The sequence below is a fragment of the Equus caballus genome, chromosome 3 (assembly GCF_041296265.1).
Source record: "Equus caballus isolate H_3958 breed thoroughbred chromosome 3, TB-T2T, whole genome shotgun sequence".
In the NCBI taxonomy this organism is placed as follows: domain Eukaryota; kingdom Metazoa; phylum Chordata; class Mammalia; order Perissodactyla; family Equidae; genus Equus; species Equus caballus.
The window spans coordinates 79410076-80563508 of record NC_091686.1 but is presented as its reverse complement, the minus strand read 5'-3'; the positions used below and the strand labels follow the sequence as shown (position 1 = coordinate 80563508).

Genomic DNA, 1153433 nt, shown 5'->3' with positions numbered 1-1153433 from the left:
AATAAATTGCTTGCACAGAACTTCTTTCTCACTATTCACTTCTAGGGAATCTGGCCTCAGACAATCTTCTCTATCTTTCCTCTAGTTGACTATCATTTCTACTATTTAACATGTCTATTACTTGAGTTGTTTAAAACTAATATTCCAAGTTATTTGATTTCTTTCATAGTATAGGAAATACTCATCTGCACAATATTATTCTTAGGTGATTTTTATTAGATTGTTTATTCTTTATCTTGATATAGGCCATTCTATCTTTCTTTTTATGATATTTTTGCATAGGTCCTGGCTTAGTCCTTTTCTATTTAATATTCATTTTTAAAAAGGGGCAATGGTGAATCAACTTTGCAAAAATAGGGTGAGAAAAAATTAAAGAAAATGAATTGGGGCAGTACAAAACTTCAGGTCACAATTTTGATTTGGAAAATTGTCTTCCTGAATCAGCTGGACATCTTCAAAATGTTTTGATGTGGCTTAATAATGGGATGAAAATTGTCATCATCTAACTTGTATGAATGCTCTTTAGGAAGGAGACTCTCTTTGTTCTTATTTGTTTGGTGTCTGTTATCAACACCCACCGAACTGATTTCCAGTTTCCCTCCTTCTTCTTATGTTTCTTGCCGTTCAGAGTTTATAAGATTTTTTTCTGAACTGAGATAAATATTTTTAAAATGATTAAATAAAAGAGAGTGCAATTACCTGTATTGACAGAAGAACAATTTAAATTCTGTATTTGTTCATATACTAAGTGATAAGTTTAGAACCATGTTAAGCAACCTCTAGTGTTCTCTGCTTTGCATATTTCCTGATTATAATTTTATAACAGATCCTTATTTTTGGTCATCAGTTCATGATGATCATTAGTTCAAACCAGATCATTACTCTTTGTTTACTCCTCATTATGACTATTTTATTCAACTTCACGAAAAGATACTAGTGAGACAAGAGCCAAGTTAGAGCTAAGAAGCTTCTCTAATTATGAAGTTATCATTTAAAAGTTGGTAAGATGCTAAAGTTTTAAGAAGTCTTATGAAAGCTTCAAGATTTAGGTAATTATAAAAATTTTAGACGCTTGAAAATAAACCTAATTTCCACTAACCCACTTAAGTGTACTCCATAGAAGTTTACTCAAATAGGAAATTCAGATAAACGGTCATACAGGGATATAGCTTGAAGTCACCTTATAATAATGACAATGGGATTATCATCTTTAAACTCTATTACACCTGAACTAATAAGAAAGCAGTGATAGTGCCAGGGTCGTGTATTTAATTCTGAATGCCATTTTTTAAACTGCCTGCTTCTATGTTCTTTATTTGAATATAGAAGTAAAGTGTTTAGTGGAAGAGAGAGAATATCTAGCCCAACTCTTGAATATTACAGAGGAAGAGTTGGGGCAGAAGAGCCAAGGGCCTTGGTCATTATCACAAAATATGTCAATTTCAGGGCTGACTTTGGAATCTAAATCCAGGGTTATATGTACAGGCCTCATTTTGTTATAGCAGAAATACGTTGATTTGGAGGCCTCGCTATGTTGTTCTTGACTATTCACTCAGAAATTGAAAGGACTGTAGTATTGAATTTATTATTAAGATAAATATATTGGTGTAATAAATAAAGGCTTTTGAACATTTTATACGTATGACAGAGATTTCCTGGCTTACTTCCCAATCAGTGGCAAATGCTTATAGAAACGTGATCATTTGTTTTGGAAAAAAGAGACTGCCCGTAAATGTAAATCAGCTTTCTCTTTGGAATACCTGTATGACTTACACCTGAAAATCTGGTGGAAATAATAAATAAGCCACCTTAGCTTCAGCTTGTAATTTATCAGATTCTAATCACTCTCTTCTCATTATTTTAAGAGTAGATGTATAATCAGATTAAAAAAAAAATCTATGGCCTCAACATGTTAAACAGCCAGCACTCATTTTTAGATTATGTGTTCAGATTCTGATGTTAAGCGTGGTAAATGGTATGTTTCTATTCCAGCATCTACTGTAAACATGTTTGCCAAATTCCAATTTTTTTTGCAATAGGCAATAAGGAAATCCCAAATTATGTAAACAATTATGTATATGTTGATCCTGGAGTTAAAATAGTAAGAATAAAAAAGATTAAAAAAACTACAGGTGTTAACGTAGCGAAATATTTGAAAGGAACTCTAATATACATGGCCCATTAGAATGACTTTGGTCCTTGAAAGATTTCGGGCATATGATATAGACGTGCTCATGACATATTGCAACAAAGCAGTGATATAACCTGGATTTTTTTTCTGAGAAGCAGGTTACATTAAACACTAACAAGAACAACCACATTGGGAATACCTTTTCAAGTCTTCAGTCTTTTTAACATAAACATTTGGAGGGGAAAAACAGGGAAAATGGTATGTGATTTTTCTTTTGTATGCCCACTGAGGGCCTGTCAAGCAAGTGCAGTTCTCCTGTGGTCTTGGCATCAGCAATGACTTAGCATTTCATTCAGTTACCCTTGCCAAGGTCTGGATTCACTGACAAAGGGTGAACTGAGTTGAAGCATAAATTCATTCAAAGTTTGCCCTCAATTTGAGCCCTAGGAAATGGTACCTTATTTGGTATTGGAAAAGATGGATAACATTTTAAGGAAAACAGATCTTATATCAGTCATATACTGAACAATGGTAAGAATCTGATCATGATCTTCCTATCAAATAATTACAAGAATAAAAACATTATTAGTTTTTTAAGTGTATTACCTCTACTTGAGATATTCAAGAAAAAAATAAAAATAGTTGTTTTAATCAATGGAGGGGACTGGGTAGCTGGAGAGGCTAATTGGAAAAGTCGAGAGAAAACGAAGATGCTCTGAATAATATAGGAATGGCAGTGGCCGGAGAGGAAATAATGGGGGTGGGGGAGACAGATGATGAGGTTCAGATGACAAGCGGCCAGAGTGAGGCTGAAAGGGATTATTAGGAATACTTGTTATCTTGTTACAGAGTATGCAATGTAATCTCTAATCCATACCCCCAGGAAAGCTTCAGTAAAATCGATATTTTCTATCAATGCTTTCAGAAGGTTTTTTAATGCAAAGATATGTGAGATTATTCTTAATCTCCTTAAATTACTTCAAGAATTTTCTCTCATCATGATACCCAGGTTGTTCAACTCAGCAGCAGAAAGAAACTCTAGAATCCATTCAAGATCAGATTTGTCAATTTTGGGCGGTTATGTTATTGCAGACTTGGGTTTTCGGAAAGGTCACGGGAAACATGCAAGTTTATTTCTGATTGTGAAAATCTAAGAAACTTTCTCAGAACATTGCAGACTAGAAATTGTGCTTAATTCAGTCTCTGTAAACACAATGTCTTAAGAACTTTGAGTCTTTCTTGGAAAAGGAGAAAAGGTGTTTAGCAGATCTGCTTGGAAATAGGATCCACCAAAGACGGGGCTGCTGCTAAGGAGCAAAAAACAGATGTGAAAGCGCTTGCATAGGATGCATACTACCAGACACCAGAGCAATTCCCAGGAAGCCCAGTGCCAGGGATAATCGCAGAAGATAGGACAAGAAAACCCCACTGAATTGTCGCAGGGTTGGCAAGTGTGTGTAAGAGATTGAGAGTTAGCAGAGTCTGCATTAGTATTACAGGTGGATCCCAAACCCCGAAATCACTGCTGTCTCTAGGAGAATATCAAACCATCCTTGAAAGGATTTCGGGCAATGTGGTCATTTGCCAAGATTTTGTGTGTAAACTCTCCAAATATGTTCCAACAGGAAAGGGAAACAAAAGGACTCCTGAATATATATATATATAGAGAGAGAGAGAGAGCTTCACGGCAAATGCTAACCACAACAAGAATGTAAAGAGAAAGAATTGTTGCCTCAGGTCAATGTTAAATTACTATTGTGAAAAGTTCTATTTCAGGACCAGCCTGGTGGCGCAGTGGTTAATTTCGCACATTCTGCTCCGGCGGCCCGGGGTTCACACTGGTGGTTTGGATCCCGGGTGTGGACCTACACACTACTTGGCAAGCCATGCTGTGGCAGGCATCCTATATATAAAATAGAGGAGGATGGGCACGGATGTTAGCTCAGGGCTAATCTTCCGAAAAAGAAAAAGTTATATTTCAACAGACGTCAAGATTCTTGCTGTCATTATAAGAATAAAGCACATTTTAAGGTCCAATTATAAATGCTGTTGGAGAATTTAGAGTGCTGTCTGCTCCTGAGCCTCAGAATCCTTCTTTTCTCCAAAAACATACTAAATCCTATGTACAGATCCAGCTTTGCTTCCTTCTTAAGATGGATTTTAACCTTTGACTGAGGGATTTTAAAAGCTGCTACCTAACATGCTAACACTCTGACTCACGTTACACTTGACTGCAAGTCAACCTTTGTCATGTGGCCCATTTCTTCAAATATGGTTTCCGTCTTTTTCCCGGAAACCCCATCTCTAATTTGTTATGGTAAGGTGCTTACTAACTGGTTCCTTATACTCAAGTCCCTGTGTCAGTAACCAGTCTAAGATCCTATTTCTTTAGGACTCAATTCCTGCCTTGCCTAGTCTTTCAATTCTTTTTTCCCAGAACACATTTGTGTGTATGGTTCTCCCACCAGCTGCAAATGCCATAAAACTGCTTCCTGTATAGAGGAATAAGCCATGCTCCAGAATTCACCAGAAGCCCTGATTTACCTGCCTGCTAAAATCAAGACACCTCGAATACTCGTATTGGGACATGGTACCAAAACTTCTTCTTGTCCAGTCAGCTGCCTCCCATTACCTGCAACTGTAATGAGGCTCTGTAATAATTGGATTCCACAGTCTGGCACTTTTACTAGTCCTGCTACAAATGCTCCTAATACAAACGATCCAAACTTAAGGATTATCAGGTGCAACTAATCTAATAGTATCCCAGAGCATGAGATCTCAGACGGTGCCTCAGGAAACCCCAGGTGGAGAGTATGAGGAAGTCATGTGCTTGGAGCTTCAGAAGGCCCCGTCCTCCCTTGGTTCATTAAAAATATATTTAATGACTTCTGTATGGCACTTTATTAGGAAGTTCATTCAAAGAAGCTAAGCTTTTAAATCTTGTAGTTAACTGTTTAAAGTTATTTTCAAAACAATTATGATGGTAAAAAATACTAATATTTCAAATTAGTAAGAAAAGGAACATGAGTTTTTGTGTCTTATGCAACCTTACAAAGCTACTAATGATTTAATTTGTAGAGTGATTCCTACATTCCAAACATTGCACTAGGTATTTACGTGATATTTCTTTTTATCTTCCCAACAAACTTGTCGAGTAGATACAATTGTCATTCTCATTGTAAGATATGAGGGGAGTCAACATATGTAGTAAGTTCTGAAGCCAAACTCTGCACCCAGGCAGTCTCTCTCCAGAATCTTTGGTCCTTACCACCATATTGGAAACATTGGCCTCCAAACCAGAGACCTCTGGAATAGAACCATGGTCACAAGTTTTCTCCACTTTCTCTAGTTATTTCTGTGCATGTGCAATCTTCCAAAAGCTTATTTGTCAAAAAATATTTAAATAATTCATTGAATTATTTACATATTCTTGCTTAAGATCAAATCTATATCTCTTTAATGTCACTATCAACAGAAGCTCATTGTTTCTCCTTAAATCATTCTGCAAGTGATTGTACAACTCTTCTGCAAGTTAAGAGACTTCAATCTTCATGCATAATTTTGTTAGAGCTGAACTATAGCTGGATTTAATAAAACATTTTTGACATGCCAGATTATTAAATCTTACTTGGAAATGACCAAATTGATTTCCACATGATCTTTATTTCATTGACTAGAGGTAGACTGAATAGCACTGAAAATATGTATATATATATGTTGCATATACACATAGTACTGGTTTCTCTTACTTTATTGGATTTCATCAAAATATATTTAACAGGAATTTCTGTAAAGCGAATTCAGTTTTTCAATGAATTCCATCATAAAATTAGAGACATGGTCTTCTAGAAGAAAATTTTTCAAAGAGCAATTTAAAAATGCTTATTAATCAATAATTTTTAGTAGGGATGGTTCATGATGTAACCACACTCCATGGGTTTGCATTAGCATCTTTTGAGACTTATGTGACATAAGACTCTGGGCTCCTGGAATATGCCTTTCTTTTCCTCTGGCTGGGTTCTGTTTAGAAGAGTCTCGAAGCAATAGATGCCAATGAATGCTCCTCAAAGGATATGCTTTACTGATAATATCAAAAAGTTATATCTAAGATAAAGGGTAAATATTTTTAGATAAAGGTAGAGGAGATAAAAAAGGTTTAATGTCTAAGTATTTTGTGGAAAATGATAATGGAAAACTTTTAGTTTATATCTTCAAATATGCACACATATTTCAACAGTTCACTTATCTGTAGTGTTGAAGGAAAAGAAGCTATTAACATATATGTGGATTTTCAGATACTTGAAATGTAATTTATAGAGCTATGTAATAAATCCAGATAAGAATTACAGTAACAAGATCAAGGGAGTTAATATAGCTCCAGCGTATTAAACTAAGATTACATCAGTTTTATTTTGTTCGTTCACAAGATTACATTTCGTAGGAATATTTAGATAGAGGAACCCATCAAAAAGATAGTGTTCAGAGTGGAAAAATATCTAAAAACCATTCACATTTGAAGATAGCTAAAGAAGGAAAGAATTCTTATTAGGTAGGTATACTGGTATCTGTTTTCAAATAACTGAATATCCATTATGGAAAACAAACGAAAAAGAGGATTAGACATCAAAAAGTTGCAGACAATGACTTGAAAGTATATTAGATTCCTGTTCAATATAAGAAGCAATTTTCTAATGATTATAGTTGCTCCAAAATGAATCCTTGGGTCACGGATCTGTTCAACCAGAGGACAGGAAAATACTTTTTTCTTACAGAAACTCTGCCTTTATTTAAAGAGACTCTATACCACTTTTTAAAAATGTGTTTTGTTTTTAAGGCATAGGTTAATACCGAAGAAAATTTAGAAAAATTAGAAATAGCTACAAAATTGAAAAGAACTAAACTTGAAATAATATTTAAATTTAGTATTAGTTCCAAGAGAAAAATAATCACAAGACATTTTTGATGTGCACCCTGGGTTAAGAACCATGATGACTGACAAAGCTCAAAATGTTAGAGGAAATATAACAAGCACGTTGGGGAAGATTCCTAGAGAGGTAAGAATCTAAATTATTTGAAGTATAAGTGATACTGGCTCAACACAAGGTTGACATAAGAGAAGCCATATTGTAGAAAAGAAATCATCTTGTAACTCTGAACAACCTCTAGTTAATTAACCCAGCTGGATATGCACCCGTCAGGAGATCTACCTGCTCTGTAGATTTTATGACCTCTGCTCACGTATGTACCTCCCAGCTGTGATAAGACAATAATTTTGATCTTTTAAGTTCCTTAGGAACGTGATGACCCAGGAACAGAGAGCTTATGCTGATAGCCATCACCAATGACAACTGAAAGATTTAGTGTGGTGACTCCCAGTTTGTAGCACCAGAGGGTCAACGTTCCTAACACTCTCCCCTATAAAACACTGGCCTATTTAACTGTTTCAAGATTCTGTGCCCTCCTTAAGATGGTTCTTATGGATGTTAACCCTCCCTTCTTTCAATTTGTTAGCTTATTGCTTAATAAATGCCCTTTCTCTGTCACCATCTTGCCTCTTGACGATTGGCTTTTGTCTCGCAGTGCGCAGATCGTGCCCCTTATGCAGTAACATAAGGAGAGGATAAATATACCAAAAATGGTTGTGAGCGTGGGCAAGGCAGAAGCAGCAGAGTAAGTAGACATGAGAGAATAAAAGCATAGAGAATTGTAGGTATCCGTAGTACAAGGAAGATTGCAGTGACAGGTGAATTCAAAAGGGGAAGAGTCTGGCTCTGGCTAAAATCCATACATCTATGTATGACTTTTAAGGCCCAATCACAGACATTTAAAAAGATCTTACAGGGGCCAACCCCATGGCTGAGTGGTTAAGTTCACACGCTCCACTTTGGTGGCTTGGGGGTCGCTGGTTTGGATCCTGGGCTTGGACCTACACACCGCTTATCAAGCCATGCTGTGGCAGCATCCCACATAGAAGAACTAGAAGGACCTACAACTAGGATACACAACTATGTACTGGGGCTTTAGGAAGAGGAAAAGACAAAAAGAGGAAGATTGGCAATGGATGTTAGCTCCAAGGGCCAATTTTCCTCACCAACAAAAAAGCATATTTTCAAAAAGCTGCCCAGCTCCAGGCCCAGCTTTAAAAACAAAGATCTTACCTGGCAGGTCTCACAGGGAAAAGCTGCCCTCCCCACACCAGATCTGTGCACAGCCAGTTCACTGCAGTCTCTGAAAGGAGTTGCAGTGAGGGACTCGGGTCTCCCTGGTGGGGCATGCTCTTGTGCATATCTATGTTCTGAGCCTGGGCAGAGGCCTTCCCAGGTCTTTTATTAGGTAGGGGAGAAATCCTGAAGATGCTTTTTCCCACTCCGACTGGGTACTTTTCTACTCCTACCCTTCCCTCCTTCCCCTCTGTCAGCCCCCAGGTTCATAAAACGACAGGAGCCTTTTGTTCCAGACTCCCTCAGTAATGAGGTGATTCTCCACATTCGTGCTGATCCACCTGACCTTCTACTGGTGCCATCCCGTGGGGAAAAATTGAACAGTCGTGGAATCAATGCTTCCTCTGCTTTAGCCTCTTACATTAGCGCAGTAAGCGACTAAAGGGTTCATTGTTACTTTTATTTTGGTTTGTTGTTTTAATTGGCTACTTAGACACCTGGCGTGTCAGCTCTCTCCAGCTCAGCTCAGGCTCCAACAAAAGGAAGCAGTTGATCATTCAGAATCTAAGTAGTGTGGAGTTTTTCCTGAAAATAATACATGTGAGTAACGATGAGCGTCGAAACTTTAGTCTTTGGCAGTGGTTATGAGAATGCTGGGTCAATTTGGTAGCTGTCCAGGCCTATAGAATTTGATGATTGAGGATGTAAGAGCATGGTAAGTCATTGAAAATACCCTGGAGTCAGTTGGAACAATCAGATTTATGTTGGAGAGAGAGACAGAGAGAGAGCAAAGAAGGAAGAGGAGGAGGAGGAGAATGAGAAAGAAAGAAAGAAAGTTATATGGTAGTTAAATCATGACAGTGTTTAAAGTCCTCAAGGGAAAATGAGTATAAAGAAGAGAGAAATGAGAAAAGAATTCCGGCACAAGCCACTACTTAAGGCATTGGCTCTGAGTGTGGAGCCAATGATGTACACTAAGATGCAATGGTCAAAGGAAAATTTACCCCATCAATTTCAGCCACTTACAGTTATAAGCCTCACCATGTGGGTCTTCCTTCAAATTCCCCAAAACCCAAGTTCCTCCTACTTCAGGGTCTCTGAAACAGCATATTTTTGTCTACTTAGGAAACACTTACTGCCTGCCTTCCCCTACATCTGCCCAGCCATCTACCACCTCCTTGCTGGCCTCAATTTAAAAATCCTTTCCTCCCTAAGGTGTGTAGAAAAAATCAGGAGGGTGGAACTAGACGGTCTGTGCTCACATCCCAGCTCCTCTCACCTAAAATCTCTGTGACACCGGCAAGTCTCTTCACCTCTCTGCACTTCAGCCTCCTCAACTGTAGAACAGATAATGAGGATTAAATACCTAAGCACACAGAGCACTGCTGGCCCAGAGTAAGTGCTCAGTCAACATCAGCCATTATTGTGTTGCTCTCATAGCACCTTATCCCTTCCCTATAGCAACCTTGAAAGCCCATAAGAGGAGGGGTCATGATGTCTTCTGACTGCTTTCCTTCCAGCTCCTGGGACATAGTAGGTGTTCAGTAAATGGTGGTAGAACACGTGACTTGGCATTTCTTTTTCCCAGTTTAGCTGCACATGGAAGTTTTCATCATTTTTGAATATGTTGAAAGCTTAAAGGATATAGCTATCAAACAGCTTATAACTGATTTCATCTGATTAACTTTGGTTCAAAAAGGATGAGAACCCATCGTTTCCAAACCCACAGTCTTTTTCAGCTCAGAAAATTTTACTTATTTCTATACAGCCACATTTCCTCTAATTCACTTGCCTTATTTTCTTCTTTTGGAATGACTATAATTTATAGATAAATCTCCAAGATGTAACCTACTGATCTATCTGTTTGACATACTTTACATCCTCTAGTTTGGGGACTATTTTTCAATGGTGGCTTCTAACTCATAATTTACTTTATGAAGAGCAAATCTTATTTTTATTTCTTCCAGAGTGCATTTAATTTCTGTCTTATTTATTTATATGTTTGTTTGTTTATTTATGTATGTAGTTAGTTAGCTTTTTATCCTATTCCTTTCTAATAGTTGTCAGGCCTATTATTATGATGATCTATATTATCCCTGTCTTTTCCTCTTGTTTAACAGAGTCAGTGTTCTCTTGAATCTCATTTAGGACTATTAGGTAGGTATTGTATAATGTTTTTGTCTTTTCTCTTTTATGGAATAAGTCACTTATAAGGTAGAAATTTTCCTCATTCCCGTGAGGCTATCACTCTTGTTTCTTTGTTCCTTCCTCAGGGGAGGAAAATATAATTCTCCTTCTACCCTTCTAGGCTCTTGGCTGAGATCTCCCTTTAATAAAAGACAGATTAACAAGAGAAAAACAGGCAGAAGTTTAATAGCATATATGCCTTCTGTATACATGGGAGAGACCCAGAAAAACAGAGTAACTTCCTTAAAGACTCAAGCCACTGCCTTAAACACCATCTTCAGCTAAAGACAAAAGAAAGATGTTGAGGGGTGAAGTGGGGGAAAGTTATGGGAGATTACCAGGAAAAGCATAGGAAACAAGGGAAGGTGGTTATGCAGATTTAAGGCAGTGCCTTCTCAATTGGTAAGAGTTTCTAGTGATTTACTCATCATCCTCTTTCTGGTACAGAGAGGGAGACACCCTTACAAATGGAGATTTCCCTTATAAATGTAAATGTCTCTAATAAAAGGATAACTTTTACTCCACTTTCAGACTTTTTCCTGTGTCTGCTATTTCTCAGAAATAATTAGCTTAAATAATCCTTATGCCAAAGAGGCATATTTTGGGGTGGCAAACTTTTCTCCCTTTCCCTCTCTTCCTTCCATTCTTCCTTCCTTCCTTTCTTTTTGATTTGGCTATTTTCTCTGGATTGAAGATTGATTTAACTAGGCCAATAAGACAAATTATCAGATTTATCTTTTTATCTATTTATAGTAGTCATGTGTTCTGCCACCATTTTCTGCCATTAGGTCCTAAACTCAGAAAACATGAAAGACTTAGATGGTTCCTAGGTAAAACTGGTGCTCAATGAATGCTGCTTATTTTCATTCAAAATATATTATAATTTTCCCAGTAGATTAAATGGGTAATCCCAGTTTCAGCCCAGGAGCACTTTCTGTGGATACATGACTGAGAACAAGAATCAGGTTCAGAGGTGGGCAAAGCTGAATTAAGGAACACTATTCCTGGGGTTCCAAAACTACCTGGATATATGGATACAAACACAAACTTTGATACAGGTAACTTTCTTCCCTTGGCTCCATGCTCTTGAGACTTGTAGTTCTCTCACACGCCATTTATCTTCTCAATAACTGTTTCCTTTATGGCACTATCTCTCCAGCCATATATCTTGATGGCAGATAGGACCAAGTAAACTGACAAATTACAGGTAGCAGTGTAGTCAATGTATGGTCCAGACCCCCAAATTTATTTTACCATGCCCAACATGAAAAGACTGATGAATCCAAATACAGAGTCCTGAAACTTTTTTATGACACAAAGGAGGAAGTAACGATTGAGGGACATCATTTGCTTGATTAGAACCAACACTATATGGTTCACAGGAAAGATGAAAACAAACTAAGAAAAAAGACAAATAAAATCATATATTTCTTAAACAAAATCATCATATTTATATTTGTTTATACAGTATGAGGATGTAACTTGATGACAAGACACACTGATTGAGCTGAAACATAGGGGTTTGTGACTAATAATGCACTTGTAGGGGATCAGAATTTGCTACTCCAAAATGTATCTCTTTGGCTTGATTATTTTTAAGAACAAAAGACTCAGGAAGAAACTTCCACTTTTCTCTTAACTGCATACAAGAACTTAAGGTAGAAGGCCTGTTCCAGGAAGGAGCTATAGCACTTTAAATAATGATAGCATAATATGAACTAGGTGTGGTAGACAGAGAGGAACCTAGCAAGGCCCATTTGAGCAAAGTCTTCTCCATGACTCATTGTCTTTGCAAGGTATGAGAACATTTGTTTACCAAACATTTGTTTTTCCTTCTCAGTGTGAATTGCCTTCCTCCCCTTTGAAGTCCCAAACAACTATCCCCAACATCTGCCTTTGTCTTTAGCTAAAGATATTATTTAAGGTGATGGCTTTGGCCATTTTAGCAAGTTACTCAGTTTTCCTGGGTTTCTCCCATGTGTATATGTTACTAAACTTGTTTGATTTTCTCCTGTTATTCTGTCTCATGTCAATTTAACTCTTAGGCAAGCCAGAAGAACCTAAAAGAGTAGAAGAATATTTCTTCCTCCTGGTGCACACTAAAAAAGATGAAAATTAAAAATAAAACCTTTAAACAGATGTATGAATTAACTCCATAAAACAATAAAACAAAAAAGCAGAATTAGTAGCTAAAGAACAGGGCAATTCTGAATGTCAGCTATATGAGGATGTCAGAAATAAAGAAAGGCTACAACATCAAGAAGTTTATTTTTATTTTATTTTTTTTCTATGTGGCTCCCATAACTCTGTTAATTTTAATTCTTATGATGCTTAAGGCTAGAGTTAGTATTTCATTTCACCTGGATAGTCTCAATTTATTGCATATTTGGAAACAAGAAAGCAACGTAGAGTTAGAAACTAAATAAACCCAACAAGGAAAAATCATTCATTTACTTCTTTATTCAGTAAATATCTATTGAACATCTAATATGTGTTTCGTCATCTTAGAAGTACTGACTAGTGGTTACAAAAACAAAAGTCCCTGCTCTAATAGATACTGTTTGATATTATATAAATTACATCAATTTAGACCTTGCAAATGTAGCTTTGACTGGTAGCTTTGAACTCTTCTCTTTAGCAAAGACTGCATTGTTATTTTATTATGCTCATACTGTTGCCATGCCAGATGGTCACCTGTCTACCTTCTTACCTTGGAATATGCCCTTGGAAAATTTCAGGATGGCAAAGAGAAGGGAATCCTCACCTGTCTTTGCCAACAATACACTACACTCTCTCCTTATTTTTTAGACGAGCATTGACCATAAAAATAAAATGTGAGCCACATCTATAAATATTACATTTTCTACCTTAGAAAAGGTCAAAAGAAATTTAAAGCTTATTCTAATTATCTATTTTATTTAATCCATCTAAATATTACCATTTCATCATATCACTAATGTAAAATTATCAATAAGATATTTTGCATTCTTTTGTTTTATACTGTCTTCAAATTCTGTGTGTATTTTACACTTAGAGTACATCTCCATACAAACTAGCCCCTCAGTAGACACATGTGGCTAGTGGCTACAATATTGGGCATCACAGCTCTAGGACACTGATGTGGGATTGTCCTCAAAAACAAAAGATTTGATAGTCCATTATAGACACTTGGACTTCCAGTTTCCAGTCCCACATATAAAGAACTTGGAAGTTATCACCCTCATCCTCATAATAAGAAAAAAGCTGAACAAACTGAAAGCCAACAAATTTTCTTAGATTAACCAGAGAATTGAGGTCACGGGCAAACCACCTTGAAACTGGAAAGACAGAGAAACAAAGAACCACAGTTTATTGGCAGCAGAAACTGCTGCTGGAGCCTGCATCGGGCAGGAATACTTATAGGGTAAGTGACTAATTGCTGGATTTCAAGAAATAAAAATTCTTGGAGGTTTATCCTTTGGGGAGGACCCCACACTTTATGAATTTTAGCTCTAGAAGCCCTACCAAGTTCTTAGCGTGAAGATCAGAGAAAATTCCCTCATGGTTCTTTCAGGGGGAAGAGAAGAGGAACCAGTGTGAAATCTGCCCAGAGCACTCTGTTCTCCTTAACAAAGGCCTGCTGTTTTACCAGAGCGTAATCTATGCGAGGGAGGGGAAATACTGAATGGAAGCCCCTTCTAGCCTCTGGCATGGGGGCAAGGAAACACCCAACTGCAATCTCCTCTAGGCTAAGAATTAAAAAAAAAAAAAGGCTGAGAAGTGCTAGGAAAGATCACGACCCTGGCACACAAGCTTGCTGAAAGACTGAGATTTAGTCGTAGGGTTATAGAATACCATTCTTCCTCCTACATTTTACCAGGACATCAATAGGGCCCCTGTGTAATATGAGGACTACATCTGAAAAGATGTGAGGCTCAGCTCCTGTTTGGAAGGAGTCTCTAGAGAAATCCAAAGGCAACAGGAGAGACAAAACATGGACACCAGAAGAAATTTTAGCCTTTGACACATACAACTTGATGGACAATTAGCGGTGTCAAATCGTTGTCCGTCTTGTATTTGCCACGTGGGCCTGTATCGTTAAAATGATTCGAGGACTCAGGGTCTTCTGCGTATTCACATCGCACTGGTATATTTTTGGATTAGGGATATTTAATGATTAATATTTTTTAAATATTCCTATTCTGGCAGGGAGCAAGAGTGAAAGTATTACTTGTTTATATTTCTCTGTGCGCAGGTGTGTGGGTACGTGCATGTATTTCTCCATTTTTCCTGTTAATGAGTTTTCATATACCTTCTAGGGGAAATTTTGAAGTCTCCATTTTCAAAAAGGCTTCTTTTCTAAACACATGATGATATGTAAATACAATGCCTACTCAATCACTTCTCTGGATTTCTGCATTATAAGAAAGACATATATGTAAGAAATGTACTCCATGCTACTATTCAGATATGGCTCCCAGTATTTGGTTGATACCCAAACCAAGATTCTGTACCGTATTGTCAATAGCCGGCTTTACTAAATATTTGATTTATAAACAATCTATTTTTCACCCTCCTTCTCTCTTTCTCTTTTTCTTTAAAATGTGTCAGACAGCTAAAGTCAAAACTCTTACTAATATCTATGATGAAAAAGCAAGTTCATTAGTTGTATTTATTTATACTTATTAAAATAACGTCTCTGCCTAACTCACAATAATGAAGATTGTTTACACTTGTAAATTGATTTTCTGGAATAATCAAGGTAAATTTTTTATTTAAAGATATATAAAGAAGGGAAAAAACCTTATTGAAAAAATATAGTAAACTAAAGCTAGGGGATTACCAGTCTTGGCAGAAATTTCCCTTAATTGTGAAATTGATAAGGAAAATTAAAAGTTCCATTCTTGAACTACCCATGCACATACACATTCTCACTGGCCCCAGATTATTGCCACTACCCCAGCTTTTGACTAAAAGAACACAGAAGGCAGCCTTTATCTTGTAGAAAAGAGTAGGTTTCTCCACCGTAATGTCTAACCATGACTCTGGGACATAAATTATCAAAAATAATAAACAGATCTCTAGCCTTGAAATTCCAAGGAACTACCTATTGAACTGATTCTTACTTGCTTGCCACTGACTTCTTTAGTTTCTTTGTTTCTAGATCAATTCAACAGTTATGACTATTAGGACAAAAATCTGCTGGGGATGATCAGGGAGACAAATCATCCTTGGATACCTGGTTTACTGAGGAAAATAAATGGAAAGAAAAGGCTGAGTATTAGGGATATAGAGGTATTTTATATGAGAATGATCTGAAGAGAAATTGCAAAATTCAACAGACTCATGTCAGAAATCCTTAGAATTAGAGCAATAAAAAATGTTGTAAATCAGTCCAGAAGACCACATATGAATATCTGATATAAACTGGAAATTGGGTTCAGATTTGTTCATAACAATTGCATGAGTTTCCCAAGGGAAATGTAGATACAGAGGAAAAGGCCAGAAAAATGAACATTAATATTTACTGAATTGGATCAAAAAGCCAATGGAAACTCTGTTAGTGAAGATGTAGGCAAACACGATGCAACGAGGAAAATATTCCCTTAGCAGTAGGCATCAGCAGCAGCTGCATTATCAAACCCAGCGCTTTTCTAGCATTTACTACATGTAGGCATAATACCTCATGCTTTGTGATGATTATTTAATCTTTGGAGAAATCATGTCATGCAGACGTTTTTTACTTATTGCATTTATCTGATAAATCAGTTCCATCTCTTAGATAAATCAACTGAAGTTCAGAGTGGTTAGATAACTGCCTCAGTGTCACATGGGTAGCAAAGGTGGAAAATTTAATTCTTGAGCCCTTCCTTGAAGCAGTCACACTATATTTCATTAAATGGTCTTTGAATAATCCATTTTATTTCATAAGATATCTCACATTTAAAAAAAGAATGTCTCTAAGCAAAGGCTTGAACATCATACTGACTTTATTTCAAAAGCTTCTCTAAATATTCCTTCTTTGCAAGCTAGATCTCATGATTTTCAAAGCCACATACCTACTCATATCATAATAATTTCTGTCCCTGCTTACTGCTCTGGAATTCTTTGGCCTGAGGATTTATTTTTTAGATCCTTTTTTATCTAGCTTCCCTGGTAACAAATCCATACTTGGGTAATTTTGATCTTTTGCTTTTTACTTTTCCATATTTTTACTAGGAACAGGAGCCCTAATCTGTTTTATTCTTATTTACACTTAACATATTTCATTTTAAAATCCTCTTTCCTTTTTCCAGCTAGCTTTTATCCTGATGAGTTTTAAAATTTCAAACTCTTAAATTGACTTATTTCACAATATGAATGTCTGGATAAAAAATGGAGGCGTATATATCAGAATGTTAATGGTGGCTATCTACTTTTGCAGGTGAAAGATAGCTTGTTTGAGACTAAAGTTTCTCCAGATAATAAAAATATACTTTGGACTCTTTTAAAATGCAACTATTTGATGGCACTGGAAAGCTATTAAGAGGAAGCAGAAGCAAGTCAAGGAGATAGTCCTTCACTATTAAAACAAGGATAATGCACCAGGAAAGATTTGCATTTGTGTGGGTTCTCATGGAAAGGCAGCTAGGACTTAAGCAAAAACATATGGTTTTGATTGACAAGTCAGTAGCCTGAATGTAGGCTAGCCAAAGAATCTGAAGAGGTAAGGGGAAATCTTTGAAGAAAGGATAACCAAAAACTTCTGGTAAAGAAACCCAGGGCCTTGGCTGACCCCAGACCTATGCATATAAATAGGAGACTCCAAAGATTCTGGTGGAAGGTGGCAGCAGCTGGCAGGCTGAGGAAACAAGTGGAAAGTTTGATTGTGACCTATCACAGGGAAGTGTATTCATTTTCTATTAGCATAACAAGTTACCAAATATTAAGTTGCTTAAAACAACACGTGTGTTATCTCACAGTTTCCATAACTCAGGAGTCTGGGCACAGCTTAGCTGGATCTACTGCTAAGGTTCTCATGAGGCTGCAATCAAGGAGTCAGCTAGGCTGGAGTCTCATCTGAGGACTGGAGTCCTCTTCTAAGCTCATTGGCTGTTGGCAGAATTTATTTTCTTGCGCTTCCTCTCAGATCCTAGAGATCTGCCATTTCCTGACACATGACCCTCCCCACAATGTGGTAGTCTGCTCTCTCACACTAGCAGGACAGGGTCTCCCTAGGCTGTTAAGGCAGAGTCTTATATCAGATAATATTATAACGGCTGTGGCAGGCGCCGTATCACCTGTGCCGTATAACATAACAGAATCAAGGGAGTGATATCCCATCTCCTTTGCCATATTCTTTGGTTAGAAGTCACAGATTCCACAAAAATGGAAAGATTATACAAGGCATGAACATGGGATCACTCTAGGCTGTGTCTGCCACAGGAAGATGAATTGAGTTGAGTCAAGATAATGCTACAAGACCAAAGTCAAAACTCTTGCTTGGATTATAATAGAATACAATGTCTCTACAACGTACCATCCAAGATGTCCAGTTTACAATAAATATTTCCTCAAGATATGCTTAAAAGGAAAAAAATGAGAGTCATGTTCAAAAGTAAAACAGTCAATTGAAATAAATCTAAGATGAAACTTGAGTTGAAATTAACTGACTAAAGAGAAATAAGGACCAAACGCAGTGAGTAACCATGGATTTGGTTCTGAACAGGGAAGCAAAATAGTTATAAAGGACATTAGTGGGGCAACTCATACAGTTTGAATACAGATTAGGTAATAACATCTTATCTACAATAAATTTTCTAATTTTAATCTTTGTACTACAGTTATGTAATAGAATACAGTTCTCAGGAATTAAACACTGAAGGTTTAAGGTAAAGGAATCTGATAATGCAACTTACTCTCAAATGGTTCAACCAGAAAATTATGTATATCTACGTACCTAGATTTGTATCTATTGATCTATCCATCTATTGAGAGAGGAAGCAAGAGATTGAGAAAGTGAGAGAGAGAGAGGAAGAAAAAGAGAGGAGAGGCAGTGAGAAAATGAATAGGCAAAATTATTACAATTGGTCACTTTATGAAAGGATGTACAAAATGTCTTTGTAATATTCTTGTAACTCCTCTATAAATTTGAGGTTACAGCATCATAAAATTGTGCAAAAAATGTTAATATTAATTATACTTAATTGACACAATCTATATTTAAATTTCTTAAAATATGGATATATATATTGATTTGAAAATTTAAAACATATATTATTGAAAGAAACAGAAGATTGGAAATAAATATTACAAAAGTAAACTGACTCTAGGTTCTGAGTTTATAGGTGATTTTTAGCAGATTTTCTTGACTTTTATTTTACACAGTTTATAACGTATGTAAATAAAAACATAATAAATTGTAACTTAAAGGACCTGTGATATAGAAATGTTAATGGAACGAACAATGTATTTGATATCCCACTCCCCAAACCCCGTGCTACAGTTGGGTTTCTATTCATAACATATCTATGTGTTAATAATACTGCTCTTTAAAAATTAAAGCATAATTCACTGAAGACGATTATCATTATTTTATCAGCAATATGTAAAGTTCCTTTAGGTACCTTGAATAAGAGTTTTATCTGTGGGAACCAAAACTATATTTAATGTTGGAATAAAAAACATTAATATACTGGAATTTGACAAAGTATCAAATTCTAACTTAAGTTACATTTATATATCATTTTTTTCTTCTGAGTGTCTTCCATTCCAATCAGGAATCAGTGATTTCATGTGAATGAAAAACAGCAATGAGTTAAAAGGATCACATCATGGAGGGGGGTACATGTGTATGTATTGTCAAGGAGAGGAAGGGTAGAGGAAATATTCTTGGATGAAAATATTTGCATTAATTTTCAGGAACATATATGGAAAATTCATAAGTAGTGTCATTCTTGTATCAAATATTAAGATTACTTTGTGAAGTTATTTGTTAGTAACATGTGGAAAGTTTGGCATCAGACTAATTCAAGGTGTCCTGGAACATGGACTAGAATCTGTGCAGTATTGATAGTCCTGAACGAGCTCCAACAAGTAGGCTGGATTTTAGTAGTTAGAGCCACCGAAGTTTGTATTCAATTAAACTCATTTCAATTTAATATGCCCTATTATTTGGAGGAAGGGTAGAGACAGTACTTGAAGTTGCACCTATGTCTAAAATGAACGGTATTTTCAAACAAAAAATTTTAGTATCATCCTTGAAATAAATGTTATGATATTATGTTGTTTGCCAAGTAAACACCTACTGACAAATTCAACCATTACAACTTGGTTGCCAAAAGCCAGAAATCTCTTGAATATTTTGGCCCAATATAATCCAGTGAAAATCATCTTAAATGATTAATTTACACTGAAATCTTTCCCTAACACACTGTCTATATAGTATTACATAATTGCAGCTGAAATAATTGACTCTGGAAAAATTAAACTAAGTTATTCAAATCACAGACATACCTGAAGAGGAAACCAGAGAAAATACTCAAAAACCTCAGCTTTAACTCATTTATTCATTCATTGACAAATGCTTGTTGATTTCTACTAGGTGCCCAGGCATTCTAATAGGGAAATAAAAGTACTTGCTGAGTAAATCTGTCCTAGAACAAGTGTTAATCCACTACAATTTTAAATGTCCCAAATTTGCACATGGATAGTTAGATGTGCATGGATAGATATGTCCTGGTATGCTAAAATAATTTGTAAATTATAAAGCTAGACTTTTGTTTTAGTTCTGTCTCATGTATAGGATGTATTATTAATTGGTACAGAATGAAACTGACTTTTTACTTCTTTATACACACTCTGGGTACAAGATCAGAAGCGGAATACTCAATATTTGAACAGAGTTTAGGATTTAGCAAAAATATACTAGATTACCAATTTGAATAAACCTTTCATGATAACAGTACTTTTCAGAAATGCGTCTACCACCCCACACATTTAAAGTTCACTGGCTGACAAATATGAATAAAATAATACTCTACCTAAAATAATGCATTTCTCACGTTAAATGTTCTCTGATGATTCATTTCTTTTTATATTAGCTTTTTTTCCTACTGTTTTCATGATTTCAGTGATACTTATATTTCAGTGAACCATATCATTGGTATCTAATGACGAAATCTCTATATCTAAATGTATTTCACCAAGAAATCCTTCACGCTTACCAGGATATGTTTATAGGTTCTATCATGTATACTTGAGTGCTTTTCTTTCTGAACCCAAAAAACACTAAACAAAAATTTTATCTTGTGTCACCAAAGTCATCTATAAAGTCTAGAAGTGAAATAATCAATAAAAGAATAAAACATATTCCCAAAGGGACAAAAAATGTATGTTTTTTGCTAGTCTGATTAAATTAGTTTATTCTTCTTAAATTAGAATGTTAGTCTTTTCCAAATAATAAAACTCATGTTTTAATTTTAAACTTTTAGCAGAGTGGAAATACAGTTCTCCAGATTGAGACACAGAAATATGGCAAAGGACCTAAAATCTGTTGTCAAATCACATAAAATCGTTAATGTAAATTTGCAGTTATTTCTTAGCATGGAAAATGTTGAGTATATATAGTTACTTTTCCTTCTGTCTGTCCTATCTCTGCCTCTGTCAAAGAAGCATTCTTTTCTCATGTACTCAGTCCACATTTATCATGGACATTAGCTGTATTTCATATCTTTTATTCTATTGATGGGGAAAAAAACAAAAAGAAAACCTCTATTTATCTGAGGGCTAGCATTCCTGATCATACTTCATATGTAATAATGATCAGTTGGCTGCCTCATAAGTGTGAAAATAATTAACTTCTAAGAATGTAGAATGGACAGATGACCCCTGGCAAAATTAAAATGATTTGTGTATACGGCATATTAAATTACTTCATAAAATATATGCACCGTAACTTGTTAAAAAAGAAAAGAAAGAAACATCAAGGCCAACATCCTAGCAGTGTTCCAGCTAGAAAGCAAAGCCTTAGACCATGGCTAGTATTCAGGATCAGGGTACCTGGAACATGCTACACCAGCTGGAGAAAGTATAAGTGAGGTCTGAGAGACAGCCAGAGCCCAGGTTATTGGGACTTTCTAAATCGTGGTAGGGCAGCTGGTGTGTATTTTAAATAGATAGGAAGCCATTGGTGGACGGATACGATAAAGTATTCTGGTAGATATTAGTTGAATAATACATTTTAGAAGAAGAATGGTGACAAGGAGACCAGTTAAGAAAATTTTGCCATTGTTCAGGTGATAGACGATGTCTTCGTCTAGTCTATAAACAAAGTGGACAAGTTTAGGAGTGGGTTTGGAGAACAATAATCAAGAGTTGTTAATATATTTGCTATCAGTGAAGGAAACGGAGGAAACACAGTAAATGCCTAAATATTTCACCTGAGTCATTCCGTGGCTGATGATGCTATATACTAAGATGCAGAAAAAGGCTTTTGGAGGAACATCTTGAGGGAGAAATCAAGAGTTCTGTCTCTGTCACATTTGAAATGCTGATCAAGGAGCATACAGGTATTTGTTTACTGGCATACAAAAAGCTTTACAAAATTAATATTTACCACTTAATGAGTTTGAAGATAAATATACACTCACGAAACTGTCACCAGAATCTATGCCATAAACCTATCCATCACCTCCCAAAGTTTCCTCCTGGATTCTTATTTCTTCTTCTTCTTCTTCTTGTAGTAAGAAAACCTAACATAGGATCTAACTTCTTAGCAAATTTTTAAGTATACAATACAGTATTGTTAAGTCTAAGCACAGTACTGTGCAGTAGATCCCTAGGACTTATTTGTGCTGTATAACAGAAACTTTGTATGCTTTGACTAATACGTCCCCATTTCCTCCTCCCTCCAGTGCCTGGCACCTAACATTACACTCTGTTTCTATGAGTTTGACTACTTCAGATTCATCATGTAAGTGAGATCATGTAGTATTTTTCCTTCTATGTCTGATTTATTTCACTTAGTAAAATTGACCTCCAGATTCATCCACATCATCCTACGTGGTAGGATTTCCATCTTTTTAAAGGCTGAATAATATTGCATTGTATGTACATACCACATTTTATTTATTCATTCATCCGTCAATGACATTTAGTTTGCTTCCACCTGTGGTATGACAGCATGATGATCTAAAATGAAAATAAATGAATTAAAATTAAATGTCTAAATATTATCAATTCCATAAATATAACATTGAGTATAACAGGAAAGGTGCAAGAGAATAGAAGGCCTAATAGCATTTATGTTTATTTTTACTATCCAAAATATGCTTATAAAATAATACATATGTGTATCAAACTGTATTAAAAATACAAATTTACATCAACCTTAAGATGCTGTTTACCTTTAGGTTGGGAGGAAGAGGACTAGGAAAAGGGAATGAGGGAGCTAATGCTATTTTTAAGCGTTTCATCAAAATAAAGAAATGAATCAAATATGGCAAAATGTTAACATTTTAGAACTAATATCTAAGTTCAGGACCAAGGCTAGAGAACCGCTTGAACAGGACGTACAGACCGGGCTTGAAGCGATCCCATTGGTGAGAAGAAGAGGGGTTATGAGACTGAGGAATCTGTCAGGAAATGATAGACATTAATCATGGGACGCCTTTGGCAATTTTCAAAATCCTTGCAATCTTTGGCATGTATAATTACTGTCTTTGATATTCTTTGGAACACTTACTTCAATTATACGTTCTGACCAACAAAATAACCATCGCTTTCAATGATTCCCAAATGTAGAATTTAACAATAGCAAATTAGCATGTTGTTGTGATGATAGAACTTTAAAGTAAGAATAATTTTTACTTGATTGCTTTAAAAGGATTTTAATTATAAAGAAGTATTGTAGATTATAAAACTAATCAGCATTTTGAATGTTTCTGCATTTAAGAAAATGTTATCATGAAGTCAGCGAGATACATTTTGGACATTACTTTTTAAATCCTTCTCACCAAATACTTTCTCTGCGATACCTGGAAGGTAGTATGTATAACGTCTAAGCAAATACTCTGAAGAGACTCTCTGGTTTCTACACTGGCTCTGACGTTTTCTAGCTGTGTGACATTGGACAAGAACCATCTCTAAGCCTCTATATCTTATCTGTAGTGACAAAAATAATGGTAGTGATTTCAAAGAGGAATTTTTGTACATTAAAACAGATAATGCACATACACCACTTGGCAAATTACTCAATAAAGTTAGCTACGGTTACTATTATTTGTAGTTCTTTTAATTTTAGGAATTTTTATAATTCTGAAATTAAAATATTAGTTCTATTATGTTATTAATGTTATATATTACATGTAAATATAATTTACATAGGAACACAAAATTGGTAAAGAGTTCTACAATTCTTTTTATAATGTTACTTTCTTTCACAAGTGAGAGCAAAATGATAGAATCATGCAAATACTCATTCTTTAGCTTTTTCTGTTAACAAGAAGATTTCTATAAATAGGTAGATGGGTAAATGGGAAAGAGAAAGATGAAGGGAGAAAAAGAGTGAGGAGAGGAGAAAAGAAGAGAGAGACTAACTTTCCAGGAATTTGTATCCTGAATACCCATAACTCCACGTCCCCCATGAACTAGGCCATCATTTCCAGCGGGTGTTAGGGGAAAATTTAGTTCATTATCATTTTGCAGTTTGTTCTTGGGAGGTAAATGGTCCTTATGGCTTCCCTTGGGCAAAATAATCACAAGGGCATTTTGTTTTATTTTAATTTTTTTAGTTTCTTTGTGTCTCTCCTTTTGAGTAATTTTGTTGGATAACTTTAACAAAGGCTGATTGTTGATCACTAAGTAACATTTGTGCTCTTCAGCATCCTTTGCTAATAGGAAAAAAGGAACATAAATCATACAGAAAAATGCACAGATATGTATATAGCTATTTAAAAAAATGTTTAAGCTTTTTTTGGATTGGGTAGAAAAATTCCAGGAATTTCACTATTTTATAAAAATGAACATGGATTTATGTCTTCGAACCAGAAAAATTACGTCATCAAATGAACATTCCAAATTTTGTAAATCAGGAGAAGGATTTAATCTTTATTTTGATATGGAGAATTCCAAAGTTGTTCAAATATTTAGTATATCCTGATTATATGCCTCAGTACAAAATTATGCAAGTTTTCAATTTTCCAAGTGTAAATACAAAACCTCTGCTGAGAAAAAGCTGCCTCAGCAGCTTCAGAACAGTTATTATTTCATAACCTTCATTCACGTCAACATAAATACGTCTTGAATTTCTTTTTCAGTCAATAGCCTCTTTAGGAAAATTCCCAGACCCCTCTCCATGTCTTGCTTGTGTCAAGTCGTCACATCCATCAAGTAAAGAAGCTCGGGGAAAAGAAATTTTGCAATAAGTTATAAGGGTAAAAATATAATCACACTTTGTCTCATGTCCCCTCAGTTACTCTGATGCTACTGAGATACTTGGAGCTAGGCCACAGAATTGAGGAGGAGATGAGGGAATGGCACCCAGCCTACTGGCCTTCTTTACACTTTATTGAGGAATACAGGAAAAGCCAGTTAAATAAGGTGTAGGATGTGTCAGTAAGGATAAAAGGAATAGAAAACATTAATAAAGAGTGATAGCATAGAAGAGAAAGAATTCTTTTTGCTAGTCTTGTGCTATAGAAACAAAACACAATTTGCTAATGCTGTAATTTTGAGGTAAATTCTAAGTAACATAGTCTCAAATCTTGTCTTAAATCCTAACTAAGATTTAGATTCAATACATCAAAGGCCACAAGCTTCTCTCTTCATCTAACCATGATTTGGTAAGTTTTCTGCCACTTTAACTCAAATATTTCTTTGCTTTAATCAACCTGGAAAATTTGTCTTCTTGGAATTATTTCTGTCTGTTTTTACACTTTGTATTATTTATTATATTTCTGATGAGAGGCTAGGGAGCTTGAATTTGACCATGCTCCTTAGCAACGGTTTATGTGTGCTTACAGCACTGGTGGGCCATCTGTAAAATTAACAGAGGGAAGAAGAAATTTTTTCTTGCACGCTGAGTGGAGAAAGAAAACTGGGTAGGAAGTATATGCTTTCCCTTTAAAAATGCAACATTTTTTACAGTGTCAAAAGAAGTAAGCCTTAAGACAAGAGCAGATGCTATAAATTGCACTGAGGTTGTCTGCTGGCTACTTGGCCCAACCATGTCATTTTAGTCCACAATGCAGTTAGGCCACAAAAAAACGAAACAAAACAAAAAAAATAGTTGTTTTCTTTTCTCTTTCATCAGTTTAACTAGAAGAGGGATTATTGGAATAATTGACAATAATATCACAATCATAGCTCATGCCTTACCAAAAGGTTTGCAAATCGCTAGACCTATATGACTTATCATCTGTCTGACACATAGTAGTTACTGGTATTTTTTGAACGAATGGCTAAATGAATGAATAACACCATAGATGTCATCAGAAATTTAAAATATACCTCTCTCCACTGGCATTTACAGAGGTTATTTAGATCAATTTTTTTTATATAAGGATATCTTCCTTATTAAGTTAAAATGATACATTGATATATGTTAAAATAAACTCACAGATCTCTATGTTACAGGTATTTTTAAAGTGTCTTTTAAAGGATAAATATAAAATTATACCATGTTTTGTCCTGATGACTGATTTGGTTCCAGCTCTTCTTAACATATATTAACATTTTGTAGACTCTCCTTATTTGGGTCATAAATCTTCATGTTTGCATATATATCATTTAAAATGTATAATTTGCCCTGTGGAGATCAGGAAAACGAGGTGTTTCCTACTACCATCACCATCTCAGTTAATAGCAGCCCAGACTGTAAACGTTTTCACATCTTTTTTTTCCTCTGTGTGTGGTTAGGGTCTGTTTTAAATTTCTTTATGATGAATATCTATATAACCAAATGTCAAATTCCCAAACTTTAATGTCAAGACCCAACCTCAAATATATTACATAAATTTTAATTTTATTTACTGTGGGTGTCAATATAGTCTTATTACTTTATTTCATTTTTGATCTTTAATGAAGTACCTGTGAGTTATGATGTGGAAAAATGTCAGGATGAGAAAATGATGATCCTCATTTTTTTCCCCAGCTGTGACATTTCAGTATTATGAGCTATATCTCATAAGGTCAGGACTGTGTGACCTATTTTGCTATACTCATTATCCACTAATCCCAAAACAGAGGCCAAGAGAAAGGAAGAAGTCTATTTTAAAAGGACTGCTGGCCGTGGATTTGTGCGATGTGTTGCCTGTAAGGACAGAGGGAATATTATACACTGGCCTTTCAGGGTGAAAAAACTCAAGTTGGGTCACAAAAAATTAACTCATGACCCACCATAAAGAATAGGTAATCAGATAATCTTCTCACTACCTTGTACCACCTTTCTCCATGACAGAGAGAAAAGGTGAAATCACCTTTTTATGAAATCACCTTTATGAGCAAACATTTGTGAGGATACGAATTGACGAAATATAATTCCAAAAGTATTGCAAAAGTTCTGTCATTTTTTTTTTTTTTTTTGCAACTAGCCTGTAGTGGCAACCTGAAACAACCACAACATAATACTCAAAGTTGATAGCAAGTTAACTATATCCACAGAAGACTGCTAGGTCAAGAATCAGAATTTTTGAAAATTCCAACCTGGGAACATATATTTTTTTCCCTGTTGTCTTAGAAACAATTGAGAAAACAATTATTTTCATTCCTGATATTTATCTTCTAAAAAATGGGCATTATTTCCACTTCTAAAGAACATCCATAATATCTGACTCCCAAAAGAAAACCCAGGCTCTAGAACAAACACAAGTAGAACAAAATTGAACCAAACCAGTAGCCCAGACATAAGCCCATCATGAGGCTCATTTGCCTAGCCAAGCTGTCCTAGACTAGCTAATTTGTAGCTAACCTAGATACTCAGGAATATTAAAATAACCACTTTTTATAATAAGTCACTGAGTTTTGGGGTGATTTGTTATGCTGCCCTATTGTGGCTGCAGATGGATTTTACAAATATTAAGGCATTGAACTTGAGTTAAATTCTATTTTCCATGAAAAACTTATTTAACCTTTCCATGACTCACTTTTATAATCCTAAAATAGAGGCACTTGGTTAGATTTTCTTGGTAAAATGGGAAGTAAGGTCATCAGATAAGAATGTGAATGGGAGAAGAAGTGTTAAAGTGAAGACAGTAGGAGTGTGAATGTAATAGAAAATAAAGAGGAAATTCTGGGCAATATTGTATGTCAGTGGTTTCAAAGGATTATTTAATTTGGGCATCAAAAGAAGTGAACTAGAAAGATACAAGACTGTAGTCATAGATTGGGGTGTGTGAATCTGAGATTACGGAGGGGTTAAAGTTACTGGTAATGACAAAGTTTAGGAGACGACCATGCTCATGAATGTCTAGGGTGAGGGACACCAGTAACAGTATTAATGGAGGACAGCCGTTCAATGAATTGAGACATCAGAACGCTGCAAAGATCAACAATTCTTGAAATAATCAAGAATGAAGTGTTGGAGAGAGTGACAGTCAACCACAAGCTAAAAATCTCTAGGAAATGATGGAGAGTAACCTAAGGATCTATGGATCATGGCAAAAGTAAGAGATACTCATACGTACATTCTGATAACCAAGATGTGATAGTTTTGAAAGAAGTGGTACTGAAAATGGTATTGAATGGGCAATAAGCAACACATAGGATAACTATCCCACCTGTAGGATTGCAGAAAACTGTCACCATTTGCCATGCAATTCTGATGCTAACTAGTAGAGTCAGCATAGATTTCATAGCTTAAGGGCACACACTTCCAAGAGGCTCCCCTTCACTTCAGACACCAGCCACACTTTGGGGCTCCCCAAGTCACCCACACTACTGAAAAGTGCTACAACTTCAGAAGTTCCTCTTACCCCTTCAGGTTCAATAACTTGCTAGAGCAACTCACAGAACTCAGGAAAACACTGTACTTGAATTACAGTTTTATTATAAGGGTACAAATCAGGAACGAGCCAAAAGAAGAGACTTGGAGGTCCCAAATGCAGAGGTCTTGGAAGTCTCAGCTGCAGAGCTTCCATGTCTTCTCCCGAGAAATCAGAAGGTACAGCAATCTATTCACCAACCAGGAAGCTCAAGTGAGCTCTGATATCCAGTTTTATTACATAGGTACGATTGGTTGAATCATTGGCTACATAATTGAACTCAATCTCCAGCTCCCTTCCTCTGCCTGTCGATTAGGTTGATATCATCTGGCTCAAAGCCTCAACCCTTTAATCACATGGTTGGTCTTTCCTGCCTGGTTAGCCCCCATCCTGAAGCAATCTAGGGACCCACTATGAACCCCTTCTCTAGGATAAACTCAGATGCGGTTCCAGGGGCGTATCGTGAATTTTAAAAAGGCACTCCTAACACTATAGAAAATTCCAAGGATTTAAAAGCCCAGTCTCAGGGACTTTGGATAAAAAACAGACAAATTCTTTATTATATAGCGCCACTTAAGAGGCTACAGGGCAATCAGCATCCTTAGCGGAGAGCCTGGTTCCTTTAGAATAAGAATGTGAAGAGGCTTAGGAAAGGCAGGATTTTGCTGATGAATCACCATCAGAGGTACAATGAAAAGATTTTAGGAGGTGGGAAAGAGTGGGAGTTGTGAGGAAGTGGACTATCAGGATTTGCATGCAGGAGATAAAGAATGACCTGGGAGAACTGAACTTGTGGTTACAAATTCACATTTCTCTACAGAGAATAAGGAGATTAATGCTCATGGTATTAAAGTGAAAAGTGATGTCAAGGCTGTGAGTATCGGCAAGTAGGTGCTAAAGTCTTTCCAGAAGCATGCACAGTTCTGAGTTTCCCTTTAAACTCATGGCAACGAAGCTGTGGAGGCTGGGAGGGGGTTAAAGATCACCAACAGTGGATGCTGGTAAAGCAGTCACCTTAAGCTGTTGAGTGGCCAAGCAAAAACAAAATGCCCCTGTCCCCCAAGAACCACTCTTCTGACCTTACACAATATCAATTTGTGAATTTCATATAAAGAAATTCTAAATTATGTACTCTTTTGTCTCTGCCTTCTTTGACACAATAGTAAATCTTTAAAAGTTTTAAACAACTTATAGTTGCTTCCTATAGTTGCTTACAGTTTACAAAATATTTTATTATACATTATTTCACTTAAGTCTCACATAAAATTAGGACGGGATGCTATGCCCATCTATGCTAAAGAATAATAAATGTCTGGCCCCATAGAACATAGTTATCAGGTGGAAAGCTCTGATTTAAACACAGATTTTCCAGTTTGAAATTCCATCCTCTTCCCATTAGCTTTTGGTGTCTCTCTATTTGGGAGAGCTTATTTTATATAAGCTTATATTCATAACCTGTATCTAATATGGTCAACAACCTAAACCAGCTCGGGTATGTCAGAATAGGAAGTGAAGTCTTCTTTAGATGAAATGTCTCTTTGAGACTTCCTGATTTTCACTTTTCCTTTGATTCACAAATATCCTTGATGAGTTTCTGCATCAGCATGCCACAGGGAACTCTAGAGAGAGCTGAGACATCTCACTATATGTATCTATTCTGAAGTTAACAAGACTTGTCAGGAACTATAATTCTTATTTTCCATTTAGGATTCAGGTCTTAAAATCCAGAGGATGTTTCCTTTACAAATTCACTTTATGAACACTTGTAGTGTCCCTCCCCACCAGCTTAGCTGCTAGGGATGAACTGAAATAATTTAATAAAATATCAGCAAAGTGCACAGTGTTGCACATTTATTCGAAAGGTGGATTTTTATTACTTCATTAGCATATTATAAGTAATGAGGGGATTTTAGGCAAATAATACATCAGCATGGGTATTTATGCTTATTTTAGCTCAGAGTTTCCCTTACTTTTGAGCACCAGATTTATTTCATATGTATTTATTATATTTTCTGTAGCCAATATTTAGTTATCACATTATGTGACAAACACAACTGAATCATTACTGTAACAATGGCTCCATAGAGTACTGTATTTCAGGTCTATAATGATCTGTTATGTACTAGTCCTGCCAAAGTATCCTTTTTCCTTATAGGGAGAAGCTTCTCTGCTTCTTGCTCTAATGTTTTCATTCTTGACTTTGTTTTGCTGATGCTCCTCATCTCAAAGGGGAAAGAAGAAAGGAAGAAACCACAGCAATAATTACCAACTGAACAGGTCATTATCATTATAATAGAAATGAAATTGAAATGGTAAGAGCTTGGCATTATTCAAATTTTTACTCTTCTCGGTTAATGATCATATTATATTTGAAATCCTCATAGGCTTCTTTTGAACTGTAGATATGTCATAATACCTAAAGTAGCTTAGGATATGAAATCACACCATAACCCACTGATCAAGATTTTTAGGCCACGTCTCTGGGTGTATCACAGCTCTGATCCTTATGACCTCTCAAAAATGTCTTTCTGAGGAGTTAATAGAGAACAGATGTTGCCTAAAGCAGCAGCTGTTACAATTAGACAAATGGGAAAAACTGGCAAATGAAGATGGCAGAAGCTCTTTAAATAGGTGATCCAATTCCTTAAAAATCAATGAGAAGTTTTGAAAGGTCAAAAAAAGTGCACAAGCATTTGTGTTTGCACATGTATATTCACTATAAGTACTTTGGGAAAACAACTTTCACTGAAATAAAAATTCTTGCATTCATCTGAAATGGTCTAGTTATTAAAATTATGGAAAGCAAATCCTTCTATACTGTGAAGTATGAAGTTCAGTTTACTGAGTTTTTAAATATACATCTCGTCATTTTTATTAGAGTCAACAATATTTTTCTCATAACTTAATGTGTGCCTTACCTAATGATGCAAAACTCTGAAAAAAATGAAATACTCTCTTTCCCAGGCTAGACCCTCACCTTTCGTGAGTGGAAAGAAGCATGGGAACATACAATGCAGTGACTGCTACTAAGATTGATGAGAAATTAGTCTCCTCGACGGAGAAGAGAAGTATTACAAAGAAGGGATGTTTGACCCCAGACATGGAGAATAAAAAAAAATTGCCAAGCAGAAGAAGACAAGAACAATTTTACCACAGGGAACGCTGAACACCACACCGAGCCTTGAAAACACATTGTGTATTAGAACCCAAGCAAAATGTCAGAAATGGACAGGACAGAGGTTCTCAAATTGTAGTGAGCGCTGTAACTATCTGGAATTCTTATTAAAAATGCAGACATCTGGGTCCCCTCCTGGATATTCTAATCTAGTATAACATCTAGGAAATCTCGGGTGGTTTCTGGGAATTTTCATCTTACTAAGCACCCTTTACTACTCTGATGAAGTCAGGCTCGGGCATAGACTGCACCTTGAGATGTGTTTCTTTAAATGGCTAGTTCCTGAAGTACGGTCTCCAGATGAGCATTACCATCATCATTACCTAGAAACTTGTTAGACCTATGAATTCTTGGCCCTAGCCCAAACTGGCAGAAATTCTAGAGGTTGTCTAGCTATCTGTGTTTTAACAGTGATTTTGTAGCCTATTTTGTTGTTGTTGTTTTTGCTAAGGAAGATTAGCCTTGAGCTAACATCTGTGACAATCTTCTTCCTCTTTATATATGGGTCACCACCACAGCATGGCTGATGAGTGGTGTAGGTCCATGCCTGGGATCCGAACCCACAAACCCAGGCTGCTGAAGTGGAGTGTGCAGAACTTAACCACTACGTCACAGGGCTGAGACCTTACAGACTGTTATTCAACAGGCAGATTCTGATACATGATCAAATTTGAGAATCATTGCTTTAAATTGTACAAATACATTAGGTCTCCATTGGCTGGGAAATCTCACCTATTGACCAGTTTTCAGAAGTGGGCCAGACTTAGCACTCCACAATTAAAGGTAACTTTATCTGTGGAAATCTTTAGATGATATATAAGCAGAAATAAACCCCATGCAGTTCAGACTAGTCACTATTGCTGGCTTCATTCTAGTAGTCTAATTACAGATTTATTCCTGACTTTATGGGATGTAAATATGGACTACAATCCAGTTTGAAGTAATATAAAATTGTCCCAAAATATTTGCTAACCTATAATTCTCTGTCTCAGATGTTTACATGGTCCTGCCTCATTTTTAGCAAACAAATTCTATTAGTCACACTTTCAGATTGTAGTGTAGTTTGTTGCAATTGAACTTAACATGAACTTATTTGGCACAGATTATTTGATAGGTGCTTAACTGAAGTTATACAGTATCATTTAGAGCAGGAATAAGAAATCCCTTCAGTGTGAATTCAAGTAATTGAGGTGACATTGAGATTCACTTTTGAGATTATTCATAGCCTTCCAATGAGTGCATAGGCCCATCTATTTCTAAAGAATCATTATATTTGCTGTAGTGTGAGTAGGGTAAAATTTGTTTTTTGACCTTGCCTAATTATGCAGAATAGATGCTAGCCCTGTATGAAATGACATTTTTGATCACATCAGAGACTAGATTCCTTCTATTTTTTATTGTTAGTAAATATAACTGTTCATCTTGAAATTCAGAGGCCAAAGTCAATGTGTATGTGAGAGGCACTATTTCGTCTACCTATGGAAAGGATGTGGAAGAACAAATCTTTCTGATTTTGATCTCTTCTACAATAAGGAAATATACAGATTCTCTTGTTTCTCAGTGGAAGTCGCGACTAAAATTCTCAAATATGAGTGGAAATCATATTTTTAGAAGGATGAGGTTTGGATTTTGTTCTTCTCTTTCCATGTATTTCTTCTTTATGTCACCAATCCCTCATGGTCATGGACTAGTCCTTTGTGAGGAAGGAAGGGGCCATGGTTAGCCTGTACTTCTCAAAGAACACCTCAGAGTTGTTTTTCAAAATAGCAAGGTCCGATGGTTCTAGAGCAGAAATAGAATTTGTTGTAGAACTATAGATAACTCTAGGTTCCCCATTTTTTTCATTGTTCATTGATTGATTAGTACCCATGCTCAAGACATTGGGTTCAGAAATAGGTGAAGATAAAATAATAAATAAAACAAGTTTCCTGTAATCTGCAGCTCACAATCTTCTGGAAGACACAGCAAAAGTGGCTAAAAAATTCCTGGGCTGGAGAAGAGTGTAATTATTTAAATTCTAGCTCTGACGTATTAAATTTCAAACTACTTATTTCACAACCACTGGTGCCAGCATTTATTTTATCAACTCTTTTATGTTTTTCAATATAATTGCATGGTATTTGTGACTTTAATCAAAGGAATAAGTGGTTTGCTTTGCCTTTGTATAGAGTGGATATTACATTATTTCTCCCAAAATAAACATAGAACCGGGTTAGAATATGACTTGGAAATTATTATCGAAACTGCAGGAATGAACTTTTGGAGTCAGGAGGATTTTCTTGGAGACAGAAGAGACTTCGGACCCAAGCAAATTTAGGTTAAAATCTGATTTGTGTGACTTCAGGCAGTTATTTTAACCTTGCTGAAACTCTGATGCTTCGTCTGTGCATCTGTGAAGTGGTGACAATAAATACTATAATATATTGCTATAAAATAATTAAATGAGATGACGTTTGTAAAGAGCCTGGCATTTGGTTGGTGCTCAATAAATTTTAGTTTTATTTGACACACATTCTCTTTAATGCCTTCCCCTTTCGTATGGAGCCTTGTGTCAGCCATTAACTGCTTGTTGCTCCATTTCACATCCTACCTCTTTGAGATTTAAGGAGTCTACCTTAAAAAACAAAAATTATTACACTAGATACTGTTTCCCTATTATTCAAACAATATATGCATATTGGTGTGCGTCTCCTCTATGCCATGCATTTTCATGGATGCCAAGGAGCAGTTGGAGTGGATTGTGAGATGCAGAATTACAGACTGGATAATTAAAGCAATAGATGGTTTAGACTGACTGACATTTAAAACAAGAATGACTAGGACCAGTAATTGGCAGAACACTAGAGGAGTTAAAAGGTACGAGTCGAGCACATTTTGTCTTTTGGCGTTGGTATTGACTAGTTCTCTGAAGGTTTCTAGTTATATACAAAACTTCCTGTTTGCTCTTTATATCTATCTTCATTCTATTCTGACTACTGCCATCATTACTGTTAAAAAATAAAATTTTGTATGTTTTTTAGCTATGGGGGCAGTAGGGAGAGAAATCAAGAATCTGCTTCATATTTTATCGAGAGTCTGGGAAACAACTTACCAGACGTAAGTGCTTGCCATTAGTGGCTGCTTATGAAAGCTGAGAACCAGAGTGAAAAGATATCTTCCCAGTGGTTTTGATGACAATAGTATTTCTTATATATTTATCAAGTAAGGAAATAGTTAATCGCATTGTGCTAAACACTGCTATAGTAATGCAGAGATGAGTAGGATACAACCTTATTGTGTGGAGCGCAGAGTTTCTTGATGGAGGACACCTGGTTTCCATTCCCAAAGGGCTGTTCACAGTGGAGCAAAGTTACCACTGAAATGACAATACCTCTATCACTTAAAGGAAAGTGAGTAGAGATACAATGGGAGGGTAGGTTAAGGATGGATATAGTTTTTTCTTTTGGGGGGGGATCTATTATTCACGTTATCCTTGTATATGGTTCCAACATCTTACTTCCTTCATTTGTAAGATCCATAGACTCTAAAAGCCACACAATAATATTCGCTTTTTAGGGACCCGTGGTTGCATATTTATTCTTCCTTATTCAATCCAGTTAGCTGCCTTCCTAGATGACTTACCCCTTTTTATATTAGTTTTTGCTTCATTTCTTCCATTACCTTTCCTTAAAATACCTATTATATTGGCAATGAATATTCCTACCTTCTTTACTGTGTCAAAAGAGTGTTTACCCCACTTCTTTGTCTTTACTAGAAACTACCTTTCCCTGGGTAAGGTAAGGTTGACTTGTATTCTCTACACCTGCTGTGGACTTAATGTTTGTGTTCCCCTGAAAATTCTTGTTGAAGCCCAAATCTCCAACATGATGGTATTTAGAGGTGAGGCCTTTGGGAAGTAATTAAGTTTAGATGAGGTCTTGAGGGTAGAGCCCCCATGATGGGATTAGTGTCCTTTTAAGAAGAGGAAGAGACCAGAGCCCCTTCTCTCATGTGAGAATACAGCAAGAAGGTAGGCATCTGCGAATCAGGAAGAGGGCTCTCACCAGGAAGCGAATCTATGGCACTCTAATTTTCTCAGCCTTCAGACATATAAGAAATAAATGTCTATTGCTTTAGCCGCCTAATCTATGGTAATTTACTAAAGCAGTCTGAGCTGGCTAAGACAATTCTACTAGGATTTTATTATTCTTCCAAAATCCAGGAGACAGAGTAAGATTTTTCAAGTTGTCCTCTACCCCATTTTCTCAAATTACCTACTAATTCTTTTTAAAAGTCTATCTTCTTCTATTGAAAGCCTCTCTCTCTACTCATCACTGCCAAGCACAACTTTCTTGACTTTTGCCTCACAACACAGGAAAATAAGGCATATTTAACTCTATTCCATTTCATGCAAATGATCTACCTATATGCCCTCGCCTTTTAGGAGCTGGGCTTTTTTTCATTTCAGATCTTTCACCTCCACGCCACCAAAGCCCAGTGGCCATTCTCTTGGCAATACATTGAGTAACACTCAGAATTGCTTCACCTTATATCAGATTTCCTGTGAAGCAGAATTTGAGACAGAGATTAATGCTCAGGAATTTATTAGAGACTGCGCTTTAGATCAACACCTGTGGGAGAAAAAGAAAGCAAAAGGAATGGGTCGAGAGAAAAGTTGGTCTGAGTTGCTGTCTTATCAAATGCTTCATTCAACCCACAGAGGGTGCTAGAGCTGGAAGGCCATCTAAAGTTGTCTGTTTAGAGGCAAGGGTACCAAGTCTTTCAACTCTTCTGTCTATCACTCATTGGACATGGTTGCCTCAAGAAGGGACCTGGCCTTGGGCAAGTCTCCTCTCTTCAGCCCAGGCAGCCATATGAGAAGGTGAATAGCTGGGAGGGTTTTACCAGCAGCATTCCCAACGGGTAAGAAAATAATCCTTCAGTCCCAGAGGGATATCCGGGAAATGCGTGACAGCATCAATTACATTCTGTTGTTATACTATTGAGATACTTACACTTCATATAAATTCCAGGAGTAGCAACTTCTGGGAATAAAAGGATAAATAAATGCTGCACTGGGGTAAACATGAAAATTTAATTTATTGAGAAACTGCCTAGTACTAAAAGGTTGAATGTGAGTTTTCTACATCACAATACTTCTTGGAGATTACTTTGCCCTGAGCTTAATGATAGAATACTTTTGTAAGTTTTCTCCTGAAGTTTTTCTTTCAGGAGATGATTTTGCAAAATTTAATGAATAATTTTTTAATGAAAATAAAATACAAAATAAAAATTACTCACACTTTGGAAGAGCTTTGCAATGTGCCAAGAATTATTCTAACTTTCTTACACGCATTAGCTCACTTAATTCTACTATCCTCCCCATCTCACAAAAGAGAAAAATAAAACTCAGAAAAAGGGTTGTTGTTTCCCAAAAGTCACACAACTATGGATATGGCCTCAATAGTCTGGCACCAGTGCCTACACTTTTAAACACCAAGTTATAGCAGCTTTCTCATTCGTTCCTTGAATGGCAAAGCAATTTCTCTAACTATCCTGATTGGTGTGACTAGTTCTAGAAAATGAACGTGGAGTCATATAATTTCCCCCTTAGATTTCTGTCTTTTACAGAGTGTTCCATGGAGAGATTGAAGAGAATATTGCTCTCACACTGTTTATTTTGTTTTATATCCTGGCTTTAAGATAAATTACTTTCAATTCACATAGAAAAATGAAAGTGAGTAAAAAACGATGTCCAGCATATTCACCATTGAAAGACTATAATATTTGAATAGGAAAAGAAAAGATCAGAACAAAAAGATTTCTGTCTTCTTCTTCCTTTTTTTCTTTTTTGAAGTAATTACTTGCTGAATCATCTCATCCCTCTCGGGGGAAAGTACAGTTATTGTCAAATGGCAATGAAAATGAAATCTGTCAGCTGTGGCAAGCCAACTTTGCTTTCTGCACACTCAAACCTCAATGCTACACAATTCTCCAAATAATTGTGGACATTTTTTTCTTGCAAATTTTCTTCTAGTTTCTAAAATTAAGTTTTAAAAAAAGGCATGAATTGGGATGTATGAAATAAAGACAAATACAGAAAAACAGAAGATGTTTAGGGAAAACAGGATAAAATGAAGTTAGATATAGTGATTCAGTGCCATTATGAGAATTCAAAATTTTTAGGAATGTTTTTCTGGACCCAACAGCTTATAGATGCTGCTTAGTTAATTAGATATTGTGTTTCATTTACTGTGAAGTTATACTATTGAATGTAAAATTATCTGTACCCTTATGCATAAGAATATCTTGTCTCTTGCACATCAAGATCGTTTAGCTCAAAAGGACTATCTCGTAAATTCTATTTGTTGAATCTCAAGAGATTTCTAGGACTCTTTTATCCTTTTTTATCTCTAAACATCAGGAAATTTAGAAAATGAAGAAAGATGAAAATAAAATTAATATCATTGTTAATACTACCATCTAAGGATAACAACACAACATTTGTGTGCATCCTTTCATTATTCTTCTATACCTACTTTATACAATCTACAAATACTAGACAGGCTACCTAATTTAGGGGGCTCAGTGCAAAGCAAAAATGCAGGGCTCCTTCTTCAAAAATTATTAAGAATTTCAAAACAGCAGCAGCAGCGTTAAACCAAGTTCAAAACCCTTCTAAATAAAGGAACTGGTGCAACTGCACATGTTGCACACCCATGAAGCTGGACCTGTTTGTTTAAAGAGTGAGTGAGTGAATGTTGAGTAACAGGAGTTTTTGGTGAAGCCAAAGACATCATAACTGTATCGAGGAAAACTCAGGTTGACATGAATTTGGAAATACTGCAGGTACTTTCCATGTCTGCATATCCAGAATGTGATGGAGAATGACATTCATATGGAATTAAGAATTGGTACTTACATTATGGTTAAAAGAGAGAAAATGAGGCTGAAACTAACCAGAAACTTATAGCTACCCCAGAAATACGTGAAGGGTAGAACAGATTAGAGAAATAAATAAAATGCTACTTAAATGAAAAGTCCAAATAATAAATCAGAGGCAATCACTACCGGGTATGTCAGCAAATGTCTACTCCACTTTACTAAAATTAATTTGTAAAGAAAAATTGAAGCTTAGGAGTATGTAGGCAAATTGGCCACTGAATGTTTGCTAACACTTTCCTAAAATATAACCTTTACTGTTTATCATTTCATACTTGCAATTGTCTCATTAATGCAGGAGGACTGATAAATTTTGGCCTCCTTTTGCAAATTGGAAAAAGAATAGGCTGATTGGAGATTACTGGTAAGGCAGCTCTGATCCTGTCCTTGAGAGACTAGGGATTTATATCTCCTAAGATTGCTGTCACCTACCTTGGAAGTAATCAGCAGACCTTGAACTATAAATATAGAAATATATTTACAAGTCATAGAAACAAAATTATAGGCATATTTATTCCTTGCATATTTCTGACAACAGTATAAATCACCACTAGTGATTACTTTGTGAATTTCAGTGGCTAATTGATAAATAGTCAGCTTCTGATTATTTGCAATAATGGAAGGAAGCAATAATGTGAAGATTTCAGAGTAGATGATATAAACAGTGATGTTTCGCAGGTTTTGCATCTAGATTTATTTGTTTAAATTTATTATTAACTAACATGGTATAACATTACTATCATTAATATTATTGACATAATATTGGTATATATTAGTGTAAGTAGCACAGTATAACATTATTATCAATAGTCAATATTGACGATTACATAATTTATGCAAATTATTAACCTATTATTAGAGAGCAGTGTAATAGTAACAATATACTTTAGCACACATACCGCCCTTTGATAAATTCAATCTTTATATCTACCAAATTTGTCTGAGTTTCTTTCTAGACTCTGAGCTCATTAAGCCATAGAGATTGTTACTTATCTTTTTCCCAAGATTACCTGTGCACTGACTTGAACACACTTAGGTCTCAATAAGTCTTTGTTGAATGAATGAATGGAGGAATCAATGAATAAGTACACTTTTAAGGAGCATATGGTACTATTGAGGGAATACTTATGCAAATAAAAGCTAGACAAACACAGGCAAGGATGGAGAAGCATATTTCAGCAGAGGGAGCTGCCTAAATAAAGAACGGAGGTAAAAAAGGGTGAAGTTTACATCATAGATAGGAAGAAGTCTGAAGCAAAGGGTTCCGGTGTTCTGTTTTTTATTTACTTTAAAACTTACCTTTTTATATTATTATTTCATTAAGATAAAAGTAGAGAGTTGAGTTGCACATGCTTTATTTGTCCTCCCCCTAATCCTACCCTGAACTCTGTTCCTTCACTCTAAAAGGTACCCACACTAAGATGTTTGATATATCCTTAGGCAGGTATATGTATATTTTTTTTAAACTGTGTTGTTTTTATATGTTTTAAATTTAACTAGTTTGTTTCTTTTCAGTGAATCTCATTTATCTTGTGGGCTTCTCACGCTAGACCATTATACAGGTTACATTTATGTTGCAGCATAGACCTCTAGTTCATTGCTCCTAATGGATGGATGCCTTGTATGTCATTTACATGTCTCTAACTCTGGTCAGTCACACCCTGAGACTCAAGCAAGTGGGATCTTGTGCTTTATAATGTCTCACTCTTGTTCTTCTCTGGCTGTGCCCTCACTGCAGCATAGGGAGTCTAGGGGGCCAAAAGGACTTCCTCATTAAGAGCATTTATAAGTGCCCTCTATGCCCTACCGTCATTCCCTGCCACTTACTTTACACCATATTTCAGGTACCTAGGACCCCAAGGTGTTCTGTCCAAATGTCCTGAGGCCCTTTGTCTTCTAGGGCTGTACTGATTTTGTCCTCCTAAATCAAACTGTGCTTCTGGTGTACACAGCTCTAGACTGGATGGGGGGCCAATGGACAGCATGTTGGGACTATAGATGGAGTCTGTACGTGTATGCTGGAGTGGCCACATACCTACAGGTGAAATCCCTTTGCATGTTAGAGAGAGCAGGAGGGGAGTGCAGGAGGAGGAGGTGAGGGTGACATATGACCGAGGGTGGATGGTAGGAGCATGCTGAGGAACTTGTCTCATTGGAGAAAGAGATTTGAATGGAAAAATATATAGGAGCATGAATTTAGTGTTTGCAAAATTACCAAAAGATTCACCTTCTGGGTATAGATCCAAAAAAAAAAATCATCAAAATTATAAGCTGACATGTATGAAAACATTCATCTTGGTATTATTTATGATATCACCGAGTTGAAAACAACATACTATCTATAAGTAGAGTCAAATTAGGTCAGGATTAGATTATTTACTCTTGTTAACTGATCATCTATCTGTCATCTATCTATCATACATCGTCTATCTTACATATAATACACAAATTATATAACTTTTGTTTGCTTTAAAAGCTTTCTTTTCTATTGCCTGTTGCTTTGACATATGTGTTCATAATGATGTAGATCTAAATATTTTATTTTTATGTTCTCTTCTTTAATTTCAGGGTTTTAAAAAATTAATATACTTTATTTTTAAGAGCAGTTTTAGGATTATAGATAAGATAAGCAGGAAGTATAGGGAGTTCCAACATGATTTCTCTCTCTTTCTCTGCCCTCGGTTTCCTCTATTATGAATATGATACAATAGGGTGGTACATTTGTTACAGTTGATGAACTGAATGGAGACATTATTATTGACTGAAGTCCACAGTTTACATCAGGGTTCACCCTGCATCGTACGGTTCTATGGATTTAGCTAAGTGTATGATGTCGTGTATCAGGTGTTACGGAATCATACAGAATAGGTCCACTGGCCTAAAAATCTTCTTTGCTAGGCCTGTTCCTTTCTATGCTTTTCCTGCCCCTAACACTTGGTAACCATTGATCTTTTTACTGTCTTCATTGCTTTATCTTTTCCACAACGTCATGTAGTTAAAACTACACCAAATGTAACCCTTTCAGACTGGCTTCTTTCACCTAGAAATATGCATTTAAGGTTCCTCCAAGTCTTGTTGTGGCTTAATGCTCACTTTTCATCACTGAATAACACTCTATTATATGGATGCAATACTATTTTTAATTCATTCATCTATTGAAAGACATCTTGACTGCTTCCACATTTTGGCAATTATGCATAAGATGCTATAAACATTCATGTGCAGGTTTTTGTGTGGACATAAGTTTCCAACTCATTTGACTAAATATCTAGGAGTGAAATTGCTGGATCGTATAATAAGACTATGTTTAGCTTTGTAAGAAACTAATTCTAAATTGTAAGACAATTCTAAATGTAAAGTCAGACCTGATCCTTACAAACATAGGACTGGGGCAAGATTATAAATTGAGATCTGCATACTATAGTTCCCAATATTTAAAGAATATAAATCAAGATAATGAACAATTAAATCAATGTATTCTATGCATCTACTTTGCCCAAATACTTCATAAAGACCTTGAAGGCCATATTTAATTGTCTGATAAAAGATTTTGTTAAGTGATAATCCAGCATATTTTTAATAAAATACTTTTTTTTATAGCTTTACATATTTGTAGATTTATCTGGTCGTTGGTGGATATTACCTTATTATAATCTGCATTATAGTAATTCTATTGTATATTTTCTTGTGAAAAGATAAAGATTTCCAAGGCCGCTGTTTTAGAATATGGGCCATTGCTATTTGTACACTCACTGAAAAGCTACAAATGCTTTCATTTGTCCTCCTGGGCCTTCACTTTGAATGTATTGCTCTCGGGGGAGCTGTGGTGAATACACATTTAATGTTGGTATAGAATGACAATAATGATTCTGGCTGTGGCAATTTAGCTTAATCAAACATATCAATCTATGAGACAGCTGGATATTTGAGGGGAGATTTTTTTATTCAAATGCAAACTTTTCTTTGCTGTTAACAGTTATATTAACAATGTAAATTCCCAGGAATGTCTGACATTTTTCTTCTAGGTCACAAAATCACCATAATCAGACCACATAGTGATAATGACAGTACTTGGCCTTTACATTAGCCTTTTAGCTAAAAACCTTTAGGAGATATCGATTAATCAATCTTTTTCCGTCTTTCTTGTTTGACAGCATTATCCATACCAGAAAGGGACCTTGGCAGAAGGCAAAGATATAAAGTATCTGAATATAAAACAAATTGGCAAACACTTTCTTCTCTGTTCAGAATTTACCTTTCCACTTTTTTTTTTTCTGACTGTTGTAGCGCCGAGTGTATAGTTACGAAAAAAAGAAGAGAACTCATTACCACCAGAAACCCATCAGATGTGAGAACATTCAGGAGGAGATTTGTTTATGATGGTTGAGATACTTGTGGCTAGGGTCAGTCTGAGAACATTTTAAATCATGTCCATCAGTTTTCTACCCCTATGGCTCCTAAAAGACATCACCAACATAGTGTCTTATGAATAATGAATTGTGTACATTATGTACATATGCTTTTTAGATGTCTTGTAGCTAAATCAGAAATTTAAAAATCTTAGCCTCGGAGATATTATGTGAATGTGTAATTCTCAAAGAGACACTCTTCCATATGTCTACTTTCTTCATCTGTGAAAATATGTCATATGGGCAGTTTTCTTGATTTCAGAATCAAGAATTTTATATTTCAATTTGTCAGTTTTTAGAAGAAACACACAAAATAGTAAAAGAAAACTCTCTTAAGCAAATATATCAGGATTCCATGGTGGTTAGCTTCTAGGTGAATTTAAAAGCCTCTTGTACTTATATTTTTATTTTTCAGCTAGATAAACCATGACAACTTGGCAGGTAACAATTGGAAAACAATTCCCCAGATAATTTCCATACCTTTATATGAAAATCATCTTACATGATTTAAATATGATACAAAGTTGCAGCTCTAGAAAAGCTACTGGTGAATTATATTGTACTGATGCTAGCTGAGAATTTGATGATGTTTTTAGCAATGCTAGCTTCCCATTGATGGTGTTAGCTTTGCACCTATGGAGTAAAGTTCCTCTTCAGAACTTAAAGCAGTTTACAATGGTTCCCACAGGGCAGGTTTCTTGTCTATTAAAAATTTTAGTCTAATCCCAATGTTGCATCATGTTTATCATCGTGTTTAATAAATATGAAATAAGTAGGATTAATATTAATCATTTTATAATATTTTATATTAAATTTACCATACAGTGAACATCAAATGAGAAAAATTTATTCAAACATCTGTAAAATGCAAATATTTAAAATTAAACAGATTCCTGAGACCTTTCTTTCAACGAAATATCTACTGGGCTCTGGATATCATAAAGAAAAATGGTTTTTCATTGTTTTTATATCTAACTTACATATCAAATATTAAAGGAAGGGAGATAATTCACTGTAAGAAAGATATCTTCTATGAGTGTAATGAATATAATTATGTGTTTAATCAAATAGAAGGGTTATTCATAATTTTATCATTATATTAAGATTATGAAAATGCACAATCATTATTATATATATGCATATATATTTTAAATTCACATATAAAGATTCCTGGAAAACAGGCCTAGGTGGAGATCAAAGATGTAGACTGAAGTGTTTTTTAACTTCATATTCATATTTAATAAATATATTAAATATAATATATAACATTATATATGTCTACACTCACACTATAGCCAAATATAATCATAACCATTACCCTGAATTGGAGCTTGGGGATTAGGGTATGTCGAGGACATAGCCAGCAGGGTTCCAAACCTCTCGATTTCAGCTGGGGAAATATTATATTATCAAGTATAGTTTGAATAGTGTGTGCTTTCAACTATGACGTTTAGTAGCATTGGCTGGTGTGAACCTCTTTAGTTATAAATATATAGTTTCAAAACTCTGCTTGTAGAAATTTATTTTAGGAACCCAAATCATGAATATTGTGGTTTCTACACAGGAAATGGGCACAGAAACAGCAAGAAAACATATTGTGTTCTAATGGAGCTCAGAGGGAAAAAAAAGATTAAAGAGGACTGGAATTTTGAGTAAAATTTGAGAAAGGGAAATGCTTTTTATAACTGGGCCCTTAAACCAAGATGCATCTTTTTAGTTCAAACTTTGTCTTTTAAATTTTTTCTCTAAAGAAGGAAAGAGCAAAAAGAATTCTGATTTTCTTTTTTAATGCCGTGACCAAAACCTAACCAGGAGCTTTCAAGCTGTTTGCTTTTCTCCTATTTCATTTATTTAAATCCCTAGGATTTATTTTTCTGCTTTGCGAGTACATTTGCCTCGACTCCTTGCTTTCCATCACTGTCAAGCTGATACATTTCTTTCTTTGTAGTCGAAAGAAAAAAATCTTATAAATAGTTGTCGATTCTAATGATTAATTTTTAACTCAACCAGCTTCAAAAAATACACAATTTTTTTAGAGATTAGTATAAACCCTTTGCATTAGTAATATGGAACTTCGAACATAAACAGAATATTTCATTTGGTCTCCCAAATCTCCATTACAGTCGTGCTGTGTACCAGGCACTGTATGACTTGCAAAGTGGTTTTAGTTCTAAAGAGCAGCCTTGAAGTCATATATCCTGAAGAATATGTTTATGAACATCAGACAAAAACATCTTAGGTTGGTGACTATGGATTAACTCTTTATTGTGCTGCCCAGACTTTGACTTTCCATCACTGATTGAAAGCCTGTGGATACAATTAATGGCAATTTCAAGGCTGGAACTGAGACAGTGAAAGTCTGAAATACACAGAAATGTCTTCAGAGAGATTAGAAAGAATGACATTGAACATTTATTTTCCAGAGAGCTTTCAAAATGGAGGAAAGACATTTTTAAAATGACATAACTGGATGTCTAAATTTGTAGACGAACAGACATTTGAAAAGTGAACCTGATAATATGGATAGGTCCACAGGGTCAAAGTAGCTGGCAGACCGAGTTGCTCACTCAGATATCTTATGAAGTGCAAGAATTTTCATGTGAGCAGGTCCTAGCTCGTGCAAAAGTACAGCTGTGTGGACAGTAGCTCAATACTTAAAGGACATCATGGTAACTTTTATTCAACCATTATCCTGGTTGATTTAAGTTAATGCAGCACCCAGAGACAGAATAATTACGCAAAAGTAGTTTGGTTTTGGTTGTTAAATCAGGCTGTTAGCAATTATTGTAGCTTTATTGTGCCCAGTGCCTTTCGAGTGAGAGTTGGTGGGTAGGATTGCCTGACAGAGCATTCACTTTGAGGAGCTTAACATCTAATTGGATGCACAACATGTGAATACCCAAAATGGCTTGTGGAAATCACCAAGAAAAATGTCTAAAAAGAATATTTAAGAGGTCAGACCCATGGTGTCATGGTTGGGTTTGGCATGCTCTGCTTCAGTGGCTCAGATTCGTGGGTTTGGATCCCAGGCGCAGACCTGCACCACTTGTCAGCCATGCTGTGGCAGCGACTCACATATAGAGTGGAGAAAGGTTGACACAGATGTTAGCTCAGGGCTAATCTTCCTCAGCAAAAATAAATAAATAAATATGGAAGTATATTTTGATATAAACATACCAAACTTGTTAGAAAAGAAAGAAGAGTGAGAGAGTGACCAGAAACTTCATATGACTGCATTATTGTGATAAATATTTACATTTGGTCGGGAAGATTAATAAAATAAACTGTTGTATTTTGTTTTACTATCTGATTAACTGATTAAGTAGCAGGTGTTAAGAAAGTCTCAAAGAACTACGTAAATCTAAATGAGTCAATGCAGACCATCATGAAGAACAACACTTTCCAGATGAAGTTCTGCAGCGTGATTTCGTCTGAAATAAAACCTCAAAGCAAAAAGTCACTTGATTGTGAAAGCATGAGGGCTAAGACCTTATTATCGAAAAATTCTTTAAAGAATATACAGCGGACCCTTAAACCTACTTTCTTTTTTCCCCCAGCAAATAACCAACTTCTGCTCTAGCGTTGGACCAATTTCCTCACTGGCCCCTGAATGCAGTACTTTCAGTCCTACGGGTGCCATTAATTCCTACGTCAGTCATATATAAACATCAGTTGGCATCCAATAGAGCTGGAGTTAGGTTTAGAGTGAGTTAGGTACCTTTCCTCTATCATCAGGCACCCCTTTCTCCTTTTGTCTCTGTAAATCAAATTTCTATACTAGGTCCTTAGCTACCTGGAACTTTCACAATCAGTTCAGGCTTCCTTGACCCCTAGCTCTAAACTTCTATAGAGCATATTATTTAGCTTTAAATTATATTACCTGTCATTGTTCACTACTGTTTCATGATGAAGTTAATTCAGCAGTGATTTGCTGTCTGTCTTATGGATATAAAACAGTGTACTTGGTATTAAATACATCTGTTATTTTTCAAACTAGATTATCCTTTCCTCTCTTCCTTGAGGATAAGACTCATGCCTTTTCAGTTTTTTGCTATTCTTAGAACAGATTAAACAGATAGACACTAAATGAATGTTTTTTGATCAGTGCCATTTGCAATTGACCCTCAATTGCATTAGCTATGCTGAGCCAGAGAAGAAGTAATAACCTAGGGGAACCATTCACTGTAAATTTTACTAGTAGATGCACTGGTTGTTTATGAATTTCAGAGCAAACAGATAATTTATCGTATTAATTTAGCCTCATAAAGGGTTGGCAAGCTTTCTGGAGCCCCTTTCTGGTTCATGGTGCCACCCAGCGGGAAGCATCTCTTTCACTCTTACTGCCTGAACTTTCAGTGTCTTACACTTCTGGTCTGTCTCACACAACCTCTTGAAGTAGGAAAGATAATTAAGGGTTTCAGTGTCAAATATCTTTCATGAACATACAAAACAAATCTCTGAATTCTTTCTCTTTTTCAGATCTAATTGACTATCTACTATCTGCAGAAGATCATTTGGCTATGTGATAAAATGTCATTTTCTAAGATCCATCTAAAAAGGCAGGAGGATGATGAATCAGAGCAAATTGGTCTTCAGGAAAGGTTAGAGTGCAGACTAAAATATTCAAGGCAACGCTATCCATATTAGGCACAACTCAAAACTACTCAAATGTCCATCAACAATAAAACGGATAAATTGTAGATATTTACTCAATGCAATATAATACAGTACAGCACACACAATGTGCGTGAATTGAGCAGTGTTGAGCCAGCTGGCATTATATATAGTACGATACACTTGCTTCAAATACCAGTTACCCCTGGGACTGTTCTGACTGGAAGGGAGCACGGAGAATATTCTGGAGTACTAGTTATGTCCTGTTTCTTGCTCTGGGCTTCAGTGACATTAATATGTAAAATCTTAGCTTGTGAAGGTCTATTGAGTTGTATCCTTAGGATATGTGTTCTTTTCTGTATGCATATTGTTCCTCAATTAAAAAAAAGTTTAAAATATAAAGGGAGAAAATAAGTATATCAACATAGAAGGTGAAAGTACTGCAAGGTGCCCTTTCTCCCATTGCAAATGGATGAGTTTCTGTGGAAAAAATGTATATGAAATGTACTATATGTTCCCTTCTACAGATTTAGCTTACTGATCGATTGATATCAGTTTAGAATTTCTTACTCTACATCATAGAAAAGAATAGCATAGGGTTCCTGCCTTTATGGGAACAGTGTTAGCACATACAAACAGATTTTACATTATGTGCTATTCCTAACCTTGATAATTATCCAGAGAAGATGTTGAATAATGAACAAAATGTGTGCAGATGTAGGTATGCAGCTGGACCTTGAAAGATGAGTGGGAATTTTTTTAATCGAAAATTTTAATTTAATTGAGATTTTTAATTCCAATTTTTTAATTGGAATTTAAAAATTATCTTAATTTTATTGAGATAATTGTACATTCACATGCAGTTGTAAGAAGTAATATAGAGAGGCCCTCTACGCTTTGCCCAATTTCCACTATGGTAACATTTTTCAAAACTATAGAATATTATTACAAGATATTGACATTGATACAATCCATTGATTTTATTCAAATTTTGCAGTTTTACTTAGTCGTGTGTGTGTGTATGTGTGTGTGTGAAGTTCTATGCAATTTTATCACCCTATATAGGTTTGTGTATCCCGCCACCACAGCCAAGATATCGAACAGCTCAAACAGCACTTGAGTTCCCTGTTTTATCTTTTCATAACCACACCAAACACCCCCCCCCCCCGCCCCCACCAACACCACCTTGTTTCTAACCCCTGGCAACCACTCCATAGGCAATCTACTCCAAATAGTGATCTATGCTGCATTTCTAAAACTTTCTTGCATAAAAAATGTTACATAGGTGCTGGCCTGGTGGTGCAGCAGTTAAGTTCGCACGTTCTGTTTCTCAGCAGCCTAGGATTCAGCAGTTCAGATCCCAGGTGCAGACATGGTACTGCATGGCAAGCCATGCTGTGGTAGGCGTCCCACATATAAAGTAGAGGAAGATGGGCATGGATGTTGGCTCAGGGCCAGTCTTCCTCAGCAAAAAGAGGAGAATTAGCAGTAGTTAGCTCAGGGCTAATCTTCCTCAAAAAAAAAAAAAAGTTACATAAATGGAATCGTACACTATGTAACCTTTTGACTTTTTTTCACTCATTGTCACTCCCTGGTGATTTATCCAAGTTGTTGCATGTATTGTAAGGTAGTTGTTCCTTTTTATTACTGAGTACTATTTGATGGTGTGTATGTGCCACAGCTTATTCAATCATTCACCTACTGAAGGACGTCTAAGTTGCTTTCAGGTTTTGGCTACTACAAGTCAAGCTACTATGAACATTTGTGTACATAGATCTGGCTCAAGGAGAGCAAACGTGGGAGGAATTGATGGAAAGAATGTAAAGTCATTAGGAATGGGGTTAAAAAAAGAAAGTCTTTAAAACACAAGTGGAGGTATTTAAGCCTGATACTATAGCTAATAAAGGGCCTCTGTTTTTTTCCTTAGCTGGTGAGAGTCCTGCTGTGATAAAATGATGGCACTAATGAAGAGAGACTAGATGCAGTGGTTCCCAGCCATGGCTGGACATTAGACTCACATGGGGAGATTTTAAAAACCCCAATGCCTGTACTACACCATAGACCAATTAAATCAGAATCTCTCTGAGTGGGACTCAGGTACCATATTTTTCAAATTTTCCCAGGCTAAACCAAAGTGGGGCACCACGGCACAAAAGGCAGGCAATCCAATCACAAGATGGCTCCTGTAACCCAGGAAATGAAAAGGAATGGGGTTATGGGAGAGAAAACAAATTGGACAGTTTGAAGGGAGAAATGTCAGCGTTCAATGATAAAGGAAATCTGGAAAAGAAGACAAAGAATGGATCAAGACGGTCCCAAGTTTCTAGACTAAGTCATGGATTTATGGAATATTTATAGCGAGATGTTAGGGGATGTCTTTGGTGGTGAGGATTTAGCTGATTTGCTGGTGATGCACTCAGGTAGAGATTTCTTAGAGGCAGCTGGAAATTTTCATACTCAAAATTAATCACCCATTTTCTCCATAGAAGTCAAAGTTCCATTTTTATGTTAAAAACAAACTTTTATCTGTCTTAGCAGACACTGATGACTTGTTAACTGCCTTCGTTAGCAGTATACTGAGGTGATAATATTGCTTGTCTTCTGCGATGAACAAGTTTCAAATCTGAATACTTGCTGCCGTAAACTGAAAAGAAAACACATCTTCGTAATATATGAAATTAGTTATAGCTCTGCTGTGGGTCTGGCAATCAGGTATTCAAAACTTGGCAACAGCAAAGAAGAGCCAAGTGGTTTTCATAATGTATTTCTAAATGAAAGTCATAAAGAAAGCCCCATTTCATTAAGTGCTTGAAGAGAGTTTCTTGAAAATGTATTCAGTTAGAGAAGCCTGGTTCCCATGTGACTCCTGTCACTCCACGGCAGGTGAGTTTATTTTCCACGGTGGCTGAGTTTGGTGCTATTAAGTTGTTTTCCTTGTCACCTTAGGCAAGCTTGATGGTTAATGGGATCGCTAATAGGATATACAGTCAGTTATGGAGTTCTAAACTAGCTTGGATTAGCTATGACTAAAATCAATTACCGCAGTCCGCTGGTCCGCAGAAATCAGGAGGTACTCTTATTTCTGTTCCTAGTGAACAGCTGTACGCAGTCCCCAAGAGGAGAAAAATACTACCAGCAAAATTGATGCTAATTAGCACCCACATTGGCAGTTGGAATAGAGACACTGGGAAGAAAATTTGCAAAGTGAGACTGGTTAAGGGCAGTAAAAATTTGTGTCACTAAAATTAGCCAAGTATAATAAATAACTTTCTAGTGATTTTTTGAAAACTCACATTGTTCACTTAATCAACACATTAAAGGACAATTCTGTGATTGACGTTATATAGGTTGTACATTCTATTATTTATCCAATTATTTTTACTTCAGAATATCCACTATCAGCAAACTCTTGTGCAACCACCAAATGTTACTGGCTTGCTGCGTATATTTGCTTTGACAAATGCTCTTTCTAGTAGATTAGCACTGGCAAACGTCAGTCAGACAACAAAGATTGGTCTTTTGCTTAGCGCAGTAGATGATAATTCTATTGGTTGTCCCTTACAAATTCTACCTTTAGATATTAATTTCTTTAGCTTAATACTTTGAGCTTAAAACAATTCAATAGGAACAATGTAGCTTTTCAATTATTTGCAACTTAATGTGAGTGAATTTTAGATCATTACCTGATTGCACGTTGAGGGCAGACAGATTGAAGAATATAGGAATCAAACAAAAGCGTCAAAAAATAGGAAAAGTTTGCAACAAGAAATTTCCATGCTTACTGCATACTTCAGGCATCAGTTGAATTTAATTAATACTTTTATCTTATGTTTTATGGGGTCATTTTCCAAGATGAAATGTTACTTGTAGTAAAAAGATAGTGTTTTATTCCAACTAAATCAATACAGAGGTGGACAGTTTCATTGAAAACTGACTTTATTTTGGAAAAGTCATAGAATTCAGCTTCTGCAATTTATAACTGACATGCTAGGAAAGACTGATGCCTAAATTCAATCAAATATTTATGTTATCATTTTTCTTTGAAGATGGAATTGTCAATGGAGTGATACTGGATTAGGCTGCTGGTGTGACAGCAAGCATTTCATGGGGATCATTGACTGTGGCAATGTCCTTTATTGACATGCCTGTGCTTTCCTATTAAACAGAGATGTAAAGGGTAAGATGCTGGAGGGATTAAGAAATGGTTTAAACTGGCTGATTAAACTTTCCTGGTAACTCTACTAGCAAGCATTCAAACGCAATTAATTTTTATACATGATACAACATTTTTCCTCCTACTCTGACAAGATCCTAACCAATTCTCTTCCCTCTCCACAAATGAGCTCTGTGCCCTTCATAAACATTCCTCACACCTAAGCAGAAAGGCAAAATCAACAGCAAAAAATCTGCTTCCTGATAATATTGCATCCGTCAGAGAAGAACAGGATAATACTTTTACAATTGTAGAGAACTTCAGATTTTATGAGATGTTTTCATAAACATCTTGTGAAGTAATCAAAACAGATACCTTCATCTTGAAACTAAGCAAAGTTAAGCAACTTTGGACACCTAGCAAAGTAGGGGACTGGAATCCTTACACTGGCTTTTCTGACTTTAATGGCGATCAATGTCTAGTGCCTATTTTACATTTGAGTTTCATGAGTGCCTACAGATAGACAATTACAGTATAGAAACCTCCTGTGTGCATTTAGCACAGGGAAATTTAATTTGGCTTTTGGTGAAAACAAACAAATAAATGACTAATTAAATAAGGAAGAAAGAGCTGTAACAATTATACAATGCATGGTGTCTTCTGTCTGTCTAATGCGCTCATGTCCATTAAACCTAAGAGCATAGACATGAATCTACTCCTCCCTCAGTCAGTCTCAATCACCATGTGCTTCTCACAGTATGAGAATCTCGTTATACTGCGTAATAAAGGTAAGTCTTTTTTATATTGTTTGGCCCTCAGATTTAAGCCATTCTGATGTTCAACTGAAGAGACAGTTAATGATGAAGAAAAAAACTCTCTGAATAGACTTAGGAGAGAATTCATATGCTTCTCTAAAATGATATCAACTAAAAATTTTGGAGTCGCTTTGTTTATTTGGTTTTGACCCCAGTTGCTGAAGTTAAACCATAAACTCTATTGTGAGCCTAATTCTTTCATCTCTTGGCTTTCATCAGTTAAAATATTTTTGGTTTGGTAATCTTCAAGCGTGTGGTTTTATCCATGCATGTTCACCACCTGTCATAGGCTAGATGCTAAATAAATTACTGCTTGGGATAAATGTTAAATGTATACATATCAGGGAGCTAATGTGTTAGCTAACACTGGAATTCAGGCTATTAGCCAGGCCATGGTGATGACAACAAAGGAAGAAAAAGAAGCAGTATCAGCAAATAAAGGAATTGTGAGCTATCGTTTCTGAAAGTTGTAGCAGGAAATCTGCAATGTGAGGTTTGTGGAGGTTGATCTTCCAGGAAGGGCCTCTGAGGAATGGAGTTTGGAAGGGATAAACTGAAGGTTAGAAGGTCAGCAAGAAGTAGATTAGAAAATGTCAGGTTATAACTGGATCCTGGAAAGAACAGATAGGAAGGAGAGAGAGAGAGAGAGGATTTTCAGCCTGGGAAAATATTTATCAAGAGGGATATGGATACAGTTCTTAAGATATTTTTGTAAACATGGATGTATTCTCCAAATTATTCAGTAGTAATACTTGAAATTATAAATGATTAATTATAGTGGAATTAAAGGAAATACATCTCTACACAAAACAGACAGGGTATGTTCAGGACTCAAAACACCAAGTGATTACTTTAGAGTAAGTAGGTATTCAATGGCTTCAGACTAATTAAAGGAAAGGAATCAGATCCTTAATGGGTTTCTGAAAGAAGCTATTTGTAAGAATATATTCTTCAAGAAGTCTCTGAAAGTGAGGGACTATGTAACTGAGTGGATTTGAATCTTACGAGCTTGAGCTTTAGGCAATTTAGTGAACTCCTCTAAATGTCAGTTTGCTCACCTAAAAATAGACATATTTATTTTTGTTTTGTAATTTGGTTGTGAAGGATAGATGAAGCGGTAACTCTAAAGCCCAGCTTAGCACCTGGCACATATCGAGTGCTGTAAATAGGATGGTAGGGGCAACAGTGATGCCATCACCACGGCCCCAAAACAGTTCCTGAGCATGAACCAAATTCTAATCGACTTCCATTCCTGCACTAAGGTCTCTCCTTAATTAGGGGATTTCTGTCATATGAGACCAATGTTCCCCCCCAAAGTCTTTTTTTGAGAACTTCTGCATATATAAGGGACCATATGTGTGATAGCTTTCCCTTTAAATTTATTATGACTAATCTTGACTATGTTATTAATTCTGCCTAGCAATAATAATAAATTTCTCTCATCCACCCACTTTGTGTAATAGAGGCTTATTACACACCTTGTCCTCTCTCAAACTTCAGCATCTCTCCATCATCCTCATTCTCAGCTGTTGTACTTGCTTCTTACTTGGCTAAAGAAGTTAAAGGAAATCAAAAAAATGCCCACAGATTCCCACACTCACATTTATTTGCCTATTATTATCTGTATCTGTTGACTGAGCTTTTTCTCCCGGTAGTAGGGAATGAACTCTCCTTGCTCCAATCTCAAGCTAATCCTTCAATTTGAGCACTAGTTTCTGTCCACTCTAGTTAACTCAAGGTCGAGTTTTCAGCAAATCTCTCCTCTTTGGATCATCATTTCTTTTCTCTCCTCTACATCAATTCTATTAGCAGACAAACATTGGTTTTCCCATCTTAAAAAAATATATCATGATTCTCATTCTTCTTCCAGTTATTTCTCCATGTTTATGCTCATGTTTGCAGCAAAATTCTTTGAAAGAGTTGCCTATACGTACTGTCCTAAATTTTTCTTCTCCTAATCTCTTTTAAATGTACTCAAGTTAGTTATCTGTCTCCTTTTTAAACCATTCTTGTCAAGTTTACCATGACCTCCATGTTGATAGATATAAAGTCATTTCTTGGTCCTCATCTTAACAGAAGACAGCCTATGGCATATTGATTGATTCCTTTCCCTTCTTTTCTTCTCCTGGATTTCAGGTCATCTAACTTCCTCACAGGTTGCTCCCAGTCTCCTTTTCTGGTTTTCCCTCCCTGATCCTTTAATGTCAGGGTAGTACAGGACTCTGTCTTTTGTCTGCTGATATCCTGATTTATACTCACTTCTTTGTTAATTTCATCCACGCTGATGGCTATGCATACTGCATATTTGTTCTCAACTGTTTATCTCCAGGGCACACCCTCTCCTGAACTCCAGACGTATATCCATCTGGCTACTTTGATATCTCCACTTGGACGTCTAATAGTTATCTCAAACACAACACGTCCAATACTGAACTGAATCCTCCCTCCACCACTCAGAACTCTGCTTCTCCCACAAAATTTTTAATCATTATTGATGAGAATTCCATCTTTCCAGGAGTTCAAAAGTAATTCTTCCAGGGTCTCTTCTTTCATACTTGTGAAAGCCAAAGTTCGTGTGATGTTTTAGAAGGCGTTCTGTGATCTGGCGTCTCCTATCCTGTCTCCCCTTCTACTACGCTTCCTTCCTGACACCCTCCTAGAAAACCCACCTCATTACTATTTCTCAAACATCTCCCATAGAGTCTTCTTTATTTCCATCTTCCTGGAATTGCTTTCTGCCATTCCACCTTTCTCATCTCCTTCAGAGTCTTGGCTCACATGTCACTTTCTCAATAAGGCCTGCTTTGACCATCCTATTTGTAATTGTGCCACCCCGTCTCCAACATTTCCCATCCCTCTATTCTGCACCATTTTTTTGTACTGTAGAACTTATCTCTTTCTAACACACCACAGAATTTACTTATTCATTGCACTTATTGTTTTTTATTTCTGTCTTCTTCAACTAGAACACAAGCTCTAGAGGACATAGATTTTCCTCTCTTTCCTTCTCAGACACTTAGAGGAATGCTTGAAACATAGTAAGTGTTCAATAAAAAATTGTTGAACAAATGAATGAACTCAGAAAAACGACTCTTTTTTTGAGAGGGGGGAATCACGTAAATATTCTATATCTGATTTTTTTTAATTGAAGTATAGTTGACATACAATATTGTATTAATTTCAAGTGTACAACATGGTTTCACAATTATTTATGATATAAAATGATCACTCTGATAAGACTGGTTACCATCTCTTATCATAAAAAAATTATTATAATATTGTTGACTATATTCCCTGTGCTATACATTACATCCCCATGACATTTATTTTATGACTGGAAGTTTCATATCTTTCATTCCCTTCACCTATTTTGTCCACCCTCTACCCCCACCCCTCCAGGAAACCACCAACTTATTCTCTGTATCTATAAGTCCGTTTCTGTTTTGTTTTGTTTGTTCATTTGTTTGGGGTTTTGTTTATATTACACATGTAAATGAAATCATATGGTTTCTTCTTTCTCTGTTTGGGTTATTTCACTTGGCATAGTACCCTCTAGATTCTCTATGTAGTTGCAAATGGGAGGATTTCATTCTTTTCCATGGCTGAGAAATATTCCATTGTGTATATATACCACATCTTCATCCATTCATCTACCAATGGACATTCAGGTTGCTTCCATATCTTGGCTATTGTAAATAATGCTGCAATGAACATAAGGATGTACATATCTTTTACAATTAGTGTTTTTGTTTTCTTTAGATAAATACCAAGTCTTTAATCCACTTTGAGTTTATTTTTATATATGGTAAAAGAAAGTGATCCACTTTCATTCTTAAGAAGTGAATAAGGGTGGAGCAGAAAGCAATGGTATACTGACTATGAGTCTGCATTGAAGAGCTAAAGGTGTTTTGAGATCGTGTAGAGAGGAATCAGTACGAACTTCTATTTCATCATAGCATCTAATATTTGTAAAATGTAACTTCTGGAGACATTACATATTTGTTAACATATATTGTGCCTTAAAATGTTTTTTATCTCATGTTTTAAAAAATACCAACAAATATTTATTTCTGAAGCCCCTTCCCATTTTTTTGCTGAGGAAGATTCACCCTGAGCTGACATCTGTTGCCTGTGTTCCTCTGTTTGCTTGAGGAAGACTTTCCCTGAGCTAACATCTATGCCAATCTTCCTCTATTTTGTATGTGGGTTGCCACCACAGCATGTCTGCTGACAAGTGGTGTCAGTCTGTGCCCAGGAACCAAAACTGTGCCACTGAAGTGGAGCGCACTGAACTTAACCACTAGGCCTGGGACCTGTCCCTCTGAAACCCCTTTTTATCATGAAATTTAAAGAATTTCATTTGGATTAAGTTTTTAATTCCAAGATTACTATGATCTCAAAAGAACAGATTCTAATTCTAATTCTACATACATACATACAATCTAAAACTGAAAGTCAACACACTGAAAACTAGTCCCATAACAATGTTAAATACCACCACCCATAAAATTCAGATTCTATAACACACTTATTTTTTAAGTTTTTAAAATATTGCCCTATATTTAATAAATTATTAAAGTATATGCCAGACAGATACCTGTTAGTTTGTTTCTAAGATGGCAGGTCAATTAGGCAGATAAACTAAGATTCAAAATCCCACAATACTCTTTTGAGATAAAAAAACAAAGAGTAGTGTAACTAAAAGTAAAAGAAGTGTGTTCTCACACATCACTAATAAAGCATAGAGATTGTCAAGGGCAGAGGCAAATGCTGAGATTCACCCAGAAGTTTTAATTCCTATTATTGAATATAGAAGAAAAAAATGATTTATAGATCTGAGATTCTATTTATATATCAATCTTCTTCCTGCCACAGGAGTCATTGAATTATTTTTACTAATGATTTTATATATACCAACACATATTTTGATCCTTCACTTTGCCATTGACGATTTCATCACGTATTCCAGATTCCAAAATTTTTTATTTTTTGGCAAAATTAACAAATAAATCAAACATTATTCATGTATTTGTGAAGAGTTCCTTTTCAAGCTGCGTATTTTATTTCCACCTTTCCTTATTATATGTGTGGTTCCTCTTTAAGGATCCTTTTTTGCCACTTCTGATGTTTCTTCCATGATTAGGAATCCTGATTACTGTAATGCTCCTGTGCTCTCTCTCCTTTTATATTTTTACCCACAAGAGGTAGAGCAATGTACATGGTTGGTAAATTGGGAAAGAAAGACCAGGGCAGGCCCAGCTCAGTGTCTTCCTTCTTTCTCTTGGGAAGCGGGAGTTCCCTTCTATTCCACTAGAGGTAGGCTCTTTCCTCATCCATGGTTTACTTTGACTAAGTCAATAGATTTGTCTACTAATGATGGTGTACCGAGGTGGAGGGAGGTGGGGGTGGAAGGAAGGAATTCTGTATTACCAATATTGTTTAGGATTGCTGAGGAATGGTTATGACAAAAAGCAGATCAGTGTTTAGACAGTTGTATTATTGTTTTTAAGATCACAGATGTTTCACCCCCTTATGTCCTCCACCTGGGATGGGCTGCTCCCTCTGCCTTTATATGCTTCAATTTGCAGTCTCATAAGCTGGTCACTGAACTATATCCCTTAGCTGGCCTTTATCAGTAACAGCAATAAAAACAATGGGGCTTTCACCTTAAATGCCTGACCCATTTTTTCTATTTTTCATTTTGTTCAGAATCAGGCAAGAAAGACAGATGCTCTTCATTAAGCTCCCTCAAAGACTAGCCCTGCTCTCATCCCACAGCAACTTTCCTTCATATGTGAAGGCCATTCATAATTAGCAAAACCATTGCTCAACCATGCACTCTCCCTTCCTCCTCCAGGGGGTCATCACACAGGAAACTTTTATCTGAACTAAAGAAGCAACACTGTAGTGTAGAACTGAGTTTCCTTTGGAGAATATTAATTGTCTCATGTTGATATCATGTTATTAACAAAGTTATTCCCCATATTCTATTTACAAAGGATACAAGTCAAATGGCAAAAGGACATTTCAATAAATAACAGAAAATGTTAAATAATTAAGAGTGCATCAGGATGATAATGCTTGACCATATTAAAACTCTGAATATTTTGTTGTAGGAGAAAAATCTTGGCTAGCATTTTGTAGGCTGCATATATGCTTTCACGAATTTATGGGGGTAATCATTAATATTCAGGGCTTTCTAAAATAAAAAGTCCTTTAAAGAATAAATGTTCCATCTATGGTTTTGTCCCTTTTATATTTTGCAGGAAAAACTAAAGAATCATTGGTACCGTGAAAAACTACACAGTATGTAGATTTACAAATGAGCGTAATGGTATAAGGATGAAAATAAGTAATTTGCTACCTTTTTTCTCAGTACAAACATCTTTATTTAGTACATATGACAACTGCAAGAGACTACTTTATCTAATAAATCATTTCTGAAATCTTTAACAGGTAAAAATAATGCTTTTAATAGCAAGTGATTGATCTCTGCTATCCAGGTATCATATAACCATAAACTATTCATGTAATGTCATACATAATATTATTATTTAAACTTCACTGAATATATACTGTCCACTAGGCACTTTGCTGAGAGCTTATATTAGAACTTTTCTGTTTGAAAAGTAGCTATATTTACTCTTGTCTCCCATTTTGTTCAAGACTCTCATACTGCATTTTTGTGTTGCCTATGCTTATGTGCTTGTATGTCTTTTTCTCACCATACTGTAATTTCCTCAGGTACTGGTACAGTATTTAAATCACTGTTGTATCCATGTAACTTGACACATAATAAACAGTCTACCAGTATATTATATACTTTAATCAAGCTTTTGACTCCTAACATTCTTAATTGGAAATGAGATCTGTAAGGAGTTGGATGATCTATCTCATTTTCTGAAAATAAGATTTAGAAACCTACTTGGTGAAAAGTCTAGGTATGAGAGCAATGTAGAGACAGCTAGATATGAATTAATGACCCTATAATTATTGCACTTACCTCTTCCACCACATTTTTATTCTCTCTCACACCACAAAGTAGATTTATTGTGAAATCTGGTTGCTTGGAAGCTACTGCAACTTGACAGCTAACTACATTATGTGGACCAGGCTATCACCTACTATAAGGTGAATCAATAAAGTTCAAATAAAGTCATTGACAATGCTGATCCATCTAACAATTATATGGTATTGCACTACACCTCCTTGACAGGCTTATGCTTTTATACACCATTAAAGCATGGGAAATAACTCTAAAAGTACTTTCAAATAAGCTACAAAATACAGTACACCAGATATATTGAGCATGTTCTTACAGAGCATCAGTTTAATAGTCCATTTTCCACTTTTGACTGTGAGAATATGATCACGTTATCTGGATGACCCCTCAAATCTGTAGCTGTTGTTGTAGGTTTCCATGTGTCATATATTTCCCGTGGTATAACTCTTATCTTATTTCAGTTGTTAATTTCCCTACCTTAAAAATCTGGAAAGAACCCCTTTACACTTTGTATACAAAAATAATGTAAAAGAAAAATGCAACTTCCAATCGTGTGCTTTGGTTTTCTTTGGAAACAAGGATGAAAAGATGTCTTTACTCAGCTAACACTATATCTTGAGATATTCAGAAAAGAGGTGGAAGTGAGTAAATAAAAAATGAGTTCACATGCATAAAAAGTATACATTTAATACTCAAATATAATCTTTTGTTGGTTAACGTCCAGATTTTCTTTTTTCTTTTTGATGATTCTAATATTTTACGAATGTCTCTGAGTTGCACTAAAATAAAGAGGAAGCCAAACACTTTGTTTATACCTTGCCTACAAGGGACTTGGAGAAACCTCCAACCTTTCCTTGGAAGTCTTTAATCCAGCCCCTGGTGGGTTGTCAGATGTCTCAAAGCAATGGGTGGTACCACCCTCTAGCTTGAATGTGTCGTGACACAAAGTCCTGAGCCTGTCTAATTCTCTGTTGGTTTTACTATTTTTAGATGCACTCCATATCTCTTCTAGTAACACAAATCACACTCCTACAGGTGCAAGGCTTTGAGAATTTGCAAACTGACAAACTAGACCCGTCATAACATTTCCTTAAATAAAGAAGATAACTCACACTCCATTCTCCCAAATATGCCAGAATATCACAGCCCTAGGGTCACAGCTGGCTGCCACTGCATTTCTGACTCAGTTGGCTTAGAAGTTTTGAGGAAGTGCTGGTGTGCTGCCTCACTCCAGGTTTGAAAGGAGAAAAAAACCACCTTGTTTCCATTAAAGAGCCTTTGAATATTCTTCTTCCTGAGGAAGCTGCTAGCTACTGTCCTTTTGGGCTTACCCTCCATACTGAACCACACTGAAAAGCCTTTAAAACACAACTGATTTGATGTGCTGCTCAGTCACAGTACTTTCTATAGCAGGCATCCCAGCTTGAGAGTCAGTTACATTCACCCCAAGATTTATGTGAGGGAGCAAGGTGCCTCATGAGAAAGAACTCGTGCTAGGGATATTATGATACAGAGTTTTATTTCAAGGGTAGTGGGTCAGTATCAGAGAAAAAGTGTCATAGCTCTCCCTTAGTTAATCTCCCAATCCAGCTGCCAAGACATATACCTCAAATCATAGGCAAGTCCATGGGAAATGAAAGATGAGTTTCAAAAAATTTTCCTTTGTTCTTTCCAGTATTATCTACTCAAGAAATTGAGCACATACACTTCAGGTAGGTTATTGCCAGCAGCTTTTACAACATCAGGAAGAAAAACTATTGATTTCTTCAATAGCATAAGCCAAACATCAGTGCCCTCCATATTGGGCATTGCCTGCTCCACTATGATAATCAGTGGAAACAACCCTTTGGCAGAAGTCTCGGAAATTGGTGCTTTGACAACCATCACAGGCAGCAGGAGTGTATCCTCTGATGGAGTCCAATAACAGAGCCCTGGTCCCCTTTGGCAGACTCCATCAGGGTTAGCGGCACCATTGATGAATATCAAGACATGTCTTCTACTTTTGTCATTGAGAGTAACAAGTGACACCAGTATCACAGAGATCTAGAGTTAAAGAGAGAGAGGCTAAAAGGATTAGCCCATGAAATACATTTGCAACACACCCCTGGAGGTTTAGAAAATTACCTGGCAGGAAGCTGAAGATATCTTATTTTTTGTTGTATGTACGGGAGAAATACAATGAGTGCTTTTAATTATTGTGATGCTCTTCTCATTCTTCTGCTGGGAAGGCTGAAGCACGTGAACAATATTCATGTGGTTATTTAAAATAATTTAATGCAAGAGCTAAGCTGTGTGTAGAGTTATTGACTCAGTAGGTGTACAAATTGAGCTTAGAATACAGGATTGGGATGTGTCCTCAAATGCAGAAAAATATTCGACATCTTCAGAGCTCCTTGATGCTCATTCCTTAGATAAGAAGAGATGTATTGACCAGCTGCTGTGGGTCAAGTATGGGAACAAGGAACAAATCAAAGTTCTTACTCTTAGGAAGTTTAGACTCCACTGGAGGAGACAGACAATAAACAGATAATATATAAACTAAAAATCATATATTGACAAATACTATGAAAAATAATAAGAATAAGGTATCAGAAAGTGACAGGCAATGTTATTTTATATATGGTGGTCAGAGAAGGCTTCTCTGAGCAGATGATCATGTCAAGAATTAGTGTATGTATTTTAATAGTTCTTGCTCTTCATAAAGACTATGATTTTGCTGTAACTATTTTATATGTCTCTTTCTAATTCCCAGGTCATATGCATGTTTTGAAAAGTATTTGACTGCTGTTTCACAACAGAACACACAAAACTATTGATTCATTTTCCTCTTGAATGCATGTAGTTGTTCTTTTCAGGTTTTTGAATGGGTGGGGTTTTAGTCTACTTACAAACCCAGGTCTGCCTTCTCCACAAGTATGTTTATGCATTCTGTCTCCTGTTTCATTTTATAATCTTCTTGCTTATTTATAACTACCTAGTCACGTCTATATAGATATATATTTTTATTGATACACTTATACTCTGTGTAAGTAGATATAGAAGCAAAGGAATACTGTTTTAGATACAGATAAAGAGACACACACAGACATAGACGGAGATCAACTGCTGTAGTTTTCTATTAAGGTCATTGGCTTCAGATATGGTCTGCCATCATGAAAATATGTCTTATGCTTGAAGAAGTCCCAAAATGTAGTTTTACCGCTGTAGACTTGAACAAAGACTAACTCTGAGGAGGTGTGTAGATCATGCTGTCATTTCAAAAAGTCCAGAGCAAATGCAGCTGGTGTTTGTTCCAGGTCAAAGGAAAGCACACGTGCTGTACTGAGAGTATTGCCTTTCTATTAGGTGTCTATAGACACAGATAGTGAAGTTTCTCAAAGACAGCATAATCTTTTATTTTAACATTGATCTTCACAGTAATAGAACTAGAATATGTTATTTACTTAAGTATCAGTACTTTAAATAAAAATGTTTCAAGTGGACAGGGCTCAGAGCTATTTGTATACAAGTTAAAAGAAGCCAAAAAAATGGGTGACATTGTCTCAGTTCTCTAGAGGCTTAATATCTACTTCTGGATACAAGACATACAGAAAGAAAAAGCATGAAAACAGATGAAATAAATGGAAATGCAAGAACTATGGTTACAAGATAAAACAAGATGCGAGCGCTAAGGGAGTATTAATGGTATGGACTGTGCCTTCAATGACCACAAGATGTAGTTAGGAAAACTTTGGTGAAGAAGTGAGAATTTGAGCAAACATGTTAAAGGAATTTATTTTGGGAGATATGAAAGCCATGGATGGGTGTGGGTTGAAGGAAGTGGGACAACAGGAATGTTTTAGAAGGTAGTATCATGCAGTAGAATAGAGAGTAGATTAGAAGGGGGAAAGAAGATCAGATAATCATTATATTTTAAACATTATATTGACATGGAAATTAGTTAATTTGATGAGAAGTTATATATTTAGGTTTTACCAGGCAGAAATTGGTGTTTATATTAATGCACTCATTTTCCAGCAACACTATAATATTACTACAATTCTTTTCTATTTTATTTCCCAAGAGGATTCTTAGTTGCATAAATTAAAAGCATAAATTAATTCCTTTTAAAAATGAGGATAGTGTTTTGGAAATTAGATATATAATGCCAATGGGGAATAAAAGAAAATGTACAGACGAAGTCCAGAGGGAAGGAAAATAGTTAGATAATGGAGTGAGCACAACGTTGGCAGTCTTAGCAAGAATGAAACAACAGATGGGGTATAATTTTTTTAAGTCCTCACACAGATGGTTCACCAGATGGATTCTGCCGGGTTCATACAGCTTATGTGTATTTTTCAGCTGCTTATCATGATAGGCAAGGCCACTTCTGTGCAGGCAAAATCTTTGCTTCATTCAGGTTACTGAAATATAACACTGAAATAAATTGGTAGTTGGTGGCATAATATAAATTGTTTTTATTAACTGCCATTTCTACTTAGAGACATGCAGATAATGTTATTTTGAAGATATTGGAATTCAGAAAGAACTCATAGGTCATGGCTTACAAAATGTTATTCAGGGACTTTATGTAAATTAGAAGATTTAGGGTCTTTAATTCAAATTTCAACTATTCATTGACTATCATCTTTTAGAGTTTTTTTAAAAGAAATAACTTCCATTTAAATAACACAGCAAAATATAGGACATGATAAGGTTATAACTGAAGAATGGTTTAAATAAATCAAGAAACTAAATCGATATAAATTAAATCCAATCTGTAATTGGCACTCAATATAGTATATTGCATTTTGGTTTATATTTATACTAGAAATACCTAGTAGGTATTATCTTAGTAAATGATGAAAGTCATTATCTTTAGCAAAGTGCTATCGTGTGCATATGTGTGCTAAGTTTGAAACACAGATTCAATACCGTTCAGGATCATTTTCATCAATTAAAGGGACTTCTTAAAAGGAACATCCCTTAGATAAAAGGGAGAATCAAGAACAAAACATTCAAACATTATGTTTTCAATTAATTGCCCTTCATTAAGATATAGTTATATAGATTTATGGCACAAACAAGGGCTCAATTTTATTTGGAGACTGCCCTTTCCTCTGTTACAAGATGAGATCTTAATTCATATAATTGTAAATTCTAGCAGAAGGGATTTTTTTTTTTTTTGGTAGCAATTGTAAGGCGTTGATTTATAACATCAAAGGAATCTGATCTGTCCGGAGACACTACTTCAGGCAGGAAACCAACTGCTCCATGATGTTTCTGATCTAGTTCCCTTTCAGACACGTACATCAAGGGCAGAGTGTTTTAAGTAAAACATAGACAGAGTTGTATTCTTTTCTAAATATTTCTATATTCATTATTTCATTTCAATTGTATAACAGTCATGAGGAAACGGAAGCCTGAGAAAAATGAATGACTGACTAAAACTTGTGCAGTAAGTCAATGTAAGAGCCTAGACTTCGGCTTACTGCTCTCTAACAAATTCTGACTGAGAGCAGACTGTGTGCCAAGTGGACGGACACTTGTGCTACGCTGCTGAGAAGTGACATGAAGTATACAAAGACAAGAACCCTAGAGATTGTACCTATACAGAAATAAACCAAACCACACTGAAGATTTTAATTATTCTTTCAACAACTAGTTTTGTGCTTTATAAAATGTACCACTTCTTTTTAGTTGGGATTTGAGGGTTCGTAGGACAGAAAGAAGGCACTTACTATCATCGCACTTACAGTATATATTAGAGCATAATGTGATCACAGTTATGTGCTAGGAAATAGAAAAGAGAGCACCTAAGTCCACCTGAGTGAGTTAAAGAAAGCATAAGGGCTAACGTGATGTTTCTCGTGGTTCTTGAAAGAGAAGCTGAAACACTTTAGTCAGAAGAGGGACAAAGTCCTTCCAGAGAGAAAGAATAGCACATACAAAGCCAATGCATATAATGGTACACAAAGATTTCAACATTGCTCAAGTATAAGCACTAAGCCATGGAGCGGCAGAAGATGAGAACGGCAGGGAAGTAGCAGACAAATCAGGACCAGACGACTACCTGTGAGAAGATAAAGGTTTCTAATCTATAAGCAACTTAAATGTACTGGGAGTTTTGCATAGAGGTCATGCTGGTGAAGTGTGGTTTTAAAATTGATCGTTCTGGACTGCTTAAGGAAGGTTTCTGCAAAAATATAAGAGGAAATGATAGAGTCTGAATTAGGCTAAAAGAAGGGGGAATGGAAAATAACAATGGAAATACTAAGGTGTTTGCATTGTAAGGGCTTAAGTAATTGATTGTTTTTGGAAGAGAAAAAATGAAGGGTTGAGGGAAGATGAAAGGATACAAAATGACTCTCAGATTTCTAACTTGAACCATTTGGTGGATAATGATGATATTCATCATGATAAGAATTAAAGAAGACCCAGATTTGGTCATTGGTAATGGGTTGAGGGCAAGTGGAGGGATAGAAGTGGAGCAGAGTGAAGATTTAATTTTACTTTTAACAGGCTAAATCTGAATTTCCTAAGGGACAGCCAGCTAGGCTATTCAGTAGGCAGTTTCATTGGTATGATTATTTGGATACAGATTTAGCAGAAAGCATCAGACATTTAGGTGTTGATGCCCTTCCTGAATGACATTCCCCAGGAATAAGTGTACAAAGTAAGAAATAAAGACAATCAAGGATAGAGAACACCAAACATGTAAGCGCAGGAAAACGATAAACAGCCTTTAAAATAATGACATCATCAACAATTTTTGTGCTTCTTTGTAGTAATTCTTTTCTCTTTATCTTTCATAACAGAAGAGGACTGTGAATTACATACTTAACTTACTATTTTATATTTTATTTATCATTGTATGCTTAGTGGCTGTAATAATGCCTGGAACATAGTTGGAACAAAATGACATTTTATTGTGTGAATAGATGAATGATATTCAAGCAACACTCAGGAAAGCCTTTAGAAGAAGAAAAAAAGAGAAAGATCAAGAGATTGGGAAATCTGGGGGAGAATAAAATAACATATATTCTCAATAACTGTATCGAAAGTATAACTTTAGGAAGAATTTGAACTCTTGATACATTCGGGATAATATCTCTCATTTTTCCTCCTAGAACTAAAATGCCATGGCTTTTGTAAGCATAGAATAGAAAAATATTATACAAATATGAATCTACCTAGGAAAATATGTTATTTTAAATTCATTCATCATTTAGGTAATCTTAATTTTCCATAGGGACATAGATAAATAATATCAAATTTAACCACAACTCAAGCCCAGATCTTGTGGCTTGTTCAATATTACAGCTCTGTAACAAATCATTTATGTCACAAAAATTGATTCATTAGATAAACGGAAATATATGAAAACCAGTAGTTCTATGATTTTTGCCTTTATCTACATGTAGATTCTGTTTCTTTCTTTTCTTATGCCGTAAATGAACAATCACTATATAATCAATCTGTTTGACTTTAAAGTATTTATGTTTATGAGAAATACCTTATTGGTCATCTTAACCAGTGTTTTCATTACATTGATACAACCTAAATCATAAATCCATCTGTCATTTCAACAAATTGTTGGGCGGTTTAAGTTTTCATTCTCAAATAAATGTACAAATACTTTTATTAACTAAAAACGTATCATTGAGGGCATTATTACAAGGTTTTTTATTTTATTTCTTGGAAATACCATGCCTTAGTGGAAAAATGTGTGTGTATGTATGTGTGTGTGTGTTTGTGTGTGTTTATGTGTATATATATATGTAAAATTTTATTTATATATTCTTTGTGAAATACTGATTGTCTGGAATACCTGCCAGTACTTACGATGCTCTCTTATGAGTATTTGTTTACGTATACAGTTCTCACTGTAGGCTATAATCTCTTTCAAAAAAAAAGTATATATTTTTGTACGCCTCTCTATAACTCTTACCCAAACCTATCTGTACACTGCTTACTGCCAAAGAGATTTTTCGTAGATATTATTTTTGTTTTTTTTGAATTCCCTTCTTGAAACTTCACTGGTTCTGTAAATAACTAAAGAATAAATCTAAAGTCCTTAGTGTATCCTACGAGTTTCCCCATCATTTGGCTCTTGCCTGAGCTCTGGATTTCTCTCTTGCTTCCTCCCAGGCTGTTTCTTGCCTCAGTGCCTTTGATCATGTTGATCCCACGGCTGGCAATAGTCTCTCATCAGCCCATACTCCTCTTTCTCCCTGTTCTATTGTTATCTGCTGCCTGGTTGTTTTACAAATTCAGCTCATATCTTTTTCTATGTAAAGTATATCCTGTCTCCACTCATCCAAGTGGAAATGACAACTAGAGTGTCTGGGTTTTTGCCCTCGCCATGTCAGAGTCAAACCTCTATCACCCTACCCTTCACACAGGGTTTTGCATTGTTATTACCTCTATCTCTATCTCTATCTTTATTTCTACCTCTACTATCTTTATCCTTTCATATGTATGCCTATATTTATATATAGTTATCTATGTCTATATATAGATAACTATGTCTATATTATCTATATGTAATCTATAATGAGTATATTAGGATGTCATTTAAAACCAAGGACTGGGTTTTACTGTCTCAGAAACTGAGAATTTGTTAGGCCCATAACAAGTATTCAATAGACATTTCTAGTTGAATGAGTGAATTAATGAATACAAACACTATCATTTCAACATAACAAATAACAGAAGAGATGAGACAGATAGGCAGGGAGATATCAATTCACTAGGATGTAGTGAATAAGAACATGAGTACTAGGTTCAGGGCATCTTATCAGTTCTAACTTCAGAATATATCCAGAATCCAACCTCTTTTCACGGTTCATCTCCACAGCTATGGCCTTAGTCTGAGCTACCATCCTCTCTTGCCTCTATTCTTGCAAAAATCTCTGGACTGATTTTCCCTATTTCTACCCTTGAACCCTACATTGAATTTTAAACACAATAGCCAGAAAAAAATAATTTAAAATGCAAATCAGATTATTTTACTCATTTATCCTTAACCTCCTGGTCCCTTCATCTAGAGTAAAAGTTAAAATCTTTACCATGGTCCACAAGGCACTTTGTGAGCTGCCATCATATCCTCCAACTCTCTTTCTCTCTCACTAACTTTGCTTCAGCCACACTGACATCCTTATTGTTTGGATTTTGCTGGGCACATTTTGTACTCAGGGCTTTTAATCTAAGTATTTCTTTGTCTTGGAACACACTACCTGATGATATCTAGCTGGCAAACCCCATTCCTCCTTCATATCTTTGCTCAGACATTAGCTTTTTCAATGAAGCCTATTCTGATCAACCTCTTTTTAATACGGTAATCAGCCACTCCTCCTCACCCCACCTCCCAAGCCACTTCAGTGCAGTCATCCCCCCATTTAGTGGTGGCCATCAAAATGCGCTGCTCAGATCCTCTGCAGACCAGCATATAACTGACGTGTTTTGGTTCATACACTTCTGGATCAACCCCTGACAATACCCCTGTCCCCTTATTCTCTCCATATTTCCCATTGTCTGCTCCCAGCCAAAGAATGAGCATCATTGAAGGTTTAATGGAGGCCCGTTCCTGCCAGGCATGACTCCTTTAATGGAAGATTTTTGCCTCAAAGTCTTCCCATAAGATTAGCCAAACCTTTCCTAGAACTGTTGAAATCAAGACTCTTTCTACCTATTGCTCCCTCCTTCCCCCACCCCTTTACAAGAGTCTACACCTGCTTTAAAATTCGGAGATTCTTCTTGCTTTCTCTGGCTTCCTTTTCTTTCTCCCGCTCAGAAGTTTCCCCAATAAATTGCTTGCACTTCTATTCCTGACATGGCATCTGCCTCTTGGAGGATTAAAACAAACATGTTTGCTATACTTTTTCTCGTCTCCATGGCATGGATTTGTGCCTGGGTTTTTGATTTATAAAGGTGACTGAGGGATGACATGGAGAGGTCAGTGTCATTGAAAGAAGGTTTTTATTATTTACTGTTCCTGAGAGAAGGGGTCATGCTAACTATGCAGGGCCATAAGGGAAGCACCAGGTTCAGTTAGGAAAAGGAAAGAGGAGTGAAAGAAAAGCACAGCTCAGAGACTTCATTGTATTTTATGCAGGGGAGTCAAGGCAGGGCAGGGGAAATGGCTTGGGGTTGGCTAGTTTGAACAATGTCAGAGGGCTACGGACTATAGAGATGATCTCTAGCTGTCTGGTAGCTGGCCTTAGGTGATTCAGGACAGGGGATTTATTGGCCTGGTATATGAGAGTAAGGTAAAGGAGGCGGTTGGGAGTATGGACTCGAGATTGGTTGGAGGATTTGTAATAATATTTTCACATGACCATGAAAACTGGATTGCAAGGGAGATATAAACAACTTTGGTTGTTAATTGGCCTTGTGTTTAATAGATGTGATGAATAGATTAACAGACATATATGGAACCTAAAAGAAAGCACAGAACAAGCACCTATTGTCTTGTGGGGCATCAGAATTTGGCACCCCAAATTGTCTCTGTGGCATAAGGATTATTTTGGGCTGGTTACTTTTAAAAACTGCAGACAGGGGAAAAGCTCTGAAAACGAAGTAGAAGTGGAAGTTACCCTTTGTAAGAGACATTTACATGTGTAAGGGAAATCTCCATTTGTAAAAACGTCTCCCTCTCTGCACCAAGAAGAAGAGAAGATGAATTTATCTCTAGAAACTCTTATCAATGTGTAAGGCAAAGACTTAAATCTGCATAATAAACTTACTCGTCTTTACTGTGCTTTTCTGGTAATCTTCCATAACTTGCTCCCCTAACCCCCAACATCCTCTCTTGTCTTTAGCTGAAGACAGTATCTTTGCCATTTTGATGAGTTGCTCAGTTTTCCTGGGTTTCTCCCATGTACACATGTTATAAAGCGGTGTTTGGTTTTCTCCTGTTATTCTGTCTCATGTCAATTTACTTTGTAGCCCAGCCAGAAGCTCCTGGAGGGTAGAGGAACTCTCTTCCTCCCCTGCAGTCGTCTAGTACCAGGGTTGGCAATCTACAGCACGTGGGCCAAATCCAACTCATCGACTATTTTGCAAATTAAGTTTTATTGGAACACAGCCATGCTCACCTGCTTACGTATTGTCTGTGCTTTCACACCACAATGGCTGAGTTCAGTACTTACAACAAAGCCTGAAATGTTTACTCTCTGGCTTTTTAGCAAAAGTTTGCCAACACCTGTTCTAACCTACAGCCTGATTAACTTACTTAATGTTTATTGTTTGTTGTCTGATTTTCCCCAATAGAAAGTAAGCTACACAGTGGCAGAGATATTTCTTTGTTTTATTCAAATACATCTCAGGAATCCATACCGGTGCTTAGCGTATAATAAGGCTGTAACTGATATTTATTGAATGAGCAAATGAGTTCAGACAAATTTGAGTTCCTAACCCAGATCCTTTATTTAGCAAACATGTGATATGAACAAGTTCCTAAATCTTTCTAAGTCTCAATTTCATCACGTAATAATAAGCCCACCATACAGAGTAAGCTTGAGAATTAAATGATACAATGCTTAAGCAATGCTTAATACATGCCTACATATAATACGCATTCAACAAACATTAGATATTCCATAGAGAGAGAATGTAATGCTTTTCAATTGACTGTCTAGTGTTAGAAAAATTCAGCTTACTAAGCATTAATCCATGTATGTACATTAAAGATTTGTTTGGGAAAAAAATTTATAGCTTCGCTCTAAAGCAGAGTTAATAATATTTCCTATGTGTCCCATAGGGTATTGGAAGGACAGATGAAATTATATTTATAACAGTATACAAAACTGAACAATGAAAGATGCAACATGAATTTAGATGCTTTTTATTCTACTAACTTCACATAAAAGCAATCAATAAATAAAATAATAGAACAATATCTTTGTATTTTGCTTTTCATATAGAAGGTGTTGTAGATATAAGAGTAATTGAATTTGACATATTTGTTGAAGCAGTTGAGCCATTTATCAACTTTACCATGATATTTGAATAATCCAAAAATCCCTTCAGTTGTAAATGTTAGGCTTTTATTTATATTTCAAGGGAGTTTGGATCTCCATTAGCAGACCTATCATAGATCTTCTGTAGATGACTAATTTTTCCTTAAGCAGCATTGGGAAAGGCTCATTTGCCATACCATGCCAGCATAAGTGTTGGTAAACTACAATTGTTTATATGGTGTCTGTGTCGGATTAGTACAGCCGCATTCTCTTCTTCACTTCCAACTGTCTTTGTCACTACATTCTCAATCACTTGCACTCCAGCCATTCCTCTGATATTATATTTCTCAAGATCAGTGTGGTCATGCACCACATAATGACGTTTGGGTCAATGATGAAGTGCATATACTAATGATGGTCCCATAAGATTAGTACTGTGGGGATTGGAATTGGCCACCCCAAGATATGTCTCTTTAGCATGATGATTATTTGAGGCTAGTTACTTTGCAGACAGGAAAGCAACTGAAAAGTAGAATTTACTTACCCTTTGTAAGAGACATTTACATCGTAAAGGAACTCTCCATCTGTAAAGATATCTCCCTCTCTACCAGGAAGAAAGGAGATGACCTTGTCTCTAGAACTCTTAATCAATGGGGAAGGCAAGGACTTAAGTCTGCATTTGTTTATTGTGCTTGTCTGGTAACCTCCTGTAACTGACTTCCCTCCCTCTCCCAACATTGGCATTTCTTTAAGGATTAAGCATCTTTCCTTAGGCTGGGAACTGATTGCTGTGCTCACTTGTAACCACCCAGCTCGAGACAATAGACTTGCCTCCTGCTACACCCACCGAGATAGCAGGCCCACTATCTGCTGTGTCCATCAAGCGCTGTGCCGACAGGGCTATCTTGTGACTATTGTCAGAGGGATATTTCAATCATATGTGAAATATCCTGTTTGGGGGTATATAACCACTCTGTGCACCCCACTTCTTTGGTGCCCTTTCTTTCTTCGGGAAGAAAGGCCCTAGGCCATGGTCCTCATAAAGCTTTGTTTAATTTTCTCTTGCTATTCTGTCACATGTGAATTTAATTCGTTCTCCAGCCAGGTGAACCCAGTTTGGATAGAGGAAATGTCTTCCTCCCCTACAGTACCATATAGCCTGGGTGTGTAGTTAGCTATACCATCTAGGTTTGTGTAAGTATACTCTGTGATGTTTGCACAATGATGAAATTACCTAATGGCACATTTTTCAGAATATATCCTGTCGTTAAGCGATACATGACTGTAATTATATTCTGGACTCCATTTTGGACAGTACCTTACTTCATCTCTCAGAAGCATGTAAAATGAATAGCCATCCCTGTCTTTCCCTTTTTCTTTGCAGTCCCGCCCTCTTTGTTTTAGTCCTGTTTATTTTGCCACTGGTTCTCAGTCTCCTTAAGTGCTTTCTTCCCTCTGCCCACCTCACAGAGTTCTGATTCACACCTTTTTTCTTCTTGTCCTAAATTCTCTATTTTTTATTTATTCCCATAGCTTTAGTCACCAACAATGATATAATGACTTCTAGAATCTATTGCTCCTTTTGAGACTTGTTTCCCGGGCCCCAAGCGTTTACTAAAATATTTATGTAGAAATTGATAAGCATTTCCACTAGAAACTCAGCATTTCTAAACTGAGATTATTTTCCCACTCAAAGCTGTCCTTCCTCCTATATTTTTATCTCCGTAAATGACACCATTTACTTCTAGTCTTCCAAGCAAGTAACTTGGAAGGCATCTTAGACAAGTCTCTCTCACTCTATAACTACTTAGAATGAATCATAAAGTACCATTGAGTCATTTTACATGGATGCTATATTTTTTTGAGGAATATTAACGTTGAGCTAACATCCGTGCCAATCTTCCTCTACTTTATATGTGGGACACCTGCCACAGCATGGCTTGACAAGTGGTGTGTCGGTGCGCACCTGGGATCCGAAGCCGTGAACCCCAGGCTGCCAAAGTGGAACGTGTGAACTTAACTGCTGCACCAGTGGGCTGGCCCCATGGATACTTCTTAAAGCTATTTACTTCTCTCTCTCTCCATTGTTACTATTCTAGTCCATACTATCATCATCTCTCCCAGGAATTATTAAAGTTCCTGTTATCACATCATACAGGCTTGGGCTCTTTCATGTATAGAGATGTAGGATGATTTTAGACAGACATTAAAGTAAATTTCTAATCATTTGCTCTTGTAATCTTTGTTCTGTTTGTCCAACAAATCCCCTTATCTTATTACTTTGATATAGATTCAACTTAGGTTTCCATTTATATGTAGTTTAAATTTTATTTGCGTTTAGATTTAGATTATATTTCAAATTAGATGTAGACTTTGATTTTGATTTAGATTATATTTAAATTTAATACAGATTTCCCTAACCACTACTACTAGGAAGGTTGAAAATATTTTCAAATATTTATTTGCTACTGAGGTGTCCACTTCTATTCATATTCTTTCTCCAAGTACCTAGTGCAGAGGTTTTCAAACTTAACAAATCCTCACAGGTTCTCAATAACTCTTTGTACTTTTTAAAAAGTTGAGAACTCTGAAGTGCTTTTGTTATGTGAGTTCTATATACCAATTAGATATTAAAAATGAGAAAATATTTAAAATTTTTTTAACTCACGTAACACTACAAAAAGAAATGTTTTCATGAAAATTAACTATTTGTCCAAAACAAAAATGCATGAGAAGAGTGATACTGATTTATATTTTTGCAAATCTCCTTAAAGTCTGGTTTAATAGAATATAGCTTGTGATATTGTGATTTATAACAAGAAATATATATTTGTCTTCATCCCTATTTCTTGCAGGAAGCTCCTAAAACTCTTGTAATTTCCTAGTGTTGAGAGCGATAAAGATGTCTTTTCTTATGTTAATGGTGACTTTTGGAAAGCACCATTAGGTTTCCTAAGGATGGAGGCTGGTTCCCAGTGGAGCCAACCATGTGATTAGAGGGTTGGAACTTTCAGTGCATTCCCCTTCCAGAGGGGAGAGGGACTGGAGACTGAGTTCAATCACGAATAGTCAATGAAGTGATCAACCATGCCTATGTAATGAAGCCTCCAGAAAAAACCAGAAAGATGGGGTTCAGAGACCTGCCAGGTTGGTGAACACTTAGAGGTGCTGGGAGAGTGGCGACTGGAGAAAGCATGGAAGCCCCACGCTCTTTCTCCATACTTTCCCCTGTGCATCTCTTCCATCTGGCTGTACCTGAGTTACATCCTATTATAATAAACTGGCGATCTAGTAAGTAAAATGTTTGTCTGATCTTAATCATACCCAAGAATGAGTTGATGGTGGGCCCCTCTGGTTTACAGACAGTAGGTCAGAAGCACCTGGGCTTGTGATTGACACCTGAAGTTGGGGAGGGGTTCAGTCCTGTAGGTCTGAGCCCTTAATGTGTGGGATCTGATGCTATCTCTGGATAGATAGTATCAGAATTGAGTTGCACACTAGTGGGGGGTCTGAGAATTGTTTGGTTGTATGTGTGGAGACACCCTCACACACACAGTGGAATTGGTCTCAGAATACCAAATTACAGTGAGATTCTCATTTTTTTTTGGAGGAAGATTAACCCTGAGCTAAATCCACTGCCAATCCTCCTCCTTTTGGCTGAGGAAGATTGGCCCTGAACTAACATCTGTCTCATCTTCCCCTATTTTATATGTGGGACTCCTGCCACAGCATGGCTTGATAAGCAGTGGGTAGGTCTGCACCCAGCATCTGAACCAGCAAACCTCTGGCCACCGAAGTAGAGCATGTGAACTTAATCACTGAGCCACCAGGCCAGCCCCGAGATTCGCATATTTACCCTGCATTCAATCTGTTGCCATATGCTGTTTCAGTTGACTGTATGAACAAAACCTGGCCTCATCCAGATTTATAGTTGTAAAATAAATGCAAGTGCATTTTACTAGCCTTTCAGATAATTCTGGATGGATATTTTTCTTTTCTATTACACCAAAACAAGACTATTGGCAGTTTCTTAAAGGTCACTTGCAATTTGGAATCTAAAAACAAATCAGTGAATTTTTGGTGCTTCAATAGAATCCATTGGTCCATTTTGTGGTTGGAATAGATCTTTAACCCATATGTGATTTTATTTTTTTTTATCATCATATCAGGCATTTACCATTTGGAAAATATTGGACTACTGAATTGTTCATATCTTTTAAAATGGACACATTTTATTATACAATATCAAGTAACTATGTCTGTTAATATGACAACCAATCTCATCAAGAATCTCCTGTAAATATTGGACAGGTATTAGTCATATAATGGCAGATACAGTTTTACAGTATTCAAATTTGCTTAAAGACCCAGATTTTTAATTGGCAATAATATTGTCGGCCATTTTCCTTGTAGGTGCTGGCTTCCTTTGTTCTTTTTCAAGAAAATGTCTGCCAACTACCCAACTGTGAAAAACCATTGTTTATCTGTTAGTCCTTGTTTCCATTAAAAATGCTGTTTCAGCAGAAAAGCCAGTTTTACTCACAACTCAAAAATTTACACAAGTGTTTGCTGGAAGATAATCACACTTGGCAGGCAGCAGAAAAATTTGTTTTCTTCTTATAATCTTGTCACAGAAGCTATTTTAAAATCACATATTCAGGAGTTGAGATTAAATAAAATATTTTTTCCTTCAAAAACATTCTCAAGTGGAAAAGTTATTTTATTTACTATGACTGTGTGGCAGTGATGACTACAATAAACACCCGTGCAATGGGGTGCCCGTGCACTAAGGCACGAGCGGCTTTACCCCCCATTGCTTTCTCACCATCAGTGCGAATTTCACACACTGAAAAATAAAATGAGGTTTAGTATTATTATGAGAATGGTTTAGACCTTGTGGACAACACTTTGAGAACTATCGGACTATCTTTTTCTTGTAAGTAACTCTATTGATGTATTAAATTTTTAGGAATTTTAAAAACCATTTATTACCTCAGAAAATTTAAACAAGAAGAGGAAAAAATGAAAATGAATGAAAAGATAAATAAAAGGACATCAGGAAAATTTCCCTAAACTACCTACACTACCTCTAATATATTTACACACACTTCTATTTTTCTTTTTTTAAGAAATCTTAATAGACAATGTGTTTTTCTCCTTTTTTTCTTCTATAGAACCTCAATCTTTTGATTTGTGGTAATAGAGCATTAAAAATAGAAAGTACTGGGGCCAGCCTGGTGGTGTAGTGGTTAAGTTCGCACACTCTGCTTCGGTGGCCCAGGGTTCGTAGGCCTGGATCCCCAGCACAGACATAACACTGCTCGTCAAGCCACACTGTGTCAGCATCCCACACAGAATAGACGAAGATTGGCACAGATGTTAGCTCAGCGACAATCTTACTCAAGCAAAAAGAGGAGGGTTGGCAACAGATGTTAGCTCAGGGCCAATCTTCCTCACACACACACACACACTATGTGTATATACATATATATGAAAGAACAGAAAGTACTTAAAAAAGAACACTATCAAAACTACACTAAGATATCACCTTACACCTGTTAGATTGGCAAAAACATCCAAAACCAAGAGCGACAAATGTTGGAGAGGTTGTGGAGAAAAAGGAACCCTCATACACTGTTGCTGGGAATGCAAACTGGTACAGCCACTATGGAAAACAGTATGGAGATTTCTCAAAAAGTTAAAAATAGAAATACCCTATGACCCAGCCATCCCATTACTGGGTATCTATCCTAAGAACCTGAAATCAGAAATCCCAAGAGTCCCTTGCACCCCTATGTTCATCACAGCATTATTTACAATAGCCAAGATGTGGAACCAACCTACATGCCCAGAAACTGATGATTGGATAAAGAAGACATGGTATATATACACAATGGAATACTACTCAGCCATAAAAAAAGACAAAATTGGCCCATTCGCAGCAACGTGGATGGACCTCAAGGGTATTATGTTAAGCGAAATAAGCCAGTCAGAGAAAGACGAACTCTATATGACTCCACTCATAGGTGGAAGTTAACATATTGACAAGGAGATCTGATCGGTGGTTACCAGGGAAAAGAGGGGGTGGGGGAAGGCCACAAAGGGGGAAGAGGTGTACCCACAACATGACTAACAATAATGTACAACTGAAATCTCACAAGGTTGTAATCTATCATAACATTAATAAAAAAAAATTCAAAATGAAAAAAATTAAAAAAAAAAAAGAACACTAAATATTTTAAACGTTACAGACTGAGGAATCTGTAGTCAGTTCTAGTCAAGGACTGACAAAACAGATTTAATTTATCCATTACAGATTTCATTTCTTTCCTGGGGAGGCAAGGGCAGAAGGGGAGGTAGGGGTTGACATGAATAAAAGTTTACGACATTGTTGAGAAAGTTAAAGAAAAGAACGTTAAGTAGAATGGGAAAAATTATCTGTTAAGAACAATAATTAATCAGCTCTTTTATGCAGGTAAATCTAAATCAAAATAATATGAACAAAATGGATTTTAAAAAGTAATTAAAAATGAAATCAAATGGTAATTATTGCAACTTTCACTTCAAGACAATTGCTATACACAATAGTGATTTTAGTATTTATTCTATTATCTTGATAATTTATTTCTTTAAAATCATTCTTGATGTTGAAACTGGTAAGATGGTAATGACCTTTTATAAACAAAGGAAAAGATCTAAAGTGAATTTTTTTCTGGAGCCCAAAGAGGCTTGATAATGAGAGACATTCTCCTACTTCTTAGGTTATTAATAAAAATTGAAGCCTATGGTGCTTGCATTATGGATTTTATTTGTAATATAGCGTTAGTTTTAAAAGGTCAGAAAACACTTGTTTCTTAGTCGTTTAGTGTTTTCCTATCCCTCTGTCTCCCATAATAGAAAATCCAAAAATGTATGACAAAATTAACAGAATGAAAACAATATTTTGTTAATCTAATTTTAAAAGAAAAATAATTGGATAAAACTCAATAAATGACAACCTTGTGGAGACAATCACATTTGCAAAAACATCAAAATACTTCATGTCAGAATTATTTCACCCTTTTACAATTGATCGTACAGAACCGAACTTACAGATTTACTTAACTCGCAAAATTTTAATATTGATTCTTACATAAAACATTGCTATTTCTAGACAGAATATGCCTTCTCCAGTGAAAATGATTTGTTGGCCCACAATTATAAACCTGCCTTAACTGATTCCACCTTTACAGTGCAGTATTTCAGAACCATATCTTGTTCTTCTGATTGGTTCCAGAAAAGGGAGAAGCTTCAAATGACTTAGAATTCTAATCTTCAAATTGTGCTTTTCTCAAGATGTGTCACCTTCATTTGCTTTATTTCAACTTAGTGGACATCTCTTCATTTGTGATGACCAACCATCCTGTTTTGTCTGGGACTGTGGGGGTTCTGGATCTGGTACTTCTCAGAGCTCAAACTGCAAAAGGCCCTGTAAACCAGGATGGTCCATCACTCTCTCCTGACCCCTTATCTACGTGAGCATGGATGCCCTTCACTTTTGATCTCCAATCTTAGGTACTTTACTTAGCTCCCTTGAGACTTAGTTCTTATGTGTAAAACAGAAATTAATAATCTTACCTGCACAGAGTTGTAGCAAAAAACTAAAATAATATCTTTAAAGACTTTTGCACAGCTCCTGGACCATAATAGACAGGCAATAAGTGATAATTCTTCGAATTGTCTGTCTTATTCTTGGGAAATGGAGATAATTTCTTGAAATACATAATATATAAATATCTTCCTAAATAAAAAAAAAAAACTTCAATAGAAAAACATATATGACAAAAAAGAAGAATCAGTTTTCAGAAGAAGGAGTATAGGTCATGCATAATCATATAAATTAGTAGGAGGACTTCAGCAATAATAATACATACATTAGAGAAAACAAATATCATTTTGTTTTAAGTGAGGAAGATTGGCCCTGAAATAACATCTGCTGCCAATCTTTCCTCTTTTTGCTTGAGGAAGATTGTCTCTGTGCTAACATCTGTGCCAACTTTCCTCTACTTTGCATGCTGGATGCCACTACAGCATGGCTTGATGAGCAATGTGTAGGTCTGCATCCAGGATCCAAACCCCTGAACCCTGGGCCACCGAAGTAGACTGTGTGAACTTAACCACTATGCCACTGTGCCAGACCCCAGATTTCATTTTTAACTGACCAAGAAAAAATATGTCAACAAAAATGTTAATATCTAGTATCAGTAAGAATATCAGAACTCAATATTCTCATATCCGTTGACAGAAATATAAATTGTATAGCATTTATAAAGGCTAATAGACACTTTAAAGGTAAACAAACATATAATTTGACAGATAACTTCACTACTAGTACTCTATCCTACAGAAGCCTTAGCACATGTAGCCAGAGATGTATGACAGCAATGGCCATTGCAGCGTACCTTTCATAAGGAAAAGTTGTGAACAATCTGAGAGTTAAATAAATTATGTGTAGCCACCATACAATGAAGCATTGTAAAACCATTAAAAACAGTGATACAAGGGGCGAGCCCGTGGCGTAGTGGTTAAGTTCGGTGTGCTCCACTTCTGTGGCCCAGGTTCACAGGCCTGGATACAGGGCATGGACCTACACCACTCGTCAGCCATGCTGTGGAAGAGATCCACATATAAAGTGGAAAAAGATTGGCACAGAGGATAGCTCAGGGCTAATCTTCCTCAGCAAAAAACCCCAAAAAACAAAAAAACCCACACAACATATCAGTGATATAAATCAGCAAGCACTGACATAGAGAAAACTCTATAAGGTAGTGTTAAATAAACATGGGAATAAAAACACTATGCATAAATAAGTATATAATAAGGTATTATATACAGATAAAAAAAATTCCTTCTGAAAAATTATGTGTGTGTGTCAGACAGAGAGAGAAAAACATCTAGAAATATACCCTAAACCATTTAAAGCTGGTTTCCACTGGAGAGTGAATAAAAGAGATTTATCATTTTACTCAAATCATTGTATATTTGAATTTTTCCCTTATGCATATATTACTATTGCATTTAAAAGCAAAAAACAATAAATTATGTCTTTTTTCAAGAAGAGCTTTAAATGTGATTTGTCAGAAATTTGTCTTGCTAGAACATAAAGTATATGGGTTCAGGCCCTATGTCTAGCTTACTCCTCTCTGAATTCCCAGCATCTGTCACAGTGTCAGGCACAAGTTGGTCTTAAAAAAATGGTGAGAAAATACCCATTTAGTGATAGTTGTTCTACATGGAACTGAGTTTTATAACTGCCTGCATAGATTGTCAAAGTATTTCTTAAAAATTTTACTCACTAATCTGCCATGAAACTTTGCCAGGGTTTTGGAAGACATGAGATTTTACTATTAAAAGAAAAATAAGTCAGAGGGAGAAAGTCAAATTCCATATGATCTCACTCATAAGTAGAAGATAAAAACAATGGCAAACAAACACACAGCATTGGAGATTGGACTGGTGGTTACCATGGGGGAAGGGGGGAGGGGGGAGGGCAAAAGGGGTGATTAGGCTCACATGTGAGGGGATGGACTATAATTAGTTTTGGGGTAGTGAACATGATGTAATCTACACAGAATTCGAAATATATTATGATGTACATCTGAAAATAAATAAATAAATAAAAAGAAAAATAGTAAAAACTAGCACAGAGCTCCAAAGAACAGTTAAGTTTGAAAAGAGTAGAGTGTCCTTGGGAAGGTGAGTATAAAGATAGGGCTGGTTGGAAAGTAAAGAGTGTTTGGGGGGAAAAGTCAGCAGAGAGTCATCAAAAGTGGGCAAGACCTTCAGCCACGTGACAGGAGAGGGGGCAAAATTCAACGCAACTTCCATACTACTTTTCTTAGAGAGAAGCCAGGTTGTATCCATCCTATTTCATCAATTCATCTTTAAATTTTCGTTTTGACTTCTCCAAAAACAGGATGTACCATTCAGTTAGTGGTGTTTTCAATTGCTGTCAGTCAACCAGGCAGCAGTTATGTGAAATCTATCCCCGATCTCTTCTGCTAAGATCAGGAAAACTCCGGCATCAAAGAATCTTAGAATTAATCTATGAGTTAAATGCTGCTAAACGTTATCAAAATGGTTATTCTAAGAATAATCCGTGAAAAGTTCTTTCATTTTAAAGATGTAAATGGGAAATAGTGCCTTTTATGTTAAGGCTGTATGAAATATTAATAATGAAATAAACGTGTCAGTAATAGCAGAAAGTAAACAGTTATTCAGCCAACATTAACTCAAATATCTGCTTTGAGGTGGGCTTGGTGCTAGGCCGTGGACCTCCTTCATAAGAAAGGTGAAGACAAAACACTTCACCTAAGGGTTCTAATTGGGTCATTTCCACTCATCCAAAATAGGCTTGCTGATGGCCTCTGAAAAAATGAACTAGCACTTATCCTATTCAATCATGTTTCTATGATTAAGTTAATCTGTAAGAGTGTTTCGTAAGGATTACTATACAAAACTGTAACACACATTTTCTGATATATGCTTCTTACATGTTGAAGTGGAGTTACAGACAGAAATGAATACGTTATCTACTAAATTGCGGCTAGCTACTATCTCAGAAAAAAAAAATTATCAAGTTCAAATTGGTTCAGGAATTAATAAACTGCTCTGCACTTGCCTCAAGTACCTTCAAGTGAGTTAACTTGGTGACTTCTTCCCAACCCCCATGTCTTTGTTCTCAAGACAGTGTTTCCATATAAGAGGGAATCTTACAAGGAGCCCCTGGTGATGATCTTTCATTAAAAAGGCACTTTCATGTTGTGCAGGTTGTCTGAAATTTTTGTATACTTTTTCTTTATTGTGAGTCTAAATTAGATAACATTGGCAACTCTGAGCTATAAAACCTAGACTGTACTTACAGAGTGGTTTTAGCAAATGCCTCATTCAACATGGAAAGGGGAATATGTGTCAAAACACCTTTACTTTGGAAATAAAATACTCCAGTGGATTCTGCAGTTATTTGTAAATATCTGAGCAATGGTGAAGTGTTCCTTTTGATTTATATGCATGTTAAACAACTAAAGCTGTTGACTCTGTTGCAAAGATGTCATAGCTATTTTTTGGGTTTAAAACTAGTAGTAGAAAATGACATCCAAATTGGCCTTAAATTTATAATATTCTCTATTTTATATATGTACCAAAGCCTCTTATACATTATCAATATATCAGAGGCATCCCCTCATATCTATTTTGTTCTTTCCAGAATCACTTAGCCAAACATGCTCTAGTGTTTCCCCCAAATAGGAAGATTTTGAGAATCCTGGCAATGTACAGAGCCCAGGAGTTTTTGAAAATCCTGAATTCTCAAACGTTCAAATCCAGACAAATATACCTATATACTAAAGAAAGTGTCCACATATACAAATGCCTGCCTCTGAATGGAGTATATTATTAAATTATTAATGTGACAACTAATAAGATTCTCATGAGGAGAAAATTAGGTCACTGCTGAAGAAAAACAACGTGGAAAACGTCAGAGGATTTTCCCTCCCCACCTTTGCAATTCCGTATTGTTCATTGAGACGGTCATGATACTGAACACGAGAAGACTGGCTTTCATCATTATTGTCTTTAATATTTTGATTTAACCATTATATATTATTTAAGTAAATTTATACAATCAATTACTTGTATGCCTGCCTAGCTTACTTAAGTGACGTGCAACAGTTTGCAATTCTTAATTAGATATATTTTTCTTAAACACTAAGTAAATTAGGTGGCAACATATAATTATTCTTTTAAAACTTTTCTTTGAAGTACAATGTATATACAGGAAAGCGTACATATCATAAATGACCAGCTCAATGAATTTTCATGAACTATCACAACTGTAAAACCAACACCCAGATTAAGAAACAGAATATTATCAGTCCCACAGAAGTCCAGGTTTCAGACCCTATGCCTTATAAGAGAATTATTCCTACCTTCAAATAGCTAGACTGGTTGTGCCTACCTTTTTATACTCTATATAGATTGAATTATTCTGTATGTACTCTTTTATCTAGAACTTCTTTCACTCATAATTATGTTTGCAATATCACCTATATTATTGCATAAAATTACAGATTTTCATTTTCATTCCTATATAATGTTCTATTGTTTACATATATAAAATTTATTCACTCATTTTATTATCGTACATTTTTTGTTGTTTTTAGCATACACATATGCACAAACACAGGAAACATCTATGTGGGGGGACAATATTTTTAAATGTCTGCTTTCTTTCAGTCTTCTAAAAAAAATTACTATACAACTAAGCATAGCTTGAAGAAATGTTTCTTTAAAGCATATTATATGCAAGGAACAAACACTAAGATCTAACGTTACTCATTTTCTCCTTATACTAAATTTTGCCTTATTACATACATACACATAATATATAATATACGTTATGATGTTAACTAATACAAAGTAATAAATTGAAAAATATTGCTCAGTTTCTGAAAAGTAATCTGTGTTCATTAGGATTTTCAAATTACAATTTTATTGAGATAAATTCACAAAGCATAAAGTTCTTCCTTTAAAGCGTATAATTCAGTGTGTTTCAGTATATTCACAGACACATACAGCCATCATACTATCTAATCCCAGAGCACACAGACTATTACAAAAAGAAACGCCATATTCATTTGCAGTCAATTCTCATTCCCTCGTCCCTCTAACTCCTACCAACCACTAATCTACTTTCTAAATACATTTGCCTATTCTGGAGATTTCATATAAATGAAATTACAGAATTATGTGTTCTTTTGTGACTGGTTTCTTTAATTTAGCTTAATGTTTTCAAAGTTCATCTATGTCATAGAATGTATTAGTAGTGTATTTTTATTGTCAAATAATATTCCATTGTGTGGATATACCACTTTGTTTATCCATTCATCAATTGGTGGACATTCGGGTTGTATTTTCTTTTGGACTATTATGAACGATGCTGGTAAGAACATCCATGTAAAAGTTGCTGTGTGGGCATATGCTCTAATTTCTCCTGAGTTAATGTCTAGGAGTAGAATTGTTGGGTCCTATAGTAACGCTATGCTTATCATTTTGACGAACTGCCAAACCTTTCCAACGTAGCTGTATCATTTTACAATCCAATCAACAATTTTAAAGCTTCTGATTTCTCTACTTCCTCAACAATATTTCTTCATCCTTTTCTCTTTCCTCAGTCAGTTTCTCAGACTGGATATCTCAATTGACTTATTTCCAAGCTTGCCAATTCTCTCTTCTGGAAGCTGAAATCATTTCAGTTATTGTAGTTTTCAACACCAGAGCTTTATTTGTTTCTGTTTAAATTATTTTAGTCACTTCATGGATATTCTTTATTTGTGAGACATTGTTGTCATACTTCCCATTTGTGTTTTAGATATAGTTATCTTAGTTCTTTGAACATATTTATAATAACTGCTTTAAAGTCTTTATCTGGTTAGTCTCAAATCTGGGCTTCTTCTGCAATGGTTTCTAATACATAGAATGTATTCTAGATAGAATGGTTTCTAATACATAGACATAATTTTTTTTCCTTGTGAATGGGCGACACCTTCTTGTTTCTTTGCATGCTTCATATTTTTTTAAAGCTGGATATTTTAAAAAGGATAACGTAGAAATGCTGGAAAACATCTCCTCTCCTTCCCTTCAAGGCTTTTCTGCTGTTGTCATTATTTGTCTGTTTAGTGGCTTTCTTACACTAATTCTGCATAGTGTCTATTATTTGTCTTTTGAGACCACTGAAGTCACTTTTCTGTGTTTAGTGATTGGCTAATGATTAGACAGAGATTTCCTTAACGCCTTTTGCTAATTAGTCTCCTACCCATTGCTAAGGGTCTCATTGTATTGGTCAAACCTTCAAAACTCCTACAGTTCACAATTCTACCTTAGTCTTCATTTCCTGCTTACATGAAGACTCAAGGTCAGAGGCAGATGAGAGATTAAAGCCTTCTCAGGCCTTTCCTGGGCATACACACAGCCCTGTACACGCACATGGTCTCTAGATTTCCAGGAATATGTTGGACCTTTTATAGCCATTATATTCCCATGATTTCCCTTTTAAGTCTTTGGTCAGCTTCTTGTTTATCCTAACCAGTGTCACCACTTAGACAAAATTCCTAAGAATAGAGCTTTCCCCACTGAGTAAAATCTTAATCACGTCAATTAAAGACATGTGTGAAGGGGACTTGTCCACAGAGTTACCAAATAGGGAATATAGTTACACTTCCACAGGGATGAGACTTTTCAGGGAGCTCCACATGTCTTTCCCCCTCCAGTGTCTACCAGGCTACTGGTTTCAAAGCTGCTGTGGAACTGGCAGAGGGAAATAGGGAAAGTGAAAACTCAACAAAATCACTGTTTCTTATTACAATTCAGTCACTTTTCCAGAATAAATGCCTTTCAGATGGTTCCAAACCTTTGGCTGACTTCCAGAGTTTGGAAAATATTGATTTTGATCATTTTTTGCCAATTTTCTCATTGCTTCTGTGGAGGAACACATTTTTCATGTTTTTACCATGTCATTCCAGATGCTTCCCCTTTCATTGGGATTTTTATGTCTTTGCTGTTCTCACTTGTTACCATAGATTCCTGGATACTTTAAAACTTGGCCCCAACCTGTCTTTTCAGCCTTGCCTCCATCTTCTCTCCGATAAATACTTCATAATGCAATAACATTGGGCCATCTATTTCTCAACTCTACATTTCACGTTCATTATGTTCTAGCTTTGCTTTTGCCATTTCCTCTGCCTAGTTCAGGTTTGCTTACTTTGGTTTTGAATAACTCCATTCAGTGCATTTAAAAAAATAATAATTATGCTAAAAATTATAATGGTAACAGCTAACATTTCTTGACATTATATCATCAGCCAGATTCTATTTTAAGCACTTTACATTAGTTATCTCAATTAATCCTCACAAAAATCTATGATGCAGAAAGATATAAAGAAGTAATTTAAATAGTCTGTTATTCAGATGAAACAAGACTTATCTAGAGTCTTAATGCAGAGTTAGAGATGAGGAGGAGCATAGATCATCAGCATTATCATAAACTTAAGTTACTAGGTTGAAGATGCCTGATATGAATGAGTTTTAAGGGCAACTACAGAGAGCTACATTTTAAACATGCTGAGTTTGTGGGACACCCAAGTGAACAAATTCAGCAAGCAATAGGATATATGATGCTGCAAGGCATGAGAGAGGTTAGTCTTGAAGATGCAGGTTGGGGATTATGAACATGTAGGTAGCATTTCAAATTTAAGAGTGAGCAAGGTTGCCAAAATAACTAATACAATATAGCAGAAATCTGATGATGGAAATTTGAAGATGCTCAAAGTTCTAGGAAAAGCAAATTGGGGAAAGAAAGGAATCAGAGAAAACATATCATATGTGAAGAATAGACATAACCTAGATTAACATTAGAGTTTGGAGGTATAATCTTAATAGTATCTTTCAAATACTGAACAGGAGAGGGAAATGCTGGGTAGAGAGGTGCAAAGGCTTATGGGTAGACAAGAAGGAAACTAGAGTGAGTAGAGAGGAAGTTGGGTAGAAGAGTTAAAGAAAAATAATGAAAATTTGGAAACATTACCTAGGGTAAAAAGAGAAAGTCTGTCGAAAAAGGGTCACCATGTTGTATGTGATCCATCTGAAGTGACTGCTCATAGTCGTATGGTGGCACCAGACTGTATGGCTATATGATTGACTGGACCAGAGTTCAGAGCTCTGGAGATAAAGGAAAAAACAGATTGCAGCTCTGATCTCAAGATCAAAATATGTTCATTTCTCCACATCTTTTTCTCAGTTTCATGTTATTCTGCAATAAACTCTAAAAAAGGAAATATGCATGTAAAAATCAAAACTGTTTAGTACAAAAATATCTCTTAGAGCATTGTATGTTTATAGTAGTCTAAATATTTATTATAGAAGACAGGACTCAAAGCTAGCCAGAAAGACATTTTTACAAATTACCATCCTTTTTCATGTAATCTGAACTCAATTTTTTTATGTGGCCTAGAGTGTTTCTATGATGTTTTAACTTGGATAAAAATGAAGATAGTCACACATTTGTTAATTTACCTTTATTATCTAAATAAAAAAATGTTAAGGCAATTTTGAATTTATATTATTTGTCACTTCACAAAGAAAATTCTAAAATAACAATGCTTGCTTATTTTATTTTAAGGTTATTTTTAGAATTTTTAGTTAGAATTTTATTTCTTGAATAAATAGATTTATACAAAGGTACAAACAGCATACAATTCTAAGGGTTAAATAAAATAAATATTCTCTAAGTCTTACTTTTTATGGACGTCATCAACATTATGATAATCTGAAACTTGAACATGGACTTAACCAACAAAGTAGCAGTTACGTATAGTATAGAAAGATAACTATATTTTACAGATATCAATATTCTGTTTCTGGGTAAATATTACCTCAGTTATCTTGCCAATACAGATAGAAGCCTGCAGACTGGACTAATTAATGTTTCACAATGTTTGTTATTATTGTTTTTCTTAATGCTGTGAATTTCACACAGCCATACTAAAACTTGCATATGCATGTACCAATGACTTTTCAAATTGTGAGTTTAACCATATTTTAACAAAAGGCAGAAGCCTTTATCTTGAGAAGTCAAATTTGTGTTAATACTTATAATTCAATTTAATACTAAATCTCTTTGATAAAGTATAAATAACTAATTTAATACTTTGACTATACACCACCTAATAAATATTTTTAAACATTTAAAATAAATCTAAAAGCAGAAACGTTAAGATCTAGACTGAATATTTCTGAGAGGAAACATTCATTTCCTAGAACTGCTGTCACAAATCGCTATAACTTTAGTGGCTTAAAACCACAGAAATTTATCTTCTCACAGTCTTGGAGGCGAGAATTCTGAAATGAAGGTGGTGGCAGGGCTCTGCTTGCTCTGGAGGCTCTGGGGAGAATCTTTCCTGATGGGTCCTGGTCCTGGCGGCTGTCAGCATTTCTTTTCCTTAGCTTGTGGCCATATTACTCCAGTCTCTGCCCTGCCTTCACATTGCCTTCCCTTCTTGGGTCTTATCCTCTTCTGTCTCTCATAAGGACACTTGTCATTGGATTCAAGGCCCACCTGAAAAATCTCCTCCTCTCAAAATCCTTGACTTAATCACACTTTTGCCACATAAGGTAAAAGTCACTCTTTTGCCCTGGAACACAATATTCACTTGTTTGGGGGTTAGGAAATTAGCATACTTTGGAGAAGGCAATGTTTCTGCCTACCACAGGAAAGGACACAAAATTGATTCCCATTTTTCCCTGAATATTCATCTCAAATCAACTATCATCTTTTGCCATACAAAATGTTATTGGGAACAGTAACAGCTATATTTACATTCCACTAATTGAATAATTCCGTTAACTGAATAATTAAAAACTTGCAAATCACTAATTTCCATCTTTACGTTGCTTAAAGCTAAGTATCGACTGCGCTATACTTAGCCTCCTATCTTTAACTCTCCCAGAATAGAATTCATTTGAATTTGCTCTTAATCTAATTCATTCTTCAGTCACATTAGTCACATAGCTTACTGAGATATGTAAAAATGTGCAATAATAGCTTATTGAGAGTGTATTTTCTGTGCATTTGTGTGTTTGTATGTTTGCAAGTCCACAATATAAATCTTATATTAAAACTCAATATTTAGATCTCTCAAAATACTATCCAGATTAAAACTAAAAGAATAATTAGAAATAAATTTTGCAAAATAAGTGCAAACCTTGTAGTCTGAAAACTACAAAATATTTATGAAAAAAATCCCTGTTCATGGATCAGAAGACTTAATAGTATTAAGATGGCGTACTCCCAAGTTGATCTATAGATTCAAACAATTCCTGTTAAATTTTCAACTTTCTTTTTTGCAGAAATAGACACAGTTATTCTAAAATTTATATGGAAATGCAGGGGACACAGAATAGCCAAAATAATTATGAAAGAGGAAGACACTGTTGGAGCACTCACTTCCTGAAATCAAAATGTATTGCAAAGCTACAGTATTCAGGTAAGTGTGCTATTAGCATGGAAATCAATGGAAGAAAATTGAGAATCCAAAAATTAACCCTTATATTTATTGTCAATTGATTTTCGAAGTGGTGTCAAGATAATTCACTAGGCCTAGAATACTTTTTTCAACAAATGGTGCAAATGCAACTTGTTATCTATATCCAAAAGAAACAATTTTGACCCCTTCTTTTCCATACCAAAAAACAACTGCAAATAGATGATTGACCTAAATATAAGAGCTAAAACAGTAATACTTTTAGAAGAAAACCTAGAAGTAAATCTTCATGACTGTTTGTTAGTCAATGATTTCTTTGATCTGACTCTAAAAGCACAAGTAACAAAATAAAAAATTGATAAATTTGATTTCATCAAAATTAAAAACCTTTGCCCTTCAAGATACACACTCAAAAAAGTCAAAAGAAAACCCACAAAAAGTAGGAAATAATTACAAACCATATACTTGATAAGAGAATCAGAATATATAAAGAACACTTATAACTCAACAATAAAAAGATAAATAGTCCAACTAAAAATAGGAAAATGATTTGAATACCTATTTATTCAAACAAGATTTATAAATATTCAATAAACCATGAAAAGATGCTTAAAACCATTAGCCCATTAGGGAAATGTAAATCAAATCTACAATGAAATATCACTTCACACACACTAGGATGGCTATGGTAGAAAAGAGAAAATGATAAGCGTTGATGAGAATGTGGAGAAATTGGAATCATCATACATTTTTGCACGTGTGTGTAGAAATATGGCACAGCTGCTTTGGAACACAGCCTGGCAATTCTTCAAACTGTTAAATATAGAACTATTATGATCCAGCAATTCCATTCCCAGGTATAAATTCAACAGAAATGAAAACATGCCCACAAAAATATTTGTACACAAATGGTCATAGCAGCATCTTTCCTAGTAGTCAAAAAGTGGAAACAATCCAAATGGGCACCCACTGTTGAATGGATTTCCAAAATTTGGTCTATTCATACAGTGGAATATTATTCAGCAATAAAAAGGAATGGAGTACCAACACCTCCTATAGTCTGGATGAACCTTGAAAACTGTATGCTAAGTGAGAGATGTTAGTTACAAAAGAACACATATTGTATGATTCTATTTATATGAGATGTCCATAACAGGGAACTCTATAGAGACAGTAAATAGATTAGTGGTTCCCTAGGCCTGGGGGTGGGAAGTGGGCAAGGACTACTAATGTCTTTAGGGTTTTTGTGGGGAGGGTGATAAAAATGTTTTAAAATTTCATGGTGGTGATGGTTGCACAACTCCATGAATGTACTAGAAGCCATTGAATTGTAGACTTCAAATAGAATAATAGTGTGTTACATGAACTATATCTTAAAGCTATTAAAACAAGCCATTCTAAAAATTTAAAAAGTAATAGAACATTTCTTAGGAGAAAATTTTGAAGATAAAATCATTTACAAAGGATGATCTAAAATATATACTGAAGATGGACCTTTCTTTGTTTCTTCCTCTGTGTCTTGATTTTTTTTTTTTTCATTCTGTAGCATCGACCAGAATGAGGAAGAAGGAACAGGAGAGAACTGCTCGTGTGGAAGACCTGGTGAGGGAGGCAGTGTGAGATGCCCTCTAGGGACATAGTGTCCAAAGCTGGGTTATAAAACATTGTCAGAGTGTGAAAACAGACGGTTAGTGTGAGAAAGAATATCACAAATTCTTTCGACAATTTGTTTAAATCCGAAAACAACAAACTTCTGTCTCAGTCTGTATGAGGGATGGTCACTTGTCACAGAGAAGTCACCTTACGTCCTGTGGGAGGCCTGGAGTACTGCACAGTGACAATTGCATTCTTCACTCACTTGTAGCCTACTGCAGTGTATCCCAGATTATGTGGACTTTATCACATCACCCAACTTTAATAAACCCGACCCTCACAGAATGCAGGACCGCCTTAAAATGATTCTCGTAGAGAACTCTTCATGTAAGCACAAGTGAATAAATAGAAAGTGATAGTACTGACAATAAACTTTACTAAAAGTGCTCCACTGGAACTATTATAAGGTTAAAACAAGAACAATGTAATTAGGTTTGATAAAAATTTTACCAAGAAAATTTGAAGTTAAAAGGAATCTTATAATATGATATATTGATTTATCTGTTTTTGCTATGAAATAAAATTTATGAATATATGACATGTATTCAATTCATAATTTATAGGTAAACAAATGGAACACATATTTGAAAATCAGAAGCCTTTAGGATATTATTGATAAAATTAATTAAAAATGAAAAATAATTATTACTATGCTTTGTAATGAGATAAGAATTTATCAGGAAAATTTTTATCCTACATAGGGATGCTGGCTAATTGTTCATATAGTACTATATATAACATATAGTATATATATTTAGATGAGTTTACAAAATACAACTGTTCCACATTTGCTTACATTGTATCTGGTGACAAGTAACAAGTGAAGAGTATGTGATAGAAATTTTGAAAGAGAAAATGGATATTTGATCATTCTCTTCCACCAAGTAAGACACTTTTTGCAAGTAATAAGAGAAAGTAATGCTTTTCTATAGCAATTAATGTTATGTAGAAAGCATTTTTATAAATGTATGTTTGAAAATGTTTCCATTATTAGGTAATTTAATACTTAAAATTATGTCAAAGTTCAAAAATAAAAATAAAAAAAAAATAAAAAATAGAAACAGGTGTGTTCCAGGAAAGAAAAGAGGCAGAAAACTTGGAAACAGATATTCTATTCTATGTAAAAATCTACTAAATGAAGAGTTTTAGTAGGCTTTGAAATTGTGGCAAATACAAAAATCAACATCTTTGAGAGAAACTTTTGCATAATAGGATATAGGGCTGACAAAGCAGGCCCTGATTTAGAGAGAACAGCTATTGATACCCTTCTTCCATCTGGGCACACACCACTTGTTATATGTCTTTTCCATTTATGATCACCAATAAAACCAGATACGGAAATAAACAAAACTTGCATATTGGAACTTTAAATGCAATATCACAAAATTGTTACATCAAAGTGTTAATAAACTGTTATAAGTAATGTAGCATAGTCGATCACAGTGAGAACTACAGGCATATCCAGAGATACTGCACATTTGGTTCCAACCACTACAATAAAGCCAACATAGCAATGAAGTGAGTCACATAAATTTCTTGGTTCCTTGGTCCATATAAAAGTTATATTTACACTACACTGTACTCTATTAAGTGTGCAATAGCATTTTGTCTAAAAAAACAAGGTACATACCTTAATTGCAAAACATCTTATTGCTAAAAAACGCTAACCATCATCTGAGATTACAGCGAGTCATAATCTTTTTTGCTGAGAGACAGTCTTGCCTGAATGTTCATGGGCTGCTGACCGATCACAGTGGTGGTTGCTGATGTTTGGGGTGGCTGTGGCAATTTCTTAAGATAAAATAACAACAAAGTTTGCTGCATTGATTGACTTTTTCTTTCGCGAATGGTTGCTCTGTATCACGCGATGCTGTTTGATAGCATTCTACCCCCAGCAGACCTTCTTTCAAAACTGGAGTCAACCCTCTCAAACCCTGCTGCTGCTCTATTGACTAAGTTTATGTGATATACTAAGCCCTTTGTTGTCACTTCAACAATCTTCACAGCATGTTCACTAGGAGTACCTTCCATTTCAAGAAACCGCTTTCTTTGTTCATCTGTAAGAAGCAACTCCTCCTTAGTTACAATTTTATTCTGAGATTGTAGCAGTTCAGTCACATCTTCAGGCACTGCTTCTAATTCTAATTCTCTTGCTTTCCACCACATCCACAGGTACTTCCTCCACTAATTACCAAAATGTGACACAGAAACACAAAGTGAGCAAATGCTGTTGTAAAAACCGTGCCAATAGACTTGCTTGATGCAGGGTTGCCACAAACCTTCAATTTGTAAACAATAGCTATTATCTGCAAAGTGCCATAAAGCAAAGCACGATAAAATGAGGTATGACTCTATACAGATTTTAAAACATTCATAAATATCATTAAATTAATATATACAGTCATGCAACGCTTAACAAAAGGGATATGTTCTGAGAAAAGTTTCATTAGGTGATTTCTTTGTTGTACAAACACCAAAGAGTGTACTTGCACAAACCTAGATGGTATAGCCTACTATTCACCTGGGCTAAATGCTACTAATATTATGGGACCACTGTCGTACATTTGGTCCGTCTTTGACCCAAAACGTTGTTATGCAGCACATGACTGTAATCCAGCCTGATCTTGTCCATTGTTTCTCTATGTCTGAGATACCCATAATATATTAGTACTGTAGGGGAGAAAGACATCTCCTCTACCAACTGTGGGTTCTTCTGACTGGAGAACAAATTAAATTCACATGAGACAGAATAGCAGGAGAAAATTAAACAAAGCTTTATAACATGTATACATGGGAGAGGTCAGGCAAGCTGAGCAACTCGCCAAAATGGCTGAAGTCCCAACTTAAATATCATATCCAGCTAAAGACAAAGGAGGATGTTGGGGGTGGGGGGAGTCAGTTACAGGAGGTTACCAGACAAGCACAATAAACAAATGCAGATTTAAGTCCTTGCCTTCCCCATTGATTAAGAGTTTCTAGAGATAAGGTCATCCCCCCTTCTTCCTGGTAGAGAGGGAGATATCTTTACAGGTGGAGATTTCCTTTACAATGTAAATGTCTCCTAACAAAGGGCAAGTAAATTCTACTTTTAGTTGCTTTCCTGTCTGCAAAGTAACCAGCCTCAAATAATCATCATGCCAAAGAGACATATCTTGGTGTGGCCAATTCCAGGCCCCCACAGTACAGAAATAACAATGTTTATAATAAATTATCTATAATTTATGCATATAAAAATACAAAACCGAGTGTGGTAGACTACATTTATTATCTCCAAATATTCACTGTCCCTCCCAGTTGACCAACCTTTGCTATGTGATATGCCTGTTGATATCAACCTTTGCTATGTGATTTTGGACAATGAAATATGAGTGGAGTTACACGTAAAAAAATTTTAAAATTCAATAAGACAAGTGTATTTGTTTCCTAAGGCTGCTATAAGAAATTACCACAAACCGGTAGCTTAAAACAAGAGTCATTTATTCTCTCCTAATTCTAGAAGGCGGAAATTTGAAATCAAGGCGTCATCAGGGTTAGTTCCTTCTTGAGGCTCTGAAGAAGGAACCGTCCCAAGCCTCTAGCTTAGATTCTGGTGGTTGATGATGGCCCTTTCTATCACTCCAATTCCCACACCATTTTCACATAACCTTCTACTCTGTGTGTGTCTCTATCCTCTCCTCTTACTGTGAAGACACCAGTCCTCGGATTTAGGGCATCTAAATCCAAGATGATTTCATCTTGAGATTCTTAACTAATTTATATCTGCAAAGACACTTTTTCTAAATAAAGTCACATTCTGAGGATCTGGGTAGACAATAATTTTGGAAAGGACCCTACTGTATTCAATCTAATAACAGTAAGTAACCTTTATTAGCTTGCTTGGGTGTCCATAACAAAATACTAAAGACTGGCTGGCTTAAACAACAGAAATTAACTTCTTCATAGTTTTGGAGGCTAGAAGTTCATGACCAAGGTGTCTGCAGATTTGATATCTTCTAAGGTCTCTCTCCTTGCCTTGCAGGTGGCTGCCTTCTCACTGTGTCCTCACATGGTAGTCCCTATTCCTGTGTTTGTGTCCTAATCTCTTCTTATAAGGATATCAGTCATCCCGGGTTAGGACTGACCATCACGACCTCATTTAACCTTAAATAAAGGTTTGTAAAGACCTGATCACCAATACAGTCACATTCTGAGGTACTGGGGGTTAGGATTTCAATATATAAATTTTTGTGGGATACACAATTCAGCCCATAACATAACCTAAGAAAAATGAGCAAAGAAATTGAACAGACACTTGAAGAAATAAAGATATACTAGTATCCAATAAACATAAAAAATAATCAGTGTCAGTAGTCGTTAGGAAAATGTATATTAAATCCTAATAAAGGGGACTTATTGATTTAGTTCTAACATATAAAGAACTTAGAAAAATGTCATTCCTATCCTAAAACAAGAGAAAACTGAACAAACAAGAAATCAACTTTTTTTCTTTTTTTTTTTTGGATGAGGGAAGATTGGCCCTGAGCTAACATCTGTGCCAATCTTCCTCTGTTTTGTAGGTGGGATGCCATCATAGCATGGCTTGATGAGCAGTGTGTAGGTCTGCACCTGGGATCTGAACCCACAAACCCCATGACACCAAAGCAGAATGTGCAAACTTAACAACTATGCCACTGGACTGGCCCCTCAATGACTTTTCTCAAATACATCAGAGAACTGAGGTTATAGGGTAAACTGCTGTTAGGAAATGTTGAGAAAAAGGTAAATCCAAATGCTCACAGCTGAGAGTTGCTTACGGGAAGCAGAAGCAGAAGTTGCTGGAATCACAAACTGGTAGAAACATCCAAATGGTCATTTTGATGGATTGATGAGATTGAGTGTGGGCTAGCATAAGAGTGAGAAACTCCTAGAGGCCTCAGTCTTAGGGGGGCCCAACATTTGGGACTTTTGCCTCCAGGAGCTCAATGTGGTTTTCACATTAAAGATCTGAACAAAGATCCTCTCATTTATTGTTCCAGCAGGGGCAGGGGAAGAGTAATTGTTATGAATAGCCTGCTACCTTCTCCATAAACGGGGGATACTCTCCAGAGGGAAAGACTTAGGTTACTTAGGGGAAAGGATCTTCTCCCATTCAAGTCCCTTTTAGCCTTCTTGTCTCACCTAAGGATGGGGGAAAAAGGACAAAGAGCACTGGAAAAATACATGAGAATGTCAGATCACAGAGAAATACTCACTCAAAGACTGAGATTTCATTATGAAATTACAGAAAGCTTACTCTTTCCCTCAACTTATCCCCACACCAATAGGGCCTTAGTACAATAGTTGATTCCAGTAAACAGGGCTGCAAGATGTAGATTCTATCTGAGAAGGAGTTCTTAGGGAAGCTCAATAACAATGGGGGAGACGTAAGCAAGGCCACCACAGGAATACGAAGTTTCTGGCACTGTCCACATTATAGCAAACATTAAGCACAATCCAACTCTTACTCAGATTGACATAGGTCTTCACACTAAGCTCTTATCTACCTCAATTCCTATTACCTGATGCAACGGAATATCTTTTCCAATTATATATTTAAGGACTAGGGCAATTCCACCAAAAGACTCCAGGCCTCAATGCTATAAACATTGTCCTTTGAGCATCTAAAGAATCACAGACTTGGAACCATGGAAAAAACCATGCATAGTATCTGAACCATTTTGAATTAAAATCCTGATTCCACTACAATTTTATGAACTTATGCATTGAGATGATAAATGGTCACTGGCCTCCCTATAAAGGGAAGCAGGATTTGCCACTCCAAAATATGCCTCTTTGGCATAAGCATTATCTTGAGCTGGTTATTTTTAAGAAACTGCAGTTGCAAGAAAACCTCTGCAAACCAAGTAGAAGTTACCCTTTCGCAAGAGATATTTATGTTTATAAGGGAAATCGTTGTCATTTGTGAGGGTGTCTCTCTCTCTGTACCAGGAAGAGAAAGATGACTAAATCTCTAGAAACTTCTATCAATGGAGAAGGCACTGACAAATCTGCGTAACAACCTTACCTTTATTACTTGTTATTGTGCTTTGCCTGGTAACCTCACATTAACAGGCCTCCCTCGACCCCCAACACCTTTCTTTTGTCCTTAGCTGAAGATGGTATTTAAGGTGGTGGCTTGGGCCTTTCTGGGGAGTCACTGAGTTTTCTTGGGTATCTCCCATGTATACAGGAGGCACACATGTTATTAAATTTTTGCTTGTTTTTCTCTTGTTAATCTGACTTCTTCTTATAAGGGGGTCTCAGCCAAGAACCTAGAAGGGTAGAGAGAAAATTATTTCCCCTCAACACACACTTATATATACTATGTTTCAACAAACTGTGTTAGCATTTTAACATTCCTGTTTTTAGCTTAATGATGAAAGCATGTCTTCTTAATTGTTGGATATCTTCATTATTTGTTGCTTTTTTGTTTGGCAATAGAAATTATAATAAAAGATAAATATTTCCTAACCTGCTATTGTTGGCTCTCTCTCCTCGTAGTTATTCTCTCCTTAAAGTATTAGTATGTTATTCTACCCTCGTAGTTACAAAATCTACCAGTTCAAACATGTACTAAGCTGTGTTCATTTTCTTAACCAATGAATTTCTCTTCAAAGGATGCAAATCTATGCACATCTCAGAAAATGATATGCCCGTTATGAGTAAATCACTTGCAAAACTGAGGCCTCCAATTAGATGTGAAACAATAAATAGTCTACCATTGTGAACATTCCTAAGCCCTTAGCCTCAGCAAGAGAAAACAATGGAAGGTTCTCCCAAAAAGCTACAGAGCATTTCCATGAATGGATGCCTTCTCATTACACATGCTTACGACTGGCCCAAACTTCATCATCAAATCTTTTCAGACTCCGTGTTCTTTAAATTGGACTATCATTCAAATCTAGAAATTCTATCCCCACAAGTGCAGAACAGCTTATTCCCATCAACGGGCAGCAGAGAAGTGGAGACAGACTGTAGACTGTCAACTTGGGTGTATTTTATACTTGGCAGAGTTTTAAATGTTGCAGCTTTTGTAAAAGTTTCTTAGTATTTCCAATCTTTTATTTTAAAACCACAGATTCCTGGATCTTAACGTTAGGAATCCAGACCTGGAAATAGAATCAGCATCTCAAAGGGAAAGGTCTTCTATTTTTAAGCCACACAGGGGAAACTAAGGAAGCCTGTTAATGGTCTGGTGCTAAGAATCTCTGTTCTGCACCCACTGCAGCAGCGCGTCCTTGTCAGAAGGCAATTTCCCCACCCGTGGATGGAAATCTATGACACATTGACTTCCCTCTCAGGAAACAGTCAATTCCCCTACTCTCCTCTTTGATCTTTTTGTAAATTATGTATCAGTGAAATATTCCATCATATAAATTTCTGATTGTTACTTATGCAGTTATGAAAACTTTGTCCTGAATAAATGTGTATGGCACTCATAACTCTTTTTACTAAATAATTGGGCCAAATACAAATGTAACTAAATTTCATAAAATTCCTATGGGGAAAAGTAGTTATATGCGATCTTTCTTTTTATTTCTAGAACAGTAACAAAATATCAATGTGCAAAATAAAAGGGAATTTAGAAGAAATAAAAGCATTTAAATTTAACTAGATGCTTTATCTATGGCCTAGGGAAAAAAATGTATTTGAAATTAAATAGATTTTTTAATCCCGTATTTTTTTCACTTTTACCTACCAGAGAGAATTTATTACAGATAATAATTCCTTACACTTATATAGCATATTTCACTTTTCAAAGTGCTTCCCACGAATTATTTAATTTCTCAGAGGTCAATGTACATCTCATCTATGTTGAATTTTGTTATCTGAATGCCCTTCAGATGCTTCAGGACTTGGGTCTTCACCCCTGCTATTCTGGAAGTTTCGAACGCTTTTGGTTTCTCCTTCCCCTTCTATGTTCAGCTAGGTCTTGCTCTTTCTCCAGTTCCTTTCCTAGAAATGGTCTCTTCAAGGAAGTCTTGCTTACTCCTGCATCTGATTAAGAACCTTTTGTATTTTGTTTACAAAATGGTGAATCAGACTTTATAGCACCTGGTTTTTGTAAAACATTTAATTTTCCAGTCCCTGGTCAGTCTTCACCAATGGACTATAAGTTCTTTATAAACTGAGACAGAGACGTGTTCACCATCTGTCCCAGCATTAAGTCAGGCATCTAGAAGTATTCTATAAAAGTCTGTTGAATAAATATTAATGAGTGAACATACATTAACATCCCCTTTGAAGCTAAGTATAAACCAAGTCTCAGTGAAGTAAAGATGTTAGTGTAAGGCAATATAGCAACCGTACAGCAGTTTCTGTTTATCCACAGTTTTGCTTTCCATAATTTCAGTTACCCATGGTCAACTGCAGTCCAAAAATATTAAATGAAAGATTCCAGAAATAAGCAATTCATAAGCTTTAAATTGTGTGCCATTCTGAGTATCGTGATGAAATCTCTCGCTGTCCTGCTCCATCCTGCCCAGGATGTGAATCATCCCTTTGTCCAGGGTATCCACGCTGTATACACTATCTGCCCGCCACCGGCCTGTTAGTCACTTAGTAGCCGTTTTGGTTAACAGATCACCTGTAGCGATATTGTAGTGCTTGTGTTGAAGTAACCCTCATTTTACCTAATAAAGGCCACAAAGCACAAGCAAAGTGACGCTGCCAATTCAGATATGCCAAAGAGAAACCGTAAAGTGCTTCCTTTAGGTGAAAATTCTTGACTCAGTACAGAAAAAAAAATCATACGCTGAGGTTGCCAAGATCTACAGTAACTTTTATTATAGTATCGTGTTATAATCGTTCTATTTTATTATTAGTTATTATTATTAATCACTTACTGTGCCTAATTTATAAATTAGACTTTATCATAGGTATGTATGTGTAGGAAAAAACATGGTATATATAGGGTTCAGTACTATCCCTGATTTTGGAATGTATCCCCCACAGATAAGGGGGGAATACTGCACAGCTCAACTAGAAATTCCCTGAGGGGCCTGCCTGGTGGTGTAGTGGTTAAGTTCATGTGCTCTGCTTTATTGGCCTGGGGTTTGCTGGTTCGGATCCTGGGCAAGGACCTACATACATGCTGACAAGAAGAACTAGAATGACTTACAACTAGGATATACAACTATGTACTGGGACTTTGAAGAGAAAAAAAAAGGGAGTAGGAAGATTGGCAACAGATAATAGCTCAGGGCCAATCTTCCTCACCAAAAAAAAAAAAAAAAAAAAAAAAAATCCCTGAAAGAGTTTTCCAAAGGAGAGAGATGCTTCTTTATTTAAGATTTATTCTGAGTGCACTGGAGAGAGTAAGAACACATATTATCATCTCAATTTTGCAAAAGAGGAAACTCTGACAGGGATATGAAGTGACTGGTTGAAGTGTTTTAGTATGGGTTTCCCAAAAGCAAAACCTGAGATAAAGATTGGGTATAGGTATGTAGAAATTCTAGGGATTACCTCTATCATTTTGGTGTAGTCCCTGAGAATCTGATGTAGTAAGTCTGCAATTACATTGCTTATCATTTTAGTAACAAAAATGAAAATCATGGTATATGACATTGATCAAGCACTTTTTATGTGCCAGGCACTGTATGAGGCCATTTTAATGGATTATCTCATTTAATTTCACAATAACCTTATGGAGTAGTTAATATTATCATCCTCACTTTCTAGAAGAGGAAACTGAAGCTTAAAAGACTTGGTTTATGATGGATAGTACATGGTCTAAAATCTGACAGTTTTGGATACAATCCCTATTTTCACAGTTGCTGAATATATGATTTAATAAGCCTTAATTTTCATATCTATGAAAAGGGAGTATAATAGTAAGCACCTCCTAGGTTTGTCTGGATGTTTAAATGCAGTAAAGTATGTAACATGTGGCTGGCTTATGTAACGTTCTGTTAAAAAGAGCTCTTATTGATGGCTTACTTTTTCTCCAGATTACAAGGTCCATGAAGGCAGGAGCTGTGTCTGCTTTGTCTCTTCTTCTCAGTGCATGGCAAACTCTTTAACCTTGTTAAATGGCTGAATGATAGAAATTTCTTATCCAAAGTCATTTAATATACGTTGAAATAAAAACTGAAACAAGTCTCAGGCCATAATTCATGCTCTGAAACCATTTGGCTCCACGATTCTTAAAAAAGCATTGTGCCTGTTAAACATATAATTTATAATCATAAATGAGTTATAATAACACTGGTTCATAGAAAATTCTCTTTACAGTCCCAACCTGGGATGCTAAGTACATAGTTCCCTTAAGAACAGTTTAAATCCCAAGACAGTTTTGAGATGTTCTATTTTCTCTTTTCCTTCTTCCCTCCTTACTTCTACTCTTTCCTCAAAAAAAGATACTAAAAAAATTTTTTTTCACTGCCACTGTTTATTGATGTCTCCTTTCTCTGGCTCTTCAGAGAAGAAAACACAAGTATACAGAATTTTTCTCAATATGATACATTAATGCAGCATCATTTCTATTTCTCAGATTTGGTTGGAGGACGCGGGAGAGGTGGGACAAGTGATTAATTTACTACCTGAGAAACTCTATGGCAATGAAAAACCTCCTCCCACATCCACTGACACCAGGATTGAAAATAACAAAGCTGCATATAGATGTGAATGTTAGGACTTTGCCCATAAAAGACAAAAAAAAACCACCAAAAACCCAAAAAATAAAAATGGTGCAGCTGCATTTCAGAGTAAAATTAGTTCTAGACTCTACTGGGCCATTTATGACAACAAAAGTCCTCCACAGAAGCTCTGGAATGAAGAGGAGGATGGAGTTTGGGAGAGGATGAGGAGAATGAAGATGAGGCAGAGGCTGGAACTGTGATAGTGATTTAGGCTGGTAAATCTCTCAGTTCTGAGAGGTCAGATCAACACTGAGCAAGGTACAAAGACCAGGTGTGGGGTTCAGGCAGTCCTTGCTAATCATGTGGCTTAGGGCAGAAGGAAGGAAAACCTTACATGATAAGAGCAGAAGAGAAGCGGTAGCCCTATACCTATTGCACCTTTCCAATGAAGTTGTTATCTGGTGGCGATAATGTATTTTGTGCAGTTGTATATGAGACAGGAACCCATAGATGTTGATGGATAGCACATTTGCTCAAACTTACACATTTTAAAGTGCTCTGATTATGAAAGTTCATCTTCTTATCATTGTCAACAGGTCGTTTCTGATCTACAAAGTTGCTTCATGATCAAACCAGGTTTTGATTTGTGATCTTGAAGTAACAGAGTAAATTTCCTATAATGAATAATTGATATGATCTTGCTCCAAAGCTTGCAATTGGGTACAATCTTAGTGCGAACTACGTTATATTTCAGCTATCTTTGAAACTCTTTTCCTTTCCTTATCTGTGTGTAATTAACTAAATGATAATGAAGCTAAACATGTGTAGAGAAAAGAGATTTCCTCTTCTGTTGAGAAAATTCCCAGCAGGTTTGCCAATAGAAACTTTGTAATTCAAGGCCTTAAGCTGGAGGAGTAAGGGAGAAATAAGATGTGTGTTGTGTGCTTTTACCAACAATCTTACAAATGGTTTTAAATGTAATTACTATAATCTAGCAATGGCTGGTTTAAAAAGAGTTTTCATAGTAAAACTGTCGTGTTTTTTTTATCATATCAAAGTAAAGAAAAATTGAAAAGCCAACTACCAATAAATTGCTAACATATGAAAAGGAATTTAGAAATATGCATGCTGCAATGAAAGGTTGATCTAAATGGCCTTTTGATTAGCTGGCACTCTTGCAATAACCTTTATAAAGTCCTCAGAACTCTTCAGTCAATGAATTTATCCATAGAGGTAGATATGACTTTGAAGTGTTAAATCTGCCCATTAGATAAAAGGAAGAAGCAATTATTGGAATCTGGTTGTTTGAATATGTGATTCAGAGCCTAATAAAAGCTGTTCATTACCCACAGGATGTGTGATGCAGAGCATTCAAAAAGCTCTTCATTACTCAGAGAATACCTTCCATGGCCTTGCGGTTTGACTTTTCTACTTTTTAACCCAAATTGCACCGGGGGCCTGCGTTCATCCAGAATAGTCAATTCCTAATGTCATCCTACAGTGATCGAAGGCCAACCGTGATACAATTTCATGGGTCCCCATGGTACTTCAGTGATGCATGTGCAAATAACCTTTTGTATTTCTGTGGCACCATTCCCCCAAGGAGCTCAACGGACTTAATAGAGCTCCTAAATCCTCCCAACATCACCTTTGAGGTGAGAGTAGAGATCCCTGATCACATAATTCACATGCAGTTAAATATGCTCCAGGCTAAGTCCTGTCTCTCATAAAGCAACTAGATACAATAAAGCCTCTTAGAAGCTTTATAGTACTGACCATTAATACAGGTATTGATGGATTTGCTCAGTAACTATCTATTGAAACCTATGTGTGAAATACTGTGTTTGACATACTTATTGAATCACTATGCTCTGACACTATAACAGTAGCTGCCACTTATTGAGTATCTATCTTGAGTGATTCATCCGACTAAATGCTTTTTATGCGTTTCTTGTAATTCCTCACAATAAACATCCAAGATAAAGTTATGTATGAGAAACCTCAAGTTTTCTCACAGTTGGCTACCCAAATTCACATAGTTGGAAAGCCTTGTTGGTGCTGGCACTCCAACTCCACTACATTTGACTCTAGAATTGTTCTCTTATCATTATGTTAACTAGTTCTCTATTGATGGAAAAAGTCACCTATCCCCAATTAAGATTGTCATTCCAGCCGACGAAACTCATTTTCTCAAAGTCCTTTGGAAAATAATAATAAGCACATCATAGAACATTAACGCTGAAAAAAAAATTAGATTGATTTAATTCTTTTAGGAATGAGGTAAAAAAGACTAACAAGATAAATCAAAGGTACTACCTCCTGCATATATGATATCTTACTTATAGATAATTGATTGATTGGTAGATCGATAGATTTTACTAATGCTATCTTGCTTCTTATGTTACTTGGCAATCGCAATAAAATTCAGATTTACCTGTGTCTTTCACATATCTATATGAATATTATCTATCTATCTGTCTATCTATGTATCTATCCATCTATCTAGATTTGTTAGAGGTGGTTATTATCTGTGCAGGGACTTTGAACATGAGTTTAACTATTTTAAAGTGTATAGTAACAACCATAGCAGATTGGGACCTGTTCATGACACCGGTATCGGGGAATAGGAGTTTATGATTGTGTGACTTTAGTATTTCCAGTGAGCTACATAAAGACAATAGAAGTTATTAGTCCTCATTTAAGTCACTGACTATGAATAAAAATCATGAAAATCTTTGACTATTTTCTCTAAAATTAGTTCACTTTCATATTATCTCAGTGCAGGTAGAATGGAGTTTAGATTTAATTCACATCAAATAAATTTAAATATCTCAGCCAAGTAAGTATTTTTGAATCAATACTAGATACTCAGGTTTTGTAGACAATTTTTTATAATTATCATGTACATGCTGCATGTATAGATTATCATGTGCACAATAAATATTAGTACAAAAATTGTTTTAAATCACCTGATTATACTTAATGGCTTAAGAAACTTCCAGATTCAAGTGCTATCCAAACAGAGTTTATGATGACAATTTAATGCAAGACCCATCTCTGAAATACAGTAGGGATTTCACTAGGCTTATTAACTCTAAGTATTGCCACCCTAACCAAAATGACAGAATAAAATATAAAAGTGGTGTTCTGGCCAACATTGTGAAATACTAGTAACTACACAATATGGTAATTATACAGATTTCAGTAAGTATAAACTATCTTGCTTCTTAAATTACTTGACAATTGAAATAAAACTCAGGTTTACCTGAATATGTATCTATCTATCTTCTACCTGTTTTAAGATGTTGCTAAATGCAATTTTGGTTTTTTACTGTGAATTTAGCATTTATTCTCTAGGACTACAATTTTTTCCTAGCGTTGTTTGTGTCTTTGTTATAATTAGCATGGAGATTATAATATCCATATTGAGATGTGAAATGTATAAAGAAAGCTTATTGTTTTATAAATTAACTTAATCTCTATTTAAAATGCCTAGTCAATTTGATGACAGAAAATATAATCTTTGTTAATTTCATGTAATCTCTCTGAATTCAGGATTTTTCTTCCTGTTTTATTTTTGTGGGGTGGCATCTAGGTTTAAGGTGTTAGGTCATTAAGATGCAGAGTCATCTGCCATTGGTTGATGTCAGTCTATGCTGACATTTGTTAAAATTACATTATCCATCTGGTTCATGGCTATCCTCAGACTTTCCCATTGGTATCCATAGGGATATACATGTTGCCAGTTGTATGGTCTCATCACAGTCAATGGATATTTTTGGCTCTCCTTTCCTTCTTAATAAACTTATAAATATTTCTCAGAGAAACAGAAGAATTTAGCTATCTTCTAGGATGAGGGGGTCCAGAAAATATTTGATGCGATGCCTCAGACGCAATTTACAGGATGCCTAATTTTCTTCTAATACACCACGTTGGGTAGCAGTGGGTGTTATGTTTAATTTTATGTGTCAACTTGACTGGCCTAAGGGATTCCCAGATAACTAATAAAGCATTATTTCTAGGGGTGTCTATGAGGGTGTTTCTGGAAAGGACTAGCATTTGATTCAGTAGACTGAGTAAAGAGACTCACTCTCACCAATGTGGGCAGGTATCACCCAATCCTTTGGGGGCCTGAAGAAATGAAAACGCTAAGGAAAGGCAAATCCTTTCTCTCTTTTTGAGCTGGGACATCCATCTTCTGCTCTCCTTGGACATCAGAACTTCTGGTTCTCAAGCCTTTGAACTCTGGGACTTACATGAGTAGCCCTCTGGTTCTCAGGTCTTTGACCTCAGTCTGAGAGTTTCACCATTGGCTCCCCATCGTTCTCAGGCCTTTGGACTTGGATTAAATTTTACCACCAGTCTTCCTGGTTCTCCAGCTTGCAGGTGGCAGATTGTGGAACTTCTCTGCCTGAAAATGACAAAACATTGATGAAAGAAGTGAAAGATGATCTAAATAAATTGAAGGATATACCTTGTTGATGGATTGCAAAACTCAATATTGTTAAGATGTCAATACTCTCCAATTTTGTTTATAGACTCACTGTAATCCCAATGAAAATCCCACCATTGTTTTCTGGATCTACAGATAAGTTGACTCTAAAAGTTACACGGAAAAGCCAAGGTATTATAAAGCCAAAACAATTCTAAAAAAAGAAGAACAAAGTCAGAGAACTCACATTGCCTGGTTTTAAAAATTGCCATATAGCTGCAGTAATCAAGACAGTGTGGTATTGGTGATAGGACAGACATAGATCAATGGAATAGAAGAGACAGCCCAGGAATAGACTCACACAAATACAGTCAATTGGCCTATTGATTTTTGACAAAGATGCAAAATCATTTCAATGTATAATGATTGTCTTTTCAACAAATGATGCTGGAACAATTGTATATATCTACATGCAAAAACAAAGAACTTCAAAAAATGAATCTAAAATTCAGGCTCAAAGGGCTACATGTTATAGGAATTATTTCACATGACATTCATGAAAAAGCAAAATTATATGGATGAGAAACAAATCAGTGGTTACCAGGGGTTGGGGTATTGGGAAGTAGTTGACTAAAAGAGAAAGCACAGGCTAATTTTTAGGGTGATGAAACGATTCTCTGTGATTCTGAGGTGGTGGACCCATGATTCTATAAATTTTCGAAACCCTGCAGAACTGTACGTTGCAAAGAATTAACGTTAATGTATACAAATTTAAAATAAATCAACCAGGAGTTCAGAGATCTCAGGATAGAATGCGGCTGTAACAAAAGAATCTAGTTGTACTACAAATATAGAGCATAACCACACTTAAGGGGGTGAGTAAAAATGGGAACTGACTTAAGTGACTTTAAAAAATGGTGTTGCAATGAAAACTGTAAAATTAGAGACAAAAGGAAGGGTTCGCAAACACTATATTCTAGTTGCTAAAGCTGTTTCTCACAGGGGTGTGGGTTAACAATTTTGAAATTCCTTTACATGTACAGTGGAGTTGAACAAACAAGTACATGGCTGGTGGGTGGTGGATGGTGAGTGGCTGGAGCCAGCTTTCTCCCTGTTGGACAGAAAAGTTACAGATAAGCACGGGGGAAGACTGTAATGAACTGTGTTCTACTGAATTAGAGTCGGAGACATCAGTATGGACTCTTTTTAGCTTAACATAAATACATGAAATATATATAACACAGATAAATTGATAATGAAATAATTATAAATATGTGTTTATACATGGGATAGAATATATACATGTACTTCCTAGCTGTGTCCACCGAGAAGGCATAGAGTATCGACACTCCAGCAGCTAGCAGCACAGCCAGCACTTGGTTTCTAATACGCCAATAAATACTCTAAATAAACACTAATTCTCCAATAAAAGGAACAAAGACTTCTTGGAAGAATGGCTGATTTAGAACTGGGACAGAGAAACAAAAAGATGAGGTTGGAGCATCTTTTAATGCATTTCATAAGAATTATAGATTAAACTTATCTGAGGTTTTGAGGTCAGACGTGAAAAACATTTTCTAAGTAGTTAATTGAACATCTGAAGTACATTAATTTTTTTCTAGACACTGGTACAGTTGACAACCTTGGACTGATTCACGGGTTGGTTTGTTTTCATTCTGATAATGAAGAGTTTTAGCATCATCACTGTAACGTTGTTCACAGGAACGTTAACTACACAGATAATAGTTCATTTAGCTATTTTTTTATTTATTAGATATCACCTTAGATTATATCTTAGAGAATAAGACCCTGTACAATTAGCAAAAATGTCTTTATTTGCTTTATAACACCTTGTACTTCAGCTATGTAGGTGACCTCTCCGTACTGTAGTTGACATATCTTCATCAACAGAGTGCAAAGTTTGCTACACAGAAAGGGTCCATGTCTGTCAATTAATTCCTAGTGACTGGCTCAGTTCTGAGCACATAGGTTACAATTCAAAAAATATTTTTTAATGAATTAATCTCTAATAGTTCAAAATGTACATGTGTTGATATACAGAAGAATGTGGCATTATTTACTTTGATCACACTTAGATATCAATTAATTCCTCACATGAGGTGAACAAAATTAAAACTATATTAATAAAAAACATTTCAATGTCACAATATTGCTACTTTTAGATGTCCTTCAGAACATTTCTATAAATAGGGTCTCATATGGTGTTCAATTAGAAGATCTCCTCTGAGAACACAAGTCATGTTCCAGCAACCAGGTTCCCTTCTGCGCTACTAAGTGAGGGACGTGAACACTCTTCTTGTGAAATATTGGCTGCCTTAGTCCTCCCTATGTTAGTAATCCAGAATTAAACATTCCTTTCTTTTTCTTTGAAAAAATATTTTCCAGGTACATTGGGAAAATGCAATGTATTCTTCCCATTGAATACTTGTGGGTTTATTATGGTGAGTATTCTAATAATCAAAGGAAAATGGTAATAGTGGAAACCATGTAAGAAGGAGTGGAAGTCTCAAAACTGATGAGGACGTAACTGATAACATTTTATACGTAATTGCTTTGATTAAGTTTGACTCACAAATGAGTCTTTCCAGTGTCAGCAAAAACAGAAAGTGCATATTTGAAGCTTCATGAGAATAATGGATCTTTAAAAGTAATCATAATAATGATTACTATTAATAATACCCACAGCAATAATAGCCATTAATATCTATTATGAATGCCCTATGTATGTCAGCAACTATGCAAGAAACATTACCTGCAGTTTCTTTAAATCGATGTAGCTTTTCAGAGTCACAGATAATTGCGTTTGTTTTATGGTTGACATTGCCAAGGAAGAGATCTTGTGAAAGAAAACACAGAGACTAGGGACAGAACTTGGAGAATCTCAAAAACTATAGCACAGAAACAAAAGATGCATCGGAGAATGACAATGAGAAAAGAAAATCTAAAATGCTATAGATAGTTCAGCCTCTCAGAAGTTATGAGAACAGATTCACGAAGGTTTGCCTAACTGTTAAATGGTACCAAGAAGTAAAGGCGGGTGTGAAGGGGCGGAGATTGAGGACCATGACTCAAACAGAAGAATGGCGCAGCCTGTGGCAAATTCAGATGGCTACACGTGATGATAATAGGGAGGGGAAGCTCTTTGAAGAAGTTTCCCGACAGAAAGAGGGAGGGAAATTTTATCTTATTTGGAAAGTGGAAGTAAGGAGGGAAAGTATTTTACACTGTGAGAGGAATTTATGAGTGTGATTTTTAAAAAGGTCATGGGCAAGAAAAGTTAAGTTAGTGGAAGGCGAAGGCTCCCTGTCTTTGGATCCAACCCACAGTAGACTCTCAGTAATTATTTGTCAAATAAAAACCTACATAAAAATTGATTTAGCAAGATTCCCCAGAAGGAGATAAAAAAATAAAATCAAGAAAATAGGTGAGGAGGCTAACCTTGGAAAAACATAGAAGCACTTTTTTCTATAACTCATGTTCAAATATCTGCTAAGAGCTAGTGAAAATAGCCACTTAGAGAGGAAAAGGAATAAAGGAATTTGAAGTTCTTATTGAGAGGACTTACCTCTCAGGAAAACAGAAAGCTAGGTGTCTGAAGAAAGTGGGGTCATGGCGGTGGGCTAACTAAGGGCTTGGGAAGAGTGAAAAATTGGCCACAGGTACAGTGGCCCTCTGGAAAATTGAATAGGCAAGGAAGAAGAGCTGAAATATTCATGAAAATTACACGACATATGGGAATATCTAAGCAAATTCAACACCAGAAATTAGCATACACACTAGAGGAGATCAGAAAAATACTAGATGAAGAACCAGGGGACAAGCCTGTGTCAGCGCACTCATCTAGGACACAATTTTCCTAAAATATCTTCGGGCCTAACTGAATTAAAATCACCTGAGGGGCTTGTTAAAAATGCAAATTGTTTGGCCTCAAAGCAGTCCTTCTAAATCAGAAACTCTGCAGGTGGGCCCCGTAATCTGTAATTTAACAACTCCTAGGGTAAAATTTATGCACATTAAAATGATACACTACTTAAGGGGAGAAGAGAGGGAGAGAGAGAGTGCAAGAGAATAAGGGAGTGCAAGAGCGCGGGAGACCCTATGAAGGCACTTGTGGCTGCAATTAGCTGGAAGCCCACCATAAAAAGGCATGTAGAAGATATCCTTTCTTTCTTAATCACTGTGGTGTGGGAGATACAGTTCTGATATATCTGAAGAACTGAAACTTTCCATTACTTTAGGCTTAGTTAGGGACCCAAGTCTAATTTTGTTACATCTACGGGAGTCTACAATTATCACAATGGCTGTGAAACAGGGAATTTTTAGGAAACCCTCCCTCCATAGGACTGGAAACTTCCTGTCCCTCTATGTAAATATTTTCTTTCTTATGGAAATAAAATTATTAATACATTTGTAATTATTATTCCTAAACAAGGCATCACAGTATCACTTTTCCCTTGATCTGTAAGCTGCCCCCATGTTTTCATTTTGCAATGAGGAAGTTTGCATGTACATATTTCTATATTCCTTCCTTTTGTTCAGAATCCTGTAGCCTCATTCTGTTAAATACGGTAATCTTTAATCTACTTAGAAAAAGGTTGGTATTTTTGTCTCGCCTGAGACTTTGCCTATTGCCAGTGCTAATGGGATTAATCCATCGGGCTGAGAAGATTTCATCATCAAGAAATCATCACCTTTCCCCTCAGCCTCAGGAAAGTTTATTTATAGGGATGAGAAGATTACCTATAATTCTTGGGGAATACAACCTATATTCCTACAGGGGATTATCTGTAGGCTGCAGCTATTTTGTACTCCTTTATCCTCATCATCTGTCTACCCCAATCTTAGCACAAAGGATGCTCTCCATTTGAAATCAGACAGCTACAAGCTACACAGATGACTGTTAATGTTGTTGGATACTGGTTTGAATATGGAAAAAATGGCACGGAGAACCCCTCAACTGATTTCTCTTTCTTGATTTTCTAAAATTCCCCACTCATTGGGATTAAAAGAATTGAATTGTGGGCTGGCTCAAATATGAGAATCAATCAGAATTTAGATAGACCACAAAACAGACTGACATTAAATATTAAGTTGTAAAACAGCAATTAATTGTAGTTTAAATCAATATATATTATATATAAAAATTACAGGACTAATAGAAATAATCATAAATCAAACAATAAAACAGTGCGACAAGTGCTTTTTAAAATGTGGTGTCTTTAATTCTCAAATTCAACCTAAGAGGAGTTTTCTGATTCTTCACACTTAGAATGAACCAGAAAAGACTGATGGGATGAGACTGATGATAAAGATTTCCTTTTCCCAGTAGCTCTATACTGAACTACGAGGGGTTAGGAAAGAGAAGGGATGTAATTAGACCTACAGTGTCTAATTTAAAGATGAAGACTTTATTTTATAATTTAAAAATTTAAATCCCTAATAATTTTAGAGAAGTTATATTTATGTCTATATGTGCTATCATATATGTACTAACAATCATAATTAGTATATAATTTTTACTTTGTTTTATTCAAATCAAAAGGAAAAATTTATAATTAGATCATTTAAGTTCAGTTATTTAAAAGATTTTTTGTAATATTTTGTCCTTCTTTTTCAGTAATATTAGGAAATATTAGGAAACAGTAAAAACAGTGGAGCCAATTCCTGAAGCTATGTGTAACACTTGGTGGCTTTCAGGTCTATCACCCAATTATCTACTAAACAAGAGTCAGAGAAGTGATTTGATGGAAAAAAAACAAGACTAAAAAAAGCCTAAAAACAAACAAAACAGCATGAACTCTTTTCTAAAAACATTTTTCTGTTATTCTCATGAAATCAACTGTTTATAGGTAGAAACTGTATGTCTGTCTGTCATTTTCCAAACATCTGTTTCATAATCCAATACCTGTAATTCACATTGATGGTTTTGTCCAGCGAATCAAATGATTAGAAACTTTAGTTCCCAAACGTCTTCACTGTATTTTCATATGGCAAATTAATAATTTGATTGCCTTTTTGTGAGTGCATCCAGTACCTCGGTGTGAGCTAACTGAATGTCAATCTAAGCTGTCCGGTATTATTACTCTCTGTAAGGAAATAATGTTAGAATGTTAATTGTGAGCCAGGTCACAAGCTAGCAACTGCATACCTTTGACCCTCACAGCAGTCCCATAAAATAAGCCATAACTCTTCCTCCGTTTCACATAAGGGGCATCAGAGGCACAGAAATATTAATAATAATTGAGAATTAGTAGAGCTGGTATGGAACTGCAGATCCATCTGGCTTTAGAGCACAAGTTCTTAATCTACAGACTATAGGCCACCATAACTCAGAATATGTGATAGAGATAGTAAACTGTAGCGTTGAGAGGAAAGGAATTGTAAACAGCTCACTCAGCAAGCTACCTGGGTTTGAAATTCACCATGGATACATTCTTGATAATCACTTGCACTGCAACTCCAAGAGGAAGAAAAATAATGAGATATTCATAATCATAATGAGGAAACACTGTTAGTTTTATGTTTTGAATTAAGTAAATCAACCACTGGAACATTAATAGAACTTAAGTAATTATGTTATTTTTAAAATGCAGATTAATAATTCACTATTCGGTAATTATAACTCACTGATAATTATTATGCTCTATGCACAAAAGAAGTAAGGTAAAAACTAATACATTCTAAAAAAATATTATAAATAAACATATGCAAATGTTAGAACATAGGATGGATTTCAATCATCTTTTAAAAATAAAAATATGCAAATGTTAGAACATAGGATGGATTTCAATCATCTTTTAAAAATTTTGTATCAAATTTATATTTAAATAGCTGTTAGTTGAACTTTTAAATTCTTCTGGTATTTTTAACTACGTAAGTGTATTATATAAAAGTAGCTGAATATTTGTTTTCAATTGCAAAACAGTGTAAATTCTCCTAAAGACAAAAATACTCTCTCTCTTTATATCTAGACTTAAATATTAATGCTACCACCATTACTTCATTCTTCAAATAAAGACTAATATTAGCTGATTGGTTTATGGAGAAGGATGCAAGTGAAATAAAATTCTTCAATTGACTTCAGTGTTTAGAATTCTGAAGCTAGTCAATAGATCATGGTAAAGTGGAAAAGACCAGTTATACATTTAAAGAGCATTCATTGGTCTAGGAAAAAATCACATCATCTGTACTGCATTAGGTTGGATGGTGGTAAGATTTCCTGGCCATTGAAATTCAAGCAAAATACGCATTAGTACATTCAATTTGCATCTGTTGCTCGGCTACAATGAGGTACAAACTGTGGTAGGTATTAGATATACATTTTGAACATGGTATTTATTGTTCACACCAATATGACTTTTGCAGGAGTAATTTCTTTATAAACATATAGTTCCCTTTTTTTCATTTTGCATCCACTTGAAAAAAAAATATTCTGACTATTTTGCTAAGTCACAAAAAAACACTGAATGTATAAAGAACAATGCTATTACACAATAAAGCTTACTATATAATATAAAATTAGAAGTGCTAACAAATTTTTCTAAGAAATAATCAAATAATATAATTCCAAAATATTGATGAAAAGACCATTCAACATACTGTTCTTAAAGATAAAGCATTTACACATTAAGAAATGAAAACCAGAGTAAAGAAAGGCTACAATATGAATTGTTGCTGCTCTAGACTCAAGATTATAAATATAAGATTAATTTGTGCTGCCTAGATGCCAAAATAAGACAGTGAACTGATATCTCAGGAAATATTTGCAAAATGGTGACTTTCCCATCTGGCAACTCATTTTCTGTCAAAACTTGCACATTTATGGTGCTGATCTGGTGGTGTAGTGATTAAGTTCACGCTCTGCTTTGGCAGCCTGGCCTTCACGGGTTCAGATCACAGGCATGGACCTATACACCACTCATCAGGCCATGCTGTGATGGCATCCCACGTACAAAATAGAGGAAGACTGGCACAGATCTTAGCTCAGTGACAGTCTTCCTCAAGCAAAAAGAGGAAGATTGGCAACAGATGTTAGCTCAGGGCCTATCTTCCTCACCAAAATTAAAAAAAAAACAACCTGGCACATTTATAACAATAAAATAATAATAACACAATATCATTTAGTATTCAGTGTTATTTAGTCATTGCACTATTGTATTTACCCACACCACCCATCCCTGACAACAGAAAGAAATGAAATATTTGACAGTGTTTCCTTTAGAGATGGGGTGGAGAAAAACAGGTGTTACATTCACTGGTCAATCATTCTATTATGCATAGAAGCTGTCTGACATCTACTAAGTCCAGTTCTGAAGTTTTTTTAATGATTACTTCATCGTACCACTGAGCTGAGATTTTTGTGTTTCCTCTCTCTAGGAAACTGCCAATGTGCTTAAGCTCCTTGAAAGGAAATGTTTTATAAGTGTACTACACTTTCTACACAATTACTCTCATAACTCAAGATACAACGTGAAGTTTAACAAGACTCTAAACATTTCTACAACCATAAATCACATAAATATTTCAAAAATACACATTTTCCTAAAAATATGTTTAGATTGTTGAATATGTATATTTGTAGGTCCTCACGGATATGGGATTGAATTCTTGCATTAGATATTGCAGTTTTCATGTGTACTTACTATGTATGCTTGATATATTCTAATTTTTACAGTAGGTTGAGACTTGAAATTCATTTTAATATACTTTTCTGTTCCTAGGAAAGTTCAGGTTTTAGTGGAATCCTATCCATTTGTTTTTCACGCATGTCTTTTTGTATCACTCCATTAAATAAACTATAATAATTTGAGGACAAAGATCATAGTTAAGTTATTCACTGTTGTTTCCCTAGCAGCTAGCAATTTTCTTAGAATGGAACATACACTTAATAAATGTTTATGGATGTAATTGACTAACTAATCCTGTAAAAGAAAATGTGTCTAAACTTTCAAAGTGTCATGTTATACCAAGGATACATATTGATTAATTAATTTTGAAATTGAATTATTAAGATAAACGCAGGAAGCTTCAAGGTTGTCGCACGAGAATAGCGATGTGCCATTTGGAATAGCAAAGTCAAATTTGGTGTTGAAATAATTCCTGCAGGGAGTCAGGGGTGTATGTTGGGGTCAGAACGAAATCTTTCTGAATTATTATGTGGCACGTAAGTTAACTTTTAGCCTTGAGGGGATAAAAGCTCCTTTTAAGCATCAGTCCCATATCATACCTCTAGAAGGATAAATCAGAAGCAAGAAGGTGTTTTGCTTTTAAGAAAGACAGATAAAATGAATTGATCTAGGACTCTAATTATACCATAGGACAAGATTGTCTGTATCTAACTGAAGTAATTAGCTTCTGCCCAGAAGCCTGACGAGGTAGGAAGCGGCCCTCAGCTACTACTAAGCAAGGGCTTGACCATCTCCCACTTTGATACCCCTCTTTCCCTTTCCCATCTCTAGTATTCACACCATTTAAACAAAATCTCTTCTCTCACATTAATGACAGGCAAGAGAGAACACTCCTAGGAGCTGCTCCTTTTACTAGATCCTAAAGTGTCTTCTTTCACACTGATATGATACTAGCTCTTTGGGTCTCAGTGGGTGGATTCAGATGGATACACCTTGAAACAGGTTGACTGGATAAAAGGAGACTTAAAAAATTTTCATAGAATGATATGATTTATGTATATTTATAAACTATACATAAGTGAAATATATTCTTTTAATGTACACATATTTAGAGGAAATATCCATGTACAGGAGGGATACACACCAACTTCGAGGGGGAAAAGAAACGCAGTCACATGTGCTGGATGGCTGCATGTGTTCATAGTCATACTTTGAAAAACAGTATCTGGTTAAATATGGGAATATATTTATGCTTGCTGGGTTTACATGTTCTAGCTATCATGTCTCCACATATTTACGTATAAGGTAATATTACATAATTACAAATAATTGCCCTTAACACCAAAACGAAATGACTTTTTTATTGGTAATTTGTTTTATTTTTCTCTCTGCCTTTTAGTGCTGAGTTGAAAATGGAGAAGGACTGAAATCTTCAGAACAGGCAGATGAATAGCTTATATATTATTTGATTTTTGTTTTATATCATTTTAGGAATGAGGTATTTAACATTCTCATTTATATTACTTGACCTACTATAATATAAGCACACTTCAATAAATTTTGCTATAAATGAAGGCTGTGCATGTGTGTGTGTGCTGGTATCAGGCTGTAATACACTTGAGGAGAGGGCTTGAGTTTTGCATTTATGTGTATGCAGTGCAGAAGGGGGCCTGGGTGCCCAGGACGAGGAGAGAATCCGTGAAATGAACAAATTCAGTAGGACAGCGGCTCAGAGATAGAGATAAACATGAAAACATAAGCCTCTCAGGAATTATTTTTACTGATAACTTGATGCAAGACATTAATTTTATGTTTTAGCCAAATATTTCTATCTTCAGGTATACACTTACCGTAGATGCCACTTTGATTTCATGTACAAATCACCTTTCTAATAACATTTCATCGTGGGAAACTAATTTGTTCAAAGAACTCTGCCACACACGCTCATAAGTCGACTGTTTATTTCCTGCCAAAATGTAATGCATTTTGTTTTATATTGTGTAAACACATGCTCAAGGCACAAAAACCTAATTTAAAAATACCGAATCCGAATGACAAGGCTCAACATTTTTTTTTCTGTTTTTTTTTTTTATTAATGTTATGATAGATTACAATCTTGTGAGATTTCAGTTGTACAGTTTTGTTAGTCATGTTGTGGGTACACCACTTCTCCCTTTGTGCCCTCCCCCCACCCCCCCTTTTCCCTGGTAACCACCAATCTGATCTCCTTATCAATATACTAACTTCCACCTATGAGTGGAGTCATACAGAGTTCGTCTTTCTCTGACTGGCTTATTTCGCTTAACATAATACCCTCGAGGTCCATCCACGTTGTTGTGAATGGGCCAATTTTGTCTTTTTTTATGGCTGAGTAGTATTCCATTGTGTATATATACCACATCTTCTTTATCCAATCATCAGTTTCTGGGCATGTAGGCTGGTTCCACGTCTTGGCTATTGTAAATAATGCTGCGATGAACATAGGGGTGCAACGGACTCTTGAGATTACCGATATCAGGTTCTTAGGATAGATACCCAGTAATGGGATGGCTGGGTCATAGGGTATTTCTATTTTTAACTTTTTGAGAAATCTCCGTACTGTTTTCCATAGTGGCTGTACCAGTTTGCATTCCCACCAACAGTGTATGAGGGTTCCTTTTTCTCCACAACCTCTCCAACATTTGTCGCTCTTGGTTTTGGATGTTTTTGCCAATCTAACGGGTGTAAGGTGATATCTTAGTGTAGTTTTGATTTGCATTTCCCTGATGATTAGCGATGATGAACATCTTTTCATGTATCTATTCGCCATATTCATATCTTCTTTTGAGAAATGTCTGTTCATGTCCTCTGCCCATTTTTTGATCGGGTTGTTTGTTTTTTTGTTGTTAAGCAGTGTGAGTTCTTTGTATATTATGGAGATTAACCCTATGTCGGATAAGTGGCTTGTAAATATTTTTTCCCAATTTGTTTCAATCCTGTTTTCCCTTGTCTTGAAGAAGCTCTTTAGTCTGATGAAGTCCCATTTGTTTATTCTTTCTATTGTTTCCCTCAACTGAGGAGTTATAGTGTCCAAAAAGATTCTTTTGAAACTGATGTCAAAGACTGTACTGCCTATATTCTCTTCCAAAAGACTTATTGTCTCAGGTCTAATCTTTAGGTCTTTGATCCATTTTGAGTTTATTTTGGTGTGTGGTGAAAAAGAATGGTCAATTTTCAATCTTTTGCATGTGGCTGTCCAGTTTTCCCAGCACCATTTGTTGAAGAGACTTTCTTTTCTCCATTGTAGGCCCTCTGCTCCTTTGTCGAAGATTAGCTGTCCATAGATGTGTGGTTTTATCTCTGGGCTTTCAATTCTGTTCCATTGATCTGTGGACCTGTTTTTGTACCAGTACCATGCTGTTTTGATCACTGTAGCTTTGTAGTATGTTTTGAAATCGGGGATTGTGATTCCGCCAGTTTTGTTTTTCTTGCTCAGGATTGCTTTAGCAATTCGCGGTCTTTTGTTGCCCCATATGAATTTTAGGATTGTTTGTTCAATTTCTGTGAAGAATGTTCTTGGGATTCTGATAGGGATAGCATTGAATCAGAATCTGTAGATTGCTTTAGGTAGTATGGACATTTTAACTATGTTTATTCTTCCAATCCATGTGCATGGAATGTCTTTCCATCTCTTTATGTCATCATCAATTTCTTTCAAGAAAGTCTTGTAGTTTTCATTGTATAGATCCTTCACTTCCATGGTTAAGTTTATCCCAAGGTATTTTATTCTTTTCGTTGCGATTGTGAATGGGATTGAGTTCTTGAGTTCTTTTTCTGTTAGTTCATTGTTAGTGTATAGAAATGCTACTGATTTATGCACGTTAATTTTATACCCTGCTACTTTGCTGTAGTTGTTGATTATTTGTAATAGTTTTTCTATGGATTCTTTGGGGTTTTCTATATATAAGATCATGTCATCTGCAAACAGCGAGAGTTTTACTTCTTCGTTACCTATTTGGATTCCTTTTATTTCTTTTTCCTGCCGAATTGCTCTGGCCAGCACCTCCAGTACTATGTTGAATAGGAGTGGTGAAAGTGGGCACCCTTGTCTTGTTCCTGTCCTCAGAGGGATGGCTTTCAGTTTTTGTCCATTGAGTATGATGTTGGCTGTGGGTCTGTCATATATGGCCTTTATTATGTTGAGGTACTTTCCTTCTATACCCATTTTATTGAGGGTTTTTATCATAAATGGGTGTTGGATCTTGTCGAATGCTTTCTCTGCATCTATTGAGATGATCATGTGGTTTTTGTTTTTCATTTTGTTGATGTAGTGTATCACGTTGATTGACTTGCAGATGTTGAACCATCCCTGTGTCCCTGGTATAAATCCCACTTGATCATGGTGTATAATCTTTTTGATGTATTGCTGTATTCGGTTTGCCAAAATTTTGTTGAGGATTTTTGCATCTATGATCATCAGTGATATCGGCCTGTAGTTCTCCTTCTTTGTGTTGTTCTTGTCAGGTTTGGGGATCAGAGTGATGTTGGCTTCATAGAATGTGTTAGGGAGTACTCCATCTTTCTCAATTTTATGGAACAGTTTGAGGAGAATAGGTATTAAGTCTTCTTTGAATGTTTGGTAGAATTCTCCAGAGAAGCCGTCTGGTCCTGGACTCTTATTTTTGGGGAGGTTTTTGATTACCGTTTCTATTTCCTTACTTGTGATTGGCCTATTCACATTATCCATTTCTTCCTGATTCAGTTTGGGGAGACTGTAGGAGTCTAGGAATTTGTCCATTTCTTCCAGGTTGTTCAATTTGTTGGCATATAGTTTTTCGTAGTATTCTCTTATGATCTCTTGTATTTCATTGGTATCTGTTGTGATTTCTCCTCTCTCATTCCTAATTTTATTTATTTGCGATTTCTCTCTTCTTTTCTTGGTGAGTCTGGCTAAGGGTTTGTCAATTTTGTTAATTCTTTCGAAGAACCAACTCTTTGTTTCATTGATCCTTTCTATTGTCTTTTTTGTTTCAATATCGTTTATTTCTGCTCTTATTTTTATTATTTCCCTCCTTCTACGGACTCTGGGCTTTGTTTGTTCTTCTTTTTCTAGTTCTGTTAGGTGTCGTTTGAGGTTGCTTATGTGAGCTTTTTCTTGTTTAGTGAGGTGAGCCTGTATTGCGATGAATTTCCCTCTTAGGACTGCTTTTGCTGCATCCCAAATGGTTTGGTATGTCGTGTTCTCATTTTCATTTGTCTCCAGATAATATTTGATTTCTTCTTTAATTTCTTCAATGATCCATTGTTTGTTCAGAAGCGTGTTGTTTAGTCTCCACATTTTTGCACCTTTCTCTGCTTTTTTCTTGTAGTTGATTTCTAGTTTAATAGCATTATGATCAGAAAAGATGCTTGATATTATTTCAACTCTCTTGTATTTATTGATGTTTGCTTTGGTTCCCAAAATATGGTCAATCCTTGAGAATGTTCCATGTGCACTTGAGAAGAATGTGTAAACTGCTGTTTTTGGATGAAGTGTTCTATATATATCTATTAAGTCCATCTGGTCTAATTTTTCATTTAATTCTATTATTTCCTTGTTGATTTTCTGTCTGGATGTTCTGTCCATTGGTGTTAATGGTGTGTTGAGGTCCCCTACTATTATTGTATTGTTGTTGATGTCTTCTTTTAGTTCTATTAAGAGTTGCTTTACAAATTTTGGTGCTCCTGTGTTAGGTGTGTATATATTTATAAGTGTTATGTCTTCTTGGGGGAGAGTCCCTTTTATCATTATATACTGTCCCTCTTTGTCTTTCTTTATCTGTTTTGCTTTGAAATCTACCTTGTCTGATATTAGTATAGCGACACTTGCTTTCTTTTGTTCATTATTAGCTTGGAGTATTGTTCTCCATCCCTTCACTCTGAGTCTGTGTTTGTCTTTGGGGCTGAGGTGTGTTTCCTGGAGGCAGCATATTGTTGGATCTTGTTCTTTGATCCATCCTGCCACTCTGTGTCTTTTGATTGGGGAGTTCAATCCATTTACATTTAGAGTGATTATTGAGACGTGGGGGCCTACCACTACCCTTTTGTGTCTTGTTTTCCGGTTTTCTTCAATTTCCTTTGTTTCTCGTCCCATGGTTTAATCTGTTCTGATGAAGAGCTGCTGCTCTCTGTTGTTGTCCTTCTACTTATCTCCTCTGCTCTTGGTTTTGTAGCCCCTTTCCTTTTTTGGATTTTTCAGGAATGAGGGTTTTCCTGAGGATTTCCTGAAGAGGAGGTTTTGTGGCAATGAACTCCCTTAATTTTTGTTTATCTGGGAAAGTTTTTATTTCTCCATCGTATTTGAAGGATATTTTCGCTGGGTAGAGAATTCTCGGCTGTAGATTTTTGTCCTTCAGATTTTTGAATATATCATTCCACTCTCTTCTGGCCTGTAAAGTTTCTGCTGAGAAATCTGCTGATAGCCTGATGGGGGTTCCTTTGTAGGTTAGTTTCTTTTGCCTGGCTGTCCTTAGTATTTTCTCCTTGCCGTTGACTTTTGCTAGCTTCACTACTATATGCTGTGGAGTTGGTCTTCTTGCATTGATAAAGTTTGGAGATCTATTGGCTTCTGTCACCTGAAGATCCATCTCCCTCACCAGATTTGGTAAGTTCTCAGCCATTATTTCTTTGAATAGGCTTTCTGCCCCTTTCTCCTTCTCTTCTCCCTCTGGTATGCCTATAATCCTTACGTTGCATCTCCTAATTGTGTCTGATAATTCTCGGAGAGTTTCTTCATTTCTTTTTAGTCTTGCTTCTCTCTCCTCCTCTGCCTGCAGCAATTCTATATTGCCATCTTCCAAATTGCTAATTCTTTCCTCCATATTATCGGCCCTACTGTTCAGAGCATCTAGATTTTTCTTAATCTCCTCTATTGTGTTCTTCATTTCCAATATTTCTGTTTGGTTCTTCTTTATCGTATCGAACTCTTTTGTGACATAGCTCCTGAACTCGTTGAGTTTTCGGTCAGAATTCTCTCTTAACTCATTGAGTATTTTAATGATGGCTGTTTTGAAGTCATCATCATTTAGGTTATATATCTCATTTTCTTTGGGATTGTTTTCTGTGTATTTGTTATTTTCTTTCTGTTCTGGAGATTTAATGTATTTTTTCATATTGCTTGATGTTGTTGATTTGTGCCTCCGCATAGAGATAGAGTTTAGTTGCTCCTTTCACTTGTTTCAGCTGCTGCAGTGGGGGAGCCGCTGTTTGTACTGCACCGACCAGAAACCTTGTCCGCAGTTGCTAGCTGGGCCTGGACCCCTCCTCGTAGTCACAGTGGTCCTTTGGATTCCCTCCTCTGCCATGGGGGCCATCACAGGGGGGCTTCAGGCTGCTGGTGCCTACTGTTGCAGCCCATCTAGACGTGCTCCCTCCTTGGGGTCTGCAACGGTGTTATGGGCTTTTCCAGTGGCCAGGGGTGGGATCACTTATATTTGTCGCTCCGTCGCTGTCGGCACCCACAAAATCTCACTTGTCCACTGTGGGTCGCAGGAGAGCTATTGGCATCTTCTACAGTCTGTGGTTAGGTCCCCTAGCTATGCTACTTTTGTCCCGGGGTCTTCCAGCCTTGTGGCTGCTGGGTGGGTGCTTTCTACTAGTGCTGTGCAGAGGCTTTCCCTGAGGCTGCTGTGAGCCTGTAGGGTTTCCCCCTAGGCTACGGAGCTGGGTCTCTGGAACTCCCACCAGCCCCAGTCCTGTTCCCCAGGAACTCGGGGAGCCCTTTGCCCTGTCTTGGGGGATAGCTGGAGATCCTGATTTCAGTGGTAGCTGGTCAGCTGCTGCCCTGCCTGATATTCTCCTCTCCGGGACCCTCCTGGTATTGTGGATGCTGGGTGTGGCCCCTCTGCTAATAGCAGACAGAGAGTTTTGTCTGCTGCCCATGCAGAACTCTGGAGCTTCCCCTCTGGGGCGCAGAGTCGGCCTCTGGAGCTTCCCCCAGCCCCAGTCCTCTCCGAGATCTCCGGCAATCCCTAGCCCCACGGGGTGGGCAACGGCAGCTGGGGGTCGCCCCGCCCTCTGGGATTCTCTCTGGGACTTTCCCGGAGTTGAATGCTGGGCGTGGCCCCTCCGCTAATGGCAGACAGAGAGCCCTGTCTGCTGCCCGGGTGGAACTCCGGAGCTTCCCCTCCGGGGCGCAGCACCAGCCCCTGGAGCTCCACCCAGCCCCAGTCCGCTCGGAGATCTCCAGCAATCCTTAGTCCCACAGGGCGGGCAACGGCAGGTGGAGGTTGCCTCGCCCTCTGGGATTCTCTCTGGGACTTTCCCAGAGCCGTGAATGCTGGGCGTGGCCCCTCCGCTAATGGCAGACCGAGAGTTTTGTCTGCTGCCCGGGCTGAACTCTGGAGCTTCCCCTCCGGGGCGCAGAGCCGGCCTCTGGAGCTTCCCCCAGCCCCAGTCCGCTCAGAGATCTCCAGCAATCCCTAGCCCTGCCGTGCAGGCAGTGGCAGCCGGGGGACCTCCGTACCCTCAGCGACTCTCTCTGGGACCCTCCGGGCGCCACGAACACCAGGCGGGATCTCCCCGCCAATGGCGGGGAGAGACTCTCCCCGCGGGCTCAGGTGTGCAACTCTAGAGTTTCCCGCTGCGTTTAGGAGTAATTGTGGGGGGGTTAGGTAGGGTTCTGGTCACCTGTTTCCACCGTCACTCCTCTGTTGTGTGCTCGCTCCTGCCCTAGATGTGTGTTGATCTTCTGGGGGCGTCCGTTGGAAGAAAGCCTCTTGCGGGTACTAGGCTGTTCGGTCGGGGTCGGAGAGTTTTCACCTATTTCCACATCATCCCAGAGGAAAGTCTGTCCCCCTTCCGATGTATAGTCGTGTGGGTCTCAGACGTCCTGAGATGCTGTCTGGATATCCTTTGTTAAGCGATAAGTGTCCAAATAATTGTAGACTGGAAGGGGGAGAGACAAAGAGGACTACTCACGGCGCCATCTTGGATCCTCCTCCTCACAAGGCTCAACATTTTATTCATAAGTATAATACAGGGATCTGCATATAAGAAAGCCACACATTAAGCAAGATCTTCTACTTCTACAGGTCAACTTCTCACCTCTGAGAAACGGTTGGATAGTAAACTCTCCTGATGTGGAATCAAAAATTATTCCCTTGGTAGGAAATCTTCCCAGTGGGGGAAGGGAGATTCAGAATGTGTTTCTGTTGAGGATTTCACAGCATTAACTATAAATTGCTTTTTATTGCTCAGTTGGCAGGACAGCAAGGAAATGTTTTAGGCAAGGACAAGTGTCATGTTACATGTTGCCAAGTGTTAATCAAGGACCTGTGTCTACCCTAGAACATCTTTTTAATGGATGTGTCTCACTTATTGGAGAGAAACCCAAACCAACAGAGTTGCTTTTCAATGATAAGTGAGGTTAAGACTGGTGACAAAAATACTGGAGTAGTGTGTGCAAGAAAACCATCTAAGCTGGAGTTTTAACGATGTCAAGAGAAGAAGTTAAAATGTTCTGAAACCAATACAAAGCCATTGAATGAATACATTTATGAATTGACAGACAGGAATAGAGATCATTTTTCTTCATCTGATTAAGGGAGATGACACGTTTCCTTTAGTACCAAACCCATTACTTTTTCAGTAGCAATATTGTATTCAAATTGTTTAAGTGACAACATGATGCAGCGTGCAGATTACAGTTTGGGTCAAAAGGCAAATAATCAGCTTGTAAATATTCTCTTTGTGAGTAGTAAGCGTTTGTGCTTCATTTTTCTTAGTTTATTTGAGAAGTATTTGGTACAGATTCAACATAAATTGTATAGTTTTTGATCATCACAGCAAGTATTACATTTTTTCAGTATGATTATTTGTAAACTGACAGCTTTCTGTGATGGAACAGAAATAGTTTTGTTTTTTTTAAGTGACAAGTGATGAGTAGTCAATGGCTTCGCTTTCCACATGATGCACACATTCTCAGAGAGAAATACTTCCGAAGTGGCCTCATTCAGGTGTTAATACTGCTGTTGTTTATGTTGCTGGAGGGGAAAGCTGAATTTTTGCTTTTTGATCTACTCGTGATCAGTGAAAGGTGAGTGAATACTATAAATATAAAAAATTGTGTAGAAACTAATAATGACACTCTCTGGCAACAATAAGAATGTTTGGTTTATTTAAAATGTGCACTTTTCCTATATTAAAGTTTAGATTGCTTTTTGCTAGAAACTACAATAGGATGTGCATTACATGATAATATTTGTCTTAAATTAGTGAAATGACAGGATTTTCATTCATTAGAAGTGTATGCTGTCCTAAAGTTTTTGTACTATGTAAATTTTAATGTTGAGACAAATTTTAGTGTAATGATATATCGGAGCCTGTAGATTTGCTTAAGTAAATAGGAAAAACTCATTGGGGTGTACTCACATAAAATGTAAAAATGATATTAATTCAGACAGTCTTTTCCCTATATAAAATGATACAATCGCTCCACCCAGCTCTCCCCATGAAAGATAATGCAGTAGTTCCAATTGAATTAGAAATGGAGTAAACTCGGAGTTAAATGAATCATAAATCAATACGTACCTCAGCCTGCCACCTCATGGTTTATTGATTCACAAGCTGTTTATCCCACATTCATTGTGCTTCAGTGCAATTATCGTTTAATTACATTTTCTGGATGTACCAAATTGTATTTTAGGTGTCTTCCTAGACCTAGCAATTTCAAGCTCTGTATCTACTCACTAACCATGGGGTTTGTTTATCTTTTCTTTTTCAGTATGCTAGTGTTGATTTCTGTTGTACACCAGACACATCTCACAATAGGGCCTATTAAAGCACATTTAAGAAACTCTCTCTAATTATAATCATGTTTATTGTTCTCATTTTTTACCTCAAGATTCATTTGAAATATAACAGACGATGTGTGTTAAGGAAAATATAGCATAGCATAAGCCACAAAAAGCTGTCGGATTTTATGAATCTAAATCATAAAACCCGTTCTATTTTTCAACCTAATTATGAAATACCCTAGAATGAGAATATAATTATAAGTTGACCTGATATTGATAATTTAGGATATTCTCTTTAAAAAATAATTCTTCTTAATTTCATATTGTCTCCTCTTAGAAATATAATCTTCAATGAGCAACCCAGAGATACCAGGTGAATTTCTACTTACATAAACTGAGGTATAAAGTAAATTAAACATGTTTTTTCTAACTTAAAAAAAGTTTCTAAACCAAGAACTCATGAAATAATGTCCTAGATGAAACTCTCTAAAATATCTTTTAGAAATAACAACAAATAGCACATGATGGCTTAGAAAGAGATTCCCCTTAAAGAACATCCAGACCATACTTGATCTTGCCAAAAGGAAGCAGATTTAAAATTATCTTGGAGATGTAGCATCATTTATATCATTCTTCAAAATTATATCTTCCACCTGTTATTTTTATCTCTATTAAGAGACTGAGGTCAACACTGACATTGCCCTCAGAGGTTAGATCTGATTTACATGATATGAGAGAAATAACACCAAGTTTAACATAAACTCAATATAACAGCTTCATTGACAGAGAAAGCTGTTTGGAAGAATTGGTTTTTCCATGGTTTTAAACCCTAAAATTAGAGTGTACAGTATGATTTCAAAACTTCACCCATTTCCAAAACTCTTAGGAAATGTTTAGTTGACAATCTTACCTGGTTCAGGTGCTACCATTCAGATCATGAACTAAGCAAGAAATGTCCTGTTCACACCTCATGGTACACAAATTAAGAATTTGGGTATGGATATTTCTGCCACGTTCAATCCATGCTTATTTTATAAAGTAATTAACAAATCAATGAATGTACCAGGATTTAACAATCAGTAAATGCAAACAAAAAATAGTTTTATCTGGAATTTCATTGATTCTAACTTAATTATAATGTAAGCAACTGCAAGAATTGAATAAAAAACTGATTGCCTTTTTTCTAATGATTTTGCTTTGCTTAAAATATTGGATTTTTGTGTGTATGTGTTTGTATAGGTGTGTATGTGTGTGTTAAGCTGATGTAGAGAAGTATGTTGGTCTCATTATTTGGGCAGCATTATTGGAACACTTTCTGCTTTTTATAACTTTGCATACCATACCACCTCAATACAGGCTATTAAATGAAAAAGCATTATACTATAAAATTCCACTATTTTATAATTAATTTTTTCAAATAAACCTCTTTTTAAATTGGAAGTCAAACTGATTCACATTTTGGGAACCAAGTATCTAGGAGTGCCATCACTTTCTGCTCAGCATAAACCATATCACACGTATTTCTACATATATAAAACTACAAAGCTATTGTGCATCCTAAATGCCCAAGCTATAGATAATGTTGCAGCAGTTAACTTATACACAAACATTGTAAATGAATCTAAGATATAAACTCATCTGCAAAATAAATTTTCCCCTTTAACTGAAATACCAACATAGAAAGCTTCTCTCTCCATTTCAGATATACCCAAAATTAGAGACCACAATATTAGGTATCAACTTCTCCACCATGTCAAAGAGATGTGCTACACTTCTAAGCAGGGTTGCAAAGGAATTTGTCGTATGTTGTTGTTTTTGCTGGTGGTAGTGTCCTGCAGTTCTAATAGATTCTTTTCACCACCGTGTGGGTGGTGGTCTATGTTCCAAAAATATTGTCCTGGTCATGTCACCCTATTCATAAATAATTTTATTTCTATAGCATTTCACTGAGCACTATTAGAGAATTAGAGACGAGGAGAAAAGTTTTCTGTCAAATAAATTTGGAGATTTTGCCCATTATGATGCTTTCTTGGAAATTTCTCAAATATATAAACATATAGATGACTTTTACAAATTCTTAAATCAGGAAACTGATTTCAGTATTAATCATTATAATTCTTTCCCAAATGTATTTGATGAAAAAAATTTTAATGAAATTTATTGATATATAATCCCTGTAAAGTAAATAAATATGTTTCTGTCATATTTTAATATTCAATAGAGAATTTTTTGAGGGATTTTATTCTAGGATACAACATTCTCGGACTTTAAAAAAGCAAACTTTAGGTTTTAAATTCCTAATTAATTACATAGAGGTAACTAGATATTAAAATCAATACAATAATTGACCAATCAAATTATTTTCTCTGCTTTTCTTTTTCATAAAACACATTACTGTTAAGCTTACTGAGTCAGAAAAATTGAAATATATTGAGGAAAATTAATGACAAAATCATATTTTAAAATTTAAAGTTTCTGAGCTATTGATGTCTTCTCTATTTTAACTCAAAATCTACTAAATATAGTCTAGAATTATGTTTTAAAATCTATGTCATGGTAATACAGAATATTTTAAATCTGCCCCGTAAACTTTTAATAATCCTTTCATGACTGCACTATTTTATAAGATAGAAGTTTTTTCTTTTCAACAATAAATTTCGTTTTACATGAACATGCTGAATTTACTGTCATTTGACTTTTTGTCTTATTCTAGAAATACTAGAGCAGTCGGTGCTGAAATAAAATAGTTTATAGAAGATAACCTCATTTGGTCAATGTTAGGATTTCTCCTTCTCCTCTAAAGCCTTGGGAATCATTAGTCTTTGAATGTTTTCCCAAATTAAGAGCACTGTTCCTAAAACTATATGCTTTAATTTATTTTTCATTAAACTAAATTGATGCAATGTTTGCTAATTATCTCTTACTTGTTGTTGTTCAATTGATGAGTGTAGGATTAATCAGTTTTCTATGTAGAAAGTTTCAGTGTAGTACTTCAAAAGAAGTAGAAGGAAAAAAAAAACCCCTTACCTAGCTCAAATTTTGTGTACTCTCGTATCTGTGCTTTCCTTCTGAAATTAATAATTTTTTTAAAAAAAGAACCTTATTTGGATATATATTTTTAGTTTATTTTATTAGTTTATTTTTTATCAGTACAAGCACCTGGGACTGTGATGAACCCAAGTCAAATAATTAACAATGAAATCTTTAAGTGAACAGGATTTGACAATGGAAAGTACCTCCCTTTAAGAATTAATATAGCTAGGAATTAGTCAATCTATTATGTTGGAATTCAAAGACTATCAAATAAATTTGTGAGGCCTCATGGTAAAACGAAAATAAAAAAGAAAATATGGTTATATTTTAAGACTGTTGGCTTTATGTAGAAATGTTGAATTGACGTTAAATGACTTCAGAGACATTTAAAGAATTAATTACCTATTTTGTTTAATACATAAGAATTAATGTGTATATTTAACCCATGCAGCTTATTGGCCTATGTTCATGCCACTTGACGATATAATGAAACTGAATTTCACATAGGAGGTAGTAAGTGCCAGCTCAAGGGGAGAAAGACTTCGAGGACTTGCCTGCTGCATTTCTTTTAGTTAGGCTGCTAATTTCTTTAGCACTCATTTCCTCTCTGCCACTACTAAACTGGTGTTTGCACAGGATTTTTATGGTATGCATGCATTTGTGTATAAATGATCCCTTCATTTAGTAAGATATAGTTATGAACACTAAAACAGAGTAACTAAGGATCATCGATGAAAATTCTAGCTGATAATCTCAACACTTTATTGGACTTGATCTATTATGTTCATAAAATATTTGGATTTCGCCAAAAGACTCAGCACATCTGACTTCATGCACACTCAGTAGCAAACACTAATATAAAAGTATCAGAGAGTCAATGGACTACTTGTGAATTGATTCCAAGATGCCCAAATGGCAGCAAGAAAGTAAGACAGGGAAAGGAAGGCAGCCAACATGTTGAGTTATCAGACAGGTGACCACTGTGTGAGATTAGAGTTCAGTCCCTCTGGAGATCTCTGATAGTCAATGTAAAGAATGTATCCCAGAGTTATCCCGCCTAAGGGACCAAACACCTGGGGCATTTATACGCCAACTTCCAATAGTCATTAGTTGAGGGTAACTTGTATGTTGTATTAATTCTTCAACACTTGCATGTGGGCAGAGCAAGTTCCAGCAATCAGAAAAAGTCCTCAAGCAAACAGATTCCCATGTAGCAACTGGAAGTCTTCCGATATACACTAAAATGGTAAAAAATGAGGAGATATCGGTAGGACACAAAAACATAAACAAACACACTGTGATTAGACATCACTTTGGCCAGAAATTTCTATTGCTGCTGCTTCTCTTTCATTCTCAGAACTATCACTTTTTAGAACGTCTCAGAAGTTATGACATGAGGTTGTATTACTCATCGTGCTTGGTCTTTCTCAGTGTCAAGAGAGTAATTCTTGTTTTTGTCTTTGTTTTTTTTTTTAAAGGAAGAAATTGTTAAATCAAAATTCTCTAGTGGGGATATCTCTGTCCTGTTCTATCAGATGGGACAAGCATAATTTTGTAAGGCAATTTCTTACCATTCTCCAGCACATCACCTATTCCAGGTAGATAATTACACTAATTCAATCAGCACATGACTGGCATATTGCTGCCTTTGCTGACTGTCATCTTCATATGTGCAATATCCTCACCTGAGGTCCAAATCTGGTACCATTTGATCTGTATTGACATCCTGTAATCTCCAGTGTCCTCTCATCTGAACACCTAATAATTTGGCATTTAATACTCAATCACGTAACAGTTATATATTAAGCTCCTACCTTGAGACAGACATAGTTTTAGGCTCTAGGAATGCAGCAGTTAAAAACAAAAAGATAAATATCTCTGCCTTGAAGGATTTTATGTTGATGGAATGTAAATAATAAATAACAAGAAAAAGTAAAATGTGTAGAGTGTTAATGGTGTAAGTGCTATGGAGAAAATGAAACTAGAGAAGAGAAACAGAAGGTGTTGGGAAGTGAGGAGCTTGCAAATTTGAATTGGATAGCTAGTAAAACAAATCCTCTCTGGGACAGTAACATTTAAACAAAGCTCTGAAAGTAGTGTTGATGACTGGGCAAAGTTGTGTTGATGACTGGGGGAATAGCCTTCTAGGCAGTGGAAGCAGCAAGTGGAAAGACTCTGAGATGGCACGTGTATGTGGTAAGTTCAAGGAGAGGCAGAGAAAATGGTGTGGTTAGAGTGAAGTGAGTGAAAGAGAATGATGCTGAAGTGCCTGTAAAGGATTGCGTTGGGCCTTATAGATAATTGTGAAGACTGTAGTTTTTGCTCTGAGTGGGATAAGAAGGCATTGGGGGATTCTGCAAAGTCATGTGACATGATGTGATGACTCGTCAACAGGCGCACTTTGCTGCCTTGACAACAGAGTGCACAAACAGATTAGGAGACTATTACAATGACCTGGATGGACAATTGTGGTTTAAACAGGTCAGTATCCATAGAGTTGTTGAAAATGTTTAGACTCTGGAAATATTTTGAATATTGAAATGATGGGAAATGTTGACAAATTGAATGAAGGTCATGAGCAAACAAGAAAAGTCCCAGGTGATACCAAGTTATTTGGCCTGAATAACTGGAAGGATAGAATTATTATTATCTGAGATGGAGACACATATAAGGGTAGCAAGCTTGAAGGAGAAGAATGGGAGGTCTTTTCTGGACTTGTTAGTTTTGAGTTTCCTATCAAACATTCAAGTTGAAATATTAAATATCGAGGTATATGTTTATTTCTGAATTTCAAAAGAGTAGTTTGGGTTAGCAATATAAGAATTTGGGAAACATAGACTTACTCAAGAGAGTAAGTAGACTGGAAAACTAAAGAGATCCAAGGGATGAATCTCAGAGCATTTCAACATTAATAAAATGAGGTCAAACAAGAAGAACCAGCAAGAGGACTGATAAGGAATGCCAGTGAAGATAATGAAAAGCCAGAAAGGTGTAATATCATGGAAGTAAATTAAGGAAATTATTTGATGGATGGAAGAATGATCAATTTTGTTAAATGCTGCTGAAAAATTAGATAACATAACTGAAATTTAACTGTAGGATTGAGCAAAGTAGAGGTCATTGCTAACTTTTACCAAAAAACTCTGAGGTAGAATGGTGAGAGTGAAGGCCTGAGAGGAATAGTTTTAAGAGACAATGAGAGGAGAGAAATTGGAGACAATGAGTTAGAGTAATTCTTCTATGGAGGAGAGAAAGAGAGCAGGAGCAGTGAGTGCAGAGGAAATTAGGGGACATACACATATATACACACACACATACAAAGAGCTAATCAACAGCTATTACTGGAGGACCACCATGTCCCAGCATCACTCTTGATAGTGACAAAACAACAGTGAACAAAATATAAACAGGGGATTGACTTAACTCTGTCTAAGTGATGAACCTACATCTCTTTATCAGCATTTTGTCCTAGAATATGGGAGTCTGTTTTCACTATCATAAATCCACAACCTTAATCTTAGATAACTACTCTTTTTCTATTACCTTTCTACAGTTTCCTAAGGAAAGGCCTCACCTCTTCTCCTGCCTTTCTTATTTAAACACAACTTCTCTCTATTACTACCTCAGAATTCCTAGCTATAAGGAATGATCTCTGGAACCTTTGAATATATATTTTATAGATTGCTTTGTTCCAAGTAATGCAGACTTGGTAGGCAACATTTTATAACAAATTATACTCCTGCGTTTCTGGACAAGATTGAAGAACTGGAAGAAATAAGGAGTAAATTAGTCAAGGAAATGGAGAAATCCTCAAGTGAAGATCCACAAGATCTCCTGCTGAGTTTCCAGCAGTTTCCTCTAGTCTAGATCTAGTCATCCACTCAGTTTTATCGTCAGTTTTATCGTCAGTTTTCTTGAATTTCTGTGGAATTCTCACTGTTTCTTCTTACAAAACAACAAAGAATAACCTATCTAAGAACAAATTTAACCAAGGAGGTGAATACCTATACACTGCAAACTATAAGACATTATTGATATAAATGGGAGTATACTCCATGCTCATGGATTGGGAGAATAAATATCCTTAAAATGTCCATATTACCTAAAGTGATCTATAGATTCAATGTAATCCCAATCAAAAACCCTACAACTTTCTTTATGGAAATAGAACAAAGAATCCTAAAATTTGTATGAAACAACAAAAGACCCCAAATAGCCAAAGCAATCCTAAGAAAAAAGAACAAAGTTGGAGGTATCACACTTTCTGAATTCAAAATATACTACAAAGCTAGAGTAATCAAAACAGCATGGTAGCGGCAGAAAAACAAACACAAATATCAGTGGAACAGAACTGAGACCCCAGAAATAAAGCCACACATCTACAGACAGCTAATCTTTAACAAAGGAGCCACGAACATATAATGAAGAAAGGAAAGTCTCTTCAATAAATGATGTTGAGAAAACTGGACAGCCACGTGCAAAAGAATGAAAGTAGACCATTAGCCTACACCATACCCAAAAATTAACTCAAAATGGATTAAAGACCTGAATGTATGACCTGAAACCATAAAACTCCTAGAAGAAAACATAGGCAATATACTCTTTGACATTGGTCTTAGCAGTATCTTTTTGAATGCCATGTCTCCTCAGGCAAGGGAAGCAAAGAAAAAATAAATAAATGAGACTACATCAAACTACAAAGCTTCTGCATGTCAAAGGAAACCATCAATGAAATGAAAGGACAATCCATCAATTGGGAGAAAATATTTGCAAAAGATATATCTGACAATGGGTTAATTTCCAAAATATATAAAGAACACATACAACTCAACAACAAAAAATTGAACAACCCAATCAAAAAATGGGCACCTCACACCCTTCAGAATGGCTATTATTAAGAAGATAAGAAATAACAAGCGTTGGAGGTGACGTGGAGAAAAGGGAATCCTCATACAACGCTGATAGGGATGCAAATTGGTGAAGCTACTATGAAAAACAGTATGGAGATTTCTCAAAAAATTAAAAATAGAAATACCATATGACCCAGCTATTTCACTTCTGGGTATTTGTCCAGAGAACATGAAAATACTAATTCAAAAATATATATGTACCCCTATGTTCATTGAAGCGTTATTCACAATAGCCAAGACTTGGAAGCAACCCAGGTGCCTATCAACAGATGGATGGATAAAGAATATGTGGTATATATATATATATATATATAAATACACACACACACACACACACACACATACACAATGGAATACTACTTGGCCATAAAAAGGCAAAATCATGCCATTGGCAACAACATGGTTGGAACTTGAGGGTATTATACTAAGCAAAATATGCCAGATAGAGAAAGACAAATACCATATGCTTTCACTTATATGTGGAAGATAAACAAAGAAACAAGCACATAGACACAGAGATTAGATTGGCGGTTACCAGAAGGGAAGAGGGTGAGGGGAAGGCAAGGGTTTAAGGGGCCAAATGTGTGATGATGGATAAAACTAGACTATTGGTAGTGAACATGATGCAGTCTATACAGAAGCTGAAATATAATAATGCGCACCCGAAATATACACAATATTATAAACTAATGTGACCTCAATAAAATAATATTTTTTAAAAAACTAATCAAACACAGGAAAAAGAAATCCCTTCTAATTAGCCTAAACTCTGTCTTGAAACAAACCAACCAAAGCTGACAATCCTGTTGTATTTCATTTCTTCTCCTCACCCCATTTTCTGTAAGCACATCTATTATTACATTCTTTCTACTACATATCACTGTGTTTCTGACAAAGGAATTATGTTGATATACACCTTTTGCTTTTAATCAATCGTCGACATATAGAATTATAAATTGATACTTCTCCATTTTTCAAAAACCTAGACACATTTACATATGGAGAAAGCATAAAAGAGATATGTGACTGCAGGTTCAAGTCAGTAAAAAATTATTTATGGCACATTGCACTATTGTAGCCTGACCTGTTGACCCTCAATGTTCATTAGAAATTCATCAGTACCAGACTACCCTCTCTTCTTTGCTTCTTCTTTCTTTTCTGATCTATTGGCTTTAGGCCAAGGAGAGATTTCTACAGAAAATCTTTTTAATTGGCTCTTCACCCTCCTGATAGTTTCAGAATAATTCATATAAAATGAAAACTTCAGATCATAATTTATTTTCTGAAAAATTCCTGGAAAACTGGGGCTATCCAACAGCGCTATTCTCCTAAGAAATATTTTCGGCCCTTTTTGTGTGTGTATGTAGAGGCCATAGGCAAAGATAATTTTTATTTTATTATATGTGACATATTTTTAAAAAATCCTGACAAGTTCAAAACTTAATTTCTTCATGGAATAAAAATAATAGCAATTCTTTGCTTTCTAACCATGAGCAAAACATTAAACTAGTCCCACAAATTTGGTTGTTTAATTTGATCCTCTGAACAACAACATTTGGTTGATAATATTCTTATGCTCATTTTACAAATAAGAACACTGAAGATATACATGGCTAAGTGACTTATCCAAAGCCACACAGCCAGTAAATATTAGTGTCTGAATGTCCAAATAGTTCTTCCAGAGCATAAATTTTGTGTTGATGATACTGTATAATATCCTGTTATGAAGATTCTATATGTATATGTATAAATATTCTATATGTATTCTATATGTATTCATATAAATAGAGGTCATAAACATATCCTTAAATCCATCAGTTTATAATTGACGAAAAGGAGTTTAAGGTTAATGAACATGTGTTAGCATTTCATAAGTGAAGGAACAAAACAAATATCACCCTTATTTTCATTATCTTGTGTGTTTGGAAAATGTACAGTCAGGGGAAGGAAGGAAGTGGTGTCAGTTCAAGGGGCAGGAGGTATATAGTTCGCCTAAATTATTTTTTATCTTCATTTTTTTCCTAAGCTACAAGGAATTAAATGTTTGAGACTCTTACAATAAGATTCACAGAATAAGATTCACCTCTGGTTAGTTCTTGGAACCACTGCATCTCTTTCCTAGTATATTGAAAAGCAGGTTGAGGAGGACCGGCCAGTCGATAAGCTGGTTTACCAAGAAAAGCTAGTTTACTTTCTCTATTTCTTCCATGTAAAGTATTGTGAGGGTGTCCTCTTTTCTAAGATGCTGCTCCTCACCAACCCTTCTTTGCCAAACCCATAGAGATCCATTCATCAATCAACAGGCTATTTGTCATTTTGTATTGTTGTCTCATTACATTTTCAGTTTTTGTATGGTTCTTTCTGTGATTTATTTTTTTAGGATCACAAAAAGGGATAACATTGTTGGCTACTGCTATAAGATAAACTGAGGCATATTAAAACTTTTAAGAGTTTAGTTGAGCAAAAATCCATTCCAATCAGGCCAGTAGCAAATCGAAGTTGTTAGGAGTTCCACGGACAGGAGCTCAGGAAGAGACCCCAATAGAGAAAGGTGAAGCAAAGCAAGGAGATTATTGATTGGCTATAGCTTAAAGCCTGGATGGCTGTTTGTGATTGGTTGTCCTTAGGTTTTGATTTCGTAACCTTGAGGCATTTGCAGGCTGAGATTTTGGTTTGCTTAAATAAACCACCACGACGTTAGGGCCACCTCAGTCTAATGACCTCCTTGTTTAATTGACTTAACACTACAAAGGAAGTAGATATTGAAGGGCATGCTTTCCTGGTTGTGTGTGAGAGTCTGTGAGTGAGGAGAGGGTAAGAAGGTAAGAGCTTTCTCAGCTGACAGCCTGCTTGTAGAAGGCTGCAAACCAAAGATTGTTCTTTTTATTGTTCAGCTTTTGTTTTGTCTTTTTTTAGTTAAAACTTTTTTTAGAGCAGTATTATGGTCACAGCAAAATTGAGGGGAAGGTACAGAGATTTCCCATATGCCACCAGCCCCCAAATGTGCATAGCCTCCCTCACTATTTACGACCCCCACCAGAAGGGTACATCGTTACAACTGATGAACCTACATAGATACATCATAATCACCCAAGTGCATAGCTTACATGAGGGTTTACTCTTGGTGTTGTACATTCTGAGTTTGGAATCAAGGATTATTTGGGGCCTCAGATAGACCCATTTTTATTCCAGGCTCTATGTTTCTTTGGCACTGTTACTCTGCTAAAACCTTAGTGGACTCATCATCTAGTTGATTCCAAATTGATGACATACACTAATGGTCACATCCAAGCTCTTTTCTGAGTACCTCTCAGTTTTGCTTTTTTTAAAAAATGATTTTTAGCTCCATAGAATACAATTCTCTCTCTCTCTCGTGTGCTGTCCCTCACTTTTTCTCACCCTCATCTTTGACTTAATTATAGATACCTTCAACCTCTCAGACTTCATTTGGAAGTCCATATATGTAGTATGTTTTCTCTGTGATAATTACATATATGTATATATGGATGCATTTTTTTTTTACAATTGTGAGGATACTCTGGACAAAACTCTATCCTTTCAGAGATTTTAAACAATGAGTGGATGACTACTTTCTTGATTTGATCCTTGTAACAAAAGTGAGTATTAATCATCCTTTGTTTCTCAAAGCAATTATTTATACGTTCATTGAGATATAATTGACAATCAATAAATTACACATAAAGTGCACAGTCTGCTGGGTTTTTACATGTGTGTATACCTGCAGAAGCATCTCCACAGTCAGGATAATGGACGTATTCATCACCTGTGAAAGTTTCCTTGTTCCTTTTTTGTATATATCCTCCCTTCTGTTCCTTACCTCCAAGCAAGAACTGATCTACTTTTTTATGAACATAGATTAGTATAAATTACCTATAATTTTATATGAGTGGAATTTTGTTTGTTACTCTTAACATGATTATTTTGACATTCATCCTTCTTTTATTGCTGAGTTGTATTCCATTTTATGGATGTATAAAATGTCTTTATCCCATTATTTATTGATGGACATTTGAGTTGTTTCTAGATTTTACCTTTTGCTAATAAATCTGGTTTGAATATTTCATGTACAAATATCTTCCTTTTCAATTTTAAAAGACTTTTTTTTGCTATTTATAGTTAAATTGAAGTTTCTTCTTCTAAATCTATAGGGCCCTGAATTTAGGGGTTTCTGACTCTTTCCATTCATTACTGACAGTTTTTTCTGGGCTCATCTCTCTTTATTAATACCTTGCCAAATTCTGCCAATAACAATGAACATACATTATTAACATTCTGTGTTTCAACCTGTAACCCCAGGGTTATATGTTTATTAGACATTTTCTGAGTCCCAAATTATCAAAAACAAGTTTTGCTAAAAGTTTTACTACCATAGAATGTGGATCATTGTGATGATATGGGTCCAAATTTTCAGACAAAAAACTAAGTAGCCCTCTTTAGAAAAATCATACCGAATTATAGGCATAAAATTAGGTGCAAAATTGAATATTTATAATGAGAAGATAAATGGCAAAATAATGAATGATATGTACCAGAAGCATCACAAATTTTAACAAACATATTTATTGGATATACCTATAAAATTTTTGCTGGCTTTTTAACTTTATTATTTTTATTGCATCTTAATATTACCTTAAATTGTATAATAGCATTTTCTCTCAGAGAATAGAAAAGCAAATCTGTCTTTAATTTAGCATAGAAGATCCTTTTTAAAATTGAAAATTTCAGCACATATAACTTCATGCATAGAAATCTCCACTGTTGGTACTAATGGTACATCTTTTTGCCCACAAATAAAAGAATTTTGATAAATTCTGTAACTTCCATAAAAAAGAAAAAATGGATTATATATTTATAGTTATATACATCACATTATTATGTTACAGACAGGAGAGAACTTCAGTTTTGCCTAGACTTCTATAAAAAACAATTCCTTTGCTTACAATTTGGAAAAAAATATTCCATATACTAATTTCTAACTCTAGACATACCAATTTTGCTATTCCTCCACAACTCATATTCTTCTGGTGTCAGGTGCTATAGGACACTTTTGTATTGTATAACACCAGGTGATTTGGCATAGAGGGCTGCAGGAATATTCTGGAAGACATTTCTGTGCTGGCATGGCTAACAATAACTTAGCTATAAATTGTGAGTTACATTCTTATGTTTCATTGAACTCAAACTAAACTCCAACTCAGTTTTCCCTTAGAGAAGAGCCAGAAATGATTACGGCAACTCTAAATCCACTCAACATGAAGAAGAACATAAGAGAGATGAAATTGGAGTAAAAAGAGGCAGTAGTCTTTATAACATGAGATTACAATACCTGATGTTTGCACATTTTGCGAATATGTCTAGTTGTAAAATTCATGTGAACATATTACTAGGTTCCCTTTTAGGGCTTTAGAATGAACCAATGGAAGTGGAGGGAGCTGAAGCCTAAGTTTTATTTAACTTCTTAATATACCTGTCCTTGATCCCCATCTTTCTAGCCTTTGATAGCATTTGCCTGATCACCTGCTTCTGAACACCTAATCCAATGCCACTTATTTTAGACTTTATGTCAGAATCTCACATGTATGAACCAAATTCTCTAAGAATCAGAGTAGACAAGGTGAGGCTTTGGGATTAAACACCTCCAAAATTTCAGTGGCTTGAAAGAAAACAAAAAAGGTTTTTTTTGTGGGTTGCCAAAGTTTTTTGGGGGGGTTGGGAAGGCACTTGTTCATTTATTCTCTCATCCTGCTTACTTAAGGATGCAGATGATGATGCTCAGTCTCAGCTTGTGCTCCCACAATCATCCTAGCCTGGGAAAGAGAACTCTGGAGTTTATCACACTGGGAACTGAGAGTTACAACTTGGAAATAACATGACATTTACCTCCCTTACCTCACCACCTAGTACTAGAGACGCCCAAACTCAAAGGCTTCAGCAGATTTAGTCTTCCGTATGTCTAGAAAGAGTGGAAACTGGATATCAGTGAGCAGCACACAACACTCCCAAATGGTATAATAGGGATGTCAGCCTTAGCCTGTCAAAAACTGATCTCCTAGGCTGCTCCCAACACATCCTGCTACCCATGCTGTTGTTTCAACATAATGTGTTGTCTGCCATATTTTATTATTGAAGTATAGTATATGAAAATAATCAAAACTGAAATGTTTCAAAACTTTTTATTTATGAACTACATTAGTGTTTATGACACTTGTTGCTACATATGATACAGCAAAAATCAACAGCAATCTTAAGTGAAATATGATATGAACTGAAAGATAATGAAGAAAGGCACACAGGAGACATATTTTCATGATGGTCAGATGATACATTATTTCCCTCTGTAGAGAATTAGTTAACAGCAGATATGGGACTTTCCCAGTAACTTGATTCCCAGTTCAATGCTTTCTGTTTTTTTGATAAGCATTTACCCTAATTTTTCTCCTAGAAATTTAACCAAATAAGCAATAGCAGTTCAACAAAAATTCCCTTTTTTAACTTGCAATGCATTATTTCTTAAATTGAAATAATGCTGTGTTTTGTATCTGCAAGAATAATTATCATCTCTCTGATACCTTTGACCTTTCTCATTCAATTATTTTAATAAGACACTTGTATTTTTGTGAATTTATTTAAATCTTACAATGTGGCCTGATCTGGGGACAGAAAATGGAATAAAGCAAACCTCCTGTCATCAAGAAATTCACATGTGGAATTGAGACAAGGAAATAAATTGAGACGAAATAAAAGGACATTTTCAGGCAGAAAAAAATATATATAATAGCATAATAGTCTGAAACTACATATTGGAGGACTATTGCCACTCTACTGCATTTCAGTAGAATTGGAAGTAAGGATGTGTATGCCTTGTCCTGGAGATGGGTCACACAGCAGGATGAGGGGACTGGAGAGAGACAAAAGAAAAAATGAGCAGTGATCAGACCACGAACCACGCCTTTGGCCACAAGGAAGTAATCAACTTTATCCTGTCTGTGCTGGGAGCCGTTGAAAAGAATACCACTATTGGATTATCTGCTTCTTGTTCTATTAGAGTGCCTTTATTCTATTTTCTATTTTTTTATACTCAATAAATATCTAGACCATTTTGATGACTTTTGTACAAATACTGTCTTCCTATAATGATCATCCTTTACTTTCCTTTGTTCAACCCTGGGGTTCATAATCTCTTTTTCTTGATCATTTCTTCTTGAACTCCTTTCCTGTGGTATAGCATTTCAATAAGCATTATTTTCCCTTTATGATCATTTTACATTAAGCTGCTTTACTTCACTGTTTACAGGCTAAAATTCACAGAATAATAATTTTGCTCTTTGTTTTTAGATGAATTATTATAGTAATAATGTAGCAACTACCATATTAATAATTAGTAGACGTTATGTAAAAATAGAGCCTTAATAAGTACATTTAATGCAGAAGTTAGGCTATACTTCTCAGAAAAGAAAATTACAGTGGTAAACATATTAACATTCATTCCCTTGAAAGGGAGTGACTACTATGTGCAACATATGCAGCTAGGCCGTGCATTTCAGGAAAAAATGTACGTAAGACATTCTCTAACTTCAAGGCATATTCAGAAACACATCTTTATTATGTCCTATCAGTTACATAATTTTAAAGTGTTATATTTTCATTTATAATAACTTATTTTTCATTCTAACCACTCTGTTTTTATGGTTTATTCTCTTATTATAAAAACACAGAAGCTATCATAAAATCTATGAGAAACACAATTTCAGTTAACTATGGTAGTGTTCAGGCTCACTATAGATGCTGTAATAATTAAACACTTGCCAAAGGTGATAATGATCCTGTTCATCTTTGCTATGTGCGTGGGAAAAAATCAACTTTTATATGACCATCTATTATTTCCTTTCTTAACACAAGTGGTCCCAGGATGTTTTTGATTTCTAGAAGGCACCGAGTTTGGACCAACCACCTTACATACCAGCAAGGATGTTCTTTTAAGGACTCGTTAAAGTGTATCCTTGAGAGATATGCGATTCCCTTCTTATCTTATGATTTCTCCACATTAATATGATATTTTTTTCAGATATATATGTTTCATAGTATTTGGTGATTTGATTCCAAACTGATCACTGTCACTCTTCCTACGCTACTTGGTAAGCTGAACATCCTATTAAACTCTGAAGCCTTGCAGGATATTATCTCCACATCAACCATAATTTTAGCCTATGCAGATGTCATAATCTGAATGAAATTCCTTAAAGACATCTGTTCTGTAGCAATTGTAACACCAAAGCTTCATTTTGGTAACACCAAAACTTTGGCTATTCCTGCCCTGAGCAATGCTCCCTCTTAAATCTCTTAATTATTATTTCATGATAACTGCTTCCCCAATCAGTGATAGATCCATAGATGAGCATCCCATGCTCATAACTGAGTTAATCAATACTTGTGTTTTGACTGATGTAATATTTACAAGTAAACAGCCAAGCAATCATTATTTATACTGAGATGTGTGAGAGAAGAAAGAAGCCTCAGGAATCATTGGAGCAATGTTCAAATATTTTACAAAATATATAAAACTATTTCTTTTTCCATTAAGGCTAAGGAGATAGAAATAAAGAATAAAATTGTTTACTAAAGCTTCTGTCTTGAAGTCTATATTCTTATGCTTTCTCATTAGTATTTTGTATAATATGTAAGCAGAAAATCATACAATTTAAGCAGAAAACAAAGACATAGCATTTGAAGAACATAACTTTTCACATAACTATTTTAGTTACTTAATAAACACGTATGATACTGTCTGTGTGTCTGGGAGCATTCTAAGTGCTTTTCACATCTACACTCATTAATCCTCAGTAAACTAAGGCTGAGTTAATATGTACTTTATGGCTTTCATGTTAAGTAACTACATATGTTTGGAAAGTACTTGTTAGTATTGACAGAGGGATTGTAAAGATAGTGGGGATCCCCATGGTCTGTGGGTGATTCTTAGGGGTCCAATGGCAGGAGGCAAGAACAGAAAATATTTTAATGATAATTCTGTCTTCCAGGGCTGGGAACTCATTGTTCCTGCAGAAGTCTTATGGGACAAAATGTCATCCTCATAGGGCAGTAAATGAAGCAATACATGCTTTAAAAAATCATTATTTTATGAGAGAGTTTCCTGGATTACAATGCATTTTCATATATATTATTTTGATGTGGGGACACTGTGAGATAACAATTTCTAGCATTTACTGATGTATGAGCCAGAAAGTGTGTTGATTCACTTCACTGAATCCTTACAACTTCCAATCATACCCAAGTAATAGAAGAGGAAACTGAGTCTCATATATTAAGTAGTAGCAAGTGACTGTCCCATGATAAGCCTAGAAAAGTGTGTTTTAAATGAATAAATATACTCAGGAAAGCGAAGTGAGAAAAGTGACAGACAAGGGCTAAAATTGCCAAAATCGATGTTCTTAACCATATTCTTATTGTTATTACTTTCCTAGACCATTCTTTGGTGATGAAGAAACACATGAGGGTTATGCCTTTGCCACAACCCTATGGACAGCAACTGTAATCCAAGCTAATAGTAGAAGCAGCGTGATATAGCAAAGTAATGTCATAAAGAAATACTTTCCCCCAAAAAATTATTTTAGAAGTAATAAGCAAATTAAGCAAATGTGCAGGATACCAAATCAACACAGAAAAATCAGTTGAATTTCTGCACTCTAGTGATAGATGATCTGAGAAGGAAATTAAGAAATTAATTCAATTTAAAATAATATCAAAAAGAATAGCATACTTAGGAATAAACTTGATGAAGGAGGCAAATACTTTTACAGTAAAAACTTCCAAATGTTGCTGAAATAAGGTAAAGAAGACAAAATAGATGGAAAGCCCATCTGTATTCATTGACTGGAAGACTTAATATCATTAAGATGTCAGTGCTACACAAAGCAATCTGCACATTCAATGCAATCCATATAAAAATCCCAATCATGTTTTTTGAAGAAATAGAAAAGAATCCTAAAGCTCATATGGAATCTCAAGGTATTTCAAATAGCCAAAACAGCCCTGAAAAAGAGCAAAGTTGGCTGTCTCACACTTTCTCATGCCAAACTTACTACAAAGTGATCAAAATTGGGTGGTACTGGCATAAAAACATGTAGACAGATGGAAAAGAGATCTCAGAAATAACCCATCCCATACATGGTCAAACGATTTCTACAAGGGGACCAAGACCATCGAATGGAGAAAAGACAGTCATTTCAACAACTGATTTTGCAAAAACTGGATATCCACATGCAAATTAATGAAGTCGGATCTGTACCTCATACCATATAGAAAAATTAATTCAAAATACATCAGATGCCTAAGAGCTATAACTGTAAATTTCTTGGAAGAAAGCAAAGGGGAATAACTTTATGACATTGGATTTGGTAATGATTTCTTGGATATGACACCAAAAGCCAGGCAACAAAAGAAAAAAGAGATAAATTGGATGACAACAAAATCAAAAACTTTTGTGTATTAAAGGTCACTTTCAAGAGAATGAAAAAGCAACCAATGAACTGGGAGAAAATATTTGCAAGTCATATATCTGATAAGGGGTTAATATCTAGAACACATAAAGAACTACAACTCAACATTAAGAAAACAAACAGCGCAATTCAGGAATGTGCAAATGACTTGAATATACATTTTTCCAAAGAAGATATACAAATGGATAACAAACACATTAAAAGATGCTCAACATCACCGACCATTAGGGAAATGCAATCAAAACCAAAATGAGATACCACTTCATACCTATTAGGACAGTTATTATCAAAAGAAAAAGAAAGAAACAAGTGTAGATGAGGATGTGAAAAAATTAGAACGGTTGTGCACCACTAGTGGGAATGTGAAATAGTGCAGCTTCTGTGGAAAACAGCATTGGCATTTCTTCAAAAAATTAACAGTGAAATTACCATGTGATCCAGCAATTCTACTTCTGGGTGTATACAAAAGAATTGAAAGCAGGGACTCGCACAAATATTTGTACACCCATGTTCATAGCAGTATTATTCACAACAGTTAAAAGGTGGAAGCAACACAAGTGCCCATCAGTAGATGAATGGATAAACATAATGTGATATATTATATACGTGTATAATGGAATATTATTCAGCCTTAAAACGAAGGAAATTCTGACACATGCTACAACATGGATGAACCTTGAAGACATTATGCTTAATGAAATGTCAGTCACAAAAGGACAAACACTACATGGTTGTATTTATAGGGGATCCCTAGAGTAGTCAAATTCATAGAAACAGACATTAGAATGGTAGTTGTCGGGGGTGGGGGAAGGGGGAATGGGGGTTATTGTTTAGTGGGTACAGAGTTTCAGTTTGGGAAGATGAAAAAAAGTTCTGGAGATGGATGGTGATGATGGTTGCACAACGACATGGATGTACTTAATGTCACTGAACTGTACACTTAAAAATGGTTAAAATGGTAAATTTTTTGTTATGTATACTTCCATCACAATTAAAAAGTTTTTTTAATAAAGAAATACGAACATTAGAAAAGGAGACACAAATTCCCAACTGCCTTCTTAATTTAAAAGCTATAACTTTGAGTAGTTGATCAAAATTGCCTCATTTTCAGTTCTTTGAAAAAGAAAATGTAGATAATCTGTATTCTCCAAGGTTGTTGGGAGGCTCTATCACAGAATGTATGTAAAATGCTTCATATGGTCTATGACTTAAGGCAGATGTGCACCAATAGCATCAGTGTGCATCATACACGTGTGTGCTAAACATCAGTCCCGGGGTGGCAAAGCTCCGTTTAAGGATTTCAATAATAAGTAGATACTAATCACACTAGCACCTTGTAATGGTTAAACCATTAAGCATTTGTACTGCAGTAATGACTTGAGATACAAAACAAGCCCTCATTTTAATGACATATTTATCTAGTTCTTTTTTTAAATGACATGACTGCTTCTAACACGTGTTATTCATCATAAATCATATAATGCAAATGTTTGAAAGTCAGAGCTTAAGTGGCAATTATATCTCTTGCTCAGTTATGGCTTTTGATATGTGAAAGACAGGAAGTAAAGGCAAGAAAATGTCAAATTTATAGGTTACTAGTCTTGAGAATTTTGGTACATCCCAAACAAAAGGAGTTTCTTAGGGTCCTGAGGTCATGACTACAAGGCACCTAATCATTAACACTGGACTAAGATCTTTTCTCAAAGGACAACAATTCTCTAGCTTGGAAGAATTTAGAGAGATAGAATAGGGTGATGCTTAAAAGGCTGGATTCTGCAGTAGGATGTCCTGGGCATAAATCACTACTCTACCTCTTCCTAGCTGTATGCCTTTGGGTGTATTGCTTCATTATTATAAGTCTCAGTGTGATGATAAACAGAGCTAGTTCATAGAGAAGAGACACAGTAATAAAGCATTTAGCATAGTTTATGGCACTTAGTAAGTCTTCCATAATTTTTTTATTTTTGTGATGATAATTATCATAATTCCTAAGATCTTATTATCTCAGAAAATGGCTGGACACAGCCCACTTAATTACAGTGGAATAGAGCAGATTGATCATTGTTGGGCCTTGAGTCTAGGCTGTCGAAACTAAGAGATGTTCTGACATAGAGGAACATTTAGATCCAACGGAGATGCTTCGTGGGTGTCTAATCCAGCTGGTATATCATAATTTTTAGCAGTTTACGGAACTAGACAGCAGGCTCAAACAATCCAGCAGCCTGAAGGTTTAACTTGATATTCCAAAGGTATTAATTGATTGATAAAAAACCATCATAAGGCATGTAAAAAAAAATTGTTAGAAAGCCAGGCAGGCCATCAGGCAGCATGGGAGAATTATAAGTAGCAGAAACTCTGGCACTTAATGTGGGATTCAGGCAAAGGACTCCTGCTCTTGGTTAAGACTAGAAAAATTAGAAGCCTTCTTTTTAGTTTGGGTTCTCCCATGATTAGACCCAGAGAGAATGCAAGTGCAAATAGTTTATTTGGAAGGAACAGTAAACACTAGTAGAGAAGTGCAGAAGTGAAAAAGGGAAGTGAAGGCAGCCAATAGAGTGCGCTATGTGGGCATTTGGCTGTCCACTTGGGCAACTGAGTTTTAACCCCATGAGAAAATGTTAAAACCCATCTCCTTCAAAAGGTAAAGCAATCAGAGGATTTGTACTTCAAATACCGTCTTTCTCTTGTGGAACACTGCTGGTGAAAGGAGGGGAACAACCTGCCTCAGCTTCAGAGGAAACCCTAAGGCAAAAAGATGTAGACACTACCAGCTGGAAGGAGCTCAGGCCTGCGGGATACACCGTAAAGGATCATAGCATCAGCAAAATCATCTCTCAGGCTCATCCACACACACTTAGGTATTACACATAGCCTACTTTTACCCACAATCCCACTGTTCACAAAAATAGTTTCCTACTTTTCCTATTCTGCATCTCATTCCTTACTACATTATCTCAAGCCCCTTGGCAAAACTTTGCATTTTCTGCATGTTTGTAATCCTTTATCTGAAACCCTTGAGGCTAGATCATTTTTGAAATTCAGAATTTTTTGAATTTTAGAAAAATAATACAGGTAATATTCTGTATATTTAATAACACTCCAGTGAGGTTGGGGGCAGCATTCTGTAAGCAACACATTAATATTTCTGGTGTCATGTGAATGAATATTTACATTAAGCGGTATTCATAAAGACAATAAATAGCCTCGCATCAATTCAAGTCAAGTTTGTGCTTAGTCTGGATGTAACGGGGCTGGACACACTGTGGAACTAACTCTGGAAGAAGAGCCCAGTCCCCAAAATATTCACTCACTAATAGGATGGAAAATGTAGGTGGAGAGGGAACATCCGGATGACCTTGGACCAGTGGAAGTTTTGGATGTCAAGGAAGTGGCCTCATTAGAAAGAGGAGGCTCCGGAACTAGCATCAAATGCTGTTAGTCTATTCTATTGCATTAACTCAGATCTGTTAAAACAGCTCTTTGCAAAGCTACTAAAAAGAAGGTAAGAAAAGAAATGAGAATTCAGGGATATCGAGATTTGTTTTTCTTCAGATGCCAATTTATGAAATATTTTTGTATTTCAAAGCAGAATTTTGGAATTGTAGATAAGTGGTAACTATACAGTGGACCTCTATTTTAAACCTGCCTTTTGCACTTTGTAAAAATTCAACAACTTAAGTCTCCTCTCTATCTCTCTTTTAGAATACAGAATGCTGGGAAGCACTGAGATATAATCTTTAGAACGTATATCTCAATCTTTTTCTCATAATTTTTTCCTGCTAGCATTTTCATACATTTTTTTTTTTCTAATTGCCCACCACCATAGCATTTAATATCAAAGATACATTTTATTTCTGTTGGTGTACCATGGCTGTTTGGAAGACCATGCACTATTATAATATCTAACATTTTTCATCTCCCCAAGAACCAATATTTGTCCCATTGGGGGCTATATCATTCACATTGAAAATATAGGCTCAAGTTCAAGACTACAAATTTTTACCAGTATGACAAGCTGAAAACAAACATACTTGGTGTCATATAATACATTTTTAATAACTTTAATCAGTTTAACTGTGTTTTGTTTTACACGTCTCTTTAAAGAATCTTTAAAAAATCAAAATTCTTTTAATACTTTATAAATTGGCGGATGTGGGTATGATGGATGGTCATGAATATACATTTTTAAGCTAACAAGTACACAGTTCTATTGAAAGAAAACTTTACATGAAATTAATACAAATGCCTTTGCAGGGGCATTAAGTACTTTAGAACTTTTATTTATTTTTGGCTTTATATATTGAAATTTTCTAATACAACTAATATTTTTAAAAGTTGGATGTTAAAATGAGGAAGACTGGATAGATTTTTCTGCAAATAGCTTATAGATTGCAAGATAAAAACAAGTCAAAAATTGAAGTGAAGTCACAAAATTTGGAACCATGCTTTTGCCAGGAGCTGAAATGTTACGGAAATATTGCTGAAATTGAAATTAGATGTGATTCAAGGTGTTGCTTGGCTAGCTTGCTATTTCTTATCTTTTCTACTCTCTTTCCTCTTGTTTATAAAATTGGAATCATGATTACTCAAAAGTGTATTTATGGGACCGAAGTGAGGTAACCTACGTTAAATTGTTTTATAAATTATAAAGTGTAAAGATATAAATGTTCATTGAATTATGTCAAGAATTAATTCTTAGAGATATGTCCAGAGTAATTGGAAATTAAGAACAAATTCTGAGAGGCTGAAGTGACATGCATAAGTCTTTTCCACTTTAGCTATGCCAAACCCTCTTGCTTTAATTGTTCATGCTTTGAAAATTTTGTATTTGATTTTAGTTAACATGGTGGCTTATTCTTTTTCAAGAGTTATCTGGCAAATGTGTAAACTTTTGTTTTGATTAATAGCATTTTGCTGACTGAAGAAATTTCAGAAAAAAATTGAGGTTATCTTAAAAGATTAAAGTCTTTGAGAATATTTCTGCCTGAGTTTGCACTTTTCAGTAGCACCAAGTTTTAGAGAAAGAATTTGTCAACAAGTGTACCATTTTATGAATTCAGCCAAATGTCTAATTCAACTTTTCTCATTGAGAATCTTTAGATGTTTTTTGTATTATTCTAAAATCTTAAATACATTTTATAAAAAGAAACGCTGCATTACAGAAGAGAAGTATGGGGGACGTGCACTTTCTTTCTTTTGAACTGTTATAGCATTCCTCTATCATAGCACTTTTTCCAGTATATCATAATGGTTTGTTTACAGTCCTGTCTCTCTCATTAGACAGAGAGCTGCTAAGAAAACATTGTCTTCCATCCAGTCTGCAGCACAGTGCTTATTAATACACTCAGTAATTCCTTGAATTAAATTGAATTACACTTTATACCTTGTTGGCCCACATCTTACACAACATTTTGTTATAGTAATATGTACGTACTTTTATTAACTAATGTATAGCAAATTCCTTGAAATATGGAGCCATAGCTTTATTCCTTTATTGGCATGGAGTGAATAAAATATTTGGGGAGGTTGAGTGCTAAATAGAACTGAAGTAATTGTCATTGTTTCAGCATGGTACCATTGTAAGATTCTTAGTTTTCTTAAGATCAGGTTCCTGATAACCCAGATGTAACAGTTACCAGAAATTCTAAGCCAAATGAGGGAAAAAGGAAAATCAATAAGACAATAAAAGGAAAAAGTGGGCTAAAGCTGTTGGAGAACAATAGATTCTAAGATATATAAGCCTGGTAGGGCAAGGAGACAATTGTTTTGACCACATTTTTCAAATAATTACAGTTAACAAGACAGAAGTCATCAGCTGCAACATCTAAACTACAAAACATCAGAAAGAGAGTGTGTAACAAGGCACAGAAATCCATCCAAGTGTCAACATGAACAAGAACGGTCTGAGGGTGGACACGTAGAAGTCGAATCAGTTTATAGAGACCTAGATGGAGTGTCATTAGTTGTGTTTTAAAAAATAGATTAGTTCTGGGTTCTGGTTCAGCATATAAGAGCTTAGAAGTCAACACTCCATCCTAACAACAAGCAAAAATCTGGACAGACTGAGAAATCAACAATTCTTCTTGGATCCATAAGAAAGGGGAGGACTCACATCAAACCACTCCACCCAAGATTGGAGGGTCAGACAAGTCAGTAAAGAGAGGCATCGCTTAACAGAACAGACACTCAAGAGCAGAAACCACTGTGGAAAGCAGCACCAGGGCAGGAAAATCTGAACTGTAATTGACAAACTGCTAGAGGCTCCATGTGGACAAGTCTGAGAGTTAATAACTCCTGGGAGACTCAGTCATAAGGGAGCTCCCACAATTTTGAGAGATTTACCTCCAGGAGCTCACCCAGTTTCCCACAGTAAATATTGGAGGAAAATCCCCTCCTGCCTCTTGCAGGGAGAGGAGAAAGGAAACATTTTGAAATATACCAGAGCACTCTGTTCTTCTTGACAAGGGCTACTCTCAGGAAAAGCTAGTTAACCAGAGCGTAACCTGCTGGGGTATTATCAGAGCCTAACTAAGCTGGAGGAATGGAAATACCTAACTCCAGTCAGCTCTAGACTCCCAAGTGGGAGAAGGGAAATACCCAACTCCAACCCACTCTAGCCATTCTGTTCCTCCTAAGTGGGTAGAAAAACCTAACAAAGAGTTCTGAAGTTCATAGTCACTCATCATACAACTATAGAACATTTCCCCTCCCCCTACACCTTGCTACCACATTACTAAAGGCCTATTTAAAGCAGTTCCTTTTACCCAGTACATCACTTCTGGCTATCACAGAAAAAAATACGAGGCTCACTAAAATGCAGAAAACATAATTTGAAAAGACAAAGCAAACATCAGAACCAGACATGACAGAGATGTTGGAATTATCAGACCAGGAATTTAAAACAACTATGATTAATATACTAAGAGTTCTAATGGAAGTAGATAGCATGCACGAACAGATGGGCAATGTAAGTAGAGGGATGGAAATTCTAAGAAAGAACTGAACAGAAATGCTAAAGGTCAAAAACACTGTAACAGAAATAAAGAATGCCTTTGACAGGTGCATTAGTCAGGATTCTCCAGAGAAGCAGAACCAATAGGATATATAGAGATCTGTATGAGAGGAGGTTTACTATAGAAATTGGCTCATGTGGTTGTGGAGGCTGAGAAATCACACAATCTGCCTTTTGCAGGCTGGAGAACCAGGAAAGCCAATGGTATAATTCAGTCAGAGTCCAAAGGCCTAAGAACCAGGGGAGCTGGTGATGTAACTCCCAGTCTGAGGGCAGGAAAAGATGGACTTCTTAGCTCTAGAAGAAAGAGGAAGAGTTCTCTCTTCCTTCATCTTTTTTTTGGTCTATTTGGGCTGTTTGAGCCCTTAACAGGTTACATAATGCCAGCCCACATTAATGAAAGCAAATCTGCCTTACTCAGTCTACTGATTAAAATGCTAATCTCTTCCAGAAACACTCTCACAGACATACCTAGAAAGAAATGTTTCACCAGTTATTTGGGCATCCTTTAGCCTAGTTAAGTTAACATATAAAATTAATGATCTCAATTGGATTGATAATAGACTAGATACTGCTGAGGAAAGAATCTCTAAGCTTGAGGATATATTATTAGAAACTTTGAAAACTGAAAGGAAAAGAGAATAAAGGCTGGAAAAAAAAAAAACAAACAAACCCAGAACAGAATGTCCAAGAACTGAGGGACAACTGCAAAAGCCATAACATACGTGTAATGGGACTACCAGATGGAAAAGAAAGAGAGAAATGAGCAGAAAAAAATGTTTGAAAAAATAATGACTGAGAATTTCTCCAAATTAATATCAAACACCAAACCACAGATTCAGGAAGCTCAGAGAACATTCAGCAGGATAAATACCAAAAGCACTACACCTAGGCTTATCATTTTCAAACTACAGAAAACTAAAGATAAAGAAAAAGTCCTGAAAGAAGTCACAGGAAAAAAAACGTCTTACCTGTAGAGGAGCAAAGATAAGAATTACATCCAATCTCTCTTCAGAAACCATACGAGCAAGAAGAGAGTGGAATAAAATATTTACAGTGTTGAAGGAACAAAACAACCAACCTAGAATTCTGTACCCTGTGAAATTATTTCTCCTGTGAAGGAGAAATAAAGACATTCTGACAAACAAACATTGAGGGAATTTGATGTCAGTAGATCTTTCTATATACTATATTGTATATATTCTACATATAACGCTGAGGCCACCATTATCCTAATAGCAAAACTAGAAAAAACATTACAAAAAATGAAAACTACTGAACAATATGTGTCATGAACATAGATACAAATATCCTCAACAGAGTATAAACAAGTCAAAACCAACTACATATAAAAAGAATTATACACTATGACCATGTGGTATTTATCCCAGGTATGTAAAGGTGGTTCAACATTTGAAAATTGATTAATGTAATCCATCACATCAACAGACTAGAAAAGAATATTATTCAGTGCCAAAAATAAATGAACTATCAATCATGGAAAGACATGGAAGAAACTTAGATGCATATTACTAATGAAATAATGAAAGAAGTCAATCTGAAAAGGTTACATATTGTATGTTTCCAACTATATGACAGTCTGGAAAAGGCAAAACTATAGAGACAGTAAAAAGATCAGTGGTTGTCAGGGATCGGGCAGAGAAGAGAAGGGATTAATAGGTGGAGCACAGAGAATTTGGAGAGTTGTGAAAATAACTCTATATGATAGTGTAATGATGAATACATGTCATTTTACAGTTGCTCATTGCCCAAAGCCATAGACTGTACACCACCAGATATGGACCCCAATGTAAACCATGGACTTCAGGTGATTATGATGTCAGTGTAGGTTCATCAATTGTAGCAAATGTACCACTCTGATGGGAGATGTTGACAATGAGGGAGGTTATGTATGTGTCAGGTCAAAGGAATATGGAAAACGTCTGTATCTTCTTCTTAATTTTGCTAAGAACCTAAAACTGTTCTAAAAAAAATAAAATCTTTAAAATTAAAAAAAAAGATGATAGTTTTTATTTACTTTTTTCATCTTAATATAAAATACATATTCTGTTGTCATAGGTCACATATAGCCATGATTCTTTTGAAATAGACTCATATCTTATTATGTATTCTACTGGTGTATTTACAATATTTTAGATTATCAATTTTTGAAATTTATTTAGAAATTTTTTACTCTCTTGTAAATTGTGAGAACAGTGCCCTCTGCTCTCACACTGGCTTAACCCAACATTCAAGGAGAGGCCTGTGCATTCATTTCTGAGATATACAATTAGCCTTGCTTTTTTATTTATTTATTCTTTCAGTGGGGAAGATTGGCCCTGAACTAGCATCTGTTGCCCATCTTCCTCCTTTTGCTTGGGGAAGACTGTCACTCAGCTAAGAACTGTGCCAATCTTCCCCTATTCTGTATGTGGGACGATGATGCCACAGCACGGCTTGGTGAGGGTGTGTAGGTCTGCCTCCAGGATCAAACCTGCGAACCCAGGGCCAGCGAAGTGGAGTCTGCAAACTCAACCACTATGCCACTGGGCAGACCCATAATTATCCCTGCATTTTTTAATGATATATTTTTCTCCTCCTTTTAGCATGATTTTAAACCAGTCACCCTGCCATTACTTGATGTACGCTGAAGAAGGGTTAGATATTTGTCTAAGAAAAAAATTAGACCTGAATTGTTAAATTAGCTATTTAGCTTTCAGTGCTATTCTGCATATAAGAGTGGCATAATAGTGACTGCAATGTGAGCTCTGTTTGTTTTGAACTATTAGGGTTAGTGTTAGGGTGAGGATTAATCTTTTAGCTCCTTCGTCTTAATTGAAAGGTAAAATGAGTAGACTTAAGTGTTTTTGGGGGTCCTCCTAGCTAAAAAGTTACAGAAACCTATGATAGAAACAGGGGGAGTGAGAGAGCTTCCAACAAGAGCTAAAGATACAGATGATTAAGAGTCATCAGGACATAGGTTTTGAATTTATATTAGTAACATCACCGTGAAAAGAAGTGAAAAATTAAATTATTTCAGTTTTAAAACAAAATAGTTGAGAGAATAGGATCTCAACAGCTCAAAATGTAGATAAGTAGTTGTTCAGTGAAAAATCAATACAAACTTCTTTTTTCAACAGGGCCACAAAGAAGAGAGAGTTATTGGCTAAGAGCGAGTAGTAGACTTGAAGGAAATAAGGGCTGGTGATTTAAGTCAAATTTATATTATTTTTATTTTATTGTAGACTTTTCTTTCACAAACCATAGAATCCAGGGCTTACATAATCACACATTTGGACAGAACCGTAAAGGGCATCTACTGTCAGGTTTACCATCTGTAACATCTTTGCATTTATTTTTCTCCCTTAGTCCTTTCCTTAACCAGGACTACTACTATTTTATATATATTGAGTTACTTTGCCATTTTGTACTGGGGACAACTTTTAAACTCAAATTACCAGTCATCACTTTGGGTTTCCTTGTTCTTTCTTCTTGTCTTGCTTGAGAAAGTGTCCTTTTTACTAATTTCTGAACTTAAACATGATTCTGAACATGAATTTCATTGTTTGTAATTGTGGCTAAAAACATTGCCCTTCCTCATTGTTTTGTTGTGTTATTGCAATAAATTCTGTATGTTAATGTGCTTTGTAAAGCAGAGAAGTTATGTATTATTATCACTGAATTTGCATGCAGCGGTTTTTCAAGTTTCATGTTCATTTCTTTACACATGGCCAATTTAGAATTTAGGACTAGACTGGCTGCCCTCCAGGACTTATTAGTGGTGACCCTGTCACTTAACGTTAACGATACACCTCCTTCGTGCTGTGGTTGAGAATGGCTGAAAGCCAGCCCAAGTGAAGCATTGAAAACCAGGGCTGAGAGAGGCAGATGCAGCTCTTACACCCATTGTCTCTCAAAATAATTCTCAGCTCTCCAGCTTTCCGGATCTACTTCATTATTTTTGGCCAGATCTGGAAGTGTCTTCCAGATTTTTTCTTTTGCAGAAATTCTGTAGCCCAGAAACACCAAATTTTTAATTTTAGATATGTAACATTTTAGGGATCAATTAATGTTTACATAATTAGAAAATTCTGTTTCAGTAACAAAGTTAAAATTTTTCACCATGTAAAGAAGAAAAGAAGAGGAATAAAGAAATGAATGAATGTCACTGAGTAAGCTAGAATGTCTAACTCTTACTTAATAAACATTCACCAAATTGGCACATTTGATCCTGTAATCTGCCAGTGCAAATAATCCATAACCAATCTATAAATCAGAATTGGAGTGAGTTTATTGTGAGCCAGATCAGAGGACCATATAGCCTGAGAGAGTCCTTTCGCAAAGGAATGGAGCACTCCAAAGAAGTGGGGTTGATAGAGTGGTTATATACCACCAAAGAGCATGCATCACGTGTGTTTGGAGTACTCCTTTTACAACAGTCACGAGATTGCCTAGCAGCACAGCAATTCACATAGCAGTAGATGAACACAGCTGGTGACAGGTCTGTGGTCTTGAGCTGGATGGTCAGAGCAGGTCAGCAATCAATCCCTAGCCCAGGGAGAGATGCTTATCCTTAAGGAAGTGCTGACGTGGGGGAAGTTACAACTTTATCTTTAAGGGCATTGTTCTTGTCTTTGGGACATAGTAAATGCTTAAAGCAAATATACAATGCATGCTCAACGGCCACATAAGGCCCTTTTGGAAAAACAAGGTCAAGCCAAACTGGTTTTACATCAACTGGCTTCTTCATATACTCCAATATATTCTGTTGCTTGTCATTTATTTATCAAATCGAAGTATTATTGAATAAAATCTCTTTAGGATTATTATTTTATTTTATTCATTCACTATAATTATAGGGACACCATTGTGTTTTCTCTTGTGCTTATACATATTTTCATTATGTACTTAAGATTGTCAAAATGTAAAAGTTTTTCTTATATCTCATTTGATATCATATTTAAAAGAGGAATGTCATATCAAAAAATCTCTAATATTCTATTTCTCCTAGTAGTTAATATTAACGTCAAAGCTAAAAGGAAATGTTGTTTTTTACCCAGGCACTATAATCATAAATCAAATCTTTCTCAGGCAACTACAAAAAAATAATTGATAAGAGCTTTTTAAGAAAAAATACAAGGAAGTCCAGCCTTCTACCAAATTAGTTTCCAATTTTAATTAGCAGAAGGCCTAAGGTTAATAGCAAATTTTTCAGATGCCTGAGAAAGAGAAAATCTCTTTGAAACATGCCAGCTGAGTTCCGATTTAAACTGTACTTAACTGAGAAGTTGTATAAACTAAAGTACACAAGTGTTTTAGTCTCCAGAGAGTACCACATTTCTTTATGTACTTTCAAACTGATATCTCTTAAATTGTTTCTGAATAACTTCCATAAAGAACATCATTAAAACACCAATATAATATACAGATGTAAAAAATGACCGACATCAAATAAGGTACTTCGAAAGAAAAACATTGGGAAAAAGACATCCTAGGAAGAAATGGAGAAAAATAGCAAATAATGTTCATTCTTTACAAATGCTTTCTTCACTCCTTTTGGTTGGGAAGCAAGATAATAAACAAATAAATGTATTTCATAAAATAAAATTTTTTTGTTTGGTACAAACTAGACTTACATCCAAATTTTTTACTACACATAAAGTTTTTGGACTGTTATTGTCACTTTCAAAATTCTAGCATGCATAGACTAGTAGGACACAAAATATCATCTATGTCTGACTTGAATTGATAGTAAAAATGTGATATATATATGTGTATATACATACAAAAATATATTTGCGCGTTGTGTGGGTATGTGTATGTGTGGGCAGGCATGCATGTGTGTATTTAAAGCAAAGAGGAATTTATTCTATGAAACTTACATAGAATAATGATTTTCACTAAACATATAGAATTCTCACTTTCTAAAGGTTGAGAACTATTGAAATGATTCTGTATTCAGATGGTAAACAGGCTTTATTTGACCAAAGTTAATTATACAAAATGAATTTGCCTTTAGTAGAACTTGCATCATTTGGTTGGCCACCATTGGCACCACATCTTATTATGTTACCTTTTTTTTAGACATTAAAACTATCTGTCCATCCCCTGAAGACATTTGAGAGATGACTTCCATTTTAAGCTTTAGAAGAACAGAAACAAAATCACTTCTAAAATCTTGTGGAGAATAATATTTTTAGGAATACAATGCTGTTGCCTTTAATCTGTGAGGTATCACAGTTTACGTAGCCTCTTGAAAATTCCACTATATGAAATTCTCACAAGTAGTGAGAGAATGAAAATTAACAGGCATATAAGTCTTACTATTGTAATAAAAATAGGTTTTACCTTGTGGACCTCTTGAAATTGTCTTGATGACTCCAGGGGTATAAAGACCATGATTTTTTTTTTTTTTTTTTTTTTTTAAATCTTTCCTCTTTGCCTCCACAAGTTATAATGGCTCTCACTCTCACCAGCTAGACACTGTCCACAGGGGCTCAGCACAACTTTCCACCCTCAGCTTGGAGGACTAGAATGTGGCTTCCAACAGTAGACTGGGCAGTGCCCTCCTATCATGTCAAGTCCCTGGCTTTGTCATGGTTGACAATGCAAAGACCATGATTTAATAATTTGTAATCTTGAAGTTGAGTTTAATGTGTTTGAGGGATGGACAGAAGGTGATTTAACTGTAGTAACATAAGAGAGGCTGAGGTGGAGTGTGGAGGACATGAGGTCAGTGATGTAGGCAGGAGCAGATCATTTAAGACTATGTAGATAATGATAAGGAATTCAGATTTATTCTTGTTTCAAAGGAAAACCATTGGAAGATTTTAAGAGAAGTGATTTAATCTGATTTATACTTTTTGGTTTTTTTTGAGGAAGATCTGCCCTGTGTTAACATCTGCCGCCAATCCTCTTTTTGCTGAGTAAGACTGGCCCTGAGCTAGCATCCGTGCCCATCTTCCTCTGCTTAATATGTGGGACGCCTGCCACAGCATGGCTTGACAAGCAATGCATAGGTCTGCACTTGGGATCTGAACTGGTGAACTCTGGGATGCTGAAGTGGAACGTCCAAACTTAACCACTGTGACACCAGGCTGACCCCTCATTTGTATTTTAGAAAGTCAACTCTGGTTGCTTTTGGGGAACGCAGGCTGGTAGGGAGAGAATACAAAAGGGTTATTAACTAGGAGACTTTTTATTTTTTTTATTTTTTTATTTTTTTTTTTTTTATTAAAGATTTTTATTTTTTCCTTTTTCTCCCCAAAGCCCCCCCGGTACATAGTTGTGTATTCTTCGTTGTGGGTTCTTCTAGTTGTGGCATGTGGGACGCTGCCTCAGCGTGGTCTGATGAGCAGTGCCATGTCCGCGCCCAGGATTCGAACTAACGAAACACTGGGCCGCCTGCAGCGGAGCGCGCGAACTTAACCACTCGGCCACGGGGCCAGCCCCACTAGGAGACTTTTTAAATTGTAGGCAAAGGTGATGGTGGCTAAAGATACAGGTAATAATTGTTAGTCTGGTCATACCACCATCGGCAAGCAGCACAATCTTCTTGTGGGAGACTTCCCTCTTCTGCTTAAATCATGCTTCCCTGAGGGAAGATGCCAGTCATAGTAGGACTGTGAAATTGCTGTGGGAATGGTAACCTCTTCATACAGAAAGTCCAGTGAAAACTAAATATAAGATGCAGACTACCGTAGAGAAGACTTGGATAGAAAACCCTGGAAAGCAGTCACACACCAAGTTGCAGTTTTTCCTGAGAAACAGCTGCCCACACTGACTTTTTAAAGTATTTGGTTGAATTAATAAGTTCCTCTTCTTTCTCTTAACATCTTTCAGGTGAGTGGTGGTTTCATTCAAACAAGAGAATCTTGATGAATACATGGAATTGTTCTATAATTATTAACATAGAGTTATGCAATATTATGTCAAATTAATCATGCGGATTGCAGAGTTGAATATATTATTATTTCATACGTATTGTTAAAGAAAGAAGAACAAAGTCTTTCAGTGTTTTTATAAACAATGATACCACTAATTACCTTTGAATAGTAAATTATTGTTGTTTATTTTGCTCTTATAATTTTCTGAAACTTTAAAACAATTAGAACTTTTATAATCAAAAAAGCACAGTGAAAAGTTTCAAACATTACTGATATTAATTATAGCATAATTTAGTCTCAAAATAAGCCAAAAACTTCTTGTAAAATGAAATATCTTTGCCCTAAAGTTCAGGTCTTCTACATGAATAACATCTAATCTAAAATAAATGTCCAAATAAATGTCTACATTTCTGAAACACCAGACATATCCTACTATGAAATAATTTTATCTGTGAATAAAGAAAATTAAAAATATATTTTTATAGTCTATATTGCTTTTTCTTATTTTCAAAATCTTCTGTAAGGAGTCTAAATACATTTAGCAACTACAAAAAGTGGTCTTTGTTTTTTTTTTAACATGATCCAAAATCTACGGAGTATTATGATGAAAGGTTAAAAAATTCACATTGAGTTACGAATAAACTGAAATATACCTACCTGTTCATAACTGTTAGATTCACAATCAGCACACAGCCCAGTAAGCTTTTTGAGCCCTTGTGCATACATTTTAATCAGCTGGGTGTGCTAATGGCTTCAGCCAAATTATGAATGCTCCATTACAGAATATAACAAAGAGTGGTCTATAGATAAGCAAGCTTTATTAAACAGAAATTACTTGTTACATAAAGTGTCCTTGAAGTTCTAGTTTCTGTCTAACTTCTTGTATTTGCAATGTTTCTGAACATTTTCATTTAGGTTTAAACAAAGTGAAACACATACTTTTCCATTTTGCAGTCAGAATATTACACTTTCTTCAAATGTCTTATTTGCTTTCATTTGGAAATGTGTATTTTAACTTTAATAAGCTGTAATTCTCACAATGTGATGTGTAATACAATCAAGTGCCACTTGACTCAAATATCTATCATTGTGCTTATATTATAGTTAGTAGTACATTTCTGGTTGATGTTTCATAATAAAAAAAGACCATGTTATGTATATTCCGAACATAAAGACAGATTTTCTGAAGCTTCCTAGGACAACTTGAAAACACACATGCACGCAAATACATCATTCATAAGCTTGCTGTGGAAAGCCAATAGGTGGAGACATGTCAATTTCTTCTGTCTGTAGTCACCAGATTGAATTACTTTTCTTGCTTAGCTGCTTTTGAATGGGCATAGGCATTTTGGTTGTATTTTTCAATCAGACAAATTTGCCACCTGGCTTTGAATCAAGAATCTCTAGGTGTGACTCATACCTCATTGTTACCATTGTGATTTTATTTAACTCTAGTAAGGAAGTATTTTGGCCTGAAACAAGCTAGGTGTTTTCACAAAGGATCATCTGTCAAAGACCTTTGCCAGAAGCCTGTTAAATATTCTCTTCTTTAATTGGATGTCAAGCTTCTTTTTATAGAAACAATGTTGCATCATGAGGTCAAGTTTATTTTCAAATAATATTTTGTTTTGATTTAGCATATTAACTGAATGCTTGCATGCAAATTTGTATAATCTCCCGAAATTGTAAAGCACAATAAGCAATGGTTTTATGTTATACCTGCCCCTTCAATGTCAAGGCTCCAGAGAGAAGGCAGAGAGGCAAGTGATGGGAATCACTTTGTATGTTAGGGGATATTGATAAATTATTTACGTAGTGTCAAAACAATATCAACAAGAAAAACCTGTCAATAGGATTATTATAAAATGTGCCTACCCTTTGACCTAGTAAATCCACTTCTAAAACACATTTATATATTTACCTTAATATTTGTTACACCATTGTTTGTGATAAAACTGTTGAAATAATCCAATTGTATACCAGTAAAGGTGCTGTATACAACACAACCATACATTAATAAATACTATACATATAGTAACAGAAAATGAAGTCTTAAAAAGAATAATGTGGGGCCAGCCTGATGGTGCAGAGGGTAAATTCACGCACTCAGCTTTGGCAGCCTGGAGTTCATGGGTTCAGATCCTGGGTGCAGACCTATGTACCGCTTATCAAGCCACGCTGTGATGGTGCCCCACCTGGAGGAAGATGGGCACAGATGTTAGCTCAGGGTCAATCTTGCTCAAAAAGGGGAGGATTGGCTGCAGATGTTACTTCAGGGCTAATCTTCCTCAAAAAAAAAAAAAGAAGTTGTCTAGTACATGGCAAGCACTATACTACGCAGTCATTAATACTGTGTGCACAATTCATACAGTCTAATGAGGGAGACAGACATTAAGGCAAATAACTAGCCACACACCTATGTAATTAGATACCATGAAATGTTTATCAAGGGGAAGTACAGGGAGGTATAGACATAAAAACTAAGTTGCAAAGTAGTGTATGTGGCGTTATCTTTATTAAATATAGTCATTATAAGTGATAATTATCAATATTTACATATATCCAAAACAATAATTATATTGAGGGAAGATGTATGGGAAGATGGTTAGTTTCGAATAGTGGACTATTTTCAATACAATTCAATTGCAGAAAAATATTAAATTACATTAGTGCAAATGAATTGATAAAAATTTTTAAAAATTTCAACATGCAATTAAAAAATAGTTTACTTAAAAAACAATATTTATAAACTTATTGTTTTCCTTATTTTAAGCTAATTATTTGCAAGTTAAATGACACTTGAGCAGAAATCTTACCCATTGATTTACAGCTGCACTGGCTCAGTGAAAATTAGACTGATCTGCTTGTTTTCCTCAACATGATAAACTTCCAGAAATAGAGAAAACAGAGGAGTTAGTGAGTTGCCTGAGGACAAGAGTTTATTTCAAGGAAAGTAGAAATGTTTTGTCTCTGGACTCGAGTTAGCAAAAATAGCCTGCAGGCTAGATCCAGCCCACAGCCTATTTTTATAGGGGTTTCAAACTAAGAACGGATGCTGCAATTTAAATATTTGAAAAAAAAATCAAAAGAAAAATATTTTACATATAAAAATTTTATGAATTTTAAATTTCAGTGGCCATAAATTAGTGTTTTACTGAAGTGGCATTTAGTACATTCACAATGATGTGCAACTACCATCCCTCTAGTTTCAAAACTTCTTTTATCACTCCAGAGAGCACTGCATCCCCATCCTCCTCTCCCCTCATCTTCTGGCAACCACTACTCTACTTTATCTCTCTAACAATAACCATAAAGAGTAATTTATTAATATAAATTAAACTTAGGAATATTAAAAAACATGAACATGAATTTTTTTTAAAGTATGGCATTATTTAAGCTTAAAATCTACCGTAGAAGACCCTTTACCACTGTTTGTCAAACTTCTCATTAACATGAGTCTTACAGAACCACGTAGGTCCATGCTGGGAAACCCAACCCAGGCCACCTAAGTGGAGCTCGCTGAACGTAACCACTAGGCCACCAGGGATGGCTCAACATAAGTCCTTCTTCAGGGACTAAGTCATTTAGTTATACTCTTTAGTATGTATTTAATAAGCAAGTCATATCTTTGTGGTTTTCCAATTGGAGTGAAAATAAAATTGTACTCATCATAGCTACTTATTGAGTTTCAATTCTAACGGAATTGGAATTAAGTAGAGGCTGTAATTTTACATCTATTTTGCATAAAAAATGTGAATCAATGACCTAACCCATTCAATTTGCCTCTAGGAGAGCATAGAAGAATTATGTGGAATAATAAACTACTACTTAGTCAACGAGGACTGCTCAAGATGAATATATCATAGATGAGAACTTTGTACCAGAAAAGGTATTTGGGACCCAGGAAGAAATGTGTGTACAGGGGGCTGGCCCCGTGGCCAAGTGGTTAAGTTCGCGCGCTCCGCTGCAGGCGGCCCAGTGTTTCGTTGGTTCGAATCCTGGGCGCGGACATGGCACTGTTCATCAAACCACGCTGAGGCAGCGTCCCACATGCCACAACTAAAAGGACCCACAACAAAGAATATACAACTATGTACCAGGGGGCCTTGGGGAGAAAAAGCAAAAAAATAAAATCTTTAAAAAAAAAAAATAAATGTGTATACAGAATTCAAAACATATTGTCAAAAAAAAAAAACAAAAACAAGGATGTAAGTCTATGGACCCAAAATAATAGTTCTGCCAAAGATGAATTATATTCCAGAATATTCCCATTTGAGTACAAGGCTGCTAGAAATTCATAGCTGTCAAGACTAGGATTTAATATCCATTCTCTGTGATGTCAATTAGATTATATACTCATGATACCAGTGCTTTTAAAGTAAATATACATTTATTTGATTATGGATTTCACAAAAGACCATGAAATACAGTCCATCCATACCTCTTGTTACACACAGAGCTTAGCAAGCCTGTACTATGTAGGTAGCAGGTAATATAGAATACACTTTTAGAGTCTAGTCTTATTTTATTTATGTGACATATCACCTAGCCCCCAGAGTTTTTTGTTGTTCTTGTTGTGGTTATCAGGGAAGATCTTGGAATTTAGATCAAGTCTTTCAACATGTTCTTGGAATCAGTAACAAAAAGGCCTACCTTGACAGTGGGGATGCTGCTCTGATCTTTTGCTTCCTGATATTGGAGAGGGTAACATTTCAATCTGGTCAGTTTCTTAATCTGTTATTGAGTAAAACAGAGCTGGGCCAGCCCAAATATATATCTATTTCTACTTTTCTCTGACATTTTTGTTTTGGTACTTTCTTTGACTTCACACAGGTTTGCCGCAAAATTTAAAAAATTTTTTCAGCTTTATTGATATCTAATTGACATATAACATTATATAAGTTTAAGATGTACAATGTGATGATTTGATACACACGTATATTGTGAAAGATTACTGCAATAAGGTTACTTTCATCTCCATCACTTGGTTCTTATTTTTTTTCCTCTTTAGGTGAGATAGGGAAACTCAAGGGGTCTGGAATGGGAGGGATCCCTTCTCTCAGCTGATAGAAGGCTCTGTTAAAGTCTTTTCTCCTGGAGAGTAGGTTAGAAGTAGGTTTACAGAGGAGGTTTGGCATGAAGTACAAATAGGATACTCCTACTTGTTAATTCTCATGCTACTTGGTTCTTTGTATACTGCAATTATCTTTTCAGCAAAATTCAACAGAGTGATTGTGAAGCAGTGGATGTAAAGAATGTTTGGAGAAGTGCACTTTTTACTTATCATCTGTATCATTTCTGCAAATATGCCATATATATCTACTGATTCACGTACATCCTGCTGAATTTTGTTGAAACAGAAATTATTGTTCTCAATAGGATATAGCAGCAAGAAGAGAGTAGATCATAATTTGAGAGATGTAGTAATGATAGAATCTATAGTACACAAACAATTATTTAAGAATATTTAACATAATGACAAAACTGCGTAGTTAAAGAGAATGCACTAAAATTGAATATTCTGTTAATATTTGCAATTTCCTTACTATTAGATTTGATAAAAATCAGAATTGGTATAATGTTTTATATACTACATATATTAACATGGAATTGTGTGCCCATTAATTACTCTAGGCAAGAGAATTTTAGTTAACAGATTTTATGACTATCTTTCTATTGAATATTTTCATTATCTGAACATATTGTAAAATTTTTTGAGGTTGTGTTTACGCGTAATAAAAGTGCTTGATTGCATTTGACTAATCAGGAAGCACCATAGTGACATAATCAAAATATTTATTTAATATAAATAAGAAGTAGTATCTATAATATAATCAAAATATTTATTTCCAACGATAACCATTTACAATTTTGTCTTTTGTTTATTTGAGAATCCATCTATCAAACTTCTAGCTCCATAGACTACAACTCTCCTTTTAGATTTTAATGCTTTCTAATAATGACAATATCTTTTGATTCACATTTTCTTAAATGTTACCATGAATATTAACTTGAAAGAGACAATAAAGAAACATTTTCGATCCAAAGAGAGTTATATTTTATAAATATCAGCCACTAGAACAGAAAAATATAAAAATAGAGTAAGGGTTATAGGATATAGAAAACTTTCAGTATTACTTTTTTTGTATCTCTATTTTACACATGTTTATATATTTTTGTGTCCAAGTTTACTTTTAATGCTCCTCTTCTTTAACTTCTTATTTTGTAACAATTGTAGATTTACAAAAAAGTTGCCAAGGTACTACAGAAAGATCGCTTATAATCTTTGCCAAGCTCCCATGATGTTATCATTTTACATAGCCATGGTGTATATATTAAAATAAAGAAGTTAACACTGGTACAACGCTATTGGCTAAGCTACAGATTTTATTCCAATGTCACCAGCTTTTTTCCAATAATGTCCTTTTACTGTTTTAAGAGTCAATCATGGATATCACATTGCATTTAGTTATCGTGTCTCCTTTAACGCCTCAGTATGTGTCAGTTTCTCAGTCTTTCCTTATTTTTCATAACCTCACCACTTTTGAAGAGTTATTAGTTGCGCATTTTGTAGGATGTCCCTTGATTTGGCTTTGTCTGATGATTTCTCATCACGAGAGTGGGGATATAGATTTTGGGGGAGAATACAGGGAGGTGAAGTATCCTTCTCATCTTATTATATTAGGCAATATTTGATATTAGTAAGACTTATTATTGGAGTCAGACACTAATTTTGGAAATTTCTTGGCTATCATTTCTTCCAATATTTCTTCCTCCTCATTCTTTCTGTCTTCTCATTCCAAGATTCTGATTACACATATATTAATCATTTTTATATTAAGTCTCAGCTCTTGGATAGTGTGGGAATTTCCTTTTTGCTTTTGTTTATTTTTTATCTTTTTTCTATTTGCATTGCATTTGAGGTAATTTCTATTGACCTATCTTCAAATTCAGCCACCATGAGTGGATGATGAGTGGAGTAGGTCCCCACCTGGGGTCCGAACCTGTGAACCTAGGGCACTGAAGTGGAGCACCTGGAACTTTAACTACTTGGCTATGGGGCCGGCCCCTGGGCTCTCATTTTAAACACACTTCTGTCAAAGTAATTATCATGTTGTAATGGAAAGCACTAGAACTAGGTCTACTCAAGGACAAGAAATTTGTCTTTTATTTTTGTCACCAGAAATTATCACGACTAGCGTAAATGTTTGCTGAATGGTGAATTAATGAAGGCTTGCTCAACACTTATATGTAGCCCTGAAAATATTATTATTATTATCATTGACTCCCAACATTAATACACTATATTAAGTGTATTAAGTATATAGTAAGTGCCTAGTACACTGACTGGAACTTAATAGGGACACTCTAGATAAATGAGTCAATGAATGATCATTTATGTTTATTACTAAATATATTTTCCTATTTCATTTCTCAAACTGTGAAATTGCTAATAAGTTGCTTTAGAAGATATCACACAATTCTAACTTCCTTAGATTCATTTATCATCTCTGAGTCACATTTTTCATTTTAACATTTCAATGTTTACTTTCCTTTTCTAAATTGGAGGTTTATTGGGAGTACAAAATTTTACAATAATCCTGAGTCTTTTCTTCTTTAACATAAAAATCTTACCACTTCCTCACCAAGATATTACAATAATAATGAACTCCAATCAAATATCTGATTGCTTTCGCAAATATCACCCCCTGCGCACAGTGCAGTTTCTGAAAGCACACACAAAAAAAAACAAGTAAAAAATCGTATGAGCTAGATTTGATATAATTATGACTAAATATATTCAATCTGTGAAGTATATTTTGCAAATCTTAGCATACTTGTTGTGTAAGATGTATGAAATACACCTTTATCCCTGTGTCTTTAATAATGTAAAATTTAAGTTTGTTTAGGTATGAAAATGCGCGTATGCTCTTGAGAGTCCTTTGAGACACTTATTTCACCACGGCGTGGTAATTGCTCTCAGGACTTTCCTTGACGATGATTAATAATTAGGGTCTCATCTACTACTTCTCTTTCTAAAAGATCTTTATCAACATTAACACTTTTGACCTTTTTAATTGCATGGAGTAAATGTAGAAATAGGTGGTTATTAATGTTCTGTACTTTCATGCCTGGAGCTTGAAATAATGTTTGCTTTCTCGATAGCATCAGCAAGTTTACATTGCCCTCAGTAAATGTGACTTTAAAGGTGGCTCCATGGTGAGGGTTAATTTGGCATTCATAAACCTTTCAGCTACACTTAGTGGCTTCTTGGTGTTTGCTGAATCTTCGTTGATGCATCCATGTCATTCTAATTATAGATTTCAACTGGGCTGCACAAAGACATGCACCCCATTCATTATAGAAAGCGAGAAAAACTATTTATAAAATTGTCTGCTTTTTGCTCTCTTTATACAAAATTTTAAATGGCAGCTTTTGGACTTGTCATTCAAACCTGCCAGGGAATGACAATGACGTGAAGCAGTATTGAGAATGCAGAACTGCACTGTGGGATTAAAGGTACCTTTGATATGCAACCCCCCAATTAGGCAGGTCGCCCACTGTTCATCTGCAGAAAGAGTGAAAAGTAACATAACTTGAGAAAAATTTTTATTGACATATATGCAGGAAGGAAAAATATACTACTTAGGAAAAAATGGGTTTTGCACAATGACATAACTGTGAATAAAGAATATAACAACTTGTAGTTACCATTTATGCATATATGCGTGCTTGTATCATGCACAAATAATAGACATGTTTATACATGCATATATATATGCATAAATGTGCATTCATCATATATAAAAATATATACACATATATAGTTATTAAAATTTATCAGCTTGGGGACGGCCCAGTGGTGCAGCAATTAAGTGCACACGTTCTGCTTTGGGGGCCTGGGGTTAGCCAGTTCAGATATCAGGTGCGGACACGGCACTGCTTAGCAAGCCATGCTGTGGTGGGTGTCCCACATACAAAGTAGAGGAAGACGGGCACGGATGTTAGCTCAAGGCCAGTCTTCCTTGGCAAAAGAGGAGGATTGCCAGCAGATGCTAGCTCAGGGCTAATCTTCCTCAAAAAAAAAAAAAAATTATCAGCTCTACATTAAAATATTTAACATATTATCATATACCTATATACACTACAAATCCAAGAAAAAAATTGAAACTTCTTTCACATTTTTTTCTAATCATTATGTGTGGACTAACAGCTGGAAGTTAAACCCATAGTTTAACCTTTTATGGTTTTATCTGGACATACTTCAAATAAATTGAAGGTAGATTAGTGAGAAACTTGGCAGAGAGGAGAGAAAAATCTCTTTTTTTCAGACATGCAAACCCATTTGAACATAATCATTTTAATGCTGACATGAACAGCTGGGCTAGTGCTCATGCTTCGATAATGAGAGTTGCGTGTCTATAAGACAGTCTCCAGAAAACTAACGCTTTGCAGGCTAAAGGTAAGTGTGTGTGGATGTGCACATGCATACACTGGACTAGAAAGCATTCTCATAATACAATTTCCACTTTCTCTGTTATATGTTTTGTAAAAAATGGTACTTTATAAAGAATAAAGGAATATGTTGTAATTTTTACAAGTTACTATAAAAAAATGTTCAGAGTAAAAATTCTTTAATCTGATAACTTGCACTTGTTTTGTAGTCATCTTATGGTAGAATGTACCATAAATATATTCACTTGCTTTTGCTTTACAACCCTGGGAAAGAAACAGATATTATCATTTTCTAGAAGTTTGAGAAAACTGATGAAGATAGAGTTTAGGAGACTTGCCTGAGATGACGTATACGTTAGTGGAAGAATTAATGACAGGTGCCTATTAATGTTTACATAGATTTGTGTTAATCTCTGAACATTATAATATAATCACTGAATTACATATTATTTTTCATATTGCTCAGGAGTTATTTTTGGCAAATCCAGGAACAAGCATAACCTACGAGAGATAGAAGGTTCTCAGTAACTAGTTGCCAAAAAAAGACTGAATAAAATTTAAACCTCTTGGCTTCATAACATTATAAAATTAGACATAAAAATAATCTTAAAAATGACAAAATAAGAAATAGACATTACTAAAATAAAACAATAAATTTATTTTCCAAAGAAATGTCTGGACTATTCTAGCTTCAAGTTGATTAATATTTCTGAGAAAATTATCTCTTTGTATATTAATATATAATGCATTTTAATGGGGAATAAGTGTTTATTCTAACACTTTCATGACAATCTGGAGTATAGAACAATGTTAATATAGGAAGCTGAAAGTATGTTAAGTTCCTAGGTATTTTAGTTGAGACAGTGTAAATTACAAGGATAAATAATATAATACAAATGAGTACAAGCACACTGAGAAATTTTCTAATTTTGATATGAAATCAAAGCAGATGTGTTCAAAAAGACCTTAAAGGAATCAGAATATCAAAGCCAGATTCTTCCAGTTGGGACAGTTTGAGGATTAGCCAAAATTTTCATTAATCATTAGAAGAATCAAAATTTGTGAAATGAAACAAATATTTATAAAGTGAAAAGGAAATATTGGAAGAAATAATGGTCAAGAGATTTGCAAAATTAGTGTTAGACACCAAAAATAAGTCACTTGGAATTGTAAGTAATATGAAAACATTAGTAAACTTTCTCTAGTTCTGCTGCAGTAATAATCAGCTCCCCAAATAACAATACCAAAAGTCTATTTCTTGCTCATGCTCTATGTTGCTATGGGTCACATTTGGCTCTGCTTATGGAGTCTTCATACAGAGTCCAGACTGAACGAAAAACCCTAAACTTGCCTCATGGAACTTTTGCTCAGATATGGCTTATGTCACTTCTGTGCATATTTCCTTTTCTAAAGCAAGTCATATATGTATGTCTAATCCTAGAGTCATCCATGGTCATCATGGTGAGAAGTGTGCTCCTTCAATACAGACAGACTCTGTAAGTACAGAACTGAAGAGATGCATGGATATTTTGAACAAATATGGCAACATATTGCAGAAAATTTTGTGGAAATATTTTCAACAGTTCTGAAATCTAGAAATAGATGCTTGGTTCTATAAGTGACATTGCCAAATATTACATTTTATTGTGGACTCTTTAAGGATCTCATGTTATCTATAAGACCAAGGAAGCCAATCTGGAAAAGCAAAATCATTATGCTCCCACTGAAGATCATGTATATAAATGAAAGCAATATCAGTGATACTTGGAGTTCAGACAGTTTAGGAACCTTAGTCTTAGGAAATACATTGGGGCTGGGGGAGATTAGATGTCACTGTCAAGGATACTGTGTGGTAAAGTAGTTGGGCCCCTTCTGAAAACATATAGGGTATGACTAGCTATGGAATTAAGCAGCTGAAACCCATAAGTTGAGAACACATGTTGAAAGACTCTACATAGAAAAGCCAGAGAGTAAGAAATGAGGGTTTATATTTTCCTAATAGATGTGAGTAAAGGGCTGTGTGACAGCTACATGTGGGGAACTGGGCTTTGAGGAAAGACATCCAATTACGACCTCAAGATTATTTGAATTGGATATTAAGTGAATCTCTGAATGTTCTGCCTCTTTACACCATAATTCAGTGATTTTCATTGATACTGCACAATATGAGAGAGACTGGTTGTCATTGTTAAGAATTGGGCTGAAGTAGCAAATTGTGGGAGGAGAACCAGAATGACTCCTCTCAGAAAACTTCCAACAAAATTCCACCCACCACAGTATATCTTGAGACATTAATGTTTTTAGATGGTCTTAGTAACTAAACACTTTTAGAGGAAAGAGGAAAGGATTTGCACTAAATGATCAATTAATTGTCTTTCCCATAATTTTAGCTTATTTGTTTATCTGTTTATTTTATTTATGTTTTTGTTTTAATGAAAGAATCTTAGATTATGAAATATAGATGCCTCACATGCTGCCTGTTATATAATATTTGTTTGGCAATTTTGGGAGAAATAGGAATATTTCAAACAAATAAATAGATCGATAAATGCACATGTGGGTGTACGTACACTGAGAGAGTTACTTAAGTTCTTAATTTTAGTCTCTTCTGATGTAAAATTGAATACAAAATCTCTATATTGGCTAAGAATCTTTTAGGTGCAAGTGAAAGAAATTCAGCTGAATTAATTAGGAAACCCATATCTGTAATACCGTAAGATACAACTGGATACCGGGAGTTCAAACAATGCTGTCAAATTTTTGTTACTCTTTTCATCCATATCCTACCTTTACTCTGTATGTAGATTTCATTCTCTAGTCATGCTCTTTAGATGCAGTAAGGAAGCTGATTTCAGATGGTCCAAGATTCAAATCCAACCTACATTGTAGTATATAGGTGGAAGATGGCCTATCCTTTCAACCCTAGAAGAAACAACACATGTAAGTGACTTGGCTTCAGTCAAATATTCTTCCCAGAATCAATTACGTGACCATGGTGATAATGTGCTCCTTTGAGAAGGACAGAGATGATCATTGACACATCCTCTTACGGCATATGGAGTTCAGGAAGGCTGATTTCCTAAAGAAATGAATATTGATCAGGAAACATATGTCCACTAAAATTCTGTATAGTGGTGACGTGAAAATGCATCTTAGATGATTAAAAGTTAGTCAGAGCTTTGGGGCTGGCCCCGTGGCCGAGTGGTTAAGTTCGCGCGCTCCGCTGCAGGCGGCCCAGTGTTTTGTTAGTTCGAATCCTGGGCGCGGACATGGCACTGCTCGTCAGACCACGCTGAGGCAGCGTCCCACATGCCACAACTAGAAGAACCCACAACGAAGAATACACAACTATGTACCGGGGGGGCTTTGGGGAGAAAAAGGAAAAAATAAAATCTTTAAAAAAAAAAAAAGTCAGTCAGAGCTTTTCCAACTGAAAGAAAAATGTGATAGCTTCTGATAGGTATAGTAGTACCAATATTTCTTCATAGTTAGAAATCTATTTGCAGGTTTGAACTATTTCAAGTTTATTCTCCTGTCTGAAAGATGATCTGAAAAAACACTACCTATTACTTCAAAGGACAGAACATAATCACAAATTAGCAAGAAACACACAGACCAAAGAAAAATTACAAGAGCACAGTGCAGATAGGGGAAACCACTGTCTGACAGGCAGTAAAGTAAACTGGGTGGGTATTTGCTCCAGGGGAAGGAGACAAAACATCTGAGAAATCAATTAATGGTGTTGTTTTTTTTTTAATTTAGAATTTCATCTTTACCTAATTATAGAGTCTAATTTTCTTTAATTAATAATAAATGTTATGATTTAAGGAAGTAAAACAAACCTGTCCTAGAGCTGTGTGGATGAAAAAGTGATTTGAGAGACATGGAAGTAGATGAAATGTGTTATCAGAAGTGGAACAAAGTAAGATACATAATTTAGATCATAACAATATAAAGAAAATTATTTTAATCGAACCTGAAAAATATTTTTATCAGTCCCTAAGAAAGGAAGAATTGATAAATAAATCCAGATGCCACATGCTACACATCCATCACATATATCTTTCTCCATTGGGTCCATTTCTGTCACCCACAACTAGCGTTTGCCAAGATGTGATAATACTGGTTCTTGTTCCTCTATAGTATTTTTCCTCTTTGGGAATATTTAGTTTTTAATCTTGAATCTTAGCGTTATTAAATTTCACCACAATGAACTTATGAATCCTTTTTTCATTCATGTAAAGAGGTACTAGTTGGGTCCTTTCTATCTGAAAACTCCTTTAATAGTTTTGCTAAAGGCATTTTTCTTCTATTACTTCTTTTATTATCTTCCCTACCCTTTCACTTTTTTAGTGTTTTTCTTTCAGAACTTTTATTAAGTGAATATTGAAATGCCTGAATTTATAGAGCTGAGAAAATAAAAATCCTATCAAGACCGAATTTTCTTCACAAAACACAGAAAAGGAAGAAAGCAATTTTACTACTGAATGAGTATCTCTAAGTGTAATGCACACTGTGGGCAGTCCGCAAAAGAGACTCCAAAGTCTAGACAGAATTTCAAATAAATCAGTTCAGTAAAGCAGAAGAAAGAACAATGAAAACTTCACTTATCTCCTTGAGAGACAGTGGTCGCACTCTGTGATAGTCTCCTATATCACCTGAGAGACAATTGAGTTCATTTCAGAAGCCTGTGTTTACAGTTTTGAGAGTCAGAAAGCCCTCAAAAACAATAGATCAGGCCTATTTTTGAGTCTATTGTGCTTCCAAGGAGACAAAAAGGGAGAGGGGATAAAATGCCATAATTTTATCCTTACCTTATTGATACTAGCTAACATTTACTGAGAGATCAATATTGCCAAACACATTTGTAAGGACTTTATATGTATTAACCGTTTATCCCCAGCATATCTCTAAGAAATTGCAATTATTATTATTCTTATTGGTATTGGTATTTTAAAAGTCAGAAAAGAGCAACGAGGCTAAATTGCTTATAAAAGTTGATACAACTGCTATTAAGAGACCACCAGGATTTATGTCCTGACAGCCTCGTTCCAAACCCACTCTCTTAATCATCCTACTCACTACTTCTTCATATATCTTTTCTGTCTCATTTTTTTCTCTAATAATTACACACTTTTTGTCTTCCTAGATCCTTCTCAGGCCATTCTTCCAGCTCAACAAATTCACTCTTCAGTTGAATCCATTCTGCATTTTGGTCCTTTAATAAGGCTTTTATTCCTGTAATTTAGATTTTTGATTAAAACTACTCTAGATATTTACTTTACATTTGTATAAAATATTCCAAAATTTCTCTGAAGATATTAAACATATTTATTCTAAAACTTCTGTTTTCTCTATTGATTATTTCCTTGGCTAAGAGATTTTTTAAAATTTTATTCTTGCTGCTTCTGTTTCTTGATTAGCTTCTCACAAGTTTCAGTGAGTCTTGTTGACGATATGCATATGCTTGAATTTTCTGACTACTCAAATGATTGTGGAGTATGGTATTCAAAGGGATATACTGGTAGCTTAGCTTTGGTGGACGGTGGCACTCTGTCACCCATTGACTTTTTTTTTTTAACATCTTTTGTCCAAATATGTATATTTTCTACCTTACAATATGGGGGAATCCCAATTCTACCAGCTGTATAACAAAGGATAAGTTGGGAGGAGCACTGACTGATCAGTTGCTCAACATTGTATCTGCCTGGTGTTTGCCTCAAGACTCCTTGTCTCTCTTAATCCTAGTGTGAACCTCATCTCCCATACCTGCTCTGTATCCATTTCATCTCTTCCACCTCTACATTCACAACACTCTTCTTCTGATCATCTCTGAGATTCTACTGATGGCATCTCCAACCATCTTCTTTCTTACTTAAATCTTCCAGTTATTCCTCAACATCTATGATATTTTCTCCTTTTCCTCCTGGATTGCTATGGAGATACATATTGTATTAGTAAGGATTCTCCAGAGAAACGGAATCAATAGGATATGTAGATGTAGATATAGATATAGATACAGATACAGATAGAGAGAGATAAATAGAAAGAGATTTATTATGAGGGATTGACTCATGTGATTATGGAGGTTGAGAAGTCACACAATCTGCTATCTGCAAGCTGGTGGTCCAGGAAAGCCAGTGTAGTTCTCACTCAAACTCAAAGGCCAGAGAACAATGGGAGCCAATGATGTAAGTCCCAGTTCAAGTCTGAAGAACTAAGAGTGTGGATGTCTGAGGGTAGAAGATGGATATCCTAGCTCAAGTAGAAAGAGAGAGAGAATTCACCCTTCCTCCACCTTTTTGTTTTATACATCTGCAAAATAGATCACAGAATGCCTACCCACATTGGCGAGGGAGACTTGCTCCACTCAGTGGGCTACTTGAATAGTAATCTCTTCTGGAAACACCCTCACAGGCACACCCAGAAATAATGTTTTACCAACTATCTGGGAATCTCTTAGCCTAGTCAGTTTTGACATATAAAATTTATCTTCACACCTATGTATGTACATGCATGTGTATTTATAATATAAATATGTGCATATATTTTTATGTTATGTTTTGATTTTAGGCCAGAGAGAGTGGAACAAACTGACCTCCTGTCACCATCTTGATTGAATATTCTAGTGAAAAGATTTGTTTTTGTCTTGGAAAACATTCCAAGGTTGCAAATTTATGCTGATAAAATTTGTCCTGGATGTACTTTACATTATTAATGAGACGAAATTCTGCAGTCCATATTTGGCAATTAATTAAATCATACTCATTAAAAAGTGCTGCCTTTTCAGGGCATATCCTAGTTCCAATATAAAGAACATTTTTGTTTCAATATAAGCTACACTTTTGTACATGATGCTCATTTTAAAAGAAATTATGACAAACAAATTATTTAACAGGTGTTTAATATAGAAATAAGAAAAAGGATTTGGCAGAAATTACATATTTTGATTTTTTTTTAAAGATTTTATTTTTTGCTTTTTCTCCCCAAAGCCCCCGGTACATAGTTGTATATTCTTTGTTGTGGGTCCTTCTAGTTGTGGCATGTGGGACGCTGCCTCAGCGTGGCTTGACGAGCAGTGTCATGTCCGCGCCCAGGATTCGAACCAACGAAACACTGGGCCGCCTGCAGCGGAGCGCGCGAACTTAACCGCTCGGCCATGGGGCCAGCCCCACATATTTTGATTTTTTAAGAATGCATTTTTTTAGATAGAGAAGATGGAGTATATTTCCCACTTATTTCTTTTGACTTCAATTTATTTTTTAAAATGAAGAATGAAGAAAGATGAATCTTTGATATACGAGAATAATTTTCTAAGCCTTCTAAACTAGATGGAGTGATTGCTCTAGGTTGAAAGTGTGTTTAGGACCCTACGATTGGAAAAGAAAAGAAAAGTCTTAAATTCCAAGATAATGCATTTAATTTTTATTTAGAGTGAAATGAGCAGTCACTGAAGGATTCTGCATGAATTCTGTTATCACAGCACTGTTTAAGAAATGAATATGACAATAGAGAGTAAGGTATTGCAAAAAAGGGAGGGCAGAAAAGAGAGCTTACAATTAGAGAAGAATTGCAATAGGAGTGAGATAATTAAAGCTCAAATAAGAGTATGAGAATTTACTGCAAGAAAGAATTACAAATATCATTAAATTCAAATGCCTTGGTCTGCAGATGATGAAAATTAAATTTAGAGATGCAAAGTGACTTCCACGAGGAAATATAATTCACTTGGGACAAATCTAGGAGTAGAATACAATCCTTTTTACTTACAATTCAGAGTTCTTTCTATCTCTTCTTTTTTCTGAGATATTTTAATATCAAAATTGTTATCAATCTTAAAGTATGTCACAGATATATTCAATTAGGAGCTCAATACAATTCTGACACATGTATTTACAAATACTAGTAGCCTCCATTTCAAATTAATTTTTGTGAAAGCAAATCTGTAACTTATAAACACATTAATTTTGCAGGGAACTTTCATTTGGAAGAATGGAAATAGACTTCATGAGGCATTTCAGCCCAATTATAATCTCTAGTTTTTGACTAAATACCTAGAGCAGTCTTCCAAACAAATTGTTTTCTGAGAGGTGGGAGAATGCAGAATCCATGACCCTGAGTTGGAAAATCATATCTAAGCTTGACCACTAACAAGCTCCTCGACTTGAGCAAGCATTTATGCTCTCTGGGTTTCAGGTTCTTCATCTGTAAATTTAGAAAACAATACAGACTCTGTGGGTCGCTTCCATCTTTAATAGTCATTAATTCTATCTTCTTTAAACTCTAAGGAACCCAAAGCTTCTTATGATGAGCTCATAGACTTTGCATGGCAACCATGGTACATTGTTTTTCAAACAACCCTTGAAAGCATTAGGAGATCTGGAATAGGTTCAAGCTTTTTCACTCTGAGTGGATTGAAAGCTTCTTTATTTCAAAATACCCATATTTTGAGTTTATTACAGATATTCTGGTAATCAGGCATTTATTTTGGTTTTAATATTCCAGACATTTTTTCCGTATATATCTGTTTTTATTTCTATAAAGTTAGGATAATAATAGCACCGAGTTCAAAAAGTTGTAGTGAAGATGAAATGTCATAAAACACACCGGGTGATTAAAACATTACCTTGCACATCAGACTCAAAAATGTAAGCTGTCATCATTAATCTTCCCAATGTGGTCACCTTGTTCTCTCTTCGTATATAAATACCTGTGATGTATTAATAGTGTATTTGACAATTGGTAAATTGTTCCTGCTGTGTAGCATGCCAAGTACATAAATAAAAATGTCTACTAAAGTTCTAAAGCTAGAATGGGGATGAACGTCTATCTTTATTCAGAAAATGATATATTGATGACATTTCTGCCCAATGTGAAAGGTTCAAGCCAGACCCCAATAAAAAAGTCTTTCTGTCTCTGTCCCTCTCTCTCTCTCACTCTCCCTTCCCAATCCCCACCATCTTTTGACATTTCCCCAGCACTGTGAGTGAAAACCAGGAAGCCTGTCTTCATTGGATTAAAAATGTAAAACAAATAAACAAGCTACAAAAATAAATAGACTACAAAACATGTTTTCGACAATTTTTTTGCTTTCTCCTTTTCATCTTTCAGCTTCTTAATTCTTATTTTCATATGCCTGTTTCTCAAATCCTTTCATTTTGGCAACATCTCGATTTTCTCATTTGACTGCTGAATCGGCAGGACTCATCTTTTTCAGGAGGGAAAAAATGCTTTTGAATCAAATGTATGACATAACTGTCAACTGCTCCCTCATATCTGTGTGTTATAGAGGCAAACTATAAAAAAGTCAAAACTAAAAAAAAGGTCAAACTTTAAAAAGGAAAACTAACTGAATTAGCTGCAAACTTGATGTTGGAGGCAGTAAGCCTCCATACATATCAACAGATAAAAACCTTGTTCAGAAATAACTTGATTAATCAAACTGCAGAAAATTGAAGATAAGGCCTTAAAAAAGAAAACAATGCCCAAGCAGAGACTGGGATGGAAGATCAGGATGGTAGGCAAGAAAGAGTCCGCCAAAATTGAATGATGGAAAGAAAACAGGCATCATGTTTTCCTTTAAGGGTTTTTAATAGTTTTGTGAAAAGGATCTAGAAATTTTATCAGAAATCCATTGAATAGTCTTCACTTTCTGATATGTAGAGTAAAATATATATTGTGTGTGACTTCAGTACTTCTCAATTTTTGCTTTTACTTTTAAGTAACACATTAAAGATCACATATGAGTAAATAGAATCTTTCTTGAAGCTTTAACATGTGCAGTTTTTACTATTTATAGGTGACCCCATAGGTACACATATCTAATGATAAGAAATTAGATGGTGTTATAGGTCACGCAGCTCTGTCCTATGATAATACTGCTTTATGTGTCCACTATAATAGAGTAATTATATTTGGGAATTTTCTTTGCCAATTTGGGAAGAAGTTTCTTGTGCATGACAAGGTTCTACTTTCATACTTTTTATAGTAGATTGCAATTATAATATTATAATCACTCCTCTATCTTCCATTGTGGTTAATGCAAAGTATGAAATACATTTTAGAAAATGTTTCTCAAGATATGTTTTTCTTCCTGTCTTTTATTTTAAAGTTAAAAATCCTTGTTATTAACATTTTTCTCCTCTTGATATTTTCATAAAAGTTTCTTGAAAGTTGTAGCCATAAATTAGCAGATTGTGGGTTAATTAAGAAACTAAATTAAAGTCAAGAGACCAGATTTCCTTTCTCAACCTTGTCACTAATACACTGTAAACCTTCAGGAAAACCATTTAACCTACAGGCGAGTTTACCTATAATCTCTAAGATCTATTCCAACTTAAAATTCTGGTCATGTAAAAAACTTTCCTCTAAAGTGACATTGTGAAACATGTCTAAAAGATGTTTCTTATCACTAACATGACAAACATGTAATCATATTATAAAGCATACAATTTTCTCCACATTGTTTAGGAAAAGACATGGCAGGCAGAGAATTGGTAGATAGTCTTAAAAATTGTTATTGAAGTTTACAGTGGAGGCAATCAGATAATAATCCTGTGCTTTCTAAACTAAAAGCTCACTCTTCTCACCCAGTGAACTCTAAACTAGAGACGTGTACTACTTTTGCCAAAGAAACAGGAAAGCTGTAACAGTGGAATCACCATCACCCTGGTACCATTCCTACTGTCATGCTTATGTCAGATGTGACAGATTTTGAAAAGGTCTGTGCAACTAATATCTGCCACGCACCTCTCCTCTCCAGACAATTCTAAGACAAAGAGAAATAGAAGTTGTGATTTTTGTTTGATGGTGGGTAAAAATGTGATGCTACTGAAGACATCACTATAAAGGAGAAATGCTAATAGGTACTGTAAAGCATCTGAAGATTATGTGCAAAACTAGTTAATTGATACATGAGGTAAACACAATATTCGAGTGATGTATGGTCTTTATATACTTGGCACAATTACAGTGCACAGATTATTCTCATATTAAGATATTGCTACTTTATGGTGTCCAAAAGCCAAATCATATATTATAGTAACATGGTTTCAAGAATCACTAAGGTGATCAGAATCCTGAACTAGAACTCTAAAGTCAAGGGTCTATTTTCAATTCCTTTACTTACTCTACTGTGTGTGATGATGGGCAAGTCACCAATCTCTGAGAACATGTTTATCTCCTGAACAATGCCTACCTTACAACCTACGGATATGAAATATGCTTACGAATATTAAGTAACATGGAAATTATTGTGTGGCTTTTAATTTCGAATCTAAATATGCTTCTTTTACTTCATCAGTAGCAGTGAGTTTTTATGTAATGCCTTTTTTTGAGATGAAATTAGAAAAAATCTCATATTTTCTGATTCTCTAAAAGATTATTGATGTTTCCTTCATTTATCTAAATTTATTTACTAAAAAGATAAATAGAGTTGGAATGAATCATAAAAGAACATGGAATCTCCTCCAAACTCCAAACAAGCTGAATGGTCAGGAAGGAAGGAACCAGCCATGCTGACAAGACCAAAGTGTATTCAGTTCTAGGCTTGTAAACGGATGAATGGATAATTAAGGATGAGGAAAAAGTGGTCTTTGGAGCTTTAAATTTAGACTAGCTAGATTCTTTTTCTCCTCTTAATTCGATCTAGGCATCTACAATAAGATGGAGTTCAATATTATTCATCTGTTCGTATGCCTCCCACCATATCTTCTCTAAGCTCCACCTCCAGCATTGACAGATGGTTTTTACATAGTATTCCAAGTAATTTTTCCAGAAATTCTCTTAGTCCTAACTTACATTTAGATGGTGACAACTTTCGTCTCACTGTCTTAGGTGTTTTACAGAATTTAATTTATGCTATTGCCAACTCAAGCAGCTTTCTACTTTATATTTTGGACATATCAGAGCAATATTAATTTATAAATAACATAACCCTCTGAATGAGTGGTGAAATTTTTTAAACCATTGTAAAAAATAAGTATCTAAAGTTGAGAGTTATCCACAGCAATAATTCTTACTGCTAAAATTATACATCACAAAGTAAGCATGAGGTGCTATGATTATTTTCCTCCATGGTTATATATATATATGTATTTATGCATAATATTTAATTACAGTGTTACCAATAATTTTTATTTGCCTACCTGTGAAGATACTATAGATTTTAATGCAATTTTTTCCAAAAAATGACCTGAAGAATTTTCCAAGCTATTAATTGTGATAACATTGACTTAAACTAGGCAAAAGTAATTATGGTTATACAATTTCTTTGTATTTCCATCAATACCTGTCATTTAACTTTTTAATAAATAACTTCAAAGACAGCAGATTTGAATATTTGGCAATATGTTATATAAGGCAATGATATTGAAATCTGTAAATAATTATTGGAGTTGGTAATGGAACCTACATTAAATAGAATAGTACTATGAGAGAGACAGATGAGCGGGAGAGAATTGTTGTGGTTGACAGAAGCGACGTTAATTGGAATAGTATGAGAATGAAAGAAAGAGACAGAGAGAGAAAGTAAGTGAGTTGCTTTAAGTTTGAAAGGCATCCCCAACAAAACAAATTCTTGTGTAATACCAAAAGAATTTGAGATTATGTTAATAGAATTAAAATATTTATTTTGAGTCAGATTTTACAAAATAATCACCATTCTCCCTAAATCTAAATATTTAATGCATAACTGGATTTCTCTCTCTACTCCAGTGAGTACATGCCATTTTTGTATTCCAATAGTACGAATTCTAATTGAATATTTTATTTTTAGTGTTAGTAATATCATAGTAACATTATAAATATGAGCCAGATAAAATCTTCTCTTTTCAATAAAATTAAAACTTTTCTTACATACGTAGCCACATGCATGGTAATAGACTGTTCAGAATAATTAGGACCTATCTATATCTGGTCTTTGGTTTCATTTATTTGAAACTATTGCAATGCAAAAGATATATCAAATTTTTTTCTGAATAAGACATGTAAATAAGGTGAAATTACCTGAAAGTACATGCCAAAAATTAAATGCAAGTTAAAAGAAATTTTTAAGGAAAAATGTTCATTTTTGGTAAGGACAGGCAGAAATTTAGTTTTAACTTTTTCGCTTCTCATTCAGAAAACCAACCACAGCATTAAGGATAATAAAAGATAAAAACTACATTCTCAGCAAAATTAGGACACAGAAAAGCCTCCAAATTCCGTATCTGGTGAATGTGGCCAAAAGACCAAACCAGCCAGCAAGCCCACATCGGAAGTCAAGAAAGTGTCGAGGAGGAAAAGCTTCTTGCGGTTGCATATTTCAGAAATCCCTAGCACATATCCACTTCTAGAGGAAAAAAGTTTCATCCTGGCAGAAATCTGCAGTGTGTGTAGCGTTATCACTGTGGATTGAGAAGAAAGAAGGCATAGCAGTGTGTGGGAGGGCCCAGAGGTGGCTGATCTTATAAAGACCCTGCCAAATACATCCTCCAAAAGTGACTGCTTCCCATTTGAGGAGAAGGATTGTGTTTCTTGGTGACAGTGGACTGCAAAAAAAAAAATCAAAGAAAAACCAGGTTAATGGTAGAAGCCCCCATGAAATAAATTAGGATCTAAGGGTCATAGGAGGGGTGGCTTCACAAAGCTGGCACGAATTTAGGGAATAGTTCACAACTGTAATAGCAGAGGGGAGAAACCTTAAACCGTATTGCCTGAAAACTCCCCTCTTTCTACACTCCACTGAAACCTCCTTTCTGGTGCAGGAAAACTAATTCTGTCCAAACACAAGTGCTGGAAAAAGGTAATCAAAGCTCCACAGAAGTAAGCTTGGGTGAAATATTAAAAAGATCAATAGAATAATCCTAAAGATGATGAAATCACATTAGAAAAATGTTTCAACAACAAAAACATAACATAATTCCAACATAAATTTTTTTGAAAAACTAAACAATCCGATTTGCGACGTATCTCCAAGACATAGAGAAGCCTAAATGAGTTAAATAGAAAGTAGAATCTGATGATGAGACAAGAGTAGAATGTGAAAAGTTTCTGACAAAACACAAAAGAAAAAAATTCTAAATAAAGAATAAAAGAAACTCAAAAGAAAATAAACATAACAGAAAGCATACTGAGAACACAGAAGATAGAAAATGTTAATACAATGATACAGATAAAGAAAGAATGTAGTGAATTAGAGTGAAAATTATAGATATGGATCATTGGAAAAGATAATCTAAAGTATGCATAATTAGATCTGGCAATGGAAAAAAGAAAAGCAATTCAAACTATAATTCAAGATAAGTTTCCTGAAATAACCTAAATTTGGGGGTTCTTCCTCTAGAGTACAAACCTAAGCATGTGTAGGATGATATTCAGCTTTCATCACATTGGCCCGGGGGAAAGAATTGAGGCAAGAGAATAAGAATGCAGTTATTGCCAGGAATAAGTACTAATAATCTATCCCTGCGCAGAAATCTCATGTTTATTTTCAGGATAATATAAATAAATAAATATGTATTTAAATCTTATGAATAAGATTGAATATTATGAGTAATATTCACATTTAAATCTTATCAACTAATGTTGCAATCACCTCCTATTCACCTTGTTGTTCTGGAGAAATTTCTACCCGAGGGTCATGAGGATGGCCAAATATATGGCACAGACGCTGGACAGCAGTTTATTAGTCATGTGTACTCAGAACTAAAGAATTTATAGCAATGTGGCAACTTAGGAAAATAATATTAAAAAAATCAAGCTTTCTGGCTTCTGGTCCATCATGTAAAGAGCTTGGAAGTCCTTTTTCTGTTCCTAATAACAAGAAAATTTAAAGAAGCTGAAAATCAACAGTTTTATCTTGCATCTGTCAGAGAAGTGAGGGTACAGTGCAAATTGCTGTCCCCATAATTGCAGAAACAGGTGAATACAGAAAATTGTAAATTACTGGAGGAGAAACCCACCAGCAGAAATCTCTATAAGAATGGTGTTGATATAGGAAAACAAAATTTTAATTGACAAGTTGTTGGAGGCTCAGTGTGGAAGGCTCTGAGAATTAAAAACTGCAGTGGAACTCAGTTATGGAAGGTACCCAAACTTTTGTGAGTCTTAATTCCAGGCACTTGACCAGGTTCCCCCAATGAATATCAGAGAAAAAATCTCCTCTGGCTTCTGGCAGAGGGAGGTGAAAAGTAATTTTGAAATATGCCAGAAAATTTCTGTAACAAGGCTAACCCTCAAGAGAAACTGTTTTACTAGAGCCTACACAATTGGGGCTTTTTCAGAGCCTAACTGATGTGGAAGAAGGGACATACCCAACTACAGCTGCTCTAGCCTTCCACATGGTGGGAAGAAAATATCCAACTCCAGCCTATTCTAGCCATCTTGTCCTAAGGGAGAAAAAAATCTGATAAGTATTTGTGAAGTTCAAAGTTCAGAAGAGGTACTCTCTGAGTACTTAGACTGAGACAATCAGAGTATTATTAGAAAAATCTTATTTTGTCACATCTTACCACCACATCCTTAAAGTCCTGTTAGCCACCGTTCTTTTAAAAGAGTACATCATGTCCAGCTATCAAGAAAAGATTACTAGGTATAGCAAAAGGCTTAAATAAATAAATGCAATTTGAAAAACAGAGCAAGCCTCAGAATAAGACGTGACGGAGATCTTGGAATTATCAGACTGAGAATTTAAAACAATTGTGATTAATATGCTAAGAGCTCTAATGGATAAAGTAGACAACATGCTAGAAAGATGGGTAATATAGGCATAGAAATGAGAATTCTAAGAAAGAATCAAAATGAAATACTAGTGATCAAAAACACTGAAGAAGAATGAATGAAAAGAAGAATGCCTTTAATGGGCTCACTAAGACTGTAAATAATCAAGGAAAGACTCTGAGCCTGAGGATATGTCAATGGAAACTTCCAAAACTAAAAGTTAAACAGGGGAAAGACTGAAAAAAAGAACAGAATGTCCAAGAACTGTGAGACACCTACAAAAAGTGTAACTTACATATAGTGGAAATACCAGAAGTAAAAAAAGAAAGAAAAGAATAGAAGAAAGATTTGAAGTAATAGTGACTGAGAGTTTTCCCTAAATTAATGTCAAACACAAAATCACAAATCAAAGAAGCTTAGAAAACAGTACACAGAAAATGCAAATAATAATAATAGGCCGCAAAGCACACAGAATCTATCCCTAGACATGTCATATTTGAAATGTAGAAAATCAAAGATAAAAACCCTATCTTGAAAGAAGCCGGGGAGGGGGGAAATATGTTACTTATAGAGGAGCAAAAATAAGAATTGTATCTTTCTTCTCCTTAGAATCTATGCAAGCAAGAAGAGACTGAAGTGAAATATTCAAAGATTGAAAGAAAAAAAATGAGAAACTTAGAATTCTGTACCCTGCAAACCTGTCCTTCAAAGGTAAAGGAGAAATAAAACTTTATCAGACAAACAAATTTGAGGAAATTTGTTGCCAGTACACCTGCCTTGCAAGAAATGTTTAAAGAAGTTCTTCAGAGAGAAGGAAAATGATATACAGCAGGAACGCATATCTATATAAAGAGAAAAGGAGCATCAAAAGTGCTATAAGTGAGGGGCCAGCCCAGTGGCACAGCAGTTAAGTTCACATGTTCCTCTTCAGTGGCCCAGAATTAGCTGGTTGTGATCCTAGGTGTGGACCTATGCACCACTTGTCAAGCCACACTGCGGCAGGCATCTTACATATAAAGTAGAGGAAGATGGACATGGATGTTAGCTCAGGGGATGTCTTCCTCAGAAAAAGAGGATTGGTGGCAGATGTTAACTCAGGGCTAATCGTCCTCAAAAAAAAAAAAAGGAAAAAATAGTGGTATAAGTGAAAGTACAATAAAAATGTTATTACTCTTATTCTTAACTGATATATAATAGAGAATAGCAACAAAGTGTTTGAATAAGTATATATATGTATGTGTATATATATATATGTATATATATATATATAAAATAAATGACAGGAGTGATTCAAGCAATGTGAAGGAGAAATTAGAATTATTTTAAGGTACTCGTAATACCACCAAAAGCAGACAAACAGTGCAAGACAAATTAGGAACAAAGAGAAAGGCAACAAATAGAAAAAAGTAACAAATATAGTATTTATCCAACTGTATCAATAATTGATTTGAACACTAATAGTCTAAATGCACAATTTAAAAAGGTTGTCAGAGTGGATGAAAAAGCAAGACCCAACTACATGTTGTCTAGAAGAGACTCACTTTAAATATAAATACACATATAGATTAAAAGCAAATGGATGGAGATGGATATATCATGCTAACACTAGTCAAAACAAAGTGGTAGAAGCTATTTTAATTTCAGACATAACAAGGAAAGTTATAAGGACAAAGAAGGACATTATATAATGATGAAGGGGTCAAGAAGAATCCTTAACATGTATGCATCTAACAACAAAGTGTCAAAATATGTGACACAAAAACTGATAGAACTGCAAGAAGAAATAGATAAATCCAGGATTATAGTTGGAGACTACAACACTTCTTTATATGGAAAGGTCCAGTGGAAGAAAATCAGTTAGTACATAGTTGATCTCAAAAGCACCATCAATCAACTGGATATAATTGACATCTATCAACTGTTTCCTCCAGCAGAATGCAAGGAATATTTGCAAATATAGACCACATTCTGGGCCATAAAACACAACTTAATAAATTTGTTTTTGGTAAGGAAGATTTGCTATGAGCTAATATCTATTACCAATCTTCCTTTTTTTTTTTTCGCTTGAGGAAGATTAGCCCTGAGATAACATCTGAACCAATCTTCCTCTATTTTGTATGTAAGTCACTGCCACAGCATGGCTTGATGAGTGGTGTAGATCTGCATGCAGGATCCTAACCTGAGAACCAAGGGTGTTGAAGCAGAGCACACTGGACTTAACCACTACACCACCTGCCCATTAAAATATTTAACAGAATTAGAAATCAGACAATATTGGCTTTCAGACAATAATGGAATTAAGCTAGAAATCAATAACAGAAAGACAGGTAGGAAATGCCAAAATACACAGAGTTGTATTGGTTGGAGTTCTCCAGAGAAATGGACCAGTAGAAAAAAAATTATTTATTTATTATGAGGTCTTGGGTCACGTGATTATGGAGGCTGAGATGTTCCACAATTTACCATCTGCAAGCTGAAAAACCAGGAAAGTTGGTGGTATAATTCAGTCTGAATCTGAAGTCCTGAGAACCAGGGGAATGAATGGTGTAATTCCCAGTTTAAGAGCCGGAGAAGATTAGATGAAATGTCCCAGCTTAATCAGTTAGGCAGGAAAAAGTGGGCAAATTCCACCTTCCCCCACTTTGTGTTGTATTTGGGCCCCCAATGGATTGGATGATGCCCATCCACATTGGGGAGGGCAATCTACTTTACTGAATCCACCATTTCAAATGCTAACTTTGTCTGGAAATAATCTCACAAACAAATCCAGAAATAATGTATAATATGGGCACCCTTGGCCAGTCAAGTTGGCACATAATATTAACCACCACAGAGATTAAGCAACACATTTCTAAGTAATACCTGGGTCAAAGGAGTGATCTCAAGAGAAATTTAAAAATATTTTGAGCAGTATGAGGATGAAAATAAATGTATGGGTTGCAGCAAAAGTGTGCTTCAAGGGAAATTTATAGCATTGAATGCATATATTAAAAAGGAAGAGACCTAAAATAATTAATTTAAGCTTCCACCTTAGAAAGCAAGAAAAAGTAAGACCAATTTAAATCAAGAGTAAATAGAGGAAAAGAAATAAAAAGAATTGGAGGAAAAATTAACAGAATTAAAACAGAAAATCAATAGAGAAAATCAAAAGCAAAAGCGGTTTTTTTGAAAAAAATCAATGAAATAAATAAATCTCTAGTCAGGCCAGCTAAGAAAAAATGAGAGATGACACAAATTATCAATGCCAAATGAAAGAAGGAACATCACTTGGAGCTGATGGACATTAAAAGGATAATAAATGAATATTTTGAACTACTCTACAACCACATATTTGATAACCCAGGTGAAAGGGACCTGTTCCTTGAAAAATACAATCTGCCAAAACTCACAGAGAAAGAAATAGACTATCTCAGTAGGTCATATTTATTAAAGAAATCGAATCAATAATTATGACCTTCCAGAACAGAAAGCACAAGGCCCAGACGGGTTCACTGATGAATTCTACCAAACATTTAAGGAAGAAATTACACCAGTTCCTATAATGTCTTCCACAAGACAGAGGCAGTGAGATTACTTCCTCTTTCTAGAAGGCTAGCATTATTTTAATGCCAAAACCAGACAAAGACATCACAAGAAAAGAAAACTATAGACGAAGATCTCTTATGAACAGAGACAAAAATTCTTAACAAAATATTAGCAAATTGAATCCAACAACATATAAAAAAAATTATACACCACGACCAAGTTGGATTTATTCCAGGTGTACAAGGTTGGTTCAACATTCAAAAATAAATTAATGTAATACATTACATCAACAGGAACAATCACATTATCATACCAATTGATACAGAAAAAGCTTTTGACAAAATCTAACACCCATTTATGATTTAAAAAAAGACACTCAGTAAACTAGAAATTGAGAGGATTTCCTCAACTTGATAAAGACAATTTACAAAGACCTACAGCCATTGTCATGCTTAAAGCTGTGAGACTCAAAGCTTTCCCAGAAACAAGGAAGGATGTCCTCTCTCACTATTCCGTTTCAACATTGTACTGGAAGTCCTAAATAATGCACTAATACAAGTAAAGAAAATAGTTTACTGATTGGGAAGGAAGAAATAAAACTGTCTTTGTTCACAGATGGCTTGATTATCTATGTATAAAATTGGAAAGAATTGAGAAAAACTCTCTGCTAACTAATAAGCAATATAGCAAGGTTAGGATAGAAGGTTAATATACAAAAGTCAATTGCTTTCCTATGTACCAGAAATGAACCAGTGGAATTTGAATTTAAAAATACAACACCGGTTACATTACCAGCCAAAAACCATGAAATACTTTGGTATAAACCTAACAAAATAAGTACAGATCTATATGAGGAAAACTGAAGAACTCTGAGGAAAGATATCAAAGAAGAACTGGATAAATGGTGAGATAGTCCATGTTCATGGATAGGAAGACTCAATTTCAAGATGTCAGTTCTTCCCAACTTAATCTATAGATTCAGCATAGTCCCAACCAAAATCCCAGCAAAGTATGTTGTGGATATTGGCAAAATGATTTTAAACTTTATGTGGAGAGGCAAAAGACCCAGAATAGCCAACACAATATTGAAGGAAAAGAACAGAGTTAGAAGATTGAAACCACTCAACTTCAAGACTTACTATAAAGCTACGATAATCAAGATAGTATGGTATCTATGAAAGAACAAACAAACAGATCAATGGAACAGAATAGAGAACCCTGTAATAGATTCATACATATACAGTCAATTGACATTTGGCAAAGGAGATAAAGGCAATACAATGGAGCAAAGATAGTCTTTTCCACAAATGATTCTGGAACATCTGGATATCCATACGCAAGAAAAGAAAAAAAAATCTAGCAACAGGCTGTACACTCTTCACAAATATTAATTTAAAATGGAACAGAGACTTAAATGTAAAATGCAAAACTATAAAATTCCTGGAAGGAAGGAAAAAATATAGACGATTTTGGCTACGGCAATTATAAGTCATGATCTGTGAAAAAATATGATAACCTGTACTTCATTCAAATTAAAATTTCTGCTCTGCACAAGAAACTGTCAAGAGAATAAGAAGACAACTCACAGACTGAGTGAAAATATTTGTAAAAGCTATATCTGCAAAATGTTTTTAGAAGTTTATTTTATATGTCTTTCACATAATTCTTGCTTTTATTTGGCCTGCATGCCTTGACTTGAAATATTTAAACAAAATCAGCTATTTAAAAACATCTTACAATTCACAAAAATAGACTTTAACAAATAGAAAGAAATACCATATTATAGGCTAGAGAGATTAAACATGAGAAATATGTTTACACTCACTAGATATTGTATTTAATATGTTCCCTTGAGTCACTTATATTCATTGATTTAAAATTTTAATTTTAATATTAAAAAGATTGGATGCTCTTTGGAAAGAATTTCATAAATTTAAGACATAGAAAATAAAAAAGGGAAAGTCATAATCCATCACGTCCACCCAAGTTTGTTCTATATCTAACAAATTTAATAATTTGGTTTGTATCATTACATATATTTGTTTTCAGTATTTTCTCTATTCCATGGATGCTAAAATATACTTATATTTTTCATGTTTATTTTATGTCATTACATCACCCTATAAAATTATCTGTCAAAGCAGTTTTAAGTTATTTTCTGTATCTCTAACCTTCAATCTTAACGAAGTTCATGTCATAAATTCACTTTAAAGCCAGAGATTGCTTCTAGACAGATTAAACGCAGAAATGTGTTTCTTCTTTTTATTGAGTGATGCAGTGTTTCACTAACACAATGTAACTCTTTATTCAAAGATAGCACTAGATTTGTTTATTTCCATTTTAAAAGTTTGATGGATTCTAAAGAATAATGGTACACGTTTTTCAGTAACAGAGTGGTTACGAGCATAGGCTAGGCCGTCAGTGCACGTTGATTTCAAATTGGTTCTTCCATTTAATAAACATATGATCTTTTGCATATCAAAAGACCTTGCAATGCTTCAGTTCGTTCACCTGTGAAATAGAAATAACTATAGTTCCTGCATCTAGGGGTGGTTGTAAGTAATGACAGTATATGGTAAGCATTTAAAACACTGCTAAGTACTTTTAGAGGAATGGCCCCTTTTTTAAAGAAAAGTTTACATTTTCAGGTGCGAATATGAATTGTCAGTTTAGATAGTGAATATTTTGGTGAAAATCAAATTGACAGTAATCAGGCTATGGATAATATTATACTGAATTAATCCAAGTAAAAATGTGAATGTTATGTAAAAGAACTTATCAAATAAATTACTGTACTTCGAATATAGCTGACTTCATTCTTGAGATTTAACAAAGGCATAATTTTTGTTAATTTTTAAAGGAACATATTTAAGAGGGCTAAGGACAAAAGATGATCTGAAAAATATTGGCTGTGAAAAGAGTGGGTGGAAGCCCACATGCTGGGTATGTTTGCCAACACTGATGTGCTCTGTATATACTTTTGTTCATTTTTCCTTTTTGTGGACTAGTCTTTTTACAAACCTATAATTATATTGAAGATCTAATAAAGAATGGTTAAGTATGCATTTCTTTGCTATAATTCAGTGTTTGGATGAGCTTTCCTGTTCTGCTAAACTATTCAATGCATAGACTGAGAAACACACAGATGGAAAGATTTATGTCACTAATGATTTATTTGACAATACAAAAGCCTTTCTTGACATTATATGCAAAGCACTATTATAGATATTTCTAGAAATAAGCAAACGGACTTAGATTCATTTTGCATCTATACCATGAAAAGAATTAAGTGTCTTCCCAAACAGTTAATGTTATAATAGACTGCATTAACAGCAGAATAAATTCCAAAAAAAGGGAATCGAATCTTCTGCTTCACTTTGCTGAGAAAAACACCTCCTGGACATTTCTCTTGCTATTACCAATAAATAAATCATTTAAAGCATAATAGCAAATATTTTAAAATGAAAAAGGAAGGGATACAAAACATTTGTTTGCTCTCTCAAAATCTTTGTCTACTTTGTGAAATTGAGGTTAATTAAAGGTATGTCTGGTCACAGCAGGTCAAGCAAAGGTCTATAGGTGGAATTCAAAGGTGCTAATATTTTGTCTGGGTATAGGAATGGACTTTTCATATTAACAGTCACACTGATTGCTCTAAGAGGTGACTACCTGGAGTATTTAGTCACAATCCAAATACCTAATCTTTGAAGATTCTCTAAGCCTTTATTTTAAAAAAGAGGATAACATCAATGTTATCCAAAAAATAAAAGAATAGATGTCTTTCTAAACTATATATGTACTCACTAGTAAACGTTTATTAAATTATGGCTTTTATGCATAAAGCCACCCAAATAAAATGTATGATTAGTAACTTAAAATAGAAAGATTATACCATTATAAGACAAAATTCCAAATTTTTAGAGACATTGGAAAAATTGGGCATTAATTCTTCCAATTTTAGCGGAAAGTAACAATTTCTCACATAAACCCTCTTGTGATTATGCTTGCTGTGAATAAACCTACGCATATATCTAATTTTTAGCTTACTTTAAGCACCCATTAAATTATTACAATAAATATGAGTGATGGTAGACACATATAAAGTGGCAGGTCAAAGAATCAGTGAACTTTAAATTTTCATCAATTGTAAAAATTATGATACAATTGCGATAAATTATAAAGAGTGAACAACAGAGAGAAAAGCACATTTGAAGACAAATAAGTAGAGCTTCAGACTGGGAGAACATAAAAAGCATACTAATATACGTATAATGGGAGTTCCAGAGAAAAAGAGAGGCAGGGCAGAAAAATATATTAGCATAACTACTGAAGTAAAATTGATTTAAAAAAAATATAAAGATCTAAGAAGCTCATTGAATCCCAAGTAAAATGGACACAAAAAGATTCACTCTAAACACATGATTGTTGAAGTGCCAAAAGAAAAAGACAAAGAGAAAAACGTTTATAGCAACAGAAGAAAATGGTATCACATTCAAGGGAGCAGATAAGCAGTTTACAGCTGAAATCTCATCTTAAACAAATTAATCTAGAAGGCAATAGAATGACACATTTTATTCTGTGAGAGAAAATATTTGTCATCCAGAGTTCTATATCGATAAAAAAATCATTTAGAATGAAAGTAAAATAAATACATTCCCAGAACTAAAAAACACTGAGAGAATTTATTGCCAGGAGATCTGGTGTACAACAATCAACCAAGGAGTTCCTTCATGCTACAGGAAATGTCACAGATTAGTAATTAAATCCATAGGAAAAAGGAAAGAGAAAAGGACATGGTAATATATTGTAAAACACAAAACACTTCTTGAAATATTTTCAACTTTCTTTACTTAATTTTTAAAAATAAGAAGAGTAAATAAAGGAATGATTATAGCACTGTTTTGTTATGTTTATAACAGAAATAGATAATGTATATGATTATAATAAAACAAAAGAGGGGGGAAGAAAGTGGTAGTATATTTGAGCAAGCTTGCTATATTCCCCTCTCCACAAAAAAAGTATTAACCCGAAGTAAACACTGATAAATTAAGATGTACATTATAATTCCTTGATAAACCACTAAGAAAATGACTCAAAAATATAGGTAAAATAGCAACAGAAAAATTAGAATTGTTACCAGTAATATTTGTTTAACACAGTGAATATAGTAAAGTCAACAAAATAGATATAAACCACATAGAAAATAAATAGCAAACTATCAAGCATACATACATTTCATTTGATAAAATCATGTGAATGATTTTATCAAATGAAAATAGACTAAATATTCCCATAGAACCTCAGATATTGTCAGACAGGACAAAAAGTGGGGTCCGACTATATTTCCAAATATGTTTAAAAAAACTTTTTTAAATGGAAAAATATTTATTGTAAGAAAAAGTGACAGGAGTGGCCATATTAATTGATCATACAAAATGGACTTTAAGACAAGAAATATTTCTGGAGATATAAAAGTGTGTTTTACAATAATAAAAGGGTCAATATATCTGAAAGATATAACAAGTGTAAAGATATATGAACCTGACAATAAAGTTTCACATTACATGAAGCAAAAAGCAATATGTTTGTAAGAAAAAATAGACAATGAAGTGATTATGGTTGGAAATTTCTATATCTTCATCTTGATTCTTGATAGAACAACTAGAGAAATTATCCATAAGTATATTTAAGGTTGAAGTAACACTATTAACTAACTTGACTCAACTGATATTTTTAGAACACTTATTCCAGCAACACAGAATAAAACTTCTTTCAAACACACATGGAACATTCTCCATGAAAGATTGCAAGACAGGCCATAAAATAAGTCTCAAAAAATGTAAAAATATTGAAATAATTTAAAATATGTGTTCTGAACACAATACAGTTAATTTAGAAATCATGAACACAAATGAATTGGAGGAAATTCCAAAACATTTGGAAACTAAACCACATAATAATTAATAATCTGTGAGTCAAAGAAGAACTCACAAAGAAAGTTAGAAAATATTTTAAACTGAATAGAAACTGGCATACAATTATCAAAATTTATGCAATGCAACTAAAGCAACATAAAGTAAAATCATCAGTTTTAAATGCCCATATTAGAAAAAAGTTATAATAATCAAAGCTTCATCCTAAAAACTAGAAAAATAAGAGTAAATTAAACATAATTAAGTATAAGTAACAAATAATGAAAGTCAGAGAGAAAGTAAATATAATAGAAAAGAAAGAAGCAACTTAGAAAACCAGTGAAACCAAAATTCATTCTTAGAAGACATAAAAAAAAATTAACAAGCCTTTACCTTGATTGAGAGAGAATAAAATGAAAGGAGAAACAAATAAAATCAAGAATCAAAGAGGAGATATAAGAAGGGAATATTATGAACAAGTGTATGCCAAATAACTAGACAACTTACAATGAGTTCACATATTCCCAGAAAAACACTTCTTGCCAAAACTGATTCAAGAAGAAATAGAAAACTCAAGACTTATAAAAATAAACTTATGATAAGTTACAATAACTTTACTTATAACAAGTAGCAAAAGTGATTTAGTAATGAAAAATCTCTCCACAAAAGGAAACTCAGGCCCAGATGACTTTACTGATGAATTCTATCAAATGCTTAAAGAAGAAATATTACAAATTCTACACAAATTTTTTTACAGAAAATATGGAGGGAGAAAAATTTGCCAACTCACCTTTGAGGTTAGTATTAACATTTTACCAAAGTCAGGCAAAGACATAACAAGAGAAGAAAACCATAAACAAATATCTCTCATAAGCATATACTCAAAAGTTCTCAAAAACTTTAGACAACAAAAAGCCAGCAACATAAAACACATCCTTTACTATATTTTTGGACGTTTTATTCTACTCTGCTGAGCCATGTGTCTCTTCATACAACAGTACTACAGTGTCTTGATTGCTGTACCTTCGTATTAAATTTTGAAAGCAGATAACATAAGTCCTTCATCTTTTTTCTCATTTTTCAAGCTTGCTATGGGTATACTAATTCCTTCACATTTCCATGTAAATTTTAGTATCGATTTTTAAATTTCTAAAAGTTTTAAATGTCTTAAATATTGATAGGAATTGTGCTTAATCTGTATATGTATTTGGAGTAAATTGCCATTTTAACAATGGTAAGTCATCCAACTCAGAAAATTGCAGTAAGTATCCATTTATTTAGATTTCCTTCAATTTCTCTCTGTAATGTTTTATATGTTTCAGAATACAAGTCCTACATTTCCTTTGATAAATTTATTCCAAAATGCTTTTTTCTTTTTGATGCTATTTTGAAAGTGTTTTATTAATTTATTTCTGGGTGGTTCATTACTAGTACATAGACAAAAATTTATTTTTATATATTGATCTTATATCCTGCCAATTTGCTAAACTCATTAATTTTCTTCTAGTACTTTTCTAGATTCCTTTGGTTTTCTACATATGGGGTCATGGTGTCTCAAATAAAAGAGAATTACCTCATCTTTTTAAAGTTTGCCCGTTCTGTCTTCTTTTTTTTTTTTGAGGAAGATTAGCCCTGAGCTAACATCTACTGCCAATCCTCCTCGTTTTTGCTGAGGAAGACTTGCCCTGAGCTCCCATCTATGCCCATCTTCCTCTACTTTATATGTGGGACGCCTACCACAGCATGTCTTGACAAGCAGTGTGTAGGTCCACACCCCAGATCCGAACCTGCGAACCCAGGGCCACCGAAGCAGAATGTGCAAACTTAACCGCTGCACCACCAGGTCAGTCTCTCTCTCTCTTTATTGCATTGGTTAGATTCTCCAGTTCTGTTTTGAGTAGAATTTCTCAAAACAGTCAGCTTTGCCTTATTCCCAATATTAGAGGGATAATTTTCAGTCTTTTATCACAAAACATAACTTTAGTTGTTTTTCATAGACACCCCTTATTAGGTTAAGAACATTCATAGCACAAGATAGTTTCTTTGACAAAGAGCGTCCCCAAATAAATATGTTTATATTAAATTTTCTGAAGAAAAATTAGACTCTCAGACACTTTGTAAATTGTGCTTGCATGCAGAGAGAGCATCTATACAAAATATCAGAGAGAAAACAGTGCTTCCCATTTCCTAAAATCTTTTCTATGTTCCAGATCTAGTTAGATATGAGTTGAACTGTTCTTGGCTTAAATTGTTTCCCTCACAGTGGCCATGGCCTAAACACATTGCAAACTGCAGGGTGGTGGGGAGGTCTTTTTCTAAAGAAATAGAATTCATTTTGTTAGATATCTAGTGATCACTACTCATCTCACCTACAGCAAGAAAACGTCTATTTTACTAGTCTACAAACTATCTTGTTTCACAGAGATTAGCTATGAACAGTGACAAGGTCATCAAACGGGGATAAAATCCTCTTGAATTTATAATCATTTATATTTTATGGGAGAAACAAGAGGGAAAAAATAACAAAGCGTTTTGGACTTAAGTGCCAGTAGATGGGTCAACTCAATAAATGAGTGCTTTCAGCAAAGATTTTGGCTAAAAAGATTTTTGAAAGCTAAATGGTAATCTAACTGCCACTTATAACATATTTCCTATACAAACTTTTCACCTTTCATAAGAATTTTACCTGATGTGAATCATTTTTATGAACATATTTTAAGTTGAGAACGATGCATAAATACACTTGGTGCACTGTTTTATCTTTCAATATATTTGATAAACACAGAAAGTCAGTGAAGTCAATGATAGATTTATTCCCAGATTTGAACAGGTCACAACATGAAGGCAAGGTTTCTTTTGATTTGAACAGTTCACAACATGAAGGCAAGGTTTCTTTTGAGATTCCAGGCATACAACATATGGATGCATCCAGCATTAATTTAAGTAGAACGAGGAAATGTGTTGCTTCCATTTACTTTAACAAACTAAATTTTTAAATATATTTTCATTTTTATATTTTTGTCCGTAGTCTATTACCCATATCTGCTTAAGAAAAATAATGGCATATGGCATCCAGAGCTAATTTAGAGGAAATGCCATGAGGAAAAAACAGTAAGATCCTGAAAATTGCCTAGTTAGTTGTTCCCTATTCTGTGGACTTACATAATTAATGTTCTATCCATAAATAACAACTTCCTGAACATTTACATAAATGTGAGAAAAGCTATTCATGTGTTTATTCAAGACACGCTTTTCCAGTTGTCTGGTTTACTTTAGGAATGCTTCAAAATAGGACGTAAATTGTATACTTAGTTTGCATTCTTTTGTGTTACAAAGAGTGATTTCTCAGCCTAGTTAGGAGCAGAGACTGCTATATATTGAATGCATCTCATCTCGCCATCTAAAAGATTTTGTTCCTGCTATAAATATATATATATCATACCTAAAATTTAAATTAAAAAACCCCTGCCATACATCAAACTACTATATACATTACTTATCTTGTCCAATTTGAAAGAAAATTTCTCAAGAAAGTTTTGTGTATCTACTGACCTCCTTTATATAGTATTGTTCTCCCTTTTACCCCTTCAATAAGGATATAACACACACTACAGTATTGAAAAGGTTCTTATCAATTTTTTTCAAGGATTCCTTTCCAAATCCAATGGTCAATTGTATGTCATTGTGTCATGACTTGACTTCTAACAGATTTTAGCACTCTTGAACTCACTGTCCATGACACAACTTCTTCATTTGATTTCTAGGAAAAACCACTATCCTGATTTTTCTCTGGTCTCCCTGACACTTTTAAGTTTCTCTTGAGATTCTTCACCTCTCGCAGGTCTCTTAATGTTTGTGTAAGCCAGGGGTTAATCCTAGGCTCTCTTCCTGGGTTGTGGTCTCTCACTAGTGATAACGTTTTTCTCAGGCTTCAAATATTACATATACTGATAATTTCCAAATTCATGTATTAGCTCTCATTTTGCCCCTTAGTCCCATACCTAATATATTATATCTCTTTACTTGAATTTGCCACCTAGAAAATACCTAAAAAGGAACTCTTATTTCCTTCTCCCCCTCCACACCTGTTCTTCCAGCCTTGTCTCTGCTTCATACATATTTGATGAAGCCAAGATCTTAGAATCAACATTTCTTCCTCACTTTTCTTCTTCTTAAACACACAATCCAACAACAGGTCCCCTTTTGATCTACCTTAAAAATATCTCTCTAAAAACCTACATTTAGTTACTTCTCCACACTTTCACTCTTACCTTCCGGTCCTAGGTTCCCTCACCCCTAGCCCAGATTGACGTAATGTCTTCATAAACTCTCTCTCTGTTTCCACTCTTATTCCTCTGTGGTCTGTTCTCCACTCAGCAATTTGCTGTTGGTTGCTGACTGATAATCCATTCTCTTTCCCATCTTTCAGAAACCTGCAGTACACAGATTACTTAGGAATCATGTTCCAGCTATATCTCCCCCTTTTGAAATAATAATAATAATTTAAAAAACATGCAAATACTTCTTCCACTTTAAAAATGGGATGTGGTTCTTATTTATTCATATCATTTAATTTCCATGTTCTTAATCTACTCTCGAAGATATTGCTTGTCAGTCTTACCTTATCCCTATCTATGGCTTATTGCTATATTGCTTTCACCTATACACTTATTGCAAGTAAAAAAGAAAATTGTAATACCTAATTTTGGGGATATTAAGTTTCACATATATAACCATATAGAAACTGTTTTTAAGCTATTTTGTAAAAGACTTTGCACAGGATATTATGGTCATTTAAGTTTCTCTGCTTTGTAATTATATTCACTACTTGAAATTATTTCCATGAAGAAGTACATGAGGCAAAGAAATGATCCATTGATGTCAAGACTGATGGAGATGGGAGCTGAAAGAATCCCCACTCCTTCCTTAAGAGGTTCAGACGAAGATAAGTAACAGGTTCTAGGTCACTTTCTCAGTGGTAGATGGATCTGTGGATCCTTGTTTGCTTGTCTTTGCCATTGGCAGTACTCTGAGATTGAAAACACCCATTGAATATAAAACATGTCACTATCCTATATCCATTTTTATAGATGAGTAAAACTGAGGCTCAGAAAGGGATCAGCAGCCCAAGATGACAAGAAAGCAAGCAGCAGAGTTAAAATCATTTATGAGTTCTAGAAATGTCAACAGGTTGTCTTATATGATAGTGTTAAACAAAACAGACATGACCTTGCCCTTCATAAAGATTAGTTTAGTGAAAACTGATATTATATTCGACTATATTATTTCTGTGAAGCTTAATTTCGTAAATTGTTTTAAGTGAATTAAGGAAGATGAATAAAGGCAGGAAATAATTTTCCTTAATCATATGTTTTCATCACTTTCATTTTTACAGACAGCTATTTCAGGTAGTTGTTATGATTGAATCACTAAATATAGCATAGCCTGAAAGACCAATGACAAATTTAATCATGGAAGGGCTGTTTTTGACTAGTAACCTTTTAATATGTATTGAATATTGAAGTAATCCTAGCTGTGTTTCTGGTAACAAACATAGTATCTTAGAATCTAAGAATGTCAGCTTTGGAAGTTAACTACATTATTTAGGAATCTTTCAGTTGCAAGAGATAGAAATCCAGTTCAACATGGCCTAAAAAAGAATGATTTAAACAGACACACATTAACAATTTATTGAAGAGCACTAGGTAACTCGGAGAATTAGGTGCAGTACTTCAAGAAACGAGGCAGCCCTGGGTCTTTCAGGAACTGGACACTCAGGGTATCGTCTGCATCTCTTTTCTGCTTTAATTTTTGGTGTCCATGCTTTTTAATGTGTTTTTCAGCATAGTTTCAAGTAGTTCTTGAGTTATCATCCTAAATGCTTTATAGCAAAGAGAAAGGAGAATACTTTCTCTGTGATCTCAAGGGGAAAATCCCACGGATGAATTTAAGTTGTCATGGCTTAAGCTACAGGCACTTCTTTGATCAATTATTTTGTCCAGGGCCTTGCGTACCATGATTTTCCCAGAATTGGTCATATTACCAATCCTAAGTGGTCAGGAGAGTAAGTTCTATTTATAGAAACTGGTGGATAGACATGCTGACAGAAAGAGATAATAGTCACAGGTTACACTTTGGTTTCCCAACACGCATGACCACACACAAAAATATATTTTTCCTTACTATAATTTTTTAAAGAATGCCTTCCCCACCAACTTTAATGCAACAAGCCAGTATACAATCATGAATGAACCCCAAAATAGGCCCTTCACAATATCTAACAACTGCATTGAAAACCAGATCCACCATATATCTGCTCAAGGTGAATTCCCACCAGTTATATCTAGAAGTGGCCTATCATGATAATGCAACCTGTGGCAGAAATATACATGTACATATATACCACAGAAACTGTCAGCATACTAAAATCTCCTATTTAGATAAAACAAGAAGGAATCCTAGCTTACAGATCAAAGCAAATATCATAGCTTGTTGAACAGGAATTTGTGAGTTTCATTTATTTGTTGTGTGAGTTTCTTGGTCTGGCTTTATGTCTGAGGAGATCCCCTTTCCACAGAGTTTTCAGCGGACACATGAGAAAGGGGCACTGGGGAGCATCTCCCTAATGGGTACTATACAGCTTTAGTGCTCAAAATTAGTCCTGTTGTGTTGACAACAGCCTGAAATTTGCTCTAGTAAGAGAGCAGTCATAAATTTCTTTTTAGTTTTAGGGTTTCTATGGCAATATAACACCATGAGAAGAGTTGTCTGTTTATTTATTTGAACCTAAGTTCTGCTTTGAGATTTCTATTTCAGAAGGCAATGGGGGGGGGGGGAGGTGCCTCTCTAACTCCTAGACTTCAGTTACAGGGTTCTGCTTTGACTTCTGCCAGGAAGCAAAGTGGAACAGCGAGCTAACTTGGTTAATTGGGGGATCCTCCTTGCCTTTCCTCAGGCTACATTTCCATAGATAGGCTTTTCAGGGAAGAATATTCATGAGTTTTGTTTTTGAGGGGGAGGGGGTCCTTGACTGGCTAGAATACCGATTTGAAGGGCTAGGAGAATTCATGCTTGCCCTGTTCTCTGGATCCTCCTGAGTGCCCATCTTTTCTCCCACTGAGTTTTCTACCTCTCTGCCACCTCTCACACTAATTTTACTGTGGGACACTGGACTTAGCTCTCATAATCTTAAACACGTAAGATTCCCTCACTCCTGCATTTATAAATAGCTGGGCTCAGCAGAAAAGGCACTTTTTAGCAAAACCAATTACACAGCTAGTTCTCTTTGCCCTTCCTTTCTACTTTCGGGTATGCCAGCTAACAAGGTAGACATTTGTTGAAAAATCTTATGGAAGGTACAAGAAGCAGCCTAGCATTCCACTATCCCAACTTGTTCTATCAGATCCCCATAGCAAAGCTCTCCAACAGTGTTCTCAGAATAGGACATGCATGCTGAGGTGTTTATCCCCTCAGTCCTCAGATGGCATGGCAGAAACAAGAACTGTGGAAACTCTGGGCCAGTCTCTGGCCTTCTTTAGGATGTTTATGTAGTGATATAAGCAAATAGAATTTTCTAGACATGTGATGAAATAAAATATGTACATATTTTAAGTACTATCCTAAAACTACAAGTTAGTTGGAGACATATTTGAAACTCAAAATTCATGTAACAATCATTTAACCAGTTGCATTGCCATACCAGAATAAGCATGGTTGTCCTCCTAACCCAGGATAGAGAAATCCTCCTTATCTACTCCCTCCCCTCAATTTGGTCAGTTTTGCACTTGAGTCTTTCATAACAATATTCCATATCAGATGCCAAGTTTTATATTAGCTCAAGTAGCAATGATTATAGGCAACAGAAACTGATATTAGCTAACAGTAAAAATGGAACTTACTGCAAATATATGGGATAATTCTCTTAATGGAGAGAAAAGATGGCAAAATTGGAGAAGTTTTGGTGAGTATAGGGTCTGAAATCTGGGACCTGGTACTAGATCATCAAGTATTCAGGAGTCTGGCTCATTTGAGGAATGAAAATAAGAATAGAATATGGAAAAAGAGGAATTAGTAAAAAAAGAAAATTAAAGAATAGGTAAAGGCTGGATTGTGGTAAACCCTTCAGGTGCTATACTAAGGACAATTTGAAGACTTTCCTACATGAGAGAGAAAGCTGTTGTTACAACTGGCTGGCAATCAATTTTTTGTAATTTGTCCCAGGTGCTCACAAGTGTCCCCTATATCCCAAGTGTCCCACACATTGAATGGCAGCTTATCAGGGATGAGACAAACAATGACAACAACAAAATTAAGGGATTTGGAAACTCTTCCATTTCTTTTCTTTTTTAGTTGTGGGTCCTTCTAGTTGTGGCATGTGGGACACCACCTCAACATGGCCTAATGAGCGGTTCCATGTCCGCACCCAGGATCCCAACCCTGGGCCGGGGAAGCGGAGTGCACGAACTTAACCACTTGGCCACGGGGCTGGTCCCGAAACTCTTCTATTTCAACACTGAGATAAAATTGAAAATGGAGCTGCTGAGTAAAGTTACAACCAGGTAGTGGCAAAGGAGAGTAATAAATGATCTTAAATTTTCTGTTCCCCAGACCTCTATTCTTTATACTATTTCATAAAGAGGGATTCGTTATCAAGTTCTTTAGCTGTAGTTTGAAAACAACACACAAACTCAAAATTCTGAGGAATTGTTACCTCCAATCTGTTTTTCCGTTTAATTATTCTGTAGGAATTTTATGAAAATTTGTATTTATCTTCTCCAAAATTCTTTGTGGAGTGGAACTCACAAACAGATAGATAGAACACTAACTATGAGCTAACGTAGAGGCCCTGTGTAATGCCGTCAAATCTTTCGGTGCATGTTGTCAAAGCAATCGAAGTTCCCAAAGATTACATGCATGAAACCTAAAGACGTTTGTCTCTCTAAACTCTGTCCATACCAGAAACAGTGAGAAAACTCTGTCTTCACAGCTACGTGAAAGCAAGAAGTTTCTTCAATATTCTAGACTAAAGCTACAAAGTGATTTCAGCTTGAGAGGTCATTCCGGAGTGAGCACTTTGTTGCACTAGCAAGTGACAAAGAGGGCAAAGGCTTCTGAACAGACAGAAAATGCGTAAAAGAAAACCATCCTCTTTCACAAAAAGAATCCTTGCCAACTGGAGTTCAAACAAACTCTTATCAGGCAAACCAGCTGAGGGGGCTGTAATAACTTTATCTTAATATGACAAGAGGATTGATAAACACGTCAACGTCTGATAGAGATTAACAAACAAATAAATAAAACACTACTTGACCAAACTGTATCTCTTCAATAAGAAAGTAGATACAACTCCACCAAAAAAAAAATCCTTTCTAAAAATATGTTAATGGAGATCATTCAACTTTAGAAATAGAAAAATTGACATTTTTTAAAATATTTGCATTATTTTGCAAACAACATAAATATTTATAGTACAGTTGAATAAAATCTAAACATTTAAGATTCATGAGAATCAAAGAACAGTATTCAAGGCATTTTTGAAACTGAGGAAAATAATTTAATACAAAGAGGCTTCCCAAAATAGGTCGGAAAAAAATCAAGATATGGTTTATAAGATCTAGATTGTGAATGTTTAGGTATCCCAATTATATTATGAAAACTTGGTGGTATATTGAAGAGCTGTGTACAATAAAATGTCAGTTTTGTCTTCAATTTATGGAATTAGTATGTATTAATCTATGGAGAACACTGATATGTATTCTTATGTAAAACGTTCGAAAGCATTATGAATTTCAAAATTTTCACCGAATTGCTAAAATTTTAATTACACACATCAGAATAATAAAATCAAGCTGAAAATACACAATCAGTGGGTTTTGGATTAAGGTACATTTTTGGCAAGATTCTTTTCAATAATTAAAATCTTTAGTTATGTCAATCTGTGCTGAGTCAAAGCTGAGCAAAAAACATGAGCTGTTAGCAATCATTAATTTTTTCCTTGTCTCCTATTTTCCCTGTGACTTTTAAATATGGATCTACAACATTTGGATAATGGGTGTTTCTTAAATAAAGTTACTGAATAGTGCATAATTGTCACCCGCTTAATAGTTTTCTTTTCCTTTTATGTTTGTTTTTTCAGAAACATTAACTTTGCTCAATTAAGAGAGAGCAGTATCCACCTATAAACGACTATCATAAGAATTCAAATCCTTAGCACAGCAAATATATATGTCCATATCTGCAGAGCAGAAATGAACAAGAGCCACCTGCACTGCAAATTGATGTCAGGCAAAAGCAGAAGAGATGAACACAGCACAGGGGACTTGCAGAAGCCTCTTGTTTCTTGATGCTCCTTGTTTTACAAAAAGCCTTATTTACTTCCCAGATTAAAAAAAAAGTATTTATTTCCAAGATATCAATCTATATTTGCATCTAAGGCAGAATAAGAACCCTAGACCCAAACCAGTGAGACCGTATTTCTTGGTTTACCAAAAACAATTCAGTTCACTTGTTATACTATGTAACTTTTAGGAGGAGCTCTTCACTCCAAAAGTGCTCTGGTTTGTACAATAATAAACACAATCATTTTTCCCTCCAGTGTGGTTGATCTTTTCAAAACATTCCCTCATCATGATTAGGGTTGTTAGCCTGGCGTTGCAGTATATATATCTCATATGAGACATTTTCCTTCTGTCAGTAGATCCAAGATTGTTTGTGCAAGCTCTATAACTTATTCCAGACCAAAGTTGAATATATCATATAGTGTTATTGTTCAGTTTGGGTTGCTGTGATATATCCTGTATATTTTAGAAACTCTTTAAGTGTATATAACAAGATAACAGTAGGATCAACAATAAAATATATATTTAATTAGTTCATTTTGCAGGACATTTTGAGGTAGACAGTTTCTGATTTGACAGCAGCTTTGCGATGCTATTAATAATCCAAGTTCTTTCTGTCTTTCTATTTCACTATACGTTGCTTTTCCTTTTTCTGGTTCCATGCTTGTGACCTCATGTTTGAAAGATAGGTGTGTCATAGCTTAGGCTTCATACACATGTTTAAGGCAGTAAGAACAGCAAAGAATGGTGTCAGTAACTCCTCTCTCCTTTCCTTTCACCAATGAAGGAAATTCATTGACAAGTTTATAGGCACTCTTCTCTGTATGGCTCATTGCACTGAATTAGAACATAGGACCACTTGTACAGTTGGCTGTAAATGTAAATGTCTGGTATTTAACTTATATAATAAGAGGTAGTAAATCTAAATTGGGGAGTTGTTTTACATATATTTATATAAATATTTATGTATAAATATATACATTATATTTGTTTATATATATAAATTTTTTAAAAAATAAGCTGTATTCAATTGTAAGTTCTAAAGATTCAACCTATAACGGGAGTTTGGGGAAATATTTCACTGTATCACTTATAAGAATTACATTTTTTATCTAATCCATCAACAAACATTATCACAGTGATAGGTACAACAGATAAATATAATTGTAGTCAGACACATCGTACATCACATTCTATTGCTAAATTGTAGTTATTAATTGTTTGAAAAATCACATTAATATGCATACTTTTATTTCTATATTTGACAGGCTGATGTAGTTATTAATATAGCCATTTTCCCAGGTGAGAAAGACAGGAGTTACCTGGTTTTCTAAAACTCACAGAATTAATTTTGGTTTTAATTACTTAGAATTTTTCTTTTTCCATTTAAAATAACAATAACAAGTCTCACAAGTATAGCAAGTATAAAAGGATTGTAGAAGCTTAGAAGAGAGCGCTCACGTGTGCCCCAGGGAAATTAAGGACATCTTCACAGAGGGTAGGATTGAAAGGTACGTTGAGTGAAAGACAGGGATTTCAGCTAAGAGGAGACATTGTGGGGGGAAATTTCATTATCAGAAAATATATGCAGGGGCTGGCCTGGTGGCATAGTGGTTAAGTTCAGAATATATGTGAAAAGGGGAAAAGGTTGAAAATTTACAGGGAAAAAGAACTGATCCACCAGACTGGAAGGTATTACGATGACAGGGAGAAATGGCATACCAGTATGGAAGAAGGCTTTCAGTGTTAAATAGAAAGCATCTTGTGATACAGTTTTGTGTTTTGTAAGTTTAAAACATTTAATTTTAGTGTAATGATATCATTTTATTGTTATAAGGTGGAAAATCTTCATTATAATTCAAAATGTTAGGAGTAAAGAAAAATGGCTTTACTCATGTGGGCCATGTGATACAAGCTCAATGCTTTCTGCAGACATTGTGACAGAGAAGTATTACACAAGTGTTCAAAGGGTTGACTGACTCTCCTAAAAGAAAAATAAACTTTATTGCAAAAAAAAGGGTGTATCGATTTTTGAAACATTTCTGAGAAAAGATAAAATAGACAATACATAAAATAGATTATAGAAGAGAGAAGTGACTCAACGTACAAAGTGCAATTCTATACAATACTATAAACCAAGTAGACCTAACAGAAATTTATTGAACACTCCCTTCAACAATAGCAGAATACACATTCTTTTCAAGTGCACATGGGATATTCTCCAAGGTAGGCCTTATTTTAGACCATAAAACACATCTCAGCAATTTTGAAAGGATTGAGATTTTACAAAATATTTTATTCTATTTCAATGGAATGAAATTAGAAACTAATAACGTAGGAAGTTAGGAAATGAACAACAATATGCCAATTAAACAACAACAACCTAAATAACCAAATAGTTCAATGTCTATGAAAATAATCCAAAACCAATCTATAAACGAAAATTTGGGTGAGTTTATTCTGAGCTAAAATGTAAGGACCATGGCCTGGGGCCTTTCTTCCTGAAGGAAGAAAGGGCCTCAAAGAAGTGGGGTGCACAGAGTGCTTATATACCCCCAAAGAGGATGTTTCACATATGATTGAAATGTCCCTTTTACAATAGTTGAGAGACTGCTCTGTCGGCACAGTGATTGATGGACACAGCAGGTAGGTCTGCTGTCTTGGTCGATGCAGCAGGGTGGCAAGTCTGTTGTCTCGAGCTGAGTGGTCACAGGTGAGCGCAGCAATCAGTTCCTAGCCTAAGGAAAGATGCTTGTCTTTAAGGAAATGCCAGTGTGGGGGGAAGTTGCACCTTTATCTTAAGGGCATTTGTTCTTGCCATAGGAAATGCTTAAATCAGATATACAATGCATGCTCAATGGCCATGTCAGGCCCTTTTGGCAAAACAAGATCAGGCCGATTTAGGTTTACACCAAATGGCTTCCTCATATACTCCAATATATCCTATTGCTTGCCATTTCTATTAGTCACCAAGAAGAAATCAAAAAGGAAATTAGAAAATACTTTAAGATTAGTTCAAATGAAAACTTAGCATTCTAACTTTTGAGATACAGCTACTGCAAGACTGAGAGGGATGTTTATAGCTCTCAAACACCTATATTAAAAAGGAAGAAAGATTTCACATTAATAATCTGAAATCTCCATGAGAATAGAATCATGTTTGATTGTTCTTCTCCCATGGTAAATGCACCTAGAATCAGGTCTTTTCTCCTCTGTCTTCAGACAGTATGCCAACTCAATTGCATCTCTCGTATTGTAGTTGGATGACTTGATGGCCTAAAATTAATAAAGAATGGGTGAAATTTGCCGATTTTATCAAGCTAATCTCAGTGACCATTAGGAAGTCTCTCAACTGATTTGACAATTTCGGTTCACTTGTCAGTATTACGTGATATGTTTTTGTAATGAGTACCTGAGTTTAACATAAAATGTGTTTTAAAGGTGGGAACGCATGATAAATATCAAAGTATCCTATTGTGACTCTTACATAAAATGTCTTTTTATTATTTTTTTCTTTTAATAGACTTTATCTTTTAGACCTATGTCTTGCTCTTTAGTAGAATTTCATTCCTCACTGTTATAGTGATTACCTTGACTTTCACTGAGAATAGCCAATATTGAGCAAAAACTTTCCACTATTTTATGGGGTTGTTTCATGATTTTTCCCTTCAAAACTTTGTCAAGAATGCAAGTTAAATAGTATTTAAAAATATGCCCTTCCACTGTATGGATATAATTTAAATATAGCTGCATCTCACAAATGATGGAAAAGGTGAGCAACTATAAATCCATATTTTGCACTATAAATAAGCTGTTTTGTTTTTTTCAAGAAAATGACCAATGTGTTGTAGATACTCAAGCACGTGTCTTGAATTTAATGTTGTTTCCATGGGGAGAGGGTTTTAGAAAGTGTATTGGCTTTAGATATCTTTTTGAAGGCTGTGTTCTCTCTTGGCACAGTTTTTTTAAAGGATTACTCTAAACAATTTTTAAATCAATAAGTAATTATCATGGTTCTTTCCAATCAAATAAATATTGACTTAGGAGAAGACATATGCTTTTTCTCTATTTCTGGGAAAGAATGCTGTGATTGCTGTTTGCCATCATTTCACATTAAATAAACTCAGATATTTGTTAAATGAAGTGATACAAAACATTTAAAAGAGATACACACTGGATTTTATATTGTTTGGCTGGGAGGTATAACAGCCTATTCTGGCTTTTTTCTACCTGGCCTTTGCATATCAGTTTGTAAGAGATATATTCAGACAATATATTAGTGTGTTTATTTGAGGCATTAATACCAAAGCCTGGCAGCATTATCTCTACTGTTTATATCACTATAAAATAAGTTTATGGTGATACAATTAGTAACGTTAAGCCTAGAAATTATAAGGAGTAGTACTGATTGTTCCACAGTAAAGTTCACTTTATAGTGACATTAATGAACAATATTTGTGCCATCGTGCTTTATGGTATCAAGTAATTTCTCTGTAAGAGAATAATAGTCATTCTGAATACTTTAATCTCACAGCTAAACTTTGCATTCATGGTATTTTTTTTTTCTTTTTGCCAAGGAAGATTCACCCTGAACATCTGTTCCCTATCTTCCCTTTTTTGCTGAGGAAGTGTTGCCCTGAGCTAACATCTGTTGCCAATCTTCTTTTTAAATTATGTAAGCTGCTGCCTCAGCATGGCCACTGATGAGTGGTGTAGGTCCACATCCAGGAACTGAACCTGGGCCACTGAAGGGGAGTGTGCCGGACTTAACCACTAGGCCATGGGAGCTGGCCCTAGTCATGGTATATTTTTTTTGCTGAGGAAGATTTGCCCTAAGCTGATATCTGTTGCCAATTTTACTCTTTTTGCTTAAGGAAGGTTCACCCTGAGCTAGCATCTGTGCCAGTCTTCCTCTATTTTGCATGTGGGTCACCACCACAGCATGACCATCAACAAGTGGTGTAGGTCCGTGCCTGGGAACCAAACCTGGACCGCTGAAGCAGAGCATGCAGAACATAACCACTAGATCACAGGGCTAGCCCTATTCCTGGTATGTAATTCAATGTCACAACAATTCACAGGTTTTTCTTATCTCCTAAAGTTGTGAAGAATTTCTTTTTAAGCAAGGATATTACAAAGTTATAAACTTTGAAATATTATGCATAATTTGAATTAATTCTTTAAAAATAATTATTCTTCTGAATGTTTTTTGTATATTTTAGTTAGGATACGAAAGCACAGCTTTTGATTTTATTTATGGATTTTTGTGTGCATAAGTCATTTTGTGATGAAATTATAACCTGTATTTTAAATGATTATAATTCGAATACAAGTTCACTTTTAACACATTATATTCATACCATAACATTTGAAGTCATGGGTTTTTAATTACAGTGTCATAAAGTGGTTTTCGGTTACCATATTGTAATGTTGACTAAGTAACAAATGAGTTGGATTAGTGTTTGTCTACTGTATTTGCAAGGATATGTTAGGATATACCTTGTTATTTGACAATCCAAAAGTCTCAGATATAGCACATCAAAGATTATTTCTTGCTCACATTTTAGGCAAACCCTTGGACACCTGTCTTTCATATAGTAATGATGGAGCCTAGGAAAGCCTTCATTATCTTTTTATTGCATCACGTGGAATGTGTCCTTCCCATTCAATGTGCCAAGTTAGAGAATTCTGGAGGGTCTCGTACTGGTAGTTCAGTACTTTGGCTAGGATGCAGTAAATGTTACCTGTGATCACAATCAAAGGGCCAACTCTAGGCACATTGCTACTTCCAACTGCATGAGACTGGAAAATACAGTTTCCATGTACTCCAAAGATGTGGAGAAATAATATTATGTTAGAAAGCGCTCCTGCCCAGCAAAGCATTGGTCTATGCCTAGTTAAATTGAATATATATTCCTCTATCATTACTTGTTATAAAATAAGAACCTGTAAGCTATCAAGTAAATAGACTTTCCCTTGTAAAAAGGACAATTTCAAGTATTTTTCAGCTCTTTCTAGACATAAAGATATCATAATTAGTGCATTATTTGTTAGTAAGTGGAACAAATATTCTTAGAAAGAATCAATTCACTACAAAAGATTTCAGCATATTCACGAGCATTTCACATACCTGCTGCATGTGGTTTACTACATTAAATTATGTTAAAGTAATTTTTAATATATGAAATCATACATCTAAAATTTTGTGATTGGTTAATTTCCTTTGGTATTATACTTAGGAAAAATAATTATAATTTGAATCATATATTAGTTACACTAATTTCTTTTTATTGCTGATTCAACTCTTTTATCATTTTTTTCTTTATGTTAAATAGCATTGTTCATAAGCTCATTTGCTCCAAAGCCATAATTTATTTAGTGCATGTTGGTATAATTATGGCATCAATAAATTGAAAGGTTAAAGTGACTTTGCTCTGATTCTAGCTGGCTAAATGGCCAGAGAGATATCGCCTGACATAGAACTAGATTGCATGAACATCAGTAGAACTTATCACCAAAGGATTGAAGAAAATTTAAGGTCAAAATGCGTATTATTTTGTCAAGTGATAGACTTGGGTAAAAAATATCAAGTAGAAATATAAATATGTCTTTCCTGTAAATGATCTGACAAAAAATAACTATGGGCAGGTGACAGAAAGCAGAACTGCTTAGATGCTCATACAAGCTCCAGAAACATTTGCTTCATTTTGTAACCTATACTGGTAGGTTTATATAGGTGGGGGAACAAATACCTGTGTTCTACATTTTCATTTTACACCTGCTCATTGGAGGAGGATGTATCTCAAATCTACAGGAAAGTTATGATGGATGAAAAAAGTTCAAATTTAGAATTTTTTCTTTCTCAATAATGACAGCAATGTCTGGTATGACTTTTATCCCATCTGATTGATGTTTGAAGCAATTTACTCAAGTTGTACAAAATCTTCCACTTGTTCACTAAGATTCCTATGTGACCTTAAATAGTTTTCCTACTAAATTTTCCTCATGGTACTCTTCATTTTTCAAAAGTTAATTTTTATACTACTCTTTCTGGTTTTGTTAGCTTAAATTTCTGCAGTGAATAGAGCTGTCTTGAGGAGCAAACTGTATTCAAGAGTATGAAATGTTTTCCAGACCTTGATGCTAAACCATCTAATCAGCTTGGTTGGTAAAAAGGTGCTTATGAATTATGTAGTACTTGAAAAATATTTATTCTTGTTGAAAATGTTTTAAAGCTAAAAGACAATTTCCCACAATATTTTCAGTATAGTTCAATAGACAAGCACTCATTTATTCTATCCCATATTTGTCTTGCTATTTAAATGCCAAGTATCAATTACTCTGAATATTATTTTAATGATTAATTTTTTTACTTTTTCCTTTGAAATTTCATTTCCTTTTTCTTTTTTAAATAAAACTTGTATATATTTACAGTGTACAACATGAAGATTTGACATATGTGTACATAGTAAAATGATTACTACAATCAAGCTAATTAACATACCATCTCCTCACACAGTTACCATTTTTTGTGTATGATGAGAGCACCTGAAATTTACTCTCTTAACAAATTTCTGGTATTTAATACAGTATTGATGACTATAGTCATGCTGTACGTTATATTTCTAGACTTATTCATCTATGTAAGTACAACTTTGTACCCATTGACCAAACGTCTCCCTATATTCCCCATCTCCCTACCCCAGGTAACCACCAGTCTACTCTCTACTTCTGCGTATTTGACTCTTTTCAATTCCACATACGAATGAGATCATGCAGCTCTTTGCTTTCTGTGTTTGGCTTATTTCACTTAGTATAATGTTGTCCAGATTCATACATGTTGTTCTGAATAGAAGGATCTATTTATTTTTTAAAGCTAAATAATATTCCATTGTATATATATAAACTACAATTTCTTTATTCATTCATCTGTTGGTGGATGCCTTGGTTGTTTCTATATCTTGGCTGTTGTGAATAATGCTGCAATGGACATGGAAGCACAGATACCTCTTCAAGGTACTGATTTCATTGCCTTTGGATACATATCAGAAAAGGGATGGCTGGATCACATGTTAGTTATATTTTTAATTTTTTGAGGAACCTCTATACTGTTTCCCATAATGGCTGTGTGAATTTAAATTGCCACCAAGAGTGCACAGGGTTCCCTTTAACCACATCCTAGCCAATTCTTATCTCTTTTCCTTTAATATTTATTTTTTTAATTGCAGTAACATTGGATTATAACATTATATAGCTTCCAGATGTACATCGTAATATATTTCAAATTCTGTGTAGATTATATCATGTTCACCAACCAAAACCAATTATAGTCCATCACTTCATATGTGAGTCTAATCACTCCTTTTGTCCTCCCCCCTCCTCCTTCCCCTATGGTAACCACCAGTCCAATCTCTGTTGCTATGTGTTTGTTTGTTGTTGTTTTGATCTTCTACTTATGAGGGAGATCATACAGTATTTGACTTTCATCCCTGTGACTTATTTCACTCAGCGTAATACCCTAAAGGACCATCCATGTTGTCACAAATGGCCGGGTTTCATCATTTCTTATGGCTGAGTAGTATTCCATCGTGTGTATACACCACATCTTCCTTATCCATTCATCCCTTGAAGGGCACCGAGGCTGCTTCCAAGTCTTGGCTGTTGTGTATAATGTTGCAGTGAACATGGGGTGCATGTATCTTTATGCTTTTGTGTTTTCAAGTTCTTTGGATAAATACCCAGCAGTGGAACAGCTGGATCATATGGTAGATGTATTCTTAATTTTCTGAGGATACTCCCTCCTGCTTTCCATAGTGGCTGCACCAGTTTGCACACCCACCAGCAGTGTACGAAGGTTCCCTTCTCTCCACATCCTCTCCAACACTTGTTCTTGTTCTTTCCTGTCATGTTAATTATAGCCATTCTGACCAGAGTGAGGTGATATCTCATTGTAGTTTTCATTTGCATTTCCCTGATAGCTAATGATGTTGAGCATCTTTTCATATGCCTGTTGGCCATGCGTATTTCTTCTTTGGAGAAATCTCTGTTCAGATCTTTTGCCCATTTTTTAATTGGGTTGTTGGTTTTTTTGTTGTTGAGATGTATGAGTTCTTTGTATATTTGGATATTCACCCTTTATCTGATATATGGTTTGCAAATATCTTTTCCCAATTGTTAGGTTGTCTTTTCGTTTTGTTAATGGTTTCCTTTGCTGTGCGGAAGATTTTAGTTCGCTGTAGTCTCATTTATTCATTTTTTCTTTTGTTTTCCTTGCTGGGTCAGACATGGTACTTGAAAATATGCTGCTATGACCGATGGCAAAGAGCGTACTGCCTATGTTTTCTTCTAGAAGTTTCATGGTTTCAGGTCTTACATTCAAGTCTTTAATCCATTTTGAGTTGATTTTTGTGCATGGTGTAAGGGAATGGTCTGCTTTCATTCTTTTGCTTGTGGCTGTCCAGTTTTCCCAACACCATTTATTGAAGAGACTCTCCTTTCTCCACCATACGCTCTTAGCTCCCTTGTCGAATATTAGCTGTCCATATATGTATGGGTTTATTTCTGGGCTCTCTATTCTGTTCCATTGATCTGTTTCTCTGTTTCAGCCAGTACCATGCTGTTTTGGTTACTATGGCTTTGTAGTGTATTTTGAAATCAGGGAATGTGATACCTCCAGCTTTGTTCTCTTGCCTCACGATTCCTTTGGCTATTCAGGGTCTTTTGTTTTTCCATATAAATTTTAGGATTCTTTGTTCTATTTCTGTGAAAAATGTTGTTGGAACTTGATAGAGATTGCATTGACTCTGTAGATTACTTTAGAAAGTATGGACATTTTAACAATGATAATTCTTCCAATCCAAGAACATGGAGTATCTTTCCATTTCTTTGTGTCTTCTTCAATTTCTTTCAACAGTGTTTTATAGTTTTTGGTGTACAGATCTTTCACCTCTTTGGTTAAGTTTATCCCTAGGTATTTTATTTTTTTTGTTGTTGCAGTTGTAAATGGGATTGTATTCTCAATTTCTATTTCTGCTACTTCGTTGTTAGTGTACAGAAATGCAAGGGATTTTTGTATATTGATTTTGTATCCTATGACTTGACTGTATTCATTTATTAGTTCTAAAAGTCTTTTAGTGGATTCTTTAGGGTTTTTTGTATATAAAATCATGTCATCTGCAAAGAGTGACAGTTTCACTTCTTCTTTTCCAATATGGATCCCTTTTATTTCTTTTTCTTGCCTGACTGCTCTGGCTAGGACTTCCAATACTATTTTAAATAAGAGTGGTGACAGTGGGCATCTTTGTTTGGTTCCTGTTCTTAGAGGGATAGCTTTCAGTTTTTCTCCATTGAGAATGATATTAGCTGTGGGTTTGTCATATATGGCTTTTATTAGGTTGAGGTATTTTCCTTCTACACCCATTTTATTTAGAGTTTTTAACATAAATGGATGCTATATCTCGTCAAATGCTTTCTCTGCATCAATTGAGATGATCACATGATTTTTTTTCTTCATTTTGTTAATGTGGTGTATCACGTTGATAGATTTGCAGATGTTGAACCATCCCTGCATCCCTGGAATGAAATCCACTTGATCGTGATGTATGATCTTTTTAATGTACTGTTGCATTTGATTTGCTAGTATTTTGTTGAGGATTTTTGCATCTATATTCATCAGTGATATTGGCCTATAATTTTCTTTTTTTGTGTTGTCTTTGTCTGTTTTTGGTATCAGGATAATATTGGCTTTGTAGAATAAGTTAGGAAGCTTCCCCTTCTCTTCAATTTTTTGGAAGAGTTTGAGAAGGATAGGTATTAAGTCTTCTTTGGATGTTTGGCAGAAATCACCACGGAAGCCATCTGGTCCTGGACTTTTATTTTTTGGGAGATTTTGATAGCTGTTCTGATCTCCTTTCTGGTGATTGATCTATTCATATTCTCTACTTCTTTTTGGTGCAGTTTTGGAAGGTTGCATGTTTCTAAGAATTTATCCATTTCTTCTAGATTATCCAATCTGTTGGCATATAGTTTTTCATAGTATTCTCTTATTATCTTTTGTATTTCTGAGGTGCCTGTTGTAATTTCTCCTGTTTCATTTCTGATTTCACTTATTTGAGCTTTCTCTCTTTTTTGTCTGGGTGAGTCCAGCTAAAGGTTTGTCAATTTTATTTATCTTTTCAAAGAATCAGCTCTTGGTTTCATTAATTTTTCTATTGTGTTTTTAGTTGCAATTTTGTTTATTTCTGCTCTGATTTTTATTTTCCTTCCATTTGCTGATTTTGGGGTTTGATTGTTCTTTTTCCAGTACCTCTAAATGTACTGTTACATTGTTTATTTGGGATTTTCCTTCTTTGTTGATGTAGGCCTGAATTGCTATAACCTTCCCTCTTAGAACCACTTTTGCTGTATCCTACAGATTTTGGCATGTCGTATTTTCATTTTCATTTGTCTCCGGGAATTTTTTGATTTCTCCTTTGATTTCTTCAATCACCCAATCCTTGTTCAGCGGCATTTTCCTTAATCTCCACATTTTTGTGGCTTTTCTGGTTTTCTTCCTGTCGTTTATTTCTAGTTTCATGCCTTTGTGATCAGAGAACATGCATGGTATTATTTCGATCTTCTTAAATTTATTGAGACTTGTTTTGTGGCCTAATATGTGATCAATACTGGAGAATCCATGTGCATTTGAAAAGAATGTGTATTCTGTGTTTTTATATGGAATGTTCTATATATATCTGCTAAGTCCATCTGGTCAAATGTGTTATTTAAGGCCAGTATTTCCTTATTGATCTTCTGTTTGGATGATGTATCCATTGGTGTAAGTGGAGTGTTAAAGTACCCTACTATTATTGTGTTACAGTCTATTTCTCCTTTTATGTCTGTTAATAATTGCTTTATATATTTAGGTGCTCCTATGTTGGGAGCATAGATATTTACAAGTGTTATATCTTCTTGTTGGATTGTTCCCTTTATCATTATGTAGTGCTCTTCTTTGTTTCTTGTTACAGTTTTTGTTTTAAAGTCTATTTTGTCTGATATGAGTATTGCTACCCCCACTTTCTTTTGTTTGCCATTTGCATGGAATATCATTTTCCATTCTTTCACTTTCAGTTTGTGAGTGTCTTTAGGTGTGAATTGTGTCTCTTGTATGCAGCATATACATGGGTTTTGTTTTGTATTCAATTGACCACCCTATGCCTTATGATTGCAGTATTTAGTCCATTACAATTAAAGTAGCTATTAATAGAGGCCAGCTCCATGGCCAAGTGGTTAAGTTTGTTCACTCCACTGTGGCGGCCCAGGGTTCGGACCCTGGGCGTGAACATGGCACCCCTCTTCAGGCCATGTTGAGGCAGCGTCCCACATCCCACAACTAGAAGGACCTGCAACTAGGATATACAACTATGCACAGGGGGGCGTTTGGAGAACTAAAGCAGAAAAAAAAAAAAAGATTGGCAACAGTTGTTAGCTCAGGTACCAATCTAAAGAAAAAAAATAAAGGAGCTATTAAAAAATATGTATTTACTGCCATTTTGTTACTTTTTTCTGGGTGTGTTAGTAGTTCTTTTCTTTTTCTTTTTCCTTTCTTTTTCTTTTTCTTTTTCCTTTCTTTTTCTCTTGCTCTCTTCCCTTGTGGTTTGATGGTTTTCTTTAGTAATATGTTTGATTTCTTTTGTCTTACTTATTTACTTACTTATTATGGGTTTCTGATTTGTGATTACCATGTGGATCCTATATAATATTCTATGTATAAAGCAGTCTATATTAAGTTGATAGGCTCTTTAGCTTGACATCTTTCTAAAAGCTCTACTTTTCACTCTCCTCCTCACTCATTTTATGTTTTTGAAATCATATCTAATCTCTTGCTTTATGTATCTATCCATTACCCTCTTATCATTGAAATAGGTAATTTTAGTACGTTTGTCTTTTAACCTTCATATTATCTTCACAGGTGGTTGATCTGCTACCTTTACTACATTTTTACCTTTACCAGTGATTTCATTGCCTGTTTTTTGGTGGGGGGAGGTTGGTAAATTTTTAATCCCTATATATGCTCATTTCTTTCCCACTTAAATAAGTCCCTTCAGCATTTCTTGTAGAGCTGGTTTCTTGGTGATAAACTCCTTTAATTTTTGCTTGTCTGGGAAGCTCTTTATCTCTCCTTCCATTCTGAATGACAGCCTTGATGGATAGAGTATTGTTGGTTGTAGGTTTTTTCCTTTTAGCACTTAAAATATGTTATGCTTTTCTCTTCTCGCCTGTAGGGTTTTGGCTGAGAAGTCCACTGATAGCCTTATAGGCTTTCCTTTGTATGTCACTTGTTGCCTTTCTCTTGCTGCTTTTAGGATTCTCTCTTTATCTTTAATTTTGGACATTTTAATTACAATGAGTCTTGGTGTGGTCCTCTTTGAGCTTATCTTGTTTGGACCTCTCTGTGCTTCCTGTACTTGGATGTCTGTTTCTTTCCGTAGGTTAGGAAAATTTTCAGATATTATTTCTTCAAATAAATTTTCTGCCCCTTTGTCTCTCTCTTCTCCTTCTCAGACACCTATAACACGAACGTTAGCATGCTTGATGTTGTCCAGAGCTCTCTTAGACTGTTCTCATTCTGTCTAATTCTTTTTTTCTTTTTTCTGTTCTCCTTGGGTGATTTCCTCTGGTCTTTCACCCAGCTCACTGATCTGTTCTTCTGCATCTTCTACTCTGCTATTGAGTCCCTCTAGTGAATTTTTCATTTCCAATATTGTATTCTTCATTTCGGATTGGTTCTTTTCTATATTTTCCAGTTCTTGTTGATGAGCTCACTGTGTTTGTCAAGTCTTCTCCCAATATCTGTGAGCATCCTTATGAGTTTTTGAACTCTTTGTCAAGTAGGTCACTTATTTCCTTTTCATTTAGTCCTTTTTTCTGGGATTTTGTCTGTTCCCTTGTTTGGAATGTATTCCTTTGTCTCTTCATTGTGCCTCTTTCTCTGTGCTTATATCTATGTATTATGTGAGTCGGCTATGTCTCCTGATCTTGGAGAAGTGGCCTTATGTAAGAGATGCCTTCTGAGGCCCAGCAGTGTACTTCCCTCTCATCATCAGTCCAAATGATCTATGAGTCACCCCTTTGAGGGCTACTTGTGTCCTGCTACTGTGGCAGGGTTGCTCTTAATGCAGGTACCCAGGGAGTATAGTCTTTCCTTCCCTGGCCAGCTGTTTGTAAATCTGGTTTAGGGAACGTCAGCACCGTTGGCTACAACATCTAACAGCACACTCCTGTTGCAGTTTTCCTGTTAATTGGGTAGGTACCAAGTGTAGCTTGTTGCTAGGTTCAGGGGCTTACAGTTACTTTAGGCCTCAGGCCTGCAAGGCTGTTGTCAGTTCTCTTAGGAATGCAGCTGAGTGGGGCTTGCCCTAGCATGGGAGAACTCAATTGTTTCAGGTTTTGGAAGGTGAGGCTGATCCTTTTTATGGCTATTTGTGAAGCACAGGTCTTCTGCCGCTGATAAGTCTCACCCCCCAAAGGACCAAACACACTATCAACCCAGTCCCGGTCTGTGCACACTTCCAAACCCCCTGGAGCATACCCCGACACCCCATTACAGAGGTCCCCACTTCTCCACCAACGCCCTTCACAGTTCACCTGGTCCTCACACAGGCCCTGCCTCACAAAGGCAAACACATTCACCTGCCTGTAAAGGATCAAGGCACACAGTCAATGCAGGCTGACAAGTACCCTGAGGGCTTGCTGTTGGGTGGGGCTGGTCCCTAGGGTGGGCTGCCTGTCCTGGCTGAACTGGATTAAATCTGTGCTCTAGTGGGTGTGGTAGACCCCTGGGCCAATAGGCCAGGGGAAGAATTTCAATGGCATCTGCTGGGATCTGTGTCACCATGCCTGGACTAGGTCACAACAATGGCCACCACCAATGTCTCAGTCTCTGGACATGTCTCTTCTCTCACCAAGATGCGCCCAGAACCCACCAGATGAGTCTCTTTTCACCAAAGGACTGTCAGCCTTCTCTCTGGTGATTTTAGGTTGCTGAGATGGGTAAGTTTGTGTGTGGGCCCTATAAAACCCAGTTCTTTTTGGTTTTCATCCACTAACTTTTCTAGGGGTATCCTTGCTGCAGTTAATAGCCACTGAAGCCAGATAGCAAGACCCTTGTCCCAGTTGTACTGAGTCTGAAGGATGCTTATAGCAGTATTGGCCCCCACTCTGGACCTCACTCCTCCAGGGAGGGCTGTGTATCTTAGGGTGGCTTCTGCCTGGCTGGCTGAGAAACTCCACTGCTCCTAAAGGTGGCTTTTTTTCTCTCCAGAAGGAATTTCTGCCTCTTCCACCTCACTCAGGACTGTCCCTTGTTGTGGGGGTTCTTTTTATCCAGTTTTCAGTTTTCTATCCAAGGTAATGGTTCCAAAAATAGTTGTAACCTGGTTGTATTCATGGGAGGAGATGAGTTCAGAGTCTGCTTAAGCTGCCATCTTGACGAAATCTCTTGTTATTTCTTGTCATTCTGATAATAGCCATTCTAACAAGTGTGAGGTGATATCTCATTGTGGTTTTGATTTGCATTTCCTTAGTGATGTTGAGCACCTTTTCATGTGCCTGTTGGCCATTTGTGTGTCTTTGACATTTTTTCAATTGGGCTGTTTGATTTTTTGCTATTGAGTTGTATGCGTTCTTTATATATTTTGGATATTAACCTCTTATCAGATAGATTGTTTGAAATGTCTCCTGCCATTCTGTATGTTGCCTTTTAATTTTGTTGATTGGTTTCCTTTGCTGCGCAGAAGCTTGTTAGTTTGATGTAGTCCCATTTGTTTACTTTTGCTTTTATTGCCTGAGCTTTTAGTGTTATATCCAAAAAATCATTGCCAAGGCCCATGTCAAGGAGATTTTTCCCTATTTTTTCTTCTAGGAGTTTTATGGTTTCAAGTCTTGTGTTTAAGTCTTTAATCCATTTTGATTTAATTTTTGTGTGTGTTGTAAGATAACGGTCATATTTCATTCTTAATTCCTTTTTTCTTTCCCTTTTATTCCCTAGAGGATGGTAAGGGGAAATTCTGCTCTCTGTGGCTTACCCACAGTTATTCTCTGATATCTTTGAAATCATCTACAGGAAAGATGTAATACAAATTCTCCTTTTCATTAGTTTTCATGAATTCTCTTCTATTAGTTGACTTATGTATGAAACTGAGATGTTTATAAATATGCATGATATTTATTAGCTTATGTATAGGCTACAAATAAAACTGATGTTCTAATGAGTAAATATAACTAGAATCCTGGGTTCCATACAATTGTGCCTTTGTAAATTTTGTGTCGGCCTCAGGAATAGCCATATTGAATAACTGTCAGCTCAAATGGTTCTGATATTGTTGGTTCTGAGACCACACTACTCAGTGACTGGTGCAGTGTTTAATAGTGTTCAGTACGTCACCAGCAATATTGGAGGTTTACCATTTTTCCAAACAGTATTACTATGTGTGACCTTAAGCAGGTTACTTGATCTCTCAAAATCTGTTTTTTTTTTAAATGAAGGTGATAATAGAACTTTATAGGGATAATATGGCTATTATAACATTTAGCACAGTGCCTGATATATAGTAACTATTGAATAAATGCTAGATCTTATTATTAAGTATGTGACAGTAAACTTTTTACTCATTTTTTATTGCCTTCAGACTTTGTTCAGTAAATGTTATTATTGTTTTCAAATTAAATCCCATCCTTTATAAAACATCAATCACAATAATTCTAAAATGTGCCCTCTCTCCCAATATAACAATAAGCCTAAAAGTTGTAATAATATACCAAAACTTTTGGAAAAATGTTTTCTTTACACATCCAAAAACATTCAGTCTTTCTACAGAGGAATGCAATTTTAAGAATTAAACAACAAGGCTATGAATTGAGAGATTAACTTTCTAAATAACATTTTCTCAAATTATTATACATCCCTTAAAGTGAGAGAGTACATTATTTTGCTTTTCTCTGAGCATCACATAGCTGCTGTCATTTAATAGTTAAGATTTTTACATTCATTAACACACATAATCTCAACACAAACAGGATTTTCACCATGTAACTAATGAGAACACTGGAACACAGAGGGGCTCAGGGAATTTTCTTAGACTATTTAGCAAATTCAAATCCCATAGCTACATATTGGATGTGGGGCAGAAAGAAAGAGAATTAAAAAGTCTTCTTTTGAGCCTGATAGAAAATGGAGATGCTATTTTTTTAAAAAAAAGAATAGTATCATAAGGGATTCTGTTTTGGAGTAAGGGACAATAAGCTTGTTTTAATGATTTTATGTTTGGACATTTTGAGTTCAAAGTAAAGTTAGCATATTCACATTAAGACTTAGTGGCTTTTTTGTTTTTTTTAGTCCTTTGACTTTATCACAAAGAATTGAAAACTAGAAAGTAATAGGTTGTAGGATCATAACATGTAAGAGTTTTTTAACTATTGAACTTGGTTTATAATTTAAGTGTATTTGTGGATTTTTGGAGAAAGATTAGCCCTGAGCTAACATCTGCTGCCAAACCTCCTCTTTTTGCTGAGGAACACTGGCCCTAAGCTAACATCTGTGCCCATCTTCTTCTACTTTATATGTGGGACACGTAACAGCATGGCTTGCTAAGCAGTGCTATGTCTGCACCCAGGATCTGAACTGGCAAACACTAGGCCACCAAAGTGGAACATGTGCACTTAACCCCTGTGCCACCAGGCAGAACCCCATAAGCATATTTTTTAAAATGCTAATCTATCATTGAAATCTACGCACATTCTATCGCATTTTGAAATTATCATTATGCTTATTTTCATTTAATTTGTGGTGTATAAAATTTACTCTCAAACTTTGCCATAATCTCTACTGAAAAATATTCTTAGAATTAACATTCTTGTTATTTAATTTACTGATATTTTGAACAATCTATTCTGTAAATTGCAATTTTTTTAACTTCTGAGATTTTTATTTACTTTTATAAATACTGAAAATTCACATATTACTCTTCAGCAATAAAGCTCTTCATATTTCTTCATCAAGATTCAAAAATGTTTACTATTCTTGCCTTTATCTTTTCTGTAGCCTTTAATGTCTTCAGATCAAATGGCCAGTTACTTTCAGATCCCTGCTTGAATATACCCTTCAAGAATAGACCACCAATGATATCTTGAATAAATTATCTGATTCATTTTCTGGTCCAATATCAATTTTTCTCAAATTACTAGTTTTATTTTCTACCTAGTATTCAACCCCACGTAAAATTATTTCATTTATTTGTTTGTTTAGGTTTTTAATGTTCTCTCTCCTTTCATTAAAATGTAAACTATAAAAGGTAGTAGCCTTTCATATCTTGTTCATTCTTTTATGCATTATTTTCTAGAATAATAGTTGGCATATTAGTGACGCACTTGATAATTTTTTAGTGAATTAATAAATAGTTATTTAGAGATTTTTATTTTTTAACTTTTGCTGTTCAAATGTACTTTTTTGTAGCTTGACTAAATTTTACTGCTTGGGGAACCATGTTAAGATTTATATTCCAAACGTGGAATTTTTTTACTTTTCTTAATTCAGGCAACGTTTTTATTTTTCTGTTTAATATCCTGCATTAACATGTGAAGATTTAGATCCATGTTTCCTTGAAAAATTTTAGAGTAATTTAAATGATACCAAGAACTTACTTTTATTTCCTGCAGGTAATCTTTTATGTTCTGATGATTTGCGTACCTGACGGCCTATTTTTTCTAACAATTTTCCAGTTTTCAAGTAATATTGTGATGAATATCTTTATGTTCACTGCTAACTCTCTGTCGGTAACGTTTTATTATACATATTTTATCATGTATCTATCCACGCCAATAGCTGTGCATTAATCTATCTTATTTTCAAGTTTATTTCAAAGTAAATTGCAGACATTAATACACTTCCATAAATATACCAGCATGCATATCATTAACTAGAACTTAGTGTTTCTGTAGAATAATTTTCCACTGTTGGATGTAATATTTATATGTAACGAAACGCAGAGATTGCAAGTGTACTTTTACTTCATTTTAACAAATGTATACATCTGTGTACAACAGACACCCATCAAGGTATAGAATGTTATCCTAACCCTAGAATATTCTCTCCTTTCCTACCCGAATCAATCCCCACTTCATCACCCAGAGGTAACCACTATTCTCATTTCTTTCGACCATAGAAGAGCTTTGTTTGTTCTAGTACTTCAAACAAATAGAATCAGAGTTTGTATACTTTGAGTAAGGTTTTTAAGATCCATTTACATTGTTACATACGTCAGTCGTTCATTCCTTTTTATTGTTGAGTAACAATCTACAGTAGGAATGTGATTCAATCTGTTAATACATTCTTCTATTGATGGACACTCGATCTGTTTCCAGTTTGAGGCGATTTTAAATAAAGTTGTTATAAGCATTCTTGTACGCGTCTTTTTGTGAGCATACATATTCATTTTTTAGAGAAATATCTCATCGTGGAATCACTGGATCATGGTGATTTTATACTTAGTATTATATATACTATATTTAGTATTGTAAAACACCACCAAACTACTTCCCAAGGTGGTTGTACAATTTTACATTCTCAACCAAAATCTATAAGGTTTCAATTGTCTTGCATCCTCAATAGTATTTACAATTGTTAGTCTTTTTGGTTTTAATCAGTCTTGATGGTATGAGGTGACATCTAATTATTGTTTCAATTTGCATTTCTCTGATAATGTCAAGTATTTTTTCATATGTTTTTTGGCCATTCATAAAATTTCTTTTGTAAAGTGTCTGTTCAAAGCTTTAGCCTGGTTTTTTTAACAGATTGCCTGACTTTTGATAATTGACTTGCAAGAATTCTTTATAAATCCTGTATACTAGTCCTTTTCAAATATATATTCTGTGACTATTTTCCTGAATCTGTGATTTGCCTCTTAATTTTCTGTCTTTTGATGAGTAGAAATACTTAATTTTCTTCATGTCCTCTTTACGAAGTTTCTTCCTTCTAGTTATTGCTTTCTCTGACCTGTCTACAAAAGGTTTGTCCAATCCCAACTCATGGAAATATTTTACTATATTTTCTATTATATCTGTTTACAGTTTTAACTTTAGGTTTTTTTTGACACCTTTGACATACATCAGGTGGATGTCTGAGTCCATTTCTGGGTCTCTATTCTGTGCTCTCATTGATCTGATGATCTATTTTTATTCCCCTCCACATTGTCTTGATTAATGTATGTTTTTAATAAGTTTTATAGTAACAGAGTGGAAGTCTTATAAACTTCTTCTTCCTTCTCAAGGTGGATTTGGATATTTTTTCTTTCCAATAGAAATTTTATAATCAGCTTGGAAATTTCAGCAACAATAGCAAAACGAATACTGGGATGATATTTGGGACTGTATTGGATTTACAGAGCAACTGAGAATTGACATCTTAGTAATGTTGACTCATTCAACCCAATATATATTTCTCTGTTCTTGTAAGCCTTTTGAAAGGTCTAGTGTAAGGTCCCTACCCTAGAAGTAAGTCTTCACTTGAGGAATAAAGCTACCTCCAAGAGTAAGGGAAAAGTGAAATAGACCAGGCATATAAAACCAAAAACTAACATTAGACAGGACAATTTGTTTCAAACTCAAATTAGATTGACCAAGTGTTGGCAAGTAGATAAAGCTACTGAAACTCTCATATGTTGTTTTGGAGATATAAATTGCTACAGCTACTCTAGAAAACTATTTAGTTGAATGTCATAAAATGCATACGTACACTATGACCTGCAATTCTAATCCTAGATACATACCCCAACGATTTGAAAATATATGTCCACTAGTTAAACAACAAACAAAGTGCAAAGAATGTTTATAACAGTTTTATTCATAAAAGTCCCAACATGGAAACAATCCAAATGTCCATCAACAATAACAACAAAAAGTGGATAAATTTGTCTTGGTACATTCACACAATGTAACACTACACATCCACTAAAAAGAATGAACTAGTGATAACATAACAGCACAAGTGAATTTCACAGAAATAATGTTGAGTGAGAGAAGCCAGGCATAAAAGGCTATATACTGTATGACTGTATTTATATTACATTCAAATACAGAAGGAACTGATCTAGTGTAGTAGAGGTCAGCAAAGTAGTTAATTTGAGTAATATGTTGTCTGGAAGGTGATGTGAGGGAGGCTTCTTGGGTATTGAAAACGTTTTCTATCCTAATCTAGTTAGTGACTATATAGGTTTATAGATATATAACATTAATTGAGCCTAAGGTTAAGATTCTGGCACTTTACTGTATGCAAATTACACATCAGTTTAAAAGAAAAATAATATAGAATGATTTAGATTACAAGTCTTACTCTTTACCACATTCAGAACATAAGTGGTAGGGTACATCTTTTCTAAGCAAGTAATCAGATGACTCTTTTGATGTGAAAGCCAAAAGCCCTGGGGAAAAGACTTCCAACTACTAATCTGGAAGATAAACCTCACTGAAATAGTTGATGTCACAGCAATCACTGTGAAATAAATCCAACTATTGGCTGGCTCTATTCACAGCCAAAGATTCCTGATCACCATTTTAGTACTTTCCACTTTTTCATATAAAGAGATAATCAAGGATCAGAAGTTATGATAAAAAAAATCCAAAGACAAATGTCTCCAAAATATGAAATAAAGGAATTCAGAGGAAATAATGCAATTTGAAAGAACAGGAGAACATTTTTTAAAAATCAAATAATATCTTCTGGACAAAGAAAAATCTTGCATCAACGTAAGAACAAATACAGGTTTCTGTGAAAAAAGGAACAAAAAAAATATTCTTAGGAAAGAAGTAATAACCAAAATAAACAAAACTGTCCAATAAAAGAATTGAAAGACAATCCAAAATTAAGTCCCCAAAAGACAGTGAAAAGATAAATAGAAAATATAAGAAAATAATTAGAAGAGTTCCAACATCAGAATAATATGTCTTCTAAGAACAGTAAGTTAAGAGAGAGAAGAGTAATATGCCAAAGTAGTTGTAAAATAAAACTCCTAAGGACTGAAGATCATATGTATCATGGAAAAAAGACCCATACTGGGAAAGAGAATACGAAAGAGGCATGCTAGGAAGGTGATTTTTAGTCTAGAATTTATATACAATTATATTCTCCAAATGTAAAGGCAAAATAAAGAGATGAAATGATTCAGAAAATTTGCCTCTCATGCATGCTTTCCTGGGAAACTACAAGGGGATATATCCTAGCAAATCAAGGAAATAAGTTAAAACAGAAAAAATGGAGTGCAGAAAAGAGTGGCCCTAACAAATGATAGCAGGTTAGAGAAGTTCCAAGGTTGCAGCTGTGTTTCATTCTTAGAGAGCAAAGCACCCAGATTAAAGCAGGAGGTCCTAGGTCGTTTCCAGGATGCCAATTGTGTACCATTGATTGACCGAGTGGCACACTAGACAAGTTCAGCAGTAAATTTGTATCAGCAGCATACACACGACACACCAAAAGCCCAGACCTGTCTACTGCCACTAAAAAGAATTTATGTTTCATGGCAGCCTGGAAAATGAAAACTGCAGGGAAAGAAAGCCCTGATATGTTGTTTATTAACTATGATGTCTTCTAAATTGATCCTTCCATATGATACATCTTAGCAGCCATGGTCAACATTTAAATCACTAACTTAGTAATTTGGTAAAAATGAACAAACAAAACAAAATCTACTTTACGACTTTCCTTTTGATTTTATTGAATAGAATATCTATGACTGCAATAGAAACATGGTGGCAATTGAGAAAAATCATTTATGTTCATCAGAATAAATGTATTTATATATAAATATAAGCATATTAATAAATAAATAATAGAAGTTTTAAAATATCATTTAAAGTTTTAAAGTTAACAATAGAAAAAATGAAACAGTGATATATTTGTTGAGAGGTTGGATATAGAGCACAGAGAAGTTAATAAATGAAGAAATAGCAGTTTAATCATATAATTTTGAGATACTCAGGTGGTTATCTGAAGCACTGAAAATGAGAATGCTTTAACTGGTTACTCAGAAAAGAAGATCTCTGGTGATGAGATTGCTATTTTCTTTGTTACTTTTGATTATGATCCATTTATACTATGGTTTTTAAAATAACGTGTACGCTTTACATTTTAAAAATAAACAAAAAGACATGATGTTATAGATCTCAGGGAAGATGAAAAGGATGACTTTATCTTTAATTTTGTATTATCTTGTTACATCTGAATTTTGTATTTTATGTAATTTATCATTTAAAACTATTTTAAATTAAATATAGATAACTTCCCTTGTCTTAGATCACAAATATGGCTTGTATGCTAACTCTGATTCACCTCTTGTTTTTTATATGGCCTGCAAGCTAAAATTTTGGGGGTTTTTTTACACACTTAAATGTTTTAAAAAATCAAAATAAGAATAACAATTTGTGATAATTATGTGAAATTCAAAACATAAGATAAACTTTCCTAATTTAATGTAGAATCATTTTTTAAAAGGGTACATAATGAATATATACATAAATTTGATACTTGATATTTACATAATTGAATCTTTAAAAGAGTAAAGATGTAAGAGATGATGAAAATAATGCAAATGATGCAAACTATGGAATGATTTATGAGAGATTTATGGCTCCTAGAGTCAACTGTACAATGTACAGATGACCAAATGGTATCTTTAGTTCTGAGGGCACTCAAATTTAGGGAATAAAACAAGTAAACTGGCTTTCATAAAGAAAAAAACTGACTGATGACCCACAACAGGTACATTAAAAGATAATTCTCATAAAACTGATATCTGGCCATCCAAATGCATGTAAGTTGGGGAACTCCAAGAAGTATACATACATATATCCTTTTTACTGACCTGGGGAGAAAATCATAATATGCAGCAAGCTAAAATTCTGCAATAGGCATTCTGTGTGAGAATGCTAAGGAGAAAAGGGGAAGATGCTGAAGAAGAAAACATCTGAAGATTTGCATTTCCCTTAGAGGAAACTATGACATTACTGTATCTGCCTTTATATCCTTATAATATTTTCATTTGCTTGTTTTCTGTACAGTAATTTAATGGCTTATTTTGCTTCCTTAACAACATCTAATTTTATGCTAAGAAATCCAGGAGATTAAGGAAAGATACTGGTGCATATACAATTAAAGAAAACAGTGTGCAATTTTAGTAAGATGAAACTGGTTTTATTCACATTTTATCATGAAGCATTCTCTATTAACTGGCGTCACTGCACTACTATATTGTAGAGAAAATTGAACTTCATGATAATGATTGTAATGTTCTATAAATTTTGAATATATCTTTAGAGTCACTACATTCTCTTAAAAATACACTTTGAAAGCTTACTCTTACTTATAGCAAGAGAAGAAATATTCAAAAATAAAAGCAAAAAGGGTTACCAGTCACATGGTGGAATGAGCTGTACCCTTTATCTCTCCCCCTTCAAACTACAACTACATGAACATTCTTTGATCAACAGATGATGCCCACACAGCACAACAGGATGCCTGAGAGACCAGTGCACTTATACATCTAAAGATGGATGGACTACCTCTGAGGAAGTGGTGGAGATAAATGAGCACTCTCCAGCCCCCTGGCAGCCCTGTTGATGCGTGCAACTGCTCTCTCAGCTGAAGTGCCCATAGTACTGCTGTGGCCCCAAGGGTGGGAGTCTGCTTCAGTGTGACTTTAGGAGCAGGCAGCAGCAGCCCTGGACCTCTGTGTGATTGCTTACCCATCCAATGGGAGAGCCTATCATGCCAGCATGGCTCCCAGGGAGTAGCCTAGGCTTGCACCCATTGGGGGGGGGTCTCACCTACCAAGCACAACTGCCAGTGCAACAGAGAAAGAGGCAGCAGTAGATGTGCACACATAAACAGACAACATCCTGGCAGCTGAGAATGCCTACAGTACTGCTATGGCCCTAAAAGTGGGAGCATGCCTCAGCAGGACTTGGGCACCAGTTGGTGGCAGCTCTGAGCCCCAACATGATCACTTTCCCATTCAGAGAGAGAACCAACAGAGCTGCTGTGGTCCCACGGAGTGGCCCAGGCTTATACAGGCACAGCTGACAGGGGTGATGGCTGGCTCAGAATGCACAGCTCCTGCCCTCCCAGTGGCAGCAGGTGGAATCTGTGACCAGATACTATCACTACGCAAAGGCACAAATCCATCCCATGAAATAGAATGAAGAAGTATATTAATACCCCAGACCTGTGCCTCCTGAAGTCACAGCAATTTACAATCTAAGTGACAGAAAATTCAAAATGGCTCTCATAAAAAATTCAATGAGTTACAAGAAAACTCAGAAAGGCAGTTCAATGACATCAGGAATAAAATTAATGAACAGAGAGAATTCTTTACAAAAGAGATTGAAACTATAAAGAAAAACCAATCAGAAATGTTAGACATGAAAATACAATGAATGAGATAAAGAAAAATCTAGAGGCCTTAAATAACAGAGCTGATATTATGGAGGACAGAATTACCAATTTAGAGGGTAGAAATATAGAAATGCTTCAGATGGAGAAGTGAGAACTAAGATCAAAAAAAAAAAAAAATTGAGGGAATCCCCTGAGAAATATCTGACTCAATCAGGAAATGAAACATAAGGATTATAGGTATTCCAGAGGGAGAAGAGAGGGAGAAAGGAGCAGGGAGCAAGTTCAAAGAAATAATAGGTCAGAATTTCACAAACCTGGGGAAGCAGCTGGAATTACAAGCAAAAGAAGCTAATGGAACTCTTAAGCACATCAATGTAAAAAAAGACCCTCTCCAAGGCAGATATTAGCAAAACTGGCAAAAATCAATGACAAAGAAAAAATATTAAGGGCAGCAAGTCAGAAGAAAATAACCTACAAAGGAATTCCTATTAGGCTTTCAGTGGATTTCTCAACAGAAATCTTACAGGCAAGGAGAGATTAGAATGATATATTCAAAATTCTGAAAGACAAAACCCTTCAGCCAAGAATACTTTTTCCAGTGAAAACATCCTTCAGATATAATGGAGACACAAAAACTGTCTCAGTTAAACAAAAGCTGAGGGAATTCATCACCACAAGATGCCTTTACAAGAAGTGATTGAGAAGGCCCTCATACATGAAAAAAAAAGAAAGAGTTTAAAAATCCTTGAGCGGGGCTGGCTCCGTGGCTGAGTGGTTAAGTTCACGTGCTCCGCTGCGGCAGCCCAGGGTTCGGAGCCTGGGCACGGACATGGCACCACTCGTCAGGCCACATTGAGGCAGCACCCCACATCCCACAACTAGAAGGACCTGCAACTAAGATATACAACTCTGTACAGGGGGGAGTTTGGGGAGATAAAGCAGAAAAAAAAAAAAAAGATTGGCAACAGTTGTTAGCCCAGGTGCCAATCTTTAAAAAAAAAAATCCTTGAGCAATGAGACAACTGACAGACAAAATCCAAAATTACAACTCTTTATCAGAAGAGACTAGCAAACAGTTATAACATTAAAGACAAAGGGAAGGAAAACTTCAAGAATAATTATAATCACTTCATTTTAACGATAAACTCACAAGAGAAAGCAGAATAAGTTGTGACAACAAAAACGTAGAATGGGAAGAAGAAAGAGATGGAACCATCTTAGACTAAGGAAACAAGAGGCTATCAGAAAATGGGCTAGCTCATCTACATGATCTTTTATACAAACCTCACAGTAACCACTAAACAAAAAATTAGAACAGAGACATAAATGATAAATGAGGAGAAAACTGAGAAAACCAACATATAGAGCCACCAAACTGAATTGGCAGTCTGAAATACATGGGACAAAAAACAAAGGAAATGCAGAACAACAAGAAAACAAGTGATAAAATTTCAGCATTAAGCCTTCATATATCATAATCACTCTAAATGTAAATGGATTGAATTCTCTAATCAAAAGATACAGAGTGACTGGATGGATTAAAAACCAAGACCCAATAATATGCTGCCTCCAGGAAACACATCTCGGCTCTAAAGATGAACACAGACTTAGAGTGAAGAGATGGAAGAGGATACCCCAAGCTAAGGGCAAACAAAAGAAAGCAAGTGTTGCCATATTTATATCAGACAATGTAGACTTCAAGATAAAAAAGGCAATGAGAAACAAAGAGGGACAGTATATAATGATAAAAGGGACACTCCACCAAGAGGACATAACACTTAAAAATATATATGTGCCTAACACAGAAGCACCAAAGTATATAAAGTAACAAATAATTGATCTAAAAGGAGATATTAACAGCCACACAATAATAGGATGGGACGTCAACACTCCACTTACATCAACAGATAGTTCATCCAGACAGAAAGTCAACAATGAAATAGTGGAACTAAACAAAACAATAGACCAGATGGACTTAATAGATAGATATAGAACACTCCACCCCAAAACAGCAGAATACACACTCTTCTCAAGTGCACACTGAACATTCTGAAAGATAGAACATATGTTAGGAAGCAAGGCAAGCCTCAATAAATTTAAGAAGATTGAAATCATATCAAGCATCTTTTCTAACCATAATACTATGAAACTAAAAGTCAACTACAAGAAAAATGCTGCAAAAGTGGCAAATATATGGACACTAAACAACGTGCTATTGAACAGCCAATGGATCATTGAAGAAATTTAAGGATAAATTAAAAAAATCTCAAGACAAATGAGAATGAAAAATACACCATATCAACTCATATTGGATGTAGCAAAAGTGGTTTTAAGAGGGAAATTCATAGCAATACAGGCTCTCCTTAACAAACAAGAAAAATCTCAAATAAGAAATCTTAAGCTGCACCTATCACAACCAGAAAAAGAAGAACAAACAAAGCCCAAAGTCAGCAGAAGGAGGGAAATAATAAAAATTAGAGCATAAATAAATGAAATTGAAACAAAAAAAATAGCTAACTCAACTAAAAGCTCCTTCTTTGAGAAGATAAACAAAACTGACAAACCCTTAGCCTGACTCACTAAGAAAAAAAAGACAGAAGGCTCAAATTAAAAAAATTTGAAATGATAGAGGAGAAATTACAATGGATACCACAGAAATACAAAGGATTATTAGAGAATACTATGAAAAATGATATGCCAACAAATTGGACAATCTAGAAGAAATGGATAAATCCTTAGACTCATATAACCTCCCAAAACTGAATCAAGAAGAAATAGAGAACCTGAATAGCCCAATCACCGGTAAAGAGATTGAAACAGTAATCAAAAACCTCCCCAAAAATAAAAGTCCAGGACCAGATGGCTTCTTTGGAGAATTCTACCAAACATTCAAAGAATATTTGCTACCTATCCTTCTCAAACTATTCCAAAAAATTGAAGAATACTTCCTAACACATTTTACAAGGACAATATAACCCTGACCCCAAAGCCAGGCAAGGACAACACAAAGAAGGAAAATTACAGGCCATTTCACTAATGATGATAGATGCAAAACTCCTCAACAAAAGATTGGCAAACTCAATACAGCAATACATTAAAAAGATCACACAGCATGATCAAGTGGGATTTATACCAGGAATGTAGGGATTGTTCAACATCCACAAATCAATCAATATGATACACCACATTCTCAAAATGAGGAATAAAAACCACATGATCATCTCAATAGATGCAGAGAAACCGTTTGACAAAATCCAATATCCATTTATGATACAAACTCTCAATAAAATGGGTACAGAAGGAAAGTATCTCAACATAATAAAGGCCATATATGACAAACCCACAGCCAACATCATACTCAATGTGGCAAACCTGAAAGCCATCCCTCTGAGAACAGGAACAAGACAAGTGTTCCCACTCTTATTCAACATAGTAATGCAGATTTTGGCCAGAGAAATCAGGCAAGAACAGGAAATAAAAGGTATCCAAATTGACAGGAAGAAGTGGAACTCTCACTTTTTGCAGAGAACATGATTTTATATAGAAAAAAACCCTAAAGAATCCATTGGAAAACTATTAGAAACAATCAATGACTACAGCAAAGTTGCAGGGTACAAAATCAACTTACAAAAATCAGCTGCATTTCTGTACTCTAATAACAAACTAACAGAAAGATAACTCAAGGATATAAACCCACTTAAAATTGCAACAAAAATAATAAAATATCTGGGAATAAATTTAATCAAGGAGATGAGAGACCTATACAATGAAACTATAAGATATTATTGAAAGAAATCAATGACGACATGAGGAAACAGAAAGATATTCCATGCACATGGATTGGAAGAGTAAGCATAGTTAAAATGTCCATACTACCTAAAGCAATCTACAGATTCTAAGCAATCCCAATCCCAATCCTAATTTTGACATTTTTCATGGAAATTGAACAAAGAATCCTAAAATTCATATGGGGCAACAAAAGACCCTAAATAGCTAACACAATCCTGAGAGAAAAGAGCAAAGCTGGAGGCCTCACAATCCCTGACTTCAAAAGATACTACAAAGCTACAGTAATCAAAATAGCATGGGACTGGTACAAAAACAGACACACAGATCTATGGAACAGAATTGAAGCCCAGAAATAAAACTATGCATCTCTAGACAGCTAACCTTCAACAACAGAGCTAAGAACCTACAATACAGAAAGGAAAGTCTCTTCAATAAATCGTGTTGGGAAAACTGGATAGCCACATGTAAAAGAATGAAAGTAGACCATTATTTTTCATCATACACAAAAATTAACTCAGAATGGATTAAAGACTTGGAGGGAAGATGCAAGACCATAAAACTCCTAGAAGAAAACATAGGCAGTTCACTCTTCGGCATTGGTCTTAAAAGAATCTTTTTGAATACCATGTCTACTTGGGAAAGGGAAATAAAAGAAAAAATAAACAAATCAGACTTCATCAGACTAAAAAGCTTCTGCAAGGCAAAGGGAACCATGAACAAACCAAAAAGACAACCCACCAAGTGGGAGAAAACATTTGCAAATTGTATATCCAAGGGTTTAATCTCCAAAATATATAAAGAATTCATACAACTCAACAACAGAAAAAAACTTGATCAAAAGTTGGGCAGAGGATATGAACAGACATTTTTCCAAAGAAGATATACAGACGGCCAACAGGCACTGAAAAGATGTTCAACATTATTAATCATCAGGGAAATGCAAATCAAAACTACAATGAGGGGTCCAGTCTGGTGGTGCAGTGATTAAGTCTGCACCTTCTGCTTCAGTGGCCTGGGGTTTGCCAGTTTGGATCCCTGGTGTGGACCTACACACCACTTGTCAAGCCATGCTGTGGCAGGCATCCCACATATAAAGTAGAGGAAGATGAGTATGGATGTTAGCTCAGGGTCAGTCTTCCTCAGGAAAAAAGAGGACGATTGGAGGCAGATGTTAGCTCAGAGTTAATCATCCACAAAAAATAAATAAATAAATAAAAATAAAAGTAATTTAAAAAAACTACAATGAGATATCACCTTACACCTGTTAGAATGACTATAATTACCAAGTCAAAAAATAACAAATGTTGGAGAGGATGTGGAGAAAAGGGAGCCCTCATACATTGCTGATAGGACAGCAAATTGGAGCAGCCACTATGGAAAAGAGTATGGAGATGTCTCAAAAAATTAAAGTAGAAATACCATATGGCCCAGCTATCTCCCTACTGGGTTTTATCCAAAGAACTTGAAATCAACAATCCAAACAGACTTATACACCTCTATGTTCATTGCAGCATTATTCACAATAGCCAAGATATGGAAGCCACCCAAGTGCTCATCGACTGATGAGTGGATAAGGAAGATGTGTATATATATATATATACAATGGAATGCTACTCAGCAATAAAAAAGACGAAATTGTCCTATTTGCAACAACATGAATGGAACTTGAGGGTATTATGTTAAGCAAAATAAGCCAGACAGAGTAAGATAATACCATATGATTTCAGTTATAACTGTGGAATATAAATGTGGAAGATAACTAAATACACAGAAAAAAAGAACAGATTACTGGTTGCCAGAGAGAAGGGGATCGGCGGGGTGGGCGAAAGGGGTAAAGGGGCACATATATACAGTGACTAACAAATAATAATGTACAACTTAAATTTTACAAGTTATAAACTATTACAACCTCAATAAAATTAAATAAATAAATAAAAGCAAGGAGATTCACAAATGGTATTTTTTTAGTTTATATATCATCATTGGTATTTCTCTAATTTAGATGTCATCATCTTGGAACTATTGAGTGACTTTTCAAGAGACATATGTGAGATGTAGGTTAGTGAGATGTAGAGGTCACAGTTACAAATAAGTAGTAGTCAATAGTTTACAGAAATAATATCTAACTTCCATAAAAAACTTCCCATGTGATTTATCAAATTAAATTAGGTTCTTTTAATACTATTAAGTATCTTTTATTATATTATAATCATTTGGTAAAAATTCAAATACAATAATAAAACGATAATTTCATATGTCTCTAATACTTGATTTACTAGAATGTCTATTTCTTTAATCTGATAACAAAGTATTTATAGAATATTGGATCAGACATTGTGAATATCATAACAAAATCATGACAAAATCTTGATTTGTGAAAACACTATCCATGTCTTGCACACCAGTCCTAAGAATCTCTTGACTGACTTACAGAGAGCTGCTCTGTAAGTTCCCTTGATGGTTCATAAGTACATCATGGAGCTAATTCACGAATTCTCAGAAATGAAGTAAAGCCATTTCTCTACTTTTCACAATATCTAAAATTCACTTCACCTTAAAGAAGTCTGGTACTAAATCAGTAAATAATATAGGAGCTTTCAATACTAGCAGACCAATGCAATAAGGAATAGAAGTCAGAGGGTCTTTTTACACTGCTCATACTATCCCTTAATCTTCATGTAAGTTACTTAGCATTTCACATGACTTATCATGGTACATTTTAAGTTCTTACAATGGATACTTGTTGCTATAAAAACCTTCGTATCTACACAATTCTTCTGCAAATGATATTTGATTTTCTTCTTGAGAACAATTATTTCTTTAATTAGTTCATTCATGTAGTTCATGAAGAATTAACATCTTCCCTCCACAAACAACACATATGTATGTTGGGTGCATGGAACAGATCTATCACTAAGATTATTTATTTCAAAGGTTTCAGCAATTGGGCCTCATAGGACCAATGCCTAAAGTTGTCAGGGTGAATCTCTATGTGAAGAATCACTTGGGAACCATGGGAAAGAGATGTTTTCAGTCTCTTATAATAAGCTTGCTAACTGTAAGGATGGTATAAGTCCAGAGTCACCAGAATTCCCATGTGCCTGAGAATCAAGCCAACGCAGATGAAAGTAGGGAACAAGAAACATATTTCTGATGACATTGAACTTTTGGACTTCAAGCAATGCCTGTGTCAACCATCTCTTTAAACCTGTGCTTCTACATTTTCAACAAAAAAATCCCAATCTAGGGGTACTGTGAGTGGAAGATGCCATTGACAACTTTTGATACATGAGTTTGGCTCAGTTAGGCGGGTAGAAGGCAATATAAGTCTATAGCTTCCAAGCTGTGAGAGTGACAGTACATTGTACATGGAAGTAAAATGGCAGAGGAAGCTGTCACATCTGTTATATCTGAGAACTTATAGCCTTAAGGCATTTATTAGGTAAATATTAGTTTGTTGGAATTTCTTTCTAATAGTTGTGTCTTTAAGTAAGATCTTATAAAAAAATAGACAAACTTTGGTTGATGTTGGCTCGTGAAAAATCATAGGGAAAACAAACAGCTTTGCTATGGTTAGACTGACAGGCTCAATGGCATAGAGTCTTCTGAAGGTGTACTTTGCAGCATCTTAATCTAAAGATGGGTGAGGAATAAACAAATATGTTAAGAGACAACATGCAATAAAATTAGAGGTTAAAAGAAGCCAGGCCACCCATAAATGCATATTTTCTCACTCTTCTACCCTGACAAAAAGTAAATCTTAAGCTCATTAAAATGACCATTCACCTGGAAGAGATTCCTCAAACTAAAACTGTTGTTTCACGTTGTTCTAAAGTGGGGGGCCAAAAAGGAGGAAGTTACACTTGGCTGCCAATGGTTCACTGTCTACTCTGGGACTTGAGTTATGTTGTCATGTGTGTGGCCCTATACTTTAGCTCTTTCCCTTCTGTTGTTCTGACTGCAATCCTGCCTCCATTCCATGGCTGCCAAAACATGCAGAAGTGGTGGAAAACTTGTTGGTTCTGTATACCCTCCATTGTCAACACTCTGCTCAATTACTCCATATGCTCCACACTCATTCGGGTTATCCTCTGAGAGGTAGTCATATCTCTTTGCTCAGAGAACTTCCAAGAACATAGCTTTAAAATGCCAGTGAGCTCTTTGATTGCTGTTCACTTTTGCCTCTGATTCATGTGGTGATGCTGTACTATGCTGGGAGGAACTTCAGCTGTGTTGGCTGAGAGATGGATGTTTTTGAGTGAACGGGACTGTTCTTTTTGCTTTGTGCATGAGCTCCTCATCTATTCCCCCAAGTGGTGGCTGAACCATGATGTCGTCAGTATTGAATATTCTCTATATCTAATGCAGTGATTATAGTGTAAGGATTTCAAGAGAAGATATGGTTGGAAGACATGCTGTTCTGCATTTATGCTAGAAAAATTCCAAAGGGTAATTATAACATGAAAAGAAAAGGATAATCATCCACACTTTTCTGCATATTCTAAGACTTGTATTTGTGCTTATCATCAACAAAGAACAAGGACAGACCTTGAGAGAGTCAATGGAAGGCAGTGTTCATGGGTGGCACAATGAATGATGCAGCATACAGGTAATTATGTAACCAGCATTGAATGGTATTAGGGAACAGAGACAAGAAATTCTATATTCTTTCAATGCAAACAAGTACCAAAAAGCCATGTCACTGTTATTATTAATGGTATTGCTTCCTTTTTTTTATGATGGGATATATGAAGTAAGTCCAGAACCTGTGGTAATTTTTATTCTGCAATAAATAACAGAAAGAGATGATACGTAGACACTGTGAAGATTTTTACCTACGTTGGTTAGACAATAAGTGAATACGTAATAATCTCTTCTTCACTAATCATCCTAAATTTTCACTAATTAATCACTATACCCCACATGGGCCCATGGATATAGAAAGCATCTCAGAAAAAAATACTTGCCCTGGGTCCTTACATCCTAGAGTCAAGCCTGGCAGAGAGAGTGAGACAGAGCGAGAGTACATGAGTGAGAGAGAGAGAGAGAGAGAATATGAGACAACGAGATAAAATAGTGGAACACAGTTAAAGAAATTAATTTATTTCATAATAATTCTCACTCAATGAAATATCTTTGTGCTAGGGTTGTAGAGACTAATCTGGTCATGAATGCTAAATACCTTTTAAGATACACTCTGAAAGCTGTAGACACTTGGAGGATTATTTCTGCCTTTGAGTCCTGGTTGTATTTCCTGTTCTGGGTTATTGAAAGAGCAGATGTATTGTCAAAATTTATTTGTAAGTATTGAAAGAAACTCCTGCTACTTGAGAGTACCTCTCTTCCTTGAATCCAAAATAATTAGACAAGCATAGTGGTGATTAGCATGATTACAGGATGGAGAAATTGTAATTCTGGTTTAAATGTAAAATTCTTTCTGGTCTGAGAAATGCACCCTCGATGGATGTGTTTTCAGTTGGCTGACATGAATGTGATATATGATATGAATACGATATATGATATTGTTGATTTGATATTTCCTTTGTGCGCTCATTCTTAACATGGCAAACAGATCCTTTTCACAAGAGTGACAACATTTTGGCTGGGTTTCAAAACTGGGCAGGAGACCATGAGTGTTCAATCTACCACTCACCTTTCTTGAAACTCCTACTGAGCCAAATGGGAGTTTTGTACTTTAGCAAGCAGTGAATTAGGTTTCCAGTGATGTGAAGAGAAGAGGGCAGACAGTTCCAGCTGGCTAGTGCCACAGAAGCTAAGGGTCAATGTTTGCAGGGGAGGGAGTGGGTGCAATATACAATCTCAATTGTTAAAAGTCAGTAGACAGGAAAACAACCCAAACGGTAACAGATGAATAAAATGACTCTGTTGGCCTGAGCAAGTACTGTAAGCTTTTTCAGGGCTCCCAAGGGCAAATGCATTATTAGTAGATTTGTATCTATTAGGAGCATGCCATGGGATTAAGCTGCCGTGGGTTTATCCTCACTTTTCTTCTTCATCTTCTATTTTTTTTTTTTTAAATGAAGATTTTTTTTTTTTTTAAAGATTTTATTTTTTCCTTTTTCTCCCCAAAGCCCCCCGGTACATAGTTGTGTATTCTTCGTTGTGGGTTCTTCTAGTTGTGGCATGTGGGACGCTGCCTCAGCGGGGTCTGATGAGCAGTGCCATGTCCGCGCCCAGGATTCGAACTAACGAAACACTGGGCCGCCTGCAGCGGAGCGCGTGAACTTAACCACTCGGCCACGGGGCCAGCCCCTTCATCTTCTATTTTTAAAAAGTTGAAGCAGCAGAGCTTTATAGTTGACACACTTTTTATTACTTGAAAGTAATGATTCTATAAGAACACATTGGTTTACAGTTCACTTGAATGTCATTACTTATCATTATATTTTTTTCCTAATTATTCTGTACTGCATTAATGTAGTTAGAATAGAAACGATACTATTTTTCTTTTGAGAAGAACTGAAATTATCATACATTGCTTGCAGTGTAACCTTTTTCCCCTTTGACTAGTTATAGTGCAATAGATATCAGCTTTGTTTCCAGCGTTCTATCTTGCTGCCCCATGCAGGATCCATGCATGATTACCTCAATTTAGGGTTTTTAATTTAACACAAACATCAGCAAGAAGAACTACTCACCAAACCTAATGACTGGTCACAATGCAATACAATCACATGTTACATTTTACACCCTTTTTAATACAAAATTCATCTCAGAACACATTTTAAAGTCAATGACTTTTGTTACAGAGAAATATCATTTCATCGTCTCAGCTAGCAAATGCAAACAAAGAAAAATTAACTTATCTACAAGTCAGTCAAAAGAAAGTTTAATGGGGTATGCATTTCAGTTGGGTGGTGACAGGTCCTAGAGGAGAGAGAAAGAATAAAATCACTGGGAAGTCTGGGAGCCATGACTGGGAGCTTTATGAGAAAGGTTTTAGTTTGTGTTTGTTTGCTTCATGTGCTCTGAATTGCTTTGTGAACTTGGGTAAGATACTTAATTGTCTGTAACCTAGGTTTTCCTGGCCATTAAATTAGGCCAGAGCATGGATTTAGAAAGGATGGCTGCTCCTATTAAAATGAAGCGAACTGCTGTGTTTGGCAAGACTGTTTTTCACCTTTTCCTGGGCACTACAGCTCAACTAAGGATAACTATATTCAAAACTTCAAAAAATAAGGTAAATATTCACAAAGGGAGCAGCATTATCCTTCACCTGCAAAACTAAGCCATATAAAATCTGTGCTCTATGCCTGATTGATATATTCCTGGACGTGAATTGCACCTTATAAAAGAACTATTTCATTAATCATTAAATACTGGAACAATTTATTTCTTCTCCTCATATTAGTATTAGCAATCTGAGGGAATTTCAGAAATTCAGAATGTTATTTTATTGCTCATTAAAGTATTTGAATAAAATTGGCACAAGTCCCCAGGCCAGGGCATTTCATGATATTAAAGTGAATGACAATGTTGCAAAGGTCTAAATTTCTATTTTAAAATATGGTTTTTGTGTTAGAATAATTAAAAGACATTGCTTAGATTTTGAAAGCTGCCAGAATGGAGAAAATTACCATGGCTGGTCCACAATGAAATCAAACCAGACTTCTAGACGGCCTCCATAGCCAATCGTCTAACTCACCGGTTCCTAATCGCAATTAAACTCTACTTTCTCACCTGTGAAATTGAAGGAATGGTCTGAATACGAGTCACAGATTCAAATACCCACCGGGATCCAACAGGTAATTTAAGTTAATTAAATGTATCAGGTGACTATTTCAGCAAACTGAAAAGTGAAAATCCTTTCTAAAAATAAGCTCCTGCAATTATTTCCATGGCGGAATTTGGGCCAGTACAGCAACCTTTTCATTTTTTTCACATGTATCTAAGAATTTGTTTTTATTTCAAATATCTAATTTTTAAATGCTAGCCTAAACATTTTCAAGCAGGCAATATAAAACATTTATACAATTATACAAAGCAATATATATATTATACAAAGCAAACTTTGACAGAAAGCCACCAGTTTTTAAATACGCAATAGATCAATTTTCAGATTTCTCTTGACTAACAATCCATGATTTTATGTCCATAATGTTAGAATGATACAAGTGAATAGAAATTTTCATGTTAGATAAGGTTAGGAGTGTAGTGTTCCTTATGTACAGATAAATTAATGGACAAGTTTTGTACAAAAAAAAGTGATACATAGAAACATGGTTTTCCTTCTATTATTCTCTCCTTTTTCGCCTGTTCGAGTGCTTCCTTTGTGCTCAAACGTAAATTGGCTACTATGGTGTTAGTGTTGATTCCAATAATCACCATTTTTAAAAGTATTAATAAAATGTTATCAATGATTATACTCTTCACTAACCCCACCTCACCTTCGCAAACCAAGGGGAGAATGGTTTTCCTGGATGGAATAAAAATGTTGAAATGGAGGGGGAGTATCTTACCTGGGAAAAAGCCAGCTTTCCCAGAGAGCGACAGTATCTTAGTGTTGTCCCAAAATTCTAGAGCCTACTCTTTACCTTTGCAGGCCTAGGAAATCAGTGATTATTTCACCCAGAGGGAAAAAAGCTCCCCAAGGCCTTTCAAAGTAGGTACACTTCATAAGAAACAGCTCCAATAACGATATGCATTTCTTATTTAAAATAAGATTTCTTATTTAAAAAGAAATGTAATAAACAAACAAGATGCTTGTGCTCATTTTTTAGTGAGTACTTATGATTTCCTGTCCTTGTATTCCAATCTAAGTTCTTAGCCAATTATAATCAGAATTTTGCTCAGTGATCATTGAAGTAGCTTGAAAGTAGTTTGATGGTGTGTGTCCTAAGGCTCACGTGGACAGATACATTCTTCCTCACTGTAGTGATCTTTCTACCATGATGACCAAACCCTCAAGGCATCGCAAGCTCTCACCTGAATCATTCTAGAGGTATATTATCAAGGTGAGCTTGTCTCTCTTTGCCTTGGGTATTTAAACTCTTTAAAAATGTAAGACCACAGATACAAAAAGTTGAATTAATCTAAATCTCAAGTTATTCATTATCATTTGTCTATGCAAAGGCCTTCATTTATTCACTTCTAAATTTATCTGGTTTCTTTCATTCCTAGACCCAATTCCCTTCCCCATCCACACACAGGCACCTACTTTGGTCTATTTGACATACTGCCTTAGATATTTAAATATCTTCTAAAGGTGTAGTGTTGAATTACATTTTAATTCCATAACCAGAATTGTGTTATGAGTCATATTTTTCATATATTTTAACTCAACACTAAATTTTACTATCTTTACTGTTCTATGCACACCTAGGTAGCTGTTTTTGACTGCTGCAAGTTTTTCCACTTTATATATCTAGCACACTTTGTTTTTATCCTAAATCCTATTGATAGACATGTATATTGTCTTCAAATTCCTGTTATCTTTCTCAATATCATTGTAAACATTTTAATATCTCTTTCTATGAGGATCTGTTACCAAGTTTCTTCTGGATACAAATACAATTTTGACATAGCTAGAATGTAAAGAATTCATATTAATGTCAATAGATACTACCAAATTTATCTACTCATGCCAGGAGAGGAAAAACAATCTCAAATATCCATATCATGGCACATATTTGGTGTTATCAAACTTCATTTCTTCAGATCTTATGCAACTGAAATTCAATGTTAGTGTTGCTTAAATTTGTGTTGCTCATAATTTTAAGAATATTGTTAAATATATTTTCTTATACTTGTTTGTCTTCTATGTATTGGCCACTTATATCTTTTGTGCATTTTTCTATTTCCTATCTTTTCTTACTCAATGTTCAGGATTGAATGTATATTATATCAATCTATGATTAGTTTTAGATATTACAAATATTATTTCCCTGACAGTTACCAATTATTATTTTATGATATTATACTTGTAAACAATTTTTTTTGTTTTCATATCAGATAATCTTTTCCCCTGTGGTTTCATAGTTTGTACATCACTAATTTATTCATTAACTCTGCACGTAACTTTTTGAGTGTTACCATGATCAGGCCTAATTTTAGGCATTTAGATGCATAATAGATAATAAATGGGTGAATGAATGAAAATTCCTGTTCTTGGTGGACCTTATATATTAGTGTGAATATGGGCAATCATTGAACACATAAACTTAAAAAATGTGAGGTGATTTTAAGAGCTATGAGAACAAAATATGCTTGGAAAATACATAGAAAGTGATAGTGGAGTGTGATAATTTATAAAGACAGATCAAAGAAGGTTATATCTGAGCAGAAAACTAAAAGAAGAGAGGTTATACCTCAAGTGGCTATACTAAAGAATTCCAAAGCAAAGGAGAAGTAGAAGCAAAGCTTACAGTTTTGGATTTTTTAACAACTATAAATTTTTCCTTAGTCTTTCAAGATTTCCCCTAATATTTATTCAATTTTCAATAAATTTTGAACTCTACATTTATCTTTAGTTCATTTGAATTTCATGCGTTTATTTAGCTTAAGTAAATATTACAGATGTATTGTCACAACATAGTGAGCCACTGTTCCTACAGAGTATACTACAATTTTTCTTCCTCTATTCAGTAATCTATAATGTCATCTCTATTGTAAATCAGTACCTCATATATACATAAGGGTATTTATGTATTCTCTATATTGTTACATTGATTTACTTGGCTGTTTCTACTTTAATAGCACACTACATTTATTATTAAAACTTTGTGGCATATGTCTTAATACTTGGTATTGTAAGTTTTAAAGTTTTCCTCCTTTATTGAAAAAAATCTCAGCTATTTAGTTTTACATAAGTTTACCACAAAATCCTACTGTAGATTGTGAAGTTATCAATATTACTGAATTGATAGTGTCAAGCCAGTTGAAATCATAGAAAATATAAAGAAAGTCAATTAAACAAAAGCTTAATAATTTGAGAATTGATAAATAATAATGAAAGTGACCAAGGGAAAAAGAAAGAAGACATAAATTATCAATATCAAAAATGAAACAGGGGATATCACTACAAATCCTACAGACATTATCAGGATAATAAAAGAATATTGCAAACAACTTAGTGCTCATAAATTTAACATAAGGACCCATTCCTTGAAACATATAATCTATCAATGCTCACTCAAGATAAATTAGATAATCTGAACAGTCCTATATTTATTTTAAAAATGAATTTGTGTTTAGCTATCTTCCAAATAAGAAACCTTAGGCCTAGATGATTTCACATCCCAAATACTTAAGAAATAATACTAATTCTATACAAAGTCTTCTAGAAAAAAGACAAGGAGGTAACGCTTTTTATGACACAGCATTTCCCTGATACGAAAACTGAAGAAACATATTCCAAGAAAAGAAAATTACAGACCAATATCTCTTATGAATATAAATGTAGGGATTCTCAACAAAATATTCTCAACAACTTATTTAAAGTATAAGACATGACAACCAAGTGGGTTTTATCCTGAAATTGCAAGTTTGGTTCAATATCTGAAAACAAATCAATGTAATTCACTGTATCAACACACTAAAGAAGAATAAGGATGTGGTCATCCTCAGAGATGCAAAAAGTACATTTGGTAAATTTTTACACTCTTAAATGCATAAACACACATACAACATGAACTCTCAGAGAACTGAAAATACACTAGAACTTCCTCAATCTGAGAAACCACACTTACAAGAAGCTTATGTTTAAGATATTTAATGGAAAAAGACTGAAAACTTTTCTCCTACATTGGGAAGAAAGATAGTACTATTATCAGTACTGTACTAAAGGCCCTAGCCAGCGCGATAATATCAAATTTTTAAGAAATTGGTAAGGGTAAGAAATATCAATAAAAGCCATATGGATTGGAGGAACAAATAAAATTGTCTCTATTTGCATATTTCCTTATTGTACATGTAAAAAACCAAAAAAATTACAAAAATGTTATTAGCAGTAAGAAACAAGTTTAGCAGGTTTGTAGGATAAAAAGTAAATCGATAGAAATTAATTAGTACTTGTATTTTTATGTTGCATTTATATATATTGAATCTTTTTAGAAATTGGAAACATTTTAGGTACCACTTAAAATAGGATGAAATATATTAAATACTTATGGGCAAGATCTGTATAGTGAAAACTACAAAACATAAATGAAACACATCAAAGAGTATAAATAAATTGAGAGAAATATTATTTTCATGGATTGGAACACTCAGTATTGTTGATAAATCAGTTCTTCCCCAACTGACCTATGAAGTCAATACAATTCCACCAAATTCCCAAAGGAAAACTTAGAAATTAACAAGCTGATTCTACAATTTGTATTGAAAAGGAAAAGAACAAGAACATTGAGAACAATTTTCAAAGAAGAAAAGAACAAAATTGTAAGACATCTTTCTTTTTTAAAATTTACAAACCTGAAGTAAATCACTATGTAGTATTGGCAAAGGGATAGGCATAGAACAACTGGTCAGATAGAATGTAGAAACTGAACCACGCATATTTGGTCAATTGATTTTCAACAAAGATGCATAGGCAATTCAGTGAAGAAAGGATAGCCTTTTCAATAAAAGAAGCTGCGACATTCAGACTCCATATAAAAATTAAAGCTTGACATTATTTTCATTTATTTTGTTTACAATGTCTTATTTATATACAAAAATTAACTTAAAATAGATCAGAGGTCTAAATGTAAAACTAAAGGAGAAGTTGGTGGACGTGGAGAATAAGAGGGAGAAGAGAGATAGAGGGAGAGGGTGAGCAAGGAGATGGAGAAAGAGAAGGACGAGGACGAGGACGAGGAGGAGGAGAAGGAGGAAAGCAGAAAATATAGGAGAAAAATCTATGCGACCTTGGAATAGGCAAAGATGTCTTAGATATGACACTAAATGCATATTCTATAAAGAAAAATTGATTAATTGGATTTAATGAAAATTAAATTTGGTTTTCAAACAACATTCTTAAGAAATTTAAAAGATGTGCCACATTTTGGGAGACATATTTGCAAAACATATATCTGATAAAATACACGTATTCTGAAATACAAAAACCTCTAAAATACACATCACTGAGAAAATAACTCAATTTTTAAAAAACCAACAAAAATATTTGAATAGACATATCATCAACGAAACTCTACTGGTGGCAAATAAGCACATATAAAGAGACAATGTCACTAGTCAATGAGGATATTCAACCTGAAACCACAGTGAGATACCACTACACACTTCTCATAATGTCTAAATTACAAAATAATAATAATAATAAAAGTAGCAGTAGTAATAGTGGTAAGAACAATAATAGTAATAATATGCCACGTCTTGGTGAAGGTGCAAAGAAACTGACCCTTGCATTGCTGGTGAGCATGCCAAATGGTATAGCCACTTAAGAAAACGGTTTGGCAATTTTTAGAAATATGGTCATAAACTGACCATACTACCTAGTAATCCCACTCCTAGATATTTGCCCAAAAGAAATGAAAATTTATGTTAATACAAAAGCCTGTATATTAATATGTATAGACAGCTTAAGTACACCAAAACTGGAAACAATTTTATTTCAATCTATTGCAAAATTCTCAACACCCAAATTTGTTATCCTTTCATCCTCACCTGGTATTGGTATGATTTCACTGGTATGCTAGTCTTCGCTAGATATAGGATAGATAATGGCTCAGGTAAATGAAGAAAAAAGAAAAAAATGACTAAAAGCTAGAGAACTATCTTAGTATATCTATTAGTTTGTCTTTTTCGACTCCTTAGGCTGACATTCATCTGCCCTCAATCATACACGTGCACACACACGAGCACACACACACACACAGAGCAACCCCTCACCCAGACTTTCTCTCAATTCTCAGTTTGTCACAGCTTTTGACTTTTATCTAGGTTTGACTTTTGTGCCTGAATATTTTTTATATCTAAAAAAAACTAGCCAATTGGCTATTAGATCATGGATATAGAGTAGGCTGTGATCCTGGAAAAGCGTTTTGCGTAGAAAGACTAGGTTGAAGTTTCAGCTCTGAATTTGTCCATATAACCTCATCATGTAGGGCTATTAATAGAAGCAAGTAAGAAGATCAATTCAAGGACGCTTTATCAACTATCAAATTATTAATGGTATTATTAATGGGGACTTTTCCAACATTACCTCCATAATGAATACATTTAAATTCGCCTTTCAACTTCAGTTTACCTTTCAACTTCACCTTTCTAATACCATGAGAAAATAATTTTGTTATTGCCTACATCCAGAAAATATATTTTATGTGACAGTTTCATGATAGCCAAACTAGGTACTGAAACAATACGAGTTTAATATTTGGATAATATGCCATCTTTGTTCTTTGAAAGGAGATGTAGAGAATATACCAAGACCCAGGATTCAGAGATCTTCTGTACTCTATTTTGTTGACATGAATTCCTGAGATAGGTATGCAAAGAGATATGCTATAAACAAATATTTAGTATTCTAACTTTCATTTCTAAACTCTTACATAGATTTTCTGCTTTACGTGAATAATGTAGAGGGTAAAGATTCCTTCCATTCATGTAGCACAGCTTAATCAGCCCTTTTGCCTCCTCCTCCCAAAGCACACAGGCTAATATTTTGACTTTGTATCATAATACTCCATTGCTGAAATAGGAGCAAGGAAAGGATATTCCAAGAATTCCTGAAGAACATAATTTCTCTCTAAATCCCCAAGAAGATCTGTCCTACCACTTTGCAGCCAGGCCATCCCTGGACAATAATTTGGGTGATAGCTGTAGGGCAATTTTACAAGGTTATTAAAGGAACCAATGCCAATATGTCATATAGACTACATAGTTTGAAATCCCTTTTTTCCCCATACCAAAAGCTATCACCTTCCTTGAATAATGTCCTTGTCCCTGACTATAACCCCTATCAGTTATTCTCCCTCGTGATATAACTAGTTGGGACAAAGTGGAATTGGGGAGGACGTGAAGGTGATAGGATCTAAATGTCTTCTACATGTGTATGGTAATGGATGGTAATTAGTCTTTGGGTGGTGAACACTATGTTATCTACACAGAAATCGATATATAATGATGAACACCTGAAATTTATATAATGTTATAAATCAGTTACCTCAATTAAAAAAAAATTTAAAAACTGGCTGCCAGTGGTGAAAGATTATGTTAAAGCATGCAAACTTTAATTTTTCCTCCATATGGACAAAATTGAGCATATTTATAGGAGGAACTTATTGACTACACTACTTTTATCAACTACCATTACAAGACAGGAACAGCACCTGGGAGTTTGCTAATTCTTTTTTTTTTTTTTAATTTTATTTTTTCCTTTTTCTCCCCAAAGCTCCCCAGTGCATAGTTGTATATTCTTCGTTGTGGGTCCTTCTAGTTGTGGCATGTGGGACGCTGCCTCAGCGTGGTTTGATGAGCAGTGCCATGTCCGCGCCCAGGATTGAAACCAACGAAACACTGGGCCGGCTGCAGCGGAGCGTGAGAACTTAACCACTCGGCCACGGGGCCAGCCCCTCATTCTTATGAGCCTAAAGAGTCTTCTTTTAGTAACTGCAGAGAAGATAAGACTTTAAAAGCATATTATGAATTCCTAATTACTTGAAAGAGCAGTAAACAAACATAGAGAAGTGCATATACTTAAAACAAATTAATGCCATAAATATTTAGGGTATTTACTTCTTGTTTATGTTTTTTAATGTCAGTGGTTGATATTGTTTCCCTTTAAGACTGCCCCATTTTGTTTCTTACGCTGTCCAGCATACTTAGCAATGATGTCACTCTCAATTGGACTACTGGCTTGAAGCTACAGAATTTGAATTATTTGAATTAAATCCTGTAGTTGCATTTGTTCTCCTGGTAATTCACTTGCATCACCACAGAAATGGCCTTGGAAATTTTTATCCATTAGGCTAAGTGTTGAGTGTGGAAGGATGTTATAAAAATATCCATACATTGCACAGGGGAAACAGAGATATAAATGTTATACAGCATAAGGGCAAATAAATTATGCTTATATTTCACTGACATAATGTGTGTTTTTACTAGATAAAATGTTATTTAAATATATTCCCTAAACAAATGTTAGTTCTGTTTTTCTCATCATGGCTGATTATGAATAAAAGAAACAAAATCATAAAATGTGGTGGATAGAGGTAACTTACATTTATTCAGGTTTTTTTTTTTTATTCTGGTAACTTTGAGAGTTTCTGTAAAGTTATTTTATAGGTGGTCCTCTCTAGGCTCTCAGAAAACTTTATTGATTGAAAAGCATTCCTCTATATTTCTGTTTCTTCCAATCTTCACTTTAATTCTAGAAGCTTCTGTTCTTCTTGGCTCTTATACTATCTACCACAGTGATATCCTCCTTTATTTTTGCTCATTACTTCGGTTTTATATAAAAAAACAAAGTAGAAATGCAAAAATTAAGTACTTCAACTAAAAGAATTGAAGTAAGGCAGAGTAATTTCATAATATTTTTGTCGTTACTCATTTTCAAGTGTTTGTATAGTGAAGCCATTTAGTGCCATCATAAACATTTTTATTTTGAAGTTTTTACTTCCATACTTTGTGCTGCATGTGAGCCAAAATCAGTTTCATTCAGCCAGCATTTGTTGGCAGTTTTTCTGTGCAATAGCCACTGAGATAAAGACAAAGAAACACGATTTCTACCACTGAGAGTCAGTAATTGATGGATATACGTATATAATGCTGACCAGAACCAGAACTAGAACTCTATGATAAAGTCTTATAAGTATACATCAATATTACTAGAGGCAGAAATCAATTATGATTAACATAAGCAGAAAATATGTGTATTTGTAGGATATCTGTATGCTCACACAATTTCCTGAAAGACTGGAAAGCCATGGTGAGGAAAGAACTAAGGCGGAAAGACAAAACCAAAATTCTCTTCAGCTACAGATTACATGGGTGTCTTCTGAGGATGACATGGCTGCCAAAATTTGTACAACTACTCTCATGATTCTGAGGAAGAGACAGTCAATGTATATAAAATCTTTTTAAAAAATGGTCTCTGCTTTGTTTATCAATAAATTTCATAAATGTTCTGTAACATTGACAAACAAAAAAGAGAGAGAAGATACAAATTACAAATATCAATAATCAGGAGTGAAAGAAGATCTATCACTACAGATTCCACAGACTGAAAATGGATAATTATGAAATAATATGGACAAATCTACATGTATATACTTGATAACAGATAAAATGGACCAATTCTTCAAATACCAATTCTTCAAACTACTAAAATTCACTCAGGATGAAAAAGATTATATGAATTGTACCATAACTCTAACAAATTGAATCTGTAAATAAAAAGCTCCCACAAAAAATTGTCTAAGCCCACATGATTTCTCTGGAGAACTATATCAAACATTTAAAGAATAATCACCAATTTTATTAAACCTCTTCCAGAAAATAGAAGAGGAGGCAAAACTCCCCAACTCTTTTATGCAGTTACTATTATTGTATTACCAAAGCCACACAAAGATAGTATAAAAAGAAAATTACAGACCAGTGTACTTCATGAACAGGAACACAAAAATCCTCATTAAAACAAAATATTAGCAAATTGTATACAACAACATGTAAGTGTGTGTGTGTCTGCATTATACACCACAACCAAATTAAGTGGGGTTAATTCCAGGAATGAAAAGATGATTCAGTATTCAAAGTCCATCAATATCAGAAAGATCATTTGACAAACTGTAAATCCATTCATGATAAAAACTCTCAGTACACCAGAGATAGAAGGTAAATTCGTCAACCCAATCAAGAAAATCTACGAAAAACCTACATCCAATATCATAGTCAATGGTGTGCATTGAATGACACCTCTAAGAGGGTACTGCATTAGCAATAAAAGTGTTGATAATCTTAAAAGCATAAACATTTAATTGACTATCATCAGGAAAAAGGTCATTGTGGGAAACTAAGAAAGAATAGGAGACAAGATCAAATAACAAAGGTGCACCTTTTTCCAAAGCCAAAGGAGAAGAGCTGGTTCAAGGAAAAATAGTTGAAAAGGCTTCAAATATTCCAGAGAGTTTAATTAAGGACCAACATGAGTCCACTGTGTTTGTCAATGAGAACGGCATTGATAATATTACCTAGGGGAGTTTCAGCAGACAAAGTAAACAGAAGTATGGTTGCCACAAACCGAGGAATGAACGGGCAGTGTCCAAAGCATGTAGGGTATATTTTTCTGAATATCTTGACCAAAGGAGATATTTAGAGTGATAGAGTGAAACATGCGCTTTGGGACTGATTTTTAAGATGGGTAGTTTGATGCAGCTAAGTCTGTGATATGAAATAAAATTAATTTATGCCTGATAAACTATTTTCCATAAAAAGCTAGGAGATAAGTGCATCTACTAAATCAAGAAGGTCTACAATGATTTTAGGGACTTGAATGTTATATATTTGAAAAATTATTTTTAACGCAATTCATTTATTTTGCCATTTCTCAGAACCTTTGTATGGTCTGATTTGTTTTCTTTATACTGATTTTTTTTTTAAAGAATTACAAACATGCAATAACATGCATCAAACTAAAGATTTTAAAGAAAATCTCACCACTACTTTTGAAATTAGAAGAGGAAATATTAAATAGGAGTGGGTAATCTCATGTCTCCTATAGGTGAAGTTTCGAGGGGATGGGAGAACTGAATCAGAAACATCAATCTCAACAAAAGTTTTTCTGTGATAAGTTAGTTTAAATATGCATTTCCAGCACTGTGAACTAGGGAGAACGGTCAGAAATCATTCATTCTGTGTAATCATTCATCAGTGACACGATATCTATGTTTGATGAAATTTAAGAATCTCTCTTGCTTCCTGATTGAAAGTATGCTTTAAGACATGTTCAAAGATGCCATTACCATATTCTAATAAAGCTTAGCAAAGTGAAAAAGGAAGAAAAGTGAGAAGAGTGGCCAAGGTAACTCTTCTCAGAGTAACTTGTGGTTTTGTATCTCTAATTTTTATCTAAAAGGAATAGATATCAAATGAAATATACACAAAAATATATATCAAATATATTTCAAAAAATATATTTTTGTGGGGTGATGAGATAAGGATATCTTCAGATATTTCTTGCCAATAAATCTCCTAAGTGGATCTACCAATTTGTACTCTTACAAGGTTTTTGAATGTTGCCTTTACACCACATCCTTGTCAACATTTATTATGGCCCCGTGCTTTATATTTTATTTTTAAATATATGGCATGTGTAAATCATGACGCATTAGGACAGTGATTTGCATTTTGGACACATAATAATGTTGTACATCTTTTTAAATAATTATTAATCATTCATGTTACCTCTTTTGTGATTGGCTTATTCATGTTTCACATCTGTTTTGGTACTGGTTGATCTATAGTTTTTATTGACTTTTAGAAGTTCGTTATATCATATGGAAATTAATATGGTAAAATTATCTTCTCCACATGTGTGACTTATCTTTTAATTTTTATGGTGTGCTTTCATAAGCATAGTTGTTTAATTTTTATATAGAATTCAGAAATGTTCTCCTTTAAGGCAGTGGGCCTGAACACTGCTTGCAAATTAGTGTTGCCTGAGGAACTTTTAGAATATCCTACATAGGCCCCAGCCCAGATCAATATCCTTAAAGATTTATCTATTTTATTAGTCTTTCGAATGCAAAATGTTTTGCTTTATTGATTCTCTGTATTATAAAATGTATCTTATTTCATTAATTTCTGCTCTCATGTTTATCTCTTTACTACTATTTCGCATTTTCTTGTTCTTTTTCAGCCTTGAATTGGTTGTTCAGTTCATTAAATTTTAGCCTTTAAGCTACAATAAAAATTCAAAGTTATAACTGGCCTCCTAAATACACAAGGTAAGTTTATCCCACAATTATTCATATATAAATTTTTGATATTGTTCATATAGAGGTATTCTTAAAGTTTAACTGTGTCTTCTTTTATCCACTAGTAATTAAATTTTCTTTCAATTATTAAATTTTGGATAATTTTAGATATATTATTGTTAATTATTTTAATTCTTAAATGCATGAATGATTTTAGGTATTTTTCATTTTCTGACTTAATTGCAATTTAACCATTAATGCTTTCAATTTTTTTGCAGTTTGTAAAGGCCAAATCATCAGCTTCATCATTAATTGTACTAATTTAGAGGATATAATTTGACGTGAGAGCTATATAAGTTAGCTGGAAAAACTCCAGACTAGAACAAGTTTATGTACGTGTTCTACATTAGCCTTATGAAAAATGAGAACACAGTGTGTGCTCTCATTGGACCAACTGGTTCCTAAGAGAAAGAAAAATAATGGAGTTGAACTAAGCCTGCTATCTTCCTAAATTTCTCTAGCAGGTCTGCCACTCTACCCTCCCATTAAGCTCAATCGACTGAAAGAAATTATCAGCAGTAGACAAGAAATGTTATCTAATAATTTTCACTAAATTTTGTTCTTAACCCATTGGGCTTAATCTTTAAGACCAAGGATGTCACTCTACCGTTTCGGCGTTGGACCAACAGTCTATGAAACCAGCCCAGCTCGCACCTTCATACACTTCAGTATTGATTGCTGCTCTCTCGAGCATCCTTCTGGGGCTAGCAATAGAAGTTTAGAAGCTGCCCTATAAAACTCAGACGTGAGTTGGAACAGTATATTAATGAACTCAAATACAAATCCATACTTAGGTTCTACAATATAAATGGAAGCCCATTTCTATTTTTCATCCCAAATTATGTATAGCCACATTTTCTACAATAACATATAAGAGGTTCTGCAATAAGATTTTAAGACATAAAAATGAAGCTTAATGGTGTTCCAATAACAAAATGCTGAGAAGAGAAAGATTTTGAAAGTGTTTTTCTAATATCAATTTGTCAAGAAGAAATTAAAACCGAAAATAAGTCCCTTGTGAGTTTAATTAAAAACACCAATATTCAAAGAATTAAAATCCTAAATTTCTCTTGCACTTGTGAGTTAAAAGTCTAAAATCCACATTTAAGTTCAAAATATTTCTTTAAATTTTCCCTATTCTCAGTGTCAATGAGATGTATTGTCAATGCCTACGTTGGTTTGTGATTTTCAGAAACTGCAGGACAGGTTGCTTCTTCACTGAAATGGGTGTTATTCCAAAGGTTTAGGGTGCATAGTGCCAAGATTCTGATATACCTTAACTTTTCTAAAAGTCACTCAGACTTCCCCTTTCTCTCTTTGTTTTCCTTCCCCCTCGCCTTCCTTTCCCTTCTCTTGGTTCTATTCCATTCTCTTTCCTTCCTTTTCCTTTCCTTCGTTTCTCTTCCCAACTCTGTTCTTCCTGTTTACTCTGTTGCCTACCTTTCCCTCCTTTCTCGCATTCTCCTCCTTTCCTTTACTTTCCCAGCAAAGTCTCTGAGGACATGGACAGCGAGCAGGGTTTGGTGAGCCATGTTGAGGTTCTGGAGGTCAAGGGCATAGGGTGAAGAGGTGGCTGTGAGAAGAAGTGGTGTAGCTGAGATTCAGATTGAAATATATTATAAACTTCAAATAAAATGACTCATTATTTGATAGCATTTGAATAAATCAAGAATAAAATCTTGACCCCTTTTCCATCTATTCTCCCCACTGCTAAGGTGATCATTTTAAAACGTATAATTAGCATGTTTCTCTGCCTCAGAGACAATATCACTTATTGTGAGAGTGTGCCTTGTGCTACTGCTATGCTACCTTTATCCCACTCAGGTGGAAAAAGAAAGATGTCAGAACCTTTTGTGATATTGTCAATTTGTATTTACCTCTATGACATTTGCCTAATATTATATGGCCAATATTTGCTTACATATTTTCCTCTGTACAGACAATTTTGAATTATTTTCATTTTACATCTTGTAAGATTAGCACTGCTTGGTATGTGAGAATGTGTGTATATGTGTATCTTAGTTCTACAGTAACTCAGTAAACAAAAATCTTTGATTAATTTTCTAACTCTATAAAGGAGTGAACTACATTTTAATTGGTGCCTTAGACAGAATACAACATGAATCAATGATTCATTTTAAAATACATAAAATCAACTATCTATGGATTGTTTGAGTCACTTATGGAGCATCCTGAGTTACAAATGGAAGTCTCAGGTTACTGGTTCTGTGGGAAAGAATAGGATCTTTAATTTGTTTTCATAAATGCTGTTGACAGGATAAAGTCAAATCTTAAAAAGTCCAGGTTTGCTTGTCATTTTGACATTTCATTTTATTGTCAAGACAACTTTCTTTCTACTCTAGGGATAACATAAGCCAATAGGTAGGACTTTCTTTCTTACTTGGATACTTCAAATAACTAAGAGAATGGTGAAAATTAGCTTTCTATATTTCTCAATAATAATAGCTTCCATTATTGATCACACAGCTTGTGACAGATGAGGCATGGAGGGAAGGATGAATGAATAAATGAATGAAGGGTTAGAATTAGATATGCAGATACATTTGTACTATATATTATATACTTTATATATTTATACGTAAAATCTCTTTTAATGCTCATACGAGCCCTTTGAGAGAGAGAATACTATCACTGCTTTATACGTGAACAAACAGAGGTTCACAGAGGTCTTTAGAGCTAGTAAGTTGTGGATCTGGGATTCAAGGCCAAGATTGTCTCCAAAGCATGTTTTTTCAAATACAAATAATGCTGTACCACAACTCTTAGTGGGGAAAAAAGAGACACTTTAAAAAAAAAAAAAACTTTATCATGATAGAATAACATGCATTAAAAGTGAAATTGACTTAAATCCTGTCTTAGGACTTTGTTTTAATCAAATGTAGATATTTTAGGAAATTGTATTAATGGTACACTTAATTTATGTTTGAGAAACACACAAAACACAAAAATAAAACAAACAAATGATACAAGTTTCAGTGAAATATTTCTTATTCGATGCATGAATTTCAGCCTCTGTTTTAATAATTCCTGTTTTATTATTTTAAAAAACCCTTAATTGAAGTCCACTTAGAAGCAAATACATCTGCAGGCTTTTTGTCATGGTGGTTGGGAGTTGGAGAGTAGAGATAGCAGAAGATTGAAATAACTATTTATCAAAACTTTGAATAATTATTTTTCTTCTCTAACCTAAAGACATAAAATTTGTTGTCTCTTGTAGTGCTACCTAATTATTTGTTCTTACCATAGCCATGTTCTGTAGATAACTCATTATAACAGAGGGCATTTTAGAACACACTGCATCATTTTTGCGTGTATGTGCATATGTGATCACAGCAATCTGGAACAATAAGAAGCTGAGAAAAATGAAAGCTCTGGGTTATTCATAAAAGTCCATCCTCAAAATATCCTTTTATTATATTCTGTAATGAACATAAAAGCATTTCAGACAGATGGAAAACCAGTATTATCCCTTCTGTAAAACATATAATTATAACAAAATATTCTAAGAAAATTTCATAATCTAAAAATAAAACTTCCTCTGTAAATAAGCATATGTGAGAATTTATGAATCAGAGATTAATTATCATGATCTCAATTTTGTGGTACAGGCCTCAACAAAATAACAATGCTGTGAACAAAAGAAAATACATCAAAATATCTGTAGTAAATTGTTAACATGACATAATTAAACACCATACACACATACGTAATTGAACACCAGTTTTCTGAAATCTCAAAATTAATGAAAAATGTTTCTGTGTCTAATGAAGAGATGAATTTGTTTTCAGTGGTGTCATAGGCTCCAGTTACTTAGGATAAGTCTAAAGAAATTTGAAAAACTGAAATATTAGGTGAAGACTTATGCAATTGCTACAGTCAAAAGATTTTGACTTTTAAAAATTCTTTTTGTATGGTCCACTTTTGAAGTATCAAAAGGAAACTCGGCTAGTTCCTAAGAGGTGTTTGTGCGTTTAATTATTTTTCTGAACTCACTCCAAGCAAACTAGAGATAGAAAACATTGAAAAGAGGCATCAGTGTTTATGGAAAAAGAAAAGAGAATAATCTACAGAAATTTTCAACTTTCCCTCCTAACCTGAGCTTCACTGATTCAAAATATTGAAGTTTGGATTCCTGCTTATCTGGTGTGGAATTTGAACCTGTGGTGGAGTGCAATTATGAAAATCAGACTTGGGTTTTTGTTCTATATATAAACTAAATATTTTTACAAAATTGTTACAGTCACAGGTCTCAAATAGAGATGATAAAGGGTAGGGCCATTACTCAGATTTCCTTTGATAATTTCATCCCCTGTTTTGGATACGATAACTTCTAGATCAATTCTCCAATTTTGTTATTTTATTTCCTATCATCATAGCAACGTGTTTGATTCTTTGTTCTTTCTGGAAACTTTCTTTCTGGGAAGAAATTGGAATTTATTCCAATATTATACTGACGTTTTCTTTCTACTTTCTTTTTTTTTCGTTTGTTTGTTTGTTACAGGAATAATTGTAATTCAAGAAAAAGCCTGTCTCAAACATCTGTTCTTTCATGATAAATTTTTCAATTTCTGGTTAGTAAATGCCTCATTTTTTTCTTAGATTTCTATGAACTTATTTGTCATTTTTCCCTAACAATTTTTATAGATTCTACAGCTCTCATTCTGAGGCTTCCCTTTGAAATCATCTTAATACTAACATTTCACATTTCTGTGTTGAACACTTTGTTTCTGGGGAATAATGTCTCCCTCTTTCTTTGTTCAGTACTATATTTTGATGAAGTTGATCATTCAATGACTTTCTGAGAAATGGTATATGGGATGCATATTTTCTGACAAATTTAGTGTCTGAAAATATCCTTAATCTATCTTTGTATCTGATATTTGGTATGTCCGGGTACAAAATTCCAATTTGGAAATCAGTTTTAATCAGAATTTTGATGTCTCTAGTCTATTGCCTCTTGAGGAAAAACGTTTATTTCTGCTCAATCCATTGGTTGGGGCAATTTGTCTTCTTTTGGTGGATTTTAATGATTTGCCCTTTAATCAGCTTGTTTTGAAATTTCATCCTGATGTGCCATGGGGTACATTGTATTTAAATCTGTTGCTAGTAGTTCTTCATATTTGCTTTGCAGTCTGGTGACTCATGCTATTGAGATTTATTTGGTCAATAACTTCTCAGTCTCCCGCAGAATCAGGAAGAGAGAGGTTGCATGGTTTGCCCTTTGATGGACATCTGAGGAGGGGGGAGGGAGAAGAGAGTGAGGAGTATAAACTTCTAGAGACTCCTTAGTCAAGCTCTCCAGTGGTCTTGCTGTTTTAGCTGTACACCACATGCCTACCTCCTATGTTATCTGTTGCTTTCAGGTCCTGGTGGTTGCTCAAGTTCTATGATGTTTCATCAGCTCATTTCATTAAGCATCTTCCCTAGGAGGAAGTTTTAGCTTAGCATCTTGCATTATATTAAGGCAATTATCATTCATTTACCTGCTATCTCCCAAAAATATACTGAAAATTAAAATCACTTTTTATATAATCACATTTGTTGAGGTATATAAGTTAAAAACATTAAAATGCACACATTTAAGAGTATAGTTTGATGACTTTTGCAAAATATATACAATCCTATAACGACCATTGAAACACTCCATAGAATAATTCCATCACACCAGATGTGACTTTTGAGGTCAATCACATTATTCACATCATTCATTTGTCTGTTTTAGAAAATAATAAAATTCTACAGTATGTGCTGTTTTTAATCTGACTTACTTTGCAGAACAGAGTGCTTTTGAGAAATATCCATATTGTATATATCAGTTGACCAATAACACTATTAATAAAAAAACCCTAGAGTTCATTTTCATGACATCAAAATAGGGGTAGGTACTGGATTATCCTCCCCCAACACACAATCTAAAAACAATTTCCAAGATCCTAAAAGACCTCATCATCTGGAGTAATAGAGAATATATTATATCACTACTTTTCCTGATTCTTTTCCCTGGATTTGATCCAAGAAGAGGAAAAAGATAAAAAAAAAATTCAACACATTATATTGTTTAATTAATCTGAGTATTACTGATTTATATCAAAGACATGTATTTGAATATTTACAAGATACATCTTTTCATCACTGTAAATTCATTGTTATCTTACTCTGATCAGTATCGAAAATTCTGAAATGTGTAATACTCTACACCCGACAAAAAAATCTTGGTAAGAAATCTACTCCTATCAGATTCCAAAATGCAAATCTTGGCTGTAATGAAGTTTCTTCCGTCAATGGCTAAGAAAATAATGGGTTAATTTTGCATTGGGCACAATTTTAAGGAGAAACTAACAGTCACTGTCTTTGAAGTGGAGGGATCGGCAAGGTTTTGTGCACATTGGCCTGGGAAATAGGTGACCTGGATTCTAGACCCAGTTCTTCTAATATCTACTAAGTAGGTGAAATTGAGAGAGCCAGTTAAAGTCTCTAATTTTAAATATAAAAACAGATACTAAGCTACATGGGACATTAATTATGATCCTTTAGAATTTTTATTTTGATTTTAGAGGTTTTGATCAAATTTAAGGCTCAAGAGAGGTTTGCATAGAAAAGAAATTGAAGATATTTTCTTGACAAAAAAATAATGGTAGGTGAGAAGGAGGAGAAGTGAGATGGAAGACAGGATTAATTTATTCAGGGATAAAAATGTTACCATTTTAAATATGATGAGTACTAACAGAATAACCTAGCACATGGAAATGATAGGATTTCATGTGTAATCTGGCAGAGTTTCTAGGAAAGAATTTAAAGAATAAAGTGAAATTTTTTGAATTATGCTAAAAATGAACCTAACAGTTACAAATTGATAAGGTTTTAAACTGACTATGCATTTCTTTTTACTATTAAAGTAGTTTTTAACCTTAACAATGAAGCCCAATTGGTTTGAAAATATAGGGGACTATATTCAATGCTTCTTATTAAGCTTCAATTTTGCAGTATATTATTCAAATAATAGACTTCAATAGGTAAAGTTTAGATTGAAGTTAGTAAAAAGAATGACTACTATCAGGGCTGGCCTGGTGGTGCAGTGGTTAAGTTCACATGTTCTGCTGTGGTGGCCCGGGGTTCACTGGTTTGGATCCCGGGTGAGGACATGGCATGGCTTGGCACACCATGCTGTTGGTAGGCATCCCACATATACAGTAGAGGAAGATGGGCACAGATGTTAGCTCAGGGCCAGTCATCTTCAGCAAAAAGAAGAGGCCTGGCAGCAGATATTAGCTCATCTACTTCCAAGATCAATTTTCTGAAATTTCAATATTTTTACGCTTTAGAGCATGCCCAATAATTAAGTGTGAGTTAATAACGAATTTAAAAAATGATTCTGCAAGTTCATTTTATTTTGAAGACAATTTCTTTTGGTGAGAAGCAGTGATTATTTCCCAGATAAAATTCTTTTCCCTTATAGATGAGAAGAAAGTATCTCACTCTGCTTAAATTGTCATAGGGCCACTTTTTTACATATTGCCTTTTACATTTTTGTTACAGTACTATGTTTTTTTAATTGTTAGTATATTATGAATAAGCAATGAAATTCAGCTCATAAAACTTACATATAAAGTTATTACTCTTAAGTAGGCTAAATTTGCATTTTTTTAATTATTCAGGTTGCTTACAAATGTAAATGACATTTTAAGTATTAATGATACTGATATGACTACACTCCAATAGTTTTTCCAAAGAAAATATCTCATTTAATTTGAGGGATAAGAAATGAGGGCTCTCAGAGCATTTGTGGGTGTTTAGAATGTAAAGATCTCTAGTGTGCATGTGAAAGATTCATCAAGTATCTCTTGTAAGAGATGGATGCATAAACACTTCATAGAGAATTATTTACCTGAATAATTATTGTATTTCTTTATTTCAATAAATTACGACTCTTTTCCCTCTTGATGACATTTCCTTAGAAAGACAATCCGGCCATTGAAGGAATATTTGCATAACAAAGAAATGGCTCTATTAAAGTGAATTCAAACACTCCCAAATGTGATTTACTCATATCAGATTTGTAATTTAACACTTTACTCCAACTGCAGTGTGTCGAGAAGAAACTCAATAAGGCAAGATTATCTGAGTGGATACCAGTTAAGATACTATTACAGTGGTTCAGTTAAGAGAGGATGATAAATTGAATTATGATTGTGGCCATAGGAATAGCAAGATGTGTCTAGATAAAAGAGATACACTGGGAATAAATACACAATATATAAGAGAAGAGTACAAAAGGAAGAGGTAAAAGAATGCATCCAGATTTCTGACTTGTGCAATAAGATGGTATCATTCCCCAAGATAGTAAACGTAGAGAAATACGAGGTTTGGGGGACACAATTATGTTTTTGATTTAAGACTTATTGGATTTTAAGTATTTTTGAAACATCAAGGAAATGGGTCTAGTTTCTAAGGAAGAGTTTGGACTTATTGATGTACATTTGAAAAATATGTGCACAGGTTAAATTACCTAGGAAGAGAGTATAAAGCGTTAAAAAAAAAAAAGACTTAGGGTAGTATTTCGAGGAACTTACTGCAATATTTATCAGAAGCCAAGTGGAGAAAGATTAACAGGCAAAAGAGATGGAGGGCAAATAACCAGAGAAGAAAGAGGCGCTTCAAGAATTCAAAACCTTATATGGTAGAAATATAGATATAAGGTAAAATGTAAATCTTCTAATAAAGGCATAGTTGAGGCACTGATCACTGAATCAGCAGAAATAATTGTACCACTGGAGGCAGGGAAGCCCATGATGAGAAAGTCATATTTGACCCAGGCTGTTAAAGATGAGCAGGAGTTTGCCTGTGTGAGAAGGTGGGAAAACAATTTAGGAAGAAAAAACAGCAAGTGCAAAGGCACAGACTGGAAAAGGACAAGACATTGATCAAGGAATGAGGGATAGGGTTTGGGTTGTGAAGGTTTGTGAAGAATTGTGAAACCAGCAGAAGCACCATAACACTATCCACTACCAAAGTGACCAAAATATTAGCATCTAAATCCGTTATTGCCTCCTTTGTCTCCTGAAATAATATATGTGGTTAGCAAAGGGATGACTCCCACTTTCTTGCATGCTTTTAAATAAAAGTCACACGCTTCATCCAAAATATAGTACCTTGAACATACCAATCAATCAATCAGACATTACATATTAACCATCCAGCTTGCTGCCCACGATCAACTACCGTTGTAAAATTGAGTATCTTCATATATCTTTAAAGAAGGCCAGATGCAAACATTTCAAATCCTCATTTTCGCTACATTATATTAAAGACTGTTATTTATCTTCTAGCTTACAGAGTAAATTGTCTTCAATCCATTGTTTCCTACTTAGCATGAAACCCAGCAGTTTAAATGTGTTTCTGCAAATTATTTTCAAATACTCTGACAAGAAATACAGATCAAATCTGTAGTTTATGGATATTAAAAATACATACAAAATATATGTAATAATTAGTTACCAACATATGAAGAAATAGCTCATTAAAGAGCTGCTGGAAAATAACCTGCTCAGAAATAATTCACTTTAATATATTACTGATTTTTAAAATGTTTCCTCTCTCATTCTTTATTAATGGGGATATTTGCATTCAAATAGAGATCATTTGTTTTTAGGAATTCATCTGCTCCTGCTGTTTATTCTCCACCTACTATTTAATCTGCAGTTCATAGCACAAGCATTGGTCGCAGAGACAATGATTAGGATGTCACTGAAGTTTATGCCTTCAGGTGAGAAATATGGTACATTTTGAATACAGTATAACTGGGAAAATAATGTTGTATTCATTCAAATTGTTTCAAATTAAAATAAGCAAGGACTGAGAAATTTAAAGAAAATGATATATCATTTTATTCTAACTGAAATATCTCTTTATAGTATATAGCTTTTCACAACATGCCACCTGTTCTCCAGAAATATAATCACAATATGATAGACGTGCTAAATAATGGCCTTAGAAAACCCACAAATTGCTAAGCTATGAGATCAACATGTTGACAACACCTTTCTATTGCTCTATTGTACATGTAAATCCCTGTTTATGGGATTGAGAATTACTATTTACTAGAGGTGAACGTAGATTAATCAAAGTAATTCTGCATTGATATATAGAGACTTTACATATTACATATTTGTCAGACTGGAGACTATTACACTTCTTGTGTCCGTAATTGGTGGAGATTTAAGTTCATGGAGAGAAAATGTGACTAGAGCTCTTTGTTGTATTGCCTTGTGACAAAGCCAAATGTTACAATGTGTTCCATTTCAAGTGTGAAACTAGTAATCTAATGAAAATGTTACTGTTGTAAGCAATATATTCTTAGCCTTATTGTAGAATACAATGGAATGTCTGCATTAATATTATTTGGCAAGAGAAATGAAGGCTAGAGAATATAAAATTTTCCTCAAGTGCGGTGTTCAGAAAAGAAAAATCAACAAAACAAAATATGTTTCTGCTACATTGAATAGAAAGAAAGTGCGAGTGGGTGGAGACCATTTGAAATAGGATAGGGTATGGAGCAGATAGTTTAGGTCTTAAAGTTTAGATAAAAAGGGTGTTTTCAAGGACAGGAAAAAAAGGAGTTCTGTTCGCAATTGGTTCTCAAATTTTGGTACAAGTTGTTTAACTTAAGAAAAAAATAAAGTTTATTTCAGCTCAATCATAAAGTGAACAGTAGCCCCATTTGGTTTGGTTGTACAGGTCACACAGTTCGCATGAAACTCTTTCTCTCTCTCTCAATAGCTGGGTTCCCTTCGGCAATAAAATTCCTTACATTGGAAGAATCTATATGTAAATGTATATACTTTTTCTTTTAAAGTGCACTCCAAAAACAGCAATTTCTCGTCTAAGTTTATTCTTAGAGTAGCATTTTTTCCTAGTTACAAAATCAAATTAACTGGTCTTGACCAACATTTTAGGTAGTTAAATTGAATGAAATAAAATACAAAGAACATATCAGGATATATCACAAACAATAAGGATAATTATGCCATGAATATTTTGCTTCAGTTTGGATACTTGAGTGTGTTTGTGCATGTTGGAGTAATCATAACATAGCACGTATTCTTTTTTATTGTAGGTTATGGTCAAAAGTTTGGAAGCCATGGGTAAAGAAAATCATATACGTATGTACAACGTAGAGTATTGTTTGAAGTGACAATTATAAACCTAAATATTTATTAAAAAATGATAAATAAATGTATTTTTGTATATTCACATAACTGGATAAACCTAAATATATATAAATATAAATATACATCAAATGGATAAACCTGACTTGCATGTTTCAAAGAAAACAATACTCCCTAACGTATTAAGAAAATGAAGATAAAAGAAAAACATTAATACCATTTATATAAAATTTAACATACACATTACAATTCTATATGTTGTGTACATGCATATATAAGTATATATACATATAAAAAATATATATATATATCTATAAACATAAATTTAGGATTGGGAATTTTAAATTCTTAATTCACCATAGCAGTTTACTTAGAGGAAAATGGGCAGCAATGGGATTGGAAAAGATGCAAAGAAGACTTCCGCTGATTCTGTTATGTACTACTTCTTTAAAAATAAAGGAATCTAAATATATAAAATATTAATATTTGACAGAGCTGGGAGCTATGTACATCATTTATATATTATATTTTTTTGCTTGAAATATCTCATAAGAAAAAAATGTTAGAAAATAGGAATTCAGCAAAGACACAGGGAAGAGTAATTGTCGGCATTTACCACTTAAGTCATGCCCTTCAACACACAATCTTAACTCCTACTGACTTCAAGAGGGAGCAGATGCTCGCAGCTCAAGGAAAGTTTTATTTCTGGGAGCAAGATACTTGTGCCAAATAATAGAAAATTATTCTCTTAGAGAATAGCATAGAAGTCAGGGTGACAGCTGAATAGCCTACTATTTGTTCTGTAACAGTTTTTGAGATTACACTAGGTATCTATATTTTTAGAGACAGAAAATTTAGTGATACCGTGTGTTACTGCCGAGGAAATTATCAGCAGCAGAAGTGATGGACGAGTACATTTAAGGAGGTGGGCCGTGAATGCAATTAGGTTGAAATAGTTTCATTTCAGGCCAAGTGTGAAGACACCAAATAATCATATACTCTTTTACACACTTCCAGTTTTACATTTTACAATTTGAGTGAGGAGAGTATTAGGGGGAAAAAAGGAATAAATTCACTACTTACTAATTTAATTTTTTCCTTTCTTTTCTCTACCCAATCCAGAAGTGATTATGTACGTATGCAAAGATAAAAAGAAAATTATTTGGGCTAATGTAAAATGCTAGCAAGGAAAGATGAGAACAAGATACCAGGAGATTTAATCTAACATTCAGTAGATTTACAAACTAAAAGTGTATGTGCAAGCACACTCACACACTCACACATACATACATCTTTTTACAAAAGCATTTTAACATAATCTCATCGAAATGACGATCTGTAGTTTTAGTAAAGTGAAAGACAGGGGAAAATGCAATGTCTCCAAGAATTTCTCTTCTCTATGATCTTTTATATAATTTCGAGAATCTTTATTAAACATTTCTATTTGCCCTATATTTGTATTCCTGATCAGTCAATGCCAGCAAAATTGCTATCAAACAATTTAGGAATATGTTGGAACAGTTATATTGATCCTTTAATCAATAAATGTTCCACAGTAGCAGATGAGTCCTCTCCCTTTGGCAGTAGATGTACAGCGAAACTTGGAAATGAGATAGCCCTGTAAGTCTTACAGGAGAAGTCTGTTTTTGTTAAGGTTAAGACTCATAGGGTATGCTAAAACATCCCCGAGGTATTTTTGATTTTGGTAGGAGATAATGATCCTGATATCTGAAATTGCTCTTTTTCAAACTGTTTACCATATAAATCCTGTAATCAGCAAAATTTGGGAACTAGATCCACACCTTTATTTTAAAATAAGAAAGATCTTGGGGCTGGCCCCGTTGCCAAGTGGTTAAGTTCGCGCGCTCTGCTGCAGGTGGCCCAGTGTTTCGTTGGTTCCAATCCTGGGCACGGACATGGCACTGGTCGCCAGACCACGCTGAGGCAGCGTCCCACATGCCACAACTGGAAGGACCCACAACAAAGAATATACAACTATGTACCGGGGGGCTTTGGGGAGAAAAAGGAAAAAAATAAAATCTTTAAAATAAGAAAGATCTCTTTTGTTTAGTAGACAAAAAAAATTTAATTCTTAAAAACTTTGTATAGAGAGAGTTACAGAAAACTGATAATTCGTTTTTAAATATAAAATGTCCTGAAACAGAAGAATTCAAGAATTGAAGACCATTGTGAACATTGAATAGCTTACAAGACATTTGAAAATATATCAATGTATGTGAAGCAGAAATTCATTATATCTGAACTAGTGATAAATTAACACATAAATTTTTATCAAACTTTTTACTTTGAAGAAATGGAGAAAACATATCAAAAACCAGTTCTAGTGATCATTTGTATTACTGTATGAGATCCATTTTTATTTTGTCTTTGAAAGATTTTCAGTTTCAATAAGATACATTTTGGCATGTGTGTAAGTATGTTAAAGTTTAGTAGGGGAGAAATTTCTGGGCCAAGACTTTGGATGCACATTTAGTACATAGTATTTGTACCCTTAAACTTTGCTCTAAAACAGAAGTAAGGGTTTTAGGCAGTGTCAAACCTTGTATGTTCATGGCAAAGGATAGATAAGCTATTTAAATCAATAAATAGTCATTGCACATGGAAAACTTGAATAACACATTGCCCTTTATGTCTTTGAGCAGTGATTGGCTTTCATCATTTACAAAATAATTGGAAAATTTCTCTCCTATTTGCTTTCTCCTCTGCCTCTATAGGTGATCTCCTCTTTGCTCATAATACCATCTTGAAGGCGACTGTTCCAAAATGCGCATGTCCTACCCAGAGTTATCTCAATGCCAGAAACTCACATTCAGCTGTCTACTTGATATCTCCATTTACAGGCCTCATAAAAGTCAAAATGTACATCCAAAATTAAACTCTTAATTCTTCAAGTGAACACACACACACAGTACAACACACACATAGATAAAGACATACCAATTTACCCATAAGCCTTCACCATCTTAATAAATGACACCACTACCACTTCAATGCTAAAGCTGGAAATGTAGGGGTCCTTTTATTTCATTCTGCACATCCAACGCATCAATAGTTTATATAGATTCTAATGCTGAAAACAGTCAACTTTACAACTGCCCATCTCCATTGTCATGTGCTTAGAACCAGAAGTCATTAAGTTTCTCCAGAATAAAGCAACAGCTTCCTAACTGATCTGCCATTTAAATCCTTTGCCCTCTTTAATTTGTTCTTGCCACAGAAGCTAGAATTATTTCATTAAAATCTAAATCTGATTTGAGTCACTCCCTGTTTAAAATCCTTAAATGTCTACTGCTTGCACTTGAATCTAGACTTTGACTCTGTAACTTGACATTGGGCAAAATTTCACCTATTTCTCTGTGTTCCAGACTTACTGGTAGAAATGTAAAGCACTTTAGATCCTCAGATCTTTTGTGTATTCTTTTCTCCTTCCCCTGATCTTTCCTTTTCGTCTCAGCTTCAACAAAACTTCCTCAGATGGTATTTTCCTAATCAGTCTATCCAAAGTAAGTCCTTATATTTTTCTCAAACTCATTTCTAGCATTTTTCCAATAATGCACTTACTACAATTCATAATTGTTTTATGTCTGTTTACATGCTTTGTTGATATTGTCATCTGTCCCAGCAGAAGTAATCTGTATAAAGACTGAGGCCATCGTTCATTTATCCCTATGTTTCTAGCTTGTAACATAGATCTCGGCAGCAGAGTAGAGGGATGATAATTATTTGTTGAACGGGTTAATAAATGTCTTCTTTAATGAGTGATTTAATGGCCTGACAATTTGTTAAAAGTTTGCATGGAAAATGTAAAACTTTATTTTGGCTAGTAGAGCCTTATATATTACATATTACTTATAATTACCTGTTATATGTTAGTATAGCAAATATGATATACAAAAAGGGAATTTAAGACGAGCAACTTCAGAGTTTATAGAATTGCTATTGGAATCTACATAGAGAAAGTAAAATACACACGTGTGTGAGTACCTGGAAATTCAGAAGACTAGAACTTACCTTGTCCTCTGCATAATTCCTTAGTTTGCATTCTTATACAGGGTAAACTATCCACAGAGAGCTTAAGAAATGTAAACTAGCTATGCCAAGGCACAGAGGGGTTCTTCAACGATTATGCTGCATCTGATTAGTGCTTATTATAACTTGCCTGTTCTTCCTCTTCACTTACCTCCTACTTCCCCTCTGATTTAGTTATAATGAAATACAATGTGGATGAGCCCAAAGGTGTTGGACCACATGGCTGGCAAACAGCAGGAATCAACAGAAGCCTCGTTATTGTTCTAGAATCAGCTGCCTGCTGGGTTCAACCAATTAAATCTTTCACCCAATAATCAAGAGATTAGTGGAGTTTTTCTTTTTCCATGATTTGGGCTTAAATTTGTCCTTAGCCCACGCTCTCTCATTACTCCCACTTATCAAGAGCTGGTTGAATATAAATAATGTTCTACTAAATTTCACTTACAAAGACTCTCCAGCCCTGCCTCTTTTTCTGATAAACTTTTATACCAGTGGTGGAATTTCACAATGCTATCCATGTGTAGTAGCTTTGGCACCTGTCCAGGTGAATAACACTTAAATGTCATCATTCTTATTTCCCTTCACTTCTATACCTAAACCTGGATGAGGTGATTCAGAACTTTTAGAAATGTAGCAGGTATTGCTCTGAGCAAAGGAAAAATCATGACTTAATATATATCAGGGAAACTTGTATGCATAAATTTTCTTATATCCAGAACAGTGTTTTTCAGATATTGTCTCTAGATTGTCTTTATCCTAAGAATTATTTATGCAGGGAACCAAACGTGGCAGTTAAAAACTCCACCTCAGTAATTCTTATTTATATAAAACTTTGTGCATCAATACTTTGTGAATCAATTGGGGGAAATGTTGGGAGGATTCTGATTTCATTTGTGCTCTAGAGCTGGGATCAGAGTGATTACTGATTAAATGAAGGCTTCCACAATGAAAAAGTTAAAACTTCAGAGTCCTAGAAATTCAAGTTTAATTTGAAGACTTTTTGAGGCTTTTTTATATTTAGTATTCATAAAATGTCCATCCATCAAAGACTAGGAGGGAAAATTTCCTCTTGCGTGTCTCCACTCATGGATACTAAAATTCTGTTAAAGTAAACATAATGCAACAAGCACCACACTTTCTTGAAAATAGGTAATATTTTTGGAACAGAATATGTGCTATATACTCTTTAAAGGTTTTACATGTATTAACTTAGGGTGCAGCTTGAAGTGGCAAAGTTAGGCTTCAAACTTGTGCAGTTGAGTTGCAGAGTCGCTAGTTTCCACCCTTTTGTACTATAATTAGTAGTTGTTAATCATTAGGTTTTCTCTGTCATGCTATTATATATCATTACGAATTTCCCATTCCATGATCAGATAGTAATTCTGAGTCGTGTGTCCCATTGAATTATGTACTTGAATGGCATGTAATAGGAGAATGGGTAATGATCAAAAACCACTATCAGAGAAACCTGCATTAGGATTCCAGCTCTGATAGAACTGCAGTGAAATTTTAGCAAGTTGTTGACCTTCTCTAATGCCCAAGTTTTTTAATTAATAATATGGAAAGAATAATATCTCTTTTCAGGGTTGTGACAAAATTAAATAAGACAATATAAGTAAATTATGCTGCCTGGTAATTAAAAGAGCTTAAGAAATGAGAATTACTAAAGTATCATTTACAGTAATGAAAGTTTAACTACATCTGTATTTTCAAATTTTACTCCCAGAAATGTGTTGAAATAAAATATTTCTTAAAAACCCACTAAAAGAAAGAGAAAGGGTAGCTATTCTGACTGAAGTGGGAGTAGAGGAACACAGCGCCCTGCCACTCTACTCTGTCCCAGTTACTCACCACCCTCACCCTGGCGAGGCCCAGAGACCCTTAGACAGCTACGCTAGGCTTCCCCCAATAGACAAATTGAAAAAGATTGAACTGAACGATCTCTCTTATTCTCTAAAGGCTGTCTGTCATATTGAGATAATTATTTCACACTAACATTAATCCTTGATCATGTTTATATGATCTGCGGCTGAAATTGTCCTGAAGTGCCAGAACATGCAAAAAAATCAAAGTGTTGGTATGAATCTTTTTATTTCATATTTGTCACATTTAAAAGTGAATACTCAGAGACTAAAGACTCAGACACTACCAGTGTACCAGGAAACATTGAGATATCAGTGATATGACTAAGTAATTCAATACTCTACATTTCAATATAAAAATAAAAAGAAAGAACTATTGCATTATCTTACTACCTGACAAAAGATAAGCCAACTTTCTCTCAATTTCCTCTTTAATTGCCAGAAAAGTGTTAAAATGTGAGGAAAAACTCATAGAAATATTAGAATCTAGCAAGAATGCATCTCCAAGGGCATGCAACCAAATTCTATTCTTACACACTAATAATAATTGATTGGGGCATTTTTTTCATTATAATCAGAAAAAAATCAAATTATACAAGCGTAACTCCATTTTAATTTACAGTATATTTGAATTTAATATCTGAAAATGCAGGTTCACATTTTTTAACTTTTCAAAGTCATTATGGTGGAGTTTTTTGGTGTAGTTTGCTTGTTTTTCATTTCTGTTCTGAGGCAGATTTGTAGAATGCTAAGGATAAAGTCATAACAGTGAAAAGTTAATATTTAACTTTACTTTTTTTCCATGTAAATATTTTCCTAATGCAGCATGAGACATTCAGTGGATTCTATTCAACCAGTTTGCAGTGATTAAGCACGATTTTGCCAGCGCTTGAAAACTTTCATTGCTAACTGGTGACAGAAATTGATATTTTACAGAAATCAACGAGTTGTCAAGCATACTGTGCATCAATGACAATAAGGGTGGTACATATTTGTGGCATCCATCTACTTGAGAATATATATAGCTATTATTTACTTTTTTCTCACTGATATAAATGTAAGCCTTATATAACAAATCAATGGCACTTGTCTGCACAACTCTCTTTTGTATTTTGATAGTATTTGCAATTGTTAGTTTGCTCCTTTTCTGTTGTAGCCAATTTATATTCTTTAAAGAGGCAGTTAATGCTTTCTAGCTTATATTCCGGTGTCATTATTATATGTCGTGGTTGATGAAGTTGATTAGTTATGTTTAAGCAACATTAGTGAGTTCAAAATCTAAACTGTATTTTATTGAGTACCTACTCTGTGCCCGTGAATGCAAGAACCAGTTTTGGTGACTTAAAATGATTTCAAGCATTCTGATTGCATCTCACGGCTGAATAAATTTACAGTAAACATAGTTAAGAAATTTAAGTGTTTAAAGTTTTAACTAGTATATCAGATTCCAGGAATAGAACAACCATTAAGTTGGAAAAGTTATTTTCCAATGAACAATGACTACAATATAGAGTACAGTTTACCTGTTAATATTTTATGTATGCAAAATGTCACCAGTAAAAGGATAGACTGATGGAAGGAGAGAAGAAAGGAAGGGAGGGAGGGAGAGAGAAGGAAGAGAGGAAGGGAGGAAAGAAATTATTTTCTTTTTCTATTTCTATTACATTAGATAAAGTGCTGACTGTAAAGACAGAAAATTTGAGGGCCGGCCTGGTGGCGCAGCAGTTAAGTTCACACGTTCCGATTCTCGGCAGCCCAGGGTTCGCTGGTTTGGATCCTGGGTGCTGACATGGCACAGCTTGGCGAAGGCCATGCTGTGGTAGGCGTCCCACGTATAAAGTAGAGGCACGGATGTTAGCTCACGGCCAGGCTTCCTCAGCAAAAAGAGGAGGACTAGCAGTGGTTAGCTCAGGGCTAATCTTCCTTGGGGGAAAAAAAAAAAGAAGATTTGAGTTCAAGTTCAACTCTTTAAATTTTAATTACGTTGGACCAAGGCCAATACACAGCCTCTTAGCCACAGGTTTTTCCTCTGTCAAATGACTATAACAAAAATAATTATGTCACAGAGATTTGGCAAGAATCATAGAATACATGTGAAATACTCTTATAATTAATTATTTACCAAGTCTGATGATTTCTTTTTGAAAGTCATCAACTCTTTTTTTAAATTCTGTCATCCATGAGCTAAGATAATCTGACAGAAATAATTTCATAAAATTCCTACAACTTCCAACTAAGTGCTATAAAAGTAGTAGAATGAATAAAATAGATGTGTGTGTTCAGGTGAATGTGTGCATTTTTAAAGACTACTTGGCTTATTGTGTTGTATGTTTCATAATTCTTTTAAGAAATATTCGTATAATGTTTGATACATAATCAGACCATGAATATTGTCAGATCATGATTACTCCAGGAAATAAAGATTTCTGTGGGCACAAAGACATAACCTAGGATAGACCGCATGCTATTTCATCTCTTAAAGTAAAAACAAAAAAGCATGGATATCATAGATGAATTATTTTCATTTATCTAGTAAAGTATTAAACTGTGAGGGTAAGCCTCTAGATTCCTTATGTAGTGGATTGAAATAACTTCCAATGGAGACAGTTATACAATAGAAGTTGTAGGTGCCTGCTGTATTATCCTGTTGGCTTTTCAATTTGGGGCATTCCCAAATAGAGCCATTATATTCGTCTTTGTAAAAAGAACAAGGGGCTCTTTCATACTAATGATATCTGTTGAGAGAACAAGAGGTAATTGAGAAGTTTCAGAAGCTTCTGAGTATTCAGGAACAGTAATAAATATGAAAAACATAAAATAGTTAAGTAATTCAATGGGTATGCTTTTGATTTTCAATATTGATTTATCCCAATGATAGCCTTCATGTACTTTTGGTATAAATTGTACTAGTCACTTAAAGGAGTAAATCTAGTTTTAATGATTTAGTAGAGTAATAGAATTTTTTTTAATCTTCCTAGTCTTGCTAAAATGCCAACACATTCAGTAGTATTCAATTCCAGGTCACCATATGGCCTTTTTATCATGGCTTCTGGCATTGGTACATTTCACTTTTATTAATGAATGGTTATTTGTATTAAGCATCCTGACTAAACTTCTCTGGTCCTGCTATCTCAGAATTGGAAAGTGCTGTGATGATTTCAATTGCTGGAAAACTTATAAAAACTAAACATTTGGCTTGGATGACAAGCTCATTTGACCAATATGCTATACTTTCTTTGTACTTGCACTAAACTCAGGAATTATACTAACCTACAAGCATAAGTGTAAAGCCCCCTATTCTGCTTATTAATTATTTTATAATCCTTGGTTTCTTTACTTGCAAAGTGGACATTCTGTCACTATTTTCCACTGTTAAGAGTGTTAAATGGGACAACTCATATACTTAAAGTAAATTAATCTTTATTTTCCATTCTTGTTACTCTTTTTAATTTTTTTATTTGAGCAAGATTAGCCCTGAGCTAACAACCACTGCCTATCATCTTCCTCTTTTTGCTGAGGAAGACTGGCCCTGAGCTAACATCCATGACCATCTTCATCAACCTTATATGTGGGATGCCTGACACAGTATGGCTTGATGAGCAGTGGTAGGTCCACGCCTGGGATCCAAACCAGCAACTCCTGGGTAGCAGAAGCCAAGCTTGAGAACTTAACCTCTACACCACCGGGCTGGCCCCTTGTTACTCCTTTTTAATTGATATTTTTTCCAGAAACTAAACTTTTATTCAATGAAATAGAACAGTTTGAAAACTTGCACAAGATGTGTTATAATATATATATATTAAAATATAATATATAATACATATTTTTAAATTATATATAATTAAATAAGTATTTAATATATAGCTTAAAATAGAATTAAAATTAATTTATATAAACAGATATCATTTGTATCAAAACATTCAAATTTACAGACATGTCTAATAATATATATACATATGTGTGTGCATATGTATATATCAGATGCGTCAGGTATTAATAGACCCTGTGAAACACATATTGTACATAATAGAATATATATCACAGTTTTATGTTGACATGTGCAAGACATATCCCTTGATAATATCACCATACAAGGATTTCAGCACATATTTATTAAATATCTTTTGTCTTTCTGCTCAGTGGTTTAGGCCATCAAACAACAAAACTAAAACATTTTTAACTGAGGGTCGTAATTTCCTTAGATACCACAAGCTGCATCCCAGGCTTTCTTAAATTATGCTAGGAAATAGTTTTAGAGATGAAAAGCATGGAGATGTTCTATCCTCCAAGTACATGGTATTTTCTAAAATAATATCAGCCCCTACTGACTACTGAGAGTGCGTCCAAATGGATTAGATAGTTGGCTCAAATGAGGTTTACTTGCAATCAGTTTGTTCATCTTGACCTATCAACTGTTTACAAAGAATGTAGCTAATAATTTATATTATTAATAAAAGCAGCATTTGATTTGGAATGTCAGAACTTTCACTCACAATAAGATTAATCAAATATATATTTATCTATTCTCCACAAGCATAATTTGAGTAAAGACTAAGTATAAACTAATCTGGAATGTGTGGTAACTTGGTGACAGCTACAGCACAGCTTGACTCAGCAATCATTCTGATGTATTTTGCAATTATTTTCAATCATAGATATTCAACAGTTCTTGTAAATGCCAGGCTGAAAACCTGGGACATCGTTCTCTGATTTGATAATCATCTCCTTGAGAAGTTCAATCCAGAGAGGAACACTGCTGAGCTGAAAGTGTCTGCAAGTGAGTGAATAAAGATCTCCATTAAACAAATGTGCAGCTCTCGGCACATGCAATTTTTCCTTCTTATTCTGACAGCCATTTTGAAAATTAGTGTTACTGATCACAGTGAGGGTTGGAGACAGAGTAAATCTTCTCTTGCTATCAAGGCAGAAAACTCCTCAATTCTTGTACTTTACCAGTGTTCTGTCATCACCTCCATCTATAAACGGCAGTAAATAAGCATATTTGTATCTCTCTGTGTGTATATATAAAGAAATAGAATCCAATATTCTTAAAACAACTTTGATTCTCTTTCATAATTTATTTTATGTCATTTGGGGCAAAATGTTTCAATTTTAAACCATGTGACAGAATTTTCCTAGCCTAGAAAATTGTGCTTATTTAGCAAAACACATTGATATACCATTTGGGTTGTTAGGCCATAGCTTATTGGACAATGGAATAGATTATGCTATAAAAAAGAAAGGAAGAAGGATTTGATGTTTCCACCAACTTCTGGTGGTAAAACAAAAAGGTAAACATAGATGAGAGAAAGAAATGAGCTCAATAAATGCTTGAGAATATGGAGATTTAAGTCAATAGCTCTCAACCTTGTCAGAATAAACACCTTTTTATTTATTCTATATAAATACTTTAATAAATTTTATTGAGATATAATTTACATAAAGTAAAATAGAAATACTTTAAGCATACAGTTCAATGAGTTTTGATAAATATGTGTACGTATCTATCCAACCACCAGAGCAATCACGATTTAGAACATTTGCAGCACCTAAAAGAGTAGTCTTGTACTCACTGCAGCCAATCCTGCCATGACTTTTCCCAAACTACGTTTGATCTGCTTTCTTTCACTACAATTAATTTTATCTCTTCTTGAATTTTATATAAATGCAATCACAGTACGTATTGTTCTTTTTTTATTTTTGATCTAGCTTCTTTCACTTAGCATAATGTTTTTGAGGTTCATCCATGTTGTTGCACTGATACCAACATTTAATAGCAAATATTTTATAATGCTCCATTTCTATAATAAAATAAAATCCATAGATATATCCTTAATCTAAAATAGAAATAAAATAGTAATTTATATAAGTAGATATCACATGTATGACAGCATGTAAATGTACAGACATATCTAATACTGGGAAATAGCCAGATATCTGTGCCTATGATAGAAATAATGAAATGACTCCTTTATCATTATAAAATATCTCTCTTTATCCCTAGCAATATTATTTGCTTTAATCATCATTTTACTTTTAAAGTACTCATGCTTTTTTATTTAAACTGCGTTTCTTGTGGGCAACATGTGGATGGGTTTTGTATCTTATCCAATCTGACTTCTAATTGGGTTATTTAGGCCATTTTACATTTAGTGTGATTATTGATTCAGTTTGATTTGTCTATGATCTTGTTGTTACTTTTCTTTTTGTCCCATCTGTTCTTTACTTCCCTTTTCCTCTTCTCTTTTTTTGTATTTTTTTTTTCATGATTCCAATTAACCTCCACTTTTGGTTTATAAACTATAAACTCTTTGTTGTGTTTCTTTATTGCTTGTTTAGGGTTTATTATATAAATGCTAACCCATCACATCATTTGAAGTGATATTATACTCTGTTGCACTGAAATTCTCGGATGTGAATTTATAGTTTTTATCAAATTTGGATAATTATAGAACTTCATTTCTTCAATGGATGTTTTATTGTCTCCTTTCTGTATCCCATCCTTTGGGGAATCCAATTACCTGTATAGAAGGACAATTTAAATTGCCCTGCAGCTCACTAATACTCTTCATTTAAAATTTTTTTTTCTCTCTGTGTTTAATTTGGATAGTCTCTATTGCTATATCAACAAATTCACTATTTTTTTTTTTAATTTTCTATCTGACTTTATTCCATTCAGGACATTTTTCTTCTCAGTCATTAAAATTTTCATTTCTAGAAGTTTTATTCTGGGTCTTTTAAAAAGAGATTTTCATTGTTTCTACTTTACTTTTTAACATATTGAATATGATTGTAATAACCGTTTTAATATCTTTATCTGCTAAATCTAACATCTGTTAGTTCTTGGTTAACTTTGATTGACTGATTTTTCTCGTAATTTAGGATATCGTTTTCCTTATTCTTCCCATGCTAGTCTTTGGTTAGATTGTGAATTTTACTTTGTTGAGTGCTAGAGTGCTAGATACTTTTGTATTATTGTAAATATTCTTGAGTTTTTCTCTGGGGCACAGTTAGTTTACTTGGAACCAGTATAATCGTTTCAGGTCCTGCTTTTAAGATTTATTTGGCTAAATAAATAAGGTTATTTAGTCTTAACCTAATTTTTTTAACTTTTTTTTTTTTATTTTAAAGATTGGCACCTGGGCTAACAACTGTTGCCAATCTTCCTCTTTTTTTTTTTTTTTAAGGATTGGCACCTGGGCTAATAACTGTTGCCAATCTTTTTTTTTTTTTCTGCTTTATCTCCCCAAACCCCCCCCCATACACAGTTGTATATCTTAGTTGCCAGTCCTTCTAGTTGTGGCATGTGGCACGCCGTATCAATGTGGCCTGACGAGTGGTGCCATGTCCACACCCGGGATTTGAACCCTGGGCCGCTGCAGCAGAGCACGCGAACTTAACCACTTGGCCACGGAGCTGGCCCCTTAACATAATTTTTTTCTATTATTGAGGCAAGCTTTTCTGTGTACTCTACTGGATGCCCAACAAATTATGTGATTTTCCCATCTGCCTGATGGAAAACAGGCACCCACTATGTGTGATTGCCAGATATGTTTCTTCTAATCCTTTTGGATGTTTTCTTTTTCTTGACATAAAGTAGTTTTCACACATGCATGCACTAATTCTTTGTTGAAAATTTGAAGAGGATCCTCTTTAGATCTTTAGCATTCTCTCTCCTTGAGCTTTCTCCTCTCTGGTGCTCTGTCCGGTAAACTTCAGTTACCTTATTTCCCAGAACCCTCAGCTCTGTCTTCTAAAATCAGAGAGTCTGCCTAGATTTGCATGTGTTCACCTCCCCATGCTGCAGCCTGGAAATTGTCTCAAAGCAGTAAGCTGGGGAAATCATAGGGCTTATCTTATTATTTTCCTGTCTCTGTGGGATGTCTCTCCTTTGTTGCTTCATCTCCAGTATCTCAAAAATTATTGTTTCATAAATCAGTTTTTCTGCTTGTTTCAGATGGGAGAGAAATTCCAGTCCAAGTTAATCCATTTTTACTGGAAGCAGGAGTCTGGATTCCTTTTGTTTCTTTTTTAAGCATACTTTTTACTGGATTTGGAGTCCCAGGTTTACAGTTATTTTCTTTCAGCTTTTTAAAATAATTTTTCTTTCTTTTTTCTTTTGGTGAGGAAGATTGGCCCTGAGCTAACATCTGTTGCCAATCTTCCTCTTTTTGCTTAAGGAAGATTGTCACTGAGCTAACATCTGTGGCAATCTTCCTTTATTTTGTATGTGGGACACTGCCACTGAACGGCTTGATGAGTGGTACGTAGGTCCACATCAGGATCTGAACACACAAACCCCCAGGCTGCTGAAGTGGAGCACATGAACCTAACCACTACACCACCAGGCAAACCACTAAAATACTTATTTTTATCTCCTGAAATTATATCACTTCTTGAGAAGTTAGCTATTGGTCTTATTTTTTCTTCTTCTGCAGATAATATGTATATTTTCTTCTGGCTGATCTGTCTTTTATTTTTTCTAACATACCTAACGCACTATTTCTTAGAATCCATATCTGAGAACTCCATCTTTCGTCTATTCTTCCTCTTGGTGCCCATTATATCCTGTCTCTTTGTATACCTGTTTATTTTCGATTGTGTGCTGACAATCATATTATAGAGATAAATTGAGGCCTAGGATATTGTTATCTTCTACTAGAATGCGTTTTTGTGATTGTAAAGTCATTAAGGTTACTTGCAATCCGTGATCACCTTTATCCAATCAGAGCTTGAAATATTTGAAGCTGAAGCATCAATCCCTGTGACATATTACTTGTGATCTGACGCAAATCTGTATTTTTAACTCCCAAATCCTTTATTATATGCCTGCAAATAATTTTTAGTACTCCTGAATGACGTGGCCTGACCATGAAATGTCACATATCTCTACTTTGGCATCTGTCTCTCCATTTACCTGAAATGCCATCCCCTGCTTCTAGAAACATCATGCTCATTTTTTACATCCCAGATTAAATGTCACCTACTCTGTAATACCTTCTCTCTCTCCCACTGCCTTAGCAAATAGCTTATTTCCCTAGATTCTCATAGCCTTTTTAGCAAAATCGCTTGGCTAGTACTTTCACATTCTATTCTTAGGTATCTCTTGTACCTTTATAATATGAGCCGTTTGCGGAAAGAACTAGGTCAAAGTTGTAATTGTAATAGGGGACCAAAACCTCAAAATCTTTATATCCCCAATGTGTAATGCATTACCTAAAATATAGTAGGCTGCCTAATAATGGTTGCTGAATTGTGGTCCTGGGGTTTCATTGCTGTATTCTTTAGTACATTTCATGCCTTGTAGCATTCTCTGGAAATACACTTCTGTGATCTCTGACCAAATCTAACTGGAACACTTCTGTATTAAAGGACTGTGAATCCCTAGGCAGTGATTTCAGCGTGCTTCCACTCTTATGCCAAATCTAAACCATATGCTGTCAAAAGCATTGCCCTTGGGTTAAAATCACATCCAAAAAAATTAAGTGTTTTCATGAATTCAGGCTAATTCCCAGTAGTTATTTTTGTTCCAATTCCTGCTTTCAAATAATTAAAAAAGATACAGCAAAGTAGGTTAAAATGTCTGTTTTCATATAGTATAAATTGAAAACAAAATCCTTTATAACAGGAGCGTATGTACTTAAAATCTTAACTTAGCTTTAATTGGTGCTTCAAGATGCCAAAGTGTATCTAAGAAGTTAAGTGGGTAGCGGGAGAGCTAGATTAAAAGAAGAAATATGAACATCGAAAATAGACCAATTCACCAGGGCCAGGACAAAACCAAGTGATGAAAGGAAATATGAGAAGACAGGTAGAGACTGGTGTCCAGAATGAATGATAAGAGACAGTAGGTGATGTACTTTCGAAGATGTTGTCATAGATGCCCAGTATGGGAAGGCATGTCTGCCACAGGAAACAGGCAATACACTCAGAAATTGCATGCGCCCTAGCCATTCAGGCTAGTAAAAGATGCCAAAGGGGAATATCAGCAGATCGAAGTCCTGTACATTCCTGGAGAAATCTGAAATGGAAGGATCTAAATTTTGTATAAATTGGATAATAAGCTTTTTAAAATTCAGATTTAATTTGTCATCCATTCCACCCTAGACATGCATGAGTACACATACACACCATTTCAATGATTTTCCAGGATTCTTAGAATTGTAAAAAAAAGAAAAGAAAAACAATAGTAACAAGCAAAATCTAAAGATCTCAACATTGTCTGCAAGGCCCTGGTTGACCTGAAATTGGCCAACTTCTTCAATCCCATCTCACGATATGCTCCCCCTAGTTGGTTTATTGCAGGATTTTCATTCAAATCCTTACCTCTTTATATTCCCTCTCCCCATTATAAACTCTAAATTGCATTTTAAATCTCACCTAAAGATTCCTAACAGAAATTTTTCCTGAAATCACAAAGTCGTATCTGCCTATTGTAGACTGTGATAACATTGTCCAAATTTCTTTGTAATATTGCCAACGTTTAAGTATATCATTGACATTCGTAACTAGATATCAAGCTCCATGAGGAGAAAGACAGTGTATCTCTTTGCTTATCATGGTCTTCTCAGAAACTAATATAATGTATGGCACATTAGGCTCATTACAGCAAGAACTCAAGAAAAAAGGATAATCAGTGAAAGACTTATTAGAACAGAGTACAAGTTAAATTCTTGGATGTAGGATCAGGGTAGTATTTCTGATACTAGAAAAGGGAGACAAGGATACAACAAAACTAGCAGAAAGATGGCTGATCTGCCTATAGAGAGCTCTCCAAAGTCTGGAAAGATACCTGAACTGAGGCAGAGCTGAAATTTCACCCTGCAGCAAAATAGTACCTTATGTGTTTAATAATAACAATATAATAATAATAAAGCAGTTAACATTTACTGAGAACTAATCATGCAGCAGGAACTTGTCTAGGCATGGTAACTACCTTCCATGAGATAGAAATTATTATTATCTGTCCCTATTTTTGATATCATGACATTGAAGAACACAGATTTTTCTTATCTGGAAATATACCTGAGCTTACATCTAAGAGGTAATTGAGCTTAAATATGAATCCAGGCATTAGTATATAGCATATATTCTTTTCTTGGAATGGTTTCTATTTTTATGAAGACCTATTCACACTGCAAAAATAAAGCACACACCAACTCCTTGGTGGAGGATTTTCTAAGGTACAATCTCTCTCTGAAGAGGCTCCCAGGGTTATTATAACATAACTGCAGTGTGACAGTATAGCAGTAGAGTCTATTGTAATGGCTTATGAGCATACATGTCTTCTCTATTAGAAATTCCTGTTCTTAAGAGCAGGGATTATACAGTATTCATCTTTACAATCCCAGAGCCTTACTATACGTCACACAAAGTAAACGCTCAATAAATGATGGCTTAATAAACATGTGAGATCACACTCAAATTCAGTTATTTAAATCAGATTTATTCACTTTCAAAGTCTTTTGAGATTATTTCAGTTGAGGAAAAGAAAAGCTTGTGTGTGCATGTGTGTGTGTGTACAAGAACAAAGGTCATCAAATATAATCCCTAAATGTGACCATATTATATCCTAAATGTGCATGAAATGGATATGCCAATATGTGTTCACTTAAAACACTGTGAAAACCTCATTCTGAAAAGGCAGAGAACTTGGCCACTTTCTCCCTTCTGAGTCCTGCTTAGCAAATGAATAATCAAAACATGAGCACACAAAAAGGAAATTAGTAAATGCTGGGCAGCAAAAAGGAAATTAACAATGAATTGTATATTAAATCATCTTAAAGGTAGTAATTTAACAACATTATTAGAAATCCCATGTTCCTTATGCTTTGAAAAGAGACAATTGGGTTTTAATTTTTGAATATCAGAAAATGTATAAAGATCATCTCCAGCAACTGAGACAGCTAATTAGAACTGTTTCACCTCTTTTTCACAAGCTCATGATTTCCACCAGGAGCATATTGAATGGATAAAATTTCTCTAAGACTAACATCATTTTGCATTTTATGTATTAACTTTACATTTCAATGTATTTTGTTTTTAAGTTTTATACATATATAGATTATGCTTTCCTTGCTTTTATCCTCCCTATGACATCAAATATTTGATATTTGAAAAATTCCAGACACCAGACTGATATTTATTGTCAATATTCATCTTGGGATTTGGTACTATAAATAGTACATGTAATGGATTTGGAACTTAGTACTGTCGAGAAAGCATATTTACATCCACCTAGACATAAATAATGCCACGTGGTTCTGAGGATATCTGGAGATCAGTTATTTGGATTGAGAAATATAAAGCCCAGAGCTTCAAAAACTTGCCCAAATCTCAATCTGCAAACTAAAAAATGAGGGGGAAATATTCTCAGTTAATTCTCTAACCTTTTCCCATGACAGTAGGAAAAAGTCCTGAGGAAATTATAGTAGTCAAAGAACCTGGCTGGTCGGGTAGAAGACTATGAACAAAAATAAGTGCTCAAAACAGAAATTGAGATCTACGTTATGTTGTGAATCAAACGGACAAACTATTTGTATGTAGACGCCATGATAAAGTAAGTCCCTTATTGTAGGTCAGGGTCTTTTATATATACACTCTTATGGGGGTCAAAACTTTCCTTTTGGGATTTTATCAGAGACTGGTTTCTAATTTATACTCTGGAAAAAAACGTGCCATATAGGAAAATGCCCACCTTCTTTAAAAATCATAAACGGATTTTAAAAAATGAAATGCTTTTCCCTACAGTTAATTGTACAGAAGATTCGCCAAGTAAGGCCAGTCAAAATGTTGACTTCTGTCCCTGAGATTTCCTTTTACTGTGAAGATCTCTCTTTTCTTTTTATGAAAACATCAGTGGCCCCAGGAGAGGTGTGAGCATGGGGTAGCAACTGTGACTCTTTAGCACTTAGACCTAAATTCTTTCTATCTCCCCAATCCCGTAACATTGTATGAAACACTATGAGAAAACATAGAGTAGAAAACAATGTAAAAGTAAACGTTCTGAATTACCCATTGTGACTATTTTCTAGTGCTTGTTGGTCTCATTCCTACATGTTTTTGGCTTTTTTCTTTGGGCAAGTGATCTCTTATTACACTACATCCCAAAGTCCATGCTATAATACATATTTTTCTGAGAATCTGGATCCAGGTGGTGGGACCAGAGATAAATACAGACATTTCCTGTCTCATTTGTTAATTTTGAGGTCTGTGTTCCCATCAGAGAACCCACTGGTTCCTTGACTGACTAAATATGCATACACCTGAGGAAGGCCAGAGTGTGCAGCCTTGATGGCAAAATCCTCCCATCACTAAAACCACGTGGTTATGGAAACAGTCATGCAAAATAAATAATCATAGAGTCAGGGAGACTGAGGACATTTGTCCAATCCAATTCCATTTCATTCTGATTCTGTTTAGGGCAATTTCATATTATCTTCTGTCTCCCATTACCAATCATTTCCTTTAATAGATTATTTTTAGAGCACTTTTGTTTTATAGAAAAAGGTGTACAGAGAGTTCCCATATACCAACTCTCCCCCAACACAGTTTCTCCTAGTATTAATATCTTGCATTAGTGTGGTACATTTTTTACATCTGTTGTGCTAATGTTGATTCATTATTATTAACTAAAGTCCATAGTTTATATGAGAGTTCAATCTTTGTGTTATACAGTTCTATGGGTTTTGGTAATGCATGTATCCATCATTAAAGTACCATACAGAATAGTTTCACTGCCCTAAAAATGCCTTATGCTCCACCTATCCATCCTCTTTTTCCCCGGAACCCCTGACAAACACTGATCACTTTACCTTCTCTATAGTTGTGCCATTTCCAAAAGGTCATATAGCTGTAATCATACAGCATGTAGCCTTTTAAGACTGACATCTTTCACTTACTAAGATACATTTAAGTTTCCTCTATGGCTTTAATGGCTTAATAGCTCATTCCTTTTTATCACTGAATAATTTTCCGCTATATGGATGCACCACAGTTTATCCATTCACGCTATTGAAAGACATCTTCGTTCCTTCAAATTTTTGGCAATTATAAATAAAGCTACTATAAACATTCATGTTCAGGTCTTTATGTGGAAAGAAGCTATCAATTCATTTGAATAAATACCAAGGAACATTATTACTGGGTCATATGGTAAGACTACTTTTGGCTTTGTAAGAAACTGCCAAACTGTCTTCCAAAATAACTTTACCATTGTACCAGGAATGAATGAGAGTTCCTGTTGCTCCATATCCTCACCAGTATTTGGCATTGTCAGTGTTTCAGATTTTAGCCATTCTATTAGATGTGAGGTGTACCTCATTGCTTTAATTTGCTTTTCCCTGATGACATATGATGTGGACTATCTTTTCATATGCTTACCTGCCATCTGTAATTGTTCCTTGGTGAGGTGTCTGTTCAGATCGTTAGCCCATTTTTAGTTGGGTTATTTGTTTTCTTATTGTCTGAGAGTTCTTTGTGTATTTTGGATGCAAGTCTTTTATCAGATTTATCTTTTGCAAACATTTGCTACCAATCTGTGGCTTATCTTTTCATTATCCTGAGGGTGTCTTTTGCAAAGCAGAAGTATTTAATTTAAATGAAGTCCAACTTATCAATTTTTCTTTTATAAATTGCACTTTGGTGTTGTATCAAAAAAGCCATTGCCAAAACCAAGGTTACTTAGATTTTCTCCTAAGTTATCTTCTAGAAATTTTATGGTTCATGTTTTACATTCAGGTCTCTGACTCATTTTGAGTTGATTTTTGTGAAAGATGTAAGGTCTGTGTCTAGATTCATTTAATTGCATGTGAAGTTCAGTTCCCAACACTAAATTTAAAAGCACACGCATTATACCATCAATTATGGCGTTACAGTTACGTCATTATATCATTTAGCTTGGGAGAGGTTTAAAAACAGCTCATGACTGACTCAGTTGAGATCTGTAATAAGGCTTAGATCATCCTGCAGACATATTTAATCAAATTTCATCTTAATTGATCTTGAATATTTCTTTTCCAAAGTGAGACATTATTATCCATCTCATAACAAACAAATAAACACACACATATGTGTCTGTGTCGGGAAAGAATAAGTGGTTCTCATTATTTTCTGGTCCTGTTTATCACCGAGAGCCCAATGTGCACATTAAAATGACTGTAGGCTAATACCAAATAATCAAATGAGAGTTAACGTTTGAAGTGTGCGCATTGTGGATATGCCTGCTGAAAACATCGTCTTTCTACATGTACAAAAATGGATTACTTTATGATAGGGAACATTTAATCAATCACTTGAGAAAGCCAACAAGTATCTAAAGGAAGAATATAGCTTAGTAGGTAGATTTTTCTCATGAATGTACTTTTAAAATGAAAGTTAATAGGGCCTTAAAAATGAAAATTTTCACTTTTAATAGTTGATATGAATCCCACAAATAAATTGGCTTTTTAATCTTACTATAATCTCATACATACTGAAAAGTTAATCTAGAATTTTACGTACAATGTAGAGGTGTTCTATATTCATGTGTATTTTGGTATATAACATGAATGTGTATTGGTGTGTGTTCAATTATCATATATCTGGAAAATTACTAATGTAATTATAACCATAAAATTATAAATTTATAAAATTATAAATATATAATTAAAACATAATTATATTTTAGATTTTTAAATTTCTTCCAAAAAGAAGCTCAATCTATCATGATTTTGAGACCAAAATGTGGGAAAAAATAAAATAAAAATTGAAGCCCCATGTTCCTTATTAAACATGAGAACTGTTTCAGGTAATGTGATATTTCTCCCCCTATTATACTGCATGAAATACATATTACACGTAAGAAGCATATTAGCAAACAAAAATCATTTTGTAAAAGAGATATCATTTATAAGAAATGTAGTTTAGAAAAGAAATTCAAATCTGACAGTAATTTTGATCTAGAGATTCATAGTCGTTACTGCCGACTTTGGCTGCAAAATATTTTCACTGCTCTATTTCTTGAGATTCACCATATGTTGATGTTATTCACGTTTAAATATATTTACATTTAAAGGATGAGCATCCTCTAAAACGCCAAAGAGCAAAAGATGTCTTGGTTAGCTGTCATCCCAGATCGGACTGATTTCACTGTCGCTTTGCTCTGAAGCCAGGTTTCATGAACCAGCTTCTCGATCATGGCTCTTCACCTTTTTCATTCCTTCCCTGATTCCAGAAATCACTTTAAGATGAGTAAGGAATACAGCCAGCATGAATCCTTCTAAAGTTTATAACGTATTTCTGGTTCCGTGCAATGTGTGATTTTGCTGCCTGTATTGGTTACTTTGCCGTTTGGGATTCTGTCAATGTTCAGTTCAACCACAATTTTGGATAACAGGTATGTGTACCAATCCCATGGGTTGAACAGAAGTTTATGTATTTAAGTGCATATGTATGTATTTAGTTATTTTTAATGTTGTCAAGTTCATCAGTCTTTTCATTTATCAGAGGAAATTTTTTTAAAATCTTTATTTCTACATTATTCTTTTATAATTTACTATGAAATTTTAACATTTTGATTTTCACAGTGTTTGCACTAAATGTGTTTACACTAAGTGTGTTTTTGTGTATCACAGAAGGTAAGGATGCATTGTCACATAAAATATGAATAATAAACATTATATCATTTATTACATGGTCCCTCCTTTTCCGCAGGTCTGTAACGTGAGGTATTTCATTTATCATGTTTCCGTATATTTATTGAGCTCTGTCTGGGCTCTCCTTCTTTTCTCTTGGTTTATATGTTTATCACTGTGTCAATACCATCCTAAGTCTTGCTTTCAGGAAGAGCAAGGATGCAATACATTGTTCAACTTCAGCAATATCTTGGCCATTCTTGGCCCTTTAATCTTCTATGTAAATTTTAGAGGCAGACTTTCAGATTCCATGACAAGTCTCGTTGATCAATTTGAGGAGAACTGAACTATCCATAAACATTCTCTCTTCAGTCAATTAGGTCTTCCAAAAAAGTTTCCAAAAATGTTAAATAAACATTTTGAACATATTTTGTTATATTTCTTATAGGAAAATTATATATACTAGATAGATATTGTGTGCTATATATATAATATACACTATGTAGTATATATACTATATATGTCTGGGTATATGTGTATATTCCTTGCAAATACTGTACTTTCTCATCATGTTTTCTGTTTGTTTGTGACTGGAGAATAGCAATTTTTTTATTGATGTTATATCTAGCTGCTGATAGAATTCTAACATCAATTGTAACTATCTGCCTGGAGAGTCTCAAAATTTTCCAAGAAGACATTGATATCTGAAAATAACGACATCATTTTTATGCCTTTTCAATTTTGTATCTATTGTTTGTTTTTTCTTTCTTATTGAGGATCTTAATGGGTGGGTAGTAAGATAGTGAACATTTTTGTCTTGTTGCTGATGATAAGGGATGCTATTTTGACTCTACCACCGTGATTGACAACAGCTAAGATTTCTTTCTAGAATGCACTTTATCAGGTTTAATGTATTTTCTTGTCTTAGTTTGTTACGATTTTCTTTTCTAATAACAAAGAAATGTTGATTTTCTTCAAGTACTTTAATTGCACTTTTTTAGTTAGCATATTATTCTTCTCTTTTAATCTGTGAATATAGTGAATTATGTTAATGGATTTTTAAAATATTAAAATAACTGAATTCTTAGAGTGGATCAAACTTGGTCATAATGTATAACAAGTTTGATATACTGTAGCATTTGGTTTCTAATATTTTGTTTAGTGTTATTGCAATTATGTTCATAGTGGCCACACCTTAAAAAAGTGGGTGTCTCCCTTCTTTCTATTTTCTAAAACTTTGTAATTAGGCTTGCAATGATAAATTTCTTGAAAGTTTATTTGAATTCTAATTAAAAAAAGTTGGGGCCTGCTTTTTGTTTTCATTTTGTTTTGCTTTGAGAGAACTTTTTAATTGTTGATACTTTTTATTTTTTAAAGTCATGAGAATATTCTGACATTTGTTTCCTCTCAAATCAGTCTTAGTAGTCACATTTCTCTAGAACTTTTCTATTTCCTTTTAATTTTCAAATGCATTCTTGGGGTTCTATTGTAAATCTTCTTTTTAAATTATATTTCCTTTTTAATTTCTAATGATTTTCATTAGGACTTCCCTTTTTATTTTATTCTCTTTTTGTAGCATTCTCAAATAATCAACTATTGTGTTAGTTGATAATCTGTATCAATTTTATCTTTTCTTTCTAGTTGATTAATTTCTATTCTTTTTTGTTAGTTCCCTCTTTCAAATTTTCTGGAATCTATTCTGTTGGTTTTTTTCTCACTTCTTATATTGAATGCTACATAGTTTAATTTTTCTATCTTGTTTAACAAAATGCTAAGCTCCAAGTACTTTAAATTTTTTGTACTTTTGACTTTGAATTATTTACAAAGAATATTTTAAAATTTTATTGTTAAATGCATCTTTTGTCATTTATTTCTAAGTTGATTGCATGGTTTTCATTGCATGACATCTGTATGATGCTAATCTTGAAAGTCTCCTTCAAAGATTTGCTTAATTACCAACTTTTGTAAATATTCTATTTTACTAGCAAAGACTATTTACTCTCTTATCATGAGATGCAAGAATTCCTACATGTCCATTAAATCAAGCTTATTTTGTATATTTTATACTTTTATAATATTTTTTCCTGTTGGATTCATCAGTAATTTACTCATTCAGTGGATCTTTTTTGAGATCCTGCTTGGTATTAAATGATGCTATGGTCAGTCAGAATGTATCCTCCCAAAATTCGTATGTTGAAATCTTTGGAGGATGATGGTATTTGGAGGTGGGGCCTTTGGGAAGTGATTAGGTCATGAGGGTAGAGTCCTCATGAATGAGATTAATGCTTTTATAAAAGAGACCTCACAGAGATTCATTGTCCCTTTTGCCATGTGAGGACACCGAAAGACAGATGAGGACTTCACCAGAATATGACCATGCTGGCCCCTTGGTCTTGGATTTTCCAGTATCCAGAACTGTAAGAAATAAATTTCTGTTGTTGATAAGCCACCTAGGCTGTAGTGTTTTCTTATAGCAGCCTGAACAGACTAAGACAAATGAGCATATGGTAATGAGCACAGACACAAACCCCTGCCTTCGTGGAGCTCACATTATTCACATAAAGTGAGACAGGTAGGTTTCAATCTGAAACATGATTGGGAATTGTCAATCCCCCTCTCGTTTTTATAAGTTTTTGAATTATTTTTTTCAATTCCCCTGTGTATTTTTATAAATTATTACCTTATTTAATTTTAGGTTGTATTATTAAAATATAACAGTTGAGAATGTTTAAAATTTTCTGGAAAACTGAGACTTTTATCATTGTATACTGGTTGTCTTCAATAACACTTAAAAATTATAATATATTTTGTCTGATGTTCATACAGTTCCTCAATCTATAATTATTATTATTATTATTATTATTACTATGGTGGTAGATATAACCCTGATTTAAAACATTTATTTTCATTTCCTTTACTTTTAATCTCCTGTTTTTATGTTTATAGAGAATAATTTTTGACAAGTATTTAGCGGAGTTTATTTATTTATTTATTTTTCCAGATAAACTTCATACATTTTATTAATCAATTCAATATATTGGCATCATAAAAATTGTCTCATCACCTTTAGCTGGTAATTCACAGTTTTGCATAGTTAGACAACCACACAGATGCTATTCCTCTTCTCTTTGTTACGATGCAAAATTATGTAGCTGCTAGGAGGCAAAGAGTGGGGGCTTGCATCACCAACCTGAACCTAATTGACCATGAACACTTTAATGATTAAATGATTACAATGCACATAAAGAACATACATCCATTTTCAAATATGTTTTTCTAAAAACAATTACTAAAAATAGTAATTCTTGATAGTTCTTAAATAATTTGGCTGTCCCCTTGAAATGCCTAGCACTTATTATTTGAATCATTTAGTAAATACGCATTGAGGGCCATGTATGTGACAGGTCCTGAGCATAATTTGTCAGATTCCTCAATCTCTCTCTTAAAATGGCTCTCATTTTTCACATCTCCTTTCTTCACCTAAAATCAACTTCGTTTCTAAAATCAACCCTTTAGCAATGACTTTTATCTCATCCATTCCTGTTTTATGCAGGAATTTAATCTACAAATAATTTCTTCACATTTTTATTTTCAATCCTTCCTTTTCAAGCAGTTGTGTTTTAAAAGTCTTCCAACAGATCCAAGCTTCACCAGTTACCTAGTATTGCAACACTTATGGAATAGCTGGGCTTATTTGTTATACCTAATATGAAAATATATGTTTCTGAGATGGCAAAATTTAGAGCATTTATCTCTATTTTGATTAATGACATACTTGGTCTTATTTCTGCCATCTTATTCTATGGTATTTACCTTGGTTATCATAAACCACTGGGGTTGTCATTGTTATTAATGGAGTGTAATTTAAATATTCTTAGCAACAAACAAGTGTATAAAGAAGAAATGATAATGCAGCAAGGGTGAGTGCCATGAGAAGGTGAGTTCTATTCACGAAACTTACTTGTGTCTTTGAGATCTGTTCAAGCTCAATCACGTATATATGAAGTATGATAAATTAATCCTCAATCAGAAAGTGCTCTTGTGCATGCCCAACTGTGCAGCTTGATTTTAGCTACCACCCAGTTCATGGAGGACAACTCATTCAGCATGGTCATTTGGGGTTCATTGGTCAGGTGTTCAGTTTCCACAAGAGCAAGTTAGCCGTTCTAGCCTGCTTTCCAAAAGAATAGTTATCTCAAGAAGTATGCCAGATCTTTTGCCCAGTTTTTAATTGGATTGTTGGTTTTTTTGTTGTTGAGCTATGTGAGTTCTTTGTATATTTTGCATGTTAACCCCTTATCTGATATATGGTTTGCAAATATCTTCTCTCAATTGTTAGGTTGTCTTTTGTTTTGTTGATGGTTTGCTTTGCTGTGCAGAAGGTTTTTGGTTTGATGTAGTCCCATTTGTTCATTTTTTCATTTGTTTCCCTTGCCCGGTCATACACGGTACTTGAAAATATGCTACTAAGACCGATGTCAAAGAGCATACTGCCTATGTTTTCTTCTAGAAGTTTCATGGTTTCTGGTCTTACATTCAAGTCTTTAATCCATTTTGAGTTGATTTTTGTGCATGGTGTAAGGGAATGGTCTACTTTCATTCTTTTGCATGTGGCTGTCCAGTTTTCTGAACACCATTTATTGAAGAGACTCTCCTTTCTCCATAGTATGCTCTTGGCTCCCTTGTTGAATATTAGCTGTCCATAGATTTGTAGGTTTATTTCTGGGCTCTCGTTTCCTGTCCATTGATCTGTGTGTCTGTTTTTGTGCTAGTACCATGCTGTTTTGGTTGCTATGGCTTTGTAGTATATTGATCTGAACAGAGATTTCTCCAAAGGAGATATATGGATGGCCAACAGGCGTATAAAAAGATGTTCAACATCATTAGCTATCAGGGAAATGCAAGTCAAAACTACAATGAGATATCACCTCACTCTGGTCACAATGGCTATAATTAACACTACAGGAAACAACAAATGTTGCAGAGGATGTGGAGAGAAGGGAACACTTGTACACTGCTGGTGGGAATGCAAACTGGTGCAGCCACTATGGAAAGCAGTTTGGAGTATCCTCAGAAAATTAAGAATAGATCTACCATATGATCCAGCTATCTCACTGCTGGGTATTTATCCAAAGAACTTGAAAACACAAAGGCATAAAGATACTTGCACCCCTATGTTCATTGCAGCATTACACAAAATAGCCAAGACTTGGAAGCAACCCAGGTGCCCATCAAGGGATGAATGGATAAAGAAGATGTAATATATATCCACAATAGAATACTACTCAGCCATAAGAAATGATGAAATCCAGCCATTTATGACAACATGGATGGACCTTGAGGGTATTATGCTGAGTGAAATAAGTCAGAGGGAGAAAGTCAAATACCATACGATCTCACTCATAAGTAGAAGATAAAAATAATGACAAACAAACACATAGCAATGGAGATTGGATTGGTGGTTACCATGAGGGAAAGGAGGGGGAGGGCAAAAGGGGTGATTAGGCTCACATGTGAGGGGATGGACTATAATTAGCTTTCGGGTGGTGAATATGATGTAATCTACACAGAATTTGAAATATATTATGAGGTACATCTGAAAGCTATATAATGTTATAATCCAATGTTACTACAATTTAAAAAGAAATTTAAAAATAAAGAAGTATGCCATAAGGCACTGCCCTGTGATTCTTCTATCGACATTAGTATAGATTCCATATTATATCACTGTCTACTACAGACACTTGCATCTTCAAGGTCATAGGCCTAAATGGTAGAAACTCTGGCACTATGTTTTGGATCCATTTCAGAACTGTCTCTTTTTCTGAACCCCACACAAAACTGATAGCCTTATGGGCTACTTTGCAAATGATTCAACACAACATGTTGAAATAACATTATATATGTGTCCTGCAATTTCCATGGAGGCCTATTAAGTGTAGGGACTCTTTCTTAGTGACAGGTGTCACAATGTTCATCTTTTGTTTTGAGGGGATAATTTTTTAAGTTTATTGTGGTCTAACATATATCACAACATTTATCCATTTGGAGTATACCTTTGATGACTTTTAAGAAAGTTTACTAAGTTCTGCAACCATTATCATATTATAAGAGGATATCTTAATATGACCAAGACCACTGGATCCATAGAAACTCTACTAAGATGGAAGTCTCTGAATTTGGTGAGTTATATTTTATTTTCTGTCATGCCTGTAGCATATGAAGGCTTTTTGCTACTTCCTCCTCTCTAGATTCATTTAGCATGAGGCCACCCATGAAGCCAAGATGTCCTGTGAGATCAGATTCAACCCAGTCTGCATGGTGAGAGAGGAAGAATTGACATGGCCTTGAGTAAGACAGTGACATGTTTCTGCTGTCCACCCAAACTGTTTCTGGTGGTTTACGCTAAATGACATAGAGGAAAAAGCAGTGCCAGCTCATTAGCTGCATACCATGTGCTAGGGCTTTGTTGATTTGCTCCATAAAAGAGACAAAATCTGGAACAACAGCTGTAATTGGAGCCACCACCTGTTTTGATAATCCATTGCCGTTTATGAAAGCTGTCCAGTTTCTGCACAGGCCAAATGGGTGAGGTCAATAAGTGTGAGGGAGGATTGGACGCCTGCTTCTTTCATGTCTTTGCTGGTGTCCCTAGATATGCAATGTTGTTTTAGATTCATAGTTTTATATGGACAGACAATTCCAGGCCACCTGTAATACTCTGAAGATCTAGTTACAGATTTCAGCATCTGAACCTGGATACAGTCCCAAACTGAGTGTTCGTTGTCCATTCCATTCTCATTTTGACTCACTATTTCTCCTCCTCTTCGTCTTTCTCCACCCCCTCCCCCTCCTTCTCTTCCCTCTTCTTGTTCTTTTTCTTCTTTCTATATTCCTTCTCTGTCTCTTATTTCTTCTCACCTGCTTCCTTCTTTTTTCATGAAGACTTTCTTGGAGATTTCTATCTCACAAAACACTTACGAGCGTGTTATCCACTCTCTAATTGCATTATAACAGCAGATCCTTTCATAATATCTAGTCCAGCATCCTGCCAGAAACTGGAAATGTGCAGTCATTATGCATTAGAATAGAGTAGGATACACAAATAAAAAATTATAGGAAGAAGTTCAAGCTGAAACTTTAGAATTTTTTCTTTCATATTGAAACAACTTCATAGCAACAATTATGTTAGAAATTTTTCTATCTCCATCATTTTATGCACACCACTTACTTAGACATCAAATCAGAAAAAGTATTCTTTTAAATATCTCCTCATATAAAGTAGTTTGTATTTATCTGAATTTCCCTGTGTTGAGGAGGTTTTATAAATAAAAACAATTAATATGTCAGTCTCTGATTTATAAAAGAGAAGCTATTCTTGGGTATTGCTCCTTTTCTCCAGGACTAGGACTTTCCACATAATTTAAGTCTCTACAGGAAGTCGAATTTATTTTATCCAACCTTTCATGACACGGTTTTTAGCTATGAGCAATCATCATCATCATTCTTATTTCTTTTAATCAGTATTATAGAGGCATAATTTTGCATAAGTAAAATTTACCAATTTCAATTGTACAATTCAGTGAGTTTTGACAAATGTATATAGCTGTATACGGTTGTATAGCCAGCTGTGGTGGTTTAGTGGTTAGGATTTGGCACTCTTATCACTGCGGCTGGTGTTTGTTTCAGGCCAGGGAACCATACCAGCCCTCTCTTGGCTATCGTACTGTGGCAGCTGTGTGTTGCTCTGATGCTGAAAGCTATGCCACCAGGTATTTCTAAAACTAGCAGGGTCACCCAGTGTGGACAGGTTTCAGAGGAGCTTCCAGATTAAGACATACTAGGAAGAGGGACCTGGCCACTCACTTCCAAATAATTGACCATGAAAACCCTATGAATAGTGGAGTTTTGTCTGATACAGCACTGGTAGGCGAGAGTACGTTACAAAAAAACTGTAACGGGTCTTGAACCGTTGCACACAGGATCACTAGGAGTCAGAAACAACTCAATGGCACTAACAACAAATATAGTTGTATAAGCACCATGACATTCATGACGTAAAACATTTCCTTAACCCCATGAAGTTCCCTCATGCTCATTTACAATCAATTTTCTTTCTACACATTCAGCTCCTGGCAATCACAGTTCTCTCTCTCACAATAATTTCATCATTTTTTAAAAATTTAATATAAATGGAATCATACAATATATAATTTCATGCATTTGGCATCCGAGATTGTTTTAAGTTGATATATGTATCAGCAGTTTGTTGCTTTTTATTGACCAGTAATATCCTATTAAATGCAATTATCTAGTCACAATTTGATGGACGTTTGGTTGATTCCAGTTTTTGGCTGTTATGAGTAAAGCTACTTTACACAATATAGTACAAATGTTTGTGTGGTCATATGTTTTCCTGTCTACAGAAAGAACTTTGAGATTGCTGGATAGAAATATGTTTGGCTTTATAAGACACTGCCACACTGTAGTCCAAAGTGGATAAACCAATTTGAATTCTCATCAGAAATGTATAAGAGTTCTTGTAGCTTCAAATCATGGCTAATACTTGGTTATTTTGCTTGTTTTATTTTTTAGTCACTATAGTAGGTATGACGTCTTAGCTCAGATGGTTTTAATTTTTTAATTTGCATTTTCCTAATGACAGATGATGTTAAGCATCTTTTCACATGCTTATTTGCTTTTTGTTTATATTAGGTAAAATGTGTTTGCAATTATTTTGTCCATTTTATATGTGTACGTATATTAGGTGGTTTATCCACTGTTAGTGTTGTGATGCTTCTTTACAAACCTGGACAGAGTAAGTTATCACCTATGTGTTTTGCAAATATTTTGTCCTAATTTGTGTTTTTCATTTCCACTTTCTTAATATTGCCTTTTAAGGAAAAATCATTTTTTTTCACTTGAAGTTCAATTTGCCACTTTTCTTTTATGCTTCATAATTTCTACGTACAGTCTGAGAAACTGTCTCCCAAGCCCAAGATTCCAAATATCTTCTTCTATATTTTCTTCCAGAAGTTTTATAATTTTAGGTCTTATGTTAGGTCTCTGATTAATTTTGAAGTAAATTTTGTGCTGTTAGGGATCATTTTATTGCTATGGATATCCAAATTTTTCAACATTATTTACTGTAAAGACAAGTCTTTCCTCTTGAACTGATATCTTTCTTTAAATCAGTTGATAATATATTTGAATGTATTTCTGAACACTCCCTTCCAGTCCATTGACCTGTAAGTCTAACCATAGGCCAATACGCTACTGTCTAGCTTTACACCAACACTTCAATATAAATGAGTTTTAGCTTAGTAGGGACCAATTTGGGAAGTTAGCATGGCCAGATTGGGGAAAAAATGTGAAATTTTAGTCTGACAGACAATGGTTTAGCACCTCAGTCCTATCAATTCCTAGCTGCATGATGTTCAGATTGTAACTTTTTTCTTCTGAATATCAATTTCTCATCATAAGATTGTTATTCAGAATAAACAACATTTAATTATATGAAGTGTATCTCAGTAACTGATAAATAGAAAATACTTCATAAATGCTAGATCTCTTTATTCTTTGTTCAGGATGTCTTATAGAAAAAGGTTAGCTACTGTGCTTGTAAAGGATAGTAAACACCCATGTTATGCATTCATGGAAAAAAGACACACGGGGCCTGCCCCATGGCACAGCGTCTAAGTTCACACGTTCTGCTTCTTGGCGGCCCTGGGTTCAGCAGTTCGCATCGCGGGTGCGGACATGGCACCACTTGGCAAAAGCCATGCTCTGGTAGGCATCCCACGTATAAAGTAGAGGAAGATGGGCATGGATGTTACCTCAAGGCCAGTCTTCCTCAGCAAAAAGAGGAGGATTGGCAGTAGTTAGCTCCGGGCTAATCCTCCTAAAAACAAACAAACAAACAAAACACAGATAACTTAAGCTACAAGATACATGTACTTATACCTTGCTACAATAATTTCTACTGTATTTTGAGTAAAACAGACATTTTTGGTCATGCTTAATTGCGATATATTAAAAAAATTAAGCATAATTTAGTATCTTTTCAAGTGGCATCTCTTCTAAGGAATTATTTATTCTTTACATTATAACAAATTGTATACAAAATATAGTAACAATGTCCTTTTCATTACACTGAATAAAATGGATGTTTTTGCAGCATTTTAATATGTTTACATTAGAAACTAGTGGCCAAATTTAGAAAGCATTTGCTATTTTGTACTTTACATAAATCACAAATTAATTTATGCATTCTAGTTTATGCTTCTAAAGCTTATTTCATGAATATTGGGAAGACATTTAACTTACAAAAAAGCATTAAGTATTTGAACGGATGTTTTCGAAGCATGGTAGAGAATGGAAATTGGAAGGAAGTCTGGGTTTTAGAATTCAGTAAAAGCTTTTTTATGTTTGCTTTGTAACTTCATGACACAGGATGCTGTATAGCTATAAGGGTCATTCTAACTACTGTCACCCCTTACTCCCCAAGACCTCACCAAGTCAATGAGTTCACAGATATTGTATGGAATCTCCAACGTTACCATTGAACTCTGCCTACATGATACTTGGGTATTATGCAAATGGAGGTGGTAAAAACTAATTTTCCTTGAATGGGCAAATGCTATGTGCTGCTATCTAAAGGTAATTCAATGTAGATATAATCTAATTTGAGAAATTTGAAATATTGAGTTCTTCTGATATGCAGGAAATCTCAAGCCTACCAGTTTTTTGGAAGACTACAGAACAGCAGGGTATTTACAAAAATCCTGAAATCATATCTAAGTTTACGGTGCACCTATATCCCCTGCTTATATGGAGCAACATAACTATAAATGAATAATAATATTTTTATAATTATTAAGATAATTCTATCTCTTCTCTATATTTTTATTCCCCAAATTGGTTAATCTCAAGTATAGTTGGGAGGCACCCCACAAGTATTCAATTCTCTGTGTATAAAATTTAGGCTGAGAAGTTGATTTGATCTGATTTGATTTTAAAAATACATAAGTTATAGCTTACTCAGAACACAATATATTTATTTGCTTTTCAAATTATTCTTTATTTTTACTTTAATCTCTCTTCTTGTATAGTTTGTTTGTTTTACCTTGAGCCAGGGTATTGTTAGAAATCACCTTTTATTATAAAACATGAATATAGAAAATTGCACAAATCATAAAGTTACAGCTTGATGCGTTTCAGAAGTGAATACACCTGTGAAATCACTGAGATTAAAAATCACACATGGACACTCACATACAGACACACACACACAACATTACACTACTGGCATCCCAGAAGTGACTCTTGTTCCCTTTCCCAGTCACTAGCCTCCCCAAAGGTAACCGCTATTTTCACTTCTACCATCAAAGAGTAGACTTTCCTTCTTTTTAACTTTATATAAATGAAATCAAATAGGTACTCTTTTGTGCCTGTCTTTTTATTAACATATAATATTCATAAATGTATATATCAAAAATTTGTTTATTTTTATTGCTTTATATTCATGTGTTACATAATCATACCACAATCTATCCATTTTGTCCTTGTTTTGCATTTTGGAAATTTCTAATTTGGGGCTATTACATATTGTACTGGGATGACATTCTTGCGCATGTACTACAGTGAATATATTTAAACATTTCCTCTGTGTATATGCCCAGGATAAGAATTACTCTTTCCCAGCAGATAATTCGAAGCAGTTTTCTGAAGAGTTATTCCACTTCACACTGCCACTAGATGTGTGTGGAAGCTCCAGTTGCTCCTCTGACTTACAAAACACCTTGGAATTATGTTTTATCTCAGTCGTTCTAGTGTATGTGTGCAAGTGTCATATTATAACTTTAATTTAAATTTGCCTGAAGGATAATACTGTTGAGGACCTTTTCATGTGTGTATTGGCTATTGGCTATTCTTTTTTGTATGTGTGACATGTCTATTCAAGCCACTCAACCATTATTCTCATTTTTCTTTGCTGTCTTTTACTCCTCTTGAATGATTTGTAAGATAACTTTATATAGTCTAGACACAAAGCCCTTTTGAATATTTGTATTAAAAATATCTTCTCCCACTCTGTGACTTAAATTTTATCTTCTTTAGTGCTCTCTTTAAAAAATATTTCCTGGGAGCTGGCCCAGTGGTGTAGTGGTTAAGTTTGACATGCTCCGCTACAGTGACCCAGGGTTTGCGGATTCAGATCCCCGGTGCAGACTTACGCCACTCACCAAGCCATGCTGGGGTGGCAACCCACATACAAAATGGAGGAAGACTGGCACATCTGTTAGTTCAGGGCCAGTCTTCCTCACCAAAAAATAAAAATAAAATTTTCTTAATCTGACTAGTCCATTTATTGATTTTATACCTTGATCCTCAGCACTTTTTGAGTTCTTGGTAAAAATCAGTTCCTCCCAGAGTCATGAGGAGATAATCTTACATATAAATGTAAGTATATTTAAATACATTTTTAATTAATAAACTTTATTTTTTAGAACAGTTTTAGGTTTATAGCACAATTGACTGGAAAATATAGAATTCACATATATCCCCCACCCCCATACATGATTCACCCCCTCACTCTCTACATCCTGCACCAGAGTTGTACATTTTTTACAATCAAAGAACTTTCATTGACACCTCATCACCCCAAGTCTAAGATATACATTAGAGTTCACTCTTGGTGTACATTTTATGAGTTTTGACAAATGAATAATACCATGTATTCACCACTAAAGTATCATGCGAAATAGTTTCAGCCCTAGAGATGTTTGCCCTCTGCCTGTTCATCCTCCCCTCTCCCCTAAACCCTGGCAATCACCAATCATTTTACTGTCTCCACAGTTGTGCCTTTTCCAGAATGTCATATAGTTGGAATCATACATATGTAGCCTTTTTAGATTGGCTTCTTTCACTTAGTAATAGGCATTTAATGTTTCTCCATGTCTTTTCATGGCTTGTTAGCTCATTTTTTTTAGCACTGGATAATATTCCATTGTCTGGATATGCCACAATTTATTTGTTCATTTATCTACTGAAGAATATCTTGATTGCTTCCAAGTTTGAAACTTGCTGTAGATTATAAAACTGCAATGAGCATCTGAGTGCAAGTTATTCTATAGATGCAAGTTTTCAGTTCATTTAATAAATACCAAGGAGTGTGATTATTGGAACTAATGGCAAGAGCATGTTTAGTTTTGTCAAAAATTGCCAAACTATCTTCCAAAGTGGCTGTACCATTTTTTTATTCCTACCAACAATGAATGAGAATTCCTGTTGTTCCACATCCTCACCAGCATTTTGTTGTCAGTGCTTTGGATTTTGGCCATTCAATAGGTATGTACTGGTATCTCATTGTGGTGTTTTTTGGTTTTGTTTTCTGGTGAGGAAGGTTGGCCCTGAGCTAACATTTGTGCCAATCTTCCGCTATTCTTTTGTACATGGGACACCACCACAGCTTGGCTTAATGAGAGGTGTATAGCTCTGTGCCTAGGATCCAAACCCATGAACCCTGGGCTGCTGAAGTGGAGTCCACGAACTTAATCACTATGCCACTGGGCTGGGCCCATGTATCCCATTGTTTTAATTTGTAATTCTCTAAAGCTGTTTTCATTTGTAATTCCCTTATGATGTGTGATGTTGAAAATCTTACCATATGCTTGCTTGCCCTCCGTATCTCTTCTATGATGAGGTGTCTGTTCAGTTCTTTTACTTATTTTTTAATTGCATTGCACATTTTCATATTGTTGAGTTTTAAAGATTCTTTATGTACTTTGGACTATATTTTGTATAGTCCTTTATCAAATGTTTCTTTAGCAAACGTTTTCTTCTAGTTTATGGCTTGTCTTCTCGTCCTCTTGACATTGTGTTTAACAGAGCAGAAGTTTTTAATTTTAATGAAATCCAAGTTATCATGTCTTTGGTATTGTATCTAAAAAGGCATTGCCATACCCAAGGTCATCTAGATTTTCTCCTATGTTACCTTCTAGGAGTGTTATGGTTTTGCATTTTACAATCAGGTGTGTGATCCATTCTGAGTTAACATTTGTGGGAGTGTAAGATCTGTGTACATATATCTATGTACATACACACATATGTATAGATATGTGTAGATATGTATATAGATATATGTGTGTGTGTGTATATATATATATATGCAGGTGGAGGGGACACAATTCAGCCCATAGCAACATCCTTTATTGTTTTTATTTATTTATTATTTTTTTGAGGAAGATTAGCCCTGAGCTAACTACTGCCAATCCTCCTCTTTTTGCTGAGGAAGACTGGCCCTGAGCTAACATCCGTGCCCATCTTCCTCTACTTTATACGTGGAACGCCTACCACAACATGGCTTTTGCCAGGTGGTGCCATGTCCGCACCCGGGATCTGAACCGGTGAACCCCAGGTCGCCGAGAAGAGGAACATGTGAACTTAACCACTGCGCCACTGGGCCGGCCCTGCAACATCCTTTATTAAGTTAATGAAGTTGATGAGACTATTTTCATGAATTAGTGTTGAATTTTGTGAAATCTTTTTTTGTGTTCATTGAAATGATTCTGACTTTTTCTTAATAGCTCATTAATATACTGAATTACATTAATTGACATTCTAATGTTTAACTAAACTTCACTTTATCATGATTTATTGTCTGTTTGTAATATTGCTGAATATGACTTACTAAGACCTTGTTGAAGATGTTTGCTTTGATGTCCTTTAGAGATACTACCCTTTAGTTATCTTTCCTTATTTATCTTTATTTGATTTTGATATCAGGGTATAACACTGGCCCTATAAATGAGTTGCAAACTGCTCCCTCCTAATTTGTGTAGAATCGATATTATTTCTTTCCTCTATGTTTGATAGATTTATACCAGTGGCACTATCTTTCCTTGGAATTTTTGAGAAAAGTATTTCAACTATAATTCAATTCCATTAATCAATAATGGACCATTTAGGATAACTATATAGTTTAAAAATGAGCTATAGTAGTTTTATTGTGTGTCAAAGATGGAAAAGAAAATCAGGAGATGTTCTAGAAAAAAAGGTCTGAAGAAGGGGATGAAAGCTGAGGAAGAAGTTGTTGAGATATTTTTGTTCTTTCCTCTATAGGCCAAATTCTCACATACCAAAGAATACTAAAGGAAAGTCAGAGAACAGAGATAATTTTGCCCCATTTTTTGTTGAGGTTATGCAAGGAACCCTCCTCAAAGTTGCCTCTGAAACAAACTGGTGATATCCAATATGTAAGCAGAAACAGAGAGCCTATATTACTTTAATCAGACACCCTCCTATTAAAAGATCTCTGCATGAATTGAGCGTATATGACATATCTAGTCACTTGCTCTTCTTCTTAATCAGTACAACAATAGCCACAATTTCACATTTACTGCCCCCAAAATGTTAGAAAAGCCAAAGCTTTTCTCTTCCATGGATAATGCTTAATTAATTTCTGATCTTACTATCTATGGTCTCATAAAAGGAAACAGGTAAATAATTTAGTCCAAAAGGTAGAAATTATTATTTCAGTGTGGCAATTATACTTTCTTTGCCTTCAGTGAGGAACATCTAACTGGGTTAGAGTGAAGTACATTTCGATGTAATGGGCCATTGAGAAGTGTCAGTTAGTTCTTTTCCACAAAATCCAAGATTGAGTCATTACACTTAAGTCACAGTTTTGTAATCTTTTACAGCAGAATAATATGTTCTTATAATAGTTTTAAGCTAAAGTCTAATATTTTAATTTTGTAAATCAGTATTTGAATCTTAAAGAGAGTGAAATTATTGCAATCAATAACTGTACTTCGAAAAGTTAAATTTAAACGGAATTTGAACTCTGTATGCTTTAACATAATACGAAAGAAAAGAAAATGTCGCTTTTACATCCATATGTCTTCTTTAACGAACAGAATATGACAATGCTGTAAAAATATGTAAGCATCCTAGTTCTAGAATCATAAAACATGTCGTTCTTCGAAGCTTGAAAAAAAATCATTACTTTGCTTGCTTTAGATCTTCCATTTTCAAGTAGTACCTTGCAAAATAATTTTATCGCTAAACCAAGATTCTCCATGTGAAGAAGTATAGAGTTGATTCTCTATCCTATAAGTCACAATCTTAGGGAACACAAGCAAACACACAGCATGAAGAATATCTTTATGAATGATATTTTTACTTACTTATTCTCTACCTGATTCTCAAAACATTTTAATTAACTTCATTTTCTTTTGGGCATATTCTGACGATCTTTCATTAAGTAATTGCTGATAATTACTTTTGGGCTCTTCAAATGTGTTTAGTACACAGTCTAATGGGGTATTTTGGTCATTCTTTTTAGGTGTTCTGTATTTATTTTTTTCTAATTTTGTATCAAAGTTTACTTTTGCTTACTTCAATTTCCTGCCCAGACATTAGCCTGAATCTTCATATTGGTTTTTTTACATGTCATCTATTTGATGATTGATACTATTAATTGCATTTTAAAAGATAATCTGGGAATTCTACATGTTATTATTTTAAATAGTCAATAATATTTAATGCACAGTATTAATTTTTTAAACTCCCAAATAGTAAGCTTGTTCTGATATTGAATTCATTTCTTTTAATAATTTACCTATGAAACTTTCATTTAACCCAAACTTATTTTATGAAATACTGATATAAAGATGTAAAAATTATTAAATAGCATTTACATCACTTTTGATAAGCAAAAACATTCCCATATATATATCAGCCATAATTTTTATCTATCCATTAAAATGTAACCAGACATTTATTTTTATTTATATGTTAATGCTTCTAAAAATAGGATCCCTCTACAGTGTGTATATTAATGTTTCTTCACTATCTGAAAACTTGTTACTAAACAAATCCCTGTCTTTTGATTAATATTATTGAGAATTAAGATAATGTGGTCCTGAGAAACCAGTATCTTCAATGCAGTGCTGTTATCACATCTTTGGTATCCATCGCTGTACATTAAGCAGATGTTCTCATCTAGCTGTACGGCGGCCGTATGATCGCATTTCCCTAGTTGTGAATATAGAGGCAGTAGAAGACATAATTGACTTAGCGTAGTGGCTGTAGAGTCAGCTGGAAATCAAAATCAAGCCCTAGAACTGGCTTACTGTGAGATCTCAGACAAGTTATTTAACCGCTCTGGTTCCTTTCTTTCTCCGTGAAATGTTGAAGGCAACTCTATCATGGGGTTCTTATGAAAATGAAATGATTCTATTCATGTAATGTTTTTGGAATAGTACCTGAAATACAGGAAACTCACTATTATCATTGTGAATACATGCCCTCTGTAAAAATATAAGATCTGGCTGTTTTTGATTACTTCTGTTATTACTTTGCAGTTTCCAATGGCATTCTTTGGAGGCATAACGTTCCTTGGAAGCTTTGTAAATGTGCTTAGTTCCAACATCAATACTGATTTTCTAAGACTAAAGGCATTATCAAGGAGGTTCTGCTTTGATGGGCTAAACCTTAAGAACAGCTATACTTAAATTAAAGTGAGCATAGTAAGTCACATAAAGAAAAGACAAAGAAATGAAAGTTAATGAATAGACCAATCAGATATCTAAACAATGTGTCAGAAAATCAAAATGTGTCCCCCTCTGCTTAGTATGTAATATATATAACTAAATAATTATGTAACTATATGTGTATGTCTTTCTCTCACTCTCTAAATATATAATATATGTATAACAAAATAATTATGTAACTATATATGTATAACTTTCTCTGTTTCTCTCTCTATACACACACAGACACACAATTGTTGTCAGCAATTAAATGCCAATTCATTCTTTAGATTAAGAATATTTAGTAAAAATTCTCAGTACTTTTTACTCCTTTTACAAATGGACAGTGTCTTACAAGTTTGTCTGCTTTGCTAAAGGAAGTAGAAGGAAGCACCCAGAAGAATGAGCATTCTTAATTCCCTAGTTAACTTAAGTCTAAAAGTATTTAAAATACATATCATGAAAGAAAAGAAGAAAAATGATTTTCTGGTAATTGTTCTATTCTTCGTGCCTATCTAAAATTATCTCAGCAGGCAGACTTTATAAGGACAGAGAGTTTTAAGAGAATGGATTATCATTTATATCTTTACCCAAAAAGCAGGCATCACTTGATACCTTAAAAGAAAATGAAAACAATGATACTTTTACTTCTGAGGGATTTAGAATTAGAATGAAAACATAAATTGAATCTTTCAAAATCAGTTGAAGTTCCATTTTATTGAGCTAAATATGTGAAGCCATTTAAAATTTTCCTATTCATCATAATGAAAGGAATAGCCAAACCGTTGTCACTGAAAGGGGATTTATAAACAAATATTAGGTGCTTTATACTACGTACCAGATTTCAACTCTGTGCTAAAAGAAATGCAATGCTCTTGAGAGAGACAAACAATGTACGCATTATACCTTGATAGAAGAACACATGTAGCAGGCCCGGCCTGGTGGCTCAGTGGTTAAGTGTGCATGTTCTGCTCCAGCAACCCAGGGTTTGCCTGTTCGGATCCTGGGTGCGCACATGGCACCGCTTATCAAGCCATGCTGTGGTAGGCATCCCACATATGAAGTAGAGGAAGATGGGCACAGATGTTAGCTCAGGGCCAGTCTTCATCAGAAAAAATAGGATTGGTGGCAGATGCTAGCTCAGGACTAATCTTCCTCAAAAAAAAACAAAAGAAAGAATACATGTAGCTATATGTAATTAGGAAATGAGTTGCAGTTCTCTTTATTTTAAAAATTAGTAACTGTAATAAGATATTTTCTCAGTTCTTTTCCATGAAGATATTACCTACTAATTGCCTGTAATATTTATGAGTACAAATATAATCAGTATCTCAGTAAAACCAAACAAGTTTTCTGAATGATATGAAATAGTTTTGCAAGCTTTTTTTATGTACTAATATTTAGAGTGATGATTAAGGTTTACTTATGGAATAGGCAAGGAGTCTGGTTATTTATGAGATGTTGTCTAATATCTCTGATAAAATAAAATAATACTTTCTTGTATACTTCCTACTTTACTTTCAAATGGAGAAATATATTCTATATACTTTTAGTAGAAAGCAAAATAAACTAGATGTCAATAATATATAGATTTCTTTCACCCTAGTTCAGTGGTTTTCTTTAGAAAAGTCACTGTTTTCATGGAACTCTTTTGAACTATTATAAAATAAGGTTTCAAATTAGATGATCTTAAAAAAAATAACTACAGATAACTATCAAAAATTTGAAGTGGATTTTCAAAATTACATGATGCAAAACTTACACATCATATTAAAACTACAGAAAATCACAATAAAGAAAAAATCTTGAAAGTGGAAAAATGGAAAAGAAACAGCCTTATAAATAAGGAAGCAAAGATAAGAATTGCATCTGCCTTTTCCTCAGAAATTATGCAAGCAAGAAGAGTTGAGTGAAATATTTAATGGGCTCAGAGAAAAAACCACCAACCTAGAATTCTGTACCATGTGAAATTATCCTTCATAATTGAAGAGGAAATAAAAACTTTCTCAGAAAAAAGAAGAAATTTTTTAGTACACTTGCCTCGAAAGAAATGTTAAAAGTGTTTCTTTGGAGAGAAGGAAAATGATATAGACCAGAAACTAGGATCTACATAAAGAATAAAAGTATCTGAGAAGGAATAAATGAAGATAAAATATAAACTTTTTCTTATCCTTAATTAACCTAACAGATAATTTGTTTATAATAATAGTAGCAACCATGTATTCAATTATGCATGCTTATGCACATCTATATGCTTATATATAAGTGAAATGAAAGAGAGTAATAATATAAGGGACAGGAGTGAGGAATTAGGAATAGTTTGTTATTATAAGGTACTTCCACTACCTATGAAGCAATATAACATTATTTAAAAGTGGACTTGGATTAGTTGTAAATGTATATTGCAAACTCTAGGGCAAACAGTAAAAAAATGTAAAAAAAGAAGTATAATTGATATGCTAAGGAAGGAAAGAAAATAGAATTATATAAAATGCTGAATTAAAATCACAAAAGGCAGAAAAAGTGTAAAAACTAAAAATATGAACAAAGAGAAAGGGACAGAAATAGAAAACAGTAACAAATATCATAGTTATTAATCCAACTATATCAACAATTACTTTAAATGTCAATGGTCTAAATACACCAATTAAAAGACACAGATAGAGTGAATCAAAAAACAAGAACCAACTATACATTTTTTGCAAGGAACCCACTTTAAATATAAAGACACATGGAGATAAAATAAAGGAATGGAGAAAGATATACCATGCTAACACTAACCAAAGGAAGCAACATTAGCTATATTAATTGCAGACAGAGCAGACTTCAGAGTAAGAAAGTATGTATGTATGCACCTAACAACAGAGCATCAAAACACATGAAGCAAAACCTGATAGAACTGCAAGGAGAAATGAATGAATCCACTGTTATAGTTGAAGACTTTTATACTCATCTACCAGAAATGGACAAATCCATCAGGTAGAAAATCAGTAAGGACATAGGTGAACTCAACAGCACGATTAATCCACTGGATATAATGGACATCTGTAGATTACGTCATCCAACAACAGCTGAATACACTGTTCTCAAGCTCATATGAAACATTCACCAAGATGGACAATGCTCTGGGTCATAAAACACATCTAAGGGGTTGGCCAGCAGTGCAGTTGTTAAGTTCTCTGTCTGCTTCAGTGGCTCTGGGTTCACAGGTTCGGATCCTGGGCATGGACCTAGCAACATTTGTCAAGCCATGCTGAAGCAGCATCCCACATAAAATAGGAAAACATTGGCACAGATGTTAGCTCACCAACAGTCTTCCTCAAGCAAAAAGAAGAAGACTGGCAAGTGATGTTAGCTCAGGGCCAATCTTCCTCAACACACAAAAAAAACCTCACTTTTAAAAATTAAAAATACAAATCATACAATCTCTGCTCTCAAACCACAGTGGAATTGACTATATATCAGTAACATAAAGATAGCTAGAAAATCCCCAAATGCTTGGAGAATAAAAACTACAGTTCTAGATAACTTATGAGTCAAAGAAGAAATCTCAACAGAAAGTGAAAAATATTTTGAAATGTATGAAAATGAAAGTATGACAACAAAATTTCTGGGATACAGTGAAAGCCGTGCTTAGAGGAAAATTTATAGCATTGAAAGCACATGTTGAAAAAGAAGAAAGATCAAATGTCAATAATCTAATTTTCTACCTTAGGAAACTGGTAAAAGAAGGGCATATTAAATCGAAAGTAAGCAGAAGAAAAGAAATAACAGGAATTAAGGCAGAAATCAATGAAATTGAAGACAGGGAATCAGTAGAGAAAATCAACAGAATCAAAATCTGATTATTTGAAGATCAGTAAAATTGATAAGCTTCTAGTTAGTCTAAAACAAAAAGAGAGAAAAAACAAATTACTAATATCGGAAAGGAATGAGGGAACATCACTGCAAGTCCCATGGACACTAAAAAGATAAAAAAGAACATTGTCAACGATTTTATGTCCATGAATTTGATAACTTTGATCAAATGGATAAATTTCTTGAGCGATACATTCTGCCAAAATTTATACAAGAAGAAATGGAGACTCTGAACAAGCCTATATTTATTAATGAAATTGAATGAATAATTAACAAACTTCCAAAATAGAAATTACCAGGCACAGATAGATTCACTTGTGAATTCTGCCAACATTTAAGGATGAAGTTATATGAACTCTTTACAATGTCTTTCAGAGGATATAAGCAGAGGGAATACTTCCCAACTCATTCTATGAGGCCAGCAATGTCTTAATAATACCAAAACCAAAGACATTACAGGAAAAGAAACTGTAGATCAATATCTCTCATGAACATAGATACAAAAATCCTCAACAAAATATTAAATCAAATCTTAAAAAGTATAAAAAGAATTATTCACTAAAACCAAGTGGAATTTATCCAAGCTATGCAAGGCTGGTTCAGCATTTGAAAATCAATTAATGTAATCCTCCACAACAACAGGCTGAAGAAGAAAAATCATACAATCATACCAAAAGCAGAAAAAATATGTGACAAAATCCACCATCCATTCATAATAAACAGGGCTCAGTAACCAGGACTCAGTAAACCAGGGCTAGAAGGGAACGCTCCCCAACTTCAATACTTACTGTAAAGCTACAATAATAAAGACAGTGTGGTATTGGTGCAAGAATACACATACTGATCAATGGAACAGAATATAGAGACCAGAAAAACTCACATAAACATAGTCAACTGATTTTGGATAAAGGTGCAAAGGCAATACAGTGGAGCAAAGATAATCTCTTCAACAATTGATGCTGGACGTCCACTTGCAAAAAAATGCATATGGACACAGATCTTACTCCCCTCACAAAACTTAAAATGGATAGTAGACCTAAATATAAAATGCAAAGCTATAAAATCCCACAAGATAACATAGGAGAAAACCTAGATGACCTTGGATGAGGTGATGCCTTTTTAGATACAACACCAAGGGCATGATCTATGAAAGAAATAATTGATAAGTTGGATTTCATTAAAATTAAAAACTTCTGCTCTGCAAAAGACAATGTCAGGAGAATAGGAAGACAAGCCATGGACTGGGAGAAATGTTTTGCAAAAGAACATCAGATCAAGTAACATCATCTGTTAAAGTACTGTTATAAATATACAAAGAACTCTTAAATCTCAACAATAAGAAAACAAACAATCCAATTAAAACATGGGCCAAAGACGTTAAAAGACATCTCACCAAAGAAGATATACAGAAGACAAATATGCATGTGAAAATATGCTCCACATCATATGTCATCAGGGAAATGCAAATTAAAACAACGGTGAGAGCACTACATACCTATTAGAATGGCCAAAATTTGGAACACTGACAACTCCAATTGCTCCCAGAATGTGGAGGAGAAGGAGCTCTCATTCATTGCTGATGGGAATACAAAATGGTAGAACCACCTTGTAAGACAGTTTAGAAGTTTCTTAGAAACTATATATAATTATGCCATTCAGTCCAGCAATTGCATTCCTTGGTATTTACCCAAAAGAGTTAAAAATTTACATCTACACAAAAATCTGCACACAGATGTTTACAGAAGGTTGATTTATAATTGCCAAAACCTGGAAACAATCAAGATGTCGTTCAGTAGGTGAATGGATAAATAAACTGTGGAACATCCACACAATGGAGTATTATTTAGCACTAAAAAGAAATGAGTTATTAAGCCATGAAAAGACATGGAGGAATCTTAAATGCATATTACTAAGTGAAAAAGCCAATCTGAAAAGGCTAAATACTCTATGATTCAAATTATATGACATTCTTGAAAGGGCAAAACTGTGGAGATAGTAAAAAGATCAGTGGTTGCTAAGGTTGGAGGAGTGGGGAGAGATGAATAGGGAGAGTATAGAGAATGTTTAGGGCAGTGAAAACAGTCTGTATAATTTTATAACCATGGATAAATGTCATCATGCTCTTGCCCAAACCCATAGAATGTGCAATCCCAAAAGTGAACGCTCAGGTAAACTACAGACTTTGGGTGATTTTGATGTGTCGGTGTAGTTTCACCCCTGGTAAAAAATTTACAATTCTTTTAAGTGATGGTGATAATGAGGGAGACAATGCATGTAGAGGGCAGGGTAGATATGGGAAATCTCTGTACCTTCCCCTCAATTTTGTTTTAAACCTGAAACTGTTCTAAAAATGTAGTCTTATTAAAAAATTTTTTGATTCTATTCTCCAGAGAAAAACAAACAAACAAAAAGCAAACAGATGAACACCAAAAGTAGAAAAATAAAATATAATAGAAAAGTGAGCAAGGAACATCAATTGCCATTTCACCAAATAATAAATTGAATACAAATGCAGATGCTAGTACTAGCCACTGAAAACCAAAGTGGAAACTTCTCATTTTCTCATTTTTGTTCACTATTAGTACTTAGCAAGGGACGTTGAAATAATAACTTGAACTCTGCTGGCATGTGCATAAGTTGGTTTAAAAAAAGAGTTCTGTTACAGCTATTTGACCACATGTCTGATGACTCTTAAAAAGTCTTTCTCTTAAACTGATTAATTCCCTTTCTAGGAATGTCTCCAACAAAAATTTCAGAGGTTTAGACAAGAATTTATGAACAAAGACACACATGGCTCCTTAAAATGAAAAAATAAAATAGCAGCAATTCCTTCTCAATGAGGCCAGTGAGGCCACCTCTGACTGCCACCTCTTACTTCAACTTGGTTTGTAATCTTTTTTATGCAGTTCTATTTTTTCCATTACAGTTATCACCTTGTAACATATTGTTACAATTTAATCATTTACTGTTTATTATTTATTGGCTATTTCCTAGTATGAGAATATAAACTCTATGTGTGCAGAGATTTTGTATTTTAAAGCTTTGTTAACTGATGCATCCCAAGTGCCAAGAATAGGTCCTGTCTATGGTAAACACTCAGTGAATATCTGGTGAATAAAATAATTAATATCAAAAATATAAGAATGATATATAAATATAATTAAATATTGGAAATAAAAATTTTGTGTTAAAAAAATGAGGTATTTAAATATATGTAGATGTATGTAAATACACACATATGTGTGTAAAAATTAGAACACCACATTCTATATTTATAGTGATCCAAACAGTAGAAAATGTGTACATGTATATATACATACACATACATATATATACAGAACAAAGAGTACTAATGCCTAGATGGGAGAATTAAAGACGATCTTCATTTCTCTTTAATTCTATCTCCAAATATTCTACAATTATTGAATACTTATTTAACATTTAGAAGTAATATTAAAAATATCATAGGCTAAATAGAGCTTGACTTATATAGTCGTTTATAAAGATAATGTATTTCAACATTAGAAATTTAAGGAATTATACAGACAGGCAGAAATATCTTAGTATTTAGATTTGAAGTAGGGAAGAAAGGAAACACACGTGATGTAAAATGAGATGCTTTAACACAGTAGTATATAATGAAGTTTTGAGATGTTAAAAAAAGAATGCACAGGTACAAAATTCATAAGGCTACTGCCTTCCCCAAGTCACTAGCATCTCTTGGCTGGACTAGTCATCATAATGGTCTTCAACTGGCTTCCCTTTTTGCGCATTCACCCCTATGGTCTATTATCCCCACAGCAGCCAGAGAGCTTTTACAAACTGTGCAGTTTTTGTTTTCAAAACTCTCCAGTGGGGCCCGGGACGGTGTCGCAGCGGGTAAGTGCGCACGTTCCGCTTCGGCGGCCCGGGGTTCACGGGTCTGGATCCCAGTTGTGGACATGGCACCGCTTGGCAAGCCGTGCTGTGCTAGGTGTCCCACATATAAAGTAGAGGAAGATGGGTGTGGATGTTAGCTCAGGGCCGGTCTTCCTCAGCAAAAAGAGGAGGATTGGTGGCAGATGTTAGCTCAGGGCTAATCTTCCTGAAAAAAAAACTCTCCAGTGACTTTCTATATTACTGAGAACAAAAGCCAAATCCTTAACATCGTATACATGGTCCTCCTGTCGGATCTGAAACATCTTCCACCTCTTCTACGATCAAGTCACGTTGTGACAAAGTTTTCCCTAACTTTATGTAAAAATAGCAAACCCCCAACCAAAAGAGAGCTCACTATTCCTTTTACCCTGCTTTATTTTTCTTCACTGAAATTGTTGCTACTTGATAGATATCATGATATATATACATACACCATACACATATTAATTAAATATATATACATATATATGCACACATACTTATATTTCATGTATATATACACATACATTCAACTATATATTTCACACCCCTAGTATACCTATATCTATGCATATCATATACTTAATATCTGTATTTCACCACTCGATGTGTGTATTTGCACACATGCCTGTGTACCATTTGTTTTCTCCCATCCTTTTTGTCATGAAAAGGTAATGTCCATAGAAGAATACATTTAGTTTCTTTGATTCATCACTGCATTTCTTCATCTAGTTGATGGCCTGGCACATGAATAGAAAGTAATGAGTGTTTATTTACTAAATGAGTCATTAAATGCATTAATGCATTTTCTGCGATCACTCCTCCTACTTTAACATGGAAGATTTGATGGTTAATATGTGCATATAATATGGAAGACATTGCAAAGCTGCCTACTTATTTACGCATGTACGTACCCATCCATTGACTTAATCAATTTGCTCTTCTACTTACTCTGTCTATGTCTGTGACTTATTTTAATGCTTAAATTGTTCAGTAGCTTTAAGCTAGGTGCCTCTATCTTAACTGACTTTTTCTGCAGTTGCTGCCCTTCCTTTAGGTTCTCTGCCCAGCCCAATACAACTGTAAAAATTCCTAAGAAGGAAACTGAAGAAACCACTCACGATAGCATTCTAACTGATTTGAATAAAATCTATGTATATATCAGGGATGGCCAAATGAGAGGTTGAAAAGAAAGTCTGTACAGATTATTTCATACACCTTTGAGCCTGACTTTTATGTAATTTTAAGTGAGTAATTATTCTTTGATGGTTTTGACAAGAATAGATCTGACTAAAAATCTCTCTTAACATGATTATGCAATTTTCTTGGAATTCTCTTTTTATTGCTCTTCTTACGTCTTTTCACTTCGGAAAAGAAAACTCTAGAATTGTACATGTTGGTATCTAGAATTATGTGAGTCTGAGTATACTAGCTTTTGAGAGGTAGCAATTTTAGGACATACTTATGCAGGTGAATATTGATCCTCACATCTTCTCTAAGTATATTTATTTCATAGTCTGTACGTACCTAAATTCATAGTGAGTGATTATTTTTAAAATATTATGGCTGATATTTCTATGGTGCAGAAAAAGTATCTAACTTTTACAAACTAGATTTATGTGTTCAGAATGGCAAGATGGTTGACTAGCACATCAGAAAGAAACAGTCCCAGGCAACATTGTTCTTAATTTACCAAGTCCTTGGCATGTCTTATTCATTTTCAGAGAGCTAAGAAAAGAAATTTGATAATTTTTGAAGAATTATGCAGAGATTATTTCTCATTTTTATGAGTTTTAAAAACCAGTTCAGAATACCTGTACATTAGGAATTGTCTCTTAAAAAGTTAAGTATAATACTCATGTCATTAGGCTTAGCATAAGCTAGTGATCACGTAATTTAGAACATTGTGTATGTCTATAAAAATAACAAATACCTGAATGAGTAATACAAAATGAAGTAAAATATATGAATTTTCCACAGATTGGCTCTTTTGTATCCAGCAAAAAACTGTAGCCTTTGGTGAAATGTTTCTCCCAAGAAATATGTTATTTTTGTTTGTTATCTTGTTCATTGTTTTAAAGATTCCTTCAAGAAAATTTTGGTTTTGGGGATATAGCAACTGGAAGTAAGCTATTTCTTTTAACCGAGTAGATTCATCAGCAACTATCACCTAGAACTTCTTTGCTAAAGAGCTTCATGCTTGGAGAATCTATTCTTTCCTGAGTTGAAAATTAGAGGGAATCTTGGTCAATTAAAGGACAGTGAGACAGAGGACAAATAAGTATATTCATCTTTTAGAAATGGAAACATCATTTTTATTAGGCATCAAATAAAACCAGAGTGTACCAAAAAGTTCAAATATGTTTTGTTTCAGAATATTTAAACAATTTTTTTAGTCTTAATTGTATGGCAGAAATATAAGTAGCAACGTGACAGTAAACATTGTGTTCTAGGGTTATTTATTGTCATTTAATAAGACTGAAAGTTTGGATGTGTAAACTGGAAGTGAGATAATAAGAGTTGCCAAGACAAAAAATCTACCGATGTAGTTGCAGAGATTGAGGAGGACATATTTCAAGGGGAAAAAAGAGGAGAAACTAATCCTGGTCAAAATAGAATTATAGGGACATCTGTAGGGGACAGGGGGTGAAATAGCTAGTAGATTCACACAAGAAAGGCAGTAAATGTATGGTTGTTAAATTTATGGATAATTCAGTAAACTGAGGACCCCAACTAAAGATTTCTGGAAAGTGCACTTCAGGAATATATATTCCCCGAGTTAATAGACAGGCATATTACCCAAAGATAGTCAAATTGTATACTCTGTTCTTGGATTTTGAATCATCACTAAACAGACAAAGAAATTGAGAAAAGAAAAAAAATCCTCGTGACAGCATCTGGATGGTCTACGTCTGGCCCTCAAGCCATCATTACTGATACTGGTTGTATATTCTGTAGTTGCCTTGAATCTTATCTGTTTCCAAATTTGAATTCTAATCTTGTGAATTATGTGACACATCGTCATCCCCACCCCCTACTCATCTTCCAATACATTTCCTTTAGCTTAATTTCAACTTCAGGAAGTTAAGATATGTACTCAGTTAAGAAATCAGAATATTTATTTATAACTGTAGATAAGATATTTTACAGTAGTTAATAATCACATCAAGTCTTTGGCAGGGAAATTTTAAAACTAACGATGAGGATATATTTTTAAAGAAATCTAAACTTTATTCTAGAAATTGCTGTGGCAGCTAATATATTTATCTCAATGTAGCCTTCACAGCTATGTCTTTTTTAAATGGCTAGGTTAAAAATGAAAGTTAATATTCTACTTCTTTTACTTTTTTTCTTAACTTCTGTTTTTCTGTTTTGTTTATAATAGTTTTAGTATTTTTAATTTTTTTATCTGAGCTGCCTTAGGGACATTTTCTGCATAGTATAAAAATTTGTGGGGCTGGCCGTGTGGCCGATTGGTTATGTTCATGCCCTCCACTTCAGCGGCCCGGGGTTCCCTGGCTCAGATCCTGGGCATGGACCTAGCACTGCTTGTCAGGCCATGCTATGGCAGCAGCCAACATAGAAGAGCTAGAATGACTTACAACTAGAATATACAACTATGTGCTGGGGCTTTGTGGGGGTAGTGGGATAGAGGGAGATTGGTAACAGATGTTAACTCAGAGCCAATCTTCCTCACACACAAAAAAATTTGATAAATTACTCGAATTTTTGAGTGGTAGGTTTCCCTAGATTTTAAGCCCCCAAACTCTGAGGACCTGTGTATTATAGTGATCAAAGTATTCCGGCATGACCCAGTATATGTGAGAAACAAGTGAATAAGTGAATGGATATAGGAAGGAATGGTTACTTCCATATGATTACTTCTACTGGTTAATTGGTTAATATTTTAAATTTCTGGAGACAGAGTAAAGGTCAGTAAACTCTCAGAATGCTCTATATCTTCTGGTCTATGAAATTACACCAAATTGAAGTGGATTTTGGCTTAAGAGAGAATAAACACTGTATTTTGCAGATATTTTCAATTGACAATTATTGTTATGCATCAATCCATCTTATTTACATACTTAAAAATATAAATGATAATTGCTTTCATTATGCTAATTTTGACAATAAATAACAAAAACTTTCATATCCACAAAGAAAAATGGTTTTCCAATTATCTATGCAGAGAAATATGCTGTCATTCATTGTTTTGATAAGTGAAAATAATTGGTCTAAACTGAAGAATTTGAAATGAAAATATAATTAATAGCTTTTGTTAATTTTGTTATTACTCCTCATAATTCTAGGCGCTTCCTTTATCATGAACTAAAGTATCATATATGTTCCCAAATGTTTGCGTTTTCTGGAAACTGAGAAATTCAGACTCTGAGAGAGATGCACGAATGCTGTATGGAGACTTTATTTTTTCTTGATTGTGGCATTTGAAGTCACCTTGTCACATATATTTTAGGCATATGTCCTTGAGACCATGTTACTAAACCAAAGTGGGTTTGCTTCCTAGTGAGTTAAAATCAGAGCCTCCTCCAAAAGCAGTTATCATACAAAGTAGAATTTATTTGCAGCAAATAGGAGACCATACAGAATCATTTCCAAAGTTGTGGCTCCCCGAACAAAGGGAAGCAGGTGTCTTTTATTTTGAGTGGGGAATGAATACTTAAAAGGGAAGTTTTATCGTCACATATGGAAGCAAGTATTAGCTTGCACAGGCGCAGTCTGAAAACATGCTGTCATATACATCCCATGTTATGCTACTAAGGTCTAGGCTCCTCCTAGGGTGGAGATCTTGGTATTAAGATGAAGTAAAGGGCATCTTTTATTCATCTCTGGGCCATCTGCACAGGTGCTGCCCCTGTAGTGGGGTTCGATCTAACTCAGGCCGGTTGAAGCTGGTATCTCTTCCCAACAAAGCTCTGAAAACCAACCTTGAGAAAGTGTTAAGCTTCCTTCAAGCTGCTTAGGGCCTGCACTGGTGACAATTGCTCTCCCATAAATATCACAAAATGGATATAATAATGTGGAACAAGACGGATATATTGTAATAACCTCGACATCTTCCAAATAAAAAGATTTACTTAGTTATATAAAATTCTTAGAATTCTATTTTTACCATGATAAATTGGCCTGTTTCCACAGAAAAAATAAAATTTGATCATCTGAGAATTCAAGATAAAGAAAGTTGTAATAGGCCACCACCAATTTTTAAAATTCAATCGGAGATGATTAACTAAGTAGAATTTAGTACAATTTACTGTTCAAGACAACCCTCACTTAATCTTTGTTATTATTTTATTTCTTGGCCTTTTTATTCTTTTTCGCTGAGGAAGACGTGCCCTGAGCTAGCATTTGTTGCCAGTCTTCCTCTATTTTTGCTTGAGGAAGATTAGCCCTGAGCTAATATCTGTGCCAGTCTTCCTCTATTTTGCATGTGGATCATCACCACAGCATGGCTAAAGATGGTGTAGGTCTGTGCCCAGGATCCAAACTCATGAACCTGGGCTGCCAAAGCTGATGGAGCTGAACTTAAGCACTATGCCATATGGAGCTTGGCCCTGCATGACTTTATTTTTGATCCCTTGGGCAGGCTTTATTCAGAGATAAGTTGCAGGTAAATTTCATCAAACGTTGGAATCCTTTGGTGCTTAGGATGGTAAGAGTTGGTGCATCAACATTTTACAAGTTAGAGATGATAGTATTTCAGAAAAATGCCTACATTAAGATAGACTATTAGAGTTAGTTTGGAAAGTTCTCTTCAGTGAGTCAGAAACAATGTTTTAAAAGAAATATTTTGCTAAATAATTTATTGGCCAAATGAGTTCCCACTTTTTTTTTTTCAAACTATATCCACTGAGAAGGGAAAAAAATACAAACTTTGGAGTAAGATATTCTTGGTTGGATCTCAGATTAGTAAGTTCCTGTGATTAGGGGTAGTTCTTTAACATTTCAGAATCTGACTGCAGGGCTTATTTCCAATGTTAAATGAGGGAAATTATATAAATATAAAATTATCATGATGTTTAAATAAAAATCTGTAAAGGGCCTTTCTCGTAATTTCCATTAACAAACTTACATTCTTATATTTTGTTTGGTCACCTCTTAATCAGTATCAGAGCATAAGAAACTTTTGATTTTTCTATTAAAATGTTAGAGGACATAATGAATCCAAATCCACTATTGAATTAAATTTTTGTTGGGTAGCATTAGCTTACACTTTGGGGACCAACTGAAGGGCAATAATTCCTACTACAAATTGTAATTTCCTTATTGACCAAGGGAGAGAATATCAATTTTATGCTGCTGTTTTAGAAAAATTCATCAGAGTCTGAAAGTATGGACTATTTGGTTAATGTTCATTGAATGAATAAATGGACAAACACATTGGTGAATCAATGAGTGTGTTGGTTTTAAAATTTGCCCATAAATTATTTGATTTTCCACTCTTCAAAAGATAGAGTGAGGATGGCTTACGGGACTTATGGGGCAACATCAGACAGACTGACATTCACATGATATGGCTCCCAGAAAGAGAAGAGAGAGAAAAGGGGGCAGAAATCTTATTTGAAGAAGTAATGGCTGAAAATTTCCCTAACCTGGGGAAAGAAACAGATATCCAAATCCAGGCAGCCCAGAGAGTTACAAATCAGAGGAACCCAAAGAGATGTACACCAAAACACTTTAAAATTAAAATGTCGAGTGAAAGACAAGGAGAGAATATTAAAAGCAGCAAGAGAGAAACAGCTTGTTATGTATGAGGGAATCTGCATAAGACTATCAGGAGATTTTTCAGAAGAAACTTTGCAGGCCAGAAGGGAGTGGCATGATATATTCAAAGTACAGAAAGAAAAAAAATTCCAACCAAGAATACTCTATGTGACAAAGTTATCATTAAGAAGTGAAGGAGAAACAGAGTTCTCCAGACAGGCAAAAGCTAAAAAAGTTTATCATCACTAAACTGTCCTTACAAGAAATGTTAAAGGAACTTCTTTAAGCTGAAAAGAAAGAGTATTAATTAGTAACAGGAACACATATGAAGGAAAAATCTCACTAGAAAGGTAAATATATAGTAAAGGTATAATCACTTAAAAAGGTATTAATCACTTATAAAGCTTATATGAAGGCTAAAAGACAAAAGTAGTAAAAATAACTATCATTACAACAATTAGTTAAGGGATACAGAAGATAAAAAGATGTAAAATGTGACATCAAAAACATAAAACGTGTGGGGGGAATAATAATATTGAGTTTACAGTAGAATCAAACAAGTTTGTATCAATTTAAAATAGACTATTATATGTAACCTCATGGTAAACACAATGCAAAACCTATAGTAAGTACACAAAGATAAAGAGAAAAGAATCTAAGCATACCACTAAAGAAAGTCATGAAACCACAAAGGAAGAGAACAAGAGAAGAAAGGAAAAGAGATGAATTACAAAAACAGTCAGAAAACAATTTAAAAAGTGGAAATAAGTACGTATCTATCAATAATTACCTTAAATGTAAATGTACTAAATTCTGCAATCAAAAGACTTAGAGTGGCCAAATGGATCAAAGAAAAGAAGATACATCTATATGCTGCCTACAAAAGACTCACTTTAGATGTAAGGACCCACACAGACTGAAAGTGCAGGGATGGAAAAAGATATTCCATGCAAATGGAAAGCAAAAGAAAGCTTGAGTGGCTGCACTTATATCAGAAAAAATAGACTTTCAGACAAAGACTGTAATACGAGACAAAGAAGGGTGTTACATAATGATAAAAGGGTCAATCCAACAAGAAGACATAATATTTGTAAATATTTATGGACCCAACATAGGATCACCTAAACATATACAGTAAATATTAACAGATCTAAAGGGAGAAATGTATAGTAATAGAATAATAGTAGGAGAATTTACTACCCCACTTACATCAGTGGATAGATCATCCAGACAGACAATCAATAAGGAAACATTGGCCTTAAGTGACATGTTAGACCAGATGGACTTAACAGATATTTAGGGAATATTCTATCCAAAAGCAACAGAATACGCATTTTTCTCAAGTGCATATGGAACATTTTCCATGATAGAACACATTTTAGGCCACAAAATCAGTCTTAATAAATTTAAGAGGATTGAAGTAATATTAGGCATCATTTTTGGCCTCAATGGTGTGAAATTAGAAATCAATTAGGGGCTGGCCCTGTGGCCGAGTGGTTAAGTTCACGCGCTCCGCTGCAGGCGGCCCAGTGTTTCGTTGGTTCGAATCCTGGGCACGGACATGGCTCTGCTCATCAAGCCATGCTGAGGCAGCGTCCCATATACCACAACTAGAAGGACCCACATCGAAGAATATACAACTATGTACCAGAGGGGCTTTGGGGAGAAAAAGGAAAAAAATAAAATCTTTAAAAAAAAAAAAAAAAGAAATCAATTATAAAAAAAACTGGAAAATTCGCAAATATATGGAGATTAAATGACATGCTATTAAACAATCAATAGGTCAATAACTGAATAAAAAGAGAAGTAAAAAAATACATGCAGACAAATGAAAATGGAAATATATAAAAATTTATGGGATGCAGTAAAGCAGTTCTAAGAGGGAAGTTCATAGTGATAAATACCTAACTCAAGAAAAAGTAAAAGTTTCAAACAATCTAACTTTACATCTAAAGGAGCTAGAGAAAGAAGAACAAACACAACCTAAAGTTAGTAGAAGGGAGGAAACAGCAAAAATTATAATAGAAATAAATGAAATAGATAGTAAAATAATAGAAAAGATCAATGAAACTAATAACTAGTTATTTGAAAAGATAAACAAAATTGAAAAATGTTTAGGTAGACTTAACAAGAAAAAAAACGGAGGACTCAAATAAATAAAATCAGAAATGAAAGACGAGGTGTTACAATTGATACAACAGAAGTATGAAGGATCATAAGAGAGTACTATGAACAATTATATGCTAACAAATTGGAATAAATTCCTAGAAACATACAGCTTACTGAGACTGAATCATAATGAAATAGAAAATCTGAATAGACCTGCTAGTAGTAAAGAGATTGAATCAGTAATCAAAAAACTCCTAACAAACAAATTCCAGGACCAGATGGTTTCACTGGTGAACTCTACCAAACATTCAAGTAAGAAGTAATACCATTCCTTCTCAAACTCTTCCAAAAAGTAAAGGAGGAAGGAACTCTTCCAAACTCATTTTTCAAGGTCAGCATTACTCTAATATCAAAACCAGACAAGGACACCAGAAAAAAAGAAAATTACAGGCCAATATCCCTGATGAACATAGATGCAAAATCCTCAAAAAATATTAGCAAAAAAAATTCAATCATAAGTTTAAAAAATCATACACCATGGTTAAGTGGGATTTATTCCAGGGATACAAAGATAGTTCAACATCTGCAAATCAGTCAGTGTGATATATTGCATTAAGAAAGTGGAGGATAAAAATCATACGATCATCTCAATAAGTGCAGAAATAGCATTTGACAAAATTTGACACCCATTTATGATCAAAACTCTCCACAAAGCAGGTAGAGAGGGAACATACCTCAACATAATGAAACCCATATATGACTGGCCTACAGCTAACATCACACTCAATGATGAAAAGCTGAAAGCTTTTCCTCTAAGATTAGGAACTCGACAAGAATGCTCACTCTCACCACTTTTATTTAGCATAGTATTGGAAGTCCTAGCCAGACTAGTTAGGTGAGAAAAAGAAATAAAAGACATCCAATTTGGAGAAAAGAAGAAGTAAAACTATCACTATTTGCAGATGACATGATATTATATATAGAAAAGCCTAGACTCCATGAAAAATTTGTTGGAACTAATACACGAATTCAGTAAATTTACAGAATACAAAATCAGTATGCAAAAAACTGTTGCATTTCTATACACTAATAATGAACTGTCGGAAAGAGAAATTAAGAAAACAACCCATTTACAATTGCATCAAAAAGAATAAAATACTTAGGAATAAATTTAACCAAGGAGGTGAAGGATCTTTATATTGAAAATTACGAGACATTAATGAGAGAAATTGAAGAAGTCACAAATAAATGGAAAGTTATTTCATGCTCATGAATTGGAAGAATTAGTATTGTTAATATGTCCATACTACTCAAAGCAAGCTACAGATTCAATGCAATCCTTTATCAAAATTCCGATGGAATTTTTCACAGAAATAGAACACAGAATCCTAAAATTTATGTAGAACGACAAAAGACACAGGATAGCCAAAGTAACCCTGAGAAAGAAGAACAAAGCTGGAGGCATCATACTCCTTGACTTCGATCTATATGACAAAACTATAGTAGTTAAACCAGTCTGGCATAAAAACAAACCCATAGATCAATGGGACAGAATAAAGAGCCCAGAAATAAACCCATTCATTTAGTCAACTAATTTATAACAATTAGACAAAAATATATAATGGGAAAAGAACAGTCTCTTCAATAAATGCTGTTGGTAAAATTGGACAACCATGTGCAAAAGAATGAAACTGGACCACTATTTTACACCATGAATAAAAAGTAACTTAAGATTGTTTGAAGACTTGAATGTAAGACATGAAATCATAAACTCCTGGAATAAAACAGGTGGTAAGCTCCTTGATCTAGGTCTTGCCGATGATTTTTTGAATTTGACACCAAAAGCAACAAAAGCAAAAATAAGCTAATGGGACTTCATCAAAATAAAAAGCTTCTGGATAGCAAAGGAAACACCACCAACAAAATGAAAAGGCAACCTCCTGAATGAGAGAAAATATTTGCAAATCATGTGTAGGAGGCTAATATCTAAAATATGTAAAGAACTCATACACCTCAATATCTGAAAAACAATCCAATTTAAAAAATGGCAGATCCAAATAGACATTTAAAAAAATTTTTTATTATTATTTTCTTTTAAATATTTTATTTTTTTTTCCTTTTTCTCCCCAAAGCTCCCCGGTACATAGTTGTACATTCTTTCTTGTGGGTCCTTCTAGTTGTGGCATGTGGGATGCTGCCTCAGCGTGGTTTGATGAGCAGTGCCATGTCCGCACCCAGGATTCCAAACAATGAAACACTGGGCCGCCTGCAGCAGAGCGCGCAAACTTAACTACTCGGCCACAGGGCCAGCCTGCTGAATAGACATTTTTAAAAACAAGATATACAGATGGGCAGCAGGTACATGAAAAGATACTTTATGTCATTAATCATCAGGGAAATGCAAATCAAAACCACATTGAGATATCACTTGACACCTGTTAGAATAGGTATTACCAAAAATACTAGAAATAAAAAGTGTTGGTGAGGATGTAGAGAAAAAGGAACTCTTATGCACTCTTGGTGGAAATGCAAATTGGTGCAGCCTCTATGGAAAACAGTATTGAGATTCCTCAAAAAAATTAAAAATAGAACTACCTTATGATTCAGCAATTTCACTTGAGTATTTATCCAAAGAAAACAAAAACACTAACTAAGAAACATATGTGCACTTCCTTGTTTATTGCAGCATTATTTACAATAATCAAGATATGGAAACAATCTGTGTCCATCGATGGATGGATGGATAAAGAAATTGTGGTATATATATACACAATGGAATATTATTAAGCCGTTAAAAGAATGAAATATTGGCATTAGTGACAACATGGATGGATCCTCGGTGTGTTAGGCTAAGTGAAACAAGTCAGAGAGTGAATGACAAATACTGTATGATCTCTCTTGTAATATGAAATCTGAAAAATATATACATGTATAAGAAAAACAAGCTCATAGATACAGAAAACAGATAGGTGGCTACCAGAGGCAAAGGGTAGGAGTGGAGGAAATGGTGAACTATTTTTGTTTCTGAGTTTTAGTTTAAATAAATAGAATTTAAAAAATCAAAGATACAGATTTTTAAATACAATAACACTTGTCTTTGCATATTTAAAGAGAATATTGTGCTCTAAAGAAAATGATTTAAAGTTTCAAAAATATAATCTGGTAAAATAAAAGGCAGAAAACATTTGAAAATTAAGACGGAAGAAAGTCATGGTTGGGGAAAGAATACAGCTTCACATCAGACTTTTCCATAGCAATACATTATGGCATAAACTTTTGGCAAGACGTCTACAAATTTCTGGGAAATTAATGGCTGAGAACTAATTTTATACTAATAAAGTCCTGTAATTATAAGGACAGGAGGAGGTATATTTATATCTAAAAGATGACTCAAAGAATTTAGCAATGGAGAAGAAAGAAACAGGAGATCATTTTCAAAAAAGGTAAAATTATGACTCATAGAGATATAAATTAACATTATCAAAGACTTTATTGACTTCATTAAGTAATGAGGGAACCAGTAAGATATTAAAAGTAAAATTCAAAGTAATCATTTATAGTCAGAAAAAGAATGTTGAAATGAATTTATAAATAGATTTATAAATAAAAAATGGCAAAACTGGTCAATATCCTCAGGACAAAACCAATTACAGTTCACCAGACATCATTTGCCTTTCTGTTAGTAAGAATTATTACATTACTATCAGTTTTGTACAACTTTCAGAGTTATTTTATAACAAACACAATGAAAGAGATAAACACGATGAGTGAGTTATTCAGACACCCATTCATGTTGGTTCTTTCTTCCTTCTTTCCTTCCTTCCTGTTTTCCTTCCTTCTTTCCTTTCGTCTTTCCTTCCTTCCTTCCTTTATTGCCTGCCTGCTTGCTTGCTTGCTTGCTTTTTCTTTTCTTTCTTTCTCTTTCTTTCTTTCTTTCTTTTTTTTCTTTTTCTTTCTTTCTTTTCTTTCTTTCTTTCTTTCTTTCTTTCTTTCTTTCTTTCTTTCTTTCTTTCTTTCTTTCTTTCTATCTTTCTTTCATTCCTTCTTTCCTTCTTTTTTTCTCTCTCTCTCTCTCTCGCTTTCTTTCTTTCCTGTTTCAAAATCTTTCACAATTTTTCCCTACATCTTTTAGGTAGGTATTATTTGTATTCACATTTTAGATAGGGACACTCTAGGCAGAGAGCAACTAAACCCAAGGTCACATAGGTAGTAAGGGGATGAGCTGTTATGAAATTTACCTGAAATTTTATTTTAATCAGATATGGTAAGATAAGAGACATAGAGACGACTGCCTTTGAAAGAAGAATATATTAGTTAAAATTCCCAAGGGGAGGGGGTACGCCATGCCATGCAGGGCCATGTGGGAAAGCACCAGGGTCACTTTGGAAAAAGAAAGAAAAGAAAAGATGGAGTTTGACTTCCCTCTCCTTGAAGGTGCTTTGATTTATTGAGTGTCTTTTAATGAATAGAATATTGGAAAAAGGATGAAATGGGATTTTGAATGCTAGGTCATAAAGGGTATAGCTTCTGCCTGGTTCTCTCTCTCTCTCTTTTTCTTGTTCTCTTTCTTTTCTCTCTCAACACTCATTTTGTGAAAGCCAGATTCCAGGTTACAAAGACTGTTCAGCAGCTTGTTTGAGTTGAACTGAGGCTTCCCACCAACAATCAACATTAATTATTCAGCCATGTGAGTGAATCATCTTAGAAGTAGACCTTTCTTCTCCAATCCAGATTCAGCTGACTGTAGCCTTGGCTGATATTTTGACTACAACCTATAAGAGACAGAATCGTCTAGCTAAGGACCCCCAAAATTCTTGACCTACAGAAACAGAGGATAGTAAATTTTGGTTCAAATTATCTTAAAAGAGTAAATAAGCAAGTTGAAGGTACACAGGAAATATGAGGATTTGTTCCATAGAATTGGAAAAAGCAGTTATGATGTAAAAATTAGCATTACAAAATTTAGTCTAGCCCTCAAATTAAAGATGAATTGGTACCTTTAGATTTCTTAATTAACTATACCAACTGCTTCCTTTCTTCTCAGGTCTCACCCAAACACTTCCATGACTTGTTGGAGGAAATGAGAGAAAAGGCTTGATTTGGATCCCATAGAATACGAAAATTGGATTATCTATTGTAGTCATTCTTTTTCACACTTTCTGAGGATCCTTATTTAAGTCTGATCTTATTCAAATGCATCTGCTTGAGTTTATGAATTTGGTTGAGTTGGCCTAAATTTGCTTCTTTTAAGGTTTCTAGAGTTTGGAACCACCTGTGTTTCCAGATGACCAGTTATATTCTAGTTTTATGAGCTCCAATATTCAAGCCTTGTTATACCATTCTGTACACTTATTCTTTAGATTTGAGCAAAGTGAGGAATTTTGCTGTGAAAAGTGCTAAAATATTGTGTGTCTCTAGATCCTGGAAGGTTTCCCTACATATCATGATCTGGGATGTTTACTGATATCTGGTTATTTGTTGCCAAATGTCTTGCAATATCCTTCTGCCTCCCCATAATAACCCTGTTCTGATCCCTGTATCTGTTCTCCATGTCCTTTTTGTGTGGGCATCTTGTTTGAATCTAGCTTCTAGCTTCCACCATAAGCAAGTAATGCAACTTTGTAAAATGTTCTCCCACAGTTCTTTGGGACAGTTTGTCACAAAAAGGAGGACAGAGATTATGGGCTATAAGAATGAATTCAGGAAAAGTTTTTCAAAGGTTGGTTAGATGCAATACTTTGTAGTAATTAAGCAAAAAAACATCTTCTATAAATATACAAGGGCCTCACCTTGTGCTTAACTTCTTGTGTTCTTTCTGTCCTTTTGTTTTCCATCCTATATCAGTGCTGTTCTCCTCAATGAAGATATGCTGGAGATTACAGGAGGTTAACCAGGTAAACTGATTATCGTGAGTCATGGAAGGAGTATAGAAGGTATCCCTAAGTAGGGGAGACATAGAGGATAGAGATATATACCTGAGTAGGGGATTAAAGTTAGCCATCCACTCACAACCGTTTTGGTATTTGGGTAGGAGTGAGAACTAAGTATTCATGCTTTAGTGTATGTTCTGTTACAAGAGAAGGGTTAGTAAGCTGTGATGGGGATCTATCTACTACATTTTATTTAGATTTAGACAGAAACAGCATAGAATGTCCTGAGGAATAAGCAAAAGACTACTTAATGCTACTCAATTCTCTCTTCTGAGTTTTCTTCTTGTTTAGGTGCCTCCTCATCCCAGGGCTTCCTTAAAGCCTCTTCTCATAGGGGACAGCAGTCTCATAAATTACAACATGGCTAAGTATTAGAGACTTAATATACTGTCTTACAAGAAATGTATCCCTTCTAAAAAGGTCTTCCTGAATGAAGAATGGTATTCTAATGATAGAATGCCCGACACTGAGGAATTGTTGTAGGGGGATATTTGGAGATAGGATACACTTCAAATTTTGCTGGATTGGCGTCTCCCCACTTACTCTATTTTTTAAAATTGTCCCTGTCATTTCCATATAATGAGTAAACATAAACATGCACAACTGTCTTCAAATTATAGCTATTAGTATATATTTTCTCAACACGACATTGACAATTTCATCTTGAATTATTGTGTATATTTATTTTTAAAAATATGAAAATAAGAACCAAGCAGATTGTGTGTTTGAATCTGGCTTCCACTTAAGCTACGTAAGCACGTATAAACCAGTGACCCCACCTGACTTTCAGTTTCTTTCTCTTCAGAAAAAATAGGATAGATTACTCATCATTGGAGTTCTGATAAGATTAAATGAAATAAGATATATGTATGATGTCAAAATAATGTAAGCACATTAATTTTGTCATTGACTTGCATGTTTAGTATCAATATCCCCCCTTTACATGTCCTAAAATGTGTTAATTTCTCTATTTTTTTCCTGAAACAAGAGAAGAAATTGAAGTTCATTTAATGGCAAAAATACATTTTAACTCACCTTGGAAGAGAGAGTGATTTCCTTCAGGTTATAAAATATCAAGAAAAGTTTCTTTAAAAAGTAATTTTTTTCCAGTATTTTTACCTATGTTGATCCATTAGAGGTCTCCCATGTCCTGCATTTGAAATATAAGCCTCTTTGTGAGAACTTTGTGTAGTTCTTCCCTAATTAAAACTAATAAACACAGAAAGAAGTAAATGGTCTCTTTTTCAAAATATTACCTTAATTTACGTAATTTTTCACTTTTTCCATTTTCAAAAAGAAGTTCTAATGACTTAATCAGGATTTTATCCCAAAGAGAAGTCTTCTTTTGAGGTGTAACATTTTCTGTATACGTAATATAAAGCATTTTGTTTCTCTTTGCTTTCAATAACTGACGAATAATAAGTGAAAAGGAGTGCACCTTGGAAAAACGCAATAAAAAGTGGCCCCAAAATGCATGTATTATTTTTTGTAAAATGCAATGCTGTTCAAGTGCACTCTCATCAGACAATGCTATTTAATATGTTTTAATATCCTGGCTGGTAATATGGTTAGGATAAAAAATCTACAACAGATGCCCTTGTCAGTTTCTGGAGGATCCAGTAGGAAGATGTTATTTTGATACTTGTTGTTTCAAGTATAAATGATTTAAATATCTATCCTCTCCTTATCTCATAGTCCAATATTCTACATACGTATACTCTGAATGCAAACTTAAAATTAATACAAACTGTACCTGGAAATGAGAAAATATGACACTGATGGGAAAAATTTTTTTTTGATAATCTACTCTCATTGGCCACAAATATTTAATTTAAGGACATATGTCAAGAAATATAGAAATATTAGAAAAAATTACAAAAAATAGAAAAGAGACAAAAAGAAGATGTGAGTAGAAGCTAAAAACAAAGAATGGGACTCAGGATGACAGCATGCAGTCACTGTGCTAGAAATTGGAGGTCACATAAGAATAGACAAGATGCACATAAAATGAGGACTTGGAACGGTTATGGAGAAGAGGTTGGAGGGTAAGCGATCTTAAACATCTATGGAAAGGGTGTGAGGTGAAGTTAAATAAATAATTAAAGAAATTTTAATTAATTTCATGAATCTTTAAGAAGGTGTAAGACAACACATAATATCTACCACAAAGGAGTACAACCTCACTACTAGTTTTACTAGTACAACCACGCTTCTATGTTTTGTATATTTCTATGTATGATCCATATTCTAAAAAGAATCCAAAGAAGAGTTTACAATGATTTTTTATAAGAAATAAAAACATTCCATGTTAAGTAGTTTTGTGTCGAGCCTTTTATACAGTAAATAATATTATCGAGTAGCTATCTTGTATTTGGGCTTCTAGAAATTCTAAAAATAAGGAGTTTGCCTTTTAAATGAACAACATCATTTCAATCAGCCATTTGACTAGAGAAAAATAGCAGAAAATTTAAAATTAAAATCAACATTAATTTCTTAGATTTCAAATATTCGATACTGGTGATTAAGAAGAGAATCAAATAACTTCGATTATGTAACTTAAATGTTTTCTGTCATTTTTTTTGACAGACGGCAACACAATTTTGGTGTTCGGAAATTCAGAACTAATAATAGTCTTTCATACTTTTGACCTATTATTCTTTGACTGAAAAAGTACTTATATTTAAAATGTTAACTCAAGCATGGCTTTGATGCCTAATATTAATAAAAATGCCATTTTCATTTTTTACCAGTATTTCAAATATAAGAACATTGTGAGAAGTTTCATTCAGGAAAATTGAGAATTCACAGAAATTCTATATCAATTTAATAAAATTGACACTTCTAGTGTAATGGATTTTCACCTGCTTATATATTTAACCATTAAGCTCTTTCTCCAGTTAGCATAAATTATTTGTGATAGAATCTGAAATGCAGAATTATTAGGCCAAAAGGCATTTTTATGATCTTGACACATTCAGTCTATATTAGTTAACACAATTTTTCTTTCTGCTTTGATTTTACCTTATTGTGGTAAGAACACAGCACGAGGGGCCAGCTTCATGACTGAGTGGTTAAGTTTGCAGCCCAGGGTTTCATCAATGTGGATCCTGGGCACAGGCCTAGCACCGCTCATCAAGCTGTGCTGAGGTGGCATCCCACATAGTGCAACCAGAAGGACCTATAACTGTGCACTTGGGGGCTTTGAGGAGAAAAAGAAGAAGAAAGAAAGGATCCGCAACAGATGTTAGCTTAGGGCTAATCTTTAAAAAAAAACCCACACAGCAGGAGATCTACTTAACAAATTTTTAAGTATGGAATACATTATTGTTGAATATAGGTACGATGTTGTACAGCATATCTCTAGAGCTTCTTCATCTTGCTTGACTGAAATGTTATGCCTGTCCATTAATAATTCTCTATATCCCCCTCCCTCCAGCCCCTGCTCGTTGAATCAATCCACTCGTTGATTCTATGAAGTCAACTATTTAGATACCTCATGTAAGTAAAATCACGCAGTATTTACCTTTCTGTGACTGACATTTCACTTAGCATAGTGTTCTAAAGGTTCACCCATGGTGTTGCTTAATGCAGAATTTCTTTCTTTTTTAAGGCTGAATAGTATTCTATGATATGTGTATATCACATTTTCTTTATCCATTCTTCTGCCAGTGGAAATTTATGTTGTTTCCACATGTTGGCCATTGTGAATAGCACTGCATTGAACACAGGAGTGCTAATATCTATTCAAGATCCTGATTTCAATTCTTTTGGATAAATATTCAAAAGTGGGATTTCTAGATGACATGATAGTTCTTTTTCTAAATTTTTGAGGAACCTCTATTGTGTTTTCACTAGTGGCTGCACCATTTCATATTCCTATCAACAGTGTGCAAGGGTTCCAATTTCTCTACATTCTCGCCAACTCATCTTTTTTTTTGGTAAAAGGCATCCTGAGAGGTGTGAGATAATATTAGCTGTGGTTTTGATTTGCATTTACCTGATGATTAATGATGTTGAGGATATTTTCATACACCTATTTGCCATTTGTATGTCTTCTTTTGAGAAATGTCTATTCAAATCTTTTACCAATTTGTATATGAGGTTTTTTTTTTTACTATTTAGTTGTTGGAGTTTCTTATATATTTTGGAGCTTAACCATCTATCACATATATGAGTTACAAATATTTTTTTCCCATTCTGTAGCTTGCCTTTTCACTCTGTTGATTGTTTCTTTTGCTGCACAAAACCTTTTTAGTTTGATATAGTCTCACTTGTCTATTTTGCTTTTAATCACTTGTACTTTTGGTGTTATGTCCATGATATGATTGCCAAGAATAATGTCATGAAGCTTTTGACCTGTTTTCTTCTAGAAGTTTTATATCTCAGTTCTTCCATTTAAGTCTTTAATCCAATTTGAGTTGATTTTTATGTATAGTATGAGTCCAATTTCTTTTTTTTTGCATGTGGATATCCAGTTTTCCCAACACCATTTCTTAAAGAGACTACCCTTTCCTCATTGCGTATTTGTGGGACCCTTGTTGAAGATCAGTTAACCTTAACCGCACCCTGATATGGATATAGGCTTACATTTAGACAAGCCTGGCCCATCTACAGCTGAATGTTAGGTTAGTTTCTCCTGGGGAATTATTTGCATGGGGAGATAGTGTTAAATGGAAAAAAGGGAGAGGGTGTCTTTTAGGAAGGATAAAAGTAGATGGCTTGAATGCAGCATAGGCAACCAACTGTCTTCATTGTATTGCTTAAGTGATGTCAGAATAAATCATATCAAAATACTCTGTCCATAGATATATATGTTCCTAGTTTCACCCTCACTGGCATCCTTTTTGTCATTAAAAGGCTTATTAATATAACTGATGAAAAATGGCACTCTTTAATTTTTACATGTTTGATTAAAAGCAATGCTAAACATTTTTCATATATTAATGTGTTTCCTTTTTTATTTATTGTCTTTCCACATTCTTTGCTCAATGGTTTATTGGAATTTTATATTAGCATATATATGAAATATTAACCCTTTCTTCTTATCACTGTTTACTAAAGTATAGAACTTTTTACCATACCAAACCCTCCCCCAACAACAACAAAAAGCCCATTAGTATCTCTTCTTTTGTGATCCTTTAGTTAACGAGGCATTATTAGACTAGGTAATACATAAAAGCACATAGAAAATAATTTTGCCTTCTAATAAGTAAACCAAAAATTAACAAAAGGAAAATATAAGAGCAGAGATATCCTTTGAAGAAACAGAATGACTGATATGGTCTGAATGTTTGTGTCCCCCCAAAATTCATATGTTGAAATCTAATGGCCAATGTGAGGACAGCAGATGGGGCCATTGGGAGGGCATCATGTCATGAGGATAATCCTCATAAATGGGATTAATGCTCTTATGAAAAGAGACCCCTCAGAGCTCCTTAACCCCTTCCACCAAGTGAGGACCCAGTGAGAACTTGGCAATCTGCAACTCAGAAGAAGCTTCTTAACAGATACCAAACCTTCTGGTACCTTGATCTTGGACTTCCCAGCCTCTAGCACTGTAAGAAATAAATTTCTGTTCTTTCTAAGTCTCCCATTTGGTGGTATTTTTTTATAGCAGCCTGAATGGATTAAGACAATGACTCTCAGGCCAGTAAGCCACTAATTGAATGTGATAGATTAATGTGTATAAATAATTATCAGCTTGATTGATTTTTTTAGTGCTCTTCTGCTGTGGTCTGAATGTTTGTGTTCCCCCAGAATTCATATGTTGAAATCCTGGGGCCTAATGTGATGGCATAGAAGATGGGATTTTTCAGAGGTGTCTTTGTTATGAGGGTGGGGCTCTCATGAATGGGACTAATTCTCTTATAAAAAAGATCCCTCAGAACTCCCCAGCCCCTGACACCATTGGAGGATACAACAAGAAGTCTGTGACATGGAAGAGGACACTCACCCAACCATGCTGGTACCCTGATCTGACTTCCAGCCTCCAGAACTGTGAGAAATAAATTTGTGTTGTTTATAAGGTACCCAGTCCATGGTACTATGTTATAGCAGCTTGAATGGACCAAGACATCCTCTGTCATTCTCTGTCCATATCCCATCTACAGGAAAACTCATTCACCCTCCAGTTGTTGGGATTATCAGCTGCTGATGGCTCACAAACGTGTTCCATTAAGGAACTCCCTCAACTTTAAGGAACTGGCTCCTTCATGGAAAGCTCACAGAAAATGCCTGGTTGATGCAGGAATTTGAAGACCTGGCTCTCTTGCCTCAATCTGTCACTACTCTCATAACAGATCACCTGAGACCTCTGTAGAAACCATGTTGTGTGTCAGTTTCTTCTTCTGCTCATCACTTTCTTCCTCACTTTCTCACAAGTGTATTACCCAAGAGCTCACTACAATCTACCTCTTTGCACACAACCTGTTTCATTGTCTGTTTCAACAAGACCAATCTAAGAGAGATGATACCAGAAGTGGTCCTAGAAACAGACTCTAAAATGAGATTTAGGATGTGAATCATTTGTTAATCAGCTAGTAAGAAGTCAGCTAGAAATAAGGACCCTATTACTGGTAGTAGGTGGACTATCCCTAGCTCCTAGCATGCTTTAGTAGTGGAGTTGTTTAAACTTTTAGGTGGGAGGAGCTTCGTAGGGATACTTTTTAGTGAAAAAGAATAAGCACTGCCTTGCACAATACTATAAGGCTAGAAAAGTATCAAGAAAATAGTAACTATAAGAACTGTGGAATTGGGTGGCAGTTACAGAATGCCATTGATTTGATGTAGAGAGATAATAAGAGGCTCAGTGTAATTAATAAATAATTCAAGAAAAATATGAAAGTCAGATTGTCTCCTTGACAGCATTTAAGGAAACTCTGACTTGCTACAGTCAGTTATCAGTCGGAGCAGACAACCAGGCTCAGCCTAATTATAAGAGTCTCAGAATTTCATGTAAGACTGCATTCTTCTACACCAAAGTCAGGGTACTAATAGGTAAGGAATAAGACCCTAAGACTTGGGATGGATACAACTGGGTAGCAACAGTTAAGAATCTTGTAATCCCATATTGCCCTGAATCCACTGTGCCAAGAAAAATGGGCCACTTCCCTTCTTAGAAGATATTAACCTCCTTTGATTTACAATTATGCAGAAGCCTCATATGTGGCATGTGCCTTACAAGACGTTGCTTGTCTTTGGTATTTACCCCCACCTCATCTCCTGGCAGCCAGAGAAATAGCATACGTTAATCCCAGTATTGAAACCCAGGGATGGGCTGACTTGCTGAAGGAGAATAAAAGCTATATATTAAAAGAGCTGAAGGATCTAATTTATATATACCAGCATGGGCTGGGAGAATATGCATAAGAATAGATTCAGAGATTATTGGATAAACAGATAGAGAACATAAAGTTGAATATTAGAAATTTTTGTAACATAGAAACATTTCCCCATGATGCATATTTTATACCCTGGCAAGTACCATGAGCGATGACACTAACATAGTGTCAGTATAAGCCCTAAAAGTTTGGAAAAATTGTTGGCTAACAAGATGTAAAGTTGAAATGCCAGAATTTTCAGGGATGATGGTGGAGGAAGAGACCAAAAGACTCAGAAAAATTGACATGTCTTAGTATCTCAGTAGAAATATTATGTATAACCAGAAAATAGAGCAATGAGGACTTCAGTGGTGACTTGTCTCTCTAGTCCAGAACAGAGGAGAAAAGATAGCTTTGCAAACCTGGACACTCTGATAGCAATGTAGATAACAGTATCTTCAGATACTATTCTATTCTTCAGATACTAAAAGAAGCCAAGTGGTTAATACTTAACTATAAGGAGCAATGTGGTCACAATAAACAGTAATATTAGAGTGACATTCCTGGATAAGAGAGGGAGCTATCTTTCCCAGAGGCGTGGAGGTTAATACTGTGATTATCTAATTACAGTTAAGTGTCCATGGAAAATAGAAGTTCTCTCTAGAGTGTCTGGCAAGCACCAAAAGAAGAATCATGGCACTGATTTCTATGACTTTGGAGCAAATCGATGTCTTCTTTTTCAGGTAACTATTCTTCTTTCAAGAAATGATTTTAGGTGGAGTTTTTAATCAAATTCCTTAAGGCCGAAGATTTCCCTCTTTGCTCATGGGCCAGTGTGTCTGTTGGAAAGCACATTCAAATTTCCATCCATAACAATTCTCCCTTGGCTTTTACCTTCCACCAAACTTTCTCAGGAAGGGAACTACACTTGACCATAGTTTTCCAGCCAGACAGAAATGTGTGGAGAATCATCTGGCCCTCTAGTTTCCTCAAATTTCCAAGATCTGTCTGTCACCAAGAGTGGATTAAGGCTCCCATCAGCCAGACTAAACTTTAGACAAGGTTTTTCCTAATTCTAGGTCCCTGGGTCCCTGACTTCTTTTTTCTTAGAGCATTTACTTTACAAAACTTGTAATTATGTTATTTCTCTGTGTCTTTGGTATGTAAATATTTTTAAAAGCCCCTTCCAAGTGTTAAGACATAGGAATTTCTTTCTCAAGGACCTAGGAGCCATCCCTTTGAGGAAGATTATCCTTAAGCTAACACCTATGCCAATCTTCCTCTATTCTGTACGTGGGATGCTGCCACAGCATGGATTGAAGAGCTGTGTGCAGGTCTGTGCCTAGGATCCAAACCAGCAAATCCCAGGTGGCTGCCAAAGCAGAGAATGCAAACTTAACCACTACACCACTGGGCTGGCTCCCAACTCCTTGAAATGTAACCATCAAGGAAGATAGTATCCCTATCTCCCAATATCTACGGGAGGGCATGTGGAGCAGGTACTTTGCTCCAAGTTGTAAAACTACCCCATCGTAAAGACATAAGGAGTTTATTTTTCCTTTGGATAAAATCAATTGGTAAATGTAAATAGCCTACAATATCCACCCCTCACTCCTTCCTCAGCTCTTAAAAACTCTTCAAAACTTTGTTTCAGCAGAGTTGAGCTCAGAGTGATTTCTGGTCTGTCTACTCTCTATGGGTTGAATTGTGTTCCTCGAAAATTCATATGTTGAAGTCCTAATCCCAATACCTCAGAATGTGACTATGCTTGGAGATAAGGTCTTTAAGGAAGTGGTAGGCACAGAAGGAAGACCACAAGAGGAAATAGGAAGAAGGTGGCTATGTGCAAACCAAGGATAGAGACCCTAGAGAAAACCAAACATACTGAGACCTTGATCTTGGACTTCTAGCCTCCAAAACTTTGAGAAAATAAATTTTTGTTCTTTAAGTCACCCAGTCTGCAGTATTTTGTTATGGTCCCCCTAGTAAACTAATACACCCACCGCCCCCAATTTCTCCCTTGCCGGGTTAACATTATCTGGTGCAATCATTCCTTTGCTTATTGTCAAATTTCTTGCTAGACCACCACTTGCTTAAACTAGGAACACAACCAAAAGCAAGGAAAGGGACAGATTTTCTCCATTTGCTTTCTACTGATAGCCTCTTTTACTTGCAAATTTGTGGTTTTTCCACTCATCCTCCCACTCCAAATTGAGAGTACCTTCTCTGGCAGCCTGAGGCAAGGACGGTCATAGTCATGTCATACTCTGAAACATTGTGGGGCACACATGCTCAACTCTGACTATGCCAGTACCCAGGCCCCCCACTCCCGCTGTTTCTGAGAGCAACAGTGGAACATGGGCCTCCCTCATGCTGATTCTACCTAGTCATCAGCTCAGGTACAGGGTGGCAGTGTTTGGTTTTCAGGGTGGAAATGGGGAGAAAGAAGTTGAGCGGTGTCAGTGTTGCAATCCAATGTACACACCAGGATAGATGCAGAGAGGGCTGATGGCCACTCTGAGTTTATTATAACCAGCATTTCAATATATACATAGCTTACATCTGTTGAACATACACAGGTATTCTGGACAACTAAATTACCGAATGCCAAGAATTCTTAGTGATTTCTCAAGGAGCCCTCCCTCAACCTCTGTTTTGATATTATCATGTTTTTGCTGTGCTCATATATTCTTATCTCGGAACATGCAAGGCCTCCTAGGCAATGGCCCCTCCTTCTCCTGATGTTGTGTCTCCATCTGTGCCCCTGGGTGACCATGCCTGGCTTAGGTTGCCTCCCTCTGGGATCTTACCCATCTTTTGCTAACCGGCCTTCTCACCTCCATGTCACAGTTTGTTGGCAAGCCTTTTCCAGTGATTATTAACCCTTCCTGCATCAGGGGCAGTTACAAGTGGGAGCCCGGAAGTGGGGAGCAAGTGGCTGAGAATCCATCCCAAGAGAGGAGAGGTGATGGAAGTTCTAAGAGAACAGATGTATGATCCATTTCCCATTTTATTTACAAAACACAAATTCAAAGATAAAGTTATTATGAATTTCAAAACAACAACAATGGAACATTAAGCAGGAACCATGGGGACACTCTGAGAGCAAGGTTCTATGTGACTACACTTGTCACATTTCTTTGACCTATTCCCCAATCCTGACATAGGCAAAATGGATCATGCTCTCTGATTTGTGACTAACAGGCTGGCTGAGGCAAGGATATTAGTTAGGATCTTATCTTAATCACAGCAAGATCTTGGCCCAAGTGCATGCAGTAGTAGTAAGAAGTGGTTATGTTCTAATAAATTGTGAAGGGATTCATAACAGGATTTTCTGTTGGAAATGGGTGAAACAGAGAGCTCAAGAATGTTTCCGAGGTCTTTTTTTCCAAGTAACTAGAAGGAAAACTTGGTATTATTGAGAATGTGAAGAATATGAAAAGAGCGAGGTTTGGTGAAAAGTAGAAATCAAGAGATTTGTTTTGGGCATTTTAAGACTGAGGTATACAAGAGCTAAGGAGATCATCTTTGGGTATTGGGAAGTGAGAGAAGATGGCAGTTGATGTATACATTTGGAATTCAGGAAAGATGGCTCAATTGGAAATATAAATATGAGTGACTTCAGCATTTAGATTGTATTTAAATACATGAAACTAGTTGAAAATCACCAAGGAAACGCATACTCAGAAAAAACAGAAGAAACCTGTACTCAGGTACCATAAACTAAGGATTTAGGGGAGATGAGAAAAAACTCAAGAGCCTGAACATGAGGCCAGTGAGGGCAAAGGAAAAGCAGAAATGTGTAGTACTCTAGAAGCCAAATAAGAAATCACATTTTAAGCAGGGATGGGTGGTAAAATAGGCAAATTCTTCTGTTTGATCAATTAAGATCAAGATTAGAAATAACTGCCAGATTAAGCAAAATTACAACATTGGTGATTTTGACAGGAAAATTTCTTGAATGAAATTAAACTTCATTTTAGTTAAACTTTATTGGAAAAGAATAAGAGATGAGGAACTGGCAGTCATATAAATATGATAATATACATATATCATCTGTCAGTTGTCATGCTGTGGCGACTGCATGATGCTGTGATGCTGAAAGCTATGCCACTGACATTTGAAACACCAACAGAGTCACCCATGGTGGACAGGTTTCAGCACAGCTTCTAGACCAAGACAAACTAGGAAGAAGGACCTGGCCCCCGACTTCTGAAAAAATTGGCCATGAAAATCCCATGAACAACGGCGGAACATTGTCTGATACAGCACCAGAAGGTGCGAGGATGGCACAAAAAGACCAGGCAGAGTTCCACTCTGCTGTACACGGGGTCGCTAGGAGTTGGAATCAACTCGATGGCATGAACAACAAATGAATGTTTATAAAAGCACATTTAGGGGGCTGGCCCCGTGGCCGAGTGGTTAAGTTCGCGCGCTCCGCTGCAGGCGGCCCAGTGTTTCGTTGGTTCGAATCCTGGGCGCGGACATGGCACTGCTCATCAGACCACACTGAGGCAGCGTCCCACATACCACAACTAGAAGAACCCACAACGAAGAATATACAACTATGTACCGGGGGCTTTGGGGAGAAAAAGGAAAAAATAAAATCTTTAAAAAAAAAAAAAAAGCGCATTTAGTTCACTTTCTCTGTTAACTTTACTCTAGGCATATTGTTAAATTTCTCTTTTTCTGTTTTCATATCTCTATATCAAATAATGACATAGATTCATTTTGCCAGTATTAATTATTATTGTTGCTATTATATAGTAACTAAAGAAATAAAATCTGAATTTGCGGCAACATTAAAATGTTTACTTTGGAAATATTATGAAGATATTTTGACCTCACACATCCCAAATTAGAAATGAAAGACGAATGGAAAGCTAGAAAGTTAAGACCCAGTAAAATGTCTTCCAATATGCATATTTGAAGGAAGAAGAAGAAAATATAAGTATTGAGCAACAAAGTAGAATATATCATATACAATAAGATAATGATTATTTTTATTTTGGAAGGTTATTCTAAAAATCTGGGAGGTCCTAGAATATCTTACACAAAGCGTAATTAATCATGTTATACCTACCCACACAGAGAAATATATTTAGCTGCAAAAATGAGTGATGCAGCTCTATTTGTGCCAATATAGATGTATCTGAAAGACACTATGATGACCATCACAGCAGCTTGGTATGGATGACATTTTTATGAATTTATAGGCATTGTACTTATGAAAGATGAACAGAAAGAGAAGTGTTTGGCCATTTCATTTTTAGAATTTAATTTTCTTGGAAAACAACACGTTTCTGTACTAAATATTAATAGATATTTTAGAAATGTTCTAATTGGAAGTACAGGCTAGAACAGAGCTCTGGGACTATGAGGAATTTTTCCTTTCTTCATATTTTTCTTAATCTTATACAGTTTATAAAATAAAACACAGACGTATTTGATATATTTATTTGAGTAGGTAAAGCCAAGGAAAATTGTTTACTGAAAGAGCTTGCTATCTCATAATAATGCCATTTATTTTTTGTTGGCTTTACTCATAAAATATTTTACTTCATGAAATAATAATTTTACCCCAAAACTTTTCAAACTAAATTAGCAAAATGTTTCATATGCCACAAGTATCTTGGAATATGAGTGTTGTATTTTCCCCTATACCATTGTTTTCTATCTTTTGAGATCTTATGTAAGTGATATTTATTATTATAAATAACATAAATATAAATATATCCTACAAGATTTAGAAAATGTTCAGTTGATGCTTAAAAAGTCAGTTTTAAAAGAATCAACTGTTTTGGTTGATATTATTGAAAAGTGTTATATTTCTACTCAGTACGTTTGTACAGAAGTGTAAGTTAAATCTTGCATAACTATTGTAACTCTTTCTGCAGACTAGGACTCCATGATCCACACTGGCATTCATAAATGATACAGAAGAGTGATTAATATTACTCTAAATCACAGGGCTCATGCCTAGCCAGTGGCTCACAAACATGGCCGTATCCATCTCAATATCTGGCATTTTTCATTTTTCATAATTACATATTAAAGCAGTTAGACATAAGAAATTACTAAATTGAGAAAATCACATCTTTTGTTTAAAGATAATTTCTCTTATTCATATTTTACTTTTGAGAAGTTGTTCAGTGTATTAAAATTTAACACACTACATTCACACCTGGACTAAAATTCTAAGTCAAACATTTTTATCATAAATAGAAAATTTATCAGGAAAAAGTACAATCTATTTAAATTCCACCTTGATATTATTTCCCTATTTCAAATATTTTCTTTGGAAATCAATTTACCTTCACTCAACAACTCTCAATTTCAGATGGACATCAAATTATGACTATTTGATTATTTTTATAACCGTATGTGTCCCTTTCTATTTCCCACTTACTTTCCGATAAATAGGACAAGACAATTATCCTTAATCCTACCTCTCAAGCTAGAATAATATTGACATTGCATTCTTTATTGGTGAATTAGCTTTCTGTTTTGCTAAATTTATACTCAACATTTTCTACTTTATTCATTTTTTATTTATTAATATCAGCAACGCATACCATCATTCTAAACGTTGAAGGTCAGATACTCCTAGCCTCTTTTTTCTCAAGCTTACCAGTTTCTCTAAAAGCCACCAAATGTTGTTGAACCTTTTCTCATATTCTATCTCTAATCCATATTCCTTTAATTCCCAGCATTAACAATTAGTTCAGGCCCTTACTCTATAATTGTGCTATGGCAATAGCCATATAATCTGGCTTAGCCTACAAGGAGAAATAGATTATTTTTGTTCATTTCTGAATACTGTAGCTTAGAAAATATAAAACAAGACAACGAACAAAAATGGTCTCAGGAGAATATATTTTCTAGCAGGTTATTTTTGTGTTCACTTTAATATGTGGAAATCTCATTATTGATTCTCGTATTTCTAGTAACACATAAAAAATAATTGAAACATAATTTTGATGGATGATATCAGCTGGACTCTAGAACTCTGACCTGTTGCCCAAACAATTCTAATTACTTGTGTGGGAGGTATTGACCTAGTCCTACAAACTCAATTTTAATTCAGAGGAGGATCTAATGAGGAATACAGTAGAGACCCTGCAACATTTTCAATTACACATATGGTTTAGCTTTTTAAATAGAAATTCCTACAGCCCATTTCTCAAAAATCAATGATGAAATCTATACTAAATTTGAAGTGTAGCACACAAAAACTGCACATTTGCACATAAACATAAGAATCGAAAAACTATTTCTGCTATACCATCTCAGCTGAAATTAAAAACTCAACACAGCAGGGGCTGGCCCTGTGGCCGAGTGGTTAGTTTCGCGCGCTCCGCTGCAGGCGCCCCAGTGTTTCATTGGTTTGAATCCTGGGCGCGGACATGGCACTGCTCATCAAGCCACGCTGGGGCGGCGTCCCACGTGCCACAACTAGAAGGACCCACAACGAAGAATATACAACTATGTACTGGGGGGCTTTGGGGAGAAAAAGGAAAAAAATAAAATCTTTAAAAAAAAAAAAACTCAACACAGCAAAAGTACTTAAACTGATGAGCTAAAACTCTATTTTTTCATTGATAGGAACAAAGAAAGAAAATAATACCTTTGTATACAGTAAGTCTCTTACCTTACTTTATAGTCTTTTAACTCTTCAACTACTTTTATTTCAAATATTTATAAATTACCTATTGCGTGCATGACACTGTGGTAGTTGTTTGATGTTGATGAATAAGAGAATCCTTGATAAGAAAGAGCTAATTGTGCAATAATGTACAAATTTGATCCCTTCCTTCTCAATCTCATAGATCTCTTTATTTCTTCTTCAAAAATGACATTTAAGGCTGGTGTGTAATATCTATTTCCTCGTTAATACATAAGCTCATGCCAACCTGGGTTGCATCTGTTTAGCTTATTCTTCATCCTCATGATCTGGCTTAATTTCTGTCGGGGGTCAAGGTTTTGTAAATATTTCTTGCATGAATGGATGATGCAAGTTTGCAATACAGGAATAACCTCAGTATTCTGAAGAGGTACAGTTCAAAGGGCTAGTGTTTAACATCCATTTGACAGGATGAAGAAAATAGCATTTGAGAACGGATTTTAACAAATAAATAGGATTGAGGCAGACTGGCATGGGTAGAGATACTCAAGGAGAAAGACCTGTAGGAAGAAAGGGCATGCAATTGAAGAGTCATAATTCTAGTACCCAGGTACTACTTAATTTCTGGATATATGTGTCACTTGTATATGGCTTTCAAAATTCGGGTAAGGAGAGAATGAATGACTTCCGAGCTTGTCTTTCCTAAGCTTTTTATTGTCTCCACATACCTATCTAATCTATTTTTTATGTGTGTATGTTGTGGGAGAGTGTGTTGCATAAGAGTACTTTTCCGGAAGTTGTTATTAAGGAGCGGAAATGAGTAGGGAGAGTGAATCAAGCAAGTGACGGAAAGCTATAAAAAGTGTGTCAATGAGCTGTTGATTCTGTAGGCAGCTGGGACACAGTTCCACAGGGCGCTGTGGAACATATACTTCAGGATTGTCGAAGCTCTATTTCCTTGCTTCCCTCCACTCCCTTTAAAAATAATTCTGTGAAAACCATTCTGAGTTTGATCACTTTCTTTTCAGTTTTCTTTTGTTTAGTTTTCTTTCATTTTTGTTTAGCTTTCTTTCATTTTATATAATCTAAGCTATTATGAAGACAATACTTTAAGATTCTGCTAAGCATTGTGTAGAGATGAGTTTATAAATCAAAGTGGATCTTTTGTTTTGCTAAGAACGCGAAAACAATTATTGTGTTCAGATTTCCATATATGTATAATGGTTGGTACTTCCATGTACACTTAATCCACTTTGTTATCACAACTTTCAAATCAATCACAAATATTTTTATTTTGTTTATCAATTGATTTTAAGTTTGTGTACTTGTTACTAAAAGGGAACAAATTGCTTTGGGTTTTTGTTTGTTTTTAATGTGCTTGGGCTTGAAGCATCGTTGTACAGTAGGCAAAAGTCTTGTCTTCTTTTGGATTTTAGTGTGTGGTGTCTACCACAGTCCTGGCTAAACCATAGGAATCTAGGAAATATCTGGAATTATTTAGTTATTAAAATAAGGTATTACGTTTTCTACCTATTTGAAAAATGTATCAAGGACCTGGAAAACATTTTTTTGACTCTTTTTTAAAAATATGGATGTTCCCTATTTGCCTTTACATTCATTCTATTAATAATGTATTTATCAGGGATAAAAAAGGCAGCTTTCCTTAATCTAGTGTGAAGTACTTACTTTTATATGCAAAATATCCAATTATTTGGCATACACGGCATGCAAAATTGAAAAAGAGACAGTAGTCATAGTTTTCCAAATATGTGAAAATACTCCCTGGCATTTATTCATGCAATAAATACTGAATGGTATCTACTCTGAAAATTACTAGATTCAGAGGACAAAAATTATATGAAAATTTATAGAAAATGTTAGGATTCATACATAATACATTACCTGATTCATATGGAAAAGGCTGACACAAAGTAGCAGTGGATAGGGATATGGAACTTGCTATATTGCTGGAATTTGGACAAGTGTACAATCTTCATTCCACAAATTTGAAAGAATTTCTGCTGGTATTGCGTAGGTGGGTACAAGCACAAATGAAAAATAAACCAACTAGGAAACAGTAGCAGCACTTAAGAGTAGCAGGAAAAGTTTCTAGAAGAATACACTCTCAATGTGTACTGCCAAAAGATGTAGTGTAAAACCAAGGGCCAGTCATGGGACAGCCAGGGCATAAAGCTCTTGCAGGAATAGGTGGCACAGAGCGACATTTTTTTAGGCATACGCTGGAACCCCCTTATTGAGAGATTACTTGGATTCTGGGCATTGAGTTAAAATGTTTTACATAAATTATCTTTAAGCCTCAAAACCATTCAATGTGATCAGTGTATTATTTCCCCAATTTACAAATAAGAAAATTCCGTAGTTAATTATCTTCCAAAAATAAAAGACTGTGTGACACAGCCAAGATTTGAACTCACTTCAAGGCCATTGTTGAAAATCTCTACCTGCTGCCTCATCACGCCCTCCTCCTGGGGTGAGTTTCCATTGATACAAACTTCTGGGAGAGCTTTCTGATAAAGGGAAGCAAGATCTTTAAAATGGTCATGTTCTCTGATAGAATAATTCTGAATCTAAGAATTCATTGCAAGAAAAGGATAAAGAAAATACACAAAGTTGTATACAAGTGTGTCATCACAATATTTTTTATAACAGACAACTGCTAGAAAGACCTAAATTTCAGTCCTAGAGGATTAATTAAATAAATTATTATATTCAAAGAATGAAACACTATGCTTCCATTTAAAAATCATATTTTGTGGATTGCTTAATTATGTGATAAAATGGTCATAGTTAAATTAAAAAGGAGGATACTAAAAGTTTATTTTCACTATCATCTTATTGAGTATATGGGTATAAAATTTGAAAGAGAATATACCAAAATGATTATCTCCACAAGTTAGATTATGGAGAATTAAGAAAAATTTTTTGAGCATATTTTCTTCAATTTTCAATTTTATATGAAATAACTTCTAATTATTCAAATAATAAGGAAGTAAATACATAAGAAACTACTCCAGTGTTTCAGACTTCATATTTGACTGACTTAAATAGATATATATAGAACAATACTTAATGTAATGTGAGAACTTATGAGTTTTCAGAGGCCAAAGGCTTCTACACCTTCAATATCCAGAGAGATGAGCAAAGAGTAAAAATCGAAAAAACTAATGAATAACATTAACATTCCCAGCATGCTCCTTGTATTGGTTTCCTATGACTGTTATAAAAAATTATCACAAAGTTGGTGGCTTAAAACAAAGGAAGTTATCTCAGGGTTGTAGAGTCCAAATGTCTCAAATTGGGGTGTTGAAGGGTTTTGCTCACTCCGAAGACTCTGGAGGAAAATCCTTCCCTGCCTCCTTCAGCTTCTGGTGACTGCAGACACCCTTTGTTCTGGGGCTACGCACCCCAATTTCTGCCTCCGATCTTCACCCGGCCTCTGCCCTGCGTGTCTGTGCCCTAAATCTCCCTTTGCTTTCTCTCACAGAAACACCTCTAAATCCAGGATGATCTCATTTTGAGATTCTTAATTTAATTGCTGCTGTAAAGACTTTATTTCTAATAATTTCACATTCATAGTACTGGGAGTTAGGACTCACACATATCTTTTTGGGGCCCCTATTCTATTCACTACATTAGTGGCTTTGTGTTGGCTGTACACACCACATGGCTATCTCCCTCACTTCCTTCAAGTGCTGCTCAAACATTCCCCACTCAATGAGGCTTTTCCTGATCATCCATTTAAAATTGTAACTCCCACCTTGTATTAACTCTCAATCAACTTATCTGGAATCTTGTTGTATAATTTCCATAAGTATTATTTTATGGACATACATATGCACATACATGTGTAGATGCCATTAGAGCAGATATTCTGACGGTTTTCTCTGTACACTTTTAACAAGCAACTAGAACATTATAATTGATCAATAAATATTGCTTAAGTTAAAGGAAAGCCATATTATTCCTCTCCTCATAGCCGTCTAATAGCCCCTTGCTTCATTCAAAGTGAGACATTCACCTTCAATTTGTAATATTTTGTTGTAGAATATAACAGAAATTCAAAAACATAATATACAGCTTATTTAATTATTATAAAACAAATACTCACATAGCTGTTCTTCAGAAAAGGAAACAGGATATTGTAAGCACCACTAAAAAATAAAAGGCCCCCGGTGTGTTTTCCTGGTCACAATTTCTTTTCTATTTCCTAGAGGTTGTCACTACTCTGCCATTTATGATAATCATGTCCAGGCTTTTCTTTATAGTTCGTACACCTATGCAATTATCCATTAAAAACCAATAAACTTGTGTTTTTTTTTTAAAGATTTTATTTTTTTCCTTTTTCTCCACAAAGCCCCCCAGTACATAGTTGTATATTCTTCGTTGTGGGTCCTTCTAGTTGTAGCATGTGGGACGCTGCCTCAGTGTGGTTTGATGAGCAGTGCCATGTCTGCGCCCAGGATTCGAACTAAGGAAACCCTGGGCCGCCTGCAGTGGAGCGCGCGAACTTAACCACTCAGCCACGGGGCCAGCCCCAAACTTGTGTTTTTTTTAAAGTGAATATAAATAGATTCATACCACCTGTGGTTTTGTTTTGCTTTTTCTCTGGCTTTGGGTGGCAAAATTGTGTTTTTAAATTTCATCTATGTTGTTGTGGATAGATACTTGTATTTTTTTTTTCATTTTCCTCACTCTAGTTATAACATTGTATAGATATACCACCTTTTACTGAGCCACACTCCTACCAAACACTTGGTTTGTTTCCAGTTGGGGTTATTATGAATAATGCTGTCATAAACATTCTGTACATTTGATCCGCCACACATAAGCATGCAATACTGTAGGTTATATAAGAAAGAGTTAAATTAGTGAAACGTGGGGTATTCAACTTGAGGAAATGTCCCAACTGTCTGGCAAATAAATACTATCAATTTCTACTCCTGCAGTATTATATTCCTCCACATTCTTTCCAATACTTGATTTTGTCAGACGTTTCATATTTGTAGGTGTGTAGTGGTACCAAACATTCTGATTTTAATTTTTATTCCCCTAATTACTAGTGAAGTTAAGCACTTTTCATATGCTATTGAATATTTGGACTTTCTCTTTTATGAAATACCCATTTAAGTAAGTTTCCCATTTTCCTACTGGTTGACTGTCATTTTCTAATTGTCATTTTCTAATTGATTGGTAGTAGTGTTGATATATTTTGAATATGAGCCTTTGTTGGTTTATGAGTCACCATGAGGAGGCTCAACAACTTTCTTCTTTTTGGATGAAGAGAAGTTCTTAATTTAATATAGTCAAAGTTGTCAATAACTGAATTTTTTGTTAGTACCTTTGTGTCTTCTTTAAGAAAATGTTTGCTATACTAACATCATAGAGACACTTGCCTATATTTTCTTTTAAGTATGGCCTTGCAGATTTAGCTGTGTAATACATCTGAAATTGATTTGGGGATGTGAATATAGTATGACTCTACTTTCTGATTTTCCTTATAGAACTCCGAAAGACCCTTTTCTAAACATTGTAATGATCATAATTTCCCACTGCTCTTCAGTATTATCATCATAATAAATCAAAAAGAGCTTTTCCTAGTTGTACCTCTACTTAGAATTATCATTCTTTCTTCAGATAGTCATAAGACTATATCCTATGTTTGCTCAGTTATTATTTTCTCATGTAGATCCTTCTTGACCACTTTATCTAAATGGTAATCCTCTATTAGTCTCAATTCTTTTATACATTTTTTCTTCATAATATTAATTAATACTTGAAATTATAGTGCATGTTTTATTGATTAATCAGTTTATTGCTTATCTTCCTACGTGTAAGTTCAATGAGGAAAGGAATTTTGCCTTATGCTTTACTATAACCTATTTGTCTAGCATAGTGCATGATACATCGTAAACATGCAACAAACAGTCAATGAATGAATGAGTGAATGAATAAACAAATAAATTAATTTAAACAAAGGAGATATTGTCCTGTTACAATATTCAAACATTATCTTGCTACAGTATCAGTGTATGATTATAAATAAAACTATAAATACAAGCAAGGGAACAAAATATTCAGATGTGTGAATGGGAAAGAAGATTCAGGCCACAGTTCAGAGAAAAGAATAGAGAAAGGCATGATAGGCAGGGAGGCAAAGTAAGAGATTATGTAGAATACTAGCTCTGATAGTCAGGCTTCTCCAGAGAAACAGAACTGATAGAATAGATAGATAGATAGATGGATAGATAGATAATTAGATAAATAGACATTTACTATAAGTTGTTGGCTCACATAATTATGGAGGCTGAGAACTCTTGAGATCTCCAGTAAGCAAGCTGGAGACCCAGGAGAGCTGATGGTACAGTTCTAATCCAAGTCTGAAGCCTGAGAACCAGGAGAGATATTGGTGTATATTCCAGTTCAAAGGCCAGTAGACTTGAAAGGCAGAAGAGTTTGTGTTTCAGTTTGAGTCTGAAAGGCAGGAAAAGACTAACGTCCCAGCTCGAGGCAGTCAGGCAGGAGCAGTTCTCCTTCTCCTGGGAGGGTCATCCTTTTTGTGCAATTCAGGCCTTTAATTGATTGGATGATGGTCACCCACAACTGGGAGAGAAATCTGCTTTACTTAATCCACCTATTAAAGTGGTAACCTTATTCTAAAACTTCCTCACAGACATAGCTAGAACAATGTTTAACCAAATATCTGGGCATCTCATAGCCCAGTCAAGCTGACCCATAAAATTAACCATTACGCTAGCAATGAACAGTAAAGGAATCATGACAATAGAGATGCAACTAGAAAAATGGACTGTCAGCATTTTCCAGAGAGCACCAATGGAATTTGCAGATCAGTTAAATGAAAATGTTGGAGGGAATAATTCCATTAATTGAATAGAAATTTATGAAAACAGTGAAGGCTCAGGAGGGTGATCATAGAATTTTGAACAAGTGAAAAATTGTTTAAATTATTTGAGGTATAAAACTGTAGCAGCTCAATGAAGGATCTATATCAAAGGAGTAAGCCTTGGACTACTGGTGATAGTGAGAAACACATAGTAATTGATGGGAGGAGTCAAGGAAATAAATCTGGTTAAAACTTTAGCATTATATTAAAAAGAGGAGTAACCCTGAGGCCATTTGACATTAACTTATGCCATGTATAGCTTTTGAGTAAGCAGTTTCTGGGGACTGAAAAAGCTGTTGTGAAATTGGATTATTTGCATAGCAATCTTACAAAAGAGTCTCCCTCATGTTGTTATTCATTATTTTTATGTAATATATCCATACAACAAATTAAAGATAAATGCAGTATGATGAGTCATAAAACATCATAAATATCAGTGGGTGTAGTTATCTTTAGAAATTACAGGTGCTCTTTTTTTATGTAGAAGGGAATGACTCTCCACTCGTCAATAAAATAGCACGAAAGCTCAGCTACTAAAAGTTATTCATTTTATACAACAGACATTATTCTTCAATTGATTTGAAAAGCTTACACAGGGGCTGGTCTTACAAATACTACCAGGTTACCTTTAGTATGCGTCTTAGAGCAAAACCAAACAGACACATTCAGCTCTGTATTTGTAAAGGTAACACAGGAAAGCAAAACTAATAGAATTTTTGAGGAAATTGAATACATTTTTCTGTATCTGTTTCTCTGACTGAAACAAAATGAGGCTAACCTTAGAAGAATAGCTGCATGTAGGATGGAAACAGCCCAACACACACATTCACATGAGTGAGAAGCATCTAACACCAAGTGTGTGCAATGTCATTGTTGACCAAAATGCTGCTAGATGTCTTTGGAATAGCCATTTAAATCCCTTTTCCCAAAGAGCCCTCATAGAACTCTATATTTTCCATATTAATCTGGTTTATAAATGGTAAACTATGGGGGCCGGTCCCGTGGCCGAGTGGTTAAGTTTGCGCACTCCACTGCGGAGGCCCAGGGTTTCTCTGGTTCAGATCCTGTGCGTGGACATGGCACCACTCATCAGGCCACCTTGAGGCGGCATCCCACGTACTACAACTAGAAGGACCCACAACTAAAATATACAACTATATACTTGGAGGATTTGGGGAGAAAAAGCAGAAAGAAAAAAAAAAACAGATTGGCAACAGTTGTTAGCTCAGCTGCCAATCTTTACAAAAGGAAGATTGGCAACAGTTGTTAGCTCAGGTGCCAATCTTTAAAAGAAAAAAATGGTAAACTATACCAACATAAATGTCTAAAAATAATTAATAATTTGAATCTAAAAACATTTGCCTGTAAGATAAGCCTTTTTTAATACGAAAGTGTGGTACTCCATGTGTAGTATAATATGGAGACATAAACACATTTAAAATTTTGAATAAATATGGAAGCTGAAGATGCAAGTTTAGTTGGCATTGGTGTTCAGACTATTCCAGGTACTTTAACTTAAACCATCCAATCTTACAGGTGACAAATGAGGAGTTATAAAAATGTTTAGAGTCTAGTTTACTATTTTAGAGATTTGCATATATATTCACATATATATTTTAGATATTCTCATACTTTTTTTTAAATCTGTAGGAATATCGTCATTTGTTTTCATGGGTTTAAAGTAATCAAAGCAAGCTTCATTTTTTTCCAGTTTTATTGAGAAAATAATTGAAATACATCACTGTAATAAGGTGTACAGCGTGACACACTTCATTTTTAAGATGCTTGTAATTAAGGAGACTTAGCCAGCAAGGGATATTGGAAGCCCTCACCTTATTTCTCTCCTTCTCTACCCTGAGGATGATAATCTCTTCTTAAATTTTTGAATCTCATCTCACCAGAGACATATTCTTTGAAACTATGACTGAAGGTTTTCCTCTCTTTCTGGGTAGTAGAAATTTTAATGAATAGCTATTCTTAACATGAAGGGCTTTTAAAATTCAGAGGAGTAATGGACCCGCAGATAATCTTGTTTCTTCCAATAGCTTATATGAATGGGATTTAGCGGCAAAGTACATGTTTTGTCTTGCTTATCAATGTAAGCCAATTTACTAAATTATTACAATACATTAAATTTTGTGCTATTACTCCTTTTATTCACATCAATTTTTATCACTCATCTCATTTTTATCTCTAGTTGAATTCTGAAATATACGCTTTTTGATAAATCTTAGTTACAAATACCATTTAAATATAGCTTTGGTATAGTTGTAAATGAAACAAAAAATAATTTATATGTGTATAAATATTTATTCTAAAGAGATCTTTTTGCTTATTTCTGGAAACTAACGTCTCCATTGTTGTATTTCAAAATCAGTATAGTTTCAGATTTACTTGATAAAGAAAATGTTTTTCCAAGGACCTTAAAAATAAATATTCATCAAATGGAATTTTGATTTTAAAAACAGTACGTAGCTATTTTACTCTAAAAGTTTTTCCTGAGTTCCCATGGGACATTAATGCCCACATGCTAGTAGTATGTTTCTCATCAAGACCAATGTGCCAGGGGCAAAAATAAATCCATTATGTTTTATAGTGTGTGTGTGCACTTGTGTGTGTGTGTGTGTGTGTGTGTGGACAACAAGATAGCTATTTTTTAAGGGAAAAATATGAAATGTAAGTCTGTAGAGCAATATTTTCAGACTTCAGGCTGTTTTTACTGCTTTTCTATTAAGGTTAACCTAAGTAGTGTAAGAAAACTCCTGCTTTAAGCAGATCGCTTTCTTCAAGCTTTGAAATGTTACTAAATTCTACTAAAATTGCATTTTGCTTAATTGCCGTTAAGCACGAAACCATTACTTATTGAGAAAAAGATTTAGTCTTAAAATAATATGGACCAAGACTAATCATCCATATTTTATGAGAGAAACACAATGCTTATGCAATATGAGACCTTAAATAAATATTCCTCTGCATCCTAGATTATATCCTAAAGAAATGTTAACACAATATAGACATTTAGAAAACATTTGGAGACACTTGACTTGTATAACAAATATTCATTGCAGCTCATCGGCATTTTTTCTGTTAACAGATTTGGCAAAATACATGATTGATGACTAATTAACATCTATTCAAAAATTCTCAGTTACCATTTTTGTTCTAGATCCTTGATGATGATTTTCAAGCAATATGATTTCTAGAACACAGACATAGGACTGTTCCTCAATCTCTCATTTTTAAATGAAGAAACATAAATAATGAAAACTACAAAGGCATATGTACATCAACAATGGAAACCTTAAGAGTGTTTTCAAATGTGTGAAACCTGGAGAGATTTTTGCTTCAGACAGAATGCTCTTTGCTAAATTCCAGAGTAGTGTATTGAGAAATAAATCCATCTACAAAATTAGAATCAAAACATCTACTAATTTCTAAATTTTAAAAAGACTAAACACGGCAATTAAATTCAATGCACAATCCTGATTGGGCCCTGAATCAGAGGGGGAAAAAGTCCTATAAAAGACATTACTGAAGCAATTGTCAAAAAAACAAACAAAACATATAGACTGTATTAGATAATAGTATTATATCAATCTTAAATTGCCTGAACTGTGCCATTGTAGCATGATTATGTAAAACAGTGCCCTTGTTCTTAACAATTCTACATTGTCACATTTAAAGATAAAGAAGCATGATGTTGAAAATATATTTTCAAGTGGTTCAGAAAAAACTAACATGGATTGTGTTTCTATACATACAATTTGTATCACTATGTCTCGCTAAATCTATCTATAACTATACCTGTATCTACACCTATATCTGTACCTATATGCATACCATAGCTATACCCATATCTATATTTACCTATATATATATGAGAAAGAGAGAAAGAGAGAAAGGGAAAGGGAGAAAATGATAAAGAAAAATTCATTGCATTGAATTGAAATGCATTGGTGCATTGGAGAATCTGGGAGAAGAGTAATGTATGGGAGTTATTTTATTTATTCTTGGGTTATTTGGGACTTCAATATTCCACTTTCAACAATGGATACATTCAAAGCAGTTAATAACATTGAAGATTACATATGTGCCTTTGCTATTTTAGTCATTGGAATTGATCTGTATTACTAAGTTTTACTGATTCATTTTAACACCACGCGATTTTAAACAAGATCTTTTTACTGTGCTGAAAGAGTTCTCTAGCTTTTCCATCTGTATGGAATACAATTTCCACAGACTTCAAAAAAAAAAAAAAATCATTCTTTAAATATTTTAGGCCCTTAAATTACTTACTGACCTCTTTGGGACCATTCTTTGCAAAATTATCATTGGTGTCCTCTCATTTACTATTTTTCTATCTCCTTTTCCCAGGCTTAAAACTCATTGCTTTCCTTCCAAGCATCTGGTATTTTACTATTCTTTATCATTAAGAATACCCTATCCTAGTACCTTTAACAATTCTGTTTTCCTTACAACAATGTACTAAGGATATTCTTCTCTCCACCTCTCTTCTAATATTCAAACATTCTGTGCTACCTATTTTCTAAATTGCTCCTCCAGAAACTCATCTTCCTTCTCCACTCTACTCCCTGCCTCCAGGAGACTGACACATGGACCACATCACCAGGCTTCCATAATCTCTGGATTCCATTTGGGTTCCACCAATGGGGAACCTTGGCAAGGAATTTGAAGGAAGAAAGAACTGGAGGTGAAGACTTATTCCCCTGCTCAAGATAATGACTACTTCCAGGCTTTAGTAACCTCTGCCTTTCTTCATGCCTTAATGGCTCCGTATGGTAATGGCTTTGGGCTATTAGACCCATTTTTCCCTTGTGGTTTTCCTCAAATATCTTTGCAATTATCCCATTGTAAATAAACCCTCCTTGAATTAATCATGAGTGTGTCTTCTGTCCCCTTTTGTGATATTGAGTGATATAGATGCTAATACCCATTGAGCACTAAGTCATGGTCACTGTGTTAAAAGCATCACATAAACTTTTTAAATTCTTGCAAATATACCCTGCATCTTGCATTATATCATCTACATTTTAGAGATGAGAAAATTGAGACTCCCGAGTGTGAATAACTTGCTGTTGTGGCCTGAATTGTGTTCCCCCCCAAATACATATGTTGAAGTCTTAACCCCCAGTGCCTCAAAATGTGGCTTTATTTGGAGAAAAGCCTTTTAAAGAAGGATTGAGCTAAAATGATGCCATTAGGGTGGGCCCTAATTCAATCTGACTAATGCCTTTATAAGAAGAGGCAATTAGGATACAGAGAGACAGACCCTGAGGGAAGACCATGTGAGAACACAGCAGCAAGGTGGCCACCACAGAACAAAGACAAACCAACCCTGCCGACACCTTGATCTTGTACTTCCAGCTTCCAGAACCCTGAGAAAATAAGTTTCTGTTTTTTAAACCACCCAGTCTATAGTTCTTTGTTATGGCAGTCCATGCAAACAAATACATTTGCTTAAACCATACCTACAATAATTATACCTTAAAAAGTGCAGAATTTATCACAGTTCTATCAATCCAGTACTATATTTACCATATCATCTTTCTCTTCAAATTAATTTTGCAATTACTTGTCACTTGTTGATTGCTTCATAATATTTGTACTGATTTCTCACTTAGATTATAAAATTACTGAAAACCATTTTATTGTTTTATATCCTGAAATGATAAAGATAACTAATAATTATTTAAGACTTGCCATGTACCGGCAAGTTGTAATTGCATCACTTGTGTTATGTTGCTTAATCCTTCAAAGCATCCATTATTTTGTTGTTCGTTCTATCTGTATTTTATTGATGGGAAAAATGGACCACAGAGAAGTTAGGCAACTTGCCTAAGTTTACACAATTGGTAAATTGCACAGGCAGGATTCTTACTTAGGCGCTTGACTGTATTGATTATGCAGTTAATCATGCTCTCTAGCCCAGAGCACAGTGCGGTGATCCAGCACCGTGCAGGGCACATATAGTAGATACTTGAGGAAAACAAAAAGCCTTGTAGTGATAAGAAACAATTTTAATTACAAAGAAAGTAAACAAAAAACAAGATTCAATGTAATATTACATTTTAAAAATTAAAACATTTTTATTTATAAATTGTGAAATACAGTCACACTGTTTTTCTTGTCAAATGATAATCCTTAATATCTTGTGAATATTTTTAGCCAAAATAGTAAAATATCCTAAGGGAAAGAAGAACTTTTAATGCATATACCTTTCAAAGCTGAAAAGCCACTCTGTGATCATTAAATGATGGCCTTTCCGTCAGTTATGAAGGGCTATTGTAAGATGACTCTAGTTTGTAATCCTTCCTACTATCTGACACAGATGGAAATACGTGGCAAAATAGCTTGCTCACATTCAGTCACATCAACATAAACACACTTCTTAGTTTCAAGTTAAATGTCTTCTCTGTCCTTCAGAATAATAGTTTCCAGACATGGATATTTAAGTATCCAAAGTATCTAGCGGGGGCTGGCCAGGCAGCGTAGCGTTTAAGTTTGAGCACTCTGCCTTGGCAGCCGTGGGTTTGCCGGTTCGGATCCAGACATACACCTATGCACTGCTTATTAAGCCATGCTGTGATGGCATCCCGTATACAAAGGAGAGGAAGATGGGCATAGATGTTAGCTCAGGGCTAATCTTTCTCAAATAAACCCCCCCCTAAAACAAACAAACAAAAAAGCAAAATAGCCCCACAAAGTGTCTAGGAAACCTTTCCAAAATACTCATTCCTGAGCCTTATCTCATAATTGGTAAAGCCAATTATGGTAACCAGTGACTTAAAATTTTAGTATCTGTTAGTTATGATTTAGGCAACAATATTAATGACACCAAAGGTAGAAATTCCATGTATAATTATTTTAAATAGAAGTGGTGTTAAGATGTTAGTAATTTAGCATGAAAGAACTCTACATGATGATAATGTGAAAATACTGATTAGAAAGAAGAATGGTATCATTAAATAGATTCCTATCTCCTGTGTGAGAGTTATTAAAGACACTTTGAATTCATACACTAACTTTCATTATCAGAAGGTTTAAAAATCATTTGAAATAGAGGAGACCCAACTGTTCTAATCTAAAGATGATAAAAATATCTCTCCCAGGACTGTGAATGGTCACCATTCTTATCTGGAAAAAATGTGTTACAGTAATGTAACATCATAAATTTCTGGAAAATTAAAATGACTATCATAAATTATGGATGAAACATTATCGCAGGCCCACTTTGTAAAAGAAATGCTAGTATATTCTTCTTAAAGATTAAAGTTTGGAGTCCCTCTGATAATATGTGTATAATTATTGGACTACTCAGCTGACAATGAATTATAATACATGTAAGAATTTTATTTAATGCGTAAGACTCATTCCTGTATGAGTCCAGGTCATAATTTATGAGTTCAGATGTTTCTAAGCAACATTTTCCAATTTTTCTTCCCAAATAATGTTATTGGTATGACAAAGAATTTCTGTTTTTCTACTGACTTAAGTTGATTTTGGCTGGTGAATAACAGTACAGTTACAAAGTATCAGCAGAATTGGGTTATTCATTCAACACCTAGCATGGGAAGTTTGTTCTTTCAAATTAGTGATATTTGAAAGGAACCTAAGCTACGCCCTTAATAGAAACAGGAAGTGATGAGTTGTGAGGAAATATAGTAATACTTTAATTTATCTATGACCTCTTTAAAATCTTGTCCTCACTGTCCTTTATAATTTCTTCACAAAAACAACATTTTCCAAAGGCTAAAATAATTGTATGTATACACTTCTGGTACACTTCCACCAACATGTTTCAATCCTCCTGACAATTTATCTGTATGCTTAGAAAATTCACCAGATTTTGCCTAACTGAGGTACAACTTTTAAAAAATTATTCTTGTTTTTTTAAAAACACATTTTCCTTGTGAAATTTTTGGAAACATCCTTGTGCTTACATGATCACAGAGACAATTTGTATTGTCACAATCTAATAATTTCTAGAGAAACTCAGAGAAATCATTAAGCTACCTCTGTAAGTTCCCAGTTTACATTCAATAGCCAGATTGTATTGTTATCTAATATTCATAGAAAAGTAAATCAATAATTCCATAAACCATTTCCCCACTTGCATATATTTGCGTGTAATTTAGACTATAACACCATACTAGTATTTCCATTTTAAAGATCCAAAGGACATTCTGGACATCTTCTTGATGACTTGCAAATCCACCCTCCCAATTACTCATGTCAAAATGTTTCAAGTACCCTTGATCCCTCAATTTATTAAACCACACCTGATCAATTAGCACACTTTCAAAAATACCCCGACGGTAACTGTTTCTCTCCACCTTGTATGGTCTACCTTGGTCCAAATCATCATCATCTCTTACGGAGATTATTGTAATAATCTCCACGCTTGTCCCTTTTCCTTACACTTCATTCTCTCAACAGAGTAGCCGGAGTGATACAAATAAACAATTCTCATTGCCTAACTCCTCTGCCCAAACTCTTCAGTCCTTTTCATCTCACTCAGAATGATCTTCACAGTCCAGCCACGTCTCTCTCCTGCAGGCCTGATGACCTCTCTGACCTCACCTCTGACCTCATTTATCACATTCACCTTCATTTACTCCACTCCTTTCCAAAGACTTTCTTTTTTTTGGACACATCAGGCATACTATTTTTTTTTCTCTTTGCTTAAGAGTCTTTGCAGTTGCTCTCTCTCTATTGAAATACTTTTATTCATGGCCTGCATTCTTAATCCCTTCAAGTATTTGCTCAAATGTCCTATTTTGAGTGAAGCCTTCCTTGGCTATCCTACTTCAAACTATTTCCTTTTTCCTATACCATTATCAGCTTTCCTTTCTTATAGCTTTCATTTTATTGCCTAGTATACTGTATATTTTACTGGTTTGTTTAATATTTGTGCCTACTCTACTAGAATTTAACCATCTCAAAGTTATGCATTTTTGTCAGTTTTCTTGACTGCTCTATTTTCATATCTTAGAACAGTAGTTGGCTCATAATCTTATGCTTATTAATTGATGACTTATTAGAAATGAAATAGTACATTTTGCAGCTGGTGTTTTCTTCCAGAAAATTGGACACTTCTTATGGCTGATGTTTTCTCATAGAAAAAGCATCTCAAGAGAAGGCATACAGTAGTAAGTCTGTTCTTGCTGTTACTGCGATGTGCTAAAGAGCTTAGTAGCAGTAGAGATACCATCCCTAGAAAAAACTGCCTCTATTTTATTCAAAATTTTGATCTGGATAAGGGACTAAGTGTCCATTTCTTTAGAGCAGATAATATTAAAGTTCACATTATTTATCAAATAACTAAGCATAGATCTTTGTACAGGGCTCAGAAAAATTCAGACATTTCGTTCAATAAATACCCTGAATAGAAATAATATATGACATTCTACCAGCTTCCTATTAAATTTTAGCAGTTCACATAAATGCAAGAAACTAAATTATATAATCATTCCAAATTTGTGAAAACCACATGCATGGGAAATATTGTGTATGTCTGATAATGGTGTATAGTTCCATTCACATAGACTATATAATAGTTTCTTCATTAGCCTCACTCTTTATGCCCAAGAGTTGTTAAAAAATACAGTTTTACATCATAACATTGTAAGATATGTAATGGAGAAATCAATTGCTTTGGGTATAGAGATTTTCAAGGTATTTTTTTTCTCTTGAACCAACCTTTTTATTTAATTTTGTTAAATATCAATGAAATGTAGCATGTAATATGTTAGGCAAATTCCTTAAGTGCCAAAGCTCTGTTCGTTTTAAGATTAGTCTTTTAAACGCTTGGTATTAATTAAATAGACAATATTGTCACAATTTTGTAAACACACACAAACACACTCTGCCAGTTGATAAATGAAGCATCAATAATGGAAAATGAACTATTTGAAGCTTTTTTGTTTGTTTTTCACTCCTTTTTGAAAATTGTTTAACTCTCAGTATAGTATCTTTTTCCTCAGGAAAATTTATGTTGTAAAATATGTTATTTTTTAATGGAATTTGTCTTTGAACATTTTTTTTCTCCAAACTAGGATTATGTGTGTATATTCACACTTGTTTTCTTCTTTCAAACTCTTTATCCACTTGGTATTTGTTTTTTTTTGAATGGTGCTAAGTTAAACAATATGGTTTTCCAAATAGTAATTTTTCTTGCCCTTTGGTTTCAAAGATTTTTCAGGGTCCTTTGTGTTTTAGATTAAGTGCATACATTCTACTAGGGATTGTTTCTTGGCAAGCAATTACTATTCTAATAACCTACTATTTTCATAACTATAGGTTATAATTTATTTTGATATAAATCAAAATGAGTTCTGAAGTTGGAAAAACTTTTGAGATAAAGATGCTTTTGTCATGTTTATAAACTGAAAAAAAAATATGTGAGAGGAAAAGAGAAACTTTAAGAAACCTAAAAGAGAGGATCAATTATAGGGAAAAGTCTCAAATGAGGTGTAAAAGATTATGTTAGTCTTAAAAAGAAAAAGGTTTGACTCTTTCCTCTGAGAAAAGATGTAAGGAGATAGAATTGATTTTGAGTGCACACATATTTACGTACACATATGAAAACAAAAAATTGGACTTCAAATTTAATGAACTCAGTTTCTCTGTAAAGTAAGAGGAAAGATTGTCTGTTAGTTGTAAACAGTCGAAAAGACAAGATGTAAAGTATGAAATTGCAGTTCTAAAGTGATTTGGGTTTTAGGAAAGTAAGTGTTATAGTGATACAGGAGAACAAAATAAATTCAAGGTATCAATTCTTCTTCTCCTTTCTTTGTCTGAACAAAGCTCAAATTTGATTAGACATCAGGTGGCAAATGCAAAATTGTGCTATGTGGTAGTTAACTCTCTGTAATTAGTAAAAGGACTGAAAAATCAATATTACTTGAAACTAACACATGTCACAATAGTAGAATAGACTCTATAGTACAGTATAATAAGCCAACAGGGAACTCTTTGATCTGGTTCTCTGTGTTCACTAAATAAGTAGGAACATTAGTTCTATAATCAGTGGAGTCAGAGAAGAAATTCTCCCACACATTACCCAACTTAGCTGGAAAAGCATAGAAGGCTATTTGTGTCGTATTCTATGCAGAAGGAAGAATCAATTGTTATCTATATTTTTTGAGAAGGAAATTACAGATTAAGAAATGGGCTCTACACTGTGTGAGGCACAGACAGAATCTGGATTTGTCATGGCGAATTACTTTACATGGTGATGATGATCATGATAAGGAAGAAAAGGGACAGGTAGAAGAAGACGTCTGTAGTCCTTCTTATCAATGTGATTTTGGTTATTTTAGGTTTTTTGGATACTTTTCCAGTTGGCAAAACTAAGGATTAGAAGGTTGTATTTAAAATATGATAATTCTATTAGTCCACCCACAGAGATTTGTTGACTTTCTTTGTCCTTGCAGTAACCTTAAGCAGTTAAAATGGCAGTATGTACGTTATGCCCAAAGTATAGTGAAAAAATTACTGTAACTAGTTGAGAGTTGTTTATTGGGAAATAGGGATAAATAGAGAGGATTCCAATCATGAAGCTCATGTTGATTTACAGACAGCTAGATTTATTGTAGCTATTTAATAAGGAGCAAAAGTGGGGCACTTGAAGCACCATTCACTGGGTACCAGGGAGGGAAGAACTTCAGTTCAGAAGACAGAACACAGGTGTTGTGCACTAACTCTTCCACTGGTATACTCTTGGTCTTTCTCTGCCGGTGTGGTCTAAAAATCCCAGACAGTAGTTCCTCACCCGTGATCTGTCTGTCTTGCTGCTGCACCAGCAGAGCTTAGCAATCTGCCTGTGTTCTTCACTGGCACTGCTCTCATCAGGCTGGCTCTGCTATCCTCTCTGGCTGGCTCTGATTTTAGTTATATGATCCTCCATCTGCTTCCTTCTTTGGTGGCAAAGCGGCCCTGCCTATCTCTTACTTTGCATTCTTCCATCTTTCGACTTTTGCTGTTGCTTTAACTATATTTTAAACATGCAGTACAGTTGATTGAAAACTGCGGAAATGCTTAGTACTTGTTTAGATTCTTCACAGAGAACGGTTAGCCCTTGCCACTGACTAAACAGCTTTAAACCAAAGTGCAAAAACTTCTTGCAATATGTTTTAAGTAACCAAAATGGAAAATCCAAGCAAACTGTTGCCTGTGTTTAGCCTTGTGATTTAAAGACAGCTGGTAGAGATAAGCAGTAACATAAATCTTGTCTGAATTTCCCAAACTCAGCATATGAATCATGAATTCTTTTGTCACTTTTTCTAGATGTTTAACCACAGGTGATGATGATATAGCAGAAGAGAAAGAACAATGAATTTGGATTTAGAAAATCTAGGTTCAGAGTCTCACTTGCTTGCTAGTTATTTCCCCTTGGGGAAATAACCTCCCCCCTCCAATTTTGGAGATGAGGTAACTGAGGCTGAGAGAAAATATGCAATTTCCTGAAGTTTTCAAAACTAGAAAGTGTCAGAGATAGGTATTAAATTAGGTCTTTTTGACCTCAAAACCAATGTTCAATAACCACACAGAGCACCCAAGGTTTTGTTATTGTTGTTTTTAACATAATGTATTTTTTAAATGATGCTTATTGCTACAGCTCATCTATATTTGAAAACTTACATGGCTTGTGATCAGTTGCTATCAACCACTTGTGACTCAGTTTCTCTTTAGGCTGTAGTTGAATTCTTGGGTCTTGAATATTCTTTTTCTTTCTAGGCATATTTTGTAACTGGATCCACAAGAATCATTTTTCTTGAGTCAAAACAGAATATCTTCTCACGTATTTTCGTACAGATAGTCCTCTTTTTATTTTTCTCCTCTTATCCAATCACGCTTCTTTACTTCTTCCAAAACTCTGTCCTGATCTGTAATTAATAAAGTGACATGTGTTTCAACATTTTGACTAAACATTCCCTTTATCATCTTGGTTTATCTGAAACCTGATGCTCAACTGAAGACCCTACATCTATTGCATTTCCCTCCAGTTGAAAATGTAAATCTTCTTACACTACATGGATCTCATGACATTTGAGTGTGCTTGAAATCCTCCTACTGACCTTTACCAAATTCAGAACATTGTAATTCTACTCTCTCATAAATCTCTCACTTTGTGAGTCATGCAACTTGCCTGTACCACCTTCACTTTCACCTCATCCATAGAACTCCTTCATGTATTCTTTATTCTTCAACAAATTTGGAATATGGTTTGTAGTCTTTCTTTCTGTGGAAACTCCAATCATCGTGAGTGGCTTTAAAATCTATACTGAGACCTCGTGAAAAATCTGACATCTCAGTTTTCTGAACATCTGAAATACCATGACTTGTCTTACTTATCTCTGTACTTTGGCCGGATGATGGGTGATTACATACTGACTGAGTCTTATTACTTTACTCTTCCACCTGAAAAAAATTGTGAATTTAGCCATTTTGCGTTATGACCTTAGCTTTCTTTTGTTTTCTCAATTTCTTGCTGAATTTATGCCCAACTGTACACCAAATTCATGTGGATCAGCTTCTGCTATTGTGTTCACAGTTCTGATACACTGTCATGTCACTCACTCTCTTCTCAAAATTCTAAATTCACTTGCCTTTTTCTCTTTTCGCTCCATCACATAACAAATCCTACTACTGGATAATTTAACTATCTACATTGCCTTGCCCAGAGCTGGGATGCAGAGTATTTCTAAGGGAAAAAAAATTCAAATGAGCATATTTACACTATAAATTATCAACAGTCTCAATGAGGTCTTCAACCCCACTAGGCATTTCATTTTTCACTTTCTACAAGTATTTCAATCTCTTTCAACTGTCATCAAACCTCCAATAAGTCATCTTCTTACCATTTCATTTTCCACAAATGATTTCATATACCACTTTACAGAAAAAAAAAAAAAACTGAGCAAATAGATGGGAACCACTTCAACGTTCAAGAAGCATGCCACAAATTTGTCAATATTTCTAACTATTTTTTTCTTCTTTCCTTCTCTTTTCTTTCTCTTACAATGTAGGAGGACTAAAAGAGACTATGTAACTTGTCAAAAGTCACACACAATTGTGGGTGAACAAGAATTTGAACCTGATCTTCCTGCCTTCAAAGCCCATTTCCTTACCACTGAAATAGTCTAAATACCATGGAGAGAGATTATGTGAGTAGCTATAGTGTCTTTTATTGAATTTAAGAGGTCAATTTTGCTGCATTCCCCCATTTTCTTGCTCTGATAAAAACTATGCTGTAATTTTATTTCACTTATAGTGATTAAGAAGTCTAATAATATCATTTGTATAAAGGAATAAGGAAAACCAATAATTCATAATAGTGTAGAGACTAATATTCAACATACATTTACTTTGGTCAGTAATCTATTTAAAAAGCCCAGTTTTGTTTCTTTGAAACTCCAAAGGATCTAGTACAATGTGATTTATTCCTGAAACACTGTGAAATTAATGAAAATATTATTTGTGGGGAAAAATGAGTTTACTTGCATTTTTAATAGGTTTTGCTTGTAGCAGCAGCTGTGCTTATATCAAGAATATGCCATGCTGAAAAATGAAAGCTTATTTCTGTTGTTTTTCCTTTCCTTCCCCTTACATTTGTTTATCATTTTGAAAGAAGTGAAAATAATTTTTAATTATTTTATTATACTACAGGAGGAAGAATAATAGGGTGCCTGGAAATGCAGCCATGCCCAACGCACTCAATACCATTTAGGTGATTATCCCAGTCACTTGAGTTTGCTCAAATACTGTTAATCACAAGAGCTCCATCAATCCTAACTATCAAAATTACATGAAAATTGGTTTCAGCTCTTCCAGAAGGGAGTGAGTCAGGATTTTACTAGGCAGGTGGGTTATCCAAATCACTCAGTTGAAACTGGGATATATTCTTCCTCTGACATGTTTCAGACTTACAGGTAAGTACATGCAAGGATGAATCCTTGAGGCATATTCTAACAGTGCTTCCTGCAGACTATCCTTGCTCCATTACTCAGTACTGCCTAGGAATGGTTGTTTAAGCAGCTTCATTTATCCACAAGGGTATATTGAGAGAAAGGATTAAATGCCCTTTTCACATTCACTATATCTATGACGTTTGCGTAATGCAAGCAGAAAAAGATTGTAATAATAGAGAATAATAATATTAAGAAGGTTTGCATTATATTTTCAATAAACCAGCATTAGGTAATTTTGCTCTAACAGTATTGTAATGCCCTCAAAACAACTGTTTACCAGTGCTTTTCGAATCCACCTAGGCTTTGGCATCAAACTTACCAGCTTTAATTCTTTAGCTTTCATTATCTATCTCTTTTGCCTTTCTTGAACATTAGTAGACAGATTGACTCTAGTATATTTGTGTCTCTCCCATTTTTCATTAGTTCTCAAGGGTCACTCTTTCTCAAACATGTTTCCAAGCATACATTTGCAAGTTCTCTTGTCTTATAGAAAGAGTTCTGAATTTAGATTCAGAAGACCTGGCTTTAAGTCTTGGATCTGCTCCTCGGCTCATGCAGGTCTTAAGGCAAGTCACATATCACTGCTGCTCTTATTTGTATAATGAAAATAAGAATACATTGCTCAGACAACTATTTTAACAATTAGGTGGAATAAGATCCAGGTAATGGCATAGTATTTTGAAGAATAGAGTACAGCATATGGATAATATTAAATCACCATATACACATAAATGACTTTGTTAATGAGAATCTGTTAGTGTCCTTAAACACCAAATGTTTAGACTAAGCATGTTGGCTCATTTTATTAGTCAATGCTTTCATACTGTGTCTCCAATTATCTTGAACTCAGCTTGCCTTTAGTTGATATTTGACTTAATTATTCAGTCCAAAAGTGATTCTCTCTCTCTCCCTCCTGCTCTTTCTCTCTCTCTCTCTCTCACTCTGTCTGTTGTTGTCAAAGACAGAAGACACATAGGAATAGATTTTCCTGTTAACCTTGCATTAAGCCTTAAGATAAGCTATTATTCATTCTACTTCCTGATTGAGAAGGAGCCTACAGCCTATTTGTGATTTGATATCTTGTGCAAATCTCATTTCATTATGAAATTTAAATTTTCTTACACTATTTATATAGGCTGTGACTCTCTTTTAGATAGCCTTTCTTTTCCAATGTTTATGCTGGTTAATTTGAAAGTTACCTAAACAGAGAAATTCATGTGCAGCTACACTAGTTTCCTTTAAAATCCAAGTACTTAGGTGCTTTTCAATTAAGATTACTAAAAATGGATTTTTTTCTGTTCAGAAGTGGCATATTATGTGCCTGGTATTGGTGATGTGGAGATAAAACATAGTTTTTCAAGCATGTTCAGTAGATAACAATCTAATGGGAAAGAGAAAAATAAATGGTTACTATGATTAATGATATAGAAGCTGAGAAAAATAATGCAGCTCAGATTGGGCAAATCTGGATTGTTGAGGGAAGTTTTCTTACATGAATTGACACCTGAGTTAGGTTTAGAAGGATGAACAGAAGGAAAATATTTTTAAAATGAAGTGGAGACAGCTATGAAGAGGCATGTATGAGGAAAAGTGTTCACAAGCACGGACAGGAGAGTTGGGGGCTTCAGAAAGTCCTCCCCTTAACCTTGAGGCTGCAAGTCAGTTTTTGCAAGAGTGAGGAGGAAGCTGCAGGCCTCCTTTTGGCATAGCTTTCATCCCTGCTTACGTCCCTCTCTCAAGGATGCCCTTGATTCTTAAATACATCACTTAATATTATCTGTCTTCTAGGCCTTTTCCTCTTGTTTAGAATATGTGGTTGGTTATCAAAATGCCTGTATCTCCATATTTCTCTTAGCATTCCTTTCACCATCTTGTCTTATTTAAAACTGTCTCTCCTTTGAGGACATTGCTCTCCTAAATTTTATACAAGTGATAACTTTTATCTTGATATATATAAGCAGTACCTATCACAGAAATTAGCCAGGACATATCTACCTGAAACATTAGACATGTATTATCATTCCTTGTTGAAACACTTTCTTAGCTTAACTTTCCTTTAGCTCACCAACTCTATGTCTCAGTCTTCTAAGCTCATTCCTTTTTATCTATTCGTCTTTTTTGTGTGTGTTTGTGTGGCATCTTAAAACCAGTATGTCCAAATCCAAGATCCTTATATTTTCTCCCCAACTCTGTCTTCCTATTTCAGTTAAAGACAGCAAATCCAGTTGATTGGCTACTTATGTCTAGATTTTTCCTTGACTCTTCTTTCATTTTCACACTTCAAGTTCAATTAGTCAGATTTACCTTCCAAATACGTCCAGAATTTGGCCATTTTCATCTCCTCCACTGCTATTTTCCTGGTGAAAGCCACCATCATCTTTTCTGGACTCTTACTATCTTTGTAGTGGTCCTCAGATCCTCCTGCTTCTGCCGCTGCCTTTTCTATCCTCGAATCAAATCTTAGAGGAAGTAGCCAGAGTGATAGTTTTCAATGAAAGATAGATCTCATTGGTCTTTTGCTAAAAATTCTCAAATGGCTTTCCAAGTCTTCTGAAGTAGAACCCGAAGCTTTAAATGCCCTGCATATACTGGCCATCATTAAGCCTCTTAGTGCATCATCTCTTACTCTCCCCCTTGCTCACTCTGTTTCAGCCACAGTGGCCTCGTGCCGTTCCTCAGCCTCTCAGAGTCCAGGTATGTTCTTAGCCTAGGGCTTTACACTTGACATTCCATTTGCCTAGACCGTCTTTACTCCAGCTGTCTGAGAGCTAGCTCCATTTCTTCCTTCCGGCCTTTGCCCAGATGCCTTCTTTTCAGCTAAGCCTAGGACCATCTTATTAAAACAACACATCTGACACACACATACTTTCTTCTCTTCTATGCTTTATCTCTGTTGTGCTTATCACTATAATCTATAATTCATTAATTTGTTTTTATTTTTCTACTGGTACCTGAGGTCTATGGGGCTATGATTTTTGTCTGCTATTTAATTACATCTGTAGATCCAGAATCTAAAAAGATGCATGACAATAAAAGAGATAAAATGAATAAGTAGTTCTTAAAACAATAAACAGCAAAACTATAAAAAAATGACTAGGAGGGGCCAGCCCAATGGCATAGTGGTTAAGTTCACACACTCTGCTTCGGCACCCCAGGTTTTGCAGGTTCAGATACTGGGTGTTGACCTACACAATGATCATCAAGTCATGCTGTAGTGGCATCCCACATACAAAATAGAGGAAGATTGGCACAGATGTCAGCCCCGAGACAATCTTCCTCAAGCAAAAAGAGGAAGATTTGCAACCAATATTAACTCAAGGCCAATCTTCCACACCAAAAAGAAAAAAAAAAAAAACCCTAGAAAATATAATAAAAAGAAGGCATATAATTTACAGGAATTTAAAAAACTCACTTACTGGAATTAAAATACAATGAGAAATAAAAAATTTCCAGTATTCTTGGAGACCCTTCTTGTCTCCTCTTTCAATCACTCTCCCTTGTATCTTCCCCAAGGGTGACAGTTATCCTGACATTCACATTATGCTAAATTTACATTTACATTATACATTACATTAACACTAAAGGTTACTTTTGCCAACTTTTCTTAACTTCACAGAAAGGTAATCATATGGTCTATATTTCTACATTGTTAATTTCTTTAGCTAAGATTATTTTATGGGATGCAGCACATTGTTGTATGTAGCTATAGTCTCTATCTTTTCATTGTCATAATATTTCATTCAGTGAGTATACAACTATCTGTCTGTTCTAATGTTGACGAACATTTGTATGGTTTCCAGCTCTTTGGCTCTCATTAATAATAAAGTATGGACATTCTTGTACATGTCTTTGGCGTCCATGTAGAGGGTAGTATCTGTGAAGGAAACTGAGAAGGGTTTCTGGTCTACAAATCATCTACAGTTTTATTATCTGTGTGGTAGCTAAACGGGTGTCCTGTCTAAATTCTTATTCTACTCAGTCTCAACCACAGCAGCTCCCCGTTCCTGGCAGGAGTTGAGGATTCTTTCAACAACTCTAGCTTTGGCTATGTGTATCCACTGTAAAGAGCCTAGAATCTTTTTATCCTTCAAATTTGAATTGATTGCAACCTATGTCTTTTATGGGCATCAGTATATAAAAAGTCCAAAAAGCTAACAGAATACCTAAGATCATCACAAAACTAACCCCACATGCCCAAAATTAAAATAAAATAGAAAACAAGGCAAACCCCAACACGAGAGCAGCCATCTTATGCAAAATCCTATTCCCACAATCAGGAACGTTGTGTCGTCAAAGATCATTGCAGAAATGTTGTGATGACTGAGGACAGGAGTGACAGAAAAAATCTTGCTGGTAAACATTTGCTGGTATTCAGATCATCTACGGCAGCTGCTCTGAGCTTATAACATGTGATGTTAAACTCACCCGAAACCAATATCCTATCAAGAGGTTAATAATAGAATTACACATTTTTATATGTGTGAGAAAATTTCAATAATGTATGTTATCTTTTTCAGAATATCATTAATTAAAAAGTTTATATTTGTACAATGGTTTTCCATATATTCAACAATATGATATATTACGCAATTAAATAAACTATGCTTTCACACATACATTACCCCATGAAAACTTTAATATGTTCTTGGAAGAAAGTATCCTTATTTTCATTCAACAGAAGAGAGCAGATCCTGTTTTTAGCATAGTCCCCATCGCTATACTATCCCTTATGGTAAAGGAAGGAGGAACAAAGAAGTTATGCTGTTTGTGAAAAGCCACATAATGTTCTCTGAGAACATTCCTGAATGTAATTAAAAACAAAAAAATTAAAGACAATAATACATATTAAACACATGACTATTGATCCCCTTGTGATAGATAAGAATCTTAAGAATCCAAAGGAATAATTATTGCTTCTCGGCCTTTGGCTAAAATCAAACGCAGAATAATATTAATTCATTCTTTCACTCATTATCCACTCATCATATATACATATATTTTTGTCTTTTGGAAACTCTGTGGTGTGTCAGGCACCGTTCTGGGTACTGGAGACATAAAAAGAACAAAACAAAGTTCCTGCCTAATGAAACTTGTGATCAATTGGGGAAGACAGATAATATTTCAGATAGTAATGGTTGCATAACACATGACATAAAAATGTAAAGGTTTAGACACTCACATACGCACACATGCACACAACTACATATGTATTTAGCTTACATCTCTGCAAGTTGACAATTTGAGTCAGACCCAGATGTCGCAACTCCTCACCTGGACCTCCTCACTCACCTAATCTCAGCGAGGTCTGTTCGTACAACTGTGATGAGCTGGTGGGTTGGATGGGGCTACTGGCTTATGATGGCCTTGGCTTCTCAGATGGGAATCACACTTCACCTGGTCTCTTAGTGACTAGCAGGCTAGCCTGCGATTATTTACATGGTGGCAGTATTCCAAGAGCAGTGACAGAGCAAAGACCAGTGTTAGGGTACTTTTCAAATCACTGTTTGTCTCATGTTTACTACTCTACCATTGGCCAAACAAGCCAAATTGCCAGTTATAAGAATCAGTGTGTTAGAGGCTACCCAAGTGCATTAATACAGGGAGGTGTGAACAAATAGGAAAGTCATTATTACAGCAATGTACCATAGATAATAAATAAGCAAATGAAGGAATGAATGCTTTCATACATATGTACATACCTTTAGCTGAGAAATACCAAACTGTCTAAAATAATGACCATTTGGCCATCCTAAATTGGGCAAATGTGAACTTGAAGTTATCAGAGATTTGACTCAGTTATGCAAGGCATTTTGTTTTGCATGTGCTCGCATGTATACCCAGACTTTGGGGAAACAAAGCATATTACTAAAACATTTTATATGTGTAAGAAACTGGTTATGCAAAGATCATTAAGAATTATTTTTACTTTTAAGAAGTTAAAATTATACTGGTGGAGACACAAATTTAAACATATTATTACAAACAATATTATAAGATTAGTCATAACATAAATAAATTATTGGAGTTAATAATTTCACTGGAAGTAGTTGAACTTTACTGTTATGTAGCACAAAATATTCAACCATACTCTTGATAAAATATAGAAGCTCCTATTCTCTTTCAAAATGAAGTGTTTAGATAAAGGAAGATGCTATGGGAAAACTTCTATCTCCTAGCTTGTCACTGACATGAAACAGACACTGAAATATTGAAGCAAAGCTTATTACAAATGTCATAGACATTTTCTAACAAGTTTTCTTATCATTAGTTTGAAAATCTCCCAAGCATAATTTATATGTGTAATAGTAGAGAGTGGAAAAGAGTTTGTTCTCTGTGCTAAGTGAATGGAGGGGTTTCATAATCTTCACGTCTCTATCACTAGTGAATGATGTTTTCTGTTCAATTTACAGGTGAAAATATCCCCATTTCTTCAAGAATGGATAAGAAATAAATACAAGGCATAGAGTTATTGTTATTCACATTTACATGATATATTACAGAAGTTGACAAAACTTAGGAAAAGTGGAAAGCCCTTGGTATTGTCAATATGACCACTGAACTGGAATACACAGGCTGTTCTCCAAATAGGCAACGTTGAGAAAGTCCCTTAAGGGCTTTGCCTCCCTCATTTCTATAATGAGGGTTCTTAAAATAATTAAATATAATAACGGGGAGGTACCAAATTTCTTCTTTAGTTTTTTTAGATTACTTTAGAAATTTATACCACATTCAATGTTCAATTCACTGAATCTTAGCACTTAACACTGAGGATTATAAAATTCCCAAATGTATAGTTCCTTCAAGGACCATATAGCCTCCTGCAGAGCATCTGAAAGATTTAATTTGTTAGGAACATGGAGTAAGGCCAGTGTCTACCAGATTTCATTTACAAGAATATCATGTGAATGGGAATATTCGGTGAATTAATTATGTGAAGGAAATATGTGCAAAGAAGTTTCTAATTAAGGCTTTGATGTAAGTGTTGTAGAAAATACAGTAACGTATTCGAAGTGCTGGTTATTCTAGACGGCATGCTATTATTTTCCCAATAACCTGTATTTCAAGGTATGGTAAAAAGAATACTGAATTGGGAATCAGAAGATTTGGATTCTGACACATGCTCTCGTAATAATATATGCCATTAGGGAAATTACATCACCTCTATCAGATGCAATCTTCTTGATTTCTTTCCCTTCCGCTGAGTGCCAGTTTTCTTACTTGGAAAGTGAGTAGGTTGAACTAAATAAAATTACAGATACCCTCTACTTTCTCTTTCTATGACTCTAGTGTCTCTTCAATTTTCTTCTAGAAGGAAAGAGCAGCAGTGGCCTGTCAACCCTAGCATTGGAGAAATAATTTGACCAAAATTTGATTACTCTTGTTAAATTATTAATCCAGCTCAGATGTAGCCAATTGCACAAAAGACATGGATATTGGAAGAAAGAAATGTAAGCTTGCAAGAATTCAATAAGGCTTTAGGTATTTGCTCATGTTCTTTGAGATAATTGACATTCAATATCTGTTTCTAAGAAAACGACTATCAAAGCTAGTTTTTGTTGCCCAATGTTTTATTTAATAAATATATAGAATTGGAGATATGCTTGCCAGTATTCTTTCTCAGGATCTTGACGTCAAAGGAATTTCCTCACCATGTTTAGTTGCTCATATTCCTCGTTTTCTTTCTCTCCATCCATAATTCACTGAGCATCTGAAGGTGTGTTTTGTGTGTGTGTGAATGCTGTGATTTTTTGTTGAATTAACACTTGTTAAGTACAGCCCCAAGCTGTTGGATGGTGAGCAATGGTTCAACAAAAGACAGCAAGGGAAAGTGAAGTAGAAAAACTTATTACTCACAGGTACTGGAGGAGGTCCAGAGCGTTCTTTGAGAGGCTACATGTAAAGGTCAAGGCAGGGCGCAGGCAAAGAGGGAGCAGCAGGACCTGGGGCATATGCCTATATTAGGGTTTGTGAGTGGAGTGCTTTGGGGTAAATGGGGCTAAGGCTGAATTAGTCAATTCAAATCAAAAAGAGTGGGGTTTTGGAAAGCTCCGCGATGGTCTTATCTAAGGAGTGTACGAAGTGAAGAAGCCAGGAAGCAGGAGAGACTGTTTATCACAAGGGGCATTGAGGGAGTCATGTCAGGAACTTACACTTGCTTGTGACTCTGTGGGCTGTTATTTAGGGCGTGTGCTTGTGAGACGGGTGTCAATTCAGGCCACTAAGCTACACAAAATGAATACCAAGCACCAATACCATGGACTAGTTTAGCTAAACTCTCAACGGTGAGAGACGGGGAGAGAGAGAGAGAGAGAGAGAGAGAGAGAGAGACTGCTTCTGTCAATTGCTTTTTTTCAAATTAATCTGAAACGAAGGGTTGGGGGACTACATAAAAGAAAAAGTCTTAGACTTGTGCTGTTAGTACTTTTCCCATTCATGCATCACACTGCAGAGGCCACCTGTATGGGAACTGGGTGACTCTCCATCTGATAATACACAGCAAATAACAGGTATATTTTAAGTCAGCTAATAGTCACTTTCTAATTTAGATTGATAGCTTCCTTCTTTTTGCCTCTTTATTTTGTTCCACTTAATATCTCCACATTTCTTCAATGTACAGTTTTAATCAACTTTATTGAGAGATGATTTGCATACAGTAAGTGCACTAATTTTAACTGTAAAGTTCAATTGCTTTTGACAATTGTGATCACCCTTGTAACCAGAATCATAATCAAGATATAGAATATTTGTGTCATCACATATGCTTCTGACTGTTCTTTCAAATCAACCTGACTCTGGCCCCTGGAAACCACTGATTTGCTGTCACTGTAAATTAGTTTAGCGTGTCCTATAATTTGATAGGAATGGAATTATGCAGTTTTACTCTAATGTATCCTGCTTCTTTCACTCAACATAATGTTTTTTAGATTCAATCACATTGGTGCATGCATCAGTATTTTGTTATTTTGTGTTACTGAGCAGGCTGCCCTTCTTTAGCTATACCAGAAGCTGTTTATCCATCTGCCTATTGACGGACACTTGAGCTGTTTCCTGTTGTGGACTAAGAATAAAGCCACTAGGAAAATCCTCATTGAAGTCTTTGTGTAGACCAATATTTTCCGTTCTCTGGATAAATGCAGTGGAATGAACTGGCTGGGTTGTATGGCAAGCATATTTTAAATAATAAAAAAATGCCAAACTGTTTTCCAAAGTAATTTTATCATTTTACATTCCCACCAGCAATGTTTGAGAGTTCCAGTTGCTCCACATCTTTGCCAAAGTTGATATTATAATTCTTTTTAATTTTAGCCATTTTAATTAGGGTATAGTTGTTTAAATTGATGTTCTTCCAATGAATAATAATGTTGAGCACTCTTCAGATGTATACGGCTATTTTTATATTTTGTTTTGTGCAATAGCTATGGAGGGCTTTGCTCTATATTTATGATGTTTGTGTTCTCATTACTTATTTGTAAGTATTTATATATTTATATATATATCTTTATATATATTGGCTGCAAGTACATAGTCATATATAATTTATAAATAATAGTAATAAATACAATGTTTAATAATTTATAAGAATAACATGTAAATAATGTTTGTCTAGTCTGTGGCTTGCATTTTTCTGGAATACAGGCATACCTTATTTCATTGCACTTCACTTTACTGTGCTTCACAGATATTGTGTTTTTTACTAATTGAAAGTTTATGGCAACCTTGCATCGAGCAAGTCTGTTGGCACTGTTTTTCTGACAGCATTTGCTCACTTTGTGTCTCTGTGTCACGTTTTGGTAATTCTCACAATATTTTGAAACTTTTCCTTTTATTATATTTTTTATGGTGATCTTTGATCAGTGATTTCTGATGGTACTATTGTAACTATTGTACTATTGTTTTGGGGCACCACAAACCCCGCCTCTCTAAGGTGGCAAACTTCATCAATAAATGTTGTGTCTGTTCTGGCTGCTCCACTTCCTGGCTGTTGCCCCATCTCTCTCCCTCTCTTCATGCCTCCCTGTTCCCTGAGACAGAACAATATTGAAATTTGGCCAATTAGTAACGCTACAATGGCTTCTAAGCGTTCAAGTGAAAGGAAGAGTCACATATCTCTCACTTGAAATCAAAAGCTAGAAATGCTTAAGCTCAGTGAGGAGGGCACGTTGAAAACTAAGATAGGCCAAAAGCTAGGTGTTTGGCACCAAACAGATAGGCAAGTTGTGAAGGCAATGAAAAACTTCTTGAAGGAAATTAAAAATACTACTCTAGTGAACACACGAATTACAAGAAAACAAAACAGCCTTATTGCTGATAGGGAGAAAGTTTTAGTGGTCTGGCTAGAAGATCAAAGAGAATTTAAGATTCCTTTAAGCCAAAGCCTAATCTAGAGCAAGACCCTAACCATCTTCAACTCTATGAAGGCTGAGAGAGGGGAGGAAGATGCAGGCTCATGAGGTTTAAGGAAAGAAACCAACACAAAAGTGCAACATGAAGCAGCAAGGGCTGATGTAGAAGCTGCAGCAAGTTCTCCAGAAGATCCAGCTAAGATCATTAATGAAGGTGGCTACACTAAACAACAGATTTTCAGGGTAGGCAAAACAACTTTCTCTTGGAAGAAGATACCATCTAGGACTTTCATAGCTGGAGAGAAGTCAATGTTTGTCTTCAAATCTTTAAAGGACAGGCTGGCTCTCTTGTTAGGGGCTAATGCAGTTGGTGACTCTAAGTTGAAGCCGATGCTCATTTACCATTCCAAAAATCCTAGAGCTCTTAAGAATTATGCTAACTCTACTCTGCCTGTGCTCTGTAAATGGAACAACAAAGCCTGGATGACAGCTCATCTGTTTACGGCATGGTTGGCTGACTACTTGAAGTCCACTTTTGAGAGCTACAGCTCAGAAAAAAAGACTCCTTTCAAAATATTACTGCTCATTCACAATGTACCTGGTCACCCAAGAGCTCTGATGGAGGTGTGCGTTGTGAGGTACAATGAGATTAATGTTGTCTCCATGCCTACTAACATAGCATTTATTCTGTGGCCCATGGATAAAGGAGTAATTTTGACATTCAAGTCTTTTTATTTAGGAAATCTGTTTCATAAGGCTGTAGCTGCCATAGATAGTGATTCCTGTGATGGATCTGGGCAAAGTAAATTGAAAGCCTTCTGGAAAGGATTCACCATTCTAGACACCATGAAGAACATTTGTGACTCATGTGAAAAGGTCAAAATATCAACGTTATCAGTAGTTTGGAAGAAGTTGATTCCAGCCCTCATGGATGACTTTGAGGGACTCAAGACTTCAGTGGAAGAAGTAACTGCAGATTTGGTGGAAATGTTAATACAACTAGAATTAGAAGTGAAGTCTAAAGATGTGACTGAATTTCTGCAATCTCATGATAAAACTTTAACGGATGGGGAGTTGCTTCTTATGGATGAGCAAAGAAAGTGATCTTTTTGAGATGGAATCTACTCCTGGTGAAGATGCTGTGAAGATTGCTGAAATGACAACAAAGGATTTAGAATATGACACAAACTTAGTTGATAAAGCAGTGGCAGGGTTTGAGTGGGCTGACTCCAATTTTGAAGGAAGTTCTACTGTGGGTTAAATGCTATCAAACAGCATCACATACTACAGAGAAATCATTCATGAAAGGAAGAGTCAATCCATGAGGCAAATTTCATTGTTGTCTTATTTTAAGATATTGCCACAGCCACCGTAACCTTCAGTAACCACCACCTTAATCAGCCACCAGCCATCAGCTATCAACATTGACGCAAGTCCCTTCACCAGCAACAAGATTACAACTCGCGTAAGGCTCAGATGATGGTTAGCCTGTTTTAGCAATGAGGTATTTTTTACTTAAAGAATGTACATTGTCTTTTTAGACATAATGCTATTGCACACTTAATAGAGTACTGTATAGTGTGAACATAACTGTTATATGTACTGGGAAACCAAAAAGCTTCTTGAGACTCATTTTATTGCAACATTCGTTTATATTGCCGTGGTATGGAGCTGAACCCGCAATATCTCTGAGGTATGCGTATATGTTTTACAATCAGCAAAACTTTTTACCATTCATGAATTCCAATATTATGTGTATATTACCACTATTTATAAATCATATGTAACAAAGGACTTCCAACTTATTAATTTTCTTCTGTCATTGTTAGTGCTATTGTACCCTTTATAAAGGAAATCTTTGCCCACTCCAAGGCCATAAAGATGTTTAATAACTTTAGCTTTTTATTTAGGTTCATGATTAATTTCAAGTTAATGTTTGTATGATGGGAGGTCAGGGATAGGATAATTGTTTTCCATACAGATGCCTAGTTGTTTCAACACTATTCGTGTATAGAGTATCTTTTATACACTAAATTACGCTTGCATATTTGTTGAAAATCAATTGACAGTGAATGCGTGCATTTACTTAAGAGCTCTCTAGTTTGTTTCAACGATCTACATCTGTCCTCACAAATACCACACAGTCTTGATTACAGTGACGTTAACATAAACTCTGAAGTCAGATACTGCAGGTCCTTCAACTTTGCTTATCTTTACAGAATTATTTTGCCGACTGTATTTCCTTTATAGATTCAATTGAATTTTGAAATCAGCTTGCCAATTTTTTAAACAAAACATGCTGAGATTTCAGTGGAGATAGAATTGAAACTACGGAATAAAATCAGAAGGACAGAGCTAGGTCCTATTACAAAATGCGCCTTCAGATCTTTAGAAAATTCTTCATTCTGGAGATTGCTAAATCTTAGATAGATATGTTTGCCATTTGGAGTAATGGTTTAGAGTACAGCCCTGAGAGGGATTTCTTGAATTTGATCTTATTGTACTGCTTATTATTTAGATGAACTTGAGAAAGTTGTTCAACCTCTTTGCCTTAGTTTTCTGTTTGTCCAGTGGGAATAATAATAGTGACTACCTTGAAGGTATGTTGTAAAGATTCAATTAGTCAATATTTGTAAAGCAGTTACGACAGAACCTGACAAATATTAACACCATATAGATGTGTGCAGTTTTTTGTTTTCATTTTTTTGTTTTGCTTTTGCTATTGAAATAATTGCTGTATTCATTGCCATTTTTCCATGAAAGCCAAGAAAAAAGTTACTAATTAATAATAGGCTGCAGACTCAGGTAAAGTTTTCATGTTTTGCAGTGTAAAGTAAACACCATCGCGGGCTCTACATCCTCTTAGTGGATCTGAAAGTAGTTACGAAGTACGAGGGATGTTATGCATGGGAACACAGAATGGAATTAATAATGCTGGAATGTGTAGAACTAACATAGAGACATAATAAGATTAGAAATAATTAAAATAATATCCCTTTCAGAAGCAGTGAGACAGTTAACCACATATTCTTGAAATACATATTTATGTTTGTTAGTGCCCCACCTTACCCTTTCTTTCCTAAGATCCAGATACCACATGGTAAAAGTGGAGCCTTGGGTAGGGAAGGATTCATTGAAATTTAAGAATCTGGAGAGATGGCTTTTATTCTTTGGTAAGAAGCATCCTTGGTGCTGCTGTGGACCTGTCAGACGGAGAGCACCTTGGTCTCATGGGCTGGCATGCACGCAGCTAGCTTTCCCTTGAAGGTTGTTGTGCCTAGAGATCATCACCGTTCCTCCTTAAGTTAAGGGCCTAGGAGGCAGTTTAGGAAGTCTGCAGCTTGCTCTAGGGTTGAGAAAGAAGGTAAAAGGAGCTTTATTTTTCTTTTTCTCTTCGCTTTCTATTCCAGTTACCGAAGGAGAAAAACATGGGTAACTTTTATGTCTGTCTATATTTCTCAGATTCAGTGACTTTTCAGAAGAAGAAACCTCTAACTACATAATTTTGATTCATCAGAGGGAAAATGAACTGACAGTTGCTACTGATCTTTAACACTGAAATGTTAAAAAGCTTATTAACAGCAATAAATTAAAATAAGGGATCAAAAATTCAGAATTTGTTCGCAAGGAAAACAGGTAGCTGGTCTTTTGTGGCATTATGATTTTCCTAATATCACAGGTCAACGAAGAAGAGTGTCATTTATTATGATCTGAAAGAGCAAGGACTGTATCAGATATAGCTGTCACATTCAGATACTGGAAAGTTTTTAACGGCTTCTTTGTTAATGAGATGGTCTCATTACAAATCTGCTTATCTGTGATTGCCCCATCAAAAAGATTGATGACAGAGGGACTACAAATAGAATGGAGATTTCAGACGTAACAGTAGGAAATTTGTGACATACTTTCTGACATCACATAACAAAGTTGTCTAGTGTTTGTTAGCTATAATAAAGGCAAGGTAACACAGAGGAAATAAACTTGGAATGGGCTTCGAAGGCATAGGTTTATAGTCCAGATTCACTCCTTGCTTGTTGAGGAAACTGAGATATTACACACCGTTTACTGAGATCTGGTTTCTGTAATGTTAAAGTAGAAATAATAAAGCTTTTGCTCTCTGCCCTCAGAAAATTATTTTAAAATATAAATAAGATAATGTATGTAAAAAAATTCTGTAATCCATTACACTAGATGGTTTCCATCTTCAAGGATAGCGTGAATATGCTTGAGAGTAAATTTAGCTCTTTACTTGAGGATCAGGCAAGTCTGCCAAAACCAACAAACTCTGCCAATAGCAGTAGCTAGTAACTAAGGGTCTGGCTATACATATTCGTATATTAAGGAAAAATCACTAGTCATATTGTAATGTTCTCTGGCGCCCTTACACATCTGCCAATGGAGGATCTCTGAACCCAGAATGAAAATGCATTAAGTTACTTGGAATTTCAAATAGACCAAAAGCTGGGCATGTGTCCATCATGTCAGACTGCATTCTGGAAAACTATTTAGCAATATTGGTTCTTCATTAAAAATCTAGACATAGCTTAATTATTCATGACCCTGGTTCACTATTTTTCCGTTTGTGACACAGAAGATTGTTAATTAACTCATGCTATTTTGACTGTCACCAATGCTCACAGGCTAGTTTGCAGGCAGGAAACATAGCAAGCAAGGACCATATAAAGCAGCATAGTGTATTTGTGCCTGTGTGTTTTCCTTCCAAATTTAATTTATTAGATTACATATGCTTGCATTTCATTATGAGATCATAAAATGCAATATACTCTATAAATATCAATGTGATGCAGTACCTAAATTACATTTAAACTATGCCGAAGACAACCACCACAAAGCAATGAAAATTAAGTCTCTTATGATAACAAAGGAATTCAGAGCAAAAAGAAGACTTCTTTTGAATGTAGCACAGATACCACGTCTGCCTGTCAATAAGAGTAAACTTAATAAGAATATGTAACTTAAAATATACTGAAATATGTTTAAATTAAAATAGAATTAAGCAAACAATTATGCTAAAACTAAAATAACACTAAATTCCTTTCAATAAAGAGAGCATATTCAAATATCATAATTTCTACAGGAAACACTCTTACCACAGTCTACCATTTATTGAGTTTTCTACATACCAGCCATCATGTTGAATAGTTTATATAGAATATTTTATTTAATCCTCACAACTAATCCATGACGTAAGTATTAATCTTCTTATTTCAAACCAAAGATGCAAAGGGCCAATAAGAGTAAAATAATTTGAGATCAAGAGCAAGAAGTGGAGTCTGAAGTCTACCCAGGTCAAAGCCATAGCACTATGTTGATGCAGACTGGACCACACGCCATCACTCCTGCACTCCTGGTGGTGGAGGGTGTAAGTTTCTCATTGACTTAGCTTGTCAGTGAGGGTCCTTTCACATATTTCCCATCTGATGTGGCTCCTAACTCACTGTGTTCAGGTTGTAAGCCTTCTTGTAATGAGTTCACTCCCTTTTCTGTTTTAAATAATATCCTTTTGTCCTTAACAGCAGCCCTATTAGTGCTTTAGCTATGAGGAGATCAGAACTTCTCTACATATTTCTGAACCTCAATTAGTTTTATTAAAGTTCACATTGTTCATAGAACATTCTTTTGTTACACTCTTTCGCTCATAAGACTAGAATACTGTCTTTCTAAATTTGAATTTTTCTTTTTAAACATGAAATTGGATTGTGTTGCTGAGAGTTTAGGAATTAAACTTCAAAAGTTGAAATAAATTTTAAGTATCAAGAAAAATTTAATTCTCTTTCTAGATTTGGTAATTTAGTTGTTTATTCAATATTTGAGAAGGTCACAAATATTTGTTGGGGGTGAGTTACTTTGTGGCAATCTGTACTCTGCCACAACATCTAAAATGATATAAAACTGAAAAAAATTATATTCAGTAAAATGTATAATTTCTATATCTCAATGACAGTTTCACATAAGTGTACATATAATTCATACTTGAATCATATAGAAAAAGAACTATCCTGAAAATTTTAGCAACATTCTCCAATTAAACAGATTTGCACCACTCTTCAAAATTATTTTATTTTTCAAGAAAACTCAAAGCAACTCAAACTGCTTAAAAAATAACTGTTTTTATTTTTTTTAATTAAAGTCTGATATTTAGAAAGTACTCTTACTAAATGTATAAAAGCAACCTAGGTGCCCATCAGGGGAGGCATGGATAAAGAAGATGTGGTATTTATACACAATGGAATACTACTCAGTCATAAGAAATGATGAAATCCGGCCATTTGTGACAACATGGATGGTCCTTGAGGGTATTATGCTAAGTGAAATAAGTCAAAGTGAGAAAGTCAAATACCCTATGATCTCGCTCATAAGTAGAAGATAAAAACGACAAACAAGCACATAGCCACAGAGACTGGGTTGGTGGTTACCATAGCAGAAAGAGGGAGGGCAAAAAGGGTGACTAGGCTCACATGTGAGGTGATGGGACTATAATTAGTTTTTGGGTGGTGAACATGATCTAATCTACACATAATTTGAAATATATTACAATGTACATCTGGAAGCTCTATAATGTTATAAATCCAATGTTATTGCAATAAAAAAATGTCTGTAAAATGCAGCTAATATAGAATTTTTAACATATAAGTTTATTTTAAGGAGAAGAACCAGAGCCTATATTCTTTCATTTACTTATGCCAAATGTCTTGAAAACAAAGTTCATGTCTCTGATAGTTTCAGAAAGTTTATCTGTCTACTTATAATTAGAAGCATTCCCTGTGTCCACTGATGCTCTAGACATTGGTAATATGTCAATTTATGTGCTTTTCATGTTGACATGCATAGTTTTGAAGAATGTGAAGAGAGATTTGGACTTGAGTGTCCATCATTATCCTGTGGAAGGTGAGGACATTTTTGATTTCCTAACCCTATATTATTTCTGTACACAAGATCACAAAATATGTTTCAATAGGCTATTTCTCTTAATACTTAGGTTATGACTCAATTTACAGGGTATAATTTCTGAAAAATATAAAGAATGTTAGAGAATTATTCGCTTTTATGGCTACACAGAAAAAGATATTAGCTTAATGTCACTCTCCAGCAAATTCAGGTCCATATCCATAAAGTGAATCAGCCTATAGTAATTAGCACATGATGCGATAAACAAGTCTTTTAGAAAGTTGATTGACTAGAGTTAGATTTCCATAGTATTTTAGCCATTCTTATATTTTGATGAAATAAACAGAAATAAAGCAATGTGATTGAAAGGGATATAGTCTCCCTCAAAAAGGATAGAGTGACTACAGAGTTAATATTTCAAAAATAGGGAAATAAAATAATAGACACTATAAAACATTGATGTGATTTAAACTATGGATGGCAAAGGGAAAAATCTACCACAGCAAAAATAAGCCATCATTTTTATTATGTTCTAGACAATATGTGAAGTGAGTGCTTTATATGGATTACTCTTTTAATTCCTTAGAGCAACCATTTTCTGAGAATTGATGGCATGCAGTTAATTATGGCATAGCTTCAGTAGTAGCTCTTAGGTTGTAGCTCATTTGTTGGATCATTTCTGTACTTCTAGAAGTATTTAACTACCTGTAGTTGTTTCTCTTTCTTGCAACTGAACTGGATTGATATAAGTGCTAAGCTTTGCTTGGTCTTAGGAGGACAAAAGAGAAAGCAGGGAGCAGAAAGCAGGCAGTTATGTGATCTAACTGAGAACCAATAGTGACATTGGTGGTTTGTCTTCTCAGAGATATTGAGAAATTATTTGACTTATGATATGACATATTTTATTGTTGTACTGAACTGGGCTGTCATGAGTTGAATATGTGGGAGTTGAGATGGGAAAGAAAAGAAAACAAAAGGAACTAAAGTTAGTTGAGTATAATAATGAGGCTAGCTCCACTTTTGATTTTTGAGTCCTGACAGATTTCAAGCCCAGCAACTCTCCTTTCCCTTTCTGCCTCAAATCTGGCAAGCTGATAAGAGGGCCCAGGTTCTCCCTCCTTTGTTGCCAGCAGGAAATTTAATTCATGTTAGCCCCAGCCAGAGCAGGAACTGTCACCCCAGGCCTGTGCCCTAACCACCATGAAAGCCAAGCCATTCTCCTTTCTCAGCTCTCAATCCATTTTTAGACAATCTTGAGAGCCAACCCCACTCTCAATATAAAACTTCATTATGTGAGTAATAAACTTTTTTTTTGTGAGGATGATTGGCTCTGAGCTAACTGTGCCAATCTTCCTCTATTTTATATCGGATGCCATGACAGCATGGCTTGATGAGCTGTGCTAGGTCCATGCTCGGGATCCAAACCTGCAAACCCTGGGCCACTGAAGTGGAGCACGAGAACTTAACCACTATACAACCAGGACAGCCTCTAATAAACCTTTTTATACCCTCTTGGTACAAGTGTGGGTCATCAGTCTCAATGTCCAAATCAAATTTAGGATAAAGCTCATCCACAAAATTGTTGTGATGATAACAATCAGCACAGTGAACAGGGTAGCAGGGTGTCTAGATGATGCCCACACCACTGGGAGTCTTCTCTTGCCATGGCATGCTAATTGACCCTGCTGCTTATTGACAAACTTGCACTTTCACCTGTGCTGCTCTGTGCTGTGCTGGCTGAGTCCTCCGGACCCTCTGTTAGAGATTTATCCTAAGTCAGAAGTTTTAGTAATTGGTGAAGAGGGACAAGAGTATGAGAGTGGGGCCTTTTTTTTAAAGTGGTTGATTGTGAGTCTTGACCCAGATCTATCTGTGTGTCTCAGATTGAATTATATACCTTAACGCCGGTGTAAATTGTGAAATATGCTAATCTCAGGAACAACACTCTTACCCTGTGACAATTGGTAGTGTTTCAAACAGAAATTGGCCCCCATTTTGTAGGGTGCTCAGAAGAAAGACCGATATCCTGCAATGTATGGCCCTGTTGGGTGGCTGCTTCTGTGAAAAAGCAGTTATCATGTGATGTCGCAGTCTTTAAAGCAGATGGCTCACTAGAATCCTACAAAATGCCTTTATGCTGATTCTGCTTCTGCTTCTGTCACAACAAGGATCCTCATACTCAGGGTTATAGGGGAAAACACATGACACACTTGTGACAGAACAAATCTTGCTCAAGGCCAGGGTCTGTCAACACGGTAAAGCAACTATAGCCAAGAGGGAATTCCTTCACATTGACAATACTGACTTGCGATCTTCTGGAGGAAGAAACGTATAAAAATCAGCAGAGTAGTAAAGAACTTGCTGAATTATATCCTGAAATAAAACAAACCAAAAAAAGAAGACAAGCAAATGAAAAACATGGATTCGGGGGACAAAACACAAAACTGAAGAGAAGTCTACCATTGGACTCAATAAGCAATTCAAAATTTACTGAAGAAATTTTTGCAACAAAAGGGAAAAGGGAGCTGATTGGCTTTTGCACCTCTACGTAATTCAGAATGATGCTAAATGTCATATAATGAAGATCAAAGATGCCTGGTACTTACTTTTCAGACTATTCCATGTTATTGGAAAACTAGGGAATGAACTTTAATCTGGAGTCTCAAATACAGCCTACGTCGCCGCTCAGTTTCTGGATATCCGAATCCCTCATTTTACTTAGAAAACAATAGGTTATATTCACCTCAGCTGTGTAGTTATATGTCGCGATCACCTGCTCTTACGAGGGAGACTCATGCTAGGAAGACAGAGACCTATGACGTTTTCTAGAGTCTAACATGTCTCTGCTACCCACAATAGACAATATCAGCAATGGTTTTTGTCATCATTTTGTAAGAACATCTCTTGGCAGCTGCTTAATATCTAATGAAATGTCAGAAACTAAAGCAACTTAAGAAGCACTCTGAATAGAAAGGAGAGAAAAATAAAATTGGTGATTCCGCTACTAACTTGTCACAAGCAACTGAGTAATTCCCTATTTTCCTTTAATGGTCTCTTATACCAACTATGGTATCTCTTGGCGTGTCTGACTCCTTCAAACTGTCCCTGTTCCCGCAGAGCAGGCTACTTAGAATCATTTACATAGTCAATGTTAGATCATAAACTCTGCTTGGTTTACAATGAGAGCTATGGTATTTACAGGTTATTATTTTAAGAACTTTTTTTTCCAAAATAACACTAGAGTGACATTATGATCCAGTCTATGTAACAGTCTGTGGCGTAACCCTCCTAGATAGATGATGGTTTTTGCTCTGGGCAGGGCACAGACTCCTCTCCCTCCCTTGATTCAGAGTGAGATCCTCCATTGTATAAGATTGTCTTTCCTCCAAAGGCATTATAACATTGAAGAAAGTATTTTCTCTTGCTAATGTCCCAAAAGAGCTATGTAGGGCACTTGGCCAACATTCTTAATTTCTCATTTTATTTTGTCTTCCCTAGCCTTCCCTCTCATCAATATTCACTGTGGTTGACAGTACAACCATACAAATCAAGTTCTAGGAAAGGCTTCCGCTCTCCTATAATCCCCCAAGGCTAACAAACATTCCAAATCATAAATGTTAAACAGCATTTTAATCACATAGATATTCCAGAGCAAATCTTTTTCCACAGAAACTGAAAAGTTGGATGATTAATGGTAGTGTTCAGTGAGGGACCATTCTTGACTACAACGGAGAAACAATTATAACCTGGCAATTAGTAGTCACTGAATGTCTAATTTATTCATTCAGCAAACTTTTTTCTGAGAGGTTACTAAGTGCATGGTTGTATTCTAGCTGATAAGGATGCAACAATGAGCAAAACAGACAGAAATCCCCAACCACACAGACCTGGGTGATGCTGCCCTATTAAATAACTCCAACCTCTTAGAAGTTAAAACAATAAAGGTTTATTTTTAGTACCGTAAAGGTTTATTTCTAGTATAAGTTGAAACTTTATTACAAGTTGGCTGGGGGCTCTGCTGTATGTTCTCACTCTGCGGCCAAGGCCAATTGTGTAGCCACTATTGTTTCTGCCAGTCACAGAGAGAGAAGGAAAGAGAACTATGCAGGGCCTCAGGCCAGTGATCAAATGCTCCAGAACAGAAATGATATACAGCACTATTGCTCACACTTCATTAGCCAGAACTGGTCACCTGATCCCAACCCTACATAGAAGGGCCAGGAAGCGTAATCCTCCCACGTACCTCGGAGATTGAAAGCTGGATGAATTTCATGAGCAGCACAAATTACTACCACACGGGCATTGGCATACAATAAGAAATCAGAAAAACAGAATATATAGACTGCACAGATGTTATGAAGTAAAATAAAACAGAAAAGTTGAATAGAAAGGCTAGGTACAGGGGGTGCAATTTTAAACAGTACATTGGGGGAGGTGTAACTGAGATGTTGACACTAAATAAAGTTATGAAGTAGGTATAAGGGTAAGACAGAGGGTCGTCTGTGAGGAAGAGAATTCTAGAGGTCTTAAGGTAGAGGTCTGTGTTGTGTGTTCTTGGCACAGCAGGGAAGATAAGAGCTGGAGGAGTATAAAGAGAACTAAATTGAAGATGTAACTCTGAACCAGATCACTTAAAGCCACTTCACAGGTTGGAAAAGAAAAGTAAAATGATCTTTCCTAATGATTAACAGTATCTTCCTGAGTGCTGTGTTGCCACTAGAGAAGATGGTGGTGACTACCAGTTAGGAGACATTCTTCCAGCCCATGGACACTACAGGCTTGAGCCGTGTTGGTATCAATGCAGCAAATGAGATGGTTGGATCCTGATTACATGTTGAAGCCTGAACCAATATAGTTTGCTGATGAAAGTATGTGGGGAAGAGAGAAAGGGAGAAAACAATGATCAGGGTCTTATCCTGGGAAACTAAAGGGCTAGCATGTCCTATAAGCTCTAACTTTGAATATATGTACTTACTTGGCCCTCTATTGCTACCATCCCCTCTGCTACCACTCTTGTCCATGTAATCACATTTTTTCGAGAACAACAGGCAACAGCCTCAACTGGTATAATGCTTTTCTCTCTTGCACTGATAAGTCAATTCACCATATAGTAGCCTAAGTACTTTTTTCGAAAAGAAATCATTTTCCTTCACAGAGACAACATTTCAAAGTCTTTGCTTTGAATTTCAAAGGTCCCATTTGATACAGCATTAGGCAGCCCCCTGGCCTCATTTATAATCAATGTCTTTCTTTGCTTACTCGGTTCCAATCAGACAGCCTTTTTGCTCTTTGAACATAACAAATACTTCTTCCAGGGTCTCGCCTCTGCTGTTTTCCGTGCCTGAAACAGTCTTTCCGCCAAATATTTGCAAAGATCCTTATTCACCTTATTCAGGTTTCTTCTCAAAAGACATCTCTTCATAAAAGTTGTTTCTGAACATTTCATCTATAACAATTTTCCCATACCTCATCATGCTACTTTTTTACTTTACTCTTCTTTATTTATTTATTCCCTGTGGCACTTATGGCTGGCATCATGAAATATATTTATTTGGATATATATTTATTTTTGGCATTTCTTCCCCCCACTAAATTTAAGAATATGTGAGGGCAGAGAATGATCTGACTGGCTCATACCTCTATCCTCAGTGCCTGAATTAGTGCTGGCATAAAATGGGCACTCAAGATATATTGGTGTTGAGTGAAAGAATAAATAAATGAATGAAATACAGGTAGGTGAAATTAGAACCTTCTACAGGTGCTTCGCTTTTTTAAGTTTTTTTAAGTAAGTTGAGCAGTAATCTGATGAACTGTCAGAAACTAGAGACGTCATAAGGTAGCCAGCACCATTAATGAAAAGGGAGAAAGATTCAATTACTGATACTGTTAATATCTTGACAAAAGCAATTGAGTTCTGCTGACATTCTGAAACAATTTACAGAGTTCAAATATTATTGTCTGGAAAATAGGATAAAGGTAAAGATAAATCCACAGCCTAAGACTTAAAGAATATTTACCTATTTTCCATATGGAAATATGTGCTTGGGCCATGCTGTTAATTTCTAGAAATGAATGTGGAAAGTAAAAATTCTTCCAGAACATAATCCTAGGAGAAAATTCAATGAACAGTTTGGGAAGGAAAATTGAAACCTGGAGGACCCACTAATTGCAAACAGTACTTAAAATAGATTTAAATCAAGGAATGACGCACTTTGTTGATCCAAACCTGCACATTGAGTAGAATACTGAATTTTATGTCCTGGTTTGCCAAAAATGTACTCCAAGGACTCTGGTAATTGCAACCTTATCATCTATGTAGTATAGCCAGATGGTTAAAAATATGGAGCTTTGATGATTTCATCCTTTGTCCTATGCATCAGAGAGAGTTGAATTTTTTTTTGAGTTTTCTATTTGGTTTTTGGTGAGGAAGATTGTCCCTGAGATAACATCTGTGCTAATTTTCCTCTATTTTTCATGTGGGACACTGGCACAATGTAGCTTGATGAGCGATGTGTAGGTCCATGCCCAGGATCCGAACCTGCAAACCTGTGGCTGCTAGAGCGTAGCACGCAAATTTAACCACTACACCATGGGCTGGCCCTGAGAGTTGAATTTTTAAATTACTTCTTAAAAGTGTATCAATTACTAAATAATTGTATTCTGAGGAATCGAAGTTTTAAAGTGTATTTATATTTCCATAAGTTCATTCCAAATTTTAATAAATTATTTATAAAAAATAAACAGAGGATGAAAGTTGTAAAAGCTAGAGTAATCATTAGAACATTTTCAAAACAACTATCTCAATATTGGTATGGAAAATAATTTCAGATGACAATTAAAAATGAATGATGTTGTTGATAGAAAGAGCAAATTTGACATAATATGCTTTAAAAAGTTCATCATGGACCAATGGCTATGAAAATCAGAGCCATGTGAATAACGTTTAAGTTGGCTTAACAATTTTATTACATGAAATGTGAAGTTAAAACTCAACTTAGGGAATGAAGCCTGATTTATGTCTCTTTTAGAGACAAGGTCACAAGAAGTCAAGGTAAGAGCAAACAGTAGAACAAAGAATATGTTTCTACTTGGTGATTTAACACACTTTAAAGGGAAGCTGTCAAGGATGACAAGGCTCAAATTGAACCTACCCTGTATATAAATGGTTGTGTTTGACTCCTTCAGTACTCAGGGTTTTAGGATTTGTAACCCAAGGAACTGGGCTGAAAACATTATTATTATCAGAGTGGTTTAGACATCAAGCAGTTATGAGAAAAATGGTGGCTCTTTCTCCCATATTCAAATAGTAATGCATGGCCCTAATGACTATGGAACTAAATACATGAGGATGTTGAATATCTGAGGAAGTTATGTGTTCTGTGTTCAATGATGTTATTGTCTAAAGCTATCTATATCTATATCTATCGAGATCTATGCCTGGTATATGTTAGTGTCTGAGATGTTTAAACTCTCAAGTTACAATTTGAAAGCTATATTAAGCACCTTGCTCCAAGACACCAATTTGGTAATTACAATCTTGTTTGAACCCACATTTGTCTGATTTAAATATCCGTATTCTTTCCACTGTACAACACAGCCTCTCAAAGCAGGGAAGAAAGTAAACTTACCAAGCATTTTGAAGATAACCTGCTCATAGAAACCTTTTCTCTGCGGTTGCCACCCATAATTCCCTCCAACTAAAACGTGCACACACACACACACACACAAATATACATATGAAGTATATAATTTCAAAGTTTTATTAAGTGTTTCCATTAAATGTTTCAGTAAATGTTAAGAATTCAATGTTAAGAATGCTATAACTCAGGGCTGGCCCCGTGGCCGAGTGGTTAAGTTCACGCGCTCTGCTACAGGTGGCCCAGTGTTTTGTTGGTTCGAATCCTGGGTGCGGACATGGCACTGCTCATCAAACCATGCTGAGGCAGCATCCTATATGCCACAACCAGAAGGACCCACAACAAAGAATATACAACTATGTACTGGGGGGCTTTGGGGAGAAGAAGGAAAAAAAATAAAATCTTTAAAAAAAAAAAAGAATGCTATAACTCATGAGTTTTGTAGCCACTCTGTGGACATACAATCATAAATTACTGGTATTAATTTCATTTGTATTCATAAATTCTGACACCTTCAAATACACATTTTATGTATACTTGTTATATTTGTGCCCATGTTATTGACAATTCTGTAGAAATTGTTCGTGCTAACATTTATATTCAGTTGTGCTCATGAGTGATCACATTTTGTTCAATAAGAATAGACAATATCTAAATATATGTATGTTTCTTGCTTGTCCCTTGACATTGGAATTAGCTTGTACCACTTGGCATGTGTCTCCTTTCAAAATGAGGGCAGCAATTCAATTGCTATTTATTTGTGCCAAATCCTGGCTAAACTGCTTAATTCACATGGATCTCAAGAAATGGTAGCTGTGGGCTTTGTTTGTGCTTGTTCCTGTAAATCACAGCACAGGACAGGTTTTAGGGCACTGTTCGAATCAGTCCCTCAGGTCTCCCCTAACAAATGGGTGTCACTCACAAATGCTGGCAATGATGACTTCCTGATTTCAATTGCACTTTTAGAGGGCTAGTAAAGTGACCTATGGCCTTTCTTGCAGTCAGTCCCAGGAAGATGGGAAATAGTAATTATAGTGTAATAAAGCGCACGAGGACTCTATTTAAATGGCAAAATTTGCATTTAAATGGAAATTTTGAAATGAAAACATGTAAAAGCTTGATAGGTACAATATTTAGTATACAGCTCATGCCAACAGTTAGAAGCACACTTAATCGCATGTCATAGGTGGATGTGCAGAGGTGGGCTTTTGTGCAAGCCCAAAGGGCAGGGGCGGAAGATTTGAGTGAGGCTGAAAAGGAAAAGGTAAAATTAGCCATAGATATGACACATTTTACCAAATTGAATTAATAAACATATTTTGGTTTTTTTAAAGAGTACAGATTGAATTCTTTGGGGACACTCCCGTGTTATGACCTATAGCTAATGAAAATGACTAATTGATTAACACTTAGGGAATGTAATGGAATTTAGCTCTCTGAACTGCTCACAGTAATTCTGCATTAATTCATTAATTGAAAGAGTTTATTTATATCCTGAATAGGAAATTAAGGTATTCATAAGCTTAAATACATTCGACAATTGGAAGGCATTTTGCAGTTGACATGAAAATTTATCAGGAAAGTGATTTCCTTTTTTTAAATAAAAGAGTGTCATGAAGACACTTTTGCAGGTTGTAAGAAGGCAAATGTACTCACTTCAGCATAATGTAGCAAATAATGTAAGGAAGGAGAAATGATGTCTAAAAATCATATGCTCATTTGAATGTCCTCTCTTTTGCTCAGGTAGTAATTTTATTGAATAACTCAAACAGTATAGCCTATCTAGAAGAATTATAAAGGTATGTTTTCAAGATTCCCAATTTTTAAAAAGTTCTGTCAGAATGATGATTACTGCCCAACTATTTAATGAATAGCTATAGATCAGTGAATTTTCTAATCACAACACAAGGTAAAAATGTATACTATTGTGTTTCACATCTTACCCTTTGGCAACTGAATGACTAAAATATACACATAGGTTGTTTTTTAGGTTTCACATATTTAAAGGCAGACATCAACTCTATATTTAAAAAAAAGTTTAAGATCATCTATGTGAAAACATTTTATAAAATGTAGAGTATTTTCTGCTGAAGGCAGTTAAATCAGTATAGCGATCAATGCATAGAAGAGTTTGTCACTCTTTTGTGTTCTCCTCTTTGTGTTTAACAATGAAAGCACAAATGCCAATGTTATCACAGACAGGCTTACCTTATTATTTGGCTTTTTTTTTAGCATATCTGTTTCCAGTATATAGCGCTGTTGGGAGAAAAGAGATCAAACATATAGATAAATTTCTGCTGTCTAAATGTGCTATGGACTCATAATTTTAGTGATTATATAAGTTATGAAATAGAAAAGGGCCATGCTTGTGTTCCAATAGATTTACTAGGTTTAGAGTATACCTAATTATGGAGTAGATGCTTTTGTAAATACAATACTATTCTTGTCAAAAAGTAACAAGGATTCAGATGAACTTTAGTTTGATGCAAGATTTCTTGGATGATTCTAGTTTTCTCTTAGAGGGATGAACACATTTCTTCTTAGGATTTGAACCTTGTTTATGAAAGAGTTGTAAGGCTTCTCAAGTACCTGAAGATATGGCTCCCAGCTTCAATGCCTTCAGTGATGTTGAGCATCTTCTCTTCCACCTGCAGTTGTGTCTTCTAGTTTTCATTTCCTTTGCTAACTCCCAAATTGAGTTTAGTACTGGTCTCTTGTTCTAATAGTGATGGAAGTTAATGAAAAATAAAGAGTGGAGGGCTCTGAAACTTCCATTCACTTGTTTATTCATTCAACAAGTATTTAGTGAGCACTTACTATACTCCAGGTGCTATTTTAGTTACTGGACATACAGCAGAATGTAAAATAATGCAATCCTAGCACCAAAATTATATAATGTATATAATATAATGCTAGATAAGAAAAGCAAGTTAAACACTTTAAGACACAAAAAGATTATGTGGTGTGAGAGCAGTGCTATTTTATCTAAGGTCATAGGGGACTTGAATAAATTTAATGAGTTAACTATGCTGGAGGCATTCTAGCAACATTTGTGTGGATGGTACTAAGTGTCCAGAACATAGACTGCTTTACTTGGTATTTTAGGCAGTACCACTCCCAGGTCAAGCTTCATCCTTTTCTTGATATTTCTCTGTTTATTTTAGTAGAATCTTCTTTTTTTTGGATCTCTGCATTCATATTGTCCTGGTTATTTTAGATTGCTTGAGTCATACTGAAGTATCCTCACCTGATAATTACAATAACATTCACCTGGGTTTTTCAACAATTACCTGAAACGTCTGGTAGTAAGAATGGACAATAATGAATTCATTTTTACCCAAATAAACTGATCCTATTAATACATTAGCTGGCAATTTATCACTCCTGGTTACTATGTTAACCAATTAAAGTGCCAGTCTCCAAAGAGATGGCCAAAGAAGTATCTCTGGAGAGAGATGTCTCTATAAGGTGTGGCAACTTTAATGAGCTCCCAGGATTTAATTCTCTTCACATTTCTGCCTTGTTACTCCATTCCTGAAACATTTTCCTTGATATACTCCTTATGACGTGTAAGTATTACAATTATTTTCCTAAGTTTCTAAGTCCTATCCCTCATCAAATTGTTGCTTCATCACACTTATCCACCATCGGTCCTCATGGATGTCTGAAAATTTCTTGAGATTTATTTATTCAATAAATGTTGATGAGTTGCCAACTACATGCCAGGCCCTGCATTTGGCTCAGTGATGCCATGTTCCATTTGCCTTCTGCAACAATAATCATGTCTGCTGTTGTTCCTCACTAAAGCAATCTGTTAAAAACCTTACAAGGAAAATCGTTATCCATTAAATATCCACTATTACATATGTATAATTTTGAGCACCTACTGTGGGCCAGTCACCATTCCAATACTTGAGGATGCAAGAATGAATATGTTAATCCATTTTTCCGTCCATTTATTTGCTATCCAGATTTTGATGAGCCCTTTGTATCATCTTAGAAATTTTGGCTTATATTCTAAGATGAAAGTGCAGAATAAATTGGAATTAGTGAAGACTGGATCCTGGGAGAATAGTTAGTCTGCTGTGGCAATGATATAGGAGAGATGAGGATGCTATGAGCAAAAATGATGGCAGTTGGGCAACAGAGAAGTGAGAGTGTTTGAAAGATATTAAAGAAATAAACGTGTGGTCTTACTTCTTCCATTTGATTTCCTAAGTTTAAACACAATTCTTTCCATCTGTTTTCAGGCATACCTACATTAAGTGCAGAAAGGAACTCCTCCAATTGTTTGAGAATGTTAATTGAGTCTCTCCTTGTTACATGGAATCTAATAGAATGAAGTAAAGGGAAGCAGTTGCAAGAAAGGATTATCATCAAAATATTTATGGTGGTTATCTTAGGTACATTGCCTTAAATCTTCCTTATATATTAAGTTCTGTTCAAAACTTCATTAAAATTTGTTTCTATACAGTGAGGGAAATTGCTTTTTCTATTGCTGATAAAAATGATCTCTTCTTCAACGAGGAATAATAAATATTCATATACATAATACATATAGGAACATATACATAATATGTTTAAGAACAAATATGCTGACTTAACAAAGAATAAACACACTTGATTAACAAATGCAATTGTGCATTGAAAAAATGAATGGACCAAGAAAACAATTTTAGTGGAATGTACAGAATACCATGTGAGCACAGAAATATTTTGTGATTAATAAATGAGAAACACAACTGTGTTAGTTTCCTAGGATTGCCATAACAAAGTACCACAAATGCATGGCTTAAAGCAACAGAAGTTTGTTGCCTCATGGTTCTGGAGGCTAGAAGTACTAAGTCAAGATGTTGTCATGGCTGTGCTCTCTCTGAAGCCTCTAAGGGAGAAAACTTCCTTGTCTTTTCCTAGCTCCTGATGGTGGCCATCAATCCTCAGCATTCCTGGGCTTGCAGCCACATCATTCCAGTCTCTGCCTGTGTTGTCACGTGGCATTTTCCATCTGTGTCGGTATCTCCTCTTTTCATGATTACACTAGTCACACTGGAATAAGGGGTCATTCTACTCAAGTATGACCTTATCTTAATTACATCTGCAGTGACCCTATTTCCAAATAAGGTCACATTCTGAGTTATTGGAGGTTAAGACTTCAATATATCTTTTTGGGGGACACAAATCAACTCATATCAATTCAACTTATATCACAATTCAACAGCAATAATTAAATTTTCTCTAATGTAGGGTATACATTTAGAGTAAACTGACTTTCAATTGCATAAATAATTGGTGAATGTGACAGAAAAAGAGAACTAAAAGTGACTTCAAGCTTAAAGTCTGAGTCACTAGGAAAAATATAGAACCTTTAGCAGAAAGAGAGAATGTATTCTAACTTGAATTTGAGTCAACAAGAGGCCATTATTTACCATTTTTGTTGACTGATTTTCCTCCATCAGGAAAAGAAAGAGAGGCAAAGGAATTGATTTAGACAAAGACTTTGTAGGTCATTCATATCTGCGACTTCCTTCCCTCAGGGCAGCAAAGCACCAGTCTTTTCTACACTAAATCACTGTATCACACTGTAAACTGGATCATGTAAGGATCAGGATCACTCTAGTCATTTGCATAGATGTGACAGATGAGGTTATAGGATGATACACAATGCCTCGGAGAAATAATTTGTTAAACAAAATGTGGTGTACTATGTCCATAACCTACGTGGATGCTGCATACACTTAAGGCTCCAGAGGAGGAAAAAATTGCTGTATAATGAGAGAGAGGCATAATTATCACAGGAGGAGAGACAGACTTGAACAATGATGCAGACACAACAATGGAAATATAGATTATCAAGATGAGCTGTTGCCTCGCCAACTCTTAGAGATAGGTAAGAGATAGGAACAAAAGACAAGCAAAGGATAAAACTCAAAAGTTTTGCATTTGATTTTGGGGAAATAATTGATGATCTTGAAGAAAATGGTTTCACTAAATGGTAAGATCGAAACAAGGCTATTAGGAAGTAAAGAGGAAAATTAGATATTGATCTTAATATTAAATCATTTTGTATTCAAAGCATAGAGACAGTGGTAGCATGAAGAATATAGGCAAGAGGAGGTTTTGTTTTGCTTTCAACAAAGGAACAGTCCTTACAAAACGTATCAGATGAGAAAATGGGGCACACATGAACAAAGAGGCTGAAAATACAAGAGAGAGAAAAGATAGCATTCTGGGTTATAGGATATTTGAAAAAATCATATTTCCCTGGCCCACTGTATCAGTTTTTCCTTCTTTCATGAATCTATTCCAATCTCTCTATTGCAATTAATTCAATCATTTACTGAGTGAAGGATATGCAAATATCCTATAATCCAGTATGTTTTGAGAATCTGTAATCTGCATTAGTAATACAACATTATCAGATTAAAAAAAGTTAATATAATTTTAAGAAATATTACTATTTACTTTAGAATGATCTCAAAAATCTTGCCTTTTTCTTTTGGGCCTTTTTACTTTTTATGCTTTTATACTTGATATTTATTATCCATTATTAAAAATGTTACATTAATTTTATCTTTTTATTACCAGTAATCTATGCTTAAATATAATCACAGCTACCATTTAATCTGTTTCCTATTTCTAGGCAAATAGCAACTCATTCAATCATCATAATAACTACTTACTCCCATTACATTTGAGGAAACTGATGCACTGAAAAATTATCTTCCCTAGGAAACATGTTTTATAATAGTGAAGTTGGGGGGCTTGCCCGGTGGTGTAGTGATTAAGTTCACCCGCTCCACTTTGTGGTTCAGAGGCCCAGAGCGCAGGTGCAGACCTACACACTGTTCATCAAGCTACTCTGTGGTGGCATCCCACATACAAAAAATAGAGGAAGATTAGCACAGATGTTAGCTTGGTGACAATCTTCCTCACCAAAAAAAAATTTAAAAAAAGCAAAGTTGGGATAGAAGCTAAGAAATCTGATTTCTAGAATTCTTATTTGTATTTGCTATAGTGTGCTGCCTAATATTAGGGCTCAATTTACACATCTTCCTATGATTTCCAAGAAAGAATTTCAGAGCAGTATTTCTCTCCTCCTTATTGTATTTCTGTGAACTTTAAATATAGAGAATTTAACAAGAACATAACAGAAGGGAACTAAAAATAGAGTGTGTGTGTGTAAGAGGGTGTGCTCTTGCTCCTCTTTGTGCCCTAATGAACCTCAAGTCTGGGCATTAATTCCACAGATAAAAATTATACTGCATTTTAATATTTTCAGGTAACTGAACTATGAACTATCTGAAATAGTCAAGATATTACAAGAGAGACATATAAAAGACATGTCAGCCAATTCTTGACATATATAATGTTAGGAACCTTAGCATAACCGTGTCTCAGCAGTAGCTGAAAGGTTAATGGAATTGAGATTTGTGTAGACATGACTGATTTTCCTCCTGCAGGAAGGAAAGGAGGGAGAGAAAGAAGCTGATTTGGACAAAGACCTTTAAGGTTGTTCACATCTGCATCTTCCTTTCTTAAGGCAGCAAAGTACCAGTTTCTTCTACACTAAATCACTCTAATCTCTTGGAGGAATCCAAAGTTTGTCAGAGAAAACATTGTTCATCCAAGAACAAGCTAAGAGACTAGATAAAATAGCGTGAGAAGAGCAGAAGCCAACACTGTGAATCAAGCCAGTCTGAGTCATTTCTCTTAAGTCAGTGTCTTCCTGGTGGAAAACCTCAATATTTGTTGGTACAGTTTCTGGCACTTCAACGTTCCATAAGGATGATTTTTAGAGTATACCTTTGCCATCATCCCCTTGTAAAATGTAGTTAAAACTTTGTTTTAACTAGTGTCAAGATGACACCCTAAATCAGTTTGCTACTGAAGGATGTTGCTTCTTTTTCCCTTATACGCTCAGGAAGCAATGCTATTTTTTCAAGCTTTGCCTTAAGAAATCTTTGTTCTGCCTCATAGTTCTTTGTTGGGGTATAGCTGTGACCTCCTGACATCCCCTGTCCTTATAGGGTAATGTGACCACAGCTATCAGATCTAATCAAGCCAGATTTCAGACCATTCATTCAGCACAACAGTTTTTTCTTTAACTGTTTTAGGATCATATGCGTAATATAAAGTTTGGGGAAATTATTTTCGTATGTTCTACTGCTTCATAATTTTATGGGTGATTTTATTGCCTTTTGAAATTGAAAACTAAATGTGCAAAGGAAGAAAAAGTTTGGAAATCAATAGTTTAGTGTTCCACATTTTTATTGTCATGAATTTCAAGGCTCCTTTATTTAGATTTTTTTGTTGTTGTTCTGAGGAAGATTTTCCATAAGCTAACATCTGCTGCTAATCTTCCTCTATTTTGTATGTGAGCTGCCACCACAGCATGGCCACTGCCGAGTGGAGTAGGTCTGTGCTCGGGAATCAAATCTGTGCTGCCGAAGCAGGGCGTGCCACAGAATCAGCCCCTATTTACAAATATTTTGTCTAGAAATTTTATGTGTTCCTTCCATTTTTCATTGGTCCATTTCATTATCATTTAGTGTATACAACATCTCACTTCTTAGAAACAAGTTTCCCAAAAATAATTTCTATAGTTAATAGCTAAAATATTTTACTTATGATCAACAAGGATAATTTCTTTACCAATTGAAATAAAATAAGCAGATACTGAGATCCCTCTTGATTGCTGCATGCTTTACCAAAGATGTTTAAGATAAGAAAATAAACAAACAAAAGCTGTAGGTGTGCTAACGTCTCTAATTTTGACTTACTGTTATCACCTGAGAGCCCCTCCTTACCTTTCTATGAAGAATGAAAAATAACTTGCAGACAGAAAATATTGATTCTTCATCCTGTTGCAGTTAATATTTGCTCCGCTGAGGACACCATATTTATTTAATATGTTCAAACTAGAAAAGGGGAAAGCAGAAAATAAATTTATACTATTGACATGAATGCTAATGCAGTCTGGATCTATACAGCCAGACACAGCTAAACTAATGAAGATAAGATAAAGAAACATGAGATGCCAGGGACTTTAGAGTTCACGTAATCAAACCCTGTGAGGCACACATAAGTGAGGTGCCTGGGCCAGTGTCTTCAACCAGGGATCAGCAAGAATTTTCTGCAAAGAAAATACCAGATAGTATTTTAAATGTTCTGGGCCATACAATTTCTACTCTATACAACTGTAGCTACTCAACTCTGCTGTTGTAGCAGAGAAGCAGCCATAGGAATATGAAAACAAATGAGAGTAGGTTTTTTTCCAACAAGAGTTTATTTATAGGCAGGGAACAAAATTTGCCCATCAGCCATAGTTTTATCCTGCCTAAAACTATTAAAGTATTAAACTATTAAAGTAGGGGACAAGTGCTCAGGAGTTGGCTCAAAGAATTGGGCATCCTCTACTCTGAGATGTTGTTCTTCTAACTTGAGTTTGCACTAGACCTTGATAATGTGGGAAAGCAGTCCTTGCAGAGAATGATCCTAAAGACGATGAAAAGTTCATCGATGTTTAGATAACAATAAAACTTATTCAGTGTACAGAGACGGGAGATCAGGAAAGATAATTCATCTTGAAAGATTATTAGATTTGCTCACCAATAAGAGATTCTGTAGGTTGCATTCCAACTTGATGGGTGTGATTTAAATTGATGCCTCAAAATATTATATTCTTTACCTTTTTAGGGTGAGTAATGAATGATGACAGTTGCAAGAGTTAGGTATATGAACTTTACTTCATTAATCTATGAAGTTTTCTTGGAGAAAGGAAATAATGATAACCTGCTGCTGCTAGAGACACCATGCAGTGACACAATACACTTGGGAAGGCTAGGCTAAGTTTTCTGAGACATTTGTTTGTTTTACTTTCTAGACACAATGTATACAATTATAAATTTGACCTGAACTATTATTGGTGTCTAATTATGGTTTCTTGGACCAATGAAAAGTTTAACAAAAGCACAGATTACTGAAAACTCAAGTAATACCTAACATGTGATATTAATTATGGTTTCCCTCTACTTAAAAACTATTTTAATAAAGAGTGGTATTATGAATAAATAATTGTTAAAGTTACATGAATCTATTTTTTAATGGCTAGAATACAAAATATAATATTATGAAATGTCACATCCATCTATGACAAACTAGTCATTGTTGTTATTCATTAAATTGACTAATATTTGATGAGAACTTACTATGAGTTAGACAATAGGCTAATTGTTAAAATGCCAGTGAGATACTAGGCAGGTAGACAGTGTTCCATCACCCATGGACCTTTAACTGGAAAAAAAATTCCTTTAACTATTAAATGTACAAAATGATTATAAGTTATGATAAATGCCGTAAAGGTAAAAAAAAATAAAGATGATGTTTGAGAATAGTTTCTATGATTAAAAGAACTTCATCTTGAAAGATAAAATGATTATAGCCATTCTAAGAGTGAGGAAAAGAGAATTACAGACAGAGAAAGTAGACTAAACAAAGTCCATATGCAGAATCCTTAAGAAAATATCTTGTCATGTATAAGAGACAAAATGAAGATAGCTCTGCCTGAGAAATTAAGGAGGAAAGGAAATGAATTTGGGGAGCTAGCCAGAGATTAGATAAATCATTCTGAGTCTTATAAGTCACATTAAGGGACAGTTTAGGACTATATGTGTTATTATGGAAGAAATGAATTGTGGGTATGGAAGCACGGGGGAATTATAAGAAATATTTAGTAACAGTTGCAAGAGCCTGGGTATGAGATGAGTAGACTTGAGTTATGCATTTGTAGACAAAATTAACAGGACTTGCTGATGAATTGAATGGCAGAATTAATGGAGAGAGAGAAAACAGGACTGCCAGGTTTTAGATTTGAGAGGTGAATCTCATTGACTGGAATAAAGGTGAATGGAAGATAAAAGAGTCTTGTCAAGCTCTTTAGGAGACACAATTTGGAGATATCAAGTAAGTTCAGAGAAGAAGTATCGGGCTAGAGATTTGAGTGTCATCACTATTGTACTTGATGTGAATTACATCTCCAAAGAAGAAGAAGAGAATAAGGATCAGCATATTTCCTAAAGAAGAACCTTTGGATATCATTTACAGAGAAGGAGTCAGCAAGAAAATTGAAAAAAAAGGTCACATAAGTCAAGTATGTATTTCAAGAGAGAAGAAGCAGTCAGTTGTGCAAAATATTGCCAGAAGTTTGAGGAAACTAGGGCAAAGTAGTGTCCATTGGATTTGGCAACAGATCGTTTATGGATGATCAAAAAAATCAATTTTAGTAAAGCAGTGTTGACAAAAACCAGAATAAAGTAAATAGAAGAGAATTTGGACTTTCTTCGTTAAACACGGCAGATTGAATACATATGTTTATTTTGACTCCCTCTGGAAACACCATTAAATGGGAGTAATGGATTTTAAAAGCCATAGTACCCCACTCACAAAAATTAACTTGAACTGGAATAAAGACTTAAATATAAGACGTGAAACCATAAAACTCCTAGAAGAAAACATAGGAATAAAGCTCCATGGCATAGGCCCTGAAGAGGACTTTTTGACTATGACGCTTAAAGCACAAGTAACAAAATAAACAATAAACAAATGGACTACATCAAACTAAAAAGCTTCTGTACAGCAAAAGAAACCATCAACAAAGTGAAAAAGACAACCTATGGAATGGGAAAAACCTTTGCAAACCATGTATCTGATAAAGATTTAATTTCAAAAATATATGAAGAACTCATACAACTCAATGGCAAAAAAAAAATAAAAAACACAAACAACCCAATTAAAAAATGAGCAAAGGACCTGAATAGACGTTTTTCCAAAGAAGATATATGAAAGGCCAACAGGTACATGAAAAAATGCTCAGCATCACTAGTCATTAGGGAAATGTAAACTAAAACCACAATGAGATATCACCTCATGCCTGTTAAAATGGCCATCACCAAAAAGACAAGCAATAACAAATGCTGGCATAGATGTGGAGAAAAGGGAACCCTTGTGCACTGTTGCTGGGGTCGTAAATTGGTACATCCACTATGGAAAACAGTATGAGGGATCCTCAAAAAATTAAAAATAGAACTACCATATGATCCAGCAATTCCACTTCTGGGAGTATATCCAAAGGAAATGAAAACTCTAAGTCAAAAATAGATCTACATCCCTATGTTCATAGCAGCATTATTTACAATAGCCAAGACATGGAAACAACCTAAATGTTCATTGATGGATGAATGGATAAAGAAGTTGTGATATGTATATACATACAGTGGATATTATACAGTCATAAAAAAATGTGAGGAAATCCTACCATTTGGGACAACATGAATGGACCTCAAAGGCATTATGCTAAGTGAAATGAGTCAGACAAAGACAAATACTGTATGATCTCACTTATACGTGCAATCTAAAACAAACAAACAACAAAACTCATAGAAAAAGAGATCAGACATGTGGTTACCAGCGGTGGAGGGTGATGGGAGGAGGAATTGGAGGAAAGTGAGCAAAAGGTACGAATTTCCAGTTATAAGATAAATAAGTACTAGGGATGTAATGTACAGCATGATGACTATAGTTCACACTGCTGTATGATGTATAGGGAAGGTGTTAAGAGAGTCAATCCTAAGAGTTCTCATCAGAAGGAGAAAATCTGTTTTCTTCTTTCTTTTCTTTATGTTCTATCTATATGAGAGGAAGGCTATTAGCTGAACCTATTGTGATAATCATTTCACAATACAGTATATAAGTCAAAGCATCATACTCTAAGCTTTAAACCTATAGTGATGTATGCCAGTTATTTCTCAATAAAACTGGAAAAAAATTAAAAAGTAAAATGCCATAAACCCCAAATGACAAAATGAACAAGAGATTAAATAACAATAGAATAAAATATTGTAAATGAAAGAAGATAAACAAGTGGTAATTGTGTTAGCACACTGGATACTGGTGAAACTTTTAGAGTAACCTAGATGAAAAATCTTTAGAAACCCTTTATAAAAAATGTATTTCTTTAAAAATCAGGTGGAATTTAAAATTTTATACTAGCTAAATTATCCATTGAGTGTATAGAAAATGTAAAGATATTCTAGACAAGTAGCATTTGAAAAACTTCCTCCCGTGTACCCTTTCCCCAGAAGCTCCTGGAAATACACTCGATGAAAATGAAGCCCGCCTGAGAAATGGGAAGAGAATACACACAAGAAACAGTGCATCTAACAGAAAGGATGGCCAGGGTATTTTCGTAAATAATGGAAAAACAAAACCCCAGGAAGACCCATGCTTGTAGCGGGAGTAAGGATAATGTTAGGATGCATATTACCAGGTAACAAATGAGCAAACAAAAAAAAACCATTCAGACCCATGCTTTTGACCATTTTGAGAAAAGTTTTATGGCTCTATCAGAGTTGGGAGAAACCTACCTGGAACACATACAAAACTAAGTGAAAATAAATTAAGCTTTTATGAACACTAGAAAAAACACGAAGGAATATGAGAAAGGAAATGCAATCGATATATACTGTGTGGTTAAAGTTAAAACTGCAATTTATCGTAACAATAATCATTTACCCAAAGCGTGATATATCCATATCCACATTTAAAAGTACAGCATCCCAAAATGTCACCTCTTTTCATCTGACATTTTCTCATTTTTATTTTAGAGCCTCACTTTTCATGGTGTCCTTTCTGTAATCACATTTATTTTTATTAATCCATCCCTTCCTCCGTCTTCAATTTAGGCAACAGCATGCGCAAGCTTGCGCCAATGAAGATGTGTGTACACACACCCCTCCACAACAAACACTTCTGCATGGATGTGTTTAACTTTTTCAAATCAACTTATCCTTGCTGGCCCTTAGCTAGAAAGTGCTTAAGATGTCATGTAATTGCTTTTAATTCCCTTAACAAGTTTCCAAAATTGTGATAAGCTAGACTTTGCTAGAGACAAATTTAGAAATTCAATGTGATCAGGTTATATTTTCTCTAAATATTTTGAGCAGAATAATTTTTTAAAATGAAATGTACAGAGTTCATCCACAGGAATCATCCTACTTGTTATTTATTGAATTAGGTGTGTAATTGAAAAATAGACATTGGCATCCTGGTTCACTGTAGCCAAACATGAGGATACCAGGCACATCGCTGTTTCTGTTTCCGGCTGATTTATTCAAAAGCTACAGACATTGTCAAATATAAGTCCTTATAACTACTTAAGAAAAAATACTTTTTAAAGTCTATTACGTTCACGAAAACGTATCTGTAAAACATTTGGATAATATATTTCCAAAATACTAAGTCCTGGGTTGTTAATTTTACATGCATTTGTTAAATTATTTCATTTATCCTAGATTTAGCCACATGAAATAATCAGATTGCTTTCCTGCTATAGACAGAATGAAAACATGATGGAAACGAAAACACTTGTCATTTTGTTCCAGTTTGTTAGGTTTCCCTTCAAATGCAAATTCCTGAAAGTGTTTGTGAAGCACAGACCTATGAATACAGGTTCCAAGAGGAAATCTCTTTTGTTTTTCAGATCAGAACAGGGAGTCCCTGCTGTATCTTTTACCTATCAGTACATGGTACCTCATTTGTTTCTAAATTATCTAATAAAAAACCATTTTCTCAATCAGAATTCGTCCTCCTCATAATTATTTGAGGTGCTTTGTGCTCATTTCATTATACATTTTGAATACTAATTGATGAGGATTTTTAGGCTGGTTAGTTTTAAAACTACAGATGAGATTCAGGCTCCAAGGAGTGGAATTTGTTTGCCCCTTTGTTGGGAAACATTTGCATTTCTAAGGGAAACCTCTATCTGTGAAGATGCCTCCCTCTCTGTGCCAGGAAGAGGGGGGGATGGTCTTATCTCTAGAGGCTCTTGGTCAATGCCAGAGGCAAGAACTTAAGTTGGTTACTGTCTGGAAACCTCATGTAACTGACCCTCCCCCCCACAAATCCTCCTTTGTCTTTAGCCGAGGATAAAATTCAAGCGGTGACTTCTGCCATTTACTCCATCCGGTTTAATTCTTATCTAAAAGTTGTGGGACCGCCAAATGGCCAGACCATACGGGCACTGATACCATTTTAACTTTTTTACATATTCTTTGTCTTGTAAAGAGATGACTCACATACCTATGCCTTAAATTTAGTCCTAACCCTCAACTCGGGGCAGCAGCAGCAGGAGCTCTGACTGCCCGTGGGTCCTGTCCCCACGCACCAGCTCTGCCTGCCCATGGGTCCTGTCCCCATGCCAGCGGGGGCAGCAGCAGCGGCTCTGCCTGCCCATGGGCTCTGTCCCCATGCCAGCGGGGGCAGCAGAAGCGGCGGCAGCAGAAGCTCTGACTGCCCATGGGTCCTGTCCCCATGCTATTCCACACTATTCTCTAAATAAAAGAGCACTACTGCCAGATCTTAAGAGTCTAAGAAATCTTTCTTTCGACTCCTCGGCTCACCGACCCCGCATCACTAATGATGCCACATTTGAAAGAAATAAATCTGTTCCCGTTTGTGCATGCTTTAAATCGTTCGCTTCTGTTAAAAGCAGCTATCCATCTTCAGTCGTCTTTCCTATTGACTTTCATTATCTTGCTTTAAAAGGTTGTTCCTTTCATTTGATACTTAGAACACTTTTTTTATTTCTCTCTTTCTGTTTTCTTTTTTCTGGACCCATTATTTTCCCCATCTTATTCTTCTTATCACTTAATTAATTTGAGGCCTTATATGGCAAATCTCTTTCCAAGCACCTTACTAATTGTTGATCTTTGATATAAAAGGGTTTCACTTCCTTTCTTCATAATTTAACACAGAAACACCATTGAAAAGAATTAATTTCTTTTGGAAAACACATGTGTTTGGGATAAGGGTAATACTCAAATTGAGAATCCAATAAGAATGAAAGACTTTCTAACTCTCCATACCAAAAAGAAAGCCCAGATGGGGGGGGTCTGGATCAAGTGTATTCTCAGTAAACGTGGAGCTGATTGATTACCAGGAATCTGACTGCTAAGAGTTAGACAGTTTCCATGAGGCCCAGTCATTTGCAAGAAAACACCCTGAGATATCAATCAGGGTCCTGGCTAGAAACAGATGGCACATGGAAGTTGGGTAATTTGAAGATCTTTTTTTTTTTTTAAAAGGGGCTACCTATGTATGAAAGCTGTGGGCAAGTTGTGAGGAAACCTCACAGGCTAGTGCAGTGCCATTGGACTGGGAACAGCAGCTCAAAATTAACACTCTTCAGACTCAAGGGAAGAAGAAGGGAGAGGGAGAAGTATGGAACAGGCTTCTTGGAGAGGAGCTGTGGTCCTTCGACCAGAGATGCGGCCACCCAGAGGCAACTTTGAAGGATACTTTCAATTTCATTCTCCTTTTTCTGATCTCCATTTGGTGTTTCCCATTGGGCAGACATGAACTAAAGGCAGAAGGCCAGAGAGAGGAGTATGTAGTGCACATAGTCAGCCTCTCAGAGTATATATCTGCTTGGTGCATTGAAATGTTTATCATTATGAATTGACATCTTTATCACTAATAATGCAATCTGCCTTAAATTTCATTTTTTCTGCTATTAATATTCTAACATCAAATTTTTCTTCTGTTAGTTTTTCAATGGTTATTTTTTCCTGAGTTTTACTTTCATCCCTTATTTATCTTTATGTTTTACATATTTCTCTTATCGACAATATATTGATAGGTTTTCCCCAAGTAGGCAACATTAAATTTTCACTAAGCATTTAGTTGACTTATATTTATTATTATCAATGTGTTTGTTTAAATAAAAAATTTCATTTTGTACATTCCTTTTGTCCATCTATTCTTTGCTTCTTTTTCTCTACCTCCTTACCTTCTTTCAAATTGATTATTTTTTGTGATTCAATTGCTTTCTCTTTACTGATTTTGAAGCTATGAAAGGTATTTCTATTATTTTAGTAATTAGAAATCACATAACTTTTTGACTTATTGAAGTCATAGTTAATCAGCACTTTTATCCTCCTCTAGGACAAGAAAAGTTAGTGAGCAATTTAACTCCATTTTCCTTCCTTTCAAATTATATGTAAATTCTCTAATGCATATTAACGTACTCCCTTAATTTTAACTCCAAACATATATTTCCACTGAAAGATTTACCCTCATGTTTACGAGACTTTTGGTCTTCATTCCTTTTTGCACCCCATGCCTTCTATCTGAGCTCACTTTAATTCTTCTTTAAGTTTCTTCTCTCTGCAATTATTTTCCTTCTCTCTAAAGCATGGTCACTATAATTTTCCTTATAGTTATATGTTAGTTCGTAACAAACTCAATTTCTGGTCTGAAAATGTCATTGTTTCTTTTCATTATATTCTCAAACACTGTGTCTGTCCTATTCTCTCGTTTTCAAGATTTTCAATATTAAAATATATATATATATAATAGATTTTGTGGTCCATATTTTTTTAAATTACTTTCACATTTTCCTTTTAAGTGTCTCTCTCTGGCGTCTGGATAATTGCTTCTGACCTGTCCTCCAGCTTTCCAACTGCCTCCTTAGCTATGTCTATATTGCTGTTAGAACCTCGACATTTTGTTTAACTTCCATTAGTTTTTTGAATGTCCTGGAAATTCTGTTTGATTTTTTTTCTCATCTATGAGCTAAAGTTTCATAGTATGCTATTTCTTGAAAGTCAGCTTTTATTTCATTACGTATAGCATGCATTTTTAAAAAATTAATCTGTGACTAATAATTCAACTCCCTGAGTAGTACATCAGACTGTTTCTGTTATGTGTTGTTACTGCTGGGTTTTGCTCTGGTGCGGTGTTTACATGCGTTCGTGGACCTTTTTTTAAAAATTATAGGCTGCTGAAAAACATTGGTTAGGATTTCGGGGGGGCCTAGAATAAACATATTTATTTTTCCAGAGAGAGTGTGCTTGCTTCTGTCAAGTAAATAGGAGCACATCCAGTCAGGTATCAATTTAACCTAAGTATATGACTGGTAGTTTTAATTGGATCCCACAAGTGTAATAAATTGGGACAGCAAAAGCCAGCTTGGGTTCCAATTTCTCTGGAACATATCTTCCTTTGGTTTATTCAACAATGAAGAAATCACTCCAGTTTCTTGGAGGGTGTGTTTTGAAAAACTCGTGAGTAGATTCCTAGTTAGGGTTCTTGACTGATTTTTCTGTGCCTCACAAGGTTTATCCAAACTGATGTTGTTACCTTATCTGTAATCTTAATTTATTTTAGTTTATATCATGATATTACTTACTACCTTGTCATCTCTTTTATGCACTTAAGATTTTTTTTAATCCTGCATTTTGAATTGCTATCAGCAGAAGCGCTGGTCTCAATAGCCTGCTGTGTTTCCTGCATCACATGTTACACCTTCCACAATATGTATCTAGATTGAAAATTTCCTGGGACTGCTTCTTCCTCCACTCTTGTCTTCACATCTATTTATTGGGCTATAAGTTGCTGAGACTTTGTTTCTCAACTCTTGTATAATTATATAAATGTAATTATTCATAATGTCTTCTAATGGTAGTATGTTTGCCGCTGTGTGCCTTGGTGTATCTTTCTCCGATTCTGCTTCTGTGTAAGCAAAACAAAACAATAAAACTTGTCTTTTCAATCTCATTCTCACCCTCAATTCTACAGAGACTTGACCCGATATTCACAATCACTTTCACTTCACTCTACGTGGCCTTGAGAGAAAATCACAAAAGCTTTTATAAATAAGAACACTCCCAGTAAAGGCCGCTGAGATCCATTTTCCAACTTCAGTCTTCTTACATCCAAAGATCTCATGTTCTTTGACTATATTTTGTCAGCCCAAAGTTGAAAATACTGTGAATTTTTGTAGCTAATATTTTTTTGAGTATTTTCAAATAAGATTACAGAGAAGCAGCAGCTGAAAATGCATTGATTGTACGTGGCATAGTCTAATAACTTGAATTACCTATGAATATGTCAGTATATCAAAATTTTAAAATATCAAGGCATGCATTATTTAATAGACAATTATTCTCTTTAAAAAAATTTGTTTTACTAAGTAAATTGTATTTTACTTGGCATTCATTAGAAATAAGAGTATGTACTAAAGGCTGTAGAATTTTGAAATTTTGCAAACACATGTTTTTAACAACACTGTGAAGTATGAATACATGTTCTCCTGTCTTGGAAATGTTAGACTGTCTGGGTGAATCTTGTTGTCCTGTTACTCACTTGTGGACACTAAACAGATAAAATTGAATGCTTTATGTTATTTTGGTCATGATGATTGTATTTAAAGGACATGACATGGTCTGAATATATAGAAACTAAGTTATTTAGTTAGATGTTTTAGAAAATTAAAGTAGGTTAACATGTAACGATTCTTAGTTCTAAATGACAGTTTAAATTATATACAGTTACCTTGCTTCTCTCCTAAATTATCAGTGAAAAGAGAAAAATCCTCCGTTAGCTGTATGTTGGACAATCTGAATATCAAAAAATAAAGTACAAAAATGAATCATAAACCATTGTAAAGAAAAAAATAAATTCATGGATCTATATCAATATTAATAAAAAATAAATAATGGATGATGATGATAGACAGAAAGAAAAATAGACAGACGTGGTAGAGAAGAAAGGGCTTTAGCTTGCTATGAAAGACAAAGTGTCACTGGTAAGCATTAGGGGACTACTGAAGTTGGAAAATCATTCATTTGCAACCAAATTAGTGACGATTTTTTCAGACAAGAATCATTGATTCACAGGGGAAATATTTCAGGAAGAACAATTTATTTGCTTGGTGTAAATTATAAACTGTAAGTAGAAGTAAGTATCCAGTGAAGAAATTGCACAAGACCGTGGCTACATGAACAAAATTACTATCACCAATGAGGGATAAATGAATATCACGCATCTCCAGATGTGACACCCTGAAGACACAATATCACTTATGTAGTGTTTTGCTCAAGAATATGTAGTCTGAATCGAACAATAAGAAACGTCAGATAAATCCCAAATAATGAACTATTTAAAAGAGTGTTTTACTTAAAAATACCGCTGGAAAAACATACAAAAATGCTCTTGATGTGGTCCAATTTAAAGGAGACATGGAAACTAAGGCAAAATCAGATCCTCTGTACCAGAATGAAAAAAATGAGAAAAAGCACATGACTGTTCAATTGGAAAAAAAAATCAGAATACGGACACTAGATTAAAGTGCATATAATATCAAAACTTCCTTTGGTGACTGTACCGTGATTATGTAACAGAATATCCCTATTCTTAGGAAATGCATGGCGAACTATTACTTAGGGGTAAAGTACCATGATGTATAAAACTCAAACTTAAATGATTAAAAAGTGATTTTATTATTTTATCATTTATCGTAAAAATGATTTTGTCATTTTACAATTTAGAATGATTTAACTAAATGTCTATGTATGTGCAAATGTGCACACACACACAGAAAATAGTAAAGCAAATGAAGTAAAATATTAACAAAGGTAAATGTAGGTAAATGATATATGGATGCTCTTTAATATATCCTTATTCTTGTTATCTTTTCTGCAAGCTTTATTTTTTTTTCAAAAACGTGTACATAGACACATTGTTTTATTAGATATTTAACTTTCTATTAGAAAAGAAAAGAGGTGCATTTTGGTCAGACATCCTTTGCATATTTGCAAAGCTTGTCCCTTCATTAACATATATATGCATATATATGTAAGTTAATTCTAAAAGTTAGACATCATATATATGAAATTATTGGAAAAAATCATACATATACGCATATACACATATATAGTCCCTGCAAAGCTAACAAAAAATAAACATACTGACAAACAAAATCAAACCAAAACAAAACAAATAACATCAGAGCATAAAGGAATTAAATTATAAAAATAGAATGAATAAAAATCGTAAAACATTATGATGTATAAGTGTTTTAATCTGTATCTAAGTAAAGTGAATGATTTTCTATAAAAATTAAAATTTTAAATATAATCTCAGAAAAATTAGAAAGTAGAATATCAAATAATGTGAAAGTAAATTTAAATATAGTTACAGCTCCCAACAACAAGGCAAAAGTCTAACAATAGCGTTTTGTTTTTTGGATGGAGGCACAAGTGAGCATTTTTACCCACCTTCAAGAAATAGATTGTTTCTTGCTATTATAACTGTTCCAAAAATAAAAAAGATAAAATTTCCAGTAAAATCTTTTATGTAGTGAGTTCATACTTCTGTAAATCCATCTAAACACATAGCAATGGCAGGCAAAATATAAAATGGAAAAAAACAAAAAGCAGACAAGATCAAATAAATAATTAACATTTCTGTGTCTAAGAAATGGAAAGGCAAGTCAATATGGCGGGCTCTGTGTGTGCAATTATGCTTGGGTGGAAAAAGTTTATTTTCTGCTGGATGAACAGGGTTAAAACTTGCCAAATGAGAGTCAAAGAACTGGATCCAGCCTCACCGTTTAAAGCCAGAGCTAGTGAACCCCCTCACCCCATCTTCCTGACCTCTACTCCCGTGCTACCTGACAATGTGGTGTCACGTCACAATACTAATACAGACTTAGTGACGTTACCTGTGATAACCTCAAGTCACCACAGGGCAGTGATCCTAAACAGATTATAAGAACTTTTGGTAGGCACACAATTTTCAGGGAATTTAGAGGGCCAGGAGGAAACAACCATAGAAAGAGAGAGATGAGTGTAGAAGGACAGTAAAAGAAACTAGGAGATTCAAAAACAAACAAAAATATTAAAAACAAATCCTCTATTCAAAATGATTCAGCATATCAGTGTTCAAAACATGGAAAACTGAGAGAAAGCCAATAATATTATCAAACAAAGCATAAATCCTATTAGATAAAAAAATTAATAGAATAAAAAAATGTAAAATTAAATTTAAAATAAATGTGTTGAAATTGTTTAAAGAGATAAAGGAAGGCAACAATTTCCTTTCAAAATAACTCATTAATAAAATTTGATTGGTATGGAAAAGAACAAAATGAAAACCAAGTCCATGGAAATAAATCATGCAACAAACAACATGCATTCTTCATAGGACACAGTCATAATGTAAATTTATAAAGTGGGAAATAATAATGAAGAATTAGCCTAAAATGTAGTTCATCATGACAGAAATAAAAATATGAAAGCAGTTAAGAGACATTCCTCATTCTTCGGTATGAAGTTCTAAAAATTTTGAGAGACTACGTTTAAGACCTTGACCACAAATTTGAACACAAAGGAACAATGACTGCTTTCCTGGCAAAACAGCCTCATTCAAGAACAAGAAGAACCCTTGAAGAGCCCACTAGAGATATTGAAGAGGTGATGAAAGTTTTACCATTTTAAAAAACCCCTAGGAAAAGATGGTTTCAGAGCCCAGATCTACTGACCTTTAAAGAGTAGTTAATTCTAATGTTACTCAAAAATTACAGGTCATAAAAGATGAAAATCTCCCCAATGTAATTTTGAGGCCAGACCAAACTAAGCACTAAAATCTGTAGGGGAGCAAAATTTGCCATCCTAAAATATGTCTCTTTGGCATGAGGATTATCTTAGGCTGATTATACTTAAAAAATAGATGACTCAAAAAGTTTCCTCTTTTTACCTCCCCCTTAACTATCCAAAAGAATTTAGACAAGGAGGCTGTACCAGGAAGGGAGATATCACTGAAGATAATTTTGTTTTATAAGAGAAAGACTTCTCCACAGCGTATGGCAAACACCCTTCCTGTGCATTGTCTTCCTTCCCTTTGGATCCCAGACTCCTATCCCTTTCTCCTTAGCTAAAAATGGCATGTAAGCCTCAGTCTGCCAGACTGCCAGTGGGCTTAATATTCTTATGGAGCCCTATATTCACAAAATTAAATTTGATTTTATCCTGTTAATCTATCTCACGTCACTTTAATTCTTATACCAGCCAGAAGAACCTGGAAGCCTTGAGGAACAAGTTTTCCTCCTCAATAACCTCATAAAGTTATTATCAAAAAAAAAGGAAAGAAATCTTGTGAAAAGTACACGTGAATATTGACACAAAAATTCTTAATAAAATATTAACAGTAATATCTAGCAGTACATTTTGTTCAAGTAGGGTTTAGATGCGGAATTGGGGATGGTTCAGTATGGCAAAGTTGATCAGCATAATTTCTTACAGCAACAAATTGATGAAGAGGTTATATTAATTGTTTGATTTATAGTTATATGGTAGATTGTGTCAGGTACTGTTTTCAATGGTTTACAAATATTAACTCATAAAATCGCAATAGCAACACTATGAGTCAGATGTTATTAATGGTCTGTAATAATGAATACTCAAAAAAATTAAAAAATAAAATAGGAGAAAAAAACCACAATTAAACTACAGGTATTCTATGAAAAAATATAATATCTTATTAAAGAGCAATCACAAAATATAACAAATTAAAAAGATGTGCCATGCCTTTGGATAAAAAGATCTAATTTCTTAAAATTACAAATAGTCTCAAAATTAATGAATGATTTAATGGAATTGCAATTATAAACAAAATAAATAGAGGGAGTTAAGTAATAATAGTACAAAACTAATTCTAAGGAAGTTAAAGCCAATGTCTTCATTTTTCTCATTTAAAATGTGAATTAAGAATAAACTGAGGGATCTTGAAGGGTTAAATTTATCAAAAATGCATAGGATATTGCCTTGCACTTAATAAAAGTTGTCTGTATCTTTTCAAGATCGAAAGGATTTGTAAAGTTTTGGTATCAAGAGAAGAAAAAAATTATATCTTTTAGACAGACTATGTGAGAAATTAATGTTACATGAAAAGGTTTTAAAAATCTGTAGCTATTTCACAGGAAGGGGGCATGGAGTGGAGGTTGTATAATTCCTGAGTAAGAGTAAATTTAGAGGCAAATTTGAAATGGAGATGGATGAATACTGAAGAATCTATGACAGGACAACATGTAAGGCAAAATGCAACCTAATGCCTTCTTGAAAGTTTGTATATAAACCAAATAAAAAAGAACTTGGAAGACAAGTTTATACTGTCTGGTACACTCCTGTAAATTGTGCTTTCATTGACAGAAAAGTCCAGGTATATGACAAATGTGACTCATAATTATATGTCCCTATTTAGTAGGTTTTGAACTTTTCCCCTCCATTCAATGGATCCTTTTCTTCAAGTTGATTCTTATGAGATATAGACTGTCTTATTCCAGTGTATGCCAAACATTCTGAACCCACTCCAGATAATCATCACACAGTATTTTCTCTCTTTCCTCACTCCCTTTCCTCTTTCTATACACTCCTTGGAATAATCCTTTTCCTCTTCCTGAGGTCAGCCTTGGCTTAGGCTCTCAGTCAGTTGGTTCTGTTTATTTTCCCGAGATAAAACTGGGAATGCAGTATTCAGGAGGTTCCATAAGTAGAAAATGGCGTATATGGAAATGGCTATTCCAATTCTAGTGTTGTTATGAAACATTACAAGATTGGTACATTCAGTTTTCTTGTAATAGTGATTATGCCTTTTTCAGCTGTAGTGTAATTTTGCTAAAAGATTTTTTCTTTCTCTCATTTTACTAAGAATGTGTCTGTAATATTTTATCTTGATTTTGTCTATTATCCCAAGAATGAATGAGGATAGAAAGCCCAATCCAGAAACATATAAAATGTTGATATGGAGTATATCTATAATTAATTGAGAAGTAGAAAACCTAGAATGCCTCACCCACCCAATAGCCCAATATTGGGCTTCCACCATTAGTTAGTTCAATAATTATCCCAAAGTACTTCTAAAACACTAAGCTAACACATTTAAAATATATTCCAAAAGTTGTTTTTATTTTTTTGATAACAGATTTGTTACTGTAAACACCTTTACATCAGCTTAATATTCTTCATTTAAGAAATAACTCCATCTAATCCATGAGGCCATACATCTGAAGGTGGGGGCACTGGATCCCCAGGAAGCAGTGGAAAGAAGTGAGTGGATCCTTCCTCCTCCCTGGCAACAGCAATTTAGGTCACAGATCTTCATACAGCAGCCAATGTGTGACTGTAAGAGGAGGCTCAGAACAGGCAGGCCTACATGTGAAAGCTTTTGCTTTTGGAGTTGCAGCCCAGACACAGGAATGTCCACCATGCCATGGCAGCCCTGCCCATGGGAATGCTCTCCACTGAGTGGCATGGTTCAGCCCACGTGAAGGAGCCCCCACCAAGCACAGCAGCTCAGGCAAACTGCCTGTGAGCACAGAGCTGGCCTGCACATGTGAAACAAAGTTCCCCTCCCCTCCTATCTAGTGCACTAGGTTGGCCAGTCTCCTGCCAAGGCAGCAGACCTGCATGAGAGTGCCTGCATGTGTGTGTATTACACATCAAGTGGCTGCAGCCAGCAGGTAAACACAGATGAACACTTGGCATAAATTCCAGCAGATGCAGCAGGTTCAGAAAATACAGCTCCCCTCCTCCCCCACTGAGGTGGCAGGTAGAGTATGCAACCTGGTACTACTACAAATGTCCCAGCAAAGGATCAGTTCATCAAACACCATGAAAAAATACAGTAACATTTCAGAGCAGAAGGAAAATGACAAGTCTCCAGAAACCAAAATCGAAGTCACAGAAATGTACAATCTAATTGATAGAGAATTCAAAGTTGTTGTCATAAAGAAACTCAACAAGTTACAACAAAACTCAGAAAGACAGTTCAATGAGCTCAGCAATAAAATTAATGGGCATAAGGAAAAGATCACCAAAGAGATTGAATCTATAAAGAAAAATCAAACAGAAATTATTGAGATGAAGAATACAATTAATGAGACAAAAATAATCTAGAATCCTTAAATAACACAGCTAAATTTGTGGAGGGCAGAATTAGTGATTTAGAGGATAGACATATAGAAGTGCTTCAGGTGGAGGAGGAGAGAGAACTAAGATTATTTAAAAATGAAGAAATTCTTTGAGAAATATCCAACTCAATTACGAAACACAACATAAAGATTATAGGTATCCCAGAGGGAGAAAGGAAGAGGGAGTTTGTTCAAAGAGATAATAGCTGTGAACTTCCCAAACCTGAGGAAGGGACTGGACTTACAATTGCATGAAGCCAATATAACTCACATTTACATCAATGCAAAAACACCTTCTCCAAGACACATAATAGTAAAACTGGGAAAAGCTAACAACAAATAAAAAATATTAAGGGCAGCAAGGCAGAAGAAAATAGTCTACAAAGGAACATCTATCAGGCTTTCAGCAGATTTCTCAGTGAAAAATGAAAGACAAAAACTTTCAGCCAAGAGTACTCTATCCAGTGAAACTATCCTGCAGATATGATGGAGAAATAAAAGTTTTCCCAGGTAAACAAAAGCTGAAGGAGTTCATCACCACTAGACCTCCCTTACAAGAAATGTTAAAGGAAGCCCTGAAACAAAAAGGCAAAGGTTTACAAGCTAGGAGCAAGGAGATACACAGTCAGACAAAATCAGAAAATTGCAGCTCTTTATCAGAACACGTTATCAAACAGTTTATTATAACATAAAAGATAAAGGGAAGGAAAGAATCAAAAATAACTATAAACACTTTGATTTAGTCACAGATTCACAACACAAAATGGAATAATTTGTGACAATAATAACTCGGAATGGGAAGAGGAAAGTGATGGAATCTGCTTAGGCTAATGGAGATAAGAGGATATCAGAAAATGGACTATCTCATCTATGAGATCTTTTATACAAACCTCATGATAACCATTAAAAAGAAGTCATAGCAGAGCCACAATTTATAAATAAAATGAAAACTGAGAAATCTATCACAGAAAAATACCAAATTGAAATGGCAGTCAGAAATACAAAGGAAGAGGAACAATGGAAACATAGAACAACCAGAAAATAAGAAATAAAATGGCAGCATTAAGCCCTCATATATCAATAATCACTCTAAATGTAAATGAATTGAATTCTCCAATCAAAAGACACAGAGTGGTTGGATCAATTGAAAAATAAGACCCAACAGTATGCTGCCTCCAGGAAACACATCTCAGCTCTAAATACAAACATAGTCTCAGAATGAAGGGATGGAAGACGATAATTCAAGCAAACGGCAAAGAAAAGAAAGCAGGTGTTGTCATACTTATATTAGACAAAGTAGACTTTTAGATAAAAAGGGCAATGAGAGACAAAGAGGGACAGTACATAATGATAAAAGGGACATTCTACTGAGATACATAACATTTATGAATATATATGCACATAACACAGGAGCACCAAAGTATATAAAGCAACTATTAACAGACATAAAAGAGGAAATTAATAGCAACACAATAATAGTAGGGGACCTCAACACCCCACTTACATCAATGGATAGATCATCCAGACAGAGAGTCAACAAGTAAACAGATTAAGAAACACTAGATCAGATGGACTTAATAGATATCTATAGAACACTCCATCCAGCAGCAACAGAATATTCTTCTCAAGTACACATGGAACATTCTCAAAGAAAGACCGTATGTTGGGAAACAAGGAAAATCACTAAATTTAAGAAGATTAAAATCATATCAAGCATCTTTTCTGACCACAATCCTATGAAACTAGAAGTCAACTACAAGAAAATAGTTGGGAAAGCCAGAAATATGTGGAGACTAAACAACATGCTTCTGAACAACCATGGCATCATGAAGAAATCAATGGAGAAATCAAAAAATACCTGGAGACAAATGAAAATGAAAATACAACATACCAACTGTTATGTTGTTTCTAAGAGGGAAATTCATAGCAATACAGGTCCATCTCAACAAACAAGAAAAATCTCAAATACGTAATCTCAAACTACTCCTAATGGAACTAGAAAAAGAAGAACAAACTCTCATACACTGCTGGTGGGAATGCAAACTGATGTAGCCACCATGGAAAACAGTATGGATGTTTCTCAAAGAATTAAAAATAGAACTATTATACAATCCAGCTATCCCTCTACTGGGTATTTATCCAAAGTTCTTGAAATCAACAATCTTAAGTGATTTATGAACCCCTATGTTCACTGCAGCATTATCACAATAGCCAAGATGTGGAAGCAACCCAAGTGCCCACTAACTGATGAATGGATAAAGAAGATGTGGTATATATATATATACAGTGGAATACTACTCAGCCATGAAAATAGACAAAATTGTCCCATTTGCAACAACATGGATGGACCTGGAGGGTATAGTGTTAAGCAAAATAAGCCAGACAAGAACAAACACTGCATGATTTCACTCATAGGTGGTAGATAAACAAAGAGAACAGAGTAATGGTTATCAGAGTAGAAGGGGCTTGAGGGGTGGGTGAAAGGGGTTAAGGGGCACCTATTGTATGGTGACAGATAAAACTTAGACTATTGATGGTAAGCATGATGCAGTCTATACAGAAGCTGATAAACACTAATGTACTCTTGAAATTACACAATATTATAAACTGTCATCTCAAAATAATTGAAGAAAAAAAGAAATAGCTTCATCTAAATTGCATTGCATAATTCCCTTTAGACTAGCTATAACTATTATTTGATGAAGTTATTTTAGTAGCTATTATCACCTTGTTCTATGACAGTGATTGTCTTCCAGTATGTTGAGAAGTTTAAGTCTCTTCCAGTTACAAATGGCTCCAGATCTTTGAGGAGTTACTCCTTTCAGTTAAGATTTTCATGCTGTCTCGACCATATCCTTTGTCCTGTGATTATTGTGCCTAACACAACTCCTTTCTCTGTTCAAAAGTGACATATCGTAAGTGATGTTGAATTTTGTAAAAGGTTTTTTCTACATCTGTGGAGATGATCGTATGATTTTTATCCTTTATTTTCTTAATGTGGTGTATCACATGGATTGATTTGTGGATAGTGAACCTCCCTTGCATCCCTGGAATAAATCCCAGTTGATCGTGGTGTATGATCCTTTTGATGTGTTGTTGAATTCACTTTGCTGATATTCTGTTGAGGATTTTTGCATCTATGTTCTTCAGGGATATTGGCCTGTAATTTTGTTTTTTTGTAGTATCATTGTCTGGTTTTGGTAACAGGGTAATGCTGGTCCCATAGAATGAGTTTGAGAGTAATCCTTCCTCTTCAATTTTTTGGAAAAATTTGACAAGGTTGGTATTAACTCTTCCTTTAATATTTGGTAGAATTCACCCGTGAGGTCGTCTGATCTTGGACTTTTCTTTGTTGGGAGTTTTTTGATCACTGCTTCAATTTCATTTCTAGTAATCAGTCTATTTGGATTTTCTATTTCTTACTGATTCAGTCTTGGAAGATTGTATAATTCTAGGGATTTATCCATTTCTTCTAGGTTGTCCAATTTGTTGGCATATAATTGTTTTTAATAATCTCTTATGATCCTTCGTATTTCTGTGGTGTTGGTTGTAACTTCTCTTTCATTTCTGATTTTGTATATTTGAGCTCTCTCTCTTTTTTCTTGATGAGTCTGGCTAATGGATTATCAATTTTGTTTATCTTTTCAAAGAACCAATTCTTAGTTTCATTGATCTTTTCTATTGTTTTTTTAGTCTCTATTTCACTTGTTTTAACTCTGATCTTTATTATTTCCTTCCTTCTACTAACTTTTGGGTTTGTTTCTTCTTCTTTTTCTAATTCCTTTAGGTGTAAAGTTAGGTTGTTTATTTGAGATTTTCCTTGTTTCTTGAGACAGGCCTGTGCTGCCATAAATTTCCCTTTTAGAACTGCTTTTGCTGCCTCCCATAGATTTTGGACTGTTGTGTTTCCATTCTTATTTGTCTCAAGGTATTGTTTTATTCCTCTTTAATTTTCTCATTGACCCTTTGGTTGTTTAGTAGCATGTTGTTTAGTCTCCATGTGTTTATGGTTTTTTCCAATTTTCTTCTTGTAATTGATTTCTAGTTTCACACCATTGTGGTTCAAAAAAGATGCTTGATATGATTTCAATCTTCTTAACTTTATTGAAACTTTTTTTGTGGTTGAACATGTGCTCTATCCTGGAGACTCTTCCATGTGCATTTGAAAAGAATGTGTGTTCTGCTGTTTTTGGATGGAATGTTCTGTATATGTCAATTAATACCATCTGATCTAATGTGCCATTTATGGCCAATATTTCATTACTGATTTTCTGTCTGGATGATCTACCCATTGATGTAAGTGGGGTGTTAAAGTCCCTTACTATTACTGTGTTACTATCAATTTCTTGTTTTATGTCTGTTAATATTTGTTTTATGACTTTAAGTGCTTCTAGATTTGGCTCATAGATATTTATTTGTTTTATCCTCTTATTGGATCATTCCCTTTATCATTATGTAATGCCTTTTTCTTCTTCTGGTTATACTTTTTTCTTTAAAATCTATTTTGTCTGATATATGTATTGCTGCCCCAGCTTTCTTGTCATTTTTCACTTCTGTGGAATATCTTTTTCCAATCCCTTCACTTTCAGTCGGTGAGAGTCTCTAGGTGTGAAGTGTGTCTCTTGTATGCAGCATCTATATGGGTCTTGTTTTCTTTTCCATTCAGCCCCCCTGTGTCTTTTGATTAAAGCATTTAGTCCATTTACTTTTAAAGTAGTTATTTATAGGTATGTACTTATTACCATTTTTTTACTTGTTTTCTGGATGTTTTTGTAGACCTCCTCTGTTCCTTTCTTCTTCTCTTGCTCTTTTCTACTGTGATTTGATGACTTTCTTTAGTGTTATGTTTGAATTCCTTTCTCTTTATTTTTGACTTATTTATTATAGGTTTTTGGTCTGTGGTTACTATGAGGTTCATATATAACAACCTATGTATACAGTGGTCTATGTTAAGTTGATGGTCTCTTAAGTTCGAATACACTCTAAAAGCCCTAAGTTTTTACTCACTCTGCCACATTTTATGTCTTTGACATCATATTTTACCTCTTTTAATTTTGTGTATACCTTAACCTCTTATAGTAGATATAGATTATTTTATTTATTTTTTTGAGGAAGATTAGCCCTGAGCTACCTACTGCCAATCCTCCTCTTTTTTCTGAGGAAGGCTGGCCCTGAGCTAACATCCATGCCCATCTTCCTCTACTTTATATGTGGGACGCCTACCACAGCATGTTGTGCCATGTGGTGCCATGTCCACACCCAGGATCCCAACTGGCAAACCCCGGTCCACCAAGAAGTGGAACATGTGAACTTAACTGCTGCTCCACTGGGCCGGCCCCTAGATATAGATGATTTTAGTACTTTTGTCTTTTAACCCTCATACTAATTTTACAGGTAGTTGATCCACTACCTTTGCTATATATGTGCCTTTACCAGTGATATTTTTTCCAAAAACAAACAAAAAAGTGATCTAGACTCACAATCCACATAACAAAGAGCATTGGAATTCTAAAGAAAATAAACTATAAAAATGTAGGAGAATGCAATGTAAGACAGATTTAGAATCTTGTGCAATTTTGTGCAATATACCTTTGAAAAAGGGGGAAGAAGAAAGAGCAAGGGCAAGATATCAAAAGCAAGAAAAAGAGAAAAAGACAGAGAGAGAGAGAGAGATCAGATCCCTCTGGTTATTCTATTGGAGTAGGGGGAGAAACTTTTGTCTCTATGTTAGTAACACACTAATGTTAATTTAAGAGTTGTTTGCACTGATAAATATGATTTAGTACTGAATAATTCTTTCTTCCTCTATTCTTATCACAATTTTGCAGAAATTCCAAACTTTTTCTTGTCATTTTCTACCTCAGGTTCTTCCAGGCAGTCTCAAGTAATGCTTATGTCTTCTACCATTATCTATCTCACACAGCTCTGTCCCCTGTGGATACTGAGAATATAGTTTTCAAGAATTTTATAGATTCACCTTTACTATCTTTCATATTTCATAACTTCAAGCTGTTTACTAGCTCAATATCACTTTTCTTTAAGCACAAATGCAGTTGATCCTTAATTCTCTAATATTTTTCTGAAATCCAGCTAGTGTTTAATAAAGCTTTATTGAGTACTTAGGATACATTAGAAATATAGCAAAGAAGGTATATTAGAGAATCATTTTCTTGATTACATTTGCATTCATAAACTTAAAAATCTATCTCCAGGTGTTTGCCTCACATTTCTAATGAGAGAAGAAATTCCAGAGCTTTCCTATTGCACCAAAGAGCTTCACTGTACTTCAGTACCAGAAAGTAAGTCCTTCCTATTATTATCTAAATCCAAGACCCAATGTTATTGACAAAGGGATTTTTTTTCTTAGATAAATCCTCTCAATATGAGGGGAAATCTTCACCTTCCCTATCACACAGGGAAATTCTTATGTTTGGATTATTTCTTCTTAAATAACATTTTGTGGGTAACAGGGTTTTTAACATTCTTCGTTAGTACAAACTGATATGTGTCTCATTGTCTATCTACCTATAATTTATACTTATAGGTAATAACCCAATATTCAACATTTATATTCAGATCTGCATTTACTTATCCAAGAAAACAAGAAAGCATTTGCTTTATTTTTGTGAAACTATAGTGCCCTTTCTGGCAAATTTCTCAGATAAAAGCAATTTTTTGTAATAGTTATGGACTCTCTAAATCCAGAAATTAAATTTCTAAGACTCTCCAGAAAATAGTTACCCAGTTATCGTCTCTTGTATAAGTTAGAATACAGTCTTAACTGTTGCAACAACAAATACCCAAGAGGAAAGATGGTAGACAAGATAGAAGATTACCTCTCTCTTATAACAAAGTGTGAACAGCTCAGGGTAGATGTAGCATTCCAGGGTGTTAGGGAAAGGTGCTTTCTTACTTTTCTTGTTGACTGAATCTCAATACCTGGTATGTCCCTTTCTTTTTGAAAGGATTACCTGAAAATTGCATACATCATTTCAACCTGTTGATCAGAACTAAATCACATGGCTAAATCTTGCCACAAAGAAGGTGAACAATATAGACTTTACCTGTGTGTTAATGTACCTAGCTAGGTTGAACTACTATTAAAAACAAAAAATGGACAATATATATTGGGAGTAATCAGAATCTCTGCCATCCTAGACATAGCTTCTATTGCATTGAAGTTCGAACATTGGAATATTGAGAAAGGACAAATACTAGTTTTAGAGGTGTTCTTGGAATGAATGATTTGTTAAAATATTAAATTTAAAACTACTATCTATATTGAAAATTTTGTAATCCTCAAGTTGTCATGCAAAAATAAAAAAGAGTTTACCATCAGGTTGAGCTAAGTTGATATTTTTGGAACTCTCATAAGATAGGAAGTCCTTGCTTCTCATGTGTGTGTGTGTCTTAAAAATCTCTACATACATTTTGAATTTTATGGCTGCTCCTTTCATCTCTCTCAGCTACTTTTTATACATTGTGCAATATCTCAGTTCTTTTTCCCTTAATGTGTGTTGCAAATCAATAACTTTGTTTTATTTTCTTTCTTTTATATTCTCTTTGTTACTGAGGTCCTCTTAACAGTCTTAATTATTCACACTAAAAATAATGGATTGATCTGATGAGAGATCCTGTTTCTAAAGTAAATTTGAAAGAAAATCCTCAGAAGTACTTGATGTATTAAAACTACTGCAAAATTATATTTATAAGATGCACTAGCCAAGTGTTATCTTTATTTAGGGTTAGGGATAATGGAAACTTGGTCCTAAGCCTTGTCACTACTGAAATGGTACATCTGGCCTTGGAAAATCCATTAATATGAGAGACAAAGAAGCCTCTTGCTAGGGATAAATATTAAAGAAAAATATCAACACAGCCATATTTGAAACAAAGAAGTCATACAGTAGGGAACTTAGAAGTCATATAGGAGGGAAATTTTCATTTTAATGCTATCTTTGTCACTTAAACCTTTTCTCCAATCTAGTTCCCCATGTCCTATGGCAAAGATGGAGAGAAGTGGTTAGGAGGAATAGGATGGCTAGAAGTGAAAGATTATAATAATAAAATCTCTTTAAGACATCGAAACCACAAGAACTGGTTATGACACAATGGAAAAGAACATAGCACTCACATGGGGAGATCGTCTCACTATCCCATAGAACAGTGTGCCTTGGACACCTCTAGAACATTAAAGGAAATGGTACCATGAATTTGGCAGTGGTACCCAGCAGAGACATGACAAGTGACAAATGGTAATTCGTATCAGTTGTGACAGTACTGAGGATTCAGGCAGATATATTAGCACCTCTTAGAAGAAGGTCAAAGCTGGAGAAAAGAGAAAAATGTTTTCTACAGCAGGTTCCATAAATATCAAATAAGCCAAAAGAAGCTTAAACACATGCCAAAGGGCCATATCCTCCTATTAAGTGACTAGAGCACATTCTATTCTATTAAGTGACTAGGGAACTTCCTGCTATCTACTAGCATCCTTCCCTCAAATTCATTCACTTAACTTTTTAATCAGTTTATTTGGCAAATATTAGTAAGTGCTTTCTAATCCTTAGACATTGTAATAGTGGCAATTTCTAAACAGTACTGAGACACAATCTCTGCTTTTGAGGAAAATCATCTGGATGAGTTAAAGGCAAATGCTTGCTGCTGAGCTGGCTCTGTGCTCTTTATCTTCTCTTCCATCTGGGACTGAATACTTAGAGTTTGGCCCAGGTCAAATTGCTCCTTGACACTCAATATGTGGTGACAGCACAAAGACTCATCTGTTGTAGATAGGTTTTTTTTTTTTCCGAAAGCTCATTTCTATTTTGAGAAGCATCAGAAAAAAGAGACTTAAGATAGTGTCTTTAAACTGAATAGATTTTAATGACCAGCACTGAGATAAATATTCTGCACATAGTTTAAAACTGAGATACTAAAAATAGTCTTAGTCTCAATGCAGAGTCCGAAATTAAATCAGACATTGAATTAATCATTTCATGTATCGTTACTTCCTTAGAATATTGATTGTTATTTCTAAGTCATGCACATAATATTTCTAATAGAAAATGACAACTCAATCACCCTTTAAGATCTCTAACTTTTTTATTGAGTTAGAAATTCATATAACATAAAATTAACCATTTTAAATTGTACAATCCAGTGGCATGTGGTGCATTCATAATATTACGCAACCACTGGCTCTGTCTATTCTCAAAAATTTCCCTCTCCGCATACCCCTTAATCAGTCACTCCCCTTCTCCCACCCTCAATCCCCTAATAACCACTAATCTGCTAACTGTCTCTATAGATTTGCCTATTCTGGACATTTCATGTAAAAGGAATCGTACAAAACGTGACCTTTGGTGTCTGATTTCTTTTCCTTAGCATATTTTTGAGGTTTATTCAAATTATTTTTATGGGTGAATAATATTCCATTTCATGGGAGTACCACAATTTGTTATCCATCCGTCCATTGATGACATTTGGGTTGTTCATACCTGTTGTCTAAAATGAATATGGATACTATAAACATTTATGAACAAATATTTGTTTGAGTATCTGTTTGCATGTCTTTTAAGTATGTACTCAAAAGCGGAATTACTGAGTTAATGTTTAAACATTATCTATGTTTAGCATTTTAAGGAGTCACCGTTTTCCACAGCAACTGCACCATTTTCCATTCCCACCAGTAAGGTACATGGGTTCCTATTTCCCGATATACTCACCAACACTTATTTTCCTTTTTTTTCACTATAGCCATTCTAGTGGGTATGAAATAATATCTCATTGTGGATTTGATATGCATTTCTTTAGTAACCAATGATGATGAACATCTTTTCATATAAATGTTGGACATTTGTATATATATATTTTTGGAGAAATGTCTATTCAAGTCCTTTATCCATTTTGTAATTGGGTCTTTTGTCTTTCAGTTGTTGAGTTGTAAAAGTTCTTTATATATTCTGGAGACTAAATTCTTATGAGATATGTGATTTTCAAATGTTTTTCCACTGTGTAGGTTTTCTTTTAACTGTTTAGATAATATCCTTTGATACACAAAAGATTTTTGCTTTTGTTTTTGTTTTTGAGGAAGATTAGCCCCGAGCTAACATCTGCTGCCAATCCTCCTCTTTTTGGTGAAGAAGACTGGACCTGAGCTAACATCCATGTCTACTGTATATGTGGGACGCCTACCACAGCATGGCTTGCCAAGCAGTTCCATGTCGGGACTCAAACCGGCAAACCCCAGGCTGCCAAAGTGGAACGTGTGCACTTAACCGCTGCACCATCGGGCCTGCCCCAAAAGATTTTTTTTATAAAGTGCAATTCATCTATTTTTTTTTCTCTTTTTACTCCTGCTTTTGTTATCAAATCTAAGACTCCACTGCCAAATCCCTGAGGATACAAAAATTTATCCATATGTTTTCATCCAACAGTTATATAGTTTGATTTTTATATTTAGGTCATTAGTCCATTTTGAATTAATTTTTGTATATGGAGTGAGGTAAGTGTCCAACTTTATTTTTTTGTATGTGGTTATCAGTTGTCCCAGTATCATTTGTTGAAGATTTATAATTTTTGAGTCAATAGACTTTTCTATTTATAGTTATTATTTAGAATTACAAGGAAGTGGGGGTTTATAACGAAGAATAAGAATACTTTGATTTAGGAGGTTTCATAGCTTCTGGCATAATACAAAGGCTGCCTATAAAGATAGCATTGCAGGATAGCTATGACAAAAATATAAGCCAAATTATTTCATCATTCAATTGATAACAAATTAATACCTAAAAAAAAACAGCCATTGAGACCAAAATAGGACTGCAATTACTGTCAAGTCAATTTAGTCAAATGAGATTCTAGCCAACACTTACTATGAATGATCTTATATTAATTAACTACTAATTCTAACATATACTAATAGGCAGATGCCTGAAAAGGCCATTGAATAAATATGTAAAGCTTTGGAACAGCCGGAACTCAGATGACAAGCACTTCTAATCCATGTTTATGCCAGATGGCTTATTGTTTCATTAGTCCCAGACTTATTATTGTAAAGATAAATGCCTCTTTATATTATAATATTTAAAAATATGCATGTGTGTGTTCAGAAGTAAAGGACATAATTTCAGACTGGATTTTATTTAAATTTATTTTAGAGTGACCAAAGGATTTTATTATTTTAAAATTCAAGTGTCAAAATACTTTTAATAGGAAGATAGTTAACCCAACAACCCCCAAATAAAAATATAAATAACTAAACAAATGATTTGAGATATATTTTCTATTTCAATAAAGACTGATCTGAAGAAAACTGAAAGCAAAGGTGTGAAAAGCACCATTTTTTAAAGTTCATAATGAGTTATGAACGATGAACAGTTAAAATGAATAAAACACCAGAAACTCCTCTAGGCCTTAGCTGTGGCTGTTTTATCTGCCTAGATGGCAGATAGCTGAATATAGATATCTGAATGGACTCTTCTTCCTCTTCTTTTGTCTTCCTTATCAGTGTCACCTTGTGACCAAGCATTCCCTAGCACTCTCTCCAGTTTTATTTAATTCCACAAAAATTATCTATCTATATAGAATATAATATATATGATATATTTTTTCATTTGTCAAAATTCAGAATTTAACTTTAGTATGATACTATCAACTAACGTATAGACTTTATTCAGATTTTTCCAGTTTTCTCCCTAACATCCTTCTTTCTATTCCAGGATTCAATTTACGACACCATGACACTTTTTGATACCATGTCTTCTTAGTCCTTTCCATCTCTGATATTATCTTAGTCTTTCCTTGTTTTTTTGTGACCTTCACCCTTTGGAAGAGATTCAGTTGGGTATTTTTCAGAATGCCCTTCAGTTTGAGTTTGTTTGATGTTTTCTCATGATTAGACAAGGGTTCTGGATTTGGGGGAAGTATACCATAGAGGTAAAGAGCCTTCTATGGCATCACATCAGAGATACATAATATCAACAGGACTTACCACTGATTATGTTAAATTTGAATACATAGTGAATGTGGTTTCTCACATATTTCTTCATTGTAATGTCACTGTTTTGCTCTTTACACTCTATTCAAGTTTCTACACACTGCCGACACTCAAGGGGAGGGAAATTAACCTGCACCACCTGAAGGGGAGGATTATCTGTATTTAGATTTTCAAATTCTTTTGCAACAAAAATGTGTCCATTCTCCATTTATTTATTTTTTCAATATCATTTATTCTTTGGGTTATAGTAAGATAACTATCATTATTTTATTGCTCAAATTATTGCACCTTTGGAGCTCTTTCAAGCTGACCCTGTGTCCTTTTGACATGCATACCCCCATCTGTTCCTAGGTTTAGTTTTGTTTGTTTGCTTATCGGTTTGCTTAGCACTTCCTTACATTCTGGCAGAGTAAGATACTACAGGCTCATCTTGAATTTTTCCTGCCGAAGATTTAAAATCAACTATTTCTCTAAAGAGCTTGTTTTTCATACATGTTTTACTTATTTACCTTCTATTTCTTTACACTAAAGTGTAAGTTCAATATGAGTAAAGTTTTTGTTTCTTTTATTACCCATTGTATCCTTAGTGCTAAGCACAATGCCTGGCACACAGTCAGCATTCAATAATAATGCAAAATAGGTGAATCAACGTAAGAAAATTAAGTTCACCCTATACTTACTTATCATCATCACCGTTTTAAAATGCTTTTTATCATTTTCCCTCAATATATTCTGTGCTTCAAAAAAATCTGACCAGAAAATGTAGACCATCATGAAATTACCTTCCCTATAGGGTTTTTTATAATAAATAAATTTTTAAAAATTGCGGCTAATGCTGCTAGAGTGGACCCTGGCATTTTAAAAATAGATGTTCTTCCTCCTCCTCCTCCTCCTTTCATCAGCATCGTCCTCATCATCATCGTCATCATCTCACTGACCTTTGGGCATGGCTACAGCAGTAGAGGAATTCTATCTACATTTTTTTAATGAGATAAACAGACTTTTTCATATTTCTCCATGACTAATATGATATTTTCTTGATTTATGTAGTATAATTTTTATGGCTTTGATGAAACTAAAGAGAGTATAATAGAATTCATTACTGCATACCTGTTTAAGTCAAATGTCTGAACCCTTTTTCAACATGACAAGAAAATAGGAGGAAAATAAGAGGAGACAAAGAAAGAGAAAGAGAGGCAGGCAAAGCTGCTTGACCTTAAATCCAATGAAAGTTTACTTTGTAATTTGTCACCGTTCAAGGGTTCTAATCTAATAGCCTTGAAGATTCTGACTATTTTTCTTCAAATGTTTGGGAACCACATACATTGAAAATATGTCACAACATCACACTTCTTTGTCCTTACTCGGAAACTCTATAAAGTTCTAACTGAATGTCTTTCAAAGTCATATCAGCCAATGCAGTTTAATCTTTTTAATTATGCAACAGTAAGTTTAGTGTCAGAAACAGATATAAAAAATAACTGAAAATTGAGAAGTCACTAAAATGGAAAGCTTATTTATCAATGCAATTTTGTTATTCCAGCACAAATGTCTGGACTGTATCACATGCTGTCATGCCTCATAGGGATTTCTTTTCCATGGTGGAGATGATATATATCGTAGAAATTGATATAAAGAGATGTATTACCATACCAGAAAATGCTGATTCCAAAATTGCTTTCCAATCACAATTTTCATGCTCTATACATAATCTCAGTATGTAATAGTGCCTTAGTCATTTGTGGTTTGATTTCTTCCAGTAAATACTTGCATTGCTCATAAAGTACATGAATTTTGTCAATATTTTAGATTCAGGTTGTGCTATATGGTGATAAATGATTGACTAACATTAAGAGAATTGGAAATAATTCTAAAAGCAACCTGGAATTTTAAAATTTGAAATAGTTATGTGAAAAAAGGAAGGACTTATTTTTCATATCCTGATTTACAAATGGCTTAAGCTTTGCATAGAAAAATGCACTGAAAGAGACAAAACTGAAAGAAGACTGACTAAATATATAAAGTTCCTCTCTTCTAAGTAAGTATTGATGTTGTTTGCTAGGAGAGCTGCTTTTTCTCCTTCTTCCCGTATTAACTTTAACAAGATATGAAATTGATTCCCTCAGATCACAAATGCAACATCAGTCACATATAGAATTGTGAAAAAATTTCACCAGTGTTGTGTGTCAAATGAACCATTGTGTCTAAAGTCTATGATGGAGAGATTTTTCATACCAAACTCAAGTTATTATATATATGAATAGACATTGCTTTCTTTCTTTTGGAAAATACGGATGTACTTATTTCTGCTCCTGCCACACTCTTCAGAGAATATAACTGTATTTCTTGTCTGCTTTCCTAAAGGGCGCTACACCGAAAATATCTGTAAAAACCAAATAAAAATCCTTGAAGTAAAGATAAAGTATTCACTAGCATTTGAAATAATAAGCTAGTTTTATCTTGGTTTCTGATCATTCCTGAATAGTAAGACTGGCATTCTGTTTGCTGTGAGATTTGTTACCGTCATTTTCTTCAATGTATTCTGTGCTCAGTATAATTTTGGTTGTTTTTGATGATGTATTTATGCATGAGGGTGTGTATGAAGCTGTTTAATAAGGATTCATTTCCTTACCCCATGTTATTCTTTGTAACATCATTGCTGACTTCACACACACACAAAAAAGATAGGGATGATTTACCTGTAAATATTTGTAACTCACTAAATACCCATCATATAATGTTAAAGTTAAATTAGATTACCAGGTGTTTTAAGTTATATTTTAAAACATAATAATATGTGAAGGCTCTTAAACATAGCTATCCAATAAGATAGAAGATAAAATCACGTAGAATCTTAGATATAATATTCCTATTGTGTTAAGAAAAAAAAGGTTAATTTTATGGCCAATATTTTAAATTTTAAATGTAAAAGGGAATTTAATGTAATACAAAGCGATATGAGGGAGAGGTGTCAGGATTGATACTGATACATATCTGAAAATTGAACACAGAAACATAGAAAGCAAAGTTACATTTAAATACAGGTAATAACCAGAGTCTATGCATTACGAAGTGGTTAAAAGAAACTGAAAATATTTAAAAGAAGAAAATTCTTTCTCTACATATTTTTCATAAAGAATACAGACACTTTTGAGAGATACATTGGCAGACCTTCATAAATTTAAAATTTAAGAATTTCTCTACTGTACGTACTGCTCTTCCCTCTATAAAACATAAAGGCCAAGGTAGTGATTATATAGCAATGATGCTGAGTGAATACCTGCCTAAACACAAACAGTAATGAATTTCCTTCTCCATACATTATTTTCTCACCAAGGGATTCATGTCCATCTTCTATAATTCTTTTAGAATTCAATATGTTATTGACTCTTTCATATTATAGTGTAGTTTGCTCTACATGTATCTCTCTACTATAGTCTGAGTTAGCGGCTGAAGGAAACAAGACCAAGCTGCCATTGCATAGAGGCTACTTTCTGCCGTAATTGGTATAGAGAAGTTCTTAAATGTTTATTCAGTAGTTCACGCATAACGGTGCTTTTGATAAAGGCACAGAACTCCAACCTAGACATGATTGTTCCCTTACAAAATAAATTAAAGAAAAATCATCTATGCAAAATAACGACATAACAAATTGTAGAAGCAGGGAAGACGGGAGGAAGGCGTGGGAAGAGGATTCTTGCAGAGACTAGAGTCACTCAGTATAATTTTCAAACATCTTCTTAATGATTGAATTCATTTTTTTTCAGACTTCTAAATTTAACTAGTTAATACTGTGTGACTAATTTCTTACCAAGGTGAAGTAGGCAGGCACTGCTGTTGATATATCTTTAAAAGGAAGAAAGTCACCAAGTAAGTGTCCTTTTGTATTTTCCTTTTCTTTCTGCTAGCCTGACTTGATCCTTCATCCTATAATTGTTTTTTAAGTGTGAAGACAAGAGTTGTGAATGTTCTAAGTCTAAATTCCTTTGACTATTCAAAATTTATTTTTGTTTCTACAAATCACATAAACTTTTTAGTACTCAATTTTGACATGTGAAAAGCAGGAGGGTTTGAACATAATTTCTAGGAAGTAATTTTGTGTTTTAGTCCTAACTCAGGGAGGTTATAAATGCACTGAAACTTTTTTTTAAAGCAGAGTCCTTCAGATGAAGTGTAGTTTGTGTATTCTATTACATTCAAGCAACAGTGTCATGATATCAGCTCATTTCAATCAATAAAGAGTAATGCTTATAGATCACCATATCATTTAGTGTTCAGTTATAAATGACGGAAACATTCTAGACATTTAAATCAGGATGGATTTTACTGTGGGGAATGAGATGCTTCCAAAATTGTTCAACTGATTGGAAGAACGAATTCTGTGTGGGTCTTCCATAATATTATGGCACAACTGGCCAAACAAAGGAACTGCTACCTCTGTGGTAATCAGGAAGCTCTACTAATCACAGCTCTCCAAACCTGACTGTTGGCTCTACAAATAGGTCTCGGCTGCAACCTGAAGCTCAGGAATGAGCTCTCGGAATTGTTAGTCCTAGAGACATTCCTTGTCTGCTAGCGGCACAAAAGTCAGCTGAGTGCCCCTTGTGCTTCACTCTCCACTTCACTTTGGTCTGAATTCAAGCCTCGTATAAGTATCTTCTAAATGAATTCTAGAAATTCAGCTGAAAAGGAGTCTGGGAAATGCGAGTTCTGGTTCTCTTGTGAATGCAGTCCAGCAAGGTACATTAGAAGAAATTTCAACAAATATTGAGCAAGTTAATTTACCATATCTACCATAACTGCTCAAGTCTTTGACTTAATAAAGCGTTTAACAAAATAATATTAATACTATTTATTTTTAAAAGAAAAAATCTGTTTTAATGATCTTACTCTTATCAGTACCAAAACTAAAAATCCCATTCTTAAAAAAATAACTTGCTCTCTGTTTGCCCCGATCTCTTGTGCTAAATTGTTGTACTTTTGCAGGTTATAGATATATAGGAAGAACCTTAGCTCTCAGCCGTGACTAGAAGTCTTTCAGATGTAATCACTCGGAAAACAAATTGGTTCCAAACAACTACACACCAGTTTGAAGTGATTTTCATTTCAGGCTTCTCTTTTTAAGACACTCAGGGAATGCTTGAATCTTATTAGGCAAAAGAAAAAAGGATCAAGAAAATTTGGTATTAAAATCATAATAAAATAAGGTGCAAAAATTATAGTTTAGGAATAGCTTTTTAAAAAATATTTCAAAGCAAATTATTGCCCCGAAATGAAAGAAAAACGGAGCCAAATGGCAAAGTCAAAAAAAGTTAAAAAATCTTAGATGGCTATATCCAAGGTTAAAAAATTATTAAATTAGGAAAGAATCTATAATAATGTAAGTTATTTTTCTGGTCACCGGTAATGATAAAAATGAAAAATTTAGGACAAAGTTATCCACAATAGCCGATATATTCTGGACAAATACATTTTTTTTAAAAGTATGACAATCTCCAGAAGGAACATCTCTGCTGTGACTTATGCATTTTAAAAAGCGTGCTTTTAAGTTCTTGTTGGTGTACTTAAGCTAAATAGATGCCAAAGTACAGCCTTCCTACAACATTGCTTTTATTCTCATGCATCTGAGCAGGAAACGCTTAAATCAAAGAATGCGATTCTCTTATTTGAAATAGAGACGTGCAGAAAGCATTTGTGAGGGAGAAGGGTGGGCAGGAGTTGTACTCAGTGGACTTTTCTTAACAAGGAACGTTGCACTATCTATTAAGTGAAATAGCGAATGGGAAACTGTAAAGGACCAGGACTCCTATTAGGAAGGAATCTTAGAATAATAGTCTGTGGCCTCAAAGGCTTGTGACGTGTAGAGACAACTGAACCGTTGAAATGTTTCCTCGGTAAAATTTTATCTCCACTTGTGTAACAAAACGCATTCTCACATTTTAGGGAGAACATATTTAAAAGCCATGGAAGAGCGGCGAAGCATGCAGACCATTTATTTATGTATTTAAACACAGAAAATGTTTTTGAGTAAAATCAGAAGACTCAGATTTATGTAGGAGAATGAAGTCCCTCTTGATGAAGCTGCAGTTGATTAGCCTGTATGTTTGTTTGCTTTTGTGGGGTGTGTATGCTCTTCAAAGCGAGGAAAGAAGATAAACATGTTGAAGGGACCAGGAGGAGGCTCCAGACACTCGAAATTCCTCCTTTCCTATAAAATCCTTTTAAGATATACAAACAGAAAATTTTTTGAAGTCTTTTTTTTGTGACCTAACAGACACTAACAAATTCTCTGTATATTAAAATAGAGAACATACAGTATGCTTACATCATGCCAGGCACATCACTAAAGGCCTTACATTTACAAGTTAATTTAATACTTTTGATAACCCTATGAAGAAATTAAAGTCTCATCCAGTCTACTGATGCGAAGTTGAGGGAGAGAGTGGTCAATTGCCCAGGGAAACAAGAGTGAGAGAGCCAGGATTTGGGATCCTTGTCCTCTGATCACTTGGGTGATGCTCTTAACTATCGCCCCCTATTGCCTCTGGAACATTGATGATCTGTGGTGATCTTTAGTGTCACTACCCACAGGAGGCAGAAAAGACTGAAATTGAAATTTATTTCTGATTTTTTGGGAATGCAGGCATTATTGCCTTTAAATTATGCTTAAACCGTCCTTTTGAACTTCCTATTCTAACGTAATTCTCAAATTTGCAATAAGATTCTTTACAGAGATACGAGGTCTTTTCTTTCCCTTCATACATCTTCAAAACGGCAAAACCTTAAAAGATAATAGAAATTAAAACAGGTGATATGGAGAGGTCTTAAAACTGATATTTAAGGGTGAATGCCCCCCAAAAGACAAACATAAGGAGAAATTTGCAAGGACATTACAAATGAACCATAGACAAAATATATATATATATATATATGTATACACACACACACACACTAATATTTAAGATTCTCTTCATAAATCTAATGAGGAGTTTTTTTCAAATTATAGAATTAGAATCTCTGAAGGGGAAGTAGGTAATCTTCATTTTTAAAAATGAGGGGCCGGGGCTGGCCCCGTGGCCGAGTGGTTAAGTTCGCGCGCTCCGCTGCAGGCGGCCCAGTGTTTCAATGGTTCGAATCCTGGGCGCGGACATGGCACTGCTCATCAAACCACGCTGAGGCAGCGTCCCATATGCCACAACTAGAAGAACCCACAACGAAGAATATACAACTATGTACCGGGGGGCTTTGGGGAGAAAAAGGAAAAAAAAATAAAATCTTTAAAAAAAAAAAAAAAAATGAGGGGCCGGCCCCGTGGCCGAGTGGTTAAGTTCATGCGCTTTGCTGCAGCAGCCCAAGGTTTCGCCAGTTCGGATCCTGGGCACGGACATGGCACCGCTCGTCAGCCCACACTGAGGCAGCATCCCACGTGCCACAACTAGAAGGACCTGCAACTAGGGTATACGACTATGTATGGGGGAAGTTTGGGGAGATAAAGCAGAAAAAAAAAAAGATTGGCAAGTTCTTAGCTCAGGTGCCAATCTTTAGGAAAAAAAAAAAAAGAGTATCTGTCATTCTGATGCATATTGGAGTTGGAGAGCCACCGACTAAGATTTTATGTTAATAATAGAACATTTGCTGACTGTCTACCATATTCTAAGTCTGGCACCAAGCAATGAGCATGAGATAATACAATTTACCTTCAGAGGTATCCCATTCTTTGAAAAGAGACAGAAATGAAAAGCCAAAATTACGCAAAAACATATTTTAACACTTCTATTTAATTGTCAATTTATCTGGCTTTGTTGCAATTATGTATGTCATCACTATTACCAAATGGAAATAAAAATGTCTATTTTTCCACCAAATGGAACACCAGAACTAATTCAGATTATATTATTTTGCAACAATATATAAATGATTGTATTTTCTCCTACTTGGTCTTGATTGATATTTTTGTTTTAGAATTTTTATTACACTATTCAGAAAACATAGAAGGGGATATGATTGTAGTAATTTATTACTGACCTGACGGCTACTAATAGCAAATGTTTTCCTCAAAAAATCAAAGCATATTAGCACTGAGAAGGTTGGTAACTTTGGTCCTTATTTTCCAATGTTCTTGAAAACGGTCCTTGAACATCTTCCTGATCACGTTCAAATGTGAAAGTATTGTTCTTTGAGTATATATATTCCCTGTTGTAAATGTTCTGAAAGTTAGAAGTGTAAATTTACTTTTTCCATATTCTAAGTGTACCTACACAGAATTATTTTACTTTTCCTTTGCATGTAATTTGGTTCTTTAAATATTTTATAAAGCTGTACCTGCATCTATTTCCCTACACTATCTGCAGTTCCCTCTTCGACCTCCTTTTTTATTACTTCCCTCTACTCCCCATCACACTGGCCTCTTGCATCCTTCCACCTAAGGGAACTTGCATTGGCTCCCCTCTCTCACTAGACATCATTTCCTCAGATATTTGCTTGGCTAACTCCCTCACCTCCTTTAGAATATTTTCAATTAAATACTATCTTCCGAGTGACCTCTAACCTGAATGACTTATTTAAATTTAGAGCCAACCACTCCTCCAACACCACATGATAATTCAGATCTCTTTGATGTTGTTTTATATTTTCCATAGTACTTACCAGCTCCTAACATGCATACTTGTTTTTATTACATTTAATTGTAATTAAGATCTTTCTCCCTTCCTATAGGGTCATTTCCAGGAAGTAATGAATTTTTCTATCTTTTGCTAATTAATGTATCCCAAGTATTCCTAAGAATCCCAAGTATTGCTTGGAACTGAACATAATGACAATAAGTGATAATTCACTGGGACTATATACTTATTTAATCAGGCACTAGACTTTGTTCATCTAAAGATGTTTCTACTTGCTTGCCTGTTTCTTCATGTAGTTGCATTACCTCCATTTTATGTTTTTTTCATAATGAGGAGATATTAAATAAAATGAATATTCTTTATATTAAGCAAATACTCCATTCTAAGTAATTGCTAGGATTAGAAAATAGTCAATTTCAAAATATTACATGCTAAAATTTAACTGGTTATCTGTATTGTAAACTGACAGTGATATTGTTATTGTTTATCTCTAAATTCTGGAGTTATTTTTTCTTCCGAAATAAAGAAAATTACCTGTATAACAAGAATAATACAGATTTCCTATTTATTAGAGATTGCTGAAACATAGTATGGCAAAACATCAGATAAATTCACTATTCTATGCACACTGTAGAAATCTAAGAAATATTAAACCTCCACGAAAATTCCAGATTGAAGTTTACCTGTAAAGCATTTATTGTGTTTCTTTAATGAAGGTTACACGTGCCATTTATAATTGTCAAACGTGCCTTGGCTAATAAGGAAAAATTCCTTTTGGAGATAAGCTCCAGACAAAATTCTGCCGTTTTCAACTTATTGTGTATAACCTATTGTCTATACTATGTGAGTAATAAAAGGTGACTATTCCTTGTCAAAGAATATGTACTTTATCTATAAATTCTGTAATTGGAAATGTTAAACCTTAAGGATAATTACATTTCTGATGCTGTATTTAAATTAGAGCATATGAAAGAGGGAACTCATGAACTGACCAATTCCTCACAATCTTTTCAGAAATTGCCATGAGATTTACAATAATTTACATGTGGAGGTTTGATCTGTGCATTAATTACTGCTTTTTCTGAAACCAAGTATCAGTGATGTTCAGAGATTTCTTCTAAACAATGGGAATACTTTAACAATTATCCAGCATCCTTTGAATGCAGTGAGAACAAGAGCAAATGAAGTTTGCCAGGTGTGCTGATGGCTTAGCTTGGTTGATGTAGCTAAATCTGAAGCTCTTTATACAATAGTGCAATCTGCAAATAGGAATATAGATAATGTGTACAAATTACCTGTTGTAAGTGAATTCAGAGGCTCAGTTTTTATGTTATGTACCACGACGAGAAGAATTATCTGAATTGATTTAAATTTATATTATGAACAGATTCAGCTGTTTGCTATTGAATCACAACGTGTGCTACTAATGAAAAGAATCTCCTCTTTGTAAGATATTTCAGTTCACTTCTTCATTAAAAAAACAGAAGCAAAGAAAAAGTTCTTTCCTAGAAGGAGTACAGTATAATTTTAATGTATTTTTCAACTAAATGCTTCACATAATTCATCACACCACACAGTAGATTAGGAAAGAAAGATACAATAGGAAAGTAACACAGAAGTGAGTTAGCGGGGGGCATGGGCCAGCCAATTAAAAGGACTATGATAGAAAAGATGAGAAGGAACACAAAGAGCAAAGTGCCAAGAATTAAAAATGAATTTGAACAAAATTAGAAGAGCTAAAGCAAACTAACAAAAAACTCTGTCCCTGGGACAAGAAACAGATTCAAAGTGTTAAAGCTTGTTTTCTAAAAGACTCCTAATGCTGGGGAATCTTTGATTTATCTGGGAGTGGACCTTTTTTACAGAATGTGTATATTGTCCAAGATTTTTTCCTCTTTCCCAGCCTCCCAAGACCTCTCAGCCCTAGTCAAGCAAGTTCTTCGCCCTTAACTGTGTTAGATATCTAAAAGAAAAAGATCCAAAAGAGTGATTTAAATAGAGAAGAACCATCTCCCCACCTTAAATAGGAGCATAAAAGTAAGATGGAGACAAAGAGCAGTGAGTGATCTTCCTTCAGAATGAACTGAGGAGGTGATAGAAGCCTAGCCTAGACAGTAGAATAATGAACAGTAAACAGGAAGCTTAGGATAAAATAGAAAGTGATATATATACACAGGCACACCGCAGAGATGTTGCAGCTTCGGTTTCAGACCACTGCAATAAAGCAAATATTGCAATAAAGCAAGTCACATGAAGTTTTTGGTTTCCCAGTGAATATAAACGTTATGTTTACCCTATACTGTAGTCAATAAAGTGTGCAATAGCATTATGTCTAAAAAACAATGTACATACATTAATTAAAAAATGCTTTATAGCTAAAAAATGCTAACCATCATCTGAGCCTTTGGTGAGTCCAAATCTTTTTCCTGGTAGAGGGGATCTTGCCTCAATTTGATGTCTGTTGACTGATTAGGGTGGTGGTTGCTGAAGGTTATGGCAGCTGTGACAATTTCTTAAAATAAGACAACAATGAAGTTTGCTGCGTAGATTGACTTTTCCTTTCATGAGTGAACAATTTCTCTGTATCATGCGATGCTATTTGATAGCATTTTACACACCGTAGAACTTCCTTCAAAGTTGGAGTCAATCCTCTCAAACCCTGCTGCTGCTTTATCAACTAAGTTTATGTGATATTCTCAATCTTTTGTTGTGATTTCAATAACCTTCACGGTATCTTCACCAGGAGTAGATTCCATGTCAAGAGACTACTTTGTTTGTTCATCCATGAAAAACACTCTTCATCCGTTAAAGCTTTATCATTACAGCAATTCAGTCACATCTTCAGGCTTCTCTTCTAATTCTAATTCTCTTGCTATTTCCATCACATCTGCAGTTTCTTTCTCCACTGAAGTGCTGAACCTCTCTAAGTCATTCATGACAATTGCAATCAACTTCATCCAAACTCCTGTTAATGTTGATATTTTGACCTTTTCCCATGAATCACAAATGTTTTTCATGGTATCTAAAATGGTGTATCCTTTTCACAAGGTTTTAAATTTACTTTGCCAGATCCATTGGAGGAACCACTATCTACGGCAGCTACAGCCTTACGAAATGTATTACTTAAATGCTAAGACTTGGAAGTCAAAATGACTCCTTGGTCCAAGGGCTGCAGAATGGATGTTGTGTTAGCAGGCATGGAAACATTAATCACATTGTATATTTTTCTCAGAGTTCTTGGGTGATCAGATGTATTGTCAATGAGCAGTAATATTTTGAAAGGAATCTTTTTTTCTTTTTCAGTAGGTCTCAACAGTGGGCTTAAAATATTCAGTAAAGCAAGTTGTAAACAGATATACTGTCATTCAGACTTTGTTATTGCATTTATAGTTCACTGGCACAGTAGAATTAGCATAATTCGTAAGAGCTCTAGGATTTTCTGAATGGTAAGTGAGCACCGGCTTCAACTTAAAGTCACCAGTTGCATTAGCTCCTGACAAGAGAGTCAGCCTATCCTTTGGAGCTTTGAAGCCAGGCATTGTCTTCTCCTCTCTAGCTGTGAAAGTCCTAGATGGCATCTCCCTCCAATAGAAGGCTGTTTCATCTACATTGAAAATCTGTTGTTTAGTGTAGCGGCCTTCCTTCATGATCTTAGCTAGATCTTCTGGATAACTTGCTGCAGCTTCTACATCAGCACTTTCTGCTTCGACTTGTACTTTTACGTTATGGACATGGCTCCTTTCCTTAAACCTCATGAACCAACCTCTGCTAGCTTCAAACTTTTTTCTGCAGCTTCCTCACCTGTTTCAGCCTTCATAGAATTGAAGAGAGTTAGGGCCTTGCTCTGGAGTAAGTTTTGGCTTAAGAGAATGTTGTGGTTGGTTTGATCTTCTAATCAGACCACTAAAACTTTTTCCATATCAACAATAAGGCTGTTTCCCTTTCTTATCATTCATGTATTCAATGGAGCAGCACTTTTAACTTCCTTCAAGAACTTTTCCTCTGCATTTATAGCTTAGTTAACTGTTTGGTGCAAGACGCCTAGCTTTCAGTCTAGGCGTTCAACATGCCTTCCGCACTGAGCTTAATCATTTCTAGCTTTTGATTTAAAGTGAGAGATGTGCAGCTCTTTCTTTCACTTGAACACTTAAAGGCCATTGTAGGGTAATTAATTGGCCTAATTCCAGTATTGTTGTGTCTCAGGGAATATGGAAGCCCAAGGAGAGGCAGAGAGATCGAGGAACAGCCAGTCAGTGGAGCAGTCAGAACACACACAACATTTATCAACTAAGTTCGCTGTCTTATAGGGGTGTGGTTCATGGCACCCCAAAACTATTGCAATAGTAATTTCAAAGATCATTGATCACAGATCACTATAACAAGTATAATAATAATGAAAAAGTTTGAAATATTGCAAGAATTATCAAAATGTGACAGAAACATAAAGTGAACAAATGCTGTTGGAAAAATGATGCCAATAGATTTGCTTGATACAGGGTTGCCACCAACCTTCAATTTGTAAAAAACACAATATCTATGAAGTGCAATAAAGTGAAATGCAATAAAATAAGGTATACCTGTGTACACACACACACAAACACACACACACATATGGCTTCAGATTGAATGAAATGATATTTCCTGACATCCAGTTGCCAAACAGTGATTAAGTATCCTCTCTACTGAAACATACTGTGCAGATGCTTAGAGTGTAGCTGTGAATAAAGCAGACACATCTCTGCCCTCTTGGAGTTTGCAATGTAACAGACAAGACAGGCTTAAAAACAGCAAATAATTAATTAAAATTTTATGAGTAACAAAATGACATAAAGAAGAAATTGATGGTGCTACGGGTTCATATAACAAGGCCATCCAACCTAATCTGGTAGAGATGGTCATGAATAATGTCCTTTGGAATTGAAATTTCAGCTGGTGTCTAAATGGTGAAAAGGTAAGCAGAAGAACCCCCAGTGTGGAAATTTTGCCAGCTGCTGAGTATGTCTACTCCGATTATGCATTCTCTAACTGGGAAAATAACTACAGGATGGGTTCGGGGACTGACTGGACCCTCTGTGAGATGGATCTGAGCTAAAACTCCATTGATCACCTGACCTCCATAAGCCCCTGCTGTGAGTGGCAGGCCACCATGATGTTTTGGGTCTCCTGAAATTACTGCTAGTTCAGAGCCAGTGTTCAGCAATTCCCAAAAGCTCTGATTATTTCCTTTTTCCCAATGCACAGGCATTGTGGTAAAATGCCATAAGTCCCTTTGGAAAAGGCTGGAAGAAAGATCAACAGTACGTACTTTTGGCAGTGTAGCTCCTCAAGGGAACTCTGTTTCTTCTTCATTCAAGGGATGCTGGGTCTGTTAACTGGTTCAAGTTTGGGAATTCACTGAGGGGTTGTGAATCTCAATTTTTATGATTTAAGTTAGACTTTTGTTGACTTTTTTCCCTTGCCACCATTTCCTTCTTATCTGACTTCAAATTTTTCCCTGCCTCCACTACTCTTTTTAAAGTTACCAGTGATCTCTGTTGTGACATTAACTTTTGGTCACATGATCCCTCAGCAGCATTCCACACAGTGGACCACTCTTTGCTTCTTAAATCACCCCACTATATTTCACTGAAAACAAAAGGGATTTTAACAAAACGTACATTTGATTGTGAAATTCCACTACCATGAAATCCTTTGATAGCTTCCTATACCCTTAGGATAAAGTCCTAAATTCTTAGAAGTCTCTTTACACAGTTATCCTCATCACTGTAATTATATTTTCTTTAGTGGTTGAAAAAAGTATATACATCAAATATGATCTCTTTCAAAATAACAGCTTATAAAAAAACAAAGTTTTAATCTTTAAAATAAACTAGAGATATTTGAAATACATGAATTTTTGTTTTACATTAAAACAAGCATGTAGAAACATTAATCAAAGTCTGATACTGCTCATTGAGAGTACTTAGTGAATAAGAAAAGCAGCTTGGAATAAAACTAAAGGCAACAAAACCAGAAAACAAGTGGAGGAGATCCTAATGCCACAGACTCTGAGGGGAAAGAGAAGGCTCCAGGCTCATGAATTATAGGCAGTAACCCCCAGATCCGGGGCGAAATAATGCCTGGAGGAAAAATATATTGTGAATCAGTTCTGACACAAAATTATGCTGAACCAGTCCCACTTGAGATTTCACTAAGAAATAAAGTCTTCTCCCCCTTAAATCCATTACCACCCCCCTAATCAGGAATCCTATGAAACTTTTCAAATATCCAGCAATAATATGCAAACACCACTACCAGAGCCAACAAATAATTCATCACAGGCTTCTCATTATTAAAAAGAAAATGTCCAAAGCAGGAAGGAAATTAGCAGTATTGAGAGGAGAATGATGTTTTTAAGTTATGGAAATTAATACACAATTGAATGCAGAAGAGATGGATCCGATAGACAATAAATATTGATGATGTTGGACATAGAATAAAATAAAGGTGAAAACAAGAGACAGGAGGAATAGAAATCAGGATACTGGAAGAGAAGGACAAAATATCACTCACTTAATACAAAGTAATGTTTTACAAAAAGAAATTGCAAAGGATGAATTTTATTTTTCTCTTCTATTGTTTCAGTCTGTCAGTGGGGAAAAGACATTTCCTTGATTTCTTTGTAATCTTAAACTTGCATGGTCTAAGTATTGCAGTAGTAGCCATTATATAAAATAGCTGGTGTGTGTATGTGTGTGTAAGCAGATAGTGCCCTGCCCCAGAGAATGGTTTCTCCTCTTGACATCTTCAGTCCATTTCATCTAAAACCTGAAAACACCACTATTGGCAGTCATGTCATCAATTGCTCTTTCCAGCCATTTAGGGATGTCATTAGGCCTTAGGCTTTTTGTAACAAGAAAGGATATATGCTTTGTACTTTTTCTCATGTCATATTTGTCAGCCTTTCTGTGAAATTACTGCAGTGTTCTTATCTGCCAGATGTCAATGAAATTTGAAGGAAAGGAACAAACACTATAGATATTTCAGTGGATCCTGGCTTTAAAATGATGGAGATACAAACCCACAGACATACAATTGCTTTCAAAGTGTCTTTCTTCATGGCATTAAAATATATAAATATGAAAATGGAAAAGCTAGAATCAAAGATAAATTCAGAGATACATGTGCTTATGGACAGAAGTGAAATGAAGTGAAAGGAGAATGTACAATGCAAAAGAAAGCTGTGAAGATGAAGAAAACAAACAGAAATGTATAAAGAGGAAGGAGAAAAAGGTAGTGAAAACTGGATAGAGAAAACAGTGAAGATGTATCGTGCAATTTGGAGGGTCTTTGATGTTCTACCTGGACAAAATCTCTTCCCCTTGTTTAATCATTTTACTTTGGTTTTATTTGAATACACACATAAAAAAAAGGGTTCAGCCATTATCAGAATTTTTAGAAATGAATTATTAATGACAATATATTAGAACCAATTTTAGATGCTGCAGCGAAACACAGAGCCTTGAGGTAATAAAATTATTCTCTTGATTTGTAAGGGTATTTATAAATTGTATTAGCATACATCTTTTTATCTAATTATCCTGTCAATCCTGGGAAATAGAGAGAGCAAGTGTTGCATATTACAGATAAGGAAATTGAGACTTAAAGCACTAATAAGCAATGGAAATAAGACTAGAAAACTGATTTTCTTCCTCCCACCTAGGCCTCTTACTATTTTCACAATACAGCTCCACTTGTATCAGGAGAGGAAAATTTGGGTGATAAGAGGAATGTAATAAACAAACAAACAAGCGAACAAAATTAGTGTATGACACTGAAAACATATGAATTTTATCCAGAAACATCACAGTGATACTCCTCAATAATTTTTGGGAAAAAAAAAAGATACCAATGATGGAAAGGGTATGTGAAACATGAAAAGGGGAGAGTGGGCAATAGGTATGATACTACTGCTCAATTTTCCATCACAATTCTGCTTGATGAGGTGAGCTATTAAATAGATTCCTTTACAAAGTCTATTTTAAAGGTATATTACTCAAAATTCTCCAAAGAAACAGATATAGATATCTTTACCTATCTTTATATACATATATAGAAATATACAGATATAGAAACAGAACTAGAGAGAGAGAGAGAGAGAGAGATTTATTATATTATTATACAGTATTGTCTCACATAATTATGGAGGCTGGCTGGTCCAAAATCTGTAGTGTGGACCAAAAGGTTGGAGACCCAGGAGAGCCAATGTTTTTGTCTTTAATCCAAAATCTGGCAGATTAGAGACCCAGGAGAGTCAATGGGGTTGATGAAGTCTGAAGACAGTCTGCTGGAGAATTCTCTCTTGCTCAGGGGGTGCCAGTCTTTTTGTTCTAGTCAAGCTTTCAACTGATTGGGTGGGGCCCCCTCACATTATGAGGGCAATCTACTTTACCTAAAGTTCACCACTTACATGTTAATCTCATCCAAAAACATCCTCCATGTTGACACATAAAATTAACCATCACAAAGGTTATAGCCTCAATAGGAAGCTAAACATCCAGAGATGAAAATTGTACCTTCCTCTATAATGTCCACCCTGCTTTTGAGAAAATAATTTAATAAATACTTTCTGAATATCTACTGAGTGCCATTTCCTTTCCCAGGCTTTAGTGGTAAAGTGGTAAAATTGTTACTGAACCAAAGTGGGCTCGGTTTCTTGGTGAGTTGAAATCAAAGCCTTCACCAGAAGTAGTTGTCACATACAGTACAATTTATTTGCAGCAAATAAGGAGACCACAGGGAATCACTTCCACAACCATGGCCCCTGAACTAGCGAAAACAGGTGCCTTTTATTTTGGATGCAGAAGGAATATTCAAAAGGGAAGTTTCAGCATCGCAAGTAGAGGTGGGTATAAGCTCATGTAGGCATAGTTTGAAAACATGTTTCATATACATCGCATGTTATGCTAATAAGGCTTACGCTCCTCCTGGGGCAGAGATCTTCACATTAAAATGAAGCAAAGGGAACTTTGGGATGCTACTCTGTCCATTTGTGCAGGTGTTGCTCTTGTGGTGGGGTTTGGACCAGTTCAGGGCAGTTGGTGACTGCATCTCTTAGCAAAACTGAAAAACAACTTTGAGAAACAGTTACGTGCTTTTGAAACTTCCTTTGAGATACTCATGGCCATTAGTTGGTGACAAAATTTATTGACAAGGCCCAGACCCTCATGCTTTTTATACGACCATCATCCATAGTAATTTAATTCTGGGCCTATGGCATATGGATGACTTTGGTAGTTTAAAGCAAAGGTCTCTTTTCCCAATGTACAGAGAAGACCTTCTTTCTCATGGGCAGACTCCTCCTTTGACATCCTAAGTAACATAAACCCATTGGCAGTTTATGGCAGATACAAGCATTTAGCAATGGTTAGTGACACATATATCTCTGAACACCTAATCTGGGAGGAAGCAGAATTAAATATTTTTAAAAGCTTTCTATATTTTCTATCAATTTGTATTGAGATAATTTTTACCAAAAGACTTTACACGGAGATATAATTCCATTAAAGTGCTACCAATACTATATTAAGTCTGTCAGTATTGAAAACAGCTTTGAGAGGAAATATTCCGTGTATATGTATATTGTATTTTGTATCATATATTTGCACCAAATGTAAAACCAAGCTCTGACTATAAACTAACAAGTTGTTTGGGTTCTGGAGTTTGGGATTTATTATTTAGTATTAATAAATTTTATATGAGCCTGATACTCCTGGAGAAAATTTTTTTAAAAAATATGTTATATCCAGGAATGCTTACCTATTAGCTTCCTAAGGCTGCTGTAACAAATTACCAGAAACTTGATGGCTCAAAACAATAGAAATTATTCTTTAATATTTCTGGAGACCAGACATTCTAAGTCAATAGGACTAGGCTGAAATCAAGGTGTCAGCAGAGCCATGCCCCCAGAGGCTCCAGGGGACAATCCATTCCCTGCCTTTTTGGTTTCTATTGGCTGCTGGGATCCTTGGATTGTGCTTACGTCACTCTAGTCTTCAAGGCTTTCATTTTCAACTCTTCCTCTGCTCCAATTTCATATTGATTTCTCCTCTGTATGTCTGTGTAAAATCACCTCTGCCTTTATCTTAAAAGACTACTTGTGATTGCGTTAGAAGTCACCTGGATAATCCAGGAGAATCTCTCTGTCTCAGAATCGTTAATTTAATCACATCGGCAGAAATAGCTTTTTGCGTATAAGGTAACATTTATTGGTTCTGGATATTAGGAACTGATATCTTTGGGGGCCATTAGTCAGCCTCTTTAGCAACATATGATTAATTTTCATTTTCATGAATGAATCAGTTCAGATAAATTGGATTATGGTACTGTAACAAATAACCCTAAAATATTGCTTTCTTAAAGCAACAAATGTTTATTTTTCCCTCATGCTACCTATCTATCACAGTGTCCTTACACAGAGGCTCAGGATGACTGAGCCTTTACTCTTGGGAATATGGCCTGGCACAGAAAGGAAGGGACTGTGTGAATTGTGCACCACCAACTTTTAAAGACTCCACCTGGAAGCTTAGCTTTCATTGGCCATCCTAACCTCTGGAGATCCTATTTTGTGCCTAGAAAGTGAAGAACCAGAAATGTTGGTGAATGGCTATAACTATCACAGTGAAGTTGGGTGTTTCAGCTCAACATTCCGCTATGATATAAAGAAAATGGATTTGAAGTAAAAGTTAAGAATAAATTGAACGAACTTGAATAATAGGCTACCTTAAAATATACCAGGTACTATCCAGAAGACTTGGATTATTTTCTTGTAACTGATATTTGTTCGGATTTGGAAGCATAATTGAACTAGGTACTGTTGTGTGGATAAACCTAAACATATTTCCTTGGGGTGATGGGGGAAGATGTGATATTATCTCATACAACAGAGTGAATAACAAGCCTTTTATAAAGACTTTAATGTTTGTCTTTTGAGTTGCTTTTTCAGCAGAAAGAGGATATGGATTTTTATGTAGGGTCAAACAAAGGGCAGTGGCCAATGAAAACAGGGATGAATTATTGAAGTGTTCTGAGGCTAAGGAGAACTTGAAATCAGTTTTAGATATTTGTAGTAAGACCATGTTCTAAAGGAAAGCTTGAAATGCTGCTTTTGGTTGGATAGCATTTGCCAAGAATATATCATCAGCATTGGCGAAGAGAAACACACTTATCTGATCATCTTGACAAAGAGAATGGAGGAAATGAATGCTGTTTCTATTTATATGAAAAATATTTATATTCGATTTATATGAAAGCATGTTATAAACTGGAAAGCACTACACAAATGTAGACTTCTTAATCCCTGAAATTTAGTGTGTTAATTCATTGGAATATTTCAGAATTTATAGCTAAAACATGTAGAACAGATACACTTTTTACAGGTCTTTTGATATCACCTGTTTTTTTCTCAACATTACAACCCCAAATTACAATGTAGGACAGCAAATGCAGAGAAGTGAAATTAAGAACCTCTCTCTAAATTATCGGCAAAGGCAAACATGTTTAAAGTAGGTAGAATGAGATAAGTAAAAAAAAAGTGGTGACCTCTGGGGAGCTCAGAAAAGAGTAAGCCAAGAAGTGAATTGATGCAGGTGGTGGAGTGGGATAAACATCATAAAACTGTAGAGGTTAAAAAAGAGTCACATCATTGTGTATCATCCAGACAACAATTTTGAGGATGAAAAGAGAGTGATTAATAAAATCTCCAGGATAACACAAACAAACTGGGGCTCTCCAACCACACCAAGTTCTGTGTTCACTCTCTTTTTAATGTTTAAAATACTTTAGATTTAATTTACCCCAGAAAGTTTGTAACTTAAAATTCCCATTGATAAATAGTTACATTTAAAAAAATGAGCATTTTATAATGAAACAAGATTTGTACTTTTGTGCCTTCTAAATCTTATTAGATCAGTTAATTAAAAAATTGTATAAAAATGGGTCACTAAAATATTAAAATACATTTCTTCTTTTTTTGTTTTCCTAAAGAACAAAAATCTAAACCACTTAGAATTTATCAATTCAACAGATATCCACTTACCACTTACTACTGCTTTAAAAATAAATTATGAGGATGTAATGTACAACATGGAGACTATAGTAACATTGTATTGCATATTTAAAAGTTACTAAGAGAGTAAATCTTAAAAGTCCTCATCATAAGAAAAGAAAATTTTGTAACTATGTATATATACAAATATCAAATCACTATGTTTATGTTGTACACCTGAAACTAATATAATGTTATATGTCAATTATACTTCAGTAAAAAAATAATTATTGATATAGTACTTTACATTTATATATATGTGTATATATATTATGGGACACATACACTTAAATGTGCATTGCACTGTGTCATCTAATTGGATATTTGAAACTACTCTCTGAGCACAATTAGGACAAATACCATGTTCATCTAGATGAAGACCAAATCTTGTTGTAAGTAACATGGCTGGTTAGGAGTTGGAAGATCATTTGATATAATATAACACAATAGTTCTCGAGAGTAATGTGTTTGTTTGGTGGTAGTGGGTTTTCAAACTATGAGAAGACTTTCAAACTATGTATGCTTATTCTATTACTCTTCCCATCCCAGCAATTTTGCATCAAACTTGCTCATTTCAGCAACCACTATACCTAGAAAACAGTAGAAAGCTCTTCTCCAATCTTCTCTACTACCTCACAAACTATCTAGTGGTTCTATTTTGGCTTGTGGTTGCCTGAGTTGACAAAATGAAATCCTGTGGCATGTCCAGTTGTTTCTCAGTGTTTGAAGTGAGTTGATAAGTAGTCGTATAAGGGAGGAAAAGCCTCTATCATTTTTCTCAAGAGAAGACCAGATACCCAACTGGAACACTCACATGGTACATTTGATGGATAATAATTCCTATTTGCATAGCTTAAGATCAAATGCACCATACTTCCCAGTGTGCTCTCTTGAACCTCTTACTTAGAACTTCCCCAGCTTCTGCAGTAAATAACCTTAAACAAAATTCCTCACTTGGGTCCTCAGCATCCTGTAAACTCTTGGGTTGGCATCCATTCAATTCCCCAGGCATCCACTGATCCTAATACATTCTTTTTGTCCCTCAATATTTTTTTTTCACAAGAAACGTTAGTAATACATTTTTAAAAATAAGAAAGAAAAAAAAGGATAAAACAGTCCAAATTATATTTATACACACATACACATTCGCAGATAGAAAAATACACAAAGACCAACACCAAAAAAATCAAAATGTTTTCCCTTTACAACTCATGCTGGTAGATAATGGTCTTAAAATACTCCCTTACAAGAAATAGATTAATTTATTACTAAAGCAGGAAAGTAAAGAAAAACAAAATGGTTACATTTTATTAAAAGACTTGAAGTATGTATATTCTGCTATAGTGCCAATTGCTACTTTTAGACTGAGACATATTCTTTGTTCTGATAAAGAAAACTTGTTACAAATCTATAATTAATTATTTTCATAATGCATAGCGGCAATAAAAAATAATTCTCTAGCTTTATAAAATAGCTTAAAATATTTAAATATACATAAGGCATTTAAAAACTATGCATGGTGAATGATTTCTTAAAGGAAATATTGACCTCATGATATTTCTTTTACTTGTATTTATCTATATTTTTATTGTTATTTGGTATGGTTAATGTATAGATGAGTACTAAGAGTACAAAAATAAATTTATTTGTAATAAACTGGTTAAAGAACTTCTAGAGTTTTGAATGTCTATATATTATTATTGTTATTCTAAAGAAAAGAAAAAGTACAGATGTTATATTACCTGGAGAAGTTGATAATATATTAGAAAATCTCAAAATCATAAAATTGAAATCATTAAAAGGTCAAATGGTATTGGGTCAGGGATTCTTCAGAAAGTACACATGTTTAAAACAGATGAATAGTCCATTCTGTCTGAATGCTTGTATTTCCTTAATATCAAAAAAGCTAATAGAATTTGTGTTTTAAATAAAAATAACTCTTATTTTTTATCTTTTTGAAATTATTCATTTAAAAAATATTTCTCATTTACCTACTATACTCCAAAACCTCATTTAGGTGCCAATAATATATTCAAAATACTCTAATGGTCTCTGTATTCAAGGAATCACATTCCAGTGGAAGTAAGCAGACAGTAAATAAAATAAATTTATAGAATATAAAATAAGTATTAACATATGTTAATGTTTATATATCATATTTATATGAATATGATATATAAATTATTATATGAATACAAATATGAAATAAATTTAGATAAGTATAAACAGTATAAATTGAGACTGAGTGACGGCTTGGGCTGAGGGTTTGGAGTGGCTATTTTACATACCATGGTAAAGAGAAGATCTTTTTGAGAAGGACCATAAATGACAACAATGGAACATGCAAAGATCAGTGGGAAGAATGTTCCAGTCAGAAGAAATAAAGGAAAAGGTGATAAGTTAAAAATGAAGAGTATAAGATAGTAGAGGGAAAAAATAAGGATAAAATATAGGAGTGGTAGGCAAGGGGCAGAGCCAGTTGGAGCCTCTGGACAAAGAAGAACTTTTAGCAGGAACATGGAATGGTAACATTTTAATTTTAGACACTCATATTGGCTGAGAATATCGAGAAGAGTTGGAGAAGAGAAAAGAGGAAGGTAGAGTATTTATAAAGCTATCGGAATACTCCACATAGAGAGAGTGAATCTTAGCCCACAGTGGCTGTATGGAAGAAGGAAGTAGATAGCGTTAGGCTGTACTTAAGAAGTAAACCTAATTTAGAGAATTGCCTTCCATCAGCTCTGCCTGAGATCTACAGTCATAGGCATGGTCTCTCAATGTCTTCTCACACTGTTTGATTTTTATATTAGGAGTCATCCTCATATATGGTGTTTCAGTGTTAAAAAAAATTTGCCTAATTCAGTTTAATTATGATGTTTACTTGTTTCTCATTCTTCTTTTTGTTTTGGGATGTTCTCTAAGAACTGGGGAAACTAGTAACATTCACTGAGCTATTTCAGATTCAAAAATCAATAAAACATTTTTTTTAACAGGTTCAGAATATTTCATTATTGGGATATATAATTGATTTAAAATAAAGCACATTTTTTACAAAATTAACAATATTTGTATCACCAGGAAAGAGATGAACCAATTGTAGCCAGAGCTTACCAGAATCTAGTTAGGCACTAAATAAAAACAAAGAAGGTAGAGTCAAGTGAGTAATTATCCAGGCATGCTTTGTTTGTTGAAAGGAGTCTCTCTGAGGCAAAGAGGAGCTGAGAAACTGAGTTGTGAAACACCCCTCTGTCTTCTATTATCTACGGAAAAGAAATGACTGTCTAACCTACACCTATAGAAATCTGTGCTATGAAGAAACTTACTATGATCCAAAAACAGTTCCTTCTAGCCTAGAACATAACTTTATATTTTCCCCATATGGATCTCTTGCTAAGATTCTGTCTAGGAAAAATTAATGTCACTCAAAAATGAAATAGAGAAAATAATCAGCACAGGATTTTTATTATAAGGAAAAGAAAAGCAAGGGGAGAGTAAGAAAGAGAGACACAGAGAGAACAGAAAATCAGAAAATTCATGAATACTCCTCAGAAATAATTGTCAATAAAATAATATGACTTTATATGTTACCATCACACAGTGCAAGAATCAGTTTATATCTTGTACACACCAAGATCTCAAAGCATTATATACAAAAGACACAGAGGGACTATAAAAGATGAAATATTGCCTTGTAATGTCTAAAATGTAGAAAAATAGTCATGGAAATGAATGCCACTTTGGGAGCAGCAGAAGGGAGAATAAGCTTCGCTGAACAGAGTTAAGGACATGGAGAAAACCTTTGAGATGAGAAAGGAAATGAATTATGACTTAAACTGGATTTGAGAGGAAATGATTGATTTGGAAACTGCTCCAAAGTGTTCCAACATATGCATAATTGGTGTCTCTGAAGGCAAGACATAAAATACTAAAAGAGAAAAAGAAAATCCTAATAGCATAATTCCATACACTTTCCGGACATAAAGGAAAGCTTGAATTTATAAACAAAGCTGTACGGTCCAGTAATTCTCCTTCCACAAATTTATACTAAATGTATAGTAACACATTAATGAAATGATGTATATAAGCTAAGACTCATAGAAGCAATGTTTGTATAAAAAAAGAATGGATATACAGTCATGTGCCGCATAACGACGTTTCAGGCAACAATGGACTGCATATACAAAAGTGGTCCCATAAGATTATAATGGAGCTGAAAAATTGCTATCACTTAGTGAGGTCATAGCCATAGTAATGTTATAGTGCAATGCATTACTCACATGTTTGGGTGTTTGTGATGATGCTGGTATAAACAAATCTGAACTGCCATCAATCAAAGTATAGTATATAGTATAGTATATACAATTATGTACGGTACCTAATACTTGATAATGATAAAAACGACTCTGTTACTGGTTTATGTATTTACTATACTATGTTTTCTATCATTAATTTTGAATGTACTCTTTCTACTTATAAGAAAAACAGCATGCTGTGTTACACTGGCAGAAGCCTCATACATCTTGTGTTTACTGCCTCTCTTGATTGCATTATTTTCTCTTGTGCTTGATTTAATCTTGTGTGTTTTCTTCATCATGACCCTAAGTATACAAAATCCTCTGCTAATATTGCTAGTAGGAAGCCACATCAAATGATTGACTTGGAAACAAAGTTAAAAGTGATGAAGGACTACAAAGGTGGAAGATCAATGATGGCTATTGCTCACCAGTCAGTTATGTCCCCTTCCACCATAGCTACAATCTTGAAAGAACAAGAACCAAATGATGGAAGCTATGAAAATATCTACTTCATTGAAGGCAAGAAGACTAACAAAAATTTGAGAAATTAGACATGCAGAAACTTCTAATGACCTAGATTGAAGACCAAACACAGAACATAGCCATCTCAGTATCATGGCAATCATGGTCAAAGCAAAAAGTTTACTTGTGATGTTGAAAGAAAAGGCTGAACTTGACTACAATGTTGAATTTACTGCTAGCTCTGGGTGGTTTAAAGAATTCAAGAATCATTATTCGTTACACAATGTGATAGTAAGTGGCAAGTCTGCCAGTGCTCATGTGAAGGCAGCTGAAGAATTTTTGCAAACTCTAGATAAGCTGATTGTGGAGGAAAACTACTCTCCAGAGCGAATATTCAACGGGAATGAAACCTCCCTATTCTGGAAACAGTTGCCTGAAAGGACTTTTAGCCACTAGGAAGCCAAGACAATGCCAGGTTTCAAGGCTTTTAAGGATAGGATAAAAGTCTCATTTGGGAGCAATGTCACAGGTGACAAATTGAAACCTTTTGTAATCTGGCTCGGTGAAACCCCCAAGTCTTTCATGTATATCAATAAGCACACACTGCCGGTGTACTAGAGAGCAGTAAGAGGTCATGGATAACCCAGCTCCTCTTTCAAAGTGCCCTCCTGAGTTGCTATGCCAATGAAATGGAGAAGTGCTGTTTAGGGAATAACACACTTTTCAAGACTTTGCTGATTGCTGATAATGCTCCCAGACGTCCTCCTTTTATTGGTGATCTTCATTCCAATATCAAAACGGCGTTTCTCCCTCCAAACACCACCTCTTTGATCCAACCAATGGATCAAGGAGTTATAGCAGCTTTGAAGGCCCACTACCTGGAGAGGACCTGTATCTAAGCTATTGCTGCAACTAAGAAAGACATTGATGCAATTACGGAAGGATTACAACGTTTGTGACTGCATCAAGAACCTTTCTTGGGCTTGGGGTGATACCACCAAGGAGTGTATGAATGACATCTGGAAGAAGATACTCAAAAGGTTTGTCCATAACTTCAAAGGATTTGCCAAGGACAAAGAGGTTGCAAAAATCAGCAAGGCTGTGATTGAAATGACAACCAACTTTAGCCTAGGTGTGGATGAGGATGACAATGAGGAGCAACTAAACGTGGTTCCTGAGGAATTGACTAACGAGGAGTTGTTGGACGAAACAGAAATATGTAACCGAAGAAGAGGCAAGACAAAAGGAAACTGCAGGAGAAGAAAAAGAAGAATCCTCAAGAAAATTCACAATGAAGGGTTTAGCAGAAGATTTTCAGACCTCAACAAGCTCCTTAAACAGTTTAAAAACATGGACCCTAACAACGAAAGATTTTCATTAACAGAGAGAAATGTTCATGGTGCATTATCTGCTTAAAAGAAAATCTATGATGAAAAAAAAGAAAGAAACCAAGTGCCGACTATGGAGATATTTCGAAAAGAGTGACACCTTCTCAAGAAGAACCTCAGGCATGTCCTTCAGGAAGTATTCCAGAAGAAGGCATTGTTATCATAGAAGATGGCAGCTCCATGCATGTTATTGTCCCTGAAGAACCTCCAGAGGGATAAGATGTGGATGTGGAAGGCAGTGGCATTGATGACCCTGACCCTGTGTAGGCGTAGGTCAATGTGTGTGTTTGTGTCTTAGTTTTTAACAAAAAAGTTATGTATGATGTGTTTGTGTTTTAAGCTGTGTTATTACGAAAGAGGCAAAAACTAAAAACAATTAAAAATTTACAAAGGAAAAAAATTACAAACTAAGGTTAATTTATTATTGGAGAAAGAAAAATATTTTTTATAAATTTAGTGTAGCCGAGGTATACAATGTTTGTATAGTCTACAGCAGGGTACAGGAATGTCCTAGGTCTTCACATTCACTCACCACCCACTCACTGACTCCCCCAGAGAAACTTCCAGGCCTGTTCCAATTATAGCAAGTACTCTATACAGGTGTATCATTTTTTTTATCTTTTATACCATATATTTATACCTTTTCTATATTTAGATATTTTTAGATACACAAATACTTACCATTGTGTTATAATGCCTACTGTATTTAGTACAGTAACATGCTATGCAGGTTTGTAGCCTAGAAGCAATAGTCTATACCACATAGCCTCGGTGTGTAGTAGGCTATACCATCTAGATTTGTGTAAGTACACTCTATGATGTTCAGACAGTGATGAAATTGCCTAACAATGCATTTGTCAGAATGTATCCCCATCGTTAAGAGACACATGACTGTAATATGATTTCTATCAATATAACTTCTTAAATGAACTGTAATACACTCACGCAATGTCATACTATGCAGTGTTTAAAAAAAATAAGAGGTTCTACAGAACTAACATGGAAGAGCCCCAAATCATATTTTTGGGTGAAAAAGAATGCTAGAGAAGTGTAAGTGCATGTGAGTGTGTGCACATTTGCCTGAGTATGTGTGTAAACTTACACACGAAAACACACACATTGTGTGTCTGAGAAGAAGACACTAAAACAGGATTAGGTATGTAAAGTATTTGTCAGAGTAAATAGTTTTGAGGCAGAGAGGGGAGGGAGCTATAGGTGGTGAGAAAGCTTTGAGATTGTAACCCAGTTCTTCCCCTATGAAGAGAGAAAGAAGGAAAAAGGATTGTATTGGAAGAATCAATCACAGACTATAACACAACTTTGGTCAGGCTGATGGGGAATCTTCAAGTCAAAGTCACCCGATGGAGTGTCCTGTATCTCAAAAGAACAGGCCTGTATGCTTAGTCACTGGCTAGAAGCAGTCCATGACTGACAGCGTGTATATGCTAGTGAATTCAGAGTGCAGCAGTTGGAGCCATTGGTTAATTACATTCCCCAGAGCCAGAGACCAGAGCGGCACATTTTTATGCCTGCTACAATTCACCCTTTTTAAGAAAAATATCTATTTTACACTTAAATTTGGAAATAGCTCCTCCGTAGCTTTTCCATGGGCCTCTCTTCCTGAAGTAAAACATAGAAGAGATGTTAGAGGGGTGATCTGTATCTCTGGTCACTGCATTTGGCTTGAGGGTTGCAGCTGTACTCTTCCTCTCTCTCCTATGTCATCCATGCTAAATTTCACTTGTCAGCTATCACTTCAGCACGTCTTTGTAGCTTACTAAAAGATGTGACCCAAATCTTCATTCTCAAGGGGTCATTCAGAGTTTAGCATAGAGTTGCTGTACATGTCCATTCACATTAGAAGACGGAAAGAGGAGGCACTCAAGTTGATCAGCTAGGTTTCACACATCCTTCTTTTCCATTGTATAAAAGCAGCCCTGCCTCTTTCTACTGATCAGAGTCAATTACCCCTGCCAGTATGGTGATTTCACTTCTCACCTGTTGGACCCTGGACATAGGAATTCCTAAAAACATTGATGTACCTTGTAATTTGTAGTCTGATGGAACCCTTGCTATCACCTTACAAGAGTATGTGCCCTATGTGGACTAAGACTTCCAATCTTGAAGTGCTCAGGGGTATAGGGAGAGGAAGTACAAGTTTCTTTAATGGGTCCTAGGAATAGTAATAAATGGAGCCATACCTGCTTCTACAAGTTGGTTCTGGGACCTATGTAATCTTCCTCCTGGGGACATAACACCACATACATCCTTAGATTTAACATCTATTGTTTATTCTGAATCATGGTATATCACTATTTCACGTTGTTCCTTTTGAGATAGAAATTCAGCTGTGTATATAAAAAGCTGTTCCAGATTTTTATGGGGCCAGTTTTTTCCAGATGGTGCCTTGTGTGATATAATCCTTCATTGTGAAAAGGGTCCTATAGTCATATGCTATGCTGTGTGAAATTCCATGGTTGGAGATCCAGTACTCCATAAGCTCCTGTATAGTGGTTCTGGCTCACTCTTGAAAGCAGAAATGGCAAATGCATACTCAGAAAAAATGTGTGTCTCTGAAAAGATAGGTTTTTGAGTCCAAACTGGATTTAGCCCAATATAGTCAAGTTGCCATCAAGTTGCTGCTTGATTCCCTTGAGGAATAATGCTAGATTGTAGATTCAGTGTTGGTCTTTTTCTGGACTCTTGGACTTTCAAATATAGCAATAGCTAGTAAGAATCTGTGTTCTTGGGTTCCTGGCTAGCCTCTGTCTCTGCTACCTTGAACTTTTTTTGAGCCTAGAGGATAAGTTCTGGAAGAAGCTTGGCTAATATCAACTGGCCAAGTCATTTTGTCTATGTGGTTGTTCAGTGCCTCATCACAGTGTCTGATTTCTAATAGGCTTTAATGTACACTACAAAAATCTTCTTACCATGTACTCACTCATATAAATATATCTCTAGAGATCTCTCTCTATAATACATATATACCTCCACATGCTTGTATCTCAGACCTTCTTGTCTCTTGTTGTATTAATTTTCTATTGCTGCTGTAATAAATTACAACAAACTCAATGGTGTAAAATAATACAAATTATTTATCCTATAGTTCTGTAGGTTGAAGCCCAACACTACTCTCAGTGGGCTAAAATCAAGGTGTTGGAAGAGCTACATTCCTCTCTGAAAGCCCTAAGGGAGGTTCTGTTTCCTTGCCTTTTCCAGTTTCCAGAGGTTTCCACATTCCTTGACTTGTGACCTTCTTTCTCCACCTTCAAAGCCAGTAAAGTTATATCCCACTTAGTATTCTCCCATAGTTACAACTCCCTCTTCACACATATGGAAAAGTTCTTCCCTTTTAAGAGTTTATGTAGTTAGATGGGGCCCATCCAAATAATACAGCTTAATCTCCTCATCTCAAGTCCTTTAACCTTAATCACATCTGCAAAGTTTATTTTGACATGTAAGGTAACATATTTTCCGGTTCCAGGAATTATGCCATGGGTATCTTTAGGGGATGGGAGTATTATTCTTTCTACAACACTGATTTTCTAGTTCTTTTCCTTCTAGATCTCTGTTCACATACACAGGCCAGCGGTCACTGTCACTGTCTGGCAATTCACATGCATTCTCACCTGAGGCCACCTTTTCTCCACCCAATGTAGATGACAGGGTACCCTGATGCAGTTATATCTGTTGGCAAGATTTTCCATCTCTACCATCTTTCAAGACATCCCTGAATGTGACTGTAAAGCAGCTATCATTCATTTTTTTTTTTCCCAGCCTGAGACAATCTGTCTATAAACTTTAGATTGTTTTTCCTCCTCCTTCAACTTGTCATCAGGACCCCACCCCACAATATGGCCACAAGAACAGTGTGGATACCTGATCATGCAGCTTACTCATACGTTCTCATCCTGCTTAGGCTCAAAGCAGAACAAAATTTATCCATCTTAAGATTGCCTACCATTAGACTCATCTGAACTTTTACATTTAGTACTTCCAACAGAACTCAACTCTTAGTGGTTCAGATTTCTTTGGAGTATATTGTGACAGAGAGTGGGAAAGTTAATATGCTGAAGGAAAACTATGAACGAATATTGTTGTCCATTTCACATGAGTGCAAACTGTTTCTCATCTTCTTATGTAATTGGAATGGAAAAAAATAGTATTTACCAAGTCAATAATCACATTACATGTGCATGAGACATTATTTAACGTGCTCTATCAGAAATACAATGACCAGCAAAGCAGCTGTGATTGGGGACCAGTACTTGGTTAAAACTGCAGTATTCCAGTCATCTCCAGTAATCATCTGGTTTCTGCAGATACTGGACTGGCAAATGACGTGGAGATACAATAAAGACAACCAGCCATACATCTTTAGGTCTTTATTGATGACACTAATCTATTTCTATCTTACCTCATAGTCTGAGAACTCAGTTTGGGGGTTACTCTAACTGCTAAGTATATCCATTTCAATTATGTACCTTGGGACTTGGGAAATGATTTCTCGTTGGATTCACAGAACTGTGGGCCCCCTATGAGCCAGGATCTCCATTTATTGTTTGGTCCCTGAAAGCTCCCACTCGTAACAGGGGAGCCTTCATAGCTTTTTGGGTCTATTAGTACTAATGTCTATTCAGACCTTGAGTGCAATGCAATAGTCCTTCAGATAACTGGGTATTCTCCTTTCCCCAAGACTGGGAGAGTCATCACACTATAAACTTTACGGTGTTAAAAGCTCTTTCCTCATCGTCATATAGTTACTTCTTCAATCAGTTGGTTCTATATATAAAATCTAGCTGACATCTAGAAGTGAGCAAGGAATTTTTGCTTTGGGTTGTGGCGAATGTCCTCAACCTCCTGCTTATACAGATGGCTAGACCCTAGCTTTAATAGTTATTTTTCCATGAACCAGCACTGAGAATCTGCAGCAACATCCCTCAATGAGTAGGACTGTATCATTTAACTGCACTGTGGGTAGAGATGTATGCATAATGTGGATAGTGGTTTACTTTCTTCTCATTGGGGTAGGATTGGACTATTTTATTTGAATGGAACCCCATCTGCTCAGCTTGTCTATATAATCAGTGTCTCTGTTTCTACGGAAACTATTGGACTATATAGCGCAAACCTTTCTATACCAGTATAACATGGAGGGGTGAAGAGTGTGATGTGAAAGGAAAATTACAGATAGCTCAATGTTTCTATAGCCTATATTAAAAGAAAGGAAGAAGAGTTGTAGATGTCAGAGCATATCTTTAGGAAAGTGATCAGAGGAGAAAGGTCTGAAATCTAGGACACATTGAGCAGTGACAAAAGAGCATTAATCATTTGCATGAAAAAGGGAAAATTTAGAAAGTACATGATAATTGTCTTCCACTGTCTGCAAATTTGCCATGTGTAACCTTTGCACAGGGATTTTTCAGCTTACTTTGAAGTCATCTTCATGAATATACAGATTACTAGAGACCTATGTTGCAGTAGAATTATACCCAAAAAACCTTGCATGTGCTTCTACAACTCCTTGGTTGTGAAATTTAACACCTATGAAATTAAATTCAAATTTATGAAAAGACTTGGGATCATTGGACAAAAACTATAGCGTAAATGCCAGGAAATTAATGTATGTACATATGTATGTTTTGGTAAAATTTGAAACTATTGCAATAATTTGTTTTCATATTCAGTTTCCTCCAAGAATCATGAAATACTTTAAAATAAATGAGTTCAATTGCTTTCAATATGTGAATAAAATGCAAGTCCCAGAGAGTTCAAATAGTTCACTTTAAATGCTACGGGGGAAAGATTGTCATCTTGATTTCAAAGTATATCAGAAATTCCCAGTTTAAGTCATATGTTCCATTAAGTCTATTTGTAGAATTATGTTAATTGATAATTAAATAACTGTTATTAATAGTAATATTACTTACATTTACATTTTAGCCTACTAAATACATTATTTCCTTTAATCTTTAAAAAGCATATCTGTAAAAACAAAAGGGCATGTGTTTACATCGAGGAAACAGAGGCAAAGAAACAGTCGGTGAGTTCCCTAAAGTTGCCTGGGTAGTAAGTAATGGACCAGGCATATGGCTAGTAGGTAATAGACCAGGGGTAGGAAGATCGCTGCCTTTTAGTGCAGATCTCTTTTCACGATTTTAGCATTTGCATACCTCAGTTCATGTGGTATTCTGAAGGTTAAAGATGGCTTTTGGTCATTTTATCTCCCATAGCACCTGTAAATAATTGGAAATCAGTTAATTAATAAATGAGGTACAGTTGTACTTTTCAGTTCAAAATATAGTCATAAATAGTTGTCAATTCAATAAATGCCAATTGTATCATTCATGGAAAAAATGTGTATAGTCTTTATATCAGAACTTCTGATCATATTAGCTACTCTTTATTAATATATTAAGTGCTCTCATAAAGAAAACTTAGATTTAGACATAATCTAAGAACTATAGAAAACAAGGAACCATTATTATGATTATTACCAATTTAATAATAATTGAAGAGAGTTTTAGGGATTTAAGTTTGTCTTTTTTTAACTGACTCCTTGATATACAATGAAACTTGATTTGGTTAATAAGGGTATGAAAATGATTTTATGAACCAATGTTGGTAATGTGAATAATGGTGAATTGAACATTTGAATTTAGTTTTACATCTATATTATGTGTACATTATGTGAATAAAGAAAACTATTAGATTTATCTTTGAAATGAAATAGGTATAGTAGTAGGGAATTACACAAAAGAATGTACATATTATCCATTTTAAGAATTTAATTAGTCTTTATAATATGCTTAAATGGCTAAAATATAATATCTTTTCTTCAGGCTTGTACATGTTTGTGAAGTTTAAATTTTTTTCCAATTCTTTAAAAGTGAACCATGAAAATTAACTAAGTTAACTAATATACAAACATTCGCTCATTTGACATGTGGAATCATTTGCTTTGTGCATTCTCAAAAATATACCGCATGCAAGAATTCCTCATCCTAGCAGATGAGGCTGGACGAGTGAATGCTTCAATCAGAACTTCATGTTATTCAGCAGTTGGGAGATTTCAAATACTAGAAAAATCACATTGACTTATCTTTCAAATATCAATGCCTGCTTGACAATGAGAATAATTACGTCTACTTAGATTTGCTTATCTTTTAAGTTCTACCCTTAAGATGGTCACAGTCATGTGAATTAATACAAATTAGGTTTTCAGGGTCAGAAAACTTATAAATAAACAACATATTTCATAATAAATTTCAACAGTTTGCAGTTTCTTTCACAGTACTGGACAAAGGAACTTGCTGTAACTAAGTGGGCTTTCATACAAGAGGCCACATCGACCGCATGCTATATCAGAAACAGTTCTTTCTACTCCTTGAGTTACAAATATTAGAAATCTCAAATATAAAGCTCGATGTTGCGATTGTCAGTAAAGATTAAAAAATGTGCCGTTCCTGTAGTTCAAGAGACATAACCTTCTGAAAGTAAGAGGAAAAGACTTGCTCTGGTTTTCCTGCTTTTCATCCATTGTAAATGAGCTGGCTGCTGGTTTGATATAATTCTGACAGGCGCTCTAGCCTGTGAACTCTTCTTCGTTTTTGCAACTAGACTGTCATTTGGATTAGTCAGAAAATATTTGGTTAGCAGGATGTTAGAGATAAAAAGAATGTGTGGAAGTTGTCAAAGATTTCTGTTTAAATTTAAAATGGAAACAAAGCCCAAAATACATTGTAGAATTATAGAATTTAACAGCTTCTCAAACAACAGGTGTAATAGTGTTGTTCTGTATACCCAGTATCCGGCACTGTTAAGTAGATTTGGTTTTCTTTTGAATGTAAACCTAGTAAGTTTTTAAGCAATCCCTGTTGGTGGATTCTACTCTCCACTCTCAATGGAAATTTAACAGATCATAAGATATATGGATTTTTCAGAATATCTTTTCCCAAGCAACATACTTCCCACAAAAGAAATATACAAAAACTAGACTCTAATACTGAGACTACAGTTGGTGATGTTTATCTGACACAGGTATTATCGAAACTCACAACATTTTTTGTGAATAGTACCTCCTCTTAACATATATTTCATTCTTTCACCATAGCATATTCCTAATAATGGCTATTCTCTCATCAAGGTTTAAAGTCTTTCATCTACTCCCAGCTTCACTTCCATCCAAACAAAAGAAAAGGTTTCTTTCTCATTTTTCCCCAAAACACATAGTTAGGAATCATCAAGTTTTATTTATTTATTTTCCTAATTTTTGTATTTTAATTTCAATGCTAATCTAAACACACACATGCGCACGTAACCATTATATGCTGTATATGTGTGTGCATGTATGTATGTGTTAGATTGTCTGCATCAGCATTTTATAGGCAATTAAAATCATGCCATTGTACTATTGGTTTTGCATCTCTGTTTACAATGACTTTGGCAATGGTAATAGTTTACATCAGAAGCTATTGTCAAAAGAAGCGACAGACTCAACATATTATGATACATGTATACCAACTGAAAGTCAAATGATGTCATGATTGCAGTAACAGGAGCGTTCCAGTAGTCTGGGTAGAGGAAGTGATAGAAGAGTTGAGTATCCCGAGGCGCATAGTTCTAGAGAAGTGCTGAATTTAAAGAAACCAGTTTTATGGCACACCATATAATATTTATTTCGTAAGGGATTACATTTATGAACATTACCTCCTCTTAATTTAAATGTTATCGTTTAACTGCTTTTTTGTATTTAATTATAAAAATGTGTGCTCATTTTGATCTCTTTACATGAGCTATGAATTAATACCTAATTTTGTTATTTTATATATTTAAATAACATTATTTTTAAAATAATCTAAGGTAGCACTCAGGAATTTATGAAAATTATTTTGCCCATTCAAATGGATTTTTTCTATAACATACTCAAACTTGAACAATACTATTCTAGGGATTAATATATTTACTAGGAAAGTAAAGATATTGTAAACTTCTCCCATTTTAGTAAATAAGATTTCTCATTGTTATTTGAGATAAGCTCGCTGTTTAACTATACTCTCCTTTTAAAATATTTCCTTGCTTCTGGGCATCTAAATTGCACCATGCATACAACATCTTCAGTTTTGTGGAAGTAGCAGGAAGAAAATCTATTTCAGTGTGGGGTGTCTAGGTTTCATTTGCCAGAATTTAATGCTGAATATTCATACTATTCACATAAGCACAGGTGACAGAATGGTTAATGCCATCATAAGATTTTGTATTTCTTTGAGTCAGCTGGATAAGTTCTTTGGGAGCTTTTTATTTCTCATATGAAGTAAGTTGTTTTGGTTTGCTCATTATTGAAATAATAAATTCAGTAGTAAAGGCAATATCCCCAGATAGTCTCCTTGATTGTCTGTCCCAGCTCTCATTTTAGCACATGGAAAATATCATCATCCTGTATATTCTGAATTCTCAAAGCTACTTAAAACTTAGGTATTTCCTATTACTCTAGATATATTCTTTTGGTATTGCATGTTCAAATGTTTCTGCGCTTTGCTAGATGCCACTTGGTTTGTGATTCCTATTCAGTCATTTTTTTAAGGGGAAACATCTATGGCTGTATGCCACAAACTATATAGCACAAACTTCTTGTAGTATTTACTTCAGACTGTGTGGAGTAATCAGCCTTCAAGATAGCCATTGACGCTCCTTGCCTCTTGGTATTCAGATGCTAATATAGTCCCCCCTTACAGTGAATTGGGCTTACTTAGATAACTGTCTTAGTTAGTTCAAGATGCTATAACAAAATATCATAGACTGGGTAGCTTAGATAACAAGCATTTATTTATCACAGTTCTGGGGGCTGAGAGGTCCAAGATCAAGGTGGCGGCAGAGCTCTGATGAGAGCTCTCTTTCTGGTTTGCAGATGGTCATCTTCTAGCTTTATCCTCACATGGCAGAGAGATAGAGGGCTCTAGTCTCTTCCTTTTCTTGTAAAAGTACAGTTCCCAACATGAGGACTCCAACATCATGACCTCATCTAAGGTCCCACCTCCCAAAGGTCTCACCTCCAAATACCATCACATTGGGGAGTAGGACTTCAACATATGAATTTTGGAGAGACATAAACATTCAGACCATAGCAATAGCCAGTAAGATGTTGCATAAATTATGGGTGTGACTTTTGAAGGTAGGTCCTAAAAGATGCAGCTTCCATCTTGTATTTTGGAACCATCTTCTCTGGGGCAATCAAATTGCCATGTTATGAGGACACTCAAGCAATCCTATGGACAGGCCCATATGGTGAGAAACTGAGACAGTCTGTCAATAGCCACGTGTGTGAATCATTTTAGAAACAGATCCTCCAAACACAGTCAAGCCTTTCTGTGACTGTAACGCCAACCCCTTGACTGGACTTCAACCTCACAAAAGACCCTGAGCCCTAATCACCCATCTATTTGGCTTCCAAACTCCTAAACCACAGAAACTCTAAGATAACAAATATTTGTCATTTTAAGATGCCAAATTTCAGGGTTACTTGTTACATAGCAAAAGGTAGCTATTATACGTGGACCAGTTAGATATATGTTGTTGTGATTTTTCTGTTTGAGTTTGAGAGGAAAAAAAAGCTTCTCCTGACACCAGGAACATGGCCTGACAGTAATATCTAGGTCTTGGTTTTGTTAGAAGTTGGCCTGGCATTCACAGCTAGGCTGTAGTGTTCTCCTTTCGAACATAATCTAGTAGAACAAGAAAATAAAAAAAGATACTCTGTGTCAGTGATGAAATAAATCAAAAAACAAGGCCACTCTGTAATCTTGTCTAAGTACAGGTAAAAATAAGGTCACCATGTAAAGTGCGGAAGTACCAAAGTTTCCACCCTGCTGGCTAACCTGGGTGACTGCTGCTTCTTTACGAACTGTAGACCTAACTTTTTAAAATTCCTCCTGTCTTACAGAAAATGAGTATTAAGATATCAAATCATGTAATTGCCCCTGCCTCTTGAGAGCCTCTGCTCCAGAGTAAAGACCCCATACTCAAATCACCTATCATAATGCCAAATCCTATAGCAATCTTTGTAACACTCTCATATTGAGATGATCCAAGGTTCTGCATAATATATGGTCTCCCTCATTGAAACAAGTAACAAGTTCTACTTTATTTGACTACAAGTGTATATCTGGGGGTCTTTTTCCTGGTGGCCATTGACGAGGTCTTGAAAACATCCATATATTTAATAATAATTTAATTAGCACTTGCCTTCACTCATTACATCGATGGATAACATGGCTTCTTAAGCCCCAAAGTGAATATTCTATGAGTAAAATATTAGTGATACTTTTTGAACAATAGGTATGGAGTTTTCATTTTCCTTTTTTAAAATAAACTTTTTAGGAGCCAGGGAAAAAATTAAAACTTCTTGCTGTGCAAATCTCACCAAAATTTATAGAAAAAACTGTTAAATATCCTAGTTAGAGAAGAGATTGAAAGACTTACTTCTTGCTATCGATTAAATACTTTATCACACTAACCCTCTTAGAAAATATTTTCTTGTAATCTTCAACAAAATATTATTTTAGCATTTTAAAAATCATTAGCCATTGAGTAGTCCATTCTTTTCAGTACTCTTTAGAATTCAACATTAATTCTTTCTCCTTTTTTGTTAAAAAGACATTGCTAGTAATTATTTCTAATAATAATATTTATTGATTGTTTCTCTGTGCTAGGCACCATTCTAAACGCAAACTTCATATCTCAGAAATCTTATGAATTGTTATTATTCCTGCTTTACAATTGATTAAACTGTGCCATAGAAGATTTGAACACGTTGTCGAAGAGCATGCAGCTCTAACAGTCAGAACTTAAACCCAGGTAAGCCGGTGTCAGAATCTACACCTTAATCATTATACCTATTGAGCTTCTTCCTGGCTTTTAGGTTTCCTAAAAATCAGCCATTGCTTCTCTTCCTTGTAATTCATTTTAATTGCTTGCCTATCTAATCTTTCTCTAGTTTAGATAACTCTAAGCTACTTTTTAAAATATTACATGTAATATACTTTTATCTGCCTACAATTATTCATGACTCAAACAGACATTCAATGTCTAGTTAAAGGATTGGTAAATTTCACAAATTTCTATCCTAAAAACAATTGTTTTTCACTTATTTCTGACATTTTAAATTCATCAAGTACAACAAAATGGAGGTTTGTGAAAGTTAAGATTGTTTATATAGGTACTACTTTCAGAAAAATATTATGCAAAGTTCCTAACTATTTTTTTATTGTAACCTGTTCAAAAGCAATGCATTCAGTCTATAAATTAAAGAGGATATCTCTACCTCTAAAAATGCATTTTGGGCACAGTTTTTGTTTTACTGTCACCCCTTCAGTGGGAGGTCTGCCTGAGACGTGTCGGTATCCTATGTAGACCAATACTTTAGTACTCTTTCAAGTTGTTAAACTTTTAAAATATTGTAGCAGGTATTTTTTTTCTTAGTGAGATACTGACACTGGAAATAGGTAAAGACCTCAGAAAACCGTTGGTGGCATCCTTCAGAAACAGTTCAATTTTTTAAGCATTTCAGGGGTGGCCTCAAAATTTTGTAGCCCATGCAACACAGATGTTTTGCGTTTAACTACAATTTAAGCTGGAGACTAGTGAGGGGGTGAGTGCACCCCTTGTTAACAAAAATTTACAAGAGTTCCACAAAATGCAGTAGCAAATCACTGCTTTTGGGGAGAAAACAAAATTAGAACTTACAGCTTTTCACTCATTCTTATCTTTCCTATTCAAGAACCTAAGCTAGGTAAAGGATTTCGCGTTTGTGAGAATGAACATGGATTTCTTTTTAATACTTCTTTCTTCTCCCTAAACCTTCCTGTTGGTTTGTTTTTCTCACTGTCTTTAGCTTAACTCCAGAAGTTAAAAGCATGGGTTTGGGAGCTTGACAGACCTTCCCTGACTCCTGCTTATACTCTACTAACCAGCCTGTGGCCTTGGGCCAATTATTTTACCTCTCCATTTCTGTGATTCCTCATTTTTATCTTATTTATTTATTTAATTTTTTTTGAGGAAGATTAGCCCTGAGCAAACTACTGCCAATCCTCCCCTTATTGCCGAGGAAGACTGGCCCTGAGCTAACATCCATGCCCATCTTCCTCTACTTTATACGTGGGACTCTTACCACAGCATGGCTTTTGCCAAGCGGTGCCATGTCCGCACCCGGGATCCAAACCAGTGAACCCCGGGCTGCCGAGAGGCTTAGTGTAGGAACTGAACCGCTGCGCCCCCGGGCCAACCCCTGATTCCTCATTTTTAAAATCATGACGTAGTAGTACATATTATTGTGTGCATTAAATATAGTAATTCACATGAAACCCTTATCATAAGCATTTGGTAAATACTTAGTGAAAGCTCTTAGATAGTTTGTCTTCTCTCCCTTTTTATTGTGATGGCCTTAAGAATGTATGTCATACATCTCCAACTGCAGAGAGCATTATGGACCAAGGGCCCCAGCTGCTATGTTCTGAAATCCGAAGCCATGTTAACACTGAAAGCTTGCATACAGCAGGCTTTTGCCAGCCGAGAATTGAGTGTGTGGAATACCAAGGCAAGCTGTTCCTGGGGGATGTAGGACTCTTGAAATCTGACTTTAGGTTGAAGGCTTCTGAAGACCTTGCCAAACCTTCCTTAGGCTGCATGGCAGTCTAGCATACTTCTACCAACTTTCCCTTCCTCTCTTCTTCCCTTGTGGTCAGACTTGCACTGTGGTCTGGTTTCTCTCTCGTAGTCCCCATAATCCTTCACACAATTACCCTATGAAAATTTTTGCACTTCTACTCTCAGGTTGGTGCCTGATTCTCAGAGAATCCAGACTTCACACAAGCAATTATCTTTAGAGTACCTAGCTCTTTGCCATCAACTCCCCGTGGACTGCCAGCTTATATGCACTATATACTCACTCCTACCTGTATTTTGCTTCCTCACTTCCTTCATCTGCAGTATCTTGCCAATAAAACCCGGGAATTAATAAATAGGAAGGACCAGCGGCAAATCTATGACATTTAAGACATGCTTCTCAAGAACTAAATCGGACTGCCCCAACATTGCCCTTAGGGATACATCCTGAAAATATCAAATTCCTAACAAATAGGTAACTCAACCTAGTTTAATCTTTGTTAGAGAATCAATAAAATTCCTCCTGATCATTTTCACAGAGAAATGGAATGAAACACATGCCAAATCTACTGGTTGTCAATTGATCAAGAAGCAGTAAATACGTTTCATCAAAATGTAATTCAGATTATAGCCATTACCACAAATGTTCTTGTATGTCTTTACAAATGTCTGTCTAAGAACATTTGCCTCAGTTTTTATATAGGACTTAGCCTTTCAGTGCTGTAAAGTTAGATGAATCTCCAGGTGGGAAGAGACATATCTTGAATCAATCTGGTACTTCCCAGAGAGAACCCTCTCTCTTTGGACTGCTTATACTTTGACTCCTGGTACTCCAACACGAAGGCACCCCCAGGAAGACATCACTTTCACTTTATACTTTTGCCATAAATCTGTACCCCAGTTCCACTCTTCTTTCAATTTTAGCTCAGAACAGGTAACCTATAAATACAGGTAAATAAACAAATAAATATACATTTTAATAAATATTAAGACAGAACAGAAAAGGAATCAAAGAGAATATAAGAATATAAACATAGCCTGTCTTAAAAAGGGTGGGTGTACTCTACCACCACAGAGAGCTTGCTCTCGGGGCTGAAGGCCCTGCTCCAGTTCTTATTGGGATGCAATCAGTTTGTTGGTGCTTCAAAGAGTTGACACAGCTTTGCTGGTGTCTTTTAAGGTTTCCTTTTGCCTACCTTCTGCCCCATCTCTTTGTTCACTCCTTCCTTGATGCTTTTGCGGTAAAGATCCAAAGAGTGAGATTACCTGAATGCAGCCCAACTAGACTCTGTCTGAAAGTCCTGATTCTTTTCCAGGCAACTGACACACAGTGAATGTGCTCACCACTTCAGGGGAGACCCTGTTGTTCACCAAGTGGTGTAACTTGAACTTCATTTTAAGTCCAGAATTACGGCTCTAATATAACACATCAAAGCATTCATCTAATGGGTGTCAAGAAATAAACCAACACTAGATTGTGGATCTCTGAAGGAAGTGGAGCATTATAAGCCTCACAGTGCCTCCAATTTATTTGAAGCTCAAAGGAATTTTGAGGAGGAAATGTTTAATCTTTTTTAACTTTCCAAACACTGGATGCCTGAAAGGTTCAATAGTGCCCTGTGTCTCCTCTGAACTGCTGGCGCAGGTGTTAATTGGCGCAGTTACTCGGTACCAGCCTCTACTCAGTATCTAAACATGCAGCACAGAGACTCCTCATTTCTTCATCTCTGCAGGCCACATTTGAAAGGACCAGGATTAAGTGAAACTAGTAAATCAGATTAGAAATACAGAGGACATACAGTAGTCTCAGCTCGCAGTTTGAAACTAGCTTCTCTCAAGAACGCTAATTTCATGTAGATTGTCTTTTTTATATCTCAATGGAGACTCCAGCTTAAATGTAAATATTACAAGCAGTAGGAACTAAGACAAATATTCCAAGCGAGAGACAAGTAATCTAAGAAAAGCACAAAAAAGGCAATTCACAAATGAGGTAAATTTGTGAGATTTATAATCAAAATATGAAAATAAAATGAGATGCCAGCTTCTTCCTAATAAAATGATGCTTTTTAAGACAGAAAATATCCATTGTAGTCCAAGAATTAGGAAAGGAGGTATCCCCATCCATAGCCAATGGGATTATAAATATGTGTGTATTTTTCTAGATGCAATTTGCTAATATAAAAACCCTATCCCTGAGGAATTTCTTCTGCCTTCCCGTCTCCCTTAGAGGATGTCAGTGGAGGTGGCAACCATGTTATCTAGCCTCAATCTTGTCCTCAGCTATTTCATAAAGTCTCAAGTCATAAATAGATAGATAGAGTCCGAAAGTCTATTCACCATAAAGCAGCACATTGATATGAGAATACAAAGAAAACTTGCAGGAAAAAATTAGGTGCAGATAATATGTGGAGGGGATTTAAGAGCCAGATTTTTTAATGGGAGAGACACACAGTCCTGTAGCAGTCAAATCGCTTGATAAGAGTCATATCTTATTATGGTGAAATTTCTGAGATATTTCTCCTAAAAACCAAAAAAATGTCATGAAAAGACCAACCCAGCTCTCTCTCAGGGTCACCAATTCCAGTGTCAGGCTCCAGGGATGAGAAAATAAATAGATAATTCCCTTTGTGTTTTTAAATTGTTAAAAAAAGGAAAATCTGGAAAAAAATCAAAATCCATAAAATTATGCATATGCCCTTTAAACTGATAATCCTGCAACTAGGAATTAACCTGAAATAAGTAATCATGTCTGTGTTCAGTGAGTAAATCGTAGTCGTCACAAATGAGTTTTTAGTATTATGAAATTGCAAACATCTAGAATTTCCAAATATAGGACCTTTGTTAAATTCATTCACTCATGTCACAATTATTTACTAAGTGCCTGTTATGCTCCAGGCACTTTTGATGTTCACACCAGGGAACAAGACAAATTTTCTTCCTTTGCGTTAAATTTTATTGAGGGTAGTCCATAAGGAATACTGGATATGTAGACATTAAAACTGTAGTTTAAAAGGAAATTTCAATAAATGCAATTCACAATTTTGAAAATTAGTATGTGTATGCATATAAAAGAAACACAAAAAATTACACCATTCCATTTATAGTAGGCTCACGGGTGATATTTTAAAATCTACATTATTTTCTGTCTTTCTCAGTGCAAATTCCATTACTTTAAATAAGACTGCTTTCTCCCTATACATTTAATTTCTCATATTTAATAAAATTATCTATTTTTAATATTTTCAACAGTCATATGATAAAAAAGATACACTGTATTTGAATAAAAGAAACATGCAAACACATACACAATTATACCATCACATTTACAGTAGATTCGAACATGATTCTTTTTTTCTCCTTGCTTTTGGTTTACACAAAAATGTGGACCACTCCAAAAAGGAAATATCACAAAGGAATAACCATGGTACTCCTGTGTCTAAGATTTATAAAGTGGTCAAATGTGATGAACGGACACAGCTGAAATAGGAATCAGCATGGTTTAATGATTGTAAAGAATTTGTCAGTTATGGACCTTCAAATCCTGATTCTACCATTTCTGGGTTGTGAGATAATGCACAATCTTAACCTCTCTGTGTCATCTACAGAATAGGGATCATAAGATAGGTCGCTGAAGTATTTTTAGATATTAAATGATAAAATATTCAAATGTTTAACAATGTACTTGGCACATACTGAGTACTAAGTAAGTGGTAGCTATCATTATTATTAAATTAGAGGTATACAAAAACTTCTCTACTGTCAGCCTTTCACAGTGAAGGGCTATCAATGCGTGGGAATAGAGAGCACCTCAGTTTTCCACACATTAGCCGACTCCAGTTCATGCAACTGCTTAAACTCCGGAGGCCAGTTGGTATTCCAAGCATAATTGCAAGTGTGATTGGCTTTGTGGGTGATAAGAACAAGGGAAAAACACAGTCATAGTAGAATGTAATTCCCCTAAGAAGGTTCCAGTCTACATTACATAGGGATCAAACAGTTCAAATGCTCAGACTTGAGCGTTCAAAATGGATTTTTGAGCTTAGGAGTGGAGGAGGCAAGAGCCATTTAATGATGCTCCTATCTTATATTTCCTTCCCCAGACTCAGTTTATTTTTTTCTGTGAGGATTGGGGGATGTTGAAAATTTGAATGATGCATAGGTTTTGATTGGAATATTTGAAGTAAAAAAGATATATTTAAGGATTTTGCTAATTGATGACAGGGCAAAAGAACTGATAAAAGCTTAGCGATTTAGCTGGTATCTTTTGCTACAATATGTTACAGAAGCTAAGTGAGCAATGGGTCCTATATCTGACTGATTACCAGAATTACCTGGGGAGCTTTTTTGCATATTTACCCAACCCACCCCTGGCCTTCTGGATCAGGATCTCCAGATGTCTCTTTTAACAATAGTCCATGGGGGATTCTAATTGAGAGTCATGTTAGGAAACCACTGGTCTAGAAAAAGACTTTATTGTGCTGTCCATTGATTTCTAAGGATATGTAGTGTAATGTTTAAGGTATGTTATTCTGATTTTTTAAATAATTTTGCCTTTAACTAATCAATTCTATCTTTCATTAACTCAGCTTTTTTAAAATTCCCTTAATATAGTTAAATGTGTTTAATCACGGCCTTAAGAGTTTAAAATCTATGTGGCATACCTCACCAGCAATGGAAGACTGTTTAAAGACAGCTTACCTAAGGATTTCTGTATTAAAGACACCTTACTGAATTATTTATTTTTATTGAAATCAATTTCTAAGGAAATTTAAAGTTGTATGTTGCCTAGATCCATTTGGACTAACACTGGCTCCTGTCTGTGAGCTCCTAGCTCCTCAAAGAATATGTTGGGGGATCCTAAATAAGTCTTCTATTCTGTAAATGTTTATTGAGTGAACAAATGCTTAAGTCTATTAACTTCCCACAGTTAGTGATTGAAAATTGACCGAGTCCTAACTGATGTGCCTAGCACCAGGCACTAGTTCTTAGAAGGTAGGCCATGGGAAGAATGTCACGTTACACTTGCTTTTAAGAAGTTAACAGATGAGATGGGCAGGTTTTTTGTTTATTTTTTTGCTTTATTTTTATTTTTTTTAAGCTCACTTGCTGGCTTGCTTGTTTCCTTCCTTCCTTCCTCTTCTTTTGCTTTCATCTTTTGTTTGTTCTCTTTTAACTTGTGAACTGACCCTCATATTATCCATTCCCAACCCTAGACGTAACTGAGGTTTCACAGCCTAGCAGGAGATTAAAATTTAATAATATTCCAGAACTTCTGTTTATTTCTGGGGTTTTTACATGCCTGGATGTATTTGGTCTATGACTAACAAAATGTTATCTGTTTGAGGACTCAGGAGACCCAAGAGAAAAGAAGAAACCTCAAGAAAACAAACACACAAGAACTGAATGAGGACATTCAAAGGGTTTCCATTTCTGGAGTTCAGACATATCTCAAAATCCAGAAAAGTCTTGGGGTAAATGGACAAATGCCTATTTTTTGAGGAGAATAAAGAGTCTCCTGAGAAATAATTCATTCTAAGAGGCATGATGAGCCTGACTCAATAACAAAGACTTGGCTATTGATGATCAGTAGAGATTTTGAATACAGGGAGTGACTGCTATTCAAATCTATTCTTAACCCCACCTCTCAGCCTTACCTGTGGGACAAAGTGAGAGAGAGGACTGGAGTTACCAGAAAAAAAGCAGTAAGTAAATAAGAATGCATAAAAAGTTTTAGCATACTGTATCTGGCACATGAAAATAGCTCAGTAATGCAATGATCATCATGATAATGCTGATGAACTTTGTTTTTATGTAGTTACTCAATTTTGTAGAATGCCCAAAGTTAAGTGATATGAACTGTTATTTTCCCTGGATTTTGTTGTAATGAATTGTGATTGAAATATTCTCTCCAGATTGTTCTTTCATATATTCAACAGATATTTTCAGAGTTTGTGCAATGAGCCAGGCTCTGAGATAGGTTACTGAACTCACAAGAATGTGAGAGACATTACGAGGAGTTTGTAGACAGAGAACAAAATTTCCATACAGTGCAGCAAACGCTGAGACACTCAAGATAGACTTACGGGACCAGAAAACGCCCTTCCCACAAAAGTGAAATGACTTTGATGTCTGACCCTAAGATCTAATTAGTATCCAGCTGTGAAAAAGAACGTGGAGACAGGGAGTGGGTATAGCAGAAGCGTTTCTGACCAAAAAAAAAAAAAAAAAAAAGTATTTACTAAGACCCTAAAGGAAAGAAAGAACATGACCAAAACAAAATTTAAAGATGTTAACTGCGATCGCAAAAGTGTAAGAGTCACACACACACAGACACACCCACACAAATCAGTGTTATATATTTGTGAATATCCAAGCTAAACATTGAAGTAACGCTACACACTGAGCAGAAGTTGATGTAACTGAACTGAGCAATAGATTTCAGAAGTCCGGTTTTGTATTTACTGCTGTCACAGTTTGTGATAGCTCTTTGAGCTCAATATTATGAATACAATTTACCTAAGAGGAGATTTCTTTGACTTATAAAACTAGCAAAAGAAAAAGAGACTAACTACATTTTTCCTTTTTCTTCCCACTAAATATTTTCTACTTTTACAAGGCTTGTGGGTACTGATAGGGTACACAGACAGACCTCACAACCTCCTGTGGAAAATATCCCCTGATGTTCCAGCCCAGAGTAGATCCATTTCTCACTGTTTTAGTGTGTCTGTGTGTAATTCTTGATCTTGCCCCCTGGGCACAATATATTTAAGCAGGAGTGGACACATGACTCAAACTAAGCCAGTCCAATTTTTCCTCCTGGGAATTTGGATTCAGAGACATCATTCACCTTACTATCTTTTGATCTCTCAAAATGAAACTCGGATTCTGTGAATCCTGACGCACTAAAGGGAAAGAGACATTTTTAAGAAATATTTACTTTTTTGTTTTTAGCAAACACAGATTGTGCTTACTGTGTTCCTGTCAATATTCTAAGTAAGCATGTGGAGAATGAAGAGATAAGAAACTACACCAGTCCAGAGGAGAAGAGATAAATGACATGCAGAGCTGTTTGGATTCAGAAAATGTTTCAGTTTCAGGGTCTAGTTCCTCCTGGGGCCTGAATGCACCAAATAAAGTTTCTATCATTGTCTTCAGTGAGATATCCTTTATGCTTATAATAGTGCTCCCTGATAAGTACCTAACTTATTCACTTATTTATTTACTTTATTTCGGCAGGTTTATTCTACCAAAACAACATCTCCAACTGTCCCTAAAATGGGGCTGGGCAGGTATACAGCTCTCTCCTCAGAAGTTGTTCATTGTTCTTTGGAAAGTTAAAAATATGTGAACAATTCCTATATAAATAGTGAGATAAATATCTTTAATAATTCAATTGTTTCACCAAATTATTAAAGAAGAATTTGCACATAATTCAACATTTACTTTAGCAAGCTGAAAAGCTGAATTTCCTCAACCTAATTTTTTAAAAAATCATCTTAAGAAAGTGATATAAACTAGCTTTTGGGAATTATCAATATTATTCTTCAGTACGTTTCACGTGACCTTAGTGATACCTTGACAACCGTGAGGGTGCTACTTTTCTATCTATAAAAAGTAGTCTAATAATTACTACTTTGACTACTACGTAGTCATTTTATAATAATAAAAAGTTGAATCAAAATGAATTTATAATCTGGAAATGGCTCTTCTTTCAGAGAGTTGGTTAAAAAGTCAAGACCAAGTGTCTAAGTATGAGGATTTTTTATTTAGTTTCCACTTGACAATTTTTTAGTTTCTCTTACATACACAAACTTTTTGCATAGTGTTTAAAATCTCCACAATTTTCTTCATTTTACAAAAGAGAAAACTAAAGGCAATAAAGTCTTCGTAACTTATTCAAGTCTACGTAGAATTGAATTCAAGTCATTCAGATTTTGTAGTACAAAATTTCTTCATTATGTCATCCTGGCTTATATGGAATCATAGCTGTTTTCCAGAGGAAAAAAATATTTAATAAGGAAAAATCCTTCATTTGTAGAACTACTTATAAAGAAGTATCATTATATTATTTTCTTGTTTAAAATCATTTCAATAAACCTGATCGAATATAAGGAGTTTTTCTGCTTTTCTGGAACATATAATTTCTAAGAAGCAGTGGGACTCAAAGCACATCTATTAGGTCCTGACCACAGGCCCAGATCCTCCAAACCCAGTGGGCAAACCAGCTACAGGCAACTGAAGACTCCTGAAAGGCAGGGACCTTGCATAAACAGCCATGAAAAACTGGGTTCACCACTTGGCAGATACTGATTTGCTATGAAGAAAGGATGTGGGAGGGGCCAGACTAGTGGCATAGTGGTTAGGTTCAGCACACTTGGCTTCAGTGACCCAGGTTCGCGGTTTCAGATCCTGGACTCAGGCCATGCTGTGGTGGTGACCCACACACAAAATACGAAAACATTGGCACAGATGTTAGCTCAGGGCCAATCTTCCTCAAACAAAAAGAGGAGGATTGGCAACAAATGTTAACTCAGGGCTTATCTTGTTCATCAAAAAAAAAACAGAAAGAAAGGAGGCAGAAAGAAGCTCTTGTGAATATTTTGCTTGTCTTTTATAGATTGGAAATATTTTGGAGTTGCTAAAAGAAAAACAAAATATAAAATAGTGTTTCAAATATTTAACATAACGTTGTTAATTTTCAGTGACCAAACATTAAGAAAACCATAACAACAAAAGGTATTTTAAATTGTACCTACTTTACCTGAAAATATACCTTTAACAATTAAGAATAATAGACCAAAAAATGTTACATTTCATACTTTTATGTAGAATTCTCTTAGGCCTTCTCTTTCGCAGTTTACGTATATTCTGACACATCACATAGGCACAGCTTCGGTGTCACAAACCACAGAGGAATTTGGGAGTCCTGAATACTGTGATCAACACATGTGATTTAACTCATCCTGAACTCTGTTTGAACAGATTCATTAATCCCATATGCTCTCTGATGGATTTATCGCTATCCCATCTGGTTAAAAGCCACCAGCCCCTCCACTTAAAACACTCTATTTTAGAATTTGTCCTTACTTTTTTATAGGCTTTCCTATTTTTAATCATTACATATGTTTTCAACATTTCATTTTTCTGCTCCATTATATTCCATTTATATTTCAATATGCTTCCCATCTGTCTATCATATCTTCATGTCATGTCTACTGTTTTCTATAATAGTTTCCTTCTGCCCTTTATTGAAGTGTCAGTTTTATGCTTCCTACTTTAATCAATATCTGTTTGGAAACTACTTACTTTTCTTCAAAGGATGGCTTTGGTGTATAGAAATTTTTTCATTTATTACAACAAACTCTGATTGCACGTACCTATTTTTCTAAATGTCAGCCTTCTATCAATGTTCCGAAATGTGTCTTACTTTAAATCTGCTCAGACAATAAATTTAAATGTAATAAAATGTCTGTCTTCCTACAAAATACCATTTCAACAGTTAGCATATTTTAAAAAATTTTTTTTCCTGAATTACAAAGTTTTAATACGTTTCTGAAGTGGCTCTATAGTAGAAAATGCATCTTAGAAAATAATCTAGTGTAAGAAAGGATTTTCAAGGGAATATGTTTCTTTAAAAAAATATTATATTTTGTCAAATAATGCTATCATTTATAGTACTTGGGGAAATTACTATATTAATAATGAGTTAAAATATTGGCTATACATAAATTATATAGAGAACATTTTTATTCCTTGTCTTTAACAATTTAAAGTGTTTAGATGAATTCAATATTTTCTAATGCTATAGCTGAACATAAATTTTTGTGGAGTTCAGTAAAAGAGTGGCATGCAAAGATATTAAACTCTGTGTCATTCCCTTCTCTCATTCTTCCTCTTATTACTACCCCTTTCAAGGTTAAATTGTATCTATCCATTAGTTATTAATAAATTACACTATCTAAATAACCATATAAACTAAAATGGACACCTCAGGGTATACCATGACATTCTTTGAGAATTTATGATATTGACATTGGTAACCTTCACGAGGCTGAGAAAAATCTAAACTGGTTTTAAATAATGTGATGTTTTTTCTCAATTCCTGATAAAACCAATAGTAACACAAAGAATCTGGGAATAATAGAGAGTGTGATCCTTTAGGATCAGAGTGCCCTGAATGTGGAGTTTGAAGCATTCTTTTACTAGCTTTATGATATGAGCTTGATGAACAAATGTTTTTTCATCTAAAAACTAATTTCATCTATCAACTAATATCCTGCCTCACAGGGTATTTGTGAAATCAGAAATAGCGTTTGTCGTCTGCTTAACATAGAATTTGGCACATAATAAGCACTCATTAAATCATGGTTTTTTTCTTGTTCTTGTAATTAAAGAAATGGAAAGAGATCCAGGGTGGTGGCGATGAGTAGGGAGCAGTGAAATGTGTTCCTTCCAAAGCCACACATCATGGGCTGGAAAATCACATAAAGAATAGAATAGAGCCTTGAGTGTTGTTCCAGTCACTAGTTGGTGGCAAAAAGAAAGAAAATGAATTCTAGTCTTTCTCTCCTCTACTTGGGTACACATAGAGTGGCTTTAATAATAGAGACATGAGGTGGTGATGTAGGATTTTTCGTGTGTGTGTGTGTGAGAAACCTCAGGCCAGAGCTAATGTCTATTGCCCATCTTACTCTTTTTGCTTGAGGAACATTGTCACTGAGCCAACATTGGTGCCAGTCTTCCTCTATTTTATGTGAGATGCTGCCATAACATGGCTTGATGAATGGTGCTAGGTCCACGCCTGGGACGTGAACATGTGAACCCCAGGCCACAACTTAACCACTATGCCACTGGGCCAGTTCCATGATGATGTGGGACATTTTTGATGTTCCCGTGAGGTAATGATGTAGGATACTTTAGATGTTCTCATGTTTGACAAATTATGAAATTTTAAATTATCTCAAAAATCTAATTGCATGTTTGGAAATTCTGTAGACAACAACTGAAAATGAAATAATGTTAAAAATGATATTGCCTTTTATTAAAATGTAGGATCTCTGTCATAATCAAATCAACCTACGATCAAAATTCAAACTGTTGAGGATAAACTTGAGGCAATAGCCCAGTTAGGTGCAGATGGGTGTTATTGAACTTGAGGCTATCTCCTATGCTCTCAGCAGGATAAGTATTGAATCTACTTTTCTCAAATGTCAATCAATGCACTATACTACTCAAATAAAACCAAGTCAAGGCTACACACCTCTCTATTTTTATAGTTCATTTGTCTGGATTGCTCCACATTGATTTAGTACCTTTGGAAAACTGATGAAGGCTTTACAATTTGGGGCATTTTGGATTATTTATATAGTCCACATGTATTCATGCAAAAAGAATTAGATTTAAAAGGTTTAAATTTAAAGGAAAAAGAGGAAAGGAAAAATTAAATCTGACATTTTTTGTTCTTTTTCAATGTGGATAGCAATTTAGATAACGATTCAGAACATTAGTTTAGGAACAAATTACTGTTACAATGGCATTACATTTTTTAAAATTTGGAAAATGCATTTATCCAAATAAAATTATGAATTAGATATCCATCATATCTCAATAAAGCTGAAATTTAAAAATTATGAATTAGATAATACTGAAAAGATAATCATAACATTGTGGAAAAATATTAAAGCTCTTTTTAACTACCTAGTTTTTCAAGTCAGAAACTTTGGAAGACATATTTAACTTTTCTCTTCCCATATCTGATAAACCACTAACTTCTAGATTCTACCAAATATCTTTTCAATCCACTGTTCTCCACCAAGTTGACTCTAGGATGTGCAGGGTCCAGGTAAATACTTATTTTGGGGATCCTATTTATATAAGCAATTTGATTTAAAAATTATTCACCAGCTGATGACAAGTACAGTGACTTATCAATGAAGATTTAGAATAATTGATAGAGAAGAGGTACTTAATTTTCTTATCTGTCCATGTAAAAATTATTCATAATGAAACACCATATCTTCCTGTTCAGGTCTAGGAACCATCTCTTTATGGTTTTTATAGGCAAATGTGTCATTCGTGGCTAATGTCTTATCTCCCACTGTGATGAAAAGCTATCAAGTACATTACTGTTTAGAACATGTCTGTATTGAAGCGATAAGTATCTTCTTGCCTTTGCAGTTCCCTCATCAATTATTTAATGATGGTTACATTCTTACTTGTGATGCTGCATCATCCACGGTTCATCCCCTCTTTCTCAAATCCTGCCTTCCAATGATTTTCTCAAAAGTTGTTAATGTACTCCATTGATGATGACCATGAATGCAAGTCTTACCCAGAGTATGCAGGAACATGTGAGCTATTAGTCATTTTCTGGACATATTAATTTATTTTAAAATTTTAAGATAAATACAGAAAGAACAACACATCATCCTACTACATCTTCTCTTCAACACATTAAGCTGTAATCACTGCATTCCTAGATTGTGATGTCTTTCAATATTAATTGTACCCTTGTCCTTCATACACAGTCATCTGTAGGTGGCGAGAGTAGGCAAGAAATCTGTGGGCAGAATGAGAATAGCAGTTCCATTTGCACAAAGAACATCCACCCCTAATCTGACATGGTTTAAGCTTGTCAATGTTACCACATTAACTAGAAGAGTCCATTAGCTTTGCAGAGCAATAGTGTTGAAAACCCTCAGAAAAGACAGATGTAGCTCTAACCAAACACTGACTGGCATGGTGCATGGAGTCTGCAGATGAGGTAGGGTTACTATCCTGGGTACCGTGAGCAAGTGGAGGCACAGGGTAAAGATGCTTGTCACCACCCAAACTGAGAAGCTATTGGGCAGTGGTTCCCAACCAGGGTCGATTTTGTCACCCAAGAGACATTCGTAACGTCTGAAGAAATCATTTTAACTTGTCACAACTAGGGTTGGGAGCATGGTTGATACTAGTGTCTAGTGGGAAGAGGCCATAGATGCTGTTTAATGTTTTACCATGCACAAACAGTCCCCCTGGTCCCCCAACCAAGGGATTATTCAGCTCAAATGTCAACAGTGACAAGGTGGAGAGACTATGCGTCCACCCAAGACGCATTGAGGCAGAAACTCAGATGTGCAAGAGCCAAGGAAATTGTTTACATACACTGATTAAACCTAAAGGTAAATAGCGGACTATTATTGCAGCAGACTCCTGAACTTAGTCTGTATCCAATGTAAGTGTCATCCCAAATCAGTGTGTCAGCATCATCCTGGGGCCCAATCTTACACGATCCTGAAAGGAAATGTGGGTCAGTGGTAGTGATCCACTCCTAAGAGTGCCATCCTGAGACTGGGGCATGGCCAGAGAGCCCTTGCACATCCTCACAGTACAAGTTCTAGAGCTTCTTGAAAAATCTGGTTGACCCCATTCATGTAAAGGATCAAAAATTGAAGGGGGTCCTGAAGGAAAGAAACAGGTCCGTGGGCCAAGGTAGGTCATAATCTGAGCTCAGGATGCCCTGCCTGTATGGCACTGCCAATCTGGCCAGTTCACGCACCAGAGGGAGACATTTGAATGTTTTACAGAAAGCACTTCAAGTTTAGATTCCCAGAAGTATGTACCTTGGTACCAGTTCCTGAAACACTGTCATGTTTTTATATACACAGTGTGCTCCTCCTAACTATTCTCTCAAAGTCCTATCTGCCAACTCTTACTCCATTCCTTTCATTTTAGCAAGAGTGAGCTCTCTGAAATAAATAACCATTTAATTCTCTTAAGGTCATTCAACTTTCTACTTTTCTCAGAAGAAAATCTAAAATCTTTAAAATTGACCTGTAAGAACCTCAGCTGTTGTCTAACATTCCAGTCTATCTCATTTCTCTCTCTCCTTGTCCCTCCTTTTTTTCCCCACTATAATGCACTTCTTTGCATTCTGTAATGAATCATGCTGGGGTTTTTTGTTGTTTTTTTTTAACCAAGGGCCTTCCTAGTAGCAATAAGGCAGTTCACACCCTCTGCCTCTTTCTTCTGCTTTTGAATCTCTTCTTATAGGCACTTCTTCCTGGTATTTTTCATTTCCTCTCAGGCTAAGTTAGCTTCGAGCATTACACACATTTGGAGCATCTCACATTTTCACAGGCCTTGTAATTACTGAGGCAGTGTCTGTCATTCCCTTTGTACTACATGTTCCCTAAGATCAGGGACTGAATCAGACCTGCTCACTACACTAGCCCAACAGACAGAATGGAACCTAGCACATGGTAGGTGGATAGTTGATGAACAGTTGTAGGCAAAATAGATGTAGGAAACTATTTTCCTATTTTGTTTATTATCAAATAGATTCTACATTTATATTACTTTATAATATTACAAATGTTAAGCATACAGATATATAGAAGGAACTTATGGACACTGAATTTCCATCACCAAGATCTATTAATTGTCACCATATTTTATACTTACTTCATCTATTTTTCTTTAATATTTTAAAATGACTTTGTGTTATCTACCCCCAAATACTTCAGTATAAATATCAGAAAACAAAGACATTCTCCCGCACAACCTAATCAGAGTGATATTTCACTTCACAAAACCAAAAACAATAATTCCTTCATATCTTCTTTCTCCAGATTTTCCTAAATATCTTTTACATTTAGTTTATTCAGACTAGTATCTGACCAAATCTACACATTGCATTTGACTATTATGTCCCTAAATTTCTTTGATATAAACAGTGCCACATTTTTTTCATGGCATCAACCTATTGAAGAGAGCAATCAATCGTCCTACAGAAGGTCCCACCTTCTGAATTTGTCTGATTGATTTCGCATATGTCTTTTAAAGTGTTCTTATTCCCTTGTGTTTAATGTTAACTGAAATTAGATCTAACAGGTTGCTTAGATTTAACTTAAATATTTTTTTGTCAAGAATGCCTCACAGGCGATGTTGTATACTTCGCACTGCAATACATCAAGATGCACTTAACACCTGATTATGTTACTATTATTGATGCTAAGATATATCAGTGGGTTAAAGAACTCTTCTAACTTTCATATCATATCATAGATGAGACTTAAAACATTAGGATAGGGGCCGACCCTATGGCATAGTGGTTAAGTTCAGCATGCTCTGTTTCAGCAGCCTGGGTTCACAGATTTGGATCCCAGGCATGCACCTACACCACTCATCAACCATGCTGTGGTGGCGATCCACATATAAAGGGGAAGAAGATTGGCACAGATCAGATGTTAGCTCAGGGCTAATCTCCCTCAAGCAAAAAAAAAAAAAAAAAAAATAGAGGAGGATTGGTAAAAGATGTTAGCACAGGGTTAATCTTCTTCAGCAAAAACCAAAAAACAAAAAAACAACCACATGAGAATAAAGTATGCAACTTGTTTAAAATAATCTAATGGACTGCCCTAATATTCACTGAATAAGTTTTGCTTAGTTTTCTTATTTTCCATTGCAAGTCTCCCTGTTTTCAGTATCTAACTCTTATAGAAATCTTTGGAAAATTTAGATGGCTCATAAAGACTGAGGGAGGAATTTAAAAAACCATAATATATATAATATAAATTCAATAAGTAAATGGCCAAATCTCCTACAATAAAAGATGAGAATGAGCACACACCTGACAATTTATTTCTAGTCAATCACTGACTACAAATTATGAATTTAGGCATACGATTAAAGCTCATTACTATACAACTGGGTTTAGAGATCTCTACAAACTAAGCCGTAACACGTTTGTAATCTAATTAGTGCTCTTAAAATCTTCCCATGCTGAGCAAGCAGTTTTGCTTTTCCTTCTTATTTTCCGTATACTCAATGCAAAAATAAAACAAATTAATTAACCTCTTACTTACTTGGTTGTTTCAGCTCCATTAAACTAAACTAATCAAACCCCCTCATTTCTAAAGCCTTGAGAAAATAAATTTAAACTGTGAAAGGACGGAAACAAAGCTCACTGGCAAGGTGGGATCTGAATAGTGAAATAATTTTGAATAAGCTTTAGGTACTCAGGAGCTTCCACATGAACAGGTGATTCTTGAAAAGGCCTGTAATCCATTCTGAACATAGGATATCACATTTAAGAAGAATACGTGGTGTCAGGTGCTCTCTCTGCATATACAAGGGAAAACGTTGGTGTCAGTGTGCATTTGCCTTAGTCTTTGGGACTCAAAGTCAGGACCAATCTCTTCCTCCTCCCCCCTCCTCTTATTTTTTTCCTCTCCACTTTCTGAAACAAAAACGAAAACAAACTAAACATCTTCTTCTAGCTAGATCTATAATGTGGAATTTATATGCATTTTGTTTCATAAAGCTTTGCCAAAAATTTAGTAATCGTTACTAGTATTCACATTTTACAGATGAGGAAACTGAAACTCAACATGGTAAGAACATTACCCAAGGTGGCCTCAAGGTGATGTAGCTGCTGAGTGAGGGAGTCGGGACTAGACTTCAGCTCTGAAACAAAGACCATGCTCTTAAGTAGGGAACTAAAGGAACTAAAAGGAACTAAAGGAAACAAAATCATCTAGTCCTTCTCCCCATGCACATTAAAACAAAAACACAATGGTAGTGTGTTTTTCAATCAATTATGTGTTGTTATTATGCCAGGATACATGCACAGGTGTATTATGTCATCAGAATAAATATAAAGATTATAATGTTAAAATGTAAATTTTGAATCTCACTTTGTCTTCCAACTATATCCTTTGTCAAATAAATCCTCTCTTTTCTACCTTAATAAATGTTATATATTTCGGGAAATGCAATATGTAAAGCCACCATTTGTGTTGTATTTGGAAGTAGTTTATCTTATGTTGGCTATCAATATTTTATACTGTTTTCTCACCCTAAAACTATCTCCATCTACTCTCATCAAAGATATTTGGAAATTGAGTTATTTAAAAAAACAAACAAAAACAAACCTCGTGAAGAGCACACAGTTAAAAAGCTATGACTTTAGAAGAACAAATACATGCCTCAGGAGTGAACACACATGGCCCCTTCACACTTCCGTTAGAAAATTAGAAGCACTTAGTCAAGGCATTCAAAAGAACAATGTGTCAGCTTCATAATTACTTATAATCAGCCTGCTTATGCTGTTAACATTGCCTAGCTGCTCTTCCGTGTCTACGGTAGAATCCACCTATGATGCTTTGAGCATTGACATCTCACGTATGCAACATTATGCCCCAAAAAGAGGGATGGCTGTGTGGGAGGGAACAGAGGGCCTGTGTGGGAAGCAGGCTTCCCAGGAGACTGACTGTGTGAGCTTGAATGAGTGAAATAAATTTCTTGAAATTCAGTAACCTCATGTCTAAAATATGAATAACAAAACCTACTTCATAGTGTTCTTTTGAACCAAATTAATATTTTATTTGCTGGCACGTAACAAGAGTTTAGTAAATATTTGTTGAACCTGGAGTATTAATTAATGAAAAGTATTTGATAGATTTATATGCATTAATGTTTCTGAAAAGAGAGAAAAATATCACCGGTGGTTACATTTGGGGAGATCCTAATGGAAAGAACTTAGCGTTTATTTTATATATTTCCTTTTCACCAATTTCCAATTACTACAGTTAAACATCTTCATTCACTAATAAACATGCAACTCCCAAACAAGTCTCATAGTTGCATAACCTTCCATGCTGTACCGCTGAAGCCCATTTCTAAGTCTCTACCTGACAGAAAGTCTTAACCTGCCATAGTGAGCTGATCTAATTCCAATGGCTGTTCCAACACACCACTGAATGCCCAGAATAGCTAGCCTTTTGGATTCCCGAAAGTAATTTTCTTTCATTGCATCATTTCCTTGATGCATTTGTTACCTCATAAGTTTTTCATGTTCTATTTCTGCCTTTTGTGTATTCGATACTCCTGATTTGCTGAGGACTGAAAACCACATAAATGACATGGGGTTACTATGAGAACCAGTGGAGTAAACACAGTGTAAGTAGGGACTTGAAGGACATAAAGAATATGCTTGATTTTGTTTTAACGTCTGTGGTACACAGAATTCTAAGAAACTCTATAAGATTTCTGTTCCCTGGGGCCCATTCCTTATGTCATTTCTTCTTGATTTTGGACAAAATCTGTGAACACGATAAGATAGTAGATCCCTTGGTTAAGTTACCTTATATGGCACTCTCAAGACTATCTTAGATTATACAAAAATTCATCTTATCAGCTTGGAGCGGGGTTGGAAGGAGAGACAGACTCCTACTGTCTGAAGAAAGCAAATATCGTGCAATGGCTGTAGGAGCTAGATGGCCAGGAACTGCAAGCCTCTTAGTCGTGGAGAATAGCCCTCGGCCAACAGCCGGCAAGTAATGGGAAATCTCATCATCAAGGTGCAAGAAATTGAATTCTTCCAACAACCTGAATGAGCTTAGCAGAGAAAGCTGGGCCCGAGATGAGAACCACGGCTCTGGTCAGCTTCTTGATTGAACCTTGTGAGACCTAAAAAAGAAGATCTAGCTAAGTTGTGCCCAGACTCTTGACTCAGGAAAATTGTGAGAAAAATAACTGTATGTGTTTATACACTGCTGAGTGTGTGTTAATTTGTTATGGAGCAAAAAAAACAAATAAAACATTTGTCATTGGAGATTTATTTCATTTAGACAAACTGGTTATCTCCTAGATATGTTAATTTCCTGAATGGTAATTAAATTGTAAATAGAGTTAAGATGTGCACCTCCTCCATGGCCCCTACTTGATAAATATGATGAGAAAGAGACAGAGAGTAAGACAGAGACAAGAGAGAAAAGCAAACAGAAAACATTGTGGTACTTGAATATAACTATAGATTTAATTGGTTAGAAAAATTTAATTATCAACCCCTTTCTCCTTTGTAAGTACACTATCCTTAAATAATATTTGATTAATTTATAGAATTTTACCAATAAGATTTATTTACTTACCAATTTTTGATGGATAGAATGTCATTTACACGAAGAAAAATGTTACAAATAACGTTTTCTTTTTTAAATAAACTTTTTATTTTAGAATAGTTCTAGATTTACAGAAAATTTGTGTAGAGAATACAAAGAGTTTTCATATACCCTACCCCAGTTTCCCCTATTATTCACATCTTATGTTAGTATGGTATATTTGTTACAATTAATGAACTAATAATGATACATTGCTATGGAACCGAAGTTCATATTTCATTCAGATTTTCTTAGTTTTTACCTAATTCTTTTTTCTGTTCCAGGAGCCCACTCAGGGTACTACAGTACATTTAGTCATCATCGTCTCCCTGGGTCCTCTTGGCTATGAGAGTTTATCAGACTTTCCTTATTTTGATGAACCTTGATAATTTTGAGGAGTACTGGTCAGGTATCTTGTAGAATGTACCTCAGCGGGGAATTGGCTAATGTTTTACACGTGGTTATGGGGTTACGATTTTTGAGAGGAAGACCAGAGGTAGGTAAAATGGCATTTTCATCACATCATAGCATTGCATAACATCATATCAATGTGAGCTATCACTGTTGACTAATCACCTGAATGAGGTCATGTTTGTTAGGTTTCTCCACTATAAAGTTCCTCTGTTCATCCCACTTTACATGCTGTACTTTTTGGAAGGAAGTCGCTATGCAGAACACACACCTCAGGAGTGGGCAGTTACGCTTTATGGCTTCACTTCCTTGAGGATGGAGTATCTCGGTAAATTATTTGGAATTCTTTTGCACTGGAAATTTGTCTCTTTGCCCTCATTTTTTCAATCAATTATTTCTGCTGGTGAGTCAATATGGACTCATTGGTATTTATTTTAAACTTTGGGCTGTAGTCCAACACTATGTTGATTTCTGTTTTGCTTGAAGCATTCCAGCTTTGGCCATTGGGAGGCCTTTCAGTTGGCTCCTGTGTCTCTTTGACATGCCCCCACTAGTAGTGGGTTTTTTCTCTCTTTGCATTTTGGTTTGTAAACTTTCTATTGATAGATTCAAGCTCACTGATTCTTTCCTCTTCTGTGTCTAGTCTACTGGGCAGAGTCTCAAAAGCATTTTTCATTTATGTTGCAGCATTTTTTATTTCTAACATTTTCTTTGATTCTTTATTAGAGCTCCAATTTCTCTGCTTACAGTATCAGCTGTTCTCACATTTTGTCTACTTTTTCCATCATAATCCTTAACATTTTAATCATAGTTATTTAAAATTCCCTCTGGTAATCCCAACATATGTGTCATATCTGAATCTGGTTCTGATGCTTGTTTTGTCTCTTTAGATCATATTTTTTCTTGCCTTTTGACATGCCTCTTGTAATTTATGTTTTAAGCCCAACATTTTGTATCAGATAAAGGATCTGAGGTAAAAAGGCCTTTATTGTGAGGATTTACGTGACTCTAGCTGGGGGTCTGGGATATAGGTGCCAGTGAACTTAAATTCCTCTGTGTTCTTGTTTTTATCTTCCCTTTTGACTTTGGGCTTCTCTAGTACTCCTCCTCCAAAAGAGTCTGTGTCTTGCAGCTCTTTCAGTTTTAATCAACTGCTCTTTTACTGGAACCCTGTTGATTGGTGGTAAGCTATAGGGGAGGAAAAGCATGCTATAATCTAATGAGTAAATTTCATTCTTTTAGGGGGTCTGTGTTCCTGAGCTGTGACTTTCACAAGTATTTCTTCAGTGGTTTGGGCTTTCCAATCTTTAAGTGCAAAAGGGAAGAATAGAGGGAGTGGGGTAGTAGAAATGCCCTTTACTCAGGTGAGACAAGGCTCTGGCAAATTCTTTTCCTCTGGAGAGTAAGACTGCTATGGAGAAGGCTCTGATTACTTTTCTCTCCCTCTAACCAGGAGCCTGTGCCAGGAAGGGATATTTACTAGATCCTCACCACAAGAACCTTGGCTTCCTGGAGTAAAAACCCCCAGAGATTTGGGGGTCTCCGCAAGACTGCCATCCCCAGAAATTTCACACTAGTCCACACTCAGTCCCCAGCAATTCATAAAAGTAACCAAAGTTATTTATTTTTATATGCTTAGAAACCATTTCGGTCTCTAACACATAAGAAGTACTTAACATTTATTAGAAAACGGAAAAAGGGAATTCTAGCCAGGGCAGTTAACAAGAAAAAAATAAAGGAAATCCAGATTCAAAAAGAAGAAATAAAACTATATTTATTTGCAGATGACATGACCTCGTATATAAACTATCCCAAGGAATCTGCTGAAAACAAAATAAATTATAAGAATTCAGAAATGATTGTGATATATAAGATAAATAGGTAAAAGTTAATGGTATTTCTATATACCACCAATAAGCAATGTAAAGATGAATAAAACTAAGAAAATAATTCCTTTCATAACATCAAAAAGAATAAAATACTAAGGGATAAATTTAACAAAGAAGTGCAAGACTTCTACACTGAAAATATCTTAAGAAGGAAGCAGTCCTCAAATTAATCTACAGATTCAGTGCAATCCCTATCAAAATTCCAGCTGTCTTCTTTGTAGAAATTGGTATTCTGATTCCTAAAATTCACATGAAAATTCTAAAGACCTATTTTAGATAACCAAAAGACTGTTGAAAAAGAAGAACCAAGTGAGAAGATTGGGAATTCTTGATTTCAAAATCTACTATGAAGAAATAGTAATCAAGACTGTATGGCACTGGCTTGATAAACATACAGATCAATGGGACAGAAATTAGAGTACAGAAATAAATCCAGACTTTCATGGTCAATTTATTTTTGACAAGGCTGCCAGTATAATTTGATGCGGAAAGAATGTCTTTCCAATAAATAATATTGACACAACTATATATTCACACACAGAAAAATGAATTTGAACCATTCATGCTATATGCAAAAATTAACTCAAAATAGGATCAGAGCCCTAAATGTAAGAGCTAGACAACATAACTCTTAGAAGAAGAAGTAAGAGTAAACCTTCATGACCTTAGGTCATAATCAATGAAAGAAAAAGTAGATAAATTGGATTTAATTAAAAATTAAAAACTTTTTGCTACAAAAATATCTCAAAAAAGTGAAAATGCAACTCACAGAACTGGAGAAATGTTTGCAAATCATATATCTGATAAGAGACTGATATCCAGAATGTAACAAGAATACTTACAATGCAACGATAAAAAGACAATCTAATTAAAAATGGAAAATGGAAATCAAAACTAGTACGAGATATTATCATCACACCCACTGGGAAGGCTATAATAAAAAAAAACCCCAGATAATAGCAAGTGTTGTTGAGGACGTGTGAAATTGAACCCTCATTCATTGCTAGTTGGAATGTAAGATGGTGCAGCCACTTGGAAAACAGTTTGACAGTTCTTAAAAAATTAAACATTTGGTTACCACATGACTCAGTAATTCTACTCCTTGGTATAAATCCAAGAGAAGTGAAAACATATATCTACACAGAAACTTGTACATGAATGTGCATAGCAGCATTTATCCTAATGGTCCAAATGTGGAAACAACGCAAATGTCCATCAACTTATGAACAGATAAACAAATGAGGTATATCCATGCAGTGGAATATTATTCCATTGAATAATAAAATGAAGTGCTGATGAAAAATAAATTCATGAAATGAAATGAAAAATAAATGAAGTGCTGGTACTTGCTACAATAAGGATGGACCTTATAAATATTACTCTATGTGAAAGAACCCAATCACAAATGATCACATATTGTATGCTTCCATTCGTATGAAACAAACAAGGCAGACCTACAGACACAAAACGTAAGTTAGTGGTTGTTTAGGGAAGGGATGGTGGGGAATAACTGTTAACGGGTATCAGAGTTACTTTGTAGGGTGACAAATGTGTTCTAAAGTTAAATAGTGGGATGATTGCCAGATATTGTGCATATACTAAAAATATTTAATATTTAATTGCACACTTTAGTTGAATTTTGTGACATGTTAATTATGTCTCAATAAAGCTGTTAAAAAAAAAGAATAAAAGTAAGGATGAGGGGAGGAAGGAAGACAGAAAGTAAGAAAGGAAACCCTTTTCTTTAGCGCATACTATGGGCCAGATAGTACACCGGATTTTCACAGGCATTAACTTTTGTAATGCTCATGATAAGCACAAAATAAGTTTTTTTATCTTTCAGTTTATGCAAAAGGAAATTGGGTCAGAGAACTTAACTTTCTAAAGGCTGTCAGACACAAGATGATAAATCGTGATTCCCACTAAAGTTCAACTGACAACAAAACCATGATTTTTCTTTTCCTTTTGTCTTTTTAAAGATTGGCACCTCAGCTAACATCTGTTGCCAATCTTTTTTCTTTCTTTCTTCTTCTTCTCCCCAAAGCCCCCCAGTACACAGTTGTATATTCTAGTTGTAGGTCCTTCTGGCTGTGCTATGTGGAGCATCGACCCAGCATGGCTTGATGAGTGGTGCCATGTCCGCACCCAGGATCCAAACCAGCAAGATCCTGGGCCACCGAAGCAGAGAGCATGAACCTAACCACTGGACCACAGGGCCGGCCCCAAAACCATGGTCTTTAAACCACACAAGTGCATGAATTATTTTACCAAGATGAACAGAGTATAAAGAAACTCATTTATTCTTCCAGATTGTTGGAATTACCTTTTTGTCTCATACATGTTCAAACAAATTTGATTCACTGAAAAGTTTTGAAATCAATAAGATAAAAATTGGGAGATGAGAACTATTGGATCAGCTGATTAAGGTATATATTTAAGCAACACTTTAATTTGCAGAATGCACAGTGATCATTTTGTCTGGTTTATCCTGAATAATAAATAACCAAATCATTTTTAGGACTACGTGAAATCTTGCTGATTCTGAGAATTATAGTTATCAAGACATATCCATTTCAAATTCAGAAACATGCTGATGGTACACAGTCAACTTTGCCAGGACTAGACAACAATTTGAAAATATTATTCTAATTTAATTTTTTGTAAGAAGATAAAACAAATACAGAATTTTGATTATTTTAACTTTTCTGCCTCAATAAAATTTATTCCTAATTTATTCTGTGAAAATTAAATAAAATAGTGTGGCTCTAAAAACTTAGTAAGCTTTAAAAACATGTGAATGAAAGCGATACTATCATTAACACAGCAGGTGTTAAATAATTATGTGCTGAATTAAATTTCCTAAGATAACAAGATTGATTATAAGTATTTCTTTCATTCACTGTCTTCAAAACTGTTTTTTTCCTACTAATTCACCTTTTATGTTAACATATCCTCAATAACCTATTGAAGATAAAATTTAAAAGAAATATTTAAATTGCTTAGTCAGCATAACGTATAACTTAACTGTAGTTTTCATTGCTTTATTAAAACCTAGAAGTCTTTGAAACATAGGTGCTCAGGCTTGACCAGATAAACAAGGAGTGAATTTAAGGGAACATCTGGTTGTTTGTAGCTGCCTAGGGTGGGAAAAAGGGATCCAGATGCTTACATAATTCATCCCTTTGTCTCTCTCTAGAACAAAAATGTCTCTGCAGTAGATATAGTAAGCAAAAATTGAGCGTTGTTTGGGCTCACATATGCCTAACAGAAGTGGATCCAACATGTTTTTCTGAATTTCTCAAATTGAGGGTCCTCACAAACCTACTATATACATATATTACAACTCAAAAACATTTATTGTAGGTATTTTGACTATTATAAGAAAGATAATAGGCAGAATTCTAAGATGGGCCCCAAGGTCTCCCTGCTCTGGTGTGCGAGCTCTATATAATCCCCTCCCCTTGAGTGTGGATGTGAACTGTGAATATGACAGATATCACTCCTGTGATAGCTTACATTACAAGGCAGATGTGAAGGAATTTTGTAAATATAAAGCTAATCAACTGACTTTAATTTAATCAAAGGGAGATTATTCTGAGTGGGCCTGACCTAAACAGCTGAGCTCTTTATAAAATCTCAAAAACAGCAGAGAAGCTATCCTACTGGCCTGGATGAAGCGAGCTGTCAGTAGTTACACAGCTGCGAGAAAATGAATTCTGCTTACAAGGATGTGCGCTGGGAAGCGGACCCTGAGGCTCAGATGAGCTCACAGCCCCAGCTGACACCTTGGCTGCAGCCATGTCAGATTCTGAGCAGAAGACACAACTAAGCTGTGCCCTGAGTCCTGATCCATTGTAACCATGAGATAATACACATATGCTATTTCAAGCTGCTAAATTTGTGGAAATTTGTTGCACTGCAATGGAAAAGTAATTCAATACATATATGAATAAACTAGAGTTAATTTCAAAAAATTAATCTTCCATAATATCAAGGATTTTTTTCTGTCTGGACATTAGCAAGAAGTTCATTACTAGAAACTTTGTAAGTATGGAAGCCCCAGGTAAATCTCAAGCATACTCGTTCCCAGCTAGAATTGATTTAAGGTATATCCTTGAGTATAAAATATGCTCTTTTACAGACAGATTGAAACAGAAAGAGGATTATTGTAATGCTTTGAAAACTAAAAGAGATTTACACCATAAACAATTTGAAGTTTATCTTTTAATGCTAGGAATATTTTCCAAGTTGACTGGGTTTGTGAGGTGGAGGTGCAAAGTGGCTTATAAAATAAAAAAGCTTTATTTTTCAGGATACACAATTACAGAAGGACATCTAGCAGGAGGCTGCGTAAAAGGATGCGTTCTTTCATAAGCTTTATTTAGCTCTGCAATAAAACTTGAGAAATTCAGAAACTTTTCTAAAGGAAAAATAGAAGAAACAAAAGAAGCTTTGTTTCAACTTTTTTTTTTTTAGAACTAGAATAGTAAGTGAGCAAGAATGTCTTTTGATCATTAAAATAAAACTTGCCATAGTGCTAACAGGCATCATGGTCATTTAATAAACTTAGAAATGTAGGATGCCACAAAGGAATATGCCTAAAACATTTAGTAACTTTCTATGAAAAGAATCATGGTCATAGAAATAGTAAGTATTCAGACCAATTACACCTAAAATAAGGTATAGAATATATTAATCTGAGAGCAGCTTAGAAGCATCCATTCCTAGTGGTAAAATAAAGGGCTTTAATAATATAAATAATAAATAATATAATATAGTAATGTAAATAATAAAATAAAATAAATATAAATAAATATAAATAAAATAAATATAAATAAAATAAAAATAAAATAATAATAAGATGAAGCTTATGGAAATGGAATTTACCAAACTCTCCTTATTTGTGATTTGGTCTGAACGTTGATGAAGAGTTGGACTTTATCTCTGCCCTTGCATGTAATTACCAATGTTTCATTTTTTCTATCCCTCTTCCTAATTAATACATATTCTAACATCCCAAGTGATGAACTTCTGAAATTCATCAAGAATTATGTATTTAATTCATTCACTCAATCTAAATAACTTTTTCGATAAAAGATAAGATAAATACAAACAGGAAACAGTGAAATTCATTTGTTAGATTTCCTTAGATGGGGTTGAAAATGCCAATATCTACGTTTCATAACATTTTTCCTTAGGGATTTCAAGTCAGCCTTAAGACTATAAGCATAGAAAATTATAAATTTTCAGAAAATCCCTTTTTGGCTCCCTGCTAATATGTTTCTTTAGTCTTCCGCCTTCCCTTAGTCTTAGTTCCACAAATTTCATGCATGATTCCCTCAGGAAGGAGGAAGTGCTTGCATAGTATGCATGGTTACCCCTCCATAACTATTCGTCCTTGGAACTCCCCCAGTTACTCTCTGATTTTTTCCTCTCAAATATGTTCAACTTTTGGGACTATTTGTTCTATCTATCTTGATTCTTAAGGGTTGGTTTCCAGTTAGTATAACCATGGACACTTGATCTGCAATTTTAAGAGAACAGTTCTTCCTTCCCTCAAGATACTGCTTCCCTTTGGTCTTAGTATTTCAGTCGGCTTTCTGACATCTGATTCATATTTTTTATTAGGTTTTCTTCGGGGTCTGATTTCCCTTTCTGTTCTAGTAACAATAATAATCTCTCTCCTTTTCTAACAGTTTAAGATCAGTTAGAAACCAGAGACTTTACTCATTTATTTCCTTTTAATTTCATTTTATCTTCAAGAAATTACTCTCTCCCTCTTGTTTTATCAGCCCACGTTTCTTCTTTTTGTCTTCATTCTTCTGGTGCCCCTGTGCTTGCAATAATTTGGAAGTATATATATATATATATAGTGTAGCATATGAACTTAACAACTACGCCAGCCCCTGAAGTGTGTACGTTTTTAAAGTATTTTTTAAATAAAACATATACACTGAATGTTCTGCCAAAAGCCCTTAGAATTGTCTTCTTTAGTTTTAGGCTTGCTCATTTTACTTGCTTAATTTTCTACATCCAAGTTTTGTACATCTAAGTTTATGGCCTATTCTCTTTGAAACAATTGTCTCATTTCTCCTTTTAGTTGGTTTCTTTTTAATGAAACATATCATACCTCTTTGGGTAAAGCCATATTTGGGGTCTCTGAAATGCAAAGTAACAACCAGAACTCACATAGTCAATGAAGTTAGGTCCTGATATTGCTCAGTGAAAGGGATGAAAGTCAGGAATTTGAATACTGTACAGCCCATTAAGTCCTGCCTACTTTACCACTGGAACACAGCTATCGCTCCAGTTTCAAGTCCTGGTCCATAGTCTAAGTAAATAAACATACTAAAGGTGATCAAAAAAAAAAGAAGAAGAATGTTCTTCTCCATCTAGTACATGCAATAGTTTTCCTCTATTCAAGTTTTTACCTTAGTTGGCCTAACAACCTATCTACATTGGCAGCCTCCATGTCTTTGTTAAGGCCTAGCATGGTCCCCCCGTCATTTGCACAGTGGGGCCTGCCTCTTATTAGCCGAGATCCACTACTGTAGTGCTGCCTGGATAAGTTGCACAGGGCTCAGAAGATTCCTGTGCTTAGTGTAATTTTCTGCTGTCACTATCTTGAAATGCTTAATAATTTTTAACAAAGAGACCATGTTTTCATTTTGTACTGGGCACCACAAATTATGTAGCCGGTCTGGGTAGTCAAAGCTATCTTTTGCCAAGGTCACAATTCCATGTGACTGAGTTTTAAAGTCAGTCATCCAGGTGACATCAGTTAAAAAAAAAACACATAACTATAAAAACAAATGCAAAAAGCAAAAGAGAAGTTATTATAATTTGATAATCTGAAACAGTCAAGATAGCCCAATCTCAGATTTACGATAGCACCACTAAATCTTGCAGCCAACACTTCTGGTTGTTCTAGGTGTGTCTGTCACTCCTTGAGTATTCTCTCACTTAATTTCAACCCTCATCTATTCTCCAACTTCCAAGCCAAATGTAGTAGCTGTTTAGAGTTTGGAAGGGCCCAATAAATAGTACCATTCTATTCTATCTAGATTCAGAACCACTTGAAAGGTAGACAAGAATAAAACTTTTGGAATCAAAATATCAACTGTATTACTGATAAATTAACATAGGAAAACTTGGTTAATTTTGGCCCAATGTTGTGTTAACACTTCCCTAGATGACATTATCCCCCCCAATCAGACTTCCTCCAGAGATTCTGCTAAGCCTATCACAGAGCTAAAAGAAGGTAGGAATAAATGCTTCCTGCCAGCAGCCACCCCTCTCTCCCACTACTGAGAAAACAGAAGAGCAGAGCCAGGCATGCCCCATTACTTCTCCCAAACTTACCAATCAAATAGCTCAGCCCCCCTTTCTTGAGGAAGCATGAATGAAGAGATGTTTCTCTAAGTCGTGAACTCTACTCACACAGATTATTGAAGGCAGGGAGAAAAGAGGTTCTTATAATGGGCGGAGGGACATTGTAGAACAAGGTAACACACCTTATTAGCTATACCTCTAGTCCTTTTAAGAGAAGGATTTAGAGTTGAAAGTTGTTGAAGAAATCCAAAGGCCCTTCTCTATAGGAGTTTATCCAAAGACTAATTAAGAAACTCCAAATTTTGGAATAAAGCCTAAATATTTTAATGTGTAAACAAGAAAATTGAGAATAAAAGTAAATTGTGATTCTATTTGTGAAGTAGTAGAAATTTAAGCCCAAATTTACATTTTTTCAGATTCAACTTAATAGCACTTATTTTTCCATTTCACAAGCTTTGCAGACTACTTTTAGTTTGCTACCCTACATTATAAATTAGAGCTGCTTCTTGATATTCCATTCAGTTTTGAACAGTGGTTGTCTATATGTGCAATGGAATGTCCACCATGGCACACTATTTACAGTTATATTGTCATATTCCCTATTTCTCTTATATTTTTATTTATTTAAGTAACTTTGATTTATAACATTATATAAATTTCTGGTGCACATCATTCTATTTTTCTTTCTGTGAAGACTACATCATGTTCACCACTCAAAGACTAATTACCATCCATTACTGTACACATGTGACCTTTTATCCTTTTCACCTTCCCCCCGCCTACTCCCTATGGTAACCACCAATCTGTTCTCTTTGTCTATGTATTTGTTGTCATTGTTGTTTTTACCTTCCACATATGAGTGAAATAATATGATATTTGGCTTTCTCCATCTGACTTATTATTGCTTAGCACAATGCCCACAAGGGCCATCCATGTTATCCATCCACTGCCAGCAGTGTATGATGGTTCCCTTTTCTCCATATCCTCTGCAGACTTATTTCTTGTCTTTTTAATAATAGCCATTCTGACAGATGTTAGGTGATATCTCATTGTGAGTTTGATTTGCATTTTCCTAATAATTAGTGATGTTAAACATATTTCCATGTGCCTGTTGGCCACCTGTATATCTTCTTTGGAAAAATGTCTATTCAGATCCTCTGCCCATTTTTTAATTGTTTATTTTGTGTTTTTTTGTTGTTGAGTTATATGAGTTCTTTATATATTTTGGATATTAACCCCTTATTGGATAAATGGTCAGCAGGTATCTACTACCAATTGTTAGGTTGTCTTTTTGTTTTGTTGATGGCTTCCTGTGCTGTGCAGAAGCTTTTCAGTCTGATGGAGCCCCATTTGTTTATTGTTTATTCCATTGATCTATGTGTTTGCTTTTGTGCCAGTACCATACTATTTGTTTGGTTTGGTTTGGTTTGGTTTCTGTAAGGAAGACTGATCCTGAGCTAATATCTCTTGCCAGTCTTTCTCTTTTTGCCTGAAGAAAATAGCTGTTGAGCTAACATCTGTGTCAATCTTCCTCTGTTTTATGTGTGATGCCACCACAGTATAGCTTGAATAGCAGTGCTAGGTCCATGCCCAGGATCTGAAACTGCAAACCCTGGGCTCCTGAAGTGGAGGGTGCCAACCTAACCACTACACCACCAGGCTGGCCCCAGTACCATACTGTTTTGATTAGTACAGGTTTGTAGTATAGTGCTTTGTTGTTCCATATAAATTTTATGATTTTTGTTCTATTTCCGTGAAAGATGTTGTTGGGACTTTGGTGTTATCACATTGATTGATTTGTGGATGTTGAACTGTCCTTGAATCACTGAACTAAATCCCACTTGATCGTGGTGTATGATCCTCTTAATATGTTGTTGTATTTGATTTGCTAATATTTTGTTGAGGATTGTTGCATCTATGTTCATCAGTGATATTGGCCTGTAATTTTCTCTTTTGGTGTTGTCTTTGTCTGGTTCTGGTATCAAGGTAATGTTGACCTTATAAAATGAGTTAGGAAGCTTCTCCTTGTTTTCAATTTTTTGGAAGAGTTCGAGAAGGATATTAAGTCTTGTTTGAATGTTTGGTAGAATTCACCAGGGAAGCCATCTGGTCCTGGACTTCTGTTTTTTGGGAGATTTTTGATTATTGTTTGTAGCTGCCCCTGATGCAGGAAGGGTTAATAATCACTGGAAAAGGCTTGCCAACAAACTATGACCCGGAGGTGAGAAGGCCGGTTAGCCAATGACAGGTAAGATCTCCAGGGGGAGGCAACCTAAGCCAGGCATGGTCGCCTGGGGGCACAGATGGAGACACGATATCAGGAGCAGGAGGGGCCATTGCCTAGGAGGCCTTGCATGCTCTGAGATAAAAATATACGAGCATAGCAAAAACATGATAATATCAAAACAGAGGCTGAGGGAGGGCTCCTTGAGAAATCACTAAGAATTCTTGGCAACTGCTAATTGCATTGTCCAGAACACCTGTGTATGTTTAACAGATGTAAGCTATGTATATATTGAAACACTGGTTATAATAAACTCAGAGTGACCATCAGCCCTCTCCGCATCTATCCTGGTGTGTACATTGGATCGCGACACTGACATTGCTTTGATCTTTTTACTAGCAATTGGACTATTTAGATTCTCTATTTCTTCTTGATTCAGTTTTGGAGGGCTGTATGATTCTAAGAATTTATCCATTTCTTCTAGGTTATCCAATTCTTTGGTGTATAGCTTTCCTTGGTAATCTTTTATAATCCTTTGTATTTCTCTTGTGTCTGTTGTAACTTAGCCTCTTTGATTTCTAATTTTATTTACTTGAGCCTTCTCTCCTTTTTCTTGCTGAGTCTATCAAAAGTTTTGTCAATTTCCTTTCCTTTTTCAAAGAACCAGCTGTTAGTTTCATTGATCTTTTCTATTGTCTTTTTAGTCTCTATTTCATTTATTTCTACTTTGATTTTTATTATGTCCTTCCTTATACTGATTTGGGGCTTCCTTTGTTTTTCTTTTTTAGTTCACTTAGGTAAATTGTTAGATCGTTGGAGATTTTTCTTGTTTTTTTTTTTTTGTGGTAGGCACGTATTGCTATAAACTTCCCCCTTAGTACCACTATTGCTGTATCCCATAAATTTTGATGTCTTATTTTCAATTTTATTTGTCTCCAGGTATTTTTTGATTTCTTCTTTGATTTCTTCATTGACCCAATCATTGCTCAGTAACATTTTTCTTTAATCTCCACATATTTGTGACTTTTCCAGTTTTTTTCTTGTAGTTGATTTCCAGTTTCATACTGCTGTGGTCAGAAAAGATGCTTGGTATTATTTCACTCTTAAATTTATTGAGACTTGTTTTGTGGCCTAATATGTGATCTCTCCTACAGAATTCTCCATGTGCATTCAGAAAGATTGTGTATTCTGCTGTTTTGGAAAGAAATGCTCTGTAAATATATTTTAAGTCCATCTGCTCTAATGTGTCATTTAAGGCCAATGTTTCCTTCTTAATCTTCTATCTGGATTATCTATCCATTGATGTAAGCGGAGTGTTAAAATCCCCTACTATTATCATGTTGGTGTCTATTTCTCCTTTTATGTCCATTAATATTAACTTTATATATTTAGATCCTCCTATATTGGGCACATAGATACTTACAAGTGTTATATCTTCTCATTAGATTATTCCCTTTATCATTAGATAATGCACTTCTTTGTCTCTTGTTGCAGGTTCAATTTTAAAGTCTATTTTGTCTATATAAGTATTGCTACCCAAGCTTTCTTTTCATTCCTATTTGCATGGAATATCTTTTTCCATCTCTTCACTTTCAGGCTGCAATTGTCTTTATGTCTGAAGCATGTCTCTTGTATGCAGCATATATATGGATCTTGTTTTTCAATCCATTCAGCCATTCTATGCCTTTTGACTGGAGTATTTAGTCCATTTACATTTAGCATAAATATTGATAAGTATTGCTATTTTGTTACTTTTTTTCCGGATTTTTTGTCATTATTTTCTGTTTATTTCTCTTCTTGCTCTCTTCTTTTGTGGTTTGATGGCTATCTTTAGTGTTATGTTTGGGTTATTTCCTTTATTTTTTGTGTATTTATTACAAGTTTTTGGTTTGTAGTTATCATGAGGTTCTTATATAATAAACTATGTAAATAGCAATCTATATTAAGATTATGGCATCTTATGTTTGACCTCCTACTAAAAGCCCTACACTTTTACTCTCCCCCCCAACATGTTCTATGTTTTGGTATCATATTTTAGCTGATTTATTTTTGCATATCCCTTAAAAACTTATCCTATAGATGATTTTAGTACTTTTTCTTTTGACCTTCATTACTAGCTTTATAAGTGGCTGATCTACTATCTTTATAGTGTATTTACCTTTACCAGTGGTATTTTTTTCTTTGGTAATTTTCTTGTTCCTATTTGTGGTCTTTTATTTTCCACTTAAATAAGTCCCTTTTAACATTTCTTGTAAAACTGGTTTAGTGTGATGGACACCTTTAGTTTTGTTTGTTTGTAATGCTCTTTATTTCTCTTTCCATTCTAAATATTAACTTTACTGGCTAGAGAATTCTTGGTTGTAGGTATTTTCCTTTCAGCACTTTGAGTATATCATGCCACTCCCTTCTAGTCTGTAAGGTTTCTGCTACAAAGTCACCTAATAGCCTTATGGGATTTCTTTTGTATGTGGCTTATTGTTATTCTCTTGAAGCTTTTAGGATTCTGTCTTTATCTTTAATTCTTTGTGGTTTTTTTTTTTTTTTGAGGAAAATTCACCCTGAGTTAACATCTGTCACCAATCCTCCTCTTTTACTGCTTGAGGAAGATTAGCCCTGATCTAACATCTGAGCCAATCTTCCTCTGCTTTGTATGTGGGAATCCCGCCAGCGTGGCTGCTGAGAGGAGTAGGTTCATACTCTGGATCCAAACCATGAACCCTGGGCTGCCGAGTTAGAGCATGCAGAATTTTAACTACTTGGCCACAGGCCCAGCCCCTTTATCTTTAATTCTTGACATTTTAATTCTAATATGTCTGGTGTGGGCCTCTGGTATATCTTGTTTGGTGCTCTCTGTGCTTCCTGTACCTGGATCTCTGTTGCCTTCCCCAGGTTAGGGAACTTTTCAGCTATTATTTCTTCAAATAAGTTCTCTGCACTTTTGTCTCTCTCTTCACCTTCTTGAACACCTATAATGCAGATGTTAGTAAACTTGATGTTGCTCCAGATGTCCCTTAGACAGTCCTCATTCTTTTTAATTCTTTTTTCTTTCTTCGGTTCAGCATGGATGATTTCCTCTACTCTTTTGTCCAGCTTGCTGATCCTTTCTTGTATGTGGTCTACTCTGCTCTTGATGACCTTTAGTGAATTTTTCATTTGCATTATTGCATTCTTCAGCTCTGATTAGTTCTTTTTTATATTTTCTAAGTCTTTGTGGAAGTTCTCACTGTGTTCATCTATTCTTCTCCCCAGATCAGTGAGAATCCTTATGACTATTAGTGTGTACTCTTTTTCCTATAGATTGCTTATCTCTGTTTCATTTAGTTCTTTTTCTGAGGATTTGTCCTCTTCCCTTTTTTAGAACATATTCCTTTGTCTCCTTATTTTGCCCATTTCTATGTATTCATTTCTATGTATTAGGTAGATAGCTATTTCTCCTGAACTTGGAAATGCAGCCTTATGTAAGAGATACTTTATTGGGCTCAGCAGCTTGATCCCCTTTTGTGACCCATGCCAAATGCTCCAGGAGGTCTCTTGTGTGGGCTGTCTGTACACGGAAAGCCCAGGCATGACAGTGCACAACTGTTTCAAGTGTTGGAAAGTGGGCGGATCCCCTGTGTGGCTGTTTGTGATGGCCGACAGCACAGGTCTGCCACAGGCCTGTAAGGCCACCACAAGTCCACAGAGCCTCCGTGGGCTTACTGGTAGATGGTGCCAGTCCCTGGGGCAGGGTCCCTGCTGCCTGGCTCCTCTAGGAAAAGCTGCATATTTTTGAGATAGCTCCTGGCCCTGAAGCTCCACGGTATGATTTTATCCTCAGCAGGGCTGTTTCTCTGTCTCTTACACCCCATCTGTGTTGTCCCTTGTTGTGGAGGTTCTTCTTATCTAGTTCCTAGATCTCTCTCAGAGGAAATTGTTCCACAGGTAATTGTAGTTTTGTTGTGTCCATAGGAGGAAATGAGTTCAGGATCCTCCTACACTGCCATCTTCCAAACTCTCCTTCCTGTTTCTCTTAAGGAAATAGAAATATGTTCTACTGGGTACCTAGAAGTATTTCTCTTTCACCAGTGTAATTTCTACACTTTACTAACTGAAGAGAAGTATTAGGCTCATCTGGATAAAATCCATTGCTGGTGCCTGATGACAGAAAAACAAGCCAAGGACTAATTACACAGGGAACAAATTTAAGATTGTTAAAGTGTTCCACTTTGCCCTCATTTGTTACCATACATTCCAGATATTGTCTAGGTATATTTCCAGATCTACTCTCCACCTTTTTCCACTCTATTCTCTGCCTGGGACAATGATCTGCACAGATTACATTAGCAAGCCTCTTGCCCTCTGGCTTCAGGTTAGGGTGGGTCAATGGTGAGCACAGGCAGAGATGGAGGGAGAGACAAAAGTAAGATCAGGGTAATTAACTGTTGCTCTACCTCCCACCTTGAGGGGATGCCTTGGGCTACCACGTTTCTCCCCTAAAGGTCACCACTCTTCTCAAGACATTCTCCTTCCAGGTTCCAGGAACCATCACTCTGGTATTCTCTGCCCCAGGTTACTATTTCTTGTGGTTAGTGGTTCCCTTACACTCAACCACATCTTTCTAAGTAATCACTTTATAGACATTCCTAAGATTATCCTAATTTTGATGTGCCCTCTATTTTATATAGACCCAAACATACACAACCAACAGTGGAAAGGTCTATCTAAAAGTATATAAATCACTTAGTATGTACTAAAACCAGCGTATTTTCTGGTTTTAAGAAATGCAACAAATTTAATGGCAGGTTGGTAAGGGGAGATCCTTAGCTATTTTGTTTAGATCAATCACATTTTAAATAAACATAGCTTTTACCATGTTCCTACAACCTTACTTGTCCCTTAGTTATTGAAGCTCTCCTCATGGAGGAGCATATAAAGAACTCCAAGAGTGCTTGTTTTCTCATCCATCTCCAAACCTGCCGTGGAAAGGCCTTTTCCTGAGAGCATTATGATTATGTACCAGATGTTGTCTGATCAATATATTTCTACTTAAGAATACCAAATACTGAAAGTGATGATCTTCCAGACTATACAATATTGGAATCTACTCAGAGCCCTTGTGCCATTTTAATAAAGAAAATCATCTACAAAACTGACTTCAAGGTGTGGGTAAAAAAAAGATGCTGAATTAGTCATCCAGTCTATGGCAGTCACACTGCTCTCTTGAAAAGTAAAATCTAATTGCTAAACTAGCTTTCTAAACCTTGATACTCATTTCTAAATAAGCCATTTCTAAACTCTGATACTCACCTAGGACTCACAGCCTATGGCCACTGTTAAACTTTGTAGCTTCACACAGAGGAATACAAAATCACGCAGATGGAAGACACTGAAAAAAATAATGTCTTAAAAATGAAATAGCTAAATGTAGCATGAATTTGTTTTTGATAGCTACTGGTGGTTTTTCTCCTTTTTTTTGTTAACCAAATAAATTCTCGAGGGAGAGTTTGTAGAAGAAGCCATATATTTTGAAATACCAGTGAAATAATATACCTTTTACACAAAGATCTTTCCATAATGTGCTCACACAGCCTGTCTGTCTTCTCGCTCTCCTTAATTTATTCTGTCCTCTTTAGCACACTTCTAATAATAGCAATTGGAGGCATTCATGCTACTCCTTTAACTCTCACCATCTCTAGATTAACTAAAAATAAATTGGATGAAGTTGTGAACAAACATAATATTTCCTGAGTTCCTCTTCAGAGTGGAATGTTACTCTAGAATACAGAGAAAATAAAAGTGGCATACTAGTATGTTTTCGTCTCTCTGTGACTCTGGTTTCATCCTGGAGCCCTTGAGAATAAGGGACCAGGAAAAACTCTCCTGGGAAAAGAAACCTATGAGTTTAGGTTTAAAGAAACAATCTTCGGCCTCATGTTTCTTACTTGTTGGGCAAAAAACCTCAAAGAACTTGAGGGATTTTTGTGAAACTTGATTTAACAATAACGGTGATAGATTTTTCTCTATTCTCCCCTAAATTCATTGAATAAATACATGAGAATAATTATAAAAATAACTAAGACAAACAAAAGATAGGAAAATGTTATGTACATATGAGTCAACAGTTTGAAATGGATTATTAATGAAGTAAATTTCAAACCATCTGGTTTTCCAATCTTGATTAAATTAGAGTGTAATCACTATGAATGGATCAACTGTGGAACATACAAAACTGCTACATATAAATGAATCATGTATAATAATTGTCTACATATCTAAAATGAGAACTTTATGTGCCAAACTGCTGAAAATATACAGATAATCAGATATCTACTCCCTCAGTTCTTCAATGTAAATTACCGTTAGGATTATTCCATCACTTTACAGTTGTAGAAATTTGTTTGCTTCTTTTTTTCATGATCAAGGACTTGTTAATACATTTTTAATTTCTACTCTTCACTCAGTGAGAGACAAAGACAGAGGAGTGAATTAGAAACCTTGTTCTCAAATAGCTTGTAAACCTGCTGGGGAAGAAAAGAGCTGCATGTGGATTACCAGCGAGGACTAAAAACAATTCCAAAACAGGTTATGGGAATTTGGTAATGATGAATGCCCTATATAATTTGCAGAGTTAAATGATCATTCATGCACAAAATTTAATAAAGCGTGTGTTGCAGAGTTACTGTTTTCTGTGAATAGTTGAAGCCAAGCAGGTGTGGCTGTAGACAAAAGCCTACATTTTATTTATTTGTTAATTTTAACGTTGGCATCTAGAAAGTGTCTGGCAAATTATAGGTGTTCAATCAATATTTATTAAATGAAAAAATAAGGGAGTGTGAGTCCCTCCAAACTGAGAAGACATCCTCCCATCCATCAAAGCACTCTGAGTTCTGCAGGCATCCGGGGTTCTATTTCCTAGTTGCTATGGTTGCTTATTGCTTAAGCTGCAATATTGTTAACACTTTCAGCGTTAGTAGTAATAGTGTTTGTTGTACAGTCAGGATCGATCTCCCTGTCGGAAGCCTCCAACATCTCACCGGAAGAGTGGGCATCGTGAGGGCTGCCCGGAGAAACGGTCCCTGAAAGGAGGTTCTGCCCAACATTATGCTTCTATCTGTGCTCCAGGAAATGTGTTTCTGCCTTATCTTCCTGAAACACCTCCCCATTTACTCTGTTTCGTGTTCAGATGGTTTTCCTTCCTGGACCAGTGTCTGGGCTCACTGCAGCTGTTTGAACCCTGTTCAGGTCCTGGAATCTTGCCTTTGGAATCCTCTCTTGTCCTCTCCTTAGTACCATGTTTGGAGCCATTTCTGATTATTTCTCCTTCTTTTTTCACTTAACCTTAATAATTGACTGTGTTGTTAATTGACTTTACATGAACAATTTTCAGTCTGGGCTGCCTCCTCAGTATGTATCTTTGGATTCCAAACACGCCTCAAGCAGGCCCTTAGCTGGGCTAAAATTCTCTATAATCATAACAAACAGATAAGTGTGAAAGGAAAGAACACACAAAAGAACTCTCACTTAATTTAGATGTAGGAACCTAGGTGTCCTTCATGGAGCAGAACATTCCCTAAGAAATGACAGGTCAAAGAATTCAGATTTGAGGAGTTCTCTGTAATTACTACAAATGGTTAACAGATAATAACCCAGTTTGCTAGGATCATATTGGCACCAGGAAAATGCAAGCCTTTCTACCGCTCTTGCCAGTACTATCATCTACTCAATAGCAAAGTGATTCCCTGCAGATACTTATGACATAAAACTACAGGTATAAATATATTCCTGCTAACAACTTACAATACAAATGTCTTATATTATTTTACCTTGCAGTCTTTTTTGTTTAGGGGATTTTATATGTCACCTACTTTCACTAACATCTCTTTCCTCAGATGTGAAAAGGGTTGTAGATGGAAAAGCATCAATGTCAAAACCTGCATCATGAGTGTCAGTGGCTTATAAGGGAATCCTGGAGAATGCAATGGGACAATCCTTTGAGAAATGCTGTATCTGCTCAGCTGTTGACAGCACGGAAGAGAATATTATACAAGAAAACTTGAGCAAGGATGACTGTGTCAAACATTGAATCAGAAGGGTCAGAGTCTGAATGAAAACATGCTTTAGGTATAGCTTAATCAATTATATATTTATATTCCTTTTTATGTTTTGGTGAGGAAGACTCTCCTTGAGCTAACATCCATGCCAATCTTCCTCAATCTTTTAGTACATGGGCCACCAGCACAGTATGGCTGCTAATGGAGTGATACAGGTTCACACCTAGGAACCGAACCTGGGCCACCAAAGCAGAATGTGCTAAACTTAACCACTAGGCCACTCAGGCTGGCCCTAAACTTCCTTTTTTATGCACGTTCAATAATAATATTTGATTTTAAAATCTAGGTTGAAATAAGTCTAAAAGAGTTTATAAAAATAAAGTAAAATATAAGTAAAAGAGCATTTGGCAGTGTTTAACTGGAATCTTTTTTATGCTATATAAAATAAAGATGCCTTTTAATATTGATAGAACTTAGATTAAATGAAGTGAGGTAATTATGTAATACCTAATGAATTCACCTCTCTTTATTATCCTCATGGCTATCTGTGGATTAAGCTCTCCTAGCTGCCAGGCCAATCTTGCTGCCCAGTAAGATCTTTTCCACCTTTTCTGCTGACACTTAGGCTCTCCTCTTTGGCTTCCATTATGTCAGGGTCCTATCATCACCATTGCTCTTGGCAAACTCAGGTCTGTTACAGCTTCCCCTACCATTAGCCTGACCTACAGGAGTACAGCCATCCTGGAGCTTCACAAAGATACCTACAATGAGACTCTCACCAGCATATGCTTTATCGCTTTACCAAATGGTATGTCTTCTGGGTTCCTCAGTGAAGCATAATGAGTTGATGGGTTTTCTAGTCTCACAAAGTATAGCTACTCTAACATGCTTACTTCTCTAAGACTTTTGACCCCTTTTTCCACTATCTGTCAAGGTAGTCAGTGACAAATCTGCTGTATTTAATATGGGACATTGCTTTCCCCAAGATTTCAAGAGGCATTTTAGCAGTGTTAGCATCCCAAGGTATTAAGTCCTGGGCATTTAACACCCTTTCCCAGGGTAGTAAATCCTATACATTGGGAGAATACTCCCAAATCAATAAGCTTTCCCTTTTTCATACTTATTTTCCACTGTCTTGCTATAGTTCCTTTGGAATCTAGTAGTATGCATACTTTTAGAGCTTCTTCCAATATGTGTGAATGAGGTCCTGTAGCCCCTTTGTAATATAGACCCTTTCCTTTCTTAGCAAGCCTTGTTGAATTATATTGTAGTGTGACCTGAGTTAAGAGTATAGAGATCACAAAAGGGAGTGGGGTGAGATCCTGAGGTCTTCGCATCATCCAAGGGGGAGATGCTAACTTCTAAGAGAGAAGAGGGAACTACTTCTGCCTATCTAGTAGATTCAGGGAGGTATGAAGTTTCAAGGTTTCCAAGAACAATAAGTCAGATGACCACATCCCAAGTCCAGTTTTTTCGCAGCCAGAGCCCTTACCTTGGTGGAGCAGACTGGCCAGGGTGGAGAATTCACCTTTCTCTGGAGCTCTACTACTCCAATAATCTTCTCTAACTGCAGGAGATAAGTATCTCTTTGCATGCTGCCAAGGAGTCACTTTGACTTTTAGCCAGTATTACTAAAGCAGTTATAATTGACAATTAATCACCCTCAGCCTTTCATTTGCTTCCTCCAAAACATCAGTGGCACTCAGCATAGCTGTCTGATTCCATTGTTCTTATAACTAGTATGTCTTAAATCTCTTGAGGGCCTGAGATACTGCAACCACCAGTACAATACATTTTGCTTGTGTCCTATATCAATTTTCTGCCAATAAATGTTTTAACAATTGTAATTCTACAGCATGCCAGGAGTTATTAGGGCTCCACCTACTCCCAGTGATGAGGTCATTATTGCCAGCCAGTCTCTAAAATATTCTTAGAGTCTGATTCATCAGATAATTCTTGGTACCAAATATATCACTTCAGGTTCCTTGGACAACAGACTGAAATGGAGATATGAATGCAGGATTATTACAGGGAGGAGTAGTGTTGGGGATTTCCCTTAGCCTCAACATTTAGTGGGTGAATAAAGATGTAGGATTGGGCCGAGGGGGGAATTGAACTGTGATATGGTCACAAAAGCCTTAGCTAATCCCATGGGGAGATGGGATGTCCCTTTATGTTGACCTACCTTGAGGCAAGTTTGTCACTGTCCTCCCACCTTGATCTTCACTTCCAAGAACCATCTTAGTTTCCTAGCACCAGTCATTGGATGTGAGCTCCTCTGGAGGAGGGGGCATGACCTGGATGATCGGGCTCTATTAGGCTGAGAATCATGCCTCTAGAGGAGCTCAGCTGAGGGCTGTCAGCCACTGAACACGGGGCAAGTGGTTGGTGCACCGCTCAAACCACTAAACTGCCTAAGACTTTTTTTCCTGTGTATTTTATTTATTTACTTATTTTTTATTGAGGTAACACTGGTTTATAACATTATATAAATTTCAATTGTGCATCATTATATTTTGATTTCTGTGTAGACTACATCATGTTCACTACCCAAAGTCTAACTACCATCCGTAGTGACAGTACGCATGTGTCCTTTTACTCCTTTCACCCTCTACCAGCCCACCTGCCCCCTTCTCCTATGGGCAGCTAATTTTCGACAAAGGAGCCAAGGATGTACAATGGAGAAAGGAAATGGTGTTGGGAAAATTGGACAGCCACATCCCTAAGACTTTTTATTTCCATCTTTCTTCTCCTTGGTGTTTGCCTAGTTTGCTATGTCAGTGCTGTCCTTAGTACTACTCTTTCTCCCAAGCAACTTTCCATTTTGCCCACAGCAGTCATCACCTAGCTGCGATGACTCATATCCCATCTCCTCTTCTCTTGCTCCTAGATGGCAGAGTACTGTTGCAGCAGATGTAAAACTATGCAGACCTGTCTCAGTACAAATTCATGCTGTGCAACTGCAGTTACATTTTCACAATTATCAGCACAAACATTTGAAATCACCTCGGGCAATGCTTTGACAGCTCCCTGGGGTATTGCTCAATTCTGAAGAACACTGTGAAAAGCTTAAAAAAAAATATGCTTGACTACCCAGCAGCCGAATACACAGACAGGACTAAGCCAGGCCTCAAGCAAAGTAAATTCTTTCTCCAACCACTTGACAATGTTATGAAATGGTAATGAAGGTTATGCATAACCAACAACTAAAAATTGGTACTTAGTGAAGTATTTCCCAATGTAAAAAATAGTGTTAAATTCATTGTGTAAAACTACATGAACAAAGAAAAGCCATCTTTTGTATCCCTCTCTCCCTTTATCCATGAAAAGACTTCAGAAGAGAACATGAGAAATTATCATTTCAGTCGGGAAATACTATTGAATACCTACTATGTGCTAGGCATTCTTCTAGGAATTGGAGACATAGCAGTGAAAAGTAGTAGCAGAAAGATAACTCCCGAATCTTGTTGAAATTGGAATATTTTCCACTTGCTGTTCCTCAGTTGCCCCCTTCTCTCGCCCATCTCCTTGCCTCTGCACGTGTCACTTTCTCTGTCACTGCTGTTGTCCGACTTGTAAAAACCTAGTTCAGCTCTTGCATACCCTTCTCTTTTCTTACTCATCCTCCTCCTGTAGCAGTTCCACCTTTTCCATATTTCTTCTTTCTCTTTTCCTCTTTTTCACCACCTCTTTTTTTATACTAGTTTGCACTAGTTTTTAAGTTCCTTCTTGATCAGAACAATTCTGTTATTCTTTGTATCTCAACCATATAACACAGTGCACTTTGACGTATGTATCTTGAATATGTGAAAGAATTCATATATATTAACCTATGGGGAAGAAAATATGAACTGATGTTATGATAATTATGGTTACGTATCAGTTTCTGTTTGATAACTTCTCAAAAGGAAAGAAAATTGATCCATCTATAATAAGAATAGAAAATACATTTTATCTCACTTGCCACTTTCAATAAATTGGTAATGATTTCCTGGAGTACCGACTTGAAAAGAAATCACAGCTGTGCTCAGGCTCAGAGGGAAGGATTATCATAAGCCATTATCTAAGCCTGTTATGAGCTCCTGAGAAGGCATATTGGCATCCGTACTTTTCCTTTGCCATTTCTAGAATCTTCTGATCCATAGTCAGATGCATTATCCATTGCGCCACTGGCCCTGTCCTTTGCCATTTCTAATCTCTCTCTCCCTCTCTCTTTCCCTCTCTCTTTCCCTCCCTCTCCCTCCCCTTCTTCTCACTCACTTACATGTCTGTGAAGTTTTTATGATTACAGTAGTAAAAGAGAAACAGAACACAATGATTATATATTGTATATATGTTTATATGATGTATATTCAACTGAAAAAAAACAAAATTTTTCCTGGTACAAAGTTTTAAAAGAATTTTACATTGCACATCTTTATTTACTGGACAAAGTAATGCAGTTACAATTAACTGTGATTTTGTAGACGCATAGACATTTTCATCACTTGATTCTCCTTGGTCTTCTTTTCTCTGACATATTTTCTCTTCACTTTGTTTCAGCAGCCCCACACACAACAGTGCTCTAAACCTCACCATCACTGAGCACAGCTTTAGCCACCGCTTTTGAGCTCTGAAAATCTCAGGCCACAACCTCCTATCCTTCGACTTCTGTTACTCTTACATTTTTTCAAAAATTGCTGGTTGTGGTACTTGTCCATTCCAAAAGTCCACCACATTTTTCTGACTTTCCTTTCCTTCTTATTCAACCTGGAAACTATAACTTCACAGACACTCTGGTCCTTGTCCTCCACTCAGTGGAGAAAGTCACATATCTTTGCAAATCCTCTCCTCTGGAAATATGTGAACACGAGAAATATGTTCCATGTAGTTGAAAGCAATTTCATTTATATCTTTTCTTTTCCATTTCACATATAGCATGATAGCAAACAATCTGCATAAAAGAAAAGTATATAAAAAATGTTCGTGGAATAAAGAAGAATCATGTACAGTTGTAATCAAATATCATATGGCATTAATCAACATTATTAACACTATGCTTTATTTTCATATTTCAGGTATTCATAAACATGGAGTGTTTTTCATATTCAACAATACTATGGGTTTGACATTTTTTTTCATCTTAATATCTACCCATCAATACCCCTCATTCTGTTTTCTAGGTGAACGACTTAGGACAGGTCAGTGACTCAGTGCAGCTGATAACTTCCATTTTAACTCAAAAGATTATAGTTTAGAAACAGATATGAAATTCATTCCGCAAATTTAGGATTGCTAGAAATTTAATTTAGTTTTCTAAAATTAAACAATTTCACAATCAAGCCCTCATTTTATTGGTCATAAAAACTTGAATTTGGTCAAGAATTTCTCCCAACCCTATCCTTTTTTTTCAGGCCACAACTAAAAATGAGGGTGTTACATAATACACCAGTCAGTGGGGGAGGTCAGAGAATTTACCATTGGACCTTCGACGCTGTCATTTGTTGGACATCATTGCAGCTGTTCTCTAGTGCTATTTTTCACAATAGGGTACTGCATTGTCTCCTGTCCAAAAACACAAGATCTTTCCAGGTTTATCTGTCTCTCGATGTTTTCTTACCTTCTTAGAAACAAAAGAAAAATATATTGTTCCCAATCCACTTGCGAGTTGAAGGAAAGAGTGAAGTTGTATCATTATGTTCATGCTAGTCTTACTGACAACCAAATACATTTCACTGTTATTTGCATCACACTGGGGTATGATGAGATTTATGACAAGATTTCTCAACCTTGGCACTTGTGGTCTTGTGCACTAACAGAAGCTTAACAGTATCCCTGGCCTGTACCCACTAGATACGCCCCCACCACCACAGTTCTATACAATCAAAAAGTCTCCAGACATTGGAAGTCACCTCCAGTTGAAAACCAGTGCACTCTGAGGATGCATTTGACTCACTTTTCTCCATTTATTCTCTACTTCTACCCGCTGGTTCAGCAAGGGAAATCTCTGGAACCTTGTCCACAACCTGGATTCTTCTCTGGGAATTGGGAGTATGAATCTTCTTTCATCCTTGACCCTCAAATCTATAATTCACCCCATTCTGTATTTGGCTTGGTAGGGCCTGAGGGCCACAGAAAGTGGCTGTCATGCTCCATACATATAGCAGCATCTAACTTTTCAATTCAACTCCCTCTTCTCTCTTCCTTTCTCTTCTCTTCCCCTCCTTTTCTCTTCCCTTCTCTTCTTTGACCTCTCTTCTCTTCTTATATATCAAATATTATCCTAAATGTTTCACTTGATGTGTATGCCTTGGTGTTTGAATATCAAAGATCAAGAATTTGACACTTCTATTTCTCCAGGGAAATGACTACTGTGGCTCAAACTGCCCAATGATGGAAAGTTAGGGAAAAAAGAGTACCAATGAAGGAAGTATCCATTAATGTCTCAAAATGTAATCCCGCTACTACCTTCTGCAGCTTAATCACCAACAGGTGTGACATATATTTCTAGTTCTGATTTTATTTAAAAGCTAAGGAACATCTGAGTGCCCAGAGATCAATTTCAGCATGTGCATATAGTGTGGGATTACATGGCAATTGAAAGGGAGTTATTGGCCTGAAAATCACTTTTTATCATGCTGAGAGTAATCATACTGTCTTCATATGGACACTTGTCAGTGTTCTTTCATTGTGTTGCCAGCCAGAGACCCAAAATGAATATTAAAAAAAATGTTAACCCAAAATTGGTATGTGTGTGTACATACAAATAACGGTATTGTTCCTTTATTTTTCTATTTTGAGAAACACATATACATATATTATTTTGGTTGTATATTGCTGAATAACAAAGTACCTCAGGACAAGAGCTACTTTTTATCCCTCATAATCTTGTAGGATGACTGTTTTGGACCAGTGGTTCTTGTGATGTAAGTGATGTTGGCTGAGCTGTATTCATCTGGGAGCTCAACTGGACTAGGCCATCCAAAATGGCTCATATGGCTGTTGGCTGGGAACTCACCTAGAGCTGTTGAATACAGTGCTTTGGTTAACCCATATGTGGCCTCTTCATTTGGCTTGAACTTGAGTTTCTCAGAACATGGATGCTGGATTTGAAGAGACAGGGAGTAGAAGCCATCAGTCCTCTTACAACCTGGGTTTGGGAGTTCCAGAACATCACTTTCACTTCATTCTATTAGTCAAATCTAACCACAGATTCTAAAAGAGGATGAATTTCTGGGGCTAATTTGGAGACTAGCAACCATGTATTTTAAAACCATATGCATTGAAGAGTGGTTGTGAAAAATCGAAACTCTGTAACATTTTATTTTTTAAATAAATGCATATTTTCCCAGAAGTCATATAAAATTGCTTAAATGTGTCATTCTTTGCATTTATGCCTATTCCATGACAATATAAATGTTTGAAGTTAGGTATGATGACATGGTTTCTGATTACAAGTCAAGATTTGTAATGTTTCTTACACACCAGGGGAAGTTGATTTGTTTATAACGGAAGTATGGCCTCCCTCTGCTTTCCTATATCAAAAGATATTTGGGTTGTTTCTAGTTTTAAGGTGTCACAAATAAACTCTCATACATTTCTGTTGGAAGTGTAATTTTATAAAGCCACCTGGGAAAAATGGTTGGCAATATCTACATAGCTAAACATATGCATGCCCTATGACCCAGAATTCCATTTTTGGGTATACTTGAGGAGTGGAATGATTTTTCTTTCACCTTCATAATCTTAAACATTCAAAAACAAGTGAAAATTTAATCTTTGCCTCATGAACTATAGATTTAAGACAATCCATCAAAATAATCTAAAACTCTTTTTAGAAAGGATCCATCAAATGCTTTTATCATTTTATTTTCTGTTTTTCTCTTTAGGATATTAACATCTTTTTTGCAGTACACATAATATATCTCTTCTTTGTATTAAAGGAAAGAACAATAACTGTGAAGGGTCTATAACTGTAGGCTTCTTGTGAGCTCACAAATTAGCCTTCTACAGTTTCATGGATGCTGGCAGAGGTCAAAAACTCCTGGGTCAAAGAAAAAAAGAGTTTATTGCTTCTGGCACATTGAGCACCCTGAGCTTGATGTTTGCATTTGTTCCCCTTGACCTCCAAGTCCCATGTGGTGATATGAGGAGGCCCAGGTGGATTCTGTGCATGTGGTAGGTCTGTATCAAAACTGGGGAACCCTGAACTTAGGAACCCCAAATGTTTTATAATGGGCTTGAAGAAAAACTGCCCAGTCTTTGCTCTAAGAGAAATATCATCTTTAGGATACTGGACAGTAAGCAGACATCTACTACAGTGTGGGACTGTACAAACAACGCTAAAAGAATAATCCAAAGAAACACCATCAGTGCCTCTGCTGGCAAGAGATACAGAAACGAAAGAGATCCATGGAAAATTATGTACCAACTGATAGATTATTTGTCTTTTTCTCTTTTCTCTGTCCTACAATTATTGAGACTTTTGATTAATAACTATCTTTACTTAGTTATAGCTACAAATAGTTCATAAGAGGCTATAGAAAAATTTGTTGTCAATTCTTTTTTATTAAGTTTTAAGGGATTATTTTGGTTATTGAATAAACTAATTGATTAATGCCCTCCGAAATCAGATGCAGATTGCAAGGTAGCATCCTGACAACAGAGCTGTGTTAATCACAGCAAAAATATTGAATATACTTTCATTCTTATAAACAAGAACATATATATTTTTATTAATTTGATTTAGACTGTTCTGAAAAGTATTTAAAACAGAAGTAGAAAAACCAGTAAATATGGAGGCTGACAAGAAGTTTTTGAATACTCTCTCTACCACTAAAAAAGTGATTTTTGCCCTAAATATATGAGTTTTCTAATCCTAACACTTTATATTGCAAGACAGAGGGGGCATGACAGAATCATGAGTTCATGTGTAGGCTCTGGAGTAAGTTGCCAAAGATAGAATTTGATTCAGTCACAACTGCTATTTGACTTGGATAAGATTTTTAGTCTCTTTTTTGCATTGTTTTTCATCTTGTTAAAATAGCACGTCTATAAAAAACACCATTAATAAGTGTCAGTTTGTTGTTATTTGAAATATTTATTACAGACCTACAAGACTTACTGTATGTTTTAAATGACTTAAAGTCTGGGAAAGGTAGAGAATATTTTAGATTAACAGTAAGTGCTTAGTAAAAGTTGATCCATTTGTCTTTCTGGATTAACAGAGAACTAATAAGAAATATGTGAATAAAGAAAAAAGTAAGCAAAGATACTTTGTTTTGATGATTTTCATATTGGCATGCTATATTGTACATTTGGGCAACCTGAAACTAGAAGATCGAGTTGCATGAATTTACAGGTGCTGATCCCCATTCTAAAAATTCGAAACCAACTCAAACACTTGAGGTGTTTTCAAGAAATTATTGTATAATAGTAGTGTATAATCTTATGCAGTTGAAATTGAAAATGATGTGTAATAACAGTGTTATATTGCCTTAATTTACTTTTAAATGCTCTGGTTTACAGAGTTCCACATAACTATGTGTATGCTGGCTTTAATCTACACCTCTCAGAGAGGTTGATTAATAAACACAGAAATGCACAGTCCAAAAATGGTTAGTTGTTTTTTGAGCAGTGCTGATTCAGAATCCAAGCTGTTATTTAGTCTCCCTTACTCATTTCTGGCAGCTTGGTGAGAGAGAGGGGGAAGGGTGACAGAAGAGGAGTGGAACCTGGGGCTGCAGGGAGGGCCTCCCGTAGCTTTTCTCTTTTGCTTTGTGTTAACACCCTAAGAGACTAGGGACTGGGGACGCAGCTGCAGTCTAGAACAAAGTCGTGAAATAGGGTGGGCAGTAAACTTAGAGAGGGAGAATCACCAATGACAGCCGCAAAGATCCTAAGAGAGGGAAGCTGAAGTTTCTGCTGAACCATTTCCAAGGTCTGAGTGCCTAAGTTTGAAGATCCTTTTTTATCAATATTGCCTGAACTCTTCCCACAAGTTTGGGAGAGTGATTTGTGGAGGAAGAGAAATTGGCTTCTTTCTCACCAATGCTTATATTTACAAACTACTTTTTTTTTTTCTCCCAGAGTAGTAAAAAACAAAACAAAACAAAAGGAATGAAAAGCCACAAAGTTATCAACACAGTGTCTGACAGTGAAACTGAAGATGATGACAACATGGACCTTCCTCCAGACACTTCTTCACCAGGCTGGGGCACGGGCAGAAGGGAGGACCTTATCAAGGAACCCATTTAGTCTCCTGGGATTGGCTACAAAAGCACTAATATGGAGTTTATCCCTAAAGGCAAGAAAAAACTTTACTGTATCAACTCATCTACCTATGCTAGAGGGTAGTAATTGGTTTATCAACAATTCACTGTGTTCTTCTCTGACATGCTAAATGAGGATAGGAAAGATTCTAATCAGTTCACAGTTTCCCACCTGGGTCAGACATTGATGAAGCTAGCCCTATGGAGTCAGCAATACTATCAACAACTTCATGCTCTCTCTAGATATCATTGTATTCCTATCCAGCTGGATGCAACTGATCTCAAGGGTGCCGCTCTCTCCTAAGCTACTTTCATGAGAATCAACTTTGGATCCTCCATCAGTGATCTGCCACCTCACTGATGTTGGTAAAGTGACTGCCTGTGAGATATGCCTTCCCAACTTTGCCAGTCCACTGATGTCAAGTAAAACACAGAGATGCAACAGATATCAGCTAGCAATGTTACAGCCACTTCCCTCTCATGTCCCCAGAGGGCACAGGTAAATTTGGACTGAGTGCTAACATGCTGAGAGGTCTTTTCAAACTTTTCCCCCCACCTCACTGGACCTCAACCATAATTTTATTGGGTTTCAACTTCTTAGTGGATGCTGCATACAAAAAGAAACTGCAGAGAGGGACATTTAGACACAATTTGCAAATTAACCTTTTCTCAGGCACAATGATTGTCAATAATAGTGTCATGATTGTTGGGTTGATGGCAAGAAACTAATTGTATCAGCATAAGATGTGTTAGAAATATATTGACTTTGCTGTTCTAAATATGTGAATTGGCTCTAAATACTGTTCAAGAACATTTGCCCTTGTAGCAACAAAAATATAACAATCTATACCTCTTGCATTTGTGCTCTATGCATAGGATGTCTGTCTGATTCTATTTTTTTCCATGTAATGGAGAATTCTGTGATGAGATTCCAACTAAAGGTTAGCTGGCTCCTGCTGCTAAAATATTATTGCATGTGCCTTGAATCAATCACATAAAGTGCTTAGGAGTGTATGCACCTTTGCTGAGCTCACAAGAATAAGTTGTGTGACTTAATTTTTGCCTGCTTGCTGGTACAGAATTCAATCAGAGACTTGCTCTCACCCAGCACATCCACCTGGTAGAAAGATTGTGGGAGAGGTGAATTAGAGCCCCCATCTTTAATTTCTGAAGCTTATGAATATCTACCAAAATAGTTTATCTACATAATATTGTAAGTGGCCAAATTGGCTTAGTTTAGTCCACAAAAGCTGAGTGTCATGAAGGAAGGTTGACTGGCTGACTTCATTCACTGTCTTTCTGGCAATGCACCTCCCAACATGGAGGATACCTTATTGAATTAAGCATAGACCAGGATTTTGACTTGAAGCTTCTAAGCACAGAAACATTAATTATTCTTTCCTTTTTCCCCAAAATTGAAATTGTAAACAATTCTCAGGGGGAAGAATCATATTACCCAATTTCACATAGAACGGTGTTGTAATCTAGACAATAGTTCCCCCCATCTGAAGTTTCACTTTCCATGGTTTCAGTTACCCGTGCTCAACCAGAGACAGAAAATGTTAAAGGGAAAATTTCAGAAACAAACAATTTCATAAATTTTAAATTGCACACTGTTCTGAGTAGCATGATGAAATCTCGTGCAGTCCTGCTCCGTCACACCCAGGATGTGAATTATCCCTTTGTTGGATCCCCAGCCATCTGTATTGTCTGCTCCATCAACATGGTCATGGCTCCATGATCCTCCTTCTGATGTATCATCAGAGGGTCAATGGTAGCCTAATGCTACGTCACAATGCCTGCGTCACTCACCTCACTTCATCTCATCACATAGGCATTGTATCATCTCACATCATCACAAGAAGAATGAGTTGAGCATAATAAGATGTTTTGAGAGAGAGACCACATTCACATAACTTTTATACAGTATATTGTTACAACTTTTCTATTTTATTATTAATTATTGTTGTTAATCTTTTACTGTGCCTAATTTATAAATTAAACTTTTTCATAGGTATTTATGTATAGGAAAAACACAGGATATGTAGGGTTCAGTACTATCCACATTTTCAGGCAGCCACTGGGGTTCTTGGAACATATCCCTCACAGATAAGAGGAACTACTGTATTATCCAGGAATTTGCAATGAGAAAATCAACTGTCCAGGAGGAAAAATGAGATCAGTACATTCTGTACCCAGATGAAAGCTTCATGGTCAGACAAATTATAATCAAAAGTTGAAAAGAGAAATGGAGCAACAGAAGTCAATAAGCTAAACTGCTACAGGCAATAATCATACCAGAAACCACGTAGGGACCAAAGCATTCATATTTTCAGCCCAGGTCACCTGTCTTTTGAAAATACATGAATGAACACAGGGAAATCTCCTGGTGGTTGATTATTCTTTTGCCATGAAACCATGCAACCAACTCCTGGCATAGTATTTCCCTAAACAGGATCAATGTCAATCATTATATATATATATATATATATTATTTTTTGAGGAAAGTTATCCCTAAGCTAATATCTGCTGCCAACCCTCCTCTTTTGGCTGAGGAAGACTGGCCCTGAGCTAACATCTATGCCCATCTACCTCTACTTTATATGTGGGACACCTGCCACTGCATGGCTTGCTAAGCGGTGTGTAGGTCCATGCCTGGGATCCAAACCAGCAAACCCCAGGCTGCAGAAGCAGAGCACACAAACTTTGCTGTGCCATAAGGCTGGCCCCTGAATCACTATATTTTTAATAATTAATTACAGTCATCTTGAAGTACAATAATTACTTCAAATTGTAATCTCAGACAGTAGTGTCTACATAGCCTGATTGATGTGCTAGGTATTTATTATAAACATCTCAGGGAGATACTTTGGCTGATTGTTGTTTTATTCCCACCGTTTGCTTATAACTGAATGAGTGAATAAATTTGACCACTTTAAGTCTTAAAACTACTTTAGTTCCTGTATTTTTCACATTCTCAGGGGACTCCACACTGTTCCACATTGCTAACAACAATGTTGTATTGTGCACAAGTAAATGATCAATTTATATTCTGTTGATTTGGTCTTTCTCTAGGGCTCAGTTTCTTCATTCTCATTTTTAAAACTTCTTCTACCCATTTTCTTTTCTTCTTCTTATGGTTTCCCCAGAAACTTTTGAAGTTAAGACAGAAAGTACTAATTGGTATGAAAAATCGTATAATCTATAGGATATAAAAGAGGAAGGAAAAACGTACTGTCATTATTTCTCATTCTGTGATTCTTCTGGAAAGAGTGATGATAGAATTGAACTATTTCTTACAATTTTCATCTATGACTTATTTTAAGTACATTCACCATTTTGGTCATTACTAAACGTATATTTTCACACATCAGTTACACAATGATTTGACCATGCTTGGAGCTACAAAATCAGTAGAGTGCTCTCATCTTGATCCTCCCAGAATGCCACAGACAGTTCAGAGTTTACCACTGTCTTGCTTTCAGTCCTCATGCTGCCAAAAATGTTTTTAATGTTTTATTAAAGTGTAGGTTTCTTCTGACTGTTAAATCTGCATTAGGCTAGAGTCTGAGACCAAAATTTCCTGACGGGCCTCCTACAGAGTATGTCACAAATGATGGCAGACACAGTAATGTTCACAGCAATATGGCAGCTGCCAGAGGGAAGCAAATAATAAGCTCTAAAAATGCCAATTTTAACTTAAAAAGAAATCTATAATTCTCACAAGGTGAGAACTCTGCCTCACCACAGAATTTTCCAAACAATATGCTGAGGAGTATGGATTCATATGCCCTTGAAACTGACTCTGAATAAGTCCGCTTTTGAAACAAAGATCATTTAAAGCCCTCTTTTGTTTTGGCCTCTAAGCTCTAATCAGACAGAAAGCAGCACATTTTGGAGAGGTAGTTTGCTTTTGAACCAATTACCAATATCAATCCTGCGGGGAATTGACCTTTGCAAAGAAATTTTCAAACAACTCATAAAGGTGTCTCATAGTGATCCCTTGCCAGACAGAACCTTAGTGAAGTACAGGATGTTTAGAATTTTCATGTCTCACATAAAAGAACATCATAATGCTATGGATGACTCTGTCAACTGGGGCTCATTAATTCTGATCACAACTGTATTTTAAAATCCTTAAAGCCCAAAGTGACTACAAAAAATGTAACTAGTTTCATAGACAAATCTCCCATGTTGCACAAAGTACTAAGTATTTACCCAAATGTTTCAAATTGTATACTTTTCCTATGTACCTATCATTTTAATAAATGCTTCAAATTTTTCTTTTTTTAGTTTTTCAAAGAGACTATACAAAACTATTTTTTAAATATATATGTATGTGCATTTCCTTTAGATAATGTTCCTAAATCTAATTAGATTTGCTAATAGATCTTCAACAGTCAAAAGTTAGTAAACATTGCAGAAAAATATTCCTTGTATACTTAAATACTATTGTCATTCCTAGTGTTCATATTCAATAAGCGCTTTCCTGGTTTTATTTTTGGATAATAGTATAGTGCAATCATGCTTAAGAATTGAGCCCCTGGAGTCCGACCGTCTGAATTTGAACCTGTTTCATCACTTACACCCTGTGCAACTTTGAGAAAATTTACTCATATTTTCAGATCCACGGTTTCTCATCTATAAGCTAAGGGTAAGAATGCATATATATTCATGTGCTAATTGTGAAGATCAAATGAAGTGTATGTATGCAAAGCATTCAGCTCAAGACCTGGCTTATAGTAGAAGTTCATTATTTTCAGGGTCTGGAAATGAAATTTCCAGCAATACTGAAACATATGCTAGAACTTTAAAGTGAAAAAAAAATTTCAACTTGTCGTATTTATATACTGTCATTTTTTTTCCTTAGCATCACATCTTTGTAAGTATAAACTGACTTTCATCACTAACGCACATCTACCACCCAGCCCCATAATACCATCTTAGGCATTGCCAACACCCGGGATAGCACTGTTTCCTAATAATAAATTGAGCCACTTCACTGCCTGACTTCAACTTAAGTTCTTTCCAGCCATCTCCCCTGTTGATTCCACTGTAATTGCTGCTCAAATTCATAGAAGAACCAGCCTCTTGACTCCTTCTGTATATTTGGTTTCTTCTTTTTTGCTTCATTGCTCTCTGGCTGCCAAATGTATTGCCATTCTGTTGTAAATGTGTGCATAAACCACAAGCAGCTTACACTGGACTTTCCAACTGCTGTTATAGAAAAAAAAAATATATATATATATATATATACCCACTTGCAAATGGGCGAAGAAAGTTAATGAAGACCTCCAAAAACAACATTTTACTTAATTACCGTGTTAAAATTTTTAAATATTAGACAACCTACACAACTTCATTTATTCTTTTGCTGGTGGTGGTGTTCTTTAAATAAGACATTGTATTTTAATTTATTCTTTTTCCTTTATCCAGTTTTATTTTAGAACAATTATTGGTTGAATGGAGAAATTAATGCATACATGAATGCATTTTGGACATGACAGTCATTTGGACCAGCTGAAAGATGATCAAGTTCCATAGAAACCTGGAATTTTTCATTTTATGTCATTGTCAAGAAAATATCTTAGAATAGTTGAGCTTTACTATTTAAAACAAAGACATCTTGGGTGAAATATGCATATATCTCTCTTTTCTATTTTGAGGTATATTCAATACTGTACTCATAAAGTAGTCCCAGATTGACTCAGTATATAATTTTGATGTAGGTAAAAATTAAATCCTCCTGAATTTCTTTGTTAAAGGAAAAAGTCTAAATTCAGTAATTTTGTGAATGTGAGTCTATATGTTATCTCCATCTCATAACTGCTTGCACTGATTGTCTCATAAGAATGTGTTGTTGTTTCATCTTAAATCTTTTTCAAGCATCAAGAAGGAAAAAAATTTCCCCCAAACCTTATATATCAACTATGAAAAACTATGAAGACGTGTATCTCTTAGTGACAAAGGCTTTTTGAACAATTCTTGTTCCAAAGGCAATTATTTTTAATTTGTTTAATGCATCATTGAATAATTATATTATCTAAAAGTAACAATATTAAATCATTACAGTTTTAGTTTATTAGATTTTATAATATTTTTATATTAAAGATTCCTTTTCAAAAATCTTAGTGCAAAAACATCAAGGGAATATATATGTATTACTACAAGGGACATATAAAGAAAAATTTTTAAGGTTCAAACCAATTATATATACTTCAAATGTGTCCTAATGCATGTGCTTATAACTGTCTCATTCTCCTAACAATGAATTAATTGGCAAAATTCTATCCAATTGACCAAAACAAAGCTTTCCTTATAGTGCAACTTTGCACTCTAATATAAATGGGATATTATGCAGCTCTAAACATTGCATGTCATACTCAGGGTTTTTTTTTTTTTAACCACATCTTTTCTCTGTAATGAATGAATGTGCTTGCATTTGGAGCTTCAGTATTCTTTTTTTTGTGTGTTTTAATAAAATTTGTATTTGACATCCATTGTTCAAGAAAAAAGAGACAACAGTTTCCATCATTCAGAAATGAAGGGAGTAAAACAGAGGAGATATTGGCTTGTTGGTATTGTGCTTAATTTGAATCTGATTTTACTGTAAAATCTTACCATACTCCTTGTGGATGACTCATGACTCTCCTTGATGTACTGGTAAAAAAAAAAAGAAGAAGAAAAGTAGAGTGTTGGTGTTTTTTTCTCTCATTGCACATAAGACTGATCTTTGATTTTTCAAGTTCTACAAGTTGCAATCAGTTAAAAACATTAATATTAACACTTTATACTGACTCTACTGTAAATAAAATGTGTCCTCATTCCAACCCATCACATTCACCTTCCTGCAAAACTAATCTCTTTGTAATTGGTTACTCTTCTTGCCAGCATTTTCTTTTCCTTTTTATTTTCAATCAATGTCTTAAAATTGTCACATAGAGTATGATTTTGCTTTTCATGTTGGAATTCAGTGTTTTTCCTTTCTTTTCTCCAAAAATAAATTTAATGTTTAGATTTTTCCTTTGGAAATGGTAACTTCTGGAAAATATGTCTGAGCTGAATAAAGAAAAAAGCTGGAAAGAGTTTTGATGAAGTAATGTTTTGAAAGAGTAACAAGGCAAACCATATAGTCAAAGCTAGACAGCAACCATAATTTAATGCTGAAAATTTATACAGATTTTCCAACCATGATCACCAAAATGTAGCCTCGTGACATCTCTTATCTGTAATCTCCTACTACTTTCCTCGTCCTCTCCTAATCTTAGACTTTCTAGTCTAAGCATATTGATAATATGCTTCCTGAACAAATAAAACTCACAGAAGGGTCTTAATCTTTGTCTTTGCTTATTTTGCCTTCTCTACACAGAATGCTTTTTCATTAATCTAGAAGTGTTTTGGCTTTAAGCATCACAATCCTAATTAGAACCAGCTAAGAAAAATGCAAATTCAAAAAAATAAAACCAATGACCGTTCAGGAATTAAACTAGATTTTAGGGATAGACAGAATCTTGAAAAAAGCCCTGATTTTCTCTCTCTCCATTGAATATCTGATCTGTTTCTACCTTCATCTCCCTTTTATTCTTTCAGAATGACTTCCTCTCTGCATTGTAACTAAAGCTTCCAGCAACTTTCTTATGAATATCTCTCAGCCTTGTCATTGAAGGATACTCAGTATTATTTCCTTTAATCCCAAAATTAGGATTATAATCAAAGAGGTTCAGATTTGGCTAGGTGTCCATTCTGGAGCTAATCTATTGTGACCTAAGAGAGTGGCTCAAAGTCCCTCTGTAGACCAACCAATGTGACCAGGAAAACACAATAAAAGGAAAAAAAAAAGCATAAAAATCATTGAAGCTGCCATGACCATCAAATTATTGGAGTCAGGGCAGGCACATTAACCAGAAAACAGGGAAGAGTGCTGAATATGAAATTCTTCAAGGTCTAGCATGAAAAACACTTTGTTCATCAGAATTTTCAAAACTGCACTAGTTACTACTTGCTTCATGTTTCCAATAGAATTTCATTAACACTTATTGTATGCCATCATAGAAATTGTCACATAGCGTTATATCGTCTGACCTGTCTCCTTGCAATGTGAGCTACTTGAGTTTGTGCCACGTTTTATTGATCCAATGATTACAATATTACATTAATCTGTGTTATTTTCTTTAGAACACTGCTCAGTCTCCTAAATTATCTTATTTTTATCCACATTTGTGTTTAATATGCATTTTTCTCATTAAAATAATACATCTCTGGATCCTTAATACCTCAAGCAGTATCAGATACATAACAGATGTTCTCTACATAAATAAATAATACATAGGAAATCCAATATGAATCTTGGCCTTCAGAGATTATTTTTTATACTAAGCAAAAAAGCTAGCAATTAGGCATACAAAATTATTGTGAGGACTGAAATGTGCATAAAATTATTTCTCAGTGGTATAACATGAAGAACTCTGTTACAGTTAACATCTGAATGGGTGTAGGAAGATGGACTGAATTTGTCCAGGTGGAGCTAAAGGGGAAAGAGAATATTAAATAAATATCAACATTAATATGTGTTGAAGTGAGGTAGGTAGGCACAGGTATTTAAAGGATTTGACAGAGAAATAGGACGCTAGCAGGTGAGTACTGAAGAATGAGATTGGAAATAATTTGAGACAAGGTCTTGGAGAATTTTAAATTACAATCAAAGTACTGTATTTATTCTTTAAATGTTAAATAAGCATTGGTAATTTTTGATCAGATAATAATGAAGTCATTGGAGACTTGCCAGGAGGAGGCAATTTTTAGAATTAAGGTGAAAGTGTTAATAAAGAGAGGAAATGGAATAAATATGAGGGAATGTGTGAAAATATTGTTAAGGGAAGATAAAATATGACTGGCAACACGCTGTAGTGTCAGCAAGGAAGACACAGAGGTTTTGAGTTTAGGTGACTGAGCAGATGCAGGTATCCTGGGCAGAAATAAGGAAAATATGAAACTAAGGAAGTTTGAAATGAAAGCTACATCATATTACATAGGTGTCATAGGATATCTGGAGGTATCCAAAAGCAAGGACTGAAAATTCAGGCCTGGAGAACAGATAAGTGAAGGCTAGAAACACAGGTTTGGCAGTCATGCACAGAGAGGTGAAAAGCAAGTTCAAATCTGGTGTGCTGGTTTAGATTAAACATATAGAGAGAGACGAGAAGAGGACCTAGAACGGATCCATTGGGGAAGTTTTATTTACCAGTGTTCTTTGTAGAGTAATAAATAGTAAGGTAAGGCAAATGCTTTGGGAGTAAATAAGGTATTATAATCAGAAAATGATTGTGTTGTAGAGTAACCCAATATAAGATAGTGGTAGATATCAGATTTGAATTTATATGTTTTCTCCCAAAGCAACTTGCCTTTCTGAAAAGTTGACAAAAATTCCCTTATTGTGATAAATTCTTTATTCAGCAGTGAAAACTAAATGGCTGTCTTGTGGGGGCTCTGTATAGGTTTGGTAATTACCTTCCCCTCACCACCAGCACCCCCCATGATTAAACTAACTTGCTGAGTTGATTGCCAGCATTCCAAAGGGAGATGCTGGAAACGGATATTAGAATGTAATGTAATCTACACATTGAGTTTTTCTCAATTCACTAAAGAATATTCGTTTACCTATTGTGTGCTTTTCTCATTGATTGTAGCTTATTTGCTTGCCAGACTAGACTCTTACCACTTAGAGGAAATATACACAGCTTATTCTAAGACACTAGGATTTCTTCAAGGTTAATAAAGTCATTCTTAAAGAAAACTAGCCAACTGTAGTTTGGGGGAACTTTTAAAAAAATTTTTGAGGGGGGCCGGCCTGGTGGCGCAGCGGTTAAGTTTGCACATTCCGCTTCTCGGCGGCCCAGGGTTCACCAGTTCAGATTCCTGGTGAGGACATGGCACCGCTTGGCATGCCATGCTGTGGTAGGTGTCTCACATATAAAGTAGAGGAAGATGGGCATGATGTTAGCTCAGGGCCAGGCTTCCTCAGCAAAAAGAGGAGGACTGACAGTAGTTAGCTCCGGGCTAATCTTCCTAAAAAAAAAGAAAACTTTTTTGAGGGTACTAATGCTGAATAATTTAGTATAAGATTGTGACACTAATATGAAAACATTGAAAAGAAGCTTTAGAGGAAGAAATTTCTATTTCCTTTTGTATTCAAAATATTTCTATCTAAAAATGTGGAAATGAGTGAAGGCTTACAGAAATAGGATTAAAATATCTGTGGTAGGGTGTAAAGGTGATATTCAAGTTTATTCATAAGCAGTCATTTGTATATTTGAAAACATTTTATGCCTGTCCTTTCCCTCTTTCCTCCCTTTTGTCTTCTGACAATCACAAGCTTTTGATTTCTAGTTTTGAAGTTTTCATTTAAAATATTCATTTTATTGCAATGAGTTGCTTTCAGGATAATGCGTTTCTTCATTTTATTATATACAGCATTTTAAATTGTATTGTGTTAAAAAATGCAAGAACTGGTAAAAAAATGGAAAAATATATATATAAGGTACTACAAAGTCTATAGTGAAAATAGCAGCAGATTGCCTTATCCTTCCCTCGCCACTACTCCCACACCCCAGGGCTAACCATTTTCAAATATTTAACTATTAGTCCTGGTATTTACTTTCATATTTATCAAGAGCATGCTATATTAGTAATTTTATGTAACAATATTTTACATTAGCTATAAACATCCTGTTAAGGAAGGTGAATTTTTTTCATGCCACTACTTCCTCAACTTGCACTTCCTGTGTAAAACCATGTATTTATATTAGCATTTTTGTTTAAATCAACACCTCTTTATTATATTGACTATGCATTTGTTTATTTCTACATTAATATTAAAGCATATTTAAGTTTCTTTGATATAAAACTTACTGATTTTTCTGGTGTTAGTGATTGCCTTGTGTTTTGACTTGTTTGGTTTTCTTTGTATCTTTTTTTTTAATGTATTTTTTTTTTAAGAGTGGCCCTGAGCTAACATCTGTTGCCAGTTTTCTGGGCATCTTTTCCTCTTCTTCTCCTCACAGCCCGCAGTACTTAGTTGTATATTCTGGTTGTGAGTACCTCTGGCTCTGCCATGTGGGATGCCACCTCAGCATGGCCTGATGAGCCGTGCCACATCAGGGCCCAGGAGCCAAATCTGCAAAACCCTGGGCCGCCAAAGCCAAGTGGGTGTACTTAACAGCTCGGACATGGGGCCAGCCCCAAATTTTCTTTGTATCTTAGTTTAATTGCTTCCACATGCTCCATCAGATATGATAGATATATACCAATGTCATTTTAAAGATGTCTGAATACACATAGATAATCAAAAAATATGTAGATAATTAATTGGAGTTTTTTTGTTTTTGTTTTTCCCCCTGTAAACATCCGACTTGCGGCTACAATAAGTCCTGGCTGTTCTCCTAGACAATGGCACAGCTCCCATTCTAACGCTTTTCTTACCTAATTCTAGATCATCCTTTGCCTCTTTTTGGCATTGGATTTTCTGTTTCCTGGACTTTACATTTTATGGTAGCTCCATATCAAAGGGAGTATGGAAAGTAACTATATATTGGGGATGTTTGCTTTACTGAAAATGCCTTCTTTTCTATGTTTACACTTGACTGATATTTGGTTGGGTATATAATTTTAAGCTGAAAATTGCTTTCCTTCAGAAGGTTTAGTCAGGTTCCATTAATGAGAAATCTGCTGTAATTCGAATTTCTGTTTATTTGCAATATGACTCTTCTCTCTGGTTTTTTCTTTATTCCTTTCACAATCAGATGCCTTAAACAGAGTAAATCTCATGCATCCTTTCATGCATTGTCTTGGGCAGCTGGGTACACAGTAGGATATACCTTTCTAAATGGTGACTTCTTTAGTTGGCAGGTTTAAAATATTATCTGTTATAACAATTTATGTGTTTATTATTTGTTCTTACTTTAACTTCTTTGTCACGAACAAGAACTTCTGAGTTGATTCTTTAAATTTCTTAGCCCATCTTTCTTTTTTACGTTTTGTTTGATTTTTTGTTTATATTCTCTTAGATTCTTTATGCATTTTCTTCTGATCCTATTGTTGTATAGTTTTTATGCTATTGAAGTTTTAATTTCCAAAACCCCATTATTCTTTAGTGATTGTTCGTTTTTCATGTATTCCTGTTATTGCTTTATAAATGCAATAGTTCGTCTCACTTTTCCCTGGATATACATTGTAGCTTTTTCCCTTATGCATTTCCTTTGTTTCATCTGGACTAGAGCTCTTCCCCTCTTTTTGCTCACTGTGTTTGATGTTGGAGACTTTCCTTTTGTGGCTGGTGTTTGTTGGTGGTCCATTTATCACTAAGAGGGAGACACTAATGATGGACTGACAGCTCTGCGAGTCTGAGTGGAGAAAACTGATATGTAGGCTACACTATAATATGAGAAGATAGTAAACTAACTATTCATTGTGGACTCTAAATGTCAGTGTCTTGAAGATTTTACTCTGAGACTCTTAATTTCCTTCAACAAAGAGACCTGCAATCCATGCCTAAGAGACATGGGCCTGGATGTAGGCATTTTTGAGACAAGACAAGAGAATGAAACTGAAGTTGGTCTCACTCTTAAGAGTGTAGACTTCTACCTTGTCTTCTGGTTTTTAATGCTGCTCTTCTCTTCCTCCCTCTCCTAAGTAGTATTAGTTCTTTGGAGTTGCTCTTAATCTTACTTGATGGCGGAGTGGAGAACTAAGGGCAGTCATCTGACTAAGAAGAATAGGAAATAGGATGTGGGGACTCCTACTGGTCCATATATAAGGTTTGTTCTCACCTCAGTTCCTGTACAAGTTTTGATCCCACTATATGGGAAATTTCCCATTCAAATGTTCACACAGTTTGCTCCCCCCTCTATTTTACCCCATGTTCAAATGTCGCACTCTCAATGAGAACTTCACCTAACCATCACATTGAAAATTGACTCTCTGAGGCCAGCCTGGTGGTGCAGCAGTTAAGTTCACACGTTCTGCTTCTTGGCAGCATGGGGTTTGCTGGTTCTGATCCCGGGTGCGGACATGGCATCGCTTGACAAAGGCCATGCTGTGGTAGGCATCCCAAGTATAAAGTAGAGGAAGATGGGAATGGATGTTAGCTCAGGGCCAATCTTCCTCAACAAAAAGAGGAGGATTGGCAGTCGTAAACTCAGGGCTAATCTTCCTCAAAAAAAAAAGGAAGAAAGAAAGAATATTGACTCTGCCCTCCAACTCTCTACCTTCCCTATACATATTCTCTAACGTATTTTCCTACAAAAAATTAATTATAATTTCTTGATTATTTGTTTATTGTCTCTGTCCTCTCCTTTAAGACATAATTTCCATGAGCATGAGGATTAACTGCTATAGCTCTAGGTGAACAGGATCTCAAACATAGAAGCTAGTCCACAAATGACTGTTGCATAAAACTGTTTGTTTTTTATTTTAATAATCTCGAGGGCTTTTTCATAGACAATCATGCCATCTGTGATTAAAGACAGTTTTATTCCTTCCTTCCCAAACTGTGTGCCTCTTATTTATTTATTTTCTTGCCTTATTGCACTGGCTAGAATTTCCTGTATGATGTTGAATAAGAATGATTAGAGTAGACATGCTTATTCCTGCAGTTCATGCTTGGTCCTGAATTAGAAGATACTCAGTCTTTAACATTAACATATCACGTTAGCTGTTAGATTCTTTTAGAAGCTGTTTATCAATCTAAGGAATGTTCTGTCCATTCCTAGTTTGCTTAGGTTTTTTGTCATGAACGGATGAATATTGCCAAATTATGAGTCTATGATTTTTTTATCTATTAATATTTTGATTGTCTTTTTTTGGTTGATCCAACCTTTATTCTTGAGATGAACACCACTTTCCAATGCTATATTATCTTTTTATATATTGCTGGATTGTATTGCTCATATTTTCTTGATAAGTTTGTTGATTATAGATAATTGTCTCTATATCTCTTTTTTAAAAAATGTCTTTGTCTTGTTTTAGAATCAAAATAATGCTGACCCTATAAAATAAGTTGACGATTATTTCCTTCTTTGATATTTTCAGAATGAATGTATGTTGAATTGGTATTACCTCTTTGTTGCATGTGTGATTGAATTCAGCAGTGAATCATTTTGGCATGGACTTTTTTGGTTGGAATGTTTTTAACTTCAAATTCAATTTCTTTAATAGATGTAAAACTGTTCTGGTTATCTACTTTTTATTGGGTTAGCTTGGTTTGAGTTTTTTCAAGGAATTTTCCCATTTTATTTATTGTATTGGATTTATGGACAAAAAAGTTTTTAAATATATGATTATCTTTTTAATGTCTGTAGGGTCTATTTTAACATCCTCTCTTTCATTTATCATATCGGTAGCATGTGTCTTGTATTTTCTTGATCACTCTCACTAGAAGTTTATCCATTTTATTCAGCTTATATTTTCTTTTTAGAATGCCATTGAGTTTTTTTTTTTTTTCAGGAAGATTAGCCCTGAACTAATATCTGCTGCCAATCCTCCTTTTTTTGCTGAGGAAGACTGAGCCTGAGGTAACATCCGTGCCCATCTTCCTCTACCTTATATGTGGGATGCCTGTCACAGCACGGCTTGACAAATAGTGTGTATGTCCGCACCCAGGATCCAAACCACTGAACTCCGGGTTGCTGAAGTGGAAGGTGTGAACTTAACTGCTGCGCCACCAGCCCAGCCCCATACGATGCCATTGATTTTTGTTCTTAATTATTTATTTTTTTCTATTTGCTTTGGTTTTAATTTGTTCTTTTTTCTAGTTTTTTTAGATGGAAGCTTTGTTCATTGATTTGAAATTTATAGTCTTTTTTAATATACATATTAATACTATAAATTTTTAACCACTTCTAAATGCATTCCACACATTTCAATATTTGTTTTCTTTTTCATTTAATGAAAAATATTTTATCATTTCTCTTTTGATTTCCTCTTTGACTCATGGGTTATTTGGAATGGTGTCTTATTTCCAAATATTTGTGAGATATCTCTATATAATTCGCTCCTGGTTTAATACCACTTTGGTCAGAAAATTATGCAATATCTTTCTTTATTCATAAACAATATTCTTTATCTTCTATCTGCTTTATCTGATATGACCACTCCAGATTTACTTTGATTAATACTTGAATGCTATATATTTTTCCATGTTTTTACTTTATATAGGTGTATATATCTCTTTATATTAAAAGTGAAGTTACTTTAGACAGCACATAGTTGGGTTTTGCTTTTTTATCCAATCTAGCAATCTCTTTTAATTGATTTGTTTAGATTATTTGCATTTAATTTAATTATTGATATGTTTGAATTTAAACTTACTATCTTGTTACTTGTTTTCTATTGACGTTATCTGTTCTTGGTTTCTTTCTTTCATTTTTTTTTTTCTTTTGCTTTTTGTTGCCTTTATTTGAATTGAACATTTTCATTATTTCATTCTTTTCTCCACTATTGGCTTTTTATTTCTTTCTTTTTTTGTTTTTTGTTTTTTTTTTTTAGTTTTTAGTTGTTAACCTATGGTTAAAATATATATCTTCAATTAATCACAATATACCTTCAAATACTATTATATTGCTTCATATGTAGTGTAAGAACCTTACAATGGTATATTCCCAATTCCTCCCTCTGATCTTTAGTGCTACTCTTGTCATAACTGTTACTTTTATGTAAACTATAATATGCAACATTTTGCCACTGTATTTGGTTTAGACCAGGGTGATTTACTGGTTCAGACCAGAGTTAGGCGGATGTTGGGTCCCTAGGATTCAGGGATGTTAACGTTCTGTGATTCTGCCTTTCCCCTAGTGACAGAAGACCTCTCATGGTCTGGGCCCAGGACAGTTCCTACCCCTGTCTAGTAGTATAGAAGATATTTTATTTTCTATTCCCTTCCTCTAGTGTCTATGGGTCTTCACCTGCACCCTGGGGGTGACAGGGTTTTCTGTCTTTCCTCCAGTGGCTTAAGACTTGTCTTCCACAGGGGAGTTGGGGTAATGGATCCAAGTGGGGCTTCTGCATTCCTGCTGCAGTAGCTACCCCCTTCCTCAGGCATGCAGCACTGATGGAAGCTTGTTCTCCCATGAACCTTTCCTGTGAGCCTGCAGTAAGGTCCATGCAGAAAAACCTTTGATTAGAACGAACTCCATTTGTATCTGAAATAAACGGTAGTTCTATTCTCAAGCCAGCCCCACTCCATTTTTAGGTATTTACTTTAAAAAGATTAGCTTCTATAGTGCCCTTGTCTTCTTTCCATGCTTTGCCCAGTGCTCACGTTTGAGTTTCTCTTTGGTGGGGCTTATGTGCTCTTGGATTTCAGGCAATTGATTGCCTTGTGACCTCAGATTTTTGGTGAGGTTAGAAAGTTGTGATTTTGAGCATTTTTCTTTTAGCTTTTTCTCGCTGTTAGAGTTGGAGTGATGTTCTTTCCCAATTTCTGCATTCTTAGCAAATGCTAGAAATAGATTTTTTTAAATTTAAATTATTTCTGGATGTTACTGCAAATTCCTTTTGTTCAATAAGTCTTGCTTGACTGAGATGAAGACCATCGTTCAACAATACATGAAATACTCACCATGTGGAAATACAACTGACATCAAATTACAACCATGGAAGAGTCCTTTCAGAAGATTAAACTGACGTCATTGCATAAAGATATTATATGTAATGTTTATAAACTAGTCTATAATGTCTCCCCATAATTTATTTCATCAAGAAATCACTGATTTTTGTGAAGTAACTGCTTTACAAAAATTATATATAAAATGCAAATACATGATAGGAAGATGTCATCCAATCCCCAACAGACTGTAAAACTATATAAGTTCATTAATTCAAATATTCCACAAATATTTGTTTACTGTCTGACAGGTACCAAGCACTAAAGAGTGTGGTAGGTTCACGGTGGAGACTAAAATACAAGCTTTTTTATTTTCATGATTTTTAAATAATTAAACAAAAAAATATCAAAATGTGTTACATAAAGTAGAGAGAAAAACCAAAATGATAGAAATGATTAAAAGAGGAGGGGAAGAAGGGAGTGGAGAGCGCTTTATACTTGGGTTTAGAGAAGTTGTCTCTGAGTAAGAAATATCGACACTGTGGTCCTAAAGATGTTACAAAAAAAAGAAAGAATATTCCAGGTACAGGAAACAGAATGTTGGATGACCCTTAAGATGGACAAGAACATTGTGTTTTTGAGGTTATGGGAAAAGGTCATTGTAGCTGAAACTGAAGGAGCAAGGAGGGTAGTGTCAGAATTTGAGGCTGTCGAGATGGGCCGGCAGAGACATCTCCTTGGGATTTCGGAGCCTATGGTAAAAATCTAGCTTTAATTCCACATGCAACGTGAAGCTGGCTTCCCATTTCAGTGAAGGGCAGTTCTATTTCTCCAGTTAGGCAGACTTTTGTGGATTTTGTTCACTCGTATATCCTGAGTGCCAAAAATAGTACACAGGGCATTTAATAAACATTTGCAGATTAAATAAATGCATTTAAAATTTTGCTTTTGTAGAGGAACTTTTATCCAAATGCATTCATATTTATCTTTCTTTTGAATTAGAATTGTCTTCCTTCATCTGTACTTTAATTAATGCATTCTGACGATTATCCAGGTCTTGCTATTTGTTTCAACTATTTGATTCAAGTTTTTTTTTTAAGATTACATATAGTTCTTTAGCTGAAAAAATAAAACTTTGAGGTAGATATACATAAGTTTGAATTCCAAATTTATCATGCAACTTTGGGCAGTTTGATTAACATTTCTGAGCCTTAGTTTCTTTACCTATAAAATAAGTAATTTATTTTATCACAGAATTTTTGTGGTGAATTAACAGGAAAATGTGGACAAAGTTACTAACACTAAGAAATTATTCAATAAATGGAGTGTATTATTATCATTATTATTAACAGTAGCATTATTATTATTTTTATGATGTAATTGTCCCACGGTGATCAATATTCAAACATATACCTCCCAAATGATTTCCTAAACATCTCATCAAATTCATTTCTTTAATTAAAACAAAAATACACACATTAGAAATCTCATCAATATCTTAAGTCAAGCATATATCGAGAGTGTTGCAAAAATTATGTAGAACACATCTGGAAGTATTTAGGAATGCTCTTAAAAACCAGGGATTGTGACTGCAAAATTAAGAAAAAAGTCTAATATAACATGTAAAAGCATTTTGTTATTATTATATGTAGCTAAAGAACTACAGGGAAGTTTAATATTAAAAATGTTTCCTATGTTGATGTTTGATTTCTTTTCCCTTTTACTCCACAGAGATCTTTTCTTAATTAAAATAGCTTAATCCAAATTATTGTAGGAATTACAGCATAGCTCATCTATATCCCTTTGCCAAATTCATCCCTGTTTCTTAGTTGTCTTTCATGTCACCTGACTATACAGCTATTGTCTAACAACTCAAAAGACGAAATTTTAAAACTTGCTCTGTTGGATCTCAGTCTTAATTGGCAATTGTGGATTTAATTGGCGCAGGGCATTTTCTGTGACTATCAGCTGATTGAGCTCGCTTACCACTTACACAAAAGACTGACAGTCTTGATCCTTCATTGTCTATGAAGTCTCAGGAACCTCTCTAGTCGGAAAGCACCTTTTTCATTGCTAAACTATTTTCACAAACGCCATTTGGATTAAATATAACCTCTTTGCCAGAAAGAATTTATTCACTCTCTCTCCCACTGGCAGAAGAGCCTTCCTGTCAAAACAAAAAAAAAAATGAGTTGCAGAAATGTGGATGGAAGGTTAAAAACTTTGGAAGGAGATAGAGGTGAGTTAAGAATTTGGGGGAATTACATCTCAAAGAAAAACACATAAATCAAGGTGCCGTCATTGCATCTCCAGCTAGATAGACTTACTATCAAATTCTTCTGGATCCTCTATTAGGAGCGAGTCTGAGCTTCTTGACCTTTACTAGCTAAGGAAACTTAAGTTACAATTTCTCCAAGTTCAGTTTTCTTATTTATGCTATAATGTCTTCCAACTCATTAAGCTAAATGTAAGTTACGATTATTGATCACATAAAGGATTTTTAGTATTTCAGTATTCCGTTACATGGTGCTATTTTAAATGGCTGAAACATCACTGTTGTTGTTGTTGCAATTTGATTTCAGATACTGCAGAGAAGGTTTCTTTAAGCTCCTTTGCTCTTTCACCAATCCCTCCCCCTTCCGCTTCTGCTCTTGCCCTGCCCCTCATTGACACCCTCATCACAGACCTCTCATTTGTACGCCACCACTAAGCCTTGTCAATTTTCCTGTCCCATTTTAACATCTTTCATCTTTCTTTAACATCTTTAACATCTTCCTTTACCGAAAGCGAGGAATTTTGTTATTGTTACTTTGGAAGGAGAATTTTTGAGTAGATCTATTGGTGGGCACAGAGAAACATCCCTGAAGAGATTGTCCTAAAATCTCCACACAGGACAGCTAAATTTGGCTGAATACTTGAGCCAAACAAGTCCAGTTGCTCTGAGGACCAAAGGGCAAAGCAGCTTGAAGCCAAACGAAATAGCAGAGTTATTAATGGTTAGTAATTTGTATTAAAATTTTAAGATATATTAAATATATATCAAATCAATTTCAAGTTCTGCATAATATATGTAATGAGTTTATATTTTTTATTTAAAATATATTAAACATTAATTTGATTGCTTTCCTATTAACTGTGAACCCTTTTAAAATGAATTACAGGCATTTATAACAATCTTTAAATATTATATGTAACATATACCAAAGCATCAGCATTGTCATTTGATCACATATTATAGTCTTCTGATTAGATATGTGTAAATTTGTTGTATTAGTTTTGAAATTATAAAATCTTGCATAGATGTAATATTAACCTTCTACTTCATAATCTGGTTTCACATATCTTTCACAAATGCAAATTTTTAGATTAATTCAGACTGATATGCAAAATTTGCTTCTTTTAGGAATACTTGAACTTTAAATAAGATTATTTCCAAAGGTCAAGGCTAATTGTCTATTACTAGTGACATCTTACAAATTGTATTATATGTTATTGGTCAAAAACTTTTAACAGGGCCGGCCCAGTGGCACAGTGGTTAAGTTTGCATGTTCCGTTTCGGCAGCCCAGGGTTCACTGGTTTGGATCCCACATGCGGACATGGCAGCACTTGGCAAGCCATGCTGTGGCAGGCGTCCCACATATAAAGGAGAGGAAGATGGGCACGGATGTTAGCTCAGGGCCAGTCTTCCTCAGGAGAAAGAGGAGGATTAGCGGCAGATGTTAGCTCAGGGCTAATCTTACTCAAAAAAAAAAAAAAGAATTTTTAACAGAAGAAAAACTCCCCACTTTCCATTGTTACCTTTTGTAGAAAATTGCTGCTACTGAGTTTATACTTAAAGATGATCTTATATTTTCTTCAATAAGAGATAGAATATTTCACCAAACATCATTATTGATAATGATTATTTATTTTTCTCCTTTAGACACATCTTGATTATTTTTGTAGTGTTATCTTCATATTATGCCTATAAAGTGAGAAGCACAAGGTCTTAGGGATTCATTTAATGCTAATCAATCTGAAAAATGATATTAAAAGGATCATAATCCTAAAGTAATCCTAAAAAGATACTTCTCAAATATGGAGCTTCTACACTTTTAGTTTTCGAGTAGCTAAAAGACTACCTCCCTCACCCCTTCCAATCCATCTATCGGCCCAATGAATGATTTCCCCAAATTCATGAAAAGCTATTTTCCATTAAACAGGCTAGTGGAAAGATCCACATCGACTCTACAAGCATAAAACTTCTGTTTACCCTGCTGTAGAAACACAGTATACAACTGCTTTTAAAAAATGAACTTGAAACCTGCGGAGGTTTTTAAACAGATAGTTAGTGAATTAGCCTCAGAATAAAGAACTCTGAAAATGTTTTTATGGAATTCCTTCCCAGAATAGTTACTTAGTCTTTTACTTTCATCTGAGGTGCAGCTGGTCATAACAAAGGCATTTGCGGCCAAGCTTCTGGGGTTCCCTTTCTCTGTCGTCACAATCCGCGCCCTGTTGACTGAAATCTCAATGCATGGAACCATGTCAGGACAATGAGCATAATGATGCGGACTCAGTGGTACAAATGAGGTTAATAACTTGTGAGAAAGCAGAGCTTTGTTCCTAGATCCTTCGCCTTTTCCTCTCTGCGTGGTATAGCTCTTTAGAAATATTGCCTGTCCGTGGAGAGCTAATGGCTCTCTTCACAAAGCTAATACACTGTGCTTCAGTAGTTTGGGAACTCATTTCTGAGGTGACACTAATCTGCCTTTCCTCTGCTATGTTTTGTTTCTGCTCCTGAAAAGTTTTCTTATTCCCCAAGACTTCAAGCTGAGTGTAAAGCTTTTCTGCTGCTGCTTCTGTCGTTTCTAATCAGGGGTGATACTTTTTTCTTGACTTTTTTTTTTTTTTTGCAATTTCCATTTTTTAATACACAAAGAAGCATCTTGTGAAGGAAATAAAGAGTACTTTGAAAATGTCACAGGCGCCGCTTGAATACAGCTGCTATGTCATCCCCATGTGCCCTTCCTTCTCCTCTTCCGTCTCACCTTGTCCCTGCCTCTCCACATCTGAGGGAGAGGTTTGCTGTCCATCCTGCTCTTACTCATTCCCTGAGTCCTGTCTCTCCTACAAGCTATTTTGACGATATTGAGTCTCGTAATAGACTAAGAAAACCATACATATATGTATATTTTAGTTGCCGGGAACTACCTAAGGGCAAATGGATCCATTTGATTGTTTTCTGCACCAGTCTGTCCCTTGTAATGGATTTTGATGATTTCTTTTGTTCGACCTATCCTTTGGCGTTCCTTCCCTACTCTTACATTCTGAAGATCAGCAGGCAGTTAGGGAAAGAACCTGAATAAGCCATCTTGAAGGGAAATCAGATCACAAAGAATGAGAAAAAAATTTGCTTCTAACATTCATCACCCTGAGATAGACTCAGCCCTGAGCAGAATTATTTGGGGAGTTTGTCCCCTTCCCTTTGGGTATGCTTTTCCTTTGCAGTGTTTTTGTTTCTTAACATACTTGTAGTTATACTGTGGTCGTAGCTGAAAGGTTATTTAGCACTTCCTATGTGCCAGGCACTGCTTTTACATATATCAACTCTTGAGCGGTAGGTAATATTATTACCTTCCTTTTACAAAAGAGAGAAATCAAATAATCTGCTTCAAAGTGGTTCAAGAATTTGCACAGAGAGATTAAGTAATTTGCTCAAGTTTGCCCAGCTAGCAAGTGGCAGATCTGGACTGTGGACCAAGCGAATCTAGTGCTGGAGATCATGTTCCCAAGCACTATACCACATACATTGAAACAGCTTTGCATAGAACATAGGAGCAGAAGGAAGAGCAACAGTGTATGGTCAACTAGATCTGGTTTGAAGTGCTGCTCTCCTTGTAATAGAATTTATGTAAGTGAGTATAATAATTTGCTTCTTGAGCTTCAGTTTCCTTATTGGTAAAATGAAACAACCTGTTTTATTGTGATTTGATAAGGATTAAAATAAAAAATATAGAGAGACTATCCCTAATTTTCTGATGAGAAAAACAGTACACCTAGAGATTAAATGACATGCATAGCTATAGATTTGGAAAGAGCAAAGCCAATGCTTGAATAGCATTTTTCCAAGGTCCATACCTTCCATGCCCTTAGCCAATAAAATTATCCTCTCCAGGTATCCACATTCCTTTCCCCTCCACCTACCTTCTGCTCCACTCTTGGGATCCATTGATTTGAGTATTCTCTCCTTCCCAGGAGTATGAAACTTGCTACTGAATTCCATGATGACTGCACCATTTTACATTTCCACCAACAGTATACAAAGATTCCAACTTGTATACCAAGTATTTCTCCTCGCCAACACTTGTTATCTTTTTGGGTTTTTTGTTATAATAGCCATCTTATTCTGTATGAAGTGGCATCTCATTGTGGTTTTAATTTGCATTTCCCAGACAACTAGTGATGTTGAGCATCTTTTCATATATGTGTTGACCACTTGTATATTTTCTTTGGAGAAATCTCTATCAAATCCTTAGCCTGTTTTTAAATCAAGTTATTTATGTTTTGCTATTAAGTTGTAGAAGTTCCTTACATATTTTGGATATTAACCCTTTATCAGGTATATGGTTTGCAAATATTTTCTCCCATTCTGTAGGTTGCCTTTTCACTCTCGTGCTCGTTTCTTTGCTGCGCAGATGCGTTTTAGTTTGATGTAGTCCCGCTTGTCTATTTTTACTTTAGTTGCTTGTGTTTTTGGTGTCATAGCCAAGAAATCATTGCCAAGATCAAAATCATGCAGTTTTTCCCTATGTTTTCTTCTAGGTGTCCTATAGTTGCAGGTATTCCATTAAGTATTTAGTTTACTTTGAGTTGATTTTTTTGCACAATATAAGAATTCAATTTCATTCTTTTGCATGTGTAGATCCAGTTTCCCCAACACTGTGTATTGAAGAGACTATTCTTTTTCCATTGTGTAATCTTGGCATCCTCATCAAAGATCAGTTGACTGTATATGTGTGGGTTTATTTCCAGGCTCTCTACTCTATTCTGTTGGTCTACATGTCTGTTTTTATGCCAGTACCATATTGTTTAATTTCTGTAGCTTTATATACAATGGAATGTTATTATTCAGTCTTAATGAAGAAGGAAATCTTGCCATATGGGACAACATGGATGAACCTAGAGGACATTATGCTAAGTGAAATAAGCCAGTCACAGGACAAATACTGCATGATTCCACTTATATGAGATATATAAAATAGTCAAATTCATGGAAACAGAGAGTAGATTGGTGGTTACTCGGGCTGAGGGCAGGGGAAAATGGAGAATTGCTGTTCAATGAGTACAAAGTTTCAGTTATGCAAGACGAATAATTTCCAGAGATCTTCTGTACAACATTGTCCCTATAGTTAACTATCCTATATCGTACACTTAAAAATTTGTTGAGAGTAGATCTTATGTTAAATGTTTTTACCACAATAAAAAGGAAAAGACAGAAACTTGCTCCTGTAAATCTAGGTCCCTAAGGATCAGCTCGCTTTCTTTCATACCCAAACTTCTCAAGTTAACCTAAGCATTCAAGATTTGCTAAAAGTGAGGAAGGTAAATGGCTACAGGACTTCCTAAATAATTATGAATTTTAATAGCATTTGATGACAATGCCATTGATATCTGGTCCCATAGTGTAGAAGTAAGAACTTCTGACCTGTCTAGGAAGACACATTGGGTTAGAAAAAACCTCACTTCACTTCTCACCATGCACAGCATTAATTACCTTTTGACTTGGCTGCATGAAATGCCCAGTACTGACCTCCAACAATGTTTTGAAAATGAGTATTAAGGAAATAAGTTAGTCAATCTGTAATATTCCTTTCTCAAAGAACTTTGAGAGATTTGGCTCAATTTATAAACCTGATGACCAGACACTCAGGAAGTAACTGCTAACTTACATTCTCCCAATAAAGGGCCCTTTCATGTTCTTTTTAAGTTTTATAAACTAAGATCACCAACATGTTTCTCATTCCTCTCCATTGCATCCCAAGCATTTCCCATATGGAGCTTTAAAAATTAAGGAAAAAAACCAGTTCCTACTACTAGTTTCTACTCTCTAGTTATCAGCCCAATTACACATTTTCCTGATTCTTTCTAAGCTATAGAGAATGCCTCTATAAGTCTCATATGTTCCTAGTTACACTTTGAGATTCACTTTTAAGCAAGAAGTTCCCCAAACAGATTTATTTCATCCTCTTCTTTGTTCCACTTGCACTTTTTAAATCCCTGGATTACATAGTACTTGTTATATCATCTTGTGACTTTGTTTTTTATTAGTCAATTGAGATTATATGACAATACAATATTTAATAAGAATTTAAGTGGCACTTCACACAATGTTCAGTCTGGTAGTCAGTATATAGCCTGAAATAGTCCAAATCCCAAAGGTGCTCATGGTCTAGTTGGGAGAGGGACAAGACAGAATCATGGGATAATATACTAAACTATATATAACAGAATGGTCCAAGCTACTAACAACATGCTGTCAATGATTTCTATTGCAACTTCTCTGCGATTTCAGAAGTGAAGAGCAGGAAAATGTTGTATGGGTCCCTAAAATATTGGGAAATTTAAAAAATTCTCTTCATAAGCTGCCGTGCCAGGCATGGATTATCTAGAGAGAAATAAGTCAAGATCCTTGTTTGATAGAGTTCACTATGAAATAAGGATGACAGATTGACAAACAGAAAACAAAGTGGTAAATGCAATAGTAAATATATACCCGGTGCAGGCTGGGAATAAAGAGTAAGGAATTTTGGTCTTCTGGGAGTTAGCGGGTCAGAAAGAACATCTTCATGAAGATAATTACACCGTAGACACAGACAGCAGCTTGAGCAGAGGCACAGAGGTGAAATGTCATGAAGTTTCCTTTGAGAAGCAAGCAAATTCCCATAACTAGAGTATAAAGGGCAAGACTAGCATGACAAGAGCTAAAGCTGGGAATGCAGAATGGGGGAAAATTCTGCACAGAATAAATATGATGTGAATCCGCATTCTATCAAGTCAGACCTTGAAGAAAAGGGCAGGTCAGTAGGGGGATTCCCTAAATCACTGACATTCATAGGAAGAAATATTGTTGGGAACTTTGTGATCACTCTTATAGGCTATGGAAATAACCCATATATTACCCAACATGATCTATCAGAAAATACTGTGGGTACCTCCCAAGACCTTAAAATCTGCACTTTCCTCCCTACTTCCCCTGATGAATATGGGAAGAAGGATGGCACAAGAAGGAATGGAAGCATATTTCCCCTTGTGCTTTCATCAACCTGATGAGTTTCCTTGAGTGTTGAGACTGACTTCTGGTGAATAATGAAATTCTAGAAGAAATCTCTTACATCAGAGCTGCAAATGAGAAGAATGCTGTGACTTGCATTTGTGGTCAAATATTTGTTAATTCCTACATAATTGAGGATAGAGTATCAGAAAAATTATTTTTCATATTTTGGGTTACTAATTTAAACCATAATTGCACTTGTGCTATAAGCCAGATATTTCCTTTTGTACTTTTTCATACTTCATATTTCTCAGATTTGGTTATATTTGTAAACTACTGTCTTTATATCAGTGACTTGTTAACAAATACATGTTTCATAATATGCCTTGCAAAGTTTACGATATAATTGGTTTAAAGAAACAATAGCAAAATTCATATGAATTTTATTTGGTCAGCAGATGGCAGTGTTTCTGAATTGGTTAGTACAACTTTCTGTTACCTATCAAATTTGAAGTTTTGGCTTTGAAATATAGGTTTCTTGTATTCAGAATTCTAATTGTAGAGTTGTATTGGGAAAGGTGTTAATATTTTTGGGAAGATTAGACACAATGAATCAGGGAATCCCTTCCCTTGATCCACCCTGGTTCCTCGCAATCTTTCCCTTCTCCCTGCCTCCTTTCCTCTGTCTCTTCCTTCCTTCCCTCCTGTCTTCCTGTTTTCTTTTACCCCTTCTTTGCTTTCTCATTCCCTTTCTCTTATATTTTTTCTGCGCTTCTTTCACTCTTTCTCCTTTTCTATTTAAAAGAATTCTTTAAAAAACCTGACTTGGCAAGTTAAAAATGAAGATAAGCGAAAAGCACTTAAAGATCGGTCTTGCAAAACAGAAGAGTTTTAGTAGAAGCCACCTGCGGGACTGTGTATGGAAAAATGTTTTTATTCTGAGATTAGTGGTTTTAAAGTCAGGCTGATAGATTGTTTGCTGACATTTAAAAGGTTCAGATTGTCTCATTTTTGGTGTGTGAAAATAGAGTATTTTCAAAATTCACATGGCAATTTCAACTGTTTTGATGCATAAAGAATATTTTAAAGCTTTGAAGATACTTGAATTTACCTGTATTTTCAGGAGGGGAGTGGATTTACAAAGTGTGAGATGTTTGGGAGTATTTGGTTTTCCTGCTGTCAAATTATTTTATTTGTATATCTAAATGAAAATCTATTTAAAAAGAAATTTTTTTACTTAGGATTCTGTAGGGCTTGCTTTAAAGCAAAAATCTCTTGTACTATTACGCAGTTGAATTTTTTAATAGGTATTCCATAGTGAATGACTGAATACTGGATAATGTTTTTTAGCAAGAATAATGGTAAACTATTTAATGAATAAAGGCTCTATTTATTTTTATTCTGAAAGCTGACTGTTCTAAATAAGCAAAGGGGCATGTCTTGATTAAGGCTGTTAACAGCTATTGAACAATTAAATTTCATTGGGATTTTTAAAGTATGTTTCACTTTTAGTGCTTGTGTCCTTATTAAGAAGCTAAACTCAATAAGTATGTTTCCTTATACAGAACATAACAGGTTATAGATCCTCAGTCTGTTGTTGCAATGGAAGTTGTTGCCAGGAGTGGAGATTTCCCATCACCTGCCAAGAGGGCATCCTCCCACTAAAGCTTCAGTTCTGTTTGAGGGAAAGTAACATCCTGTCTGCGCAAGTCTCAGCCTACTGTTCATCCTCTGAATACCCCTCTCTGAAGTGCCCATGGGGCCGCTGAAAACGTGTCTGGACATGTTCCAAGGTTGTGGGGAATTGTGATCCTACTAGTTTAGAGAAACCCTGAGAAAACTACAAATACTTGGGCAGAAAGATATACAGGAGTGCCAAAAAACTTAAAATTTAAGTCAAAACACATCATCATCGTTTTTGTTCAAATTTAAACTCCAACATACAACATGCTGCTATTTTAAATGTACATAATAAAGATACCTAACACTTGTTGAACACTTATTATATATCAAGAACTCTCAGCAATTAATGTACTCTCATTATCTATGTGGTATAGTTGAGGAAATTGATACTTAGGAAATTCATACAGCCAGATATTGGCTTATTCTTTAGAAAACAGGGACACACTAAAAGTCTTAAAAAAAAAAGCACCAATGAACTAACAAACACAAACATGCAGATTCACAAGGGGATCACATCATTAAACATGGGTTGCAGACAAATACCTCTGAGGGCATTGTAGAAGAATCTTGGTGGAGCGAGAGCACAGAGGCTCTTGTGTGGTCCACAAGGTAGGAGGTAATTCAGATCTGAATACTGACAGTACTAAAAAATTGAAAAGAAAGGGCACATACAAGGGACATCTAAAGTAGAGCTTGACATAATTCATTTCTTTTGTGTTGAGAGTAAAAGAAAATGGAGTCCACTTACCTCTGTAATAAAGTCTCTGAAGTCCTTTTCTCTTTACTCTGACTTCTACTCAAAGGGTCGTGTAATTCAATAAATAAAATATATTGAAGGGCAGCTGCTTTTAACACTTTGAAAATTTAATGGGAATTTTTTTCCTATGATAGAGCTATAATCAACAACTGTGGGCTGATCTAATTTGGATTGAATAATAATATTTGCCTCCCTGTGCCTTCCTAGAGGCACAAAATCAAAATGTGTGAAGGCAGACATTGGAAGAACGAAGCAAGCACCATTTTTTCCTCTGGCTCTGAGGAAAAAATTGAGACAGGTAATGTTAATGCTTTGGGAATAAAAGGTAATTCACATTGGAGTACTCAAAAATTAAGATTTTTAAAAATAAGTATGCTGTGGGCCAGCCCAGTGGTGTAGCAGTTAAGTTCGTGCTCTCTGCTTTGCTGGCCCAGGGTTCACCAGTTTGGATCCTGGGCACAGACCTACACACCACTCATCAAGCCATGCGGTAGCTGCATTCCACAAATAAAATAGAGGAGGACTGGCACAGATGTTAGCTCAGCAATAATCTTCCTCAAGCAAAGAGAGGAAAATTGGTAACAGAAGTTAGCTCGGGGCCTCTTCCTCACCAAAAAAAAAAAAAAGCAAGGAAAAAAGAGAAAAAGCATACCACGGACATAAACCATATAGCAATCTCAAAAGTAAACCCAAAAAATCACATAATATTTTTGTCAAAAATAAAAAAAGAGATTTAAATTCAAAACATCCTGACTGTGGTCTGTTGCCTGCCCAAGCTAGCCATCCTCCTCCTCAGCCTGCTGGGCGCTTTGGGACAGCCGCGCGCATCCACGTCAGAGAGTCACCCAAATGGGAAAGTCTGGACAAAAGAACTGGGGAAAGAAAAAGAATTCTTCCTTTGCCAAATAAGAAGGCTCTTCTAAGGAAATTAGATTTTATTAGAAAGTGGAATAGTAGTCCTAGTAGAATACATATTTTTCATAAATCCCTAGAATTTTGAACATGCAAAAAAAGGGAAGTATTAGCAGATAGGACAAAAGACAACATCCCAAATTCTTACTGTGTGCCAGCTACTTACATTTTCTCCTCTCCATGGCCTTATTATTATCTTCATTTTATAGACGAGAAAATTGAGGATGAAAGAAGTTAAATAACATGCACAATATCAAACTCCAACCATCTACCTTCAAACCCTTCGTTTATAATTACTCTACTGTCACGTCAGATAATTCATTCCTAAAAAATGCTAAATTAAAATATAAATATCTCATGTTTAATAATTAGGATATATTTTCTGAGGGCAACATTTTTCTTGATTAAAAGACAGTAATGACATTATGAAGATATCTACAGATATGTCTGTACACTTGAGAGTGATTACAATGGGAAAAAACTGGAAACATCAGCATTACAGAAGACAGCTCATTCTCTACCTGCTTCTATGCAATTTTTTTTAATAATGTTGCATGTTTATGAAAAAATTAAAATGCAAATAAATTCCCAGATGGTCATCGATATTTGCAAGTCTCTAGATATTTGTTACACTTCAAATGGTAGTAAGATAATTAGTTTTGAAAATATAAATCGCAGGCTGAAAATTAGTGTAATGTATATATTATAGACCAAGCTGAATAACTGCCCAACTGCTTTACGACTCATCCGGCTCTATTTTGGTGGATAGATAAGGCTGGCATATATGCAGATTAAATAATAATTTAATATTTAAATGAACTTTCAAGGACTTTTCTGTGGTTAAAAATACAGACATTTTATTTTATTTTAAAATCAATGTAAACGGTTTCTTATATAGTTGTATTATGGAATAGATTTAAACTGGCATAAAAATTGCAGAAAAGTTGCACTTACAAAAATGTTGCAATGGAAACCTCATATAGCCCTCAGCCAGATTCCCCAGTTGATAAATTTGTATATTCATCACTTTCTCACTCACTGCATATAAATGTGAAGAATTACGAATAATCTGAGATTTTACCCCACTTGAAGGCTAAAGTTACCTTATCACAGTGTCATAGATGGTGTCAGAAGTTGAAAGACTTTTGGGTCAGAGACTTTATTATTACTCATTGAGACTTTATTACTCAAGACACAGCAAGCAGCATTAGCTTCATGTTCCCATTGGTTCCTCTTGTGCAACACAATGGGGATGATGGGAAAACAGACCCAGATGGATGAGGTACACACAGTGGGTCTTTATTACAACTGAGTAATAAAAGCCTCCATCTTATAAGGGGCTGCAACTACACCTTCACCCCAGAGGGAAACATTAATTTTTATTGTCCTGGCCATAAAACAAACCTTTCCTCTGCTTAATGGAAGGAGACATTAATTTGTCATACAAACATCCTTGCAAAGATAGTATAGGATAAAATCTTTCTCAAGATACAAAGAAACGCAAAGACCCGTGGAGAATTCTCTTGCAAGAATGAACACCTATTACCATTTTTTCCTTTTTGAGCCATTGACAATAGTTCCACATGTGACTCCTCCTCAGTCTTTAATACTACAGTGCATATTTTACAGAAACAAGATACTCTCCTCCATCACCATAGCACAACCATGCAAATCTGGAAATCGATCTTCTTACAATATTACCATGCAATCCATAGATTGCATTCAAATCTTGCTGACAGTCTAACAATGTCCCTTTTTCCACTCTTGTCCAAGATCTAATCTAGGGTCATGTATTGTATTTTCATGTCTCTTCATTCTTCTTCAATCTGGAACGTTTTTCCAGTCTTACACTGCCATTCACGACCCAGACTCTTTTAACGAATGTAAGGCTTTCCATCTGGAGGATTTCCCTCAATTGGTTCTGTTGAGTGTTTTCTCAGATGTAGAATCAGTTCATGGCTTTTCAGGAGGAATACCCCAGAATGATGCCGTGGCTTTCAGTGCATCACATCATGGGAACAGCACATCTTTCCATCCCCACTTGAAGCTGTACCTCTGATCAGCTGGCTAAGGTGCAAAATTGTCTGCAAATTTTCTCTGCTGAAAAGTCATGGCTTTTTCTGGTGTAACTTTTAAATATTTGATGGGAAATTACTGTGAACCTACCTTAATATTCTATCATCAAAGTTCCACCTGCCAGTTTTATAACATTGATGCTCCCTGCCTGAATCGACACCCACCATAATGGTTTATTTTTTATTCCTCTCATTCTTCCTATATGTACTATGATTCTCACATAAGGATGAGGTTTCCCTCAGCCTCATAAATATTCATTCATGTGTTTATATCTATATGCATTTATGAATTATGATTTTTATCTAATTTTATATAAGCCAAAACTATTGATATTTTTGATGCACAAATTTCCTAAGATTTAGGAGCTCTTTCAAACTAACTTTTTTCTCCTTTTGACATATTTCCATACTTCGAGAACTTTAATTTCTGTCACAAAAACATGTTCCAATTTCACCTTGTACTTTCCCTGATTGAAATCAGCCATTCAGACATTTCTTAAAGGAGTGTTGGTTCCTTTCAGTAGAGGATAGTATTTAGAGACAAAGATCTATTCACTGGGTCTCCTCTTTACTACAGAGATATCACAGAATCCAGGCCTTCTAGATATCAAAGCTAAAATATAAGTCTAAGATTTTGTATACGTACATACATTTACTTCTGTATGTAAATTTGTGGATTTCTATTCACAGGAATAATACCAAGTCCAATCTAACACCTTCTCCCTTTTCATATTTGTAAATCCCTTCTGTGATAGTGAGAATCTTGGCTCCCAATATCTCAGTGCATTTACTTAGTTGTTCAGTCCCCCTAGATACGCCCAGGCTCCTGATTGCCAGTCACTTCCTCAACTACTGGCCACACTGCAATCTCCTTGGCCCCACTGCCTGCTCATCCCCGGTCCACCCTCATTTCCTTGGCACTCCACTTGCCTGACCAGGTTCATGGCTCCATTGCAATCTCCTCCTTCATACTGCCTGCTTGGTCTCTTCAAGGGAAGAGAAGTGGACAGAAAAGAGGAAATCACTTTTAATTGTTATTTTAAAGATAATCTTTGTTTTTCACATTTGACCAGATAAATTTTTGTCACTAGATAAATGGCATTAAGAAAATAGCCTAAAACCAATAAAATTTAGGGGAGCCCTTTGCCTTGCCTAAAATTATCTTAGTAGGATTATATGCAAATTTTAGTAATAAGACATTATTTTTTGGACTATGGCTGATGCCCAACTATTTTAGTCTTCCAGTTTTGTTACGTTAGAGATGGCATTCTACTAAATCAATGAAATGCTGTTCAGTATAGTCTCAGTGGTATGGAGTTTCTGAGAAAAAGCAGAAACCGGCAACTTACCAGAAACAGTGTCTTTGAACCATGACAGGCCATCATATACCTTCAGCAGAACTGGGACAGTTGGGTCCCAAGAGCTGCAGATAAAACTCTGAGTAACTCAGATGCTATAAAAAAGGAGTCTTGCTGTCTCTTCAGGATTCCGATATGATATTCTAAAGATACGTACACTAAAAAGGAAGACTGCATCACTTCTAAAATGAATGTGAATCTTTCATCAAACCTAATTCAACAGGAATTGAAGCCTTAAAAAAAGAAGATATTCATAGAACACTGTGGTATTTAAAAGTGTTAATAGAGCCCTAGTGAAGTGCTTTGTGATTCAAATAATCTTTCAAGGAATCTAAGCATGTTCATGCTGTATTTTGAGTAAAAATATGTCAAAGTAAAATTTAAAGACAGAGACAAAATCAGGTCAAATTCATAAATTATTGGAATTGTTGCCCTAAGGAAATCTTTTGGAATGAACGTGGATAATAAATACAGCCAGGATGAAGTTCTAAATCTCTGTGTGTCCAGAATGCTTTTGAACCACAATTGCCAGTTTGTATTTGAACCTAAGTGTTTCTCAGATAGCCACCAGCATGATGAATCTGGGACTTCTAGTACCTCAGTTCATAATCCCCACCTCACTGTGCTGGTGCTCATTTTCTCTTATTTCTTCTTCACTGAATCTTTGGCCAGGTGGCTCATCCACTTTTTTCCTTTTTTTCAACTTAACCTACTTTGTCATTTTCTCCTTTTTGTTTTTCTGATATAGACCCAAAGAACTCATCATTTTTCAAATGATTTACTTGAGGAAATGTTTCATTGCTTTACGCACATCTGATTTAGTCCTTCTTGTATCCATCTTATTTTCCTGTATGTGTGGTTTTCAATCAAATAGAAAGACCCAGTCCTCACAGGAAGCAACCTCTGGTTGATATAATGGAGTAAAGTAGAACCAAATAATTAATGGTAAACATTGATAGTTGATATAATTTTATTATAGAAGTTTATATTTATATTAAAACATATAAAATATATTTTCATTAAAATAATATTTATATTATTACAGAACAAATGAATACACAGAATGAATCAAAACTTGATAGATGGAGAAAATTCTCTTGAAAAATATTAAAGGTCATTATATACAGAATAATAATTAGCTTGTATCCCTGTCTTTTTTAATTATGTGTTAATTTATATGTAGATAAATACTAGAGAACAGGAAATAGAATTTGTGAGAATGGCATTAAATATAGGAAATGTTCCCAAAAAATTATGAAATATGTTTTGGATTTCTTAAATACGAGGTAAGTGTTTTTCTGAATGGAAACTTGAGAATTGCCTAAGGAATCAACCGGCGGAGTTAGGGAGTCGCATCCATCTCTAGATTCTGTAGTACTACAACAATGCTGCCAGTAAAGCTGATCTAGGCTGCCAAAAATTTCCTTCAAGCACACAGCCAGCAGCAGTATAGAATCGAAGTGGGTTGTTATAGTCAAACTGACTTTGGGGTAGTATGTACTGAGGAGAAACAAACATGCTGAACCTGGTTCCCTGGCCACATCCCGTAACGATTTTCTTCATCTGTATCACTGTCACTTACATTGCTTTCCCTGAGAAAAACAGAGATTCTGCTTTTGTAGGGCTTAGAAAGTCTGGTCTACTACCCACCCAGAATGAGGAATAAATACAACCTAATAAGGGTTAACTAATAATAAAAACACTCCATTTCACATTAATTAATCATAAGTGACTATTATTAGAACTCAGACCTTAGTGAGAGATTAGAATGGAGTTAAGAAATTGTTCTTTGTTTATTGAAGAGATTAGTCATACAAAAATAAAAAGTAAGAAACTCTCTGAGGTGAATATATGACTAAATAATAAAACTCTTCCTCTGTTTGCCTCTGTCCACTTGTGCAAGGATTTCTATAAAATTATCCAAATTTCAAAGAACATTTTGGATGTTAATTCCAATAAACTAGTATTTTTGGAAATGTAATTAATGTTAGTTATATAGTGGTTATTGTTCCTGTGATGTATTAGTATTCCTGTATACTCGTGTGTCTCCAAATTCCGAAAGGCACTAAGTTGGTTTGGTTGATAGCACTGCATATGTTTAAAACAGCATCTTTGAAGTCATATAAAGTATGTTCATATCCTCTCTCTCCTACTAGACACTGAAGGCAAGTTATTTAACTTCCCTGTCCAAATAACTTAATACTTTTAAGTCCTAATTTTACTCTCTGCTAAATTTTATAAGATTAAATGAGTTAAGGTCTACAATATATTAAGCACATAGAAAATGATCAATAATTAGGAGTTCTTGTAAATGTCATCATCACCATCATCATCATATGTAAGTATCTTTCCTAAGTATTCCCTGGGAGGGGCATGATATTTTGGTCAAAAAATATTTACAAACCTATTGCTACTGGAATTAGTTAAATTCTAATGTTAACATATTGTATTAATCTAAATCCATTCTGCATTGTCAAATACGTATGCAATTTATCTTCCTTTCCTGACCTAAGATGCTCTGGAGTAACCAAGATCATCAATAAAAAGCTATTATACAGACAAGAATGGTGGGTGGAAACTCTCAAAATAGTTTGTGTATTGTGTTTGCATCCATCAAGATGAAAGTGGAAAACTGGAAAACATATTTTATCACCTGACAAGCACTATGAAGTGTCTACCAGTATTGTATACAAAAAACATATTTTATTAACACAGTTAACAGAAGGGAGCAACTTTATGGTATAGTATGAATTTATAAGTGTGTAGTCCCTCTTTGTGCATATATCCATAATCTCAATTTAAAACTCTTAGAGACTATGGAATATCTATTATATTTGCTTATAAATGGTTTATAAGCATTCATTAATGCAGAAAACACTTATCAAGATTCAACTATTTATCAAGCAAATAGTTTGATTCTGGGTAGCCACAGGGATGAACACATGTTCCCTAATCTCCAAAGCTTGGAAGCTAAGGAGAAAGATTATTGTCAGAATCATTATATTGCTCTAGCTAGATGACATCCATGTTCTATTTAATGCAATTATATTCTTGGACCAAAAAACACCCTCTGCCTCTGTTTGTGTGTCTGAATGTGTCTGTTGGGGAGTAGGGTGACGGTGACAGCAGAGTTTAGGAAGAAGAAATAGAGAAAACTTCACAAAGTGAACATCACAGTAAAAAATATATTTACAAATTCATCCACATAGGTGTGTTTAGAAAGGACTTTTATTTTGACATGGTTCTACAGAGGTTGAATATGAAGAAATGACGAGGAACCAAAGTGGAAAATTTTTCAATTCCAACCTCAGCTGTTTGGGCTTTATTTTTAAGTTGTGTAAAGTGATAGAAAAATTTCTGAACATTCTTTCATCCACTTATAGTTATTCATTCAGAAAGTATTTCCAGAATACTTAAATTCCAGGCAGCATCTAAATATTGGGAATACACGGTTAAGCAAACATGAACACATCTGTTGCTCTTGCAGAGTTTACAATCCAATGGAGGAATTAGATATGAATTAAATAATCTGATAAATGTACACATATAAATATGTAATTTAAAAAGAGAGAAGTACTCTGAAGAAAGTACTATAACAGCACATGTCAGAAGAAATAAATGATGGAAGAAGTCAGGGAAGCTTTCTTAAGGAAGTGAGCATTAAACTGTTAATCCTGTAGACAATGATTGGATCTCGAAAAATAGGGGGATGGGAAAGGATGATACTTCCAATGATGAAGTTGTTTCAGTTTTCTTTACCATGTAACAAATTACATGCAAATTTAATGACTTAAATTTAAAGTTCTTCTGGCAGAGTAAGATGCTATAGGTCAAAACTTAAGCAAAAGAAATGAAGAATGTGGAAAATGGAATAAATGAAGGTAAAATATGATTTGTTATTATGTTTAATTACTCTAAAATTTACTGAGAGTTTAAAGCAATGAAAATAAAAATGTGTGTTTACAGTGTATGTCAAAGTGAAACATCTGACATTAGTGGTAGGATGGATGGAGGGAGGAAGTAGAAATATACCGTTCTAAGGTTCTTACACTATTTAAGGCGCAGTATATTATTTAAAGATGGACTCAAGCTATTTTAAAGATGTATTGTAAATCCTATGGAAGTAATTTAAAAAGTTAATAAGTTAGAGAGATAAGTAATAAGTCAAAAGAAGACATAAAATCGAATCATCAAAAATGCTCAACTAACACAAAGAAGGCAAAAAAATGTTTAAAAAGAAACAATAAATGGTCGATATCAATCTAGTTATATTAACATCAGTCCTGGCGGTCTAGTGGTTAACATTTGGTGCTCTCACCATCAAGGCCCTGGTTCATTTCCTTGTCAACTCAAGGAACCTGCCCATGCATCACTTATCATACTATGGCAGCTGTATGTTGTGATGCTGAAAGCTATGCCATTGGTGTTTCAAATACCAGCAAAGCCATGGCACTAACAACAAAAATACTAACGATACTTTAAAAGTAAAGCAGTCACTATCGAAAAAAGTTTGGTGGTTCTTCAAAAACATAAACATAGAATCACCATATGACTCAGTAATTCTGTTCCTAGGTATATACTTCCAATTTTTGAAAACAGGGATTGAAACAGGTACTTGTACGCCAATGTTCCTAACAACATTATTCATAATAACCAAAAAGTGGAAACAACCCAAGTGTCCATAAACAGATTCAAGGATAAACAAAATGTGGTGTATGCATATGATGGAATATTATTCAGTTATAGAAAGAATGAAGTTCCGATAGATGCTACAACATGGATAAGCTTTGAAAACAGCACATGACGTGAAATAAGCCATATAAAAGAAGATAAAAATTGTATGATTCCACTTATATGAAATATCTAGAATTGGCAAATTTAGAGGGACAGAAAGTAGATTAAAGGTGACAAGGGACTGGGGAGACAGGGAAAGGGAAGTTATTGCTTAAAGAGTGGGTACAGAGTTTCTATTTGGGCAATGAAAAAGTTTTGGAGTGTGAATGTAATTGGGATTCTGACACTGATTGTGATGTGTGGGATTTTTCTTCTCCCCATACCATGCAATTCTTGAACATCAGCTTGGTGTCTTTCAATTCAACTCAATTCTGACACTATCTATCTGTAGATAATGTCAAATCCCACAGATCAAGTGCTCAGTCCTACAACACTGCCTCCCTCTGCCACTTCAGACACCAATCGGAGGTATGGGTTGTTCCCTGTGCTTCTAAATAGCGAGTTATAGACCAGAGTTTCCAATGATCCCCTCCTTGGGTTCTATTAATTTGCTAGAGTGACTACCAGAACTCAGAGAAGCAGGTTACTTGCCAGGCTACCATTTTATTATAACAGCCAGATGGAAGAGAAGCATAGAGCAGGTATGTAGAAAGAGCAAGGAGCTTCTATGCCCTCTCCAAGTGTGCCACTCTCCCAGAATCTCCACATGTTCACCAACTCAGAAGCTCTCTGATCCCAGTCCTTTCGGATTTTTATTGAGGTTTCACTACATAGGCATGATTGATTACATCATTGACCATTGATAGTTAAATAATCTCCAGCCCCTCTCCCCTCCCTGGAGGTAAGGGGGTGGGATTGAAAATTCCAGCCCTTTAATCACTTGGTTGGTTCCCCTGACAATGAGAGCCTCCATCCTTAGGTTACCCCTAGGGGCTTTCCAATTGTTACCTCATTAACATAATAAAAGATACCCTGATCGCTCTCATCACTTAAGAAATTCCAAGGGTTTTAGGAGCCCTGTGCCAAGAATGGGGATGAAGACCAATTATGTATTCCTTATTGTAAATCACAATATCACATTAATTAATGCAACTGAGTTGTACGCTTAAAATGGTTAAAATGTCATATTTTACATTATGTGTATTTTATGACCAAAAATAAATGATCTAAACAAAACAGTTAGAAGGCAGACATTTCTAATTGGATACAAAGCAAGACTCAACCCTATGCTCTCTACATGAAACCTATTTTATACGTAATGCTACAGATAGGTTAAAAGTAAAATAATGGAGAAACCAATACAGAATGAACTATAATATACGTAAACAGAGTAATTATCCAGCCAAGATGTTGGGGGATCCTGAGATAGAATGCAACTCAACCACAAATGTGACACAATCTTAATATGAGGGATGAGGTAAAGGAAGTGACTATAATAAAGTCTGAATCCATTTTTGATGTTAGACTGGTGACCACTTTCAAGCCCCACCACTCTGTCTTCCCATCTTGTCCCATATCCACACAAGCTAATAAGAAAGCCCACATTTTCCCTCCCTCAACACCAATGGAAAGTTCAAACCATGTAAGCCCCAGCCTGTAATAATACAGGAATGCTCAGCCTACACTCATACCCTAAACGCGCGTGCACACACACACACACACACACACAATTAGTTATCCCTTCTTCCTCTCTCAAGCAATTTTTGGACCTACTTGTCTGTCAGCCATTGTCTCCCCAGAAAGCCTCATTGTGTGAATAATAAATCTCTTCATACCCACTTGGTGCATGTGCAGTGTCATCAGTCTCAAAATTGGAACCATTTGAGGGTGTCTATTTGCCCCTTAAGGGTGACTACAATATCACTGACTTATGTAGATTTGGAAAATGATGTTTTTGCTGGATTCTATAAGGCTACTATTTATGTACTAGAAAATGTACATAAATACTGTAGTTTAAAGTGTAAGTTCCCCTACACAGGGATACAGATTAGAAATTCTGAAGCCACTTTATAGGTATAGTAGGGTTAACAAATTAAATATATCAAAGTCAAGTTTCTCAATCTCAGGGTAATAGTTTGCAAATAAGTAGGTAAAAATTTACAAATAAATAAGTGGATGGGCTAGAATGAACTCTTTGGTGCAACTAGAATTGCAATATGAAATCATTTTGATGTATATGTGTGTGTGTATTTTTTCTCAGATAGATGCTGAAATATATATAGATATGTGTAACAAAAACCACATCCAATGTCTATATACTTGTTTCTATATTTCATTTTTAATGAAAGGAACTAAAGTTCCTTGAAGAAATGGCTAATTCTGGAACCCCAACAGAGAAAATACAAAATGAGTCTGGAGTATCTTAGAGTCCCAGAAACTAAGAAGATGCTCAAAAACAACAGAAGAGCATTTCGAAGGGACACAGAAGCCAACTTAAAAGAACTCCCAGTAGTCAAATCTAGAATAATCTGAGGAAATAATAATAATAATGATAATAATAATAGCAATGGATTATAACCCAAGTATTAAAATAACTATCTATGCATCGATACTGACCCAAATAAATGATTGAACAAAATTTTAAAGTGAGGAAAAAGGGATAAATCATTCCTACTCAAGAATTTCAAATAATAGATGATTGATTGATAGATAGATAGATAGATAGATAAATTCCTCTCCCAGGAGGTAGAGCTTAATTCTCCTCCCCTTGAGTGTCAGCTGCACTTAGTGATTCTCTTCAAAAGAATAGAATATGGAATGGCAAAAACAGTAACTTTAAAGTGGAGAAATTGTGGGACACCACCTTAATCAAGCAATCAACATTAATATCACCAGTAACAAGCAATGTTGATATCATATATCCTTCATCTCTATGATATTCTTCCCAAAACTCCATAACCCCAGCATAATCATAAGAAAACATCAGACGAATCTGGACTGAATGTCAACGAATTACTGCGGGTACACTAACGTGGGACTATGAGGTAGTTATTGCCACCTGAAGTGGTGTATATGGAGTGTGTGTGTGGGGGGGGGTGTGAGTTAAAGGATTTCTGGAACAATTTTTTTTTTTATTTATGAAGGTCACTAGTGAGTATATAGATCAAAATTTGACTTGTTTCAAAAGGGGATTTGTTAGTCAATCAATAGCCAAGTGTATTTCAGAGTGCAATTTTAAAGGTCCTTGGACACACTCTCTTTGGGAGTATGAGTCAGAAACATACTACCCTAATCATAGAACAATTTTTTTAAAAGTATGTCAAGGTCTGCTTTCTGAAAGAGTACAATTATTATTTTTTTATTTCAAAAAGAGCCTGAATAATAGTGACAAGTAAAATTTTTTCTGTTAAAGAGCTTATTATCTTCCTTGATGTTCTGTAGCTTTTATCCTGTCTAAAAATATAAGTACATTGAAATTACTTGATGTTATCCTACTTAACAATATACTAGAGTTTGTATACTCAAATTAGTGTTATCTAAGACACTCAGGAATTTATACAAGTCACTCATTCATTTATTCTTCTTTTTCTTTTAGGGCTAACATCTGTTGCCAGTTTTCCTCTTTTTGCTTGAGGAAGATTGTCGCTGAGCTAACACCTGTGCCAATCTTCCTCTATTTTGTACGTGGGGTGCTGCTACAGCATGGCACTGATGAGTCCACGCCTAGCATTGATGAGGTCCATGCCCAGGATCTGAACCGGCAAACCCTGGATCACTGAAGTGGAGCGCATGAACTTAACCACTACGCCACTGGGCCAGCCCCCGTTCCTCTATTTTTATATCACTGTGATGGAACATGGTAATGCAGAGCACAGGCCCCCCTTTTGCTTCTGCTGGAGATAGGGCCATCTGCTGACTTCCTTCAGCTATTTCTCATACCGGGATTGCCTCAGCTGCCATTCCACCATAAAGCAGGACATCTGTGATGTAATCCTTCCTCTAGGAGGTAGAGCTTAATTCCCCTCCTAGAAGAGCTCTTTAGTTCTTGAGCTCTCATTAGGACTAGCCAAGGATTTAATGGGGCTTCTTTTGCGGCTCAACATCTCCCTCTGCTCAATCCTGCTCCCCAACATCAATCTAAACACATATGTATTGATTCCAACCATGCTCATAATAGACCTCTTGTATGCTGAACTATGTCTGCTTGTTGGAGAACCCAAGGTGAAAATCAGACATGCTAAAAAAAATCTGAAATAAACAAATCTCTATACTGATGAAAAGTTATTCCAGTGTTTTATAATATACTTGGGTTTTTATTTATTTAATTTATTTATTTTGCTGAGGAAGATTAGCCGTGAGCTAACGTCTTTCTCCATTTTATATATGGATCACCACCACAGCATCGCTGACAAGTGGTGTAGTTCCACGCTTGAGATCCAAACCCATGAACCTGAGCTGCTGAAGCAGAACATGATGAACTGAACCACTACACCAGGGGGCTGGCCCTTTGGGTTTTTAGTTTTAATTTTAAAATTGTCTTAACCCCTAAATCGTATTATTTTAAAGTACTTCATGTGTGGCAACATTTTATCCTTTCAGGATACTGAGTTCTTATTGCTGAAGCAGGCTTTGAAATGCCAGATCTGGTGTAACTTTATAGTGTTATCTCAACGTGTCTAGGAACTGAGGGGCTTCTGCACACAATCAAAATAGAATAACAAGACCTAGACTTACCTTCCCACCTAAAGCAATCACAAAACAAATAGATAAAAGAATGAATCAATGGTTCTCAATACATTGAGCATCAAGCATTAAAGGACAATGATTCTTGAGAGACAGGAAGCAACAGAGGTAGCCATACCATTGCTCAAATTTACTGCTTTGGGGGTGTTTCCAACCTGAAGTGCAGGAAGGCAAAACCCAGATGGAACCAAGCAGATACTAAAAAAAAGAAAATCTATGAGCATCTCAGTAGATGCAAAATCATTGGTTCACAAAATCCAATATCAACATCATTTTCTGTAAAAATGTTCAGCCAACTAGGAATAAAGGGGAAATTCCTCAGCGTGGTAAGAACATCTAGGAAAAATCTACAGCTCACATCGTGCTTAATGGTGAAACTCTGAAATATTCATCCCTAAAGTCAGGAATAACATAGGAATAAATCAGGAATAATGAGAATGTTAGTACTCACCACTTTGATTTGAAATTGTGCTGGAGGTTCTATTTGGTGAAAGAAGAAAAAAAGAAATAAAATTCCAGATTGTAAAGGAAGAAGTAAAGCTGTCGTTATTTACAGAACACGTGGTCAACTATATAGAAAATCCAATAGTATCTACAAAAATGTACTAGAGCTAATAAATTTGACAAGTAAATTTAGCAAGCTTCCAGGAAGTAATACTAATATTTTTAAAGTTGTGTCTCTATATACTAGCAATGAACAATTAGAAACTGAAATTTTAAAATACTCTTTATAATATCATTAAGAAATATGGATCACATAGGAATAAGTTTGATGAAATATATGAAGGATCTTTACACTGACAAATTGATTATTAAATTATTTTGAATGACTCTAAAATTCATTTGGTCATTCAAAGAAGCTAGAATATCCAAAACAACTTTGAAAAGCAAGAGTAAATTTAGAGGATTTGTACTCTCCGACTTCCAAATTTATTATAAACCTATTCTAATCAAGACAATATGGTAGTGGTACACAAATAGGCAAATAGATCAATGGAACAGAATAGCAAGCCAAAATATACCGACACAGATATGAATAGCTCATTTTTCACTAAAGCACAAAGGCAATTTCAACAAATGGTGCTGAAACAATAGCATAGGCATATACAAAAAACAAAAAGTCTAAACCATGCTTCACTCTATATACTGAAATTAACTGAAAATGGGTTGTGACCTAAATGTAAGAGCTATACTATAACATTTCTGGAAGAGAATATAGGAAAAAATCTTTGTCATCTTTGTGTAGGCAAATATTTCTTAGATATAGTATTAGAAGTACAATCCATAAAAGAACAAATTGATAAGTTGAACTTCATCTAAGTTAAAAGCCATGTCATAAAGTGGGAGGAAATATTTGCAAACTAAATATTTGATAAAGGATTTGTAATCAGAACATACAAAGAACTATAGAAACTCAATATTAAGAAAACAAAACAACCTAAGGAGAAATGGGCAACAGATTTAAAATACTCAATCACTGTGAAGGGAGAGTTACTGGATTCCATGCAATGTTGTATGGAATACCATGACAATGGATAAGGCATTCTGAAAGTCCACAGGTGGTAGTTTTGCCAAAAGCATTGTGTTCAGGGGAGGTAAATCCATACCTAGAGTAAGTGTCCATTTCAATAAGGGCAAAACACTGATTCTCCCATGATGGAAGTGGCCCAGTGTAATCAACATACCACCAGGTTGCTGGCCGATTACTCCATGGAATAGGGTCATATCTGGGGCTCAGGGATAGTCTCTGCTGCCAGAATTGGGCACTTGTCAGTGGCCATAGCCAGGTCAGTTTTGGTGAGTAGAAGTTCATTTTGCTGAGCCTATGCATAACCTCCCTTCCTGCCACCATGGCCACTTTGTTCATGAACCCATTGGGCAATGACAGAGGTGGCTGGGGAAAGAGGCTGACTGGTATCTACAAAGCAGGTCTTCTTATCCACTTGATAATTAAAATCCTCATCTGCTGAGGTCACCCTTTGGCAAACATTTACATGGAGATAAATATCTTCACATTTTCCGCACATTTGAGGAGTCTATCCACATACTTCTCTAAATTTTCTTCTCATCAAATTTCCAATTATGTTCCCTCCATGTATCTGACCATTCACCCAAACTATTGGCCACAACAGTTGAATCGGTATATAATCGCACATCTGGCCATTTTTCATCAAAGTGCACAACCAAGGTGAACTGCTTGAAGTTCTGCCCACTGGGAATATTCCCCTTCACCATTGTCCTTCAGGGATGTCCCAGAAAAGGGGCTATAGTGTTGCAGCTGTCTACTTTCTGGTGGTGCCTGCATATTGTATAGAACTATCTGTAAGCCAGGCCCAAGTCTTGTCTTCCTCTGTCAAATGATTGTAGGGAACTCCCCATGAGACCATAGGTGCAGGCTTGGAGAGAGAAGGTAATGTAGCAGGAGTTGGGACCTTGGGCATTTGGGCCACTTTACATAATTTACTTGTGCCTTCAGGCCTGCTCGAGTCCACTCATGTATTTGCCACTTCCACTTGATGATGGAGTGATGTTGTCCATGCCCAACTTTATGTGGTGGTGAGTCAGATAACACCCATTGCATGATAGACTAGTTCATGATAGAGTAGTTATCTGCAGAGGATGGAAGGGCTTTGCTCCAAAATCCTAAGGGCCTGTGCAGCAATTTACCTATACAGGCCTGTCATAGCCTCTTTAGGCTGCTCTAAATTTTGAGAAATAAAAATAGTAGAACAAAGAAAGAAAATAACCCAAATGCAAGTTAATGTTTCCATGTCTCTTTAGGCTCTTAGGCATGCATGTTTTGATCTATTTACATTGTTATTCTTATTTTTTCAGCTTTATTGAGGTATAATTAACAAATTAAGTTGTGTATATATGTAAGTGTACAAAATTATGATGATTCAATATATGTACACTTTGTGAAATGATTACCACAATCAGATTAATTTACATATCCATTACCTCAGATAGTTATGTCATATGTGTGTGTATGTGGTGTGTGGTGTATGTGTGTGTGGTGAAATGCTTAAGGTTTATTCTCCTGACAAATTTCAAGTACACAACAAAGCATTATTAACTATAGTCCTTATGTTGTACAATAGATCCCCAGAGCTTTTTCCTCTTATAACTGAAGGTTTGTACCATTTGATCAGCATCTCCTAATCTCCCCCAGTCCCCAGCTCCTGGTAAACACTATTCTACTCTCTGTTTCTATGAGTTCAACAATTTTTTTTAGAGTCCACGCATAAGTGAGATTATGCAGAATCAATCTTTATTTGTCTGGCTGATTTCACTTAGCATAATGTCCTTTAGAGTCGTCCATGTTGTTGCAAAAGGCAGGGTTTCCTTCTTTCTGATGGCTGAATAACATTCCGTTAAATATATACACCACACCTTTATCCATTTATCCATTGAGGAACACTTAAGTTGTTTCCATATCTTGGCTATTGTCAATAATGCTGCAATGAACGTGGAAGTGCAGATATCTCTTAGAGATAATGATTTTCTTCCCTTTAGATGTATAGCCAGAAGTGGGATTGCTGGATCATATGCTTCATTTTTTCATTGCTTGAGGAACCTTCATACTGTTTTCATAATGGTTGTACCAATTTACATTCCCATCAACCTAGCAAGGGTTCTTTCCTCCACATCCTTAGCACCACTTGTTATCAGTTGTCTTTTTGGTAAAAACCATACAAACTGGTGTGAGGTGATACCTCATTGTGGTTTTGATTTGCATTTCCCTGATGATTAGCAATGTTGAGCACATTTTCACCTACCTATTGACCATTTGAATTTCTTCTTTGGAAAATGTCTATTCAGGTCCCCTGCCAATTTTTTAATTGGATTATTTAGTTCTTTGCGATTGAGTTGTATAACTTCTTTGTATCTTTTAGATACTGACACCTGATCTGATATGTGGTTTGAAAATATTTTCTCCTATTCCATAGGTTGCCTTTTCGTTTTACTGATTGCTTCCTCTGATGAGCAGAAGCTTTTTAGTTTGATGTAGTCTTTTTTTTAAAAAAAGATTGGCACCTGAGCTAACAACTGTTGCCAATCTTCTTTTTTCTTTACTTTTTTTCCTGCTTTTTCTCCCCAAGTACCCCCAGTACATAGCTGTATATTTTAGTTGTGGGTGACGTAGTCTAATGTGTTTATTTTTGCTCGTCTTGTCATTGCTTTGGGAGTCATATCCAAAAAATCATTGCTCAGATGAATGTCAAAAAGCTTTACCCCTACATTTTCTTCTAGGAGTTTCATGGTTTCAAATCTTACATATAGGTCTCCAGTCCATTTTGAATTAAATTTTGTGGATGATCTAAGATAGAGGCACACTTTCATTCTTTTGCATGTGAATTCCCAGTTTTCCCAACTCCATTTATTGAAGATACCATCCTTTCCCCATTGTGTGTTCTCCGTTCTCTGTAATATTGTCAAATATTAGTTGACCATATATTCATGAATTCATATCTGGGCTCTGTGTTCTGTTCCATTGGTCCACGTGTCTGTTTTTATGAGAAAGCTATACCGTTATGATTACTATAGCTTTGTGATATGGTTTGAAATCAGGAAGTATAATGCTGCCAGCTTTGCTCTTCTTTCTCAAGATTGCATTGTCTATTTAAGGTCTTTTGTGGTGCCATATGAATTTTAGGATTGTATTTTCTACTTTTGTGAAAAATACTAGTGTAATTTTGATAGGTATTGCATTGAATCTGTAGATCACTTTAGGTAGTATGCACATATTACAATATTAATTTTTCTAATCCATGAACATGGGTTTTTTTCCCATTCGTTCCATTTACTTGTGTCTTCCTCAATTTTTTTCATTAATGTCATATAGTTTCTAGTGTATAGGTCACTCACCTCCCTGGTTAAATTTATTTTATTTATTTATTTTTTGTTTGAGGAAGATTAGCCCTGAGCTAACATCTGCAGCCAATCCTCCTCTTTTTGCTGAGGAAGACTGGCCCTGAGCTAACATTCACACCCATCTTCCTCTACTTTATGTGTATAGGACACCCACCACAGCATGACTTGCCAAGCGGCACCATGTCCACACCTGGGATCTGAACCAGCGAACCCCAGAGCCGCCAAAGTTGAATGTATGCACTTAACCACTGTGCCACTGGGCCAGCCCTAAATTTATTCTTGAATATTTTATTCTTTTTGATGTTATTGTAAATGGTGTTGTCTTTTTTGCTTCTCTTTCTGATAGTTTGTTGTTAGTGTATAGAAATGCAAGTGATTTTTGTGTATTGATTTTGTATACTGTGACTTTACTGAATTTGTTTGTTCTACCAGATCTTTGATTGAGTCTTTATTATTTTCTCTATTTAAGATCACGTCATCAGCAAACAGAGACAAATTTACTTCTCTTTCTGATTTGGATACATTTTATTTCTTTTTCTTGCCTAATTGTTCTGTCTAGGACTTCAAGTAGTATGTTGAATAGAAATGGCAAGAAAGGTCAACTTGTTTTGTTCCTGGTTTTAGAGGGAGAGCTTTCAACTTTTCATTATTGAGTACAATGTTAGCTGTGGGCTTGTCATATATGGCCTTTTTTTATGTTGAAGCATGTTCCCTTTACATGCAATTTATTGAGAGTTTTTATCATAAATGGATATTGAATTTTGTAAAATAGTTTTTCTATATCTATTGGGATGATCATATGATTTTTGTCCTTCATTTTGTTAATGAAGTGTATCACATTGATTAGTTTGCAGATATTGAATCATATTTGTATCCCTGGAATAAATCCCACTTGATCATGGTGTATGATCCTTTTAATGTATTGTTGAATTCAGTATGCTAATATTTTGTTAAGGATTTTTGCATGTGTGTTCATAAGGCATACTGGCCTGCAAATTTTTTGTGTGTGGTGTTTTTTGCCTTCTTTTGGTGTCAGGATAATGCTTGCCTCACAAAATGAGTTTGGAAGTGTTTCTTCCTCTTTTGTTTTTCAGAATAGTTTGAGAAAGATTGGAATTAACTCTTCTTTCTCCTTCATTTCTGAGGAACAGCTTTGCCAGGGAAAGTATTCCTGTTGTTTGGGGGGGATTCTCTCAATCTTGCAAAGCCAGGCCAGTGCTAACAGCCTCCTGTTTGCTTTCCATAGGGCAGTGCTGAGTGCTCCAGTTTGTGTGCTTTCTCTCAATCCTGCAGTCAGGCCAGCTTCTGTATGTGCTTACTAGCCCTCTTCAAAGGTTAGCACTCACTACCCTCAGGAACGTGCACAGAGAGACAGCCACGTTGTGAAAGTGTGTGTGAGTGAGACGCACAGAGCATTGGAGGTGCCTATGATACAGTTGAGGGGATTCACAGGCGAGGCATCCCAGTGCCTCATGGACTGGCTTTCTGACGGAGTCCATCAAGTAATCAGTGGAATCCAAGTCCCTTGGATGCCCTTAGAAAGCCATGGCCACCGTTCTCCCAGCTCCTCCCCACCAGCCAATATGCAGCACACATTAGTATTCTGGATGGGGTGAGAAAGAACTGGGCCTCTTTGGCAGCATCCCACACACACAGCTGGGAAAACCAGGTGCTCACTCACAGGCTGTCACTCTCCACTGTGGGAGAAATTGCCAGCCCAGAAGCTTTCTCTTGGTACTGAGCTGTGCTGCCTTGGGAGAGGGGTGACACAGGTAAAGAGGAACCATTTTTTTTACCCAACATGTCCCTGTTGGATTTTTCTTTGCTCCAAGGGTATGCTGGAACTTCGCTGGACTTCCAAGCTTCCACAAAGGAACTCTCATCCATAGGTGATTGTCAAATTGGTGTTCTTTGGGGAGGAAGATGGGGAAAACTCCTATCCTGCCATTTTGCTGATGTCACTCCCTGTTTACATTTTTAAATCATGGTATTTATGAATTACTATATATTGTTTTTCACTTAGCTTTTAATTATTTTTACTTCAATTTTATTTCAATTTATTCACTTTTATTGTAATACTTCAATATAAGCATCTTAATGGGAGCATATTTTATGTTCTACGAATGAATCTAAATGTACTTACATATTCACTCATTTTTGATATCTAGATTGTTGCCATTTTTCTCTAAATCGCATCCCTATAAAAATGCTTAAAAAGAGGACAATATCACCATATCAACAACAAAATGATGAGTTATCTTTTCAGACAAGTGCTATAAAATTAAAAACAAACAAAAAGTCCTGAATTTAAAATGATTAGGGGCAGAATTCCATAGACCTACCACTCCCCTCACTGACTTACACTCAGTTATGAGTTACAACTTCATTCAGTTATGATAAGCTCCCGGTACCAGACCTGACTGCATTTTCTTGTGAGATGCTTAAAAGACCAAGGAAAAAGAAACACACCTCAGCAGTAAAAATAAAAACAATCCTTAATGGGGAAAGTATCTAAAAGATATGAAAGTGTTCCACCGGTGTAAAGAAAGTTAAATTGCACATTAATGTGCTTCCGTTGAGTGCAAGAAGTTATTCAAGGAAGGCTCTTTTTACATATGGTCCCCATATATGCTAAGAACAGAAGAAATAAAAATTGGATAATTTTGAAAGTAAAATAGGCTTAGGTTATAAGAAAGAGTATGTGATGTGACAATACTGAAACCAATTACTGGGAATCTCTGTAACATCAGGAGTGAAGTTTCTTAAGAACGGCAGAGTTTAGCTTTGTCTTTTGAAAAAAATAAAGTATTTTTTAACTTAAAGATCATGGCTATGACCCTCTTAATACCAAGAATATTCAAAGAAAAATTGTGGATTTATGTTTTTAAAAAAATGTACACACTTCTGAACTATTTCCCCAGTACTAGAATAGAGTTGTAAGATCTTTATAACATCCAATCTACTGTACAACTGGTAGCCTTGAAACTATAAAATATGAGTTCCAATGCACTAAGAAGTTGTCTTCAAAATTTAAATAGACAGTGTTAACATATTTCTGTGATTGATTGGAATGTCATATTAAAAAAAGAAATATATCTTATGAATATGGAAAATATCCAAAAGATATTTTAAATTCTCATTTCTCATTGAACTCCCGCAAATTGCTTCCATATTTGCCACTGATTTCAGAAGAGATCCTTAGCCAGAAGAGAAACGCTAAGGATAAAAAAATAATAACTATTAGGTCCATGAGCACAATCTGAAGAAAATAATGGAAATTTACCTTGAATTACATATACGGATATATTTTTTCTCATATCTAAGTCAATATGCACTAAATCTTAGATGTGGTTTTCAGTATGTGTTTCTCCATTATTACACCATTAGGTTGAGAGAGAAAATTGCAATTAGCTAATGATTACATGAAGGAGTCAAAGTATAAGAAATAATAGATAAATCAAACAATAAGATTTCTAAAAGATTTTACATTTCACTTATCCATAACAGTTCATTCAGGGATATACAAGCCATCAATCTAATGGAATAGAATGGAATGGAACACTTGCCACTTAGGGTTCACTGTATAGCAATCCAGGGACAAGTATCACTTCCCTAGAAGCATCGCAGAGCCTTCCCTGGGTCAACAATATACTTCTTTAGCATGTCCTCCCGTATAGTTCAAAACCAACAAATTTTCTAATTTTTGTGCTTCCCTTCTCAGTAAACAAATAGTTGTTGATTAGCTTGAAATGCATTGTGCAGTAAACCTTTCTGGGGGTATTTGGTATTTGACAGCTTCCTCAGAATAATCATAAGAAAGGTTACCTTTCATCTCATCTAAGGTAGTCCTATGTTAATAAATATGACTTATTCTTCAATATTTATTCATTTCAATGATTTTTGAAGCTTTGGCTTAGCCCCTTAATTCTAGTCTCACTTAGACATTATGCTTAGAACCTGAGGCAACATGCATAATGATAGGTTAATATTCATTGTCAAAATCACATAGGCATAAAAAATAGCTGAGTAAGAAATCTTATAATTCAAACATGTAGAACCATATAAACATCTATTCTAAACTAATAATCTATTAAGCCAAAAATTTATTTTTGCATTTCTAATGAAACTGACATAAATTGCTATACTATTTGATGTGACATTATTTAGCTTACTGCTTGTTTTTTTTTTGTAACTTGCATTTCAATCAGTTGCTTAAAAGGTCATGTTTAATGTCACATTTGCACTTTCCCAGAAAGATTTATTTTTGTTTAGATTTAGTATGATAACATAAAAACTTTCTGGGTGTTCATCCCAAATGGAACTTTCGAAAACTTCCATTCAAGATTTTAGCATAGCTTCATTAAGGTATCCACCTTTAGTCAATGAGATCCAACTGCTATAAAACTTTATAACATGAATGATGCACAGCAATATTTATTCAATGAGTCTTTCTCTTTCAGCTCTTTGGATTTCATACACAGACAAAAACTAGGTACGAGTAGAGATATAGATATAACTATATGATTCTAAGCACAAAATGTTATTCAAATACCTTTCTCTTAAACTATATTAAAATTAAGAAAATCACATAAATCAATGGATCTTTTAAATTTTTTTTGAACATCTAAATAAGTCTCATTCCTTGACCTACTTTCTTCTCCCCCTGGTCAATAGCTTCCTCAAGCATAACAGAAAGCATTATCACCCAACAGCCTTATTGAGTCTTATTGAGCATGACTATATATATAACCACTTCTCTTGGTGTTGTGCCATTGAAAACAATCATACAGGACTTTAGCGAATAAGGCAAGCATATATCATGGCAATGGTCCTTGCTATTTTTGACAACCTGTCATTTCTTCTTTTTCTTCTTGTTGCAAGAACACCAATTTGGCATGAATGAGTGCCTTATCATCTACTAAGCAATCTGCATAATTCAAGCCCAGAAGAAATCACAAATTGGCATAAGAGAATCTGTACTTTTCATCTCCTTAACCATGATCAGGGTGCAAGAGACCTGAGGAGCATTTGCTGATGCTTTTGGGGGAAAAATATCTCCTGATCTTTCAAGAAAGGTGAATTGTCCTCTCTGCCTGATGGACATAAAAAATAGAAACACACGGATCACAAAGCTACTAGCACATTTTTTATTTCTCCAGAAATATTGGCTTTAAGTTGAAGTAAACACAGTAGAAGACATAGAGAAGAGAGGGAATGAAATTTTTTGTTGAGTTTCTGTAGGCTTCTAGATAAATTTTCAACTGTAAATGCCAAAAACAGTTCTTTATTTTTTAAGCCAAGAATTCCTTGCCTATAATGCACCAATGCACAACTGATAAAGTCTGCATTCTCATAATAAAAATAAAAGTACAATTAGAAATTCTGGGTTTTTTCCCCTACATTTTTTACAAGTCTTTCAAGTTCTGTATCCATGATGAATAATTAAATGATGAAAGAGTATATTCATCTTTTTTCTGAACTGATAATACTTTGTAAGTTATTTGACACAATAATAAACCACATCGTATTGGTATTTAATATTTTCACATCTGTAAAATATGAAGAACAATGTTTCTTTTATATTTTCTACAGTGCATGGAAAAGCACTATATATTTTGATAGGAGAAGAAGAAAAATTATCGAAAGCTTTGGTTGATGACTATCACTACATTTTTCATGTATAGAGATAAGAGCATATTAATTAAATTATATTATACATGCTGCTTTATAATAAAAATGATGGAACTGTTAAATTAAATGTGCTTTAATTTGTCTTTTAATATAGGAGGAAAAAACCATGGTGAGCTGGAAGGAATTGCTATATTTTACATATTTCATCACCCAGGAGATATTAATTACTATAATTTCAAAGGTTAAAAAAATCAATTTTAAAACATTAAGAATTTAGAAGCATTAAACTACATTTTAAAAATATTTCAGACAGTTACAATTTATTCTATGCTATGAAATACAGGTTATTAGCATTCAAAAATCACAAATTGGCATCTATTTCTTTTTTTCCTGATGTTGGGCTGAATATTATTACCTAGTGCTAGTATTCTTTTCTAAACTATAGTCTCACACCAGTCCTTTTACCACAACCTGTCTGCCCATTGGTTATATTTTTATTCATCTTTTACCAATCAATTTGTTTTGTTTGTTTATTTTCCAAAGGAGGTTTCATAGCTGAAAATGTTTGTTACCTTTCCACTTAAATGACATAATGGCTGGATGTAATAACCATGGGTTATGCTTCATTATTTTCTATGATTGACTATTACCATGCTGAATTCTGAGGCTGTCTGAGTTTTGTCCTCATGTTTGTGATTTTTTTTCTATTTACATCCCTGGAAAACTCATTTGTGATACTTACAATTTAGTAACTAGCAAGATATGTCTGTGTCGCTATCGTTGTGATTCAGTTTCTTATCATAATGTAGGTCCATTCAACTTGTAGATCTTGCTCATTTGTCTTTATCTGAACCACTGTCCTCAAATTTCTTTATATTTACATTTATCTAGCTCAGTTTTCCACTTCTCACTACTCTCCATATCATTTTATTATTGCCTCTGAAATGTGTCATTTAATACCTTTATTCACAAAATTATCTCTGAAAGTTTCCTTTTTCTTTCTCTCCCTTTTATTTTCTGAACATTGCTTTGATTTCTTCTCTTTTCTTTCTCTCTCTTTTTTTTTCCCTCAAACTTAAACTTGCCTGTCCAATTAGGATAGTGCTTGTCTTAAAGCTCTCATAAGCAATGAGGTTATTTTCCCAACATCCTGGGATTTTCTTGCCTTGGAAGAGAGCTAAGAGTTCTATTTGTTCCTCCTTGTAAAATTTTCAATTTTTTCCTGCTTTTTCCTTCAAAATCCTTGAAGTTTGTGTCATCAGATGGTACAACTGTTTATACTTCTTTATTCCTGCCAGCTATCATATTCCAAGTTACCCTTTCCTTTTTGTTCATTGAAGACTGAAGCTTCACTTGGTCGCTCTATCCCTCTATGCCTTTGTTCCTTTCATCCCTCTTCATGGCATTAGAAATCAAACAAAAAACATGGACTCCTAATTTCTTGACCTTCTAAAGTCTCAGCATATGTTTAGCAAACAATCTTAGCTACTCACTTTATAGGAAGCGTTTTGGCCCCCCAACTCCATAATCCTCAGTGCAGTCATTTGATCCTATTAGAAACTTTGAATGACTAACCTTATCATTTTTTAACTTGTTCATCACTTCATCTGTGACCTGTTTTCTTTCTTTGCCTATTTGAGATTCTATGTCCTAGAAATCTATTCAACTCTTGCTCACATCCTTAATGCCATCTTCTTTCCCTCCATCTGCCAACACCCCAACCCTGGTTAACCTACAAAACAAGCATATTTACTGTGAAGCCTACACATGTACAACTGGATGTCATAGAATAAAAATCACACAACTAGGGGCCAGGACAGTGGCACAGTGGTTAAGTTCACACGTTCCACTTCAGCGGCCCAGGGTTCACCAGCTCAGATGCCGGATACGGACCTATGCACCACTTATCAAGCCATGCTGTGGCAAGCATCCCACATATAAAGTAGAGGAAGATGGGCACGGATGTTAGCTCAAGGCCAGTCTTCCTCAGCAAAAAGGGGAGGATTGGTGGCAGATGTTAGCTCAGGGCTAATCTTCCTCAAAAAAAAAAAATCACACAACTATGTTGTCATGTTTCATTAAAAATTTTTGGACCAAACCTCAAATGGATATATCCTATACCTTTTAGTTATATTGTTGCATTCCCAGGCAAATAAGCTTTCTCACCCTCCAAAGCAATCATTTCATAACTTCTCTGTCCTCAAATTTCTGATACCCTCCTGCTTACCAAAAATATCTTTGGCTTATACTTGTTAAAATTTAAGAAACCAGATGAGAAATTCCTGATTATTCTACCACCAAATCTAGCAGTCTGTTTTTCTCCTTCTTTCTGTGGCAACAGTGCTCTGGGAACTAGTGTTGGGTATATAATGTCAAGCTATCAAGATAAAATGACAAGACATACCAAAAAGTAAAAAAATACAATTTGAAGAGATGGAGCAAACATCAAAACTAGATGTGGCAGGGATGTTGGAATTCCCATAGTGGACATTTAAAACAACTATAACTAATATGCTAAGGGCCCTAATGAAAAAAAATAGCATGCAAGAAAAGATGGGCAGTAGAAGCAGAGAGGTGGAAATCCTAAGAAAGAATCAAAAAGAAACAACAGAGATATAAAAAAAAAAATGCTGTGACAAAACTGAAGAATGCCTTTGATGGGCTTATTAGTAGACTGCACACAGCTGGGGAAATAATTTCTGAGTTTGAGGATATATCACTAGAAACCTCAGAAACTGAAAAGCAAAGAGAACAAAGACTGAAAAAACAAAACAGAATATGCAACAACTGTCACACAACTACAAAAGGTATAACGTGTGTATGGGAATACCAAAAAGAGAAGAAAGAGAGAAATATTTAAAACAGGAATGTCTGAGAATTTCCTAAAATTAAAAAAATGGAGAAATGTTCCATGTTCATGGGTATAGATGTGAAGATTCAACGTTGTCAAGATGTCAATTCTTCCCAACTTGATCTTTAGATTCAATGCAAATCCAAAGTGCCAGCAAGTTATTTTGTGAATGTTGACAAACTGATTTTAAAGTTTCTATAGAGAGGCAGAAGATCCACAATAACCAAATCAATGTTGGAGAAGAACAAAGTTGAAGGACTGACACTAGCTTACTTCAAGACTTAAAGTAAAGTGACAGTAAATCAGGACTGTGGTATTAGCGAAAATTAGACAAATTGGTCAGTGAAACAGTATACAGAGCCCAGAAACAGCCCCACATATTTATGTAGTCAACTGATCTTTGACAAAGGAGCAAAGGCAATACAATGGAGCAAACATAGTCTTTTCAACAGTTCTGGAACAACTGGACTTCCACATGCAAAAAAGTGAATCTAGACACAAACTTTACACCCTTCACAGAAATTAACTCAAAGTGGATCACAGACCTAAATGTAGAATGTAAAACTATAAAACTCCTGGAAGATGTCATAAGAGAAAACATAGATGATCTTAGGTATGGTGACAACTTTTTAGATATAAACACCAAAGTCACAATCTATGAAGAAATAATTGATAAGCTAGACTTCATTAAATTAAAAACTTGCTATGCAAAAGACAATGTCAAGAGAATAAGAAGATGAGCCACAGCCTGGAAAAAAATATTTGTAAAAGGCACATCTAATAAAGGACTATTATCCAAAATATACAAAGAACTCTTAAAGCTCAACAATAAGGAAACAAGCAACCCAATTAAAAAATGGGCAAAGATCCTAACAGAGCTCACCAAAAATGTATAGATGGCAAATAAGCATATGGAAAGATGCTCTACATCATTTCTCATCAGGGAAATGCAAATTAAAAGAACAATGAGATGCCATTACATGCCTATCAGATAGGCCAAAATCCAGAACACTGACACCACCAAATGCTGCTAAGATGTGGAGCAAAAGGAACACGCACTCATGGCTGGTGAAAATGCAAAATAGTACAGGCACATTGGAAGACAGTTTAGTGGTTTATTACAAAATTAAACATACTTTCACCATATGATCCAGCAATTGCACTTTTTGGTGTTTACCCAAAGAAGTTGAAAACAGGTCCACACAAAAACTTACACATGGTTGTTTATAGCAGCTTTATTCATAATTATGAAAACTCGGAAGCAATCAAGATGTCCTTCAGTAGGTGACTGGATAAATAAACTGTGGTACATCCAGACAATGGCATATTATTAAGTGTTAAAAGGAAATGAGCTATCAAACCAGGAAAAGACATGGAGGAATCTAGTTAAGATTATTATTAAGTGAAAGCATATTATTAAGTGGAAGAAACCAGTGTGAAAAGGTTACATATTGTATGATTCCAACTATATCACATTCAGGAAAAGGCAAAACTATGGATACAATAAAAAGATCAGTGGTTGCCTGGGGTGTCGGGGAGGAAGGGATGGATAGAGCACAGAGGATTTTTAAGACAGTGAAAATACTCTGTATGATACTATAATGATGGATACAAGTCATTATACATTTGTTCAAACCCATAGAATGTGCAACACCAAGAGTGAACCATTATGTAAACTATTTATGTTGGGTGATTATGGTGTGTCAATATAGCTTCATCAGTTGTTACAAATGTACCACTCTGGTGGAAGATATAGATAATGGGAGAGGCTAGGCATGGGAAATCTCTGGATCTTCCCCTCAGTTTTTCTACTAACCTCAGGCTACTCTAAAAAAAGTCTTAATGAAAAATGTACCATAGCTTGTTAACTTCTGAGCTTGCTTGCAAACTCCGGTCTGTGTCTTTTCAAAGACTGTTTTCTTTTTATCACCACACGGACTTTTCAGTTTAAAAAGTGTAGTTTGTTCATATTTTTAAGAAAAGGGAATGAAAGAGAAATTTAGGTTTTTTTAATCCATTTTGTTACTATTTCATCTATTTTCATTATTTCTTAGGTTCAGCTTCCCAATCTATATTTATTTCTACCTTTTGAAAATTAAGATGTTGTTATTTCTCCTAACATCAGTATTTCCCTTATAACGTAGCTAACTTATTTCCTCTCTCTATGCCTCAGGTTAACGCATTGGGTTACAGTCATATCCACCACCTGAACCATTAAGAAGCAAATTACAGCTTGCTAAAGAGCTTTTGCCCATATTTTAGTATTTCTGTTCTAAATAGACGCATCTTATTTTACTTGTTTTATTATTGGAGTGCCTATTTATAAATTAAAGTGCCATCTCTTTGAAGATATGATGCTAACAGTTCAGATCATTCATAGGAAAATAATCAGCTAATGTTGGGAAAATTATTTTTGATATAATTTCTCTTTAACATTCAAAATACGATTATTTTAAGTGTCATAGATTGACTTTTCCAAACTCATGAAAAATATAAAATATTAGAAAAAGTAAAACATTTCAGAAAAGATATAGTTATAAATATTAGAGCCTGATTCAAATGGACATTACATTTCTTTATTTATAACATTGTTTAGTATAAGAAGAAATAAAGAAGTATAATCAATGAACATTTATTAAAGAATAAAGCACTAAAAGAGTAAGCCTGTGTTAGAAATGATAACATGCATAAAGTCTTAATTTTTGAGATTTTCCACGAAATTCTTCAATATCTTTTACAATAGCTATTTCTTATACAGATCTTTGACACTTCAAATTAAAGACAGAAGTCAAACTTTTTCATGCTTTCACATATATCCAGTACTTAAATGAAATCCCCAGACAATTGACTAATTTTTTCCTTTTTCAAGCAGATGGTCTGTGTCATGTAGATACAAGCATAGAGACTAAATGCCTTATAGAGCCCATCAAATTCATTTAAATATTACACAGTGGTTATTAGATTTTGGCAACATTTTCTGTCGGAATATTTTGAAGCTGACACTTTTAAACAATGTCTATATCTCATATTATGCTTAAGTTGAAGAATGAAGGAACTGAATTTTCATGCTAAACTACCTTTGTATAAATATATACAAAAAAAGATTGCTATAACATGAGCTAAGTGAGGCATCAAGAAGTCTGATTATATTCCAATATAAACAATTTAAAAAGAACTAAATGAGAAGAGGTTTCTGAAAACACAGCTCACTTCCTGACATTTATATGCTATATAAAAATATGGCTTTATAGTTAATTTATAAAAATAGAATTTCTAAATTTTCTTTCCATTTTTAAAATGGAAATAAATATTCTTAAGAGAAAAAATGTCACAGAGTGCTGAGGAAGATTATTTTCATACGTAATTGATTAAGATTATGGCCTGGTCTTGGAACATACTAAAAGTACAATTTTACCTTGGTTATAAGACAACATTATTTGAAAATGCACTATTGATTTAATATGTGGAGATAGGGTTAACCTTAATATTCTTCATGATGGTATCAATTGTTCTAGAAATAATACATAATATGTTACTATTTTGTTTAAATTGTACTTTGCCTTTGAAATATCATTAAATATGTAACATTTATATAATGTACATAATGCATGTATATATTGTATATAATGCATAATGTATGTTATGCAATTACTTAATCTTGGTGTTGAGATTAATGAGCAAATTTTATCATAGGGATACCTCGCAAAGATGCTTTTACTTTTACTTTATTTAATTTTGCTTAAAATTAAAACAAAAGACTTCCCTAATGTTCACAAATAATCAGGGTTTGCAATTTACATGTTTGGACTACAGAGCATGTTATAAATAAAAGATAACTATGGTGGTCAAAATGTCTCAGGTAGGGAACAGAAAGTTTAGTATTAACTACACATCTCAAAGAACAATCAACAAATTGAGCTAAAAGTAGTTGGACAATCCTTCCTTCCCTGCTCCATTTCCCAATCCTAGCATGAAATGGAACAAGGGAAAATAAGACTTGATTGGGAAGGTGTGGAGACATGAAAGATCTGAGTTTCTGTTTTAACGTTTTCTTGCTGTGATTGCCCCGTATCCATTCTTTTTCAATAATATCTTGATACTCCAATCTATTCTTTCAGTTCCTTTTTGGGCAAGAACTCTCAGAGGATTCTTTGCCTAAGAAGAATTATTAATATGGTGCTCTACAAAAAGCCACATATACTCAGAGAAGGAATGACTGAGCTCATGAGAGCCTTCTACCCAGGGGTGAGAGACATAAAATCAGCAAGAGGTGATGAGGAAATACATGTTATTTTTACCTTATTTCTGTTAATAGACTCAATATATACAGATTTCTTTTTCTTCATTTAATATATTGGTGATATTGTGCTTAATTTAAAATATGTGGAGTAACATCAGAAAAAGGCAGACTAGAAATATCTAAGCACTCATTCTCCCCAAAAACATTGAAAAATCAACCATAGGTTGAGTGAACTAACACTGTAGGAGCTCTAGAAAACAAAGGTTTGTAGCCATGAAGCAAGAACTCAATTGAGAAAAAGCTATTTTCAAAACAGTAGGAAATTCTGTGGTGGTTTTACGTACCCTTGCCCCTTCCGTGGTGTGATGATGGTCTGATTCTGAAATGGTGGCAACCTGATTCTCAGTTCCCCTCTTTGGACCAGAGGGAGCAGAGCAGACTGTATCTGTAAATTATCGTGCATGTCTCTTCTAACCTGTCTGGAGCATATCTGAAGGACAGGCTCACTTGCTCATCTTTGTCTCACATAACTAGAAGCACAGATGGAAAAAGCAGCAGGTGCTGTTGCAAATTACCCAAATGTGATCAACAGATGAATGGATAAACAAAATGTGGTCTATACATACAATGGAATACTATTCAGCCTTAAAAAAGGAATGAAATTCTGATACATGTTACAACTTGAATGAACCTTGAAAAAGTTATGCTCATTGAAATAAGCCAGACCCAAAAGGATAGATATTGTATGATTCATCTTATGTGAGGTATGTAGAACAGGCAAATTCATAGATACAAAAAGTCTAGAGGAGAATACCAGGAGCTGGGGAAAGTTAATTTTTGGCTAAGAATTAAAAGCATCAGGAGTTTGTTGAAGGAGATTACATTTTTGTTTTAAAGAAATAACTCTCAATTGAAGGATTCACTGCCCACATGTCAACATAAAGAAGTTCATAGGTCTGTTCCCCAGCAAATTGATAAAAAATATTAAGGAAAAAAATCCTCAAAACTCTCTGGAAATGTTTCTAAGCGCATAGAACAAAATAAGAAACATTTATTGAACAAAACCTACTAAAACTTGGTTAGATTAGTAAGAGTCTGTAGTGTGGCATGTGAACCACAATCCTGTTTCTCCCTACATCCTCCTGCCCCCAACTAAGCATGATGAAAACTTTACTCCAGAGTTGTGCAGCCAGGAACACTTAATTGGGCTCCGATTCTCAATCAACTGTTTTTAAAATTGTGGGGGGTCTCTTTCTAAGCCAAATCAGCCAATGTTCACATTGATACTCAATATAATCAGCCCATATACCTGTAATGTTTTGTTTATTGCCTCTATTCAACCATCTCCAGTTTATAATTTGGGCCATTTAACTTTCAAATCTTGTATGAAACTGAAACATTATTTACCCACCTATGGTCTCATATTTAAGTTTTTTGAATGCCTAAATTATAATTCATCAAGATAAGAGGATTTTCTTAACTTATAGTAGACATATCTGTATTATCATTTCCTCCCTTTTTTTGCTTTGATTTTCTCAAACCATTGTTTTAACATGGTTCTCTATTAAACTCTTTCATTTTTATGATATTTTTCCTAAATACAAATCATTTGAGATGTTCATATCATTGACACTCTTCGTAGGCTCATGTCAAACTTTCATATTTGTTTTTCTCTGTATGACTTTCCTTCAAATTATCATTATTCCTTTAAAATTTGAGCTTACTCTAGAGCTTCATTAATAGCCACACTGGTTCTTTAGACATATACATTTCATTGTCACTAAGGATGATTTGTAATAGTATCATTTGATAATTTATCTAAATAACTCCAAACCCAGAATTTATATAGCATTTATGAAAAGTCTTTAAAACTCTTCCTTGATGAATTTATGGTACCCAACAGATGATACTCTTCATCCTCCTCCATCACAAATGTTAGATACAGAAGAAATGATTATTTGCTTCTCATGGTACCATCATTTCCTTCTTTTCTGTGTAGTCCAGTTTAGTGCATTTAAGGAGCGCTGCTTAGGCCCATAGGATGTATTTGACATCAAGCTGCATAACAGATACTCTCTTCCAAATTAACTCTGAAGTTTCTTAATCCATTCTTTCTTTATTTCATCATTCTTTTTCTTTTTCTTTTTTGTTCTTGAGTCTCCTGGCTTCACATCCTCTCAATTTTTATACTATTTCCATTCTTCCACCATTTTGTCCATTCCTCAGTAGTATCCAATTTTCTTGACTATGATAAATATGTATTACTTCAATTATTAATAAAAATAGCAAAAGTTATTAACCTTATATGTGTCAGATGTGTGAAAAAAATCACATACATTATCACTCTTTTTATAGCATGATTATTAACTGTATTGGTTAATACATTCCTAGGTTTCTTCGTCTCTGAGGGCCTTCCACCAATAAAATGCCCTTGTAATTCTATCTTGCTCAAAAATAAGCATTCATGTAATCAAGGCTATGACATCATTAATCAAGACATCCTTGTGGTTAAAAAATCAGATCCAGAAAAGAGAGCAGCTGGCCTCATCACTTTTTATTCCGAGAGACAAAATTAGTCTTTTGGAATTCATTTTCCACACAGTTACATCAAACTTTTACCAAATATTCTGGAATAGTCTTTAATTTGTGGAACAAAGTGAAGCAAATATTTTTTTAAAATGTTCTTTTTTTATCATTTGTTTAAAACTTCATGATGATAGTTGTTATATTTTAGTTACTTCGGTCTCTCAAATGAGCCCAGTGAAGAAAGTTTAGGTGTAGTGTTATAAAAATATATTTTTATTTGGCTTTCAAGAATTTAAAAAAAGAGTGCAATGAAGCAATTCATTCTTCTACTGGGCCCACAGCTCCCTGAATTAGATGCCTGTAGAAATTAACATTTCACCCGCTTCTGACTGCTGTTCACAAATTAAGATCTTATGCCTTTCCATATAGGGATGGACACCCTCTACTGTGTCGCTGAATTTCTTCTGTACCAAGCGTGAATCAACAAAAGTGATTTTGCATGTGATATTATTATACCTTATGCAACCACTGTTTTGTTTCTCACGCTTTCTAGAAGAGTAAAAAAAATGTATTTGTAAAATATTTTTACAAACCAGGTAAGGTTACGTCATTTAGCTGTTCTATTTCTTCTTATCAGAATTGGGTAAGAATCATATTCCCTAGTTGTTTGGCTTTGGGAAATTTACTTAACCACTCTAAAACACTTGGTTTTCCTCACCTTTAAAATGGGAACAGTGATAATAGGCTTTATTGGGCAGCTGTGAGGATAAAATTACGTGAATGCAAACTGTCTGACAAGTCTCTTGTTCTAGCATAACGTAATTACGCAAAATCTAGGCCATGATAATTGTTAATTATTGTCAATATTGTTCAGAACAATAAATCAATTAGTTATTTCCAACAACAGATCCCTTTTTTAGTTATAAGTAAAAATATTAGAAAGGAAGCTCAAGATCTATTTAAATCTTCAGGTCACCCTAGAAGGCTAGTTACAAAGTCCGTATTAGTTACTCACATGTTGCTAGAAATAGCTATACTTCCCAAACAGGGTACTCTTCTTTGTAAATATGGGAATTCCAATTCCCTTTGTTCTGAGGATAGCAAAACAGCATATTGCAAGGAAGCCTTAATATTTTTCTTCTTTTTAGTTTCCCATTGAGACGATGATAAATGTTTGAATTGCTCACCTGGAAAGATTTTCTTTGAGAAGAAAGTGCTGGGGTCATTTGGAAAGTCACTTGATACTATGCTAGAAACAGAATAGCTTTTCTCTTGGGTTGGCTATCAATAGATGAAATAGCTTTTTCTCTCTGCTTGCCTCATCCCCCGCCCCCTTCACTCACGCCCTTTATAATATTCCACAAAAGCATTGCTCAACTGCATCTTGTCTGACAGCAAAGGTACATAAAATGCCCATTTTGTTTAAATGAATGGCAGTAACCTTTTGCTACACTAACTACTACTGCACCACAGGAAACAGCATGGGCTCAACTGGTACTCTTTCAGCTCGTGCTGTCTTACAGGTGGGATAAATCACAGGCCCCTTTAATCTTTTAATCAACTGACATGAGATCCCTGTGCTGTATTCAAGAAGGTTCTTTACTTGTTTGAGACACCTAATGTTTCTAAAGTTCTCTACTCGCTAACATTGATAAACAACACGTTTTCTTAAAGTAAAGAAACAAAAATGGCCAATAGCATGGTCTTGAATCCTGCAACGTTATCCTGTCTTTAGAAACAGTTTCAATGACTATTTAATCTTTGACATTAATACATTCATTTACAAAATGTTTATTAATTTTTAATAAGTATCAATCCTATGTTGAGTGCTGGGGATTGAAGAATGAGCAAAAAATAATCACCCTGCCTTTATTGACCTATCACTTTAGTTCTTCATTTCCCCTGGTATATAAAATAACATATTTATATATGTATTTTTACTAGATATATATTTTACATATATTTACTATTTTTGATTTAGCAGAAAAATTAATCAAGTCACATAAATCCTCCTTCCTAGAAAATTCATACCACTATTTTATTCCTAAATGACATACACACTCAACATGTACAGAGTGGCCGGGGCAACATTTAAATATCAAAACTGACAATATACAAACAATACATGAGAAGAGGTAGACAAACTCACCAATGCACAACACCAAGGATCATACAGGAAATAGTCAAATTAGTGAATTCGTACAATCGCCAGTTTAAAGTCTAGTGTTTTTACTTTGGATTTACCCAGAAGCATATTCTGAGACAAGTATTGCAGTGCAAAGAGTTTGTTTGGGAGGGTCTCAGGAAATACATGTAAGGGAAAGTGGAAATGAGACTGGAAGAAGAAGACAGACAATAAATTGTTAACAGTCAAGCCAGTGGCTCTGTGGATAAAAGAAGCTTACTCTACTGGGGAACTCAACCCTGGCATCCAGTGAGGAACATCTGGCTCCGAATTATCTCACCTGTGGGGCAAAGGAGCTGAGGGTATAAAGACTTCCATTTGTTACTGGTTGAGAGCTGCTCCTCAGGGATGCTAACTCCCTGCTACTTTGAGCTTACTGCAATGATGGATAAGACGGCTTCAAAATCCAGAGGAATTCTTCAGGCAAAAAACATGTAGGTACTGGTAGTTGGAGGTCTGCCCAGCATGGACTGAAGAGGTAAGGTCGAGGTAATGCAGTAATCCGTGAAATAGAGAAAAGAGCGGGGAACAACAGCAACAAAAACAAAAGGAGGCAACGTATGTGAGTGATACATAACTGGATTACTATCCCACAACTTCTGAGAAGTTATAATTATTCCTATCCTCCCTTAATCCCCCAGACTAATTAGGTGCTCATTCTGGGATCTCCCATAGCACTTTATACTTCCTTAATCATACTTTATCAACCTTTATTTTTATTCATTATTTTTTTACTGTCTACATCCTTTTGTGTAGAATAAGCTCTATGAACACAGGCACAATATGCTTAATGCCATATCCCAGTAATTAACAGAATGCCTACCTCAGAGTGAGTTCTTTGTAAATACTTGATGAATAAAGGGTCAATAATACTAAATATATTTTTCAATGACATTCGAGAGAAAAAAGAGGATATGTTTTTATAATAAAATGTAAGTTTATGGACTGCATTTAAAATGGCTTTAAATAATGTTCATACATTGTAAGAACTCAACAGAAATAGCATTTGTTGCTCTTTTTTTCCATACGTAGCCCATACTCACTTCGTGGAAATAATTGTAGGGCTTTATAATTTCACTTAAATTATTTACAGTTTAATCAATTCACTGGTATTTTTAGAAGGTTGCTAATAGTTTATCAGGGTGAGTATAGGATTTGATTGGTGTTATGATCTGATAGCATTTGCTTTTGATCTAAATTTCTTTTCAAACTCAGCCGAGAATGTTTCTATGCTGGCAAGAACAAAAGTCCTGAACAGCAAATGTATTATGATGTTCATGTGATGTTACTTTGAAGAAAGAATAAACTCTCAGGAAAAGTAAAGGGAGTCAGCAGAGCGCTTAATTAGCACTTAGGCAAACCTTTCTAAAAGAATGTTTAATAGCCCCGATGATATATAACATTGATTCCTTTCTAAAATGTTTCAAAGTGCTTTGATTTGGTAAAGTATCTAAATAAATGCTTTCAGGTTTAGGGAAAAAAAAAATATCCTCTCTGGGTGATCCAGTATACTGTATTTTTTGATATGCCAGCTTTTTAGGGTTGTGAGAAACAGTGAATTAGTTTGCTTAGCTGTAAGGGGTAGAAATATGGAGAGGAGAAAAAAACTCAGGACTTTAGATTATATCTATATTTATCGATATTTATCTCTATCTATCTCTCTCTCTATATATATAGTGCCTTCCTCTTGGAAAACTTTACAGATTTGCCTTCCTTGATAAAGGAGAAGCTCTCAGAGCTTTCTTAACTAAATTTGACAATTAAACAGATAACTACTGAAAGTAACAGAAAGTTTCTCATTTTATACACCAACTTTAAAAATCTGACATTTTAGACAACATTTTTGTTTTTCCATGGTTTCTTAAATGGAGAATTATGATGTAAGGCAATCTTCAATGTCAAAAGACAATACAGTTAATGGCAGGACAGATTCAAAACTTGTTGTTCCCACTCTGTCCCATGGCCTTGTAACAGCAATAATTTGTACCTTTATATGAGCCAAAATGTATACTAAAGTTTGCTCAAATCCAAACCTGGAAGGTCTGGTACATGAATTTGAGAACCTTATCTATGCTTGTTTATTCAACTTTTTCATTTCAGTGTCTCAAGGGCAACTGAATGTTTCCAATTTCCCTTAAATTCTAATTTTCTTGTGTTCAGTGTCCTACTGAAAGGCACCAACATCTATATAATTGTGCCAAAGCTCAACTTAGGAGATACAATGACATCCTTCTCTCCTTATCCCACCTTCAGTCCAATACTTGTTCCTATTGCTGGTCTCTTACATTTCTCCTGGATCTGACCACTTTCCTCCATCCTAACAGCCAGCCACCAAAATAAGCCAAAGACTTACAGAACTGTGGCTCAGGAAGAGCAGCATACGAAAGAAAACAAACTGAGGATCTTGTGGATTTTCATTATCTCCCCACATCACTTTTAACGTGACCAAATCTAGTCTTAAAAGTCTAACATTATAGTTTTATGTACACATTTATAGTATAAATATTCTTATTTATATTTATTTGTATATAATATAGTTTTATATACATTTATGTTCACATAAGTATAATGTTAAACTATTTTATAGTTTTATATATACTTACATTTATATGTGTATATATTATATAGTTTTACATACATTTATATTTACATATAAGTATAGTGTTATTCAAACTCTACTTTTTTAATGAAAATAATGCTTCAAAGATAATTCAGAATTAAGAAACTGTACAACTTAGTGAATTCCCATAGCAACTCAAATAAAACTTGTCAGTCTTATGAGATCATTAACTAAAATGTACCTTAGGCCAGACAGCAAATGAATGACAGGTTAAACTCTCTCTGGCTTCCTCGTTGGCAGTTCGATTGCTCACCTATGTAGTTGCCATAGATCATTGATTAGGAGGAACCGAACTCATTGCTAACTCTGGAATATCAAAGAGGAGAAATTAATCAAATTCTACAGACCCGCAAAGATTGTCAGAAGACCAATGACTTCTCCTGGACTGTTAGCAATAGACTTGTTTTGAATGAATTAAATTGATGAGTTGAGGGATAAGTAGGATGCTGTTAAATATCTTCAAGGTGGTTTTACTAAAGTCTCAATAAGAATCAACTCTTCTATGTCAAAGCTGAAGCATTTTAGCTTTTAAATGTCTAAATTGGCTGACTCATGACCACCCTGACTTATCATAGATCAGTTATTTCAATAGCCACTCGATGAGCACTGCCAATTATGGCAGAGTGAAGCCTATAATTATGGATCAGTGTCACACCCGACCGTGGCAAAAGGGAAATTATAACTTGTACTTGCTGTTAAAAAATAATAATAATTAAATGGTTCTCATATTACATTTTAAAAGTTTTCCTTTGACTTTTGATAAAAATGTTAACAAATAATTTAATGTGTAAGTTTAAGACTAGGATCAGCATCAATATTATTCAGATGAACACATATTTGTAGCTTTTACATGAGCACATACTTTTTATTTCTGTAAATGTCCTAATAGTTTGTAATATTATTTTAGCAAAAATTACTTTATAAATAAATTTGCATTGTCACATATATTACATAAACACACATATTTAGGAGAATGATATGGTTTTTGTTTTTGCTTTTGTTTGAATGTATGAATATAACTTAGTCATTGGTACTGTTGATAACTTTGAGTAAAAAATTAATTTATTTTCCTAGTACAGGAAATGGTATTTTATATTTTCCTTGAATTTAGAATTCATTCTTTTACTTTAGAAACTCAGACTCTTTTCTTTACATGTTGCATATAATTTGTTTTTTCCTTTCTATGGTTACAAGGGATTGTTTTCTCAGACATCACTTTTACTCCCTGATAAAAAAGCAAAGATGGAGCATAATTTCAACTGTCAAGGGACACATTCTTATTACATACTTGTATTTTCTCCCATATGTTACTTCCCTCTAAGATTCTTATAAAGAAATCCTATGGAAAGTGGAAGAAAAATGTCAAATGGAATATCTTGATCTCATCTGGCTTTAGTGAACTTTAAAAAACCATAAATCAACGTATCTTTTGCTCCCACTTTAGCTCTATGCTTGAGTCATTTTATTTTGTGTGCATGTAACCTCATACTTAACAAATGCTCCCTCAGACCCACAGGCAGCTCTTTATGATAACAATATATATGCTGTGTTCTGAGAAAAATGTAAGTGGATAATGGGGTTACATACGTAAGACTTCTGTAATCTAGGCATTTAAAAAAATTGTTAAATCATTTGAAGTAGGACTAAATACAAGAAATAAAAGTACAACTAGTCAGTTTGAAAGTATAGGTTTTCATGAAGTAATATAAATTTATCATCAGATATATAAATGTATCAGAATCATAACTGCAGAAAGTTTTGAAATTCTTAACCCGTTCATTTGCTACATAGTTCTTGGGCACTTACTATTTGTTACTGTGCTAAGCTTGGAATGTGTAGTGGTGCACAAGACTTTTCTCTTCCTTATAGAGTTTACAGTGTGTTTGATGGAGCAAAATAAATACATGAGTATAATACAGTTTTAGAAAGGCCGTGTCCTTCGTTTATTACAATAATAATAGTCATTGAACCACTATGTGGATGGTTATATGACACAAGTTGAAGCAATCTGATTTCTTCCCTGAGATAGTTCTAACTAGAGTTATTTTGGGGGAAATTCTTCTTTGCTTTTCTGCTCATGCAGCTTAAATATTTGCCCCAGATCTGTCAGTGACCATGCTCCACATGTGAATGAATGAAAAAGTTATCCAGAGAGAAAATCCACAAAGATGCTAAAGGGTCTCTGATTCTTTTAACTCTCTTTGATTTGAAGCCTTTAAATACATCATCCCTCACCATCAAGCTTATTCACATTTTTTTTCAGGGGTCGATATGGTTAATGACTATGACTATGATTAGTCAATATGCCTAGTATGCCTACGTGCTTACTCTTATAGCAGTGTTAGTAGTCAATATTATACAATATGGTGACTTTTCTCCAGAAGTGCTTATATAGACATTTAGATGGCAAACAACATTTGGATTAATCTCATATTGGAATTTTGGCAGGTGGGGATGAGAGTGAAAGAAAATAATGAAATCGAATTAAAAGTATTAGGCAAAGAATGAGAAACCATGGTAGATCGCACATTTCTCGGTGATTCCTCTACGCTAATTTATACATTTCGGGCTCCTATTCCTCCCAAATTGAATCGTTAGGCTATTCAGAACTTCTACAATAGGACTAACAAACTGCCTTTTTTTCTTTTTTCTCAAACATGTTTCCTAATACTCCTCTGTCACCTCACCCCAACAAAAACCTGGTTCTGCCTTGGGAATACAACTTCCCCTAAAGCCCTTTCACATGGATGTTGATCATCCTCTAAAAAGAAAGGAGGAGACTCCAGCTGGTATTTTTATTACCACACATCAATTAAAATTATCAAGGCCAGAACCACGAATAGATACCTTCAATGGGGTACTTCATTGGTGTTAGGCACTGTTCTACATTCATATCATGTCTTATCTCATCTAATGCTGAAAGCAATCCTTGAGAGAGGCTCTAGTTTTATTTGCATTTTACAGATGATAAAAAGTAGGCCCCACATGACTATTTAACTTCTTCAAAGTGACACAGCTAGAACAGCTTTTTGCAAACCATTGACTTCTGCATCAGAAATCCTGTGAATGTAGTTTAAAATGTTGATTTATGAGAACCCATCCCTGACCCGCTCTCCAGGACTCTCTGGGGTTGGGAGTCTCAAGAATCTGAATTTTCAAGAAAATCTCCAGATGGTATGAATGCATTCCAGTGAGCTTAGTAAGTTCAAATGATGGGATTTTAACACAGGTACTCAAGAAATCTGAAATTAGGCATCCTTAATGCTATTATAATACAAAAATAATATATATATATATTTTTTTTTTTAGGAAGATTAGCCCTGAGCTAACATCTGCAGCCTATCCTCCTCTTTTTGCTGAGGAAGACTGGCCCTGAGCTAACATCCATGCACATCTTCCTCTACTTTATATGTGGGCCGCCTACCACAGCACAGCTTGCCAAGTGGTGCCATGTCAGAACCCGGGATCCTAACTGGTGAACCGCGGAGCCACCGAAGCAGTTAACATGCACACTTAACTGCTGTGCCACCAGCCTGGTCCCCAGAATAATATCTTTTAAGGTAAGTGTCATTGGTTTGGGTGATTGGATCTCAAGAGACTTAATTCAGATATTTAATGATATTTGTTGATCTTTTATATGTTAAATATAATTGAAGTAACTAAAAAGATACATTATGATGTATGTAATTTTTTAAAAATTTATTTTACATTAAGTTACCATTATATTTCTGGTCCATTTGAGATATTCCTTCTCCAGAGTATTTAATGGAAAATTTTCTTAAACATAGTTATTATTAAAATTGGAGAAAATCTGAAAATGTGTTGTAAGTTGTTGAACATAATATTGAAGGCATAGGCATGACTTCTTGAAATATTTAAATTGTAGTATACTTTCAATAGTGTCCTCAAAAATGTCTCATTTGTTTCCACAATTGATGGATTTTGAGTGCTCACGAGATTTTGTAAAAAGTTGATGCTTACTGTTTGGACGTTAAACCAATCTTTCCCACTGCATATGATTCAATGTAGGCTATAGAAATTATACTTGGCTATACCTAATTTTGTTTCAAAATTCATGTTGTGAATTTTCCATATAACATGAGCTATATATTTAAGCATAATATTTTCTCTTTTTCAAATCATGGTGATAAAAATGTACTTAAAATGAAGAGTTTTTGTCTTTATGGTTCAGTCAGTTTGATGAATATCAATAACTACTTTGAGCTAAGTGACACAGTAATTTCCTAGAGCTATTTCAGTGACCAGCGCAAGAGCAATGCCCCATCTAATTTGTTCCTTTTACACTCTTATAGAAAGAAAAACCAGAAACCTAATTTTCTTGTAATTATGTCTAAAATAACGGTAAAAAAGATCAGAGCAAGGACTTCTCCTACAAATTATGTTAATGAATTCAGGGCATACAATTGCTTAGAGACTTCTAATTTTTTCCTTGACATGTTAGTTTGCTTTTTTGCTATTTCCCAATTTTTGTCTTTGCTTAGTAGATGCAGGTGGTAAGTTGGTTAAGTGTAAGAATAAGAACAAAACATTAGAAAGCTTGGAAAGGAAGCCTTTGATGGTAAAGATGAGATCATGCTTATAGAGCATAATTTAGTATTCATTTATGAATCACCCCATTTCTTCTTAGCCTCCAACCATCGCAGACATCTGTTTTATCCTTTTCTTATGCTGGAATAAGATAATTGAAACATCATATACCAGCCATTCCTCATAGGCTTAAAGAATTTTATTTCTTATCCTCTAGTGAGTGCTGATGACAAACTGTCAGAAGCTCTAGGGCAATTACCCCGGCAGCTCTGGCAAAGGAAAGGAACATCGCTCCTCAATAGCGGATTGTTTCTGAATGAATGCCTTGTATTAGATGATCCCCAGTCTCAGCAGGATTTTCAAAGAGATTATTGACTTGCTGCCCCAATGTCTCAGGCCAACAACTTGTAAATCGTATGACAGAAACCACGGGAAGTTGATTTCTTTGGACAGAAAGAAAAAGAATTCAGATTCCCTTAAAGAAGATAGAAACTCCAATTATTGATTTTTTGAGAGAGAAAAAATTAATAGGGGTTTCTTGCCTCCTATCCAGGTAAATCTCAAGACTTCAGCTGGCTAAAAGTTTTCTTACCTTTAAAATCCAAAATGTAGCACAGAGTATGTTGTTAGCTTTCACTCCAAAAAGTTAAACCTGTATTTATTTTTATTAATTTGATTTTGATGATTACTTATGCATTATTTTTAAGAAAAAACAACTTGTGGATACATTCAGGGAAATTTTGCTGGTATCGTTCTGAAATCCAAATCAGTGTTTATTATTATTATTTTATTATCATTATTATTATTATTATTTTTACCAGGTTCAATTCTCTAATTGTTTTTCTGAGGAGATATTTTGGCATTAATAACTGAAACAGATATGTACATATTATGCTCTGTTATTGGGTAATTTGATAGTCTATTGGCTAATTTTGAATTGTTTGTGGTAGGTAACTACAATTTTAAGTAAGACAAATACTCATCTATCCCATGGCTGCCTGTCTCTCTCCACTTGACAGCATACCCTCTAAAATCCTCTCATTATTCTATGCACCTTGATCCTCATTTTCCACCATTAGTGCCCAAATATCAATCACCTTGGAGCTATTAACAAACAAGTCCCCTGCTCTGTCACAGATGGCAAAGAGATCAGTTACGAACACAGTAAAATATCATTGTAAATCCTTTTGCCATTTGTACATTTCACAGAAAAGGAAATCCAAAAGGGGAATCTGCAGTTAATGTTGTACATACTACTGAAGCCCGTGACCCCTCTGTGCCTCCACAATGTGCATGCTCTATCTTTCTGATATATGGTGAACTCATTACAAAATTTTTCTATTTCCTCTTCCTCCTTCTTCCATTTCTCAAATCTTCTAATCTTTTACCTTAGCTATCAAGATTTGGTTTATATGTATATTTTAAATTGACACCATTTAATGTCATCTGAGATACATAAAAAATTGAACATAGATTTAATTTTATAAACTTAAATTTTCTATTAGCTATGTTAAACCTGTATTATTTGTTGAGTACTCTTTTGCTTATTTTGGTGAACTATAAACAAAAACAACAAACAGCCTTTTTCCTAAGCTTTATCAGTTTACATATCTATCTCTATTACTCCTATTTTTCTCCTTCCTAAAGAAAAAAAATCATAATGAAACATCACTAATAAATAGAAGCATAAATGCATGATCTACTGGACTCATAATGCCTAATGCATTCCATTTTAGAACATGCTTACCAAAGGACCCTATTCATTTTTCGTATTGCTTTATAGAATCCAAAGCATTATATAATTACAAAGCAGACTGTTATTTCTATACACATACATATTTAATATTCAAAGTTTTGGTTCTGTTGTATAAAATGTTATTATTGGAATTCCCAATACAATTTTAAACTGAATTAACTGCTAACATTTAAAACTCAGCTGATTTTTACATAAAATTTAGATTTCATCTTGTCTTAAAACATTAGAAAGTCTGGCTACTCTAGGCTCACATTTTGACATGGCATTAGTTTTCTTTTGCTAAATGTTGACTGCTCTCTTTGGTTGAGTATTGTACTTTCTGATGAAGCACATTGATTTCTATTGTCATCCTAAACTGTAAACATTTCCATTTTAGACCAAAGCTAATTCCTCTTGTCATCTATTTCAGGATTCCTTCCTAGAGCAGCAAGGAAAAATTTCAGGGAAAATAATTCATTTCATCGTGGTTCATTTTTTTCATCGTTTGACTAATTTAATTAGAGGTATGCCTTTCACTAAACCCATGCCCTGTCTGAATAAGAAAAACCAGGTGAACAGTAGCTAGCGTCAAACATGTGAAAGAGTATCATCTGAAATTAGGATTAATTTATTTTGTGGAGTTCCAGAAATGAGAACACAGACTGATGGGAACAAAAGTATTTTCTAAGTATCGGAAGGCATTTATGTTAGTATGTCTTAGCTAGGTTTTGCTGCATAACAAATCACCCCTAAATTTAGTGGCCTAAAACAACCACCTTTTATTTAGCTCACTGGTCAGTTGGTTGGCTCAACAGAGCTCCACTGGGATCATTCATGCAGCCTCAGTCATTTTTCTGGTGGTTGGTAGGCTTTTGGCCAGAGTAACAAGGGTGACTTATCTCTCATCATCTAGCAGGCTTTTCCATGCACTGATTCTAGAGTTCCCACAGCAAGAAGATGGAAAGGGGCAAGATCTCTTGAGTCCTGGGCTTAAAACTTGGTACATCACAAAGCAATTTCTAAGACCAGCCCAGATTCAATGGGTAGGATAATAGATTCCATCTCTTGATGGGTTGCAAGCTGAAAATCATTGTGGTTATTCTTGCTGTCTACCAAGTGGCAATGAAAAGTTCCCAGTTTGCCAAAAGAAGTGCCTTTCAACAGCAGATGCAACACCTGGGAAAATTTTTTCTCAGATGAAGTTGCACATGTGGTTAGCAACTTCTGCCTTGCTCAGCAGCAAAAACTTCTCTCCATTTTCATAACTGTTTCATAGATTTTTAATTAATTTTCCAATTTTTTAAAAATTATTTTATTGAGGTCATATTGGGTTATAACATTGTGTAAATTTCAAGTGTACATTACTGTGTATCAGTTTCTATATAGGCTGCACCTTGTTCACCAATAGTCTAGTTTTTGTCCATCACCACACGTATGTGCCCCTTTACCCCTTTTGCCCTCCCCTTACCCACTTCCCCCAGGGTAACCACTAATCTGTTCTCCTTCTCCATGTGTTTTTTATTTTCCACATGTTAGTGAAAGCATACTGTGTTTGTCTTCCTCTGTCTGGCTTATTTCCCCTAACATAATACCCTCAAGGTCCATCCATATTGTCAAAAACAGCATGATTTTGTCTTTTTTATGGCTTAATAGTATTCCAGCATATATATACACCACATCTTCTTTGTCCCTTCATCCATTGATGGGCACATGGGTTGCTTCCACATCTTGGCTATTGTGAATAATGCTGCAATAAACATAGGGGTGCTTAAATTTCTTTGTTAATTCTCCAGTTTTTGTTTTTCCTTTGAAAAATTCAGTCAAGTTTACTATTCCTGGTAATATAATATGAATATGGAGATAATATAAAAACATAAGATCTAACTGTCATTACTGAGAGTACAACCAGCCTTTTCGGCCTACTCCTCTGAGTCTTTTTCCTATTCAATGCAAGATTTTTTATAACAGGAAGATTTGTTTTAATTTTTTGCCCCTGATGCTTTGACTCTTTGCATGCAGCACTTCAAATTGCCTAGAGGTTGGCAGGAAAACACCATACACAAACCACACAGTGCCTGCTTATTTTTCAAAGCACACACAAAGTTAACAGAAGCTAGATGTGTACATAGAGCAGAAGCAGAGGCAGCATGTTGTGACATATCTTTTCCTAGGCTCCTTGATATTAAAAAAAGTGTGCAGCTACTTATTACAGTCTCTGAGTAGGAATAGTTCTGCCAAACTTGAGAAAATATCCTATTGGAAGCTATTGTTTCTATACTCGGTTACTTTTTTTTTTTTAAAGATTTTATTTCTTCCTTCCCCTCCCCAAAGCCCCCGGTACATTGTTGTACATTCTTAGCTGTGGGTTACACTCAGTTTTATATCAAATTTCCAGAAACTTTTAAATCTATGCCCTTCCTTTAAAGGAAATGTTTCTCTGAAGATCCTGTTTCCCTGAAGTTCAGTCTTTCATTCTGATCCAATATATGTTTTTGAATTATTATAAAGATTAGTTTGGTCCAAGAATATCATCATAAATCTATTTCCCTTATATTCCCCTTTGACAAATTTAAGACTTATAAATTAATAGCTTCATTTTGAGCACCTCCGTACTGTAGTACCACATGCCCAGGTCACTGCATAGCATATCTCCTTTCACATAACTACCCTATACACCCAGTATTAACTAATTTATTTTCCTCTTGTATTATATTATATTTCTCTTAATTTCCTTCTTGTATTATTTTCCACAAGTTTCTCCTTTAGCCACCATCTTCCTAACCACAAAGTCCAAACCTTAATTTGACTTCTCTTTTTCATTATGGTTTTACATCCAAGTTACTTATAAATCCTGATATTCCAGTCCTCAAATCTGTCTGTCTATCCTGTGTTCTATTTTTATCTGCTCAAAAGGCTACCCAGCTAGTCCCTAAACTCCTCTTCTGGCAAATTCCTCCGAGTCTAAATGTGTACATAATATGTAAATATATATATAATATATATGTGTATATAAATGTGTATATATAAACACATTATATATATATATATGTATATAATCTGTATAACTACACTGAATTTATTGAAACAAAATGCTGGTACTTCTATTCTCCTGCTAAAAAAAAAAAAAAAGAAAAGAAAAAGAAAAGAATGCCCAGATTCATTAGACTAACATAAAAGATCCTCTAAGCCAAAATTCAGTTTGACTTGCCTAATATTTCCCATTGTGCTGTTCAACATATGCACAATGCATTCCCAAATTCCTTTTGCTTGCTTTTTCTGTTTCCTTTCCTAGAATTTCTTTCGCTCCCTTTCGTCATAGCCAAATCATACACTTTCTCCACGGTCTACTTCCAAATGCTGTCTATGTGAACTGTTTAATAAACTTTCCTATTTCTCTCAATGCACTCATCTAGTCCATCTATACTTCAACATTACTGATCATTTTTAACGTGGTTATAACTTACTTGTGCGTATAACTCACTTCCTACATTAGCTAACTGTCTGGTTCAACTTTACTTCTCCACAATAGGGAGTGTGCGTAACAGGCACGCAGGTACGGTATTAATTCAATGAGTAGTGATAGAATTATTTAACGGAGTCAAGATCCCACATCAGCCTATTTACTTCTCCCTGTATCCAGTCTATAGTATACTCTCTTTAAAGACAAAAATTATTTTATTTTATTAATTTATTCTGTGTGTGTATGTGGCATCCACTACACGGCAAGTGGTCTGCCTTCTGATAGGTGCTCAGTGAATATTTGTGTAATCACTGAAATACCCCAATCTCTCAACTACCTCCTTATAATGAAATATAGCGAGCTGAACACCCCATTATTGATGTTTTTACTAGCGTGAGACCATGTGAGATGAGTATTCTCTACAGTGAGAAATCTATTCTGGTTGATTAGGACAAGATTTCATTAGAATTTTGGTTGCCACACATATTGCTAATTTATTTTCAAATTTTAAACAGCTAAAGTAGATGTGTGCAGGTGTCTGTGCGTGTGTGTGTGCGTGTGTATAAATAACTGTTAAGGAAGATGATCTCAACATTTTTCAAATGGTTACTGTTTTCAGACTAAAAGTAGAATTCTGGAGGTATCTCAATTTTATTTTGTAGTTTTTATTCCATCCTGTTGAGAATTATGTGTTTATGATATTTTCACAACTGTTTCAGTTTATGTCATAATTAAATTTGAAAAGCATACTTTCTATTTCTTCATTCAAGAGAAATAGAACAGGACAGGTTCTAGGATAGTTACTAGACAAAATAAGCCAGGCTGACGCTGATGTTTGAATACCATTTGAATGCCATAATTCACTATACCCAGTTTGCTTAACTGTACTAACAAAACTAAAAATTATCACTCTCTTGCCTTACTCAATGTTATAATAACTACAAAAATATCAGGCAAACCAAACATCAGGCAATACTCTTTGAAACTGTCTAACTGGTATCTTTGTTTACTAATATGTCTGCAAATTGATCAATTAAATTAATTATTGTAGGAAGCAGATTAAGCATTTCATATAAATGTACCTATCCCCAAATATTTTCAGTATTATTTTTTAATATGAGAATAGTTTCTTTTTGTTAAATTAAAACACACACACACACAGAGTTTGTCACAAGATGGCCAAGAAGAAAGAGAATAGGAAAAAAAAATCACATTGTCAATAGTAAATGTAATATCTCTCAGATAACTATGCACATCTTATAAAATTTGTGTAGTTGAATATCGTCTGAAAGAAAGTGCAAAACTGAGCTTAGTTTTCTTATCTTGATATAAACAATCATGCTGGATCTTATGCTCAACTTAATATCACTAATGTGCAAAGTAATATGGATTTTTTTTTCTGAAATTAAATCAGTGAATGTTTATCAAAAGGGAACACAGAAATGTAGATGGAAAAACTACCTTTTAAATGAAATGCATTTCATAATATATGTCAGCCCTAAGGTTGATTTATGCTTTTTAGACATTCATTTGTTATTGCACAGAAATGAAACAGTATAAAGTAGTTATAAAGATCAATCTGCATCTTAAAACATCTTACACTTTTATTTCTCTTTGCAAGACAATGCAACACTTTTCACATCTTTTAATAGTATTATCTAAACTGCTGGATCAGAGAAAATTCCAAATGTTGCTTTTCTACTTTGTATGCCTCATTGATGTGCTCACGTGTTGTGTTTGTTCTTCATCTGAAACTCTGCAAAAGGAGGACTGGGAAAAAAAAAAAGTCCACCGTATTCATATAACTCAATTAATGTTAAGATTTCCAGAATCTTTTTTAACAAAACACCATCTGGGTCACCCATTAGAAGTGTCCAAACACATAATAATAATAAAGTTTCTCTTAGGAAGTGATTCGTTCACAAGAAATGAATACAGACTATACTTTGAAAATACAAACTTTTCTACAGTTTCTAAGAAGTTACCTTCTGGTCCACATATAATATGAATTTTAGAAGGAGGAAGAATGGGAGAAAAACCAAAAAAATATATTCTAGGACAATGATTTGAACTTTTTAACATCAATGCCAAGAAGCCTTTGTTTACTTGAAAACTCGCTTCTGATTTTTGGAATTAACTGTCTTAACATTGAAATTTCAGACAAAACTGCTCTTATGTGGTCAGCAAAAGTGACCTTTTAAATAAGGTCACCTTTTCTTTTCTTGGAGAAAATAATATTCCAAAGCAACCTGTGATTTGTGAATATGTTCAATGGAGAATTGACCTTACATGCTATAGATGTCTTCCAGTGCCTAGTACATTTGATTTGTGAAGCACGGACATAGTTTAGGGTTAGTTTTTATTTTCTCTATTTCTACTCTACTCTTCAAGGACTTTCTGTTTACTGTTGTTTGCTATCTACAGTTATGGTTTGATTTTGAATTTGCAGCATTGTGGCTGCCATTTTAAATTTTTTCCTTTGTGTTTTCTTGTTCAGGTACAAGCACATGATCTCTATTTTTCCCCATGTTTTTGGATACACCGGATGATAAATAGCATATAATGGTATTCACATAACATTGAAAACATCATCAGATTTCTGAATAATAAATACATGATTGCCTATGTTTGCCAAGCAAATATTTGAAAGAGAAAACAGCATGGTAAACCTACTAAAAATAAACATATATGCACACTAAAGAAAGAAAGAGAGAATTCAAATATGAGATTTGAACGTAAATGCAGAGAAAAGAAATAAAGAAAGCAACTCAATTTTTTTGAAAGAAAGTGTTCTAGATTGAGAAACACTCAGATTTTCACAGATAAGTTAAAAACAAAAGTCGGCATGTTAAGTTAAATAGTTCTTTCGTAGTTCTTACTACAATTTTAATTTCTACTCTGACTCCATAGTCACTTTGAAGTTTGCTTTTAATGTTTAAATGTATGGATTTCTCCTAAATATCCTTTGTAACTGAATATAAACTTTATTGACTTGTAGTCAGATAATGTGTTCTGAATATTATTAATTTTTTGAAAAAGATTTAATCTAGTTTTCTTCCCACAATGTGGTCAGTTTTCCTAAAAGTTCAAAAAATGCTTGGGGGAAAATATTGATTCCACATTTATTTAGTATTATGTCCTATATGTGTCTTTTTTTTCTTTTTTTAAGGAAGATTAGCCCTGAGCTAACATCTGCTGCCAATTCTCCTCTTTTTGCTGAGGAAGACTGACCCTGAGCTAACATCCATGCCCATCTTCCTCTACTATGTATGTGGGCCGCCTACCACAGCATGGCTTGATAAGAGGTGCCATGTCCGCACCCGGGATCCGAACCAGCGAACCTTGGGCCACCAAAGTGGAACATATGTTCTTAACTGCTGAGCCACAGGGCAGGTCCTATGTGTGTCTTTTAGATCAAGCTTATTTATACACTTTACTCTCCTCTGCTTTTATGAGTTTTGTGTGTTTATTTCATTTGCTTAATCAATTACCAAAAGATTAATTTTTAAATCTCATACAATTGTAGTCAGTTTAAAGAAAATTTATTAACCAATGAATGCTTACTTTATGTATTTTGAGACTGTATGTTGCAGTAAATGTGATAATTATTATACCTTTCCAGGGAATTGTATATTTTATTGATAAACAATGATGAATTTACTTCATACGACTAGGCATTGAGAGAGATTTTCTCTTGGAATATTGAGGATATCATTTCTTTCATCTCTACTATATCATTGCCATTTTCTTGTAGAAGACGTGTTTTTCCTCTTGCTTTGGCTCTATTATTTTCTTTCTGTGTTTGGTGATGTACATGTCCTCTGGATACATTTAGTTGTGAAAATTCTTAAAATCATTCTTGCTTGGAATTTGTTAAAATTCTTGGATCTCAAGACTAGGGGCCTGAAAAATTGTCAGTCCTAAGCTCTTTGATTATTGACACTTTCCTCTTCTCTCTCATCTCCTTCTGGATCTTTGTTTTGAGCAGTCGATAGTCTCACTCCATCTTTCACGTATCTTATCTTATTTTTGCCTTCTTTTTGGATCTCTCTAGGCTGCATTCTGGATGTCAAAGACTGCAACACCTACTGAATAGCTGGGACCAGATACCTGAATTTATTATTTCTTTAATTAGAGTTATGCCGGACAAGTAAAATCTCACTGAGAAAGCAAAGTGTGGAGGTTCTGGAAAGCATTTGGGAGAAGCTATGTTGGCTACAGAGATGAGAGGAGGTTGCCGTCAGCATAGAAGGATGTTCAGTGGATTGAGTACCTTGTAGATTTGCTGATCCTTAAAGGATGTGGCTGTCATTGATTGGTTGAACTTTCAGAAGCATGATCATTGAAACAAATAGATACTGATTGATTTGAGAGATTTAAAATCAGTTCTGGAATTTACCTGATGTTACAACTACAAACAATCAGTACCTTCCTGGGAGTATGAGGACCTTATGACAATCATGGATAATTACTCCTGATATGTCACCTGTGGTTCACTGATCTTCTCTTCAACTGTGATTAATATGCTGTTTATTCCATACGTTGAATTTGTAATTATTCCAATTATATTTTTCATATCCAGTAATTATGTTTGCTTTTTTCACATTTAATTTTCACCTGTTCATCTTTGACATTTTAATTTTATTCTTTACACGTACTACATGCAGATATTTTTGTTCTATGTGAAACAATTTCGTTATCTTAATCTTTCACGAGTCTGTTCACTTTCTGATTTTTGACCTTAAGCTTCTTGTTTTTCTTGGAAATTTATCTGAGGTAATACTTTAAAGCATGTTTTGAAGTAAAGTTCTGCCAGGGGGGTTTACATAACTTATTAAAGTAGCCCAAAGATGACCCTGACTGAAATCATTTTAAATTCAATTCTTTATCTGAGATTTATTTTTTAATTACACAAGAAACATTGATTAAGAATGCAAATACGATAGTGAAAATTTGTAGTTATAAATTCTCAGGATCCTTTTCTTTGCCTTAACACAGTTCCAGGTTTTAGATAAGTTTGTTTGTTGTCCTTCTGGGAATATTGGGGTTTATTTCTCATACCCCATGGTTGCTATGTGAACTTTCGAATTCTCACTATTACATGGGGTTCCTGTAATATTCCCCAGCTTCAGTAGATGTTAGCTCTGTCTAGTGTTTCCTTTGTCTAATGCAGTTGCCCAGAGTTCAACAGAAACTTACAGTGTTTAAGCTGGTTTTGATACTTTCTACCAGCCAAGAATCACAATTTCACTTATTTTAGATTCTTGGAAGTTTCTTTACATTTGCAACAGCCTAACAATGCATATGTTTGTGTCTATACCTATCTTTAGATTTATGTCAACCTCTCTACATATAGACATACCAACATGGATATAGGTAAATGTAGACATATACATATATACACACATAGAACATATATATTTATATCTATTTTTAAATATATAAATACTTATTTAAAATTTCATCTTCATTTTTGTCTGTTATATCTCTTTCTTGTCTTTTAATATTTATTACTAATACCATAGCACCTAATATTTGGTGACTGCCTAATGTGTCCTAGCTTGATGCTAAGCAGTTAAGTACATTATCTTATTCAATACTCAAAACAGTTCTTTTAAGAAGATACTATTGTGATCTCCATTTTTAAATGAAGGAAATTAAGTTTTAGGAAGTTGAAAATCTGAAAGATCCCACATCAGATCATTTTCAGAGCTGAAAGTTGGACTCAGTGTATCATCCACATAAGTTCTAATAATTAAGCATGGTATATTTTGATTTTTAAATAATATGCTATTTTAATAATTAGATCAGTAAAGTACTTCTGTATAGCTGACATAAGAATCAAGGACCATGCGTCCTGTTGACAGAATTCCGTATGTTTCAGAATATGATTTAGTATGAATCTCCCTGTACCACAGTGGTTCTAACTATAAATGAGGAAGCAAATATGTGTACATTCTTTCATAGGTAAATTGGGGATTTATTTGTTAATTGGCTTTGAGATCCTAGTATTAAAGGTTTAAGTACTATCTTTATTAAGGATAAAACCTAATTAAAGTCTTAATCTCAAATAATCTTAGTATTGAAGTATGTCTCCTAAATTTATGTAATGGCTAATTGAGATAAACTGCCTCTTTACAGTCACGCACCCCTCTCCTGTCACCTTTTCCCTTCTATGATTTTCATTCCAATTTCTGTCATCAGTCAGTGGCAGACTCCTTATTCTTTGGGTGGAATATCACAAATAAAGTTTCCAATATTTGGATAAATAATGACTATATTTTATTTCCAATGGGTACAATGTGCCTATGTCATAAGGATTCCTCTAGCAAAACTCAGAAATCCTAGTCTAATGAATAGTTGAACTGTGGAGGAGAAAGAGCGTATAGTTTCATTTGAGAAATTATCATTGGTATAGAGAAATCAAAACAATCCATAACATGGTTCCAGATATACTCTGGTCTTTCACTACACTGCTGTTTAACACATGTGAGTTTGGAGAGTGATACAGATTTGGTACTGGCCTTGATCTAGATGAAGAAATTAAAATCTACATACTAGGCTTTTCTCTTTTCTCAAAGAAGTTCAACTGACTGTGGAAAAGCACCCATTTTCTAGACAAGGGCTATGTCACTTAAGGTATTGTACAATTGCAGAAGTCTAAATTAAAGTGTCTCTCTAATGCACTTTTATTAAATAAGATAATTAGTAAAGAATGTATTATAAATATTACCAAAAGGAAATACCCACTATATATACATATATGCATGTATTTATCCCAGTTTCATTGTAGCAAAAAAAAAAAAAAAAAAACTCTATCAATTTTGTTTCCATCCTTCTGATAAAAATGGAGTTCCAAAATCAAAACTTATAGACCAACATTTATGAAAGACTGACAAGATATCTATATTATATAATATTGTAGATATTAAGAAAACAAAAATACATTACCCTTGCTTCCAGTGTTCTTGTCACCTAATTTGGGAAAGTGTTAAATGAATATATAAACTCTTATACAAAGATTTTCTTTTTAAGTAAAGACTGTGATAACATCGTTGAAGCCTTGGAGGTTGAAGAACAGACACAACATTTCAGTCTGTGATGTTCTGTCAATACTATTTACGGCAAAAGGGAATTCGAGCTTGAGATTTAAAAATGGCTAGGATTTTTGCATACTACTCTGTTCTAGTCCTGGAATTAAAGGCTCCCTCTTAGAAATTAAGTTCTCCAGTGGACTCCTAGAACTTTCGTCTGGGTGTCCTTCTATATTGTAGGGCACATCAGCTCTAGTGGGCATTCCTCTTCTGAATGTACCCTTAAGATATATTTTCTGAATGGTTGATTTTCACCAATATTTTATATTTCATTTGTAGGCTTTCTCTGATGAGCTTTTCTGGTGTTTATATCCTGTCCCTGGAAGCCAATGATTCAAATTCTCATTTAGACTCAGAACACGGATATATGAGTCTAATTGGCTATTGGATCTATCTACAAGATTTTCTCACACATGTCAAGTCAACATATTTAATGAAAAAAACCTGAAATATTTATTAGAAGAAGTAAAATCTTTGTGTTCTTTGGTTCGTTATCTTGTCATTGACATTACTATCATCCACTTTCTTTCCCATATGAGAAAACTGAGATCTGCTCTGTCCTCATCCCTCCACCTCCATTCTCCATGTCCAATTGATCACCAAGTTTTATTGATTAAATGCCCTTCATATTTCTGAATACTTATGCCCTTCTTCATTCCCACACCCACTGACATATCTTAGCGCCTTGACATTTCCATCTGGACTGTGGTAGTTCATTGTCTTTATCTCTTTTGTGGGACCCAACCCAATATATGGCTGCCCTCAGTGCTTTTGCTAATGTGATGTTTCTAATATAGAGATGTTTGTATTATCTGCCTGTGTAAAATTCTTCAAAAACACTCCATCACCTGTGGGATTTTCATGATTTGTCTCCAACTGCCTATAGTTTACCCCTCTTTAGTTTCTTGAGTGTATCTGTCTGCATTATCTGTCCATTTCCTTATGGTTTTTAGCCCCCCTTGCAAATATTCCCTATGACCTGCGACCTTTGAAAAATTATAATTTATTCTTTGTCAGATTAAGCATGCATTCCACTGTTAGTTCCTCTCAATATTTTTGCTTAGACTGTAGTTTTCAATTAGACCTTAGATATGATGGGATTATAGAATTTATCTGTTTGCATGTCCTTCACTATGTGCTTGTGGCACTGAGAATATGCTTTTTTTTCTATGCCAAACATGTAGCAAAAGTGTCTGGCACATTTTCTAAGACATACCTGAATGCCAAACATGTAGCTAAGTATTTATCATCTACTCACTGAATTAATTTGTTAATCAATTGATGATACTGAAAGTGACTACATTAAATAGTCCATAGACTACAGGGCAATACAGGTAAATTTTACAGGTAAAAACTAAACTTGGATTTGGGCTGAGGCAAACCCCAGATACTGGAGAAGCTGAATCAATTGCTAAAGGTGACCTGAAAATGCTTCAGACACTAGGCAAAGTTATCAGAATGGTAAGATCAAACAGTTCTCCGGGAGTTATACCTGGTAGGTTAGTGGAAGCTAGAACAGGGAAAGAGGTCTGATATGGAAAGCCACAGAAATGCCCAGATGAGAGTTTGGATCCTCCTATCCATGTTTAGCATGACTAACCTGCAGCCAGATGCTGAATAGTTTAGCTAGGGCTGATCACTGCAAGCTCTATCATGTATCCACATAAATAGATGGAATTGAGAAAACCTCTCTTGACACTGGAGTGGGAAAAGTAATGACGTGTGTGTGGCTGCTGGTTGTGGGGCCAGGCAGAAGAAGCAATGCTTATTAGGAGATCAGATTTTTGAATTGGGCTAAAAAAGGGTAAAGTTTACTTCAAGTTAGAGATCTTACCCACACATGGGTCTCATTCCTGGGTGTTCCAATTAAGAAGAGACTTTATTAGGCACTGGGTTCTAGTTAGGAAAAAACTAGGTACATTCCTTTACCCATACACTTTCTGTCAACATGGAAAAGATAGTCAATAATACATTAACATACATTGGTCTAGTTTTAATTCCAAAAATGATTATAATTAAAGACTGGAAAAAATACCACTGTATTATGAGAAATAATGATAAAAGATGTCTAATTAATATGGAAGATTAAGGAGGTATAAGAAAGGAATATTCATACTGAAATCTAAGAACAAATACTCAGATGAAAGAGGAGAGATGGATGCTAGTGCAAAGGATAGATAGTGTTCTGAGATGGAAAAAAAGCTGAGGGATCTACAGAAACTCAGTGCAGGTGGAATGTTGAAGGCTATGGCATGGGCTGCATTAGATACAGCTAGAAGAGTAGGCAGGGGTCAGTGAGGTATGGCCCCTGATCATAAGCCATGCCACATCTATGCATCTTTCTTCCTTATATTCATTTTTCTCAAAACTTTAAATCAGTGAATGATTCTCTTCTATTTAGAAATTCTTTGATTGAATATACTACACAAAATGTATATGTATGAACCACTGGGACTTTTGGCCAACATGGTAGCAGACGGGAAAAGGGCCAGGGATAAGGGACTAAAGTAAACTCACATGAACTACAGTTTCATAATGGATTAAGCCACTGTTACCCACAAAAACCAGAGGGAGAAGCTCTCTGTCTCTTAAGCTTTATCCTCTATTCAGATATTTAGAAGTTTGCATATGTAAATACTCCTACATATGTATTTAATCTTTATTTATTTGAAATAAATTTATTGGAACTGTAGTCGTCCCTTCAAGCCTAAGCATTGAACCCCTGGATTATCATTCAGCCCATATTTTCCTAAATCTGGGACAGCTCCTCTTCAACTAGGATAGTGTGTAGGCCTTGCTCAAACCCAAAAACAATAGAATTAAGTCAAAACTCTTGCAGGGCATCTAGCCTAATTCTCTTAATTCACAAAAGAGGAAACTGAAACCTTAAAGTAATCATATCTCCAAGCGCCTTGGAAAGTAAAGATCAGATTAAACACACATGCCCAATTTTTGCAGTGGATAAAACTTTCCAGGAGGACAAGAAAGGAAAATAGAATGAGAAGTTGAGATACACTATGATAAAAACACTGAAGTCATAAAAGTTTTCTTTTCATCCTAACATCCACTGTGGGATAAATTCTTGTTTTCTGTTGGGCTAGGTTGAGGACTTTACCTTGAGTTTGGAGAACTTTTCAGACTTTATTATATGTACCTTGATTGAGCTCCTAAATCATAATCCTTTCTTTTCTTCTGATCACCAATAAATTTGATTACTTTTCTTTTTTCTGGAGTACTGGGACCTTGTTAATAGCTACATTTATTATGTAGCTAGAATTCACCTTGTAAGTAAAAAAGGATGATAATTTACTACTAATTAAAAGAAACTTTGTTAATAAATAATGAAATTTTTGCTGCTAATTGCTAGAAACAAGACTATCAAAAGTTGCTCACACCTCTTTGTTGATGAATTTCTCTGCATGCAATTATAGCTATTTACAGTCAGATGCTAAACCTCTCAACCTAATGATGCTGTTTATTACAGAAAGTCATTTAATAAGTAGATGTTAACTGTGTCCCTGACACAAAAAACTTCACAAGAAAAAATTATTCTTTTGCTGTTCTTGACCACTGAAGTACTTTCTGCTCAAGTAATTAACATGACCCTATCCAAATTAAGATGGCTACTTGAAGAATTTTTATTTTGCTGATGAGTATAAATTCTACATTATTTAATATGTAAAATTCCATGCATGTGTTGTCTTATGGCTAAGTTTAGTATTGTTCTGTTTCGTACTTAACACAATATATTTATTAAAGTGCCTTTTAAATGGATATGCAAAAGCATTTTAAACTTGGTGTGCCAAAGCAGGAGAAGTCATTATTTAAAGCACTATGACAATGAACATTATAACTCTAAAAGCTTTGTATTAGTTTTAAAGTGTAGTAGAATTACAAACACACATGCACGTAAAATATGATTGAGCTGCAAAGAAGTATCATTAAAAAGGTAAACACAATGGTACAGCAAAAGATCATGTATAAATCCAGCCTTGGTGTATGTACTTTTGACTTTTTATGTTTGAGTGTTTGGCTCATATGGATATCTGTTTTTAGAAGTTGCTATAATAATGCATTAACTGAAAGTGTTAGTGAAATATGATAAATATACCATATATTGTTTTCCAAAAAAACACTAATGTTTTTGGGTACATAGCAAAATGAAAATATAGATTGTAGGTAGATATAGATAGATCAATGACAGGTAGATAGATTGATGATCAACAGATGATAGACAGATGGATGATCAACAGACAGACTGATGGATGATTGGCAGACAGACAGATGGAGATAGATAGAGGATAGATAGATGGAAGATAGAATATGAAAGATAGATAAATGAAGAATAGATGGTAAATGGAGGATAGATCATAGATGGAGGATAGATAGATGACAGATAGAAAGATGATAGACGATAGATGATAGAGTGACTGTTAGATGATAGAAGGTAGATGATGGAGGATAGATAGATGATGGAGAATAGAAAGATGAAAGATAGATGACAGATGGATAGATGAGAAATAGATGACAGATGACAGAAAGACAGATGACAGGTGAGAGATGAGAGAGGACAGATGACAGATGATAGATGACAGATAGATAGATGATAGAGGATGGATGGAGAGAGGAGGAATGGATAGATAGGAGATGGATGGATGGATAGATAGATAGATAGAATCTAACGCTTCTCACCAAAAGATTGCCTCATTCAGCTATCCAATAGTTAAAAGACTGTTGTCTCCCCAGTTCCATAATTGAATCTTCATTTATTACGGTATTTCTCTGTTACCTGCTGACTCTTGCAAGGAAACTGAATTGCCCCATATTCCTTGTCCACCTGAGTTGGAAGGGACCACTTTCTTTACTTAGTTTTCATAATAATTAGAGAAAATCTTGTGCTCTAATTCCTCAAAGTTCAGGCTTTAAGCATAAACTTCATTATTTGTATATCAAAATCTGTGGCTAGATTTTTTCTGAGGTACCAAAATTGGTGTCAGGCTGTGATTCCAGGAAGTACACCTCTCTTCAACAAAGTTCTTTCAGTGTCTGCTACACCAAGGCTTGATTTCTTTCATCTTCCTCTTTGGGATGAAATCTGTATTGTGATGTTAATGGAGATATTTCCATCAGAGAACAGCAGTAAAATTCAATATGCATAATATGGAATAGATTTCCTGATAGGCAAGGGTGACTTCTGATTTCACGTTAGCTAACATTCTTCTTTAAGATTATACATTGAGATTTTTTCAGTTTACTATTGTAGGTGGAGATGAACAGAAAACTATAACACCTGCATCTTTAGTAGATTAAGCCAGACCTCTCAGACTACTAGCTGGTAGTCTACATTTTTTCCTTCCTATTCCAGTTAAGCATAGAGTAGAATATTCTGTTCTCTCTTGTCTTCCCTCTAACAGATTTATTGTCCCAGCAAGTATAATTCAGTGAATGTTTCTTCTCTAAGATTTAGGACCCCAACATTTCAGAATCTTGAACTACTAGGACAGTGAATGACATCTTCTCTAGAAGATGTAAGCATAAAAATATTGCTTTCAACACGTAGACTATAATAAAAGAAATGATAATAATTTCTAGGCTATTACAGCAGATGCCAAGTTCATTTCCTTGACTACTCTAACACCTCTTCTATCAGTTTCAGACTTTAATGTATGTACGACAAAGATATTGCTTCTAGCACAGCTTCATCCTGCTCAAAAGTATTACTGATCCCCATTGCTTGCCAAGGATATTTAGAAGTGCTTAATTTATCACTCAAGGTACCTCCAATGGTGCAATCTTAGCTAATACTAGAAAGCATGATTTTTATGCAATCTGCACAGAAGCATGTTTGTGTCCAGTAATATGAAACAATTTAGTACTACCGGAAGGAACATCAAAAAAGAGAGTTTAATGAGCTCGGTGATAGTGTTAAGATTTCTACAGAGGAAATAATTAAAACATGAGTAGTAGACTGGCGTGTCAGAGAAGTCTGGGGAAAGACATTGACTAAAACGTTACGACAAAATCTAGGGACTGAATCTCAAAATGAGAATGACTTGAAATTTCAAAAGGAGAGAGATGGGTAAAGACAAAAAGAAGATTCTGTGGTCAGAGAAAACAGTTTAGAAGCTGATAATTTCAACATGTCAATTCCTAATAGAGACAATACATGGTACAACTTTATGAGTGGTTAAATGGAAATGAAGATAAAGATTATTTGAGTTTAAATTGTCAAGTAACTGTAAGGTGAGGATACTGTAATGATCCTCTAAGAAAATATAGATGCTATTAACTTGAAGAGATGTAGTTCAAATTTAATGGGTTAAACGTAAATAATGACAATGAAACCCTAGATACAAAGTTCATGGAAGGAACGAGGTAGAAGTGAGAAATGAGAGCTCTGTGCAATCTAATTTTAACTTCTCATTTGAATGCTCAGGTTTATCGAGCTGAGGTTACATCTCAATCAACTCTTATGTTGTACTTAATCAAATATGAAAACATTAGAAATCATACATCTTTTACGAAAAACAAATTGAAGCTTTCTTTTAATCTCTCCATGGATTCTTTTTGAAAGAAATTGTGATAGTTGTGACTCTTCTCTGGGAAATGACAGAATATATACTAATATTCAGGTTTCTATCTGAAAAAGGACAAGTGTGACTATAATTGTTGAAATTAAAGAGATTACAAAGGATGTGCTGTGTGCATATATGTGCATGTGCATACATGTATGTCTTAGAAGAGTAAACAACAGGGTTTAATTTAAGTAGAAGATTAGAGTGAGAAAATAGGAATTTAGTAACCTATTTTATATATTTGCACACAATTTATAAATAATTTTTTGAATAAAATTATATTTATAAATTCCAAAGCAAAAACAATAGTATTTATACCAAAAATTATGGATGGTTGTAGGTGAATATCTATTTCACTCCCCAAAAGATCAAAAACAAAAGAAATTGGTATAAAATAAAATAAATAAGAAAAAGTCAAGCATAGACTTTTGCAGCATTTCTGTAGATGATATTTTGTGTCCTAAAAAATCAAGTAAAAGAAGCTTAATGTAAGACTGACCACTACTTCTTGCCAATAGTCTAGGCTCCTTGCTTAGCAGAGTTTCTGTTTTTAGAGTCCTTGAACACCTCTGGATGGTGTTAAGCATATCCTTAAAACTGAGTGGGAAAATGCATCTATACGTTTACTGTACTTACACTAAAATTTATCATTTCCATCAATGATGTATGTGTGAAATAACATAATATACCTGGAATGTAATATAGCAATACTTGGAATTTTGCCTACAATAGAATTTATGGATATTTTTCTGAGCATATTATACTTGTTGAAGACACTTTAAAATAAATTTAGACTCACAATTACTTAAAAATTCCAGCAGTTATTTGATACTCTCCTAGATTATTTTGTTGAATGAGTTAATAGATAATGAGTTATTAGTTAATGATGAATTAATTGATGTGTCAGGTTGGATTCCTTGGGAGGCAGATATCGGAAGAGAATTAAGAGTACAAAAAAATTATTAGAGGAAATGCCTGTGAAGAGAGAAAAGCAAAAGTAGGGAGATTAGGCTGTGATACTGATCTAAAACTTGTGAAAGGAGACAAGGAAGGAAGGAGGAATGGTAGGAAGAGCCTCAGACTGCAGGGCACCTCTAAGAAAGTCTGGGCCATGAGAAGACCCATGAGAAACCACAGTGCAAGGATTGCTGTTGGAGGAATCTCATGTTGGGTAGGCTTCTCCCAAATGTATACCTCTGCTGTGATCAGTTATTGCCTGAGAGAAGCCCAGTGGATCCTGAAGGTGAGACAACTGGAGACTCTGAGCCAATTGTGCTCCTCACAGCAGATTCTCTCCTGAATGGAGAAATCTAAGTGGTGCACTTCAATGACTTCCACAATAAATATATCACTAACTTTCCCTGTATTTTGATAATTGTATCTAAATACATTTGTTTCTTTTATAGTCCCATGAATTGCTTATCATACATCTAAAAACCTTATTCTGAGATTTCCAAAGGCTTTCCTTGACAACTGCCAAAGGGTCCATGGTTGAAAAAATGTTATGAACCCTTCACCTAGAAAAGACATAAATGGGTAGGACATCAAGCCAAATTTCATGCTGTAATATCAAGTTTCCCTAAACGTTTACTCATACATCAATCTGCTAGATAATACATTAGGTTGAATTGAATAATCTGCCTGAATCGTGTGGCTCAAAGAACTTGCATGAAATTCTCTGTTGACTTCTGCTTATAACTGTGGCCCAGATCTATTACAAGAATACCTTCTGTGAGATTTCAGGAAAATCTGTATTTGGCTCCAGAAAAAGTTATTTCAAATATGGGCATTTTTAAGAACTATTTTAGAGAGCCCCATCTCTGTTGCTGATCTCTATAAATTGTCTATTAACATAGATTATGGCATATAACATACAATAGGTCACTCAAATCCTTTCTGTGATGGCTAATTTTATGTGTCAACTTGACTGAGCCGCAGGGTACCAAGATATTTGGTTAAACATTATTCTGTGTGTCTGTGAGGGTGTTTCTGGATGAGATTAACTTTTGAACTGGTGGACTGAGTAAGGCAGATTGCTCTTCTCAATGTGGGTGGCCCTCACCCAATTAAATGTCTAAATGGAGCAAAATGGTGGAGGAATGGAGAATTTTCTCTCTCACCGACTGTCTTTGAGCTGGGACATCAGTCCTCTGCCTTTGGACTCAGACCTGGACTGGAACTTACACCGTCAGCTCTCCTGCTTCTCAACCTTTAAGACTCAGACTAGAACTATACCATTGGCTCTCCTGGGTCTCCTGCTTGCTGACTGCAGATCTTGGGACTTCTCAGCCTCCATAATTATGTGAGTCAATTTCTTATAATAAATCTCTCCCTTTCTCCATATATATATATATATAGTTATAGGGGACTATATATAGCCTGTCTATCTATCTGGAGAGAGAGAAGGGAGCCTATTTGCTCTGTTTCTCTGGAGAGCCCTAACTAATACACTTTCTTTCAGTCAGTGAGTAATAACATTTGGTGGGAAGTTCTCCTTTTGGACTTAGTAAATAGTTCATTAGATGATAGATTTGATGAAAAGCTGGGAGGGCATAACGGTATCAAAAGTGAGGAAAGAAGTCAGATTTCTCATCAACTCTGATTCACACATTTGGCCTGAGGAGTTAAAAGGACTAAAAGAACTCGAAACTTGATCTTTGTTTAAAACAGATCAGTGTTTCCTGATTTACTGACCCAATTTTCCATAGATTCCAGCAACATCTATTTTGTCACCGTGGAAGAAAAAGGCTCCAGTGCTGAGAAGTTTTGTGCTAAGGACGTGATGAATGGAATACTCAAAGGCTAGCCCTGTCACCAGCAAGATAGATTTCTCAACGAACTGTGATATTTGGGATTTGGGTGTTCTTAGGGGGAAATTGGTTGGTGAGTAGAAATTCTCAATTTCAACATTTATTTCTCAGCTCTTTTTTCAGGGAGAATGTACAAAATCATTTCACGGAAGTAGAAGAGTAATCATTTGACATAATATGAGGTTAAAGACTAAACTAAAGAAGGAACAAAGATAAAAACAGAACCTAAAAATTCTGGTTGTCTGAGTATCTTTGGAATCTTTTCTTATGATGTTTAAAGGCATATAAAAATGAAGAATATTAAATAAATAAGATTGTACAGATGATGCTGGGAAATGCCTGGGCAGTGGTATTCATCAGAGTAAATACTTAGACCCTTGCCTTTAGTCACACGGCTCTGGAGGTCACCATGCTTATTTGTCTACACCATAACCTTGAAATGAAGTAGATGAATAATCTTAGTTTGGAAGTCTCAGTGCAAGCATTTCTGGGGAGACTTCTGGGGAAGCAGTATATTGCCTCTAGGTATAATCCATCCTCTCATTATCTAGTCATTCATTTATTAATCTACTCATCAGTGTTCTAGTATCTGGAGATAGAGAGAAACAAGTATCCTGCCACTATAGAACTTGCCTAGTTCAGGGACAGACAGACTAAAAGTATATAGTCACATAAAGAAGCAAATTAACTAGAGATATATAGATAAGTGCTGTGAGGACAATGCATGCATAATGAAATAGATAATAAAGTAGGTTGCAAATTTCTAGTTTGGATGGTCAAGAATGGCTTGAGAGGTACAATTTTAGAAAAAATGTGACAGATTAAAAAGTGGACAACCATTAAAAAAACTAGGGGGAATTATTCTATGTAAATAAAATAGCATGGGTAACCATCAAGAAGGTGGAAACTCTTGGGCTGTTTTGAGAAACAACAGACAGCAGTATTGCTAGAACACTCTAAATGAGGGGAAGATTATAAGTGAACATGTTGGAGAGATTTTCAGACACCAGAACATTTAGGGCATTAATACAAGATTGTAAATATTTTGGATGTTTTTCTAAAAGCAATGGGAAGCCACTGAAGGATTGTAGTTAGTGGAGTAACTAGAGCAAGTTAATTTTAAAAGATTCCTCTGATTCTGCATGGCATCAAGGGGATTAGCACCTATTATGGTATTTAACACTGACAAGAAGCTCAATATACATTTATTGAATGAATAAATGGTTTATGAATAAATTAATTGACAGTAATAGGGGATTGAGATAGAACATGGAGATTCCCTGGAAACAATGTCCTGGCTACATTTTGATCATATTATTTTGCCAGTATGCCTCACGCACTTTCTATATACCCTACATTGAGAATTCCACAGTAACTTAAAGATAGACACAGGGGAAGAAGAGAAACAGTCAGCTGGCCAGTAAATGCTTCCAATAAGCTTTATTATTCAACAACATTGCTATTGAGGACCATGCCAAAAGTGGGCAAATAAGAATACCCCTTAACTTTTGAAGCAGTAAGAGAAAAAGCCTCCATGTTTCTGTCCAACCTGATGTCCATCTTCATCCCACATCACAATCTGGTAGTGCTTGGATACAAGAAACCCATGTGCATGTGGAGACATCAGGAGAAGTTGGAACAAACACGAGAAGCAGTAGGATTTGGAAAATAAAAGCAGAATAAAAATGTGAGCCAAGAAGAATAAAATCAATTCTCTGGGAGAAACTGGCTAAGGGTTTTCACCATTTTCTCTGGAAGAAAGAATAAAAAATCATTTATATCAGAATTGCACTCCTTATATCTTCAGTCAACTGTATAGTAAAACGAGTATTTTTTTCTCATACTGTAATTTGAATTTTCCAGTCTCAACAATTTATTCTTATAAATTTCCAAATTAAAGAACTAAAATTCTTCATCCTCTCATTGCTCCATTTGTCCAATAAAGAAATATTTGTAGCATGGTAATGCACAGCAAATGGTGTTAGGATAGAAAGTAAACTAGTGAATAGTTGTAGATGCTGCCTCTGCCATTACAAGACTTCACAGTCTAAAGTTTTATACACTGTAAGATGCAGGTTCAATATAGTGTAATCAGCGTTATGATGGAATATACACAGAGCGTAATGTCTTCATAGGGAAGTATTTTAATCCAAACATATAGGATCAAATTATTCTTCCCAGTAGAACTGACATCTAAGTTAAATCCTCAAAGATTTAGCCAAATGAAGATAGAGAGGTGAGCACTATTGACATAAATAACTTGCAGAAAACTACACTATAAACAAATAACTTTGGAAAACTAGAAAACCAGTGTCTCACAAGAATCGATAATTATGTCTGGATGGAAAAATAGCATGTACTTCGTGGGATATGATGACGGTGGAGTGAATTGTGTGGACAGAGGGAACGGATAATCCAAGTAAGGAGAGAAGAAACTTGGATAATAGGAAAAGTCCGGATTTCCCAGGGCTTGTAAACTGTATTAACCTTCCCGTCCTTTGCCTAAATGCTATGTAAAACCACAGAAAGGTTTTAATCAGCAGTGTCACATAATTAAATATAATTTTTATGAGATTACTCTGGCTGCAATGTGGAGAATTTATCAGAGAATGATAAAATTGAAGACAAAGACCAAAGACATTTAGATTCAGTGATCCCTTTTTTGACTATTCCAGTTGAAAACATCCTACCAAGAGAAGACATGTTGAAATAAACACTGCAGCACCTGATAAAATATACTAGTTGAAGAAAGCATATTTCTAATGGGGCTCCTTTTTATGCGTATCCAAGACAAAAAATTTGCATCAGTTTTAAATCACTAAATTATATTCAAGACTGGATAATACAAATACTTAAATGAAATAAAGGGCAATTTGAATATTCAAAAAGCACCTTTTCGTGCTAAATTTGTGAGTTTACCATATATTATTATTGTACACAGATATTCTCTTTCCAAACTGTAGGTTCCTTTTGAGTTCTTTTAAAAAAGTGAGATTATTCTCCTATTCCGTCCAAAAAGGAATTCACATTACAACAGCATTTACCAGGAAGCAACAGAAAAATTCAAAATAACACATAGGGAAATAAAAGAAGAAAATCACAAACATGAGAATCACTGTAAGAGGCCAAGAAATGACTCAATGCACATTTGTAATGATGTGTATAAATGTCAAGGAAAGTTTTATAAAGAAAGCTCAAGACCTCAAAATTGTGTAAAGTGGAAAGAATCATTCTTGTCTTTGCTATCCAATAGCAGGTTCTATGATTCTCCTGTACCTAGACACATGTGAGATGCATGGAAAAGAACCACTGACTTTCCCTTATGGCGTTATCTTTATCTAGCCCCTGAACCTATGATTTTAGAAAACATTGCACTATTCTTTTTCTTTGTAGCTCATATCATTTTGGTTTCAAAGTACCATCCCATAAATAGCAACATATTCAGAAAGCAACTTTTCATTATACATGATAGGTCTTTATGATGGTTGTACGCTTGACCCAATATTTCCTTTTCTAGGAGTTTTTCCTAAAACAAAGAAAAAGAAATGTTTTAACACTATGAGCAATGTTTGTTGCACAGTTATTAATAAAAGATGAATGTGAATGAAAGAAATATTCCAAAGTAAGGTATCACTAAATATATTCGTATACATCTATACAATGGACTATAAGGAAGTTTTGAAAAGTGAAGACAAAGTAATTTTAATGAAATCAAATACAACATTAAGTAAAAAAGCAAAACAAAAGCTGTGTATGAGTTTAATCTTAACTTATAAATGTGTATGCTATTTTAAAAATCTAATAAATGTTTAAACACACACATTTATACATCTCACACACACTCACTGAATTTGCATCCTAATCTATGAAACATCCTAATGGTTTTTGAGCTCTACAGATTAAGCCTAAACTGTTCTCTGCCTGCCTTATTAGTGCTTCCACTCCATGGTTTAAGATATAATACCTAGAAAGTTATTGTAGGCTTTTCATGCTTTACTCATGCATTGATATTATTTTGAAAAAGTATAAAGACATCTTAATCCTACTTTCCATGCCTGCCTACATGAGTCAACATTTATTAAAATTTTACGTCACCCGCTTCTATATTCTTTCTTTTCTGTTCTGCGCATGCCTCTCCTCTCCCTTATGCATACCTATCCTTTCTTCAGTTGTCTGAAACAAGTCATCCTTTCTGTGTCTGCTATTAATCATACTCTCCTAGTATATATATTTTTATTGAGGTATAATTAGCATATTATATTAGTTTCAGGTTTATAACATAAAACATTCAATATTTATATATATTGCAAACTGATCACCACAATGAGTCTACTAGACATTCAACCCCATACATGGTCATAATTTTTTTTTCTTGTGATGAGAACTTATAAGAAGTGCTCTCTTAGCAAATTTTAAATATGCAGTACAGTATTATTAACTTTAGTCACCCTGCTATACATTTCACTTTTAAGATAAATTTTATTATGGTTTAGAATTACAGAGTCAGATCCAGAAATCTCATTCTCCAAAGAATATAAAACCAAAGTATAGGAAAGAAGAATCATTATACTACATTACAGTTAGTGACATAGAAATTGATACCATTTGGGCCTAAACTATTCTGCTGAAAGTACAGAAAGGTTATCTAACTCCATGGTTGTGTTGCTCTTCTTGTCTTCTGAGTTCTATTGAACTAATATACACAGAAAAAACATTACTTGAGAAGGTAAAGAAATTTTTGTTTGAAGCAGGTCACTAACATCTAATCAAATTTTTGCTGTGTTGCCAAATTCTCATCATATGAAACAATTCAGGCACAAGATGCCATTATATTTACACTTAAAACTTATCTGTGTTTTTATGGATAAGATAAATGGCTCGAAAATTAAATGAGCTGGAAGTATGCGTCTAAAACCGAACACTTTTATTTCCTCTGAACTGTTTGACTGAAAAAGGTATTTCACTATCTATCTTCTCAAATACATTTGAATTTCTAAATCACTCTGTGAACTCTGCACCAAGCACTTGAAATACAAAAATATATAAGTTACAGATCTTATAATCAAGAAGACACTGTCTGGTTAGGACAACTTAGTCTCTGTTTTTGTTTTGTATTCCCAAGTTAGTCCATGTCTTAATTTTAATATAAGCTAAATTTGCTAAGTTTTCAAATTGTAGGATAATTAGCATTGAGAGTGGTATGTACAAGAACACATGAGAGAAAGCCTGCATGCATTTTTAAAAAGAACACTGTGCATGTTGAAGTTAATTTCGTATATGAAAACACACATATAAGCAGCCATACCAGTTATCTATATGTCCCTCACCCGTCTCTAGAAGTAAAGGCGTTGATGCTGTCTTATTGCTCTTTTCATATTATTTCTAAACTATAAGAAACTTGGAAGCATTTCATGTCTTTCAGTTTTCAAAACTCAATTACACCTTGTTCTTTCATGTGTTCCTTCAAATATTGCTCTCTTTCTTCTCCTGGTATTCTGACCATGCAGATCTCACAACTTTTGATACTGTTCCACATTTCTTGGATGTACTGTTCTATATTATAATTCCTTTTTTTTCCTCCTTGTGTTTCAATTTGGGACATTGCTATTGACCTATCTTAAAGTTCATTGATATTTTTTTTCCTCATTTGCTTCAGGTCTGCTGATGAGCCTGTCAAAGACATTCTTCATTTCTGTTACTTTGTTTTTCACTTCTAGTCATTGTTTTTGATTCTTTCTTGTAGTTTTCATCTCTATGCTGACATTTCCCACCTGCTTTTGCGTATTGTCTACTTTTTCCATTAGAGCCTCTGTTGGGATCCCTAAGGCCACCTCAGATTTGATGATTCACCAGAAGGACACACAGGTCCTAGAAAAACTCATGTATGCATGGTTGTTGTTTAATACAGTGAAACAATACAGATTAAATCAGCAAAGGGAAAGGGCACATGAGGAGAAGTGCAGGAGCAACCAGGCACAAGCTTCCAGGTGTCCACTCCCAGTGCAGTTGCACAGACATATCTAATTCTTCTGCAATGATGTGGAACAACACATCACATATTGCTAACCAGGAAGCTCACTCTAGCCTTGGTGTCCAGGATTATTTATTGAGGATTAGTCACACAGGCAGGTAGCACCTGTGTGACTGACCTCAGCTACTCAGACTCCAGCCTTCCCGAACAAAAACAGGCATTCACCATATTAACTATCTAACCAAACTGCTACCACTTGGTCCAAGGCCTCAGGCAAACAAAAACACTCATATCAGGCAGAAGATTCCAAGGGCTCAGAGCTCATCTCCCAGCAGCCAGTCAAGGGCCAGTTCTAAAACAGGTCTTGTCTTGGGAATGTGAGAGTCGGAACAACCCAGATCTGATGATTTCATGTTTCCCTACACAGAGTCTTTAACATATTATTTATACTTATTTTAAATTACTTGCCTAATAATTTCAACATCTGAGTCATATCTAGATCTAGTTTTACTGACTACTTTGTCTCTTCCGTCTGTGTTTTTTCTTGCTTTTTGGCATGCTTTGTAATAGTTGTATCTCTTTGGATATGCCTGACTCTCTAGATTTTGAGGGTATCAGTTTGCCCCAAAGCTTCAGTTCTCTGATGGATTCAAACATGTCATTGATCTTCAGTTATCACATATTTTTCTTGTTTTAAGGACAGGAGTAACAACTTCCAAAAATCTTTACATGTCACAAATAAAACCGGAAGCATGTTGATTTATTTCTTATAGAACAAATTAGTGGTAGTCCTAGAAACAGAGAAGGTAGCTTACTTAGAATCATAAATTGAAAAATAGTGATGAAAGGAGAATTATGAGTGCTGATGAACTGGTAGAGAAATAGATATGCAACACTGAAAATGGAATACTTCCTTTATACTAATCTTTAAGGGTTGGCTGATTTAGTTGAAAGAAAGCCTAATCAGCAAATTCAAATCAGAAAATAGCAGACTACACATTTTCAATCTTTAGAACAGATCGAGGATTGTTACTATTCAGCTACTAAATTCTTCGGGAACCAACTGACTCCAATGACATTTGTGTAAAGTGTAAATGGGTGAAAATCTATTTTTAAAAGTTAAATTTTAACCTATTATTTTTTTTTTACTTCTACACATTCTAAATTTTAACATCATTGTGTTGATTCTACTTAAAAGTATGACTTATGCATCTGTATCCACCAGTGTTGAGCAGCAGAAGTGACAGTATTGAGATGTGGACAAGAAAAGAGCTCTCTCTTTTTTTTAAACTCTTCATTGGATTAGACGGCTATTTTTCCAATTTTCTCTTTATTTTGTGGTGCCAGAAGCATTCATGTTTGTACTGAGAAGTATGTTGAGTTTTCTTGCACCTGAGGCTTCCTAGCCTAGATTAAGAATCGCTACAAAGCTCTCCCCTTAGTGACTCTGTTTTGAGCACTCCTGAGAATGGTTAAGTACTAAGTCCTCCATAGAAGAACGATGACTTATTCACATGAAATAAAATGGCAGAATTGAAATTAATTAAGAAATGACAAATGTACCTTTAAAATTTATACAGGTTGGTTATACTGTTGATCGAATTGCTTATCATATTGACTGGTGATAGTTGACAATAAGTATAATCATTAATATACTCAGTCTCCTAAATATTTTAAAATATGTAATAAAGGTAAATATGTAAGATCTACAAAGGATTATTAGGAACTTCAGTGCAACTAATAAGCATCTAATGTGCACATATGAGCAACAAACACAAACAGGGAAACGTAAGTTTATTATTTTGCTGATAGTTGATGAAGGGCTGGTAAAGCCAGGTATTATACATTTGATCTTTCCTTAGGCTAGAGTGAGCATATTCCAGAAGACTGTAAAGCTTGCTGTTTTAGCAATGTAGCTGAAGAGAATCGATCAAAGAAACTTGTTGGCATGTGTGTATATGTGTGTGTGCGCGTCCACATGCAGACACCACAAAAGGTCTAGGGAGAATTACATCATTAACAAGTAAGGTTTAAAATAAATTAAAACTTAATTAATGTTTGCATTTTTAAAAATGTTGACAATGTGTCATACTCTGTTTAATGTTGTGCTGAAACTGGCTTTAACTGGCTCACAATATCTGTTAAATTTCCAAGAATTTGCAAGCCAGTTGTTAAATTGTTGATAGCTTAAAATTGGCCGTGGTAGGAGGATTTACATAGAAATCAGCAAACAGCATAAATCAAGACTTTTTTTACCCTGAAACGTGGACTTACCGGTACACTACTACCCATTCTTTCCCTTTACCTTTTTGATTGAATAATTAGGTGACTATGAACTGAGAAGGCCTCTGTGTCACTTACTAAAGGTGAAGACAAGAGCCTAGTGAGAAATCGTTCAGTGGCCAAAATGCAACTGGCAGATGTTATTTTCTTACTGGTTCCCATGCTCTTCCACATAGGCTGAAATGTACTCCTCATGTCCCTGGGCAGTGTTGGGATTAATCTCGAGCAGGTGAATTATACATAGAATCCAGACTTTTCCTACTATCTTTTCTTTTAAGCACAATTTGTATTCTCCTACCAATGTACAAAACTAGCATTTTAAAATGTCAGATAGCCGGGAACGTTTATATCCATAAGCCACGATAGTCACTATTACAATGTAAAACAGGTAATATGAGGGGTGTTAGCTTAAAAAATAAAATAAAATATATAAGTGCAATTAAGCAGAGAAATCTCAAAGAACTAATTTGTAGAACATCATTAGACATTAGACATGAGTAAAACAAGCCAGTCAATAGCATGCCTTTCCTATACATGTGGAAAGATTAGAAATAAATTGCCATTTTGAATGTACGAATTTCAAATCAGAACTAAAGGTAAAGCTTAGCTTCCTAGACAGTAGATAGAATTTTAAAATTCTGACATTTTCATGTCAGTATCTATAAGCTGAAGCTTATAAAAATTTTCTCTATAACTGTAATTTTGAACATGTTTCATATCCAAATATATTTTTATTTGTGTTCCATGTTGTTACACACACAAGGAAATTATTTAAATTTCTCCAGAGGGCTTGTGGTCAGGAATTGCCAAATTGTTTCAATTCCTGGAACCAAAATATTGTAAACCCTGTTAATTCCTCCTGTTTGAAAACTGGTGGCTGAGTCTTTCTTCTTCTTCTCTTCCTTTTTTGTTTGTTTGTTCATTAAGATGGAATTACAGAATGATCCATTTTAGATAATCAGAAATGAGTGCTATATGTCAAAACTTGATTGGTTCTTGCAGTTGAGGGAAAGGAAAAGATCAGCGATAAGCTTCTAAAGTTATTACCTTAGAAAATCAATTATCTACTGTGAGGTAACAACAGTGAACAGCTTTCTGGAAAGATGAGAGAGAAAGCAGTGAGAGAGGATTAATGGAGCAGTTAGCACAGTATCGATTAGGCCTCAAACTAGCAAATTTAAGTCTGGATCTTGCTAAAGAGGAGCAAAAGTCACTTTGCCCAAATAACAGTTTAATAACTGTTTCATGAAAATAACTTCGAGACATTGCATCATATTATGTGGTATCCACATAAGCTGGATAAATCAGACACACAAGGGCATGCATATATACACTGACAAAGAATATAAATGAGAAACATTCCAATGGCATCATTTAATTTTATTTTTCAGATTTTTATCTTCTCTTGATAATATGCTAATTATTGGGTGAAATATTAACAAGCCCTAATGTTCACTTTTAGGAGCTTAAACAGTGCAACAGGGACAAATAGATTGTTGTATAGACTTTAAAATACTGGGATTTTGAAACCTATGCTAGGAAGTTTATTTCCAGGGGGATGAAGGAAATGATAAATTTAAAAAAACAGAAAATTTGATTCAGCTGAACATTTTACTCTGCTTAAAAAATTTCTGACAGTCCTCCTGTATTTGGGGGAGTTGTATAAATTTTGGGTTTAAATTGATTCTCATTAGTCAAAATATCAAGAATGATCCTATTAACTAAATAAAACCTTGATACTGCTGTAAGTCACTAAAATACTAAAACTAAAAGCAAATTAAAAGAAATTGATGTGCATGTGTCTGTTGGTGTGTGTGTATGAGGTACTCTTTGCAATATATATGGTAGACAAAAATCATATAAGAGACATAATAAAATCATTTGAATAAATAAAATACACAATACTCAGGAAACTGTGGTGGTCAAATTTATGGAGAGAAACAAGAGTTTATGTTTTGATATTATACTTTTAGGAACAACTTGAAACTTTTAAATCTTATATGTTTTCCATTTTAATTTAAAAATGTTAATAAAGATAAAATACAAATTAGGATTTTATTCTATTTAGGTTTTCATATGAATATACATGATGGCTTTCAAATTTTTCAAAAATATGCTGTTTTATTCCAAAGATATCTCAATCTACATCTCCCTTTTTTTTTAACCTTAATGTTCTTTTCCTTGAGCTTCACTTTCAAAATCATACTCTCATGACTTGAAGGTAGAAACAAAGAAAATTTGATTGAAGGCAAATAGTCGCATTTCACATTACATTACTATAGTGGCCGGATAGAAATAATATTTATTTTAAAATAATGTACCACTACTGATAGTTATGAGTGAGCCTGAAAAAAGGGTTGTGCCTTCTAGTACTCTACACTCTACTTTGACTTGTTTTTATTTGGAATTTCTTTGCCAATCAATAATTTTCACTCTAGCATTTTAGTTTACATGTTATCAAATAAAAAAACTAAAGCCTTCTGGATAGATATACTGCAAAGAGTTAGTATTATAGTCACATTTATGTTTGTAGAACTTAGAGACAAATTCCTATTTAATATTTGAACTATGACCTCTTCATTGATAGAGTCGTAAAGCTTTATATAAGCTAGGTCTATGATAAGTAGTTTCACCATAAACATTAGCTGTTTTAGAAGTTGTTTTTCAAATAAACCATCTGGCTACATGCTGTACAAGTATCCTAAGAGAAGAAAATATAGTTATATAGTAACAAATCAAGAAATGAATAAAGGGTTATAAGGAGTATGTTTCATGTTTTTTAAAATGCATATCTGCATAACTTGAGTTTTAGTAAGAAATTTTCCATTTTGTCTCAGCATTAAACTGATCTGATCAAAGACATATGCTATTTAAAAATTCTTAAATAACTCATTACTGAGTAGAATAAAAATCATAGAAAGCTCATTGGCAGTATTTATATTAAGCAAGTATAATTGTTCAAATGAATAGATGAATCAGCTTACCCCACGCTTAATTCATTTGCTTAATAAAAACAGATTGTATTATTCTTTGATCTACTTGATCACTAATTACAGTAGAATTAATTTCCTATGCTTGATTTATTGGAATTATAAGTTTACCTAGCATCAAGATGAACTGAATACATAGGTGAAATACAGAATATAAGAAAAAAATAATTAATTTTCAATATAAGGTGATGGCAACTCTTAGTTACCCGAAAGGAATAAAATCAAGAAAAATAAATGGTGTTGGGAAAACTGGATAGCCACATGCAAAAGAATGAAAGTAGACCATTCCCATACACCATGCACAGAAATCAACTCAAAATGGATTAAAGACTTGAATGTAAGACCCGAAACTATGAGACTTCTAGAAGAAAACAGGCAGTACGCTCTATGACATTGGTCTGAGCAGCATAGTTTCAAGTCCCATGTCTGACCGGGCAAAGGAAACAAAAGAAAAAATGAACAAAAGGGACTACATCAAACTAAAAAGCTTCTGCACAGCAAAGGAAACCATCAACAAAACGAAAAGACAACCTAACAATTGGGAGAAGATATTTGCAAACCACACATCAGATAAGGGGTTAATATCCAAAATATACAAAGAACTCATACAGCTCAACAACAATAAAACCAACAATCCAATTAGAAAATGGGCAAAAGATCTGAACGGAGATTTCTCCAAAGAAGATATACAGATGGCCAAGAGGCATATGAAAAGATGCTCAACATCATTAGCTATCAGGGAAATGCAAATCAAAATTACAATGAGGTATCACCTCACTCCAGTCAGCATGGCTATAATTAACAAGACAGGATACGACAAATGTTGGAGAGGGTGTGGAGAGAAGGGAACCCTTGTTCACTGCTGGTGGCAGTGCTGCTGGTGCAGCCACTATGGAAAGCAGTTTGGAGTATCCTCAGAAAATTAAGAATAGATCTACCATATGATCCAGCTATTCCACTGCTGGGTATTTATCCAAAGAACTTGAAGACACAAAAGCATAAAGATACTTGCACCCCTATGTTCATTGCAGCATTATACACAATAGCCAAGAACTGGAAGCAACCTAGGTGCCCATCAAGGGACGAATGGATAAAGAAGGTGTGGTATTTATACACAATAGAATACTACTCAGCCGTAAGAAATGACAAAATCCAGCCATTTGTGACAACATGGATGGACCTTGAGGGTATTATGCTGAGTGAAATAAGTCAGAGGGAGAAAGTCAAATACCGTATGATCTCACTCATAAGTAGAAGATAAAAACGACAAAAGAAAAAAAACACATAGCATTGGAGATTGGACTGGTGGTTACCTTTGGGGAAGCGGGGAGGGCAAAAGGGGTGATTAGGCTCACATGTGAGGGGATGCGCTATAATTAGCGTTTGGGTGGTGAACATGATGTAACGTATACAGAATTCGAAACATGATGTACATCCGAAAAAAATAAAAATTAAAAACAAGGGAAAAATCATATAAATGTCTAACGAAATTACAGAGTAACTCAACACTTGTATTATACTACCAGAATAACACAATTCAAAATATTTCTAATTGTCCCTAATCCAGGACCACTGCACCTTTTGAATGTGATTGCTAAGTCTTAAGCTTTACTTCCAGTAATGCTCAGATCTCAATGACAAGCTGAATTCTGTTTTGTTTTGTCTTGTTTCCCTATTCTCTTGTTTATTCATCTATTCAACAACTGTATTGAGCAGACCCTGCATTGAAATAGTGTTTTGAAAAAAGGTTTTATTATATCATTTTTTTTACAGAAAAAGAAATGCCACCTGATCACCAAAATTTATAATCTCAATATGAATTTTAGGCACCAGAAATGAAACAACATTCCTTTAGTAGTGTTCATTTAGGAGGAAACCAAAAAAAGAAAACAAAGAATGATTTTGAGTCATGTCTCCCAGTCTTAAAACATATTAATGTATTAAACAGAAGAATGAATATGAAAGTGGCAGGTTTGGATAGAGAGGGCATGATATGAAATAGGATTTGAACATAATGAGTTCAAGGTGATGGTAAAGCAACCAAATAGAAACATCATGAAGTGGAACTTTTTTTAATGACATGTTATCTGTTATGGAGTATTTCCTTTGTGAGGATTGAATACTATACATTATGCAAATATTTGTGTCTTTTTCAGTATTTGGGGTAGATTGGAAATGTACTAGCTCAGAACTGGAACGAACCTTTTCAATTGAATTTATCTGTTTAATTATGTCTCTAGCAAACAGAAAAAATGCAAAAGTATTCTTGTTAATGAAGTTTTGGGCCTATATTCCCATGTACTGGGTTTTACCACTCATTCATGCAATTGTATCTGGGTATCTGTAAAATAGGGCTAAATGTATTCTTTTAAGACAGATGGGTGGCCAAGATAATCTAATGTGTTTCCTGTATTTGCAGCTCTTTCTCCATGTTGGCAACTGCATAAATGGAGAGAAAAGATTTCTTTCCTATTAGGTCTTCATTAGTTTTTAAGTGTAACGTTTAAGAAAAGAATAAGAGTTAAACCTGATTTGGAAAATTGTATCCTCTTCTCAATTAAAACAATCTGGAGTAACAATTGAATTTGACAAATATTCATGTGTTAAATTATAATTGGACTCTCACAGATGCTCTATCAGCTCTATTAACACCAGCCATTTGCATTTTGAGAGCATGAAATAAAATACACACATAATATACAATTCAGTGTTTCATAAAGTGTCAAAACAAAGGTTCATATTTCTATGTTCTAATTAGAGATGCAAAGCAGACAATTCATATCTTTTGTTATTTCATAGCAAACACTGGTATATTTAGCACTGGGAAACATCCCAGAGAGGCTACAAATTAAATTGAATGAGAGACAAATATATGTTTACAAAAACAAGAATGGTTGCCAAATAATGCATTTCTATAGCATATTTACAACTCAAACCCCATCATATAAATGAATCCCAAGAACAAGTCTCACAAATTAAAAAACTAACAATTTTACCAACCAAATACTGATTAGTGCTTTTTAAAATATTGAACAATTTTGATAAATATTACTAAAAGAAACTTGAATTATTGCATATATATCTCTTTCTGAAAAGTTAATATTTTGCATTCAAAAGCATATAAATTAACAAATATTTTTGTTATTTTTTATTAAGTATCTTTGATTTGATTCATACAGCCAAAAAGAAAGAGATTAATAATTGTTTGTATTATGAGCATTTTAATACTAATGCTCATGAGTCACTTCCCTATGAAAGCTAAACGTGTCCTCTTAGAATATTTCAGGAATGATCTGGTCAAACTAATTCAAACTATATTATTACTTGAGTCTAGACATTTTGTCAACAATTGCTTAATCACAATGTGCATGTAATTTTAGTGATACTCTGCTATATTGAGAAGGTAAATATTAAATATTGAACAGCTAAAAAATGCAGTAGGTGTTCTCTTATAATTTTTAAATTTGTAAAAGTAAACCAAAACAAAACAAAACAAAAATCTGGCATTTTTGAAAGGAAGAAAGCATTTACCAGCAGGGCTTTGACTCAAATGAATTGATACTTGGAATATTTAAGTATTTAGGATGAAAGATCTACTTGGGAATAGTATCTATAAGAGCTATGTGATACTATTTTGCCAAGCCAAGAATTCAAAGAAGCATACTTATAGCTTGTATTCATATGAAGGAAGATGCCAAGAAAGGCAAAGTGAAGCATAAGGAAGTCATGAAGTCATGAGGAAATTGGAATTGCAAAGGGCAAAAAATGTGAACCAAGGGGAAAGCAAGCTTCTGTCAGGAATGAGGTGAAGCATGCACCAAGAAGAAGGCATAAAACCAATTATTTCAGGAGATAATAGAGCAAGAGCTACATTTCAAGGAAAGTGAATCAGTCCTGTGAACCTCTTTTGTTAACGTGTCTGTGTATCTCCTGGTTTTGCCTCAGCAGTCATTTGGCACAATATCCTCTCATTCTTTTGCTGTGAGAGTCAGTGGAAACTTCTCCTCTTCATGCTTGTTATGTGCATATTAATCATATGTCACATATGTATCATCTTATGCTAGAACTGTAGCCACGGAAGTCTAAGTGTTCTTTAGGTAAGCCTATAATTTGACCAGAGAGACTCATCATTAGGAAGTAGAAACATATTACTTGGTTATAGATTTTTAAGTGCTGAACATTCAAATATGAATGGAGGTCTAGTTTCATTCTCTTGTTTGAAGGAATCACTGGTGTATATAATAGCAACCATGTAGAATGTCGGAATCAATTTGAAATTGCTGAGTAAGGGGATTGGATCCATTTTATGGTGGGGTAATATTTTTTTTTTATTGTTTGTTTGTTTAAGTCTTTTGGAAAGAGGGTTTTGGGTGAATTGGGAAATTTGTGCTTCTAAGACAAAACTCCACCATGCTTGTTTTGAAGCCCAGGATGCGCATTAGTAACAATAGGAGAACACAAAGACCACTATAACTACCTTTTCATAAATGTGTATGCTCTGATAAATACTCCAGATCAACAAATCTCTAAGGGGGTGGAGTTTAGTACCTAGAAATACATTTTGTTCTTAGTGGTACAGTTGAAATCACTTGTGATCAATTTCTGTAGGAAGAAATACAAAAAAGGAGATAAATAGATTTAGGTCAAGTGGGAACAAGATTCCCCAGTGCTATAATGAAGTGTATTGGTTTTATGTACCAGACATTGGGGTAGACTAAACATGGAGACAATAATCAAACGGTGCTTGGGTTCTTGAAATTGTTTTTCCCCCTGAGGGTAGAGTGTGAGGAATGGCTTCTATTTAATGATGTAAGGAAGAGAATAAGCAAGAACTAATAGAAATTTAAAGTCCTACTGAAATAACAAATTTCTGAAAATTTTTACATTTAGTAGGTATACATCTCATTAAATTGGATATAACTTGACATATCACAACACATATAAAGGAGACAATCAAAGCATATGTGGCCATATTTACATTTTTTGGGGATTTAAACATAAAGTTGTCGGAGGTATAGTAAGAATAATTGCATTGGATTTTATATGATGACCCACGTTCTTGTTGTAAATGAAGTTACCTACTATTGTCTGAGTAGATTGTCCATCCCAATTTTTACAAGCAATAAAAAATAATATCCTAACACCTTTGAAACATAGTGTGCTAGTGTGAGTCTAAAGGAATATGCAAAAAAAAATTTAGTTGTTATAGGCTTCTAAAATATGCAATTTCCACTTATCTGCTTATCAGCTCAAAAATCAACATTGTGTCCATTAATCTCTTAGAAGGTTTAATTTAATTTATTAACAGCAAACTCCTGGGACGAGGTAGTACAGATATCAAATACTAGAGTAAATTGATAGTTGATCCTTATAGTAATGATATTGAAAAGGCTGTTGGTCACCAAAGACCTGGCATATTCCATTTATTTATTTGTTTATTTTGTGTGTATATGAATATGAATACATATTTATTTTTAATATATACCTATTCATTTAAAATCAGATTTTATTTTTCAGTTTTTCCAAGGCCTCTTTCTTTGTTCTATTATTATTGAAGTCTAATTGACATACAACATTACACTAGTTTCAGGTATATAACATAATGATTTAGTATTTGTATACATGGCAAAATGATGAGCACAATAAGTCTTGTTAACATCCGTCATCATATACAGTTACAGAATGCTTTTTTTCTTGTGATAAGAAGTTTTAAGATCTACTCTCTTAGCAGCTTTCAAATATGCAATACAGAATTATTAACTATAGTCACCATGTTATACTTTACATCTCCATGACTTATTTATTTTATAACTGAAAGTGTGTATTTTTTTACTTTGTTTACCCATTTTTTTCACTCCCCTAACCCCTGCCTCTGGCAACCACCAGTCTGTTTTCTATAAGTATGAAGTATTTTTGTTTTTTGTTACATGCCAGGAACTTTTTATTATTATTATTTTCTTGAGGTCATAATAGTTTATAACATTGTGAAATGTCAGTTGTACTTTATTATTTGTCCGTCACCATATATATATGTTCCCCTTTCTCCCTTATGCCCCTCCCCCAATCCCATTCCCCTCTGGTAACCTGTTCTCTTTGTCCATGTGTTTATCTTCCACAGATGAGTGAAATCATGCAGTGTTTATCTTTCTCTGTCTGGCTTATTTCACTTAACACAATACCCTCAAGGTCCATCCATGTTATTGCAAATGGGATGATTTTGTCTACTTTTATGGCTGAAAGATATTCCATTGTATATATATATATATACCACATCTTCTTTATCCAATCATCAGTCCACGCGCACTTGGGTTGCTTCCACATCTTGACTATTGTGAATAACGTCTCAATGACATAGGGGTGCATAAGTCTCTTTGAATTGTTGATTTCAAGTTCTTTGGATAAATATCCAGTAGTGAGATAGCTGGGTCATATGGTAGTTCAATTTTTAATTTTTTGAGAAATCTCCATACTGCTTTCCATAGTGGCTGCACCAGTTTACATTCCCAACGGCAGCATATGAGGATTCCCTTTTCTCTGCATCCTCTCCAACGTTTGTTGGTTTTTGTCTTGATGACTAAAGCCATTCTAAAAGGTGTAAGGTGCTATCTCGGTGTAGTTTTGATTTACATTTCTCTAATGGTTAGTGTTGTCAAACGTCTTTTCATGTGCCTATTGGCTATCTATAAATCTTCTTTGGGAAAATGTCTGGTAAGATCGTCTGCCCGTTTTTTGATTGGGTTGTTTATTTTATGTTGTCGAATTTTATGAGTTCTTAATATGTTTTGGAGATTAACCCTTTGTTGGATATAACATTTGCTAATATTTTCTGCAGCTTGGTAGGTTGTCATTATGTTTTGTTCTTGGTTTCCTTTGCCTTGCAGAAGCTCTTTAGTCTGATGAAGTCCCATTTGTTTATTTTTTCTTTTGTTTCCCTTGCCTGAGTAGACGGTGTTCAAAAAGATGTTTCTAAGACTGATGTCAGAGTGTACTGCCTATATTTTCTTCTAGGAGTTTTAAGGTTTCACGTCTTACCTTCAAGTCTTTAATCTATTTTGAGTTAATTTTTATATTGTGAAAGATAGTGGTCTATTTTCATTGTTTTGCATGTGGCTGTGAGTTTTCCCAAAATCATTTTTTAAAGAGACTTTCCTTTCTCCATTATACGTTCTTGGCTTGTTTGTCAAAGATTAGCTGTCCATAGATGTGTGGTTTTATTTCTGGGCTTTCAATTCTGTTCCCTTGATCTCTGTGTCTGTTTGTACCAGTCCCATGCTGTTTTGATTACTATAGCTTTGTAGTATATTTTGAAGTCGGGGATTGTGATGCCTCCAGCATTCTTCTTTTTTCTCAGGATTGCTTTAGCTATTCGGAGTCTTTCATTGCCCCATATGAATTTTAGAATTCATTGTTCTATTTCTGTGAAGAATGTCATTGGGATTCTGATTGGGATTACATTGAATCTGTATATTGCTTTAGGTAGTATGGACATTTTAACTATGTTTATTCTTTGAATCCATGAGCATGGAATATCTTTCCATTTCTTTATGTCATCATTGAATTTCTTTTGATAATGTCTTATAGTTTTCATTGTATAGGTCTTTCACTTCCTTGGTTAAATTTATTCCCAGATATTTTATTCTTTTTACTGCAATTGTAAATGGGATTGTATTCTTGAGTTATTGTTGTTAGTTCATTGTTATAGTATAGAAATGCAAGTGATTTTTTTAAGTTGATTTTGTACCCTGCAACTTTGCTGTAGTTGTTGATTATTTCTCATAGTTTTCCAATAGGTTCTGTAGGATTTTCTATATGTATTATCATGTCATCTGCAATGAGCTAGAGTTTCACTCCTTCCTTATAAATTTAGATACCTTTTATTTCTTTTTGTTGACTAATTGCTCTGCCCCAAACCTCCAGTACCATGTTGAATAATAGTGGCGAGAGTGGGCACTCTTGTCTTCTTCCTGTTCTCAGAGGGATGACTTTCTGTTTTTCCCCATTGAGTATGGTGTTAGCTGTGGGTCTGTAATATATGGCCTTTATTATGTTGAGGCACTTTCCTTCTATACCCATTTTGAGAGATTGTATCATAAATGGATGTTGGATATTGTCAAATGCTTTCTCAGCGTCTATTGAAATTATCATGTGGTTTTTATTCTTCTTTAATGTGGTTTATCATGTTGATTGATTTGCAGATGTTGAACCATTCCTGGATACTTGGTATTAATCCCACTTGATCATGGTGTATGATCCTTTTAATGTATTCGGTTTGCCAGTATCTTGTTGAGGATATTTACATGTATGTTCATCAGTGATATTGGCCTGTAATTTTCCTTCTTTGTGTTGTCCTTGTCTGGCCTTGTAGAGTGAGTTAGGAAGTGTTCCATCTTTTTCAATTTTTTGGAAGAGTTTGAGAAGGATAGGTATTAAATCTTCTTTGACTGTTTGGCGGAATTCTCCAGAGAAGCCATCTGGTCTTGGACTTTTATTTTGGGGGAGGTTTTTGATTACTGTTTCAATGTCTTTACTTGTGGTTGGTCTATTCAGATTCCCTATTTCTTCTTGATTCAGTTTGGGGAGGTTGTATGAGTCTAAGAATTTATTTAATTCTTCTACATTGCCCAATTTGTTGGCATATAGTTTTTCATAGTATTCTCTTATAGTCCTTTGTATTTCTTTTGTAATTTCTCCTCTTTAATTTCTAATTTTATTTATTTCAGCCTTCTCTCTTCTTTTCTTAGTGAGTCTAGCTAAGGGCTTGTTAATTTTGTTTATCTTCTCAAAGAACTGGCTCTTAGTTTCATTGATAATTCCTACTGTTTTTTGGTTTCTATGCCACTTATTTCTGCTCTAATTTTTATCATTTCCCTCCTGCTGCTGACTTTGGGCTTTGTTTGTTTTTCTTTTGCTAGTTCTGTTAGGTGTAGTTTAAGATTACTTATTTGAGATTTTTCTTGTTTGTTAAGGTTGTCCTGTGTTGCTATGAATTTCCCTCATAGGACCATTTTTGCTGCATCTCATATGAGTTGGTATGGTGCATTTTCATTTTCATTTGTCTCCAGATATTTTTTGATTTCTCCTTTAATTTCATCACTGATCCACTAGTTGTTCAGTAGCATGTTTTTCAGTCTCCACAATTTTGTCACTTTCCCAGCTTTTTTCTTGTGTTTGCCTTTTAATTTCATAGCATTATGGTTGGAAAAGATGCTTGATATGATTTCAATCTTCTTAAATTTACAGAGCCTTGCCTTGTTTCCCAATATATGATCTACCTTTGAGAATTTTCCATGTGCACTTGAGAAGAATGTGTATTATGCTGATTTTGGATGTAGTGTTCTATATATATCTATTAAGTCCCTCTGATCTAGTTTTTCATTTAATTGCATTACTTCCTTGTTGACTTTCTTTCTGGAAGATCTATCCATTGATGTAAGTGGGTTGTTGAGGTCCCTTACTATTATAGTGTTGCTGTTAATTTCTCCTTTTAGGTCTGGTAATGGTTGCTTTGTGTACTTTGGTGCTCCTGAGTTAGGTGCACATATATTTATAAATGTTATGTCCTCTTGGTGGAGTGTCCCTTTTATCATTATATACTGCCCCTCTTTGTCTCTCATTCCCATTTTTATCTTGAAGTCTAGTTTGTCGGATCTAAGTATGGCAACATCTTTTTTCTTTTGTTTTCCATTAGCTTGGAATATCCTCTTCCATCCCTTCACTCTGAGCCTGTGTGTGTCTTTAGAGTTGAGATGTGTTTCCTGGAGACAGCATAATGTTGGGTCTTGTTTTTCAATCCATTCAGCCACTCTGTGTCTTTTGATTAGATGATTCAATCCATTTACATTTAAAGTGATTATTAATATATGAGAGCTTAATACTGCCATTTTATCACTTGTTTTCTGGTTGTTCTGTATTTCCTTTGTTTCTCTTCCTGTCTATTTCTGACTGCAAATTCAGTTTGGTGTTTCTCTGTGATGGTTTTCTCAGTTTTCTCTTTATTTATCATTTGTGTCTCTGTTCTGATTTTTTTGTTTAGTGATGAATGTGAGGTTTATATAAAAGATATTGTAGATGAGATAGTTCATTTTCTGATAGCCTCTTATTTCCTTAGTTTAAGCAGCTTCCATCCCTTACCTCTTCCCCATCTAAGTTATTGTTGTCACAACTCATTCCATTTTGTGTTGTAAGTTTGTGATTAAAATGCATTGATTATAGTTATTTTTGTTGCTCTCCTTCCTTTTACCTCTAATTTTACAATTAAGTTCTTGGTACTCTGTTCTGATAAAGAGCTGCAATTTTCTGATTTTGTCTATTTATCTCCTTGCTCAAAGCTTTGTAAACCTTTTCTTTTTTCAAGTATGAAGACCTTTTTGATCGCTTATTTACGGGGTGTCTTGTGGCTATGAACTCCCTCAGCTTTTGTTTATCTAGGGAAGTTTTTATTTCTCCATTGTAAGTGAAAGTTAGCTACACTGGATAGAGTATTCATGGCTGAATGTTTTTGTCTTTCAGAATTTTGAATACATCATTGCACCCTCTCCTAGCCTGTAAGGTTTCTGCTGAGAAATCCACTGAAACACTGATAAGCTTTGCTGGTTATTTTCTTCTGCCTTGCTGCCCTTAATATTTTTTCTTTCTCACTGACTTTTGCCAGTTTTACTAATATATGCCTTGGGGAAGTCTTTTTGCTTTGATGTTACTTGAGAGTTCTATTAGCTTTGTTTACATGTAATTCCAGCTCCTTCCCCAGGTTTGGAAAGTTCTCAGCTATTATTTCTTTGAACAAGCTCTCTGCTCCTTTCTCCTTCTCTTCTCTCTCTTGAAAACCTATAATCCTTATGTTGCATTTCCTAATTGAGTTGGATATTTCTTCAAGAATTTCTTCATTTCTTTTTAGTCTTACTTCTCATTTCTTCTCCATGTGCAGCATTTCTATATTTCTGTCCTTCAAATTACTGATTCTGTCCTCCAAAATATCAACTCTATTTTTTAAAGACTCTAGGTTTTCTTTTATTTCATTTATTGTGCTTTTCATCTGCAACCCTTGTGATTTCTTTTTTATACTTTCAATCTCTTTTGTGAAGAATTCACTGTGTTTGTTAATCTTATTCCTGAGATTGTGGAACTATCTTTTTGAGTTCTTGTAACTCATTGAGTTCCTTTATGATAGCTATTTTGAATTCTGTCATTTAGGTTGTAAATTTCTGTGACTTCAGGATTGATTTCTGGGTACTTGTCATTTTCCTTCTGGTCTGGAATTTTAATATACCCCTTCATGCTATTTGATGGTATAGAATTGTGCCATTGCATAGTGGTAGTGTCTGGTTGCAGATTCCATCTGCCACCACTGGGAGAGGGCAAGAGCTGTGTCTTCTGAGCCTACTGTGACCCCTGGCAGATGTGTCTATCCATTGGAAGGTCTGCCAAAAGAGCCCATCTGCATTTGCCCAGTGGCCACTGCTGCTCTACCCACATATATGCAGGTGCTCTGGTGGGGATCCTCTGTTCTGGCCAACTGGCTGAGCTGGTGACCCAAGGTGGGAGAGAGGAGAGTGGCACTTTCTTTTGTATGTGTGATTGTGTGTATCTCCACACTGCATTCACTGTCTGCCAGTTTGAACTGCTCAGCTTGGTGTGGGCACTCCTGTGATTCTTTAACTGCCTCAGTGTGGAAGATTACCACAGGCTGGCAGGCAACTCTGAGAGCACAAGTATTCCCCCGTGAGGGGTGTCTTTTTCCCCTTCTCCTCTCAGTATCATGTGCCAGCCACCAGCGAGGTCTTGTGCCCTAGATTGCTGCCACTCAGAGAAGGAGAGGAGATATCCTTTCCTCCTTCCACTGCCTCCACAGGGTGTCCAGCTCTCCCATCTTAAGACTCATGGCTGTATGGATCTCTCAGACACCTGTCATATTGTGTGAATGTCCTCTGTTGGTTTATGAATGTCCTTTTCATTGTATCTTAGTTGGGAGAGACTAAGGGAAGAGCTCACCCCACCATGATGTTGACATTACTGACCAGCTGCAAGCTTGTTTTTCGTAGATTCTACATATAAGTGATGTCATATGGTATTTGTCTTTCTCTGTCTGATTTATTTCACTCTGCAAAATGCCCTCAAGTTTCATCCATGTTGTTGCAAATGGCAAGATTTCATTCTTTTTGTTATTTTATTTTTTTTATTATTCTTTTTCGGCTTGAAGAAGATTGGCCTGAGCTAACATCTGTTGCCAACCTTCCTCTTTTTGTTTGAGGAAGATTGTCCCTGAGCTAACATTAGTGCCAATCTTCCTCCATTTTGTGTGTGGGATGCTGCCACAGCTTGGCTTGATCAGCAGTGTGTAGGTCTGTTTCTAGGATTCAAACCCACAAACCCCAGGCTGCCAAAGTGGAACATTCGAACTTAACAACTACACTACGGGGCTGATCCCAAGATTTCATTCTTTTTTATGGCTGAATAATATTCTATTCTATATATATACCACATTTTATTTTTCCATATCCTTCCTATTGTAAATGATGCTGCCATGGACATGGGGGTGCATATATTTTTTTGAGTTAGTTTCTTCATTTTCTTTGGATAGACAACTAGAAGCAGAATTGCTCAATCATATGGTAGTTCTTTTTTTTTTTTTTTAAAGATTGGCCCCTGAGCTAACATCTGTTGTGAATCATTTTTCCCTTCTTCTCTCCCAAGCCTCCCAGTACATAGGTGTATATTGTAGTTGTAGGTCCTTCTGGTTGTACTATGTGGGACGCCACCTCAGCATGGCTGACAAGCATTGCCATGTCCATGCCCAGGATCCAAACTGGCAAAAGCCTGGGCTGCCAAAGCAGAGCACATGAACTTAACCACTTGGCTATGGGGCTGGCCCCTGGTAGTTCTCTTTTTAATATTTTCAGGAAACTCCAAACTGTTTTCCATCATGGCTGCACCCATTTACATTCTTACAAACAGTGCACAAGTGTTCTCTTTGTTTCATATCCTCACTAACCCTTGTTATTTCTAGTCTTTTTGACTACCATTTACATTCCTACCAACAGTGTACAAAAGTTCTCTTTGTATCATATCCTCACTAACACTTGTTATTCCTAGTCTTTTTGATAAAAGCCATTCTAACAGCTGTGAGGTGATATCTCATTGTGATTTTGATCTGCATTTCCCTGATGATCAGTGATGTTGAGCATCTTATCATGTACCTGTTGGCCATCTGTATATCTTCTTTGGAAAAATGTCTGTTCAGATCCTCTGCCCATTATTACATCATATTGTTTTTTGCTGTTGAGTTGTGTGAGTTCATTACATATTTTGGATATCAACTCTTTATCAGATATATGATTTGCAAAGATTTTTCCCATATAGTAAGTTGCCTTTTCATTCTGTTGATGGATTACTTTGCTGTGTCAAAGCTTTTTAATTTGATGTAATCCCACTTTTCTTTTGCTTTTGCTGCCTTTGCATTTGGTGTCAAATCCAAAAAAGTCATCACCAAGACTGATGTCAAGGAGCTTACCACCTATGTTTTCTTCTAGGAGTTTTATGTTGTCAGGCCTTATGTTCAAGTCTAATCCATTTTACTTAATTTTTGTGTTTGGTGTAAGAGAGTGGTCTAGTTTAATTCTTCTGCTTGTGGCTGTTCAGTTGTTCCAACATCATGTATTGAAGAGACTGTCATTTCTTCATTGTATAGTCTTGGCTCCTTTATTTTAAATTAACTGATCATATATATGTGGGTTCATTTTGGAGCTCTCTATTCTGTCCCACTGATTGATGTGTCTGTTTTTACCCCAATACCATACTGTTTTGATTACTATAGAGTTGCAATGTAGTTTGAAATCAGGGAGTATGATGCCTACAGATTTTTCTTTTTCATGACTGCTTTGGCTCTGGGGTCTTTTGTGGTTCCACACAAGTTTTAGGATTATTTGTTCTATTTCTATTGTAAATGGGATTGTTTTCTTAATTTCTCTTCCTGATGGTTTATTGTTAATGCATAGAAATGCAACTGATTTCTGTATGTTGATTTTTGTATCCTGAAACTTTACTGAATTCATTTTAGTTCTAACAGTTTTTTGGTAGAGTCTTTAGGGTTCTCTATATGTAATACCACGTCATCTTCAAATAGTGACAATTTACTTTCTCTTTTCCAATTTGGATGTTTTTTATCTTTTTTTGTCTAATTGCTGGCTAGGTCTTCTAATACTATGTTTAATAAAAATGGTGAGAATGGTCATCCTTGTTTTATTCCTGATCTTAGAAGAAAGCTATGATGTTAGCTATGGGCTTGTCATATATAGCCATTATTATGTTGAAGTATGTTCCTTCTATACCCACTTTGTTGACAGCTTTTATAAATGGATGTTTAATTTTGTCAAATGCTTTTTCTGCATCTACTCAGATTATCGTATGATTTTTAGCTCTCATTTTGTTAATGTGGTGTATCACATTGAATGATTTGTGGATGTTGAACTATGCTTTCATCCTTGGAGTAAATCCCACTTGATCACAGCGTATGATCCTTTGAATGTATTGTTGAATTTGGTTTGCTAATATTTTGTTTAGGATTTTACATCTGTTTATCAGGGGTATTGGCCTGCAATTTTCGTTTCTTGCAGTTTCCTTGTCTGGTTTCTGTATCAGGGTAATGCTAGCCTTGCAAAATGAGTTTGAAAATATTTCCACCTCTTTTAATTTTTGCAAGAAATTGAGAATGATTGGCTTTCTTTAAATGTTAAAATTTAACAGTAAAGCAATCTGGTCCTTCAGTTTATTTTATTGGGACATTTTTGATTATTCATTCAATCTCCTTAGTAGTAATCAGTTTGTTGAAATTTTTTATTTCTTCATGATTCACTCTTGTAGGTTGTATATTTCTAGGAATTCACCCATTTCTTCTAGATTGTCAAATTTATTGGCAATAATTATTCACAGTAGTCTATTATGATCTGTTGTATTTCTGTGCTATAAGTTGTAACATGTCCTCTTTCATTTCTAATTTTACTTATTTGAATTCTCTCTCATTTTTTCTTGATTGATCTAGCTAAAGGCCTATCAATTTTGTCTATCTTTTCAAAGAACCAGCTCTTAGTTTCATTGATCTTTTTAATTGTCTTTTTAGTCTTTATTTCATTTTTTTCCACAGTGATCTTTGTTATTTCCTACCTTCTACTAACTTTGAACTTTGTTTATTCTTCTTTTTATAGTTCTTTGAAGTGTAAAGTTAGGTTGTTTATTTGAGATTTTTCTTGTTTCTTGATGTAGGCATTTATTGCTATGAACTTCACTCTTAGAACTGTTTTTGCTGCAGCCCATAAGTTTTGGTATGTTGTATTTACATTTTCATTTTTATCAAGGTATTTTTGATTTCTCTTTAGACCTCTTCCTTGACCCAATTCTTGTTCAGTAGCATGTTGTTTAACCTCCACGTATTTGGGAATTTTTCAGTTTTCTTCTTGTAATAGATTTCTACTTCCATACTATTCTGGTCAGAAAAGTACTTGATATGATTTCAATCTTCTTAAATTTATTAAGACTTGTTTTATGGCCTAACATATGATCTATCCTGATGAATGTTCCATGTGCACTTAAGAAGAATGTTTATTCTGTTGCTTTTGGATCAAATGTTCTGTTAAGTTCATGTGGTCTAATGTGTTGTTTAAGGCCAATGTTTTCTTATTGATTTCCTGGCAGGATGATCTATCATTGATGTAAGTAGGGCATTGAAGTCTCATACTATTATTGTATTGCTTTCTGGTTATTGGTCTATTAATATTGCCTTTATATATTTAGGTGTTCCTGTGCTGCTTGCTAAATATTTACAAATGTTTTGTCCTCTTGTTGGATTGACCTCTCTATCATTGCACAATAACCTTCTTTGTCTCTTATTACAGTCTTTGTTTTAAAGTTTATTTTATCTGTGCAAGTATAGCTACCTCAGCTTTCTTTTGGATTCCATATGCATGGAAAATCTTTTTCCATCCCTCACTTTCAGCCTGTGTATGTCCTTACATCTGAAGTGAGTCTCTTGTAGGAAGCATATAGACAGCTGTTGTTTTTTGATCCATTTAGCCACTCTGTGTCTTTTGATTGGAGAATTTAGTTCATTTACATTTGTCATTTTGTCAGTTGTTTTCTGGCAGTTTTGTAGCTCCTTTCTTTTCCTTTCTTCTTTGCTTACTCTCTTTGTTTTTGGCTTGATGGCTCTCTTTAGTGATATGCTTAGCTTCCTTTTTCTGTCTTTCATCTATCTACTATAGGTTTTTGCTTTCTGGTTACCATGAGGCTTACATGTGACAACCTGTATTTATAATTGTCTATTTTAAATTGATAACAACTTAAGTTTAAATACCTTCTCAAGTTTTACATTTTTACTCCCTACCCTTGCTTTGTGTTTTTGATGTCACATTTTACATCCTCTGTATCCCTTAAATAATTATTATATTTATAGTTATGTACACTACTTTGGTGATTTTATCTTTATTCTAGTTTACTAAGTGGTTAATCCATGACCTCTACTATATATTAACCTTTACCAGTGAGATTTATACTTGCATATGTTTTCTTATTCCTAATTAGCACCCTTCCTTTTCAGCTTAAAGAAATCCCTTTAACATCTCTTCTCAAGTTGATTTAGTGGTGATGAACTCCTTTTGCTTTTGTTTATCTGGAAATCTCTTTATCTCTTTTTCAGTTCTGAATAACTTTTCCAGGTTTTCTTAGTTGTAAGTTTTTTCTTTCAGCACCTTGATATTTTCTTTCTGATCTGCACAGTTTCTGCTGAAAAATCTGCTGATGGTTTTATGGGAGGTTCCCTTGTGCATAGCAAATTGTTTTCCTCTTGCTGCTTTTAAGATTCTCTTCTTAACTTTTGACTATAATGTGTCTTGGTGTGGGTCTCTTTGGTTTCATCTTATTTGGAACTCTTTGGGCTTCCTGGATCTGGGTCTGTTTACTTCCACAGGTTTGTGAAGTTTTCAGCCATTATTTCTTCAAATAAGTTGTCTGCCCCCTTTGCTCTCTTTTTTCCTTTTGGAGCTCTTATAACATGAATTTTAGTCTGCTTGATGTTGCCTCATAAGTACTTTAAACTACCTTTATTTTATTTTTGTTGCTCTGGTTGCATTCCACTACCCTGTCTTGGAATTCACTGATTCTTTCTTCTGCTTTATCTAGTCTCCTGTTGAACCCCTCTAGTGTATTTTCCAGTTCAGTTATTGTATTCTTCAGCTCTGTGATTTCCAATTGGTACTTTCTTAGTTTTTCTTTCTCTTTATTGAAGTTATAACTGTGTTCTTCTATTTATCTCCCAAGTTCAGTGAGCATTTTTATAACCAGTACTTTTAACTCTTTATCAGGTAAATTACTTTTCTCTATTTCATTGAGGTTTTTGGGGGGGGAGGTTTTATCTCTTTCTTTCATTTGGAACACCTTCCTTTGTTTTTCATTTTGCTTAACTCTCTGTGTTGTTTTTTATGCACTAGATAAAACAGCCACCTCTTCTAGTCTTGAAGTAAGAGATGAACCTTATTGTTTTACTCTGCCCTAGCTCTTGGTTATCTCTCAAACTTTTGTGATGGTCCAAGCAGCCTTTTTTTATTTTTGATGGCTTCCAGTAGTTGAGGGTGTGCTAAGACCTATTAGTCCCCGAAAGGGGAGGATCTCAGTCATCACGGACGTTCAGGCTGATTTGAAGCCAGACCTGAAGGCAACAGCTTTTGGAGCATGCAAATATATGCAGTCCTATGGAACTGCAAGCTTAAGCCCCACTGGCCATGAGTGACAGGCAATATAGAGTTGTCCCCTTGGTGTGGTAGCAAAAGAATCAGGGCTCTGGACAAGTTTATAATCTCTTATCTGGGAAATAATGGGAAACACTAATGAGGCAGGGGGAGAGCATAAGGATGGTGTGTACCATCCTACATTCCCTGAAAGCACATCTGTAGGCCACTAGATGTGTGCCAATCCTAAAGTCTGCCTCTGAGGCTGTCACTCCAGGACAAGCAAATAGTCTTCTTTCACAGAACGAGTGGAGATGGATCTTAGTTAGCTGTCTGTTCAGTGCTCTGGGTGTGGTAGCCTTCCAAGAACTATCTCTCTATCTCTCTGATTGTTAGAGTCCTGTAAGAACCCAGAAACACAACCCCCCCTGACTACCAGAGCCAGGTGATCAAGGGGCATTCCCTGGGCAGCAGCCACAAAGACTGAGGCACTAGAATAAAAACCATGGCACCAGATGCATGTAAAGCCTCCCCTCCTGGAGATACTGGCTCTGTGGAGCATGGCAGGGAGAGTGCAAACAGGACACATTGAGGAAAAAGAAAAAAATAGTTGACATCTGCTAGCTTTAGCTTGGCAGAGGGAGAGCACAAAAATGTCACCCACTAGCACTTTGATCCCTGGAGAGTATCCTAACAGCACCTGACCCTCCAGCCAACACTTTAAGATTAGCAAATGAATCTATTTCACATAAAGTCTGGGTGCTTTTTAAATACTGCTTCTGTACTAGGTCCTTGGGCAAGTGAGTCTGTGCTTTGAACCCTTTAAGAGGGATTTCTCAGCTCATACAACCCTTTGGGTCTTATTGGCAAGAGTCTTGTTGGTTTTCAAAACAAGATGTTTTGGGGGCTTGTCTCTCATGTATATGTCCTAAAAGTTGGGGTGTCTGAGGTGGGGTACAAACACTTGACTTCTCAGGGAGAAGCTTCAGGTTTGTGAGTTCCCTCCTGATTGTGGGTCACCACACTGGGGGTGGGGTTTACTGTGAGAGCACATCTCAGCCTCTCCTACTTCCCTTGATATGGCCCTTTTCCCATTTGCTGATGTTAAGGGAGCTGCTCAGCTGGATTTCAGGTCTTTTTCAGAGGAAATTGCTCCATATGTAGCTGTAGATTCGATGTTTCTGTGGGAGGAGGTGAGTTTGAGATCTATCTACATCACCACCTTGGACTGCCTTTCTCCATTTATTTTCTTACAATTAGGACTGGAACTCCATAGCAGAGTTTAAATGCTAAATGAAGCACTCCCAGAAGATTGCGTCCAGAAACTTCTTTAGAGTTCAAATTTCAGACTGGGAGAAATAAGCAAATTTCCCCACAGAAATATGAAGCTTACGTGTAAGAGAATGGCACTATCATGTAGGAAATGATATTTATCCCATATATTGAGTTATGTACCATTCTCTAGGTTACAAACAATAACATAATTTCTCCCCTCAATATCTTACAGTCTGCGAGGCAACCCTGTTGTCAACCATTCTGTTGACTCACAGTTAAGGAAATCAAATAAGAATCTGACTTTCATGGTCTTAAGTCAGAAATGGTTTAGATTACAGTACATTACTTACATTTATTGGCCAGGCTTTTAAGTTAACTGTTCTATTTTATAATTTGCCATTCTGTTACCCTTCCTAATTTGCCACGTATGAACTATAGAGACCCACTCTTTTTCAGAGTGCTGCACTTTCTACTTGCAGCTTGTATGAATAAATAAACACTTGATGGACTCTATATAATGAATCTGATTAGATATAAGTCTTGAACCTTAATGAAAGACTCCAAAGGAAGTGTTAACAATAGAAATTAAACTTGTTTGGAGTCACATGTGTACACAAATATTGACTAGATTCAAAAAATTGTTTCATATTCCTGAACCCATAGGAAATGAAAATAAAAAAGGAGAGTTTAGAATTTTCTCGGCTTCAAAAAATGGATGAGCAGGTCCTTGAGAGATTGTTAATTGCCTTTAGAATTTAGACGAAAATATTAGCATGAAATAGGATGGCAAGTACTTCTTCTATATTGTTTATTATCATGTTTCCAGTTCTTGGGACACTCTTTTTTTTGTAGCAAGGACTCAAAAGTTAATTATTTAATAGTTGAATATATAAGTGCAGGCCCATATACTGATTTGGGGATAAATTCCATCTTAGGAATAAGCCATGGTATTCACAGCACAGGGCTAGGAAGACAGGAATTGGGAGTCCTGCCAAGCAATTGATATCAATGAGATCTGAATGGGTGAAAACCCAGCAGATTTCCAGAGTGTAACGATGGGGCACTGGGAACAGGCTATGTGTAATGTTGGAGATAGGTCTGCAGACGTCAGGAAAATCTTACAAGGTTTAGCTCTTCCAGCAAGTGGCAGTATAGAATAAAGTTCAGAATCAGAATTTTAACTTGCTAGAGGTTTTGTGAATATAGTTTCTGGAGTAAGAAATGGCCAGCTTTGCCACTTTTGGTCAGTGCAACTTTGAGTAAGTTGTTACTTTTCTTAAATCTGCAAAGTAACATTCACAAAATACTTCATAGTAACATGATGAGGATTAAATAAAATATCAATTGAAACAATGCCTAGAAACCATAAAATGTTTGTTAGGGACTTATTATTCGAAGAAGAAAGAGGAGGAAGAGAAGCAAGAGAATAAGGTCAACCCAGGAGTCAGTGATGGTAGAATTGAATACTGGATAGATTATCACTACAAGGTTTTAGATTCAGAACTAATAAAAGGATGCAGTATTTATAATAGCAGATGTAATCTTGGTCACAAGAGGAGGACAGAAGCTCATATGTTAGAGTTGGGCCAAGATATCAGAGCTGGAAATGCCATTAATCTTGACTTGGTCCGGAGTCACCTAAATATCAAAATATATATAAATGCCTCTGGATTTTTCTAAATTGGACAGAAAAAGCTGTAGCAAATAGCAGCCATGGGTATTGAGGACCCTAACAGTAGAGATCCAGGCAAATTATGCAACCAAGGATATGAACTAAACTGTGAAAATACATGCATCCTTTAGTCTTGACCTCTAGGAGTTTTATGTTCCCCACAAACTAGCTTTGCTCCAGACAAGTGCCCTTCTGAAAATTCTGTTGGTTATGCCAATCATTAGGGTAGCAGCAGAGCTTTTAACAAAAAGTGAGAAGTTGAGGAGGGTTTTATCTGATTCCAAACACAAAGTTCTTAACCCATTGTCATACTCAGAATATCATGAATGTGGTCTGTGCTGTCCAGGAAATTTCCCTGAACTTGATAGGATGGGCTTTTGTGAGTGTTTATGATGGTTTGTAAGTTTACCTTCAATGACAGATTTGCAAATGTATCTGTATTTGATATATCTTTTCACTAAACTCGCAATCTATATTTAAAATTGTCGCATGTTTTCTGTTCTTAGGCTTTGTTTGTTTAGATCTAACAAAATATGTCTCCTCTCAAATCTTCTGTTAGTTATAAACACAAGGCTATTTGCAGCATATTAAAGTGATTCAGTAATTGACAGCTCATCAACAGGAGATCAAGTCATGTCTGTCATGCTGGATGCTGTTTCTACTTAAGTGGGATACAATTTTGGCCACTTATGGAAAACGTGATATTATGTGTTCTTTGCTCCATCTGCTTCTTCAAGCTTCTCTGCATTCGTGACCACATTTAGATCATTAATGCAGAGATTATTCCTTTTGTGAATTTACCATATAAATATATTTAACTACTCCTATGTTTGTTTGTCATAAAATAGACATTATGAAATAAGAGCTGGTAACAGGGATATTGCAGCCATATTGATTTGTGTCACAATCCTGCCTTGGCTACTGATGAGTCCCGTGATCAATTTTTCTCATTTCCAAAAGTAACATAATGATACTCAGTTTTTAAGACTGTTTTGAAAAGTGAATACAATAAAGCATATACAATTTCATATTACTGCCTAATCAGTAATATGCAATCACTAAACAGTATATACATATTTAGCTTTATTAGAATTGGCGTAGTAAACTGGAATTCTGACTTACACATCAGACAACTGCTCTGGGATTAAATATAATAAGAGTTTTCAGGCCGTCCTGGTGGCACAGCAGTTCAGTTCGCACATTCCACTTCTCAGTGGCCCAGGGTTCTCTGGTTCAGATCCCGGGTGCTGACATGGCACCAGTTGGCTAAAAGCCATGCTGTGGTAGGCGTCCCATGTATAAAGTAGAGGAAGATGTGCATGGATGTCAGCTCAGGGCCAGTCTTCCTCAGCAAAAAAAAAGAGGAGGATGGGCAGTAGTTAGCTCAGGGCTAATCTTCCTCAAAATAAATAAATAAATAAATAAGAGTTTTCATCCTACACTTGATTATTTATTGGTACTTGATTGTATATTGGTACACCAGAGTTGAGCTTCGTTCTTGGTATTTAGACACAATCTATCACGCAGTGTCAGATTAACTTTTACCCTTTGGAATTCTAAATAGACAAATGTGTATGTCAATCACATTTGTGGAAATATTGTATGGGGTCAATTAGAAAGTGATCATATAAGATACATCCTATTTAATCAGTGTAATCTCAGTACTATGAAGAAGATATTTCATTTGGATTATAGTAATTACCTTAATATTAATTTTAAAACACTCATATTCCAGATATAACTTGTATTGAAACATCCCCACACATTCTTTAAATATTCAACTTCTATCAGCAGTTGTATATACATGTATAAATACACATATATGTCTATAATTGGATATAAATAATGTTAGTTGTGAGAATTCTTCATTTTGTGCATAATCCAATATAGAAATATTAAATGCTTTAAAAATAAAGAAATAGATTGATAACTATTAAAATAGTATTATTAACCACATATGTATGTAAGAAGAACATCTTGAGTCCACAAATCTCTGTGACTTTTAAATATTGATACCGGGCAAGATAACAGTGATTATAATATAGTGTAACTTTAATTTTATATAGTTCTTTGGGATATTAGCATTCATAATATCAAAATAACTCTTGAAAAAAATCCTTTAAATCACATATTTCCATTTAAGCTATAAGTATGTCAAGAAAAATCCTATTTGAAAACTCTTCATTTCTTATAAAAATGTTAACTTTTAGACATATTTGTGAATTGAAAAATCTCCAGTACCATCTACAATGTCAATCACACATCTATAAAAATAACAATAATATGAAGAAAAAATTGTTAGAAGAAAATGTTCTCAAAACATATTTTATTCTAATTAAATTTCAAACAACAAACTTTAAAAAATGCTTTAAAAGATATTTCTTTATAATTTTGAGATTTTGGAAGCTCAGAATTTAAGTAAAAATTGACAACTTGCTAGAAACTGCTAACCATTTTCAGCAGTTGAAGAAGAACAATTTTGAATATTGCTTAAGTTATGGCCCCAGGAAAGGTCCTTTTAAAAAACATGTTACTAGAACACATCCTTTAATTACATGTTGCTATGCCCCAAAGGGTTATCAAAATCATTAAATATCTTATTTTTTGCTTTAGTCATCAGACATTGAGAAACCATCAGAATTCTAAGTCGGCAGCATGTTGAGTTTTTGCTTTTATTTTACTTGCTTGCCACAAGCTGTCTGAACATAACACAGACAAATCATGGTGAATCTGATATTGAATAAATCATTATAGAGAGGAAAATCAGTGAAGATAATGTTCATCCAAGTGTCCATAGCAATGGAACAAACATGATGGTAGTTAAAATTTATTAAGGACTCATAAGGATACTTTTTTGCCCAATACTCTTCAATTGAATATTCAGAATGGAATTGCAGCAGAGTGAAATATAACAGAATTATTGATAGTATACAAAACATAGCCACTTCCATCATTTTTATTCAACTAATTTTAAAGTCCCTTACTAAGTGCATTTACAAGTTATTTTACAAAGATGGAGAAGCACCTAATAAACATGTAATAAAAAACTGCTTGGGCGCCAGCCCCGTGGACAAGTGGTCAAGTTCATGAACTCTGCTTCCACAGCCCGGGCTTTGACAGTTTGGATCCTGTGCCCAGACCTAGCACTGCTCATCAGGACATGCATCCCACAGAGAAGATCTAGAATGACCTACAACTAGGCTGTACAAATACATACTGGGGCTTTGGGGAGAAAAACAAAATGCTTGACTCAAGGAATGTCTTTACAGTTTAAGGTGAGGAGATCAATTCTAAATAGCAAGATTTTACTAAAAACTAATTCTCTAAATTACGGTTAATGATTACCAACATTTTCAGTAGTTAAAGAAGAAGGACTTTTGAGGTTAACCCAAATAGTTTATTTGCCAGAAACTCTTGGAGAAATAGTTGAAGTGCTGGGCCTTGGAAGTACAAATAATTCTTACTTGCTACTTGCTATAAAATTCCCCTTTCATTCTCCTAGTGGAAGATGATGCAGATAAAACATAAGAGATTATTTCATTATTTTGAATATTAATTACTTTGCTCCATTGCCGCCTTTCTAGATCCAAGGTTTAACAGCATATTTTTTGCTCAAGTGACTATGTAAAGAAATGAATATATGGAAAAATATGATAAAATTATGAGTTAGGGTAAAAATCTTGGTCTGCTTGAGAAATGGTTAAATTTATATTCTTTCAGCATTGCATAACTCTTCAGCTTGTGCTTCATTGAACTTGAATATCATATCATCATCATCAAATCTTCAAATCCAGGGATTGAAGAAGGTACATAGTCTTTATCTTAGCTACTATTAGAGAAGGCGAACCTAATGGCTTGTTACCAGCATCCTTTCAACAATATCTTTTACATGATAAAGTGAGCCAAATTATGCCTTGTTCTTTTACCAACAGCAAATGAACGTGAACAAATGTTTATAGTACAAATGTACAGTATAATGACCACTGAAAGGATATAGCAGACTCCTGTACTATGTTTCCTGTGCAACAAGTTCAAATTTTTAAAAATCTGTCTACCAAAGCTTTAGTAATAAAATTGTAATAATAATTATGCCAAATTAAATTTTAGATTTATTCTTGTATCTCATTAATATAATCTACACTGTTGATATAATTACAATAATAGATCATTGACTTTAACCTTCAAACACTTAACATTGGGTCGAAATATGTATTTGGCACCCTTCTACAAGCGTGACAGCTTACTAAAACCTCCACTCCTGTTGGCCTAAAGTACTACATCTCTTTTCTGCCAATACATGAGAACTACATAATTTTGGTTATCTGGCTGACTGGTTCATAATGGGAAAGTGAAAATGACCAAACATGAAAATGTCTAGAAAAGTCCAGATGCTTCTGTGCTTAGCGGAAAAATATTACAACATACCTAAACTCACAAAGGAAAGGTACGAGTGTCCTCTTTGATCTGAAGCAAAAGGTGAGAGAAGTATGCCCTGGCATCCTGATTGCTTTCAAAGATACCAAAGACTTAAGAACATGCATAATTGTTTCACCACTCAGCTAGAAATTATGAGGTTTATACCAGGTGTCCTTGAAAACCATCTTGGATTGTTTTGATCCAAGTATTTGTTCATGAATAAAACTGAAAGCAATTAAAGTTGGATTTGTTTGTTTTATGTCTTATCTTTCTCACTAATATTCAGGAAGAATAATTATAAAATTCATTAATAATTAACATTGCTGATCTTTTAATACAAACATCTGTATTCAGTGTTGAATTGCAAGTTGCCTTGAATTTGATAAGTCCGAGAATATATAATAGAAGAATTAATCATACCTTTCACCAATTTGTAAACTGAATGAACTCTCTGGATATTCTAGAATGGAAAAGACTGTGTGGCTTATTATACAATTCACAAAAGTGAATTAGATTATAATACCTCAATATTTATGAATAACAAAGAGTGTTCTGGGGGAAAAATCCAACATTGAAATACTTTTATCAGTTGGGAAAAGGAGACTAATAAAAGAAAGTTACCAAATATTTTTATTTGCAAATAGATTTTTCTCGTGCTTATTTCATATTCTATGTGAGTCTGTCAAGTTCTTTTCTGACCTGTCATCATTTGTTTAGACAACCTTTGCTTCCTTGCCATGTGTTGTTTGCACTCAGCGATTTAGTGAAGACACCCACACACACACCCACACACACACTCACACACGTGATCACTCTCACCTTCCATGGATCTCTAAAGAAGCAAGCCATCCCTATTTTAAGACATTTCATTATTATAATAAGAGCAATAGACACACTATTCCAAATAAAATTAAGTTACATTAGAAAATAAGTAAGAAGAAACTGGAAAGAGAAAAGAGAGCTAAAATTAATTTTATGGTAAGAGTAAGGCACAGTGTTCTTTTAATTTTTTTTTTCTTTTTTGAGGACGATTAGCCCTGAGCTCACTTCTGCCAATCCTCCTCTATTTGCTGAGGAAGACTGGCCCTGAGCTAACATCCTTGCCCATCTTCCTCCACTCTATATGTGGGACGCCTACCTACCACAGCATGGTGTGCAAAGTGGCGCCATGTCCGCACCTGGGATCCAAACCGGCGAACCCCAGCCCACCAAAGCCGAATGTGCGCACTTAACTGCTGCACCACCAGGCAGGCCCTAATTTATTTTTAATAGTGCAATTTAGAATAAATATAGAAGCATATGTAAAGCACACTAAGGTCTTGGCATCTCGATTTGCACTTGATACTAACAGGGATTTGAGATTTGGGTGGAAGAAGGAGACAAATCTTGAAAGATATATAAGATCATAAGGAAGGATCTACATATATGAGATATATATATATATATATATATATATACACACACATATATGAGTTTTGCTTATTCAGTCCTTTGTCCTAAAATGGAGTTTTTTGGGTGATTTAGATGATGGAAGTAAACTTTTTTTTTTTTTTTTTTTAAAGATTTTATTACTTCCTTTTTCTCCCCAAAGCCCCCCGGTACATAGTTGTATATTCTTAGTTGTGGGTCCTTCTAGTTGTGGCATGTGGGACGCTGCCTCAGCGTGGTCTGATGAGCAGTGCCATGTCCGCGCCCAGGATTCGAACCAATGAAACACTGGGCTGCCTGCAGTAGAGCGCGCGAACTTAACCACTCGGCCACGGGGCCAGCCCCGGAAGTAAACTTTTCTAATCTTAACTATAAGCAGAAATGTTGGTTCTTGTGTATATTTTAAAGTGGAAAGGGTGATTCTAACAGCATCCTAGGAATGGAATTAAGATGTTTACAGGTATATCTTTAGTATCCAAGGTATTTTGCATCTATGGGAACAGAACTAAATAATTGAAGATGATAATACTCAGAAAATCCACAATACGTTTTCAAAAATTATGAGATATATATATGTGTCTGTACTTCAGGGCTGTAGGGATGTTTTTCCTTGCAAAGGAGGATAAATAGTGTTTAAAGTTTGATATTAAGCTTCTTAGCCAGCCCTGGTGGTCTAGTGGTTAAGTTTCAGGGCCTTCACTGGCCATGGCCTGGGCTTATTTCCTGGTGAGGGAACCACACCACCTGTCGGTCAGTTGTCATACTGTGGCAGCTGTGTGATGCTGAAAGCTATGCCAATAGTATTTCAAGTACCAGCAGGGTACCCATGATGGACAGGGGTCAGCAGAGCTTCCTGACTAAGACAGACTGGGAAGAATGATCTGGCCACCCACTTCTGGAAAAATTGGCCATGAAAATCCTATGAATAGCAATGGAGCGTTGTCTGATATAGCACCGGCAGGTGAGAGGATGGCACAAAAAGACCAGGTAGAGTTTCATTCTGCTGTACACAGGGTCACTAGTCGGAATCAATTTTACAGCAGTAAGAACAAGTTGGCCTTCTTAGTTACAAATTTCCTTCTATTCACTAAGTTATTTCATCTTATTTTAATATATTATTCAATTTTATGTGCTTTAGATGGAAAGCTTTCAACTCGCAATCTATATACTAACCTCTTCTTTCTCTAACTTACTCATCTCAGAAATTGGTACCACCATCTAACCAGTTGCTCAAGTAGAAGAAAATGTTACTGAGTCATTTCTTGATTCCCAAATTCATGTCTCCAAATCTGACCTTTTCTCTGAACTCTAAACCAATGCTATCCGATTGAAACTTCTACAATGGCGGATATATACTGTCCAATATGGTAGCCAGTAGCCCCATGTGCCCGTTACATATGCTCCTGAAAGCAGCTAGTATACTGAGGAACTGAATTTTTTATTTTATTTGATAAAAATTAATTTAAACTTAAATAGCCACATGGCGCCAGTGGTGACCATATTGGACAGCACAGCTCTAGACATATATAACCAACTATCTAATGTGTATATTCTCTTGGATATGCTATAAGAATCTCAAATTTAATACCTACTGGACTCAAGGCTCTTGATTTTTCAGGCCTACTCACCAACTTGGTTCTTCTCACTTTCCTATTAAAATCTGCCATTGCCACTCTTTATCTCTTTACATTATTAAAATTTGATGGCACTATCACTCTATTATTTTATACTCTATTTAGTGGATGATGTATTTTTTCTCTGTTTCCTTGGTTATAATGTTAGAAACATGAAGAAGGGATCTTACCCATCTTTATCACCATTCTAACCACAGAGTCTAGAATAGTGTTATCATATAGTAATCCTTCAATATCTCATGAATAAATGAATGAATATTTTTAAAAGAAGAATCACAATACTAGAGTCACAGACCAACAGAGCTGAGATTAAAGGGAAGATATTTGAGGTTAGACATTAACTTTATGGATCTGCCTTTTATGAGTAATATATCATTAGCAAAATGGCTGATTTAGCCACAGTTCCCGCCTATGTATAAATATATTATAAAAACACTTACTTTATAAGTTATTTTAGTGCCAGAATGATATAATGCTTGTAAATGGCATATAGCCAACAAATGTTGGCTATAATAAGAATGTTAATAATAATTATTGTTATTTCAGTTTTAACTTTGATGTGATAGATATCCTTAGCCCGGTTTCCTACATTTTCTGAGATCTGTTTATCATCTGCTCCATGGAGCAGTTGGATGTTTTGATCTGTTTTTAGAACTAGCAAACCTCCACAATCTGAAGATAAATGAATTCTCTAGTGCATATTTCAAATGAACTAAAATCGTGCTAATGTGAACATACAATAAAACACATAATTTTCTTCCCCATTCAGTGTCTTTGATCAGTATTTTAGAAAATTTACATTTCTCTACTCCTCAGTTTAAAATGCCTCAAGGAATCACAATATAGACCATTTAAAATAACCAATTACTGCATATGTTCACTTTGATGAGTTCAAATTCAGACTATTGGTATTATCCAATTTTCCTTAAGATTTTTATCATATTTTGCCTTTTAAAAATTTGGTCTCCTTGAAAGATTTAACTTACAAAAGAAAAAGACTGGAAAACATAATGGTATCTGAGTTCAATCTGGAAGAAACTTTAACATTGTTTAATGGTTTTAAGTGACATCTTTATAAGCAGCACAACAGTGCCAATAGATCAAAAGTAAAATGACCCAAAATTCTGATGCACAATATGTGTCACATTCAGAAAGCAATGACAGGAAAGTACATTTGGAGGGAAAAAAGAGTGGCTTTGCCTTGTTCTGAGCAGAAACCCTAACTGCTGTATATGTCCATTAATCATTAAGTTACAGTAGCAGGATCTGGCAGTTGGGTAGAATGGACTATTTGCATTAAAAATCTGTCAATTTAAAATGCAATAAAAACAAAAACATCAATAATAATACATTTAAATTCAAACAGTCATCACAGGACTGCAAGAGCACTCAGTCATATTTACCAAGGCCACGTATGTAATAATCCTCCTGATCCCTATATAATTACTAGCTTTGGCTCTTGAATTATCAACAGCTCTCATGGCTTATTGCCTCATTCTTGCTTAATAAGCATCTGCAATCAATAATCTTGCCGCAGAGTAAGAGGCAACCAGCCAGCCAGGCCCAGGGTGTAAATGCTGCAGAAGTGATCATTACAACAGTATGAGTGACAAGGAGGTGACTGCGCTAATGGGAGAGGCATGCAGTAAAGAGGTAATTTAGAAAATCTGCTTACTGGAATGTGTGGGTCTTCTGAGGGCTCATAGTGGCTCAGCTATGGGGGACAGTCACCCTTGAAAACACATCTTCAAATTCTTAGAGGTGTTCTTACTGGGGTCGCCGTCATCAGCAGCTGTCTTTTCTAACTTGCTATCAACATAACACTTCCAGTTTGCCTGAAATGCTTTTTATCCGACTGGAAAAGCAAACAGTTATTTTCTTCACTCACATGGTACATGGTGGAGAACGGGGATTTATATGCAAATATGAGTATTAGTGACACTTTGATGACAAGAGTTTAAGAACCAATTGTCATTGTCAAAAATGTTTGAAAACCCCTATTAATGTCGTTCACATGAAAAATAGAATTGAAAATCCCAATCGAGAAAGTGTGTTGTAGGGATAGCAACATCGTAGTGCTTATTTTACTCAGTGTCGAACTGTAAAGCTGCCCACATTTTTGCAAAAGGAACAATGGGAAACACCATCATCAGGACAATATCATTTAATTTTTAGCATTTTAAATGTTAACTATGCTCATTATTGCTATTTTAAAATTCACCATTTATCCATAACTTAGGAGACTTTACAGAAAATATAAAACACTGCTTTTGCTCCCATAGTATTTGTATTAAATGGATAACAGAGAAAAGTAATCACTTAAAAAATAAGACTCAGGACCGCTTGTTTATATTAATTCTTATTTAGAAGTGAAATTATAGATTCACTGAATTACATTTTAAATGAATTTTAGCATAAATCAGTATTGTAAAATGTGTCGCCTAGTACAGTATTAGAAGGTGTCCCCAGTATTGGGCGGGGTTTCTTCGGGGGCTCATTACCCACCAGAGAGAAGCAGTCTCTTACTGGCCTTTATGAAAGATCTCCTCAGGCCCTTCCCAGAGCCTCCCCTAAGGAAGGGCTGATTGTGATGATCACATTTTCATGGGTCCAGGAATTGAAGCATGCGGGAGTTTGGAAAAGTCTCACCACCAGGAATAAAACTAAGGACACGAGTAAATTAGAGTAAGTGGTTGTCATTACAGAGTGCTATCAAGTTTAGTAAAATGATCATGATTTCCAGTAGTTTCTAGAATGGGAGGTTCTTTTATTTGTTATCCTTATAGCTTTTCATAATTCTTCTTAGTGCTCACTAATATTCTATTTCAGGAACTGTGGGGAAGCAAAAAAGCAAATTGATAAGACTATATGTAAATCTCCAGCTTGTGGGGAAGAGGAGACTCAGGTATAAGGTGATAGAATCATTGGAAAGAGAAGTAATGCTCTGGGGTTTGTTATAAGGAGATAAGGACAGCATAGAAAATTATGCTGGGCTCACACTCGGCTGTTAGATTTGAAAAGGAGATATTCACATGTGCTTTGGAAACAGAGTAAACCTAGAAAAGAAAAATTCTTTTTCATAGCTTGCAACAATTGGCTCCTTATGTTTTCTATATATAGGGCATCTCTATTTTAATATTTTACTAATATCTCAATCTCAAAATATGTAGTACTAAATTTATCAACTCTTTTCTTTCCATTTTTCCTTATTTCCAAAAATTAAGACAGAATTAGAGCCTTCCACTGTCAAGAACATGTTATAGTATGCTCTTGGCAATTTTTTTCTTCAAATAACTAATTACAGTGTATCTAAAAGTAGATAATTATAAAGCTTTATTTGTTCAAACTGAGGTCATAATCATAATTTTGAAAGTCTGTCACATCTCCGGTTTTTAAAATTTTGTTTTAATTTCATAATAAACTGGATGAAAACTTAATTTAAGCATAGTAGGATTATCTGTGTTATCAACTTCCAACCAATACTGGAAAAGAAATAATGACTCTATGTGTCTGTGTGGCCAATGATGTTGGCACTAAGTCATGCTCCTTTAATATTCCTGAGGTAATAATAAAAGCATTGAGTTACATAGACCTGTGTGATGCATTCAGTCACAGTGAAGGAAGAATAACATCCTATACAAAATAAAGTATGAACGAAGTTTAGTAATACTTCAGGGGCAGAAGAGAAGTAGGAGAGTTGAGACGTGATGTGTCACACAGCCATAGAAGCCTCCAGAATTAAAAGAGCTTGTGCTGAAATACTTATTACCAGTCACCTCAGCAGCAGTAATTTTCCAGTGTTTTCATCACATTCAGTTAATGCTGTTAATTTGAATATTTTAAGATTTTAATTCATATTTAACATGCACCTTTGATTTGGTATACTATACCATAAAAGCCATAAGCATCAAATGTTATATTTGTACATATTCAAGTAATGTTATAAGGAAATAGCATTAGAGCTTCACATATTACTCAAGTTTGAGAAATACTGCTATAACAATACTACCAAGTGTATAAAGAGTGTGTGTGTTATAAATCCTTAATAAACCCTCAAGTTCTTCAAGAAGGAGAACCAATCTGTCTTTCCAAAATTTTCTCCCACTAGAAAATTTCATGAGAACTTTGATTCATCCAGATTCATTTTTCTAACATCAGGTGTATTTCCTGCCTTCATATCTGTATTCACTGCTTACTCCCTTGACTAGAATTTCCTCTCTTCCTATCCTCACTGACTTTGACTATATATCTTAACCCACAGAACTTTTCTCCCCTCCTGACTTACCATAATATGCATTTTTTAAAAATATTATTTGTCAGGGCCAGCCCCATGGCCAAGTGGTTAAGTTCGTGCCCTCCACTTAGGCAGCCCAGGGTTTTGCCAGTTTGGATCCTGGGCCCGGACATGGCACCGCTCATGAAGCCATGCTGAGGTGGCGTCCCACATAGCACAACCAGAAGGACTTACAACTAGAATATACAGCTATGTACTAGGGAGCTTTGGGAAGGAGAAGAATAAGGAACAAAAAGATTGGTATCAGATGTTAGCTCAGGACCAATCTTTAAAAATATGTATATATTACTTGTTACTTGACACATTTTAATTTACTTATCATTCATAAATATATGACAATAGTATATAGATCATTCATTTTTGATGATGTATCATATGTGTATATCATATACATATCATTATATACATATTTTTTTTCTGGCTTTCCCCCAAATCCTTAACCTCCTTGAAGATGACTGCAGAGCACAGTGCTTTGTATATAGAGATGCAACATAAACAGTTTTTAATGCACATAGAATAAAAAGTCTAACCAGGGTTACTCTATGCCAAATCTCTATTATGGAAGTGTATGTATGACCATTTAAAGGAGGAGACATATTTTGGGGGGTGTGAAGGGAAAACTTCAAAGCAGGGCCTATCATTCTCTTCATCTCGTTACAGAACACATTTGGTCCCCACAAAGTAAAGGATCTGTTCTTCATAAGGATTAATACACACACATGGCCTTTTTGACTGTCTTTTTTCCCTTTGCATAATGTTTTCAAAGTTCTTCTATGTCGTGGCATGTATTGGTATTTGATTCCTTTTTGTGACTGAATAATAATATCTCACTCTATGGACAGACCAAAGTTCATCTATACATTTATCATTTGGTGGACATTTGGGTTATCTCCATTTTTGAGTATAATATATAATGCTGCTATGAACATTTCTACAGGAGTTTTCTGCATAGATATGTTTTAAATCTCTTGAACCCAGACTTACGAGCAGAATTGTTGGATCACATGAACCCTATGTTTATATTTTTGAGGAAAGATCAGAGAGTTTTCCAAGTGGCTGCTCCATCTTACATTTCAATAAGCAATGTATGAGAGTTCCGTTCAGTCTATGTCATAGCCAACACTTGTTATTACCCACATGTTTTATTATAGTCATTCTAGTGAGTGTAAAGTGGTATCTCTTTATGGTTTTGACTTACATTTCTCTAATGAATAATGATATTCAGCATCTTTTCATCTGCTCGTTGTCGTCTGCATATCTTCCTTGGAAAAATGGAGAAATATGTTATACATTTTTAATTAGATTGTCTTTTACTTGTTGAGGTATAAGAATTCTTTAAACGTCTGGATACTAGATTCTTATCAGATATATAATTCACAAATTTTCTCCAGCTTTGTGGGTTGTCATTTTCTTGGTAGTGTCCTCTGAAGCATAAAGGTCATATTTATCTATTTTTCTTTGTTTGCTTGTGCCTTTTGTGTCATGTGTGAGAAACCAGTGCTTAATCCAAAGTCACAAAGATTTACACCTGTTTTTTTTTCTAAGCGTTTTATAATTTTAGCTCTTAAATTTAGGGCTTTCATCCACATCAAGTAAAATTTGTATATGGTGTAAAGTAGGCACCCAAATGGCCTTTTTTGAATGTGGATATCCAGTTCTTCCAGCACCATTTGGTGAAAAAACTATTCTTCACCTCTTGAATTATCTTAGCACTTTTGTTGAAAATCAATTGATCATAGATGTATGACTGTATTTCTAGATTCTCAGTTCTATTTAATTGAACTCTATGTTTATCTTTATCCCAGCAGAAAAAGTGTTCACTACTATGGCTTTGTAGAAAGTTTAGAAATAAGGACTGAAGGACCGAAAGACATTATCCTTTTCTGACATTTTCTAAGATGTATGCCATTAGCAAACCTAGTCAGCCCAACATGCTATCCAGTGTTTAAAAAAGCAATCACATTGCAGTAGCAAAGAAGTTTGGTGGCTAAGGGACACTGCATTACTTGAATGTCAGTATCCAATTCTACAAAACTTTTTTTTATTATCGTAACATTGATTTACATTATGTAAATTTTGAGTGTATATCATTATATTTTGATTTCTGTGTAGTTTACATCCTGTTAACCACTCAAAGACTAATTACAATTCATCACCACACATATGTGCCTAATCACCCTACCCGCCTCCCTCCACCCTTCCCCTCTGGTAACCACCAATCCAATTTCTGTTTCTCTTTGTTTGTTGTTGTTTTGATCTTCTACTTATGAGTGAGATCATATGGTATTTGACTTTCTCCCTCTGACTTATTGTGCTTAGCATAATACCCCTAAAGGTCCACCCATTTTGTCACAAATGGTCAGAATTTATCCTTTTTTATGGCTGAGTAGTATTGCATTGTGTGTATATACCACCTCTTCTTTATCCATTCATCCCTTGGTGGGCACCTAGGTTGCTTCCAAGTCTTGGTTATTGTGAATAATACTGTAATGAACATACAAGTGTATGCATCTTTATGCATTCGTGTTTTCATGTTCTTTGGATAAATACCCAGCAGTGGAATAGCTGGCTTGTACAGTAGTTCTATTCTTAATTTCTTGAGGAATCTCCATACAGTTTTTCATAGTGGCTGCACCAGTTTGCACTCCCGCCAGCAGTATATGAGAGTTCCCTTTTCTCTACATCCTCTCCAATACTTATTTCCTGTTTTGTTAATTATAGCCATTCTGATGGGAGTGAGGTAATATCTCACTGTAGTTTTGATTTGCATTTCCCTTATAATTAGTGATGTTGAACATATTTTCAAGTGCCTGTTGGCCATATGTTTATCTTCTTTGGAGAAATATCTGTTCAGATCTTTTTACCACTTTTTAATTGGGTTGTTAGTTTTTTTGTGTTGAGATGTATGAGTTCTTTATATATTTTGGATATTAACCACTTAGGTATATGATTTGCAAATATCTTCTTCCAGGTGTTAGGTTGTCTTTTCATTTTGTTGATGGTTCTTTTGCTGTGCAGAAGCTTTTTAGTTTGATGTAGTCCATTTGCTTATTTTTTCATGTTTCCCTTGCCCTGTCAGACATGGTACTTGAAAATATGATGTTAAGACATATGTCAGAGAGCATACTGCCTATGTTTTCTTTAAGAATTTTCATGGTTTCAGGTCTTACATTCAAGTCTTTAATTCATTTTGAGTTAATTTTTGTGTGTGGTGTAAGGTATTGGTCTACTTCATTCTTCTGCCTGTGGCTATCCAGTTTTTCCAACACCATTGAAGAGACTTTCCTTTCTGCATTGTATGTTCTTGGCTTCTTTGGTGAAAATTAGCTGTCCAAAGATGTGCAGGTTTACTTCTGGGCTCTGGATTCTGTTCCATTGACCTACCTGTCAGTTTTTATGCCAGCACTATGCTGCTTTGATTATTATATCTTTGTAGTATTTTTTTGAATTCAGGGAGTGTGATACCTCCAGCTTTGTTCTTTTTTCTCAGGATTCCTTTGGCTATTCAGAGTCTTTTGTTGCTCTACATAAATTTTGAGATCCTTTGTTCTATTTCTGTGAGAAATGTCATTGTAACTTTGATAGGATTGCAATGAATCTGTAGATTGAGTTAGTAAGTATAGACATTTTAACTATGTTAATTCTTCCAACCCAAGAGTACGGAATATTTTTCCATCTATTTGTCTCCTTAATTTCTTTCAACAACGTTTTATAGTTTTCAACATACAAGTCTTTCACCTCTTTGGGTTAAGTTTATTCCTAGTTATTTTATTATTTTTGTGGCAATTGTAAACGGTATTGTATTCTTATTTCTCTTTCTGCTACTTCATCATTGGTGTATAGAAACACAACTGATTTTTGTATTGTATGTTGATTATGCATCCCGCAAATTTACTGTATTCATTTACTATTTCTAAAAGGTTTTTGGTGGGTTCTTTAGGGTTTTCTATATATAAAATCATGACATCTGCAAATACTGATAGTTTCATTTCTTCCTTTCTAAATTAGATTGCTTTTATTCCTTTTTCTTCTCTGATTGCTCTAGCTAGGACTTCCAATACTATGTTAAGTAAGAGTGGTTAAAGTGGCATCCTTGTCTGGTTCCTGTTCTTAGAGGGATAGCGTTAAGTTTTTCTCCATTGAGAATGATATTTGCTGTGGGTTTGTCATATATGCTGAGGTACTTTCCTTCCATATCCATTTTATTCAGAGTTTTTATCATAAATGGATGCTGCATCTTGTCAAAACTTTTCTCTGCATCTATTGAGATCATCATGTGATTTTTATTCTTCATTTTCTTAATGTGGTATATCACATTGATTGATTTGTGGATGCCAAAACATCCCTGCATCCCTGGAACAAATCTCACTTGATCATGGTGTATGATCTTTTTAATGTACTGTTGTATTCTATTTGCTAGTATTTTGTTGAGAATTTTTGCATCGATGTTCTTTAGTGATATTGGCCTGTAATTTTCTTCTTTTGTGTTGTCCTTGCCTGTTTTGGTATCAGGGTGATGCTGGCCTTGTAGAATGAGTTAGGAATCTTCCCCTCCTCTTCAACTTTTTGGAAGAGTTTGAGAAGGATAGACATTAAGTCTTCTTTGAATGTTTGGTAGACTTCACTAGGGAAGCTGTCTGGTCCTGGAATTTTATTTTTGGGGAGGTTTCTGATTACTGTTTCAATCTCCTTACTGGTGATTGGTCTATTCAAATTCTCTATTTCTTCTTGGTTCAGTTTTGGAAGGTTGTATGTGTCTAAGAATTTATCCATTTATTCTAGATTACCCAATTTGTTGATGTAGAGCTTTTGGTAGTATTCTCTTATAATCTTTTGTATTTCTAAGGTGTCCATTGTAATTTCTCCTCTTTCATTTCTGATTTTATTTATTTGAGCCTTCTTTGTTTTTTCTTGGTGAGTCTAGCTAAAGATTTGTCAATTTTGTTTATCTTTCCAAAGAACCAGCTCTTGGTTTCATTGATTTTCTTCTATTGTTTTTTGTCTCTATTTCATTTATTTCTGTTCTGATTGTTATTATTTTCTTCCTTCTATTTATTTGGGGCTTTGTTGTTCTTCTTTTTCTGGTTCCTTTAGATGCACTGTTAGATTGTTTACTTGAGATTTTTCTTGTTTGTTGAGGCAGGCCTGTATTGCTATAAACTTCCATCTTAAAACTACTTTTGCTGTATCTCATAAATTTTCACATGTATTTTCATTTTCATTTGTCTCCAGGTATATTTTGATTTCTCCTTTGATTTCCTCATTGACCTGTTGTTTCCAAATGACTGTTGTTCAGTAGCATTTTGTTTTATCTCCACATATTTGTGCCATTTCTGATTTTATTCGTGTAGGTGATTTCTAGTTTCCTACCATTGTGGTCAGAAATGATGCTTGGTATTATTTTAATAGTCTTAAATTTATTGAGACTTGCTTTGTGACTCCATATGTGATCTACCCTGGAGACTGTTCAATGTGCATTTGAAAATGTGTATTCTGCAGTTTTTGGATGTAATGTTCTGTATATATCTACTAAGCCTGTCTGGTCTAATGTGTCGCTTAAGGCAAATGTTTCCTTATTGATCTCCTGTTTGGAGGATCTTCTGTTTGGATTACATTGGTGTAACTGGAGCGTTAAAATCCCCTACTGGTCTATTTCTCCATTCATGTTTATTAATAATTACTTTATATATTTAGGTGCTCCTGTGTTGGGTGCATAGATATTTACAAGCATTATATCCTCTTGTTGGATTGTTTCCTTTATCATTAGGTAGTGCCGTTCTTTGTCTCTTGTTGCAATTTTTGTTGTAAAGCCTGTTTTATCTGAGTTAAATATTGCTACCCCAGTGTTCTTTTCATTTTTATTTGCATGGAGTATCTTTTTCCATCCCTTCACTTTCAGTTTGTGAGGGTTCTTTAGGTCTGAAGTGTGTCTCTTGTATGAAGCATATATATGGGTCTTGTTTTTTTTAATCCAGTCAGCCATCCTATGCCTTTCGATTGGAGCATTTTGTCCACTGATATTTAAAGTAGCTATTGATAAGTATGTACTTATTGTCACTTTGTTATTTTTTTCTAGATGTTTTAGTACTTCTATTCTTCTCCTGCTCTCTTCCCCTGTGATTTGATGGCTTTCTTTAGTATTATGTTTGGGTTCCTTTTTCTTAACTTTTGTGTATTTATTATAGGTTTCTGGTTTGTGAGTACCATAAGGTTCATATATAATAAACTACATATATAGCAATCTATATTAAGTTTATGGTCTCTTTAGTTTGACCTTTTGCTAAAATCTCCACTCTTTTACTACCCTCCTCACACATTTTATGTTTTTGATATCATATTTAAATTCTTTGTGTGTGTGTGTGAGTGTATCCATTATCCTCTTATTGTGGAGATAGATCATTTTACTACTTTTGTCTTTTGATCTTCATATTAACTTCATAGGTGGGTGATCTGCTACCTTTACTGTATATTTGCCTTTAACAGTGATTTCGTTTTTTTTCTATTTTATTTTTTATTGAGGTTATGATAGTTTATAACCTTTTGAAATTTCATTTGTATATTATTGTTTGTCAGTCACATTGTAGGTGCACCAGTTCACCCTTTGTGCCCACCCCTCACCCCCTCTTTCCCTTGGTAACCACTAATCTGTTCTCTTTGTCCATGTGTTTGTTTATCTTCAACATATGAGTGGAGTCATACAGAAATTGTCTTTCTCTATCTGGCTTATTTCACTTAACATAATACCCTCAAGGTCCATCCATGTTGTTGTGAATGGGACGATTTTATCCTTTTTTATGGCTTAGTAGTATTCCATTGTGTATATATACCATATTTTCTTTATCCAATCATCAGTTGATGGGCACTTAGGTTGCTTCCATGTCTTGGCTATTGTAAATAATGCTGCAATGAACAAAGGGGTGCATGGGACTTTTGGAATTGCTGATTTCAAGTTCTTTGGATAGATACCCAGTGGTGGGAATGCTGGGTCATATGGTAGTTCTATTTTTAATTTTTTGAGAAATCTCCATACTGTTTTCCATAGTGGCTGCACCAGTTTGCATTCCCACCAACAGTGTATGAGGGTTCCTTTTTCTCCACAAATTCTCCAACATTTGTCACTTTTTTCATATACAACTTCTAAATGTAAGCTACATTATCTCAGATTTTAAAACTTCTATTCTCACCCACAATCAGTATTATCAGTAATATATAATTATTAAGGGATTGCTGTATGTAAAGTATTATAATCTACAGAATAATTTGACTTCCCCTCATTACAGAAAAAAAAAGTTGCATTTTAAAACAAGTCATGGGTCTTCAACCTTCTTTCATTTCACTTTCCAGACAGCCCCACATCACATTGCCTCTACTTAGAACTTGTAATTCTTCCCTGTTATCTCTTCATGGTGTGACAGTTCCTCATGTGTTATAGTTCCATGGAGATGTTTCATATTTTATTCTAGCTCCTGTCACTTGCTTGACACAGCTTTTCTAGCTCAAAAAAGTATACTGCAGATTAGTGTTTCCCATAGAGTTTTGGGCATTTGGGGTGAGATGATCCTTCTCTACATAGGAATGTCCCTCTTATTACAAAAGGATTGCTGTTCCTGACCCTGCCCACAAAATTTTATTTCGTCTACCTACAAGTGCAACATCCAAAAAATGCTTCCATTCTTTCCCAAATGACCTTTAGGAGAGTGATTCCATCCTTGCATGTAAACAAAATCGAAATCAGAAGCCAAGTTCTATTCTTACACCAAAGAGCTACATACTCCAAAATTCATATATCGCTATTAACAGACCCTGAGACATTAATTCTACCAACATCATAACAATGCCTGTTATATTTTGCAATAAACAGATATATTGTCTGGTTGGATTCTGACTCAGCCAACTTCCTAAAAGTGAAAAATTGTCTTCACATTTTCAACTTAAAACCATAGCTACACTAAGATTGTTTTCCCTGGAGGATCCAGGTTCAAGAGAATGTCATCAACAAAATTAAAAGAAACAATAGCGGAGCCAACTGAAGGTCTGTTAACAAGCAAATGTCACAAACTTAACTTTTAAATAGATTTATATCTTTTTCGCCTAAATGAAAAATCATAAGGTTGAGGGTGGGAGGGCTATATTTAAATGCGCAGTTTGGTTGAGTTGGTTTTAAATATTTAGCAAAAAAAAAAAAAATCTGACAATTTGGATTTCTTCTGCCTTTTCTCTTTTACAATTTCTGGGTTTCTCTTTTACAATTTCTGGGTTATTTGAAAGATTACTATTTTTAAAGTATATTCTCCTTTCAACTTATGCTATTAAAATTGCTTCTGGACACTAACAAAATTGAAGGAAAAGGAAAAGAATTAATAAATTAATTTCTTCAAAATTCCAAACAATTCTTATTAAGCGGTTTCATTTTTAAATGTAAAACATGGAATAGATAGTGGTAGAGGAACAGACAACTTGACTGTACCATAGGCACAGCATGAGTTTGCACACAAATGCATTTTTGATGAAGGAGAAAGATGGCAGATTTGTAGGCTCAGGATAATGCTGAGTTAGTATTTTTCTACTTATTTGCGGTTATATTTTTATATCTACAGGAGAACAGCCTTAACATTTTTCTAGAAGTATTTACATAATATTTTATGGGATTAAATTGTTTTACAAAACCTTTAAATTATCAATCAAAAATAATATAAACAGCGACTTCATAATGATGTCTACAATATTTTGAACATTGTTATGTCTCAGGCATTATCTTCTTAGTGTATCCTTATTTCTAGTTCTATCACTATTATTTCTATTATATGTCTAAAGTTTCTTGTTTAATCCTTATTACAACATTTGAAGGTATCTATGATGTCTTTATAGCGCAGAAAACTAAGGCTTAGAAAAATTAATTAACTTTCCAAATATCACTCAAATAGTAGGCGACAGAGTCAATATTTTTATGTAGATCTGTACATCTCTAAGTATTTTGTGTGAGACAATATCTACTATTAAATTTACATATACAATTAACAAATAAAATAAACAGATAATTATACCATAATTTCAGAAGGTTTGGGGTTGTAGAGAACACATACTGGCCTTAGTAACTTATCTGCAATAATTATTTCATACAGACAAGCATGGGAATTTTTGCTTCTCTTCTTGCTGTCATCTTTGAGGTCTCCTTATTTAAACCACAGCAAAATTTCCTGTATCATTGAAACTGAAGAAAAGAGAAAGCCTGTTCTTATTTAAGAAATTAATTTCTAATGATTTTATTGTAATTTATATATTCCTATTGTGGATAACTTGGAAAAGACAGATTTAAAGAAGTACAAGTTCAAAATTATGTAACGTCATTTAGCTAGAATCCCTGTGTATATGTTGCTATATACACGTCCAGAAAAGAGCTGGGCTACAAAATCAGACCCTTTTGACAGAGCATGCAAAACTTTTGATAAAGTATTTTCACAGCATCAGGGAATCAAAGTGTTTGATATCATATTCACATCATACTGAACTACCATAAATATCTTGTGGTTTTAAGGCATGAGAGTAGAATGTTTTGAGGTTGACCCTTTGTAAAACATATATAGATGTGGATCATTTCAAAGATGATGTTGGAACTCATGCTAGGATCTCACTTAACTAAAGATTTGATGTTGCACAGTTTAAACTTTTCATTTTCTGACACAAACACACATGAGAAATTAAAGATTATGGCTCGATAGCTAAGTACAGAGATCCTAAATTAAAGAGTGCCTGGATCACTGTAGCACAAACCGTTTTATGCATACTGAAATTTTTACAGATATTATATCTCAGTACACATTTATTCCAGCATATATACTCAATTATGAGTAACTTTTTAAGCAAGAATAAAGCTTCTTTATTCCTTATTTTTGTTACAAATGTTTCATGTAACAATTTTTGCAAAAACCTTGTGGCAGAACTAAAGAATGTTAGCATTTCGTATTTTAGTTTGTTATCACTTAATTGAACAGATCTGAATTTAAAAATAACAAAATTATGAAAATAATCATCAATTACACTTTCCTAATACTTCTTAATCTACCTGAAATGATAATAAACTAAATTATCTCATGTAATGATTTTTTGTGATGCTCATTAATTTATTTATACTTTCTTTCTTTTGGACTAAATTTGTACTTGCCCTTATTTGATATTACAGGAATTTTGTAAGTACATATATAATAAGGATAAAATATGTATAATTGAGCTACTTTGTGTTTAACCATTTGCCTGTGTCTTAGCTTCCCAATTAATTATATAAATGAAATAACACTGGGCTCTTTGTCATCTAAGTTAAATTTTCATTCAACAAAATGTGTTTTGGCCTAGACAAAGGTTATTGAATATTAAGGGTATTATGAGAAAAAGAAACACCAATATTTTACAGAAAATGGATTCATTAAAGTATCTGTGATAGAATGATAATATGACGGGCCATGATATATATACCTTATATACAGAGCCCATATATATAAAAGAACATATAATAATATTCATATTATAAAATTATTTATAAAATATAATCGATTTTTATTATCTGATTTTCAAGTTTTTGGTAACAATAACAAATTTGCTTATACATCTAAATATTCTTTTCAGATTATCTTTGATATACATATTTGTCCAATTGGTTCCTTGGAACTATGAAATATAGGAAATGCGGCCAGACTTCTTAATTTTGAAATAAAAATATGGTGTCACTTAGAAAGTTTTATTTAAAACAGCTTTTTTTTTCTTTTTTTTGAGGAAGATTAGCCCTGAGCTAACATCTGCCACCAATGATCCTCTTTTTGCAGAGGGAGATTGGCCTGAGATAACATCAGTGCCCATCTTCCTCTACTTTATATGTGGGATGCCTACCACAACATGTCTTGATAAGCAGTGCGTAGGTCCATGTCTGGAATCCAAAATGGCGAACCCCAGGCTGCCAAAGTGGAGTGCACAAACTTAACTGCTGTGCTGCTGTGCCACCAGACTGGCCCTAAAACAGCTTTTTAACAATGTCACTTCTTCTAGTTAGTAGGGCTTAAATATTAGAAGGTAAAGTCTCATCAAAAATAAATTATTTGCAGGGCTGGCCCCATGGTGTAGTGATTAAGTTTGGCATGCTCCACTTCGGTGGCCCAGGTTGACAGGTTTGGATCCCAGGTGCAGACCTATAAACACTCAGTCAGCCATGCTTTGGCAGCAACCTACATATAAAGTGAAGGAAGACTGGTACAGATGTTAGCTCAGGGCTAATCTTCTTCAGCAAAAAAAATAAAATTAAATTAAAAAATTAATTATTTGCTGTCAGCAATGGGATTGATTTAAATATCTTGTTAGTTTTGCTAACTCTCTTAGTAGAATAAATTGGACTAGATGGAGAATTCAAACTGAAAGAATATGACAAGGGATGCAACATAAATCTAATTATGAAATAGTTTAGAAGCAATTGCCAGTATCTGTATGAGTTAATCCACAATGTCTTAGTACATGTAAAACAGCATTTCCTTAAATTTATTCCTCAAAAAAGGATACTTTAGGAAAATACCTTAAATTTGAAAGGAGACGAGAGATTCGAAAATTGTGCTGTGTCAGTGATAAATTCCTGACTTTGATAATTTTACTTTGGCCATGAAAGAGGATATCTTTGTTCATAAGAAATGTATACTGAAATATTTAGCAATAAATAAACACAATATTGTAAACTAACTCTCAAATTGTTTAAAAAGAGAGAGTTTGATAATGCAAGCAATTAGCATAAAATGCAAACAATTTTTGAATCTGAAAAAAAGAGTATACACAGTGCCTTGTAGTATTGTAATATTCTTGCAATTATTCTTCATGTTTGAAATAACAGCAAAAAAAAAGTTAAAAAAAAATCTAGTTAGAGATGAAGAACAACAAATAGCCTAGTAGTCTAGGGATGTGCCTTTTCCAGTAGGATCGAATGCCTGCAGTTTCAGGTACTTTGTTAGCTCTCAGACGGATTTACAACTTTTTTTTTTAACAGTAACAAGGCTATCTATCTAATTTATTGCACAGACAGCAATCACAGATTTATTAGCAAGGAATAGTTGAATGCTTTTGATAAGGAGTTAACCAAATAATAAATACTTCATGGTCCAATTATAACAGGTGATACTGTACAGATAGGAAAATACCCACCAACCTCTGTTTACAATAAGATATGCTAAAGCAGTGTATAGCCCTTTGGTTGTTATGAGGGCTAGGTGAATAAATATATGTAAAATATTCAGAAAATATATATAGTACAGATCACACATGGTAGTAGTTATAATTGAACTTGTATAACTTGAATATTTTCTTTGAGGAAGATTAGTCGTGAGCTAACATCTGCTGCCAATCCTCCTCTACTTTATATGTGGGACCTCACCACAGCATGGCCTGATAAGCAGTGCATATGTTCACACCCAGGATCTGAACCAGTGAACGCCGGGCCTCCAAAGCAGAGTGCGCAAACTGAACGCCTACACCAACGGGCCAGCCCCTTAAATATTTTCTTCAATAGATGTTTTATAGAGCTCACCTGCAGCTTCCACCATATAAAGTGTTCCTCTTTGCTATTCTGTAGCATTCACTACCTAAGAAAATACTTGTAGTTTCCTCAGAGATCATTTTATTTAAGTAAACTACTCATTATTTGTACAATCACTCAGCTGTTCATTCATTTGTTGAACAATCTAATATTTTACTTATCTAGAAGAGAAAACCCACATATAGAAATACCTAAAATAAAAGATATTACAGATCAATTGTATACACGTTTTAGCAAAGAAAATTTAAGGATGTTATGTGAGAGATCTGGGGAAAGGTTAATAGAGGAGACCTAATACAGAGGATATTGAAGGTGTAGTTTGAAGGATATAGATTTCATAAACTGAGACAGCATAGAAAAGCATTCCAAGTTAAATTGTTTTCACAGAAAGAGTTCTCCAGCTGAGAATGTGCTGAAGAGATTCTCAAACCCACAATAGCATTAAAATAGTCTTCTATTTTTTAGCTATAGTTGATACCATCTTTCTTTTACAGTCTCCTCAAAATATTCTTCTCCTATTTAGATTTGTTTTGGTTTTCATTGAGAATGCTGACTCTTTAAGAATAGAATCTCAAGATTAATTACGTTAGTCAGCATGAGGACTCATTCAATGTGGGCAGGAGGGCAAGCCAGATCAGTGGAAACGTGATGCCAGTTACAAGATACAACCAGCGAGCAGGAAGGATCTCAACAGTAAACAATAAAAAAAGAGGTCGACTACAGGAACTATAAAATGCAATAGAAGAGATTTAACGAGGAACATGACTAAGAAACATAACCTCTATAAAGAATGCTATAAAAGTTTATTAAGTGACATAAAAGAAAATCTGAATACATGGAAAGATACATTATATCCTTGGATAAGACTGCATAATGCAAGGTGGCTGACTCCTAGGTTTAGTGTATTTTAATCCAAACTCCCACAATATTTTATCTCTAAGATTCTCCAAAATCACTCCAAAGTTAATCTAAAAAAGAAGATAGAACAACTACTTAATCTAAACAAATAAGATTGTTTTTCAGTATTTCTATCATATTTATTTAAATTCAATCAAAATAAAAATGTAGAATTAAGACATGAATAAGCAGATGATACACACACACACAGAAATGGATGCCTTTATTTCTATGAGTATAATTTAGGAAAACACATTATATATAATATCAGGGGAAATTCACAAAGGGGTGTTTGAGTAAGAATGGCAACTTTGTAAAAAAATGATTAGGCAAACACCTTGTCCCACAATACATATATAAAGAATATATATATGTGTAAAGAACATATATATTCTTCAGATAAAGAATAGACCATAAACAACATTAGAAAATAAGAATAAATATTGCCTAATTCTGTAGAGAGAGATAATAGTCTAAGATAAAAAACTATTATAATTGCATAGAAACTATTCATAATTATATTTCTGTAATAACTTTATCTTAATATATCACAAGTATACAAGTGACTGAGAAAATATAAATATTTAATGTGTTTCTCTATAAGCAGTTCATTCATTCATTTTTTTTAAATCAATAATACCATAATAGGTAAATAAGCAAAATATGAACTCATAAAAGTAAACAAACAACTGAGAAATATCACTCTATTGCCTACTAAATTAACCACATTTGAAAACTTAAAATAACCAGTGGTGGTGAAGATCTCCTGAAACAGTTACTCTCAAAAAAATTGGCATTGTATGGTGAAAATACGTTCATCCTTTAACCCACTCTTCTCACCTCTGGGAACTTTTTTTTTAAATTTATTTATTTTTATTTTTATTGAGTTAATGATAGGTTACAATCTTGTGAAATTTCAGTTGTATATTATTGTTTGTCAGTCATGTTTAGGTGCAACCCTTCACCCTTTGTGCCCAAGCCCACCCCTCCTTTCCCCTGGTAGCCACAAATCTGTTCTCTTTGTCCACAGGTTTAAATTCCTCATATGAGTGGAGTCATACAGAGATTGTCCTTTTCTATCTGGCTTATTTCACTTAACTTAATTCCCTCAAGGTCCATTCATGTTGTTGCAAATGGGACAATTTTGTTCTTTGTTACAGCTGAGTAGTATTCCATTGTGTGTATATATATATATATATATATATATATATACCACATCTTCTTTATCCAATCATCTGTTGACGGGCACTTAGATTGCTTCCACATCTTGGTGATTGTAAATAATGCTGCAATAAACATTGGGGTGCATAGGACTTTTGGAATTGCTGACTTCAAGCTCTCTGGATAGATAACCAGTAGTGGAATAGCTGGATCATATGGTAGTTCTATTTTTAATTTTTTGAGGAATCTCCATACTGTTCTCCATAGTGTTCTCCAATTTGCATTCCCACCAGCAGTGTATGAGGGTTCCTTTTTCTCCACAACCTCTCCAAGATTTGTTACTATTAGTTTTAGTTATTTTTGTACAGTAGTCTAAAATGTAGCATAAACAATATTGTGATGACAATCATTCCAATATCATACATGACATCCAAGAAGCATAAAGGATGTTATAATGTAACTATAAGAAAATTGCGATTTCGTTCTTTGAAAGTATGTGCCATCAAAAATGAAAGTTACAAAAACAGTGAGGAAACAGCAACATTTCTGAAAGATACTTTGTACATATCACATGTATGCGGAAGGGAAGGGACTTGCAGATAATAACCTGCAGAATTGTGATACAGTTACTTTATTTCTCCCAACCTTAGTGTCTTTGCCTTTTCAAACACCTGATAGGATTTTTGTAAGCACAAAATAAGAAAGAAAAAAAGGTGTCAAGGACAGTGGAGTGCTTTAATTCATGTAAAACACGTATAAAGCTCACAGCAAGGAGTCTACAACTAAAAAAAGTATTTTCCTTTCCCTTTCTTCTTCATTAGCAAGATTATATCCTATACTTATGCCCAACACTCTAGTTTCAAATAGAAGCAATATTTTAAAGCTTTTTCTGACTTGAATAATGCATTTAGTGTCGCATCCAAGTTATACACTCACTTGAATCAACGAAGAAAATATAGCTCTTTAATTTTTCCATAACTGATCGCACCTTCCTCCTCTGTTGTGCAACAGAGAAAATTAAATTTTCCAATAAACAGTTTATCAATCTTTTCAGGGTCGCGCTGCCTCCATTGCATTTTAAAATGTGCCTTTTATTAGGCAGACAAAATAATGTCTCACTATCGTAAACTAGCATTGAACGAGGGAGAGAATGATCTAATCTGTTAGACACACAACAAGGTACTTAATGTATTCCTCTTTAGAATAATAAGAGGTCATCAAGTGTGCCTCAGTACAGGGAAAGAATTTATAAGACCAGTGTGCATCTTTGTCTTGATTTCTTAGTCATTAAGCAACCTTCTGATAAAAACTTGATTTTCCGAGAACTCAGATACTGAGATAGGAATATTCTAAAGGACATAAGCTAGTATTTAAAGTATTGAAAATATATAGGTCCATTCATAAATGTGTTAATGTCCGTTTTAGTTGCAATTTTGAGCAGCATGAATCAATTCCTAAAGCCTAATAGAGTTGAACATTCAAGTCTGAAAATTTGGAAACCATAGCCTGGTCTCAAGGCGAGTGCGTTACAATGGACTTGAGGGGGTTGCAGGGGAAGACATTTCAATCCTCCACCAAACGCAAATTTGTAATATGGCCAAATGATACCGTCTGACCCTCTGGGAAAAAGCACTGCAAAAGAGCTTTAGGGGCCGGTGTGGCTTAGTGGTTAAGTTCACCCATTCGGCCCCGCGTCCCAGGGTTTCGTGAGTTCGGATCCTGGGCGCGGACATGGCACTGCTCATTAGGCCACGCTGAGGCAGCGTCCCACATGCCGCAACTAAAAGGACCCACAACTAAATATACAACTATGTTCTGGGGGGATTTGGAGAGAAAAAGCAGGGGAAAAAAAAAGATTGGCAACAGTTAGCTCAGGTGCCAATCTTTAAAAAAAAAAATTTTAAAATTAAAAAATTAAAAACCACCAAAAGAGCTTCAAGTTTCCTACCTCCACCTTCCAACATCGCCAAACCCTGCATTTGAGGAAAGCTCTGAATCCGTTAGTTCACGGACCAGGGCTCCATCTCTCTTGTCAGAGAGGACAGATTTTTAAAATATACAGATTTTTCCTCCTTCCTGGGAACTGACGAGAAAAGCTGGCTCCTCCTCACCCTCTGCCTCAGACTTTGTCTTTAAAACCAGCAGACTCAGATGAAAGCAGAGTTATAACAACTGGCCAGAAGAGACTCGTCTCATTACAGAGAACCATTAAGAATTAAAATTCTACTTGTCTGGGGACCGGCCTGGTGGTATAGTGGTTAAGTTCACGTACTCTGCTTCTGCGGCCCCAGGTTGTCAGGTTTGGATCCTGGGCGCAGACCTAGCACAACACATCAAACCACGCTGTGAAGGCATCCCACATAAAACAGGGGAAGATTGGCACAGATAGTAGCTCAGCAACAATCTTCCTCAAGCAAAAAGAGGAAGATTGGCAACAGATGGTACATCAGGGCCAATTTTCCTCACCCAAAAAAAAAAATTCTACTTGCTGTTTAATGCACATACTGATGGCTGCTCTATTTCACATACGTTCAAACAATATAAATCAAAAAGGAATATAGACAGGCCCATCACCAATACCAAATCTTGATGTCCACTCTAAACTATAGTAAATCTAATACAAAAATTTGATTTGTTTGTATCACTTCCTTCTCCCATTAAAATGTTACTACAAGGTAGCAGGATAGCTGTTTCCATCTTGCTGATCAGCTCTTCTTCTCTCCCTTCAATCAGTATTATTTGTGGCTAATTTATATAAAGGTCTATTTATATTCCATTCCATAGCATGTATAGAGTTATTTGTTTTTTATATACATGTAGAGTCAGAACCTAAAATTAAGTGTTCAAGAAGCTGAAGTAATTCTTACTGTAGATTTTAGCTAAAAAAAACAGCTACACAATTTCTATTCTTTCTATTTTAGAGGAAAAAGAAGAGGAAACGATCTTAAATTCATGGAGTTATCAACTAAATTGAATGTGCTGAATAGCTGACCGAAATCTGAGGAGACTAATTCACCAGGTTTATAAAAGTACCTGCACTTCTTTTCAATTAAGTAAACATGTTGCTTGATTTAAAAGGCACAATACTATTTTCACATAATTTTTCAAGCTGTTGTTATATTTTTAAAATATTCATTAAAAGGATTACAGTATCTATGATACCAAAATATTTTACTAAAAATAATACATAAAATGTGTAATTTATTCCACATATGTCCTCCATTAGGATTTCTCTTTGTGTATCTCAAAGAATCTTCAGTTTGCTTCTCAGAATTTTATTGAAGTTCAATTTGAATTCATCTTACAAGAGGAGTAGTTCAAGGTCACCAAGTTATTATACTCATAGATTGAAGGACAGTGAAGGAGCATATCAGAATATTTGTCAATTTCAGTAGATGATTGAATTAATAAAGGAACCAACATATCAATCATAAAGGTAAAACGAAAGAAAATGCAATAACCTAATTAATAATCCAACTCAAACATTCATCATTAGAAATGAAATAAAATACTTATTGGCTCTGGGTTGAATCCAGACACTTTTTAAAATTTGACAATTTTACTAGCACATTAAAACAGTCATTATTTACTGTAAACAAATTTATCCATGTCTGCAATCTTTTCAATTCCAATGAAGATAGTGCACCTGTGAATGTCTGTTGGACAACCTTCAGATCTGCATTAGCTAATTATTTCACAGTCTAGGCAGTGCTTTTCCTGACAAATCATCAGGATGTGCAATATTATGTATCAACCTACAAATAATTCAGACAAAATCTTTAGGAATTATGGAGCAGGAAATGGATGAAGGCATAGAAACTGAAATCACCTTGTCCATCCTGAGAGCATGAGCATTTTCTATTAGCTAATTAAATATATTTTCATAATAAAGAAAAGGAAATAAAAGAAAGAATGAGGCCAAAATATAGATTATGTTTGCAAAGCTGAAAGAGTATTACCATATTAGAACTAACTAAATTTGAAAAGCTAGACTGAAAGACTGTCTTTTTAATAAAATTTTGCCTCTTTTCCCCAATATTTATTTGATAATTTCATAATCTACAAGCACACTTCAATAATTTTACAAAAAAATCATATGTACATATGTGTATACATATATACACATATGTGTATGTGTATATACAATGAGAAATATACATATACATATATTTTATTTTTTATAAAGACAATTATTTTGCTTTTGCCTTTTTGTTTGAATTTTCCCTCTACCTATCTTTCTCCTTCCAGCCCTACCAGGCACTGTGCTCCACCTCTGGCAGTCCATGTTAACACCTTTTTATAAATATTTCTATATTTTTTCATGCTCATACATTCATATTAAAATAAATTAGAGACATACATACACATATGAACCCACATATTTTTTGTTTTCTGTATCTTGCTTTTCCCTCACTCAACAATATCTTTGAAATTCATGCAAAGCAACAGGTACAATGACAATATATTTATTTTTGTGTTGGTAACATACTTATGGTATGGAAGACCATGATATGATGTGCTCCACCATTTTTCTTTGATGGCATTCACTCCGATTACAATTTTTTGGCACCATAAAAAATACAATAATGTTCTTCTTCACATGTCTTACTAACTTTTTTTTCTTCGTACTTTGAGAATAGATTTTCAAGGAGTGGAATTACTGGGTTTAACTATACGAGTATGTGCAATCTATAGAGAAGTTAACAGTTTGCTGCCACCGGCATTGCATGACTCCAACTTTTGTTCATTTTCCAAGCCAGTAGTAGGTGCTAGAATTTGTTTTGTTTTTGCCTTACAGTGCAGTGTAACAAGTTGTTTTTACTTGAGTTGCATTTCACTGACTGCCAATGGGGGCAGTTCTAAATATGATTTCTCACTTAGATTTTATCTTTAAAAAAAATCCTGTATTTATATTACTTACATATTTGTATTAAATATTTTCTTATGAATTTGTGAAAGCTCACTGCATATTATAGATATAAACACTTTGCTTATTTTGTATATTTCTAATTTTTTCAACCTGTTGGCTGTATATTAATATTATTTATGGTGCCTTATATTTTAGAGCAAGTTTAATGCTAAAGTATAAGGCATCATACATATATGGCAGCTAAGTTATTAGTCTTGGTTAAGAATTTCTCCTCTGTTCCTTCTACATTTTCTTGCAATATATTAATTCTGCTTATCCACATTTTTTAGACCTTCAGGAATATATTTTTGCATATGATAAAAGACAGAAGTTGTATTTTATTTTCTTCCAGATGAATAGATATTTGTACAAGCACTGTTTATTAACCTATCTTTTCTCCATTGAATTTTACTTTTTCAGTTTAAAGTATTAACATATCATTTATACTGAGATCTATTTCTGAATTTTTTCTGCCACTGATCTATTTTTCAATTTCTGTAACAATACTATATTAATATTAATGGTAGCTTTGTCGTATATTTGTATTATGTTTTGGCGCATGTCCTTCACTATTCTCTTTCATACTTGCTATGCATCTAATCTAGAGGTTGATATGCATAATCTAGAAGCAAGGGACAACTTTTGTTTCCACATAATATTTGAGGTTATTTATTTGATTTAAATTCAAAATTTCCATAGGGATTCTAATTTCAAATTAGTATTGCATCAATTTTAAGAGAATTGATTTTTATGATACTATATCTTCCTACTACAATGGCAGCATATCTTTCTATTATATTGTCTCTCATTATTTAATAAGATTTTGTAGTTTTCCTTATCCAATATCATATTTAATTTACTCTTAATTATTTTGTAATTTTCCCTACGGTGCAAGTAATATTTTATCTAATTCCACTAAATGGCATTTATTGCTAGATTAGAAAGACAAAAGCTTTCTTTTTTTCCTCCATTTATTTATAAATGGGGTGTATCTTCTATCTAAAGAAATGACTGATTTTATATAAAAATTTTATATACGTATTTAAAAAGTTGATGCTAACAAGACTTTATATATAGTCTTGTTAGCATTAATTCTTTTCCAAGTTTTTGGTTTAAAGATTATCAGCATAATCCATTAAAAGTAATTAGTTTACATAATTTGAATAAAGCTAACTATATCCAGTATCTTATGCTCCCATGGTTTTGTTGGGTCATCTTAGTATTTTATGCGGAAACATTTTTTTCAGTTAGGAAAATGATTGCTATTTTTGTACTATCTTTACAAGCTCTTAGTATGAAAATTGTGTTGGCTTACTACAATGGTTTGGATAATCTTGTTAGATTTCTTTGAATAACTTAAACTTGAAATTATTTGCTCTTTAGAAGTGTTCTGAAACTCAGATGTAACATTCTGGATTGAGTCCTCTTTACGACAGTAGATCTTAAATAATCCTCAAATCTCTTCTAGTAATTTAGCTAGTTGTAATTTCTGCCAATTCTTGGGTCAGTTTTAGGTACTTAAAATTTTACTAAGAAATGATGTTTCCTTTGCGTTTTCAAGATTTTGCTATAGTGTTATACACGGTAATCTCTTCATTATTTTTATTTTAAACGCATTTCTAATTTTCTTGTTCTTACTCTTATAAATTTTGTCTGCCTCGTTCTTTCTTGCTCAAAATATATCCAGGCTTATTTATTTTACCAAGCTTTCTAAGATTGCAAATTTGAGTTTGCTTTCTATATCATTGCTTTCATTTTTTAGTTTTCATTCCTATTTCTTGTTTTCTTTATTTTTTTGGACTTCCTAAAGTCAAATAATGAAGGCATAGCAAAGTAAATATTTCACCTTGAATCTAGTTTTTACTGGACTTTGTTTTTAGTGAATCATTTTCTTTTCATTGCTTTCTAAATGATCTTAATTTGACATCAGCTTCATTTGCATACAAAGATTATCTAGGAACGTGTTAATTTTACACGTTATGTTGATACTTAGGTCACATTTGTATTTGCATTTGGATCAGAGAACATGGCCTGGAAAATATCTAGTTTTGGGGATGTTTAGTGATTTTTTCCTTCTGCTTGCCAGAATGCAATTGACTTTGTGATTGTTTTTTGCCACATATATCCAAATAAATGTGACATAAAATGATAGGTAAATACATAGATAGGTATTATTCAGTTCTTCAATACTCTTAATAATTTTTTTAAGTTGTCCGCTTCTGAATGAGAGATATTTATCTCTCACTCTATAGGTATATGTTTAACAAGTTCTCGTTCTATTTCTATTAATCTTTATCTAGCATATTTTGATGTTTGGTTTCTTTTACAAAATGAACCTTTTGTTATTTTACGTCATTTATTATATAGATTCACAATTTTAACAATAAATTATAACTTGTATCCTATAAATATTGCAATTTCTGCTTTCTTTTCTTGCATTTTCTTGGTAAAACTTTAATTTTTTCCTTTATTTTCAAATTTTATTGATTCTCACAAACTGAATCTAGTTTTGTTTTTATCGCTTTTATTTTTTTAATAAGCTATTATTGTTCTTGCTTCAATTTCCAGATTTTAGAATTGCTTTAAGAACTCAGATGACAGTTTCATTTACTTTTCCTTAGTAGAAAATAATTTCATAAACTTCTCACTCTTTATTCTTAGAATTCAGGAATTCTACAACAATATGTCCAGGTATTTTCTATCTTCAAACTCAGCAGGGCTTTCAATAAAGAGAATCAATTCTTTTTCAGTGCATTAAAAAAAAGTCTTCTGTTGGGGCTGGCCCCATGGCTGAGTGGTTAAGTTCACCTGCTCTGCTGCAGGTGGCCCAGTGTTTCATTGGTTCGAATCCTGGGCGTGGACATGGCACTGCTCATCAAACCACACTGAGGCAGCGTCCCACATGCCACAACTAGAAGGACCCAGAATGAAGAATATACAACTATGTACCAGGGGACTTTGGGGAGAAAAAGGAAAAAAATAAAATCTTTAAAAAAAAGTCTTCTGTTATTAATTTGATCATTAACACTGTTTGTCTCCTTCTGGAACTTCTATATCTACATATAGACCCACTTGGATCTATGTTCCAAATCTCTATTTTCGCTTTGGCATTTTTATCTCTTTCTATAGTTGTTTGTATTATGAGAGAATTCTTGTGTTTTGTCATCCAGTCCACTTAAAGAGGATACAAAATAAACTGAAAAATGTCCTGATGTTCAGAAATTTTAGGTCCATAAAGTCTATAAACTGCAGTTGATACACACATTCAAGTACTTTAAAAGACAAAAAAAATTCTAAACCACACATAATGTTCTTTGAAAAAGCATTAGAGAAAATGGTTGTGCTTTAATTCTTTCTGGTGGCCTGCCAAGTAAAACAAGTAAGGGAATAATTAAAACAAATATTAAAAAGGAGTGGGAAAGAAATATCAGAAACCATATAAATTCCTATCAAAATTTGTTCTCTAAGGTTTAAGTAGAAAACTCACTTTTTTTCTTCACTTTGGTTATGTAGTCTCCTAAATGTAGACCATTAATTTAATATAAAAAGGAATCAAGGTTATATCATATAATTAAACAATAGGCAAATATAATAATATATAATTATTAGTTGAAGAATATGACGGGAATCCAAAGGTTTATCAAATAAGGAAAGCACAAAATGTGCATTCTAAGCTTGATTTTTGAGACAATAAAATTTGTCAATACAATTGGAAACATATATAAGATATATTGATGTATTTTGTATACGTAGAGAGAGAATTTTGGAAAACCGAATACTTGAAAAATCAAGTTCTGAGCAGTTGAGTCCATATTTATCTCCTAAAGAGTCAACCAAAATGAAAATAATTTAAGATTAAAATAATTAACAATTATTATATTTAATAATTTAAGACTAAATATTTAATTTTTTAGTCAAATTGCTAACTCATTTCAACAGAAAATTTTAAATGTACACATACATAAAATTGAGAGTTTTTTTCTTTTCTGAATAATGTTAATGTGGAATTTTATTCTGGAGCAATCATATTTTGTCAGGTTTTCACTGAATTCATTTTTACTCATTCAGAAATAATTGACAACTATGACAAAACCAATGTGGAGTCATTTAAATCATCTAGCTGACACTATTTTTTAAATATGAGTCATTTTTTATTTACATGATTCTCAATCAGTTCATAATTAGATTTTTTTCTCAAATGCTCAATTAATTTAGTAGTTTGATTATTCATCAGTGCAAAAATATATCTGAAATTTGATAACAATATCTGAAATTTGATTTTATTTTCCAGTAACGATATAGTTACTTAATTTTTAGAAGTATAAATATACCTAACTTATCTAATTTTTCTGGACACTCCAAATTGTTTTTCATCAGTTCATGGTCTGATTGTAAATAGTATTCATGACTGTAAAGTGTGTGTGTGTATATCTGTGGATGTATATGTGTGTGAATATATATATTAACAAACATATAAATATGTATTCAGAGAGAGAAGAGAAAGAAACTATGAATAGAATTACATTCATGTATATCAATATGTTCTTCTTGGATGCCCTTCATACTTGCTTATGTTCTCATGCATGGTTTTGAAAAAATATATATACTTTACATATATCTTGATCTGCCAATAATTTTGAAGGAAATAATATTTGGACACTTTTATGATGAACTTTGTTTAGATTAATTTTGTTTGTTTTCCAAAGAAATGATTCACATTTTAAATAGAACAAGAAAATAATGTTCTCATTGGTAAAAGATAAAACTGACCATAGATGATTTTGAAATAAGTGTGAAAATTAGGATATATAATTCTACAGAAAACAACCCCTACTAATGAGGTACTCATTTACAAGAGTGCAAATATGTATATCTATATATAATTTAAAAGATGCTACTTCTATTTATTCTGATAGTGTTCATTCTTAATTATTGTAAATAATACATATTTTAAAAGTAAACCATATTCTTTTTAAACACTTCAACCTTATTTGAAATGTGTATTTGTTATAAAGATTATATCTTCTTTAAAAGTTATCTAGTGTTTACTATCTGTATTTTCAGAAACCTCAATTGACTATGATGCCACATCAATGGTGAAAATGTTTCAGAAGGATTGTGAATACTCTGTAAAGGTTGTTTATGAGTTCCAGAAATCCTGGTTTTAACCTTGTAATGGAGGAAATATTTTGGTTACTTTGAACAAATGGTACAAGAGGAAAAATCTGAACTGTTTTGTGTTCTCAAGGCTTAGTTTTGTGCTGGCCACTGTATATTCTCAACAAATACAGTCACGTGTCTCAATGATGGGGATATATTTTGAGAAATACATCGTTAGACATTTTGTCATTGTGCAAACATCATAGAACATACACAAACACAGATGGCATGGCTTACTCCACACCTAGGCTATATGGTACTAAACTTATGGGACCACCATCATATATGCAGTCTATTATTGACCAAAATATTGTTATGCAGCACATGACTGTACTCGTTTAATAAAACAATAGACTTCAAAGCATTAGCAAATTTTGAGGCTGAAAGACCTAATTTCAAATCCAAGTTTTGTAACTTTCTAACTATATTCCTTAACAAATTATTTAATCTAAATAACTATTAGTCTTATTCATTGTATGCAATGGGCGTTGGAAACAATAATGCCAACTTAGCAAGATTGTTTTAAAGAGTAAATATGTGTAGAAATAGATGCACAATGCATTGTTTTGTTAGTGCTGTCAAGTCGATTCCGACTCCTAGCGACCCCGTGTACACCAAAGTGGAATGCTGCCAGGTCTTTTTGTGCCATCCTCTCATCTTCTGGTGCTATATCAGACAATGCTGTGCTACTGTTCACAGGGTTTTCATGGGCAATTCTTTCAGAAGTGGGTGGCCAGTTTCTTCCTCCTAATCTGTCTCAGTCTGGAAGCTCCAATGAAACCTGTCCACCATGGGTGACCCTACTGGTATTTGAAATACAGGTGTCATAGCTTTCAGCATCACTGTAACATGTAGCCACCACAGTATAACAACTGACATATGGGTAGTGTGGTTCCCTGACCTGGAAACAAACCTGGGCTGAAGCAGTGAGAAAGCTGAATCTTAACCACTGGACCACCCAGGGCTAACTCCAACGCATTTTACCTTGTATTATTTCTGTGTATGATTTTATATATAAATTTGAAATTAAAGTCAAAAATTAAGCTTAGTGGTAGTGCCTAATTTCAGGATATGTATGCAGTTATTTTTCTATTTTGAGTTGAAAAATGTAAAGCATAACACAACTTTGAAATAATAAAAATTGGAAAGAATCCTCCCTCTCTTGCTTTCTCATCATCAGCCAGTATTTACTCCTTTTCCCCCATGTATACTATACATCAGTTTGAGATAAAAGCAAATCCCTTTACTCCAAAGAGTTTATTTCCTCCCACGGCAAGGCACTCCAAAGAGAAGAGAGCCCAGAAGAAACCACAGGTTCTCTTTAGTTAGAACTGCCATTTTTTTAAACTTTAGAAATGTTTGCTTTACAAAGTCATTACAAGATGACTTTAAATGTGTTTTCAATATTTCTGTTTATAGACTCAGCAAGATTATTTAAAAATAACTTTACCTTAAATAAGTAAATCTTGTAAGTTTTCTTTTCAGATTAAAACCATAAAATATGCTTGTTAGAACAAGTAAAAATTTCTCATATAAAAACATATAAAGGCAAAGCTATTATTTTCCTCATCACCACCTGCCTCCCACAATCGGGTAGTCATTTTGACTAGCTTTATCCTGCAATATACTACTGTATCTTTCTGGTTACTGATACATATTTATACAGGAATCTATACACATACACCTGCTTATTTGTTTACTTTGATAAAATTGCAAGCATATTATAAGCCATATGTTTGCAACTTGCTTTCACAAGACTATATATTACCATTTACGTATATAATACACTGTTACTGGGTTTCTTTTCAGTTTTTGAGTGTCTATTGTTAAGATTTTAGTCTTTGACTTATAACTATCAGAATTTTTTAATAAATTTAATTCCTGGATATTTTATAAGTGTTCTTACAATTGTGATTTTTTTTAACCCTTATTTCTCCCAATGCTTATTGTCATAATCAAGAAAAATCCATTGGTTTTGTATATTTATCTTATGTTCAGGCACTTTGCCAGATTATCTTGTCATTTTATGTAGTCTCTTGAATTTTCTAAAAGTCAAATTATCATGAAAACAATATACTTTTTCAACTTGTTTTTTCTTGAACATTTTTGAAAAATAATAGTAATAGAAGACATTTCTATGTGCTCCTCACTTTACATAAAGTTATTTTAATTTGCTTTATGTAAGAATAAGGTTTCCTATTGCCTTTTCATAAACTCTTTTATCATATTTATTTAACAAATTTCTTTCTGTTTGTATATTTTTATGTTTAAAATTAGGAATGGCTGATTATTTTTTCCAAATAACTTTCATACTTTCCAATATGAGTAAAGTTTTCTCCACTAATTTCTTTATATGACAAAATATTTTGTGTTTAGGAATGTAAAAATTCTACAGAATCAAGAAAGATTAATAAAATTTGTCTATCTATAGTTTTACAAAGTTTCTGTTAGCTCTGTCTGTATATCCTTGTCTAAGCTTAGTTAATTTTTTGTTTCTTATTATTTTCTTTTATAAGCCGGGGAATGATGTCCTTGCTATTTTCATCAAATACTATCCTAAAAATTATTATATTCCTCCTTCTAGAAAACAGTTAAACACATTTGTCTTAAAATATTTTTTGAATTTCTAATTTTATTTGTTTTACAATTCCTTTGGCATTTAAATTATTTTTAAAGATATATCCCTAAATTATGAACTACTTTCATTACAATAACTTTTAGATTAGTTCACTTGATTCTTGAGTGGTGATAATGAAATTATTTGAATGCTTATTGTAGTTAATGAATGAGCACTAGGTTTCTAAACTATTGATTAAATTGCTGAAATATAAGTAAACAAAGTTAGAATAATTTACTTGTATAGTAATTGTAGTTGTTTGTCTTTATTCTAGCTGTTACATGACATTGTGAGGAATTGGAGTTTACTAATTGGAATGTTGGATACATACAAATATACTAGTGACCCTCTAATACAATTTTCATGATGATTATGTAGTAGGCACTAATTCTTATGTTTTACATGTGATATGAATTAATCTCTGTATAGTTAAACAACTTGATCAATATTCTGTTAGACATTACATCATCCTTATATAAATGAAATAAATATTATGCCTACACATCATCTAATTCAGAGGAAATTAAGGCACACCAAAAATAGAATGCTGAAATAATCGAAGATATTTTTGTTTTTGATAATAATGTTGAATAAATATATGTAAGTTGGAGAATTTGTGGTTATTATAAAATCTGACTTGCATATATTATATGCCAGTTGCCCAAAGCAATTTCTGACACATAGGAAATAATCAAACACCATGAATACAAACTCCATAAGGGCAGGTGCTGTCTTTGTTTTAGTCTGGTTGCATTCTCATTACCTGTACCATGTCAGGCTTATAATAAGCTTTTAATGATTTTTTGTGGAATGAATGGATAAATAAATGAATCAATAAATAAATATAAGCTACTATCTTTTATATAGAAAAAGATTAATGAGAAATCAAAATGAAAATCTGGATTCCAAAAGCATTTTTTTTTTTTTTTTTTTTGGTGAGGAAGATCAGCCCTGAGCTAACATCTGTGCCAGTCTTCCTCTAATTTGCATGTGATATGCCACCTTAGTATGGCTTGATGAGCACCTGAGATCCAAACCTGTGAACTCCAGGCCGCTGAAACGGAGCACATGAATTTAACCCCTACGCCACTGGGCCAGCCCCCAGAAAGCATTTTCTGAGGAACATATTGAATGACAATGGTATAGAAAGTCTTTAGTATATTTTTGTAAGTTTCCTGTTTTGTGTTAGTTATTCAGATTTATGAACAGAGCAAAAAGAAATTTTACTGCAGTCCTAATGGCTACATTTTATTATTTTAATTTTCTTTTTTATTTGTTAGATGTAATAGGACTAAGTTATTTAGATTCATTTACTTTAAAAATTGATATGGTTTTCTTTATGTTACTCACAAGTTCTAGGCTTCTTTGCAATCTAAAGGTCAGTTACTCTTAACTCATAAACACAACATCGAGGCACTCAACCCTGTTGAACACAGGAAGTTGTATATTTATTAAACTAAAAATTCCTCTCTCCAAGAGAATTTGGGAGTCTCAGAAAATAATAAAGTCCCATTTTTGGTAAGAATCCATGGACCAACAGTTTGACTAAAAAGTAAAAAAGAAAATGCCAATAAGCTAAAGGAAACATGAAACAACAATAGAGACCACAAAAATCAAGAAATAAATAACTAAAAACAAAGTTAAAACCAGAAACACACATCCATATCTTTTTAACATTAAATGCCAGACTGCAACAGAGAAATCTCTAGAATATCATGAAGAGAACATCAATGATAACAAAAGTAGAGGAAATTACCAAAAATGTTAATAGATGTACTATACAGTGAAAGATTAGAGACTATGAGGACTTGAATCAGTACAGAAAAATAAGCTAATGGACCACAAAAATTTCAGAACAGATGTGAAATCTCAAAAATAGATCAATATTTATATAAAATTACAGCATATGGTCATATAGCATAGTGATTTGAAATGTGGATTTGAGGTCAACTCAACTTCCTAGTTAAGAATTGGTTCTTCCACCTATCAACTCTGAAAATTTATAAATTGCTTAATACCCCTTTGCCTCATAATAATGATAACTACATTATACAGCTGTTAATACTACTGGACACGGGTAGCTTTCAATACAGCTTAGCACTAGATAAGAACTTTATAAAAGTTAAACACTATTCCTGGCAACATAATAGGAATTAGGTATTTGCAGTCATCATAAAAAATCTTCTTGTGCATACAAGAAGAACAAATGAAGCCCAAAGTTAACAGAAGGAAGGAAATAATATAAAAGCAGAAAGAAATGAAATAGAGACTAAAAAGAAAATGGAAAAGATCAATGAAACTAAGAGCTGGTTCATTGAAAAGATAAAGAAAATTGACAAACCTTTAGGCAGACTCACCAAGAAAAAAAGAAAGAAGACAAATAAAATAGAAATGAAAGAGGAAATGTTACAAATAACACCACAGAAATACAAAGGATCATAAGAGGTTTTTAAGAACAATTACACACCAACAAATTTGACAACCTAGAAAAAATGGATAAATTCCTAGAATCATACAACCTATTAAGACTGAATCATGAAGAAATAGGAAATCTGAACAGAACGATAATTAGTAAGGTGATTCAATTAATAATCAAAAACCTCCTGGTGATGTCAGTATCAAGGCAGTATAAGTCATTTTTTTCCTCTCCCCTTTGATTTACAAATAATCAGATATTCATAGCTGAACAAAAGTGCCTCTCCACAGCAGACCAGGACACCAGAGATCCATCCATCTGTGCATCCAAAAGTGAGTGGATTGGACCTTGAAGGAGGCCATGGGGTACAGCTGTAGCTGGAGGGGACCAGTTGCTCTTTCTGAGAAAGGACCTCTTTGACTGGGGTGAGAAAAATGAGAGGACAGGGAGCAAAGAGAACAGAAGTAAGGCATTTCCTGCTGTCTGCCCTGAGATTTCAGCAAGAGGTTCACCCACAGACCTCTGGGACTTCCTCCATTGAGAATCCCCCTATTGGTCCATGGGCACACCTAAGGCCCCAGGTGCTAAGCATACACCATTCCCTATTCTGTGATCAGCTTTGTTTTGTCACTTCAGCACTTTCCCACATGCCAAAGCAATCCTGAGAAGAAAAAACAAAGCTGGAGGTACCATGCTTCCTGATTTCAAAATAAAATACAAAGCCATAGTAATAAAAACATCATAGTACTAGCACACAATAGACACAAAGACCAATGGAACAGAATAGAGAGCCTAGAATTAAATCCTAGCATATACAGTCAACTAATCTTCAACAAGGCAGCCAAGAAAACACAACGGGGAAAGGATAGTCTTTTCAACAATGGGTTCTGGGAAGGGGTTGGCCCAGTGGTATAGTGGTTAAATTCTCACACTCTGCTTCAGTGGACTGGGGTTCACAGGTTCGGATCCTAGGCACGGACCCACACACCACTCAAGCTATGTTGTGGCGGTGTCGCACATACAAAACAGAGGACTATTGGTATGGACATTAGCTCGGCAACAATCTTCCTCAAGCAAAAAGAGGAAGATTGGCAACAGATGTTAGCTCAGGGCCAATCTTCCTCCCCAAAGAAAGTGGTTCTGGGAAAACTGAAGAAACACATGCAGAAGAATAAAATTGCACCCCTATGTCATGCCACTCACAAAAATTAATTCAAAATGGATCAAAGACTTGGGGCCTGCCCCGTGGCCATCAGTTAAGTGCGCACGTTCTGCTTTTGCAGCCGGGGGTTCATCAGTTCAGATCCCGGGTGCAGACACGGCACCTCTCGGCAAGCTGCATTGTGGTAGGCGTACCACATACAAAGTGGAGAAAGATGGGCACAGATGTTAGCTCAGGGCCAGTCTTCCTTAGCAAAAAGAGGAGGATTGGCAGCAGATGTTAGCTCAAGGCTAATCTTCCTCAAAAAAAAGAAAATGGATCAAAGACTTAAACATAAGACCTGATACCATAAAACTCCCAGAAGAAAATGTAGGGAAGAAGCTGCTCAAATCAGTTTTAGCAATGATTGTTTACATTTGACAACAAAAGGAAAAATCAACAATGGGACTACTTCAAACTCAGAATCTTCTGCAAAGCAAAAGAATTAACAAAATGAAAAGACAACTTCCAGATTGAGAGAAAAATTTTTCTAACCATATATCGGATAAGGGGTTAATATCAAAAATATATAAAGAACTCATACAACTTAATAACAATCAGACAAAAAATCTGTTATAAAAATGGGCAAAAAAAGTAAATAGACATTTTTCCAAAGAGGAAATCAAAATGGCCACAGGCATGTGGAAAGACACTCACTATCTCTCATCATCAGGGAAATGCAAATGAGAGCCACAATGAGATACTACCTCACATTTGTTAGTATTGCCATCATCAAAAAGACAAGAATCAGCAGGTGCTGGCAAAGATGTGTTGAAAAGTGAACTCTTGTACACTGTTGGTGGTAATGTAAATTGCTCCAACCACTATGGAAAATAATATAGAGGTTCCTCAAAAAATTAAAAATATATCTGTGAGACAAGGTAATGTATGTAATGTATGTAACATAATGTAAAGGAAATGAAAACAAGGTTTCAGAGAGATTTATACGTTCCCGTGTTTATTGCAGCATTACTCACCATAGACAAAATATGGAAACAACCTACATGCCCATCAAAAGGTGAATGAATACAAAAAATTATGATATACATGCACACAATGGAATGTTATTCAGCCATGCGAAAGAAAAATATTCTACCATTTGGCACAACATGGATGGGCCCTGACACATTATGCTAAATGAGATAAGTCAGAGAATGACAAGTACTGTATGATATCACTCATATGTGGAATCTAAAAAAGACAAGCTTGTAAAAAACAGAGTAAAATGGTGGTTACTAGGGGATGGGTGGTGGGGGGATAAGATTGTTGTTTGAAGACATGAACTTGCAAAGAGTAGTTAATAAACCATAGAGATCTAATGCATAGTATAATGAATATAGAAAACAATATCATACTACCATCATCAAACTTGCCAAAAGACTAAAACGTATTTCTTCCAACCACTAAAAAGAAATAATTACGTAATGTGACAGATTTGTTAAATATCACTATAAGAGAAATCATATTACCATATATTGATGTACAAAATTAACACATTGAACACTTTTAATTTACACAATATTATATGCCAAATGTATTCCATAAAAAAACCTCCCAGCAAAGAAAAATGCAGAGTCAGATAGCTTCACTGCTGAATTCTACCAAACATTTAGGGAATATTAATATCAATCCTTGTCAAACTCTTCCAAAAAGTAGAAGAGAAAGGAATACTTCCTAACTCCTTTTACAAGGCCAGCATTACACTGATACCAAAACCAGAGAAGGATGCCACAAGAAAAGAAAATTATAGGCCAATCTCCTTGATGAAGATAGATGCAAAAATTCTCAATAAAATATTTTCAGATCAAGTTAAATAATATATTAAAAGGATTGTGCACCATAATCAAGTGGGATTTACTCCAGGGATGAAAGGATGTTTCAACATCCACAAATCAATCAACATGATACACCACATTAACAAAATGAAAGATAATAATCATAGCATCATCTCAACAGATGCAGAAAAAGCATCAGACAAAATTCAATATCCATTTATGATAAAAAGAAACTCTCAAGAAAGTGAGTATAGAAGGAATGTACCTCACCATAATAAAGGCCATATATGACAAGCACACAGCTAACATCATACTCAACAGTGAAAAGCTGAAAGCTTTTCTTCTAAGAACAGGAATAAGACAAGGATGCCCACTCTGACTATTCTATTCAACATGGTATTGGAATTCCTAGCCAGAGAAATTAGGCAAGAAAAATAAAGAAAAGGCATCCAAATTGGAAAGGAAGAAGTAAAACTGTCTCTATTTAAAGATGACATGATTTTATATATGGAAACCCCTGAAGACATTACCAAAAAACTATTAGAAAACAAATTCAGTACAGTTGCAGGATACAAAATCAATATACAAAATTCCATTGCATGTCTATACACTAATATCAAACTAGCAGGAAGAGAAATAAAGAAAACAATCACAGTTACAATTACATCAAAAAGAATAAAATACATAGAAATAAATTTAACCAAGAAAGTGAAAAACCTATACGCTGAAAATTATAAGACAATGATAAAAGAAATTGAAGAAGATACAAATAAATGGAAGGATATTCCTTACTCATGGATTGAAAGAATTAATATTGCTAAAATGTCCATACTACACAAAACAATCTACAGGTTTAATGCAATCCCCATCAAAATTCCAATGAGACTTTTCACAGAAATAGAACAAGCAATCCTAAAATTTTTATGGAACCATGAAGAACCCAAAGAGCCAAAGCAATCTTAAGAAAGAAGAACAAAGCTGGAGGCATCATGCTCCCTGATTTCAAATTATATTACAAAGCTATAGTAATCAAAACAGTATGGTATTGGCATAAAAACAGACACAGAGATCAATGGAACAAAATCCAGGGCCCAGAAATAAACTCACACATAATATGGTCAATTAACTTACCATAAAGAAGCCGAGAGTATATAATGGGGAAAGGATAGTCTCTTCAATAAATGGTGTTGAGATAACCGGACAGACACATGCAAAAGAATAAAACTAGATGACTTTCTTACATCACACACAAGGGTTAACTCACAATGGATCAGAGATTTGAACATAAGACCTGAAACCATAAAACTCCCAGAAGAAAACATAGGCAGTAAACTCCTTGACATCGATCTCGGCAATGATTTTTTGTATTTGACATCAAAATCAAAGGCAACAAAAGCAAAAATAAACAAGTGGGACTACATCACACTAAAAAGCCTCTACACAGCAAAAGAAACCATCAACAAAATGAAATAGCAACCTACTGAATGGGGAAAATTACTTGCAAATCATGTATCTGATAAGGAGCTAATATCCAAAATATATAAAGAACACATACAACTCACTATCAAAAAAACCAAACAATTCGATTAAAATATGGGCAGAGGATCTGAATAGACACTTTTCCAAAGAAGACATTGTCGGTGTTGCAATCCAATGTACACATCAGGATAGATGCAGAGAGGGCTGATGGCCACTCTGAGTTTATTATAACCAGCATTTCAATATATACATAGCTTACATCTGTTAAACATACTCAGGTGTTCTGGATGCAGTAATTAGCAAATGCCAAGAATTCTTAGTGATTTCTCAAGGAGCCCTCCCTTGGCCTCTGTTTTGATATTATCATGTTGTTGCTGTGCTCCTATATTTTTATCTCAGAGCAGGCAATGTCTCTTAGGCAACGGTCCCTCTTGCTCCTGATAGCGATATCGTTTCTCCATCTGTGCCCCCGGGTGGCCGACGCCTGGCTTAGGTTGCCCCCCCAGGGGGTCTTACCCGTCATTGGCTAACCGGCCTTCACACCTCCGGGTCACAGTTTGTTGGCAATCTTTTTCCAGTGATTATTAACCCTTCCTGTGTCAGGGGCGGCTACAGACATAAAGATGGCCAACAGTTAAATATCACTAATCATCAGGGAAATGCAAATCAAAACTACAACGAGATATTATTCTGCACCTGTTTTAATGGCTACTACCAAAAAGACAAAAAACTAGTGTTGACAAGGATGTGCAGAAAAGGGAACACTTGTGCACTGTTGCTGGGAATGTAAACTGGTATAGCCACTATGGAAAACAGGGTGGAGGTTCCTGAAAGTATTAAAAATAGAACTACCATCTCATCCAGCAATTCCTCTTTTAGGTGTTTATCCAAAGAAAATGAAAACACTAACTCAAAAAGATATATGCACCCCCATGATCATTGTTGCATTATTTCCAATAGCCAAATATGGAAGCAACCTAAGCGTCCATTGATTAATGAATGGATATAGAAAATGTGGCAATAGAATGTTATTCAGCCAAATAAAAAGAATAAAATCTTGCCATATTCAACAATACAGTTGGACCTTAAAGGCATTATGCTAAGTGAAATAAGTCAGACAAAGATAAATACCATAGGATCTCACTTATATATAGAATGTAAAAAAGAAAACAAATTGAATACATAGGGCCTGGCGTGGTGTCATCATGGTTATGTTTGTGCACTCCACTTCGGTGGCCCAGGGTTTGCAGGTTCGGATCCTGGGTACAGACCTACACACCGCTCATCTAAGCCATGCTGTGGCAGCATTCCACATACAAAATAGAGGAAGATGGGCATGCATGTTAGCTCAGGGACAATGTTTCTCAAGAAAAAGGAGGAAGATTGACAACAAATGTTAGCTCAGGGCCAATCTTCCACATCAAAAAAAAAAAATCGAATACATAGATACAGACCTCTCTGGTACTTACCAGAGGTGGGAAGATGGGGGATAAGAGAAATGGGTGAAAGGGATTAAAAAGTACAAACTTCCAGCTATAAAATAAATAAGTCATGTGGATATAATGTACAGCATGATGACTAGAATTAACAATACTGTATTGCATAATTGAAAGTTGCTAATAAAGTAAATCTTAAATGTTTTCATCACAAGGAAAAAAATGTAACAATGTATGGCGATGGATGTTAACTAGAGCTATTGTGATGATCATTTCACAATATAGACAAACATTGAATTATTATGTTGCACACCTGAAATTAATATAATTTTATATGTCACTTATGTCTAAATTAAAAAATACCACAAAAAAAAGAAACTGAAAAGAAAATCATGTGCCTTAAAGCAATAGCAAAAAATAGAATGCATTTTTTATCTTTTTCCTTTTGTTTGTTTATTTTGTTTTTCTGAGGGGTCTGAGTCTTATAGGACTCCTATTTTACATAACTACACTGAAATGGTATCTTATCCACAAGGCCAAGGAAGGTGAGATTTTACTGTTTTGTTTTGTTTTGTTTTGTTTTGTTAGGAATGAACTTTCATAGATAAATCTGTGAATTGTCTTTAATTGGCATGAAGATTAGAAATAGATAGATATAAGTAACTATTAACTTTAACCATTAAAGTTAAAAAACTATATCCTAATTACTTTCAAATACCTTGATGATTTGACTTATCCAGTGTTGTTGAAAATTACAGATTTTGAAGCCTGTTAAAATGAATAATTGCCACAAATCAAATAAATATGAGCTACTATCTCCCACATATAAAAAACACACTATATATACCATACATTTTGCATACATCACCTTATTAACAGCTCTCAAAGTCCTCTAATATAGAGATTGTATCTCTTATTCATAAATTAAAATACAAACATACACACTTGCAAACGTATAGCATCTTGATACTCATATAGCTAACGTGATTCTACTACAATAATGTAAAAAAATCTTGAACAATTAATATATTCTAGGAATTGTGCTAAGCTTTTCTACTTGCACTTTTCTCAACTAATGTTAATAAAAACACAAAACAACAAAACAGTATTATAAACCCCCATGATTCTGACTCAGGAGCTCATTGCCTCAGCAACTAAGCTGCTGTATACCAGGGATGGAATTGAACCCCAACTGCTCTGACTGCAAAGCCCATACCTTTTGCAGGATGTGGAATGTTCATGAACATCTCCTCCCTTATCTCACACTTGATGTCATGCATGAAATCTAGAAGTGTGGCGAGGTGAGATATTACAAAAATTTCACGTTCTATATTCACTTATATACAATTATTTTAAAATACTTATATCAAGAAGGTACTCACATTAATAATGACTGAGAACCAGGTGTTAATTCCAGTCTACATAAATTAATTAGATTATCAAGTGTATGTTTCTCTTATTGAAATTTTGTTTTGGAGGAAATCATCATGCTTTCCTTCCTTAAATATTTATTTCCGAGGTTTTTTTCAGGTTGAATAACACTAAAGGAATAAAAGTAAACTTTGCTTGTGGAAGATTCTATCTTATTTTACTTTAAATGCAAATATCATAGGCATCTCTGCTTAGAATAATGAAATTAATCACTCCTGCAATTCTCCGGAAATTTAAGATCTTCATAGAAGCGTAAAAAATTTTGAAGCTCATGAAAAAGCTAAAGCTTGCTTTAAATTTACTTGTTTCTTTATTAAATATCAATTTCTTCTCATTTCTATTCAAGTTAACATTATTGTAGGTTTCCTTGACTCACAATAAGGTATTTATCTTCTGTTCACATTTCTTTCCCTCTTTATTTAACAAAAGCTCCATTATAATACAAACTCTTTAAGCACAAGAAAACCTGAAAATGTTGCTCAAGTAGACTCCTTTGAATGTTTCTTGCAAATGCAATTCTTTATTTGTGTATGAGGCTACACTCTTCGTAAGAAACTCTCTTTCTTCTATGCCAATTGGTTCTCAGTTTGAATTGACAGTTTTTTGTGGTGAAAAAATGCAGATTCACCATTTAAAAAACAACGAACAAAACTGCATGTTTCCCTTCGAAAATACAATTTTTACAACTGAAATCATAATTCAACTCATGTTGGTGATTTGTCACATGGGAAGGAATCAAAGATATAAGGAAGAGGAAAGGATACTCAAAGTACTACTTGAACACTGTAAATATACATGAGAAAAGGCACTAGAAATATCCATAATAACACTGTGGATTTAGCACCTCGTGGAGAAGAATGTTCAACAAAAAGCAGCTGGAAACATCAAGAGAAAATAATACAAGAAAAAGACAAGGAAGCATGTTTTTCAAGCAGGGAATTAATCTGTATCTCTACAAATATATATATTGAAATCCTTTTCAGAAAAAAGCACTAAGCTAGGCAGAAAGGCATCTCTGAATATGCCCTGAATTTTAGCTCATGTAGAGTTTCACAATCAAAAATTACGGAGAAAACGCCTAGCTTCTTTGCTGATCCTTATTTCTCTTTTTTTTTCATAAAAGGCCCTAATGTAAAATGAGGCATTTTAGTGGAAAAAGCACTGAGATTGGAGTGTGTGGGCTCAAATTATATCCCTAGAAATCTGGGATAAATCTTAGTCTTTCTGTTTATATTTCCCATTTCTCTTAAACGCCCCCTAGTTCCAGGCTTTACTAAAGCTAAACAATAAAATGAATTGGACATTTTATAAAATGTTATTGGTATATATGAAAATTTTGTTGTAATGAAAGAACTCCAGCCTGGTTCCTACTCTCTGCTTCATCACTAACGCATGGAGCTTTGGACATGACATGCCCTTTCATCTTTGGGCATCTCAAATTTTCCATTTCTGAAAGTAGGGATTTGGAGTAAATTTTGATGCTTAACAAAAATGAGAAACAAATCACTAATAAAGTTTTTCAAAATGACCCTCCCCCTCACCCCCACATACTCACAGAAATTATTTCAATTAACTTGCACTGGGTAGGTTTCAGATATATGGATTTTAAAAAATTTCCCCAGGTGACTGAGATATATCCACTGGGATGCATACCTGTTAACATCTGCAAGTTCCCTTCGGGCTCCAAATAGTCTATGATGCCATGGCATTCAAAGGGATTATAGGAAATTCTACTTTTGGCCGAGACAGAGTAATGGTAGCAAGATTTACCCTTCCACCTGAAAAAAAAAAAAAAACCTAAAAGAATTAAATAATCACTTAGAAAATATAGCAAAAAACAGTTTTTAACATATTGTTTATCAGCCACCAACAGATTGCAATCTTTGAGAAATAACAAGCAATGAAGTGAAACCTACAATGCCAGAGATGGCTGCCTAGAATGAGTTTCCAGACTATAACATGATGAAGGAGAACCAAAAAAGAGTGGGTAGTCTCCCTGATTTGAAGAGAGGGAGCTAGTAGTCTATTAAGGCCAAGGTAGTTAGAGTTTACAAAGCAGACAAAACGGAAAAGAGAAAGCTGATAAAGGAGAACTCCGGAGACCTGAAGATAGTGTTCTCAATTCTTCAACTGAGGACGGATCAACGTGTTTGTGTGAAGAAACTACCTAAAGCCAAGAAAAAGACTACCTGAAAGATTTGAAGGATAAAATACCCAGAACTCACACAGGGAAGGAAATAGTTCCTATTTCCATCAGCCAGACTGAAAACCTCATAATTTTCAGGGCTTGTTAAGGAGTATTTAAACAGAATTTGACTCAGTATTGGAGCAAAATTATTCCTAGAGTTAATGCTGCTCTGGTCCTGTCAAACAAACATTAAAAGTGAGGCCTGAAAAATATCAAGCTGTTTATGTGTAACTTAACTGTATCATGTAACAAAGTCCAAGAATACTTATGGGAATACACAAATATATACCACACACTATGGTAAAATTTTTAATGTCTGGTATTCACTCAAAAATCATCAGGCACACAAAGAAGCAGTAAAATATAAACTATAATGAGGATAAAAAAACAATTGAAACCAACCCAGAAATAGCATAATATATAGAATTAGCAGACTAAATAGACAAGGATATCAAATGACTTATAACTATTTCATGTTTAAAAAAACTAGAAGAAAGAATGAGCATATTAAGTAGAAACATCAAAAGTATATAAAAGAACACAATCAATTTCTAAAGATGTAAACTAGAATTTCTGCAAAGAAAAATACACTGCATGGAGGGGCTGGCCTCCGTGGCATAGTGGTTAAGTTCAGCATGCTCTACTTCGACATCCCAGGTTCACAGGTTCAGATCCTGGGTGCAGACCTACACCACTCCTCAGCCATGCTGTGGTGGCAACTCAAATATAAAGTGGAGGAAGCTTGGCACAGATGTTATCTCAGAGCTAAACTTCTTCAGAAAAAAAAAATATACATATATATATATATACTGAATGGGATAAATAGAATATTAAATACTGTGGAAGAAAAGATTAATAAACTAGAAGACATAATATGGTAGGTTGAACAATGCCCCCAAATATGAAAAGAGTCCTTGTATGTGTGATTAGGTTAAGAATCATTAGAGAGAGATATTATCATGGATTATCCAGGTGTACTCAATGAAATTACAAGGGAGATTATAAGAGGAAGATGGGAGAGTAAGGGTCAGAGTGAGCAACAAAGAAAGAGAGAGAAACTGGAATATACTATACCACTGATTTGAAGATACAGGGTAAGACTAAGAAGCCAAGGAATGCAGGCAGTCTCTAGAAGCTAGAAAAGGCAAGGACACAAATTTTCCCCTTGACCCTCCAGAAGGAATGCAGACCCTTAATTTTAGGACCTCTACAACTTTACAGTTTAACAATTAAGAATAAATCTGCCCCAAAATTAAATATACAGGTTTAAATTTAACAAAATATATACAAGATCTATATGATCTACAAAACTCTCGTAAATGAAACAAAAAAGAACTAAATAAATGAAGAGAGATTCCATGTTCACGGATAGGAAGACTCAATATTTTCAAGTTGTCAGTTCTTCCCAACTTGATCTATAGATTCAATGCAATCCCAGTTAAAATCTACGAAAGTTATTTTGTGGATATCAACAAATTGATTCTAAAGTTTATATGGAGAGGCAAAAGACCCAGAAGAGCCAACAAAATACTGAAGGAGAAGAACAAAGTTACAGGACTGACACTATCCAACTTCAAGACTTAGGATAAAGCCACAGTAATCAAAATAGTGTGATATCAGCAAAAGAATAAACAAATAGATCAATGGAGCAGAATAGAGAGCCCAGAAATACAGCCACATAAATACAGTCAATTGATCTTTGACAAAGGAACAGAGACTATACAGAGAAGCAAAGACCATCTTTTCAATAAATGGTTCTGAGACAACTGGATATCCACATGCAAAAAAATAAATCTAGACACAGACCTTACACCCTTCACAAAAATCAAATCAAAATGGATCACAGGCCTAAATGTAAAATGCAAAATTATAAAATTCCTTGGAAATAACATAAAAGAAATCCTAGATGACCTTGTGTGTGATGATAGCATTTAAATAAAACACCAAAGACACCATCCATGAAAGAAATAATTGATAAGCTGGGCATCATTAAAATTCAAAACTTCTGCTCTGTAAAAAGCAACGCCAAGAATTCAAAGACAAGCCACAGACTGGGAGAAATTATTTGCAAAAGACACTTTGCTAAAGGATTGTTATCCAAAATATATTAAAAAACACTCTTAAAACTCAACTATATATTATATAATATATAGTATACAATTAATATTCTATAATGTATAACATATGTAATATGTAGAATGTAATGAGAATATATAAATAAGTTGAGAAATTTATATTAAATCGATTTTAATATATGTTAAATTATATTAATAAATATTGAATTAACATATATTATATATAAATATATATTAAATTATATATATAAAATCATGAATCCACATATTTAAATATCAAGAGTGAGAACTGAGAATCATCTGTGTCAACATAACAGCTTTTTATTCCAGAAAATTCTTGACCAAGAAGTTGATGATATAAACCCATAAATCACTTTTTGCGATAGGAAACTTCTGCCAATGAACTTATCCAAATTGTTCATCATTTAAACAAATAGCCCACAATAGATCTTCACTTCTGTGATGCTGAACAATTTAATTGTCAAGATTCTCTTCAAGACCTTCTCCTTGAAGAGTCCACCAAAGCTAAATTATTTTGTCATTAACATTGACCAATCCCAATTACTTCAACACCTTCAATGATCCACTCTAACCCACTTGAGCCCAGATCAGAAAACGTCTACTGACCTCCTCCCACTGAGATATTAGATGGTTTTCTTTTCTGTTGCACTAAATCCCATAAACACAGCTGTACTTCATGATCAGGTTATTTTGGGAGTCTTTCTTGGGAGTTGGCCATTGGCAATACATTTATATAAACATTTAAATGATCATTTTTCTCTCGATATCCTTTAGATCAGTATGTAATTATCTATATAGATCTTGGCTCACATTTGTATTCTTTGTTCTGACTCGCTCGGAAATAATGCCTACTAACATTTTAATAATTAATGTTTATGTTGTATTTTGTCAAAACTAAGTAGGATGGACTTTTTACTAATTTTAGTTGACAGCATTATTAAAGAATACTCTTGGTCTAATATACATGAAGCAGTCACTGGGCCAACTATCAGATATAATCAAATTTCAAAGTGAAAAGTACATTTATGAGCTTAGCTTCTGTGTGTATCTATCACCTTTATGAATTGTTGATCTGCTTTCTTTGACAGGATTGGAAACTTTTTAAAAATTACATTTAAATTTTTTCATTTAACATATTCTTATCTCCTCTGCAAGTTGATGTAATTTCACTATCTTCTTTTTAAATGCCTTTTTAAAAATTAGAAATAAATGAATACTTACTAAGGAAGCTATACACTACACACAGATAAAAAGAACAATTTTTAAAAATTCATATTCCAGGGTCTGGCCCCATGGCCGAGTGGTTAATTTCGCGCACTCCACTGCAGGCGGCCCAGTGTTTTGTTGGTTCGAATCCTGGGCGTGGACATGGCATTGCTCACCAAACCACGCTGAGGCAGTTTCCCACATGCCACAACTAGAAGGACCCACAACGAAGAATATACAACTATATACCGGGGTCTTTGGGGAGAAAAAGGAAAAAATAAAACCTTTACAAAAAATAAAGTTCATATTCCATCACCTGGACACAATCACTGTCAATGTTAGAAAATATTTTTTTTCACAGAAATGGTATAAAATAGACCTTTATATAAATTGCTTCTTTTATATAACATAAAAATGTCCACTCCTATAAATTTTTATCATTTTGTAAAAAATGCTAAATATTATATGTAATATGTAACATAATATATAATATGTAATATACCTAGAAGATATATAGAGAGAGAAATGATATGTATATTATTTACCATTTTCACTTCAAGGCTCAGGATCTTACAAGGGCTAATGTTGCCATTTGTATCAAGTCCAAATTGCTCCACATAGCTTTTAAATTCTTCTATGATACAAATTTTTATGGATTTGTATTATGTCCACTTATATAAGCTGGAAGCATGTGTCCTAAAGTTTCTTCACTTGGTAGTTCCAGGTCAGTTGGGGTCATGGAAGACAATTTGTGGATAAAAACATTTTGAAGCAAAGCTGCAAACTTGCATGTGTCTTGCTACTTATTTACCGCCATCCTCGTTAGTATGCAGCAGCAGTTGGGAGCACCTTTCCATTCTGCAGGATCTTCTTCAACAACTAGGCCACATGAACGTTTAACTCTTTAGCAAACAGTGCCGGCTCCTCTCACAGAACACCCCAAATACCAGTTAGAGGCTTGGAGGTACTGAAAAATCCCTTCCGTTTGCAGTCCATCCTCTGGGGTTCACAATCAGTCTTGCAGTATTCAGAGTATCCTTGCTTTCCCTAGTTCCTTGGTATCTTCTCTTTTCAAATGCCTACCCTGAGGATGCAAATTCTAGCAACAGACGGAAACAGCAGCCTCACAGAGACTGTTTAACCAGCATCCAAATCAGTTAGGGTCAGATCCTAGTGGTTCTGTTTCTCCGATTGAATGCTAAAAGGTTCACTGAGTTATTGCACATTATCCCTTTGGATATGAGGGCTGTTCCACTGAAACCAGGCTACAAAATGCTAATCTACATTAATCATATTCACATTTGCCTTTACAGCCCAGCTGCTTATAGGCTGGTCTGTCTACAGGGAATCACCTCATTCCCCTTCCTGTGAAGGAATCCACTTTGTCTTTCAAAGAACAATTCAAACCACCTCCTTGATACTACTATAACTGCGGTTGTTTTACTTTTCTATATAATAAACCTGATATTCGTTTAAAACTATTTCAGATCTGAGTATATATTACTTTATATAGTTCCTCTTGTCTTCCAAATGTGGGTGAAAGATGGGAGAAAAAAACTTTTATAATTATTTTATTCTGCAGCACTATTAAACATACAATATGTAATCAGTCAAACTCTTTTGAATATTAATGCATAAAACGTGCATTTCTACCCCATAAAAAAATTCTATTTCTATTCTGGTAAACCATAAAAAGCAGGGAATATTCACATAGGAAATTTCACACATCAAAATGGAGGGGAGGAGTGAAGGACGGTCTTGGAATTATGGGGGAAAAATAACATTTGAAGAAAACACATTAGGTTCCCTCTAATTCTTTTGAAAGAATCCCAAAATGAAATTTTATTATATAAAACATAAAGGGCTGGAAGTACTATTTAAAAATTCATTTGAAACTCAAGAAATTTGAGTTTTGCCGCTATTCTATTTGCCACTGGATATATCGCTTTCTAAAGGCGAAGAACTGTGAGCAAGCAGACATCCGTGCCTAACGCAAAATGAAAATCAATTTTGCATTGTCTTTAAACGTATGTATTAATAAACTTAGATTCTAAAAGTTGATGAAAAAAATTTACTAATCCCTATTGGTAGATTTCTTATTAATTAAACTAGATCTTCTTTCTTTGCAGAAAAGTTTAAACAAATTTCTACATTCTGGTAGAATCATGTGTTGAGAGACCGAGAATAAGAAACACGTGTTCTCAGACAGGCATATGTATATAATCCATTACACAGTTCTGTGAAAATACCTGACATTTATTTATTCACTTACTATTAATTTATGAAAGGTAACATAAAATAATAGCTATGCCTTGAGAATAAAGGAAAAAGAAGATATCGCCAGAATCAAGCAGGGAAAAATAAGGATTTTAAAATAGAAATTTAGAGATTTTACATGAGCTGAAAAATAAAAATAAATGCAATGTCGCTAGCATTTATCTGTTTTATGCCAAAAATATCTTGACTACTCATATATTCATTTTCCATTTTAGGTGCTGAATTTAGATTTATGTTATTGGATTGATTGTTAAATGGAGTCATCATTCTCTTTCAAGTCATACTGTTGGCAGAACTTCACCAGTAGCTTATACATTAATTAATGTTTTCATTTTATTTTAATGTATCCTTCAAAGTCACTCACTTTCCTAGACCAGAGTTGAAATTAAATAATTTTCTCCATAAATTTAAATTGGTGGCAACATGAAGCTTAAAACAGATTAGTAAATGATTGACAGGTTAGCTTTTTATTGTAAGTCTACCTAAGGTAAATATCTAAAAGATTAAATGCCTGAAAGGAAATAAATTAGAGGAATGAAAAGAGCTTTTTAAAATATGATGTTAAAAGACAAAAATAAACTAAAATGATCATAAGATGTCATCATATCTTCCCTAGACCATGGCAACCACCTCTTAACTGATCCTCTCAAATCTGCTCTTGCCTTTTAAAATCAATTCATGCACTAATGTATAATGCAAATTTAATGATGCCCCTCTCCTGCTTAAAATCGTTCAATGACTTGCCTTTGCTCTTGGGATAAATTCCAAAATCTGTAATGTGGCTGGTAAGTTCCTAATGATCTAGGCCCTGTCTTATTCCTCACCACTATTCCTTCAATTACAATCTGTTCTTATGATTATGAAACTTCCTCCTGTCTTAGAGTTTTCACAAAGGATTCATTTCTGCTGTTCAACTTTCCCACCATCTTCTCTCCTGTGTATGTAGAAAATTCATTCATTAGCTCCGGCTTAAACCTCACCTCAGAGGTAGCTTACCTTCTCAGACTTCATTAGAACCCTGGTTATATGCCCTCAAGTCATTCTGTATTTTTTCTCTACAACAATGTTTTCTCTCCCACTATAATCAGTGTCTATATTATTTTTACTGTTACTTTCCAATATTTAATATAGAGCATGTAACATAGAACATGATCAATAAATGTGTGTGAGGTTCACAAATAACCCTAATTCAATATTATTTGATATTTGTTACAAAATTAATGTTCTACTTTAAGTTATGATATTCACTTCTTTATAAATGGCTAGTAAAATATTCTTTATTTAAAGTCATTACTAATCCCCAGTAGATGGCTATGTAAAGCTATTGCTTTAAATATGACCCTTGGCCAGAAACATAAAGATTACCAACAAATATATAACCCTAACCAGGATACAATCCATTTCCTCTTTTCCTGACTAGTATTTTGCCTTAATTAGCAGGCAGAGTTTTGAACCAACTTACTCTATAAAAACTTTTCCTAGCCTTTGGCAGCTGATTGAATGTCTTCCCAAATCTCCAGTTTTTTTCTCTGATAATTTCTCAGTATCCTATCTCAAGTAATGCTCTCTTTCTCTGCTTCTCTCTCTCTTTATGTACCTACCTGTCTATCTGAACCAACCAACCACCAACTAGTACCTAGCAACCTTCATCAACTAAGCTTTTTCTTAATTATTTCATCTTTGATCTTGTCTCTCGCTACATTCCCTGACGGCCAATTTATCAGCTCTATGTCCTTTGGTCTGGTGTCTGCTCTGGCTCTTGTCGTAATACCAGTCTGAACCAATATTCACTTGGACCCAGCCTAGTAGAGGTTGGGGTTCAGACAATTCATAGAAAATTCCCAGATGGTCAAGCAAAGAGATGGCATTCTCAAAGAGGACAGATTAGGTTAGGGATAAGATATGGGAGCATAAAGTATAAGGAAAATTACCACTGAAATGTGGGAGCCTGAACTGGAATATTCACTCTGTGATGAGAGAAGAAGAAATGACATAAAGAGAGATGAAAATAGGGTACACATGTTCATTGACTGAGATTAAAAATGAGTGAAAGATCAAAGAAGAATCTGTAGTTTATTCACAAGTGCAATTTTATTGTCAAAAGACCATAAAAGAATACAATAAAGATTTAAGAAGAATAAAATTGTCACTGCATACATAATGCAAAAATTATAAACATAGAAAATGTATTTAAGCTCACTAAGAAATGAGAAATGTACATTAAAACAAAAATAAGAGGTTCTAGTTCAAGAAGATGACATAAGGATTATGAAGCCTCCTCCCATGAACACACCAAATCTACAGCTACGTGTGGAACAACTTCCTCCGAAAAAAGAACTGAAAATTAGTTGAGTGACTTCTACACATTGCGAAACCAAGAGAAGGCCCACATTGAAGCAGGTAGGAGACGTTGGAACACAGTCTCATCATGAACCCCACCACCAGCACAGTGACCTACAGTCAGGAGTGATTCAAAACCTGGAACTTCTCCCTGGGGAGCGAAGGGTATGGACCCCACATCAGGCACCCAAAACTTTTAAGATTTGCATCTGAGAGGTGAGTCCCAAAACATCTGGCTTTGAAAACCAATGGGACTTGCATCCAGGAGACCCACAAGACAATAGCAATCTGAGCAATGGCTTCTGAAGGGCTAATGCACTCAGACTCACAGGCCACAGGGCCCAGCATGGAAGCAGCTGATGGAGGGGTGCCCAGGCTTTGTGTGGGAGAGGCTCATGGCTTGTCTTGGAGTATCAGCCTCAGGGGCAGGCATCGGATTAGAAATATATTTGGGGGATTACTGCAAATCTCCTGGGATGGAGATTGGTGGGGCCATCCTAGTGCTCTCTCTCTGCCTTGTTCTACCTGGTGGGGGTCATTTTTATTTTAAACTCGGTTTGTTTTTTTTTTCTCTTTCCATCAGGTACCATTTCAATGCTTTCCCTCTGCCTCACTCCAGCTGGCAGGCACCATCTTCATGCTTTCCCTCTCTGTGTTCCAGAGCACCAGTATCTCCCTCAGGGGGACTTTTACATACATTTGGTGCCCCAGTGTGCGTGGCTGCAGCCAAGGGACACCTCTGCATTACCTGGTTCTGGTAGCCAGAAGAACTTATGCTCATGGGTCCCATTGGGCTATAATCAATGGAGAAAGAGATCTTAAATGGCTACCACCTCCAGGGCACAGCAAGAGACCACAGACCCAGGAGCTCAGCCTTTGTGTGAAAGAGGGCTATCTTATCATCATAGCTGCAGCCTAAGGGACAGGCAGCTGCAGCTAAACACACAAGTAAGGGCTTTCTGTAATCCTTTCTAGAGATGTAGAAGGTGGCCTTTATCTTTTTGCTGTCCTTCTCCATGCTCCAGAGCACCATTGTCTCCTGGAGGGGAGCTTTTACACCTGTCTGGTGCCCTGGATTTTACTTCTGGTGTCCTGGTCTTGCAGCTGCTGCCTAGGGATTATCCCTTAAGCAAGAAGGGCTTACATTCCTGGTCCTATGGGATGGTAACATCAATCAGAGAAATATAGTCAGCCCTCGATATCCACGAGTACCATGTACACAGATTCAACTAACCACAGATTGAAAGGCCTACAATGGTTATGCCCTTATTGAATATGTACAGACTTTTGTTTCTTGTCATTATTCCCTAAACAATATAGTATAACAATTATTTATATAGCCTTTCCATTGTATTATGTATTATAAATAATCCAGAAATGATTTAAAGTATGCAGGAGGATGTGTGTACATTATATGCAAATGCTATGCCATTTCATAAAAGGCACTTGAGCATCCATGGATTTTAGTATCTGCAGGGGTCCCAGAACCCAGAACCCCTCCACCTTGGATACCAAAGGATGACTGTAGTTCTTGGCAGGCTACCACCCCCAGGGGACCACACAGACTGAAACATAAATCCAATATTTCTTTAAAAGAGGTCTATTTTCTTGTCTTGGAGCTTCAGCTTAAGGGACAGGCTTCAGGTTTGGCACACATCTAGTGGCCTACAAACATGCTCTCAGGGAATATAAACCAGTGCATACCATCTCTGTGCTCTCCTTCAGCCTCCCTACAGCTGCTAGTATCTACCAGACAGGAGCTTATACACTCATCTGGAGCCCTGATTTTTGTGACTGTCACACAGGGGACACCTCTCAATCACCTGGCACTAGGGGTCAGCAGGGCTTATGCTTATGGTCCCATTACTGTATACACTTTCATCCTTTAAAAACAGCTGCCTGAGGGTCTGATTTTCAATCAGCCTGAATCTAAGTGCTGACAGAGATGCTCTCCTTTAGGATACTGACAGATCTTGGCACACCCTCAACTACTGAGAAACATTAAAAGCAAAATAGGCTGCTTGGACAATTACAAAGGTTTCAGATATAACCAAGAGCTAGGGCAGGGGTGAGCAGTAAGGTACATCATCTATACAAGGCCAGTCCTTTAAGACTGGGAGAGGTAGTATTTATCTCATGCATAGGAACCAAGACAGAAAATCAAACTAATGAAGGAATAGAAATATGTTCCAAACAAAAGAAAAAGATAAAACCTTAAAGAAAAAAACTAATGTAATAGAGATAAGTAATTTGCCTGATAAAGAGTTCAAAGTAATGGTCATAACCATTACTTTGCTCATTGAACTCAGAAGAGAAGAATGGATAAACAAAGTGGGAACATCAACAAAGAAATAGAAAATATAAGGAAGTACCATTCAGAACTCACAGAGCTAAAGGATACAATAATTAAACTGAAAAATACACTAGATGGGTTCAACAGCAGACTAGATGAAGTGGAAGAAAGGAGCAGTGAACTCAAAGAAAAGGCAGTGGCACTCATCCAACCAGAGCAGTAAAAATTTTTTAAAAAGTGAAGATACCTTAAGGGATTTTTAAGGGATTTATGGGACAACATCAAGTGGACTAACATTCACATTATAGGAGTCTCAAAAGGAGAACTGAGAGAGAAAGGGGCAGAAAACTTATTAGAAGAAATTATGGCTAAAATCTTCCCTAACCTGGGGAAGGAAACAAATTCAGATCCAGGAAGCTCAGAGAATTCAAAAGAAGATAAATTCAAAGAGACCCACGGCAAGACACACTATAATTAAAATGTCAAAAGTTAAGATAAAGAGAGAATCTTAAAAGCAGCAAGAGGAAAACCACATGCTATGCACAAGGAAACTCCCATAAGAGTATCAGCAGAATTTTCAGCAGAAACTTTGCAGGCCAGAAAGGAGTGGCACAAAATATTCAAAGATGAGAAAGAAAAAAATTCTAAACAACAATACCCTACCTGACAAGGTTATCATTCAGAAGAAAGGAGAAATAAAGAGTTTTCCAGATAAACAAAATGTAAAGATGCTCATCATCACTAAACTGGCCTTACAAGAAATGCTAAAGGGCCTTCTTGAAGATGAAAAGAAAGGGTGCTAATTGGGAACAAGAAAACATATGAAAGTATAAATATCACTGGTAAAGGTTGATAGATAGTTAAAGTAGTAGATAAATCACTCATAAAGCTAATATGAAGATGAAAAGACAAGAGTAGTAAAAATAACTAAAACTACAATAATTAATTAAGGGATATACAAGATAAAAAGATGTAAAATATGTCATCGAGAACACAAAATGTGGGGAGAGGAGAGTAAAAATGTAGAGCTTTAGAATGCATTCAAACTTAAGTTGTTATCAACTTAAACTATTACAAATATAAGTTGTTATATGTAAGCCTCATGGCAACCACAAAGCAAAAACCTATGGTAGATACAGAAAAGATAGAGAGAAAGGAATCTAAGCATACCACTAAAGAGAGTCATCAAACTACAAAGGAAGAAAGCATGCAAAGAGAAAATGCACAGAGAGGAACTATAAACAACTGGAAAACAATGAACAAAATGGCAATAAGAACATACTTATCAATAATTACTTTAAATGTAAATGGACTAAATTCTCCAGTCAAAAGATATAGAATGGTTAAATGGATAAAAAAATAAGACTCATCTATTTGCCTACAGGAGATTCACTTCAGATGTAAAGACACACCACCTGAAAGTAAAGAGATGGAAAAAAACATTTCATGCAAATGGAAACTGAAAAAAACCTGAGGTAGCTATAGTTAAATTAGACAAAATAGACTTTAAAACAAAGACTGTAACAAGAGACAAAAAAGCTCTTCATATAATGATAAAGGGGTCAATCCAAAAAGAGGATACACACATATAAATATTTATGTACCCAATACAGGAGCACCTAAATATATACAGCAAATATTCACAGACTTAAAGGGACAAATAGATAGCAATACAATAATAGTAGGGGACTTTAATATCCCTCTTATATCAATAGATAGGTCATCCAGACAGAAAATCAGTAAGAAAATCTAGCCCTTAAATGACATGTTAGATCACATGAAACATTTTCCAGGATAGATCATGTTAGGCCACAAAACAAGTCTCAATACATTTAAGAAGATTTAAACCATATCAAGCACTTTTCTGACCACGATGGTATGAAACTAGAAATCAATTACAAGAAGAAAACTGGAACATTGACAGATATATGAAGATTAAATAACATGCTACTAAACAACCAATGGGTCATAGAAGAAAAAGGAAATTCAAAAAATACCTCGAGACAAATGAAAATGGAAATACAGCATCCCAAAACTTATGGGCTGCAGCAAAAGCAATTCTAAGAAAGAAGTTCACAGCAATAAAAGCCTACCAAAAGAAACAAGAAACATCTGAAATAAACAACCTAATTTTACACCTCAAGGAACTAGAAAAGCAAGAATAAATGAAGCCCAAAGTTAGTAAAAGGAAGGGAATAAAGATCAGAGCAGAAATAAATACAATAGAGACTGAAAAGGAAAATGAAACTAAGAGCTGGTTCTTTGAAAAAATACAAAAAATTGACAAACATTTAGCTAGACTCATCAAGAAAAAATAGAGCAGGGACTCAAATAAAATCAGAAATGAAAGAAGAAATGTTACAACAAATGCCAGAGACACAAAGAAATCTACAAAGAAACCTAAGAAATACAAAAGATCATAAGAGAGTACTATAAACAATTATATGCTACCAAATTTAACAGAAACTGGATCCATTTAAAATAAATGGATAAATTCGTAGAAACACGCAACCTACAAGACTGCATCATGAAGAAATCAAAATTTGAACATACCAATTACTAATAAAGATATTGATCAGTAATCAAAATCTCCCTGCCGGGAGCCACCCACCAGTCAGCTAAGCCTCTACCCAAGGGCAACGGTCCGGGAGAGAGACCAGGGAACATATGGCGGACCCTCAGAAGGTGGCGGTCGGCCGCTCCTGATCCTACTCATGCTACTAATCTTAGCAATGTTGCTCTTGCTGTTCTTTTTCTGTACATGGGATATCTTGGGGAAAATCTCTCCACGCAGGGGAGAAAAGCTAATGTAACCTGGCCTTCTAGGGAGGGTTCAGGGGAACAACAGCCTGAAGGGAAAAAATGATCTGACGCCCTCCTGGAAAGGCGGTAGGGGAACCTGGACAGCCCTCAAGGAGGAAGCCTTCTAATAATCAGCCTCTAAGGAGAACATTCCCTCCTCAGGTCCTCCTAGGAGGTAGAGATTATCCTAGGCCTGTTAGGACAGGAGGTAAATGGTGGCACCCACCCAGGAGCAGAGACACACAAAAACTACCCCTTCCTAAGACAACCCATAACCCTAATAAAGTTACAAAAAAAATCATAATATATTGACACAGGGGAACTGGGATTATGATAAAGATTGGGAACCCTATAAAATAGTTAATGGTAAAAGAGAAACCCCAAGCACTATGCCTGTGTAGCTTTCGATCAGACGGAGCTGGGGGCCTCCGTGTATTTTCGTCCCCTTACACTTTGCAATACTTCTGCTTTCATTATTACAGGAATAAAGATAGAGACTTAGGGTCATTCAACCCATGAGGAACTAAATCTAGACGTTACACCCCGTTTTGCAATCAGTCTTAGACATTTAGACGCCTAGTAGACATATAGAAAAGGTCAATATCTATATTTAATAAAGGTTGCTTACTTCTCACAGACATACTGTGCTAATATTGTAACAAGATATACTTATGTACCCATTTTATTTGCCAAAATTATATACTGAGACAATTCCATGAAATCATAAACGCATGACCTGGACTCTATATAAGTGCTTGAATGCTTCGAATAAATCAGGCTTGGAAACCTCACTTCCAGTCTCACCGTAACTTCTTTTTTTGCCGACGCTGTTCATCCCTTAGGAACCCTACTGGCTGGAGCTGGACTCCGGCATCTCTCAACAAACAAAAGTCCGGGACCAGAAGGCTTCACTGGTGACTTATACCAAACAGTCAAAAGATTTAATACCAATCCTTCTCAAACTGTCCAAAAAAATTGAAGAGGAGAGGATACTTCCAATATCATTTTGTGAGGCCAGCATGACTCTGATACCAAAACCAGACAAGGACATTACCCAGAAAAAAAATTACAACCCAATCTCCTTGATGAACATAGATGCCAAAACACTCAACAAAACACTAGCAAACTGAATGAAGAATACATTAAAAGGATCATACATGATGATAAAGTGAGATTCATTTTAGGAAAGTAAGGATGGATCAATATCCGCAAATCATTCAGCATGATTCACAACATTAACAAAATGAAAGATAAAAATCATAGGCATAGGATGCCTAAAGCCATCTAGAGAAAGAACAAAGCTGGAGGCATCACACTCCCTGATTTCAAACAATTTTACAAAGCTAGTAATCAAAACAGAATACCGCTCACATAAAAATAGATACATAGGTCAATGGAACAGAATAGAGATCCCAGAAGTAAACCCAGAGATATATGGTCAATTAATTTACAATAAAAAAGCCAAAAATAGACAGTGGGGAATGGACAATCTCATTAATAAATGGTGTTGGGAAAACTGGACAGCCATATGCAAAAGAATAAACCTGAACGACTGTCTTACACCATATACAAAAATTAACTCAAAATGAAGACGTGAATGTAAGACCTGAAACTACAAAATTCCCAAAAGAAAACATAAGAGGTAAGCTCCTTGACATTGGTCTTGACGATGATTTTTTGGATCTGACACCAAAAGCAAAGGTAAGAAAAGCGAAAGTAAACAAGTGGGACTACAGCAAACAAGAAAGATTCTGCACAGCCAAAGAAACCATCAAGAAAATGAAAAAACAACCTACTGAGTGGAAAAAGATATTTGCAAATCATATATCTGAGAAGGGGTTAATATCCAAAATATATAAAGAACTCATACAATTCAATAACAAAAAAACCCCAATTTGATTGAAGTATGGGCAGAAGTTCTGAATAGACATTTTTCCAATGAAGACATACAGATGGCCAAAAGGTACATGAAAATATGCCTAACATCACTAATCATCAGGCAAATACAAATCAAAACTACAGTGAGATATCACCTCACACCTGTTAGAATGGCTATTATCAACAAGACAAGAAATAAGTGTTGGCAAGGATCTGGAGAAAAAGGAACACATGCATTGTTAGTTGGAATACAAATTGGTGCAGCCGCTATGGAAAACAGTATGGAGGTTCCTGAAAAAATTAATAATAGAACTACCATACTATCCAGTGATTCCATTTTTGGGTGTTTACATGAAGGAAACAAAACCACTAGTTTGAAAAGATATATGCATTGCCGTGTTCATTGCAGTATTATTTTCAATAGACATTGCATGGAAACAACGTAAGTGTCCACCAACAGATGAATGGAAAAAGAAATTGTGATGTGTATATAGATGTAAAGAAATATCATTCAGTCATAAAAAAAAGAACGAAATCTTGCCATTTGCAACAACATGGATAGACCTTGAGTAAAATAAGTCAGATGAAGAAAGACAAATACCGTTTAATTTCACTCATATGTGGAAGATTAAACAACAGCAACAAACACATAGATACAGAGAACAGATTGGTGATTACCAGAGGCAGGGAGTGAAGGGGGGAAGGTGAAATGGGTGAAGGGGGTCAAAAGGTACGAATTTCCAGTTATGAAATAAGTAAGTCCTGGAGATATAATGTGCATCATGGTGACTATAGTTAACAATACTGTATCACATATTTGACAGTTGCCAAGAGAATAGATCTTAAAAATTCTCATCACAAAAACAAAATATTTTGTAACTACGTATGGTGATGGATGTCAACTAGATTTATTGTGGTGATCATTTTACAATACATACAAATATTGAATCATTACATTGACACCTGAAACTAATATAGTTATATCTCAATTATACTTCATAAAAAGTGAGATGCCATTATTATCACCACATTGGAAAAATTAGCTTTGATATTATCAGTGTGAAGAGAGTATTCTCACACTCTGCCGGTGAGACTGTAAACTGGCCCCTGGCCACTTTCGAGGGCTACTTACTGATTTTATACAATTAAAATTCAAAATACATAGCCAGTTTGGACTTTAGCCATTTCAGTTCCCAATATCAATCCTAATAAAATACATATTTGCAAGAAGACATGTAAAATCATTGTTTTTAATAGCTTAAATTTGTATTTTAAGTTCTAGTCAATGGCAAAATATTTAAAGAAAATTGGATACATCTAATCAATAGGATAATAAGATGTGTTTAAAAAGCATGATATAGATCTTGATATAAACTGTGAGGAATAAATATCTAAGTAAGACGATCAACCATTTAATTTGACTTGCTAGTGAGATTCTTGCCTGCTACCTGTTGTCTTGGTAACCTGTCCAGTTTAGAGTCTTTCCCAAATATTCCATCGTTAATATGTTATTATCAACAGCTGTGTTCAAATAAGCTGAAACGGGCCTGAAAGATATCTATTCCATTCTTCCAACTTTCACTACTGTCTCATCTAGTAGTATGTAAAAAGACATGTGAAGTGAATAGTGTTTTTTACTTTAACGTGAGATAAAATTTAAATGATCAGCAATAACATATCACTCTTTCGCAGTCCTGTCCAGACCAATCGAACTCACATCTTCCTTTCAGGGAAGTATATGGAGCTGAGAGACAGATTGCTTGCCAAGGGGCTGGTGGGTACCGCTACGCTTGCATGTCTCAGGTAGTGGTGGAAGAAGTATTCAGTTCTATTGACTGTGCCAGATACAGGGTGTATCATGTGATTTTGTCTTAGGGAAGGGCACAACATGCAAGATGCATGAAGCCACTAGAGCACCAGATGGCAGGGTCAGTGGGAAATATTACAAAATACGATTAAAGTGTATGCAAAGTAAGTATAAGAAATGAAAGCTGAGCAGTCCTCCCACAGAGTCTATCGATAGTGGTTTGAACACTCTACTAAAGTGGTTTCATCACTTATTGTACAGTGTTATATACAAATATTTATTTATTACAGTATTTTGTAATTCCACTTTATTTTGCAATAAACTTTTTCATCAGTAATGAGCTAAAAAAATGAACGTACACGCTAAATAAAAAATAGGTGCTCAATTGCTGATTTTAAGATTTCAAGAAAGTTGATAAATGTATAACTTGCTCAAAAACATGTAGCTTGATGTTTTTCATTTGCCCTGGAATGATTTGAGAAGATCTATGTTTTTGCAGCATCAAAATCTGGTGAAATCTTTAAAAAATCATAGCCAATATGACTTACTTGATTAGTTTTCTCTAAAAAACAACTCGTTGAGGAAAGATTGTCTGAAAGGTGGCAAAAGACAAAACTCAAGAAAATATGTGAAAACCTTCCATCTAACTGACTTTGCTCTGAGTATATGACATACATCAACAAGTATAGAGAAATTTCTCAGTAAAAAAATAATATGTTCTGCAAAGAACAGTCTAATAAAGATGATGGCAATCTCAAATTTATTAACCACAAAATAGAAATTTGAAGATTGCAGGCAATTTTATAAAAATAACTAGACCATGTTTTTAAAAATCATTTTTCATAGAAATAAATTTTTAATAGAAAAATAGTTTTTCATAGAAATATCAGTGACATGATATTAAAAAATTATATGGAAGGAGATGGTTAAATTTCTTAATATGCATTGAGCAATTATTCTGGTTATATATTTTTGGTTGTTCAGAAAAGTAACGTACACACTTATTTTAACATTGCTTCAGAGTACATACCGTATTATTTTATTTTTAAGAAAATATTTGTTTTTGAAAATATATCTTGAATAAAGCTATTTCACAGGCCCATTGGTATAATAAAATCAATTGTTTGGTCAATAAATACTTAAATTATACAACATTAATTACTTTAACATTCCCTTATTCTCTCAAAAGTGTCTGGCATCATTGTCATCTGAGGTATAAGATATAATATTAAGTGTAATGTTACTTAAGTTATGAGTGGTATGATAACATTTATGTAAAAACAAAGAACCTATTAAAAATAACATATTTCTACATTTTCTATATATTTAAAATATATTCTTTATTTCTCTATATATGTAAGCACACATACACATACACACACAAATACGTAGGAAAATACACATCTAAATATTAAGGATAGTTACCTCTGCAGAGATGTCTGAGACTGGAGATGGTTGTTTTATTTAGTTTTATATTTAAGGTTTGATTGGATAAATCACTGTGGAATTCAGGAAAGCTGTGTAGCCTGGAGACAAATATGTCAGACTCATCAATCAGCATTATTAGTCATAATTACAGTCAGGTGAATGGGTGCAAATGAGCAGAGGATATGTACAAAAAGAAAATTTTACTATAAAAAAGGATAGCGGGCAAAATTTGAGCAAATACTTAAGTGTTTGGTAGAGAATAAGAGTTGTTTTGAGGATTAAGAAGAAAGATTGAGGCATGTTTTAAATTGAAAGACAACACTAATATTTTTAGAGACTAGGAATCATACCCTGTCCATGCCTGTATTCTTAGAGTCAAGGGTACTAGCTAAGTGAACAATAAATACCTATTGAAAGAGCAAATGAATATTAAGAAGCATCCAAGAAAATTTACAGGAGGAGAAAGTTTAGAGAGGATAATAATCAGGAATATATATGCACTTAAGTTGTTAACCATTTGGAGAGTTCTGATGCTTTATAAAATACTAGAAATTTCTGAAACTAATAGAGTCAAATGTATTGTATGCAGTGAAAATATTATATTAGTTATTAATCTGGCTGCTTCACCATCCACCTGTAGGGTCTTTACTATATATACTTATATGTATGTTTTTATTTATGTCTTGACTGGACCAACAGAGATGATTGTGTGAGTTACAAAAATTAGTCCTTGTTTCTTCTTCATATACACATATACACACACATACACATGCACATACACATATAGATAGAGAGAGACAGACAGACAGAGACAGAGAGACACAGAAATAGCCAAACCATGATAATAGTCTGGGATTCTAGAACAAAGATAAACCAAGTTTTACCTGATGACTTTCAACATTCATCAGCCAAGGTGGAATTTAATCATCAGTTGCATGACCGACCACAGATAACAAAAATATGATGTCTTCCAGGGAAATTATCAATTGGTAAAGAAAAGGAGAAGTTTAATTAATAGAAACTCCTTTAGTTGTACTGCTGTCACTATTGGGTTGACATCTGAAGATTTTCTTAGTCAGCTTAAGTAGTAAATACTCCCTAAGTATAACACTCGAAGTTATCTAGATGTCAATGCTAATAGGCACTTTTGTTTGTAACCAAGAGAATAATTAAGCTTGGGTTAAATGTAATAAAAAAACTTATGTAATAAATAATAGATTTATAATAAGGGAAATGTTTTAAAACACAATGCAATTTTTAAGAGAATTGAGCATAATGAGTTACGGGCAAAAAATAAATAAGCGCAACTTTCCTTAAAATATATTTCTTTACCCTGTCTCTTATTGTCTTAGCACAAACATCTAGATAAGTCATATCTTTCCAATTATTTAAATTAATACAATAAATGTTGAATGTCATGTCATCTAAATTTCCATTTCTAATAAGCACTAGGTCCATCATATAATGTAAACTTATGACTCCATTCATTTAAACACAAATTAAATTTGGTTTCTCTCCATGACATTTAATGTAAATCTTTGCTTCTAGAACTTGAAGAATTTATCTAAAATACAAAGCATTGCCAAATATCATCACTTCATTCGCCACAACAGCATAAACTTTTCTCTTCCACCTTCAACTATGCAATAATTACGTCAGAGAAGCTATAACACTGTTTTCCTTCTTCCTCTTTTTCTTATTTCCTCTACATTTGATCCAAAATATTATTCTTGACACCATATCATTTCCTTTTCCTAAGATTATGTTACTTAATTCATTAAGATTTAGTCATAAGATTCAAATTTTAGCACTGCTTTAAGAGCATGGAGGAAGTAAATCTGAAACCATGGAAGGAAGGAAAAGTTATTTATCTTTTGTGTGGAACTGGGTTCATTTAACTTTTACTCTCAGAAATTGTAGGTAAATTATTTTCCCAGTAAAATAGTTTGGGCCTGTGTCTATTTCCTAAGAATAACATAGTCCATTATACATATTTTGGATCCTCTCCTTCTAAGAGTTTCCTTTCACTGGCTTCAAGCTTGAGCTAGGCAGTGAGACATATGTCTGCACGAGGCCATAGGGCTTTTTCTCTGGCCTCAGGTAAATATAAGATGGGGTACAGCTGGGTAACCCAGAAGTGCAAGAAAGGATTCTCTCCCTTATGTATTAGGAGATAAAAAATGTATATCTATAAACCCATCTACACACTATATTTAGTTTTTTCCCATGTGCTTTCTCTCATATCTACTTTTGAAGCTTTCCAGGAATATAGGAATGAAATTGGCAATTGTGATTTGTTGTATTTTGTTGAAAATTTGTCATAGTATTTTTAATCACGTAGACTTTCCTTCAACTTCTACATACTCAGAAAGTAAATTCATCTTACAGTCACAGGCTCAGAGAAAACTGGCCTAACAGCTTAAATGTTTCTCTGGTTTTGGATGGTTATGTAAAAGCTAAAATTTTCTAGCGTATTGCTTTCTATTTTGTTGATTAGCTTTTTCATTTTTATAGCACTCAATACATCAGAAATTTTCCATAACTGCTGATTAACTATATTTGACTTGCTTGAAGACTTGTACTCTTCTAAAATTAAATAATGAAACATACTAATGCAGAAGTAGAGGAAATCAAAAGTACTTTTACTAGTTTTTCATTTTATTGTGGACTTTGTGACTACATCTTTTCAAAAAAGTAATAGTCACTAGTCATCATCTTATCTTACAATCAAATGTGCAGTATCTCTCAGAAATCTTTCAATACTTGTGAAAGAGGTCAAAGCAATTGCAGTCAATCTACTCATTTTTCAAATGATAAAACTGGCTGAGGAGTTCTGCTCCTGATTAAAAATCTATATGTGATTTTTGAAATCTGATAACAGGAAATTACAAAGGCTTTACCTGACAGGTGGAGGTTGGGGGTGGGGAATAGCTACCCTCCCCTCACCAGACGCTTACCCAGCCAGTGCGTTGCTGTCTCTGGGAGCGGTGGCAGTCAAGTCTCAGGCCCCTCTGGCTGGTCATGCATATTTACTGAGCAAGGATCTCAGTAAATGATTAAAGGCCTAACTCTTTCATCATTTGTTTGTTGCTTTAATGGCCCACTCCCAAACCTGACAGCGCAACACTCTCTCACAGCTCAGCTGAGCTCCAGATGCTGGTATATACAGATATTAGCTCCAGATTCCTGCGATAGGCTTAAGACTACGAGTGATTCAAACAACCAGGATATTTCTTGGAGAAAATGAATTTTCTCAACCTTCATAAATTGGCATTGTGGTTGTAGAACCTCTGTAAAGCTTCCACTAAAACCTAGGGAAATACAATTTTCACCTGCAATCCACGATGCTCTAAGTCAAAGCACAACACGGCCTGGCATAGCCTTTTCGAGCTTCTGTAACAAAAATGCCATAGACTAGCTTAAAAACAATAGAACTTGTTGCTCACGGTTCGGGAGGATGGAAAGTCCAAAATCAGGGTGCCAGTATGGTGGGTTTCAGGGTTGCAGACTGTGACTTCTTCTAGTATCTTCATGAGGGGAGAGAGACAGCGGGTAAACTCTCACCTGACTCTTATAAGAGCGTTAATCCCTTTCATGAGGACCCCACCCTCATGACTGTAATCTAATTCCAATGAGCTTCCAAACACCCCACCTCCTAATACCATCACATTTGTGGATGGGTTTTGACTTATGAATTTAGAAGAATACACACTTTCAGTTCATAACAGAGCCAAACAGAACACACTAAGGAAACTCCCTCAGCATAACGCCTCTTCCTCTCTCCCGCCCTCTCCCCTACATGCTTATTTTAGTTCTCTATGTTTTAACAAGAAAGCTAAGCAAATAATTTGATGACCAATATCTTGACTCAATTTTCTTTCTTTCTTAATACTGCACTGCAAAATATTTACTTTAGCTAAAAGTACATTTTACTCCTCTTTTCTTAATGTCTAAATCTTTCTGTTTCCCCCTACTAGTTTGCAAATGAGGACTCACTCAAAATTAGAAACTATCACAACTAACACATGAATTAGCCATCTTTCCAGTGTCTTCCTCTGACTCCATGTCAGATGTTATTATTTAAAATTAAACATTGTTATTGACCTCTGACTGTCCTCAAGAGCCTTAAAAACATTTAAGACCAAACCAGAGTTTTTTTAGTAGAAATAGAAAGATATTAGAGTTGTAAGGGCTCAAGGTAGGACTCAACTAATGCAACCGCCCACCTAAGGTGGGAAATCCTTTCAGAGTCAGTCATTCATGTATTTAAGCATTGAGAATATGCATTGTATTAAAATGCTTATGTACTGCAGATTGCAACTAGAGCTTTCTTGCTTTGTGACACTCCAGGTCTGAATTCAGGTATAGTATCCCTGTAAATATTTTGTAAACTAAAATTTTTCTGAAGATTTACAGTTGGGAAATGTATCAGATCTCATGAATTCAACTTTCTATCATCCCACATTAGTTTCTTCTTTGTCATTATTTTGTTCAGTTGTATGAGGAATTAAAAATATGCAGCTTTTGTTCTGTTAAAAGGTGAACCAACACGCCTACCCCCAGCTCACTCCACGCACACATGGAATTTTGGAAGAAGACCATTAAAATGGTGTTGTAAAGTCTTTATTTGGATTACCAGTATTTCCAATAATATCATAATGTTCATCTTCTATCAGTGTGGCAATAGAAATTTGAGGACAAAAGAAAATGTCTCATGTTGATGGCTACTTAAGTTTGGTTACACTCGAGTGATTTAAATGAGAGGAAAAAAACAAAGCAAAGCAAGCAAAGATGGGCTAGACTCCTGAATCCAAACTTAATCAGATCGAGAGTACAAATATTTCAACTCTTTAAATTGGGGTGGGCGGGTGGTGGAAGAGGAGAGTAGAGATACCAACAGTATCAGGTGTCCAGATTGTAATTAAAATTAGTTTCATTTTGTAATCCAATTTATGCTGTTTAAGGAATACTTTGTTTTAAGGACTGATCAAAAAAGTGAAAACATTTGTCCTTGAAGTAGAAAATTTAAATCAAATTGACATGCCTTTCAACTTTAGGAAAGACACAACTCAGGGTCTAGGGAAAGAAAAATCCTTCAGATAAAACTTTTTGGTATCTTTGATCTAGTATTTTCCACCTGATTTGGTAAAATTTTGCTTTCCCTAACTATTATCGCTTAGCCTAAGATAAGGTTCCTCAGCTTCCGCAGGTCACAAAGTGCTTTTTTAAAAGTTGTTTTGGAAGTTACTGCAATTTTACACAGCATCTCCTGTGGTTGCTTAGGCTGGAAAATCTGTGGGAGGGTGGTTTACTGGGTCCATCCTTCAAACCTTCCTAACACAGCCCAATTTTCTCCAGAACTCATTTTTGCACTGCTTCAAGACACTCTGATTTTTCCTTTATTCAACTCAGAGTATATAGTACTTTCTTTAAAATTGATACTACTTATTCTATATCCAATACTGTCTTAGGTCACTGCTTGCTTTACTGATCTTTGTGGTTATTTGTATTTAAACATAAGTACCTATTGGGGAGCCTACTCTGTCATTAGCCTTTAGAGGAAGAATTAGTTCCTGTCTCTGTTGGTCACTACTATGAGGCCACACACAGTGCTCGGAGATTCTGATTAGTAGCTGCTTATAAAATGAAAGAGAATTAATTTAAATATTTGGAAATATTTTTTCCAAATAAAGATATTTATTAATAGAATTTTATAATCAACTTTTTTTCCAGATACACTAAAAATTGCCTTGGGATATTCTTCTCTCTCTCTCTACATATGTATTATACATATTATATATAGAGATTTTTTTTTTTTCAGATTTAACAAAGCAATATTTACCTATCTCATAAAAGAAAAAGAAAACTGGTAGAGTCTGAAAAAATTAATACAATTTCCTTATTCACACTTGTTATCGATTGCTATCTTTACTAGAAAAAGGTGAGTAGAAATTGCTATTGGGACTTACTGTGCCTTTTTATAGTATATATATATATATATATAGTGTCTCAGGTTAGATTGTAGTGTTTGTCATTCTTTTACCCATTTTATAATGCCCCGGTAGCATATCTCCAGGTAACATTCTGGAAACAAATATGCCTTGTGTTAACCGTATTATATAATGATACACAATTAACACTCACTGAACACTTAACACAGTCCATGCAGTGTTCAAAGAATCTGACTTGCGTTAACTCATTTGTTATTTTTATTTTACTGATAATGAAACAAAGGCTTGGAAAGAAACAGTTTTTAAACCAAGGCTGGTTGAAATATTGTGATATATTTGACTGTTTATGTTTAGATTTTGATTCTCAGGGTGTGTAAAAATACACACGCACACACAAACATAAAATTATTTTAAACTATTACTTTCTCTGGATTTATGCCATTAATTGATATGTTACTTTAAACAGTTTTTAAATGCTAAAATGTAAACTTGTTACTCTCTTCTCCAAGTCATCACAGCTGATGTTCTCCCCTTTAATCCTGGTACTAGACTGACTGTGCGACCCTATTCTCTTGTCATTCTCCTCTAGGTCACACACAGGAAAAATCTGAAATCCCTGTGAATATTAATCCAATAGAGTTAGTACAGATATTGAATGCTTTTTATCATTATGTAAAGACCATATGGGCTGATTATATTTTTTGGATGGCTTTTCTTATGTGGGCTGTTCTGGAGAATTAAGTGCTGATAGACTGATCTGATAAAGGCAGAATGATATTTGAATTGTATGCTAAAAGTCTGGCCAAAACCAGTAGTGTTTTGTCTGGCTCTAATTCCTTCTGCTCTAATTATTTAATTCTCTTTTCATAATTAAAAAAATAAATCTGTGTGTGTGTCAATTTTTCATTCCAAATCATCAATAAAATCCCCTCTGCCTATAGACTGAAATTGGAATTAATAAACTGGATATTCCAGGCTTCCATGTCCTGACACTAGTGTGGTTTTCCAAGCTTTAGACTCACCTTTCACTTTCACGAGCCCCACACTTCATCTAAACTGAACTGCTTAGTCCCACTATTTTCCCCATGGTTCCTCATTTGGGCTTTTTACATACCAACTGCTTCAATTAAAATATTATGTTATCTCCACCACATGATTTCCATGAAATCTTCAAAAACTTCCACTTGGAAGCAATTTCCTGCAGATTCAATGCTTCTATTGTTGTCTGTCCTGATTTATGCAAATTTATCCACTCTCCCATTAGGCAGTAAACTCCTTGAGGATTGGGGCCACATGAAACCTGTTTTTGTATTCCTCAAATGCCTGTCAGCAGATAACAGTAAATGGACAGTGTTTTTGCCTAAATCTATTATTAGTTAAGTGTTCCTTATTCAGAGGAACACATTAGTCTCACAGGTGTACATTTTCACAACATCCTCAGGCTAAAATTATAATTCAGTTTGGGATTGAACCCAAGCCTCTTTATTAAAAACAAAAAAATTATAGGTTATTTTGAAAGCCATTCTCATGTTACGAGCGTTGATATAAGAAATTCATATGTACTGTGAGTCAAGAGTTGTATTTTACATTATTTGGGAAGTTTTCTCTTAATTATGTAAGTAAGTCATGGTCATTAATTCATAAATGAAATGACTGATTAGAAAAATATGGAAGTAACTTTCTGTATACACACCAAAAATGCACCTTTTTTTTACAGAATAAGAGATCAAACTATTTAAACTATTTATATTCAAATATGTTTTATTAAAAAAACACTTTTATATTCTTGTATGTACATACATATATTATTATTTTAGTGGTTACATAATATTCCTATATGGATGTCTTATAATCAGTGTACTAGTGTTACTATTTAGATTTCTTCCACTGTTTCAACATTATAAATAATGTAGGAACAGATATTATTATACATGCATCTTTATCACAGTAATACCAGCACCAAGAACACTGCCAGGCAGATAGTAAGAGTTTCATAAATGAAAGAGAAGTGGTGGGTGTGATTAACAAATTAATATTAAAAAGCGAATCTTTGCATACTTGTCAGAGGATTTCCTTAAGATAAAGTGCTGCACCAAAATTTAATGTATATTTTGTGAGGAAATCATATTCTTTTTTCTAGACCTTACCACTCCTGTTTTTCTTTTGGGAGCTAGGTAAATATTGACACCTATTTCCATACTTACATTCCTAACATTCATATGACAAGTAGTATTTGATAGTACTGATTTCCTGCTGCTGTGAACTTAATGTTTGTGTGCCCCCAAATTCATATGTTGAAACCTAATACTCAATGTGATTGTATTAGGAGGTGGGGCTTTGGAGAGGCCCTAGCTCATAAGGGTATAGCTCTCATGAATATGTTTAGTGGTCTTGTAAAAGAGATCCCACAGAGCTCGCTAGCCCCTTCTCTGATATGAAGTTATGTGAGAAAAAGGCCATCAGCAAAGAAGTAGGCTCCCACCAGACATGGAATCTGCTGCCGCCATGATCTTGGATGTTCCAGCTTCCAGAACTGTGATAAATAAATATTTGTTGTTTGTAAACTACCTAGTTATGGTATTTTTGTTATAGTAGCTTGAACGGACTGACACCTACATCTTCAACAAAATGTACATTGTTATTGTTATTTAATCTTTGTCAATCTGAGAAATCAAAATATCTCATTGCTATTTAAATTTTCATTACTTCGATTCAATAGATCTTTAAGGAGTTTTTCATATTTTTAGATATTTCTTCTTTTCTGAATTTATGCGCTTTACTCAATTTTCTGTCAAGGAACTAATTTTATTGAATTATAGTAAATTTTATTTAAGAAAATGTTGACATTTTACCTTGTAAGTGAAAATTTTCCAAATTGTCCATTTCCTTCTATTTTGTTTATCCTTTATTTTGATTACTGTTTATTATTTAATATTGTACTTCAAAGTTTGTAGCTTTTACTTCAAAGTTTATAGCTTTGGGGTCATGTTTGAAATGTCAGGCCTCCATTATAATCTTGCTCTACTCTAAATTCATATAAACTTCACTTAAAATTAAATAAGTACGTTAACCATACATTCTTTTTAATTCTTAAATCTCTCTCCAGTTCTTTGGAGTTCCAACTGTATCTCATCCTTGTACTTCATCCTACGTCTTTCAAATTTATATTTTTAATAAATCTGTCTATTTATATTCTATATCAATAAATATTTTTCATATTAGAGAATACCAGTCTATTTTTTTAAATCCATTCTTCCCCTAGTTTCTTGCCTAATATTCTTTAAGGAACAATTGTACTAATTTCCAATCACTGAAACAATTTATGGAAAAGTAAAATACTCATTGTTGGATCAGGAGCTGTACTAGGAGTTGAGCACACAGTGGTGAGCCTGGCAGACACATTCCTGGGCCCTGGAGCCTGTGACCCTCTTTGATACTTCATTCTTCAGTTTATCAATTTCACAAATTATGTATAACTCTTCCCCAGAGGCTTTCCATATGTTCCACTCTGAATTTAATAACATTCAAGATAATATAAATTTAATAAAATTTAGGATAACTTAAAGTTACCTGAGATTGTTTTTTAATGTAACATAAAAATGCAATCCATAGGAGTGTTTCTTTATATGTATATCTTTTGATGGGCTCACAGCATTTATTTAAAAAAACCTCTTATCCCTTTCACCCAATTTGATATCCAAAAGTAGAAACAGAAATGTTTATGGATTTTTACAAAGTCTACCCTCCCAAATATACATAAAGCTTTCCTCTTGTGTTTCAAAATCTCCGTTCTAAAGTATTTCTCGAGTAATTTTTTTTTGAAGTAAAATTGGTATGTAACATTATAGAAGTCTCAGGCGTACAACATTACAATTTGACATCTGTTTATACTATAAAGTGATCACCACCAAAAGTCTAGTTACCATCCATCACCATATGGTTGACCCCCTTCACTCAAAATGTATTAAAGACTTGAACGTAAGACCTTAATATATTTTTAAATCATTAAGGTCATACAAAGACTGAGCTTATTGTTAAGTATAGCAAAATGAAAAATGTCACATAGAACATAAATGTACATATGGGAAAAATGTAACTCGACATTTATATTGGAAGTATTATTTCCTTTTAATTTTAGGTGTTAGGAGGGAAATAATATGTTTGGATCTTTTTATCCTTACTAGATCTTTTTCCACTTATTTTCCCTTCGATTATTGATTAAAGAGTAAAATCTCTAATTGTGGATTTGCTATTTCACTCTATGATTTTTCAGGTGTTTTTGCTTCTTACAGTCTGATTTTCCATTAATGAGTACTTACACATTTACCATTTGTATCTCATCTTGATGAATGGTTCCTTCATCGTCATAAAATTATCTATCTCTGTTCGCACTCTTTCCCTCAGGTCGACTTTGTCTAATATCAATATATCCACCCTGGTTTTCTCATGATTAGTGTTTGCATGGCATAACTTGTTAATTTAAAAAAAACTCTGCAACTTTATAGTTTATGTGCATCTTTTGTAAATAGCACATAGTTGGGCCTTGCTTTATAATCCAATATGATAATTACTACTTTTAAATAGAGTAATTTATTTTATATTTGTAGTCATTATTTACATGGATAAAGTTAATTTTACCATAATGACATTTGTTTTATTATTTATCTATTTTGTTCTTTCCCCCTCCTATTTTCAATTGGAACAATTGATTAAATTTTGGCATTCCATTGAATCTCCTTTATTGACTTAGTAGCTATATATTTTTAATAAATGTATATATGCTACTGTGGGGGCCTGGAATTGGCCACCCCAAGATATATCTCTTTGGCATGAGGATTATTTGGGGCTGGTTACTTTGCAAACAGGAAAGCAAATGAAAAGTAGAATTTACTTGCCCTTTGTAAGAGACATTTACATTGTAAAGGAAATCTCCATCTGTAAGATGTCTCCCTCTCTGTACCAGGATTTTTACATGTTTATTTGTAACCTGTTGTGGGGAAGATTTTATAGAAACAAGACTTTAAACTTCCTTCCTGAAAGATGGAATTTAATTTGTCTATGCATTAGAATGTCTTTTTGCAGGATAGATAATTAAAATTTACTATTGTTAAAAGTAGGTATATAATCTGCGTTGATTTATATTTAGTATTATAGTATTAAGATAAACAGTTATTGCATTAGATCGCCTCTATTCCATTGAAATAATTTTGATTATTTTGAAATAGAGAAATCAATAACAAATCTATATTGTTTTTAGTCAGGAATTCTGCAATATCACAAATAACTAACACCAGCTATGTGTCACTTGATTTTCTGTAGGTAATTTGATATTTTCTCTTTAAATTTCATTAAACCAAAGCGCTCTCAAAGTAGTTCTGCTCCAGCCAGTCACTTAGCTAATTGTTTATCAAACTCATCAATCTTTAGAACATCCATATTTTTCACCTGAATTAAAAGTAGAGGTTCTTTGAATTATTTTATGGATTTTTTGGCAATGAGCTAACGGAAGATATCCTAACGAATTGACTCTGCTTAGTATTACTTTGCACAGGCTACTGTCTGGTTTGCATTCTAAATGGGTGATTTTCTCACCAGACAAGGTCCAATCCATGGAAATGACCAGTTATCTAGCATTAAACCTTAGGAATTACGCATCTATGAGCATCTCATATGGAAAACAAAAGTTTATAAACCAATCTTCCAAAACTCTAAGATCCTTTCTTCTTATTTTGCTGTAGCCCATTAGAGCAAGCAGCTCAGCAGTGACGTTCTTAGTATACTGCTCTAGGTCCTTTAGACATATTTGAATACTTAAAGTGATAATTTTTAGAATTAACTTTTTGTCCTTTCCAAATCCACAGAAGGTTGCAGCATCAAAACTTCAAACATGTTTGACACAACTGTTGGAAATGTGTTTGGTACAAAGCTGGCAAAATACTTTTCTGGAGGAATGACTGTGGGATCCTAAGTTTGCTTTTATTTTTATTTGATTATTAAGGCCTCTTCTTATTACTTAAATCACCTGTGTGTTGTTTGTAGCCTTTCTTTCATCTTTAAAAAACAAAGTTTCCTCTTTAAACTCTGAAGGTGTTTGTGGAATATTGTAGAAATTTACACAATCAAGGCCTTTATTAGAACCCTTTTCTATTTCCACATACAGAGATGTGAGTCACATAGGAGAATCTCTCCTATTAGTATAGCCACTGTTTGGCATAACTGCCAACATTTTAGTTGAAATTCTACTTGTTTCTCTCTTTAGAAAGCAAGGTGCGATACAAAAGACCAAAAATACTTGGAAACAAAATTGAGAGACTGTGACAAGAGATAAAAAGTCCACAAATATGCCTCAGATGATCTTCTAGACTCTAGATTCTTTGTATCTCTTGATTCAAAAGAGGTGTAGAAATGTTTCCTTTTGAATGAAGAATGCATATTCTGCAGAGCTTGAAGTGCTCTGTGAAATAATAGCAAATAAGCATAATATTAATAATAATATATCATAACTTATTACATATTTGTAGAAAGCTTTATGGCTTTTGAAGAGCTTTCATATGCAGTCTCCAACCTGAGTTGATGTAGAAAGAGTATGGTTGTGGCATGAATTGACATCGTCTTGATATCTACTCTGGTATTACATATTTTCTTACTTTTTTTTCCTGGCAAGATTTTCAAATAAAGAAAGTTTTACAAAACAAATTGATTGGATTTCAATGGACTGAAGCTTTAGCCTGGTTTATTCTTGACGAATCTCTAGCCCTCATTAAACCAATTTGAAAAGAAAGTCAAAATTACATCAAGTAGTTTTACTGCAGAAGAGAGTTTTCAGTGACTTGTTGCAGTGATATTTCCATTTTTTCATTCATAAAACAGACAAACAAAAAAAGTGTTTTGTACTTAATGATCCCTCAGGGATCAGGATAAAAAATGCATTCAACCAAGGCAGTCAATCATTTAACACCATTTCATCCACGTAAATAAATTGAGTTCCCCAGTTAAAAGGGAGAGTCCAGTGTGATGTGGGTGAAGAGAATGATTCTCCAGGGAAGAAGTGAGAAATTAATTTCCCTCAGACAGAGGAGGAAGAGACAAAGCAAATGAAATCATTTAATATGGATGCAAAACAAATTACTTCAAAGAAGTACTAAATCTAAAGATTGAGGAAGTAGCCCTTTACGTGAAGTATTTATTCAATACAAAGAGTTAGAGATAAAACTATATAGAACCACAGATTTCACCCTTATTTTATAACAGTTTTACTTTTGCTTGTATTTTAACATCCATTTTGTTTTATTTCCATATATTTTTTAAAGATTTCATTTTTCTTTTTTCTCCCCAAACCCCCGGTACATAGTTGTTTATTTTTAGTTGTGGGTCCTCTAGTTGTGGCATGTGGGATGCTGCCTCATCATGGCTTGATGAGCAGTACCATGTCCCTGCCCAGGATTCGAACTGGTGAAACCCTGGGCTGTTGAAGCAGAGTACGGGACTTAACCACTCGGCCACGTGGCTGCCCCCTATTTCCATATTTTTTAATATTTAGGCACTCACATGGATAGAAAACTACATTAGTATAAGAGGTAAAATGCATGATATGGAAATGTACCTAACAAACTTCTTGTGACATAGGCATTTGGTTGAGACAAAGGTTTAGCTAGAGTCCTCTTTTGGGTCAATTAAAGCTGAATCTTTATCTTAAATACCTATAATTCACTCTTCTCTTTTGGGTCAGCTGAATCTTTATCTTAAATACCTATAATTCACTCCTCTCTTGACACTTTATAGCATTTTAATGAATTTATGAATACTTTGGTTATTCTCCCTTTTTACTTACCGGTATTTCATAAATTTTTAATGTATTAATTGACTCTATATGCTTGTGATTCCTCCTTATAGATATAAGAATTTCTCTACAAAAATATCCATAATACGAAAACAAGGGGAGGAATAAACACATGCAAATATACTTTTTGGATTTTCATTTCACCACCTGAGGACTCATAAAGATAATATTTCCTAACATTTCATGTACACATTCCTCTAATTTTCTTGCCATTATTGCTTGGATTCAAAAAAAAAAAAAAGGCTAGAATATTACTTGATTACATAAAGACAGCACATGCAAATCTGGATCAAAAAGTCCAATCCATGTCACTTTTCACAAGACTGCTGTAAGTATTTTTAGGGTAATTGTTAGAGCTATTGTGGTTTATTTTATACAACAGAAGAAAGTTTCTGCATCTCTAGGATATTTTCTCTTTGGCAACTATCAAAAATTTAGATGAAATGGATCCGTATGCTCTATGTAAGTATACAAATTACATTAACCTGGCAAGTTTTAAAGAAGATCTTGAAAAAAACCCTGACATTAAATATGATTATACATTTAGAGTACAGAAGATGGAGGTATTGATGTTTCAGGGAGAATATTCAAATTTAAGGTTCAGGTTGGAACTTGCAGCTTCTAGACCCATACATTTTCTTTTCACAACTAAACATTGAATACCGGGAAATCATGCCAGCACTGAAATTTCACATAATATATCTGAAAAAAAAAATAGAATAGACCTTTCTCACTATAGGAAGATGAATAGACATAAAATATGAGTAAATGTGAAGCCAATGTTCAAAATTTTCCTTTTATGTAATGGGTTGACTCTCCAGCAGGTGTGGGCACAGTACAGCACATGGAGCCAATCCACTCTGTTCTTGTAAATAAAGTTTAGTTGGAAGACAGCCATGTCTATAGACATAGACATTATTTTAATAGCTAACTCTCCAGGACAAATCAATTGTTTCGTACTACCAGATCTCTTTCCATTTAGTGGATACCTTCAAAACAATTACCTTGTTCCCATATCTTTGATTCAGATGAAGTGTAATATGCATTTGAATATGACAAATCTTTATAGCCATTCTTTCAAACTTGATATGAAAAATTAATGTCCTTTGGAAAACACAATAATGCTGGGGAAAGTAGAAGGCAGCAGGAAAAGACGAAGACCAAATACAAGATAGATTGACTCCATAAAGGAGCCATAGACGTGAGTCTACATAAGCTGAGTAGGACTGCTGAGGACGGGACATTGTGGACATCACACATTCACAGGGTCACCAGGATTCGGAGCCAACTTGATGACACATAACAACAATATAACATTAAGTGAATGTAACTTTTAAGAGTCCCCATGGTCTCTTTTGAAATTATTACCAAGTTCTATAAGGATATAAATTAATTAATTTCATATATTACTCATTATTTAACATTTATCTCACTTTATTATTTTTTTTATCTTGCCCAAGCAAAAATTTCTACTTAGTAAATAGACACTATATGTTAAGGTAAGAATAACAGAATGATCATAAATATTTCTGCCTCAAGGAAAGCTTCCAGTTTTTATATGGGAAAGATTTTTAAATGATTTTGTGAGCTACTTTTAAATATGGCTCATAGTTACAGAATCAAATTTATAGTGTGCAAATGTAACAGTTATTGCAATTCAAATATTAAGGCATGTTATTATGCATGAACACTGTTTTCTTTTGTCAAGAATCCTCTATGTAAATTACTTAAGCAATTTGAACTCTCATTATTTCTATTATTATTTTTTATCTGCCAGAATTTTTATTTGGAACTGCATTATCTGAGGTCTGATACTTAAAAAAGCAGAACTAAGATGCCATAAGATGCTGCTCACTTGAAGAATGCTATGAATTTAAGTTACTTTGTTTTCAAGACTCTGTGCAGAGATTCCTTTCATGTTCTTCCATTATCAGTTTACTCCCAGTAATATGTCCTAGCAGCTCTAGATGAAATTTATACAATTCTACCAGTCGAATGTTTACTGAATAACCTTCTTCTTATAAGGAACAGTTCACAGCATTTTTAAAATAAAGTGTAGAGAAACAAACATGAGACCCAATTATCCGCTAGTACCTTTCCACACTATCTTTTTGAAGAATTCTGAAGAAAGTCTAAGGAAACAGCTTTTAAGGAAAAGAAAAATACAGAGCTTGATATATTATAACAGAGAAAATAAAGGCAATATTAATTCAAATAAAGAAGAAATGAACAGTTATTTCCTCACACACATACTTCTACTTTATCAAGAATTCTAATTGATAAAGCTTATTTTGCTAGTAAATTGTGATAACTTCACAATTTAGATAATAGAGAGAAAATTTTGATAATTACTATTTCCCTAATATCTGATGATATTTACATCTTGAAATAATTTCAATATTCACATAAAATATGATTTAGAACCAAATTATTTCATGTTATGACTGGCTTGGTAAGTGTGATCTTATGATTTTCAGCAGATAAACATGTGATCAATATGACTGTGTATGTATTATATTTATATAACTGTGTATATATTAATTTATATAACTTGGCAGAATTGAAACATTATACGAGCCCTAAAACTACTTGCGAACCGATTGGGTGAATCACATTTAAGATTGTTGTCATTGTTATTGTTGTTTCCTCCCAGTTAGCACACCTTCAATTGAAAGGAACAATAACCACATCAACAATAATCCTCACTCAAACTGTCTCATCATGAAGGGTACAAGTTATTTCCTATATCTCACATAAAAGGACCTCCAAAGACAGGCCAAGTTTGAGGGCTGGTGGATTTAGTGGTTCAATGATAACAACATCAAACACAAAGTTCCTTGCATCTCTCCTGTCTGGTGTCCTAAGTGAGTCATGTTTGCTCTCAGCCTGGATCTTCCCAAGTCTCTCATAATGGCTGAAGCAGAACTCGTCCATACACAACTGTCACTAGAGGCAGAAAAAGGAATAAAGAAATCATGGACATGTATTCTCCCCACCTGCCAACACTAAACCAAATACTCACATACTTAATGAGTCAGAATTGGGTCAGCTTCTTCTTAACTAGGTATAAGCAATGGAAATAGGACCATTATAATTGAATTTTACTTACTAAATGTGACCTGTTGAGCTTGGGAGATGGTCTTATGCTTTGGAGGGATACAGGACAGAACTGGACGTCACAATGAAATCAGCACTCTGCGTCTAAACTAAGGAGGTGGGGTGGGAATGAATGTTAGGTAGAATGCCAATATTATTTTCATTAGCAGTCCATAATAATATTTCAAATTAACAGCATAATTACGCCTAAGATTTATCCATATAGATGATCTGTGTATGAGTTGTCTATCACATTTAAAGTACCACACGTTCAGGAAACTTACTGTTTAAAAAAAATCTAAAGGAAAGGATTGGGAAATTATCCCATTTTATTTCTTCTAATCTAATTTTGTAATATATAACTTTAATTCCTTTTTCACATGTTAGCATTAAAATTTTCTGTGAGGGATTATCATATCTAAACCCATCTTGCCTATTTTGGGCCAAATATATCTACTTTGAAAAACTACCACTCAATATATTTATAGACTGTCTTACCTTCCTGATTATTATCTTACCATTGCACTTAGAAACAGACATAGTGCTCCATTTTCCAGCAGAGTATTTACTCCAGGAGATACATACTCTCCCTTAACCAAAAAGATAATTACTAACTGGCTTAAGTTTACATTAGCTTTCTTTATCAATCATGTAACAATCGTTTTTCAAATTGAACTTGTGGTAAATAAATTCTACTCATTTTATCATACACAGAAATGAAATTAAGTAATTTCAGACTATTTTTCTTATGGCATAGTTTGTTTATTTACTTTGTTTATTGCCCTAAATAAAATTTCTTGGTAAATAATAAATTTTACCAGGAAATTCTACCATTATTAATATCGCACATGCAGGTATGCTTCATCTTAACAATAACTCTCTAAAGATTTATTGTTATATCTAATTTCAAGAAAAAGAAAATGAGTTTCAGAGATATTAATTGCCTTGCCCAAATGTACACAGCTAAAGCAACTGGTGTATCCAGACTTCCAAACCATAGCTATTTGACATCAAAGCGCGTGCTGTTTTGCACGTGTCTTTAATGATAAAAGATATTAATACAAGTCCAATAGCTAAATAAGTGGTGAGACATCAGAGATTAAAGATTTCTTGGTGTAGTCTTTGGAATATTAACTCCTAACATGATGATAAAATGGTTCAGTTGTCAAATTATTTGAGAATGGTGAACTACAGCATGTTAAATTATTTTATATCAGAATTTCTCAGAAAATTTGATATATGCACTTATAGCTTTGGAACCTCCAAGGTTCGAATATATATAATAAATATAAAGAATAAATATAAAGAATTATATTTAGCAAAATGATTTTATCATGAGATATTTGGGTATTCATTTCCTGTTGGCTTTTGGGCAAATGAACCTCATAAGAAACAGAATAAATATGATATTACTTGCAAACTTTTTAAAAACTGTGTACTATAGAAAATTTCAAACCTATACAATAGTAGATAAAATTTTTTCTTTAATGTGTGTCTATCCAGCTTCAAAAATTTTTAATTCATCATATATTCCCTAAATTCTCCCTCAAGTTATTTTTGTAGCAAATACTAGAATTCTATTTCATCCAAAAATATGAATAAATTTCCAAAAAATTAAAAGCTTTTTATAACATAACCATATTATTATCACTAAAAAATTAGTCATTTCTTATCTTTAAATATCTAGTCAGCATACAAATTTATAATTTTCTCATAAATGTCATGTTTTAGTCATAGCAATTCTAAACCTATTGAATAGACATTATATGTAAGAGTGTTTAAAAGTCTCTTTATGCTATGTGTTAGTGTTATTAGCATAAAAATAACAAGTATTTATGGGATATGTTAGCCAGACCATCTACAAGTTGCAATAATAAGAGAAACATGAAACTGGGTCAGCCCAGTGGCCTAGTGGTTAAGTTTGATGTGCTCTACTTTTCCCAAATTTTCTTCAGGAAATCTGTAGCTTACAGAACCAAAAGAAGTCTCTTTTCACTTTGGATCTATTACTGTATTGTCATTGGGTTAAAATGAGCTATTATAAAGAAAAACAAGGAAATTTCTCTGTTTTTTTTTTTTAATTTTTCTATGACCTCTTTGGTTCTATTCTCTGTCCTTTTTTTCTCTTCTGTTACTAGACGTGACCTCACTGGATGACCTCCATAAGTTTAATTGTTCTTCAGACATTTTGTTTAGTTGACATAAAGTTTTGGTTTGTTTGGTTTTGGGGGTCAACATACATAAATCAAAATAATTCTCACAAAATTTTTGATTTCCAACTTTTCTTAGTGTATATGGCAATTCTCCACCCACATTCCTTCATGGTAAAATTGTCTAGAACTGAAATAACTCACCACTTATAAACAGAGCTTGCGTGCTCCAATTCATTCCACATTACTCCCACTATGTGTGTTCATGCCCCTTTCTTCATTCTCCCTGTATACTCAGATTCCCTAATCAGAGGAGTTGGCTAACACAGCCTGCCCACTTATTCTGGGCTAACTCAACCAAACTCACAGGTGCCAGAACCAGAATCAGTGAGCACTGATGCTGTCAAAGCTTTGTCTACAGTTCTGCCATCTTGTCTGTCCTCCAGATCCATGTGTTCATCAACTTATGTGACATTTCCAGTAAGATAATAAAACAGAACATCTAAAACTGAAATCCAAATCTCCAAACTTTTTGTTCTTCTGTTTTCCCTATTTGATTTAGTCATCACCATCTACACACTCACTCAAGACCATAATTTGAAAGTCCCATTAAATGTTTTCTTTCCATTATTCCTTATATACAATTAAATATCAATCGTTACTGATTATGACTCTTGAAAATACTTTCATCTGTCCCTTCAGTTATTAGTACCTATCAAATGTTATGCATTGAATATTCTCCCCTATTTTGCAATACATTCCCTAATCTTTTATCTAGTTCTTAAACTCTCTCAATGCTTCCTCCATTGCCTTAGAATTATTTCAGATTTCTCTGAGACAAAGTAAACTTTTCCTACAGTAAACTTCTGTCGGGGTCACAACAAACAACTTAGAGTGTCTTCCACCTCTGTACTTAATTCAAGAATATTATCATTGTGTAGAATGCTGTTCTTTACCTTCCCCATTTGACAAGTAATATCTTAACTTAGTGTTCTCTTCTGTAACATTCTTCCTGTAACCAGCCCTCTTCATTCTGTGCAAGGTGCCTTTCCTTTCTGCTCCTGTAATATGCTGTGCGTTCCTCTATCATTGTGCCCACTGAGCTGAATTGCCTTTTTGTTTCACAACTGCCTCTCCCGCCATGCGTTGAACTTAATAAGGATAGAGACTGTGTCTTCTCTTTCTTTATCTTAGAAGAGTAATTGGCTTATAACAAATGCCCAAAAAATGGTGTGTAAATGAATTATTGAGCATAAAATGTGATGGAAGAAGTAATCTTTGCCTGAGTTTAATCCATATAACTTTGCAACAAGTACATGATTGTACCAAATGAACTTTCATACTTTTCACATTCTATAACTTTATAATATCACCACTGCAGAGGGTGGGAGGTGTAAAAATGATTAAACAAACAAACAAATAACACAATGGCACAGCACCCATCATTCAGAACTGATAGCAGGTATAAACAACCAATATGGTCAAGTTTGCATATGCTGGCTGAGTAACAGCAGTGACCATCACAGTAGAGAACTCCTCTCCCACATTTGATTTCAGTGTGTGTTGGTTTGTTTATCAAGGTGTCATCAAAGAAAAATGAAGAGAACACATGAAAGCAATCCAATATGTCACGCAAATATGAGAGGAATTCACACTTTGATATAAAGGTATTGTTGATATTGCTAACTCTATAAGTTAAAATTTCCCCTTTTTACCTTCACAATTTTTAAAACATGTATACTATTTTCTGGGTAGCACATATAACAAAATTAAATTCTTGAAATTAAATAATATGTCTTATAATTAAAAGCTAAGTGCTCCATGCTTGGCACATATATGAAATAATTTTGAAAGAAAGAAGAATTGTACTGAGAAGTAATCCTGTCTTACATTTTCAGTAAACATGCTTCATAGGATTTGCTTTTAGTAACTAGATAGTCTGAATGTTGGTTATGGTGCAACATGTTTGTGATTTTTACACCAATGTTCTCCTTACTTCACTTTAATGAGCCAGAGTTGCTGAAAGCCCAATTAAAATACAAGAAATATAGACATTATTCAGTAATTTTCACTCTGCTGGCAACAACAAAAAATAAGGTTTACTGTGGATGATCTAATAGGAAAGTCTTTCAGCATCTTCCTGTTGGTCTAGCACATTTACTGTAAATTCATCTCTATGTTCCCTGATTGGGTGTTTTGCTCTCTTTAGTGACTGACTAGCTAAATACCAATTTCTCTGAGGTGAGTATGCTCTGGATAAGCCTATCAGTGTCACGATCCAATGTACATACCAGGATAGATGCAGAGAGGGCTGATGGCCACTCTGAGTTTATTATAACCAGAGTTTCAATATATACATAGCTTACAGCTGTTAAACCTACACAGGTGTTCTGAATGAAGTAATTAGCGAATGCCAAGAATTCTTAGTGATTTCTTAAGGAGCCCTCCCTCGGCCTCTGTTTTGATATTACCATGTTATTGCTGTGCTCATATATTTTTATCTAGGATCATGCAAGGCCTCCTAGGCAACGACCCCTCCTGCTCCCGATATCTGTCTTCATCTGTGCCCCAAGGCGACCGTGCCCAGCTTAGGTTGCCTCCCCTTGGAGGTCTTACCCATCATTGGCTAACCAGCCTTCTCACCTCCAGGTCGCACTTTGTTGGCAAGCCTTTTCCAGTGATCATTAACCCTTCCTGTGTCGGGGCAGTTACAAAGTCCGTCTCTTCTAGGAGTTCAAAAACTCTAAGGATCAGGAAAGGTCCACTTCTTACATCTGGACTAGGAAGGAACTGAACAGAGAGTTTCACAGAAGTCCAAGAAAAGCTAATGGATTTGAGCGAAACTAAAAGTTTATAAGACATTTACATATTTATTAATTCAAGAAAATTATTTACTTTTGAAGAGTACTGATTGTATAGCTGCAGCCTAGCCTGACATTGGATATCGATATCCAGTATTGATATTGGACATCCTGGTAGGACATTGATATTTAGAAGTTATGCTGGACGTTAGTCACCTTCCTACCTTTGTGTCTCCCTTCCTTCCTTCCTTCCTTTGCTCCTTCCAACAGCTCCCCTTAACACCTTGCTTCTTCTCCATCATCCCTCATTTTCTGCAAGTACTGTTAATGTGGCAGATGAGGCATCCCAGAACATCTTTGGAAACAGCAGAAGAAAGACACGGTTAAAAATCTCTACTTAATATTTTGTTTTTTTAAAGATTGGCACCTGCGCTAACATCTGTTGTCAATCTTTTTTTTTTTTTCCCTTCTCTCCAAACCCCCCCGGTACATAGTTGTAGACTCTAGTTATGAGTGCCTCTGGTTGTGCTATGTGGGATGCTGCCTTAACATGACCTGATGAGCCGCACCACGTCTGTGCCCACAATCCAAACTGGTGAAACTCTGGGCCACAGAAGCAGGGCACGTGAACTTAAACACTTAGCCACAGGGCCAGTGCCCCTACATAATATTTTTAAAACAATATGGACTAGAAAGGAAAAATTGACTAAGAGGGAATATTGGTTCAAGGAAGGAGTGGGAGGTATATGGACCATAAGACATCTCTTGCAAATAGGCTAGTGGCATTTTGGCAAAAGAATTTCTAATTTTAATTCTAGTTTGCTTCTGGTATTGTGATGTGATGCTCCTCTATGCTGTGAATTGTTTGTAAAACCATTTTTACCTAGCCTTCTGCAGATAGTCTTTAAAGAATTTTTTAAAATATAGTGTTGTCCAGATCAGTGTTATTTAAAACTTTCTTCATTGTTGGGACTGGCCCCGTGGCTGAGTGGTTAAGCTTGCACACTCCACTGCAGGCGGCCCAGGGTTTCCTCAGTTCAAATCCTGGGCATGGACATGACACTGCTCATGGAGCCACGCTGAGGCGGTGTCCCACATACCACAACTAGAAGGACTCACAACTAAGAATATACAACTACGTGCCTGGGGGCTTTGAGGAGAGAAAGGAAAAAGATAAAATCTTTTAAAAAAACACAAACTTTCTTCATTGTTGCACTGTTAAAGGGAAAAAATAAATTTAATTTAAATTTCACAAAAGAAATTAAATATTAAACAATAAGATTTGTTGAGTAGGGTTGTGCATTAGATGGTCATGAACCTATGTTATCTAAGAAGTTTTTGACCCCAAGGGCCAATTTTCATCTACTTGGAAGAGCTGTCACCCACATTAAAAACGCATGATCTATATGGTAACAACTAATGTTGGAAACAAACATTATGTATGAGACAAAGAGATGACCCCTAAATGGACTGTGTTTAGAAAAAGCAAGTATTCAAATAATAAGTGATTAAAAGAACTAAGCATTATGCCAATGTTTTGGCTTTTATAAGTAAAACTCTTAAATGCTATTGTACTTTGATAACTGTTTCATCTCTGAATCATTTTTATTTCTTTCTTCAATTACTTATTGAGTACATTTTTATGTTTCAGGCAGAGGTCTGGATGTTGGGAAAACAATGGTTAGGAAGATAGAAAATGACTATCCTGTAGGAAGATAGACTCCAGAAAAAGCAGATAACTAAGCAAGCAATTAATTTAAAGGATGTTAAGTGCTTTGATAATAAAGCAAATTATTGGAGCAACACTTAAAAAATTTTGAGTAGGGAAGAAAGAGTCATTGTAAAATCCAGGAATAAATGTTGTTAATGCTAAAAAGAGAAAGAGCTGGAAAGCTTGGAACATGTTAGGTAGGAGAAGTAAAAGCTGCTTTGCATGTGGCGGGGGTAGACCTAATTTGGGGGCTCAAGCGGGAGTTACTTTAGAATGAATGAATGTTGATGTGAAAGAGAGTTGAGAATGTCCAGTGTACTTGATGGTACAGGAAGGAAAAGATACAGGAAAGAGAAGGGAATCAAATTATATGTATGTGTGTGCACGTATGCCTGTGTGTGTGTACATATATGATCTATAGAATATACATTATTGATTTTAAGACAGCAAATTCAGAATTTGTTTAGCAACGTTATTCTTTTTCTATTTTCTGTTTCATTAGTTTTGCTGTTACGATCATTATTCACTTCTTGCCATTTACCCAAATTTTCTTTGATATTATCTTATATATTGAGTACATAATTCATTTATTTTCTCTCTTTAAAATTTTTTTTTTCCCGAGGAAGATTAGCCCTGAGGTAACTACTGCCAGTCCTCCTCTTTTTGCTGAGGAAGCCTGGCCCTGAGCTAACATCCGTGCCCATCTTCCTCTATTTTATATGTGGGATGCCTACCACAGCATGGCATGCCAAGCAGTGCCATGTCCAAACCCAGGATCCAAACCGGCGAACCCTGGGCCACCGAGAAGTGGAACGTGCAAACTTAACTGCTGCTCCACCGGGCTGACCCCCAACTTGCAGCATTATTCATGGTAGCTTCAAAGTGGAAACAACTCAAATGGCCATCAATTGATGAAAGGATAAACAAAATGTGGTATATCTGTACAGTGGAATATTTTTCAGCCAATAAAAAACAATGAAATACTTTTATGTGCTATAGCATGCACAAACCTTGAAAACATTACGCTTAGTGAAAGAGGTCAGGCACAGAGGTCATATATTGTACTGTTCCATCTATATGGAGTGTCCAGAATAGGCAATTCTATAGAGACAACAAGTGAATTAGTGGTTGCTGGGAGATTGGGAAGGAGGAAAAGGGAAGTGAACTGCTAATAGGTAAGGGTTTGTTTGGGGGATGATGAGAATGTTCTGTAATTAATCACGGTTGATGTTTGCACAACCTTGCAAATATGAAAACCCCCTGAATTTTACACTTTAAAATGATGAGTTTTATGGTATGTCAATTATATCTCAATTTCTAAATATTGGAAAACAAAGAAAACACCTATTTTTAATAAGATGCATTTGCTTATTTAGATCTTTATGAATCACTTAAAGGGCATGATATTGTGTAGTTTTTCAGGCATTATTCCCTGAAGTCAAATGTTAGTACAGGAAATAAAAATTATAAATATAGAATGACACCTATCTATCTATCTATCCATCTATCTCTCTATCTGTATATTATCTATCATAAATAAAATATGAAAAACCACAATCATGCATTCAGTAACTTTGAGAATCCATGATCCAGCTATTTTCGCATTTATATTCCACTTAATAACTTTACTGGTATATGTGCTTTGGCTTTCTGTTTTGTTCATCTTCAGCTACTCCTTGTTCCACATTTTAGAACTGTGCAGGCTGCAAAGATGTGATATCTTATTATCTTGTCAGTTGAAAAAGAAGATTTGTGCAAATCAATGGTCACGAGATTTGTCTTTAGGGATCCATTCCTGTAAATTATATAAAATATAGACTTCTGGTAAAATGACATTTAGAAATACTCACGCATACATCTATTTCAACTAATAAGTCAAGTTTTACTTATGTAATGTGTTCCAGTCACATGGAAGTCATAAAAGTAAGTGTGATCACAGAAATGAGTGCTATTATAATAAAATATCCTGCAATAAAATAATACGCAGCAAAAATATAAAGGCATAAAAAGTATTGTGCTCCTGATGCCTAATTTACCAACATCTCAGGTCAGCAAAATTTTTGAAGATTCATTCCTTTCCGAAGTTTTCTTTTTAACAAATACTGCTTAGAATACATTTGAACAAAATTTTGTACTATTCCCTGAATGGTCATTGATTGAGTCAGATAGAGGAAAGGATATACTGAAAAATGAATCAATGATCTGCAACACAGTTTAACAGGAACCTATATATACATTTTTAGTGTAACATTACTGTAGCGCACATACTCTTTTTCTCAGATAACTAATGTTGTGAAATATTCTTTTTCATACATTCTTTTTTTCTCATATAACCTGGAAATATGAAAGAGAGAAACAGAGTTGAAATACATGGCCTGTGATTCATTCTCTTCCTGCATTAGGGGAACACCTCTGGCACAAAGAAAGAAGGCAAGTTATCTGATTTAACCTCCTTGCCCAGAAGTCCCCTAGATTTCTGACTAAGTAGACTATTTTTTGCTACAAAGAGGATACTTATCAATTGAATATTCTTCATGGTATGGCCTTTGTTAATAAGTGCTTGTAGAAAAATCCCAAAAGCTAAGGATTTGTGGGCATGGCTTCCTGGGAAATGTCATGTAAATTGAAATATAAATAGCCGGGTTTTACAAGCTAAATGTTCCCTGATAGTTGGGGTAATAATCCATATGCCTCACATAGAAATCTAAGGCAACACAGATTTGCTCTTATGATCTTTTCTAAGAATTTTGTAGATTTAGCGCTCACATTTATGTCTATTATCCACTTTGAATTAATTTTGGGGTATACTGTGAGATATCGGTCCAAATTCATTCTTTTACATATGAATATCCAGTGTCAATGACCACTTGTTGAAAAAACTAGTTTGTCCTTTATATTTTCTTGACACCTTTGCCAAAAATCAATTGACTATGAGTATAAAGGTTTTGTTTCTGTACTTTAAATTTCATTCCATTGATTTAGCTTTCTATTCTGTGCCAATACCATGCAGGCTTGATTAGTGTAACTGTGTAGTAATTTTGAAATCAGGAAATGTGAGTCCTCAAACTTTGTTCTTGTTCAAAATTGTTTTGGGTATTCTGGACCCCTTATATTTTCATATAAATTTTAGTGTCAGCTTATTAATTTCTTTGAAAAGTTTGCTGGAATTTTGATAGGGATGTGTTGATTCTGTAGGTTCATATAAGAAATATTCTTCACAAATTCTTCCAAAATGTAGAAGAGCTAGTTAATATTAACATCAATTATCTAATTAATATTTTAATTAATCAATTATTTAACTATTTAATGTAATTTCAAATTAATTAAATTATTTAATTAATTATTTAAATAACTAATTGATTAATATTAATAACTTAGTATTAAGTCTTCTGATCCATGAGCATGGATGTCATTGCACTTATTTAAATCTTTGAATTCTTTCAATGATGTTTTATAGTTTTCTGTGGACATCTTTCAAGTTTTAAAAATTATTCCTTTGATGCTATTATAAATGGAAATGTTTTCTGCATTTCATTTTTCATATTGTTCACTGTCATTGTAGAGACACACAATTGATTTTATACATTGACCTTGCGTCTTGCAAAACTGCTGAACTCGTTTATTAGTTCTAATAGTGTTTTTGTAGATTCCTTAGGATGTTCTATAAATAAGATTACGTCATCTGCAAATAGAGATATTTTACTTTTTCCTTTCCAATCTAGAATCTTGCCAATTGCTCTACCTATATTCTCCAGCACAAAGCTGAATAGAAGTGGCAAGAGGAACCATCTTTGTATTTTTTCTGATCATGGGAAACAAGCAATCAGTCATTCACCATTAAGAATAATGCTAGCTTTGGGTTTTCATAGATGCATTTCATCAGGTTAAATAAGTTTCCTTCTATTTCAAGTTTGTTGTGTGCTTTTATGATAAAGCTGTTGTATTTTTTTTCAAATGGTTTTTCCACATCTATTGAGATTGTAGTATGGTTTTTCTCAGATGTTAAACCAACCTTGCATCCTTGGGATATATATCATGTAGTCATGGTGTTTAGTCCTTTTATATACATTGCTGGATTTGGTTTGTTAGCATTTCAATAAGGACGTTTTGCATCTATATTCTTAAGATATATTTGTACATATTTTTCTTTTCTTTTGATGTCTTGTTTTTGTTATCAGGGTAATACCGCCTTCGTAGAATAATTTAGGAAGTGTTCCAATCTCTTCTACATTTTGGAAGAATTTGTGAAGAATTGGTATTAATTCCTCTTTAAACATTTGGTAGAATTCACAAGGGAAGCCATCCAGTTATGAGCATTTCTTTGTTGGAAGGTTTTTAACGGCTAATGTAAACTCTTTACTTGCTATGAGTCTATTTATTTTTCTATTTCTTCTGCAGTGAGTTTTGGCAGTTTGTGTTTTCTCAGGAATTTACTCATTCTGTCTAAGTTGTCTAGTTTGTTGGCAGAGTTGTTTGTGGTATTACCTTATATGGTAGGGTGAATAATAGCTCCCAAAGATATCTATTTCCTAATTCCTGGAACCAGTGAATATTATGGTTTTTTGGCTTCCTCTTCACCCCATTGGTGAGGAAAGGATACCTACCCTAAGGTTTGGGGATGGCTGAACACACAACACCTGCCACCGGACAGATCAGAGTAACAGTGATTTATTAGTCATATATACTCCCAGCCTGGGGGAAGAGGACACTCCTCCATGCAGGGCCACAGAGGGGTGGAACTCAGGATCCAAGTGAACAAGCAGGGCTGTGGCACACAGACTTTGTAGTAGCAAGAGAAGAGAGTGACTCTTGGTTCCCTTGGGAGAATATAATTAGCTGTTTGAATAATTCCACAGGCTGACAGGAAACTGAGTATGTGTGTATATATATATAGTTGGTTTATAATTGTGTCCAAGCTTTTTACTTCCTTGTTGATCTTACCAGATATTCTATTCATTATTTAAAATGGGGTATTGTATCTCTAAATATTCACTATTTCTCTCACTAATTGTGATTTTTTTTTTGCTTCTTATATTTTGGGGCTCTTTTATTAGGTATATATATGTTATTTGTTTTATGTAGTTATTATATCTTCCTAATGAATTAAAACATTTATCATTATAAAATGTTCTACTCTAGAACTATAAGAAAAAATTCGTGTTGCTTAAAAGCCAATCAATCTATGGCATTCTGTTATAGCAGCTCAAAGACTAAGACAGAAATTGCTACTGAGAGGAAGCATGTTGCTGTAACAAACACCTAAAATTGTAGAACAGCTTTGGAACTGGGTAATGGGTAGATTACCACTGGTGATAATCTACCACTGGAAGAGTTTTGGGGTTTGTGCTAGAAAAGTCATACATTGTCATGAATGAACCATTAAGGATGATTCTGGTGAGAGCTCAGAAAGAGAAGAGAAGAGCTGTAGAGAAAGCTTCAGTCTTCTTAGAGAATATCTACATAATCCTGAACAGAACATTGGTAGAAATATGAATGGTAAAGACCATTCTGATGAGGTCTCAGACAAAAATGAGGAACATGTTATTACGGGACAATGGAATAAAAACAATCCTTGTTTAAAAGTGGCAAAGAACTTCACTGGATTGTGTTTACATCCTAGTGTTTTATGGAAGGTAGAACTTGTGAAAGACACAGTTGGGTATTTGGCTGAGGAACTATCTAAGCAAAGGGTTGAAGAAATGGCCTGGTTCCTCTTGATGGCTTGTAGTAAAATGTGAGAAGAGGGAAATGATTTATGGATGGAATTGTTAATCAAAAGGGAAGCAAAATGTAAACAGTTGGAACATTCTCATGCTATCCATATTGAAAAATATTGAAATTTTTTGATGTTTACAAAATATTGAAAAGACTTAGAAAACCTGTTCAGGAAAGAATACTAAGGAAATGGCCAAAGAATCATTTGATAAGGAGATTAGGCAGCCATCTCAACAAAATCCAGCAGCTATTGTTCAAGACAATGAAAGAATGACACCCTTCCCCGTCAAAGTCAAAGTGATTCAGAGATCATCGGGGTTGCTACCCTCACTACAGGCCCAAAATGTGAGGGCCCCAGGAACAGACTCTTTCAAAGGAGGGATCACTGGTGCCTGTGGGACCTCTGCCTGCCCTCCCTCATGCACCCTGCCTAGCACAGTCTTACCTTGAAGTCTCCATTCCTCACACTCTAGTGTTTCGCTCCTCTGCCAGGTGTGGCTCCAGTGGGTTCTAATGTGGTGTGGGCAGTGCCCAACAGAGCCACAGGGCCCAGGCAAAGAACCATCATGGCGGTAGGTCTGCTCAGAGCCTCAGGGGCCCAATCCGTGTCTTGCAAAACTGTGAAGCAGGACTTCTGCTGCTGCCTTAGTGGGTCCAGAAGGTGGGACCCCAACCCAGTAGGCCTGGAGGGCAGAGCATCCAGCCAGAGAGGATTATTCTTGAGCCTTCTGGTCTAATGGAAAAATGCCACAGTAGGTTTTGAACTTGCTTGGGCCTTGTCACTGCTTTCTTCTTTCCCCTTTTTGGAATGGAAATGTCCATCCTGCCCCTGTCCCATCATTGTATTTTAGAAGCACAAGATGATTTCTCCCATTCACAGCTGGAGAGCAATTTGCCTCATGATGAATCATAACTTGAGTCTTACCCATATCTGATGTAGGTGATGTTTAGATAGGACTTTGGACTTTAGACTTTTGAGTAGATGCTGCAACAAATTAAGACTTTGGGGCTTTTGAGATGGAATAAATGCATTTTGCATGGAAAAAGGGCATGAATTTTGGGGGACCAGAAGTGAAATGCTATAGAATGAATGTTTGTGTCCGGCCTAAAATTCATACATTGAAACCTAATCTCTAATGTGACGGTATTTGGTAGTGGGATCTTTGGGAGGTGCTTAGGTCACGGAGGCAGAGCCCTCATCAATGGGATTCAGTGCCCTTATAACAGAGGCCCCAGAGACACTGCTTGCCCTTTCTGTTAGGTAAGAACACGATGAAAAGATGGCCATCTGTGAACCAGAAAGCAGGCTCTTACCATACACGAAGCCTGCTGGTGCCTTAATCTGTGACTTCCCAGCCTCCAGAACCATGAGAAATAAATTTCTGTTGTTTATAAGCCACACAGTCTATATGATATTTTTATTGTAGCAGCTGACATGGACTAAGTCAGTTACCCTGAAGATTAAAATTAGCATATAAATTTAAGTCAATCTAGTTCTTTTTAATACTAACCTAATTTCAATGGTATACAGAAGTTTTGCTCCAATATACCTTTGTTCTCTCCTACTCTGTTGTGCTCTGTGTACTGTCATACAAAGTACATCTTTTTACATTATCAGTGTGGTTTCATAATTATTGCTTTAAGCAGCTGCATTTTAGATCAGATAGAAGACCAGATTAACAAAAAAAATTTGTTTACTTTCTCCATTATATTTGACATGATTTACTGGTACTCTGCTCTTTATTTCTTCACTTAGATTCTAGTTACTGTGGATGCTGCAATCTTGTCAGTAGATTGCTATCATTTTTGGCAGTGCCTTGGAAATACAGCTTTTTTTCACAGAACTGATCGCTGAGTTGAATCAAATAGCCACAACACTGTGGGAATGGAGATTTTCCAGGTTGTTGCTAGTTTGGACAAAATATTGACTGTGATCTGGGGATGGAGCTTTTAATGGCGCTCTGAAAGGGATTAATCCTTTCATTTGGCTGGGAGTCTGCTGATTTTTTGTGGCTACTGTGACAAAGAGCTAAGGAGGGGTGTGGGGAGTAGTCACAAGTTGAAATGCCGGAGACACTGCTATCTTAGTGAGATTCAGTAGTTTCTCTCGGACAGACAACATTCAGTTCATTCTGTGGATTTGGTTAATTTCCAGCATTCTGAAATTGTTGCTTTTAGCTGTTTTGCCCGTATTTTTGTTGTTGTTGCGGGAGAGTAGTTCACCAAGAGCTTTTCGTGGCCATTTTGGAAGTCAACTTTAATGTATAAATGTTTACACTTTTTATTAGAGAAAATTTAAATGCTGTCTCATTTTGTGATTTTAGAAAATATTGATCCATTAGTTCGCTAGAGGTTGCAAAATAATACTATTCTAATTATCCCATTTCTTCATTAGTTATCAGCTGGGATATATATAGAGAGAGATAGAGATATTATGCATATATATCTCCTGCTATTTGCCAATCTCTAAAATAGTGAGCTGTTTCTGTAGCACTCACCAAATGTGACCAATGAGGGTTTCTGTTTGTTTGCTTTTTGTGTTTGTTTTTGAGTATATTATGGCTTCTTACATGCAACATATTTGCTCTGTTTTAACCAAATATCCTTAAATGCTTAAATTGTTTCACCATGGGCCAGTGGGAGGTCCCATAAAGTTGGCTCCTGAGACATTTTGACATGATCTCAGTGTCTTTGATAGCTACTTTTCTCTGTGGTACTTGCCTTGGTATACGCCATTACTCCAAGGGTCTCCTTGTTCCTTTTTTAACAAAAATAGTATTTAGAGACAATAATGTGCATATTAAGATTACTCATTGCTACCAGGTTTGGGCATCGTTTCCCAGCATTTTAGAGATAGGAAATAAAAATATTTGAAATGAAATTTGTTTGTGTGTGTGTATATTGCCAAAGAAAAGTTGTGGAGGTTAAATTGTCAAGAAAGACTACTCAGAACTATTGTAATAAGGGAGCGAGACTGAACACAACTCCCCTGAAACAAGACACAAAAGTGTTTTTAAATGCTGAAGTGAGCTAGTAAAAAGAACTGGAGGAAACTGGGGATGCTGCCCAATGCCACTAGGACATCTGTGTTTGCTAACTGGTGCTTATCAAAGTTATACCCCTACGCTCTCAGTGACACTGGGAGATAGAGATTCTTTCTTGATGGTTACATTTCAAATGGATGGCTCCCAAGTCCTTGAGAAAGATATCCTTGGGTTGTAAAACTGGCAAGAAGCTGGGAAATTTACATCTCAAAGGCTCAGAGAAAGAATTTACAACGGAAAGTTTTCTAAAGTAAATGCTCTAAGAAATGGGAGGTTTAGGCATACGGTCAGGAAGAAACCTGTCTTAAGTACAGTCAGCTAAGGGGAATGTTAAGGCTGTCTTGATCAATACACATACACACATCCGTGTACAGTCTTACATAACATATGTGTATGTGATATAATGTAAAATACAAAATACCTCATGAGTACATTCTAACATTTTCAGTGCAAATTCAGGGCTATAGAGCTTTTACTTAGCCTTGTTATTCTTATAACTGTTATTTCCTTTTCCCTTCAATAGAAATCCTCATTCACAATAACACCACCATAACTACTCATTTGTTTTTCTCAAAATGTACGTACAACTGTTTCAGAATAATAACCACAGAACTATCTTTAACGATATGAATTCTGAAAACATATTGTTATTTTTGCAGTTCTTTTTGTCCTCAATTCATGTCATACTAAGATGTATATAGTTAAATTACTATATTTCAAAGTCATTTGAAAGAGTTTTTCCCTGTGGTATACCAACACAATATAAAGTTAAGTTGATTTATTTTAGTTTACTTTTTGTTTTTGAAGATCACCTTCCTAATGTAATATATTTTCTTGGTTCCGAAATCAAAACTATAAAAATAGTATATTCAGAAATGTCTGTTTTCTATCTTTGCTCCTCTCTACACTATTCTTTTGCTTTATATAGGTAAAATTTCTCTCCCAATGTTACAGTTTATTGATCCATTCTTTCTTTTTTTGTTATATTAGTAATTATGCATAACTATGTGTGTTTATGTACATATTTCATATTGTAGCTCTCTCCCTGTTACAGACTGAATATTTGTGCCCCCTCAAAATTCCTAGGTTAAAACCTAACCCCTAATATGATAATATTAGGAGATGGGGCCTTTGAGAGGTGCTTAGATCATGAGAATGGAGTCCTCATGGATGGGACTAATGCTTTTATAAGAGTGACTCCACAGAAATTCCTCTTCCCTTCTGCCATGAGAGATTAGAGAAGACAGCTGTCACTGAGGGAGAAGGCTCTGATCAGATACCAAATATGTAGGCACCATGATCGTGGAGTTCCCAGTCTCCAGAGCTGTGAGGAATAAATGTTTGTTGTTTCTAAGCCACCCAGTCTATAGTATTTTTGTTATAGCAGCCCTAATGGACTACAACACTCCCTTTTTTACATTATGTTATTTATGCACACTTTGCTCCACATTGATTTTAAAATAATAACAAACTTTGGAATTCACATTATAGTAATATACAGAGAGTCTTTATCCTTTTCTTAAGTACTCTACTATGTAAATATAACAAAATATATTCAATCACTCCACCTGCTAATGAGTATTTGGGTATTTTTGTGTGTGACTATGTTGTTCTCACAATATTCTTGAGTCTGTATATTTTCTTGACCTCTTGGAAGAGGACAATGGGCCAAGTCAGTTTTCTTACTTTCATTATCTAGAGGTATTTTTCCTGTGTTAAAATTGTTAGCTTCTTCCTCTCCTCACATTTTATCTAACCTCTCTTTTCTTATGCCTGTATGGTACCTGTTCTGTTTAATTTAAATTTTACTTCAGTATTTCTCCCCACTTCACGGCTTTGTACTTTCTGGACAAAGGGAGTCTCTGCTGATTTATTTTGATAGTTCTCGGAACCCCAAACACTTCCTACTATGGTCCTGTTATGTCCTGGAAAACCCCCTCCACATTGTATGCACTATTCTCAAATTGACTTGCTGAGATTTCCACTGAGTAGCTTATTGCATTTGAGTTTTATCTGAACCTTCTGAGAGTTATTTTCCTTTCTTCTGAAGTTTTCTTGTAATTGTAAGAATAACAAAGGCAAATTTTCACTATATACATGGAATTTCTCTGTGACTATGATAATTTCATTGGTATGGCATTGAGTACTTTACAAAATAATTCATCTCATTTCATTTTTTGAAACTCTAATGGCCCCAACTGTATGTTCAAATAGTTTACAATATCTGCCATCAAGATCAAAAGGAGTTCATATATGGTACAGCCAAAATTAAATCCAGTTTCCAACTTGAAGCCAAAGGATGCTCCACGACATCATGGCATACAGCTAAATCTCTGGTAGGTTGGATGCAAACTAGTCTATCAATCTTATATGGTTTCTTCATGTTTTTAGAGACTTAAGGGAAATTGCCCATGACTATCCTAAACCAGTAATGTTCATTATCTCAAATTATAGCTCCAAGAAACTCAAAAGAGTGTGTGAGTGACAGAACAAGTCACTATCACCACTGAGAAGAGATGATGGACTAAGTCTCCTGTCTCCCAATCTACAATCCTACGCACTAATTAGATTGAAGACATTCTCTGAAGGAAACACACAGTCAGTTCTCTGCTGCTACACCTCACTCATTAAAACATTGTTCTTTTAGTGAAAAAACCAGTTACCTTGAGGAAAGACTGCCTTTCTGAATTTCAAAATACTCTTTCCTGCAGTCTTTACTATCTAACATAATATACTGAGATTAAAAATATAGGAAGGTCACTTGCTCATTCATTAGTTTGCAGCAATGCTGAAGTAGGAGCAGTTGTACTGCTCCTTAGCATCCCCTGGAGGTCCTGGGTAGGATGTTTATCCAAATTTTCTGACTATTAGAAAATCATGAATTATTATGAGATACTTTCATTATTCTGGTGTTTTATCTTTTAACCTTTGATCCTAGATCCTTGAATTGTGAGGGAGAAGGCAGCATTTTCAAATGTGAGAGAAATGATTGCACATAAAATAGAAATAAGGGTTATATGACTATAATTTGTTAAAATTTGGGGTCGTGTGTATCAACAAACCTGTTATACCGAGGGACCATGAGCTGAGTGACATGGCATGACCCCTAAAATATATTTCTGTATCGCTAGCAATTGTAACTGTAGCAGTCTTGGTCTAATTGAGAGGTAGAAATCACCCAGTAGGTTAAGCAGTGGAAGCTTAAAATAAGAATTATTAACCATAATAAAAGAATAATTATAAGACATAAGAAAACTCTGTATAGTACCCTAAGACTAAGGGAGAGTACTCACGGAAGTTTAAGCTTAGGGTTCTGACCTCATTGAAGAACATGCGGTACATTTGGAACTGAGAAGCAACCAATATAAATTGGTAACTAACACAGTAACTAAGCCAATTGCTAGTCACATAAATAGCAAATAACAAGATGATCAGGCCATAACAGGGATGGCAAAATCTTTTAACTAGGTTAATGTGTCATTGTGTCTTTGTGTTCCTTTACTTACATAATAATGTAAATTGCTTAATAAATTATCCAAAATCTTTCATATTCTAAATTATTTTCCACCATGGCCCAGCCATTTTCCCCAATACTAAATGTTGTATGGGTAGTTAAATAGTGAATAGTTAATGACCAATAATGATAAAGAAAAGTAAATTCAGATAAGATATTAACTGATATATATGTAAGGATTCAGTTATAGTACATTGACTTAATTCAATTTATCTGAGGTAAAAGTATAAAACATTAGTTAGGCTCCAGAATCATACTTTCTAAGTTAAATTCCTAAATTTCCACTAACAGCTTTTTGGTCTGGGAAGTTAACTAAGTTCTCTATTCTTCAGTTTACTAAGTCAAAAAATGGGGCTAATAATAATATCTACCTTACAGGGTGGGATGTAACCAATTTAATTGATAACTCTAAGTACATAGAAAAAGCCAGGCAAACAATAAATACTCAACAAACATACTATGATCACAACTGCCAGTATTAAAGCTTGACCAGGAGGAACTTGTTTGTGAACCCGGGATGTGTTGACGAAAAGAGTAGAATAGACTTGTCACAGTAAGCAATATCTAACTTTTAAATTTTTCTTAATGCCAGATATTAAAATTTAGCTGTTTAGATATTTTAACTAATACTATTGAATCACTTTCTTTTTTCTGGGTCACACTTAAGGGAAAGTAAGTCCCATAGATAGATATGCTAGTGGGGAGCTAGTCCTGAAGACAAGAGGACATGCCATACAGTAAAGCCCTGAGCGCCAGACATAGGGTGGGCCATTGGAGTATATATGCAACAAAATCAGATAATGCTTTAATAGCCAATTTGATTAAGTTTATTATCTTTAAACAAAAGACAGAAATAGAATACCCCAAAGAAAATTCAAATAATATTCAATATAATAATACACACCACAAAGAGATACCACTTCACATCCATTAGGATGGTTATTATTAAAGTGAAAAAAAAGAAAAGAAAAGAAAAGAAGAAGTGTTGGTGAGGATGTAGAGAAATTGGAACCCTCATGCATTGCTGATAGGAGTGGGAAAATGGTGTAGTTGCTACTGAAAACAGCATGCTAGTTCCTCAAAAAATTAAACATAGAACCACCATAAGACCAAGCAATTCCACTTCTAGGTACATACATGAAAGATTTAAAAATAGGGGCTCAAACAGATATGTGTACACCAACGTTCATAGTGGCATTTCTCACAATAGCCAAAAGGTGAAAACATCCCAAATGTCCATAGAAAGATGAATGGGTAAACAAAATATGTTGCCTTATTCTAATTTAACTAACCTAAAATTTACATTGATCCTGCATTTGTCATGGCCACCTATTACAAAAGGAATAGGTTCTAATCAAAATGTAAAGTTTAGCATCTATGTTAAGAATACAAAACTGTCTATCGAACATAGAAAGAGAAAAGAAGAAAATAAGAGACACCGGAGACATCTTAATGTTTCTATTTGGAAATTTTCCAGGAATACTTAAGGAACAAGAGTGTGAACAACCAAAATAGCTGTGTATCAGCGTTTTAAATGAACAGGGTTTATTAGAATTCCATTATTTCTCATTATTGCTAATATTGAATTCCCCAGCTGGAAAGTTTCCAAGAGGTTTGGAATTTACTGAAGATCCGTCATGAGAAAATTGTCAGAAGATCCATAATCGAAATATAAAGCACTTTTCTGGGTAAGTACACTTTGTATCGGTGGCACTAAAAGTTGGTCAGAGGAGGGATGGGAATGTTTCTCTCTGCAATTTGACATTATACGTAAGACAACATGAGTTGTGAAAGATTTTATGACGAGTATTAAACATATCAAATGGACTAGCTCTTCTAAAAAATAAAAGAATCCTCTTTGTGGATGGAAAGGGACAGGAAAGAAAGCAGTGGTGAAGGCGGAAGAAGCAGACATAGCAGACTCCAAAACTTCAGACACATGACTGCAACCAGGAAAAGAAACCAAACCACTCCTTTCTTGACGGAGAAATCAAGACAAAAAATTATCATGAAACCTAGAGCTAACTTTTTCTGCCCCCCTATACCCACAAAGATAATCTTTTGTTAAAAAAAAAAAAAGAGGGAAAAAAAGATTAAAAGTACTATTTGAGGCAATAGGGTAGGTAGTACCTACCTGCTTCTTGAAATGGCACTAGGGAGCAAGACAGTCATTCTGCAAATACAGGCTAAACTGTCCCCAGAAATAAGAAATATAAATCTTTGGAATGAGACTACCTAGCAATAGCTCTAAAACCTGCACAGGAGGCTCAGATCAGGCAGATGAGGATTAATCTACCTCCACAGAATGGATAATCTCGGAAAAGGAAAAATTGAACATCACACACACAAACACACAGACACACACACACCCCTCTCATTTGCAGAGGAAACTAATATTTTAATAGTTAACAAAGGATAGAATTTACTGAATCATATTTAAATCGTTAGTTCCCATTGAGCAATACTGACTCTTGCAAATGCTCTAGCTGAGCCAAACCAAATCTGAAAATGACAACTACCTCTTAGCCTTAGAGAAGGGAAGAGGAAATATCTCTGACATGCTATTAAGAATCAGCAGTATTAGGTGCAGCCTCAGTGCCCTAGTGGTTAAGTTCAGCAGGCTCCACTTTGGTGGCCCAGCTTTGGTTCCTGGGCACAGACCGACAAGGCTCTTTTAGTGGCCATACTGAGCTGGTGGTCCACATACTGAAAAATAGAGGAAGAGTGGCACAGATGTTAGTTTAGGGCCAATCTTCCTCAGCAAATTTTAAAAAATCAGAAATATTACAATATGTGTGCCCTTTTCAACTGGGTGCCAAATTTGCAAATCCTTTAACTACTCAACTCTCCTGCCACCCCTATAAGATAATTGTTATAACTGATTTAGTCAGCAGTGTTTAATAGACTACAATGCACACCTCATATGTGAGCCACACATATAAGTTTGTTTTCTAGCAACATTTTAAAAAATTACAATTGGCAATAGATCATTTTAAATCTATCTGAAATGTTATCACTTCAACATGCTATCAGAATGAAACTTACTAATGAAATATTATACACTGTTTTTTTGATAGTACTTAAGTCTTTGACATTGATTTTGTATTTTACGCTTATGGCACGTCTCAAATCAAACCAGCCACCCTTCTAGTGCTAGTGAGCCACAGGTGGTTAGTGGCCATGGAAAGTGATGATTTAGATTTTTTAAATAAATACTGGTATATTTGTGCTATTGTTCAGTCATGGGGGGAAATATCAGGAGACATTTATGAAAAATGATTTTTCGTAGCTCTTGAGACAAATCGTGTATGCTGTTAAAATGCCTGTCCAGACATTCATGATCTAACTGCATCACGTCTTCCTAGTTATTCTCCATCTTGTTGCCTATCTTTCAGCCACACTCATCTTCTTACAAGGTTTTGGAATGTGCCAGGTTTCTCCCACCTCAGAGCCAGTCATGGCACATGCTGCTTACTTTCCCTGAAATACTATTTTCTCATCTTTTTTTCTGGCCTCCTACTCGTCTCTAAATTTCCAATTTAACATACGCATCCTCAGGAAAGCAATCTGAACCCAAAATAACATGAAGGCTCTCATTTGATATTTGAAAACAACCTACTAGTCTACAAGTTTTCTTTAGAATAACCGGAAACACTAGTGATGTTTTTTAAAAAGATTATGCCAAACCACTTCTTAAAAGCTTATGGTGACTTCCTATCATGTTTATTTTTATATTTTTATTCTTTTTATTGTTTGCTGAGGAAGATTTTCCCTGAGCTGACATCTGTTGCCAATCTTTCTCTTTTGTATGTGAGTTGCCACCACAGCATGGCCACTGACAGACAAGTGGTGCAGGTCTGTGCCTGGGAACCAAACCTGGCTTCCTGAAACAGAGTGTGCCAAACTTAACCACTAGGCCACCAAGGCTGGCCTTCTGTCATTTTCACAATAAAATCCAAATGCCTTACCATTGTCCTCAAGATTTTATAACCTGTTTCCTGTCTACCTTTCAAATCTCAAACTCTTTGCCTTTGCTTCCTTCATTTCAGCCTCTCTGACATTCTGTTTTGTAGGAATATGATAGGTTTATTCCAATAGCTTTGTGTTGCTCTTCTCTATGTCCAAAATGTTCTTGCTCTAGATGTGTTCTGTGCAATAAGGTAGCCACTAAGCCATACGCATTTTTAACTTTGAAATTAAATTAATTAAAATAAAGTAAATAAAATTAAAAGCTTAGACCTGTCATCACATTTCAAATGCTCAATTGCCACATGTGGCTAACAGCTAACAGGACAGGGTGAGAAACATTCTGTCATACTTACTTCAGTTGGACAGAACTGCTCTAGACCAGGATGGGCAAACTTTTCCTGTTAAGGGCAGAGAGTAAATAGTTTGCAGTTTGTGAGCCATATGGTCTCTGTCACAATTATTCAGTTCTTCAGCGGTAGCATTAAAGCAGTATAGATAATGCAAACAAAGGAGAAGAGCTGTTTTACAGTAAAACTTTGTTTATGGAAAAAGGTGACAGGTTAGATGTGGCCCACAAGTTAGAGTTTTCTGTTCCCTGTGAAGGAATTCAGAATGAGTCTCCCAAAATGTGCCACTTTGGCACGTGAATTATTTTGAGCTGAAGGCAATCAAGAGCCAGCAGGTTTAAGAAAACTGTTGCCTTCCCCTTAAATATCTAAATGAATTTAGGGGCCGGCCCGGTGGTGCAGCGGTTAGGTGTGCACGTTCTGCTATGGTGGTCTGGGGTTCGCCGGTTCAGATGCCGGGTGTAGACATGGCGCCTCTTGGCAAGCCATACTGTGGCAGGCGTCCTACATATAAAATAGAGGAAGATGAGCATGGATGTTAGCTCAGGGCTGGTCTTCCTCAGCAAAAAGAGGAGGATTGGCAGCAGATGTTTGCCCAGGGCTAATCTTCCTAAATAAATAAATAAATAAATAAAAAGTGAAAGAATTTAGAGGGCCTGGCTCAGAGAGAGATTGCCAGAGATAACTTTATCTGAATGACTTACCTGTCTGGCAGAGCAAACATCTTCTTACCAAACATCTGTCCTTCTTGTCCTCCTGTGAACCAACCTCCTCCCCTTGGAGCCCCAAGCCTCTATCCCATTTCTTAGCTCAGGACAGCTTAGATGCCTTAATTTCCTGACTTGTCCTTGGGTCTCATATTCTTATGGGATCCCTGTACATACTTAATTAAATTTCTTTTTCTCCTGTTAGTCTGTCTTATGCCAATTTGATTATTAGACCACCTAAAGAACCTAGAAGGGTAGAGGAAAAATATTTCCTTCCCTACATCTATTTTACGCATTTCTGTGGCTAGCTCCTTAATGTTATATCTTTTTCAGTCAAAATTTACCTCACTATTGAAGCCTTTACAGACTATAAAATCTAAATTATCTTCCAACTTTCTACTTCGCCCCAGTTTCTCTTTATCATCTCATCCTACTTGATGTTCTTCATAATGTCTATCATTACCTTGATTTCCTTTTCATCGTTTTGTCCCTAGGACCTAGAATACAACTTCCAATATTGCAGACAATAAGTTTTTGATGAGTGGATACTTAATACAATTATACTTAATTTATTTTATTGTTTTATTTAGATTGTTGCTTAATGTCTTTTTCCTGCAAGTCTTCGTGTATAACAGAGATCAAAAATTTGCGTTTATCACTGAGGCCCAGATGTTGACAAAGGGCTTGGTACAAATATCATATCTCCTCAATTATAAAACTCAATAAAATATGTTTCATCAGTTAAAAATGGAACAATAATACATTAAATGCATAAATAATTATAAGATTCTTCTTTCAGAAACACTAAATGTGGAAAACGTGAGTCTTAAAGTAGAATAAAAAAGTAAAGCATGTATCTGCTAGGTATGTAGTAGGTAAAGTCATTAAAGTTATTTGGTCATTTTCTGTCCACAGACATCCTTCACAGAGCATGCTGTTTTGTCTCTTTAAGAGCATTACATGGCATAGCTAAGTTGTGTTTAATTTCAAATAGTTGACCTGAATGAATTTGCATGGAAACTCCTGGTTTCATTCAAGGTTCCCTGCTGTTTGCTTCTATAAGCATTACAGAAGCACAAAAGGAGATTGCCCCAGTCTTTGTAGAGACTACATTGATTTAACATATTCTTTCTCTCCTAGTTTTTAATGCTGATTGCAATGGCTTTTAGGGAACAAATTTTCCTTTTATTTAGAACATCAGAGATCAGGTGAAATAAACAGAAGACAAAGGAGACACCAGTTTCTTTTATTTCTAGCTGAGCAAACGGTCAAGAAATTATCATGCCATCAGTTTGGTAGATTAGCTCTCAGGTTATTCCTATGTCTTCAGGGAGATGTTGGGGATCCCATGTCTGATACAATATAGAGAAGGTACTATCTTGGAGTGAAGTAGAACTTGAGGGATGTTCTAATTTTGAACGTGTTATTTCTCCACTCTTTCAAGCTTATGCTTAGTAGTCCTTCCTGCTCTGGCAATTAATTATATTTTGTGGGTTCTCTCCTTCTGACCTTTTTTTTTTTTTTTTAGGAAGATTAGCCCTGGGCTAACATCTGCTGCCAATCCTCCTCTTTTTGCTGAGGAAGACTGGCCCTGAGCTAACATCCATGCCTGTCTTCCTCTACTTTATAGGTGGGATGCCTGCCACAGCCTGGCTTGTCAAGCGGTGCCATGTCCACACCCAGGATCTGAACCAGCGAACCCCAGTCCACCAAAGCGGAATGTGCACACTTAACCGCTGTGCCACCGGGCCAGCCCAGCCTTCTGACCTTTAAACAGAGTGTAACTCAGGATTCTCTTCTCATCTGCTGGTCCAGTCATACTGTATTTCTTTCAGTTCCCCAAAAGCATTTGGAATGCTCTTTTCTGTCTTTGACCTTGGCTTATTTCAACTTTTACATTTGGGCTTAACTAGGATATTACATTCTCCAGAAATTTTTCATGTCCTTCCTCTGTTTACTTTCTTCTTTCATTATTGTCTTTATGTTGGCTAATTTACAATGAGACTTTTACAGGGCAAAATGTAAGTAGAAATCAATCCTTTTGTTAAAACCAATATCACATAGTAGTTAAGAGCACAGTGGGTTTTTTTAAATCATATTTAAAAATTAAGATATAAGTTACATACAGTAAATTTCACCCTCTTTTAGTGTATAGTTTTGCAATTTTGGACGAATGTATACAGTCCTCAAATTACATCCATAATCAAGATGAAGAATAGTTCCATCACCTCAAAAAATTTTATGCTGCTCTTGTTAAGGAAAAATTACACTGGACAGAGTTAAACAGGGAAGGAAGAGTTTATTTAAGACAATTACAATAGATTTCAACACTGTTGTAATAAGGAGAAAGTTTGAACACAATTTCACCGAAATAAAAGACAGGAGAGAGTTTAAGAATTGGAGTGACCTGTGGAAAAGTACTAACAGTACATCAGGGTGAGGTTGGTCAATGTGGATAGACCATGTGTGTTTGCTAATTGATCCTACCTCACAGAGACTGGGAGATAGGTGCTCTTTCTTGATGATCACATTTCAAATGAATGGCTCCCACATCTTTGAGAAAGATGCCCCTGGGTTATAAAACTGGCAAGAAGCTGGGAGAGGATTTACATCTCGAATGGGCACAGAAGAAATTTATGACTCAAACTTATCTGAAGTAAATTCTCTAAAAAAGGGAAGTTAGGGGCCTATCGTCAGGAAGAAACCTGTCTAAAATTTGATCAGGCAGAGGGGAGTGTTAAGGCCTTGGTCATCCTTTGTAATCAACCAGTCCCTTCACTCCAGGACCTTGGAAATAATTCATTTGTTTTCTGCCTTGACAGTGTTTTTGCTGCAAGAATATCATACAATGAAATCACATGGTCTATCCTCTTTTGAGTCTGGCTTATTAAACTCTGTATAATGCATTTTAGATTCATCCTTGCTGTTGGGTCTATTGGTAGTGCATTCCTTTTTATTCTTGGGTAGAATTCCCCTGCATAAATTTGCTACAGTCACTTTCCCATTCTCTAGTTGAGGGGCATTTGGGTTGTTTCTAGATGTGAACAATTACAAAGGCAGCTGCTTTAAAAAATCACATGCAAGTGATCCCAAACCTCTTAATCAAATTCATGTGCCTGATGCACAGGAAGCCAAACACTGAGACATCAGTGCTTGGAGATGGAGAAAGGTTTATTCAAATTGGCCGAAATGAGAAGGTGGGAGCATGGATTTCTCAAATCTGTCTTAAGAGGAGCAGAAAACAGGGGGTTTTATAGAGCTAAGCGGCTTGGCAGGAGGAGTTTCAGAGAAACCAAAGGATTATTTCTGATCAGCCCCTGGGCAATCTGACTTCTGGGCATCCACAGCAGCTGGGGGCTGGCCACATGGCAATAGCAACCTGCCTGAAGGCATTCTCTTTCTTCTGCAAGAGAAGCTCACAAATCCTCAGTACCCCTGAGTCACCCCTCAAGTTAGACAAGAAAACCACAAATTGAACAAAGTCAAAAGGCAATTGTGTTCTTGATGAATATCTACAGTAATCCTCAGGTATCTAGCTTCACAAGTTTTTAGGAGAACATGGGTTTTCATTGCAATTGTGTAAATATCTAATAGTGGGATTGTTGGATCATATGACAAGTTTGACTTTTTATAAGTGATAGTAAAACTGTTTTCAAAATGTATTTTGTATTCTCACCAGCAATCTCTCAGAGTTCCAGTTGCTCTCGTCAACCTACAGAAACAAAAACCAGTTTAAGAAGCAAAGTGTTTATTTGGGAGGAAAGAATTGCAATTTGGGGAGCACAGATTCAGGTAGAAACCTAAATAGTGTCCCACTAGGTAGTAAAAGTCAGGGACTTTTAAAGGCAAAGAAAGGAGATTGTATTATAAAGAATTTTAATTGGAGTTGGAGGCAGAGAGCTATTGACTGTTCATTCTATCTTCAGAAAGTCCATGATTCTGTCTTCGTGATCAGGATGGCCGTTCTCCTCCTGGATTATCAAACAATTGCTTGTAAAAGAATTGCCATTTTGGCCCAGTCCAAAGGTTTGGCCCAGTCCAGGGTTCAAGACAGTAAGACAGTTTCTCTGGAAAGGTAGCTCTGACTCCATTTTTAAAATGGCTCCACAAAAGTCAATTGACACTATACATCCTTGCTACAACTTAGAATTGTCAGCTTTTTAGTTTATTTATTTAATTAGTTAACTTACTTTAGTACCTTTAATAAGTGAGTAGTGGCAACTTATTGTGGTATAAATGTGCAAGTCTCTAATGACGAGTGATGGTCAGCATCTTTTCATTTGCTTAATAACCATCTGTATGTCTTCTTTTGTGAAATCACTCTTGAAATCTTTTGCCAATTTGTTTATTGAGTTGTTGGTTTTCTTACTATTGATTTTTGAGAATTCTTTATATAATCTAGAAAAAATCCTTTATCAGACAAGTGATTTGCAAATATTTTCTCTAAGATTGTTACTTGTCTTTTCATTTTCTTAAGATTGCCTTTCAATGAATAGAACCTCTCATTTTTGTTTCTACTTTTGACAAACTGATCTATTTGATAAATTTTGATAAATATTTGTCATTTTAAAATTTCTGATTACACCTCTGCTGTAGTTTATGAGAAATCTCTATCTAGCCCAAGATCATAATTATTATCCCCTAGGTTAAAACGTTTAGATATTTAGGTTTTCTGTGCAGGTCTATGAATCATTGTAAATTTATTTTTATGTAGGAAATATGATATGAATCTAATTTAAATTTTTCTTCTTTTTGCAAATGGATATTCAGTTCTTCCAAAACTCTCTTTAAAAGACTATCCTTTCTTCATTGAGGTACCCTAGCATTTTTGCTGAATATCAATTTATCATATGTGTGGGGGTCAATTTCTGAATTGTCTATTTTGTTTCATTGATCTCTATGCCTCTCCTTTCCAAAATACCACAGTGTCTTCAATACTGCAGCTTTAAAATGAGTCCTTTTTCCCAGATTTATTGAAATATTGTTGATATATAATATATGAAAGTTTAAGGTGTACAACATGATGATTTGATATATGTATATACCATGAAATGATTACAACAATAAGGTTAGTTAACACCTCCATCCTTTCACATAATTGCCATTTTGTGTGTGTGTGTGGTGATAACACTTAAATGTACTCTCTTAACAGCTTTCAAGTTACAATGTTGTTAATTACAGTCACCATGCTGTACATTATATCTCCAGAACTTATTCTTATAGCTGGAATTTTGTACTCTTTGGCCAACATCTCCCTATTTCCCCCAACACCCAGCTCCTAGCAATAATGGTTCTACCCTTTATTCCTGTGAGTTTGGTTTTTTCAGATTACACATGTAAGTGAGAACAAACACACATGAGAACATATTCTCCTTCTCTGTCTGACTTATCTCACTTAGCATAATGCCCTCAAGGTCCTTCCATGTTTTTGTTGCAAAGGGCAGGATTTCTTTCTTTTTTATAGCTAATAATATTCAACTATGTATGTGTGTATGTGCTTATATATATATATAATATCCTTTGTATATATACCCAGAGGTGGAATTGCTACATTATACGGTAGTTCTATTTTTAACTTTTTGAGGAAACTCAATATTGTTTTCCATAGTGGCTGTATGAAATTACCTTCCTACCAACAGTGTACAAGGGTTCTCTTTTCTCTACAGCCTCGCCTGCACTTGCTGTCTCTTGTCTTTTTGATAATGGCCATTCTAACGAGAATGAGGTAATATCTCCTTGTGGTTTTGATTTACATTTTCCTGATGATTAATGATGTTGAATGTCTTTTCATGTACCTGTTGGCCATTTATATGTCTTCTTTGGAAAAACATCTATTCAAGGCCTTTGCCCATTTTTTAACTATATTGTTTTTATTTTGTTTTTGCGTTGTATAAGTTCCTTATATATTTTTGATATTAACCCCCTATCAGATGGATGGTTTGTCAATAATTTTTTCCATTCCGCAGGTTGCCTTTTCATTTTGCTGATTGTTTTTTGGTGTGCATAACTTTTTAGTTTGATGTAGTCCTATTAGTTTATTTTTGCTCTGTTGCTTGTGTTTTTGAAGGTATATCCAAAAGATCATTGCCAAGACCAATGTCAAGTAGCTTTTTCCCTATATTTTCTTATTTTCTTCTAGTAGTTTTATAGTTTTACATCTTACATTTAAGTCTTTAATCAATTTTGAGTTAATTTTTGTGAGCGGTATAAGATAATGGTCCAATTTCATTCTTTTGCACGTGAACACCTAATTTTCCCAACACCATTTATTGAAGCAATATGAGTCTTTAAATTAGGTAGTGCAAGTATTCTAACTTTTTGTTCTTCCTTTTCAAATCATATTGGATATTTTAGTTCTCTGATGTTCTGTAAAAATTTTCAAATCAGCTTGTCAATATCTACAAAAATCCTACTAGGGTATTAATCAAAATTGTGTTGACTCTATGGACTTATTCAAGTAAAATTGACATCTTAATAAAATTGACTTTTCATATCAATGAAGGTGGCATACATATTAGGGCTGCCATACAGACTGGGTGACTTAAAACACAAAAATTTATTTTTTCACAATTCTGGAGACTAGAGTCCAAGATCAAGGTGTTGACAGGATTGGTTTCTTCTGAGGCCTCTCTCCTTGGCTTGGAGATGGCCGTCTTCTCTCTGTGTCTTCATATGGTCTTCCCTCTGTGTGTCTGTGTTGTAATGCCCTCTTCTTATAAGGCCATGAGTCATATTGGATTAGGGCTCAATGCAATGACATCATTTAAACTTAGTTACATCTTTAAAGACATCTGCTCTAAACATAGTCACATTCTGGGATACTAGGCATTAGGACTTCAGCATATAAATTTTGGAAGGAACAGAATTGAGCACTTAACAGTATAATTCTCTATTTATTTAGGTCTTTGATTTCTTTTACTCCTGTTTATAGTTTTAAAATGGAGATATTTCAGATATTCTTTTTTCTTTAAGGAAGAGTAGCCCTCAGCTAACTGCTGCCAATCCTCTTCTTTTTGCTGAAGAAGACGGGCCCTGAGCTAACATCCGTACCCATCTTCCTCTACTTTATATGTGGGACGCCTACCACAGCATGGCGTGCCAAGCAGTGCCATGTCCTCACCCGGGATCCGAACTGGGGAAATGGAATGTGCACACTTAACTGCTGCGCCACTGGGCTGGCCCTCAGATATTCTTATATTTCACATCTCTCTGCTGAAATTATCCATTTGGTCATACATGGATAATTTTACCATTTTCAGTATTTACGAAATTAGCCACTAGCTATAGTTATCCCTTTCTGATATTTCCAATATATGGGTCATTCTGTGTCTAGTTCTGTTGATTTCTTTGGCTCTTGACACCTCGTTGTGTCTCCTTGCTTTTTTTCTTTGTCTTATGTTATTTTTCTTGTTATTAAAGCTTGTTCAGGACAGTAGATACTGAGGTAAATCGATTTTATGCATAGAAATGGGTGTGTCTTTCTTTCTGCTAGGTCTTTAGTGTGGATGTGTTTAGAACAGCTACAGAATAGTTGGTCTGGGATTTGCTGTGGGTATGGTTACCCTCAGTATATCAAATGTTTTAGATTCCTCTAGTGTTATCTTGTGTTTATAGCAAGGGCCAATTTGTCCAAGGATTTTTCTTAATGTCTGTCCACTCTCAGCAGTAGGACTTGGTTTCTGTCTCAGAGAGGATCTTTTTCCAAGTTCTGTCCTCTTCCAATGGATGATTGCTGTGACTGGTTGGCCAACACTCGTTAGCCTGGAGGGGAGGTTAGTGAGATGTTGTCTGTTGTTCTGGCCGTGCTTCCTACGCAGGCACTGTGTTCCTGGGTTTGGGGCCTGCAGCTTTGTCTATGATCTTGCCCTGATATCAGCAGCAGGTCTGAGAATAGCATATATTTTTCTGCTCATCCAGGGGTACAGGGTTTTCCCTTTTCTTGTCCTCCAGCTGCAATGGATTTCCACCATTGTCCTAAAAGTGTGATTAGCAGTTTTTTTACTTTCTCTAGAGGTTTAAGGCATTTGTTCCATTGCAGAGATAAGAGAAAACAACCCAGGTGGGATCTGTGCTTTTCCTAAGGAAAGCTTTTCTCTTCCCCTGTCTTCATCATGGGGAACACATTCTTTGTTCTCCTGTTCAGCCTCCAAACATTTTGCGAGCACTCGGTGAGGGATGTGAAGGAAAACCTAAGAGTTGCTGCAAAATTCCGTGTGTCTGCAAACTTCAGGGTTCCGTATTCTGTCAATATCCAACACTCACCCTCCATTTAATGTAATTCTTCTCACTGGTGCCTAGTGGCATTAGCCATATTTGAGCAGGTTCTCAGTTCCTTGGAGGTGCTTGTCTTCATTTAGATTTGAGATAGTTGGTTGTCTTGCAGTTATCTGGCGGGTTAAAGTGAATTTGTATATTTGCAAATTGCTTGGAGCTTTCGTTGTTACTGGTGTAAATGTGAGAGAGATGCTCTTTCCAGGTTTGTATTTTGTTAGCAGAATCTGGAGTCTTAAGATCACAGGTTTTTGAGTCAAATACTTCAAGTGATATCCCTATAATATTAGTTTTTTATTTTTGAACAGGCTATTTAATTTCCTGTACCTCAATTACTTCAATAGGCAGAGTAAACATGTAACAAGAACTATGTTCAAAAGCTGCGTTTATATGGTACTCGATATGGAAATGGATCCATGGACATGGAATCTGAGTTTTAGTTTGGATTTACCACTCCATTTTTCCCATTAATTCTCTCAGATTCCCTTCCCTTATCTGCAAAATGAGAACATTCGACTAAATTATATCCATGCTGCTTCTCTGCCATAATCTGAAACTATTATAAATCATAGTTCCATCTTAGAACACACAATTTTTTATTCATCGAGTCTTACTTATCTACCTCCCACAGATGCTGTGTTTAGTGCGCATGAGTATGATTGTGTGAACTATTGCTAATATTTGAATGTTAAGATGTGAAGCATTGAATAACATAGTTATACGGTTTGTAAACTAGATTTCTTCTTTAAATGATATGTCATCATTTCTTATTCTGAAGAATACTATGTTGCTACCTCGAGTTAAAATCAGAATGCACAGTTTGAACAATTTTTTGAAAAATAACAAATATATGTTTATTTGGGGGTACCAATAAACTAATGAAATGCAAGAAAAATTCTTAAAATAAGTTATTTATTATTATAAATAAATTAGTATTATTATAAATAAGTTAGTTATTCATTTCAGTGATAGTGTTAGTCAAGTAACTTAATTTATATAATTTGCTATTTCTTCTTTCTTTATGGTATGCATGCATGTGTTGTACATCCAATAAGCATGGTTTCTTACTCACTAAGAAGAGAAAGTTTCTGGAATTCATGTTATTTTACCAAAGAACAATAGAGATTAACTTCCAAGGAAGCATTTACATTAGGTGAGATAATTTTTAAGATATTGTCTTTCTCACTAGATAATCATGCAAAAGAAAATTAAGACTCTATATTGAGTTCTAGAAACAGGAGAAATAAAACTTAAAATGGAAACAACAGAAATTATTTACTTGTAATATTTCTATTTGCTAAAATTTCACTGCCCACTTCAAAACCACATCTGTCTTTGCCTGGTGGATCACTCAGCTATGTCATTATAAAGGCTTATCTCATTTTTGTAATCACCAAGAAATTATTTAGGGAAGCACTAAAAACACTTAAAAGTAGAATAGTTGGTGTGAGGGCATTCCGTTGGCAGTGTGTTTCTGTCATTCTGGGCCATATTTTGTAGTAATTTAAAAACTGAAGATATTTATAAAATTAAAGTTCTGCTGACTCCAGCAGATTCGAGAACTGAAGGCTTACTGTACTTGTTAAAGGCAATGTATCATTTGACATTTTAGAAAATCCCATGGATAGTCCGCAGTTCCTCTCTCGAGTGAAGCAGGTGGCACAATCTGGACATGAAAAGGAATCAAGATAACCGCTGCTGAGCAGCCCAGCCTCATAGTACGGGAAACTTCACTTTCTCCCAGATTAAGCATCCAGTGGTGTGGCCCAGTGATTATATTTCAGCAAGAACATATTTCCTTTTGGGAGAAGATATTATAAGATTGCTGACTAGAGAGACTTAAGTGATCTGCAATTTCACAATTCAGCAGTGGCCAGGTACGCTACATCAAACAAACACAAAACGAAAAATGTTTAAGTTTTAAGTCAAGACAGTTCATTCATTGACCAGCAATTGGAATTCCTTGTGAAGTAATACATTACCTGTGCTATATTTAATAACTTGACAATTTGAGTCAGTTTTCCAGGCTCCTTAATAACACAATCTTAATTGTTGATTTTTTATTAGTTTCACGAGATCATTTGAATTATTGATTCTTTCCTTTAATATTGAACTGCCATGTGCTTACAATGTTTCAAAGGATATGGGGAAAAAATAATTACGATTTTGGGTGCAAGGCTAAAGGGGGAAAAAAAGCAAGCTTGCTACTTACAGCCTTAGAGCAAAGTCCTACCTACGTGTTCATATGCCTTCATGTAAATTGCCCATGGCAATGACAAATATTCAAGGAAATCATTCCAGGTCATATAACAGAGAGTTTGGAGCAACAGCTCTAGAAAACTGTGGTAGACTATTTGGAATAATTTTACCAAATGTGGAGCTTTTCAAAAGGCTTTAGGCAAATGTCTGAAGACATTTCTAGATAATGCCTAAACTAAGCAATATGAATTAATAAATTAATTCAGGAGATTATGATTCCATTTTCCACGGCAATGCTAATGATCTACTTTAACTAAATCTGCCTTCATTAGGCACATTTTGACAATTAGTAAGAAATAAGGCACTAGAATCTTACAGACATATGTCAAATTTATGGATTATTTCATACTAGAATTATAGACAGTTAAATTCTTTTACATATTAACATTTAAACACGTACATATACCAATCACTACTTAAATCTATAAATGGCTATATTTTTACCATATATAGGATACAGTTATTTAAACTGACAATTATTCTTCTTAATTATAGAGGTCCACTTGTGTGTGATCATTAATGGAAAAAAGACCAGCATTAAGTTATAAATATATAACAATAGCTACTTTTAGCAAAGAACACTGATGAGGAAGGCCCTAGCCCAATCTGACTCCTTAGACTGAGCTATAAACCTTGGCATTACAGTGCTCTATTTATATTAACTTTAAGACAAGAAACAGTGGGATATTTCGCCCTTTTAAAAACCACATTAATGAGGGCCATTCCCTCCAGGCTCTTTCTTTATCTAATTCTTTCTTTATCTGAAAGAGAAGAAAGGGATGGCCACCAATCCAGTTAGTTTAGCCACTGGAAAATTAGATTCACACCTTCTCTTTATAATCCCCAGAGGATCTGTTATAAACTTGGTTTAGATGCCCAAAAGCTTAAATGAATTTGAGTTAGCATTGTGACGTCTTCATCTGTCAAATTAATGGACCACCAACTTAGCAATAAGCAGAAGGCCTGAGGGAAATAGGGCCCAGAAGAAGCAAATTTTCCTTAGTGGTAAGAAATGGAAGTTCTGAAACAAGAAGACAGTTCTGGGTTTGGAAGAACACTGGAGTAATGATGCCTGAGAAGTTGGTAGTAAGGAGACTACTATGTGGGAGGAAAGCACCGTGGCGGGAATAGAACAGATGATGAGTCCGTTTTGTTTTGGACCATGTCTAATACCTAATTTGATAAGAACTGTTTATTCTGTTTCTCCCAGAGGCCTTCAATAACTTCTACCACTTGCCTAATCCGCACTAATCTAAATCCCTCTAAATCTGGTTACATGGTTGCATCACAGAATGAGCTTAAAGATTACATTCAGTTTTACTCTAGGGAAACTTGAAAATGTGCATATGATGGCAACATTTTCCTCATCTAAGTTATGCCCTCCATGCCTTATGGTGCTGGACTTTTGTGTTTTAATCTTTAGCAGACTCAGAATTATTTTCCTTCGGAAAGTCCTGATCCTGCCTTCAGAATTCCTGCTCCCTTTCTTATACAGTGAAGAAGCCTAGCCCCCAATTATGACCAGAATGTAAGTCATATCCTGTGAATGACTTGTAGATTTAATTTATAATCGAAACACAGGCTAGCATGAGACAACAATATCTAAACCGGATGAAAAGTGATAAATTTTAAAGGCCTGAACCTTAGAATGTTTTAAATGGATAAATTAAAAATAAACTTCTGGCTGAAATTTTAGATTAGAACTCATAGTTCTTTCCATTCAGTCTGTCTTAACCACCACCATACTCATTTCAATGACTATTGAGATCTGTAAATTATAGGTCTTTTCTCAAACAGTAACATTATACTATCTGGCAACAATAAGCTTGAATCTCCAGCTCTTTAACTTCAGCCAAACATTTAGCTGAAACATCTGTTATTTCAAAGGGCTAGCCTCATGTGTAGGTCAGTCATTCACTATTTCAGATACTCAGGCTAAATGATGCTACACGCAGTTAGCTGTCTTCAGAGGGCCATCAACTATCTGTGCGCTCTAGGGCGGAGCTACCAACCAGTACACACAGCACACTGGGTGAGCTCCTCGAGTTACAAGTAAGATAACCAAAAAACTTATGGTCCCATCTGGGACCTATTCAGGAATGAAAAGAATACCAATTATTGAAATTTTTCACTTTTAAAATATGGATTGATACACTATTTTATTTTGATATTTTTTCAAAATAAAATTATGTTCTATAAAATAAAAATACTTTGCTATATATATTAAAACAAGAAAACATCTTTGTATTAATTGCTAGAACATTAAAAGTAGCATAATGATTCTACATACCTATTCATGTATTTTTAATCAATTTCTAGGTCGTATCTGTCCTTAACATTTTGATATTATTTTTCTAAAAAATGTTTTTCCATATGATATCAGCATCTTATTTTTTATTTACTTGGAATATTTATTAGAGTTTTATTTTCTGGTTGACATATATTTAGAAAGACCATTTCCGTAGTTTCCATTTGCTAGTCTACAAAATTTTTACTTGAAAAACAAAACGCTAAATACTCCTTTTACTGGTTCTGATATATCTTGTAAGCTTAGATCAAAGTCTGTCGAATGGAGAACATTTTCAACTGTAATTTTTTTCATGTGTAAATGTTTCAGCCCAAATATTGGTGCTCTTTCCTGAAGTTTTTGAAGAGTCTTTGGTGTACTTTGAGTTGTTTTTCCATTCTCCTCATTAGTGGCTAATAGGCTATCTCCCGTCTATTTCATTTCATCCATCTACCTGCCAGACACCAAAATCTTGTCATTAGTATCACTTTCCCTGTTCTTTCCAAAATTGTGGGTCTAGTCCAGGGTTTTTTTTTTTTTTTTTTTTTTAAACAATCTCTTCACTGTAGTTTTAATGGGATTTAGAGAGGGAGCAAAACTCTCAGCACCAGCAATATATGGAAAGGTTTAAATCAGTATCAACATTTCACAGTTTTTTGAAGAAACAAAGAAAGATTATGGATACTGTTTGTTGTAGATGGATATTTGGTGTTATTGCCATTAAGAATGGGAAAAAAAAGATAAATATATTCACTTTCTCTCTTCCCTGGAAAACACCTAAATTGTTTTCCTATCCGCTAGCATTGGTGGTAGGAAAGACAGTAATATTTAAAAAAGAGAAACGTGATACTCTTCTATAATGCAATTCTTAAGTGCATTATTTTAAAAAGTCACTCTCTAGCTCTGTTCAGATATAAATTTTCTGTATTCCTATATGTTATGTCCCATATGCTAGCCACTAGCTACATGTGCCTATGTGCTCTTGAAATGTGGCCAGCGTGACTGAGTAAATGAATTTTAATGGGATTTAATTTACTAATTTAAGTTTAAATATACATAGTCACGTACTTCATGCTACCATTTTGGGCAGTTCAGCTTTATTTAAAGAATCTTTAAGGGGGCTGTGCTGGTAGCTTAGTGGTTGTGTTCCTGCACTCTGCTTTGGCAGCCTGGGGTTCGCAGGTTTGGATTGTGGGGGCAGACACAGCACTACTCAGCAAGCCATGCTGTGGTGGCATCCCACATAAAATAGAGAAAGATTGGCACAGATGTTAGGTCCGGGCCAATCTTCCTCAAAAAAAAAAAAAAAGAAGAAGAATCATTAAGGTAATATCTATTTTTTGTAATACCTTTTTAAAAATATTCATATACATTATAGAACTTTAGTCTAAGTATCCATTTCTCCTTAATGCAGGCTAACATATATTCTTTTTGTTATTTGATAAAAATTAAAATCACATTGAAAATCAGAAGAGAAAAATGTAATAGCAGCTATCTTCAACAAGTCTATTAACTTTTCCTGCATTTTTCTTTTCTTGCAATTTTAACCCATTTTTTAAGCTAATTTAAGCATTTTTTTTAAAGTGAAAGATAAGTCTCTGTGGCAATACAGCTGGCATAAATGGCTCAGCTTTGAAAACAAAGCAAAACAAAACAAACAAGAAAACCTCTTATAAATAAGCTTCACAACCATAAATGTTTACCCATAAAGCTTTGCTTTTGAGATTTGTTGTGGCTTTCGTGATGTAAGCCCATAAAAATGTAAAAGTTGTCCTTTTGTTTCCTTGAAGTCATTGCTGAATCCTGGGTTGCTGATAGTTTTTGTTGCCATCATTACAGTCAAAACAACAGTGCATCTTGAATTATTTTAATATAATGACTGTATTTTTACACATTTGATTTTCGCAAGATTGTCCTTTGTGCATTCAGCTTCAATAAGCTAGCTTTTCTTTTGTTAGATTTTAGTCTTTTTAAGGCACCCTTCCCATGTCAATGTAAAATAAACCAATTAATTAATCAACCAGCCACCCAATAACAAACAAATGAAAACCACAATAATCCTGTATTAAAATAAGGTTAACACCTCAGCGTATATTCTGCTGGGGCTTGACAATTTATTTAATTAATTACTAATTACATATTTTCTAGTGTCAGAAATATCTTGAATAGTTATGAACTCATCTATACCCCATCAAGTATATTTCTCAAAAGATAGTAAATTAAACCAGCTTTTTGGTTTTGAGTTGACAGCCAACTTGATGGTCAAACACTTATATTTACAGGTAGAGGCAGAATCTGCTTTTCATTATCTGCTACTTTTTCATTTCAGCTGTGTCTAAAAATAAAGGTATTAGCATCATATAATGGCAATTACAGGTAAACATCAAGCTATGCTAGTATATTTCAGTCTTCCACATTTTAATTAAGTAAACTTATGCTTATATAATTTAATTGGTATAATATTCTTAATATTGAAATTAAATTCCAGTGAACTTTTTTCTTTTTTCTTTTTGATGAGGAAGATTAGCCCTGAGCTGACATCCAACAGCCAGTCCTCATCTTTTTGCTGAAGAAGACTGGCTGTGACCTAACATCTGTACTCATCTTCCTCTTATTTTATATGTAGGATGCCTGCCACAGCATGGCTTGATAAGTGGTACATAAGTCCATGCTTGGGATCCGAACCTGCAAACCCGGGGTGAACCCGGTGGCACAGCGGTTAAGTTCACCTTTTCTGCTTCTCAGCCGCCTGGGGTTCACCAGTCCGGATCCTGGGTTCGGACATGGCACCGTTTTGCATGCCATGGTGTGGTAGGCGTCTCACATATAAAGTAGAGGAAGATGGGCATGGATGTTAACTCAGGGCCAGGCTTCCTCAGCAAAAAAGAGGAGGACTGGCAGTAGTTAGCTCAGGGCTAATCTTCCTCAAACAAAACAAAAAAACAAAAACGAACCTGCAAACCCTGGGCTGCCTAAGTGGAGGACATGAACTTAACCACTACGCCACTGGGCTGGCCACTCCAGGGAACTTTTCACGTCAATTGTTCCCCAAATTAGGAATGGATACAAACATGTAGGTAACTATGCAAACAGATACTTGAATTTGAAAATCTTCTATCATTTTTAGCCTAAAATTTAGCAATAAGTATAAGCCATTAAGAAGTTAACATCACTATATAATAAAATAGAGATAAATCCTAAAATCTTTTGCAAATAATCATAAATGTTTAGGATTTCAAAATGGCTAAGTTATATAATACATGTCCTGTCCTTCATACATGAGTATTCAGTTTCTAGCCTAAACCTGGAGTATCACACTAGTGGAGTTTATAATTTTTTTTAATAACTGTGAGTTTTATAAATTAATATATTCACATTCTCTTTCATGGTTACTATTTTGGTTAATAAAATGACTACTGAGGGGCCAGCCCCGTGGCCGAGTGGTTAAGTTCGCAGTGCTCTGCTGCGGGGGCCCAGAGTTTCGCTGGTTTGGATCCTGGGCGCAGACATGGCACCGCTAGTCAGGTCATGTTGAGGCGGCGTCCTACATGCCACAACTAGAAGGACCTGCAGCTAAGATATACAACTATGTAGCAGGGGGGATTTGGGGAGATAAAGCATAAAAAAAAAAATGATTGGCAACAGTTGTTAGCTCAGGTGCCAATCTTCAGAAAAAAAAAAAAGACTACTGAACTGATTGATTGTCCATGAAGTCGCGGAGGCGTTTGTCATTCATTTCCTGATTCCGATGGTTTCCTAAGTAGCTTCTAGAACGGCTCACCAAACTGTATTACCCAATAAAGATGCTATCAATGTTAGTCCTCATCCATTAGTTTCTTTCTGTTGCATGTTCAGTCAGCAGCACAGATCTAGATGATTAGAAATGGGTGTGGTAATACAGAGAGGTCTTCTGGGAAAATGATTACATTGGGAAGGGCTTTTCCTTGACTTTGATGCTAACTTATAGGCTACTTTTCCACCCAAAATACAATTATGCTTTTAATTGTGGTTTTGCCAGTTTCCTATTAGACATATTATATCTATATATGATATCTCTATCTATAGCTATATATTTATGATATGCAAAACACTATTTTTCACATTAAAAAAGCATTTTTTGAGTTGTTTCCTATGGTGATCTACACTATGGTTTAGTTTGATCATGCCACAGAGTTAACTTTTGAGTGAATGATTAACTTTTTCCTGGAAGTATTTAAGTGATAGAACATAAAATGCAAAAGGATTGCCATGCCAGAAGTTTTCTCAGCAGGTATAGGGTAGAAGAGATATAAGCCTTGAGTGAATGCCAAGAGAAATGAGGATAAAAAGAATTTGCTGTTAAAAAAATTAAAATTCCAAACGTAATTCCATGTAATTCTATGAGTTCTTTCTATTTTAGGACTGTCATAGCATGAAAACATAGTATGAAACAAAATTTAAATGTTTATTATATTACATATTACGTTATCATTGTGTGTGTTTGTGTGTGTGTGTAAAGAGAGAGAGAGACAGAAAGAGAATATAATGTGATCCAATATGGATGTCATAATCTGAGGCTCAAGGTCTGCTTAGCAGAAGTCAGTCCAGAAAAGTGTGAGGTGAAAGGAAGAAAAGAACAGGACAAGCCCTGGAACAGCAGGGAGCAATTTTTTCAGATAAAACAAAGTGTATATCCAACTGTGATGGCATTAGTAATTATGGCTTTGCTGATGGAAGGCAGAGAAGAATGTAGAATTGGGGATTTGAGATAGTAGCAAGGCTGAAGCACCTGTAAATATGTGATCTTTGCTAGGAAATTGCTTTCAATACAAAGGAGGGAATCCGGAATTGAATCCTTCTACCAGGAACCTGCTGACAGTCATTAGGCAAAATGATTAGGCCCCTTAGCTGACATATTTGAGCTGGAGGTGAGCAAAGGCAAAAGCAAGACTCAGTCCAAGCATACTTGTTTAAGTCATGTCATTATCCTATAGCTAAACCTACTGTTACAGTGTTCGTGTCTGTGTGCACATTTGCAAAGATGAGATTAGTTATATATGTTAATATGTCATTTTTCAAAATTCTTTCCATCAACAAAATTGTCTGTGAAGTGTATAGGAAGGCACAAAACACTTGAAAGAGAAAATCCCTGAGCAGCTGCCATCAGGAGTGGAGTGGGCTTGAAACTGGCTTACCTAAAAGATATAACGCTATTGAAACCAGCAAAGAGTTAGCCATTGATGATTAAATAGCTAGGAACTAAAGGTTTTTCTCCTTTTTGCAGTTACTGACTCTGATTTGTAGCTGTGTAACCCACCTATGGTTAACTGTGCTGTTTAGGCAATATGCTGACTCCCATTAGGCTCCTATAGATAACAAATCCCTGGAGCCGGGGGCACCACGGTAACGGGTGTGTGAGCTGTTTTTTGGGAATTATAACTCCTTGTACACTTCAGGCCGGTAGAGACCACCAACCCATCACCTGGGCCTGTGCAGATGTCCGATAGGTGACCTTTTGACATCAAGAGGCTAAAAACTCAACCCTCAGATCATGCTAATGCCACCATTTTGTGAACATGGGTCCTATGAAGAGCCATGAAGTCTGACTACGCTTGCGCATATCATCAATTACCTCACCTCTCCTCATCTCCAATCACCTATCTTCACATTTCAGACTGCCTTGCCCCCTACCCCATAAATATCCCTGAGTCCCTATTTTCGGGGAAGTGAATGTGAGCTCATGGTTGATGCGGGGTTGGTGAGCCAAGGAGTCGAAAGAAAGATTTCTTAGACTCTTAAGATCTGGCAGTAGTGCTCTCTTATTTAGAGAATAGAATAGCATGGGGACAGGACCCATGGGCAGTCAGAGCTTCTGCTGCCGGCGTGGGGACAGGGCCCGTGGGCAGGCAGAGCTGCTGCTGGCATGTTGCTGCTGCCGTTTCTGCTGCTGCTTCTGCTGCTGCAAAGTTGAGTGGAGAGTAAGGCTAAATTTAAGGCATAGGTATGTGAGTTATCTCTTTACAAGACAAAAAATATGCAAAAAAGTTAAAACGGTATCAGTGCCTGTATGGTCTGGCCATTTGGCGGTCCTACAACTTTTAGATAAGAATCAACCCGGATTGAGTAAATGGCAGAAGTCACCGCTTGAATTTTATCCTCATCTAAAGACAAAGGAGGATTTGGGGGGGGTGGGTATCAGTTACATGAGGTTGCCAGACAGTAACCAACTTAAGTTCTGGCCTCTGGCATTGATTAAGAGTTTCTAGAGATAAGCCCATCCCCCTTCTTCCTGGCACAGAGAGGGAGGCATCTTCACAGATAGAGATTTTCCTTAGAAATGTAAATGTTTCCCAACAAAGGGACAAGCAAATTCCACTCCTTGGAGCCTGCTTCTCATCTGTAGTTTTAAAAGTAACCAGCCTAAAAATCCTCATTTAAAATTAAGCAGCCTAAAAATCCTCATCAATGGTCTTGCTTCCTTGTATGGCTACCTTGTGATTAAACCCTCTCTCTGCTGCAGTTTCATCGTCTCAGTGTTTGGCTTTCCAGGCGGTGGGCAAAAACGAACCTGATTCTGTAACACTATCAATAATTTCTGCCCTCAGGGTAATGTTTTTCTTTTTAGATGTGTCCCCATTCTCAGGAGATTCTTTGCACTTTTCTTATTAAGGACTTTAGGATATCAACCATGGTTAAGTAAATAAAACACTCCAGTAATTTTCCTGGGCCTCATCAAAATTGACAAGTCAAATTACCAGTACTCCTGATTTAAAAGTAATGTGTAGTTAGGTTGAGATTTTCAAAGTGAAAAAGAACAAATTAAATGCAAAAAAATATATTGAATACTGTTAAATCAATATTAGAATATTCTTATAATTAAATGATTTAAATTCACAATTGACATCTATGACTAACAATTGCTTAGAACACGGGTAGAAGAAGCAGAGCCAATCTATTAGTGTAGTGTTGATCTTGTAGTAAACACATATGTTACCTAATTATTTCTCAAGAAAGTGTTAGGAGGAAGGTATCAATTTTATCCTCATTTTACACAGAAAAAAATCTGGTCTAATTAAATAGAACTACTAAGTGAGAAACCCAGAAAACTAAGATATATATTCTCGACTTTGATTATGTGTTTCCCATAAACAATAAGGATATTCTGGTAACATTTATCAACTATATTATGCGTATGGAACCTTGTAGACAAAACACACTTGGTATCTTCTTCAACGGAGCCTACAGTCTGACGGCTTGCTTCAATTTCAGTGAAAACGGAATTCAATATACAAGGACTGTAGTAGAGAGAATACGCACCTAACTTTGTGTCATGGATAATGGAAGGTACTTTGGAAGAAGGGACTCTTAAGTTTGGTTTTAGAACAATGAGTAGAAATAACCAATTAAAAATGTTTAGCAGCATGGAATCTGGAACCAAACTGCCTACGTTTATATTCCATCTCCCCAATTCACTAGCTGAGTAAATTAATTAGAATAAATGAGCCTTAGTTCTCTTAGGTATGAAATGCAGATAATAATAGTACCTCTGTCATAGGTCTGTAGTTAGATTTAAATTCATTTACATATACATATTGCTTAGAACAGGGCCTGGTTTAGAGAAAGAACTACAGAAGCAGTTTATGTTATTATTACTGTTTATCCTAGACATGCACCAAACACACAGTGCACACATCCTAAAACAGTTGAGTGAGGGCAAGGAGGCAAGAGACAGCATGGTATGTTTATGGAGCCACAAGAAATTCAGTGAATGGGGTGTGGAGGAGTCAGAGGGCTAGAGGAGAGGTTGCCTGGGCGCAAGTCATAGAAGGACTCAAGCGTCATGCTAAAGGGCTTCACCTTTGCAATTGGGAACCATTGGAAGATCTCCAGCTCCGACATTGGCAGATTTTATGTTTTTATAAAGCACCCTGAGGGGAGACAATTGATTTGAGTGTAGCATAACCAGAGGCAGCGATATTCAGGGGGCTGCTGTAATGGTCCAGAGAAGAAACGATGAGGACTTAAATTGCTGTGATAGTATTAGATATAAATAAAAAGAAGTGAGCAAATTCTAGAAATACAAACAGAAGTTTGAGTCATTCGGTGGGTGTAAAGGAGAGAATTGAGGATTTCTTTAATTTTGGTAACATTTATTGATGTCAAGCGTAGAAAAAAAGAAGAAAGGAATGAAAAGGGCACAACAGTCCCCAAATTCAGTTTAACACATGATGGGCTTGAGATTCCTGCCTGGCACAAATGAGGCCGTCCAGCACAAATTTGGATAATGTGTGCTAGCCTGAAGCTGTGTTTTTAACCACTCATAGGGCTCTAGATTTTTGTTTCATGGTTTCTGACACTTATAAATGTAGAGTATGAGCTGCCACAAGGCCAATTTCTCAGGCTGTAGAAATTCTATTGTAATTTTTTCAGTTATTCTTCGTGTGACTGGTGCCAAATTCGAAATTATATTATGGAAACTCTTTTGATTTTTTAATGAAAATAGATAAACCAAAAATATGCAAACACTGCTTAAGAATAAATATTTTTGTTAGAAGCTTCAGTGAACTTTTAGGAAACGTGCGTTTACTCAATTTGGGGAAAGATAAAAGAAACTATCTTAGCTTGTTCCTAGAAGAATTCTTTCTCCAATTGAAAATTCCTCTAACTCTCCGTTGCAATTTGGTAAAATAAACATTCAACTCTTCTGGTCTTAAGCATTTTTTAATCTTTCCACTACTAATCAAAATGGAAACTTTAGGTCTGTGTTTTGGTTACTAATTACCTCCTGCAATTTACATTATGTGGCCGTTTTATGATTCAAATTGAATTCACAGAATGCATATAAAATGAATAGGGCCAGCTTTAACGGCTCTTTGTATTCTTATTTCCTTTATGTGATTTTTTTTTTTTCTCCTTTGCAATCAAATCTCACTTACAGAATTTGGCAAGAGCTAAAAGCTCTGTACTGTGTTCATTTGACCTTTTATTTATTAAAACGCTCTGGGTACAGATTAATTTACTTTGCAAATATTTATTGTTGTTTCACCTGACTTGAAATGGGAGCTGCGGGCACTTTGAAAAATGAATCGGGAGGTTGTTTGGCTGCTCCATACCTTCTGGAATTACTTTTATCCCTTACTGAAATGTTATCTTGCAATTTTCTGCTAGTGTGTCCCTGGGGAAATGGCAACTGATATTCCTGTGAATTCTCTTGCTGCCGCGGTAGCTCTACTTTCCTTCCCTTTCTGTCAGTGGAAGTACGTCTCGTCAAAAAATGTCACTCTCTGAAGCACTGGCTTTTTGTATCTCCTGCCTTTTTGGTTATGCATGACAGATCAAAATGAATGAGGCTGGGTCATGAATAGTCCGGAGAATGGGTCTTTTCTCTAATCAGTGGGACATTGTCACAGGATAGTTCTTTGTATGTATTATGATTCTAACCACTTCTCCTTATCGGGGGCTCTTTTGATCAGAACACTTCCCCGGCTGTGTATGACTCTGACAGTTACATGGACCTGTTTTTATGTAAAGATACTGGTTTTAGATACAAAGCTCTCTCTTTTATCAGTATAAGATGAAAAGATTTAGTTCAGCTTCAAATTCTATTCAAAAAAGATACAGAGGCAATGGACTACATGTGTCACTCTTAGGCCAGGGGAAACAATTATAGGTGAAGCACTTTATGGGATAACAGAGAGCCACGTTAAAGGTGAAAATTTCATTTGACTGGGCGAAGTCATGAATTTTTCTAACAATCCCACCAAATCCACTGGTTGGCTTCAATATCAAGGGAAGCTTTGTCCAACAACTGCTTTTTCCTTTCCGTTAGAAATTCTACCACATTATTTTGTTCGTTTATTCAACAGATATTTATTGAGGGCCCATAAATCATTAGGTACTGTTCTGAGTTATGGAGATCCGACGTGAATATAAACATAGAAAGTTCCTGCTCTCATGGAATTACATTCTAACAGGACAAAAGACGATGATGAACAAACAATGAATTAAATTCATGGGCACCAAGAAGGAAAAGAAAGTCAGCCTAAGTGGGCAGAGAGTGACAGGAATGTATTATTTTAAATATACTACTCAGCAAATGTCTCCCTGACGTGGTGACATTTTGAGCAAAGACATAATGAAGTGAGGGAACAAATCCTGTAGATATCTAGGAGAAGAATATCCCAGGCAGGGGCAACAACAATTGCAAAGGCTCTGAGGCAGAATTCCAGGAATAGTTGGTGTGTTCCAGAAATAACAAGAAGAGCAAGAGGCTGTAGTCAACTAAGCGCAGAGGAGAGACAGAGTCAGAAGGAAGAAAGCGTGCAGGGCTTGAAGGCCAAGAGGAAGACTTGGGCTTTTCCTGATGTAAGTGGGAATCCATTGGCTTTTAGTGAAGTGACCTGAGAAGGCTAGTTTTTAAAAGATCACTCTGGCTCCTGTTACAAGTAGCAAAACCACAATTTCAGCTTTAGTTCTGGCTTGTCCCAGGGGTATTGCCAGATACAAGAAATTCTTTTTTTCACTTATTTTGTCATTACTGTTTTAATTTTCAGAATTAGGTTTTAAGATTAAGATCTTAAACTGGATTGATTACATGAGAGACACTATTTGGGCCTTCATGGACTGAAATATCTGCATATTTACATGGCAGATCACTTCTCAGGTGGGAACATATCTACCTTTCTGGGTTTTGGTTGTGGGAGACCCTTGGAATTTCCACAGCATGGTGCCAGAGCCCTTTGATAATCTCATCTGTTATACCTCCCTTTAGTTCTCTGATTGTATTAAAAACTGTTAGTTTTCTCTCTTAAAGGGAAGATTGGTAAACCAGTCTAAACAATTGGTACAATAAAATCAATGAACCACAGAGAGGGAGAGAAGGAAATATTTGAAGAGTTCCTTAAAAAAGTCTCCATAATTGTAAGTCATCCTTGTTGATGTTTTCTATTTCTATAATGTAATAGGAAGAAAGCTTCTCATGAGAGTCTAAAATGAGTTTAAAAGTTATTGCCTATGTAACTACAATTCAGAGTCTCTATTCTGGGATAGGTCATAGAAGAGGTTTAAACACACACCCCTTCTTCTCCAACTCAAACACCAAGACCGTTTCCCCTCAGCTGAAGTGAACAGTAAATGTTTCCACAATGGCTTGGTTCTGAGCTGCCAGAAAAATCTCTAAGTGTCATCTAATTGTCAAGAAAAACAGGCCAGCTCCTGAGTGTCAGAGACTTTGAATTATCAAAGAAAACTGCCTTCAATACAATGTGAAATTGTCATGGGAGAAACTGCTAGTTTTCACTAAGTATCTGTCCCCCTGTTTTTCTGTAGAAAATAGAAAGTGTAGCTTGGCACATGGCAGCCGACTGGAAGACTGCATCCTTTAGCCTTCTTTGCAACTAAGTGCGGCCACGTAAAGTTCTGGCCAGTGGAATGCGAGAAGTATTGACGAGTATAAATTTCAAGTCTTATTCTTAAGAATAAGTCTTATTCCTAAGAACAGTCTCACATCCTTTCCCTTCTTCTTGTATCTTTCTTATAAGAGTGCAAGCACGGTAATGAATAACCTTGGATCACATAAATGAGGGCTGTGCCATAGGGATGGCAGAGCCACAATATACAAGTTCCCGTGTCTATGAGACCATAACACTAGCCCATCATTCTTGGATAGATTACTCTCCCATCATTATATTAGAAAAAAAAACAACTTGCACCTTATTTGAGCTACTTTTACTTTGGGGCTCTGTTATAGCAGGATGTGTGTAATATCTTAAAAATAAGAACTAGTGGGGTTTCTAATAAATGCATCCATCCTTTCAATGAAACTACCACTATCATAACAAACAGACTTTATGTCTGGGAAGCTCAGAGCACTATTGCAACTTTAAAATCCAGATTAACAAAACTTTACTAACTTTTTAGTATTCTAAGATCACCTTTCCAAGATGAAAAGCCTTTTCAGTTTTCTAAGATTTAGCTATATTTTGTACTTTAAAAAAGTTTTAGATGAATATATTGACATCATAGTTTATAAACTCCACATGTAAATGGATCCCAACCAAACACATATTTCCCGTTAACGATCTGTATTTAGAACTCTCTATTGTGTCAGACACTTGACTTTGGTTTGATTCAAAATTGTTTTTAAAAAGTTTGATCAAAAGTCTTTGATCAAGGAAGAGTTCTTTGTTGCTGTTTTTCTTCTCTCCCTTTAATCTTTTAAGCATGGTCCTAAGTTCTAGCAAGGTCAAAAGAACTTTAAAAAATATTAATTTTAGAAACATTTTTTAAACTTTCTAAAAGTACTGCTATTATTCCAGTTTACTGGGCATGATTCTTCTCCCCTGGGGTTGCTGTCAGTGAAAATCCTGTGTAATGTGCCTCATTGATCTCAATTTCATCTTCAATTATTTGGACCTGTCAGCAATTTATAACCTCTGGTTTTCTTTCTTTTCCTAATCAACACCTCCAAACACACACACACACACCTCACTCTGCTTCGTATGGTATGTGTATGTGTGTGAGCATTTGCAACTGTGAAAATCCGGAGACCAGATTGTGTATTTTGGTCTTTTTTTCCTATGGTTTCTGCAGTACTTGACAGAGTAAATTCTAACAAATATTTGGTAAATTTAATTATAATTAGACTGGAGAGATTTCAGTAAAAATAAAAATCACCAAACTATTTTGACTGAATTTTGAAGCAATGTTCAAGGAGATAAAATTCATTTTATGTATCAACATGCGCTCTTTCAGACACAAAATATCTAAAGGTCAAGTTATGCATATGTGAAGATGCCATCATCTAGAATTATTTTTCTGAATTAATTGTATAAAAAAATACAAGTTGCTCAGGTACAAATATCAAGTGTCCTTAATAGTATGCCTTAAGGAAGATGAGTTATTTTATATATTAACTATAATGTAATTATTTTGAGCTTCACTCTTGACTTACAAGCGTAGGGGAAGAAGACATTTCCTCTACCCCCTGTGGGTTCTTCTGTCCAGAGAATGAATTAAATTCACATGAGACAGAATAATAGGAGAAAATTAAACAAAGCTTTATAACATGTATACATGAGAGAGGCTCAGACAAGCTGAGCAACTTGCCAAAATGGCTGAAGCCCCCACCTTAAATATCATCTTCAGCTAAAGACAAAGGAGGATGTTGGGGTGGAGGGGGAGTCGATCATGGGAGATTACCACACAAGTACAGTAAACAAATGCAGATTTAAGTCCTTGCCTTTGGCATTGATTAAGAGTTTCTAGAGATAAGGTCACCCCCACCTTCTTCTTGGTACAGAGAGGGAGACACCTTTACAGACGGAGATTTCCTTTACAAGGTAAATGTCCCTTAACAAAGGGTAGGTAAACTCTGCTTCTCAGAGTTCCTTTCCTGTCTGCAGTTTATTAAAAGTAACCAGCCCCAAATAATCCTCATGCCAATGAGACATATCTTGGGGTGGCCAATGCCAGTCCTCCACACAAGTATTCACCATAAAAAAATGCTTATATATTACATACTCTGGCATAGAGTAAAGAGACTTGTCGTAGCTTAACTTGTTGAAAAAAATTAAAATTACATTTTTGCATATAATTATCTAAACATAATATGATGGTATCATCATAGAATTTGTGATTTGAAGAAAACATTGAGATTCATTCTTTTAGTCATATTAATGAGGAAATAAGACTTAGAAAGGCTTACTGATTGTCCAAAAACAAATGTACACATGGGATAAGAGCCAAAAGTTTTAAAAATTAGCTATTATTTATTAAGCATGTAGTATATTCCAGGTATCATATTAGATAGGTTCTAGAGAGAAGGTTTACCATTGTGGAATTATGCTATGAAGTTATTAAGTGAGGGCTCTGGAGTAAAATTGCTTAAGTCTTAATCCTGGCTTTCCCCTCTAATAACTGTGTGGGAAAGTTCCTTACCCTCCTTGTGCTTCAGTTGCCTCTCTTGTAAAATAGGGTATATGTTAGTATTTTACTCAGTTATTTTGAGGATTAAATAAGTGAACATGTGTGAGACACTTAGAGTTTCACATAGTGTCTGTCACACAATAAGCCTTAGATGATTACTAGCTATTTTTATTAAATAGATCACATTTAATGTTCAAAACAGCAATTGAACATATCATCTCCATATTTTATAGAAGACCACTGAGGCTCCGAAAGGGTAAATTACTTAAAATCACAAAATATGTACGTGTTTCAGTTGGAATTTAAACACTGTTTTGACTTAAACACTGTATTCTTCACTGTATTAAGCTCCGATTTCCTGTAATCTTTAGACTGTTTTCACAGAAAATGTCTTGACCTGCATTATGCAGTTAACAGCTTTTGTCTTTATAACAAACAGTTCAAATGCAATAGTCAAACGTGAAGCCTGGTACGTGAGGGTGACTGTAGATATTCAGCAAGAACATGATTGCCTTTTGACCTTGTTAGGAATCTCGTCAATTTGCTATTTTCTTGTTTAGCTTGAGGGGTGACTTGGGTCTGGAGGATTTGTGAGTTTGTTTTACAGAAGAAAGAGAATGCCTTCAGGGAAGGGGAGGCTGGGTTCACTAGATGGCCAACCCCTAGCTGCTGTTGACGTGTAGAAGTCAGACTGCTCAGGGGCTAATTGGGAGTGACCCCTTTGTTTCTCCAAAGCTCCTCCTACCAAGCCCCTTAGCTCTATAGCCAACCTCCCCTACTCCCCCGACCCTGGCCCAACTTTTTGCTCTGGTTAAGGCAGATTTGAGGGAACCCATGCTCCTGCCTTCTGTCTTGACCAACTCCAAATAGGCCTTTCTCCATCCCCAGTCACAGATATCTCAGTGTTCGGCTTGCTGTGCATCCAGCACACAAACTTGAGATTAAGAAGTTTGGTATCACATGGAATAAAATATCATGCTGGATATTTGAACTTTGCCCCGAAGAATTTCATCCCATCAGATATCTTATTTTTTTTGATTGGAGCAAAATATCACAAAGAATTTTTTGTTGTTTGTTTGTTTGCAATTTTTCTGGAGTCTTCAGATACATGTTGTTATATATATGCTAATATAGAAAAGCTTTTTTTAAAATTTTTTATATTTTTTTTTTGAAGAAGAAGATTAGCCCTGAGCTAACATCCACTGTCAATCCTCCTCTTTTTGCTGAGGAAGATTGACCCTGAGCTAACATCTGTGTCCATCCTCCTCTAATTTATATGTGGGACACCTGCCACAGCATGGCTTGACAAGTGGTGCGTAGGTCTGCACCCAGGATCTGAACCGGCCAACCCTGGGCCAAAAAAGCAAAGCACTCGAACTTAATTGCTGCACCACCAGGCCAGCCCTGATACAGAGAAATTTTACTCTTAGCATCAATATAATGTGAACTGTAATGTTTTTCTGTTAAAATCAATTGCCATACATTTTCTGATTTCCCAACATTTGGTTCAGGAACTTTTATTACGTCAACAAAACTTGATGGTTTGTGAAACATTTATTGCCTAAAATACTTTACAGCAAGTGATAGATCTTTTTATTTTTCATTACTGTTATAGAAACATGCATGAATACAAAACAAAAAAATCAATATATGACATATTAACAAAGAAATCAAATACTTCAAAATAAATATCCCTTTTGGATCAGTGTGGCAAATATTGTTAAGTTTGGTGATTATTAAATAAAAAATCTCATTAAATATTTAGTACAAAAAGCAAGTAATATACTGTCAGCATAATTTTATTATGTTGAAGGCATTTCATGAAATTCTCTATAATTGTATTTGAATTTAACTATATCTAAACACATGCATTCTTTAAAGACACAGCTTCCTAAGTGAAGGCATGAAGTTTAATGGCAAAACCAAAAGTATAATTCACAGATCAGGTTGTTTTAGAGTCAACAGGAGTTATTGTATACTCTCTGGAATTTCATCATTCATAAAATGAGACCATGAAAGGTTACTTCTTAAGTTTTTTCTTTTTATACCTGTGGAGAAAAATATGGTTGTGGTGGAGTAATAACGTATTACAAAATGAAAAAAAAGTGTCTTCCTTTTGTTAAATTCATCTTTTTAATTTTCAATCAAAAAGGTCAAAGCAGTTTGTATATTTAAATTTATGTGGTCAGCTTGAAACGTGTAGTTTTCTCCTTTCCAACTCATTATGTTATTAGCAATGAGAGCAGACAAAAAAGTTATTTTTAATTTTTAAATTTTTTTTGAACAGTATTTGAGAGATAATCTGGGGTGATAAGATAATTAAAATCAAGTATGTTGATCATATCATTGACACATACTTGAGAATTTCATATAGATTATTGAGTGCATTCTATCCATATCTCTTGAATATAAAGTGTTATATCATCAATATATCACATCACATCAAGTGTTATATCATGAATATAAAAGGTAAATATCATCATAAGGTTATCTGTTTTTCAAGAACATTAATATTCGAAGTATTTTTATAAGAAAGCACTCAAAAATAAAGTTAAAAATATCTAGGGGAAATTTGTAGAATGATGTGTTATTGTGAAAGCTATCTTCAGGACAAAATAGATTGAGAGATCATCTATTACGTTATCAAGTGTAAACTACTCTGGGTTTCAAGGTCATTTATAAAATAATCCCAGTTTCTGTTTTTTTTTTCCTTTCTGCTTTATCTTCCCAAAGCCCCTGTACATAGTCGTATATCTTAGTTGCAGGTCCTTCTAGTTGTGAGATGTGGGACACCACCTCAATGTGGCCTGTCGAGCGGTGCCACGTCTGCGCCCAAGATCCAAACCCTGGGCCACCACAGCAGAGCGCGCCAATTTAACCACTCGGCCACGGAGCCGGCCCCATAATCCCAGTTTCTTATCCAGCTTTATTGCTTCTCTTTCCTCAGCACACCTCCTTCGGTTACCCTCTGAGCTCAGCCTCATTGCTGTCTCACAGTTGTAATGCTGGGGTAGGTGAATCAAACTCTGGGGATTAGATTTCTAATTTCGCAAACCTCTAAATGTTACCTTATATGGAAAAAAGATCTTTGCTGATGTGATTAGATTAAAGATCTTGAGAAGGAGAGGTTATGTTGGACTATCCGGGCGGGCTCTAAATGCCATCACAAATGTCCATACAAGAGAAGAGTAGAGGGAGATGTAACACAAACAGAGGAGAAGTCAATGTGAGTATGGAGGAAGAGAGTGTAGTGATGCGGCCACAAACCGAGGATGGACTGGACGCTATAAGAGGCAAGAAATGGATTGTCCCTTAGAGGCTCCAGAGGGAGGGCAGGCGTGCTGACACTTTTTGGCCCAGTGATACTAATTTTGGACTTCTGACCACAAGAACTATGAGAGAATAAATTTCTGTTGTTTTAAGCCATCCAGTTCGTGGTAACAAGTTAACAGCAGCCACAGGAAACGAGTGCACTGCTCACCACTGTTCCTGTTTCCCTTCACTTAGCAATCCATTCCATTTCTCCTTGACCGTCAAATTGTATCTGTTCTATAAATATCAGTCATCCTGGTTTCAACATTCCCCATAACTTTCTCCTGCCACACCAGCCCTCACTGATCTCTTCATCCTCAAAACTTTTTTAACACTTTTGTCACACAAATTAGCCCTTAGTTCACAGCCTTGAAATTGATTGTTCAATTTATTTTTTTAATCAAATTTTTTCTCAAAGTTTATTGCACTTGCCTTCGGCTTCTGATACATCTATTCAATATATTACACCTCAATCAAAAGCCTTTCCAACTTTGCACTGTTCTTTTTCCATTCCTTTTTCTCCATGCATATTTTTTATCCTTACTGTGAACCTCACCTTGTCTTAAACTCTAATCTTCTATTTAAACGCAATCTTGGTTATCTTTTTTAATGAAAAATCATTTTGTGGCTTTAATTGCCATGTTTGAATCCAAATTCTCAACATTGGCAAACTCTTCAGTGATGAAGAGGTTATGCATATTCAAGAGAATACAAATTTGGATGGGTACCCAATCTGTTTTGATTGCCAACATATAGCTGGCATTTAGGAGATTGTCTGAAGCTGTAGCCACATGATAATATTATTTGCAAGTGAACTGCAGGCTTTATTTCCAATTGGTTCTTTTGTGTACAAAGACATGGCTATAGACAAAAGGATCAGTTTGAGCATGGCCCCGTACACATGCTTTCACTGGTTAAGCCACGAAGGAATCAGTCATCCTGACTAGCTTGAAGCCTTGGTTTCTGAGATAAATAGACTAAAGGAACTTAAATCTGGGTGTTTGTGACGTATAGTGATTCCAGACAACGGAAGCTAATGCTGTCCTAAGGGGGTAAACTACTAATTAATCAGAGCTTTGTGATAGGAGAACAGAGCCCTTTGAATAAATTTAACAGATCCCAATAAGCCAATTGGTCAGAGAGAAGAAAAAATGGATTTGACTGACATCATTTTGACAAAAGCCAGAAATTTAGTCTCTAGATATTACATAGCAAACTTATTTGGCAGATTCTGTCTATGTCTGATAATGAGTTTAGTACCATATAGATAGAATCATAGACCGAGCACACAAATGTATGTACACACACATACACATGCGTAACCCACATGTGACACATACACATGACATGTAGCTTATAAAGAAATGATCGAATAACCAACTGTATGGAACTTAATAACTGCTTGATAGAGAAAAAGCATTTACATCTCTCTTCCTTAATAATCCCCATCATTCAGTGTTGATTGAAAAGCATTTGGTAGCATGAGTACAATGGAAAGAAAGAAAGGCCGAGAACAAGTCTTACAGAGATGTTAGGGAAAGCAATGAGACAGAGGCTCCTGTGGCAGAGTGGAGCCCTTTGTGGACGATACAAATAAAAATCTTGAACACAAGAGTTTCACCACTTCAGATTTTGCATTTAACCTGGAGAAAATGATACGCCTGGTAGCATCGTGGTAAAGAGAAAAAGTCAAAGATTTAGAAAGAAATATTGTCAAACACCACAGGCATGACTGATACACATGCTGCAAAATTAAAGTTTCCCTCAAAAATTTATTTTGATACCTCCCTCCCCAAAACCCATCCACCCTATTTTTGTCAGGTTTTTAGAATTTCTCATCTGTTCTTTTCCATTTCTGAATCATTTGCAATTTTCTGCTACAATAGCTTTACCTACAATGTTAAAAAGTAAAATACATTGACTGAAAATTTTATATATAAGTGTACACTAGAACTATTGATTTAAAATTCATTACACAGCAACCAGAAAAGATAATTTAGCACAGTATGGTATTCTGACTTCAGAAATAATTTTCCTCCAATTAGCCTCTCTATCTTTTTCTATTTGTTTTCATCGTTGCTGCGAATGCATATAAACTTCTTGTTTATTTGGTTCAGAAGTTCAGTAGTTCTGGTTGTCAGGAGCTGACCCATCTCTTCGAATTTTGTAAATGAGTGCCTCAGCCACGAACCTGCTCCTATCATCGTCTATGCTTCACTGATCGCACTGCTGAGTCTCACAGACCCTGGGTTCTTTTTCTCAGGAATATATCGCTTTTACTAAGCAATATATATGTTATCTCTCCTATTTCAGACCCCTTGCTCTGCCCATCAAGGCTGAGAATTCATCTTATCAGAGAAGTCAACGAGGAAGTGGAAAATGTAGTTTAAATATTAGGGAAAAAGCAATTCTCATTTTCAGATGAAATGCATGAGGTTGGCCTGGCAGGTCATAGAAATTTAAAATATCTCTGTTTACTCACATTAGAGATCCCTCGGGAAGATATATGCAGTAAAATTTGCATGTGTGGATTTCCTAAATCGGAAGAGAACTTCAGGGTCCTCTATGACGTATAGGAAGTTATGGTAATAACTGTTACCCTTTCAAGACTAAGTCACCATTTCATTTCCATAGATGTTCAGATAGTTAACTGAAGCGACAAAGAAAAGACAATTTCAAGCCGTCACTCTTTTTTTGTTTGTTTTGGTGAAGCCAGTGTACAATTGGAAATCTGTCCTTTTCTGGGGCAATTGATCACTCTCCCAGCTTTACGTATCAACTTATGCGTGAACAGAAAGTGAGAGTCTGAGGCCTATAAGAATAAGATATTCAGGTCCTTCACCTTAGGTTTACTGGGACATCAGAAGTGGTCACAAGTTGGCTTCATCTTCCTGTGGGAAGCCCTGCATGTTACTCCAGAGAACGGTGTTTATAACTTTAGACTACATGTTCTTTGATTACTCATCATAAATAAAATATTAAATGGGTTACTGTTTTGTCTTAGCTCCTTCCGCAACTCCTCTAATTCCCACAGCCACACCAAGTGGAGGAGAAAGGAAGGTGGTAGGCAATTTCCCAGTGATGGTGAGCTTCTCATTGCATTCCTCAGGGAAGCCTGAGAAGAGATTTTCATTTCACAGTTTCATCCTAAATTTCCTTATGAGATATCCCTTCCTGAGTTTCAGTTCTTGGCTGCTCATCTCTCTGGATAGTTTTTCATTCTTGTCAACCATCCCCCCGGTCACCTCTGTAAACCTCAGTCCACATTCTAGGTTCCAGTAAGTTTTTTTCTCTCCTTTTATTTGCACAGTTATTTTCCTATGCCCACATAGTTCCATTTTACCAATTCTGTTACCCAATTTTGCATTTCATGATGCAAAGAGTTTTGTCCTCATGACTTCTACATCATCTGGATATCATTAAAATATATTATTCTCCTTAAAAGGGGTATTGTTTTGTTGTTGTTGTTTTATCATTGTCAGCAATAGCTGGTGAGAGGGAAGGGAAATAGAATAGAAACTAAACAGAACTAATGTTTCTTTGAATGTGACCTTGGGGAAAAAATGAGTCAAGGTTCACTGAGACTTTGGGATTTCATGCTATCTGGTAGGAACAAAGTACCTGAGATGTGTGAGAGAATAGGTAACATAAATAAAGTTATATAATGTGGTATTGCAAGGGGAGTTGGCAAAAAAGCCCTAGTGAATGTGGGATTTTCCTGTTTAAAGCTTACTGAGCATTTTTTAAAAGTGATTTGAAGGTTTTTGGTTTTTTTTAAGATTTTATTTTTTCCTTTTTCTCCCCAAAGCCCCCCAGTACATAGTTGTATATTCTTCGTTGTGGGTCCTTCTAGTTGTGACATGTGGGACGCCGCCTCAGCGTGGTTTGATGAGCAGTGCCATGTCAACGCCCAGGATTCGAACCAACGAAACACTGGGCCACCTGCAGCGGACCACGCGAACTTAACCACTCGGCCACAGGGCCAGCCCCGATTTGAAGTTTTTTTTATTGAAATCATTTAAAATATTTAAGTATCTCCAAAGTTAGAAGGAATTGAAATCTTAAGACAGGTAAATTTGTGGCAATGTTACTCAATATGATTAAGCCATCCAATGGAAGAAATAAGCATGAAGTAAATAAGTGTACGCTATGATAATGCTTCATAAGGCTAATATTGGGTATTCTAATTTTAGAGAATCATGTAGTGCTAATTATTTTTATTTACTCATTACAGTACAGAGAGTTAAACATATATTTTAATCCTCTTTTTAAGTTGAGAATTCGGTTTTACTCATTTGCTGTTCATGCTTATGAAAATGTTATTAAATTGATTTTTCATATTCCTATGAGAACACATTGTCCATCCATGGCTCACTTCCAAGTTGGACTGAATGGACTTTAATTTGGACATAACATTTTTCACTTTTAGGGGATCTCTCATCGTTGGATAAAATTGTTGAAGACTCTACAAATTATTAAATTTAATGTTTCTACTGTTGAATGGCTACAAAATACATCATTTGTAAATTATTTGACTATGCATCATCAGGTCATACGCGTGTGTACAGACACAGACACACACTCTCAAGCACATTTTTCACGTCTCAGTAGTAATGTGGAATAAATTACTAACTGAATTTAAAAATGTTTACATTAAAAAATCCCAAATGAGGCATCTATTAATTCACTGTGTATTTAAAGCAGTGCTCTTAAAAGCTTTCTCTCAGTATTAGAACAATAAAAATCTCTAGGTAAAAACACGAAGAAAAAGCAAATCTGGAACCGATATTTCCCAAGTTTCTTTTAAAAAGAAGTAAAATCTGTTTCCCTAACCACATAGAATTCTTGTTTATCTACTCCAAAGCCTTAAATGGTTCTTTTTATGAAAGCCCAGCAGGGATATTTTAAGAAAGTCTCACCAATGATGCTGAAATTTTAATTCAAAAAGACTCATACGGGTATCTGGACATGAAAATTCATACCTTCATACCCATACATAAGATAATATGTACGATTATACAAACAAATCTTCAAAAGAGATGCAGGTTTTTGTTTTTATTTTTGGAGACTGTGACTTCTGTTTTGTAATTTTCACTATATCATTTTATGTTGTTGCCATATGCTACTTAGTATCTTTCTGCCTCCCTTACATTGCTGATGGCAGTACATGAGATGATTTAGGCACTCTACAGTTTACCACATACTTTGGAGTGATCTCAAGTGAAATTATCTTTTGGCCAGTCACCTTCCTAGTAACCTATTAACTTAAGAATTTCCATAGGCACAGACAATTTATTCCAGCTTTTCAGAATTTCCTACAATCTGGTTGAGACCTATGAAGATAGTTGCAATATCACTATTCTTTATGTGCTGTGTTATATAAATTCCCATATTTTCATATTCAGTTGTAAGTTAATGAAAATTTAATATGTACTGCCATTTAATTTTCTAAGTGAAATTTTAAAAGTATATTCAGTTATTTTCTCCATAAAATAGAAAATGCTCTTTCCACAGTTTTTCCTGAGCTTTGATTATAATTTTATTTTCTATAAATGTGTGACAATTAGAATTTTAGCTGTCATGTCTCTTTCACTGAGATATATGCAAGAAACCTATCTAGAATCAAACTAAATGATGTGAAAATAGTTATGTTTGCAAATGAAAACATTTAAGGTGTTCAACATATTCTATCCTAACGACTACTAAATAAGCTATTGAGTCCATGAGATTTTAAATCAATTTTATTTATATATGATAAAACAAACTGGACAGGTTTTAAGCAAATAGTTTATAAGTTTTGAAAGATATATATATCACCCTAATCCAGATTTGAAATGTATAGAAAAATATAACCAATGCTCCAATCACTTCAGAAATTCTGTTGTAGCCACACGCTGTCAATCTGTCACTCTCTTCCCCTGGTAAACTATTAAGCGTAATTTCTATTGCCCTAGCTTGATTTTACTGTTCTAGAAGTTCCTGTAAATGAATCTATACAGTATGCATTTATTTGTACTTGGCTTTTTTTGCTCAACACGATTTGAAATTCAGCCACGAGCTTGTGTGTATTATTTTTACTTTTTTATTGCTGAGTAAGTTTTCCATGTTAAAGCACACCACAGTTTGTTTATACATTCACCCCTCAATAGACATTTGGTTGTTCCAGGTTTTGGCTATCAGAAATAAAAGTGCTATAAACATGTGTTTTACAGATCTTTTCATTAAGATATGTGTTTACTTCTTCTGGGTAAATATCTGGGTGTGGAATTGTCCAGTCATAAAGTAGGAGTGTATAGAACTTTGTTACAAGAAACTGCCAAATTGTTTTCCAACATATTTGTACTGTTTTAAACTTTCCCAGCTATACAGAAAGGTTCCAGTTTCTTCACATGCTTATCATGATTGGTATCGTTTCAGCCATTTTAGTGGGTGTGAATGATATTTCACGGTGGTTTTACTTTGTAACTAATGATGTTGAGCCACATTTTATACGTGTTGTGTCTATCCTTATGCATTGTTTTGTAAAGGACCTGCTCAAATCTTTCCTCATATTTTTAAAAATTTTTATTTATTTATTTGAGGAAGATTAGCCCTGAGTTAACATCTGCCGCCAATCCTCCTCCTTTTTTGCTGAGGAAGATTGGCCCTGAGCTAACATCTGTGCCCATCTTCCTCTACTTTACCTGTGGGACACCTGCCACAGCATTGTTTGATAAGCTGTGCATATGTCCCCACCTTGGATCCAAACTGGTGAACCCCAGGCTGCCGAAGTGTAATGTGCGAACTTAACCACTGTGCCACTGGGCTGGCCCCTGCCCATATTTTTTAAATTGGGTTGTGTGGCATCTAGTTTCCAAAAATGGTTCCTAATGAAATACCCTTCCTGGTATTCATGCCTTGGATAGTTCCCTCCCACATTGTATCCCAGATGGCCTTGTGACACATTTTAACCAACTGAATGTGGTAGAAGTAATACTGTACTAGTTCCAGACCTAAACCTGAAGAAGACCTGGAAACTTCTGCTTTGGTGCTCTAGCATGACAACTGCTATGTAGGAAGGCTCATTATCCTGTTGGAAAGAGAGACCAGGGGGATGAGATACCACCTGGAGAGGACAACACATGGAGGAGCACTGAGGACAAGACTTGAGCATGAACTATCTTTGGCATTCTAGCCACTAGGGTGACTACAGTACCCACTGCTATCACACTGGCTGAACAGCCCATCTGACTGAAGTCAACCCTCAGAGTTACAGGAAACAATGAAACAACCATCTTCAGCCACTGTGTTTCAGGATGTTTTCATGCTTTTACACAGCAACTTATGCTGTTTATATTTTCATTATAGAGGAGTAAAACTTCTTTTGATATAAGGCCTTTGTCAAATATATTCATTATGAATATTTTCTCCCTGTATGTGGCTTACTTTTTCATTTTTTTATGAGGGTTCTTTGAGGAAGGAATTTTTAGTATTGATGAAGTCCAATTTATCATTTTTAACAAATAGTAGTGCTTTTTCTATCTGAGAAAACTTGACCTACAGATTTATGAAAATAAGGTAAAAATAATTCACCTATATTTTCTTCTGTAAGTTTTATTCTTTTAGCTTTTATCTTTAAATCTATGATCCACTGATTATTAATTTTTTATGTATGATGCTGGGTAGAAATTAAAGTTTTCTTTTTTTCTGAAGGTATCTAATGTTTTAAAACTATTTGTTAAAAAGTTTATAATTTTTCCATTAAATTAACTTTGGGCCTTTGTTAAAAAGTCATTTAAATTATTTCTTTTTTAAAAATGGCATTTATATTAGTGATTTCTGCTGGCTTGATTTCTCTCAGCTTTTATATTTCTTATAGTATCTTTATTATGTTGTCATTTTTGAAGTATTTATATTTATTTTAGATAAATAATTATAGAATGATAGAATGCTATATGTTAATATATAAGAATGCATAATATGTAATATAATGTAATTATATAACATAATTTATAAATATAAAATTATAAAGATATATATATCTTTTGCCTACCTGTTTTAATGACTTTTGTTTTGATCTTTGGTTTTCTGCATTATAACATTTAGTGTTCTAGTTGTGGATTTTTTCAAAAAATTTAATCATGATTGGGCTTACCCAAACTTTTAAGACTTAAGGATTGATATTTTGCAACATGTTGTTTCTGCTGAATTATCTACTACCTTCTGGAATTCTGAATAATCCATATATTAACAATTCAATGTTGTTCAAGATCACTGAAAATCTGTTCTATTTTAGCATTTTTTTCCAATATATATTCTCCAGTTGAATGACTTTTATTAACCTAACTTCAAGTTCATCAACTCTTTCTTCTGTAGTGTCCATTTTAACGCTCAGGCAGCCATTTTTTTTCTAGATATTGTATGTTCAATTCTAAAATATTCATTCTATTTTCTAAAATATTTTACATTTTTCTTCTGAGAATGTTTGTATAATCACTCATTCTGGTATCTTTTCCTATCAGTGATTGGATAAAATTATTCTTCCCCCTGGATATTGATAGTTGCAAACATATTCGTAAATATGTTGCTTCTGTGATATATTTTTAAAAATTTTGTGTCCTATTTATTTACTTCTTTGGATAGCTCATTTAAAAAAATTCATGCTAGATATTTTTATAGAAGAAAAGTAGAGATAAAAATTCAATTTTTTGATATTATTTATTGTGGGGAGTGCAAACTCTTTCTGTGTCCATCAGCCATTTGAGGAACTGATCACACAATTTCATCTTTCTGAGTTGATGTTGAACTGGGCTTTAGTGAGATTGAGTTTCCCTCTGGTCAGCCCAACCCCAATCTTATGCAAAAACCAGAGTCTACTTTTGTTGATTTTTATCAGTATTTGAGCCAGGAGGGGGACTGGCTTAGGTTTCATCTTTGGATTTAACAGTGGGAAGTCTCCAGGTTCAAGAAGCTACAAGAATGGGGAAATCTATGCCCTCTATGAGCCATTCATCCCTGCTTTTACTGTCTTTTTCTCAGTAAAGTTCAGAGGGGAAAGGAATTGCTAAACTAAGAATATTATTGCTTTGTTTGAGCATCATTTAGACTTATTTCTATCTTGATTTACCCCACTCTCACTAGTAGTTTGTCTGGCCTTTCCTCCATCCAGCAAAATCACTGGCTAACCAAGACCTGGGATTTGTCTCCAGGAAGCTGTTGAGGCTCCCTCCTTATTTCTTCTCTCTAATTCTTTTAGCATCTCTTCCATGTACTTTTCATTGGGAGTCACATACATATTTATGATTTTCATTTTGTCTGGATTTTTCTTGGTACCATAACAGGGGTGAGGGGCTTTCCTGTCCTTTTATATGTTAACCAGGAGCAGAATTCAGTGACATTTGCTGAATTATTAAATATTTGTAAAGATCCTACTCATGTAATGTTTGCCTATCAACGAGTTGTAAGTGATCAGCATATATCAAACAGCAGAATACAGCAATGAGTTCAACAGGTGAAAAAATTCCTGCTCTTGTGAATCTTATATTTTAAAGATAATAGGAAAATAATCATTCTAATTTGGGGATACAATGTGATCTAAAATTTGACTTCCTGTCTCCACGCTTCTAAACCTCTCTTTTCTATAAGTCGATCTCAAGTCCTTTCTTCCCATCTCCAAGGAGAAAATAACGTGGTTGCTTGCATCTATGCCATTTTAATCTAAACCTTTGTATCTGCTCTTAATCTTTGCATTACTGGTTATTCATTTTTTTAGTTTTTATCTTCTCACTTTTCCCTGGGTCTTTCCCAAATGTCTACAAACGTTTTCCAACCTCTCATCTTAAACAAACGAAATTTATTTGGAACCTCTAACACCTATTTAACACTTTATATTTATTATTACTTTCAGAGCCAAGGGACTTGAATTAATGGTCTAGAGTCCATTTCTTCATCTTAATTATTATCTGTTATTCTCCAATGAGGCTTCTGCCAACAATACTGCTTAGACTACTCTGGTAAAGTCACTAATATGCATCATTTCCTCTCCAAGTGAAGCCTTTGAGCTTCATTCACTTAATCTTGTAAAACTTGTGAACATTAGTTATTCTTGTAGAACTACCAGTCATTAACTCTTTGAACATCTCTTCTCTTTGGGATTTCAAGAATTCATCCCCTTCTGTTCCTTCATTCTTATCTCTTTGTTTTACTCTTTTACTGCCTCCTTATTTAAAACCAGTATTTAATTAACATTTGTGGCTTGATCTCACTGTAATAATTGTCCCTGATTTTTCTTTTAAAGATTTTCACCTGAGCTAACAACTGTTGCCAATCTTTTTTTTTTTTTTTTTTTCTGCTTTATCTTCCCAAACCCCCCAGTACATAGTTATATATCTTAGTTGCAGGTTCTTCTAGTTGTGGGATGTGGGATGCTGCCTCAGCGTGGCCTGACGAGCAGTGCCATGTCCGCGCCCAGGATTCAAACCCTGGGCTGCCGCAGCGAGTGCGGGAACTTAACCACTCAGCCACGGAGCTGGCCTCTGCCCCCAATTTTTTATCTATACTCCAGACATCTCACGTTAGCTCAAAACTGTACATCAAGACACATACTGGACATTCTCATCTGGGTATCATAGGAATGGGTCAAATTTAGTATATTCACAATGGAATCTATTATCATTCACCATAAATCATACTCCTGATTCAAATATATTAATGAAGATGCCACCATTCACCCTTTCATTTAAATGCCATCCTTTCCTATAATCCCACACCTAACTAGCCTCCAAACCTTACAGTTTATGAGAAATGTTTTTATTTTAGTTTCCTCTTTTTATCCTCACAAATATTAAAATTGTCCATAGGTAAGAATTTAAGCTACGGAATTATGTGCCACCAAAAAACAGGGAAGTGAAGGTGGGACTAAAGACATTGTGAGATAAATAAAGACAAATCACACTTTGATGATATAAAATAGTGAGTAAATCGATAAAAGGAATAGGGCAATAGAGGGAGAATAAAGAAAAGTTTTAGAGATAAACCAGCACATCTGGTGACATTTTGAATAGTGGAAGCCAGTTAAGGGGATAAAAAATACTGAGGATGACTTCAACTTTATTTGACAAGATAAAGACATTCACCTTAGGAGAGAAGTCAAGAGAACAAAGAATAGATCTAAGCTGTACTGAGTGTCTACAATAGGCAATACTCTAGGTTTTATTAAAATATTTTCTCATTTACTTCTATCAATTCTATAAATCAGCTATTGATTATCCTATTTTATTGTAAAAATAAATTACATTTCCAAGTTGTCAAGCTGCTTCCCAAAGTCACACCACAACTAAGTAACTAAGCTGTAATTCAAGCAATATTATTGGGATAAAAGACCCAATGTTATTTTTTTCTCATCCTTCTTTAATTGTGAAAATTAAGATACCTAAAACAAAATATTTATTCAATATATTTTTCATTATGTAGAAATATGATAAAACACATAGATATAGTGAATACTCTTAATATCCCAGTAGAATTTTCCATGATAAATTACATTTTTTTAATATCAGTGATGAGCATTATATATTCATTCAAATTCTGGACATAGTTGCTTGCAATTTGTAAGTAATATGTTCTGAGAGTAATACTTAATACGTATTCTGCCTTATACACCATGTTATGTTTATGGACATTTGAAACATTAAGAATTTTTAAATGAGCCCAATTTTGCAACTTAGGACATTCAAACTTTATTTTTTGTTGTTTCATTTTATTTATTCCATCAGTCCTAACCCAGCGCTATTGCTTTGTGGTGGGAGGCATGGGTTTATAGGTGTTTTATGTGTATTTGAATACGAAATCAGCTGTGTGTGCAGGAAATACGTCTGTTCTTTAATGCAAAACTTTATGTGAGTATAGAAATTAAAAAACTTAAAATATTAACAGCATCTTAAAAATCTATCACTTCTATACCAAATAATAAGTTCCTGTCTTTTCCATTCTGCAGTTTAATTACACAGTTGAGTATAAAGGGAGGCAGGGTTTAGGTGTGTGGGGTTGTGTGCTATTACCGATGGTATGCTACCTCATGGATGTCAATATTTTTCAAAAAATAATGCAGTCATCTGGTTGCCTTACTACATCTCTCTTAATTCAAGTAAATATCCATATTTCAAAATATGCAATTAAACATCCATCCATCAAACAATGAGCCCTTCATCAATTAAATTTTTAACAACCTACTATGTGATAGTCACTGAAATGGGAAGGGGTGGTCAAAACTGCCATAATCTCTGCTTTTAAAATTTTTACTTGGAAATGGATTTAAAAAAAGAATAATTATAATTAATTATATGCATGTGCTTGAAAGGAATATGTACAGGATTTTGTATAAGCGTAAACTAACTTCGTCTTGGAGTATAAGAGTCAACAGAAAAAAGATTCCCTAGAGAAATGATTTTGAAGACTCGATCTGAATGATAAAAAAAATTTAACAAGGTAAAGTGAAGGAAGACAAGTATTTCAGATCTGTGAAAACTCAGAAGTGAGAGAAAGCATGACTGCTTTTAGGTACTGAAGGAAGCAAAGCATGATGCGTTTTAGGTATTGGAAGAAGTCTGAAAAGGCTTGAGAAAATTATGTAAATGAAAGACTGCAACTAGATGAGTTTGGCAATATAAGAAGAGCTCAGATCATGCTAGAGTTCCTAGGACCTATTAAGTGTTTTTACTTAAATCAACACTGCATATCTATGGAAGAGTATTAAGCTGAGGAGTGACATGATAGACTTACATTTTAAGAAGTCCACATGGATTGGGGTGGGAATGAGTGACTGCATTAAGACCAATTATAATACTACTGTTATAGGCTGCTATAAAGTGACACAGTAGTGATGAACTTTCAGAGATTCTCTAGCTGAGAATATTCAATTTTTTTTTTTTAAGATTTTCTTTTTTTCCTTTTTCTCCCCAAAGCCCCCAGTACATAGTTGTATATTCTTCATTGTGGGTCCTTCTACTTGTGGCATGTGGGACGCTGCCTCAGCATGGTTTGATGAGCAGTGTCATGTCTGCGCCCAGGATTTGAACCAAGGAAACACTGGGCCTCCTGCAGCGGAGCGCACGAACTTAACCACTCGGCCACAGGGCCAGCCCCTGAGAATACTCAATTTTTGTTCATCTCAAATTGAAGCAGTATTTCTCCAAGAGTTAGCACACATATAAATAAATTACTAGGTTCCTTGGCAGTTAGGCAAGGTCATGTGACTGTGATCCAGCCAATGAAATATGCCAAAAGTAATTAGCTTCTATTCCAGCCTTGGCTCATAAAACTATGCCACTGTGCTCCTCTGTGCTTCTCCACAGGAAATGGGAAACAAACTGTTGAATATGGCAGAGCCTACATCAAGCTGGATCACTGCCAACCTTCTTGCCTGTCCAGTATTATCAGGAAAGCAAAAATGTTTCACATTTGGGGCCTACTTATTACCTCAGTTAAGCTATGCTAACTAATACACAACCTTGGATTTAATTTTAAAAATAAGTTGATTTTGTATACAACTTTAAAATCAGTTAAAGATATTTGGGCGTGTCACCTAATTTTCTTTTATCTAACTTAATTATTATCTAAGCTAGTCTTTACTAATTATAGTGACATGACACTTCACCATGCTGCTTACATATATTGTGCACAATATGCCCTTATATCATTTTTCAAAGTCATTTTTATTGGGATAAAATACACTGTATTCATTTCCCAGGAATGCCATAACAAATTGCTACAAAGTGGGTGACTTATAGAAATTTATTCTCTCGTAGTTCTGGAGGCTAGAAGTTTGAAATCAAAATGTCAGCAAGGTTGGTTCCTTCTGGAGGTTCTGAGGATGAATTTGTCCCATGTTTCTCTTCTAGCTTCTGGTAATCGCCAACAATCTTTGCCCCTTCTTGGCTACAGCTATATCACTCCACTCTCTTCCTCTCTTATCACGTGGCATTCTCTTTGAGTGTCTGTATCATGGGCCTCCACACAGCCTTCTTATAAGGGCACCAGTCATTAGATTTAGGGGATAGCCTTACACAGTATGATCTCAACTTGATTACATCTGCCAACACAGACCTGAATATCAAATATTGCCACATTCACAGGTCCCAGAGGTTGAGACTTTAACATCTCTTTTTGGGGAACACAATTCAATTGACAACATACATATACAACAAAATTCACCAATCATAAAAATATAATTCTTTGACTTTTACTAAAGAAAACACAGTTTGTAAACACTGTCATACTCATGATATGAAATACTTTCATCACCCCCAACAACTTTCTCCTGGCACTTTGCGGTCAATACACCACCAACGACAATCCCTAGCAATCACGAATCGGTTTTCTATCACTATAAATGTTTGCCTATTCTAGTATGTCAGATTAATGAGTCATACATTATAAAATATTTTGTGTCTGGTTTCTGTCACTTAGCAAAATGCTTTTCAAGTTCATCTATGTTGCTGTGTGTATCTGAAATATGCGCTTTTTTGTTGCTGCATAGGGTTCTGTCCACAAATCTGCCGTGATCTGTTTATCCTTTCTCCTGTGAATGGAAATTTTTCAACGTCCATCTGGGTGTAGTTCTACATCACCCCCATGGGTCTTAGTGGGTAAGAGAGACTGACAAGAATATGAAGCTCATGCTCATTGCTGTGCTGTGAACAATAAGGTCCTTTGACTTCTTTTGAAGCTAGAGGTCTCATGTCTTCTACCAGTAAGTGTGAAACCATGACAGGCACACTTAATAACTTACAGGTAGGGTAAAAGACAGTTTCTTTATGATCTCCTTTGTTGATGCTTATTCCAGTGACTAATTATTTCAAACTCGTATGCCCTAGGTTTTATTTTGGGCCTTATCGGTTTTCTCATTCTATTTGTTGTATATAGTTGACCTGATTTACATAAAATGTTTCCAGAGCTATCTGTCTATGAACAACTTTCAAGCATTTACATACAGTTCAAACATCCTTCTTTAACTCTAAATATGTATATGCTACCACATATATCCTATCATTGCATATCCTATTACATACTTGGGCATCCCCTCCTGAGTATCGAATAGTCATATCAAATGAACTATATCCACAATGAAATTTATTCAATATTCCACATAACATGTTTCTGATCCTAAATATATCATTGAACACTACTTCCTTCACCCATTCCGTCAAAGGATTTTCTACTACTGAACTTTCTCCTAGCTGTGAGATCCTACAGCTTCCATAGCAGCAATTTCTTTTCAATCTGATGCTATTTTCCAGCTTTCTTATTATTGAAATAATTTTCAAAGTTTGTGGCAGAAAGAACAGGGAAGTTGAGAAAGAATTTAGATATTTTGCTTTATCATTATTGAAGTAGAGAGGGAGGGAGGGGAAGAAAAAGGGGAAAAGAGAGACAAAAGCAGACAGAGGCTGAAGATGGCTGCAACTTTGATATGATATAGATATATAGATTAGAAGAGAAAATACATTGAAAGAAGAAGAAATTTAACATATAAGGAAAATCTGCTATTCCATCTTCTTTTACCAACATTTTCTCATTTACTTCTCATAATAAAACCATAAAATAACTATCAACACTACTCTTTTCTATTAGTGGCAAATAAATATCTGAGCAGTCAAGTTACTTGCCTTAACTCCACACTTAGGGTCATTTCAAATAGAGTTAAGCTACTTGAAGAAAATAGAAGTAAACCAATGTGAATTTATTTGTATTTCAACAATAGCTTTTAACATTTTTCATTATGAAATATGGCACTGAGAAAATATACAGAACAAAAATGTAGAACTCAATGATTTTAAAAAAAGAAAAAAAGTGAATTCACATAGCAGAACTCAGATAAAGATAAAAAATATTGGTACTTCCCCCAAAGTCACTTTGTTATCACTTTGCATTTTTACGTCTTTCTTCCCACCCCCCCCAGAGATAAATATTATCCTAATTTTATGGCAATGAATTCCTTACACACCTAATTCTGCACACTAAAAACTTGAGCTTAATTTGGCATGCATTTTGGAGCTAATATAAATGTAATCATCCAGTATTATTTTCTGTCTCGCTTCTTTTGCTTACTAAATATGTGTAAACTGGGACTGCTTATAATCCCTTTGTTTTTAATGCTGCATAGTATTCCATTGTGTCTATTTATAGCAATCTATGTAATCTACTCTAGGTGGATATTTGAGTTGTCTTCAATTTCTGGTCTATTACCAGTGTTCCCATGAATATTTAGCTGTAAGAATCTTGGAGAGTATACATATGAATGTCAGTTGGGTTTATACCTAGAAGTGGACTTGCTGACTCATGGAGAATTTGCGTGTTCAACTTTAGTAGATAATGTCAAATAATTTTCAAAAAACCTCTTTAACCAATTATACTCCTTCAAGTAGTATATGGGCATTCCTGCTGCTCCATATTTTCCTCACCACTTGTTAGAATTTTTCTTTTCTTTCTTCCCTTTTTGATATTGGCCATTTGGTTGAGTACACACTGGCATTTCTGTGATTACCTAAGAATTGAGTATTTTTCCATATTTATAATGTATTTAGAATTGTTTAGCTGTGAAGTGACTCTTTATGTCTCTCAGCATTTCTAAAATCGGATTCTTGATATTTTTATTGCTTTAAAACAATATTTCATGTAATCTGGATGTAGGACTTTTATAGGTTATATGTGTTGAAAATACCTTGTACAATTGAGCAAATTGCATTTTTACTGTCTTAATTATGTATATTGATGAAAAACAATCCTCAATTTTATGAAGTGAATTTATTAAAATTTTTAAATGATTAGTGATTATGTTTACTATCCTTTTTATATATCCCTGAGTTTGAGTTGCTAATATATAGTTTAGGATATTTGCATCTGTGTTCATGAGTGATATTGGTGGGTAATTTTCTTTTCTCGTAACATACTTATCAAGTTTTGGTGTCAAGGTAATGTGAGCCCCATGAAATGAGTTGTGCACGTTTCCACTTTTCCATTCCCTAGGAGATTTTTATACTGTCAGCAGAATTTATCACTTAAATTCTTGTTGTAATTCCCGAGTGAGACCGTCTAGAATTAGAGGTTCTTTTTGTGGAAAGATTGTACAATTACGGCTTCAGACTCTAAAAGTGATGTATAGCTACTTGGATTCTTCTTGTCTCATTTTTGTTCTGGAATTTTCCTAGGATTTGTTCATTTCGCCAAGTTTTTCAAATATATTGTCACGTAGTAATGATTCATAATTGTCATCTTTGCTGCTAGTTCTTTCATTCCTTTACTGTCCTAACCCCATTCTTCAACCTCATATGACTAATCTCCACTGTTGCTACTTTGAATAACATTAACATCTTTCAGATTTGACCAATTTTGTATTCCTAGAACATGTACCTTCTTTGCTACTTCGATGAACTTATTCTCTCATCTGGGCTCCTACAGGGCTTTCCTAACTCTTTGTCGCTATCTTCGTCACCTTCAAATGCCCCCTTCACATTGCCAGTGGAGTGAGAAAAGTAAAACACACGTATGATTGCTCTTTTTAAAAGGCTAACATATTCCAAGTATCTACATTATAAATTCCAGTGAATATTTCACTAGAATATTCTTTTCACCGTATTTTTATCTACTTAATTTATACCCTTGTTTTGGTTTAGTATAGGCACACTAACCTCAGCCAGGATGCATTTGCTGCCTACTGTCCTACCTACTGGGTTAGCATAAGGCTTTCCATGGGTCTATACCCTTACACTTATTTGTAATATTATCATTGCTTTAACTGCATTTTATCATAAGTTTCTGTTTGTATGGGCTTTCCATAACTAAATAATTATCTACTTAGTTCTTTAGATTATTTATCTTCATATCTCTGATTTTTCGCTTAGTAACTCACATCACTGAAACCCTCAAGGAATATTTATTAATATAATGATTGAATAGATGAATGAATAAAATATTTACTTTTAAACTAAGTCATTCTGATAATTAATATAGTGCCTAATGGTTTATTACAAGACATTAGAAAAGAGTAACAGTGAAGACAATAAAGTCAACATGTAGTCTCTGCCTTTGTTTTGCTCACTTTGTAATAGTCACTATTATCATGTGGTGGTTTAAGAGCTAGTGAGTATGCCACATCTCTTAAAAGTTTCCTGAGAAGTAAAGGCAGAATATCAAGTGTTTTTGAAAATTTTAAGGTTTCTACATGTACAAACTTAGGTTTTGGAATATCTGTATTAGTCCTGTTACTTACTGAAATATGTTATCTCCTGTCATTTCTCTTTCAAGCCGGGTAACAGAGGGGCAGTTTTTGGTATATAACTTAATTTCCATTAGACGTTGCCACAGCTATATATTGAATGAGTTAACCAAGGATTGCATCTGATTTTAATATTTAATTATTCTTTGTTATTCTATATATTTTTATAGATAATCTTTATGCATTTTCTTAGAAAAAACGATATAGCACTTATGAATGAATTTCAAAGAACTTCGGGGATTTTAATGCTTAATAATTGGTTCCTTATTTACAAATTCTCCCTATTCCTCCTTTTTTACCACTGCTTCTTAAATCCTGTATCGTTTATAAAATCCAACATGAATTATGCCTCCTTCCACGACATCTTCCATCCTCCTATCAAAGTGCATATCTCTTCATTTCTTTCTTCTGCTTAAAAGACTTCAGTGCTTCTCCATCACCTTCAAATTAAGACGCAAACTCCGGGGCATAGTGCGCAAACTCATTCATATCTCAGCCTTTTTGTAAACCCTTCCAGCCTCGTCTCTTTCTGCTCCTCTCCTCTGATCTATATCACAGACAAATTGGAGAAGTCGAATCCCAAGAACATTCATTGTTTCTTGCCTTAATGCCTTTGCACGTGTCCTTCTCTCTGCTTTGAAGGTTTTCTTTTCCATTTTCTGACTCTAACATATCCTTGAAGTGCTAAACTCCTGTTGGGATGGACGCCTTTCCAAACCCACTGATTTGCATCTGACATTCTCCCTATGGCTTTCCATTGCCCCACTGAATGCCACCGTGAGTACGTTAACAATATTACAGTGATCAGTATTCCTTCCAAAATCTTGTTCGACTCTGTACCCCTAGAACCAACCACAGTGCCAGGAAGCTCCATCCTTTTGTTAAATGAATGAATGAATATGCCGGTTTTGTGGACGTGCACTTACATAGGGCTCTTACTATTCTGTCAGCTTACTAGTTTCCCTGTCCTTTCTCCTCTCACTTCTCTCCTTATACCACACTTTCCATCCTGTGGATACATGTTTCATTTATGTGGCGGCTTGTCCTCGCAGATTTCTGCAGTTCACCCTGGGTGCTCCTTAGCATCTGCTAGCTTCCCCTCAGCTCCTAGTTTAAATAATGTTCCATATGCATTCTTCAAGGTTTATTGATTCTGCTCTCTAGAGAGTGCCCTATACTTCAAGTGAAGAATTTGAAAATATGGGCATCATTAAAATAAATTCCTGTGTTTTGGCCAAAATTCAGTTATGGTGCTGTAGTTGTTTGCAGATCTCAGCCTGGAAGCAAAGTTATAGAAACAAGAAATTGAACGTAAGTATCTAAACAACAGATTAATAAAGGAATTTTCCGGGTCTTAATTTTAATCAGTTTATTTGCCACAGGAGAATAGCGTTTGAAGTCAAGGTTTAAAATTCAAATACATATTAATGGAATTTATTATTGAAAAGCATAGAAGTTATAAACAAAGCTAAATTACAGGTAAAACAAATACAGGATGTGAGGAGAAACTTGGAATCTCACCAATATTGTGGTATAATTTTATTTATTTTTTTATAAGTGCTACTGACTTTGTAAAATGTTTCCAATAAGTTGCAGAAAGTTCACAAATTATTATATCTCAGAACCTGAGATAATTAATGTAAATATGCCTTCAAAATCTCTATCACCAGCTCAGAACTTTACCCTGAGGATGTAATCTTTTTTAAAAAATTGATCTGAAAACATCCACATGATTGTCCCATAAGCAACTCAAATTCACCGTGGCTACAACTGAAATTGTGTCAGCATTCTCTGCAAATCTTCTTCTCTTGTCGCCTGAATTTTCTTAATTATTAGGACCTTCATCCACTGAGTACACCATGTATAAGTCACCTCCCTCTCTGTGCTATATATGGCACCCTTCTGTCATCAAATTTGACCAATTCTACAGCAAATCTTTAGTGTATCTCTAGCCTGACTATTAGAGATTTTAGTGATTCTTTCATTTTTACTTGAATAATTGAAATATACTTCCATCTATCCTGTTCTTCAGATCAAACTCTCAGAAATCTCTTTTAATTTCTAATATTTCCTCAATTCACATCTAATCTTTCAGTGAATCCTATAGACTCTACTTGCAAACATATCCCTAATTTGAACATATTTAATCATTTCTGTTGTCAAACCAGTCCAAGTCATCACTCTCTCATTAAGACTACCGCAATAGTTTTCAAACTGGTCTCCTTATCTTGCCCCAAGAATTTTGTACACTGGTATGAAACATTGTTCTAAAGGATAAATCTGATCATAATTTCTATTACTTGCAATGTTTGTCTAAAATAAATCTCCCATCACACATGTTGAAATGCTTGGTAAAATATGCACAAACATAATATTTTAAGTATGTAGCTGAGACTTTAAGAAAGTTAAGTCAATACCCAAAGGCCAAAACATAAAGAATAAGCATGAAACTGGAGAAGGAAGCTTGCAAGGATAGTCAGTTGTCTAGTGGGGATTTATCAATCTTTGAAATCTAGAAGATTATACTGAAAGGTCTGGGGAAAGAAGGCCACATCTTGGGACTGCACAAAATACAGCAAACTGAGAACCAGGCTTAAATATAAAACTCTAAAAAGACTCTATCTTTTGTGAGAAATTGTAGAATACAATAAATTGTCATCCATCAAGGAACAATAAGAACACATCTTTGTGTCATTCTATGCTTTGCTTGGAAAAATACAGTCACTCGTGAAAATCATCAGCACAATCACTGCTGGTTTGAGGATATAAATTCATGCTAGAGTTTTGCCAAGAAATGCAGCTATGTACTTGCCAGGAGAAGTAGCTCCACTAAAGTGCACGACAAAGGAATGCTCTGTTGAGGGGGGCACACTGTCAGGCAGCGCTGAAGATCGTGTCCACCAGCAAAGCACTGCCTGAGATTGTTCCGAAGGAAAAAGTCACAAACCACAGAAACAAAGAAAACAGACAACAAAGTATCGTAAGCAATAATAAGCAGAAAGAACACACAGCAGAAATAGACCCCCCAAAACTTTGTGTAATTATTATAACAGCTGTCATTTGACCAGTGCACACCATGTCAGAGTACTTCCCATGTGCTAATATTTAATTCTCAAAAGAACGCAAATAGATATCGGCAATGTTTCCATTTTCCATATGAGAAAAGTGAAATGGGTAAGTTTAGAGTATTTCCTCTTTTCACGTGTGAAATAGAAGTTACATATTCAAATTCTGGCCTTCTTGCTTTTAACTACCATGCTACGCTGCTTCCTATTAGAAAGATCAGCTACTGACTATTTTAGTGTATTGAAAATGATTAAAGTACTCAAAGATGGACCCGAAAACATGAACAAGAAATAGGAGCTTATCACACACACACAAAAACCCAACGCTAGTGTTTTAAAAAGGAAAGAAAGAGAATTTGTTAAAAGAAAATTATTACTGCCAAGATTAATCTTGGATTATAAGAATAGCTGAGTTCATTTTTTTTTTTTACTTAATAGCATCATTCTTTAAAATTTATTGGTAAGTTTGCTCACTCAAACTTTCAGCAATTCTTTAATGGAATTTAAGGCATTCAAATTCATGCATTAATATGAAACTGACTTTTTTTTAAAATGTGCCTTCAGGGTCAAGGAAGAAAACTGCAATAGTCATTGGACATCTGGCCCAGACTGCCGGTTTCCTGATGAAACTGAAACCTGGGTTTTATTTGTCTTCTCTAATTCCTTTTGAGTCCTTGGAGTTTGTGCCATGATGCTAGGTAACACAAATAATGAGATTTTGCAAACATTAATTTTCTCGACATAAGTCCTTTAGGAGCTGGCATCTTGCTGAATTTTGTAGGTGTGGATTGTGTTACAACAATCTACGGCATCCTAAGAATTCCTGCACGGAATGTTATGGGAAGTATCCCTTCCAATTCCAATGTCTTGAGATACATATGGGCAGTACATGGGGAAGGCATCCTGGGCTATAGCTGCTGAAGTTACTCCAAGTTTCTCTAGACAGAGACAACTCTCTGGCTAGGACTGAACATTGTAAGACTTTGAAGATAATGAATTGTAAACTTCAATTTCTTAGGACTTTTAACTAAGAAGGTCAACAGTATTTGATTTCAGACTAATTAATTTGATTTTAACCTAAGAATTTTGGATTTTCATTTCTTCGGTACTCTAAACTCAAAATTCTTGGATTTTAATCCTCTCCCCAACGTCATAGTAGATAAAATAATTTCTTTTTGGATATGAGGGCAATACTGTACTGTTGGTATTTAAATTTTGGAATATCTGTGTGTGTGTGTGTGTGTGTGTGTGTGTGTGTGTGTGTATGAGGAAGAGCCCTGAGCTAACATCTGTTGTCAATCTTCCTCTTTTTGCTTGAAAATGATCATTGCTGAGCTAACATCTGTGCCAATCTTCCTCTATTTTATGCAGGATGCTGCCACAGCATGGCTTGATGAATGGTGCTATGACCATGCCTGGGATCCAAACCTGTGAACCCTGGGCTGCTGAAGTGGAGCACGTGAACTTCACCATTACGCCAGGCCGGCCCCTTAATTATTGGAATATCTCAGTATAAGTTAATCCTCTTGCAAAATTTCTGATAAACACAACATGGCCAGACACCATTTTGCATGAGAACTAGAAGAGTGTTGAGTTCAGTTGATTTAACATGTTTATTTTTCTTAAACCTAATGACTTAGGAATTAAAAATCATGTGGATTGTCGGAGAAAAACATATTCTTCACACTTAATATCTTCTTCCATTGGGAGAAACATCCAATAAAGTAAAAATTTTTGGACTTTCTCCATTAGATGCCTTTTGATAAATTTCCCCTTTTGTTCCGTGTTTATAGAATTTGACAGAGCAACATTAGGTTTATATATGGATATTTTTGAGCTCCACTATTTTTAATTTCTTGTTTTAATTTCTTAGCCCTGTAGGGGCTAAGGCAACATGCAAAACAACCCAAAGGAGGCCTCATTAGTGTCTTGCTAAATTAAATTATTCGTATAGGTCCTTAATTTGGTCAATCAGAATAAAATAAAGCCAGATTTGGGAACATAGTCCCCTTGCTCATGAGTTTAATGAGTAACACTATGAAAACTGGGTCCCAGCTGGTACCAGGAAGGATAAATTTCCCAAACTTTTCAGGACAGAGTCAACTGCCCCAAGGTCAGGATTATCTCATGTTCCGGTACTGCCCCTCCATAGAAAATTGTGTATTTAAAAAGGTAAAATAAAATTAAAAATCCAAAGAAGTCTTTCTGCCACAGGAAATATTCAAGGTCAGGCAGTTCCTATGCCCACCCCCCCTTGATTTCTAGAAAGGGGAAGTATTTTTATACTATACATTCATTTTTCTGCTGGACATTCCACTTCAAGACTATGTTTCCTCCTTTACAAGCTATAAAACTGCCTTTCTTGGAACAACATTCTACATAAGGAGAAATCTAGCTATTTAGACAATTTTTATGCTAATTATCTCATAACAACATCTGAGAAACAACACACAAATGGTTGTAATATGTTTATGGCTCATTTAAATTAGCAAAGAAAACCCCTGAAAATGCAAAATACTTGTGGATAAAGTCATAGACAAGCAATATGGTTCTCAGATCATGTTTCTACCTGGAGAACATACCTCCTCAAACTACCATGGAAGTCCAAATTAGCTGAAACTCTCTCCAGATACATAGAGAAAGAAACCTATGTTCTGTCTTTCTTCCTTTTTAACTTCTATATTAAAATGTTGATATCGCTTTTTAGTTTAATTCATTTCTCTGTAGAATAGAGAGATAAACGATCTTTCTGCCTATTGATGTCTTATTTTCATATGTCTAAAATAGTCTTAGCAAGACATTCATCTAGGTAGATTACTACTATGAGAAACAGTGGATGAGAACGATTTTTAATAGAGGTGGTTAAGTTAGATAACTGAGGTAAAATCTTAAATGTTAGGAAAATACTGTCAAACGAGGCTTCTCATTTCCCTCATGTGATAAATGGGAATACTATGACTATTACCATGTAAACTTCTGAGAGGTGAATGACATGATCCATATTAAGCACTTAGCAGAATGTATGGCTACTAATACTCAACATTTATGAAAACTTTAGCTTTCTTGGTTCAAAAATATCTACTGTGGAGATGGTTACTACACAATGCTAATTTATGTTGTCTCAATTGCCACAGGTTTAAAATGTACTCATTTGTAATAATATTTTTATTACTTGACTATAGATGTACTATAGTTCAGTACAACTGAGTTTGTTCTTTATGTGACTGTGCCTATTTTGGAGTTTCTACATGCATGTATTATCTGAAAGCATTAGCCACTCCATAAAATTTTAACCATTTTTTTGTTTATCTTACATTTAAAATTATAAATTCTTTGTAATGTGATCATGATTGCATGCCACTCTCATTTTTTTCTAGGAGGAAAAGTTGGTATTGGATAAAATTGAATACTATAAATTATGAAAATATTTGTACATTTCATGTGACATTTCTCTTATTGGTGGTATCTAGCAATCTTCAAACACAGTAGAACATAAAGCGTTAACACACCATCTATTATCTGGTTCATAATATTAGCAGCATATTTTATTTAATGCAGTACAAGCATTTTAAATTACATGCTTGAATCATCTTCTTTTACACGCACACATATATACAAATGCATGAGAAACTAAGATAAAACATAAAAAAAATTATAATTTTTAGAAAAAATAAATTTATGGAAATTATAGAAGAAAATGTATTCAGTATATGTGCCTTGAAGAATTGAGTAATATAAAAAAATAAGGAAGTCTATTACTGGTAAAAATGATAAATTGGCAACAATGTCATCTTGTAATAAGAATGATAAAATTTTACATGTTGATCTTAGAAATATGTCGTGTTCAACATGAATTGAGTCTTCAAAAGTTAGTCTTCAAAGAACCGTGCAACATGGATGATATAAGACTTTGGGATTGTCTGAAAATATCTTTATCAGAAGGAGATTTTACGTTTGGGAAAAATACGGAACTTTTAGATTATGACAGACAATTAGAAAGGAAAGGACCTATAAATCACATCAATACAAAACTTAGGTAAATGCCCTCATTATCTATTGTTAACCTGGAGTTATACTGCTTCTCTGGAGGCTTTAGGAGGTATGAGGACCGTCTGTCTATTTCATCATTAATGGGGAATGCTCTGGCCTGTGTTGCCTGGAGAATAGGGTCACTAATTTTCTATAGGGCACAGAACCGTCTTGCTCACTAACCCTGCTGAGGCAAATAGAAGCCTTCTGGTTTTTATTTTGATGTGCTAGATTGTAGTTTTGGGCACAATTTCAAGTTCTGAAGGAACTCACTATGATTCTTATATTTTATTTTGCTTGTTCTCTGTTAATGAACATTATGAACCATGAACTTATTGAGAAAAAAATCAATATTCTTTACTTTATGGGCACAGGTATGTGCCTGAAAAAGCTTGCTTTTCTGTCCTTCTAATAAGGTAGACTTTAAATATTAGCCTTTTATATAAGTTATAAAGGTGTGTCCACAGTGAGGCTTTTTCCATGGTGGCATCTCATTAATTTAATTAGGAAATCAGCTTGAGATCCTTCCAGATAGTTTTAGCATTCAGGAAACAACTAATATTGTGTCCGTTGCTACCATGTAGGATTAACTTACTGTGTATCTTTCTATATTGCATCGTTGCTGGCCCAATGTACTCATTTGAGGAACACTTTGTTATGCGTTCAAACTTCAATGGACATTTCATTGTCTGAATGAATCAATTTCTACATATTTAGAATAATAGCTTATTTTTGTTGCATTTGTGTATGAAAACACCTGCAACTCTGTAAAAAAGTCAATAGAGCATTACAACTTGTCCATGAACGTCAATAATAAAAATCTTATGATTCTTAATATTTAATTAAAAATAAATTATTGATTCCTAATAATCAAATATCAACATTTTATTGAATATCAAGGGAATATTAATCAGGCATAAATTTACTACTGAGTTAGTATTTCTGTTTTATACACTTTGGCAAGTAAGAATTAGTAAGAAAAAATTTTGAGAAAAAATCGTATGACTGATATGACTTTAAGACTGAACACCACTCTTAGAAGTGTGGTAATACAGATATTCGGGGGGGGGGGGGAAGAATAATAATGAAGACAGGTAAATGCTAGACAAATTACAGCAAACATATTTTAAAAATACTTTTGAACTCACAAGAAATAAGGATGTTAACGAAAAATAAGAAAACATAATAAACAAGACATAAGCTAATATCAGAGTGGCACTGAATACAGAAGCCATAATTTCTCATATTTATTAACAATTCTAGGAACATAAATGTGAAGAGATGAATGACTCCACGAAGAATAGGATTCTGGTTCTGGGACCCTTATAGGAAGTCATCCCTCAACATAGATGCTTCATAATTCACGTAGATGAAGTACTGATAAATGTCAGTTTACAATAAAAACATCGTAACAAATGCCATGAGAAGGCAATCTACCATAAGCATGAGCTAGCCAAAACAGTACTCAATAAATTCATATCCAAATAATTCAAAATTGGAGGTATTATATACAGATTATAAAGTAAGTATGTAGAAAGTTTTGAAAATAATGTATACAAAATCTTTTAATAAGCAAGAAAAAGAGATGACAAAAATTCAGAATATTACTGTGTGTTTAGATTTAGAAATAAACTAATTTAAACTTCTAGTAATTAAAAGTTTTGGTGTCAAAATTAAAAACAAAAAATAAAATATAATCTTAGGATGGTTTAAAGAGTGGATTAGAAACAAGCATAGAAACACTTACTAGATTGATCTTAAGTCATGATACAGTCAAAAGCAAAAGATGAAACTCGGGTAAGAGGCACAGCCAGTAAGGCAAGAAGGTGTACCATACATCTAATCTGAGTTCCAGAAAAGAATAAAGAAAACAATGGGGAGGCTATATTAAAAAATATGATGAGAATTTTTCAATATTGGTGAAAAATATCAATCCTCTGTTTCATGAAGGACATCACATTCCAAGCAGAATAAATAAATTCATATCCAAAGAATACCAAAGACAAGATCTGAAAGCAGCCAAATAGAAAAGAGAGACCGCATACAAATCAATGGTTATTAGACTGACAGCAGTTTCTTCAATAGCAGAGAAAATATTACATTGATAACATCAAAGTGACAAGAGAAAATATTTGTCAATATAAAATCATGTACTTAGGAAAACTATCAATATGGAAGGGAAAACAAACACATTTTCAGGTTAACTAAAACCATTTACCAGCAATCGATCTTTTCTAAAGATTTCATAACAAAGATGGTCCCACAAATAGTTTCAATTTTAAAATTTTCAATATTATTACTGTACCATTCCCTTCCATGGCCATAGATTACACAACACCAAAAATGTTGGTTTTCAAAAATATAGAAAATGTCTTCACACAACATTTTGAACCTAAGCTTAATGTTATGCAGCAAATATTTCTTCCAATTTTGGTAACTTGCTGGACAATTGGCTCTATCATTTCCTTGGATACCAGTGATGGTGTAAAAACTGTATTAGAGCAACAGGAAATTGTTAAGAGAGAAAGGAATTTCTGGTAGTCCAAAGAATAGGTCCCTCCTCTCAGGCTATATTTTCAACCAAATTGAAAACTATTAGTTTAGCATTGTGTTTCTTATCTGTGATGTTTATATCCTTAGGGTTATGCAGCATAAGGCATACTAGCAACACACAAAGACACAGAATAAGAATGCTGTATTAATTCTACTGGAGTGGAAGATAAAATTCGTGATTTTAAAACATAAACTAATGCAGGGAAAGCATGTTTAAAGGAAAACTTATAGCATTGAATGCAGATATTAGAAAAGAAGAAAGAGCCAGAACCAATCATCTAAGTGTCCACCTTAGGAAAGTAGAAAAAGCGGAGCAAATTGAACCCAAAGTAAACAGAAGACAAGAAAGAATAATTACAACAGAATCAATGAATTTGAAAATAGAAAATCAAAAACTGATTCTTTGAAAAGATCATTAAAATTGATAAGCTTCTAGCCAGTCTATTTCAGCAAAAAAGAAAGAAGACACAAGTTTCTCATATCATAAATGAAAGAAGGGACAGCACTACAGAGCCTATGGGCATTAAAAGATTAATAAAGGAATACTATGAACAACTCTATGCCCACAAACTTGATAACCTAGATGAAATAGACTAATTCCCTGAAAGGCACAAGCTGCACAAAACACAAACCAATGAAAGAAGAAAAGACAACAAAATAAGGCTATATATATTAAAGAAATTGAATCAATATTAATAACTTTCCAAAAGAGAAACACCAGGCCCAGATGGGTTCACTGGTGAATTCTACAAAACATTTAAGATAGAAATTATACCAATTTCAGAGGATAGAAGCAGAGGGAGCATTTTTTAAGTCATTCTATGAAGCCAGCATTGCCATAATTCCAAAACCTGACAAAGATATTACAAGACAAGAAAACTAAAGACCACTGTCTCTCATGAATATAGATGTAAAAATTCTCAACAAAGTATTAGTAAATCAAATCCAACAATATATAAAAAGGATTATACACTACAACCAAGTGGGATTTACCCCAAGTATACAAGGCTGGTTCAAAATTCAAAAATCAATTAAGGAAATACATGATATCAATAGACTAAAAAAGAAAAATCAAATGATCTTATCAATAGATGAAAAAAAAGCATTTGACAAAATCCAATACCGGTTCATGATAAAAACTTTCAGTAGACTAGAAATAGCAGAGAACTTTCTCAACTTGATAAAGAACACCTATAAAAACCTACAGCTAACAGCATATTTAGTCATGAGAAACTTGAAGCTTTTCCACCAAGATCAAGAATAAGGCAAGTATGTACTCTATCACTCCTCCTTTCAACACTGAACTGGAAGTCCTAGCTAATGTAGTAAGACGAGAAAAGAAAATAGAAGGTATACAGATTGGGAAGAAATAAAACATTGTTAACAGATGACATGATTGTGTATGCAGAAAATCCAAAAGAATCAACAAAAAACCTCTTAGAACTAAGCAGCAATTATAGCAAGTTTGCAGGATACAAGACTAACATACAAAAGTCAATTGGTTTCCTATATATCAGCAATAAGCAAGTGGAATGTGAAATTAAAAACATGATACCATTTAAATTGGCACCCTCCCAAAATAAAATACTTAGGTATAAATCTAAAAAAATGTACAAAATATATATGGTGAGAACTACAAAACTGTGATGAATGAAATCAAGGAAAATCTAAATAAATGGAGAGAGATTCTGTGTTCACAGATAGGATGACTCAATATTGTCAAGACATCAGTTCTTCTCAACTTGATCTATAGATTCAATATAGTCCCAATCAAAATCCAAGCAAATTATTTTGTGATATAAATTATAAACAGATTCTAAAATTTATATGAAGCAGCAAAAGACCCAGAATAGCCAACTCGATATGGAAGTAGAACAAAGTTAGAAGACTGACAGACACTACACAACTTCAAAACTTACAATAAACCTACAGTAATCAGGGTAGTGTGGTACTGGCAAAATAATAGACAAACAGATCAATGAAACAGAAAGGAGAGCCCAGAAATACACCCACACAAATATACTCAACTGATCTTTGAAAAAGGAGCAAAGGCTATACAATGGAGCAAAGACAGTCTTTTCAATAAATAGTGCTAGAACAACTGGACATCTACATGCAAAAGAATAAGTTTAGAGACAGATCTTACACCAGTCACAAAAATTAACTCAAAATGGATCATAGACCTAAATGCAAAAGGCAAAACTATAAAGCTCCTAGGTGATAACATAGGAGAGAACCTAGATGACCTTGGGTATGATGATATCTCTTTAGATACGACACTAAAGGCACAATCCATGAAAGAAATAATCGATAAGCTGCACCTCATTAAACTTAAAAACTTCTACTCTACCAAAGACAATGTCAAGAGAATGAGAAGACAACCCACAAACTTGTAGAAAATATTTGAAAAAGATGCATCTGATGAAGGACTGTTACTAAAATTTCTTAAAATATCTTAAAACTCAACAATAAGAAAACAAACAGCTGGATTAAAAATTGGGCCAAAGACTTTAACATACACCTCAACAAAGAAGATATACAAATGCCAAATAAGCATATGAAAAGATGCTCCACATCATATATCATCAGGGAAATGCAAATTAAAATAACAATGAGATACCACCACACACCTACTAGAATGACAAAAATGTAGAATACTGACAACATCAAATGTTGGCAAATATGCTGAGCAACAGGAACTCTTGTTCATTGCTGGTGGGGATGTAAAATGGTCCAGGTACTTTGGAAGACAGTTTGGCAATCTCTTACAAAACCAAAGATACTCTTACCATATGATCCACCAGAAGCATCAGACACTTCTTGGCATGTAGCCAAAGGAGTTGAAAACTTATGTCCACACAAAAAACTGTACACACATATTTATAGCAGCTTTATTCATAATTACCAAAACTTGGAAGCAGCCAACATTTCCTTCATTAGGTGATTAGATAAATAAACTGTGGTACATTCAGACAACAGGGTATTATTCAGTGCTAAAAAGAAATGAGCTATCAAACCAAGTCATAGAGGAATCTTAAATGCATATTACTAGGTAAAAGAAGCCAATCTGAAAAGGTTGTCTGATTCCAACTATAGGACATTCAAGAAAAGCAAAATTCTGGAGACAGTAAAAAGATCAGAGGTTGGGCAAGGGGAGGGATGAATAGGGAGAGCCCAAAAGATTTCTAGGATGGTGAAAATACTCTCTATGTTAATATAATGATGGGTATATGTCACTGTATATTTATCCAAACCCACGGAATTTACAATACCAAGAGTGAACCAAAATGTAAACTGTGAACTTTTGGTGACGATGATGTGTCAGTGTAGGTTTATCAAGTACAACAAATGTATCACTCTGGAGAGGAGGGGTTGTAATACTGACAATGAGGGAGGCTATGCATGTGTAGGGGCAGGGAGTATATGGGAAATATCTGTACCTTCCTCTTAACTTTTCTCTGAACCTAAAACTACTCTAAGAAATTAGTCTTTAAAAAAACATAAATTATGGCATATCAGATGAATTTTGCACTGCGAGGCTCTACTTCAAAGTTAGCATCCTTTCCCCTGCCCCAATTCTAGAGGTGCACACACTATCTGTAACAGCCCAGAGGTCCCAGGAGATCACAGGAGACCAGCACGGTCAGTTTCTAAGGATTAAGGAAAATTTAAGAATCCTCATCTTTTAATGAAACCTCATAAAATTTCAATGTTGACAACAAATTCCAAAATGTAAATACATGCTGAAGGTTCTACCTACATTACCAAAAGCAAAACATGCCTTCAGACTATAGGTCACAGACCATTCCTTCCTCGTGTTTGCTATAAAATCTTTGCCCCATAATCTTACACGCAACCCCTACAGTTGGTGATTTAACCCAAATTAAATGGATGTTACCACTTCAGATAATTTTAAACTAAGGCCCATAGTAAAAATCTTATATTTCAGTTGAATGAAAATTCCATAAAGTCAGGGATGTGGCCTGTGTTGTTCATCACTCCACAGTGTACCCAGCGACTACACAATTAACCTGGCACATCGTAGCTACTGAGTATTTGTAAACAGTAAATATATATATATGTAATTTATGAATAAATTATGCAAAGAAGTAAATCAAGGGATATATTTAGGTCCTGTAGCCCACATTCTAGTTTCTGTCCTTCAATCTTACTATTAGCATATTTTCCCCACACCCTCTTAAGTGTACTCAGTCTAACTTAGTAATAAATACTTTGAATTTTGCTGGAGTGACCTTGGTAAATTTCTTATTACTGTATAGTCATCTTCAAAATCTATTAAAGGAACTGTAGTCTGAGACCAGGGTCTCGAGTCATCTCCTTCTTAGCAGGAGGTAGTACTAACGATCAGATGTAGAATTAACAAAAGATATAAAATGCAACTTTTTTGGTTATAAAAATTATAGAATTTAAAAGACCCCACGGTGTTCAGCCGCCGACTCTGTCGCGTCGTGACGTGTGCTGAATCGCGGGAAGGACCCCGGGTCCCCGGGAAACAGCAATGGAGTCAGTGGTCATTGAGGACGTGGTTGTGAACTTCACCCCAGAGGAGTGGGCTTTACTGGATCCTTCACGGAAGAAACTCTACAGAGATGTGATCTGGGAAACCTTCACGCACCTGGCCTCAGTAGAAAGCATAGGGTAGGGAGACTCTGTGAAAGCGAAGAGGGTAGTCAATGTGGAGAAAACGTCAGCCTTCTTCCAAATCTCAGTCTGAACAAGAAAACTACAGGAGCTAAACCATGGGGATGCAGTGCATGTGGAAGAGTCTTCACGCATCATTCATTGCTTAAAATGCACATTAGATGTCACACTGAACATAAAACATATGAGTATCAAAAATATGGAGAGAAGCCATATCAATGTAAGGAATGTGGGAAAGCCTTCACTTATCTTACTTTAGTTCAATCACATGAAAGAACTCATACTGGAGAGAAACCCTATGAATGTAAACAATGTAGTAAAGCATTCACTTGTTCCAGTTATCTTCAAGTACGTGAAAGAATTCATACGGGAGAGAAACCGTATGGATGTAAGAAGTGCAGTAAAGCATTCGCTTCGTCCAGTTATCTTCGAATACATGAAAGAACTCACGCTGGAGAGAAGTCCTTTAAATGTAAAATGTGTGGTAAAGCCTTCATTTCTACCATTTCTCTCGCAACACATGGAAGAACTCACACTGGAGGGAAACCCTACGAATGTAAAAAATGTGGTAAAGCATTCGCTTCTTCCAGTTATCTTCGAATACATGGAAGAATTCATACTGGAGAGAAACCCTATGAATGTAAAAAATGCAGTAAAGTATTTATTTGTTCCAGTAATCTTCGAGTCCATGAAAGAAGTCACACTGGAGAGAAACCCTTTGAATGTAAAATCTGTGGTAAAGCCTTCAGTTGTAACAGTTCTCTTTCAAGACATGAAAGAATTCATACAAGAGAGAAACCCTACGAATTTAAAACATGCAGTAGAGTATTCACCTTTTCCAGTTCTCTTGAAAAACATGAAAGAACTCTGGAGAGAAAACCTCATGAATGTCAGGAAAGTGGGATAGGCTTTATTTCTCATGCAGACTTTTGAGGATATGCATAAATGCACACGAGAGGATAAACCATGTAGACATAAATAATTTGGGATAGATTTTGTCATCCCAGTTCTTCCTGAAGGCATGAAAGGACTCACTTGATAAAAATGTCTTGAATGTAAACAGCATGAGAAACACTTCAGTTGGCCTACATCTTTCTGTGTGAAACTCCCACCAAAAAGAAATGTAAAGGTAAGTCCTATGAAAAAGCTTCACGGAATTTAATTTGTATGTGAGCTTCTAGAAAACTTTCAACAGGAAAGAATTGTTATAAAAGTAGTAAGTAGATTGTATTTATCAAACTTCTTTATTAAAGTGCAACATTGGACTGTGGATTTCTATTAATTACTTCAGAAATGAATATTGAGGTGAGATGATTCTGCTAGTCATCCTTCATAAATAGTAAATAAGATTCATAGGTAATGCTTTTCCCTTAAATCAGTTAATAATTTTTTATCTTTACTTTTTTTTATAATGTTTTAATTTTTCTCTGTTAAGGGGCCATTGAAAAGTGACAGTTTGTATTTGTTGTGATTTTCTTAGTGGCCTTGTATTTACAGTTCCTGCTTGTGCCTCATCCATTGTACACATTGTACATGTTTCAGAGAAAGCTCCTTTTTGGGGTTGGTGGGTGGAGGAGCCTGTTTTTATTTTCTGTACTATTAAACAGTTGGAAAAAATTATGTATGGCAAGTTTATCCAGTAGTGTACTTCCTGTGAATTATTTTCCTATTTGGGCCTTTGCTGTTTGTCCTTCCTTCTGACTGGCATTTGGTGAATAGACTTTGAATTAAGTAGAGGCCTGTGGCAGGGCAACAAAATCTAGAGCTGGACACATCACCCCTGTACTGCATCGTGTCAGTGAGGGTAATCTGAAGAGCTAGATCTTTAAGAATCCATCCCCTTTATGTGCCGTGTTGGAATTGCCCAATGGCCTCACTTACATGAGATTTGGAAGGCAGAAGCACACAAGGCCTTAGGCAGATTTTTGAGTGACGACACAGGGAGGGAGACAGTTACGTATGAGCTTCAAGGACACCACCTTCCAACCCTTTTTCTGGATTCTTTGCCCTTCTTGTCAAGAGTATCTTGAAAACCACCAATAACTAGTTGATTTCCATATTGTTAGAGATGCATTTTCCACCAGTTTTACATCAAAGATCCATTCGAGTTAGGGTCTTTCTGTAAGGCCTCTTGTGTCCACCAGGAAGCTAATTCAGACCTTTGTGGGTGGGAGTATTGTCTGATTCCTCTTTTCTCTAGATGATAATGGAATAAGGTCTGATGTGTATAGGAAACACCTTGTGCTATTGATAGTGCTAGTGAGCACATTTTCCTGCTTCACCATGGCATCTACAATGGGACATAAAAAGAAGCACCTGTGAGTTTGTTTCCCTGCTCCGTTGTGCAGTGGCTGCCTTGACCCAGTTGTTCTATGTGAGAACAATCACCTTGCGTGTGCTGGGAAGACTGTGTGTTTCCTGTTACTTGTAGCTTGAATGGATTCCCTCGATGTGTTCTCAGTAACATTTGACTGTATGTCAATAAAACTATGTCCATTTGTTTGTGAAATAAAAAAAAAAAATTATAGAATTTATTTTTTATGACATATTACAAGGTCTGAAGCAAATAATTATTTCTACAATGTCCACAGTATGGCATTGATCCAATGTCATCCAGCTAATTCTTTTGTAATTGTCATATTTTAAGATGAACATAAACAATTTTGCAGTTTATGATATCAACCTTTTATCGTCTGAAATCTGCTTAACGCTAAAACTTCGTTTTTTTCTCTGTCTATGCTTTTTCTGTTCTGGTCTATTGCCCGTGCTTTCCAGGCTGCCCGAAATGCTCTTCAACATCCTCTTCTGCTGGCTCCATGGATCTTTCTGTGACACTGCAGGGCTGTGGAAGAGGTCCCTTGTATGATAGGTAATATGTTTACCTGCTTAAATTGCCCATTGAACCCTTTGCTTCTTGAGTGTGTGTGTCTTGTCCGCTATTGTATTTATAGCGTTTACCCAACTGACTGGCCTATTAGTGATATTCAATTAATATTTGATAAATGAGTGAATAAATGACTTTCACTGGACTCTTTAAGAAAGTTGCTGATATAACCGTGGTTCTGAAATTTCAATGCTTATCATTGAAACCTGTAGATATTTCCTTTACTTCTCTTTCATCCAATATTATAGTCATCAGAACTCTATTAACTAGAATTTCAGCATTTATTTAGAATGATGATAATGTGAACACTCTAATGCTATCTGACTCATTATCTGTTAAATTCCTTTCAGCATGATTTTAACAACACTTTTAATATGCTGCATTTCGATTAAAAAAACATGATATGCACAATAGCATTAATCCAAATATTTGATTAACTATAATACTACATTTCCCTGTCATTAAAGATAACAGATAATTTATTATTCTTGTTGTAATGATATTAATATTCTAGCTAAATGAGTCTATTTAAATCTAACATTAAACTCTCACTGGCTGATTAATGTACATCAATAATTTCATATGCTGATTTGATATGTTTTAATGCACTATATACTTTTTTAAAAATGCAGAGAATCTTTATTTTCTTCTGGATATATTTATGAAATGAGATGTTCAAAGCATCAGTAACTAATAATCGTCTCCACTCTACACTTTTCTTAGGAGTATATCATGCACATAATCGAACCTTAGAGTTTTCTATGAGGTATTTAACACCATGGAGCCCTGAGGATGCATTACAGCAACAGTAAATATTTCTCTTTGGGGACAGAGGATGTTGCAATGATATAATGCGTAATAAGGCATTATGTTTCTAATCTTGGATGTTTGTGGGTGATGAGGACATAAAAACAAATAAAAACACTGGAAGCAGTTTGCTGAATGTTAAATGCAATAAAGAAGTGATCCAAACCCTGAGCACTGGCTAGCATGGGGATAAGCCCAACTAGAGGACGTTCTAAGTTAAAGACCAGTGAGCCTCGGCCGCTGACTTGATAGTAATCAGACACCAGCAGAAGGAAAGAGCCGTTGATTGGTGCTTTGCTTTTTTCATTTCTCTTAGAGGTATTTGGTTTCTCTTAGTGAACTGTGAGCTGAAAGTAATCTGCAAAGTAAAATAACACACAAGCTTGAGTCGTCCTACAGACATAGCACTGCCGTTACGAAAGCGAAGGGTGTAGGTGGGTGGTGAAGTGCTGCTCTAAAACGCAATGTCTAACTAGAATTGAAGTTCTGGCTTCTGTCATGTTGCAACACAATAGACAGAAGATGAAATTCTACTGCATTCAGGTTCTCCTAGGCAAGATGGCCTTTTTTGAGAAGGTCAGGAAAATGTTATAGCTCCAGGTATTGGTAACACACCATTTCACCATTTAAAACAGTATCTACTTAGATTTACATTTGAGGGAATTTTTAAAAATTTAGAAAATAAAGACATAAAGGAGGATATCATTATTTTAATCAATATTTGCTCAACAGGAGTTTTCAGGTGTGTAAAATTTCTCCTTTTCTTTCTCTTCTTAGCCTCATCTTCTTTTCTGCCTCCCATGGTGATGACTCATAATTCCTGAATTAATTGTTTTGTTTTTATTAATTCCATTCAATTTCATAATCAGTTTTTTTGTTCATACATGAATTCGTCCAGTTCAGCAGCTTGAGGCAAGCCTGGTGGGAGGCATATAGAAACTGGCTTTGAATCTAGAAATTTTAGTCTTGCTTTTGCATTTATCATGGAAGTACCTGGATGGTGAGTTTGAACAAAGTTTTTTCTTGCAAGCTGTTTGATGAGGAGACCTTAATCCTAAACCCTATTTCTCAGTTCCTTTCTTTGCTTTAAAGTAATGCTAAAATGAGGGCCAAGTAGTGTAACCTTTACAATATTGATTTCCTTCAGAATAACCAAAGCCAGTATAGAAGGCTGTGCAGTCGGCTGCGAGCTGGAGGTTCTCCAAAGAGGAAAATAAGCAGAGCAGAGCTTGGAAAAGCCACCAGAGACCATTGTGAAGACTTTAAGAAGGCTTCACAACAACTCCACGGAAGACAGCTGTATAATGTTTCATGATTAAACAGTGCAAACGCAAGGTACGAACAGCGATGATCTGTTAAACTTGGGATGCGTTAAAATGGATAACTTATCTAAAGAGGAACGATTATAAGCACTTATTGAATATTTTCCTCAAATTTATAAATAGAAAATGTTAGTTGGTCACATGATTATTTAACTGATTCACTTAAATAAAAATGTATAGGGTGTTGTCAATTTACCTCATCGAAATGCCAAAGCCTTTTCAACATGGTCAATAACATGATATGATGCCCATAAAGAAAACAGTCTGCTTTTTAATTTTATTTACAGATTAGTGATCATAGAAATAGCATTTCCTATTGTGGGAATTGTTATATGTTAACTTATTTGGAGCAATTTCTGTGTCTGCTATGTTGACTAGTGTTATACTATTAGATCACCGGATTAAAAAAGTAATCTTTGTGAATGAGAATATGATGTAAATTTCCTGTAATATCCTTATTTAACTGTTTTCTGGCTTTCCTGTTCGTACAATAGTTTTGATCCACCCATTTTTTTAATCAGTAGTAGGACAAAATCTATGCTAAGTGTACCTGTGCTTTGCTGGAAAACTTGGGTTCTTCCCTTTCTTAATCATATTCTTTCTGATATTTAAGAAGGCAACATGAATTCATTTTAAGGCCAGTACATTTGCTGTGCATATGGGATAAAGAAGTCTCTTACATTTTGGTTTACTAGATCCTGCTTTGTGCCATGACAATGAGTATTGTGGAATTTGAACTGTCATTCTTTGTGAGGTCTCTCAGCTCCCATCATTCTTCATGGCTCAGTTTTAACAATATAATCCCAGCTTGCTTTAGTCCAAATCAAAGAGATATAGTCTTATATTCTAATTTTACTTTCAAGTATAAATGTTGTCAAAACAGTAATGCATATGGTAGTCTTATATGAACTAAAATCAGTATGTTTTATTATTAATATAAATCATGAAGTGAAGCTAAGTATGTATGTACAACTTTTATCATATACTGCTTAAAAATACTACATATGAGCCAGCCCTGATGGCTTAGTGGTTAAAGTTCAGTACACTCTGCTTTGGTGGCTATGGCCTGGTTCCGGGGCATGGAATCACAGCACTCGTCTGTCAGTAGCCATGCTGTGGCGGCAGCTAACATAGAAGAACTAGAATATACAACTATTTACTGGAGCTTTGGGGAGGGGTAAAAAAGAGAGAGAGAGAGAAAAGAAGATTGGCAAAAGATGTTAGCTCAGGGTGAATTAAAAACAAAATGTACTACATATTAATAGTAGAAAATTTGGTAAAAGTGACATAAGTTAGAAAATTTAAATTTCTCATCATTTCTCTATTTAGACATAACTACTATTTATCATCAGTGTTAATTTGCTAGGGAAAATTTAAAAGAAATGTATTGTCTCACTGTTCCAGAGGCTTAAAATCTGAGATCAAGATGCGGCAGAGTTCTTTCTGAGGGCCGTGAGGGAGAAATCTACTCCATGCCTCTCTCCTAGCTTCTGGTCATTTGCTGGCAATCTTTGGTCTTCCTTGGCTTCTGCTGCATCATCTCGACCTCTGCCTTCATTGTCACAGGGTGTTCTCCATGTTGTGTGTCTGTCTCTAAATTTCTCCTTTTAATAAGGACAACATCCATATTGGATTAGGGGTCCACTCTATTGCAGTATGACCTCATGGTAACCAATTATATCTGCAATTACTCTATTTCCAAATAAGGTCACATTCTGAGATTCTAGGGGTTAGAACTTCAACATGAATTTTGGGGGAACACAATTCAACCCCTAACACCATCTCATTACATATTCTTTATATCTTCTGTGCTTATATAGTAGTAATAATTGCCATAACTTACTAACCTCAGACTCTGTGCCAGTAACTATGCAATCCAAGTTAATAATTTATCTCATTTTATATGAGAATATATCAAAGAGCTTGTATTAATATCATGATTCTACCATTAAAAAAAATTGGGTGGCTAACACACTATTCTAATATAGAGTTACAGTTTTCTAATTCTGTTTATTTTTCACCTTTACCCGAGTGTTTATACTTTCATATATTTTTATGTCATTGATTAGCATCTTTTCATTTCTGCCTGAAGACTTCCTTTCAGCATTTCTTGCAAGGCAGGTCTAATGGTGGTGAACTCCCTCAGCTTTTGTTTGTCTGGAAAAGCCTTTATTTTTCCTTCATAACTAAAGAATAACTTTGCCAGATAAAGTATTCTTGGCTCCCAATTTTTATCTTTCAACATTTTGAATATATCATTCCACTTTCTCCTGGTTTACAGAGTTTCTGCAAACTTAGGCATAGAGAAAATAGGTAATTTTCCTAATGTCACATAGCCAAGTACAAATCCAAGTGATCTGAACCCTGGCTGTTTGTGGAGCATTCATGTTGTGTGTTCTGTTTCATAACTTGAATCCTAAAAGTCTCTCTGGCATTATATAGGCCATTTGTGATGTCAACCTTCTGGGCTTAGAAGATTGAAATAGGCTCACATTAAGAAGTTGCTCTATCCGGAACTACCTGACAAAGCCACTGACGAGTTGATCCCTTTTTCCACGACCTGTCTTTATAAGTTTGGATTTTCAGATACTGAATCCACCACTTATTAGTTGGGTCAATCTGGGGGAAAAGCAAATCCTCCAGATATAATTGCTTTGCTTTGATGTAAAATTTAAAATAAATATCTAGGTTTTTATGAAAAAAATTAAATATTCTATCATACTTCCTATATCCTATTTTGTCAGTATTATATCCAGGACCACTAGATGGAGTTTCAAATGATACAAATTCTTTAAAAGAATAAATGTAATTAAAGAACCTAAAATGACATTTATGGCGTTCTTTTGTTGAACTGTATAGAAAGGGACAGCAAGGGAAGAACGCAATGAACTATTAATTGTTTTATTTGATCTTCACAACAAATCTTTGAGATAGGTACTGTCACTATTTTCATTTTATAAATGAGAAAAATTTGGCACAGAGAGTGTAAGCTCTTTGTTCCAAATCACCCACATATTCAGGGCCAGATGTGGGACTTGAATTCGCATCTATCTTGCTTGAGAGCTCGGGGTCTTGCTCTTAGTCACATTGATCTAATGTGTTTACTGAAACTCCTCTCCCATCCTTCAGTCATTTGAATGCCAGTTATCTACTTCCTAAATATGCAATAATCATTATGCTCTGTTCTCCTTCATGAACACAAACCTAATCCAAAGAAATATATTGTATTATTTAAAAGACTAATTGTTCTTCACATTTTTTCATTTCATCGGTAGGATAGGATTTAAATTTATTAAACACATAGAAATAACTGTAAATACATGTATTTATTTTCCGTAGATAATTTAATGTTATAATACTAGCATAGTGCTTATGAAAAACCAATATATTGTTTTAAAAATATACTCATCTTCATGGACATTTCTCTTTCTAAATGCAAAAAAAATTAAAAACTCACAATTCGAATTTAAGTAGGATGTACATATAATTAAGCAAAGAGCAGGAATACAAATAGAATTTTGACTTAAGGCAAACTATGAAGTGTAATAATTATAGAAAATTGAAAAGACCTCCAGATGCATAATAATTTTCCTCATTGCCTGATTCAGAATTTAAAAAAGGACAGGTTAGAATGTGGCTTTTACTGTCAATAGAATATATATATTTTTTGCTTTTTAATATCAAAGTATAACTCAATTGAATGTGTTGTCTTAATTATTTTCCTATACAAGATAATTAAAAATTTTAAAACATCTATAGAGGTCACAAGCTCAAAAACTTATAAATTGAGAAAATAAAACTTGAAGCAGGTCACTTTCTTCACATCTTTTATTTTGTTACTTTTGAGAGAGATATGTGTATAGTAGAATGTTTCTATATCACAAGGAAAACAACAGGATAATGTGATGTAATGCAATTTACCTTCAGCCTTGGTTATTAGAGCTACAATAAGGTCTGGTAGGGATTGTGGAAAATTAGAACATCCATCACCTTGTGTAAATTGGTCAGACTCTAATTGGCTCCTATTGTTGATGCTTGAGTCTACTGTTGCCAGACTGTCTGACATTTTAAGATAATCTGGAAAACCATATTTTATATGAATTCTTCCAATTTTTAAATATTGGTTCAAAACAGTTATGAGCCAAACAAAATAAATCCCCAGGTTAAATCTATCCTTTAGACGACCAACAGGCAACTTATGAAACATTGTCTTTGGTTTCAAATAGGCTGTCAGCTGTTTTTCAGACTAGAGAAGAAAGTTTTGAAGTGGCATCAATCAAAATCTTACTTGTGATTCAGCTGTCAAAGCTAGTCATTTATCTGCTTAATCTTAGATGTTGGTCAAAGAGTACAAACTTACGGTTGGAAAATGAGTAAGTTCTGGGGATCTAATGCAGAACATGTGATTATAATTTACAGACTTCAAAGTTGCTAAAAAAACTTTGATCTTAAGATCTTGAAGATCTTAAAGGTTCTCACCACAAGAAAGAAATGATAGTTATGGGACATGATGAAGGTGTGAGCTAACGCTATGGCGATAATCACATTGCAATATATAAATGTATCTAATGAACATGTGTTACACCTTACACTTAAACAATATGTCAATTATATCTCAATTAAAAAGAACTTAGCTACTCTGCTATGATAGACAAGTCATCTTTAATCTCCATTCTACACAGAGCAGCCACTGTAATCGTGGCTAGGCATAAGGCAAGTATTGTCAATCTTCTGCCCCAAACCACTGAATTTCCATTTACAGAAAATCCAAAAATCTTCTAAGCTCCCACTTGACTTGCCCTCATTAACTTCCCAATCATGATCAGGCCTTCTATGGCTCTCACCTCCCTTCCCTCTCCTTTACCCCCAACTCACTGGCCTCCATCAAGTTTCTGCAATATTCCAGAAAGGCTCTTCCTTGAGGGCACTTGCTAATTTCTCTGCCTGGATTTCTCTTTCCACTTAGACCCACATGGCCATTTCTCTCAGGTTTTCATTCAAAAGTCACTCTCTTAATACGACCTTCCTGGCCCCCCATCTAAAATTTTAAGCCCCCATCCTTGGTTCCTCATAGCATACTTACCTATTTTATTTATCTTTTTTTGTTTTTCTACAGTCTAGCATAGAGATCTACACCATGGGTTTGTGATGTTTATCTCCACTCTGGCCTGCTTTAACAGCATTTAGTTACGTGTTTGCAAAAACCCCACAAATTTTATTTGAGTGGACCATTTTCCTATACCCTTAATAAAATTCTGTATGCTCTGAATTTTCAAAGAACGTTTCAGTGGATAGTATGGGATCAATTCAATGTTTTCTGATGACTTATTTTAGTAAAGTGATAAAGATAAGTGAGCCAAGGATAATTAATAATTAAAAATACGATGTCTCCTGAAAATATTTAGTCTCCAGCAAGTCTTGATTATTGATTAAAATATGTGATGAGTTTCTCAAGTATTTAACTTAATGAAAACATGTAGGTTAAAAGTGGAGGTAAGCTGTACAGGGAATATTTCCCTATTACGTAGCCATAAATACATTTTCTGCAAGTATGTTTAAATATTACCTGTGGAGCCGCTACTGTGAAACGGATATGTCAGATTGTCATTCCTCTCTTTCGGAATCCTTTAATGCCTCTTTATATCACTCAGAATAAAACTAAAAGTTATTACAATGGGCCACTCGGTCTCCTCCTTCAGACCTTTACTCAAATGGCACTTTTTGGCATTGCATTCCTGACAAAACAATTTAAAATTGCAGTAGCTCCAGCCTCTGCTTCCCTATTCCTATTTTGTTGTTGTTGTTGTTGTTGTTTTTTTGAGGAAGATTAGCCCTGAGCTAACATCTGCCAATCCTCCTCTTTTTGCTGAGGAAGACTGGCCCTGAGCTAATATCCATGCCCATCTTCCTCTACATTATATGTGGAACACCTGCCACAGCATGGCTTGCCAAGCTGTGCCATGTCCGCACCCGGAATCCGAATTGGCAAACCCCGGGCCGCCAAAGTGGAACATGTGCACTTAACCGCTGCGCCACTGGGCCAGACCCTCTTCTTTGTTTGACTTTGCTATATATTTACTTATTTCTTGTTTCTTTTCTCCACGACATATGTAAGCTCTACAAGGTCAGAGGTTTTCATCTGAATTTTTCACTAACGTATCCTCTCTGTCTATAATATTTCTAAATCAATCTATTTATTCATGTGTAAATTACTATAACCCATACACATAAAAAATATAAATGCACAACATCGTCATTCAAACTAAGTAATTATATGGACTAAGTAGAAGTATAAAACAAGAATTAGTTATTTTTTCTAACAAGTGTGTGTGAATAATTGTGTTTTTTCCTAATTTACAACTATAAGCATTTAAAATAAATTAAAATTATTTTGAAGTTTAAAAATAAACTTCAACTAATTCTTAACAAATATGACTCTGAAATATTTGTAGAAGTGATTGCACAAAATCCATTTAAAAAACAGTTAAACCTTTGACAGATACAGGAGCTTCTGAATCATTAGAAAAACTTCTAAAAATAAATAGGGGTATTTGGTATTGACATAAAAATGAAATTCAGTTACCAACAATAATTTCTGAATTATCTAGGAATTTTACATTACAAGCTTGCAACCAAAAATCATTCACAAATTCAACTGTGCATCATATCAATCAGGATAAGTCAGATGGTGGTGTGGTTTCAAACAAACAAAATTCACAGCTGCTAAATACATTAACAGTTTACTTTTGTTGATGCTACATAGCTAGTGTGGGTCTGGAGGGACAAAGGGTCACTTCTCATTGTCGTCCCTCATGGTTGTAGAGCGAAAGAGGGTCCATTTCAATATATGTTTTCAACACTAGACAGAAGGAAGGGAAAGCGACAAGGTATAATTAATTTTCGAAGTTCCTGTGCATGATTGAGACTCATTTCACTAACCATGGCAAATGACAGAGACATGACTAACTTCAAAGAGGGTAAAGAAATGCAATAATATCCTATGCTTTAAAGGAAGAAGACAAGAAGTGGGATGGCCAAAATATGTGAATATATATGAACAGCACTATGAAGGATATTTAAAATATGATGTGAAATTTTGCTGTAGACAATGCCAAAGAATACAGAGTTGTGGATAATATCTTAAAGAAAATGCTTCAACTTTTGACAGATTATTGTTAAATCCCATTGATAAATGCCACTAGAAACACCTTGGTAGATAAGAAGAATAACGACAAAATTTAGTGAGCTTGCTGCAGCAAGGGAGAGCACATCTCAGAGCAAGGATGGGCATCACCTGAGAGAGAGTTGGAGGGGCTTGTAGGTTTCTAACAGGATTTGTGCTTGTGCTGGAAATTACCAGAAGAGTTTAAGGCAGTGGGGGCTACTCCTTGATTGCACACTGTAAAGAAATGGGAGGAATCCTGCAACTGGGTGCCTTGGTAATTTTTATCTAGAATGTGGGAGGACTGAAGTGGGACTAGAGTTGTCATTGCTGGAGGAGCAACAGTCATCTCTGTGAGCAGGGTGGCTGTGGAGTGGCCTGGCCTGGCCTGTCACAAGCTCACAGAACGGTCTTGCTAGAACACTTGTATTCTGAAAACAAGATTAATGTGAGGTTGGAAACGTCATACCTTGTTTGCCAGCAGACCCATTCCTGTTTTTCACAGATTTAGTAGTTTAGAATTTATTTCTAATAAAACTCAGTCATCATTACAGCCAAAAAATAAAGTTTATCTTAACAGGATGCTAATAGGTGGCAGTGGGAACATGTAGTCTTAGACTCAGTTTCTTTACTGTCTTCAGTTCCTTTCTTAGGCTACTGATAAATAATGAAAAGAAAATATAGATTTGGAATGGACAAGGGGAAGCTGGTAAAAATGCACTGACCTAAGAAATGAGGACAGTTATGGTCTTGATACAAAGGAATTTTATAAATTTAGCAAGTATATTAACTCTCTCTCTTTAGCTTCTCTGTTGCAATACTCTAACATCCGTAATTAATTCTATGATATGTACTGAGAATTCAATGAGTGTTACACCTTTAAAAAACACAGAGAGTAAAAGTGTCCTCAAAATGCAAGATATTATTGGTCTTACACACCTGCCCTACAGATTCAGTGATTCAGCTGAACAATTCACTGATATTTAAGCTGAAAAGTTAGCATTGCCAAAGATTATGTATTTATCAATTCCAGGTCATTTCTCTGAAATAATATCAACAACAAAAATCCCCATGTCAGAAGTGTGTTCTTTTGTGACAGCAATGTATCACAAAAAAATTTTTTTTTGAATTCTTACTAGGTGCAAGCTACTTTATCTAGACCCATTTGAGTAGCTTAAAAATAAACACACACATACACAGCACACACACACATCTACATAGCTGTGCACTGTCATAATGCCATTATGGAGAATGATCAAAAGTTATTTATGAAGACAATTATACAATAAGACTAAGAAATATATTACTAACAGAAATGTTTATAAAATTTAGCATGGATTTAGGCAGCCTGGGTTTGCAGGTTCAGATCCAGGGCATGGATCTACTCCACTCATCAGCCATGCTGTGGAGGCATCCCACATACAAAATAGAGGATCATTCATACAAATGTTAGCTCAGGATTAATCTTCCGCAAGCGAAATGTAGGAAGATTGGCAATGAATGTTAGCTCAGGGCAAATCTTCCTCACAAAAGGGAAAAAAAAAATTAGCATGGGCTAAGTATAGACATTATTAACTATACAAACTATATAGTGTTTCCATATGAATTAAAAAAGAGAGATGCTTACCTCATTTATCAAATAAAATAGGCTAAACTAACATCCTTTTAAAAGTTATTTGAAGTTAAAAAGTGCCTTCATAAATAACAACCTGAAAAGGTGGGAGAGTGGTGTAGTATAGAGAAGAGTATTTATAAGGAGAGGTTTAAGGCGGGCTGGTACATACACATAGAGTCTAGTTTCCCTTCTAGGGACTAAAGCCCCAAAGGACAGCAAAGTAAAAGAACCCAACATTTGGGAGTAACAATGATGGCACCAGGAGGGCAATTTCAGAAGGACTTGTTTTAGTCAGAATTAGATAGTGAGTAGTGCTAGAGACAAAACATATAGCAGCATGTGGTAGGCTAAAAAATGGCCCCCAAAGAGATCAGGTTCTAATCCCTAGAAACTCGAATTGTTAGATTATAAATTAAAAAGTGCTTTGCAGGTGTAATTGATTAAGAATCTTGAGACAGGGAGATCATCCTGGATTATAAGGGTGGACCTTAAATCCATTTACATGTATCTTTTTTTTGGGGGGGGAGGAAGATTAGCCCTGAACTAACTACTGCCAATCCTCCTCTTTTTGCTGAGGAAGACTGGCCCTGAGCTAACATCCATGCCCATCTTCCTCTACTTTATATGTGGGATGCCTACCACAGCATGGCCTGCCAAGCGGTGCGATGTCCGCACCTGGGATCTGAACTGGTGAACCATGGACCACTGAGAAGTAGAATGTGTGAACTTAACCACTGTGCCACCGGCTGGCCCCCATATACATGTATCTTATAGGAGAGAGTTAGAGGGAAATTTCACACACAAGAAAAGGAATGCCAGCAGCCACCAGAAGCTAGAAGAGGCAAGAAGCATAGTCTCCCCTAAACTTCCAGAGGGCGCCCTGCTGTCACCTTGATCTTAGCCCAGTGACTGATTTCAGACTACAGGCCTCCAGAATTGTGAAAGAATAAATTTCTGTTGTTGTAACCTCTCAGTTTTTTTAATTTGTAACACCAGCCATGGGAAACTAATACAGGTATCATACACAAAATAGGTTTTAACGTTGCATAGATTCTCTGATTATTTCAATAGATTATAAAAGTTCTTAGAAATTTATTCTTTTGACCTTGACATTTCCAATATATGCTCAGAGCCTCAGAATAACATTGTCAGAGCAGGCAAAGATAAGCCAGTGTGAATCTTTTACATAGATGAGGTTTCTGACAGATAGGGTTTATCTTTTGTAAATTAGGAATAAGTTAATTATATTACTTCTGGAAAAATTACAGTAATTATTAATAGAAAACTCCATTAATTAATTGAGAATTAATTTTGAGAAAAGTTTTCTTTTTCCCAAAAGGAATGAATCTGAGTGATAGCAATCCTCACATCTGTTAAACATTGGTCTAACTTCTGGAAAGCAGGCAGTATAAATATAACATTCCATCCTTGAAGACAACATAATTTGCCAAAAAGAGGTTAAAAAAACACAAAACTTTACCCATGCTAAAATGCTAGGAAATGGCACAACCTCATACTACAAACTTAGAATAATATCTGCCAGATAAACTACTGTTTAATCCCAATTAAAAGAGGATGCCTGACAACTGAGATGACAAGGCTGCCATTTAATCATATGAGTAACTTGAGGAAGAAGTAGGTTTTGAGCATAATGAAAAAAATCTATTTTTTGCAGTAATTTCACAAGGATAGTTAGACCTTAAAATTAACAAGTAAAGTGGGAAATTTAATATACAACTGAGCAGTTCAATCGAAATACAACTTTAGGACACATTGGCATGTGGTTATGGTTTATCCTAGGACCAGAAAGAGCATACAAAGAGAGAGAAAAGGAGGTCTCATGAGAAGACCATGCATTATGCCAACATTTACTGTTAAGAATTACAGTTGAAGAATTGACCTTATACAAACAAAAGAAGACAAAGAAAGGGGCACATGCAAAAAGATGCAGTAAACAAAAAGAAAATAGAGATATTACGCAAAAATAAATAAGTGAAGAAAAATTGGGAAAAAACGATTAGCACAGATTTACATTCACACTCTAAGTGATCAAAAAAACCACACAGGAACTCTATTTTTTTTAAACAAAGATAAGACAGTAGAGTGTGATGAAAACTGAGCTAAGAAAAATAAGGGAATAAATAAGGAAAAATAACATAATTGGATACTATAAAGCAGAAATGAAGCAAAAAGAGAAGAGTTAATAGTGTAGAAAGACAAATCAGCTCCACGGAGGCCAGGCTCAAGAAAATCATGCATAATGTGAAAGAAAAGGGCAAAGAAAGCCAGCCACTTTATAGAAAGAACATAATAAGTACAGAGGACAAAGAGCTCTGAAATCGTAATGCTCTATTTTTCCTGAAAAGAACAAAGGTAATGAAACAGGAAACATTCAAACAGAAAAATAGAGGAAAATTTCCATGAAGTAAAGGCAAGCTTGAATCTTTAACAAAAAATATTTGCATTTCTTTCAGGACAAAGCAAACAAATTTGACAATGGCAACTTGAATTTTTGATGCCAATTCTCCATCCCTCCTTGTGTTCACAGTCTTTTTCATGTGACTTTTTAGTTCTTGTCACTGGAGGTGAAATTTACTTCTCTGCCCCACTGATGAGGGAGTTGCCCATGAGACTTGCTTTGACCACAGATATGTGTGAGAAAAAGGCAGCATACAAACTCTAAAGCCTAACTTTAAGAGATATCACGTGTTGCCTCTTGCATCTCTTGAGCTTCTTCCGTGCCCACGAGAAGATCTCCTATGTCCTGGTGTCCAGGCCTCTCACTGGCATCTTCCAATCCCCAGCTCACTCAATGAGAGAGAGAAGATAACAAATATGGGGGCAGACATGGGTCCACACTGCAACTTGGAGCCAATTCCTGGTGATCCCAGCCTGTATCAACCAGCTCATTCACTAACCCACTAGTAGGTGATCACATGTCAATAACTGTTTTAATAATCCAATGTTACTGCAATAATAATAATAATAATTGTTTTAAATCAATGACTTTTTAGGGATCACTTACATGGCATTTTTGTAGCAATAGATGATGTATGCATTTACAGACAAGAAAATATTCCATTGACTCAATTAAATTCAACTTTAAAGAAATATAGTTATGTATCACATAACAACGTTTTGGTCAATGAGGGACAAAACATACGATGGTGGTCCCATAAGATTATAATGTTGCAGCCCTTGTTATGCCATAGAGTAATGGGCATAGAGCCCATTGCTCACATGTTTGTGGTGATGCTGGTATAAAAAATCCTATTATGCTGCCAGTCATATAAAAGTATAGCACATACAATTATGTTCAGTACACAATACTTGATAATAAATGACTACTCTACTTGCTTATGTATTTACTATATTTTTTATTATTATTTTAGAGTCTACTCTTTCTTATAAAATAACTTACTGTAAACGACTATGCTGTGTTACACCGCCAGCAGCCTCATACATCTTGTGTTTACTGTGTCTATTAATTGCATTGTTTTCTCTTGTACTTGATTTGATCCTATGTTGTTTTGTTCATCGTGGCCCATAAACATACAAAATCCATTGCTAATGTTGCCAGTAAGAAGTCATATCGAGTCATTGCTCTGGAAACAAAATTAAAAGTGATTAAGGACTGTGAAGGTGGAAAATCAGGAATGGTTATTGCTTTCCAATCAGGCATGTCCCATTCCACCATAGCTATCAACTTGAAGAATAAGAAAAAAGTAACAGAAGATGTAAAAGGATCTACTTTGTTGAAGGCAACGAGACTAACAAAAATTTAAGAAGAGCTTATGTCAGACATGGCGACACTTCTAAAAACCTGGATAGAAGGCCAGACATGAAACCTAGCTCTCTCAGCACCATGATGATCATGGCCAGAGCAAAGTTTGTTTGCAGTGTTGAAAGAAAAGCCTGGACCCAACTACCGTGTTGAATTTACTGCTAGCTCTAGTTTGTTTAAGGGATTCAAGAACCACTCTTCATTATATCATGTGAAAGTGAGTGGTGAGTCTGCAAGTGCTGATGTGAAGGCAGATGAAGAATTTTTGGAAACTCTAGATAAGCTGACTGTGGAAGAAAATTACTTGCCAGAGCAAATACTCAATGTGGGTGAAACTCCCTATTCTGGAAACGTAGGCCTGAAAGGACTTTCATCCATAAGGAGGCCAAATCAATGCTAGGTTTGAAAGGTTTAAGGACAGGATAACAGTCTTGCTTGGGGGCAATGATACAGGCTACAAATTGAAACCCTTTTTGATCTGGCACAGTGAAAACTCTAGGGACCTCAAGCGTATCAATACGCTTACACTGCCAGTGTACTGTAGGAGCAATAAAAAGTCATGGATGATCCAGCTCCTCTTCCAAGGTGCCCTTCTGAATTGCTATACCAGTGAAATGGAGAAATACTGTTTGTAGGATAAGGTACATTTCAAGATTTTGCTGATTGTTGATAATGCTCCCAGACATCCTCCTTTTATTGGTGAGCTTCATCCCAATGCCAAAGCGGTGTTTCTCCCTCCAAACACCACCTCTTTAATCCAACCAATGGATCAAGGAATTATAGCAGCTTTTAAGGCCCACTACCAGAGGGGGACCTTTGCCGAGGCTATTTTTCAACTGAGGAAGACATTGATACAAATCTGGAGGATTACAATATCAATGACTACATCAAGAATCTGGTTTGGGCTTGGGGTGAAGTCAAGGAGGATATGAATGACATCTAGAGGAAAACACTCAAGAGGTTGGTCCATGACCTCAAAAGATTTGCCAAGGGTGAGGACATTGCAAAAATCAACAAGGCTGTGGTAGATGGCAAACAACTTCAACCTAGGTATGGATGAGGATGACAATGAGGAGCAAGTAGAGGTGGTTCCTGAGGAACTGACTAATGAAGAGTTGTTGGAACTAGAACAGAAATGCATAGCTGAAGAAGAGGCAAGAGAACAGGAAACTACAGGAGAAGAAGAAGAACTCCTGAGAAAATTCACAGTGAATGGTTTAGCAAACGCTTTTGTAGACCTCAACAAGGTCTTTAAAAAGCTTTAAAGCATGGGGCTGGCCCCGTGGCCGAGTGGTTAAGTTCGCGCGCTCCGATGCAGGCGGCCCAGTGTTTCGTTAGTTCGAATCCTGGGCGCGGACATGGCACTGCTCATCAGACCACGCTGAGGCAGCGTCCCACATGCCACAACTAGAAGAACCCACAACGAAGAACAACAAAGAATACACAACTATGTACCGGGGGGGGGGGGGCTTTGGGGAGAAAAAGGAAAAAATAAAATCTTAAAAAAAAAAAAAAAAAAGCTTTAAAGCATGGACCCCAATACTGGGGGGTTTTCATTAACAGAGAGGAATGTTCATGGTGAATTATTTGCTTACAAGCAAATCTAGAATGAAAAAAAGAAGCAAACCAAGCAAACCACCACAGACATATTTCTGAAAAGAGTGACACCTCCTCAAGAAGAGACTCAGGCAGGTCCTTCAGGAGGTATTCTAGAAGGCATTGTTATCATAGGAGATGACAGCTCCATGTGTGTTACTGCCCCAAAGACCTTCCGGTGGGACAAGACGTGGAGATGGAAGACACTAATATTGATGATCTTGACTCTGTAGCCATAGGCTAATGTATGTGTTTGTGTCTTAGTCTTTAACAAAACAGTTTAAAAAGAAAAACAAAAGCAATTAAAAATAGAAAAAAGCTTATAGAGTAAGGATATGAAGAAAGAAAATATTTTTGTATAGCTGTACAATGTGTTTGTGTTTTAAGTGTAATTACAAAAGAGGCAAAAAGTTAAAAAAATTAAAAGTTTTATAAAGTAAAACAGTGGCAGAAGCTAATCTTAATTTACTATTGAAGAAAGAAAAATTATTTTTAATAAATTGAGTGTAGCCTAACTGCACAGTGTTTATAGTCTTCAGTAATGTACAGGAATGTCCTAGCCTTCACACTCACTCACCACTCACTCACTGACTCGCCCAGAGCAACTTCCAGTCTTGTGACCTCCATTCTTGGTAAGTGTCCTATAAAGGTCTACCATTTTTTTATCTTTTATACCGTATTTTTACCATCCTTTTCTACATTTAGATACACAAATACTTACCATTGCATTACAGTTGCTTACAATGTTCACTATAGTAGCATGCTATGCGCGTTTGTAGCCTAGGAGCAATATGGTATATCACACAGCCAAAGTGTGTAGTAGGCTATACCATCTAAGTATCTGCAAGTACACTCTATGATGTTCGTACAACAAAGAAACTGCCCAATGACACATTTCTCAGGATATATCCCCATCTTTAAGAGATGACAACTGTAATATACTTTAGAAAAATATATGGAGGCACATGCATGCAGCAGATGAAAAAAATAAATATTTTTTAGATGCCAGCCCCGTGGCCTAGTGGTTGGTTTCACATGCTCTGCTTTGGCATCCCAGAGTTTCGCTGGTTCAGATCCTGGGCACAGACACGTCACTGCTCATCCAGCCATGCTGAGGTGGCGTCCCACATAGCACAACCAGAAGGACCTACAACTGGAATATACAACTATGTACTGGGGGGCTTTAGGGAGAGAAAGAAGGGGGGAAAAAAAGAAGATTGGCAACAGATGTTAGCTCAAGTGTCAATCTTTTAGAAAAAAAAATTTTTTAGGCCATGAATAAACCTGGAAAGATGTCATTTACCTTTAAAGAAAAAAATGACTAAGCAAACTGATCTCAGACTTCTCAGTAACACTGGGCCACTCCAAAGTCTATTTAAAAGAAAACAGCCAGAGGAATTTTTAAAAGCTGAAATCAGATCACTTAGCCCTCCTTGTTTGGAACACTGCAGCGACTTATGTCACATTTCCATTAAAATCCAAACTACTTTACCTAAATGACCTGGCCCAAAGCTACATCTCCAACCTCTTATGCAACCCCCTCCATCACTTAATTTTCTCTGCCCGTACTGGCGTCCATGCCGTTCCTAGCAAAGCCAAGGATTTTTAAAGGCTCAGAGTCTTTGCATTTGCTGTTTCCTCTGTTTAGGCGCTCTTCATTCTCATTTTAGATTGCATGTTCCTAGATGCCTGTCCTAACCATGCCTCCAAAAAACAGCCTTCATTTCCCTACATAGAGCACTGAACAGTCATTTGTATATTTTTTATCCATTATTTGTTTACTTATTATTGCACTCCTAATGCAATGGAAGCTCTAGTAGGGTCGAGGTTTGGGCTGCTTGTACAGTGCTATATACTCAGAATCTGAAAATGTATTTGAAAGAAAATAGTCAATAGATTATTAGCAAATATTTTAATACTTTAATAAACAAGTGATAGAAGTCAAACAAACATCTAAATAGTTTTAATGAAAATAAAGTTTTTAACAAACCTCTCTGTGGAAGCCTATAATCTCTATAATTTCCAAATAAAATCTACTTCATATCCTCCCTAGATTACTGACCAAAAAAACAAAAATAAAAGCTACAAAAATCAGAATATAACAGTATCAAAGTACTGGGGGGAGCATTGAATCTAGTTATAGACACAGAATTGTGTTAATTTAAGTGTGATAATTATGGATATGAAGTTATGTTATAACTTGTGAAAAATCCACTGTCCAGTGAGAAATTTATGACAATTCATCTACAAAAGGTCTGAGGCAAAAATCTCAGACATGGGTAAAGTGATTTGAGAAGGGTAGTAGGAGAAGGCCCAAGTAATTTATTACTTTAGTTTTTATAAAGAGGGTCAGTACTCTTTGCTTGGTTTCAGTGGTGGATAAATCAAGAAATATAGATTAAGGATTGATATAAACATATAAAGAAACTTCTGCTAGTAGAATGAAAAGCATTCTATAATTTCCAGATTATCGGAAGGAAAGAGAAGTAAAACAATAATACAGATCATAAAGCACATGGTAGGAAACAAAGCAATTGCTAGAAAACATTAAAAAACAGAAAATCAAATAAGATGACAGAAGTAAAACCAAAATTGTATGTCAAATCAATATATATAAACATAGTAACCTCATATTCAGGCTTATAAAGTGAAATGCAACTATCTAGGGTTGTAAAATTCAGCTGTATGTTGTTTACAAAGAGACACCTAAAACCAAATGATTTAAACTGCTGGAATGGAAAAGAATGGGAGAGATACAGAAAAATTGCAAATAAAAAGAAAGCAGTTGCCACAATGCTATTGTCAGAAAGTAAATTAAATTCAAAGTAAAAATAAATAGTAGCAAAATATATAAAACAAGAAAATGCAGAAATATAAGAAGGGCAAAAAAATGTGTTTGCCTCCTCTGATAGTTTAAGCAGACAAAAAGTTCTAAATAGACACATTTCAATCTAAATCAAGAACACAGCAGAGATGAAGAAAACCTCTAAAAAATTTAAGTTAAATTTAAATCTAAAGCCGTTCTCTCTAATTCCTTTTTCTGTTGAGTCCCACGTAGGTTCCTTCTCAAAGCTTATGTCGTTTCTGCAGCTCCAGGCTGTGCTGTTTTGTTTGATAATTGGTAAAAGTTCCTTCAGAGTCTCTGAAATTGTACAGATTCAACATCAAGTCTGTAACGCATCTAATTATATTTTTAAAGTGCCAAGTTTAAGTGTACAATTTAGTGCATTTTTCAAATGTGTACAGTCATGTAACCGCTACCAAAATCATGACATATAACGTTTTCATCACAAAATCTCCCTTGTAGCACATTTCAGTCAATCCCCAGAACCTGGCAACCACTTAATTGCTTTTCATCATTACAGTTTGATTTTCTAGAATTTTGTATGAATGGAATGATAACATATGTAGACTTTATGTCTGTCTTCACCTTTTAAGATGCCTCCTTGTTGTTCCTCATTTTCAGCAGTATAGAGCCCCAAAACGTAAACAACCCAAATGTCCTCCAATTGGTCAATAGATAAACAAATTGTCATACATCTGCACAATGGAATCATTCATCTTTTAAAGAAACCAAAATATTAAGAAACAAGATCGTCAGAGTATGAGCCACATAACCACCAAATTTGGGAAAAAAATCCATCCTAATCCTACACGTTGTTCCAGGACCCAGTAGGTAGTATTACCAAAGTCCGAGACAGAGCTTTATTCCCATTTTATTTGTGAAGGAGTGGGTACAGAAATATGTCTTTGGTTTTGGCCAAAGACCAGGACCACCAGGCAGTCTGGGACACCAGGTGGTCTGTGCCAGTTGTCTGGAATCCATGATGAATTCATTAACATTCAATTAGGAAAAGTCCCAACGAGAACTCCATTTTGTCACAACACATTTACCACATTTAGAAGCCAACCATTCTGAGAAGTCTACCTCCTAGGCAAGGGCCCCACATTTGTATCAGCTGGAGAATCATACTCAGCAGATTTCTGAACTGAAACCTGCGCCACGGCAGGCAGAAACTGGGGCAGGGGTGGACTGGTACGAACCAAACTTCACTTATGTGCTCCTCAAAATACTGTTTTCCTCTATTTCCAATTCTATAAACTGTTCAGGAATGATCCCCCTTGGGCACAGGGAGTTTCTGCATATCCACTCACTATAATTCTCTTATCTTAAAACACACTCTAATATTTTTGTAGTTTTCATTCTCGAGCTTGTGGACAAGTCTCCATGTCCCTCCACAGAATCCTCTATGGCCCCAAATGCAGAATGGAATTTGATTCAGTGTATTTAGTCATGTCTACATAAGCCTAGCTCTAACAATTTAAAGCTGGAAATTCCCCTGTGCTGTATAGAACAAGCAAACTCAAATGCCTTGCTTCTTAACTATAGTAGAAATTGTTCTGCACACAAATGCTTTAAAAGACTGGAAATATTCATTTCCTTACAATCAAATCTTTGCTTCAGCCAAACATTCCTAGGAAATCCTGCACCTGTATTGGAAACTGGAAACAGCGGGCAAACGGACAGCGCCTGAGCCTGCGTAAGTAGTCTTGGGATTGTGAATGCTATTTTGGCCACCTACAGAGCCAGCATTGAGAGGTCACCCACGACCTCTGCTGTTTTTATAATTAAATTCTCCTTTTATTTGTGCCCACTTACTAAGGCTCCTGCAACACTATGGCATATTTGACATGCTCTTTCACCCCCAATAGATGCCACTTATCCCTTTTTTCTTTTGCATTTGCTTATATAAACCCATTCACCTTTATGCATTTGCCTTCACTTTGTTGGGGAAACTTACACCTTCCCCAAGGTTCAAGTACCTTTGCCTACTTCTCGCTTTTATAAACATAGCAGTCAACGGGGGACAAAACCTCCATAAAGAGGAGTCACCATAAAATTCAAAACACCACATAGCCCAAGTCTTAAAATTTATAGTCCAGATGCCACTAGAAATCATTAAAGTCAAAACTCTACTCAAATCTTAAAGTGTAAGGCCAAAAGCCCCAGGGCCAGGCTCCACGAAAATCCTCTTCTGTATATTTTGTGTTCTCTTATTCCACAATGTCTCCAGTCTTGCAAAAGATACTGGTGTCTCCAAGAGGGCACTCCATAAATAGTTGTACCTTCCTTGGTGAGGTTCTAAAAAAAAATTTAAAAATTAAAAAGGAGTAGCTGATTAAGTGGAGGCTAAAATATGACCATTATTTCTGATAGCAACTGGATTGGTGAATAGAGTTAGTATGGAATTCAAATGGACCTCTTAACTGAACTCAAGGATTAAGGAATTAGACCGAGTTACTACCAGTATCAGAGCAAGGAGGTGGTCTCCATGTAGGCGGTTCTCACCAAGTCACACGTAGCACCAAGTAGCATGAAGAAGCAGAGGACAACCCATGATTCCTACTGGCACACAGATCATAAGAGAAAGGGGACAGCCTGGGCTATGCATGCCCAATGTATTCTTCCCAAATTTCTAATGAGCTAAATCACTCTAGTTCCTCTAAGGAGAATTGATTACTGGGAAAGGAAATGGCAAGAGTCTTACAGCTATTAGGGATTCATGACTGTAGAAAAAATTATCATGATTGGAGATAACTTCTTCCAACGGATTTAAACAAATTCATCTCCCAATAACTTATTCTCTTGAAAATATAGATTTGTGGTTTCTTAGTTGTATTATTAAAAGTTCTGGGAAAATTCAAATATCAAAATTCTATATATTTTTGTTTTAAGGTTATCAAATTAGGCTGTATTTGCATAATTATAACAATATTTAAAATAAATTTTAAAAAGTATAAAGAGCTCCTTTCCTTCTTGAATGTAGAAAGCTGTAAAGAAAAAATTCTTTTTCTATAAATGAGAAAAGGCTGGCATGACTGTAAAATTTAAAGAGTGACAGACCCACCCCCCCACAAGGAAAGAAGGGATGCCAGGGACTGGCTCATGTGTGGCAGAACAAGGGAGGAAGATAAGACTGACATTAAGTTAATAAGAATAAATGAGATAGTATTTTAAAGAATTGTGAAAAGGATCGGTGCAGTCTAGAATGACAGTAGAGAATCCATAAGAGCCCCAGAAAGAAGTGCAACTCATACTCAGTTGCAGGTTCTTTTTCGCAGATCTCCATTAGGTGTTTACAAGAAAGAATAGAGGTAATGGATGAGTCCAAAGACAACCTGTGTCCTTCAGCATCTGTAGGAAGGGATTTACTGCTGCTGTTGAAAAGATTCAAACTCTACCCTCTGCCTGGTCTGATCTCTCACGCTGAAAAAAAGCCTTAGCTAGGTAAAGGAGCAGCAAACTCTGCTGTTGCTGGGATACAAGTAAAGTCTGAGTGGAGGAAGGATGAAAAGAAAACATGTTATAAACTTGGATGAGTGGCAAGAAACATTCCTGAGCTCAGGATCCTATATAAATGCTATTAGAGGTCGCCTATGTCTAAGGGAACAAACTCTCCCACATAAGACCCACTAGAGATATAAAATTTGACTCAGGGGTAAGAGAAGAAACTCTGAGAAGACGCTACCCGTGATGCCAGGCTACTCCCTCAAAACTATCCTGGTACGTACCCACTAACAAAAAGCAAGAGCTTAGCACTGAGGGAGGGGCAGGATAATACAGAAGACACCTTCTGTGATGTAAATGTATAGGAGCAGCTGAATATCAACAGTAATATATGTTGACAACATATACTTCTGAGATGATGCACAAAAAGGGCATGTCACTTTTGTGATATTCTTGCCCAAAATTTATTATCTCAGATTAATCATGAGAAACATCAGACAAAATCAAATTTAGGGGCATTCTGTAAAATAAAATGATCTTTCAAACACGTCAATGTCATAAAAAAACAAAGAAAGATTGAGAAACTGTCATAGATTAGAAGTGACCAAGAAGACATGATAACTAAATGTTATGTGGGATTATGGATTAGATCCAGGAATGGAAAAAGAGGCATTAGTGGAAAAACTGGGTAAATCCAAATACAATGAGCATTCTAGTTAGTAGTAGTTTACCAATGTTAATTCCTTAGTTTGGATAATCATGCTATGGTTACTTAAAATGTTAACCTTAGGGGAAGATGGGTGAAGATTATATAGGAACTCTCTTGTAACTCTTCCATAAATCTAACACTCTTTCAAAATAAAAATTTTTTAAAAACAAATTACCAGTATTAAAATGAAATTTGGCGTATCACTAAAGATTCTGCAATGTTAAAAGGAAACTAAGGGAAGATTAAAAATAAATTTATGCCAATATGTTTGACAATGCTTATGAAATGTATAAATTCCTTGAATTAGAGAAAGTATCAACACTAATTCAAGAAGACAACCTAAATTCTCTAGTTGTTAATTGATTTTATATTTTAAAACTTTGCAACAAAGAAAGCTCTAGGCCTAGATAACCTCACTGATTAATTCTACGTAATATTTAAGGATGAAATAATACCAATTTTACATCATCTCTTCTGGAATGCATCCCTCCTGATTTTTTTGAGGCAAGAAAAATCCTGATTTTAAACCGAACAAAATAATTACAATAAAATCATGGAACATATCCTTCATGAACATAAGTGCAAAAATCTTCAATAAAATATTAGTAAATCAAATTCATACATCAGTCTTGATCTATATCCTGCACAAGGCTGCACGGAGGATATTCAGGGTGCCAAACAACAAAGCAGATAATACATGACGATGAACTTGAGTTTATCCTGGAAATTTAAGTTTTTTCAAAATCTGAAAATCAATCAAAGTAGCTCTATAACCACAGACTGAAGAAGAAAACAATATGATTATCTCTACTGAGGTTGAAAACACATTCGACAAAATTCAACATTAAGTTATGATTAAAAATAAATTATAAGTAAAGTAAGAATTAATGTGAACTTTCTCAATCTGATAAACAGCATCCTTGAAAAACCTACAACTAACATGACCCTCTATGGTGAAACACTAAATATGTTCCCTTTAATATAGGAAGCAAGGTGATATATCAATTTTTATTAAATATTGTACTGAAAGTCCTAGCTAGTGCAACAAGGTAAGAAAAAATTAATAAAATGAATATAGAATGAAAAGTGAGAGGAAAACTGTTTTTTATTCAGAGATAACATGATTTTCTATGTAAAACATCCTCAAGAATTTACAAAAAAGCTATTACACCTAATAAGTTAGATTACCAAGTTTACTAGGGAACAATATTAAGAGTCAGAATACAATTACTTTTCTTTATTTCTTTATTCATTATTTCTTTATTAAAAATACAATAAAATTGCAAAAAAATAAGAAACACTAATCATCTATGTGCAATACCTTTTCACTGAAACTATAACACATTTATATGTTAAATTAAAGAGGATCTAAGTAAATGAGGCAATGTTTGTTGTTCATGAATCAGATTGCCCAATATTGTAAAGATATAAATTCTCCCCTAATTGAGCTATAGATTATAGATTATAGACCAATAGTGCTGGAACAATTAAATACCCACAGGTAAAAACATCAATCTTGAATTATATCTTCCACAAGGCTGTACTGAGGATATGCAGGGCAATGGAGAAAACACGCACACACATGCACACACACTTTTCTTTTTTGTCAGTGTCTCTTACTATATAAGCAACTTGAGGCCGCCCAAATTGGCCTGTCAGCAATATCCCGGCAGATCATTCTCAGACAATCCTGCAAAAGAAATACTGTGCCTGCCAGGGAGAGTGATGAACTCACTAAGTTGCCCTCTTGGAACCAAGGTTCATCAATTAGACCCAATATGATATGAAGCAAACCTCCTATTAATAAGTCCCAGAGGTCCTCAGTTGACCCAGTCAATGGACTGAAGTGTAGAGAGTACTCCAAAGGGGAGAAATACTGACTGGGGCTCATGTGGGTTGTCTCCAATATCCAAGGAGTACTTTGACCATTTGGAGAGAAGCCCCAAAAAGTGGAGGGGGGTGGTGCTGTGGGATAGGCCCCAAGTGTGGCAAGAGCCCCACCTGCCCAGGACTAAGAGCAATACTGCCTTGAACCATATAAAAAACTCAATTCAAAATGGATCATATATCTAACATAAAATCTAAGATTATAAAATTTCTGACTATCAGAGAAAATTTTTGCAATCTGGGTTAGTGAAGGATTTTTTTCAGGTAACACACATAAAAGCAAGAAACATAAATGGAAAAAATGTGATAAATTTGACCGTGTCAAAATCTAAAACTACTGTTATTTGAAAGACAGTTAAGAGAATTAAAGGTCCAGATACAGATTGGGAGAAAATATTTAGACAGCTATATATATATATATAGAACATGTAAGTGACAGATATACTGCATATATAAAGAATTATCAACATTCAATTATAAGAAACAACCCAATTTAAAAATGGGCAAAGATTTGAGTAGATACATCTCCAAAGATGACACCGACACGGCAAATAAGCACATGAAGAGATGCTCAGCATCATTACTTATTAGGGAAATGGAAGTTAAAACCACAACTGAGATAGTGCAATACACTTATTAACATGGTTTTAAAAAGAAAAACATAACTGAGTGTAGGGGAGTGAAAGGACTAGCTGGAGCTCTCATGTGTTGCTGGTGAAAAGTTAAAATGATAAAGCTACCTTGCAAAAGGGGCTGACAATTTCTTACACAGTAAAACACGTTCTTATTTTATGACTCAGTATCCTCACTACTAGGTATTTACCCAAGAGAAATGAAATCATCTGTTTACACAAAAACTCATATGTGAGTATTTATACCAGCTTTATTCACAGTCACCTAAACCAGGAGACAATGGTGTGGGAAGCAGTAAATGGAAAAAAAGAAAAAAGTGGTACATCTATCATATGGTAGAATACTACCAAGTAATAAAAAGGAATGAGCTACCGATACATAAAACAACATGGATGAATCTTAAATGACTTATGCTAAGTGAACAAAGCTCAGAAGATTACACAATATATCATTGCATTTCAATGGCATTCTAGAAAACACACGTATTTGGACAGTAAACAGACCAGTGCTTTCCAGGGCTTCAGAACGGAGGCAAGAGATTAACTACAAAGGGTTATGAGGTACCTTTTTAGAGATGGTAATATTCTGTATTTTGATTGTGATGTTGATTACATGACTATGCATTTGTCAAAATTCACAGAACTGTACACCAAAAACAAGAGAATTTTTCTCAATTATATCTCAACCAAACTTCAATAAAAAAGGCAATAAAAATATTATGTAATTGAATATATGAAAAATCGCCCTTTCTCTGATACCATCTCCAACAATCATCTGTCACTACTTAAGTATAATTTTTATTTTTACAATATTAAATATTGTGTTCATACATGTATACTGCTTAGTTCTTATTATTGGTTGCATATATATATATATATACACATATATATACCTTTAAGATATCATATATACATATTAAGATGATCTCTATATAACATTAAAACTTTATATACACAGCATATCATTTCTATTTTCTTATTTTTAAACATTTTCTTTTAAATTTTAGACTCACAAGTTACAAAAATAGCAGAATGTTCCCTTATCCCCTTAATCCAGATTTTCTCAATGATAACATCTTACATAACCATTGTACACTATAAATACCAGGAAACTGGCAGTAGTACAATACTATTAAACTATAGACATTATCCAGATTTTTCTAATTTTTAAATGCACTCATTATTATTGCTGTTGTTTGGTTTTTTGTTTGTGCAGAAACTGGGTTATAAGCCCTGTTGAATATTTCTTCCAAGTACTAAGAAATTGACAGCAAATAAGAATCATTTCACTCCTTTCCAACTAGGGACTTGGTAAAGCATTAAAAGAGAAAGAAAGGATTCTGAGCATACCCCTGAGTGATCCATGCATAAAACTAACCAGAGTGAACACAACAAATGGTTTGATCGATGGTGTGGAATACTGTCCAGGTTTCAGATTGGCTTCTGGTTAGTACACAGTGGGACAAGACCTTGAAAATTGCATTTACATGTAAACTGTAGCCCACAAAACCTAAACATGTGGTATTCTGAACCTAAAGAGGTGGCATTCTGAACTTAAACAGGTTGACTGCCTGCTAAACTAGAAGAGTTAAATAAGAACCAGAGGCTTATAACAATAAACTGCCAAGATACAATCCAAAATAATCATCATAGCAGGAACTAAGAAAATTTCAATTTAAATAAGAACAGATAATGAACAGATGCTGACACCAAGATGGTACACCATTGGAATTATCTGATGAGTATTTTAAAGTCATATTCTTTAAAATGTTCCAACAAGCAATTATTAACACTCTTAAATTTAATTTGAAAAAAACAGATCTGAGCTAAGAAATAGAAGACATATTTTCTAATTTTATCTTTAGAAGAACTGCAAGGAACTTGCTCCACATTGGAGGAGCTCAACAGCATAATGGAGATGATAAAGAAAAAAAAGCAGTGAACTTGAAAATAAATCAATAAAAATTATCCAATCTAAATTGCAAAGATAGATTGGAAAACAAATACAATGAACATGTTCCACATGACTTGCTGAACAAAAACAAAAGATCTAACATCGTGTCACCAGCGTTCCAGGAAGAGAAAAAGGAAGGAAAAGCAATCAGGTGAAAAAACTTGAAGAAATAATGCTTGCAAACCTCCCAAATTTGTTCAAGTCATAAACCTACAGTTTCAAGAAGATTAGTAAACTCCAAGCAAGACAAATCTAGAGAAATCAATAACCAGCCACATGATAATAACATTTCCAAAAACCAAAGACAAAGAAAAATCTTGAAAGTAGCCAGAGAGAAAAGATACAGAACCTACAGGGTCGCAATAACTTGAATAACAGAGGATTTCTCATCAGAAACCAGGAGGTTGAGACGAAGTAACAGTTTTCAAATGTTGAAAGAAAAGGATGGTCAACCCACAATTCTATATTCTGTAAAAATATCCTCCAGGAATAAAGGAGAAATGAAGACATTGTCATATGAAGAAAAAATAAGAAAATTTGTTGCCAATAGAATTGCTTTAAAATAATTTCTAATGGAAGTTCTTCAGACATAAACTAAATGATAGACTAAAACATGGGGTATAAACATGTTTTTAAGGACATAAAACAATTTATTGATTTATTATATTTAGACACCATCAACTAGTTTCTTGTTGAGCTATGAAGCTACTAGCTGTCAATTGATTCTCCAGACATTCTGGACTTCATCCAATCCCTGAAATAAACAAACCTGCATTAACTTTCTGGTCATTTACACGTGCTTTGAGCTCTGTTAAGTCACAGGATTAATTTTTACTTATTCCTCAGATCTCAAATAAAATATGTTTTCTCTGGATTTATTTCCTGAAGTCACTCAGATGGTTTATATGTGTTTCTACATATGCTACTGTTGCATGTCATTTCTCCGATCTTAATACTTACTACAATTTAAATGATTGATTTATTGTAAGCTCTCTTAGGAACTGTGACTCTGTTATGAGCCATTGGGACTCTATTTTTGAACATTGTATTCCCACCATCTAGCAGACTATCTGGCCCAATAATAAGCCCTGGAAATAATTAAAGGAAGAATATATAAGGGATACTTTCTCATTAGATCTTAATTTAAAACAAATAAATGGATAAGTTTAAGAAAAACATCACATTTTTAATCATGTTATTTTGGAATTCTCAAATCACCAGTTTTAAATGAAAAATATAGTATGTAATGTGTAACATAGATTATCTCATTGAATTCTCACAATAATTTATGACAATAATGCTATTATTTTCTCTGCTTTTATAAGGAGGAAATTAAGTCACAGAGAGGCTAATCAACTCTAAGTCTTAATTGGTAAGTGACTGGGAAGGATTTGGATATGAAATTTTAAGAGGTAGTTCAACAACTTGGTATTTTATAACTCCTAATTTTTTTTTTTTTTTTAAGATTGGCACCTGAGCTAACAACTGTTGTCAATCTTCTTTTTTTTAATCTGCTTTTTTCTCCCCAAATGCCCCCAATACACAGTTGTGTATTTTAGTTGTGGGTCCCTCTAGTCGTGGCATGTGGGATGCCACCTCAGCATGGCCTGATGAGAGGTGCCGTGTCTGCGCCCAGGATCCTAACTGGTGAAACCCTGGGCCGCTGAAGCAGAGCGTGCAAACTTAACCACTTGGGCATGGGGCCCGCCCCCTATAACTGCTAATTTTTAATGCATTTAAAAGAAGAAATTACTTCTGAAGAAAGCCATTCCCCAACGGACATTTTCACAATTGGTTATTTTCTACACTGTCCCTTTATTCTAAGTAATATGATTGTTATAGATAAATCTAGAATTCTGGTCATGCATTTGTGATGCTTCACCACATTTTTAAGCTTTAACAAAAATATCCAATCAGAGGATGATATTCAAATGTACTTTTGGAAGTGTCAAGATTAGACTGCAAGTGTGACCTTAAATAATCTTTATTCTCAGCACATGTTCACACCATTGTATAAAGCTTCACTTTAAATAATCAAAATGCATAGAAATAATAGCAAATATTAATTTATGTCTCACTATGTATCACATACTCTTCTGAGCAATTAATACATATAATTAAATTAAACCTTTATAATTCCTGTACATGAGATAGTTAGATTCCCTGTTTAGTAGAGAAGAAACTGAGGCCCAGAGAAATAATTTAATGTGTTCAACAACACACAGGTAATTGTTTGCAAAGATTTCATAAATTTGTATAGTTAAAAGAGTTCACCAAAATCCACAAAGCGTACTCAGAGTAAAGCTTTTACTTTAAAAAGTACAGAATCAGAAAGAGAGTGCAGGCAAAAAGAGGCAGAAAGAGGGTGTGAGACATCTAGACAAAAATCTCACCAGGGTTCTTATGCATGGACACACTTTGTCTCTGGATTAAACCACCCAGATCTGTATCCAGAACCCTCGCTTCATAATAGCTCAGGGTAGACATTCCAGTGAGGTCTTTTTATGCCCCTCTGATCAGCTAGTCAAGCCAGGCAAGCTAACTGCTCAGGTCAGGTGAAAACAGACCAGTTCTGGGCGTCACTAACAGAGTTTTGGACTTTAAACAGCACATCATAAATTCCACTGCCCTTATTTCAGCCAGTAGTCAAAGTCAGATATTTGGGCAGCCCCAGAGGTGAGGCTAGAACTTTCTAGGTCCAACTGTAAATGAACTCCATCCTACACAGTGTTGGAGCGTGGATTTCAACCCTGGCATTCTGTCTCCAGAGACCATGCTCTTAAAACCACATTATTTGTGTCATAGAGGAAATGTACTATTCATTTGGCCTGATACTACTTATTAAAGATGAAAAACCAGGTCTCAGGGTGGTAAATTGATGTACTAATATTAATGATATATTAATTGATCGTAATTTTAATAGCTGACATAACAACAATATGAAGTAGGTATTTTATCAGCATTCCCATTTTACAGGCAAGGAAACTGAGGCTTAAAGAGGGTATATAACGTTATATAGCTGTTTCTTGAAGAGCCACCCATCCATCCTTCTCCATCCATCATCCTACTGCATTGGTGATGAGTTTAAAATGGAGCTATACTGCTTGGATTATAGCCCTGGCTCAACCCCTAACTAGCTGTGCATTTTTGACCACACCTCTTTACCATCTAGTGCATCAATGTTCCTATTTCTAAGCAGGAGTAATGACGGTATATATCTATAACATAATCCTCATTGTGAGGATTGAATGAATTGCTGTATGTATGGCTCTTACAACAGCGTCAAGTGCACAATTAATGCCGTATCAGCATGAGCTATGACTTCTCATTCAATAAATGTTTACTGAGTGTTTACAGGATCTGTTCTAGACACAGGGGAGACATTAGTAAATAAACCAGACAAAGTCAATGCTCTCAGGGAGTTTACATTCTAGTGGGAGAAGATAGACTGTATATAAACAAGTAAATATGTACCATATCAACTGGAGATAAGTACCATCAAGAAAAATGAAACAGATAAATGTTATAGAGAGTGGGGCTGCTATTTAATACATAAAATTTGAGGCAAGCTCTAAGAGAAATGAGGAGAGAGTAGTGCAGACATCTAGGAAAGAACATTAGTGGCAGAAAATAGAAATTGCAAAGCACTGAGGTAGGTATATGTTGTATAGCATAGGGAAGAGCAAAGGAAGGCAGTGCAGCTGACAGTTTGAAAGAGTTAAAAAAAACAAAGAGTAGGAGGAGATAGGTCATGGAGGTGTGGAGAGAGGTCTGGGGGCTGGGGGCAGATCAGGCAGAATTTGCACACCAAAAGGACTCCCAGCTTTATTTAGAGTGAGATGGAAGTTTCTAAAGTGTTCAAGGAAGATTAATGATAAAATCTAAGGTACAGATTGGATTGGTGGTTACCTAGGGGAAGAGGGGAGGGGGGAGGGCAAAAGGGGTGATCAGGCTCACATGTGAGGTGTTCGACTGTAATTAGTTTTTGGGTGGTGAACATGATGTAATCTACACAGAATTCGAAATATATTACAATGTACATCTGAAAGCTACATAATGTTATTAGCCAATGTTACTGCAATAAAAAAAAAAAAAAGCTAGGGTACATTTTAAAATATTCTGTTAACTCCTGTATGGAAAGCAGATCATGTCGTGAAAAGTGGCAAGGAGGGGAGGGGACTACTGGAGGAGAGCCGATAATTCTTCAGATAAGGGCAGTAGATTCATGTAAGAATAAGTGGTCTAAAACTGACTGTACTGGAAAGGTAAAACCAGGGTTGAACCTGGGCCTGCTTTATTTTAAACCCCATAAGTCTACGACCAGACATGGGACAAATGCCTTTATCTCCTAACTCCTAAGATTCCATAGTATAACTAAATCACGCCGCTGCTTCTCCAGCTGGGGAAGGACCCTGGTTATGCCAGTCCCTTTTCCCAATATGCCCTAGAGTTTATGTTCCCTCCCAGGGTTTGAACTCATTCTGCATTCTTTCTCTAGGAAAGCTCACTCCTGTTCTCTCAATTACCATCTATACACAGATGCATTGCAAATCTTAACTCCATCTAAAATCTTCCTAATACTCCCTGAGACTTTCTTTTTCTATAGGAAATTATAAACAAACTCCTTCTTTATCCTTCAGGCATAGCAAACTCAAAACTAAATTCAATATCCAAACACCCTTCTTGCACATAAGTCTGCTTATTATCCACAGACAAAACTTCACTTAAATTTCCTCTGTTCTGGTTGCTCTCAGTGGATAGCAACTTTTTGAAAACAAGGCACAATGACAACTAGAGATGAAAAGAAGTTTTCAATTTATACATCAACTTTTACCAATCAGTGATGGCTGGCTGGATTAGAAAATGAGAAAGCACAATATAGCTTATCAGACATCTTTTTCACACACACATAATTGGAATTCAGTTTAATTATGCAAACGTCCCTTTAAGCAAAGTGAAAGTACATTGAAAGTTGGGAGAAAAATCCCACGTAGCATGCTGTATTACAATATAGAATTGGGTTTTTTAAATTTGTAATTGGTCACATATTTAATTAGAGGAGTATCTATTTGTTTGAAAGACAGTAAGTACCTTGCATAAGACGGAATCTTAGAATCTCTGACTTGGAGGGTACACTTAAGAATCTCTCACCTGGGCTGGCCCCGTGGCCGAGTAGTTAGGTTCACACGCTCCGCTGCAGGCAGCCCAGTGTTTCGTTGGTTCGAATCCTGGGCGCGGACATGGCACTGCTCCTCAAACCACACTGAGGCAGCATCCCACATGCCATAACTAGAAGGACCCACAACGAAGAATATACAACTATGTACCGGGAGGCTTTGGGGAGAAAAAGGAAAAAAATAAAATCTTTAAAACGAAAAAAAGAATTTCTCACCCAGTGTAGGAATCTCCTCTAAAGCAACCCTTGATGGTCTTCCAGATTCTGCATGAACATATTCAACAATGCAGGAATCACAAACTCTTGTGGTAGCTAAGGCATTTTTAAAAACTCTAATTATTAGACCATTCTTTAGTTCTTACTAAAGGAGCTGTGCAGACATTTGTGCAGAGAAATATAATGAAATCCAAACTACTTAGTATGCTGTTCAAACATTTTTACAAACTACCTCCAAATCGCTTGTCTACTTGCTTCATTGTTTACCCTTAAATGAACCTAGCATACCTTAGTAAGCGAACCACGGCAAATACCTCTAAGCCAACTTGACATTAATTTTTTCTCTCTGTACTTGAATATGAACAAGATTTTATCCTCAATGTACCTCAGTCTAGGTATCTGTTAAGAAAAAACTTGGTAATAACAAGGTCCATTCCATTATTTTGTGGAGAGGATTAAATGATATACATAAAGTGCCTAGCACAATTAATCAATTTGTGATAGGTATTATTATTATTGTTGTCATTGTTATTGTTATTTTCTTATTAATATAATTTCTAACTTTCTCTTATTTCTTACTTCGAATTCTAGTCCATTTCTCTTATTTCTTACTTCTAATTCTAGTCCATTTCTTTCACTCCTGTTGGCCAAATATTCCCTTTAATCGAAGCCATCTTTGGCATTTTCCACCTTGATTTGATTTTTGGCATATCCCAGACTGTGACTTCTGGTTTTCACCCTTTAGCTTTACATGCAAAGAAACCACTTGTGAACTGCACAGGCTGAAATGCCCCTCATTCAGCCATGACTGGACAGTCAATGTGAGAGGAAAAGGAAATTCCTGGAGTCCAACTTGATCCAGTGCTTCCAACTGTTAGAGATCCATAATCCAAAATCTAAGGTCAAATTTCTAATCACAGATTTGTTTTTCACTGCTAAATCTCACATCAACTATTGATCCTTAGCACAGAGTGCAAACTGTGCACGTCTAAGCTCCGCCTCCCATCTTCAGGGGATGTCATCATAGTTTCTGCTTCGTAAGTTTTGCAGTGTCCTTTGAGACTGCCTGTTTTCTTTATTAGAATGATTCAAACAACGAAGAACTAAATTTTCAGGGCTTTCTAAGAAACATGTGTCCTTAATGTCAAGCAACGGAATCAATGCTTCCTTTTCTCCTACCTTGATATCTGTTCTCCAGGGACCACAGGGATCTCATGGTGATAAGGATTACCAAGAATAATTTTTAAGATAACTTTTTAAAATAATAAGAATATATTTTAAGATAATTATTTCTCCAGCTTTTTATTACTCTTGAGTTATCTTCCTTTGTAGTTATTTGTAATAAATAACAAACTCATACCTCCATTCTTATCTGCTTCCACAACTAACTGTATGAATGGCCCACCATTAGCGCCTCAATCCCATTCCAGTCCTTGAGTCAGTCCTATATTAAAGGACCATGTCTGGAGATGACTTTTAAAAAAAGATACTCTGCATATAACTTTTTTTTTAAATGTGTGTCCTTAAAATCTAGGAGATGCTTCTCAAACCATCCATGAAAAAGACCAGATTTTCTCAACCGATCTGTCATGAATTGATTCTTCTATGAAATGCACACACACACACAACTAAGAACTAGAAAATGAAATTTTAAAAAGTATACTCAAATAATAAATGTTAATTTTTACTATTAAAATTGCATTTCAATAAATATAATAAAAACTTACAAAAAAGCATATTTAAAAAAATGAACATATAGGCAATAAATATAGAAAATGGTTATTATACTCACAACTACTTGATCTTCTGTGACGTAAAATGCCAGAGTGAAATGATATTATCTACAGTAAAGTTGGACACATTTTTTTTGCACACTTTTTTTGCACACTTTGAATGAACACTGTGCATATCAATATTTAAAGTTTTAAGTGATGAGCTTGCTTCTTATTTGTTAATTTATCTAATCTAATTGGATTGATACAAGGATACAGCAGCAGATACTCTATAGCTAAACATTTTCTCTGTTTTATTTTATCGTCACTCATAGGAGAAACCAATCCAACAGAGTATATTGATGAAAACAAAAAAAAAAATCTAAAGCAAATCAGCAAGCTCAGGATATTCTTTTTAAACTTTTACTCAAAAAGGAATAAAAAGTGGTGATGACATGTTTTCAAAATTCAATAGCCAGTCCCAACAATTTGTCTTATAAACTATAGCTAAATTAAATAATAATTTGATAAAAAAAAATGAGTATGGATTTTATACTATTTTATCTGTTTTTCTTCTGGATTAAGAAAATTGCCTAGCCTTATTTTCTCAGCTAATTAACTTTCTTCCGTTCTCTAAAAATGTCAGGTTACTTTCTGTTTGTGCCATTTAACATAACTTAATCATGTGAGTGAAATTCCATCATATTGAGAGGCCCCAATCAAATTAAACACAGATTTAAAATGGCTTTGGTCATTGTGGGGGGTCATCCTAGAATTCTGTCTACCTGAAGTATTAGTCTTCCTTTGCAAAACCAATCCCCTAAATACATAGTTGGTAGGTAATATATACTTATAAAAGACATTTTAAAAACAGACCATAAATGTTACATTATTCCATGCAAGAATTAGCAAATTAATTTTTCAATATTCAGGAAACGAATAGAAAATAACAACAAAAATAGTGCCTTAGCCTAAATAAGGCCATCAAAATGCTGATAATCTGAATACATACTAGATGTTTCTAATTGAGTGGACTTGATTTAATAGAGGGAGCTAATATTTGGCTTCAATAACAACCATTTAGCTAAAAGAACAGATATAACTTTTTATTTTAATGTAAATAATTCCATTTTTTTCCTGATCCATATCAGCATAAGTACTTTGCCTATTACTTTCCAAATGACACAAGCACCAGCTTATACCTTAAAAATAAATGTAATCTATCTTTAAAGAGATCTAGGAAAACACATTTGGAGAATCACCTGGTAATGTTATAATAGCTTCACAAGTTTCTTAGAAATATTTCACATTCTACAGTTAACGTTTGCTTTTTAAATCATTTATCAGTTTCTCTATATTCATATATTGAATCTTGTCCCTGGGAATGAAGTTTAATTCTCAGCATCTGTGCTTTGGCCAGGAATGTCCATATTCCTTTAACGCATAAACACATCCTGAATATTTCTCATTCTGTTAAGAAGAGCTGTGAAGCACAGAAAATAATGTTTCAAAGAGGAACCATGAGGGATCATTTATTGCTCCAGCACTTTGAAAAATCTATGAAATTCTTTTATGGCTTCTTCATTATATTTTCAATGGAACAATTAGTTTGAGTGGCTACAAACACTGAATTTTCATGACCATATTAGCCTTTGAAGCCAAAATTATTGAATGCATTATTCTGCATGCAAAATAGAGTGGGATGTGGCGAGTTTGCGATTAAAAAGCGTAAGTTGCCTCCAACTGGAAAACGTAGTCAAGAGTTAATTTTCTAACCGCCTATCTGGTCACACTTTAAAACCCACACAGTTTGCATAATTCAGTAGTTTGTTCCAAGGATAGGTTTTACAAGTCTTGAGAGCAGTAACTCTGGCTTTTTTAATATTTAGCAAAGCTCTTGCAATGTACAGTAACATCTCAAATACGAAAGTAGTCCCTTGAAAACCTGAGTTGCAATTTCTAAAGGTAATAAGACATTCTCACGCCCATTTCATTCAAGTACATGCTATAATTACCTCAAAATTACTGAAGGCGCAACTCTAGCATCAACTGAAGTAATTTCCCACTGCTTGACAGAGTAAAAGTATGATGAAAATATCTTCAAAGAGCAGGGCTTTACTCCCGTTGTGATATTGGCCTGAAGCAAGTTTAACGAGAGGGAAGGCAGGTTGTAACTTAGAATAACCTCTGACTAACTAACCCAAGCTGTATGCGTTTTACCATGCATGTAGCCTAGCAGATGTGTAGCCACCCTCTGGGAAATAATCCAGGCTGACACATATACCTCCCAATAGTGATAGATGATAACTTTATTCTTTTGAATTCTTAGGAACGTGGCGACTTCCTCAGAGAAAACATCTATGCTGGCGTCCATCATCGATGACAATTGAAAGACCTGGTGTAGTGTCTCTGATGCGGGTTCAGCAAGATGAGGAGATGAAAGAAAAATTTATTCAGAAAATAGCATGGGGACAGAACCCATGGGAGTGAAGAGCTGTAGCGTGGGAACAGGACCCATGGGAGTGAAGAGCTATAGCATGGGGACAGGAGCCATGCCACTGAAGAGCTGCAGCATGGGGCAGGACTCATCATGGGCAGTGCAGAGCTGCAAACATGGTTTGAGGGTAGGGATAAATTTACAAGGCATAGGTATGTGAGTTATCTCTTTACAATACACAGGAAAGGTTATGTAAAAAAGTCATTACACTGGTATCAGTGTAGGTGGTGTCTGGTTATCAGATGGTCCTATAACTTTAGATAAGAATCAGTTCATATCAGGTCAGGATGTCCTATGCTTCCCAGAAGATGTTATAGATGGGTATGTAGGGCAGGATACCTTGGGCTTCTCTCCCTGGGACAGCCTTGATCCTCATCATCTCTAGTCACCAATGCCAGATGGTCAATGTTCCTGAGCCCCTCCTTCATAGCCCGCCAGTACGTATATAACTACGTCAAGATTACGTACCTGTTTAAGATGGTCTTTGCAATGTGAGTCTACCATCTTCCAATTTTTCTGACTGATTGAATAAATCCCATTCTTGAACACAGACTTGTTTGCAATTGATTGGCTTCAGGGTTGCGGTGAGCAGAATGAGCCCTTGATCAGTTACAACTGGATCTTACCACTTCCATATTTTTAAATTCTAGGAAATTCAAGTGATACATGGAGGTTTTGACTCTAGACTAGGGATTGGCAAATATTTGCTATAAATAAAAACATAGTAAATATTGTAGGCTTTGGGGCATACAGTCTCTTGGACAACTACTGGACTCTGCCTTTGTAGCCTGAAAGCAGCTATAAACAACACTTAAATGAATGGGTGTGATTGTGTTCCAATAACACTTTGTTTAGGGAAGAGGTGGCTGATGGGATTTAGCCCTCAGGACCTAGTTTGTCATTGCTTGCTTAAAACAATAGAATAAGACCCATGCTTCCCATTTTCTCAAGCCAAAACTACTTTCCTGGTTGAAGGAGCCAGTTTTATTAAGAAAAGAATACACTGTGCTCTTTGGAAATACATTCTATATTAATTGCAGCAGTCCTATTTCATTCAGGGCCTCATGATAGTTAATTTTATGTATCAACTTGGCTAAACCACAGTGTCCAGATATTCAGTCAAACACTGGTCTGGAAGTTGCTACAAAGGTGCCTTTTGGATGAAATTAACTGTTAAATCAGTAGAGTTTGAGTAAAGCAGGTTATCCTCCATAATGTAGGTGGGCCTCATCCAAACAGTTATTTAACAGTATCTTCAAAGATGATGACTTAACCTGTGCAACTGTAAAAGTTATATTCACCTATATTTCTATATGAATCTATATGAAACATGACTTTTCACTTAAATCAAATAATTATTCTTCTGGAATAATCTTGCTCATTTATTTATGCATTTGCAAAAGTGAGGTGATAGATGTCAATTGGTTGGCTTCACTGAAGCAGCAGACGTTTATGAAGAACTTTTATATTGTTAACATTATATTCTTCAAATAGAAAATCAGCTAAATTAATTCCAACAATGGTTTAATTTTTTCATCCACTTCTTAGAATCGATTAGTAAGCCTTTTGAAAGTTCACTCTGGTAAACATGAAACATCTGAAATCACTGGGATTATTAATATAAATACAGTTGGAAAGTTCAACATTCAAGACAAATTTGTTTTTGCAATAATAACACAAATACAAATTTTAGTACAGCACAGTGTCTTGGTAAAAACATTATTTAGTAAGTGAGAAAACTATGGAGTAAAATCTATTTGCAACTGTTTATTATGCACACATAATAAAAATTGCATCTAAATTGTTATATTAAAGAAGTTAAAATTATCAAAATTTAAAAAATATATACACAGTGGACTTGTTATATAAAATGTTGAGATAAAAATATAAATTTAAATATAAAATTTAAAGATAAAATATAAATTTCTACACGTTGGAATGTGTTTTCTCTCTGCTGCCTGTTATCAATTAGATTTTGGAAATGTTTGCACTTTTGAAGAACTACTTTGTAAATTAACCTAACTCTGCTACAATGGCATCATGTTTTTTGTGAGTGCTCTAAATTTTGGGTGTAATTTGTTTAAAATGAGTTGAAAATCTTTAATCATTTAGATAAGAAATGGAGCCAAAAAAACTTGCAAGATTTTTGTTGAATAAAATTGATATAAAGAAAGCTCCCAAACTGATAGAGATATTTAGTCCTACCAGATAATGAAAGAATCAAACAAGTTAAATAGTAAGAGCTCAAATAGTGTAATTTTTAAATACTATTACTGTTTTTTGTTCTATCTCAGCATTAAGAAAAGATATTTTAATAGTTTTTTTTTGTTTTTTTAGTACTTTAAGAATTTTTAAGTGTACACATTAAGAGGCATCATGGATGCAGTAAACATCACCACCATCAATCTCCTGAACCCTTTTCATCTTCCCAAACTGAAGCTTTGTACCCATTAAACAACTCCTCCTTGGGTCCGGCCTGGTGGCACAGTGGTTAAGTTGGCACGTTCCGCTTCTCGGCGGCTCAGGGTTTGCCTGTTCAGATCCCGGGTGCAGACATGGCACCACTTGGCATGCCATGCTGTGGTAGGCATCCCACATATAAAGTAGAGGAAGATGGGCACAGATGTTAGCTCAGGGCCAAGTTTCCTCAGCAAAAAGAGGAGGATTGGCAGCAGTAGCTCAGGGCTAATCTTCCTCAAAGGAAAAAAACAAAAAACCACAACTCCTCCTTCTCCTCAGCCCCTGGCAATCATCACTCTTCTTTTTGTCTCTATGAATTTGACTATGCTACATACCTCATATAAGTGGAATTACGTAATATTTGATCTTTTATGACTGGCTTATTTCACTTGGCATAACATCATTAAGTTTCATCCATGTTGTACCATGTGTCAGAATTTCCTTTTTTTAATTTTTTTATTTATTTTTTTCAAAGTGTTTCTCATTTTATTTTTTTATTTTTAAAAATTGGCACCTGGGCTAACAACTGTTGCCAATCTTTTTTTTTTTTTCTGCTTCATCTCCCCACACCCCTCTGTACACAGTTGTGTATCCTAGTTTCACGTCCTTCTAGTTGTGGGATATGGGATGCTGCCTCAACGTGGCCTGACGAGCGGTGCCATGTCCACCCGCAGGATCCGAACCTGGGCCGCCGCAGCGGAGCGCGCGAACTTAACCACTTGGCCACGGAGCCGGCCCCAGAATTTCCTTTTTTTTTAAAGGTAAGCGATATTTCATTGTATACTACATTTTATTTATTCATTCACCCAATGATGTATACTTGGGTTACCTCCACATTTTGGCTATTGTGAATAATGCTGCTATGAACATGGGGGTACAAATATCACATGGAGTCCCTGCTTTTAATTCTTTGGGGTACAGATCCAGAAGTGGAATTGCTGGATCATATGTTAGTTTATTTTTAATTTTTGAGGAACTGCCATGATGTTTTCTACATTGGCTGCACTGTTTTACATTCTCATTAGCAGTGTACAAGGGTTCCAATTTCTCCACAACCTGGCCAACATTTGTTATTTTCTGCTGGTGTTTGTTTTATATTAACCGTCTTAATGAATGTGAAGTGGTATCTCATTGTGGTTTTTTTTTTTTTTGAGGGAGATTAGCCCTGAGCTAACATCTACTGCCAATCCTCCTCTTTTTGCTGAGGAAGCCTGGCCCTGAGCTAACATCTGTGCCCATCTTCCTCTACTTTATATGTGGAACACCTACCACAGCATGGCATACCAAGCGGTGCCATGTCCACACCTGGGATCCGACCTGGAGAACCCCGGGCCACTGAGAAGTGGAACGTGCACACCTAACCACTGCGCCACCAGACCAGCCCCATATTTTGCCCATTTTTTAATTAGATTGTTTGATTTTTATTATTGAGCTGTAGGAGTTCTTTATATATTCTGGATATTATCATTTGTATGATTTGCAAATATTTTCACCCATTCCGCAAACTGACTTTTCACTATCGATAATGTCCTTTGCTATACAAAAGTTTTTAATATTGACGAAGTTCAATTTATTTATTTTTTCTTTTGTGGTCTGTGCTTTTGGTGTCATATGCAAGAATTCATAGTCAAATTTAGTGTAATGAAGCTTTTACCCATTCTTCTAAGATTTTTAGCTCTTACAGTTAGGTCTTGATCTTATTTTGAGTCAATTTTTGTATATGGTATAAGGTAAGAACCCAACTTCATTATTTTGCATGTGAATATCCAGTTTTCCCAAAACTATTCGGTGAAGACTGTCCTCTTCCTATTGACTATTCTGGGCACCCAGCTTGAAAATCATCTGCCCACATATGTGAAGTTTTTTTTCCTGGGCTGTCTATTCTATTCCACTGGTCTCTATGTCTGTCTTTATGCCAGTGCCACATTGTTCTGATTACTGTAACTTTGTAATAAGTCTTGAAATCAGGAAGTGTGAGACTTCCAACTTTGTTCTTCTTTTTCAAGATTTCTTTGGCTATTTGAGATCCCTTGAGATTCCAAATGAATTTTAGAATGGATTTTTTTTTCTATTTTTGCAAAAAAAGTCATTGGGAAGAGCTCTTATTTTTAATTGAATAAATGTATTTCGATATTGGACTAAAATAAATTGAGAAAGACTATGATATTGCTGCACCCAACTTTGGCAAAATTCAAAAGAATTATAGAGAAAACTTAAGCGACGTGCTTTTTGTGGCAAAAATGGTTTCCTGTATAATCCATTTTCTTTCACCGTCTTTATCAACTTCAATCAAGAGAGCTCCACCCTTCAGTGTAGCAGGGAGCAGAAAGGGGGTTGGATGACGATGTTCCCTCCCTTTAGAGGTTCACGTAAAAGAATATTATTAATTATGCTTCATCTCGGATTCTCAAAAATTTGTATTAATATATTGTGAAGTACAGAGGAAAGAAACATCTATCTCCCACGATCCAGATCAAGATTTTCTCCAAATCTCATTCTCCATCTGAATAATTTTATGTATATATTCATTATCATTTTAAAAATCATATACAATGTGTCCAATATTACTTACTATAATACAAATATTATTTCCAACCTTAGAGTAGCTGTGAGATTCCAAGGAGAAGAGTCCATCTGTCCCATGTTCTGAGGGTCCTATCCCTCTGCTTCAGGTTCACAGAGACAACCCCAACAGAGCAGTGTAAGGATTCTCTAATAGATTCTGTAATAAATTAAGGGACAGAGTACAGCCTGGGAAAGAAGATCACCTCCACATAAAACCAGCACTTCTCCTGGTCTCACATCAAGCTTGCTTTGCTACTTAGTGATCTTTTAGGCACTTAAGAAATTGATAGAATCAACATTTCTGTAAGGTGGAAAATGGTGTTCAGACATAGCAGACTATATACAGAAGTGTCGACGAAAATAATCCATAACCAATCTATAAATGAAAATTTGGGTGAGTTTATTCTGAGCTGAAATCTGAGGACCATGGCCCGGGGCCTTTCTTCCCAAAGGAAGAAAGGGCACCAAAGAAGTGAGGTATACAGAGTGGTTATATACCCCCAAACAGGACGTTTCACATGATTGAAATGTCTCTCCCACAATAGTCACAAGATTGCCCTGTCAGCACAGCACTTGATGGACACAGCAGGTAGTGGGTCTGCTATCTCAGAGGGCATAGCAGGAGGCAAGTTTATTGTCTCAAGCTGGGCGGTCACAGGTGAGCACAGCAATCAGTTTCTAGCCTAAGGAAAGATGCTTAATCCTTAAGGAGATGCCAGCTTGGGAGGGGGAGGGAAGTTGCACCTTTATCTCAAGGGCCTTTGTTCTTGCCATAGGGAATCTCTAAAGCAGATATACAATGCATGCTCAATGACCATGTCAGGCCCTTTTGGAGAGACAAGGTCAGGCCGGATTAGGTTTACACAAAATGGCTTCCTCATATACTCCAATATATCCTATTACTTGCCATTTTTATTTGTCAGAAGATTTCGTGTATTCTCTGGAGTCCAAAAACTAGGTGTGATGTAAATACATGGTATTAGAAAGGAATGCTGACAGTAATAATAATGAAGACAGTAAACTTTATGGACAAAATGTTAATGAGTCAGGAATTTGCAAATCTCTGAGGACATTTAGCAAATTATCAGTCACATTGACATATTAGAAAATCTGTGACCTTACTATGCCCCAGTGATATTAAATTATTTGTAAATCCTTTATTGAAACTTGTTAACAGGAATAAATATATTTAATGTTTGCATCGTTTCATCTGTCCTGTATTTTTTCGTTTGTTCATTGAAAGGTATCTATTCATAAATTCATATATATAGTGTAAATGTTAAAGGTGAAGCCAAAAATCCTTGATTATCCAACTCATATCTTTAAAAGAAAAGTTCTTTGATGTTAGATTGAAATTTCCATTCCTTGTATTTTTCCCATCTAGGTCCCTTATCTGACTTAATGTAAATCAAGTTACTATTGCTTTTGTAAATGAGATCAGTTGGGCTGAGTTACTCAGCACTATCAAAGCGATTTCTGTCTTATGATAATAGGTGTGCTGTATTATCCTTTATTTTCTCTTACTGTTGAAATGGTAATTGAATCTTTTGAGTCTTCAAATTTACTAGCAGCCAGTTTTTGTGTGTGTGTGTGATCAAAAAGAAACAAGAAATATACACCTATCTACCTATATGACTGAACTCTAATTAGGAAAGCATAATTCTACAGCTATTCAGAATTATAGCCTGGAACAGAAAATACAAGTTACTATTACTCTATATCTTATTATAGGAGGATCTGAATTGAATAAAAGGTAACACAGATGCTGCCTTTCCTTTTTCCTTTCTTTTCCTTCCTGGTGGTATTTATAATCTGGGAACTTGGCATAGCTTCTACATCCTTTTCCTATCCCAAACTCCAACCACATTTCTTTCTCAGGAAATACTGAGCAAAATTCTCTGAGAATAGAAAATAGAAAGCTTCCTCTTTCCCCTATTAAATAGTAGAAGCGAAAGAGACAAAGAATGAAGTCATCTGAGAGTTTACAATTGCAATTGTTTCTTTAAAAGGAGCATTTGAAAGTGTTCCTTCAAGACAACACAATTACATTTGATAATTACCTTCTTACATGGTCAATAATAATAATTTAAGGATCTAAAACATAAAACTCAAGTACTAGAAAGTACAAGAAACTATGTAAACTTCTAAGAACTTTCATTCTTTGTTTTTTTTAAGACAATCATTTATCAATCTTATATAACCTGTAATAAGCTAAAATGGCTAGAAAAAATCCTGCTGGAAAGAGATGCAGAATTTGCCTAAATTCCATTGTCAGGTTTACTAATTTTGAAACTCATCATTTAGAGAAGCCTGTGGAGAGTAGTGGAGAACAGCCTAAGAAACAGAAGAGGACTTTATGATCTGACATGAGTTAAAAGCTTAACATATCAGCTGCATGACTTGGGCCAGTGGTTTAAAATCCCCAAACGTTCATGTGGGTGACTGCAAATATACTATTCACGGAGCGTTTACTCTGGGCCAGGCACTGTGGTAGGCATTTATATATTTTTTTTTCTTAAATAATTCTCTTGACAACTACATGAGTTAAGCATACTTATCCTTATTTTATAGATAAATTGAGATTATTTTAGAGAAATCATAGTAATTTCCTCAGGATCAAATAACACTCAAGCAGCAGAGCCAGGATTTGAAATTGACAAGTCTAGCACCAAAACTCATGAATAGATAACGATTACATTACATTGCGTCAATTTATTAAAAATGATCTGTTTATAAATAAAAGTGCCCTTGGATTGTGCTCAGTAAGCTTTAACAAATATGATTTATTATTCCGTGAAGAATTCCAAGGATCAAAGTTTTGGCAACAGAAGTTCTCTAGCATTTACTTTTCTTTTTTTTTCACTGTGCTTCCCACCAGCAATCCTCTAGTGTAAACTTTTAATGACAGATTATAACCATGAGGATCTTTTACATAATGAGTGTAGGAAAGTTGTATTATCGTTCGTCACAGGAATTATGAAGTTTACTAAACAGAGTTGAATCTTAAGAATCATTTTTAGGCTAGTCTTAGAAATCAGCCTATTTCCACTTGAGACACTCTCCAAAGAGAAAGAACAAATTCACATTCCAGGTTATCTGCCAAGATAGACAGTGCAGCTGCCTTGTGACCTTCTTACATGAAATATTAGAGGTTACTTTTTAAAAAGTCCAAAGTAGATATGGCAGAAAGCGGATTTCCAGGTTTATTGAATGCACAAGCTAGATAGGTTTCTATGGTTAAAATTCAAACACTAATTAATAAGATTTAATTAAAAGTATCCTTACAGTCACCAAACTCTCTCCTTTTCCTTCCCTCCCTCCCTCCCTCCCCTGCTCTTCTTTAAGTTGACGAACATCTGTTTACTTTTCATCGAAGAAGCCTAACTAACAAGGCGTTCAATAAATAGTAGTTCCTTTCATTTCACACAATTCAGTATTAAAAAAAAAAGTACCTTTGCTACTTATGTAATGCCTTTTTAAAAAAATTATCACTACAAATATATTCTTTCCTATTTGAATACTCATCTACACCAAAGTTAGGTTTCAAATTTCTCTTACTGATGTTACTTTATTTATTCATATGTTCATATCTTTCTTCATTGAATCATTCGCTAGCCAGGCATTGGGATGGATAGGAAGAACAAGGCACAGCTCCAGACCTAGAAGGACAGTCTATCAAACGCGAAGGTTGACAGGCAAATGGGCAACAGTAATACTAGAAAAAAAGCTAGCCCAGTTCTATGGAATCGCAGAAAAAAGAGAAATTGACTCTAAAGGAAAGGCACACTAAGTTATAGCCGGTTACTTAGGAGTTAGCCTGTGTTAGATCAGCGGCATTTGTTTACATAATTCTCAATCACATATCTTTTCTGACATAAACAGCCTTCAAATTGCCAGTTAAACGTATTATTTTAGAAGTAACAAAATAATTCTGGATTCTATCCTGAAAAGCACTTTTTTTAGCTTTTTGGGGAGTGAACTGATGGTGGATTCATAAAATAGCTTATTAACCAAATCCTGCTTAAAAGCCAAAAAGTAGGAACTGTTAGAGCCACGAAAATTTCCTCTTTTCTTTATGCAGTGTTCAGAAACACTGTGCCGGAAGGCCTGGTTTTTGTCTACATAATAAATACACTGAAACGTTGCAGAGAGAAAGTGGATGCCATGCGTTTATCTAGGAAATTTCAACAGTAGCAAAAACAAATGAACAAACAAACAACCAGATAGTGTCACGGTGAGTAAAGAGCTCGATGTTGATGTGTTTTCTTCAACAGAATGCCACCTGTTTTATTTTATTGCAAACATTTCTATAAAATATGGTAAAAAAACAATTCAAGAGTGTTTCCATTTCGTGGCTGCAAAAGTCGGCTACCACTGCATATCCTGTCGTGGCATCTGTTTATTCATCCATCCTTAGGGATCATTAAAGAGATAAAAGATGATCTTAAATCTTGGATATTAGAAGATCTGAGAATATGCATAAAGTTTTTGTTTTTTGCGAGGAAGATTGGCCTTGAGCTAACATCTGTTGCCAATCCTTCTCTTTTTGCTTGAGGAAGATTGGCGCTGAGATAACATCCACGCCGACCTTCCTGTACTTTATGTGGGACACCAACACAGTGTGGCTTGACGAGTAGTGCTAATGCTGCACCCGGGATCCGAACCTGCAAACCCCAGGGCGCTGAAGCAGAGCACACGAACTTAACCACTGCACCACCCAGCCGGCCCCTGTGTAAAGTTTTAAAACTTAAATTTTCTTAAACATATTTGAGTCTTCTTGACCCATCAGTTGGTAGTCTTAAAATATGATGCAAAATTATACTGTTTCCGTTTCTTAAAAGAAAAAAATATTTCTCCCTTTCTTTGAGAACAGATATTTTCCATGTTACTAATGTTTAATTTATATGTAGACCCAGAAACTTCTTCTGACATAATATAAATTGACAGAAGAATATGGTTTATACTAGTAATTCAATTTTTATTCAACATTTCAAAAATATTTCTAATTTTTAAGTCACTCACATATAACTTTCACAAATTCTATATTGTTGCTAGATATATCTCTAACATATAGTTTTATAGATATAGAAAACTGATGTTTTTTAAAGGTTGACAGCTATTAAATCAAGGCTTAAACCAATGAAGGAATTCAGAAGCCTTTGTCCTAAAGACCTAACTTTAATTAATCAGGTCACCTATCACCTTGACAAGTAAAAAGGGCTTTCAGAGTAAAGACCCAGACTTTATAGTGTGATAGAGTGATTATGAGCATGATTTTGATCTGGTGACATTTACATGGCCTAAATTACAAGATAAAGACTATCTTTCTAAGACTGGCTGAAGTTAATTTATGGGATTTGAAAGATGATTAATAACGCTTGTGACAGGAAACAAGAAAGAGAGAAAATGTTTTCTGGAACTCCTTTCTCCTGTTCTCCAAGATAGGGTCAAAGGTGTGACTGGCCCAGGTGTGGCGGCACTAATCAGTTATATCCTGTTTATGTCCCTCCTACCATCTGTTTCTTTTTCTGGAGTTAACTGCTCACATTGAGGAAGAAATATTCTCAAAGATGGTGAGGTAGACAACAAAGTCTTCTGAATTTGCCTCTGCCCAATGTGGAAGGGCATGCCAGTCTTTTAAATTGTTTTATTTTCAGAGAGCAAAAACATAGTGAAATGGAATTACACTAATATGAACAAAATGCATAAACACAACTTATTTTGTAAAACAAAACATTAACAGGATTTTTAGGGCAGTGAAACTACTCTGAAGAATAGTGTAATGGTGGATACATGTCATTATATATTTGTCCAAACCCAGAGAATATACAACACTAAGAGTGGGCCCCAATATAAACTAAGGACTTGGATGATTATGATATGTCAAAGTAGGTTCATCAATTGTAACAAAAGTACCACTCTGGCAGGGGATGTTGATAGCGGGGGGACTATGCATGAGTGGGAACAGGGAATATAAAGGAAATTTCTGTACCTTATGCTCAAGTTTGCTGTGAATCGAATCTAAAAAATAAAGTTTATTAAAAAATATTGAGGTGCTTAATAAAAGGATTGTTTCCTCCAAAAAAGTAATCTATTCTACACTATGTAATGCATTTAATGCCATTATTTTTAAAATATCAATTTATACCAAAAGTTGAATAAAAGAATACATTTTAAAAAATGAGTAAAGGAAAACAAAGTAAATACCAAGTGTATCTGTTTGAGTGAAATAAACAAACGGATAGCTATCAAAAAACATAAATCATTTGCATCACCACATAATCCACATCTGAACAAAACTGCTTTGGTTTTGATATAAACCTGTGATTTATAAATAAATATATTTATATGTATTTATTATATTTATATTATATGTTATACATTATATTTATTATATTATAGTATTTATTTATAAATGTATAATAAAATATAATATAAATATATATTTAATATATATAAAATAAGATATTTGGAACACACTGTAGACTAATATGTGGATTATAAAGTTCTTCAAATGTTTGTGATAGATATTTATTTTTTATATAAAATGAAATACATAATGAAGTCTTCAGCAGATTATAATGGCAAAAATTTTCGTTTGCTCATGTTATTTCTAGCATTAGTAGTTTAAAGTATTTAAAAAGGGGGCCATTAGATTGAGGTGGCTCTAATGCCTTGGTAGCCTACGTAGTAAGCAAACCAAAACCTCACCTGTGTCAATGCACTCCAATCTGAGAAAATGAAACTTAAGGATAACCAATCATAAACAGCCAACGAGGCTTTCCCAAATAAGACAACCGTGTAAGCAATAGCCAACCAAATAATTTCCTTGCTTTGCTTTCATGTCTTCTCTGTAAGACTCTCCCCTAGCTCATGTCATTGGAGTGCTCTTAACCACCTTTGGTTTGGCACTGCCCAATTGGAACCAATGTATGCACAAATAAACCTTTGAAAGTTTTAATGTGCCTCAGTTTACCTTTTAGCACTTCATATACCACTCAATCTGGATATAAGAAAGTACACTCTATGGTAAGTGCTTCAAATTCATCCTGAGGTTTTGTAATAGATGCAGCTTTGGTGGCATTTATTTATTCTAAATATTTCTAAGAAAATGTTCAAAAAAGGTAATCTTGCTTAAATACATTTTGGTCACCACGAATACATTTTATTCCCATTTACTAGATTAGAAATACCCAATGAGTGAGTTAAGAGAGGCTACCAAGGCTTCACTTGCTCTCTGCATGACTGTCTCTTTCCTGCAACTACACAAGACACCACAGTCATCTGGAATTGAGGAGGTTATAGAATCTAAGAGCTTCCACTAAGACCATCCTGACCTACATCATAACTACCTAAGAAAATTCTCAAAAAGAAGGCCGTATTCTCCCTAATCTACCTCTAATCTGGCTCCCTAACAAATTTCTCCAAATCTTCTGAATTGACCCTTTACCTGACTGCTCTGACTAAAATTCAGCTGTCTGCTGAGGCCAATGATTCCCCTGCAGACCTTTTAGCCGTGACTTTTTTTTCCACAACCCAGACACCACAACACTCACCGATGTGTAAGTTACTCGCTTATTCTTCATTGCTACAATCTACAGGAAGCCAGTATGGCCTGTCTCTTCCTCTGGAATACTAGTAAAGTGTAGCTATCACAGAGCTTTTCACCATGAAGCAGTGCTTAGCCATTCACATAAGCAATTTGCTTTTCTGTTTACAACACGCATTAGGTTCTCTTCTATCCTTAAGACATTTGTTGATGCTAACTAATTTATGTGCTGTGATTCTTGTCTATGACTCTGAAATTGAATCATTGGTTTCTCCAAGTTTATCTGGGTAATTCAAGTAGTCCAATGTTTTTGTATATTCATGTCTTAGCTCTGGCTGTTACATCAAAATATCATAGACTGGGGGGCTTAAACAATAGAAATTTATTCCTCATAGTTTTGGAGGCTGGGAAATCCAAGACCAAGGTGTTGGCCAATTGCTTCCCGGTGAGAGCTCTTTTCCTGGCTTGCAAATGTCTGTCTTCTTGATGTGTCCTGAGAGAGAGAGTACACTCTCTGATCTTTTCTTATAAGGGCATTAATTGCATCATGAAGACCCCACCCTTATGACCTCATCTAAATCTAATTACCTCCCAGAGGCTCTATCTCCAAATACCATCACACTGTGCATTAGGGCTCCAATTTACGAATTTTGGAGGGGGCACAAACATTCAGTTGTCGGTGTCGCAACCCAATGTACACATCAGGATAGATGCGGAGAGGGCTGATGGCCACTCTGAGTTTATTATAACCATCGTTTCAATATATACATAGCTTACATCTGTTAAACATACACAGGTATTCTAGATAAAGTAATTAGCGAATGCCAAGAATTCTTAGTGATTTCTCAGGGAGCCCTCCCTTGGCCTCTGTTTTGATATTATCATGTTGTTGCTGTGCTCCTATATTTTTATCTCAGAGCAGGCAAGGTCTCTTAGGCAACGGTCCCTCTTGCTCCCGATATCAATATCGTTTCTCCATCTGTGCCCCCGGGCGGCCGCTGCCTGGCTTAGGTTGCCCCCCCAGGGGGTCTTACCCGTCATTGGCTAACCAGCCTTCTCACCTCCGGGTCACAGTTTGTTGGCAATCTTTTTCCAGTGATTATTAACCCTTCCTATGTCAGGGGCGGCTACATCAGTCCATAATAACTCATGAATCCATAACTCCTTAATGTCAATTTTAAAAAGGAAATCTATCACCTCATGTCTAGCAACCCCTAGCCTTGAGCTACACTCTCCAGAAACAGGAAACTGCTGATAGGTCTTCCTGGTAAAATTGGCTGTTTGTTAGTTGCGTCCTTCATAATTTTGCTCATCTTCCCCTTCCGGACACTATTCCTCTTCACCTTACCTTCACATGGACAATATCTACTCTGCTTTAAAACTCAGACCCCTCATATGGGAAATCTTTCATAGTTGTTGTTTTTCAGATCTTTCCTTCCAGACTGGGTAAGGTGAATCTGTTTCACAACAATGTTTATATCTGCAGTGCCCCCCACACAAACTCTACTGGTGTTTAATGAAACAATACACGAAAGCCAATGAGATAATTTTTCTTACTCCCAACAGATAAAGGAAGAGAGGCAAGGAGAAAACAAGGTAAATAAAATGATAGGCCAGATACTTTTCCTTAGCTGCCCATCAACAAACGCCCACATCTTCCTTGTTTCTTTTTTCGTTTGTAAGTGGCAGTGTTCCCCGTCCCAGGGAATGAATCGTGTTCCCTCTATGTCATTTATGGCATGCCATCTCCACTGGCCAGTAATCAGCTTAAGAGTAAATATGACCCACTTCTGGCATTGGAATTATAAAGGGAGGTAGGGTGGGGGGCTTTCAGGAAACGTTTTCCTTGCTGAACACAACAGATAGATAAGGATAAACACTGCTTGCCCCTTCCTATTAAGGTGATTGAAATGAAGAAACTATGCTCAGAGGCTATGGCAGCCTTCTTATAACCAAAAGAGGTAAACCAAGAATACACCAGAGAAGTGAACCTGGAGGCCTAATTTGTTCAACTTCTGTATCAGCTCTGGAATTTCCCATATGCAGACTACTTGTTACATGGAAATGTAAATTTCTATTATTTAACCTACTTAGGTCAGGTATCAGTTTCTTGCAATTAAATGGATCCTAGGTGACTCAGAAGGCTTACAACCATGAGATTGTCACCTGTTAACACATCTGGGCAGAGACCTTCCCTCACGTTAGGTCCTCTCCTCTCTGCCTTTCAGAAGCAACATATTGGAATTGGAGGCCTTCAGTACAGATTTTCTGTGCGCATCTTATTTTGGCTATATAGGGGCCAGCTAACGCTATTAATGATCATAACCTTTTATCGTCCACTGAGAAATTTCTTCCCGTTGCCTTCCTACAGCAGAATCTCATTTCTCCGAGAAAGTGGTGCCAAGCAAGCCCCCATCTTCACAAATAAGCTGTTAGAAGAGGCATAACCAGCGGACTGGGTGAAACAGCAACTGAATCACTGCATTAAGGCCTAAAGCACTTGAAAGCTTCCAGAAGGGGTCAACTCTCTGAATATCTATTGTGAAGGACAACTTCCTTCCTTTGAAGGAACTCTATTTTTATTGTGCATCAGGCATTAATAGAAACCACCTCTTCACCCTCCCTCCGATCACATCGTGATGCTCTCACCTCCCATAACAAATTCCTCTCCTAAAGAGCTTAGTCCCCTGCTAAAGGGCGGCTCACTTAGCACAAGACATGGGAAACATCTCCATCACCGTACACAGAATGCTGGAAAATGAACGCATTGGCAGGTGAACGTGTGTGAATTTGAGATCTTTAGCTGTCATAGAACAACTATTATGAACTAACAGACCCAGAAATTTGCATGGAATAATTGTTATTTGAATTTATATTTAATGTCTGGTGGAAAATGCAGTCCAGTTGACAGTCTCAGGAGTTTAGCAATGAGACCTTAAAATCCCTGTGCCTTAATTAGTCCATTCATAAGACTGAAAGAAAAACTAGTTTAACATGACCCTTTGAAAATTGAAAGTATGTTAGCTTTGAAGGGGCAGAAAGCTTTATTGTTAAATAGCACACAATGTGTCACCTAAGAAGACACATGTAAATTCAAGAAATATAACTCAGATGTGGAAAAAGAGGGAAAAAAGGTATTAAATGGCCAATTCATCACTGGAAAAAATTCACACTTCGGAAAAAAGAAAAATCAAGTGCATTTTATCAGGAGATCAAGAGTCAACATAGAGAAACCTCATTTCTAAATTACTAATTACATTATATATTAAATAATTCAACAAATTTTAATTTACTCTGTGCCCTTCATGTATTCCAAATAAGACTGCTTATTATTATGCCAAATTCCTTTCCACATCCTGGAGAGTAACCACAGTTTATAAAAATGGTTAAATCAGTGAAATGCATCTTTGTCACATAAATATCTTTTACTTTTCTTTCAAGGTTAATATTACATTTATAGTTTGCCTCTTATAAGCCATAGGTTTTCAGCGGTTGAAGTGGCTACAGAAAAGCATCTTTACAAATTTCTATTATTGACATATTTAAGTTATAAAATCCTAGAGAATGACATCAGTCATATCTAGCCTTTAGATTAAACGAACACTCTCAGAGATAGCAGAATTTGGTTCAAATGAATGCCATTTGAGAAAATGTATGGTGTTCTGATATGCATTCAGGCTTCCAGATAAAAATCTTATCCATCAGCTATCGATGAAACCTTTACTGTGTCTATGATGTAGAATACACTAGTCAGTAGCAATGAGGAAAAGGGGATCTGATATTTAAATTGTTATACATCCTATATTCTGAACAAAAGTTTATTATTAGAAATCAAAAAAAGGTTTGACTTTATCATCTTGCGTTAGTTACATAGAAAGGAAAGAAAGAAGGAAGGAAGGAAAAGAAAGTAAGCAAGCTGTGTTTTAACGAACATAAAATGTGAGTTTGAATAACAGATATTGAGAAGCTCTCTTTGGCTGAGATCTGATCATTCCTGATTGAAGAGAGAGAAGCAATCATTCAAGAGGTGTTGCTCATAATACCCACCTAATCAGAAGGTGGGTGGGTAAAAGGCTTTTATAGTTATAAAGATAAATATTAACATTAAAAGGAATACACGTCTTACCATCAAAATACAAAACCTATTTAGCAGTGAATAATACCACTAAATGTACTGCAATCACAGAAGTCACCTCTTGAGTGGAACACATTTTCTGTTTTGAAAACTTAGACTATTTGCGCTTATGGATAACTTTTTATGTTTTTTGATATTGTTTCATTACAATATAAAAAATATGGTTAGAAAATACAGCTGCCTTCATAAATCTTTTTATGTTTTGCTGATGCTTAATGTCTGACTTCAGAGAATTTTAAAAGCATAATAAATGCTGTTAATTGTTTTTATTTAGGTGGAAGTCCTGAAAGACTCTTCAGAGGGATTGGACCACACAGCTTCAAGAAAATACAGTGTTTCAAAATATTGTAAAAGATGTGTTTAAAATGTATATGTGTGTTTATGTTTATTGCCTTTTCTACTGTAAATGACTGATAATTAAAAATAATTACATATCAATGATCTAAACAGCATTTTTCAAAGATGAGAAGTATACCTTTAGTATGAATTTTGAATTTAAAAATATAAAAAGAATTATGCTTTACTATTATTTAATATTTAGACTGGCAGTGGCACCTTCTCTAAGGCCACGTCTATCAGAAGGTCCCATGTGAGGTACAGGTAGGATCCACCCCTAGGGAAGAAGGAAGTTCCATGAGGCAGTAGGTGAAAACGACACTTTCAATAGTTTCTTTTCAACGTATTTTGACAAAGTACAGCATATGTATGCCAGACTAACATGATTTATGAGTTATAATAGCTGGTTTAAGCTAAGTAAATCTCAAAAATGGATAATGACCTTAAAATATTCCTGTAAGGAACAGTTTATTAAAAATAGCACCAATAATTCAAGCACAAACAATGAGAAAAAAAGCAGAGATGACATTTAACACATCCTAGCTAAAGGTCTTCATCTGCTAGATCACGAGACGAAAGAATGATGATCTTAGTCATATCTAACAAGAGGTAGGCAACAGATGGGAAAATCAGAGTATCAGAAATAGGGATTTATATTCACTATATTTAAAAATAAATAGTGTTCTATCTTGTTTGCTTTATTTCTGAGTTAAGAATGCTTTGAAGTTTTTGTGATACGAACAATATTTACAAAAATTTATTTCATCTTTATTTTCTTTTAAAGATTTATATCTTGAGTAGTATTCTGATTATGTTTATAAAACTTATAACATATGAGAATAGTCATCCATACATACGATTTATTTTAACATTTATATTTTGGAGTAGTGGTCAATAATTATGTAGTAAAAGAAGTCTGGATTTTTTTTTTTTTTGAGGAAGATTAACCCTGAGCTAACTACTGCCAATCTTCCTCTTTTTGCTGAGCAAGACTGGTCCTGAGCTAACATCCATACCCATCTTCCTCTAGTTTATACTTGGGACGCCTACCACAGCATGGTGTGCCAAGTGGTGCCATGTCCGCACCCGGGATCCGAACTGGTGATCCTGGGGCCACCCAAGTGGAACATGCGCACTTAACTGCTGCGCCACTAGGCCAGCCCCATAGTCTGTAATTCTTTAAAAAGTTTGAATACCACCACTCTAGGAGAGGAGAATTTGAAGGGTTTTAGTGAGAATAGGAACTCAATTTAATCTATTTTTAATTGAGCAATAAGGACTTCAACCTAAATCTAGCATGCAGTCTATAAATTTGACTGATTTTTAAATGAAATACATTAACTAGATGATCTGGAAACTGGGATTCTTTATCTTTATTACATAATTTTCATGCAATTAATATCTGATGATTGTCATCTAAGTGGTAAAAAAAATAATCTGTACTTACGGCCATGAATGCAATATAATTTACATGAATAAACATTGTTCTGATTTCCAGAAAAACGTATCTTACTTTTGAGAATCTTTACAAGCTGCAAATTTGGAATGTAAATCGCTGTTAATCTGGACGCTCTGTCCATCTTTCCTGTGGATATACTGCAAAAAAAAAAGTGAAATATTTCAATTTCATAACTGAAATTTGGTCAAGATTATGTTCATATAGGCATACATTTTCTTTTTGAATTACTTAAGAGAATCTATTTTATCTAATAATATGTAACCTATGTTTACCAGGAACAAGCATAAGAGAGAAAATAAGGTCCCATCAAAGACCCTGAACTATTTCTCGGGTTGTGCCACCTCCTCTCTATGCTGCACATACTCCTGCCAATCCCTAAAGCTTCCAGTTCATTCTGAGATTCCTTGAAATCTCTAACATGTCCCTTTAATTATATGCTCTGTCTCTCAGCAAGGCTTGGTGTGTAGGAGCACAGATTTTGAGTCTGAATCTTGGCTCAGCACATAGAATGTGTGACTTTGAGCAGGAGATCTAAGGTCACAGGATTCAGTTAGTCAATATATGTGAGCACTTGGAAAGTGTGTGGCACATAGGAAGGCATCACACATAGTCCTATTTGCATCGTCAGTGATAACTCTGGTATTATGGACAACTAATGAGGTTGTTCCACCACAGGCGCCACCAAATTTACTGCCACCACACTGTGGCCTAAAAACACCCAGAAGTATCTCCGCCAGGAAGGATGCCAGGTCCTGATGTTTGGAGCACCGACGTGTGCTCTGAGGATCTGCCTGCTCTTGGCATTGCCTCGATCCCTGCTGTGGCTGTGGGCTCTGTGGATGCTGATGCTGCGGCACTCTCACTGTCCCACAAAAACCATAGTCAAACAGCACGTCTTTCTATTTGCTCTTCTACTGTATAGTGCTATACCTTTTGCCCGGAGCAAACACAGTGGCCCCCTTTCCTTTACCCAAATCTTTATAACTAGAATAGCGATTATACACTAGTAGCTCTTGGGCAGTTGTTGCTGTTGTTAGTGCTGTTGAGTCAATTCCGACTCCTAGCGACCCTGTGGACAGCAGAGCAGAACCCTGCCCTTTTTGCACCATCCTCTCACCTTCTGGTGCTACATCAGACAGTGCCCTGCTGAGTATGCATAGGGTTTTCATGGCCAACTTTTTGGAAGTGGGTGGCCAGGTCTTTCTTCCAAGTCTGTCTTAGTGTGGAAGCTCTGCTGAAACCTGTCCACCATGAGCATCCTTGATGGAACTGGAAATAGCAGTGGCATAGGAGCATCACAGCAACAGGCAGCCACTCCAGTGTGACAACTGACAGACAGGAGGTGTGGTTCCCCAGGAAACGAACCAGGGCTGCAGTGGTGAGAGCACCAAATAGTAACTACTAGGCCACCAGGGCAGGCTATCATGGGCAGTACTTAGTGTTTATTAACATATTTTTAGAGCATTTAAGTTGGGCCTCTATGTTCAATTGATTATAGTCTTATTGTTAATTATTACCTGATATCCTAATACGTTTTCCTGTTTGGCTCCTGAAGACATTTTTCTTGGGTTTTAGTCTCTTTCTCACATTGTCAAATAAATTAATTCCCTGTAGGCTCTTTGGTACTTCATCTATATAAACTCTGGCAAGCCACCTCGTTACTTCTCCAGATGTTTAAGAATTTAAGGTTGGTGTGGACTGGTTTTGAAATGGAGGTTTTACTACAAATATAATGTGATAAGAAAAACTTGACAATTTTGAAGTGTTCTTGGTCTTGGCCTGATAGAAAATATCATAAAAGCCCATAGTAAATAATTTCTAGTGAATGGATAAATTAATAATTTTATAAGCATACTTACCATATGTTCTTGTACAGAAATTTATATCAACACATTAGAGTTTCTTAACTCATTTTTTCTTTCATATAATCAAATTTGTAAATGGAGCCTAATATCTAAGTAAGCTACTTTGAAACATACTAAAAGATATGCTGAGAAGGAAGAATGAAATTAATTTTTTTTTCAAAAGTTAACTGGCTTTAAAAGTAAGCTTTGTATAACAGGAGTTCAACTTTCCGAAAATCTGTATCAACAAAAGCAAAAGTCATTCTGGGCACAATGAGGAATTTCTACGTTCGGAACTATCTTTCACTTTTCAAAAATCTGACTGAGAACAAATAGTTAAATGTGCTCAAAACAGAAGGGGCCAAGTCATTAGGTCTATTGCGGCAGCTAAACAACGTGTGAGTTACAGAACCGTGGCCCTGAGGGTGACTGAGCAGATGAGGGAAGAAGGGAGTCACAGCCAGGGCGTTCCAGCTCAGGCCATGAGTCCATCTATGATCCAATGGGGGCTAGTCAGATAAGTCACTCTGATCCAGCACGATTCTCCTTCTTCAGGAGTCCCTAAAAAGCTCTCTGGTTTGCTTCTGTCTGCCTTCTGTGTTAGAGACAGCTGACTGTCTCAATATCCAGGCTTCCTTTTTCCCTTTGTAAGCTAATCATCTATTTGTAGTGAGGTATCTGACCATGCAGAGTTCAGAATGCATTTTCTAGCCTCCCTTTCAAACAACTGTGACCCATAGGTCTAAGTTCTGACCAATGGCGTTGAGACAATATAAAACATCAGGCCACCAAATCAGAATCAGTGGTCTTATCCCATATCAAATTGTGATACTTGCAAAGTTGCAGCTCAGGGCAAAATCTGGAGACATCTGGACTATCAAAATGACTCTCCAGGGTCCGGCCTTGTGGTGCAGTGTTTAAGTTCTTGCAGTCCACTTCAGCGGCCCGGGGTTCACAGGTTTGGATCCTGGGCATGGACCTACACACTGCTCATCAAGCCATGCTGTGGCAGCATCCTACATAAAAAATATAGAACGATTGGCACAGATGTGAGCTCATTGACAATCTTCCTCAAGCAAAAAGAGGAAGATTAGATGTAAGCTCAGAGCCAATCTTCCTCACCAAATAAAACCCCAAAACAGTCTCCATGTCTTGGCTTTTTATGTCAAGATGATCCTTGTTTCAGATTTAACATAGGAGGTCCCTGAGTGATGTGTGTTACTCAAAAGGAAGCTATTTTGGTCATAAGATGCCTTGGTTTTATACTCCAATAGTTATATTTTTTAAGTGACGTATTCCATGGAACCATTCCTCAAAGATTTCGTAGATTCAAGGTGTGTTTACCACAAGCAATCCTAAATATATCAGGTATATTCTGCTAAAAGTATTTCAGAGATAAGGACTCTCCAGCTAGTAAATGCCATTAGTGAGTTTGCCAAGGTATTAGCATGATTACAGTAGAATTTGACCCGATGCTTACTTTTTACTAATCAGATATTTAAGCCAAAAATCCATGTGTGACTTTCAGGATTCCTCCCTGTAATGTTATACCAAACCACCTCCAGAAACTCAACTGCATTTAGCATTGACCAACATTGAATTCAGATGTTCAAACAACCAAGAGTTGGCACTTTGATAGAGAATTGTCGATACACCCATATTGATAAAGTCAGCTTGATCTAAATGTAAGATTCTTCTCTCATGTAGCGCTCTCTGAATCCATTTCTACACAGAGTCTGAAGATTTATACTGACATAAATTAATAAAATCTTGAAATTCTTTTAGTGTGCAAGTCTTTTCTTTCTGAGTTAAAAATTATATACAATCCTCTATAATTGTATCCAATTATATGTATCCCCTGATGTAGTCATAAATCTACAAGCAATTTGGGAGGGATGGGAGAAGCAGGGCATGAAGAAAATGCCAATGTAAATAATGCAGGTGATATCATTACAAATTTTTCAGGGTATGAACTACTTCATTGGACTTAGAAGTCCAATGACAGTTCCGCTGTCAGAAGACGCTCATGGAGTTTAGGAGTTTGGGATATACAGATTTATTTGAATCTACCAAAATGTCTCAATTACAGTATTAGAGTCTCTCTGTTTAGCAAACAATACATTAACTTTCATAAAAGGGACCTAATAGGCCTGCTGCTTTAAACCACTCCTGCTATAGTGGTTTAGAGCAGTGGTACCTACACCCAACAATGGTGTACTTTCATCAAATAGGTAAGTGTTCCACAGCTGTATTCATTCTATCAGTTTTTCATCCTCTAATGATGATAGTTTTTTTTTGCTGTCTTCAACACTATCATGTCAGATAACCATCCCTGAATCCCATTTTCTTTCTTTCTTTTTCTAACTTTCTTTCTTTCCTTCCTTCTTTCTTTCTTTCTCTCTCTTTCTTTCTTTCTTTCTCTCTCTCACTCTCTCTTTCTTTCTTTTTTGAGGAAGATTGGCCCTGCGTTAATATCTGTGCCCATCTTCTTTTATTTTATATGTGAGATGCCTGCCAGAGCATGGCTTGATAAGTGGTGCGTAGGTCTGCACCTGGGGTTCCAAACAAGCAAACTCTGGGCCACTGAAGTGGAGCCCGCAAACTTAACCACTCCACCACTGGGCAGGGCTTGAGTCCCATTTTCTTTAGGGACTGTTTGTTGCCTGCATCCTCTTTTGGTAATAATTACTAAACACAAAAAGTAAAAAGTTATAAATAACAGACTTCTTTTTATCTACTTTAAGTAGAATTAGGTTTATTAATAGATAGGGAGCTCAAAGCAATTTTTGGACTACTAAATGGACTCAGTAAATCCTGAATTTCCAGGAATTATTCCCTAAACCAAACCATAGACCTGGAGATGAAGGTACATGCCTTCTCTGCCTCTCAGTTGATAGGGAATGAAAGGAAGTTGCTACCAAAGCCGGTATTTCCAGGACTGTGGTACCTCCGCAAGAATGCTCATCAGTGAACGTCTGCTCCCTGCCTCTCTTGCCACAAGTATCTCCTTCCAAAACTGAAACTCTCAACTGGGAATATTTCTCGCTTCAGGAGGCTAAAGTTTCTTTATCTGATTTATAAAATCTAAATCATATCCAGTAGCCTAGGGTCAATGAAGTCTGAAAAGTAGTATTTTTGCCCTATTTCTCCTACACACTGGAAACAAATATGAGTCCACATTGAGCAAGACAAGCCACCACATCTGACACATCTATGATTAACTACTTTCTCATGGAAATCGACTATCAAAACTAAATGACGGGGCTGGCCCTGTGGCCGAGTGGTTAAGTTCGCGTGCTCCGCTGTAGGTGGCCCAGTGTTTCATTAGTTCGGATCCTGGGCGCGGACATGGCACTGCTCATCAGACCACGCTGAGGCAGTGTCCCACATGCCACAACTAGCAGAACCCACAACGAAGAATACACAACTATGTACCGGGGGGCTTTGGGGAGAAAAAGGAAAAAATAAAATCTTTAAAAAAAAAACAAAAAACTAAATGACGTATCTAAGTTTGAGAAATGATAAATTGGACAAAGTTAATATGTTTCTTTACTGTGGCCTTTTTAAGAGCCTTTTAAATATGAAATCCCTTGAAAGGGGATATAATAAGAGGTATTTTAAGATTTGACCACAAAAATATTTTTATGAAATGTCTATTAGAAAAGAATGAGATCTTAGATTCAATGCAATAGCTTTAAAAACAAGCAGCCTAACTGCTGCTTTTTTAGACAACTACGTAAGTGTAATTGATTACCTCCACTCCCTGAAAAACTAGAGATGAAGCCAAGAAAAATATATACACATGCATGTGTGTATACTCATATCTTTTGTGTCTGAATGTATGTGTGTGTGAAAACATATTTGGAAAATTGATGTAGATTACATAAGGAATAACTACAAATAAAATTAAAACGTAACAGCAAAAGTGACACCACATAAATCTCAATCAAGCCATTGGCATATAGAGAAAAAACAATAAAAAGACTAAAATGATGAGGGAGAAGCTGATAGATATGTTTGATCAGAACTGAGAGGAACTCATAATGTTTCATTTAGCTAGTTACTCTTGAGGAAGAGATAAAAACAAAATTTAAAAAATAAACAGGGGCCAGCTCCATGGTATAGTGGTTAAGTTTGGCATGCTCTGCTTTGGTGGCCTGGAGTTCACAGTTCAGATCCTGGGCACAGACCTATACCACTTGTGAGCCATGCTGTGGTGGCTACCCACATACAAAGTGGAAGAAGATTGGCACAGATATTAGCTCAGGGCTAATCTTTCACAAGCAAAAATAAGGGGGGGCAAGATTGGCAACAGATGTTAGCTCAGGGTGAATCTTCCTCAGAAGAAAAGAAATAAAAAGAGAGAGAGACAGAAAGAGAGAAAGAGAGGAAGAGAGAAAGGAAAGAAAGAGAAAGAAAGAAAGACAGGAAGAAAGGAAGAAAAATAAAGAAAGCAAGAAAGAAAGAGAGAAAAAGAAAGAAAGGACTTTCTGAAAGATGACTTTCTGGTGTTATGAGTTATCTATGAAAATGCATGCATACCCTGTAACATTTTAGAATCTTAACAATTAAGAAATACTTTATGTGTCTTCATGTTAAAAATGAAAAATACAGGGTTATTTTTTAACCAAAATATCCAAAATTATTCATATTTCTCTGAAATATTAAATGTCAGAACTTATGGAATCTGTATCTATACTTTTGAAGGAAAAAAATTCCCCAGGAATTTTTAGTATGACCAATTTGTTTTACTTTTTTTTTTTTTTTTTTTTGAGGAAGATTAGCCCTGAGCTAACATCTGCTGCAAATCCTCCTCTTTTGGCTGAGGAATACTGGCCCTGAGCTAACATTCGTGCCCATCTTCCTCTACTTTCCATGTGCAATGCCTACCACAGCATGGTGTGCCAAGTGGCGCTGTGTCCATACCTGGGATCCAAACCAGCGAACCCCAGGCCGCCTAGGGGAATGTGTGCGCTTAACTGCTGTGCCACCGGGCCAGCGCCTATTTTACATTTTTTAATGCAACTTAGTTATTCACAGAAAAGCAACTCCTCAGAAAATTTACCCTTCACATAACTTTTAAAAATATATTATTTGCTATTGTACTCGTCAATTACGGAATTAATATAGGTTATAAAGCATCATCAAGTAAGGAGGAAATCATAGTGCAAATATGTTAACAGGATGTTTTTCACTTAAATTGTCATTTGAGATAAGATTTGAATGTCAAGGAGTCAGCCATTCAAGGATCTGAGAGAAGAGAAATGAGAGGGCTTGGTTTATGAGCACCAGGAAATGAGATCAGAGATTCAGGCAAGCACTCATGCTAGAGTAGGATGTAGAAATTTTAATCTCTTTGCAAGGGAAAGTCATTGAAGGATTCTGAACCGGGCAGTTGCTTGACATGATTTACATTTTGGAAAGATCCCTGGGGCTACAGTGCCAAAGAAAGATTTCTGGAGTAGAAGTAGAAACAGGAAGGCCAGATAAGTGCTAACAGAGGAGCGTAAGTGAGATGTGGCTGGGGCTTAGTGCAGAGACACAGTGAAGCTGGAGAGAAGTGCAAATATGTGGAATAAGTTTTAGACAAAAACTGGTAAGGTATGATGTGGACTGGCAGTCAAGAGGGAGAGAACTAGAGAAATCAAGGATGACTTCTTGGATTTGGTTTCAGCAACTGGGTGAATGGTGGTGCCCCTCCCTGAGATGGAATTCGTTATCTAAGAAATATATTTACAGGGGTTGGAGGGAGAAAGAGATTTGTTTTTGAAATGTTGAAGTTGGAAATACTTATTAGACGTGAAGCACCAGCAATGGTTGAATACAAGTTAGACATTGAGAATATAGCCAGTGCTTCGTGTGAGGGTGGTGCCGAGGGACATCACCCAGTGTGCCAGACGGAGGGAGGAAGTAGCAGGATCCCCAAGGAAGCCTAGGGAACTAACTCAGGGATGCCGGACAGTACCCTGGAGACTCCATGAATTATCTGAGATATTTGAGCTAGGAAATGGAAAAGGAATATGTTCCACAGAAGGAGTGATTATAAAGCCAGAGAAATTTTTTTTTCGCAACTGTTATTTTGGACTCATTTTTTTTTCCTTTTAAGGTAGTTCAACTTCAGACACAGTTACTTGTTACCAGGTAAGCTGGATGCCATAAGGGATTCAATGTGAAACATGTATGCTTGTCCCAGTAATTAATCCTGAACAAATATCAATTTGGATAACTAGCCCATTTAACACATTGCGTTATAAATGTCAGAAAGACAGGCAGGTTTATATTAAAACTAAAATGTATACAAAACTTTTATAATATACATTTTCTGAAAGTTCAAATCATTTTATATTTTTCCACTTTTCTATAATGAGCAATTACTTTCATTTTTAATAAAAACAATTCATGAAAATATTTAAAGTTTTTTCCCTCCTGCAAGAATTTAAATCTCTGTTACTTTTTTGAAAATTGAGTTTGCTGTGTACATTTGCATTCAGCAATTCCTTGTATGAGGTCTATATGAAGGAAATGCAAACGATGGTTTAGGCACAAGGATATTCATGACAATACTGTGCACAATGGTGAGAAATTGGGAACAAGCCAAATCCCCAATACAAGGGAGATTTAAAAGAAAAAGATGCATCTAAACAATAGACAATAATGCGGTGATTAAAATTAAGCTTATTAGGGTCCTATGATCAAGGAAAATGTTTATACTATGGTTGTTAATTAACTACACCAACATACAGATTGTATTTTCAGTATAATCACAAATGTTTAAAGCAGTCATGAAGAGCCCAGTGTCCTATGACAACATGTTAGTTATAGTTGCTCCTGAGTATTGGAATACTCTATTGTTCTTCTTCTATTTTACCCTTTTATATTTTATTATGCTTATTAAATTTCTTCTATTTTATTCTTATTAATTTTCTGGTGGTATATTTTAGTTTTGTAATTAGATAAAACCAACAAAAACAAAATAACACAACAACATGACTTTTGGGGGAAAGTTTTGAGCTATGTTTTCAATCTTCAGAATCCTAGCAGGCAATTGTGGACTTCAGGGAACAATAAATAACATCCATCTCTCCCACCTACAGTTTGAACTAAATGAGAAATATGACAAAAATAGTACAGAAGATATATAGTCAAAATATATCTGTTACTAATAAAGCTAATTTCTGCAGCTTAGTTGATTTCTTAGTACTAAACCCCCAAATTTGATTATTTCCCCTCCCCAGTCATGGGTAATGTTTGACCAGTTCTAACATATCTGTTCTTGTAAAAGTTATCACATGAAGAGCTGGCAAGAATGAATTTTTCAGTGGGCAGATTGGCTTCTACAAGAAAAGAGGAGAAGAAATAACAAGCTATGTATGCATGCCAGGTTCTGCTTTTAAACTCAGTAGGTGAATAAGTCACTCATCTTTGGAAACGGAATGAGTTGGGGGAGACGGAGGAGAGAAGGTTAGTAAATTTATGCTTTCGGAACTCCCACCACATGGAGGGAAACAGCAGAAGTTAGAAGTAGGTCACATGAGTCACATTACATGTAGGGACAAATTCATTTTTATGGATTAAATTTATTTTTTTAGGTTAATCTGTTACCTAAAATAAACAATATATATATTTCTGTTTGTGAATTTAGACTTCACTATTACTAATTTTTCTCAAGTAATCAATACAAATTTAGAAAAAAGATATTCAGAGTATTTATCGAAAGTCATCTTGACATGCTGATGAACAGAGTTTCTAAATGTGCCTATAGTTTTGATGTTGCTGTTAGAATATACATTGTGAAAGAAAAATATTCCTTTCTGTACAAAAGTAAAAGACAAAACTGTCTTTCTTTCAAATGGAAAATTATAAATTATTGTTAATTACCCTTTTTGCAGAAATTAAATGATGCTTTATGGTTCTAACACATTTTATGTAATTTAACAATCTATCTTAAACATTCTTCTATGACAGCATATAGAGAATCATTTATTTCTCTTTTATAAATGCAAAGCAGTCCAGTGAATGGACATATTTTTGTTTCTTTTTCTAATTCTCTCTTGGTAAACAATTAAATTTGGGGGCATTAAAAATACAGCAAATAATATTATTGGAAATATAGCTTTCTTCACTTATTTTCTAGACTAAAATATTGTAATCAACATATGTAGGTGAAGAAATGCACAGCTAAATTTTTGTTTTATATTCCAGAATTGGCACCCCCAAGAAATCTTAATTGAATAACATTTCCAAAAAATGTAATTATAACTTTGATAGATTTCCAGTTGATTAAAAGTATTGTGTACTTTATTTTCACTGGATTTGAATACCCAAAAAATGATAAAAAATAGTTGATTAATTACCTTATTCTAGCAGCATTTCCACAGTCTAGCAAAACATATGAATGTAATATTTAAGGATTCATAATTGCATAATATTTCAGGAGAAAATTAGTAAAATATGGTGAACTTGTAGTTGTTCCAAGGTGTAATTTTAATGTGTTTTCAATTAAGACATTTAATGCATAAAGGAATAACTGACATGTTTTGTTTAGAAATATCTCTAACAACTTGTCCAGCCAAAGCCTGAACAAAAAGAAACATTTTCCTTCTAGACTATGCATATTAAAGGCAACACCCATTCTTCAGGCATATTTAGAGCATTTTGTCACAATCTCTAACTTGCAATATTTATGGAAATAACTCAATCACTCATCCATCCATTTGTGGACAACATATACTATGACCTCGTATGCTTTGGTACAGTGACAAGTGCTAAGAGTACATAGATGTGTGAGACATGGCATCTGCCCTTTAGGATTTGATAGAAGCTACATCATTCTGTCAAAAAAAACCAAAAACTCAGCTGTAGCATAGTCTATACAACCTAAGATCAGCAGTGTAGAATCAGGTAATTTAAATAACACCATATGCATACTTACATTACCATAAGATTTATTCTTTGAATGAATGTTTGAATTACACCATTCTCTGATTACTAATGTGAAGCATGCACAATGTTTATTCAAGCATTAAACAAAAGGGTAAAGTATTCAAATGTGTCCTCTAAGATCCTCCATTTTAATGTTTAAAAGTTCAATGTTAATGACATATATTCTACCCAACCATCTGTGTGCTCCCAGAGAGAATCAGTATCTTCATGACGATCAGATTAACTATTCATCTATCTATAGTAGAAATGTCAATCTGGTCCTCTCTAGAAGCACTCCATATTTTCTATCATATTCTGTGTCTTTTCTCAATTTAAATTTCTATTATGAAAACACTGTCCAACACATATCTGTTACATCAGCATCTTACTCTTAAGTAAAGATTCAGTGACTGAGGAGAAAAAAAAAGTTAGAAGGACAGTTACGTGTTTCTGTTTTGTTTGGTTTTTAAATTCATGGATAAAATGATTCTGACGTGTTTATCCTTTGAAAGGCACTGTGCTGGGTGCTAAGGATCAATCTTGAGGGAATGGAGCAGAACTGAACATGAGAGGAAGATTAAGAAGGATGGTCAAACTACTGTTTTGATATGGATGATGGTATCAACAGGACCATTTGAACAGGAGGTTCAGTATCTTCCAGTTTCCAAACAGTCAATTGTATACATGACCCTCAACTTGCCTCAATGTATTTTGCCCATAATTTGCTATGAACTATTGTTTTAGGATAGTAAAGGCACACTGCTTTCATATCATGCCCATTATACATTTAAAACAATTTCCACCAGAAGCCTGAAAACATGCATCATGATCTGCACAATTCCAATTGACTTTAAATAAAAGTAAAAATAGATAAAAGTGTTTTCTTGAAGTATGATGTGTAAGATGATTATAAAGTGGATATATATTATTTGCCACTCGAGCTCTGGCAGCATGAGAATCTGCGTTCCCTCGGAATTTGCTTGAAATGGAGAATAGGAAGCCCTACCGTAAATATGCACTTCAAAAGATCCTTAGGTGTCCATATTTATGGTATAATAAAATTAAGAAGCACTGCTCTATAGAAGTTTGTGGAGATTGAAACAGAATAAGATAAGGTTAAAATGAGAGATAAGGTGCTGAAAGGAATGGTAGGTTAAAAAGGAGATACACTTGAAGGGTCGGTCTAGCAGCGGTGGAGGATGCGCTGAAATGGTAGGGCAGATGTGCTGTTTTGATTGCTCTTCAGCTTGTTCTCTTTTAGAACACCCAGTGATACTGGGAGCTTTCTAAGATGTTCGCGATATGCTCCTTTAAACTCTGGCAAAATGAAATTACACATTCTGGAGCTGCAAGCCGCCTGAACTGGATGGCATCTCATCTTTACCAAGCAAGTTGACTCTTCTCAGGTATTTTTGAACAATTATCAACTGTATTTCTTTCTGTTTTACTTTCACAGCAGTGAGTGAATGCAAAGCCACCAGCCGTCTAAAACTTCTCCTTTCTTGAAACTTGGAGGAATGTTCTAAGTGAGCATTTTAGGTAGAATCGTTAACTCCCTAATTTGTGCTATCGTAGAACTTAGCTCCTGCTTTGAGAATTATGTGTCTGTCTCCTCACAAGACAGGCGCCATGAAAACAGAGGCCAGGTCTCTGTTTCTGTAGCTTTAGTCCATGGCACAGTGCCTGTACACAGCAGGTGCTCTATATGTGCTTAATTAGGGAAGAACTGATTGGCTAAGTAACAGAATGAATGATGGACTAAATCATTTATGTAAAAAAGATTTCATTCACCATAGTCTAACAAGGAGAGAAAGGGAGACCTGCGTCCTCAGCACTTGGATGGAGAGGGTCATTAAGCTACAGGGGTCCAGCCCTTGATTTTTCAAGTGGCAGCTGCTCTATTCACTCAGCAGGTAATGCCAGCTACTCCATCACTGATAGCCCCAGGGAAGTCCACTTAAGGGTAACTGCCACTTTAGGGGGATTTCATATTCACACAGATTGCAGGCTACTGAGTCTAGTCTATTTCCTACGTTTGTTCCACACAACTTCTGAACACAAACAAGAACATATAAAAGAATTATTTTGGATCCAGTTGTCCTTTCTGCTGCAGCCAGGGTGGCTGGGTAGTGCAGACACACGTTTTAGAGTTACAGGAGTTCGTCTGAAAATAGATAAAAGAGAGATGCAAGGCAAGGTAAGTAAAATCATAAAATGAATTTTATGTATCATTAATTCTGATAACTGCTTTTATTGCTTTGGAAAATTATTATGGCAGTCTGCTACAAAATACTTAACCTAATTTAAATTTCAGAACACAGTTTTTGGCAAATCACTAGAAGCAATATTTTTAATCAATGAAGTGGATCTAATTTGGATTTCAGATGCAGGGAGAGAGAGAGAGAGAAAAGAAGTTTCCTAAGGTAAGCACTTTATATTTCACAGCTGTGTTTTAAATGTTGTTACAAGGAGCAAAATTAAATAATGACTTTTTACTTCTATACAAAAAACCCACAAAAGATCAAAGTCTAAACTATTTCCTTGCTGGCATATTTTAATTGATATTTTTATATAGTCATTATGGTTCCAGGAACTACTTTATTACCACTGCACACAAGAATTTTGCCAAGAACCAGATGATGTTTAAGAGTTCTATTAGGATACCTAGCAAATAGTGTTTTAGGAATTAGGATTTTAAAATTGCTATCACTTTGGTCTGACCAACAACTTAACCTTAACAAGTTATTCTAATTATCAAAAGTTTAAATCATGGGGCCGGCTCCGTGGCCGAATGATTAAGTTCGCATGCTCTGCTGCTGCGGCCCAGGGTTCGGATCCTGGGTGCGGACATGACACCGCTGGTCAGGCCACGTTGAGGCGGCGTCCCACATCCCACAACTAGAAGAACCTGCAACTAAGATATACAACGCTGTACGGCGGGGGGGTTTGGGGAGATAAAGCAGAAAAAAAAAAAAAAAAAGATTGGCAATAGTTGTTAACCCAAGTGCCAATATTAAAAAAAAAAAAAAAAGTTTAGATTAGGAAAGACAGGTCCACATTGTTTTCTAAAGTTTAATTTTTCCAGTTCTGATGTTTTTGATGGCATCACCTGTTTCAAAAGGTTTGGCTGCATCAAACATTAATTCTATAAATATAGGTCTCATACAGTTGAAAAAGAAAATCTCTACTTTCCCATTTGTTCCCTATAAAATGTTAGTAAATGTGAGAAAAGCTAATGTTCATATCAGACGGTTGATTACATGCTGTGAATTGCAGGCAGCACTCACAGAATCCTGGCTTCATTTCCTTGCTTTATCTCTTCCTAGAGCGATCATCCATGATACCAGCAAATAAAGCTATCCGCTGCACTTAACCTAAAACCTAGATGAGGTCAGTGACTGCCAGAGTTGAATGAGAGCCAGCATTATATAAACTGGTCCCTCCTCTAGACACTGTTGAGGAATGCAAGCATTTTTTAAAATGATGCATGTGTGTTGATAGGAAGAAAACTGAATTAACTCTGCTTATTCAAGGGAGATCAGAGACTTCAAAATCAATGGGCCAAATTCTGCTTTTTATTTATGTGTCTATTACTCCTGATGAAGTCAAGATGCACATAAATGAAAGCAGAGGGCCACCCAACTCATTCCAGATTTTGGCATGTTTTAGCTTTGCCTTAAGCATTCTTATATTTTGTAGGACAAAAAAAAAGTCATGGACAGAGTGCCTCTTTTTACCTCTTGTGATTGGCATTTTTCTACTGATATACCTTTCTTTAGGATCTGTGGAAGTAGGTGAGAAAACTTAGCTCCACTCAGATGAATTTAACATGATTTGGTGAGAAACGGTAGGTACTTAAAAAACAATATCAGGAACCAATTTTCTAGGTTGTCCTCAGACAAAGAGCAGGCCACCTGCACCTCATGGGGGAAAGTTAATCATCCCCTAAAGAAATGAAAATTCTGATCCTCTTAGCAGAACATGCTTTTGAACAGATAACTGAATCAAAGAACTTTTGAATGGAACACAAGAGCTGCATTTTTCACAAAGCAAGTTCAAAATGTCCAATCTATGTCATGTAGAGCAATGGATTTCTTTCCAGGAAATCCAGTATGCCATCATCATGGGGAGGTAAGATTATCAGGAAATTACATTAGGATATTGATGATTTAATCTTTTTCTTAGCAGACCAGTTTAGGAGAGGCAGAGGTTTGGGCAAGAACTATAAGTAGAGAGGATGATATTCTGACAAATACCCTATAGTTAGGTGATATTATTTGAAATACCATAACCTCATTCTCAAAATATCGGAGTACATAGAAGAAATGCATTTAAATTTTTTCAGGATATAGTGGAACAATATCATTCATACAAAAAGGATTCATTTTTTAAAGGTGATGGATTGATACACATAAAATAAATTCAAAATATTGTACGAATTTTGCACTAAAAGAAAATAATAAAAGGAAATAGAGCAAAGTACAGAATTCTGCCTCAGGATAATAAAATTGAGAAAGATCCTCTTCAGTATCCTTATACTTTCCACATTTTATAACAAAATAATATGCTTAAATATTAGATAGGAGTATAATTATTTAGAGAACCTCTGTCTTTTAACTATTTGTGCAATGAAACGATCAATACACATACCTATTTGATTTATAGGCTAAATCAAAGAAAGCCTTACATGTAACATAAAGTGAAATTTTGTTATTTTAATCACATAGATCATTTCCACATGAGTTCATTTGAATGGAACGTTTAGATCATTTCAATATGCACTTAATGAGAGCCTGTCCCCTCCTGAATAACGGGATATCACGAGTTTCTTGTGCTCTATTTATAATTTTCAAATTATGTTAAAATAAAGCATGTCATCTCATTCTCACAACTCTGTAAACTCTTATTTTTAGCAAACGTGTAGTTGAAGAAACAAAGGATTAGGTCCCACATCAGGAAGTAGGAGAGACACAGATTAAAACCACAGTTTCCCCTGCCGTGCTCAGTTTTCTTTCTACTGTTCTAATTGCCTCCCAATAATTGAAATAAAAGATTCAGTCTTTTTCATTCACTATAGCCTAAAATGTGTGATTCATGGAATGGTTGAGATAAATAGAACTAACCTAATTTCTTGTAGAACAATAACGACCAGTGGCAAAATGATTGCAAAAAATAGGTATGCTTCCTGCTCTATATGGAGCTGCCAGAGGAGGTGGATCATTTTGGGTAACAGAATACTGCAGGACACATTTTGTAGGAACAAGAAGAAGGCCAGTATGAATGATATAGAGGGAAGGAGAGGCAAAGTGAAGGGAGATAAGCCTAGGGAAATAGGCAGGGGCACACAGCATCAGACTGTGATGGTAGCCTCAAGAACTTTAGTCTTCATCATAAGAGGCTAGGAATCCATTCAAATGTTTTAAGAATAGATGGAACATTATCAGATTTTAGTTTAAAAAAATACGGCTGCAGTATGGAGAACTGTGAGAAATGAGTCAGAGTGGAAATGAGTAATTAGATAGGAAGCTTTTGTAGTATATAAACCATATATAACGGTGCTTAATATGTGACTCATTTTGATGATGGTGGTTGTGATTATGCCTCAATAAAACCAGGAAGGGGGAGCCTCTGAGTTAGCAGCAGGGCAATTTTCATTTACAATATTTATGAACCAATGGAAGCGGTCACACAAGTCATTGAGGAAGATATCCATTGGTATCTATCATTCAATAATCATCCAAGCTGAGCCATAGTAGTTTATGGCTATCCATTATTTGCTATGGATTATAAACCAAAAGACGTATATGATCCATTAACTCCAGCAGTTTATATATTTTTTAATGGAAATGTATGTTTTAACTACAGAGTATGAGAAATCTCTAAGGAAAAAAATGGATTGTCACATTAATTTCTGAGTCATTGAATACTGTTTATTCATTTAAATAAGTATCACTAAGAACTATTTTGTATTTGACCTCAGTCAGGTATGTACACAGTTGCTAATTCGATTGTCTTTTCTTTACGGCCTTAGATATTCTTACAGCATCCCAAAGTGGCATATGTGCAATCATTCAAACTGAATGCTGTGAGGTTTGTTTGCTTGTTTGTTGTTGAGGAAGATTGGCCCTGAGCTAACATCTGTTGCCAATCTCCCTCTTTTTTTTTTCCTCCCCAAAGCCCCAGTACACAGTTGTATATCCTAGTTGTGGGTCATTCTATTTCTTCTGTGTGGGACGCTGCCTCAGCATGGCTTGACAAGCAGAGTGTAGGTCTGCACCCAGGATCTGAACTGACAAACCCTGGGCAGCCAAAGCCAAGCATGCAAACTTAACCACTTGGCCATGGGGCTGGCCTCTGATTCAATTGTTTTGCTAAAGGAGCTATGTGCTTTTCTACTCAGGAGTGACAACATTTTATAGCAATAAATCTTTACTGACTATTGTGTATATAGTCACAAACAGATTTTTGATCAAAATATTTGAAACAGTTGTACTGGTTAAACATATGTCAAGAGCCAGACTCCACTTTGCCAGAGAGGCTTACTTAAATGACTACATACCCATGGGTCAGTATGCTAACTTGCTTCCTAAGGACTTGGTAAATTGCAGCACCTGAGAATGCTTAATTTTGAGAACTAATAGTTACTGTGCATTGAGAGCCTCTGTGGCAGACTCGGAAATGCCCCACTTCGATGGATGTCCTGCATAATTGACTGAGTTATCATCTGCTGCTCCGTTGGATTCCCACCACAGTCACACTTAGGCAGTACCTGTAGTGAGTGGGCTGCTTCCAGCCAATGAAGGTGCACTCTGGGCACACAAATGAGGACCATTTCTTTGAGATGTGGGACTCCTCCGAAGAGTGACTTTGGCTCTAGGACTCCCAGTTGGCCTTGCCAAATCTTTCTTGAATGTGAACTGCAATCTGAGACTCCTCTTTTTCGAACCTCCTTCTTTTCCCTGCTCTTTTTCAGCATCTTTGCATCTAAGCTCACCGCACTTTTGTCACTTCCCTTGTGTCTATCCTTAACCTGCATTTCCTGCAATAATTCACTTGTGTATCTAGTTCTGCCTTGGCATGTCTCTGAGAGAAACCTGAAAAAAGCATTGTCAGTAGTGGTCTCAGAAAACAGACACATTAACAAGTAGTTAGCAAGGCCCCAGATGGTGATGTTTTAATTACTAAAGATTTCACTGTTGGTGACCTGCAAAGATGTCCTAGCGTAGAGAAATTCCCTTGTGGGTACATCATGCCAAATTTTTAAAGATAGGGGCTAAATCAATTCTGATCCCCATTTCCAGTGTGTGAGTCGGGGCGTGGGGGTACCACCCACCAGCAAATCTCCAACACCAGCTGGATGTCCCACAATTCAACTCAATTTTGACATTTTCTGTCTGGAGATAGTGTCAGATTCCACAGGTTAAGGGCTCAGTCCCACAAGACTGCCCCTTCTTCGGATGCCAATCACAAGCCCAGGTTGTTACCTGTGTTTCTGATCAATCTTCAATAAACAGAAGTTCCCATGACCCCCTCCTTGGGTTTTATTAATTTGCTAGGGCAGCTCTCAGAACTCAGAGAAACATTTTACTTACTAGATTACAGCCAGAGGGAAGAGGTGCATAGTGCAGGGTATGGAGAAGGGGCGTAGACATTCCATGCCCTCTCTCTTAATGTGCCACTATCCCCAAATCTCCAGGTCTTCACCAACCCGAAAGCTCTACAAACCCCATCCTTTTGGGTTTTTATGGAGGCTTTGTTACATAGGCATGATTGATTAAATCATTGGCCGTTGGTGATTGAACTCAATCGCCAGCCCCTCTCTTCTCTTCAGAGGTTGGGGGTGGGACTGGAAGTTCCAACCCTCTAATCAAGTGTTCGTTTCCTCTCTGGCAGCCAGCCCCCATCCTTAGGTCCAAAAGTGTGCTCATTAACATAACTCTTTATTGCTCTCATCACTTAGGAAATTCCAATGGTTTTAGTAGCTCTTTACCAGAAATAAGATGAAAACCAGATATATATTTCTTATTATAAATCACAGTATCACAGGGGGAACAATGCCTGCAGGGATAGTTGAGGCCACTGGTTACAGCTGAGTTGTGTTGACACATTGCAGAGGAAAAATGAGAAATTGAGGGATATTAACAAGCAGTTAAAGGCTACGTATGAAAGTCAAGGGGTCTCTATAGTAACTGATAGAGAGGCACTTATCTCCTGGAATGGTTGAGTAGACACAGCTGAGCAACAGACTGAGGCCCTTTTAGAATCACAGAGCTCATGTGACATTTTTTCTTTTTTGTCTTCTTCCAAAGCCCCCCAGTACAAAGTTGTATATTCTAGTTGTAGGTCCTTCTGCTTGTGGACATTTTAATTTCCAACCAAAGTAGGTCACTATGCTAAAGTCAGACCCTTACTGTTAAAACCTGGGACCCAGTAATCTAGGATGAGATTATCTAGATGAATACTCCATATCTTGTCTCTATAGAGATCTTTAAACTCTCAGAGCTTACAGAAGTGGCCAGCTCATCTCTAGTAGGAGCCAGCATTACCCCCATGCTGGGTGACAATAGATGCTTCACTCAGGAATAGTTTCCATCTTCTCTTTTGGCTTCCAGGCTGACTAGGGTTAAATCCCAAGAAAATTTAGCTGTGAACTTGCAGAACCGATAAGGGAAGAAAGGAATTATGTACCACAGGGGCTGCAATGTTTAGATAAAGACTTCTCACAGGAGCCAAGAGGGTACCCCTGAGATTGATTTAGAGTACATTTGATCACCAGGACTAGAATGTAAGGCTTGATAAACGAGAAGTCATTGATTTGGAGGCATTTTCTTGGGATACCAGATTTCATACCGAGAACAAGGGCCCCACGAGTTGAGACAAACTCACTGCTGGAGTGAAGTATAAACCCCTGAGTTGTCATGGCAGGTAGTAGAGTAATAAATAAAGAACCAAATGTAGTAGAAATGCTGGGATGCATAATAATGTGAGAAGAGAAGATTCACAGAAGATAATGTTCCAAAGGAAAGCCCAGAGGATGCTCTATTTGTTCATCAAGATTACAAGGATGTACTGATTAGTGGAGTACCAGCGTTGTTAAGAAGTTCAGTGGCAACTCTGCAGGCTAACCCTGAGGTTAAGAGACCAGCCAGAGAACCCTGGCAATACTGATGGAGAGAACATAGCCCTAGAGTCATAGAAGTCAGGGGGCAGAATTGACAGTTCTAAACTGTCAAAAGCCAGGAGTCTGTATTTACTTTATCAGTATTTCAGAGGGGCATTCAAGGCAGCTTGACACATAGCGAGTCATGGATATGTTAAGTAAAGCATGGTGCCAGTGCAGGGCAAAATAGATGGGCAGCTAGCAAGGATGGTGTTGACATTTACAACTAGAAAAAGGCAAGAATAGATCAGGAGAATGAAAGCAGTTCTCTCAATGAAGTCACCATCTCTTACTCAGTAGCTAGACAAGACCCAATTTTTACATCGAGAACTCTGACTTAAGAAGTATCTGGGTCCTTGGGAGAAAAGGAAACACAACTGCAAGTATATACTATAATAATTCCTCTAGTCTCCCCCAAAGGCGACTATGACCATTTAACAAGGTGACTTTACAGTGGGAAAAAGAGAATACCCAAGCATGACAAACACCAAGGGACAGAAGGTATGATTTCAGTGATACCTGAAGGCTCAAAGCATCAAATCAGCCTCTTGTTAGAATAGCATGCTAGCAAAATTTCTGCTCACAGGAAAAAAAGCCAATAATTTTTCAAAGCCTAAGATTTGTCAAACGCCAATTACTGCATTTAATAAAATTTCTTACATTTGTTTATTACATGACCAAACTTATTAGGTGCACAAATGGTAAGAACCGTGGTGTGATATAAAAACATGGCCTTTAGGCCCACTGCATCAGTGGACCCACCCAGTGGTTATTTCTCCAGACTTTAGTGTATAACTAGAATTGATATATTTGGCAGTTGGAGTAACCTCCACGTTTGGTTCTTGGTGTATGGAGTAATGCCTATCACAGCAGGCAAGTCCAGGTAGAAATCTCTGAAACTGTACTCTTCACACATCTGCCAAGATAGTAAATCCAAAACAATAAAGTATCCTGGAAGGAGAAAGGGAAGATGGTGGAGTTTAGAGCCATGATTAAAGATGCCAATGATGCACAGATACTGATACCTATCATGTCTACATTTGTTTTCCCATTTTGTCTCTGTAGAAAGTGGAAGGATCTGGAGAATAAATGTGGACTGCCACAATTCGTAGTATGCCAGTATAAACAGGTGAAGGAGAGGAAAATGAACAAAATTTGTTTATAGATAGTTTAGCTTGCTATGTCGGTGCAAACTTAAAAATGTAGTGACCTCGAAAGACAATGGAGAATGACAATCTTTCAAATAGGTATTGCTACAAGCATTGCACTGTTCATTTACTTATGTAGAATTGGAAGTGGCCCAAGGAGAAGACATAATAGATAAAGATATAGATATACACACACATATAGATATAGCTATAGATAGACAAATATTCTTGGGTAATGGTCAATGTCTTGGTCATCCAATGACGGCCTGAAAGAAAAAGGCCTAGAATGCTGACAAGGATATCTGAGATTGAAGCAAGTGGATGGACATTGGGATTGGGCACAAAGAGTGAAAATTTTTGTTTCATACATTAATGGCCACCAGAAAACACCCAGAAAGCCAGAAGCATTGAACAAGCAAGTCAGCAAAATGGCTTCGCCAATAAATATTAATAAGCCATCACCACTGTCTACTCTGGACTAGCACCATGGGCACATGAACAAAGTGGTCATGGTGACAGAAACTAAGACTATTATAGGACAAATTCTGTACTAGAAGGGCCAACGGTTCATACACAGAGGAATGGATGACTATTCCATTAAATGCCTTTCCTGCCCACAGATCCTTAACTAGCAGCAGTACTTGAGGTCTTAGGGGATTTCTGCTCCACAGGGAGGTAATGCACAGAACTAGCTTCTGGTCAGATAACCTACTTCACACTGAAGGAGGTGTGTGAGTGCATCTATTACCATGGGATCATGGGATCCACTGGTAGAATAAAATATTTCATCAACCAGAAGTGCTTTGCCATGTAGAGAACTGGAACAGCACAGCTGAAGTGCCAATTCAAAGGCAGCCCTCTGAAAGAATGAGATGCCATCCTTCCAGAGGCAGTATAATGCATTAGAGACCTCCATATAGTGATGTATCTACAAAGGACAAATACATGGGTCCACCGACCCATGTGTAGAAGCAGAAATGGCTCCACTTACCATCACTCTTAATGACCTCCTGAGGGTTTTGTGCTTCTTGCCCTCACAAGTTATATAGTTGAAATTCCTTGTCCCCAGAAGGCTGTACCATTGCCAGGGGACACAGCAAGTGCTCCAGTGAATTACTATCTACGGCTGTTGCCAAAGTACTTTAGAGTTCTTATGGCTAGGGACCAGCAGGTGAGAAGAGTTATTATCATGACAAGGGTTATCGTCCTTGATCACAATGAGGAGGTCTAAATGCTTTTACACAATGGGGACAGGGAAGAATAAGTATGGAACCCATGTAGTTCCCATGGGTGTCTCCTGGTATTCTCTTACCCACAATGAAACTGTGAAAGTACATGGTAGAAAGCCTGGCCAGAGAAAGACATGATTTCCAAGAGCTCAGACCCTTCACTAATGAAGATTTAGGTCACAGGAGCATGTAAGCCACCAAGACTTGCCAAGGAGATAGCTGAGGGTTAGGATAAAGGGGATTTAGAATGGATAATAGAGAAAGGATAAATGAGCACCAGTTGGGGCCTTGCAACCAACTTTGACAAAAAGAGGAGTAGTTTGTCCTATAAGACAAACTTTTGAATCTTCTCCTTCCAGGTTTCCCCTTAGAAAATGAAGCTTATGGGAACCACAGAGAAGCAATTCCCCAAACTTGTGGACTAAGTTAGATCGACATGGTGCAAGGGGTGGACAGTGGCATCCATTAAAATATGCAATTCAAATCTTCTGTTGTGAGTAGTGTGTTTGACTGGTGTCCAAGCTACTGCCTCTCTGGATTCACCATCCTGTTTGTGCTGAGACCACATTTCTTATAGGCTTCTCTCATATACTGACTGAGTACTGTTGGAGTGCTCATGCAAGCCTATTCCTGTAAGGCATGGATTCCTCTACTGGGAAACTTTGGCTCCAGGGCTATCATTGCCCTGGCTGAACCTGTCTTGGAATTGCACAGTCTGAGATTCTTTTCTTTCAATTCTCTTTCTTTCCCTCTCTCCTGTATATGTGTTAGACACCATCACAGTCTGCAGTCTTTCTCTCTCTCTTTTTTATTGCACTCCCCTTATCCTTCACCAATCATTTCCCCAAAAAATTCCTTGCAAGTCACATCCCTTTTTGGCATCTGTTCTTCGGAGACCTCAAACTAACAGTCTGGAATGGTCTGTACACATAAGACATTCCCTGACGCATTAACAATAGTCATATAAGGTAAATGTCATTATCATCATCTTGTCAATAAGAAAGTTGGGGCTTCAGAGGTCAGCATATTTGTCCAGGATAAAAGAGCTGGAAAACTGTGGAGCAAAGTCCACCTGAATGTAAGGCCAGTTGACTTTCCACTGTACCTAGGAGTGATTCTTGACTTTCAGCCCCCAGTTCAATTATTGCCAAGTCTTTTGGAATCCAATCACATGTCCATTGCAAACATTTTCAACTTGACCCAAGCTCCAAAATCCCTTTTGCACTCTACCTTCCATCCACAATGGCTTCTTCCATTTTTGTTAAATGCATAATAGTGTCTTCTGCAATAGGGCCAAAGAAAATCTCTCTCCCACTTTCTTCCTCTAGTTAGTTTCTCTTTATACATTAGATCTTTTCAAATATTATTCTTTAGGAAAGTCTCCTCTGGCCTCCTTTCAGCTGAATTCAATATTGTGCAGTCATTTGATTAATGCTAACCCTTCCCCCACTCATGTAGTCCATTTGAGACAGAGAGAATATCTGGTTTCTGTACACCTTTGTTTTTGCCAGCATCTTATACAATATCTACCACAATAGACACTAATATGTTGTTGAAAGACTAAAGAAAGGATTATGTGAATGTACCATGCTTCTTAACACTTGGTTTTTTAGAACATATGTTGCATTTGTTTCAAAATCTACTCTAGTTCAAAGGATGATTAAAAATGGTTGATGTATATTTTGTGCTTTACTTATCATACTTGCTAATAAATTTCAGTTGCCGTGTTGTAACTACTAAAGCATAAGTTGAGAGACTGAGAACTCAGCAAATAAGGGTGGATACAAATGCCAGCACTATTAAATTTTGTCACACCCAAAAATTATCTCTTGGGGTGAATTTGAAAAGCATGAAATCAACAATTTCTTATTTTTTCTCTTTTTTTCCTACTGATATCACACAAATCCAATTGTAGAAAATGAGAAAGCTATGATTGTCAATTAAGAAGAATAAAATTAATGATATTCACCATTGTTCAGTTTCCCTCTGCTTCCATGTACATAGAGGATTCAACTGCCCCAACTTTTCAAATTTGGATGTCGCCATCTAGCAAATTATGGGCATGAGATGTGACTGGAAGTGAGGCATACTCACTTTTCAGTTCTCACGTGTCCTTCTCTATGAACACTTGAAGCACATATTGAGATGTCAGAGCATTTTTGTCAGGATCTACGAGTGTGTAGTGCAGAATTCTGAGCCATGAAGCAAGACCAAGAAGAAAATATTGGTTATTTGAAGCCACCAATATGTGGAGGTTATTCTTCCACACATTAAAACATACTCTATCCTAACTCTTCAACTACACTTAGGTGTATTCCTTGAAAAGTGTAGAAATGGTTGATGAGGGAGTTTCTACCTGAATATGTATTTTTAAATTCTTAGCTACTAAAATGGAGGGCAAAGAACTATATACATTGAGAAATAACTGAACATACAATCTCCATAGCTATTTGGGTCTTAGATGCCACATTTTACAACTACGTATGTGAGCAAAATCTATTTAACGTTCAATGATCTGAGAATCATGAACTGTGTTCATGAAGAAAGATTTCTTAAAAGTTCATTACATAATTGGAGTTTTTTTAGTTCTTTTTAAGAACAGTTATTATGAAAATTATCTGGAAATAAATTAATATGATAACATAAATTCCCAGAACAAAGATGGTCTTTCAAATAGAAAACAAAAGTATGAATTATTAATAGCTTATATTTTCCTCAGTAGTCCACTGGGATATTTCAGGAGTATGAGGATTTGGTTTGTTTGTTTTTTTGTTGTTTTGTTTGTATTTGTTTTATTTTTCAAGACCATAAACATATGTAATAAATATTTTGCAGATGCTGAAAGTCCTATGCTCTGTTTATGCCATATTATTCCTTTAAAGTATGATTTGAATGTTGATACTTTCTGCATAAAGGACTAAAGGTTGTAAGGAAAACGGAGTAAAATTTTAGTATATAACTCAAATACGTATTTTCACATACATAGTGCCCCTTAACATAAGCGTCATTAAAAATCTCAGCACCTTAATTAGCCTGCTCAACTTCTCTTGCATTCAAAGAGTAGAAGCAAGAAAATCTATTTCTCTGTTTCTCTTTTATCTCTCCCACCTTGTTTTGACAGATCAGGTACCATAGAGAGCGCTGCCTTCTAGCAATTGGTAAGTGGATACTTTCACAGGGTAAGTATGGAAGGTTTACAAAAGGTTACTTCTTACGCCTTGTAAACTTCTATCAACAACTATTAGGGAAAGGAAATTTTTCCAGTCATTTTCTTGATTCTTGAGAAGGTAATGCATTTTTTATCCATAAAGTCGCATGGCTAATAAAATATGTTTGTGTTGGCTTCTTAGTCACATAGTATAACATCCAGCCTGTTAGTAAATAACTGAACTAACCATAATTTACTAAACATAATTGCCATTTTTTTAAATTGTGTTATCATTGTAGCCCTTAAATTATTTATTTTACTAAAATCCAATTTAAACTTTACTGTACAAAAACTTGTATAAAGCTAATTAAATCATCATAGCATTTATCATAAAAGCCAAAAAAATTTTGTAGAAAAGGAAACAACCCAAATGGTGAATGGTGAAAGAATAAACACAATGTGATATAGCTATACAAGGGAATAACATATATTGTACAATTAAATTTATATGAAATGTTCAGAAAAGCCAAGTCTATAGAGACAGTAAATAAATTAGTGGTTGCCTGGAGCAGGGACGAGACAGGGTTAATTATAAACATTTACAATTGGGTTGATGGAATGTTCTAAAACTAAATGTTGGAGATGGCTGCACAACTTCGTAAATTTACTAAAAATCATTTCATTGTACACTTAAAATGGGTGCATTTTATGGTATACTTTATATATAAATAAAGTTGTTAAAGAGTCAAACAACTAACTCAATATTATTATAGTTATATCTTTCAACATACAAAAGACCATAACACAAAAAGAATAACCAAAACAAGAGAGCCATAGTAGAATTTTCATAAATAACATATATATGTACACATGACTATCAATTATATAAAAATTCTTAATATTGAAAAAGAATACACCTAAAAATACTCATAATTGGTAAATCTGGCTGTTGAAACAGGTGGTTTGAATTTTATTTTTGACATTTTTGTACTATCTATATTTTATACTGTTATACTCTCAAGTAGGATAGTTAAAATAAAAATTGCATTGCACATGGAATTTTCATCATGTCTAAAATATCCGGATATAGCAATTGGGAACTCAAAAACTTTAAAAACATCATGCTATTTTGAAATCTATGATCTCATAATTAGTGACAAGACAGAAAAAATTGAAAATCCAGCTTATATAAATGATAGTAAAAAAATAAGAGGGGTCGGCTTGGTGGCGCAGTGGTTAAGTTTGCATGCTCTGCTTCGGCGGCCCAGGATTTGCCATTACAGATCCCGGGTGTGGAACTGTGACCGCTTATCAAGCCATGCTGTGGCAGGTGTCTGACATATAAAGCAGAGGAAGTTGGACACCGACATTAGCTCAGGACCAGTTTTCCTCAGCAAAAAAAAAGAGTAGGATTAGAGGCGGATGTTAGCTCAGGGCTAATTGTCCTCAAAAAATAAATGAATAAATAAAGAAAGAAAGAAGAAAAAGAACAACCAAGGTCTCAAAAAAAGTTAAAAAATTGACTAATATGAAGAGAAGATACAATATCACAAAACAGTTTTAAGAATTTTTTTCATTAAAAAAAGAAAATCTCATAGTGAAAAAAACAGTCTAAAAGTCTAACCACTGTTTGATTCCAACTATATGACAGTTTAGAAAAGGCAAAATTATAGAGACAATAAAACATCAGTGGTTGGCAAGGATTAGGGGGAGGGTAGGGGGCTGGAGCACAGGGAATTTTTAGGGCAGTGAAACTATTCTGTATGATAAGGTAGTGATGGATACACAACATTATGTCTTTGGCAAAACCCACAAAACGGTACAGCACAAGAGTGAACAATAACGTAAATTATGGACTTTAGTTAATAATAATGTATCAATATTGGTTTATCAGTAGTAACAAATGTACCACACCAATACTGCAATGTTAAAAATAGGGGAAACTGTTGGGGATGTAGGACAAATACAGGAACTTTCTGTATTTTCGGTTCAATTTTCACCTAAAATCTAAGAAATAGTCTATTATCATTTACAAAAAGCAAGCTTAGTAGTTTCTGAGAGTACATACAATAAAATGACAGTATTATTTCATTTCCTATTTATTAAATCATCAAAATTAAAATTAGGGCTGGCCTGCTGGTGTAGTGGATAAGTTCGAGAGCTATGCTTCGGTGGCCCAGAGTTCATGGGTTTGTATCCTGGGCACAAAACTGAACACCCCTCATCAAGCCACGCTGTGGCAGCATCCCACATACAAAACAGAGGAAGACTGGCACAGGTGTCAGCTCAGGACCAACATTCCTCATCAAAAGAAAAAAGAAAATTAAATTAATGATAAACCTAATTCTGAGAGTTATAGAAAACATATACATATATATTTATTTTGACAGTTGAATAATAATACTCTTCTAAAGAAGGCTATGGTAATATACTTCAGGTTTCTTAAAAATGTTATTATTTGGTGTAATAATCACAGTCGTAAATTTATTTTAAAGCAATAATATGAAGGAAGAAAATTAAATATTTTAATAAGCACAGTGATAATAGCAATAATAAAATTAAATTAATGGTATTTTGTCTCCCACACTACGATAATTTCATTACATATATAAACTGAGTCTCAAACAATGACTCAATGATGAAATAATTTGATTATCATACACTGAGTGAAAAGTTATAGCCATTAAAAAGAGGCATAGATATTAGGAGGAATTATAGAAAATCTTTATAATATAGTGTTAAGTTATAAAATAATTACAAAACTTTAGATTGCAATACTATCAAAATTCTCAAGGATATAAATAAGAACTGGAAGAAACATGAAAAAGTGAAAATGTGTTGTTGGGATATTGAAATTGTGAATGTTTGTGTTCTTTTTTATTTCCATTATTGGTAAAATTTTGTCTGTGCATTGAATACAGCTCTTGACATTATAGTATAGCATAATAATAGCATAAAATCTTATATTGTATTTACTGTATGAGAGGCACTTTCTAAAATTTAGAAATCTATCCTGCACGTTTGCCACATTTTAACTTAGTTTTATAGACAAAGAACTGGAAGGGCCAGTCTGGTGGTGCAGCCGTTAAGTTCGCACTCTGCTTTGGAGGCCCAGGATTCACAAGTTCAGATCCCAGGTGCGGACCTACACACCACTTGTCAAGCCATGCTGTGGCAGGCGTCCCACATATAAAGTAGGGGAAGATGGGCACAGATGTTAGCTCAGGGCCAAGTCCTAAAAAGACAAACAAAAAAAAAAATGGAAAGGACAGACATTTTAAATAGCTTCCCCAGGATCACATAGCTAATGGCAGAGCCACTACCAATTAAATAATTTGGGCAATAAATGTACAAACAACTCATTTTATAAAATTATCCAAGATATTTAGGCTTCTAATCATATTATAGTGAACATTTAAAAGAGGAAAGGACTTTTTTAATGATATTTTGAGAAAATAAACTTTTGTCTATAAGATCCATCAAGAGGTAAGTTTTAAACTGTTCTATGGTAATTATTTAACCTTTTATTTGTACAGGGTCTCATAATAAAATTGTGTGGCTTACACTCTCACGTGATATTGACAGTAAATTCTGTGAGACAGGCAGAGTAAGAAACATCACTTTTTGACAAATTAAAAAAAAAACCAACCCTGAGGCTCCAAGAGATTACATGCTTTTTATGGTCATATCGCTAGCAAGTAGGGAGGACAGAATCAGAACCTTTCTCCTCACTGCACACACTCTGGCAGTCGGCTTCACCCAGTATCTCCTGGACTGGCCTCTCACTCTGGATGTTCCGTTGGGTTTCCTTATCTGAGCAATATCATGTTTAATTTCCCCTGAGAATTAAAGGTTCTGAATTCTGCTCTAAGACGGTTTCAGGTGGGAGAAAAGCAGGAATTTAAGAGCCTAAGAATCTTACTTTTATCTTTCATCACACCAAACTCTGTAATTTGGGAGTGAGAGATGGACAGAATTGTTAGCCTTAAACTCAAGGATAAATACAATTTTTCCTTTCTCCTCGGACATGTAGCTCATTAGAACAATTTGACTTTTTCTTTAATTATTAAAAGGATTCCTTCCTTTTTAGTCTTGTATTTTTCCCAATGGTAGCCACAAACTGAGGTCTGAAAAGAGAAAACACACTCACATGGCCATGCTGACCTGCTGTTTTAGTCAGCTCATCAGTTTTCTTTAAAATAGGCAGTGACATCCTTTACATCAGTGGCACTTTTATAATGAAATAATAATTTTACAAACCATGTACTCTTTATGTTAATTCTATTCCAGATAACAAATTGGATTACTCGTTAACTACACCAAGTTTCTTAAGATCACTAAGTATTATTTTATAACTAATTGAATAAGCCAAATGTTTTAGATATTAATTTTAAAATATGTAATAAAAAATAATAATTACTACTTTTTAGTTTTGTGAGGTTTTGAAGTTTATTCAATGTTTGTGGCAATCTTTAAAAATAATATGACATTTTATTTCGAAATCAAGTACAGGATATTGGAAGGAACTCCAGCAAACAAAGATCCTAAAGCTTAAGTTATACTAGCTTCTTGGTAAATCAACCTTTGTTGACTTATATTGGATGCTTTTGCAATAGGCCTTATGGAAAATGCTTTTCATGCATTATTTCATTTTTTTCCTTTAATGACCATGTGAGGTAGACACTTTTATTAACCACAATTGATGCATAAGGAATCTAAGGCAGAGAAAGATTAAGAAGATACTCTTAATAAATGGTGGAACTGGAATTAAACCTAATAGTCTGTTCCTGGATTCCTGAAAATATTTTTTAAAAAATTAAATGATGATATTTAAAAACAAAACGAATCTTTGCCATTTTGCCCAATCCTTTTATTTTATACAAAGAACTCTAAGATCAGATAAGTTAAGTGATTTACTCAAGGTTACATAGCTAGGCTATTTGTCATAAAGGTAAACTGAAACTTTAAGTGACATTTGACTTTCATTTCAGTTACTTTTCCTCTCAACATTTCTACCAGGAGCAGATTTTGAAAGACAATGGCAAATCACCATGACACTCATCCACGTTAACTGGTTTCCTTTCAAAATTATTTGCTTTCCAGCAATTCCAAGCTTAGCCACTTTATTTTTTCACCCAGGCTTTGGATATATCTTTTGATATCTCCAGCCACAGACATCTAGGCCACAGAAAGTCATAATGTCAGATTCCATTTGTTCTTCTGCCCATTGCAATTTTGTTCCTGCAAAGCTTTCAATTCTGCTTATTTTTATCTTAGCTTTGGAGTTGCTTACTTGCTTTGCTGTCTGTCTAATTTAGACACTTTCTCTCTCGTCCTGCTGTTAATTCAGTGACATATCATTCTAAACTGATCTGTCAGTCTTGGGGATTTGCATTCTACATTATTCACATTTCACTTAGTTTTATAGAGACCCTTAAGCGTATCTTTGACAGGAGAATATCTCACTGAGTTATAGAAGTGTGTGCTGTATACGGACAAGCATATAAACATAATCATTATTTTTATGGCTTTCTCCCTAAGTTTAAGTCCAATCTTTCTATACAAAGAGACTTTCTATGTTATCAGAAGGATTACACTGAAACATATACCTGAATATTTGTCATTTATAACTTATTATTTTAAAAACATTTCCCAGAAGGTAAAAACTGCAGTATTAATTTTATTGGGAAGCAGCATAAGGATTGTAAATACTATAAAACGTGATTCTATACAGTTTTCAAACGATCAGAGGAAAAAATGAAATATGAGATATACAAAAATATAAAAATCCCATAACCAGACCTTTCACATCAGCAATATGATATTGCCTGAAATACAAGAAATGTCAGCAACATCCTAAGAACTTAGGATTACTGGTTACCAGGTTAGCTTTTTTCCAAAAGATATAAATAAAGAAGTGGAAAACATGATAGTGTTTATTAAAGGAAATATTTAATATATGATAATGGATGTATTATAGTTATATGGTGTATAAGCTTTGAAAGTTAGATTGAAATAGATGTATTATTGCCTAAAGTGAACATTAAAGAGCTGGATCAAATCAGTGGCTTAAAAAATGGTGACAAAAAAACTCATTTTTGTTTTAGATAAAATCTGACAGGAACGTCTGATGTTCAAAGCAGATACACTGAAGCTGCTCAATTTCAAGCGAGGTTGGACCCCTGAGCACGCTGCTTATTCCTCCTGCGGGCAACCCCCCTCCCCCCAGCTTCAGTTGGCTTGGACTCTCAAGGGTCTGTAAAGATTAGTATGAAAACTTTTGGCTTCAAATATGTTTTTAACTTTATAGCATTGTAAAAATATTTATACATTCTCACCCTTTCAATTCCGATCTCTACTTCTGGAGAAAGTTCTCTGGTAAGACAAAGTAAATCGGCACACGCTTTTTAGTCATGGGTCGTTGACATTCTGCTCTGAATGGAAAGACATTTAGTGCTGAGCATCTGGCTAAATTTTTCTGTGAAGCTTGTGTTAACTGTGGAGGTAAAAACCCCTGACACGCATGGCATCACAATCGTGAACATTTTCACCTATATTTACTTGTGATGAGATCAACTTGAAAGGCAAGGTACTGAGAAATTAAAAAGCTTTTACACTTGCTTGGTATGGGAGCGATATATCTAGAATTTCTCCCTTCTTAGTAAAATCAAAGTAATACAGAAATTCTGGAAGCATACAAAGATTGTGAACATGAACAAAAACTTGAACGTACATGGATAGTGATCAACACAGTGTCTGTCATTCGATTTTCTCATCTGATTTATTCAAGGAAAACAAAAGAAGAAGAAAGGAAAGAAAAACCACATAATGAATCATAGGGAATAACGTGTAAACTTACTCAGGTGGTGGCCCCAATTGTGGTCACTTTGCTAAATATTGTATTATTATTAGACCTGATCTAAATAAACTTTAGCACTTGGCCACAGGCTATTTCTACATGGAAAACTTTCTTCTCCATCCTGAGTATTAAAGATGATTGAAAGTAGTTTGCAGCTACATGGCAAGAAAAGCAGTATAACAGAAGTCTATGGTAATGCTCCGGCTATCTGTAACTACACAGTCCTGAACTTATCATTCGGCAGAACATTATACTGGCCTATCATATTGATGAATAATACTAAGCGGACCTGTTGAGCAGAAAGTGGTGAATTCTGTAGACATCATAGCCATAGATATCACAATAGGTATAAGAAAACAATCTCAGGAAAAAACAAAGGCCTGTGAACTTTTTAGGAAACTAGTAGTCTGGTATATCCTATGCTATCCCCTCTTAGATACAAGAAAAGTGTTGCACTTGCATCTCCTGCCATTAAGAAAGAGACACAGTATTTGACATTTTATTATACTCTTCCACCTCATTTATTGGGTGACATCAATGGTTGTCAGTTTCAAGTGGGGCCCAGTATAAGACTGCTCTCAAGAGTGTCCAGGCTGTGAGGAAAGCTGCTATCCCACTTGGGGTTTAAGATTCAATAGACTCGATCTTGCTAGAGGTACCCGTGATGAATAACGATGGCATGTGGAGTCAGGTATATCATAGAATATATCCCTGGGGTCCTGAAACAAGTGATAGCCTCCTCTGAAGAGAACTATTTTCTCTTCTACAAAGAGCTATTGGTAGACATGTAGAGAATGATCCTCTGATACTAATGCACTGATTGACTAGGCAACCATGGCTAGCCATCATGAGCTACCTGTCATCCAGTTCTCCAATGCATGAGGTTAGGCAGGCATAGCAGTAATCTGTTGCATGATGGTAATGGTACAATCAGAAACTGGCCTTATCAGGTGCAGAAGACATGAAGAAGTGGTTGTCCCATAATCATAAACAGCTGTCCTATAATCTCACATCATCATCTCTTTGGCAATATTGACATACATATAGCCTCATGGGAAGATCCCAACAATCAATTGATGGAAGAAGGAAGGACATGAGTCTTTACAGAGAAGTTCGTGCAAAATGTGGGAGTAAGCTGGACAAAATAACTGCTACACTACTTCCTCTGTATAAGATGGTCATGGGGACAGAAGAAAAGGGGAATATTTCCAATCACCAGAGCTGCTAGCAGAACATTTGGTTGTTCGCATACCATGAAGAGAGAAAAAAGCTAAGATATGGCTATTCTGTGATGTCTGGGGGATGGCAAATAACGCAGCTAGTTGATCTGAGGCCTGGGACTGGAACAAGAATTATGTGAATAAATCTAGGAACTGGACATGTGGATCTCTATGTTTCTCATATAATGACAATCAGAGATCATCCAACAGATAAGGCTCTTGAAAACTACATGGACAGCATTACTCAACCCATAGGTTTGAGCTAGCTTCTCTCTTTAGCTTACCCTAGAGTGGGCATGGACCCACAAACAGAGTGGAAATGGTGGCAGGGATGGCGCTATGATTTTAACCAACAGCACAGACTCTCTCATCACAGCTGTTCTAGCTCCTGACGTTGTCAGTCTGCTAGTAGCAGAGGCTGATGTTGAGCTCTTGAGACAGCATTATTGTTCGGAGAGACCAAGAATCCACTTGGTGGCAGTTCATTAATATTTCATACTTTCCACTTACAAGGAGAATTGATTCATCCTGAACAGAATTTATACATAACCTGGATATCAGGATATCTTCTCTGTCTGCAGTGACTTCACAATGCCTTTTGTCAATGGCATTCAGAATGCCTCATCTATCACAATGGTAACCCACACATTACCTTGAACGAAGAGACACTTTTAAAGTACAGGAGTGGATCAGTTAGCTCAAAACTGTAAGATTACATCATATATTATGTACCTCTTCACCCAGAAGCAGCTGGATTAATAAAACATTGGAAGGACCTACTGAAGGCTTACTTCAGCTAAATCTGCAGCTTGAACAAATCACTTTGAAAGGTTAGGATAACATCAAAATGGAAAATATAACATGCTATCTCCCCCATAATGAGAAATTACAGGTCTAGGAATCAAGGAATAAAATAGGATGGATCTTCCTCATTATTCCTGTCATTCACCCACTTGTAAAATTTGTGCTTTTCATCTCTGCAAATATATGTTTTGGTAGATTTGAAGTCCATGTTCCTAAGAGTTCAACACTTCTATCAGAGTATACTGTGAAGTTCACTGGACTGGAGGCTATGCTTACCGCCTGGCCCCTTTGGACTCCTCATAGCAACAGGCCAGGTAGCAGAAAAAATAATTTCTCTATTGGTTGATGCAATCAACCCTGATAATTATGAGAAGATAGGATTGCAAATACCTAATGGAGGAGGGGACATATGCTTGCAACACGGGGTTCATTACATTATCTCCTAGAACTTCTCCGCTCAGTGATAACTGTGAATGGGCAGCCGCATGCAGTAACATACACAAGGCAAATAAGTGCTCATATATCTCATGATGAATGTCTGGATCATCCTAGTAAAATCTAGACTTGGTAGTGAAGGAGGTTGACAATGAATATCAGGTATTGCTGTAGGACCAGCTGCACAAGCAGTGACTATATTGGGTTTTGCTAAATCTATTTGTTTCTTTTTAGGAAATTATAAGTGACCACATCTTGAACATTTAGACTCCATCAGAGGTCAAAACGAGGCTTGGGACAGAGTTCCATGACACCTATTGTTGCAGGAGTCACAGAGGCTTCAGCACTCAGGTCAGAGACCATGAGGAAACAGAGGCTATGACTTAGCCAGATGTAAGCCTGATACATTGTTGAGTAAATGCTCTCTTGGGTGATCTTTGATCAATGATAGGAAAAACAAAGGAGTTGGCTCATAAATTGGTTGCCTTTTCTTCCCCACATAGACTGTTTTGAGATGCAGGAAATCCATTCACGTTACCTGAAGATATCCAGCATGATTGAAACCAGCTATGTTTTCTTGTGACCCTAAGGTCAGCTTGATAAGCCACCAACTTCCATTTTCTCTCCCCCTTCTCTGCTTCACTTTCCTTCTTCCTTCATTCTGGATAGTTTGGTATTGCTCACCCTACATAAGCATAACACGCCAGCTTTCCCTCAGCGTCTGTTTTCTGAGAACCTGGGCTAAATGTGGAGCCACACCGAGAGAGGAAGAGTCCTCTTTGACAGAGCTCTGTACTTCCCTGAGTGAACAGCTGCTCCAGGGAAATGCAGAGTGTATAATACTGTAGCTTTCCATCCCAAAACTTGTATCTGATTTTGACTCTATTTTACCCAGTACGATTTCTTCTTCTTCTAAGGTGATTTTCTCTCAAAAATTCCTCTTTATTATCTTACAATCTGTCCTCTATCAGGTTATCCTCAGTCCTTTAGACATGTCTGAAGTCTAGTTGTTGTCTTAGTCCAGTTCTTCCCAATTGTACACAAGGGCCAAACATATGAGAGACCTGTTTACTGTCTTAAAATGTGACTGTTAAGGAAACAATGATGTTTTAGCACGAGAAATAACCCTTGTTATGTATCTTGAGGCTTCTTTCAAATGTTTAGTGTATATATTCATGGACTAAATTAAGAGATTTCCTTGAGAAGGGTTTGCACTACCACTTTAACCTTTGGTTCTTTCTAACAGATACAGATCTCAAAGTATTAATAAAAGCTTTCAGGGCCAGCCCAGTTGCATAGTGATTAAGTTTGTGCGCTTGGCTTTGGCAGCCCAGGGTTCATAGGTTCAGATACAGAGCACGGACCTACACACCACTCATCAAGCCATGCTGTGGCAGCATCCCACATACAAAATAGATGGAGGTTGGCACAGATGTTAGCTCAGTGCCAAACTTCCTCACCAAAAGAAAAAAACAGTTTCCACTCCAATTTCAATTTAGTTCCGCCCTTATTATCCAAAATCTGATTCAAGACCTCCAAGTAAAGGAAAGAATGTGAAAATAAGTAAAAAGAAAAAAATGACCAGACATCTGGAGCTCCTCCTGCCACTGCTGAATCCATGACAGTGAAATTCTTGTTCACTACGGTAATCACAGAGAACGACTATGCCATGCCACTTCCAGATTGCCTCACTTTCGCTAAAAGCCAGCAGGTATTTATATTCCTTTTTAAAAACTTGCTTTAAATTTTATATGAGATGAGTGCCTGGAGCCTTATCCAACTCAATCCTGTCTCTCTATTTGTAGTCAAATTTTAAATAGCTTTGTCCTAGTAGTCTATTATTTTGAGACTCAAAATATGAATGTTCTTGGGGCTGGCCCCGTGGCCGAGCGGTTACGTTCGTGCGCTCCGCTGCAGGCGGCCCAGTGTTTCGTTGGTTCGAATCCTGGGCGCGGACATGACACTGCTCATCAAACCACGCTGAGGCAGCGTCCCACATGCCACAACTAGAAGGACCCACAACAAAGAATATACAACTATTTACCGGGGGGCTTTGGGGAGAAAAAGGAAAAAATAAAATCTTTAAAAAAAAAGAAATATGAATGTTCTTTCAAATAGAAATATATATTGGCAAAAGGATTAAGCTCAATAAGTTTTTTAGCTGATAAAAGAATGCTTTTGAATATACATATACACATATATGTGTGTGAATACATGTAACTAGATAGAAATAAATGTTTAATATATATTTATTTAAGTAAATATTTGAATATATAAGTAAATGTATAAGTAGGTATAAATGTGTGTTAGTATATGTGGGTGCATGTGTGTGTGTAAGGAATGAAGGAATGAATGCCAATACATGGAATATTAACACTGCAACAAATTCCAGAGATTTTCCCATAGTTTTTAAGAATGCATATCGTACATAGACATAGACATACACACACAGGTATCCAAGTTGATGTTGACTGGTTACAAATTCCTGGGATCAGATGTCTGCCCTGTTTTTGTAATATGAGTAAGGCTCTAATTCTCAGCACAAAGAATTATCAAGGCAATGTCTTAACAGATATTGCATAATAAGGACCCTCTTCTGTTTCTTTATACATCCTCGTTTTGACTTTCTATGTCTACATTAGCTTGTGACCCGAATAGCCAATGATTACAAAGATGTCTGGTAAATAGTAGACATTCAAAATAAAACCATATTAAAACTGAAGTTCTATTCAAAACACAAATTTCATGTTTTACCTAATGCCTTTCAGTTTATAGCTGACAACTGCTGTCTCCTTGCTTCCTACAGTGAGTGCTGAAATGACTATATTATCTTCTAGGACAAACACATAAATACGAACTAGCATCTTTTTCACTGACTGTCTTTCATCTTATCAAAAATATTAAAACTGATCCAAACAAAGAGACAGCAACTGCCATAGTCAGAAACTGTAGGTTTGAGTATCAATTTACTATGAGAATTGCACCGTCTGCATTCCCTCTCTTTGTTGCACCCTGGGGACTACATACAAGATATGAGAGAACCAGTCAATAATAGCAGAAAAGGAGATTCTTCAACAAAAATAAAGTATCTGTTTAAGTAAAATCAGGCTCCAAGTCATATTTTCTACCCACAAGACATGCCTAAGGGCAGTAATGGAAACTGCCTCTCATCAGGATCAATGAAACCGTACTGCTTGATTACATACTTATCAAACCTACAGCCAAATGAGGGGGGTAGGAAAGTGTGATATATACTAATCACATCTACTAAGATCACGTCCGCTTTTTAGTTTTGCACAATTTGCACATACATAAAACCTCAGCCTGATGAGTAGGGTACAGCAGAACCAACATGTACACTAGCCAGATCTAGGACTCACATGTTAGAGTTTACTTAAAGTAAAAATTTTACTCTTAGCTTTCACAGCTTCATGACATTCGCTCCCAGTATGGGGATGCATAGTCCTCTTTTGCTCTCCAAAACCTGGAAGGTGGAGACGCTAGCTGAAGGTTTTAGAACTCGTTCTGATAAGAACTAACGTATCAGATCTAATACATAGTAATATCCTATGCAGCTGCGGGGAAAAGAGAAAGCATCTAACTCAAATGCACCATGGCAGAAACCACCTAGGTGTTAAGCTGTTATGACCATTTACGCCTATTCTTTTGTGGGTGTGGTATAGATTAATATAAAGATTTGTTTTATGTAGGTTTGACTACCTTAGAATCTTTTGTTGTGCTAAATAATTTTGTAATAAATATGAATGATTTGAAAAAATACCTCTCATTGGTTTTCAGAATACCACGTCGCATTGGTGAGTAAATGTGATCTTTGATCAAGGCCCTGCATTCAAAGAGGCCTCCTCAGCGTGGACTCTTCTTTTGTTTGTTGCAGATATTATTCTTGTTGTAACAATTATTCTTTCAATTAAAAATGGTAAATTCTCCATTGTCTGCTTGGCAGGTGAACTCATAAATAGGGAAATACTCCTGTAAGTCTTGGTGAGAAGGGAATAGAGTGAAGATCAAGAAGAAATCAGCCTCAATTCAGTTGTTCATGCTTTGAGTAGGGATCCTTCAGAGAACGATTGCCAGATACAACTTCCTGGGTGTACTGGTTCCAGATGCTCTTTGCTTTAGTAAAAAGATAAGACTTGTTCATAACAACTATATGTCTATGGCTTTTTAAATTAAATAGACACATAATAAAATATATAGTCTGTAAAAATAGTCCCCCTGGATTTTTAATGATAAAAACGTGACATAAGTTCTTTTTAGGCTTATTCTTAAATAGATAATAATGTCACACTATTGAAAAAATAAAAATAATAAAATAGCTACCATTTATTTATCATTTAATATGTACCCACAGTGTTCTTTTTATGAGTTATCTGTAATTCTCTTCAAAGTAGACATTATTGCTTAAATTTCAAGGTAGATATTTTTGTTCAAATTGTGTGAAACAGGATATAGAGGCTCAGAAAAGGTTAAATCCTTTACACATACTCACATAGCTAGCAGGTGTAAAGTCGAGATCCAAACCAAGAGGTTTCTCACTCCGAATTCCATTTTAACTTAACCATTGCTGTAAGACTTATCTATGTTCATAAAGAATCTTTTGTAATTAAGACATTTTCCACTTTGTGTGTACAAGATTTCTTAAGGTTTGGTTATAATCATTTTCCCTTTGGAAAGGAGGAATGGGGAGTAAGTATGAGTCTCTATATGAGAAAATAAGCAAAGACATTTTAAAAATGATTACTTCATGCTAAAGAAATAAAAGTATTCACCATAAACATAATTTGACTAGGAATATATTGTTTTGAGTAAATATATCAGAGATAAATTGACAGGAGACCAGATCACAGGCATATTTTGAATTTCAGTATTTGTTAAATGTTGTTTTCTTAAGTGTGATAGAACAGCTGAGACAGTAATAGTCACCAATCCCTGTGAAGGGGTCATCAGTGGAAATGCCCCATGAAAAGAAAGCTGCTCTATTCATGGAGGGTGGAGCAAGTGAAGGACAGCCTGTGCTTTTGTAGACGGTAGGGGAGAGAGACCACCATGAAATGACTGAGATCCAGCTTGGCACATCCTTTCCCTGACACCCTATTCTTTATCTGCACACATCTTGGCAGAACCCTGGGTATGATCCATCCTTCTCATATTTCAAGGGGAATCAGTAAAATAGAGAGAGCTCTTAACTGCGTCTACCTCCACAGGTATTATCCCAGGGCTGTGTGAGTATCCTGCCCTGCAAATAGGAGTGGGAGAAATGAACGAGTAGCTGGTAAACGTTTTTCTTTGTCTATTACACACAGTTAATAAATCTATCTTCTTTATGTAAGGGTCTGGTTTGATTGCTGGAGTTGCAAATAAGTTGTCTTAAACTCAAAAATCTGTCTTTAAATTTCTTAAATTAAATTAGAAGTTATCCTACAATATATTCTGCAATAAAATGCAGATATAGTCTGCATTTATCATTTGGTGATCTGCTAGTTTTTAATAATGTTTTCTATATTGCTACTGTGTTCATGATCATAATTTTAATGGCTGTATACTATCAAGATTATATTCATATAATTACCTTAATGAGAAATATTTAATTGCTGTTGTTGTTTAACTTTTTAGCCACCCCTAAATATTCTTTTTATGGAAATCTTTAGATAGGACATTCATACTTTTCCAAGTATCAGTTAACATCCTTAGGGGGACTCAGAGAAGAGAGAATATTGGCTATGTTCATACCATTTAAAAAGGTTCAAAAGATAGTGTGCCACAAAGAGAAAGGCATTTTGTGCCCTTGATGGCCATTTCTCTACATATAACATAATTTTAGAAATATGTCCCTCTGTCTATCTTTCTTGGGCTTGGCATGAATCAGAGCACAGTATTGCATTTTTTCCCTGAAAAAAATATAATTAAAAACAAAATTTTGCCCTAATTTAGCAAGCTGTAAAGATAGCCTATTAGCATTGCCAACACAAAAATTTTGGATTAAATGCTTTTGCTGAGCTTTATATTGTCATATTTTTAAAGTTATGTCCTCAATATTGAGCTCTACAAATTTTACAGGTGATAATATTTTGGTAGCAAACCACGAATCCTATTTTTTCAGGTATCTCCGACAAAAGTAATTTTGATGTGTTTTCATGTGATTGTTTTTATCCTTGACTATGCAAATGTAAGCTTGGATTATTATTGAAGCTGGATTCGTTCAGGGCTTTGCCTATTTGGTTGGCTGTATATTAAGTAGAACTTCAAATGATGTTTGATCTCAAATCCATGTAGTCTTTAGTGTTAATATCCACACAAAACAGAATTCCCTGATTTCACATATTTTTACATTTGCAATTGTCTAACCCAGAAGATTTTGAATCAGATAAGGAGTTCAATTAGCAATTTATATAACTAAAAGTACTTTTGTATACTTAAATATTAAAAGGCACACAAAAGCATTTAATATTTGCTCCTTAAAAATGTATTTTGCTGTTTAGGGGCCAGACCCATGGCTGAGTGGGCAAGTTCTAGCTCTGTTTCGCCAGCCCAGGGTTTTGCCGGTTCGGATCCTGGGCGTGGACATGACATCGCTCATCAGTCCATGCTGAGGTGGCGTCCCACATAGCACAACCAGAGGCACTCACAGCTAGGACGTACAACTATATACTGGGGGGCTTTGGGGAGAAGAATAAAAAAAAAAAAGATCGGCAACAGCGTTAGCTCAGGTACCAATTTAAAAAAAAAAAAGATTTTTGCTATTTGGTTAATTTTTATGTACTTTTTTCCAAGCTTTATTGAGACATAATTGACATATAACATTGTACAAGTTTAAGGTATATAATGTGATGATTTGATACACGTATATATATACACATATATATTGTGAAACGATTACCAAAATAAGGTTGGTTAACACACCCATCACCTCACGTAATTACCATTTTGTGTGTGTGCAGTGAGAACATTTAAGATCTATTCTCTTAGTAACTTTCAGGTATTGTTACAGTGTCATTAGTTATAGTCACCATGTTGAATACTAGATCCCCAAAACCTCCTCAGTTTATAACTGGAAGTTTCTGCCTTTTGACCAACATCCCCTCATTTACCCCAATCCCCAGCCCTTGGCAGCCACCATTCTACTTCCTATTTCTACAAGTTTGGCTTTTTTTTTTAAAATAGATTCCACATATAAGTGAGATCATACAGTATTTGTCTTTTTCTGTCTGACTTACTTCACTTAGCATAATTGTTTGGCAATGTGTATTTACACAATATGCTGTAGTACAAATCAAAAATCAATGTAGTAGTAACTAAAATTGATCAATGTTATATGAGTACTTAGCAGGTTATGTTACCAAAGGAGTGCAAGACAGTTGATCTATTGTTTTGCATTTAGGATTTAGATGACTATAATATCCAAATAATATTTGTGAAAAATTAATAAATTGGTTAAATGACAGAGTCACTGAAAACTCACAAAATGTTGACTGATAGCAAGGATCACCATATACTCTATTTCTAATTCTCCAATTCGATTCAGAAACACCACTTAAGGTGTCATATGTCTGTACTTGAATCTACACATGGTAATTTTTTATATTTACGAAAGAAATTCCTGAATTAGATTACTGATTACTAAATTCTGCTATCTAAAATATTAGATTTCTCAGGTTTCTGCAACCCTTGTGTCTGTGTGCAGTGGTAGGTCTGTGGAATAATACTCAAGAGGAGACGATAAGGGATGATGTTGGTCAAGGTGTCATGCTTACAATGCCTGGTGGCATCTCCCACAAATCAAGATTTTAAGATTACATGTCACTCTTGATACACTGAGACCTTATGGTAGTCAAAGTTCCATGAAATTTAAAAGAAGTCATCCATGTAATGACACTATCCTGGTGTTATTAATATTACACATTTTAGGATGAAAATTTCCACTCAAGCATTGTGAACTGGAGTCCACCTGGTACCACCGTGACCTCTATCAGAAGTGTCTGATGCCAAGGTATGTATAAGCTTCTGAGATTGTTCATTGCTTATTTTTCCCATAGCACAGAATAAGACAGGGAAGCCTGCTGACACTTGCCAGGAAAACTTCTTCCATCACAATTCTCGTAAGAGGTTCAGGCTGCAGGTGGATGACAAAATGGGGCAAAAAATATGAATTCCCTGAAGGTGCAAGGTTGCAAATAGTTTGCTCCTGGTTTGCATATTCTGGCTTTGATTAGAGGTCAGCAAAATCTTGCCCTCGATGATCAATACAGTGACTATTAGTTATTGTGTGTCTGGAACAGCCCAGGGAGTTCTGTCCTGTTGTCTAGGCATAATTATTAATAGTCTGGCTCTCACTCTCACAGACTACTGGAGGGTAAGTTATGTTATCACACTACTTAAAAGACCATCTTGAATTTCTTTTCTCCCTATTTCATAGCCTGAAACTACAAAGGCTTCTGGTTTCCTGCCTAAGGGAAGTCTGTGCAATGCTCTCTTTCAAGAGTTCTCCAGAAATTTAAGGCAGGGCTTTAGCTTTAGGAATTTCTTTCATATAGAGGAATCCACTTTTAACAACTCAATCATATAATAGAGTAGAAAAAGCGCTTGGCCATTAGAGTGGGAGATAACCGAGGTTTCCATTTCAGTTTTTATACTCAGTAGCTGTTATACATTTTATCATACAGAAAGTTTTAACTTTTCAACCAACTGTATAATTCATTATTTATAAACTTCATTTTCTTATTCTCCTGTAGTTTTCAAGAAGGCAGGAGGTTTTAAAATTTTTCAGTTTTGGCACTGTATAGCTTAATTCTGGAAACAATGCTTTCATAGAGTAGGTGCTCAATAAATATTTGTTAAATGAAGAGAAGTAGGGGACGACTTTGGGTCATCAGTTTTCATAGTGATGAGAAATGAATGCACAAATTTTTTTGAATATATAGACTCCAAATGGCTGTAAGCCTTCATTCTCCTAAAGATCTTGCCAATAGAGTTTAATATTTTTTAGTTAAAAAATAACTAGTAGGGGCTGGCCTGGTGACATAGTGGTTAAGTTTGCTTGCTCTATTTCAGCGGCCCAGGGTTCAAGGGTTTGGATCCTGGACTCAGACTTACACACCATTTATCAAACCATGCTGTATTGGCATCCCACATAGAAGAACTAGAAAGTCTTACCACTAGGATGTGCAACTATGAACTGGGGCTTTGGGGAGAAAAAAAAAAAAAAAGAGGAAGGTTGGTAACAGATGTTAGCTCAGGGCCAATCTTCTTCACAAAAAAACAAAAACAAAAACAAAATAACTAGTAGAACTTGTTTGGCCTTTGTGATAAACATTTTGTTAAATTTATTATTCCTCCTTGTAATAATATTCACTCATTATTTCATCTAAGTTATTTAAACTTTTAAAATGCTTAATTTAAGGCCACTAAAATATGGACACTATAGGTCACTCTGCTTTAAAAAAGAATACATACCATCTATTTCCAAATAGATGCTCAAAATAATTCAGATATTATATTGTACTAAAATATTGCCTCCTAGACAAATTTTTCAGTCTTACACTTAATTTATATCTAAAAAACAAATTGGAAACTCAGATTGACATACAACGTTTGCTCCCTACAATGTTGGCAAGGCCAGTCCCCAAAAGTAGTTCAGGATTATAATTTATAAAGTGATTTCTAATCTCCAAGGCTATAAATATATGAATAGTTGTTGGATTCTTTATTATGCATATCTCTGTCACTGCCTAAATCTCTCACCTGGTTTGTTGCACTACCACTGAAGAGGTTTGAGGAATAAAGTAATACCTAGGGAATTTTCATCAGTAGGGACTTTCTGAGTGGTAAATAAATGGTAAATTTTCTGAATGGTAAATAGTTTCATAAACAAACCAAAAGACAAATAAGAAATTGGGAAAAATACTGTTTGGATACACATCGGCAATAATAAATTGCCAATTTTCTTAACTTTTAGAAAGAGTACAATTCATTCAAACAGGGAAATGTAAAAAACACATACATAGGGAAGGAGAATTTGCTACCTCAAAATGTGTCTCTTTGGTTTGATTATTTTTAAGAACAAAAGACTCAGGAAGAAACTTTGACCTTCCCTATAACTGCCTAAAAGAATTTAAGATAGAAGGCCTGTTCCAGGAAGGGGCTAATACCATAGATAACTATAGTCTAATATGAACTAGAGGTGGTAGACAGGGAGGAGCCTAGCAAGGCCCATTGGATCAAAGTCCTCTCCATGTCTCATTGTCTTGGTGAGACATGGCAAACATTTATTGACCAAACATTTGCTTTTCCGTCTCCATGGAAATTTCCTTCCTCCCCTTTGAAGTTCAAAACATTACCCGCAACATCCTCTTTTGTCTTTAGCTGACGATGGTAGTTAAGGTGGTGGTTTCAGCCATTTTGGTGAGTTACTCGGGTTTCCTGAGCTTCTTTCATGCATACATGTTATTAAAACTGTTTGATTCTCTCCTGTTTATCTCATGTCAATTTCATTCTTAGACCAACCTAGCAGGGTAGAGGAATATTTCTTCCTCCCCTACAGAAACAAACAAAATGTGACACACCCAATAGAACAACAGGCACAGTACATGAAGAGATAATTTCCAAAAAAAATAAAAAACTGAGATTATCTAATAAACATATGAACAGATGGTCAATTTTGTGCATAACTAAAGGAATGCAAATGAAAACAATAAATAATTTTCACCAACATAGTTTAAAATATGTGAAAATGTTACTGCTACTAAATATTGTTTACCATGTGTGGAAATGTGTATAAATTGAATACACTCCTATACTTCTGATGGTGGTATAACTTTGCACAGATTTTTAACAACGATTTGCAATGATTTCAAGTGGGGCATGATTTGACCTAGTATCCAACTCTTTATCACCTGCCTTAAAGAATCACTTATATGTATTCACAAGGCAGCTTTGAAAATTCTCATTGCAACATTGTTTATATTGCCTAAAAATGGGAAACAATAGATATTAACCACCAGATACTTGATAAAACACAAAAAACACCAAATATCCATCTAAAAGAATAGGATAGTTGTATATACATTAATATGGAAACATCTCCAATTTATATTATTAAAGAAAATTTGCAATCTTTACTATATCCCACAATCCTCTGCAAGAATTTTCTAATATAGCACCATAATGTCCCTACGAGTTAGGTAGTAGTATTTTTTCCTTTTAGAGAAGAGGAAACAAAAGCTTTCCTTTCTTTTTGGTGTGGGGAAGGACTTACTCAAGAACACAGAGAGGAAAATTGTGCAGCAACTGATTTGATTCCAAATGATGTCTATTCAGTCATGATAATGTGCTTTCTTACGTATCTATTTCTGCATCCCAGTCTGTTCCATAAACTTAATTCTACATTTAGGTACCCATACCACACTGCCATAATATTATACAAAGAATTCTGATACATGATTCACTTGACATTTAATGTTCCACATAAGTCTTAGAATAAAAAATCAATTAAAATTTTAATGGAATTGCTGTAAATGTGTAGACTACTGTTTGGAGAGTTATTATTTATATATTTTTGTCTTTCTATATTAGAACATGGTATGGCTTCATTTATTTAGCTCTTTCTTGTTGTTGATGTTCTTTTTCTTCTTTTTTCTTGATGTAGATTTTGCACATTGATACCTTATTATTTTATATTTATGATTTTAGTAGAATTTCCTTTCTGTTCTAGCAAATGTACTTTTAAAATTTTGTTGCTGTTTCTATTTATTTGAGTGCATATGCAGTAACTATAAAGACTTTCCTATGGTCACTGATCACTTCCATCTCTCCCAGTTCTTTTTTTCACTATAAATTCTTCAACTGTAAGTTTTTCTACCGTGAAGACTTTCAGAGGTCAAACTCCCAAGGTTGAAGAGGGACTGATTGTTTTCTCACTACTGTGTGATTTCCCTAAAAGGAGCTGTTTTTTATTTTCTTTTATTTTTTCAATCTTTATGGGTGTATAATTGACAAATAAAAATTGTATATATTTAAGATGTACAACTTGATGTTTTGATATAAGTATTGCCACCTTTGCTCTGTTTTGGTTTCCATTTGCATGGAATATCTTTCTTCATCCCTTCTCTTTCAGCCTATGTGTGTCATTAAATCTAAAGTGAGTATCTTGTTGGCAGCCTATCTCTGATCTCCTTTTTTTCTTCCTTTTTAATCCATTCAATCACTCTATGCCTTTTCATTGGAGAGATTAGGCCATTAATATTTAAAGTAATTATCCATAGGGAGGACTTATACTATTGCCATTTTGTTAATTGCTTTCTGTTTTGCAGTTGTTTTGTCCCTCGCTTTGGCTCTTGCTATTTTCTTTTGTCATTTGATGATGTTTTGTAGTGATTTACTTTGATGTTTTTCTCTGTATCTTTTGCATATCTATTATAGGTTGTTTCTTTAGTTTGAGGCTTACATAAATTATCTTCCGGTCATAACCAGGTCTCACCTAACATACTAAGCTCTAGCCATGTTTTCTTTGTCTCTCAAAGGATGCTTCATGGACTGGCAGCATCAGCATTTCCTGGGAACTTGATAGAAATGCAAATTTTCAGTTAAAAAGACTTACTGAATCAGAATAGGTGGATTATGAGGCCTTGACATATATGTTTTAACAAGCCCTCTAGATAATTCCTATGCATACAACAGCTTGAGAATTATGTCATTTATCTATAATTATTTTAACTTAATATACTCTGCTGCTTCACCTAGGTGGTTTATTTAATTTACATTTGCTCTCTTTTCCTACACGTTCTCTCATAATTTTTTCCTCCCTTATTCTCCCCAAAATAAGATTTAAAGTCTACTCATCTTTCAAGATGCAGACCCCACTATGTTTCCAGGTATGTTTCAGGTAGAATTGGGCACTTATTCCTTTTCCGACCTTTTTACCAATTGCATAAATTTCTCATAAATCTATTAAACTTTGTTTTGCCAATTGCTCATTTATCTTTCTTAAAAATGCATTGTCTCATTCTTTATGGTGTCTTTATTGCTTGCTAGAGTGTCAGACAAGTTTTAGTTGCTGAGTAAATGTCCCTTGACCTAATTAATAGGAAAAAATTTATTTCATAGACTGGTAAACTTCGCTAAGCTTTGACTTTATGGAAATAATAATATAGTAGGCAGTAAATCAACTTATTTTTCATTTCTATTTGGTACTTCAACCACCTAAAGAGAATTTGGAATGAAATATATTCAAGGTTATGAGATAATCTCTGAAGTGCTGTAATTTATGGCATCGTGGCAGAGCAGCTAAAATGGTAAGTGGAATTGCGATTAAATATGCAACATGATTTTTAATAGACAGATATTTAAGGTTCATTCAAGTCTCCATGTGAGTCCACAAAGCAGCTCGTGCCCATCTGTTGTCTTCTTACTTTATTCAATCACTATCAATGGATGCCAAGGAGGAGTTACTACTTTTATATGAATCTTAGCACAAAGGCTTTAGATAATTAAAAATGATAGAATTGGGACAGACTGCTAAACATAAACAGAAGGATAAAAAGACATCTGGCATAATCAACAGTGAATAAACCAGGTTTAACTAGTCTGAGTACAAAGCACATTGAACCATCATGAAAAACTGAAAAACTTCTGTTGAGAGATAATTCTGCTAATATATAACTTAAAATATTTCTTTTCAATTGAATTTTTATTAATTGGGACACCTCCATCAAATGGGGTATTTGGTTTTTAGATTTCATCTGCTCCTGCTGTTTATTTCTCAGTTGAAGGCATAATCCTTTGTTTGTGGCACTGAAACTGGCTTATGTAGAGATGATTATGATGTACAGTCAGAGAATTGTGACTTCCAGTGAGAAATAAGCAGCAGGAACAGATGAACTCTTATCGATAGAGAAAGTATTTTCATGCAAATATCCCCACAGGAACAGAAAGATGAGAAAAGAGAATTACAGAGCACAGAGGGCTTACAAAAATATTATTTCATAATATTGAATCATTTCCTATTTTTTTAGGTAGAAGAATCAGTCAGAAGGTTTTAGAAATATATTCATATATCTCTATAAATACCATTAAACAAGTTCTCCGAGAGAAATTGCACTCACTTGTTTCTATGACTAAGTCAAAGACACTACCAGCAGGCATGCCTGTTCAGGAAGTTTTCGAAAATCAGAACTGGAAGCGGTTGTGTAGTTTAAGCATTTAGAATCCAGGAATCAAATTCATTTAGTAAAATGAGAACTTGATATATAGTTTGATAAGATGTGTTTGTGTTTGGCTGTTTGGTATAACAATCTGTTTGTTTTTAAAAAAAGAAAAGGAGAATTGGAAAACGTAGTCATCTGGACTAGATATAGATGCATACACTATCCAATTTATAACAAATTAAGATAATCAAAAGTCTGTGCAGACTAAACCTTAATAGTGTCTCGGAATCTACTTTAATCCTTGCCATTTGTCATTTCTTCAATGGGGATCTCATGTGGAAGTCAGGTTATAATAATACCTGCCATATGTTATTTACTATGATTTTTGGATAAAGTATCAAGAAGGTATGAGATTATGCTGTAGAAGAAAAAAACATAAAACTACAATTTTCGACTTTGCAATGTTTAGTTTATAAATTGGTTCCATAGATTTATGTCATTGACCTGTACAACAATTAGGAGCTTCAATTTTATCAGCAAATGCAGAATAATATTACTCACTCCTGGCCATACCCAATTCCTTTCAATTAAAACTAAAGATGAGACTCAGGTATTAATGATACATCAAATGGCACAATGATGGAGCATGGTTAGGAGGTAGAATTTAGTGACAGAATGCCTAAAGACAAATCTGGGCTCTGTCATTGCATAAAGAAAGTTTCGGGCTGGCCCCGTGGCCGAGTGGTTAAGTTAGCGCGCCCCGCTGCAGGCGGCCCAGTGTTTCGTTGGTTCGAATCCTGGGCGTGGACATGGCACTGCTCATTAGACCACGCTGAGGCAGCGTCCCACATGCCACAACTAGAAGAACCCACAATGAAGAACACACAGCTATGTACCGGGGGGCTTTGGGGAGAAAAAGGAAAAAATAAAATCTTTAAAAAAAAATAAAGAAAGTTTCATTGCCAGACCCTTCAAATATACTGTGCTCACAGTAGGAGAAATGGGAAAATCATCTCTTCCTCTTTGTCTCTCTCACCTTCACTCTCGTTCTCTCTCTCGCTCTTGCTCTCTCTCTTTCTGTCTCTTCTTTACAGATAAATTCCTTTACTTGATATAGATTGTTATATCAGCCCCAGCTTATCTTAAACATTTCTGACTTCTACCCTCGTTGACTACAAAATATTCTCATATCCTCAAGGTGATAGATGTGCCACTATCAATCAATGTTAGAAAAGGTTTATTTCAATTTCTTCCTATAGATAATCTTGAGTTTCTCTTCAATAGTAACATGCTTAGCAGCATGCAGTACTACTTACTATATCCAAAGAATGTCTTTCCCCTAAAACATTTTCGGTGTTTTTTATTTCTTCTTTTTATTAATCATTATAACTGCTTACCAGACTTCAACTTTCCTTTTACTTTGTTTCAGTGGTTCTATGTTTCTGGTTCTTTTTGCTTTTGTCATTTTGTAGTTAGAAATTTATTGAGCACCTACAATTGGTAAGACACTATATCAGGCTCTGCATATTCAGTGGTGAACAACAGAGGCGGGGTGCCTGCCATCACAGTACTTACAGATCAGTGGTGCGGCTAGAGAGTTAAACAAAGAAACATGCATGTAACCATCAGAAAATGTAAGTGCCATTGAGGAAAAATGAGCAGATAATAAAAGAGAATAATAGAAGTGTGTTTGATTATTAAGAAAATGTCTCTTTGTGAAAGCAATATTTGAGCAGATACTTGAAGGAATCAGATGGAGAAGTCAGATGTGAGATTTTGCAGAAGAGCATTTTAGGAGGAGGGAACAACAGATACAAAACTCTGAGGTGCAAGAGAGCTTGACTCTTTTTTTTCTTGTTTTTTAAATTTATAAGATGAGGTCAAGATTTTTAGATACTAATGGTGAAGGAGTATATGGGGAAAACACGAAGTTAGAAAGTTATGCAGGCTCTAGATAAAATAAGACATTGTAACCTATGCTATGGATGGTGCAATTGAAAATCATGTAGGTGGATTGGGAGAAGAATGAAGCAGAGGAGTTTAGTTGGCTTCAGTCAACGGGAAGGAACAGTGGGAGGGTGCTCTTTTAAGAGGTGCCATTTATGCTGGACTCAATGTTAACCCGTGATCTCTCTAAGAAATCGTAGTATCTTAGGTGCAATACTGCTTTATTATTATCACAACCTTGATGTTGCTGATATATCTTGAAGGAATAATGTGGTGATTCATAGCAAAACTGATTTGGGTCCCAGCAAGCCTTAGAAAACACAGACCCAAACAATCATGCAGTCTATATCCCATGACTACCAGTTCCTCTCATTCCGCCTCAGGAAAAACCCTCATCTCTATACATCATTTCAACTTAGAGAATATGTCTTAACCTTGCTAGTTGTAACAATGTAGTCCTTTGTTAAATCTTGTGTGTGTTTTAGCTGTAAAAAAAAAGATACTTGTACATAAAATAGCATAAATCCAGAGAAGAGATTACCAGAACATGCCTCGCATTTATAGGCCTATTATTTTCTGCAAAGAATGAGTATCAATTTATAAACTCTGTGTTTTATTTCTGTGCAACTTAAAAGTCATATGAATTCCCATAAATAGAATTGAATGGGTGTTTTAGCAGTTAGGAAATAAACTAAGCTGCTCTAATAAACAGGTGCTAAAATATAGAGCCTAAAAAAGGACAGAAATGTTTTTTTGTTGTTGTTTTTCCTTTGTTTGTTTTCCCTCTCATATCAAAATTCAGAGGGAACTATTCAAGGCTGAGTCAGCTCTGTTCTGTGAGGTTATCCAGGGACTCGTGTTCCTTCTATCTTGTTGCTTCACCATACCCTAGGGTGTGTCCATCATCAATGAGTCAAAACAGGCTTAGTAGGGCCATATTCCCATACAGCCCATTGGAGAAGGGAAAGAGAAGGGGGAAATGAATGCCCAATCATTACAAAGGAAAGACTCAGAAGCTGCATACCATACTTCTGTTCACATACTGATGACAAAACTAATTGGATGACCACAGGAAGCTACAGGAGAGGTTTGGAAATGTAGCTTTAGCTGGGCAGTCATGAGCCTATCAGGTAGGAAGATATAGTCCAAGTCACTAAAATGAAGAAAGGATGAATGGATATTAAGAAAAATTAGTCTCTGATACAAAGGAGTATTTTTAAAACACATGAACACTATCATGTTTTGTTTTATAATTGACATTCAAAATATAACCTGTTTTCAACATCCATCTATGATAAAAATTCTCAAATGGGTACAGAGGGAACATTCCTCAACATAATAAGGGCCATATATGACAGACCCACAGCTAAAACCATACCCAGTGGTGAAAATCTGAAAGCTTTTCCTCTAAGATCAGGACAAAACAAGGATGCCCACTCTCAACACTTTTATGGAATGCAGTATTGGAAGTCCTAGCCATAGCAATCAGACAAGAAGAAGAAATAAAAGACCTCCAAATTGGAAAGGAAGAAGTAAAACTGTCACTTTTAAAGATGACATGATACTATATATAGAAAACCCTAAATATTCCATCAAAAAACTAATAAATGAATTCAATAAAGTTGTAGGATACAAAACTAATATGCAGAAATCTGTTGCATTTCTATACACTAATAATGAACTAACAGAAAGAGAAATTAAGAAAACTATGTCACTTACAATTGCATCAAAAAGAATAAAATACCTAGTAATAAATTCAACCAAGGAGGTGAAAGATTATACTCTGAAAACTACAAGACATTGATGAAAGAAATTGAAGATGATACAGATAAATGGAAAGATATACCATGCTTGCGGATTTGAAGAATTAATACTGTTTAAATTTCCATACTACCCAAAGCAATCTACAGATTCAGTGCAATCCCTATCAAAATACCAATGGAATTTTTCATTTTTCACAGTCCTAGAAAAAATAACCCTAAAATTTATATGGAACAAGAAAAGATTCCAAATAGCCAAAGCAATCTTTAGAAAGAAGAACTAAGTTATATATATCGTGTTACTTGATTTCAAACTATACTACAAAGCTATCAAAACAGTATGATACTGGCACAAAAACAGACACATAGATTTATGGAACAGAACAGAGAGTCTAGAAATAAGTCTATGTTTATAGGGTCAATTCATCTATGACAAGGAAGGCAAGAGTATACAATGCAGGAAAGACAGTCTGGTCAATAAATAGTGTTGGGAAAACTGGATAGCTACATGCAAAAGAATGAACCTGGACCATTTCTTATACCATATACAAAAATAAACTCAAAATGGATTCAAAACTTAAATGTAAGACCTGAAACCATAAAACTCCTAGAAGATAACGTAGGCAGTTAGCTCTTTGACATTGGTCTTAGCAATATTTTTTTGGATCTGTCTCCTCAGGCAAGGGCGACGAAAGCAAAAATAAACAGATGGGACTACATCAAACTAAAAAGCTTTTACAGAGCAAGGGAAACCATCAACAAAACAAAAAGGCAACCTACTAAATGGGAGAAGAGATTTTCATATGATATGTCAGATAGGGATCAATGTCCAAAATATATAAAGAACTCATACAACTCAATATCAAAAAAACAAACAAATCCATCAAAAATGAGCAGAGAACCCAAATAGACATTTTTCCAAAGGAGACATACAGATGGCCAACAGACACACGAAAAGATGCTCAACATCACTAATCATCACGGAAATACAAATCTAAACCACAACAAGACATCACCTCAAACCTATCAGAATGGTTATTATCAAAAAGACAGGAAACAACAAGTGTTGATGAGGATGTGGAGAAAGGGAACCCTCATGCACTGTTGGTGAGAATGTAAATTGATGCAGCTGCTAGGGAAAACAGTATGGAGGTTCCTCACAAAGTTAAAAATAGAGCTACAGTATGATTTAGTAATTCCACTTCTGGGTATTTATCTGAAGAAAAGGAAAACACTAATTCAAAGAGATATATGCACCCCTATGTTCATTACAGCATTATTTAAAATAGTCAAGCTATGGAAGCAACCTAAGTGTCCACTGATAGATGAGTGAATAAAGAAGATTTGGTATATATAGACAATGAAATATTACTCAGCCATAAAAAAGAATGAATACTTGCCATTCATGACAACATTAATGGACCTAGAAGGTATTATGCTAAGTGAAATAAGTCAGAAGACAAATACCATCTGATTTCATTTATATGTGAAATCTAAAAAACAAAACAAACGAACAAACAAAACGGAAACAAACATAGATACAGAGAACAAACTGGAGTTTGACAGAGGGGAAGGGGGCGGGGGAATGGACAGAATAGGTGAAGTGGACTAAGAGGTACAAACTTCTAGTTATAAAGTAAATGTCACACGGATGTAATGTATAGCGTTAGGAATATAGTCCATAATCTTGTAATAACTTTGTCTGGTGATAGATGGTAATTAGAATTATAGGGGGGATCCTTTTTAATGTATATAAATGTTGAATCACTATCTTGTACACCTGAAACTAATATAACATGGTATGTCAACTATACTTCAATAAAAAAATCACCCATTATTAAGTTATGACAGATATAATCTTGGTCTTTCATATAGATGCTATGCCTCTAGCTGAAATATTTTTGATATTTTTCTTGGACCTACATTTATATACTTCTCTAGGAGTCATTTCTCAAAGAAATGTATTCTTCTCTGCTTGTTCCTCCACACAACACAAAACCATATAAACAGAGTTCATTTACTAATTTTTATTCAACAAATATTTAATAGGCATTTATACATTGAGTGCATGGTAGATTCCTAACACACATTGGTATTCAGAATACACATGATCTCTCTTATCATGGAGACTGTAGGTCAATGAGAAAGATATACATTCAAAATATATAAATGAAAATTTTTAAGTGTTGTAAGTGGCATGAGGGAGGTACATAGTCCTCTGGAACATATCATAGAAAGTTTTGTCCAGTCAAGGAGTTGTGGAGAAGATTCTTTAAAGAACTGATGATTAAAGGGGGATCTGCTGGAGAAAGTCATGGTTACCTTAGTGAAGACAGGTGGGTAGTGGGTGAGTGTTCCTAGTATAGGAAACAGCAGGCTCCAAGGCCATATGCTGAGAGTGTGCATGACACTGTCGGGGCGGGGGGTGGAGAATCAGAAGACAAATGAGGGTAAAGCACAGAAAGCAAGGATGCATGATAAGCCCAAGAACCAGGTAGGGAAGAGTAAAGCTGGAGCCTTGAGACCTCTCTAAGAGTTTTGCTGTTTATCATCAGAGCAGTGGATTGCTAATAAGGTGATTAATCAAGGGAGAGAAGTGATCAGATTTCCACTTCAAAAAGATCCTTCGAGGCCAGCCCAGTGGTGTAGCAATTAAGTTCACGCATTGGTGGCCCAGAGTTTGCCAGTTTGGATCCCAGGTACAGACCTATGCACCCCCATGCTGTGGTAGGCATCTCACATATAGAATGGAGGAAGATCGGCACAGATGTTAGCTTAGGGCCAGTCTTCCTCAGCAAAAAGAGGAGGATTCACAGTGGATGTTAGCTCAGCGCTAATCTTCCTGAAAAAAACAAAAAGATCCTTCTGATAACAGTATGAAGAATGGTCTCTTGAGGGTAAAACAGACCACACAGAGATTTGTTCTTTTCTAGTAGCCCGGTTAAGAGTTGACTACTAATGGATTTATCATTTGCTAAGTACTAATTAACATCTCTGGAACTTTTCCATAAATTTCTGAAGGAAAAGAACAAATTTGCTATATATTTTACAACCAAACAATTCTAAAAACAGCCTAAGCCAATGTAGCATGGAGTAAGGTATTTCTTACATTTTTATACATTCAAAAATGTGTGTGGGCTCAGACATTAGACATTAAAGATAATTTTCTAATGTTTTCATGAAGTAAGGCATATAATAGATCTGAATTTGACGATAGGTATTTAACTAAAGAAAGACATTTTTCTTTAATCAATGGCATTATTTAAATTGGAAACAAAAGACATTCAAATGGAAATTATGTATGAAGATTTTGCATGTATAGATGAATATGAGAATTAAAAGAAATTTGAATGCGTTATTAATCCGACTGTATGTAAGAGGCCTCAGCTATGATTAAACTATATTTTTAGATATGGATAAAAGAAAACAAAAGGGAAACATTAAAGAGCCTAAATCTGTTACTTCCTTAAACCACCCACCACATATCATAAATTCAAATATATTTAGATTCTACATAAAAAAGATGTGATTTTTAAAATCACAATTCAAGCCATGATAGTTCCTGTTTACTTTTATTTAGCTGGCTCAACTCTTTAACCATTTTTGTTTTGTTGTTTTTGCTTTCTACATAGATTGTTATAAAGTAGATCAAAAGGGAGAATTTGTCTGGATATATTTAAATTAACTATTAAACGTTTATTACCCTTTAGTGGAAATTCTTAAGGATATAAGGTTTTTTTTAAAGATTTTATTTTTTTCCTTTTTCTCCCAAAGCCCCCCAGTACATAGTTGTGTGTTTTTTAGTTGTAGATCCTTCTAGTTGTGGCATGTGGGATGCCACCTCAGCATGGCTTGATGAGCGGTGTCCACACCCAGGATTCTAACTGGTGAAGCCCTGGGCTGCCAAAGCAGAGCGCGAGAACTTAACCAGTTGGCCACTGGGCCGGTCCCAGATATAAGTTTTATGTTAACTGTTTAACATCAAACAAAGGAACATTCATGGGTAGTAGAATTTAAGGAATAGCCTAGGGAGATGGGAGGGCCCAGTGGGGAATTTGTTATGTTAAAAGCTTTGAGAGTGAATGAATGGGAGAGCCCTAGTGAGTGTTATTTTTCTAGTCAGCCACTGTCTTCCTCTCTCATGACACATTTTTTTCCCTCAATGTACACATTTCATGATTTCTTGTTTTTTATTCTAATAAAACCAGTTCCTCTGAGTGTAGTTGAAATTAATTAGGCCTTATCTACAATTTTTAAAATGCTAATAAAAGCAAATGAGGAAAGAACAGTAGATTTATCATTCTGACTTCAATATAAATGAACATTTGATCTATTTATTGCAATCAAAATACAACATTGGAACTGATTATAATCACTTTGACTCGGATAGTCTTGCTAGCAAATAACTCTCATTAAGTATCAAAAGACAAACTAAAATGACTATATCAAATTGAGGTTCTAATTAGGCTTAGAATCCTAAATAACACCATGTAAAATGAGGAGAAAAAAAAGAACATTTGTTATTTTATGCATTCAATCAATAGCATTGCTCTTCCTCTATATCCAGAACATTGTACCTGTCAGCAAGTTAAAATGGAAAAACTTGAGACGTTCTGGGAAGACAGAATCGGTTCCGAAAGCAAGCTCTGTGTGGTGGTTCATTTTATGTGTTACCTTGGTGAGGACATAGCACCCGACTATTTGGTCAAACACCAATCTAAATGTCACTGTGAAGGTATTTTTTAGATTAACATTTAAATCAGTAGACTTTGAATAAAGCAGATTGTTCTCCATAATATTGATCGGCCGCATCCAATCAGCTGAACATGTGAGGAGCAAAAGGTGCCATCCCAAAATGTGTCTCTTTGGCAGAAGGATAATTTTAGGCTGGTTGTTTTTAAGAAATTGAAGACTCAGGAAGTTTTCTTTTTACTTCCCCCTTAATTACTCTAAAGAATTTAGATAGGACCTATTCCAGGAAAAGCGCTATCACTGGAGATGACTACAAAGAATAAGAGCTGGGTGTGGGGAACTCAGGGGAACCTAGCAAAGCCTGTTTGTTCACATTCCTCTTTGTGTCCCTTTGTCTCTGCCCGGCCTGGCAAACATTTGCTTACCAAACGTTTGCTCTTTCCATCTCCTGTGAATTGTCTTCCTCCCCTTTGAGTTCAAGTTTATTACTAGACCAAAGAACCCAAAAGCATAGAGGAAAAAATTTCTTCCTCCCTGGCGAATAAGAGAAGAGACTGAGGCCACCTGAGGAAAAGGCAATTCTGCTTCTAGATTACTTTCAGACTCAAGCTGCAACATGAACTGTTCACTGAGTCTCCAGACCACTGGCTTCAAATTTTGGGCTTGCCAGATTGCCTGTGAGCCAATTACTAAAATTAATATCTCTATCTCTATCTATCGTTCTCTCTCTCTCTCTCTCTCTATCTATCTATCTAATCTTTCAAACAAAAACAAAGGGCCAAGAGGAAACTTTTAGAGGTGATGGATATGTTTATTACCTTGATTATGGTGATAGTTTCACGGGTGTAGGCATATCTTCAAACTCATCAAATTTTCTGCATTAAGTATGTCCAGTATTTTGAAATATCAATTATACCTCAATAAAGCTGATTTTTAAAATAAGTAGAGAAGAAAACAGTTCCTTGAGGAAGAGAATCACCGGCCAACCTGTAGTAAAATCATGATGGAAGTGGAAAAGCTGAAAAGGGAGACCGCAGTCAGCCAGCATTAACACAGTGAGAAAGCAAACGTTATGGCAGCCTGAGCAGACTTCTACATTCTCCTACCGCCTAGGAGCTTGACCAGAGAAAGTCACTTACTCCTGCCCTACTTATTTCTACTTCCCAACTTATTTCTCTCATCTACAAAGGAAGATAATACCAATCTTACAAAGCTGTTGTACCTATTAAATATTAATATTAAATACAAATATAAGAGCTCTATGTTTTTCACCTCTATATTCCAAGAGAATAGAAATGTGCTTGGAACAGTAAGTCCCGGTAAGGTTTATTACTAATTAATGAATATCAGAGGTCTAGCATAGCAAATTCCTCACAGTAGGTGATAAGGTTGTGGTGGCTCCTCTTTCTACGACTGCTAGCTGTAATCAGTGTGATTAAAAGCAGGAGAGGTAAAAACAATTTTTGTAGAAGATAGGTTACCCTTGGAACAATTCCAGGTGGTACACATTATTAAATAACAAAGTCAGTAGTTCACCCACTGAAGTGCTGTGCAGAAAAAAGAGATCAATAGGATTTAGAATGGATGCAAAGGACATTATGCAAAAGGTGAGGCTTCTTAAGGTCTTTAAGGATGAACATCATTTGGTGAGATACAGCTGTTCAACAAAATATTTTTATTGTCAACAGTAAGAGAAGCGTCATAAACGCGTTCCCTTCGAATTGGCAAACTATAATAATTGTTAAGTACATTTATTACACTAAGATCACCTAAAATAACCTTCATTGACATTCTTTTTTTTTTTTTTTTTTTTAAGGATTGGCACCTGGGCAAACAACTGTTGCCAATCGTTTTTCTTTTTTTTTCTACTTTATTTCCCAAACCCCCCCAGTACATAGCTGTATATCTTAGTTGCAGGTCCTTCTAGTTGTGGGATGTAGGATGCCGCCTCAACGTGGCCTGACGAGCGGTGCCATGTCCGGCCCAGCATGCGAACCCTGGGCTGCCGTAGCGGAACACGCGAACTTAACCGCTTGGCCATGGAGCCGGCCCCTTCATTGACATTCTTATTCTTTCACACCAAAGTCACCAGTGAAATTGCTTTATAGGAAAATGACTGCTACTGGCAGCAAGAGTAGAAAAATCAAATTGGTTAAAACTTTATTCTCAACCACTTGTAGTTAAGAAAGACTGAAAGAGTTTTACTGAATATGTCAGAGTCATAGTAATTTTACTGATGTCCCAACAGGCTGTGGTGCTTTAAATACTGGGAGGTGTTGAGTGTAGTAATAGGATTCAGCTTCTTTGAACTATATGCACACCGAATAGATTATCTGTGGGTTATCTGTGTTTTTCAATCTCTCACATTAGCTATATTTCATTCCCTCAAATTCCTTCAAAATTTGAAGTTTTGAAGCTCTGTCATTCTTACTAGTATATCTTTACAAGGAATAGAGAAAAAGAACATATGATTTACTTCCATAAATATAAAAGAAGGTCTAAAACCCAAATTTACTTAGCATGTAAGTGATTATATACAGTTTTCAAAGATCTCTGTTTTAATCTCAGTGTCTGCATATGATCGTTTAACTTCTCTCATAACAGGGCAGTTGAAAGCATTGAGATAAATCCTAAGAGGATTTTCTAGTTGTAATTTTTTCAGGACCAAGATCTCATGAGTCTCTCATTAGCTTTTTAAAAATATTTTCAGTATTAGCGAGGGGAAATATGGAATACTACATAATCGTTCACAAATATTCTCTGCCTTTTCTGAGGTATTATTATTCTTCTCCATCTGATTGTTAGTCTCGATCTTATGACTTGATTTGGCCAATGAAATGTGGTAGAAAATTGTAAGTACTAGTACTCTTTTCCCCTCCCTCATCAGTTAGCAATTTTCTAGGGCAGATTAGCTTGATTTTTGAAAGCAATCAATGCAAGAAAGATCCACAGCCAACTCATGAGAGTTACGTAGAATATGTGAGAAATGAGCTTTTTTGCTTTTCAGTCACAGAAATTTGGGGGTCTGTTATCACTACAACATATAGTACACTATTATGACACATGAACCCAGACTTTTCATGATGGATTTATTCATTCATATCACAAGTATTTTGACTGCTATATCATGTCAGGCACTGGAGAAGATATTGCGGTTCTAATGGTGAAGAAAAGCAGATATTTTCCGGCAGTCGTGGAACTCCGTCTGGAGTGACCTCCCGTCATGATGATGTTTTGCTATTGCTCTCTCTTTCTCTTTTTAAAAATATATTCCATATGCTGACTATCACAGCCTCAGGCATAGCTCTCTCTGTCAAATTTTAAATGTAGCTGTACCTAAACACGAAGGATAAAAGGAATTCGAAGAATGGAAGAGCAGAAAAAGGACAACGCAGGAAGAGAAAGGTGATGTTTTAGTCCATATGGAAGGCCTCCAGTGTTATAATGTGCATCTCTGAGGATTGAAGACCGCAGTGGAAGTTGAAGCCCTGTTTATCTTCTCTTTGTCTTCCTCTTTACAGGAAGTTTCAAATTGTCCTTTGGCTCATTTTATGTGATACTTGAGGCTCAGCATTGAACTTCCTTATTCCTTGCTTCAGGATTAACTGTATTTTGTGACTGTCAATAACTCTGAAACAAATCCCTTTACATGCAGAGGTTGAACTGTGCAGCAAATTATTGTCCTGGGAGTCTCTGCGGTATTATAGCGATAAATCTCATTGTAACCGCAAATACCTTGCTCATGGGTTGACTCTTAAATTTATATAGATGGTTCGTTATGTTATATACAATCTATATCTATTATGTTTTTATAATATTTATATGTAATATAGATATATACCATAATATATTAAACATAGATCTATATCTATCATCCATCTGTCTATTTATCTATCTATAAGTAGTTTTGGTCTAACTGTTCTAACAGAATTCTTTCCTATTTTGATCTTCTCCAGAATTTTAAAATCCTGACAAATGTGTATCTCTGAAAAAGATAAAGTGTGGGTTGAAGATTTTTCTGTATTTTCCCAACATAACGAGAAAGTGAAAATCGGCCCTGCTGAGAGTCAGATCATTAGAGCACGAACAATGTTTCTCATAGCACATAATCAAGGCCGTAATGTAGCTGCAGACACGGACGGTCCCCTCCTTCCAGCAATGACTGCTTTCTCCCCAGAGACACTTCCTGCCCTGATTTACTCCTTCTTCCTCCTGGATAAAGATTATTAACACATCCAATCAACATATTCCCCCCTTTTTGACAGTATCCAATCCAGAGCTGATCCCTGTTTCTCTAATTTCTCCATAAAGTTTCTGAATCGTACCCCAAACCCTAGAAGAAGTCCTCCCAGCTCATCCTTGCTGAGATGCCCCCCGATTTCCCCCAGTGTGTGTTCTCCCTTGCCACCGCAGACAGCTAAACAAACTGACTTTGCTTGAGGGCAGGAATATCCCTTTTGATCTTTGGTTGGTGGATTTCAACAATAATGATACAGGACTCCAAGGAACTCTTTTACTTAATGGTTAAACACATACACACACACAGATGTACAGAGATGTTGCCCTAAATGTCAATAAAACTGTACACCACGGGGAAAAATATTCGTGTATTTTATGTAGGAAAGCAAACAGTGAATTTTTCTGAGGAAGAACATTTTAGTACCGTTCAGATTTAAAATGAATAGGAAGTGCTTCTTTGTATATGTTTCAAAACTTCTGAAGAGAATCCATTCTCTTTTGGCTGACTTACAGGATTGGTCATGTAAGGTGCTGAGCCATTTTAAAATGATGCTGGGAATCCAACTCAGTGGGCACAGAGAGTCCTGAGATGATCAATCATATTGCATTTATGGCTAAAACCAATATTTCCATTGTTTATTCTTTCTTGTTGTTTCAACCCCATGCTTCCCAGGCAGAAACAATGAACTGAATAGGACAGATTCTGAGAATTTTATTATCAACAAATGTATGTCAGACATTATTCACCCAAAGTTTATATTCCAATGAAAAATAAATAGGATTTATACATTTTCCCCAGGAAGAATGAAAATTTCTGAGTGTTTAGTTTCCTAGTCAAAATTCTGTGAATGCTTTCTGCTCTAGTCACAACTTGAGATTTGTTACTTTAAGGATATAAAGGAAGACTATAAAAAAGATTCATAACCTCAAATTGCATTAACCATACATTAAGGGAGATACACAAATCCCAAGAAATAATGAAATGTCAGGGTTAGAATCATCCCTTTTCAGGTTTAGTGCTCAATCTCCTATGATCTTGCATAAAATACTATTGCTGTTCACCTTACTATTAGGAAGTGAAATTGATTTGCTTGCAATATTTATTAGTGCATTAGTCATGTACATTAGCACCAAACTGGAAACAAATAATGCTTTACTTCCCCAACTCTGTGGCAAGCCAATGCAAGTAAAAATGTAGGTGCGGATATAAATACAGTGTGACTCACGCTCCTGAAATATCCTTTCTTTGCCCAGATTTACCAGAAAAAATTAGAGAGATAACCAGACTCCAACCATTTCAATCTTTGATGAGTGAGAACAGTTCACATTAGGGTTTTTTTTTTGTTTTTTAAGCTTGGTATTCTTTGGACAAATTATCAGTAAGAGGTCACAAAAAATAAATCACAACTGAAAACAACGGTTTGAGTGATATTAATAAATAGGATAGGTTAAAACATGAGGCTACCATTTTGCCAAATTTTTTATTTCAGCTCAGGTTGTCCTCCCAAATCCTGCATTAGACTTGGTTGTTGGTTGTAAAAAAGAGAGAGAAATGTATGTTCAATCAAGTGAAGGGAAGTTTGAAGGCCTGATGTTATTTGTAATAATTGGCTCCGCCATTGCCATCACCACCACTGTCACGCCATCTGTATCTAGACCTAATTCAAGCCAGCTCCAAACACCTCCATGACCACCTACCTACCTCAATTTCTGTCTCTGGTCACTGGCATGTGGAATTTTTCTGTATTACAAACTAAAACAAGCATTTCCCAAAGGACTTTGGATTTCTTGATTTCTTGGTTCTCATCATTCTGAGTTTTCTCCAATAGAAATCTTTCCCTTGACAAGCAAACCCTATCTCCTGACCTTCAAAAACTTCCAGTGTAGATGAGCCTCAGGACTACCCACTCCTCTGCTTTCTTGGGGAGATTGAAAGAACAACAAAGAAGAGTAGACAGTGTTAAGGCATAGCATTTATAAGAATGGTTTTAAACATTGTACTGCGGGCTTAAGTATTTTATACTGGAATCCTATCATTTTAATTTTCTCTTCACTTTGATTTAGCACTATAGTCAAATTGCACTATTTTTCAAATGGCCCTAATTTCAATTTTACTATTTGAGAATTTATGATCATCTAAACTGAACTGTTCAATCTAGTAAAACTGCCACCATTTATTGAGTGCTTAGTAAGTGCCAGACCCTGATAAATCTTTTAAACTTCACAAAACCCTCATAAGATAGGCATCATTGTCCCATGTGACACATTGTATTTCTTTAAATTAGAAGGAACCATCCCACTTATTTGACATGCTTTTTGCAACATGACTGCCAGACATCAAATTATCCAGACTATTCTCCATCCTTGAATCTGACTAGGCTGTTTCACTTCTTTAATAAAGAACATGGTGAGAGAGACATTGTACCATTTCTTGCTGTAGGCCTTAACTGGCCTGGCAACTTCTATGTCCTGTCTCTTAGAAACTGGTCACCATGTAAGATATTGTGACATCCCTGAGACCACCATACTGTGAAAAGTTCAAGCAACTTAGAAAGATCCTGAAGGATGAGATGCTACATAGAGAAAGAGAGGCCAAGGAGCATAAAGGTGGCAGGCATGGTCATGAAGAAATCATCAGAACTCAGTCAAAAGGCATAAGACAGTCCCCAGATATTGTGAGTCAGAGACCACAGTCCCCTTGTGACAGACCAAAACTCCTCTCCCATAGAATTGTTAACATATGAAAGTGGTTGTTGTTTTATGTCTAAGCGTGGGGTGGTTCATTAGGCAGAGAGAGAGAGCCAAAACATCACTGTTTTAAAGAGGAAACAAAGGCTCAGAGATGATAAGAAATTTGCCCAAGTCCGCTCAGATATAAAGTGGCTATAAAATAAACTTACAAAAATCAGTTGCATTTATATACACTAACAATGAACTAGCAGAAAGAGAAGTCAAGAATACAACCCCATTTACAATCACAACAAAAAGAATAAAATATCTAGGAATAAACTTATCCAAAGAGGTGAAAGACCTGTACACTGAAAACTACAAGACGTTATTGAAAGAAATTGAAGAAGACATAAAGAAATGGAAAGATATTCTATGCTTATGGGTTGGAAGAATAAACATAGTTAAAATGTCCATACTACCTGAAGCAATCTTCAGATTCAATGCAATCACAATCAAAATCCCAATGACATTCTTCATGGAAATAGAACAAAGAACCCTAAAATTTATATGGAACAACAAAAGACCTTGAATAGCTACAGCAATTCTGAGAAAAGAGAACAAAACTGGAGTCATCACAATACCTGATTTCAAATTATACTACAAAGCTATAGTAATCAAAACAGCATGGTACTAGCATGAAAACAGACACATAGATCAATGGAACAGAATTGAAAGTCCAGAAAGAAAAGCATACATTTATGGACGGTTAATCTTTCACAAAGGAGGCAAGAACAAACAATGGAGAAAGGAAAGTCTTTTCAACAAATGGTGTTGGAAAACTGGACAGCCACATGCAAAAGAATGAAAGTAGACCATTGTCTTGCACCATACACAAAAATTAACTCAAAATGGATTAAATACTTGAATGTAAGACCTGCAACCATAAAACTCCTAGAAGAAAATATAGGCAGTACCCTATTTGACACTGGTTTTAGCAGCAGATTTTCAAATACCGTGTCTACTAAGACAAGGGAAATAAAAAAAAATTATCATATGGGACTACATCCAACTAAAAAGCTTCTGCAAGCCAAAGAAAACCATGAACAAAATGAAAATACAATCTACCAAAGGGGAGAAAATATTTGCAAATCATATATCCAACAAGGGATTAATTTCCAAAATATATGAAGAACTCACACAACTCAACAACAAAAAAACAAACAACCCAATCAAAAAATAGGCAGAGGATATGAACAGACATTTTTCCAAAGATATACAGATGGCCAACAGACATATGAAATGTCCAACATCACTAATTATTATGGAAATGTAAATCAAAACTGTAATCAGATATCACCTTATACCTGTCAGAATGGCTATAATTAAAAGGACAAAAAATAACAAACGTTGGAGAGGATGTGGAGAAAATGGAACCCTCATGCACTGCCAGTGGGGATGCAAATGGTGCAGCCACTATAGAAAACAGTATGGAGATTTCTCAAAATATTAAAAACAGAAATACCATACGATCCAGCTATCCTACTACTATTATTGACAATAATACTATTGACAATACTATTCATACTAATAGAACACATTTAGCACTTCTTTGCGCTAGACGTTACTTATGCACATTGCGTATATTAACTCATTTAAGCCTTATAATAACCCTATGAAGTAGTTACAGTAGTCTTCTCCTTATCCGCACTTTCACATTCCCAGGTTTCAGTTATCTGTGGTCAATTGTAATCTGAAGTATAGATGGAAAATTGCAGAAACAAGAAAAAGTAGCTAAGCTAGGATTTGAACCAAATTCTCCTGAATATATACCCCATGATCTTAACCACTATGTAATGCAGGTCCAGAAATTTATTTTTCTAAAGATACTCTAATTTTAAGTAGTACTGTAGGGAATATGTTACTTAAGAGAATAATCTCAGTCTATGGGCTATAACATACATATGCTTATAACCAAACAGATGATCCTAATTATAAATTTATTTTATCTATTTGTTGAAACATGCTGACATAGTATCTACTCAGAACACTTTAATTTAAAATATGTATTTTAAACAAATAGAATTATATTATTTTCTTTCTTTAAAAAATATATTTAGGGGCTGGCCTGGTGTCACAGTGGTTAAGTTCATGCCTTTTGCTTCGGCGGCCCAGGGTTTGCTGGTTCAGATCCTGGGTGTGGACCTATGCGCTGCTTATCAAGCCCTGCTGTGGCAGCGTCGTCCCACATATAAAGTAGAGGAAGATGGGCATGGATGTTAGCTCAGGGCCATTCTTCCTCAGCAAAAAGAGGAGGATTGGTGGCAGATCTTAGCTCAGGGCTAATCTTCCTCCAAATATATATATATATATATATATATATATATATATATATATATATTTAGATTTTCAGTAATGCACCATCAATTTCCAAGTTTTTTGGTAATATTTCAGACCAAATTTACCTAAATCATACTTTTCTATAAGTTATGTTTTAGTGCTCAGCTCAGAAAAGAAGTCAAATAAAGAGAGGTGTTAGATGATCTTTTCTGACTCTTAAGATCTAGGTAAACTGAGAAGAAGAACAAATTCTGTGAACAACTGAGAGGCCTCAAACTCAAGGCTTTTCCTTTCACATATGTGTGCCTGCCCCACACAGTGGCTTCCAGATTTGAAATCCAGACCCATCTTTAAATTTCACCAAACAGCCACAGCAACCACCACAGTAAAACTCTCTTAATCAAGTTTGCATCAGTCTGGACTGAGAATTTGAGGAACACACAGCAGGATCGCTTTGCACTCGAAATTCTTCTTCCTCAAAATTTATTCATCTATGCAGTGAATTCTCTTTGGATTTTTAGCTCATATAGAGCCCCGTTTTATGAAACCTCTCTGGTTTCAATCTCTGCTTACTTCTTTTTTTTTTTTTTGACTTCTCTTTCATGAGCACACCAAAGTAATGATCCTCTTTTTAAAAAAATGAAAAGCATTGTTTTTTTAAAATTTTTTTCTTTTGTGTTGAGCTCCTGCTTTTGCCTATTCCCAGAGGCTGTGTCTGCTACCCTAATTGGTCCATAAAAACATTTTCCTTAACAAGAAAATTCTCCCTCAAGAGGAACTTTGCTACTAGCTGTGAAAATAATGCATCCACCTTTTGTTTCTCATTTCTGACCACTCTAACTCTGAAACCTCTTGGGAAGTTACTTAACAGCTTTAGCTCTCATGAAATATATATTGAACAACAGCAATCCCAAAATGTTGCTGAGAAAATTAAGAGGAATAAGGAAGATTAAGTCTAACACAGTGAAAGAACTAACAGTCATTTCCTTTCTGCTAATCTCCTGCCACATTTCGTCATGCCTTTCTCCCTGCTATTAAAATCAATCCAGAGCATTTCTTCATGTTTAAGGTAGGTATTACACAGGACCACCGAAGGCTCCTGTTATTTTTTAAATAACTTTCTCTTACCCTCTTGTGCTTATTAGTTCCCACCCTAGTCTGTGCCTATACCTGCTTTCATATATGAGGCAACCTATTCTCTAGGTAAAAATACATGAAAATAGGGAGGAGATCTTGTTCATTCTATTTATATCCTGTACTCCTAAACCCAAGAAAAAAGAACCATTCCGTCAGAGAACCATTCTAAGCGACTCTGTTGAATTGACCATGCCCAGCAATCATGCTGTAGTGTTTGTGAACACTGTGGGATTTTACTTTTCTTACAAACAAAAATTATACTTTAAAAAGATATAAGAAAATGTCTTTGAAACAGTTAAAGTGAAAATGAAGCTGTCTTATCAGGTTCAAGATGTTTGCTGACTTGATTTTAGGTTTTAGAAAGATTTGTACAGATTATTCTAATTAACACAATTATAATCAAAATAATTGTGTTTTTTCTCTATAAGTTTCAATGAAGTGACGGAATTTTAAAACCATTATGCTTTGATAATTTAGCTTTCCTTGTACTCCGTATACACATATTACTATGAACTGTTTAAAGTAATCCACAAGTAAAAAAGTGACTTGAATTAAAGATGTATAGCAAAAAGTTAGAAAAAGAAAATATAAAAGATATATTGTCAATAACGTTGCATGACTATTGTATGAATAGGAAATCTCCTCTGTTTGGAACCACAAAAGGTATTCAGATACCAGTCAAATTGTCCTAAAATATCTGCTGGGGTGAGGACAGGAACTGTTCGCGTTGGCGTTCCATACAATTGCCATCAGAGGAAGGAGATCAGAGCACAAGAGATGGGAAATGATGACAGAAGAGCAGATGTGAACAATGTTCCTCATTTAACTGGAAAAAAAATAACAGCATGTTCTAGAGTTATGAAAAGGGTAAAAAGTGGGTGGAAATTTTATTTAAGTATTTAGTATGGTGAATGGCTGTGGAAGTATTTATTCGCCTTTCACCTTTAAGATAAAACGACACACTCTTACTTCAGACCGAGTTTTGGATCTCCAGATGTGACTTTAGATCTCACCAATCAGAGAAAGTGCAATGATAGTTAAATATAAAACTGAATTGGATTTTCTTTTCTTTTCTTTTCTTTTTTTGCTAAACTAAGTTGCTTCAAGGTTTGATTTGGCTTCCGCCTGAGTCAGGTGATTCTGTACCTGACCCTAAGCTCCAGGGGCGTATGTGATTCGGAACCAGCTAATCAAATCACTTCATTTTCCAGGCCAAGCGATCCATTCAGAGATATATCTGTGACCCAGTTTGTTCCAATGAGAAAGAATCTCTGAAGCTACTGGGGGGAGAACTTTTATTTATTTACTTATTTATTTGTTTGTTCAGTCTTGCTGAGAGGAGAAATGTTCTCAAAAGAAGAGTTACTTGTGCATAAAGGGAGCTTGGCTTTGCCTCCAAAAGTAAGGGATCATGGTGCTATGAGTTTGGTTTTTGAGCTTTCTGCAAAGTCAGTATTGCATCTCTGTGACTGAATTCTCGAGGACAATGGGAAGGGTCCCACGCACTGTAGCATCCACAGAGTATTCCCTTGCTCTGCGGCTCACTCCCAACTGGCAAGTGAATTAGAAGATATCAGAGGTGGTGTCTTGGTAAGAGTATATAGAATATATACAACATTTTTCCTTTAATTTTGAGATAATATTCAAAGATGTCCCCAGAATACAGGACAACACAGGAATTTATTAAGGCAGCAGGTTTTTCAATTTCAAATAATTTATCTTTAACCCTCTTTGCACATGTATGACTACCAAGACATTCAGGGCACCTGCTCATTTCTATGCTCCAGCTCTTATTAGCTTAGTATTATGAATGTAGTGGAAGAATGCAATATTCCTTGAAATAGTTATATGATAAAAGTCCATTTGAATAAATTTTGAACAATGCAAGATGTATTTCAGGTGACAGTAAATTCCTTCTGAAGTTGATTGTGAACTAGATTATTTTACTTTTGAATAACTGAATACTATGTGCTAGGGATTGGAATAATTTGCTTAGGAAAAGTACCAATTTTGATGTAATTGTTACTTCTGATAATTATTCTCCACTACTTTCAGTCTTGCATTTGTCCTATTGGAGAATTAAGCAGAAAGTCCATGGGAATCATTATCACAGCATTTTTCAGGTTTTTGATGGTAGCTTAATTTCTGGAGTTTCCAAGGAAGCTGTATTGTATTTTGTTATTGAGAAAAAAATTTACACAAGATGAAATGCACAGATTTTATATGTGTGACTGATGAGTTTTCGCAAATGTATATACTCAAAGGCCAGCCCCAGTTGCCTAGTTGTTAAGTCCAGCATGCTCTGCTTCAGCAACCAGGGCCCAGTTTCCAGGTGGGGACCTGCACCACTTGTCTGTCAAGTGGTCATGCTGTGGTGGTGGCTCACATACAAAAGGAGGAAGATTGGCAACATATGTTAGCGCAGGGAGAATCTTCCTCAGGAAAAAAAAAAAGTATATACTCAAACGATCATCACCCCAAATAAGATATAAAACTTTTCCAGGGTCTTGCCTGGTGGCACAGCAGTTAAGTTCACATTTGTGGCCTGGGGTTTGCCAGTTTGGATCCCGGGTGCAGACCTATGCACCACTTGTCAAGCCATGCTGTAGCAGGCGTCCCACATATAAAGCAGAGGAAGATGGGCATGGATGTTAGCTCAGGGCCAATCTTCCTCAGCAAAAAGAGGAGGATTGGTGGCAGATGTTAGCTCAGGGCTAATCTTACTCAAAAAACAAAACAAAACAAAGCAACTTTTCCATCTCCCAAGAAATTTCCTTTGTGTTTCCTTCTTTCAGCAACCCCCTTAGCATCTACTTAATATCACAGCAACACTTCTGTAGGTCTGGGAAACCAGGGTTTTTTTTCTTTATTCCAGAGTATTGTGACTGTCAACCCAATTCCCAGAATTTCCCTCATGTTCCCTTCCAGTAACACCCCATCCCACCCTTGCTTAGGAAAACTCTATTCTGCCTTATCCTAAATTAGTGATACCTGTGCTTAAAGAGTCAAAGAATGCAATGGTATGTAGCTTTCAGGAAATGCCTTGTTTTATAGCACAAATGTGCAATCTTTCAGTCTTTGCTCAGGGACCAGTGGTTATTCAGATCTATGGGCTGATATCTCTGGTCCTCAGAATGCCATTGCAATCTATTGATGGGAACAAGCCTCATAGTAGTCAGGTGATGAACGAAATTTGACCTTAGTTTGCCTTGGGTTAAGGCCAAAAGGATTGTAAAGAAAGCTGTTGGCCACATTTCTGTCTCTGAATATACTATTTTCAATAAATATAGCAGTTCACTCAGGCCAAGTCCAATAAAAGTGAAATAGATCTACGTGGATAATATTTCTAAAAGAAGAGATGTTCATCATACAGAAACAATATGTTGTTTATTCATCACCTTCCTTCTACCAAGTCATTCAGACATTTATTACATATTTGGTGCTGAAACAATTGAGCCTATATTTCAATTGATTCAACATTTGGGGAACAAAATTTTTCAAGGAGGACCCATTTGGAGGAAATTTGAGTAAACTGTTGAAATAGCATTACAAATAAAAATTGATACCAAACAAATACACATGGAAGTTTAGATGTTATTTACGCAATTCAGTAATTATGTATTGAGTCTCTACTTATGGTGACACATAATATTATTGACACCTTGATTAGTCTATAGTAGGTGATGTAGTTAGATCTTGCTTATATGGAACACTTCCTTTATCTCCCATAGCAGATGGGATAACTGCACTAAGCATTCCATCTGTTTCATACACATTTTCCAGGCCCCATGCAGTTAGGTAGCACCAAGGGACTACTTTAGCCAATGGACTGTGGGCAGAAGTGGCTTGCTTTGCTTTTAACCAAAGCATGCAAAAGCCAGTACATAACATTCCAGTTCTCCCTCTCGGATGATGCTACCCATTTCAGATGGGATATGTGACCCAGGATACGTTGATCTATGATATGTGACATACAACGTGTCAGTTCCACTTCTTGCTATGCTCAATTATGTTTGTCTCACTCTCTTACAGTTGTTATTAAGAGCACTTCTCAATACCACAACTAGAAGGACCCACAACAAAGAATATAATACAACTATGCACCGGGGGGGGGGGGGGGGGGGGGGCTTTGGGGAGAAAAAGGAAAAAAATAAAATCTTAAAAAAAAAAAAAAAGAGTGCTTCTCAGAAAAATCCCTACATGAAAATCTCTGTTATAGATTTCTGTTTCCCAGGGAACTGGACTGGGATGACAGATTTCTGTGGTCATTGCCTATTTCTCCCACTTTATCACATGCGTCTCTCCCCTTCAATCACCGCACCCAGTGACATCAGTCTTCTGAAAGTTTCAATCTCCGAGCCTTGCCAACTGTTGTTTGCTTTTTATTTTTTGCCCAAAACACTCTTTCCTTTTTCTTCACGGAGCTGAAGCATTCTTGACTTTTGGGATTCTTTGTGTTCTTCTCAGAGAGCCTTGGCGACCATTTTCCACTTGCTTACAATCGTGGCACAGCAGGATGCATATTTTTCCTGTTTACATCATATCTCTAAAATTTTATTCATGTTTGCTTTCTTATTTGGATTGTATATTGTAGTAAGTGAATTAATACTACATCTGTTCAATAGATTTTTTATGAAATATAATATATATCATCCAACAGAGGCACTTTTGTGAGTAAAATGGAGCTAAAATTCTTTAAAATGTTAATACTTTTCGGAAGAGTTATGTAATGACTAACACATTGGTGCTTTATTCGAACACTATTTTAACAAGCAAAATTTTTATAATATAATAGAAATAATATATGTCCATTAAAACAAAACATATATATTTTCTAACCAAACATTAAAAATAATATAAAGAGTATAATAATTTTGGTGCATAGTCACTTACTACATTTCTTCCTTGGATCTATCCCTAATACCATGTAGCTAATATCATATTGTTTCTCTAAAGGGTAGATTTTTCAATTTATTCATACATTTTTCAATATATTCATATTTTTTTCATATAATTGCCTGTAATCTTATTCTCGGTTGAAATTTACGGCTACTAAATTTGATATTATAGACACCATTAATTGAATTTTCTTTGCCAGCAATCATAGTTTTAACTGATAAATACTCCTCATAGATGCTGAGGTACTTAGTAAGCTCAGGGCATATTCTGTGAAATTAAAGATATTTTTAATTCTAATATTTTTATTCTTAAATGTGTAAATATTTCAGTCCAACTATATATTTTCATAGATATTCACTGCTGGCCGCCATTCAAAGTACCTTTCTTCAAAAAGTGTTCTCGTAATTCAAATCTCATAAATCCATTTTCCTTATTTTGCCTATTTATATTTTGCTTGATTTTGATGCAGCAAATAATAAGCCTTCTCAGTTTCATTCCATTCCACAATAGAATATAAATTTATCCATTTAGAAAAATGAAACTCATCAAAATATTTTTATGAGAAGTTGAGACATTCCAAATTGCAATTTTGTAATTGCAAGTTAAAGCCAGTATTCCTTGGAGCTCTCTGTTGCATTTGTTTAGCTCCCTCGCTTTGTACAGAGATACATTCCAATGTCTGCCTGTTTGTAAGACTGTATGTCAATAATTACATTTCCCTAAGAGCTTTGGAAGCTGAATTCTCCTTGAGCTACATTTACTGAATACTTTGATTAAAGATTTCCAAATGTTTTTGGAAAAAACACAACAAATATTCAGAGTATTTATTTACAAAAATTCAATACCACTGTTGAACACTTAGGTGGATTTCTAAATTCTTTAATTGTGAAGAATTTCTCTTATAAAATAATTCTTCAGCTGTGTATCTCTTTAGTCTTGTCCAATCTGTGATTGTTCCTAGTCATTCCTTGCCTTCCATGATCCTTAAATTTTTGAAGAGGGCTAATAAGTTATTTTGTAGGATGTCTCTTAATTTAGATTCGTCTGATATTTTCTGATTAGATTGAAGTTCTGTATTTTTGGCAAGAAAGCCATAGAACTGATGGTATCTCCTTTTTGGTGCATCACATCAGATGGATCAGGATCTTGACATGTCTATTACAGGTGATGCTAACCTTAATAACTTTCGGAAATTATCATCCGCAGGGGTTCTCCACTGTAAAGGTGCTATTATTCCTTTTATAAATAAAAACACCTCGGGGGAGAAGCATCAAGACTGTACGGATATCCTACTTGCTAACTTTGCTCACTGATTTTACCACCCTTGGGTGAAGCTTGAGTGCAATAATTATTAATCTGATGATTGCTTAATAGTGATTTTATATTTGCCTCTGTCCTACAATTTTTTAATTTGAATTATTTTATAATGGAGCACTGTTCATTTTTGTGGAGCTTTTCTCCCACATTTATTTGTTATTCAAGTATTATTCCATGTAATTATGAACTCACAGGTATTTACTTTATTCTATTAGTTGTAATTCAATACTGACATTATTTTGTCACTTATTTTGTTCTAGCTTGGTCTTGAGGAGTTTCTTCAGATTGGCTTCTTTGTCCTTTTGCGTAATCTCATTCTTTTTGGAACACTTCTGTGTTTTTGGCATCACAAGATATTGTTACCTTACCTTACCTTATATTCTCACTACAGCTCTGCAATCAAGAACTTCCCTAAGTAGCCTTGATTCTTTCAGTTGGAGACTGGTATTTAGAAACCATGATCTGGACACTAGTTGAGGTCATTGCTACTGGGGTATCACTGGTCCTAGGCACTTTCAGTCAATTAAGCATAGAAATACATGTTTGTGTGTGTGTGTGTATATTTATGTATATGTATATATATACACAAAATTTTGCATATGCTCATATCCATACTAATTTCTATGTCTATCAAACTATGCATATTATTTTTATATATTTATAAATTTATATATTTTAAATATTTTTTATATATATGCATGTCATGCTGATAATTCTGATTCTAATTTAGTATCACAGGGATTATTCTAGCCTCTCGTTTTTCATGACTTATAATATTATAAATAATAAAAAGTATTATAAGTAATACTAACAATACTTATTACTTCTTTCTCCAACAGTGACAAACAGAGATCACATTACCTTCCTTTATGTATTTGCTCTTCCTCATGTCCAGAATTGCTACTGCATACCCTGCAGAAACAAATTTACTAACTAGTGTATGTATCATACTTTATTGAATTGTGTTGCATATATATATTTAGAGAAATTATTAATTCTTAAATACATCTGCTACAGAGAATTTCTAATGAGAAATTGTATATCAGAACTTCAGAAAAATCAGTAGAGAATAAAGAAGTATGAAAGTAGACAGCTTGGTGAATTTCTAGATTCAAACACATCTGTCACGTCTTATTTTAGAAGATGACTAGTACCCATTCGATGACTCTTCTAAGAACACACATAAGTCACCACTTGCTTGACCTATTAGGTTGAAAGTTACTATTAACATTAAACTTACCACAAGTGGAACAATAACATATAACCAAGGCATAGAAAATGCATGCCATTTGATTTATACTTATTCTTTCAAAATTATATTTCAATTTATTCAAGTTTTGAGAAAAATGATAGTACTGGATCATAATATTCCTAAATGATAATAGTAAATAATAAGTGGCAAATGATTATTACTTCTGTTGGCTCATTATACTAACATTAATCATAGTGAATTATTTTGATGTTATCAATGGGGATGTAAGACATAATACTACCAATATGAATAGTGAATCATTTCTCCAGGAGTTCAGTGTCTTATAAATACCTCCTTTATAATTTTTGAAATCATTGCTATTCATAACATGAACCTGCAACAAGAGAGAGAAATTAACATTTAATTCAATTGTTTAATAGAATATTATAAATGTATTACATGCTCATAATAATAATGAAGTGGGTTATTGAAAACAATGTCAATCCGTCCTTCATCCTTCCAGTTCATCTTGTTTTCCACAAAGCATTCTACAGTTGTTTTTTAACAATCCATTTTCCATTTCAATCCAAGTTTTCACGAGGTAGAATTAGACACTAACTATAACATCTTCAAAATTATTGGAAATATTCAAATTGGTGTGTTTCCTCATCTGAGAAATAAATCTCGTAATGCTGCTAATATTAAGTATTAAAAACTCAAAACATTTTCTTGTTCCATATGAAGAGATTATGTTTCAAAATATAAGGATGAACATACTATACACACTTATGAATTGCGGTGTTAAAATGTATCTTTCAGTTTCTTTTTATATTCAATTGTTTTTATCAAGAAAATTATGTCCAAACACGCATTCGGGAATGGTAACAATAAAAGACACATTTGCTTTACTGTTTTTTAAAGCAAGCTAAGAAATTAATATATTTCTTCAGATAGAGCTAGAAAATAGAAGAATCTGTGTTCAAAATGCAAAATTTGTCACCCAAGAAAGGGAAAATATTTTTCAGATAATTTGCTACCTCCTAGTCTTATTTCAATAATAAAATGGTCCTGGGACTTTATCAGTAGTGGTTTGTTAGGCCCATTTAATTTACAAACGTTGTGATGAAAACCCATATATTGTAAACCTACTCCTGAAACTGAAGAAGCTAATTTGTCTAGTGTACTGTTTTAATGCTAACACTTTAAACTACTTTTGTTTATGTACAAAATCAGTTACACAAATTAGGCAAGAGGGAGAGACAACTAATTTACCCGTATCTAATGCCAGAGTGCTGTGACAATGCTAATTTAGATAATCTGGGTCCAAAATAGAGCCCAGAAGTAGATAAGTAATTCTTCTCCAATTGCTGACAAATATAGTGATAATGTCAATAATACACGACTCCACTTAATGAGAGTAATGAAAAGTGCTGGATATATTTTTTTAATGATTTAAATAGGTGTAGAATTGCATAGTAAATATCTCACGGAAATTGAGCTAAGTTTTAAAAATATATTATCTTTTTTTATTTACATGAGATTGATATACAAATTCAACATACGTGATTGACATATAGATAGGTATGTGGAAAAGAACATAATATAGTATATTGAGATAAGAAACGTTATTACTTCTCTGCATATCTCTCAGATTCTAAAATATTAGTACTGAATTTTCATTTTTGTGACTGTACAAAACTAGCTAAAAGAAAAAAAGCTAAAGTTGAGGCTGGCCTGGTGGCATAGTGGTTAAGTTCACACACTCTGCTTCTGAGGCCTGGGGTTCGCCACTTTTGATCCTGGGCGTGGACTTATGCACCACTTATCAAGTCATGCTTTGGCAGGCATCCCATATATATAAAGCAGAGGAAGATGGGCACAGATGTTAGCTCAGGGCCAATCTTCCTCAGCAAAAACAGGAGTATTGGTGATGGCTGTTAGCTCAGGGCAAATCTTCCTCAAAAAAATGCACAAAAAAACTAAAGTTGAAAGAGTCATTAAATTGCCTTTGGAAAGGTAGTCTTTGGGAAATAACAGAGACATAACTGATAACAATAGGTACCATTTATTTAATATTTACTTTATGTTGACCACAGAGATAAACATTTTTTACAAATGTCTCACTTATAAGAACACTTTGAAATAGATAATATTATTAGCCTCATGCTACAGATGAGGAAGTTGAATGTAAGGGAAATTAAGTAATTTCTGTAGAGTCACATGGTCAGCAAATAGCGGAACTGAAATTATAATCCTGGTCTGTCAGATTCCATGGTCAGAGCTTTGACATACCATGCTGAGTGTTTGAGACATACTACCCAGCAACTCCACCCCTATACCCTCCAGCTCAAAAACTCCATTTTCTTACACTTTAGATTGAGTTTAAAATATAGTAAATGGTTCTGTTGTACTTTTCAGCAAATACATTTGAGTATATCAAATATAAATTAGGTAAGATGTGAAAGCCAGTGATTGAAAGCAGGTAGAAGTTAAAATTCTTCGGTTTGATGAGCCTTGTGCCATGGAAAGAGGGTGGGGGCATCTGGTAACCTACCACATGTAAATTATAGCACACTCAAACTATGTGAATCTCCAGAACAGATGAAGAGCCTAAAAATGTTGTATTGTACTAAATATAATTCACAATACCATGAAACAGAAATTACTAGGAAGTTGGTTTTAGATAAAACATGCATAAACTTCCAATTTAGTTTACTAAAATAAATCTGTAGGTTTTAGAATGTTATATTTTGGTGACTATAGTTACTCGCATTATTCTTGAGATTAATCAATTTAGATACTGTCATAATTCTGGGCACTTTAAGAATATGACATCTAAAAATATCATATATTCCTTTCTTCAAGTGAAGGATAAACATGATTTAATCCTTAAATTAAAGTAATAATATAATTCAAAATATTCTCATACTTCTACTTCTCCTCCATATTTTAGTGGCTGTTGTACTTTAATTTCCCACAGTGGTACTGGTTGGTACAGATTTCAGAAAGAAGTTGTGAAATAATATTAACAAGGTTATATAAAATTTTATTTTAAAAAGACAAGAGAATATTCACGTAGCAGGTTGCTTCTGACCTATGACTATTGATGCATAAGCCTCTTCTTGAAATCTTAGTTTACTGTCATGATTTGTAAAGAAAACTCTCAAATGTCTATTCGAATAACATCTTTTTTCTTTTTCTTCCTCTCCTTTTTTTTTAATACACAGGTCTAATGAGGTGCAAAGGATATTGGATATTGTCGTGCTCATCTAAAGCACACAGTCTTCATCTCTCCTTCATGCCACAGTGAATTAAGTAGATAAACATGTCATGGGAAATTAAGATGGATGATAAGCTTGTTGGCACCATCTTGAAGGCACAAGACATCATCACCCTCTCCACAGGTATTTGGCTAATGTACTCTGTCCTCACATTGTCAAGCAGCACCTTGAAGAGATATCGCATACATTGTTGAAAGCAGAAAGGAAGTCAAAGATAATATGACTCATAGTTTACATATTGCATACATAATGTGGTCTTGATATGAACTTGAAAAGACAGTAAAATATGCACAATACTTAACACTTATTTGCAGACACTAATTCAGTCAATTTCCTAATGGAGTACATAAGAATGTTTTCTGTATTCTAGATAAAGTTACAAAAAGAGGGAAAGATAAGTTAGTTGCCCAAAGCCTTATTTGCTTTCAATTAAAGATCTAAGTTTAAATGCATTTGACTGCCTCTATCTATTTATATCAGACAAAGAACAATCATTCAAAATATAATGTGAAATCAAAGATGAAAAATACAGGTTTATCATTCTTTGCATGAAATCCAAACCATACGGCAAGGAAGAGCTGTCTAGTTTAGACAACTATATTTTGATGACAAAGTCAGTTACACGCCTCATGGAAAACTGAATATTAGGATGGTTTTCATGTCATTTCAAGGACTAATTCCAGCTCAGACACTTCATTAGAAGGTACACATGCAAAAGGATGAAAGTAGACCATTATCTAACACTATACACAAAAATTAACTTCAAATGGATTAAACACTTGAATGTAAGACCTGAGACCATTATCTAACACTATACACAAAAATTAACTTCAAATGGATTAAACACTTGAATGTAAGACCTGAAACCATAAAACTCCTAGAAGGAAACATAGACAGTACACTCTTCAGCTTTGGTCTTAGCAGTATACTTTTGAATACCATGTCTCCCCAGGCAAGGGAAACAAAAGAAAAAATAAACAAATGGGACTACATCACACTAAAAAGCTTCTGAAAAGCAAAGAAAACCACCAACAAAACAAAAATGCAACCTAATAATTGGGAGAAAATATTTGCAAATCATATGTCTGACAAGGGGTTAATATCCAAAATACAGAAAGATCTCATACAACTCAACAACAAAAAAACTAACAACCCAATTAAAAAATGGACAAAGGATCTGATCAGAGATTTTTCCAAAGATATACAGATGGCCAACAGGCACATGAAAAGATGTTCAACATCACTAATTATTAGGAAAATGCAAATCAAAACTATAGTGAGATAAAATCTCATGCCTATCAGAATGGCTATAATTAACAAGACAAGAAATAAAAAGAGTTGGGGATATGTGGAGAAAAGGGAACCCTCATACACTGCTGGTGGGAATGTATACTGGTGACGCCACTATGGAAAACAGTACAGAGATTCCTCAAAAAATTAAGAATAGGTATACCATATGATCTAACTATTCCACTTCTGGGTATTTATCCAAAGAAAATAGAAACACTAAATCAAATAAATATTTGCATGCTTATATTCATTGCAGAATTATTCATGATAGCCAAGACTTGGAAACAACCTAAGTGCCCTTCAATGGATGAATGGAAGAAGAAAATGTGGTGTATATATACAATGGAATACTACCCAGCCATAAAAAAGATGAAATCTTGCCATTTGTGACACATGAATGGATCTTGAGGGTATCCTGCTAAGTGAAATAAGTCAGATGGAATAAGCTAAATAACATATGATATCACTCACAAATGGAGGATAAAATGATAACAACCACCATCAAATATATATAAATATAGACATTAGATTGGTGGTTACCTGAGAGGACAAGGTGGGGGGAGGGTGAAAGGAGTAAAAGAGCATGTGTATATGGTCACAGATGGTAATCAGTCTTTGGGTGTTAAACATGATGTAGTCTACACAAAAATCAAAATATAATGATGTACACCTGAAATTTATATAACTTTATAAACGAATGTTACCTTAATTTAAAAAAATAAGAAAGTTGAAAAAGAAACAGCTATAAGAAAAAAAGGTCTGTTAACCTTGGCAGGAGATATACTTCGCCGTTTCTTTTTTTCCTGAAGAATATTTACTCAACTGAAGAAGTTGGTTGTAAATGAGATGTATACAAGGTTAATGAAATGACAACTTGGAGAAACATACACAAAGTTCTGTGCTCAAGAATTCAAACAGATTCTATTTTGGCAAATTAGAGAAACTATTAGAGAGTTTGTCTTCCCTTTCTTTCATCCTCTTCTCCCTCCTTCCTTCCCTCCCTCCCTTCTTCCCTTCCTTCCATCTTTCCTTCCATCTATGGATCCATCCGCCATCCATCTACCTAACGATTTTAGTGAGCAAAATTGTATTATTTGCCATTCTCACCTTTCCTCACCTCACTCCACATTTATACTTACCAAGTACCTAATATACATTTGGTAGTCAATAAATCCTGAGCTAAATCGAAATGAACTGAACTGGAACACATATAGGTGTCACAAAAACATATATATATATATATATATATACACTAATGTTCATATTGTCATATATAACATATAATATCTCATATCACACACATTTACACATATGAACATGAAGCAAACTAGCACAAACTGCATGCTTTTTCACGCTCCCTTGTCTAAACTCCTGTTAGCTCATACATTCTTTTCAACCTAAGTAGTGCATAGCAACTACTGTCTTCTACTACTATCATTAAGAATTGAATTTAACTCATCAAATGCTTGTGCCTTAAGTCTCCAAGTCAAATGGTCTATGGATTTGGTATGGATTGTGCCACGAACACTATATCCATAACTTAGGAGAGTATTTTGCACAGGGAAGAAAATAAATATTGTTGATGAAGTGTTATCACTTGTAAAGATATCCACCCAAACTGTCTGATTATGTTCACCCTATCCCTTCCTCCCCAAACCTGACATGATGAAGACAGGCAACATACAGTAAGTAACCCATGCATAAAATAACTTTTAGTCAGCTAAGTTGCTGTAAGAAATGGAGCATACTCATCTTGTTTTACCTAGTTTGTATCATGGAATCTGAGACGAATTTGAACACTTTAATTTGAAATTTACCTTTGAAATTCCTATCACGCTAACCTTAGAAGATTGGTTTTGTTTGGATTTCATATGAAAATTATTCCCCCAGCTGAGTTTTGCAAATACCGACATAATTTTCTTAAGAAAAATGTTGCAGTCACATTGTATAAAAACAAACAAAAGAGCTGGTCCATACTCGTTGCTTAGCAATAACATGTTCTTGGTCTAGAGCAACTTGCATTATTTTAGTTTATAATATTCATAATACGTTTCAAGATTTTACATGTTACAAAAAGATGTTTATGACTGTTAGTTGTAAGAGTTTTGTAATAAATAGGGATAGGATGTTTTTCCCACAACTCTATGTAAGACTGGGAAGTGAAAACATTTGAATCTATAACATATTTGTGATTGAAGAAACACATATTACTAGGCTGTTTATAGAGAACCATTTTTGTTTCTAGCCTTAGCATATCCTACAGTTATTTTTCATAGTTTCGTATGAGTTTTGTAAATGTCCCTTAAAAATTCTACTTTTTGGAACCAGTTAATTTCATAGATCAGTGTGTACAGTGTGATGAACAGAGTATGTAATTTGTAGGCAGAAGACTTTGGTTCAAGTCACAGTTATGCTTTTACAAACTCCATAACATATTTTTGTAAGCATCAGTCATTTTGAATGTTAAATTGAAAAAATAATCACAATACAAGTAGTAGCAATAGTAGTAGTCGTAATAGTAAGCAGTAGAGTAATATTTACATAACATTTGTTATACTTAGGATGTAGATTTAAGGATTCAGATATATAGAGATATTTATAACTTGTAAAAAGACTTTAGACACCACAAAATACTTTTAAATATTAATAAATATAGCTTATGTAGAAAAATAATAAGTATATTTATTTGACACATTTTCTGCCAGGTACTGTTACAAATGCTTCAATTGTATTCATTAATTTAATAGTTCTTATTGTATTCTCCATTTACAAATGACAGAAAGATTCAATAACTTGTCCAAAGTCGAAATTTTATTAGAATTCATACTTATAAATCTACTTCTAGAGCCCATGCTTTTAACACCTATTATGACACTTTAAAATGTACTTGTCTTGGCTATTGTGAATAACGCTGCAATGAACGTAGGGCTGCATGTATACTTACACATCTGTGCTTTCATGTTCTTTGGATAAATAACCAGCTGTGGAATAGCTGGATCATATGGTAGTTCTATTCTTAATTTTTTGAGGAATCTCCATACTGCTTTCCATAGTGACTGCACCAGTTTACACTCCCACCAGCAGTGTATGAGTGTTCCCTTCTCTCCACATCCTCTCCAACACTTGTTTCCTGTCTTGTTAATTATAGCCATTCTGACTGGAGTGAGGTGATATTTTATTGTAGTTTGGATTTGCATTTCCCTGATAACTAATGATTTTGAACATCCTTTCATGTGCCTGTTGGCCATCCATATATCTTCTTTGGAGAAATGTTTGTTCAAATCTTTTGCCTATTTTTTAATTGGGCTACTAGTTTTTTGTTGTTGAGCTGTATGAGTTCCTTATGTATTTTAGATATTAACCCCTTATCAGATATAGGGTTTGCAAATATCTTCTCCCAATTATTAGATTGTCCTTTTGTTTTGTAGATGGTTTCCTTTGCTGTGCAGAAGGTTTTTAGTTTGATGGAGTCCCATTTGTTTGTTTTTTCTATTGTTTCCCTTGCCCAGTCAGAGTACTTGAAAATATGCTTCTAAGACCGATGTTGAAGAGCGTGCTGCCAATGTTTCCTTCAAGAAGTTTCAAGTGTGTAATCCGTTTTGAGTTAATTTTTGTGTATGGTGTAAGATAATGGTCTACTTTCATTCTTATGCATGTGGCTGTCCAATTTTCCCAACACCAATTATTGCAGAGACTTTCCTTCCTTCATTGTGTGTCCTTGGTTCCCTTGCTGAAAATTAACTGTCCATAGATGTGCGGGTTTATTTCTAGGCTCTTGATTCTGTTCCATTGATTTCTGTTTCTGATTTTGCTCCAGTGCCATGCTGTTTTGGTTACATAGTTTTGTAGTATATTTTGAAATCAGGAAATGATATCTCCAGCTTTGTTCTTTTTTCTAAGGGTTTCTTTGGCTATTTGAGGTTCTTTATTGTTCCAAATAAATTTTAGAATTCTTTGTTCTATTTCTGTGAAAAATGTTGTTGGAGCTTTGATAGGGATTGCATTGAATCTGTAGATTGCTTTAGGAAGTACATACATTTTAACTGTGTAAAATCTTCCAATCCAAGAGCACAGAATATCTTTCCATATCCTTGTGTCTTCAATTTCTTTCAACAATGTTTTATGGTTTTCAGTGTACAGATCTTTCACCTCTTTGGTTAAGTTTATTGCTAGGTATTTTATTCTTTTTGTTGCAATTGTAAATGGGATTGTATTCTTAATTTCTATTTCTACTGCTTCATTGTTAGTGTATAGAAACACAACTGACTTTTGGATGTGGATTTTGTATCCTGCATCTTTACTGTATTCATTTATTATTTCTAAAAGTTTTTTAGTGGATTCTTTAGGGTTTTCTATATATAAAATCATGTCACCTGCAAATAGTAAGAGTTTCACTTCTTCCTTTCCAAATTGGATTGTTTTTGTTTCTTTTTCTTGCCTGATTGCTCTGGCTAGGCCTTCCAATACTATGTTAAATAAGAGTGGTGAAAGTGGGCATCCTTGACTGCTTCCTGTTCTTAGAGGCACAGCTTTCAGTTTTTCTCCACTGAGAATGACATTAGTTATGGGTTTGTCATATATGGCCTTTATTATTAAGTACTTTCCTTCTATACCCATTTCATTGAGAGCTTTTATCCTAAGTGGGTGCTCTATCTTGTCAAATGCTTTCTCTGCATCTATTGAGAGGACCATGTGATTTTTATTCTTCATTTTGTTAATGTGATGTATCCTGTTGATTGATTTGTGGATGTTGAACCATCCTTGCATCCCTGGAATAAATCCCACTTGACCATGGGGTATGATCTTCTTAATGTATTGTTGTATTTAATTTGCTAGCATTTTGTTGAGGACTTTTCATCAATGTTCATCAGTGATATTGGCCTGTAATTGTCTTTTGTGTTGTCATTGTCTGGTTTTGGTATCAGGATAATGTTGGCTTCATAGAATGAGTTAGAAAGCTTTCCTTCCTCTTCAATTTTTTTAAAGAGTTTGAGAAGGATAGGTTTTAAGTCTTCATTGAATGATTGGTAGAATTCACCAAGGAAGCCATCTGGTCCCGGACTTTTATTTTTTGGGAAGTTTTTGATTACTGTTTTGATGTCCTCACTGGTGATTGGTCTATTCAAATTCTCTATTTCTTCTTGATTCAGTTTTAGAAGGTTGTATGATTATAAGAATTTATCCATTTCTTCTAGAATGTCCAATTTGTTGGCATATAGCTTTTCAAAGTATTCTAATGATCTTTTGTATTTCTGAGGTATCTGTTGTAATTTCTCCTCTTTCTATTTTATTTATTTGATGCTTCTCTCTTTTTTTATTGGTAAGTCCAGGCAAAAGTTTGTCAATTTTGTTTATCTCTTCAAAGAAAAAGCTCTTAGTTTCATTGATTTTTCCTATAGTTTCTTTAGTCTCTATTTCATTTATTTCTGCTCTGATTTTTATTATTTCCTTCCTTCTACTTATCTGGGGATTTGTTTGTTCTTTTTTTTGCAGTTCCTTAAGGTTCACCGTCAGATGGAGATTGTTCTTGTTTGTTGAGATAGGCCTGTATTGCTATAAACTTCCCTTTTAGAACCACTTTTGCTGTATCTCGTAAATTTTGGCATATATTTTCATTTTCATTTGTCTCCAGGTACTTTTGATTTCTCCTTTGTTTTCTTCATTAACCGAATTGTTCAGTAACATTTTGTTTAATCTCCATGTATTTATGGCTTTTCTGATTTTCTTGCTGTAGTTGATTTCTATTTTCATATATTTTCATACTGTTGTGGTCAGAGAAGATGCTTGGTATTATTTCAACCGTCTTACATTCATTGAGATTTGTTCTGTGCCCTGATGTGTGATCTACTCTGGAGAATGTTCCACGTTCACTTGAAAAGAATGTGTATTTTGTGGTTTTTGGATGGAATGTTCTGTGTATATCTGCTAAGTCCATCTAGTCTAATGTGTCATTTAGGGCCAATGTTTCCTTATTGATCTTCTGTTTGGATGATCTATCCACTGGTGTAAATGGAGTGTTAAAGCCCCCTACTATTATTTTGTTACCATTTCTCATTTTATGTCTGTTAATAACTCTTTTATATATTTAGGTGCTCCTACGCTGGGTGCATAGATATTTGCAAGTGTTATATCCTCTCGTTGGATTGTTCCTTTGATCATTGTGTAGTGCCCTTCTTTGTCTCTTGTTACAGCTTCTGTTTTAAAGTCTATTTTGTCTGGTATAAGTATTTCTACCCCAGCTTTCTTTTCATTGCCATTTGCTTGAAGTATCTTCTTTCATCCCTTCACTTTCAGTTTGTGAGTGCCTATAGGTCTGAATTGTGTCTCTTGTATGCAGCATATATGTGGGTCTTATTTTTTTATCCAATCAGCCACCCTATGCCTTTTAATTGGAGCATTTAGTCCATTGACATTTAACATAGCTATTGATAAGTAGGTACTTGTTGCCATTTTGTTATATTTTTTCTGAGTGTTTTAGTAGTTCTTCTCTGTTCCTTTCTTCTTCTTTTGCTCTCTTCTCTTGTGGTTTGATGGCTTTCTTTAGTATTAAGTTTGGATTTCTTTCTCTTAATTTTTTTTGAGTATTTATTATAGGTTTCTGGTTTGTGATTACCATGAGGTTCATATAGAATAACCTATGTATATAGCAATCTATATTAAGTTGATGGTCTCTTTAGTTTGATCTCTTTCTAAAAGCTTTACTCTTTTATTCCCCTCCTCCCACATTTTATGTTTTTGATATCATATCTAAACTCTTTGTGTGTGTGTGTCTATCTGTATTCCTCTTATCATGGGAATAGGTAATTTTAGTACGTTTGCCTTTGACCTTTGTGTTAGCTCCATAGGTGGTTGATCTTTTACCTTTACTGTATTTTTTACTTTACAAGTAATTTTATTGCCTTTTTGTTGTTATTAACTTTATTATTCCTATTTGTGGTCTTTTTTTCCCACTTAAATAAGTCCCTTTAGCATTTCCTGTAAAATTGGTTTCTTGGTAATAATAAGTTTTTCTTGTATGGGAAACTCTCATCTCTCCTTCTATTCTGAATGATAACCTTGCCAAGAAGAGTATTCTTGGCCTTAGATTTCTCCCTTTAGCACTTTAAATATATCATGCCACTCCCTTCTAACCTGTAAAGTTTATTCTGAGAAGTCAGCTGATAGCTTTGTGTGGTTTCCTTTGTGTGTAACTTATTGTCTTTCTCTTGTGCCTTTCAGGACTCTTTCTTTATATTTAATTCTTGACATTTTAATTATAATGTGTCTTGGTGTTGGCCTCTTTGGATTTACTTGTTTGGTGCTCTCTGTGCTTCCTGTACCTGGATGTCTGTTTCCTTTCTTAGGTTAGGAAACTTTTCAACTATAATTTCCTCAAATAGATTCTCTATGCTTTTGTCTCTCTCTTCTCCTTCTGGAACACCTATTATACAAATGTTACTGTACTTTGTGTTGTCCCAGAGGTCCCTTAGGCTGTTTTCATTCTTTTTGGTTCTTTTTTATCTGTTCAGCTTTGGTGATTTCCTCTAGTCTTTTGTCCAGCTCCCTGATCTATTCTTCCATAGCATCTACTCTGCTATTGAGTCCCTCTAGTGAATTTTTCTCTTCTAGCATTGTATTCTTCATTTGTGATTGGTTCTTTTTTTCATATTTCCCATTCTTTGTTGATGTTCTCACTGAGTTCATTCATTCTTCTCCCAAGATCAGTGAGCATCCTTATGACTTTTTGTTTGAACTTTTTGTCAGGTAGATTGTTTCTTTCTATTTCATGTAGTTCTTTTTCTGGAATTTTGTCCTGTTCCCTTATTTGGAACATATTCCTTTGCCTCCTCCTTTTACTTCTTTCTCTGTGCTTATATATATATCTGTTAGGTAGATCAGGTACATCTCCTGATCTTGGATAGGGGGCCTTATGTAAGAGATGTCTTATGAGTCCCAGCAGTGTGCTTCCTTCTTGTCACAAGTTCCAGATGTTCCAGGACTGACCCCTTTGTGGGCTACTTGTGTCTGTCTGATGTGGCAGAGTTGCTCTTGCTGCAGGCTCCCAGGGAAGCTAGGCTGTCCCTTGGCCATTTGGTTGTAATGCTCAGTTGCGTGATGGTACTATGAACCTTTTGGTCACTTTGTCGGCCTGGGGGAGCCCCAACACAGTTGGCTGCAAGGTCTTACAGCACATTCCTTTTGCAGCTTTTCTAAGTGAGCAGGCCCCCAACATCTCTGGTTGCTAGGCTCAGGGGCTTACAATTGCTGTAGGCCTCCAGCCAGCAAGGCTCTTGTCAGCTTTCTCTGGACTGCTGCTGACTGGGGTTGGCCCCAGGCATGGGAGCACCCACTTGTTTCAGACATTGGAAAGTGGGTCAAATCACCTATGTAGCTGTTTGAGAAGCACAAGTCTTCTACAGCTGACAAACCCCAAAGCCCACAGGGTCACACACACTGTCAACACAGTCCTGCCCTGTGAGTGCACCCTGACCCCCTGAAGTGGACCCAATTGCCCCAATAGAGAGGCTCACACGCTCCACTCCACACACTCTGCCTACTTCTTGTGCATGCTCTGACTCACAGAGTCAGACCCACTTGCTGCAGAAGATCCACGCACCTTGCCTATGCAGGCCCACAAGTTGCCGGAGGGCTTGCTGTTGGTTAGGGCCAGTCCCTATAGCAGGCTGCCTGCCCTAGCTGAGCTGGATTAAATCTGTTCTCTTGTTGGTGGGACAGACCCTGGGCTGACAGGTCAGGGGAAGAACTCCAATGGTGTCTGCCAATGTCTGTGTCAGCACACCTGTACTAGGCCACCATAATGGCTGCTGCTAATGTCTCAGTCCCTGGCTAGGTGTCACCCCTCACCAAGATGCACCCAGAGCCTATCAGGTAAGTCTCTTTTCACCAAAGGACAGTGTACCTTTCTTTCTGGTGATTTTAGATTGCTTTCCAAAATGGATGAACCAGCCTTTAAGAGGCAGTTTTATTTTCCCTTATGTCTGATAGCCTTTCTGGGGATGTTCCCCATTGTTATTAGTAGCCAGCAAAGCAAGATATTATGACACTTATCTCGATTGTGCTGGGTCAAAAGGATGCTTATAGCAGTAACTCTCCCCCGCTCAGATCCCCCATTCCTCTAGGGAAGGCTGCATACTTGAGGATTTCTCCCTGCCAGCTGCAAAGTGCCGTGGCTTGTGTAGATGGCATTTTTTCTCTCTGGAAAGGAATTTCTGCCTCTTCCACCTCAGTCAGGACTGTCCCTTATTGCAAGGATTCTTTTTATCCAGTGTTCAGTTCTCTTTCAGGGGTAATTGTTTGCACAGCAGTTGTAAATTTGTTGTATTATGGGAGGAGGTGAGTTCAGAGTCAGCCTATACCACCATCTTGACCTGCCTTCCAACATTTTTTCTTAATTATAGAGGTTAGATGTAGTAAGAACAAAGAATTTTGTGAAGTACAACAAACTATAAAAAAATCAACTGCAAAAAATTTTGAGCACTAGAGATTTTGATGTAGTTTTATACTACTCTCCATGCCTATTAATTTATTACATTGTTGAAATCATGTTTTCTCTTTCTCTTTAAATGTCAGTCATTTAAAAGACATGTTATTAAATATTATTATTAAATATAATTTTAATGACCAAAGATTCTTTCATGTTGATTTACTCTAATTTAGTCATTCAACCATTCCATTATTGTAAATATTTAATACACCCAGCTTATTTAATACTATGATTACTAAAAATGTAATTATCTGTATGCATTACTGTATCTCTATATTTTATACTGTTGTTTTAAGGTAGATTCTTAGAAGCAGGGTTATTAAGAAGTAGAAACACTCAAAATTAACTTTTGAGGTACAATTAGCATATAATATAAATGTGCATAACTTGCTGACTTTTGATACCCATGTTATCACTACTCCCTTCAGTATTTAGAAAATGCCTATCACTTCAAAAGTTCACTTGATCCCTTTGTAGTCAACTCTCCTCTCCATTGCCAAGAAGACACTGCCCTGCTCCCTGTCACTGAGAATTATTTTTACCAGTTCTAGACCTTCATATAAATGGAATCACACACTGCATTCTCTTCTCATACAACTTCTTTAGCACATCAAAATGATTTTGAGATTTAGCCCTGCTTTTGTGTGTATCAATAGTCTCTTCACTTTCATTGCTGAGTAATCCTTTGTTTTAAACATATCATCATTTGTTTATTAATTCATGTTTAGTGGAAATTTGTTTTTCAACCCAGTTTATGGTTATTATGAATAAAGTTTCTCTGAATAGTTCAATAAAAGTCTTTTGATAGATGTATCTTTTTACTTCCCTTGGGTGACAGCCTAGGAGTGGAATTGCTGAGTGACATGTTCATTGTGTGTTTTTCTTTATAGAAAGCTGTTAAATCTTTTCTAATGTAGTTATAGCATTCTACACTCCATATACATGGTACACAGTTCCAGTGGCTCCACATTTTTTGTAACATTTAGTTATTAGTCATTTTAATTTTAGCTGTACTTTAGTGTGTGTGTAGTGATATTTGATTTTCTTTTATTTGCATTTCTCACAGACAACTTAAGATTTTGAATATATTTTTAAATTATAATTTGGAATATCTTTTACATGTATTTATTAGCTATCCACACATCTTCTCTTATGAAATGTCTGTTAAATATTTAGCAATGAATTCTTGCAGCTTTTATTTTATCTGAAAGTGTCTTTATTTTTTAAAGATATAGATATTATTTCCTTTCAACTATTCAAATTTATTTCACTGTCTTCTGACTTTCACTATTTCTCTTGAGAAGTCTACTGTCACACTTATTCACTTTCATGTAATATGTCTCTTTACCATGAGTACTTCAAAGGTTTTCCCTTTATCACTTTTTTCCACTGAAGTTATTATCTTATCCCATGGTGTAGCTTTCTTTCTGTTTATCCTGTTTAAATTTTTCTTAGTTTCTTGGATCCATGGGTGTATAATTTGCATCAAATTCTGGAAATAAATCAGTCATTTTATCAAATATATATTTTTATACACCTATCTCTGGGACTTCTATTAAAGGAGCTTAGTTCCTACAAGCTTTGAGTTTCTGCTTCTTTTTTTTTTTTTTTTTTTTTTTTGGTCTTTTAAACTCTGTCCTTCAATTTGTATAATTTACGTTGCTATTTCATCAGAATTATTATATATATTTTCTTGAAGAGTTTAATATGCTACAAAAACCATTAAATAAATTGTTATTTCAGATAATGTTTTTTTCATTTCTACAAGTACTATTTGTTTCATTGCTTTAATTTTCTCACTATGTTTATATTTTCATTTATATCCTTAAACATATTTATAATAATCTTTTAAATATGTCCATTAATTCTATTGTATTTTTCTTTTTTTAATCTGAATTTCCCCCATCTTGATATGGTTCAAATTTGCCTGCTTCTTCACGCGTCTAAATGATTTTGCTTGGATGCTTCTCATTGTGATATCATGTTGAATAGTGCATAGACGCTCTTGAGTTTCTCTGATGAGTCTTGTGTTTTGTTTTGGCCTGCAGTTAAGGTATTTTTCAATGAGTATTATCGTTTCAAGGCTTGTTTTTTGTGCTTTTAAGAAGATGGGTCTGATAGTAGCCTTTACAATAACGTTAGTTTAATCATTATATGATAACATGACTGTGTGGTTTCTACTGAATACCCTGGATATTTAAAAAAGTTTCTCCTGTCTGGCTCCTCAGAACTCAAATGCCAATTGACCCTGCCCGAACTATAAAAAATATTCAGTTTATACTGCCTGGTAGTTGTTCTTGATCCAGTAAGTGGTCTCTGCCTGATCTTGGGGAATCATTCTCTATGAATGGTAAACTCAGCCAAAATGTAAGTGGACCTCCACCTCATTTAGAGTTTAAAGACATGTAGGCAGACATATTGGTGGAGCCTGTGTTGAAATTCTGAAAATAATTTTCTGTGTATCTTTCTCCTCTCAGTACTCTATCCTACAGATTCCTGCTGCCTCAGTTTCCTCAAACTCTCAGAAAAAACACTGGGATTTGTTTGTGTTGGCCGTTCATGAGGCACAGCTGGGAAAATATCCTTAGTCAGAAGGCTAAAGCGGTTGCTAAGCTCACTTAGTTTGTTTCCTCTCTTGCAGGGATCACCATAGTGTGCTACCTGTTATCTGATATCTGAAAACAGAATTTCCTTTTAGATATTTTTCCAGTTTTCTAGTTGTTCACAGTGAGAAAGTATGTCTGATACCAGATACTTTGTCACAAGCAATAGCAGAAATATGTGTAGTTTTTAAATGTTTTTAAAATAAAAGTAATGTACAAAATTTTGAAACAGAATAGTATGGAAAAATATATATAAATCTCATATAATTACACTGCTCACAGATAAGCACCTTTTACATTTTGATGCATATCATTTAAGGTTATATTGTCATGCATACAGTACCTTTATCTATGTGTGCATTTATAAAAGATTCTGTGCTGGGTTGAATATTGTCCCTCCAAATTAACGTCCTTCCAGCAGCTGTGACTGTGACCTTATTTGGAAAGTCTTTGCAGATGTAATCAAGTTAAGATGAGGTCATATTGAGTTAGTGTGGGCCTTAACTATAATGACTAGCTTTCCTTTAAGAAGAGGAGAATTTGGATATAAAGATGCAAGAAGTAAGATGTCTATGTAAAAATAGAGGCAAAACTGGAATAATGCAACTACAAACCAAGGAATGCCAGGGATTGCCAGCAACCTCCAGAAGCTAGAAGATGTGCATGGAATAGATTCTCCTTCAGAGCTCCCAAAACAAACCAAACTTCGATTTCAAACTTCTGGGTTTCAGACTGTGAAAGAATAAATTTCTGTAGATTTAAGCCAGATAGTTGGTAATAATTTGTTACAGTAGCCCTAGAAAGGTAATTCACATGATATTGAGTATAATATGTAAAATATATACTATATATATAACCATATTTTATAAAATAGATTTTATAATCATTTATAACCTTTTTTAAGACAATGAATATGTAGTCATTGTCTCAATTATATGCTATCATATGATATTTACTTGTTTGAGAGTAATTGACTATATGGACTCTAATTTTAAAAGAGTAACCCATTCTATTATCAGTCACTTATTGTTAGATGTTTAGATAGCTTTCAGTTCTTCTCTTATCATAACCTACTAACCAACACAAACTACAATCCCTTATATTATACTTTGCTGCCTTGATAATTGAATGATAAAAATGAAAAGTCACTATTGCTTTGTCATGCATTTCTTTGATTACTAATGAGGCTTAACATTTTTATGTGCTTTAATGCAATTTCTGTTTCTATATGTCTGATTTATGTCATTCTTTTACTGAAAATTTGCGTATTGGGTAATTATTATTATTAATTTGTATTATGAAAAGTTTTCTTTTTTCAATGTTGGAAATTATGCTCTTTTGATCATTGGAGTCCAAAGGTATAACAATATTCTTTTTAAATTGGTAGACTTTCTACTAAATGTGGTGGCAAATTTAACACAATTCAAAACTTAAAAGCACGAACAGTGATTATATTAATTCCATTTTTATTTTTTGTTTAATCTTGAATTCCAAATCATAAGTTCACAAAAGTGTTTAAAGCTATATTTCAACCTTCAGAGATTGTTTGTGTATGTCTTTGAGATATTATATGTTTCTCTGTGTAAATATACATATACATATATATACGCATGTATGTAATTGACAGTAGAAATATCGATAAAAATGGAAAATGCACCAATTACTACACAAGAAAAAGTCATCTAGTCACATTCAAGACAGTGAAGTCAATTTAAGGTTCAGGATGATTTCCCTTGAGATCCATTTTGATTTGGATTACTTTGAGTGTATAGTATTCAGCCATATTCAGACATTTTCCATAGCCAAGGCAGTGTTGTATGTGTATGCAGATTGATTGATTAGAACAATTTTATTTTCAAATTTCCATTTGAGGCTAAATAGACTCAAGAGAAATATGGAATACTGATGCACTCATATTAATTGTTAGCTAACAAATGAGTTCCGCATAATATTTTAAGGATACATTCACATGAGGTTGTGTACAGAATGCTTATGCTAATGGAATATGTATAAGAATGATAACAATCCTCAAGTGTGCCAAGTTTAACTTTTGCTCTGGGGAAACAAATGAAAACTACAAGTTTGGGGTAGCCTAAAACAATAGAAAAAAACGAAAAACAAAATTAGGTCTTCCACTAAGTTTAGTAACTGATGTAATATACAAACTGCTGCATTTGTATATTCATTGCGTTAAACATATCATATCTACAGATGTTCAGAGGATTAAAGTATCTTCTATAGGGCTTTTTTAAAGAGTTCTATAAATCTGTATCATATGTACAGATTGTCATTAGTCCAAGACGGTCCTCAGACACCATGCAGTTTCAAGACATTTGTGTTGGTTTATATACTATAAGGAGCTCAGTGTGTTCTACTACGCCCATTCTCATGCTATATTCATATCACAAAGGTTGAAGACAATTCCGAGACTATGTGTACATTTTAAACTATGAATACCGAGTGTTTTTGTCCAGACAATAAAAGAAATAAGCTCAAAATTCATAAATTTGGAGTTCCTTGGTAGTATGTGAATTTCTTTTGAACTACCATCTAAGAAATAGACATTCTCACTATACGCGTGGGCCTAAGTATGAAATTCACAATTTATTATGTACCTCATGTTTATGCTCTCCAAGAAAGTCATTATATTTTTGGAAAAAATGCTATGATTTATCATCTTATATTCATAAGATAAAAAAGGAAGAAGGATGTTAAATCAGCAAGGCTAATGTTAATTTAAATTTGTAGCTTCTACATTGTCTCTACAACAAAAGAAATATATGACCTTTTATAAAGTAGGAGAAAGTATATCAGGCCCATAATTCTAATTGAGACAGTTATTAAGAGACCATACGGTAAAGAATATCTTAAATTAGTAGTACTGTGAGTCTAAATGGCAAAAATCTAAGTCTTCCAAGTGGGAAAACTTAGGACAAATTTTTGAGCTTTCTTTTTATGTGCCACAACTGATGAAAACTCACTGAATTATTCATTAAGTAAAACCCAAGGGTTATGGTGAAGCACATTTTGAAATTTTACATGTGTAATTTTGTAAATTAGATTGGAATAAAAAGGTAAAGCATGTGTCAACTCTATATTGAAATATGTGTCTATATATAATAAAAAATAAAAAATATTATCATAGCCAATGTATATTAAAGACTTACCATTGTTCAAGACAATGTTTAAAGAATTTTTCTTGGATTATGACATTTAATCCTCATGGTGAACTATGAAGTAGCACCATTTATCCTCCCTGTTTTACAGGCAGCTAGTAAATTATAGACTTGGGACTTAAACAGAAGCAATCTGACCCCAGGACTTGCACACTTAATCATGAATACATGAGGAGATATTCACACAATTTCATATAACAGTCTCAGGAGAGAGTGTAGATGCAAAGCTAGCAGGTCCTGCTTTGATTCCATGTGAGAAAATCGGACTGGAGTCATTGGGGGTGGGTCAGATAGCATGTGTCTAAGTGTGGAGCAGAGAGAGCACTGTAAAATGAGACCTCTCATCTTGGGGCTGTGTGCCATTACATACCAAAGGCTTGGCATTATACCTAGCATATTAAAATGCACAATCTGTTCACATCCTATTCTCCATGATCTTTCAGTTGGTCTTCCCATACAACATAGAGGTCTGTCCTTTTCTTGCTTTCTTGTTTCCTCATTTTCTTTGCCAAATCGAAGAAAACTTTCTTTTTCCTCTAATAGGTTCTCATCTGCTTTTTCATTCTTGGCTTAAAATAAATTCTTTAGGGGCCAGCCGCATGGTCGAGTGGTTATGTTCGCACACTCCAATTTGGCGACCCAGGGTTTCACGGGTTCATATCCTGGGTTGGGGACATGGCACCGCTTGTCAGGCCATGCTGAGGCAGCGTCTCACATGCCACAACTAGAAGGACCCACAACTAAAATATTCAACTATGTACTTGGGGGATTTGGGGAGAAAAAGCAGAAAAAAAAAAGATTGGCAACAGTTGTTAGCTCAGGTTCCAATCTTTAAAAAATAATAAAATAAAATACATTTTTTATTTATATTTAATCATACAACAAAAATATTTCAATATCCTGCCTTGCACACCCAATAGGAGATATTGTATGTAACATTAACTTATATTTACTCATGTGTTCCACACTCACCCAATCCCTTGGCCTCTCTCTAGATTAGATGAAGTAACAAGCATCCTGAATCTTGTTATCAAGTGTCTTTTAAAAAGGCAATAGTTTCTACTCTGATTAATAAGGTAAAAGAGAACAGATTGACCTACAGACTCTTGAACACTTGATATTGTTAGATTCCTTATTTTTTGCCCAAAATTTTAACAATACCAATAATTGTGGCAATGATATATATTTCCCTAATCATTAATAAGGTATATATTTAAATATTTATTGTCCACACATGTTACCTACTCTGCAAAATGTCCTTCAGGTCTTTTATCCCTTTTTCTTCTATTGGATTCCCTCCCTAAGTAATTCTGTAGCATATTGTCAACAAATATCCTGTTATGATTAAACAACTTACAGAAAGGCTGCTATAGTGTAGTAGTAAAAAGTTTGTGTGAGATCACACTGTCTAGATACAGAACACAGCTCTGTCTAGACCATGCATGTTTGAGTTGGACAGATTATTAGCCTATCAGTATCTTCTTTCTTTCCCTATAAAGTTGGGATGATTATAGCATACAACTTCTAAAGTTGTTACAAGTGTTAAAAAAGAAACTTCATGCACATGCTTAGCATATAACTGGCACATTTTAAGCAATCAATACATGTTGGTTATTATTATTATTGTTAGCATGTAAAGTAGCGGGAGTTACTGTAAGATTATTGTCGAAGATCTTAGATGACAGTTAAATGTACCTTACTTATTTGAATCTAGGAACACATGAATTATCATTTATTGTCTTATCCTTCCTCAATTCCTGAACAAAGTCACTGTTACCTATCAATATTACGGCAGCTAACCCAACATTTGTGTTGGATACTGTCTGATAGGATGTTATTGATATAATGCCAAACATTTGCTTGTAAGTTGAAAGCCAGGTCCTGAATAGATAATATACCAGGTTAAATGGGAGGAGAATCCCACCTAGCAAATTTGGAATTCAAACTTTAGGAGGGATTTTCTTCATAAAATGCCATGAGGATATTTCCTAGTTTTAGGATGTTTCTTGAAATTACTTCTCTAGGAATGTGATTGGTTTCAGTGGACCTGGTTTGAATTCCTAAAAAGTATTTATCTTTCAGCCTGCACGTATTATCACTCTAAGAAAGTCTCAATTCTAGAAATTAAGAGTGGGGATGAGGTACATCTAAATAGAGGAGGGAAAGACATGCATTCACATAGTTAGCTCTTGGAAACTAAAAGCCATTCCAAAAATATGTACCTGATGAGGATGCACACATCTAGTGAACAAATAAAACAAGCAATGAAGGTCAGTGGGCATAACTGGACTCAGTCTATAAAACCCAACAAAAGCATGAAGAACCAAGATGCATAAGCTGTCAAAATGAGGTCTCTGTATATTTTTTGGATAAATATTTTAGCACTAGTCTATTTCCCCATATGATAAACAACAAACATTTGAAAATATAAAGACTATTTGCTTGTATTATCAAGAGATTCTCAGATAAGGGTACTATACAATAATTGGGGATTAATCAGTTTGGCAAGTGTTTCTTCTTCACACTGTTTTTATGAGATCTGGGCTAAGGGATATTCTCTTTTCTTTAGCAGATGGTTTTCAAGGTCAACGTTCCAGCTAGAAGTGGAAATGAGTACAGAAAACCACAAAGGAAGCTTTTATGGGTTAAGTCTCAATTAATGCATAATAATCCTTTCTCATTCTATTGCCTAAAATTCGGTTAGATGGCCACAGTCAACTAAAGGAGAACTAGGAAATATCATATCCAAGAAGAGAACATGGATTTTGTTGAGCAGTTGACAATTAGCTAAGTGTGTGGTATATTTTGAGAGATATTGAGTGTGATTTCTTTCCAAAATATCCCCTCCTATTATTATCAGAAGCCACTATTCATCTTTTAAGTATTAAATATTTAGGAAACCACAAGAGTATCTTATTAAGTATCTGGAGAAGATATCGTTATCAACTGATAACACTTATCACATCTTTCCATAAAAGAAAGTTACAAAAATTGAAGACTATGATGGACAAGAAAACTTTTTCTGCTGTAAAATTTGTGTAGGGACCTGAGTAATAAACTAATACGGTAATTACAAATTATCCATTATTTAAGAGAAGTCTCAAAGCAGCTTTTATATTCCAACATTTGGTAGCCTCATTGGAGAAATGACATACCTTTACAAAACACTAATCTTCACGTTGTTCAAAGGGTTTAAAATTCTAAAATCTAAAAATTTATGCTGGCCTTTACCGTACTGGAACTGATTAAGGAAGATTTTGCATAACTGTTATTTGCACTTCACAGTTGAGTATGTTGACATGCAAAAAGGTGAAATAATTTTCTTCAATTTGTAGATTATAGATAGAAAATCCTCAAATCCCAGAACAACTGAATAATTTTAGTTTAAATTAGCGTACTGGGGTCATGCTGTGTTTTCATAATGAGCATAGGCATACTCACTTCTACCAAATGTGTAAGGTAGGGAAATCAAAGCTCTAGGGTTGTTTTATTATTACAGAAATGTTTTAGATAAGAATGCATCAAAATTATTATAAGTATTGCAGTTAATATACTACATCTCAAAGGCCAGTGTAAATTGAATATTACTTTTTAATAGTAATTTTTCTTAGATATTTGCAAATATAGGTACCACTTTATCAACATTCCATTTACTGAATCTTGCAATCTTTCTCTCATGCTACTTCACAGATGATAGCATACCTGATTTCCCACTCTGGAATTATAAATATCAAATAGTTCCTTATCTACCATGACGAATAGGGATAGAGTACTCAACTCAATTTAAACTAATTATTAAATTTTGAGATCCTACCTTGTGTTAGGATTTGAGGAGAGTGTCATGAGTAAAATAAAACATTTCTTCTCAAGAATCACACCAGTTGAAGAGGAGAAAAACATATCCACTAATAGTTAGGATATGGCATAATGCTGTATTTATGACGGCAGTGAGTTTTCAAGCAAAAATTTGGACACGTGGTCAGATGATAGAACGGAATATTTGTAATATTGTTGTCCTGAAAAGTCCAGGATATATAGTTGTATAAGTTATAATAGGTTTTAATATACCAAGAAATAAGAGAGAAGTTTTATTTGCTTCCTGTGTGAACAGACTGAGCTGGAAAAAGGAATGTAATTTAAACAGGTTTTGAAGAATGGAAAGGAGTTTGCCGGGGAGCCAGAGAAGCCTTACAGGAATGGGGTGAAGGAGTAAAAAAAAAAAATTCTTTTTGTTTTCTTAAAGATTGGCACCTGAGCTAACAACTGTTGTCAAGCTTCTTTTTTTTTAATTCTTCTCCCCAAAGCCCCCCAGTACATAGTTGTAGATTCTAGCTGTGAGTGCCTCTAGTTGTGGCATGTGGGACACTACCTCAGCGTGGCCTGATGAGCGGTGTCATGTCCGCACCCAGGATGCAAACTGGCAAACCCTGGGCCGCTGAAGCAGAGCACGAGGACTTAACCACTCAGCCAAGGGACTGGTCCCCCCAAAACATTCTTGATGCAAAACATGTAGCTTGAAAAACGTCAGTAGAGTAAAATCTGGCAAGTGGTAAAGGGAGTGACTCTGGAAGCAACCTACTTGGTGCAAACCCTCAGTCTAAGACTTTCTTGCTGTGTGTCCATGAGCAAGCTATTTAACTCCTCCAAAATATAGTTTCCTAACTTACAAAATCAGAAAAACAGAAGTCACTAACTCAAGGAGTTGTCGAGATGATGGAAATTTGTTAAAACATTTAAAGTGTTTAACATAGTGTCTGGAACACAGTAAATGTCAACATACAATTATTTTAAAATCATGACATATACATTTGGAAAATACAAAACATTTGCATCAGACAGAGCCTAGGTTTAGGTAGGTAGAAGAAAGGGATGGGGAGTAAGGAAGTAACAAGAGAAATGGAAAAGGTAAAATTTAAGCCAGATTGTGAAGTATGTTTCCTTCTGTCCTAAAGACTTTTGATATTATATTGAAAAGAGCACAATTTATATACGTATGTTTTTGAATGTGAAGTGATATGATGTTTTAGTAAAATAATTTAGGTGCTAATGTGTTGTAGCATGTACTTGAGATAGGAAAAGAATATGGAAAACCTGTAGATCAAAAGGAGAAGATTTATGAGAAAAAGTTTTAGAGTTTGGTTACTGTTTCAACATGGGAATGGACAGTGGAGGGAGCGGGTAGGGGAGGTGGTGGCTAGTAGGAATTCAAGGATGATTCTGAAATTTCTGTTTTAAACTTGTAGATGCTTAGTGATGCTGTTAACGGGTGTAGAGATTGAAGCAAGACGAGAGATTACTAAATCATTTTTATACATCTTCCACTTTAATGTTGGCAGGATGTTAGGATGATTTCTCATGAGCCTTTAAAAACACAGGTGTAGAGTCCAGAGAATTTTTTGAAAAGTCTCCATTAGTGTGAAGATGATAGTTAAATCAATAGGAACACGAGAGATGGCAATCAGACAGTATGTATGGAATGAGAAGAAAAGAGGACAGTTCTAATGAAAAGATTATTATACTTGGAGTTGAAAAGGTTCTAGTTTCCATTTTACCATTTGAGTTTTGTAATGAGCAAATTATTCAATATCTGTCTGAGCCTCAGCCCACTTATTGAAAATGCTTCTGTGGATTCATCCTCACGGAGTTATTTTAGGAATCGAAGTAAAAATGATGAAAAGTACATCGCAAAATGTAAATTTCCCAACAAACCTTACTTGTTAAAAGCAGTGTGTGATAAGTATGGATGCCTCAGATAACCAATGCTGTTGGCAGGCATGGAACAAGGAATTGTTTCTTTTGGCACACTCTCTTTTTACTTTACTTTGAGTATATCCATGAGCAGCCATTAGAAGTGTCTTACTTCTAATAGGAGAAAAAAGTCAATTTTATGCACAAATTACCAGAATTTAGCTACTAATAATCAGTATGGTATTTAAATATTTATGTTATGGGTTGAATTTTGTCCCTCCAAAAAAGTTATGTTGAAGTCTTTATCCTCAGAATGTGATCTTATTTGCAAATAGGGTGGTTGCAGTTGTAATTAGATAAAATGAGGTCATATTGGAATAGGCTGGGCCTCTAATCCAACATGATTTGTGTCCTTATAAGAAATTGGCCCTGTGAAGACAGAGAGACACAAGGAGAATGCCATACAAAGGTAGACGATTGGGGTGACGCACCTATAAGCCTGAAAATGCCAAAGATTGCTAGCACGCCACCGGAAGCTAGCAAGAGCAGGGAAAGATTCTTATACATGTTTCAGAGGGCGCATGGTGCTGCTGATACCTTGATTTTGGACTTTTAGCTCCAGAACCGTGAGATGATAAATTTTGGCTGTTTTAATCTACACAGTTTTTAGTACCATCTTATGGCAGCTCTAGGACACTAATACAATTTATAAGGCACTTTCCAGACTACAGAATGTTTTTGTGTTTGATCATCATAGGAATGAAAATAGTACTACTCACAAAAAGGAACTAAAGTCATGCAAAAGCACACAGTAGATAGGAAAGCAAAAAAGCCAAGTCATGTTTTATGATTCTGAGCCCAGTTTTCTTTGAACTAATAACATGAAATGATATCACAAAACAGGCATTTGTGGGCTTGTCTAAGTACCTAGCCATAGTTTATCTAGGCAATTTTCTTCTGAATCCAAACTATGGTTTTTCACTTAGGCTTTTCAATAAAACTAGTTTGGTAATTCTGGATTACCCATGTCCTGGTCCTTGATTCTAGATCTACAGAACAAAACAAAAACAAAAACAATACAAGCAAAATACACTCATAGGTAAACAGGCTAATGCTTATCTTTCCTTCCTATTTATTCTCAAATGCAGGAGAAAAAAGATAAGGAACAACATTGAAACAGCGCTTAATACCACCCAATCTAGCTTCTGTTGGTGCATAAAATAGAGATTAACACAAATAAAGCGCTCAATGAACTTCTGCTGAATGAATGAATGCCCTGTCCTGTTACCCCTGGATCTGTACTTACACTGGCTTAGAAAAGGCAAAAATGAACTCTCTCTAAATGCTTTGGAAACAAAGCAAATGCAATTCAGAAGAAAACGAGCAGGAATGAATATATGGCATATCTATGCTTTTTTTTTGTTTTGGAAAGGCATATTTTAAAAACGGAATATGAGATGTTTTCCGCTATATATCAGTGAGTTCTAGTTATGTAGATGACAGGAAAAATAAAATGAGTACTAGAAGAGGAAATAGAAACACTTTTATGTGGGAGTTTATGTTCTGTTTTGTGTCTATAGTTGTTGTCAGATCTCTTAATAAACCAAGTCAGCGTGTATCCACATTTTCCCATCATGTCATTTAACATAAAAAGCCACAGACACATGTCAGGAAGGCCACCTACTTTCCAAAGCTGCTAGTATGAATATATGAAAGACGAGTAAGAGCAGAACCTTCTCTGGGGTCATAGGAGTATTAATTCCATCATAACGATTGTGGCTGGTATTCACCAGTTAGAAATGCTTTTATATGCAAATTCCTAGCACATATTCAATATTTGGAATTGGAGCATCCATGACTGCTCAATTGAAAGCAGAACTCTATTTCCAGTAGATCCAATATCTCCAACTAAGCATATATAGAAAAGGGGTAAATCAAAATGACACTTGAAGAAAAGTTTCAGTTGCCCTTTTTCTCTTCTTCAGTAACTGTTTTACGCCATGACCTCAGTATTACAAAAAATAACTGAGCAGAACACTGGTTGCAAGACATTGTCATGATACTTCCTATGTACACTGGCTAGGCAGGAAATTTTCATTTCATAGACCATTTGAGCCTAGCTGACATGATTTCACAGAAGTCAGCAGGCTTTGAAAAGTTAATGATAAAGAAAAGCATTTGTTTTTGTTATTTTAAGAAAATGCTTGAGTGTTTAAAACTAGAACCTATGGAGGTTGATTAGCCATGGGGAAATGCAGATTCATTTCATTTTATTTGGCAGTGCTTATACTTATATCACATCCAGAAGAAAGAAGTACCACTAAAACAATATCACAATGGAAATTGTATCAAGAATGATATTAATAAAAATATAAAATATGAACAAAATATATGATATATAATGATTCATATATCACTTATAAATAACATATATTAAACATAGTCTACTTATAGCCATTTAATATAACAGCCATTTATTTTTTGCATGTAAATGCATAAAATTTGCTGTCAAGTTTCTTTATCTATCCAGTCATTCTAAAGATGTTTATTAATAGCTTGTTTCAAGAATAGGAAATATTTGAACAATGGAAAACACAAATAGAGCTGTAATTTATAAAATTATGTTACATAATGGGTAGTACCCTTGGAGATTGTTTCTATATTACCTGAAGAAATGTTCTTGCTGCTGTTTTTAATTAGAAGGCCATAGAAATATGAGTTAAGAACCCAGTTTTGATATTCTAACTTTGACTTAAAAACTAAAACTGGCGATTGTTTATTACCAGTTTTATGTCCTAAATGGATGTCCTCAATATGAACTGTGCCACTGCCTTGGTCAGACCACCGTCGCTTTCTTCTTGACTCTTGCTATACCCCGACAATGTCCCTGCATTCATTTCCTCTTTGCTCCTGACCTTCCCCACTCCCAGGTTTTCAGAGGCATTATCCTTTAAAGAAAAATAAAGTACTCTTTCCTAACTGAGGTCGTGCATTAGCACCAGCTTTCCCATAGAATGACACTTCTCCTCCTTACTTGGTCTAGGTTTTCACAGCCACGCCATTTAGCATCATCTTCCGTCACTCTCACTCCTTATACCCTACCTTACACTCATCAAGTCCTTTAGGTTCTCCAAACACATTCATGAAAGTCCTCAACACTCTTTGTACTCTATTCCCATACACATGCTTTCTCGTCTTTTTAGAATTTTACCCCCTTTTCTCTAGAAAGTTCCTATTCATTATTTAACACCCAGGTCAAATGCAAGATCCTCTGTGAAATATTCTCAAATTCTCCAAAAAGGAGGCATTCTGCTTTCTGCTTACTGATAAAGTTTTGCATCTATCTCTAAAGTATCCTTGATCATACCATGCTATGTTTAACTTTCTCAGTTTTTCCTCTCTATTAGCGGCACTGCCCTATTTTACTTTGTATCCACATGCAGCAGCTCAGATGAAAGCCGTAAAAGAAATTTCTTCATTTCACTAAACAATTTTCTTCTATATTTAGTGAAATCACCAAACCCATTTTTATTTCATCTTTCTCTTATTTATTCTATAACCAAAACTGTCACATTAATAACTACTGCATAATTAATATTGTGGCACATACATTTCATGGTTAATCTTTTGTTTTTCAGTGCCAATTTAATTGTGTGTAACTACATGCATTTGATATAAGACAGCATTGATGTTTCCAAATATGCAACTGTATTTATAACAGACACATGTTACTAAATTGATTTTCCCATTAAGCAGATTGAACAATTTGGCAATGACACTCCTTTTTCTTCTTTCATCTGAAAGATTATCACAATTTTAATATTTTCACATTATCTTCTCTGTTGTGGGTGGAACTGAGTGATGGCAACAGATATTGATTAAAAAAACAAACGAGATCACATAAATGTAAATTTCAGAAGGTCAGTACTGTGAAGGAAATTGGCATGAGTTGGAGAAGATGGAGTTGGCATGAGCAAATCTAATTAGATTTGGTAACTAAGAGAAGGTCATACCAAAAAGATGAGTTTCAAATTAATAACCCAAATAAGACATGGAGCCAAGGTAATGCATTTGCTCCAGGAATTTTCAGATTTCAGGAAGAGAAAGCCAAAAGATATACGTGGGTGAATTTGACCAATTAAAATCTGCTTTTATTATATATTTTCTGGGTAATCTCTTTCTGGAACTCTAATAATTTGAATACTAAACTTTCTAAAATGATTCTTTCTCTCTAGAAGACAATTACAAATTTAAATTAATTTACATATTGCCCAATTAAATTTCTCTGAAATAGGCAATTTTAAGGACTAGTTTCTGATGTTTTTGCTATCACTTTCTAGACTGTCTTAAATTGTAATAGAAATAAATTTTTCCTAGTTCATCATTTAGTTGCAAATGCATTCTAAGTTTTTTAAAGCTATTTTTGAAAAGGCTAATTATGTGTTGAAGCACATTTAAGATTGTGATAAGTGCTTAGGTGGGAAGTGTTCCTACATGGAGGAAAGAGAAGTACTAATGGGGCTAAAGTTGAGAATGCTAAAGTGAGAAAGACAGAAGCTAAGATGGGGGAAATCTCTCTTTTAGGTAATTAACATATGTTAAGAACTACCGAAATTAAACCATTAGCTCATACCGATGTAAAAGATGATATTGCCACTTTCCCTTTCTTAACTCCTACACGTTAAGTTGGTTGGTGGGAGACATGGAGTTGGGAGCAAGAAATCATAAACTTCTTCTGGGAAAGTGATAGCAAACCTGAAGTGATTTCACTCACCCGTTGCGCAGCAGGCAAATCTCTGACATTAGGTGTGGTGGAAGAAAGTAGGAATTTTATTTTTGCACAGCGCTGAGCAAGGAGAGAGGGTAGCTAACGCTGAAATCCCAAACTCCCCGAAAAGCTAAAAGTAAGGGTTTTTATTGGGGGTTTTAGGTAGGGGAGGGGGAGCATATGGCCTTGCTGGTCGGAGCTTTCCCACCAGCCTGGCTTTGGCCTTGAGACTACTTGCAGAGAGGAGGGAGCCTGTGACCTTGCTGGTCAGTAGCTTTCCCACCACCCTGCATGTCTTTGTGGGGAGGAGATAATCCAGGTGCTTGTCTTTGATGGTGTCTGTCTCCATGGAGGATAGTGGATTCTGGAGCCAGGAAGCCAGAGAGTAAGCAGGGAATGAGTGTTTTGGTTTTAACCCCATATATGCTGGGTTTAATGTGGGGAAACTGATATCAGGATTGATATCAAAAGGTCTCTATCAGCAGTAATCTATTAATGAATATGGTTTATGGGAAATCTAACATCATAGAGTAAGAGTATAGTGAGGTGTTTATGGAGGAGTTAGGGGAAATGAGTAAAAGGTTTTTTTGTGAAAAATTCAGTTAGTAACCTTTTTTTCTAAATACACAGATATCTGTCAAAAGATGTAAATATATATGATGAGGATAATTGATGACTAACTAAATATTTCCTGGACCCAAAGAGTTATTGAAATGCAGAAAAGGGCTTATGTTCTCAAAAAGATTGAACATTATTATGGTTACTAGAGAAATTATTCAGTTTCAATGTTACAGAATAAAATAGTTTTAAAAAATTTTGTTAGATCTGAAATTTTATATGTTTATGAGAAGCAAGTATCCATGATCGTAAGTTACTACCACTTCATCATACTAGCTGCTACCAAGGAGCTTTATGATATTAGCTACAATGGGATTAAGTGTTTCCCAAACTGATAGTGGGTCTTGGTTTTTGTTTTTAATCTGTGGTTATTTTTAACAGGGAGTTTGCCATAAGTACAAAATTATTGATAGCAATTTTAATGATTGATCACAACATTCATGCAAAGAATTCATGCATTGATCCAGGCCAAAAACTAAGGTAGTAGAAAATGAAATTTATTTTACAATAATAGCCATACAGCGATGACACTAAGGCTGTACATGGCTAGTTGCTACAACTACTCGAAAAAGAAATTTGTTCTTAGGTACTCGCCATCTCCCTTTTAGCTGCCCATTACTCTCATCCTAAAATGTTCATTTAACTGCCACATGGCCTGGAAACACCATTTCTATTTTTCTCCTTGTAAGGACTTGAATATTCTTGAAAAATAAATGACTTGCTTCCTTTTTGTTTCTTATTTAATAGTTTACCTGAGGGAAAGATAGTGATATGTATGCAGTTAGAGTTGACTGGAGGTCAAATATTCATATGAAAAGTTCAATAATTATATAATACACTTGAATCTCTTAATATGTGGATGCAAACTTGTTTAATTGAAAGAAAAGTATTGTTTTTATTTTTTTATTTTTATTTTTTTAAAGATTTTATTTTTTCCTTTTTATCCCCAAAGCCCCCCGGTACATAGTTGTGTATTCTTCGTTGTGGGTTCTTCTAGTTGTGGCATGTGGGACGCTGCCTCAGCGTGGTCTGATGAGCAGTGCCATGTCCGCGCCCAGGATTCGAACTAACGAAACACTGGGCCGCCTGCAGCGGAGCGCGCAAACTTAACCACTCGGCCACGGGGCCAGCCCCAGAAAAGTATTGTTTTTATACCATATGCTCATTTAATTACATTTTACATTGTATTTCATTTGGTTCCTTACAAATATTTTCCCAGAGAGCAATCTTCTCTTTGTATTATTGAGAATAAATTTCTTTCATGTTTCACATTTGGTATAAAATGATTGAGTATAGTAATATGCTACAAGTTTTAAGAAAATAGTTTGCTTTTGCAGTTTCTGGTTTCACAGACTTTACATAGAAAATCACAGTGGATTTACTTCTTACTTATAAAAATACTAAATTTAACAGTGTGCAAACAATTATACGCACTGTGCTTAATATTTGGAGTGACATGAATTTTTGCTTTATTGTATCCATATACAAATGTCATTAAAAGTGTCATTTTGCACTTCTATCTCAAGAAGTTGGTTCCATTTCCATGATTTTGGCAAGCTTTTAATGAGAACTAATAAATAACAAACAAGGGCACTTTCAGAAGAACATGAATTCATGAGGTGCTAGCTGGACTTCCAAAGGGCAAAATTATGTTAATGTTTAACAATGAAGTTGAAATAAAGAGAAGGATTTAAATATCTAATTCAAAGGATCAAAATCTTTATGCCGAAAGACACAGTCCAATATTGTTGATGATGATGAAAATAAAAAGACTATTTTAAGTACTCAATATGCAGCGCATGCATGATGACTCATTAGGCAGAGAAAATTATTACTGCCCATTAAAGAATTAGCTTTCACATAAATGGAAAAGTTGATTAGTGCACCTCAGAGTGGCTGGTTTCTAAAATTGTAAAATTAATGAATGTATGAAATATTTAATTTCACACATAAATATCTATGAAGAGAAATTAATTGTTTCATACAATAAAAGTCATTTATTTTACATGCAGGATCAACTATTAAATCTGAAATCATAATATACTTTTTGACAGTATTTGTTCATGCCAATTTTGTAGCAGAGATTATAATATTCCTCTGGATTTTCAGAAATTATTTTAAGTGGAAAACATAATACTGATGGGCGTATTGCTATTAAACTAATAATTTTTGTACATAGTAATTGTATGCTGAAGATATTTTTGAGGTTCACATGGTCAAAGACTTTGGGTTAGATATCCCAAATTTGTATTGTAGAATTATATAAGAAGACAGATAATAAAATATGCTGATTAGATTTAAGTACATTGTATTAGATGATAGCCAAAATTATAGAATGTTTAAGTAAATAAATTCAGTAAACCACACATATTTTATCCATTGTATACCATAGCATACAGTATAAAATAACACTTATCAGAATGTAAAGACTTTAATCTTCTAAATTGGAATGACCACACCTGGGCTTAATATAATGTGTCATCATGGAATGCTTCCTTGCATTTAACAGCAAAGTCCAAGGGCAGGATTTTGCGTCATAGCATCTATACTAGTGAAAGTTCCATAATGCAAAGACGATTTGAAATGCTGGAAACATCATTAGTTATTGAAGTACAAATTTGTGTTTTGACAAATTAAAGCCACTTCAGTTTATTCTGTAAATTAGAAATAAAAATTCTTATCTCACAGAGAGGAAATGAAATATCTTAAGAGAAAGCCTTGAGGAGTTGCTTAAGTATATATAGAAAGATCGACATATGCTATATATATAAAACAATCTATCTACATATCTATCTATAGAACATATAGAGAGACATCTATCTATATATATATATACTATATATAAAAAGTATATAATACATATGGTACATTCTACATTCTATTCAGATATATACTATATATATAAAATTATCTATAGATCTATCTTTCTATAGTACATATAGAGAGATATCTATCTGTATATGCTATATTTATAGTACACATATACTATATATAAAAAGCATATAATATATATGGTTTATTCTATATATAGATAAATGGTTTATGTGTATGTGTGTGTAATAATTATAGTATTTACTTACCATAGATTACTTACCAAGATTATTTTCTTACCATATCAATGTCAAAAGTTCTACCCAGTTAAGTGGTTTCTATGTCCCCATGAGATCATTTTGGGATAATTGGGTCTTTCTTGAGCAACTCTCATTAGATCAGTCTTGGACCCGAGCTGATTAAGCCACCTCAAATCCTTCTGCAAACTGATGACAGAATAAATTGCATTCAGTCTGATCCTATCCTATTACGTCACCTTGAGAATTTAACCAGTTTCTATGTACTCATGAATTATGAACAGTTATAACATAAAATGATGGAATACATGGAAGCATTATAGATAATGATCCCTTTTTAACCACTATATAAAATAAAACAAACAAAACAAAAACCTAAAGAACCTTTCTTACAAGCTTAAGCAAGTAATAAATCATGAAAGAATTCTCTTATTGGAGCATGTTGGCAGTACAGATGAAACTGAGACTCAAAATTCTGTCCAGAAAACTGGTACTAACATTCTGTTTAGTTTCCCAATGGATAAAGCAAAGCTTAATGGGTCAATGTTTTCACTAATATGGAGGGACCATGAAGGAAGATCATACAGATTGTTAGGAAGTGAGAGACATTCTCTATGCAAAATATCAGGTAAAGAAGGCACCCAACGTGATGCGTTAAACTTACTATACTCAGTGGGAAGAAGAAAGACTCACTTCCTTTCAGTAAAAATGATGGGAACTTGGCTCTTTTTGGATATCCTCTGTATATTGTTGTCTTTCTCAAAGTATAATTCTAAAAGAAAATAGATGAGAAGAGACAAAGGGATGAGACTATTAGTTTTCCAGGGCCGCATTACTGGATTACTGCTTCCATTACATACAGAGGAGAATAAAAGGAAAAGTCACACCTTAGTTGACTTATTTTTCCAAACATAACATACTGAATAAATAATAATATATACACTAAAACTTTTTTATTCCTAAAGAAAAAGCAGACAATGATAAAAGTACAATATTACAATTATTTTATTGTGACAATCTCCATCCAAGAAAAAATTATTTAAGATTATCCTTCAAATGGAATCTTTATAGAGAAATTTTTATTAATTGGCAAGACATATACTTACATATATGCATTGACATACTCATATATAACATATTTGATAGAGATACAATCTTTTAGCCTTAGAATGTTCATTTGATATGAATATAAAAATAGAATTCATCTTCCTTAAAAAGGTGATTGTCTATGACTGTGACAAATATCCAAAACTAATTGCTGCATAAAATTGAAGGATGTTAACTAATCCATCTATTATGAAAATACTATCTTTTTATCATTTTCCAGAATGTACTAAAACAAAAAAGTAAGAAAAAAGATTCCAAACACAGTGACGTATATTTTGAACAGATATTCAATAATATCAGGAGTTACTCTTTTCTATGGTAAATATGCTATTTAAAAAAAATTTGCTGATGACTAAATTTTGGATGATACATTCACAGACCACATATGCTTTCTGAGAGTGGTGGATTTGCACTGATTTCTGAGAAGGAATTGCGAGCTGAGAAGGAATTGCCATTCTTTCCTCTGAGTTTTAAGTAAAGAATCTAAATAATGCTTGAAATTTTCAAAAGAATGTAAATAAAACAAAGCTGGCTTAGAGGTAATATGCTTACAGCCAAAATAGAAAATAAACTGACTCAGTGATGAAAATCTATGTTTATTTCCACCTAACATGGGATTTATCAGATAAAATTTTAAAAAACAAATTACAGAGAAATTCATATATATATAATACATATAAAAACTATGCCCATATTGTAGGGTTATTGAGACCAACTTGAGGTTATTGAGTTTCAAATACAAGGAAAACGTGTGCACCATCATTGTTCTTTCTTGCACAGAGGTGCCTCTGCCCATTTTAACCTTTTATTTCTTTCTCACTTTTTTCTGTTTGTATGATTATTGTAGGACTGAGGTTCTATGCCATTCGGTATTAAAGTAAAAAAAGTAGAAAAAGGAAAGAAAGAGAGAGAGGCAGAGACAGAGAGAGGAGAAAGACAAATGGAAAAGTAAGATTTCTTCCTTTCAATATTTTATGACATTTATATTTTACTAAATAATAATTCTTTTTTTCTTGCTTACTTGCTACCCGAGGAAACATCATTTATTGGATAAATGCTTCAAAGTAAACGTCTTAAGATGGAAATTGTTAAAAATGATGGTACCAGGGCAGTGTACTGGAGCACTACATCAAACATCCTGCTTTTAATACCCCTCAAGAATGAATTGCCATATTGAAATTAATGCGCAAAACAAATGCTAAATAATTCCAAGGAATTATTGTGCCTACATTATAACTTTGTGTTTTAATACAATGCTCAACCGAGTATTTTTTTTCCCTGTTCACATATCACATTCACTATATTAACTAACGAGGTGGGGATAGGGTTTTCCTCAACTGCTAACATTTCACAAAACTTTCTAATGATCAGGCAGAATAGCATTTCCCACTTATTTAAAACTTTTTAATGATCATTTTTTCCCTCAATGCTTAGCAAAGCAGCTGTTTTTCCCTGAGACTAAGGCTTATGCCAAGTTTAAAATGCTAATGTTGTTGAACCATGTGCTCAAGCATTAAGTATCTCCAATTTCTAAACTGAACCATCTTGGCAGGTCTCACTCACTAAATAAACTCAGAAAGAGACGTATAACACTAGAGGAGAGAAAAGGAATCCAGCCATTTCTTTTCCTCGACTTTGTGACCTCCCTAAATGGCCAACAATACTAAGGATCCTTTTAATAATAATTTAAAATTAGTGGAGTATTGATTATAGTAGTTGGCCTAGATGGTTGGTTTTTAAATTAACAAAATTAGATTACTAAGCAGGATGAAAAGAATGGACAATTATAAATAAGAATGCACAATACCAAAATGAGATAAGTAATATTATAAAAATAAGTAATGGTTTCAAATAAGTTCAAGTTTCTTAATTTTGATAATTTTGTGTAAGCTATAAGATAGTCTTTCATATTTGAAGATTACTATAATTTGCACAAAATTCTTCTCATTTCCAGGAAAAAAATCCCCAGCCTCTTTGATGGTTATCTTATACTTGCTGTGTCTTCAAGTTTTTTTTCAATTATCATATTTTAAAATTTACATTTTGGCATATTTTTGTATGAATTGTAACACACGTATAGATTTGTTAACCAACTAGCACAATAACGATACAAAATAGTTCCATCACCCCAAAAAGACCTCCTCTGTGTTATCCCTTTAAGATCACATCTCCCTCAACCTAGTCAAAGACTGGATTTTTGGTGATAGAGCAAAAGATGGATAGAGGTGTCATTTAGAGAATGTCATATAAATACATCAACGTCATATAATATGTAACCTTACAAGACTGGCTTCTTTCACTCAGTATAAGGCCTTGAAGGTGAATTTAAGTTGTTACAGATATCAATTTTGTTTTTAAAGATTGTCACCTGAGCTGACATCTGTTGCCAATTTATTTTCCTTCTTCTTCTTCTCCCCAAAGCCCCCTAGTACATAGTTGTACACTATAGTTGTAGGTTCTTCTGGCTCTGCTATGTAGGACATCATCTCAACATGGCTTCATGAGCGGTGCCATGTCCGCACCCAGGATCTAAACCAGTGAAACCCTTGCCACTGAAGTGGACTTTGGGAACTTAACCACTTGGCCATGGGGCTGGCCCTCATATATCAATATTTTATTCTGTTTTGCTGAATAGTATTCCATTGTATGGACATACCAGAGATTGTTTATCACTTGTTGAAGGACATTTGGGCTCTTTCCAGTTTTTGTTGATTGTAAATAGAGTTGCTATAAAGATTGAAGAATAGGTGTTTTTATGAACATACATTTTCATTTCTGTACGGGAAATAACAGGAGTGGAATTATGTCACATGGTTAAAAAGAAAAAACTTACTGGGTAATCCCAAAAGCAGGACGGAAATGACAGAGGAAAGAGTCAGAAAAACGATTGAGAAAAATTGGGAATAAAATTACTTACATCAGAGATGAAGAATTCAAAGAAAATGTTTGAGATGTTGTTGCACCTGACAAGTAGAAAGATCTCAAAAAATGTTAGTTTCTACTGACACATGACAAGTGCAAGATATTAATGTTAACAAAAGCTATTAAAAACAATGATTTCTCTAATTCTCATAGGTTCAAAAAAATCAAAATGTCTCTAAAGGAATTTAAGTATTACTATAATATATTCACTTCTCACCTATGTATAATTTTAACTTATTTTTATTTTGTTTCAGACAAAGGGGGGATTTTGGGGTCATCATTCTTAGATTCTCTAAGGCAGTTTAGACACCAAATGTGAGAGACTCTATTTCTATAAATTTGATATTTACCAACGTGAATTTTGGCAAGTAAACAATCTAATATTAGATATCTTTATTTTTGAAAACAAGATAGTCATTTTTAGTTAGTAGATAAACTTTATTACTATTTTTGAGGGTTTTTTAATACCCTAGTTTAACGGAGTTCTAACTTCTTACATGTATTTCACCTTTCCCTCTGTTACCACAAAGGCACTAAGTTTTGTTCCAATGCTATTTTCTGAAAACATAGTAGCACATATAACATGTCTGAAAATCCCTTGTTAATGTGTGCTGATTTTATAAATGGACAGTCTTTCTTTATAAATATGCTTTTTAAGTAAATTTTACCGGTGTTTTGAACGGTTGTGGGAAACTTGGCCAGAGCGCTTTTGAGACCAACAATATCGCCGAAGGAACTGTCCGCTTGGAAACAGGAACCAAACCTGGCTTCCTGTGCATCAGCATTGTTTGAGAAGGCTTTCTCACCGCTAACATTTGCATGATAAATTTATGGATTCTGGCTCTACCAGCTTGATTGAACACATTGCATTTTGCTAAGAACAGCATGTCAACGAGCACAGTCAGCATCCATATACATCTGGGAAAACTGCAACTGTTAGAATTGTGCCATGGGACTGAAGACAAAAGAAGCTTTGTCAGCTGTCAGTTCCACATTTTCCCACACTCTTTTACAGGTGATGAATGAAAAGTGTTGCTAATATTAAACGCAGTATTTCATATATTTCTCCTTGGACTCTAAATGCTCCAGAGGTAAAGAGAGGGGTCGAAAAAAGGCACAGGAATAGGAGATATACTCACTTTTAGTCCTAATACCTGAGGAGATAAGAAACAAAAAAAAAATTATGAGCATAAAAAGTGAGTCTGAGAAAGGAGCTAGAGGTTGGTTGACAGGGAGCAATGCAATATGGCAATGATTCACTTTAGAAAAGATCATTAGTTCCTCTGTCATTTCCAAAAAAACAGAGACAGGATATTTCTTAACAACGAATTTTTGCATTATGCGAAATAGTGGAGTGATCTCAACGCAGTTTTGAAGAGTTCAGGGGTTTGTCCACAGGTAATTCAGTTTAAGAATTAACTTTATTATCCATGTAATTTAGACTGGAAATTTTGTCTAAATGATCAAAAACATTCGCTTGACTTTTCAACTTAAGTTTGCATGGTATAAACAGCATTCACACTTAAAATATGAGATTAGTGATCACAATGACTGGAAATGAGAATATAAACTTTGTTAAAACAAATGAAAGAAAAAGCAAATGAAAAGAAAATTAAGCATGTCTATTCCAGAAAGTGATTAAGAGGGCGAATTGGGTATGTGATTTTGAATAGCTGTTTTGCAGTTTGATGTGGCCATTGTGACACCACTGATTTTGTTCCTGGATGTTTCAATGCAACCTACAAAGGAAGACCTTAATGCTTTAAGTCCTTAGTACCAGTGACTAGCTGTACTGCCTTAGAATGGAATGGGACAAGAGCATGGGGTAGCGCTCAGGAACGTGTAGATACTGAAATATGTAGTTGGGTTAAGAGAAGGCACAAAGCTCAGTGATGGTATGGAATTTCGATTTGCAGTCGTGTCAGAAGTGCCTGATATATGTTTGCTTATTAAATAAAACATTTTTCATCCACGGTGTTGCTCTTTTAACACAGGCATCACAGATTTCTTTACACTGTTTAACTCTTTATGTTGTAGAACAACTACACAACTGACAAGTGTATATATTTCCCCTGTGTTCTCATGAACACTTTTGGAAAGGAATTCACTCACTAATCATGAGACCAGCTCACTTATATTTGTATTCTCCTAGAATAAAAGAGACATATAAACCCAGTGAAATGTCTCCCACTGAAGACGCATAAAAGAAAACAGTTGTAGACTTAGAGGGAGAGCACTATGCCCAGTTGTCAAATCAACATTTAAGTGTAGTTCTGTCAAAATCCTTATCAGAAAGGGGAAAAGAAAGCTTCTAGAAAGCCAACCCAGTGAATACGTTAACAAAGTCAAATCAAGAATCAATGTTTGGAGAAAAAAATCCAAATTGACATAGTATTGAAAACAAAGCAGAAAGAAAAGGAAGGCCTTTGACCCAGGTATCCAGATGTCAAATTGCATGAGAATAGGATAAGGATGCTTTAGATTGGCTCCAAAGACTAGTTCTGTGACACTTTCTTGCCAGGTCACGCGTCTTGTACAAGCCTATTCTTCCCTTCCTAAAGTTTGTCTTGCTATACACTGAAGCAAATACATTGCTGGTTTGTAGAGTTACATGCCATCCTTGACTTCTTAGGGATGGTATATTTGTATAATGTTAGAGGTCCTTTTCCACTGTTTTCAGGAAGTAGGTTGCTAGTAACCAAAATATATTTGCAAACTTTTAGAATAAAGTCATCATGAGGCATCATGGGTGAATTGTTTATTTGAAGAAAGGAAATCACTGTAAATATTAGTTTCTAAACATTTATTCCACCTCTTTCTCTCTCTCTCTCTCCTTCTTCCTCTTCTCTTTCTCTCTGTCTCTGTTGAAATCACAATTCAAATTTAGCCTTTCTTTAAGATACACAATCTCTGAGACTCTTCACTTTTGGAGTGATTTGTTAGTGGATCCTCTTCCTGCTGTGGATGCAAAGGGGACAGGAGATTTCTCTTATTTAGGTAGCATGGCTCTTCAAAGCTCATGCAACCTGCAGCCCAGTACACTGGAGTAGCAAATCACATCGGAGTTGAAGGGAAAGACCTCACTTGCAATAACAAGAACATTTGCCTGGAATACCCCTTGAGATATATAGCTAATGCTTAAAATGGTAGATGTCAAATATTTTTCACAGCAGTAGGAGTATTATTATTTCCTCATTTGATAGATGTTGACTCCCGAGTCTATATTAGTGAGCACAAAATTACCCAGACAGATTTAGACTCCGGCACTGGGTTTCTAAGTCCATTCTTTTATTTTCCATGCTCCACTGTCCAATTTTCATTTAATAGTTATTGGCTGTCTTGCATTGTTCTCAACGTTTTTACATGTATTAACAATTCAAATCTTCACAGAACCCTAGGAAATAGGTGTTATTAATATTCCCATTTTATAGATAAGTAGACTAAAACATATATCTAATATGCAATAGATATGGGATACCAGCCAAGAGAGTTTGGCTCAAGAGTCTTGAATACCTCAGCCTTTAGGAGGCTGGTATTTAACAGTGGAATTTAGCTTTTGAACAAATGAGAATACATCTAATATGTACTTGGCATGGAAAACTTAAATAAAGTCATATAATCCCTGACTTTAAGGGATTTATAGCCTACTAAAAACAATTGTTATAGAGAACATTTGGAAAAAGTGTTAGATGGGATAAATCAGTCTTGAAATTTGTATACACACTCTAGAAGGGATAGTTGAGAACAAAGTTAGAATTTAGTAGTTAGGAAAATATCTTTGCCAACATTTGCCCTTTTACATTTAAAATTAAAGTGCTATGTCTCAAATATTTTTAATCCCACTCCAAAATTCTTTGTTTTAACAAGAAACTTCAAAGTATGAGGAGATGTTGAAACAAGTGCTCTAAGAGTTGAAAATATTGGATTAATCATTACTCTTATTTAAAAAGGAAGGTGAAGAAAAGAGTGAATTTTTTAAATTAATATTCATAAAGTTTGCTACTTTTACACTTATGCTCTCTCCTGTCATTTAAAAAGTTGAGTTTATATCTTAATCTATTTACTAAAGAGGCAAATACCTTTCTCACTTTATTAAAATGATATTTTAGTATCTCCAAGGACCGTTGTTTGGTCACTTTGAGGCTATTATGCCTATAATAAGAGATTTCATTTGTCAGAGTGTTATTTTTACTTAAAAATTCTTCACTTAAAGGTATAAGTCATTGCAATTTTTAAAATAATTAGTCAGTTGACTATAACTTTAAGGATCTGGCTCCACTTAACTCAAAAAACTTAAATATTCCCTTAAAATTAGATGGATATATAAAATTGCTATTCTCCCTTGTTAAAAATAAGTAAAATGAAAAATTGACCCAGAATCACAATCAGAAACTTGATTTTCCACAATATTTTCAACTGGCAGTGACCATTGTTAGACTTCACTTCAGTGTGATAGGGCTAAAAATTACTGAAGGGTTAACCAGCTTCATGCTCCTGATGTATCAGCTCAGAGATTAATAGTCAGTTAGAACTTGTATCTTTGAGAGAGAACTCCTCATTGAGTGGTACAAATCCCAGTGATTTCTGAAGCCACTATAATTTAAGAGCTACTGTTATGTGTTCCCCACAGGACATCATCTAAGTAAAAGATATTGCTCCTACATGCAGGCTGGCTCTTCCTAAAGAATGCGTCTATTCAATTAACTATATTTCTATTTATTAATGTGGCTTAGTGCTGGTATATATTTCTGTATTAACACCTTAAAATGATTACTCAACCTGCTTCAGCTAACTTAAAGTTCCTGAGAACCAATGATAAAAAGCTAATATACATTTCAGGGCCTTTGATGTTCCACATGAGTTGGATGAATTACCTCTGCTCCCCACACTACCCAGCTAGGTGAGAAACCTGAGACAGGCAGGGAAGGAAATAACCAGTCATTGTTGTTTTCCTTTTTTGTTTTTGTTTTGATGAGGAAGATTGGCACAGATGTTAGCTCAGGGCCAACCTTCCTCTATTTTGTATGTGGAACACTATCACAGCATGGCTTAATGAGCAGTGCATAGGTCCGCACCCGGGATTTGAACCTGTGAACCCCAGGCCTCCAAAGCAGAGTGTGTGAACTTAAGCACTAAGCCACCAGGCCAGCCCCTGAGTCACTGGGGTTTTAATCCAATTCTCTGCAACTGTAAGCCTTTAGGAGGCTGTAACTTGACATCTTATTGCTGCTCATAAAAAGGAGATATAATTTGCTTATCTCTTGTCTTAATTGAAGTTATTAGAAAATAGATTAATCCCATAAAGCTGCTTTTCAGATTTCACAGAAATGTGTGAATACTAAAATGGAGAGAATACACACACATGCTCACCTTTCAGATTTACTTCAATTCTTGGAAATGCCAATTTTCTCAAATAAATTTATACTCTTTCTTTGGAATAACAAACTATTAAAAGAGATACAAATATTACATAAAATAAAGTTACACCAGTCCTAAAATATGTCCCTCTACAAAGAGAAATTGATTGCTAACCTATGTGTTAAAGCTAGAAGAATATTGACATGTAGGTTGTTTTTGTGTTTCGATGCTGGTATTTCGAAATATTAAGCTATACTCTAATAAGCCCATAATGTTAATAAGATACCCAGCTTTCAGTCCTGCCTTTACCATAAATTATGTGATTAGACAAGTCATTTAATTTCCCCAGACCTCAAGTTCATCACCTATAAAATGAAACACTTGATTAGATGATTTGAAGCTCACTTTTATCTTGGAAAAAATCTCTGATTTTATTAGAATAATTACTAGTGGGTATTTGGATCCATGTACAAAGTATCTATTCAGTGAGACCAAAAGTGGTGAATCCTGGCTTGAAACCATTTTCACTATTTGTAATATATTTATTATTTGGATTGCACATTCAGTTACAGAAATCTCTTAATAGATGCCCAAGTCAGCCTTGCATAAGACAATTACTGACTGTCTTCAGGGAAGGAGATTGCCAGGAACAGGATCTTTGAATCCGCAAAACTTCCTATTGCCATAAGTTTCCAAGGGTTTTATGCACAGAGGACATACCAGATTCTTTTTATGACTAGCTAGAGTTTGGTCATTACAGCACAATGACAGAGATGGCAAACTTAGATGCATTCAGGGACAGGCAGATGATGAAGGGACCAAATGCATAACATTTGCAAGTGGAAGGCTTATGGCTAACCAGGAAATACATGCTCCAAGAAGATATTAAATATAAAGTTTAAAATCTTGTGCCATTCAAATAAATTTCATCTGCCATCTTTAGTTTTCTCCAAGGAGCTTTTCCATCACAGCTCTTTCTATATGTGAAATACTAAACTTGAGGACTTTCTGAATTTAGAGGGAGATTTAAGTCTTACTTTTGCATTCCAGTTTTTAGACATTGTGAAAAGTCTACTCAACCTCTTTTTCCTAGACCTATAAAATTGGCTCTGTGAATTTTACCCCAACAACTTAAATGACAGAGAGAGAGAGAGAAAGGGAGAGGGAGAGAGAGAGAAGAGAATGAGCCTAAGCCACACAGGAGAAAGAGACATAGAGAAAACATTTGTCTCCCTAAGTTTGCACAAAACCCTACTATATATATGTCTCCCATTAAAGATTTCACCCTGTTACTCCAAGGCTGTAGTGGATTAATGATAGCCATAATTTTTTTGACCCCCTTGCCTCAATAAATTTGATCTCTGTCTCCCTAAAAGTTGAAATTCTCTGTGATTTCTTTGACCAATGAAATAGAGTAGAAGTTATGCTGTGGCAGTTTCTGGTTCAGGTCTTAAGACTGGCACCTTTCACTTACTGTCTCTTGGAACACTTGCTTTTAGGACTCAGCCCCCATTCCACAGGGAGCACAGAAGTTCTGCAGAGACTCCCATTTGGAAAGGAATGAAGACTTCTGAGTGACAGTCATGGCTGAGACGCCAGCTGACAGCCTCCATCAACCATGTATGAAGCCATTTTGGAAGTCAAACCTCTAGCCCCAGTTGAGCTTCCCCAGCTGACCTGCTTGAAATGTGGACAAGTTTTCACACTGCCCAAAACGCAGTTTCATGAACAAAATAAATGATTTTTCTTTTAAGTCACATTTTAACAGGGAAGTTTATAATGCAGCAATAAATAAAAGGAACAAAAGTCTACCAAGGTAGGGAAAGCTTCCATGCTTACTTTGATTTTGTCTTACTTTATCAGTATTGTAGCAGGAAAGGAGGGGGAGGATAGAGAGAGATTCTGTACAGAAAGTTTGTGCCTCAAAAATTTTTTTCATCTATTTGTGTCTACCACAAAAAAACTTCATTGCTTGGTTATCCTGTCCTATTTTGTGTCCCTGATGATTTCCTTGGATCCCTGAGAATGTCCTCAAGAACATTAGCACGCCTCTTAGTCTTAGGTCAGGTAGGGGTACGACTAAGCTCTCTCCATAGACTAAAGTCAGTGTGCTAAGCTATAATGTCTTCCTTCTTTTCTTCCTCTTCTTCCTCCTCTCCACCAACTTCTAATTAAAATTGGTTATATATGATTGTTTTTCTGATGTCATTGAGTTCCTAAGTGTGTCCCAGACTCTTAGTTTCTTTATACTCTAAGAAGCTATGTATTGCATGGGAAGCCCTTGGGTTTCGGAATCCTTCTGATCTGGGTTTGATATTGTCTTGTGCCATTTATTATCTGTACGGCATTTGTCATTTACTTAACCTTTCTACAATCAATTTTTAAAAGTCTGTTAAAAATTTCATCTGCAATTTGCTGTGAGGATTAGATAAATGAAAAATATTTGTTGCTAACAAAACTTTCCTTTCAAAATTGGAGTGAAAATTAAATAAGAGAATTTATCCAAAGCTGTCAGTAAGCATCAGACAATGAACAAATGGTAACTTTTGTTACTCTTGCTTCTGATAATAACAATATCTTCTACATGTGAGTAATGATTAAAATGGGACAACAAGGTGACTTCTTTCAAAGAATTTGTTTTTATGTTGGTATTTCCTATTTTAGAATGAATGGAAATATAAATTATTGAATCTGACAATACACAATAGAATTTAGATACAAGCAGAATGAAAGATTCATTTGGATTCTGCTATTCAGAAGACTGAAAAACTGATATGAAATATTCATAAACCTTAATTTTAAAATGATGTTCTACAAGGCAACTCTGAGAGTCTCTTGAAAGGACATGTTTATGGTGGGCAAGTTATGAATATCCGATACATTGACAAGAGATCCAGTTCTAAATTCACATTTTAGCCTCCTAAGACCACTCCAGCCACAACTGTATTCCATGGGATTCCTGGAACAGACCAGGAAATGGGGGTGCAAGCAGAAGTTTTGTTGTGAAGTGCCCTTGAGATATACATTAGTAAAGAGGTAAGAAATTGAGCATTAGGCAAATGAAGACATTGACCAACAATATGGCAACAATGGAAGATTCAGCTGATTCTATGAGGTGCTCTGGAGTTGGGGGACGGGCCTTCAACATGGTCCCAAATTGAGGCATGGGAGTTAGACTTTTGAACCTCTCCCCTCCCTGGCCAGCAATTGGCCTGAGGCTGCCTTGCAGCAAGCACATCTTCCTGAGCTACTTAGTTCCCTATTGCTGAGGGCAATTCCCAGTTGAGTGATGCATCTGTGAATGGTCTCAGCTCTGGTATTCCCACAAGCTGGGGAAATGGGGGTCTTGGAGACCTTGAAGTGGAAATCTGGACAGTTTCACATTATTCGCTACTATAAGCTGGATAGAAAACAATTTTAAAATATTTATTATGGTTATTAATTTTTTTCTAAGAAGCGTTTACAAAAAGTATAAAATAAATACTTTTGGTATAATTTAGTAAGAAAATACTTAAAATCAAAATTAGGAAAAAATCATGTGACTCTTATACAATTACAACTGTATTTGAAGTGGTCAGTAATGTAAAACAAATCTCTAAAAATTTTTTTGTCCCCAAACGAGGCCCCAGTGATGTACTACACTGTAATTAACACTGAAATTCTGGGAACTACTTTATCATTTCCAGGCACTACAGTTCCAAAGCTGGGAAGTGAACACTGTACGTGAGATGATTGATTTCCTGCGGATTACAACAGGCTGAAGTTCCCTTCATTATGCAAATTAATAAAATTCAAACTATACAACATATATATTAGTCACTGATGATTAATTCATCCATATCTGGATACTCAGAGTCTGGGCTACTTAAGGCACATAGATATTTTAACCTTTTCAATTTAGAAAGACTTCGTATATCCACATTTTCCTTCAGAGTTATATTATAATTCTAGATTGGTAAAAATTATAAGAAAACTCTAAAACTTTCACATAGTGTGAAAATAACTCAGTATATATGTATAATTTTTGATGTTTGAAATAAACAGAAGGACCTCTAACAGAGATGACTTTATTATATTATTTTAGAAACAGCATAAAACAAATGTTTTAAAATAGTTATATAAAAATAAAACTAAAATTATTTTTCTCTGTTTCGAACAATAAAGAACAAATAAGCAATAGAAGATTCTACTTTGTAAAAAGTGCTCTCAAACATTTACAGTTAATAGCTTTAATGGTAGAGAGAAAGAGACACCCTTCAGCAATATCCGCAATAACTGTTCAAAGTGGCCACCACCAGGAGTTCCTTTGAAATGCCCCACTTTGACAGTATCCCTGGGAGCTTCGCGTCCTCCTCCAAACTAAGCTGAAAATAAAGCAAATCCCACTACAGCTGTCTTCAAACTCTCTAGTAAAATGACCCCGCGGGAAGATGATCTTTGGCGTTAACCCCTGTCAAAATGACAGTTCTCCAAATTGAGAAGTCAAATCCCAGGAAAAACAATAGAAAATGCAGTTGGAGGTTAGTAAAGAATAAAATTTTAAGTGTTAATTGGAATTTACCTATTGAATACCATTTTAATTATCTAATGTGACCAATCCATTCACCAGGGTAGTTATAATTAGTGATCTTTAGCACAGCACAATGCCATCCTTCCATGAATTTGCTTCAAAGAGAACTGGAGTTATTCCTGTATGTTATTAACATGCATAACACAAATGCCATCAGCTACTCTTTGTGCCTATGGTGCTATGGACTGAACACTCTTTGAAGAAGATATATGTTTATCTATCCATCTCTATACCTATATCTGTATCTGTAACAATATCAACATCTAAATATTAGTAAGCTTATGAGACAGTGACATTGATAACAATAACTCAAGTAGAACTAAGGTTTTTTTTGAGGTCAGAAAATAGAACTACGTTAAATTTAGCTCAGAACATGTGACTATATAAGGATGCCTGAATTAGATTATAAATGAGAACTGTAATAAGTGGGTTAAGCAAGCAGTTTCCTGGCTGTTATTTTATCAACTGTATACCCCTGTCACATATCACAAAGGTCTTAAAAATCTAGCTTAGGAAAATGGAATAGAAGATTGAAGCAATTGTTTAGATCATCCAATCTAAAAGAAAACCTCATTGCCTCAGTCTTTTGGTGTTTCAAGTGCAGTGTGATCAATGTTCCCCATGATTAGTTCTATTATTATTACTGTTATTATTAATTTCCTCTTTAATATTCTTGTCTGAGAATATTTATATGTATACATTAGAATCCTGCTAAATTGTCTGTGTGTGTAAATTCTGGATATTGCTTACGTGACCTAAACTATGTAACTGTTTCAGTAAAGAACTAACGTTTTACAGTTCAGACTAAATTTTATTTTTAGATTTTTGGGAGTTTTTTAAATAAATTTGCAAAAGCTGCAAAATAGTTATTTTCTAATATAACCACAAAATAAGAAGTTTATATCTAAAGAAAATGTAATTTATTAATCTAGAGTAATGAACATATTCTAAACACTTTTTAGAAACAAAAGTATGCTCCTATCTGTCACAGCATATAATTTTTACCATTTTTGCATATGTGATCTTTACTATTGAAACATTGCTATATCTTCCTATATTTCATTTCATTGTAACACAAAACATTCTTGTCAATTAAAAAATAAAGTAAATATGACACAAGTAAATAATATAAGAGAAGACTTACTCCTGTGCCTGTGATTCCCATAACCGTGAGAGTTATGAGGACAGTAATAATTTCCTCACAAGAATACACATTAGATAGTTGACCTTGGGGCTGGTCCCATGGCTGAGTGGTTAAGTTTGCACACTCTGCTTTGCTGGCCTGGGGTTCACTGGTTGAGATCATGGGCGCAGACCTACACACTGCTCATCAAGCCATGCTGTGGCAGCGTCCCATATAGAAGAACTAGAAAGACCTACAGCTAGGATCTTCAACTATGCACTGGGGATTTGGGGAGGAGAAAAAAAACAAGAGGAAGATTGGCAACAGATGTTAGCCCAGGGCCAATCTTGCTCACAAAAAAGAATAACTTAAAAAAAAAAGGTAAAGAAAACCTTTAGAAAAAGAAGAAAGCTGACATTTGCTTTCTTTCACAGATGAAGCCTCGTCTCCATGACTATTTCCTTCATAACAGATTTTCTATTTATCAATTTGCTCCATAATCTACTTAGTGTAAAAGAAGACCACAGCAACTCTACACCCAGCTGTCAAAGGCAGAAAAATGCATCTCATATCCCCTCCTGGAATCTAACCCTTCTTTATACTGTTGGTGGATAAAGCCAGTCTCTGCCCAAATTCACATTCTGCACCGTTAGTCAGGAAACAGTGACTTCAGAAATCTCTTACTCTTACAATTGCGTAGGAAGTTTGCAGCCACTCTCCCATCCCGGGTAGTATCAGGAAAGGGGTTGTAATTTCCTTTCTACTCTCAAGTCAGCTGCAAAGCCTTCTCGTCAGAGGGAGAACCATCAGCACTCATGTAAGCAATGGGTCTCTGTGGAGGGAGAACAGGGTGGTGAAGGGGAGCATGCCTCTCTAGCTGTATCTACCTGAGTTCAAATCCTACCTTTACAGCCTGTGATGTCTTCGGAGCCAAGTGACACTAGAATTTCTATGCTGGCAAAATAGGTTAATAGTAAGACGAGTCCATTTAAAGAAGGGTTAACTGATGAGCACTTGGCATTTTGCAAGGACTCAAAATTGCTAACTGTAATCATGATCTTCCTCTCCTCTATTCCCAATAATAAATCATCGTTTACTTTTGTTAAATCAAATAAATTTAATTTGGCTTTTGTGAAACAACAAAATTATGTTCCAATTGTCTTTAGATATACAGAGGAAACGTCTTACAGCAGATAAAGATGTATATTCTCTTCTCTTTCCTTAAAACTTATACTGACATTCACAAAAAAAAAAGGGATATCCAGTGCGATATTATTCGTAGATCAATTCTGCATAGACAGACAGTTGAGCTAAACATCCAGCATTTATTTAAAAGACAAGGATCCTCTCACACTTTGCTGATGCTATACAGTTGTTGAAAGCTAGCATTTTCTAGGCTTTTCCCATTACACATCATTCTAGATTGTAATTTCGAAGAGGACAGGGACTTTGTCTTTTTGTAAATTGCTTAGCACTTGGCCCTTAGAACAATGGCTCCTCAATAATTATGTGTTGTCAGGAAAGAGAATTAGCAAAGTACTTAGCAAAGTATCTAGCAAATGATAGATAAATAGTATCAGTTGGCTGTTAGTATTTTTGGATACCTTCAATTTGCCTCAATTTTCTCATCTGTAAAAAGGGGATAATAGTATCTACCTCACAGCAGCATCAGAGAGGTAAATGAGTAAATATAAAGTCCCCCAAATATCAACACTGTGACTAGCACACGGTATGCACTGCATGAGTCTTAGAATTCTTATTATTGTATCTTTTCTTTCTTCAACTTGTTATACTAAAGTTCATTTTTTTCTCAAATTTTTTTTTCTCAAAATCTGATCTCCTGTGTTCCCACTGTACTAAACATCTGTCAACTTTACTTACAGATATGGGTATTAAGAGAACCATAATTTTCCTTTGCAGACTCAAAATTCTCCCTTATAGTCCAAGTGAGTTTGGGGTCTCAATCCATGTGTGACTCTGTAAATGGTATAAGATCCAGGCCGGAATGGAGAAAATGACTTTCATGAATTTTGCTTAAATTTTGGGGGAATATTTTCTTGTAGAGCCTGATGAAGCAGGAACCAACATGAAAGCAAAGCGAACGATACAGAGGTATTTGATAACACTGTCTGAATCGCTAAAGCCAAATGAACACCAGTGAATTTCACTGTTTTGTTTTACTTGAACGTCAGTAAAGTTTTTCTATAAAGGGCTAGATTGTAACTATTTTAGGGCTAGATTGTAAATATTTTAGGCTTTGTGGACCACATGGTTTCAACTATTCAACTCTGATGGATATGGCTGTGTTGCAATTACACTTGAGTTGCACAAACAGGTGGCAGGCACAAACATTTGGCCTGTGAACCATGCAGTTTGTCGACTCCTTCCTCACCCTGACAAAACCGTTTTCTTTAGCTGGGCAACCGAAACAGTTTTAACTAATATCTTCTACATCAGGCAATAGATTAACAGAGTTTCAGACCAGAAATCTGAAAATCATTATTTACACCTTTTCCCTGCCTGATTCCTCTCAACAATAAATCAGTAAGGGCCAGAGAGTGTCTCTCCCAAATGTTTTTCTAATCTATTCATTCTTTACAATCTTACCTCTAAGTTGTTATTCCAAATCATCATTATCTCCTGCTTGGAGTTCTACAAAAACTTTTCATGTATTTCTCTATGTCCAGGATTGATCTTTCAATAATTTTCCTCACTGAAGGTGTTATGATATTTCTATAATGCATATATTGGCATATCAAGCTCATATCCAGGTGACCTTCAATGAATTGAATGAATCCTCAACTTAGTTATATCTCCTGTCATAAAATACACATTATTTGATTTATATATTAAATAGTTGCTCTTGTTGCTAGGATGTAAATTCAGTGAGAGCCAGAGCAATTTTCTTGCTCGTGGCTTTGCTCAATTGTCTATGTATACACCTGATGTAAAGTGGATGTTCAATATGTGTTTCTGGAAAGAAGAAGGAATGATTCATCACGGAATGTAAAGACAAAAATAATGCATTTTTTTCCTGAATAAAGACATACTTCAACAATATAGCTTCTGCATTTTTAAAACCATTAAGGTCTGTAAATATGTATTTACTGTTGTATGGTAATCTCTTGGTTTTCTATTGGGGCAACATTACCAAAATTTTATTGGAATGAAAATAGAAGAGTGATTTTTAAAAAATATTTATTTCAAATACTTAATTTTCCAGTTGTCTTTCTATTCTCCTGCATTTCCAAAATATACTTATTATTCACTGTCTAATTTAAGTCCACATTCTCATTATATTTCTAATTTAGTCTCGTAGGTCTATCCTGTTATTCATAGTATGTATTTTCTGTATCACACATTTGTATACTTCATGTTCATTTAAATTGTTCCTTCTTGTGTGCACTTATTTCTTTGATGCTCATTGCACAATGAATGTTTCCAGAAAGTAAGGGATGTATTTTACACTTTTTTTTGAAATTGAAAATTTCAGTAGAGAGCAATGTACATAAAATATATTCACTAAACACCTACTAAATGAGTAAATTGCAAAGGAACCAAAAAATGGATGATCATAAAATTGCATCTGGAAGAAACACCATGCCCAGAAAATCACTACCAACTGCACACACAATGTTTGCTCGCATTATTATGATCGCAGCAAGTGAATCACAAAAACACGAAACAAGCAGATGGTTGGTTTTCACTTCACATCACTCACTTGGTATCTGGTGTGGAGAAATTATTTGATGATAAATTAATAGCACTTTTCCATGTCTTTATTTGATCTTTAAATAATTTATTGATATGGATTACACAAAGAGTATGTTATGAGGATATTTTGCTAAAAATATTTGCTACACCGAAGTGCAATGAAGTAAAGAGAATATGGCAGACTTGTCAGAAAAAACAATATAGAAATGTAATTGACCAAATATTCAAGATAAACCAAAAATGAAATGCTATTTTCAAATCCTTTTTAATATTATGTGGTCTAAAATCATCAAAATTGACTCTAGAAGAAATCAATACTAAAACACTAATGATACTAATAAGCAAATTAAAAGAAGAAGCTTATCAAAGAGTTACCTCTAATAAAACCCCTAGGTCCAGAATTGAGATTTCAGAAAGTAAGAGAAAGAGCACATAACTCCCTTAATATATAAACTGATTCAAAACAAAGAAAAATGGGGGAAAAACTACAAATTAGTTTTTATAAAGCTAGCATAAACTTTAAAAATGTGTGTCTGAGTGTGCTTATGCATACACATGAGGGCATATGTACATAGGTGTGAGCGCACGCATACACACACTAGACTAATCTCACTTAAATATACGAATGCAAAAAAATCTAGTAACAAAAACACAGCAGAAATGAAAATCATCAAAGGATTATCTCAGGAAGGTAAGATTTTCAGCATCAGAAAAACAAATGTATCATGTTAAATAGCCCAATGATAAAAAATTTGTGATCATATTACTGAGGACACAGACACAAATGGTTAAATCTCTGGACATAATTAAGCATTCACACGGAACGGGTCTACATATAAACAGATAATATCAATGTATTGATTTGAAAGACCAAATTTAACAAAATCTGAACGATAATACATGTATTGATTCTTAATCTTCTCTTGCATTACTTCATTTTTCTATTCCAGAAGTAATATTTTGTTTTGAATTCACATTATCATATATTTAGATAAATAATGTATGTTTCTTAAACATAGACAACGATCTTAAGGTTGGTAAAACAATGTATTTTTTCGAAAGTTTCTTTGTAATTCCACCTCCTACTCTATCTAGTCTTGCAGATAAGCTTTAGAAATAGGTTATCAGGTTCCAAAAAGATCTTAGTGGGAACTGATTGATACTGCTTTGAATTAATAGCATAGATTGGAAAGAATTGAGGTATTTAAATTTTGATTTTTACCATGTATTAAAAGTAATTCTTTAAATTTTTGCTTCTTTATATAGTTTGGTAGATTATTTCTATATATTTCTTGTTAAGTTTATTCCTAGGTTGTATGTACACAGATACATATTTTCTACTGTAAATGAATTTCTTATATAACTTTCATTTTGGTTTTAATAATGTATAAGAAAGATATTATGTATTGTATGCTGATCTTGTAATTAGCCATCTTCTATAATTTCTTATTAATTTAAATAATCATTATGACTTCTGAAAACAATGAGAATCTTGATCCTTTCTGTCTAATATCCACCCTTTCATGTATGTTCTAGTTTTATTGTTCTTATTTAATTGGCAATTATCTCAGATTTGACACTTAATAGTAGTTATGGTAACTGACATCCTAATTTAGTTTCTGAATGTAAAGATATCCCTCTGACATTTTTCTATAAACATGATATACAGTATATTTCTCATACATGTTATTGTGGATGCTTAGATCAATGATTTTGTACCTCTCTTCTTTTTTAGTATAAGTATGCAAAACTATATGTTTCTCTTTAAGCATTGCTCTGTTTGCATCCCACAAGTTTTGATATATTTTAGTATCATTATAGTCTATAATGATCATGTAGTATCATTATCAATATTGTCTGATATTTAGTATCAACTATCGTCTAGTTCAAAATATTTTCTAATTTCCTATGCTTTTCTCTTTAATTCATGGGTTTTGTAAAAGTGTGAGAGACTGCCCTTGTAGGAAACACACACTGATAGATACATGGGGGTAAAGGAACACCATATTTGCACCTTATTCTAAGGAGTGAGACAATGATAAAGCAATTATTAGGAAATTTCAGTTTAGAGTAATTATTTACACTACTATGTCAACTTTTCTGTAAGTCTGCAATTATGCCAAAATGAAAATTTAAAAGCAAAGAAGTCTGCTAGTCAATGACAAAGATATTTATTTCAGGAACACAAGGGTAATTAAACACTAAGAAACTGTAAGTGCATTTCACTATATTAAAAGATTAAAGGAGAATAAATATATGATTATCTCCATAGCTTTAAAAATGCTTATTAAAATTAAATATTTATTCCAAATAAAATATTTATTCCAAAAAATATACGTAAATAATAAATATACTTACTGCTACTTTGGGGCACTCATTCGATCAAATAATAATAGAAGGGTGTTAACCTCACTTTAAATTACGGGCTTGTCTATTCTTTCTTTAGTCATGTCAAATTTTACTTAGATATTTTGAAATTCTATTTTTTTCCTTTTTCTCCCCTAAGCCCCCCGGTACATACTTGTATATTCTTCGTTGTGGGTTCTTCTAGTTGTGGCATGTGGGACGCTGCCTCAGCGTGGTTTGATGAGCAGTGCCATGTCCACGCCCAGGATTCAAACCAACGAAACACTGGGCCACTTGCAGTAGAGCGCGGGAACATAACCACTCGGCCACGGCGCCAGCCCCTTGAAATTCTATTTTTAAGAGCATACACAATTAAGATTATTTTGTCTTCTGGATGGATTGATTCTTTTATCATTATGAAATGCTCCTTTTTGTCCCTGGTAGTCATTCGTCCTCTGACATTTCATTTGGCTGATATTCATGTCAGATTTCTTATGCTTTTCTATCCTTGGGTCTTCTCCTTCCAGCCAGATGGAATAATAAGGTCTAGATTTATACTCTTGCCTTGAACAACTAAAAATTTTTAGATAAAATATACTTATCAATGGCTTTCAGACACAGTGACCCCTGAAAAAGGAGAAGCCAAAGATAGGAACCCCATGATTGATCTCTCTTACTGCCTTTTCTGGTAATGGGATCATTTTTCTAAGGTTGGATTAATAGAAGTATGTTCACAAAAGTAAGCAAACAGATAGAACACATTGCGAAGACATTAAATTTTTCTGCACAAGGAAAATATCAAAATGAATTAAATTCTTAAAAAAAGGTTTGAAATCAAATTACAGATAGCAAAAGATCAATATCTATTGACTATAAAGAACTCTTATTCATTCAACAAACATTTAGTTAGAGTGCTCTAATTTCTAGGGAATAGGTACTAAAGGCTGGAGGTAGAATACTGAAGAAAATAGCCCATGTCATCAAGGAATGTGTACATCTATAACACATGTATTGATTAGAATAAGTTAATATATTAATAGATAGTGGGACAAAGACCAATTAACAATAACGAAAGAAAATTATATAGATTATTGTCAAAGTAGCTGGTAATCGAAATATTACCTTCTGCTGCCTAATACTCCAACAACTTAAAATAAGAACCATTTTATTTAGCTCAAGATTCCTTGGATCAGATGAACAGTTCTGATCTGGGTTGGTTCAGGAGATCTCTGCGGGCTCTTTCATGCTTCTGTGGTAGTCAGTTAACAGACTAGCTGATGGCTGGATAATTCTGAATAGCCTCACACACATGGCTGGCAGTTGGTTGAGTGTCCACTGGGCTGCCTCAGTTCTCTATATGCCTCTCATCCTCCAACAGGTTAAAATAGGTTCTTTCATATGGTAGCCTTAGAGATTCAAGTGCATGAAAAGAGTGAACCTCAATGGGCAAGCATTTTTCAAGACTGCTTGCATCATTTTGCCTAAGGTTGCATTGGCCAAAGGAAGTCACATGACCAAGACAGATTCAAGGTATGTGAAATGGATTCTACTTGTTGATGGAAGGATGTGCACCTTCACATTACAGGAGCATAGCTAAAAGGAGGGAGAATTTGTGACCATTCTTTTTTACAGTGTACTGCACAAAGATACTACTATAAGCACATGTTGCCATTTTCACCTATTAATTGAGGAGATAGAGAAGTAAAATCTTTCAATTTTGTCAAGGTGTGGTGAATTAAACTTCAATATCTTTTGAACATCTCTATCATTGCATTTGGCTTCTTGTTTTATAATTCTCTAATCTTTTAGATAGTGAACTCTGAAAAAAAAGAAATATGTTATATTTGCCTTGCTTTCTAAATACATAGCTCAAAATCTTGGCATGGGGTAAGTACTCAGACATTTATAAAAAGAATCAATCATTCCTCAAAAATCCAAACACAGAATTACCACATGACCTAGAAATTCTAGGTATATATCTAAGAAATTAAAGTAAGTATGTTAGTTACCCGGGCTGCCATTATGAAAGACCACACACTGAGTGGCTTAAACAGCAGAAATCTACTCACAGTTCTGGAGGCTAGAACTCCAGATCAAGGAGTGAGCAGAATTGATTTTTTCCGAGACCTCCCTCCTTGGCTTGTAGGTGGCCATATTCTCCCTTTGTCTTCACCTGGTCTTCCTCTGTGTCTGTGTCCTAATTTTGCCTCTTCTTATAGGAACACCAGTCATAATGGATTAGGGCCCCAATCTAATGACCTCATTTAACCTTAATTACCTCTTTAAAGACCTTGTCTCTAAACACAGTCACATTCTGAGGTACTGGGGGTAGGATTTCAATATATGAATTTGGAGGGAATGCAATTCAGCCCAGAACAGTAGAGATTCCAATAGATATTCTTACATCAATATTTATTATGACACAATAGGCAAAAAAGGGAAACACCTTATGTTTATCAAATGAATGGATAAACAAATGTGGTATAAAACACAGATGTTTCTTATGATATCATTTAAAATATCGAATAAATGGAAATAGTGTAAATAGCTAGCAACAAAGGAATAATGAAACTACAGTACATAATATCCACAAAAGATTAAAATCTTTGAGAATGTAAATATAGGGTATAGGGTATACTTGAGTTTATACTATTTCTATGATAAAATAAATAACACATGTATACCAGAATATGAATAAGAAAAACTACATAGAAGATTAGAGGGAAAAAAGCAGGGCTGTTCTTTCTCACCCCAAAATATTGTTAAAATTTTCATTGTTTTCTGTATTAGCTAATTAAATTTGCCGAAACTAGCACAATTGTACTTTAAGCCATCTGTAACCGACGTTGATGACTTAAGTTTGCTAGTCTGTAGAATGATTTTACTTTTGCTTTGGTGCATGGAAAAATCCCCAACCACAAAACTGGAAAACAAAACAAAACACACAAAAAAAGAATTTATTGCTTTGAATTGATTATATCATAAGGATAAGGATTTTAATTCCTCAGGGAGATTTGCCTTCTTATGTGACATATAGCTGTTCAGTGTTACTGTCTCTAAGGAAAAATACAGATAAGGTTTAAAGAGAATCAAAAAACCCCAAGATTCACTTATTTTCATTGCTAAGAATATTAAATTTCTAGTTTCATTGGATGAATAAATCCTAGCAATTCATAGGCAATGCAGCAAGAAGATTTACCTTGTGAAGTCTAAGTCAGAGTAAAAAGATACAGTACATTGAACAAGCAGTGACTTGTTCAAAATACAAGTTCTTTGGAATAATATTGCTAACATACCAGAGATCTGTTAAGTCAACCTTCAGAGACAGCAAACGGAGGAAGCTAAAAATAACAATATCAACTTCCATAAAGTAAAACCACTATTCACAAATCACATAAATAAGCATTCCTTATTATGAAGCAGTTTATAGTAACATTTAATGTGAAAAGCAGCCTGTGCTTTTTCCCCCCTTTACCCACATTCTTTGACTATGGTTTTAAGTTCTTCTGTTTTTATAAGGTCTTCTGTTAAGCTACCAGTTCAACTTGAAATTTTCAAAAATACATCCAAACCAAAAATTATCTACTTAAATATCACTGTCTAGATGTTTTAATCTACTGGTGTTTTCGTTCCTTTTTTCTCCCAGTCCTTTTTATGAGATAATGAATTACTCAGTTCTTTCAGCACCTTTCTGAGTTAACATCATTTTATAGTCGTTAAACCAATAGGTCAAATGAGGCACAGAAAGGTTAAGTGGTGTCTTACAGTGTCAGGCTTTCTACTGACTGAGTTATGGGTGAGCCTGGAAACTCAGTCCCGTGGAGTCCTTTGCTCTAATCAACTGATAGAGAAGCCTTCTGAATTCAGTTTGCATGATGACATGAAACAACTGTTTTGTTACCTACATTCATATCATGGTTTCTGACAGAACAATCACCGCCTGTTTAATGCCATGTGAGATATCATTAATAGCATTTCCGTTTATAACTAGGACACCTATAAATATAGCAAGGTTAATTTCAGTAGTCATGTGAATCGCCTAAAGGCAGCTTGGCCCAGTTTTTCAATCTTCCTAAGTTTCCTAAAATCTCTAAAACGTAAGTACTGTTATGTTTATTTGGCCATTGATTTTGAGTCATGAAATGGTTCACACTTCTTTGATTAAAATCAACTCTATTACTCTCAATTCTACATAAAGAGCTCTTGAATGTCCCTTTTGTCTAATGCACTTCTGAATATGAGAGTGCTTCAGGGTCCATTCTGGCACCTTCTTTTCTTCTCTACCTACACTCACCACTTACAATATTTTATCTAACCCTATGACTTGAATACTATTTGTGGTTGATATGTTCCAAATTTATTCCTTCAACTTCTACTTTTATCACCATACTTGTATATTAAAATGCTAATTTTAAATTCCTCTTAGATATCTAACACATTTCAAAATTAACGCATAATAAATGGAGTCATTGACTTTCTCTTCTGCAATTCATCTTATATCATGAGGTAGGCACTGTGTTAGTGATCATTTCAACAGAAGCAGAATGTAACCATGCTAATATTGAGGTGATGAGTAGACAATCAGTTCAATAAAATACCTTAAAGTAAGGATGGATAGAGATTAGGGTAAGATCAAGAAGTTTGAAGGACACTACCATTCCATGGAATTGTATAAGCTTAACGAGGAACAAATGGGGGGAGAGAGAAAAGAGATGGAACATTTCTTCTACTGGTACCTAATGTAAGACATATTTGACATAAACAATCAAACACTTAAAGCAAAAGAGAAAAAAAGTAAAAATTACGTTTTGAAAAAATTGTCCAGTTGGGAAGCAAGCAGCCTCAGACAAGACAGGTAAAAGTTGGAACATGGGTAGAAAGCAAGTTTCAAAAGTCACCTTTCCTTTGGGGCTTGCCCAGTGGCATAGTGGTTAGGTTTGCATGCTCTGCTTCAGTGACCTGTGGTTTGCAGTTTTGGATCCTGGGCATGGACCTAGCACCACTCATGAAGCCACTCTGTGGCAGTGTCCCACATAAAGTGGAGGAACATTGGCACAGATGTTAGCTCAAGGTCAATCTTCCTCACACACACACACAAAAATATGACCTTTCCCTTTAGTATCTGCCAACCCCTGAGACCCTATGTGTTCTTTTATTTAGAGCTGTATGAGGTTCTGGAACAAGGAGATAAAGGTAAATGCTATCTTACCTTTAAGTCATTGAGTAGGAGATCTTTCCCAAAACACAAAACACCATCAAATGGACACCACCTTCTTCTAGATAGAGGCTTGCTGCCAAAAAGGAAACTTGTATGTCTCAACACTGAGATGAAAGGTGTGAAAAATATCTCCCTTGAAAATTAAGAATTTGAAACCTGTCATTATCTAAGTTAGCAACTGAAGTCATGTTACCTGTATGTTCTGAAAAACCCTGTAGAAATAATTAAATTATTACAGCCCTGCGTTAGAAGAACTCTCAGGCAACGGGCAAACGAAAACACAACTTGTCTCTGGAAAAATCTAACTTTAACCCTTAGATAGAAGTCTAGGTAACATGGACACAATGTTAATAATAATAATAATAATAATAATAATAATAATAATAATATATGGAAACAATGTACCATAAACAAGAGCCAGCAGAACCAGACAAATGAATGCTTCGAACATTGGCTTCACCTTTCACTGATAATAAAAGTGAAATCCTATGTTTCATGATATAAAAAGGAAGCTTGAAAATAAGGAAGAAATAAATGTAAATAAAAATCACCACAAAGATTTGAAAAAGCTCAAAATTTAGAAATTGATTACATAATATTAAAGTAAAAACTAAATGGATATGTTAGTCACCATATTATATACACCAGAAGAGAGAATTATTGAAGCTGAAGAAAGGTTCAAATATGTCATCCTGAGTAGATGGTAAAACAAGTAGAATTTAGAAGGAGAGAGAGAAACATATTAGTGTCGGAAAGTCTAATAACATGATTCTGTATATATTAGGGTAAACCACATGAATATGCCATTTTTGGGGAGCAAAAATGATTGAATATTAAGGAAGTTTTTATAGTTAATCCTATAGGAAATCCCATGTAAAACACTCTTTAGTTATCTAGTATTAGTAAGTGAAATTAGCGAGATTATTGGATGCAAATCATTATGTAACAGACAACTGACTATCTATATAGCAGCAACAACCAGTGCAAGATTGCGATTAAGCAAATTATCATGTACAAATGGAAACAACAACAAAAACTTATATCTGGGGATAAACTTGACAAAATAAGATCAGCATTCTTATGGAGAAATGCATTAAAAATTTATGAAAAGTATTAATGAATTTCAAAATAAATGGAAGGGCAAAGTTTCTAAACTGATCTTCTCTCTTCCTTATCTTTCTCACTCTGCACATGCATATGCTCACACACACGCACAAATACACCACAAAATTAACATTACAGGGTGAGAAAACACTTTTATCCTGACTTTTACACCAATCTAGTCCCTATCCTTTTCCTACCTAAAAAGGATATAGGTTGATTCCTTTAAACAATTACATATTAGGTTTCTTATGCACTAAAGTTCATAGAATCTCTGGATTTTTTTAAAGATAGATTTTAGATAGAAAGGTTTTAAAAATAAGAATGAGCATATGGAGAAAATAGTGAATTTTTAAAAACTATTCAGAGTGCTTGTTCACATATTATAGATACACATACCATGTGATCCAAAAAATAGTTGACAATGTAATAAAATATTTAACCATTTACTTCTTGGGAATACTCAAGATATATGGCAGCTGTATTTAATGAGTTGCTAAGATTTTCTTCTTTTAGCTACGTTATTTTCTGAAAAGGGTAAAAATAATCTTAATATGTATATCCTTCAACTTTTGACTTTAGCGTAATTTAGTTGTCAAAGAATAGTGATCTCTTGTTATAAGGATGCGCCCAGTTATAAGTAACACTTGAATTTAATTTTGACAGCCGAAAATCTGATGGGAGAAAGTTATAAGCAAGCGGCTACATGGTTGAATTTATACCATCATTTTAAAGATGGCTTACCGAAAAGCTCACATTTTTTCTATGTATTCCCTACCAGAGTGTGTATTAGTCTACTTAAAGAGACATAGTTGGCATTCCTGATGAGGGACCACGCAGAATCTGAGGTCCGATCATTTAAGCACTTAACACTCTATCTGAAAATATTCAAATAGCCAGGTCTCTCTGTGAACCTTTTTATTGCACATGGAGACTTCTCCTCAACACCACATGCTTCTCCAGCTTCCTTTTAGATAAGATTCAATGTTTGCTGTATAATGCTTTCCAACCAAGAAATTCTACTTCAGCAAAACACAGATGTAAAGTGTCGTGTGAAACTCTATAAAAAGTTTCCCAGTAAATGGTAACAGAATAGAATAAATGAAGGTAAAATCAACACTTGACTGTACCACACATGTGTGATGCTTTTTTCAGAGTTAAGTTCCACCTAGCCCATGGCTGGTGAGCCAAGTGTAGTTGAGGGCCATCATGCCCTGTAAGTACAAAGGGATTTAGTTGTTAGGAAAGTTTAATTTAACCACTTACAAGATTTAAAATTTCATAGAAGTCATCCTTATTGTATTTTTTCTTATACTTACAAAAAAATAAATAAAATGAAGAAAAGAAAGTCGTGCCATTTGGTCAGAACCAATCTCAAATTTCTACATGATCTTTAAGTAAGATAGATAGAATGCCACTTCAAATTAGTTTATTCTTCTTTATATGGAGGTTTCACAAAGTGGCTCTATTGACATTTTTGGAATGGATTTTTCTTTGTTGTAGAGAGCTGTCCTATGCATTTAGATACTTACCAGCATCCCTGGCCTTGATGACTCACAGGATGCTAATTGCACACTCCCCAATCCAGTGATAACAATCAAAACTGGCTCCAGATACTACCAAATGTCACCTGGAGCAAATGTTCTCCTTTAAGAGCCGCTCGTCTATAAGGAAGCTCATCATATGAAGGTGTTTTTTTTACAACGTAATAGTTCTGACAAATTCTAGGCATTGTGGCTATAAATTTAGATGAGCCGTTAGGGATTTTCCAGTTTTATAAAGAAACCTGTCTGTAGGTCTTCTGTGAACTGAATGTTTGTGTCTGCCTCACATTTCTATGTTGAAGCCTGGTCCTCAATGCCAACGTATCTGCAGGTGGGGTCTTTGGGAGGTAATTAGGTTTAGATGAGGTCCTGAAGGTGGAGCTCCCATAGCGGGATTAGTGTTCTTAAAAGAAGAGGAAAAGACCAGAGCCCTCCCTCGCTCCAACATGTGAGGACACAGCAAGAAGGTGGCCATGGGCAAACCCAAGAACAGGGTTCTCACCAAACACCAAATTCAACACAGGACTCCCCAGTCTCCAGAACTGTGAGAAAGGAATGCTTGCTGTTTAAGTCACCCAGTCTACGGTATTTTGTTACAGCAAACCAAATTGACTAAGGTAAAGTGTTATTACTTAAAATACAGAAAAAATGTTATAGTTTTAGACTTTATTTCAGAATGGCACCACAGTTTATGATCAATAAGGTAGATCATAAGATAGCAAAAAATCAGTCTAGTTAATGATTTTGAACTATTGATTAAACAATCAATAAAATTTCTACATATAGGGGCTGGCCCCGTGGCCGAGTGGTTAAGTTCGTGCGCTCTGCTGCAGGCGGCCCAGTGTTTCGTTGGTTCGACGGACATGGCACTGCTCATCAGACCACGCTGAGGCAGCGTCCCACATGCCACAACTAGAAGAACCCACAACGAAGAATACACAACTATGTCCCGGGGGACGTTGGGGAGAAAAAGGAAAAAAATAAAATCTTTAAAAAAAAAAAAAAATTTCTACATATAAATCAACTATATACTAATTAATACTTATCATAAAGTTAGTCAATAAATTCGACCACGTTTATTCTATTCTGTTGAAAATCAGATAAAGACAGAATAGGAGTAGCAAAAGTTCTTTTCTACCACAAAAGTATTAACATTTCATCTTAAATGTATGTATTCCTGATTTTTAAAAAATGACTAATTAGGAACAGAAATGTTTCTATAATGTGTAAATAAATGCATCTCAAATCAACAGCAAATATCTAACTTACTATGAAATAGTAAAGTTATCACTACATTATCACTAAATTATCACAAAATTATCACTACATTAAGGAGAATAAGGATGTTGCACTATATACATTTCACTTAATATTGTCCTCAATAGTCTTAACACTGAAATAGGAGACACGAAATTACAATAAGAATGGATGAAAAAAGTGGAAACTCAAAGACAACTAAAAAGGACTAGACTTGTGTAGTGTGGGAAGTAAAGAAGATAGCTGCAGTATAAATATATGAAAATCCATATATTTTCTTTATATTAACATTAATCAACTTGAATACATAATAAAAACCTACATTCACAATGGCAAATATAATATAAAAAGTAACCAAAGATAAAACGAAATCCATTGATCCTAGAGAAAATAAACAATAAAATTGCTGAGTTATCAAAGGAAAAAAATCTTCAAAACAAAGAGAGATCATTTTCATGGACAGGAAGACTAAATGATACAAAAATTATATTACAATAGCAGCTTGTACATACTGAATACATTTTATATGCTATACACTATGAATATTTCACATAAACTTTCTGTATAATGTTTATAAAAATTCTACGATGCTGCTACTATGCTGAAAGCAAAGTTTAGACAATTAAACCTAAAAAATCCCTAAGCAGAAGAACCAATCTATGAAATTAAGCAAAGTTTGAGCTCCTAGTCACTCCTTTATTGCTTCCCTATTAGTTTTTTTTTCTTCTTCTCCTTCTCACCAAAGCCCCCCAGTACATAGTTGTATATTCTAGTTGTAGGTCCTTCTGGTTGTGCTATGTGGGATGCCGCCTCAGTGTGGCCTGATGAGTGGCGTTAGGTCTGCGCCCAGGATCCGAACCAGCGAAACCCTGGGCTGTCAAAGCAGAGCACTCGAACTTAACCACTCAGCCACAGGCCGGCCCCTTCCTAATAGTTTTTAATCACAAGATATTGAGAAAGGAGAAGCTTTTACTAAATTCTGTAATAACAAGATATATTTATTTTCACTTAATCCGAAAATGATTATAATTCTATAGTCAACACACATTCATTGTCAAATATGACTGGCACTGTGCTGAACTGGGAGGTATTTGAAAAATAGTTATGGGCTGATTTTTCCTTTTCATATAATAGTTGTTTTAGAACCACATTTATCCTCTATACAGATTTAATTTAATTATCTATAAATAAATGCAATTAGGATAAAGACAAGCTGAATTAAAGGTAAACATCTAACAGTGCATATAAGACAACATGAAATTGAAAACTTCATTTATATATTTCAGCTTTTAAAAATAGTTTCACTTATTTTATGTTTTCTCAACTGTAATATTTAGCCATAAGAATCTCAAATATACATTTCTGTCACTGATTCTTAAAAAATTCATATATTCATTGCCATTATAACTGCTTTTTTCAAACTGAAATATTAAAAAAGAAAAATACAAAATGAAATAAAACTTGTGGGGAAAGTGTGAATACTTCCATACCAACAAGTAAGAATAGAACCACCGGCATATGTTTTTCCTTTGATTTAATCTGCATTTTTCCCTGTGCTCATAATATATACTCCTAGAAAAAGGGAGTATTTAAAACAGTAATAATTGTGTGAGAAACATGAGGATAAAAATCAAGAAATAAAATAAATTCTTAAAGGAATATTTATTTTCACTCTAACTTGAAAATTGCCTGACATATTTGTAAAGTTTCTTTTGCCTTGTACCTCAGTATGGTCCTGAGAAATATTCTGTTAAACTTAGATGTAACATTATTTATGTCATTGTTGCTACAAATAGTTTAAAATAATATTGCTTTAATTAGTTTAAAGATATGTCTCTAAACTAAAACCAGAGTTTTATATAATTAAAATAACCATATGCTAATGCACATAGTATTATAATACTTAAAAATTTATACAAACTTACTTCAAAATTTATACAAACTAAAGTTTTGTAAATAGAAGCCTATCAATCAGAATTTTAAAAGTTAAGACAATTTTTGTTACTAAAATGATAATTAAAAATTTAAACAAAGTTATGTTAAGGCCAAATGACAGTAGGGACAGAATTTGCCTTTCTGTGTCACTTTACTGTCTACCATTTGTACCAGCCCAGATGCCAGCAGAGTAGGAGGACATAATGTGTTCTCTGATAGTTGAAATGCGATTCTTTCTTATAATTCAATCCAATGGCATTCCCCGTTGGATGGTGGAAGCAAATTCTGTGTTTCTCCATAAAGTTCACCTGCCTCACTAGCAACACTAGCAAAACTTCAGAGATAGAAACAGGTAATGGGCTCTTTCTTGTGAGGTCAATGCCTTCAATTAGGATTATCGAGTAATGCTGCTATAAGAAATAAATAGTTACATTTTTCTTTCTGTATTGTTGTTTCCAATCAAATGGAAAAATTTTTCAAATATCTTGGTAGAAATCCTACTATGATATTTATCTGCTGTAACTCCCAAGAAAGTTTATTTGACTAAATTTTTTATAAATTACCAAGAAATAGCTTGAAATTTGGTGTTCAATAAAAAATCCGAAAATTGAAGGGAAGGAGCAGAGACAGAGCTCAAGAGACAGTGTTAATAAAACACAAATATGAGAATTTTGAGAAAATAGACGTCCATATTTTTGTGTGAAGCTATTAGCAAGTGTGAAAAATATGTAATAGATTAAATAACAAGGATTATTAGCTCATGATAAAGAGTAGTAAGTTGAATAATTTAGTTTAATTAGGTTTGTAATTATGAAAACTCATAAGCAGGTAAATTTTATTTTCAACTTGAATTTGGAATAATTCTGTAATTGACAATATTTTACATCTATCTCTTTTCTAGAGAAGTTTGAATACAATATTTTTCTCGTATTTCTAAGGTTGTCTACTCGTGACAGAGTTGGTTGTGATAAACTCATTTTTTATATGTCACTTCCCAAGATTTTTAAAGGAAATATTGAAAATGTTTCTGATTTCATACTTGAACAAGAGTAGACAGATCAGGAAGTATCAAACTTCCCAGATCTTTGAGTATCTGATTCTAAAAAAGACAAAGTTCATTTCCTTAACGAAACTACTAATATTATCCTCATTTTACATATATAGTGTGCAAAGCAGAGGGAGATTAAATAATTTTACAGCTCCACCACAAGTAGGATGGGTCCAATTTGGACAAAAATCAATCTACTTCCAAGCTCTATGCTCTCAGCCATTATACTATGCTGTCCTTCTACATTTTGCAAGTAGCACACTGAGACCTAGAGAAACAAATTTACTCATCAAAGTTCATAAAGTAAGGAAGTGATTTATTTGTTGTTAAAAAATACGTAATTCTGATGTCCCATTATTGCATACGTGTGCTCACCACAGTCTACTAGTGCGGGTTTCAGTACTGCACAAACGCCATATATGTCCTGTGTCTCAACCAACATTTCTGTCTCCTAATGGTTTTCATACCAATCAAGAAATACTTTAACAATAATTTAAGTTTATTTAGCATTCTTTATGAAGGATGGAAAAGTTGACAGAAAAAATTGGCATCCAAATTACTCCATCCCTTTAGTAACTGTGGGAGCAGATTAGCTTTCTGAAACTATCTGACAAGGTGCCCAGGAGAACTTAGTTTCAAATTGTACCTATATGTCAGTTGAAACTGGAGCTGTCACCAGAAAATGGTGTTTCTTTTACCTATTTGACAAGAGATAGGATTTGGTGTACTTTATTGAAGTTCTAAATTGCCAAATTCATGTAATTTTGGTCTCCTGATGCAATAACACTCTGGCGCTCTCCCCCTCAAAAAATGTCTTTTTGGAGTTTTTCTCCTCAAAAAAAAATGATACTAGTTTAAGGGTTTTATTTTTAGCACCACCACTTTTAGCCTAAATACTATAGTAAATGCCAGTGATAAATGCATTACACTTTGTGATTGTTCCTATTCGTAAATGATAAATGTGGTTTTCCTAAAGAGGTGATGGGGCAATATTTATAAAGTCTATGCATTCCCCTGGTTCTACCGCCCCTCGAAATGATTCTATAATCTGAGCCCACATCCTGCTCTTTTCACTTTCACCTGCCTGTCAATTGTCAGTTTAATCGAGTCAGCTATATATATATTTTCTTCTATTCTTCCTATGAAAAACGATGGAAATTTTCGCATGACAGTTAGTAATTGCAGAAGTTCCACAGGGACTAATATTCAGTGTGCTAGTTGAAGCAGGAAAGTCTGGATACAATTATTGAAGTCATTTCCCAGTGCACCACGGGTATCCTCTAAAGATGAGGGGGGAAGAGATTTATTTATTGCTCTCATCCAAAACCTCAGTTTGATGAATAAACCAGTTTGCATCGGTGTGAAGGTCTCTTCTACACTAGATTCAGCCTCTGCCTACTCCATTGTCTAAATATAGAAAACAAATTCTCTTTCTCCTCTCCTTCAGCTGGACACTAAGGTGCATCGGACTCAAGATGCAATACTTCCATTAGATGCAGATCCATTATTATTTGATACAGCTCCAACAAATCAAAGAAATAGCCCAGATATCCTAGTTTATTTGAATAATATAATTTAAAACCAGGGATTCAACAGTAATAATTAAGTTAATATGAGTAGAAGAAACTTGGCAGATGGAGATTTTTAAGGCAACAATCTGATGTTGACCAGCTCAAGCTATGGGACCGGGGAAGGGGGTGGAGTGAAGAGGAAGAGTACAGATATACCATATTGTGACATCTGTTTCATTCCACTGAGTGAACAAGACATTTCAAGTAACTGCTAGGTATTCTCATTGTGAGTCAAAGTTGTCTCATGAATTCAAAAAACAATTGAAAATGAGATACATCCTACAGAAACTCCTTGCATTCAGAGAATGTGTTGGCATGTGAAGCAAAACCCATGCAGAACCAAACAAAACCAACCAAACAAAATAAGACAAGGATATTTCAACCCAGCCTGTGACTTATGATACAATTTAGAGTATAGAGTATAGAATCTAATTAAGTAATGGAACAGAATTAGCATGCACTATAAATTATGCGTTGTTCTTGGTTCATTTTCTTTAGATGCAATGGAGAAATAACTCACTTTCCTTTACTTCTTCTTGGATCATTGCCTTCCAGAAAACAATAGCTAAATATACCTGGAGTTCACAAAATATAAAAAAGCAACTGAATTTTTATTAACATTGGTATAGATTAAAACGGTTTCAAATTTAGTTTCAGCATTGTGCTCTGAGACTAACTCACTTGGCTTTTACTGTGTCAGAGAATTCAGAGTGCCAAAGATCTACACTCTGTTCCAAAAACGGTGAACAATATAATTTTCTATTTCCCTTCTATCAATTGTGTACGCTTGGAAGTCGTCTCAGATGTCATTTCATCAATTTCTTACCTTTTCTCTCTGCATCCGCAGGTTACTTTTATTATTTCCACCATGATTTTTGCTGAGATCATTTATTTTCCTAGTTTTCGGTTTTCTTAGAAGACAGATTTGTATCAGTATTAGGAGTTGGTATGGTTTTTGAAAGACCGCTAACAGTCAAAACAGCTGGTTTCTACTCCTGGCACTGGTCCCTAAGAGCTCAGTTGTTGCCAGCACTCCGTCTAGTACACCTGCTATATTCCACGCACCTGGCATCATTCCTGGAACATAGTAACTGCTCAACAAATATTTGAAGGGATGAGGGAGGGAAGGAAGAAGTTGGCTCTTAGGAAGTAATTTAATTCTTTTCACAAATTCATTCTAGTTGAGAAGCAAGAGAATGATAAAAACAAATATATAGGCAAATAAGTTAAGAGAAATATAATATGTAAAAAGAAAACAAGGAATCAAGAGAGACTTAACAGGACAAGATATAATTTAACAGGGAAGCAGGGTCGGCTTCCATTTGCTGGGAACATGTAAGTCATGATCTATTATATCTCTTTAACTGTCAACAAGACACTGAAATCATCCCAGACTGAACCCCTTATCTCTTTCCTACGACATCCCCAAAGTGCCCTCCCTCCTATTTTACCTGTCCTGGGAAATGGCTCTCTCGTTCATACAGCTATGGTAGCTGGAAACTAAGGAGTCATCATTGCCACCTCACTCTCTTTCTGCTAACATGCCCAGTCTATCACAAAGTACTAAAGATTTTGCTTTTTATTTTCTCCCAATATTCATTTCCTTAACTCTCCATGCTCACTATTACCTACACCACCCTTTTAGAAATTCACCTACATTTTAAAAAATTCTTCTCTGTAGCCACTTTGGTCCTCTTGTACTCCTTCACCCTCACAGTAGCCAAAATACTATTTTCAAAGGCAAATCTAACTATACCAGCTTTCGACCTGAAAACTTTCAGTGCCTTTCCATTCCTCTTGACATAAAGGAAAAGAAATCTCTTTATGATGCTACCAAAAAGAACCACCATTCTGCTCTCTGCTTCTATGAGTCTGACTATTTTAGGTATCTCATATACATGGAATTGTGCAGTATTTACCCCTCTGTGACTGGCTAATAGTGGCCATCAGAAGGTAGGTCTCCACTAAGCTCACTTCCACAGAGATAAAGGTGTTCAGGCTTCTGGGGGCGGGGGAAGATTCATTTGGCACCCACACACATTCCAAAGATGTTTCCCCTTAACACTTGAAAGAAAGCATGGTAATGTAGAAAAAACCTCTGGCACAAAAGCTAGTCATGCTCCTTTTTAAAGCTGGCAATTAAAAGAAAGAAAAAGAAGCAGAATCATTTAGGAGTTTAGGATAACTTTAAGGCTTGTTTTCTTTGGCTTCAAGAAGAGTAAAAGTCACTCTTGAATTTCATCCATATGTTTCTGAAAATGGTTATCTAACATGGTGCAATATCCAAGGAAAGCTTTTTCTAAACACTATAGGTAGGCCCAAACTAAGATACATATGGCCAGATTCTGAAAAAATAAACAGAAAGAGAAGAAAGCTGACAGGAAGTAATTTAATAGGCCATCAGGATGGAAGAGGAGTCAAATCACGATTAAAATCCTCAATGCCCACATCCCACATGCTTATATGGGTCAATTAAACACAAAATAAATATATGGAGAATTTTTTTAATTTTAAAAATTATCAAGAATATATGGAATCAACTGAGAAGAGGTAATATATCTAATCTTTGCTTATGCCCAGTAATTGCAAATGGTATGAATGAAAATATACCTGTTTATGGACATGGATGATGAATAAATAGGAGATGTTTTTCTTCTTTATAAAAATGAAGAACCTTCTTTTTAATTAGTTATATGCGAATTTCAGGGCACAGTGTGTTAAAACAGTTCCTGAAAGGAAATATGTAGATAACTTTACTTAGATAACATGGGTTCTATTTTTACTCAGTTGGCTTATATATCACAACTGGTGATTTGTCCTAGCTTCAAAGATATAGCTTGAAAATATTTAGGACTTTAGAAAATTTTCCTTAGATAAAAATCAATTCAACTTAGAGAATGTGAACTGTTATTCTAATTATTATTACTTAATTGATTTATTATTTGTATTATATTTCAAATTTCCTAGGGATTAGATGCAGCATTGTACAGATTTTATTTAAATCAAACAATGGTAAAAGTTCAGCAGAAGGTTAGCCAAATCTGGTAAATTGCAATAAGAAACACGAAAAGTCCAAGAAAAGTTGGAAAGTATGTACATTAAGAAAAAAGGAGCAATAATGAGAGCTTTAGGTCCTTAAGGAGAATTCTAAAAGTTGCTAATAGAAAAGAGGAGAAAGGAAATGATTTTCATATTAGAATACTTGGGAGAACTTTGGGAAAATTTCTATTCCTAAGGCAGTTTTCATAGAGCATCAGATGGTGCCCTTGACAAAGATTGACGTTTAAAATGAGAAAGTTACAGAGCAAGTAGAGTAATTCAAGTCCAATAAATCACTAGGACCATATGGTATATATCCAAGATTTCTGAAGAAAATAAGTGTGAAATAGCACAGATACAGAGGGAAAAAAAACAGTGTGAAATATAGCCTTAATGGTAGCATCTGCTTTTAAAGATTGGAAGATTACTAATTGGTTCCCAGAAAATAAAGAAAAAAGTTTCAGAAGAATGTCAAATAAAGAATATAATATATTTTGCCTATATTAACCAGTGATGTTGGTTAATCTTGAATATTTTTGTACTATTCTTTATCTTTCCTGGATTCCGTTTAAAACCAAACTTTTCTGCCATCTCTCTTCCTGATCTTGGCTGTTCTTCCAACCACACTTTGCTTAATGAGCAGGTGGTTAGAAAACACGGATTCTGAAATTTATTCTCACCTATCCAGGGCAAGAACAGGTTAATTAGTTCTGATATTACACTAGTCCTTCCTCTGAAAATTCAGTTTTGTGTTGTTTTTTCTTTCTCGTGGTTGTTTGTTTTTTGTGGTTGTTTTGTTTCATTTTGCTTTCTTACATTACAATATGTCAGAATATTTGATATCAAACAGATCAGGTATTGTCGTATTTTGTTTTTCAGCCATTAACTCATTCTGTTACATGGCTTTGGAATCCAGTTAGGGCTACTCAAAATATCTATTAATTTGCAGTCTAAGAAAGTGAAAATTTAAGCGAATTTGTTTGTTTACTTTTTATTGAAGTACCCCTTACAGAAAAGTGTGCTAACCATAAATGCATAATTTCAATGATTTTTTACACATATACACACTAAACGTAACCTCCAGCTAAATCATCATAAAAGCACATTGCAGCCTTCAAGAAGTTTCCCTTTACCCTCTGCCACACAGTATTACCCCAAATGTAGCCACTATTCTGTTCTCTAATACCATAAATAGGTATGGGCTGTTCTTAAACGTCAAACACATGAAATCCTCCAGATGATTGTCTGGCTTCATTTGTTCCAAATAATGTCTCTGAGATTCATCGAGGCTGTAGTGTCTATCAGTAGATTAACCTTATTTTATTTCTAGGTATGATTCTATTTTATAATATACTATATTTTATTTATCCACTCTTCTGATGATGGAATTTGAAGCTATTTCAGTTTTTGTCTCTTAAGTATAAAGCTGTAATAAATGCTCTTATATTCTTGTCTTTTGCTGAAATATGCACTGTTTTCACTTGAGTGCAAACATAAGAATGGAATTACTAGTCATAGAATAAGCACTTAATTAAATTTAGTAAATAATGCTAAACTGTGTCCCAAAGTGTTGATGCATTTAACACTCAAATAGCAATATATGTCAGTGTCCAGTTGCTTCACATGTGCACCACCAGTTGGTACCATCAATCTTTCACTTTTAGCTATTGGGTAAGTGGATAAAGGAATCTCATTGTGGTATTAATTTGCATTTCACTGTGGAGTAATGATGTTAACACGCTTTGTGATGTTTATTGGTTTTTTGAATATCCTCTTTTTTGCTGTATCTATTAAGTTTTCTTTTTAAAAAAAATCAGGTCTTTTATCTTTCTCTGACTTCTAAGAAATCTTTATATCTCTGGATTTGAGTCCTTTGTTGAATCTATCATCTGTTTATTTATCTGTATATGGATGTTATAAATTTTGCTGATGTTCAATGACGTTTATTTTATGCTTGTGATTTTGAATCCTTTTTTAAAAACCCTTTGCCTACATCAAGATCATGTAGATATTTTCCTATAATTTTCTCCAAAGCTTTATTGTTCTGCAATTCACATTTATATGTATGATTCTTCTCTAAATATTTTTGCTGTACAGCAGTCCCCTCTTATCAGTGGTTTTGCTTTCTGCAGTTTCAGTTACCTGGGGTCAACCATAGTCTGAAAATATTAAATGGAAAATTCCAGAAATAAACAATTCACAAGTTTTAAATTGTATGCCACTCTGAGTAGTGTGATGAAATCTTGTGCTATCTTGCTCCATCCCGCCCAGGTCGTGAATCATCCCTTTTTTTGATCCCCAACCTTGGACATTGTTCCTGACACTCAACCATGGACATTGTTCCTGACATCCAACCATCGACATTGTCATGGCTCGATAATCCTCCTTCTGACGTATGTAGCCTGACGCTACACCACAATGTCTACATCATCCACCTCACTTCATCTCATCACGTTGGCATTGTATCATCTCACATCATCACAAGAAGAAGGGTGAGTACAGTACAACAAGATATTTTGAGAGATACCACATTCATATAACTTTTATTACAGTATATTGTTATAATTGTTCTATTGTATTATTAGTTGTTGTTAATCTCTTATTGTGCCTAATTTATAAGGTAAACATTATTATAAGTATGCACGTAGAGGAAAAAAGACATAGTACATATCGGGTTCAGTACTATTTGCAGTTTCAGGCATCCACTGGGGGTCCTAGAATGTATTTGCTGTGGGTAAGTGGAGATTATTGTACAGCATGAAGAAAAAGGTTAATGTTCATATTTTTCCAAAGGAAAGTCAAACTGAGCCTGCACCATTCACTGAAAATACCATTTTCCCTCATTGAATTTCACTGGTTTCTTTGTGGTAAATCAAACTGAACTGAACCTTCTATAATATTCCATTATTCTATCGCCTTTCCTGTGCCATTGAAAGAAATTTAAGTTCATAGCCTATAACTTCTTGTGGGTCCACAAGATCCTTCTAAATATTCCACTGTAGTTTCCAAATATTACTTAGGAAAACAAAACACACACACACAAACACGTACACGCACACACACACGTACATGCACACACACACAGAATGAGGGAGAGATTGAGAAAAAGGGAACACTTACTGCATTCATAGGAATGCTTTTGCCAGTTTATATCAACCATATAGAAGAAAAGTAAAAACCTTTGTCCACATTGTAGCCAGAGTAATCTTTTTAGCATGTATCAGATAATAATAGTCCTCTGATCTAACATCTCCTGTGGCTTTCCATGGCACTTGCCCCAATATTTTGCCATATTATGGTCTATGATTAACTCTCCAATCTCATCTCAAACAACTTTCCTATGGCTCTCAATGCTGTGTCCACACTAGCTCATTTTTTCTCAAACAAGGCAGGCTTTGCCCTTCTTACAATCTTTGAAATTCATATTTCACCTGGAATGCTGATGTCCAGGTTTGCACTCTGCTGAATTATTTCTATCATCCTGGTCTCAAATTACATTTCCAGTCCAGAGATATCATGGTTTATCAAATCTAAAATGCTCCGCACTCACACCTACCAGCCCCACCCCACCTCACCCACCCCCGTCTCTTTCTATTGAATTCTCCCATTTTATTCTATCAAAGAATTTGTCAACCTCTGACAGCATCTCATTTATGTATTCATTTATACTCATCGATATTTTTTATTATTGTCTACTTGTTTTCTATTCATTCATGCATTTTTCTAAATTTTTTGTATAAATTAAATATATTTTAGTATGTTAATATTTCTTGTAGGTCATATTTGTTGACAAATGTCTTTATTCAGGCCCAAGAAAATATAATTGTGGACTATAATATATTGAATACTGTCAGACTGACTTATTTCAATAAAAAGATAACGGTGGGTTTTTTTCTACAATACACTGAGATGAAAAGTAAATCAAATATAAAGACTTTCTAATCATTTTAGGCTTAGGTTGATTATGCAGAAAGCTTCTGGAATCTTCCTACCTAGACACTAGACACTTTAAAATAATAAAGAAAAGTATCAATCCAGAATGGTTAAATCCTGTACAAATGGGAAACAAACAAACAAACATATAATCCTGTACAAATGGGAAACAAACTTAGGATTGTTGTCTTTGTCTTTTTAAAGGATGTGTGTATGTTTGCACACATGTTCATGCATGTGTGTGTGGGTGTGTTTCCGTTTAGAATCTAAGCTCCTTGGGAGCAGCTATGATTTTTATTCTGAGGGTTAGATGGAGCTTGACATGTAGAACTTGCTAAATAAACATCTGTTGAAATTATAAATCAATTGAGATCTTAATTTTAAGTGAATTCTAATCAAAGTGAACAAACTAAATATTACTTAACATGCTTCTTCCTACACATAGGCTGACCAAAAAAACTATAATTCTTTTTCTTCCCTCCATGTCCACTCTGTTTCTTTCTACCATGAAATAATCGTATGCTAATTTTTCAACAATCTTTAGAGATCTCAGTGAGGCTCATTTTAATTCTCATCATTAAGCATATTCAAATATCCATTTCTTTCTTAAAGATATGCGGTAAGATCCTTAAAGTCCCACTTTATGGAGAGAAGATAATATACTGTAGTGGAAAGAGCTTATTAACAGGATGAACAAGATGAAACTTGCCTTAGCTTTCTTATATATATAAAAACAGGACATTAGACCTTCTCTTCTCTAGTCAATTACCGCTGTAACATTCTATGAGTTTTCACATTTAAAATGAACAAGCTACTTAGTGATATTCTTCATGACTAAGTTGAACATTCACTTTGGATCAGCAGAAACAATCCTGGTGGCTTCAAATCTCCTTCACAGGGAGAAGGCTGGCATTTCTCCAAAAATGGCTACTGCTCCTCCCTGGGATACAAATATCTGACGGTGGCCAAATTTAGATGTCCCCTTTACTAAAGTTCCAACGATGTGTTTCAGAGTCAATGACAAGAGACACATTCAGCAGTGGTAGTAAATTCCCGGCAGCGACTAGAATGAGTCAATTAGGTCCTTAGTGGTTTCTACTAACACAGGGAACTGAGGAGCCTCTGGCAAAGACAGAAGATATTATAGCCAGCCAAGAAGTAAGAAGATCTTACTGTACAGGGGAAAGGTAAGTCGTACCTTTCAGTGCGAAAGACTTGAGCTGGATGGTGAGGGAGATGAAGCTTAAGTGACGCCTAAAATGTGCGAAAAAGATACTTCTACTCTGCCAGTCTCCCGAGTGTGATGCACAGCAACAAGAGAGGATAGCAGCAAGGGACTGCTCTCCAGATGTGATAAGAAAGAAAAGTCAGCCAGAGCAAAGTACCATTTTAAGACAGAGGTTTTTATTTTTCCATCCATTTTTCTTTATAACAAAGAGTTAAACTTTCTGAGTAACAGCATTTTAAAAATTAGGAAAACTGTCCTTTGAGTGGAATAGTTTGAGTTCATCTTGTCAGATAATAGGCACACTATCAGGAAACTGAAAGGCTTCTGTATGACTTTTTACACCAAGAAATTTGGATACTATATTTTTTGTGTTTTCTTAGCAAATGGTAATCATTTCTTTGATGCCATAATATAGAGCTTTTACTAGTAATGCTAGGAAATGTCTCAGTAACACAAGCAGAGGATAAATAATTCATCTTGATTCTTTTCTACATATTAAACAAAGTGTCCAGTGACATTGATAAAAATAAGTATTAAAGGGGGCCGGCCCGGTGGCACAGTGGTTAAGTGTGCATGTTCCACTTTCACGGCCCGGGGTTTGCCGGTTAGGATCCCAGGTGTGGACCTGTGCACCACTTGTCAAGCCATGCTGTGGCAGGCATCCCACATATAAAGTAGAGGAAGATTGGCATGGATGTTAACTCTGGGTCAGTCTTCCTCAGCAAAAAGAGCAGGATTGGTGGCACATGTTAGCTCAGGACTAATCTTCCTCAAAAAAAAAAAAAAATAAGTATTAGGGTAGCTTCAGGTTTCTTTCAGACAGACCTTCCAAACTGAGCTTGCTCCACTTAGACTGAAAAGTCATCTGCTAACCTTTAGCAATTTGGTCAATGCCTCGTTTTAGGCTACTGGTCCCTTTTGGAGATTGGGGGATTTAGAAAACAATTTAAATATAAAAAAAAGAAGAATTTATCATTGCTAAAGATTGGATATCACAAGTCAGTCTGACTTAGGGAATCTCTAAAATGTTTAAATGCTTATTAAGATATTTCTTTAAAAATTATGATTAGGGGAAGCTGACCCTGAAAAATGAGTAGCCTAGAAAAGAAAGTAAAAAACATAGAATAATTTAAAAATATGCATTTTAACCTTGCTTTGGTTTTTTCCTTTAAACTACAGTTGGGATAAACAAATATTAAGCTAGATAATTTGAAAAGTCAAGGACATCTGTGTGAAAGTTCTCCTTCTCTAAACACATCATTTATTCTCACCAAAGATTTCTCTAAACAACATTTCCCTGTTACCAGTGAGAGGCAGTATAATGTAGTAGAAAGAACATTATCTTGGATTTATGTCCTTGATATGTCTTATCCAAAATAGGTTAGTTCTGATCCTCCATTTCTTCATCAATACATGTGGGAACATTAATCCTGCACTTAGGTAATACTAAATTCTTGTAAAGATTTGGTATCATGGAAGTCAAATGTAAATAATCAATAAATGGAATTTTTTTTGTATTCACTACTGTAGTAAAAGCAGTGGCCTTTTATTAAAATAATGAATAAATTTAAAAATTGTAGGAAACTAGAAAAGGAAGAGAAAATTAAAACTGAAGTAAGCAGAAGAAAATAAAAAGAATTAGAGCAGAAACCAATGAAATTGAAAACAAAAAATGAATAGAGAAAAATCAAAGAAACCAAAAGCTGGTTCTTTGAAAAGATCAATAAATCAATATGTTTCTAGCCAGGCTAACCACAAAAAAAAGAGAAAGAACACTATGAAAAATCTTTGCAGAAAACATAGGCGTAAATCTGCACGATCTTGGATTTGACAAAGGATTCTTAGATATGACATCAAAAGCACAAAGTTACAACAACAGAAAAACAGGTACATTGTACTTCATTAAAGTTTTTTAAAAAGATATGTTTCAAAGGATACCATTAAGAAGATGGAAGGCAATCCAAAGAAAAGAAGAAAATATTTGCTAATCATATACTTGATAAGGGACTTGAATCAAGAAAAAGAACTGAAAAAAACAAAACCGAGAAAACTTCCTATGACTCAATAGTAAAAGGACAAAAAGCCCATTTTAAAAATGGGTAAAGGATCTGAATAAACACTTCTCTGAGGAAGATATAGAAATGGCAAATAAGGACATGCAAAGATGTTCAACATCACTAGTTGTCAGAGAAACGCAACTCATAACTTTGTGAGATATTGCTTCATAAGCATTAGGATGTCTACAACATAAAGCTGGGGGCCAGTCCTGTGAAGTAGTGGTTAAGTTTGTTGTGCTCTGCTGTGGCGGCCCAGGTTCACTGATTTGAGTCCTAGGTGCAGACCTATACCACTTGTTGGCCATGCTGTGGTGGTGACCCACATAGAAAATAGAAGAAGTTGGACAGATGCTAGCTCAGGGCTGGTCTTCCTCAGCAAAAAAAGAAAAAGAAAAAAAAAGGAAAAAAAAGTGAGATTGTAATAAGGTTCAGTATGGAGAAATTGGAACCCTCATGTCCTGCTGGTAGGAATGCAAAATGGTGAAGTCATTTTGGAAAACAGTTTGGCAGTTTCTCAAACAACTAAACATAGACTTACCATGATCCAGCAATTTCATTTCTTGGTTTATACCTAAGAGACATGAAAACGTATATCAACCTGAAACTTGTATATGAATGTTTATAGCAGTATTATTCATAATAGCTAACATGTATAAACAATCCAAATATCCATGAATCGATGACTAGAGAAAGAAAATATGGTATGTCCATAGAACGGAGTATTATTCAGCCGTTAAGAAAGAATAAAATACTGATATATGGTATATGAATGACCCTTGAAAATATTATATTAAATGAAAGAAGTTGTTCACAGAAGACCACATATTATCCAAAGCCTTTTGTATGAAATGTGCAGAACAAGGAAATCTATAGAGACAGAAAGTAGATTAGTGGTTGCTTAGGGGTGGGATGGGAAATAGTAGGATACGAGGGTGATAGCTAAAGGGCACAGGGTTTCTGTTTGAGAGGGTGAAATTGACCATGGTGATGATTGAACATATCTATGAATATGAATATGCTAACAACCATTGATTTATAAACTTTAAATGAGTGAATTGTATGGTATGCGAATTATATCTCAATAAAGCTATTTTTAAAAGTAACAAAAAACAAATTACATTGAGCTGCTGTAATATAAACAAAACAAAGCAAAAAAGAAAAAGAAGAAAAGAAAACTCTCCCAAATATATATAAAATAGATGTTAAAGATCACTGGCATGGTGCAGGCAGAGGGTCTCTGCAATTCAAAGTCATTCAAAGACCCAGGTTTCTTCCATTTGCTGTTCTGTTCTTTACCATGGTGTTTTTCTCATCTGTATGGTTAAATGAGCTCGTCTGCACTTAACCAGTCCAATGTATAGGAAAGGCGAAAGAAATTTAGAGCAAAGAGCCTGAATTCTGAGAAGATGATGAGGAAATTGCACAGATTACTTTCACTTATAAGCCATTGGACCAAATTTCGATGTCCAAAGCTAGCTGTGAGGGAGGTTGGGAAATCTAAGTAATCATACGCCCAACTAAAACAGGGGAGGGCGGGTTCTGCTGTCAATAGGCGAGAGAGATTGAGAGGGAGGGAGAGGATACTAAGAGGAAATCGGTTATTTGTGTCATAACTTCTCTGTTTCAAATCTTAAGATGATTTTTCATTATAATTATGGTAAAATATAAACTCCAAACCAAGATCTAGAGGACTTTTTGTTTTCTGGTCTCTGCTCATCTCTCTAACCTTATCTCCTACCTCTGTACTCTCTGTTAATTACCCCAATCCAAACCAACTTTCTTTCTATTTGCTTCTATTTCTATACCAAGGTTGTTTTTAACTTAAGACTTTTGTATGTTGTCATTTGCCATTCTTTGCTTTGGTAGACATTTTCTTTCATATTCTCCTGTGGTTGGTTCTTTCTCCTCATTCAGTTTTCAGCTCTTTGAAGATATTTTCCCTGACCACCCAAACTAAATTGTATCAATTGCTGTTGTTCTCTTTAATCTGGGTTTTTTCCTCCAATAGTAATAACCACTAACCGTAATTACTGCTTTCAATAGTCTTATTTGTTTATTTATTTTATTTACTTAATATGTAACCCACAAAAAGTAATCTCAGTAAGAATAGAGATTTTGTCTTTTTCAATAGTCCTGATGTGACACAAACAGTACATGATTACTTGTAGAGTGAGTGAATAAAAGCAACAATGAATGTGATGGGAAAGTAGTACACAGGGAAGGAATACTTCCTCCAGGGCTGGGAGCTGGGGGGAAAGGTTTTATGAATGAAATGCCCAGAGACCTAAACGATAATTGTAAATGTACCCAGCTGAAGGAAAGGCAAAGGAAACCATTGAAAAACTTTAAAGATTAAAAAAAACAAAATAATAACAACCCTAATTCATTTAAGGATCTTAAAGAAGTGCCCTGAGGCCTTATTATATACTGCAAGGAAGGGAAGGATAAAAGTCAAGACTGGAGAGGTGGAACAACAAAATTATTTACAGAGTGGTTGCCTCAATGTAGAATAAATCCATCCTCAACACGTGCTATATTCCTTCATTTTACTCCGATCATTAAAGGACTTAGTTTAGTTTCGTTTTGTTTTGTTAAGAGAAACAGCTCTCACAAATGCAACTATAAGCCTTTCACAATTTTAGCCTTTCAGGTAGCAGTGCTTCACAATGTCTTGGTCCTTTATTGTCTTATTTCATCACGAATGGTCACCTCCAGGTGCTTACAGCATAGAACAAATGCTAGAATATTCCCTACCAAACATTATAAGGGAATAAGTTTCAGCACTTTATGCCCAAGTATGGCCATAGAGGGCCTGCGTATAAAATGCATAGTGCAATAGGTGAGAGAAAATGTCTCTGAAAATATTACACATTTAAGAAACAGAATCCCTGAAATCTCAAAATTTCCATGGCAGACATTTAATTTGCCTTTTTTCAATACCAGCTTAATCTTTGAATACCTGTGTTTCTTTAACAATGCAGAAAACTGTTGCGAAGCCTGGGCTGAATGGTGTCCTTCTCAAGATTCCTGGGAAGAACAACTCCTAATAGCCCAGTAGTGATGGAGGGTTTCTCTCAGTTATTCAGAGCCTGAGGCTTGAATCTCAGCAGGAGGAGCTCACCTTTTATCCCTCTGATGGGGAAGCACCATATTCCGGCTTTGCATTGCTCTTCTGAATGAGATGAAAGAGCTTCACCTCTATTATGCATCCACATTGTAACTCATTTTTTTAATGCTACGGGACTCTACATTAGAGAGCATATTTTCAGACACATCAGGGTAGGACTGAAGCTCCAAAATAAAAATGTATGCTAACCTCACTGTTAAAACTTTAATTATTTACCTTCTTTATTTCATTATTTATCGTTAGAAAGAGTCTTAAACGTTTTGACTTCAAATACAAGTTCACATCTTTTCTTAAATTTTTCAATTTTTTTTTTCCAGGAATAACACTCCTTAGAGAGTTTCTCAGTCATTTCTGAAGCAATCACATGGGCCATCCACAGAAAGTCAGGACCGGGCTCCTCTGCTGTTATTGCTTTAGCCTCCTTCTCACCTGCCTTCTTGACCTGCAGGAGATCTCTGTTCTCCTCAGCAGGCAAGTCCTACCATGAGGAAACTGCTCACAGCAGCATTTGGGGTAAGCCAGTAGGAGCTCCCCTTGTCTTCAACTCTCTTGCGAGACAGGCCCTTCTATTTAAACTCTCACAATACAGAGATGCCACAGTAGCTAATAATGGGGTTTTCTGAAAGTTCAGGAATAATGAAAGGGAACTATCACATGGGAAGCAACTTCAAACTACAGCGTGGGCAGGGGCTGGCTGTGTTGCCTAGTGGTAAAGTTCCCTGTGCCCTTTTTCAGTGACCTGGGTTCAGATCCTGGGTACAGACGTATACCACTCAGCCTCCACCATGTTGTGGTGGTGACCCACATACAAAATGGAGGAAGATGGGCATAGATGATAGCTCAGGGTGAATCTTCCTCAGGAAAACAAAAACTACAATGCGGGCACCAATCACTCTTAGGATTGTCTCACAGGCTTGATACATCCCTAAGTGCCAGGGTCATGGAACCCTGATCCACGGACATAGATATACTTCAGTCTCCCCTGCTTTCCAAGGTAGGCCAAACTATCTCTGAATTCAAAGTTAGGAAAATATTTTTTACTCTCAGTTTAAAGTTTTAGTTTTCTTGATCGTTATTGCCAACTTTGCAGATTAATTAAGAATAGGAAGGTATTTTCCCTTCCAGAAAAATCTGTTCTTTTACACACTTTGGAATATTCTCTGGACTTATAACTACAGCTGAATATAGTCCAATATTAATTATTTTCTCAACGTTTGAGTAATCTAGGTTTAAAATAAACTACCTGTAGGATGTTAGCAGCCCAGTTCAGCTGCAGTGCATCAAGCTGAGTCCAAATTTTTTACCATCTCTCCTCATGAGAATTCTAGAAATCTTGAGGTCCAGAATCACTTGATTATTTTTTAACGTAACAGACTTTTGATGGATTATCATATTTTGTAGTTGATAATAATTAGCAACATGATCAATAAAACCCTCACCAAGATACATTCAATATAAAATGACTTAATTAATTCTCAGACTTAATGACACGTGCCTTCACTAAGATTTTGAAAACAATTTCTATTTAGAAATTTACCTTTCAGTCAAACCCTTTTTACATTTTATATTTCAGATTCCTATGATGAAGTGTTTCAGTAAATATTCTGCTTTTGTTCTGAATACTTTGAAAAAGGAAGGATTCTTTCACTTCGAATGACCACCTGGATAGATAAGAACAGCTTTCAGAAGCTGTATCCATGTCCTGGAGGCCCTGTCTTTCTTCTCAGTCTCCTCGAAAAAAGTCAGCTGGAATGACACTTTATCAAGTATTTTAAATATCTAGAAGGATCATTTTCACATTAAAATTTTAGACTAGCACATCACATAGAAAGAATAATACCTTTCATCCATTTTCTTTAAAACTTACAAATGAAGTGTAGGGACACAATATCAATGTTCTCACTTAAAGGGGCAGTTGGTAGACCCAGTATTTCACTTGAAAAATAGAAGGAAGTCTTATAGATTAAAAAAAATACAGAGGTAAATATAGATAATGATAAAATATAAAGAAGTAATTCATTTTTTGGAAATAAGTTTATATCAGCAAGTATAAAGAATGGATTTTAAAATCTCAATATTAAATAACAGCAATTAAATGGCTCATCACAAAATGCTCAAAAATAAGTAAGCAAATATTTATAGTTTTACAAAGATTCTCGGGATTCTCATGCATGAACTAGAGAATTGGCTCATATAGGTTCATATGTTGTCAACTATTGTCTTATCCTTTTGAAAGTTGAAGCACTCTGGTACAAAGGGTGTCATTGTGACTTGTGGATTCTGGGATGCTGCTTAGATAGACTGACCTAAATTGTCATTGAAAAAAATTCATTTTTTTAGAGTAACAGAAGCACTGTTCATAATTACACCAAGAAAAATCAAGAAAACCCTAGGTAGATCTTCCACCACAAACCTATACTCTTTCCTGCGAACAAGTCAGCTGGGATCATTCTTTTTCCACTGTGTCTCATATTAGCTACCATTTTAGCCTAATGTTCTCTGAATGCCTCACATTTTCACAAGTCATTACTCTTCTACCTCGCTCTAATATTAAATAAAATCCCACATGAAATACATACCATTCACGGTAAGGTTAATAACTCTTCCCTCATTCATTCAAGATACAATTATTGCTAGCTCTTCTTTAAAGATTGGAAGTAACTGCCTTTTGCTAGAAAAGAAGAAAGTCAAGGATTCCTTGGGCTTTTTAGCACAAAATACAAGAAGATCAACATACTACTGTGCTCCATCTTTGCAATAGTAACATAAATACATTCATGCAATAATTATCAGTTAAGATTCTTCATTGTTAATAAACAGAAGCATCAGAGAAACTTTAAATAAATAAGCACCATACAATAACTAAATACATACTGAGTGTTTGAATAAAATATTATAGTAAGTGCTATGAATAACTGAAAAAAAAAGCCATAAGTCCAAAAGGAATTTTCATACTAGGAGAAAACTTAAATGTGTCTATTATACAGTATAATAGCAGTAGAGTGGGATGCATTACCTGTGTGAATGTAGTCCTACGGGATATAAAGAAATTATTTCTCTTGAGTGATACAAAATGTCATCTGTAATGGAATCTGCCTTTTGCCTTTTACAGTGTCTATTCTCCCTTCTAGTCACAGCACTCTGACTCTCTTTTGTGGAATCCTCTCTGATCTACTTTCAATGTGCTCTTAGTAGGGTTCAGTCCCTTCCCCTGTTTCACTTTCTGCCTCTAGGAATAAACCTATGCTCAAAGTCAAACTAATCAACAAGTGTGTATTTCCTTGGGCAAGTTCATTGTTTTAAGATGAGCACAGGACCCAAGACAAACCAATGAGACACAATTCTGGCTTTTGAAAACACAAGTACTTTCTTGCTGTTGAGACCATTAGCCTGCAACCTCCAAGATCCATCACATGGTCAAAGCTCTTCTGAAAGTGAAAGCAATTTAGAAAAAAAAAAAAACAACAAAGACATTGAGACAGAGAAATTTGATTTGCTAATATTGCTTGAGTATCTGGAGGCACATGTTGCTAAAGAAAATTCTGTGATTTTCATTTACATGAAATAATAAATTGTTCCTTTTCATTGTTTGATCTCCTCTCAATTTTTTAATTTTTTACTTATTCACTTTTTATTTTTGACCAAAGCCAACATTTTTGTTTTATAATCAAGATTCCTGACCAGGCTAATAGTTCATCATAAAGGAGGTAGCATGATCTTTCAACATACAGAGAAAGTTGAATGATGTTCCAGCCAGAGAGAACAAGTAAACAAAGGAAATGATCCAGGGAAATATGCTTAAGGTGGGAATTACCCTGACTGTAGCACAGGGAAAAAGGGTTATCACAGTGGAAAATACACTGCACCATAAAGTCAGTGGCAAGATTGTGCACATTCTTCAATGTCAGAAACAGAAGATAGAATTTTTATTCTGCAGGCAAAAATGTGTCATAGACTATTTTCGATAGAGTAGGAGAATGACAAGATCAACTCTGAAACTTTGGAAGATTATGCTGACAACATTGTATAGGATAGTTTTAGAAGAGGAAATTCTAGAGAAAGAGTTGCAGGGTCATATGGCTGACACAGGAATAAACACTCTTGTGAAGGACCTGTACCCGGAGGAGATAAACGAGAACAAGATGAAAGAGTCTTCTGCTTAATTCAGGACTTTCTCAATTACACAGTCCTATCATTCCTTTTTACTTAATGTGACCACAAAGCGTATTAAAGATCGTGATAAGATTGATGTGAATGAAACTGATAAATAAAAGTGTGAAATACAGAGTTCACTTACAGTTTCTGTGCTTAGTTACTAATAAACAGAAACAAAAGGCATCAGAGACTTCTCACATTAAATGGAGATAATAATATAATAAAAACCAGTTTGGCCACAGTGAAAAATAAAGTATGTGTGTGTGTGTAACAAATTTTATGAACGATGGTACCATTGTAAACTGTCTCCAAGTCCATGTAACGTAGTTTGAAGTGTCATTTGAAATGACACATCCCTGTTGAAACTTTGCGTTAGGCATAAAAAAAAAATTAAAACAAGTGTATTGTGAAGGGTCCATTGTAATTCATTTTATTTTATTGAAATTACAACTCTCTCAATGTGATGTTAAGCACATGTAGAAAGTTACAATAATACAAAAGTCTAGGTCAAAATCAGAGTTTCAACTAGGGCGCTAGAAATGGAATTAAACATATGTGTGGGTTGATATGAGGACCATAATAGAAGAAGAATAGTCAAATTTTGAAATGACTTGCTTACATTTGGGAAATTATCACGAATGAATTTCTGGTAGATGAAGGAAATATTTATTCAGTCGGGAATAATGACCCAAATGTGTATGGTACCTGGATGACAAAGGCTCAGCTCCTTAAAGGGTGAAAGGCCAGAAGAACAACTACTCTATGTGATCCAGAAATGTGAAGAGAGGGAAATGTGATTATTAAGAAGGAGTGACTAAAACCGGGGAAAGAAAGAAGAAATTGGTAAAAATCTAAAAGTTTTAGTGACATACATAGAACATACCAAATTTATACTATGAACTCTATAGCAACCACTAAAATAAGTAAATATATACATACACACTTAGAAAGCTATATAATAGTATATCTAATAAAGTTATAAAGGAGATAACCCTGAATTCTAAAACATTTCTCAAGTAGCCCAAATGAAGATAGGATAAATGGTGATGTATTAGTCAAGGTTATCCAAAGAAACAGAACCAATAGGATGTATATATATATACACAGAGGGAGAGAGAGAGAATTATAAGGAACTGGCTCATGTGATTATGGAGGCTGACAGATCCTGAGATCTGCAGAGTGAGTTGGAAAACCAGAGACCCAGAGGAGCCAATGGGGAAGTTGTAGTCTGAAGGCTGTCAGTCTCGAACCCCAGGAGCACCCATGTTTCAGTATGAGTCCAAAGACAAGAAAAAAAAAAAATCCATGTCTCAGTTTGGAGGTACAAAGGCAGACATGCAGGAAGAGTTCCCTCTTATTCAGCCTTTTTGTTATATTTAGGGCTTCAAATGATGGGATAAGGCCCACCCACATTAGGGAGAGCAATCTGCTTCACCTGTTTAAATTTTCATCTCATCCAAAAACTTCCTCATAGAAACACTCAGAATAATATTTGACAAAATATCTGAGCACCCTATGACCCAGTCAAGTTGACACATAAAATTAACCATCACAGGTAGATAAAGGGAAAATCAAAACTGATGTAGCAAATAGATAACATGCAGCAAGATAGTATACATAATTCCAATCATATAAGAATTATATTAAACATAGATGGACTAAACTCTTAAAAGACAAAAAGTGGATGAAAAAGCAAAATTAAACTATGCGCCATTAAGAAGAGATATAGACTTAAAATAAGATAAAGGTAAATTAAAAGTAAAAATATTGAAAAAAAGATTGCCATGAAAATATTAATTATAAGAAATCTGGACAATTATATTAAAATCAGACAAATTAGCCTTCAAGATGTGCAGTATTACCAGAGACAAAGAAAGGTATTTCATAGTAATCATTATAGTAAAATCATGAAGACAATAACAGCAGAAAAAGACATTACAGATATAAATATGTATGACCCTAATAACAAAAGTTTAAAAAAGTAGATGAAATATAAACTAACTGAACTGAAAGAACAAGGAGACAAAAATGCAATTATAGTAGAGTCCAATATTTCCTAGAACAAATAGAAAATGAGTAAGAATATAGAAGAATTGAACAACTAACTCAAAATAATTAACATTTACGACATCACTATAAGGAACAATTATAGAATACAATTCTTTTCTAGTGTAACAGGAGTGGTCACTAAGATAAACAATAAGCTGGGCCATAAAACAAATCTCAATAAATTTAGAAGACATAAAATCACACAGAGTATGTCCTCTCAATGTTAAGGGAAGTAGTTATTTGGCATTTAATATTTTTGGATGTTAGGATTTTCCAATATATGTTTTTAACCTATCTAAATCCACCTTCAAATAACAAATACTAATGTATAGTGTAGGTACGTTCTAGCAGAGTATTCACAGTTCCTCCCCTCATCCAACATGACGTTTCTGTCATTCATTTAACTTACTCACATGCAATCATTACCCATTGCATTGGCACTATTATTACTTTAAGCAAAACAGTTATTTTTTAGGTTCAGAGAGTTGAGTGACCTTCCCATGGTAACACAGCTAAAAAAGTTGTAAAATCCAGACTCACATGCTGTCCAGGGAATTGAGTGCATTGGTGTTCAACCTTCTTTCCAAACTCCTTTCAGTGTCAAAGGACTTCTTGCATTGCAGATAATGGGAAGATAAATAGAAAATTCCACAGATAGCTTTGCAGCAACAGTTATGGATAATGAAGTGTTCACCATCAGGGACACTTCAGTAGGATTTAGGGTACAGAGCAAAGCCGAAGTCACACTGCTAATTTCAGTCTCTGCTGACAATTCCAACATGAAGACATCTAATTCTTCATTGTCTTGATAGTGAGAGCTTCTTGATCGTGAATGTTTCCTGGTTATGGCACCTGCTCATGGATCTGAAAGTAGCAGTTGTAGTGGCACCTTTTCCATGCTTTGGGTAATTTTATGATTGTAGTAAAGGCATTAATGCTCTTGTGACTCAATTCTGCACCATCACTCTCAAGGTCAATCCTGATAACCGAATCTTCAGTGTATTTATTAAGACTTCTTTGTGATTCTTCTGGCCATTTGCATTCCTTTCTTCTTGAACTAGTGCATTATTTAAGGTACAAGCTAAGCTGCTTTGAAAATCAAACGAAGAATTCCAATGGCTCAACCAAGATAGACTTTTTCCCTTTCTCTCTCTCTCTCTCCGTCACCTAACAGTCTACAGGTATGTAAACAGCACAAATTGCCCAGGAAAATCTGCTCTAAGTGATCATCTAGAGACCCTGTTTTCTTCTTTTTTGTTGTTCTGTCTTCCCCTAAGGTACTAACCTCATTTGCATAGTCAAAGTGCTTCGCAAGGGCCCATCAGCATTCCAGCCCTCTGTGATCATAGAGGTACTTAAATCAATTGGAGAACCAGAGTTCAAATTCTGATATTCTTATTCCAGATGAATGCACTTAACCATTATGTTATACAGCATGAAAGTACCCAGATGACGCAATTACAGAACACAGCAGATACATGTAAAAAAAAATATATAAAACCAAAATGAAGGTTATGAGTGGTTTGTGGTTGCGATCTAAAGGTGAAGGGTGTAGCACATTCATACAATGCAATACTTCTGAGTGATAAAAACAAATCATTGATACTTGCAAAAGCAGGTATGAATCTCAAAACGAGTATATATCATATAATTCTAGTTATACGAAGTTCTAAAAGGGATAACACTAATTTCGTGTGAAAAACAAAATAGAATAGCAGTAGCCTCTAGCAGTGTGGCTGGCTGACTGAGACGGGGCAAAAGAGAAGTTTCTGGGGATGATAAAAATGTGCTATATATGAGAAAAGAGTGCATTGTTACAGCTAGTTATATTTTACAATTAAAATTTGCCTATCATTTCATGTACGTTTTACCTCTAATTAGCAGTTTTTGTATTTTAATAGTGGTGGGGATTAGACATTTTGTAATAACTATGGTATATTCTAGGCCCTAACAAATGAGGAAATATATTAAGATTAAAGGTAGAAAATCTTTAAAAGTTGCTTCCTTACCAGATGTAGGCAATAAAGAAGTGAGAGGAAATCAAAAGGAGTCAAGAATCACTCCCTGAATTTTGGTTTGCTCCACTAGAAAATGTTGATGCCATTTACAGTGATCAAGGAAGGGAGAAAGAGGAGGTTGGGAGAAACAGCTCTAGGAAAAAGACATTGATGAATATTGAATCCAAGGGAGAGGCCGGACTCTCCCAGAGAGAGGGGATAAGTTAAGAAGAAGACAAAGAGGATCTTTTGGAGTGGTGATGTTTGTGAAAAAATGTTACATGGAGAATCAGGATTGCATATACCCTAGAAACTAATTATCACAAGTCAAATGGAATGATTTTTCTTTGTCCCGTACAGTGTTAATTCTCAAACTTTAGCATTCCTCAGCGCCACCCACCTGGAAGAGTTTTTAAATCACAGATTTCACAGATTGTTGGATTCTACGTCCAGTCTCTGATTCAGGACTTCTGAGGTCAGTGGAGCTGGCATTTGCTTCTAAAATGATCTTATGTGTTTCTCTTGATGATGGTTTGGGGCTCAGTTTCAGAATAACTACACCATACAAATGACATTATAGTCATGCTCTATTTTTGATGCATTAATGAGTATTGTTGTCAATTTCACAGGTAAACAGAAAGAAGAGCTTGTCATAGTAAACTTGGAAGAATAGACCAAATTAAAATGAAAAAAAGTAACACACGTATATACATATACACATGCATATAAATATGTGTGCATATAAACTCCATATACGGCAAGGATTCCATTGGATGAGTAGTCGTTATGCATTTCCACAAAGATATGAGATAAACAAATTACGATTGGATCATTTCACTTTATTTCAGTTACCTTAATATTTGTTATCTCACTGAAAATAATTGACTATAATTAGGACTACTATGATGTCAGCTGTGTAGCCATTTATTTTCCTAATTATTATTAAAAAAAAAGTTTCAGCAAGCTTGGAAAGAGAAAGAATTAAATATAATTAATAATTTAGAAGGCAAGAATATTGGAGACTGGAGAGACAGTGTTATGTATGATTCTTTTGCAAAGAATGGGTCACAGAATTATTACTATACGAAGTTGTCTGTATTAATTTTACAAAATAGTCTTTTCATATCCTATTATATTGCTTTCTTTCTTTTTCCTTCTCATTTCTAGGAAGACATAAAGATTGCAATAGAAGTTTCTCATCTTCAAATATTTTTTATACTTTTCAAAAATTTAGGAATAAAAATTAGTTGTAAATTCATATAAAAATTAATTTAAAAAATGAGAGCTGGGGGCTTGCCCAGTGGCATGGTTGTTAAGTTTGAGCATTCCGTTTCAGCAACCTGGAGTTCGCTGGTTCGGATCCCAGGCGCAGACCTATGCACTGCTTATCAAGCCATGCTGTGGCAGGTGTCCTAACATATAAAATAGAGGAAGATGGGCATGCATGTTAGCGCAGGGCCAACCTTCCTCAGCAAAAAGAGGAGGTTTGGCAGCAGATGTTAGCTCAGGGATAATCTTCCTCCAAAGAAAACCCCAAAAAACAAAAACGAGAACTGGAAATATGAAGAATCTAAGTAAATACTGATGAAAAGGACAAATGACTTTCAAATCAACAGTATAACAATAATACATAAATCTCCCTTTTGGAAAGAGCATGCATCTACCATCATAGTTCAAAAAGTTCATATCCAAAGTTGACATGTGGCACTTATAATTATGCATACAATTGTATATGCATATATGTATAGATGTATATGTTTAGATATAGATAAAGACTTTTTTTCAATTTGATTCCTATTTCTCAGCACTAGTGAGATTTGAGGAGAAAAGTTAAAATGTTAAAAATTTTCCAAATAAATTAAGCCACCAAAATCATAGGGACATTCTGAAACAAATAATACGATTTATTTTAACTAGAAAAGTAGCATTAAAAAATAAAACCAGAGGCTGGCCCGGTGGCACAACAGTTAAGTGTGCACATTCTGCTTCGGCAGCCTGGGATTCGGCGGTTCGGATCCCGGGTGGGGACATGGCACCACTTGGCATGCCATGCTGTGGTAGGCATCCCACATATAAAGTAGAGGAAGATGGGCATGGATGTTAGCTCAGGGCCAGTCTTCTTCAAAATAAATAAATAAGTAAATAAATAAAAATAAAGCCATTAGAAAGCAAACTTTTTTTTTTGCAAGGATTTGTGATTTGTACAGATGAAAATACAGAAAGATATAACAAAAGGAAATATTTTAGCCTATATCTTCTAAAGTAGCCAAAATTTTACTTAGAAATTAAACCTAAAACATATATGTGTTAATACGTAACAGAAGTTATGTATTCCATCTGTTGGATTCGTTAAAATATCAATGTACTAAATAAACTAGATATTACATAATGTTCATTATATATCATCCTTATCTGTCAAAGGATCTTTAAAACAGTGCTCAATAAATCTTTGATTAGGTGCCTGCTGCTTTGATTTATGGATTTACATGAAAATGGAAATTTAAAAGTTAAGAAAAGAAAAACTGCTTTTCAGTAAATATCCGTACCTTATTGTGCTTGTTAATAACAAACATCTTTCTTAATGAAACCCAAAGCAAACCTAATAAGGACATAAGGTGAAGACAATAATACTTTATATTGTATTACAGTGGTGTGCTGCATAACAACATTTCAGTCAATGACAGATCTCATCTTGGACAGTGGTCCCACAAGATTAATCCCATATAGCCTTGTGTGTAGCTGGCTATACCATCTAGGTTTGTGTAAGTACACTCTATGATATTCAGACAGTGATGAAATCATCTAAGCATGCATTTCTCAGAATGCATCCCTGTCATTAAGCAATGCATGACTGTATATAGAAATTCACTCCTCATCAATCATGGTTTTCAAAGAAATTTTGTCTTTTCTCTGAACACAGATTAGGACTATGGAGCATACAGAAGCTAATTCATTTTTGAAGGGAAAGGAATCACGTGATAAAACTGAAGGATGTGAGTTTCCATCATGATGCTTTAAAGTTCGATTTGAAATGTAACATAGCTTCCTGCTTCTCTTATCAAATATTTATTCTTATGTTATTTACAAATTTATTTATAGGGGAAAAAAGAAAGAAAACAAGAACAAATTTTGTTCCCAAGAAGCTTATATTCTGATGTTGAAGTAGGTATACAAAAACAAATTAAAAAGTGAAACATTGAATGTTTCAGATGATAAAAAGTAAAATGGAAAAAAATAAAATGCGGAATGTGGGGGTGATGAAGAAATGGGAGAGCTGACATTTTAAATAAGGTGGTCATGGAATACGTCCTGATAAGATGACATTTGAGCAAAGTGGAGGGAGATGAGGCAGGAATCCATGTGGATATCTGGCGAAATGGTATTCCAGGCAGAGATACAGCAGGTTCAAAACCTCTAAAGCAGAGGTATTCCTGTTATGTTCATGTAACAGCATGTAGGTCAGCATTGCTGGAGAAAAGGCACGAAGGAAAAGAGTAGTAGAAGATGGAGATAAAGAGTCAACAGCAACAAGAACTTGAGGGTTGTAATAGGTCCTTATAAGTGTATGTAAAAGAATCTACTCAAGGATGAGAAGCAGAGTGACATAATCTAACTTATATTCAGCAAGATTGTTCTGACTGCTATGGTGTTTATAGAGTGGGGGCTAGGAGAGGAAACAAGCATATAAGAATGGAGACTTCTTAAGAGTCTATTGCAATAATACAGTTGAGATATTTTTGTAGCTTTACTCATGATAGTAACAATGGAGGTAACAAGAATTGAGAATAGAGCCAGCATGACTGATTAACTCTTTGAATATGAGCAGTGAGAGAAATAAAGAAAGCAGGAATTAAGATGATACCAAGCCATTTGGCCAGAGCAACTGGAAGTTGCTGTACACAAGGATGAAGACATGATGTGGGCTACAATGAAATACTTGATCTGGTCAATGAGTTACATGTCATAAAAGTCATGTCACTAGAGGAAAAACGATACAATAAGTCCATAACTGGAGGGCTGGACATTTGAATTTGAGGGTATGGAAGTAATATGATTACTGGGAGTAAGAAGGTTTAGGGAAATGCACCCAATTAACTAGAGTTAATTTCTGCTAAAATAGAGAAGACTTATGTGAGGAACAGGATTAGTGAGGAAGATCAAGAGTTCCTTTCAGGATGATGAATTTGAGTCGCCCATTACTCATGCAAGCAGAGATCTAGGAGGCTGTAAAACACAAGACTTGTCATCATATATATGATATTTAAAGCCATTAATCTATATCTTAACTAATAGGTAATTAATGAAGATAAAGAAGAGAGGTGTTCCAAGAACTGACTGCTGGAACAAATCGAAGTTTTGATGACTAGGAGATAAGGAGAAACTATCAATGGAGAGTGAGAAAGAGAAGGGAGTAGAGAGGAAGAGAAAGAGGAGAGCGTTTCAATTCAGAATCCAAATATTGCAAGTCTTCCACTTGCTCAACTGTGTCAAAAGCTGTTAATAGGCTAACAAACCTTAGTATTAGAAACTGACCATTGTGTTTAGCAATGTAGTGAGCAGGTGCGAGAAGAGCAGTTTCTAGAAACAGTGGGCTAGTAGCCAGAATTGATTGCACTCATGAAAGAATAAAAAGAGAGGAAATTGAAGACAGGAGTTGTTAACATTTTCAAAGCCTGCAAAGTTTTCAAAGAGAACAGAGAAACGAAGTCACAAAAGGCTTTATTCGTTGCTCGTTTTTTTATATGTTTGTTTATTTTAGAATGGTAGAATTTTTTTTTTTCAGTTTTGTATACTGATGGGAATATTTGTTATTCTGGAGAGGGAAGATGAGAAATACTTGAATGATGTCTTTGACTAAATGAGAGGAAATAGTGCATAAGTAGAGGGGTGACATCATCTGGAAATGTGAACAGTCATTAATATTAACAGGAGTCTAGAGAAGACAATGGAGAAAAAAGTTATAATACGGTCATCTCAGGAAGTGGCAGACTGAAAGGATTTAGAAAACATAATAGACTTCCGAGGCAGCTCAAGGATCCACTTGAGGTTAATAATCATGATTATAATGTGAAGCCACTCAGCATGAATTTGTTTGCCAGCCAACCATGTTCAGCTGCACAAGTCCTTCTAGGAGATTGCATTTGTCTTTGAAGTTCTGCCAGCTGAGTTTGACCATCCTAGAGAAGAGTAAGTAACTTGATGGTGCTTGCAAGGATGTGATTACAATGATGAATTGTAGATCATCAAGGAAATGAAGAGGTGATGTATGTTATAATGAAATATTTGACTTGGTCAATGAGTTATACATCATAAAAGTCATGTCACTAGAAGAAATAAGCTAGAAATAAGTTAGTAACTGGAGAATTGGACATTTGAATTTGAGGGTATGGAGGTGATATAGTTAGTGGAAATAAGAAGGTTTAGGGAAGTGTTGTCCAATAAAAATTTGTGTGATGATAAGAATGTTCTTATAGTCATAATAACCACTAGAAAATGTGGCTATTGAATCCTTTATATGGGGCTACTGTAACTAAGGACCTAACTTATTTTAATTAACTTAGATGTAAATACCTACATATAGGTCTTGCCTAATATATGGGGCAATTGCTGGTCTAAGGGATGCCCTGAAGAGCAAGTGGCTGAGGAAGAGTGGAGGAATAGCACAAATAGTGTTAGAGGTTGGGAGAGCGAGCCTGAGATGGGGAGGAATGGCCAAGGTGAGAATAGATTAGTCTCTACACTACTGGGTAATGGGTGGTATAGTGTGATGACATGAGATTCAAAACCGGGACATTTTAGGAAAGAAAGAGAGAATATTCTAGATTCTAGCATCTAGAACTGGCAATGAGGTCCAGGGGAATAAGATGTGTGAGAAAGAAAATACCCATTCCTGGAAAGGGCTGCATGGGAAGTCCTGTTCTCAAAGGAGACCAAGTTTCATTTGGAGTAAAAAGGTGAAGGAAAACTTCAGGCAAGGGGTTGTGTCTAGATAGGATATTTTGCTGAAAAATGACCTGGGTTAGAGACGGCATGGTAGAATGGTTTCTTAAATTTAGGAGAAGTATGAGTTAGGTAAATAAACAAATAGTGTTATGGGAATGCAAATACAGGGAATGAGGAATGACCTAGGAGTCCTAGGCTTCTTATGAGAACTGCTATAAATATGGGTAAAGAGCATGATGATATTAATCCTGACTGTCACAGGATAGACATATTTTTCTATACCCTCCTTGGACAGTTATTATATCATCCTTTCCATTCGAGAAACACTAATTAACCATTGGCCAGCTGTCAGACGTTATGCAAAGCTCCAAAGAGTAAGTGGACAGTGCATAAAATGGACATGGTTCCTACTCATATTTTCTGCCAAAAATATCTTTTAGGGTAACAAATTCCACAGACTTTATCACTGTGTAAATGAGTACTTTGTATGCTGTGTATTATCCTGTTTTCACACATTTTGCTCATGTCAATTGTCAGTCTTCACCTTTCAAAGAGAATTGGTGCATCCTTTTACTCTCTCCTTAAATGATCTCTCCCAGTTTTACCCACTGAGATTGCAAATTATTTTAGTTGTCCTTTACAAGCCATTCTCTAGTCGCATTATGATTTTTAAAAATCCTCTCAATACACTTGGAAAACAGGGAGAGCAGATATTGTGATTACTTGATAGGTGAGAAGAATGAAGACAAATGGAATAACCTGAATCATTATTCCAAAGATTGCATTGGAGCGCCATCATCAGAAAAACTTCCCATTATTCTAAATGCTAATCCATCAGTTTGACAAAAAATTTGGGAAGTTTTTTCCATTTCCAGTATGGAACATTCTGGTGTCCATTTTGGATACAGAAAAAACTGGCTTACTTCCACAGAAAACCACAGTAGTGCTTAACCTTCTGTGTTGGAGAGTAGCCATAGCACCAAGACTTTCCATAATTTCAAATCTGAACTGCCAATGCCAATAATTAAGTAATCGATAAATTCAATAGACATTTTTTTTCCATTCTTTTCTTACTTGACCTCTCTCTCAACTTGAAGCCCTTGACCTTTCCTCTCTGAAACTATTTCTTTGGACTTTTGTGACAATACTCCTCCATGGGTTTCTTGTTGTTTTTTCTCAGTAGTATTTTATTTTCAATGCTTCCTCCTAAAAGTTAGTGGCCATAGATTCTGTCTTTCTTCTCTCATTCCTAGATATTCACATTGTCTCTCACTAGTCTATCATGTTGATGACTTCAGAACCAGTATTTATGATTTGATCTTTGTCTTGAATTTCATACCTTCCTACTGGATATCCAGAGTGCGATCACCATTTCCAAATTTGAACTCATTTCATTTCCCCCTCCCAAACATCTGTGTTCTCTTATGTTTGTCATTGTCTATAGTAGGGCCTCTATCCATTCAGTCTTCAGACCAGAAACCTGGAGTCTTCACTGATTTCTATTGTTCCTCTTTCCAGCTATTCTGTCTCCCCCTCTGGTATTTGCCTTTCTTACAGAACAGTTCCTTCTTTCAATTTCCAGTGTCTGACAACCAGCCATGGTTAAAACTGTCTGCCAAATTGAATTGAATGTCTGAAACTCTTAAAACCAGTGTATTATGCAGCATTTTTCCATGCTACTCTAATTTTTCAATGGTGTAAAAACATTCTCCAGTTTCAAGAAATTTTTTTCACTTTTTTAAAATGTATTTTTCCAGACTGTCTTTTTATACAATAATACCTTTTTTTATAATTTTTATTAATTTATATAATAATACTTTTATAGTAAATGAAGCTTTCAGTTATGGCATAATACTGAACTAAATTCACAGATGGAAAATTGCTTACCAAAATGGATGACCTATTTTGGTCAACTCACCTAACTCCTAAACAAATCTTTATTACAGAATAACCAGATGATTTAAAGATCTTTTGAAATTAAGAAAGGATAGAATTTAATTAAAGAGAAAAAGTATTTTTTTACCATTATAATAATAATAAATTTCATTATTACAGCTCATTTCCAGGTCCTCAGCATAAGAGTTGCTTTAAAATATGGGTGAAGGATCAAATATTTCAAACTATTTAAGATTATCAAAATTTAGATCTTTCTGTAGTTACTTATTTAATCTACGCCAAATATCTATCCTTTCTCTTCCAAACAGTTAATAAGATGAAGGATAATTTAATTTTCATTAACGTTTGTGTACTTAAAATAGTTCAGCCGGATATCAACCCATTTGTTTCTATCCAGACAACTAATCAACAAAATTTGATCCCATCTCTATTATCATAGCAGACTCAACCACACGTGAGATAATATTGCACCAACTGCTTCCTACCCTGTTTGTTGAGTGTAAGCCTTGTGCTTTTTAAGGGAGGGAATATCCTTTTTCTTGCTGTGTTTTCTTCCCATGTAGACGTATATGATTTTTAGGTGACATTCAATTGGTGTTACCTGCCCTCAGGTCATCTCCAACTCCTGGTGGCCCTATGAATGAGTGATGTCCACAATATCCTGTCTTCAACAGCCCTACTCACCTCCTGTAGACTCATGCCTGTGGCTTCCTTTATGGAGTCAATTCATCTTCTATTTGGTCTTCCTCTTTTCCTGCTGCCTTCTACTTTTCTCAGCATTGCTGTCTTTTCCAAAGAATCCTGCCTTCTCCTGATGTGCCCAGAGGAAGACAGCCTCAATTTTATCATTTTTGCCCCCAGCCATAGTTCAGGCTTAATTTGCTCTAGAGCCCACTTGTTCATCTTTCTGGCAGTCCAGAGGATCTTGTAGAGCTTTCCTCCAACAGCATATTTCAAATGAATCAACTTTTTTCCTGTCAGCCTTCTTCACTGTCCACCTTTCACAGCCCTACGCGGTAATTGGGAATACGAGGGTGTGGATAATCTTGGCCTTGGTCTCTAATGACATACAATTAGGTAAAGTTAAACTATTCAAAAGGGCCAGCCTCTGGGAAACTCAGTATTCTTTTCTTCCTTCTACTTTATATTGCCATGAGGAAGTTTAATCCTGACTACCTGTTTCAGCTTTGCTGACATAAGCTTTTGTTTGGGTGAGGTCTAGTCTGAGGTGAGGCATGAGAATCAGTAGTGATAGCCAGCCCTTTTGGCCACAGAATAAAGCTTTATTCCCCAATGAGCTTACCAAAATGATAATTGACAGTTTATCACCATTTACCTGTCTCCCATGTTTTACTTAACACTTGGTTAAAAATATAGAAAGGGGAACCTGTACTGTGTATTGAATTTCTACAATTTTAATAATATATAAATGATAAGATGGAATTTTGAGTAGAAGAAAGAAAGAAAAGGAACAGCATTCTCCTTGGCTTCTGCTCAATGCCCAGGGTGGAGTGTAAGTGGCCATTAAAAAGGATTCAAGACAATTTTGATGACTGTGGCTCTTTCAGACAAACATTCCTTGCTCAAGTTAGACAGTCACTTAAAAAAACACTAAGTGGAAGCTTTACCTTATCCAAGATTTCATACAGCACATTTTTTTCCATTTATAAACTCTAACTAAACTTTGTTTTCCTTCTCTTTCTACAAGCTCAAGTCTAATGGGAGAAAAATGGTTTTAATGACATTTAGCATTTCTGAAATCTCTTACCAACATTTCTTCATAAAGTTACCATTGATGTTTCTATGAATCATTTTATATTAGAAGGAAGAAAACATGATCCTACTGAAAAACCAGCATTTTACTCAACACCACATTCTCTTATGGAACTTTATTTATAGAAATGCTTTTTCATGGAATCTTTGTTATTACATGACCCATGTAGTTCATGCCCTATGATAATTATACAGTCTTGGCTACTTTATACAATGAAACTAAACTCCCACAGATAGAAAACAAAGCCCTATTGTTAAACCTATTATATTAGCACTTTCATATCTTGGGATGCAGCCAGGACCCACTTGATTATTTGCAGCCATATAACAAAATTGTTAAGAGAGAGGATTCAAGGTAGACTGTCTGCATAGCAATCTAAAAGTTCCAAAAAATTCTAGCTGTGTGACATCGGTTGAGCTATATAACCTCCTTAATTCTCAGATGTTTAATCTATAAATTAGAAAGAATTGTATTATCTTTTTAATGGAGTTATTGTAAAAAAAGACAAGTAGACAAACGAAGGTGAAGTCAGGCACAAAATTAGCGTTCACTAAACGTTTGCTATTATTTTAACTATCAGTTTGGGATATAAAGGATCATAAATTATTCATCTTTACTAGGTCAAAAAGTGATTCTACAGAAACTAATACATCTAAAGAGCTAGAAACAAAAACAACAACAAAATTAGCTCACTTGCAAATTAATGTCCATACATTGTTTTGACAACAAGCCAAAAACTAAATTATCATTCACTGTTGCCAAGCTAAGCCAAGCAACTGCATCATTTGGATTCAAGGCAAGCAGGCAGGTAGGTATGCAACCACATCGAGGAAGTCAGCTGCTGATTATCCAACTATTGCAGAACTTTAACTAGCAAACCAGTTTCAAAAGTAATGCTCCAGTTTATGTAACAATCATAGATATTTATGATAGGAGGAAACTGAAATAGAATTTGGGTGTTCAAAAGGGACTGAGGAACAAGTATATATCAGTAGCAAAGATACCTTGGTGGTAGCCAGAATACGACTGTTTCTGAGAAGTGGGAGTAGGGCTGCACTAGACAGAAGAAATCAGATTAAAACTGAAGTGAGAGCCGTGCCAGAAACCAGTCTGAATTCCATTCTTAAGGTTTCCATGTACATAGGATGTGACACAGCGTGTTTTAGAACACTGAAATAATTGAATTGAAATACATATTCGGTACTATTTTTCAATTATTGCTTTTTTATTATATTCGCATTAAAAATTGTGCATTTGGTGGATGATCCACACCTGATATAAGGCACTTTACTTTAAATAAATAAAAATTGATTGACAGTTCTAGAGTGGAGGTCTAGATTATGTAACTATTGTGTGTGTTACAAGTCTGTGTCTTTGAGATGGAGTGGCTTGTAGACTAACACTGGAAGAATTCTCCTTGTTTGAGTGAAATGGGAGAATAGACAGGAAGGATTGTTTGAATACACCACTATATCTACCTATCCAATGATTTTCATTATTTTGAGCAAGCAAATTAAACTGATTATTGAAAATGCAATCATCTTCTTGGCACATGATAGTTCTAGTGGCTAAAAGTAAAAAAGGATCCCCAAAATGCTAAAGTACATTACACAAAATAGAGCACTGGAGTCGATTGGACTATTTATGGAAGACTCATGTAGATAGGCTCTTGAGTGATATGGACTGAAAATGACCAAATTTCAGGTGTTTGCTAGATTCTCATTTGCATAATTTATGGATAGAAAAATCACAAATAAAAGATAAAAGCGTAAATCTAGGTTGATCTAAGATTGGAACCAATTTATATTCACTCTTGATTGTGAATACGTATGAATGAGTTAAAAGCACCTAGACTTGGAAAAATTAGAGCTGAGCATGAATCTTATCTCTCTGTCAACTTCCAGCTCATCCTTGAACAAAATATTTTCCTTTCTGAGTCACTATTTTCAATGAAATAGTGATATTTATAATAGAACATGTTTGTTGAGAACTTACTATTTGGCAGACTCTGTTGTAAACACATTTTCAGTATATCTGCAGTCATTTATATAGTGTTGCCAAACTTCTATAGCAATGGGAGAATTTTGGAAATTACCGTATCTGGACCATTAAAGGAGTCAGAAAACTGAACAGCAGACATATTAAGTGCTTAGGTGACAAGAAATAGGAGCTGAAATCAGACAATTAAGTATCCAATGGAATCTGAATAATTTTCTTTAATGTCTGGGAGGTGCATGGAAAAATATTGAATTTTTAGAATTAATAAGGTAAAAGCAATAAAACAAAGGAAGAAAATACCGTTACAAAATCGATTTTGCTCATTTATTTTCATTAGTTAGTTTTAATTATTTATGATAATACTTCACAATATACCAATTAATGTCCTGTAATATAGTGTATAAAATTAATGACAGAATATATGACTTCTAAGTAGCACGAGGCTATTAAGCCTTTTAATAGAAGTGGGATAGTTTACTTTTTGTGAAAGAGAAGTTTTGGCTTGGAGAATAGTAAAATTATAATAATTGAGTTTCTGCATATTTTAATTAAAACATCACAAGCATTTATTAAGAATTTACTTAAAAGTTTTATAAGAAATTATTATTTATCTAAAGAACTTACCAGGCATGATATAAACACAGTAATATGGGATTAAATTATAGCAGGAAAAGAGGCATCAGATAATAGTATGTCAGGAATTACCAAGGAAGTGTATAGTCAAATAGATCTGAGAAAATTAAGATTACACGATTTGTCTTTATATTATACCTTTTATTTTCAGCTGGTTTGAGTGAATAAAATTTACAGTTTTACACAAATTTACCTGAAACAGCGTACATTCCTGGGCAATGTATTGCATACAATGCCAAATACAGACATTTCTTTTTTTTCTTCCTTGATCTTCTTTAAACTACATTATGAATGGTATCAACTCTTCTCTCTCTGCTAAACATGTCTTTATTATGAAATATTTCTGAATATGAATGTGGAAAATTGTTCAGTGAATAGGTGGTTTATACAGACACTTCGGGGAAGATATAGGTTAAATAGGTATGTTAGAAATGAAAGAGAATGGGTGAAGGGAGGGTAGGAGCTGGAAGATGGTGGTTAAGAAAGAACCACAGAAACAATGTATCAAACTACTCAATGTGGTAAGAGAAATAAACAAAATATATAGATAATATCAATTCGGAAAGAATATACTATGACCTGAATGTCAAAAAGGTAGCATACTTTGTATAAAGCTTTGTAGTATCAATGTGAGCTAAATAAAATAAAATGTTGCAATTACCTCCTGGCCCATTCTTATGGGGCTTCTAGGAAAATAATTAGCCTTTCCAGAGCTGCAAGGAAAGCAATACTCTGGAGGAGAGTTACACGTAGAACAAGCGGGTAGAGGAATGGTAGTGTGAAGGTAGAGGAATGGAGTTTATTAACATTGTTAATTTCACAAATTCACAATGAATTCAAGGTTCCAGATGGCACAGTGCAACAGAATGAGAGAGAAACAGTGCAAGGAAAGCTCAGGCATGAGCAAACACAGAGCATGTAAGAGGATGCTGAACAGAGAATTTCCATTTTAAGCTGTAGCCTAGGATGGCAAGAGTGAGGTGGCCTAAGGTTGAAAATGTGTGTCACGGATACAAGAAATTTCAGATGATGTTACAGGGGGCTCTTTGAATATAAGAGGCATTGGCCTGCTGAACATTTGGCAGCCTTTCATCAGAAGCAGAGGAGGCAGCCCCAGAGGGAGAGGAAACATGAGTGATTACCTTGTTAAAGGGTCCTAAGAGCATTAAATGAGATAACAAATATGGAAGTACTTTGTGGATTAGAACAAAAATGAGTCAACTCCAGAAAGAAGCATGGGTGGAAAGAGCAGGAATTCTATAGTCAGACAAGGAGAGCTGTGTGTACTCAACCAACCCATGCAATTGCAATGCATGCACTCTTGAGACAGTCACTTAATATCTCTGCAGTTCAGTTACTTATTTCTAAAATGTGGACAAAAGTTCATGCTGTTTCTGAGGCCAATAAAGGAGCTAACAATGACAAAAGACAATAGATTCTCAAGAAGCATGGGTTCCCACTCTTCCTGCTGTGGCACTCTTTTATGACTTCCCATATTAACTTCTTCCCAAGCAAAACACCTGCTGTCAGCATGGTCAACTCTTATTCTGTATGCCTTAAAACAAAATTCAAGCATCACCTCTTGGTGAACAGACTCCACTTTCTCTTTTTGTACCATCACAAAAAATCTTGTCCTGAATGCTGTTGTAAGACTTATCGCATTCTACTGCAACTATTTGCTTACAAGTATGCCTCAGATTAAATGGAAAAATTCTTGATACTAAATGTATGCCATATATCTCTGAAATTTTTAGTTCCTAGCAAAGTTATCTTGGAAATTGTAAGTATATGCCTAAAATATTTACTGAGTAAATCAAGTGAAACACATATTCTACAGGTCTCTACAGTAACGTGCTGCCTAATAACGTTTCAGTTAACAAGGGATTGCATATACAATGGTGGTCCCATAAGATTAGTTACCATATAGCCTATGTGTGTAGTAGGCTCTACCATCCAGGTTTGTGTAAGTACACTCCATGATGTTTGCATAATGATGAAATTTCCTAACCACCCATTTCTCAGAATGTATTCCCCGTCATTAAGCGATGCATGACTGTATTTCATTTTGACTAAGGGCATGTGGCAGACTTCTAGAGAATAAGATAAAACCAACAGAGTAACTCAGTACCTGTTGAATAATCTGATCAAATAAGTTTGTGTTATGACAAAAGCTGAAGTGAATAGTGTTGAAACTATCGTCATTGGTTCTAATAGATGTTTTCAAGTCATATCATGACCGAACTTTGAAGGAAAGCAGACAACTAAAAACCCATCAGTTTTGTGTTTAAGAGTGAACATTCACTATTACTTAGCCAAGTTTAATGGCAACCATTTTAAACTGTCCATTTTGAGGCACGAAAAATGCAAATGTTTTTGTACAAAATGTTGTATATACATTTGTAAGAAGCTTGGAAAGAATACAGCTTGCCTTGTTCTAATTACAATGAATAAAAGAATCTAGAAAACAGTGAGCATTACAATTGAGTGAAATAACAAGTATGCAACAATTGACCCAGCAACATGATTTGGATTTAGAAACTTTTCTAGTTTCATCAAAAGAATCACTTCACTAAGAGGTATATTTTATTCATTCAATAGAATGCCTAACTGATGACTTGGAATACTTAATTGCGTTGGTCCACTTACAAACAGCATGTGCAATTGAGCTACTGACAGGAGGCCTTTATTTATTTTAGGTTGTTTTAGCACAATGTTTGTAGAGGTATGAGGATGAGTTGTATTTAAATATAAGATTTGGGTGAATTTTTATGTGCCCCCTGAGGGTCTATCTTTTGCCTCAAGCATAATAAAAAGGGAATAGTTTCAAATATCTGTATTTTAAGCCCACAATATTCAACTCGATGGTAAATTAAAGAAAATTGATGAATGAATAACCCTGAAACCAGTTCAAGGAACAAAGCTTTCTCAGTGACAAGCAAGAAATGTGGTGCTCTTCTGCTTCATGAAAGCAGTCCCGTTATGTGAATGTTGCCTTGCTGTTCTAGTTTTGTGATGAAAGTTGTTCTGTGGAATTTCCAGACAATCAAGAAATTTGTGTGAAGAACAATCATTCTAGATTTCTCCATAATATTTGGGTTCAAATTAATCATACTCACTAAAATGAACCAAAATGTGATTTGTAGGACAGGGAATATAATCAACCATTATCATGATAATCATTCATGTTTTCCCCTGAAAAGGCTTTGCTTTTCATTATCATTGAGAACTTTGTGTTAAACACTCTTTGGAGTTGCATTTGCGGTAGGAAACAATAGATACAATGTTAGTGCACAGCGAATATTCTATGCGCTCCTCCATGTCATACCCTCACTTCTAGTTAGGCTGGAATCAGGTTTCAGTTTGCTGCAAATAAACTAGGAGTACAAGTATTGTGTCACCGTCTGGCAGAGGCAGGTTACCAAATGTGACTTTTTTTTCCATTCTTCTTATTTATTGCTTATTCAAGGTAGAGTTCCTGCTGAGACTGGGCATGACAAAATGGAGGCAGTCTGGGTCATGTAAATCACTGAGTGGAGCAGATCTCCCATCAAAGCATCTCATCTTTCCTTCAGGGATAGGCAATTCTTTCTATTTTAAGTCAGGCTTGTTGCTGTTGCAGTAGCTCAGTGTACCCTCACTGATACACCTACGAATATCCAAGGTTGAAAGGAACAATGAAAGGCAAGGCCGTGTCCCTAATAATTTGTGGAGCTGTTTCATGAAAATTTGTCTTCTTAACTTAAATCCCATGCTTTTCCCTCTGTTCTTGAAGAGGTCATTTAACCGCTTCAAGAGTTAAGAGGAGGCATGTGGCTATATGTGTGATCTTGCAGAGACTAATGATGCAAGAGAGCTGAGATAACTGGTGAAAAGTGGTCCAGCGCATTTGGTAGGGGATGAAAAGGGAGGAATATTAAAGGACTTGGATTTTAAAATAAAGGAACACTTTTTTATCTGTGAACAAATTAAAATTGGGGATAGTTGTAGATACATGCATCCTATATTACAAGGCCTGAAACTTCAAGTGTTGCCTTAAATTCTTTGAGCCTCAAAGGCCCCCCAAGGCCCAATCATGAATTTCCCTATTCTCTCCAGATGTACCCCCACCCAGTGGGAAAGGCTCCCCACCAGTCTAGTTCCTCTATCATCCGACAAGCTGCACCTCACCCAGTCTTCAACCTGATGGACTTTACCTCCCAGTTATTCAAACAAACCACTTACTTCCCCCCCCCCCCCTGCCAAACCAGGGGATACCCCATCACCTTGTTACTAAAAAGCCAAACTCCCACGGCTCCTTCTGGTTTACTCTAATCCTGAGTGCAACCCCTTTGTGGCTTTGTGTGCCATGAACATTCTCCTCCCCCCAGGCTATGAATATGTATGACTAATAAACTATGGTCAATATCATTTGTCCAGTGTAGGGGGTGTGCGTTTGGCCATCTCATACTATTTAGGGTGGGGGATCCCTCCTATACCATTGGCGTGAACAGAAGATGATCAGTACACACACACACAAACACACACACACTTGTACTGAGCTTATACAGAATTTAACCAACATCTTTGGCAAACAAAGATATTGAGCCTAGGGATTGAGAAGGAAAAAATAAGAAGGAAAGAAATATATGCTATAAGAAACGTGACCAAGAGTTAAATAAAGATAAACAAACTGAAGAAAAATTGCCCAGCAGATTTTGGGAAGATGAGGAAGTGACTGATTTCAGTAAGTGTAAAGTTATTTTGGAAAAAATTAAGTTTTGTGATATTCTCCAGCAAAAACATAAAAAATAAGAGGCAAAATAAATGGTGAGATATATTCATAGTTGGGTAGTGTTGAAATAGTTGTAACAGAAAAACGTTAAAAAAGAAAAGAGAAAAACTCCAACAACCTGTTAAATTTACACAGAACACATGGTAACACTCTGGAACATATCATCTATCAGGGTCACAAGATAACAAATAGAACAGCATATTTTTGTTGTAGATTGAAAGTACACTAGGGAGCTGTTATCACTTACTAGGTAGTCTAAAACCTGCCCTGTGTATTCAAAAAAGATAAACACTACCCCTCTATAAAGTTTGCCTATTTTTTTATGCAATCCTAATCGTGTTTTTATGTGATATCCAATCTAAGTTTTCTGAAATTAATTGGTTCCATGGAATTTTGGATAAATACATTGTAATTCCAAATAGTAATAGAGTTGAATATACTTATAAAAGCAAGTCTAAACAATACTGAAGTTGGGAAAGATCCAAAATTATGATAATGTTTATGATCAAGAAATAATATAGTGAAGAAAAAAATACTTTTACTAAATTTATTTCTAATTTTTTTTTGAGGAAGATTAGCCATGAGCTAACTGCTGCCAATCCTCCTCTTTTTGCTGAGGAAGACTGGCCCTGAGCTAAGTGCCCATCTTCCTCTACTTTATATGTGGGATGCCTACCACAGCATGGTGTGCCAAGTGGTGCCATGTCTGCACCTGGGATCCAAACCAGCGAACCCCGGGCCGCCGAAGTGGAACGTGAGCTCTTAGCTGCTGCACCACTGGGCCAGCCCAACTAAACTTACTTTTAAATGTGAAGGCAATGTTATAATGAATCATGACGATATTTATATGTATCTCTACAGGAGATTAAATGGATCCCATTCCTTAGATCCATCTGATTGTCTGAGCTTCTTAATACAACTTCCTGCCTGGGAAATAGATGAACTTAATCTTCAAGTAATTTATGTAGTTGTTGTACTTATGTAAGCATACTTAAGTTATTCTAAGGTTATCAGTCAAATACTTATTCAACTCTTCTGTGCTGTTAAAACAGGAATTATAAATAAATAATATTTACTTATGAGCAATATTAAGAAGCAAGCCTAAGTCATGTCTCTGTATGACACTTGGTAAATTAATTAATTCATTCAAGCTTTTGGTTCATGTATATTTATATGGTGATGAAACAATGGTAAAACTTAAAAAGTAGAATAAGTAGGAGACGTGTAGAAGTCAGATGACAGACTGATATGTTACCAGTGATGCCATTGTAATATCCCTATAATTAAACATTTAAAAAACTATCAATGAAACTCTGTCACGTCAGAGTAGCAGGAGGTATCTTAAGTCAGAAACCTCAGGAGGCAGAATTACAGTAGGATTTAAAATCCCCATGGGTATTTATAATCTAAGTGGTTGAGTACGTTGTGTTTCATAAACTTCAGGCATCCTCATAATATTTTGGAACCATCCACAAAACCCGCACAGTGCTGTATATCATGAAATTTTCTGGCTGTATTTATAACAGTTCTGGTGCCCCTGAGATGTTTGTGAAGAGAACGTTCAAGTGCTCTTGTGAACAGGTAGGTTTTATAGTGGAGAGTTATCGTCTCTTGTAGGAGTTTCTGGAGATATTCACAAAGAGCTTCAAGTCCTTGTGACGACATTCGTTTAATGAATTTTGGTTTACGTTAAGAAAAGTTAAAATAAAAGCTAGTGCAGAAAAGACCAGACTGCTTATTCAAAACCTCTTGCTCAAAATCTAGGCAAACTGATAAGGAAGCCCACACACCCCTTCTTGGGTGCCAGCAAACCATACAAAACCTAGCCCATGCATGGGACACTCACCAGCCCTACCTCCTCGACAAAATACAACCTAAGCCAGTCTTCCCTCCTTGCTCTCTCCACCCATTTTCAGACCCGCTTGGAAGCCTGCTCTGTTTTCCCCAAAAAGCCTTATTTTGTGAGTAATAAACTTTTTCCTGTTCTCTTGCTGCATGTGCGGTATCAGCAGTCTTGACACTCACACTACATTTTGGGTGGTGGGATCCATTCTGACTCCACAGGATCACGGTACAATGAATGAATAATAAATGAAGAATTGTCACACTAAGAAAAATGTGCTAACCAATATAATTCACTATGGCACTATTCATTCATTCTCTATTTTCAACTCTGTTTCTGTCATTTATTTCTCCCAAACAAAAGCAAACATAGTTGCTTATAGATTTGCTTTTGCTTAGGATGTAGAAGTCTCAAGAATATCATATCCATCCCAAAGACAAGAAAAAAATGGATATTCTGCCCCAGGGAACAGGACAAAGACCTATTGTTCCTGGGTAAAGGGTAAAAAGGAGAAGGTTTTATTTTCTCTGAAGGAGAGCTAGGAACATCTCTTGAACCCAGGATACTGAATTACTACAAAGAAATAGGTAACCTGTCTCAAACTGATAACTGTAATTATCAGTTTTTCTACGTTGTCATTAAAGAATGCTGTCTGCATAAATTCTAATTTTTGTTGTTATCGAGGGTTTTGTCAATGTTTATGATCAAATGTTGTATTATATTTTCTTTTATCAAGATTGATACACTAGTGAATTTTAATTGTCAATGCTCTTAACTATGTTATATATTTCCATTGGATTTTACTTATTTTAACCTGTTTAATCTATCAGGGATCATGATGGATGTTTTTACGTAGTAAGGTGTTTCTATTTCTCTTTGTGTTTCCTGTCTTTTTCTTTTTTCATGGAATCTAATGCTTTATAGTGTGTTGCATAGATATCCTGTTGCATAGATGACTATTTCACCCAATTGTAAATTTTTCCTCTAGTATTTTAATATTGTGCCATTTTAAAATGTATTTAATGTTTTTTTCTAATCTTCACATAATGAAGGATGATTTTTTTGTTTTCTGATTTTTCTCTTTTACATTTGCCTGGTATATTTTTCCCAACCCCATATCTTCCATATTTTCTGAAGTACCTTAGAGAATCTTGTAACCAGAGGAAGACTGGCATTTTGTTTTGAGATACAACATGAAAAACTTACATTTAAGAGGTGAGTTTAGACCTCATATGTTCTTTGATAGACATTATATTATTGTGTCATATAGGTTTATTATATTTTTTCCTTTCAAAGCCTTAAAAGCGCCCAGAAATTTATATGCTTATGTTTATGTGTATCTTTACATTTATTCTGATTGATTGTTTGGTTTGTACTGTTCATTGTTCTATAAGTTAACTTCATAAACCTAATTTTATGTGTTACGTTTTTTATTTTTTCATCACGGAAGATTAGCCCTGAGCTAACATCTTCCGCCAAACCTCCTCTTCTTTTGCTGAGGAAGACTGGCCCTGAGTCAACATCTGTGCCTATCCTCCTCCACCTTAAATGTGGGACACCTGCTATGGCATGGCTTGATGAGCAGTGCCAAGTCCCCCTGGGATGCAAACCCGTGAACCCCTGGCCACTGAAGCAGAGTGCACAAATTTAACTGCTGCTCCGCAGGACCAGCCCCACATGTTATCTTTTAATCCCTTATTTCTTTAGACAACATCCATCAATCTCTTACATGAGCTCAGCTACAATAAGTATATTTTCTTTTCCACTCTCTTCCTATTCCTTTCCTCTGCAAAAATAGAAATTTAATTGGTTATAGTGACTCTCTTATCTTTTACTTCAATTTTGTTTGACATGGTTGATGTGTACTATAGGGAAATTATCTTAATTTCTAGCAATATAACTCAGGAAATCATTCTTCTTATACTATCTCACACTTTCACTTGCCCTTTTACTCTGAGTACTTTTTAGTTAGTAGTTTTTTTTTTTCCCCCCGAGAGAGATTATCCCTGAGCTAACTACTGCCAGTCCTCCTCTTTTTGTTGAGGATGACTGGCCCTGAGCTAACATCCGTGCCCATCTTCCTCTACTTTATATGTGGGACGCCTACCACAGCATGGCTTGCCAAGCGGTGCCATGTCCACACCCGGGATCTGAACCGGCGAAGCCCAGGCCGCCAAGAAGTGGAACGTGTGAACTTAACAGTTGAGCCACCAGGCCGGCCCCTAAGTAGTAGTTTATCCTCTTATTTAGGTGTTGTATCATTAACTTTTTGTTATAAAGCAATATTATTAATATTTTTAGTCATTTAAATTCTTGTTTAATATTTAAATTGAGTTGGGAATAACCTCCAGTCTCTTTGCCATAGTGCTGCTTTACGTGAATTAGTTGTTTGAAGTTTGAGCTTTAGATATTGCCTCAAGAATTCATGAGACAACTACATCCTCAACTATTGTGTGCCAAAAATGGATATCTATTTCCTCTTAAATGATAGTTTGAATGCATACACAGTTTTGGGGTCACTTTCTTTCCTTAAGGACTTTGTGTTTTTTACAGCATTGACTGTTGCTATGAAAAAAATCTTGGAGAGGCCGGCGCAGAGGCATAGTGGTTAAGTTTATGCGGCCACTTCGGCAGCCCAGGGCTTGCAGGTTTGGATCCCAGGCACAGAGCTACACACCACTCATCAAGCCATGCCTTAGCAGCATCCCACATACAAAATAGAGGAGGATTGGCACAGAACTTAGCTCAAGGACAATCTTCCTCAAGCAATAAGAGGAAGATTTGCAACAGCTGTTAGCTCAGGGCCAATCTGTTTCACACACACACACACACAAAATTCCCAGGTTCACCTAAATTCTCTTCATTATATCCTGGTTTCTTCTTCACAATGGTCTAAGGTATTCTTTCATTACCTTTAAACACCATGAGTTTTTTAAGGCAACATCTTTGTGACAATTATTTAGTTTCAAATTTTCATTCTCTCAAGCCTTATGTTTTTCAAGCCTTATGTTTTGTTCAATCTTTTTTTAAGCACTTTAAGAAGACCCAAATAGAATCAGTTCCTACTGACTTAAGAAGGGACACTTTGTTCACCAATTAGGTTTACAAACACAATGGATTGTAGTGCATCAAACTTGTTAAATTCATATTGATGCTAAAAACAGAAAACGTACTCCTTGATCATTTTTGTAACATACGAGGAAACCAACTCATTCTTTGGAAAACTAACAAATGATTGGAAAGAACGAACCATTTATCCTGCCTTTCCTTTATAAACTTTATGTAACAGTAAAAAGTAGTTGAAGAGATGAAGTTTTTCTTTATATAAATATTTCAGCTCATAATTGAAAAAGAATTTTGTACCACACAATGAATTAGTGAATCTAGCCAAGTGATCATCAATGGCTGATAAGAACACAAAAAGAAATAAGACATTTGAAACCCTCTGATGGTAATATATAACACCTCCTATGAAGTAGTTTTGCCAATATCTTAAACTCAATGTCATTCCTCTGGATTTAAATGACAATTTTCAGGAAATACATCAAGGGAAAAGTATGACAATCCATAAGGTAGAAAAGCAAGTCCAAATCATGGGAAACTTTACAAGACAAATTATCTGACTTTTTAAACAAAAACAGTAACAGCAAATCACAAGAGTGAAAAAAAGGAAGGGACTGCAAAGGATTAAAACAGACTTTGAGATATAGTAACTAATTCTAACATATAGAACAAAAGTAAAACTTTTATACAACACTTTGAGTAACGTGAATATTGATGGTGTTATTGTTTTATTGCTGATTTGGGGTGTGGGCACCAATAGCATTGAAGTCATGTTTAAAAAGTGGAGTCATTGCCATTTACAAATACATAAGTCATTTATTGATAAAATGATACAATTTCTAAATTTTCTTCACAGTAATATAGAGGAGCCTGTGACTGATGGTAGAGGGAAAGATATATTGTTTATGAGTTTATAATTTTTGAAGTTTTGTAGGGGGTACATGGGGCTTGTTTTACTACTCTTTTTCCTTCTGTACATATGTTTTAAATTTTCCTTTTAAAAGGCTAAAATAAATCACTATTGATTAATGAATTTTCCTTTTGTTTGAGAGTCAGAACACAAACTAAAAAGAATGCGTTATATGTTTTTATGAAAATAATTTTTGGATCCACATCAACAATTTGATTATAATCATGTTATTAGATTAAAATATGAAGTGACTTTATATGAAAAAAATGAGTAAAGAAGTTACCTAGGATGGCATATTAGATGATTTTTGTTGTTGTTGTTAAGTGCTTAAGTGTCTCTGATATCATTTGGACATTTTTTTGAAAAAGCTTCAAGAGTAAATGATAAGGGTCATCTATATATAGGTCATAAACATCTACCTGTATGAGAAAAGATAAAAGAGCATTGTAATGTTTTAAGAAAAGGAGAAAATTTTAATGAGAAATCACACGTTAATTATCCTCACACCTTGTATATTTTATTTTCTCACTTAATTCCCACCAGATACAACAATTTGCCTTTCCATGATGCCTTTCTGGGAAAAATAAGTGATTCAACGAACTCTTCTGACTGATTCCTATGGTCTTTATTATGATTTTTTGGATTCATTTAAATTTGTCCTTACTACATATGTATCATACAATTACTTCTTTTGAAATATGTTTTCTGTGTCTTATAATAACCAACGGAATAAACAGTCAGTCCCTAATTATCCTAGCATTTCATGGCATTGAAGGGACAAGAGATATTCCCAAAAGTCTGCTTTAAATAAGAGAGACAAAATGCCTGAAACAGCAACAAACAAGTGCCAAATTATCTCCTTATGCAGCCAATAATTCTTTCCAGGGCATATAATAATTCGAGACAAAATAACATGTACTTTCTAATTTCTGGTAGATTCTATATTGATATGATCATTTTTCTTAGTTAGTTTACCAAGGTGTTTATGGTAGTTATGATGATATTAAAATAATTTTATTGTGGCCTTGCTATGTAAGAAGAACTCATCATGATTATGTAGTATTAAAAGATGATAAAATAACAAATTAAGTGATCATAAGAAATTTAACAGAAGATCAAAATGCAATTTTGAAAGATGTGAATTTCTGACATTCTGATTATTTTAATACTCCCCACTCACATTATTATTTTTAAATTAATGACTGTTTAGTCACATGGGGTATGTGTGTGTGTCTGTTTTCACAGATGACAGATGACAAACACCAGAGCGAGAGAGGGAGGGGTGGAAATGATAATAGATTGACGTTCAGTTTATGGGCTTTCCTAGATAGCAATATTGATCAGCTACTGCAGATTCTTTTTTCAAGATATTCCACAGAATTCTGTCTGTTTTTAAGAGAAATCAAACTGTCAAATGTTTCAGAGAGCTATTTTAATTATTTTGATAAGTATTTCCTTACCAATTCTCTGTGACATTACAGGCAAAAATGTGGTCTCCCTTTCCATCTATAGACAGAACCACAGTTCTTCAGAAGTCGTCATCTCTGGGGAAGCTTCAATCAACAGTTCTGGAAAGAAACATGGGAGCCTGTCCAAGCTAAATCCACATCAAGCTTTTGTAACATCTTGTTCTGTGTATTCTTTTTTAAAAAAATTATTGCACATTATTGTTATATTTTGAATGTGCATTTTAGGAATTTCAAAAATATTAAAAAGAGATATAAATCATTTTTTATTTTGAACTGGCTGTGTTCCTTAGAATCGGCCACTGCAACAGCTATTCTAGAGCCAATTAGGTCAACCATTGTGATGTTTAATTTTTACTTTTCATTGCTAATGAATGACCGCTAAACAATCCTTTAATAGGAAAATGGTATTTTATTATTCACAACTTTCTTGAAGTATTCCTTTATTACTAGATATGACTTTTCAGTGATCTCTCTTCATCAAATTTGATACAACACAGCACAGAAGATTGAGAATTCAAAATGACAACTTCTCTACTTATGGCAAAACTTTTCTACTGGGAGAGGAACACTCATGTGTAAAAATACATGCATGACTCAAGAAAGTACACAGTGAGAATCTAATGATACAAGATGATACTACTCATCATTGTCTTGTGAATCTAACAAATTTCTTACATTAACCCAACCAACTGGGTAATAATTTTAGGTGCCAACTGATTGGCTCTTTCTTTTTTGAAGAAGAAGAAGATTAGCTCTGAGCTAACATCTGCTGCCAATCCTCCTCTTTTTGCTGAGGAAGACTGGCCCTGAGCTAACATCTATGCCCATCTTCCTCTACTTTATATGTGGGACACCTACCACAGCACGGCCTGCCAACTGGTACCTTGTCCGCACCCAGGATCCGAAGTGGCAAAACCCAGGCTGCCGAAGTGGAACATGAGAACTTAACCCCTGCGCCACCAGGCTGGCCCCTGATTGGCTCTATCTTAAATTATCCTCCAAGAGAGCCAACCAGTCACCACCTAAAACTAGATATATGCTTGTGTACCTACTTATTTTTGTTTTTTCTTTGCTCTCCATTTTTCCTGGTGTTTTGTGAATATATAATGACAAAGAGTAAAGAAAAGAAAATATTTTCATCAGACTGGAAATAGTTTGCACATAGGATCCATTTCCATTTTCCTTGCCAATGCCAAAAGTTGCAGTGAGCAAACTCTTTTCAGGATAAATCATATTAACAATCCCTGGTGTGGAGATGGTAACAGTTTATCACTTCAGGTTGCCAGTGTGTTTGCTTCTGGGAATGAAGTAAAAAGATCAAGTTTCCTAAGATCCCCAATGTGCTGCGTTGCCAGCCGGGTGCTCCCTCGAGTAAGCAGAATATTTGTTCTGATATCAGCCTGGCTGGGCTTCTTACTTAAGTGGGTAAATTTCAACTAGGTACAAAGTGTCATCTTTATTATTCTGAATGCTAAATGTTCCCTAGAATGTTGTAAAATAAATAGTTATTATATGAAGACATTAAACAGTAAACTAATGGTACTCCTTTTAAAGCATCTACTTATATATTTAAGCAAAATAATCAAAGTACAATAAAATAAATAGGGGAGAAAAATGAACTACATGAAAAACAATGAATAGGAAGAGAAATACAAGTGATACTCCCAGATATGATTAGAAACACAGTGTCTGTAAAGCACATGGCACTAGTCCTTGAGATCCTTGATCAGCTTTGCCCAGTTGCTTGGGCGGTTGAGCAGAGAAATTTGATTGCTGATTGGGTCATCCAATCTGGTTGGGAAGAGGACCTAATAACCAGACCTATCATTTACAGTCCAGTTATTTTGATTATCCCTGTGACTCAAATTGCCTATTTCATAAACTTAGCCAGTGCTCAGATCTCAACTTGTAAGTGATTGAGGTGATCAGCCACATAGAAATGATCAGAGTACTCAATTTTTGAACATAAAATTGGTGAATGGAATGAAATGGAAAGACCCCTTATTTTCAAAATCAAAAAACTGATGTAAAGAGTAAAGTTTTCTCCTTGTAATGTAAATGTTCTCAGCATTGTTCCTATTTCCAAATTAAAATTTGAACAAATTTTTTGAAACTTTCCTTAGCTGACCAAAAATCAGATATGCTGAGAGAAGTCAAGGAAAATCAGTTCATTTTAGTGCAAAGAATGAAATACACTGTATTATTCATGATAGCTGAGTGGCATTATTTAACTGATTATAATTATACAACAAATTAGGTGTTTGTTTAATTGAAGTTTGCCCATGGAAACATTTCACAAATTTCTTACAAATCTAGTTACTGCTGAACTTCAATTGCCGTGGGATATAAAATAGCTCACTAAATGCTGTAGATACCACCACTTCTCTTTTCCCCCAGGAGGCTTAAATATTTAACACTTTTTTGTTCTAAAGGGGTATTTAGGGCAAAGAGGACTGATTCTTATAGATTGTGGAGACAGCAATATGCCTTGGGAATATTTTTATTAGCATTCCAAAATTCAAGCTACATGCTATATCACCGTGTTCGAACCTTAATTTTATAGATCTTTCCCCGCCATAGTGCTGATTTTAGGAACTTTCCCCACATAACAGACACCTCTAGATACAAGCATTTTGTCAGATATGTTGACACACTTCAGTCTTCCAGCTAAACATTTTCTCAAGAGAATTTTTATGAAATAACTTTACCTTAAACCTTGCAAAATACGTCCATCTGAGTAGGCAATGTTAAAAGTTAAGAAAAAGATTCTCTGTTGAAGATTTTGTAAAATATTTACATCATTTTGGGTTTTGTGTTTAATGTTAAAAAATAAATATCTTATTTATGTAGTTTTTGCTCAAAAATTAGTCAAGAAACTGAGGCACAGAAAACAAGGTAAGAAATCTAGCCTTTTGTTAAAAAGGAAAAAACACTCACTCTACACCTTCTCTGTGGAGTTTCTTCATTCATTTCTTGGGCTCAAATGACAGGAAGATAGTTGTGGTCTCAGGCAAACACAAAATTTACTTTCCCAAGATTGTCATCCTTTTGGGGGAATAGAAAAAAAACAGGCAGACCAGAGTCCTACACTGAGCAAGCCCTCAGGGGCCATGTGAGAGAAAGAGAAGACCAGAAAGGATAGAGCAGGAGGGACCTCGCAGACCCCCAGATTATTCGTGTCCTTTTATTAAAACCTAAGTATTCTGGGCCTACTGCCTTGACAGATGGTTCTTCTTCAAAATTACAGCTAATTTGGAGGCGGCACTATCTCAGTTTGGAATTTAGGAACTGTTTTAGTTTATGGACCTTCTGTCTTCCTATTAGGTCTTATATGGAGATGCTTATAAATAGAAAAAACATTTAAATAAACTGCTACTGTATAATCTTCTTTAATGCTGTTGTGATTTGGGATCCTCAATATGTGAATTTATCTAGAAATGTTCTCAGAAGCCAAAGCAAAGGGGTAAGAAAAGGAAGCAAAATTAAGCAGAAAGAAAAGTCCATCTGCAGGGTAGTCACAGTGCCATAGGTGACCCCACAGGAATCTGAACCTAGGATAGCCCTTCAGAGCTATCCTGAGGTGGAAAGGGGGCCAAGCCTGCATGCTCTCACATAGACCAGTCATTTTAAGCAGGCTGTCCCAAGAAGATAGAACGACCTTAGGAAGCAGCTCTGTATAGTCAAAGGAAATTTCCAGAGAGGACTGAGGCTGAAAGCTTATAGCCAAAACCATTCCCAGCAGCTGAGTGAATTTCCCTTCAGTTCTGAAAAGGAATCTGGGTTTAGCAACTGAAGGCTTTCTTAACAGGCTTTCCCAAGATGCGCCACTTTGGCGTGTGAAATATTTTGAGCTAAAGGCAATCCAGACCCCACAGACTCAAGAGAAACTTTTTCCTCTCCCTTAAAGAATTTAAACTTGGGGTTTTGGCCATAATAAGAGTTATAACTCAAAATAAATTTTTATGACCTAACTGTACGGCAGTGCAAACCTCTAATTACTGAACATCTGCTCTTCTTATCATCCTGTGAATTATCCACCTCCTCTGAAAGCTCAGGCCCCCATCCCTTTGCTTGACTCAAGATGGCATATATACCTCAGTTTACCTTTCTGTCTCTGATGCTCTTGTGTATGTAGGGTTCCTGTACAGATCAATTAAATAGTATTTTCTCCTGTTAATCTGTCTCCTGTCAATTTAATTCTTAGGCCAGCCAGAAAAACCTAGAAGCGTAGAAGAAACTTCCTTTCTCCCTAGTACAGCATACCATTTTCTACAACCAAAATTGATATCCATAAACGCAATGTTCACCTATGCCCAAACTGGAGATGAAAATGTTCTAAGCTAGTGTAGGGTATAAAGGGCTGTGCTGGAGGATGTGTGTGGGTGGGTTGGGGAGTGCAGAGTAAATGATGAAAACATTGGATTGATTCAAATCAATTTCTCATCCATAGGACTGTAAAATTAACAGCTAATTCTACTGAGAAATGAAGGTAACTCTCAAAATGTTGAAGAATAAATGTGAAGATTTAAAGATTCAAGAAGCTTCCACATTTCTGCTTCAATAAGAATAAAGGAATGTTTAAACATGGAACGTAATAAAGAGAGCAATCAGTTACTTTGAGCACAAAATTTGAGTTGTTTTGATGTAGGCACAGTGGCAGGTACTTGACATATATTAACTTAGTGGTCTCCCTATTTCTGTTCATTTTTCTTTTTGTGTTTTTTTTGTTTTGTTTTGTTTTTTGGGGTTTTATTTGTGAGTAAGATTGTCGCTGAGCCAACATCTGTGCCAATCTTCCTCTATTTTATGTGGGATGTGGCCACAGCATGGCTTGACGAGCAGTACTAGGTCTGTGCCTGGGATCCAAACCTGTGAACCCCGGGCTGCTGAAGCAGAGTGTGCAAGCTTAACCACTGCACCACGAGGCCAGCCCCTCCATATTTCTTTTTAAAGCTGCAAAACACTTTTTAATAAATAAACTTGAAAAAAAAAACCTGATGCATAAAAAAGATAAAAAGCGGCAACTTGTCCAAGGAAGAAAAAGGGGCCCAGACCCTGGGCAAGCAATCCTCTGCTTACTCTTTACACCATCCTGAGGCATTGCTGTGCTTCCCCAGAGTTCCAGGGAGAGTCTGCTTGAATCTGCCTAAAATATATTCCACATTTATTAACCTTGCTTCTCTGAAGACCATTTTCTCCCATAGCACATTAAAAATAAAACAAAAACCCTTCCAACTGCCTCCTTTTTCCTTCCTTACATCCTAAAATCCAGTCTTCATAACTCCAACAAGAGTTTTTTTAAACATAAATTAGATCTTATAATTTTTCACCTGATTTTGGTCATTATTCTATCTTTGACTCCTAGAACAAGGTTTAGCATATAGTAAATGCTAAATAAATATTTGTTGAATAAATAAATATTGTTCCATGCCTAAAACTCTCAAGAGGTTTTCTATCAATCACACTTAGGCTAAAATATAATTTAATTGCTATTTCCTCAAGGGGGCACGTTATATGGTCTATGTCTATCTCATTGGCCTTATCTTGTACAACTCCTAAGTCTACTCACTTTAGTCATTCTATCTTGAGGCCTAAACTTCATAGAACATAATATCCCCCCTTCACAGAACATTGTGGTCCCCTTTCCCCACCCCACCACCCAGACCTTGCATGACTGATGTCTTTTAACACTGTGTCTCAAGTTAAAAGTCACCTTCACACACAAATTTTCCCTCACCACCCTAAATAACGTAGACCTCCAGTAACTTTATACCATTCCATTTTCTTTCTTCAAGGTACCTATAATTTTCTTATTGTATGAATATCACTCATTGTTATAATGTAAACTCTGAAAGAGTTGAGTATCTCTCCATTTTCCTTTCCACTGTATACCCAGTTCCACCTTGTGCGTATGTGTATTCACATGCATGCATACATGTGTGTGCATATGTGTGCACACACATCATGTGATTTCATGGCATTTTAACTTAGTTGAAAGCCAGGACTAAGTCTGCTGTACTGATTATGAGAGATGTGTGAATATCTTCCTTGTTGTTTCAGCTTCACCAAAATGTAAAGGCATAGAACAAAATATTTGTCTAACCCATATGAATGTTGTGAAAATCAACTAAGTTATATCAATGAAAATCATAGCACAGTGTACAAGGAAAGAATCTTTGTCAGTTTGAGCTGCTATAACACTTTGCCATAGACTGAGTGGCTTACCCAACAAACAATTATTTCTCACAGTTCTGAAAGCTGGGAAGCCTGAGATCAGGATGCCAGCATATTCGGGTTACAGTGAGGACACTTCCAGGTTTCCTCAGATGGTGGAGAAGAAAGGGAGAGAAAGCAAGCTCTATGACTCTTCTTATAAGGGCACTGATCCCACACATGACGGCTTTCCCCTCATGACCATACTTCCCAAAAGCCTCATCTCCTAATACAAGCACATTGTGAGATTAGGATTTCAACATATGAATTTTAGGGGGACACAAAGATTTAGTCCATAACAGAAAGTGTACCAAGATACCAACAATGTCATCTCCCTTAGAGGCCGGGATTAAGTGAGTATCACCCCAGAGAACATGGAGGTTTTATTCTATCCTAATAGATCGTGCACTGGCAATCTTATCTCCGTTTTGTTTGCATAATTGTAAGAGCATAAATTCAAAAAAAAAAAAAAGAGGAAAAGAAAAGAAAGAACAGAGACACTCTAGATGATTTTTAGTCCTACCATCTTATTTTACAAATGAGCAAAATATCTCAAAGGAGGAACTAAGTGGTAATGGATCCCACAGGTAGAAGCAGCTGTGCTGGGAATAGAACCCAGGTCCCTTGATGTCCCATCTGTGTGTATGGGCTCTTTTCCCTATAACACACTGGCGTAGGATGAGTGAACAATGTGCTTTCTTAGCTCAAAGAGATCGGAATCATGCATCTTATGACCCAAGGCATCTTGTTAATCCAGTGCATTAAGCGTTAAGCAAAATAGCAAGGCGGTGTCTGGAAATGTAACGTCAGCTGAAAAGATTTTAAAAAAGAAAAAGATACGCTCTTAAAACGATTTTGGCAGATCACTTTTCATTTCCATGACCACTTCTATACAAGATAGATATTCTTAAGGCAGTAAATCATCCAGTCCCAGCTGTTAACCATGTAGTAAGTCAAATTCAACAATATAGTGACTTCTTAATTAACCCAACACATTTCTTCCTAAAGGATTGCTTGTGTGTTGATTTCAATATACCTCTGATTATATTTTGTCTTATTCTATCTAAAGGAGCTTCCCTACCACTTCTATTGAAATATTATTTTGATGATTTGAGGTTGGTATTAAATCAATATATTTAAGAACATTTTCCCTATTATTGCCTGGACTATCTTTCCTACAGTGGAAACTTCAACAAAGAAACTCTAGTATAGCAAAAAGAGCATCAGCACCAAACCGGAAGAGTGAGACTTGATTCTTGGTTCTTAATTTACTAGATGTAAAATAACTCCAAATAATTTAACTAAATTTTAAAATATATTTTGAAATAATTTCAAACTTACAGAAATTTGCAAGTATAATTCAAAGAATAATATCTCTGAACTATTCCCATTCCCCAATTCCTCAATTTTTAACACATACATATAATTATAAAAATATATAAATTATAAATATATTTATTGTGTGTGTGTGTGTGTGTGTAGTTGTGTGCATATCTACACATTTTTATATATTCATGTACAATTTTTTTCTGGACCATTTGAAAGTAGAGTGCATATAGTAGTATGCTTCTTTACACCATAACATTTCAGAGGCTATTTCTTTAAAAAAAGTTATAGTGTTAGTCAGGTTCTCCTGATAAAGAGGGCCAATATGAGATTTCTGTAATAGAAGAGACTTGTTATAAGGAAGTGGCCCACAGGGTTATGGAGACTGAGAAATGCCACTCTCTGCAAGCTGGAGACCCATGAAAGCTGGTGTGTAGTTTTGAGAACCAGACAGCCAATGATGTAAATCTCAGATTAAAGCGGAAGACCAGAGAGAGTAAATTCCCCTGTCCTCTGTCTTTTTGCTATATTTGGACCCTCAAAGGATTGAATGATGCTCACCAACATTGGGGAGGGCAAGCTGCTTTACACTGTCCTACAATTCAAATGCTAATTTCTTCCAAAAACATTTTCCTGGACACACCCAGAAATAACGGGCACTTCATGTCCCAGTCAAGTTGACATGAAAAATTAACCATCAAAAGTCCACCCTTTCTCAACTTGGCACTCGTACACATCTTCTTAAACCATACTTAACTCCAAATGAAGACAATAACAAGATCATAATTCTGTCTAACATGATGCATCTATCCTGCCTACATCCAAAAACTAACCGCTTTCCTGGAAGAGGAAGTCAAGTCACCTTGATATCCTGTAATTTAAATTCAATGACATGAAATTAACAATACATAAAACACTATGCTATGTAGTTAATACATCTTATGTTACATGTTAAGAAAATATCTTTATAGCGTATATATATACTATATATGTATTCAAATGTATTAATAAAATAAGGAGAAAATACTCATGACGAGCAGTCTTGTTTCTGTAACTGCTCACAGGTGTGTATCTGGTGTTTATAACTACCTTCTTCCACGTAACCATTCTGTATTCCCTCTTCCTTGAGCTAGCATCTCAGCTTGTCACGGTTCCCGTCCTAGTGGGATGACCCAAACCTTTATTCCTGAAGGGTCTGGGCCATTAACAGTCCCACCTGGATTGGGTTGTTGTAGTTTTCTGTAGGCATGGTAATGCTAAGAGACATCCTAAAGGATCTCCTGTATTCTAGACATCTTCTTCCTTACCTCCATTGTGGAGTATCAGTCCAGTTTCCCCTTTGTAGTCAGGATCAATCACTCTTGCAAGTACAATAACTCTCTTCTTTGCCTGTTGATTCAGAGTTTTGAGGAGCCCAAAGTAGCCTGATGGCAGTCTTAATTTCCAGTTCAATGGATTCATTGTTGTCTCTCCTGGTGGAAGTATTACTCCCTTTGGAACCAAGACCTCTAGGCCAGAAGAGCATAAGAACATAGGACTAGGAAACAAAAATTTTGTTTGTGGGTCACTAGGGGTAATAGTGAATGGTGCCTCTTCTATTTCCACCCTTTGACTCCTGGGCCCATGAATCGTGGCTATGGGGGAAGTAGTACCTTATATCGGATGCTGATTCAACGTATATACAATCTTCTGGAGAATCTTCCCCAGCCAAAGTATTGCTACCCAACTGGAATTGTAATTGAATCTTCAAAAGGCCATTCCACTATTCTACCAAACCAGCTGCTTCAGGATGATAGGCAACATGGTAGGACCAGTGAATTCCATGAACATGGGCCCATTGTCACACTTCTTTTGCTATGAAGTGAGTTCCTTGATCAGAAGCAATGCTGTGCAAAATACCATGATGGTGGATAAGGCATTTTATAAGTTAATTGATGGTAGTTTCAGCTGAAGTTCTGTGTGATGGGAAGGCAAATCCCTATCCAGAAATAAGCGTCTACTCCAGTAAGAACAAAATGCTGCCTTTCCCATGATGGAAGCTGTCCAGTGTAATCAACCTGCCATCCTGTAGCTGGCTGATCACCCTGGGGAATGGGGCCATATTGGGAACTCTGTCTTTGTCTCTGCTGCTGGCAGGTTAGGCATCAGGGGTGGCCATAGCCAGATCAGCCCGGGTGAGTGGAAGTCCAAGTTGTTGAACACACGTGTAACTTCTAACCCTGCCACTATTGCCACTTTGTTCCTGAGCCCACTAGGCACTCATTGGGGTGGTTGGGGAAAGAGGCTGACTGGTGTTCAAAGAACAAGTCATCCTATTCTCTTGATCATTAAAATCCTCCTCTGCTGCAGTCACCCTTTGGTGAGAATTCACACGATACACAAATGTCTTCACACTTTTTGCCGTCTATATATCCTCTTTGACGAGGTGTCTATTCACATCTTTTGATCTTATCTTTTGTCTTGTTTTGCTGAGGAAGATTCACCCTGAGCTAACATCCATGCCAATCTTCCTCTATTTTTTAGTGTGGTCCACCAGCAGAGCATGGCCGCTAACAGAGTGGTGTAGGTCTGTGCCCAGGAACCTAACCTGGGCTGCCAAAGTGGAGTGCACCGACCTGAACCACTAGTGCACCAGGGTTGGCCCCTGATCATTTTAAATTGCATTGTTTTCTCACTGTTGAGACTTTAAAGTTCCTTATACATTTTGGATAACATTCCCTTAATATATAAAATTTTGCATATATTTTCTCCTAGTCTGTTGCTTGCTTGTGTTCTCCTAACAGCATTTTTCACAGAGCAGTCATTTTTAATTTTAATACAGCTCAACTTATTGATTTTTTTCTCTCATGGGTCATGTTTTTGGTGTTGTATCTATAAACAAATTGTCAAACCCAAAGTCACACAGATTTTTATCCCCCAAATTATATAATTTTGATTTTCACATTTAGGTTTATATCTATTTTGAGTTAATTTTTGCATGTGGACTTCCAATTGTTTCAGTATTTGTTGAAAAGACTATCTTTTCTCCTTTGGATTGCCTTTTGTCCTTTGTCAAATACTAATTGACTATATTTGTGTGGGTCTGTTTATGGGCTCTCTATTCTGTCCCATGAATCTATGTGTCTATTTGTTCACCAACAGCATACAACCAAGGCATTTTTCATTTTTGTTACAGTGTTTCTGACTTCTAACATTTCTTTTTGATCCTTTCTTTGAGTTTCATCTCCCTTCTTATATTATGCATCTGTTCTTGCATATTATCTACTTTTTCCTTTAAAGCCTCTAAAATATTAATCATGGTTATCTGATCTTTCCTATTGGATAATCCCAACATCTGTGTCATATCTGAGTCTGTTTCTGATATTGCTTTTTCTCTTCAGACTCTGTTTTTTCTTTGTTTTTCATTATGCCTCAATTTTATGTTGAAGCTGATCACGATGTATTAAGTCATAGGAACATAGATAGATAGGCCTTTGATGTGAGGTTTAATGTTAATCAGGCTACAGTTAATTTAGCTGTGTCTTATGCTTGCTATAGTTGTAGGTGCCAGAGGCTTCAAGTTCCTTTAGTGACTTTGCTTTTGTCTCTTCTGTTGAATTTGCACTTTCCTAAACATTCCTCCTCATGGGGTAAATAATCTATTGTTATTATACTAGATCCCTGTTAAGGTGATGGTAAAGTTTGGGGAAAGGGAAGCATTCTGTACTTTTAAAGTGTTCTAAAAGTATTCTTTTTTTTTTTTTTTTTTTTTGGTGAGAAAGATTGGCCCTGAGCTAACATCTATTCACAATCGTCCTTTTATTTTTCTCTCCTAAAAGCCTCAGTACATCACTGTCTATCCTAGTTGTAGGTCAATCCAGTTCTTCTATGTGGGATGCTGCCACAGCATGGCTTGATGAGTGGTGCATAGGTCCATGCCCAGGATATGAACCAGCAAACCTGGGGCTGCTGAAGTGGAGTGCACAAACTCAACCACTCGGCCTCTAAAAGCATTCTTATAAATAATATCAATTTTCTAGAGGGCCAGTGTCACTAGACTGTGACCTTTACAACCACTTAGGAGAGACAACTAGGTTAGAATTGTCTAGATTGAAAAAAGTGTCCTTCCTTCACATACGACAAAGCTCTGGTAAAGCTTTTTCCCTTGAATGTAAGTCTTTGTTACAAAGAATGCCCTAGAGTTATTTCACAATATTTACTGCACCCTCAAACTCTCTGCACTACCAGAGCCAGGAAGGCATCTGTCTGGGCTCCTCATCATGAGAAACTTATGGGGTTCTTGGAATAAAGTCCACGAAAGTATTATGGTCTCCAAGACTGCAGCTCTAGGAGTTTCTCTCTTTTGCTCTTGTCTACACTCAGCCTTCAGCAATTCATCAAAGTTACCATTAAAGTGTTCCTACCAGCTTATGGTTCAAGCAACTTCTGCTCCAACTAATCTAATTGTGGCTATAATCTCTGGATTCACCCATCTCTCCATATTTCCCCCTGATGGTCTCCCCTGTAACCTCAGTTCTCAAATGGGTCCAAGAAAAATCATTGATTTTTAATTTCTTCAGCTTTCTCTTATTGTAGGTATAGGAGTAACAATTCCAAGCTCTTTACATGTCACAGCTGTATTCAATTAACTTTTGAGCTTTACCAAATCTTCCAAAGGTTACTCTAGCATGAAATTTACAATATTACTGTGAGGACAAATGTTAATTGCTAACATTTATTGATCACTTAATATGTATAAAGCAGGCATGGTTCTAAGCACTTAATTCATTTAGTTCTCATAACAGTCTATAGGATAGTGACCACTTGTATTATCTCTATGTTACAGATATAAAAGCTGTGGCCAGGGAGATTAAATAACATCAAATATTACAAAAACATAAGCAGTGTGTCATTGAGATTTAAACCTAGAAAACCACGTGAACTTAGTGTGCTATAGAAATATACACTTGCTATTTATGATGGTTAGTTGTATGATATTTAATTTCATAAGGTGCCCAGACATCTGCAAAACACATTCTGGGTGTGTCTGTGAAGGCGATTCTGGGTCAGATTAATGTCTGAATCTGCAGACCGTGTAAAGCAGATTGCCCTTCCCAGTGCAGGTGGACCTCATCCCACCAGCTGAAAACCTGAACAGAAAAAAAAGACTAGGGCCAGCCCAGTGGAGCAGAGGTTAAGTGCGCACATTCCGCTTTGGCAACCCGGGGTTCGCCAGGTTCGGATCCTGGGTGCGGATATGGCACCGCTTGACAAGCCATGCTGTGGTGGCATCTCACATATAAAGTAGAGGAAGATGGGCATGGACGGTAGCTCAGGGCCAGTCTTCCTCAGCAAAAAGAGGAAGATTGGCAGCAGATGTTAGCTCAGGGCTAATCTGCCTCAAAAAAAAAAAAAGAAAAGAAAAAAAAAGACTGACTAAGCAGGAACTCCTCCTGCCTGAATGCTTTAAGCTGTCAAGGGTCTTTTCTAACCTTTGGACTCAAACTGAAATATTGACTTCCCTTGGATCTCAAGCCTGCCAGCTTTTGGACTAGAATTTACATCAATTCCTTATAATTGATTTCTCTCTCTGGTGTGTCTGTCTATCTCTCCATATATGTATATACATACTCACACATCCTATTGGATCTGTTTCTCCAGAGAATTCTGATTAATAAGCTATTCTTATCCACTTCCATAATTATTTAATTCACTAATTTACTTAGCTATTTATTCGTTTGTATAACAAGCCTTAATCAGAACACTTATCTCAAAAAAATAAAGAACAATGTTGATAAATTTGAGACTATCACAATTAACTTGTCATATGATAAAAATATCATAATCAAAGTCAAAGGACAAATAATTAACAGTGTGAGAAAATCATTTACAGGATAAAAGTCCTGAATTCCATAGTTCACAGAGTCTTTCCAAATCAATAATAAATAAATAAAATGCAGGAAAATGCTGAAGAATAAAAATAGTATGTTTATAATAAGAAAATATAAATTTTAGATAAGTGTAAGTTGCTATTAGATTTTCACATATAATGTTTGCAAGATTTTCTTTTTTGAAGAGAAATTGTAGGTAGAAATGTAATGTACATTGGTGCAAACTTCTCTTTGGGAGGGAGAAATTTGTCACTATGCATACACGTGTGCATGCACACACACACACACTCTCTTACCCAGCAATTTCACTACTATCACTTTAATACATAAATTTACTCTATAAATTTGCTATAGCTTTATATAAAGAAGACAAAATAATCTTGCCAGCAGTTTCATTTGGAAAAAGGAATCAGGAATTAAAATTCATTTCTATCCATACCATTTGCATGATGTGGCATTAACTTCAGTTGAATATTATATATATATATATATATATATATATATATATATATATACATTTATATACTTTAAATGTGCTATATAACACACACTAAGAAAGACATTAGATATTTAAAAAAATGATAGAGTATATTTCCTGTCATTGAGAGGCTCAGAGGCTAATGAGGTCCAAATGGAAAGCATAGATAGAAAATTAAAAGAAACAAAAACTCTCCAATGAATAGGATAAAATTGCTATACGACTTGATGTCTTTGGCTGTGAAACGGTCTAATAAGGCTTGAGCATGTGTAAATGTAGGGGTGTCTTGAGAGAGGCAAATGGAATGGTAGACATGGTTCAAATCGTAAAGTATTTTCTTTGGCATGATATTTGCCTTTTACCCTTCAGAGTACAGAGAAACCCCTGTAGAATTTTAAGCAGGGAGGTAGAATTATTAGATTTGAATTTTTATAAAATGGAATTTAAAAGTCGTGTACAAAAGACGAAGGTGTAGATACTTGGAGAGGTTCAGATGCAAGGCCAACGATGTTAATCATGGTTTTTAATTGAGGCAATAATAGTGGCCAAGAAAGGATACATACAAAGAAAGTGTTTGAAGGAAGAAATGGTCAACACTTTCACCTTATAAAAGCACAAGTAAGATAGCAATTATAAAGTTCCTTTGATTTCAACAACAGAGATTTATTGCTGATGTTGGTAAGAATAATCTTATTAGTGGAACGGGACCATTCATCAGATTCATATTGACTAGCAAGTTATGGAAGGTGAAAAAGTATATTCCATAAGTGTAGATTCCTTTTTCAAGAAGTCTGACCAAAAAGAGGAGAATAATATTGTGGTATCTAGTGGGGGCAAAGTGACAAATAAATATTCTTATGTTTAGAGAGGCTTATGAAGTGTACTCACAGAGAGAAAGATATCAGGGGGCAAAGAGAGGCTGGAAAAGCCAGGGATATGTCTCTCCCACTGAGATGAGGGAAAAGGGAGAGTGACTTGTGGATATATACTGAAGATTAGTGGTCAATGTTTGGCAACTAAGGAATTTTATGCCCAATGTCTTTCCTTTTTCCGTGAGTCACAAAGCAGTTTTATTCGTTAAATGGGGAGTGGGAGGGAAGGCAGAATTAGGCTGACATCTTTTAAAATAGAGGTTCAAGTACATTAATCACGTTGCTCTACTTAAAGCATTAGATCTTTGAAGTGGAATGTTTCTCTGTATCACTCATATTTGGCCTGATAAGCAGAATTGCACTGAGAAAGGTAGTTGATATAGTTCCTTAGCAATTCCAATCAGTTAGAAGTTAAAAACAACACATCGATGCTGTCCATTCACATATAGCAGAAGGTCTTTATATCCCACCTAAAAAATAAGTTTATAGAAATTGTGGCAGAAAGATTCTGAAGGATTATCTGAACCCACCAAACATCCTAGCTGATAGTCCAACATCCATTTGATATGCAGAGAGAAATCTATCACAGCAAGATGTACTGCCAAGCATTAGGCTCAATTTTTCCTATTTAAAAATCAATACAGAATTTTCATATTGCAGGAAATGTGATAAATACAATTATGAAAGAATAAAAACTTTTTATGTTAAAATAGCATAGGTCATCCAAAATCTATAGCGATATCGATAAATAGATGAATCCATTGTAAATGTGAAATATTATCTGCTAGAAGCAATGGCTATAATTAGTTTGCTGAGGCTATTTTAGCTTTTCTTATTTTGATCATTTTTGTCCTTTATGTTTCAACAGTAAAGCAAGACTGTCTTATCCATTCTTCTAGTTCCTATAGAAAAATGCTATTTTTATCTTCCCTGAAGCAAGTAGAGTAATATAACAGTGGAATAGAAAAGGGAAAAAAAGAAGAACCGTAGCCTACATTGGCCTCTTATCAAAAGAGAATGAAGAATAAAGTAATTTTTCCCACAGATATCTTTAAATTCTTTTTCCTGTGTGAAGTCTTCCTAAAATTCTCAACTGTATGGGGATGTACGTTTGTTTAATTTTATGAGGTACCAGAATCCATATCCTGGTATCGTATCTCGCTATAACTATTTATTTTGTGCATATATCATTGTTATAGACTAAAAGAAAGGCCAGAATTTAGCTTTACCTCTTGTAATATTTTAGTTCTATCAATTACTCTTATTGAATGTTTTGTTGAGACATAAATGATATTTTGTTTGTCTTTGGCATCTCAGCAAAGACATAGTGATATAAATAGTTTAGATTCACCATTACTATCCTCTGCTGTATTAGTCGGAGTTTTCCAGAAAAACAAAAACAATAGGATATATATTTGAGGAGATTTACTATAAGAATTGGCTCACGCAATTATGGAAGCCAGGAAGTCCCAGGATCTGCAAGCTAGAGGCTTGGGCAAGTTAGTGGTCTAATTCAGTCTGAGTCCAATGCCTGAGACTCAGGGGAGCTGTTGTGGGCAAAAGATGAATGTCACAGCTCAAGCAAAGAAGGCAAATTCTCCATTCCTCTACCTTTTTTTCTATCCTGTCCCTCAGCAGATTGGATGAGACCTGCCTGCATTGATCTTCTATACTTGGTCTGTGGATACAAATGCTAATCTCTTCCAGAAACACTCTCATAGACACACTCAGACATAATCTTTTACCAATTATCTGGGCATCCCTTACCCCAGTCAATTTGACACACAAAATTAACCATCACATCTGCCAATAGGAATGGTTGTCTATTTTAGGTCAATGGTTCTTTCCATTCTGTGTTGACAAACTAATACTTACTTACTACTCAAGACTCACGAGCACTGGTTCTGCACAGTATACTGAAACTTAATTGCCCTTACACACACATATACTATACTGTAGTCCTTGGGCTGGGCATTTTACATGAAATATTTTCTCTAATCTTCACAAATTAAAACAAACATATAAGGTAAGTAGTCTTGTCATCCCAATTACAGAAGGAAAACTCTAGACTTAAAGGTACAAATACTAAGTAACTTGCCCAAGATTATACCATTATTAAGTGGCTGAGTTCAGGTTTATGTCCACATCTATCCCAGTCAGAAATCTCTGATAAATTTGTTACAAAGAAAATGAGTTTATCTGTTGCTTTGGATAAAACAGTTGATTATAGCCCTGAGGAACATTTTTTATTAAATTTAGTAGTGACTCATATCCAGAAGAGAGGATAGATTGACAATGACAGCCAAAGTCCTCACACACGGGGAGTGAGATAGCTGAAGAGAAGTTGCCACATAGTGAATCGATAAATGTTTTAAAGTTGCCAACTCATAATTTCTTCTTTAAAAGGCACTTAACAACCAATGAATTACATTTAGGTAAGAATAAATAAATGAGATGTCAGTGTTTCAATTTAAAGTCAGAGGGTAATAGCAGACAAATTGAAGTAACAAAATAAACCATATCCCAAACAAATTTCAAGTCCATAAACAAAATTTAGGAAAACCCTGCCAGAAGCTGAGAGAGAATCAGAGATCCTTCAATTGTTGCCAAGCTGCCCCAAACACACAAACAAGTTATGGTTTGAAATGTCATATTTGTGAGAATCAACATGGGTCTGCAAAGTTTTAAATCAGCTGAAATAGACTTTTGGGGAGAACTTGGTGAATCTTCAAATTTGTAAAGGGCTGGAGTGTTTCTTTGCTTGATTTTTAAAATTTAATCTAGCTTTTCACAGAAAAAATTCTTATTTATGACTTTATATAAGAGCACCTTTAAGTAAACAAAAGCACTTATATTTTGAAAAATTAACATCAATGCTGTCACAGCAAATTAATCAGTGTTAAATTTTCCCAATCACTCACATAATTTTATTTTTTTCCGGTTAATTTTACTCACGTTCAAATAAGGCCAAAATTTTGCTTTTGGTGAATATTACCTTCAGTCTTTCTCCATCTTTTATGAAATTTCATTTTGAAATAATTATAGATTCAAAGCAAATTGCAAAAAAATATACAGGGAGGACCCATGTCCTCTTCACCAAGCTTGCCCGCATGTGGCTCTTGAAGAACTAGGATATTCTGTCAAAACCGGGAACTGACGTTGCTCTAATACACAGAGTTTATTCAGGTTGTTCAGATGATTCAGCGCATATTTTTCATCCACTTGTGTGTGAATAGTTCCACGAAATTTTATCATATTTAATTTTCTGTGGTTGCCACCATAATCACCACACACAACCATTGTCTACTTTTAAGTGAATGTATTGCCTATGTTTACATTAAGCAAGTTTCAAGTGAAATATTATATAAAATTTTGTCGCTGTAAGAACTGTGAATCTTTATATGAATTTGCAAAGAAAAAATATATAGTCATTCTCACTGTAGCTAAATTATAGCTATATTCTCTGTGATAATGGAAGTACGTGGCTTGATGGCATCTCTTTCAATATGATAAGTATAAGTAACTTCTTGGGTATTTCCAAGCCCATTTTGGACATCACTGGGTTTCTCTTCACTTAAACTACGTCCCTATCATGTGTTGTGTTTATGACTGAAGCAAGAACATAATGGGGAAAATTGTGTAGTTGCTATCTTCTCAGAAAGCTAATTTGTTGCAAAATGGTAGCTAATGGGTAGAAGAATGGTATTTTATAATCATGTGTACCAGGCTTTTTCTCACTTTCATATTGTTTTGAATCATCAGTTTCTCATTGTAGCCACTGAAAGGAGCTAGAAAAACAATTATTAAAAGATTACATCTTTAAAATTACATCCCAAGTTAAAATGCTTTCTCCAACACTATGAAAATACTTAAAAGGTGTGGCTACAAAAAATGATGCTATTTCTCAGATTTGAAGCTATTCTGAATTCAGCTGAATCCTTGACTGGGCCTCAACCTTCCTACTTCTCTATTCTAAGACCTGAGCACTTGAAAAGAGCACTTTGTCATTGTATTTTTCACTTCTTTTAAATAAATTTCAAATACATGGTTGTAGAAAGACTGTATGTACTCTTACTGTGGGCAATTCTATATTAGACCTTTTTTGGACACCATTTCCAGTGGCTAAAGGTAAATAAAAGTATTTTCCCAAACTATTAGAAAATCTGAAACTATGACATTCAAGTCAATATAAATCTACAGGCTACAGTTTTTAAAAATCCAGTTGTAAATTCTGACTTGTCAAGATCTAGGAAATCAGCAATCAATTTGATCAATATTTAGCGGAAGAAGCTCACATTCAGCTGTACACTCTCAAACTTATGCTTTTTTTTTTCCAAACAAAATTTACTCATGGAGTTGCTAATGATATAAAACATAGAGACACTTAGTCAATTTCCTTTTCTTTTGGGGTTTCTGGTAAAATGAGGCAAAATGCTGATTTTGAGTAATAAAGAAAATTTAGTTATTCTGCTGTCAAGTAAAATCTTCTATTTCCAGATAGCAGGGCTTAGCATGCCCACAAAGCCACACTCATACAATTGCCTGAGAACATTTGAGTCTTAAGACCTGAATGATAATTACATATTTTGTGACTTTCGGCTAGCTCAGTGGTGTGGTTAAATCTTGTGTTCTTCACCATCAGTCATACTAACAGCTTTCCTTAAGTACTTTTAGTGTTATTATTAATATCACACATCTATAAAGTACTTCATCTCCTCCTGCAGATTTAGATAACATGTCAAATGGTGTCATAGCTTTCTGAAGAAAATATAATATCCAACATTTCCTCTCATTGATTTAAAGTTTTTCCCCCCTAATCCTTGGCTTTCTTATATTTTGACTTCTCTTTGCATTTCCACTTAGACTATCCCGCTCTTTTCTTTCTTTGATTAAGATACTCTCCCCTAAGTGTGTCATCATTTGGCCTGACACTTTATTGCCTCCTGACTTATCAAGCATTCAGTATGCTATTAAACCCTGACTCCAGTTCTAAGAAAATTCCCCTTGTCTCTAATACAGTTTTACTCCATCATCTTTTTGTCATTTCACCCCATTTCTTTTTAGTTTCTCTCACATAATGGCTAATTGAAAATGGTAAAGCAGAAAGAGGGATTCCAATGTTACAGGTATTTATTAAGAGTCCACTTAGTCTTTAGAGCTTGCTAGGCTTTGTGCACACCCAGAGGAACATAAGTATATCCTTTCTGATGCTGATCCTCAGTACTGGAAACCCCAAGTATTTAGAGGCCACCAATCCATTCACATACTTACCACCTGCTTTGTACACAGAGTTATACTAAGTACTTTGAAGTGATAATATAAAGAGATAGTTTATAATGACAATGTAATCAAAAGTATGCATACATCATCACCAAGTGAACAATGCAAAATACATATAAAATCAGAAAGCAATTAATAAGAGGTATACTATGCCAATAACTTATTCTGTGCCTGAGATTTTAAAAGTGTAAAAAGTAATGTAAATGTAAAAGTTAATGTAAACGTAAAAAGTTAATTCTCATAACACCCTAAAAAGTCTCTACTGTTATAATGCACTTATAGAGATGGAAAACATGATGCAGATTATACATCTTTATGTGGTATACCAGACTTGAAACCATCTTTACCTCATACCAACATCTGTGCTCATAACCAATACATCTTCCTATTTTAAGGTGCAGGGGAGCAAAATATGCCAACCTTTCACTTACTGGAAAATTTCTGTAACATAATGTGCTATACAATAATAAGATGGGTTTCAGACAGACTTAAGAAGGTGCAAATGATAGTTAGGCACATTTACAATCAGATCTTACATTGCATTCCAATTTAATGATCATTTAGCCTTTGCTTCAATACTTTCAAGAGTAGAAAGCTTACTTGGTTGTACTGCTTATTATTTCATTATTGGTCAGTCGTGTCTGTTAATATGTTCATTGATTCAACATTAATTTTTGAAGAACTTTTATGTGAAGGGCACCATGCCAAGTACTAAAGGGGACATAATGATGTGTTAAGATATGGATCTGTGTTTAAGGAGTTAAAAATCTATTATAGGTTTTTAATTTTTTCCCTATTTTGAAGCAAAATTTGCTTCCCAATTATTTTCATATGCCAATCCTTGTGACGGTTTTTAGAACAACAGATAAGGAGTTACTACAGACTGCTATGTGACAGTCTATCAAATACATGAAAGAAAGCCCTCTCTCCTTAGTCTTACTCTTCTAAAAGTTGATAATTCTTGAATCTTTCAAATGTATTAACTCCCTACCATTCATATTGCTCTCATTTTTAGGGAGTAAAATTTTTAAAGATGTGGAATTTCAAATCAAACACGCTATTCTAGATGTCTACTGACTGGTGCTAAATATAATGGGAAATATACTTCCTATAATCTCAACAGTATACTCCTATTAATGTAAATTCTTTGTATATTTCATTTGTATCATTTATATCACATTCATGTCTCATATTAATCTTACAGCCAGTCACAAACAGAGGTCTTCTCCTGGATTATTGCTAAGTTAAGTGAGCACCTGAATTTTAAGCAAAATCTAGAAATTTCTATTTATACCAATTGTATATTTGTATAATTTGATAGTGTATTAGATAATTTTGAATATTGCTTGCATTTATTTAATATGCCTTGGTGATTTTCAGATTTGTTATGAACTTCTTCAATTACCTCACTTGTACTAACATTTATACTTATGAGCGAATGCAAAACAATTTACGATCATCTCTCTATTCCATTTTATAATTAAAGAAATGGGGAATAAAATAATTAGAAAGAGTTGAAGATTTTTAGTTTTGTTTTGTTTTTCTTTTAAGAAAATCTTGAAGCTTGTGTTCTTTGCTGTTTTTTATGGACGTGATGGACTTTTTTGGGTCATGAAGGTAGTATTTTGATAAAATAAACGGCATACAGAATTGGGGTGGGTGAATCAAACTGAGGTTGATTTACATACATTTTCCTGGTTTTATGAGTCTCAAAATATTACTTAATCAACACGTCTATGTCAGGATGAAAATAACATAAAGCAGAAAAACTACTGTTTTCCTCCTCAACCTCTACTACATTTGGTGATCAGGTTTCAGGCAAAGACACATCCCCAATATGTAAATATAAAGACTCACTGTTATACATTTCTATGCAGGTTTTTCTAGTGGTTTCAATGTAATCATATTTTCTCAGTAATGATTCAGCTGTTCAATGTTCTCAAATCAACTCATTGTTTCAATCTTAAAGTTTTCTGAGAAAATTGTGCACTAAGAAAAGTAAGAGAATGTAAAAACGCATGAAAAGAAACAGCTTCACAGTTTCCTGACTTTTAGTATAAGACAGCCCTATAGCACACTTCATTTCACCCTCTCCCGAGACAGCTCTTTAGTCAGTACTTTAGTAAAACTAACAAAAATAATTAATTCTGAATTATTTTTTTCTTTAGCACATGGTATTTATTTTGGAGTTTTAGAGAAGGATGTTGAAAGTGGAGGACCAAACTCTGTGTCCTCAGACTGCCTCTTCCTCAGCTAGAATAAGGAAATTTTAAAAAGGGAAAAGTTTGATGTCACCCAAAGAGCTCAGACTGCTTGAGGCAAGTGTTTTTACCGGGGTCAATCTTCATAGGAAGGTCTAGCCCAATTATTAATGGTTATCTCCATTTCAGTCACAGATAAGTCTCTTGAAGCCCAGAAGTCTGGTAAAATGGTGGATTTGAGGACTGAGGAGTCCAGGATTCTTCCATTACATGCTATGCCTTCCCAAGGTCCTTTAGTCCAAGATATTCAATTTGACCAAGAAGAGTTATATTCTTAGCATTCAAATATATTTTTCTAAAACACTGAGGATGATTTTAAGTTCTGTGGAATCCCTGTAAACATATTTTGTTCATATGTTAAGTAAATGTTTACTGAGGACCAAGTCGGGCAAACACTCTGCTGGGCATTAAGTAAACCTTGTCAAACAAAAAAGACATGGGCCTGGCCTTATACCATTACCAATCTGGTGAAAGCAAATATAAATAAGTATATAATTATATAATTTCAAAATATTCTTTGAGAGGAAATAAAAGCATGCCAAGCAATAATTACGCTGAGGGAAATCTTGATTGAAAATTCAGGCATTATTTAAGCAGACACATAAAGGATAAATAGGAATTAACCAGGTAAAGAGCAGAGACAAAGACACAAGGAATAGTGAGTATAAAAGTCATGAGACAAGAAAGGATTTGGGAAAATTAGGATAACTGAATAATTATTGCTATAGTTTTAAATTAAGTGTAGTGGTTTATATGCTTGAGATTATTAAAGCTATGTACTTGGAAAGTAAAAAATGAGTTATAATACTAAATAATTACTTATTTCCTTCATGTGTAAATCTCTTTGGTATACTTGGCTATCTGATTGTTTAGCAATGCTTTCACAGACCTAGTTAATTAGATTGAACAGGCCAAAATAGGAGAATTTTCCAGAATTGGCAACATTTTGATAAAGTAATGCTTATATGTAACTCACTGTTATTCCGTCTTTACCTGAGTCTCATGCTTTACAAAGAATCAAATGACTTTATTTTGTTTATGTTCCGAACAAGTTTCCAGCCTCACACGCCATCAGATTCTGTGAAGTGTTTAACTAAAATTGTCCCTTAAGCAGTTGATTACCTAAGTTTCTTCTTTCAGTGACGGCAGTTTTATCAGCTCTTTTACTCACTTTCAGCAAATATGTCAGTTGTTGTCTGTGATTATTCCCCATGTCGCTCACTCGTGCTTTCTGTTACTTGTGACAGTCCCCAGCAGCTCTCAGCGACATTGCTCCCGGGGGGTCACAGATCTCAGAAGCTCTTACCAGAAGTTCTCCAGCAGCTCCTCCTGAGAGTTGCCACAGGGTCCCTGGAACAGGCTCTAATGGCAACTATTGCAACATGGCTCTTTAAAAACATACATCTGAAGGAGCTTCTTCAAATTGCTTTCCACTCGCATTAGGGAAACAGAGCTCGGGGTCACCAGCTGCTCCTCTTCTCTGAGAGACTTTGGAAAATTTTCCATTCTCACAATTCTTGATACATGAAATAGAATGCGGCAGACTTATAAACTGCCTACTGATCATATATCTGGTAAATTTGTCAACCTTCTTTACAGAGAGATGTCCAGCTAGAAAGCCGGCCAACTCACCAACTGAATCTGAAAGCCAGAATAAATGTGCTTATAGAATAAGTGGGCAAACAGTACCGAATTCTATGACTTTTCATATGACACTGAAAAATCCACAATGTGTTTAACTGCTTAAAGTAAAAATCAAGATTCACCAGCAGATGAAATAGGCTATACGCAGCATGACACAGCTGCCAGTGCAAAACTCTAAGTCAAATTGTCTCTTTCCTGTAAAAATAAAACCCTAAAGATGTTGCAGTTAATATTGGCAGAGACATAGGAAGAACTGACTGTGTGGTTTGCCTTTTGTGAATTTTTAGTGCTAACCAGGCAAAACACAATAAAATATAAAGCAATGATAGAACATCTCTAGGATACACCAAGGGGCTCTAAGATTTCACTCATATGATTTCAATTTGTAGGGTCTGAGGGGTTTTCAGATACAGTGATGAGAAGCCAGATTTTCTCAGGGTCTAACTACCCAAGACATTCCTTTTAAAGATGCATTAACTCTTTCATTGGATTAATTTCCCCAATGGTGCTCAGCTGGCCTGAAAGGCAACGTTTTCCATCTATCTCACTTTCTTCAATCCAAAGGCACAGGCCCAATCAGCATTTTGGCTGCTGGAGAATTTGCTAATGTAAAATTTCTCCAGATATTTTCAAGTTTATTGCAAATTTGTAAAAGGTCTAAGATCTATGTACATATTTTCCAGCATAATTATTGTCTCAAGAGTAGACAAGATACTCTTTAAAAATCTAATTTCCAATTGAAAGCTTTAGAAAATTTCACATGAAGATAAAGCCTAAACTTCTCAACAAGTTGATGATCATTTGTCTAGTTGGGTAAAGACTGCCTTGATTTAAGTTTATTATGCCAACATTATCTCTAATTGTGCCCCTGTTTACTCTCCAGATGTGTCTTGTTTGGATGAGCAATGATACGGCCATCATTCTTATTGTGCCGTAAAAGACCTGAGATGGGTCGGTCTTGCCTGGGGCTTCCAACTCACCCATAACTCCTCCTTGCCTTCCAGTAATCCCGCTAAACTGAGCTCCTTCTTATTGTCACCCACTCAATGTTCCCTCTCCATGGATCACCCTACACACCGCTCTCCTTTTATGAGATTCTGGTCAGTTCTTCAAGGAGAAGCTTCCCTGGCATGTCTCCCTAAGCTTCTATCTATTCCCCTTGTCAGTGATGACGTCTCTGATAGACTCTCTTTGCACTTTACGCATGTCCCATGTCTCTCTCATGACACATATGTTGGTTCTACGTGTCTGGCTATGGGACTGTCTCTCCAGGACATAACACACTTTTTGAGGGCAGACACATTTTGCATCATTGTAGCCTAAGGCCCTAGTACCTGGCATATAATTAAAGATGACCAAATTTTACACACAAATAAGAAATGAACAAAAAGAAGAATGGACGATTGTTTATTTTCAAATTCATAAGTGTATAATGCATTAATAGTAAGAAGAATAATCAGTATCTAATTCTATCTAATCTCCTGGAAATAAATACTTTTCATCAGAATGTAACAGATCCTGGCTTGCATCACTTTATGCGAACTCAATACATAAATGTCTGGATTCATGCTATGCGTTAGATGCTTTAAGACTTTATTATTGACTTCAGACAAAGGAATTCTTCAAAACTAACTACCTTGCTGGAATTGAAAATGTGAGTTAATTTTCAAAACATTAATATGCTATCTATTAGCAAAATACTTTCACCTTAAGAAGCAGCGTATTATCTTCAGAGATAAGTATATATTCAAATAAATGTCAATGCTATATTTACCCACAGACTCCACAATTCTGACCATTCATTTCTGTGCACATCGAAATGATTTTCAGGGGACGTCCACATGGCTAGCAGCATGGAAGTTCTTGCCCAGGAAAGCACGATTGCAGCTCGCTGGGAGTATTCGTCATTCCAATCACACTTTTTTGTACAAGACCTCCTATATGCAGACTCATAGACTTCAGGGAGATGTTTGAACAGTTGTTATATTTTGATAATAGCTCAGAATTGTCTGTTACCCCACATGTAGTCTCGTCCAGCACTTTTAGAAATTCAAGCCTTTAAAATTAGCAATGATTAAACATGAGCTATGGAAACTTCTGATGCGATGTGCCAGGAGATGGCTTTCTCTCTCTCTCTCGATCTATCTTGATATATATCTCTTAGATATATGTATCTATATACCTACCTATTTCTATGTATCTGTATCTATCTACTTATCTATCTCCATCCCCTGGCATATCACATTACAGGTTCTCCATATATATATCCATCTTATATATCCATATACATAGATATATCCCTACACATCTATGTATCCCTATATATTGGCATTATAGTTCCATATGTATAGATCTCCATAGCTAATTATTATTAACATTCTGCAAGTTGGATATGATGGTTCCCACTTTATGATGGAAAAAATGAAAGTTAAGTGACAATAAGCATTTGTCCAAAAGCAGACTTTTAAGAAAACAACTATATTTGGTTTCAAACTTTGTCCCTTTGCATTCATGATTCTATTGCATTTTCTCTACTACGTGGTATTGTCTCTCCTATTCCCAGTCTTTTAATGAAGAGAAAGGAAAATATACCAAACAATTTTATTCTTAAGTCTGGTGACTATCTATGAACATATAAAGAAAAGAACTATCACATTTAAAATCATATTTTTGAGACATTATTTACTTATCCAGAAATATAAGGGTTAGTTGAAAAATTCCCTAATATTCACTTTAATCTGATTCAAAAGTCTGTATAAGTTACACCTCTATACATTGGATCAACATTGCTTAGAAATTTCCTAAAAATTTAATTAGATAGTTGCTCATACAATGTTACAGCACTTTTGTGAAACAAAGACAAACTGAAGAGAATTGAAAAAAGCAGAACATACTTAATCAGATCCATTTTCTGTTCTGGCTAGAAGAATGAAACCATATTTGAGACATATCCGTATTAACTGATGAATTTTTAAAATACCTTTACCTTTGGGCACAATATTTCATTTTTATACTTATTTTCTCTTTGCTTCTCATTTGTTTTATTGTGGAACAATCTCAAAACTACCAAAAAGTTGAATGCACTTCAAAGAACATTTTTCTATCTGAACCATTTGAGAAAAGTTGCTGACAGGATGCTGCATCAGCCCTGGTTTCTTCAATGTGTATTTCCTAAAACAAGTATATTCTCCTACATAACCACAATGCGAACATCAAAATCAGAAAATTGGGGCCAGCCTGGTGATGTAGTGGTTAACTTCATGTTCTCCGCTTTGGCGGCCTGAGGTTCACCAGCTGGATTCTGGGCATAGACATACACACCACTCATAAAGCCATGCTGAGGCAGTATCTCACATAACAGAACTAGAAGGATGTACAACTAGGGTATACAACTGTGTACTGGGGCATTGGGGAGAAAAAAAAGAGGAAGCTTGGCAACAGATGTTAGCTCAGGGCCAATCTTCCTCACCAAAAAAAAAAAAAAAAAACCCAGAAAATTATTATTAATACATTGCTAGCATCTAATCCCAAGACCCCATTTAAGTCTCTCCAATTGTGCCAATAATGTCCTTGATAGCAAAAATCCAGTTCAGACTCCTGTGTTGTATTTAGTTACATTTAAGCTCCATCATTCTGGAACAGTCTTTTACTTTACCTGACTTTAATGGCCTTGACACTTTTTCAAGATTACAGGCCAGTTATTTTGTAGAATGTCCCTTTATACTCAGGTTATACATCTTTGGCAGGAAGGCTCTTCTCATTTTATCCTATTAGGTGGCACTGCTTCAATTTTCCCATTACTAAAGATATCCCCTTAGATCAGTTTATTCAGTTTGTCAGGCTTTTCCCTCTTCTTCCCTACTGCGCACCAACATCCTGCTCCAATCCACTGTCATATACAGATACTCGCCTCACAGCACTCGTGGCTGACCCCACGTGAATGTCATCCTCACCTCATTGGGTTCTGACCCTCTGCACTGAGCTGCCCCACTGTGTGAAAGCCCTTGTTACACCTCTCCATCTCCGACACTGGAAACCAGCACCCTCTTATGCCATTTGCCTTTTTACCACGTCCTTGTTTACTTCCAAAACTCCAAGCTGACTTGGCTCTGATACCCTGTATTGATGTCCTTTAAAATCGTTAATGGGTTCTGACATCTTTCACCAGGCTGTCTCTTATGTGAAAGGCTTCCTCACTCTGCTTGGACTCCATAGTCTGCTGCGAGGTCAACTCATCACCTTGTGGATACCCTTCCCACCTCACTTGGGTTCCGACACCCTGCTCTGGGCCACCTCACCATTCAGATGCCTTCTGTGACTTCAACAAGGCAAGCCAGCCCCCCTCTCATGCAATGCTCTTCTTGACACAATTACGATCCAACACCCTGCATGGTTTACCTCCCTGTATTGTCACCTTCCTTTCCCCTCTCAGGCTCCTACACCTTGTGTCAGTCCCCCCTCCACTCCCAAGATCATCATGGACCCTTTTCTCGTCCCACTCAAGATCCAAGTGCTGGTGCTGGGCAACCATCTGGTCATAAAAGAATGTCCCTTTATGATGTACAGGCTATGATTCTACCCACTTAGCTGCCTCCTGTTTGGAAGCCTTGCACACTCAATGTATACTCTGACACTCCACACCAAGCTGTGCTCCAACCCCCTCATGTAGCCACTTTTCTCTGGACTCTGACACCCAGCTCTGGACCACCATTGCTCCTCAAACCCTCATACACTAATTCTTACTTTACTTGACTCTATCCAATGCTTTTGGATTTAATTGTTGGAAGAGAAGGGAAGGGAAGGGAACGGAAGGGAAAGGAAATTCAGGGAAGAGAAGAGAAGAGAAAGAGAAAGAGAAAGAAAAAGAGAAAAAGGAAAGGGATGAATACTCACTTCTAATTTATGTATTTATGTTTCCTTTTATTTAAACATATAACTTAAACCCTATTTTAAAATTACTCATGGATAAAATAAAGAAAATAAACAACTTAAAGACTGTATATAGACACAAATGCATTACCATGATGTTCAACAATTTGCGTCAGAAAAATGTATTTATCAGAATAATGCCTTACAAATTTATGGTTCCAAAGATGATTCAGATTTAAGTTCTCTAGGATAAAGGCCAGTTTTCCTTTTAAATCTCTTCAAATGCTTACCTCAAATTTCTTAAGAAAGCCACAAGTTCAACTTCCACTCTATAGTATTTACTCATGTGATATTGACAAGAACTACCTGATTTAAGAGCAAGGAGTAGTGATATGCCAAATGAAATAATTAGTAATAAGCAAAATAAAACAATTATCCTGAACATTTTAAATATCGTCTCTTTCAAGAGCTGCTGGATCAAATGCTATTATTTTTTTATAAGTAAGTTTGCATTTTTTCCACTTGCAGAAAGAATATGGGCCCATTAAGTGTCATTCTATAATGGAAAGGAAAAGGTCATAACTAAATTGGAGAAAGGCTTTTATCCATTAATGTGCGGACAGCAGCAGCACCTGCTCCATCACTGCAATGAATCAGCATGAGAAACCCCCATGAGACTGAAACGACAGCAGTTTCCAATTCAACATGTTGAGACCTATCCATAAGTTTATGTATTTTTATACTGATAACTATCGAACATTCAGGAAAATATATAACTGATTTAGCATCTTTAAGAATTCTACTTGTGAGTTAACAACTGTTCCCTCTATTCTCTCTCTCTTTGAGCTCCTTGTTTCCCCTTATTCTGTAAACATGCACCGATGTCTTGTCTTCAGAAATTGTTCTGTTTATATTTTGCCACAAAACACACCACTCTAAAACTTAGGGACTAAAAGCAACAACAATCACGGGCTTCCTAAATCTTCAACACTCATCTTCTTTGAATTAAATGTTTACTCTTCTGTTGCATGCTCTCATTCTAATTTTCAAGATTAATTCAGAAGATGACTTCAAACTTTGCTACTATAACTCCAGGCACCCTTCAAATATGATATTCAGATTATAGTGTCACAATGAGTTCATCATTGTTTTGCTATTCATGCTTCCATGGTTCCTCACTTCTCTTGATCCTGCGGTCTCTTGTTAATGATGTTAAGTCTACCAGTCGCTCAAGCCAGAAATTCTGCCACTCTCATTCTCACAACTGGTCAGTCACCAAATCCTCAAGACCTTAACATGCTTCTAAAAATCTACTTGTCCCTTTATATTCTGTTTCTTTGGCCTGGCCAATTGGCTCCTTCTTGTCAGTTGGAAAACCCTGTATCTGATCACTCTGTTTCTACTACCTTCTCTTAGAAAACTACTGCCCACTATAATTACCCTTAAAACATAGTTCTCAATGTTTTTACTGTGAAAAGCTTTCAAAGATACCTTTTAGACGTCGATCTAGAAGACTGTCATCTTTGGTGCTCTGCTATCAGTGATATCCAATCTTCTATTCCCAGTGGCTCTTCCACCTCCTGATACAGATGAACCCTGCTCAAGGTACGATGGGCAGCTAGTTTCACTCTTTTCCCCATTCTCACACATCAATAACTACCAAAAGGACTTCTTTCTTTCTTTAATCTACTAGAAATAATTGCAGTCCTTCTTTAGCACTTCCATAATGATTCTGTTATAGCATTTATCAGTCTGTCTTACATTAAATTTACTCCTTATTATGACTGTCCTCATTAGGATTATTATTTCATCTTTATAACTTTCCCTTCAAACATCTATGGTGGTGAATTGGTCGTGTCTGATGTTTAACTTATATTTTGAGTTAAAATGTGAGTATAGGACTAACGGCAAAGGTGACCACACATTGGAATGTGGGATGGATTGACTTTGCTGTAAGTAGAACAAGCCAAATAGATACTCATGTAAAAAGAGAAAAAAGGAATCTGCACTCCTACCTCATAACATAAACACAAAGTAATTTGAGATGCATTGCAGATCCCAGTGTAAAAGTAAAATAATAAGGTTTAAAAAAGAAAGTACAGGAGAAAATCTGCATAATCATGAAGCAGGCAAAGATACTGTACAGGATACAATAAACACTACTCAGAAAGATTATAAAATTATAAATTGAACTGTGAAAAGACACCATTAAGAAAATGAAAAGGCAAGTGATAGACTTGGAGATTATATTTGGAATCCATGCATCTGATAAAAGATTCTATCTTGAATATATAAAGAACTACTACAAATTCAGCTACAAACAAAACAAGTAACCCAATAGGATAATAGACTAAATAGTTGAATAGGTACTTCATAAAATAGGATATCCTAATGGAGGGGTGGGGACCAAATTTTATTATCATCATGGAAATCCTACTCAAAGCCTATGGCCCCAAATACCAAGTTCAGATGATGTGAAGCAAACAGCACTCACATACACTGCTAAAGGGAAGGTAAAATCGTCAGCCATTTCGGAAAAATATTTTGGTGATATTTAAAATGAACTCACTATATACAAACCTTATAGCCCAGAAATTCTACTCCTAGCTATATACTTAACAAAAATGTCATCAAAAGACAGCACAAGCCTGTTCACAACTTAGTATTTATAATAGTCCCAAACTTGAGACTACCCAAATGTCCCTCAGTGGTAGATGAGATAAATGAATTGTATAATCACAGAGTTGAATGCCATACACCAGTGACAGTGGAAAACCACAGCTACGTACAATATAGATGAATCTTAAAAACAAAATGATAGTGGAAAGAGCCAAAGAGAAAATTGTGTGATTCAATTTGAATAAAATTCAGAAACCAGCAAAACTATTATAAGATGTCCAGAGAGGGGTTACCTTTGGGGAAAAGTTGTGACTAGAAAGTGGAATGGGAGATCTTCTGGGATGACAGTAGTATTCTTTCTTGTCCTTATTTTTAGGTGTTTTGTTTTGTTATGTTTTATTGTTTTTTATCTGGATCCTGGTTACAAGGATGTATTCAATTTGCAGAAATTTATCAATCTTTACACTTATGATTTCTGTGCTTTTCAACATGTATGCTAGACCTGAATAAAATTTAAACCTTCTATGTGAAATAGTGTTTACCTACACGGACATAGTTATCTATAGAATATAAATAGATACTGATCTGTAAAACTGTTCTGTTACAATAATTACAAATTTTAGCTATATACTTGCATCAAGTACTAGAAAAGTGGAAATAGCAAGGACTTTGGGGAGAAGTAGAGTGCCATTCTAAATATTTGGGATATATATTAACCCTATGCCATGTTGTACCTTCAAGGAGAATGAGGTTGTGTGTCTCTGGTCTTTAATTAATTATATGTATACTCCTGAAAAAGAAATTGATTTAAAATCTTAATGTCAATGTCAGTTAGTGACCCAAAGAATTTATATGTTCTAGTTCCTTTATATATTGCTTTTACGCTTAATATTATAAATATAATTGGATCTTTAAAAATATTCTCTATTGACTGATAGTGTAGCATGCTGGAAGTTGACTGTTTAGTAACCAGGGAAAATTCCAAATAATTTTCTTGAGGAAATAAACAATAACAAGATGTTCATTGATCTACTTCTTTTCTATACTTGGTTTTAAAGATTTCTTGGACTGGAAGCCATTCATTTTTTCCATCTAAATATCAGTTAAAATTTCTAACTTTATAGTGAATTCGTATAAGGATGATGACACCTAGGATAGTAAGATAAATAGTGTGAAGAGATAGGGTAAATATACCCCAGGCTTTAACCTCCATATCATCTATTGGTACAATGTAAGAAAATAGGGATCAGAATCAACAAATGACAGCTATTATTAGTAATAATAACATATAAGAATTATTATTAATATATTTCCTTGAAATGAGAAATTGTTTTATTCGTACTTCATAAATAGATTGACAGTACACAGCAAAATCAAAAGTTCAAAGAAATACTTTTTATTGTAATCCTTGAATACAATTTTCCCCAAAATTTTGACCTACAAAAATTATTTTTTAATTTCTACTATCTGATGATCTTTTTTTCTATTAGTTTCAAAGACATGAAAAAACATATTTAATGTCCTTATAAAGGAAGATTCCAAAGAAATTCAAACTTATTTTCTTTCTAGAAGTCAACTGGGTAATTAATACACTTATTTTACTATACAATTTGGATCTAAGAATTTATATAATCCAAAAGATTATGTTTCAAAGGAGGAGAGATCTAAGTTTAATCCAACTTAGTGGCTCCAGATAAACCTAGAATGTTCTGGATCTCTGGATGGCTCAGAGAGTTGTGTATACTTGTAAGTGTGTGTGTGTGTAGGTGTTTGTGTACACATATCCTATACTTCATGCATTTATCCAAATACCTATATAATTTTCAGCACACAGCTTTTAGAAGAGGAAAGAATCCTCCCTTTATCATTTGCTTTTTTGATGATGCAGCCGATAGTGTATTCCTTAGTGCATGTCTAAAGCAGAGATGCAACAAGTGAAACACATGTAAAAAAGTGTACAATAAATTTTGGTTATTCAACTCTTCAATTTCAACCCCAAAGCAGCAGATATTATATTAATGTCAAGTGTGTCAAACTTACAACTCTGACTGCTTATAAAAATTTTCTTCTCAAACAAAATTTATTCATTACATATTTCTAAATTTTACATTAGACTATAGATTCAAATTTAATGAAAGCACATTCCAGTTGAAACACAAACTGTGTGACCGTGGGGAAGTAGCTTAATCTCTCTGAATGGATAGTACGTGGTTAGCACTACGCTAAAAATACAATATTGCTGAACCTCGTTTTACTAATCTTTAAATATAAATAGGAACACTTATGGTGTATAAAAGAAAAAAATGAGTTCAAAAAGAACACAAGGTAGCTATTATCACTAATAATTATAGCCTTTAAATATTATTTCTTGTTTACTCTTCATAGGCATACAAAATATGTAACAGAATGGATGACTGAGAAAATGAATGGCTATATCTAAGGTACACATTTAAGAAATTATAGGTGTGCTATCAGCTACCCTATTTTCTTCCTTTCATTGTTTTACTCAAAATACTTATTGAGCACCTATTAATTTCTAGGCATCGTGCCAGACACTAGTAATATAAAGATAAAAATAAAAATTCCAAGTCTAATTGGGGAAGCAGACAAGTAGACAAAATGTTGCAATACAATATGGTAATTGTTACGATGGAGGTAGAGATACAAGGGCATAGCTGTGGAGTGGAAGGGCATCTGAAATAGTGAAAGGGAAGTGAATCATCAAAGAACATTTCTCAGAGTATGAAATGCCTCAAGGAACAAGTCTGGAGATAGGTACAGCATGAATAGGAAACAATGACAGCAAACTCCAAACTCGCAGTGGGTTTTTTTTTTTTTTTTTTTTTGAGGAAGATTAACCCTGAGCTAACATCTGCTGCCAATCTTCCCCTTTGTGCTGAGGAAGGCTGGCCCTGAGCTAACATCCGTGCCCATCTTCCTCAACTTTATATGTGGGACGCCTGCCAGAGCATGGCTTGCCAAGCGCAGCCATGTCCGCACCCCAGATCTGAACTGGCGATCTCCAGGTCGCCGAAGCGGAATGTGGGAACTTAACTGCTGCACCACGGGCCGGCCACTCACAGTGGTTTGAGAGTACTAAAGACTGTGTAAGTGGCATTGGACTTGGTCTGCTTCTCTATGGCAATTGATGAGAAATTCCACTGGGAAGGTAAACAGAGGTCAGGTCTTTTAGAGCATCTTTTATACCATGCCAAAGCATCTGGGAATTTTTCTATAGGTAGTGGGAATCATTAACATTAAATAATTGGATGGTATGATCCCATATGCATTTTTAAATAAGATATATCACAGGCCAAAAAAAAAAATACTAGTTTATCAATGGAGGGAATCCTCCCACAATGTGTATGTGTACACTTTATCATGTTGTACACTTTATCTTACAATTGTATTTGTCGATTATACTTCAAAAAAGTTGAAAACATACTAGAGTTTAAACAAATGCTGTTTTAATGGAAATGCTGAGTTGAACGACAGGTTTTGTTAAGAAATTGAAGGTCAAAATTGAGCAGAAATGAAAGATTAAGAAAAGCATTAAAGGAGAGTGTCCAAGTTATCTATCAATTTCTCATAACTGACAGATTAAAGGGGAAGGATAGAAACAGACAGTAATAAATACAACATTATAAATCATAGATTTTTGCCCTAATGAATACCTATTTTATCATTGGATTAACAATAAGTTGTGGACAGCATCATGGATTAAGTGTACAACTCTCAAGTATCATGTTGTGTTAAAAATATAAATATATAAATAATAATACAAATATTTGTAGGCAATATGTTACCCCTACTAAGACTTCCAAAAAGAAAGAGTACTGCATCGATCACTGCTGAACAAACATTTGTCTACAACTTGGACGAAAAATAGTTACCTCTCGAGTAGTCAAATTGATGAACTTATTGAACTTACTGTAAAATTATGGCTTCTGGTCAAAATAGCATTAAGCAATTGAAATGAATAAATTTTTCTCCCGTTTGACTCTTGATAGAATAAAATCAATGTTGATAAATAGATAGATAGATAGATGAATAGATAGATGAAGACAGTTGGAGTTATGTGTGTAAACGCAGTGATGAAACACGAGAAGTTTAATGAGAGATTTTCCTGATTTTCAGGTTCAGAAAGGACCATATAAACAATCGGTTTCTAGAACTAATTTGTTATTTACAAAAAATCATAAACTGGTGACTGGTAAAAATATTTAGAATGCACTGACAAATAAGCACCGTGTGTAAGAATAAGCACAGAATAAAATCTGATATTTATTTTTAAGATAAAAACTGATAAGGGGCCGTCCTGGTGGCACAGCAGTTAAGTTTGCATGCTCTGATCCAGCGGGCCCGGGGTTTGCAGGTTTGGATCCCGGGCACATACGTATGCACCACTTTTCACGTCACACTGTGGTAGGTGTCCCTCCTGTAAAGAAGAGGAAGATGGGCATGGATGTTAGCTCAGGGCCAATCTTCCTCAGGAGAAAGAGGAGGATTGGCAGCAGAGGTTAGCTCAGGGTTAATCTTTATCACCAAAAAACCCCCAAAACTGAAACTTGTTATTTCTCTCACCTGTCTATGAAACAAAATCACAAAAGATTGAGAAAAGCCATGGAAAATATCAAAGTACAGGTTAGAAGAGCTGGGACATGACAAGTAAGAGATACACCATATCTCTGAAAAGACCAGCTCTTTTAACACAATCAGATCATTTAGTCACCTGGTTCCATGTAGATAACTAAAAAGAAGTCTAAATCATTAGACTATTCAGACTCATTTTTTATCAGTTTCTTGGGTGCAAATTAAATCTTTGCTACTTCAATTTGTACTTCTTTAAAAATAAATGTGAGGGCCAGCCCCAGCAGCCTGGTGGTGAAGTTTGATGCACTCCACTTCTGTGGCCCGGGTTCAGCTCCTGGGCGCAGACCTACACTGCTTGTCGGTGGCCATGCTGTAGTGGCAGCCCACATATAAAACAGAGGAAGATGGGCACACACGTTAGCTCACGGTGGGTCTTCCTCAGCAAAAAAAAATAATAATAAATGAAAATAATGATAAATGTGAATTCGAGTATGCATTATTTTGCTTTTTAACTTGAACTCCTATGAATTGTCTATTCATATCCTTAATTTTTCATCTTTGTCTTTTTATTGAAAATATACAATCAATTGTTTTATAATGTAGACGGCAATTCCTTTTTCTATCATCTGTATTACACATTTATTTTTTCAAATGCCATCATGTCTTTTTAGTTTACTCACTATATATTTAAACATAAAAAGTTTTTCTTAAACTTTAGTTGTATATAAATACTTTTTTACTGTATAATTTCAGAGTCTAAATCTTAGATAACTTCTCCAAATGTAACTCCCTAAATTTACCCGGTAGAATTTAGTTTTGTTTTTATATTTATGTGTTTAATACACAAAGATTTCATTCTACTATAAGTGACTACGCACTTTCATTTTCTTCCAGCTGGGTAACCAACGTGCCAGCACAAATTATTTCCCATCCGTCCTCTGCCTACTGAATCAAAATACATGCATACATATATGGATGTATATGTATGTTAAATTTTCTGAGATGTATTTCTTAATTCTCTAATTTATTCTACTGACATACTATATATTTGACTATTTTATAATAAAGCAATTTTAATTGGATTAACTGGGCTCCTTCATGGCCCTCTTTTTTCCTACATTTTTGTGGCTATTCTTTGTCACAAATTTTTCCATAAAAAATAATTTTAAAATGTTCTTTAACCTAGCTGTAAAACCATTTATTCTGGTGTCTTCCAATGAACATTTTAAATGCCTCTGTAGTGGTTGGCCTAAAAATGTTTTCCGCTTCTTGGGTTAATTTTATTTGCTATCAGTTTGCTAGGAAGCTAATCTTTCCATTAGTTTCTCAAATTCTTCACTGTAGTGCTATGTGTGGTGCTCCAACCAGTCCCCTTATTCAGGGACAATAAACTTACCCAGCTCCTTCTAACAGCTGCCAGGGATTTCCTTTCCCTCACTATGAATTGCCTTCAGACACAGGAAGTTGCCCTGCTGGAGTCTATGTCCCGTCCCATGAGATGAGAGAGGGCAAACACTGGAATGAAGCAAGGAAACAAAGACTCAGCCCCCTTGCCTCAATTTTGGACAACTCCAAAGGACCCGCCCAGGTTTGCAGCTCCATGCAGGACTGGCTTCAGCCTCAGATGCAACGGCGTTACGCTTCAGCTTCTCCTTCTTGCTCTTCCTCCTGCCTTCCTCACTTCCCTGCACTTGTAAACTCTAAGTCACTATTTAAAGAACTACCTGTGCACAGCTCTCCACCCCAGAGCTTGTTTCTGGGGAATTCAATCTAAGACATTGGGAGCCTGGGTGATCCTGAGAAACAGAGCCTGAAATGAGGTTTTGGAGGCAGATCACTACCTGGCCATCTTGCAATGAGGATCCCATATTGTTGGTTGGTGGAGAGGGAGCCACACTAGCAATTGTTAAAACTTTTCTCGACGGTGAATTGTGATGGGAGACTACTGTAAAGGGATGTACTGGCTAGTGTAATATTATTAGCTCTTGATAGACATGAGGGAAATGTTACCTATAAGGAAAACTGACTAGGTGACATTTGCCAAGCAAACTAGATCTATTGAAGAGAGAATATAACAGGCAAAGGGAGATTATCACTAATTCAAGGCAAAGTGTAAAAGCACAAGGGCCTCCCTGTAGCAATTAAGGAAGCCCCAATCTTCTGAGAGAGAGAAGCCCCCATCTTCTGTAGAGAGAAGGGCTTGGTGCAGGATTAAAATGTAAATGTAATAGATCTTCAGAGAATTTAGATTTCTCAGTCCTAGCAGGTCCCTGATGTCAAGACCAAGATATAATAGAGAAGAAATGAAACCCTTAGTGTTGGATTGGAGACATCTGGGAAGATCCAAATGAGAACCTTGAGCTCATAGATTCCCCAGGAATATGGGGGCCTGCAGATATGGCTCACTAACTCTTCTTAAAAGAAGCTAGAATCCCCTCCATGCTTGAGGTGTATGAATTAGGGGTGCTACAAGAAAATGCTTGCTAGGAAATAAATGAGGAAACAAATGTTATAAGAAAATGCTTGTTAACCGCCTGGCACTGACTTCCATTTCCTCTCCTGGTAACCGCCTTACTCTTGGAAAGCAGAGCAATAACAAGTTTCAAATTCAAACAAGTTTCAAGTTGTGCCTTACTCGGACTTTACCAGGCCTGGGTGCTGTGAGACAGCTAATATATGCCAGTAAGAGAAGGGAAATTGTATATGGGGCTAAGTCCTAAAGATACAGGATCAAAGAGGGGGAGGCAAATCAAGTTGGATAAGAAAGAGTTTATCACCAGAAGAACACCATTCCATGAAATAGGATTTGATATTTTGGCAAGGACCTGGAAATAGTGTTTGCAAGCTGACAAGATGGACCTTGGAAACTTGGCAAAAATATAGGCCATATAAAGGAAGTAGATATATCAAAAATGCTGTGGTAGATGTGAAGGAAGGGATCAAGAAACTCAGAGAGGTAAGTCTGCCAGGGTAGAAACACTCTGGAAGGCTGGGAAAACCACCAGCTGTCAAAGCTCTGTGAGAGAGACTAGAGGAGCATCAATTTACCAAAATGATGAGCAATATGCCGGTATCATTGAGCAGCTCAGTGGTGACTAATTTCTCACCGCTACTCACCACCTCATCACTTCTCACCACCACTACTGTAGGCCATGGCTGACAATAGGAGGTGCTATTATAAAACTGGATTTCCAGATAGCAATGAGGGGATAAGACCCTAAATAACAGAAGCCAGGTGGTAGCATTTATCTATCAAAAGCAAAATGGGTACAAATATTATAATATGCAGCAAAATCAGAGGGTAGCCAGTGAGGGCTACTATGTAGAGTGCTATGGAAACAGTTAAACAAACGTGGCAATCCTCAGAGGCAGGATATATGGGCAGCTAACAAAGGTATTATTTACTGTATATAATGAAAAGAATTCAAGGATGGATGATCAGGAAACTGAGCGCCCCATTGAAAAGTCACTGTCTTTTGCTGAGGTTTTATATTTGAGTTCTCTCTCTGACCTGGAACCGTTTGGACTGAGGAACAACCCTGCTATACTATAGCAAGGGCATTGAGAAGTCATTACCTCTGTCTTTTCACAAAGGGATGAATGGAAATTGGCTCAGTTAGTCATGCATGGGGGAAAGAGAAATAACCAATCTTTCAGGAATTATTGGGGGCAGATATTAATTTGATATTGTTACTAAGAAATCACGGTGCCTTTAGATCTCTTTTTAGACTCATATGTCACACATAAGCCTATGAGTGCCTGGTTGTTAATGTCATGGACTATTTTAGAATTAACCAGGCAGTGGCCCTAATTGTAGCTGTTTTATGAGAAGTGGTATTTTCATGTGTGTGTGAGGAAGATTGGCCCTGAGCTAACATCTGTTGCCAATCTTTCTCTTTTTGCTTGAGGAAGATTGTCACTGAGCTAACATCTGTGCCAATCTTCCTCTATTTTATGTGGGATGCCACCACAGCGTGGCTTGATGAGTGGTGCTAGGTCCACACCCAGGATCTGAACTTGAGAACTCCTGGCTCTGAAGCAATGCACACAAACCCAACCACAATGCCACCGGGCCAGCCTTGAGAAATGGTATCCTTTTGGGCCAGCCTGGTGGCGCAGCGGTTAAGCGCCCATGTTCCACTTCTCGGCAGCCTGGGGTTCACTGGTTGGGATCACGGGTGCAGACACATCACTGCTTGGCACACCATGCTGTGGTAGGCATCCCACATATAAAGTAGAAGAAGATGGTCATGGATATTAGCTCAGGACCAGGCTTCCTCAGCCAAAAGTGGGGGACTGGCAGTAGTTAGCTCAGGGCTAATCTTCCTCAAAAAAACAAAAACAAAAACAAAACAAACAAACAAAAAAGAAGTGGTATCCTTTTAAAGAACAGTTTCACACAGACTTTGACACATAGTATGTTGAAATTGATCTGGCAAATATCTTTTCCATTCCTATCAAGAAGGAGGAAAAGGAGCAAGTCACACTTACACATGATGGACAATAGAATGAATTTACAGTCTTGGTCTGGGAAAATGTTGTAAAATATCCAAAGGGACCCTGAGCTATAATGGACAATTCACAGAAAACTCACATTGATCCATAAGTCAGTCTAGAGTACAAAAATTGGCAAGTACACTGGCAGCCTTGGTAAGACAATATGTTTGAGAAGGTGGGAGATAAGCATTTTGGATTCAGAGATATATCACATTAGGGAAGTTTTTAGGGGTCTGGTGGTTTGGGGCCTGTTTGATATCCCCTCTGAAGCACAGAACAAATTAATGTATCTCTTAACTTCTTCTAAGGAAGTTTGGTAGTTCAAGGATTGTATTGGATTCTGGAACATATTCTAAACTTGAGAATACTGTTCTGACCTATTTACTGGATGAACTAGATGGCTACTGGCTTTGAACAGGGCCCAGAAAAGGAGGGGATTTGCGACAAGCCCAGGCTTCAATGCAGGCAGGGCTGACTTTTAGGCTTTACTACCTTCCATCCCTTATGATACTAAACTTAACTGTGGTGGGCGAAGACGTGCCCATAAGAGAATCTCAGTTTTATGGGTATGTGAGAATTTGTAAAATCAAATGCATTGACTGAAATACTGAAATTTTCTGATGTTAAATTTTGCCTAGTAGGTCTGTACAAGTCATAGAAAGATGTGTTCCAAGGCAGTTGCATTTTATTCCAATCAGTCTTGATTTCTTAATGATTTTGTTTTGTGTATTTATTTAGCTCTCATGTTATTTGGTGAAAACAACTTTATAATTATTATTCATTTTTCCTTCTGAATTGTGCTTTAGATTGTGTGTGCGAGAAACAGAGAGAGAAAGAAAGAGAGAGAATGCGGAATTTCACATTAAATGACAAAGAGAATGAGAGGGACAACATATAAAAGTTACTTTAGGAAGGCAACTACTTTTAATCCACCAGCTTCCTCAAATCACTCTGTTTTGGGGTCAAAGAAATATAAATGTTACAGAATTTTTGAAAAAGTCTTTGTTTTTGTCCCATGTTAATTAACATTTTAATCCTTCAACTTTATTTTGCTCATCTTTTCAACTTCAATGCTCTGATATAGTTTACTTTTGCAACCATGAAATATGCAAAATTATATGTAATTATAAATTTATATTTCAAAATCATTTTAGAAAACTGGGACAGAAATTACCCAGAAGGAATTTCAGGCAATTAAAGCATTAGAGAATCCTAATTTAATATTAGCCAAAGGATGAGAGGTCTAAACATACGCATAATGTTCAGAAATGCGCTGATTCATTTTTCTGTTAGCTTGTTAAGATTTTTTGTGGTTAATATTTCTATGTTAAGTAAAATCTTGAAAGTAATCTGGCATTTCTGTCTCTTTCCATTTTCCTCATTTATACGTTCAATATAGTTATGAGTTTGACTGTGATTACTTATTCAAGATAAAATACAAAGTGATTACATAACTCTTGAAATAAAGGATGAACTTTCACATGAATAGCATTTCTTTGTAGGTGTTGGAATGAACAAAGTTAATTTTACTTTTATTACAAGAGCATTAGAAAAAAGCCTACTAGTTACGATTAACAAGGCATCCACTATACTTGCAATCAAACTGGATAATCAGTAAGTTAACATTGTGCTGGGTTTAGTGAATGGAGTATTCTATATTTATCCATGATATTGAATTTTTCTGAGTTTGAAGTAATATGAGCTAATTGGAGAAGTGGAAGATATGGAAAATATACTAAGTATAAATATTAATCCAAACTCATGGATCATCTTAATAAATCTTTCTGTATATGTCTTTCCAATATTTTTTCTTTATGTCTGTGTGTATACGTCTCTGTATATACATAGTACTTCGCATCCTTTTTTAAAGCATTAGATCGTGAGCATCCTCTCATGTCTAAACCTTATTTGAAGATATAATTATATAAGGTCAATGAAAATACTCTGTGTGGTCCTGTAATGATAGATACATGTCATTAAACATTTGTCCAAATCTATGGAATACATAACACCAAGAGTGAACACTAATCTGAACTATGGACTTTGGGGGATTATGATGTGTCAACGTAGGTTCATCAAATGTACCACTCAGGGATGTTTACAGTGGGGGAGGCTGTGCATGTGTGAGGGCAAGAGGTATATGGGAAATCTTTCTACCTTCCCTTCAATTTTACTGTGAACCTTAAACTGCTCTTAAAAAGAGTCTTAATAATATAATAATAAAAATTGTAATTATAACCAATTAAATTATATTCATTTATACCTTGAACAGACAAACTGTTATCATAATTGCATTTATTTTATCTACTTGGACATTTAAAATTTTTTTCTTGGTATTCTGTGCGTATCTTTTATAATCATATGCTTTAACAAATAATTCTTTTCATGTGATAAATTTTTAGAAGCAGAATAAAAGGACCAAAAATGACTTAGATATAGATGATTTTGCCACATTATAGCATGCTACAAACATGCTAACATGTCCCAGAAAATAACAATTAATTATCTCACAAAATAGAAGGTTAGAAGTATGTAGGGTTTAGGTATAATACCATCAGGATTTCTTCTCTTTTTTTCTGTATTATATATTCTCTGCCTTTCTACCAAGCTAGCTTTGTTCCTAGCCTGGCTTCTCTCATGGTTTTAAAAAGGCTGCCAGCAACAAATGAGGCAATGTGCTCTCTTGTTTATGCCCAAGAGAAGATGGATCTCAATTCATTTTGGCTAAGTCATACTTTTACTCTTGGACCAATAACATTTACCAGAAGGAAGACCTGGAGATCGTTGATGACCATAGAAACATAAAAGGGATAGAATTACAATCATAGATTTTGTACCTGCAGATCCTTCCTCTGGAGCACCCTTTCCTAAGGCTGTCATATTTCCCCCTCTTTGCATTATTCACGTATGGATTGACCTGTTACCTATCAAAATAGGTATTTCTGAATTCCTTGTCTAAATCTTCTTGCCTAGGTGTCCCGTCATAACTAACATTTCATGGTACATTGATTTTATAACATAATAGTACTTAAATTCACATTTTTAATGACTGTGTGTGTGTGTGTGTATATATATATGTGTGTATAATATATATATATATATATATTCCATTTCCTTCACTGGAAGGAAAACACAAGGTTTATATCTATCCAACCAGAATCTAAACAGCCTAAAACATCTCTGCGTTGTTTATTACTGAATTTCTTGCAAGTGACAAATGGAAGAAGTTCAAAACACTTTTTCAGAAAGGAATAAATAAAAAAGAGAAGGAAGGGAAGGAGGGAGCAGGGAGAAAGGAAAGAAGGAAGGAAGGAAGGGAAGAAATAGAAGAAAAAGTAAGAAAGCATGAGTACATTTTTGCTAATACATCAAGACAATTCTACTGCTCTGGCTTTCTTGTAGCTGGTCATATTGGTACCTGTAATAGTTACTGTGATGGTTAATTTTACGTCAACTTGACAGGGCTTGGGGCTGCTCAGATAGCTGGTAAAACATTATTTCTGGGTATATTTGTAAGTGTGTTTTTTTTACAAGATTAACATTTGAATTGTAGACTGAGTAAAAAAGATCCTCCCTCACCAGCGTGGATGGGCACCATCCAATTCATTGAGCCTGAAGAGAAGAAAATGGTGGAGCTAGGGTGACTTCTCTCTTTCTTCCTGAGCTGGGACATCCAACTTCTCCTGCTCTGAGCCATCAAAGCTCCTGGTGCTCAGGCCTTTGAACTCCAGGACTTAGATCAGTGGCCTCCCTGGTTCTCAGGCCTTCAGACCTGGACTGAATTATGTCACGTACTTTCTTGGTTCTCCAGCTTGCAGAGGGTATATCATGGCATATCTCGGTCTTCATAATTACATGAGCCAACTCCCATAATAAATCTCCCCTTGGATATCTCTTTACACCCTATTAGTTCTGTTTTTCTGGAGAATGACGAATAATTATCTATTACTATTACAATAGTTATTTATTGCTATCTATTACAGTTATCTATTGCTCTATAACAAAATTACTCCAAGATGTATCAGCTGCAGTAAAAAATCATTTATTATCTAAACAGTTTCTGGAGGTCAGCAATCTGGAGTCAGCTTAGCTGGGTGTTTCTGGCCCAAGATCCCTCTCGAGCTTGCAGTCAAGTTATCAACTGAGACTGTAGTCATCTAAAGGCTTGCCTGGGGCTTAAGGAACTGGTTTCAAACACTCACAGAGCTGTTGACACAAGGCCTCAGTTCCTTATCATGTGGAGTTACCGTTGAGCTACCCAAAATATGACAAATGAATTCCTCCTAAATGTGTAATCCAAAAAAGAGAAAAAGTAAGCCACTAACACAGAAGCTAAAATGACTTTTATAATCTAACTTCAGAAGTGATATCACATCTGCCACATTCTACTACTCCCACAGGCAAACCATGGGACAATGTGGTAGAGGAATACACCAGGGTATAAATACACAAGAGATGCTGATCTTTGAGAATAATAATGGAAGTCGATACCACAATTCACTCTCTGCCTCCCGATGATCCTTCTCAGTCAATCCTTCCAAGTGCCACAATAGGTTAATCCCATTCAAGATCAATTCAATGTCCACAGTTCCTTCTCAGTCTATACACAATACATCATACACACATACATACATACACGCACACACCCTTCAAACATATAATGGTAAAATAGGCTTAGGAAACTCACCAGAAACATTCCTATTCAAAAAGGGGAGAAACAGGAGGCATCTAGGAATCACTCATCCACAGCAGATTTGAAATCCAGTGAGGCAAGTGTCGCACATTCATCAGAACTCAATTCTCCTTCTGCTCATGGGTTATTCTGCATGGCCCTTAGTTCAGCTCTTTGAGGCATGCCTTCTTTTTCATTTTTTTGTTTTGTTTTTTCATCAAAAATAGTACATGTGAGCAGCTGAGTAGTCTTCTTGCCTACTTGTAGAATTTGGGGCTTCAACAGCCCATTTTCCTTTTGTGTTCTATCTGTGCCTTTCAGTCCAACCTGGCAGTACTTCTGCTAATAGAATTCTTATAAAAACTTTGTAGGTATTTTGGGAATCTCACTCGTGTTCACTCTATTTGACAAACCCACATCCACAAATCTACTTTTGGCTTTTTCTGAGACAGCCAAGGGACAGCACTCTTAATATCTTAGAAGCTCTATTGTTTAAGTGAGAGACCCATGGAGCACATCCTTCAATTCTTTAATAGAGTGTTGTCTCTCTCAGTTCTCTGAGACATCGACTTTGATGGTACCCGGAGAAATTGATGAACATTTGACTGATTGTCAACATGGATGGCCTACTGTGAATAAATGAAGTTGAATTTGTCCATTGACCCATGTTCATTGTTAGAAAATGTGACAAGAAGCTGTTCACATATCTGCTGTGATTATAATCTGATAATTTAATTCAATTACTAAATCCAAGCAGCAGTCCTTTACCCAAGCCTCAAAATATATGTAAAATAAATGTTGAACTAATAAGTGTAATGACTACAGGAATAGAATACATGTAAGCCCAAGTTAACAGACTAGCAAACGAAGAAGAATTCAGGAGATAATGTGAGAGTGAAGGAACTTAATTGTCCCCAAAGTTTTGTGTTTTGTGAGTTGTAGGGACAAGGATGGGGAAGGGAGACAGGGAGGGTTTGAGGTTTTAGAAGATGCTAACCATATCTACAAATAGGTTAAAAAACAATGATTTTTTTTCAGGTGCCTAATATACTCATACACTGTGTAACGATGAACATATGTGGTGAGTGGTCGTATGACACTCTTCAGTGGATCAAAATTTATCAGGATAAAGATAACCTTTTCTGTGTTATTTTCAAAAGAGTATGAATTTTTCCCACAGTTGCATCCAAGACTGTCTCAGATAATATCTTACAACACTCTGGAGTTTTAGAAAGCAGATTAAAATGCATTGATACATTGCGATAAACTTCAGAATTTTTTTAACAGTTATTTATAGCTTCTAATACAATAAATTGACCCATGCCTGTCAAGACATGATAATTATTAAGGAAATTAAGTATGATATGAGGAGACTAATGAAAATGCCAAGAATATAACTATTGGGATGAAGCAAGCAGTATCAGATTTAAGTCGTCAGCACATCACATCTCTTTTTTAGGTTACCATAAATCAGTGATTCATGCTATGACATCAATTAAAACCAGAGACTTTGACGGAAAGAGCACTCGGTGCCAGTCTTGTAGGCTCTGTGAGAACATCAGAGAGTGTGCACAGAGGATGCCAGACAGGGAGTGCTTCAAATATTCATAAAACAGCAGAACTATGAATAATGAAATCAGACATAGAATGTAGGAAACAAATTACACTGATGTCAAAGCCTTGATTTTGCCTTAACTATATCCATACTTTTACCCTTACTGTGCAAATGTCTCTTTTTATAGGAAAATTTGAAGTGATATTTAAATAGAATTTTGAAATATTCAGTACATTTCTGAAAATGATACTACATTCTTTTCCTTCCATATCACTGTCCCATGTTATTTATTTTCCGTAATTAGTTTGTTGTTTAAACAATTTCTATAATTTAGATAGTATATTTATAATTGTATGAATACTTTATTAGGTAACCAAATATAAATTATAAAACTAAGTTTTAAATTTACGTGAACTCTATTTCCTGAGTGATTTTTTAAAGGTAGTACATCTCCTTCTTTAGTAGGATATTTCAGGTAAAAGAGTCTGCAATTTCTCAAAGACGAAATCATAAAAATGACTATCTATCTTCGCACTTCAAATTCACCGTGGAAAGTCATATATTAGAGCAAGAGGAAGTGATATGACTTAAGTATTGGAAGTTCATTCTGTTACAGCGGTGAACATATATGACCCAGGGACAAATGTAATTTTTGTCACTTAGTAAATAATAAGACAAACAATTAAATGTCTGTATAGTATTCCACAGATTTATAAATTGCTGATCATATAGCAACCTGTTGAGTATATTATTGAGGAATCACCTTCGAAGTAAACGAAGGAAAGTGAGGTTGAGGGGAGGTCATTGGTTTAATTACTATGATGTGGGAAGAAATTTTTGAGGTGGGAAAATAAAAGAATAAATGGAAGCTGTTCTCAGAGTTACTTAAATTCTGCAAAGCTCTCTGTGGTACACATGAGAGTCCTGATTGTGACTGGGTAAAAGAATCCCAATTTAATGGATTAGGGGACATTTTTGGATGGACAATGAGGTATGCCACACGTTAACTGAATTTCCACTCTTTATTTCTTTTATATTCACCATATTTTCCTTAAACATACTCGTGGCTGGCAAAGTATACACTACCAGCTAGTTGTCAATTTTGCTGCTCATTAGAGTGGGAGTTTTTTGCAACTGCAGTGTGCACCAGGGCAAATTGACACCGACCAAGTGCATAAACATGAATGAGTAGCTACAGGTCTGTAAGTTGGTCTTCTCCCTTCATTAAAAATAATAAGAAATGAAAGATCATTAAAACATTTCACTTTTTTCTGGAATTTTAGGGTGCTATAAATGTGTAATCTGATCTAAAAATATAATCATTTTGCTTGATATCTTAGGAATTCTAGGCAGGTAGAAATATGTAATTTGAGATAACACAAATTATTTTGCTTAACTAAAATGTAGTCATGTAAGTCCTCTGACATATTCAGAAAACCATTAATTAAAGTGAAGTCAGGTGCAGGGAAAAATCTTTTAATTTAAACAAGTTTAAAACTTGAGAAACATTAAAGACTAATAACAACATAAAAATTCATTTAGACTATATGTATGATATTAATTCTATTTCAATTCTTTCCAAGTATTGAATGTATGAACAGTTTGAAACTAAATAAGAAGTGGCTTAATTTTGCCCAAACTTTGAGGTAAACTTGAATTTATTTAAAGTTTAGGAAGATACTTTAATAAATCATCAACTTTTTGGTGATATAGTAGACACTATTTGTGACTTATCCAACAGCCATCCCTCCCTAGCCCCCATTTCCAAGCTTGCCGAAACTCATCGCTGCTCAGGGGTCAGGCACAGGTGAGTGCAGAGAAGGAGATGATGAATAAATGAAAAGCAATAGGTCAGCTTGGAGTATATGAGGATGCCATTTGGTGTAAAACTAATTTGGACTGACCTTGTTTTTCCAGAAAAGCCTGACATGGCCTGTTGAGCATGCATTGTACATCTGCTCTAAACATTTATAATACCTCAAAGCCCAGAATGATGCCCTTAAAGATAAGGATGTTGCCTCCCCCATACCAGCATTTCCTTAAGGATAAGCATTTCTTCCCAGAAACTAAGGATTAATTACTGACCTGCTGACCACTGATTTGCTGTGCTCCCCTTGTGACCACTGACCTGTTGTGTTAGCAAAGCATCTCGTGACAGTAGGAAAAGAGATATTCCTGTCATATATGATATATGCTCTTTGTTCCAAGATAGTCTATAATCACTCTGTACACCCCACTTCTTTGGAGAGCTTCTTTCCTTGGTGGAAAAGTTTTCCCGGGGTATAGTCCTCAAGTTGGCTCACAATATACTCACTCCAATTTTGATTTATAGCTTAATTATGGATTATTTGCATTGACAGTGTGATTTTCCCCAGCCTCAGGGAAGAAACACGATTAATCTAAGACAATCCTTGCAACACCACATGCTTTGGAGAAAGTTGTGCATCTTATCCAACTCTCGCTATTTTGATATAATGGACAGTCTGTTGGAGAGCAAGTGTTATTTGAGGATTCATTTGACCAAAATAGACACATAAAGAAATATTAAATGAGCTTGCTCACTTAGGCACATTATCTCTACCACCGCTCTAGTTCAGACTTTTATTTCTTACTTCCCCATTTCAATTGCATTCTAGCTGGTTTTCCAGGACCTTTCTTATTCCACTCAAATTCGTCTTCTCTACAGTTGGCAGAATAAGATATTAAAAATGCAAATCTGATCATGTTAATTCCCTGCTTAAATTCACTCAGTCACTCCTCAATTATTTACAAGACCCAGTTTTCATCTTTCAACAGGAAATCCTTCTCTACCCCATCCCCTTTTCCCCAGGATAGTTAACGTGCTCATTTTCCATTATAGACATCAGTGTATGTGACTTCCCAGGAGAATGTGAGTTTCTTGACTACAGTGGTAATTTATTTATTTTTCTATGCTCAGTACACAGGACAGCACATATGCATGAAAGAAGCATTATAAGTACTTGCCAAATAGTGGAATTAATAGTGCAGCTATAATTATTTAGAAGGAACTGTTAATTTCAATTGTTAAGGTTTAACTAGATCTCCAATCAATAAGAAAAATAGATTTGGGGACACATCAGTTGTCACAGCATGCAGTATCATCATCATGTCTATAGTATGGTACTTTAAACAATTTACACTCAATTCTGGGGGCAATTTGAGTATTATCCAACCTGATATGAAGCTCAGAGAGATTTTGAATTTCAGAAATTTTGACTATCCTTACGGACATGAGAATCGGAAAGGAAATGGTTACATTTCACTGTACTATTCTAAACTCTCTTCGCTAATAAAAGTGCCTCATAAATATTAGCTTCTCAATACCTTTTTGGTCAATATTTGTTGAATTTTTGAGCTATTTGTACTGTGCTTCATTTTATCTTGTGCACCTGAACCTGAAGTATATCTTAAATTCCAAAGAAATTTTAACATCTGTACTATTATTTCTCTTATCTCACAAGAAAAATTTATCTTCCAGTTCTAACAGCCATAAATTGAACAGACATTTTTGAAAACGGAAGCGGCAAAATGCTGAAACAGAGTGAGTCACTGTCTTCGGTGGCTATGGCAAAAGGAAACAAAGCAATCATCCACCTTCAGAAAAATTACTTATTAACTGTATCGCTACCTCCATCCTTTAGTGCCAGGTCATCCATTTTTCGTGTGCTTCTACTAACTGTTTTTCAAGGTTGCCTTTTTGTTTAAGTCAAATTTCTAAGTGCAAATTTCAGTGAATTTTTAGAACGTAAACATACCAATGAAACTACCACTCTGATAAAATGTTTGAATGTTGGCAGCTCTCAAGAATCCCTCCCATGGGGCCGGCCCGGTCGCTGAGGGGTTAGGTTTGTGTGCTCGGCTTCCATGGCCCAGGGTTTTGCTGGTTCGGATCCTGGGCATGGGCGTGGATGTGGCATTTCTCGTCAGGCACATTGAGGTGCCATCCCACATGCCACAACTAAAAGGGCCCACGACTAAAATATACAACTATGTACTGGGGGGATTTAGAGACAAAAAGCAGAAAAAAAAAAAAGATTGGCAACAATTGTTAGCTCAGGTGCCAATCTTTTTTTTTTCTTTAAAAAAGAATCCCTCTTGTGCACCTTCTGAGTTACTACTCCTCACACTAGTAAACACTCTCCTTATTTTTGTCCCCATGGATTAGTTCACAATTTTTGAACTATAAGCTAATGGAATCTTACATTACCTCATATTTTATGTCTGATTTCAATTACTTACCAGTACCTTATAAGAGTTATACAGATCATTGAAGCTAGCGATAATTTTTTCTCATTTCTCTATAGTATTTACTGTTTGACAATAACACAATTTGTTTATTCATTTTACTTTGGCTATTTCAGTTGTATCCAGATTAAGGCTAATACAGACAATCCAACCATAAACATCTGAGAGCATGTGTTTTGGTACACACATAAATGCATTTTAGTTGTATATACTTAAGATAGGAATTACTGGGCCATAGGGAATGCACAAATCTAGTTTAACAGAAAAATAAACCATTTTCCAAAGTGTTTTTTTCAGTTGTAACTTAGGCCTGAAGTATACGAATGGTTCATTTATTTTACATTGTTGCCAACAGTAGTGTGGGGAGCTGGAAATGGCCACCCCAAGATATGTCTCTTAGGCATAAGGATTATTTGAAGCTGATTGCTTTTGATAAACTGGGACAGGGAAGGAGGCTCTGAGGAATGGAACTTGCCCTTTGTTAGGACTCATTTACGTTTGTAAGGTAAATCTCTATCTGGAAAAGGTGCCTCCCTCTCTGTACCAGGAAGAAGAAAGGCGATGACCTTCTCTCTAAAAACTCTTAATCAATACCAAAGGCAAGGACTTAAAATCTGCATTTTATTGCGCTAGTCTGGTAACCTCCTGTAACTGACTTCCCTCCCCCTCCCAACGTTGGCATTTCTTTAAGGATTAAGCATCTTTCCTTAGGCTAGGAACTGATTGCTGTGCTCACCTGTGACCACCCGGCTCAAGACAATAGACTTGCCTCCGGCTACGTCCTCTGAGACAGCAGACCACTACCTGCTGTGTCCATCAAGCGCTGTGCCGACAGGGCAATCTTGTGACTATTGTGGGAGGGACATTTCAATCACATGTGAAACACTCTGTTTGGGGGTATATAACCACTATGTGCACCCCACTTCTTCGGTGCCCTTTCTTCCTTCGGGAAGAAAGGCCCCGGGCCATGGCTCCTCATAAAGCTTTGTTTAATTTTCTCTTGCTATTCTGTCTCATGTGAATTTAATTCGTTCTCCGGTCAGACGAACCCCCATTTGGGAAGAGGAAATGTCTTCCTCCCCTACAGTAGCAAAAGCTTCCTTTTTAAATTGTCATTCCTTTTAAGATTGTAGCACAAGGTGGTTTTAATTTGCACTTCCATGGTAACAAATGAGGTTGAACATAATGTCACAAGTTTATCGGCCATTTGAATATCATCTTTTGAAATATGAAGTGACTGTTCAATCTTTTGTCCATTTTCATTGGATTCTTTTTCTTTCTCATACTGATATGTAGGAGTTTCTTACATTTTCTGTATTTGAATAGTTTGTTGGATATATGTTTTGCAAATTATTTCTGTGACTCTTTGACTTGTCTTTTCGCTCTTAATGGTGCCTCATCATAAATATAATTTCCTTATGTTAAATATATTCCAATTTATCACTCTTTTTCTTTATTCTCAGTATTATTTTGTCCTGCTTCAGAAATCTTTGCCTGCTAAAGGACATAAAGATATTCTCTTATGTTATACTCACAGCTTTTTTTTTTCCTTCTCAATTTACCTATACTATCAATTTAATACGTATGCATTTATGGTGCAAAGTAGAACAATGATGTACAAAATGGTAGCCACAGGCACTGTGCTTAAATGAAAATTAATTAAAGTTAAAACTTTAGTTTTAAAATGTAGTTTTACAAATGATAAATAAATGACAAGCAATAGCATATTGGAGTCTATGAGGAAGCCATTTGGTGTAAAACTAACTCAGCCCGACCTTGTTTTTCCAAAAGGGCCTCATGTGGCCATTGAGCAGGCATTGTGTATCTGCTTTAAGCATTTGCTGTGTCCCAAAGACAAGAACAAATGGCCTTAAGATAAAGATGCAACTTCTCCCACACTGGCGTTTCCTTAAGGGTAAGTATGTCTCCCTAGGCTAGGAATTGATTCCTGAGCTCACGCTGTGACCACCCAGCTGGAGACACAGTCCTGCGACCTGCTGTGTGAATCTCTGTGCTGGCTAGGCAATCACATGACTGTTGCGAAAGGAACATTCCAATCATATGTTCTACATGCTCTTTGACAGTATAAAACCTCTTTGTACATCCCACTTCTTTGGTGCCCTTCCTTCTTTGGTAAGGATCACCTTGGGTTAGTCCTCAGATCTGGCTTGTAACAAACTCACCCCAATTTTGATTTATAGATTAGTTATGGATTATTTGTGTCAACACATATCAAGTGTGCAGCAACCAAATGTGGCTAATGGCTACATATCAAAGAGATGTAGAACATTTCCACCATACAGAAATTTTTGAATTGTGTTGGTCTGAGTCACTTTTTTCCCCTCATAAGTGTTTAAGTGACCCAACACCATTTGTTAAAAACATTATTCTTCAAAATCCAATTACTAAGAATATTTGTCGTAAAACAACTGTCAATATATGTGTGTAGGTTTGTTCCTGGATTCTCTATTCTGTTCCATTGAATTATTGTTTATTTTTGTGACAAACTCACATGCCGTTTATTATGTAATTTATGTTAAGTATTTGTTAGTATAAAATCTCCAAATGTGTTCTTCTTTTTAAAAATTTTCTGGCTATTCTTAGCCCAGTGCATTTCCACAAAAACTATGGAATAAGCTTCCTATTCTCTACAACCATCAATAGTCAGGCTGTTTGGGTTTTATCTGAGATTGCAGTTAATCTAAAAATCAATTTCAGGATAACTGACATTTCACACTGCTAGATTCCTCTGATGTGTGAACTTGAAATCATTTCATTTATTTAGGTTTTAAAATTCTCTCAGTAATACTCTGTAGTTGTCTTTACAGATGTCTTTCATAGCTTTTAAAAAATTACATCTTCAGGTATTTGATGTATATATCTTATTTCAAATGGTATCACCAAAAATAGTGTCTGTTGCTTATCTATAGAATTATGACGAATTTTTAAAATATTGACATTGTGTTCTGCAGCCTCATTAAGATCACATTATTAATTCTAAAAATGTGTAATTTTTAGATATTTTCTCATTAAATAATCATGTTATCTGTAACTAATGATGTTTTTACTTGATCTTTTTCAGAATGTTTTAAATTTTATCATATGTTTTGCTTTATTTCTATGAATTGGACATCCAGTTCAGTGTTGAATAAAAGTGTCAATAGTGAAGATGTTTTCCTTGCTCCCGACCTTGAAAAAAAGTTTCAATGTTTTTTGCCATTGAACACTGTAACCAACACTGCAAATTCTCTGGCCTTATCCCACAATCTTACTTTAGCAATGTGGTCCAAAAGAATTCCAGCGTCTAATATCTGCATCATTAATGGGGAGAGTTTTTCTATTGAAAGCTGCCAACCCCAGGCATTTGGCAGACTTGGAAATGCCAGGAAATTAACACCTTAAGAAAGCAGCCCTTAACTACTCACGGAACCTCAGGGGCATGTAAATATTCCTTTCCCTTGAGGCATGTGTTTTGAAGCTTTTCCCAGAGTTTCCCCATTGAATTAAGCTTCAATTACCCACTGTAGCAGCCAGCTCAAAACCCTGTATGGAGTTCCTCCGCTGGATCGATTTCCCTCCTCCCTACTGATGTTCCCCATAGCACCCAAATAAACTACTTCCTATTTGCTCTCGGATCCTTGCCTTGGATTTTGCTTCTGAGGCAATGTGGACTAGAGGAAGTGTGATTTTTTTTCCTCCTACTTTTTATCAGATTAAAGAATTTCCTTTCCACTCTTACTTGTTAAAGATTTTTATTCATGAATGGATGTTAAATCCAAACAAATGCTTTTCCCCTTTATTGTGTGAATGTGGTAAACTACACTGATTAATTTTCAAATAACTAGATAAACTTGCATTTCTAGAATAAACGCAAGCTGGCCATGAGGTATTATTTACTTAATAGAGCACATAGTTGGTTTGCTAATATTTTCTTCAGGATTTTCGCATCTATGTTTAAAAGAGGTCAATCTGTAACTTTCTTTTCTTGTAACGTATGTGCTACGATTTGCTATTGTCAGAAAAAATTGTATCAAATGCAGTTATAACGGCAAGGACCATTGTTCAAGACTATTGCAACAGGGGAAAGACATTGAACTCAACTCCAATGAAACAAAAGACAGAAGACTTTTTAAGTACTGATTGAGCTAGTGAAAAAGTCTTAGAGGACATTAGGGAGAGGCTGGCCACTGTGCTTAGGCCATCTTGTTTGCTAAGTTAGTATTGAAGATAGCCTCCTACAGAGCCTGGAAGATGGGGGTATTCACTTTCTTGATGATTCTATTTCAAAGGAATAGCTCCCAGGTCCTTGGGAAAGACATTTCTGGGCTGTGAACTGGCAAGAGAATGAGAGAAGATTTGCATCAGAAACAGAGAAAAGATTGACAATTAAAACTTTTTTAAAGTAAATGTTCTCAGAAAAGGGAGGTCAGGTCTGTAGTCAAAAAGAAACCTATCGAATATTTAGTCAGGCTGAGGGGACCATGGAAACTTCACGTTTTGGAACCCTCCCAGATTCTGCCCTGTGCATTTCTTCCTGTGCCTGGTTCTAATTTGTATCCCTTTGCTTTAGTAAAACTGTCATCAGAAGCATAGCTTTTCCTTCAGTTTTGTGAGTCATTCTAGTTAGTTATCAGACCTGAGAGTGTTTTTGGTCCCCTCTAACTTGCAACTGGTGTCAGAAGCCCTGGGCAGACTCGGTAGTCTGCAATACTGTTCCCTTAACCTTGAGTTTGTCTAATTCCCAGCATTCAGATCGATCAAGTTATTTTCATTCCACTCACCTTTCTTAGCATATTAATTTTCATCCTTTTCTTTTAGTAATTACCCTAGACATTATAACGTGCATCATTGACTTATTATTCTTTTACATCTCGTCTGTTAGCTGTGAGTGTTTTTATTTATTGTCTGGCCAAAATTACTTCTTTTCTACTTCACAATTGAAGGATATTTTCAGAGTGTATAAATCTAGGTTGATCTTATTTTCTTTGAGGATTTGAACATATTGATATATGCATTGTCACCTGGATTGAATTTTTTTTCTCTGTTGAGAAATCAACTATGTTGTGATTATTGCTTATTTGATTGTAATGTGTTTTTATTTCTGGCTTTATTTAAATGTTTCTCTTTGTCTTTCATATTCATTGTTTACTATGATACACTTTAATATTGTTTTTGTTGTAACTTTATTGCTTAGATTTGTAGCTCTTTTTTGAATCTGTTGATGGATATTTTTGTGTACTTTGAAATATTTTCAGACAACAAACCTTCAAATATCGTTACTGCCTCATTTTTCTATTGTTCTTCTGGTTTGGTTTGGAGATCCCAAATACACATACATTCAACTTTTTCTTAAATTCCCATTGTAGGAGTGGAAGAACATTTCGTCTATCCTCTGGGTCCTTCTGGCTGGGCTACAAATTAAACTGACATGAGACAGAATAACAGGAGAAAATCAAAGAAAGCTTTCTAACATGTATACATGGGAGACACTCAGGAAAACTGAGCAACTTGCCAAAGTGTGGAGGTTGTTCCCTTAAATATTATCTTCAGCTAAACACAAAGGAGGGTGTTGGGTGTCGCGGTTTGGGACTTCAAAGAGGAAGACGGCAATTCACATGGAAATGCAAAGCAAATTTTTAGTAGGTAAAAGTGGGTTTAATATTGATCCTCCCAGTCTATGGATACCCAGAGTTATCTATGGTGATGGCCTCTCCTAGAGGGCAGGGCTTTTATCTTAAATTCTTTTAGGCAGTTGGGGAGAAGGTCAAAGTTTCTTTCAGAGTCATTTGTTCTTAAAAATAATCAAGCCAAAGAGAAACATTTTGAGGTGGCCAATTCTGATCTCCCACTTTATTCAGGATATGAGACAGGGAGAACATTCATTAACAAGGATCATCTCGATGAAGAAGAGGGGCGACTAGGATTTTTTGAGGCATGCTAACAAGGGAGCCATCAGTGAGTCTTATAGGAGTCATGAGGAAGAATAGAAGTGGAGCTTAACTGACACAATGAGGAAAAGTGAAATTGGTCTTGGAACACATGAAAACACAGTGGGTTTTCTTTGGCTAGCCATTTTCAGAACGCAGAAGCATAGTGAAATTTTTCAACTCTCAGTGCTTTCTAGGAACATAGAGCTTAAATAAAGTTCAACATTGTAATCTCTAGCTATGTTTAATCTACTTGATGAACTCACATATTAATTTTTTAAGTTCACTTATTTTGCTTCTCATTCCTAGTGTATCTATTTGATTTTTTAATAGATTCCACTTCCTTAGTGAAATGCTACATTTTGTCATTTATTTTCTTGAAGATTTTAACTACAGTAATTTTAAAGTGTCTATATAACATCTCTAATATTTATGTTATCTATGGCTATGTTTTTATTGATAAATAAATGGCAAGCAATATGGTATATTGGAGTATATGAAGAAGCCATTTGGTGTAAACCTAATTCAGCCTGAACTTGCTTTTCCAAAAGGGCCTGACATGGCCTTGAGGATGCATTGTGTACATACTTTAAGCATTTAGTATGTCCCAAAGACAAGAACAATTGCCCTATAAGATAAAGATGTAACTTCTCCCCCTTCAGCATTTCCTTAAGGATAAGCATCTCTCCTTAGGCTAAGGATTGATTGCTGACTTGATGAGACCACCTTGTGACCACCTAGTTCTAGACCAAACACATGCCACCTGCTGCGTTCATCAGCTGCTGTGTGAATTGCTGTGCTGCTAGGCAAGCTCGTGACTGTTGTAAAAGGTGTATTCCAAACACACGTGATGCATACTCTTTGGTGGTATATAACCACTCTGTCAACCCCCGCTTCTTTGGAGTGCTCCATTCCTTTGCGAAAGGACTCTCTGAGGCTATATGGTCCTCAGATCTGGCTCATAATAAACTCATTCTAATTTTGATTTATAGATTGGTTATGGATTATTTGTGTTGACACTATTTCTTTGTTTTTTCCTCATGATCCTCTTCCTTAGTATAGTTGGTAATTTTTGATTGCCTTTAGGAAAAATTTTAAAGGCTTTTCAAGATATTGTTATCCCCAGAGAATAGTCCCTATCCTCTGTCAGGCAGCTCGTGTAGAGAGAATCACCTCTGTACCATCAGTGACTGCCGATTCAAGGCAGCTTTGTAGTCTGTACACGGCTCAGCGTACCTTTATTTTGCTTTACCCTGTTCAGAAATCCTCACATTTTTTCTATTGCCTCTCTTCCTCGATTTTCTGATCAAAGTGTAAGTCTCTCCCGACTTCTCTGTTTTTAATTCAGTTTCTCCTCAGATCCTTAACCTTCTATCTTTCACCAATTCTCCATTCCTGCCTTCCTTGAGCTTTCTTTCTTGCAAATCTTGCTCCTAAAGCATTGGCTGCTTTGTCACCTTTATAATGCCTTAAACCAAACCTTTTTCTAAATTAATTTTTATGGCTCTGCTAGTTATTCTTTTTTTTTTTTTAAAGATTTTATTTTTTCCTTTTTCTCCCCAAAGCCCCCCAGTACATAGTTGTGTATTCTTCGTTGTGGGTTCTTCTAGTTGTGGCATGTGGGATGCTGCCTCAGCGTGCTCTGATGAGCAGGGCCATGTCCGCGCCCAGGATTCGAACTAACGAAACACTGGGCCGCCTGCAGCGGAGCCCGCGAACGTAACCACTCGGCCACGGGGCCAGCCCCTCTGCTAGTTATTCTTGGCAGAAGAAATGCCTATACAAGTTACTCCATCACAGCCAGAAGAAGAAATCTGCTTCCAATTATTTTTTGCTACTTTCCTAAAATTGAAACAAAATTATTTTAAAAACATTTCAGAGATGTATCACCCTGCAATTTGTTTTTATTACAGTGGCAAGTAACACTGTTTCTTGATGATTGAGCTCAAGCATATTTATTAAAATTTCAAGTTGTATTCAATCTTAAAAAAATAATCTGCAGAATCACAGTAAGGTGATTTTTTTTTAAAGCAGACCAACTGGACTGAAAACAGCAGACAATGTCTTTTCATAGCGTGTAGTTGTTTTCCTTGGGTTATTCCTCCTTCTATTCAGGAATAGAACTATTGTGTGTTTTGAATAATTAAAAAAGATCTGTTGCTTGTTGATTTTGGATTTGTTTGCCTGACATATTGAATTAAATATTCAGTTAGTGAATGACATATGGCATTTCTTCACTGAAATATGGCAAATATGGCTTTTTCTTGGTGCACAGACCTTGTTTTCAACCAATTTTATAAGCTGTGCAGGATGAGTGAATTCAAGAATAGATTGTTCAAGATTTATAAATCACATGATTGTCTTTTGCAGAAAGTAAATCTAGACTCATGGATTATAAATATTTATGAAGATGAAAACCTTTTCAGAATTCTAAACTTAGAAGCCATATGCTAGCTAACTGTCTTGTTGTAACTTTCTTCTTTGTTAGTTTGGTATTGTGCAGTTTATGACATTTTTCATGGCTTTTCACTAGCTTAATTTTATCTCTTTCTATCAATAAGACCTGACATACAAAAAACATACACCACTATGATATTTAACAAAGTATTAATTAATCCAATCATGCACACAAATATTATATCTGCATGTTAAATAATTAAAATTTTGTTTTATTCCTATTTTGAGAATTTAGCATGAAATTTTATCTTGTTTCACTTGGGGATTTCCCTATATTTAAATATGTCAATAAAAAAACCCAAAAAATAAGTGGAAACAAGTCAATAGAATCATATTAAATGTCATTTCATGTAAATAAGTGGAAACTGGTTAAGAGTGATAATAACCAATAAACCTTTTCCAGTTTTTGGTATAATTCCACTAGGTAATCATGATAGGAAATACTAGAACACAAGAATAATTCTGAAGATGGGGCAATGATGTACATGTTAAGCTCTGTGAAGTTAAGCATTTTGGTCTACAGATCCTTCTTCATATATTTTTCATGTAGCCCTAACGCTTTGTGCATCCCAGAAGTTCAAATATTATTTCATATTTAAGAACTGGTGTTTTGTGTGATTTTCTTAAAACTTAGCTATAACTGAGAAACAGTGAAGACAAGTGGTCTTCCAGTACTCTTCATTAGAAAGGAAATAATTTTTATGCTTACTTGGTTTCTAATCTTCATGACTCACTCATAGGAAAGTCACTCCCAATGTGGTGAGTTTGTATTGTGTCAATTTTGCTAAAGTACATTTCTCAGATTTCCCTTTCTCATATGGTTGTGAGTAAAGTCAACCAAAAGATAAATTTGTTTGAGATTTGGAAGGCAGCAGTGAACAGTTGACATTTATTTATTTATTTTTTAACATTCTGAAGGTCAAAGAAGAGCCAAGACCTTTGCAGCTCATGCAAATTTTTCATCAATGTGCTAGCTCATCTTGTTGGTGTGGGGCAACAGCTAGACCTTTGGTTTCTGAGGTTCATGATATATCATGCTTCACCTTCTGCACAACATGGTCAAGGCATGTGCAGCTCTTTGATGATGGGTGCCCAGATTATAACAAAGATTACTGACACCATAAAGATTGGAGGCAATGAGTGACAGATGCAGGTTCTACTTTGTTCTTATAGGTTCCATTTTGTCCTCATGGGTTCTGTTTATCTCATAGTTTCCCATTTATCCTCATGGATTCCAGTTTGTCCTTATTTTTCCCAAATTCATGTCTGATATTTCTTCCCACATCCTGGCCCTGACTCCAACATCAGATGCAGAAGCAACAGCCTTAAATAAACTGCTTAACCTGCTCAGATAATTAAGTGAGGTTTAATCTCTATAACAAGCCCTTTACTCTATATCATTCATTGTGGCTCTTATTCTCTGATCAAACCCTAAATCATACAGATTTTGTACCACAAGTGGTTCTAGGAGATCAGGACCTTAAGAATCAGTTCTCTCAATTGGTTCTGGCTTGTGTAAAACTGTTTCTCTGGTCGTATTAGTCCTGAAAACATTAATGACTTTGTTTCTGTAGGGGAAGAAGACATTTCCTATACCCATTGTGGGTTCTTCTGGCCGGAGAATGAATTAAATTCACATGAGACAGAATAACAGGAGAAAATTAAACAAAGCTTTATAACATGTATACATGGGAGAGGCTCAGGGAAGCTAAGCAACTTGTCAAAATGGCTGAAGCCACCACCTTAAATATCATATTCAGCTAAAGACAAAGGAGGATGTTGGGGGTGGGGAAGTCAGTTACAGGAGGTTACCAGACAAGCACCTTAAACAGGAATAAGATTAGTATGCATGTTTAAGTCCTTGCATTCTGCATTGATAAGAGTTTCTAGAGATAAGGTCATCCCCCCTTCTTCCTGGTACAGAGAGGGAGACACCTTTACAGATGGATATTTCCTTTACAATGTAAATGTCTCTTACAAAGGGTAAGTAAATTCTACTTTTCAGTTGCTTTCCTGTCTGCAGTTTGTTAAAAGTAACCAGCTCCAAAGAATCCTCATGCCAAAGAGACATATATTGGGTTGGCCAATGCCAGTCCCCCACATTTCCAATAGCAATTGGGTTAGTGGTAGTCTATGTTATGTATTGACAGAAGAGTTATTTAAACGATCATCTGGAGATATCTGTAATTAAGTGCTAAAGAAGGCAAGTCTTTGGATGGCTACGTAGTTGCTGCCATAGAACACAGTAGTGAAAATATGGAGTGCATTTGAGTTGGTTGTTTATTTCTAAATATGCTAGAGGTTTGGGGGGAAATAAACTGATGAGATTAGTACTTTAATGTCTCAGTTCAATTCTGGCTTCAGGCAAGGGACCAGAACACTTCTGCAATCTCCTGAAATAAAACCCTTGTTTCTTCTATCCATAGAACTCAGAGTTCTGAAAATCAAAACTATGTCTTATCCACAAGTGAGTAAATTACAGTGAAAATTACATTTTAACATCATGGGAGTCTTTTGTTAAAGTCAGGGCATTGATCTGGAAGGATAGGGACCCTCAAAATTGGTATGGGTCCTTATGAGCATATTCTGTTGAAGCTGGGGACTCCAAACTCATAAATTATTGTGAAATGCTTTTACCTTTAAAGGTAGATTTTTCTCCCTTGTGAATAAGTTAGTCTCCCTTTGCTTGAATATCCCGTAATGGCCTTCTCTGAAGTTTTCGACCTGCAAGGAACTGCTGATACTCCTTAATAACTATCCTATCATTTCTCATGTCTTCTGAACTTATAATCAGATTCAAGTTCTGGCAGGCCAGAAGGTCTAAACCCAAAAGTGTGACACATGAGGAGGTACAATAAGCATCAAAAAGAAATTGTAAGATTTTTTCAAAATTGTATCAGCAGAAATCTTGAGAACATGTGTGAGATGAATCCTAACAGCACTGGAACAGAGTGGAATGATTATAATGTTGGACTGGGCTGAATTCTTTCATATGAGTGCACTAAGCAAAGATTGTGGATTCAACTTATTATCATGAAGAGCTGAAAATGGTTGTAGTACTGTGCTTAGGTCAGAGACATAGACCCAGAAATAGAGATCAACGGAGTTGAAATGCTAGAATTTCCTTGGTATATTATAGAAGACGGTGTCTAAAGGCTTAGGATGTTTGAAAAGCTAGAAAGGATTACTCATATAAGACTTATTCACAAATACTCCAACTCTATACTAACTATATCCACTGAGAGCTTGAAGAGGATGCTCCCTTCACCAAGACTGTGAGAAATACCTATCTGAGAGAAACTTCAGAATTCTTAAGAGCTCTTTGGCGCATTCTTTCTAAGCAGAAGATAGAGGAGCTGCAGGCTCTGCTCTGAAGGACTGTGCAGAACCAGGTGCTGTAGCAGTTCCCACATATTACTGCTGATCTGCTGGCTTGCCTTATTGCCACGGAGCAGCAGACAAGGCCTGCGGTTTCTCCAGTTCCCACTGAATCATATTACTCAGTCTCTCCAAATTCTGAGCCAGATGTTTATGTAACTCCATGGTGAGGCTTTTCCTGAAGATCACTAATATTACTGAGATTTGAGTTAGTCAAAGACAGATGCAGATTCCAGTTTGAACTCAGGGTTCCAACACACCTTGAGGGGTTTCAGGTGGTTTTGTTTTGTTTTCAAGTAATTTTATTGGGATCCTAATGGTTTATAACATTGTATGATTTCAGGTGTACATTATTGTTTATCAATTGCTGAATACACTTCATCGTGCTCATCTCCAGTAGCTGATTTTTATCCATCACCATACATATGTGTCCCTTTATCTCTTTTGCCCAACTCCCAACACCCTGCCTTTCTGGTAACCACTAATCTGTTCTCTTTATCCATGTATTTGCTATCTTCCACATATGAGTGAAATCACGCAACGTTTTTCTTTCTCTGTCTGGCTTATGTCACTTGACATCATACCCTCAAGCTCCACCCATGTTGTTGCAAATGGGATGATTTTTTCTTCCTTATGGCTGAGTAGCATTCCAATATATATATACACCACATCATCTTTATCAATTCATCTGTAGACGGGCACTTGGGTTGCTTCCACATCTTGGCTATTGTGAATAACGCTGCAATGAACATGGACGTGCATAAATCTCTTTGGAGCACTGATTTCAAGTTCTTTGCATAAATACCCAGTAGTGGGATAGCTGGATTACATGGTATTTCTAATTTTCAATATTTTTGAGAAATCTCCATACTGTTTTCCATAGTGGCTGTGACAGTTTGCATTCCCACTAGTAGTATACGAACATTCCTTTTTCTCTACTTCCTCTCCAACATTTGTTGTTTTTGTCTTGGTAATTATAGCCATTCTGACCGGCGTAAGGTGATATCTCATTGCAGTTTTGGTTTGCATTTCCCTAATAATTAGTGATATTGAACATTGTTTCACGTGTCTGTTGGCCACCTGTATATCTCTTCTTGGCAAAATGTCTGTTCATATCCTCTGCCCATTTTTTGATCGGATTGTTTCGGTTGTTTTTGTTGTGGAGTTGTATGAGTTCTTTATATATTTTGGAGATCAATACCTTGTCTGATAAATTATTTGCAAATATTTTCTCCCAGTTGGTGGGTTGTCTTTTCATTTTGTTCATGGTTTCCTTTCTTGGCAGAAGCTTTTTAGTCTGATGTAGTCCCATTTGTTAACTTTTTCTTTTATCTCCCTTGCCTCAGCAGACATGGTCTTTGAAAAGATGTTGCTAAGACCAATGTCAGAGTGCACTGCCTATATTTTCTTATAGGAGTTTTATGGTTTCAGGTCTTACACTCAAATCTTTAATCCTTTTAGAATTAATTTTTGTGTATGGTGCAAGATAATGGTCTACTTTCATTCTTTTGCATGCAGCTGTCCAGTTTTCCCAACACCATCTATTGAAGAGACTCTCCTTTATCCATTGTATGTTTTTTGCTCCTTTGTTGAAGATTAACTCTCCATGGATGGATGGTTTTATTGCTGAGATTTCAGTTCTGATCCATTGATCTGTGTATCTGTTTTTGTGCCAGTTCCACGCTGTTTTGATTACTACAGCTTTGTCGTATGTTTTGAAGTCAGGGACTGCAATGCCTCCAGCTTTGTTCTTTTTTATCAGGATTGCTTTGGCTATTTGGAGTCTTTTGTTGTTCCATATAGATATTTGGTGCCTTTGTTCTATTTCTGTGAAAAAAGTCATCAGGATTCTGATTGGGATTACATTGAATCTGTAGATTGCTTTAGGTAGTGTGGACATTTTAGCTATGTTTATTCATCTGACACATGAACATGGAATATCTATTTCTCTATGCTTTCTTCAATTTTCTTCAATAATGTCGTATAGTCTTCAGTGTATAGGTCTTTCACCTCTTTGGTTAAGTTTATTCCTAGATATTTTATTCTTTTTTGTTGTAATTGTAAATGGGATTGTGTTCTTGATTTCTCTTTCTGCTAGTTCACTGTGGGTGTATAGAAATGCAACTGTTTTTTTTTTTTAAATTGATTTTGCATCCTGCAACTTTATTGTAGTTGTTGATTATTTCTAATAGTTTTCTGGTGGATTCTTCAGGGCTTTCTATATATAGAATCATGTCATCTCCAAATAGCAAAAGTTTCACTTCTTCTTTTCCTATTTGGATTGCTTTTATTTCTTTTTCTTGCCTAATTGCTCTGGCTAAACCCTCCAGTACTATGTTGAATAGGAGCAGTGAGAGTGGGCACCCTTGTCTTGTTCCTGTTCTCAGAGGAATGGCTTTCAGTTTTTCACCATTAAGTATGATGTGGGCTGTGGGTTTGTCGTATATGGCCTTTATTATGTTGAGGTACTTTCCTTCTATACCCATTTATTTGAGTTTTTATCATAAATGATGTTAGATCTTGTCAAACGCTTTCTCTGCATCTCTTGAGATGATCATGTGATTCTTATTCGACATTTTGTTAATCTGGTGGATCACATTGATTGATTTGTGGATTTTGAAACATCTCTATATCTCTGGAATAAATCCCACTTGATCGTGGTGTAGGATCCTTTTAATGGATTTCTGTATCCGGTTTGCCCATATTTTGTTGAGGATTTTTGCATCTAACTTCATCAGAAATATTGGCCTGTAGTTTTCCTTCTTTGTGTTGTCCTTGTCTGGTTTTGGAGTCAGAGTAATGTTGACCTCATAGAATGTGTTAGGAAGTATTCCATCTTCTTCAATTTTTTGGAATAGTTTGAGAAGAATAGGTACTAAATCTTCTTTGAATGTTTGGTAGAATTCTCCTGAGAAGCCATCTGGTCCTGGGATTTTGTTTTTGGGGAGGTTTTTGATTACTCTTTCAATATCTGTACTTGTGATTGCTCTATTCGGATTCTCTATTTCTTCTTGATTCAGTTTTGGGAGGTTGTACGAGTCTAGGAGTTAATCCATTTCTTCTAGATTGTCCACTTTGTTGGTATATAGTTTTTGATAGTATTCTCCTATAGTCCTTTGTATTTCTGTGGTATCTGTTGTAATTTCTCCTCTTTCATTTCTAATTTTACTTATTTGAGCCTTCTCTCTTTTTTTTTCTTAGTGAGTCTGGCTAAGGGTTTATCAATTTTGTTTGTCTTCTCAAAGAACCAGCTCTTAGTTTCATTAATCCTTAAATGTTTTTTTAGTCTCTATTTCATTTATTTCTGCTCTGATTTTTAATATTTCCCTCCTTCTGCTGACTTTGGGCTTTGTTTCTTTGTATTACTTAAAGCCTTTATCTGGTTTCCATAATTTTTTAAGGTGTAATTCTTACTATAAATTTGTTATTTTGCATCACTCTGCATCATAGTGGCTCTAATTTTCTGATAAATCCTAACTGATACCTCTACGTATAACTCTGAAATACGGTGATTATACAACATGTTGTCTTCAACATCATCATAATGTCAAATTTTAACATTCTCTAATCATTATGCCTAAAATAATTCAAAGCTTTAATTTTGTGCTTTTAATTCACCTCTTTGAATGTCTTCTATTAGCAAACTCATTGTCTCTGAGTATGATAAGAAAACATTGCTGAACATAAACCAAAATGAGAAATATAATTGGGAGGAATTGCTGCTTATTTTAGAGTAAGATATCTCTTTAGGAAAAAAGTAATTACTAAAAAGTCTTGATCACTTTCGGTTTTATGAGTAGTGACATTAAGGAATCATCTTCAGAGATACAGTTGTCCATTTTATGGGTCAGTAAAGATGTATGAGAAGTGTCATATTTGGAAAAGCAATTTCACAAAGATATAGATGGCATTTCCATTCTGTAAAGTCCCAGAAAGAACAGGCAGAGATATAGCTAGGAATATATTTGAATGTAGTACAATTGATAATTATTGGCCCCCATCTTATGCCCATGTTCATGTCCTAAATAATAATAGACTAAAGTTCTTATGAGTTTTGGAACTGGGAGGGTGAATGAGGGCAGTGGTATGATGTGGACTGGATGGCAATGGTGGTTGGGAAAATTGCAGGAAACCTCTTCTCAGGAAACAGGGAGATCAAGTGTGGATCCCTGCTTCCTCAATATACACTTAATCAATTCTCTTTCGATAGGCTAGTAAAATGAGTGCCAACTAATTGGGAACTCTTTGAACTTGTTTCTGTGGTCTAGAAGTTCTAACTATTCACAGGACCAAAATTGTCCTCAATGTTATTAAAGCCAGATTGAGTAACTACCATCAGGTGTGGCCAAAACCCAACCAGGGCAAGGATAGATTTTTGTTCAGCCATTCTCCCCCTACTCAACTCCCAGCAAGCTGCCTGCATAGACTTATCAGGTTAATTCATTAAACTCCAGGGATCTAAACTCACGTTTTTGAACTACAGGTTTGGCATTATGACTGTGTTTCTTTGTATTTGTTTGATCTCTTCTCTTGGGCATAACAGCTATAATCCTGAATGGCCAGAGGGTTTGGTTATTTATACTTTCAGTCAACAGAAGAAAGAACAAGCTCTGGCCTAGTGGCGTAGAGGTTAAGTTTGCATGCTCTGCTTCAGCGGCCTGGGGTTTGAGAGTTCAGATCCCGGGCATGGACCTACACACTGCTCATCAAGCCATGCTGTGGTGGAGTGCCACATACAAAATAGAGGAAGATTGGCACAGATGTTAGCTCAGTGACAGTCTTCCTCCAGCAAAAAGGGGAGGATTGGCAACAGATGTTAGCCCAGGGCCCAACTTCCTCACCAGAAAAAAAGAAAAAGAAAGAAGGACAAGATGATGGCTGCTAAAAGCTTTCTCTCCTCCTACCTCTCTCTGGGAAAAAGATGATATTTATGTGCACAAAGGCAAAAATGGGCTTGCTCCAAGGGCATCATTGGTTACTAAATAATAGCTGCAATAAGTGGTTGGTGAACCCACTTCAGGTTTCCTGACCACAGAAGACCTGAGCTGGGGAGGTAAGGAGGCTTAATGTTAAATCATGTTATGCTTTAAAAATCATTACATAGGACTGCACATTTTAAATTACGAAACTGAGATAATGTTTTTGACTTAACGTGATTATAAGACTTTTCTTTCCTTTAGAATCACCAGATAATCATGGAGGCTCCTTGAGATTTTAGCCAAGGGCAGGGAAAAGAATAATTCCCTGAGTAAATATTTTGTAATATCCCCCAAGCCATGCTTATTCAAGGCCCTGGTTAAATGTTAAATAAAACTCCATTTTTATTTTAAAAATATGTGTATATGTAATTATACATACATACGTATATGTATATATCTTTATGTCTATATACATTTGTGTATATGTATATCTATAGCTACATCTACATATCTACAAAGATATACACACAAATAGCTCCAGATATATATGTTCTCAGTTAAATAGTGCTAATAACAAGGGTAAATGAATATGAGTATTTAAAAATATTCTTTGAAACTTTTTCTGGATTACCTACAATAGCATAGTGTTTAAAAGCACAGATTTTAGAAACAGAGAGTTTGTATTTGCATCCTAACTTCACAATTGAATGAAATCACTCAAGTTACTTAATTTCCCTTTGTCTCAGCTTACTTCTCTGTATATTAGGGATAATAATAATAGTGACTATTCTATAGGTAGTTGTAATGACTTCAGGAGTTAGTAAATTTAAGATCTGAGAAAAATATCTAGCATATATTAAACACATTAAACCCTGTATGTGTAACTTTTGTTTTATCTGAATTTTTGTTTTTTTCTTGCAAAAATAAAATCAGTTTACATATTCTTTTAAATTAGGGATTATAGATTTAGTTCACAGAAGAATGAAGTAATGCAACTTCTTTGCAATGTCTGATTCTCACTATATTTCTATTGCTCAAATTTGTAAGAAATACTTCCCAAAACTGTGTGGTTACCTATACAACACCCCATACCCCAAATTTGGCTATGGTAATAATGAAATCAACCACCTGCTCTTTCGACTGACAAGCGGTTGAATTCGAATGTCATTTTACATAGGAAATTGATTTTTTCCCATTGATTTACCTAGATGAAGAAGTTATTTTGACATTGCAAAAATTACAAGTCAGACAATTATATAACTCAAAAGACAAACTGCATCAGATGAGCAGATAATAGCAATTTGAAAGATGTTTTATCCCTTAACATATTTAACAATGAAAGATTCTTTTAGAAAGGAAAAATACAAGTTATTCCCACTTTGAATGCTTTCTTCCAAGAGGAATTAAAAAAAGAACAAGTACTTCTCTACCTTCTTTGATATTGGTTGCTATTATAAATAAAAATGCTATGAGAACAAGATTATGAATAATTTAAAAATATACACAGATTTTGTTACCTTATGTTTGTATATTTCTCAAAATTGCTATATCTATTCCTGTATAGTCAGTTAAGTGAAATCCACAAGACTACATTACAAAGGTAGATGCTGCTAATTAGAAATTTATATACAAATATAATTAATGTATCTATTGAAACCCTATTATATATATCACTAAGCTATACACAAAGAGAAAGAATGAAAATAATAATGAACTCTTTAACATACAAGAGTGTTTTTTTTTCGTGTTTTTTGAGGAAGATTAGCCCTGAGCTAACATCCCCCACCAATCCTCCTCATTTTGCTGAGGAAGACTGGTCCTGAGCTAACATCTTTGCCCATCTTCCTCTACTTTATATGTGAGATGCCTGCCACAGCATGGCTTGAGAAGCAGTGTGCAGGTCTGTACCTGGGATCTTAACTGGCGACCCCCAGACCACAGAAGTGGAGTGCATGATCTTAACTGCTGCGCCACTAGGTGGGCCCCAAGAGTGTTTTTTTTTTTTTTTCTTTTCAGAATAAAAATAAAGAAGTCAGGTTTGTGTGTGTGGGTGTGTATGTGTGTATGTTTCAACTACATAATCCTATACCCTCTGGCTAGGAGAATTTTGCCTAAAATTCCCTGTCCATAAAATAAAAACCATAATACATTCTCCTTTCTATCTCAGAATAAATGTAATGTTCTATGTGAAATCACATCTATTCATTGGAAGGAGAGAATACATAATATACAATATATCCATCAGCCAGTTGTGTCCCATTGTAGAAAGGAGTAAACCCTCTTTTTCGTTTGCCAGGAAAAGTTACAATGACAAATTTTCCTCCCTCCATATTATTTTTGTTAATAAATATGGTTATTTGGATACTCTTTACTCATTTTTCTGAGGAAAAAACATTTTATAGCCTTCTTTTTATTGAGGTCATGTTGGTTTATACATTGTGTAAATTTCAAGTGCACATTATATTTCAGCTTCTGTGTAGATGGTATCGTGTTCACTGCTAGTAGTCTTGCTTTTATCCATCCTCATATATATGTGCCCCTATGCCCCTTTTGCCCTCCCCTTACCTCCTTCCCCTCTGGTAACCACCAATCTGTTCTCCTTATCTATGTGTTTGTTTATCGTCCACATATGAGTGAAATCAAACAGAAAACACATTTTAAATGGGATTAAAATTGCAACTCAAAATATTACAAAAAGTAGTATAAAGGTTCTAACCCACAGCTTCATTATGTCATACAAGGAGAACAAAAGTCAATTAAATTAAATGACGGTTTTGCTTTAAGATTAAATGAGTTCCTGACATTAATCTTTATTACTATGGCTGATGGTACATTATCAATTCCAAGGACTCTTTTTATTGGATATAATTATTCAGATTTACCAGGTGTCTCTAAAGAAGATGTTATCAAATAACTTATTCAACTTCAGTGTTGTAAATAATTGAGACAGGATGATTTTCAGCCAAGGTAGTATAAAAAATAAATAAGGCACACAGAAATGTCTGACAAGGTAATATGTCCATAAAATCTATCAACTTTCCTGGGGCATTGAAAAATTTCTATTGTCAGCATGATAGTCTCTATTATGTCTATAAATGGATATAATATTCCTTTAAGAACGAACAGATCGAAACACATATCTAAGGTATGACTTCTTAATAGTCGAATCAGAGCTAACAGAATTGAAATATTTTTGAAGTAAATAGTGTTAACATGGACAATTTGATAGAATGTAAACAGAAAAAATGTAGTATTTTCCCTTCCTCTTGATCATAAAAATGGATTTCAACTTTTTGAAAAATTGATCTTTCAAAAAGTTTAGAGTTGAAAAGAGTTCTGGTAAGAACGTGCCCTCTTGCATTCATGCCTCTGTCCCACAGTGTAAGAAAGAAGGGAGGTGCCTTTTTGCCTACATCTACTGAAACATCATGATCTTTAGAATAAAACATAAACATACCCATGCAATATGAAAATTTGTTGCAAATGAAAACAAATTGACCCAAGAAGAGTTAAGAGCTTAATTCAGATAACCAGATAAAAATGAAATAATTTTGATTAGGTTAAGTTTAATGATTGGTTATTGAAAAAGTGGTGAATTTTACGACAGTTTTATTGATCCCCAAATTAGTCATAATGTGTTGTTAACTTGCACAAAAAAAAGACTTCATGGTCATAGACAGCTATTCAAAGTCTAGCTCAGGACTCTTTGAGAGTCTGTTTCTCTAGTAAACTCTACCCCTTATCCAGTCAGCTGTAATTTCTTAGTGCTCTGAATTCCCAAAACCCTTTTTATTGCTCTCCTCCACTTGTAAATTAATCATGGATGGCAAGATGGCATTTATTTAAATCATGCTATACTAATTTACTTTGCCTGTGTGTTTTGTTTTACCTACCAGATATTAAGCTTCCAGATGGCAATCAGCTGCCTCTTACCTTTTCTATTAGGGGACCATGCCACACATTTGGTTGCTCAGAACACCTCTCTAGCTTGTCATTGTACATGCACACTAGCTTTGTTCTGTTTTTCTTCAGAGTATCATACAGTGCAATTTGTAATTAACTACTACCTCACTAATCTCAATGAGCATTAATTTATCTTAATCCCAATTTCTTTAGGAAAAAAATAAATTCTGCCGAATGCATGGTATGTGTGAAAATTATTTGCTTCTGGCATTTTTCTATCTTTCCACTTAGCATCTCTTCTGATAGCCTGTAAGTTTGGGGGAAGCAGGTCAGGTGTCACTTCCTCCAGGAAGCCTTCACTGGTCTCCACTTCCCTCCTCCAACCTGTGCTAGATGCCACTCACATATATTTGATAATGTGCAGTCTCTGATCTGTGTTCCCACTGTGCTAGGATTGTTTTTCAGGCAAGACCTTCACTCCATGCTATCCCTGGCATGACACAATACCTGGGACATCAGGGACTATGCCACCTCCACCTAAAATGTGATTAGAGAGGTAGTTTATTCATTTATCTGTCTACCCATGTGTCTATCTACCTGTACTCAGCACAGTGCCTCCTAAAATTTCATCAAATGGGGGCCAGCCTGGTGGTGCAGCGGTTGGGTGCATGTGTTCTGCTTCTCAGTGGCCCAGGGTTTCCAGCTTGGATCCCGGGTGCGGACATGGCACTGCTTGGCAAAAGCCATGCTGTGGTAGGTGTCCCATGTATAGAGTGGAGGAAGATGGGCATGGATGTTAGCTCAGGGCCAGTCTTCCTCTGCAAAGAGAGGAAGATTGGCAGTAGTTAGCTCAGGGCTAATCTTCCTCAAAAAAAAAATAAAATCATCAAATGTATGTTGAATGGTCTGCTGTGGTAATTTTTATGTATTTTGTGGTGTTTAGCACAACTAACACATTGTGAGATCCCAACAACATATTTGATTTGATGGGTATCTGAAGAGGTCCAGTAAAGGATAACACAAAAAGTAGCACAAAGGATTAAGTTCGATGGAAATATCAAGAATGCTATTGAGGATGCTGAAGCATTGGAGAAAGGGCATATTCTGTGAGTAAATGGCGGCTTCCTAAGGGATACTACAGTTCGATTCCCTCACAGAATCACAGGTACTACTAGAACGGTGACGTCTCCTGCTGAGTGGGAGTGTAGGTGGGTGGGGCAGGTAAGGGCTGTTCCAGCAGAAAAATTTTGTTCTCTGCAGGCTGACTGGTTCCATAGAGAGAAAAGGAGGAACGTCGGCTGAAAGTGACCGAATTGTTCTCCCAAAGTTGCCAATTTGGCACATTTTCTCACCTCCTCTGATGCAGAGTGAGTGACAGGGTGGAAAGAGAGCATACTTACTGGAATTTCTGCATATGGAAAGAGAGGGCAGGAGCAAGGAAGACACATCTTTTAGGCATATGAATGACTATAATAAGTAAACAGATGTATTTTTTTAAATCAGATTCCTTTGTCAAGAGGAAGAACATATATATATGGCCATGGAATCTCTCCATCATTTTTTCTCCCTCAAGTGAGTAAACAGTGGCAACTGAAAACAGGAAAAAACAACATAACAAAAATCTAAGTTCAGACCCAATTGTAGCAAATATCAGAAGATGGGAAAACATAGTCTAACCAGGAGTCATGTTTCAAATCAAATGGACAGTAGCTGTTATACAGACACCATTTTTTGATACATGTCCTGCCAGCAAGTATGACTGTGAAATTTAAAGGCACTGAACATTTTCCAGATATAATTTACAGTTTATAAACCATTAGTTCATTCTCATTCAGTCTCCTCATCCCTCATATTCTCCTGCTGTCTCCCGACTGACTCTTTTCCGCTTCCATAATTACGTCATTCTATCTTTCCATCTAGTCCCAGATCAGTTATACTTTGACCTTCCATTTCTTTTTGGAAATATATGGCATTACCAAACTTCCCTCTTCCCTAAATCTCCATTTTTCCTTGAGGCAGATGTGCATATGCATAAGTAATACATTTTGGACTAAGGTTCCTTGATAGTATTTTTTCTCTTGCAGCTCAATAACATTATACTACTCTATTTTACAGGAAGCAGAAAATTTTATGAGTTCAATTTAGTTTGTATTCCAAAGCAGTAACTAAAATCATGAATTTGCTCCATTTGCTTACAAATAAGCAATTTATGGCTTGAATGAACTCTTTTAGTGATTAAAGTATTCAGCAGGAAGACACAGCATTTAATATCTTAAAAAGCAAACATACTCTAATAAAGTCAGGGGGTCATATGATGAATAACGTGAGAGTATTCATGTTGCAAAGGGACGAAATAATTTTGCATCGCACAAGAACAACTTCCATAGAAGAATAATGGACCAGCTGCGGTGGTATTATTACCAATGGCAGTGCCCTGTCTTACCTAGGGAGCTCCCCAAAATGTTAAGTGCAAATTCTACCTGATTACTGGGAAGCGTAAAGTACGTGATGATGGTACCAGTAAACTCTGCTTGGGGCTGTCTGTGAGAAAAGCATTATTTTAGACACAGTATCTCAATTGAATGTTCAAATAGAGAATAACTCATTAGGAGAGATATGATTTTGGTGAATCACAGCATAAAATAATTTGCATCTTGATGCATGAGTTTAAAGAGAAACTTAACTGGTCCAACTTACCCATATTTCTCAATTTCTGATATTTTTCTAATTGCAAGTTAAGTGATGCATTTAGCTGTAAACATGAAGTTGAAATAATATCTTTTTAGATAAAAATATTTGTTTCTCTGTTAATTTAAAATATATTATTTTCTAAAGTCTCACTGTGACTACAAACTGCTATTGCTTTAATGTTTTAATATGCTTCACAAGATATCTTAAAATGTTCAGTAATTTAAACTTAGTCCAAGATATTGAAAGCCTCTGCATTAGCATTTTGTAAATTATCAAAAAGTATAATGATCAAAAAAGAATCTATAATGGCATCTCCAGTGACTGGATTATTTAAAATGAAATGTAATAGATGATACTTTATTTTTATTGGCCAAATCAATTTTTTTTATTAGGGTCATAAAAGTTTATAACATTGTGAAGTTTTAGTTGTACATTATTATTTGTCAGTCACCATAAAAATGTGCCCCTTCACCCTTTGTGCCCACTTCCCAACCCCTTCCCCATCGCAACCACTAAACTGTTCTCTCTGTGTGTGCATTTATCTTCCACATAGGAGTGAAATCGTACGGTGTTTATCTTTCTCTTTGTGGCTTATTTCACTTAACATGATACCCTCAAGGTCCATCCATGTTGTTGCAAATGGAATGATTTTGTATTTCTTATAGCTGAGTAGTTTTCCATTGTATATACATACCACATCATCTATATCTAATTGTCAGTAGACAGGCATTTGGGTTGCTTCCATAGCTAGGCTATTGTGAATAACGCTGCAATGAACATAGGGGTGCATAAGTTCCTTTGAATTGTGGATTTCAAGTTCTTTGGATAAATACTCAGTAGTGGAATAGCTGGGTCATATGGTATTTTTATTTTTAATTTTTTGAGGAATCTCCGTACTGTTTTCCACAGTGGCTGCACCAGTTTGCATTCCCACCAGCAGTGTATGAGGGTTCCCTTTTCTCCACACTCTCTCCAACATTTATTTTTTTTTCTTGGTGATTATAGGCATTCTAATGAGTGTAAGGTGATATATAAATATGGTTTTGATTTGCATTTCCCTGATGATCAGTGATTATGTGTGCCTATTGGCCATCTGTGTATCTTCTTTGGAAAAATGTCTGTTCATATCTTCTGCCCACTTCTTGATTGAGTTGTTTGTTTTTTTGTAGTTCAGTTGGCATGAGTTCTTTATATATTATGGAGATTAACCCCTTGTCAGATATGTGATTTGCAAATATTTTCTCCCAGTTGATGGGATGTCTTTCAGCTTTGATCTTGGTTTCCGTTGCCTTGTAGAAGCTCTTTAGTCTGATGAAGTCCCACTAGTTTATTTTTTTCTTTTGTGTCTCTTGTCTGAGTGGACATGGTATTTGAAAAGATCTTTTTAAGACTGATGTCAAATTCACTGCCTATATTCTCTTCCAGAAGTTTTATGGCTTCAGGTCTTACCTTCAAGTCTTTGATCCATTTTGAGTTTATTTTTGTGTATGGAGAAAGATAATGGTCTACTTTCATTCTTTTGCCTGTGGCTGTCTAGTTCCCAACACCATTTATGAAAGAGGCTCTCCTTTTTCCATTGTATGTTCTTGGGTTCTTTAATCGAAGATTAGCTGTCCGTAGATGTGTGGTTTTATTTCTGGGCTTTCAATTCTGTTCCATTAATCTGTGTGCCTCTTTTTGTACCAGTACCAAGCTATTTTGATTGCTATAGCTTTGTAGTATATTTTGAAGACAGGGAATGTGATGGCTCCAGATTTGTTTTTATTTCTTAGGATTGTTTTGGCTATTTGGGGTCTTTTGTTGCCCCATATGAATTTTAAGATTCCTTGTTCTATTTCCATGAAGAATGCCATTGGGATTCTTATTAGGATTGCATTGAATCTATAGATTGCTTAAGTTACTATCGACATTTTAACTATGTTAATTCTTCTAATTCATGTGCATGGAATATCTTTCCATTTCTTTATGCCATTGTTGATTTCTTTCAGTAATGTCTTATGGTTTTCATTGTATAGATCTTTCATTTCCTTCGTTAAATTTATTCCTAGATATTTTATTCTTTTTGTTGTGATCGTAAATAAGACTGTATTTTTTTTTTCTTTTTATGCTAGTTCGTTACTGGAGTATAGAAAAAAATTCCACTAACTTTTGTAAATTGACTTTGTACACTGAAACTTTGCTGTAGTTATTGATTCTTTCTAATAGTTTTCCTATGGATTCTTTAGCATTCTCTCTATGTAAAGTCATGTTATTTTTATATGAAGAGTTTCACTTCTTCACTGCCTATTTGGATTCCTTTTATTTTTTTTCTGGTCTAATTGCTCTGGCCAAAACCTCCAGTACTATGTTGAATAAGAGTGGTGAGATCGGGCACCCTTGTCTTGTTCCTGTTCTCAGAGGGATGGTTTTCAGTTTTTCCCCATTGAGTATGATGTTGGCTGTGGGTTTGTCATATACTGTCTTTAATATGTTGAGATACTTTCCTTCTATACCCATTTTAGTTTTTAATATGAATGGATGTTGGATCTTACCACGTGCTTTCTCTGCATCTATTGAGATGATCGTGTGATATTTATTCTTCATTTTGTTAATGTAGTGTATCACATTGATTGATTTGTGGATGTTGAACCATCCCTGCACCCCTGGTATGAATCTCACTTGATCATGGTGTATGATATTTTTGATATATTGCTATATTCAGTTGGCCAATATCTTGTTGAGAATTTTTGCATCTATGTTCCTCAGTGATATTGGCCTGTAATTTTCCTTCTTTGTGTTGTCCTTGTCTGGCTTTGGCATCAGGGTGATGTTGGTCTCATAGAATGTGTTAAGAAATGTTCTGTCTTCCTCTGTTTTTTGGAATAGTTTGAGAAGGATAGGTAATAAATCTTCTTTGAATGTTTGGTAGAATTCTCCAGAGAAGCCATCTGGTCCTGGACTTTTATTTGTGGGGAGGATTTTCATTACTGTTTCAATCTCTTAACTTGCAATTGGTCTATTCAGATTCTCTATTTCTTCTCAACTCAGTTTCGGAAGGTTGTAAGAGTCTAAGAATTTACTCCTTTCTTCTAGATTGTCCACTTTGTTGATATATAGTTTTTCATAGTATTCTCTTATAATCTTCTGTATGTCTAAGGTATCTGTTGTAATTCCTCCTCTTTCATTTCTAATTTTATTTATTTGAGCCTTCTCTCTTTTTTTCTGAGTCTGGCTAAGGGTTTGTCAATTTTGTTTATCTTCTCAAAGAACCAGCTCTTTATTTCATTGATCCTTTCTTCTGCCTTTTTTGTTTCAATTTCATTTATTTCTGCTCTAATTTTTATTATTTTCCTCCTTCTGCTGAGTTTGGGCTTTGTTTGTTCTTCTTTTTCTAATTCTGTTAGGTGTGGTTTAAGATTTCTTGTTTGAGATTTTCCTTGTTTATTAATGTGGGCCTGTATTGCTATGAATTTCCTTCTTAGGATCACTTTTGCTGCGTCCTATATGAGTTGGTATGGTATGTTTTCATTTTCATTTCTCTCCAAATATTTTTTGATTTCTCCTTTAATTTCTTCAATGGTCCATTTGTTGTTCAGTAGCATGTTATTTAGTCTCCATATCTTTATTCCCTTCCCAGCTTTTTTCTTGTAGTTTATTTCTAATTTCATAGCATTATGGTCGGAAAAGAAGCTAGATATGATTTCAATCTTCTTAATTTATTGAAGCTTGCCTTTTTTTTTTTTTTTGCAATATATAGTCTATCCCTGAGAATGTTCCATGTGCATTTGAGAAGAATGTGTATTGTGCTCTTTTTGGATGGAGTGTTCCGAATATATCTATAAAGTCCATCTGGTCTAGTTTTTCATTTAATTCCACTATTTCCTTGTTGACTTTTTGTCGGGATAATCAATCCATTAATGTAAGTGGGGTGTTGAGGTCCCCTACTATTATTGTGTTGTTGTTAATATCTTCTTTTAGGTTTGTTAATACTTGCTTTATGTACTTTGGTGCTCCTGTGTTGGGTGCAAAAATATTTATAATTGTTGTGTCTTCTTGATGGAGTGTCCCTTTTATCATTATGTACTGCTCCTCTTTGTCTCTCTTTACCTGTTTTATCTCGAAGTCTACTTTGTCTGATGTAAATATGACAACACCTGCTTTCTTTTTTTTTGCCATTAGCTTGGGATATCCTCTTCCATCCCTTCACTCTGAGCCTGTGTTAGTCTTTGGAATTGAGGTGTGTTTCCTGGAGGCAGTATATTGTAGGGTCTTGTTTTTTAATCCATCCTGCCACTCTGTGTCTTTTATCAGAGAACTCAATCCATTTACATTTAGAGTGATTCTTGATATATGTAAGACTTAATGCTGCCATCTTATCACTGATTTTCCAGTTCTTCTGCATTTCCTTTGCTTTTCTTTCCATCTTTTTCAGACTACAATTTGGTTAGGTAGTTTTCTATTCTAGTTTTCTTAGTTTTCTCCTTGTTTATGATTTGTGTGTCTGTTCTAATTATTTGTTTAGTGATTACCATTAGGGTTGAAAAAATCTTGTAGATGACATAGTCCATATTCTGATGGACTCTTATTTCTTAGATTAAGTTGATTCTCTTTCTTCTTCCCCTTCTAATTTATTTTTGTCACTTCTTATTCCATCTTGTGTTGTGAGTTTGTGGTTAAAATGATGAGATTATGTTTTCCTTCCCTTTAATGTTTATAGTTAAGTTTTTACCAACCTGTTCTGATAGAGAGCTGCAATTTTCTGATTATTGCCTACATATTTATCTCCTTGCTCAGGCTTTTGTAGCCCCTTTCCTATTTTTTCTTTTCTGGTATGAGGGCCTTCTTGAGGATTGCTCTTAGGGGAAGTTTATGGCAATGAACTCCTTTAGCTTTTGTTTATCTAGGAAAGTTTTTATTTCTCTGTCATATCTGAAGGATATTTTCACTGGATGGTGTATTCTTGGCTCAAAGTTTTTGTCTTTCAGAGTTTTGAATAAATCATTACACTCTCTCTTAGCTTGTAAGGTTTGTGCTGAGAAATCTGCTGAAAGGTTGATACGAGTTCCTTTGTAAGTTATTTTCTTCTGTCTTGCTGCCTTTAATATGTTTCATCATTGACTTTTGCCAGCTTTACTGCTATATGCTGTCTTTTGACACTGATGTAGTTAGGAGATTTATTGGCTTCTTTCAGTTGTATTTCTAGATCTTTCCCTAGGTTTGGGAAGTTGTCCACTATTAATTCTTTGAACAAGTTTTCTGCTCCATTGTCCTTCTCTTCTCCCTCTGGAATATCTATGATCCTTATGTTGCATTTCATAGTTGAGTCAGATATTTCCTAGAGAATTTTTTCATTTCTTTTTAGTCTTAGTTCTCTCTCCTCCTCTATCTAAAGCATTTCTATATTTCTGTCCTCTAAATTGCTGATTTGGTCCTCCATAATATCAGCTCTATTGTTTAGGGAATCCAGATTTTTCTTTATCTCATCCATTGTTTTTTTTCATCTCCAACAGTTCTGATTGTTTCTTCTTTATAGTTTCAATCTCTTTTGTGAAGAACTTCCTGAAGTCATTGAACTGTATTTCTGTATCTTCTTGTAACTCGTTGAGTTTTTTTTTTTTATAATAGCTATTTTGAATTCTCTGTCATTGAGGTTATGAATTCCTCTGCCCTCCAGGTTGATTTCTGGGTACTTTTTGTTTTCCTTCTGGTCTGGAGAGTGAATATATTTTTTCATACTGCTTGACAGCATGGATTTTTGACTCTGCATAGTGATAAAGTCTGGACACAGCTTTCACCTGCCACCCATGATGGGCATCAGGCACTGGGTATTCAGAGCATGCCTCAATCCATGGCTCCGTAGCTTCTGCCACTAACACCTTTTCTGACTGTGCAGTGGTCTGGCTGATCACAGAGCTGGAGAGCTGGGTTGTGGGAGGTATGCTTTCTTTCACTTGCAGGATCCCAGGGGTGTTCTCCCTAGGCCCTCACTATCTGCTTTGCTATGGTGCTAGCTTGATGAAGACACCCCTGCAATAGCTTAGTCACTTCTATATATGGGGCTTTCCCATGGTCTGTGAGGAACTCAGAGAGCAAAGGTGTTCCCACGAGGGCCACTCCTCCCCCCTTTCCTCTCAGAGCTGTGTGCAGTCCCGGGTCACTGCTGTTCAGAAGAGAAAAATCCCCCTTACCATTTTCCACTTCCTCCAGGGGATCCAGCCACCTCCTTCAGATGCATGGTTGTGTGGGTCTCTCAGATGTCTTTTGTGTTGTGTGAATGGCCTCTGTTTGTGTATGAAGGTCTTTTATGCTGTATCTTAGAGGGGAGAGTTTAAGGGGAGAGCTCACTCTGCCGTGATGCTGACGTCACTCCTTGGCCACATTAATTTTGATAGGGATTTAGCTGATATATTGGCAATCAGAAAAGTTGTGCCAATATGTGTTTTGCATTGCTTATTACATAGGGTCATGTAATCAAATGACTAATAATTCAATATATAGTAGAAATTTACAGGTATGAATTAATTCATTTTCTGTTTCTCACCAATCTGGGTGCTTTAAATATTTCAGGTTAAATCTATCTATAACCATAAAGATAGCTCAAAAAACATTTTTGTTTTTTTTCCCTCCATGCTATGATTCTGAAGCATTGATTTTTTAATTTGAGATATCATTTAGATTATTTAACTGCAAGATAACACCACCCTCCTCATATACCTGAAACATCCTTTATCTATCTATTCTGTCAGTATTTTTAGTTATAGGTAATAGAAATATCAACACTTTTTTTAATCATGACCATTTGAAATCTAGAAATATCTTAGAATTAAACTCAACCTAGCAAAGGTTAACTTGGATGGTTTTATTGTTCTTATACAGCAATAGACCTTCAGAGAGCATACACAATCTGTGGCTCTATGCTTGTCTTAAATGTGTATATATTTTTTGCCCAACACTTTCTTCACAAGATGTCCCTGCTGCCAGATGTTAAACAAGCTTCTCTGAAGTTCAGCGCCTACCTGACACAACATCAATTCTATTTAATGGGGTGGTGGAGTGAGCAGAATATTATCAGGAGAGATTGCATAAAACTACTTTCCAGATGCTTTTCTTTTGTTTTTTGTCCTAGGGGAGATTCTCTCATTTTATTCTTGTCAACTTCCTCAGTATCTTACAATCTTTAGCATTGGCTCAAAAGCACTCAAGACTCTGGTGTGTGGGTTCCTCTTGCTAGTCCATAAGAGTATTAGAACATAGACAGGCAAGTAAAAAGATAAACAATGTTCCAAGTCAAGGGCAAGAGCATTTTGTTAGGGGGGAGGGAATTCAAGGAAAATTAAGCTGGAGAATTTAAAGTAGAATGACCGGGACTCAAATCAGTGTGCTTCTTCACCCCAATTTCTTATATGAGGACCCTAGGATATTATTCCAGTTTGTGTAATAGCCACTTTGTCATTAATAATTTAACTATCAAAAAAAAAAAAAACCAAAACAAAAATAACAGACCATGCTTTTTCAGGCATTGTGTTAATAAGTGGGAATTTACTGACAATAATAGTTGAAACAAGCCCTTCAGAACTATGGTTTACAATTATGTAAACAGATTTAGAATACATGAGGAGAAATGTAACAAGACATATTTATAAAGTTCAAGGTGAGCACTGAAGCAGCACGTCTTGTCCATTTTAGCTTTCCAGCATCATTTCTGATTGATATTACTAACCTTTAATACAGTTAATATTTGAAGTACTAGGACATTGTGATATGATTCCTACTACAGTCATTTTGGTCAGTTGAGAAAATATATGCAATCAATAAATGTAGAGTCCTAATTTAACTAATGTTGACAATATGTATAACTTGATTAACTTTTGGAGAGCCTCTTGAGATGATCTAGCAATTCTGTGGGTTAGAAGGAAGGGAAGTTATGATGTAAGGAATGGAACATTCATTTATGTCAATGATTCATGAAAATCACTCAACATAGTCACTAACTATAAATGTAGAACTCAAGAAATGGAGTCAGATACATTGCTTTTCCTTGCCTTGGTGTCTACTGCTCATGAAGCTAATTGATCCATGTGACTTGAAATCTGACCCCTATAGAGATAACTTTACACCATTCATCAGCTTTATGTTTTACCTGGGTGCCCTAGGATCACCTAACATCCAATTTGCTATCTTTTCCCACAATCCAGATTCCATGCTGACATCTCCATTACTAGTTACTCATCCTCAAAATGATAGATTGATTCTTGTTACTTCACTCACTCTGATATACAATAAGGCATCATGTCTAATTCCATATACCTATGGATTATTTTGTCTTCCTCAATGCTATAGACTTCTGTCATCATCTCCAAGCCTACTGTGATGACTTGGTCCTGACTCCAACTTTCCCCCATTCAGTTCATCTAACATCCTTTTTTACATACATTTTAAAAATTTAGGAATAATTTTAGCATCTAACATACTTCTAGTGTTTTCTGTAAAACATTGCTTTACTCATGTCAATTTTTGACTTAAATTCTTTTAATCTCTCACCAAAATCCTTTTTCTAATAATTTTTGGGTTTGGTAATATGTTCCTTATATACCTTCCCAATCTTATCTTCCTCTCTACTACCCCAAAGTTTATTACAACAAAATTGGTATTCATGCTTTTCTCAGTATGTACTGAGAAACAGTTCATAATTGCTATTGTGGCTTTTATTATGACATTCTTCTAGCCTGAAATAAATTCTCTATTTTTATCTAATACCATTTCTAATAAAGCAGGAAAAACTCATCATTGATACCACCTAGACCATCAGCACTTTTGCCGAGCTCATTTCTTCTTTCACTTACCTTAATATAGGTGTTAGGTGGATCATCATTTCTGCTTTGTGTAATGCACATAATCTGTTTTTCTTTTTCAACTTAGATCTCGAGAGAAGAAGCCATATCTCTCTCAAATGTGTGTTCCTAGGGCTTAAACACTGTGCCCCACAATGTGTAGTCATGAAAAGTCTTTTAACATTAGAGATCACTGATAATAACGAATACAGGACAGTCATCCATACTTAATCAGCAAACACTCTGAAAATGACAAAACTCTCTGTAAATTACTCGCTGAAAATATCTGCAGAATGTTTTTCCTTTCTTCAGGATATGTGAATGAACATTAGATTTAGATTATGATGTATAATCTAAGGTAAACATTAAATGCAGTCCTCCATGTAAGAAAGCCTAGTATTTTAATCACAGTCCCTCTATTGATATATTCTGTAACTTTGGTTAAGTCATGAAACTGTTTAAATACCACCAGTACTATAGACAATCACACCAAACTTGCTTGCCAGCTGAAAAAAAATGAGAAGAAATGTGTAATGTCACAAACTTGTCAAAAGATAGCGTGCTCTAAATAAATTCAAAACTATCATTATCATTAATATTTATTTTTTCAAAACTAAGTTTACTGAAATAAAGCTGTTTATATAAACTATGTCAGCATATCACTCAATATGCTATAGCTCATTATCTACTTTAAAAAATGTTAAATTAATTCATGTGGCTTATATGAGAGTTTACATTTTCTGTGAAAATGCTGCCAACTATTTTTTAACAAGTTCAGATTTGGTTATTCATTTTGACATGAACCTTCAATATAAAATGAAGCATCTGCAGATGGCAGATCACGTGAACAAGCAGGAGAGTAAATGTGAAAGATTTAATGATGAGCTGCAGAATGGAGATACACACCTTTAAAAGTTTCAATTCATTTCCTACTTGATAATAGAAATAATAAGTAGAAAAACAACAATTCTGCTTAATGATACAATTCCCCAAATTTAATGAATATCTACATCATATATGGTATACTTCTTAACACTTCAAGATATTAAAGGTGGATAGAGCCTCTTCAGCAATGAGGATAAGCCCAGGACTGGACAAATCAGGCTGATAAAGCAGAGCTGAATCAACACATTCTTATTCAGTGGATTATGTGAGGACCTTCCTTATTATACTTCTTCTTCACCTACTGTTTAACTTCTTTCCAGAATTTAGTATTTGTCAACACAATCTTCAACCTCAAAATTGATCCCCTTTTCTAAATTGGACCCACTTCTGGATGCTATTTATCTCTAAATTTTTTCCATCCGACATTGCAGGATTCCTCCAGTGCTGCTTTATGGACATATCAGTGACAGGGCTATTTATATGTGCTGATCAAACTGAAAAGTTATGCAACTCTACTGATTGAAGTCAGAATTCCTAACTACGAGGTTCTCAGATCTAGTAGAGAATCAAATAAACAGATAGCTACAATAGAGCATAAAAAAAGGAATTTCTGAGTGTTGTCAGAGTCTCTCAGAGGCCTAACCTATAAGATACGGCCATGATATACAAGGTTGAAGTGAGAATGTAGGAACTAAAAAAAAAATCATGATATCCATCAATTAAAAATAAATGTAGGCAACATTTATTGAGCACTTACTGCATGCTTAGCACTATTTTAAATGTTTTGCGTGGGTTAATTTATGAGGCTGCAAAGACAGCTACACACAGCTAGTAAGAGGCAGAGTCAGGACTTCAACTTAGACAATGTTACTCCTGAGAACATGCTCTTAATTACTATAGTACATTTGAATAATTATCAAGAATTCCAGTAAAATTTTGATTCCCCCAAATTAAACATTTTGATGCCTAATATACAAACACATCAAATAAAAAATATAGAAAATGCTTTCATTCCTTTCAAAAAGCTCTGTTATTGTCTGTTGTCCTTTTCAGCTACCCCATAGCTTATCCATTGGATAATGCAACACTAGGTGAGAAGTATTGAGAAGTTCCTTCACATATAGCGTTAATTAGGAGCTGTCTATACCAAGAAAGTGCTGGGAGAAAAACCATATATTACAGACAGAAGAAGGAATATGTAAAAAATAGAAGCACATTAAAGAACAAAAAGGAAAAGTAGAAATTATATTAGACAGAAGTTTAGGAAGTAGTACAAGAATGAATAAAACAAGAATTCAGTGAAAGACTTGAGAACACCATGGTCACAATGACCCATATTAGAAAGACCCTTCTGTCGAATGGATTATTATAATAGAGTAAGTAAGAATATTTGTAGGAATACATAGTAAAATGGGAGAGAATTGGTGAGGTCTGAACTAAGACAATAGCAGAGAGAAGATGAGAAATGAAATACATGAACAAGAGTAAGGATGATGAATCAAGAAGTCTTGACTTCTCAAAATCTGAAAGTAAGTAAGGAGAGGTCATGGAAGACTTATGGTTGGTCAAGTTGATAGATTCTAAGCCTACAAAATATGAAGAAAAAGAAATAAGACTTGGGAAGAAGAATTTATATTCACACTTTCAGCAAATATTTGCAAACCTACTATGTTTCAGTCACTGTATGACTCTAGATTTACAATGATTAACCACAGAAATATTATCCCTAACTCCATGAAAATTACAGTCAACTTTCAGAGATCATATACAAGAAAGTTTACAAATAGATACAATTACCACTTAGGATAAATGCAAAAGAAGTAAAAGCAGAGTTTAATGAGAGAGTGTAAAGTTGAGGACAGAATAGTTAAACCTTTGATTAAAAATGATATATCTGAAGAATGATATTTTCTTAGTGTCCTGAAAGATGAGAAGTCAGTCAGTCAAATCAACTGCCGTGTCAAGAGCCTTCTGGTCATGTGGGAGTTAAAACCCAAGAGTGAAAAACCTAAAGTAAATGAAAGAAGGATTCTCTTTTCTTTGCTCAGCAGTTTTGTGATTTTTCAGAACAGAGGACCTCAATATATTTGTGTGTATATTAAATAATTAGTTTTCCACTTTTTTATTTTTGGTGAGGAAGATTTGCCCTGAGACAACATCTGTGCCAATCTTCCTCTATTTTTTGTATGTGGGATACCTCCACAGAATGGCTGATGAGCGGAGTAGGTCTATGCCTGGGATCCAAACCCACAAACACGGGCCACTGAAGTCTAGTGCTTGGAACTTTAACCTCTGAGCCACGGGGCCTGCCCCTATTTTTCCACTTTTTTATCCCCACTTTCCCTACTTGATAACGTAAGATATCAATAGTAGTCAATCTTATATATAAGTATTTTAGGTACAGTATATCAAAGGAGAATGTAACTCAGGTAGAAGAGGACCCATCATTACCTAAACATGGATAAACAGAGGGTATATTTAATTTGGGGAAATGATCTGCATGTTTTCATTGTATTTAGGATAGTTGTATCACACTATAGAGAAACCCAGTTTTGGTATCATCTTTAGTTCTAAGTATGATTTGAAGAGATGGTTGTCAATGCCAGGTTGCCAAGAGGTGGATGGTATTGGCTTTGCTCTGTGTCAGTATTGGTGAACTTGAACTACATTTTCCAGAATACCCTTCCCTATGTGATTCTGGATTGGGGTTTGCTAAGTGGAGCAAGGCCAATATGTACTGAAGATTGACATAGGGTCCCAGATGCTACTGCAACCTGTGCAAGTTGTTGCAGATCTGCTGGCTTACCTGGTTGGTGTGTAACAGCTGAGTCTGGGGTTCTTTTACCTCCTGAATTAACTCCTTCTTCAGGTCTTCAGATTTCCAGGACAGGCACAACTCCTTGGTGAAGTGTCTAGCTTCTATTGCAAATCACCTGCTTCGTGAATGTTCTAAGTGGTGAACGATGTCTGTCCCAGTTTTTCTTTGTAGGGTCTTGGTTACTCTGATATGTTTCATCAACATCCAGCTTTTTCAGAGTGTTGGTATGTTGATTCACAGCAACTTCAGGTAGAACACTGGATGCAGAGGCGACAGTCTTACATAGGCTTCTTCATCAGCTCTCACAATCGTGTAAGGTGTAATCCTTATACCAAATCCATTATTCAACATCACTACTAGTGCTTCTGCACCTCTGGTCTGTAACTGTCTGATAATGAAAGTGCGTCCTGATCTTCTGGATTTTAAAAGAGTTTGTATAAAACTGATATTATTTCTTCCTTAAACGACTGATATAATTTACTGGTGATACCACCTAAATCCTAGAGTATTTTTTCGTGTAAATGTTTTTTACTACAAATTCAATTTCTTTAATAAACATAGCATAGTGATGTTTTGCATTTCTTTAGGATAACTTGTGTTTTTGAAGGAATTTACCCATTTAATTTATGGAATGTATTGCCATGCGGTTGTTCATATTTCCTCATTAGTGTGCTTCAGTATCTGTAGTGTATGAAAATATGTCCTCTGCTTCATTCCTGATATTGGTAACTTGTGTTTGCTCTATTTTGTTTTTAATCAGGCTTGTTAGAAGTTTAATAATTTTATTAATCTTTTCAAATTACCAACTTTCCTTTTTGTTATCTTTCTCCATTTTCTGTTAGTGTTTGGGTTGATTGATTTCTGCTTTTCATTTAACTGTTTTTGTACTTACTTTGGATTTATTTTTCCTATTTTTTTCTAGCTTCTACAGGGAGGAATTTAGATCATTGATCTTACATCTTTGTTCTTTTAAAATATAATCATCATTTGAAGTTAAAACATTTCCTTTAAGCACCAATTTAGCTGCATACCATAATTTTGATATACTTTATTTTTGTTATTATTTTGACTTCAAAGTATTTCAGAATTTCCTTTCTGTCTAGGTAATTATCCCCAGGCAGAGGGCTGTGGCACTATTGGGGCTCACCTCTTAAGTGTCCTTCCCTCAGGAATCATTGTCTTGCCTTGACAATTGTCCCAAGTCTGAAGACAGAGCTCCATTTGAATTTTATTCAAGATTATAGCTGATTATGGCAGGACAACTAGGTTTTTTACTAGTTATCCCATTATATGAGAAAGCAGTAATCCCCTGATAAATGACTTTTCAGCATGCAAAATAAAATTTATTCTTAGAACAATTTGAAAAGATGGAAGAGACACTTTTGACAAGTTAAAAGAAGAAACGAGTAGTGAAACTTTTAAGAGACTTTTCAACATGGTTTCTCGCCACATATGGCCTTTATTATGTTGAGGTATTTTCGCTCTGTTCACAGTTTGTTGGGAGTTTCTAACAATTTTGACCCTCATTTTTACAAATGAAATGTAGAAAAGCAGTTTGGGGAAAATTGAGAAAATCTGAATATAGATTTGATATTAGAAATATTATGGAATTATTGTTAACTTTCTTAGGAGTTGGTATGTTGTTGAATTTTTAGGTGATACATGCTGAAAAAATTGAGTGAATATCATACTTTCTATAAGCTACTTTCAAAATGATTCAGATATATGTATATATGTGTGTGTATGTATGCATATAAATCAACTATGGGACAATGCCAACATGTTTTTATTCAGGATGGAGGGTAAATGAGCTGTATTTTTTTGGTAATTTTTTGTATGTTCTAAAAATTTCCCAATAAAATATTGGGAAAAGGCATTAAGAAAAATAAATCTAAAACGTCAACATTATTTCTAATAATTGCTAATTTATCCCACTGCCTAGAACAGTGCCTGAAACACAGTAGGTAGGTGCTCAGTAAATATTTGATGAAAACAGGTAATTCCTGAATTAATCAAATAATTATAATTCTTTCATGTGGCTTGGAGAATAGGTATTTAATTACAAAAATAAACAGAATGTGTTTCACCATCTAAAAATTATACAATGATAAAGCTAAGATTTGAATTATAAGGATATGCTACTATATATATAAAACTATGGTTATTTTATTTATCACAAATTTTATTATCATTAGAATTACAGAGTTATTTTATTTTCATCATATCATTTGGTCTCTCCAAAATCCTCCAGTATATAGAGATTCTATCTTTACATAGAAGAAATTAAGGTACAAAAGAGATCCGATAACTTGTCTTAATGCCATGTAACTAGTAAGTGACAAATCTAAGACTTGAAGCAAACCGTTTTTACTCTGTTGCCGTTGTGCTTTTTATCACATCGTGTTGCTTCCTTCTAACATTTATGTTTTTTTTTCAGGAAACCAGGCAAATTCGGCTCTCAAACAATGCTTGACTTGAAACTTACAGAAAAAAAATACATCTTATTTACTCTTGACAGGGGAAATGTGTTTGAGTATTTAAGATACAAACGATTATTTAGCTGTGGCTCCTATGCTGTAGCAGTCCATGTCAACAGAGTCTACAATTACTTTACCCATTTGCCTCATTTGACTGACAGTAACTGAGTTTGCCAAAGCTTAGAAATACATCACTGTGAGGGAGCCCTCTCATTTCACTTTGCTTATAGTGTCTTCCTGCTGCTCTAGATGATGGAAGTTAAAGGAATTTTTTCATTCTTTCTTTTATATGTAATTTTTATTTTCAATCCATTGAGGTTTAATTTATGGAAATGAATAGCATTCCCCAGGACACTATTGTAAGTGGACAATCAGGAACATATGATTCGTTTTAAATCAGGACTGAAAAATAATAAAATTCTCCTAAATTTCTTATGTTCATATTGTATTACATAATACAGATTAGGGAACTGTAACTACAAGGAAAAACAACATAAAGCATCTTAAAAATGAAAGTCTCCTCCCACCAAGTGAGTATGATTTGTTGATTTACAGCCATGAAAAGATCAACGTCTTTTAGTACAGATATTATTCTTTTCTTTTGTGGACATTTACCCAACTGCATTTTATTGCACAATAAATAAATTCATTGTCCATTGGTGCATTCATAATTAGATGGCAACTTCAAATGGCACCTTTTTCATAAGTTACTTTCTGTCATTAGCTTTTGATACTCATCACTCTAAAAAGGGTCACACCTCAACGCTGTCTACACACAGTGAGAGGAGTCAGACTCAGTCACAGCCTAAGGGGAGCTTAGACATACTAGCTCCACTACTCCAGAATTACCCAAGGGAGTTCTAGAAAATTGAAATGATAAGGAGATTGGTAGTATAACTACAGATTTCAATATGGGTATATATTTCTTCTGTCTTTCACAGTTTCCCAAAATGTGTGTTGTTAAGAAGTGGTATAAAACTAGATGATTGGTGAAGAATGTCATTTTAATGAATTAATGGTTACACAAATAAAATAAAAAATGGATGTATCATATCACTCCCATTTCTTAATGCATACCATGTTATGCTGTAGCAAAGTCTGTATATATTTTCGTATAATAATATACAAATATAGTTTACATGGTATGGCAGTCCAGTGTTTCAGATAATTATGTCATTACTGACTCACCCTGGTTCCTAAATCAAATAGGGCCCCTCTTACTTAGTCTCATACAAGTTTGCATGTCTTCGTAGAACTTATTAACAACTGATATGCATTAACTATTTGCTATTTTTCAACATGTATTTATGTCTCCCTAGACCATAGCTGCAGTGGGTAAGGACTGTGAATGGACTGCTCACAGTTACATCCCAATGTTTAGCACAGGGCATAGCACAAAATGAGAGCTTGATAAATGTTTGTTGGATGAATGATTGAGTGAATGAAGGAATAAATAGAAATCTCATCCAACACAAAAAAGAGAAAAAATAATTTAAGGGACAATCATTAAAATTATGATTGCCTTTGTTTATGCCATGGTTCTTCTCATTTATAATAAATAAAAATTTAATTTCCCCTTAGTCTCATAAAACTGTTCAAAAAGTGGCAGATCTCTTATTAACTGAACATTCTCTGCATTGGGAGCTGGCAAAATGCCCTCCACTGCCTATTTTTGTATATAAACTTTTATTGGAAGACAACTATGCCATTTGTTGACTTATTATCTACGGCTGTTTTGAGCTACAGTGGCAATGGTGAGTAGCTGTGACAGAGCCTGTCTGGGCCTGAAAGCCTGAAATATTTATTATCTGGTTTTTATTCACACAAAATTTTGCTGAGCTTTGTTGAACATGCTAGCTACATGTTGAGAGAATATTTCAAAGCAAATAATTCTAAATTTTGTCAAATTCTCTCAGGTTCTTTCTAAAAGGTGTTAATGATTTACTATTATTTATTATTAATAACTTTCTTAATGTTCTGTTCTGTATGTTAATTTATAAGGT

General features: G+C 35.2%; 1 pseudogene; it reads left to right on the top strand.

Annotated features, from left to right (window-relative positions):
* The first annotated feature begins 813432 nt into the window (after positions 1 to 813432).
* LOC138923688 (zinc finger protein 791 pseudogene) lies at positions 813433 to 814544 on the top strand (annotated as a pseudogene).
* Positions 814545 to 1153433: the final 338889 nt, after the last annotated feature.